Source organism: Pseudophryne corroboree, chromosome 6 (genome assembly GCF_028390025.1).
Source record: "Pseudophryne corroboree isolate aPseCor3 chromosome 6, aPseCor3.hap2, whole genome shotgun sequence".
Classification (NCBI taxonomy): Eukaryota; Metazoa; Chordata; class Amphibia; order Anura; family Myobatrachidae; genus Pseudophryne; species Pseudophryne corroboree.
The window spans coordinates 352,450,498-353,287,038 of record NC_086449.1 but is presented as its reverse complement, the minus strand read 5'-3'; the positions used below and the strand labels follow the sequence as shown (position 1 = coordinate 353,287,038).

At 45.9% G+C, this 836,541-nt stretch overlaps 1 protein-coding gene, 1 long non-coding RNA gene and 2 pseudogenes across 5 annotated transcripts; 2 read left to right on the top strand and 2 right to left on the bottom strand.

The window, feature by feature from the left end:
* Positions 1-28,824: 28,824 nt before the first annotated feature.
* Positions 28,825-754,488, bottom strand: SCAPER (S-phase cyclin A associated protein in the ER). 3 transcript variants are annotated; one of them, XM_063926586.1, is made up of 31 exons: positions 754,402-754,488; positions 686,955-687,072; positions 684,885-684,961; positions 676,637-676,834; positions 651,919-652,019; positions 645,831-645,947; positions 644,211-644,371; positions 637,364-637,626; positions 564,920-565,132; positions 555,698-555,859; positions 555,076-555,151; positions 551,164-551,281; positions 537,055-537,166; positions 530,503-530,643; positions 524,743-524,898; positions 524,424-524,566; positions 506,167-506,248; positions 503,297-503,449; positions 502,817-502,924; positions 396,711-396,847; positions 344,601-344,666; positions 334,652-334,778; positions 253,472-253,587; positions 232,185-232,308; positions 147,073-147,302; positions 145,714-145,869; positions 139,926-140,160; positions 139,155-139,304; positions 34,378-34,569; positions 30,926-30,977; positions 28,825-29,289 (listed from the first exon to the last, which is right to left on the bottom strand). In XM_063926586.1, exons 1-31 carry the CDS (start codon positions 754,402-754,404, stop codon positions 29,201-29,203), a joined length of 4,176 nt encoding a protein of 1,391 aa, XP_063782656.1. In that variant the 5' UTR covers positions 754,405-754,488; the 3' UTR covers positions 28,825-29,200. The 3 variants fall into 3 exon arrangements, with proteins under 3 accessions (XP_063782656.1, XP_063782657.1, XP_063782658.1); XM_063926587.1 differs by having other exon boundaries at positions 564,938-565,132; XM_063926588.1 differs by lacking the exons at positions 28,825-29,289; positions 30,926-30,977; positions 34,378-34,569 and adding an exon at positions 114,960-115,259.
* A 7,360-nt stretch (positions 754,489-761,848) lies between these two features.
* Positions 761,849-783,095, top strand: LOC134935275 (uncharacterized). Of its 2 annotated transcripts, XR_010180028.1 has the most exons (9): positions 761,849-762,083; positions 773,574-774,048; positions 774,402-774,490; positions 775,117-775,205; positions 775,474-775,533; positions 775,968-776,055; positions 776,148-776,207; positions 776,674-776,762; positions 783,016-783,095. It is a non-coding gene; the product is annotated as an uncharacterized LOC134935275 (long non-coding RNA). The 2 variants fall into 2 exon arrangements; XR_010180029.1 differs by lacking the exon at positions 775,474-775,533.
* A 2,774-nt stretch (positions 783,096-785,869) lies between these two features.
* LOC134937442 (5S ribosomal RNA) lies at positions 785,870-785,988 on the bottom strand (annotated as a pseudogene).
* A 34,324-nt stretch (positions 785,989-820,312) lies between these two features.
* On the top strand, positions 820,313-820,431 carry LOC134937598 (5S ribosomal RNA; annotated as a pseudogene).
* The last annotated feature ends 16,110 nt before the right edge of the window (positions 820,432-836,541 follow it).

Here is an 836,541-nt window from a genome sequence, read left to right as displayed (position 1 = left end):
CAGCTGTGCAATTCTGTGTCATTCAAATTCTAATGCAGCAGGATATGTGTCTGTAGCTAAGGAAGCAGCCTCTGATCACCACTCCGATCATCAGTTGTGAGTCGCGATGGTTTTAGGCAACAGTCAGTTTCAGCTGACGCAGGATGACCATGTGTAATCTGGACACCAGGGTCCAAGAAGGTTGCATCCAACTGGCATCAGTTTGATAGAAGCCACAAGCCCCCATTTCTAAGACGTGTGGCCCCTATTAAACTGATACAGGTAGATTGTGAGGATACATGCATTTCTATACAAAATAAAAGACCTAATTCATATTTGTACGCAAACCCAATGCTTTACATACAAATACGATGTTTGGGGGTCTGTGTAGAATGGGTCTTGTGCCTGCGCAGACAACCAAACATCATATTTGTATGTATACCATCAAGTTTGCATACAGATTTGAATTAGGCCCTATGTTTTGTATAGAAACGAATTTATCGCCACAATCTACCGACATCAGTTTGATAGGAACCACAAGTGCTGTCAAGGGACCCTGAAGCTTCAATTTTCTAACTCTAAGATAGTAATTCCCTGCTTAGCTTCATTATGCTGGGCTCAGGTCTCTGTAGGGGCCCAGAAGTTCAGGGAAGGCGTAACCACACCCTGATGTCATGACCATGCCGCCAGGAGATTCAGACTGAACAAGAGGACATATCTGGACCCCCTAGTAAGACCACATCCCCTCCCCCACATACACACACCTTCCCAGGGGATACGGTCATAAGGTAGACCACACTTAGGTCGACATTCATTAGGTCAACCACTATTGGTCAACATGCATTAGGCCGACATGGGCACTAGGTTGACATGTACTGTCGACGTGGGAAAAGGTCGACATGCATTTTTCTATTTTTTCCCTTTTTTTTTTCCAACTGTTTCATACTTTACGATCCACGTGGACTACGATTGGGAATAGTAACCTGTGCTGAGCGCAGCGGTAGTGGAGTGAGGCACCTTGCCCGAAGTTCGCTCACCATGCGAGGGGACAAGGTGCACTAACTGGGGTTCCCCGTCACTTTACGAAGAATACAACACACAAAAAAAACGTCAAAAAAACTAATGTCGCCCTTTTTCCATGTCGACCTTGTTCATTTCGACCTATTTCAGGTGCCGACTTAGTCACTGTCGACCAATAGTGGTTGACCTAATGACTGTCAATGTAAGTGTGGTCGACCTAATGACCCAAACCCTTCCCAGCACCTCAACAGTCTTGGTGGCCTTGCCCTTATCACAGATCTGTGGATTCAGCTTGTCTCCATATAATGATACTGACCCGCTCCCTGTCCTTAATAACACAAGTGACAGGTCACTCGTTCCTCCAAAATCAGGAGATGTGCACACCCACCTACCTCCCTGAGTAGTGATAACCAGATTGGTTACAACAGGTTCTATCCCTGCCAACTTCAAAGCTCGATACATAATGGATGAACAAGAGATGTCGGCTGATCACAATACGGCTCAGGCCTTGGTCAGATGCCTCTTAAAAAATTTAAATTGGCCAAACTAATCTGCACATTTGGCTAGCTTAATTCTAGAACATGTGATATCAGTGATTGACTATTAGCCCTTAATAACCTGAATAACTTAATTGTATTTCTGCCTAAATGTATTCATGATGGATATGACATATTTGTTTACTTAAGTGACTTCACTGTCCAACTAAAACACATTCCCTATAGAATTATTAGGGCTGCTTACGTATCACTTTACCAACTTTCCTGTTGCCCATTCATACCATATTTTTCCATGCACTACTGAGTTTGTAGAAATTATAATTTATTGATACAGTTATATTGTTATTATCCTCCTCCTTCAAACACTATACGGAGTACAGATCATCTTGGTGAATGGGCACAAAACCCACAGCATGCGTATCCTCTGATGTTCTAACCCTTGCACTGCGTAGATGGTTGGCGTTTTTAGCGACAATGTTTTACCATTTTTATTTGTAACTTTTAGCAGTGTTTTATTATTACTGTAGCTGCCATTTTCCTCAAGTGACGTAGCTAAATGCTGAGTACATACTATATCCTACTAAGTACCTAAGTATTTCTGTGGTTTACTTCTTTATCAAGATAATACAAATAGTTGGTTTTGCAATGCTGATTTCTTTGCAATGGTTTGATTATCCCAGTACATATTACATGAATTAGGGAAACCAAAGCAGAGGCCTAGCCAGTGGATAAAGGGTAGAATGAGCAGTATGTGCTGCTGAATGACAATACCATCACCTAGCAACAGCAGCATTGTGTAGTCTGATGCTGGAAAAGTCTAGCAGGTAGCCAGTCAAAGATTACAGGAGTAAGATTCCAATAGTTAGGAGCAGGGTGCCAGCTAATGACAGGAAATCCCAGGGTCTCTAGGATTAATATAAGCAGTAACCACGGCTGTGGCCACAAGGAGAGCCATAACAGCTGTGACCCACAAAAGATGGAAGCTGCTGTACTCAAGGCTGTTGTCCTCTGCAATGAAATTGCTCAAAGTTGGATCATTAAGAAAACACCAAGATTTATGTTAGGGGCATTGGCTCCATTAGATCCCCTCCTGGCTGTGCCACTGGACATAACACAAAAACATAATGCAACAACATACAGTATAAGCATAAAATCTGAAAAAATAAAAGTATTCTTTTGTCCATTATATATTCATCTGTTCAACGCTAATCAGAATTATCTGATGCCACTATAATCCCAAATAGAGACAGCAGTGTGGCACAGTGATTAGCAAGACTGCGCTGCAGCATTTAGGCCATGACAGGGACTGAGATAAATGATATACAGTATAATTCTCAATAAAGTGATTTACAATATGATGGTGCTATATCAAGTACAATAATAATATTAAGGGAAAAAACGTATGATTACATGTGTTACACAAATCTTTTACTGTATGTATTCAGTATACAGGACCTGGCAGAAACATTGCAGATCACACTTTGCATGCCAATCCAAGCGAGCAATCATTTATAGTTAGATCTGTGCTAACATCCTTTTTTCTTTTCTTTTCCAGCTGCCAGTGTATAAAACGGTACTTATCACACTGACTGGCTGAGACTAAATCATGTGCTAATCAAACCTGTCCTCTCTCTGATTATATATTTAATATAAAGTGACTTATATTAATATTAATCTTTAAATCATGCAATTTGACATTTGGGTGTACCATGACGTCCTTCAAACACTGTCCTTGCAGAAAGTGATCTGTATAAATGTAATTGCAACATACAAACTGTGCAGATGAAGAATGCATGTTACCTATTAATAGGGGTCTCATTATGAGACAAATGACCAGTCCAACTACATACATGACTTGACATGGGCTTTGCCTAGAGAAGACACCACCTTCATTTCTATCAGCTGTTGCCAGATACAGAAGAACTGCTATGGGAACTTAACCAGTTTAATTTTGTTAAAATAAGTACATTAGGCATGTGAATTAAGCATATATAAGGATTCCATGGTACTGGGCAATAACAGAGACTCATTCACCTTTATGGGACAAACAGTATACATAACAGCTTAAGATTCAGATGATATCCATGTGCAGAACAGACAATCTCACTGTATCTCCCCTCCAAAGGGTTAAAAACAAAGTTGCCGAAACACCAATGGTCATGGTGCAAAATAGTGTTTAAGATTTGAAACACTGACTTGGATTTTTCAATTAGATGTTTAATTGAAATACAAACCCACTCCTATTTGGGGTTAATGACGTGCTGCCTCCATTATTTATGGCCAGGTTGGCAGAGTTCCCAAAGCTGTAAATAGCCAGCGCTTGGAGAATATAGCAGTGGTAAGAGACACTAAGACACTTCTACATTTCCTCGCTGGTAGTCACAGCAGCCAATCTTATGTGGCAAAATAAGTCGTTCTTCTTTGTCAGTGAGATCATGAATCAGAAGTAAACTTACTTCACATTTTGTTGAAGAACAGTTTGATAGACTTTATATCTCATGCCAGAATCTTATTACTTGGAACTGCAATAGCATTGTGCATTGTGAAGGAGATTTCTCTTTTTTGCTAACTTTTCAAAATTCGATTTTTCATGAAAGAACCAACTTTACACAGACGGAGTATGTCTGTTTGTACTGGGGACACTGCCACTGATCATTCTGACAGAAGTTCAGAGGAAACTGTATAGCTGGCGGAAAATATCCATGCCAATTTGTATGCTTGAGAGCAGGGCCTTCCTACCTCTATGACTGTTTGTTATTACCCAGTTTTGTTATATCATTGTTATTTCCAATTGTAAAGCGCTACAGAATTTGCTGCGCTATATAAGAAACTGTTCATAAATAAATAAATAAAAGACACATATAGTAAAGGAACTTCGTAAATTAACAAGTTGTTTTATTTCGTATGATCAAAAGGACCAAAAGGCTGAACAGGTCAATCTTGTAGCAACATTTGTTGTGAGAATGAAAAACTATCCAAATGGCCTGGAAATACTAGTCTGCCATCAACTGCATCTGTGTGCTGTTATTGTTACATTATACTCATTGGGACCAAAATAATCCTGTACTAGTCTCAGCTGGTAAACAACAAATTCTGTCCGATGTGGCCCAGCAATTGTGTACGCAGGATATGACAGGAGTATAAGTGGCCACATTCTCTGAGATGTTTACTGTATCTCTTTATATAATGCTTACAGGTTACATAGGGCACACAATTCACATGGCTAAAGTACAGCAAGAAATATAAGATATAGGTATATAAATAGAAATGTACTGGAAAGTACAGGAGACATACACAAGGTATTTAGTTAGGTTTATGGATAATGCAGGATTGCTAATATCAACTAATCAGACAGTCATTTTTCTTTCACATCCTTAAAGGAAACATCCATCTGATTAAAGCTGGACAGAGGCTAAAGGGCCGTACTGACGGGGAGTTTTCCCCAGAGATGTGTGCTGAGCGGTCAGACCGCTCAGCACACATCTCTCCCGCCCCCACCCAGCACAGCGCGATCTGCTGAGCGAGGGGAGGACGGACACGGGGGGGGGGGGGGGGGGGGGGGGGCGCTCATTTCACCCAGCGGTGAAATGAGCGTCCTGTAGGCCAATCTAGCACTGGCGATAGCGACGCGCTGTTGCGGCACCCCTACACACGGAGCGATGTTCAGCTAATTTCTAAGCAATCTACTCAGATTGCTTAGAAATTAGCTGAACATCGCTCCGTGTGTACCCCCTTTAACCATGGTCATCTGCAAATAGCATTTAAGAATACAATTGATTTATCTGTTGTAGGCCACACGAGTGACAGGACAATTTGACAATATGTAAGTGTGCATTAGTGAGCTTGGACCAGTGTTTGTTTACATACAGTATGTCTGTGCCAATTTATTAGGTTTCATTGAGTTACTTCTAAAAGTGCAATGTTAACATAAAAAAATGGTGCCATTCAGATCTGTTTGCCACCATGTAATAGAACAGACATCAGATTCCATACCAGAGGATGACTGCATTTATGGAAGTTAGTGCACTATGAGTGGTGTGCAATAAGTTTCCGGATGTGCAGTGCACATGTAGAGTAGACACAATCTGTCTGGTTGTGACCTGTAATCTCTGACTAAAGTTCTTGTGAAATGTCAAGGCACAGAAAAGTATATAAGCAGCACTGCACAAGGAAGAAGTCAGCATGTTCACTTCCTTCACAAAGTCATTATGGAGCTCAATAGAGGCCACTGGAGTGCCAATATCTTCTATGGCTAAAAGAGTGGTTTGGGACAGCAGGAGAGTTTTGACCAAATGCAAACTGCTTTTGGGGAGGAAGCACCATCCTGAACCACTGTCAGTGGTTTGCAGAATTTTGGCGGGAGATGGTTCCTGGAAGACAAGGAGCTCTGTGGACGACTTGTGTCTGCTATCACCAAGGACCACGTTGCTGCTGTGTGGGTCATAGCGGAGTTGGACGCCAGGGTGACCGTGGCCTAGTTAGAGAAGGTGAAAGGCATCTCATCGGGATCCATACGCTTGATAATCCAAGAAAAACTTGGCCTGAGCAAAGGGCCTAATTCAGACCTGGTCGCCGCCTACATGGAGAGGGGGTAAGGGCTTTGCAGGGGTGCGATGGGCTGTGCAGTGAGCTGCACGTTTCTGCACAGCCCAGGACTTACTCAGATGCAGCAATGATCGGGGCCAGCGGTGACATCAGAATCCCTCCTCTGCAACGGCTGGCCACGCCTGCGTTTTTCACGACACTCCCAGAAAACTGTGAGTTGCCGCCCAGGAATGACTCCTGCCTGTCAATCTTCTTGCGATCACCCCTGCGATCGCTTTTGTTGTTGAAGCCGTCACTCTCCGGCGACCGCTGTAGCCAAGCAGATGCGCCTGCGCATTGCGGGTCAAACGTATGTGAAGTTCAGACCCGTTCGCATGGCTGCGAGAAAATGCACCTTGCGAACGGGTCTGAATGAGGCCCAATGTTTCTGCATGCTGGGTGCCCCAACAGCTGACTCGAGAGTAGAAGGAGGCTCAGGTAACTTTGTGCTGCAACATGCTGGCCAGGTTAGTTTGCAGTTGCTCAAACTCTGGGGCAGATGTATTAAACCTGGAGACAGCATAAGGAAGTGATAAACAAGTGATAAGTGCAAGGTGATAAACGCACTAGTCAATCAGCTCCTAAGTGTTAATTTACATATTGGAGCTGATTGGCTGGTGCGTTTATCACCTTGCAGTTATCACTGGTTTATCACTTCCTTATGCCTTCTCCAAGTTAATAAATCTGCCCCTCTGTCTGGGAGATCATCAATGGTGATGACTCCTGGATCTACAGTTTCAATCGCGAGAACAAACAACAGTAGGCCTAGTAGACTTCATTTGGAGGTGTGTCACCACATAAGTACCGACGTGTGCGCAGTGGGTCCAAGCAGATGGTGGCTGTTTTTGTGGCCAAGACTGGCAGCTAACATACCACTTGTGCAGCAGCGCACTGTCACTGGGGACTGGTATGCCCACCAATGCCTGCCGCAAGTGCTGGAAGCCATTTCCAGGCGCCGTCCAAGAACTTGCGCTTGTGGTGCCCTTCTCCATCACAACAACACACTTGCACAAAAGTCCAGGACAGTGGTGGATTTTCTGGCTCATGAACGCATACAGGAGCTTGGTTATCCGCCGTACAGTCCAGATTTGGCACCCTGCGAATCAAAGTGCAAGATGCGTGGGGTTCATTTTGAGCCACTGGAAGATGTAGTGGAGACCTTCAGCCAGCATGTACAAGACATACCTGCTCTGGACTAATCCAGCTGCTTCACCAAGTGGTTTGAGTGCATGCGAATACTTTGAAAAAAATGTAATGTTCATTTTGTAAGTAAAATACTTTTTGTGCATACAGAAACTTGTAACACACTCCTGACTTGCAGACCTGACCTTTTGAAAGACCTTTTCTCTTATAACTGAAAAGAAGAGTTGCCACTACCAGCCCTCTGCAGACTGCATGCTTGAGCAAGAATGAAACCATGACTGACACATGGCTATGACTGGAAGAGCAGCCCCAAACTGCTGACAGGTAATAGCCCTTTGAGTGTAGTCAACATAGCATAGGGGCATGTAAATAATTAGAAACTAAAACAAGATCTATCAATAGTAGTGATAATGGACTAATGTTTGACCATTCCCTATTAGCACTGGCTCTGTGGGGAAACATATTTTAAGAATAATTATAAAGGTTAAGCATGATTGTATATATAAGTGGTTTTCAAGATATGGCTTTCCTGTAAACTACAAATGCTTACACCTTCCAATGCAGCGCTTGATATACCTCATGCCTTTGCTGTAGAAATTAGGAACACAGGAAGTCATTACATAGTGAATGAGCTATAAAAGATTTATCCTAATTTTCACTTACGAGGAATGTGAATAATCATCAGTATGTATAAGGCGCCACAAAACTCTGCAACATAGGATAGCTGTTAGAGCAAAATATAGTAAAAGTAAAGTAAGTCAAATAAAATCATACTGTACATAGAAACAGTACAAGGTGTCATCCTAAAAATAGATGATAAAGAAAGCCTGTCTATATGTAGAGCATCTGGCCACAGAGAAGAGCCATTCTTTCACCATTTCAAATGCTGTGAGGTTGGATTGTTCTCTAGGTCCACTTGTGCTTGATAACGGAATACATTTCCGCTACTACCAGTATTGGATCCAGGTACTAAAAAGATGTTTTCACAGTTTGGAAATGAAATCATTTACCTCTTATTTTCCCTGTTGCACACTTATACCTTGTTTAAATCATGAGTTTTCTCTCAATAGATTCAATCTAAGCAGAGTAATTTTAAAACCGAACAGGGTCCTAGACAAGTCAATGGAGAGTCCCAATCTTACGGGCAGCAGTTAGCATATAGGTATATTATACTGAATCCCACCTTACTATAAGCGTTTGCAAAAACATATCTAGCATGAGTGAAATAATAAGAATTTACTTACCGATAATTCTATTTCTCGTAGTCCGTAGTGGATGCTGGGGACTCCGTCAGGACCATGGGGAATAGCGGCTCCGCAGGAGACAGGGCACAAAAGTAAAAGCTTTAGGATCAGGTGGTGTGCACTGGCTCCTCCCCCCATGACCCTCCTCCAAGCCTCAGTTAGGATACTGTGCCCGGACGAGCGTACACAATAAGGAAGGATTTTGAATCCCGGGTAAGACTCATACCAGCCACACCAATCACACTGTACAACCTGTGATCTGAACCCAGTTAACAGCATGATAACAGCGGAGCTTCTGAAAAGATGGCTCACAACAATAATAACCCGATTTTTGTAACAATAACTATGTACAAGTATTGCAGACAATCCGCACTTGGGATGGGCGCCCAGCATCCACTACAGACTACGAGAAATAGAATTATCGGTAAGTAAATTCTTATTTTCTCTGACGTCCTAAGTGGATGCTGGGGACTCCGTCAGGACCATGGGGATTATACCAAAGCTCCCAAACGGGCGGGAGAGTGCGGATGACTCTGCAGCACCGAGTGAGAGAACTCCAGGTCCTCCTCAGCCAGGGTGTGCCCCTGACCAAGTAGCAGCTCGGCAAAGTTGTAAAGCCGAGACCCCTCGGGCAGCCGCCCAAGATGAGCCCACCTTCCTTGTGGAATGGGCATTTACATATTTTGGCTGTGGCAGGCCTGCCACAGAATGTGCAAGCTGAATTGTACTACACATCCAACTAGCAATCGTCTGCTTAGAAGCAAGAGCACCCAGTTTGTTGGGTGCATACAGGATAACAGCAAGTCAGTTTTCCTGACTCCAGCCGTCCTGGAAACCTATATTTTCAGGGCCCTGACAACATCTAGCAACTTGGAGTCCTCCAAGTCCCTAGTAGCCGCAGGTACCACAATAAGCTGGTTCAGGTGAAACGCTGACACCACCTTAGGGAGAAACTGGGGACGAGTCCGCAGCTCTGCCCTGTCCGAATGGACAATCAGATATGGGCTTTTGTGAGACAAAGCCGCCAATTCTGACACTCGCCTGGCCGAGGCCAGGGCCAACATCATGGTCACTTTCCATGTGAGATATTTCAAATCCACAGATTTGAGCGGTTTAAACCAATGTGATTTGAGGAATCCCAGAACTACGTTGAGATCCCACAGTGCCACTGGAGGCACAAAAGGGGGTTGTATATGCAGTACTCCCTTGACAAACTTCTGGACTTCAGGAACTGAAGCCAATTCTTTCTGGAAGAAAATCGACAGGGCCGAAATTTGAACCTTAATGGACCCCAATTTGAGGCCCATAGACACTCCTGTTTGCAGGAAATGCAGGAATCGACCGAGTTGAAATTTCTTCATGGGGCCTTCCTGGCCTCACACCACGCAACATATTTTCGCCACATGTGGTGATAATGTTGTGCGGTCACCTCCTTCCTGGCTTTGACCAGGGTAGGAATGACCTCTTCCGGAATGCCTTTTTCCCTTAGGATCCGGCGTTCAACCGCCATGCCGTCAAACGCAGCCGCGGTAAGTCTTGGAACAAACATGGTACTTGCTGAAGCAAGTCCCTTCTTAGCGGCAGAGGCCATGAGTCCTCTGTGAGCATCTCTTGAAGTTCCGGGTACCAAGTCCTTCTTGGCCAATCCGGAGCCACGAGTATAGTTCTTACTCCTCTACGTCTTATAATTCTCAGTACCTTAGGTATGAGAAGCAGAGGAGGGAACACATACACCGACTGGTACACCCACGGTGTTACCAGAACGTCCACAGCTATTGCCTGAGGGTCTCTTGACCTGGCGCAATACCTGTCCAGTTTTTTGTTCAGGCGGGACGCCATCATGTCCACCTTTGGTCTTTCCCAACAGTTCACAATCATGTGGAAGACTTCCCGATGAAGTCCCCACTCTCCCGGGTGGAGGTCGTGCTGAGGAAGTCTGCTTCCCAGTTGTCCACTCCCGGAATGAACACTGCTGACAGTGCTATCACATGATTTTCCGCCCAGCGAAGAATCCTTGCAGTTTCTGCCATTGCCCTCCTGCTTCTTGTGCCGCCCTGTCTGTTTACGTGGGCGACTGCCGTGATGTTGTCCCACTGGATCAATACCGGCTGACCTTGAAGCAGAGGTCTTGCTAAGCTTAGAGCATTGTAAATTGCTCTTAGCTCCAGTATATTTATGTGGAGAGAAGTCTCCAGACTTGATCACACTCCCTGGAAATTTTTTCCTTGTGTGACTGCTCCCCAGCCTTTCAGGCTGGCATCCGTGGTCACCAGGACCCAGTCCTGAATGCCAAATCTGTGGCCCTTTAGTAGATGAGCACTCTGCAGCCACCACAGAAGAGACACCCTTGTCCTTGGAGACAGGGTTATCCGCTGATGCATCTGAAGATGCGATCCGGACCATTTTTCCAGCAGATCCCACTGAAAAGTTCTTGCGTGAAATCTGCCGAATGGAATCGCTTCGTAAGAAGCCACCATTTTTCCCAGGACCCTTGTGCAATGATGCACTGACACTTTTCCTGGTTTTAGGAGGTTCCTGACTAGCTCGGATAACTCCCTGGCTTTCTCCTCCGGGAGAAACACCTTTTTCTGGACTGTGTCCAGAATCATCCCTAGGAACAGCAGACGTGTCGTCGGAGACAGCTGCGATTTTGGAATATTTAGAATCCACCCATGCTGTCGTAGAACTACTTGAGATAGTGCTACTCCGACCTCCAACTGTTCTCTGGACCTTGCCCTTATCAGGAGATCGTCCAAGTAAGGGATAATTAAGACGCCTTTTCTTTGAAGAAGAATCATCATTTCGGCCATTACCTTGGTAAAGACCCGGGGTGCCGTGGACAATCCAAAAGGCAGCGTCTGAAACTGATAGTGACAGTTTTGTACCACGAACCTGAGGTACCCTTGGTGAGAAGGGCAAATTGGGACATGGAGGTAAGCATCCTTGATGTCCAGGGACACCATATAGTCCCCTTCTTCCTGGTTCGCTATCACTGCTCCGAGTGACTCCATCTTGATTTGAACCTTTGTATGTAAATGTTCAAATATTTCAGATTTAGAATAGGTCTCACCGAGCCGTCTGGCTTCAGTACCACAATATAGTGTGGAATAATACCCCTTTCCTTGTTGTAGGAGGGGTACTTTGATTATCACCTGCTGGGAATACAGCTTGTGAATTGTTTCCAATACTGCCTCCCTGTCGGAGGGAGACGTTGGTAAAGCAGACTTCAGGAACCTGCGAGGGGGAGACGTCTCGAATTTCCAATCTGTACCCCTGGGATACTACTTGTAGGATCCAGGGGTCCACTTGCGAGTGAGCCCACTGCGCGCTGAAACTCTTGAGACGACCCCCCACCGCACCTGAGTCCGCTTGTACGGCCCCAGCGTCATGCTGAGGACTTGGCAAAAGCGGTGGAGGGCTTCTGTTCCTGGGAATGGGCTGCCTGCTGCAGTCTTCTTCTCTTTCCTCTATCCCTGGGCAGATATGACTGGCCTTTTGCCTGCTTGCCCTTATGGGGACGAAAGGACTGAGGCTGAAAAGACGGTGTCTTTTTCTGCTGAGATGTGACTTGGGGTAAAAAAAAGTGGATTTTCCAGCTGTTGCCGTGGCCACCAGGTCCGATGGACCGACCCCAAATAACTCCTCCCCTTTATACGGCAATACTTCCATGTGCCGTTTGGAATCTGCATCACCTGACCACTGTCGTGTCCATAAACATCTTCTGGCAGATATGGACATCGCACTTACTCTTGATGCCAGAGTGCAAATATCCCTCTGTGCATCTCGCATATATAGAAATGCATCCTTTAAATGCTCTATAGTCAATAAAATACTGTCCCTGTCAAGGGTATCAATATTTTCAGTCAGGGAATCCGACCAAGCCACCCCAGCGCTGCACATCCAGGCTGAGGCGATCGCTGGTCGCAGTATAACACCAGTATGTGTGTATATACTTTTTAGGATATTTTCCAGCCTCCTATCAGCTGGCTCCTTGAGGGCGGCCGTATTTGGAGACGGTAACGCCACTTGTTTTGATAAGCGTGTGAGCGCCTTATCCACCCTAAGGGGTGTTTCCCAACGCGCCCTAACTTCTGGCGGGAAAGGGTATAACGCCAATAATTTTCTATCGGGGGAAACCCACGCATCATCACACACTTCATTTAATTTATCTGATTCAGGAAAAACTACAGGTAGTTTTTTCACACCCCACATAATACCCTCTTTTGTGGTACTTGTAGTATCAGAAATATGTAACACCTCCTTCATTGCCCTTAACATGTAACGTGTGGCCCAAATGGAAAATACGTTTGTTTCTTCACCGTCGACACTGGAGTCAGTGTCCGTGTCGACCGACTGAGGTAAATGGGCGTTTTAAAGCCCCTGACGGTGTTTGAGACGCCTGGACAGGTACTAATTGGTTTGCCGGCCGTCTCATGTCGTCAACCGACCTTGCAGCGTGTTGACATTATCACGTAATTCCTTAAATAAGCCATCCATTCCGGTGTCGACTCCCTAGAGAGTGACATCACCATTACAGGCAATTGCTCCGCCTCCTCACCAACATCGTCCTCATACATGTCGACACACACGTACCGACACACAGCACACACACAGGGAATGCTCTGATAGAGGACAGGACCCCACTAGCCCTTTGGGGAGACAGAGGGAGAGTTTGCCAGCACACACCAAAACGCTATATTATACAGGGACAACCTTATATAAGTGTTTTCCCTTATAGCATCTTAATATATAATAATATCGCCAAATAAGTGCCCCCCCTCTCTGTTTTAACCCTGTTTCTGTAGTGCAGTGCAGGGGAGAGCCTGGGAGCCTTCCTAGCAGCGGAGCTGTGTAGGAAAATGGCGCTGTGTGCTGAGGAGAATAGGCCCCGCCCCCTTTTCGGCGGGCTTCTTCTCCCGTTTTTCTGACAACCTGGCAGGGGTTAAATACATCCATATAGCCCCAGGGGCTATATGTGATGTATTTTTAGCCAGCATAGGTACTTTCATTGCTGCCCAGGGCGCCCCCCCAAGCGCCCTGCACCCTCAGTGACCGTTGGTGTGAAGTGTGCTGAGAGCAATGGCGCACAGCTGCAGTGCTGTGCGCTACCTCATGAAGACTGAGAAGTCTTCAGCCGCCGATTTCTGGACCTCTTCTCTCTTCAGCATCTGCAAGGGGGTCGGCGGCGCGGCTCCGGTGACCCATCCAGGCTGTACCTGTGATCGTCCCTCTGGAGCTAGTGTCCAGTAGCCTAAGAAGCCAATCCATCCTGCACGCAGGTGAGTTCACTTCTTCTCCCCTAAGTCCCTCGTTGCAGTGAGCCTGTTGCCAGCAGGACTCACTGAAAATAAAAAACCTAACAAAACTTTTACTCTAAGCAGCTCTTTAGGAGAGCCACCTAGATTGCACCCTTCTCGGCCGGGCACAAAAACCTAACTGAGGCTTGGAGGAGGGTCATGGGGGGAGGAGCCAGTGCACACCACCTGATCCTAAAGCTTTTACTTTTGTGCCCTGTCTCCTGCGGAGCCGCTATTCCCCATGGTCCTGACGGAGTCCCCAGCATCCACTTAGGACGTCAGAGAAAACAAAAATGTTATAAAGTCAATTATTATAAATGCAATTAACATTATAAATGTTCTTCAAATAGCCTTGCCCAGAAGTAATGAGACATTGTGATCTTGCATGTGTAGCAATCTCAACTGAGTATAGCACAAGTATTTGAGTAGACAAAGTCAATGATTTTTTGACTATTTTATCTGGTCTATAGGCAGACAGATAATTTGCGTGAACAATTGTTGTACAGTAGCCATACAAACAAAGGGTTTAGGTGAAGTGATCACTTTATTACAAGTTATTATTTAAGGAATTATGGAATTAGATGCCGGCCATTAGAAGTATCTCTAGAGTTTTTAAATATAGTTTGCGCTTTAGGAAGAATGAATAAACGATAAACCATTCATAGGATTATGGCTGTGCAGGCAGATGTTCCCTATCTAAACTATGTACTTTACAGAGAAGCCGAGCAGCAGTATTAGCAGCTGTGAGAAGGGAAACTACAGAGGTGACATGTGCACGTTTAGGGAGCACACAATATATGCAGAAACAGGGAAACATAACTCACCTTGAAGTGATTGTGTATACAGGGAAAATGTTGCTGTCAAAAAGTTGCCCTTAAGTAATTAAACTACAACCAGTTTACCAATATTCTTTTATTTATAGTTGGAAAAAATTAAATGACAGTATGGCCACAATCAGTCTCACATATCATAAATGTATTCAGGGGCGGATTGGGAACAAAAAGCGGCCCTGGAAAAATTTGTACTAGTGGCCCCACATGGGCAACACCAGAGGTGTAAGGTATAGTCATGGGCCATGGCAGCAGCACCCTCCCCCCAAGACTTTCCAGATAGTGGGCATGTCCAGCATCAAGGAGGAAGTTAAAGAGAAATACAATTAAATATTATGAGCAAATTATTTGATACACCTTCAGAATTTAGGAAACTATATCATTCTTTATAAAGATATATTTTCTTGCTTATTACACCAACCGTATCCCAATCACTATTCACTCAATCTTATATGTCAGCCAAGCAGGCAGACAGAGCATACACTAGATCAGAGCTGGCCAAACCAGTCCTCGAGATCTACTAACAGTTCACATTTTCCAGACTACCTAGCTGGTGCACAGGTGTAGTCATTACTAATTAAGATGTGCTGCATTCATTCCTAACTGACCATTCTACAGATCTCCAGGAGGCCTGGAAAACATGAACTGTTGGTAGATCTCGAGGACCGGTTTGGCCAGCCCTGCACTAGATCATCTGCAATCACAGGCTAAGTGGCAAAGTAATTTTCATATATGCAAATTATTTTGAATCTTATTCATTATGTCTATAAAAAGGAGCACATGTCCTCAAACAAAACAAGCCCCCACGGGTGCGTCGGCCCACCGGGAATCTTCCCTGTAAATCCTATGGCCAATCCGCCTCTGAATGTATTTCACTTCCATGTTCAGTATGGTGGTCACACAATTTCCTACAACCTCTGGTGGGTTCTTATCCATCAGACTAAGCCCCTCCCCTTCAGAATGTAAGATCTCACGAGCAAGGCCCTCTCCGCTCGAGCTTTTCCCTCTAGTAGACTATCTTCAACTTCAATGGCAGCTAACCCTTGGTTTCTGCCACCCTGATGATTATTTCAGTGTCCTGTCCCCTGATGCAGCAATGTTAATACACCAAGTATTTGTCCTACATTGCTTTGTACTGTAAGTCATTGTTTTCTTGTTTTACTCATTTGTTTATGTACTTTGCAAGGTCCTGCGGAACCTGTGGTGCCATATAAATGAACAATAATAATAATACTAGCTGTTGTGACGCTGACTAGTTTACATTATTTCTCAATCTAAATGCAAGACCATAAATATTTTCTTTCTAGTGCATGGCCATTTCCATACAGGTTCCCACTCTGAAGCCACATAGTCATCAATAATGCCAAAGCTGTGAAAAAACAGCCAACCAGAAGATGAATGAGGTCCAGCTTTCCAGCAATAAACAGATAATGATTGCTTCATACAAATCTGTGAAACAGACTTAAGGCCCCCATACATCTAAACCACGTTTTCCTGACAAGTACTGCCTATCGGTCACCAGCGATAATCGGCGATCCGTGATGGAATCTGTGAAAATATTAATTATAAAAATCCCAGATTTGCCGATCCTGAACATTTTCAAACATGTTTAATATTCCCGATTCCCTGACCCAGTTGTTGAGGGATTGGAAAATTGCAGCAATACATATATCGGTAATGTATGGGAGTCTTTACACTATGAGTCTGCTAGAATACACTATTGGCTAATCTTAGCAAAAAAAATAAGATTTTACTCACCGGTAAATCTATTTCTCGTAGTCCGTAGTGGATGCTGGGAACTCCGTAAGGACCATGGGGAACAGCGGGCTCCGAAGGAGGCCGGGCACTCCAGAAAGATTTATGACTACCTGGTGTGCACTGGCTCCTCCCACCACGACCCCCCTCCAAGCCTCAGTTAGGACACTGTGCCCGGACGAGCTGACATAATAAGGAAAGATTTTGAATCCCGGGTAAGACTCATACCAGCCACACCAATCACACCGTACAACTCGTGATACTATATCCAGTTTGACAGTATGAAAACAACTGAGCCTCTCAACAGATGGCTCAACAATAACCCTTTAGTTAGCAATAACTATTTACAAGTATTGCAGACAATCCGCACTTGGGATGGGCGCCCAGCATCCACTACGGACTACGAGAAATAGATTTACCGGTGAGTAAAATCTTATTTTCTCTGACGTCCTAGTGGATGCTGGGAACTCCGTAAGGACCATGGGGATTATACCAAAGCTCCCAAACGGGCGGGAGAGTGCGGATGACTCTGCAGCACCGAATGAGAGAACTCAAGGTCCTCCTCAGCCAGGGTATCAAATTTGTAGAATTTTGCAAACGTGTTTGCCCCTGACCAAGTAACAGCTCGGCAAAGTTGTAAAGCCGAGACCCCTCGGGCAGCCGCCCAAGATGAGCCCACCTTCCCTGTGGAATGGGCTTTCACTGATTTAGGATGCGGCAGTCCAGCCGCAGAATGCGCCTGCTGAATCGTGTCACAGATCCAGCGAGCGATAGTCTGCTTAGAAGGACTTTTATATGACAAAGCCGACAAATTCTGATACACGCCTGGCCGAAACCAAGGCCAATAACATGACCACTTTCAACGTGAGATATTTCAGATCCACGGTTTTTAGTGGTTCAAACCAATGTGATTTTAAGAAACTCAACACCACGTTGAGATCCCAAGGTGCCACTGGAGGCACAACTGGGGGCTGAATATGCAGCACTCCTTTTACAATGTCTGAACTTCAGGTACTGAAGCTAATTTTTTCTGGAAGAAAATCGACAGAGCCGAGATCTGTATCTTAATGGAGCCTAATTTTAGGCCCATAGACACTCCTGCTTGTAGGAAATGCAGAAATCGACCTAGTTGAAATTCCTCTGTTGGGGCCTTTTTTGGCCTCACACCAAGCAACATATTTCCGCCATATGCGGTGATAATGTTTTGCAGTAACATCTTTCCTGGCTTGAATCAGCGTAGGAATGACTTCCTCCGGAATGCCCTTTTCCTTTAGGATCCGGCGTTCAACCGCCATGCCATCAAAACGTAGCCGCGGTAAGTCTTGGAACAGACAGGGCCCCTGCTGCAGCAGGTCCTGTCTGAGCGGCAGAGGCCATGGGTCCTCTGATATATAGTTTCTTGAAGTTCTGGGTACCAGGCTCTTCTTGGCCAATCCGGAACCACGAGTATCGTTCTTACTCCTCGCCTTCTTATTATTCTCAGTACCTTTGGTATGAGAGGCAGAGGGGGGAACACATAAACCGACTGGTACACCCACGGTGTTACCAGAGCGTCCACAGCTATCGCCTGAAGGTCCCTTGACCTAGCGCAATATCTTTTATAGCTTTTTGTTGAGGCGGGACGCCTTCATGTCCACCTGTGGCCTTTCCCAATGGTGTACAATCCTTTGGAAGACTTCTGGATGAAGTCCCCACACTCTCGGGTGGAAGTCGTGTCTGCTGAGAAGATCTGCTTCCCAGTTGTCCACTCCGGGAATGAACACTGCTGACAGTGCTAACACATGATTTTCCGCCCATCGGAGAATCCTTGTGGCTTCTGCCATCGCCATCCTGCTTCTTGTGCCGCCCTGTTGGTTTACATGGGCGACTGCCGTGATGTTTCCTGATTGGATCAGGACCGGCTGGTTTTGAAGCAGAGGCCTTGCCTGACTCAGGGCATTGTAAATGGCCCTCTGTTCCAGAATATTTATGTAGGGAAGTCACCTGACTTGACCAAAGTCCCTGGAAGGTTCTTCCCTGTGTGACTGCCCCCCAGCCTCAAAAGGCTGGCATCCATGGTCACTAGGACCTAGTCCTGTATGTCGAACCTGCGGCCCTCTTGAAGATGGGCACTCTGCAGCCACTACAGTAGATACCCTGGTCCTTGGAGACAGGGTTATCAGCCTAATGCATCTGAAGATGCGACCCGGACCACTTGTCTAACAGGTCCCCCTGAAAAGTTCTTGCATGGAACCTGCCGAATGGGATTGCTTCGTAGGAAGCTATAATTTTTCCCAGGACTCGCGTGCAATGATGCACCGATAACTGTTTTGGCTTCAGGAGGTCTCTGACTAGAGATGACAGCTCCTTGGCTTTCTCCTCCTGGAGAAACACTTATTTCTGGTCTGTGTCCAGAACCATCCCCAGGAACAGTAGACGTGTCGTAGGAACCAGCTGTGACTCTGGACTGTTTAGAATCCAACCGTGCTGTTGTAGCACTTTCCAAAATAGTGCTACCCCGACTAGCAACTGCTCCTTGGACCTCGCCCTTATAAGGAGATTGTCCAAGTACGGGATAATTAAAAAACTCCCCTTTTCGAAGGAGTATCATCATTCCGGCCATTACCATGGTAACACCCTCGGTGCCATGTACAGTCCAAACGGCAGAGTCTGGACTTGGTAATGGTAATCCTGTACCACAATCTGAGGTACTCCTGGCGAGGATAGTAAATAGGGACATGCAGGTAAGCATCCTTGATGTCCCGGGATACCATGTAATCCCCCTCGTCCAGGCTTGCAATAACCGCCCTGAGCGATTCCATCTTGAACTTGAATTTTTTTATGTATGTGTTCAAGGATTTTAAATATAAAAAAGGGTCACACCGAACCATGCGGTTTCGGTACCCCAACCCGTGTGGAATAGTAACCCCGTCCTTGTTGGAGTAGGGGCACCTTAAGTATCACCTGCTGGGAATACAGCTTATTAATTGCCTCTAGCACAGCCTCCCTGCCTGAGGGAGTTGTCGGCAAGGCATATTTGAGGAAACGGCGGGGGGAAGACATATCGAATTCCAGCTTGTACCCCTGAAATACTACTTGAATGAAACAGGGATCCACCTGTGAGCGAGCCCACTGATCGCTGAAATTTTTGAGACGGCCCCCCACCGTACCTGGCTACACCTGTGGAGCCCCCGCGTCATGCTGTGGACTCAGAGGAAGCGAGAGAAGAATTATGATTCTGGGAACAGGCTGACTGGTGCAGCTTTTTCCCTCTTCCCTTGTCTCTGTACAGAAAGGAAGCGCCTTTGACCCGCTTGCTTTTCTGAAGCCGAAAGGACTGTACCTGATAATACAGTGCTTTCTTAGTCTGTGAGGAAAATTGAGGTAAAAATATTTCTTCCCAGCTGTTGCTGCGGATACGAGGTCCCAGAGACCATCCCCAAATAATTCCTCACCCTTATAAGGCAGAATCTCTATGCGCCTTTTTTTTTTTTTTAACATCAATCATTTTTATTGGTTTTTATGTCAGATGCAAAAAGAAAAAAGGGGGAGGGGGGGGGGGGTTACAGAAAAAAGAAAACAGGGTGGGGAGGGATGAACACGTCAATAAAATACAACATACATATGAGACAGATAACATAGCACTAAGCAGGTATTCAGGTATCCTAGTCAAATTAACAGATGGAAGTGTGCAGATCTAGTTCGATAGGGTTTATCTACTCCGCCCCTAGCAACCGGGTGGTAGCAATTGATAGCATTATAGACGTAACAGCTAGTATAAACAAAAAGGGAAAGCATGGGAGATGAAGCACTTAAGAAGTGGAAGATTCCTCGTTTAGGCTAAATTGTAATGGGGAAGTCTTCCCTGGGTGTGTTATGAGAGCGGATCCTTCCCCCTCCGTGACGTATTCGTGCCATTGGAACCATTTCATAATGGGAGAGGAAGCAGAGGAGGAATAAGGCACACATTCAGTTTCCATGTTATAATGGAAGTGAACTTTATGAAACACTTTTAGAACAGAAGGGACTGCCGCTTGTTTCCAGGCTTGGGCCAAGGTTGCCCTTGCTGCTATACAAATGTGTCCCAATAAGTACCTTTGGGAGGCTGAGACCTCTAGGGGATACATATGTAGGAGAGCTAAAGCTGGGGATGGGCTTAAAGATAGACATAAAGCTTTATTTATCAGCGTAAATACTTCTGCCCAGAAAGTACGGAGAAGGGGACATGACCAAAAAATGTGGTACAAATGTCCCGTTTCGCCGCAGTCTCTCCAACAGAGTGGTGAGCAGGAAGGCCAAAATGTGTGCAGTCTGTCCGGGGTCAGGTATAATCTATTCAACAATTTAACATGCATTTCTGAATGGTTTAAACAGCGTGACATACGGAATGTTAAACAATATAATTTCTCCCACTGTGACTCTGCTATGGGAATACCCAAGTCCCCCTCCCAGCGCTTCTGAGCATTTGACTTGTGGTATGGGACCAATGAGATGAGTGCATTGTACCAATAAGTAATATCTTTAGTTGATGTAGGCAATACCACGCGAGATAGGATAGACTGAACTAGAGAGCTGGGGGGAGTTTGTACGATGGGTAGACTCTTAAACCAATGTCTGATTTGAAAGTAGTGAAATAGTTCAGAACTCGGGAGGGAGAATTTATCGTGCAATTGGGCGAAGGAAAGAAAGGCAGTTCCATCTAGTAAGTCTCCAAGGGTATGAATATTACAAGCATTCCACACAGAGATATGTAGGTTGGGAATTAACTTACTCACTGCTTTAAGTGAAAGGGCCTTGTCGGGGGTAGTAATGCCAGGGAGCTTACTCATCAAACTATCCCATATTCGTAAAGAAGAAGCCGTAGATGGAAGGATGGTCAAGTCGTTGGGACGTAGGGCTTTGGGAGTCCACAGCAGATCTGCTAAGGGGTATCCTATGCAGCTAACATCTTCGATATGGGCCCACAAGGATATAGGGTTGGAGGGGTTCCAGGATTTCATTTGGGCAAGCACACATGCTTCCTGATACATACTCAGGTCGGGTAACGCGAGACCTCCTCTGTGTCGAGGAAGTATCATTCTAGCATGTGCCAATTTTGGGGGGTGCGATTTCCACAAATATTTCGTCAGGACAATTCTGCATTTATCAAGATATGGTTTGGGGAAAGTATAAGGTATAGTGCGAAATAAATACATAAGTTTGGGTAAAAGGGACATTTTAAAGGCAGATAAACGACCCAGCCAGGATATCTCATACAGCAACCACGAGGATGTCAGGGTCTGGAGAGTGAGTATCAGGGGAGGGAGATTTAAATCAAAAACATTAGAGGAGATAGGAGGAATATGTATCCCAAGGTATGTAAGTGAGTCGAGTTTCCAGTTATATGGGTATTGAGATCGTAAAGCAGCCGTGAGTGTGTTGGGTAAGTGGACAGGTAAAGCGTCAGTTTTAGTTGTGTTCAGTTTGTAGTATGAGGCCTCACTGAAGCTATGTAGTATCGAATGTAGATGCGGGAGAGAGGAGGAGGGTCGAGATACAAAGAGAAGAACGTCGTCGGCAAAGAGACACAACTTATGGGAGAGTCTCCCATGTGTCAGGCCGGGGAATGCAGCATCCGCTCTGATTTTAGCCGCCAGGGGTTCAATGCCAAGAGCATATATCAAAGGCGAGAGAGGGCAACCTTGGCGTGTTCCATTAGTGATTGGGAAGGCGTCCGACAAGAAGCCATTGCTAAATACCCTTGCTGACGGTAGAGTGTATAATGCTAAGATTGACGTCAGGATCTGGGCTGAAAAGCCAAATTTAACTAAAACAGTGCGCATATACAGCCAATTTAATCTGTCGAACGCCTTCTCAGCATCCAATGAGAGTAACAGAAATCCCTCGGTGCCGGGGGCCCTGTCTATCAAGTTGAAGACCCTGCGGGTGTTGTCCGTGGCCTGTCTTCCAGATACAAATCCAACCTGGTCAGGGTGAATCAACAATGGTAAATAGGCACTAAGTCGGGATGCTATCATTTTAGCATAGAGCTTAACATCACTATTAAGCAATGCGATTGGTCTGTAATTGTGGCAATGGGCAGGGTCTTTCCCAGGTTTGGGAATAGCTACAACCTGGGCCTCCAGCATTTCCTTAGGGAAGGTACCAGTTCTGGTTATATCATTAAACAGAGCAGTCAAAATGGGGGAGAGACGGTCCGTAAAGGAAGCATAAAAGTCGTTAATAAACCCATCTGGGCCAGGGGCCTTGTCCTTAGGGAGGGATTTAATCGTAGATTCGACCTCTAGTGCGGTCCAAGGTGCATTTAAGGCATCTAACTGACCAGGGGTCAAGGTAGGAAGGTTGACAGAAGAAAGAAACGCTTGTATAGAGTCAGGAGTAGGCTGGAATGTGAGGGGATCAGAGTGTAAATTGTACAATTTAGTATAGTAGTCTGCGAATTGGTTAGCAATATCTAGAGGGTTGGCAAGCTTAGAGCCTGTAGAGGAGAGAATAAGTTTAATTCTATTGCGAGCACGGTGAACACGAAGTCTGCGAGCAAGCATTTTGCCGGGTCTATTACCCACCAAATAGAATTTCTGTCGCAGTCTATTGAGGGCTGCTTGGGTTCTAAAAACCAACAGTTTTTGTAGTTGGCTGCGAATGCCAGATAGTTCCTTACGCAAGAGCCGGGTGGGGTGCTTCTTATTCTTATCTTCAGCTATTTTAAGTCTCTGTTCTAGGTCTAGTTGGAGTTGTTTGGCTTGCTTTTTAAGCGTAGCTCCAGCCTGGATAGCAGAACCGCGGACAACCGCTTTTAACGCACACCAGTGGTTTGGCAAAGAGGTGTCCGAAGGGGAATTAGTGTCTATATACAGGGACATGCAATCGGAGATAATTTTTTTGGCCAGCGGGTCGTGCAATAGATGGGGAGATAATCGCCATGGTCTGGGGGGCACGGGAGCAGAGTTAATGTGCCATTTCCAATATAGCGGTGCGTGGTCGGACCAGGTGATAGGTAGGATATCGACCGCACCAGAATCCTGTAAGGTCCATTTATCACATAACACAAGGTCAATTCGTGAATATGAATTGTGAACCGGTGAAAAGAACGTGTAGTTTCTACCTGAGGGGTTCTGAATGCGCCAGATGTCATATAGGTCGAACTCCGCTAACACGTTACGTAGCGCTAATGAGGGGCCAGGGCGGGTTTTAGATGTAGTTGAAAAGGGTTGGGACGATTTATCTAGTTTGGGATCTAATACTAAGTTAAAGTCTCCTAGGAGGATTAGGGATCCGACACGGACCTTTTGGATAAGCAAGCAGAGCTTCCGAGTAAAGGCCACCTGGTTCGAGTTAGGTGCGTATAGAGAGACTATAGTGACAGGTTTACTTTCCAAAACACCCGTGAGGATCAAGTATCGGCCTGCTTTATCTGCAATTTGGGAGTGGAGAGTAAAAGGAACATTATCTCTAAACAACAGAGCTACTCCATTTCTTTTAAAGGGGCCGTTAGCGAAATATCCTATAGGGAACCTGTGGTCTTTCAATACAGGGGGATTATGGGAGGAAAAGTGAGTTTCTTGTAAGGCGACTATATCAGCTTTATATTTATGGAAGGAGGATAAAGCTAATCTACGTTTGTTGGGGGAGTTTAAACCCTTAACATTTAATGAGAGAATACCAACCATACTTATTCAGTAAAAATACAATGCAAGTGACGACATCCCATCCGGATGGGGGGGGGGGAGGGGAGGGGTATAAAAAACACGGAGAAGGGGCGATAGATTCAAAAGCAATAAAATAAAGGGGAAGGAAAAGTAAACCGACCCAGTACATCGGGTCTGCATAGCTACTGCAGGGGAAAATGAATGCAGTAGATAAACGAGGGGCAGGCGGACTCTTCAATCCACCCAGAGTCATTGAAAAAACAAATAGCTAATGTGTAGGGGGAATAAATGCACATCTCAATCCAAACAAAAGTGGCACATGGGGAACAAACATCTATTAAAGAAACATAAATGCAGCACGAAATGGTATGGCATATCTTACTATCGGAATTACAGCCGACTATTGTAATCAGCGTGTACTGTAAGATAGGCCATTTAAACAGATAAACAGGTAAACTGGGACATGAACTGAACAGCCACTTTTAAGTAGGAGAGTATGCAGTATGAAATCCAGCAAGGAGAAAATGTAGCTCACCTAGAGGAATTCTATAACCATAAGAGCAGCAATAAACAGAATTATAGTAAAGGCAATATCTCTAACGAAATATAGAAAGGCATGTTAGAACATTCATTAATTACGTAGTACTTTCACTCAGTGGACCATTCGGAACGAGGTGGAGGACGTCTTTCGTGAGAGGATGGTAGTTTCACCGAGATGTCCCAGTCTTCGAGTAGTTTCACTCCGGCTTCCAGCTCTGATATAATAAATGAAGAACCGTCATAAAATACAATCAGCTTCACTGGAAATCCCCACCTATATCGGATATCTTGGGCCCGGAGGGCGGAGGTGATCGGAGCTAAACTGCGTCTCTTAGAGAGAGTGAATGCGGAAAAGTCCGGGAACAATTGCAATCCTCCTAGAGTATCAGAATTCTCTGCAGCTCGAGTAGCTTGAAGAATACGTTCTTTAACGCTGAAAAAATGTACCCGGAGTAACGTGTCTCTAGGTGAGGGGTTGGAGAGAAACCGAGGTTTAGGAAGGCGATGGATTCGGTCAATTAACAGTTCCGCATCAGGTACTCCAGGTAGCAGTTTACGGAACAGGGCCATGGCATATTCCGTCAGATCCGAGTTATCGACTGAATCGGGTATTCCTCGTATTTTAATATTGTTCCGTCTGGAACGATCCTCCATATCTGCCATTTTGTTTTTAAATGTGTCCAACTCGTTTTGTTGTTGGTCATGAGCTGTAATGAGATCATTATGCGACGTCACCAGTTCTTCCAATTTGCGCTCTAGAGTGTCGGTTCTATCCCCAATGGCTGTCAGCTCTACCTTGACTTCACGTATGGCAGCTGTGAGGTCATGAGTTAAGTCCGATTTGAAGGCCGTCAAGACCTGGCAAAGGGTCTTCACAGTAAGGGGAGCATCAGAATTCGGATCCACGCCCGACACTGAAAGCGAGCTGGTCACAACAGATGGAGAGGGGCTTTTCGTAGAGGGGGTCGACACTCCTCGAGATGGCGGGGACGCCTGATGTTGTTTCCGGATCGGGAGAGATACCTGAGGAGGTAGTGTGCCTTTTGCTTTTTTAGGCGCCATAATGAGATAGAAGACACAATGGAGAAAAAATGAATAAATGATCTGAGAGTATTGCAGCAGACGGATCCCTCTAGGCTGGTGCGTTATAAAGTAGACAGGATACTGGTATTCAAACGTAGATCCATGTTAAACGGTAAGACTCTGGGTGGGGAAGTCACATATTAGGGGTCACATCGCAACGGGCTGTAGGAGTGTAGAGGCGAGGGTCGTCTCAAACCTGATAGTGATGGTAGGAAAGCACTAGACAGCACCTGAGAGCAGTCTCAGATTAGTATGAGAGGGCACGGTTAGATAACAAAACGTACTGCAGCCAGCAGTGAGTGTATTATATGTCTTCAGTAGGTTTATGCCCCTTGTAGATGTACAGCAGGCAGGGTTTATGAGAGAAAATGCTGCTACAGAGCTGCTGTGCAGGGTCCCTGTGTTATGCTGCTTGTAGAGATAAAGCTGTGGGATGCTTTTCAAGATGGCCGCCGCCAGAAGTGCCAGCAAGGAGTCTCTCCTTCTACCTGCTATTCCAGGCACAGGAGAGGAGCCTCCAGCCCCCTGCAGGTACCTGGGGGTCTGGGGAGGGTCTCCGCTGGTCAGGGGATGTGTGGAGCACCCGCAGGAGGTCCGCCGGGTCCCGCCGCGGCCGCGAACGGGTCCCGGAGCTCGTCGTCGGGATGCCTCCTAACTCGAGGCCCCGGCTTCTGGAAGTGGTATAGGCCTCAAGCTCGAAGTGGCGGAAATAGGCTCACAGCTGTGCGGGACTTCTCTCCAGAGAGCCCAATGCTTTCAGCAGCACACTGGGGTAAATGCAGGGGCCAATAGAGGGTATAATAGGTATTTTGTGGCTGATTTGAGCCCCTTATTTGCAAGAGCTCCAGCCCGAGGTGACTGTGGAGTACAGCGTCCAAGCCACGCCCCCTCTCTATGCGCCTTTTAAGGTCAGCATCACCTGTCCAGTGACAGGTCTCTAATACCCTCCTGACAGAATGGACATTACATTCATTTTGGATGCCAGCCGGCAAAATATCCCTCTGTGCATCCCTCATATATAAGACGACGTCTTTAATATGTGCTCATGTTAGCAAACTAGTATGTTTGACAGGGTCACCGACCACGCTGCAGCAGCACGCTCTGCAGGTTTCAGTCTAGTACCTGAGTGTGTAAATAAATACAGACTTCAGGATAGCCTCCTGCTTTTTATCAACAGGTACCTTCAAAGTGGCCGTTCCTCAAACGGCAGTGCCAAACCTATTTTGACAACCGTGTGAGCGCCTTATCCACCCTAGGGGATATCTCCCAGCGTAACTTATCCTCTGGCGGGAAAAGGTACGCCATCAGTAACTTTTTAGAAATTACCAGTTTCTTATCAGGGGGAACCCACGCTTTTCACACACTTCATTCATTCATCTGATGGGGGAACAAAACACTGCCTGCTTTTTCTCCCCAAACATAAAAACCCATTTTTAGAGGTTAATGTCAGAAATGTGTAACACATTTTTTATTGCCGGGATCAAGTCACGGATGTTCCTAGTGGATTGTGTATATGTCTCAACCTTGTCGACACTGGAGTCAGACTCCGTGTCGACATCTGTGTCTGCCATCTGAATGAGCGGGCGTTTTTGAGCCCCTGATGGCCTTTGAGACGCCTGGGCAGGCACGGGCTGAGAAGCCGGCTGTCCCACAGCTGTTACGTCATCCACCCTTTTATGTAAGGAGTTGACACTGTCGGTTAATACCTTTTACCTAACCATCCACTCTGGTGTCGGCCCCACAGGGGGCGACATCACATTTATCGGCATCTGCTCCGTCACTATATAAGCCTCCTCCTCAAACATGTCGACACAGCTGTACCGACACACCGCACACACACAGGGAATGCTCTGACTGAGGACAGGACCCACAAAGCCCTTTGGGGAGACAGAGAGAGAGTATGCCAGCACACACCAGAGCGCTATATAATGTGGGGATTAACACTATAACTGAGTGAATTTTCCCCCATAGCTGCTTGTATATACAATATTGCGCCTAAATTTAGTGCCCCCCCTCTCTTTTTAACCCTTTGAGCCTGAAAACTACAGGGGAGAGCCTGGGGAGCTTTCTTCCAGTTGCACTGTGAAGAGAAAATGGCGCCAGTGTTTCTGAGGGAGATAGCTCCGCCCCTTTTCCGCGGCCTATTCTCCCGCTTTTTTCTGGATTCTGGCAGGGGTATTTACCACATATATAGCTTCTGGGGCTATATATTGTGGTATTTTTGCCAGCCAAGGTGTTTTTATTGCTGCTCAGGGCGCCCCCCCCAAGCGCCCTGCACCCTCAGTGACCGGAGTGTGAAGTGTGCATGAGGAGCAATGGCGCACAGCTGCAGTGCTGTGCGCTATCCTTGGTGAAGACTGATGTCTTCTGCCGCCGATTTTCCGGACCTCTTCTTGCTTCTGGCTCTGTAAGGGGGACGGCGGCGCGGCTCCGGGACCGAACACCAAGGACTGGGCCTGCGGTCGATCCCTCTGGAGCTAATGGTGTCCAGTAGCCTAAGAAGCCCAATCCGGCTGCAAGCAGGCGAGTTCGCTTCTTCTCCCCTTAGTCCCTCGCTGCAGTGAGCCTGTTGCCAGCAGGTCTCACTGAAAATAAAAAACCTAATTCTATACTTTCTTTCTAGAGGCTCAGGAGAGCCCCTAGTGTGCATCCAACCTCGGCCGGGCACAAGATCTAACTGAGGCTTGGAGGGGGGTCGTGGTGGGAGGAGCCAGTGCACACCAGGTAGTCATAAATCTTTCTGGAGTGCCCGGCCTCCTTCGGAGCCCGCTGTTCCCCATGGTCCTTACGGAGTTCCCAGCATCCACTAGGACGTCAGAGAAAAACAAAAAGCAAACAACGTAAATATATATTAATCTTAAATGGATCTACGCAATCTTACGGCTGTGAGCGCAGACGCTGAAATATATGAAGCTATATGTATATGACGTTATGCCATGCTTCTTGTATACTTGAAATCCTATTTTTGCTACCGTTCCGGAAAAAGAATCACATTTGTCTGCTGTAAAGTAGGATGACGTAGGCGTAAATTTATTAAAGATTGATTTTATATTGATTTTAAATCATCTGCTAGTAAATGTGCAATTTTGACCCTGAAGCGCAACATTGATTTTGATCAATTTAAAATCGATCAAGATTGATGTTTAGTAAGTTTGACCCTTAGAGTAACAATGAACAGGTATGCATGGCAGGAGAGAGATACATACTTACACAGCACACAAGGATGAAAATAAGTTACTTTATTGCGAGATATATAGTACAGAAGTGTTCACTTTAATACAATGAATGGTCACTGCCAGATGATCTTCAACCCACTGCTAAACAATGTGCTAGATGAGAATCCTTTGGTAGTGAGCGACAATATAAGGATTGGCCAAGTCAAGTCTAGCACGCGAGCCAAATATCACAGCACACTTTATCTACACACACAACATATAAATAGTGCACATTAAATATATAAAGGCATTTTTACACGCAGCAGGTTAGGCATAATTACATAGTATAATTACATGGAATCTCAGTTCTTTATACGTTATGCAAGGCCCAGATCCTGAGCCAATCATCCTATATAAAACACATAAAAGCAATAACTATAGAAGCTTAGTCTTTTTTCAGAAAAAACTGCCGTGAGGGCTCCCAGCACTGGCGTGGGAAACGGCAGGAGAATTCCAGGTACTGCTGGGAACGGTCTGTAGAAAAAAAAAAAGAAAAGCAACATTATTACATATAAATGCGCAAAAAAGAAGCAGTGTTCCTTCCCTGCTCAGACGCTGCAAGACCAGTGTGATCAGGATACAGAAGTATAGAGAGGGGGAGATGTGATTACTCACCAGTGTTTACACAACCTCCTGCTAAACACATTAGAAATGGTGAAAGATTTATCTCTTACGACAAACTCTACTAGAGATTGGTAGTCCATTTATTGTCTTATTTGTTTTTGCATGCCGTCTACTTAAGGGTTCTAGTGCATGGACCACAGAGACAAAGTGCCCATGCTAGAGGTTAAACAGAGGTTACGTAGGATTGAAGCCAGGCTCTTCTAGTTCATAGTCAGTGTCATTGCCCTATAAATAGAACGCCTTGTACTGCACAATATGGTGCTTTGGGCAAAGGCAGCATAGTAAACTGTGTCTGGCTACCATATAAATGTTCAGTATAATATATAGGCATAGTTTATTCTAGATCAGGGCTGCACCTTTTTTTTTTGTCCGAGGGCTGTATTATGAGATAGTACTAATTTGAATGTGGGGCAACAAAACTTAAAAACAGGAAAATAGAAAGGTATTTGCACTAAAGCCATTCATCTCAAGATCCGCAGTGAAACAGAGGTGTGTTCAAATTGTCATTTTGCCACCAGATGTGTGTGGCTATCTCATCGCAGACAGAACAATTTCACTGCATATTTGTATATATTAACATAAGTGGGTGCTGCCATGGTAAATCACTGCGTCTAGCTGAATGTCCCCCTATATATTTTACAGGTTTCTTAGCTTTTGCTGAAAAGTACCCATCTCATTTAGAACATGCCTTATATATTCCCTAAACCTAATATACAAGCTGACCCCAAACAGGCCTTTTATTATATTTACTTACAAATACAATAAAAGGAGAATTCTGTGCACTTTGAGAAGTGCGTTATCCATTTTGGTATTTAAATTCAAAAGTCGAATATAGATATTAAGAAAGTGTCTAAGCTGACCACAATTTCTCAGATATCGTTAGTGTAGTCCTTGGGTGTGTGCATATTAGGTATAGTGTAGTAATAGCTTCCTGGTGGCTTAATGAGGAGCAGGATTTCTGTAGACATTACTAGCACATAGTCTACTTAAAGCTAAGGCATCTTCTATGTATCTATATGTGGCTGTCACATTACTCCCCACAGCAAGTTCATAAGGGCAGCACTTGTAGGACTGAGGGACCACCCGCAGACGGTGCAATGAGCACTTCTAATTGTCATGTTCACAGCCCCTATGAAGTACAGTGTTTAGTACTGACGTGTCCCGCAGAGAGTGTGTAATGTGGAGGTAATTTAACCTACTCCCAAGATGCTAGTTTGTTTAGTAAGTAGCTATTTCCAATGGCAGGCAGAGCCTTTGAGTAAACTCGCTTTTGTTGCTAATAAAAGAACAAGCTGTCTCTCAATAGGCTTTTGTTGTGAAGTTGTTCAGTGTTCATTATGTACAATGAATTAGCACCATGCTCATTATGCGGCTTGGCCTGTCAATGGCATCTTCTGGAAACAAGTCATTTCCTTGGTCTGAAGGTCAGGAGGATAGACAGCTCTACGTCTGAATGACTGCAATCACCCAGCCTTGGTTACATTACCTTTGTGCTGAGACGTCCTGCTGTCGGCATGACTTGATCCTTGCAAACAGTCCTAAGACAATAGCACAATGTATTGGTTAGCAGAGCGGCAAACAGCTACAATCCTTGCACACCAGTACAATTCTCCATTTATAGTGACTTGGGCGCCACTGGCTTAATATCAGCACTGAAAGTTTTTTTTTAATAGTTTTGTATATACTCCTAGAATTTAACTAAACAAAAATAAATAGCCAAACATGCAAAATAAACAACAAACATTACTTAAAGTTTGTAGACATAAACATATCGATTAGACAGAATGGTAATACTAAATGTAACTCAAGTTAGACATGCCAACGACACAAATAAATCATCACACAGCGTTTCCAGGCCTAGGGATGAGCTCTGCTGCCTGACCCTGTATGAATGACTGACATATTCTACTGCTCAGAATGTTACAAAAACATTTCATTACAGACGCACATTTATGAAACCATATACATGCCATAAGACAAATGGAAAAGTAGACATCCTCTTTTCCAGCAGCCACTATGAGTGCTCTGCAGATAAAAGCACCCGAGCTCCTGCTTCCTCCGTACAATGAAAAATAAGCAAATGTGACACAGTGTTTATAGGTTATAAGATTAGAGGCCAGAAAGTAACTGGGCACAGCAGAGAATTACACAGCTCACAGCTTCCATCTCCCTGCACTGTCATTTAACTCATCCACTACCAACGTCTGCAGAGATGTATAGAAGGGTCATTCACTAACAACTATCTCTAAACCATACAGGTAACGTGATAAAGTATGTGTCCTTTCAATACAAATTATACAGGCCATCTACAGGACAGCATACACTAGCCAAACACGTAGCTGCATCGCATGTACCAATTCAATTACAAGAATACTTTTCAAAATGTAACATTGTTTAAACACCCACTGGCTTGTTTATTTATTTATTTATGTATTTATTTATTTCTTATTAACTTAACTATTTCATACTGGGTAAAAGCTCAAAAACAATTGTCACTCATTTGGCACCTAATTTTAGTTTTGCTTTAAATATTAGTTTGGAAAATTGATTGTGGTTATGGTTATTTGAAAATATTTCTGATAGCTAAAAGTCTGCCGTGATTCAATTTTAAACAAATGGTAGAAATAATGAAATTTTGTAGTTAAATGTCTTAACTGCTAATTACATAGCTAAAATCTAATATCAAATTAATTCTCGTATATATAAAGCAGCTGCTAGCTGATATATCATGCTCCTTACTCTAGTTCCTAGAATTCGTTGTCATTTTGTTCTCATATATCAGGGTGTTTCTAATGATAAAAAAAAAAAAACACATACGTTTAACAGGCTTAATGTTCTGTCTCAAATTTAATTATATTCGGCCTTTGGTAACCTTATGCGGTTGGATAGATATGGCACAGAGAGATGGTAAAAAAAACCCAGGTTCATTATGTTTCAAGGAGTTAATCATATGTTAAATATCAATAGACAAGTTCATTTTCAGAATTTCCACAGCGGCATGTCAACAGCAAGGAACTGAATGAGATACAACTACTGAAACCTACAGCTGCTACTAATTCCAACTAAATATACACAACTTGTCATAATAAAATAACTTTTCCAAAAGTACAAGAATCTCCTGCAAGGAACACTAAGACAATCTTAATGTTATTTTCTATATGACATTTACAGATTTTTTTCTGAAGATGACAACATGAGAATAAAGAACTAGAATCTTATCATAGCCACTATAGCAGAATAAAGGTAAAGATGTATTTTATGCAGTGAAAATGTAGTGCAAAACTATAAATGAATACTGTAAAGGTACAATAATAAACAATAGAAGGACTCATAATGAACGCAAGACACATTATAAACTGTTACAGAGCCACAGTCATGATTATAGAATGTTTTAATAACACAGAAATATATGTTTCATTCAAGTTTAAATCTGCACTGCATGTTATTAGATAAGTCTCATAATACTATTATAACTTAAATACTTTACGGTCATTGTAAAAACAACGAAATTACAAACCAAGTCATCCACAAGCACAATGCAGCCAAGTACAGCCTATAGATTGTAAGCTTGCGAGCAGGGCCTTCCTACCTCTATGACTGTTATCACCAAGTTTGTTATTGTTATTTCAAATTATAAAGCGCAACGGAATTTTCTGCGCTATATAAGAAACTGTTAATAAATAAATAAATAAATAAGTACAGCATGTTAGTTCAAAATCACCGTTCAGGCTCATTCTATCAATAACCGATGGAAAAAAGCTATTTCTATACGTGATGCTCTTGAAATAGCTTTTTTTCCATCAGTTATTGTAATTATATTTATAGAGATGTTTACAAAAAAGTGTGAAACATTTCTGTGCAAAGTTTAAATCTTCCTCCGTAAAGTCTTAATTTGTACAAAAAAATTATCCAGGGTGGAAATAACCTACAGTATCTGCAAAACAGTAATTCACATACTTACCGAACTGACCAATAGTGTGGTAAGAAGCTAAGACCTGGCTCCTGCCAAGCAGTCACCAATCCAGTCTTGCTAAAAATGCCACCATTACTCTCTCAGCCTGATGTTACTAAATAGTAAACCTGTCACTTTGCTAAATATTCAGTAGTTAATTTGAATATAACTGATCAGGAATGTTTTTGAAAACACAATGTTTAAACTATTCAAATGTTACATCTGTATTTGCATAGTTTCTACATTTTCAAGATTTCTTTTTTACCAGAGACTAAATACGTGAAAGCTGTAAAACCAGCGTTCAAAGTAATACTTATGCAAGATATTTCCTAAATAACGACAGCAATCACATCTACATAAGAACTAAAGCCACAGTGTGCAATACTTGTATTTTGGAATATGGAAATATTTGACAGATCTCTGATTGTAGTATTATTTTAGCATTTTTTTTCAAGTTTTACTACTTTATTTTTATTTACTAAATATAGTTTTCATCTATTATTTATGCTAACATTTATATAATTTGTTATTTGCATTTTTATTTACCAACATAATTCTAGACTCATTTGCATAGTTCTATTTATTATAACAACTAAAAATAATAATTAGAAGTTAAGTTAATAAAGAAGATAATCAATTCACTAGTAGCTGTGCATCAGATTTATGTTAAAATACATTATTAAATAACCATGTTTACATCTATTCACATTTGTAAAGTATTATTAGTACTATACCAGTCTCCAAGAATAAATGTGTAATATCTCCTTTTCCTAATGCTTATACTATTAGCTCATTTATACTCACTGTCACACTAGGAATCACGACTTCTGTGGCCAGTGCTGTGACACTTCCACTGCGCCCAGAATCACAACATGTCATATCCTATCATTTTACTATTCCCCTTTCTCAAATAGCTCCATATACACACACACTTGTTAAAACCTTTCAGAGGTATACAGGTCACTGCTTCCTTCTCAGCTCTGTACCTGAATGAAAGTGGCAAGCAGCTGACAGCTTAGCTCCTGCTCCAAAATCAGTCTGTTCTGGGGGTTGTTGTAGCAGGCGGAGATCAGCGTGGGAAATAGGAGCCGGACCAGCCGGGAGTCACTAAAATACTGGAAGGGGAGCTGGCAGAGTTTCTGAAGAACGGTGGGGTGACGGCCAGACTGGACAATGACCTGTAAAAATGAATAGCACACATCAACAGTGGATCTATGTGAGAGCACAGCCTGTCCCACTGATGCAATCCTTATTTCAGCATCTGAAATGAATGCGTGATAACAAAACAAATTCATAAGGTTAGTGTCTGGCCTCTTAAACAAAAACGTATTTCTGCTGAGTTCTCTTTCTCTTGTTACTCATATATCCAAACATCAACATGGCAGTGATGCGTAGGCTGGGCCACTGATTACTTTACAACATGTGTGATAAATATATTCCATCATACTTTCAAAACTCATCTAAGCCTGGCACTGACGAGGGCATTCCAGTACACATTCTCCCAATCAGCCGTCTATTTACATATTGTATACACATTTTGTTACATTAACAACACATTGCTACAATAATGTGAAAAGAATGGTAACTTATACATGCCTGCTACAGGAAATATTCCAACAGGCCTATTCCATATGTGATGGCACAGTTCTCACAGTATGCAGGCATCCCAGCCTGTATAAGTAGCAGAAGTCTGTACTGATAGAAATAATATAGGATAATCTTGCAGGGACCGTGTGCTACATTCACATATAACATACTGGCTGGGGGATTACTGATACTACCCCAGGAAACAGATAAACCACACAGTGCATCACAGGTACACCCGATTGCAGGGTTCAGATAAGACTTTCCCTAGTCTTGTCCCGGCCTACAGTCTAAGTCTGTAGTCTCCTTATATTTTCAGGATGTTTTGTTAATCATGGTTATATAAAGATATGGTCAATAAATGCATTAAAAATAAATCTATGTAAATAATGCCCACAGACAGTTTGTCCCAATATAGTCAGTAGCCATACTTCTATTATATTATATATTATGTTTTATTTACAGCCATTGGCTACCAGTGAAGCCATATATGCCAACATTAACCAACAAGAATAGAGTATAACTAGCTAGTTATGTAGTAAATACAGGTTTTGAAATATGTTACAATGTAAAATATTTTGTTTTAAAAAGAAAATGGGACAAATCCTATAAGCACAAAAGCATCTAGTGAACAGACAGATATCTAAGAAGTTAATTATCCGATATTTATATCTACTTTTATCGATATAGCCATCAGTTTCTTGTCAGACAGTCAGAATTATAATTTAGTGTCGGGACCCGATCTGCCTACATTACATTAATCTGCAGTGACTGCATAAGTATTCTATATATTTGGAAATATGTGCTTATTTTCATCTCATTACGCAGCTTCATAACATTCCAAAGGAGAGGTGTGGAGAAAAAATTCTTTATCCGTTACTCTTATGTAGGTAGGTGAGCAGCAGGTACCTCCCGTAATAGGGGAAGCAGTGGCATAACAATAAAGCATACAGGCGCCAAGCTACTAAAATGCCCTTTGCTATAATGCATTATATCATTAGAACTGTAAGGGACAGAAGTATTTACCTAAGAACAAAAAATCAGACCTACAAATACACAAATTCCCTTTGTAAAATGTTTTATTTTATTAATCATGTTTCAAATCATTTGGGCCATTCCATGAAAATGAGTAAAAATGTGCCATATGTGACACTATAAAGAAATCTGTAGCTGTGTATCTTAGATTTTTCAACATAGGCTGACAAGTTAAATTAGAACTTTCTCATAGGTTTTCATAAAAAGATAAAACAGCCTCTTAATTTTAAGTTTAGGGGAATTATCAAGACGAAGATTGTGTTAGAAAATGTTGGTGGACTTGGCTTGTTCCGTACCCGACAACTACATTTTGTGATATTGTTCTGGGTATTACGGAGATTTTTTATTTTTTTTTACCTAAAAAATAAGCCTAGTTAGGCACTTTGATATTACATTTGATTTTTTATTTTTTTTTACTTTCTCATGTTAATTTTTAACAAAACTTGTTATGTAAACACTTGTGTAAATGTCCTGTACGTAACAGTGGAATGGTCCATCTGCACCTTTGTCATTGTTTTATTTTTCAATTTACAGTTCTACAACTTTGTTTAAACCTTGTTCTATTAACAACTTGATCCTCCTACAGTATTTGCTCATCTATTACAGAGTACAGCAATGTCTTTGCTATGATCCAGCTCAATTCACTGTGTGAAATCTATCAATATAAGTAGAAATTCAGGAACCTAGAAACTGCTAATGAAGAACTAAGTCATTAATTAAAGGCAAATTAATTCCCTTGGAGACAAATGATTAGAATGTTACAGCAATGAACCTGGCCTACCACTAATAGGAAATGTTCTCTGCATATCCCAAAAAAGTGCAATATAATTTTTGATTTTAAAAATATTATAATAAAGTCCAAAACAGTGTTTTATTTTATTAAAGTTATACTTGCAAGATCAAGAATAAAGGTGCAATAAATGTATATGTGTTCATCAATATTACATATTATATTAGTTATCTTATGCAATACATACATTGTCAATATATATTAGCAAATTCAGATACACTCGGGAGTCACGGATTACAGGATACTGAACCCATAGTGATATCCTTTATGAATCTCATTACAGGTTCTGATCATATGTGTACAGTTAAAAAAAAATATATAACATTTGACGCATTTCCTTGGTCTAGCTATAAAAGCAAAAATATGACATATACATAAATGCAGTAAACATTTTAATATTTATACTGTAAACAAAAGGTCTTTACGCTCATAAAAACTAAACTCCAAAAAAAGGTTCTGTATGTGAAAAATAAAAAGCAGTGCAGAATTGAACTAATCTGTTGCATAAAGGTCTCAAAGCATAGGAGGACCAAGAAAGACAGAAGTGCGTGAAAAGGCCGCATTCTCTACGGGACAGCGACATTGGAAAGCTTATGTTCTTTGGCGACAGACCCCCCTTCAGAGTGTCTGGTGTGCAGGGGTTAAACTAGTAAATGTCAAGGGGCTTTCTATACCCAGCATTAGTGAACAGTTCATCCAAAAGCCCTAACGTTTCATAGCCACTTAGTCAGGCTTTGTGAAAAACTTTTCATCAGCCCATGATAAACATCTCCCATTAACCTTGATGGAGGGAGGGGCAGACTTTTAGGTGTAAGCACTGGGTCTGTGAGGTGGGACACCCACGTTTTATCTTTGGCGCCAGATCAGCTTCTAGGCAAAGAGGATCTTTTAACCCCGTGTCTGCCAGAAGTCCATGTCATATTCCGGTTCATAGAAGAAATCAATCCCATCAGCAGTCTATATATTTGTACAAAGTATTATGGACTGAAAATTTAGGACATGCAGTGGACAGTGACCCTCGATCAGCCATGTAGTCACAGAGTAACGCTGTCAAGTAGTGCTGCAAAGCTTATTTAGGGCTGTTTATTACTATCCAAAATAAAGTTCAATAACTGCAAAAAATAGTCTAATAGCACTGATAGCACACATGATAAAAGCTATTTTTTTAAGCATTTATAAGTCAGCTAGTGCAGTAATTATTTCCATAACGCCTTTGATTAAATTATCGTTAAGACTGTAGTGTTTAATATTTGTATCATCAGAAATGACACTGTAGTTATATTTGATGGCAGCGACTAGTTGCATGAGGAAATATCAGATCCTAAACTCATCTTATAAGTAATACAATTTCAGCATAACACTGGGAATAGAGAACCTTAAGCTATAGCAAGTACTGCTACTAGTAAGCTCACAATACAGATGAACATGAAGCGACCGCCGGGATAACATACCCAACCCAGCAAAACATATGACCATCACTGAGAACATGTTAGTGTCAGAACACTAATACTCCAATTACTTTCTAATGTTTGTGTGAATTGTTAAATACTTACTTGTAGTAACTAACATTTCTTCTTGCAGGTCAGCACCACTGTAAGTGTAGGTGACATAAAGTCACTTTTCTCAGCTCATATACAGAATATTACTTTTAGCATTATGAACATGCAGGTACACACAAAATGGTCCATAAACTGAAATACCCGTACAATATAGATGTCAGCTGCTTAGTCAGATTTCTCCTGGCCCCATAGTGATATTGGGAGAGATGTACTAAGCAGTGATAAAAGTGGAGACGTGAGCCAGTGGAGAAGTTGCCCATGGCAACCAATCAGCTGCTCTATATACTTTTATAGTATGCAAATTATAAATGCTGATTGGTTACCATGGCCAACTTCTCCACTGGCTCACTTCTCCACTTTTATCGCTGCTTAGTACATCTCGCCCATAGACAATGTTGAACCCACAGCATCCAGGCATTTAGGCAGGCACCTGTTTTACTGGAACATGTCACAAGCAGGACACAAATGCAACTTGCATCATTTTGTATTTCTACTTTGAAGTAACCATTAGTTTGTCCATGGACAATGTGATATCAGAATCCCCATTTCGATAATAATTAGGGTACCTTAGTAAGAACAGTGCAATGTATTCTGCATTCCAAAGTAATTGGTTGATTTAGAGGCGCTGCTTAGTGGGCGGCAAATGGGAATAGCACTTTACTTTGTACTAACAAAGAAAGATTGATTGATTGAATCATTGAAAGACTGAATAACAGAAAGGGTTAAATAATGTATATGGCTCCAGTATACAGTCAACTAGATCAGTACCTTTCTAAGGGATCTGGTCGGGATCCCGGCTGTCAAAATACTGATGCCAGGATCCAGACATAGCTAAGAAGGCCGGCTCCAGAATCCCAACCCCCTTTCGAGCATAGAGTAATATATGTATAGTCACTCAAAGGAAGATATTTCATCACTTTTGGTTTCTAAACAGATACTTCTATACAAGGGGAGGGGAGGGAGCTAGACTTAGTAGTATTTATAACTTACAACGAACTCTAATTTTGCAACTGGACAGATTTTTTGTTAAATACTAAAAAAACTAAACCCAAGTATCAGAACAGAGTGGTACTATTTAAGCAAGTGAAGGAGTTAACAAACAGTGCCATCTTGTAATTCCTTAGATCAGGACAACATATAGTGTAGGTATATAGAAGCAGTATATCACAGATACACGCCCAAGGCATGGCCACCTCAAATTGAAAGCAGGAGTGAAAGCAACTTCATTCTGAGCGATTTACAAGGTTTCAAAGGCTTTGAACAATACGCTAAGAACACACTCAGAGTTCATAATGCTCCTTAATCAGGGACAAGATCAACAAACGAAGAGTTGGCATTTTTCAGTTGATGGGTGGGAGGGAGTGGAGAAGGTGGAGTCAGTTTATTGCTGAAAACTCTCTAACTATTCATCTGAATGTGGGTTCAACTACAGACATTTACTAACCGACTCTGAAACAGTTTCTTCCCAATAACGAAGAAGATGGACAAAGAGAAGGATGATACATAGGAGTTGATTCTTTCACAGCTGCCACATCTGCATCGTATGCTAATATCATGGCTGATTTCTTTAACAGTGAAACGCTCACCGGCAGCGTCTTACAGCGATGTTGTTCCATATCGGTGTGTCTTTAGATTCAACATCGGGAGCACCATTGAAACTTGCACCAGCTCTATGACAAGTGCAGTGTGTCCATATGAGTATGGCCTCCTGCGTGAGCAGCTGCTTACAGCGATACACCCGCATCTGCTTAGCCACCCCGTTACCTCCCATGTATACCCACTGAAGTCCACAGAACGTACATCTGATTCTATTGTGTGTCTCTTAGCGCTAACAACTGGGACACATGCGCTGTGCGACTGGGATGTACGTGCAGAATTAGAACAACGGCCAACTACAGTACCTGTGGCCTCGACACTGCGTGCAACTCAGAATGGAGACACCAAATATCTATGAAATCATCCCCTAGTGCTTCTACAGTGTATGCATACACACAGGGACATTCCAGTACTAACAGAACTAATGGATTGGTAAATAGTTATTTTGCCATATATGACTTTGTGGTCTATTTACTAAGACTTGGAGAGTTATAAAATGGAGAGAGATAAAGTTCCTACCAACCAACCAGCTCCTGTAAATTTTCAGTCACGGCCCGTAACATGGCAGCTAGGAGCTGATTGGCTGGCACTTTATCTCTCTCCATGGCTCAGTAAATAGTCCCCTACAGTATATCTGGTTTGCAATCTTAGAAGAGACACAAGCATACAATGTTTCTGGTACGGCAATACATTTGAACATATCCACATTGGTGCTAGCATTAGGTAGACTATTACTAAGAAAAAATGTAACTTAGTGGGTCTATGATTAACATGTTTTTGGTGTTACTACTGGATGCCAGTCTTAAGAATGCCATTGCCATTGTTAAAAATTATACATACATTTACACATATGGAAACACAACTTATGAACCTATAGTAAACAATATGATCGGGTGTTTCACAGATAAAATGAGCAGACTCACACCCATCAGCAGAGTTTGCATTTGCAGGCGTTCCCTTTATACCCTTTGTAAATTCTAAACACTAATGTAAACAATTATATATAAATTCCCATAATTACAACGATTTTTTGCATAGTGTTTTCACTACACAAATAGAATAGAATTTTGAGTTGGCAGTCTCCAGGTCTTGTCTCACACCTTTACATGGATACTGCTTTTATGTAGAGATGAGCGGGTTCGGTTTCTTTGAATCCGAACCCGCACGAACTTCACTTTTTTTTCCACGGGTCCGAGCGACTCGGATCTTCCCGCCTTGCTCGGTTAACCCGAGCGCGCCCGAACGTCATCATGACGCTGTCGGATTCTCGCGAGGCTCGGATTCTATCGCGAGACTCGGATTCTATATAAGGAGCCGCGCGTCGCCGCCATTTTCACTCGTGCATTGAGATTGATAGGGAGAGGACGTGTCTGGCGTCCTCTCCATTAGAATAGAGATAGATAGATTAGATAGAGAGAGATTGTGCAGAGTCGCAGACAGAGTTAGTTTACCACAGTCAGTGACCAGTGCAGTTGCTAGTTAACTTTTATTTAATATAATATATCCGTTCACTTCTCTCTGCTATATCCGTTCTCTGCCTGAAAAAAAAAACGATACACAGCACAGTCAGTCACACAGTGTGACTCAGTCTGTGTGCACTCAGCTCAGCCCAGTGTGCTGCACAGTCATCAATGTATAAATTAAAAGCTTATAATTAATTGTGGGGGAGACTGGGGAGCACTGCAGGTTGTTAGCAGGAGCCAGGAGTACAATTATATTAATTAACAGTGCACACTTTTGCTGCAGGAGTGGTGACCAGTGCCTGACCACCAGTATAGTATTGTTGTATACTACTAATATCTCTTTAAATATCAACCAGTCTATATTAGCAGCAGACACAGTACAGTGCGGTAGTTCACGGCTGTGGCTACCTCTGTGTCGGCACACGGCAGGCAGTCCGTCCGACCAGAATTGTATTATTTATTATTATATACCTACCACCTAACCGTGGTTTTTTTTTCATTCTTTATACCGTCATAGTGTCATCCTAATTGTTACGAGTATACTACTATCTCTTTATCAACCAGTGTACAGTGCGGTAGTTCACGGCTGTGGCTACCTCTGTGTCGGCACACGGCAGGCAGTCCGTCCGACCAGAATTGTATTATTTATTATTATATACCTACCACCTAACCGTGGTTTTTTTTTCATTCTTTATACCGTCATAGTGTCATCCTAATTGTTACGAGTATACTACTATCTCTTTATCAACCAGTGTACAGTGCGGTAGTTCACGGCTGTGGCTACCTCTGTGTCGGCACACGGCAGGCAGTCCGTCCGACCAGAATTGTATTATTTATTATTATATACCTACCACCTAACCGTGGTTTTTTTTTCATTCTTTATACCGTCATAGTGTCATCCTAATTGTTACGAGTATACTACTATCTCTTTATCAACCAGTGTACAGTGCGGTAGTTCACGGCTGTGGCTACCTCTGTGTCGGCACACGGCAGGCAGTCCGTCCGACCAGAATTGTATTATTTATTATTATATACCTACCACCTAACCGTGGTTTTTTTTTCATTCTTTATACCGTCATAGTGTCATCCTAATTGTTACGAGTATACTACTATCTCTTTATCAACCAGTGTACAGTGCGGTAGTTCACGGCTGTGGCTACCTCTGTGTCGGCACACGGCAGGCAGTCCGTCCGACCAGAATTGTATTATTTATTATTATATACCTACCACCTAACCGTGGTTTTTTTTTCATTCTTTATACCGTCATAGTGTCATCCTAATTGTTACGAGTATACTACTATCTCTTTATCAACCAGTGTACAGTGCGGTAGTTCACGGCTGTGGCTACCTCTGTGTCGGCAGTCGGCAGGCAGTCCGTCCATCCATAATTGTATTATTATTATAATATATACCACCTAACCGTGGTTTTTTTTTCATTCTTTATACCGTCATAGTGTCATACTAGTTGTTACGAGTATACTACTATCTCTTTATCAACCAGTGTACAGTGCGGTAGTTCACGGCTGTGGCTACCTCTGTGTCGGCAGTCGGCAGGCAGTCCGTCCATCCATAATTGTATTATTATTATAATATATACCACCTAACTGTGGTTTTTTTTGCATTCTTTATACCGTCGTCATAGTGTCATACTAGTTGTTACGAGTATACTACTATCTCTTTATCAACCAGTGTACAGTGCGGTAGTTCACGGCTGTGGCTACCTCTGTGTCGGCAGTCGGCAGGCAGTCCGTCCATCCATAATTGTATTATTATTATAATATATACCACCTAACCGTGGTTTTTTTTTCATTCTTTATACCGTCGTCATAGTGTCATACTAGTTGTTACGAGTATACTACTATCTCTTTATCAACCAGTGTACAGTGCGGTAGTTCACGGCTGTGGCTACCTCTGTGTCGGCAGTCGGCAGGCAGTCCGTCCATCCATAATTGTATTATTATTATAATATATACCACCTAACCGTGGTTTTTTTTTCATTCTTTATACCGTCGTCATAGTGTCATACTAGTTGTTACGAGTATACTACTATCTCTTTATCAACCAGTGTACAGTGCGGTAGTTCACGGCTGTGGCTACCTCTGTGTCGGCAGTCGGCAGGCAGTCCGTCCATCCATAATTGTATTATTATTATAATATATACCACCTAACCGTGGTTTTTTTTTCATTCTTTATACCGTCGTCATAGTGTCATACTAGTTGTTACGAGTATACTACTATCTCTTTATCAACCAGTGTACAGTGCGGTAGTTCACGGCTGTGGCTACCTCTGTGTCGGCAGTCGGCAGGCAGTCCGTCCATCCATAATTGTATTATTATTATAATATATACCACCTAACCGTGGTTTTTTTTTCATTCTTTATACCGTCGTCATAGTGTCATACTAGTTGTTACGAGTATACTACTATCTCTTTATCAACCAGTGTACAGTGCGGTAGTTCACGGCTGTGGCTACCTCTGTGTCGGCAGTCGGCAGGCAGTCCGTCCATCCATAATTGTATTATTATTATAATATATACCACCTAACCGTGGTTTTTTTTTCATTCTTTATACCGTCGTCATAGTGTCATACTAGTTGTTACGAGTATACTACTATCTCTTTATCAACCAGTGTACAGTGCGGTAGTTCACGGCTGTGGCTACCTCTGTGTCGGCAGTCGGCAGGCAGTCCGTCCATCCATAATTGTATTATTATTATAATATATACCACCTAACCGTGGTTTTTTTATACCACCTAACCGTGGCAGTCCGTCCATAATTGTATACTAGTATCCAATCCATCCATCTCCATTGTTTACCTGAGGTGCCTTTTAGTTCTGCCTATAAAATATGGAGAACAAAAAAGTTGAGGTTCCAAAATTAGGGAAAGATCAAGATCCACTTCCACCTCGTGCTGAAGCTGCTGCCACTAGTCATGGCCGAGACGATGAAATGCCAGCAACGTCGTCTGCCAAGGCCGATGCCCAATGTCATAGTACAGAGCATGTCAAATCCAAAACACCAAATATCAGAAAAAAAAGGACTCCAAAACCTAAAATAAAATTGTCGGAGGAGAAGCATAAACTTGCCAATATGCCATTTACCACACGGAGTGGCAAGGAACGGCTGAGGCCCTGGCCTATGTTCATGGCTAGTGGTTCAGCTTCACATGAGGATGGAAGCACTCAGCCTCTCGCTAGAAAACTGAAAAGACTCAAGCTGGCAAAAGCACCGCAAAGAACTGTGCGTTCTTTGAAATCCCAAATCCACAAGGAGAGTCCAATTGTGTCGTTTGCGATGCCTGACCTTCCCAACACTGGACGTGAAGAGCATGCGCCTTCCACTATTTGCATGCCCCCTGCAAGTGCTGGAAGGAGCACCCGCAGTCCAGTTCCTGATAGTCAGATTGAAGATGTCAGTGTTGAAGTACACCAGGATGAGGAGGATATGGGTGTTGCTGGCGCTGGGGAGGAAATTGACCAGGAGGATCCTGATGGTGAGGTGGTTTGTTTAAGTCAGGCACCCGGGGAGACACCTGTTGTCCGTGGGAGGAATATGGCCGTTGACATGCCAGGTGAAAATACCAAAAAAATCAGCTCTTCGGTGTGGAGGTATTTCACCAGAAATGCGGACAACAGGTGTCAAGCCGTGTGTTCCCTTTGTCAAGCTGTAATAAGTAGGGGTAAGGACGTTAACCACCTCGGAACATCCTCCCTTATACGTCACCTGCAGCGCATTCATAATAAGTCAGTGACAAGTTCAAAAACTTTGGGTGACAGCGGAAGCAGTCCACTGACCAGTAAATCCCTTCCTCTTGTAACCAAGCTCACGCAAACCACCCCACCAACTCCCTCAGTGTCAATTTCCTCCTTCCCCAGGAATGCCAATAGTCCTGCAGGCCATGTCACTGGCAAGTCTGACGAGTCCTCTCCTGCCTGGGATTCCTCCGATGCATCCTTGCGTGTAACGCCTACTGCTGCTGGCGCTGCTGTTGTTGCCGCTGGGAGTCGATGGTCATCCCAGAGGGGAAGTCGTAAGCCCACTTGTACTACTTCCAGTAAGCAATTGACTGTTCAACAGTCCTTTGCGAGGAAGATGAAATATCACAGCAGTCATCCTACTGCAAAGCGGATAACTGAGTCCTTGACAACTATGTTGGTGTTAGACGTGCGTCCGGTATCCGCCGTTAGTTCACAGGGAACTAGACAATTTATTGAGGCAGTGTGCCCCCGTTACCAAATACCATCTAGGTTCCACTTCTCTAGGCAGGCGATACCGAGAATGTACACGGACGTCAGAAAAAGACTCACCAGTCTCCTAAAAAATGCAGTTGTACCCAATGTCCACTTAACCACGGACATGTGGACAAGTGGAGCAGGGCAGGGTCAGGACTATATGACTGTGACAGCCCACTGGGTAGATGTATGGACTCCCGCCGCAAGAACAGCAGCGGCGGCACCAGTAGCAGCATCTCGCAAACGCCAACTCTTTCCTAGGCAGGCTACGCTTTGTATCACCGCTTTCCAGAATACGCACACAGCTGAAAACCTCTTACGGCAACTGAGGAAGATCATCGCGGAATGGCTTACCCCAATTGGACTCTCCTGTGGATTTGTGGCATCGGACAACGCCAGCAATATTGTGTGTGCATTAAATATGGGCAAATTCCAGCACGTCCCATGTTTTGCACATACCTTGAATTTGGTGGTGCAGAATTTTTTAAAAAACGACAGGGGCGTGCAAGAGATGCTGTCGGTGGCCAGAAAAATTGCGGGACACTTTCGGCGTACAGGCACCACGTACAGAAGACTGGAGCACCACCAAAAACTACTGAACCTGCCCTGCCATCATCTGAAGCAAGAAGTGGTAACGAGGTGGAATTCAACCCTCTATATGCTTCAGAGGTTGGAGGAGCAGCAAAAGGCCATTCAAGCCTATACAATTGAGCACGATATAGGAGATGGAATGCACCTGTCTCAAGTGCAGTGGAGAATGATTTCAACGTTGTGCAAGGTTCTGATGCCCTTTGAACTTGCCACACGTGAAGTCAGTTCAGACACTGCCAGCCTGAGTCAGGTCATTCCCCTCATCAGGCTTTTGCAGAAGAAGCTGGAGGCATTGAAGAAGGAGCTAACACGGAGCGATTCCGCTAGGCATGTGGGACTTGTGGATGCAGCCCTTAATTCGCTTAACAAGGATTCACGGGTGGTCAATCTGTTGAAATCAGAGCACTACATTTTGGCCACCGTGCTCGATCCTAGATTTAAAGCCTACCTTGGATCTCTCTTTCCGGCAGACACAGGTCTGCTGGGGTTGAAAGACCTGCTGGTGACAAAATTGTCAAGTCAAGCGGAACGCGACCTGTCAACATCTCCTCCTTCACATTCTCCCGCAACTGGGGGTGCGAGGAAAAGGCTCAGAATTCCGAGCCCACCCGCTGGCGGTGATGCAGGGCAGTCTGGAGCGACTGCTGATGCTGACATCTGGTCCGGACTGAAGGACCTGCCAACGATTACGGACATGTCGTCTACTGTCACTGCATATGATTCTCTCAACATTGATAGAATGGTGGAGGATTATATGAGTGACCGCATCCAAGTAGGCACGTCACACAGTCCGTACTTATACTGGCAGGAAAAAGAGGCAATTTGGAGGCCCTTGCACAAACTGGCTTTATTCTACCTAAGTTGCCCTCCCACAAGTGTGTACTCCGAAAGAGTGTTTAGTGCCGCCGCTCACCTTGTCAGCAATCGGCGTACGAGGTTACATCCAGAAAATGTGGAGAAGATGATGTTCATTAAAATGAATTATAATCAATTCCTCCGCGGAGACATTGACCAGCAGCAATTGCCTCCACAAAGTACACAGGGAGCTGAGATGGTGGATTCCAGTGGGGACGAATTGATAATCTGTGAGGAGGGGGATGTACACGGTGATATATCGGAGGGTGAAGATGAGGTGGACATCTTGCCTCTGTAGAGCCAGTTTGTGCAAGGAGAGATTAATTGCTTCTTTTTTGGGGGGGGTCCAAACCAACCCGTCATATCAGTCACAGTCGTGTGGCAGACCCTGTCACTGAAATGATGGGTTGGTTAAAGTGTGCATGTCCTGTTTTGTTTATACAACATAAGGGTGGGTGGGAGGGCCCAAGGATAATTCCATCTTGCACCTCTTTTTTCTTTTCTTTTTCTTTGCATCATGTGCTGATTGGGGAGGGTTTTTTGGAAGGGACATCCTGCGTGACACTGCAGTGCCACTCCTAGATGGGCCCGGTGTTTGTGTCGGCCACTAGGGTCGCTAATCTTACTCACACAGCTACCTCATTGCGCCTCTTTTTTTCTTTGCGTCATGTGCTGTTTGGGGAGGGTTTTTTGGAAGGGACATCCTGCGTGACACTGCAGTGCCACTCCTAGATGGGCCCGGTGTTTGTGTCGGCCACTAGGGTCGCTAATCTTACTCACACAGTCAGCTACCTCATTGCGCCTCTTTTTTTCTTTGCGTCATGTGCTGTTTGGGGAGGGTTTTTTGGAAGGGCCATCCTGCGTGACACTGCAGTGCCACTCCTAGATGGGCCCGGTGTTTGTGTCGGCCACTAGGGTCGCTAATCTTACTCACACAGCTACCTCATTGCGCCTCTTTTTTTCTTTGCGTCATGTGCTGTTTGGGGAGGGTTTTTTGGAAGGGCCATCCTGCGTGACACTGCAGTGCCACTCCTAGATGGGCCCGGTGTTTGTGTCGGCCACTAGGGTCGCTAATCTTACTCACACAGCTACCTCATTGCGCCTCTTTTTTTCTTTGCGTCATGTGCTGTTTGGGGAGGGTTTTTTGGAAGGGACATCCTGCGTGACACTGCAGTGCCACTCCTAGATGGGCCCGGTGTTTGTGTCGGCCACTAGGGTCGCTTATCTTACTCACACAGCGACCTCGGTGCAAATTTTAGGACTAAAAATAATATTGTGAGGTGTGAGGTATTCAGAATAGACTGAAAATGAGTGTAAATTATGGTTTTTGAGGTTAATAATACTTTGGGATCAAAATGACCCCCAAATTCTATGATTTAAGCTGTTTTTTAGTGTTTTTGGAAAAAAACACCCGAATCCAAAACACACCCGAATCCGACAAAAATAATTCGGTGAGGTTTTGCCAAAACGCGTTCGAACCCAAAACACGGCCGCGGAACCGAACCCAAAACCAAAACACAAAACCCGAAAAATTTCAGGCGCTCATCTCTACTTTTATGCTGCACTTATGCCAAAAAGTACCTATTCCCAGCACTGTAATTAAAAGCTTCATGCAGCCATATGCTGTACATGTAATGAAGACGATCCTGATTTTCCCTGTCATGATTCATTTAAGCAAGAACACAAAACTGGGCTGTATTTTAAAGAAAAACTCATTTGTGTAGTGAATCTCTTTAGGTTTCCCCTGCCTGCACACCTACTTGCATGTCCAGCTTGTAGAGACATCTGACAGTGGGGGTCATTCCGAGTTGTTCGCTCGTTGCCGATTTTCGCAACGGAGCGATTAAGGCGAAAATGTGCATGGTACGCAGTGCGCATGCGCTAAGTATTTTAGCACAAAACTTAGTAGATTTACTCACGTCCGAACGAAGAATTTCCATCGTTGAAGTGATCGAAGTGAGATTGACAGGAAGTGGGTGTTTCTGGGCGGAAACTGACCGTTATCTGGGAGTGTGCCGAAAAACGCAGGCGTGCCAGGATAAAACGCGGGAGTGTCTGGAGAAACGGGGGAGTGGCTGGCTGAATGCAGGGCGTGTTTGTGACGTCAAACCAGGAACGAAACGGGCTGAGCTGATCGCAGTGTAGGAGTAAGTCTCGAGCTACTCAGAAACTGCTAAGAATTTTGTAATCGCAATTCTACTAATCTTTCGTTCGCAATTCTGCTAAGCTATGATACACTCCCAGAGGGCGGCGGCCTAGCGTGTGCAATGCTGCTAAAATCTGCTAGCGAGCGAACAACTCGGAATGATCCCCAGTGTGTTGAGCAGCCCATGTAAGTGCGCCAATACAGAGCCAAGGCATTTGTGGAACACATCCCAGGTGCCGTGTAAATAAATACATTGTTAGCACTTTAGACTTGATCTCAGCAAGCAGCACTGTAGCTCCTTCTTGTGTGCATTTCTGTACAATGGGGGTCATTCCAAGTTGTTCGCTCGCTAGCTGCTTTTAGCAGCATTGCACATGCTAGGCCGCCGCCCTCTGGGAGTGTATCTTCGCTTAGCAGAATTGCGAACGAAAGATTAGCAGAATTGCAAATAGAAAATTCTAAGCAGTTTCTGAGTAGCTCGAGACTTACGCCTACACTGCGATCAGCTCAGTCCGTTTCGTTCCTGGTTTGACGTCACAAACACGCCCTGCGTTCGGCCAGCCACTCCCCCATTTCTCCAGCCACTCCTGCGTTTTATCCTGGAACGCCTGCGTTTTTCCGCACACTCCCAGAAAACGGTCAGTTTCCGCCCAGAAACACCCACTTCCTGTCAATCACACTCCGATCACTTCAACGATGCAAATTCTTCGTTTAGACATGAGTAAATCTACTGAGTTTTGTGCTAAATTACTTAGCGCATGCGCACTGCGTAGCATGCGCATTTTCGCCTTAATCGCTGTTGCGAAAATCGGCAAAAAGCAAACAACTCGGAATGACCCCCAATAGTTGTGGGTCACCAGCCATTGTTGAGCTGAAAACCCATAATATAATGGGGTTACGGTCGTTAGGTCGACACTCATTAGGTTGACCACTGAAGGTCGACAATGCCATTAGGTCGACATGTACTAGGTCGACAGGTCAAAAGGTCGACATTAGTTTTTCACATTTTTTCTTCTTCCATTTTTTGGATTTTTTGCATACTTAACGATCCACGCGGACTAAGATTGGAACGATAATCTGTGCTGAAGCATGGCGAGCGAAGCGAGCCATGCGAGGGGACACGATGCACTAGTTGGGGTCACTTTACGGAGAAAGCGACACCAAAAACCTCATGTCGACCTTTTGAACTGTCGACTTAATGACCATGTCGACCTATTGTCCCTGTCGACCTAATGCATGTCAACCTTCCATGGTCGATCTAAGTTGTGTCTATCCAACGACCCATACCCATACAATGACTGGTCACAATATTAAGTGGCCTGCTTATCAAAAGAAATGTATGGGATAGCTCCCAAAAACACCTGTTTTCAGGTAACAGGTGCAAATTTCAAATATCCCCTGAATGTATTTAGGGGGAAAATAGCGTAATGGGTAAACTGCTTGCATTAGCATGTGTATTTAAATACATTCCAACAAATACGTCATATATTACTACCGTAATAAGAAAATTATAATCAACTGGCCTTAAATCTAATAATTACTTAATATTCCCCCTTGTAACATAGCAAATGGTAAAGCACAATTACAGGAACTCCTAATGCAACACATAAAAGTCAATGAGTAGAAATATAATAAAAGTCTATAAATAGCATTTTGGCTCCCAACAATCATATGGCATGAAGGAGAAATCATGTCACACATTCAGTACAACATGTAGCAGAAACATTAAAGTGGATTTTTCCCCATGTACATAGGCCAGTGTTTAGTGTATTTTCTCCAAAGGGGCAGTTAATAAATGCAAATATATCTATAAATGAGGTTCACTGTACACATACATATGCTAAATTACAATTATTTATTATATACAATAAAAATGTACGATGAGAGCAAATGTATGAGCATACAGCAACATTGTAGTTCTGCATATATTCAGTGTTAGTTCTGCAATATGCGTTTTCCTGATGACATCCTTGCGGGCTCTGGACACATCTGAACGCTCCATAATTATAAATAAAACATATTGAAAGCATCCGAGCTGGAAACATAATATTGGGTATGTGATACCGCCGGTTCCAGATCACTTCTCCCCTCTGGCAAGTAACAAAGGCCAGGTAATAAGGATTAAATTGTTAACACCTCTAGGAAATTTTGCACGCCATACACAACTACAGCAGCAGGTAATTGAGGGAGACAAGAGCTTGTGATATGATCCATTATGTCTTAGGCAATGGAGAGACTTAACTATTGGTAGGTCACATCAGAAGGAAGTATTCCCACTATTAATGCAATGAGAAAGACACTTACTTTAAATGTGTTTATTACACAGGAATTTAAATGTGTGATTAAGGAATATAAAGCTATAGTCAGAGATTCAATGAATCCAAGTATATACAGCACACTGGCCTGATGGCTTAGAGCGACTACAGAGTAACGGCTTGATCACCATCTACTACATATTGTTAAAATACACCATCATATGATCACCACCATAGCACTATTCTATGGGAGGCACTCGATAGCCTGGTGCTCTGCACACCGGCGCCGGGATACCAACAACTATTCTCCCTCTTGAGGTATCCATGACAACCCTGGAGGGAGAATAAATAGCGTGGCGCGCTACCATGCCCACTGCATGACGAGCACAGCGAGGCCGCAAGGGGCTCTTTTGCGCTCGCCCCGCCGCCAGCATTCCGGCGGTCAGGATCCCGGTGCTGGTATCCTGGGCGCTGGGATCCCAAGTGTGGGAAGTACGGATGGTGTAATGGCTAGCATTACTGCCAATCACAGCACTGAGGTCATGGGTTTGATTCCCACCATGGCCCTAACTGTGTGGAGTTTGTATATTCTCTCTGTACTTGCGTGGGTTCCCTCCGGGTACTCCGGTTTCCTCCCACAATCCAAAAATATTCTGGTAGGTTAATTGGCTCCCAGGAAAATTAACCGTAGCGTGAATGTGACTGCGTGTATATGAAATAGGGAATATAGATTGTAAGCTCCACTGGGGCAGGGACTGACGTGAATGGCCAAATAGTCTTTGTAAAGCGCTGCAGAATATGTGTGCGCTATATAAATAGCTGGTAATAAATAAATAAATAAATAATAATAATAATAAGTGCTGTCAATGCTAAATTCCTTGTCGTATAAACAACCCTTATGAAGCTAAGAACACTGTACGCTGTTTATTTAAGAAATACCGTAATGATACGCTATTTGCGTAACGATCGCTCAGCCGTAGGCGAGACGCTCAAGCGTCACGTTCGCTCACGGCCCAGTGATCACAGGACACGTTATTGGTTATGTCTAGGGGAAAGATTCGCTGTAACGTAACGTACGCTAGAGACCACGAGGAGGTCACCAGCGATGCAGACGCTCACAACACTATACCTTTATGTTAAACCTTATACCGACGAAACACACAGAATACCTTAATGTGAATACAGGGTGTAAATGCAACCTTGTGTAACCTGACTATCTACAAAGCTGCATGAGCGTCACCGACGCTCAAATGAACACTTATCACTATAGGAAATACACAGATACTGGTTTAGGTTTCCAAGGCCTATTAACTGTATTATGTCTAATATACTTGTAAAAGGGGATAACAGTACATATGATACACTACAATATAACAGAGACTTCCTAACCACAGAACTAAACAATAAATACAAAAAGACAATACTACACTGACCTAAATGCAATACGATACAATACTATAATACTATAAGGTATTTAAGAGAAAAAGAGGAGAGAGGGAGATAGAGAGAGAGAGAGAGAGAGATTGGCTCGCAGAAAGACAATGATTATGGAGAGAACTTACGCACAAAGGGTATGATCGCCAGCGCCTCGATATCCAGCTCCCGATTATCAGCAGATAACCGTTGATGAGAGAGTGAGAGCTGGATGTGGTCGGCCTGCCTATTTATGCTCCACACACAATGCAATCTCCTGGTCCTACAATCCCATTGTCCATTGGCCGAAGGAATTCGGCCCTGCATCATAACAAAAGGTCATAGGGTGATTCATACAGGTGGGCTGTGACGATTTCCAACAGCTCAGGTGGGTGGGAAACTGGGGTTTCCCGCCGCATACCTGAGTATGTGCAAATCATAGAAATGGACATAAACTTCTTATGTCCATAACTATTCGCACGAGCGATTAATACGCTCCAAACCAACACCGGAATATTGCTAATCAAATACTCTTCCGATGGGTACCAAACACTGCTGTATGATTCCTGTTAAACCCTTCGTACGATGCAAAGAGGGATTCCTCAGCTCTGGGACATTATACTTTAACCAAACTTACAGAAACTATCAAAGGGATCATGATCTATAAACTACATTAATTGTGAACATTTGTAACTAATGAGTCGCACGCTACGATCACATAAACTCTACCGTAAATGCGCATACTGCGCGTGCGAGTGCACGCTATTGCGGGTATGCGCTTCCACGGGAGAGCGTACGCATGCGCAGCACGGACCAGTGTGCGGTGCAAATATGGCAACGTGCATTGAGACATTTTTCTGACTTTGACAGTCCACCCTTTGGCAGTCAATAATAACTGCCACAAAATATTTAAGGAGAAAAATGTAAGTCAGGGGTTAATTGATTTCCATGGTGGGGAAAGGAAGAAGAATGGAGTAGGTGTGAAGAGGGTATGACCTAGTGAGAAAGTAGAAGCATGTGTGTATGAGTCCATGTTTGGAGGGTCATGTATCATCGTGCCGTACGTGTGGTAAATCAAGCTTCGAGGTATTGCGAAGTATACATTTGAATTCCTTCTTATCCTGTGGTACAGGTCTGTGGATGGGCTGTCAAACTCTACCGAGCTCATTTCGGCTGTGGTTGTAACACAATGGGGATGCACATTTTAGTTGATGATACATGAATTGGGGGGGGTATGTGGTTGCTGCTATCTGTGCCTGTATTCCCTATCGACTATGTGTGTTATTACCTGAGGGTTGCAGAGATGAAGATAAAGAACACTTACGAAAAATGCAATGATATTCTATGTCAGGTTAATGTACGTTCGTCGATTGGGGTCTTGATTGGTGTCGGTTGATTGGAGTCTTCTTCTTTGTGCTTTTGCTCATAAATCGTGAGTAAAGCATACAACGTCCATGGATTTACAAAAAATGTTGGGCTAGCGTGATTTTAAAGTTCCTAGGGAAACTGGGGTACCCATGGCATTGTCCATCAAAATCTTGTTTATCAGGTCGTCTGCTCTTCTTCTTTCCATCTTTCCGTTGTCGGCCCCTTGGCTCATCAAATCCTTCGTCTACGTGGGTCTTTGTACCTCGGAGGAAAACATAGAAATGGGTGAAAGACGGACCGTATACTCATTACATCATTACGTCATGGTTTCTAGCATTGGGTCATAAATCAAATCCAGGTTAATTACAGTTTCCTCACTCCTCAAGCTCATCACTTTTGTACTTTGTTTGCACCTTATTAAAGCCTGCCCGCATCTAAATATCAATCCAAACGATATAACGACACCCAAAATACATAGGAGAAACTTTCCAACATCCATTATGACTCCTTGAGCCCAGTCTCCTAAACCGGAGAACCAATTTCGCGGGTTCAACCATGACACCCAACCAGTCAGCTCATTACCTACAGCAGCAAGGGTGAGATTGTGTTTTCGACGAAATTCCCACTTTAATTGCAGAATATCGTCCATCTTTTGGTCTATGACCTCTATCGGATCCTCGGTGCTATTTGTGATATACGTGCAACACTTTATGCCGTACTGTGTTGCCAATGTAACACAATATCCGCCTGTTACTGCTGTAAGATAATTAAGAACCATCCTATGCTGAACTAGTTCTGTTTTGTAAGCTTGAAGTTCTCTTCCAGTGTATCTAAACGTGTCATCATACATTTCAGTGATATTATCTAACAAATTGGCGAGTGCGGAAATGTATCTATAATTCATCACACCTCGAGCGGTGCGAGTGAAATCTAACGCTACCAGAACCTGAATCCCGGTGGATTCATGGATAAGATCAGAGGCCGGATGCTCTAACCTTTCTGACAGTTGTCTTTTAACAAGGTGCTCGTAGTGAGTGTGAGTATAAGGAGTTTGGGCACCACGGTGTATGTCCTTCATTTTGTCATGTGTAACAGTCATTACTTCAGGCAATACTTTTCCAATATAACACAATCCTTCAGAGTTTGGGGCAAGCCACTTGTACGCCTTTCTCCCACATATGAAATATGCATCATCGGGGAGAACATAGGGGACGGAGAAGGACATGACCATGTTACAAACCTTCCAGGTGAAATCTCCTGACCCTAATTCTTCCATCTGCCTAATGCACGTATCGGTTTGTACGATATGTGCACAGTATCCTGGTGATACCTCTCCAACTTTAGTAATCCTATTTCCTAAGGTATATCGATACCGGAATGATTTTCCTCTACTGGCTATGTGGCGTACGAGCTCTGTATCTGTGGGCATTCTATCTGCTCTGTGTGAAAAGGTCATGGTAAGGTTGCTCCATGACACTTCCCAATTTCCCGGTTTTCTGGGATTGGAGATGTTAAAACATATGAGGGACCTATCCACATGGTATTGGTGGAGCTTCAAACTAGGAGGGCTGGAGATGTTAAACCTCCGGTCCACCGGTCTCCCACCACTTAGCTCAAGTACCTCCCCTAACGTTAAAGGAAATGGTACTAGCCCTGATTTACTGTGACCCTGAGGTACTTGAGAGCATACCCAACAATCTGTTTGGTTTAACACGTTACCCACTAAGGAGTGATAGTCACTCAATGGATGCCGGTCTATATGGATATTAAAACTAGATTGACATTTCTTTATGCATCCATCTTCAACCAGATTATCACAGAGCCTACAGATACAATTTTCCTCAGCTAACAATCCATCACAATTTCTTCTATCGGATCGTTTTCTGATACTCGCCTTTGCTTGTTGGCTTGGTTGATCTTGGAAAACTACACCTCCATCATCATAATCGGAACCCATTCCAGAACCTCTTTCGACCTCTATGGTACTCTCGCCGGAACAGACTGCTCTGGTCAACATCATGGTTAACATCAAAATCCGGATCACAGTCTCTTGGGGCAAGTCCATCTTTGAGGAGGAAATAGAGAAGAATGAGAAGGGGGAAAAAGAAATTTTAAAGGAGAGGGGATGGGAAGTGGAGAAAACAATAAAAGGGAGAGGGGAGTCGACAGCTGCTTTCGGTCTTCAAGGCTCAGGTGCCGCCTCAGTCCTCCTGGAACAGACACTCTAGTGATACAACCTCTACCGTCTGTTCCTTATCACGGGACTTCTCTGGATCAGCAACCTTCTTGCAGTGGGATGAATGGACCCAAGTCTCTCTCTCAGCAACCTTCAATGCTGTGGTGCTAGTCAATAAGACCTGGTATGGTCCTTCCCATCTATCAATAAGACAACCTGAGCGTAGAAAATTTCGTATCATTACATAATCCCCAGGTTCAATGTCATGACAATTACTATCTGGTAAATCAGGAATCACCAACTTCAGATTATCATTTTGATTCCTCAACTGCTTACTCATATTAATTAAGTACTTTACAGTTACTTCATTGTTACATTTCAAATCATCCTGAGGGTTAATCATGACATGCGGTTGTCGACCAAACAAGATTTCAAAAGGGGACAGATTAAGAGGGGACCTGGGAGTGGTTCTGATACTATACAAAACAATGGGTAAAGCTTCTGGCCACGTCAATCCTGTCTCTGCCATTACTTTACTCAATTTATTTTTAATAGTGCTGTTCACTCTTTCGACCTTCGCGCTCGCCTGTGGACGGTACGGAGTGTGCAGCTTACTATCAATTCCCATCAACTTACACATTCCTTGAAAGACATCACCTGTAAAATGGGTACCCCTATCACTTTCAATGATTCTAGGGATACCATATCTACATACAAATTCCTGCACAATTTTCTTAGCTGTAAACATAGCGGTATTTGTAGCTGTTGGAAAAGCTTCGACCCAATTCGAGAAAACATCTATACAAACAAGTACATATTTCAAATTTCTACATGGGGGTAATTGAATGAAGTCAATTTGTATTACTTGGAAAGGGCCGCCGGCAGGTGGGATATGGGATGGTTCTGTTGGTATTGCTTTTCCAATATTCTTTCTCAGACAGGTAAGGCATGACATTGCTCTTTTACTAGCATGAGAGGAGAATCCTGGGGCGCACCAGTATGCTCTTACCAATTTGCACATCCCCTCCTTGCCTAGATGAGTCAGCCCGTGAGCTGCTTCAGCCAGACACGGAAGGTATGCCCTGGGGGCCACTGGTTTACCATGTCCATCCGTCCAGAGCCCTGAGGACTCTTGGCCATATCCCTTTGCCTTCCAGACTGCTCTCTCCTGAGTGGAACACAAATTCTGCATTTCACACAACTTTCGTGTGTTGATGGTATTAAATACCATCAGTTGTGTGGTGTCTGTCCGTATGGGGATAGCAGCTGCAAGCTTTGCAGCTTCGTCTGCTCGGCTGTTACCAAGGGATACTGGGTCTTGGCTATATGTATGTGCTTTACATTTGATAACAGCCACTCTGTCGGGTTCCTGTATCGCTGTTAGAAGCCTTTTTATGTGAGCTGCATGCGCTATCGGTGTACCAGCTGCCGTCATGAAATTTCTGAGACGCCATAGCGCTCCGAAATCATGGACTACCCCGAACGCGTATCTAGAATCGGTGTAGATATTGGCAGACTTACCCTTAGCCAATTCACATGCTCTGGTTAGGGCGACCAGTTCAGCAACCTGGGCTGAGTGAGGTGGGCCTAGCGGTTCCGCTTCTATGGTGTCTTGGTCATCTACGACTGCGTATCCAGTACACAAGTCTCCCGAGTCTGACTGTCTGTGACAACTACCGTCCGTGTAGAACGTGAGTTCTGCATCTTCTAGTGGATTGTCACTGATGTCAGGCCTTGCGGAAAAATTTTGGGTCAAATATTCCATACAATCATGTGTATCTTCCTTTGCATTAAATCCTCCTTCCCCATCACTCTCACCTCCCACCCTTTGTGCCTGTCCAGGCACACCTGGGAGAAATGTTGCAGGGTTTAATGCGCTGCATCTCCTTATGGTGATGTTTACTGGGGCCATTAATGCCAATTCCCATCTCGTAAACCTTGCTGATGAGACATGTCTGGTTTGGGCAGAATTCAATAAGGCCGATACCGCATGTGGTGTATGGATTGTGAGGTTGTGGCCTAGCACGACATCTTCGCTTTTCGTCACTAGCAATGCTATTGCCGCAACGCTACGCAAGCATGTGGGGAGGGATCGCGCTACCGTGTCTAGCTGAGCGCTGTAGTATGCAATTGGCCTGCTGGCATCACCGTGTTTTTGTGTTAGTACACCTGCTGCGCACCCAGCACTTTCTGTTCCGTATAGCTCAAAGGGTTTCCCATAGTCTGGCATACCTAATGCTGGTGCCTGCGTTAGGCACTGTTTGAGTCTCTCAAATGCTGTTTCGGATTCGTCTGTATGCGAAATCCGATCAGGTTTGTTTGAGGAGACCATTTCCTGCAAAGGTAGCGCCAATATGGAAAACCCTGGGATCCAATTACGGCAATACCCACACATTCCTAAAAACGTCCTGATCTGTTGCTGGGTTTGTGGCAGTGTCATGTCTCTAATGGCTTGGATTCTATCAGCGGTCAGGTGTCTCAGTCCTTGTGTTAGACAGTGTCCCAAGTATTTTACCTTAGCTTGGCATAATTGCAACTTGTCTTTGGAGACCTTGTGACCTGTGTCTGAAAGATGAAACAGGAGCTGTTTCGTATCCTTCAGGGATGCCTCCAATGAATCAGAACACAGCAGTAGATCATCCACGTACTGTATCAACACTGATCCACTTTCCGGTTGGAAAGACTGTAAACAATCATGCAAAGCCTGAGAAAATATACTTGGACTATCTATGAAACCTTGGGGTAACCGAGTCCACGTATATTGGACTCCTCTGTATGTGAATGCAAACAAATATTGGCTGTCAGGGTGCAGAGGTACCGAAAAGAAAGCGGAGCAGAGGTCAATAACAGTGAAAAATTTGGCAGTGGGAGGAATTTGCATTAGGATGACAGCTGGATTAGGCACTACGGGGAACTGACTCTCAACTATTTTGTTAATCCCCCTTAGATCCTGCACTAGCCTGTAACCCCTCCCCCCACTCTTTTTAACAGGGAAGATGGGACTATTTGCTGTGCTGGACGTTCTTACTAGAATGCCCTGTTGTAGCAAGCGCTCTATTACCGGGAAAACTCCTAACTCCACCTCTGGCTTCAGAGGATACTGTGGGATTTTTGGAGCTATCCTACCATCTTTTACTTGTACTACTACTGGGGCTACATTTGCCATTAATCCAGTGTCCTGTCCATCTTTTGTCCAAAGCGACTCTGGTATCTGAGATGTCATCTCTTCTACTTGGGATGGATTCCTATTTGTCATAATGGAATGTGACATTAATTTTGATGGGGAGTCTAACATGTCTCGTACTTCCTGAGCGTGATTCTCAGGGATGTCCAAGAATACACCTTCAGGAGTACAATAAATGACGCAACCCATTTTACATAGTAAGTCTCTTCCCAGGAGATTGGTCGGTGCCGATGCAGCCAGCAAAAAGGAATGCTTGGTATGCAAAGGCCCTATTGTAATCTCGGCTGGTTTGCTAACAGGGTAGTGCTGGACTACTCCTGTTACTCCTATGGCTGGAACTGTCCTACCAGTGGTTCTCATGCCCACTGTCGAATTGATCACTGACTTGGCCGCCCCTGTGTCTACAAGAAAGTTTAAAGTTTTACCGGCTACATTGATTGCAATCTCTGGTTCGCTTCCAAGACTGGCAATCAATTTAACTGGTTGCAGATTACAGGTATGGCCACACCCCTATTGGGTATGCTGACCTCCCTGAATCCCGCTGGCAGCAACTACTTGTGAGGGAGTTAGCTGGGAACTACCAGAGGCATGCCAATCTCTGTGTGGGGGATATCTTTTTGTTTCCCCTGTATGTGGCTCAAAACTCCGCCTCTGTGGACCCTGCTCCCAATGTCGTGTGTGGTGTTGTTGTCTAGGGGGTTGAAAAGATCTTTGTACATTTCTTACTCTACAGTCTCGTGCATAGTGTCCCGGTCTGTTACAAGAAAAACATGTTATTACACTTGCCTTACCCACAGGATTCGGTGGTACATACGCAGGCTGCCTTGTGGTCAGCGCCTGTATACTTACGGACATCAACTTATCACTTTGCGACTCCCTGTGCCTAGTGATATTTCTGTCGTGATCAATAGCAGCCTCTCTCAAGGTGGACACTGACAGACCTCGCCAACATGGCTGCGTGGTCTGTACCCTAGCTTTTAATGTTTCTTTCAAACCATCCATCAGTACAGATACTGCTACTTCTCGATGGTTTGGGTTGGTCTTAATGTCTTCTATACCAGTGTACTTTGCCATTTCTAATAGTGCCCGGTGAAAATATTCTATTGCCGTTTCGGACTCCTTTTGCTTAATGGAAAATATTTTATTCCATTTAACAACGGCTGGGAAATACTCTTTTAGCTGTAAATTTATCCTTTTTACATTATCCTTATTGTACACGTCTGTAAGCGGTACATCTTTATCCAATGCACAATCAGCTAAAAACTGAGTTGCATCAACATTGGAAGGTAAACAAGCTCTTAGCAGTATCTGCCAATCCTTGTTGTTGGGTTCTACCGTGTTACCTAAATCCCTGATGTATTTTTGGCTAGCAACTAAATCCTTCCTGGGGTCAGGAAATTCGGACACTATTGTTCTTAATTCCATTCTGGAAAATGGAGTGTACATGGCAATGTTCCTTATGGGAGTGGCTCCAGACACATCTGTTTTTCCATTGGGAACTGCTATTACCCTTACAGGAGCAATTCTAACAGCCTCTTCCTGTGTAGATTCTACAGCTTGTTGTGGTACAATTGTTTCAGTGTAGTGCATGGTGCCGTACTTACCCGTTGACACGACCTCACCTATCCCTCCGCTAGGGGCTTTCACTAATCTCGTGGGTGTCGCTGTGCCTACTGTGGTCTCTGCTATGGTGGCTGCAAGAGAGAGAGCTGAAATTGTTGCTGAATCGTCTTCTTGATCACACTCCTGAGGAAGGTTCAAAACAGGGTACATCTTGCACGGGTTAATACTTGCATGAGTTATTTGGTTAACATCATTAACATTTACAGTGTTACTAAGAGTTTGTGTTTTACAACCCAGTGCGTTTCTCTCCGCAATCAACTTCTCTCCTGCAATGTATGGTGGGGGAGGAGCTGTGGCAATCAACTTCCTGACTGCCCCAGATCCCGCCGCCAGAGCCAAACCTCTCTGTATCTCACCTTCCTGGTGCCATAACTGTAAATAATCATGATGCTGAATTCGTCTCTTTGCTGATTTTACGAGACATATCCTCCTCCTTAAATTTTGTAACACCTCTGGACTGAAGCTACCTATTCTTGGGAACTTGTCCCTGTCTTGTACAGTCATTCTCTCCCATTCATCACATAAAGATTCGGTGTGAATTCCATATTTTTCACACATTACATATCGTGCCGACCCAACTGGTCGGTTCACAGAATCAACCTGAACCAGGGTTGATCGCCCCCTACCTGAGCAACTGGCCCCCATAGTCTGTAGGTGTTGCTTAGTCCTCCTTGGATTTTCTGTATCAAGGTTTTCAGCAAGCCTTTACAGACAACCAAATTACTCCACAGTAGGCCGGCGGTGGCGGTTTACCGAGTACCCCACTCACTCGCCCACCTCGACCAATACGACCTGTAAACACCGTTATGATGCCAGCGTACTCGATACAGGGCCCCTATGGAACCTTCAGTTTACTGGAACATATGAGGGTTACCCGCAGGACACTTACTCTTTCCAGTAAAGTTGGGGTTGTTAGATAGTTCCTGAGTGACCAGCGAACTTCCCTTCCAAAAATAAAAAATTACACAAATCACGTCAGAATGTACAAATAGCGTTTGTGACCACTTTACTCTAATGGTATTTAGGTCAGATTACTAACTACTGCACACAATTACGTGTGGTCCAATCGTTCGGTACACGAGCACTACTTGTCATGTACTGAAAGATCAATGGAATCGATGTTTCCGGCCGCGATTCCTTCAGCAAGAGCTTATGGCCTATATGGGTTCTGCACCAACACCCCAGGCGTTGTGCCACTGGACTTTTATAGCGGACCTTTTACCTTACGACCTCCTGGTCTTGTTCCTTATGACCTCCTGGTCTTGTTACCTTATGGTCCGCTATACTCTAATGCTCAAATATTATTTAACCAGGGATGCCTCCCTGGCCACCGTATATGTCACTTACACGTATGTTCCTTGACGAGTACCCGACTTTCCTTTTGGTTCCACCTTTAAAATTGTATAAACTTTTGTATACAAAACACACTCACTCAACACATGTACACTTTGTTTCTATATCTATTTCTGCGCAGAAATTGTCTTCAGGCCAAAAGTGTTACCAATTAGGAGCAGGATCTGTTAAACTAAATTTCAGATTTTCCAAAAAATAGATTTGCGTTATTTACCGCGTCGCGTTATCTACCGCTGTGCGTTACTTATCGCTTTTCGTGACTTGGGCTACGTGGGCGTAACCAGACGCTACGTTGCGTAGTGAACGCTGCGTGCGTCTGCCTTTTGGATTGCGTACGCTAGTCTTTGTTAGCGACACGTGTACGCAATGCAAAGGATCCACCGTAACACAATATATTTATTTATCAATGTAGGTGATCCCTGATCATCTACCGCAATCCACACTGACTGCCTTGTATCTCAGACAAACCGTGTGTTTGTTCTATACTTTAACTATTTCCTCTACTTTTAAATAACAGCAAATCTCTTTTTAGCACTTTCTATCAACTATAAAAAAAAAATTGGCAAACAGGAATAGTGATATACGAAATTTGAAAAAGAAATGCAGATAAATGTATGCGTACGCAAGACAAAAGAAAAATAAACAGTTTTAAAAGACACAAGCGTTTTGTTCTTACTTCCGGTTACCGGGTTCCTTCAGCACTCTTTGTCTAAGCGAAGCAGACGCTTATCCCGTCAGCAACTGCGAGATAACCTCCCACCCTTTTGCTGGGGGATAACGTCTGCTGATCTACCTAGTGCAGATGTGAAAAGGACCGGACGAGCCCGCAATTGTCAATGCTAAATTCCTTGTCGTATAAACAACCCTTATGAAGCTAAGAACACTGTACGCTGTTTATTTAAGAAATACCGTAATGATACGCTATTTGCGTAACGATCGCTCAGCCGTAGGCGAGACGCTCAAGCGTCACGTTCGCTCACGGCCCAGTGATCACAGGACACGTTATTGGTTATGTCTAGGGGAAAGATTCGCTGTAACGTAACGTACGCTAGAGACCACGAGGAGGTCACCAGCGATGCAGACGCTCACAACACTATACCTTTATGTTAAACCTTATACCGACGAAACACACAGAATACCTTAATGTGAATACAGGGTGTAAATGCAACCTTGTGTAACCTGACTATCTACAAAGCTGCATGAGCGTCACCGACGCTCAAATGAACACTTATCACTATAGGAAATACACAGATACTGGTTTAGGTTTCCAAGGCCTATTAACTGTATTATGTCTAATATACTTGTAAAAGGGGATAACAGTACATATGATACACTACAATATAACAGAGACTTCCTAACCACAGAACTAAACAATAAATACAAAAAGACAATACTACACTGACCTAAATGCAATACGATACAATACTATAATACTATAAGGTATTTAAGAGAAAAAGAGGAGAGAGGGAGATAGAGAGAGAGAGAGAGAGAGATTGGCTCGCAGAAAGACAATGATTATGGAGAGAACTTACGCACAAAGGGTATGATCGCCAGCGCCTCGATATCCAGCTCCCGATTATCAGCAGATAACCGTTGATGAGAGAGTGAGAGCTGGATGTGGTCGGCCTGCCTATTTATGCTCCACACACAATGCAATCTCCTGGTCCTACAATCCCATTGTCCATTGGCCGAAGGAATTCGGCCCTGCATCATAACAAAAGGTCATAGGGTGATTCATACAGGTGGGCTGTGACGATTTCCAACAGCTCAGGTGGGTGGGAAACTGGGGTTTCCCGCCGCATACCTGAGTATGTGCAAATCATAGAAATGGACATAAACTTCTTATGTCCATAACTATTCGCACGAGCGATTAATACGCTCCAAACCAACACCGGAATATTGCTAATCAAATACTCTTCCGATGGGTACCAAACACTGCTGTATGATTCCTGTTAAACCCTTCGTACGATGCAAAGAGGGATTCCTCAGCTCTGGGACATTATACTTTAACCAAACTTACAGAAACTATCAAAGGGATCATGATCTATAAACTACATTAATTGTGAACATTTGTAACTAATGAGTCGCACGCTACGATCACATAAACTCTACCGTAAATGCGCATACTGCGCGTGCGAGTGCACGCTATTGCGGGTATGCGCTTCCACGGGAGAGCGTACGCATGCGCAGCACGGACCAGTGTGCGGTGCAAATATGGAGACATTTTTCTGACTTTGACAGTGCCAGTATACCGTAGTACACCGCTATTCTACAGTGGGTATGAGAGATCTATGGTAGTATCGAGGATCTAGGTAGACTAGAGGAATGGTCAAGAGTGTGGCAATTACAGTTTAATGCCAAAAAATGCAAAATCATGCACTTGGGTCTCAAAAATCTAAAGGCTAAATATAGTTTCTCATATGTCCTAGAGGATGCTGGGGTAACCATAAGAACCATGGGGTATAGTCGGGATCCGCAGGAGACATGGGCACTTTAAGACTTTGAAAGGGTGTGAACTGGCTCCTCCCTCTATGCCCCTCCTCCAGATTCCAGTTTTAGAATTATGCCCAGGCAGACTGGATGCACACTGAGGAGCTCTACAGAGTTTCTTGGGAAAAGACTTTTGTTAGGTTTTTTATTTTCAGGGAGACTGCTGGCAACAGTCTCCCTGCTTCGTGGGACTAAGGAGAGAGAAGTTAGACCTACTTCCAGTGAGTTCAAAGGCTCTGCTTCTGGCTACAGGACACCATTAGCTCCTGAGGGTTTGATCGCTAGGTACGCCTAGATGCTCGTTCCCAGAGCCGGCCGTCACCCCCCTTACAGAGCCAGAAGTCAGAAGACAGGTGAGTAGAAGAAGATCAGAAGACTTCAGTGACGGCTTTCTGAGGTACCGCACAGCGATCGCACGCTGCGCGCCATGCTCCCACACACAGCAGCACTACAGGGTGCAGGGGGGGGGGGGGTGCCCTGGGCAGCAGATAAACCTCTAAAATGGACTGGCAAGAGGGGACATAAGTGCCTAGGCACTGTCCGAACCCCCGCCAGTATAAATATGTATTTGAAAAAAGCTGGACGGAAGCGCGCCATTAAGAGGGCGGAGCTTCGTCCTCACAGCTCACGGAACTCAGTGCCATTTTCCTCTCCACAAGGCTGCAGAGACGCTGGTCCTTCCTCACACTTCTGACTAAGTATCAGGGTGCAAAACGAGGGGGGGCACAGGAATATTGGTGCAATATATATTTGTTATAAAAGCGCTGCAGGTCTGGGGCATTCTTTAGTGTTCCAGAACCTGTGATTAGGCGCTGGGTTGTGAGCTGGCAAATCTCCCTCTGTGTCTCTCTGACAGACTTTGCTGTGGGTCTGTCCCCTATATGCCCGTGTGTCTGTGGGTGTTTGGGACACGTGTGTCGGCATGTCTGAGGCTGAGTGCTCTTCCCAGGAGGAGGCTGTATTAGGGATACAAACGGCTGTGGGAGTGACCCTGTCGGCACCGCTGACTCCTGATTGGGTAAATGTGTTGAATGCCTTGAATGCTTATGTGGCTCGTATTAATAAGAGATTAGATAAGTCTGATTCTCAGAACCAGGCATGGAAGAAATCTGTTGAGGATGTATTATTACAGGTACAGACCCCTTCGGGGTCACAAAAACGTCCGTTTGCCCAGTTGGTAGACACAGATACAGACACTGACTCCAGTGTCGACTTTAGTGATTCCAGATTGGATCCTAAATTAGCAAAGAGTATTCAGTACATGACTGTGGCGGTAAAAGACGTATTACATATTTCTGAGGACCCTGCTGTTCCTGATACAAGGGTTTGTATGTATAAAGAAAAGAAACCTGTGGTAACGTTTCCTCCCTCTCATGAGCTGAACACTCGTTTTGAAAAGGTTTGGGAAAGCCCTGACAAAAAGTTTCAGATTCCCAAGAGGATTCAGGTGGCGTATCCGTTTCCCTCTGGGGATAGGGGAAAGTGGGAGTCACCCCCCATTGTGGACAAGGCCCTAGCCCGCTTGTCTAAAAAGGTGGCTCTCCCGTCTCCTGATACGGCAGCCCTTAAGGACCCTGCGGATCGCAAGCAGGAAAATACATTAAAATCCATTTATGCCACCACGGGTACGCTGCTCAGACCAGCCATAGCGTCTGCGTGGGTGAGTAGTGCTATCGAAAAGTGGGCAGATAACTTGTCATCTGAGATAGATACGCTAGATAGGGATAGCGTCCTTTTGACACTGGGTCATATCAGGGACGCAGCGGCCTACCTAAAGGAAACGGCGAGAGATATTGGCTTTTTGGTATCAAAAGCCAATGCCATGGCAGTCTCAGCTAGGCGAGTATTGTGGATCCATCAATGGAATGCTGATGCTGACTCCAGGAAAAATATGGAATCTCTGCCATATAAGGGTGGTGTCTTGTTTGGTGAAGGTCTCGCTGATTTGGTATCTACAGCCACTGCGGGTAAGTCATAATTTTTGCCTTACGTTCCTTCACAACAAAAGAAAACACACCACTATCAGATGCAGTCCTTTCGGCCCAATAAATACAGTAAGGGCCGAGGTTCTTAATTCCTTGCTACTAGAGGAAGGGGAAGGGGTAAAAGATCACCGGCCTCGGCAGGTTCCCAGGAGCAGAAGTCCTCCCCGGCTTCTGCCAAATCCACCGCATGACGCTGGGGCTCCTCTGCGGGAGTCCGCTCCGGTGGGGGCACGTCTCAAACTCTTCAGTCGGTTCAGGGTTCGTTCGGACCTGGACCCATGGGTTTTAGAAATAGTGTCCCAAGGGTACAAACTGGAGTTTCACAACGTTTCCCCTCGCCGATTTTTCAAATCGGCTTTATCAGCTTCTCTTCCAGACAGGGAGGTAGTATGCGGCGCAATACAAAAGTTGTGTCAAAATCAGGTTATTATCAAGGTTCCCCTGTCACAACAGGGAGAAGGCTTTTATTCGAGCCTGTTCGTGGTCCCGAAGCCGGACGGCTCGGTCAGACCAATCCTGAACCTAAAATCCCTTAATTTCTACCTAAGAAGATTCAAATTCAAGATGGAGTCTCTCTGAGCAGTGATCTCCAGTCTTGAGGAAAAGGATTTTATGGTATCGGTGGACATAAAAGATGCCTACTTACATGTTCCCATTTATCTTCCGCATCAGGCTTACCTGAGGTTTGCAATTCAGGATTGTCATTACCAATTTCAGACGTTGCCGTTTGGTCTGTCCACGGCACCAAGGATTTTCACCAAAGTGATGGTGGAGATGATGGTTCTCCTTCGCAAACAAGGAGCAACGATTATCACGTACTTGGACGATCTCCTGATAAAGGCGAGATCCAGGGACCAACTGGTGCAGAACATTACACTCGCCATGGCAGTTCTGCAACAACATGGTTGGCTCCTAAACTTGCCAAAATCACAGTTGATTCCGACGACGCGACTGTCGTTTTTAAGAATGATTCTGGACACAGAATTACAGAGAGTGTTTCTTCCAGTGGAAAAGGCTCTGGAAATTCAGAACCTGGTCAGACAAATTCTGAAACCAGCAAGAGTGTCAGTCCATCAATGCACTCGTTTACTGGGGAAGATGGTGGCGGCCTACGAGGCCATTCAGTTTGGCAGGTTCCATGCCAGGGTGTTTCAGTGGGACCTGTTGGACAAGTGGTCCGGATCCCACCTGCACATACACCGGAAAATAATTCTGTCTTCCAAGACCAGAATTTCACTCCTGTGGTGGCTGCACAGTTCTCACCTCCTAGAGGGGTGCAGGTTCGGGATCCAGGACTGGATCCTAGTAACCACAGATGCGAGTCTCCAGGGCTGGGGGGAAGTCACACAAGGGAAAAACTTCCAGGACAGATGGTCAAGCCTGGAAACTTGTCTACACATAAACGTTCTGGAGTTAAGAGCCATTTACAATGGCACTTCTTCAGGCAGAACATTTGCTTCGCAATCTGCCCGTACTGATCCAGTCGGACAAATTAACAGCAGTAGCGTACATAAACCGACAAGGCGGAACAAAAAGCAGAGCGGCAATGGCAGAGGCCACAAGGGTTCTCCGCTGGGCGGAAAGACATACAAGCGCTCTGTCAGCGGTCTTCATTCCGGGAGTGGACAACTGGGAAGCAGACTTCCTCAGCAGACACGATCTCCATCCAGGAGAGTGGGGTCTTCATCAAGAGGTCTTCACAGAAGTGACAGGTCTTTGGGGAATTCCTCAAGTAGACATGATGGCGTCTCGTCTCAACAAGAAGCTTCAGAGATATTGTTCCAGGTCGAGGGATCCTCAAGCAATAGCAGTGGATGCCTTAGTGACACCATGGGTGTTTCAGTCGATGTATGTATTCCCTCCGCTTCCGCTCATTAGAAAAGTGCTAAAGATCTTAAGAAGAACAAAGGTTCGGGCGATCCTCATTGTTCCAGACTGGTCAAGGAGGGCTTGGTATCCATAGAAGATCCCTGGTCTCTTCTTCTACGAGAGGATCTGTTACAACAAGGGCCGGGCGTGTATCAAGACTTGACGTGGCTACGTTTGACGGCTTGGCGGTTGAACGCCAGATCCTAACCCGAAAGGGTATAACCAGTGAAGTCATTCCCACACTTCTGCAGGCTAGAAAGGGAGTAACGTCCAAACATTACCACCGTATTTGGAGAAAATGTGTGTCTTGGTTTGAATCCAAGGAGGCTCCTACGGAAGAATTTCAGTTGGGACGTTTTCTCCATTTTCTACAGGCAGGTATGGATGCGAACTTGAAGTTGGGCTCAATTAAAGTACAAATTTCTTCCTTATCGGTTTTCTTTCAAAAACAATTGGCCTCCCTTCCAGGGGTTCAGACTTTCGTGAAAGGCGTGTTGCACATCCAAGCTCCATTTGTGCCCCCAGTGGCACCATGGGATCTTAATGTGGTGTTGCAGTTCCTTCAATCACATTGGTTTGAGCCTTTACAAAAGGTGGAATTGAAATTCGTCACTTGGAAAGTGGTCATGCTGTTGGCCTTGGCATCTGCAAGGCGGGTATCGGAGTTAGCGGCTTTGTCTCACAAGAGCCCTTTTTTGATCTTCCATGAAGATGGAGCAGAGTTGAGGACTCGTCAGCAATTTCTGCCGAAGGTGGTGTCGTCGTTCCACATGAACCAACCTATTGTGGTGCCAGTGCCTTAGTGGAGTCAAAGTCTCTCGATTTGGTCAGAGCTTTAAAAATTTATGTCGCCAGGACTGCACGGATTAGGAAAACAGAGGCTCTGTTTGTCCTGTATGATCCCAACAAGATTGGGACTCCTGCTTCCAAGCAGACTATTGCACGCTGGATCTGTTCTACGATTCAGCAGGCTCATTCTACGGCTGGATTGCCGTTACCGAAATCGGTGAAGGCCCATTCTACCAGGAAGGTGGGCGCTTCCTGGGCGGCTGCCTGGGGGGTCTCGGCCTTACAACTATGCCGAGCAGCTACTTGGTCGGGTTCGAACACTTTTGCAAAATTTTACAAGTTCGATACCCTGGGCTTATGGTTACCCCAGAATCCTCTAGGACGTATGAGAAAATAGGATTTTAATAGCTACCGGTAAATCCTTTTCTCTTAGTCCGTAGAGGATGCTGAGCGCCCGTCCCAGTGCGTACTGTATCTGCAGTTATTAGTTCTGGTTATACACAGTTTGTGTTACATTATAGTCAGCCTGTTGCTGACATTGTTCAGGCCGTTGGCTGGAGTTCTGTTGAATGCCATGTTGTACGGCGTGTTTGAGGTGTGAGCTGGTATGTATTTCACCTTAGTTTAACAATAATTCCTTTCCTCGAAATGTCCATCTCCCTGGGCACAGTTCCTATAACTGGAGTCTGGAGGAGGGGCATAGAGGGAGGAGCCAGTTCACACCCATTCAAAGTCTTAAAGTGCCCATGTCTCCTGTGGATCCCGTCTATACCCCATGGTTCTTATGGTTACCCCAGCATCCTCTACGTACTAAGAGAAAAGGATTTACCGTTAGGTATTAAAATCCTATTATTAATGGCACTAAACTGGAAACTACTGAGGAGGAAAGGTATCTAGGAGTCACTATTTTAGGTGACTTAAAGGCAGGTAAGCAATGTAACAAAGCAATGAGGAAGACTAGTCAGATGCTTGGCTGCATTGGGAGAGGAATCAGCAGCAGAAAGAAAGAAGTAATAATGCTATTGTATAGAATATTGTGTTCAATTCTGGAGGTCATATCTTCAGAAGGATATTAATACATTAGAGACTGTACAAAGAAGGGTAACTAAAATGGTGCATGGCCTACATCACAAAACATACCCAGATAGACTAAAAAATCTAAATATGTATAGTTTGGAGCAGAGAAAGGAAAGGGGGGACATGATATATCAAGGGTTTTAGCAAAGTCCAGGAGGGAAACATTCTTCAAATGAAGAGAAGTAATAGGACATGAGGACATGCACTGAGACTGGAGAGAGGTAGGTTCAGGGGAAATAAGGATCAAATAAGGTTTGAGGTAAAAAACATGATTTTAATACCTACCGGTAAATCCTTTTCTCTTAGTCCGTAGAGGATGCTGGGGATGCTTCAAGAACCATGGGGTATAGACGGAATCCGCAGGAGACATGGGCACTTTAAGACTTTAAAAGGGGTGTGAACTGGCTCCTCCCTCTATGCCCCTCCTCCAGACTCCAGTTATAGGAACTGTGCCTAGGGAGACGGACATTTTGAGGAAAAGGATTTATTTAATTTTTAAAACTAAGGTGAGATACATACCAGCTCACACCTCAAACACGCCGTACAACATGGCATTCAACAACAACGCATGCAACGGCATGACTAACATCAGCCACAAACTGACTGAACTCAACACAACATGTGTGTAACCATAACCAATAACTGCAGATACAGCCCGCACTGGGACGGGTGCCCAGCATCCTCTACGGACTAAGAGAAAAGGATTTACCGGTAGGTATTAAAATCCTTTCTCATACGTCCTAGAGGATGCTGGGGATGCTTCAAGAACCATGGGGTTTATACCAAAGCTCTAGAACGGGCGGGAGAGTGCGGATGACTCTGCAGTACCGATTGACCAAACAAGAGCTCCTCCTCAGCCAGGGTATCAAACTTATAAAACTTCGCAAAGGTGTTTGATCCCGACCAAGTAGCAGCTCGGCAAAGCTGTAATGCCGAGACCCCTCGGCAGCCGCCCAGGATGAGCCCACCTTTCTGGTAGAATGGGCCTTCACTAATTTCGGTAACGGCAATCCCGCCGTAGAATGACCCTGCTGAATCGTATTACAGATCCAGCGTGCAATAGTCTGCTTGGAAGCAGGAGCTCCAATCTTGTTGGGAGCCCACAGGACAAACAGAGCCTCTGTTTTCCTAATTTGAGCCGTTCTGGCGACATAGATTTTCAAAGCTCTGACCACATCCAGACTTCGATTCCGCCAAGGCATCAGTAGCCACTGGCACCACAATAGGCTGATTTATGTGAAACAATGAAACCACTTTTGGCAGAAATTGCTGACGAGTTCTCAACTCCGCTCTATCAGCATGGAAGATTAAATAGGGGCTTTTGTGAGACAAAGCCGCCAATTCAGATACCCGCCTTGCGGATGCCAAGGCCAACAACATGACTACTTTCCAAGTAAGGAATTTCAATTCAACCTTACTCAAAGGTTCAAACCAATGAGATTGCAGGAACTGCAACACCACATTAAGATCCCATGGTGCCACTGGGGGCACAAAGGGAGGTTGTAGGTGTAGCACGCCTTTCACGAAGGTCTGAACTTCTGGAAGGGAGGCCAATTCTTTCTGAAAGAAAATTGATAAGGCCGAAATTTGTACTTTAATGGAGCCCAACTTTAGGCCCGCATCCACACCTGCTTGCAAAAAATGGAGCAAACACCCCAGCTGAAATTCTTCCGTCGGAGCCATCTTGGATTCACACCAAGACACATATTTTCTCCAAATACGGTGGTAATGCTTCGCCATTACCTCTTTTCTAGCCTGAAGTAGTGTGGGAATGACTTCACTGGGAATACCCTTTCGGGCTAGGATTTGGCGTTCAACCGCCATGCCGTCAAACGCAGCCGCGGTAAGTCTTGATACACGCACGGTAACTGCTGTAACAGATCCTCTCGTAGAGGAAGAGGCCAGGGATCTTCTATGAGTAATTCTTGAAGATCTGGATACCAGGCCCTCCTTGGCCAGTCTGGAACAATGAGTATCGCCTGAACCCTTGTTCTTCTTATGATCTTTATCACCTTTGGAATGAGTGGAAGTGGAGGGAACATATAGACCGACTGAAACACCCACGGTGTCACCAGGGCGTCCACCGCTATTGCTTGAGGGTCCCTCGACCTGGAACAATATCTCTGAAGTTTCTTGTTGAGGCGAGACGCCATCATGTCTATTTGAGGAATTCCCCAACGACTTGTCACTTCTGCAAAGACCTCTTGATGAAGACCCCACTCTCCTGGATGGAGATTGTGTCTGCTGAGGAAGTCTGCTTCCCAGTTGTCCACTCCTGGAATGAAGACTGCTGACAGAGCGCTTGCATGTTTCTCCGCCCAGCGAAGAACTTTTGTGGCCTCCGCCATTGCCGCTCTGCTCTTTGATCCGCCCTGGCGGTTTATGAACGCCACTGCTGTTACGTTGTCTGACTGAATCAAGATGGGCAGACCGCGAAGATGTTCCGCTTGCCGAAGACCGTTGTAAATGGCCCTTAATTCCAGAATGTTTATGTGCAGACAAGCTTCCTGGCTTGACCATTTCCCCTGGAAATTTTCCCCCTGTGTGACTGCTCCCCAGCCTCGGAGACTTGCATCTGTGGTCACCAGGATCCAATCCTGAATCCCGAACCTGTGTCCCTCTAGGAGGTGAGAACTGTGCAGCCACCACAGGAGAGAGATTCTGGCCCTGGAAAATAGGAGTATTTTCCGGTGCATGTACAGGTGAGACCTGGACCACTTGTCCAACAGGTCCCACTGAAACACTCTGGCATGGAACCTGCCAAACTGAATGGCCTCATAGGCCGCCACCATCTTCCCCAGCAACCGAGTGCATTGAAGAATCGACACTCTTGCCGGTTTCAGAATCCGTTTTACCATGTTCTGTATTTCCAGAGCCTTTTCCACTGGAAGAAAAACTCTCTGTAATTCTGTATCCAGAATCATACCCAAGAACGACAGCCGTGTTGTCGAAACTAACTGTGATTTTTGCAAGTTTAGGAGCCAACCATGTTGTTGCAGAATTGTCAGGGAGAGCGTAACGTTTTTCAGTAATTGCTCCTTGGATCTCGCCTTTATCAGGAGATCGTCCAAGTACGGGATAATTGTGATTCCCTGCTTGCGCAGGAGAACCATCATTTCCGCCATAACCTTGGTGAAAATCCTCGGAGCCGTGGACAGACCAAACAGCAACGTCTGAAATTGGTAATGACAATCCTGAACAGCAAACCTCAGATAAAGCCTGATGTGGAGGATATATGGGGATGTGTAAGTAGGCATCCTTTATGTCGACCGACACCATAAAATCACCCTCCTCCAGACTGCAGATCACTGCTCGGAGAGATTCCATCTTGAATTTGAATTTATTTTAGATAGAAATTGAGGGATTTTAGGTTCAGAATCGGTCTAACTGAGCCATCCGGCTTCGGGACCACGAACAGGCTTGAATAAAAACCTTCCCCCTGTTGTGACGGGGGTACCGTGACAACATGATTTTGACACAGCTTTAGTATCGCAGCGCATACTACCTCCCTTTCTGGAAGAGAAGCTGGCAAGGCCGATTTGAAAAACAGGTGAGAGGGCACGTCTTGAAACTCCAATTTGTACCCTTGGGCTACTATTTCTAATACCCAAGGATCCAGGGCCGAGCGAACCCAGACCTGACTGAAGAGTTGGAGACGTGCCCCCACTGGTGCGGACTCCCGCAGAGGAGCCCCAGCGTCATGCAGTGGATTTGGTAGAAGCCGGGGAGGACTTCTGCTCTTGGGAACTTGCCACAGCTTGTGACCTTTTTCCCCCTTCCTCTTCCTCTCATAGCAAGGAAGGAAGACCCTCGTCCTTTTTTGTATTTATTGGGCTGAAAGGACTGCATCTGATAGTGGGGCGTTTTCTTTTGTTGTGCAGGAACATAAGGTAGGAACGATGACTTACCCGTGGTAGCCGTAGATACCAGGTCAGTGAGGCCGTCACCAAACAAGACACTACCGTTAAACGGCAGAGACTCCATAGTCTTCTTATTCAGCATCAGCATTCAATTGATGAATTCGCAATGCCCTCCTAGCCGAGACCGCCATGGCATTGGCCCTTGATCCCAAAAGGCCAATATCCCTCGCAGCTTCCTATAGATAGGCTGCAGCGTCCCTGATATGACCCAGTGTCAAAAGAACGCTATCCCTGTCCAGCAAATCTATATCAGATGACAAGTTATCTGCCCACTTTTCAATAGCGCTACTCACCCATGCCGAAGCAACGGCAGGCCTGAGCAGCGTACCTGTAGTGACATAAATGGATTTTAGTATATTTTCCTGCTTACGATCCGCAGGATCCTTTAGGGCTGCCGTGTCAGGAGACGGAAGCGCCACCTTTTTGGACAGACGCGATAGAGCTTTGTTCACCGTGGGGGTTGACTCCCACTTTTCCCTGTCCCCAGAGGGGAACGGATATGCCACCGGAATTCTCTTGGGAATCTGTAACTTCTTGTCAGGATTTTCCCAAGCTTTTTCAAAAAGAGCGTTCAGTTCATGAGAGGGAGGAAACGTCACCTCAGGTTTCTGTCCCTTAAACATGCAGACCCTAGTATCAGGAACAGCAGGGTCTTCCGTGATATGTAATACGTCTTTTATCGCCACAATCATGTACTGAATGCTCTTAGCCAGTTTAGGACTCAATCTGGCATCACTATAGTCGACACTGGAATCAGAGTCCGTGTCGTTATCTGTATCCGCTATCTGGGTAAATGAACGCTTCTGTGACCCCAAGGGGGTCTGAACTTGCGACAATGCATCCTCCATGGATTTTCTCCATGTCTGGCTCTGAGACTCAGATTTATTTAATCTCTTATTCAACAGAGCCACATTTGCATTCAAAACACTCAACATATTTACCCAATCAGCCGTTGGCGGTGCCGACGCGGTCACTCCCACAGTCTTTTCTGTCCCCACTCCAGCCTCTTCCTGGGAAGAGCACTCAGCCTCAGACATGTCGACACACGCGCACCGACACTCACAACCACACTGGGGCTATAGGGGACAGACCCACAGCAAATCCTGTTAGAGAAACACAGAGGGAGTTTTGCCAGCTCACAACCCAGCGCCTATCCCGGTACTGAAACGATTAAAATAATGCCTCAGACATGTTAGCGCTTTTATACTAATAAAACAGCACCAAAATAATGTGACCCCCCCCCCCCCCCCCGTTTTGCACCCTGTTACTTGTACAGCAGTGTAGGAGGTCAGGACCAGCATCTCTGCAGCTCTGTGAAGAGAAAATGGCGCTGATTAGAACTGTGAGGGCTAAGCCACGCCCCCTTAAAGGGGCGCTTCAGCCCAGCTATTTTTCAAATCTTTATACTGGCGGGGGTCCGGTTTTAGTGCCCAGACACTGTAAGCCTCTTTTGCCAGACTATTTATTGAGGATTTATGCTGCCCAGGGCGCCCCCCCTGCGCCCTGCACCCTGTAGTGCCGCTGTGTGTGTGGGAGCATGGCGTGCAGCGCGGCCGCTGTGCGGTACCTCAAAGTCATCACTGAAGTCTTCTGATCTTCTTCTACTCACCCGTCTTCTGACTTCTGGCTCTGCAACGGGGGTGACGGCGCGGCTCCGGGAACGAGCATCTAGGCGTACCTAGTGATCAGACCCTCTGGAGCTAATGGTGTCCAGTAGCCTAAGAAGCAGAGCCTTGAAACTCACAGAAGTAGGTCTGCTTCTCTCCCCTCAGTCCCACGATGCAGGGAGCCTGTTGCCGGCAGGTGTCCCAGAAAATAATAAACCTAACAAAGTCTTTTTCTGAGAAACTCTGGAGAGCTCCTCAGTGTGCATCCAGTCTCACTGGGCACAGAATCTAACTGGAGTCTGGAGGAGGGGCATAGAGGGAGGAGCCAGTTCACACCCCTTTTAAAGTCTTAACGTGCCCAAGTCTCCTGCGTATCCCGTCTATACCCCATGGCTCTTGAAGCATCCCCAGCATCCTCTAGGACGTATGAGAAATATGGTAAAAAAGGGGCTGGCTAGATGGGCCGGGTGTAGTATGGTATGCCGGCGGTCGGGCTCCCGGCGACCAGCATACCGGCTCCGGGAGCCCGACCGCCGGCATACCGACAGTGTGGCGAGCGCAAATGAGCCCCTTGCGGGCTGGCTGCGCTCGCCGCGCTGCGGGCATGGTGGTTATTTTATTCTCCCTCCAGGGGGGTCGTAGACCCCCACGAGGAAGAATAAGTGTCGGTATGCCGGCTGTCGGGATTCCGGCGCCGGTATACTGTGCGCCGGGATCCCGACAGCCGGCATACTGAAGACCACCCAGATGGGCCAAGTGGTTCTTATCTGTCGTCAAATTTGGCGTTTCTAGAGACAACCATAGTATTTAATAACAATACAATTAAAAGGAGTTTATAACAAGATAAAGTACATTTTTATTCTTTCAATCTCTTCTTTGGGCACAAAGCTGTCACTCTTAATTACTATTCTAAATATCTATATAACAACTTATTTAAATAGCCATTACTGCTTTATACAACAAGCACTCTTCGAATATTTTTTCAGATCTCTCATAAAGCAAGTCCTTGTTTTATGTATAGTACAACAGATCCAGTGTCCAGTAAAAACAAATCCACTGTTCACTAGTGGCAAAAGACTTTAATCCAGTGGTTCCCAAACTGAGTGCCGTGGCACCCTGGGGTGCTGCAAGACACTTGCAGGGGTGCCATGGGCTGGTGGCCAAGTACCAAATCAAATTATTTATGGTCCCTGTGATAGGTAAAACCAGAGCTGGTGGCTGCCAATTATAAAATATTTGGCCCAATAGAATTGCAACCCCGTCCACCACCACATAACTGAACCTGGGGATGATACATAAGCACAATTTACATTTTTATAAATGTGTTATATTCATTCTGAAGCATTTGGAACAAAGTATCAAACAGTGTACAATATCATAATGTTATATAGTGACAAGACAAAGAACACACGAGCACATGCTATAGACATAGTATATGATTAACATGTGCCAAGGCAAAAAACTAAATGTGCCAAACATGTATCCAGTCCAGAAATAAAATTCACAATGTAAAATTATTGGAAAACATTAATTGAGCATAGTAACAGCGATGTCCGGACTAGGAGACCCCCAATAATGATATAGGAGGGTCGTTATCTACTAGATGTAGAGAATACCACGAGGTAGAAGAAAAGCGTTGGATAAGCAGCCATTGCATCTGCAATGGAAGTGTAGCTATGTAACTTTCCCAAATATAAAAAAATGTGGTGACTCTAGATTCTTTAGAAGAAGCCTCCAGCAATCCATGCAAACAAATAAAATCATTTTTCCTTGAAGAGAGAGGAAGGAGGCATTCCCAGCTGAATCCATACCTGAAATACGGTCTTTTTAGCAGCTGCATTCAGCAATTAGGAGCTTGTGACTCCCAGATAACACCCGCTGGCCCTGGGGCAGAATCCCCAATATAGCCCATTCAGGAGTAAAGGGTATACAAATTGACAAGATGCTCCAAAGCACAGTTTACTTCATTTAATAATTTTTGCAATATTTCTCAATAAGAAACGTTTGTCCTCTGGATGCCGTAAAAAAACTTCTGATACTCTAGGGTGCCTTGATTCAAGAAAGTTTGGCAACCACTGGTTTAAGATGTAAATGTTTTCCTACTGTACAGTTCAGGCAGGAATATATGAATTATAAACAGAAACAAAGATTATTATCCTGAAATATTACATGCAGGGTTATTAACTTCTGCAAGTTTATGTGCAGCCAGTACAAAAAATAAACAATAACAAAAAAAGGGTAAAAGTTTGTGCCATGAGAAAAAATAAGATTTTACTTACCGATAAATCTATTTCTCGTAGTCCGTAGTGGATGCTGGGGACTCCGTCAGGACCATGGGGATTAGCGGCTCCGCAGGAGACAGGGCACAAAAATAAAGCTTTAGGATCAGGTGGTGTGCACTGGCTCCTCCCCCTATGACCCTCCTCCAAGCCTCAGTTAGGATACTGTGCCCGGACGAGCGTACACAATAAGGAAGGATTTTGAATCCCGGGTAAGACTCATACCAGCCACACCAATCACACCGTACAACTTGTGATCTGAACCCAGTTAACAGTATGACAAACGTAGGAGCCTCTGAACAGACGGCTCACAACAATAACAACCCGATTTTTTTGTAACAATAACTATGTACAAGTATTGCAGACAATCCGCACTTGGGATGGGCACCCAGCATCCACTACGGACTACGAGAAATAGATTTATCGGTAAGTAAAATCTTATTTTCTCTGACGTCCTAGTGGATGCTGGGGACTCCGTCAGGACCATGGGGATTATACCAAAGCTCCCAAACGGGCGGGAGAGTGCGGATGACTCTGCAGCACCGAATGAGAGAACTCCAGGTCCTCTTTAGCCAGGGTATCAAATTTGTAGAATTTTACAAACGTGTTCTCCCCCGACCACGTAGCTGCTCGGCAGAGTTGTAATGCCGAGACCCCTCGGGCAGCCGCCCAGGATGAGCCCACCTTCCTTGTGGAATGGGCCTTGACAGATTTAGGCAGTGGCAGGCCTGCCACAGAATGTGCAAGTTGAATTGTGCTACAAATCCAACGAGCAATCGTCTGCTTAGAAGCAGGAGCACCCAGCTTGTTGGGTGCATACAGTATAAACAGCGAGTCAGATTTTCTGACTCCAGCCGTCCTTGAAATATATATTTTCAATGCCCTGACAACGTCCAGCAACTTGGAATCCTCCAAATCGCTAGTAGCCGCAGGCACCACAATAGGCTGGTTCAGGTGAAACGCTGACACCACCTTAGGCAGAAACTGAGGACGCGTCCGCAGTTCTGCCCTGTCCGAATGGAAAATCAGATATGGGCTTTTATACGATAAAGCCGCCAATTCTGACACTCTCCTGGCTGAAGCCAGGGCCAGTAGCATGGTTACTTTCCATGTAAGATATTTCAAATCCACCGATTTGAGTGGCTCAAACCAATGGGATTTGAGAAAATCCAAAACTACATTAAGGTCCCACGGAGCCACTGGGGGCACAACCGGGGGCTGTATATGTAGTACTCCTTTTACAAAAGTCTGGACTTCAGGAACTGAAGCCAATTCTTTCTGGAAGAAAATCGACAGGGCCGAAATTTGAACCTTAATGGACCCCAATTTGAGGCCCATAGACAATCCTGTTTGCAGGAAATGTAGGAATCGACCCAATTGAAATTCCTCCGTGGGGGCCTTCCTGGCCTCACACCACGCAACATATTTTCTCCAAATGCGGTGATAATGTTGTGCAGTCACCTCCTTCCTGGCTTTTACCAGTGTAGGAATGACCTCTTCCGGAATGCCTTTTTCCCTTAGAATTCGGCGTTCAACCGCCATGCCGTCAAACGCAGCCGCGGTAAGTCTTGGAATAGACACGGTCCCTGCTGAAGCAGGTCCCGTCTTAGAGGTAGAGGCCACGGATCTTCCGTGAGCATCTCCTGAAGTTCCGGGTACCAAGTTCTTCTTGGCCAATCCGGAGCCACGAGTATCGTTCTTACTCCCCTTTGCCGTATAATTCTCAGTACTTTTGGTATGAGAGGCAGAGGAGGAAACACATACACTGACTGGAACACCCACGGTGTTACCAGAGCGTCCACAGCTATTGCCTGAGGGTCTCTTGACCTGGCGCAATACCTGTCCAGTTTTTTGTTGAGGCGAGACGCCATCATATCCACCTTTGGTTTTTCCCAACGGTTCACAATCATGTGGAAGACTTCTGGATGAAGTCCCCACTCTCCCGGGTGTAGATCGTGTCTGCTGAGGAAGTCTGCTTCCCAGTTGTCCACTCCCGGAATGAACACTGCTGACAGTGCTATCACATGATCTTCCGCCCAGCGAAGAATCCTTGCAGCTTCTGCCATTGCTCTCCTGCTTCTTGTGCCGCCCTGTCTGTTTACGTGGGCGACTGCCGTGATGTTGTCCGACTGGATCAACACCGGCTGACCCTGAAGCAGGGGTTTTGCCAGGCTTAGAGCATTGTAAATCGCTCTTAGCTCCAGTATATTTATGTGAAGAGACATCTCCAGGCTTGACCATACTCCCTGGAAGTTTCTTCCCTGTGTGACCGCTCCCCAGCCTCTCAGACTGGCATCCGTGGTCACCAGGACCCAGTCCTGTATGCCGAATCTGCGGCCCTCTAACAGATGAGCACTCTGCAACCACCACAGAAGAGACACCCTTGTCCGTGGCGATAAGGTTATCCGCTGATGCATCTGCAGATGCGATCCGGACCATTTGTCCAGCAGATCCCACTGAAAAGTTCGTGCGTGGAATCTGCCGAATGGAATCGCTTCGTAAGAAGCCACCATCTTTCCCAGGACTCTTGTGCATTGATGCACAGACACTTTCCCTGGTTTTAGGAGGTTCCTGACAAGTTCGGATAACTCCCTGGCTTTCTCCTCCGGAAGAAACACCTTTTTCTGAACCGTGTCCAGAATCATTCCCAGGAACAGCAGACGTGTCGTCGGGGTCAATTGAGATTTTGGCAAATTCAGAATCCACCCGTGCTGTTGCAGCACTACTTGGGTTAGTGCTACTACGTCCCCCAGCTGTTCCCTGGACCTTGCCCTTATCAGGAGATCGTCCAAGTAAGGGATAATTAATACGCCTTTTCTTCGCAGAAGAAACATCATTTCGGCCATTACCTTGGTAAAGACCCGAGGTGCCGTGGACAATCCAAACGGCAGCGTCTGAAACTGATAATGACAGTTTTGCACCACGAACCTGAGGTACCCTTGATGTGAAGGGCAAATTGGGACATGCAGGTAAGCATCCTTGATGTCCAGGGACACCATAAAGTCCCCTTCTTCCAGATTCGCTATCACTGCTCTGAGTGACTCCATCTTGAACTTGAATTTTTGTATGTACAGGTTCAAAGATTTCAGATTTAGAATAGGTCTTACCGAGCCGTCCGGCTTCGGTACCACAAATAGTGTGGAATAATACCCCTTTCCCTGTTGTAGGAGGGGTACCTTGACTATCACCTGCTGAGAATACAGCTTGTGAATGGCTTCCAATACCGTCGCCCTGTCTGAGGGAGACGTTGGCAGAGCAGACTTTAGGAACCGGCGAGGGGGAGACTTCTCGAATTCCAACCTGTAACCCTGAGATACTATCTGCAGGATCCAGGGGTCCACCTGTGAGTGAGCCCACTGTGCGCTGAAATTCTTGAGTCGACCCCCCACCGCCCCTGAGTCCGCTTGTAAAGCCCCAACGTCATGCTGAGGGCTTTGCAGAAGCCGGGGGGGGGGCTTCTGCTCCTGGGAAGAAGCTGCTTGGTGCACTCTCTTACCCTTTCCTTTGCCTCGGGGCAAATATGACTGTCCTTTCGCCCGCTTGTTCCTATAGGAACGAAAGGACTGCGGCTGAAAAGACGGTGTCTTTTTCTGTTGGGAGGGGACCTGAGGTAAAAAGGTGGATTTCCCGGCTGTTGCCGTGGCCACCAAATCCGATAGACCGACCCCAAAAAATTCCTCCCCCTTATACGGCAATACTTCCATATGCCGTTTGGAATCCGCATCACCTGACCATTGTCGCGTCCATAAACTTCTTCTGGCAGATATGGACATCGCACTTACTCTCGATGCCAGAGTGCAAATATCCCTCTGAGCATCTCGCATATAAAGAAAAGCATCCTTTAATTGCTCTAAAGTCAATAAAATACTGTCCCTATCTAGGGTATCAATATTTTCAGTCAGGGAATCCGACCAAACCACCCCAGCACTGCACATCCATGCAGAGGCGATGGCTGGTCGCAGTATAACACCAGTATGAGTGTATATACTTTTCAGGGTAGTTTCCAGCCTCCTATCCGCTGGATCCTTGAGGGCGGCCGTTTCAGGAGACGGTAACGCCACTTGTTTTGATAAGCGTGTGAGCGCCTTATCCACCCTAGGGGGTGTTTCCCAGCGCGCCCTAACCTCTGGCGGGAAAGGATATAATGCCAATAACTTCTTTGAAATTAGCAGTTTTCTATCGGGGTTAACCCACGCTTCATCACACACTTCATTCAATTCGTTTGATTCAGGAAAAACTACAGGTAGTTTTTTCAGACCCCACATAATACCCCTTTTTGTGGTACATGCAGTATCAGAGATATGCAAAGCCTCCTTCATTGCCGTGATCATATAACGTGTGGCCCTACTGGAAAATACGTTTGTTTCTTCACCGTCGACACTAGATTCGGTGTCCGTGTCTGGGTCTGTGTCGACCGACTGAGGTAAAGGGCGTTTTACAGCCCCTGACGGTGTCTGAGACGCCTGTACAGGTACTAACTGGTTTGCCGGCCGTCTCATGTCGTCAACTGATTTTTGTAATGTGCTGACATTATCACGTAATTCCATAAACAAAGCCATCCATTCCGGTGTCGACTCCCTAGGGGGTGACATCACCATTACCGGCAATTGCTCCGCCTCCACACCAACATCGTCCTCATACATGTCGACACACACGTACCGACACACAGCAGACACACAGGGAATGCTCTTATCGAAGACAGGACCCCACTAGCCCTTTGGGGAGACAGAGGGAGAGTTTGCCAGCACACACCCAAGCGCTATAAATATATAGGAACAACCCTATAGAAGTGTTGTCTCCCTTATAGCAGCTTAATATATCAAAAAACGCCAAAAAAGTGCCCCCCCCCTCTCTGTTTTACCCTGTTTCTGTAGTGCAGTGCAGGGGAGAGTCCTGGGAGCCTTCCTCGCAGCGGAGCTGAGCAGGAAAATGGCGCTGTATGCTGAGGAGATAGGCCCCGCCCCCTATTTCGGCGGGCTCTTCTCCGGTGTTTGTGAGACCTGGCAGGGGTTAAATACATCCATATAGCCCCAGGGGCTATATGTGATGTATTTTTTTAGCCAGACAAGGTATTCTCATTGCTGCCCAGGGCGCCCCCCGCAGCGCCCTGCACCCTCCGTGACCGCTGGTGTGAAGTGTGTGACAACAATGGCGCACAGCTGCAGTGCTGTGCGCTACCTCATGAAGACTGAAAAGTCTTCTGCCGCCGGTTTCTGGACCTCTTCACTTTTCGGCATCTGCAAGGGGGTCGGCGGCGCGGCTCCGGGACCGGACTCCATGGCTGGGCCTGTGTTCAATCCCTCTGGAGCTAATGGTGTCCAGTAGCCTAAGAAGCCAATCCATCCTGCACGCAGGTGAGTTCACTTCTTCTCCCCTAAGTCCCTCGTTGCAGTGAGCCTGTTGCCAGCAGGACTCACTGTAAAATAAAAAACCTAAAAACTTTTTCTAAGCAGCTCTTTAGGAGAGCCACCTAGATTGCACCCTGCTCGGACGGGCATAAAAACCTAACTGAGGCTTGGAGGAGGGTCATAGGGGGAGGAGCCAGTGCACACCACCTGATCCTAAAGCTTTATTTTTGTGCCCTGTCTCCTGCGGAGCCGCTAATCCCCATGGTCCTGACGGAGTCCCCAGCATCCACTAGGACGTCAGAGAAATAAAAAGCAATGGCCCCCCATTTATCAAGCCTTGGAGAGTGATACATTGCACGGTGATAAAGTACCAACCAATCAGCTCCTAACTGCCATGTCACAGGCTGTGTATGAAACATGACACTTAGGAGCTGGTTGGCTGGTACTTTATCATTGTGCTATTTATCACTCTCCAAGTTTTGATAAATCTGGGCCCATGCTTGGACTTGCATTGCCGCTAAACAATTCACAAGTCTTAAAACATTGAGACTTGTTAAAACAATGGGCCTGAATCAGATGTAGACGGAGCTGCGCCAGGCACCACAAAGTACAGATTATTGGTACTATGCGCATGCACCTCCTTTAACCACTTGCCTGGCATGGTCGCAACAGATGTGACCACACCAGCAAGTGTTTTATCTGACCTGGTCGCACAGGATGCGACCAGTCAGATAAATAGTGTTAGCAGCGGGAGGGAAGGGAAAGTTACCTCCGCTGCTCCTGCACTCTCCCCTCAGTGCTGCCGATCACTGCTGAGTGGTCAGCATGGCAGGACCCCGAACCAGCGGCTGCAGACAATGGCAGCTGCTAGGAAACGATAATTATTCAAACCAGTTGTTTTGTCGGCCAGTTTCTGCAATTATGGTGCAGTCAGTGTATGGCCACTGAGGTTACAATGAGGTTAATAAAGGGGCAGACTAGATGGGCCAAGTGGTTATTATCTGCTGTCAAAATCTAAGTTTCTATGGCCAGGTTTAGCGTCTTTTTCACCAGAAGGCAGAAGAACAATCATTATTTACTATCTTATTATCATAGGGAATTTTTTTTTTCAAGGTTGAAATATCTTTAATGCTTGATAGCTTTTTTTTAAAGCTTATTTTTAAAGCTAACGCCCTACACCAGTGGTTCTTAAACTGTGTGCCTAGGCATCCTGGTGTGCCTCAGGGAACTTGCAGGGGTGCCCTGGGTTGGTGGTCCAGGACCAATTCAAATTATTTATGGTCAATGTAATAGACAAAACCAGTGCTGGTGGCTTCCAATCATAACAATACTGAACAAACAGAAGTGAATCCTGTCCCTCACCACATAACTGAACCTAAGGATGACAAATAAACACAATTTATGTAATTTCATATTTTTTTTAATGACTTTCTGAGTAAGAAACTCTTCGCCTAGGGGTGCCGTGAAAAAAATTCTGTTACTCTAGGGTGTCATGATTTAAAAAAGTTTGAGAATCACTGCTCTACACCTTCAAATTCTGTATAAATTCTAATCTTTATAGTTAAATCAATGTTTTTGACATATTACGTTTTAGAGCTGTGGTGGGCTTCAGGTGTCTTATTGTAACACAGACATCACCTGCATGGGATACTGAGGTGCCCTAAATCCTACAAGAGACAGTTGCAAGGCTAAGTACTGATGTCACTGTAATTATGCACATCATTAGCTGCCATTCAAGATGTTCAGGATTTAATGTGAGGTTCTGTATGGCACATTCCTTGCTAAATGCAGCATTCAGAATAACCTCCCTGATATGCCTCTGGTCTTACTAAATCCTACTCTTCAGTCTTAAATCCCAACACAAAGCACTTTCTGAAAAGTTTTTGACTGCTCATGAGTCAAATACAATGTTGCAGGTTTTCCCATCTCTTTATTGGAAGAGAAGCAGAGCAAGGAGGTGTGGGCAGCTGAACAACAGAATAATATGATGCAATGGTATATTTTTTTATCAACAGGAGTTAGAACTATTGCAGTAGCAATACTATATAGGAGCTAGAATTTTTCCTCTCTTCCATGTTTCAATCTCTCTCCCACTATTCCTTCCATCTTCCCCTATTCTTCGTCTTCCTCTACTCTTCTCTCTGTTTCTCCCATCTTCCCTACTCTTGCCATACCCCATTCTTATGGTCTCCCCCTACTCCTACTGTCTCACCACATTCATTCTCCTATTCCTCCTGTCTGTGATGGTATCCAGATGATATATCTACAATGTTTAAGTCATGGGTCTTCAATCTGTGGCTCTCCAGCTGCTGTGCAACTACACTTCCCAGCATGTCCTGCCGCAGTTTAAGAATGTCTTAACAGCAAAACTGTGGCAGGGCATGCTGGGATGTGTAGTTCCACAGCAGCTGGAGGGCCGCAGGTTGAAGACCCATGGTTTAGGTTGACAGTCAATAGGTTGACACTATATGGTCGACTTTTAGTAAGTCTGCAGGTACAAAAGGTCGACAGACGAAAAGTTGACAGTGCTTTTTGTGTCGAGCTTTTCACCCTGTCGATCTTTTGTACCTGTTGACCTTAACCGCTATCAACCTTTTATCTGTCGACCTTTTGTACCTGTCGTACTAATGCCTGTCAACCAAGACATGGGAGATCTATTATACCACACCAGTCTCTGACTATTCTTCATCATATACTCCCAGTCTCCCCCTATTCCTCTCTTTATTTTTCCAGTCTACCCTGTTCTTCCCCCTATTGTTCCCATCTCCTCTATTCTCCCACAATTCCTACTATCTCCACCTATTGCTCCCGTCTCCCCCTATTCTTTCCCTATTCAAAATCTCTCTCTCTTTTTCTCTCTAGTTTGTGTCACCCCAATCTCACACTGGGGTGGGATGGCCCGCTCTCTATGTAAGACTAGCAACAATAAGAGCTCTTAGGGGTACCCCCTCATCTCTAGTGTACAACTATTACACTGACATTATATAACAGATAGTTCATAATAGTCATAACATTGATTATATCTTACCAGTAACGCAACTGTCTCTGGGGTACAAACCAGTTAACAATCCATACTATTTAAAAAAAGGTGAAACTACATTTAATTCTCTTGATACTAATATTTTTGGCTTGCTCTTCTGGTATTATGTAAAATATGCATGTAGGCAATCATTTTTTAGACCTCAAAAGAGATACAGTAGATCTACATGCAGCTTTGATTTATCTCCTCTTGATTAAATGAAGCAACTTGTTTTTCCAATTATACTACAGAAAATAATTCAGTAACTTCACAGACAGAATTTTACTGATTTGAAGCCAATGAATTGGTTCCTGAATACGGAGCTTAAAAAAAACAAAACAAAAAAGCTCCACATTTCCCACCCAATTCCACCTCCCATACTGTATGACATTAGCCTAACTTAATTAGGCTAATGTCATACAGTATGGCTGCACTTTCTCCAAAAACTGCTACTCCACTACCTTCTGTATCACGGGTACCCCACACCCCTAAGGGGTAAATTTACTAAGCAGTTGATGGTGGGTTCTCATCACAAAGGCAGTTTTTAACACTATGCAAACATGCACAGTTGCAATCTTGTGGGAAAGCTGAAGCAAAATACCCACAATTCCAAACCCGCCAGTAACTTTACTAATTATTTTCATTTAGGCAAAGCCATCTTTACCGTCCATGTTATTTTATATAAATTGTTCTCACTATGATCTGTCACATATGTCTTAACCACCATTCTTCCTTTCTCACGCATTTTACTCACCATCAATTCCTCCTCTACAAGGGTAAGATTTGGTGGGGGAAGACTCCCCTAAATAGTATTTCAGAGCCAGGGATAAATCCTTACAATACACTAGACATACAGCAGCATAGAATCTCTGCCCAGACTGCCCCCTTCCTTCCTAGTTACGGGCCTGAGATGCCTGACCTTATTTGTCCTCTCCTAGTGGGGGCCATACCACTGTGTACAATTTGACATTTCTTTATTTTAATAACAGGTCCACATTGTGACACTGCTTTGAACTTCTCATAGCCTGGGGCAAAATCAATATTTCATTATATTCAAAAAGCTGAAGCGGCGAGGTAAATGAACAAGGGATATAACCGAGAAGGGCAGACGGAAAGAATGGTCAGCTTGCACATACTCTTAAGGTGTGTACACACAGTGAGATTTCTCCTTTTGATTTTGACTATATAGTCAAAATCGCAAGGAAAGTTAGTGGAAATCGCAAGGTGTTAGGCAGCTTGCAATACCGATTCAATCCCGATGCGTGGTCCTGTGAGGTCGGTATCGCAAACCTAGATAGACTGTGCAGGCAAGTCAATCTTGACTATCTAGTGTACTATCTAGTACAAAGTATAGTCAAAATTGTCACTTAGTCAAAACTGTACAAAGACAAAATCGAAAGTACAGATAGTCAAAATCGGTGCTTCTGGGATCTGGGGGAGTTCAAGGGAATCGCATAGTTAAAACCGTGCATAGCAAGGATCTCACCGTGTGTATGTACCTTAACAAAGACAATGATTGGATGCAGCAGCGGATCACAGATTCCAGGAGGATATGTCTATTTACACAAACGGTATTAGCATATTATCACCAAGCTACTGCAAAGACACCACGGATATGTGATCTGCATCCATCTCTGACCTAAAGGTCCATACACACTTAACGATATAATGAGCGACGTCGCTCATTTTCCCCCTCCTTGAGCGACGTCGCTCATTATATCGTTAAGTGTGTATGCCGCCAGCGACGATCGATGCGCGGCCCGCGGGTCGGCAACGATCGTCGCTGTCGGTAGGGCATGCATGAAGGATGTGGACTGTCGTCCACGACCTTCATGCAGGGCTGGCAGGGGCGTGACGTCACTGAGCGATCATATCGCTCAGTGCGTACAGGCGGCCGCCGACCGGCCGGCCCGGGAGGGGGAGACGTTAGACGATGTCGCTCACAGTGCAACATCGTCTAATGTGTATGGGCCTTTAGTCTGCAGTTCAGGGTAAAGCATTAGGTCCTGACAGTGGCAGCAGTAGACTAATTAAGACTACAGTAGTTATATCTACTCTTAGCACACCAGGCAAGAACTGTTACATCATGTGTGCTAGGGCATAGGTCATGGGAAATGCCTAGCTATTAGTTGTTTGGTTTTTTGAACTCTGACAAGTACTAAAATATATAACCAGTCATTGCTGTATTAGCCAAACTTCCACATAAAAACTGAAAAGTATGTTAAATTTATGCTATATAGACAAACTAGGTAAAAATATAAATCAAAGCTACATAAGGATACACCAACAATTCTCATCTGCTTCTCCTAATGCAAGATATATGTAATATATACCATTTTAGCGAATGACTGATGTAATTATAGAGTAAGGAACAAAGGTCCTTTTAGACTTTAGATTTTAGACTTCAAGCCTTAGAGTGGAGACTGTATGGGTTAGCTAAAGCTTAAACAAGACAACCCAGGTGTCAACACTATTACCCTTAGTATAATCTGGGATCAGTTTATCTGTGTGGGGTACTAAATCCTTGCGATCAGAATCCTGTCAGCGGAATCCAGACATGTAGAATGCCAATGACTTCCAGATGAGTATTTTACCCATACCCCACCCCACCCGCAGCGTAACCTCCCCCACCAACCCTAATTATCATACTCATCTCGGGGATCCGTTGGTATTCTCAGCGTTGGGATTCCGGTGTCCTGGGTGGAATATATCGGAGTGCGGTTTTACCTGCGACTCCAAACCCACTACACATTGACAGAAATTTTGCCCTCAAAACAAATGGATTTATAATCCCTGGTTTGAAATCTTAAAATGCAAATCACCAGCAATGGAATCCTTTATTAATTCAATTGTTTAATGTGCCCCCTTGCTGTTATTACCAGTCATTTATGCTACATCTGCATTGGTTGGAAGTAAAGTAATTGTATTCACCACACTGTATTAATTCTCTTCATACCACACACCTTACAATACTCATACACACAGCAACACATCAAAAGACACTACTTAAAGGTGCAGTGCTAAAACTAGCACATAAATTGTATCCTAAATCACTGAGGCCGGACACCTCACGTTCCAGCAGTTCCCACTTCACGCAAAGCCAGCTGCAGGATAGTCCTTGGGCGTGTGGATTACCCACCTTTAAAGATTGCCAAACCTACTACTTTATAGACGAGTAGTCTGTCCTAAAAAGTCGTATGCGTTTCAACTGCATCTCTACTAGCTGTGGACTGTACGGGACTGTATGTAAAGTGCGGCAGGGTCAACACAACTGTAGACTATGCACTAATGCGAGCTGAACTTAAGCAAAGATGCGCATGTTTCCAGACGTATCTTTTCCACCTAATATAGGGTTGATGTGATGCTGATGACTAGTACCAAGTCAAGCACACAAGATAGAGCTAGGCGCATCGCAAGATGCAAACAGCTCTGCATATTGGTGAACATGCACATTTCTTTCCATGCACGCAATGCAGAAGCATATATGGCTGATTTCCATCCAGCTCTGTATCAGGCCCACAGTGTTAAAATGTACACCATAGGTGGGATGTAATATCCGAGATTGCCGGAGGTGCGGGACGCCGGGCCGATCTCCGTCATATTTTTAAAGGGGCATGGTTTTGCCTTGTAAGTGTTTGATCCTAAAAAAAATGTCTGAGATCGGCCAGCATACCGCACCTCCGACGATCTCAGGCTCCATTACATACAGCCGCATGTGGGAAAAGTAACAGGGTTCAGGTTTGCAATCGCAATGTTTTCCCAGCGATATTGCTTTGAGATTTAAATTGGAATTCTTTTTTTGAAAACTTGGATTACATTCCCCCATGTGATAAATGCTAAAGTGCTATGCATTTTCACGTTTTAAAGTGGGAATCCCTGCAGGGTAGAAAGACGCCGTTACAGGCATGGGAGAACAGAATCAGGTTTCTCAGGCAAAGATCCATATACCAATTACTATTAGGTACAATTTGGGTAGGGAACTTGAAGTGCAGGGTTTATTCATGCTTTTTTCAACAGAAATAGGGATTTGAGGGAAGTCGCTATTGTTGGCTGGTTGGAAAGCTAATAGCTGATGGTGAGATCTCTAGAGAGGATAGTTAGATTTGGTTGTCAAGCAAATAAAGGGGAATATTGAAAGCCAAATGAGCTTATTAGTTAGCAGACCCATTAAATATAGGAACAGTGACTGATTGACAGTGCCAGATGTAGCAGAGGTGTCTAGGAGAATCATATTAGAATAGTGGGCTTTACATTTAGCAGTGACCACTTTAGCCAGTAAAGTTTCTGTGGAAAGTTCAAAATCAAAGCTGTACTGTAGAGGATCAACCGGGGTTGGGTACGAATTCCCGGCATTCACAATCCCGGTGGTCAGGATGCCAAGAGACATCCTGACGGTGGGCCCCATAGCAACAGTGTGGGCTCTTGTCCCAATGCTTCTAGAGAGACACCTCTCTGCAACAGTTGTTACTTTTATGCCCCATAATAGTGCTACCATAAGTGCAGGCAGTGCAGCTGCTATGGGGCCCAGAGCTGAGAGGGGCCCACCTTCCCTGTCAAAGTTACATGTGTTATATACATTTTCCGCCATTGGGTGGTACGTAGGGGTCCTTTCAAACTTTTTACTTGGGGCCTGCAATATATCTAGATATGCCCCTGGACCTGCTCATTACAGTGTGGTATAAAATGAACTGTTATATAATATATATAATATGAAACGGGGCACTGTAATGAGACACAATATGAACGGCTAGCACTATATATCATAATGTGAATTGGGGATACTGTGTGGCATAATGTGTACTTGCAGCTCTGAAATGTGACATTGGGTGAACTTAAGTACTACTGCGATTCATAAAGAAACTAGGGCACTACTATGGGGCATAACATTAAAATAAGAATTTACTCACCGGTAATTCTGTTTCTCGTAGTCCGTAGTGGATGCTGGGAACTCCGTAAGGACCATGGGGAATAGCGGGCTCCGAAGGAGGCTGGGCACTCTAGAAAGATCTTAGACTACCTGGTGTGCACTGGCTCCTCCCACTATGACCCTCCTCCAAGCCTCAGTTAGGTACTGTGCCCGGACGAGCGTACACAATAAGGAAGGATTTTGAATCCCGGGTAAGACTCATACCAGCCACACCAATCACACCGTACAACTCGTGATATGAAACACAGTTAACAGTATGAAACAATAGAGCCTCTCAACAGATGGCTCAACAATAACCCGATTTAGTTAACAATAACTATGTACAAGTATTGCAGATAGACCGCACTTGGGATGGGCGCCCAGCATCCACTACGGACTACGAGAAACAGAATTACCGGTGAGTAAATTCTTATTTTCTCTAACGTCCTAGTGGATGCTGGGAACTCCGTAAGGACCATGGGGATTATACCAAAGCTCCCAAACGGGCGGGAGAGTGCGGATGACTCTGCAGCACCGAATGAGAGAACTCCAGGTCCTCCTCAGCCAGGGTATCAAATTTATAGAATTTTGCAAACGTGTTTGCCCCTGACCAAGTAGCTGCTCGGCAAAGTTGTAAAGCCGAGACCCCTCGGGCAGCCGCCCAAGATGAGCCCACCTTCCTTGTGGAATGGGCATTGACAGATTTAGGCTGTGGCAGGCCTGCCACAGTATGGGCAAGCTGAATTGTACTACAAATCCAACGAGCAATAGTCTGCTTAGAAGCAGGAGCACCCAGCTTGTTGGGTGCATATAGGATAAACAGCGAGTCAGATTTTCTGACTCCAGCCGTCCTGGAAACATATATTTTCAGGGCCCTGACAACGTCTAGCAACTTGGAGTCCTCCAAATCCTTAGTAGCCGCAGGCACCACAATAGGCTGGTTCAGGTGAAACGCTGACACCACCTTAGGGAGAAACTGGGGACGAGTCCTCAATTCTGCCCTATCCATATGAAAAATCAGATAAGGGCTTTTACATGATAAAGCCGCCAATTCTGACACTCGCCTGGCTGATGCCAGGGCCAATAACATGACCACTTTCCACGTGAGATATTTCAGATCCACGGTTTTTAGTGGCTCAAACCAATGTGATTTCAAGAAATTCAACATCACGTTGAGATCCCACGGTGCCACAGGAGGCACAAATGGGGGCTGAATATGCAGCACTCCTTTCACAAATGTCTGAACTTCAGGTACTGAAGCTAGTTCCTTTTGAAAGAAAATCGACAGAGCCGAGATCTGTACTTTAATGGAGCCTAGTTTTAGGCCCATATTCACTCCTGCTTGCAGGAAATGCAGAAATCGACCAAGTTGAAATTCCTCTGTTGGGGCCTTTTTGGCCTCGCACCATGCAACATATTTCCGCCATATGCGGTGATAATGTTTTGCCGTAACATCTTTCCTGGCTTTAATAAGCGTAGGAATGACTTCCTCCGGAATGCCCTTTTCCTTCAGGATCCGGCGTTCAACCGCCATGCCGTCAAACGCAGCCGCGGTAAGTCTTGGAACAGACAGGGGCCCTGCTGTAGCAGGTCCTGTCTGAGCGGCAGGGACCAAGGGTCCTCTGAGATCATCTCTTGAAGTTCCGGGTACCACGCTCTTCTTGGCCAATCCGGAACCACGAGAATTGTGTTTACTCCTCGCTTTCTTATTATTCTCAGTACCTTTGGTATGAGAGGTAGAGGAGGGAACACATACACTGACCGGTACACCCACGGTGTCACTAGGGCGTCCACCGCTATCGCCTGAGGGTCTCTTGACCTGGCGCAATACTTCTCTAGTTTTTTGTTTATGCGGGACGCCATCATGTCCACCTGTGGACGACCCCATTGATTTACAATCATTTGGAAGACTTCTGGATGAAGTCCCCACTCTCCCGGGTGGAGGTCGTGCCTGCTGAGAAAGTCTGCTTCCCAGTTGTCCACTCCCGGGATGAACACTGCTGACGGTGCTAGTACATGATTCTCCGCCCATCGGAGAATTTTTGTGGCTTCTGCCATCGCCGTCCTGCTTCTTGTGCCGCCCTGTCGATTCACATGGGCGACTGCCGTGATGTTGTCTGACTGGATCAGCACCGGCTGGTGTAGGAGCAGGGATTTTGCTTGACTTAGGGCATTGTAAATGGCCCTTAGTTCCAGAATATTTATGTGAAGGGCAGTCTCCTGACTTGACCATAGTCCCTGGAAATTTCTTCCCTTTGTGACTGCCCCCCAGCCTCGTAGGCTGGCATCCGTGGTCACCAGGACCCAGTCCTGTATGCCGAATCTGCGGCCCTCCAGAAGATGAGCACTGTTCAGCCACCACAGAAGAGACACCCTGGTTCGTGGAGACAGGGTTATTAAACGATGCATCTGAAGATGCGATCCGGACCACTTGTCCAACAGGTTCCACTGAAAGATTCTGGCATGGAACCTGCCGAATGGAATTGCTTCGTAGGAAGCTACCATCTTTCCCAGGACTCGCGTGCAGTGATGCACCGATACCTGTTTTGGTTTTAGGAGGTCTCTGACTAGAGAAGACAACTCCCTGGCTTTCTCCTCCGGGAGAAACACTTTTTTCTGGGCCGTGTCCAGAATCATTCCCAGGAACATTAGACGTGTCGTGGGGACCAGCTGTGACTTTGGGATATTCAGAATCCAACCGTGCTGGCTCAGCACTTCCTGAGATAGTGCTACTCCCACTAACAACTGTTCCTTGGATCGTGCCTTTATTAGGAGATCGTCCAAGTATGGGATAATTAAAACTCCCTTTTTTCGAAGGAGTATCATCATTTCCGCCATAACCTTGGTAAATACCCTCGGTGCCGTGGAGAGTCCAAACGGCAGCGTCTGGAATTGGTAATGGCAATCCTGTACCACAAATCTGAGGTACTCCTGGTGAGAAGTGTAAATGGGGACATGTAGGTAAGCATCCTTGATGTCCAGGGATACCATGTAATCCCCCTCGTCCAGGCTTGCAATAACCGCCCTGAGCGATTCCATCTTGAACTTGAATTTTTTTATGTATGTGTTCAAGGACTTCAAATTTAGAATGGGTCTCACCGAACCGTCCGGTACCACAAATAGTGTGGAATAGTAACCCCGGCCTTGTTGGAGTAGGGGTACCTTGATTATCACCTGCTGGGAATACAGCTTGTGAATTGCCGCTAGCACTGCCTCCCTGTCTGAGGGAGCAATCGGCAAGGCGGATTTTAGGAAACGGCGGGGTGGAATCGCCTCGAATTCCAGCCTGTATCCTTGAGATACTATTTGAAGGATCCAGGGATCCACCTGTGAGCGAACCCACTGATCGCTGAAATTCCTGAGGCGGGCCCCCACCGTACCCGGCTCCGCTTGTGAAGCCCCACCGTCATGCGGCGGACTTGGAAGAGGAAGCGGGGGAGGACTTTTGTTCCTGGGAACCTGCTGTTTGCTGCAGCCTTTTTCCTCTGCCTCTGCCTCTTGACAGAAAAGACCCTCCTTTTCCCCGCTTATTTTTCTGGGATCGAAAGGACTGAACCTGATAAAATGGCGCCTTCTTAGGCTGCGAGGGGACATGGGGTAAAAATGCTGACTTCCCAGACGTTGCTGTGGAAACTAGGTCGGAGAGACCATCCCCAAATAATTCCTCCCCTTTATAAGGCAAAACTTCCATGTGCCTTTTGGAATCTGCATCTCCAGTCCACTGGCGAGTCCATAAACATCTCCTAGCAGAGATAGATAGTGCACTTACTTTAGATGCCAGCCGGCAGATTTCCCTCTGTGCATCTCTCATGTATAAGACTGAGTCTTTTATATGGTCAATTGTTAACAGGATCGTGTCTCTGTCTAGTGTGTCAATATTTTCTGACAGGTTATCTGACCATGCAGCGGCAGCACTGCACATCCAAGCTGACGCAATTGCTGGTCTGAGTATAATGCCTGAGTGTGTATATACAGACTTCAGGATCGCCTCCTGCCTTCTATCAGCAGGTTCCTTAAGGGCGGCCGTATCCTGGGACGGTAGTGCCACCTTTTTTGACAAACGTGTGAGCGCTTTATCCACCCTCGGGGGTGTTTCCCAACGTAACCTATCCTCTGGCGGGAAAGGGAACGCCATTAGTAATTTCTTAGGAATCACCAATTTCTTATCAGGGGAAGCCCACGCTTCTTCACACACTTCATTTAATTCATCTGACGGGGGAAAAACTACAGGTAGTTTTTTCTCCCCAAACATAATACCCTTTTTTGTGGTACCTGGATGTAAATCAGAAATATTTAACACCTCTTTCATTGCCTCAATCATGCAGCGAATGGCCTTAACGGGCATTAAATTTGACTCATCGTCGTCGACACTGGCATCAGTATCCGTGTCGACATCTACTTGTGCCACCTGAGATAACGGGCGTTTTAGAGCCCCTGATGACTTTTGAGACCCTTGGACCGGCACGAGCTGAAGACTCGGCTGTCCCACAGTCGGCATGTCGTCAAATTTTTTATGTAAGGAGTCTATACGTGCACTCATTTCTTGCCATAATACCATCCACTCAGGTGTCTGCCCCGCAGGGGGTGACATCTCTGCTAAAGGCATCTGCTCTCCCTCCACATCATTATCCTCCTCAAACATGTCGACACAGCCGTACCGACACACTCCACACACACAGGGAATGCTCAAATAGAGGACAGGACCCACAAAAGCCCTTTGGGGGGACAGAGTAAGAGTATGCCAGCACACACCAGAGCGCTATATATATACAGGGACTAACTGAGTTATGTCCCTAATAGCTGCTTATACTGTATACAATGCCAATTTAGTGCCCCCCCTCTCTTTTTCCCTCTTACTGTATTGTAGAAATGCAGGGAAGAGCCAGGGAGCTTCCTTCCAGCCGAGCTGTGAGGGAAAAATGGCGCCAGTGTGCTGAGGAGATAGGCTCCGCCCCTTTTTCGCTGCCTATTCTCCCGCTTATTTTGGGATTCTGGCAGGGGTATTTACCTCATATATAGCCCCAGGGGCTATATATTGAGGTATTTTAGCCAGCCAAGGTGTTTTTATTGCTGCCTCAGAGCGCCCCCCCCATCGCTCTGCACCCTCAGTGACCGGAGTGTGAAGTGTGTATGAGGAGCAATGGCGCACAGCTGCAGTGCTGTGCGCTACCTTGGTGAAGACAGGACGTCTTCATGCCGCCGATTTTCCGGACCATCTTCCTGCTTCTGGCTCTGTAAGGGGGACGGCGGCGCGGCTCCGGGACCGAACATCAAGGCTGGGCCTGCGGTCGATCCCTCTGGAGCTAATGGTGTCCAGTAGCCTAAGAAGCCCAATCCGGCTGCAAGCAGGCGAGTTCGCTTCTTCTCCCCTTAGTCCCTCGCTGCAGTGAGCCTGTTGCCAGCAGGTCTCACTGAAAAAAACAAATTCTAAGACTATAACTTTCTAAGAGCTCAGGAGAGCCCCTAGTGTGCATCCAACCTCGGCCGGGCACGAAATCTAACTGAGGCTTGGAGGAGGGTCATAGTGGGAGGAGCCAGTGCACACCAGGTAGTCTAAGATCTTTCTAGAGTGCCCAGCCTCCTTCGGAGCCCGCTATTCCCCATGGTCCTTACGGAGTTCCCAGCATCCACTAGGACGTTAGAGAAATAAGGCTCTACTATGGTTCAGAAAATGAACTAGAGCACTATTATAGGGCATAAAATTAACAACTGCTGCAGAGAAGTGTCTCTCTAAAAGCATTGGGACGGGGGCCCCTTCAAAATATTGCTATGAGGCACTCAAAGTTCTAGCTACGCCCCTGGCCTTAGGGCCTAATTCAGACTACATCGCTGCAGCGGCAGCGATCACAGTCTGAAGCCCTTGCTGGAGTGTGCACGTGCAGTGGCCGCAGCCCAGTGAGCTACTAACAGCATCTCAGGGCTGCGATCGCCTCTGCCTGATTGACAGGCAGAGGCGGCCGTGGGGCGGGAGGGGGCGTGCCAATGGCGTTAGAATGCCGCTAGCTGGATGCAGTCCAGACAACAAAGGCGTGTCCAGACCGTTGCGGGGGAGGGTTGCGGTGGCTGCGTGACGTCACTTGCATCCGCTGCGACCCGGGACGCGGCGGGTAGCCGACTGCCAGCACAACTAGGATGTGCACTAGCTGCGCAGGAAGGGAGCTACTCGCCGGGTGTAAAGGAATCGCCGCAATGCGATGCTTTCGCACCCTTGCAGGGGTGGGGGGTGTAGGGACAGACATGCAGGGCACACTAGCCCTGTGCTGGGCGTCCCCCCGCAAGTCAGAGTAACTGATCGTAGATGTGCTAAATTTAGCACATCTACAATCAGATCTGAATTAGGACCTTAGTTAAGTAATGCCCCATTAGTAGTGCCCTGGATTATTTTATGAACCACAGTAGTGCGCAAGTTCACATTATGTCACATTGTAGGTCTGCCAGTACACATTATGTAACACAATACGCCCAATTCACATTATGATATAGTGTCCCCTGCTCATGTTATGACTCATTACAGTGCCATTCACTACATATTGTGCCACATTACAGTGCCCCAGTTCATATTATGCCACACTATAGTACCTCCACTTCATATTGTGCCACATTACAGTGTTTCAGTTCACATTATATAACATTATAAGGTCCTACTGTTCATTTTATACTACATTAAAATGAGCAGTTCCAGGGGCATAACTAAAAATATTGTAGGTCCCAAGGCAAATGTGTGTACAACTCAAGGGTGAAAAATGTATATAAACACACGTAACTTATACAGGGAAGGTGGGTCCCTCTCATCTCTGGGCCCCATAGCAGCTGCACTCCTTGCACCTATGATAGCTACACCCTTGGATCCTGGTATTTTAACCCAACATCTATCCCTCCCCTTCCACAAGCCCTAACTTCCCCCACCCCTGCAGTCTAACCCTAACCTCCCCCACCCCCGCAGAGTAAACCTAACCCTCCCCCTAGAGACCAATCCTGAGCCCAGTATTTAAGGTCGGGATTCCGCTGTTTGTATTCTGTCGGGATCTGAATACCGGGATCTTGACTGTATCCCATCAAACATGCTGTGTGAGGAAAAGCTGCAAAGGGTATATCGATAAAGGTTAGGGAGAGGGGTCTGGTGATACATTGAGTGCACCTTCGTTGGGTGTGAAATTCACTCAATTATGATGTGTACAATGCTGGCTACGGGTTTGTCATACCAGACCATATTCATAAAGAGAAATAGGAGGCATGTCTATAGGCCCACAAGATAAAGTGGCCTACCATCAAAAATTTAGCCTGGCTAGGGGAGATAAAAAATAAATAAAATAAATCTGTAGTAGGAAGACTATTTCTAAGACGGGCTATCCTCTTTAAAATGATTTGTTGATCAAGGGTAAACAATACATTAAAATTCTTAATCTTTACTCTTAAAAAGATTTAACATTAACTATAAATCTTAATTCACTCCAAATTTAACCTTAGACCTATCCCAAGCCATAGTCCAAATCTACAACCCATCCATAATAAACCAATCTCTAAAATGTACCTAAAATTCTAAAAGTACAATATTCTGTCATATAATTTGTGTCAATAGAATAAAAACCAGGATTCCTCACTTTATGAATGGTGTAATACTACTTCTGGAGTATTATATACCCAAGAAAAAAGTTACTGTTTTATTGAGTGATATTTCACCTTTTCTCTTTTATAGAATGTACTATTGGTAGATTTATTATAGTTCACTCGCATTACTAATTGCAGGTCTTGTTTCTTTCCCCAGTGTACTTATGCACACTTTTGTTTGTACACAATAAATAAATATATAATTAAAAATGTCTTCTTCTACTGCATATATTAGTTAAGTGTTCCACTTCAATCCCAGCTAATATCAGACAATTTTCACATGCTGCAGGCTTAGACCCTTCTTGAATATAAACTGCAGACTGAGCTCAGGGCGGTTTATCAGATGCGTTTCTGACAGATTATTTATAAAAGGGTTGAAAAAAATGACTCTTGACGTTTGTGCACCCTCTCTAAAGTGGTGTCTGTGAATTCTCTGCCTGTATGTAAACAAACGGGTGTGTTCAATCAGCAAAGTGTCACTGCTGGGACGCTCCACATGGAGGTCATACTGTTTCAGCAATTTCGGCAGAACATGTTCCAAATATCTCTGTATACAGAGGGAGAAAGAAGGGTTTGGACAGGATATGCAATATAGTCTTCCAGCTAGGCTCACTGCAACGTTTGGTGTCATATTGTGTTATCTTTGCGCATTATAATATAAAACTGTATCTCAATGTATAACACACTATATATTTTCTTTCATTATGAAAACAAATATAAAATAAAACATAAAGAGGCCAATTTAATTCACTTGGCCCTTTGAATAATGCGGCTATATATCTCACGGTAGCTCGGCTGCCGGTTCCAGCGTTTCTATGCTGTTGGAATGGCAACTTGCTAAACTCTCATATAATTGATATTATTGTATTTATTTATTTATTAACAATAAATATAAAGTGCAGCAATTTCCATTGCGCTTTAAAATTGGAAATCACCCCAAAACCTGTTATGAGATACTCAGCATTCAATCAATTATGTTTAAATCATTTTTAGTATTCAAGCAAATATAAATGAAACTAAAGGGGACACAAAAGGTAAAATGTATATAAAATATTTTATTAATTATTAATTACATTATGTCTAGTTGTCAGCCTGACAAAAATAAGAATTTACTTACCGATAATTCTATTTCTCATAGTCCGTAGTGGATGCTGGGGACTCCGTCAGGACCATGGGAATAGCGGCTCCGCAGGAGACAGGGCACATCTAAAGAAAGCTTTTAGGATCACATGGTGTGTACTGGCTCCTCCCCCCATGACCCTCCTGCAAGCCTCAGTTAGGTACTGTGCCCGGACGAGCGTACACAATAAGGAAGGATCTTGAATCCCGGGTAAGACTCATACCAGCCACACCAATCACACTGTACAACTTGTGATCTGAACCCAGTTAACAGTATGATAACAAACGAAGTAGCCTCTGAAAAGATGGCTCACAACAATAATAATAACCCGATTTTTGTAACAATAACTATGTACAAGTATTGCAGACAATCCGCACTTGGGATGGGCGCCCAGCATCCACTACGGACTATGAGAAATAGAATTATCGGTAAGTAAATTCTTATTTTCTCTAACGTCCTAGTGGATGCTGGGGACTCCGTCAGGACCATGGGGATTATACCAAAGCTCCCAAACGGGCGGGAGAGTGCGGATGACTCTGCAGCACCGAATGAGAGAACTCCAGGTCCTCCTTAGCCAGAGTATCAAATTTGTAAAATTTTACAAACGTGTTCTCCCCTGACCACGTAGCTGCTCGGCAAAGTTGTAATGCCGAGACCCCTCGGGCAGCCGCCCAAGATGAGCCCACCTTCCTTGTGGAGTGGGCCTTTACAGATTTAGGCTGTGGCAGGCCTGCCACAGAATGCGCAAGTTGGATTGTGCTACAGATCCAACGCGCAATCGTCTGCTTAGACGCAGGAGCACCCATCTTGTTGGGTGCATACAATATAAACAACGAGTCAGATTTTCTGACTCCAGCTGTCCTTGAAATATATATTTTTAATGCTCTGACAACGTCCAGTAACTTGGAGTCCTCCAAGTCGCTAGTAGCCGCAGGCACCACAATAGGCTGGTTCAAGTGAAAAGCCGAAACCACCTTAGGGAGAAAATGAGGACGTGTCCGCAGTTCTGCCCTGTCCGAATGGAAAATCAGATATGGGCTTTTGTACGATAAAGCCGCCAACTCTGAAACTCTCCTGGCTGAAGCCAGGGCCAGTAGCATGGTTACTTTCCATGTAAGATACTTCAAATCTACAGATTTGAGAGGCTCAAACCAATGAGATTTGAGAAAATCCAAAACTACGTTTAGATCCCACGGTGCCACTGGGGGCACAATCGGGGGCTGTATATGTAGTACACCCTTGACAAAAGTTTGTACTTCAGGCACTGAAGCCAATTCCTTCTGGAAGAAGATTGATAAGGCCGAAATTTGAACTTTAATAGACCCCAATTTGAGGCCCATAGACAATCCTGCCTGCAGGAAATGTAAGAATCGACCCAATTGAAATTCTTCCGTTGGGGCCTTCTTGGCTTCACACCACGCAACATATTTTCTCCAAATGCGGTGATAATGTTGTGCGGTCACTTCCTTCCTAGCCTTAATCAAGGTAGGAATAACTTCCTCTGGAATGCCCTTTTCTTTTAGAATCCGGCGTTCAACCGCCATGCCGTCAAACGCAGTCGCGGTAAGTCTTGGAACATACAAGGTCCCTGCTGAAGCAGGTCCCTTCTTAGAGGTAGAGGCCACGGATCCTCCGTGAGCATCTCTTGAAGTTCCGGATACCAAGTTCTTCTTGGCCAATCCGGAGCCACTAGTATTGTTCTTACTCCCCTTTTCCGAATAATTCTCAGTACCTTTGGTATGAGAGGCAGAGGAGGAAACACATACACTGACTGGTACACCCATGGTGTTACCAGAGCGTCCACAGCTATTGCCTGAGGGTCTCTTGACCTGGCGCAATATCTGTCCAGTTTTTTGTTGAGGCGAGACGCCATCATATCCACCTTTGGTTTTTCCCAACGGTTCACAATCATGTGGAAAACTTCCGGATGAAGTCCCCACTCTCCCGGGTGAAGGTCGTGTCTGCTGAGGAAGTCTGCTTCCCAGTTGTCCACTCCCGGGATGAACACTGCTGACAGTGCTATGACATGATTTTCCGCCCAGCGAAGAATCCTTGCAGCTTCTGTCATTGCTCTTCTGCTTCTCGTGCCGCCTTGTCTGTTTACGTGGGCGACTGCCGTGATGTTGTCCGACTGGATCAACACCGGCTGACCCTGAAGCAGCGGTTTTGCCAAGCTTAGAGCATTGTATATCGCTCTTAGCTCCAGTATATTTATGTGAAGAGACGTCTCCAGGTCTGACCATACACCCTGGAAGTTTCTTCCCTGTGTGACTGCTCCCCAGCCCCGTAGGCTGGCATCCGTAGTCACCAGGACCCAGTCCTGTATGCCGAACCTGCGGCCCTCTAACAGATGGGCACTCTGCAACCACCACAGGAGAGACAACCTTGTTCTTGGTGACAGTGTTATCCGCTGATGCATGTGCAGATGCGATCCGGACCATTTGTCCAGCAGATCCCACTGAAATGTTCGTGCATGGAATCTGCCGAATGGAATTGCTTCGTAAGAAGCCACCATCTTTCCCAGGACTCTTGTGCATTGATGTACTGACACAGTTGCTGGTTTTAGGAGGTTCCTGACCAGTTCGGATAACTCCCTTGCTTTCTCCTCCGGGAGAAACACCTTTTTCTGAACCGTGTCCAGAATCATTCCCAGGAACAGCAGACGTGTTGTCGGGGTCAATTGAGATTTTGGAAGATTCAGAATCCACCCGTGTTGCTGAAGCACTACTTGGGTTAGTGCTACACCGACTTCCAGCTGTTCTCTGGACTTTGCCCTTATCAGGAGATCGTCCAAGTAAGGGATAATTAATACGCCTTTTCTTCATAGAAGAACCATCATTTCGGTCATTACCTTGGTAAAGACCCGAGGGGCCGTGGACAAACCAAACGGCAGCGTTTGAAACTGATAATGACAGTCTTGTATCACGAACCTGAGATACCCTTGGTGTGAGGGGTAAATTGGGACATGCAGATAAGCATCTTTTATGTCCAGGGACACCATGAAGTCCCCTTCTTCCAGATTCGCTATCACTGCTCTGAGTGACTCCATCTTGAACTTGAATTTCTGTATGTACAGGTTCAAGGATTTCAGATTTAGAATAGGTCTTACCGAACCGTCCGGCTTCGGTACCACAAATAGTGTGGAATAATACCCCTTTCCCTGTTGTAGGAGGGGTACCTTGACTATCACCTGCTGAGAATACAGCTTGTGAATGGCTTCCAATACCGTCGTCCTTTCTGAGGGAGACGTTGGTAAAGCAGACTTTAGGAACCGGCGAGGGGGAGACCTTTCGAACTCCAACATGTAACCCTGAGATACTATCTGCAGGATCCACGGGTCCACCTGTGAGCGAGCCCACTGATTGCTGAAAATCTTTAGTCGACCCCCCACCGCTCCTGAGTCCGCTTGTAAAGCCCCAGCGTCATGCTGATGGCTTTGTAGAACCCGGGGCGGGCTTCTGGTCCTGGGCAGGGGCTGCTTGCTGCCCTCTCTTACCCTTTCCTCTGCCTCGCGGCAGATAAGACTGTCCTTTTGCTCGCTTGTTTTTATAGGAGCGAAAGGACTGCGGCTGAAAAGACGGTGTCTTTTTCTGTTGGGAGGGGGTCTGAGGTAAAAAAGTGGATTTGCCGGCAGTTGCCGTGGCCACCAGATCCGATAGACCGACCCCAAATAATTCCTCTCCTTTATATGGCAACACTTCCATATGCCTTTTGGAATCCGCATCACCTGACCACTGTCGCGTCCATAAACTTCTTCTGGCAGATATGGACATCGCACTTACTCTTGATGCTAGAGTACAAATATCCCTCTGAGCATCTCGCATATAAAGAAACGCATCCTTTAATTGCTCTAGAGTCAATAAAATACTGTCCCTATCCAGGGTATCAATATTTTCAGTCAGGGAATCCAACCACACTACCCCAGCACTGCACATCCAGGCTGAGGCTATTGCCGGTCGCAGTATAACACCAGTATGAGTGTATATACTTTTCAGGTTAGTTTCCAGCCTCCTATCCGCTGGATCCTTGAGGGCGGCCGTATCAGGAGACGGCAACGCCACTTGCTTTGATAAACGTGTGAGCGCCTTATCCACCCTAGGGGGTGTTTCCCAGCGCGTCCTAACCTCTGGTGGGAAAGGGTATAATGCCAATAACTTCTTAGAAATTAGCAGTTTTCTATCTGGGTTAACCCACGCTTCATCACACACGTCATTCAATTCCTCTGATTCTGGAAAAGCTACAGGTAGTTTTTTCACCCCCCACATAATACCCCTTTTTGAGGTACCAGCAGTATCAGAGATCTGCAAAGCCTCCTTCATTGCCGTGATCATATAACGTGTGGCCCTGTTGGAAAATACGTTTGTTTCTTCACCGTCGACACTAGATTAATCTGTGTCGGTACCCGTGTCGACTGACTGAGGTAAGGGACGTTTTACAGCCCCTGACGGTGTCTGAGACGCCTGAGCCGGTACTGACTGGTTTTCCGGCCGTCTCATTTCGTCTACTGACTTTTGTAATGTACTAACATTATCACGTAATTCCATAACTAAAGCCATCCATTCCGGTGTCGACTCCCTAGGGGGTGACATCACCATTACCGGCAATTGCTCTGCCTCCACACCAACATCGTCCTCATACATGTCGACACACACGTACCGACACACAGCAGCCACACAGGGAATGCTCTAATCGAAGACAGGACCCCCTTAGCCCTTTGGGGAGACAGAGGGAGAGTTTGCCAGCACACACCAAAAGCGCTATAAATGTATATAAACAACCCTAAAAGGTGTTGTTTTTGTTATAAGCGCTTTTAATATATAAATATCGCCAATTTATGCCCCCCTTCTCTTTGTTACCCTGTTTCTGTAGTGCAGTGCAGGGGAGAGTCCTGGGAGCCTTCCTCACAGCGGAGCTGAGCAGGAAAATGGCGCTGAGTGCTGAGGAGAATAAGCTCCGCCCCTTTTCCGGCGGGCTTTTCTCCCGGGTTTTGAGAAATCTGGCCTGGGTTAAATACATACATATAGCCTTAATGGCTATATGTGATGTATTCTTTGCCACTAAAGGTATTTAATATTGCTGCCCAGGGCGCCCCCAGCAGCGCCCTGCACCCTCCGTGACTGGTCAGTGAGAAGTGTGTAGCAACAATGGCGCACAGCTGCCGTGCTGTGCGCTACCTTCATGAAGACTGAAGAGTCTTCTGCCGCCTGTTTCCGGACCTCCGATCTTCAGCATCTGTAAGGGGGGTCGGCGGCGCGGCTCCGGGACGAACCCCAGGATGACCTGTGTTCCGACTCCCTCTGAAGCTATGTCCAGTAGCCTAAGACTCCAATCCATCCTGCACGCAGGTGAGTTGAAAATCTCTCCCCTAAGTCCCTCGATGCAGTGAGCCTGTTGCCAGCAGGACTCACTGAGATTTAAAACCTAAAAAAACTTTTTCTAAGCAGCTCTTTAGGAGCCACCTAGATTGCACCCTGCTCGGACGGGCACAAAAACCTAACTGAGGCTTGGAGGAGGGTCATGGGGGGAGGAGCCAGTACACACCATGTGATCCTAAAAGCTTTCTTTAGATGTGCCCTGTCTCCTGCGGAGCCGCTATTCCCATGGTCCTGACGGAGTCCCCAGCATCCACTAGGACGTTAGAGAAATGAAGGAACAATATAACAGTAATGTCAGCGCCGGCGGGAGTGTCTGCCCAAACGGAGTAACACTTGAATTGCTCCATCGGGCACCATCTATTGGCCACCGGTGCACAAAACACTTGAATTCTCCACACAGAGGTGAGGAGCAGCGTTTGCCTTTTATTGACTATGGGCATGATTCAGAAATGTATGTAAATCTCTGATGTTTGTATATCTGCACTTATGTCGGTAGTGCCCCAAAAATCCACAGCAATACTGACATGCTGTTGGCATTTTGGGGCGGCACGTCGGCTAGGTTTTCTGGGGAAGCCGAAGTCAGCTGCTGCTTCCTTAGACACATCTTCAAAGGCTCCGGCAGCATGATTTTCCCTGTTATCCTGAGTAATCTGAGGGTTACTCAGATGTGCGAGCATAGGCGTGCGCACAGGGGTTGCCTGGTACGCACAGGCACCCCCTGATGTCCGGCACCCCCCACACGCCTGTTCCTGCTGCCGCGATTCCCGTCTCAGTCTGACACTGAACTTGAAGGGAGGAGAGTGCTGCGCGCATCTCTCCTGCCCCTCACTGTGTGTGCCCGTCTCCGGCAGTCATTTACAATGTCTCTCGGCTGTCAGCCAATCAGAGCTCGCAGACCGGCTCCTGATTGGCTCACAAGTCGGCGCCATATTTCAAATGGCCGCCGGAGACAGCCAGGGACTCAGTGAAGTGAGGCACAGGAGAGACGCGCACTGCGCTCTCCTCCACTCAGTGGCAGAGAAGGAAATCAGTGGCACTGGCAACAGAGGAGGGTGAGCACAAATGGGGGCAAGTGTGTATCTGGCACCGCTTGGGGCAAGTGTGTATCTGGCACCGCTAGGGGTATTGAGTAAGGTGAACCGCGGGGGGCATATGTTTATATTGCTTTGAGTGCCAATAGGCGGTGCTAGACACACCCAGTAGGTGGTGCCAAACACACCTCTCCGACGGTGCACTCCCTAATAAAATGTTCTGCGCACGCCTATGTGTGCGAGGGTCATACAAATGATCTGATGCTGCATCTTCAGATACAGCAGTGGATCAGAGAAGTTGGCAGGAGTTTATCTACACAAGAGGACACCTGTGGCATCTTCATACTGTCATACAAACATGCATCGGCGGTCACAATAGAGTACACGGCTGAAAAAGCCCCTGTGTGCCCAAGCAGTACTGTTCCCTTATGCATTATCTACCCTTTCATTTTGGAATATTTTAGTTACATAACGGTGGAGGACAATAAGATATAGCAGATTAAAAACTGAAAAAGTAGGAAGTAATATGAGCATGATAATTAAAGCATCAGCTTTAGTTTAGTGTGTATGTGTAACGTTTCTGCAGCATTGGTTTTATTTTCTTCCTGCATTTAGGCTGAAAAAAGAAAGCACAAGATTAGTTATCCGGGTACACACTAGACAATATCGTGGATAATGTGTCCAGTTCCGACACATTGTTCACGATCTTGTCTAGTGTGTATGCGCTATGTCTCTGATGATGCGCGCTCCGATGGGCGACATCGCCAGTGCTGTCGAATGCAGCATGCCCACAACCCCCCCACCCCACCCAGTAGCAACTTGCAGTGGCAAGTGTGTATGCAATTACCAATTCCGGCCCCGCCACTGATGCTATCATCGGGTACACACATCCTCTAGTAACACAAAAGACACAGCTAAAGCCCTTTATTTCTGATGAGTACTTTCCACTTGTGACTACTAGGGGCCTAATTCAGACTTGATCACTGCTGTGTGTTTTTGCACAGCAGCCGATCAGGTCTGAACTGCACATGCACCGGCGCATGCCAGACAGCCGACGGCCATCTCAGCCCTGCGATTACTTCTGCCTGATTGACAGGCAGAGGCGTTCACTGGGCGGGAGGGGGTGGTCCGGCGGCATTTGGCTGCCGTTTAGGGGTGCGGTATGGGCAACGCGGGGGGTTGGCCGCGGCGGCTGCATGACGTCACACACAGCCACTGCGACCCGGACAGCGATGAGTAGTACCTGACAGCAGGCAGGAGCTGGACTTTTAGGGAGCTACTCGTATAATACAAAAGCATCACCGCCGTGCGGAGCGGACCAGCCCCGTGCGGGTTTCCCCCCAAATGTCAGAGTAAATGATTGTAGCCGTGCAAAATTAATATCAGCTCTGAATTAGGCCCTATGTTAGGGAGCACTGCGGTACATACAGTTCTGTTTAAACAAAATGATGTCAAAGTACTGCTATTTGCAAAAGAATGGCTATATGAGCTTGAGCCAGGAAACATCCCTCACTTGTCACTCATCTATTAACACTCACAAGAGTATTACAACATCCCATTGACCAGTTAAAAAATACTACCAATATATAATAAAGCCACCATTGACTAGTATATAAAATACCAAAAGATGCACCAATAAATGATATGTAGTGAACACAATACTGTGTATCATAATTACCACACACAGTATATAAATAATAATGAGTTGGGTACAACATCCCGGCAGTCAGGATGCTGATAGCGGCATTCCCATGGATCCCAGTAAGTATATTTACCCTTTCCCTAAACCACTCTACCTTGCAGCCTATCCCTAACTGCCCCAGCCGAACCCTCCCCCTAGTGCCTAACCCCAGGACTTGGCATTGGGATCAGTCAGGATTCTGACATTCGGGATATCACTGTCAGTATTGTGACTGTTGGAATCCCGACCACATCCCAATGATACAATAATAAGGCAGTGGCAAAGCTGAGTTTGTATCTTTGCTCATAGACACCAGGTAACATTGGTTTAGGAGCAACACAGTTCATCACTGACACCTCTTTTCAAGTAACAGCTACACTAAATTGACATTTTACTATGATGTTTCAGCAAAAGCAGAGCTACCAAAGCTGCGGAGCGGCCCACAGCTGAAGGGGACTCGCTGCGGAGAGGCCCACAGCCGAAGGGGACCCGCTGCGGAGAGGCACACAGCTGAAGAGGACCCACTTTCCCTTTCACAGCATTACGTATTGGACATTACAATGGGCCCTTTTAAACTGCTTCCATGAAACCTGCAAATGTTTCTTTATGGCCATGGTTTCAGCACTTATTTCTAAATAGGCAGCAATACTAATATCACTATTTGTAACATTTTGCTAAATTTTAATTACTAAAGTGTCATTCTATCTTGGGGCAGTACGGATGATGTAATGGTTAGCATTACTGCCTCACAGTACCGAGGTCATGGGTTCAAATCCCATCATGGCCCTAACTGTGTGGAGTTTGTATATTCTCCCTGTGCTTGCGTGGATTTTCTCTGGGTGGTCCGGTTTCCTCCCACATTTAAAAAATATACTGGTAGGTTAACTGGCTCCAAATAAAATTAACCCTAAGCTCTACTGGGGCAGGGACTAATGTTTATGGGCAAAATATTCTCCATAAAGCGCTGTGGAATAGGTGTGTGCTATATAAATAACTGGTAATAAAAAATACATTTAATCTCTGTATCTGCAATTTATCAACACAAAAGAAGATGGCACCTTGCACTGATCCTTACATAACCTCAAACAGTTCTCTAGTAGACTTCCATTCATCATAACAGGGAGCTGAGAAATGATCACAGAGTGACTGAGAACACCAAAGTGGCCACTGCACAGAGTACAATACATCCTGCTTCTGATGGGAAGAACAGAGAGTACCATGTTGTTCCGTGCTTAATATGGGTATTGGGACTTGCCATGTATTGAAGTCACATCCAGAAACATACAAGATAGTTAAATGTTTCAGGCAGTAGTAAAAGAACTTTTAAGTGGGAGACCTAGCAGTTGGCTCCAAGGCTCTTTCCCGTTGCACAATTACCTGATTATTAGAGGTAGGTCCTAGTAAGTAATTAGGCATCAGCCTGTCCATTCACTGAAATGTCTACTGCACAACATGGGAAAACGCTCTTAAAAGGTACAATTATATCACTAAAGTGTTCAAATTAAGAACAATTCAATAAAAACTTTCACCCAGGTTTATAAACTAGAAACTTTATCTACTGGGTTATGTCTTTGCAAGTGTGTGACTGCTGCTGGCAATCTGCCACTTACTGCGCTGAATAAACATACTGTACCATTTGTATATGCCAAGGGATGAGTTTCTGTGGTCAGCCGGTATGTCTGTTCGACATTCACAGTGTCCACATAGATTGTCGACATACTGGATAAACCAAAATCTAAGTATTACTTAAATGTAACAAGCAGAGAACCGCAGCAGATATTTCTGTTATCCGCAGCAGTCCCTCTATTACCAACCACAAAAGCAGCCCACATAGGTTTCTATGGAGACTGTTATGCAGATTTCCAAGCTCCGGAATGCTTTGCATCCAAACATAGCATTGGCCTATAGTAGTCTATGGGGAGATGCGGTCAATTTACCAACAATCAAAATCCAGACGGTCAAAATACCGTCAATCATTGACCTACGGCCAAAATACCGGAAAATTAAGGTGGAAATTGTTTCAAATAATCAGATAATCATCAGCTGCATATAATTTGGGCTTAGCAAGGCCCCAAGATTAACACCAAAAGCAAATGACAATGAATGCGCTTGATGTACTAACATTAATAAAAAAGTTAAATTTGTGTTTGGTTTCACTCAATTAATACACGTGAAACTTGCTTCTAGTAATAACAATTTTTTACTTTTTTTCAGTGAAAAATACACTTAAAACCAGTGATTTCTGAATGGACTCATATTAACATATACAATACTAAATAACAGTAAAGCTGGTCAGATGATGAGCTGATGATGAGCTGTTGGACTGCAACCAAATCATTAGCACTGTAGCTTCCTCACACTGTTTAGGTAAAAGCAACAATGTGTTTCTTATAATATCGAACACACCAGTTCAACCTGCTTTAAGTAACAATAGCAACGCAACTCTGTTCCAGATGTGTAACAGGAGGTGCTCAATTATTAATGCAGCAGTGTATTCCCGTCGTGTAATTTAGTGTTACTCCGATCCACCTGTCACTGGCGTTCCAGTAAAGGGAATAAGGCTTTGTGATATAATTACCTGATCCAGCGGGAATATCCAATGGCAACAAAGGCAAGCAAACCGGAGAAGGTGTCCTTCACATTAGCGCTCAGCCTGAGCGTGTAGCCCACAGCAACCGCCAGCACTAGAGTGGTGCAGAGATCTGTCCTAGCAGGCGGGGAGGGCGGTGTTCCTATTACCGGGTGGGATACAGCCCAAGTGATCATGTCAGTGCTCAGATCCGTCTGTGCTGAAGTCCGTCAGTGTGCAGACCAGAGGGGGAATGACAACAACGCGTTTCGTCCTGTACAGACTCAGGACTTTCTCAATGCTATGCTGTGAAGATGTCACCCAGCTTCTCAGTCAGGGAGTGAGGGAGAGTGTGAGGCAGCTTCAGGGTGGGAAATCTGCGTGGAGATGGCGCCCTGGGCCGGGGCTAGAGGTCAAGCACTGCTTCCCCTATGCTAGACTTCCACCCCAGGTACTACTGAGCCTTATTAAATTGGGTGTTAGTACACCCGACCTGTGTTCCAATACCCTGCAGGTCTAGTGGGGTCCCTGCCCAGTGACAGTGTCCACGCCAGCGCCGCGGTCCGTCTCCCCAGACTGCGGTCGGAACGTGATTTAACGGCGGTTCCCGCCTGGGGGACCCTCTTACCTCCTCCCCGTAGCAGCCACGCAAACCAGGAGAGCAGTCTGCGACTCTGTGCCTAAGCCGTGACGTCTCCGTCGCAAGTACCCAGTAGCCAGGCCAGCGGGAGCATGTGACGCTGCTTGCGAGGTGATGGAGCTGCAGCACTGAATGTCACTAGGAAATCATCTTAGAAAAGCTTTTCAGGGCTGCCCAGTGCAGCCCTTCTGTTAGGTGACCTGCTGCTGCAGGCACCAACTCGGCACTGAGCTCTCAGTGCCTGGAGGCGGGGTTATAGAGGTGGCCCCTATGCATCCTGGGACAGCTAAAGCTTTAGCCTGTTAGTGCCTCTGGAACAAGAGCCACTCTACACGCCCAATGTTTCCCTGTGGAAACCTGTGTACCCTGCTGCAGAAATGACAGTTAGGAGCTGACTGTCTGGTGCTTTATCACCTTGCACTTATCACTGCTTTATCATTTCATTATCCCTTCTCCAGGCTTAATACATCTGTCCACTGAGTGCAGTGCCATTTCTAGATGCAACCAGAGGAGGATTTACCACAAGGCAACCAAAGCAGCTGCTTAGGGCCCTGTTGGTCTCAGGGGGCTCTGTTGGTGTCAGGGGGCCCTGCTGGTCCCAGGGGGCCCGCTGAAAAAGCTGTATAAAGGGTATTTCTGGCCGACCACAAGCTTTACCGTAATTGTCCGAGAGCTGAGCTGGCTGAATACTCCCAGCAGGCTGTCAGTAATTAGAGAGTTGCTGGGTGCCGGCTCCAGCGCATGCCTGCGTCTCCAGTCCTGCAGTACTGTACACATGTGTATGATGTCAGATGCTTAGAGAGAAAAGCCAGGATGTGCACAGAAAAAAACATGAATTCTTCCAGTGTACTTTATTGCATTATTTTTTACATTTTATATGACATCCACCACCTATTTCAAATTCCAATCAGGCGTGAGTGGTGGACGATGATTGGGGGTGGGGTGGGGTAGACAGTGTTATTTTAAGTACAGTGTCTAACATCTGCCTGCGACAGTCATGGCTGGGGAGGAGGCACACACTGACTGGTGATATATCAGTATTGGCATGGGGGGGGGGGGGGGGGCCACACTGCACCCATTTTTTCTATACTTACCTTTCCGGAGTCCATCACTGACCGTGTGTGGGCCCCCTCCTCTCCCGTAGCCGTTGCGCCGCTGCTAGCGCACTGACCACTAGAGACTCTGGCACAGTGCCAGAGTCTACAGCGCATGCGCAGGACTATGGAAAAATGGCTTAGTGGTCATTTTTCATAGTCCTGCGCATGCGCTGTAGACTCTGGCACTGTGCCAGAGTCTAGAGCGCTGAGAACGCTAGCTGCGGCGTGACGGCTACAGGAGAGGAGGGGGCCCACACACGGAGTCTTCACACGGGTCCCCTCCTCTCTAGAGACGCCCCTGTATATCAATATGCTATAATACTGTATTTTAAGTACTACCGTGTAGGGGAGATGCCAGCTACAATCAGTGGGGCACTGATATATAATCAATACAGTAACACTGACTGAGGGGTGTTATAATGGGTATTATAAGGGATGGGGGACCTACTAGACTGCCACAATTAGTAAGGGGGGGAGGGTGGAAGGCACTATAATGCAGTCAACATTGATGTAATTGGGTGTAATAATAAGTATTATAAGGTATGGGTGCCTGCATTATATATCCGCCCCCCCCCACACACACACTGATTGTAGCACATTACCCCTCCCCTATTAGCAGGTCCCCCATCTCTTATAATATCCATTATTGCACCTCTCACTGACTGTGACTGTATTGATTATATATCAGTGACTTTAGTATGACTTCATTATCCAAGGTCTGACAACTAAGTTAGGAAACTGGCTACCGTGCAGTGGCGGATTTACCAGTAGGCATCCAAAGCAGCCGCAAGGGCCTGTCGGGTTCCAGGAGGCTTGCCGACAGATCATGGAGCTGGGAGGGCATTTCTGATTTCCGCCGAAAATGTGCTGAGTCTGGCTGAATACTCCCGGCAGGCTGTCAGTGACTAGATAGCTGCCTGTTGTGATTTTAAGGGCAGCATTTAGCACATCTACGATCATTTACTCAGACATGCAGGGGGACGTCCAGCGCGGGGCTAGTCTGCCCCGCATGTAAGGCCCTACCCCCTCCCCGCACAAGTACAAAAGCATCGCACAGTGGCGATACTTTTGTACTTAACAAGCACTGGCAGGGAGCTACTTGTCGCATCCCAGGTCACAGCGGCTGCGTGTGACGTCACGCAGCCACCACGGCCCTCCACCCACGCGGTCCGGGCACGCCTTCATTGCCTGGATAGCGCCCCCAAAACGGCAGCTAAACACCGCCGGCCTGCCCCCTCCCAGAGAACGTCTCTGCCTGTCAATCAGGCAGAGGCGATCGCTGGGCTTAGATGCCGATAGCATCTCTGGCATGCACATGCGCACTGCGGCGCCGGTGCATGCGCAGTTCAGACCTGATCACACGTTGAAAACACACAGCACCGATCAGGTCTGAATTAGCCCCATAGTGTATTGTACAGGGCAGTTTGTGAGGAAGATGCGCCTTTTACAAAAACATAATAAAGCAATGCTGTGTTTGTGGTTATGCCCAGATCTTAGGCTGCACATTTGTAGGATAAGCAGGCTGGTCATTATTTGGTGACTTTACTACATTTCTGATCTATTTCAGCAAAGGTTGCCTAGGGTGGCACAAATGTATATTCTGTAAAGAAATAGTTCAGTTAAAAACACTTATGTACTGTACAAGGCTAAAGCCCTGCAAACTATGCCATTTGAGTAATGCGCAAAAATGAAATCTAACAAGGAATATATAGAAAGATTGTGCTGTTACCAGCGTCAATCTATAGTCTAGATGTTCTCCAGCAGAATTTATGCCAGTAACACTTTATAAATCCCAGTTTCTAACTCATTATAGTAACCTATCAGGTCCGATTTCCTGTCAAGTCTATTCACCGAAACTAAATGACTTTATTTAGATCATGCGAAATGCAAATTTAACATAGTCCAATTAAGTTAATTACCTTAATTAAAAAAGACTGTGCAGTTACAGTCAAAACATAAGCATATGTTTTAATTAATAAGATGGCAGGCTTTGTGATTGGGATCTTTTAGTACACAGTGTGTTTCTCTAAGCAGGATTGGGAACAATTCTCTGCGGACAAAGACTTATAATAGATTGCACGCTAATAAATTACTTGCCAGGCACACAGTAAACTCAGGTCTGTGCCAGATGCAAAGCAGGTGACAGTGCGGACTTAGCAGTGACTAATGAGAGGAAGGTGATTTAGGAATTATAGTGTCCGGGGCAGGATCCTCACTACTGCTCTGATGAGATTTCTGCATAAAGAAAGAAACAAACACAGAGTGTTATAGTTGCTTGTCCCATTGATGAATGCTATGTGCTGCGTGAACAGTAAAAAACACAAAACAATATAATCTAATGACTGAGGACAAGTACCAAATTAGTATCAATAACTAGCACTGAGATATGAGATTTCACAAACTGAAGAAGTGACCTAAGTATGATCTACGTGGACTAAGGTGCTGTAGCGGGACCCGTCTGTAACACATGCCTTGTGCTAGAAATACAAAACAGAAAACGTGTTCTCATCCTAGCAACTATCAGACAGCAGTGCTGAGAGGGATCAGTTGCATCCTGTGTAGAGAAAAGGTTACAGCCATTTGACAACACAGAGATGTGTGGCAATGAGGATCAGAAGGATTACTGAGACACCTACATAATGTAGGGATCTCAAACTTTCTGCATTGCCAAGATAACACAGTTTTTAAAGGGAAGCTTGAAATGAACACAGTTATCTATGTACTGGTAGCATAAAAGTCAGGTCAGGAACTATCCCGGACAATTTCCTTGTATCTGTATGTGTTACACAATAATCATACCTCCATACCCTCCTGATGTAGGTGGGAGACATCACATTTGGGTGGCTGTACTGCTGTCCCACAGATAAGGATATCTTTGCGGAACACATGGTGTTAGGTGTGCCCCACTGAAAGGTGTCTCTTCAATGCCACATATACCACTGGCAAGTGCATGCAGGTGAAAGAGGTGTAGGAAAGAGAGATGGGACGGTACAGTGCTTCTAAAGTGATGGGTGGTGTGACCTCACTTATACCTCTTTTAGACCAAATTTCGCTGGTCGCAGCCGGGAGCCTGTCACGGGTGCTACCTGACTGCGACCCGAGTCGGGCCCCTTTCACACCGCATCTGCCAACCCGGCTTATTGCCGAGTTATTGACGTCGCTGATGACACGGCGGGGACGGCGCTTGGAGATCACATGATCACACGCGGGTCGTGGACGGGTAGCACCTGTGACAGGCTCCCGGCTGCGACCCGTGAAAATTGGTCTAAAAGAGGTACAGGTTGAGTATCCCATATCCAAATATTCCGAAATACGGAATATTCCGAAATACGGACTTTTTTGAGTGAGAGTGAGAAAGTGAAACCTTTGTTTTTTGATGGCTCAATGTACACAAACTTTGTTTAATACACAAAGTTATTAAAAATATTGTATTAAATGACCTTCAGGCTGTGTGTATAAGGTGTATATGAAACATAAATGAATTGTGTGAATGTACACACATATTGTTCAATGCACAAAGTTACAAAAAATATTGGCTAAAATTACCTTCCGCTGTGTGTATAAGGTGTATATGTAACATAAATGCATTCTGTGCTTAGACTTGGGTCCCATCACCATGATATCTCATTATGGTATGCAATTATTCCAAAATACGGAAAAATCCGATATCCAAAATACCTCTGGTCCCAAGCATTTTGGATAAGGGATACTCAACCTGTATTAAAGAGCACACTAGCTGGTTTGGAGCAGCCACGGGGCAGGTATGCGATACAGTATTTCCTGTACTACAGTATCTTTATTTCTATAGAACAGAGAATATCTGAATGAAGTGTTCTATATTGACAATAAAAGCTGTCTTACCACCACTTCTTTAACCACTTGCCTATGCTTAAAGTCAGGAGTCCGTTCCCTGACTTGGTCGCATGTGACCCCCAGCCTCTGCCGTCCAATTATCACGAAACAGCTGCCCTCACTGTGCTCCCTGGTACCCAGCAGTGACGTGGCGGTCTCTAAGCACTGATATCACTTCCGGAATCGTGCCCCAGAATCAGGGGCGTTTGAAGAGAGGAGGGGGTCCATGTGCAGACTCCGGGTGGCCCCCCTCCTCTCCACAGCGCTGCAGGCTCCGGAATCGAGACGGAGTATACTGCGCATGCGCAGGTCTCCGGAAACATGGCGTCTGCCATGGTCCGGAGACAAATTTTTAACTGCGCATGCGCGACGGCTATATTTGGGTGGATTTTTTGCCGCAAATGCAGTGGCTGTAACGCTAGTCGTGGGACTCCGGAGAGGTAAATAAAAACAGCAAGGTTGCAGTGTGTGCGGTGTGGGCCCTCCCCAGGGCCCAGGGACCCGTGTGCACCGCACACATTGCACCCATGATAGAAACGCCAATGTCCAGAATGCTGTGAATTCTGGGAAGGGGGGTAACCCCCAGTGGAGAACTTTAACCAGTGTGGGTAGGGAGAGGTAAAGCTTGATATTTAAAATATGCTGGGGGAGGTGGTGGTGGGGGTTTCAAATAATAATAAAAAAATGCCCTGGTCACAGGGTATTGGGAGGGGAGGGTGTACTTTTTAATGGGAAGTGGTGGGTGGGGGAGGGTTGTGGTTTCTAAACCATGGTTTTTTTTTAACCACTAAGGGGGTGGGAAGTTTTTTTTATAATACTGGCATATGGACATGGGGGGATGGGTGTAGGGGGTTTGCAGGACACCCTCTAGACATATATATTATTAAATGAAATATCTTTATATTTTGTTAAAAACAGTTTTTATACTTTATTAAGTTATTAAAACCCCAACAATTTCTGAGTGGTTTTGTGGGGGAAAAAAAATGCCAGTTAAATGGTTAAACAAAGTAATATACGCATATCTTGGGCTTCTAAACTCCTTTTTTGCTTTCCATTATTTCCGGATGTTAATGCATATTTAAATAATCGGATATTTACCTTGGAAGGTGGGAGCATATGCATTAACTTGACACTAGATACAGGGTGAGTGGGTGAAGATGCTGAGTGGGGGACACATAAGCTGTGTATGGGACATAATGCGTATTCAAGAATTTATTTATTAACAGTAACTTATATAGCACATACATTATGTCCTTTATATAATATATTTTATTATTTTATAGGAGAAATTCATTTTGAAAAACTCACAACTACATATTTGAAAGGTTAATACAGTTTAATACATTATTATGGTTTATTGGGTTATAGAACTTTGAACATAAGGGGGGTCATTCCGAGTTGTTCGCTCTGTAAATTTTTTTGCATCGCAGCGATTTTCCGCTTAGTGCGCATGCGCAATGTCCGCAGTGCGACTGCGCAAAGTAAATTTGCTATGCAGTTAGGTTTTTTACTCACGGTTTTTTCTTCGTTCTGGTGATCGTAATGTGATTGACAGGAAGTGGGTGTTTCTGAGCGGAAACTGGCCGTTTTATGGGTGTGTGTGAAAAAACGCTACCGTTTCTGGGAAAAACGCGGGAGTGGCTGGAGAAACGGAGGAGTGTCTGGGCGAACGCTGGGTGTGTTTGTGACGTCAAACCAGGAACGACAAGCACCGAACTGATCGCAGATGCCGAGTAAGTTTCGAGTTACTCAGAAACGACAACCATAGAGGGAGAATACAACCTGAGGCGAGTGCAGCGAGCCCGCAAGGGGCTTAGTTACGCTCGCCCCTCCTGCCGGCATTCCGCCGCTTGGGATGCCGATGTCGGGATCCTGACGTTCGGCATCTCGGGTGGCTGGATCTCATACCGATCCCACTAGAACAAGCTCATTTACGAACAGTTGATTTTAAAATCGGCCACAAATCAGCATTTTCAATAGAACCATCAGAAACATTTCTATGTGGGTTTAAAACCATGTGGAATTGTCTAAAACCTCAATATGAATAAAAAAACTGGAGAGAAGCATGTGGGGGCCTGTAGCTGCATAAATCATGGCATTTAAAAGTACAGCAATGATTTAAAAAAATAGTGGATATGCACATTAGCACTGGAATGAAGGTGTTTGTGGGTGACACAGTGCATGTGACATGTTTTGGCCAACAGGTATAATCTTTTGATTCTATTGAGGGTGAATAGAACACATTTATAACTTCAAATAGAAAACCATCGAATACCATCGAAATCAGATTGGAACCAAAAACTAACTGTTAGTAAATGATCTATTGGGAATAGAAACACTGTGCTCGATTTTGTAGGGATGTTGGTCAACTTTGGTCGATTTAAAAAAAAAGATCCAATCGACTAATAGTAACTTTACCCCTGGGAGCCCATAATGCCTTGCTAGAAGGAGTGAGCATATCTGACTGCATGGAGAGTGTACAGCTGAGATCATATAAGCAGTATTTAGTCACAGGCAGTGGCGCCGAGAAGGGCACAGGTCTGATCCCCCCCCACCCACCAAAAGTATACCTGTTGCTGGCTATTGGCGGTGCCATCTTCCCAGTGATCCCCTCAGGAAGATGGCGCAGCACACATAAAGGAAAGACTCTTTGCTCTCTAGTGGCCAGTATCATCTTCCCAAATATCACTGGGAAGATGGCGCTGGAAGAGACGGAGGGACCCGATTCCCTACCAAGTAAGGTAGGAAGCGAGTGCCCCCCCACTTTCATTAAAACTGTGCCCCCTTGTGGAGCGCGCAGCCCGGCAATAATATTTTTATAGTAAAGTGCGTCGTCACACCCCTTTTTGAAGCCATGCCTCCCCTTTACCAAGGCTCGATGTGTCTCTCTACGGCCCTGGTCACAGGTGACTGTAGCAGTTCTTGGCAGGGCATTTGCTAGAAAATATTATGTCTCTGTGCAGTATACCAGCTACATTTTAGGTTTGTGATTATTTGCTCTTTGCTTGCTCAAAGTCATATATAGCTATACCCACAAGAACACTATAACCAACCCTAGCACTAGGCAATGTCCACAAGACATTGCAGCGTGAAAGAACTTTAGGAGTAGAAAATGGAACAAATAAAGGCAATCTACTAACTGGTAAATGTTGTAAGCAAAATAACAATTTCTAGAAGCCAAATGAAAGGCTACAAAAATTATACTACATATTTATTTTCTAACTAGCGTTTGCCCGCGGCTTCGCTCACATGGATGTCTGTTATTACTCAGTGGAACTATTTTCCTTCAGGGATTAACACAAAAAGATGCTTGGAGCTACTAACTCGTGAGCAAGCCATGTAAAGCTGAAAATGGGAGAAACAGCTGGTCCTGAGATCTCACGCCTTCAGCCTGGGGCATTTGCCCCTGCGATTGGTTGATTGTCATAGCAAAGCAGACACAGGAAACTGCAGGTGCTTGAATTGAAAAGGAAAATTGTTGAGGATAAGGGGTATACGTGGTATAAACACAGTCTCACCTGCACTACATTCCGTTAAAATCTCTGCTTTGATTAGGTTCCTCTATAGAGCAGACACTCTAAGACCGGTTCCGTTGCATAACTGAGGTGGAGTCAAGTTCCGCAGAAGCATGATTGGAAAACCAAATTTAGGTGTACTGAGTGTCAAGAGGGTTTTCCTTTATTGCTCCACTCTCCCTGATGTCACATCGAGATCACACATACTTCGGCTTCTTTCTAGATCACTAAGCTATACAACAGTGAAAACGTGATCCAAATTCATCCACTAGTTTTTGCGTGATGTCATTCGAACAGACAGACAAAAATTATTTTCCCCCCTATTTCCACAGTTCATAAACAGTCCCTAGAAGTATAGAGCTAAAAAAAAAATTGCTATGTACAGACACAACCCTTACAGTTTTATTATATGAAGAGATGTTAACACTAAACAAATACATATGGAAAAACACTGTTTTCTCTAATAGCTTATGACCTTCAGTCTTGGTTAGGGAAGCATATGAAAGATGGCTATGAAGATAAATGACAGCAAATGCTCTGCTATTGGCAAATATAGGAAAATGTTCAGATTATACACATCTGCTTTTATAATTGTTGTCATGTCCTGATTTGTTTTAATAGTTGATGTATTTATTTTAGTAATATTGGTGCGCATGTACCTGTACTAAACACTGAGCGGGGTTTAGTAGGAAGAAATACTTTTTATCTAAGAGACCGGAATACCTTCTCATTGTGGGAGATCTCAAAAAGATTGGGATGTAAAAATGGACAAACTCCTTTGTGAGCAAGTATCAACCTGTTTTTATTTGACGGACCGCAACCCCTTAAAAATTTCTGTGGCTCCATTATCATTGCCTTCCTAGGTCAAAAAAATAATAAGATTTTACTCACCGATAAATCTATTTCTCGTAGTCCGTAGTGGATGCTGGGACTCCGTAAGGACCATGGGGAATAGTGGCTCCGCAGGAGACAGGGCACAAGAATAAAAGCTTTAGGATCAGGTGGTGTGCACTGGCTCCTCCCCCTATGACCCTCCTCCAAGCCTCAGTTAGGATACTGTGCCCGGACGAGCGTACATAATAAGGAAGGATATTGAATCCCGGGTAAGACTCATACCAGCCACACCAATCACACCGTACAACTCGTGATCTGAACCCAGTTAACAGTATGATAAACGAAAGGAGCCTCTGAAAAGATGGCTCACAACAATAATAACCCGAATTTTTGTAACAATAACTATATACAAGTATTGCAGACAATCCGCACTTGGGATGGGCGCCCAGCAGCCACTACGGACTACGAGAAATAGATTTATCGGTGAGTAAAATCTTATTTTCTCTGACGTCCTAGTGGATGCTGGGACTCCGTAAGGACCATGGGGATTATACCAAAGCTCCCAAACGGGCGGGAGAGTGCGGATGACTCTGCAGCACCGAATGAGAGAACTCCAGGTCCTCCTCAGCCAGGGTATCAAATTTGTAGAATTTAGCAAACGTGTTTGCCCCTGACCAAGTAGCTGCTCGGCAAAGTTGTAAAGCCGAGACCCCTCGGGCAGCCGCCCAAGATGAGCCCACTTTCCTTGTGGAATGGGCTTTTACAGATTTTGGCTGTGGCAGGCCTGCCACAGAATGTGCAAGCTGAATTGTACTACAAATCCAACGAGCAATCGTCTGCTTAGAAGCAGGAGCACCCAGCTTGTTGGGTGCATACAGGATAAACAGCGAGTCAGATTTTCTGACTCCAGCCGTCCTGGAAACATATATTTTCAGGGCCCTGACAACGTCAAGCAACTTGGAGTCCTCCAAGTCCCTAGTAGCCGCAGGTACCACAATAGGTTGGTTCATGTGAAATGCAGAAACCACCTTAGGGAGAAATTGAGGACGAGTCCTCAATTCTGCACTGTCAGAATGAAAAATTAAGTAAGGGCTTTTATATGATAAAGCCGCCAATTCTGACACACGCCTGGCTGAAGCCAGGGCTAACAGCATCGACACCTTCCATGTGAGATATTTTAAGTCCACAGTGGTGAGTGGTTCAAACCAATGTGACTTTAGGAAACTCAAAACAACATTGAGATCCCAAGGTGCCACTGGAGGCACAAAAGGAGGCTGTATATGCAGTACCCCTTTTACAAATGTCTGAACTTCAGGCACGGAAGCCAGTTCTTTCTGGAAGAAAATCGACAGGGCCGAAATTTGAACCTTAATGGACCCTAATTTTAGGCCCATAGACAGTCCTGTTTGCAGGAAATGGAGGAAACGACCCAGTTGAAATTCCTCTGTAGGGGCCTTCTTGGCCTCACACCACGCAACATATTTTCGCCAAATGCCGTGATAATGTTTTGCGGTTACATCCTTCCTGGCTTTGATCAGGGTAGGGATGACTTCATCCGGAATGCCTTTTTCCTTCAGGATCCGGCGTTCAACCGCCATGCCGTCAAACGCAGCCGCGGTAAGTCTTGGAACAGACAGGGTCCCTGCTGGAGCAGGTCCTTTCTTAGAGGTAGAGGCCACGGGTCTTCCGTGAGCATCTCTTGAAGTTCCGGGTACCAAGACCTTCTTGGCCAATCCGGAACCACGAGTATAGTTCTTACTCCTCTCCTTCTTATGATTCTCAGTACTTTTGGTATGAGAGGCAGAGGAGGGAACACATACACTGACTGGTACACCCACGGTGTTACCAGAGCGTCCACCGCTATTGCCTGAGGGTCCCTTGACCTGGCGCAATACCTGTCTAGTTTTTTGTTTAGACGGGACGCCATCATGAATACTGCTGACAGTGCTATCACATGATTTTCCGCCCAGCGAAGAATCCTTGCAGCTTCTGCCATTGCCCTCCTGCTTCTCGTGCCGCCCTGTCTGTTTACGTGGGCGACTGACGTGATGTTGTCCGATTGGATCAATACCGCCTGACCCTGAAGCAGGGGTTTCGCTTGACTTAGGGCATTGTAAATGGCCCTTAGTTCCAGAATGTTTATATGAAGAGATGTTTCCATGCTTGACCACAAGCCCTGGAAATTTCTTCCCTGTGTGACTGCTCCCCAGCCTCTCAGGCTGGCATCCGTGGTCACCAGGATCCAATCCTGAATGCCAAATCTGCGGCCCTCTAGTAGATGAGCACTCTGCAGCCACCACAGAAGAGACACCCTTGTCCTTGGCGACAGGGTTATCCGCTGATGCATCTGAAGATGCGATCCGGACCATTTGTCCAGTAGATCCCACTGAAACGTTCTTGCATGGAATCTTCCGAATGGAATCGCTTCGTAAGAAGCCACCATTTTTCCCAGGACCCTCGTGCACTGATGCACTGACACCTGGCCTGGTTTTAGGAGGTTCCTGACTAGCTCGGATAACTCCCTGGCCTTCTCCTCCGGGAGAAACACCTTCTTCTGGACTGTGTCCAGAATCATTCCTAGGAACAGTAGACGTGTCGTTGGAATCAGCTGCGATTTTGGAATATTTAGAATCCACCCGTGCTGACGTAACACTCCCTTAGATAGTGCTACTCCGACTTCTAACTGTTCCCTGGACCTTGCCCTTATCAGGAGATCGTCCAAGTAAGGGATAATTAAGATGCCTTTTCTTCGAAGAAGAATCATCATTTCGGCCATTACCTTGGTAAAGACCCGAGGTGCCGTGGACAACCCAAACGGCAGCGTCTGAAACTGATAATGACAGTTTTGTACTACAAACCTGAGGTACCCTTGGTGAGAAGGGTAGATTGGGACGTGGAGATAAGCATCTTTGATGTCCAGAGACACCATATAGTCCCCTTCTTCCAGGTTCGCTATCACTGCTCTGAGTGACTCCATCTTGAATTTGAACCTTTTTATGTAAGTGTTCAAGGATTTCAGATTTAAAATTGGTCTCACCGAGCCGTCCGGCTTCGGTACCACCAACAGCGTGGAATAATACCCCTTTCCTTGTTGTAGGAGGGGTACCTTGATTATCACCTGCTGGGAATACAGCTTGTGAATGGCTTCCAAAACTGCCTCCCTGTCGGAGGGAGACTTTGGTAGAGCAGACTTCAGGAACCGGCGAGGGGGAAACGCCTCGAATTCCAGTTTGTACCCCTGCGATACTACCTGTAGAATCCAGGGGTCCACTTGCGAGTGAGCCCACTGCGCGTTGAAATTCTTGAGACGGGCCCCCACCGTCTCTGAGTCTGCTTGTAAAGCCCCAGCGTCATGCTGAAGCCTTGGCAGAAGCAGGGGAGGGCTTCTGCTCCTGGGAAGCGGCTGCATGGTGCAGTCTTTTTCCTCTTCCTCTGCCCCGGGGCAGAAATGAGTTTGAAAAGACGGTGTCTTTTTCTGCTGATGTGAGGTGACCTGGGGTAAAAAGGTGGACTTTCCAGCCGTTGCCGTGGCCACCAGGTCTGATAGACCAGCCCCAAATAACTCCTCCCCTTTATACGGCAATACTTCCATATGTCGTTTGGAATCCGCATCCCCTGACCACTGTCGCGTCCATAATGCTCTTCTGGCAGAAATGGACATAGCACTTACTCTTGATGCCAGGGTGCAAATATCCCTCTGTGCATCACGCATATATAGTAATGCATCCTTCAAATGCTCTATAGTTAACAATATATTGTCCCTGTCCAGGGTATCAATATTTTCAGTCAGGGAATCCGACCACGCGACTCCAGCACTGCACATCCAGGCTGAAGCGATAGCTGGTCGCAGTATAACACCAGTATGTGTGTATATACTTTTTAGGATATTTTCCAGCCTTCTATCAGCTGGTTCTTTGAGGGTGGCCGTATTAGGAGACGGTAACGCTACTTGTTTAGATAAACGTGTGAGCGCTTTATCTACCCTAGGGGGTGTTTCCCAACGCGCCCTAACCTCTGGCGGAAAAGGGTATAGTGCCAATAATTTATTAGAAATTAGCAGTTTTTTTGTCGGGGGAAACCTACGCTTTATCACACACCTCATTTAATTCATCTGACTCAGGAAAAACTATTGGTAGTTTTTTCACACCCCACATAATACCCTTCTTTGTGGTACTTGTAGTGTCAGAAATGTTCAATGCCTCCTTCATTGCCGTGATCATGTAACGTGTGGCCCTACTGGACATTACGTTTGTCTCCTCACCGTCGACACTAGACTCAGTATCTGTGTCTGGGTCTGTGTCGACCCACTGAGGTAACGGGCGTTTTAGGTGTCTGAGACGCCTGGACAGGCACTAATTGATTTGCCGGCTGTCTCATGTCGTCAACAGTTTTTTGCAAAGTGCTGACATTGTCACGTAATTCTTTAAATACGATCATCCAGTCAGGTGTCGACTCCCTAGGAGGTGACATCACTAACCCAGGCAATTGCTCCGCCTCCACATCATTTTCCTCCTCATACATGTCGACACACACGTACCGACACACAGCACACACACCGGGAATGCTCTGATAGAGGACAGGACCCCACCAGCCCTTTGGAGAGACAGAGGGAGAGTTTGCCAGCACACACCAAGCGCTATATATATATACAGGGATAACCTTATATAAGTGTTACTCCCTTTTATAGCTGCTGTTTTTATTATTAGCTGCCAATAGTGCCCCCCCTTCTCTTTTTTACCCTGATTCTGTAGCAGGTCTGCAGGGGAGAGTCAGGGAGCCGTCCTTCCAGCGAAGCTGTGAGGGAAAATGGCGCTTGTGTGCTGAGGAGATAGGCTCCGCCCCTTCACGACGTCCTTATCTCCCGCTTTTTTCTGGAAAAATGGCAGGGGTTAAATACATCCATATAGCCCAGGAGCTATATGTGATGTATTTCTTTTTGCCAACCTAAGGTATTTCTGTTATATTGCGTCTCAGGGCGCTCCCCCCCCAGCGCCCTGCACCCTCAGTGACCGGAGTGTGAAGTGTGCTGAGAGCAATGGCGCACAGCTGCAGTGCTGTGCGCTACCTTAGTTGAAGACGGGACCGTCTTCTGCCGCCGATTTCACCGGACCTCTTCGCTCTTCTGGCTCTGTAAGGGGGCCGGCGGCGCGGCTCCGGGACCCATCCAGGCTGAACCTGTGATCGTCCCTCTGGAGCTAATGTCCAGTAGCCTAAGAAGCCCAATCCACTCTGCACGCAGGTGAGTTCGCTTCTTCTCCCCTTAGTCCCACGATGCAGTGAGCCTGTTGCCAGCAGGACTCACTGAAAATAAAAAACCTAAAATAAACTTTTATTCTAAGCAGCTCAGGAGAGCCACCTAGCCTGCACCCTTCTCGTTCGGGCACAAAAATCTAACTGAGGCTTGGAGGAGGGTCATAGGGGGAGGAGCCAGTGCACACCACCTGATCCTAAAGCTTTTATTCTTGTGCCCTGTCTCCTGGGGAGCCGCTATTCCCCATGGTCCTTACGAAGTCCCAGCATCCACTAGGACGTCAGAGAAAGTATAATGTAATAACCTCATCCACAAAGTCTTTATGAGTTATGTACAGAAAGAACAAAAAACAATGCAGACCCACGTTGCTTCTTCATTAGTAGCATATATTGTTTACCCTACATCTCTATCACTGTTGATAATGCAACAATCCTGTCCTACAAGCTGCCTAGGTGTCATTCTTGACTATGAACTGTCCTTCGTTCCCCACATTCAATCTGTCTCAAAATCATGTTATATACATCTAATAAATCTACCCAAATACGACCAAATATAGATTTTCTCCACTAAAATCCATTTTGAAAGCAGCTGCGATGTTGATCATACTTGCCAACCACTCATCGTCCGCTGATCTGCTCTGTCAGTCCCGCCATTGGTTACCTGTTTTCTACCGTATTCAATCTAAAATACTTTTACTTACATACAAGGCTATTAACCAAACTATACCAACGTACATCACTTTGCTTATCTCAAAATATCTTCCAACAAAACCTCTCCGCTCTGTATAAGATCTGTGTCTGTAATACCCCTTTCAGACTGAGGCCGGTCGCATACGGGAGCCTAACACGGGAGCTCCCAGTGTGCAACCCGCCTCAGGCGCCCCGCTGCCTGCAACCCGGCATATTGCTGGGTTGGTGACATCAGCAGTGACGAGACGGGGAAGGCACTTGGAGATCATGTGATCTCCACGCGTCGCCCGTGCACACACAGTGAACGGAAAACAGGTCGCATTGACCCAGCTCCCGTTCACACCGCACAGTGAGCTGGATTGAACACGAGTTCAACCGTGCTCGCGACAAGGGTTGAAATACCGGGTCACTCGTCCCGGTATTTCAACCCTTGCACCTTTCAGACCGCACCTGAACACAGGTTATGCGCGCTCATGTGCCAATAACCCGTGTTCATAAGTGGCAGTCTGAAAGGAGTATTATCCACACACATTGCTCACTCCCACTCCCGATTACAGGACTTTTTTCAGGCTGCATCCACCCTGTGGAATGCCCTCCAATCCACAATAAGACTGTCCTCTAGCCTCCAAACCTCCTAGCATTCCTTGAAAATGCATCTCTTCAGGCAAGCTTATCAGATTCAGAACAGCTGACAAGCTTTCCTATCTAATTACATCCCTTCTATACAGTCCACACATAACTTCACAAATTTTCTCTTTCTTAACTTTCACATACTCCTGACACTTGGCCAACATTGCTGGGTGACCATATCATTCAGTCCATTAAGAACCTTTGCAATCTGGCCGCACCATTATGCAACAGGTAGCACCTATCCTTGTGTATCAACGCCTAGTTCCCTATAGATTGTAAGCTTGCGAGCAGGGTCTTACTACCTCTGGGTCTGGGACTCCAGGTCGACAGCACAAAGGTCGACACACCTTAGGTCGACGCCAATTGGTCGACACACCTTAGGTCGACATGGACAAAAGGTCGACCTGCACAAAAGGTCGACAGGGACAAGGTCGACATGGAAAAAGGTCGACATGAGTTTTTTATGTTTTTTGGGTGTCGTTTTCTTCGTAGAGTGACCAAGAACCCCAATTAGTGCACCGCGTCCCCTCGCATGGCTCGCTTCGCTCGCCATGCTTCGGGCATGGTGCCTTCGCTCCGCTACCGCTCGGCACACTTTACCGTTCCAATCATAGTCCACGTGGATCGTTAAGTATGAAAAGGTTCAAAAAAAGAAAAAAATAGTGAAAAACTCATGTCGACCTTTTTCCATGTCGACCTTGTCCCTGTCGACCTTTTGTCTATGTCGACCTAAGGTGTGTCGACCAATTGGCGTCGACCTAAGGTGTGTCGACCTTTGTGCTGTCGACCTGGAGTCCGGATACCCTACCTCTATGTCTGTCTGTTATAACACAGTTTAGTTCGTTTGTATTGTAAAGCACAATGGAATATGCTGCGCTATACAATAAACTGTTAATAAAGACCTATCCACTTAGTCCTATTTCATACTGTACACCCAGTTCGCAGCCTGTGGAAATAACGTTAAAATAGTCATCTGTGCCTATCTTTTGGGGCTTGTGGATAAAACTAAATATGTGCCTGGTGGAATGAATAAAATCATCACTTCAGTCATACTTAACTACCACTTCAGGAGTGACACTATAGGGTGAATCAACCAGTGAATCAACACCACCAGTGAATGAGCAGTTTCAGGTTTAAAGTATTAAATCAAAATTTAATTTTCTCAGATAATCATAACAAGCATCTAATGCTATGTTTGAAACCTTCTTATGTTAGATTCTGATTTGATCCTGATCTCACATGACTTGGTTGCAAATGGATTTTGTTTCTGGTTTGAATGAGTCAAAATAAGGTACTGTACTGCCTAATTTGTACTAAAACGTTATAAAATAACAATTTACAGTGTTTATACCTCAATACATATTGGTAAAAGCTTTAAAAGGGTTAACATTTGATACTCTGAGGTGAAAATAAGAATTTACTTACCGATAATTCTATTTCTCATAGTCCGTAGTGGATGCTGGGAACTCCGAAAGGACCATGGGGAATAGCGGCCCCGCAGGAGACTGGGCACAAAAGTAAAAGCTTTAGGACTAGCTGGTGTGCACTGGCTCCTCCCCCTATGACCCTCCTCCAAGCCTCAGTTAGGATACTGTGCCCGGACGAGCGTACACAATAAGGAAGGATTTTGAATCCCGGGTAAGACTCATACCAGCCACACCAATCACACCGTACAACCTGTGATCTGAACCCAGTTAACAGCATGATAACAGAGGAGCCTCTGAAAAGATGGCTCACAACAATAATAACCCGATTTTTGTAACTATGTACAAGTATTGCAGACAATCCGCACTTGGGATGGGCGCCCAGCATCCACTACGGACTATGAGAAATAGAATTATCGGTAAGTAAATTCTTATTTTCTCTGACGTCCTAGTGGATGCTGGGAACTCCGAAAGGACCATGGGGATTATACCAAAGCTCCCAAACGGGCGGGAGAGTGCGGATGACTCTGCAGCACCAAATGAGAGAACTCCAGGTCCTCCTCAGCCAGGGTATCAATTTTGTAGAATTTTACAAACGTATTTGCTCCTGACCAAGTAGCTGCTCGGCAAAGTTGTAAAGCCGAGACCCCTCGGGCAGCCGCCCAAGATGAGCCCATCTTCCTTGTGGAGTGGGCATTTACAGATTTTTGGCTGTGGCAGGCCTGCCACAGAATGTGCAAGCTGAATTGTACTACAGATCCAACGAGCAATAGTCTGCTTAGAAGCAGGAGCACCCAGCTTGTTGGGTGCATACAGGATAAACAGCGAGTCAGATTTTCTGACTCCAGCCGTCCTGGAAACATATATTTTCAGGGCCCTGACAACGTCTAGCAACTTGGAGTCCTCCAAGTCCCTAGTAGCCGCAGGCACCACAATAGGTTGGTTCAGGTGAAACGCTGAAACCACCTTAGGGAGAAACTGAGGACGAGTCCTCAATTCCGCCCTGTCCGAATGGAAAATCAGATAAGGGCTTTTACAGGATAAAGCCGCCAATTCTGACACGCGCCTGGCCCAGGCCAGGGCCAACAGCATGACCACTTTCCATGTGAGATATTTTAACTCCACAGATTTAAGTGGTTCAAACCAATGTGACCTTTTGGAACCCAAAAACTACATTGAGATCCCAAGGTGCCACTGGAGGCACAAAAGGAGGCTGTATATGCAGTACCCCTTTTACAACATCTGAACTTCAGGGACTGAAGCTAGTTCTTTTTGGAAGAAAATTGACAGGGCCGAAATTTGAACCTTAATGGACCCCAATTTCAGGCCCATAGACACTCCTGTTTGCAGGAAATGTAGGAATCGACCCAGTTGAATTTCCTCCGTCGGGCCTTACTGGCCTCGCACCACGCAACATATTTTCGCCAAATGCGGTGATAATGTTTTGCGGTTACATCCTTCCTGGCTTTGATCAGGATAGGGATGACTTCATCCGGAATGCCTTTTTTCCTTCAGGATCCGGCGTTCAACCGCCATGCCGTCAAACGCAGTCGCGGTAAGTCTTGGAACAGACAGGGTCCTTGCTGAAGCAGGTCCCTTCTTAGAGGTAGAGGCCACGGATCCTCCGTGAGCATCTTTTGAAGTTCCGGTTACCAAGTCCTTCTTGGCCAATCCGGAGCCACGAATATAGTGCTTACTCCTCTCCATCTTATCAATCTCAGTACCTTGGGTATGAGAGGCAGATGAGGGAACACATACACTGACTGGTACATCCACGGTGTTACCAGAGCGTCTACAGCTATTGCCTGAGGGTCCCTTGACCTGGCGCAATACCTGTCGAGTTTTTCCCAACGGTTTGTAATCATGTGGAAGACTTCTGGGTGAAGTCCCCACTCTCCCGGGTGGAGGTCGTGTCTGCTGAGGAAGTCTGCTTCCCGGTTGTCCACTCCCGGAATTGCTGACAGTGCTATCACATGATTTTCCGCCCAGCGAAGAATCCTTGCAGCTTCTGCCATTGCCCTCCTGCTTCTTGTGCCACCCTGTCTGTTTACGTGGGTGACTGCCGTGATGTTGTCCGACTGGATCAACACCGGCTGACCTTGAAGCAGAGGTCTTGCTAAGCTTAGAGCATTGTAAATGGCCCTTAGCTTCAGGATATTTATGTGAAGTGATGTCTCCAGGCTTGACCATAAGCCCTGGAAATTCCTTCCCTGTGTGACTGCTCCCCAGCCTCGCAGGCTGGCATCCGTGGTCACCAGGACCCAGTCCTGAATGCCGAATCTGCGGCCCTCTAGAAGATGAGCACTCTGCAACCACCACAGGAGGGACACCCTTGTTCTTGGTGACAGGGTTATCCGCTGATGCATCTGAAGATGCGACCCGGACTATTTGTCCAGCAGGTCCCACTGGAAAGTTCTTGCGTGGAATCTGCCGAATGGGATTGCTTCGTAGGAAGCCACCATTTTACCCAGAACCCTTGTGCCTTGATGCACTGAGACTTGGCTCGGTTTTAGGAGGGTCCTGACTAGCTCGGATAACTCCCTGGCTTTCTCCTCCGGGAGAAACACCTTTTTCTGGACTGTGTCCAGGATCATCCCTAGGAACAGAAGACGAGTCGTCGGAACCAGCTGCGATTTTGGAATATTGAGAATCCAATCGTGCTGCCGCAACACTACCTGAGATAGTGCTACACCGACCTCCAACTGTTCCCTGGATCTTACCCTTATCAGGGAATCGTCCAAGTAAGGGATAACTAAAATTCCCTTCCTTCGAAGGAATATCATCATTTCGGCCATTACCTTGGTAAAGACCCGGGGTGCCGTGGACCATCCATACGGCAGCGTCTGAACTGATAGTGACAGTTCTGTACCATAAACCTGAGGTACCCTTGGTGAGAAGGGTAAATTTGGACATGAAGGTAAGCATCCTTAATGTCCCGAGACATCATGTAGTCCCCTTCTTCCAGGTTCGCAATCACTGCTCTGAGTGACTCAATCTTGAATTTGAACCTCTGTATGTAAGTGTTCAAAGATTTTAGATTTAGAATCGGTCTCACCGAGCCGTCCGGCTTCGGTACCACAACAGTGTGGAATAATACCCCGTTCCCTGTTGCAGGAGGGGTACCTTGATTATCACCTGCTGGGAATACAGCTTGTGAATGGCTTCCAAAACTGTCTCCCTGTCAGAAGGAGACATCGGTAAAGCCGACTTTAGGAAACGGCGAGGGGGAGACGTCTCGAATTCCAATTTGTACCCCTGAGATATCACCTGAAGGATCCAGGGGTCTACTTGCGAGTGAGCCCACTGCGCGCTGAAATTCATTGAGACGGGCCCCCCACCGTGCCTGATTCTGCTTGTAAAGCCCCAGCGTCATACTGAGGGCTTGGCAGAGGCGGGAGAGGGTTTCTGTTCCTGGGAACTGGCTGATTTCTGCAGCCTTTTTCCTCTCCCTCTGTCACGGGGCAGAAATGAGGAACCTTTTGCCCGCTTGTCCACGAAAAGACTGCGCCTGATAATACGGCGTCTTCTCATGTTGAGAGGCGACCTGGGGTACAAACGTGGATTTCCCAGCTGTTGCCGTGGCCACCAGGTCTGAAAGACCGACCCCAAATAACTCCTCCCCTTAATAAGGCAATACTTCCAAATGCCGTTTGAAATCCGCATCACCTGACCACTGTCGTGTCCATAACCCTCTACTGGTAGAAATGGACAACGCACTTAGACTTGATGCCAGTCGGCAAATATTCCGCTGTGCATCACGCATATATAGAAATGCATCTTTTAAATGCTCTATAGGCAAAAATATACTGTCCCTATCTAGGGTATCAATATTTTCAGTCAGGGAATCCGACCACGCCAACCCAGCACTGCACATCCAGGCTGAGGCGATTGCTGGTCGCAGTATAACACCAGTATGTGTGTAAATACATTTTAGGATACCCTCCTGCTTTCTATCAGCAGGATCCTTAAGGGCGGCCATCTCAGGAGAGGGTAGAGCCCTTACAAGCGTGTGAGCGCTTTATCCACCCTAGGGGGTGTTTCCCAACGCACCCTAACCTCTGGCGGGAAAGGATATAATGCCAATAACATTTTAGAAATTATCAGTTGTTATCGGGGGAAACCCACGCATCATCACACACCTCATTTAATTTCTCAGATTCAGGAAAACTACAGGTAGTTTTTCCTCACCGAACATAATACCCCTTTTTGGTGGTACTCGTATTATCAGAAATGTGTAAAACATTTTTCATTGCCTCAATCATGTAACGTGTGGCCCTACTGGAAGTCACATTTGTCTCTTCACCATCGACACTGGAGTCAGTATCCGTGTCGGCGTCTATATCTGCCATCTGAGGTAACGGGCGCTTTAGAGCCCCTGACGGCCTATGAGACGTCTGGACAGGCACAAGCTGAGTAGCCGGCTGTCTCATGTCAACCACTGTCTTTTATACAGAGCTGACACTGTCACGTAATTCCTTCCAACAGTTCATCCACTCAGGTGTCGACCCCCTAGGGGGTGACATCACTATTACAGGCAATCTGCTCCGTCTCCACATCATTTTTCTCCTCATACATGTCGACACAAACGTACCGACATACAGCACACACACAGGGAATGCTCTGATAGAGGACAGGACCCCACTAGCCCTTTGGGGAGACAGAGGGAGAGTTTGCCAGCACACACCAGAGCGCTATATATATACAGGGATAACCTTATATAAGTGTTTTTCCCCTTATAGCTGCTGTATCTTTAATACTGCGCGTAATTAGTGCCCCCCCTCTCTTTTTTAACTTTTTCTGTAGTGTAGTGACTGCAGGGGAGAGCCAGGGAGCTTCCCTCCAACGGAGCTGTGAGGGAAAATGGCGCCAGTGTGCTGAGGAGATAGGCTCCGCCCCCTTATCGGCGGCCTTATCTCCCGTTTTTCTATGTATTCTGGCAGGGGTTAAATGCATCCATATAGCCCAGGAGCTATATGTGATGTATTTTTTGCCATCTAAGGTATTTTTATTGCGTCTCAGGGCGCCCCCCCCCAGCGCCCTGCACCCTCAGTGACCGGAGTGTGAAGTGTGCTGAGAGCAATGGCGCACAGCTGCGGTACTGTGCGCTACCTTATTGAAGACAGGACGTCTTCTGCCGCCGATTTTCCGGACCTCTTCTGCTCTTCTGGCTCTGTAAGGGGGATGGCGGCGCGGCTCTGGGACCCTGATCGTCCCTCTGGAGCTAATGTCCAGTAGCCTAAGAAGCCCAATCCACTCTGCACGCAGGTGAGTTCGCTTCTTCTCCCCTTAGTCCCTCGATGCAGTGAGCCTGTTGCCAGCAGGACTCACTGAAAATAAAAAACCTAATTTAAACTTTTACTCTAAGCAGCTCAGGAGAGCCACCTAGATTGCACCCTTCTCGTTCGGGCACAAAAATCTAACTGAGGCTTGGAGGAGGGTCATAGGGGGAGGAGCCAGTGCACACCAGCTAGTCCTAAAGCTTTTACTTTTGTGCCCAGTCTCCTGCGGAGCCGCTATTCCCCATGGTCCTTTCGGAGTTCCCAGCATCCACTAGGACGTCAGAGAAATACTATGTGGATTATCTTGGATAAAGTAAGAGGGGGGTGTTTATTTACTGGATGACGTCATAATTTTTTTGGGGGTTCATTTATTGGGTTTTTACAGATTATTGATGGTTGTTCCTAAAAATCAAGGTTAATTTAGGTTTATTTATACTAATTGGAATAAAAATAACTAAAAAACATAATATTGAATGTAGCCAGTAATTGAACACCATTTTCCATTGCGTTCAATGACTGGTTGATATCTGTTCATTTATTGGTTGCATTATCCCAGATGTTTTAATTTGTAATAGGCCTATTCCTTTTTTATAAACAGATGGATTTTGGGGACTAATATTTGCCCAAAGTCAACAAGTGGTTTAGGTACAGCGTAGAAGCAGTGTCTGCTGCATGGAAGCTATTAGCAGTGGCGCTCAAAAGCTGGGCACACACTATACGATGTAACAAATTATGTGACGGTCATTCCAATGTCACTAAATCCCGCAACGCATGATACAGAGCTTACGCACTATGTAATCTTCCAAACAACGGCACGAGTATTGTGTGATAGAAGTGTAGCCAATTAATCATTACTCCTGTAAGCTATGGGTCTGATTTAGATGTGGACGGAGGTGCTATCACTGCTGCTACACATGAAAGCATGACCAATAGCACTAATATGTTAATGCAACACGAGGCATCTGATATAAGTAGAAACCTCCTGCTTGCATAAGTGATCCAAGCTGAGTCCTAGGCTGCAGCATCTGATGACAAGTGACACCATCGACGGGCTGCCTATTCCATGGGGTCACACAAGAGGCCAGGAAATCTCAGTCTTCCTCAGTCTGGAGATGCTGTTTGGCATTGTATGGGCATCATTTCATTTATTGTGTGTGTTTGTGTGCTCAGAATTTGTAATTGTTTCATTCTGTTGTTGTATTTATTGCTTCCTATGATGAATTTTGTAACACTTAAAAAGCAATATGATCTCTTAATGGTGTTCTCGGTGGGTGGTGAGTTAGGATGATATTGGGCAATGAACTGTATGAACACCATGACCCACTTTTCTGAATCTCTACTACATGTCAAACATAAATTATGCATCATGCCACGCAAGGGCAGGTGTGGGCAACCACATAATGCATGCTTTACATGTACTCAAGGCTCATATAGACCTGCTGCTCTCACACCTCTAGCAATTATGGGTCACACTCTCCTAGCAATTTGTCACACAAATATAGAAATGGGAGGGAGGGAGATGTCACGTGTGACAAGAGGATAATGGAGGAGGAGCATATTTCCTCCTCATTCTCCTGTCGTTGTCCTATATGACCCCCACATTCTTCCCTTGTCACATATACCCCAAACTCAGCGGTCCAAGGTTCCATCCTGCTGTTGTGTTTGTTGGAGAGATTTGGTCTTCTTCTTCACAGCTCCTACCACTGTTTCAGAATGCAGCTCCTATGGTTCCTCTAAGTATAGTAGGAGTGCTCCTTTTAACACAAATGTCATTGAATGCACTGCAACAGCATTAACATTAAAAAGACTAGAAAAATAACAGTATAACAACCAAAAACAATAGACTACTTATTCAGTAGACTTAGTCCAGTGGTTCTCAAACTCGGTCCTCAGGACCCCACACGGTTCACGTTTTCCATGTCACCTGGCAGGTGCACTGTGTATCACCAACTGTCACATTTTAAAAAACTACAGGTGACTTGCAAAACATGAACCGTGTGGGGTCCTGAGGACCGAGTTTGAGAACCTGTGACTTAGTCAATAGATGACTGATTATATTCATCTACAAAGGCTTAGACCTCATAATGGTGAACAAGCACTGCCCATAAAAATAAACACAAAACAGTGAGCCTAATGTGAGGGTAGATAGAACCAGTCCTGTTGTAGTAAAAGATGCAGCTTGTCAGGCATATCTAATCAATCACGCTTTCTTAACCATTTGAGTTTCCAAAGCAGTGCATCAAGATGTTAAAATTAACACAAAGTAATAAAAAGAATGCAACAGATGAGCCTTTCTTGAATAAAATAACAGAAATATCCAGAAGCAAAAAAGAGTGTTATCAAGAAAAGATTATTTGGCTTTACTAGTCTTCAAAAATGATATTAAAGCATGACTAAGATAAACAATTACATCAAAATACATAGCAGAGGGACTTTTCAGAGCTCTGATTCTGAGTAATTTCCTTTATTAGTATAGAAATACTGTATCGTGCAACACTGACCTCAGCCAGAGGCGTCACTAGGGTTGGTGTCACCCGGTATGGTAATTCATGGTATCACCCCCATGGACCTCCTCCCGTATCACACCACAGAGAATCCTTAGTAATGTTTTTGTACTAGTTTTACTTGTAAATCATAGGGCCCAATTCAGACCTGATCCCTGCTGTGCATTTTGTTCGCACAGCGGGCGATTATTGAACTACTGCTCTTGCACCGCAATGTGCAGGCGTGTTGCTAAACAGCAAAAAGGATGGTGCGAAAATTTCTATCGCACAGGCGTTCACAAGGTGATTGACAGGAAGAGGACATTTGTGGGTGGTCAACTGGCCATTTTCTGGGAGTGTCTGGAAAAACGCAAAGCGTGACCAAGCGTTTTCAGGACGGGTTTGTGACGTCAGCTCCAGACCCTATCAGACAGATTTCTTTGCACTGCAGGAGTAAGTATTGAGCTACGCACAGACTGCACACACTGGGAAAAACATTCTAAAATGAGTGTGATGCCAAAGGTTTTGCAGGTGTCCGCTGACTAAGGGGAATTTTCGCACAGCGTACACATACATTCGCCTACTTGCACGGGGCAAATTTTCACTCCCCCTGGGCAGCGACTATCTGATCGCAGGACAGTGTAATTTGCAGCACAGCAATCAGGTCTGAATTAGGCCCATAATTCCTGTATGTCACTGAATGCAATGGCAATAGTAGTGACATAAACAGCTAGCAAAATTAACATTATACCTTTTCATTACAATTATCATATGCACAGCCTAAGATTTGATCTATTGTATCTATAGTAATAACATGTGAAAAAGCCATATACATTATTCCCACATATTTTAGGTAAAATTCACTCTATGGAAAGTATCTCCTAACACAGGGCCTGATTCATAGGTAGACACAATGTTAATTTCTGACACAGTGGAGTGATTTTCTGCCAAAGCACATACGCCAAATCCGCACATGCAGCAACTGAATAGCGACTGCTGACACACAGACGATTTCTTCACAAGGTGAGCGACAGCTAGTCAGTGTTTGGGGGAGGCTAGATAAATGCAGGTGTGTTGGGACCGTAATTCTAGGCATTGCCTGCTCACTTATGCGAACGCCTCTGCCTGATTGACTGGCAGAGGCGTTCACAGAACGGTGACACGGCATTGCGGGGTCGTTGACTCAGCATTGCGGAGGCGTGCCGTTGGAAACAGAGGCAGATTTGGGACCGCCGAGTGACGTCACATGTGGCTGCTGCAACTGGAAACAGGGCGGCAGGCTGACTGCCTTCGCAGCCAGGCTGCGGAAGCAGGGGCTACCCTAAATTAGCGATGTAATTGTATTGTGATCTCATTGCTGGCCACCATTAGCATGCTGGGCGGACTTGCACTGTGCTGGACGGCCCTCAGCACACGAGAGATAGCAGTTGTAGTTTTGCTATTTTAGCAAAAGTGCAACTGAAGCTTAATAAGATTCTTACGCGGGTATTCAATTACAATTGTTTAATACGATAATCTTTTAGTTCAGGAAAGAAATATGTATGAAATATGTGACAGTCACAGTGCAGTTTTATGTTAAGCTCTAAATACTAACTAAGGATCTAACTTTCTATACACCGTCCCTCACCTTAACTTGCAGCTGAAATAGCTGACAGCCAGCCAGGGAAGTAAAATGATGCAGGACAGGTTCTCCCTCTGGTGACGCAGCACAGCAGCACTGTCTCCCCCCATTTTTCCCTCCCAGAATGGCATGCGGTACCAGTGCCCGGCATCCTGAGAGGACCTGGCGGCGGTGTACACGCTGGCGGTTGTCACAAGGAATGACCGACGTCCAGCGCCCTGCATCCTGAGAGAACCCGGCGGTGGGGGTGTACAGGCAGGCTGGTTTGTGAGTCTGGCTCGTTAAGTCGGCGGGGGTGCGGTGCTTAATGCAGGGGAACGTATCTGTCAACTCAGTGGATAGGATGGGAGTGTGGGTGTGCGGCTCTTTTTGGTGTCACCATATTGAGGGGTGACACCTGGGTGCGGGCCACATCCTCTGCACCCCCCTTGTGACGCCACTGCCTCAGCCTCCAGAAACGGGGAATCTGACACATTACCTCTTTCTTATCAATTAATATGATGAATGTGATATTAGGTAGGCCAGTCTAATGTAATGTAACATATCACTCACCTGATTGTCGGGGTGATTCACTGTGAAGTATCCAACACACACAATGATTTCATGAAGAAGATCCTCACAGGTGTATTGTGTGCAGAACCAAATCAGGCAACTAATAACATGTCGGAAGGCAAGAGACATACCCTCTGCACCTGTGACAGCCTGGCCGGAAACAAAGAGGGACACATTATAAAAACAATCAGAGTCTGACACAGCTTCAGGAAATAAATGAATGTTTATGTATTTATTGTACAAGCACAGGGCTTTGGTTATCCTCTGCAAGTACCTTAAAATAGATTTTGTCCTACATTAATATTACATTTTTTATCACCCTCCTCCTAGTCCAGGTAGAGAAGCGCTGAGGGCAACCACTACCAGGTGATCACAGTCCTAATGCGGGTATCTGATGCTCGGCATGTGCTGTAACCAGGCTGTGGACATGGGATAGATAGGAAGGCTGCGAAGACAGTTTTGCTATGGCTGGCAACTAGCCAAGGGCTGTACAACTCCTACCACATGTACAGTACTGTTATACGCAGTTATAGATAATGCTAGCTTGTAGAAAGACAATGTATAGAATTATTTTTAACTCTTTATCTAATAAGTAGACTATTTTCATGAGACATGTTTGATACAAAGTCCAACAAAAAAAGTAAATGAAAAAGAGTCATATTATAATTACATTTTAGAATAATTATTTCTAGTTTATACAATGTGAATATTTTTGAAAATATCTGCGGCTTTCATGGTAGTTTTAGTTACGAGTCACTATTAAATAGTTACCTGGAACGACTGTAGATGAAGTGTAGCAAAGCTGTTCAGAAACCGCAAACTGTGAATTGCCACTTGGATAGTATTCTGCTCATAGGTTTCTTTAGAGCTAGAAACACTGGGGTCGGAGGAGGAATTGTGGAACAGTGCACAATACAACATATGCAGAACACCCACAAGATCGGCGTTCTGGAGGGCACCTGACAGACCTGTGGGATCCGGAGAGCTTTCAAATAAGTCCCGGGAACTAGATCAAAACAGAATAAAAAAAACATTATTTGACATTTATGCAAAAGTATTAATGAACTAGGGAACATTTAACAAGGAGCTAACTTAATATATATATACATTTGCATAGGTTAAGCTGGAAAATAGTCATGACAGGTAGATGACAAAAAAACTAAAGGCATCAGAGAAATAGACCATGGACTGGGAGTGCAGTACTAAAGCTGGGTACACACTAGAAGATCCCAGATCGTGGCCAATGTCATGACCAACAGAACAATGTGCCAGTCAGCCATACACACTGAATAATATCGTTCAGTGGCCACATCCAGTAGCATAGTGTCGGTAAAGATATCTTGAGATCTGCCTGCAGTGCATGCAGATTAGAAGACGTGATGAGCGACCAGCGGGAGTGCGCAATAGTCCAAACACACTGGCCGATGTGCACAATATGTCAGTCCGATCTGCAGGATCAGAACAAATACTGCCTAGTGTGTGTACCCAGCTTTAGGGCTTGGAGTGTATCATCAGTGATGAGGGCAGTGTTATGGCTGATTAGCAATGGGCGCACATTTTGTTTACCAAACATGAACATCACTGAACATCAAGCAATTACGAGTGGAGACAGACTTAAGCTCTGTACACACGGGGAGAGATGTGTGCTGAGTGATCTAGCACAGACCGCTCAGCACACATCTCTCCCCCCGCTCAGCACACAGCGCGATGTGTGTTGAGCGAGGAGGTGGGTACCGCTCATTTCACCCAGCGGTGAAATGAGCGATCCCACTAGATTTGGCACGCATGCATGCCGAATCTAGAGCCGGCGATAGTGACACGCGGGGACCGCGCATCTCTGTCACCCTACACACGGAGAGATCCGTGCTTAATTTCTAAGCAATCTAGTCAGATTTCTTAGAATTTAAGCAGGGATCTCTCCATGTGTACCCCCCTTTATTTTATGGAACCAAACAATTAACCTGCAAACAATTGTAGTCTTTCAACAATGCATTAACAGTAACACAAGAGGTTGCATAGGAGTCGTCAGGGTAAATCTTTCCATCACTGTAATTTTCTTTTTATTATAAAATAACCTTCAGTAATGCACAACTATTACATAGACATTGGTTTCTTTTTATCTGGCTGCTCTGTCTGACTAGCACAGCATCTGATATATTTCTCTGCAAACATTACCACATGGGTTGATGGTATGAAGAGAGTGCAACCACACAACCAAAATACTCCCAACAACCAAAATATTTTTAGTTGGGTTAGTGGAGCGATGTTTACATTTAGGGCTGATAGTATACTTAGGAGGTCCCGATGTCTCCTGTTGGTTTTGGATGTCAGTTTCAATCATGTAAACTTTTGAACGTTAGTATTGGAAAATGAAAGGGTCTATTCAGCAATCCCAAAAACAAGATACCGAGAGAAAGGGTATCTGTTACTAGTGAGAATCCAATCAGGACCAATTTTTGGATTTGTGGTGTAAACAATAAAGGCTAAAATCAAATAGTTCAGTTCCATACAAGTGGCACTAGTTAATATCTTGTCAGTTATACAATCACACATGCACACTGAGTAAAACAAAGGTACCACAGGTTCTGATAGATGTGTGTATGTGGCTCATCATCACCAACAGGTGGCAGTCTTCTGATTATGTCTATTCAGAATCTGAGTAGCCAACAATAACTGTATGTTATAATAACTAAATGGCGGCTTATCAGCATTTTTGCACACAGAACTTAAAACAGCAATACAAATAGGTGCAAAATATCCCCGGTTTTCCATATTACAGTATTACTGTTTTAAATTCCATGGTAATAAATGCTGATAATCAGTGGCTTTGAAAAGCCACCACTTATTTATTTATTTATTTAGTTTCTTATATAGCGCTTTACAATTAGAACAACAGTAATAAAACAAACAGGACAAAAACAGACAGACATAGACGTAGGAGGGCCCTGCTAGCAAGCTTACAGCCACTTAGTAAATAAACCCCCGGATGTCTATTATGGGGGGTCATTCCGAGTTGTTCGCTCGTTATTTTTTTCTCGCAACGGAGCGATTAGTCGCTAATGCGCATGCGCAATGTCCGCAGTGCGACTGCGCCAAGTAAATTTGCTATGCAGTTAGGTATTTTACTCACGGCATTACAAGGTTTTTTCTTCGTTCTGGTGATCGTAATGTGATTGACAGGAAGTGGGTGTTTCTGGGCGGAAACAGGCCGAGTAAGTGTGGAGCTACTCAGAAACTGCTAAGAAGTGTCTATTCGCAATTTTGCTAATCTTTCGTTCGCAATTTTGATAAGCTAAGATTCACTCCCAGTAGGCGGCGGCTTAGCGTGTGCAAAGCTGCTAAAAGCAGCTTGCGAGCGAACAACTCGGAATGACCCCCATTATCTTTCTTTTTGTATAGACCCACTAAGTGTCCATAGTAAAGTGCTAAGAGAATAACCATAGAATAAACATACAATACAAAATAAAATATTATAGGGGATCTAACAGACATTACAGAGGCAAAAATATAGACCTTCCTCTCACGAACTATGAAATTATTATACAGCAATATAATATGACAGATGTTCTGATGGGACAGGGGAGTGACTTCCAGAGATGGGGAGCAGCACAGAAGTTTTGGATGCAGAAGTGGGAAGAGGTAATCAGTGAGGCGACAAGGTGACAATCAGAGGTAGAATGAAGAGGGCAAGAGGGACTGTGGACTGGGATGAGCTCAGAGATGTGGGAGGGTACGGAGTGATTAAAGGCTCCACACTAATGTTCCATATTCTGCAGCACTCTATAGAGAATATTTCAGTCATTTACACTCCATATTCCCAACCGCATGGACATACATACTACTAGCATTATTATTCATTCATCAGAAGCAAGTGAACAGTATGTTTTTGGACTGTGGGTGGAAAACAAAGATTTCGGAAAAGATCTATGCAAACACAGGGAGAAGATACAAACTCCACACATATATCACTCTATAAAATCTACAGTAGTGACTTTGTAAAGTAGATACATAAGTTGGTCACACATGGGACAACCGTGACAATTCAATTATTTAGCTGTGAGACATCTCAAAGTGCCAGTAAATGAGGCCATATGCTGAATTTCTGCTGATTTTTGTTCACTCTCCAGTGTCTCAGACATTTTACCAGTGCATGCACCAGAGGTTCTCAAATGCAGTCATCTAGGCAGCACAACAGTCCAGGTTTTAAGTACAGTTGTGCTCATAAGTTTACATAAGCAGAATTTGTGATTTTCTGGCCATTTGTCAGAGAATATGAATGATAACTCACAAACTTTTCTTTCACTCATGGTTAGTGGTTCGGTGAAACCATTTATTGTCAAACAACTGTGTTTACTCTTTTTAAATCATAATGACAACAGAAACTACCCAAATGACCCTGATCAAAAGTTTACATACCCTGGAGATTTTGGCCTGATAACATGCACACAAGTTGACACAAACGGGTTTGAATGGCTACTAAAGGTAACCATCCTCACCTGTGATCTGTTTGCTTGTAATCAGTGTGTGTGTATAAAAGGTCAGTGAGTTTCTGGACTCCTGAAAGTCCCTTGCATCTTTTATCCAGTGCTGCACTGACGTGTCTGGATTCTGAGTTATGGGGAAAGCAAAAGAATTGTCAAAGGATCTGCAGAAAAAGGTAATTGAACTGTATAAAACAGGAAAGGGATATAAAAAGATATCCAAGCAATTGAGAATGCCAATCAGCAGTGTTCAAACTCTAATTAGGAAGACCAACAAAAATTTCAGCCACAACTGCCAGGAAAATTGTTCGGGATGCAAAGAAAAATCCACAAATAACTTCAGCTGAAATACAGGACTCTCTGAAAAAAAGTGGTGTGGTTGTTTCAAGATGCACAATAAGGAGGCATTTGAAGAAAAATGGGCTGCATGGTCGAGTCTCCAGAAGAAGGCCATTACTACGCAAATGCCACAAAGCATCCCGCTTACAAAACTCCAAACAGCACAGAGACAAGCCTCAAAACTTCTGGAACAAAGTCATTTGGAGTGATGAGACCAAAATTGAACATTTTTGGTCACAACCATAAACGTTACATTTGGAGAGGAGTCAACAAGGCCTATGATGAAAGGTACACCATTCCTACTGTGAAACACAGAGGTGGATCGCTAATGTTTTGGGGATGTGTGAGCTACAAAAGCACTGGAAACTTGGTCATAACTGATGGGAAGATGAATGCAGCATGTTATCAGAAAATACTGGAGTAAAATTTGCACTCATCAGCCCGGAAGCTGCGCATGGGACGTACTTGGACGTTCCAACATGACAATGATCCAAAACACAAGGTCAAGTCGACCTGTCATTGGCTACAGCAGAATAAAGTGAAGGTTCTGGAGTGGCCATCTCAGTTTCCTGACCTCAATATCATTGAGCCACTCTGGGGAGATCTCAAACGTGCAGTTCATGCAAGACAGCCCAAGAATTTACAGGAACTGGAGGCTTTTTGCCAAGAAGAATGGGCAGCTTTACCATCTGAGAAAATAAAGAGCCTCATCCACAACTACCACAAAAGACTTCAAGCTGTCATTGATGTTAAAGGGGGCAATACACGGTATTAAGAACTGGGGTATGTAAACTTTTGATCAGGGTCATTTGGGTAGTTTCTGTTGTCATTATGATTTAAAAAGAGTAAACACAGTTGTTTGACAATAAATGGCTTCACCCAACCACTAACCATGAGTGAAAGAAAAGTTTGTGAGTTATCATTCATATTCTCTGACAAATGGGCAGAAAATCACAAATTCAGCTAGGGTATGTAAACTTATGAGCACAACTGTATATCCATGCTTGGCCACAGGTGACTTATTGACTTACTGAATTGACTTATTCAATTTAATTTGATTTAACTATCTGTGCTGAGTCTTGGATATACCTAAGACCTGGACCATTGGTGGGCCCTGAGAACTGCATTTGAGAACCTCTAGTCTAAGCACATTATTCTAGCCTCCAGTGCCTTTGCCACTACATTATGCCAGCATCCAATGCCCACACATATTATACAAGTGCGCATCTCATATCAGTCTATAGTTCCCCTACAATACCCCAGTGCCATAAAATACAACGCTCTGGTGCCTGAGACATGCCAGGTCTGATAGTCCCATTATCCTGTGGTATAGCCACCTATAAGCATGGGTTTTCGGCAAATACAATATTGCATAAAAACAAGAAAATAAAATAGTTTCATTTTTTACTATTTCTGTCATTTTTAGGAGATGGTGGAGAAAAAGCAAAAGGTACTTATTAAAAAATTAGATTAATCAGTGATAATGAATGTTAATTAAAGACAATGTTCACAATTAATTTGACTATCTTCATATGAGTAACACATACGGCAGTGGAGATGTGATGAAAACTACATGCATATGTACATGTGATATCTAACAAAGCATGTTACCAATATAACAGGAATTCTCAGGAATCCTGTGGGCTAAGTGCCACACCCAGAACATGGAAAATCCCTTTAGAGGTTGTCATTTACTAACGAGAGTCATGTAATAGAGAAATGTTGGAGAAGATCCTTACCTTGGAGCTACAGAAATGCATAGCCTGCAGAGCTCATGTAACAGAGCAGTTGCTGCCTGCAGGAAATCTGACATTTTGGGACTGTCATCCAGAGGACCTTGTACGGATATAAAGCAGCCAGACAGCTTGTCAATTAGACCAATATTAACTGCGTAACTGCGGAAGAAAAAACGCAGAATCAGGATGATAGTTTATAGTGTGCCATCAGTAATCAACACATCACTGGGCAGAATGAAAGGACAGAAAAAAAGAAGCAGATATGCAGCTCCAATAAACATATAAATGGTACACTGGTAAATAGGTGTATAGAAATATGTGCACCCAGGCGCTCATCTACATGGTAAAAGTTGCACACAAGCCATTTTATTGATCCACTTAAGGAGAAAAATTTTCTTACCTACCGTAACATTGATTGTGAGAATGGTAATATTAGAATCTCTTTCCAAGGGGGTCATTCCGACCCGTTCGCACGCAGCGGTTCTTTGCAGCGGTGCGAACGGGTCGGGACTGCGGCTGCGTGGCGACAGTAGTCGCCAGGCAGCAACGCCGCCAGCGCAGTAAGTGATCGCAGCAGCGTTTGCATAAAGAAAGACAGGCGGGAGGCGTTCCGTGGCGGATACTCGCCGTTTTCAAGGCGTGGTGAGGCGAACGCAGGCGGATCCAGGCGTTTGGAGGGCGGATGTCTGACGTCAATCCCGGGACCTTCGTCGCTGGATCTGTCGCACAGGGTAAGTAACTCTTACCCTGGTCTTGTTTTGCAGGAAACTTTTTTAGCATAGCAGGGCCGCACAAGAGATCGCAGCCCTGCTATGCTAAAATACACTCCCCCATAGGCGGCGTCTAGTTGATCGCATGAGCAGCAAAAAGTTGCTACGTGCAATCAACTCGGAATGAGGGCCCATATGCTAAGATTAGCAAATAATAGCATTATAGGATGGATGGGTAAGTGTCGGAACAATTGGTTAGTATACCTGTAGGTCAAAGCTTTGTTCCAGCAGTCTGATCTTTGGACACCACAACATAACAACGTGCCATGAATATAATCTGCACATGCAGTGTTGCACTTAGGCCAATGACCAGTTTCCCCTGGAACCATATGTTGTGCGATTTAATTGTCTAAGCTGAAGCTGCTGTCGATCTAAATGACTATACAACGTGGTGTGTTCTGAAACCTATTTTATTACGATGTTTAACTTTTATTGATAATTGTGATATGCAGTTTTGCAATAAAATATCATTTTTTTTTTTTTTTTAAATCAATGATAATATGAATACACATAAATATGTCCAATAGTATCTCTACTCCACTTGTAAAAGGAAACAATAAAAACATTGTGATTCTCAGGCAGAAGCACATACCTGATGAGGTCTTGGATACGGCCAATAAAAGCATCAGTTGGGGACAGTTTAGCTTTGGTTACAGCTTTTATTTTGCTGGTGTCTGTCTGTTCACTTTGAGCCAGAGGATTGGCAATTAGACAAGAAAATATCTTACAGCAGAGATGGAGGAGTCCAGTAGTCAAACCATCAAACGTCTGCTTGTTATTGCTCCTTCCTACAATGGTCTTCTCTTCATCTGGTACAAACAGCTATTAAGTACAATAGAAATATAATATTTTACTGTATGTGATGCTTTGGCAAACATTAAGTTATACAAAGAAATCTGTATCAATTGTAAGAATCCAATTAATTGTTTCATTTTTATTTTGTACTGTAATAACATGAAATTGCATATACTATACCATAGTAGCAGGTATAACATACAGTTACGATAGTGCTAAATAAATCTTGTTTTACTTTTACATTTTTCAAACCTTTTAGACACCAAGTCAGATGCTATACTATGAAACATAATACGTAATACAATATAATAGATATGTAAAATTAACAAAACCAGCACAAGGAACTTTTAATATTATTCTATTAGACTTGCTGGGGTAAATTTACTAAGGTGGGAGTTTTTTTAGAACTGGTGATGTTGCCCATAGCAACCAATCAGATTCTATCTATTATCTTCTAGAAGCAGCTAAATCAATTTTAAGTAGAATCTGATTGGTTGCTCTGAGCAACATCACCAGTTCTAAAAAAAACTCCCACCTTAGCAAATTTACCCCCTTGTCTTTTACACAGGAATACTTTCAATATACTGTATATAGTAATACAATAAAAATAAGAATTTACTCACGGTAATTCTATTTCTGGTAGTCCGTAGTGGATGCTGGGCACTCCGTAAGGACCATGGGGAATAGACGGGCTCCGCAGGAGACTGGGCACTCTAAAGAAAGATTAGGTACTATCTGGTGTGCACTGGCTCCTCCCTCTATGCCCCTCCTCCAGACCTCAGTTAGGGAAACTGTACCCGGAAGAGCTGACATTACAAGGAAAGGATTTTGGAATCCAGGGTAAGACTCATACCAGCCACACCAATCACACCGTACAACTCGTGATAACCTTACCCAGTTAACAGTATGAACAACAACTGAGCATCACTCAACGGATGGCTCATAACAATAACCCTTTATTAAGCAATAACTATATACACGTATTGCAGAAAGTCCGCACTTGGGACGGGCGCCCAGCATCCACTACGGACTACGAGAAATAGAATTACCGGTGAGTAAATTCTTATTTTCTATAACGTCCTAGTGGATGCTGGGGACTCCATAAGGACCATGGGGATTATACCAAAGCTCCCAAACGGGCGGGAGAGTACGGATGACTCTGCAGCACCGAATGAGCAAACACAAGGTCCTCCTCAGCCAGGGTATCAAACTTGTAGAACTTTGCAAAAGTGTTTGAACCCGACCAAGTAGCCGCTCGGCAAAGCTGTAAAGCTGAGACCCCTCGGGCAGCCGCCCAAGAAGAGCCCACCTTCCTTGTGGAATGGGCTTTCACTGATTTTGGATGCGGCAATCCAGCCGCAGAATGAGCCAGCTGAATCGTGCTACAGATCCAGCGAGCAATAGTTTGCTTTGAAGCAGGAGCACCCAGCTTATCGGGTGCATACAGAATAAACAGCGAGTCAGTCTTCCTGACTCCAGCCGTTCTGGAAACATATATTTTCAAAGCCCGGACTACGTCCAGCAACTTGGAGTCCTCCAAGTCCCGAGTAGCCGCAGGGACCACAATAGGTTGGTTCAAATGAAACGATGATACCACCTTTGGGAGAAATTGGGGACGAGTCCGCAATTCTGCCCTGTACATATGGAAGATCAAATAAGGGCTTTTACATGACAAAACCGCCAATTCTGATACACGCCTCGCCGATGCTAAGGCCAACAGCATGACCATTTTCCACGTGAGGTACTTTAGTTCCACGGGCTTAAGTGGTTCAAACCAGTGGGATTTCAGGAAATCCAACACAACGTTAAGATCCCAAGGTGCCACTGGTGGCACAAAAGGGGGCTGAATATGCAGCACTCCCTTTACAAACGTCTGAACCTCAGGCAGTGAAGGCAGTTCTTTTTGAAAGAAAATGGATAGGGCCGAAATCTGGACCTTTATGGACCCTAATTTCAGGCCCATAGTCACACCTGACTGTAGGAAGTGCAGAAATCGACCCAGCTGGAATTCCTCTGTAGGGGCCATCCTGGCCTCACACCAAGCAACATATCTTCGCCATATACGGTGATAATGCTTAGCTGTTACATCCTTCCTAGCTTTTATCAGCGTAGGAATCACTTCATCCGGGATGCCCTTTTCCGTTAGGATCCGGCGTTCAACCGCCATGCCGTCAAACGCAGCCGCGGTTAGTCTTGGAACAGACAGGGCCCCTGTTGCAACAAGTCCTGTCTGAGAGGCAGAGGCCATGGGTCCTCTGTGATCATCTCTTGTAGTTCTGGGTACCAAGTCCTTCTTGGCCAATCCGGAACAATGAGTATTGTTCTCACTCCTCTTTTTCTTACTATTCTCATTACCTTGGGTATGAGAGGAAGAGGAGGGAACACATATACCGACTGGAACACCCAGGGTGTCACTAGCGCGTCCACAGCTATCGCCTGAGGGTCCCTTGACCTGGCGCAATATCTTTTTAGCTTTTTGTTGAGGCGGGACGCCATCATGTCCACCTGTGGCAGTTCCCATCGATTTGCAATCTGTGTGAAGACTTCTTGATGAAGTCCCCACTCTCCCGGGTGGAGGTCGTGTCTGCTGAGGAAGTCTGCTTCCCAGTTGTCCACTCCCGGAATGAACACTGCTGACAGTGCTTGTACGTGAATCTCCGCCCAACGAAGAATCTTTGTGGCTTCTGCCATCGCCACCCTGCTTCTTGTGCCGCCCCGGCGGTTTACATGGGCGACCGCCGTGATGCTGTCTGACTGAATCAGCACTGGTTGGTCTCGAAGCAGGGGCTCCGCTTGACTCAAGGCGTTGTATATGGCCCTTAGTTCCAGTATATTTATGTGCAGACAAGTCTCCTGACTTGACCACAGCCCTTGGAAGTTTCTTCCCTGAGTGACTGTCCCCCCATCCGCGGAGGCTTGCATCCGTGGTCACCAGGGCCCAGTCCTGTATGCCGAACCTGCGGCCCTCGAGAAGATGAGCACTCTGCAGCCACCACAGAAGAGACACCCTGGCCCTCGGGGACAGGGTGATCAGCCGATGCATCTGAAGATGCGATCCGGACCACTTGTCCAACAGATCCCACTGAAAGATCCTCGCATGGAACCTGCCGAAGGGAATGGCTTCGTATGAGGCCACCATCTTTCCCTGGACTCGCATGCAGTGATGCACCGACACCTGTTTTGGTTTTAGGAGGTCCCTGACCAGAGTCACTAACTCCTGGGCCTTCTCCTCCGGGAGAAACACCTTCTTCTGTTCTGTGTCCAAAATCATACCCAGGAAGGGCAGACGCATCGTAGGAATCAGCTACGACTTTGGAATATGCAGAATCCAGCCGTGCTGTTGCAACACTTCCTGGGAGTGTGCTACGCTGATCAACAACTGCTCCCTGGACCTCGCCCTTATGAGGAGATCGTCCAAGTACGGGATAACCGTAACTCCTTGCTTCCGAAGGAGTACCATCATTTCGGCCATTACCTTGGTAAATACTCTCGGTGCCGTGGACAGACCAAACGGCAACGTCTGGAATTGGTAATGACAGTCCTGTACCACAAACCTGAGGTACTCCTGGTGAGATGGATAAATGGGGACATGCAAGTAAGCATCCTTGATGTCCAGAGATACCAAAAAATCCCCCTCTTCCAGGCTTGCAATGACCGCTCTGAGCGATTCCATTTTGAACTTGAATTTTTTCATATAAATGTTCAAGGATTTTAAATTCAGAATGGGTCTTACCGAACCGTCCGGTTTCGGTACCACAAACAGTGTGGAATAGTAACCCCTTCCCTGTTGAAGGAGGGGGACCATTATTATCACTTGCTGGAGGTACAGCTTGTGAATTGCCGCCAGGACTACCTCCCTTTCCGTGGGGGAAGCTGGCAAGGCTGATTTTAGGTAACGGTGAGGGGGAGTCGCTTCGAACTCCAGCTTGAATCCCTGAGATACAATTTGTATAGCCCAAGGATCCACCTGTGAGCGAACCCACTGGTTGCTGAATTTTCAGAGACGCGCCCCCACCGCTCCTGGCTCCGCCTGTGGAGCCCCAGCGTCATGCGGTGGACTTAGTGGAAGCCGGGGAGACTTTTGTTCCTGGGAACTAGCTGCATGGTGCAGTTTCTTTCCTCTACCCCTGCCTCTGGCAAGAAAGGATGCACCTCTGACCTTCTTGCTTCTCTGAGAACGAAAGGACTGCATTTGATAATACGGTGCTTTCTTAGGCTGTGAGGAAACCTGAGGCAAGAAAGTCTACTTTCCAGCTGTCGCTGTGGACACAAGGTCCGAGAGGCCGTCCCCAAACAATTCCTCACCCTTATAAGGCAAAACCTCCATGTGTTTTTTAGAATCGGCATCCCCTGTCCATTGCCGAGTCCATAAGACCCTCCTGGCAGAAATGGACATTGCATTAATTCTAGAGCCCAGCAGGCAAATGTCCCTCGGGGCATCCCGCATATATAAGACGGCGTCTTTTATATGGCCCAGGGTTAGCAAGACAGTATCCCTGTCCAGGGCATCTACCTGAGACGGCAGGGCCACCTTCTTAGATAAGCGTGTCAGCGCCTTGTCTACCCTAGGGGAGGATTCCCAACGTAACCTGTCCGTTGGCGGGAAAGGGTACGCCAGCAGTAATTTTTTGGAAATCACCACTTTCTTATCAGGGGAACTCCACGCTTCTTCATATAACTCATTTAATTCATGTGACGGGGGAAAAGTCACTGCCTGCTTTTTCTCCCCAAACATATACACCCTCTTGTCAGGGACAGGGTTAACCTCTGAAATGTGCAATACATCTTTCATTGCAATAATCATGTAGCGGATGGCCTTGGTCATCTTAGGCTGTAATTGTGCCTCATCATCGTCGACACTGGAGTCGGACTCCGTGTCGGCATCTTCAACCATCTGAGATAGTGGGCGTTTATGAGACCCTGACGGCCTCTGAGTCGCCTGGGCAGGCCCGGGTTGAGACCCCGGCTGTCCCAAGGCTTCAGCGTCATCAAACCTTTTATGCAAGGAGCTTACATTATCATTTAAGACCTTCCACATATCCATCCAATCAGGTGTCGGCCCCGACGGCGGCGACACCACATTTAGCCGCACTTGCTCCTCCTCCACGTAACCCTCCTCATCAAAAATGTCGACACAGCCGTACCAACACACAGCACACACACAGGGAATGCTCTGACTGAGGACAGGACCCCACAAAGGCCTTTGGGGAGACAGAGAGAGAGTATGCCAGCACACACCACAGCGCTATATAACCCAGGGATATTCACTATAATAAGCGATTACCCAATAGCTGCCGATTTTATGTCTTTTGCGCCTAAATTTATGTGCCCCCCCTCTCTTTTTTACCCTTCTTGTACCTGGATACTGCAGGGGAGAGCCTGGGGAGCGTCCTTCCAGCGGAGCTGTGAAGATAAAATGGCGCTGGTGTGCTGAGGAAGAAGGCCCTGCCCCCTCAGCGGCGGGCTTCTGTCCCGCTTCTGTGTGAAAAAAATGGCGTTTTTTTTTACATATATACAGTGCCTGACTGTATATATGTATGTTATGCCAAAAAGGTACTTCTATTGCTGCCCAGGGTGCCCCCCCCCCCAGCGCCCTGCACCCTACAGTGACCGGAGTGTGAAAGTGTGCTGGGAGCAATGGCGCACAGCTGCGGTGCTGTGCGCTACCTTAAATGAAGACAGGAGTCGTCAGCCGCCGTTTTCAAGCTTCTGTTCTTCTGGCTCTGCGAGGGGGACGGTGGCGCGGCTCCGGGAACGGACGATCGAGGACAGATGCCTGTGTTCGAACCCTCTGGAGCTAATGGTGTCCAGTAGCCTAAGAAGCGCAACCTAGCTGTAAACAGGTAGGTTTGCTTCTCTCCCCTCAGTCCATCGTAGCAGTGAGTCTGTTGCCAGCAGAAGCTCACTGAAAATAAAAAACCTAACAAATACTTTCTTTTACTAGCAGGCTCAGGAGAGCCCACTAGGAGCACCCAGCTCTGGCCGGGCACAGATTCTAACTGAGGTCTGGAGGAGGGGCATAGAGGGAGGAGCCAGTGCACACCAGATAGTACCTAATCTTTCTTTAGAGTGCCCAGTCTCCTGCGGAGCCCGTCTATTCCCCATGGTCCTTACGGAGTCCCCAGCATCCACTAGGACGTTAGAGAAAACCCTATGTATGTGCTAGTTATAAAATACATATTTGTTTGTAATACACACAATTTCAACAATTTTAAACAATCCTGCTCCTTCCTTTGTGATGGTTGTCTGTTGGCCAAAGACCCAAATCCACGGTCTTATAACAAAATACCTAGGAGCGCTTCAATGTAGAAACAGTCCAATGGTGCAAACCCCCTTATTTCAAAATGTCCAATGGTATTAAACAGTTCTTATCCTTTAGGTATGTGATTATTTGAAGTGATAAAGGCTAATTATCCCCTATCTTCCCTCAAAAAAGAAACCCTCTTGCAAAAAGACACCCAATACAAGCAATCAGCTTCTCACTCAAACTGTAGGTACATGTGCGGGATGTGGGCGGCACTCAAAGGATGTATTCCATCAGTGACAAACACACTGTCAAAGAAGTGTATTGTTCAACGTTTTGGTTTATTCTAATCCGAAACAGTGAACGATACACTGCTGTGACATTGTGTGTGTCACTATTGGACTAAGTGCTTTGAGTGCAGCCCACATCCCGCACGTTTGTGTGTAATATATATACCACTCAAAGGACACAATGTAATTGCATAATAACAGCGTATTTGAATGGCCTACGTTTCAGGGCCTAAGCCCCTTCTTCAGGACACACCAACAGTTATGCTGTTGGTGTGTCCTGAAGAAGGAGCTTAGGCCCTGAAACGTAGACCATTCGAATATAAACGTTATGGTAAGAACTTACCGTTGATAACGTGATTTCTCTTATGTCCACAGGTATCCACAGGATAACATTGGGATATTGTCGAGCGACAGCGAAAATGGCACCAACACGGTCACGAGCTTTCTGGCCTCCCAGGATGCATTGGGGCCTCCACTATATAGTCCCGCCCACTGACTCAGTCAGATCAGTTCTTTCCACAGCGATTATAGGCAGGAACATTAGGTAGAGACCTGTACAGGCGATAAGAACACACATGCACACCCTTCCATACAAGAAGGAAGAGGTTTTTAGTGTTTGTCTAGATCCTCAAATCAGATGCGTCCGGGTGGGATCCCTGTGGATACCTGTGGACATAAGAGAAATCACGTTATCAACGGTAAGTTCTTACCATAACGTTTATTTCTCTGGCTGGGTCCACAGGATTATCCACAGGATAACATTGGGATTCCCAAAGCCATTTTAGTGGTGGGGACGCTCCTGATTGCACAGGAGGACCTTTTGCCCGAAGTCTGCGTCATGAGAGGCAAAAGTATCCAAGGCATAATGTCTGATGAATGTGTTTATGGAAGACCATGTGGCTGCCTTACATATCTGTTCTGCTGATGCACCCTGTTGTGCTGCCCAAGAAGGACCTACCTTACGTGTAGAGTGTGCAGAGACATTAGCCGGAATAGGGAGATCTGCATGAGAATAAGCTTCAGATATTACCACTCGGAGCCATCTCGCCAGCGTCTGTTTACTAGCAGGCCAACCTCTCCTATGGAATCCGTAGAGGATGAAGAGGGAATCTGTTTTCCTGATGGCACTAGTACGATCTATATAGGTTTTTAAAGACCGGACCACGTCCAGTGACGCTTCTCCCGCAGATAGTCCCGATACCTGAAAAGCTGGGACTACAATCTCTTCATTCAGGTGAAACTTTGACACCACCTTTGGAAGATAACTAGATCTCGTTCTGAGAACTGCTCTGTCTGGAAAAAAACTTAGGAAAGGAGACTAAACATGATAATGCTCCTAAATCTGACACTCTTCTGGCTGACGCCATTGCCAGTAAAAAAAAGAACTTTAATCGTTAACCACTTAAGATCCGCTCTCTCAAGTGGTTCAAACAAAGGACCCTGGAGAAATTTAAGAACTAAATTCAAATCCCAGGGAGCTGCAGGAGGAACAAATGGAGGTTGAATATGTACTACTCCTTGGAAAAACGTACGTACATCCTGTAGGTCAGCAATCTTCTGCTGAAACCATACAGTCAACGCTGAGACTTGCACCCTCAAGGAAGCAACCTTCAACCCCTTATCCAATCCTGCCTGCAGAAAATCCAAAATTCTAGCTACTTTAAAGGCTCTTGGATTGTAATTTTTTTCCAGAACACCAATGAATATAGGCTTGCCATATTCTATGATATACACGGGCCGAAGAAGGCTTTCTTGCTCTAAGCATGGTTTGGATTACTTGCTTTGAAAATCCTTTAGCCTCTAAGATAGAGGTTTCAACAGCCACGCCGTCAAAGACAGGCGATCCAGATGACAACAAGGACCCTGCATTAACAGATCTGGACGTTGAGGGAGCAGTATCGGTGCTTCCACGGACATTCTCCACAGATCTGTGTACCAACGCCTTCTTGGCCAAGCTGGAGCTATTAGAATGATTGCTCCTTTTGCCTGTTTTATCTTTCTCACTACTCTGGGTAACAGAGATATTGGAGGGAACAGATATGCCAGCTGAAACCTCCATTCTACTGACAGTGCCTCTACCAGGACTGCTCCTGGGTCCCTTGTTCTTGAACCGTACCTCGGAACTTTGTTGTTTAGACGAGACGCCATAAGGTCTATCTCCGGTAGACCCCATCTGTTCACCAGTGTCTGAAACACTTCTGGGTGTAGTGCCCATTCGGTTTCCTGAATGGTGTGCCGACTGAGAAAATCCGCTTCCCAATTTAGTACACCCGGGACAAATACTGCTGACAATGCTGAGAGATGGAGTTCTGCCCACTTTAGAATGGGAGTTACTTCCTCCATCAGACTCTTGCTGTGAGTCCCTCCTTGATGATTTAGGTATGCTACTGCCGTCGCATTGTCTGAGCGGATCTGGACTGGTCTTCCTTGTAGATTGTCCTTTGCCTGAACTAGGGCCAAGTAAATGGCTCTTATTTCTAACAGATTTATCAGCAGGCGACTTTCCCTTGCGGTCCATTTTCCCTGGAACCATAGGCTTCCGAGTACCGCCCCCCAACCTTGCAGGCTGGCATCTGTCGTCAGGACTTGCCACTCTTTTATCCAAAAGGGTCTCCCCTTGTTTAAATGGTCTGTCTGTAGCCACCATGCTAGAGACCTTTTTACATTTACTGGAATCTTTATCATCTGCTTCTTTATTGTTTGATGATTTCCGTTCCATTTTGTCAAAATGAGATGCTGCAATGGTCTGGAGTGGAATTGCGCATATTCCACCATGTCGAACGTTGATACCATCAGACCCAACAGTCGCATTGCTGCATGGACTGACATTGTCTGGGCTTGCAACGCTTCCTGAGCCATGACCTGCACCTTGACTATTTTCTTCTCTGGTAAGAGAACTCTCTGTAGGTCTGAATCCAATATGGCTCCCAAATGAACCATCCGCTGTGATGGATTCAGGGACGACTTCTCCCAATTTATGAGCCACCCGTGTCTCTGTAAACAAACTATCGTCTGTTGGAGATGGCTCAACAGTAAATCTTGCGACTGTGCTAAGATTAATAGGTCGTCTAGGTATGGGAATATCCTTATCCCTTGTTTGCGCAGACAAGCTGCCATAACCACCATGATCTTGGTAAACACCCTGGGTGCTGTAGCTAGCCCGAAGGGCAGAGCTTGGAACTGGAAGTGTTCCTTGAGGATGGCAAACCTGAGGTAACACTGATGTGATAGTGCTATAGGCACATGTAGGTAAGCATCCCGCACATCCAGAGATACCATATAGTCTCCCGGTTCCATAGCCAACATTATGGAGCGTAACGTCTCCATGTGGAACTTCGGGATCCATATGTAATTGTTCAACATCTTCAGATTTAGAATTGGTCGATATGACCCATTTGGTTTCTGGATTAGAAACAGATTGGAGTAATACCCCTGTCCCTTTTGTGATGGAGGTACAGGGACAATCACACCTGACTGCAGTAATTTTTGGACTGCTTCTTGCAGGGCATTGGCCTTCGACTCTATACGAGACGGGCTGGTGCAAAAAAATCTTTGAGGAGGCTGCCTCCTGAATGGGAACCCATACCCCTGAGATACTACCTTCTGCACCCAGGCATCTGTTGTTGACTGTTGCCATGTGTGTGCAAATTGCAGGAGTCGGCCCCCAACCCTGGAATCCTCCAGGCGGAGGCCCGTCTCTTCAGGCTGAGGGCTTTTGTTCAGGTTTGGAAGCTGGCTTTTTGCTAGCCCACTGCTTCTTACCCCTGGATTTAAACTGGGGTTGTTTAGGCTCCTCTTTACCTTTCGCTTTGCTTTGCCAGCGAAATGAGCGAAATTTTAAACCCTTGGACTTAGGGTTGTAGGTAGCCGGAAATCTGACCTTCTTCGATTCAGCCTCTGACTCTAGGATATCCGATAAAGGTTTTCCAAATAATATATTACCCACGAAAGGCAATGCTTCCAATTCCTTCTTGGACTCCGCATCTGCCTTCCAGGTCCGTAGCCAGACTGCTCTGCGAGTGACTACTGCCAGGGCTGAAGCTTTAGAAGCAACAGTGCCTACATCAATGGCTGCTTCTTCTAAATACTGGGCAGATTGTCTTAAACGGCAAAGACGATCCTCTTGCTCCCTAGTAGGAGAGGGGATGTCATTCTCTAGTTCCTCTATCCATTCGCCCATTGCCTTTGCTACCCAGGCCGAAGCCATAACAGGTCTTACCACTGCACCCACAAGAGAAAAAATATTTTTCAATAGGCTCTCTACCCTCCTGTCTGTGACATCATTCAAAGAGGTAGATGACAGTGGCAAAGCAGATTTGTGCACGAGTCGCAGAACATGTGCATCTACTTTTGGAGGAACTTCTCTCTTCGAACAATCTCCAGCAGGAAATGGATAATAAGAATCCCATCTCCTAGGAATCTTATACTTTTTACCGGGCGCTGCCCAAGACTCATCCATCATTTCCGTCAACTCCTCTGACGCTGGAAATTCAGCTTTCACTGACTTTGTTCGTTTGAATACAGGTGCTTTTGCTTTTAACGCTGTCTTGGCTGGTTCTTCCAGAGAAAGCACAGCCTTTACTGCATTAATGAGTTCAGCTACATCATCTGAACTAAAGCTCTGCGACTGATCATCATACGGAGTTGAATCTATTGTTTCCGCATCATCATCCGATGTATCCTCTTGTGTAGTCTGCCATACAGACGTATCTGTCTTAGTCTTACCTACCCCTTGGTTGCTTGTAGAGGCTACTGGAACCAAACCATAGGAAGGGAGCTGCATGTATGGGTTCATAGTGTAACCTAACCCTTGAGGTGGTGCTACTGGAGCTAACCTGTCCGCTATTGAAGACAGAGTCTTTGCGAACATATTCCATGGTGGCTCTACTGGAGGTTGAACTAACTCCTGTTTTTTACTTCGCTGAAAAGCGAAACAGTTTGCACACAAACCCTCATAAGTGACCAATTGAATCATATCAATTACCCCTGACTTACAAGATAAGCGTGTTAGGGCTGTAGGAGTGCTTGACAAATTCTCCTCATCACTTTTGACGCTCACAGACATTTTTTCTGATATTGACTACACAATTTTGTGACTGAACCACACCCTATAATCAGTATATAGAGGTGAAATCAATCTGACCACAGTGCACCTGATTTGAGGGTCAGAACAGGACTGACATTACACAGAAAAGTCAGCACACATACTAGCAGTCAGTCACATGTTAAAGCTTTAGACATTGTCATATGAGAATACAACCTCCATAATAACTTATACATAAGTAGGAAAATTGTACTTCTGTTTAACTGGTTCTTTTTCAACATAACATGCAGAAAACACAGTAATATACAGGTCTCATATGCAATAGGTACTAAAAATTAACAGTGCACACTAAGAAGTAGAAGGAATTTTTAGTACTGTATACCCTGCCTCCAGGGAGCGGGATACAGGGAGACTCACCACACTTCCATATCCAAGCAAAGACGCTCGAAAGACGCTGAGTGGATTCAGACGCTACTGGTGTACACTGCCGCTCTTGGTAACTGATAACGGACACGGACGCTCACCAACGGACACGGACGCTGAGCGACTCCACGTGCATGCAGACAACTAAAGGCCTGCGACTCGGTCTGGGCGGGTTTATATCCAGTGTACACAACCGCAGCGTCTAAGCTGCGACCGAGTACCCTCGTGGTAGCGTCTGAGCCGGAAGTGAGGTCATTCAGTTCATGAAACGAGAGACCCGCGGGAACTGGCCATGAACTCGGAGGAGGGACGGCCAGGAGAGCGTCTGAAACCCCCTGTTGACTTAAACTCCCAGGATCGCGGCCTCACCTAGTCCTGGCGCCTATGATCCCCGGAGCGTAGCGCTGTCACACTCGAGATGTTCGGCGCATCAACACGCTGTTTGTAGTCTCCACCAAATCAGCGTAGCTGTGTCCTGACCCCTCTAGTAAGAGGAAGTCCATATACTCACTGTCTCCCCATGCTCCGGCCACAGCCTGGTAACGTCTGCTGGACCTGCTAGAACATCCGACACAGACGCCCGTCGAGACAGCACTGTACCGCGAAGGTAAGCGTTGTTGCGACCCGGTGGGGAGTTGTTGGAGCGACTCTTTCTAATACACGTTTAAGACGCTGTTAAGAGAATTCGCTCAAACCAAAACAGTAAGTCTATAAAAATAAAGTAATGAAAACTTGAGGCTGCTTTCACAGCAGCCCTGTGACCATGCGGCTTCCTGCCGCACCAAGCAAAAAACTGATCTGACTGAGTCAGTGGGCGGGACTATATAGTGGAGGCCCCAATGAATCCTGGGAGGCCAGAAAGCTCGTGACCGTGTTGGTGCCATTTTCGCTGTCGCTCGACAATATCCCAATGTTATCCTGTGGATAATCCTGTGGACCCAGTCAGAGAAAAACCATTATTATACAATTGCATTGTGTCCTTTGAGTGCCGTTTGTTCCTTGGAGTGCTATGCAATAGTTTGAGTCAGGCACCAGGACCAGTTGATTCTAAAAGATGAATACAGTGTGTGTGTGTGTGTATATATATATATATATATATATATATATATATATACACACACACACACACACACACACACACACACACACACACACACACATATTTGTGTTTTCAAATTGTAACAGGTAAGTAAACCTAGTTAAGGGGCCGGATGTAATGATGGCCGAGTTCGGCGGCCGTGTAGGATGCCGACTTTTTTTAAAGGGGCAATCACTTCAAAGGCATGGTTTTGCCTTGTAAACGATTGCCCCTTTAAAAAAAGTCTGCGTTTTGCCAGCATTCTGCTCGGCCGCCCCGCCCGTCATTACATCCCGCTAATAATCAGAAACAAAATTAAACAAGTTTAACAGATCAACTTACTTCTTATGCAGATGCATTTAACACTGCAGTCTTGATGCATCAGGAGTCTAGCATTACTACTCTTGGGAGGGAGATCCTGCTCTATAAACTACAGCCCTGATACTAAGTAGTCCGCATCTTTTTACCACAGCCATGTCTTATGCTAATGCCACAATTGATTTCTTCTAACCTGAGATGCCCATCTGCTGTGCCTTGAGACGGTGCTTTTCCATCATGAATCGTCTTTAGATGAACCCTCAGTTGCACCATTGAAACTTGCTCCAGCCCCATGGCAGGTGCAGTTTCTCTGTTGGAGTATGGCATCCTGTGTGAGCGACTGTGCTTATTTTCACATAGCCACTATCAGCTTTGTGCCCATGCCAGCTTAGCTGACCCCTTGTTCCCTTCCAGGAACGCCCACTACAATCTACTGACTCTGCGTCCATTTCTGTACAGCATCTCTTAGCGCTAACAAATGGGACACATGCACAACTTACACATGTGGGGCACCGACACAGTGTCCAGCTCTGAATCAGACCATATATAACTCTCAGTCTCTGGATTACCACTTGCTGTCTTTCCCCCCCTCCTACATCCTTCTGTCCTATCCTTCCACCTCTCATACAAGGGGGTCTATTCATGAAACAGTGAAAAGAGTGGAGAAATGAGCCACTAGAGAAGTTGCCCATGGCAAACAATCAGTGTTGAGATAACATTTCTTAAGTGCAGTCCATAAAATTATTTGTAGCATCTGATTGGTTGCCATGTGCAACATCTCCACTGGCTCACTTTTCCACACTTTATACTGATTCATGCATAGCACCCAAGATCAGCACACCATGAACCTAACAAAAATCTGAACCTGGGCACAGGATGTACTATCCCCACTTATGTTACAATGGAAGACGGCATCCCAGATATTCAAATAATGGAAAGTGAATACAATAAGTTGCTCAGATGCAATTCAAGCATACCTTAAAAATCAGCCCTCTATAACACTTCATATTAACTGCTGTAGTAAAAATTGATTTCTCCTCAAGCACTGTGAACGAAATGATAAACGGGTCGGCTGAAACTGTAGGGGATAAATGGTCTCTCTGGTGTCTGTCTGATTAACAAAGAACTACAGCAGACGCTGTTCCCTGAGATGACGAGAGTTAAGTGAGTCTTTTGGAGTTTAGTTTAATGTGACATTTTTAAATATAGTTTATTTAAAGGTTCAAATGTAGAGTAACATACATGTCCACAATTCCAAAAAGGCAACATGGAACATTATTCATTGGCCAACATTAACCCTCAGTGCAGCCTCACCCTAAAATCGGCTGCTGACATTCACAATATTGACATTCTGGCAATGTCCATGTTGTGAATGGAGACATGCTGAATGTCAACATTCTGCCCATGTCTATATTCTGAATATCGCCATTGAGACCATGATGAAATGCTGCACATATACAGAATAAGAGCATAGGAGATGATCTCCAAGGCAACAGATCTAAATCAAATAATAATCCCAATGGTTAAACACTGTTGCTAATACTTCTACACTGTACCAGAAGGCTGCATGGATCAGAGGACCACTGTTATATGGTGTCTTACCCTGAAACACAGGTATTACGGTAATGTATAGCCCTAATCTTCCCTATTTCCAGATTTTTGGCTTGGAGGTAGAGCACTTTTCGGTCACATGTTTTTCAATGGAAGATAAAAACACAAAAAAGAAACATAGTTACATTTATCTTCTGTTCTAAAATTATCGAACATCACTATACAATCAATATTTTTTTTAGAGGGTAACAGCTATATTCAGCCATATGTGACCCAAATCTAAATATAAGCAAATTGAATTTTGTTACTATCAGCAGACAGTTTAGAGGCATCAGTTATGGAGGCTATACTGTAATATATAAGCATGTACCAAGCTACTGATCTGATATTAAATAACCACTGAAATATGCAGCATACACACAGATGACAGGGATGACTCACTTCACCTATTCTTGTTGCTGTATGAGAAAGAGGAGTGAGTGTCTCTCATGAAGTGATTAAAATGTTAGCAACGTTAAGTAGGAACCTGTACAATTAACCTATTGTCTATGATACCCCACATTACAGAAACACATGTTTGTACGAGTGAACATGCTATAACATGATGTGTAGGGCACATACAGGCATGCCTTGGCCTTTCAGCATTTTCTGAAGGGTTTTCATGGCTAGAAGCATTATTTTTGGTAAAACACAGGGATGTCATCACAAAACCATCTTGCAAATGTTCTGATATATCTGCACTAATGATACTGTAATGTGGAGTCTTTACTGAACTAATGTAAGAAGTTCTATTTAACTACTAATCACAGATTAATTAAATATTAAAAAAAATGAAAGCTAGTAAACATGCCACACATCATCTATTGCTTAAACCAGTGGTTCCCAAACTGTGTGCCGTGGCTCCTTGGGGTGCCTTGGGACACTTGCAGGGGTGCCTCGGGTTGGTGGTCCAGAACCAATTCAAATTCTGCATGGTCAATGTAAAAAGCAAAACCAGTGTTAATGGCTGCCAATCATAAAATATATTGACAGTCAGAAGCAAATCTTGTCTCTCACCACGCAAGTTACCCTAAGGATGACCTATAAAGACAATTTACATAATTGAATATTTCTTTCTACATTTTTCAATAAGAAACTATTGGCTTAGGGGTGCCGTGCTAAAAATTCTGATACTCTAGGGTGCCGTGATTCACAAAAGTATGGAAACCACTGGCTTGAACTATCATGACCAGGAAATGGGAATTTCGGCCCTCATTCCGAGTTGATCGGTCGCAAGGCGATTTTAGCAGAGTTACACACGCTAAGCCGCCGCCTACTGGGAGTGAATCTTAGCTTCTTAAAATTGCGACCGATGTATTCGCAATATTGCGATTACTAACTACTTAGCAGTTTCAGAGTAGCTTCAGACTTACTCTGCCTGTGCGATCATTTCAGTGCTTGTCGTTCCTGGTTGACGTCACAAACACACCCAGCGTTCGCCCAGGCACTCCCACCGTTTCCCCGGCCACTCCTGCGTTTTTTCCGGAAACGGTAGCGTTTTCAGCCACACGCCCCTGAAACGCCGTGTTTCCGCCCAGTAACACCCATTTCCTGTCAATCACATTACGATCGCCGGAGCGAAGAAAACGCCGTGAGTAAAAATACTTTCATCATAGTAAAGTTACTTGGCGCAGTCGCAGTGCGAACATTGCGCATGCGTACTAAGCGGATTTTCACTGCGATGCGATGAAAAATACCGAGCGAACAACTCGGAATGAGGGCCTTCAATTTCCTCAAGAAATTCTTTGGTAATTTATTTTCAATTACATGAAGAGAATTACTCTTGATTGAATCGGCTTGCTACACTTCAGGTGTTGAAAATACTGAGGGCCAGTGGCATTTCAATCAAAAATATAATTGCACCTACCTATAACCCACATATGTACAATTTATACAAAAACAAACAAACAAACAAACAAAAAAAACAAACAAACAAACAAACCATAACTTCAAAGTAAGTGGAAGTTTGGTGTAATGGTTAGCATTACTGTCTCACAGCTTTATTTGCCACAAATGCCAGCTGCTAGCATCACCAGGGTAAGCTATCACATGATATAACTCTTCTGGAGATCAAAGGTTCCCAATATCTGCCATTACAGTCCAGGTTTTAAGGATATCAATAGTAGAACACAAGAGATTTAATTAGTGCCTCAGTCAATTTGACAGCATAGGCCAGGGGTGGGCAATTATTTCAGCTGGGGGGCCGCTTAACACTTCCAGCGAATATTCGAGGGCCGCACACAAAATATCGGCAATGGGGGCGTGGCTTCGTACAGGGGGCATGGTCATTTACGCCCCCTGTACAGACTACTGTAGCGCTCTGAAATGTGCCCCCCGCTGCCGCTGGTCGCTGTGAAGGGAAACTAGAGTTTCCCTTCGTGGAGAGGTCCTTTACTGTGCGGTGCGCGATGACGTCATCGCCCACCGCACATTAAAGGACCTCTCCACGAAGGGCTTCACAGCGGCCAGCGGCAGGCACATTTCAGAGCGCTACAGTAGTCTGTACAGGGGGCGTAAATGACCATGCCCCCTGTACGAAGCAACGCCCCCCATTGCCGCCTGGGGCGCGCAAAGCCCCAGAACCGGCCATGCACCCTGTGTAATGCTGCACCCTGTGTAATGCTGCAACCTCTACCCCCCCCCCCCCCCCCTGGACCCATATAGCAGTTTATCCTCCCCTCTCTCCTGAACCTATATGGCAGTCCCTACCCCCTTTTCCCCACCCTCCCCTAAACCTATATAGCAGTCCCTACCTACCCCCCCCCCCTCCTCCCTAAACCCATATAACCGTTTTTAACTCCCCTCCCCTGAACCTATATGGCAGCTTTAGCTTTATCCAGGGGCTGGCTGAACAGGGGGTTTACCTGTTTGTCAGTGGCAGACGATCCCCGCTGTCTGATGATCCGCGCTGCTGCTGCCGCCGCTTCTCCTCACTGGCCGCTGCTTCTTCTTCCCACTGGCCGACGTTTCTTCTCCCCACTGGCCTCCGCTTGTGCTCCCCACTGGCCGCCGCTTGTGCTCCCCACTGGCCGCCGCTTGTGCTCCCCACTGCAGTGCCCGCCCAGCGCCGCCCCCCGTGCCGCCCAGCGCATGATAGAGGAAATCCCGGTCAGCTGACCCTGTGACGTGACCGGGATTTCCTCAGCGGCGCCGCATCTGAGAGCAGTGCAATGACAAGCGGCTCAGCCTGTCGGGCCACTTGTCATTCCACTCTGGTGGGGCACAGCGGGCCAGGCAGGATCGGTCCGCGGGCCGCATGTTGCCCACCCCTAATCTAGTGTGTACGCACTATATATCGTGTACGATGTGCACTTCTGCGGGAAATACATGGCATTGCCCGTTGGACCAACATGCAGGTCTGACAGGTGACATAGTTAACGACAGCCATGCTGCCAAAGTTGCTCCCGACATTGGCAAGTGTATATGCACTTGCCAATGCCAGGTCCCGTCGCTAGTGAGGGGCTTATGGGGGCAGTATTTGTGTATGCCGCTATGGGGGGCGGTGTGTGTGTGTGTGTATATGAAATTGTATGCAGTTGACGGAGTGGGGCCCCATACTGTTATCTTGCTTAGGGCCCCATGATGTCTAAATACGACTTCGCTACGCATTGCCTTACAGATGGAAGATACTGAAGGCACACAGCGCACAGATGCCAGATGCAGGGAGCGTATTACAGTCTATTTAGGTTGATGGGAAACAAATGCGAAATTAGCGAATATCTCAAGCCAAATCACATCACAGAATAACCCAGGTGCCATGTTTAGCAGAACGTGAACTTTATTCTGAAAACAATATAAACACAGTTCTCTAGAAGCTACAAAATAAGCAGCTATAGGAGAACAGTTACCCAGCACACAGCACAGGAGGCGTGCTACACTGACTGGCAGCTAGGCCAACTGGGGACACTAGCCCCCCCCTTCCATGTGTGCGCAGTGACATGCAGCCTATGTGCTAGAAAGGATGAAACGCAACGTATTTGGGACGTTTTACCATCACACGCACAGGGCAGCCGCAGCAGCCAATCAGCTGCCAGACCGCCGCATCACGTGACATCGCCGGCGCGTTCCCCACGCTGTGTCTGCCTGCGGCTTCCGTACGTACAGGAGGGGAACGGGCGTGCGCCGCTTGTGCTCCCCACTGCAGTGCCCGCCCAGCGCCGCCCCCCATACCGCCCAGCGCATGATAGAGGAAATCCCAGTCAGCAGACCCTGTGACGTGACCGGGATTTCCTCAGCGGCGCCGCGTATGAGAGCAGTGCAATGACAAGCGGCTCAGCCTGTCGGGCCGCTTGTCATTCCACTCTGGTGGGGCACAGCGGGCCAGGCAGGATCGGTCCGCGGGCCGCATCCGGCCCGCGGGCCGCATGTTGCCCACCCCTAGCATAGGCGGTGTAATGGTTAGCATCACTGACTCACAGCACTGAGGCACTGAGTTGATGGGTTTGATTCCCACCGAACAGTGTGGAGTTTGTATATTTTCCCCATGCTTGCATGGGTTTCCTCTGGATACTCCGATTTTCTCCCACAATCCAAAAATACACTGGTAGGTATATTGGCTCCCCCCAAAAATAAAAAATATTAACCCTAGTGTATATGTGTGTGCATGTACATATGGTAGATTGTAAGCTCCACTGGGCTAGGCATGATGTGAATGGACAAATATTCTCAGTAAAGTGCTGCGGAATATGTGTACGCTATATAAAAACTGATAATAAATAAATAATTTTACCATCTTCGCTGGATATCCTTAAAATCCTGACTGCAATGGTGGAGTTTGGGAACCTCGCCCATAGATGTTATTTGTGGATGAAGTTAATAAAAAAATCTCCTCAATTTTTCTAATGGATATCTTGGGTATTTACCATTGTTGTTTTAGTTTACACCCCCCCCCCCCCCCCCAAAAAAAAAAAGTTTAAAAAATAAATAAATAAATGTAAGCATGAATCACACTTGTAAATGTAGTTTGCAGTTACACCACATGTGAACTGTGTAATCTGACACGTTACAGTGTGTCTGTAGAAATCCCACTACACCAAAGTTGTAAAGAAGAATAAATAAATACATTTAAAAAAAAAGATTTTCAAATAAAGTTTAAACTGACCAAAACCCTTGTTCACTCCTTTACTGTCTAATTGAAATGTATTTCTTTTAATGGGAAATTGTTCTAGGGTGAAGTGATGATCGTGTGTTTAGGGTCTGTTTGATAGCATTTTTTCTTTATTATATTGTAAAACAACACTGCATGTTCTACCTGCCAGTGTCTGCTTGTTGGGGGTGTAAGTACATTATGCTGACATTCACTATGCCGAGATAAGGCTGTTGACAGGGTTGTACTGTTGACAATATATTTTTATATATATATATTGTAACACTGTAGGGGTGCAAGGCGCCTTTTCCTGGGGAATATGGTAGCACGCAGCAGCTGAGGAACAACACAAGTCCAGTTTCTGGTACAACTGACCCCGGCCAGTTTTATTGAAACAGAAAATAAAACAAACCCCAAAATAAAAATACCTTGCCTGTCCGGCACTAACTAAACATAAGATATTCCTAACTGTCACTAAACAAAACACAGAGTTCTTCAGTACATACTGTATAGCTTACTTGCATCAGAAAGCGTGTCTCTCACACACAGATCCCTCAGCCTTCCCAGGCAGTCTGCCCATACTAATCAGGTTAGCAGCACTATAACACACTTACACAGCTGAAACCCTGATTAGCCCTCTGTGAGGCCAAAGACCCGAACTGGGCCCAATGTCTAGAACTCGCCTTATCTCTCTCTCAGAGCCTTTACCCAGCTTTTACAGCAAACTGAAAAGGTTCAGACAAAACAAAAAGCATTTTTCCTAGAAGTTAACTTTTTCTAAAACATGTAAGACAAGAACCTGGGACAAATATACCTGCCCTCAAACACTATCCCAGTGTTCTTGTCACATATCCCCCTCCCCTGTTTCGACCTAGGGGCCGGAACACTTGTAGCCCCCAAACAGAAGATGCGAGACAATGCATCTGCGTTGGCCAATTGTGTTCCCGGTCTATGTTCGACAGTAAACTTAAAGTCCTGCAACGCTAGAAACCATCTAGTTACACGAGCATTCTTGCCTCTATTTACATACATCCATTTTAAAGGGGCATGGTCTGTCACTAGTCTGAATTGTCTACCCAAGAGGTAATATCTCAAGGTATCTAGTGCCCACTTAATGGCCAAAGCCTCCTTTTCCACAATGGCATACCTTTTTTCATGCTCATTGAGTTTCCTACTCAAATAAATGATAGGGTGTTCGTCCCCATCTCTGGTTTGGGACAGCACAGCACCTATCCCTACCTCTGAGGCATCTGTCTGTACCACAAATTCTTTTGAAAAATCTGGTGTTATCAACACCGGTTGTGAACACAAAGCCACTTTTAACGCTTGGAACGCCTTTTCTGCATCAGGGTTCCATTTCACCACATTTGACTGCTTCCCTTTGGTAAGGTCTGACAACGGCACCGCTGTGGTCGCAAAATTAGGAATAAACCGTCTATAGTACCCAGTAATTCCCAAAAAAGCCCTTACCTGTTTTTTATTCACTGGACGAGGCCAGTTTTGAATAGCATCAACTTTATTCAATTGGGGCCTAATCAGACCTCTGCCTATGGTGAAGCCCAAGTATTTGACCTCCTCCATTGCGAGGCAGCACTTCTTTGGGTTAGCAGTTAACCCTGCCTCTCTGATTGAGTCCAGTACTGCTTGTACTTTAACCAAATGGGACCCCCAGTCTGTACTGTGAATTACCACATCATCCAAATAGGCAGCTGCATATTTTCTATGGGGCCTCAAAATTTTATCCATCGCCCGTTGAAAGGTTGCTGGAGCCCCATGCAACCCAAAGGGTAACATCTTATACTGGTACAGCCCCTCCGGAACCGAAAAGGCTGTTTTTTCTTTGGCGCTATCAGATAAAGGTATTTGCCAGTAACCTTTGGTCAGGTCCAATGTGGTGAGAAACCTGGCTGTTCCCAGCCTTTCTACAAGCTCATCCACACGGGGCATGGGGTATGCGTCAAACTTGGACACCTCATTTAACTTACGAAAGTCATTACAGAAGCGTATGCTACCGTCGGGCTTCGGGATGAGCACTATGGGACTGGACCACTCACTGTTAGACTCCTCTATGACTCCAAGTTCTAACATGGTTTTAACTTCCTTAGAAATAGCTTCTCGCTGAGCTTCAGGAATCCTATATGGCTTTAAATGAACCCTGACCCCTGGTTCTGTGACAATGTCATGTTTTATTATGGTCGTTCGGCCAGGCAGCTCTGAAAATACCTCCCTATTTTGGATGAGAAATTCTTTAACCTGATTGTTCTGATCAGCTGATAATGTCTCTGACACCTTCACTGCGGGAAGCAACCGGGGTGAAAACACCGAAGGGCAAGGCTCCGCTGACAGAGACAACCTATCTTTCCAGGGTTTGATTAAGTTAACATGGTAAATCTGTTCGGGTTTTCTCTTTCCCGGCTGGTATACTTTGTAATTAACCTCATTCACTTTTTCCCTAATCTCAAATGGACCCTGCCATTTAGCTAGGAATTTGCTTTCCACAGTGGGTACCAAAACAAGAACTCTATCTCCAGGAGCAAATTCCCGTATCTTGGCACTCCGGTTATAGACCCTCTGTTGAGCACTTTGGGCCTGTTCCATGTGCTCTCTGACAACAGGTACCACGGCTGCAATCCTATCCTGCATTTGTGTTACATGCTCAATAACGCTTCTATAAGGAGTGGGCTGTCCTTCCCACGTCTCTTTGGCAATATCCAACAACCCTCTGGGGTGTCTACCATACAACAAATCAAACGGAGAAAACCCCGTAGAGGACTGAGGAACTTCTCTGATGGCCATTAACAAGTAGGGCAACAAACAATCCCAGTTTTTCCCATCTCTCTCAACAACCTTTTTTAACATACTTTTTAATGTTTTATTAAACCTTTCCACCAACCCGTCAGTTTGGGGATGGTAGATGGACGTCCTGAGGTGAGTGACCTTAAATAACTTGCACAATTCTTTCATGATCCTTGACATAAATGGAGTACCTTGGTCAGTCAAAATTTCTTTTGGTATTCCCACTCTACTAAATACCTGCACCAGCTCCTTAGCTATCGCCTTGGTTGTGATAGTGCGTAAAGGGACAGCCTCAGGATATCGAGTGGCATAGTCCATAATTACCAGGATATACTGATGGCCCCGAGCAGACTTTAACAAGGGCCCCACGAGATCCATGGCTATTCTGTCAAACGGGACCTCTATAATAGGCATGGGAACTAGTGGGCTCCTGAAATGGGGTCTAGGGGCATGATACTGGCATTCAGGACAGGAAGAACAATATTCAGACACTTCTTTATAAACCCCTGGCCAAAAGAACCTTTGTAAAACTCTTTCAGTGGTTTTTTCTGCCCCTAAATGTCCTGCGGTAACGTGACTATGAGCTAAATCTAGTACCGTTCTCCGATAAGGCTGGGGAACTACCAGCTGTTCTACCACATCCTCACCCCTTTTGACAATGTGGTACAAGAGCTCATTACAGATGGCCATGTGGGGATACGTAACCCTGTCACCTGGTACCACAGGTTCCCCATTAACAATCTTAACATTCTCTCTAGCCTTTATTAAGGTAGGATCCTTTAACTGTTCAGACGCAAACAGATCCTTCTTTACCTCCAGGTCAGGCACGCTTTCAGTTCTAACTACTATGTCTCTGTTCCCGGCAAGAGGGTCCTCACTGGACTCCCCATCTGTCACTTCCCCAGCCAAACTAGCAAAAGGCAAAGGGCCAGAAAGTTCCGAAGACCCACGTACATCCATAAAATCACCGGTATTATCAACTGGCTTTTTACTTCTCACATCTGTTGATAACCGTGATTCCCACAGTTTCCAAAAATGAGGAAAATCCCTCCCTATTATGGCCTCATGCACCAAGGTAGGGACCAGTCCCACTTTAACCATTGCTGACCCACAACAAGTTTCTATATTCACCTCAGCAGTGGCATAATGTTGGGTATCCCCATGTATGCAAGTTACCCCAATAGGTATTTGCTGGACCTTTAAGGGGTTCACTAACCCAGCTTTCACGAGGGTAACTAAACTTCCTGAATCTAGCAAGGCCTCTACCCGGTTACCCTCTAAGAACACATCACACATTTGTTTTTCCAGCTCAGGTGAAGGTACCACAGTACAGGCTAACCTAGCAAAGAAAGACATTCTGCGACATTCAAAGGCAGCATCACATTGCATGGGTTCTTGCATGACTGGGCAATTGGCAACAACATGACCTGGCATACCACATCTAAAACATTTAACCACACGATTATCAACCCGTTTGGGCAACATAGACCGTTCTAGCCCCATTGGCCTGTCTCCAGGGCCAGTGTTTACAGTCTCTCCAGCCTTGCGTTCTCTTAACCGCCCAGCAACGTTTTCCCACGGAACAGTCTTACCAGTCTTTACTGAAGGGCGCTGTCGAGGATCTATGGGTTGCTGGGTGGTCATCAGTAGTTCCTCTGCTGCCAAATACCGCTCTACCATGTCTACTAATTGGTCAGCAGTACCCGGGTTTCCATGGCTCACCCACTTGCGCAGGACCATGGGCAAAGATCTCAAGTAGCGGTCCATGACGACTCTTTCAACCATCTGGGGACCAGTTAATGTCTCTGGCTGTAGCCATTTTTTTGTTAGCTGAATAAGGTCGTGCATCTGAGAGCGCGGAGGCTTCTCCATGGCGTACACCCAACGGTGCACCCGTTGTGCTCGTACTGACAGCGTGACTCCCAGGCGGGTCAGGATCTCAGTCTTTAGTTTATCATAGTCCCGAGCCTCAGCAGGGCTTAAATCAAAGTACGCTTTTTGGGGCTCACCTGACAGAAAAGGTGCCAGCAGACTGGCCCACTGTGCTTTTGGCCAGTTCTCACGCTCTGCAGTCCTTTCAAACGTGGTCAAGTAGGCCTCCACATCGTCAGCCTCTGTCATTTTCTGCAAGAAGTGACTGGCCCGTATAGAACTAGAGCTGGTCGGAGCACTGACGGCCACATCTCCAATCCGGGCTGCAAGGCTCTGCACCACTTCTGTTAAGGCCTCTCTATCCTGACGCTGTTGCCGGTAAAGTTCGTCAATAGCCACCTGCTGCTGTCTCCTATTTTCCTCCATTGCCACCTGCTACTGTCGGTTGGCCTCCTGCTGAGCCGCTGTAGCTTGCAGCAAGGCTTTAAGCAGATCCTCCATGTCGACAGATTTTTCAGGCGGCTTTGTAGCTGCTTTCACCCAAGACATATATCAAACCCTCAGGGGTGAGTCTCAGTAACTTCACACTGGGCTGTATCTGCATAAACCACCGTTTTCTGCAGGCCTCACAAAGCTGCTGCTTTCACTTATGCGCAGAACGGGGTTGCTCGCATTCTCCACCAAGTTGTAACACTGTAGGGGTGCAAGGCGCCTTTTCCTGGGGAATATGGTAGCACGCAGCAGCTGAGGAACAACACAAGTCCAGTTTCTGGTACAACTGACCCCGGCCAGTTTTATTGAAACAGAAAATAAAACAAACCCCAAAATAAAAATACCTTGCCTGTCCGGCACTAACTAAACATAAGATATTCCTAACTGTCACTAAACAAAACACAGAGTTCTTCAGTACATACTGTATAGCTTACTTGCATCAGAAAGCGTGTCTCTCACACACAGATCCCTCAGCCTTCCCAGGCAGTCTGCCCATACTAATCAGGTTAGCAGCACTATAACACACTTACACAGCTGAAACCCTGATTAGCCCTCTGTGAGGCCAAAGACCCGAACTGGGCCCAATGTCTAGAACTCGCCTTATCTCTCTCTCAGAGCCTTTACCCAGCTTTTACAGCAAACTGAAAAGGTTCAGACAAAACAAAAAGCATTTTTCCTAGAAGTTAACATTTTCTAAAACATGTAAGACAAGAACCTGGGACAAATATACCTGCCCTCAAACACTATCCCAGTGTTCTTGTCACAATATATATATATATATATATATATATATCAATTTAGACATTTTGCCCCCCCCCATATACTCAACATTTATGATGACAATATTCTAATCATCATCAATGTCGGCCTGCTGCTGCTGACATTGTGATCAGCGACATTCTACCTGCATATCCTTGTTTGTACATGTAGTTTCACAATAGCTGGCAGCTCTTCCTCAATAGTTGAAGCAAAAACAGCTGGGAAATTAATTCTGCCCAATGTTCCTGCTCACCAAGTCTTGTGCACAAAGTTCGATGAGCAGTCAATTATACTAAATAGGGGGAAATATCAGACATGGAAAGTGAAAGTGGAATTTTGAGTGTAAAAACGCATGTTATTTTTGGCACAAATGAAATTTCCCCTTATCACATGGAAATAAATCAGCACTTTAGAGGTCTATTTATAAAAGTGTAATATTTCGGATCTGCGTTCTTATAAATCTAATTAAAAAACAGTTTCTCTCATTTATTTATTACCAGTTATTTATATAGCACACATATATTCTGCATCACTTTACAGAGAATATTTGGCTATTCACATCAGTCCCTGCCCCAGTGGAGCTTACAATCATATGCAGACACATACTGTACACACTAGGGTTCATTTTTTGTTGGGAGTCAATTAACCTACCCATATATAATATATAATTTTGGAGTTTGGGAGGAAACCAGAGTACCCAGAGAAAACCCACGCAAGCACTGAGAAAATTTACAAACTCCACATAGTTAGGGCCATGGTGGGAATTGAACCCATGACCTCAGTGATGTGAGGCGGTAATGCTAACCATTACACCATTTTTGAACACCACATAAGATTGATTTTGAAGGAAGCAGATGTCAAAGACAGCTAGGAAGGAGAAGGGGGGGGGGGGGGGAGTGTGAAGGTATTTATAATAATTAAAATATGTTGTCTACTCATCTAAAGCATTATACATTACTTTCCATGCGAAAAAGTGTTATCAGTGAAGTCAGTAAGTATTGAATGAAGTCAATTGGACAAAAATCCATTGCCAAAACCACCTTGTTTACTTTTTTTTAAATGTTATAGTATTTGTCGCTTGGCAGTAATGTCATTTTTAAAAAAAAATTATTAACCAATTTTACCCAGCCCACGTTTGATTTTTGTACTTTGTGTACACTACTGCAAATGTACTTTACATGAATAGTGAAGTCAAAATGTGTGTTCATACAGAACTTAAGAATATCCTCCCACTCACAATGGTTATGGTCATTGGGTGGACAGGGTCAAAAGGCAAACACGGAAATGGTTGATACACGAAAAGGTCAACATAAATTTTTGATTTTTGTTGTTGTCAAATTATACCTTTCAGCACGTGGAACCCTGATTAGTGTACCGCGTTCGCTCGTCATGCTTCGGGTAAGGTACCTCGCTGCACTCAGCACAGGTTACTATTCCCAATCTTAGGCCGCATGGATGGTAAAGTAAGATAAAGTTGAAAAAAAGAGACAAATTAAGAAATTAAGAAAAACTCATGTCGACCTTTTCATGTGTTGACCATTGTCATGTCGACAATTTGAACCTGACGATGTTTTGACCATGTTGACCAAACGCACGTCGACCTATCAACGGGATTCCTGCACAATAAGGCTCACCTCTAGTCTCCAAACCTTAAGCGTTCCCTGAGAACTCACCTCCGGACCCTCCCACATAACCTTAAATACCTTCCTATCTAATTACAATCTTTCTCTACAGTCCACACATAACCTCACATATGTTATCTTTCTTCACTTTGACATCCTCCTGGACCTTGGCCAACATGCTAGGTGACCATATCATACAACCCATTAAGAACCTTTGCAATCAGGCTGCACCATTATGCAATAGGTAGCACCTATACTTGTGTATCAATGCCTATTTCCCTATAGATTGTAAGCAGGGTCCACCTGCCTTTATATCTGTCTGTTATTACCCAGTCTGTTCCATTATTGTTGTTCCAATTGTAAAGCGCAACAGAATATGCTGCGCTATATGAGAAACTGTTAATAAATAACTCTTGGATATATTGATTTACCCGATTATGCACAAGATGTTCAATGCTTCTTATGTCCATTTTGTATTGCATCTGCATATCAAAATGTAAGTAAAAACTACATGTGAAAATGGGGTTCCAGTGTTTGTGCTTCAAGTACTGCATACGCCACTAAGAAATGGATGGACAAAGCTTCATATATGAAATAAATACAATTGGGCTGCTCACCCACCCCAGTTCCTCAAACAACCTTAGCCAGCCTAGGCTGGTTACCACTAAAACATTGTGAAGTAACGATGGTGGGGTCCCATGCTCCAGTGAAAACAGCCTGTTATGGTTCTAACTAATAACAGGTCCACTTTTCATTGACATAACAAATTGGTAACAATGGGAAAAGCACTGCTCACACTTGGTGCAAAGTGCAGGAGCTTTGGAGGTCATTCCGAGTTGTTCGCTCGCAAGGCGATTTTAGCAGAGTTGCTCACGCTAAGCCGCCGCCTACTGGGAGTGAATCTTAGCATCTTAAAATTGCGAACGAAGTATTCGCAATATTGCGATTACACACCTCGTAGCAGTTTCTGAGTAGCTTCAGACTTACTCTGCATCTGCGATCAGTTCAGTGCTTGTCGTTCCTGGTTTGACGTCACAAACACTCCCAGTGTTCGCCCAGACACTCCTCCGTTTCTCCGGCCACTCCTGCGTTTTTTCCGGAAACGGTAGCGTTTTTTGCCACACGCCCATTAAACGGCCTGTTTCCGCCCAGTAACACCCATTTCCTGTCAATCACATTACGATCGCCAGAACGATGAAAAAGCCGTAAGTAAAATTACTAAGTACATAGCAAATTTACTTGGCGCAGTCGCAGTGCGAACATTGCGCATGCGCATTAAGCGGAAAATCGCTGCGATGCGAAGATTTTTACCGAGCGAACAACTCGGAATGAGGGCCTTTATTCAGTATTCATCACTGTCAGATCTGCTTCATTCATTAGGCAACCTAAGCTCAGTGAGCAGTGAGTTGTCTGGATTATGTTCTCTCATTCTCACAAATGGAGGGTAGCAACAGAGTCCAAACCAGACCCATGCCTAGGGCCCAAGGGGGTCTAGAGCCATGCATCACTTCCACAACAAAATTTCTCTTACGTCCTAGAGGATGCTGGGGTCCACATTAGTACCATGGGGTATAGACGGGTCCACTATGAGCCACTGGCACTTTAAGAGTTTGAGAGTGTGGGCTGGCTCTTCCCTCTATGCCCCTCCTACCAGACTCAGTTTAGAAAATGTGCCTGGAGGAGCCGGTCACAGCTAGGGGAGCTCCATAGGAGTTCTTTTAGGTTTATTATTTTTAATAGAGTTTAGGCACAGGGAGGCTGCTGGCAACAGCCTCCCTGCTTCTAGGGACTAAGGGGGGGTCCATCCTGCGGGGTCTGAGCCACTATCTCCGCTGACAGGACACTGAGCTCCTGAGGGGATCGAACGTTCCCCGCCACAGGGGATCGCTCACCCCAGCAGCATGCCACCACCCCCTTACAGAGCCAGAAGATTTGTGGCGAGTTAGTCACCGGCCCCCCTGGCAAGCAGGGAGCCGGTGTGAAGATGGCGGCAACAGGGTATGGAGCGCAGTACTAACTGCGCTCCAGGGCTCAGCGGTACATGGTGCGGCGCCCTGAGCAACCGCCTACACCCTACACCAGTGATGGCTAACCTTGACACTCCAGCTGCTGTCGAACTACACATTCCAGCATGCCCTGCTACAGTTTTGCTATTTGGCCTTACTAAACATGATGCAGGGCATGCCGGGATGTGTAGTTCAACAACAGCTGGAGTGTCAAGGTTAGCCATCACTGCCCTACACTGACCTCCAAGCCTGTCAGGGTCCCAGGATCGCTGCCAGCACAATTCCTCAGGCCAGTATAACCTTCAGAAGAGCGGGAAGACAGTGCCATTAAAGTGGGCGGAGCTTCTCCTCAGAGCGGACCCAGCAGCGTTCAGCGCCATTTCCTGCCTGCAAAAGGGCTGTCAGTGAGAGCTGTCCCTCCAAATCAACTCCAGCTATCTTATACGGTACCAGGGGGTTGTAGAAGGGGAAGGGGGGGGGGGGGCTGTAAATCTGTACTGTGTAACCTATTAAGGTGCACAGTAAACGCTGGATAAGGGTTTCCCTATATCCTGAAGCGCTGTGTGGGGGTTGGCTCCAATCTCTGTGTCTCTCTTGCCATTCTTAGGGGGGAAACTCTGTCTGCCCTTTCCCTGTGTGTGTGTGGAGTGTTTGTGGTCTGCATTCAGCTATGTCCAGGGACTCTGTGTCATATGCTGCAAAGGATAATTCCTCTCAGGATGAGCCCATTCCATGTAAGCAGGATTGCACTGTGTTAGCGCAGGTCCCAGCAAGGGAGCCTGAGTGGTTAGCCTCTATTAAAAGTATGATTTCTCAGATTTCTACTGGAGTTGCACAAAATGAATCTGCAACTCGGGTTTTACAGAACTCTATGGCTGTTTGGTCCAGTTCTGTTGCCTCCGGGCCCCCTGACGTACACTCCCAAAAACGTGCTCTTGCCCAGATTATGCAAGATGACACAGATACCGATTCTGATGCGGCAGACGGTGATGGGGATGTGCTGCGGGGGGCGGCATCTCTTGCAAAAGGGGTGCAGTTGATGATAAAGGCCATTAGAGATGTGTTGAATATTGCTGATACAACACCTGAGCAGGTTGAGGAGGCTTACTTCACTGACAATATGAAAGCCTCGCTAACCTTCCCTGGGTATAAGGAATTAAACGCTATATTTGAGAAATCCTGGGAAAACCCAGAGAAAAAATTTAAGATCCCTAAAAAGGTTGTGGTTGCTTTCCCTTTCCCTGAGGAGGATGGAAAAAAAATGGGAAAACCCACCCATAGTTGACGCGTCTGTATCAAGACTCTCAAAAAAGGTGGTTTTATCTGTCCACGGATCTACCGCGTTAAAAGAACCGGCTGATCCCAAAATTGACACTACGCTCAAATCCATATCCACGGCTTCAGGGGCGATACTACATCCTACAATTGCCTGTGCACAGATTTCCAAAGCTATAGTAAAGTGGTCAGGCACATTACTTGAGGATTTGGATACAATGGATAAAAGTGTCGTTGAATTGTTTTTACGTAACATTCAGGATTCTGCAGGATTTATGGTGGGATCCATGAAAGACCTGGGTTCGATGGCTGCAGGAATATCTTCCATGTCTGTCTCAGCTCGTCGAGGACTGTGGCTGCGCCAGTGGTCTGCTGACACAGAATCCAGGAGAGGAGTGGAGACCCTACCCTACACAGCTCAGGCTCTCTTTGGGGAAGCGTTGGATGCGTGGATTTCCACGGCTACAGCGGGTAAGTCACCTTTTCTTCCCTCAGCTGCACCTGCTATGAAGAAACCTTTTTCTTCAGCTGCCTCACAGTCCTTTCGGGCTGCTAAACCAAGAAAGGTCAAGCCGTCCAACACCTTCTTTAGAGGAGGTCGGGCAAAATCCAAGAAGCCAGCTGCAGCGGGTTCCCAGGAACAGAAGCCTGCTTCAGGTACGCCAAAGTCCTCAGCATGACGGTGGACAGCGCGGCCTGGAGGTGAGGCCGGTGGGGGCGAGACTCAGGCATTTCAGCCACGTCTGGGTGTTGTTCGGCCTGGATCCCTGGGTGCAAGATATTGTGTCCCAGGGATACAGGCTGGAGTCTCAAGATCTCCCTCCTCACGATTCTTCAAATCAGGCTTGCCAGCTTTGCTGGCGGACAGGGCTATCCTACAGGAAGCCAGACAGAAGTTGGTGGAGTCAAAGGTCATTGTACCAGTTCCAACCCATGGGGGTCATTTCGAGTTGTTCGCTCCCTAGATGCTTTTAGCAGCATTGCACACGCTAGGCCGACGCCCTCTGGGAGTGTATCTTAGCTTAGCAGAATTGCGAACGAAAGATTAGCAGAACTGCTACTAAATAATTCTTTGCAGTTTCTGAGTAGCTCCAGACCTACTCACAGATTGCGATCAGCTCAGTCCGTTTAGTTCCTGGTTTGACGTCACAAACACGCCCTGCGTTCGGCCAGCCACTCCCCCAATTCTCCAGACACTCCCGCGTTTTTCCCTGACACGCCTGCGTTTTTTAGCACACTCCCGGAAAACGCTCAGTTACCACCCAGAAACGCCCCTTTCCTGTCAATCAGTCACCGATCAGCAGAGCGACTGAAAAGCGCCGCACGAACACCAGCAAATCTACTAAGTTTTGTGTAAAATAACGTAGCGCATGCGCTCTGCGTACCATGTGCATGTGCAGTTAGCAACAAATCGCAGCATAGCGAAAATCGGCAACGAGCGAACAACCCCCCATTTGCAAAACAAAGGTTACTATTCGAACCTTTTCGTGGTACAGAAACCAGATGGTTTGGTCAGACCCATTTTGAACTTAAAATCGCTAAACCCCTTTCTGAGGGAGTTCAAATTCAAAATGGAGTCTCTGAGGGCGTGATATCAGGTCTGGAGGAGGGGGAATTCCTGGTATCCCTGGATATCAAGGATGCGTACCTCTACATTCCAATTTGGCTGCCGCATCAAGCTTTTCTCCGATTTGCACTGTTAGACAGTCATTTTCAGTTCCAGGCCCTGCCATTTGGCCTGTCCACAGCACCGTGGGTATTAACCAAGGTGATGGCGGAGATGATGGTCTCCTCCGCAGACAGGGAGTGAACATAATTCCGTATCTGGACGATCTGCTGATAAAAGCATCATCCAAGGAGAAGCTGTTACAGTCCATTGTTCTCACGACCCACCTACTCATGGAACACACTTGGATACTGAATCTTCCAAAATCACATTTGGAGTCAAACAGGAGGTTGTCCTTTCTGGGAATGATCCTTGACATGGAACTGCAGAGGAGGAAAAAGCGTTGGTGATACAAACAATGGTCCGGGATGTCCCGAAGCCAACCCGGGTGTCGGTTCATCAGTGCATTTGACTTCTGGGGAAGATGGTGGCCTCTTACGAGGCTCTGCAGTACGGGAGGTTTCATGCTTGACCCTTCCAACTGGATCTCCTGGACAAATGGTCGGGATCTCATCTACACATGCACCAGAGAATTCATCTGTCGCCAAAAGGCCGGGATTTCACTCCTCTGGTGGCTACAATTACCTCACCTTCTGGAGAGCCGCAGGTTCGGGATTCAGGACTGGATTCTTCTAACCACGGATGCAAGTCTCCGGGGTTGGGGCGCAGTCACTTAAGGGGAGACCTTCCAAGGACGGTGGTCAAGTCTGGAAGCCGGCATACCTGTAAACATTCTGGAACTAAGAGCCGTTTACAATGGTCTTATCCAAGCGGCTCATCTTTAACGAGATCGAGCCATTCAAGTGCAGTCGGACAATGTAACAACAGTGGCTTACATAAACCAACAGGACGGAACGAAGAGCAGAGCTGCAATGTCAGAGGTAACAAGAATCATCCTCTGGGCAGAAAAACACGTGTTGGCGCTGTCCGCAATCTTTATTCTGGAAGTAGACAACTGGCAAACGGACTTCCTCAGCAGACAAGATCTCCATCCAGGAGAGTGGGGACTCCATCCGGAGGTGTTCACAGAGGTAACAGATCTTTGGGGTGTACCTCAAATACACATGATGGCCTCTCGTCTCAACAAGAAGCTTCGGCGGTATTGTTCCAGGTCGAGGGACCCACAAGCCGTGGCAGTGGACGCCCTAGTGACTCCGTGGGTGTTCCAGTCGGTGTACGTGTTTGCTCCACTTCCAATCATTCCAAGAGTTCTAAAACTCATAAGGAGAACAAAAGTTCAGGCACTCCTCATTGCTCCGGACTGGCCAAGAAGGGCTTGGTACGCAGATCTTCTGGATCTACTGCTAGAAGAGCCGAGGCCTCTTCCTCTTCGGGAGGACCTGCTGCAGCAGGGGTCGTTCACATATCAAGACTTACCGCGGCTACGTTTGACGGCATGGAGGTTGAACGCCATATATTAGCTTGGAAGGGCATTCCAAATAAGGTTATTCCTACCCTGATACAGGCTAGGAAAGGAGTAACGTCTAAACATTACCATCGTATTTGGAAAAAATATGTATCTTGGTGTGAGTCCAAGAAATTTCCTACGGTGGAGTTTCAACTGGGACGGTTTCTCCTCTTCCTGCAAGCAGGTGTGGATATGGGCCTCAGATCGGGATCCGTAAAGGTCCAGATTTCGGCCCTATCCATTATCTTCCAGAAACAATTGGATTCCCTCCCTGAAGTTCAGACTTTTCTGAAAGGGGTTCTGCACATACAGCCTCCCTTTGTGCCGCCTACGGCGCCCTAGGACCTTAACGTGGTGTTACAGCTTCTCCAATCGGATTGGTTCGAGCCTCTACCGGAGGTTGAGGTCAAGTTTCTCACGTGGAAGGCTGTCACTTTGTTGGCCTTAGCTTCTGCTAGACGTGTGTCGGAGCTGGGGGCTTTGTCTTGTAAGAGCCCCTACTTGATCTCCCATGAAGATAGAGCTGAGCTCCGGACACGTTCGCAGTTCCTTCTGAAGGTTGTGTCGGCATTTCATATCAACCAACCTATTGTGGTGCCAGTTGCTACTGACTCCTCATTTTCATCAAAGTCCTTGGATGTTGTAAGGGCTCTGAAAATCTATGTGAAGAGGACTGCTCGTCACAGGAAATCATACTCTCTGTTTGTCCTGTATGATCCCAACAAACTTGGGTGTACTGCTTCTAAACAGACAATCTCTCGCTGGATCACGTTCACTATCCAGCATGCATATTCTATGGAAGGATTGCCGTGTCCTACGTCTGTAAAGGCCCACTCTACTCGTAAGGTGGATTCTTCCTGGGCGGCTGTCCGGGGTATCTCGGCTTTACAGCTTTGCCGAGCGGCTACTTGGTCTGGGTCGAACACGTTTGCAAAATTCTACAAGTTCGATACTTTGGCCTCTGAGGACCTGAAGTTTGGTCAATCAGTTCTGCAGGAGCCTGCGCGCTCTCCCTCCCGTTCTGGGAGCTTTGGTACATCCCCATGGTACTAATGTGGACCTCAGCATCCTCTAGGACGTAAGAGAAAATAGGATTTTAATTACCTACCAGTAAATCCTTTTCTCGTAGTCCGGAGAGGATGCTGGGCGCCCGCCCAGTGCTTCGTGATCCTGCAGTGGTTACTTAGTTCAGTACTGCTTAGTTCTTGGTTAAGTACTGTTTTGTTACTTGGTAAGTAATATTGTTCAGCCGTTGCTGATGTTGCAAGCTAGTTAGCTTGGTTTGCCTTGTATGTGTGAGCTGGTGTGAATCTCGCCACTATCTGTGTAAAATCCTTCTTTCGAAGACGTCCGTCTCCTCAGGCACAGTTTCTAGACTGAGTCTGGTAGGAGGGGCATAGAGGGAGGAGCCAGCCCACACTCTCAAGCTCTTAAAGTGCCAGTGGCTCCTAGTGGACCCGTCTATACCCCATGGTACTAATGTGGACCCCAGCATCCTCTATGGACTACGAGAAAAGGATTTACCGGTAGGTAATTAAAATCCTATTATACCTTTCTTTCCCTAATTTATACAGCATTACCATAACAATGACATAAATAAAATGCAGAGCAATTCCTAAATAACACAACCATTTGCAACATGGAACATCCAAGAAATAGTGAATGACTAAAGCGAGGCAATGGGTTAAACATGGGTGGATACTGTTGCAGCATAGTCTCCTTCTTGCAAAAGAATATGCATTTCCTATTATAAGGTTGTCTGTGGCTATAGCCTGGGGGAGAGTTTATATAAAAACAAAAGCTTTAAGACATCCGCAAAGCAGGAGGAAATCTTTCTTCAGCTCGTCAAAAAGAAAAAATCACTTTCTAAAGAGTAAGCGTCCAGGAATAAAACTTACACATTGTCATTTTAGTTTAATACAGGTATTTTACTCACTACCCGGGTGACTCACAGGTCAAAAGCTCGGTTCTTAGTGTACACCTTATCTCTCTTTACATACATCATTTTGTTCAATAGGCAAACACAAAATATGGTTTTTAGGAAAAAAGCACAAACAAACAGCTATTTTATTTGACTGTAGATAAAAAATAAATGTATGGTCTGCTTATTTGTAATGTTAATTAAATAGTTCCAACATGTGAGATTATCACCTACATATAAGCAAACAATGATGAATACTTTTTACAATTAAGCATAGTCGGGAGGGGAATATATAAACCGGGAAGAAATGTGGAAGTACAAAGCATTTTCCTGAAACTTATATGCATGACACATAGGGGGTCATTCCGACCTGATCTAAATTTAGCACAGCTATGATCACTTACACTGACATGCGGGGAGACGCCCAGCGCAGGACTAGTCCGCCCTGCGTGTCAGTCCGCCCCCCCCCCCTTCCCTCACAAGTGCAAAAGCATCGCACAGTGGCCTGATTGACAGGCAGAGGCAATCGCTAGGCAACAACAGCCTTTGGCTGTCAGCCATGCGCCGGCGCCGCATGCGCAGTTCTAACCTGATTGCTGCGCTGCGATGAACGGCAGCGTACGATCAGGTCAGAATAACCCTCATATATTGGTGGATATTTCCATTCAGATTTTGGTGTAACATTTTGTGTATCCTCATTGACATTCAAAAGCGCTCAAGTTCATTTTATAATTTTCTAGGATGAAACAGAGAAATGATAGCTAGAGTCTGATTGGCTGTTATGGGCAACACCACCACTTTTCATTTTTAGTTAATCTACCCCTTAAAATATGCACCATCTGCATCTCTCTAGGTTCATTTAGGCATTTCTGCATTAAAACAGAGACCATATGGTGTGTACACACGGTGAGATATTTTCTTTCGATTTTGACTATGTAGTCAAAATCGCAAGAAAAGTTAATGCAGATCGCAAGGTGAAAGTCACCTTGCGATCCTGATTCGATTCCGATGTGCGGTCCCGCCAGGTCAGCATCGCAAGAAAAGATAGACTGTGCAGGCAAGTCAATCCTTGCTAGATCGGTGTACTATCTAGTTCATCTCACATGTCAATGACATCTCACACAAGCCAAAATCTCACATAAGCCAAAATCGTAAGCACACATAGTCCATATCTCAAGAAAAGTTAGTCAAAATCTGTGCTATCTGGGCTCCAGGGAGTTCAAGGGAAATCACAAGTGAAAATCGGGCATAGCAAGGATCTCACCGTGTGTACACACCCTAAGATCTGTTTAATCACACAATCATTGCCAGTGTTATTCATGAAAGATTGGGCAACAGTCGACATGCATCGACTAATTGTCGACATGCATCAGGTCGACATGGTCAATAGATCGACATGTAAAAGATTGACAGTGGTTATGGTCGACAGATACATAAAGGGGTATATTCAATTGAAGTCGAAAGCTGCCATCTGTCGAAAAGACGGCAGTTTTCAAGTTGAGGAATTCGAATTGTCGAAAAGTATGTGGATTGGCGGAATAGCTGCCGATCCGCGTGCTTGTGTCGAAAACGGGGCGCCCCCTTTTCGACCATCTCAATTCGACTTTAAAAAACAGTCGAAGTGAGATGCAGGAGCAGAGACGGGGAGAGCCGCGGGCAGACGGGGAGACCTCGCTTGCTGGAGCCGGGTGGACGCTGCCGTGAGCAGCGGCTGTGATGCGGGGACCGGGAGAAGCAGAGACGGAGTGGGGGGAGGGGAGCCGTGGGCAGACGGGGGAGAGCAGCAGCTATATAGCAGCTGCTGTAGCGCTACTCTCCCCGTCTGCCCGTGGCTCTCCCCTGTCTCAGCTCCCGTATCTCATTTCGACTTTTTTTAAAGCCCAGGAATAGCCCAGGACGGATCCATTCCGACAAATTAATGTCGGAATGGATCCGACTTCAATTGAATATACCCCAAAGTCACAGGTTCAAATGGACGACAGTTTGTTTGCCATTTTGTTCAACTTTTTCATACTTTACCATCCACGTGGACTATGATTGGGAACAACAACCTGCATGTTGAGCTGAGAGAGCCATGCTAGCGAACGCGGTACACTAATTGGGGTTCCATGTGCTGTGACGGTGAAAATGACACAAAAAAATCTTTAACATGTTGTCGACATTTTTTTGTGCCGACATTTTGACCGTCAACCTTTTCTAATGTCTACCTTTTTCATGTTGACCTAATGACGCTGTTGACCTTTTGACCCCGTGATCCACATTGCTTTACATCTAAAGTAGGAAATAACAATATCACAGCAGACTCATATTTTTCATATTCATAAAAGTCTCCATTACTTGCTACAGCTTTGCAGCATAAGCAGTATTAGAGCAGACATCCCGTCTGCTCTAATACTAACACAAGCACCAATAAACTAGCAGCACAGGTATATATCACGTTAAACCAGTGGACATTTACATTTGTGACCAGGGGCGTCACAAACTCTATATGGTCTTATATAGCGCAGCATATTCTGTTGCGCTTTACAAATAGAACAACAATACAGAACAAACTGGGCAAAAACAAATAGACATAGAGGTAGGAAGGCCCTGCTCGAAAGCTTACAATCTATAGGATATAGCATTTCATTGGCAGATAATAGTGCATTAGAAAAAATTACAACAGTAAGGTCCCATTTACTGTTTATTGAGGTTTAGACTTGATAAACAGAAATTCTTATTGCCGCTATTTTGACAAAACCAAGAAATACATTTCTGCCCAGATGTAATAAAAATCATATCCAGAGAAAAGAGATCTGACAGGAGCCCATCCCAGCAATGTGTAAGGGATCACTTTACTTTATGCTGCGGATCTACTGCGCATGCGTGGTCATTAGATAACGCATGCACCAACAGAGGGATCATCCTTCTCCTGGTAAATTGTGCGATATGTAGCCCATAGACTACAATTGCTAACGCCACTGCTATTATGATGAGTAACAGGGAAAGCACAGCAGATATAATTTGATATCTGCCGCGGAACTGCTGTAATACCTTCAGGGAATACTTACATTTTAGGGGTATGCTGATTTTTCGGGTGATTTTCCATAAAATGTATATAATAAATACAGTCAGGTCCATAAATATTGGGACATTGACACAATTCTCATATTTTGGGCTCTATACACCACCACAATAGATTTGAAATGAAACAAAGAAGATGTGCTTTAACTGCAGACTTTCCGCTTTAATTTGAGGGTATTTACATCCAAATCAGGTGAACGGTGTAGGAATTACAACGGTTTCTATATGTGCCTCCCACTTTTTAAGGGACCAAAAGTAATGGGACAAACTAAACAACCCTAAATCAAACTTTCACTTTTTAATACTTTGTTGCAAATCCTTTGCAGTCAATTACAGCTTGAAGTCTGGAACGCATAGACATCACCAGACGCTGGCTTTCATCCCTGGTGATGCTCTGCCAGGCCTCTACTGCAAATGTCTTCAGTTCCTGCTTGTTCTTGGGGCATTTTGCCTTCAGTTTTGTCTTTATCAAGTGAAATGCATGTTCAATCAGATTCAGGTCAGATGATTGACTTGGCCATTGCATACCATTCTACTTATTTGCCTTAAAAAACTCTTTGCTTGCTTTCGCAGTATGCTTCGGGTCACTGTCCATCTGCACAGTGAATCGCAGTCCAATGAGTTCTGATGCATTTGACTGAATATGAGCAGATAATATTGCCAGCAACATTTCAGAATTCATCCTGCTGCTTTTGTTAGCAGTCACATTATCAATAAATACAAGGGAACCAGTTCCATTGGCAGCCATACATGCCCACGCCATGACACTACCACCACCATGCTTTACTGATGAGGTGGTATGTTTTGGATAATGAGAAGTTCCTTTCCTTCTCCATACTCTTCTCTTCCCATCACTCTGGTACAAGTTGATCTTTGTCTCATCTGTCCATAGGATGCTGTTCCAGAACTGTAAAGGCTTTTTTAGATGTTGTTTGGCAAACTCTAATCTGGACTTCCTGTTTTTGTGGCTCGCCAATGATTTACATCTTGTGGTGAACCCTCTATATTCACTCTTGTGAAGTCTTCTCTTGATTGTTAACTTTGACACATATACACCTACCTCCTGGAGAGTGTTCTTGATCTGGGCAACTGTTGAGAAGGGGTTTTTCTTCACCAGGGAAATAATTCTTCTGTCATCCACCACAGTTGTTTTCTGTGGTCTTCCGGGTCTTTTGGTGTTGCTGAGCTCTCCAATGCGTTCTTTCTTTTTAAGAATGTTCCAAACAGTTGATTTGGCCACACCTAATGTTTTTGCTATCTCTCTGATGGGTTTGTTTTGATTTTTCAGCCTAATGATGGCTTGCTTCACTGATAGTGGCAGCTCCTTGGATCTCATATTGAGAGTCGACAGCAACAGATTCCAAATGCAAATATCACACCTGGAATCTACTCCAGACCTTTTACCTGCTTAATTGATGATGAAATAAAGAGGGAATAGCCCACTCCTGTCCATGAAATAGCTTTTGAGTCGATTGTCCCATTACTTTTGGTCCCTTAAAAAGTGGGAGGCACATATAGAAACCGTTGTAATTCCTACACCGTTCACCTGATTTGGATTTAAATACCCTCAAATTAAAGCGGAAAGTCTGCAGTTATAGCACATTTTGTTTGTTTCATTTCAAATCCATTGTGGTGGTGTATAGAGCCCAAAATATGAGATTTGTGTCAATGTCCCAATATTTATGGACCTGACTGTAAAGACTGTATGTCCCAAAAACATAACTGTACTATGAAGTGTCGGACTGGGGCATGTAGGGACCACCGGGGATATACAGTGGTAGGGGTGTTTAGGGGTGTGGCCAGTCTCTAGAAGGAGTGTGCCCAGCTGCCACATTGGTTTGCCTAACAATTTTGCATGGGTTGGGCCCTTGAAAAATATATACAGTAAATACTGTAGTGCATGCACAATAATGTACTAGATTAATAGCAGCACAGTCTGGAACCTGATCCCTAGAGGATGGAGTGGGTCACCAGCAGACCTTAGGGCCCACCAGTGGTTTCCACTGTAACCCTGGTACTATTTAGAAGACAAAGAGGCAGAATCCACTCATACAGTAGCTCACACGTTGGCTGAGGCTGTGCATGGAAGGTAATGAGACTTTATAAGGTACTTTTTCAGCTGAACTCAGTTGGAAATGTGGGGAGGTCAGAGGTGCCACAAGGGAAGGCGGTGGTAGGATAAAGAGGAGCTCAGGGAGAAGAGTAAGGAATATATAAAATGGGAGGTGAGACGGGCACAGGGCTTGTCCCAGAGGAGGAACCAGCCCACAGTAACTAACCACACACTGTAGGGGTGGGAGCTGGGTTCAGGGGGAAAGTAGGGCCCTGGGTGCAAGGGTGAGAAGGGCACTGGAGGCAGTTGGAGAAAGTCTGTGGAGAGGGATGAGACGGAGCAGCCAGAAAAGGTATTATCTCCATCTTGACACTGCCCATATTAACTGTACATGGCAGCCGCACTGCGCACCACGACCCAGTACTTTGACTCAAATATGTGGGGTGAGCTGCCCCTTTGCGCCCCCTGTTCCAGCTCCTATGTTTGTGACGCAGATTGTGCAGACTGGAAGTTTAGCATAATTGGTACTAATTATCCTGTTAGGAATGTTGTGAAACATACTGACGTTTTTTATGACTGTCAGGTAAGCAAGAAAAAAAAGGAGTGGGAAAAAGGAAAGAAGTCCCGAAGATGAAAGAGTCTGCAAGGTCAATAAAAAGATGAGCGAGAAAAAGGAAAGTAACAGAAAGGAAAATGTGAGGGGTGTCTTGCATCTACAACTGTCTATACAATAATCCTTCTATATCCATGAGGCCAGATGAATTACCGAATTTCTGAGACGGGAAAGATATAATTCCAAGGGGTAAATTTACTAAAGTTAGATTTTGAGTTTTTGGTAATTTTACCATTGGTTTTTCAAACCGACCATTTACTAAAATGGATGTAAAAGGCATTACTGAAATTGCCTGAATGTTGCGTCGCACTACCTGTGATATGGACCCTACCTCACACAAGCTTCTAATAGGATGTATGGCTATAATTAGCCTTGTATTTGCAAAAATAAATGAATGCTCTTAGCAGACAGGCATTTTTTTTGAACCACTAAAGGAAGCAAGTCTTAGACCTTCCTAAAAAACCTAATTTAGATATCGACCGCATGACCAAATACACACCTGTATCAAAACTTCCATTTCTAGGAAAGGTTATTGAGAAAGTGGTTGCAACTTAACATAAAATCCGCCTGACAACCTATGATATCTACACAGTGCCGTTTCTTGCGGCGGGCGAGCCGTGCAACCGCACGGGGCGCCCGCCGCGGCACTTCTTCATACTTTGAAACCCCCTTCTCCCTCCTCCCGAGTGCCCAGCTCGGGGGGCGGGGTTTCGCAGAATGACGCGTTGCGTCGTGACGTCACGACGCAAACGCGTCATTCCGCGAAACCCCGCCCCCCGAGCTGGGCACTCGGGAGGAGGGAGAAGGGGGAGCCGCGCAGACGAGGAGGGAGAGGCGGCTGAAGAGCGGCGAGAACCGCTACAAATGTAAGTCAGCCCCTCTCCCTCTCTCTCCCTTTCTCCCTCCCCACCACCTGCAGTAATGTGTAAAATGGGGACCTGTCTGCCTTAATGTGTAAAATGGGGACCTGTCTGCCTTAATGTGTAAAATGGGGACCTGTCTGCCTTAATGTGTAAAATGGGGACCTGTCTGCCTTAATGTGTAAAATGGGGACCTGTCTGCCTTAATGTGTAAAATGGGGACACCTGTCTGCCGCAGTGTGTAAAATGGGGACACTTGCCTGCGTACTGTGTAAAATGGGGGCACGTGTCTGCCGCAGTGTGTAAAATGGGGACACTTGTCTGCGTACTGTGTAAAATGGGGGCACGTGTCTGCCGCAGTGTGTAAATTGGGGACACTTGCCTGCGTACTGTGTAAAATGGGGGCACGTGTCTGCCGCAGTGTGTAAAATGGGGACACTTGCCTGCGTACTGTGTAAAATGGGGGCACGTGTCTGCCGCAGTGTGTAAAATGGGGACACTTGCCTGCGTACTGTGGGGGTAATTCCAAGTTGATCGCAGCAGGATTTTTTTGTAGCAGTTGGGCAAAACCATGTGCACTGCAGGGGAGGCAGATATAACATGTGCAGAGAGAAAGAGATTTGGGTGGGTTATTTTATTTCTGTGCAGGGTAAATACTGGCTGCTTTATTTTTACACTGCAAATTAGATTGCAGATTGAACTCACCACACCCAAATCTATCTCTCTCTGCACATGTTATATCCGCCTCCCCTGCAGTGCACATGGTTTTGCCCAACTGCTAAAAAAAATCCTGCTGCGATCAACTTGGAATTACCCCCTGTGTAAAATGGGGGCACGTGTCTGCCGCAGTGTGTAAAATGGGGACACTTGCCTGCGTACTGTGTAAAATGGGGGCACGTGTCTGCCGCAATGTGTAAAATGGGGACACCTGTCTGCCGCAATGTGTAAAATGGGGACACCTGTCTGCCGCAATGTGTAAAATGGGGACACTTGCCTGTCGTACTGTGTAAAATGAGGACACTTTTTCCTGCCGCAATGTGTAAAATGGGGGCACGTGCCTGCCGCAATGTGTAAAATGGGGACACTTGCCTGCCGTGCTGTGTAAAATGAGGACACTTTTTCCTGCCGCAATGTGTAAAATGGGGACACTTGCCTGTCGTACTGTGTAAAATGGGGACACTTTTTCCTGCCGCAATGTGTAAAATGGGGGCACGTGCCTGTCGTGCTGTGTAAAATGGGGTAGCGTGCCTGCTGTAATGTGTAAAATGAGGACTTTTTTTTTTAATATCCTGTGGTGGCCGTGTTGATGAGATCAGATGAGGCCACGCCCATCTTAACAAAGCCACGCCCATTTTAATGAGGTCACGCCCCCTTACCGGGAGCGCGCGCGTCTTCTGTGCGCGCATGCTTTTCCTCTTTATATCTATGGGGGGGTGTGCATTTTTAAATCTCGCACTGGGAGCCAAATTGGCTCGAAACGGCCCAGTATCTACAATCCATTCCAGTCAGGATTCAGGAAAGGACATAGCACTCATAGAGTCCTCGCATGTGTGTTTAATGATCTTCTGATGGCCAGAGACAGAGATGACTGTTCAATCTTAATCCTTCTGGAGCTCTCTGCAGCATTTGATACTGTAGACCAGGGGTCAGGAAACCTTTTTACCTTTTACCCCAAAATATATTTAGATAAGCCGATGTTACCCCCTTGATTTGAAAGGAAGGAAATCATATATTATTGTGCATATAAACTGGTTATCACTGTTTATATGGCATTTCTGAGATACTATTATATATATATGTATATATAAATATTTATTTTATTATTTTTGCCAATTATTTTTTGGCAATGAATGGGTTCATTAACACTTACTCCCCAAAACACCAGAATGAATGTAAGAAAGATGGATGAGGGGGAAAGGGAGGGGGACACACGACTTTTAGGAGACAGATGGTCACATCCTCACCTCAGTAATGTCAGTGGGAATTTCCCATTGTTATGTGGGCCACTGTCTGATCCTGCGGAACTCCGTCAGTGATCAGCCACACAACACTTCAAGTTCTGTGTGTGGGTTGGCGGGCCACGGGCGATAGGACAGGACAGCGCAGGATGGGGGCGGCCGCGAGGGAGTGCGGTGTGATATCAGCACGTCACACCGTGGCCAGGAACACAGCACAGGGCGGCCAGGAGCACAGCGCAGGGCGGGCAGGAGGGAGCGTGGTGTGACGTCATCACGTCACATCGCGAGCCGGATGGTGCTGGACGGGGCAGTGTCTTGGCAGCGCGACTATCCATTACCCCCAGCAATTTCATTTTTACCTCATTTGGGGTAATTTACCCCTGTTCGCCGACCACTGCCGTAGACCATGGGTTTCTGACTGAGCGTCTGAAAAATTTCTGTGGACTTGATGGCACAGCCTTCAGCTGGCTCAAATAATTTCTCACTGGCAGGTCACAGAGATTTTCGTCTGGAGTATACTAATCATCACCAGTGCACTGGCCTGTGGTTTTCCACAAAGTTCTATACTATCCCTCATTCTTTTTGAAGTATACATGTTACCACTGGGTGAAATAAACAGACGTCATGGCCTGTTCTACAACTGCTATGCAAATGATACAAAACTGTACCGGTCCTCTGCCCCAGGTACTGAGAATCCAACAACAACAACAACAACCATAAATGGCTGTCTAGCTGAGCTCCAGAAGTGGATGAGTGCCAACTGGCTGCGACTGAACCCTGATAAAATAGAGGTCCTTATGATAGTTCCTCAAACTGAAAGGACAAGACTGCATCATCGCCAATCAACTGGACTAAATTTGGGGTTCAGAATTACAAACGACTTATTATGTACAGAATCTTGGGTTGTTGTGGATGGTGGCTTGACACTTAAACATCAGATATCAGCCACAATCAAATTCTCATTCTTTCATCTGAGGAACATAGCCTGAATCAAGCAATTAATTCCCTTTGTAGATCTGCCAACAGTCATACATGCATTTGTAATATCTTGATTAGATTACTGCAATGCCCTCTACCTTGGTCTCTCAACAAAAGAATTTGGCATAAAATGCAGCTGCCAGGCTGTTAACCAACTAGCCCTGTTCCAGCAACGTAACAACCAGTCCACTGGCTGCCTATAAGATAGCGAATAATAATTTTTAAGATTGGCTTACTGATTTTCAAAGCCCTACATGATCAGGTCTCAAGATACCTGGAGCAGCTTCTGATTCCATAGTGTCTCGCTCGATTACTGCGATCTGTAGATGAAGGACTTTTAGCAGTATCTAGAATCTCCAGGAATTCATCTGGGGGCGGTTGAGGTTTTAGCCATGCTGCTCCGACTCTATGGAACCTGCTTTCCTGCACAGTTTGAGAGGCGCCCACTCTAGAATCCTTCAAAAATAGACTCAAGACTTTCCTGCTTACTCATTTCACTGATGTCCCTTTAGTTTCTCAAAGCACTGTGTATTTTATGAAAAGCTTTTCTGTACTTCATTGGGGGTATCCAATTCGCTGTGAAGAAACATTGGGAGCGGAAAACAAATGCGTGCTATTGCTGGCCACAGGCTGCTCTCTGAGATTTGGTTTCGCCTGCCTGAGACAGTCGAAACATAATTCCTGATAAACCGGAAAGCCCCCGGCGAGGCAATAACCCGCGGTAATTTACAGTGGGTAATTGGATACCCCCTATTGTTTCTGTACTGTATTAAGTTCATTCTATCTGTTATGTGCCTAGAAACATAGAATTTTATGGCAGATAAGAACCACTTGGCCCATCTAGTCTGCCCCTTTTTTACCATATTTTTACCTCACATTTTATTTGATCCTTATTTCTTTGTATGGATTTCCTTATGTCTATCCCATGCATGTTTAAATTGCTCTACTGTCTTAGCTTCTACCACCTCTGATGTGAGGCTATTACACTTGTCCACTAACTTTTCTGTGAAGTAATTTTTTCCTCAAATGTCCTTTGAATCTACCTCCCTCTAGTCTCAGTGCATGTCCTCATGTTCTAATACTTCCTTTATTTGAAGAATGTTTCCCTCCTGGACTTTGCTAAAACCCTTGATATATTTGAAAGTTTCTATCATGTTCCCCCTTTCCCTTCTCTGCTCCAAACTATACATATTTAGCTTTTTTAGTCTTTCTGTATATGTTTTGTGATGTAGGCCATGCACCATTTTAGTTGCCCTTCTTTGTACAGTAACTAATGTATTTTATCCTTCTGAAGATATATGGTCTCCAGAATTGGACACAGTATTCTAGATGAGGCCATACCAATGACCTGTACAGTTGCATTATTACTTCTTTCTTTCTGCTGCTAATTCCTCTCCCTATGCAACTAAGCATCTAACTAGCCTTCCTCGTTGCTTTGTTACATTGCTTACCTGCCTTTAAGTCACCTGAAACAATGACTCCTAGATCCCTTTCCTTCTAAGTAGTTTCCAGTATAGTGCCATTAATACTATATTTAGCCTTTGGATTCTCAAGACCCAAGTGCATGATTTTGCATTTTTTGGCATTAAACTGTTACTGCCACACTCTTGACCTTTCCTCTAGTCTACCTAGATCCTCGATCATTTGTTTTACTCCTCCTGGTGTGTCTACCCTGTTGCATACCTTTCTGTCATCTGCAAAAAGGCATACTTTCTTTCTCTTTAATGCCATTTGCAATGTCACCAATAAAGATATTAAAAAGCACTGGGACAAGTACATTTACACCTCTTACATTAACACGCCCTATACTTTGCTTTGTTAATGTTGCAATAAATTGTATGCACAGCAAAATGAATGTGGCTCTGCAAAGCAGCTGAGCATTGTAAGCATAGAAAGTAGTATAAAGGGCCTGAGATAGACGTGGACATACTTGCATCTGTTGCCACAGTTGTGTCTGTGACGTTGTGCTAATACTACTACAAAAACAGTTCCCTGAAGGGCATCTATGTGCCTGAGATGCCCACTGTCAGCATCTGTAGATGCTGAAATACCCGTTGGTGTGTCTTTGCAGGCATTTTGGTCAGGATGTAGTTCTCTTTAATATCTTTGCTGGTGACATTACAAATGGTATTGAAGAGAAAGTATGCCTTTGCAGATGATGCAAAGATTTGCAACAGGGTAGACACACCAGGAGGGGTAAAAATAGGTTTTAAATACCTACCGGTAAATCCTTTTCTTGTAGTCCATAAGGGATATTGGGGACACATTAGTACAATGGGTATAGACGGGGTCCAAAGGAGCCAGTGCACTTTAAATTTCTTCCACTGGGTGTGCTGGCTCCTCCCTCTATGCCCCCTCCCACAGGCAGTTATAGGTAAAACAGTGCCCGAAGGAGAAATCACATACTTGAGAGAAGGAACATAACAACGAGAAGTGTGGTGAGATTTATACACCAACACACCATAACATAACTGGGACAGCAACATCTGGCAACATAAACAGCAACAGCTGAACAGGTAACACCTAACAGAGAACCTGCAGAAAGTCACTGCCCAATATTCCTTATGGACTACGAGAAAAGGATTTACCGGTAGGTATTATAATCCTATTTTCTTTAGCATACATAAGGGATATTGGGGACACATTAGTACGATGGGGATGTCCCAAAGCTTCCAGAACGGTCGGGAACGTGCAGAGACATCTGCAGCACCACCTGCCCAAACTGGGTATCAAACTTGTAGAACTTCACAAAGGTGTTCTTCCACGACCAGGTAGCGGCTCGGCACAGTTGCAAGGCCGAGACTCCACGGGCAGCCGCCCAGGAAGAGCTCACCGATCTTGTAGCGTGAGCCTTTAGAGACTTAGGAACAGGTAAGATTGCTGACACATAGGCCTGTTGGATAGTAAGTCGAATCCAACGAGCAATGGACTGCTTTGAAGCAGGGCAACCCTTCTTCTGCGCATCATAGAGCATGAACAAGGAATCCATCTTTCTTATCCGAGCTGTACGCTTGACATAGATCTTCAAGACACGCATAGCATCCAATGCCTCCGGAGAAGCAGAAGCGTCAGAACAGGACGGAACCACAATAGGTTGATTCAGATGAAACACGGAAACAACCTTCAGCAGGAACTGCTGTCTAGTCCGGAGCTCCGCTCTGTCCTTGTAAAAGACCAAATATGGACTTTTATACGATAAGGCCCCCAATTCTGAGACACGTCTAGCAGAAGCAAGGACCAGTAACATCACCATCTTCCACATGAGGTACTTGTCTTCTACTGTCATCAGAGGTTCAAACCAGGAGGACTGTAGGAATCGTAATACCACATCCAAATCCCAAGGAGCCGTAGGCGGCACAAACGGAGGTTGGATGTGAAGCACTCCTTGCAAGAAGGTCTGAACTTCAGGCTGTATACTTTTGGAAGAAGATGGAAAGAGCCAAAATATGAACATTAATGAATCCCAGACGTAAGCCTTGATCCACTCCAGCCTGCAGGAAACGAAGAAATCTTCCCAAGTGAAAATCGGCAGATGGATATGTGCGTTCCTCGCACCAGGAGACGTATCTCCGCCAGATATTATGATAGTGTTTTGACGTCAAAGGTTTTCTGGCTTGCACTATAGTGGCAATTAACTTTTTTGGAAAGTCCCTTGTGAGCTAGAATGTTCCGCTCAACTTCCATGCCGTCAAACGAAGCCACCGTAATTCCGGGTAGACGAACGATCCTTGTTGAAGAAGATCTCTTCTGAGTGGTAGAGGCCAAGGGTCTTCGACGGACATGTCCAGAAGATCCGCGTACCACGCTTTCCGGGGCCAATCCGGGGCAAGCAGAATTGCTTGTACACCGTGATGCCGTATCCTCTTGAGCACCTTTGGGATAAAGGGAATCGGAGGAAATATGTAGACCAGCTGGTAAGGCCAAGGCGACATCAGTGCATACACTGCGCACGCCTTAGGGATCTCGGGTTCGCGAGCAATAGGAGTGAAGTTACTTGTTGAGGCGGGACGCCATCATGTCGATCTGGGGGCAACCCCACTGGTCGATGATCTGTTGAAACACTTGAGGATGTAGGCCCCACTTACCTGGGTGGAGACCGTGGCGACTTAGGAAGTCCGCTTCCCAGTTGTCCACTCCCGGAATGAAGATTGTGGACAGAGCTACTGCATTTCTTTCCGCCCAGAGGAGTATTCTTGATACTTCTCAGAAGCCTGCCCTGCTTTTTGTCCCTCCTTGCCGATTGATGTACGCCACAGCCGTGGCGTTGTCCGACTGTACCTGGATTGCTTGATCCTGGAGCAGAAGGGATGCCTGAATCAGGGCATTGTAGATAGCCCGAAGTTCCAGGATGTTGATCGGAAGTATGGCCTCTTGGACAGACCACCTGCCCTGGAACTGCACCCCTTGGGTGACAGCTCCCCATCCTTTCAGACTCGCATCCGTCGTGAGGAGAATCCAATCCTAAATTACTTGTGCAGGATGTGCAGTTGAAAAGGTCTGGCATGGAACCGTCCATACTGGATGGCCTCGTACGAGGCTACCATCTTTCCCAACAATCTTATGCAATGATGAATGGAAACTCGAGTGGGACGGAGAACCATGCACATCATTTCCTGGAGAGCTCTCACTTTATTCTCTGGGAGGAACACTGTCTGCGCTACAGTATCCAGTAGCATTCCCAGAAACAGGAGCCGCTGAGATGGAAAAAATCTACAAAGAAATATGAGTAGGCGCTGGTGTACTGGCTATGAGACACTGATGATATCAATACTGACTGCAGCTTCACTTATTTGAGGTGCTGAGCCTCAAAAAACAAAAATTAATAAAAACCACAGAGAGAAGCGCTGTCACTAAAGTATTAATATATTTTATTAAAAATGACCTTATTCATATATAAAAATTATGAGAAAGCCTAAACATCCTGTGACTTTAAAAAATCTTTTAGCAGCAACACATCAAAACATGTAACAATTTGTATTCCTCATTAAGGTCTCCTTTGGAACAATGTATCAATCTACCCTTTATATAATGTATGGTAACACTTGTGATTAACAGGAATTCCTTAGAATAAGCTCCACGCGTGGGCTGATTGAAACACTTGAAACCATATATTGGTAGAGGGTTTAAAAGTTCATCCGTGATGTATATAGGGATTATTCACATTGATGTCATCCGCTCCATTATTTGTGAAATCCCTATTTAGCTCTTATTTCTCAATAATGCCGTCCAAAATTGACCAGCTTTTCTTATGAAGCTTATAATTGCACAATAACAGATTAAGCATGTGACGTATTTTGAAGTCTGTTATTATACTTAACCCAACTTATGCAATGGGCAACAATTGTGTTATGTCCGTAGGGCGCCGGCTGCCCGCTCTGGGACACTGCAATAGAATGTGCAGGGCTTGTGAGAAATAATAGATAAAACGCTCACAGTCTCATTCAAATCGGCATAAAAATTCAAAGGCTATAATGCTCTCTCACCACTTTCCATCAAGCTTCACCTGGAGCACACTGCTAGCTGTCATAAGCTGAATCTCCGTTTGGTGCGGTGAGCCAAATGCCGAACAGATGCTGGTTGAGGCGCTGAGCGGCGGATGCTATCGGGGACGTGCTGCAGAAATCAGTCTCTGTTCGTGATGGTTAGCTGGATGCCAAGCAGAATGTCGGGCAATGTAGTCAGACGGATTGCTTGACACGTTTCTCAGCCTCAATCCTGGGGCTGTTTCCTCAGAAGCCGCTGAGATGGCTCCAGGTGGGACTTCTGCAGATTGAGGATCCACCCGTGGTGTGACAGAAGGTGTATAGTGCGATCTATATGGAGCAGTAGAAGCTTCCTGGAACTCGCTTTTATCAGGAGATCGTCCAGGTAAGGGACCACATTGACCCCCTGGACCCTGAGCTGGTAAGCTTGATTTAAAAAATTGTTGGGGAGGAGCACTGTTGAACTCCAGCTTGTAACCTTGAGAAATAAGGTCCCTTACCCAGGCGTCCTGGCAGGAACTTTCCCAGATGTGGCTGAAGTGACATAACCGGGCTCCCACCTCGAGATCCTCCCGGGTTGGGCAGGCACCGTCATGCTGAGGTTTTCACGGAAGCTGAACTGGTGGTCTGTTCTTGTGAAATGGCAATGGCTGGTTTCTTAGGTTTACCCCTGGTGCCTCTAGCTGCATTAGATGCACCTCTGGCCCTAGATCGAAATCTGGTGGACCGAAAGGACTCAGTAGACGGTCCTGGGTAGGTATGTCTAGCAGGCGGAGCCGCCGAGGGAAGAAACGCGGATTTCCCAGCAGTAGCTTTGGAGATCCATGCCTCCAATTTGCCTCCGAAGAGCCATTCACCTGTAAAGGGAAGAGATTCCACATTGCGTTTGGAGTCAGCGTCTGCAATCCACTGACGCAACCATATGGCTCTGCGTGCTGACACAGCCATAGCAGTGGTCCTAGCATTAATATTGGGAATCTCTTTTAGGGAGTCTCAGAGGACTCTTGCCATGTCCTGAATGTGTTTTAGGAAAGTCACCGTAGTAACTAGGGTCATGTTACCCGAAAGACCCTCCTGAATTTGAGTAGCCCAGAAGTGAATTGCATGTGTCATCCAGCAATCAGCAATGACCGGTCTTTGAGATACATTTGCAGCAATGCACATAGATTTCAGTGTGGCCTCAATTTTCCTATCCCCCGGGTCCTTTACCGTAAAGGAGCCTGGAGCCGGAGTACCGCCTTTTTAGAGAGGCGAGAGACCGAGACGTCTACAGCTGGAGATTCTTCCCAGAACTTTCTACCCTCAGGGGCAAAGGGAAATGTATGCAAAAACCATTTTGACACCTGATATTTGTTATCTGGATTCTTCCAGGCTAGCTTAAATAAATCATCTAATTCTTTAGAAGCAGGAAATGTGACAGTCAGTTTGTCTTGAGGGAGGAAAAACGACTGCTGATTTGCAGCGTCCTCTAGGGGGAGCTTTAGCACATCCCTTATAGCTAAAAGAAGGGGTTCAATACCCTGTGTAGGAGTGGAATCCCCACTTATGGGATCCACATCGTACCCATCATCCTGTATATCATCATCAGTATCTGATAGAAGTGCAGGTAAAGTACGTTTATGTGGACCTGCAGTAGAGAGGAGGAGATGGGGAACATCAGCCCTGGCAGCTAGATCTGCTACTGCTTTTTGCAGTTTCTGTGTTTTGTTGGCATTTGCAGTGAGCTGAGATGACATATCAGACATCATAGTTTTTTAAATCACAAAAGTTTATTGACAAGAGAAAAGCAATGACAAATGGAAGTTATTGACATACTCAGAGCACAAGAAAACTAGAATACGTAGGCTAGAAAATTAAGTGCGGGAGTTTGTCTCTATGTTATTTGTTATTTGTTTTTTTTTTTTAACAAACCCATAAACAATCAAGAGTTAGGAACAAAAATATATATATTCCGACGGGCCAACCAGTGGAACCCATGGAAGGGCTTGTAGGATATTACCAAGAGCGTCAGAGGGAAAAAGAAACAAGAGTGGTAATAAAAATTGAGGAGAGAAGAGAGTGGAGAGAAATAAAGAGTGTAAAAAAAAAAAAAAACAATCACAGACGAGGGGAGAACGAGTCGGGAGATAAGTAGGGTGGGGAAAAAGGGTAAGGTGAACTAGGAGAGACCTGGGAGAGCTACTTGAAATTTAGTGTACCAAGGTGTCCAGACGACGTGGAATTTATCCACTGTGTTGTTCATCAAGGAGGAAAGGTATTCCATCTTTGCAACAAACCACACACGGTTCATAAGTTCAGGACGGGTTGGAGGGGTGGGGAGTTTCCATGATTTAGCAATTTGAAGTTTAGCTGCACAGGCTATATGCACAGCCAGTTTGTTCTCCGGCTTAGATAGCTGACAGGCTGGGGCACACAGAAGCAACGTCTCAGGGGGAAGGGGGGGGCAGTCCGGGATAAGCGACTGAATAAGGATACGGACCATTGACCGGAAAGAGGCTATCTTCTGGCAGCTCCACCAGATGTGAAAATACGTGCCTACTTGACCACATTGACGCCAACAGAGGTTTGAAGTATTCGGATATATTTGGTTTAAGCGTTCGGGAACCAGATACCAGCGCGTATAGACTTTGTAGGAGTTCTCCTTAATGGAGACGCTAATAGAACATTTAGAAATATTCAATCGGACAGATTCCCATACGTCATCATCTAGGGTAGTCCCCAAATCAGTTTCCCATGCAAGTTCATGTGCTGTGCGGGGAGGCACAGCTGGAGACAAAATGGAGTGATACAGATTGGAAATAGTGCCTCGATCCGTGGGACGATACATGCAAAGGCGCTCCATCGGAGTCGGGATATTTGGAAGAGGCGTTGTCCTGGTTGAGGACATCACGAAATTTCGGATTTGAAGGTATTGATAAAAATATGAGGTCGGGAGAGAGTGCTTTGTTTGAAGGTCTGCGAAAGAGTACGGTACATTGTTATGAAGTAGATGGTGAAAGCAGGAGACGCCCGCACTGGCCCAGTTGGAAGCAAAATGATGGGATCGACCCGGGGAGAAGGAGGGGTTGTTCCAGATGGGGGTTAGGGGAGAGGGAAGTGTGTGGAGAGAAAGTTTAGATTTTAGTGAGTCCCACACCGATAAAGTTAGGGATATTGTTGGCACTGGCTGAATGGTTTTAGGTCTGTGCGGACGGGGGAGCCATGGAAGATGAGAAACTGAATCGACCTGAGCCAAGTCACTCTCCAAGTCCACCCATCTCCTTGTGTGCCGTGGAGAATGCCAGGCAACAAGTTGACTGAGTGCCGTGGCGTAGTAGTATCTTGATAGCGAGGGAAGGCCCAAACCACCACTCGTAGAGCTCTGCTGGAGAGTCTCCCTACGCAATCGCGGTTTCTTATCATTCCATATGAATTTACCATATTGGGTCTGGAGGGAGGATAGAGTCCGGGGAGGGATTGGGACAGGGAGAGTCTGGAAGAGGTATAAAATCTTGGGGATGACGTTCATCTTAATGGCATTAATCCTGCCAATCCAAGAAATGAAGTGTTTTTTCCATCCTAAGATGTTTTGAGATATTTCCTTAAATAAGGGAGGAAAGTTTGCGTCATAGAGAGAGTGGTAAGATTTGGTAATGTGCACCCCCAAATATTTAATGGAGGTGTGACGCCATGCAAAAGGGAAGTTGGATTTCAGAAGATTGAGCTTGTTGAGAGGGATGTGTAATGGGAGAGCCTCTGACTTGTCATTGTTCACCTTATATCCAGAGAGGTCCCCATAGAGAGTTAGTTCTTTGAAAAGATTGGGTAGGGAAATTAACGGGCTAGTGAGGGTGAGGAGGACGTCATCCGCAAAAAGGGAAAGTTTGTAGTGTGAGTCTTTGATAGAAAAGCCCGTAATGTCCGGATTAAGACGGATGCGGCAGGCGAGAGGTTCAATTATCAGAGCGAAGATGAGAGGCGACAGGGGGCAACCCTGTCGTGTACCATTGGTGATGGCGAAGGAGTCTGAAAGAATTCCGTTCGCTAGAACAGAAGTGGAGGGATTGTGATATAGTGCTGAAATGGCTTGGAGAAATTCCCCGCGAACACCAAAGCTGCGGAGTGTTTGATCGAGAAAGGCCCACGAAACCCTATCGAAGGCTTTCTCCGCGTCTAGTGCCAATAGAAGAGAGGGGAGTTTGAGAGAGTTAGCATGATGGATCAGGTTAACGGTGCGTCTGGTATTATCTAGAGCTTGGCGTGTAGGGACAAATCCGACTTGGTCGGGATGTATAAGAGACGGAAGAAGGGGGTTCAAGCGTAGGGCGAGAATTTTTGCAAAAAGTTTCAAGTCGGTGTTGAGAAGAGAAATGGGGCGATAATTAGAGACCTGTTGGTGATCTTTACCAGGTTTGGGAATAACAGTAATTAGTGCTTTAGTAGTTTCGCTGTGAAAGAGTTCCCCGTTAAGGATTTTATTAAAAGTAGCCGTCAAGTGAGGGACAAGAGAACACTCAAATGTTTTATAGTACGCAAAGGGTAGGCCGTCCGGTCCCGGAGCCTTAGAGGGTTTCTGTAGTTTAAGAGCAGCCGATACTTCCTCATCAGATATAGGCTTACATAATGCAGTGGCTGAGGGTGTATCCAACTGCGGTAGGGAGCATGAGGTCAGGAAGTCGGAGATGCGCGTGTTTGAGTCAGGTAGGGATGACGTACTGCCTGGGGAGTTATACAAACGGGTGTAGTATTCCTTAAAGATAGAGTTGATGTCTGAGGGATTATAGTGTGTGTTACCGTTAGAGTCCTTAAACGAGACTATAGAAGAGAGGGCTTTGCGTGCTTTTAATCTATTTGCCAAGAGGGCATCAGCCTTATTGCTTTTCTCATAAAATCGCTGATTCAGCCAACGTAGGGATTTATCTATCTTTTCTGTGATTAGTGCATTGAGAGTAGCCCTAGCTGCCGTAAGCTGTTTATAGTTCGAGTCCGTGGGACTACGCTTGTGAAGAGAGTCTAGGATTTGGACCTGTTCAGTGAGGTTTCTTAGTATTGCTTTGTGTTCCCTATTGCGGTGAGATGCATAGCTAATTACATGGCCTCTGAAGACAGCTTTGTGAGCTTCCCAGACTAATGGGGAGCATCCGGATTCAGGATTGTTAAAAGAAAAGTATTCCATGAGCAGTCCAGCTATCTTGGATTTGAAGGAGGGAATTTTAAGAAGTGTCTCATTCAGGCGCCAAGATGGGCGGGAAGTTGGGGCATCCAACAGATCAAATGCGGACATGACGGAGGAGTGGTCCGACCATACATTGGGGATAATCGATGAGGACAAAATGTGGTTAGAGGCCGGGTGGCTGCAGAAAAGGTAGTCAAGTCTGGAATAAGACTGATGGGGATTGGAAAAAAAAGTGTAGTCCTTGGAGGATGGGTTAAGAGCACGCCAAGTATCGAAGAGAGATGCTTCTTTAATTAGTTTAGAGAAAGTATCGGATATATGACAGGTGCGAGGGTGTTTCTGGGAAGCGGATTTATCTAATAGAGGGTCTAGAACGGCATTGAAATCCCTTCCCAGGAATACATAACCTGCTCTGTGTTTCTGGAGAGCCTTAAAAAAGGATCTCAAAAATCATTGTTGGCCCGTGTTGGGAGCATAGAGGTTAGCTATAGTCACCTCCAGGTGCCCCAGCCTGCCAACCAGAATGATATACCTCCCCTCTGTGTCAACATGAACCGAGCTTTGAGTGAAGGGGAGTTTGTTGCTTATCAGGATAGCGACTCCGTTATGCTTAGATTCACTTGAGGAGTACAACACAGTGGAGAATCGTCTGGAAGACAAATTGGGGTGACCATATCGCTTAAAATGTGTTTCTTGTAGTAGGACTATGTCTGCGCGTAGAGTGCGGATTGTACGGAACAAGTGAGAGCGTTTATGGGGCGTGTTAAGGCCCCGGACATTCATAGAGGCAATAGTGAAAGGCATGATGTTGAGATCGGGGGGAATGTGGATGAGGTATTGAAAAGGGGGAGCAGAGGAAAGGAGCCGACTCGCTCAAGAGAGAGAGTTTAGAAAAGGAGAGAAAGAAAAGAGGAAGAGAGAGAGAGAAAGAAAAAAAAAAAAAAGAAGAGGGGGAGGTGTTAAAGGAGCAGAGTACCCAATTCGGATTGAGCAAAACAGAGACAGGTGAGAAAAAGGGGAAGAGCAGTTTACTCAATACAAAGGAGATTGGTACTCCTGTAATTAGGACTTAGTGGTCCAGAAAGGCGAGGGAACCAAAGTTCCGAGTCGCCAAAAGGGAATAAAAATAAATAAATAAAATAAAATTAAATTGGGGGGTGGTGATCTAAATGAGTAGAGAAATATCACATGCAGGGAGGAGAACAGGGAGTATATGCACAACCCAAGAAGAGAAGGGATAATGCGTTAAACAAAACGGGCACTAGTGTGTAGGAGACAAGAGGAGGATCGGTGTCCCCTTGGTGAGGGGGATAAAGGGATAGAGACAAGGGGGGGGGGGGGGGGAAGAGAAAGGAAAAAAAAAACAAAAACAAAAAAAAAAGTGTGGGGGGGAAAACAATCATCACCAGAAAATACATTGAGTAATAATTATCATCTGTAGATACCAGTAACTTTTACGGAATACAAAGATACACACTTGTTAAAACCGGTAGGGGCAACAGGCACAGGGGGCCCACAGTGCGGCATGTGGAGTCTATGAGAAAGCCAACGGATAAGCTGGCTAAATATGTGAGGCCCCTGTGCCCACGGACCCCGCCACAACCCAAAACAAATAGAACTTGTAAACGTTAGGACAGCGGGAGAAAAAAGACCTAATAATGCATGAAGCTATAAATGTTACTGTGGGCAACTAAGAGAAATATTGATTCCCTGAACTAGGAACAAACTAACAACGGGAGGTAAAATGCAGCATCAGGGGACGTTAAGGTCAAACCATGGCTAGAAGTGGCATGCGAGGCTAGGGGCTATTGCTAGAAACCGAAATTTGGCCACCTTGACTACTGTAAACATGTTGGGTTTAGTGAGTTTGAACTGCTACAAAGAGTGACCTTGAGACAATTCCAGAAAAATAACATAAGGCAGCATGGGGTAGGGAGGGAAAAAAAAAAAAAAAAGTGTGGGGGGAGGGGTGGACATATGCAGTACGTGAACATAACATTGAAGTCCTTACAGACGTATAGCAAGGGGTGTTCCCCCGGCAACAAACAGTCAAAGGAAAGTTATACAAACGTCTGAGGGGGGAAGGGAGCGTAGTGGCGCAGATTTTTCAAGGGCTGTTGTATTAACGGAAGGGAAGAGGGGCTCATAGGAAAACATCCATCCCAACGCATAATCTAATTTTAAGTTGAGTGGTCTGCCCCAACGGGGGGTCCAGCTTCTTCTATATGCGAAAGCAAGTCCTTGCCCTCACGGGGATCTCTGATGATGACTGTCTTTCCCTGAAGGTCAACGATTAGCTTAAAGGGGAAACCCCATCGGTATCGGATGTTCCTGTCTCGTAGTGCCTTTGTTAGATCACGGAGTTCCCTCCGTTTAGCTATGGTTAGAGGGGCCAGATCTTGGAAGAACTGAAGTTTAGATGAATTGAAGAGTACATGAGGCTTTCCACGAGTAGAGTTGAGGACCCTTTCTTTATCTTTAAACTTGAGAAAGCGGAGGACCACATCGCGAGGAGGCTCACCATCCCTAGGCTTAGGACGGAGGGCACGATGGGCCCTTTCTAGAGGAAATTGTACATCCCCCAGGTCCGGTATCAGAAAGGAGAAGAGGGTGTGAAGGTAGGGTTCGAGGTTATCCTTACTAACGGATTCAGGGATGTTGCGAATGCGCAGGTTGGATCTGCGTTCGCGGTTCTCCAGATCCTCATTTTTAGTACGAAGTTCAGACAATTCTGAGACAATGTGGTCCAGGTCACGACCCGTATCGTTTAGAGCTTTTTGGAAATGGTCCTGGCGAGATTCCATTTTGGAGGCTCTGGAAGCGAGGGATGAAATGTCCGTCTTAATGGAGGTCACCGCTTTGTCCAGTTTGGACTCCAGAGAGTCCTTAAAGTCCGTAATAAGGGAGCGGAGAGCTAAGATATCATCCTTGGTGGACGGAGCAGAAGGCGGTGTGACGGAGTTATCCATAGAATCGTGAGGAGGGGAGGGGAGACCCCGATGTTGGGTGTTCTTGGTGCCCCTGGTAAAATGTTGAGAGATATCAGCACCCCCTTGTTTAGGAGTCTTGGACGAAGATTTCTGCATGTGGACCGGACCAGTGTAGAGTATTATACTATGAGATATGATCTGCCAGGGGGGACAGGAAGTCCAAAAAAATATGGGACAGGATAGGGGAGGGAAAAAATAAAAAATAAAATAAAATAAAAAGAGGTACACCCAGGGGAGACCACGCACCCCGCGTTCAGGTGGTCATAGCGCTGGGGGCTGGTATGGCGGTAATACCGGCAGTGAGCACCCCACCACAGAGGTAGGAGAGAGTCCCCCAGACAAGGGCACAGCCGCCGTCGCGGATAGGGGAGTAAGAGTCCCGGATTTTAAAGCAGGCCAGGCAGCTGTCCGCAGAGAGGAGAAGGGGGGGGGGGGGGGGGAAGCCCTCTATCCCTGTCGCAACCCCCGGTCCCAGCAGGCAGCGTCCAGCGCGGTACCTGTTAGCGCGGCGGGTCTCTGGGGAGAGAGCGGGAGGCATCAAAGGTATTCGCCTCGGTGCACCGTATGCAGCGTGGGTTCCCTCCAGCGGATCACTGGTGCAGAATCTGGATGGAGCGTGTCAGGGGTACAGGGAGTCTGTATGTCTGTAGGCAGCCACTGCAGCGTACAGACAGCGCCCGGTGCAATAGCTGAGGTGAGTTCCAGGCACGGCTGGTAGTGCGGGTGTCAGCCGCCACGTGCGGCACTCAGTGTGAAACCCTGTCGGACGGTTACTGGAGTCGGGTCTGCGGGAGGCACGGGAGGAAGTCACCGGAGAGCCAGCGGCCACAGCAGTAGGTAGTTATAACCGGAGGGCGCAGCACCAGAGCTCCGGGAGGCCACAGGGGAGCTGGGTCGCAGGTCTGAAGCACAACTGCGCCGGGCCTCAAGGGGATGGGTACGCTGGCACACTGGAGGGGTAAGGCAGGTGTAGTTAAAGAGGTTGGAGGGCTCGTGCTGCGGAACAGGGTCTGGTACACAAGAGTACACCTTTACTCACAGTTCAGGGTGTACCAAGATGGCCGCCGCCGAGAGCACAGGCAGGGGATTCTTATCAGTTTCTGCCACCACAGGAGACAAAGAGGGTGCCTCTCCACTTCAAGGGGTGCCCGAGGGTCTGGTACAGGCAGGGGGCTCTGTGTTGATGAGTACAGGCAGGAGGGGGAGCCGCCGCGGGTCCCGTTTCGGACGCGTTCCGGCCCTGGAGCTCGTTTTCGGGGAGATGTTAAACTCGAGGCCCCGGCTTCACAGTAAGGAGCAGGCCTCAGGCGGGGAACAGCTGCTAGAACCTCCCGGCGGCGACCCCGAGCCCAGGGCAGCACCCACAGGTGAGGGTAGAGCTGGGGTGAATAAAATAATCACAGGGGCAGGCAGTAATGAGTGGTATTAACTCTGTAGTGGACAGAGCTCAGCGCCAGCACCTCCACTCAGAGCAGTGTTCAGGCCACGCCCCCCAGACATCATAGTTTTAATAGCCCCAAGCCAGGTGTGCTCGTGACTCTCCCCCTATTGACCTCAGCATTTTGTGTGAACTGACTACACTGCTCACATGATATGGAACCAGATGAAAGAGGGGAGAATCTGGTATTATATACACTGCATAACTTTTGTTTTACCAGAATGAAAACGCAATACACATACAACACAGACTGATTACAATGTAAGCATGCCCTATTGCATGTGAGAGGAGACGTAGAGGAAGAGAGTACCCAGCACACCCAACGCTGCAGAGCCCCAGTGGGGATGTCAGCATTTTTGCATAACAGTGAAAACTGCTTATACAATGTAATTCCCTCAGAGGAATAATATCTGCGCACAATTAGTGGCTCTCCCCCTAATCAACACTCTGTACCAGTGATCCAGCGTGTGACAGTCTGGAGGAGCTGATTGAGGCTGCTGCTTATGCAGCGGAAGGTGCCAAAATGCCGCTGAGCCCGCTCTTATGTAGCTCCGCCCCCTGTAATGGCGCCAGAGCTACACATATATTTATACTGGCCCTGTCTACTAACCATGCTGTAGCTTCACATGAATGTTTAGTACAGTCATCGCTAGCCAGTCTCACGCAGGGTCTATAGCGGGTCCCCCCCAGGAGGGACCCGAATGCCTCACCCGCACTTTTGCCGCACCAAGAACTGGGGGACCCCCCTAGCGGGGACCCCGGTTTGTACTCTCCACCGACGATCACTTTCAGGCAGTGTTAGGGGTGTGCGGCGTGCTGCGGTTGCGACAGCCAAGGCGCAATGCCCCGCTGAACAAACAACCCCTCAGGACGGTGGTCCTGCAGCGGGGAAGCGGTTCTGCACTTCGCAAGGCTGGTGACCGTCCCCAACCCTAACTCCCACGGCGCAGGTATGCTGTTGCCCAAACAGCATACCGAAATAAACAAAAGTTTAAAATAAAATGAAGAAAAACTCTGGAGTTAGCAAAGTGTGCATCCTCTCCTGAGGGCACTTTTTTCTAAACTGCCTGTGGGAGGGGGCATAGCGGGGAGGAGCCAGCACACCCAGTGGAAGAAATTTAAAGTGCACTGGCTCCTTTGGACCCCATCTATACCCATCGTACTAATGTGTCCCTTATGGATGCTAGAGAAACAAATGATTGATAACCTAGGTAGGCTTGAGAAATGGTCAAGAACGTGGCAACTACAGTTTAATGCTAAAAAATGCAAAATCATGCACTTGGGTCTCAAAAACCCAAAAGCTAGGGGGCGTGGCCTGGACGTTGCACTGAGAGGTAGTGCTACATCAGAGCTCCTGCTAACAGAGGGTTAAAACGGCCGTTCCTGGTGGTGCCCTTCACCTGAACCCACCCTAACTGACTCAACCCACGGCCGTGGGTGGCACCCTAGGCGCGGGGACCCTGCCGGGAGACCGCAGCACCTTTTTAGCGACTGAGGCCTATAACGAGATCCGAAGCCGGGGCCTTGAGTTTGAGGTCTGCCCGACTTCGAGCTCCGGGACCGGAACGCGTCCAGAACGGGACCCGTAGAGACGTGCCTCCTCACCTGCGCCTGATTACACCACTCTCCAGCCTGCTCTAGACCTACGGCCACACTCGAAACGAGGTGAATCTGCTGCCACCCCACGAGAGCTGCGGCTGCTGTGCAGATCCCCCTGCTCATCCACCCGCCGGCGGCCATCTTGAAGCCCACAGAGGAGAGTGCGGACACTGCCCGGACTTGCCGCTGCCACACAGCACTTCACCCCTGTAACCTCTATCTGCCTCCCCCCTCACCTCCCTACGTGGTTGAGTGCCTCACCCCCTTGGACCCGCACAGCTAGAGGTACGTGCCGCGGTCGGCGGCCCGCCGCGCGGCCCCCGATCCTCAGCTTCATATACCCCCCCTGAGTACCGGTGAACCTGCCCTCCGGGAGTGCGCCCTGTGGCTTGTCTGCCCTGTGGCTCCCCTGAGACCCGGGGGTCGAGCCCTTCAGGCGAGGTGTCCGTCCGCCAGTGACGCCCGTGGGGTGTGGGGTGCCGGCAATTATCCCCCCCCCCACCAGTCGACGCTTAAATCCAGGGTGGTGCACGGCTGCTGGCTCACTCATTCACTCCAGTGCGGAGGGGACACCGTGTTTGGTTCTTACCTACTGCGACCCCCCCTTACGTGGAAAGAGGGGGTCTGCGCATTGTGTGGCGCTCACAGGTGGAGACAGCGCCTACCTCTACAGCTTCAGCCACCTCAGCGTCCCCAGGGGCCTAGAAGACAGAGAATACCGGCCGTTCTTACCTTGTTGTCCCCGAAGAGGTTATCTTCACCCCAGCAGAACTGTTGCTCTGCGTGCCGATTCATCCCGCTCCAACCTCAACCTATAATTTCAAGCTGCATACTCTACGGCCTTGTCGCACTACACCTGTGAAGCCTCCATAATGTAAGTGCTCCTAGCTTCTCCCACCGCCACTCATGTTTGCCTAATCCACACGTACATGTTATCAATGTGACTGAGTACTCCTGTTTCACTTCAACTCTCCGATTGGACCCGGCCCCCGAGGTGCGCCTTTTATTGCTTTCTGGATACGAAATACGTTCCTTCTGACGAGAAATGCCTCCTAAAAAAAACAAAGATCCAATGCCTCCTAAAATCTCCTTCCCCCCCCAGAAACCCCTCCAAATTTCCCCCTTGCAAAGTATCTCCTCTCCTCCCATCATGCCGGATCCCATGGGATCAAGTGTCCTGTCCTCCGCTCTTTCAGTTTCAGGAGTGGACTGTGAATCTGATGCTCCCCTGACCGTGAGATCCCTTTGCCAGATCCTGTCTGCCTTCAAGTCAGAACTCTCTAAAGATCTGACCTCTGCCGTCCGCGAGGTCAAGGCTGAGTTGGTAGCGCTGGGGGACAGGACAGATCATTTAGAACGCAAGATGGAAGAACTGGTCGCCTCCCATAACGACCTGCTCTCATCCCACGATCACCAACAACAAGATCTGGACCAGTTTAAGTCTAAGCTAAAAGATATGGAGTACAGATCACGACGAAACAACATCAAGATCAGGGGCATCCCTGACTCAGTTACCAACTCTGAATTGGAGTCCTATGCCACTGCTCTATTTAAGAAGCTCCTCCCCGCTGCAGATTCTACGGAGCTTTTAATAGACCGTATCCATCTACTCCCTAGACCACGCACCGTTTGATCTGACCTTCCTAAAGACACCCTCCTTCGAGTGCATTTCTTTCCTGTTAAGGAGCGTATCATGAGGGCTGCTAGAGAATCCAAAAACTCAGATACTCTAGGAGGCCTTCAAATATTCCAGGATTTCTCAGCTGCCACCTGTCACAACTGAGGGCCTGAGCTGACGGGAGGCAGCCTCAGTTGTAGGGGCTGAGATGTACCGGAACCTGGGAGGTTGTATCAGACCCCTGGACATGTAAGTAACATGAATAATAACTGCCCGAAGGCGTGACCACGACAACTTGGATAAAAGTCAATGATGTTTATTATGACAACTCCGCAACACAGCAGCAGTAAAAGAAAACATAAAAGTCAGCAAAGAATAAATACAGTTCCTGGGTACTACAGGGTGGCAGGAGCCACAGGGCACTGGTAGTGTGAGATAGTTCTAATAATCTTCTAGATGGAAAGTCCTTACCAGGCCCGACTGTAGCAATGGAGATAACCCAGGATTGTACCAGCTGGTGTTCCAGGAAAAGCTGGGCTGCTGTAGATAAAATGGCTGCTGTGGATACTGGCTGGAACCAGACTGTTGTTAGCACGGAGTGGATACTGGCTGGAACCAGTTAAATAATAAATGAACTTGGGAGCGATGAAATATGAGCTGAAATGTAGAGCTTGAGAGCGGAGAAATAATAATACCGGTGGAGAGTGGTAAACTGTAGAAAGGACACTGGCCCTTTAAGAGAAGCTGTACTCTGCTGGAAGCTGGGCTGGAAGCAGGTAATGTTGTAGCTGGAAACAGATGAATCCAAAATGGATCGGAGAGTCAGGCTACACCGCAACACCCAATTATTGAAAATTGATCCTCTACTGGAATCAGAAATAGGTAAACGGATTAAGGTAGTATATAGAAGATCAGATACACTCCAATCCAAACTAGCACCCAGTATGTTTAAGACTAAGAAGAATCCAAACAGGGGCGAGAAGATCATTAATACCAAAAGCACACCTACCAAGGAGTCAAGCGTAAATATTAATTTAACAGAAGTTCCCCACTCTAAATGGTTAGGGACTGAACCTAATGGATTCTTTAAATGTGCTGCTTCCAGATGTCTAACTTGTGAAAATATAGATCACCGAAAAAAGTCTTATAGGTCTAGAACTACAGGTGAAGAATTCACCATAACACAATTTTTGAATTGTAATTCCACCTATGTAGTTTATCTGGTTGAATGTGGGTGTGGCATCCAGTATATCGGACGCACCATAAGGAAGCTTAAAGTGCGGTTTCTGGAACACAGAAGAAACATTCTTAAAAAGTGTCCCCTCCACAGTCTCTCCAGACACACCAGAATGTGTGAACATGGAGACATAGCCAACATTCGTATTACGGCTTTAGAACAAGTCAGAATTACCGATAGAGGCGGAGATCGCTTCACATTGTTAAGCAGGAGAGAAGCCTTCTGGATATTCCGTCTAAGGACGTTAGAACCATTAGGCCTCAACGAAAACATCGAGTTGAATAACATCTAGTATACCATCCATATGAAAGCATCCCTTCTTTAAAACATGTCCACCAAATTTTTCTGGGAAGTTCCTTTATGTGCTCACTTCCTACATACCTCCTCTTTCTGCTCATTCAAACCTATATAATAACTGTCCCCTTCCCCCTTCCATTATTCTGGTGGCTTTGGGTGAGGTTTAGGGGTTGTAATTATTATTACTACATCTTTAATATGAATCTTCGATTTCACCACAAATAATACAGCACCCGAGGTACTGTTTATTTTGGTCCGCTATCAATATTGAAATGGTTAACGGTCAGAATTACCTAACTAGGTTGAGACATACAGTTAATATTTCTGATGCATATAATATAAAGACAGAACCACCATGTGTGGTTTCCTTTTTTTCCCCCACTGTACTCCACTCCTCTCTCCCTTTTATGTCCAAGAAATTTATGATCTATTGGCTCATGATTTAATAATTTTTTATATAATTTATTAATTCTATATAATACCTGACTTTTTGGATTATAATTCATTTTTCATTTATATATTTTTTAGTATTTAATACTTCATTATTTCCATTAGTCTTCTCATTTTTCTTCTTTTTTTAAATCAAATAGTGATTTTGTATAAATTTATAAAAACTTAATTATGGAAATTTAGATCTTTATATTCAATATGGATTATTGTCTCTGTCCTCATTTTGTAATTATATTTTTTATATGAATTTGTATATATATTCCATAGCATCTCAGTGTGGTCTAATAAATATTCACTGAATATGTTTACATAATGTTGTGTCCTAAAACGTTTTTTATTGCATATCTAAACAAAATTGTTAAAACAAACAAGGTCCAGTTTTCGTTGACACACTGCTGGTTTCTGTTCTACAATTCTAAGCACATAGAAAGGGTTAAAAATAATCCTTCAGTTCTGGTAACCAATAAGGACTGACAAGTGGGTATAAAAAGAGACTGTAATCACTTCCAAGCTATACCTCTGAAGAAACCGCCCATTGTGGAGGCGGAGAAACGCGTCAGGTGACTTGCACAACTGTGGAACGCAGGTGGACCGCAAACCGGAAGCCGGAAGCACCGTAACCGGAAGTCGCGAACCGCGGCAACGCAGCGTCCCCTGCTACCCAGGATCTCCACACTTGGCTCTCTGTCTCCGCTCCTGACGTAGCCGAGCATAAGCCTGTAGGACACTGTGCCATACACACCAGGCACGGCCCCAAGAGAAACCGCCTCAGTGCGGCCAGCTATACGGAGGGAGACAGCTGCGGGACTGGCATACCACCAATTCAGCTACATCAATTGGTGAAGTATAAACAGGCGTTAAACATTCTCAGCCTTCTTCTTCTTTTATCCCGCAAAGTGCATTTGAGCCAGTAACAGCACTTAACTCTTATTAATCATTAAACAGCAACATGCATGCATGCAAGAGAACTAACAATATTAATCTGGGATAGTGCTATAACATCCTTTAAAGTCCCGGGACCCAGGACACAGTGATTACTATTAACTTTTTAAACTATTATGGTATTGTTGCAACTTGTTTTATTAATTTGTCATTAGTTGCCGGTTATGGCAACCAAATAATTTATGTTGATTTGCTCTTTTTAGATAATATATATCTTTACCAATAAATGTTATTGATTTTTTACAAAACCAGCAGCCGTTGTATTCTAATTCCCCTGAGCGCCCACAATATTATTATACACCGCAGGTGGAATGCTGGTGCGGGTCTCTATGGTGGAAGTCTTGAGACAGGAGCTGGAACCTGGAAGACAAACAGGAACTAGGTTTGACAACCAAAGCACTGACGCCTTCCTTGCTCAGGCACAGTGTATTTATACCTGCAGCAAGGAAGGGATTGGCTAGGCAATTATGCAGATTAACAATACTGACAACAGATTGGAGAAAATGATCAGCTGACAGAATCCAAGATGGCTGCGCCCATGCAGACACTTGGAGGGAAGTTTGGTTTGTAATCCATGTGGTAATGAAAACAGTAATGGCGGCGCCGGCCACTGGAGACAGGAGGCGCCAGGCTGACAGATGCACATCCAACCACGCGGACACAGCGGAGGCCGCGGCTGACGTAATCGCCACTCAGACACTCTGCATGCAGAAGTTCAGGGACGGCGGCGGAGGCCGCGGGAGACGCCATGCCAGGTGTAATATGGCGTTTACTGTGACAGCGTCCCAGAGTGACAGGAGAGGATACAGGAATGTACACATCAGGATAACAGATGGGATCCGGTCCTGGAGCGCTGAGCCAGCCTTAGGAGGCATCTGATGGGTAAGAAATGGCGTCCAGATACCCGGATCGTGACAGCACCCCCCCCTTTAGGAGTGGCCCCAGGACACTTCTTTGGCTTTTGAGGAAACTTGGAATGGAATCTCCGGACCAAGGCAGGAGCATGGACATCAGAAGCATTGGTCCATGAACGTTCCTCAGGACCATAACCCTTCCAGTCAATAAGATATTGTAGTTGACCGTAACGGTGACGTGAGTCCAGGATCTTGGCCACTTCATACTCAACGCCTCGTTGAGTTTGGACTTTCGGAGTTGGAGGAAGTGAGGAATGAAACCGATTCAAGATCAGCGGTTTCAACAGGGAAACATGGAATGTCCTGGGTATTTTTAAGAAGGGAGGCAACTGGAGTCTGTAAGCAACAGGATTGATGACTTGTTCAATCTTGAAAGGACCGATATAGCGAGGTGCAAACTTCATACTGGGAACTCTTAACCTCAAATTCTTCGTGGATAACCATACCCGATCCCCCACCTTGAGAGCAGGAACTGCTCGACGCTTCTTATCCGCAAACTTCTTGTACCTGAACGATGCCTTGAGCAGAGCTGATCGTACGCTCTTCCAGATATTGGCAAACTGATGTAAGGTGATATCCACTGCGGGAACAGAAGTTGCTGGAAGCGGTTGGAACTCAGGGACTTTAGGGTGGAATCCAAAGTTAGTGAAGAATGGTGTTGAAGCAGATAATAATAATAATAATAATAATTTTATTTATATAGCGCTCTTTCTCCCATAGGACTCAAGGCGCTTAACAGATACATAGCATAATATAGTACAGAAAATAATGAAGTACATTTTCATAAAATACAGAAGCATGAAGATACTAAAAGGGACAATTATGGGAATGCTTGAGTAAACAGAAAAGTCTTGAGTCTACTTTTGAAGGATTCTATAGTTGGGGCCTCTCGCACTGTGCGGGGAAGTGAGTTCCATAGAGTCGGAGCCGCATGACTAAAAGCTCGACCCCCAGATGAATTACGGTAGATTCTAGGTACTGCTAAAAGTCCTTCATCTACAGATCGCAGTAATCGAGTGGGGCAGTATGGGGTCAGAAGCTGTTTCAGGTACCTTGGGCCTTGGTCATGTAATGCTTTGAAACTCAGTAAGCCAATCTTGAAGATGATTCGCCATCGTACAGGCAGCCAGTGAAGGGAGTAGAGGATGGGTGTTATGTGGCTAGAACGGGGCTGGTTGGTTAATAGCCTGGCAGCTGTGTTTTGCACCAGCTGTAAGCGCTGCAATTCTTTTGCTGGGAGACCAAGGTAGAGGGCATTACAGTAGTCTAAACGAGATGATACAAATGCATGTATGACTTTTGGCATATCATCTGAGGGAATTAAGTGCTTGATTCTGGCTATGTTCCTCAGGTGAAAGAATGAGGATTTGATTGTGGCTGATATCTGATGTTTAAGTGTCAAGCCACCATCCAGGACAACGCCAAGATTCCGCACACGATCACTGGTCTGTAATTCTGAATCCCCGAGTGTAAGTCCAGTTGGTTGGCTATGCTGCAGTCTTGTCCTTTGATGTTGCGGTCGTATCATAAGGACCTCTGTTTTATCCGGGTTCAGTCGCAGCCAGCTGGCGCTCATCCACTCCTGTAGTTCAGCTAGACAGCCATTAAGGGTTGCTTGCTATTGGGTTATCAGTGCCCGGAGCAAAGGACAAGTACAGTTGTGTATCATCTGCATAGCAGTGGTAGACCAGGCCATGGCGCCTGATTATTTCGCCCAATGGGAGCATGTATACTGCAAAAAGCATGGGGGATAGTATAGAACCTTGTGGGACACCACATGGCAATGACACTGGTGGTGATGAGTATAATCCAGATGATACTCTCTGTGATCTGCCTGTGAGAAATGATTTGAACCATTTTAGGACTGTGCCATCCAGACCACAGAAATGTATCAGTCGCTCAATCAGAAGCCCATGGTCCACGGTATCAAATGCTGCCGAGAGATCCAGAAGGATTAATATTGAACAGTCACCTCTGTCTTTTGCCATCAGAAGATCATTTAACACACACACCAGGGCTGTTTCAGTGCTATGTCTTCTCCTGAATCCTGATTGAAATGGATCATAAATATCATGGGTTGTCAGGCGGGTTTCCAGTTGATTTGCAACGACTTTCTCAATAACCTTTCCTAGGAAAGGAAGGTTTGATACCGGTCTGTAGTTGGTCATGCAGTTGGGATCTAAATTAGGTTTTTTAAGAAGCGGTCTAACAATTGCTTCCTTTAGGGGTCCAGGAAAAATGCCTGTCTGCAAAGAGCATTGAACAATTTTTGTAAAGACAGGACCAATTATATCCATACAACCTATTAGAAGCTTGGTTGAGGCTGGGTCCAGATCACAGGTGGTGGGACGCAAAATCCGAGCAATTTCAGCAGTGTCCTTTACATCCACTGGATCAAAGCTGGTCCATGAAGGCAGGTAGCTTATATTGGCGGGCTTTGTAGTTTGGCACTCCTTTGATGGCACTGTGGAGATTCCAGCCCGGATGGTGGATATTTTATCTGCAAAGAAGTTTGCAAACTCGTTGCATCTTGCCTGGGAGAGGGTCTCATCAGTCTGCAGGCATGCTGGCTTGCAAAGCATCTCCACTGTGCGGAAAAGTTGAGCTGGCCTATTGTTTGCTGCTGTGATCTCATTTGACAGGAACTGTGCTTTCTTACGAGTGATTGTCGATTGATATTCTTCGTTATGCTTTATTAGTTTTATTTTGTCATCCACTAGGTTAGTCTTCCTCCATCGTCTTTCCAGTCTACGCCCCCTTTTCTTGAGCTCGCTAACACTGTTGTCGAACCATGGAGCTTGACGTTGTGGTTTACGAGGTCTTAAACGCACAGGGGCGATAATATCAATTGCAGCCATAACATCCCTATTATAATAACGGACTAGGGAACAGGGATCTTCACAGGCACCCTGTATAGCAGAGAGATCCAGATTTGCTGCAAGAGCCTGGGGAGTCATACCCCTCCTTGGACGATACCTGGTCAACTCCACGGGCAGAGATCTTATTTGAGGGGTTGCAACTGAGAACCAGAGAGAGTAGTGGTCTGACCAGATGACTGGGTTTATTTTTAGGTCAGTGACCTCTAATCCAATCTGAAAGACGAGGTCGAGAGTGTGACCACTTTTATGTGTGGCAGAGGGAATGACCTGTGTGAAGCCCAGACCATTCATTGTGCACAGGAGGTCTTGGCCAAGGCGTGAGAGCTCATCATCCACCCATGCATTGAAATCCCCGAGGATGAGCCATCTTTGATGTTCCAGAACCAGGCCAGCAACAGTGTCTGCAATTTCTTGTAGAAATATCTGTCCATCTCCAGGTGGCCGGTAAATAAGAAGTAGTCTGAAACCTAATCCTGTCGAACTCCGGGCAGCAATGCACTCAAATGAGCGAGTAGTTTCAATAGGGTGGACCCTAAGTTTAAGTTCTTTTTTGAAGCAGATAGCCACCCCGCCACCCCTGCGGTCCAGTCTTGGGTTGTGGATGACAGAGTAGTTTGTTGGGACTGCAGCCTCCAATATAGGTGCTGCATTTTCATCTAGCCAGGTCTCTGTAATACAGGCTAGATCTGCAGATTCAATAAGGTCAGCAATTGTTGCAGTCTTGTTTCTTATAGATCTGGCATTACAAAGGACTGACCTGATTGGGCATACCAGAGGGCCTTCAGTTTTCTTTATGTTAAGTGCAGGAGCTCTGGGTATGGGGGTCACAAAGTGAGAGTAGACAGTTCTGTCCTTCCAAACACAGGGCCGTCTTTTGGGTATCACTTCTATTTGATTGTTCTTTGAGTATGGGGGTGAGCAGGTGGTCAAAGGACTTAGATGGTTACCGGGGGAAATACATTTCCGGCCTGCTCGCTTCCCACGAATGCGCCTGTGTTTTCTTTTTAAAATGCCATGGGATTGGAGAATAGAAGCCTGTGATGGTGTGATAGGAACTGCAGAGCGTGGTGGGCGGAGTGAAAGAATGAAGCTGGAGCAATACGTATACATTTGGTCATCAATGACAGATTACTATAAATTTGAACTGCATATGATGATGAGAGAGGGAGAGAAAGCAGTGTTTGTTTTTTGTTTTTTTTGTTTTTCCTTTTTGTGTTTTGTTTTCCCCCAATTCGGTATGTGATCCAAAATTATAATGGGATTATGAACAAAGTTATTGCTATAACCTATTGTGTATATTTGAAGCAAGTAATAAATAAAATAACTGCTGATTTAGTCAATTATCCTAGGATAGGCAGCCTTTTGAAAAGGTGTTAGAAGCCAATTCCTACTGTGTAGGTGTGAAAAGTCTCAGTGTGAGAGGCCTTTGAAGTAGATTTTTTTTTTTTTGTGGGGGTAGAAGTGATAACATGTCCTGGAAATGGATCCTGATTTTAAACAGTGAGCCTTCAGCAATTCAGAGCCTGAATATACTGATATTAGTAGATTAATGCAATAAGTCAGTTATTTGTAGCTCAGAGAACAGAGGTGGATGATGTCTAAGTGAGGGGCTGGATGTAGCCAAAGTTAGGTTGTAATCCACAGTACCTTATCTGGGTAATGTCCAATGCAGAGTACAGCAGCTGCTAAACTGAAGGATTTCTCAGTGGAGATATGCAGAGGATTCAGTCCAGGATTTAATCCAGTGTGTATCTCAGCGCAGGAATGCAATCCGTTGGTTTTGATGAAATGTCCGCGTAGAGTAGTACAAGTTCAAGATAAGTCCTTGGATATTTATGATGATTCATAGGTCAGTTGTGGTGAATTTAAGCTGTTTTATGGAGATGATCAGGAGCATACAAAAGGTGAGGCAGCCATCTTGGGCGCCAGCAGTTGCAATGATACTGATACTGATGATGAAGAATGATACTGGTTGTTATGACAGAACTCGGCCCAGGGAAGTAATTGAACCCAGTCATCTTGAGAGGAGGACACATAGATGCGGAGGAAGGCCTCCAAGTCCTGATTCACCCTCTCGGTTTGACCATTGGTCTGAGGATGGTAAGCCGTGGAAAACTTTAGCTTGACTTGGAGGACTTGACATAAACTTCGCCAGAATTTGGCTGTGAATTGAACTCCTCGATCTGAGATAATTTCTTCAGGAAGACCGTGGAGTCGGAAGATCTCTTGTATGAATACTTGAGCCAACTTGGAAGCTGACGGAAGACCGGTGAGAGGAATGAAGTGTGCCATCTTGGTGAACCGGTCAACTACCACCCAGATGGTATTGAACTTGTTGCACATGGGTAAATCTGTAATAAAATCCATCGACAAATGGGTCCAAGGTCGACGGGGAACAGATAGTGGAACCAGTTGCCCCGCAGGCGACTGGCGGGATACCTTATGTTGAGCACACTTTGGGCAAGATGCAATAAACTCCAAGACGTCCTTTTTCAGAGTTGGCCACCAATAGGACCTAGAGATAAACTCCAGGGTTTTTTGGATACCTGTATGTCCGGCAAAACGGGAAGCATGGGCCCAATGCATGAGCTTCTTCCTTAGCATCGGTTTCACAAAACTTTTCCCTGATGGGGGCGTAGAGTCCATCCCTACCGTGGAGAATGCCAACGGATTTATAATAGGATGCTTGTCTGAAGACTCTGACTCATTTTCTTGCTCCCATGAGCGGGAAAGGGCATCGGCCTTGCGATTCTGAGAGCCCGGACAGAACTGGAGTTTAAAGTCGAACCTGGAAAAGAAAAGTGCCCATCTGGCCTGACGAGGGTTGAGACATTGTGCGCCTTTCAGATATAAAAGGTTCTTGTGGTCTGTAAGTATGGTGATTGAATGAGAAGCTCCCTCCAACAGATACCTCCACTCTTCTAGAGCGAGCTTGATGGCTAGCAACTCCTGGACGCCAATGGCATAGTTGCGCTCAGCTGGAGAGAACTTCCGGGAGAAGAAACTGCAAGGGTGTAAATGGCCATCTTTAGCCCTCTGAGATAACACCGCTCCTACTCCAACGGAGGAGGCATCCACCTCTAAGATGAAAGGAGAGTCGATGTCAGGCTGTTTCAGAACAGGCGCAGAGATGAACCTTTGTTTTAAAAGATGAAATGCTTGCATGGCTTCTTCAGACCACTTGGATGGGTTAGCACCCTTCTTAGTGAAAGCAGTAATAGGCGCCACAATGGTGGAAAAGTCTCGTATAAACTTTCGGTAATAGTTGGCGAACCCTTAGAACCTCTGGACCCCTTTGAGGGTTAAGGGTACCGGCCAATTTTGGATTGCTTGTAGTTTCTCAGGATCCATCTCTAGTCCGGAACCGGACACAATGTACCCTAGAAACGGAATGGACTTGACTTCAAAGACGCATTTCTCTAATTTGCAATAGAGATGATTGACACGGAGACGGGACAGAACCTCTTTAACCCAAAAACGATGTTCCTCTAAATCGTTGGCAAAAATGAGGATATCGTCTAGATAGACCACGACATGACGGTATAGAATGTCTCTGAAGATCTCATTGACAAAATGCTGGAAGACAGCTGGAGCATTGCTCAATCCGAAGGGCATGACGAGGTACTCATAATGTCCGTCACGGGTGTTAAAGGCGGTCTTCCACTCGTCACCCTCACGGATCCGGATGAGATTGTATGCACCTCTCAAGTCCAGCTTTGTAAAGATGGTAGCTCCGCTAACTCTGTCAAAGAGCTCAGTAATCAGGGGTAAAGGATAACGGTTCTTGATGGTAATGTCGTTCAAACCTCTGTAGTCGATGCAGACCACCATCTTTCTTTTTTACAAAAAAGAAGCCTGCGCCGGCTGGAGAAGAAGAAGGTCGAATGAACCCCTTTGCTAGGTTCTCTTTAATGTATTCCTCCATAGAATGCGTCTCAGGCAGAGACAACGGATAAGTTCGGCCTCGAGGTGGAACCTTCCCTGGAACGAGATCAATCGGGCAGTCCCATTCTCTATGAGGAGGAAGGATATCAGCAGAAGCTTTACTGAACACATCCGTGAAATCTTGATATGGAGGAGGTGGAACATCAGACGACCTGGGGGAGGAAGAACAGACAGGCAATACTTTAAACAAACATGTCTCAGCACAGGAGGAACCCCATGCCAGGATTTGCGTAGTCGTCCAATCAATTGTAGGATTGTGAAGACGGAGCCATGGAAGGCCCAGGACCACAGGATGTGTGGCTCTTGGAATCACTAAAAAAGAAATAAGTTCGGAATGAAGAACTCCCACTCTCAGACGAACTGGTAGAGTCCTTAAAGAAATAACTGCATCAAAAATTTTGCTGCCATCCACGGCAGTTAAAGAAATGGACGAAGGAAGTCTCTCGGTGGGTAGAGACCACCGTTTAACATAGGCTTCGGTAATAAAGTTCCCAGCTGCTCCGGAATCAAGGAGGGCAATGACGTTCCGATAACGTTGAGCAACTTGAAGCGAGACTGGGAGATTACAATCTTGAGGAGATGGAGAGGAGATCATTACTCCTAGCCGGCCCTCTCCTTGGCGAGCTAGGATTTGGAGTTTCCCGGACGTTTGGGACAGGCATTAATGGTGTGAGACGGAGCTGCACAATAAAGACAGAGAGACTCGGAGAGACGTCTTCGGCGCTCAGCAGGCGTTAAACGGGAACGGCCAATTTGCATGGGCTCATCTTTAGTTGGTGACAGTTGGCGAGGAGGAGGAGCAGAAGATTTTGGAGCAGATGATCTTCCACGCTCAGTTGCTCTCTCTCTGAAACGTAAATCAACTTTCGTGCAGAGTGAGATTAGCTCATCTAACTTAGAGGGTAAGTCTCTGGTAGCTAACTCATCTTTAATACGCTCAGATAAGCCATGCCAGAATGCAGCATACAGGGCCTCGTCGTTCCATGCCAGTTCGGATGCCAGGATCTGGAACTGTATCAGATATTGTCCTACAGTACATGACCCCTGGCGTAAACGGAGAATCTCGGATGAAGCTGAGGTTACCCGGCCTGGCTCGTCGAAGATGCGCCTGAATGTTGAGACGAATGCAGTGTAAGAAGATAGCAGGGTGTCGGACCTCTCCCATAACGGTGATGCCCAATCAAGGGCTGAGCCACTGAGAAGAGAAATAATGCAGGCAATTTTTGTACGGTCACTAGGAAAATTGCCAGGTTGTAGCTCAAACTGAATCTCACACTGGTTGAGAAATCCCCTGCAGAATCTTGGAGATCCGTCAAATTTTGCTGGCGTTGGAAGATGAAGACGTGGAGCAGAAATGGGTAAGGTGGGTGGGGTTATAACTGGAGTCACTGTGGTTGACGCACCAGAAGCGCCTGATCCACGGAGAGTTGTCTGAATCCCATCCAGCCGAGTAGAGAGATCCTGGAGACAGCGGATGATGTGGCCCTGTGCAGCCTCCTGATGTTCTAGTCGGGCTGCCAGTTCTTGCATCGGCCAGGCCGCTTGATCCTGGTCTCCGGCTGGATTCATTTGGTCAGTGCTTACTGTCACAACTGAGGGCCTGAGCTGACGGGAGGCAGCCTCAGTTGTAGGGGCTGAGATGTACCGGAACCTGGGAGGTTGTATCAGACCCCTGGACATGTAAGTAACATGAATAATAACTGCCCGAAGGCGTGACCACGACAACTTGGATAAAAGTCAATGATGTTTATTATGACAACTCCGCAACACAGCAGCAGTAAAAGAAAACATAAAAGTCAGCAAAGAATAAATACAGTTCCTGGGTACTACAGGGTGGCAGGAGCCACAGGGCACTGGTAGTGTGAGATAGTTCTAATAATCTTCTAGATGGAAAGTCCTTACCAGGCCCGACTGTAGCAATGGAGATAACCCAGGATTGTACCAGCTGGTGTTCCAGGAAAAGCTGGGCTGCTGTAGATAAAACGGCTGCTGTGGATACTGGCTGGAACCAGACTGCTGTTAGCACGGAGTGGATACTGGCTGGAACCAGTTAAATAATAAATGAACTTGGGAGCGATGAAATATGAGCTGAAATGTAGAGCTTGAGAGCGGAGAAATAATAATACCGGTGGAGAATGGTAAACTGTAGAAAGGACACCGGCCCTTTAAGAGAAGCTGTACTCTGCTGGAAGCTGGGCTGGAAGCAGGTAATGTTGTAGCTGGAAACAGATGAATCCAAAATGGATCGGAGAGTCAGGCTACACCGCAGGTGGAATGCTGGTGCGGGTCTCTATGGTGGAAGTCTTGAGACAGGAGCTGGAACCTGGAAGACAATCACAGGAGAGAGACAAACAGGAACTAGGTTTGACATCCAAAGCACTGACGCCTTCCTTGCTCAGGCACAGTGTATTTATACGTGCAGCAAGGAAGGGATTGGCTAGGCAATTATGCAGATTAACAATACTGACAACAGATTGGAGAAAATGATCAGCTGACAGAATCCAAGATGGCTGCGCCCATGCAGACACTTGGAGGGAAGTTTGGTTTGTAATCCATGTGGTAATGAAAACAGTAATGGCGGCGCCGGCCACTGGAGACAGGAGGCGCCAGGCTGACAGATGCACATCCAACCACGCGGACACAGCGGAGGCCGCGGCTGACGTAATCGCCACTCAGACACTCTGCATGCAGAAGTTCAGGGACGGCGGCGGAGGCCGCGGGAGACGCCATGCCAGGTGTAATATGGCGTTTACTGTGACAGCGTCCCAGAGTGACAGGAGAGGATACAGGAATGTACACATCAGGATAACAGATGGGATCCGGTCCTGGAGCGCTGAGCCAGCCTTAGGAGGCATCTGATGGGTAAGAAATGGCGTCCAGATACCCGGATCGTGACACCACCATCGCAAAGAGGCGTGCCTTTACACCTATCACTCTCGCCCTTCGGTCCCATGACATCCAATACCGCTGGGGATTTCCGGTCAAATTGATAGTTACATACGAAGATTCGACATATGTCATCTCCTCCCTAGATGCGGGAGTTAAATTGCTGCTAGATTGGGACATAACTATCCAGAAGTCGTCTACAACGTCCCGTGCAGCTGCCGTCCACCAGGAATGGTCGACCATTTGAGCCACTAGATTACTGTATAAGGTCCTTTCAAATTCTGTTATCTTTTCTCAGGTCCACTGAGGTTATAGACCTCTTCCCCTCTACTGAGAGGGGCAGGTTTTACAAATATCGTTGTCTACCTAACTAATTGACTCTTATCCAGGTCTATATGTTACGGGTTTACTCTTTCACATGTTGTTCAACAAATGTTTTCTATTAAGGGGCTCTAGTTTGTTTTGCTGATATTTCCTGTCGATTATATGTTGTTGCCCCAATTACACTCACCTGCTAATTAGAGAGGATTTTCATTACATGTACGTGTTTCTGTTCTATTTTTTTTATTATGTTGTATTAGAGTGGCGGTGCAAGCTCCTCCAGCCCGCCTCCATCTTTTTCTGTACTACTGCAAGTCCCTGAACCTTTTCCCCCTTCCCTGCAGTAGTCATGCAGGTCCAATATACCAGACCTTTTTTTTTTGTTGTTTCCCTCCTATATCCACGATTTGAACCCCCCTCACCCACTCAACACATGCCCCCCTTCCCTTCGAGCTCCAGACATGGCTCACTCCTCCATTTACAGTTGCACCCTGGTTTTCGGTACATCTGCACTAAAGTTGTTCAATATAGATTTCTTTTTCTCATTCCTGATATGTGTTTCCAATGCTGAACCTTTTATCCCTCAATGTCAAGGGACTGAACTCACCTAACAAACGTAGACTGGCCCTCACATACTTCCACCAACAAAAAGTAGACGTTGTCGCATTGCAAGAAACTAAATTTTCTTCTGTTAACCCTCCTCTTTTTAAGAACAGCAACTTCCCTGTGGGATACTACGCCAACGGTCCGTTTAAACGGAACGGGGTGGCTGTTCTTTTTAGCAAGAATGTCTCCTTTGCCCTCCACTCTCAACTCTCAGACAAAAGTGGCCGCTACCTTATTCTTACCGGCCTGCTAGACGACAAGCTTGTCACATTAGTATGCCTATATGCCCCTAACTCTAATCAAGTCCCATTTCTGCGTAAATTGTTTCTCACCATACGTAAAACACTTAAGGGCTCCCTAGTTGTTTTAGGTGACCATAATTTGGTTTTAGACCTGAAATTGGACAAATCTTGTCAATCCTCCCAACCAATTTCGTCTGCTAAATCTGGCCCCTCCTTAGCCTTCCGCAATCTACTCACTGAATTCGACCTTTACGATGTATGGAGGACCCATAATCCCACGGGACGGGAATATACATTCCACTCCCTAGTTCACAATTCCTACTCTAGAATAGATTTAATTTTATGTGACAAATGGTCTCTCCAGAGAACTAAGGACGTTGATATCTTACCAATTACCTGGTCTGACCACGCTCCAGTTCTCTGGAAATGGAACCTCCATGACATCCGCAACCCTCCTCGTCAGTGGCGCCTATACATATATCTCCTAAACAACCCTTTGTCTAAAAAAATTATTCTTGAATCCATTAACTCTTACTTAGCCACTAACTCCCCCCGGGACACCTCTACTATTAACCATTGGTGTGCCTTTAAGGCTGTCACCCGCGGAGCTGCCATCCAAGCTGGTGCCACTCTCAAAAAACAGGCCCTTCAATTACAGGCGAAACTAGTAGCTGAATTGCTAGACCTCGAAACCCAAAACATAGCCCATCCCTCTAGAACTCTTAAAAATGAAATCTCCAATGTTCGTGGTCAACTTCAAAAACAGTTTCTCGCCCGTACCCAAGCGGCTTTGAATAGGATGCATCACAAATTCTATCTCCTCGGTAATAAATCTGGTAGAATGTTAGCACGTAAACTGCGGGTTCAGCAAACCAGGAATAAGATTAAATATATCTACTCTCCCACCAAACAGAAGATATTAAACCCTAGAGACATAACGAGCCAGTTTGCGCAATATTACGCCGAACTCTATAACCTATCAACTGACCCTTCAACCCCCCAAACCACCTCTTCTTCTATCTCCTCTTTTCTGAACAACCTCTCTTTTCCTACTCTCACTCAGGAGCAAGTATCTACACTTAATGCCCCATGGTCGGCGGCTGAAGTCTCTGCGGCTATTAAATCCACTCCTAGAAACAAGGCCCCAGGCCCGGACGGGTTTGTCACCGACTTCTATGCCACTTTCCATGACGTTCTTTCCCCCCACCTGACTGCCCTCTTCAACACATTCTCTGACCACGGCTCCCTTCCCCCAGAACTGCTAGAAGCGCGTATTATCACTATTCCTAAACCCGGAAAGGATCCTGCCTATGTACACAACTACCGCCCTATCGCACTGCTTAACTGTGATATCAAACTTTATGCCAAAATGATTGCAACACATATCAACCGATTTCTCCCATTGCTGGTGCACCCGGACCAAACTGGCTTCGTGCCTGGAAGACAAGCGTCAGATAACACGCGTAGGGTCTTCAACCTGATTGACTCACTCTCTAAAGATCAGGGCCTTCTCTTGCTGTCCTTGGATGCTGAGAAGGCCTTCGATAGACTGAATTGGACGTATATGCGTGAAGCCCTCCTCCGATTTGGTTTTAGAGATCGTATTCTAGCCTCTATTTTAGCATTGTATAGCTCTCTTACGGCCCGAGTGTTCAGCAATGGCTTCCTGTCCGACTCTTTTCCAATTACAAATGGTACCAGACAAGGTTGCCCTCTATCCCCTCTAATATTCGTCCTGTCAATCGAACCCCTTGCTATTACAATACGTGACAACCCCCATATTCCAGCTCTACAATTTGGCTCCTCCCGACATAAGCTAAGCCTTTTTGCAGACGATGTTCTCCTCTTTATCCCTGAACCCGCCACAACTCTCCCTCTCTTGCACTCTATTCTAGATGCCTATAGCTTAGCTTCTTACTATAAACTCAACACCACCAAGACAGACGCCCTTCCTTTCAACCTCTCCCATTCCCTACCAACCCTCCAATCTTCCTTTCAATATAATTGGCGGAAACACACGATAAAGTACCTAGGTATCAACATCCCTATCTCCACTCCTGACGTCTTTACTGTCAATCTCTCCCCTCTGATAGAGACGTTAGAAGCCCTAACTAAATCCTGGTCATCTTATGAGGTTTCCTGGCTTGGACGTATGGCCGCGTTCAAAATGTCCCTACTACCCAAACTAATGTACTTGTTCCGCACAATCCCATACATCTTTCCAAAAAAGGCCCTTCAGACCTGTTCTTCTGTCATGTCTAAATATGTCTAGTCTTCAAAACCACCCTCGATGGCTCACTTCAAAATGGTTCTGCCACGAGCGTTAGGAGGACTCTGTCTGCCCAATATTTTCCTATATCAAGAAGCTTCTCTTCTGGCTTCCCTTAAAAATTATTTTGATGTCCATACGCATCCGGGCTGGGTGGAGCTTGAACAATTTCGAGCACACCCACTCACCCTAGCGGATCTTTTCCGCATCCCAAAGTCGTTCCGGCCCGCCCTTGTAAATCTCCTTCCTTCCACGCAAGCTACACTACAAACCTGGGACAAATTATCCGCCACCTTACCACCCCCTATATCTCACATTACTCAGATCTCCATCACTACACTAGCACTGATGATACCCCATCTTAATCTATCTAAATGGAGACATGCAGGTATATTATATCTAGGCGACCTACTCAACGGACTCTCTCTGCTACCCTTATCAGCTTTTCAATTAAAGTTCTCTCTATCCACCACAGAACTCTTCCACTATATGCAAGTTGCACACTGGTGGAGATCAATCCCTTCTACCTCGCCGACACCACACACAACCTCATATACCCTCTTCTCTCGCCTTTCCCTAAATAAATCTAAAGGTGACATTACGTTTTGGTATAAACTATTGATTACCCCTATCTCCCCCTCCAAATCCAACGCACAAGTAAAATGGAAACTAGACCTGGGAAGGACCCTGTCGCCAAATGACTGGCGTCTCATTTTCTTAGCTTCCCACTCCATGTCCAAATGTTTAAATCATACTGAAATGCATATAAAACTGATACATAGGCTATACTTGACACCCGACCGACTGCATAGATTTTGGCCCTCCTGTAGTAATAAGTGCTGGAGACTTTGTGGTTCAGTAGGTCATATTTACCATATATTCTGGACATGCCCGGTGATTACCAAATACTGGTCAGAAGTGTTTGACTTGATCAACAAAGTTCTATCCACTCATCTCACACCAGACCCGACCTTAGCATTATTTCATATTGTCCCCCCTTCTGTCTCCCCCTCCAGCAGATATGTTTTAGGCCACATTTTAATAGCCGCTCGCGCCAACTTCTCCACTCCTTTCACTGCTTCATGCATAGACCCCACAGTCTCTAAATTGTGTCTATTACAGCTGGAAGAAATGTACCTTTTCCTGCTTCTGAAAAGCAGCCAAATAACAAAGGAGAAAAGGAGAAAATACAAACCCCATTTAGATGGTGCCCTGGTTGAAATCAAATCACAGCCCCTGAACTGGAGGCGAAACACCATGCAGCAATGTTACTAAGCCACCTATTTTCATTTTGGGCATTGCTGTTCTCATTCATATTTTTTAAACATAACAACTCTAGAACAGCATAAAAAGTTTTATGTTCTTTTCATCTAAAATTTCTATTGTCCAAGTTATAAAGCACAGACACATTTTGCAGAGCTGTACACCAGGGGATCCTTTTACAGACAGATCACACATAAGGATGAATTGAAGCAAAGAACAGTAGAGGTGACTGTGAGCACATAAGCCTACATTATTTTCAATTAAGAACAGATGAATTGATTTCCTAATTAATTTCCTTTCAAGATTTGTTGAACAAACAGGGAAGATGAACTTGAGGATATGGAAGGAGTTCAGCATGTACTGTACATTACATGGAGGAAAGAAATTGGTAAAACACTCCTAGAATTCCAGTAAGGTAGCTTCCATAGCTTCTTCACAAGTTATAATAGATAACACACAGTTTATTATAATCCTCCCATCCAATACTGATGCCTGCCTGTTAAGTGAACCATCCCATGAAATGTTTGGCATGTAACACACACATGGATGGATGAACTGATGGGTTGGGGAATGTAATGACAGATATTGCACTGCAACATAAAAGGAATTGTGTGTTATGAATGTTTCACAGACAAGGTAACAAGCACAGCCATTAAATGTCCCTAAACAGTCCAATTTATGTCTGATTCAAATGGAGTTATGTAAATTATTTAAGGCACATACATAGATTTTCAATTACCATACGACTTGGCTTGGGGACAAATTTGGACACCAAGCCTTAGGACGAATGTTGTGTCTGAATATCTTACAATTAGGAGGTTCTGATGAATTAAGAATGAAACAGTTAATTAAATATTCAGTGTGCTTTCATATACAGAATTGCTGGCTCCACAAAGTATTTACCATTCCTAGAATTTGAGCATTTTGTGGTATTTACTGAAATATGATGTTATGTGAGGCTGATGATCATTTTGGTTTTGTTACAAGACCTTAGTGATTGTGTTCTGAGGCTTTTGGTAAACCTTTTTATTGATAAAGTAAAACATCTCCCAAACATTTATAAGGTCATGGCAGGAGCAGAAGTAGCAAATAAAATTTGTATAAACTGGAACATTTGCTTGAGTATATAACACAAATATAGAGTACAACATGCTGTCCCTTGCTACAAAACTACACAGCACAAAACATGTATATTGGAAGTATTATGGAACTGTAAACTGTCACACATATTATCATTTTCTTGTACAATCCACAAAAAAAAAAAAAAACTATATGTGTTGCAAGCTACTATTCAACAAATACATTGAAAAGACCACATAACTAAATTAAGAGACACTACCGCAATACCCAGAGGCATAGCCAGAGCTCTGTGGGCCCCATAGCAACATTCTGAAGGGGCCCTTGTACCAATGCTTCTAAAGCAACATCTCCCCACAGCAATAGTTAATTGTATGGCCCATAATAGTGCCCTAGTTTATTTTCTGAATTACAGGAGAGCCTTGGTTAATGTAATGCTCCATACTTGTGCCCTACTTTATTTTATGAACCATAGCAGTGTCTTAGTAAACATTATGTCACATTGAGGGCAATTAAGATGAGGTTGGAGTTGCTTTACATGCCATTGCGGGGGAGGGAAGAGGTCCAGGATCTCCATGGGTCACGCAGTAGACCGATGGTGCTGGGGAAGATCCGATACTCCGTCCGTGGACACAGTTCAGATCAGTAATGCAAGCAGGAGGTGTGATACCATATTAGTGCTATCGCTGCTGATTCTATGTAAGCAGCAACCATAGCAATTCCAACCACATCTGAATTAGCCCCATTACAGGACTGCCAGTAACATATTATGCAACACAGTACCCACAATTCACATTAAGACATACGGTGTCCCCAGTTCATATAATGCCAAATTACAGGGCCTCTACTTCATATTATCCCACACTATGGTGCCTCCACTTCATACTGTGCCACATTACAGTGTCCCAGTTCATATTATGTATCATAATAATACCATTTAGTTCATTTTATACCACATTATAACGCAGGCCCAAAGGCAAAGGTTTTAAGGGCCCTCAATGTACCACTCAATGGTGTAAAATGGTACACAAAATGGTAAATTTGACAGGGAGGGTGGGCTCCTCTCAGCTCTTGGCCCCGCAGTAGTTGTGACAGGGAGGGTGGGCTCCTCTCAGTTCTGGGACTCACAGTAGCTGTGACAGGGAAGGTGGGCCTCTCTCAGCTCTAGGCCCCATAGTAACTGTGACTGGGAAGGTGGGCTCCTCTCAGCTCTGGGACTCACAGTAGCTGTGACAGGGAAGGTGGGCCTCTCTCAGATCTAGGCCCCATAGTAGCTGTGACTGGGAAGGTGGGGTCCTCTCAGCTCTGGTCCCCACAGTAGCTGTGACAGTCAGGATGGGCCCCTCTCAGCTCTGGGCCCCACAACAGCTGTGACATGGAAGGTGTGTCCCTCTGAGTACTGGCCCCACAGCAGCTGTGACATAGAAGGTGGGCCCCTCTCAGCTCTGGGCCCCATAGCAGCTGTAAAGGGGAAGGTGGGTCCCTCTCAGCTCTGGGCACATAGTAGCTCTGACAGGGAAGGTGGGCCCCACTCAGCTCTGGGCCCCAGAGTAGCTGTGACAGGGAAGCTGGGCCCCTCTTAGCTCTGGGCCCCATAGTAGCTCTTACAGGGAAGGCGGGCCCCTCTCAGTTATGGGCCCCATAGCAGCTGTGACAGAGAATGGTAGCTATGCCCTTGGCAACACCAAAATAACAATTTAAAATGAGTTTGGACATTTGCCATAATTAATAAGATATCTGAATTACTCATACACAACAATAACAATACCATTTACGTCACAACACAAAACACCAGCAAACATCTAGCATTAGAAGCTTACTGTACTGTAAAATAACTTTGTCATCAAACTCCTGATCCTGACCCCCATGATATGTGAACATACCGATAGCTGCTGTATGAGTAGCTCCAGAAGGAATGTGATTCTACTGCTCAGCAGGACGTAGGTGCAATTCTCTGGACAGTTACTGCAAGTTAATGTGTAGATATTCACAGCACTGCAAAGAGACCTACACAAAATAAAGAGGAAATAGTTACCATATAGCATTATGTTCCTATTACACGAGAAAGTAAGATCCCTCATATGAAACAGGGTAAACGCTGGAAAATCTGACAAAAGTGTTATCTGGAGAGATGTTCGTGACTATTTGGAAATAGAAAACAAATGCCAGATACTGGGTGGCAGGAAGAAAATCATAACTGTCTTAACTAAAGGTGGCCACACAAGAAATACAGTAATCCAGCCTGATTTCCAAATGTCTGGATCTATGGGGGTCATTCCGAGTTGTTCGCTCGGTAAATTTTTTCGCATCGCAGCGATTTTCCGCTTAGTGCGCATGCGTAATGTTCGCACTGCGACTGCGCCAAGTAAATTTGCTATGCAGTTAGGTATTTTACTCACGGTTTTTTCTTCGTTCTGGTGATCGTAATGTGATTGACAGGAAGTGGGTGTTTCTGGGCGGAAACTGGCCGTTTTATGGGTGTGTGTGAAAAAACGCTACCGTTTCTGGGAAAAACGCGGGAGTGGCTGGAGAAACGAAGGAGTGTCTGGGCGAACGCTGGGTGTGTTTGTGACGTCAAACCAGGAACGACAAGCACTGAACTGATCGCAGATGCCGAGTAAGTTTGAAGCTACTCAGAAACTGCTAAGAGGTGTGTAATCGCAATTTTGAGAATCTTTCGTTCGCAATTTTAAGATGCTAAGCTTCACTCCCAGTAGGCGGCGGCTTAGCGTGTGTAAAGCTGCTAAAAACAGCTTGCGAGCGAACAACTCGGAATGACCCCCTATATCCGTTTGGATCCACTGATGGGTAGCCGACTGTCAGATGAAACTGTTCAGCAGGCAGGGTGACTGATTATACCCCATGGGATTGCACCTGTATGGTGGGCGGATACCTGCATACACATGCCACAGCGTCACTGTCCAACTGCATTTATGGCCACAATTTATAGGAATTAAGAACTATTTCTATACAGCTATCTACAGTGGCCTGTGGAGTCCCAAGCATACAATAATTGCTCTATATTAACCAACAGAGAATCATCATGTGTGGTCACCTTAAAATGGGGAATAAGCATACAACTAGATGCTTACCTTAAGAAGAGCCTGTTAAACACATAGACATTTGGATTGATGAAGTACAATGCTAGAGATAAACCAACATTATTACTAGCAACATAAGACATGGATACATTTAACATAAACAATATATAAATTCGGATCTGTAGGATTATAGATAATCTAACTTTCTGTGCTACTCAATGTCCTACTCCAACTCTTCTTACGTATTAATAATTGACCATTATGTTTTGGATGTGTGACAAGCTTTAGTAACAGAAAAGTATTTTTTGGATATCCATGGTACCCATGCTTTACATGCTATGGCCCAGAATTAATGGTTTGTCGAAAAGATATTGAAATAGTGAATTTTAAACTTTGCATATTAGTTTTCATGGATGCAAAATACAATAATGTGAAATCTACCATTACCAGGCCTCTTCGGGCCATGCCACATGTTTTCTGGTGAATGTACACTTGTTTGTAAAGCGTATCTTGCGTGTTTTCAGCTCCGGAAACACCCTACACAAGATGTACACGTTTTACACAAGATTTACACATCTATACTTGAGACTGAAGGGGAGTAGCCGGGCTATAATGGTGCAATCACACCTAGGCAAAACGCAGTAAAGTCGTGTTGAGACACATCTGCAAGCTATGCAGAGTGGAAGCGGAAATATGCCTATTTTCAGGTGTATTATCATTTACACAAAATACAGGCACCTGAAGTATAATCCGCGATAAGTGGCCGCCGGAACCACAATAACAAATGGGATTGGGAATTTATCACGGACCCTCCATGGGTCAGTTTTTGGCCAATAAAAACAGCCTCTTATTGGATACCGTGATAATGACTATTGGTCGAAAAATGCGATATTGGGCCGTTTTGTCAGTCGAAAACGGGTCAAAAGTAATTGGAATACCCCCCCCCAAAGTGCTTTACATTTGTATTTACAGCACAACTACAAAATAAGCTTAAAGGCCCAAACACACTTGACGATGCACACGTCGTTAACGACCGTCGTTAACAACTTCCCTTGAACTTCCCTTGAACAGCTGAGCAAACGACATGAGCATACACACTACCAACAACCAAAGACCAACGACCAAAGACCATTCATCGTTGAAGCATCCAAGCTGAACAGTTTATTAAAATAATGAGCTGGGAACAGGGCTGGTGAACAGTGGCTTGGTCGTTGGTCGTTCACACCATACACATTCAACGACGTCTCTGGTCGGTAACGACCATAGTGGAAATTGAGCATACATGCTCCACAGATAAGCGAGGGTCGTTAACGTCCCGCTGGGCCGCGCATCGGTGGTCGTCGGATGCATACACACTTGACGATATAATGAGCGACGTCGTTGGTGAGGGCTGAAATGAACGACGTCGCTCATTTTATCGTCAAGTGTGTATGGGCCTTAACAGAAAAGAGAAATAAGCATTTGGGTTGTATTTGTTTTCTTTAGGGACTAAAGATACATTAGTGAAATGCGTGAGTTAATAGGAAAGTTTTTAGTCTGTTTATGAAGGATTCTACAGTGGAGGCCTCCGGAACTGCGAAGGACAGAGCGTTCCATAGAATCAGAGGCACAAAGCTGAAATCTCAATCACCAGATGAATTCAGGGAGAATTTAGGTATTGCTAATAGCCCTTCATCTACAGAGAAAACAAATATGGTATGTGTGAATTCCAGTAAACTCACAAGACTTACGTAATTATATAGATAGCGTCTCAGCTGGTTTATGCTGTGGTTCAGCCGTCTGCAGCATGCAGAATCAGCATTCACCTGCACGTCCCATCTCACAGTCCAGCAGCAGCGGCGGGAACAGCACAGGCTGAGCGGTACCAGGCAGGGGCCATTTTGTCCCCTATTGCACATGTTTGCAGGGCTCCTGAGACAGTGTATATTAACTCTGCAGCAGCGGGTGCGCCTCAGAGCTTCATTGGAAGAGCAGTGGTCACACTTGGATCCCGCTGTGAACCACACAGGTACTGCTATGTATGCAGATGCCCCTTCAGGGCTTGGAGCCTGAAACAGGTGTCTCCATTGCCTCTGGGAGTTGTGCCCCTGCTTGGTTGTATTTAATTCATGTACTTGTAATTCAAATGGATTGTGGCCCACTTGTGCTTGTTAGTAGCTATTGGAGGCACTTTCTAATGAGCACCACAGCACTAGAGTCAGCAACATATTATATTGTATTAAAAAAAGACATACACTCATGAGACAAACATATAATTATGAAGAACTTGTAAGGATTCACTTCACAGCTCAGCATACTTGTAGGTTTATTTACAATATATATGATACGTCGCTATGTCGACAGAATAAATCCGGTGCTGAGATCCTACCACTTAAAGCACTTTAACCATGCGGGCATTACAACTGTAAACATACTGCTTTAGGAGCATGTTATAATGCCTTCACAGATAAGGAAAGTATGGTAGCATTTTAACCATGTCAATATCTCCTGTCTACATAGTGACTGTAGGCGTTGTAACATCCTGTTTATTGGCTGCAGACAAAAATGTACTCTAGTTGTGTGTGTGTACTCTAGTTATGTGTGTGTGTGTATTTATGTTTGTTTGTGTATGTATGTATGTATGTATGCATGACTAAGTATGTAAGTATGTATGTAAGTATGTATGTATGTATGTATGTATGTATGCATGACTAAGTGTAAGTATGTATGTATGTATGTATGTATGTATGCATGACTAAGAATCTAGACTGTAAGCTCAAATGGGGCAGAAATTGATAGGGAAGATTAAATATTCTCTTTACAGCTGTGTAACATGGTAGCACTATATAATTATATAATAATAAATACAATAATTAAAAAAATTTCAACATTTATCAGACACATTTATCAGACTTCATCTTCGGAATATCATAAGGATGATTAAATAACACAATGGAATGGTTCCATAATATTTGTGATCTATGGGACTACATTGAGGTAGATTTCAGATAAAATTACCAATAGCGGGTCTTTGTATATCATCTGTAATAACACAAAATACAACCCTCTGAATAAGTGAGAACAATTTTATTTGTATTGTACATGATGTGTCCATACAAAATTCTGAGACTTACATTAAACTCATAATATACTGTATGTTATAAAAATTATAGTATGCTATCTTGCTTTGTCCTTATCTTTCTATTCTAAACCTAAAAAACCTAATAAAATTGTTTAAATAAGGGCAGAAGAAAATAATTAGAATAGTGTGAGTAATTGACTGGCACACTGTCTTCTTTTATGCAGTAATTTTAGGCCAGCAAGCTCCTTACCCTCTGTACCAATGATGCGTCTCTTATTACTATGCAACTCTAATACACAGATGAAGCCTGACCTGCTTTTAGGGACTGTATAATGGGATTAGTTGTGTACCTCAACCACAGACTGATCAGGAAGATTTGTGTTGCTGGATGGCAGATTGGAATCAGTACCACAAATATATTAATCCTATTACAAAAAGCACTGAGAACCAACCACCTGTTCTTGGTCCTTGTCATAAGAAATATTAGAGCTTTATCTGACAGAAGCAATTGATGCATGGTGTAAAGTCTCTCTTATATAACCAACACTTGCAGATTTATATAAAGATCCTACTAAAAAGTACAAGCCAAGTAAATAGACTTGTAGAAGGCTAGATACATTTAGCAGATCATAAACTGCACCAGATATGAAGGTATAGGTAAGAAATAGGCAACAAAGCTGACCATTGGGACCAGTTTCAGTTGTTTTACAATGTGCAATGTACAAACCATTAGTTTAGGTTGTAGCCAATGTAAACCGTGTGATGAAACCTCTTCAGTTGTTTACATTCTAGTAATAATATACTGTACTGTATACCCATCTAGCAGTCAGCAGAAGCAGATACACTGCCTCTGACCAGGGGTATAGGCAGAAGGAGCACAACAACATACAGGGGCTGTTACCATTATTCTGCCAGCAGTGGAGTTGCACAGCCGACTGTGAATGGTATATTCTGCCAGATGATGGTGGTGGGGCAATAAATGCATGTAAGTCATGGACTACCCTAAGTTAATGCAGTGTGTAATGTACTGAGTAATGGTAAGTTAATGTGTTTTTACAAATACATACAAAACATATTCTTTATCCAAATGGAAATCAGACAATCAGCGGATCTAGATTGGTCTGGTTTAACTACTGATACATGACTTATTTTGCAATTTGTTTATGATATGTAATTTTTGGTTTTAAGACATGCCTGATCATATTGTGCAAATCAGAATCTTATTTGTGCTCACATTTTATCCTAAACCATGGCAACCAATCAGCAGAAAAAGGATAGTTGTTTTGCAGTAAGGAAAATCCCTCTAACCCCAGTACCCAGAGTTTCTACCCAATTGATAAGTACTTTATGAGTCGTTCCCATTTTTATAGCCAAAAAGTAAAAATAAAAAGGTTGAGCTTGATAGACTTAGATTTATCATGATAATGGGCCTGCATATTTTCCAGCAACACCATCTTTATGCAAATACCACAACTGATTCTCAGCCTACTGAGATGCCTGGTGGCAGCGTCGCTATTCTATCATGGCATGTCCTAAGACACACCACTGGTCTCAGCATCGAAGACTGCACCAGCCCTAAGGCAGATGCCATTTTGCCGTTTGAACATGGCCGTCTGTGTCAGTGCTCCCCCGCGCCTGGCTATGGTCTGTTATGAGACAAATCCTAGAAGTGGTGGCAGGAAGAGCTATTCTGACAGAGCCAGTACATTGGTAATGCAGTATGTAACTATTGGTGCTGGAGAAGATGTTGAAATCTTTGTGACAGAGTGGAAATTCACTAATATTAACATGGGGCTTGATTCATAGCTGTATGCTAACCCGACGTATGGCGTCCAACTACTATGGTGGGATGCCTGCGCACATGCAGCGGTCATTTAACAAGTTGAACCGAGATGGGCATTTTGCCTCTTTTCAACCTCACTAACTATGTAACTATGTAATTTGGGGTGGGGTGGGGGCAGCACTGGAAAGTATTCCTGAAAACAGGAGCGTGTCTGTCGTCCCATTTTCTGGAAGCGCTGAGGCCAGTGTTGGCATCTTCTCATAGACCTGGAAGCCTGAAGGTTACTCAGATGGCTGATGTTTACACAAGTGAGTAGAGAGAGCACCACTTTCCGTCAAACTCAAGTGACAGGTCGTCACGCCCACAATTAGGCAAACCACGCCCTAACCACGCCTCTAATTATGCAAATCACGCCCCTAATCACTCCTCCGACACTCCCACTTTACCTCCCCTTCTGATGTCGTTTTATATGAAATAAGCTGACAAAAGGAGTTATAAGCGTCGAATGTTATATCCGGTTGATTTATAAAATAAGCGTACGAGCTACGAATGTTGTTTATTGGTTTCAGAGTGCTATCTATAGAAGTGTACGCAGTTATGTCTGCGGACAAAAGAAGCGTCGTGTTACGAGGGTCGGCAAACCGAAAAAAGCGTATGAAGAATGCGCATTACACAGTATTAAACCCGGGGAGTTATAGCGGCTTTGATAAGTTTTAGACGTCGAATAAATATGTGTTTAAACGTGGCGATATTAAAGAATGGCTGCAAAAACAAGACGCGTATACATTACATAAGCCGGTCAGGAAAAACTATAAAAGGAACATGATCTGCGTATCGGATATAAATCGACAATGGCAATGCGACTTGGTTTCGCTCATAGATCTTGCGAAGTACAATGATGGATTTAAGTACATACTAACCATCATCGATATTTTCAGTAAGAGATCGTGGGCTGAAAGCCTAATGACTAAGAACGCTACATCAGTCGCTAATGCTTTTGAAAAAATATTTCAGCAGGGTTCCGTACCAAAGAAGCTGCAAACAGACTGCGGCAAAGAGTTTCTAAACAAAACCTTAAAAAAGTGTTAGAAAAATACGATATACACCATTTTACGACTAATAACGACGTAAAGGCGGCGGTCATAGAGCGCTTTAATAGAACTTTAAAAACACGGATGTGGCGCTATTTCACAGCGCAGAATACTTACAGATATATAGATGTTTTACAGGACTTTATATACAGCTATAATAAGCCGCTTTATAAGTTGACAGATCTGTACGGTGAAGTTATAACGGGTAGTTTTTACCCAGAAGAACTTCAAAGCATCCCCAAAAACTATAAAAGAATTTACAAAGTGGAAAAGATTTTAAAAAATAAGACGGTCAGAGGTCGAAAATACGCGTTAGTCAAATGGCGTGGGTACCCCGCAAAATTTAACGATGCATCGGAGATAAAAGACATATAAAGCTCATTACTATCTAAACAAGACGAGCGATGGATGACAAGTCATTCTACATAACCTTACCCAGCAATGCCTCATCGGTTACTTTCCCGCAAAATAAGATTTCTAACTATACAACAATGAGGTGATCACAATACGATATGAGAAGCCCGATTACGTACCTTTGTGCAAAGCGCATTTTGACACAGTGGCCATAGAGATAAAGAACGACCAGAACAAGAACATCTCATTGTTATGGCCCTTAATTTCAACAGTGCGGAGTAGCGGTACATAACTATCACCGACCCTCTGGTGTTCGATAATGTCTGTGTACACGTACAGCGTATACTGACCACCTTTGATGTCGGCGCATGGTTTAGAAATCTTAGTTTTAGGCTGTAAACCCAGTATCCATGTCAGTTTAGAACCGGCGTGGATTTGATACATCCGCTTACTGTCGCACGTTAGTCTTAATCCAACGTCCAGTTTCTGTTGTACAATTTCTGCGTTGATTACGTTCAGTAGCGCATCGATTGTTTCATAAAAACCCGGTTTAATGCACACACTCACGACTCTCGCCACCGGCTGATCCGCCGTTCCACCCCATAATATTTGCAATCTACAATCTTGTAAATCCAATGTATTCCACGTGTGCGGATATTGTATCTCTGTAAGAGCGACTTCCCACTCACCGCTTAAGTGTATCGACTTTGCAAGTTTTGTTGTATAGTTAGAAATCTTATTTTGCGGGAAAGTAACCGATGAGGCATTGCTGGGTAAGGTTATGTAGAACGACTTGTCATCCATCGCTCGTCTTGTTTAGATAGTAATGAGCTTTATATGTCTTTTATCTCCGATGCATCGACCCAACTGTTAAATTTTGCGGGGTACCCGCGCCATTTGACTAACGCGTATTTTCGACCTCTGACCGTCTTATTTTTTAAAATCTTTTCCACTTTGTAAATTCTTTTATAGTTTTTGGGAATGCTTTGAAGTTCTTCGGGGTAAAAACTACCCGTTATAACTTCACCGTACAGATCTGTCAACTTATAAAGCGGCTTAAGACCTTTAGTGTTCACACTCTGTATGACAAATATTTCCTCAGAATAATTATCTTCGTAACCTTTCTGAAATATATCCTTATATTTGGATATGCGCACGTGTTCACCGATGGATAAACAAGGCGCTTGTTTACAGTCTTTAAAGTAATCGCCATACACCGTCTTGAAAATCCTCAATGCGTTAGAGGGCTTCACCTCACACGGTGCACACTTAATCGTTCTGTGGTACGTATTATTATAGCTGTATATAAAGTCCTGTAAAACATCTATATATCTGTAAGTATTCTGCGCTGTGAAATAGCGCCACATCCGTGTTTTTAAAGTTCTATTAAAGCGCTCTATGACCGCCGCCTTTACGTCGTTATTAGTCGTAAAATGGTGTATATCGTATTTTTCTAACACTTTTTTTAAGGTTTTGTTTAGAAACTCTTTACCGCAGCCTGTTTGCAGCTTCTTTGGTACGGAACCCTGCTGAAATATTTTTTCAAAAGCATAAGCGACTGATGTAGCGTTCTTAGTCATTAGGCTTTCAGCCCACGGTCTCTTACTGAAAATATCGATGATGGTTAGTATGTACTTAAATCCATCGTTGTACTTCGCAAGATCTATGAGCGAAACCAAGTCGCATTGCCATTGTCGATTTATATCCGATACGCAGATCATGTTCCTTTTATAGTTTTTCCTGACCGGCTTATGTAATGTATACGCGTCTTGTTTTTGCAGCCATTCTTTAATATCGCCACGTTTAAACACATATTTATTCGACGTATAAAACTTATCAAAGCCGCTATAACTCCCCGGGTTTAATACTGTGTAATACGCATTCTTCATACGCTTTATTCGGTTTGCCGACCCTCGTAACACGACGCTTCTTTTGTCCGCAGACATAACAGCGTACACTTTTATAGATAGCACTCTGAAACCAATAAACAACATTCGTAGCTCGTACGCTTATTTTATAAATCAACCGGATATAACATTTACTAATTCAACTAAGAGTTAATACGCAGGAGGGTTTTCAATGGTTAAACGACGCTTATAACTCCTTTTGTCGGCTTATTTCATATAAAACAACATCAGAAGGGGAGGGAAAGTGGGAGTGTCGGAGGAGTGATTAGGGACGTGGTTAGGGCATGATTTGCATAATTAGAGGCGTGGTTTGGGCGTGATTTGCCTAATTGTGGGCGTGTCGACCTGTCACTTGAGTTTGACGGAAAGTGGTGCTCTCTCTACTCAAGTGATATGATCTTGAGTCGGATGCAGCAGCATATCACACAAACATGCAGGGGCATCTATTTACACAAGACACCTGCTGCTGCATTAGCATATTTTAGCACAGCAGCTGCGTCTAAAGACACATCTCTGTATCAGGCCCTCCAGATGTGCTTGATGTGTAGAGTTTAATCTGCAGACTGATATGTGATTGATAACAGCAACAGGTTGAACAAAACAACTATTTTAAAGATGTTCCATTTGTTAGAAAAAAGTGATTTTAGGTATTGGCAACATACAAAGTCTGTAACAGTTATAAGAACGGACTCTGATCACAGGACAACATGAAGTTCCTGTAGGTAAAATACAGCATCTAAGCCATTCCACAGTCCACACTACAGCATACTCAATAGCTTTTAAAGGCTGTGTCACAAAAGGTCATTGATGTCACCTGCCTACATTAATCTATTGTCTGAGCAAACTTGTTATAACCATAAGAACTGACACGGGTAAAATTGCCTAGTGGATAAACCATATTTTGTTGATTATTATTGTCTTGATGAGAGTAAGTCTTTTTCTCAACTTTCTGAGTCTGATACAGTCTGAACCACCAATCCAAGATGAAACCCTAGATGGCACTCGTGGGTCTCATCAGACCTCCCAACAACTACAAGGACACGTGATTTAAAACAACAAAATTACCAACACACAATGAAGAAAATGAAACAAAACATGTGCTATTTATTTCAAATAGAAACCACGTAGCTATGTATATCCACCATAATTGTGTTATGACTAAGAAAACAATGCTGATATCTTACCACCACAATTTTTGGGACTCATTTATAGCAAAATTTACTTAGGGGCTAATTCAGGTTGGATCGCAAATCGTGATCCAACCGGAATTTTTGCGGTCGGCCAGCGGTTGCATGCGCAACACCCGTATTGCGCATGCGCCCGCTCTTTCTGCAGGGGGCAGCAGAAAATGCGATCGCCTCTGCCTGTCAATCAGGCAGAGGTGGTCGCGGGGCGGGCAATGCTCCGTTTCCAGGGAGGAGACGGAGCGCTGCGGGGGCAGAGAGACGTGTGCGCGGTGCGGCGAGAACGGGGACGTGATTGCAGTGGCTGCGTGACGTCACACACAGCCGCCGCGATGGGTAAGATGGCGCCGGGTCTCCTGCGGCCACAGCTAAGCTGCGCCGGCAGGAGGCATCAATACTTTTTACGATGAAGCAGAAATTGCGAGGCGATCGCAATTTCTGCTTCATCAAGGGGAGGCGCCAGTCAGCATGCTGGGCGGCCTTGCCCAGCGATGGGCGTCCCACGGCATATGATCCAAAGGATAGCAAATTCTGCTGAATCCTTACTGAATTACTGAATTAGCCCCTTAATAAGGAATAGAGCATTCTGCATAGACAAGAAAAGATTGTGCTGCACTGAATTTTTATTACAGAAGTTATTTGTACACCTCTAATTCAGAAGGACCCTACTTCTGTTTGTTTCAGATACAGGGATTGATTCAGAGATGGATGCAAAGTCGATTTTTACACAGCTGATATGCATCTAAGTCGCGCTGTGCATGTGCCGCAATACTCTTTAAAGCAGTATTAGCGTACAGATGTGTCCTCATACATCTAGCCTCAATACGCTATGCAGTGGGAGATGCCTGGCAAGAGTCAGCTACTCCGTTAGCATTGGGTATCTGTTTTTGACAAAAATGCATCTTGGTCACAAAGCGATGTGAGTAGGACGCATAAGGAAACGATGTTGATTAATTTGATATACGACACTTGTATGTTGTGTGTGAATGAGACTGTATACGGAGCACAATGGAACTTGGCATGGGAAAATGATTCAGACTCAGTCACACAGAAATATACATAGTATGTACTGTATAATGAATTAGAGCAGTCTCCTGATGCGTCATAATCACATTGTGTTGCAACTAAGAAGCATTTTCACACAAAAAAAATGCTGTCTGGTGGTCAGCGGCCATTTCTTTTAAAAGGATAGGCTGCGTGTGACATTACGCAGCTGCCCCGAAAACGGTCCCGGGATGCTCCTGTTCAGCCCGCCCTGACACCCCAACGCTGCGTCACCCCCGCGAACACACCCACTGCTGTCAATCACATTGCAGTCGCATCCATCGGGGATGCAACTGCAATGTGTGTGTCCACGCAGCCGCTGTGCATGTGCAGTTTCCTGCCACCGGCAAACTGCACTGCACTCCGCAGAAGCGGCGGGGTCTGAATGACCCCCTATATATGCTATTCTGCTATAAAGATGACACACATGATAATTTCCCTATTTTATAGGAAATTCTGATAACACGTTGCTTTCTGTAGCTAGAAGGTTAATATTATATTTAAGTGCAAAAGTGACCTGCTGTGCTGTTCACTGATTGGAAGTTATATACCCCTTGTGTATAAAGCAGAAAGGATGGCATACTGTCATCTGTTATATTGCTTTATCCTTACGTGGGAGCTAATTGTAATGGAGCAAGAGAACACAAATATATATTGTAAAATTAGTTAGGTTAGGATGCCCTATTCTATTGTTATTAACAGGTAATTGGAAGCACTCATGTGCCAGAAAAATGGAGGCACCTGTCTAATAATGCATAGGGATAACAGCAGCAGCTAGACAGAGTATGGACTCCACAAGCTTTATGAAGTACTATGTAGATAGTGTGCACCATGCCCTGCAATAATGGTCCTCAATTCCCTAATATTCCTCGGTGATGGAAGTATGCCATTAATGGCAGATTTATGTGCATGTATTCTACTGGTTTCAAATCCAGCAGACAAGTGGGCCAACTTATGATGCCAGAAGAAAACAGCTCCCACCATAACAGAGCATCCGCCACCCAGGACTTCCCCTTGTTGGCATGCAGGGTCTATTGCCTCCTGAGGTTTTCCACACACGCGCAACCTCAACCCGTTGAATCAGGCTTCACATTTCCAGTTGTCTTGCATCCAGCAGCAGTGTTTACAAGCAATGGGAATTCATAGAGCTTTGTGCCATCGATCAGCAATGGGAACATGCTGGCTCCTGACTTTGAAAGAAAAAAAGTGCAATGGCATATGCTAGCCTCACAACAGACCCTGTCCCATTTAGGGCTACTTCCATAAATTTTCCGGGTTGGTTTTCCATCCCAATCTGCCCCTGGCTTCTGTACCCCACAGAATAAAGGGAGCGTTGCAATTTTTAAATGCTGATGTGGCCCAGCATTAAATTTTGCTGCTATTTTCAGCAATGTTGCATGCCAGTCAAGTGTTACAATACATGTCAGATGATGCTGTCTATGACTGTCCATTGTTTTTCGCCAGCTACAGCGGCGCTTCATGTTGGATGTCTTCTCTGATGTCATGTAGTCGTGGAACACCCTTGAAATTGTTGCATCTGAAAATTAAAATTTTGTGCTGATTTCTGAGATGGTGACTCATCTCTCTGGTATCTACTATCAAGCTTTGTTCAAAGTTGCTTACATTGTGGTACCCTGCCATTTCCACTGTGAATCTGACAGCAGATAGCAGTGATATCTGCCTGTATATATCACTTCAATTGTGGAAGATATTATTTAATGTGGGGCTATGGGGGCATGTACTAGGAATGGAAGCAGCTTTCTCAGTTCTTCTGGCGCATGAGTGTAGTCTCTAGTGTTACACGTGTAAATAATAACTAATAAATAGCTTCTGAAAGGAAAGTAACAAGTAAAAACAGATACTGTAATTGATGTTGCAGATGAAGATACAGTGTGTACTTCTTTACTCAAACAGATAGAGGCTAATTCAATTAGGAGTGTGGGGTGCGAGTTACCTTTATAATGGTATGGAAATGCCGCCCACGGAACCACATCTCGCCCCCCTTCCCCCCCTTGCAGCTTGATGTTGTCCCGGACTTGTGGATTTTTGTCCGTGAGTCCAAGAAGTACCGTAAGTGCGCCATGTAACCACACAGACTCGCAGCTGCAGCTATGTTGCGCATTATTCTATTGACCACACATTGGTACGATTTACACTAACTGGCAATCTCCAACAACAAAACTGCCAAGGAATCAATCAACCACCAATATATGGTGTAGTAACCATAGCAAATCACTAAGTTAATAATACTACAGAGATACTGCATATTTAATTCAGGAATATAGATAGATGTTATTGACAAAGCTGTCATTAATCTAATTATTAAATTAATTACTTACTTATTTCATTATTCAATTAAGGATGTTTTTCTTTTACACCTTTATAATAATAAAGAATAAAAGTAAAGGATTAATGTCAGTAACCTGAAGATTACCCAGTACCACTCCATACCCGATAAAGTGCACCCACCCTAGTAATGGAGCATGTAAGAAATTCTATATCACAACGACAAATCTGTATTATAAAAAAATAAAGGAACACAAAACATCCAGTAGTGCCTGATGCTACAGTGAGGCCATTGCTAACCAACACTGTACAACTGAAGATTTGACAAAATTGCCTGAACTGACAAATCTTGATTTCTGTCAAAACAAGCAGGCCGTGGGGTCAGAATTTGGCGTCAACAACATGAATCCGCTGATCCATCCTGCCTCGTGTCATTGGTTCAGGCTGATGGTGTTGTAATGGTGTGGGGAATGTTTTCTTGACAAGCATGAGGTCCCTTAACACCAGTTAAAAATTAATTAAATGGCACAGGCAACCTGAGTATTGTTGCAGAACCTATGCATTACAGGGCCACAGTCTTTCCATCTTCTAATTACTATTTTCAGCAGGTTAACATGCCATGCAGATCCCTTGTGGCACCATATAAATAACAGGATTTTAATACCTACCGATAAATCCTTTTCTCCTAGTCCTTAGAGGATGCTGGGGTCCACTTCAGTACCATGGGGGTATAGACGGTTCTGCAGGAGCCTTGGGCACTTTAAGACTTTTTCAGAGTGTGAACTGGCTCCTCCTTCTATGCCCCTCCTTCAGACCTCCGTATAGGAACTGTGCCCAGGGAGACGGACAATTTGAGAAAAGGATTTACTTTTAAGTTAATGGTGAGATTCATACCAGCTCACACTTCAACTATGCCGCACAACATGGCATTCAACAAAACACATGCCAACGAGCATGAACATTACAGCAAAGGTGCTGAAACAATTTTAACAAATTAACAACTGCAGGTAAAGTACGCACTGGGCCGGGTGCCCAGCATCCTCTATGGACTAGGAGAAAAGGATTTACCGGTAGGTATTAAAATCCTGTTTTCTCATACGTCCTAGAGGATGCTGGGGTCCACTTCAGTACCATGGGGTTATACCAAAGCTCCAGTACGGGCGGGAGAGTGCGGATGTTCCTGCAGCACCGATTGACCAAATTTCAGGTCATCAACGGCCAAGGTGTCAAACTTGTAAAACTTAGCAAACGTGTTTGTACCTGACCAAGTAGCTGCTCGGCAAAGTTGTAATGCCGAGACCCCCCACGGGCAGCCGCCCAGGATGAGCCCAACTTCCTTGTAGAACGGGCATTCACCGAATTCGGCATCGGCGATCCTGCCGTGGAATGAGCTTGCTGAATCGTACCTCTGATCCAACGCGCAATCGTCTGCTTAGAAGCAGGACACCCAATCTTGTTGGGGGCATACAGCACAAACAGTGCCTCTGTTTTCCGTATCCTAGGTGTTCTTGCGACATAAATTTATCAAAGCTCTGACCACATCCAGAGACTTCGAACCAGCGACAGTGTCAGTAGCCACTGGCACCACAATAGGTTGGTTTATATGGAAAGAAGAGACCACCTTTGGAAAAAATTGCTGACGAGTACTTAACTCAGCCCTATCTTCATGGAAGATCAAGTAAGGGCTCTTGTGAGACAAGGCCCCTAACTCAGACACCCTCCTTGCGGATGCCAAGGCCAACAGCATGACCACTTTCCAAGTGAGAAACTTCAACTCTACCTCCTGGGGAGGTTCAAACCAATCTGACTGAAGGAACTGCAACACCACGTTAAGATCCCACGGTGCCGCAGGAGGCACAAATGGAGGTTGGATGTGCAGAACCCCTTTCACAAACGTCTGAACTTCTGGAAGGGCGGCCAATTGTTTCCGAAAGAAAACGGACAAGGCCGAAATCTGAACCTTGATTTAACCCAATCGTAGGCCAGCATCCACACCCGCCTGAAAAAAATGGAGAAAACGTCCTAACCGAAACTCTTCCGTTGGAGCCTTCTTGGTTTCACACCAAGACACATATTTTCTCTATGTCTAGACGTTACTCCCTTCCTGGCCTGAATAAGAGTGGGAATTACTTCTTTGGGAATACCCTTTCGGGCTAGAATCCGGCGCTCAACAGCCCTGCCATCAAACGTAGCCGCGGTAAGTCTTGATACACGCACGGCCCCTGCTGCAGCAGGTCCTCGCGAAGAGGAAGAGGCCGAGGATCTTCTATGAGCAACTCCTGAAGATCTGGATACCAAGCCCTCCTTGGCCAGTCCGGTACAATGAGGATCGCTCGAACCCCTGTTCTTCTTATGATTTTGAGAACTATTGGTATCAGAGGAAGTGGAGGGAAGACATACACCGACCGAAATACCCAGTGGGTCACTAGTGCATCCACTGCTATTGCTTGAGGGTCTCTCGACCTGGAACATTATCTCTGAAGCTTCTTGTTGAGAAGAGATGCCATCATGTCTACTTGAGGAACTCCCCAAAGACCTGTCACCTCTGCAAAGACTTCTTGGTGGAGGCCCCATTCTCCTGGATGGAGATCGTGTCTGCTGTGGAAGTCTGCTTCCCAGTTGTCCACTCCCGGTATGAAAATTGCCAACAGAGCTCTTGCATGTCTTTCTGCCCAGAGGAGGATCTTTGACACCTCTGCCATAGCCGCTCTGCTTTTCGTTCCGTCCTGACATTGTCCGACTGGATCTGTATGGGTTGATCTTGAAGAAGATGCACCGCTTGTAGAAGCGCGTTGTAAATGGTTCTCAACTCCAGAACGTTTATGTGAAGCCAAGTCTCTTGGCTTGACCATCTTCCTTGGAAGCTTTCCCCCTGTGTGACCGCTCCCCAGCCTCGGAGATTTGAATCCGTGGTCACTAGGACCCAGTTCTGGATCCCGAACCAGCGTCCCTCTAGGAGGTGAGAACTGTGTAGCCACCACAGGAGCGAAATTCTTGCTTTGGATGACAGGATTATCCTCTGATGCATGTGTAGATGGGATCCGGACCACTTGTCCAATAGGTCCCACTGGAATACTCTGGCATGGAATCGGCCAAACTGTATGGCCTTGTAGGCCGCTACCATCTTCCCCTAAAACCGAATGCATTGATGAATAGACACCCTTGTTGGTTTCAGAATTTGTTTGACCATTCTCTGGATTTCCAGAGCCTTTTCTACCGGAAGAAATACCCTCTGTACTTCTGTGTCCAGTATCATCCCCAGAAAGGACAACCATGTCGTCGGTTCCAACTGTGACTTTAGAAAATGTATAATCCAACCGTGTTGTTGAAGCACTGTCAATGAGAGTGCAATGTTCTGCACCAACCTTTCCCTGGACCTCGCTTTTATCAGGAGATCGTTCAGGTAAAGAATTATATTGACTCCTTGCTGTGAAAGGAGGACCATCATCTCCGCCATCACCTTGGTGAATACCCTCGGTGCCGTGGAGAGTCCGAATGGCAACGTCTGAAATTGGTAATGACAATCCTGCACCGCAAATCTCAGATAAGCTTGATGTGGAGGATAGATAGTGACATGTAATTAGGCATCCTTTATGTCTACCGACACCATGAAGTCCTTTTCCTCCAGACTGGAAATCACTGCCCTCAGTGATTCCATCTTGAACTTGAACCTTTGCAGGTAGAGATTCAGTGTTTTCAGATTTAGAATCGGTCTGACCGAGCCGTCCGGCTTCGGAACTACGAAAAGGCTTGAATAAAACCCTTCTCCTTGTTGCGACAAGGGAACCAGGACAATTACTTGATCCTGACACAATTTTTGTATTGCTGTTAATACCACTACCCTGTCTGGGATAGAAGCTGGTAAGGCCGATTTGAAAAATCGGCATGGGGGAATGTCTTGAAACTCCAGCTTGTATCCGTGGGACACAATTTGTAAAACCCACGGATCCAGGCCAGATTGAACCCAAATCTGACTGAAGAGCTTCAAGGGAGCCCCGGCATCATGTTGAAGATTTTGCAGAAGCAGAGGGTGATTTCTGCTCCTGTGATCCTGCAGACGCTGTGGACTTTTTACCCTTTCCCTTCCTTTACCTGCAAAGAAAGGGGAACCTTTGCCCTTTTTGTACTTATTGGGCCGAAAGAACTGCATCTGTGAGTGATATGTCTTTTTAGCCGTCGCAGGAGCATTAGGCAAAAATGTCGATTTACCTGCGGTAGCCGCAGAAACTAAGGCATCCAGCCCATCTCCAAACAAGGCCTCTCCTTTATACGGGAGAGCCTCCATATTCCTTTTGGAATCTGCGTTAGCATTCCATTGGCGAATCCACTACGTGCTGAGATCGCCATGGTAGCGGCTCATGATCCCAAGAGACCAATATCTTTCATGGCTTCAAGCATGTACGCAGCAGCGTCTTTGATATGACCTAGCGTTAGGAGTATCTCGTCTTTATCTATCGTGTCAATGTCTGATGACAAGTTTTCTGACCACTTTCCAACAGCACTACTCACCCACGCACAGGCAATGGTAGGTCTGAGTAGTGTCCCATTGGCCACATAGGTAGATTTCAACGTAGTCTCTAACTTGCAGTCTGCCGGCTCCTTTAGTGCAGCCGTTCCAGGTGCAGGGAGAATCACCTTTTTTGTTAACCGTGACAGGGCACTGTCTAGAATGGGGGGTGACTCCCACCTTTTCCTGTCCTCTGCAGGGAAAGGGTAAGCTGCCTGAATTCGTTTTGGAATCTGAAATTTCTTTTCAGGGTTAGTCATGACTCCCTCAAAGAGACTGTTCAGCTCATGAGATGGAGGGAAAGTTACATTAATTTTCTTTTTTTTTATTAAAGTAAGCCTTCTCCTGTGGTAAAGGAGGGGGCTCCGTAACTTCTAACACCTCCTTTATAGCAATAATCATGTATTGAATGTTATTTTGCTAATTTTGGATCTATTCCCCTGGAATCACTAGTGTTGTCACAAGAATCAGAGTCCGTGTCGGTATCAGTTTGTGCTACTTGTGCAAATGACCTTTTTTGTGAACCAGGGGAGTCCCCTGTGGATGAAAAAGCAGAACTATTAAAAATCACATCTTCCACGGATTTTCTCCAGTTTTCTGCATGAGACTCAGACTTATCCAATCTCTTACTGATATGATTCACACTATCACGTAATTCTTTCACCCATACAGGCTCGTGGTGCGATGGCAGCGCCACTACATTACAACTCTGTGTTCATAAATGGCTCCCTCAGGGGAAGAGCTCCCTGCCTCAGACATGTCACACACGCGCACAATCACACCACAGACACTCTGGGGCTTATAGGGGACAGAACCACAGTAAAATCTGTCAGAGGGACACAGAAAGGAATCGCCAGTCCACAAATCAGCGCCCAGAGACAAAATCCCTGTGTCGTGTACTTTGTACACAGAGACTTTCAAGCGCTTTATATTACGAATAATATACAATCCCCCCCCCCCTTTTGCACTCTGATACTTGATTCAGAAGTGGAGAGGAGGATCAGCGTTTCTTGCCCTGCAGCTGCTGGGAGAAAATGGCGCTGAGCAGTGTGCTGGCTGCCTGAGAAAGAAGCCCCGTCCCCTGTAATGGTGCATTTTTCCTCAGCTCTTAGAATAGATATTTATACTGGCGGGGGTGTAGGACTGTGCCACAACATCATATGCTACCTTTTTCCAGTGAGAGTAGGTTTCATGCTGCCCAGGGCGCCTCCCCCCACGCCTTGTACCCTGCTGGGTCCTGTGTTATGGATAGCATGCTCGCGCAGCGTTCCCGCTTGCTGCGCGGTACCTTAAGCCGTCACAATGACCGGAGGACCCTCTCTGTAGATCTCCGGTAACACTACTCACCAGTCTTCTGACTTCTGGCTCTGTTAGGGGGGTGACGGCATGCTGTGGGAGTGAGCGCATAGCCGCAGCTAGTGTTCAGTACCCTTCAGGAGCTAATGGTGTCCTGTCAGCAGAAGTAGAGCCATTAAACTATTTAGGAAGTTGGTTCCTACTTCTTCCCCCTAAGTCCCACGAAGCAGGGAGACTGTTGCCAGCAGTCTCCCTGAAAATAAAAAAACCTAAATAAAGTCTTTTTTGTGAAACTCAGTAGAGCTCCACTAGAGTGCGACCAGTATGCCTGGGCACATTTTCTAAACTGAGGTCTGGAGGAGGGGTATAGAGGGAGGAGCCAGTTCACACTCTGAAAATGTCTTAAAGTGCCCAAGGCTCCTGCTGAACCGTCGATACCCCATGTTACTGAAGTGGACCCCAGCATCCTCTAGGACGTATGAGAAAAAGGATAATAATAATAATATTAATAATGTCACACAGCACATTTAATCAAGAGTTTCTGGTAACGCTAACGGCCTTCACAGTCACCAAATATAAATTCAATAGAGAACCTGGGACATGTGGTGCAGTGGGAGAGTTGCAGCATTAACCACTTAACTGACGATTTTTCCCCCTAAAAAACGCTCAGAAATTGTGTTTTTTTTAATGAGTGAATTAGGTGAAGAACATGAATTTAACCCTATCCAAAATGATTTTAATGAAGAAAAAAAACCAAAATACTTTTTTTTGTATTTTTATTTAAAAATAATAATAAATGTTTTCAAACATTGGAACATTGATGGGAACATCGCAACCATCGGAACATTGGTAACATTGCGACTTTAGTTTTTAGAGCCAGGACAGCTGCCAGGTACACAGGGAGGGCTTGGGGGGCGATGATTTACACTTACCAGCGGGTGCTATTGTCTGCAGCCACTGGGTGGGGGATCCTGCCGTGCTGTCCAATCAGCAATGATTGGCAGCATGGCAACACGGGGTGCTGGGTGCTGGAAGGCATAGGAACCTTCCGGTCCCTCTGACAGCAGCAGCGGAGGGAAGTTTACCTTCCCTTCTGCTGCTAACACTGTTTATCTGACTGGTCGCATCCTGTGCCACCAGGTCAGATAAAGCACTTGCAGGCATGGTCACATCTGATGCGACCATGACAGGCAAGTGGTTAATGGGCAGCCACCAAATCTGCAGCAACTGTCTGATGCTATCATGTCAACATAAACATGAATGTTTCTGGCACCTTGTTGAAGAAATCAAGCTGTTCTGGAGTTAAAGTGGGGTCTTAACTAGTACCAAAAAGGTGTATCTAGTAAAGTGGCCACATAGTGTGAAATTGATCTTTAGACACATCTAAACTGCATACACCAGCTCACACAATTAAATAAATGATTCAAATGTATGTCATTGTCTTAGTAAATTCTGTTTGTATAATGCAACATAAACATATTTATCTCTATCTATCCATCCATCTTTACAGAAAATCACATTTACAGCATTGAGTGACAGCTCTAGCACTTGAGCTATGAAAATGTGTACATGTGTACAACAAGACCTTCCCATGCATGGACACTATAGAGTCTTACTTGAAAGGAATGCGGTAGGATGGGCTGGTACTACACGTAGGTGTTGCTGCTTGCAGGATCTGTTCTAAAACCGTCAGCCCACCAGCAGCTTGGAAGGATATCTGATCGGAAGCATTCTATGAAAAGAGAACAGGCACAGTTAGTCAAGTCTTCATTGAGGGCAGGGGACATGGAAAAAAAAACTAGCATTCATTTACCAACCAGCTAAGCATTCCCATATTTGCGTATGCATTATAATTTATATTAAAAAAACCAAACAGATGGCTGCCAGTTACTCAATACATGTAATGAGTAGCGCTGCAGCTTCACAGCGCTAGGGTCATGGGTTTGACTAGTGCCCTACCTATGTAAAGTTTGTACAGTATGTTCTCCCAGTGTGTGTGTGGGTTTCCGTCAGGTGTTTTGGTTTCCTCCCATAGTCCATAAATATATTGTTAGGTGAAATGCTTCCTGACAAAATGGAACCCTGTGTGTGGCAGGGACTAATGTCAATAGTTGTATATTCTCTGTAAACGCTACAGAATATTATTGGAACTAAAGAAATAACCTATAATTATAATAAATAAATGTCAATTATAGTGGGCAATGTTGGGATGCGATGCATTAATACTTATAGTAGCCCAAAATCCTTATTTTACTGCGTACCCCTTTGGATACAAGACAAATACATAAATATTCTATGTTATTTTTGCAAGCTTAACTTAAAAAAAAAACATTTTGCCATATTGCTTCAGCCTTAAATTTACCATAATCATTTTGAGTATGACTAAAGAGCCAGGGGCATTTTAACAGAATGGGGGAGGGGGGGATGGTGAGGCGTGTGCAGATTCCGGGTGGAATCCCTTCTCCCCAAGGAGCAGTAGGCACTGGCATTGTGCCAGAGTCCACTGCTCATGTGCAGGCCTCTGGGAACATGGCACTCGGCGTGTTCCGGAGACTAATTTCACTATTGCGCATTAGTGGCGACCATTTTGGCTGTGATTTTTGCTGCGGCTGCAGCGCCCAACGTGGGACTCCGGACAGGTAAGTAATAAAACATGGGTGCAGTGCGTGTGGTGTGGGACCCCTGGTCCCAGGGTCCTGCGTGCGCTGCTCACACTGCACCCATTATAGAAACGCCAATGTAAAGAGCCACTCTTATTCACAATCTATCATTCTTTTTCCTCTTCTAAATATAGATCTGTTTGTATTATTTACCTTATGTGTACAAAACAGAAAGACTTTTGGTATCGGCACGAACAATAATATACTGAAAAATCTGTACTAGCACATAAAAGCACAAGGGTTTTGGTCATATTTTGATGAAAACAGCACATTGTCAAAGGACCCCAATTCTCTGCAAGTCCGTACACTAGCATAAATACCCAGAACACCATTACAGTACCGCTAAATGCACTCACCTCCCAGACACACAGGGCAGCAAACATGCAAGGGCTGGCTTGTGACCCACACCCATCTAGGCCTTTTATAGCCTTGACTGAAAGCAGCCACGTTAGCACTAGGCAACATTTTGAAACAAAACAGAAAATAAATATACCCGCATCCGATTGCAAAGGTCTTTCTGTTTTGTATACATTGCCATTAAATCTACCTCGCAGGTGGTACCATGTACAGTATGGGCAAAATCGAGCATGGGTATATTTATTTTCAGTTTTGTTTCAAAATTGTGCCTAGTGCTATCATGGCTACTTTCAATCAAGGCTATAAAAGCCAAGTTGGGTGAGCCTCACAAGCCAGTCCTAGTATAGAAGTTGCCCTTTGGATCAGGGAGGTGAGTGCATTTATGTTAGTATACTTCCAGGGAATTGAGGTCCCTTGACGATGGGCTGCAAGCTATTTTGATCAAAATATGAACGTAATTCCCTGCTTTTATTTAGCAATGTCCCTTCACACTTGGCTTTAATGAAGATGACCAGACTCATAACATTCTGTACCTGAGCCATGAAGCTGACTAAAGATGAAAAGCAATTCCTTAGAAACAAAGACCTGAAGTGAATGTTTATACTTATGTACAGACAATATACAAATGCACGAGATTCATGGAATTGGTATACATAGATGCAATCTTATTATTGCCAAAGGGCTGGTCTCCCGGCAGTCTAACACAAACAATAGATACAGAAAGCTTTTTCAGTCTCTAGTTTGAAAATGAGTCTACCAGACAGCAGTAACAAGAATATAACAAGTTAAAAAAAAAATGGTATCCAGATATAATCCCTTTCAACAGTGCTTTTCCCACAGCAATTGACATGTTAAAAATACAACTCAGACTAGTACTTGAAATACAATGTTTGTTATTTATCTGCTGTGTGAAACACAGATTTTTATTTCCATTTAGAGCTCTTAACTTTACACCTCCTGGTTTTAAAATATCCAAATGGCAGCCATCTTTAGTAGCCCCAAGAGAATGCAGTTTTATAACTGAACTTCTTCAAAGCCCATTGCTATGAGTACTGGCTGATCTGACAATGTGTGAGGAGATGAAAGGGAAAGGATTTGAGATGTAAACCATTATACAATATTAATAAAGCATATGTGCTCCATGAGTCTAAATAAGGAAAGAACGTTTAGGATTGTGCACAGTTCTATGGTGCTTTGTGGCATAGTAACAAAGGGTCTCTTTTACGAATAGTAAATAAGCAGTTCTATGTAAAGATGACTGAGATAGATCTGGTTCTGACAAATGCTGTAAGGAAAATGCTCTCAGTTTCCAGCCAAAAGTTTCTTGAAAAAGAACACATCAAACAGAAAACAATATGTGTTTTGGTGACACCATACCGAAAATCTATAACACATTTCAAAGTGAACCATCTTTCCCTAATGTACCCCAACAACTCCCCTTCTCATTAATGTATGTAGCGGTATTACTAACAGTTACAGAAACAGGAGAAATGTGAGGATAATGTATGACTTTATGTATCCCTGAATTTCTGAGCATTCCATAAAAAGGTGCGTTAAAAATTATCCACATCTCTATAGTCACTTTTCAAGCAACAGTGGCCGAAATGCAGAATTCAAGAGCCAGCAAAGTCAAACTGCAGATTTCAAGCAACAGAAATATCTGTCCCTGCAGAACTCATTCAAAAGACAGCAGGCAGAAGTAAGCTTCGTATGACCAAGTCTACTAGCGTTTGTATAGTTGATGCAATATAGATACAAACTTATAAACCACCATAATAAATGTGTGTCATTATGTTAAAGAGACTACCGCAAGAAAAGTGAAGTAACAGTTTTCATAAATATAATGTGGCTCATTTATAGACAAATGTGCATACCCACAATGCAAAAGCTTTTTACTGACATCTAATTACTTTTGCATTAAAGTACTGCTCCCAGGTTTACAGGGATATACTAAAACGTACAATCTAGGTGTGTGGCTTTCTAGTCGAAGATGGTAGACATAATCTGAGTGCTCCGCTCAAGTCCTACCAAACTGACCGCAAGTACCTGCTACAAGCTGTCCACTACAGGCCTCCTCGGACTCCTGAGAATTCTGGGTTGTCTGTTGGTCTGTTTATATTGGCTCGGAACTGTGTCATCTTGGGGTATCCATTTGGCGTTGGGGCTCCTGTAAGTCTCTGGGACTTTAGAGGCATCCACAGTTCTTGTGCCTCCACTGTGTGGCTACACGGACACCCCACTGGACTACTTACTGCATTCCTCCTTGTCTGCTTCAGCCTGCTATGGGATAGTGACACTCCGTCCCCAGTCTGCTGGTGCCATCTTGGATCCCGGATGTACCCTGCTCCTCTGTGTTGGTGAGATCCTCGTCCAGCATCTTGGGACATTCAGTTTTTGGCGGCTCTACTCCTACTCCGATTGAGCGCATCATCCATGGCTAATCCCAGGCTCCCTGCAATGTCTACTCTTGGCTGCTGTACTGGATGCTTGGGGACGCCGGTGGCTCCTCCATCTTGCGGTTTGGCTCTTCCAGTGGCCTGCTAGCTCTCTGCTTCTGGGGCTCTGTGGTGTTGGCTCTGGAATCCACTGTTTTATGTAAGTGGGGCATGTGATGGGCCCGTATCTTCCCTACTCTACTCTCTTGCCCTACTTCAAGATGGCAAAGGATCTCAACCTACTACCACCCATGTTCCCTATGCATAGCCCCTGGCTCTTATGCGGAATTAACACCTGCATGATAATAACCTCCTTTTCTCCAGTCTCCTCATTAATTACAAGGCAAGGGTTCTGTGTGACTTTTTTTTGTCTGTGTTTCTGTCCCTTTTTTTCTCTTCACTATGCCACCCAGGAAACCTATGGTATTCTTACCTCCACGGTTAAGTTTACTGGCTCAAAACCAGCCTGGTACTCTGGCTCTCAAACCTCTGTTAACATCTTACCACATGTGGCCACTTCTAACCCCCTACCTGGGGGGGGGCTTCTAAACGACTATTGGACACTGCAGTGGACCCCAAGTCTAAAACCCCACATACTGTTAAAACCATATGTCAATTGCTTGTAGCCGTACTAATGATCACATAGCTGCCATTCAAGAGATTACATCAGATCTTATTGGTATTGGGGGCTTCACCGATAACCTGAAACATAAAATAAGTAAATAGGTCACTTCTCATAAACATTTGATTTTGGCTCACGCAGGCTGAAATTGAGATGTTTTGGGAGAAATTGGCAGATATAGAAGATTGATCAAAGAAGATCAATCTCAAAGAAATAACAGTAAAATCCTTGGTAGATTTGTTCTCCGATTCAGAGTTATTGGACTATGCTATGTCTCTTTTCCATAAGCTGCTCCCTAATGTTGAAGATAAAGACCTCCTTATTGATCATATAAATCTGCATTGTCTCTGTGGCCTCGGTTGGCTCCTAGCGCACTCCCCAAAAATACTTTCCTTCGGATCCACTTCTTCCCTATTAAAGAACGGATTTTATAACCAGCATGGATGGCTGAAGAGTTCGATATCCTTGGTTGCCTTCAATTCTTCCCAGATTTCCCTGCTCTCACTATCTTCAAACTTAGAGCCCTTGGTCCTATCACCTCAGCTCTTCATTCTCAAGAGATTTCTTATCTATGGGAGTTCCTAGTAAAGATGTAAGTTCAGTATGAAGGATGGAAATATGTTATCTCTTCATTGGATGACAGGGTTGAGCTTCCTTCTGATTATAACATTACAGTCAAGATGAAGTACTGTCAAGTGGGGCACTTCAATACAACCTGACTAGTGCTAAAAGTGACTCAATGCATCAGTGTAGTTTGCCTATATTTTGCACTTCCTCTATATTACAGATGTAATAAAGACAATCCTGATATCACTACAAACTTCTAATTCATTCAAGACAAAAATTAAGCAGATAAGATGAAAAGGGAAGAATTTTAACGATTAAAGGAAGGAGGGGGGATACATTTCACTCTTTTCGCCAAGCATACTGCAACGCACACAAATACACACAGCTAATTTCAGGCACAGTGACATATTTTCCCTTCTGGTTATTATAGCAGTTTGTGCCCAGTATAGTACAGCTAGTGCAGATAATATGACAGCGAATTGGAGATTTGATTGGTGATATAGTGCCTATTGATGGATGATACTCTCCTCTGGGAAAACCTGAGTACCAATGGATGCATTGTACAAGTAGCTACAGTAAGTGTAGATCAGGACTTTTTCTTAATGGGCAATTACACAAATTAGTTAATTTCTAAATATATCATTACGGGTATTGACATTGTGTGAGCAAAGTATATATATTTTGTTTGTATGTCTAAATTGATACTAATAATAGGAATTTAATACATACCGGTAATTGCTTTTCTCGTAGTCCGTAGTGGATACTGGGGATCTGTACTTTAGTACCATGGGGTATAGATCGGGTCCACTGGAGCCTGGCACTTTGAAACCTTTAGTGTGTGTATGTGTGTGCTTGCTGCTCCCCTCTATGCCCCTCCTACCAGACTCAGTCTAGGAAACTGTGCCCGAGGAGACGGACAGACCACGAGAGAAGAAAACAGGTACAACAGCGGTGAGGCCCTAAGCCAACACACAACCATAACCGAAAGGAGGGCGCTCACCAAAACAGAAGATAGCAACACCAACCTAACCAAGATAGCAAAGCTATCCCAACAACAAAATGGGACCGCAGCAGCGGGCCAACCAAACACTTACTCAGGTAAGCAGGAATCGAAGCACTGAGGCGGGTGCCCAGTATCCACTATGGACTACGAGAAAAGGAATTACCGGTAGCGGTAGGTATTAAATTCCTATTTTCTCTTACGTCCTAGTGGATAATGGGGATCTGTACTTTAGTACCACGGGGAAGTCACAAAGTTCCCAAACGGGTTGGAGAGTGCTGAGACCCCTGTAACACCGCCTAACCAAACTGAAGGTCATCCTTGGCCAAGGAGTCGAACCAATAGAACTTAACAAAAGTGTTCGAACCAGACCAAGTAGCAGCTTGGCCCAACTGTAAGGCCGAGACACCCCAGGTAGCCGCCCAGGAAGAGCCCACAGATCTCGTCGAATGGGAATGAAAGGCAGAGCCGCTGAAGTATAAACTAGTTGAATGGTCAACCTGAGCCAACAAGCAATAGATTGCTTAGAAGCCGGACAACCAATCTTGGTGGCACCATAAAGGACAAACAGCGAGTCAGATTTCCAATGACGAGCAGTCTGTTTGACATAAATCTTCAGAGCCCTCACCGCACTCTGGACCAACGGAGGTGTCAGACAACACCGCAACCACAATGGGTTGATTCACATAAAAAGCTGGCACCACTTTTGGCAAAACTGATGTCAGGTCTTGAGTTCCGCCCTGTCTTCATGAAAAATAAAATAAGGGCTCTTACAGGATAAGGCCTCCAATTTAGAGACACGTCTGGCAGACGCCAATGCTAATAATATCACTGGTAATATGACGTAATAAATGACACATCCCCTGACGTTTTATCCCCTTTAACGGGAATTTTCATTAACATATCCATACGATTATAACCTCCAGTAACCTCCATAACGGACTGAACAATCTCCTGATCATGTCGTTATATTGACGATATACTCTTTATATGGAGTGGGGATCATCACTCATTGGATATCTTTTGTGAACATCTGAATACTAACCAACATAACATACATTTAACATTCAATGTTAGTGAGGTGGAGGTGAATTTTCTTGACCTACGGATCTATGTGGAAGATGATATGGTTAATACCAGCAACTACATTAAATCCACTGACTGTAACTCATACATAGATTATACCAGTAACCACCATCAGAACTGGTTGAGGGGTATCCCGGTCAGCCAGTTTCAAAGGATTAGGAGAAATTGCACGGACATAGAATTTTATTGGAAACAGGCACAGACTTTGCAGGAACAGTTTAAAGTAAAAGGATATGATCATGAGATTGCTCAGTCCGTTATGGAGGTTACTGGAGGTTATAATCGTATGGATATGTTAATGAAAATTCCCGTTAAAGGGGATAAAACGTCAGGGGATGTGTCATTTATTACGTCATACAACAGCCAACGTAAGCAAGTGGAACAAATAATAATAAGACACTGGTCCATTCTAGGAAAGGACCCGTGCCTTAAAGAATTTGTCACTAAGATCCCCAGATTTATCTATAGAAGGGCTATGAACCTTAAAGAGAGTATAGTAAGCAGTGTGGTAACGGCTCCCAGAATGCCCACTAGAAATAGATCGAAAGGTTTCTTCAGGTGCGGTCTTTGTATTATGTGTAGAGCATGTAAAAATAAGGAAAGTAAAGTGACACAATATAGGTCCACACAGACTAAGAAAGTCTATAATATTAAAGACTTTATAACATGTAATACTAAGAATTGTGTGTATCTCCTGGAATGCTCATGTGGGTCACAATATGTGGGTAGGACTACCAGAATGCTTAAGATAAGAATGGCGGAACATGCCCGCAACAGTAAAAAAGGGCTGGAGTCCCACAATGTGTCACTCCCTTTTAGTAAGACTCATGAGTGTAACATTAATCATTTGGTTAGTTTTTGTGGAATTAGTGGTTGCTCCTAATTGGAGGACGAATGATGGGGAGGCACAGCTGGCAAAAACAGAAATGAGAACCATTTATGAGCTGGGAACTTTGGTTCCCAAAGGACTCAATGTAGAATTTGAAATTAAGTGGTTCCTGTGAGAAAAATTAAGTATACTGGCCTAGAAAGCCAAGTGATAAGATCAGTAATGAGCATGCAGAATTTTTCCTCCATCCGCACTTATAGGTAGACCAACAGTAGTTGTATTGGTTCTTGGGTAACGATATGTATAATACTGACCATGTACAGGAACGGCGGTCTTATTTCTGTTTAAGAGAAGTAATGTATTGTTATAAAGTTATGTGAAGGTTGATATATATATATATATATATATATAGTGAAGAAAGACTGCGCTCACTGGGATAGAGGGTTAGTGCTGCTAGGCCTAGAGGTGTCCTACCTCTGTATTAGTGTTAAACAATGGTAAGGTCAGCGCACTCTTAGGAGGGAGGGGGATGTATGAGAAAGGGTAAGGATGGGAAAAGGTGGAAGAGAAGAATGAAATGGAATTGGAAAGAAAGTGAAATAGCAATCTAAATGTCTAACTGTGATCAAAAAAGACCATGTGTGGCAATGTTAACTAGTCTTTATTCTGGTGGTATGTTAACACTGTCAGGGTACACTGAAAAGGGTGGTCTGCATGATACACCTGACAGTGTTAACATACCACCAGAATTTCATTTAATTCTTCTCTTCCACCTTTTCCCATCCTTACCCTTTCTCATACATCCCCCTCCCTCCTAAGAGTGCGCTGACCTTACCACTGTTTGAGATATATATATATATATATATATATATATATGCTGTTGTCTAATGAACTCCTCTTTGTGCTTATTTACTTCCTTATATTGGAGTTTACGTACACTGCTAGCGCTGAGAAGAGCCGATGCGTTCCAGCTCTCCTTCCTGTTTGCGTTCCACGAAACAGGAAGTGCGTCACTGCTGGGTCCGACAAAGGCTACGGCGGTACGAGCGCGCACTAGGAACCTTGTGAATCCATGGGGGAATATGATCAATGAAGAACAGTGGTGCATCATGGGTTATAGTGACCGGAAGTTACCAGCCACAGGAACATCGGAGGCAACGGATAATTTATGGACTATTAATCCGGATCAGATGTGGTATTTCCTAAGGAAGGCTGTAGGGGACTGTGCAATCCTATACTCCGGAACAGAGAATGGATTTTACCAATTAAGATTTGGACTGTTTTTATTTATTGAATTTAGGATTATTTTTAAATATTGATTGTATTGTAATGTATGATATTTCAAGAGGAGTGCCTCACATGTAAGCTGTGGAATGTAGTGATGTTTTTTATGATATAAAGTTGCTGCTGTTCTCTGATTGGCTTGGGGGTGAAGGGAAGTGCTCAGTTGGGTATAAAAGGCTGACTGGGTTTGTTCTGAAATATGCCCTGAGGAAGGATTTTTATCCGAAACGCATTGGTACCAGTTTCTTTTAGTCCCTGGTGGTAAGGTTATTCCATGTTTGTAACCCTTAATTAGGGACCGCTGTCTGAAGAGACTCTAAATTTTCTCTTTTACATTGGGAGTAATTTTTCCCATTGGTTTCTTAGGGGGGTATAAGAGGACAAACCCAGGCCACCTATTTAGGTTTTTTTTTTTTGTATGTTTTTAATGCTATAATGTTTTATGCATGGCTTGGAATACATTTTTTGACATCTTTTGATGGACTTTTTGATATCCGCCTCATATTTTATGAGAAACAAATCACTGTTGTGAAAGACGCGATGACTGCATAGAAAGGATCTAAGGAAGGATACGGTGAAAAAAACCTTTCAAGGAATATAGGGCCCCGTTTTAAGGTGAGCGTCTTGATTAAGGGAGAGGGCGATCTCCAATGGTGGGAATATAAAGTGATATATAAAGAATAAAGAAACCTTTCAAGGCACATAGAGCTTTTCTCTGAGGTGAGTGTCTCTACTGAGGGAGAGAGTGATCTCAGGGAACAGGCACACTAAGGGGGTAATTCCAAGTTGATCGCAGCAGGAAATTTTTTAGCAGTTGGGCAAAACCATGTGCACTGCAGGGAGGGCAGATATAACATTTGCAGAGAGAGTTAGATTTGGGTGGGTTATTTTGTTTCTGTGCAGGGTAAATACTGGCTGCTTTATTTTTACACTGCAATTTAGATTGCAGATTGAACTCACCACACCCAAATCTAACTCTCTCTGCACGTTATATCTGACTCCCCTGCAGTGCACATGGTTTTGCCCAACTGCTAACAGAATTCCTGCTGCGATCAACTTGGAATTACCCCCTAAGGGCGGTGTGAAAGAAACCTTTATGTGTACATTCCCCACTAAGAGGAGGTCAGTTTAGAGGTGCGAACCCTATGAAGGAAATCATTGATTGATTACGGAAGAAGTTCTTTTGGAGCTTCGGTTTATTATTGTATAGTAGCGCTTGTGGACTACTCTATGGGGGTAATTCCGAGTTGATCGCAGAAGGAATTTTGTTAGCAGTTGGGCAAAACCATGTGCACTGCAGGGGAGGCAGATTTAACATGTGCCGAGAGTTAGATTTGGGTGGGGTGTGTTCAATCTGCAATCTAAATTGCAGTGTAAAAATAAAGCAGCCAGTATTTACCCTGCACAGAAACAAAATAACCCACCCAAATCTAACTTTTTCTGGACATGTTATATCTGTCTCCCCTGCAGTGCACATGGTTTAGCCCAACTGCTAACAAAATTCCTGCTTCGGTCAACTCAGAATTACCCCCTATGTGTATTGTGGTTTATGTTGAAGGCGAGCACCCACCTAAAAGTCGCTTTGCTGCTGGGGCCAAACGTCACGCAGAAGGCTTAGCAGCAGGGGATCCAGTGGTCTGGTCCAGGGAGGCAGCAGCTGCAAGTTTACGGGACTTATCACGAGATACTCTGGGAGTAGTGGAGACAACTCAGCCCCTGCCTCTGAACCTTGCCATACGAAAGGATTGCAAGGAGGGTCCTGTGTAAGAACGTCTAGCAGGTGGCGCAGCCGATGGCAGATAGGTAGACTAAGCAACCATTGCCTGGAAGATCCATTTATTTAATTCGTTGCCAAACAAGGCATCACCTGTAAAGGGAAGATTTTCTACACCCTTTTTGGAATCAGCGTACGCTGACCACTGACGCAACCACAGAGCTCTGCGTGCTGAAACAGCCATAGCAGTAGTGCCGCCATTTATCTTACACAATTCTTTTGTAGCCTTGCTCATAAAATTTGCAGCATCCTGTATATGTTGCAGCAGAATAAAGACCTCATCCCGGGGCAGAGAGTCTAAACCATCAATAACAGTATCAGACCACTTAACTACCGCCCTGGAAATCCACCCACAAACAATTGTGGGGCGCTGTGCTACACCTACTGCCGTATATATTGCCTTGAGAGTAGTCTCAATTTTACGGTCAGCCAGCTCTTTTATGGATATAGTCCCTGGCACCGGCAGTACCAATTTCTTAGACAGTCTGGATACAGACGGATCTAATGACGGGGGTTTTTCCCATACCTTCCTGTCCTCAGCAGGGAGGAGAAAAGTAGCTAAAAACCTCTGAGGAATTTTAAATTTCTTATCAGGGTTTAACCATGCCTCCCTGGCCAGAGAATTGAATTCTTTAGACACAGGAAAGGTGACTGAGGTCTTTGGTCTAACATTAAAGAACAAATCCTCATCTGATTCTGTGTCCTGATCCGGTATGTGAAGAACCTCTCACAGCATAAATGAGGGCCTCCATCCTAGGGGACAGAGAGCTGTCCTCATCCATATCATCATCATCATCATCCACAACAGACTGGTCAGAATCAGAATTAGACTGGAGCACCTGTGGCAGTGAGCGTTTATGTGAAACCAACAGAGGGGGCTGAGAAGCCTTTCTGGTATCTGCTGCTTTAGCCATACAATCAATAGACTGTTTCAACAGCTGTCTCTCCTTTTCAGCTGCAGCTAATTCTGAATTTACATTGTGAATCATGCTTTTAAAATTATCTAACCAGTCAGGTGCCTGTGAACTGTGTCTCTGTGGAGATAAGGGGGACTGTTCACACATGAGGGACCCTGCTGATGAAGAGGTAGAGTTACAAGCAGCACACATAACCATGTCCACAGACATATTTACACACTGTAACACAGTGCAGCTCACTGAAACACCTCCACACAGACCCTAGAGAGCCCCCGAAGTGACACTGAGGAACGGAGACCAGCACACAAAACACAGCAGCACAGAGTGTGACATTATGTGTACAACCTGATAGAAGTGCAGCAGCGTTACTGCTGGTGTGCACCCCCCTGCTATGACCCCCTGGCACCAGTACAGAGTCTGTAACAGTGTGGGTCCCTGGAGGAGCAGCGTGCATGCAGCCTTGATGATCCGCAGCAGGAAATGGCGCCTTCCCACCTCTGGTCCCACTCTGGGAAGCCCCGCCCCTTGCAATGGCGCGCAGTCCCTTCAGTTTTATACTGCCCATGTTAACAAATATAAACATATATATCAGTACACACAAGCACTAATGGGCAGTGAGCACTGCGGGGCATGAGCCCTGAGCCAGTCTAGTTCGTGGCGGGCACTGCAGCTCATGGACCGTGACTGCCGCGTGACATGCCGCCAAAACCGCACTGGGGACCCGGGGTACAGGTGTCTAAATTGTACAGTGCATGTGGTCCGCTCAGAGGCGCAGTACAGTGTCGGACGCAGGGTCTCTGGATTTTAGTAGGCATACTTGGGAGGTACAAAGGGATGGCTAACCTAACACAGGCATCCTAAGACGCATAGCCACTTACATGCGCTAATACATGGAAATACACTGTCTCAAGACACTGCAAGTGGGTGTCTCAGTTTTAAGAAAATCATTAGCATAAGACACAGACTGTTAGGCGCCGAGGGTCCGCCCGTCAGTGCGGCCCGGCGCCTAGCAACTAGGGACGCCGCAGGCAGACAGCCGCCGGCTCCCTAGCAACGCTAGACGCCGGGCGCACGGAGCCGATCAGACCCTAGCAACGGGGACGCCACGGTCGGACCGCGTTCCCCGTTGCTGGGTCTTAATTAATCAGTGCAAGTGTGTTCTGGCCGTGCAGCATGCAGCTGCATGGCATCATTGTGTGATTGCCCTGTATGGATCATGATTGGAGGGCTCCCAGATTTAAGCACTCTCAGGACTTCTCACAGACGCCGGTGATAGCTTCCTGTTTGCTGTGTCAGTTACAGAGAGTTTCCAGTCCTGCTCAATCCGGTTGTTCCTGTCCTCAGTGATCCAGTACTCGGAATTTGTCATCTATTCCTGGAGTCCGACCGAGCACCTTTAACATCCTGTGGTGTTCGTGAGTCGCGGCGTAGCCGTGTGTTGCGGCTTGACCGCTTACTATTTATTATTTAGTTTCTTTGTGTTCCGGAGCTTTTGCGGAGGATTCCGCTCCCACAAATCCACTCTGGTATCCAGCGGTGCTGGATAGGAGTAACGGATCAGTGGATCTTTTGGTTGTCCTTTTCCCTGGCGGTTTGTCCGCACATACTTTTGGTTTAAGTTAGATAGCTTGTAACCCCTGGCCTGGTTGCTTAGTCAGAGGGCCCCTTGTTATCACCCTGTCTCGGATTTCCCTTTGTCTCCCATTAAGACCTGAGGGGGCATCGGGGTTGGGCAGACATAATCCGCCCTTCGAACGCGGCTGCCATGGGCTCAAGCAACCATAGTCTCGCAGGGGATTTCTGATAACACGGGCGAGACAACGGAGTTAGGGCGCCAGGGGTTACTAGGCTTTCCTGCTCCCGTAACCAGCATATCTTTCCAGTACCCAGACCTCTGCCATAAGATCTCCTCTGGTCTGGAGTACGGGAATCATAACATTATCACCGGCCAACAAATTAAAATTAAACAGGAGTTAATTTTTTCCCTTATTCAGTTGGGAGATTTGTCAGCCTCATGAATCCCACCGGTGTTGGGCCAAATCCTGGCCAGCTTTTAGTTAGCCAGATTCAAGAGCTCACCCAGATGGTTCAGGATCTGTCCCTTCGGGTGAGGTCACAGGAAGATCTGTTACGGACTTCCCCGAGGGTCATTCCTGAACCAAAAATGCATCTGCCTGACCGTTTTTCTGGGGATAGAAAGCAGTTTTTTAATTTTAAAGAGTCTTGTAAACTGTATTTTCGTTTAAGACCAGTCTCCTCAGGTACGGAATCTCAGCGGGTAGGAATTATTATTTCTTTGCTACAGGGGGATCCTCAGACCTGGGCTTTTGGTTTAAAGACAGACGATATGGCTTTATTGTCTGTAGACGCCTTTCTGGGGTCTTTAGGGCTATTGTATGACGACCCTGATAGAGAGGCATCCGCCGAGAGTCAGTTGCGTGCTCTCAGACAGGGTAGGAATCCCGCAGAGATTTATTGTACGGAGTTTCGCCGTTGGTCGAACGACTGTGGATGGAATGACCCAGCCCTGCGCAGTCAGTTTCGCCTCGGCTTATCCGAGTCTATAAAAGACAGTCTCCTTCAGTATCCCGCTCCTGAGACTCTCGATAAACTCATGGAGCTCTCTATTAAGATTGATCGTCGTCTCAGAGAGCGGAGGGCTGAAAAAGGAGCATCTGTCGGGTCTACTCCTTGTGTTTTTTCCATTCCTGTGGACATAGAGGAGCCCATGCAGATAGGCCTCTCCAAACTGTCTCCTGAAGAAAGAACCAGAAGGCAAAATTCTGGTCTTTGTTTATACTGTGGGGGTAAGGGACATTTTGCCCGTAGTTGTCCGAACAAATCGGGAAACGCCTCGACCAAGTGAGTTGTGAGGGGGTTCACTTTGGTCTGCAGCTTATCTCCTCAAATAATTCACTGTTGGTTCCAGCTAAAGTTTCCTTTGGCAGCCTCTGTTCCTCGGTCTCGGCTTTTGTGGACAGTGGAGCTGCAGGGAACTTTATGGATTTAACATGGGCCAAGGCCTTAGGTATTCCTCAGTTAGCCTTGGGTAGGTGTATCACCATGCATGGTTTAGATGGGAGTCCCTTGTCCAATGGGGTTATTTCTCTCTGTACACCTCCTGTTCTACTTTCGGTAGGAGCTCTGCATTCTGAAAAGATTGAGTTTTTCCTTACCCATTGCCCAGCAGTTCCTGTGGTTCTGGGTCACCCTTGCCTGGCCTTTCATAATCCCATCATTGATTGGCAGTCGGGGGAGATCTTACAATGGGGTACCATCTGTAATAAGGAATGTATTACGCTTCCCATCAGAATAGCTGCTGTCATTCCCGCACCCATTCCTGTGGAATACCAGGATTTTGTTGATGTGTTTTCCAAGGGCAATGCGGATATTCTGCCTCCCCATAGGCCTTATGATTGTGCTATTGAGTTAATTCCTGGTGCCACTTTGCCTAAGGGAAGGTTATATGCATTGTCCGGACCTGAAACTGTGGCCATGAATGAGTATGTTAAAGAAAGCCTAGGGAAAGGATTTATCAGGCCATCTAAATCCCCTTTAAGTGCAGGCTTCTTCTTCGTGGAGAAGAAGGATGGATCACTCAGACCTTGCATTGATTTTAGAGCCTTGAATAAAATCTCAGTAAAGAATACTTACCCTTTGCCGCTGATTTCTGTCCTCTTTGATCAGCTACGTTCGGCTGTGATTTTTTCTAAGATTGACCTGAGAGGAGCATATAACCTTATCAGAATCAAGTCAGGGGATGAGTGGAAAACGGCATTCAGTACTCAGTCAGGCCACTATGAGTATCTGGTTATGCCATTCGGCCTGTCCAACGCTCCGGCAGTTTTCCAGGATCTCATTAACGATGTGCTCCGTGAATTTCTTGGAAGATTCGTTGTAGTCTACTTAGACGATATTTTGATATATTCTGACTCTATAGAACAACATGTTACCCAGGTGCGTCAGGTTCTAAAAAAATTACGTGAAAATCACCTATATGCCAAGCTGGAGAAGTGTGAATTTCATGTCACGGAGGTATCCTTTTTAGGGTACATTATTTCCCCTCGGGGATTCTGTATGGAACCAAAGAAGCTCCAAGCCATCCTTAGTTGGGCGCAACCCACCAATTTAAAAGCAATTCAGCGCTTTTTAGGGTTTGCGAATTACTATAGAAGATTTATTCACTCTTTCTCTGACCTAGTGGCTCCCATTGTGGCATTGACTAAAAAGGGAGCAGATCCTACCAACTGGTCACGTGAAGCAGAGTTATCTTTTCAGGCCTTGAAACAAGCCTTTGTCTCAGCCCCTGTCCTCAGACATCCCAACCCAGAATTGCCTTTCATTGTTGAGGTTGATGCCTCGGAGGTTGGAGTAGGGGCTATCCTATCTCAGAAGGATCCGGATTCCCTAGAATTACATCCCTGTGCCTTTATGTCCAGGAAATTCTCGTCTGCTGAATCCAACTACGATGTTGGTAACCGGGAATTACTGGCTATTAAATGGGCTTTCGAGGAGTGGAGGCATTGGCTTGAAGGAGCCACTCATACCATTTCAGTTTTGACTGATCACAAAAATCTTCAATACATTGAATCAGCTAAATGGCTGAATGCCCGGCAAGCTCGTTGGGCTTTATTTTTTACTCGTTTCAAGTTCATTATCACCTTCAGGCCAGGTTCCAAGAATACCAAGGCAGATGCCCTGTCACGCAGTTTTCTTCCAGTTCAAGACAACAGTCCTGTTACTCCCATACTTCCGTCTTCAGTCATTCGGGCAGGCCTCACACAAGATTTATTTACCCAGTTAAAGCAGCTTCAACATCAAGCTCCTGGAAATACTCCTGCTGGTCGTCTTTATGTCCCCGAGTTTTTGAGAGCAACGGTTTTGACGGAGTTTCACGATAGCAAAGTTGCAGGGCATCCGGGGATCGCTAAAACCTTTGAATTAGTTTCCCGCTCGGTATGGTGGCCTGGTCTTTCCAAAGACATTAAGGAGTTTGTTTTTTCTTGTCAGGTCTGTGCGCAGCATAAGGTTCCCCGTTCCTTGCCTATCGGTCAACTTATGCCCTTGAATGTTCCTCTTAGGCCATGGTCTCATATTTCCATGGATTTTGTGGTGGACCTCCCTCTGTCAGCCGGATGCCGAGTCATATGGGTGGTAGTGGACCGTTTTAGCAAAATGGCCCATTTCATTGCTCTTCCCCGATTGCCATCTGCCCAGGGATTGGCAGTCTTGTTCCTCCGCCATGTTTTCAGACTCCATGGGTTACCCACTGATATTGTTTCTGATCGGGGTCCACAATTCATTGCACAATTTTGGAAGTCTTTTTGTGCCTCATTAAAGATGAAATTATCTTTAACGTCTGGCTACCATCCCCAATCCAACGGGCAGACTGAGCGAGTTAATCAATCATTAAAACAATATTTGCGTTTGTACTCGGCCAAACTCCAAAATGACTGGTCTGAGTTTCTTCCGTTAGCAGAGTTTGCTTACAACAATGCCTGTCATTCCTCCACCAATGTATCTCCATTTTTTACAGTTTTTGGTTTTCACCCCAGAGCTAATTCCTTTTTTCAACATTCCTCTGTCTCCTCACTGACCTTGACCTCTCATCTCAAACTCATTTGGAGAAAAGTGCACCTGGCTCTCAGAAAAGCGGCATTTCGGGAGAAAAAAATTTCTGACAGGCTCCGGCGGCCGTGCACTTTTAAAGTTGGAGATAGGGTATGGTTGTCGACTCGCAACATTAAACTTCGACAAACCTCAGCCAGATTGGGTCCTAAATTTATTGGACCATTTCATATTATCAAAAAAGTCAATCCAGTGGCTTTCCGGTTACGTTTACCAAAAACTTTACGGATCGGAAATACCTTCCATTGCTCCTTGTTAAAACCATATGTTTCGTCCAGTAGATTTCCTCGCAAGATCTCTCAGGGGAAATCACCAATAGATGTACAGGGTCAACAGGAGTTCTTAGTGGAGAAGGTTCTCGATTCCAAGTTGTCCCGGGGTCGGCTTTATTTTTTGGTACATTGGAGAGGTTATGGTCCAGAAGAAAGGTCTTGGGTCCTGGATGAGGATCTCCATGCCCCGAGGCTCAAAAGGGCATTTTTTCGAGAATTTCCTCAGAAACCTGGCCTTAGGGGTTCCTTGACCCCTCCTCAAGGGGGGGGTACTGTTAGGCGCCGAGGGTCCGCCCGTCAGTGCGGCCCGGCGCCTAGCAACTAGGGACGCCGCAGGCAGACAGCCGCCGGCTCCCTAGCAACGCTAGACGCCGGGCGCACGGAGCCGATCAGACCCTAGCAACGGGGACGCCACGGTCGGACCGCGTTCCCCGTTGCTGGGTCTTAATTAATCAGTGCAAGTGTGTTCTGGCCGTGCAGCATGCAGCTGCACGGCATCATTGTGTGATTGCCCTGTATGGATCATGATTGGAGGGCTCCCAGATTTAAGCACTCTCAGGACTTCTCACAGACGCCGGTGATAGCTTCCTGTTTGCTGTGTCAGTTACAGAGAGTTTCCAGTCCTGCTCAATCCGGTTGTTCCTGTCCTCAGTGATCCAGTACTCGGAATTTGTCATCTATTCCTGGAGTCCGACCGAGCACCTTTAACATCCTGTGGTGTTCGTGAGTCGCGGCGTAGCCGTGTGTTGCGGCTTGACCGCTTACTATTTATTATTTAGTTTCTTTGTGTTCCGGAGCTTTTGCGGAGGATTCCGCTCCCACAAATCCACTCTGGTATCCAGCGGTGCTGGATAGGAGTAACGGATCAGTGGATCTTTTGGTTGTCCTTTTCCCTGGCGGTTTGTCCGCACATACTTTTGGTTTAAGTTAGATAGCTTGTAACCCCTGGCCTGGTTGCTTAGTCAGAGGGCCCCTTGTTATCACCCTGTCTCGGATTTCCCTTTGTCTCCCATTAAGACCTGAGGGGGCATCGGGGTTGGGCAGACATAATCCGCCCTTCGAACGCGGCTGCCATGGGCTCAAGCAACCATAGTCTCGCAGGGGATTTCTGATAACACGGGCGAGACAACGGAGTTAGGGCGCCAGGGGTTACTAGGCTTTCCTGCTCCCGTAACCAGCATATCTTTCCAGTACCCAGACCTCTGCCATAAGATCTCCTCTGGTCTGGAGTACGGGAATCATAACACAGACGCGGCTGAGTCCAACTCAGAATCAGCCCCAATATGTTGTGTTCATTTGTAGTGCACATCCCTCTATGTAGCCTCAGACAAATGTGAGTGATTTTGACACTTTAAAAGCCATACTTGGAAACACATATCAGAACGCAAACCACATACTCAAAGTACAGAGGGGGTTATTCAGATCACATCATAATCGCGCTGCGACCGCAATTTACCTTTGCCGGCGCCAATGCACATGTGCAGGTCCCGTCCTTCGTGTGTGCGCCCGACCAATACAATTGGATTGCACTGGCTGTGAACACCTCTGCTTGATTGATAGGAAAGGGGCGTTCGCGGGGCGGCAACATGGTGTTACAGGGACAAGGCGTTACAAACGAGGCGGTGCTGTTTTCGGGCCGCCTGCATGACATCACACACAGCCACTCTGAAGGAAAAATGGCGGCGGTGCAGCTGCCTTCGCAGCCAGACTGCAAAGGCAGGCGTCATCCACAGTTGCTGTGACCGCAATTAAATTTGCTGCATTTAATTTTTATGTTTTTTCATAAAAACCTCTGTACAGTGACCATACAAAGCCTACCTACAACAGCGCTGTTTTTTTGTTAGGGTTATCCAAAATATTGCTGGGTCTATAGTACTGACTCTAGTAACAACCTGCTATAAATTAACACCTACAAATAATAAAGACCTGCATCAAACTAAACTAAAGTACCAGAGCTGTGATTTACTAAAATGAGCTAACTACAGAGACATGCATGCATCCGAATTAACTTCCATCCTTATTAATCAGATATGGGACAAAAAAGAAATAAAAATAAAACCAGGTTGGCCCTGCAAGTCTGAAACCCTTTCATACTGAGCCTAGGATCCGAGAGGTTGCGAGGGCAACTTGGTTCCCGGCTTGGTGTGAAACGGTCAACCCAAGTTGTCTGTCTATGGAAATCGACCCTGATCGCAGCAGGACCCTTGTTATTTGACCCAGACTGTGGGGGTCATTACGACCCGATCGCTCACTGCAGCTTTTTGCAGAAGTTGGGGTCAGAGCTGCGCATGCGCCAGCGCCGCAGTGTGCCAGCGCATGTCAGATGGCCGACGGCCGTCGTTGCCTAGCGATCGCCTCTGCCTGACTGACAGGCAGAGGCGGTCGCTGGGCAGGAGGGGGGGGGGGGGCGGCACGGCGGCGATTGGCTGCCGTTTTCAGGGCGCGGTCTGTGCAGGTGGGGGGGGGATTGGCGGCCTCAGTGGCTGCGTGATGTCGCACGAAGCCGCTGCGACCATGGCAGCGACAAGTAACTCCCGGCCAGCCGCAGGAGCTGCGCTGGTGGGAGTTACTCTACAAGTACAAAAGTATTGCTGCTGGGCGATGATTTTGTACTTGTGCGGTGGGGCCGGGCCAGACATGTGGGGTGGACTAGCCCTGTGCTGGGCGTCCCACCGCATGTCTGTGTCAGTGATCGTAGCTGTGCTAAATTTAGCACAGCTATGATCAGGTCGGAATGACCCCCAGTGTCTTAAAGCTGCTGATTGGCTATCAGTGGCTTAAGCAGGTAGCTGGTAACTCGCCTATCAGCAGAAGAGGCAGCGGCTGCTGCACAGAAGGCAGTGACATGGGTTCAGTGTGAAAGGGGTCAACCTGGGAATAACTCGGGTCCAAGCTGCGGTACGAAAGGGGTGTTACATGGCTTGAAACCGTGTTAAAAAACCTGGACTGCACCCGGGATTTCAGTGTGAAAGGGCTATTATTGGAGAAAATAGCTAAAGTTATGCATTTTGTAAGAAAACTCCCCAAAAAAGCTGTAACGTGAACACAATGCAGCTTACCCTATTGTATATTAGGGAGTCTTCCAATTGCAAGGTGGATGAATGCACAGCTTAAGTCACCTACGGCCAAGCATGAATAAACTTAAAACCAGGACTGTTGGGGTGCCTTGAGGACCGTGTTTGAGAATCTCTGATCTATGGTTTGATGTTGAGTTTCAAAGTAGGGATCCCCTTTGATGTCTACAACTATATCAAGCCACCTTTAGAATGTAAGCTCTCACGAGAAGGGCCCTGAATCCTCATGTGCTTATCCTTTTGTTACTTAAACCATCTTCGACGGCACCAAATCCCAGTTTTCTGCCACCCTGATACACATGTCATGAGTAAAAGATATTACATGATTATTTTTTGTTATAATTACAAATCCTGTACATTTCACTGTATCTGTGAAAACTGTTTTCCTGAGGCTGTATGCCCCAACCTAACTTTAGTTTTACCACTAGTCTGATGGACGTTACAGTCCAATCAACAAAATGTCTTATTTATGAAGCTAAACCTCCCTTTTTCTTACAGAAAAACTGAGTCCTATTCTTTTAAATTCAGAACCTTTGCAAGATCTCCACTTTGTTTACATTATAAAAGGCAAATAATGCTTATAAATGACTATCATGTTAGTACTACTTCCTAATAAACATGCCATGCACCGCAGTGTCAATCTAAAGTTAATGACCTGGGGTGTACACAACTGTGGCATCTTTAACTCACACATTACTTAAAATTTAAGCATTACAATTTTTTTCTACTTTATTGTGCTAAAATGAAAAACAGATTGGCCTGACTTGAGGTCGTAGAACCACTTACATAAATAGGTTTTCACTTTTGTACAAAATACCAAACAATGTAGAGAATAGAAGACAATTAAAGAGACTTGAATGTAAAAAATGTAAGTTTATATGTCTGTTAAATACACATATGATGCTACATCTAGCCCTTAACAGAGAAGTAACACAATTACTAACAACAGACTAGGGCTGGCTGACATTATGGCAGGGAACACTGTTTGTTCCCTGTTACTGTGTCACCAATCCTGGCTGGTTCAGCCTACTGCTGGTTAGAGCAAAATTTTTTTTTTTATATTTTTTTTATATAATATAAGCTTGCACAAATCCCCAGTAATAGGCAAGTGATTTGTTTGGACGCTCGGTAAATTTAACCTTCAGTCTGAAAAAGTGAAGTTGTCACACATAAAAAATTCTATCCAAACAGGGCACTTGTCAAATTTACTAAAGCTTCTAAAACAGAGAACTGGTGATGTTGCCTGCAGCAACCAATCAGATGCTGTCTATCATTTTCTAAAAATCAATAGAGAAATGATAGATAGCATCTGATTGGTTACTATGGGCAACATCACAAATTCTCTGTTTTAGAAGCTTTAGTAAATTTACCCCTATGGGGGATACCAAATTAGCCCCGTTTTTTTACCGGGGCTAATTGTCCCGCCGGGGGCTATCTAATTAGCCCCGATAAGCCGGCGCGTGCAGCGACTTATCAGGGATTTTGTTTCACCTGCCTTTCACCTGTGTGTTTTCGGGTAAAGGGTTTTTTTTTTTTTTACACGCGATTTAACAGGATAGCCTGTAAAAAAAAAAATTGGTGAAACATTGGAAAAAATTTCGGACCAGGGGGTATATTTACTAAGGTTCGTAATTGTCAGGATTTGAAGGGAGATTAAATACGAATGACATTGAATGTGTGAATTTGCAACTTTTTGAATTTTTTACGCCTTATTTACTATGCTGTCGTATTCTGCATTTTCGTGTTTTCCGATGTCGATGCCATTTGTAATTTCGGCCAGTGCTTTACGGGAGTGATTAGTAAAACACTGCCGAACTTAACACAATGAATCCCGGATGGATCTGTGAGATCCGTGCAGGGCTTCATTGTGTACCTCAAAAAAAGTGTTTAAAGTGTTAAAAATCCTGAAAAAATTGCGTGGGGTCCCCCCTCTTGAGCATAACCAGCCTCGGGCTCTTTGAGCCGGTCCTGGTTGTAAAAATACGGGGGAAAAATTGACAGGGGTTCCCCCATATTTTAACAACCAGCACAGGGCTCTGCGCCTGGTCCTGGTGCAAAAAATACGGGGGACAAAAGAAGTAGGGGTCCAGCGTATTTTTAACACCAGCACCGGGCTCCACTACTCAGAGAGATAATGCCACAGCCGGGGGACACTTTTATATTGGTCCCTGCGGCCCTGGCATTAAATCACCAACTAGTCACCCCTGGCCGGGGTACCCTGGAGGAGTGGGGACCCCTTAAATCAAGGGGTCCCCCCCTCCAGCCACCCAAGGACCAGGGGTGAAGCCCGAGGCTGTCCACCCCATCCAAGGGCAGCGGATGGGAGGCTGATAGCCTTTTGTGTAAAAAAAATATTGTTTTTTGCAGCAGAACTACAAGTCCCAGCAAGCCTCCCCCGCAAGTTAGTACTTGGAGAACCACAGGAGGGGGGACCCCACACAATTTTTTTTCCAGATTTTTAACTCTTTCACACCCCTTCCCACTGATAAACATGCACGAATCTCACGGATCCGTGCATGCCTATCAGGACACGGTAAAAAAAAGCAGGTCTATTTGAAAACTGATTTTTTTTTACGATTTGTATTTTTTCACGGCAGTGCTTGGCTATTGCCAGCAGTGATTGTGAATTAGAATTTTTAGTAAATTACCGAGTTGTATAAAATAACAGGCATATTTGACTGATGGTGTATTCATTCATATTTTTTTTTCTTTGACTTCCAAAAAAATAAGAATGCCCTCATCACTGCCGAGATTTGAGTTTAGTAAATTCCCGAGATGACACTTTGATGAAAAAACACCAAATCGGTCAAAATCGGGAGCTTAGTAAATATACCCCTAGATGTTTTAACGGGGATAATTGGATATCCCCCTATGACTGAAATGGGCGTGGATAAATGTTATGGTCAACAGCCATTAGGTTGATAACAAATGGTCGACAGCAAAAAACCTTTGCGTCCACACCTGAATGACTCCCATGTCATGTGTACTTAACATGAATAATACAATATTCATAAGCTTCAAAATGACATAGAGCTACTGAAAATCACACAGACAGAACATGAACTGAGTCACACTGGAAGGTAAGTGTCTGTCTTCTATCTGAGGCCTGACCCAGCATGAGTACTTAGGATGTACAGCACAATGATCAGCAATGTCCTGGAATCTCCTCTGTGTGTGGCATCCCCGCAGACCTGTTTAAACTGCTAAATGGTGCTTGGCCTCCAAGGCTCACGGTGTGAGTGACAGCAGACTAATAAGATTAGCGGCTGCCTTCCAGTAACACTGCCAGAAGGAGGATAACAGGGAGACGACCTGAATTACACTTCATAGGGATACAACCAATTTTGAATACAAGTTACAATTACCTTGGCTAATGAAAGGAACAACAGCTGTTAATGTGAAGGAGGTTTCCCCTGGGTGAGGGGTCAGAACAGCTTTGTACTTGACTTGCTAAGAAAAGACAGGGACTGGAGAATTTAACCCTTCCTGAGTAAAATAGCAGGAGCGGGATAAACAGCTTCTGGAAATCCAGCAATCAAGACTGAACAAATCTTCCCCAAATCTCTACAATACTAGATGCATTATATGGTGTGCATGGGCCGTAAGGTAAAGGAAATACTGATGTGGGATACAGACTTTAATTATAAATTATCTAATGGGAAAAAACATTAAAATAAAATCAAAACTGAAATTCTCCTTATATGCCACGTCAGACTTTACATTTCCTGTCTTATTGTCTATTTTCCTATACAACAAGTATTAATCTCCCCACATCAAGAATTGGGTAATCCCTAATATTTGGTTATCCTGGTCATTGAGTTACTGAACATCTTATGGATATTACTAACCAGAAGGCAGCATAATAAGCAGTACTGGGGGCAAGTTACCTAACTGATCACTTATCATTCCTGAGCACTAAGTTGCCCTTGGTGAAGTGTATCTTTACATGGTGTCTGGGTGATAAGAAGGTGTAGACACGACTCTTATTAAAAATCTTTCATTTTTTTCACTATTGTTTAATCTGGTTACCTCACCTGTAAGTCTGCACCTTTCCCGCCATTTCTACCCAAAAGCAAAATCAATTGGCTGTCCAGGTAACCCTGTCTTTCATCATCTCTCTGGCTCACTTACCCACCCACCCACTCAACCCTTGCTCCTTGCTAATAGATCACACAACAGTAATACCTCATGTACCATGCAGTTACTGGTTATGGACTGACTCGCTCATCACACTCTTCCTGCTTCATCACTGTATGAGGAGCGTGCCGGTGAGAGAAGACATGCGGGCACTGAGACTAAAGTCCTATTTCTCTCCTTATATGTGTGCTGCTCATACACTGAGAGGAGGTTCAAGATAGTCATGCTATTTACTGACCTATCTATCTACCAGTTACATGCAACATGCCCAAAACAAATAACAATGCTTTATGCATATAATCAGCATTATTTTTCTGGAAAATAGGTTCAGGAACTACGGGTCTGGGGGTGTAGGTATTAAAAAAAAGTGATAGATAATAATATTTTAAACCTACCGGTAAATCTTTTTCTCCTAGTCCATAGAGGATGCTGGGGACTCCGTAAGGACCATGGGGTATAGACGGGCTCCGCAGGAGACATGGGCACCTAAAAGAACTTTCTAGTATGGTGTGCACTGGCTCCTCCCTCTATGCCCCTCCTCCAGACCTCAGTTAGAGAACTGTGTCCAGAGGAGATGGACAACACGAGGAAAGGATTTTGTTAATCTAAGGGCAAGATTCATACCAGCCCACACCAATCATACCATATAACCTGGAATACACTTAACCAGTTAACAGTATGAACAAACGACAGTATCGGTCCAAGACCGATTCTGACTGTAACATAACCCTTATGTAAGCAATAACTATATACAAGTCTTGCAGATTTTCCGCAGTGGGCCGGGCGCCCAGCATCCTCTACGGACTAGGAGAAAAAGATTTACCGGTAGGTTTAAAATCTTATTTTCTCTTACGTCCTAGAGGATGCTGGGGACTCCGTAAGGACCATGGGGTTTATACCAAAGCTCCCAATCGGGCGGGAGAGTGCGGATGACTCTGAAGCACCGACTGAGCAAATGCTAGGTCCTCATCAGCCAGGGTATCAAACATGTAGAATTTAGCAAAAGTGTTTGAACCCGACCAAGTCGCTGCTCGGCAAAGCAGTAATGCTGAGACGTCCCGGGCAGCCGCCCAAGAAGAGCCCACCTTCCTAGTGGAATGGGCCTTTACTGAATCCGGTAACGGCAATCCAGCCGTAACATAAGCCTGCTGAATCGTGTTACAGATCCAGCGCGCAATAGTCTGCTTCGAAGAGGGCATGCCAATCTTGTTGGCAGCATACAGGACAAACAATGCTTCTGTTTTCCGAATTCTAGCCGTCCTGGCTACATAATCTTTAAGGCCCTGACATCCAGGGACCTGGAATCCTCCAAGTCACTCGTAGCCACAGGCACCACTATAGGTTGTTTCATATGAAATGAAGACACCACCTTAGGTAAAAATTGAGGATGAGTCCTCACTTCTGCTCTTTCCACATGAAAAATCAAGTAAGGGCTCTTGTGAGACAAGGCCGCCAATTCTGACACACGCCTTGCAGATGCCAAGGCTAACAACATGACCACCTTCCAGGTGAGAACTTCAACTCCACTGTTTGAAGGGGTTCAAACCAGTGTGATTTAAGGAACTGCAACACCACGTTCAGGTCCCATGGTGCCCGGGGGCACAAAAGGAGGCAGGATGTGTAGCACTCCCTTTACAAAAATCTGTACTTCTGGAAGAGAAGCCAATTCCTTCTGAAAGAATATCGACAGGGCCGAAATCTGTACTTTAACAGATCCTAACTTTAGGCCCATATCCACTCCTGTCTGTAGGAAGTGGAGAAAAACGACCCAGATGGAAATCTTCCGTAGGAGCATTCTTGTTTTCACACCAAGAGGCATATTTCCGCCAGATACGGTGATAATGTTTTGCCGTCACCTCCTTCCTAGCCTTTATTAGAGTAGGTATGACCTCCTCCGGAATACCCTTCTCAGCTAGGATCCGGCATTCAACCGCCCTGCCATCAAACGTAACCGCGGTAAGTCTTAGAACAGACAGGGCCCCTGCTGTAACAGGTCCTCTCTCAGAGGAAGAGGCCCAGGATCATCTGTGAGCATCTCCTGAAGATCTGAGTACCAGGCCCTTCGAGGCCAGACTGGAACAATGAGAATTGTCTGTACTCTTTTTCGTCTTATGATCCTCAACACTTTTGTGATGAGAGGAAGAGGAGGAAACACATAGGCCAACTGGAATACCCATGGTGTTACTAGAGCGTCTACTGCTATAGCCTGAGGGTCCCGGGACCTGGCAGAATACCTCCGCAGCTTTTTGGTGAGGCGTGACACCATCATGTCTATTTGAGGAACTCCCCCGAGACTCGTTATCTCTGCAAAAAGACTTCTTGATGAAGTCTTCACTCTCCTGGATGGAGATCGTGTCTGCTGAGGAAGTCTGCTCCGGAATGAAGACTGCTGACAGAGCGCTTACGTGATTTTCCGCCCAGCGAAGAATCCTGGTGGCTTCTGCCATTGCGACTGTGCTTTTTGTCCCGCCTTGGCGGTTCACATGAGCCACTGCTGTGACATTGTCCGATTTAATCAGAACCGGTAGGTTGCGAAGAAGACCCTCCGCTTGTCGAAGGCCGTTGTATATGGCCCTTAGTTCCAACACGTTGATGTGTAGACAGGACTCCTGGTCTGACCACAGTCCCTGAAAATTTCTTCCTAGGGTTACTGCTCCCCATCCTCGGAGGCTCGCGTCCGTGGTTACCAGGATCCAGTCCTGAATGCCAAACCTGCGACCCTCTAGAAGGTGAGCACTTTGCAGCCACCATAGAAGAGACACCCTGGCCCTGGGGGACAGTGTTATTTTTTGATAATTGTAGATGGGACCCAGACTATTTGTCCAGAAGATCCCATTGAAACGTCCTTGCATGGAACCTGCTGAAGGGAATGGCCTCGTAAGTTGCCACCATTTTCCCCAGAACCCGAGTGCATTGATGAACTGACACTCTTTTCGGCTTTAGCAGGTCTCGGACCATGTTCTGGAGGTTCTGGACTTTTCCCCACGTGAGGAAAACTTTCTTTTGTTCCATGTCCAGTATCATGCCTAGGAACGTCAGTCGAGTTGTCGGAACCAACTGTGACTTTGGCAGATTGAGAATCCAACTCTGTTGCTGAAGCACTCTCTAAGAGAGTGACACGTTCTCCAGTAGTTGTCTTGACCTCGCTTTTATCAGGAGATCGACCAAGCATGGGATAATCGTGATTCCTTGCTTGCGCAGGATCACCATCATTTTCTGAAACTGATAATGACCATGCTGTACCGCGAATCTCAGGTACTCCTGATGAGAGGGATATATGGGGACATGAAGGTAAGCATCCTTTATGTCCAGTGACACCATAAAATCCCCCCCTTCCAGGCAGGCTATCACCGCTCGGGGAGATTCCATCTTGAATTTGAATCTTTTCAAGTACAGGTCTAGGGATTTTAGATTTAAAATGGGCCTGACCGAACCATCCGGCTTCGGGACCACAAATAGAGTTGAATAATACCCTTTTCCCTGTTGGCTCAGGGGAACCCTGATAATCACAAGCTGTTGACACAGCGTTTGAATTGCAGCCAGCACTACTTCCCGTTCTGGGGTAGAAGCTGGTAAGGCCGACTTGAAAAATCGTCGTGGGGCACCTCTTCGAATTCCAGCTTGTAACCCTGGGAGACTATTTCTATCACCCAAGGGTCCACGTCTGACTGAACCCAGACTTGGCTGAATAGTCGAAGGCGTGCTCTCACCTGTGCGGACTCCCGCAGGGGAGCCCCAGCGTCATGCGGTGGACTTAGCGGAAGCCGGGGAGGACTTCTGCTCTTGGGAACTAGCCGCAGCAGGTGCCCTCTTGCCTCTACCCTTACCTCTGGCGAGGAAAGAGGAGCCCCGACCTCCTCTGGATCTATGCGACCGAAAGGACTGCATCTGATATTCTGGAGGTTTAATTTGCTGTTGGGGAACAAAAGGTAAAAAGGTAGACTTACCCGCGGTAGCTGTGGAGACCAGGTCCGCGAGGCCGTCCCCAAACAATACATCACCTTTGTAAGGTAAAACCTCCATATGCCTTTTTGATTCTGCATCCCCCGTCCATTGGCGGATCCATAAGGTTCTTCTTGCCGAAATAGCCATAGCATTGGCTCTCGAACCCAGTAATCCAATGTCTCTTTGGGCGTCCCTCATATATAAGACTGCGTCCTTAATATGAGCTAATGTTAACATAATTGTATCCCTATCAAGGGTATCAAGGTCAGCTGACAGGGTATCTGTCCACGCTGCTACTGCACTACATACCCATGCCGACGCAATTGCCGGTCTAAGCAAAGTAGCAGTATGTGTGTAAATAGACTTTAATGTAGTCTCCTGCCTGCGGTCCGCAGGGTTTTGAGGGCTGCTGTATCAGGGGACGGTAGCGCCTCTTGGAAAGGCGTGTTAATGCTTTGTCCACTGTGAGAAAGGATTCCCAACGTACCCTGTCCTGTGTAGGGAAAGGGTATGCCATAAGAACCCTTTTGGGAATCTGCAGCTTCTTATCTGGAGTTTCCCAAGCTTTTTCACATAACTCATTTAGTTCATGGGAAGGAGGAAAATTCATAACCTGTTTCCTTCCCTTAAACATGTGTATCCTCGTGTCGGGCACCGAGGGCTTATCAGTGATATGTAAAACATCTTTTATTGCAAAAATTATGCACTGAATACTTTTTGTCACCCTGGGGTGCAATCTTGCTTCATCATAGTCGACACTGGAATCAGAGTCCGTGTCGGTATCTGTGTCCCCTATTCGTGAGAAGGGACGTTTCTGAGACCCCGACGGGTCCTGTGAGTCGGTGCCATCCGTAGATTGAACACCTGTCGACACCCTGGACTCTGCTTTGTACAGCCTTTTATGTAGTGAAGCTAAACTTGCATTCAACATATGCCACATATCCATCCAATCCTGAGTCGGCACCGCCGACTGTGACACACCACTCATCTGTTCCACCTCCTCTTTGGATAACCATTCCGCTTCAGACATGCCGACACACACGTACCGACACCCCACACACACTGGGATATAACTATAAGGGGACAATTCCCTAAAGAAGGCCCTTTGGAGAGACAGAGAGAGAGTATGCCAGCACACACCAGCGCCAAACTGACCCAGGAAAACCCAGACAGCGCTTTTATATATATATATATAAATTGATTTCCCCCACTCACTGCGCCAATTATGTGCCCCCCTCTCTTTTTTCAGCCCCCTGAGCTCTTCAGCAGGGGAGAGTCCGGGGAGCCAGCGTTCTCTGCAACTTCTGTGGAGAAAATGGCGCTGATTAGTGCTGAGGGATCAAGCTCCGCCCCCTCCAGCGGCGGGCTTCGGTCCCGTTCTGTATCTGAAAATAATAGCGGGGAATCGTTTATTTACTGCCTCAGCAGCCTAATAACATCCTTTTTTGACAAAACAAGGTTTATTGCTGCCCAGGCCCCCCCCCCCCCCGCACCCTGCACCTATCAGTGCCATGTGTGTGTGTGTTATGTGGGAGCAATGGCGCGCAGCTTACTGCTGCGCGCTTACCTCAGGAAGATCTGAAGTCTTCTGCCGCCTGACGTCTTCTTTCTTTTCTAATACTCACCCGGCTTCTTTTTTCCGGCATCTGTGAGGAGGATGGCGGCGCGGCTCCGGGACGAACCCCAGGGTGAGACCTGTGTTCCGACTCCCTCTGGAGCTAATGGTGTCCAGTAGCCTAAGAAGCAGAGCCCTTAAACTCTTAAGAAGATGGGGGCCGCTTCTCTCCCCTCAGTCCCACGATGCAGGGAGTCTGTTGCCAGCAGAGCTCCCTGAAAATAAAAAACCTAACAAAATTCTTTTCACAGAAAACTCAGGAGAGCTCCCTGTAATGCACCCTATCTCCTCTGGGCACAAGATGTAACTGAGGTCTGGAGGAGGGTATAGAGGGAGGAGCCAGTGCACACCATACTAGAAAGTTCTTTTAGGTGCCCATGTCTCCTGCGGAGCCCGTCTATACCCCATGGTCCTTACGGAGTCCCCAGCATCCTCTAGGACGTAAGAGAAAGATAGATAGATAAATAGATAGATAGATAGATAGATAGATAGATAGATAGATAGTTTTTATAAAATAAGGCACTCAAACTAGACTTTAAAATAAAACTTATGGAAAATACATTTTCGCCCAGGACAGGTTCAGGAACTGAGTTCCTGTTGGTTCCTGCTGAAAATTGTAAAGCGCAACAGAATTTGCTGCGCAATATAAGAAACTGTTAATAAATAAATAAAATTATTATTATACAGCACTGCATATAATAAACATGCATCCCTGTCCTCTACCTTAATGTCCTACTTACAGATGAGTATATTGGTCAATAACATATTTAATTCATGTTATTTTTTTTATAAAGCAATTGCTACAAATCTATCTCATGTTTATGACATATTAACTATGTGAAACATGTTTGTGACAGGCATTGTGTTTTACAAAAAAAGACAAATATGAGCAAAACTATCTAATCTGTAATATACAGTTTACATATTACTGCTCATCATGGCATTTTAATGGATCTTGACACATTCATAAAAGTCTGTCCTTATATATATATATATATATATATATATATATACCTCCTCTGCTTTGGCATCTGTATAATCAATACATATGACGGCAAAACCTGCAAGTGCACTATTCAGTCATTTAACAAAATAGAACTGGTAGAACTCCCCCGTCCTTTTTGCGTGTGATATGATATCATGCATTATATACATACAAATATATATATATATATATATATAGACAGAGATAGATAGATAGATAGATAGATAGATAGATAGATAGATAGATAGATCTTTCTGATGTAAGACAATACAAGACAAGGTGATGATTCTGGGAATAACCCTGCTCCAGCTAATCACAGCTCATGTTTGCATCTGTGATATTTCTTAGAGAGGTCATTTTGATTACAGGAAATTTCACCCCAATATGTTTTATCAGCAATGTGTTAATGTTTAAATCAAATTGTCTCGTTTTTCGTTAATAGGATCACGGTGAAGTAACAAGACGGTCACCTCATGACTCTGTAATAAGACAGCCTAGGAACCTTTACTTCATTACAGTCCATGCGGCAGTTTCCATTTAATTAGATGCTCACCGGAGACCACTGCCAACTTTTTGATACGTTGTGACTTTTTACAACATATTTACCCTTTTATGAGCAGAAAACCAGTAATAGCAAGCCTTCCAGCTTACTGATGTGTTATATATAACAATCCAATCTGAACTTTATCAAACCCTATATAAATTTAAAAAACCGACCCTCTGTTATAATAAAGGGTGACTTATAAAAGTATAGATTGGCCAGAAATGCAAGAGAGCAAACGGTTCCATGTAAATGCAGGGGTCCCTTTCCTGCAAAAGCACAGTCGCTAGGTATTCTGAATGATTTCTATACAGCTCTAATCCATTCCCTGCATATGTGCGGACACACATAAATATTTGAGCACAAACTAGATTACTATAACTCACACTTACAAAGTCAAATGCCCAAAGCACTTATCATCATTTATTAATATTTACTAGAAACACACAGACATGCACCAGCCTACCAGAAATTCATAGAAACAAGGGCAACACAAAGAGGGGAATTAATTTTAAATAAAAAATATTAATTAAACATACATATAAATAGGTTAAATTTGCATTTTCAACTATTTCTGTTATAGAAACTTGACCCACATATTATTATAAAGGTTGGAGTAGAAAATTAGAAAACAATTGTTTAGTACGACAGGAAAATGGATTATTAGAAATAGATACAAGAACAGACAGGACAAGCACTGTTATGAAAGAGGTGTACAGTAGTTACTTCACTTTTCACAAGCTTACAGTATCTTGTAAATGTAAAGGAATATTTAAATGCAATAAGTTGACTACACATAAATAAACCTATATGAATACATCTATAAGAACAAGGGCACTGTGGTTAGCATTGTTATCTCACACCACTGGGCACATGAGTCAATTCCCAACCAGTACCTTATCTGTGGAGAGTTTGTATGTGCTCCATTGTTTGTGTGTGTTTCCTCCTGGTACGTGCCTTCCCACACAAACATCTCCCAGCAGCTGTTTAGGTATCATCTAACAGTATCAGATACTTAGTTGTTCATCAGATGGTGATTTATGAGGGGTATAGAGTGGATGGCAGGTAAGATTGGGATCCAGGATGACTTTTATTAAGTTTTCACTACTTTATCATAGTAAGGTACATGGCAGAACTTACCTCAACTGTCAACTACATGTGTGTACATTAGTATTCATGCCAAGCAATTCCTGGAATACTCCATCATATTTTTTTTAACTATAATTAGGTAGGTACATACATATTACACATATCTGATTTCTACCCTTTCACAGCAATTAGATGTGGCTCACTCCATAAAAACACCCACCACTGCATTATATTCCCAGCTGTTCCCAGCATGGAATTCTTGTAAGTCTTCAGATTCAGGCATATTGAGAGGTGGACGCATTGTCAATGGTGGACGTAAACGGACGTTGTTATAAGTCTGTGCATGCGTCTGAGTTGGACTGCGCATACTCCCCGATAGTCGGTGGATGTAGAACAAATTTAGTCTCAGAGAGAAGAAAATTAGGTGAGCGTTCCTGGGAGGAACAGGGGAGGTGGCTAGTAAGATGAAGGGGTTTCTAGCCTATGTTCTGAAGGACAATCTATGCCCACATAGGCTGGTGCAGTGTCTGATGGTGCATGTTATTAGGCAGCTCATATGCTGTGGCACTACATTAGCAAAAAAGATGCAGTCGCACCTGCAACTGCACCGACCTCTGAATCAGGCGCTCAATGTTGTAGTTGAAAGAATGGAGCAGCCAGTGACATTTTAAAAACTGGGAACGGGAAATGCCTGAAGACAGCACCTGTCTGGGTGGGTAAGAGGTTTGATGTGGTACATCGTTCATTCATAAGCCTGCCATACTTACATACAGTATGAAACCTCTTGAAGGATCCAGTACTTTAACACAATGTTATTCATCATTGACTGGTTCATATTTTTACAGCTCAGCAAAAATTAGGTCACATAGGAGTTAAACTATAATCATTAACTCAGAGCCTTAATGCCTGGCTAACATTTAGAATCATAATAAAGAACAAAAAGACACAGGCTACTCACTTCATGATTACACTGTGAGGCTAAAGGGCCCCATACACTAGTATGATTTTACACAATTTCATACAATTCCGATATATCAGTCTGATATATTGTATGAAATTGTGTACAATTGTATGTGTTTTAGATCGTATCCAATCTGATGCGCGTCCCCGTGGCTGTCGGATAGGATCCCCTAGGTCGTTGGTGCTGCACTAATCATATATCGGAATTAGATGGAATCGGATGAAAAAAGTGTGTTTTTGTGCATGTGATATATCGCATGCGATGTATCACAGGGAAGTTTGACTGGCATTCTCAGGACACTCCCAGGCCCCGTAGCCCTCTATCCAGCCCATCAGATATATCTCATGGTACAATTGTATACCGTACGATATATCGCATGCGATCTATAGCGGCTTCATCAATCGCATGCGATATATCTTATGAAAAAATAGCACAAAAGTAGAAAATCGTATGGAATCACTCCTGGGAAGCTCCCAGGGGAGTTCAAGGGAAACTGCAGCCGACTTCAGCCTCCGACATATCGTTGTAGTGTATGAGGCCTTTAGATTGCTAGATTGTTATTTCTGTAAATGTCTTGATAGAAGTTCTAGAACCAATCTAGCATTTGTTAAGTATTTTATAGAATTATATGATGTGTATTTTAGCAATGATACATTAGTTCTGGAACACAACTAGGTATATAGTTAATGAGCCTGTTACAGGAATGTGTCTCTAAGCTGTGATCGCAATAGTGTATTCTGCTGTAGTGGCATCTGCGACTTTAGCTAATGGTAGTATCAGCCCTTCCACTGGTGTGCTGGGTGCAGATTCTCCATCAGAGGACACATGCACAGTTGAAAAACATCAACTATTTGTGCGACTATCAGCATTGTTTGTGAATCAGAATCAGGACTCTGAGGCTAACATAAGTTAAATACTGGAGGGCTGGTGTAAAGATACATGATAATGATGATGATGACGATCATCAACAGCACTATATGGGCACTCCTGAGAGTCTGTTTGCATATTGCCACCCAGAGGCCTTACTAGATCATTGCGGGTCCCATTTTGAAGGTGCTCCGCTCCAATGCTGCTAAAGAGACAACTCTCTGCAGCAGTTGTTAATTTTATGCCTCATAGTAATGCCTTATTTCATTTCATATGTGTGCAGCAAGTCAGCCTGGTGTGTCTGTGTATGTATGTACAGGGCGTGTGTATAAACATAGTACACATCCTCAAACAGCCAGTGTGCTTTGGCCTGTTCAAACGCTGATGTTACTTGTGGCCACAGTATTAACTCTTGTGGCAATGTCGCATACCGATCAGATGTTACAATGCATGCCAGGCAAAGATGTCCATGATCACCCAGAGTTTTTAGTTGGCAACATTGCTTTCTCATGCTGGAGGTGTTCTCCGATGTTGTGTAATCGCGGTACACCATTGAAATTGTGCATGAAAATTAAAATTTCTTGGCGATTTCAGGGATGGAGTGACCTATCTCTTTGGCACCTACTGTCAAGTCTTGCTCAAAGTCACTTAATTTGTGATACGCTGCATTCTTCACTTTGAAGTAAACAATACATAGCAGAGATATCTGCCTATATATAGTACTTCACTTGCGGAGGATACCATTTTTGTGGGGGGTGTAACGGCATGTACTGGGAATGGAAATGGCTGTCTCTGACAGAGTTTACAGACACCCTAGACTGGATCCTTCGCCTCCCCTGCTTCGTGAGCAATGAGAACCAGCACGGCGAGGCAAAGTTGGTTGATGTTTGGAAGCTACACCATCCCCAGGTATGAGATTATACTTTCTACTCTTCACCACATTCTAGGTTCTCTAGGAAAGATTATTTTCTAGTTAAGTACAGACATGTGATTTATACACAGGTAGTTCTGTTGAACAAATCACATGGTTTGACCATGCCCAAATCTTGACACCGTTACAGATGTACTCAGCTCTTCGACGATGGTCCTGGCAGCCCAACAAAACTATTCTGATTGACCCAACCATTAAGATAGTGCTGGGTTCAATAATAGATGACTATATAACTCTAAATGATATTCCGGGCATCTCTGGTGTCATGGTCTAGGATGCGCATAAGTAATTAAGGAAAAATGACACAAAGAGGCTCTGAAAGCTCAACTTCAGTACAAATTTAGAATGCTAGAAACAGCCCACAAAACATCTCTGTCTGCAAGCACCTATGGGGAGTTATCCAATACTCAATACTCAGATGGCCCTCAACAAACTCTTTCATGATAAGACCATCTTAGATTTATATAGTAAAATGGTAAAGTGATATAGTAAAGTGATAGAATGGGTAAGATGCTCACCAGATCTCTACATGCCAGAGATTTCAAAATTGTGTTAATTTTTTTTCTTGTTGACGGTGGGAAAAGTGTCTTCAGCTTCAATAAAATTGCCGAGGCTTTTAAACGAACCTTTATAATTAAAAAGAAGATCCTACCCTTGGATATGTGCTATTTCCAAACCAAGATTAGAGATTACCTTCAGTCAATGCAGTAACCTCAGATTATTGAGGCCTATCATTTCCTAGGAAAACCATTTACAATCAAAGAATTACAGATGGCTCTCTCATCTGTCCCTGGTGGGAAGCGTCTGGTACCTTAAGACTTCTGCAGCTTCCTTATACCTCTTTTCCTAAAAATGTGCAATGTAGGGATAACTAAAGACATTTTCTTTGTCCCTCAATAACTTGAGGACCACATTTTTTATCATTTCTAAGGAAGACAAGAACCCGACCCAGTGCTCGAGCAATAAGAAGATCCCGCTTCTAAACACAGATCTCAAACTACTTGACAAATTCTGGTTCTGATTCATTGGGACCTAGTGGGATTTGTTTTTGGGAGAGAAGCAAAAGATAGCACAAACAGAATAACAGATTTATTCACCATGTGAAGGCTGGGAACTCATAGGTGGTCCTGCTGTCCATGGACGCACAGGCATTTGACAGAGTTGATTGGCATGCCTTGCTTAAATAAAATGGGTCTGAGACCTATGTTCAAAATATTCTCACTCTTAACAGCTTGCCCTCAACCATGATCAACAGTGCCCTCTCAGAACCTTTTCTTATTTGGAATGGTGTCCTCTCTCCCCTTTACTTTCTGCCCTCTATAGAGCAGCTTTGGCATCTATCGGAGCAAATGTCGACATTAAGGGAGTACAGACTGGAGAGGCAGATCATAAAATATCACTTATGGTAGATTATCTTCTCGTCACAATCTTTTTATCTCACTTCCAGCTCTCATGGAATACCAGAGATTTAGGGGTATATTCAATAAGTGTCGGAAGCTGCTGTCTTGTCGGAAAGACGGCAGGTTCCGACAGATTTCGGTCGAAAGGGGTTCCGACCTATCCATTAGAGAGACGTTTTTTCCCGACTTGTCGGAAAGCTGCCGGAATGCAGGCGTAATGGCGGCTTCAGCCGCCGATCCGCGTGTTTTGTAGGAAGTGGGGCCAAACCCAACAGGTTTAAGCCCTGTTTCCGACAATGTCAATCCGACGTTTGGCCCGGCATTGAATAGACAGGTTTGGCCCGGCATTGAATAGAACTGTCGGGTCCTTTCCGTCGTAAAGGACCCCGACAGCTTTTGAATACGGCCCTTAGTGATCTTTCAAATGTAAAAATTTATTTCACTAAATCTGTAGCTTTTTATATTTCTACGCCTGTACATCTAATTGGGAGTCTTTGGAAATTGTTTACCTTTAAATGTCATTGGAGGTCATTCCGAGTTGTTCGCTCGCAAGGCGATTTTAGCAGAGTTGCTCACGCTAAGCCGCCGCCTACTGGGAGTGAATCTTAGCACCTTAAAATTGCGAACGACGTATTCGCAATTTTGCGATTACAAACTTCTTAGCAGTTTCAGAGTAGCTTCAGACTTACTCGGCATCTGCGATCAGTTCAGTGCTTGTCGTTCCTGGTTTGACGTCACAAACACACCCAGCGTTCGCCCAGACACTCCTCCGTTTCTCCAGCCACTCCCGCGTTTTTTCCGGAAACGGTAGCGTTTTTTCCCACACGCCCATAAAACGGCCTGTTTCCGCCCAGTAACACCCATTTCCTGTCAATCACACTACGATCACCTGAGCGAAGAAAAAGCCGTGAGTAAAAATCCAAACTTCATAGCAAATTTACTTGGCGCAGTCGCAGTGCGGACATTGCGCATGCGCACTAAGCGGAAAAACGCTGCGATGCGAAGAAATTTTCCGAGCGAACGACTCGGAATGACCTCCATTGTTCCCAATTCTGTTACTTTGGCGTCACGATAATGAAAAATAATGTTAACTTGTTTCCTCTTAATTTTATACTTTTGTTGGACAAAGTCAAAACAGATTTCCACAGATAGTGAAAAGGTAGATTGTGAGGGAGCTGGCGCTACTATTGGGGAAGGTGAGGTAAAGAAACCAAGTGGATGATATTTAGCTAATGAACAAGTTGAAGGTTTTCGATACTACAATGATTCAACTCCGAAATATACATAGAAATATGAAAAATAAAATACACCGCAATGTGTAGTATTGTCTTATTTACAAGAATGTACAATCTATAAATGGGTATATGTGATTTCCCATAACATGGGTATCAACAAAATAATGTCAAGGCATGCCTATCAGGCAGTTTAGGTAAATTAGGTAAATTAATTCCTCAGATTAGGGTTTCTTTGATAAATGGATAATGGTGATCTATGGACAGCTGGAAACTCCATTAACACACCTAACTCATAAGATAAAAAGGCGTGTTCAGCACATCAAGGTATCTTTCAACTTAGTGGGTTCGTACCAAAGACTCACAATATGGGGTGCTGGTATCCACACAAAAAGGTATCTTTGCTTGTGATTTAAACAAATCTGAAATATTCTTATCCTCTCAGCTTTTCACGGGCCGCTCAAGGATATATACAAAACATAGCTGTATTGAGAGTATCTGCCTCTCTAGATGCTGTCCTAACTTAGGTTTCGAGTTCTCAAATAACAGAGAGATGGTGCAAAGATTTCCAACAATTTACACACTTAACTTACACGAGTCTAGGTGTATGAACTCATATCAAAATTGTTGGAAATCTTTGCACCATCTCTCTGTTATTTGAGAAATATATTCTATGTGGATATAGATACTTTTATATGGGCAACATACCTGCTTTGATTGTAAGTAGGGTATGCTGATCTTCACCATCAATCTAAACCTAAGTTAGAACAGCATCGAGAGAGGCAGTTACTCTCAGTACAGCTGCAAATTGGTCTATTGTTCTCATGTTTTGCATATATCCTTAAGCGGCCCGTGAAAAGCTGTGAGGATAAGAATATTTCGGATTCGTTGAAACCACAAGCAAAGATACCTTTATATGTCGATACCAGCACCCCATATTGTGAGTCTTTGGTACGAACCCACAAAGTTGAAAGGTACCTTGATGTGCATGAACACGCCTTTTTATCTTGTGAGTTAGATGTGTTTAATGGAGTTTCCAGCTGTCCATAGATCACCATTATCCATTTATAAAAGAAACCCTCATCTGAGGAATTAATTTACCTAATTTACCTACACTGCCTGATAGGCACGCTTTGACATTATTTTGTTGATACCGATGTTATGGGAAATAATATATACCCATTTATAGATTGTACATTCTTGTAAATAAGACAATACTACACATTGTGGTGTATTTTATTTTATTTTTCATATGGCTATGAATATTTCGGAGTTGAATAATAATAATAATAATTTTATTTATATATATAGCACTCTTTCTCCAATAGGACTCAAGGCGCATAACAGATACATAGCATAATATAGTACAGAAAATAATGAAGTACATTTTCATAAAATACAGAAGCATGAAGATACTAAAAGGGACATTATGGAAATGCTTGAGTAAACAGGAAAGTCTTGAGTCTACTTTTGAAGGATTCTATAGTTGGGGCCGCTCGCACTGTGCGGGGAAGTGAGTTCCATAGAGTCGGAGCCGCATGACTAAAAGCTCGACCCCCAGATGAATTACGGGAGATTCTAGGTACTGCTAAAAGTCCTTCATCTACAGATCGCAGTAATCGAGTGGGGCAGTATGGGGTCAGAAGCTGTTTCAGGTACCTTGGGCCCATGTAATGCTTTGAAACTCAGTAAGCCAATCTTGAAGGTGATTTGCTATCTTAGAGGCAGCCAGTGAAGGGAGTAGAGGATGGGTGTTATGTGGCTAGAACGGGGCTGGTTGGTTAACAGCCTGGCAGCTGTGTTTTGCACCAGCTGTAAGCGTTGCAATTCTTTTGCTGGGAGACCAAGGTAGAGGGCATTACAGTAGTCTAATCGAGATGATACAAATGCATGTATGACTTTTGGCATATCATCTGAAGGAATTAAGTGCTTGATTCTGGCTATGTTCCTCGAGTGAAAGAATGAGGATTTGATTGTGGCTGATATCTGATGTTTAAGTGTCAAGCCATCATCCAGGACATTGCCAAGATTCCGCACACGATCACTGGTCTGTAATTCTGAATCCCCGAGTGTAAGTCCAGTTGGTTGGCTATGCTGCAGTCTTGTCCTTTGATGTTGCGGTCGTATCATAAGGACCTCTGTTTTATCCGGGTTCAGTCGCAGCCAACTGGCGCTCATCCACTCCTGTAGCTCCGCTAGACAGCCATTTAGGGTTGCTATTGGGTTATCAGTGCCCCGAGCAAAGGACAAGTACAGTTGTGTATCATCTGCATAGCAGTGGTAGACCAGGCCATGGCGCCTGATTATTTCGCCCAATGGGAGCATGTATACTGCAAAAAGCATGGGGGTTAGTATAGAACCTTGTGGGACACCACATGGCACTGGCACTGGTGGTGATGAGTATACTCCAGACGATACTCTCTGTGACCTGCCTGTGAGAAATTATTTGAACCAGCTTAGGACTGTGCCATCCAGACCACAGAAATGTATCAGTCGCTCAATCAGAAGCCCATGGTCCACGGTATCAAATGCTGCAGAGAGATCCAGAAGGATTAATATTGAACAGTCACCTCTATCTCTTGCCATCAGTAGATCATTTAACACACACACCAGGGCTGTTCAGTGCTATGTCTTCTCCTGAATCCTGATTGAAATGGATCATAAATATCATGGGTTGTCAGGCGGGTTTCCAGTTGATTTGCAACCACTTTCTCAATAACCTTTCCTAGGAAAGGAAGGTTTGATACCGGTCTGTAGTTGGTCATGCAGTCGGGATCTAAATTAGGTTTTTTAAGAAGTGGTCTAACAATTGCTTCCTTTAGGAATCCAGGAAAAATACCTGTCTGCAAAGAGCATTTAACAATTTTTGCAAAGACAGGACCAATTATATCCATACAACCTATTAGAAGCTTGGTTGAAGCCGGGTCCAGATCACAGGTGGTGGACGCAAAATCCGAGCAATTTCAGCAGTGTCCTTTACATCCACTGGGTCAAAGCTGGTCCATGAAGGCAGGTAGCTTATATTGGCAGGCTTTGTAGTTTGGCACTCCTTTGATGGCTCTGTGGAGATTCCAGCCCGGATGGTGGATATTTTATCTGCAAAGAAGTTTGCAAACTCATTGCATCTTGCCTGGGAGAGGGTTTCATCAGTCTGAAGGCATGCTGGCTTGCAAAGCATCTCCACTGTGCGGAAAAGTTGAGCTGGCCTATTGTTTGCTGCTGTGATCTCATTTGACAGGAACTGTGATTTCTTACGAGTGATTGTCGATTGATATTCTTCATTATGCTTTATTAGTTTTATTTTGTCATCCACTAGGTTAGTCTTCCTCCTTCGTCTTTCCAGTCTACGCACCCTTTTCTTGAGCTCACTAACACGGTTGTCGAACCATGGAGCTTGACGTTGTGGTTTGCGAGGTCTTATACGCACATGGGCAATAATATCAATTGCAGCCATAACATCCCTATTATAATAACGGACTAGGGAACAGGGATCTTCACAGGCACCCAGTATAGCAGAGAGATCCAGATTTGCTGCAAGAGCCTGGGGAGTCATACCCCTCCTTGGACGATAACTGGTCAATTCCATGGGCAGAGATCTTATTTGAGGGGTTGCAACTGAGAACCAAAGGGAGTAGTGGTCTGACCAGATGACTGGGTTTATTTTTAGGTCAGTGACTTCTGATCCAATATGAAAGACAAGATCGAGAGTGTGACCACTTTTATGTGTGGCCGAAGGAATAACCTGTGTGAAGCCCAGACCATTCATTGTGCACAGGAGGTCTTGGCCAAGGCGTGAGAGCTCATCATCCACCCATGCATTGAAATCCCTGAGGATGAGCCATCTTTGATGTTACAGACCTAGGCCAGCAACAGTGTCTGCAATTTCTTGTAGAAATATCTTTCCATGTCCAGGGGGCCGGTAAATGAGAGGTACTCTGAAACCTAATCCTGTCGAACTCCGGGCAGCAATGCACTCGAATGAGCGAGTAATTTCAATAGGGTGGACCCTAAGTTTAAGTTCTTTTTTGAAGCAGATAGCCACCCCGCCACCCCTGCGGTCCAGTCTTGGGTTGTGGATGACAGAGTAGTTTGTTGGTACTGCAGCCTCCAATGGGATCCGGTCTCTTAAGTTGACAGTAACTAGGTCGCCAATGTCTAGGTCGACATGTTCTAGGTCGACAGGTCAAAAGGTCGACATGAGTTTTTCACAATTTTTATCTTTTTTTGAACCTTTTCATACTTAACGATCCATGTGGACTACGATTGGAACGGTAATCTGTGCCGAGCGAAGCGGCAGCGGAGCGAAGGCACCATGCCCGAAGCATGGCGAGTGAAGCGAGCCATGCGAGGGGACGCGGTGCACTAATTGGGGTTCCCGATCACTCTACGAAGAAAACGACAACAAAATAACATAAAAAACTCATGTCGACCTTTTGACCTGTCGACCTAGAACATGTCGACCTAAAGACCCTGTCGACCTAGTTACTGTCGACCAATAGTGGTCGACCTAGACATTGTCGACCTAGTTACTGTCGACCTTCAATACCACACCCGCCTCCAATATAGGTGCTGCATTTTCATCTAGCCAGGTCTCTGTAATACAGGCTAGATCTGCAGATTCAATAAGGTCAGCAATTGTTGCAGTCTTGTTTCTTATAGATCTGGCATTACAAAGGACTGACCTGATTGGGCATACCAGAGGGCCTTCAGTTTTCTTTATGTTAAGTGCAGGAGCTCTGGGTATGGGGGTCACAAAGCGAGAGTTGACAGTTATGTTCTTCCAAGCACAGGGCCGTCTTTTGGGTATCACTTCTATTTGATTGTTCTTTGAATATGGGGGTGAGCAGGTGGGCAAAAGACTTAGGAGGTTACCGGGGGAAATACATTTCCGGCCTGCTCGCTTCCCACGAATGCGCCTGTGTTTTCTTTTTAAAATGCCATGGGATTGGAGAATAGAAGCCTGTGATGGTGTGATAGGAACTGCGGAACGTGGTGGGCGGAGTGAAAGAATGAAGCTGGAGGAATACGTATACATCAATGACAGATTACTATAAGTATGAGCTGCATATGATGAGAGAGGGAGAGAAAGCAGTGGTTTTTTTTGTTTGTTTGTTTGTTTTGTTTTTTCCTTTTTGTGCTTTGTTTTCCCCCAATTCAGTATGTGATCCAAAATTATAATGGGTTTATGAACAAAGTTATTGCTATAACCTATTGGGTATATTTGAAGCGAGTGATAAAATAACTGCTGATTTAGTCAATTATCCTAGGAAAGGCAGTCATTGTGGAAAGGTGTTAGAAGCCAATTCCTACTGTGTAGGTGTGAAAAGTCTCAGTGTGAGAGGCCTTTGAAGTAGATTTCTTGTGGGGGTAGTGATAACTTGTCCTGGGAAATGGATCCTGATTTGAAACAGTGAGCCTATAGCAATTCAGAGCCTGAATATACTGATATTAGTTGATTAATGCAATAAGTCAGTTATTTGTTGCTCAGAGAACAGAGGTGGATGATGTCTAAGTGAGGGGCTGGATGTAGCCAAAGATAGGTTGTAGTCCACAGTACCTTATCTGGGATGTCCAATGCAGAGTACAGCAGCTGCTAAACTGAAGGACTTCTCAGTGGAGGTATGCAGAGGATTCAATCCAGTGTGTATCTCAGCGCAGGAATGAAAACCGTTGGTTTTGATGAGATGTCCGCGTAGAGTAGTACAAGTTAAAGGTAAGTCCTTGGATATTTATGATGATTCATAGGTTAGTTGTGGTGAATTTAAGCTGTTTTATGGAGATGATCAGGAGCATGGAAAAGGTGAGGCAACCATCTTGGGCGCCAGTTGCCAGATCATTGGAGTATCGAGAACCTTCAACTTGTTCATTAGCTAAGTATCATCCACTTGGTTTCTTTACCTCACCTTCCCCAATAGTAGCACCAGCTCCCTCACGATCTACCTTTTCACTATTCTACCATTCGAACCTTTCGGGATAGGTTCAACAGTGAGGTTAGAAGGCAGCCACTATTTACAGAAGCGCCCATAAGGTTTTCAAAACATACCATACACATTCTAGATTTCCACAAATGGCCATTGTTGGAGCTATCCTGGCTAGGGACGGTCAATTCTAACTAATAAATATCTAATAAACATCCTACACAAGGTATTGTATCTTTTTCTAGCTCTTGTCGAGTTTCTGGGAAATGGTAAGGAGACTCTTGGTAATTATTTTCTATTAACCCTGAGTTTTGGCTCCTAAATCTAATGGATATTAAAAACTGTATGGTTAGACACTTTATGAATTCAGCCAGAGCTGTCTTCTCCTGTCTCCGCCCTACATCTTTCGGTAATTCAAGAGAATTGACCTTTACATTAAGATAGAGGACTTAATCGTGTCAATTCTGTTTACAAACTTGGACTTCAATGCAATATGGTATGACTGGCTGAGATTAAAGGAATCTGATGACTATAAACCCCAATGCCTACCTCCCTTTAAGGACAGTTCTATTCCTACACTGACGACTTCAGTATCTCAGCAAGCCCACTTACTCTCTTCCAGTTATACTCCCCTGAGTGATTCTCTAGATTTTCCAATTCAATAGACATGCCCACCACCACCACCACCACCACCACACAGGCCACCTGTAGAAATACACTCCTCCCCCTCCTCCATTTTCCCATGTATTATTTTCATCTCCCCATGTTCCTGTCATTGTCCTCAAATTGATTTGTCTTGTTGTGACTGATTGTTTCTTAAGTCACTGTAAGAAATTGTTTTCAATATTATATATACGTTTTGGAGATTATTTAAATTCTGTATGCTAAACCTTATGCTTTATTATTTTTGTGTCATATTCCTACTGTGGCAATAGAGGCAGTGTGTACAAAGGAACCAGGGATATTTATCTGTTAAGCTCAGGAAAACCCATGTATTTGGAGGATAGCAAATGTGTGTTTTACCTGCTAAATTAATTTCAGTACAGTTCTCCTCTCCAGCCTGGTGCAGCTGAAAGCATGTGATTAATCACACAGAGCAGCTGTGAAGAGCTCCCTTTTAATCTTAACTGACACATTTTTTCCCCCCAAAACCCACTAAGAAATTGTCATTTTTTTTTAAATGAGTGAATTAGGTTAAGAACATGTATTTAAAGTTATCCAAAATGATTTTAGTTAAAAATAAAAAATAATTCAGGGTTTTCAAACATTGTTACATTGGTCGGCACCATCGGAACATTGGGAACATCAGTGTGACTTGGTCACATAAAGACACTTGCAAGTATGGTCGCATCTGATGCAACCATACCAGGCAAGTGCTTAAAGGCACTGTGGGACTTTTGTTTGCCTGTCAGTCTGGGAAGGTGAAGAGGAGTCTAAGGTATAAAAAGACTGTTTGGGTGGGTTTATGATGCTGACCGACGCCGGGAAAGCTGGACGGTAACTAGGGAGTTAGTCAGTGACAGGGCTGTGAACGTTTACTCTGTAATGGTTACTGGTCTGCGGTCATCCTGGTGAAATAAAGCCAAAGTGGACAAGTCCAGAGTTGGTGGGGTAAATTTACTTAGATGGTAGTTCTATTTAAGATGGAATGTTGCCCATAGCAACCAATCAGATTCTACTTCTCATTTATCTAGATTCTAGCACCTTCTAGAAGATAATACCTGGAATCTGATAGGTTGCTATGGGCAACATCCCATCTTAAATAGAACTCCCATCTTAGTAAATTTACCCCAGTGTGCGCTACTATTACACAGCTTCTTTATCACACTACACTACCAGTGCTATTGATGGCATGTTACTGTGTTTTCTGGAGGTATCTGTTCAAATATAAATACAGGCAGAATATCAAAGAGACTGAAAAGAAGTGAAACGCTGAAGAATAATGAAATGCATTCATTTATGCTGTCTGTGCTATTACTTGTGCTGCCCACTCCCAATGTATATCTGGTAAATTGCAAGCAAGTCGTACAAATGATGGCACTAATCTTTTAACATTTTTACTGTCAGATAACATATGACAATTTATGTTACATATTAGTTCTTTGTGATATATGTTAGTTTAACTTTCAATGCACAACCTTTATTACACATATGTACTTTCGCTCGGAAAGACTGACTATCCAGCTAGTGCCCGACTGACTTTACATTGACATCAACAACTCAGATCAGATCCGATTATCAAAAACTCAGTTAATCTTCTTTCACAACATAAACTCTGTTATCCAATCTGTGCTAATCTATGTTCTCTCCCAAAGCAGGCTAATCTGCCAGCACTGCGTCCGGCCATTTTACAGAAACCAAGCATGACATGTTATCGCCTCATTCACAAATACACATCTTCATAAACCTCAATTATCAAACTGAATACCTTACTGTGTCCTGCAAAATTCCCAATTTGTTTTTATCTTTGCAGAAAGTAAACAAATTATGCATGAAGCAAAATATGTGAACACTGCAATATCATTTGTAATATTTATGCATTTAATACTCTGTTGGAGAGCCTAGTAAAGGAGCCAAAAATAATGTCACTACATCTGTACAGATACCCTTTTCTGCTTTATGGCAATTTCAACCGTGTTTGCAGCATTCACACGCTTTCATTCTGGGTAAACTAGAATGGAGTTCTATGATAACACTTATTAAGTACATTGTGCCTCATTCGGAGATGTACGCAAACATGGTTTACAAAAAATCTCAGATGGTGGGGCATCTGCGAATTTGCAGATTGAGTCCTTCGTGGTGGCACGCAGTGTCCCCAAGCTGCAGCCTGATTGACAGGCTGCCGGCATTTGGGGACGGGGGTGGGTGAAGCTGGGCAGCATTCCTGAAAATGGGGGAGGTGTCACACCCACTTTCTGGTAGTTTCAAACGGGTGTGGTATTGAAAGTCGACAGTAACTAGGTCGACAATGTCTAGGTCGACCACTATTGGTCGACAGTAACTAGGTCGACAGGGTCTTTAGGTCGACATGTTGTAGGTCGACAGGTCAAAAGGTCGACATGAGTTTTTAATGTTATTTTGGTGTCGTTTTCTGGGTAGAGTGACCGGGAACCCCAATTAGTGCACCGCGTCACACCCACTTTCTGGTAGTTTCAAACGGGTGTGGTATTGAAAGTCGACAGTAACCAGGTCGACAATGTCTAGTTCGACCACTATTGGTCGACAGTAACTAGGTCGACAGGGTCTTTAAGTCGACATGTTGTAGGTCGACAGGTCAAAAGGTCGACATGAGTTTTTAATGTTATTTTGGTGTCGTTTTCTTCGTAGAGTGACCGGGAACCCCAATTAGTGCACCGCGTCCCCTCGCATGGCTCGCCATGCTTCGGGCATGGTGCCTTCGCTCCGCTACCACTTCGCTCGGCACAGATTACCGTTCCAATCGTAGTCCACGTGGATCGTTAAGTATGAAAAGGTTCAAAAAAGAAAAAAAATTGTGAAAAACTCATGTCGACCTTTTGACCTGTCGACCTAAAGACCCTGTCGACCTAGTTACTGTCGACCAATAGTGGTCGACCTAGACATTGTCGACCTAGTTACTATCGACTTTCAGTCCGGATCCCGTTTCAAACCAAGGTCCACATCATACTTGCCTACTCTCCTGGAATGGCTGGGAGGCTCCCGAAAATCGGGCGGCAATCCCGCCCCCCGGAAGAGTGGGAAAGTCTCCCGGCCGAGCGCCCACCACTCGCAACCCCCCCGCGTGCATCCCCTAGCAAACCCCCAGCGGCGCAGTTCAAAGTGGGCGTTCTGGGGGTCAGATGTCGCGATTCGTGTCATCCCGGCCCCTGCCTTACTAGATGAAGTGATCATGCAGCCACGCCTCAACCCCGCCCCTAATCGTCATCCTCCATCATTGCCACGCCCCTGCTGCCTCCTCCCGGGGCAGCCAGATTGTCGGTAAGTATGGTCCACATTATCAAACGCAACTTTCTTGGCCTATGCAGTGTGAACAGCCCTGCCTTCCTGCCGATATTCACAAAAGTGATCCGATGCTGCATCTTCAGATACAGCAGCAGATCACACAGACATGAAGGAGGCTTCTATTCACTCAGGACGCCTCCTGCTGCTTTTGCATATTTCTGTACAGTGTCTACGTCCACACATGCAGCTGCTGTACAAACTGTGTCCATCTCTGAATCAGCCCCATAGTACATTAGAGTCAGAGTTGCACACTAATACATTTGCAGCTGTGATCCTGTATTCAGATTCTGTGCAAAAATATGCAAATTGCAGCTGCCTGGATTTTTATTGAGACGCCCACAGATGACTTTGTAGATCCAAGCAACTGAGTACAAAGATGCAGCATCAGTCGCAGAACATTTGATTGTTGCAGTTCTGAATAACCCAAGGTCAGGGGTGGCCAAACAGTTGATCGCAATTGACTGGTCGACCATGGACATGCAACCAGCCGATCGCAATCCGCCGCCCATCCACAGAGGTGAGGAGAGCGCAACGCGTGCCTCTCCTGCCTGCCACCCTGCCCCTCAGTCTGGTTTCCGGCAGTGACGGCGGAGACCAGGCAGGAGCCTCTGGTCTCCGGCGGTGACGGCGGAGTGTATATCTCAAATCAGGCGCCGGTTCGTTAGCCAATCAGAGCTCGCGGACCAGCGCCTGATTTGAGATATACACGCTGCCGTCACCACCGGAGACCAGACTGAGGGCCCGGGGCAGGGCGACAGGCAGAAGGTGCGCGCTGCGCTCTCCTCACCACAGCAGCAAATCAGTGAGTAGCACTATGGGGGCATATCTGGCACTGTGGGGGCATATGTGGCACTGTGGGGGCATAACTAGCACTGTGGGGGCATATCTGGCACTGTGGGCACATGGCACTGTGGGGGGCAAATCTAGCACTGTGGGGGCATATCTGGCACTGTGGGCACATGGCACTGCGGGGGCATATGTGGCACTGTGGAGCATATCTAGCACTGTGGGGGCATATCTGGCACTGTGGGCACATGGCACTGTGGGGGCATATCTAGCACTGTGGGGGCATATCTGGCACTGAGGGCATATGGCACTGTGGGGGCATATGTGGCACTGTTGGGGCATATGTGTATCTGGCACTGTGGGAGCATATGTGGCACTGTGGGGGTATATGTGGCACTGTGGGGGCATATCTGGCACTGTAGGGGCATATGTGTATCTGGCACTGTGGGGTATATGTGTTTGAGGTTTCTACCTGTGGGGGCCAATGCGTGATTTCGTGCAGGAAAGTCATTACACCCTGTGCAGCAAGACCACGCCCATTTTTTTGGGTGCCGTGCGCTATTATCCCACCTAGGTAGATCACAAAAGTTTTTCGGCTTTCAATGTAGATCACCGACTCAAAAAGTCTGGCCACCCCTGCCCTAGGTTGTGCAGTACGTCAGCGGGAACTGATGGGCGACATGTTTTCTGCGTATGGGACAGCAGGCGCAGACGTAATACACCTGCATTTTTGGCACCACTGCTCATATCTCCCTCAAACAGTCCTTGCCTGCCAATCACTGTTAATGTGATGAAGTGTTTAATTTGATATTTTATTGGCAATTCATTGTTATTTTGTTAATGTCATGTGTATTGTATTGTACTTTGCAAATAAATCCTCTATGCGACTGTCCTTACTGAAGCATATGGAGTACATGGAAGTTTTAACACTCTGATTGGAAAGGGTTGGGGAGTCTCCTGTGTACCTTCATTATGATGCAGCTCATAAAGTAGTCCATTTAGTAAGTGAAAGCTATTGTCCTGCACTCTCACCCTCCCACGAGAGCATTCTGTATCTGATCCCTGCGATTAGCAATGGTATACAATGTATTCAGCTCAAGCACAGAGCAGCAAACGCCAACCACTTCCTAAACAATAACTCCCTGGGGAAATTCAATTAACAGTGTCAACTGTACTCCCTCCAGTCAGTGGCTCACACTATCAGGGCGCTTCCTCCCGCCCACCATACAAGAGAATTACTGCCCACATTTAAGAATAATCTTATATAGGCATGACCATACACTGTTAAACCCATCTGCTGGAAGGCTATTGATCCAGCAATAATGAATGAATGACCCTCCTGGGAGCATGTAGGAATACTTCACAACACATATACAGAACAACTCTGTCTTTGAAGAACTCACGCAGTTATGTATTGGCTGTGGTAAATTTATACAATTTCGAGGCAATACCTGTGAGCAGTATAGAATAAATAACTGCAGGTTCTATGTGCATGTGTTATACAATACTGTTGTGCAGGGCCGGATTACGGCTTGTGGGGGCCCAGGGGCAATGAAGTTGTGGGTGCCCCCACTAAAAAAATTGCTGCCAAACACCCCTCCCGAGCACCCTCTCAACCCCCCCCCCCCAACCCCCAATGCGCACAATCGGTACTGCTATGCACCTGTGCTAACACACAGAAACACACGCACATCTATATAAATTCTGAGGGTTAGTAGAAGGGCACAGCATATGGGGCATGCAACAGACACCCTCCCCTTCAACCAGTATACGGAATGCTAGTACATAGCACACCAATACCTCCAATCCTACCCTCCATCTAGTACATCCAGCACACCCTATATCCTGCCGCTGCTGCCCCCCCCTCCCTCCTCCCCACTGCACACTCACCAGAAACCGCCATAAACCCTCATCCACCAGAGCAGCAGCCAGCACCCCTGCACCCTCACCAGTCAGCGTGAAAAGCCCACTGGAACGTCCTCTTCCCTGCCTCCACAGAACAGCGGAAGCGGCAATGGGCGGCACAACACCTGCCATTCCCTCCCCCTTTCAGCAGCACACATAGGACAGCAGCCGTTTGTGCTGATGCTCAACAGGTAAATGTGTGCTCGGAGAGTGAAGAATTGGAACCTATGGTAGTTATGCCAGTGTGTGGTGGCCCCTAATGTGTAGGGGCCCCGGGACGATCACCACTGTCGCCCCTCTCATAATCCGGCCCTGCTGTTGTGTTAGCTATCAACTGTAGACGTCAATAAAATATGCGGCCATGAAGTAAAATACAGAGAGAACCTTACTGCTCTGCACTAGACAGTGGATGTTGATGAAGTGAAAACTGAAACATGCATCCCAACTGACACATTATTATAAAACATGCCAGCACAGTGGTTAGCACTTGCGACCTACAGTCCTGAGATCATGGGTGTTTTGTCCTATCTGTGTAGAGGTCATATGTTTTCCATGGACTTCATTCAGGTGCGGTAGTTGTTGCGCTATCATAGGCAAAGTACCGATGCTTTGCATATGTGCAGGACCCGTTCTGGTAGCAGCATGGCAGCAGATTGTCAGTGACAGTCAGCTGTCGTTCGGGGTGCAGGGAGGGGGTGGTGACTGCCTCAATTTGTGAAACAGAGGTGTGTTCCCGCAGTTTAGGAGAAGGGAAGAGGTCAGGGATCTCCGTTATAGGATGGAGATTTATTGGCCTCTGCAATGGGCAGCTTGCGTGGCACCAAGGTTGCCACAAGCCGCCAGATGGTGAGTGAGTGATCCGATGCTACGTTCTTGGACTCAGGTCGGATCACTACTGTAGCAGGAGGCATCCGCTTGTAATAGATGCCTCCTGCTGCATTGCCATACCGCACTATCACTGCTGCTTCCAAGGAGGCAGTAGTGATAGCAACTTCAACCACATCTGAATTAGGCCCAATGTGTGTACATGAGTTTCCTATGGGTACTCCTGTTTCTTCCCACCATACAAAAATATACTTAAGGTATAATTGGCTTCCGACAAAAAAACAAAATCAAAAATACTCTGTTTGTATGAGCATGCTGCTTTAGAAAGGAGCAACAAGAGCACATAGAGCCTGATTCTGAGTCAGATGCAAAGTGTTTCTAGCAGATTTCTCGCATGCGCAGGATCAGATTTATGCTAGTTTATGGAGATCGCTTCTGTGAATATATATTGATCTGTCTGTTGATGGAACACACTTTCTGTGAAATGGGCATTTCTGAGAGGTAACTGGGCATCGACCATGCAATCACAAAGAACAGGCCCCATCTTGTAGGAGTATTGTGGGAGCATAATTCAACATGCCTGACTGTAGCACAGGATGGAGATGGTACTGTATGTCTGCTTCTGACAGATCTTTTGCTCCTAGCATGGGGCTGTAAGCAAATTATGGGATTCGGTCAGATCGTAGAGAGTCAGAAGGTTGATACCAAAATGTTGACATGTTCTGACATAGTAGTTTAGTGCTAGGGTTAGAAAAAAAATGAAAACTGCTATCATGACTTATTGGCAGTCAACATGCACAATGTTGACATAATAAACACCGATGATGATGGTTGCGTTTGCAGACGGAAACCCAGTGGACAGGATGGGCTGCCATGGATTCTGCCATTTGCTTTTGGAAGTATAGTAGAATGCAGAGGCGGCCCTAACCAATATGATGCCCTAGGCAAGATTTTGGCTGGTGCCCCCTAGCACCGCCGCTAGTTCTGCAGGAGATGCCTGGCATGAGTCAGCTGGCAGCTCTGCTAACGTCGGGCACCTTTTGTTTATGAAAATGCATCTTATTTGCATTACTATATGGCTAGAACGCACAAGCAGCTTCTGCTGATTAAAATGATATGCAACATGCCTATATTCTGTGTGCGACTGCGGCTGTATCTGCATATGAAATTGATTTCCAAGAATAAACTGCAACATAGCATTTCGTATGCAGATACAGCCGCAGTCACACAAAGAATATAGGCATGCCGCATATCATTTTAATCAGCAGAAGCTGCTGGTGCCCCATAGCATATCAAATGCCCTAGGCCTAGTTTGCCTATGCCTAAGGCCGGCTCTGGTAGAATGCCATGACCATACAGAAAAGTGGCAGCCAAATGCGTGCGACTCAGAATCAGGAGAAAGGTATTCTACTGTTTACGCCCTCTATGAGGCAATGCTGCAATTGGGCAATTCCATGAAAATATGGACATAGAGTAAAAAACATAAAAGTCAACACAGGTACAAGATGTTGACATTGTTAATCAGTTGAAGTTTCTATTTTGTTAATAGAGGAAATAATTTTGGTTTATGATCTAGTACTTTATAGACTCTTTATACTATCAGTGTTCACTGAATGAAAACAGTATTATGGGCAGGCTCAGAGGCTGAAATAGTGGCGGTGCAGCCGTTGTATTGCTACGGGGCCAGCCACAATGAAGGGCTTCACAGCCGCCAGAATTACAATGAATCACACTGACTCATTATATGCCGCTGTGTTGCCCTCTGCCAGTACTTTAGACTCAACGCAGCCGCTGCCTGCCCTGAACACGGTGACTGACATCGGTTTGGGCACGGCCGGAAATGGAGGAGGGTCCGCTCTCTCTTCTCAACTCCTCCCACAAGAGTGATACAGTAACGCTGCCTGCACTGTAGTCCCTGAGCCTGGCTACGCTTTTATTCATGACAGCCTCCGTGTCAGGCTGGAAGGGGAGGAGGGGCAGCTCTTTCCCTTCTTTTCACCTCTCCACTCAGCTCCTCCCCCCAGGCACAGTACCGCTGCCTGTAGTGCAGCCTGGCTTACTTGAGTGACAGTGCCCGTGCCCGGCTAGAGGGGGAAGAGGGCCCGCAGTCTCCCCTTTCCTCTCCCTTATGTTACAGCTCCGGCTTTCTGTTTCTAAGGCTGTGCTTGCGTGTTGGGGATCTAACGTCACTATCTCGTGACTGTCCCCGGCGCCAAATGTCTAAGAGAGTGAAGGATGAGAAGAGCCACTGGCAGCCATTTTACTGTGCAGCAGCAGCTCCTGATTATCTATGTATGTTACTGATGTCAGGCCAGGTTACAGGTAGGAAAAAACAACAGCATGCACAGAATCATGGAAATGTCTCCGAGTAACTTGCTGCAGCCCCTGAACGGCCATTATGTGTAAGGGGTACTACTAATGTGTGGCCATAATTTCTAGGGGGCACTACTACTGTGTGGGTGTAACATGTAAGGGACACTACTACTGTGGGGGCTTAATGTGTAAGGGGCAGGGGTTAAAGTGAGCCGACACGAGGGGGGAACTGCGTTCCGTCAGTTCCACTTGAAGACGGAACGCAGTTCCGCCTCCTCCGCCTCACCGTCATGACGTCTCTCTCATAGTGCTGGGGAGCCGGACGCCAGGAGGATCACAGCGGTCGGATGCGGGAGTGGGGCTTGGTAAGTATGGTGCTTTTTTTTTTTTTTTAAGGCACGTCTGCTGGGGGCAAGCTACAGGGGGCAAACTACAAGGGGTAAACTACTGGGGGCAAACTACAGGGGCGCATTACTACTGGGGCATTACTACTTGGGGCACACTACTGGGGGCATTACTATTTGGGGACTAAACTACAGGGGGGCATTACTACAGGGGGGCTAAACTACAAGGGGCATTACTACAGGGGGGCTAAACTACAAGGGGGCAAACTACAGAGGGCATTACTACTGGGGGCATTACTACTTGGGGCAAGCTACATGGGGCTAACTACTGGGGTGCATTACTACTGGGGGCCTAACTACAGCTGCATTACTACTGGGGGCAAACTACAGGGGCATTACTACAGCGGGGCTAAACTACAAGGGGGCATTACTACTTGGGGCAAGCTACAGGGAGCTAACTACTGGGGGCAAGCTACATGGGGCTAACTATTGAGGGCAAACTACAAGGAGGCAAATTACAGGGGCTCATTACTACTGGGGGCATAACTACAGGGGCACATTACTACTGGGGGCATAACTACAGGGGGGCTAAACTACAGGGAAGCATAACTACAGGGGCTAAACTACTGGGGGCATTCCTACTTGGGGCAAACTACATGGGGCTAAACTACTGGGGCCATTACTACTGGGAGGCTAAACGACAGGGGGCATAACTGCAGGAGCTAAACTACTGGGGGCATCCTACTTGGGGCAAACTACTGGGGGCATTACTACTGGGGGGCTAAACTACTGGGGGCATAACTGCAGGGGCTAAACTACAGGGGGCATTACCGCTGGGGGCTAAACTACATGAGGACTAAACTACAGGGGCTAAACTACTGGGGGCATTACTACTGGGTGGCTAAACTAAAGTGGGGGTAAACTACTGGGGTCATAACTGCAGGGGCATTACTACTGGGGGCATAACTACTGGGGCTAAACTACTGGGGGCTAAATGACTGGGGGCATTACTACAGGAAACATTACTACTGGGGACAATACTACACAGGGCCATTATCATTAAGGGCATTACTAATGGGGGCACTATTAATGAGGGCATTGTAAAGGGGGCACTTCATAAGGGGCATCACTACTGGGGACATAAGGGGCACTACTACTGGGGGCATTGCATAAGGGGCACCACTACTATGGGCTCTATATAAGGGGAACTACCAGTACAGTGGACATTGCATAAGGAGCACTACTACTGTGGTCATTGTAAAAGGGGCACTACTGCTGTAAGCATTGTGTATTACGGGGTGCTACTACTGTGGGCATTATGTGTATTAGGAGTGCTACTACTGTGGGCATTATTACTATTGTGTGACCACGCCCCTTTTGGTTTGAGACCACACCCCTTTTTTTGGGCGACGCGCAATACATTTATTGCATGGGCGCAGGGGGGGGGGGGGGGGGGGAGTTCCACCACCTCTCTAGGACCACTTTAATCACTGGTAAGGGGCACTACTACTGTATAGGGAATAACGTGACTAATGAGTTCTACTGTGAGGCATAATTTGATAATATCAAACACTAATGTATGGGAGACCTTAGGAAATAGCGATCATAATATGATCACATTCTATATCAGCTTTCAAAAACAACAATATAAGGGTCTAACTAAGACTTTTAACTTTAGAAAAGCTAATTTCATATTGCTGAAACAAGCAATGAAGGACATCAATTGGGAAAATGTATTTCATGGTAAGAATACGGGTGAAATGTGGGATGTTTTTACAACTGCGCTCAATAAGTACACTAATTTGTATATTCCCAAGGTCAACAAAGAGAGAAGCAAATTCAAACCGATATGGCTTAATAAGAAGGTCAAGGAACAAATGGATAAAAAAAGGCGTGCTTTCAAAGCATTTAAGTCTGACGGGACGGTGGAATTATTCCAGTTCTACAAGAAATGTAACAAAAAATGCAAAAAAGAAATCAGAGCAGCTAAAATAGAAAATGAAAAACAAATTGCAAAGGAGAGTAAAACAAAACCCAAAAAGTTCTTTAAGTATATAATAAGAATTTACTTACCGGTAATTCTATTTCTCGTAGTCCGTAGTGGATGCTGGGACTCCGTAAGGACCATGGGGAATAGCGGCTCCGCAGGAGACTGGGCACAACTATAAAGAAAGCTTTAGACTACTGGTGTGCACTGGCTCCTCCCACTATGACCCTCCTCCAGACTTCAGTTAGGATACTGTGCCAGGAAGAGCTGACACAATAAGGAAGGATTTTGAATCCCGGGTAAGACTCATACCAGCCACACCAATCACACCGTATAACTCGTGATACAATACCCAGTTAACAGTATGATAACAACTGAGCCTCTCAACAGATGGCTCAACAATAACCCTTTAGTTAAACAATAACTATATACAAGTATTGCAGACAATCCGCACTTGGGATGGGCGCCCAGCATCCACTACGGACTACGAGAAATAGAATTACCGGTGAGTAAATTCTTATTTTCTCTGACGTCCTAAGTGGATGCTGGGACTCCGTAAGGACCATGGGGATTATACCAAAGCTCCCAAACGGGCGGGAGAGTGCGGATGACTCTGCAGCACCGAATGGGCAAACTCTAGGTCCTCCTCAGCCAGGGTGTCAAACTTGTAGAATTTTGCAAATGTGTTTGACCCCGACCAAGTAGCTGCTCGGCAAAGTTGTAGAGCCGAGACCCCTCGGGCAGCCGCCCAAGAAGAGCCCACCTTCCTCGTGGAATGGGCTTTCACTGATTTAGGATGCGGCAGTCCAGCCGCCGAATGTGCAAGCTGAATCGTACTACAGATCCAGCGAGCAATAGTCTGCTTTGAAGCAGGTGCACCCAACTTGTTGGGCGCATACAGGATAAATAGCGAGTCAGTCTTTCTGACTCCAGCTGTCCTGGAAACATAGACTTTCAGGGCCCTGACTACGTCCAACAACTTGGAAGCCTCCAAGTCTTTAGTAGCCGCAGGCACCACGATAGGTTGGTTCAGATGAAAAGCTGATACCACTTTAGGGAGAAACTGGGGACGAGTCCTCAATTCTGCCCTATCCATATGGAAAATCAGATAAGGGCTTTTACATGACAAAGCCGCCAATTCTGATACACGTCTGGCCGAAGCCAAGGCCAACAACATGACCACTTTCCACGTGAGATATTTCAAATCCACGGTTTTTAGTGGCTCAAACCAATGTGACTTTAGGAAATCCAACACCACGTTGAGATCCCAAGGTGCCACTGGAGGCACAAAAGGGGGCTGAATATGCAGCACTCCCTTAACAAAAGTCTGAACTTCAGGTAGTGAAGCCAGTTCTCTCTGGAAGAAAATCGATAGGGCTGAAATCTGGACCTTAATGGAACCCAATTTTAGGCCCATAGTCACCCCTGACTGCAGGAAGTGCAGAAATCGACCCAGCTGAAATTCCTCCGTTGGGCCTTCCTGGCCTCACACCACGCAACATATTTTCGCCAAATGCGGTGATAATGGTTTGCGGTAACTTCTTTCCTAGCTTTAATCAGCGTAGGAATGACTTCCTCCGGAATGCCCTTTTCCTTCAGGATCCGGAGTTCAACCGCCATGCCGTCAAACGCAGCCGCGGTAAGTCTTGGAACAGACAGGGCCCCTGCTGTAGCAGGTCCTGTCTGAGCAGCAGAGGCCATGGGTCCTCTGAGATCATTTCTTGTAGTTCCGAGTACCAAGCTCTTCTTGGCCAATCCGGAACAATGAGTATAGTTCTTACTCCTCTTCTCCTTATTATCCTCAGTACCTTTGGTATGAGAGGAAGAGGAGGGAACACATAAACCGACCGGTGCACCCACGGTGTCACTAGAGCGTCCACAGCTATCGCCTGAGGGTCTCTCGACCTGGCGCAATATCTTTCTAGCTTTTTGTTTAGGCAGGACGCCATCATGTCCACCTGTGGCCTTTCCCAACGGTTTACAATCATTTGGAAGACTTCTGGATGAAGTCCCCACTCTCCCGGGTGGAGGTCGTGCCAGCTGAGGAAGTCTGCTTCCCAGTGTCCACTCCCGGAATGAACACTGCTGACAGTGCTAACACGTGATTTTCCGCCCATCGGAGAATCCTTGTGGCTTCTGCCATCGCCGTCCTGCTTCTCGTGCCGCCCTGTCGGTTTACATGGGCGACCGCCGTGATGTTGTCTGACTGGATCAGTACCGGCTGGTTTTGAAGCAGGGGTTTTGCCTGACTTAGGGCATTGTAAATGGCCCTCAGTTCCAGAATATTTATGTGCAGGGAAGTCTCCTGACTTGACCATAGTCCTTGGAAGTTTCTTCCCTGTGTGACTGCCCCCCAGCCTCGAAGGCTGGCATCCGTGGTCACCAGGACCCAGTCCTGTATGCCGAATCTGCGGCCCTCTTGAAGATGAGCATTCTGCAGCCACCACAGCAGAGACACCCTGGTCCTTGGAGACAGGGTTATCAGCCGATGCATCTGAAGATGCGATCCGGACCACTTGTCCAATAGGTCCCACTGAAAAGTTCTTGCATGGAACCTGCCGAATGGAATTGCTTCGTAGGAAGCTACCATCTTTCCCAGGATCCGCGTGCAGTGATGCACCGACACCTGTTTTGGTTTTAGGAGGCCTCTGACTAGAGATGACAGCTCCTTGGCCTTCTCCTCCGGGAGAAACACTTTTTTCTGTTCTGTGTCCAGAACCATCCCCAGGAACAGTAGACGTGTCGTAGGGATCAGCTGTGACTTTGGGATATTTAGAACCCAGCCGTGCTGTTGTAGCGCCTCCCGAGATAGTGCTACCCCGACCAACAACTGCTCCCTGCACCTCGCCTTTATCAGGAGATCGTCCAAGTACGGGATAATTAAAACTCCCTTCTTTCGGCCATTACCTTGGTAAAGACCCTCGGAGCCGTGGATAGACCGAACGGCAACGTCTGGAATTGGTAATGACAATCCTGTACCACAAATCTGAGGTACTCCTGGTGAGGATGGTTAATTGGGACATGCAGGTAAGCATCCTTGATGTCCAGTGATACCATGTAATCCCCCTCGTCCAGGCTTGCAATAATCGCCCTGAGCGATTCCATCTTGAACTTGAATTTTTTATATATGTGTTCAAGCATTTCAAATTTAAAATGGGTCTCACCGAACCGTCCGGTTTCGGTACCACAAACATTGTGGAATAGTAACCCCGTCCTTGTTGAAGTAGGGGCACCTTTACTATCACCTGTTGTGAATACAGCTTGTGAATTGCCCGTAACACTGCCTCCCTGCCTGAGGGAGTGGTTGGTAAGGCAGATTTGAGGAAACGGGGGGGGGGGGGGGGGAGACGTCTCGAATTCCAGCTTGTACCCCTGAGATACTATTTGAAAGATCCAGGGATCCACCCGTGAGCGAGCCCACTGATTGCTGAAATATTTGAGACGGGCCCCCACCATACCTGGCTCCGCCTGTGGAGCCCCAGTGTCATGCTGTGGACTTAGAGGAAGCGGGGGAGGACTTTTGCTCCTGGGAACTGGCTGTATGCTGCAGCTTTTTCCCCCTACCTCTGCCTCTGGGCAGAAAGGACGCGCCCTTAACCCGCTTGCCCCTATTGGGCCGAAAGGACTGTACCTGATAATACAGTGCTTTCTTTGGCTGTGAGGGAACAAGGGGTAAAAATGTAGACTTCCCAGCCGTTGCTGTGGAAACGAGGTCCGAGAGACCATCCCCGAACAACTCCTCACCCTTATAAGGCAGAACTTCCATGTGCCTTTTGGAATCTGCATCTCCTGTCCACTGCCGAGTCCATAATCCTCTCCTGGCAGAAATGGACATTGCACTAATTTTGGATGCCAGCCGGCAAATATCCCTCTGTGCATCCCTCATGTATAAAAGTGCGTCTTTAATATGCTCTACGGTTAGCAATATAGTGTCCCTGTCTAGGGTATCAATATTTTCCGACAGGGAATCTGACCACGCAGCTGCAGCACTGCATATCCATGCTGACGCAATAGCTGGTCTCAGTATAACACCTGTGTGTGTATATATAGACTTCAGGATAGCCTCCTGCTTTCTATCAGCAGATTCCTTCAGGGCGGCCGTATCCGGAGACGGTAGTGCCACCTTCTTTGACAAGCGTGTGAGCGCTTTATCCACCCTAGGGGATGTTCCCAGCGTGACCTATCCTCTGGCGGGAAAGGGTACGCCATTAGTAACCTCTTAGAAATTACCAGTTTCTTATCAGGAGAAGCCCACGCTTCTTCACACACGTCATTTAACTCCTCAGATGGAGGAAAAGCTACTGGTAGTTTTTTCTCTCCAAACATAATACCCTTTTTTGTGGTACCGGGGGTAACATCAGAAATGTGTAACACATTTTTCATTGCCTCAATCATGTAACGTGTGGCCCTATTGGAAGTTACATTAGTCTCATCGCCGTCGACACTGGAGTCAGTATCCGTGTTGACATCTGTGTCAACCATCTGAGGTAGCGGGCGTTTTAGAGCCCCTGATGGCTTTTGAGACGCCTGGGCAGGCACAGGCTGAGAAGCCGGCTGTCCCATAGTAGGTATGTCGTCAAACCTTTTATGCAAGGAGTCGACACTGTCGCGTAATTCCTTCCACAGAACCATCCACTCAGGTGTCGACCCCGCAGGGGGTGACATCACATTTACAGGCATTTGCTCCGCCTCCACATAAGCCTCCTCATCAAACATGTCAACACAGCCGTACCGACACACCGCATACATACAGGGAATGCTCTGACAGAGGACAGGACCCCACAAAGCCCTTTGGGGAGACAGAGAGAGAGTATGCCAGCACACACCAGAGCGCTATATAATACAGGGACTAACTGAATTATATCCCCTTATAGCTGCTATATATATATATATATATAGCAGTAGTTCCAGTTTCCTGGGGGGCACTCTCCTTTAAACATCATCACACAAATTTTCTTAATCCATAATAGGCTTTATTCGGTCCCACAATTGGCTTTATTAAGTCGACGTTTCGGCTCTATCAATAGAGCCTTTATCAAGACAAGCCTTGCAAACAATTTTATAGTCAAGTGGTCATAACTAAAATGAGTATAACTCAACAGAACAACACTGAGGGTGGATTCTCGGTCACTCCAGCATCTTAACTTCATATAAATAGGGAAAATATCCTGGATAACTATCCATATAGAGACACCTTGGTCAATAAACCTCCCTGGAGGTCACAAATCCACGTCCATTCAGTGTGGCTGCCACACTGAATGGACGTGGATTTGTGACCTCCAGGGAGGTTTATTGACCAAGGTGTCTCTATATGGATAGTTATCCAGGATATTTTCCCTATTTATATGAAGTTAAGATGCTGGAGTGACCGAGAATCCACCCTCAGTGTTGTTCTGTTGAGTTATACTCATTTTAGTTATGACCACTTGACTATAAAATTGTTTGCAAGGCTTGTCTTGATAAAGGCTCTATTGATAGAGCCGAAACGTCGATTTAATAAAGCCAATTGTGAGACCGAATAAAGCCTATTATGGATTAAGAAAATTCGTGTGATGATGTTTAAAGGAGAGTGCCCCCCAGGAAACTGGAACTACTGCTACATATGTTGATCTACAGGGATTCTGTGGATTCTACTGGGCGCACCCCATAGTTGATGATTTACGGACGTGAGTGCAGGACTTCCATGGATATATATATATATATATATATATATATATATACTGCGCCTAAATTTAGTGCCCCCCCTCTCTTTTTTACCCTTCTGTAGTTGTAGACTGCAGGGGAGAGCCAGGGAGCTTCCTTCCAGCGGAGCTGTGAGGGAAAAATGGCGCCAGTGTGCTGAGGGAGTTAGCCCCGCCCCTTTTTCGGCGGACTTCTCCCGCGTTTTTGAAACTCTGGCAGGGGTATTAATTTACACCTATATAGCCTCTGGGACTATATATGGTGTATATTTGCCAGCCAAGATATGTAATATTGCCCTCAGGGCGCCCCCCCCCCCCAGCGCCCTGCACCCATCAGTGACCGGAGTGTGAGGTGTACATGAGGAGCAATGGCGCACAGCTGCAGTGCTGTGCGCTACCTTGGTGAAGACCGAAGTCTTCTGCCGCCGATTTTCCGGACCTCTTCATGCTTCTGGCTCTGTAAGGGGGACGGCGGCGCGGCTCCGGGAACGAACATCAAGGTCGGGTCCTGCGGTCGATCCCTCTGGAGCTAATGGTGTCCAGTAGCCTGAGAAGCCCAAACTACCACCTGTTAGGTAGGTTCGCTTCTTCTCCCCTTAGTCCCTCGCTGCAGTGAGTCTGTTGCCAGCAGAACTCACTGTAAAATAAAAAACCTAAATATACTTTCTTTCTAGGAGCTCAGGAGAGCCCCTAGTGTGCATCCAGCTCAGCCGGGCACAAGATTCTAACTGAAGTCTGGAGGAGGGTCATAGTGGGAGGAGCCAGTGCACACCAGTAGTCTAAAGCTTTCTTTATAGTTGTGCCCAGTCTCCTGCGGAGCCGCTATTCCCCATGGTCCTTACGGAGTCTCAGCATCCACTTAGGACGTCAGAGAAAAATGGTAAAAGGTTAAAAAAAGGAATATTGGGCCTTTAATGGGAGAGTTGGATGTCTTGATTAATGATGATAGGGAAAAAGCAGATTTATTGAATAAATTCTTTGCATCAGTATTCACAAGAAAGGACAGGTTGACAAGAGTAGAGCACAGCATAAGCTATAATAACGACCCGTTGCAAGGTGCTTGGTTAAACGAGGAAGTAGTCCGGGAGAGACTAAGCAAAAATAGGATTTTAATACCTACCGGTAAATCCTTTTCTCTTAGTCCGTAGAGGATGCTGGGGTCACATCAAGAACCATGGGGTTTATACCAGAGCTCTAGAACGGGCGGGAGATTGCTGATGACTCTGCAGCAAGGATTGACCAAACATGAGGTCCTCATTAGCCATGGTATCAAACTTGTAGAACTTTGCAAAGGTGTTCGAACCCGATCAAGTTGCTGCTCGGCAAAGTTGTAATGCCGAGACCCCCCCGGGCAGCCGCCCAGGACGAGCCCACCTTCCTGGTAGAATGGACCTTCACAGATTTCGGTAACGGCAATCCAGCGTAGAATAAGCCTGCTGAATCATATGACAGATCCAGCGCGCAATAGTCTGCTTGGAAGCAGGAGCTCCAATTTTATTGTGAGCATACAAGACAAACAGAGCCTCTGTTTTCCTAAGGTGAGCCGTTCTGGCAACATAAATTTTCAAAGCTCTTACTACATCGAGAAGTTTCGATTCCAGCAATTCGTCAGTAGCCACTGGCACCACAATAGGTTGGTTCAAATGGAACGATGACACCACTTTCGGCAGAAACTGCTGACGAGTCCTTAATTCTGCTCTATCTTCATGGAAGATCAAATAAGGGCTCTTGTGAGACAAGGCCGCCAATTCAGACACCCACCTTGCGGATGGCAAGGCCAACAGCATGACCACTTTCCAAGTAAGGAATTTCAACTCTACCTCCTGTAAAGGTTCAAACCAATGAGATTGAAGGAATTGCAACACCACGTTAAGATCCCATGGGGCACAAAAGGAGGTTGGATGTGCAATACGCCTTTCACAAAGGTCTGAACTTCTGGAAGTGAGGCCAATTGTTTTTGGAAGAAAACTGATAAAGCCAAAATTTGAACTTTAATTGAGCCCAACTTTAGCCCGCATCCACACCTGGCTTGTAGAAAATGGAGAAAACGTCCTAACTGAAATTCTTCCGTAGGAGCTTTCTTGGCTTCACAACAAGACATGTTTTTTCTCCAAATACGGTGGTAATGTTTATACGTTACTCCTTTCCTGGCCTGAATAAGAGTAGGGATGACTTCCTTGGGAATACCCTTTGGGGCTAGGATCCGGCGTTCAACCTCCAAGCCGTCAAACAAAGTCGCGGTAAGTCTTGGAACACGCACGGCCCCTGCTGTAACAGATCCTCCCTCAGAGGAAGAGGCCAGGGATCTCCTATGAGTAATTCCTGAAGATCTGGATACCAAGCCATCCTTGGCCAATCTGGAACAATGAGGATTACTTGAACCTTTGTTCTTCTTATGATCTTTATCACTTTTGGAATGAGTGGAAGCGGAGGAAACACGTACACCGACCGAAACACCCACGGGCGTCCACTGCTATTGCTTGAGGGTCTCTCGACCTGGAACAATATCTCTGAAGTTTCTTGTTGAGGCGAGACGCCATCATGTCTATTTGAGGAATTACCCCAAAGACTTGTCACTTCTGCAAAGACCTCTGGATGAAGACCCCACTTTCCTGGATGGAGATCGTGTCTGCTGAGGAAGTCTGCCTCCCAGTTGTCTACTCCTGGAATGAAGATCGCTGACAGAGCGCTTGCATGCCTTTCCGCCCAACGAAGCACCTTTGTGGCCTCTGCCATTGCCGCTCTGCTCTTCGTTCCGCCCTGGTGGTTTACGTATGCTACTGCTGTTATGTTGTCCGACTGAAGTAAGACGGGCCGATTGCAAAGAAAATGTTCCGCTTGCAGAAGGCCGTTGTGAATGGCCCGTAACTCCAGCACGTTTATGTGTAGACACATTTCCTGGCTTGTCCATTTTCCCTGGAAGCTTTCTCCCTGCATGACTGCTCCCCAGCCTCGGAGATTCGCATCCGTGGTCACTACGATCCAGTCCTGGACCCCGAACCTGCATCCCTCTAGGAGGTGAGAGCTGTGTAGCCACCACAGGAGTGAGATTCTGGTCTTGGAGGACAGGGTTATCCTTCGGTGCATGTGCAGATGGGACCCGGACCACTTGTCCAATAGGTCCCATTGAAACACTCCGGCATGGAATCTGCCAAACTGAATGGCCTCGCAGGCCGTTATCATCTTCCCCAGCAACCGAGTGCATTGATGGATCGATACTCTTGCTGGTTTCAGAATTTGTTTGACCAGGTTCTGATTTTCCAGAGCCTTTTCCACTGGAAGAAAAACTCTCTGTAATTCTGTGTCCAGAATCATTCCCAAAAACGACAGCCGTCTCGTCGGAACCAACTGCGATTTTGACAAGTTTAGGAGCCAACCCTGTTGCTGCAGAATTGTCAGGGAGAGTGTAATGTTCTGTAGTAATTGGTCCCTGGATCTCGCCTTTATCAGGAGATCGTCCAAGTACGGGATAATTGTGACTCCTTGTTTGCGCAGGAGAACCATCATTTCGGCCATTACTTTGGTGAAAACCCTCGGAGCCGTGGACAGACCAAACGGCAACGTCTGAAATTGGTAATGACAATCCTGAACTGCGAACCTCAGGTAAGCCTGATGTGGGGGATAAATGGGAACATGTAAGTAGGCATCCTTTATGTCTACCAACACCATAAAATCCCCCTCCTCCAGACTGGATATCACAGCCCGGAGAGATTCCATAATGAATTTGAATTTTTTTAGGTAGAAATTGAGGGATTTGAGGTTCAGGATTGGTCTGACTGAGCCATCTGGCTTCGGAACCACAAACAGGCTTGAATAAAAGCCTTCTCCCTGTTGTGACGGGGGAACCCTACAATGACTTGATTGTGACACAATTTTTGTATTGCGGCGCATGGAAGAGAAGCTGGTAAGGCTGATTTGAAAAATCGGTGAGGGGGGAACGTCTTGAAACTCCAGTTTGTACCCTTGGGACACTATTTCTAAAACCCATGGGTCTAGGCCCGAACGAGCCCAGAACTGACTGAAGAGCCAGAGACGTGCCCCCACCGGTGCGGACTCCCGCAGAGGAGCCCCAGCGTCATGCGGTGGACTTGGCAGAAGCCGGGGAGGACTTCTGCTCCTGGGAACCGGCCACGGACGGTGATCGCTTAACCTTTCCCTTTCCTCTAGTAGCAAGGAAGGAAGACCCTCTGCCTTTTCTGTATTTATAGGGGCGAAAGGACTGCATCTGATACTGGTGTGCTTTCTTTTGTGGTGCAGACACAAAAGGTAAAAATGATGACTTAGGCATATAAGGTAAAAATGATGACTTACCCGCGGTAGCCGTAGATACCAACTCAGCGAGGCCGTCACCAAACAATACACCACCTTTATACGGTAGAGACTCCATAGCTTTTTTGGAATCAGCATCAGCATTCCATTGATGAATCCACAATGCTCTCCTAGCTGAGACTGCCATGGCATTGGCCCGTGAACCCAAGAGGCCAATATCTCTCGCAGCTTCCTTTAGGTAGACTGCAGCGTCCCTGATATGACCTAGCGTCAGAAGAATGTTATCCCTATCGAGGGTATCCAATTCAGATGACAGGTTATCTGCCCATTTTTCGATAGCACTACTCACCCACGCAGATGCAATGGCTGATCTGAGTAGTGTACCCGTGGAGATATAAATGGATTTCAATGTATTTTCCTGCCTACGATCCGCAGGATCCTTTAGGGCTGCCGTGTCAGGGGAAAGGAAGAGCCACCTTTTTGGATAGCCGTGATAAAGCTTTGTCCACAATGGGGGGTGACCCATTTATCCCTATCCCCAGACGGAAACGATACGCCGCTACAATCCTTTTGGGAATCTGAAACTTTTTGTCAGGATTTTCCCAAACCTTTTCACAAAGCGTATTCAGTTCATGAGAGGGAGGAAAAGTTACCTCAGGTTTCTTCCCCTTAAACATACAGACCCTAGTATCAGGAACAGCAGGGTCCTCAGTGATATGTAATACATCTTTTATAGCCACAATCATGTACTGAATGCTCTTTGCCAGTTTTGGATCTAATCTGGCATCACTATAGTTGACACTTGAGTCAGTGTCCGTGTCGGTATCCGTGTTTGCCAGCCGGGCAAATGAACGTTTTTGTGACCCCGATGGGGTCTGGACTTGAAACAACACATCCTCTACGGATTTCTTCCAAGCCTGGTTCTGAGACTCAGATTTATCCAATCTTTTATTAATCAGAGCCACATTTGCATTCAAAGCACTCAAAACATTCACCCAATCCGGTGTCGGCGGTGCCGACAGGGTCACTCCCACAGCCTTTTGTGTCCCCAACATAGTCTCCTCCTGGGAGGAGCACTCCGCTTCAGACATGCCGACACACGTGTACCTACCACACGCAGACACACTGGGCCTATAGGGGACAGACCTACAGCAAAGCCTGTCAGAGAGACTCAGAGGGAGATATAGCCAGCCCACACCCCAGCGCCCAAAACTCGGTCTGAACACTACAGACAATGTCCCAGACCTGCATCTCTTTTATAAACTAGTATAATGCACCAAAATCGCTGTGCCCCCCCCCCCCCCCGTTTTCCACCCTGTTACTTGTTACAGCAGTGTGAGGAAGGACCAGCGTCCTGCAGCCATGTGAAGAGAAATGGCGCCGGGCTGTGTGCTGTGAGGGCTAAGCCCCGCCCCCTTACTGGCGCACTTCAGACCCGCTCATTTTTAAACTTTTTGACACTGGCGGGGGTCCAGACAGTGCCCAGGCACCTTGTCCGCTGTTGCCAGATAAATGAGGTTTATATGCTGCCCAGGGCGCCCCCGCGCCCTGCAGTGCTGTTGTGTGTGGGAGCATGGCGCACTGTGCGGTACCTCAAAGCCGTCACTGAAGTCTTCTGATCTTCTTCTACTCACCTGTCTTCTGACTTCTGGCTCTGCAAGGGGGTGACGGCGGGCTCTAGGAATGAACCCCTAGGCGTACCTAGTGTTCCAAACCCTCAGGAGCTAATGGTGTCCTGTAGCCAAAGAAGCAGATCCTTTAAACTCACAGAAGTAGGTCTGACTTCTCTCCCCTAAGTCCCACGAAGCAGGGAGACTGTTGCCAGCAGTGCTCCCTGAAAATAAAAAACCTAACTAAAAGTCTTTTCAGAGAAACTCAGTAGAGCTCCTCAGTGTGCATCCAGTCTGCCTGGGCACAGATTCTAAACTGGAGTCTGGAGGAGGGGCATAGAGGGAGGAGCCAGTTCACACCCCTTTGAAAGTCTTAAAGTGCCCATGTCTCCTGTGGATCCCGTCTATACCCCATGGTTCTTGATGTGACCCCAGCATCCTCTAGGACGTATGAGAAATTAAGATGAATAAATCTCCTGGCCCGGATGGACTTCACCGCAGGGTTCTTATGGAACTTAACGCAGAGATATCGAGACCCCTGTATCTGATTTTCAAAGAGTCAATTACATCAGGAATTATATTGAAGGACTGGCGTATAGCAGAGGTAGTCCCAATATTTAAAAAGGGTATTAAAACTCATCCTGGAAACTATAGACCGGTAAGTTTGACATCTATAGTGGGGAAAATACTGGAAGATATATTAAGGGATACCATACTAGAGTACTTGGATACCTCCAAGGTTATTACAAGGAATCAGCATGGTTTTGTGAAGGACAGGTCATGTCAAACTAACTTAATAAGCTTCTACGAGAAAGTGAGCGATAATATTGATCAGGGTAAAGCAGAGGATGTGGTCTTTCTGGACTTCGTTAAGGTCTTTGACAAAGTCCTACATAAGAGACTAATTTTCAAATTAAGAGAGCTTGGGGTAGGAAACACTGTTTGTACTTGGGTGAGTAATTGTCTGTACAATAGGGAACAGTGAGTGGGGATTAATGGGATGTTCTCTGAATGGGCCTCAGTACTCAGTGGAATACCGCAGGGATCAGTACTTGGGCCATTGCTGTTTAACATATTCATTAATGACCTAGGAGAGGGACTAGAAAGCACGGTGTAAATTTTCGCAAACAATACTAAACTATGTAGAGTAATTAATTCAGACAAGGATGTTGAATCGCTACAGAAATACTTATCTAGACTTGAGGTCTGGGCAGATAAATGGAGAATGAGGTTCAATATAGACAAATGTAAAGTTATGCACTTTGGGACTAAAAACAGGCAGCATACAAACGAAATGGGGAAAATGTAGGGATAACGGGTAGTTGAAAAAGATTTGGGGGTGCTCATCAATAATAAACTTAGTAGCAGTACGCAATGTCAAAATGCAGCAACAAAAGCAAATAAGGTGTTAGCATGCATAAAACGGGGAATGGAGACAAGGGATGAGAGTGTAATCCTGCCACTGTATAAATCATTGGTGTGGCCACACCTGGAATATTGTGGAGAGTTCTGGCTACCTCACTATGAAAACGATATCTTGTAACTCGAAAGGGTTCAAAGGCGAGCCACCAAAATGGGGTAAGGGGTTAGAGGCACTGAATTATGAGGAAAGACTAAAAAAGGTTAGATCACTGGAAAAGATGCAATTGAGAGGGGACATTATTAATATTTATAAATACATAAAGGGACAATACAAGAATTTATCAAATGATTTGTTTATCAAATAATCGTTACATAGGACACGAGGACACACCCTGAGGTTAAAAGTAAAAATAATTCATACACAACGGAGAAAAGGGTTCTTCACAGTAAGAGCAGTAAGGATTTGGAATTATCTGCCAGAGAAGGTAGTATTGGTGGATTCAATAAATAAGATTAAAAATGGATTAGATGGATTCCTAGCTGAAAAAAATATCCAAGGATACAGCATTTAATTATTATAAAATTATAATACAGGTTGAACTCGATAGATGTTTGTCTTTTTTCAACCTCAACAATTATGTAAATATGTAATTGGGGGTACTGTTGTGTGGCCACGGCTCTTTTTTGAGTACACGCTTGTCCTAATTTGAATATAGTGCAGGGCTCCAAAATGTCTAGTTACAGCTCTAAAGCATACTGTATATCTATCTATCTGCCACCTTGGCCCACCACTTGCTAGTTCTGCCACTGGGCAAGCTTTCACTCATTTGTATATAAAGCAATGACAAGTATGTGATTGATTAAATGATCACATAATATTTCAATTTCAGAGTTAATATAATGTAAATAAGGCAATTTAACAGCCATGAATAATTCTCACTCCATCATATGGTTGAATTAAAATGTACAACACTAAAGGTGATTCCTATACCTGAAAAAGATAAAGAATAATATATAGATTTATAATAAAGTTTCTAAATACCTGTACAAACTCACTTTTAAAACAAGATGCTTCTAACATTTTTCCAGGCTATGATTTGAGGAAACAGAATCACCATATTTTTTGTAAGGGAATCACATTATACATGTGTCCTCATACAAACAGCCTCAATACACCATATGATGCGAGATATCTGGCGTGAGTGAGCCGTCAAGTCCCAAGGAACCCCCTCTAGCATTTGGCTTCTTTTTTGCATTTTTTTTACCTGAAAATGTGTCTTAGTGGTAATGCGATACATCAGAGGGGTATATGCAATTGCGGTCGAATTTCTGCAAATGTTGAAAAATGGGGCATTTTCGACACAAAAAAAAATTCGACAATGCAATACAGTACTTTTCGACAAAAAAACGTCCGTTTCAGATTCGACTCTTTGAAATTCCACAGTTGTCAAATTCGACATGTCTGCAATGGTAAAAATGCGGCTTTTCGACAAAAGACGGTGAATAAACAGGACATTTAAAATGAAAACTATGTAACTATGGGGGTGGGGCTACACAGGGTATTGCTGAGGGCAATATTTAGTATGGGGCAGTGAGTGGTGTGTTATATCAGGACCGCAGTGCCTCTGCCTCCTACCTCCCCATGTGCACCCATCATCTCCTCTCCCCTTAAGTACCTCTGCCTCACCAAGCATGCCTCCGTCCCCTTCCCCATGAGTGCCTCTGCCTCTCCTCATGTGCATCCATCATCTCTCCTCCCCATATGTACCTCTGCCTACTGCCTCATCAAGCATGCCTATATCCCCTCTCCCCATGAGTGCCTCTGCCTCCCCATGAGTGCCTCTGCCTCCTACTTCCCCATGTGCAACTATCACCTCCCCATCCCATATGTACCTATGCCTCCCCTCACCATGAGTGCTCCAACCACTACCTCCCCAATTGTGCCTCTGCCGCCCCCCCATGAATGTCTTTGCCTCCTACCTCCCCATGTGTGCCTATGATCTCCCCTTCCCATATGCACCTTTGGCCTCCCCATGTGTACCTCTGGCCTCTTCCTCCCCATGTGTTCTTCTCCATATGCTTCTCTAACCCCCTCTCCCCATGTGTACCTCTGGCCTCTTCCTCCCCATGTGTTCTTCTTCATATGCTTCCCTAACCCCCTCTCCCCATGTGTACCTCTGGCCTCTTCCTCCCCATGTGTTCTTCTCCATATGCTTCTCTAACCCCCTCTCCTATGTGTACCTCTGGCCTCTTCCTCCCCATGTGTTATTCTACATATGCTTCTCTAACCCCCTCTCCCCATGTGTACCTCTGGCCTCTTCCTCCCCATGTGTTCTTCTCCATATGCTTCTCTAACCCCCTCTCCCCATGTGTACATCTGGCCTCTTCCTCCCCATGTGTTCTTCTCCATATGCTTCTCTAACCCCCTCTCCCATGTGTACCTCTGGCCTCTTCCTCCCCATGTGTTATTCTCCATATGCTTCTCTAACCCCCTCTCCCATGTGTACCTCTGGCCTCTTCCTCCCCATGTGTTATTCTCCATATGCTTCTCTAACCCCCTCTCCCATGTGTACCTCTGGCCTCTTCCTCCCCATGTGTTATTCTCCATATGCTTCTCTAACCCCCTCTCCCATGTGTACCTCTGGCCTCTTCCTCCCCATGTGTTATTCTCCATATGCTTCTCTAACCCCCTCTCCCATGTGTACCTCTGGCCTCTTCCTCCCCATGTGTTATTCTCCATACGCTTCTCTAACCCTCTCTCCTCATGTATTCCTCTGAGCTCCTTTCCCTATATGTAACTCTGCCTCAGTCTCCATACCTACTGTGCCTTTACCCCCTCCCCAAGGCTGGTGGTTGCTGATCAAAAGCAGCATGGACTAAAGGAGACAAGTCTGTGTTCAAAGCTACATAATTGAACCTAAAGATGGCAGGTAAGAAACATTTTCCTTTTAATATTGATTAAAGGGATTACGTAGTAGGTACTGAGTTTAAGAAGCTGAGTGTTTTCAGCAAATTCAATGCTAAATGTAAAGCCTTGGGGCCCCTTAAAATTCTATCTATGCCCCTGCCCGTATCACTACTTGGTATAAAATAAAGTCCCCAGTAGGCATACGTTTGTTTGGGATCTTGAGATCCACTGGACAGAATTTGATGCGGTATTCCCAATTCTGTAGAGCATTTGTCGAGGAAGGTTTAGGTGTATGAAACATTAATCTACGTCAAAAGGGATCCGAGCTTTGACGAGTCTTGTGAAACAAATCGGCTTCCGTGCGAAGTCGGGGCAGATCGCTAGTAATGAACAAAATAAAATATTTGGCTGCTGTCATTAAACAAAAAATCATTGATCCAAGGTTGATATTATGATGTTGATTGTGGTCTTAGTGCCTGAACTGCATTAGTCTATGACAACCTGTAAGCAATGCAGTCACATCTGACCATCTGAACAGAACCCTTCTTGGAGGAATGTCAGACTTTTTAGGAACTGCATGTAAAAGGTGAAGTTTTCACCTGTTATTTATATATCTATTGAAATGGGGGTATGCCTGATAAGATATTAATGCAGGAAATTATATTATCCCACTAGGGCCCCACTAATGGCCTCAATTTTGAGAACATGATTTAAAGTTAATGGGGAAGTCTGTAGAATGGAAAGCTGTTCTGCTATCTGATTGGCAGCAAATTACATGTGGGGGAAGGCAAGGACTCCTATCCAAGTAATCCCTCAATTGTGGCTTTTAATGGGAATAACTCTCCATGGCAGTGCTAGTATATCCGATATCTGATAACAAACAGTTACGGTCAGGATCTGACTGGGAAAGGCTGAAAATACAGCCTTTCGTGGAATGTTATCATTCAAATTCTGCACACTTTGAAAGCCGATCCCGAGCTTGCAGTGAAGCCTTCCTACAACATATGAAGACAAGCTTGAAAATGGCTGCATTTAACAAACAATACTGCAGGGGACATAAAAACTGCTATTACCATTTTGAGGTAATGTCCCGTCACTGTGAACATTCATATGCCGTTAGATGCTGGGAGCCCCCATTGTATAAAATAACAGCAGTGCTGCATAGCTTGCATTTGCTCTTAAGGAGGTGCAGAGTATATATAATAAGCACACACTTATTCATGGTCTGTGGCTATTAAATCACTTCGCAGCGCTGATTTGTCATCCACTTAAAAAATCATGACACAGGTCAGTAGAGGGACAGAAAAAAAACACAAAACCAACAAACACATACACTCAAGATATTCCCCTTCAATCATTTTATTCTCCTTAGTACAGTATGCTGTAATCACAGTTACAAAGATCACACAATATGCAGTTTACTCCACAAAGAACATGGTATAAGCTGGATGTATGGGAGATGCGGGGGTTGGAGGGAGGGTTTCCTTGTAATAATAAAATGCAGCTGTGCAGTGTTACCCAGGGAACTGGAGGAACCATGCAACCATGAACCACTCAAAACTAAACATAATGTTTATCTGTTGCTCAATGTGAACATTCAGCTGAGGAAAGGTGGTCCTCACTTGCCAAGTCACAAGACAGAGGAATAATAAATGGTTATAATTGCACACATAATATTAAGCATTGTTAGGTCCTCTACTGTACGTATAACACTGTGAGTGACCTTTTGTGAAATTACTAGTTGCCAGCACACCAAAATTACGGAACATAACAGTAATGTCAGTACTGGCGGCTGTCCGAGACCAAACGGAGCAACAATTGAATTGCTCCATCAGGTGCCATCTAGTGGCTGGCAAAACACTTAAATTCCCCCCACTGAGGTGAGGAGCAGCGTTAGCCTTTTATTATATAGGATGTTTTTTCACGTTCTGTAACATAATAAATACCAAAATAATTGGAAAAAATGTATATGTGAAAGTGAAACTGTTTGGCAGGTATCTTAACATTTTTTGAATTTCTTCCATTTGTTTCTTTATAACAAATACCAAAATGTATACATTTGTATGCAACTCTCCTATTCAGATCAGGTGTGCAGTAGAAATTATACTTATCATACAATTAGTAAGAAAAGACAAAGCATATAGCTCGCCGTATCTTGTTCTTGCCTTACTTACAAAGCATGCCTCCCAACATGACCCATTCCAGGAAGGACAAAATGCTCGGTTCCTGATTGTTGTTACCTGCGGTGAAACACCTTTCTTATCCATTAACTAGTTCAACACAGGCAACGGCAATCCTACATTAACAGGGAAGTCCAGGAACAGAGCATTTTGTCCCTCCTGGAATGGGTCATGTGGGGAGGTATGCTTACAGGTCTGTCCTTTACTGCAGGAAGGCTATCCCATCTCTGTCGCCAGCAGTGGAAGCCACAGGAGGGGAGCCGAGGGGGGAGAGGCTTGTTACTGGTGTTATCCATAAGGAGTAACTGTTTCTCAGATACATACAGGCCATGTAGGTAAAGGTATCTATATAATAATCCTCAATTCTTAAACAGATACCCTTACACATATACGGCATGCATGCATCTGAGCAACAGTTATTTCTTGGTAGTGATAATATCAAACATATATAAATACTATATTCAGCATATTTTAACGGGCACAAGTCTTAGAAGACACAGAAACACTTGAATGAAACATGGACCTGTGTTTCTCTCCCATTTTTGGGAATCCCTGCTCACCCCGTCTACGACCTCATTAGTATGCTGTCATCTCAGAGTCACCTGTGAGGCAGGTCTGTTATAGTTAGGCTTGCCATAATATCCCTTTAATCCAGGACGCCTATGATCTATACAGGTTCTATGGCTGATTAGAACCAGGTAAAAATAAGAATTTACTTACCGATAATTCTATTTCTCGTAGTCCGTAGTGGATGCTGGGGACTCCGTAAGGACCATGGGGAATAGCGGCTCCGCAGGAGACTGGGCACAAAAGTAAAGCTTTAGAACTACCTGGTGTGCACTGGCTCCTCCCCCTATGACCCTCCTCCAAGCCTCAGTTAGGATACTGTGCCCGGACGAGCGTACACAATAAGGAAGGATTTTGAATCCCGGGTAAGACTCATACCAGCCACACCAATCACACCGTACAACTCGTGATCTAAACCCAGTTAACAGCATGATAACAGAGGAGCCTCTAGAAAAGATGGGTCACTACAGCAATAACCCGATTTTTTTTTTTTTTTTTTGGTAACAATAACTATGTACCAGTATTGCAGACAATCCGCACTTGGGATGGGCGCCCAGCATCCACTACGGACTACGAGAAATAGAATTATCGGTAAGTAAATTCTTATTTTCTCTAACATCCTAAGTGGATGCTGGGGACTCCGTAAGGACCATGGGGATTATACCAAAGCTCCCAAACGGGCGGGAGAGTGCGGATGACTCTGCAGCACCAAATGAGAGAACTCCAGGTCCTCCTCAGCCAGGGTATCAATTTTGTAGAATTTTACAAACGTATTTGCTCCTGACCAAGTAGCTGCTCGGCAAAGTTGTAAAGCCGAGACCCCTCGGGCAGCCGCCCAAGATGAGCCCATCTTCCTTGTGGAGTGGGCATTTACAGATTTTTGGCTGTGGCAGGCCTGCCACAGAATGTGCAAGCTGAATTGTACTACAAATCCAACGAGCAATAGTCTGCTTAGAAGCAGGAGCACCCAGCTTGTTGGGTGCATACAGGATAAACAGCGAGTCAGATTTTCTGACTCCAGCCGTCCTGGAAACATATATTTTCAGGGCCCTGACAACGTCTAGCAACTTGGAGTCCTCCAAGTCCCTAGTAGCCGCAGGCACCACAATAGGTTGGTTCAGGTGAAACGCTGAAACCACCTTAGGGAGAAACTGAGGACGAGTCCTCAATTCCGCCCTGTCCGAATGGAAAATCAGATAAGGGCTTTTACAGGATAAAGCCGCCAATTCTGACACGCGCCTGGCCCAGGCCAGGGCCAACAGCATGACCACTTTCCATGTGAGATATTTTAACTCCACAGATTTAAGTGGTTCAAACCAATGTGACTTTTGGAACCCAAAAACTACATTGAGATCTCAAGGTGCCACTGGAGGCACAAAAGGAGGCTGTATATGCAGTACCCCTTTTACAACGTCTGAACTTCAGGGACTGAAGCTAGTTCTTTTTGGAAGAAAATTGACAGGGCCGAAATTTGAACCTTAATGGACCCCAATTTCAGGCCCATAGACACTCCTGTTTGCAGGAAATGTAGGAATCGACCCAGTTGAATTTCCTCCGTCGGGCCTTACTGGCCTCGCACCACGCAACATATTTTCGCCAAATGCGGTGATAATGTTTTGTGGTTACATCCTTCCTGGCTTTGATCAGGATAGGGATGACTTCATCCGGAATGCCTTTTTTTTTTTCCTTCAGGATCCGGCGTTCAACCGCCATGCCGTCAAACGCAGCCGCGGTAAGTCTTGGAACAGACAGGGTCCTTGCTGGAGCAGGTCCCTTCTTAGAGGTAGAGGCCACGGATCCTCCGTGAGCATCTCTTGAAGTTCCGGTTACCAAGTCCTTCTTGGCCAATCCGGAGCCACGAATATAGTGCTTACTCCTCTCCATCTTATCAATCTCAGTACCTTGAGTATGAGAGGCAGATGAGGGAACACATACACTGACTGGTACACCCACGGTGTTACCAGAGCGTCTACAGCTATTGCCTGAGGGTCCCTTGACCTGGCGCAATACCTGTCGAGTTTTTCCCAACGGTTTATAATCATGTGGAAGACTTCTGGGTGAAGTCCCCACTCTCCCGGGTGGAGGTCGTGTCTGCTGAGGAAGTCTGCTTCCCAGTTGTCCACTCCCGGAATTGCTGACAGTGCTATCACATGATTTTCCACCCAGCGAAGAATCCTTGCAGCTTCTGCCATTGCCCTCCTGCTTCTTGTGCCACCCTGTCTGTTTACGTGGGTGACTGCCGTGATGTTGTCCGACTGGATCAACACCGGCTGACCTTGAAGCAGAGGTCTTGCTAAGCTTAGAGCATTGTAAATGGCCCTTAGCTTCAGGATATTTATGTGAAGTGATGTCTCCAGGCTTGACCATAAACCCTGGAAATTCCTTCCCTGTGTGACTGCTCCCCAGCCTCGCAGGCTGGCATCCGTGGTCACCAGGACCCAGTCCTGAATGCCGAATCTGCGGCCCTCTAGAAGATGAGCACTCTGCAACCAACACAGGAGGGACACCCTTGTTCTTGGTGACAGGGTTATCCGCTGATGCATCTGAAGATGCGACCCGGACCATTTGTCCAGCAGGTCCCACTGGAAAGTTCTTGCGTGGAATCTGCCGAATGGGATTGCTTCGTAGGAAGCCACCATTTTACCCAGAACCCTTGTGCATTGATGCACTGAGACTTGGCTCGGTTTTAGGAGGTTCCTGACTAGCTCGGATAACTCCCTGGCTTTCTCCTCCGGGAGAAACACCTTTTTCTGGACTGTGTCCAGGATCCTCCCTAGGAACAGAAGACGAGTCGTCGGAACCAGCTGCGATTTTGGAATATTGAGAATCCAATCGTGCTGCCGCAACACTACCTGAGATAGTGCTACACCGACCTCCAACTGTTCCCTGGATCTTACCCTTATCAGGGAATCGTCCAAGTAAGGGATAACTAAAATTCCCTTCCTTCGAAGGAATATCATCATTTCGGCCATTACCTTGGTAAAGACCCGGGGTGCCGTGGACCATCCATACGGCAGCGTCTGAACTGATAGTGACAGTTCTGTACCATAAACCTGAGGTACCCTTGGTGAGAAGGGTAAATTTGGACATGAAGGTAAGCATCCTTGATGTCCCGAGATATCATGTAGTCCCCTTCTTCCAGGTTCGCAATCACTGCTCTGAGTGACTCAATCTTGAATTTGAACCTCTGTATGTAAGTGTTCAAAGATTTTAGATTTAGAATCGGTCTCACCGAGCCGTCCGGCTTCGGTACCACAACAGTGTGGAATAATACCCCGTTCCCTGTTGCAGGAGGGGTACCTTGATTATCACCTGCTGGGAATACAGCTTGTGAATGGCTTCCAAAACTGTCTCCCTGTCAGAAGGAGACATCGGTAAAGCCGACTTTAGGAAACGGCGAGGGGGAGACGTCTCGAATTCCAATTTGTACCCCTGAGATATCACCTGAAGGATCCAGGGGTCTACTTGCGAGTGAGCCCACTGCGCGCTGAAATTCATTGAGACGGGCCCCCCACCGTGCCTGATTCTGCTTGTAAAGCCCCAGCGTCATACTGAGGGCTTGGCAGAGGCGGGAGAGGGTTTCTGTTCCTGGGAACTGGCTGATTTCTGCAGCCTTTTTCCTCTCCCTCTGTCACGGGGCAGAAATGAAGAACCTTTTTCCCGCTTGTCCACGAAAAGACTGCGCCTGATAATACGGCGTCTTCTCATGTTGCTTCCAAATGCCGTTTGAAATCCGCATCACCTGACCACTGTCGTGTCCATAACCCTCTACTGGTAGAAATGGACAACGCACTTAGACTTGATGCCAGCCTGCAAATATTCCGCTGTGCATCACGCATATATAGAAATGCATCTTTTGAATGCTCTATAGGCAAAAATATACTGTCCCTATCTAGGGTATCAATATTTTCAGTCAGGGAATCCGACCACGCCAACCCAGCACTGCACATCCAGGCTGAGGCGATTGCTGGTCGCAGTATAACACCAGTATGTGTGTAAATACATTTTAGGATACCCTCCTGCTTTCTATCAGCAGGATCCTTAAGGGCGGCCATCTCAGGAGAGGGTAGAGACCTTACAAGCATGTGAGCGCTTTATTCACCCTAGGGGGTGTTTCCCAACGCACCCTAACCTCTGGCGGGAAAGGATATAATGCCAATAACATTTTAGAAATTATCAGTTGTTATCGGGGGAAACCCACGCATCATCACACACGTCATTTAATTTCTCAGATTCAGGAAAACTACAGGTAGTTTTTCCTCACCGAACATAATACCCCTTTTTTGGTGGTACTCGTATTAAACATTTTTCATTGCCTCCATCATGTAACGTGTGGCCCTACTGGAAGTCACATTTGTCTCTTCACCGTCGACACTGGAGTCAGTATCCGTGTCGGCGTCTATATCTGCCATCTGAGGTAACGGGCGCTTTAGAGCCCCTGACGGCCTATGAGACGTCTGGACAGGCACAAGCTGAGTAGCCGGCTGTCTCATGTCAACCACTGTCTTTTATACAGAGCTGACACTGTCACGTAATTCCTTCCAACAGTTCATCCACTCAGGTGTCGACCCCCTAGGGGGTGACATCACTATTACAGGCAATCTGCTCCGTCTCCACATCATTTTTCTCCTCATACATGTCGACACAAACGTACCGACATACAGCACACACACAGGGAATGCTCTGATAGAGGACAGGACCCCACTAGCCCTTTGGGGAGACAGAGGGAGAGTTTGCCAGCACACACCAGAGCGCTATATATATACAGGGATAACCTTATATAAGTGTTTTTCCCCTTATAGCTGCTGTATCTTTAATACTGCGCGTAATTAGTGCCCCCCCTCTCTTTTTTAACCCTTTCTGTAGTGTAGTGACTGCAGGGGAGAGCCAGGGAGCTTCCCTCCAACGGAGCTGTGAGGGAAAATGGCGCCAGTGTGCTGAGGAGATAGGCTCCGCCCCCTTATCTCCCGTTTTTCTATGTATTCTGGCAGGGGTTAAATGCATCCATATAGCCCAGGAGCTATATGTGATGCATTTTTTGCCATCCAAGGTGTTTTTATTGCGTCTCAGGGCGCCCCCCCCCAGCGCCCTGCACCCTCAGTGACCGGAGTGTGAAGTGTGCTGAGAGCAATGGCGCACAGCTGCAGTGCTGTGCGCTACCTTGTTGAAGACAGGACGTCTTCTGCCGCCGATTTTCCGGACCTCTTCTTCTTCTGGCTCTGTAAGGGGGCCGGCGGCGCGGCTCTGGGACCCATCCATGGCTGGGCCTGTGATCGTCCCTCTGGAGCTAATGTCCAGTAGCCTAAGAAGCCCAATCCACTCTGCACGCAGGTGAGTTCGCTTCTTCTCCCCTTAGTCCCTCGATGCAGTGAGCCTGTTGCCAGCAGGTCTCACTGATAATAAAAAACCTAAAACTAAACTTTTCACTAAGCAGCTCAGGAGAGCCACCTAGTGTGCACCCTTCTCGTTCGGGCACAAAATCTTAACTGAGGCTTGGAGGAGGGTCATAGGGGGAGGAGCCAGTGCACACCAGGTAGTTCTAAAGCTTTACTTTTGTGCCCAGTCTCCTGCGGAGCCGCTATTCCCCATGGTCCTTACGGAGTCCCCAGCATCCACTTAGGACGTTAGAGAAATGCAGGCTTGATTTTAGCCAACCACAGAACCTGTGTAAATCATAGGTGTCCCTTATTGAAGGGATGCTATGGCAAGCCTAGTTATAGATACCAGTCATGATCCAGTCAAAAGCAGTACCTTCCTTACATCAGAGGCCTTGATCAATAACAAGCATGCATTTTCCTTCAAGTCCATTACATACAACTAGAGTGCTTACTGGTGATTGGTGCATGTATAGTGTTGTGCAGAGCAGACAGGTGTACTTTGTGGGCAACATGTCTAATACACTACCCTGAAGCAATGATTTTATATTATATGAAATTAGCAGATTGGCTTTACCTGCTTTTCTAGGATTCTGGTGACTTCTCCTAGAGCTCTGTCCAGAGCAGACACTTTATTGGAGGCAGAGAGCCCACTGTCTTGTGATTGCAACTGTTTCTGGAGATCTTTGGTAAGTCGCTGCAGCCTGAAAACACAACAAATATAATACAATATTCAAAAACAGCATACTCTCACTGTACATATGTTTGTTAAAGTTCAGCTAAGCTCCCTATTTTATTTACTACTCTGGGCTGGTACATGGTTTAGTGGTCTCATAGCTGGCGTACTTCTCTGTTGACAAGGCTGGCAGCAGTGGACTGATTAATGAGCTACCAAGCAGCAGGTAAGGCATGGGTGTGGTATAAAATTGTTGATATTCAGAATGTTGATGTGGACATGAGGTCAATCAGTCAAATGCTACCATTTGCAATTTCAACACTGACATTTTTTTTAAAATGTAAATTAAGTGTCTGAGCCTAACCCTAACCAGCACTGTTGACATTCTGTCCTGTTAAGTGTCGAAATTGTGAATTATAATAAATGGTGACATTCAAAACGTTGGCATGAACAAATACTGAAGGAATAAATCTTTCTTCTACTAAACTACTTTCAGGCCCAGCTCTGCATGAATACCAAGTGAGCGTGGGAGGAGGGATAAATGGCTATGGGGGGTATTCAATTAGTCCCAATGACATTTCGGCCGGTCAAAACGGATGGATAACCAACGGTCATTATTGTGGTATCCAATTAGAGGCAGTTTTGATTGGTCGAAATTGGGCTCCGGTAGGCCACCTATCACGGATAAGTGCCAGCATCGGGGGGAGGAGTGCGCTGCTTCGAAGCTAACTGGATAGCCCCCGGCGATACAATAACCCAAAGTCATTGACCGCGGGTTATTGGATAACCCCCTATGTCAGTGGTTCTCAAACTGTGTGCCTATTCACCCTGGGGTGCTCAGGGCACTTGCAGGGATGCCTTGGGTTGGTGGTCCAGGACCACTTATGGTCAAGGTAATAGGCGCAACCAGTGATGGTGGATGCCAATCATAAAATATGTGGACAAACAGAAGCAAATCTTATCCCTCACCACACAATTAATCCTAAGGATGAAATATAAACACAATTTACTTAATTTAATATTTCTTTATAAATTTCTCAATAAGAAACTTTTGGCCTAGGGGTGCCGTGAAAAAAAATGATAGGATGCCGTACTTCAAAAAGGTTTGGGCTATGTGTTTATAATAATGGTCTAGACCAGAGTTTCCCAAACTCCACCATCACAGTCCAGGTTTTAAGGAAAACCATGAGAAAAGGTGACTTAATTAGAACATCAATTAATTTGATATAACCATCTGGACTCAAGCATGCATATCCTTAAAACATGGACTATACTCTTAACTAGACATTAATTAGTACTTACTGTATCAAATACATGGATAAAAAGATATTACTTGGGAGGGAATGGCATGGGCTATTAAATGAGTGACGGAAGCAGATTTAACCTAGAAACGTCCACAAGTTTTTTTTTTGCTATGAAACATTCAGTTTCATTTAATTAGCTGCTCCAAACATGCATAGACAAATATACGTTTATTTCTAATACATATTTATGTCATCACATCTAGATAAAATGCATTCTGACCCATACTTTACATTTTCTGCAGAATCTGGAACAAATCTAAATGGGATGTAGTCAACATCCCAGTGGTCAGAATATCAACGCCGGGATCCCGGCCGCCAGAATGCCGGCAGTGGCGCCAGGGCTATTCCCACTCGTGGGTGTCCACGACACCCACAGAGTGGGAATAAAACCTGTGGCGAGCGCAACGAGCCACCTTGCCTGCAGTGTGGCGAGCGCAGCAAGCCTGCAATGGGACTCTTTGCGCTTGGCCTGTTGCCAGCATTCTGGCGACCGGGATCCATGCGTCGGTATTCTGACCGCTGGCATTCCAATCCATCTATACAGTATGCTTTCAGGACTTGTACAAAAGAACGAGTTATGGTAAAACTTATCTTCGTTAACTCTTTTTCTTTGGGGTCCATGGTCTCCACAGGGTTAATCCTTAACCTTGGATATGATCTGGTGGAGACCAGGACTGGCACTGAACAATAAAGCTTTGTGAGCCTCCCAGGATGCACTGGGGTCCTCTCCCTTCATACCCTGCTCCCTTGCTCAGGCGCTTCAGTTTTAGTTACCAGGCCCAAAGCAGGAGCTGGAGAAAGGAGAGAAGGAAGTATGGTAGACACAGAAAATCACACTCGCATAGAGAAGAGAAGGGAACTGGTGACCGTAAAGACAAACCATTGAAGTGTGGTGCATCAGGGTGGGCACCCTGTGGATCCCATGGACCTTGAAGAAAAAGAGTTAACGTAGGTAAATTTTACCACAACTCTTTATTTTCTTCTTTGGGTCCATGGTCTCTTCAGGGTTAATCCTTAACCTTGGGATGTCCCAAAGCAGTTGTTATAGGGAGGGAACGCTACAAAGCTGAAAGGAGGACTTGGTGGTCAAAGGTTGCATCCTGAGAGGCAAACGTACCAAAGGCATAGAACCTAAGAAACGTGTGGGCAAAAGACCATGTAGCAGCCTTACATAATAGTTCAGCAGACGCTCCATGGCGTGCTGCCCACAAAGGAGCCACAGAGCAAGTAGAATAGGTCGTTACTGTAATTGGAACAGGAATATCAGCCTGCGAGTAAGCCTGTGAGATGGTTAAGCGAAGCCAACGTGCCAATGTCTGTTTATTGGCAGGCCAGCTCCGTTTGTGGAAACCACAGAGGATGAATAATGAATCTGTTTTTCTAACAGAACTAGTTTGGTCAACGTAGATTTAAGAGCACAGACCACATCCAACAAAGCTTTCTCTGGTAAGAGACCAGATTCCTGAAAGGCTGGTATCACAATTGGTTCGCTGATATGAAAATTAGACACTACCTTAGGTAGGAATCCACTCTTAGTCCGAAGGACCGCTCGGTCCTGGTTGAATATCATAAATGGGGAGCGACAAGAGAGAGCTCCGAAGTTGGAGACTCTACTGGCTGAGGCAATAGCCAGCAGAAAAAGAGTCTTGGCAGTGAGCCATTTGAGGTCAACCTGTTCCAGAGGTTCAAAAGTACTGTGTTGTAAGGCTCGAAGTACCAAGGAGAGGTCCCAAAGCGCCATCAAAGGAAGGTATGCACATCCGGTAAAAGAGCCAGTCTCTTCTGGAACCAGACGGACAAAGCTGAGACCTGAACCTTGAGAGAAGCCAGGCGAAGACCCATGGCCTGGCCTGCCTGCAAGAAGGCTAACAACCTAGGTATCCGAAGAACCGTAGGGTCGTAGTTACGATGAGTACATCACTGGAAATAGGAGTACCAAATCTGGTGATAAATGCAAGCTGAGGCTGGTTTCCGAGCCTGAACCACTGGAGAAACCTTTATCTCTAAGGAGGGATGTCTTAAGAGCCACGCCATCAAAGACAGATGAGGGAGGCCCGAATGGAGGGAGCAGGGCCAGATTAACAATGGGGCAGATGGAGCTCCAGCTCCAGGCCTCCACATAAAAATATGCCCATCGTGCTGGCAGCAGGATGATGACCAGGCTCACAGCTGGCCAAACAATCATAATTCATAAGAATTTTAATTGTTTTTGTAATTTTCTCACAAAATTATCAAATTTTTCTATGTTTATGTATTTAGGGAGACAGCGGGGCACATAGTGTAACGGGTGTACACACCCACATGGCTCTGGCCACACCCACACAACACTGGTCACAGCTCCTTCCCTTCTCAGTATAGGCCCTTGAAATTTTCTGCTCCAGGCCCATGTGGCCCTTAATCCAGCTCTGGGAGACAAGGCCCTTGAGAGAGTAGGTACGGATGAAGAGGTATAGGGAAGGGCTGCTCTATGGAGAGATCTATTAGATCCGTGAATCAATGGCGTCAGGGTCATGCTGGAGCCACCAGTATGATCGTGCCCCCATCCTCTTTGAATTGTAGCAGTACCCAGGGGACTGTGCAAGTGACCACGAAGCTCACTCTTGGATCTCGTGTCCTGGCCCTGTACACTGGAACCTTGTGATTGTGTCTGGAGACCATGAGACTGATGTCTGGAAGTCCCCATTTACGCACCAGTATCTGAAAGACCTCTGGGTGTAGAGAACATTCCTCTGCGTGAATGTTCTGTCAACTGAGGAAGTCTGCTTCCCAGTTGAGGACTCCTGGAATGAAGATTACAGATATGGCTGGGAGGTGGAGTTCTGCCCAGGCGAGAATCCATGTCACCTCTTGCATCGCTGCCACACTGCGAGTGCTTCCCTGTCGATTTATATATGTCACTGTCGTGGCGTTGTCCGATTTGATTTGTACTGGAGGACCCTAGGGCAGGGCCTGGGCCATGAGAAGGGCCCGGTAGACAGCTCGAAGTTCCAGGATGTTGATTGGGAGATCCTTTTACATCAGAGACCAGTGACCATGAAAGGATGACTGCCTGTGACAACCCCCCATCCCCTGAGATTGGCGTCCATGGTGAGGATTGACCAGTGTGGAATCCAGAATGGTCGGCCCCTGTTTAAATTGGCCCTGTGTAACCACCATATGCCCGAAGAGATTGGGGTAGAATCAAGGTCTGGGATTCGATTTGAGAAAGTGACCCAGTCTATTCAGTGAGTATGAGGCACTAAAGAGGCCTGGAGTAAAATTGGACATATTCCAACATGTCGAGACCATGGAGCCTAGGGTCTGCATTGCTGAATGAACCAAGACCCTTGGACTGCAGAGCAGGTTGCGGATGCACAACTGCAACATTTCAATTTTGTGCTGAGGGAGGAATTTGCGTTGTACTCTGGCATCCAGTAGTGCTCCCAGGTGCTGCATCTTTTGGGATGGGATGAGCGAGGATTTGGGCCAGTTGATTAGCCATCCATGGTACTGAAGGAAGGTGACCGTCTGCAGTAGGTTACTTTCCAGCACTGCGCCAAAAGAAAGTAGGTCATCCAGGTAAGGCAATATCTGAATTTCCCATTTCCGGAGAGTGGCCGCCATCACCACCATGAGTTTGGTGAACACTCTGGGGCCTGTAGACAGTCCTAAGGGAAGGGCCTGGAATTGGAAATGATGTTGCGGTACAAAGTGGAGATATAATTGATGACAGGGTGCAATAGGTACATGGAAGTACGCATCCTGAATACTAAGGGAGACCATATAGTCTCCAGGTCGCATAGCCAGGGCAATGGACCATACAGTTTCCATACGGAACCTGGGGACCTTAAGGTAGTTGTTCAGCAATTTCAGATTCAGAATTGGACGGTATGATCCATTTGGTTTCTGTACCAAAAAGAAGGTAGAATAGAACCCCTGACCCTGCTGAGACTGTAGAACAGGGATGATGACCCCCGACTGTAGGAGGGATCGTATGACTCAAGACAGCATTTGTGTTTTGCCAGGGTCCAATGACATAGTAGGGAAATATTGTCTGGGGGGACGCTTCAGGAAGGAAAGAGCGTGAGAGACCATTTCTAGGACCCAGGCGTCGGTGGTGACTTGACACCATATGTTGGCGAATTGAAGAAGTCTGCCTCCCAACCTGGGAGGCCCACCCCATCCGGTAGAGGGTTTGTCCTCTAGCTTGGTAGTTGGACATCTGGCAGCCCAAGCCTGTTTGGTCTTGGGTTTGAAAGTACTGACTGTGCCAGACCCTCTCGCAAATGTCAGACCTTTGGCCTTGCCATGCTGCAAAAGGACCTAAAGGACGAAGACCATGAGACTGATGGTAGACAGGCTGTCTTAGAGGTATCCAATTTCTCAACAATTTTGTCCAGGTCCGACCCAAACAGGAGGTCGCCTGTATATGGCAAGGCTTCCAGGGCCTTCTTTGCGTCTGACTCTTCTTTCCAAGATTGGAGCCACACAATTCAGCAAGCTGTAATGGAAACAGCGGAAGCCTTAGAGGACAAGAGGACCGTGTCCAGAGCTGAGGGAGTATTGAACTTTGAATTAAATGTGTCACATGAGCATCCACTGTAGGTGGAGTCTCCCATTTCGTACAATCAGCTGATGGTAGCGGATAAAAGGAGCTGAGCTTCTTAGAGACCAGAAATTTCTTAGTAGGAGTTTTCCATGCCTTGCTCATGGCTTCTGTGAAGTGGTCCGAGTGAGGAAACTCTGCTAAAACTACCTTCTGCCATTTACGCAGATAATCTTTAGTTGTGGGGGCTGGTTCAGCATCCTATAGCTGAGGTGACAACTTCACAGCCTTAATTAATGCAGCCACATGAAACGTAGGTGGGGCCTCATCGCGTCTGAAACCTCAGCTTGCCCGGCATTATCTAATAATTTGTCTGAATCAGAGAGGGAGGTAGACTGCGAGAAAGGCACAGGCTGCTTAGAAGTAGCGGGTGCAGGCAATGTACCTTGACCCTGCATCATGAAAAACAGCCGAGGAAGCAGCCAAGCTCTGCATAGAGCTAGAGAATGAGTCCAACAATGAGGTAGGGATGGGTGGGGCTGCAATTGCCTGATAAACAGGCTGTAATGAATGTGGAAATTCTATAGAGGGAGCCATTGAGGGCTGCAGTGGTTGTGGTATATCCATAGGGGGAGCCACAGGCTGCAGTGGTTGTGGTATACCCATAGGGGAAGCCACAGGTGGGGTAGCAATATGGTCAGCAATCTTAGTCAGCAATGTGGTAAAAGATGCCCATGGGGGTTCTTGTACAAGTGCTGAAGGCGCTGGGAGGCTCCAAACAGGTTGTGTACTGACCATCCTGTGACAATTCCTGAGGTAAAACCTCTGTGTTACAGGTTTTACATGCTACCATTGTAAAAGCCTGCTTGGTCTTAGGTTTGTTAGACATAGCAGAATTACTGTGTACACCCACAATTATGGCAATGTGCAGCATGTAACAGGAGTAGTATGTGACAAGGTGCGTACACAAATTACAATTTACAGTACAGTGTGGCAAATACAGTATAACCCCAAGCACACCAGTTTTCACAGGTTTTTAAGTGAAAGAGGGAAAGCAATATCAGACAGAGAGAGATTGAAAACATGCAGCAGTACTAGCATAAGTCACATACAATGCAGAATAAACAGTTTAACTGCAATGGGCACTGATATCAACGGGATGTAGTCACCTACATCCCGCCCCCTCACAATCCCTGCAGTCAGCATGGTGACTAGCAGGGACTATTCCCACTCGTGGGTGTCCACAACACCCATACAGTGGGAATAGAACCTGTGGCGACCGCGATGGTAACACATACCCAACCCATATCAACTACCCTGCTCTGTAGAAGAGGCTTGGTAGGATACAGCGCTTTGTATAACCTGCTATGTGGTAAAAGTATACCGAGAGATTCTGCCCTCCGCTCCTGGAGATCTGCAGAGCTCAGAAAATAGCTGCCAGGCTTCTCTCTGTGAAGGAGGAGGGTGAGGAAGGAGCAGCCCATGGCAGGAAGACAACTGTGGAATGGCACCCTGAGATGGGGGAGGGGCCGCTGGAGAAGCGCTGACCTCCCCTATGCTGAATGTCACCACCGGTTCTTCTGGCCTGTCTGTGTCCCCAGCACTAGTATACATTAAAGCCCTGGTCATCTAGTGCGGCCACAAGAACACTTAATGGTCCAGGAGCACCTCAGCGGTAAATGGACTGTGAAATACATGGGTCCCGCAAGTGGGAGCCCGCCTTACCTGTCCCCCAGTGATCTGGTTGCAGTCCTGGGTACCCCTGTGCCTCTGCTAGTAATGGTGTATTGCCAGGGGTCCCGCTGAAATCACTCCCCAATTGTGGTTTTGCGGCCTGGTGGGGGTGTTGGCGCATCCATTTGGACTGCCAGATGTATATTGCTCAAAAGAAACAAGAAAAAAAGAAACATTTTACATTTACCAAACCCAGCCAAATCTCACCCTAACCCTCTGTTCCACGCTATGTACCCCATCTGTGTCACCCCTGTCTGTCTACCCCTCCCCTTAGAATGTAAGCTCTCATGAGTAGGGCCCTCTTCCCTCATGTGCTTATCCTTTTCTTACTTTAATAATCCTCAACTGCCCAAATCACGCAGTTTTTTGGCCACCAGGAACTTATCTCTATGTTTACTGGTGTAGTTATGCTTAGTTACCCTGTACTTGTCCTAAATTGTCTTCAACTGTAAGTCACTGTTTTCCTGTTTTAACTATGTGCATATGTACTCTGTAATTGGGCGCTGCGGAACCCTTGTGGCGCCATATAAATAAAGGATAATAATAATAATAATAAATTTAAAAAGTAAAAGCTTGGCCTGCAGTGTGCAGCCACTGTTCAGTGTGACCAGCTCCATGCTGACACCAAAAACCTGAAGTGCCTGAGCATGGGGTTGGAGTATGAAGGGAGAGAACCCCAGTGCATCCCGGGAGGCTCACAAAGCTTTATTGTTCGATGCCAGTCCTGGTCTCCACCAGATAATACCCAAGGTTAAGGATTAACCCTGTGGAGACCATGGACCCCAAAGAAGAAAGTGAGCATTCTAATACAGCAAGATTAGTAACTTTGTCAGTGACAATCTTGGATAAAATGCCTTGGATAAATTGGGGATTCTGTTTAAAGTTGTTTTATCAAAGATGAAGTATAGTACCAGGCTGAACGTTCCAAGATCTACCACCAGTGATACCAAGCCAAATCATACATTTGTGTACTTAAACAGAGGGTCAAACAAATTTGACAAAGTGTGCACTCTGAGGTCATATTGCCTGGTCTGTCGCTACAGGACAGTCCTGGGTATGATCTGCTTTGTAATGTATCATTCATAAAAGCTTGTTAAAGTTTCGCTGCTACCAAGGGTTCGTAGAAGGGATGGTTGAAAATAACTGCTAACACTGCTGCCTGTATCAAAAGCATCTGTGTACTTTTTTAAACAGGTAGCACAGAGCAGGGCACAGTGAAAGTACCACAGTCCCTTACATGCTCAGTGCATCTAAAACTTGAAACTGAAACAATAAAAAAAGGGGGCATCGCTCTTCATCAGTCTCAGGCCTTAGAGATCAGCCTTCTATGCTCTTGCTAATGTCTGCAGTGGGGATACATACTGTATGAAATCCCGGCAGACAAGATGCCGGCTGTCACTATACCGACAGCGGCATCCCGTCTGCTGGAATCCCAGCGGCGATATAGTCAGTGCGCTCGTCACGCATCAGGCCCAGTGGCTCGCTTCGCTGGCCACAGGGTCCATACCCAGTCGGTTGGTGGCATGGACCAACTAGCTGAGTGTGAATATCCAGTTGTGGTCGGGATTCCGGCTGTAGGTATATCTACGTGTGTGCACTGCGGTGTGACCACAATTCAATCGCTGCGTGTGCACATTACGACTCAAACACATGCACAGTAATAAAACATTGATCAACATGCAAACAATAGCTGTTTTGCGACCACATCTGAATGAGCCACAGAGTGTGTGCACTATTTGCGGGTGCCTGCGGTCGCTAGCGACATTGCAAGGTTTGATGCGGTAACGCTAACGACCACGGCATGCGTAATGAAGGAGGGATTTGTCACTCCGACCTTCATTAGATCGCCTAATGTGTACCCAGGATCCAATATGTCTACCTGCCAGGCCGACATATCGGCAGGGTACACAACGTCCCTGTGTTTACCCAGCTTTAGACAATGGATTGTGAATAAAAGGACTTGTGTCAAATGAAAAATAGTCGTACATAAAAGTGGACAAAAGTCGGACTTTTTATCTTGCAGACAAAAATTATATACATTTTTCATATATGTCTCTACTAGTACATTTTTGTAAAATAATTCTTCCTTGAATGTAATCAGAGTGTAGTCTGATATTAAATAATGTTATTAGAACAAATACAGAAAGTGAAATGTGTATGTAGAAATGTATTGAATATTCATAGCATAATAATTACAGGATCATAGTGCATTAACATACATTATAGCTGAACTGCACAGACATACACTGACTTTCTACACCACCATCACAACAGACCTCGTACTCACTTAGCTTTGTATGGAGAATCAGACACAGGCGGTTTAGCTTCCACAGCTTTCTCATATTCTTTTGCTCTGAAAGACAAATATAAAACAATATGACGACCTGAAATCAAAAGTATATATATATAGTCTCTGTTACTCGCTTCCACAATCCTTATATACAGTATGTATCTTTGTGTTTCTAGACTTTTACTTTATATCTACTACAAGGATGCCTTCAGCAGTTTATATGAATGGTTTTAATGGTTAAAAATTTAGCAAGTGTTGTTACGCTACAGAAGGTGTGGTTCACCAATGATAACAGTTGTGAAGTCAATCTTCCATCTTCCTATAATACCACTGAAGCACCAACGCTCAAAGGTGAATTAATCAACCAAAAATGGAAAGATTTTTTTTCCTTAAAAATGCATTAATCTATTCAGCCCTTTAAACATGATTAACTGATATATACAATATGTTCTCAGCTGTCTAAATCCTGGAGGTCAGTCATGCTTTTCAAAGGGCATGTTACTGTTACTGTTCTTTAACACTACACCTGTAGATACAGTGCATCTTTTAATTGGAAAAATAAGATTTTAAACCTACCGGTAAATCTATTTCTCCTAGTCCGTAGAGGATGCTGGGGACTCCGTAAGGACCATGGGGTATAGACAGGCTCTGCAGGAGATAGGGCACCTAAAAAGAACTTTGACTATGGGTGTGCACTGGCTCCTCCCTCTATGCCCCTCCTCCAGACCTCAGTTAGAGAACTGTGCCCAGAGGAGATGGACAATACAAGGCAGGATTTAGCAATCCAAGGGCAAGATTCATACCAGCCCACACCAATCATACCATGTAACCTGGAACATACACAACCAGTTAACAGTATGAACAAAAAACAACAGTAACGGTCCAAGACCGATGTCAACTGTAACATAACCCTTATGTAAGCAACAACTATATACAAGTCTTGCAGAGTTTCCGCACTGGGACGGGCGCCCAGCATCCTCTACGGACTAGGAGAAATAGATTTACCGGTAGGTTTAAAATCTTATTTTCTCTTACGTCCTAGAGGATGCTGGGGACTCCGTAAGGACCATGGGGTTTATACCAAAGCATCCAATCGGGCGGGAGAGTGCGGACAACTCTGCAGCACCGACTGAGCATACGCTAGGTCCTCATCAGCCAGGGTATCAAACTTGTAGAATTTAGCAAAAGTGTTTGACCCCGACCACGTCGTTGCTCGGCAAAGTTGTAAAGCCGAGACGCCTCGGGCCGCCGCCCAAGAAGAGCCCACCTTCCTAGTGGAATGGGCCTTAACCGAATTTGGTACCGGCAATCCAGCCGTAGAGTGAGCCTGCTGAAACGTATTACAGATCCAGCGAGCAATAGTCTGCTTTGAAGAAGGAGCGCCAATCTTATTGGCCGCATACAGGACAAACAGAGCCTCTGTTTTCCTAATTCTAGCCGTCCTGGCTACATAAATTTTGAAGGCCCTGACTACGTCCAGGGATCTGGAATCCTCCAGGTCACCGGTAGCCACAGGCACCACTATAGGTTGATTCATATGGAACGACGAAACCACTTTAGGCAAAAATTGCGGACGTGTCCTCAATTCAGCTCGATCCACATGAAAAATCAAGTAGGGGCTCTTGTGTGATAGAGCCGCCAATTCTGACACTCGCCTTGCTGATGCTAAGGCCAACAACATTACCACCTTCCAGGTAAGAAATTTCAACTCAACCTTGTTAAGCGGTTCAAACCAGTGTGATTTTAGGAACTGCAATACCACGTTCAGGTCCCATGGTGCCACTGGAGGCACAAAAGGGGGCTGGATGTGCAGCACTCCCTTTACGAATGTCTGGACTTCTGGAAGAGAAGCCAATTCCTTCTAAAAGAAAATCGAGAGGGCCGAAATCTGTACCTTAACCGAGCCTAATTTCAGGCCCATATCCACTCCTGTCTGTAGGAAATGGAGAAGACGACCCAAATGAAAATCTTCCGTAGGTGCATTCTTGGTCTCACACCAAGACACATACTTTCGCCAGATACGGTGATAATGTTTTATCGTCACCTCCTTCCTAGCCTTTATTAAAGTAGAGATGACCTCTTCCGGAATCCCCTTTTTTGCTAGGATTCGGCGTTCAACCGCCATGCCGTCAAACGTAACCGCGGTAAGTCTTGAAATACACAGGGCCCCTGCTGCAACAGGTCTTCCCTCAGAGGAAGAGGCCAGGGGTCTCCTGTGAGCATCTCTTGTAGTTCCGAGTACCAAGCCTTTCGAGGCCAGTCTGGGACAACGAGTATCGTCTGTACTCTTCTTCGTCTTATGATCCTCAACACTTTCGTGATGAGAGGAAGAGGAGGGAACACGTAGACCGATTCGAACACCCACAGTGTTACCAGTGCGTCTACTGCTACTGCATGAGGGTCCGGAGACCTGGCGCAATACCTCCGAAGTTTTCTGTTGAGGCGTGACGCCATCATGTCTATTTGAGGAGTTCCCCAAAGACGCGTTACGTCTGCAAAGACTTCTTGATGAAGTCCCCACTCTCCTGGATGGAGATCGTGTCTGCTGAGGAAGTCTGCTTCCCAGTTGTCCACTCCCGGAATGAAGACAGCCGACAGAGCGCTTACATGATTTTCCGCCCAGCGAAGGAACCTTGTTGCTTCCGCCATCACGACTCTGCTTCTTGTCCCGCCTTGGCGGTTCACATGAGCCACTGCTGTGACATTGTCTGATTGAATCAGAACCGGAAGGTTTCGAAGAAAACTCTCCGCTTGTCGAAGGCCGTTGTAAATGGCCCTGAGTTCCAACACTTTGATGTGTAGACAGGACTCCTGGTCTGACCAAAGACCCTGAAAAGTCTTTCCCTGTGTGACCGCTCCCCATCCTTGGAGGCTCGCGTCCGTGGTAACCAGGATCCAGTCCTGAATCCCGAACCGGCGACCCTCCAGCAGGTGAGCACTTTGCAACCACCACAGGAGGGACACTCTGGTTCCTGGGGACAGAGTTATTTTCCGATGTAAATGCAGATGGGACCCGGACCACTTGTCCAGAAGGTCCCATTGAAAAGTCCTTGCATGGAACCTTCCGAAGGGAATGGCCTCGTAGGCCGCCACCATTTTCCCCAGAATTCGAGTGTATTGGTGAACTGACACCCTTTTCGGTTTTAGCAGGTCTCTGACCATGTTCTGGATGTCTTGGGCTTTCTCTATTGGGAGGAAGACCTTCATTTGTTCCGTATCCAGTATCATACCTAGGAACGGTAGTCGAGTTGTCGGGATCAACTGTGACTTCGGTAAATTTAGAATCCAACCGTGTTGCTGGAGCACTCTCAGAGAGAGTGCCACACTACTCAGCAATTTCTCTCTTAACCTCGCTTTTATCAGGAGATCGTCCAAGTATGGGATAATTGTGACTCCATGCTTGCGCAGGACCACCATCATTTCCGCCATTATCTTGGTGAAAATCCTCGGGGCCGTGGAAAGTCCAAACGGCAACGTCTGAAATTGGTAATGACAATCCTGTACAGCGAATCTCAGGTATTCCTGATGGGGGGCATATATGGGGACATGAAGGTACGCATCCTTTATGTCCAGAGACACCATAAACTCCCCCCCCTCCAAGTTGGCTATTATTGCTCTGAGAGATTCCATTTTGAATTTGAATCTTTTTATGTACAGGTTTAGGGATTTCAGATTCAAAATCGGTCTGACCGTACCATCCGGTTTCGGGACCACAAATAGGGTTGAATAGTAACCTCTTCCCTGCTGGTGCAGGGGAACCTTGATTATCACTTGCTGTATACACAGTGTTTGAATTGCAGCTAACACTACATCCCTTTCCGATGTGGAAGCTGGTAGGGCCGATTTGAAAAATCGGCGCGGGGGCACCTCCTCGAATTCCAATTTGTAACCCTGGGAAACTATTTCCAACACCCAGGGATTCAGGTCCGAACTGACCCAGGCCTGACTGAAAAGTCGAAGACGTGCCCCCGCCGGTGCGGACTCCCTCATGGGAGTCATGCTGTGGGTTTTGGAGCAGCCGGGGAGGACTTTTGTTCCTGGGAACCTGACGAAGCAGGTGCTCTCTTGCCTCTGCCCTTACCTCTGGCGAGGATAGAGGATCCCCGACCTCTTTTGGGCTTGTGCGACCGAAAGGACTGCATCTGATAGGGTGTTGCTTTCTTTTGCTGTTGGGGAATATATGGTAAAAAATTTGATTTACCTGCTGTAGCTGTGGAAACCAGCTCCGTCAGCCCATCCCCAAACAATACATCACCCTTATAGGGTAGTACTTCCATATGTTTTTTGGAATCCGCATCACCCGTCCATTGGCGAGACCATAAGGATCTTCTCGCTGAGATAGACATGGCATTGGCCCTAGATGCTAGCAAACCAATGTCCCTTTGAGCATCCCTCATAAATAAGACTGCGTCTTTTATGTGGGCTAGAGTTAGGAATATAGTATCCTTATCCATAGTATCAAATTGATCTGTCAGCTCATCTGTCCAAGCTGCAATTGCGCTACACACCCATGCCGACGCAATCGTCGGTCTTAACACAGCACCCGTATGAGAATAAATACCCTTTAAGGTAGTTTCTTGCCTGCGATCTGCAGGGTCCTTAAGGGCCGCTGTGTCAGGATACGGTAGCGCCACTTTCTTGGACAAGCGCGTCAGGGCCTTGTCCACAGTGGGGGGTGATTCCCAAATCTCCCTGTCCTGCTTAGGGAAAGGGTATGCCATAAAAATTCTTTTGGGGATCTGCAGTCTCTTATCCGGAGTCTCCCAAGCTTTTTCAAAGAACTAATTTAATTCATGAGATGTGGGAAAATTAATAGTCTGTTTCTTTTCCTTAAACATGTGTACCCTTGTGTCGGGGACCGAGGGTTCACCCTTATTGCCACAATCATACACTGAATGGTTTTAGTCATCCTAGGGTGCAATTTTACTTCGTCATAGTCGACACTGGAATCAGAATCCGTGTCGGTAGTAGTGTCTTGTGTTAAGGGACGCTTTTGAGACCCCGACGGGCCCTGTGAGTCGGTCCAATCTGAGGATTGATCGCCGGATGTCCCCCCTAAACCAGCCTTATCAAGCCTTTTATGTAAAGATGCCACACTTGCATGCAACGTATGCCACATGTCCATCCAATCTGGAGTCGGCACAACCGACGGGGACACACCACTCGTTTGCTCCACCTCCTCCTTGGAGAAGCCTTCCGCCTCAGACATGTCGACACACACGTACCGACACCCCACACACACAGGGAGTTACCTATAAGGGGACAAAACCCCAACCAGGCCCTTAGGAGAGACAGAGAGAGAGAGTATGCCAGCACACACCCAGCGCTTAAAAACACTGGAATATATGACCAGATAGCGCTGTTATATGTATATAATTGTAATCTCCACTCACTGCGTCGCCAAAGTGCCCCCTCCTCTTTTTTCCAGCCTGTGAAGCTCAGCAGGGGAGAAAACAGGGAGCCAGCGTTTCCTCGTGCAGTCTCTGTGGAGAAAATGGCGCTGGTTAGTGCTGAGGATCAAGCCCCGCCCACCCGACGGCGGGCTTCGGTCCCATCAACTTTCTATAGAAAAATGGCGGGGGTTACCGGATTTACTGTGCCACAGCCTAATCCATGCTTATCAATGCTAAATATGAGGAATCTTGCTGCCCAGGCCCCCCCCCTGCGCCCTGCACCCTTCAGTGCCTGCTTGTGTGTGTGTGACTGGGAGCAATGGCTCGCAGCTTACCGCTGCGCGCTTACCTCATGAAGATCTGATGTCTTCTGCCGCCTGATGTCTTCTTTGCCTTCTCATACTCACCCGGCTTCTATCTTCGGCATCTGTGAGGAGGATGGCGGCGCGGCTCCGGGACGAACCCCAGGTGAGACCTGTGTTCCGACTCCCTCTGGAGTTAATGGTGTCCAGTAGCCTTAGAAGCAGTGCCCAACTTGACAAGCCAGCTCTGCTTCTCTCTCCTCGTTCCCACGATGCAGGGAGCCTGTTGCCAACAGGACTCCCTGAAAATAAAAAACCTAACAAAATTATTTTTCCACAGAAAACTCTGGAGAGCTCTCTGCAGTGCACCCATTCTCCTCTGGGCACAAGATCTAACTGAGGTCTGGAGGAGGGACATAGAGGGAGGAGCCAGTGCACACCCATAGTCAAAGTTCTTTTTAGGTGCCCTATCTCCTGCGGAGCCCGTCTATACCCCATGGTCCTTACGGAGTCCCCAGCATCCTCTAGGACGTAAGAGAAATAAAACATGATAAATTAAAATGAATCGATGATCAGTACATAATATTCCAAGTAAGAAGAGGAAAACACATAAAATTATTTTCTGAATGGTTAAATAAAAGAATACAAGATTATACTGATGATGAACAAACTTTAAGGGGTATCTTATTAGCCACGATAATGCGATCTGCGATTGCGGCTTATTTTATTGCACCTATCTCCCAAAAAAACGGGTTATTGCAGCCTGCGTGTTCCTGTTTATCATACCTAACCTATTACACATCAACGATAATGGCAATCGTGTGATGATTTATTCTAGACGGGGTTCTGAACCAAATCCCAACATTTTTAGTTCAAAATAGTGAGTTTGCAATACTTATCCCCAGCTCTGAGATGGTGAAGAGAAATTTGTAATAAACCCTATGGAGACTTGTTGGCGATAACTTATCACCGCTAATTTGATACCGATTTATCGCATTTGCGATAATTATCGCGAAACCGTGATATCGCTACTAATAGGATACCCCCTAAATACTGTCATTCACAGTGACTTCAACTAATTTTCATTAATTTGTTGCCTTTTATGAAGAACATAAAAAAGGAGACTCTGTACTTGCAATACCCAAACCATGTAGTTGCTTATATATAAACATTAGTTTTGTGGAGACTCATTAAGATGGCTGTACACTTGCTTCATTTTTATTACAATGTTTACTTACACTTTAATAACAATGGGGTCCATTATTCAGGATAATAGTTAAAAAGCATGGTAAGTCTAACTACATGTCATACTTACCTACTTTTGGAAAAGCATTTCAGGGAGATCGTTAAAAGTAACATCAGCACAGCCGTGTGCTGCTACATTTGAGAGGCGTGTCATAAAAATGACTTGCATCCAAATGTAAATGAGCCCCAAAGTTAGTAAGATCTAATTGTTGAAGAAAAGACACTGATATTTTTCAGGATTTGTTAGTGTATTGTGCTTTACATGAGGTTCCATATCCTGTTAGTGGCCACAAGAAAACATTATTTAAAACGCATGTAGTCATAGGGATCATTGTGCCTTATAACCAGTGCAGGGAAATGGCACTGATGGTCCCATTTGAATATATGTATATCTGATTTCTTATTTTTACCTCCAAGAATGAAACAGCTGCATAATGGGGGTAACGGGCCCTACACACTGGCAGATAAGACTGCACAATATGAATGTTCTCGTTCATTAATGAACGAGAACTCGTTCATATTGTGCAGTGTGTAAGCACCAATGATGAACGATGTGTGGCCCCATGCTCGTTCATCGTTGGTGCCCAGTCGCTTATGCATGCAGGCCAATATGGACGAGACTGTCCATATTAGCATGCATTGCTACAGCGCCGGGTGTAGTTAAGAAACTTCACTCCCCCGTCACCTCACCCCTGTCGCCGGGTCGACCGGCTGCCGTATCGGCGGTCGGGCCCTTTAGGTGCAATCAGGGAGATCGCTAGTTTATTCAGGGAGTCAGGGAGATTGCTACTATTTCACGGAGTCTCCTGCAGAATGAGGGACGGTAGGCAACTACGCTACATATATAGTCAATTATAGGAAAATTGGTTTGAACAATTTCCAATGTCCAAATTTAGAAACAAATAGCATATTTTATTCCCACCTAAAAAAGTTAGTAATGTTCAAAGCCAATTGGAACATGGATAACAGGTTCCTGGAGATATTTCAAGCACAACTTTTATGTTTTATGGAGAAGTTACATTCTCCTCTATGGGAAATGGGCGCATTTTCAATATATAAAAAAGGAACACACTTGGAAATAAACACTCATATAGAAAGATTCACAGTTAGCTAACAGTAAGTTATGCAGTAAGAAAGGAGAACAGCTATAAAAGAAAAACAAAATCTCTTATTTCTGGAAGGGAAAGTCCCATCTCTCACAAAGGACTTAACATAAAATACAAGAATCTCTTATACTGTACCTCTTGTCAGGAGGAGATAAGGGATGGAAAGGTCTTCCTAAAGCTGCTCTTTATGGTCAGGATTGCAGGAACGGAAACAATACACAACTGAACAAGGGAATCTTAACATCTACACGCAAATCTATATAGTACAGTTAAGTCGGGTACACACTGGGCAACTTCCCCTAGCTAGCAATCAGCGCTATATCTCTGATTGCTAATTAGGGGAATTCGCCAGTGACATTATCCCCTGCAATCCCCGAACATGAAGCTCAACAATATAGTTAACACTGAGCAGCATGTTCGATAGAGCGTAGATGAACATGAAAGACACGCGGGTGTGCGCATTGTTCAGGCATATACACTGGACGATATGAATGATAGATTTTGCAAAAAGACTGTTTTCTTTGATAGCGCCCTGTGTTGATGCCCAGTGTGTACAGGGCTTTAGATTGACACAGGCTTGCAATTTCATTGATCATCACACAGCATAAACAAAGGTAACTGGTCGGAAGGTCAACATGTTTCAAACTGTCAGCAGGCACCGCGTCAACATCCTCAAACTGTTGACAGGTGCACAATATTGATATCTGAATGTTGCCAACTCTGGAACATTTATATTCTACAGTATATACTGTACATAACACTGGAAGGTGCACATAACATTTAGGCAGTGGAATCTCTCTACTTAGAGTCATGACAAACTGAAGACAAATAGTTTTCTTCTCCAATATGAATAGTGAAGATGGAATTTATAAAAACTGCACCAAGCTGATACACTGCATGGAAGCAATAAAAAGACATCTTGGAACAAACTCCACCACATGTCCTAGAAGTGACTGTAATTGCTACTGTTATTATGCCCACATATGAAAAGCTCAGTTTGGGGACAGTGTGGAAAGTGACAATGCATTGGTCCTGCTCAAAAAAATTGACAGATGCAGTGTTGGAAGGAAAATGGGAGTAAGTTACTAACTAAGTAAGTGTATTTCCGCAAATAGAATACAGCTGAGATGCATACGCCCCTGCAAAGGCAGCACATGCGGCTATATTCCAAAACGTCATCAGCAGCACACACTTGCACCTCCCTATAGCAGGTGCATACAGGCACATTTGCTGGTCTGCATGCATTTGTGTGAGCATGTCTGCTCTGGCATTGCTTAGGTGTAACAGACTCCTCCTACTACACTTCCAGCTCATAGGTTGCAAGGATCAATGACCCAAAATTGCATACAACTCTGCATGACTGCATCTGCATGCACTTATTTTCTGAGTATGCGCAGTTCGAATTCATGCTGCATCAGCCCAAGATTTTACTTTTCCCCATAATGTTTCCTATATAACTATTTAATAGAAACACCTTTTTGTTAAAACTACAGTACCTCCAAATATGATTCAGACAAGTCTTGCAATTCCAAGGAAAGGCAGTACAATACAACTCTCAACTTCAAGGGCAATATTATATCGGTCACAAGGGGGCATTGCAACATTACCGGGAAAAGGAAAAAGATTACAGTGTCTTCCTTATTAATGGACATGCACTAATGTTGTCTTTTGATCCGGAAGCCATTTTGTTTCAGTAGGGATTAGAAAAAAGGTGCCTACTGCCCTGACAGACACAATGCTCAGGGGAGAGGAGACATATAATAAGTGTATTTATGGGTTGGAATATGCATCGTTGTGGTTCTGCCTCTGTGAGCTTGTGATCCAGAAGCAGCCCAAAGGAGCTGTAAGAAACTGTACTGTTATACTAAAAAATAAGTATTGTTTTCTTTTAATTTAGTTGAATAAAATATGGTCTATCTGCATTTAAGTATTTATATAACCTATGTATTTATAGTTGAATTCCTGTGAATCTGATCTTCTGTGAGAAATCCCCCGGCCATAGCAAGAAAGTGAGATAGGCAGGTGAGTGAAATTACTTGTGTCAACTAAGCAAAGACCCATTCGCTCCCTGCGCCCATGGTCACATCTGCACAAGTTGCAGGTTATAGTATATACATAATTTATGTATTAATACATATGAATAAAACTGTAACTTTGTAATTGTAAGTTTTTAGGCAATTTTAACTTTTTAACTTAGAATGGGAGAGGATATATAACCTTGCGCCCCTACTCAGGGGGGGGAGTAAGCAAAAAACCTAACTGCGCACATGACCTTGTGACGAGCTATGGGGGAAGGCACGGTTGTTAACAATCTGTCTAAGGTTACTAGTAGCCCAGGTCCCTTTGCCGGGCACCTATTTGACTTGCTGTGAAATACACCTTAAAAACCTCATATAAAAAAAATGTTGCCAGAAGCAACATGGGCAAAACTATGAGCAACAGCTAGAGGTAAATTCACTGAAAGTCAATTGTAAATTGGTATAAATCGATGTTGCGTTTCAGGAGCTCAAACAGACATTAAGAAACTTCTATTATTATTATTATTCCTTATATACATTTTTACATGTTAGTAAAAGAGCAATTTAGGCCCTGAAAAACAGCATTGATTTAAATCAATTAAAATAGACCTTTAGTAAATTTACCCCCTAGTATGGGTATGTGTATATACTGTACATACACATACATAGTGAGAGGGTGTGCATCTAAGGCAGGCACTACTGTATATTTTTTTTCTCAAAAGGTAGACATGTAAAAGGTAGACAGTTCAACAGGGTAAAAAGGTCAACATGACAATAGTCGACACACATGGTAGATGCAAGTTTTTATTTTTAGTTTTTTTTTCAATTTTTTAAAACTTTTTTTATCCATGTGTACTATGATTGGGAATAGCAATCTGTGTCGAGCGCAGTGGTAGCAGAGCGAGGCACCTTGCCCGAAGCTGCGAGGGGACGTGGTACACTAATAGGGCTTGTTTGTGGCAGAAAAGTGACAAAACACCCCCCAAAAAAAAAAATTGTGTCTACCTTTTTTTTGTGTCAACCATTTCCATGTTGACATTTTCACCGTCAATCTTTCCTACTGTCTACCTATTCTATGTCGACATTTTGACCCTGTCGACCTAATGCATGTCTACCATTAGTGGTAGACTCAGGGCCGGATTAACAATGGGGCTGATGGAGCTGCAACTCCAGGCCCACCAGCAAATTAGGCCCACTGCATCTGCATACTGCTGTGCTGCTGTAGACAGAAAAAAAACATTTTCTGCTACAACAGCATGTCAGCAGTTATGCTGAGGTCTGGTGGGCACAGCTGCAGAGCCACCCGGCAGCATCTCATTTTTACTGCCAGCAGCAGGGCACTGGAGGATCATGCGGCACTAGAATCCAGCAGCACTCTTCTACTGTTTCCGGCGCCGCCGCAGTGCACACTGTGTATAGAATAGATGAGGGGATGAGTGGGAGGGTACCAGGGCCGGCCCTACGATTGCACGGTTTGCAGCTTTAAGTCGCCACAGTAAGAGAAGGGCGCCGGCGCCACTTGGCAGCCTGGACCATGCCCCCAGCTTACCCGGAAGTCTATGTGTATTCCCGGCTCTGGCAGCTCCTGCATTCTCAGCCGCGGCTCCCATTAGATGCCAGGTGGGCCAGCAGCAGCTGTTCTGTGATTGCATTATGTTGCAGCAGCACACCTGAAAGTGCCTCCTGCAGTTCCCACTCCTCTACCCCTAACCAGACTAATCCACTCTCCTCCCCGTCATCAGGCAACCCCCCCCCCCCCCCTAGGTCACCAGGGTCTAACCACCGCTCTCCCTCACTAGACTGATTCCCCCCCAGGTCACCAGGCTAACCACCCCTATCCCTCACCAGACTGATCCCCCCCTCTCCTCCCCAGGTCACCAGGCTAACCACCCCTCTCCCTCACCAGACTGATCCCCCCCCCCCCCCCTCCCCAGGCTAACCACCCCTCTCCCTCACCAGTCTGATCACCCCCTTCCTCCCCAGGTCACCAGGCTAACCACCCCTCTCCCTCACCAGACTGATTCCCCCCCTACTCCCCAGGTCACCAGGCTAACCACCCCTCTCCCTCACCAGACTGATCCCCCCCCCCTCCTCCCCATGTCATCAGGCTAACGACCCCTCTCCCTCACCAGACTGATCACCCCCCTTCCTCCCCAAGTCACCAGGCTAACCACCCCTCTCCCGCACCAGACTGATCCCCCTCCTCCTCCCCAGGTCACCAGGCTAACCACCCCTCACCAGACTGATCCCCCTGATCACCAGTTCCCACTCTTCTACCCCTAACCAGACTAATCCACTCTCCTCCCAGTCACCAGGCTAACCCCCCCCCCCCCCTCAGGTCACCAGGCTCTAACCACCGCTCTCCCTCACCAGACTGATTCCCCACCCCCACCCCAGGTCACCAGGCTAACCACCCCTCTCCCTCACCAGACTGACCCCCCCCCCCCTCCTCCCCAGGTCACCAGGCTAACCACCCCTCTCCCTCACCAGACTGATCACCCCCCTTCCTCCCCAGGTCACCAGGCTAACCACCCCTTACCCTTACTAGACTGATCCCGCTCCTCCTCCCCAGGTCACCAGGCTAACCATCCCTCACCAGACTGATCCCCCCCTCCCCAGGTCACCAGGCTAACTACCCGCCTCTCTCACCAGACTGATCCCCCCCCCCCTCCTCCCCAGGTCACCAGGCTAATCACCCCTCTCCTTCACCAGACTGATCCCCCCCCCTCCTCCCCAGGTCACCAGGCTAACCACCCCTCACCAGACTAATCCCCCCATCCCAGGTCACCAGGCTAACTACCCCCCTCCCTCACCACACTGATCCCTCCCCTCCTCCCAAGGTCACCAGGCAAACTACCCCCTCCCTCACCAGGCTGATTCCTCCCCCTCCTCTCCAGGTTGATCCCCTCTCCTCCATAGGTCACCAGCCTATCTACCCCTCCTCCCTCACCAAACTTATCCCCCTCCTCCCCCGTCACCAGGCTAACTTCCCCCCTCCTCCCCAGGTCACCAGGTTGATCCTCCCTCCACCATAGGTCACCAGCCTAACTACCCCCCCCCTCACCAAACTAATCCCCCCTCCTTCCCCTGTCCCCAGGCTAATCTCCTCTCCTCCCGTCACCAGGCTAACCACCACCCTCCCCCTCACCAAACTAATCCCCCCTCCTCCCCTCTGTCACCAGGCTAACTACCCCTCCTCCTTCTGTCTCCAGGCTAACTCCTCTTCTTCCCCCTGTCACCAGGCTAATTCCCCCCACCTCAACAGACTAATCCTCCACCCTGCCCGTACCAGGCTCTCTCTAGATGCCGGACAGGCTGGCCACACAAGTAACACATGCTATTCGACCCGTCCTACACACAGGGATGCCTCAGTGCTGCATATTCAGTCAGTAAAATGATTATAGAACAGTGACATAACCGTATTCCTGTCACTCCTGCCTCCTCATTCAGCCACGAGCTCCATGTCACCCCTGCCTCCCCGTCGCCCACTATCTCCCTGTCACCATTGCCCCCCATTTGCACACTATCTTACTGTCACCCCTGCCTTCCAAGTCATCCACTACTTCCCTGCCACCCACTATCTCCCTGTCACCCCTGCTTCCCCAGTCATAGACTATGTCCCTGTCACCCACTATCTCCCTGTACTCTTGGGGGTACTACTGTGTGGCCATGCTCCTTCCTTGTGATACCACAGCCCTTTTTGTGGTGCGCACTATGGGGTAAATTTACTAAGATTCGTATTTTCCCGTTTGAGGTCAAAGTTTAATCACGAATGACATCGAAAGTGTAAATATGCAACTTTTTGAATTGAAAACGACTAATTTACTAAGCTGCCGTATTCTGCATTTTCGGGTTTTCCGATGTCGATGTCATTCGTTTTTTTTGGCAGTGTTTTACGTGAGTGACTTGTAAAACACTGCCGACTTTAATACAATGAATCTCGGCCGGATCTGAGAGATCCGTGCTGGGCTTCATTGTGCACTTTGTTAATAAAAAAAATAAAGTTTAAATGTAAAAAAAAATTTGCGTGGGGTCCCCCCTCCTAAGGCAAACCAGCCTCGGGCTCTTTGAGCCGATCCTGGTTGCAAAAATATGGGAAAAAAATGGACAGGGGTTCCCCCATATTTAAGCAACCAGCATCGGGCTCTGCGCCTGGTCCTGGTTCCAAAAATACGGGGGACAAAAAGAGTAGGGGTCCCCCGTATTTTTGAAACCAGCACCGGGCTCCACTAGCTGGACAGATAATGCCACAGCCGGGGGTCACTTTTATACAGTGCCTTGCGGCCGTGGCATCAAATATCCAACTAGTCACCCCTGGCCGGGGTACCCTGGGGGAGTGGGGACCCCTTCAATCAAGGGTTCCCCCCCCCAGCCACCCAAGGGCCAGGGGTGAAGCCCGAGGTTGTCCCTCCCATCCAATGGGCTGCGGATGGGGGGCTGATAGCCTTTGTGAAAAGTGATTGATATTGTTTTTAGTAGCAGTACTACAAGGCCCAGCAAGCCTCCCCGCAAGCTGGTACTTGGAGAACCACAAGTACCAGCATGCGGCGGAAAAATGGGCCCGCTGGTACCTGTAGTACTACTACTAAAAAAATACCCCGATAAAGACATTACACACACACCTTGAAAGTATAACTTTAATACATCCATCCACACCTCCATATACACATACTTACCTTATGTTCCCACGCAGGTCGGTCCTCTTCTCCAGTAGAATCCATGGTGTACCTGTAGAAAAAATTATACTCACATAATCCATGGTTGAAGGCTCCTCGGTAAATCCTTTTGTAATCCACGTACTTGTAAAAATAAAAAAACGGATACGGTCACTTTCGGTCAACCGCTGACCTGAAAGTTCCCACCATTGGTTACAATGGAGCGCATAGGCGCTACATTGTAACACTGCCGTGTGCCGCCTGTCAGACAGCACAGGAGCACACAGCCGATCAGGAGGGTGCCACAACGTGGCGCTCCCTGATTGGCTGAAGAAACCCACTTAGACATCAGTCAGAGTGGGTTTCTGGCATTCGGGGAAAGGGGGCCCATGTGAAAACATGGGTCCCCTTTCAGTTCGTGGTCGGGTATCCGTTTTTTTATTTTTACAAGTACGTGGATTACAAAAGGATTTACCGAGGAGCCTTCAACCATGGATTATGTGAGTATAATTTTTTCTACAGGTACACCATGGATTCTACTGGAGAAGAGGACCGACCTGCGTGGGAACATAAGGTAAGTATGTGTATATGGAGGTGTGGATGGATGTATTAAAGTTATACTTTCAAGGTGTGTGTGTAATGTCTTTATTGGGGTATTTTTTTAGTAGTAGTACTACAGGTACCAGCGGGCCCATTTTTCCGCCGCATGCTGGTACTTGTGGTTCTCCAAGTACCAGCTTGCGGGGGAGGCTTGCTGGGCCTTGTAGTACTACTACTAAAAACAATATCAATCACTTTTCACAAAGGCTATCAGCCCCCCATCCGCAGCCCATTGGATGGGGGGGACAGCCTCGGGCTTCACCCCTGGCCCTTGGGTGGCTGGGGGGGGACCCCTTGATTGAAGGGGTCCCCACTCCCCCAGGGTACCCCGGCCAGGGGTGACTAGTTGGATATTTGATGCCACAGCCGCAAGGCACTGTATAAAAGTGACCCCCGGCTGTGGCATTACCTGTCCAGCTAGTGGAGCCCGGTGCTGGTTTCAAAAATACGGGGGACCCCTACTCTTTTTGTCCCCCGTATTTTTGGAACCAGGACCAGGCGCAGAGCCCGATGCTGGTTGCTTAAATATGGGGGAACCCCTGTCCATTTTTTCCCCATATTTCTGCAACCAGGATCGGCTCAAAGAGCCCGAGGCTGGTTTGCCTTAGGAGGGGGGACCCCACGCAATTTTTTTTCTGAAAATTTATAACATTCCCCCCCCCTTCCCACTGAAAAACATGCACGGATCTCATGGATCCGTGCATGCCTATACAAACACGGGATAAAAAAGCAGGTCTGTTTTTTTTTTAGCACTTTTTCACGATTTGTATTTTATCACGGCAGTGTTTGGCTATTGTCGGCAGTGTTTGTATTTTGCACTTTTTAGTAAATGACCGATTTCTAGCAAATTGCAGGCGTATTTGACCGATGGTGTATTGATTCGTGATTTTTTCCTAGGACTTCCAAAATATTACGAATGCCCTCATCACTGCCGTGATTTTTGCTTAGTAAATTACCGAGATGACACTTTGACGAAAAAACGGCATCTCAGTCAAAATCGGGACCTTAGTAAATATACCCCTATTTCTTTAAAGAGTTTACCTCATCAAGGGGTGCAAAAATCTATATATGCTTACCCAAAAAAATAAAGCTCGGGCTGTCCGTGGAGGGGACAGAGGGAGGACCGAGTGTAGAGAGGGAGGGATGGTCTCTCAAAGGAACGCAGCTCAGTTGTGTCTGGTCCCGAGGGAGGGGCCAGCCATTGGAAAGCAGAGCAATGACTGATATATATTCTATAATAGCCAATAAAAGGGCCCCTTGCAGCAACATAACCAGGGCATCAATCAAATAATAGTGCACATGATTGGCCCATTGGTGCAAGTTTAATAACATATTTATCTATCTATCACACACATAACTGGTGTTCTCTGACACTCACTGTTATTCTAGGTATGTATGTGGTGTGTATTTTGGACTTTTTTCATTCCCTTTTCTTCCGTCTCGCCATTATTTTCCCCATGTTCCCCTATCTCTCTGGTTGGGTCTATTGTTCCTTCAGTTATTGTACCCGGACGTGACGTCTAGTGAGGGTGGAAATGGGGTTTCATGCTGTTAAAGCACTGTTCTATTGTCCCAAATTTACATTTTTTTTCTGTTATCTGGACACAAACAGTAGAAAATTGTACCCTTGCGGGCTCGCTTCACTCGCCACAGTTCGGGCACGGTGGCTTGCTCCACTCCGCTTTGCTCGCCACAGGTTACTATTACCAGTAGATGAAGTCAGAGGGTACATTAACTGAATGGGATTTAGCCACTCTCCCTGTGTATTCTGGAAGCTGCTGGGCTGCCCCCAGCACACACTTTCTCAGCCAGCGCTGCTGTCTGCATAGTAGGACAAACAGAGGCGCTGACAGCATGTGCTGTCCCCCCCCAACCTCCCGACCACCCGCAGGACACTGCGGTGAGGAAGGAATGGGCTCTTAACATGCTGTAAACGTGTCCGGGATAACCCGTTTACACTACACCCTTACCTGGGTCATTCCCAGGTCCAACCCAGGTAGCTACCCGGCTACGATTCACGGGTCACTTGTTTTTTTCTGAGTGAGCCGTTTCCACTACCAAAAAACCCGGGTCGACGGTGGAAAAGGGGTATAATAGAGTTTCCTGATTTGCCTCTTTACCAAGGCGAAACAGGAAGCTACACCAATGAGATCTATTAACATCTTGTTTGCCAGAGTGGGGGAGTGAAAACTCACACACCCAGCAATCCCTGTCAGAGCATGCAGTACATCCGCCTACAGCTGATACACTGTGTCTCACCCCTGGCTGGCTCCACTGATCATGTGCGAGATCTCCTATGCAGCCAGGTGCTCAGCAGCCATAGATAGTGTCTGTGAATGGGGCAACGACATCTGCAGCTGTCAAAATCAATAGCTGTAGGTGATGGAACGGCCAGTGCCACTGACCATTCATACATTGCCCAGCACACCGGCGTGCTAGGCTTACAGACAGCGGTGCTAATAATGACGTAGTAATACATGAGGTAGAAGCAGTATCAGCGCACATAACGTGCTCTGATACCTCTTCACTCCCATACCGACTGCTCATACATCTACCTGTGTGACAGACGCACACTGAATGCCGTTGCAGCAGCAATTTAGTACTCCACAGTTGTGTAAATATATGCAAATATCGCAGCCACCAAGATTTACAGTGAGACACGCATTGGAGGCGTCTCAGATCCGCTGCTTGTGTACAAAGACGCAGAGATTGGACGCACATCATTGGTTTACCTTCTCAGTAGCCCTATGCTAGTGTAGCAAAACCACTGGAGGTAAGACGCCATAGCCATTGTAACTGCGTACGGGATAGAAGTTGCAAGTTGTGATATGCCCCTGATACGGTTGTGACACGGCTGCATTTGAGTCGCCACTCCACTGTTACCTGCTACAAACGCCCCACACCTGTCACTCACTTTGCAAAGAAATACTTGCTGCGACTGCCACTGCAAGACCATAACAGCACATGTGTAGTGCGATTTACACACATACGCAGTGACACTACACTGAGTACAACATCAGTATTAAGTCCATCTCTGAATCAGGAACCTAAGTGGACTCCTGATGAAAGAAGTAAGAAACTGAAGACATTATTTAAAGAATATTGTTGCTAATCAATTAATGATGCTGCAACTCTTGTGGATTGACGATAAAAAAATAAAAATGATATATATATATATATATCAATGGTTTTATAATGGCACTCACTGTCAAATGACATCTACCGGGGTGCCCTCCTCCACTGCTAATATACCAAAGGCGGCTCTCTGGGGGGGATTGCGACTCCTCTCCCCTCAGCTTTAAGAACCAGGCGGCACTCCTCGGATTTGTTCAGCCATGAAAGGCGTGTATTAAATCACATCAAAGCAGATCAACAGTAACAGGCATAGTGAAACACCAACGTTTCAACGCCTCACAGGCGTTTTTTTCCTTGAATATATATATCAAGGAAATATATATATATTTCCTTGAATATAATATCAAGGAAATATATATATATTTCCTTGAATATAATATCATGCTGATATTCTAAGCAATCTAGTCAGATTGCTTAGAATATCGCTCCGTGAGGAGCCCCCTTAAGATCAAGGGTGCAGACAAGGGCCCTATCTGTGTGGAGTTTATATGGCATCCCTGTGTTTTCACTGTTTTCCTCCCATACTCCAAAGACATACATTTTAGGTTAATTGGCTTCTGACAAATTGAAACCTAGTGTGTGTGGTAGGTAATATAGATTGTAAGCTCCACTGGGGCAGGGACTGATGTAAATGATTATTCTCTGTAAAGCGCATAATACTTTATGTGGTTTCTATACAGCGGTGCAAGTGGGCGGGTACGCCTTAAGAATTTAGCTGTGGGTACGCCGTACCCACCACCACCGGGCCGCCGCTCCCTCCCTCCGCTGCTGCTCACCGCGCCGCTGCTGCTTGAGGGGAAGAGAGCGCAGTGTGCGCCTCTCCTGCCCCTCAGTGTCTACTTTCAATTCGGCGCCGGCTCGTGAGCCAATCAGAGCTCGCGGACCGGCAGCAAGCTTTGATAGGCTCACGGATCGGTGCCTAATTGAAGGTAGACACCCGCAACGCCGCCGGAGGCTGAGGGGCAGGAGAGGCGCACGCTGCACTGGGGGCATATCTGGCACTGGGGGGACATGTGTATCTGGCACTGGGGGCATTTCTGTATCTGGCACTGGGGGCATATCTGGCACTGTGGGGACATGTGTATCTGGCACTGGGGGCATTTCTGTATCTGGCACTGGGGGGCAATGTGTATCCGACACAGTTGGGGCATTTGCGTATCTGGCACTGTGAGGCAATGTATATCTGGCACTCTGGGGGCAATGTGTATCTTGCACTGTGAGGCAATGTATATCTGGCACTCTAGGGGCATTTGTGTATCTGACACTGTGGGGCAATGTGTATCTGGCACTGTGGGGCAGCATGTATCTGGCACTATTGGGGTCATATGTGTAGCTGACCCCCCCCCCCCATATGTGTATCACGCCCCCATTTTCATTGGCCACGCCCGATGTGGCATTTGGCCAAACCCATTTTTTAATGCGCGCGCGCACACAGTACCTATAAGACATTTTTTTCTACTTGCACCACTGGTTCTGTATAAATAACTTTTAATTTTAAAAATATGTGCAAATAAAGTATTCATTACTGCATATGTTTTGTGCAGCACTGAACATAAAATTAAACAGGTACATTCTCCCTGCACAAAATGTTTTGGTCCCTGGAACTCAGGGACACAAGCTGATTGGCACATGGTCACACTACGTGGCAAGAGGATTTGAACTGAGGCCTCCACATCTTATCATGTAGAGTCCATACCTGCTGAACTAGACCTTATGATAGAGCTATACACATTCAAAAAAGAGCCCTAGAACCCAATCATTAGCCACATGTGGCCCTCCAAGTCTTTACTTGCAGCCCGCAGCTCCTTCCTGCTTTATTGCTCTATTTCTTTATTATAGCTTTTAATGCTTGCTTAGAAAGCTTGCTGATGTTATTACAGATATGTACATTTTTATTGATTAAATCTATTAAATATATTCATTTAACTTTCTACTGAGATTAAGAGTAATTTTCTCCTCTTCTGAGGGTTAGAGAGCAGACACAGACTTCGAATTCCACATAGTAGGGGCTGATTAACTAGTATTGCAAAGTACTATAGTTAAAATGGACAGAACTCAGTTGGAGGTGTCAAAAAATAAGATTTTACTTACCGATAAATCTATTTCTCGTAGTCCGTAGTGGATGCTGGGACTCCGTAAGGACCATGGGGAATAGCGGCTCCGCAGGAGACAGGGCACAAGAATAAAAGCTTTAGGATCAGGTGGTGTGCACTGGCTCCTCCCCCTATGACCCTCCTCCAAGCCTCAGTTAGGATACTGTGCCCGGACGAGCGTACATAATAAGGAAGGATATTGAATCCCGGGTAAGACTCATACCAGCCACACCAATCACACTGTACAACTTGTGATCTGAACCCAGTTAACAGTATGATAACAACGAAGGAGCCTCTGAAAAGATGGCTCACAACAACAATAACCCGATTTAGTTAACAATAACTATGTACAAGTATTGCAGACAATCCGCACTTGGGATGGGCGCCCAGCATCCACTACGGACTACGAGAAATAGATTTATCGGTAAGTAAAATCTTATTTTCTCTGACGTCCTAGTGGATGCTGGGACTCCGTAAGGACCATGGGGATTATACCAAAGCTCCCAAACGGGCGGGAGAGTGCGGATGACTCTGCAGCACCGAATGAGAGAACTCCAGGTCCTCCTCAGCCAGGGTATCAAATTTGTAGAATTTAGCAAACGTGTTTGCCCCTGACCAAGTAGCTGCTCGGCAAAGTTGTAAAGCCGAGACCCCTCGGGCAGCCGCCCAAGATGAGCCCACTTTCCTTGTGGAATGGGCTTTTACAGATTTTGGCTGTGGCAGGCCTGCCACAGAATGTGCAAGCTGAATTGTACTACAAATCCAACGAGCAATAGTCTGCTTAGAAGCAGGAGCACCCAGCTTGTTGGGTGCATACGGAATAAACAGCGAGTCAGACTTTCTGACTCCAGCCGTCCTGGAAACATATATTTTCAGGGCCCTGACAACGTCAAGTAACTTGGAGTCCTCTAAGTCCCTAGTAGCCGCAGGCACCACAATAGGTTGGTTCATGTGAAAAGCAGAAACCACCTTAGGGAGAAATTGAGGACGAGTCCTCAATTCTGCCCTGTCAGAATGAAAAATTAAGTAAGGGCTTTTATATGATAAAGCCGCCAATTCTGACACACGCCTGGCTGAAGCCAGGGCTAACAGCATCGTCACCTTCCATGTGAGATATTTTAAGTCCACCGTGGTGAGTGGTTCAAACCAATGTGACTTAAGGAACCTCAAAACAACATTGAGATCCCAAGGTGCCACTGGAGGCACAAAAGGAGGTTGTATATGCAGTACCCCTTTTACAAATGTCTGAACTTCAGGTACTGAAGCCAGTTCTTTCTGGAAGAAAATCGACAGGGCCGAAATTTGAACCTTAATGGACCCTAATTTTAGGCCCATAGACAGTCCTGTTTGCAGGAAATGGAGGAAACGACCCAGTTGAAATTCCTCTGTAGGGGCCTTCCTGGCCTCACACCACGCAACATATTTTCGCCAAATGCGGTGATAATGTTTTGCGGTTACATCCTTTCTGGCTTTGACCAGGGTAGGGATGACTTCATCTGGAATGCCTTTTTCCTTCAGGATCCGGCGTTCAACCGCCATGCCGTCAAACGCAGCCGCGGTAAGTCTTGGAACAGACAAGGCCCCTGCTGGAGCAGGTCCTGTTTTAGAGGTAGAGGCCACGGGTCTTCCGTGAGCATCTCTTGAAGTTCCGGGTACCAAGTCCTTCTTGGCCAATCCGGAACCACGAGTATCGTTCTTACTCCTCTCCTTCTTATGATTCTCAGTACTTTTGGTATGAGAGGCAGAGGAGGGAACACATACACTGACTGGTACACCCACGGTGTCACCAGAGCGTCCACCGCTATTGCCTGAGGGTCCCTTGACCTGGCGCAATATCTGTCTAGTTTTTTGTTTAGACGTGACGCCATCATGTCCACCTTTGGTTTTTCCCAACGGTTTACAATCAGGTGGAAGACTTCTGGGTGAAGTCCCCACTCTCCCGGGTGTAGATCGTGTCTGCTGAGGAAGTCTGCTTCCCAGTTGTCCACTCCCGGAATGAACACTGCTGACAGAGCTATCACATGATTTTCCGCCCAGCGAAGAATCCTTGCAGCTTCTGCCATTGCCCTCCTGCTTCTCGTGCCGCCCTGTCTGTTTACGTGGGCGACTGACGTGATGTTGTCCGATTGGATCAATACCGCCTGACCCTGAAGCAGGGGTTTCGCTTGACTTAGGGCATTGTAAATGGCCCGTAGTTCCAGAATGTTTATATGAAGAGATGTTTCCATGCTTGACCACAAGCCCTGGAAGTTTTTTCCCTGTGTGACTGCTCCCCAGCCTCTCAGGCTTGCATCCGTGGTCACCAGGATCCAATCCTGAATGCCGAATCTGCGGCCCTCTAGAAGATGAGCACTCTGCAACCACCACAGGAGGGACACCCTTGTCTTTGGTGACAGGGTTATCCGCTGCTGCATCTGAAGATGCGAACCGGACCATTTGTCCAGTAGATCCCACTGAAACGTTCTTGCATGGAATCTTCCGAATGGAATTGCTTCGTAAGAAGCCACCATTTTTCCCAGAACCCTCGTGCACTGATGCACTGAGACCTGGCCTGGTTTTAGGAGGTTCCTGACTAGCTCGGATAACTCCTTGGCCTTCTCCTCCGGGAGAAAAACCTTCTTCTGGACTGTGTCCAGAATCATTCCTAGGAACAGAAGACGTGTCGTTGGAATCAGCTGCGATTTTGGAATATTTAGGATCCACCCGTGCTGACGTAACACTATCTGAGATAGTGCTACTCCGACTTCTAACTGTTCCCTGGACCTTGCCCTTATCAGGAGATCGTCCAAGTAAGGGATAATTAATACGCCTTTTCTTCGAAGAAGAATCATCATTTCGGCCATTACCTTGGTAAAGACCCGAGGTGCCGTGGACAACCCAAACGGCAGCGTCTGAAACTGATAATGACAGTCTTGTACTACAAACCTGAGATACCCTTGGTGAGAAGGGTAGATTGGGACGTGGAGATAAGCATCTTTGATGTCCAGAGACACCATATAGTCCCCTTCTTCCAGGTTCGCTATCACCGCTCTGAGTGATTCCATCTTGAATTTGAACCTTTTTATGTAAGTGTTCAAGGATTTCAGATTTAAAATTGGTCTCACCGAGCCGTCCGGCTTCGGTACCACAAACAGCGTGGAATAATACCCCTTTCCTTGTTGTAGGAGGGGTACCTTGATTATCACCTGCTGGGAATACAGCTTGTGAATGGCTTCCAGAACTGCCTCCCTGTCGGAGGGAGACTTTGGCAGAGCAGACTTCAGGAACCGGCGAGGGGGAAACGCCTCGAATTCCAGTTTGTACCCCTGCGATACTACCTGTAGAATCCAGGGATCCACTTGCGAGTGAGCCCACTGCGCGTTGAAATTCTTGAGACGGGCCCCCACCAAGTCTGAGTCTGCTTGTAAAGCCCCAGCGTCATGCTGAAGACTTGGCAGAAGCAGGGGAAGGCTTCTGATCCTGGGAAGCGGCTGCATGGTGCAGTCTTTTTCCCCTTCCTCTGCCCCGGGGCAGAAAGGAATGGCCTTTTGCTCGCTTGTATTTATGGGAACGAAAGGACTGAGTTTGAAAAGACGGTGTCTTTTTCTGTTGATGTGAAGTGACCTGGGGTAAGAAGGTGGACTTTCCAGCCGTTGCCGTGGCCACCAGGTCCGAAAGACCAGCCCCAAATAACTCCTCCCCTTTATACGGCAATACTTCCATATGTCGTTTGGAATCCGCATCCCCTGACCACTGACGCGTCCATAACGTTCTTCTGGCAGAGATGGACATAGCACTTACTCTTGATGCCAAGGTGCAAATATCCCTCTGTGCATCACGCATATATAGTAATGCATCCTTCAAATGCTCTATAGTTAACAATATATTGTCCCTATCCAGGGTATCAATATTTTCAGTCAGGGAATCCGACCACGCGACTCCAGCACTGCACATCCAGGCTGAAGCGATTGCTGGTCGCAGTATAACACCAGTATGTGTGTATATACTTTTTAGGATATTTTCCAGCCTTCTATCAGCTGGTTCTTTGAGGGTGGCCGTATCAGGAGACGGTAACGCTACTTGTTTAGATAAACGTGTGAGCGCCTTATCTACCCTATGGGGTGTTTCCCAACGTGTCCTAACCTCTGATGGGAAAGGATATAGTGCCAATAATTTATTAGAAATTAGCAGTTTTTTGTCGGGAGAAACTCACGCTTTATCACATACCTCATTCAATTCATCTGACTCAGGAAAAACTATTGGTAGTTTTTTCACCCCCCACATAATACCCTTCTTAGTGGTATTTGTAGTGTCAGAAATGTGCAATGCTTCCTTCATTGCCGTGATCATGTAACGTGTGGCCCTACTGGACATTACGTTCGACTCATCACCGTCGACACTAGACTCAGTATCTGTGTCTGGGTCTGTGTCGACCCACTGAGGTAACGGGCGTTTTAGGGCCCCTGACGGTGTCTGAGACGCCTGGACAGGCACTAATTGATTTGCCGGCTGTCTCATGTCGTCAACAGTTTTTTGCAAAGTGTTGACATTATCACTTAATTGTTTGAACACGATCATCCAGTCAGGTGTCGACTCCCTAGGGGGTGACATCACTAACGCAGGCAATTGCTCCGCCTCCACATCATTTTCCTCCTCATACATGTCGACACACACGTACCGACACACAGCACACACACCGGGAATGCTCTGATAGAGGACAGGACCCCACGAGCCCTTTGGAGAGACAGAGGGAGAGTCTGCCAGCACACACCCAGCGCTATATATATATACAGGGATAACCTTATATAAGTGTTATTCCCTTATAGCTGCTGTTTATATTGTCATTTGCTGCCAATAGTGCCCCCCCTTCTCTTTTTTACCCTGATTCTGAAGCAGGACTGCAGGGGAGAGTCAGGGAGCCGTCCTTCCAGCGGAACTGTGAGGGAAAATGGCGCTTGTGTGCTGAGGAGATAGGCTCCGCCCCTTCACGACGTCCTTATCTCCCGCTCTTTTCTGTAAAAATGGCAGGGGTTAAAATACATCCATATAGCCCAGGAGCTATATGTGATGTATTCTTTTGCCACCTAAGGTATTATCATTTATATTGCGTCTCAGGGCGCTCCCCCCCAAGCGCCCTGCACCCTCAGTGACCGGAGTGTGAAGTGTGCTGAGAGCAATGGCGCACAGCTGCGGTGCTGTGCGCTACCTTAGTCTGAAGACAGGATTGTCTTCTGCCGCCGATTTCACCGGACCTCTTCGTCTCTTCTGGCTCTGTAAGGGGGACGGCGGCGCGGCTCCGGTGACCCATCCAGGCTGTACCTGTGATCGTCCCTCTGGAGCTAATGTCCAGTAGCCTAAGAAGCCCAATCCACTCTGCACGCAGGTGAGTTCGCTTCTTCTCCCCTTAGTCCCACGATGCAGTGAGCCTGTTGCCAGCAGGACTCACTGAAAATAAAAAACCTAAATTAAACTTTTATTCTAAGCAGCTCAGGAGAGCCACCTAGCCTGCACCCTTCTCGTTCGGGCACAAAAATCTAACTGAGGCTTGGAGGAGGGTCATAGGGGGAGGAGCCAGTGCACACCACCTGATCCTAAAGCTTTTATTCTTGTGCCCTGTCTCCTGCGGAGCCGCTATTCCCCATGGTCCTTACGGAGTCCCAGCATCCACTAGGACGTCAGAGAAAGTATGGTAGCTCCATAGATATGATGCATATGATTAGGCACAAAACATAAGGATGGAAAGAAATCAGCAGAATTTGCAATCCTTCTGATCGCATGGTGGGGGCTGCCCATCGCAGGGCAAGGCCACCCAGCATACTAACCACCACCTCTCCCCTTCAATAAACAGAAATTGCGATCGTATCCCAATTTCTGCTTGTTAGCAGAAACTAAGGTTGCCTCCGTAGCTGCACCCGCAGGAGGCCCGCCATGTTTCTGTTCGGGACGGCTGCGCCGCCGCAATCACGCCCCCTTCACGCTCTCAGTTTCTCTATCGCCGCCCCTGTTTCTCCGTTGCCGCCCCCGCAACGCTGTCTCTGCCCTGGAAACGGAGAGTTGCTGCCCTTCCCCCATCCCCTCCCCACGACTGCCTCTGCCTGATTGACAGGCAGAGGCGATCATATTTTCTGCACCCCCCCCCCTGCCGAAAATGCGGCGCATGCGCAGAACAGGTGCGGCGCATGCGCCCGCATCTTTTTCGCAGTTTTTGCGGTTGTATTTCGATCTGCGATCCAACCTGGATTAGGCCCAAAGTCCAGATGGCAGGATGAAGTCAGAGTATGGCAGCAGACACAGAATAACATAATAAACTATCACCAGCAAAGGTATACAAGAGAGGAACCTAATAAAGCGTAGTTACCAGGGGCATGAGTCATGGAGAACCAGCCTCCCGCTCACAATCCCTACCTAAGAATGAGCCTCCTAACTAAGAGAAGCAACAGAGTAATTTCCAAGAAAACATGGAAGAAGCGACACTGATCACTGTCACCTAGCAATCAGCACTGAAGGCCAGAAGAGTGGCAGTACTAAGCGATCACGCACAGAACGCATATCATTTTAATCAGCATTAGCGGTGTGTGTGCCCTATTTGCTTTATTTTGCGAATAAGACGCATTTTAATGGAAAAGATACACAAAAAGACACTTGCGCTACCAAGTTACATCATGGCATGGCGTGACTAGAAGGGTTGTTTAACGTGCAGGGAGGCTAAATGTTAGTTGACTCATCTGTGCTACCCCACTGGAAAGGTTGGACCCTAAACAGGAACACTGTTAATTGTTTCTTTCCCATATAAAAAAAAAAAATGCTATTTATATAGCACTTTTCTCTCAATACAGTATGACTCAAAGTGCTTTATATTTGCCTTTACAACACAAAATACAAAGTAAGTTTAACAAGGGACATTAGTCAAATGCTTGGGTAAACAAGTAAGTCTTGAGTCTGTTTTTAAAGAATTCTAGCTTTACAACTGTGCGGAGAAGCGAGTTCCTTAGAGTCTGAGCCGCAAAACTAAACGCTCGACCTCAAGATGAATTCCGAGAGATTCTAGCAACAGCTAATGGTCCTTCATCTACAGATTGCAGTAATCGAGCAGGGCAGTAAGAAATCAGAAGTTGCTTCAGGTTATGTAAGGCTTTGAAGATAGTAAACCAATCTTGAACAGGATTCATCATCTTACAGTCAGCCAGTGAAGGGAGTAGATGAAAGAATGAGGATTGGATTGTGGCTGATACCGGATGTTTAACCACTTAACTGACGATTTTCCCCCCAAAAAAAACTGATCCGAAATTATCTTTCATTTTATTATTACTGAATTAGGTGAAGAACATAAATTTAACCTTATCCAAAATGATTTTAGTTAAAAAAAAAAAAAAACTTTCATTTTTCTCAAACATCGGAACATCATTTGGCAACATCGATAACATCGTGACCATCGCAACGTTACTTTTTACCCCCAAGACAGCTACCTGGTACACGGGGGGGCTGGGGGGGGTTGTTTTACACTTTCCCAGGTGCTGCCATTGTCTGCAGCCGCTGGGTGAAGGGTCCTGCCATGCTGACCGATCAGCAATGATCGGCAGCACAGCAACACTGAGGGGAGGGTGCAGGGAGGCAGAGAGACCTTCCGGTCCAACTGAGAGCAGCAGCGGAGGGAAGTTTCTCTTCCCTGCTGCTGCTAACAATGTTTATCTGACTGGTCGCATCCTGTGCCACCAGGTCAGAGAAAGCACTGCCTGGTGTGGTTGCATCTAATGCGACCATGCCAGGCAAGTGGTTAGGTGTCAAGCCACTATCAAGGACACCAATATTCTGCACATGTTCAGTGTTTTGCAGTTCTGAACCCCCAGGTGTAAGTCCTGTTGCTTTGCTATGCTGCAGATTGTCCTCTGACCTACCAAAAGGACCTCTGTATTATCAGGATAAAGGTGCAGATGTATTAACCTGGAGAAGGCATAAGGAAGTGATAAACCAGTGATATGTGCAAGGTGATAAAGGCACAGCCAATCAGATCCTAACTGTTAATTTACATATGGGAGCTGATTGGCTGGTGCCTTTATCACCTTGCACATATCACTGGTTTATCACTTCCTTATGCCTTCTCCAGGTTAATACATCTGCCCCTCAGTCACAGACAAATGTCACTCATCTACTCCTGAAGCTCAGCAATGTAGGGCTGTTATTGGGTTTTCAGTACCTGGAGCAAAGGACAGGTACAGTTGTGTATTATCTGCATAGCAGTGGTAAATCAGGCCACCGATGTCACCCATCGATAACATATACACTGCAAAAAGCATGGGAGACAATATAGAACTCCGTGGAACACTGCATGGCATTATGACTACATGGGAGACAATATAGAACTCCGTGGAACACTGCATGGCATTATGACTACATGGGAGACAATATAGAACTCCGTGGAACACTGCATGGCATTATGACTATACAGTAGAAGAAACTTCCTGTGACATGCCAGAAAGAAACTATTTGAAACAGCGAAGGACTGTGCCATTAAGTACGCAGACATTTTTTCAGTCGCTCAATTACAATCCCATGGTCCATGGTATCAAATGCTGCAGAGAGATCCAGAAGGATTAAGACTGAATAGTCACCTGTCTCTTGCCATCAGATCATCAAGCACACACATACAGTACTTGGGCTGTTTCAGTGGTATGTCATGTTCTGAATGCTGACTGCAATGGATCATAAATATAATGGGTTGTCAGGTGGGTTTCCAGTTGAGTTGGAACCGCTTTCTCAATAACCTTTCCTAGACATGGAAGGCTTGACACCAATCTGTAGTTGGTAATGCAGTTGGTATTAAATTGGGGGGTTTTTAAGAAGAAGTCTAACAATTGCTTCCTTTAGCAGTCCAGAAAAAATGCCTGTCTGCAAAGAGCACTGAACTATTTTTGTAAATTGATGTAAATGAAACAGTAGTGGATAACTGTCTGAAAGGTACGTACTCACTGGTAACTGTAGAGTCACCAGGGGTGCCTAGATAAGATCTAGAGTGTACTGCACCTACAGTATTAATAACAGACATACCAGGTATTATGCTTGTGCACAGATGTGCTGAAGAGCACTATAAATGAACAATAGTTTCAATACAAGCTTAAAAGAAATAGAGCAGGCATCAAGGTATCTGATCAAGAAGCAATCCCAATGTACTGTACATTACTATGTGAACAAAATATGCCGGTAGACAAAGGGGATGAACAAGTGACTTCACGCAGAAAATTGCCTCTACCACACATAGGAATTTACAGTGAGAGAAAGGACTTTACATATAACATGAACTCCTTTACAACTTCCCCATGAAAAAGGACCATTACCAATGAACTATAAGTCGGGAGACAAAATCCATATTTTAAAGGTTTGTGGTTCAGACCTGAAGGAGTACATCTCCTACTTCATTCCACACTGTGCTAGAGTGCATAAGCCCTAGATAGGACTTACAGTTTCTAAGAACTTACTGGGTGATGTGAGATTATATTTATAGCAAACCCATATATGTTTTTATTGATTAGGTAAGTAAAAAAAAAAAAAGCAAGAAAGGAAGGAACTCCAGTAACCAGGGTGAGGAATATGGTATGGATAAAGAGAATAAGGATTGTCCCAAGTTATGAAATTAAAACCATGACACCAAGATCCTGTGATATTTAGAGAGTTATTTCACAGGGAAGTGATATATTCCATCAAGGATATATATCATATTCATTTATTGCACATTATAAGCGGGGTTACACATTTTTATTGTCATAGAAAAGTGACTATTTTCAGGCTTACAATTTGCTATTTTAATACAGATTCACATTGTTCTATCCGAAAAGTAATCTGTATTATTATCCTGCCCATAGCACACTGTTGATTTGCTTCTTCATAGACAGCCAATAACACATGTGTGGCCTTCATCAGATAATATGGTACTGCTCACTGGATGTTTCCCTGCTGTGCCACACTGTCATATACACATCCCTCTGCTCTGACAGATTAAAGTGTTTCTCTGACAGACCCTCCTCACACGTTACACAGTTCACATGCTTGCCCATAAATTATCACATTTTCTCCTACCTAATTTAATAACCCAGGGTTATAAATAATATTAATAAGACCAACAAAACTTCTAGAGAGAAATAATAAGCCATTTATCAGCATCTGTCCAATGCTCCCCTCTGCCCTCAGTAATGTGAGGCTTTAGATGAGAAAGCAGTTTGTAAAACCTTCATACACACTAACCAGCATAACATTAAAAATCATTATCTAAAAAGATATCTCTGAACTGCAGTGTTTTCTACTTCTTTTGTTTTAGCACATATCTGACAAGAACAAAAATAGAATAAAGACTGTCTAGCTGTCTGTTATATATTATACTTCTTACACGATAAATGCATGGAAGGTAAATTAAAAACAGAACCACGGTGGTAATTCCAAGTTGATCGCAGCAGGATTTTTGATAGCAATTGGGCAAAACCATGTGCACTGCAGGGGAGGCAGATATAACATGTGCAGAGAGAGTTAGATTTGGGTGGGGTGTGTTCAATCTGCAATCTAATTTGCAGTGTAAAAATAAAGCAGCCAGTATTTACCCTGCACAGAAATAAAATAACCCACCCAAATCTAACTCTTTCTGCACATGTTATATCTGCTTCCCCTGCAGTGCACATGGTTTTGCCCAATTGCTATCAAAAATCCTTCTGCGATCAACTTGGAATTACCCCCAATGTTTTACTCACCACAGTGTTCTAAAATAGAAACATTTTAAACTGAGTTGTTAAAAAACACACTGCATGGGAGACATGTTAAACATGCATTGCTGAAATACAGCATCAGTTTTTGTATGTTTTATTCATTTTAAAAGTGCCTATGTGTGAACAAGCCCTAATGGCCAAAATCTGGTAACTCCTAAAAAAATGTGTATATTCAGGACAGGGGTGCAAAGGCTGTTAGCTACCATCAACTTGCTGACCTCCAATGCTGTGGCCTCCTTACGGAGAGTGGGCTACAGCACAGTGGGACTCTAGGGTTCCTGACACAATGATGCCATACTTTGTCCATTTTGATCTTGCATTTTTACACAGCAGTGACAAACTGCAGACCTGACCACTCTCCTTCCGCGGGATGATATTTTAACTTGTCCCATGTTGTGACAGAACTCTAAATTGATTAAACCAGCCCCGAGATTTGACACCGGTGGCGGACGCCTTCTATTTGTTGATTATTATTGATTTTCTTTGATACTTCATTTAAAAATCAATAGCTGCGGAGAAGAATCGGCCTGGTTTACCCAGTCTGAAGCAGGCTATTGTGAACTGGAGATGAGCCACAGACTCACACACGACAGTGCCTTCCAATTATGAAAAAGCTCTTAACAGGTAAAACTTCATCTTGAAAATCAATACTCCGTTTTCTCGCTCAATCAGAGAAAGTGGCCATAAATTAGGCTCATCTCTGGGAATCTCCAGACAAATACATAGCAAATAATCTTTACATTATTTTCATTCACTTTTATACACTCAAAACATATGGCCCGAACCATGTTTCCAAAGGAGACAAGTGGTTGGCCGAATACTCATATTTCTAATCTGACCCCAGTCTATCTCAATGCCTATATTGGCCCAAGCAAGCAACATATGATTATCATGTACACATCGTGATAACTAAGCAAACTTCACAGAAGTATTTTATATGTTGGACCAAGAAGGTTCAGTTATACATGGAAAGATGTATGTCTGAATATATATTAAGGACATCAAAAGACATCGAGATTAATGCTTTTATAGAAGTCAAAGAATTTAGAAGTGACTTAAAAAATAAGATTTTACTTACCGATAAATCTATTTCTCGTAGTCCGTAGTGGATGCTGGGACTCCGTAAGGACCATGGGGAATAGCGGCTCCGCAGGAGACAGGGCACAAAATAAAAGCTTAAGGATCAGGTGGTGTGCACTGGCTCCTCCCCCTATGACCCTCCTCCAAGCCTCAGTTAGGATACTGTGCCCGGACGAGCGTACATAATAAGGAAGGATATTGAATCCCGGGTAAGACTCATACCAGCCACACCAATCACACCGTACAACTTGTGATCTGAACCCAGTTAACAGTATGATAAACGCAAAGGAGCCTCTGAAAAGATGGCTCACAACAATAATAACCCGAATTTTTGTAACAATAACTATATACAAGTATTGCAGACAATCCGCACTAGGGATGGGCGCCCAGCATCCACTACGGACTACGAGAAATAGATTTATCGGTAAGTAAAATCTTATTTTCTCTGACGTCCTAGTGGATGCTGGGACTCCGTAAGGACCATGGGGATTATACCAAAGCTCCCAAACGGGCGGGAGAGTGCGGATGACTCTGCAGCACCGAATGAGAGAACTCCAGGTCCTCCTCAGCCAGGGTATCAAATTTGTAGAATTTAGCAAACGTGTTTGCCCCTGATCAAGTAGCTGCTCGGCAAAGTTGTAAAGCCGAGACCCCTCGGGCAGCCGCCCAAGATGAGCCCACTTTCCTTGTGGAATGGGCTTTTACTGATTTTGGCTGTGGCAATCCTGCCACAGAATGTGCAAGCTGAATTGTACTACAAATCCAACGAGCAATCGTCTGCTTAGAAGCAGGAGCACCCAGCTTGTTGGGTGCATACAGGATAAACAGCGAGTCAGATTTTCTGACTCCAGCCGTCCTGGAAACATATATTTTCAAGGCCCTGACAACGTCAAGCAACTTAGAGTCCTCTAAGTCCCTGGTAGCCGCAGGTACCACAATAGGTTGGTTCATGTGAAATGCAGAAACCACCTTAGGTAGAAATTGAGGACGAGTCCTCAATTCCGCCCTGTCAGAATGAAAAATTAAGTAAGGGCTTTTATATGATAAAGCCGCCAATTCTGACACACGCCTGGCTGAAGCCAAGGCTAACAGCATCGACACCTTCCATGTGAGATATTTTAAGTCCACAGTGGAAAGTGGTTCAAACCAATGTGACTTTAGAAAACTCAACACCACATTGAGATCCCAAGGTGCCACTGGAGGCACAAAAGGAGGCTGTATGTGCAGCACCCCTTTTACAAATGTCTGAACTTTAGGTACTGAAGCCAGTTCTTTCTGGAAGAAAATCGACAGGGCCGAAATTTGAACCTTAATGGACCCTAATTTTAGGCCCATAGACAGTCCTGTTTGCAGGAAATGAAGGAAACGACCCAGTTGAAATTCCTCTGTAGGGGCTCTCTTGGCCTCACACCACGCAACATATTTACGCCAAATGCGGTGATAATGTTTTGCGGTTACGTCCTTCCTGGCTTTGACCAGAGTAGGAATGACTTCTTCTGGAATGCCTTTTTCCCTCAGGATCCGGCGTTCAACCGCCATGCCGTCAAACGCAGCCGCGGTAAGTCTTGGAACAGACAAGGCCCCTGCAGTAGCAGGTCCTTTCTTAGAGGTAGAGGCCACGGTTCGTCCGTGAGCATCCCTTGAAGTTCCGGGTACCAAGTCCTTCTTGGCCAATCCGGAACCACGAGTATAGTTCTTACTCCTCTCCTTCTTATGATTCTCAGTACTTTTGGTATGAGAGGCAGAGGAGGGAACACATACACTGACTGGTACACCCACGGCGTTACCAGAGCGTCCACTGCTATTGCCTGAGGGTCCCTTGACCTGGCGCAATATCTGTCCAGTTTTTTGTTTAGACGTGACGCCATCATGTCCACCTTTGGTTTTTTCCCAACGGTTTACAATCAGGTGGAAGACTTCTGGGTGAAGTCCCCACTCTCCCGGGTGAAGGTCGTGTCTGCTGAGGAAGTCTGCTTCCCAGTTGTCCACTCCCGGAATGAACACTGCTGACAGTGCTATCACATGATTTTTCGCCCAGCGAAGAATCCTTGCAGCTTCTGCCATTGCCCTCCTGCTTCTCGTGCCGCCCTGTCTGTTTACGTGGGCGACTGACGTGATGTTGTCCGATTGGATCAACACCGCCTGACCCTGAAGCAGAGGTTTTGCTTGACTTAGGGCATTGTAAATGGCCCTTAGTTCCAGAATGTTTATATGAAGAGATGTTTCCATGCTTGACCACAAGCCCTGGAAATTCCTTCCCTATGTGACTGCTCCCCAGCCTCTCAGGCTGGCATCCGTGGTTACCAGGATCCAATCCTGAATGGCAAATCTGCGGCCCTCTAGTAGATGAGCACTCTGCAGCCACCACAGGAGAGACACCCTTGTCCTTGGCGACAGGGTTATCCGCTGATGCATCTGCAGATGCGATCCGGACCATTTGTCCAGTAGATCCCACTGAAACGTTCTTGCATGGAATCTTCCGAATGGAATCGCTTCGTAAGAAGCCACCATTTTTCCCAGGACCCTCGTGCACTGATGCACTGAGACCTGGCCTGGTTTTAGGAGGTTCCTGACTAGCTCGGATAACTCCCTGGCCTTCTCCTCCGGGAGAAACACCTTCTTCTGGACTGTGTCCAGAATCATTCCTAGGAACAGAAGACGTGTCGTTGGAATCAGCTGCGATTTTGGAATATTTAGAATCCACCCGTGCTGACGTAACACTACCTGAGATAGTGCTACTCCGACTTCTAACTGTTCCCTGGATGTTGCCCTTATCAGGAGATCGTCCAAGTAAGGGATAATTAAAATGCCTTTTCTTCGTAGAAGAATCATCATTTCGGCCATTACCTTGGTAAAGACCCGAGGTGCCGTGGACAATCCAAACGGCAGCGTCTGAAACTGATAATGACAGTTTTGTACTACAAACCTGAGGTACCCTTGGTGAGAAGGGTATATTGGGACGTGGAGATAAGCATCTTTGATGTCCAGAGACACCATATAGTCCCCTTCTTCCAGGTTCGCTATCACTGCTCTGAGTGACTCCATCTTGAATTTGAACCTTTTTATGTAAGTGTTCAAGGATTTCAGATTTAAAATTGGTCTCACCGAGCCGTCCGGCTTCGGTACCACAAACAGCGTGGAATAATACCCCTTTCCTTGTTGCAGGAGGGGTACCTTGATTATCACCTGCTGGGAATACAGCTTGTGAATGGCTTCCAAAACTGCCTCCCTGTCGGAGGGAGACTTTGGTAAAGCAGACTTCAGGAACCGACGAGGGGGAAACGCCTCGAATTCCAGTTTGTACCCCTGCGATACTACCTGTAGAATCCAGGGATCCACTTGCGAGTGAGCCCACTGCGCGTTGAAATTCTTGAGACGGGCCCCCACCATATCTGAGTCTGCTTGTAAAGCCCCAGCGTCATGCTGAAGACTTGGCAGAAGCAGGGGAGGGCTTCTGCTCCTGGGAAGCGGCTGCATGGTGCAGTCTTTTTCCTCTTCCTCTGCCCCGGGGCAGAAAAGAGTGGCCTTTTGCTCGCTTGTACTTATGGGAACGAAAGGACTGAGTTTGAAAAGACGGTGTCTTTTTCTGCTGATGTGAAGTGACCTGGGGTAAAAAGGTGGATTTTCCAGCCGTTGCCGTGGCCACCAGGTCCGATAGACCAGCCCCAAATAACTCCTCCCCTTTATACGGCAATACTTCCATGTGCCGTTTGGAATCCGCATCCCCTGACCACTGTCGCGTCCATAACGCTCTTCTGGCAGAGATGGACATAGCACTTACTCTTGATGCCAGGGTGCAAATATCCCTCTGTGCATCACGCATATATAGTAATGCATCCTTTAAATGTTCTATAGTTAACAAAATATTGTCCCTATCCAGGGTATCAATATTCTCAGTCAGGGAATCCGACCATGCGACTCCAGCACTGCACATCCAGGCTGAGGTGATTGCTGGTCGCAGTATAACACCAGTATGTGTGTATATACTTTTTAGGATATTTTCCAGCCTTCTATCAGCTGGTTCTTTGAGGGTGGCCGTATCAGGAGACGGTAACGCTACTTGTTTAGATAAACGTGTGAGCGCCTTATCTACCCTAGGGGGTGTTTCCCAACGCGCCCTAACCTCTGGCGGGAAGGGATATAATGCTAATAATTTTTTAGAAATTAGCTGTTTTTTATCGGGGGAAACCCACGCTTTATCACACACCTCATTTATTTCCTCTGACTCAGGAAAAACTATTGGTAGTTTTTTCACACCCCACATAATACCCTTCTTTGTGGTACTTGTAGTGTCAGAAAGGTTCAATGCCTCTTTCATTGCCGTGATCATGTAACGTGTGGCCCTACTGGACATTACGTTTGTCTCGTCACCGTCGACACTAGACTCAGTATCTGTGTCAGGGTCTGTGTCGACCCACTGAGGTAACGGGCGTTTTAGCGCCCCTGACGGTGTCTGAGACGCCTGGACAGGCACTAATTGATTTGCCGGCTGTCTCATGTCGTCAACAGTTTTTTGCAAATTGCTGACATTATCACTTAATTGTTTAAATACAATCATCCAGTCAGGTGTCGACTCCCTAGGGGGTGACATCACCAACACAGGCAACTGCTCCGCCTCCACATCATTTTCCTCCTCATACATGTCGACACACGCGTACCGACACACAGCACACACACCGGGAATGCTCTGATAGAGGACAGGACCCCACTTAGCCCTTTGGAGAGACAGAGGGAGAGTCTGCCAGCACACACCCAGCGCTATATATATATACAGGGATAACCTTATATAAGTGTTATTCCCTTATAGCTGCTGTTATTATCGTTATTTGCTGCCAAAAATGCCCCCCCTTCTCTTTTTTACCCTGATTCTGAAGCAGGACTGCAGGGGAGAGTCAGGGAGCCGTCCTTCCAGCGGGGCTGTGAGGGAAAATGGCGCTTGTGTGCTGAGGAGATAGGCTCCGCCCCTTCACGACGTCCTTATCTCCCGCTTTTTTGTGTAAAAATGGCAGGGGTTAAAATACATCCATATAGCCCAGGAGCTATATGTGATGTATTCTTTTTGCCACCTAAGGTATATACTGTTATATTGCGTCTCAGGGCGCTCCCCCCCAGCGCCCTGCACCCTCAGTGACCGGAGTGTGAAGTGTGCTGAGAGCAATGGCGCACAGCTGCGGTGCTGTGCGCTACCTTAGACTGAAGACAGGATGTCTTCTGCCGCCGATTTCACCGGACCTCTTCGTCTCTTCTGGCTCTGTAAGGGGGACGGCGGCGCGGCTCCGGTGACCCATCCAGGCTGAACCTGTGATCGTCCCTCTGGAGCTAATGTCCAGTAGCCTAAGAAACCCGATCCACTCTGCACTCAGGTGAGTCCGTTTCTTCTCCCCTTAGTCCCACGATGCAGTGAGCCTGTTGCCAGCAGGACTCACTGAAAATAAAAAAAACCTAAACTAAACTTTTATTCTAAGCAGCTCAGGAGAGCCACCTAGATTGCACCCTTCTCGGCCGGGCACAAAAATCTAACTGGGGCTTGGAGGAGGGTCATAGGGGGAGGAGCCAGTGCACACCACCTGATCCTTAAGCTTTTATTTTGTGCCCTGTCTCCTGCGGAGCCGCTATTCCCCATGGTCCTTACGGAGTCCCAGCATCCACTAGGACGTCAGAGAAAACATATTAGCATCACTTGTATATAATAGGAACATACAAAACAGCCAATGTCATGCAGAAGCTCTCCACAGCTCTCCATATACTCCAAATACATCTATTACATGTACATTTCTGCTCAGTGTAGCTTTAAAGAATGATAACTTTGTATAAGTTGGTAAACTGTATTCATTTGGAATATAAAGGTCTAGGACATTCAGTAAGCACTGTAAGACAAGCAGCATCCTTTTATTTTATTTTTTAAGGATACTTAGGACGAGATTCAAATGTTGCCGCCTCCTCCCGTCCGCAATCACACCGCTGGCAGCTATTCAAATGTTGCTGCCGACGGGTGTGAAATCAGCATTTCAGCTCACTACCCCCGATGGTGATGAGCTGAAATGTGCAAAAAGTGACCTGTTTGGGCGCCCACATGGGACCTTTTCACGACATGCCCAATAGTTTAGTCGTGTTTAGCTGCTTTACGTGACTAACCCGACTGGTATGGGTGCGATCAGCGTGTAAACGGGGGGCATTTGTATATCGCCCCCTGCGATCTCCCATTACTTTAGACAGGAGATCGTGGGCGATAACATTTGAATCTCGCACTTAGGTCCTTATTTAGAGTTACGAGCAAATAACAAGTAATTTGCACCTTGGTAAAACAATGCTGCACTGCAGCTGGGCAGATATAAAATGTGCATAGAGCTCTATATGTGAGAGGGGTGTGTCCAAACTTAAATATAAATTGTAGTGTAAAAATAAAGCTGTCCAGCAATTGTGGGCTATATGCAGAAGCAGTCAGTATGTTCCCAGCATGCAAAAACATAAGTTCATTTAAACCCCTTGCACTGCAACATTGTTCTAAGGGGGTGATTCAGACCTGATCACTGTTGTGCGTATTGGCACAGCGGGCGATCAGGTAATAACTGCGTGAGCAACGCAATACGCACACGCATCGGCCAACAACGGGCATCGCCAGTCAGCGACAGGATGGTGCAAAAAATTCATTCGCACGGGCGTTCGCAAGATGATTGACAGGAGGAAGCCGTTTGTGGGTGGTAACTGAGCGTTTACTGGGAGTGTCCGAAAAAACGAAGGTGTGCCCAAACGGTTTCAGGGAGGGTGTCTGACGTCAGCTCCGGCCCCAATCAGCCTCTTCTCATTGCACTGTAGAAGTAAGTCCTGGGCTGCGCGGAGACTGCACATACTGAGTGAGCTGCGAATTAATTTGCAGCTGCCCGTATGTGATCGCACACTTGCACGGGTGAATTTCCACTGTTCCTTGGGTGGCGACTATCCGATCACAGGTCAGCAACATTAGCAGCACAGCGATCAGGTCTGAATCACCCCCTAAGAGAATATTACACCTTTTATTATTTGCTTCTTACTCTGAATCAGGCCCTTAAAGTGAAAATTTAGGTTGGTAAGCAGTACATACATCATTCACTCAATTAATCAACCTTTAATCTTATTTACATTTAAAAACTGGTAAATGGTTTACCCAGAATATGTGCCATCAGAGGAATCAGGGGTGTGTCTAGGGGGTCCAAGCACCCCTGGCAAAGTAAGGAATTGGTGCCCCCCCATTCACCCTAACCTATGTTTTATTGCCCTACCACACATTAAAAGCAAGAAACTTAAAACAGAAATTAATTTAATATTTAAAAAAAATAAGAATTTACTTACCGATAATTCTATTTCTCATAGTCCGTAGTGGATGCTGGGGACTCCGAAAGGACCATGGGGAATAGCGGCTCCGCAGGAGACTGGGCACAAAGTAAAAGCTTTAGGACTAGCTGGTGTGCACTGGCTCCTCCCCCTATGACCCTCCTCCAAGCCTCAGTTAGGATACTGTGCCCGGACGAGCGTACACAATAAGGAAGGATTTTGAATCCCGGGTAAGACTCATTACCAGCCACACCAATCACACCGTACAACTTGTGATCTGAACCCAGTTAACAGCATGATAACAGAAGGAGCCTCTGAAAAGATGGCTCACAACAACAATAACCCGATTTTTGTAACAATAACTATGTACAAGTAATGCAGACAATCCGCACTTGGGATGGGCGCCCAGCATCCACTACGGACTATGAGAAATAGAATTATCGGTAAGTAAATTCTTATTTTCTCTAACGTCCTAGTGGATGCTGGGGACTCCGAAAGGACCATGGGGATTATACCAAAGCTCCCAAACGGGCGGGAGAGTGCGGATGACTCTGCAGCACCGAATGAGAGAACTCCAGGTCCTCCTCAGCCAGGGTATCAAATTTGTAGAATTTAGCAAACGTGTTTGCCCCTGACCAAGTAGCTGCTCGGCAAAGTTGTAAAGCCGAGACCCCTCGGGCAGCCGCCCAAGATGAGCCCACTTTCCGTGTGGAATGGGCTTTTACAGATTTTGGCTGTGGCAGGCCTGCCACAGAATGTGCAAGCTGAATTGTACTGCAAATCCAACGAGCAATCGTCTGCTTAGAAGCAGGAGCACCCAGCTTGTTGGGTGCATACAGGATAAACAGCGAGTCAGATTTTCTGACTCCAGCCGTCCTGGAAACATATATTTTCAGGGCCCTGACTACGTCCAGCAACTTGGAATCCTCCAAGTCCTTAGTAGCCGCAGGCACCACAATAGGTTGGTTTAAGTGAAATGCTGAAAACACCTTAGGGAGAAATTGAGGACAAGTCCTCAATTCCGCCCTGTCCGAATGGAAAATCAGATAAGGGCTTTTACAGGATAAAGCCGCCAATTCTGACACGCGCCTGGCCCAGGCCAGGGCCAACAGCATGACCACTTTCCATGTGAGATATTTTAACTCCACAGATTTAAGTGGTTCAAACCAATGTGACTTTTGGAATCCAAAAAAAAAAAACTACATTGAGATCCCAAGTGCCACTGGAGGCACAAAAGGAGGCTGTATATGCAGTACCCCTTTTACAAACGTCTGAACTTCAGGGACTGAAGCTAGTTCTTTTTGGAAGAAAATTGACAGGGCCGAAATTTGAACCTTAATGGACCCCAATTTCAGGCCCATAGACACTCCTGTTTGCAGGAAATGTAGGAATCGACCCAGTCGAATTTCCACCGTCGGGCCTTACTGGCCTCGCACCACGCAACATATTTTCGCCAATTGCGGTGATAATGTTTTTGCGGTTACATCCTTCCTGGCTTTGATCAGGATAGGGATGACTTCATCCGGAATGCCCTTTTTCCTTCAGGATCCGGCGTTCAACCGCCATGCCGTCAAACGCAGCCGCGGTAAGTCTTGGAACAGACAGGGTCCTTGCTGGAGCAGGTCCCTTCTTAGAGGTAGAGGCCACGGATCCTCCGTGAGCATCTCTTGAAGTTCCGGTTACCAAGTCCTTCTTGGCCAATCCGGAGCCACGAATATAGTGCTTACTCCTCACCATCTTATCAATATCAGTACCTTGGGTATGAGAGGCAGAGGAGGAAACACATACCCTGACTGGTACACCCACGGTGTTACCAGAGCGTCTACAGCTATTGCCTGAGGGTCCCTGGACCTGGCGCAATACCTGTCGAGTTTTTCCCAACGGTTTATAATCCTGTGGAAGACTTCTGGGTGAAGTCCCCACTCTCCCCGGGTGGAGGTCGTGCTGAGGAAGTCTGCTTCCCAGTTGTCCACTCCCGGAATGAATACTGCTGACAGTGCTATCCCATGATTTTCCGCCCAGCGAAGAATCCTTGCAGCTTCTGTCATTGCCCTTCTGCTTCTTGTGCCACCCTGTCTGTTTACGTGGGTGACTGCCGTGATGTTGTCCGACTGGATCAACACCGGCTGTCCTTGAAGCAAAGGTCTTGCTAAGCTTAGAGCATTGTAAATGTCCCTTAGCTTCAGGATATTTATGTGAAGTGATGTCTCCAGGCTTGACCATAAATCCTGGATATTCCTTCCCTGTGTGACTGCTCCCCAGCCTCGCAGGCTGGCATCCGTGGTTACCAGGACCCAGTCCTGAATGCCGAATCTGCGGCCCTCTAGAAGATGAGCACTCTGCAACCACCACAGGAGGGACACCCTTGTCCTTGGTGACAGGGTTATCCGCTGATGCATCTGAAGATGCGACCCGGACCATTTGTCCAGCAGGTCCCACTGGAAAGTTCTTGCGTGGAATCTGCCAAATGGGATTGCTTCGTAGGAAGCCCCCATTTTACCCAGAACCCTTGTGCATTGATGCACTGAGACTTGGCTCGGTTTGAGGAGGTTCCTGACTAGCTCGGATAACTCCCTGGCTTTCTCCTCCGGGAGAAACACCTTTTTCTGGACTGTGTCCAGGATCATCCCTAGGAACAGAAAACACGTCGACGGAACCAGCTGCGATTTTGGAATATTGAGAATCCAATCGTGCTGCCGCAACACTATTTGAGATAGTGCTACACCGACCTCCAACTGTTCCCTGGATCTTACCCTTATCAGGGAATCGTCCAAGTAAGGGATAACTAAAATTCCCTTCCTTCGAAGGAACATCATCATTTCGGCCATTACCTTGGTAAAGACCCGGGGTGCCGTGGACCATCCCTACGGCAGCGTCTGAACTGATAGTGACAGTTCTGTACCATAAACCTGAGGTACCCTTGGTGAGAAGGGTAAATTTTGACATGAAGGTAAGCATCCTTGATGTCCCGAGACATCATGTAGTCCCCTTCTTCCAGGTTCGCAATCACTGCTCTGAGTGACTCAATCTTGAATTTGAACCTCTGCATGTAAGTGTTCAAAGATTTTAGATTTTAGAATCGGTCTCACCGAGCCGTCTGGCTTCGGTACCACAATAGTGTGGAATAATACCCCGTTCCCTGTTGCAGGAGGGGTACCTTGATTATCACCTGCTGGGAATACAGCTTGTGAATGGCTTCCAAAATTGCCTCCCTGTCCGAGGGAGACGTCGGTAAAGTCGACTTTTGGAAACGGCGAGGGGGAGACGTCTCGAATTCCAATATGTACCCCTGAGATATTACCTGAAGGATCCAGGGGTCTACTTGCGAGTGAGCCCACTGCGCACTGAAATTCATTGAGAACGGGCCCCCACCGTGCCTGAGCTTATAAAGCCCTAGCGTCATACTGAGGGCTTGGCAGAGGCTGGAAAGGGTTTCTGTTCCTGGGAACTGGCTGATCTCTGCAGCCTTTTTCCTCTCCCTCTGTCACGAGCAGAAAAGAGGAACCTTTTGTCCGCTTGCCAACAAAGGACTGCGCCTGATAATACGGCGTCTTATTTTGAGAGGCGACCTGGGGTACAAACGTGGATTTCCCAGCTGTTGCCGTGGCCACCAGGTCTAAAAGACCGACCCCAAATGTCCCCTTTCAAAGGCAATACTTCCAAATGACGTTTGGAATCCGCATCACCTGACCATTTTACTGGTAGAATTGGACAACGCACTTATACTTGATGCCAGTCGGCAATTATTCCGCTGTGCATCATGCATATATAGAAATGCATCTTTTAAATGCTCTATAGGCAATAATATACTATCCTTATCTAGGATATCAATATTTCCAGTCAGGGAATCCGACCATGCCAACCCAGCACTGCACCTCCAGGCTGAGGCGATAGCTGGTCGCAGTATAACACCAGTATGTGTGTAAATACCTTTTTTTGGATACCCTCCTGCTTTCTATCAGCAGGATCCTTAAGGGCAGCCATCTCATGAGAGGGTAGAGACCTTGTTCTTACAAGCGTGTGAGCGCCTTATCCCCCCTAGGGGGTGTTTCCCAATGCATCCTAACCTCTGGCGGGAAAGGGTATGCAGCCAATACTTTTTAAGAAATTATTAATTGTTATCGGGGGGAAACCCACGCATCATCACACATTTTATTTCTCAGATTCAGGAAAACTACAGGTAGTTTTTCCCTCACCGAACATAATACCCCTTTTTTGGTGGTACTCGTATTATCAGAAATGTATAAAACATTTTCCATTGTCTCAATCATGTAACGTGTGGCCCTACTGGAAATCACGGTTGTCTCTTCACCGTCGACACAGGAGTCAGTATCCGTGTCGGCGTCTGTATCTGCCATCTGCCTGACGGCCTATGAGACGTCTGGACAGGCACAAGCTGAGTAGCCGGCTGTCTCATGTCAACCACTGTTTTTTTATATAGAGCTGACACTGTCACGTAATTTTCAACAGTACATCCACTCAGGTGTCGACCCCCTAGGGGGTGACATCACTGTTACAGACACTCTGCTCCGCCTCCACATAATTTTCCTCCTCATACATGTCGACACACACGTACCGACACCCAGCACACACACAGGGAATGCTCTGATAGAGGACAGGACCCACTTAACCCTTTGGGGAGACAGAGGGAGAGTTTGCCAGCACACACCAGAGCGCTATATATGTATAGGGACAACCTTACAATAAGTGTCTATCCCTTATAGCTGCTTATATCTGTTATTTTGCCAATATAAGTGCCCCCCTCTCTTTTTTACCCTGTTTCTGTAGTTGCAGGATGCAGGGGAGATTCTGGGAGCCTTCCTACCAGCGGAGCTGTGTGGGAAAAATGGCGCTGTGTGCTGAGGAGATAGGCCCCGCCCCCTTCACGGCGGGCTCTTCTCCCGCTTTTTACTGGAAAACTGGCAGGGGTTAAATACATCCATATAGCCCAGGAGCTATATGTGATGTATTTTTCGCCAACTAACGTAAATTCATTGCTTCCCAGGACGCCCCCCCCCCAGCGTCCTGCACCCTCAGTGACCGGAGTGTGAAGTGTGCTGAGAGCAATGGCGCACAGCTGCAGTGCTGTGCGCTACCTTATGAAGACAGGAAAGTCTTCTGCCGCCGATTTATGGACCTCTTCTTGCTTCAGCATCTGTAAGGGGGCCGGCGGCGCGGCTCCGGGACCCATCCATGGCTGGGCCTGTGATCGTCCCTCTGGAGCTAATGTCCAGTAGCCTAAGAAACCCAATCCACTCTGCACGCAGGTGAGTTCGTTTCTCTCCCCTAAGTCCCTCGATGCAGTGAGCCTGTTGCCAGCAGGTCTCACTGAAAATAAAAAACCTATTTAAACTTTTACTCTAAGCAGCTCAGGAGAGCCACCTAGATTGCACCCTTCTCGTTCGGGCACAAAATCTAACTGAGGCTTGGAGGAGGGTCATAGGGGGAGGAGCCAGTGCACACCAGCTAGTCCTAAAGCTTTTACTTTGTGCCCAGTCTCCTGCGGAGCCGCTATTCCCCATGGTCCTTTCGGAGTCCCCAGCATCCACTAGGACGTTAGAGAAAAGTATTTTAAGATGTATATAGATGTATATAATAATTTGAAAATAATCATTTATATAATAATAAAACCACATATCAGTGTGTGCTGGGAGCAGTGTTATTCCTCATCCTGTATCACTGTACAGTCCTCTGCCCCCTATATAATAATGCTACTTATCAGTATGTGCTGGGAGTGGAGTTATTGCTCATCCTGTATCACTGTACAGTTCCCTCCCCCCTTATATAATAATAATAATAATATCACATATCAGTGCGTGCTGGGAGCGGTGTTATTCCCTCTCATCATAAATAACTGTACAGTCCCCGCCCCACCTACATAATAATAATAATAATAATAACAACAATACTACCACATATCAGTGTGTGTTGGAAGTGGTGTTATTCCTCATCAGATATCACTTTATAGTCCCTCTCATGAAAATAATAATACCACATATCAGTGTGTACTAGCAGGGAGGTGATAATTAAAACAGACTCCCTTAACTACACCAATCCCTGCCAGAGGGTCACTTGCCTTTCTGCTTTGCTTTCCATTCATTTTTGTACTCGCTGGTCAGCAAACTGCTTATTGCAGTGAATGGGGTGTAGTATGCTATGCTGGTGCTTGGGAACCCGGCGCCCAGCATACCGGCACGGGATCCCATCCGTCGGCATGCAGGCAGCGGGGTGAGCGCAAAAGAGCCTTTTGCAGGCGCGCTGCGCTCGCCATGCTGCAGGCATGGTGGTGTTATTTATTCTCCCTCCAGGGGTGTCGTGGACACCCCAAGAGGGAGAATAGTTGTCGGTATGCTGGCTGTCGGGATTCCGGCGTCGGTATGGTGAGCGCCGGGATCCCGACAGCCGGCATATCAAATGCCTCCCAAGTGAATGTGGTCACCATGAAGGAGGAAGCGGATTAAGACTGCCGCTGCACTGTGGGGAGGCAGAGCCAACAGAGAGCGCTAGTAAAGGACATGCACCAGTGCTGCAAGTATGGCGGTACGGGGCAGTACTGCGTACCAGTAAGAAATTCCCAGCCGGTACTGCCACCTTGCAGACACCATGTGGAGAGAGGAGAGTGCAGCATGAGCCTCTCCTCTCCAGCCCCCTTCAGTCCATAGACCGTCAGTTTCTCCCCCCTTTGAGTCCGGCGTCTGCGGTGGCGTGTACGAAAAAACGTCTGTTCGTGAGCCAATCAGAGCTCGCGGACCGGCAGACAATCAGGAGCCGCTGCTGCCGGACCGCAAGCTCTGATTGGCTCGTGTACCGTTGCCAGAATCTAAGCTACAGGACGCCGACTCCGCAGGAGGAGACCGGACTGAGGGCAGGAGAGGCACATGCTGCGCTGTCCTCTCCCCAACAACAGCAGCAGACAGTGCCAGCCCCAGGCAGCAGCACCAACGATGAGCTGGCACTGCAGGGACATATCTGGCACTATGAGGGCATATCTGGCACCGTGGGGGCATGTGTATCTGGCAACGTGGTGGAATATGTGTATCTGGCACTGTGGGGGCATATCTGGCACTGTGGGGGCATATGTGTATCTGGCACTATGGGGGCATACCTAGCACCATAGGGGCATATCTGGCACTGTGGGGGTATATGTGTATCTAGCACTGTGGGGGCATATCTGGCACTGTGGGGTATATGTGTATCTGGCATTGCAAATGTGTGTCTGGCACTACTGGCAGCATATGTGTATCTGGCACTGCACTATTGGGGTTATATGTGTATCACGCCGCCATTTTCATTGACCACACCCAATTTTTGGCGTGCTCGTGCCTTTGGCGCGCGCACACAGTAACACTAAGAATTTTTTTCTACTTGCACCACTGACATACACTATGCCCATAGGCTACAGTTGCACTGCCAGGTCTTAACTACATGAGAAATATAGTCCCGCGGACTGCTTGTTTATTCGACATCCTCACCCCCTTCTCGGCCCTCGCCCCTGGCAAGTGTCATCCTGGCCAAGGGGCAGATATGGCTCTGGTCAGAATGTTCAGCTTTATTGCTTTATTTTAATGAAATCAGTGTGAATGTTTAATGTCTTTTTAACTTCTAAAAGATGATGAAGAAAAACACCAGCTCTAAAGTGCTTTGATTGTGGAAGTGGGATGGAGTTCAGTGGTGATGAAGTCTGTTGCAGAAATCAATATGCACTGTGATTTTTGTCTTCATTCATAGGATCACTTCATAATTACTTCAATGCTAAAGAATTACCGCGGAGTAAATTTACTAAGATGGGAGTTCTATTTATGATGGGATGTTGCCCATAGCAACCAATCAGATTTCAAGTATTATCTTCTAGAAGGTGCCAGATAAATAAGAAGTAGAATCTGATTGGTTGCTAAGGGCAACATCCCATCTTAAATAGAACTCGCATCTTAGTAAATGTACCCCGTAGACTCTGATTGGTTGTTATGGGCAACATCCCATCTTAAATAGAACTCCAATTTTAGTAAATTTACCCCCATGTCTCAACACTTTTGTTTGTGATATAAATATATAATAATTTCCATCATGAGGATACTGGTAGTTCTATGTACACATAACATTAGTGAGTATAGATGTCCACAAATACACTTTTAAAGTTATTAGCAAATGCACATTTGCAGGTCACAACAAATTTGTAAACTGCAAAAGTAACAGCTGCTGTTAGACACTTTTCTGCTGCGGGGTACACTGGGCTCCACAGGGAATGACATTGGGGGTGTAGAGTAGGATCTTTATCCGAGGCACCAACTGGTTCAAAGCTTTGACTGTTCCCAGAATGCATAGCGCCGCCTCCTCTTTAACCCCGCCTCCGTGCACAGGAGCTCAGTTTTGTAGTTGGTGCCATGCAGTAAGCAGGCATACAACTGGGGGGCTGCTCCAGAAGCCCTGAGAAGAAGCTTTTAATGAAAAATGAAGACTTCAAGGGCTGCAGCAGAGACAATGACTGTGTTAGATATCAATCAGACATCTCCTGCTGTAGCTCCATCACCTCCCCCAGTGGCGCTGTATACTCCCGCGCCCTATTTGCCAGCTACTTACAGCGGAGGCTCCGGTTTCTTCCAGTTAGTCACACACACACTACCGCTGTTCTCCTGGATCGCATGTCCGCACTCAGGGAGGAGGTAAGTGGGTCCCCTTGGCGGGACCCGCTGTAAATCGCGATCATGCGCGGCCGGTGGGAGGTGGGCCACGTGCGCTGGGACCCAACTACACCACCAGGGCAAGGGCACAGGTCGGTTTCCTCTCATAAACCGTTTTTATATGCCCACAGTACCCGGTGGTGAAGTCCAGCAGGGGGATAAGGCTTTGACCTGTAGACCCTCCCCCAGCCCCAGGGCGCCATTTAGAGTAAATGTTCTCGCCCTGGAGCTGCATATCTCTCTCCCCTTCACTCCCTGTCAGCGTTTGGGCGCCATTAGGACAAGCTGAGCTGATCCTGGGACTGTTTGGGCAAATCCTCCTCTGTAAAGCCGTCTGCATGTCAGCCCTGTGCATTTTACAGGACACTAAAGTATTCTACATGTCTGCTGACATTGTTAGTTAAGAAAGAGTGCATTTAGTCAGGGTTATATAGTTCAAATACCCTATGATATACATCCAGTATTTACTGTGCATTGTTATATCTATTGAGTGTATAGCTATACTTAGTACTACTTTGTATTGCTAGTCCAGTGCAGTTTTATTGCATGTCATAATTTCTGCATTGTGTAATGTGACTATGTGTGTGTGCATATAGCTGCTGTGTGAACTCCATTTTGTGTATCTCACTCAGATTGCTATCCCTATATTCTATAACCTGAGGGGGCTAAGTGCGTCAGGTTTATCATTTAATATAGGTGTTCCTCAAGATATACTCAGTGTGTATTTTTCTCTGTGATTTATAGTCACCATATACCTCTTGAATTCCCTGTTTGTGCTGTTACACTACACAGGGGGTTCTTGTCAGGTATTGTGCTGCTGATATTGTACTGGATTGCCCTGCATTGAGCTTTCGGATATGTCAGCTACAAGGGGCAACGGGGCTGATCCCACATTGTGTGGTGGTGACGCTGCAGACGTATTTGAGGAAAATATAGCAACTGAGTGTTCAGGTTCTGGGGGCTCCTTATCACCCAGTGGGATCCTAGCAACGGGGGTTCAAAATGACCCGCCGTGGGCTACTTTCTCCATGCTTTTGAATATGCTGGTAACTAGATAAACATCCCCTATGGGACCTCCTGTACCGGTACAACCGCTAACGGTCTCCACGGTTAACCCGCCTTGGGCAGATTAACTGTCTGCTCAGTTACAGCAATTGAACCAATCACTGACTACTCAGAAGTCTAACCCTCGCCCGCCTAAGACCAAGGGGTCCTCTAAGCAGGCCATTACGTCCTCACAATCCACAAACGTCCCAGACACCTCATCTGATAAGGATGGCGCCACAGACACTGATACTGATAATTCTGATGGGGAATCTGTTTCACAGGTGGATGTTCCTGACTTGTTGGAGGCTATCAGGCTCATTCTTCAGATTACTGATGACCCGGAAGCCTGATGCTTCCCTTAAGAAACCGGATAGATTTAAACGTCAGAAAGTGGTTAACCTCATTCTGATCATACGTCAGGAGTCCTGGGTAAATCCAGGAAAGAAATTCACGCCTCACATGAAGATGCTGGCTCGCTATCCCCTCACTGCGGAGCTAAGTAAAAATTGGGAAACACCCCCGCCAGTGGATTCGCAGGTGGCGCGGCTAGTGGTATCCTCAGCTCTGCCAATAACTACCGTAACGTCTTTGAAAGAACCGACGGATAAGCTTGTGTAGGGTTGTTTAAAGGCGATTTACACCTTAGCAGGTGCAGCGCATCGGCCCACCACTGCAGTGACTATTGAAGCGTGGGCTCAGGAGTTGGAAGCTGAGATGTCTTCCAACGCTTCTGATCATGCTAAACAATGCTTATCGCATATTGTCACAGCTTCTCATTACATTAAAGAGGCGGCTTCTGATGCCGGTATCCTGGCGGCCAAGGCTTCTACTACATCCATACTGGCTCGCCGGATTCTATGGTTGCGGTCCTGGTCCGTGGATCTGGACTCTAAGAAAACCCTGGAGGCACTCCCTTTTAAGGGAGACGTCCTTTTCGGAGAAGACCTCAATAAGATTGTGGCTGACTTAGCTTCTGCTAAAACAGCTTGTCTACCTAGTACTGCTCCTTCGGTACCGAAGGTTAAGAGTACTTCCTTTCGCTCCTTTCCTTCAGAGGAAAATTGCAACGTTACCTGATGTACATACGTTCACTCAGGGTGTGTTGCGGATTCAACCTCCCTATGTCCCGCCTGTGGCCCCTTGGGACCTGTCGGTGGTTCTGGAGGCCTTGCAAGGGTCTCCGTTTGAGCCTCTTGAATCTGCAGACCTTAAGTGGCTTTCTCTTAAGGTGTTGTTTCTGAGGGCTATTGCCTCTGCTAGACGGGTGTCGGATTTGGGTGCCATATCTTGTAGGTCACCATATCTGATTTTTCACCGTGATCGGGCGGTTCTTAGAACACGCCCCGGGTATTTACCTAAGGTGGTGTCTTGTTTCCACCTTAATCAGGAGATTGTGGTCCCGGCCTTTGCCTCTCCTGAATTGTCTTCCAAAGAGCTGTTTTTGGATGTGATACGGGCTCTCCGTATCTACGTGAAGAGAAGTGCCTCCATCAGGAAGTCGGATTCTCTCTTTGTTGTTTGGTTTTCACAAACGTGGCTGGCCTGCTCACAAGCAGACCCTAGCCAGATGGATTAGAATGGTGATTGCACATACTTATGTTCCAGCTCCTGCTACCATAAAGGCCCATTCTACTCAGTCGGTTGGACCTTCTTGGGCGACCCGCTGTGGTGCGACCCTTGAACAATTGTGCAAGGCGGCTACGTGATCCTCAGTAAACACGTTCATAAGGTTTTATGCCTTTGATACTTCCGCCTCCCAGGATGCTTCCTTTGGACGCCGGGTTCTTGTGCCCGCTACAGTGCGTCCCCTCCCATAAGGAACTGCTTTAGGACATCCCCAATGTCATTCCCTGTGGAGCCCAGTGTACCACACAGCAGAAAACGAGATTTATGGTAAGAACTTACCGTTGTTAAATCTCTTTCTGTGAGGTACACTGGGCTCCAAGGGGCGCCCACCCTGACGCACTTAGCTTCTTTGGGTTGGTATGGCATTAGCCACTGACACATTCTCCTGTCGTGAGAGTGTGGTGTATGTGGCTACTAACAGTTGTCGTCTCTTTTGTCTGCTACTGCATTGGACTGGTTAACAAAAACTGAGCTCCTGTGCACGGAGGCAGGGTTATAGAGGAGGCGGCGCTATGCATTCTGGGAACAGTCAAAGCTTTGAGCCTGTTGGTGCCTCGGATCAAGATCCTACTCTACACCCCCAATGTAATTTCCTGTGGCGCCCAGTGTTCCTAGCAGAAAGAGATTTAACAGCGGTAAGTTCTTACCATAAATCTCGTTTTACATATTTGTAAACTGTAAAAGTAACTAATGACGGCACATTCTAATAACTGCAGTATAGCGGCTGTTCTGTCAGTCGATTCAGAATGGAAGAAACCAGATCCCTTATTTACTTATAATTTGGATGTTCCTGTGTTTCTAAGAAGGAGCTTCATTTAAGTGTCTGTATTATGATATAACTGTTGCACCAAATGAGAGACATTTTCCTTTATCCTCAGACTCATCGTATTGTTTTCTGAACCAATAGCAATTCTCCATTTTCCAATCATTATTTGTTTAGCAGTATAGGGTAAACTATGCTTACCTAAGTGCTTTATTGGCAGAGCCAAGTTTGATAGACTATTTTGTCTTTATACTTTCAAATATTTATTTGGGAACAATAGAAAGAATTATTTCATATAGGCGGAACACACATTCTGTAAGGGACATACCTGGAGTTCATACGGGTCTTCAGCTTTTTAGCTTTTTTTTTATTTTTTAGCTTCTCTTCCCCATCCTTTACAGCTTCAACAGGAAGAACGGTTTCAACCAGAATATCCACAATATATTTTTTCAGAGAAAGATGTTCCTAGAGGAAAGATGCAACAGATTTAGGTCTCCGGGGCTTGTACTCCACTCTAGTTAGACAGATCATTTTCAAATTTCACCGTGGGACCAATTCTAGAACCAGTTCTATGGCCTAATTACAAAGATATGGAACAGGGCTTTATCAAAACACATTCTGAGCATAACAAACTTCAGCTAAACCAGTGGTTCTCACACTGTGTGCGACGGCACCCTGGGGTGCCTCAGGACACTTACACGGGTGCCCTGGGTTGTTGTCCCAGCACCAATTCAAATTATTTATGGTCAATGTAATAGGCAAAACCAGTGCTGGTGGGTGTCAATCATAACATATACAGACAAACAGAATCAAATCTAGTCCCTCACCACACAACTGAACCTAAGGATGACATATAAACATAATTTTATATTTCTTTCTACATTTCTCAATAAGAAACTTTTGGCCTATGGGGTAACATGAACAAATTCTGACACTCTAGGGCACCGTGATTCAAAAAAGTTTGGGAACCACTGAGCTAAACAATATGGGAAGAGATGGGGTAAAGACAGTGGGTGCAGAACAACTTGGTGCCATCAGGCAGATATGCAGTGTAGCCGATTCCTGGACACTGTGGCCTCTACACTATTCTAAGGCAGGACTCGTACAGTCTCAAAAATGTGTAAATATGTCTGGCACCTCTATGTGTTCAGAATATATATACTGGATACTATGCATACTCAAAATGTAACATGCAATTTTTATGAGATGAAAGACTGGTATGGAAAACCCAATTATTGAAAGCACATATGGGAAAATCTGGGTCTATATTAAAACTTCTGCCATGCACTATAATCTCAACATGCTACTACAGCAGGGGTGAGGAACCTGCGGCCCTCCAGCTGTTGTTGAACTGCACATCCCAGCATGCCCTGCAACAGTTTTAGCATGGCCAAATAGCAAAACTGTAGCAGGGCATGCTGGTATGTGTAGTTCAACAACAGGTGAAGGGCCAAAGGTTCCCCATCCCTGTACTACAGGAACAGAAACCTGTTTTGTTAGATATACTTAGCATCTAATTTGTAAACAGAACATAGGTGATTATGGACGGAGTTCAATTAGACACAAAAACGCTAATTTACCGCGAATGCTAAAAAAGGCCTATTCAATTGTCCACAAAAACGGATTTGCTGCAATTTTACTGAAAATTTCAGTTCTCCACATCTGAGCAGGTGATAAACTTAAAAAATGTAGGTATTTTGCTTAGAACCCCTGGGACACCCCCTGAATGACTAATTAGGCCCTTAGAAGTTTTTAATTATTTTTAATTGGCCAATGATAATGTCATTGTTGGAGTGAAAAAGTGAAAAAATAGGATTTTAATTACCTACCGGTAAATCCTTTTCTCGTAGTCCATAGAGGATGCTCGGTTCCACATTAGTACCATGGGGTATAGATGGGTCCACTAGGAGCCATTGGCACTTTAAGAGTTTAATAGTGTGGACTGGCTCCTCCCTCTATGCCCCTCCTACCAGACCCAGTCTAGAAACTGTGCCCGAGGAGACGGACAACTTCGAGAGAAGGATTTTACGCAGATAGTGGCGAGATTCACATCAGCTCACACTAACAAGGCAAACCAAGCTAACTAGCTTGAAAACTCAGCAAAAGCTGAATAACATTACTGAACCAAGTAACAAAGCAGTACATAACTAAGAACAAAGCAGTACTGACCTAAGTAACCACTGCAGGATAACGAAGCGCTGGGCGGGCGCCAAGCATCCTCTACGGACTACGAGAAAAGGATTTACCGGTAGGTAATTAAAATCCTATTTTCTCTTACGTCCTAGAGGATGCTGGGGTCCACATTAGTGCCATGGGGCTGTACCAAAGCACCCAGAACGGGAGGGAGAGCGCGGAGGCTCCTGCAGAACTGATTGCCCAAACTTTAGGTCATCAGAGCTCAAAGTATTGAACTTGTAGAACTTAGCAAACATGTTCGACCCTGACCAAGTAGCCGCTCGGCAAAGTTGTAAAGCCGAGACCCCCCTGGGCAGCCGCCTAGGAAGAACCCACCTTACCAGTGGAGTGGGCCTTAACAAATTTTGGACACGGGAATCCTGCCGTAGAATATGCATGCTGAATAGTGAACCTGATCCAGCGAGAAATTGTCTGCCTAGAAGCAGGACACTCAATTTTCTTGGAATCATAAAGGACAAACAGAGAGTCTGATTTCCTGTGACGAGCAGTCCTCTTCACATAGATCTTCAAAGCCCTCACAACATCCAAGGACTTTGAGTCTGTAGCTACTGGTACCACAAGAAATTGGTTGATATGAAAAGCCGACACAACCTTTGGAAGGAACTGCTGACGCGTCCTGAGCTCAGCTCTATCTTCATGGAAGATTAAGTAGGGGCTTTTACAGGACAAAGCCACCAATTCCGACACACATCGAGCAGAAGCTAAGGCCAACAATGTGACAGCCTTCCACGTGACACTGAGGAAGCCGCCGATGTAGTGGAAGGCGGAGAAACGCGTCTGTCGTCACAAGAGATAGCAGCGGAGACACTAACGGGCCGGCCGGCCGCAGGCATATGAAACTCCACCGTGGTTGAGAATATAACTACGCCGCAGTGAGAACCCGGAGACTCCAGATAAGGCTACACTAGCCGGGAGCGATCGTCCAAAGAACACCTTACAGGCACAGTATTATACCCTGAAAAAGTGGAACATTATACCTGCTTTTAAGAGGCGTTATCATGTATGATCTGCTTAGCTAAACGGCAGAAGCCCGAAATAGGGTTAAGGTGATTCCAAGTGTTTAATCGAATGTGGATGGTTCTCACTTGAGGAGAGAGACTTTTCTGGCTTGGATCGAGACATTTATCTTATGCTGGGACAGAATATAAATATTAAAAAGGAAAGAAATACCCAGCATTGCTGGATGCTAAAAACCATAAAAAAGCGCTGGACATTTGTTGGTTTTAAATTTACTTGAAGTGATACTATCCATAGTCCAGAAGAAAAAGTCACTAATGGTTCATTGGTTTTTTAGTGTGTAAAATTTAAGATAAGAGGTATATTAGGTATACAATAGAACCAAGTGATATGTTATTAAATTACTAGACCTATTGGTAATATACTGGTTAAACTTATATATCACTATTTTTATGTGATGCTGGCCGGCATCTAGTTATATATGTGTTTGTATGTATTTTTAAAAGATTAATTTTATGTGATAATAAATATCCATATCAGAGTGAATTGCGCATTCCCAGTTTTGTGTTTTTTCTTGTGGTTCCACGTGAAAAACTTGACCTCAGCCTCCTGTAAAGGCTCAAACCAATCTGGTTGAAGGAAATGCAACACCACGTTAAGATCCCAGGGTGCCGTCGGCGCCACAAAGGGAGGCTGGATGTGCAGAACCCCTTTGAAAAAGGTCTGAAAGGTCAGGGAGGGAAGCCAATTGTTTCTGGAAGAAAATGGATAAAGCCGAAATCTGGACCTTTATGGATCCTAAACGCAGGCCCATAGCCACACCTGCTTGTAGGAAGAGGAGAAACCATCCAAGTTGAAATTCCACCGTAGGAAACTTCTTGGACTCACACCAAGACACATACTTTTTCCAAATGCGATGATAATGTTTAGACGTTACTCCTTCCCTAGCCTGTATCAGGGTAGGAATAACCTTGCTCAGAATACCCTTCCGTGCTAAGATCTGGCGTTCAACCTCCATGCCATCAAACGTAGCCACGGTAAGTCTTGATAAGTGAACGGCCCCTGTTGCAGAAGATCCTCGCGAAGAGGAAGAGGCCTCGGAACTTCCATCAGTAAGTCCAGAAGATCCGCGTACCAAGCTCTCCTTGGCCAGTCCAGAGCAATGAGAATTGCCTGAACCCTTGTTCTCTTTATGAGTTTTAGAATTCTTGGAATGAGAGGAAGTGGAGGGAACACATACACTGACTTGAACACCCACGGTGTTACCAGGGCATCCACTGCCACTGCTTGTGGGTCTCTCGACCTGAAACAGTACCTCCGAAGTTTCTTGTTGGGACGTGAAGCCATCATGTCTATTTGAGGCATGCGCCAAAGACTGGTCACCTCTGTGAACACCTCCGGATGGAGGCCCCATTCTCCTGGATGGAGATCGTGCCTGCTGAGGAAGTCTGCTTCCCAGTTGTCCACTCCTGGAAGGAAGATTGCTGACAGCGCCACTGCGTGCTTTTCTGCCCAGAGCAGGATTCTTGTTACCTCTGACATAGCAGCTCTGCTCTTCGTTCCTCCCTGTCGGTTTATGTAGGTCACCGTCGTCACATTGTCCGACTGTACTTGACTGGCCTGATTTTGCAGAAGATGTGCCGCTTGGAGAAGACCGTTGTATACGGCTCTCAGTTTCAGAATGTTTATTGGAAGAATGGATTCCAGACTTGACCACCTTGCTTGGAAGGTTTCCCCTTGAGTGCATCTCCTCTGCAACATGAGACACAGAGTCCCTGGACATGGTTATGTGAGAATTTACACACACACACACACACACACACACACACACACACACACACACACACACACACACACACAGAAGAATGTCATAGAGAGAGGAGCCAGCCCACAGTATTAAACTCTTAAAGTGCCAGTGGCTCCTAGTAGACCCATCTATACCCCATGGTACTAATATGGACCCCAGCATCCTCTAGGACGTAAGAGAAATGATGGAAATTGGGGTAGAAGGTAAGGGACAGGTATATTGGGGTCGTTTATGAGTGGGACAAGTGTTTTCAAACTTGCAGGTGGGAGTAATGGGTCTGTTTAAACTTTTTGACCCAAGTTCCCTAAAATGACCCAAATATATACTTATACCCAAATTCTAACACTTATTTTGCTGATAAAATATTGCTTTTTATCATTTAAAAAAAAAAAAAATGCATATAACAGTCGTTTGAACCAATTTAAGTACCCCACATACTTTTATTATGACCAATAATAAACTTCTATACATCCTATGTTAGTTTAGTTTTATTGGGGTACAGGCAGATTTCCCATTTTCCCTTTCACTTTTCACTGCTGGTTTGAATTTTCGCGGTAATCCAGTTTTCGGAAGTGAATAGGCGAATCGTGGGAGAGCACATACTCACGAAAAGCCTGTTTTCCCAGCAAAAAAGCTGTGAAAATGGCAACTGCGGTAACTTACCGCGATTTTACCGCTAATTGAATTCTGACCTATATCTCTGTACATAGGTGACCCAGCATTATCAATATTATATTAAACAATATTTACCTTTGTTACTGTTTTTTAGGGTTAAATATTAATAGAGACTCAAAGGATTTATAAATCTGTATTTAAAATGTGGCAAGAAACACTGTATAATAAAGCAGCATATAGATCAGTTGTAAAGCGCAATTGAAGAAACTGTTAATAAATAATAAATGAAGCTTGAACAGCTCTCTGTCTACATCCAGCCCCCTTCCTGTGTATCACAACAGGGTAGAGTGAATAGCTTTTGCACTATTTGTTTTTTAACGGCTGATGTTGGTTAGATGACATAGAGGTAGGGGCTGTGTATAGACACATGAGTACATATAACAGGTTCCATAAAAATGGTGAATCTGGTAAAAGAGGTACTCGTAAGATACACTGTACAGATATTGTTGTATATTTACCATAAAAAAGTCCACATAGATGGACTTAAGCTATAACTGAACAATACAGATCATAGCCAGAGCTGGATCCTCTATATACTTCCCTGCCTGTATATGGGCGTCTCTCACCCATTTCTCAGACTTCTCAACTTTCAGAACTCAAAACTCATCAAAAGAAGGCAAAGGCAATATCAGAAATACACAGATTGGAGTGTCATTTAAACTCGACGCTGATCAAAAAGAAGGATTAGCGTTGTCTCCAAAGTAACTGTGAAGTAAAAGCTGCATATTAAGTGACATCGCTGTTGTGTGGATATCACATTATAATTCTTTGACAGATCCGTGTAATCAAACTATATAAAATATTCCCGTTATTAATAGAACATGTAATCAAAAGATGAAAAACATGTTTCTGAAAAAGAGTTTTGTGTTCTGGAAAAAAGAAAACCTAAGAGGCAGAATATAGAAAGCTGAGATTCTGAGAGCTGGTTATGTTACGGTGACCTCTGTCCTCGTGGTTCTCACAATAGTAGGAACAAATGGTGCCACTAAGGCACACTACCAAGAAATGCAAGCCTATATTATCCGCCCCTCTACTGCTGCTAACAAGATTAAATTTATACATGTTCCCGATAACCTAGAGGACTGACTTGTTTTATATTATAATAATCAGAAGGAGGAAAAGGAGTAGAAGAACTTTACTTCATGATCCATCTACAAAGGCCTTGTTGGCCAATACTGTAATGACAAATAAAACACTGCAGTGCATCCCACTGATACCAAACACCCATATGAGCAGTATTATTGACAATGCAGTATCTGACTACAGTAAATGTGTATCTACTGTATAACATTGTACTAATAACACAGGAAGCCTTCTTTTGTCAAATAGCTACAACATCAGCAGAAAGTTTGAACTAAGTCATATTCAGAGCAGCTGACATTTCGGCCACTGCTGCAAGTACAACTAAAGATTTAACTCTAACCCACATATCCATCTCTGATACCCTGTGGCCACATCCCCATAATGGCCATTCCAGTAGAAGATCTGGGATGATTTAGCTACAATTGTTCATTCTAACAACAGCTAAATAATACCGTACACAATTAGCAACTGATCAGACTCAAAGGGGGATATCCTATTAGCCCCGGTAAAATATCGGGTCCGAAAAACGTATGTTTTTCGCGATTGTTCCTGATGTTTCACGATTTTTTTTCTTACAGGCTATCCAGATTGATTGCCTGTAAAAGAAAAATACCCTTTCTCCCGAAAACACACAGGTTCAGTGAAATGTGTGTTTTCAGTAGAAACAGACCCGTTTTTGTACGAAAAACGGGACTGTTTCCGCGGATTTGGTTTCGCCTGACTGAGGCAGGTGAAACAAAATCCCTGATAAGCCGCGTCTCGTGCTGGCTTATCGGAGCTAATTAGATAGCCCCCAGCGGAACAATTACCCCCGGTAAATTACCGTGGTTAATAGGATATCCCCCAAAGAGTCTTTAAGGTGCCATAAAATGACCTGGTAGTTATATTATACATATTTCTCTAACGTCCTAAGTGGATGCTGGGGACTCCGTAAGGACCATGGGAATAGCGGCTCCGCAGGAGACTGGGCACATCTAAAGAAAGCTTTAGGACTAACTGGTGTGCACTGGCTCCTCCCCCTATGACCCTCCTCCAAGCCTCAGTTAGATTTCTGTGCCCGACGAGAAGGGTGCACACTAGGGGCTCTCCTGAGCTTCTTAGTGAAAGTTTTAGTTTAGGTTTGTTATTTTCAGTGAGACCTGCTGGCAACAGGCTCACTGCATCGAGGGACTAAGGGGAGAAGAAGCGAACTCACCTGCGTGCAGAGTGGATTGGGCTTCTTGGCTACTGGACATTAGCTCCAGAGGGACGATCACAGGCCCAGCCTGGATGGGTCCCGGAGCCGCGCCGCCGGCCCCCTTACAGAGCCAGAAGAGCGAAGAGGTCCGGAAAAATCGGCGGCAGAAGACGTTCCTGTCTTCAATAAGGTAGCGCACAGCACTGCAGCTGTGCGCCATTGCTCTCAGCACACTTCATACTCCGGTCACTGAGGGTGCAGGGCGCTGGGGGGGGCGCCCTGAGACGCAATAAAACATGATAAAAATACCTTACATGGCAAAAAATACATCACATATAGCTCCTGGGCTATATGGATGCATTTAACCCCTGCCAGAATATACAGAAAAACGGGAGATAAGGCCACCGAAAAGGGGGCGGAGCCTATCTCCTCAGCACACTGGCGCCATTTTCCCTCACAGCTCAGTTGGAGGGAAGCTCCCTGGCTCTTCCCTGCAGTCACTACACTACAGAAAGGGTTAAAAAAAGAGAGGGGGGCACTAATTAGGCGCAGTATTAAAACATACAGCAGCTATAAGGGGAAAAACACTTATATAAGGTTATCCCTGTATATATATATAGCGCTCTGGTGTGTGCTGGCATACTCTCCCTCTGTCTCCCCAAAGGGCTAGTGGGGTCCTGTCCTCTATCAGAGCATTCCCTGTGTGTGTGCTGTGTGTCGGTACGTTTGTGTCGACATGTATGAGGAGAAAAATGATGTGGAGACGGAGCAGAGTGTCTGTAACAGTGATGTCACCACCTAGGGGGTCGACACCTGAGTGGATGTACTGTTAAAAAATTACGTGACAGTGTCAGCTCTGTATAAAAAAAACAGTGGTTGACATGAGACAGCCGGCTACTCAGCTTGTGCCTGTCCAGACGTCTCATAGGCCGTCAGGGGCTCTAAAGCGCCCGTTACCTCAGATGGCAGATACAGACGCCGACACGGATACTGACTCCTGTGTCGACGGTGAAGAGACAACCGTGATTTCCAGTAGGGCCACACGTTACATGATTGAGACAATGGAAAATGTTTTATACATTTCTGATAATACGAGTACCACCAAAAAGGGGTATTATGTTCAGTGAGGGAAAAACTACCTGTAGTTTTCCTGAATCTGAGAAATAAAATGAGGTGTGTGATGATGCGTGGGTTTCCCCCCGATAACAATTGATAATTTCTTAAAAAGTATTGGCTGTATACCCTTTCCCGCCAGAGGTTAGGGTGCGTTGGGAAACACCCCCTAGGGGGGATAAGGCGCTCACACGCTTGTAAGAACAAGGGCTCTACCCTCTCATGAGATGGCCGCCCTTAAGGATCCTGCTGATAGAAAGCAGGAGGGTATCCAAAAATGTATTCACACACATACTGGTGTTATACTGCGACCAGCAATCGCCTCAGCCTGGAGGTGCAGTGCCGGGTTGGCATGGTCGGATTCCCTGACTGGAAATATTGATATCCTAGATAAGGATAGTATATTATTGCCTATAGAGCATTTAAAAGATGCATTTCTATATATGCATGATGCACAGCGGAATATTTGGCGACTGGCATCAAGTATAAGTGCGTTGTCCAATTCTACCAGTAAAATGGTCAGGTGATGCGGATTCCAAACGGCATTTGGAAGCATTGCCTTTGAAAGGGGACATTTGGGGTCGGTCTTTTAGACCTGGTGGCCACGGCAACAACTGGGAAATCCACGTTTGTACCCCAGGTCGCCTCTCAAAATAAGACACCGTATTATCAGGCGCAGTCCTTTGTTGGCAAGCGGACAAAAGGTTCCTCTTTTCTGCTCGTGACAGAGGGAGAGGAAAAAGGCTGAAGAGATTACTCAGTTCCCAGGAACAGAAATCCTTTCCCGCCTCTGCAAAGCCCTCAGTATGACGCTAGGGCCTTACAAGCTCAGGCACGGTGGGGGCCCGTTCTCAATGAATTTCAGTGCGCAGTGGGCTCACTCGCAAGTAGACCCCTGGATCCTTCAGGTAATATCTCAAGGGTACATATTGAAATTCGAGACGTCTCCCCCTCGCCGTTTCCAAAAGTCGGCTTTACCGACGTCTCCCTCTGACAGGGAGGCAGTTTTGGAAGCCATTCACAAGCTGTATTCCCAGCAGGTGATAATCAAGGTACCCCTCCTGCAACAGGGAACGGGGTATTATTCCACACTATTGTGGTACCGAAGCCAGACGGCTCGGTGAGACCGATTCTAAATCTAAAATCTAAAATCTTTGAACACTTACATACAGAGGTTCAAATTCAAGATTGAGTCACTCAGAGCAGTGATTGCGAACCTGGAAGAAGGGGACTACATGATGTCTCGGGACATCAAGGATGCTTACCTTCATGTCAAAATTTACCCTTCTCACCAAGGGTACCTCAGGTTATGGTATAGAACTGTCACTATCAGTTCAGACGCTGCCGTAGGGATGGTCCACGGCCCCCCCGGGTCTTTACCAAGGTAATGGCCGAAATGATATCCCTTCGAAGGAAGGGAATTTTAGTTATCCCTTACTTGGACGATTCCCTGATAAGGGTAAGATCCAGGGAACAGTTGGAAGTCGGTGTAGCACTATCTCAGGTAGTGTTGCGGCAGCACGATTGGATTCTCAATATTCCAAAATCGCAGCTGGTTCCGACGACTTGTCTTCTGTTTCCTAGGGATGTTCCTGGACACAGTCCAGAAAAAAGGTGTTTCTCCCGGAAGAGAAAGCCAGGGAGTTATCCGAGCTAGTCAGGAACCTCCTAAAACCGAACCAAGTCTCAGTGCATCAATGCACAAGGGTTCTGGGTAAAAATGGTGGCTTCCTACGAAGCAATCCCATTCGTTAGATTCCACGCAAGAACTTTCCAGTGGAACCTACTGGACAAATGGTCCGGGTCGCATTTTCAGATGCATCAGCGGATAACCCTGTCACCAAGGACAAGGGTATCCATCATGTGATGGTTGCAGAGTGCTCATCTTCTAGAGGGCCGCAGATTCGGCATTCAGGACTGGGTCCTGGTGACCACGGATGCCAGCCTGCGAGGCTGGGGAGCAAGGAATATCCAGGGCTTAGGGTCAAGCCTGGATACATCACTTCACATAAATATCCTGAAGCTAAGGGCCATTTACAATGCTCTAAGCTTAGCAAGACCTCTGCTTCAAGGTCAGCCGGTGTTGATCCAGTCGGACAACATCATGGCAGTCACCCACGTAAACAGACAGGGTGGCACAAGAAGCAGGAGGGCAATGGCAGAAGCTGCAGGGATTCTTCGCTGGGCGGAAAATCATGTGATAGCACTGTCAACAGTATTCATTCCGGGAGTGGACAACTGGGAAGCAGACTTCCTCAGCACGACCTCCACCCGGGAGAGTGGGGACTTCACCCAGAAGTCGTCCACATGATTAAAAAACTCGAAAGGTATTGCGCCAGGTCAAGAGACCCTCAGGCAATAGTTGTAGACGCTCTGGTAACACCGTGGGTGTACCAGTCAGTGTATGTGTTCCCTCCTCTGCCTCTCATACCCAAGGTACTGAGATTGATAAGATGGAGAGGAGAAAGCACTATATTCGTGGATCCGGATTGGCCAAGAAGGACTTGGTAACCGGAACTTCAAGAGATGCTCACGGAGGATCCGTGGCCTCTACCTCTAAGAAGGGACCTGCTCCAGCAAGGACCCTGTCTGTTCCAAGACTTACCGCGGCTGCGTTTGACGGCATGGCGGTTGAACGCCGGATCCTGAAGGAAAAAAGGCATTCCGGATGAAGTCATCCCTATCCTGATCAAAGCCAGGAAGGATGTAACCGCAAAAACATTATCACCGCAATTGGCGAAAATATGTTGCGTGGTGCGAGGCCAGTAAGGCCCGACGGAGGAAATTCAACTGGGTCGATTCCTACATTTCCTGCAAACAGGAGTGTCTATGGGCCTGAAATTGGGGTCCATTAAGGTTCAAATTTCGGCCCTGTCAATTTTCTTCCAAAATGAACTAGCTTCAGTCCCTGAAGTTCAGACGTTTGTAAAAGGGGTACTGCATATACAGCCTCCTTTTGTGCCTCCAGTGGCACTTTGGGATCTCAATGTAGTTTTGGGTTCCAAAAGTCACATTGGTTTGAACCACTTAAATCTGTGGAGTTAAAATATCTCACATGGAAAGTGGTCATGCTGTTGGCCCTGGCCTGGGCCAGGCGCATGTCGGAATTGGCGGCTTTATCCTGAAAAAGCCCTTATCTGATTTTCCATTCGGACAGGGCGGAATTGAGGACTCGTCCTCAGTTTCTCCCCAAGGTGGTTTCAGCGTCTCACCTGAACCAACCTATTGGTGGTGCCTGCGGCTACTAGGGACTTGGAGGCCTCCAAGTTGCTAGACGTTGTCAGTGCCCTGAAAATATATGTTTCCAGGACGGCTGGAGTCAGGAAATCTGACTCGCTGTTTATCCTGTGTGCACCCAACAAGCTGGGTGCTCCTGCTTCTAAGCAGACTATTGCTCGTTGGATTTGTAGTACAATTCAGCTTGCACATTCTGTGGCAGGCCTGCCACAGCCAAAAATCTGTAAATGCCCACTCCACAAGGAAGGTGGGCTCATCTTGGGCGGCTGCCCGAGGGGTCTCGGCTTTACAACTTTGCCGAGCAGCTACTTGGTCAGGAGCAAATACGTTTGTAAAATTCTACAAAATTGATATCCTGGCTGAGGAGGACCTGGAGTTCTCTCATTTGGTGCTGCAGAGTCATCCGCACTCTCCCGCCCGTTTGGGAGCTTTGGTATAATCCCCATGGTCCTTACGGAGTCCCCAGCATCCACTTAGGACGTTAGAGAAAATAAGAATTTACTTACCGATAATTCTATTTCTCATAGTCCGTAGTGGATGCTGGGCGCCCATCCCAAGTGCGGATTGTCTGCAATACTTGTACATAGTTATTGTTACAAAAATCGGGTTATTGCTGTAGTGAGCCATCTTTCAGAGGCTCCTCTGTTATCATGCTGTTAACTGGGTTCAGATCACAGGTTATACGGTGTGATTGGTGTGGCTGGTATGAGTCTTACCAGGGATTCAAAATCCTTCCTTATTGTGTACGCTCGTCCGGGCACAGTATCCTAACTGAGGCTTGGAGGAGGGTCATAGGGGGAGGAGCCAGTGCACACCAGTTAGTCCTAAAGCTTTCTTTAGATGTGCCCAGTCTCCTGCGGAGCCGCTATTCCCATGGTCCTTACGGAGTCCCCAGCATCCACTACGGACTATGAGAAATAGAATTATCGGTAAGTAAATTCTTATTTTTTTTAATATAATATAATTTCATTAATTTTTTTTAAAAACAAAACAAAAAAACAATGAGATAACATTATCTATGGTCTGTAACCCACTTTTTATGTTGAATTACTGTATCTATATTTTATTGGACAGAATTGTCACATAACAGAGAATAAAAAAATCATAAACAGATCAGAAGGAATTAACAACCGTGCATTACATCAAGTATGAATTTCAATGATATTACAAAGATGATTTCAGTATATATTAGCTAGAGGTCAGGCATTGCATAGAAGTCGGTCAGAAAAATCTAGCAGCCAGGTGATCTTGTAAAGTAGCCAGTGTAGAGTAAGATATAACATGTTAGACGTACTGTATATTCATAGTCATCATGGCTACATGGCTTCTGGAACTTGTTCAGCCCTGAGATTACATTGATTGTAGGCACCTCTATATGATTTCATTACATTAAAACAGAGGACCCAGAGCCAGAAGCAACAGATAATAAGAATTTACTTACCGATAATTCTATTTCTCGGAGTCCGTAGTGGATGCTGGGGTTCCTGAAAGGACCATGGGGAATAGCGGCTCCGCAGGAGACAGGGCACAAAAAGTAAAGCTTTAGGATCAGGTGGTGTGCACTGGCTCCTCCCCCTATGACCCTCCTCCAAGCCAGTTAGATACTGTGCCCGGACGAGCGTACATAATAAGGAAGGATTTTGAATCCCGGGTAAGACTCATACCAGCCACACCAATCACACTGTACAACCTGTGATCTGAACCCAGTTAACAGTATGATAACAGCGGAGCCTCTGAAAAGATGGCTCACAACAATAATAACCCGATTTTTGTAACTATGTACAAGTATTGCAGATAATCCGCACTTGGGATGGGCGCCCAGCATCCACTACGGACTCCGAGAAATAGAATTATCGGTAAGTAAATTCTTATTTTCTCTATCGTCCTAGTGGATGCTGGGGTTCCTGAAAGGACCATGGGGATAATACCAAAGCTCCCAAACGGGCGGGAGAGTGCGGATGACTCTGCAGCACCGAATGAGAGAACTCCAGGTCCTCCTTAGCCAGGGTATCAAATTTGTAGGATTTTACAAACGTGTTTGCCCCTGACTAAATAACCGCTCGGCAAAGTTGTAAAAGCCGAGACCCCTCGGGCAGCCGCCCAAGATGAGCCCACCTTCCTTGTGGAATGGGCATTTACATATTTTGGCTGTGGCAGGCCTGCCACAGAATGTGCAAGCTGAATTGTATTACACATCCAACTAGCAATAGTCTGCTTAGAAGCAAAAGCACCCAGTTTGTTGGGTGCATACAGGATAACAGCAAGTCAGTTTTCCTGACTCCAGCCGTCCTGGAACATATTTTCAGGGCCCTGACAACATCTAGCAACTTGGAGTCCTCCAAGTCCCTAGTAGGTGCAAGGCACCACAATAAGCTGGTTCAGGTGAAACACTGACACCACCTTAGGGAGAGAACTGGGGACGAGTCCGCAGCTCTGCCCTGTCCGAATGGACAAACAGATATGGGCTTTTTTGAGAAAAAACCACCAATTTGACACTCGCCTGGTCCAGGCCAGGGCCAAGATCATGGTCACTTTTCATGTGAGATGCTTCAAATCCACAGATTTGACTGGTTTTAAACCAATGTGATTTGAGGAATCCCAGAACTACGTTGAGATCCCACAGTGCCACTGGAGGCACAAAAGGGGGTTGTATATGCAATACTCCCTTGACAAAATTCTGGACTTCAGGAACTGAAGCCAATTCTTTCTGGAAGAAAATCGACAGGGCCGAAATTTGAACCTTAATGGACCCCAATTTGAGGCCCATAGACACTCCTGTTTTCAGGAAATGCAGGAAACGACCGAGTTGAAATTTCTTTGTGGGGCCTTCCTGGCCTCACACCACGCAACATATTTTCGCCACATGTGGTGATAATGTTGTGCGGTCACCTCCTTTCTGGCTTTGACCAGGGTAGGAATGACCTCTTCCGGAATGCCTTTTTCCCTTAGGATCCGGCGTTCCACCGCCATGCCGACAAACGCAGCTGCGGTAAGTCTTGGAACAGACATGGTACTTGCTGAAGCAAGTCCCTTCTTAGCGGCAGAGGCCATAAAACCTCTGTAAGCATCTCTTGAAGTTCCGGGTACCAAGTCCTTCTTGGCCAATCCGGAGCCATGAGTATAGTTCTTACTCCTCTACGTCTTATAATTCTCAGCACCTTAGGTATGAGAAGCAGAGGAGGGAACACATACACCGACTGGTACACCCACGGTGTTACCAGAACGTCCACAGCTATTGCCTGAGGGTCTCTTGACCTGGCGCAATACCTGTCCCGTTTTTTGTTCAGACGGGACGCCATCATGTCCACCTTTGGTATTTCCCAACGGTTTACAATCATGTGGAAAAAACTTCCCGATGAAGTTTCCACTCTCCCGGGTGGAGGTCGTGCCTGCTGAGGAAGTCTGCTTCCCAGTTTCCATTCCCGGGATGAAACACTGCTATCAGTGCTATCACATGATTTTCCGCCCAGCGAAAAGTCCTTGCAGTTTTTGCCATTGCCCTCCTGCTTCTTGTGTCGCCCTGTCTGTTTACGTGGGCGACTGCCGTGATGTTTTTCCCACTGGATCAATACCGGCTGACCTTGAAGCAGAGGTCTTGCTAAGCTTAGAGTATTATAAATTTACCCTTAGCTCCAGTATATTTATGTGGAGAAAAGTCTCCAGACTTGATCACACTCCCTGGAAATTTTTTCCTTGTGTGACTGCTCCCCAGCCTCTCGGGCTGGGCTCCGTGGTCACCAGCATCCAATCCTGAATGCCAAATCTGCGGCCCTCTAGAAGATGGGCACTCTATAACCACCACAGGAGAGACACCCTTGTCCTTGGATATAGGGTTATCCGCTGATGCATCTGAAGATGCGATCCGGACCATTTGTCCAGCAGATCCCACTGAAAAGTTCTTGCGTGAAATCTGCCGAATGGAATTGCTTCGTAGGAAGCCACCATTTTTACCAGGACCCTTGTGCAATGATGCACTGTTTTTAGGAGGTTCCTGACTAGCTCGGATAACTCCCTGGCTTTCTCTTCCGGGAGAAACACCTTTTTCTGGACTGTGTCCAGAATCATCCCTAGGCACAGCAGACGTGTCGTCGGGATCAGCTGCGATTTTGGAATATTTAGAATCCACCCGTGCTGTTGTAGCAGTATCCGAGATAGTGCTACTCCGACCTCCAACTGTTCCCTGGACTATGCCCTTATCAGGAGATCGTCCAAGTAAGGGATAATTAAGACGCCTTTTCTTCGAAGAAGAATCATCATTTCGGCCATTACCTTGGTAAAGACCCGGGGTGCCGTGGACAATCCAAACGGCAGCGTCTAAAACTGATAGTGACAGTTCTGCACCACGAACCTGAGGTACCCTTAGTGAGAAGGGCAAATTTGGGACATAGAGGTAAGCATCCCTGATGTCCCCGGACACTATATAGTCCCCTTCTTCCTGGTTCGTTATCACTGCTCTGAGTGACTCCATCTTGATTTGAACCTTTGTAAGTGTTCAAAAATTTTTTTAGAATAAGTCTCACCTAGCCTTCTGGCTTCAGTACCACAATATAGTGTGGAATAATACCCCTTTTCCTTGTAGTAGGAGGGGTAATTTAATTATCACCTGCTGGGAATACAGCTTGTGAATTTTTTCCCATACTGCCTCCTTGTCGGAGGGAGACCTTGGTAAAGCAGACTTCAGGAGCCTGCGAAGAGGAAACGTCTCTACATTCCAATCTGTACCCCTGGGATACTACTTGTAGGATCCAGGGGTCCTGTACGGTCTCAGCGCCATGCTGAGAACTTGTCAGAAGCGGTGGAGCGCTTCTGTTCCTGGGAATGGGCTGCCTGCTGCAGTCTTCTTCCCTTTCCTCTATCCCTGGGCAGATATGATCTTATAGGGACGAAAAGACTGAGGTTGAAAAGACGGTGTCTTTTTCTGCAGAGATGTGACTTAGGGTAAAAACGGTGGATTTTCCAGCAGTTGCCGTGGCCACCAGGTCCGATGGACCGACCCCAAAAAACTCCTCTTCCTTTATACGGCAATACACCTTTTTGCCGTTTGGAATCTGCATCACCTGACCACTGTCGTGTCCATAACATCTTCTGGCAGATATGGACATCGCATTTACTCTTGATGCCAGAGTGCAAATATCCCTCTGTGCATCTCGCATATATAGAAATGCATCCTTTAAATGCTCTATAGTCAATAAAATACTGTCCCTGTCAAGGGTATCAATATTTTTAGTCAGGGAATCCGACCAAGCCACCCCAGCTCTGCACATCCAGGCTGCGGCGATCGCTGGTCGCAGTATAACACCAGTATGTGTGTATATACTTTTTATGATATTTTCCAGCCTCCTGTCAGCTGGTCCTTGAGGACGGCACTATCTATAGACGGTACCGCCACTTGTTTTGATAAGCGTGTGAGCGCCTTATCCACCCTAAGGGGTGTTTCCCAACGCGCCCTAACTTCTGGCGGGAAAGGGTATACCGCCCATAATTTTCTATCGGGGGGAACCCACGCATCATCACACACTTTATTTAATTTATCTGATTCAGGAAAAACTACGGTAGTTTTTTCACATCCCACATAATACCCTCTTTTGTGGTACTTGTAGTATCAGAAATATGTAACACCTCCTTCATTGCCTTTAACGTGTGGCCCTAATAAGGAATACGTTTGTTTATTCACCGTCGACACTGGATTCAGTGTCCCTGTCTGTGTCTGTGTCGACCGACTAAAGTAAACGGGCGTTTTAAAACCCCTGACGGTGTTTTTGAGACGTCTGGACCGGTACTAATTGTTTGTCGGCCGTCTCATGTCGTCAACCGACCTTGCAGCGTGTTGACATTATCACGTAATTCCCTAAATAAGCCATCCATTCCGGTGTCGACTCCCTAGAGAGTGACATCACCATTACAGGCAATTGCTCCGCCTCCTCACCAACATCGTCCTCATACATGTCGACACACACGTACCGACACACAGCACACACACAGGGAATGCTCTGATAGAGGACAGGACCCACTAGCCCTTTGGAGAGACAGAGGGAGAGTTTGCCAGCACACACCAAAAACGCTATAATTATATAGGGACAACCTTATATAAGTGTTTTCCCTTATAGCATCTGTTTTATATATTTCTAACGCCAAATTAGTGCCCCCCCTCTCTGTTTTAACCCTGTTTCTGTAGTGCAGTGCAGGGGAGAGCCTGGGAGCCTTCCCTCCAGCCTTTCTGTGAGGGAAAATGGCGCTGTGTGCTGAGGAGATAGGCCCCGCCCCTTTTTCGGCGGCCTCGTCTCCCGCTTTTAACGGATTCTGGCAGGGGTTAAATATCTCCATATAGCCTCCGGAGGCTATATGTGAGGTATTTTTAGCCAAAATAGGTTTTCATTTGCCTCCCAGGGCGCCCCCCTCCCAGCGCCCTGCACCCTCAGTGACTGCCGTGTGAAGTGTGCTGAGAGGAAAATGGCGCACAGCTGCAGTGCTGTGCGCTACCTTTAGAAGACTGAGGAGTCTTCTGCCGCCGATTCTGGACCTCTTCTTACTTCAGCATCTGCAAGGGGGCCGGCGGCAAGGCTCCGGTGACCATCCAGGCTGTACCTGTGATCGTCCCTCTGGAGCTGATGTCCAGTAGCCAAGAAGCCAATCCATCCTGCACGCAGGTGAGTTCACTTCTTCTCCCCTAAGTCCCTCGTTGCAGTGATCCTGTTGCCAGCAGGACTCACTGTAAAATAAAAAACCTAAGCTAAACTTTTCTAAGCAGCTCTTTAGGAGAGCCACCTAGATTGCACCCTTCTCGGCCGGGCACAAAAATCTAACTGGCTTGGAGGAGGGTCATAGGGGGAGGAGCCAGTGCACACCACCTGATCCTAAAGCTTTACTTTTTGTGCCCTGTCTCCTGCGGAGCCGCTATTCCCCATGGTCCTTTCAGGAACCCCAGCATCCACTAGGACGATAGAGAAAATTAATTTGTAAGGAACTTATTAATGCAGATAGTGTCATTGTAAACAGCTTATGTAAACATATTTGAGTTGAGCCTTTCAACCATAAAACCTGACCCCTTGTAACAACATTCACAATTTACTCTGAGGTAATGAAATCCAAAATATCTTCTTGGAGGATCATAAATAAGACACATTCATTGCTCTACACAACTAGCAACAGGGAACTATTATTATATTCTGTCCACAATAATCACATACTTGATATTCCAAGAGCATAAACTGAAAACCAAAGCTTAAAATAAGAACCAAAAAACGAATCTGTTGGCCACTTTCTTAAAATCGGGCAGTTTGTTCATCTGCCTGTCCTCTTAAGATTTGTCACCATCTGTATTGGTCCACGTTACTGAATGTCTTTCTGACATTTCATCTTGGATGTCATCTCACCAACTCAAACAGGATCTTTACAAAACAGAATTAATAATATTTCCACTGGCTACTAGTAGTTGCCAACCTAATATGACTATCAATGTTGATGGCTTGACAATCAACCCTACCCCACAAGCTCGCTGTCTAGGTGTCATCCCTGCCTCTGAACTGTCTTTTGTTCCCCACATTCAGTATGTTTCCAAATCCTGTTATATACATATAAAAAACATATCGGAGACTTTAAAGCGTACGCTTATTTTATCAGCTTTTACATCAACAGACGCTTTGAATATTTCCTTATGCCCATCTTAGAGAACTGTTTCCACAATGTCACATTTCACTGTTTGTTTACTTCCAAGTCCGTAGTTAAATCATCAAACTACTATCTAAACAGATTGACATAGATAAGACTCACAAGCTTGATGGTGTGTTGCGCCGGTACCCCAGAGTTATTCCACGTCTCTGTTATACACACACATTAGGTGATCTATTAATTTGGATGGAGCAAAAACATGGTTGTCTAAGTGGACTCTAGACCTCCCCACTCTCACGGTCAAAACTATCCTTACTGCCTTTATGCGCCTTAATAAATGCCTCATTTCGGCATCTTATGCTAAAATGAATTATAAACTATTACACTGCTCTTACATCACTCCAAAACTAAGATGTCATATGAAAATATCGTCAAACTCTGATTGCTTCAAATGTCATATGCCGGAAGCAGACCTCTATCACTATATGTGGAGTTGTGCAGAGGTTTAGACGTTTTGGGCTCTTAACCAGTCTTATATCTTACTGGCTGTTGTACCTGATCTTCACACAGGAGTTTCTGATTTTCACGGTTGTAAATATAAATGAGTGTTAAAAATTTGGTAATTCTATCGAGATGTACATTTGAGACATCTTAATGTAAGTGAATATTAATCATGGTTCTTGGTGTTACACAAGGAGCACCCGTAGCATATACGGTAAAAAGTGACAGGACCATTTTTGTAGTTTATTCAATTCTATACACTAAAGGTGAAATCCAAATTTTGGTCTGAATGTCCGTTTGGGCGTTAACGTTCACGCAACGCAAGCTACGCATCGGTAATGACGTAATTATGTCAACCTCTTTTCATCCCCTTAGGGGAGGTTTATTAATATTCTAATTACGTCGTTTTCCTATTTCCCACCTGAAGAATACCTATGTTAAATTTCAGCATCCTAACATATCGGGATGTAAGAGAATTAGTGATGAATCAGTGAGTGAGGGCTTTTGCACTTATATACTGTATATAGATAAGTTGTGTATACCTTTCACCATGTCCCCTGAATGGGCCCTTTGGGACATTTACTCATCACCACGACAATTCAAACCCTCTTTAGGACAGCGTCTATTATCAGTAAAAATAGCCGCCGCAGGCAAAAAAAACGTTTTGTCTCAATGGATATCTACAGACACTTTCTTTAGCTTTGTTAATGCTTCAACTTTCCTATCTATTTCACATGGACTGGTAGGAGATGGTGATTAACAAGGAGAAGAAAGTGGAGAAACATTTTGATTATATGGCTGCCATATGTGCATACCCTGTGAAAGAGCTCCTCAGGACAGTGGCAGCACTCACCACATGGTATAATCTTGAGTTAATCTCCTTCGGTCATCCCCCAATTTAAGGATGTAGGCATTTCCTTAATGAGGTGTGTAGTCTTCTCTTTATTGTAACGGAACGTATTTACTTCTTATTTTCGTCAATGTAATACTGATATATGTTCACACTTATTTTCCTTATGTATGTACTTCAAATTCGTATGTTGTGCAGTTGTCCAATAAAATATTTGAAAAAAAAAAACATATCCAGAATACGCCCATATCTTACACAAGACACTGCAAAAACTGTACAACCCACTGTAATGCAGCACATCTCACATAAGGACATCAGAGAATAAACTAACATGGCAGAAAAGAAGAACTGGAATAATACAGCGGCATCCCAATGATCAGTATCCCGACACCTTTAGTTACATATGCTAACCCTCCCCTCCTACCCCATAACTCTCCCTACCTGCAGCCTAAGCCTAACCCTAAACCTCCCCTCTAGTGCCTAACCCTCCCCCCCCACAGCCTAACCCTAACCCCCCTTTCTTAGTGCCTAGCCATAACCCTTCCCCTGCAGCCTAACCCTAACCCTCCCTCTAGTGTCTAACCCTCTCCCCACAACCTAACCCTAACCCCCTTCTTAGTGCCTAGCCCTAACCCTTCCCCCGCAGCCTAACCCTAACCCTCCCTCTAGTGCTTAACTCCCCCCCCCCCACAGCCTAACCCTAACCCCCTCTTCTTAGTGCCTAGCCCTAACCCTTCCCCCGCAGCCTAACCCTCCCTCTAGTGCCTAACCCCCCCCCTTCTTAGTGCCTAGCCCTATCCCTTCCCCCGCAGCCTAACTCTCCCTCTAGTGCTTAACTCCCCCCCACAGCCTAACCCTACCCCCCCTTCTTAGTGCCTAGCCCTAACCCTTCCACCGCAGCCTAACCCTAACCCTCCCTCTAGTGTTTAACTCTCCCCCTCCACAGCCTAACCCTGACCACCCCTTCTTAGTGCCTAGCCCTAACCCTTCCCCCGCAGCCTAACCCTAACCCTCCCTCTAGTGCTTAACTCTCCCCCTCCACAGCCTAACCCTAACCCCCCCTTCTTAGTGCCTAGCCCTAACCCTTCCCCCGCAGCCTAACCCTAACCCTCCCTCTAGTGATTAACTCTCCCCCCCATAGCCTAACCCTAACCCCCCCTTCTTAGTGCTTATCCCTAACCCTCCCTCTAGCGGGGATTCTGGCGTTGGCATTGTGAGCAATGTCGGGATTCCAGCATTGGTCTTCTGACCAGTGTCGGGATTCAGGTGTCAGGATTCCAACTGCTGGCATCCCGACCACCGGTTTGCTAACCGGATCCCAGTTGATACAGTAACAGATTTATTGTAGAGAAACACCAGATAAACTCTGTACTATAGACCTGCAAGACACTTATGACAACAGATAAAAGTGAGGGGCGTGTCTAGGTTGCTCCCTGTGTTGTTATGTTAGTAATTAGGAGATAAAAGATTACTATGCATATTATTATATTGTATTTTTAAGGCGTCAGAAGCTTCTGCAGTGCTGTACAGGGCACATACTGTACATAGTAACACTGTGACCACTACATATCACATGCATGGTAGTCAGATCTGCGCATGCTTAAGCACCCCCAATATTTGTGCTGCCACAGCCACTACCCATAACACACAGCAATAACATAATGGCCTTGGTATGACAAGGACACAGGGCAAGGGTCGGGCACCTCACCATCTTGTAAGGCAAGCAGAGGAAAGCTGCAGGTGGGGGAGGCAGTCCCTCACTCAATCATCCTGTAAACAATCAGTGACTTAATGGACTTGGAGACAAAAGATAGGGAGCACTGGTGCCAAGAATAGTGCCAAAGACTGAACAAAAAGGAAAGAGGGCATTGGTCGTGAGAGCTTATGTACTAATATTTTTTTTTCTTACTTTTCATTACGTTTATCCTTGTCAGGATGTTCTGGATAACAGAGTTCAGTACAAATGACCCTATATGTTACATAAACATTCATATCAAGTGACATGAATTAATGTATACATTTTTGTATATTATATTTGGGAAGTAGTGTTGTTCTATCAGATAACTGTAGCGAATAAAGTACAAACAGTTTTCTTATAAATACAATACACCATGAGCAACAATGCTGAGAAATAATCATCAGTACTAATAATAATAATTGTATGGCCCTCTTTTGGAAGCTAAGTGGTTAAGCACTGAAGACGTATGCCCCTGCTTCACCCATGTGGCCAGTCTTGCCTCTTAGGCATCAATACAAAATATGTCAGCAGGGCAGCTGGATAAAAAGTCAAGTGTGTGAGGTCAGAGTGGCAGCTGTGTGAGTTCACAGGAGAGGTGTTTATTATCCAGGCAACTAATGTGTGAGGTCACCAGAGAGATATATTATATAAGGGCACATGCTGCTTGGCATTTAATAACCATGAGTAGTTACATTCACTGATTGCGTTTGGACTAAAAAACACTCACTACCGCTTAAAGGAAAACTGTACTGTAAAGCTAAAATTCACCAGTAAATTCAGTGTATTTAGTGTGGTTTAGTGTGTTTTTATTTTTAGCTGCCGGTGTTACCTGTCAGGTCTGAAATCTTCAAATCTATTACCTCTCCTCATTGACAACCCAGATGCCAAGTTCATACTGGCTAGAGCAGGGTGTCAGCGCTCCTCCCATCTTAAAAACATTAGCCCATTATGGCATGTTTATTTTACTTTAACAACTATTATTAGATGTGGTCCTAGGGCTGAATTTAAACTTTAATATGCAAGACACAGATAAATATTAAAAACAAAGAATTACTTTTTGCGCATGTCACACCCATATAATATGTGTAAAGCGGCTAAACCTGTGCAAACTACTGGGCACGCTGCGTTTGGGTGCCCAAAAGAACAACTTTGAGCGGATTTCGGCTCGCCACTTCAGGAAGGTGCGAGCAGAAATAATGGGAGCCTGCGCACTCACGCCCAGTGACACAAACAATTGAATAGTACAATGGAAGCTGAGGTCACAATAAAATAATTGATCCCCCTACACACACACACACACACACACACACACACACACACACACACACACACACACACACACAGACAAACATGCATATTACATGGTAGAATGAGGTTTTAAAAGGAACAGTTCTCCAGTCTCTAATTTCTGATATTGCAGCTTCTGTGGTGCATACAACCTCCATAACATATAACAATCTGACTGGGTTCGGTATATTTTGTCGACAATCACAATGTGAACAGTCATTATTTGGACATCATGTCAGCACTTACATTATGTCGACATGTTAAGAATGCTGACTTGCAAAATGGCATCACTGACAAAATGATGACTGACACACAATGTCAACTCTCAATTTTAAGGCCTAACCCTAAAATTTCTATAGCGAACATTTTAACTCTGTCGACATTATGACATTCAATAGTATGGTGTTGACCTTTTCGACAACATCCCATCCAAATAATGTTTATAATAATCCCGATACATGTTTCTTAATGCAGTTAGATAATGAGCGCTATTTGCCTACATGCAGGGTCAACTTCTGGTAACATATAAAAAAAGCCAAGCACAAAGATTAAAACCCTTAGTGCTTGGACTGAGCGGCAGGATTGTACTGGGGTGGGGGGGGGCATCGCCAGTCAGCGACGGGATGTTGCGAAAATCAGATCGCACGGGTGTTCGTAAGGTGATTGACAGGAGGAGGCCGTTTGTGGGTGGCAACTGAGCGTTTATGGGGAGTGTCTGGAAAAACGCAGGTGTGTCCAAGCGTTTTCAGGGAGGGTGTCTGACGTTAGCTCCGGCCCTGATCAGTCTCTTCTCATCGTATTGGAAGAGTAAGTCCTGGGCTGCGCACAGACTGCACAAAGTGGATTTTTGTAGCTCAGCGTACACATAGAATCGCACACTTGCACTGCAAATTTACACTCCCCCTGGAGGCGGCCACTATCTGAATGCAGGACAGCAAAATTAGCAGCCCAGCGATCAGATCTTGATTACCCCGTGTCTGGTCATACATATCTATAAAGAATAAAAATGTCAAAGATCTGTAATAAAAATAGGGGTTTATTGTAGACACCACAACCATTAAATCAAAGCTGGGGTGTGATAAGCATGTGATAGAATATATAGCTAAAATATATAGCTACAATAAGAGTCTGGCCGCAAACTCTATATTTAACAGAAATAGGGATATACTGTGCTCACACACACAACTGCATCCCAAGTTTTACTTGAACTTTGAATATAGCCCTATTTTTGTACCAAACTCCTTTTGTAGCTACTACAGTAGCCCTTCACCAGGTAGTGTCTGATGATCTGCTTAGTGTTTAATGAAGCTGCTATTGCGTGAGGAGTGTTTCGCTGCATAACGTGCGCCATATAAAAAGCATGGCAAAAAATAAGAATTTACTTACCGATAATTCTATTTCTCGTAGTCCGTAGTGGATGCTGGGGACTCCGTCAGGACCATGGGGATTAGCGGCTCCGCAGGAGACAGGGCACAAAAGTAAAAGCTTTAGGATCAGGTGGTGTGCACTGGCTCCTCCCCCTATGACCCTCCTCCAAGCCTCAGTTAGGATACTGTGCCCGGACGAGCGTACACAATAAGGAAGGATTTTGAATCCCGGGTAAGACTCATACCAGCCACACCAATCACACTGTACAACCTGTGATCTGAACCCAGTTAACAGCATGATAACAGCGGAGCCTCTGAAAAGATGGCTCACAACAATAATAACCCGATTTTTGTAACAATAACTATGTACAAGTATTGCAGACAATCCGCACTTGGGATGGGCGCCCAGCATCCACTACGGACTACGAGAAATAGAATTATCGGTAAGTAAATTCTTATTTTCTCTGACGTCCTAAGTGGATGCTGGGGACTCCGTCAGGACCATGGGGATTATACCAAAGCTCCCAAACGGGCGGGAGAGTGCGGATGACTCTGCAGCACCGAATGAGAGAACTCCAGGTCCTCCTCAGCCAGGGTGTGCCCCTGACCAAGTAGCAGCTCGGCAAAGTTGTAAAGCCGAGACCCCTCGGGCAGCCGCCCAAGATGAGCCCACCTTCCTTGTGGAATGGGCATTTACATATTTTGGCTGTGGCAGGCCTGCCACAGAATGTGCAAGCTGAATTGTACTACACATCCAACTAGCAATCGTCTGCTTAGAAGCAAGAGCACCCAGTTTTTTGGGTGCCTACAGGATAACAGCAAGTCAGTTTTCCTGACTCCAGCCGTCCTGGAACCTATATTTTCAGGGCCCTGACAACATCCAGCAACTTGGAGTCCTCCAAGTCCCTAGTAGCCGCAGGTACCACAATAAGCTGGTGCAGGTGAAACGCTGACACCACCTTAGGGAGAAACTGGGGACGAGTCCGCAGCTCTGCCCTGTCCGAATGGACAATCAGATATGGGCTTTGTGAGACAAAGCCGCCAATTCTGACACTCGCCTGGCCGAGGCCAGGGCCAACAGCATGGTCACTTTCCATGTGAGATATTTCAAATCCACAGATTTGAGCGGTTTAAACCAATGTGATTTGAGGAATCCCAGAACTACGTTGAGATCCCACAGTGCCACTGGAGGCACAAAAGGGGGTTGTATATGCATTACTCCCTTGACAAACTTCTGGACTTCAGGAACAGAAGCCAATCTTTTCTGGAAGAAAATTGACAGGGCCGAAATTTGAACCCTAATAGACCCCAATTTGAGGCCCATAGACACTCCTGTTTGCAGGAAATGCAGGAATCGACCGAGTTGAAATTTCTTCGTGGGGCCTTCCTGGCCTCACACCACGCAACATATTTTCGCCACATGTGGTGATAATGTTGTGCGGTCACCTCCTTCCTGGCTTTGACCAGGGTAGGAATGACCTCTTCCGGAATGCCTTTTTCCCTTAGGATCCGGCGTTCCACCGCCATGCCGTCAAACGCAGCCGCGGTAAGTCTTGGAACAGACATGGTACTTGCTGAAGCAAGTCCCTTCTTAGCGGCAGAGGCCATGAGTCCTCTGTGAGCATTTCTTGAAGTTCCGGGTACCAAGTCCTTCTTGGCCAATCCGGAGCCACGAGTATAGTTCTTACTCCTCTACGTCTTATAATTCTCAGTACCTTGGGTATGAGAAGCAGAGGAGGGAACACATACACCGACTGGTACACCCACGGTGTTACCAGAACGTCCACAGCTATTGCCTGAGGGTCTCTTGACCTGGCGCAATACCTGTCCAGTTTTTTGTTCAGGCGGGACGCCATCATGTCCACCTTTGGTCTTTCCCAACGGTTCACAATCATGTGGAAGACTTCCCGATGAAGTCCCCACTCTCCCGGGTGGAGGTCGTGCCTGCTGAGGAAGTCTGCTTCCCAGTTGTCCACTCCCGGAATGAACACTGCTGACAGTGTTATCACATGATTTTCCGCCCAGCGAAGAATCCTTGCAGTTTCTGCCATTGCCCTCCTGCTTCTTGTGCCGCCCTGTCTGTTAACGTGGGCGACTGCCGTGATGTTGTCCCACTGGATCAATACCGGCTGACCTTGAAGCAGAGGTCTTGCTAAGCTTAGAGCATTGTAAATTGCCCTTAGCTCCAGTATATTTATGTGGAGAGATAGATGAGCACTCTGTAGCCACCGCAGAAGAAACACCCTTGTCCTTGGAGACAGGGTTATCCGCTGATGCATCTGAAGATGCGATCCGGACCATTTTTCCAGCAGATCCCACTGAAAAGTTCTTGCGTGAAATCTGCCGAATGGAATCGCTTCGTAAGAAGCCACCATTTTTCCCAGGACCCTTGTGCAATGATGCACTGACACTTTTCCTGGTTTTAGGAGGTTTCTGACTAGCTCGGATAACTCCCTGGCTTTCTTCTCCGGGAGAAACACCCTTTTCTGGACTGTGTCCAGAATCATCCCTAGGAACAGCAGACGTGTCGTCGGAAACAGCTGCGATTTTGGAATATTTAGAATCCACCCGTGCTGTCGTAGAACTACTTGAGATAGTGCTACTCCGACCTCCAACTGTTCTCTGGACCTTGCCCTTATCAGGAGATCGTCCATTTTCTTTGAAGAAGAATCATCATTTCGGTCATTACCTTGGTAAAGACCCGGGGTGCCGTGGACAATCCAAACGGCAGCGTCTGAAACTGATAGTGACAGTTCTGTACCACGAACCTGAGGTACCCTTGGTGAGAAGGGCAAATTTGGGACATGGAGGTAAGCATCCCTGATGTCCAGGGACACCATATAGTCCCCTTCTTCCTGGTTCGCTATCACTGCTCTGAGTGACTCCATCTTGATTTGAACCTTTGTATGTAAGTGTTCAAATATTTCAGATTTAGAATAGGTCTCACCGAGCCGTCTGGCTTCAGTACCACAATATAGTGTGGAATAATACCCCTTTCCTTGTTGTAGGAGGGGTACTTTGATTATCACCTGCTGGGAATACAGCTTGTGAATTGTTTCCAATACTGCCTCCCTGTCGGAGGGAGACGTTGGTAAAGCAGACTTCAGGAACCTGCGAGGGGGAGACGTCTCGAATTTCCAATCTGTACCCCTGGGATACTACTTGTAAGCTCCAGGGGTCCACTTGCGAGTGAGCCCACTGCGTGCTGAAACTCTTGAGACGACCCCCCACCGCACCTGAGTCCGCTTGTACGGCCCCAGCGTCATGCTGAGGACTTGGTAGAAGCGGTGGAGGGCTTCTGTTCCTGGGAACGGGCTGCCTGCTGCAGTCTATTCCCTTTCCTCTATCCCTGGGCAGATATGACTGGCCTTTTGCCCGCTTGCCCTTATGGGGACGAAAGGACTGAGGCTGAAAAGACGGTGTCTTTTTCTGCTGAGATGTGACTTGGGGTAAAAAAGGTGGATTTTCCAGCTGATGCCGTGGCCACCAGGTCCGATGGACCGACCCCAAATAACTCCTCCCCTTTATACGGCAATACTTCCATGTGCCGTTTGGAATCTGCATCACCTGACCACTGTCATGTCCATAAACATCTTCTGGCAGATATGGACATCGCACTTACTCTTGATGCCAGAGTGCAAATATCCCTCTGTGCATCTCGCATATATAGAAATGCATCCTTTAAATGCTCTATAGTCAATAAAATACTGTCCCTGTCAAGGGTATCAATATTTTCAGTCAGGGAATCCGACCAAGCCACCCCAGCGCTGCACATCCAGGCAGAGGCGATCGCTGGTCGCAGTATAACACCAGTATGTGTGTATATACTTTTTAGGATATTTTCCAGCCTCCTATCAGCTGGCTCCTTGAGGGCGGCCGTATCTGGAGACGGTAACGCCACTTGTGATAAGCGTGTGAGCGCCTTCATTTAATTTATCTGATTCAGGAAAAACTACAGGTAGTTTTTTCACACCCCACATAATACCCTTTTTTGTGGTACTTGTAGTATCAGAAATATGTAACACCTCCTTCATTGCCCTTAACAAGTAACGTGTGGCCCTAAAGGAAAATACGTTTGTTTCTTCACCGTCGACACTGGAGTCAGTGTCCGTGTCTGTGTCGACCGACTGAGGTAAATGGGCGTTTTAAAGCCCCTGACGGTGTTTGAGACGCCTGGACCGGTACTAATTTGTTTGCCGGCCGTCTCATGTCGTCAACCGACCTTGCAGCGTGTTGACATTATCACGTAATTCCCTAAATAAGCCATCCATTCCGGTGTCGACTCCCTAGAGAGTGACATCACCATTACAGGCAATTTGCTCCGCCTCCTCACCAACATCGTCCTCATACATGTCGACACACACGTACCGACACACAGCACACACACAGGGAATGCTCTGATAGAGGACAGGACCCCACTAGCCCTTTGGGGAGACAGAGGGAGAGTTTGCCAGCACACACCAAAACGCTATAATTATACAGGGACAACCTTTATATAAGTGTTTTCCCTTATAGCATCTTAATATATAATCATATCGCCAAATAAGTGCCCCCCCTCTCTGTTTTAACCCTGTTTCTGTAGTGCAGTGCAGGGGAGAGCCTGGGAGCCTTCCCTCCAGCAGTTCTGTGAGGGAAAATGGCGCTGTGTGCTGAGGAGAATAGGCCCCGCCCCCTTTTCGGCTGGCTTCTTCTCCCGTTTTTCTGACAACCTGGCAGGGGTTAAATACATCCATATAGCCCCAGAGGCTATATGTGATGTATTTTTAGCCAGTATAGGTACTTTCATTGCTGCCCAGGGTGCCCCCCCCAGCGCCCTGCACCCTCAGTGACCGTTGGTGTGAAGTGTGCTGAGAGCAATGGTGCACAGCTGCAGTGCTGTGCGCTACCTCATGAAGACTGAGAAGTCTTCAGCCGCCGATTTCTGGACCTCTTCTCTCTTCAGCATCTGCAAGGGGGTCGGCGGCGCGGCTCCGGTGACCCATCCAGGCTGTACCTGTGATCGTCCCTCTGGAGCTAGTGTCCAGTAGCCTAAGAAGCCAATCCATCCTGCACGCAGGTGAGTTCACTTCTTCTCCCCTAAGTCCCTCGTTGCAGTGAGCCTGTTGCCAGCAGGACTCACTGAAAATAAAACTTTACTCTAAGCAGCTCTTTAGGAGAGCCACCTAGATTGCACCCTTCTCGGCCGGGCACAAAAACCTAACTGAGGCTTGGAGGAGGGTCATAGGGGGAGGAGCCAGTGCACACCACCTGATCCTAAAGCTTTTACTTTTGTGCCCTGTCTCCTGCGGAGCCGCTAATCCCCATGGTCCTGACGGAGTCCCCAGCATCCACTTAGGACGTCAGAGAAATTGTGTTGAATTCTGACTGTATTTTTGTTTAACTGAGTGAAGGCAGACTGGAAAGACATTGGCGCGAGGTTGCCAGCTTAATGTGTATTGCATGATATGGAACAAGTACTGTATTCCCTATTATTATATATAAAGTAGGTAATATCAAACATGTCACTTTAGCGTACAGGTAAAAGGGAGCAAAAGATGAAAGACCTGTTATTGGTACGCAGCATTCTCACTGTTCACTAAGAAACTTCTCTACATCAATGGTTTTGGCTGCTTTGCTGAACAGGTGGCAAAGATATAAAACTATGAAAAATATCTATAATAACTTTCATTTTGAATAATTTCTCCCTATAAACCTACATGGTAAGGACAACATAGGCTACACACACAATTAAGAGGCATTACTATTTGCAGAATTAATGATGAAGATTACAGATTTATGGAAAGCAAAATTACAGTTTAGACAGTACAGTAAGGGTTAAAATAATAAGATCCTCAGTTGAACCTAGTTAGTACATGATCTTACCCAAAAAAGGGCTGTCAGAAGGCATGGTAATTGCATGTTTCAGGTGTCCATATAAATGATCCCATACTTATGCATTTGCGGTGAAGGTTTGCAGTAGAAATCTAATACTACACCAAATGTCACCTAGAGATATGCCCTGCATAGTGCTTCTTTATGCATAGGATATCACTTACAATGCATTAACACAGCTCTCATTAAACATAAAAAAAAAAAAAATATAGGCCTCTATATTTTTTGCTACCGTCTGAAATTTGTTTACAATTCAAAGATGCTTTAAAACAAAACAATAATGCTTGTAAAGCCCAGGCTGTGCTCTACTCAGCACATTTTCTTACACTTTAAAAAGTATACTACATTCAAAGTGGCGATTCTCCCCTTACTTGTAGACAGTAGTAGTAGTAGCAGCAGCAGCAGCGGCGGTGTCATGGGGTGGTGTCTTTCCTTAAGCATGGCAGGTACTGCTTTCGGAGCCCACTAACCATTGACAACTCTTGTTAGATAGAGGAATGTGTGCAAAGGGAGGCAGAAAGGCCTTAATAATGGGGCAAAACTCTTCTGTAAGCAGCCACAGAGCTTCACATTCATTGTTACATATCACTTATTTTTTAAAATGTATTTTCTTAAGATCATTTATTAAGTCATCATACAGATAAGGAGATTTATGGTAAAGGGGGGTACTGACGGGGGGAGATGTGTGCTGAGCGATCTTAACACAGACTGCTCAGCGCACATCTCTCCCCCCGCTCAGCACAGCGCGATTTGCTGAGCGAGGGGACGGACGGACGGTGGGCAGGTCACTTCACACAGCGCTGAAGTGAGCGACCCGCTAGATTGAGCCTGCATGCAGGCTCAATCTAGCACCGGCGATGCATCGCTATCGCTGGGGGCATACACACGGCAGATCCGTGCTTAAAATCTAAGCAATCTAGTCAGATTGCTTAGATTTTAAACATGGATCTCTACGTGTGTACCCCCCTTAAGACTTACCATTGTTAAATCTCTTTCTTTCTTTTGTTAACCAGTCCAATGCAGTAGCAGGTAAGAGAGACGGTAGATGTTAGTCACATAAACCCACATTCTCACGACAGGAGAAGGTATCAGCGGCTAATGCCATACAAACCCAAAGAAGCTAAGTGCATCAGGGTCGGCGCCCTGTGGAATCCAGTGTACCTCGCAGAAAGAGATTTAACAATGGTAAGTCTTACCATAAATCTCCTGTTCTGCAGCGGGGTACACTGGTATTCCACAGGGACCAACATCGGGGATATCCTAAAGCAGTTTCTCATGGGAGGGGATGCACTGTAGCGGGCACAAGACCCCGGCTTCCAAAGGAAGCATTCTGGGAGGTGGAAGTATCAAAGGCATAGAAACTGATGAACATGTTCACTAAGGAGCACGTAGCCGCCTTGAACAATTGTTCCGCGGACGCGCCATGGCGGGCCGCCCAAGAAAGTACAACAGACCGAGTAGAATGGGCCTTGATAGCAGAAGGAGCTGGGATTCCAGCCTGTGCATAAACTTGTGCAATAACCATTCTAATCCATCTGGCCAAGGTTTGATTATTCGCAGGACAGCCACGTTTGTGAAAAAAAAAAGTATAAAAAAAAGAATCTGATTTCCTGATAGAGGCAGTCCTTTCTACATATATACAGAGAGACCATACCACATCCAAAGACCGCTCTTTGGAGGACAAACCAGGAGAGATAAAGGCCGGAATCACAATCTCTTGGTTAAGGTGGAAAGATGACACCACCTTAGGTAGATAGCTAGGGCGAGTTCTAAGAACTGCCCGGTCACAGTAAAAAATCAGAAAGGGTGGACGACAGGACAAAGCGCCTGAGTCTGACACCCTCCTAGCAGAGGCAATAGCCAACAGAAAAATTACCTTAAGTGTAAGGCATTTAAGGTCCACAGACTCAAGAGGTTCAAACGCAGACTCTTGAAGGGCATTAAGAACAACAGACAGATCCCATGGAGCCACAGGAGGGACATAGGGAGGCTGAATCCGTAGTACGCCCTGAGTGAATGTATGAATGTCAGGAATAGATACAATATTTCGCTGAAACCACACCGACAAGGTAGAAATGTGAACCTTGAGGGAGGCCAGGCGAAGTCCTAAATCCAGGCCTTGTTGCAAAAAAGCCAGAAGTCTGGAAGTACAAAACTTGTATGCATCGTAATTCTTAGCAGCACACCAGGTGAGGTAAGAATTCCAGACCCTATAATAAATCCGTGCAGAAGCCAGTTTGCGTGTCTTCAACATAGTTTGAATAACCACCTCAGAAAATCCTTTGGCCCTCAGGAGTGAAGCTTCAAGAGCCACGGTGTCAAAGCCAGTCTTGCCAGGTCCTGGTAAACACAAGCGCCCTGAACGGGGAGGTTTGGGCGTTGAGGAAGTAGAAGAGGACGCTCGATCGAGAGACCCTGCAGGTCTGAGAACCAATGCCGTCTGGGCCACGCTGGAGCGACTAAAAGCAGTATTCCTCCTTCTTGCTTGAACTTCCGTAGTAACCTGAGCAGGAGTGACACTGGAGGGAACACGTATGGCAACCGAAAGTTCCATGGAATTGCCAGTGCATCTACGAACGCTGCTTGAGTATCCCTTGTCCTTGCTACGAAGACCGGTAGCTTGCGATTGTGTCGAGACGCCATCAGGTCTACATCTGGTAGACCCCACTTGTCCACAAGGAGTTTAAAGACCTCCGGATGAAGACTCCACTCCCTGGCATGTACGTCCTGACGACTGAGGAAGTACGCTTCCCAGTTGAGGACCCCCAGAATGAACACTGCCGATATTGCTGGCAGATGGCGTTCCGTCGATCGAAAAATTTTTGACAATTCCATCATTGCCATGTGTGCACGCCTTGATGATTTATTTATGCCACCGTGGTGGTGTTGTCTGATTGTACTTGAACAGGCCTGTTCTGTACGAAAGGCAGGGCCAGTATCAACGCACTGAATACTGCCCGCAATTCCAGAATGTTTATCGGGAGGAGAGATTCCTCCCTGGTCCACCGACCCTGGAGAGAGTGTTGCTCCAACACCACGTCCCAACCACGCAGACTGGCATCCGTCGTTAGGAGGACCCAGCTGGAGATCCAGAGGGATGACCCCTGCTCAATTGTTGGTCCTGTAGCCACCAACTCAGTGACAGACGAACCTCCGGAGTCAAGGAGAGCATTTGAGACCTGACCCGGTGAGGCAGGCCATCCCACTTGGAAAGGATTAACCACTGTAGAGGGCGGGAATGAAATTGAGCGTACTCTACCATGTCAAAAGCCGACACCATAAGCCCTAGTACTTGTATCGACACTCTTTGGTGAGAGTGGAAGCATCTGATTCTGTCCTGAAGTTTCAGGACCTTCTCTGAAGACAAGAACAAACGTTGGTTGTGTGTGTCCAGCAATGCCCCCAGGTACATTACTGGAGCGCAGAAATTCCATACGGAATTTGGACACAAATTTGCTCAAAGATTTTGACCGGGAGTATAGACCGGGAGGATCGATTCGGCTTCGGAACTAGAAACAGCGTCGAATAGTATCCCCTGCCTCTCTGAGACAGAGGCACCGGCACTATCACTCCTGTATCCAGGAGGGATTGGACAACCAAATGTAGAGTTTGTGCTTTTAATGGATCAGAAGGGATAACCGTTGGGCAAAACTGGCGAGGGGGACGTCTCTTGAAAGAGATCGAGTACCCGTGATGGACCACTTCCTACACCCAGGCAGGATGGGCAAACTGCAGAAGTCGGCCTTCCACCCGGGGGTCCCCCAAGGTGGGGCCCGCCCCGTCATGCAGCAGGCTTATGAGGATTGGAAGCAGGCTGACAGGCGGCCCAAGAACGTTTAGGTTTGGGTTTAGAGGATTTGGAAGTGAGAGCCTGTCTCGGGTACGCCTGACCCTTTGCTTTACCTGGAGGTTGAAAGGAACGAAAAGTAGTACTCTTAGCCTTCGGAGCCGAAGGATTAGTACTTGGGAGAAATGCAGTCTTGGCCGACTCCAAGTCGGTCACAATCTTGTTCAGATCATCTCCTAATAGTATATCTCCCTTAAAAGGGAGCACCTCCAATGTCTTCTTAGAGTCCAGGTCAACCGACCAGGACCATAACCACAGAATCCGGCGAGCCAGAATAGACGTAGTAGATGCCTTGGCCGCCATAACACCTGCATCAGAGGCTGACTCCTGAATATAGTAGGAGGCTGTGGTAATATATGACAGATATTGTCTGGCAGTGTCAGAAAAATTCAGAGGTAGCTCTTCCTCAATTGCTTGAACCCATGCTTCAATGCCTTTTGCAGCCCAAGAGGCTGCCATAGTGGGTCTATGTACAACACCTGTAAGAGATTAAACAGACTTCAAGCAATCTTCCACACGCTTTTCCGTTGGTTCCTTCAAAGAGGTGATGGTGGTGACAGGCAGAGTAGATGACACCACAAGACAGGTTACATGTGAGCCCACTGGTGGCGGGGTTTCCCACTTGTTACTCAACTCCGCAGAGATAGGATAACGAGCTAGCATCTTTTTAGACAGGGAAAATTTCTTTCCTGGAGTAGACTAGGATTCCTGAAGTATGTCAATTAAATGGTCAAAATGTGGTAAGACTTATTTAGTAACCTTCTGACGCTTGAACTTATCAGGTTTCTTAGACGTATCAAGAGGGTCAATCTCATCATCAATCTGAAGAATCAGCTTGATAGCCTCCACTAGGTCAGGAACATCAACCTGTGTTGTAGAATCTTCATCAGAAGTAGCAGTATCAGCATCTGATGGATCAGTATATTCCCCATCCGAATCGGAAGAATCATCCGAAATATTAGTGGATTGTGAGGAAGAAATGGCCCGCTTAGATTACCTTTTGGTCCCAGTAGGGCGAGGGTTAGGTTTTTGTTTAACCAATGACTGATTTAATTGCTATAACTGGGTTGACAGAGTATCCGCCCATGGTGGATTAACTACAGGGACAATATGTGGCTGTAATGGCACAGGAGGTCCCACAGGGGGCCTAAGTCATGTTACAAGCGTAGTCAGCATATTTGAAAATGCAGTCCAAGGTGGATCCTGATTTGACACAGGTGCTGTGGGCTGACTAGGGGGTGCAGAACACCCAGTACCTGAACCCTCAGCAGAAATCTTTTCCTCAGGTAAATCTATGGCGCCAGCACTGCATGATGCAGGAGCGTCTGCGGATTTCCCGCTCTGTGTAGCAGACATTATTGGGAATGTAGCCTTAGGGCTTATCAGTACAATATAGCCAGACAAACACAATACCTGACAAAAAACCCCCTATGATATGTGAATGCAATTGCAGAGCACAAACAGAGAATTTAACTGGTATAAAGTGACTGAAACACACAGTGAAAAATATACGTTATGGTAAGAACTTACCGTTGATAACGGTATGTCCACAGGATAACAATGGGATATGATGAAGCGACAGCGGATTGGCACCAATCGATCAAAGCTTTCCGGCCTCCCAGCATGCAACGGGCCCATCCATATATCCCCGCCTCCTGGCTCAGGCAAATCAGTTGTATTCCAAAGCACAAGGCAGGAGCATCATGTAGAGCCCTAATCAGGCGAGAAGAACACACATACACACCCTTCCATACAAGAAGGAAGAGGTTAGTGAGTAAAAGGATCCTCAAATCAGGTGCGTCAGGGTGGGATCCCTGTGGATCCTGTGGATTTAGGAGAAATACCGTTATCATCGGTAAGTTCTTACCATTACGTATATTTATCCGGCAGGGTCCACAGGTTATCCACAGGATAACAATAGGATTTCCCAAAGCAATTTAGTGGTGGGGACGCTCCTGATTGGACAGGAGAACCCTTCGCCTGAATTCAGCGTCATGAGAGGCAAAGGTATCCAAGGCATAATGTCTAATGAATGTGTTAATGGAAGACCACGTGGCTGCCTTACATATCTGTTCTGCTGAAGCACCACGCTGTGCTGCTCATGAGGGACCTACCTTACGAGTAAAGTGAGCAAATTCATTGGGGTAGATGTATTAACCTGCAGAAGGCATAAGGAAGTGGTAAAGCAGTGATAAAGCAATGTTAAGTGCAAGGTGATAATGCACCAGACAATCAACTCCTAACTGTTAATTTACATATGGGAGCTGATTGGCTGGTGTGTTTATCACCTTGCATTTATCACTGTTTTATCACTTCCTTATGCCTTCTCCAGGTTAATACATCTGCCCCATTATCCGGAACAAGGAGATAAGCCTGAGACAATGCTTCTGAAATTGTCATCCGAAGCCAGCTTGCCAGCGTTTGTTTACTAGCAGGCCATCCTCTCTTGTGAAATCCGTAGAGAATGAAGAGAGAATATGTCTTTCTGATGGCACTGGTACGATCCACGTAGATCAGGGGTGGGGAACCTCCGTTTGGTCCGGCCCACCAGCTTGTGTCAGTGAGACACGCTGCCGCTCAGTCCGGCGGCAGCGTGTCTCAGCTGTCAGAACAGGGATGAGAGCGCGGCTGTCGAGTGGGAGCGGCAGCGTGTAGTACTTCAAACCAGCCGCCGGTCCGTGAGCCAATCAGAGCTCGCGGACCGGCAGCCAATCAGGAGCCGCGGCTGCCGGTCCGCGAGCTCTGATTGGCTCTCGAACCGGCGGCTGGTTTGAAGTACTACACGCCGCCGCTCCCACCCGACAGCCGTGCTCTCCTCCGTGTCCCACGGTAAGCAGCACGGAGGGGAGAGCATCTGTATACCTGGCACTGTGGGGGCATTTGTATACCTGGCACTGTCGGGGCATCTGTATACCTGGCACTGTGGGGGGCATTTGTATACCTGGCACTGTGGGGGGCATTTATATACCTGGCACTGTGGGGGCATCTGTATAACTGGCACTGTGAGGGGCATTTGTATACCTGGCACTGTGGGGACATCTGTATACCTGGCACTGTGAGGGGCATTTGTATACCTGGCACTGTGGGGCATCTGTATACCTGGCACTGTGGGGACATCTGTATACCTGGCACTGTGGGGGGCATTTGTATACCTGGCACTGTGGGGGGCATCTGTATAACTGGCACTGTGAGGGGCATTTGTATACCTGGCACTGTGGGGGCATCTGTATACCTGGCACTGTGGGGACATCTGTATACCTGGCACTGTGGGGACATCTGTATACCTGGCACTGTGGGGGCATCTGTATACCTGGCACTGTGGGGGCATCTGTATACCTGGCACTGTGAGGGGCATTTGTATACCTGGCACTGTGGGGGCATCTGTATACCTGGCACTGTGAGGGGCATTTGTATACCTGGCACTGTGAGGGGCATTTGTATAGCTGGCACTGTGGGGGCATTTGTATATCTGGCACTGTGGGGGCAATTGTGGATCTGGCACCGCACTATTGGGGGCATATGTGTATCACGTCCCATTTTAACTGGCCACACCCATTTTTTTGGCGCGTGCACGCCTCCGGCATGCACACACAGTACCTCTAAGGGGCAGACCTACTGGGGGGCAGGGTAATTTTTTAAGTTGAGAATTTTTGTATGGCCCCCGAAGGATTTTATAAATATCCAAATGGCCCTCGGTAGAAAAAAGGTTCCCCACCCCTGACGTAGATCCTTAAAGCACGGACCACGTCCAGCGATATATCTCCCGCAGAAAGTCCCAGTACCTGAAAAGCCGGGACTACAATTTCTTCATTAAGGTGGAATTTAGACACCACCTTAGGAAGATACCCAGATCTAGTTTTGAGAATTACTCTATCTGGATAAAAAAATCAGAAATGGGGAACGACATGACAATGCCCCTAAATCTGATACTCTTCTAGCTGATGCCATAGTCAGTAGAAAGAGCGCTTTAACTGTCAACCATTTAAGATCCACTTTATTAAATGGTTCAAATGGGGAAACTTGAAGGGCTTTATAAGTCCCACGGCACTGTAGGCGGAACAAACGGAGGTTGAAAGCGCAGCATTCCCTGGAAAAAAGTACACACATCCTGTAAATTGGAAATTTTATTTTGGAACCAGTCAATGACGACACTTGCACTCTCAAGGAAGCCACCTTCAAACCTTTATCCATTCCTGCCTGAAGGAATGCTAAGACCCTGGAAACTCTGAAAGATTTAGGGTCCACCTTTCCTTCACTGCACCAATGAATATAGGTTTGCCATATTCGGTGATAAATACGAGCTGAGGAAGGTTTCCTTGCTCTGAGCATTGTTTGAATTACCTGTTGTGAGAATCCTCTTGACTTCAGGATAGAGGTTTCAAGAGCCACGCCGTCAAAGACAGTTGATCCAGATGTTTGTGATAACAAGGACCCTGCATCAGTAGGTCTGGACGTTGAGGTAGCAGAAATGGAGCATCCATCGACATTCTCTGCAGATCCATTTACCAATGCATTCTGGGCCAAGTCGGAGCTATTAGTATCACGGCACTGTTTCCTTGCTTTATCGTTCTCACCACCCTGGGTAATAGAGTGGTTGGAGGGAACACATAAGCCAGATGAAAGTCTCATTTCACCAACAAGGCGTCCACAAAGATCGCTCTGAGATCCTTTGTTCTTGACCCGTATGCGAGCACTTTGTTGTTCAGACGGGACGCCATGAGATCTATCTCTGGCAACCCCCATTTGTCTACTAGAGTCTGGAAGACCTCCGGGTGTAGAGCCCATTCGCTTGCTTGAATGATGTGTCGACTGAGAAAGTCCGCTTCCCAGTTTAGGACTCTCGGAAACGAACACTGCGGACAAGGCTGGATGATGAAGTTCTGCACGCTTTAGTATGTGACTTGCCTACTTCATTGCTTTTTGGCTGCGAGTTCCTCCCTGATGGTTGAGGTACGCTACTGCCGTTGCATTGTCCGAGCGGATCTGGACTGGTTTTCCTCTAAGAATGTCCTTTGCCTGATTCAGTGCCATGTATATAGCCCAAAGTTCCAACACATTTATTTGCAGGCAACTTTCTTCTTTGGTCCACCGCTCCTGGAAACACAACCTTTCGGACACTGCTCTCCAGCCCTGGAGACTGGCATCTGTTGTCAGAATTTCCCAATCTGATATCCAAAAGGGTCTCCCCTTGTCCAGATGGGACGTCTGTAGCCACCAGGCTAATGACCTTCTTACTTTTATCGAAAGTACCATAGTCTGTGTTTTTATCATCTGATGTAATCCATTCCATTTGGCAAGAATCAGACGCTGCAGAAGCCTTGAGTGGAATTGTGCATACTCCACTATGTCGAATGTTGACACCATCAAACCCATCACTCGCTTTGCTGCATGAATGGATACTGTTTGACTGTGTAGCAAGTCTTGAATCCTTGACTGAACCTTGGATATCTTGTACCGAGGTAAAAATACTCTCTGCAGACCTGAATCCAGTACAGCCCCCAAGTGAGTCATCCATTGTGACGGAACTAGAGACGATATTGCCCAATTTATGAGCCACCCGTGCCTCTGCAGACATGTTATTGTCTGTTGGAGATGACATAAGAGCAATTTCTGTGACTGTGCCAGGATTAAAAGATCGTCGAGGTATGGAAAAATTCTTATCCCCTGCTGGCGGAGATAAGCTGCTATAACCACCATAATCTTGGTAAATACTCTGGGGGCTGTGGCTAACCCAAAGGGTAGAGCCTGGAACTGAAAATGCTGTTGGAGGATAGCGAAACTGAGATAACACTGATGAGACAGTGCTATAGGAACATGTAGGTAAGCATCCTGTATATCCAGGGATACCATATAATCCCCTGGCTCCATGGCCAAGACTATGGAACGTAACGTCTCCATGTGAAACCGAGGTACCCAAATGTATCTGTTTAACATTTTGAGATTGAGAATGGGCCGAAATGACCCATTTGGCTTCTGAACCAAAAACAGGTTGGAGTAAAACCCTGTCCTTGTTGTGCAGGGGGATTTGGAATGACTACTTCTGACTGAAGCAATTTCTGAACTGCTTCTTGCAAAGCCCTGGCCTTCGTCTCTAACTGAGACGGGCTGGTAAAAAAAACCCTTTAACGATGCTTCTTGAAGGGGAAAGTATAATCTAGAGATACCGCTTTCTGCACCCAGGCATCTGTTGTAGACTGCTGCCAGATCTGTACAAACTGAAGAAGTCGGCCCCCTACCCTGGGGTCCCCCAGGAGGAGGCCCACACCATCAGGCTGATGGTTTGTCTTCTGATTTGGAAGCCGGCCCTCTGGTAGTCCAATAGCTTTTCCTTGAGACCGAAAGGGCCGAAAAGCCGGAACTTTAGGTTTGAAGTTGTATGTGGAAGGAAACTGTCACGATCCGGGTATCTGGACGCCATTTCTTACCCATCAGATGCCTCCTAAGGCTGGCTCAGCGCTCCAGGACCGGATCCCATCTGTTATCCTGATGTGTACATTCCTGTATCCTCTCCTGTCACTCTGGGACGCTGTCACAGTAAACGCCATATTACACCTGGCATGGCGTCTCCCGCGGCCTCCGCCGCCGTCCCTGAACTTCTGCATGCAGAGTGTCTGAGTGGCGATTACGTCAGCCGCGGCCTCCGCTGTGTCCGCGTGGTTGGATGTGCATCTGTCAGCCTGGCGCCTCCTGTCTCCGGTGGCCGGCGCCGCCATTACTGTTTTCATTACCACATGGATTACAAACCAAACTTCCCTCCAAGTGTCTGCATGGGCGCAGCCATCTTGGATTCTGTCAGCTGATCATTTCCACCAATCTGTTCTCAGTATTGATAATCTGCATAATTGCCTAGCCAATCCCTTCCTTGCTGCAGGTATAAATACACTGTGCCTGAGCAAGGAAGGCGTCAGTGCTTTGGTTGTCAAACCTAGTTCCTGTTTGTCTCTCTCCTGTGATTGTCTTCCAGGTTCCAGCTCCTGTCTCAAGACTTCCACCATAGAGACCCGCACCAGCATTCCACCTGCGGTGTAGCCTGACTCTCCAATCCATTGTGGATTCATCTGTTTCCAGCTACAACATTACCTGCTTCCAGCTCAGCTTCCAGCAGAGTACAGCTTCCCTTAAAGGGCCGGTGTCCTTTCTACACTTTACCACTCTCCACCGGTATTATTATTTCTCCGCTCTCAAGTTCTACATTTCAGTTCATATTTCATCGCTCCCAAGTTCATTTATTATTTAACTGGTTCCAGCCAGTATCCACTCCGTGCTAACAACAGTCTGGTTCCAGCCAGTATCCACAGCAGCTGTTTTATCTTCAGCAACCCAGCTTTTCCTGGAACACCAGCTGGCACAATCCTGGGTTATCTCCATTGCTACAGTCGAGCCTGGTAAGGACTTTCCATCTAGAAGATCATAAGAACTATCTCACACTACCAGTGCCCTGTGGCTCCTGCCATCCTGTAGTACCCAGGAACTGTATTTATTCTTTGCTGACTTTTACGTTTTCTTTTACTGCTGCTGTGTTGCAGAGTTGTCATAATAAACATCATTGACTTTTATCCAAGTTGTCGTGGTCACGCCTTCGGGCAGTTATTATTCATGTTACTTACATGTCCAGGGGTCTGATACAACCTCCCAGGTTCCGGTACATCTCAGCCCCTACAACTGAGGCTGCCTCCCGTCAGCTCAGGCCCTCAGTTGTGACAGTAAGCACTGACCTAATGAATCCAGCCGGAGACCAGGATCAAGCGGCCAGGCCGATGCAAGAACTGGCAGCCCGACTAGAACATCAGGAGGCTGCACAGGGCCACATCATCCGCTGTCTCCAGGATCTCTCTACTCGGCTGGATGGGATTCAGACAACTCTCCGTGGATCAGGCGCGTCTGGTGCGTCAACCACAGTGACTCCAGCTATAACCCCACCCACCTTACCCATTTCTGCTCCACGTCTTCATCTTCCAACGCCAGCAAAATTTGACGGATCTCCAAGATTCTGCAGGGGATTTCTCAACCAGTGTGAGATTCAGTTTGAGCTACAACCTGGCAATTTTCCCAGTGACCGTACAAAAATTGCCTACATTATTTCTCTTCTCAGTGGCTCAGCCCTTGATTGGGCATCACCGTTATGGGAGAGGTCCGACACCCTGCTATCTTCCTACACTGCCTTCGTGTCAACATTCAGGCGCATCTTCGACGAGCCAGGCCGGGTAACCTCAGCTTCATCCGAGATTCTCCGTTTACGCCAGGGGTCACGTACTGTAGGACAATATCTGATACAGTTCCAGATCCTGGCATCCGAACTGGCATGGAACGACGAGGCCCTGTATGCTGCATTCTGGCATGGCTTATCTGAGCGTATTAAAGATGAGTTAGCTACCAGAGACTTACCTTCTAAGTTAGATGAGCTAATCTCACTCTGCACGAAAGTTGATTTACGTTTCAGAGAGAGAGCAACTGAGCGTGGAAGATCATCTGCTCCAAAATCTTCTGCTCCTCCTCCTCGTCAACTGTCACCATCTAAAGATGAGCCCATGCAACTTGGCCGTTCCCGTTTAACTCCTGCTGAGCGCCGAAGACGTCTCTCCGAGTTTCTCTGTCTCTATTGTGCAGCTCCGTCTCACACCATTAATGCCTGTCCCAAACGTCCGGGAAACTCCAAATCCTAGCTCGCCAAGGAGAGGGCCGGCTAGGAGTAATGATCTCCTCTCCATCTCCTCAAGATTGTAATCTCCCAGTCTCGCTTCAAGTTGCTCAACGTTATCGGAACGTCATTGCCCTCCTTGATTCCGGAGCAGCTGGGAACTTTATTACCGAAGCCTATGTTAAACGGTGGTCCCTACCCACCGAGAGACTTCCTTCGTCCATTTCTTTAACTGCCGTGGATGGCAGCAAAATTTTTGATGCAGTTATTTCTTTAAGGACTCTACCAGTTCGTCTGAGAGTGGGAGTTCTTCATTCCGAACTTATTTCTTTTTTAGTGATTCCAAGAGCCACACATCCTGTGGTCCTGGGCCTTCCATGGCTCCGTCTTCACAATCCTACAATTGATTGGACGACTACGCAAATCCTGGCATGGGGTTCCTCCTGTGCTGAGACATGTTTGTTTAAAGTATTGCCTGTCTGTTCTTCCTCCCCCAGGTCGTCTGATGTTCCACCTCCTCCATATCAAGATTTCACGGATGTGTTCAGTAAAGCTTCTGCTGATATCCTTCCTCCTCATAGAGAATGGGACTGTCCGATTGATCTCGTTCCAGGGAAGGTTCCACCTCGAGGCCGAACTTATCCGTTGTCTCTGCCTGAGACGCATTCTATGGAGGAATATATTAAAGAGAACCTAGCAAAGGGGTTCATTCGACCTTCTTCTTCTCCAGCCGGCGCAGGCTTCTTTTTTGTAAAAAAGAAAGATGGTGGTCTGCGGCCGTGCATCGACTACAGAGGTTTGAACGACATTACCATCAAGAACCGTTATCCTTTACCCCTGATTACTGAGCTCTTTGACAGAGTTAGCGGAGCTACCATCTTTACAAAGCTGGACTTGCGAGGTGCATACAATCTCATCCGGATCCGTGAGGGTGACGAGTGGAAGACCGCCTTTAACACCCGTGACGGACATTATGAGTACCTCGTCATGCCCTTCGGATTGAGCAATGCTCCAGCTGTCTTCCAGCATTTTGTCAATGAGATCTTCAGAGACATTCTATACCGTCATGTCGTGGTCTATCTAGACGATATCCTCATTTTTGCCAACGATTTAGAGGAACATCGTTTTTGGGTTAAAGAGGTTCTGTCCCGTCTCCGTGTCAATCATCTCTATTGCAAATTAGAAAAATGCGTCTTTGAAGTCAAGTCCATTCCGTTTCTAGGGTACATTGTGTCCGGTTCCGGACTAGAGATGGATCCTGAGAAACTACAAGCAATCCAAAATTGGCCGGTACCCTTAACCCTCAAAGGGGTCCAGAGGTTCTTAGGGTTCGCCAACTATTACCGAAAGTTTATACGAGACTTTTCCACCATTGTGGCGCCTATTACTGCTTTCACTAAGAAGGGTGCTAACCCGTCCAAGTGGTCTGAAGAAGCCATGCAAGCATTTCATCTTTTAAAACAAAGGTTCATCTCTGCGCCTGTTCTGAAACAGCCTGACATCGACTCTCCTTTCATCTTAGAGGTGGATGCCTCCTCCGTTGGAGTAGGAGCGGTGTTATCTCAGAGGGCTAAAGATGGCCATTTACACCCTTGCAGTTTCTTCTCCCGGAAGTTCTCCCCAGCTGAGCGCAACTATGCCATTGGCGACCAGGAGTTGCTAGCCATCAAGCTCGCTCTAGAAGAGTGGAGGTATCTGTTGGAGGGAGCTTCTCATTCAATCACCATACTTACAGACCACAAGAACCTTTTATACCTGAAGGGCGCACAATGTCTCAACCCTCGTCAGGCCAGATGGGCACTTTTCTTTTCCAGGTTCGACTTTAAACTCCAGTTCTGTCCGGGCTCTCAGAATCGCAAGGCCGATGCCCTTTCCTGCTCATGGGAGCAAGAAAATGAGTCAGAGTCTTCAGACAAGCATCCTATTATAAATCCGTTGGCATTCTCCACGGTAGGGATGGACTCTACGCCCCCATCAGGGAAAAGTTTTGTGAAGCCGATGCTAAGGAAGAAGCTCATGCATTGGGCCCATGCTTCCCGTTTTGCCGGACATACAGGTATCCAAAAAACCCTGGAGTTTTTCTCTAGGTCCTATTGGTGGCCAACTCTGAAAAAGGACGTCTTGGAGTTTATTGCATCTTGCCCAAAGTGTGCCCAACATAAAGTATCCCGCCAGTCGCCTGCGGGGCAACTGGTTCCACTATCCGTTCCCCGTCGACCATGGACCCACTTGTCGATGGATTTCATTACAGACTTACCCATGTGCAACAAGTTCAATACCATCTGGGTGGTAGTTGACCGGTTCACCAAGATGGCACACTTCATTCCTCTCACCGGTCTTCCGTCAGCTTCCAAGTTGGCTCAAGTATTCATACAAGAGATCTTCCGACTCCACGGTCTTCCTGAAGAAATTATCTCAGATCGAGGAGTTCAATTCACAGCCAAATTCTGGCGAAGTTTATGTCAAGTCCTCCAAGTCAAGCTAAAGTTTTCCACGGCTTACCATCCTCAGACCAATGGTCAAACCGAGAGGGTGAATCAGGACTTGGAGGCCTTCCTCCGCATCTATGTGTCCTCCTCTCAAGATGACTGGGTTCAATTACTTCCCTGGGCCGAGTTCTGTCATAACAACCAGTATCATTCTTCATCTGCTTCAACACCATTCTTCACTAACTTTGGATTCCACCCTAAAGTCCCTGAGTTCCAACCGCTTCCAGCAACTTCTGTTCCCGCAGTGGATATCACCTTGCATCAGTTTGCCAATATCTGGAAGAGCGTACGATCAGCTCTGCTCAAGGCATCGTTCAGGTACAAGAAGTTTGCGGATAAGAAGCGTCGAGCAGTTCCTGCTCTCAAGGTGGGTGATCGGGTATGGTTATCCACGAAGAATTTGAGGTTAAGAGTTCCCAGTATGAAGTTTGCACCTCGCTATATCGGTCCTTTCAAGATTGAACAAGTCATCAATCCTGTTGCTTACAGACTCCAGTTGCCTCCCTTCTTAAAAATACCCAGGACATTCCATGTTTCCCTGTTGAAACCGCTGATCTTGAATCGGTTTCATTCCTCACTTCCTCTAACCCCGAAAGTCCAAACTCAACGAGGCGTTGAGTATGAAGTGGCCAAGATCCTGGACTCACGTCACCGTTACGGTCAACTACAATATCTTATTGACTGGAAGGGTTATGGTCCTGAGGAACGTTCATGGACCAATGCTTCTGATGTCCATGCTCCTGCCTTGGTCCGGAGATTCCATTCCAAGTTTCCTCAAAAGCCAAAGAAGTGTCCTGGGGCCACTCCTAAAGGGGGGGGTGCTGTCACGATCCGGGTATCTGGACGCCATTTCTTACCCATCAGATGCCTCCTAAGGCTGGCTCAGCGCTCCAGGACCGGATCCCATCTGTTATCCTGATGTGTACATTCCTGTATCCTCTCCTGTCACTCTGGGACGCTGTCACAGTAAACGCCATATTACACCTGGCATGGCGTCTCCCGCGGCCTCCGCCGCCGTCCCTGAACTTCTGCATGCAGAGTGTCTGAGTGGCGATTACGTCAGCCGCGGCCTCCGCTGTGTCCGCGTGGTTGGATGTGCATCTGTCAGCCTGGCGCCTCCTGTCTCCGGTGGCCGGCGCCGCCATTACTGTTTTCATTACCACATGGATTACAAACCAAACTTCCCTCCAAGTGTCTGCATGGGCGCAGCCATCTTGGATTCTGTCAGCTGATCATTTCCACCAATCTGTTCTCAGTATTGATAATCTGCATAATTGCCTAGCCAATCCCTTCCTTGCTGCAGGTATAAATACACTGTGCCTGAGCAAGGAAGGCGTCAGTGCTTTGGTTGTCAAACCTAGTTCCTGTTTGTCTCTCTCCTGTGATTGTCTTCCAGGTTCCAGCTCCTGTCTCAAGACTTCCACCATAGAGACCCGCACCAGCATTCCACCTGCGGTGTAGCCTGACTCTCCAATCCATTGTGGATTCATCTGTTTCCAGCTACAACATTACCTGCTTCCAGCTCAGCTTCCAGCAGAGTACAGCTTCCCTTAAAGGGCCGGTGTCCTTTCTACACTTTACCACTCTCCACCGGTATTATTATTTCTCCGCTCTCAAGTTCTACATTTCAGTTCATATTTCATCGCTCCCAAGTTCATTTATTATTTAACTGGTTCCAGCCAGTATCCACTCCGTGCTAACAACAGTCTGGTTCCAGCCAGTATCCACAGCAGCTGTTTTATCTTCAGCAACCCAGCTTTTCCTGGAACACCAGCTGGCACAATCCTGGGTTATCTCCATTGCTACAGTCGAGCCTGGTAAGGACTTTCCATCTAGAAGATCATAAGAACTATCTCACACTACCAGTGCCCTGTGGCTCCTGCCATCCTGTAGTACCCAGGAACTGTATTTATTCTTTGCTGACTTTTACGTTTTCTTTTACTGCTGCTGTGTTGCGGAGTTGTCATAATAAACATCATTGACTTTTATCCAAGTTGTCGTGGTCACGCCTTCGGGCAGTTATTATTCATGTTACTTACATGTCCAGGGGTCTGATACAACCTCCCAGGTTCCGGTACATCTCAGCCCCTACAACTGAGGCTGCCTCCCGTCAGCTCAGGCCCTCAGTTGTGACAGAAACTTGACCTTTTTGGAGTCTGCTACTGACTCCAGAATATCTGTCAATTCTTTACCAAATAGAATATTTCCAGAAAAAGGCAAAGATTCCAAAACCTTCTTAGATTCTGAATCAGCTTTCCACGTACGTAACCAAACTGCTCTGCGAGCAGCTATTGTTGAAGCTGATGCCCTGGAGGCAATAGTATCCATATCTAATGCTGCTTCTTCCAAAAATATTGCAGCCTGTTTTATATGAGCTGTCGAAGTCGGAAAATATTACAAACCCGCACTACACATACAGACACCATTCAGAGTGGCTTCTGTGCGGTTGCGTATTAGCCGTGCGTGCGCACACCCGGACGCTGCATACATTGGCTTGTGAAGCCCTGCGTATTAGCGTGGGGTGTGGGTAAATACGGTGACATACGCAGTCGCATAGAAAGGCCCCCAAAGCCATGTTCCATATTCAATCCTTATAGTACAGAATTTGTACAGACTATAATCTTCAAAGGCAAGTTACTGTTCACACACAAGCTAATCAAACCACACATACACATTCTTCTAAAACAATGTCTTGAATATATCAAGACATGTCTTGTTTACGCAAAGGTTTGTGATCATGAAACAGGCACCCTGATCTGTGAGGAAAGTAAATATCTCTAGTTATCCTTATTGTTTCAGAGTGTATACTGAAGACAACACAAACCGAACAAGTCATGGTTTGGTGGGAGCCGGAACAATGGGAGACAAATATCCCAATGGATACACATAAGCCTGCGTTTTCAAATTATTGACTACAGGCAGCCTGCAGTCTAGAAAACCTTTGATATAATAGCAGGGAAACACTTATGGATATATATATATATATATATATATATATAGATAGATAGTGTCAAAGTCAGAAAAATATCTCTATGCACACTACCATATTTGCACCTCACACAGGTCCGTGCTGCGCATGCGTACGCTCTCCCGTACGTGCGCATACTCACAGTCGCGGGCACCCGCAGGCGCATGGTATGCGTATTTACGGTAGAGTTTATGCGATCGTAGCGTGCGACTCAATCATTACATATTTTCACTATATAATGTATTTTGTAGATCATGGTCCCTTTGATAGATTCTGCAAGTTTGGTTAATATAGAATGTTCATGAACAGAGAAATCCCTCTTTGTTTGATACGAAGGGTCAGACAGGAGTAATACAGTGGTGTTTAGTATCCATCGGAAGAATATTTAATTAGAAATATTCCGGTGTTGGTTTGAAGCAGATCAATCGCTCGTGCGAATAGTTATGGACATAAGAAGTTTATGAACATTTACTTTATTTGCACTTTATTACCCATGCGGCGGGAAACCCAGTTTCCCTCCCACCTGAGCAGTTGGAAATAGTCACAGCCCACCTGTATGAATCAACCTATGACCTTTTGTTATAATGCTAAGCCGAATTCCTGTGTCCAATGAACAATAAGATTGTAGGGACCATTGAATTGCATTGTGTGTGGGGCATAAATAGGCAGGCCGACCATATCCAGTTCACTCTCTTCAACGGTTCTCATCGCTGATAATCGGGAGCTGGATATCGAGGCGCATGCGATCATTTCCCCTTGTGCGTAAGTGTTTCTCCGCAACTATATTGATCTTCTTGTTATTGTGGGCCAATCTCTCTCAATTTCTCTCTCTCTCTCTCCTTCTCTTTCTCACTCATTTTCCCTTAAATTGTATTGTATTGTATTTCCTGTGTAGTTATCTGGTTAGGTAGTCTATGTTATATTGTAGTGTATGACTTGTATTGTGTTTAACTCTTTTGCAAGTATAGCATTCAAAATATATATTTTAGGCGTTGGACCCTGAGCACGGTATCTGTGTGTTTCTATAGTATTAAGTATTCTCAGAGCGTCGGTGACGCTCGAACAGCTTTTAAGGTAATAAGGTTATACTGTGTTGCATTTACTCTCTAACATTACACTAAGGTTTTACTGCACAATACACTGTTTATGGTTTAGATACAAGGGTTTAATATAGTGAGCGTCAGCTCCGCTGGTGATCTCCTCGTGGTCCCGAGCGTTCGCTACGCTATAGCGAATCATTACTTTAGTTAACAGCCAATAACGTGCCTGCCTGTGATCTTTTGGCCGTGAGTGAACGTGACGCTTGAGCGTCTCGATCACGGCAAAGCGATTGTTACGCAACTAGCGTACCCTTACGGTACTTCATACACAAATAGCGTACAGTGTTCTTAGACCTCATAAAGGGTATTATATACGATAAATATTTAGCTTTATGTTAGGGTCTCCTGCCCTGTGCTGCCACGTCGTCATGGCAACCGGGAGACAAGTGCTAGTGGAGTAACCTGAGCGCAGCTGATACTCCGGTTCGGGTCTTTTGCTGTGCAGTGGTTATAGGCTCTGTGCACGGCAGGGGATCCGGTGCTGGTTTTTGTGCTCACAGTCTGTGAGGTCTGAGTGGGGCGTGGACAGCACCTGCTTTATAAGGCCTCTTTTCAGGGTAAGCAGATGCTGCTGAATCTTTGTTGGTTAGTCAGTTCATGAAAGTTAGCCAGTACTGTGTAGCTTTGTATTTGTTTGTTGCTTACTGCAAATAGGCCTGGGGATTTGGTATTACACTCTGCCAATCCAGACCTAGCAGTAAGACTGGAGTCAGTCGTTTAGCTTGCTGGGGTTCTGTTACCACTCTGTGAACTTAGCAAGTTTGCGGCTGTATTCTAAGACTTGCCTGTCTAATCCTGTCTCACTGTGCTAGGTGTCAGGGGTCAGTTTAGTGGCAGTAAGCTAAAACCTGTGCACTGCAAGTGAGAAATAGGATTGTGGAGACTCTCCTTGTGTCTATCATTCCATCTCTGACCAAGGAGTTTACTGCCACACCCGTTGGTAACCCTTTAGGGTTTTGCTGTTGCCCTTAGCAACAGCATTTCGGGTTCTCTATGTATTAAAACACAACATCTTGCTTTTTCCATCTGTGCAGTTCTAATACAAAGGAGATACCCAGTTCCTTAGCCTCTGGACTTCTCTGTTCACTTTGTGTGTATTTTGTTACCCTATTACCTTCTGTGTACGTTATGTCATATTCCCCAGTTTGTCTGTGAGTCCATTTGTTTTGCATAACAGTTCAAACACCAGTACATTCCTGCAGACACTGGAGTGCATAACAGTTCTGACACCAGTACTTTCCTGCAGGCACTGGTGTGCATAACATATTCAGCAGCCTAATACTCCTGTTGAAATTTTGTGGGAATATGGAGCATACCCCTCAAAATACGTTGCAACAGGTGGTCGATCAGGCGCAGGTCCTGACTCGACAATTTAATGATTTGTCCATTAAAATGCACACCTCCCAGGCTGCTGGTGGAGCTCCCGCAGCAGCAGCACCTGCAGGGGTTAAGGAGCCGAAAGTAAATCTCCCGGATCGTTTTTCTGGAGATCGCTCGCAGTTCTTTTGTTTCAAGGAGAGCTGCAAGCTATACTTCCGGCTTAGGCCTCAGTCTTCTGGGTCGGAGATTCAGCGGGTGGGCATAGTGATTTCCTTGCTACAAGGAGACCCACAGGTCTGGGCATATGGGTTGCAGCCTGACTGTCCGTCGCTTAAAAGTGTTGATGCTTTTTTTACGGCACTGGGCATGTTGTATGATGACCCTGACAAGACGGCCTCAGCCGAGGCTCAGATTTCGATCCTTAAGCAAGGGCGAAGGCCAGTTGAGGTTTACTGTACGGAGTTTCGGAGGTTGGCCCATGATACCCAGTGGAATGACCCAGCCCTGAGACACCAGTACCGAAGAGGTCTTTCTAACCAGATAAAGGACCAACTGGTACAATATCCCTTGCCTGATAGCTTGGATCAGCTCATGCAGTTATCCATCCGGGTGGATAGACGGCTGAGAGAGCGTAGGCTTGAAAGGGAGACTGAGATTTCCTTCCTTCCCAAGGGAACCTCAGACTCTGAGGAATTTTCTGAGGAGCCTATGCAGATTGGGGCTACCCGCCTCTCCTCGCGTGAGAAGACGCGGAGGAGACAGCAGGGGTTGTGTTTGTACTGTGGGAATAAAGGTCATGTGGTAGTATCATGCCCAGAAAAGCCGGAAAACTTCAGGGCCTGAGGGTGATGGGAAATATCCTGTCAGGCCAGAAGTCAGAATTTCCCAAGAAGACTTTTATCATTCCAGTGACCTTGAAGATCCTCGGTCAAACTGTCAAGACTGAGGCCTTTGTGGACAGTGGGGCCGACGGGGTTTTTATGGACCACCAATTCGCCCTGAAACACTCTGTTCCCTTAGTACCCTTGGCATCGGAAATTGAGTGTCAGGAATCGACTCACCAAGCTGACATCCGTCCGCCGTTGCGGACTCCGACCTGGCTCCCTGCGGTCACCTGTCGTCCGTGTCCCTGCCTCTGGACGCCATCACGGGCCTGGGAGCGCTCCTGAGACAGCGGGCGTGTAGCACGCCGCGTTCCCGCTAGGCCGCGGCATGGGCGCCGCCATGACAGTTCACAACAACCAGCATACAGCGGCCAATCCGGTGCTTGGCCGCACCCACTTTCCCTCACTCATCCAATGCCTGTGCACCAAGGGGTACATAAGAGACTGCAGGATCAGTCTGCAGGCATCCTGGACTTTGTGTCACTCCTGCGACCCATGTGAAAGGATCTGTTCCTGTTCCTTCCGTGTTCCTGGCTCTCTGCTTAAAGACTTGTACTCCTGGTTACTCTGCACAGCTCCGTGGAACTTCAAGGCCCAGCAATACCTGCAATCTTCAAACAGGCTTCACACTCATCACCACCTTGTGTGCTTCAGCCTTGCAGTTGAGACTGACTCCAGGTGTGTTCCATTCCTCCACCTGTGATACAGCTTGCTGCTGTCAGTGCTTCACCACCTGCACTGTGGATAGTCAGACTCCTGCCTCTGCTACCAGGTTTGCCATTCAACATCTCACTGCCAAGTTTCATGTTTAAAACCTGCACTGGTTTCCAAACCAGAATCATCTCTACAAGCACCTGTTCTTCTGTTTAACATATTACCGGTTATTATTTCTCCAGTCATCTGTCATCCTGTTGCCATAGACTTTCAGCTATTACGCTGTGTGATTGACATTTCCATTTGTTATTATTATTTCTGCTGCCATTCTGTTTATATCATCTGCTAATAAATATCATTGCGCTCATGCGCAGGAACGTTATCCAGCCTCCTCGTTTTCTCCCAGCTACCTCCACTGACCCACTAGCGCCCCCTCCGGGGACACAGCCAAAACACAATCTGACAGTAAGTCCAGGATCGATGGACTCGGATGGTGGACGGAGTGTGGGGTCAGAGGCCTTGCAAAATCTGGTCTCCCGTCTGGATGGTCAAGAGGCTGCGCAGCAGCAGATGTTTCAATTCCTGCAAGGGATGTCCTCCCGGATAGATACACTACAGCAATCCCTGCCTAGTGTACTCACTCCTACTGTTCCTGTTACTCCAGCACCTGCCAGTGCTGTGAGTTCCTCTATGCCGGCTGCATCAGCTCCAGTGTCACGTCTGCACCTGCCCGTGCCAAGCAAGTATGATGGCAGTCCAAAGTTATGTCGCGGGTTTCTCAACCAATGTGAAATCCAGTTTGAGTTGTTGCCACATAATTTCCCCACGCCAAGGTCCAAGGTTGCCTACATCATCTCCTTACTTTCTGGATCTGCTCTGAGCTGGGTGTCTCCTCTGTGGGAACGTGCTGACCCTCTGATTAACAACTACACAGACTTCGTGTCAACCTTCAGACGGATCTTTGACGAGCCTGGTCGTGCAACATCAGCTTCCGCTGACCTGATTCAACTTCGTCAAGGTACCCGTAACATGGGACAATATGTCATTCAGTTCCAGACGTTGGCCGCAGAGATTCAGTGGAATAATCAGGCCCTGGTAGCAGCTTTCTGGCATGGACTTTCTGACCGGATCAAAGATGAACTGGCGACCCGCGACCTTCCTGTACAATTGTCTGAATTGATTTCCTTGTGCATTAAGTTGGACTCTCGCATCCGCGAACGCAATAATGAACGCGCTCGGAGTGAGCCACGCAGATCAAGGATGATACCTTCAGTACAGTTCCAGTCTCCTTCTTCTGACGAGCCTATGCAGGTAAATAGGTCCCGCCTAACTCCTGAAGAGCGGGCAAGAAGAATGCGTGAGAGACTCTGTCTGTACTGTGCGGCTGCGGGCCATCAGATTAACTCCTGCACAGTGCGTTCGGGAAACGCCAGATCCTGACTTGTAAAGGAGGAGTCAAGTTGGGATCTTTTAGTCAAGCTCCTTCTAATCAAGACCTTATCCTTCCTGTGACGTTAGAGACTTCAGTTGGGCTCCAGTCCGCATCAGCATTAGTGGACTGTGGAGCTGCAGGTAACTTCATCACCCAAGCTGCGGTAAATAAATTTTGCTTACCTATATGTGAACTTTCCTGTCCAGTTTATATTACCGCTGTGGATGGTAGTCGAATCTCCAAGGGGAATATTTCTCATCAAACTGCCCCAGTGGTTCTGGGAGTTGGATTCCTACACTCTGAACTGATTAAGTTCTTAGTCATCCCTCAAGCCACCCAGGAGATCGTCTTGGGCATGCCCTGGCTCCAGCTACATAATCCACAGTTTGACTGGTCAACGTTGCAGCTTACCTCATGGGGTTCACATTGCCATCAGTCCTGTTTAGCCCAAGTGTGTCCCATAAAGTCTACCGAAGTTAAGTCACAGTCAAGTCTCCCAGCAGTTTATCAAGATTTCTCAGATGTCTTCAGTGAGAAGGCCGCTGATGTCCTACCGCCCCATAGGGAATGGGATTGTCCCATCGATCTCCTTCCTGGCAAGAAGCCACCTAGGGGGCGCACCTACCCGTTGTCTGTTCCTGAAACCGAGGCGATGAGTGAATATATCAGGGAGAATCTACAAAAGGGATTCATCCGCCCTTCATCATCACCCGCTGGTGCAGGTTTCTTCTTTGTTAAAAAGAAGGATGGAGGACTGCGTCCATGCATTGACTACCGGGGTCTCAATGACATTACCATTAAAAATAGTTATCCATTACCACTCATTACCGAATTATTTGACAGAGTTAAAGGAGCCCGCATCTTCACCAAGTTAGATCTCCGCGGTGCCTACAATCTCATCAGAATCCGGAGTGGTGACGAGTGGAAGACAGCTTTTAACACTCGAGATGGCCATTACGAATACCTGGTAATGCCGTTTGGGTTGAGTAATGCTCCAGCAGTATTCCAACACTTTGTGAACGAAATCTTTCGTGATGTCCTGTATAAGTACCTCGTTGTTTACTTGGATGATATCCTCATCTTCTCCCAAGACCTTCCATCTCATCGTCTACAAGTCCGTGAAGTCCTCCGACGTCTTCGTGAGAACCGGCTCTACGGTAAACTTTCTAAATGCACCTTTGAAGTTCCCTCTATACCCTTCCTGGGTTATATAATTTCCGGATCGGATCTTCAGATGGACCCGACAAAATTGGAAGCTATTGCCAATTGGTCCATTCCAAATTCTCTCAAGTCTATCCAGCGGTTCCTGGGTTTTGCCAACTACTATAGGAAATTTATTCGGGGATTCTCCACTCTCATCGCTCCTATTACCAACCTGACTCGGAAAGGGGCAAACCATTCCAACTGGTCAGAAGAAGCCTTAGCAGCCTTCCAGAAGATCAAACTGGCCTTTATGTCTGCCCCAGTTCTGTCTCAGCCAGATGTAAACAGACCGTTCGAGTTGGAGGTGGACGCCTCTACAGTTGGGGTTGGAGCTGTTCTCTCCCAGAAGGGAACCGATGGGAAAGTCCACCCTTGTGGATTTTATTCTCGCAAATTCCTTCCTGCAGAAGCTAACTACTCCGTTGGAGATCAAGAACTATTGGCGATTAAGCTGGCTCTCGAGGAATGGAGATACCTCCTAGAAGGGGCCAAACATCCGTTCAACATCTACACGGATCATAAAAACCTGCTATACTTAAAGGCAGCTCAGTGCCTTAATCCTCGCCAGTCCAGGTGGGCTATGTTTTTCTCACGTTTTAATTTTAAGCTTCATTTCCGCCCAGGTTCGCAGAATGTTAAAGCTGACGCTTTATCCCGATCTATGGAATCCGAAGAGGAAACGCCTGACTCAGTGCCTCATTCCATCCTGAGTCCAGTGGTGTTCGCTGCATCTCAAGTCTCCCCAGCTCCTCCTCCTGGTAAGACTTTTGTTTCCCCAGAACTCCGTCCCAAGTTGCTATCTTGGGCTCATCAATCCAAGTTCACCGGTCATCCTGGTGTCCTGAAGACCTTCAAGTTTCTCTCTGAGACGTACTGGTGGCCTAAGATGAAGGCTGACATCAAGGATTTCGTGGCATCCTGTCCTAAGTGTGTGCAGCATAAGACTCCTCGTCAGTCTCCAGCAGGTCAGTTACAACCATTGTCTGTTCCTAGTCGTCCCTGGTCACACCTGTCCATGGATTTTATCACCGACCTTCCTCCTTCTCAGGGATACAATACCATCTGGGTTGTAGTGGACAGATTCACCAAGATGGCTCATTTTGTTCCTCTCCAGGGTCTCCCTTCTGCCCCGAAACTTGCCCAAATCTTCCTACGGGAGATTTTCCGCTTACATGGTCTACCCTCGGAAATAATATCCGACCGGGGGGTACAGTTTGTAGCGAGGTTTTGGAGGGCCCTCTGTTCTGCCATGCAAGTCAAGCTGAAGTTTTCATCATCGTACCATCCTCAGACGAATGGGCAGACAGAGAGGGTTAATCAAGAACTTGAGACGTTTTTAAGATTGTATGTTTCATCTTCCCAGGATGACTGGTTCGATCTGCTCCCATGGGCCGAGTTTGCCCACAACTTCCGCTATCATACTGCTACTGAAACAACACTATTCTTCGCAGTATATGGGCAACATCCCCGTGTTCCAGACTTCCAAGAACTCCCTCATATGGATGTTCCTGCTGCCACTACTCTGACTCAGTTCTCATTAATTTGGAGAAAGATTCACGTGTCTCTCAAAAAGGCCTCCAGCCGGTACAAGTACTTTGCCGACCGCAAGAGACGTGCGGTTCCTAACCTGAAACCTGGGGACAAGGTTTGGCTGTCAACCCGTAACCTCCGTCTTAGGGTTCCGTCCATGAAGTTTGCACCCCGTTTCATTGGTCCTTTCCCTGTTGAAAGAGTCATCAACCCTGTGGCCTATAAACTGAAGTTACCACCTTCTCTTCGAATACCTAACGCTTTTCATGTTTCTCTCCTCAGACCTCTAGTCCTGAACCGTTTTCAGAGTGCTCTTCCAGTTGGCCCCAAAATTCGAACTCAGCGGGGCGTGGAATTCGAGATTGGCAAAATTCTGGACTCTCGTTGCCGGTATGGACGTCTCCAGTACCTGGTCGATTGGTCCGGTTATGGCCCAGAGGAAAGAAGTTGGGTAAATTCATCGGATGTCCATGCTCCAAGGTTGGTCCGTGTCTTCCACAGCACTCATCCATCCAAGCCACGTGGGTGTTCGGTGTCCACCCTTAAAGGGGGGGGTACTGTCAGGAATCGACTCACCAAGCTGACATCCGTCCGCCGTTGCGGACTCCGACCTGGCTCCCTGCGGTCACCTGTCGTCCGTGTCCCTGCCTCTGGACGCCATCACGGGCCTGGGAGCGCTCCTGAGACAGCGGGCGTGTAGCACGCCGCGTTCCCGCTAGGCCGCGGCATGGGCGCCGCCATGACAGTTCACAACAACCAGCATACAGCGGCCAATCCGGTGCTTGGCCGCACCCACTTTCCCTCACTCATCCAATGCCTGTGCACCAAGGGGTACATAAGAGACTGCAGGATCAGTCTGCAGGCATCCTGGACTTTGTGTCACTCCTGCGACCCATGTGAAAGGATCTGTTCCTGTTCCTTCCGTGTTCCTGGCTCTCTGCTTAAAGACTTGTACTCCTGGTTACTCTGCACAGCTCCGTGGAACTTCAAGGCCCAGCAATACCTGCAATCTTCAAACAGGCTTCACACTCATCACCACCTTGTGTGCTTCAGCCTTGCAGTTGAGACTGACTCCAGGTGTGTTCCATTCCTCCACCTGTGATACAGCTTGCTGCTGTCAGTGCTTCACCACCTGCACTGTGGATAGTCAGACTCCTGCCTCTGCTACCAGGTTTGCCATTCAACATCTCACTGCCAAGTTTCATGTTTAAAACCTGCACTGGTTTCCAAACCAGAATCATCTCTACAAGCACCTGTTCTTCTGTTTAACATATTACCGGTTATTATTTCTCCAGTCATCTGTCATCCTGTTGCCATAGACTTTCAGCTATTACGCTGTGTGATTGACATTTCCATTTGTTATTATTATTTCTGCTGCCATTCTGTTTATATCATCTGCTAATAAATATCATTGCGCTCATGCGCAGGAACGTTATCCAGCCTCCTCGTTTTCTCCCAGCTACCTCCACTGACCCACTAGCGCCCCCTCCGGGGACACAGCCAAAACACAATCTGACATTGAGATTTGTGGGTTAAACGGGGAACCATTATCCCAAGGTAAAATTACCTCTTGCACTAGCCAGATTTCTTTGTTTATTGGAGCCACACACTCTGAAAAATTGTCCTTTTATGTGACTGTCTGTACTTTTGCCCCATTGGTGTTGGGGTTACCCTGGTTAAGGGCCCACAATCCTCAATTTGACTGGGTCTCTAGGGAGATTCTTAGTTGGGGTACTGATTGTTTCAGGAGTTGCTTGAGCCTTCCAGTCAGGCTCTCGCAGCTAAGTTTGCCAGGATTGCCAGGGTGTTATGCAGATTTTGCGGACGTGTTCTCCAAAAAAGTTGCAGAGGTACTACCTCCCCATCGCCCCTATGACTGTGCCATTGATTTGTTGCCAAATGCTAAGCTTCCCAAGAGCAGGTTGTACTCCCTGTCACGTCCTGAGACTCAGGCTATGGCAGAGTACATTCAGGAGAACTTGGCTAAGGGATTTATCAGACCTTCACAGTCTCCAGTTGGGTCGGGGTTCTTCTTCGTGGGTAAAAAGGACGGTTCGTTGCGACCCTGCATCGACTTCAGGGAATTGAACCGTATCACGATTAAAAACTCATACCCACTGCCTCTCATTTCGGTCTTGTTTGACCAGCTTCGTACTGCCACCATTTTTTCTAAGATTGACCTACGCGGTGCGTACAATCTAATCCGAATAAGAGAGGGGGATGAATGGAAGACTGCCTTTAATACCCACTCAGGGCATTATGAATATTTGGTGATGCCTTTTGGGCTCTGTAATGCCCCGGCAGTCTTCCAGGATTTCATGAATGATGTGCTCAGGGAATATTTGGATAGATTCTTAGTTGTATACTTAGATGACATCCTAATCTTCTCCCATTCCCTGGAGGAACATCGGAAGCATGTACGCTTAGTCCTCCAGAAACTCAGAGACCACCGGCTTGGGGCGAAGCTGGAGAAGTGCGAATTTGAAGTTCAGCAAATCGCATTTCTAGGATATATTATCTCCCCAGAAGGTTTCCAAATGGAGGGTTCCAAGGTACAGGCAGTCCTGGATTGGGTGCAGCCCACTAGTTTGAAGGCGCTTCAGCGTTTCCTGGGCTTTGTGAATTTTTATAGACGATTTATCGCTGGATTTTCGTCTATAGTGGCGCCCTTGGTGGCACTCACTAAGAAAGGGGCGGATGTTGCTCACTAGTCTTGTGAGGCTAAAGCGGCTTTTGCCCGTCTCAAAAGGGCATTTGTTTCGGCCAAGGTGCTGCGACACCCAGATCCAGAGCGTCCTTTTGTGGTGGAGGTGGATGCCTCTGAGATGGGTATTGGGGCAGTGCTTTCTCAGATGGGAGTGTCTGATAATCGCCTTCATCCCTGTGCTTACTTTTCCCGTAAATTTTCGCCTGCCGAGATGAATTATGACGTGGGTAACCGGGAATTGTTGGCTATTAAGGATGCACTCGAGGAGTGGAGACACTGGCTTGAGGGGGCTAAGTTTGTGGTCTCAATTCACACTGACCATAAGAATCTGGCATATTTAGAGTCAGCGAAGCGTCTCAATGCCAGGCAGGCACGATGGGCTTTGTTTTTTGCTCGCTTTAATTTTTTGATAACATATCGCCCTGGGTCAAAAAACATCAAGGCTGATGCGCTCTCGCGGAGTTTTGCTCCAATCCAGGAGACCACCGAGGAGCCGTTGCCCATTGTTTCCCCATCATGTATTAAAGTGGGCATTACCCAGGACCTCTTATCATTAGTCCTTAGAGCACAGGAGCAGGCTCCTCCAGACCTTCCGGTAGGTCTTTTGTTTGTGCCTCCTAGGTTAAGACAGCGAGTGTTCCTGGAATTCCATGCCAAGAAGTCGGCAGGTCACCCGGGTATTGCCAGAACTCGGGAGTTGCTATCTAGGGCGGTGTGGTGGCCCTCGGTGGCTAAGGATGTGGATCAGTGGGTTCGGGCATGTGACATCTGTGCCCGAAATAAGACTCCTAGAGGGGTTCCTGTTGGCCCATTACATCCACTCTCTATCCCATCTAAGCCATGGACCCACATTTCAATGGATTTTGTGGTGGACTTGCCCAAATCCTCGGGGATGACAGCCATCTGGGTTGTCGTTGACAGGTTTTCGAAGATGGCGCACTTCGTTCCACTGGTTGGGCTGCCATCAGCCAGACGCCTGTCTGAATTATTTATGCTGCATGTTGTGCGTCTCCACGGGTTGCCACTTGATGTGGTCTCTGACCGCGGATCCCAGTTTGTGGCCAAATTCTGGAGGGCATTTTGTTCCGATCTCCAGATTTCTGTCAGCTTGTCGTCAGGCTACCATCCGCAGTCTAATGGGCAGACTGAAAGGGTGAACCAGTCCTTGGAGCAGTTCCTCAGGTGTTATGTCTCCAAGTGTCAGACTGACTGGGTTGCTCATCTGTCCATGGCGGAGTTTGCCTATAACAACGCGGCTCACTCTGCTACAGGGATCTCTCCCTTCCTTTGTGTGTATGGGCATCATCCTAAGGCCAATTCTTTTGACCCCCTGGACTCCACGCCTGGTGGTTCCTCTGTGGTTTCGGTCCTTAGAGGTATTTGGCGGAAAGTGAAGAAAGCCCTTGTGTCTGTGTCATTAGTGACCAAAAGGGTTTTTGATAAGCGGAAAAGACCCTGCAGCTTCAAATTAGGAGACTTCGTCTGGTTGTCTACCAAGAATTTGAAGTTGAGACAGCCATCTCATAAGTTAGGGCCCCGGTTCATCGGCCCTTATAAGATCACCAGGGTTATCAATCCGGTGGCATTTCAGTTAGATCTGCCCCGTTCTTTGGGTATCAATAAAACATTTCATTGTTCCCTTTTAAAACGGGCGATTAGTAATCCTTCTTCCAGTGGAAGACCTTCCCCTCTTCTGATACGTGGCCAGAGGGAGTTTGTTGTTGAAAGGATTCTTGACTCCAAGGTGGTTCGGGGTCGGCTGTCATTTTTGGTGCACTGGAAGGGGTATGGCCCGGAGGAGCGGTCGTGGGTGCGCAGTTGTGATCTTCATGCCCCCAGACTGATACGCTCTTTCTTCTCGCAGTTCCCCGATAAACCCGGTGGTAGGGGTTCTTTGACCCCTCGTCAGAGGGGGGGTACTGTTAGGGTCTCCTGCCCTGTGCTGCCACGTCGTCATGGCAACCGGGAGACAAGTGCTAGTGGAGTAACCTGAGCGCAGCTGATACTCCGGTTCGGGTCTTTTGCTGTGCAGTGGTTATAGGCTCTGTGCACGGCAGGGGATCCGGTGCTGGTTTTTGTGCTCACAGTCTGTGAGGTATGAGTGGGGCGTGGACAGCACCTGCTTTATAAGGCCTCTTTTCAGGGTAAGCAGATGCTGCTGAATCTTTGTTGGTTAGTCAGTTCATGAAAGTTAGCCAGTACTGTGTAGCTTTGTATTTGTTTGTTGCTTACTGCAAATAGGCCTGGGGATTTGGTATTACACTCTGCCAATCCAGACCTAGCAGTAAGACTGGAGTCAGTCGTTTAGCTTGCTGGGGTTCTGTTACCACTCTGTGAACTTAGCAAGTTTGCGGCTGTATTCTAAGACTTGCCTGTCTAATCCTGTCTCACTGTGCTAGGTGTCAGGGGTCAGTTTAGTGGCAGTAAGCTAAAACCTGTGCACTGCAAGTGAGAAATAGGATTGTGGAGACTCTCCTTGTGTCTATCATTCCATCTCTGACCAAGGAGTTTACTGCCACACCCGTTGGTAACCCTTTAGGGTTTTGCTGTTGCCCTTAGCAACAGCATTTCGGGTTCTCTATGTATTAAAACACAACATCTTGCTTTTTCCATCTGTGCAGTTCTAATACAAAGGAGATACCCAGTTCCTTAGCCTCTGGACTTCTCTGTTCACTTTGTGTGTATTTTGTTACCCTATTACCTTCTGTGTACGTTATGTCATATTCCCCAGTTTGTCTGTGAGTCCATTTGTTTTGCATAACAGTTCAAACACCAGTACATTCCTGCAGACACTGGAGTGCATAACAGTTCTGACACCAGTACTTTCCTGCAGGCACTGGTGTGCATAACACTTTATCAATTGGCGGCTCGCCCTGTCCTTCACATATCTGCACTAGGTAATTTCAGCAGACATTATCCAGCAGCAAAGGGCGGGAGATCATATTCCTCGTAGTGCTGTTTGGATAAGCGTCTGCTTCTCTTAGTAAAGGGTGCTGAAGGAATCCGGGAACCGGAGGTAAGAACAAAACAATAGTGTCTTTTTAAAACTGTTTATTTTTCTGTCTTGCGTACACACGCACGCACACATATATATCTGCATTTCCTTTTCATTGGTGTATTTTCGTATGTCACTCTCCTGTTTGCCAGTTCTATAGTTGATAAACGTATAAATTGTGTTACGGTGGATCTTTGCTTTGCGTACACGTGTCTCTAACAAAAGACTGAGACTTGCGTACGCAATCCAAGGGCCGACGCACGCAGCGTATATTACGCAACGGAGCGTACGGGTACGCCCACGTAACTCAAATCACAAGTTTTTTTTTCTCTCCTCTCAACGCGATAAGTAGCGCCACGCGGTAAAAAACGCCAGGCAATAAATCGCACAAAATTTTTTTTTAATTCCAAATTTAAATTAATAGATCCTTCTCCTAATTTGTAACACATCTAGTCTAAAGAGACATTTCTGCGCAGAAATAGAAATAGAAACAAAAGTGTATATGCGGTGAGTGAGTGTTTGTTTTTACAATTTTTAAGGTTGAACCACAAGAAAAGTCGAGTACTCGTGAGGTACATGCGTGTAAGTGACGTACATGGTGGCTAGGGAGGCATCCCTGGTTAAATATACAATTTGAGCATTAGAGTGTAGCAGACCAGGAGGTCATACTGTAACAGACCAGGAGGTCATAGCAGACCAACAGGTTCAGGTACAGCAGACAAGGAAGTCCGCTATACAGTCCACAGGCACAACACCAAGAAAGGGTTGGTGCAACACCCATATAGGCCATATAAGCTCTGGCTGAAGGAATTCGCAGCCGAAATTTTCGATTCCACTGGTCGCTCAGTACATAAGATTAGTTGCTTGTGTACTAAACGATTGTACCGCACGTAATTGTGTGCATTAGTAAACCTGACCGGTACTATTTGTGTACGAAGGTCATAAACGCTATTTGTACATTCTAACGTGATTTGTGTAACTTTTTTTTATTTTAAGGGAAGTTCGCTGCTCACTCAGGAACTATCCAGCAACCAATAGTTACTGGAAAGAGTAAGTGTTCTTCGGAGCACCCTCACAGGTTCCAGTAAATAGAGGTTCAGGTCGCAGGGGCCCTAGGTCGAGTACGCCAGCACCATATCGGTGTGATCAGGTCGTATTGGTCGGCGTGGGCGAGTGAGTGGGGTACTCGGTAAACCGCCACCGTCAGCCTATTTTGGACATTTGGTTTGCGTAAGGGTTGGTTAAATAAAGCAACACCTTCGAACTATGGGGGCCACTTGTTCAGGTAGGGGGCGATCAACCTCGGTTCGGGTTGATTCAGTGAACCGACCAATTGGGTCGGCAAGGTATGTAATGTGTGAGAAATACGGAAGTCACACAGAAGCTTTATGTGATGAATGGGAGAGAATGACAGTACATGACGGGGAGAAATTCCCAAGAGTAGGTAGCTTCAGCTCAGAAGTGTTAACGAATTTAAGGAGAAGGATATGTCTCATTAAATCAACAGACGAATCAAACATTACGATTATTTGCAGTTGTGGCAACAGGAAGGTGACATACAGAGAGGATTGGCTCAGGCGGCGGGATCTGGCTCAATCAGAAAACCGATAGCCACGGCCCCACCGCCACCATACATATCAGGAGAGAAATTGGTTGCGGAGAATGACGCACTAAGGTGTAACACACAAACACTTAGCAACTGTATAAATGTTAAAGATAATGTTAACCAATTAACCAACGCAAGTATTAACCCGTGCAAGTTGTACCCTGTTTTGAACTTTCCTCAGGAGTGTGATCAAGAAGACGAATCGGCAACAATTTCAGCGCTCTCTCTAGCAGCCACCATAGCAGAAACCACAGTAGGCACAGCTCCACCCACGAGATTAGTAACAAAGGCCCCTAGCGGAGGGATAGGTGAGGTCGTGTCTACAGGTAAGTACGGCACCATACACTATGCTGAAGCCATTTCACCACAGGCTGTAGAACCCACACAGAGTGATGTTGTTAGAGTTAATCCTGTTAGGGTAATAGCTGTTCCAAATGGGAAAACTGACACAACAGGGGTCACCCCTGTGAGGAACATTGCCATGTATAGCCCATTTTCCAGAATGGAGTTAAGGACCATCGTGTCTGAATTCCCTGACCCTAGAAAAGATTTAGTTGCCAGTCAAAAATACATCAGAGACTTAGGTAACACTGTAGAGCCCAACAATAAAGACTGGCAGATATTGCTGAGAGCATGTTTACCCTCCAATGTTGACGCAACTCAATTTTTAGCTGATTGCGGATTAGATCAGGATGTACCTCTTACAGATGTGTACAACAAAGATAATGTAAAAAGAATAAACTTACAGTTAAAAGAGTATTTCCCAGCGGTAGTCAGATGGAACAAGATATTCTCCATTAAACAGAAGGAGTCAGAGACAGCTGCAGAGTATTTTCACAGAGCATTATCAGAAATGGCAAAATACACAGGCATAGAGGACATTAAAACAAACATAAACCATCGAGAAGTAGCAGTATCGGTACTGATGGATGGTTTAAAAGAGTCATTGAAGACTAGGGTACAGACCACACAACCATGTTGGCGAGGTCTGTCTGTGGCTACTTTGAGAGAGGCTGCTATTGATCACGATAGGAACATCACCAGACACAGGGAACAACAAAGTGATAAGTTAATGGCCGTAAGTATACAGGCCCTGACCACAAGGCAGCCTTTGTTTGTATCACCAAACCCTGTGGGTAAGTCAAGTGTGGTTACTTGTTATTCTTGTCATAAACAGGGACACATGGCACGAGATTGTAGAGTAAAGAATGTACGAAACTCATACCAACCCCCTAGACAACGACACGACACACGACATTGGGAGCAAGGTCCGCAGAAACGGAGTTATGAGCCACATGCAGGGGAAACAAAAAGATACCCCCCAAACAGAGATTGGCAAACCTCTGGTAGTTCCCAGCTAACTCCCTCACAAGTAGTTGCTGCCAGCGGGATTCAGGGAGGTCACCATACCCAATAGGGGTGTGGCCATACCTGTAATCTGCAGCCAGTAAAATTGATTGCAAGTCTTGGAAGTGAACCAGAAATTGCAATCAATGTAGCTGGTAAATCATTAAACTTTCTTGTAGACACAGGGGCGGCCAAATCAGTGATAAATTCGACAGTGGGCATGAGGACCACTGGTAGGACAATTCCAGCCGTGGGAGTAACAGGAGTAGTCCAGCATTACCCTGTTAGCAAACCAGCAGAGATTACAATAGGGCCTTTACATACCAAGCATTCCTTTTTGCTGGCTGCATCGGCACCGACCAATCTCCTGGGAAGAGACTTACTGTGTAAAATGGGGTGCGTCATTTATTGTACTCCTGAAGGTGTATTCTTGGACATACCTGAGAATCACGCTCAGGAAGTACGAGACATGTTAGACTCCCCGTCAAAATTAATGTCACATACCACTATGACAAATAGGACTCCCTCCCAAGTAGAAGAAATGACATCTCAGATACCAGAGTCACTTTGGACTAAAGATGGACAGGACACTGGATTAATGGCAAACGTAGCTCCGGTAGTTGTACAAGTAAAAGATGGTAGGATAGCTCCAAAAATCCCACAGTACCCTCTGAAGCCAGAGGTGGAGTTAGGAGTTTACCCAGTAATAGAGCGATTGCTACAACAGGGCATTCTGGTAAGAACGTCCAGCACTGCTAATAGTCCCATCTTCCCTGTGAAAAAGAGTGGGGGGAGGGGTTACTGGCTAGTGCAGGATCTAAGGGGGATTAACAAAATAGTTGAGAGTCAGTTCCCCGTAGTGCCAAATCCAGCTGTCATCCTAATGCAAATCCCTCCCACTGCGAAATTTTTCACTGTTATTGACCTCTGCTCCGCTTTCTTTTCGGTACCTCTGCACCCTGACAGTCAATATTTGTTCGCATTTACATACAGAGGAGTCCAATACACATGGACTCGATTACCACAAGGATTCATAGATAGCCCAAGTATATTTTCTCAGGCTTTGCATGATTGTTTACAGTCTTTCCAACCAGTGAGTGGATCAGTATTAATACAGTACGTGGATGATCTACTACTGTGTTCTGATTCATTGGAGGCATCCCTGAAGGATACGAAACAGCTCCTGTTTCATCTTTCAGACACAGGACACAAGGTTTCCAAAGACAAGTTGCAATTATGCCAAACTAAGGTAAAATATTTGGGACACTGTTTAACACAAGGACTGAGACACCTGACCGCTGATAGAATTCAAGCAATTAGAGACATGACTCTGCCACAAACCCAGCAACAGATCAGAACATTTTTAGGAATGTGTGGGTATTGCCGTAATTGGATCCCAGGGTTTTCCATTTTAGCGTTACCTTTGCAGGAAATGGTCTCCTCAAACAAACCTGATCGGATTTCGCATACAGACGAGTCTGAGGCAGCATTTGAGAGACTTAAACAGTGCCTAACGCAGGCACCAGCATTAGGTATGCCGGACTATGGGAAACCCTTTGAACTATACGGAACAGAAAGTGCTGGTTGCGCGGCAGGCGTACTAACCCAAAAGCACGGTGATGCCAGCAGGCCAGTAGCATATTACAGCGCTCAGCTAGACACGGTAGCGCGATCCCTCCCCACATGCTTGCGAAGCGTTGCTGCGATAGCATTGCTAGTGACGAAAAGCGAAGACGTCGTGCTAGGTCACAACCTCACAATTCATACACCGCATGCAGTGTCAGCCTTGTTAAATTCTGCCCAAACCAGGCACGTCTCATCAGCGCGGTTTACAAGATGGGAATTGGCACTAATGGCCCCCGTAAACATCACCATAAGGAGATGCAGTGCATTAAATCCTGCAACATATCTCCCAAGTGTGTCTGGACAGACCCAAAGGGTGGAGGATGAGAGTACTGGGGAAGGAGGATTTAATACAAAGGAAGACACTCATGATTGTATAGAATATTTGACCCAAAATTTTACCGCAAGGCCTGACATCAGTGACAACCCACTGGAAGATGCAGAACTTACGTTCTACACGGACGGTAGTTGTCATAGACAGTCAGACTCGGGAGACTTGTGTACTGGATACGCAGTCGTAGATGACCAAGGCACCATAGAAGCGGAACCGCTAGGCCCACCTCACTCAGCCCAGGTTGCTGAACTGGTCGCCCTAACCAGAGCATGTGAATTGGCTAAGGGCAAATCAGCCAATATCTACACCGATTCTAGATACGCATTCGGGGTAGTCCATGATTTCGGAGCCCTATGGCGCCTCAGAAATTTCATGACGGCAGCTGGTACACCGGTAGCGCATGCAGCTCACATAAAAAGGCTTCTAACAGCGATACAGGAACCCGACAGAGTGGCTGTTATCAAATGTAAAGCACATACATATAGCCAAGACCCAGTATCGCTTGGTAACAGCCGAGCAGACGAAGCAGCTAAGTTAGCAGCTGCTACCCCCAGACAGACAGACACCACACAACTGATGGTATTTAATACCATCAACACACAGAAGTTGTGTGAGATGCAAAATTTGTGTTCCACACAGGAAAAGGCAGTCTGGAAGGCAAAGGGATATGGCCAGGAGTCCTCAGGACTCTGGACGGATGGACATGGTAAACCAGTGGCCCCCAGAGCATATCTTCCATGTTTGGCTGAAGCAGCTCACGGGCTGACTCATCTAGGCAAGGAAGGGATGTGCAAGTTGGTAAGAGCATATTGGTGCGCCCCAGGATTCTCCTCTCATGCGAGTAAAAGAGCCATGTCATGCCTTACCTGTTTGAGAAAGAATATTGGAAAGGCAATACCTACAGAACCATCCCATATCCCACCTGCCGGCGGCCCTTTCCAGGTAATACAGATTGACTTCATTCAATTACCCCCTTGTCGAAATTTGAAATATGTACTTGTTTGTATAGATGTTTTCTCAAATTGGGTCGAAGCATTTCCAGCGGCCACAAATACCGCTATGTTTACTGCGAAGAAAATTGTGCAGGAATTTGTATGTAGATATGGTATCCCTAGAATTATCGAAAGTGATAGGGGTACCAATTTTACAGGTGATGTCTTCCAAGGAATGTGTAAATTGATGGGAATTGATAGCAAGCTGCACACTCCATACCGTACACAGGCGAGTGCGAAAGTGGAAAGAGTGAACAGCACTATTAAAAATAAACTGAGTAAAGTGATGGCAGAGACAGGATTGACATGGCCAGAAGCTTTACCCATTGTACTGTACAGCATCAGAACCACTCCCAGGTCCCCTCTTAATCTGTCTCCCTTTGAAATCTTGTTTGGTCGACAACCGCATGTTATGATTAACCCTCAGGATGATTTGAAGTGTAACAATGAAGTAACTGTAAAATACTTGATTAACATGAGTAAACAGTTGAGGAATCAAAATGATAATCTGAAGTTAGTGATTCCTGATTTACCAGATAGTAATTGTCATGACATTGAACCTGGGGATTATGTAATGATACGGAATTTTCTACGCTCAGGTTGCCTTATTGACAGATGGGAAGGACCATACCAGGTCTTATTGACTAGCACTACAGCATTGAAGGTTGCTGAGAGAGAGACTTGGGTTCATTCGTCCCACTGTAAGAAGGTCGTTGATCCAGAGAAGTCCTGTGATAAGGAACAGACGGTAGAGGTTGTATCACTAGAGTGTCTGTTCCAGGAGGACTGAGGCGGCACCTGAGCATTGAAAATCACAAGACCAAAAGCAGTTGTCGATCCCCTGTTCCCTTTTATTGTTTTTCTCCAATTTCCCATCCCATCTCCCTCAATTATTTTTTTCCCCCTCTCATTTTTCTTCGTCTCCTCCTATAAGATGGACTTGCCCCAAGAGACTGTGATCCGGATTTTCCTGTTGACCATGATGTTGACCAGAGCAGTCTGTTCCGGCGAGAGTACCATGGAGGTCGAGAGAGGTTCTGGAATGGGTTCTGATGATAAAGATGGAGGCGTAGTTTTCCGAGAACAACATAATCAACAAGCAAAGGCGAGTATCAGAAAACGATCCGATAGCATTGACCATAGAAGGAATTGTGAAGGATTGTTAGCTGAAGAAAACTGTATCTGTAGGCTCTGTAACAATGTCATTGAGGATGGGTGCATTAAGAAATGCCAATCCAGTTTTAATATCCATATGGACCGGCATCCATTGAGTGACTATCACTCCTTAGTGGGTAATGTGTTAAACAAAACGGATTGTTGGGTATGCTCTCAAGTACCTCAGGGTCATAGCAAATCAGGGCTAGTACCATTTCCTTTAACGATAGAGGAGGTACTTGAGTTAAATGGTGGGAGACCGGTGGACAGGAGGTTTAATATCTCCAGTCCTCCTAGTTTGAAGCTCCACCAATACCATGTGGATAGGTCCCTATTATGTTTCAACATCTCCAATCCCCGAAAGCCGGGAAATTGGGAAGTGTCATGGAGTAACCACACCATGACCTTTTCGCATAGAGCAGATAGAATGCCTACAGATACAGAGCTTGTACGCCACATAGCCAGTAGAGGAAAATCTTTCCGGTATAGGTATACCTTAGGAAATAAGATTACTAGAGTTGGAGAGGTATCACCAGGATACTGTGCACATATCGTACAACCTGATACGTGTACTAAGCAGATGGAAGAATTAGGGTTAGGAGATTTCACATGGAAGGTGTGTAATATGGTTATGTCCTACTCCGTCCCATATGTTCTCCCCGATGATGCATATTTCATATGCGGGAGAAAGGCGTACAAGTGGCTTGCCCCAAACTCTGAAGGATTGTGTTATATTGGAAAAGTACTGCCTGAAGTAATGACTGTATCACATGACAAAATGAAAGACATACACCGTGGTGCCCAAGCTCCTTATACTCACACCCATTACGAGCACGTTGTTAAAAGGCACCTGATAGAGAAGACAGAGCATCCGGCCTCTGATCTGATAAGTGAATCCACCGGGATTCAATTCTTAATCGCGTTAGATTTCACCCGCACCGCTAGAGGAGTGCTGAATTATAAATACATTTCTGCGCTCGCCAATTTGTTAGATAATATCACTGAAATGTATGATGACACGTTTAGGTATACTGGAAGAGAACTTCAGGCTTACAAAACAGAACTGGTACAGCATAGAGTGGTTCTCAATTACCTCACAGCAGTGACAGGCGGATATTGTGTCACACTGGCAACACAATACGGCGTGAAATGTTGCACATATATTACGAATAGCACCGAGGATCCGGTCGAGGTCATAGACCAAAAGATGGACGATATTCTCCAATTGAAGTGGGAATTTCGCAGGAGACACAATCTCACTCTTGCTGCTGTAGGTAATGAGCTGACTGGTTGGGTGTCATGGTTGAACCCGCGAAATTGGTTTTCTGGTTTAGGAGACTGGGCTCAAGGAGTCATAATGGATGTTGGGAAGTTTCTCCTATGTATCTTAGGTGTTGTCATATCGATTGGATTGATATTTAGATGCGGTCAGGCTTTAATGAAGTGCAATCATCGTACTAGGGTAATGAGTTTAAGGAGTGAGGAAACTGTAATTAACCTGGACTTGATTTATGACCCAAATGTAGAAACAATGATGTGATGAAAATGCGATTTCTACGGTCCGTTTCTTTCACCTGTTTTTCCGTTTTCTCCAAGGTAACAAGACCCACTTGGACGAGGAATTTGATGAGCCGATATACAGACAACAGAGGGATTAAAGAAGAAGTTTGACAACCTGATACACAGATTTTTGATGAACTATGCCATGGATCCCCAGTTTCCCTAGAAATTTTAAAATTACGCTAGCCCAACACTTTTGTAAATCTATGGACATTGACAGCTTTTGCTCGCACCTTATGGGCAAAAGCACAAAGAAGACTGCATTCAACAGACACCAAACAAGACCTCAATCGACGACTGTACATTTACCTGACATAGAATACCACCGCATTTACCGTAATTATGTCTTTTCTTCATTTCTACAACCCTCAGGTAATGACACACATAGTCGATAGGGAATACAGGCACAGATATCAGCAATCACATATCTCCCCCATTCATGTATCATCAACTAAAATGTGCTCCCCCATTTTGTTACAACCAAAGCCAAAAAGAGCTCGGTAAAGTTTGACAGCCCATCCACAGACCCGTACCACGGGATAAGAAGGAATTCACATGTATACTTCGCAATACCTCGAAGCTTGATTTAAAACACGTACGGCACGATGATACATGACCCCCAAGCATGGATTCATACACACATGCTTCTGCTATCTCACTAGGTCATACCCTTTTCCTACCATCTCCTCTCCTCCCTTACCCAACCATGTAAATGTATTAACCCCTAACATATATTTTTCTCCTTTTGAAATGTTTTCAGGAAGTGGCAGTTATTGTTGACTGCCAAAGGGTGGACTGTCAAAGTCAGAAAAATATCTCTATGCACACTACCATATTTGCACCTCACACAGGTCCGTGCTGCGCATGCGTACGCTCTCCCGTACGTGCGCATACTCACAGTCGCGGGCACCCGCAGGCGCATGGTATGCGTATTTACGGTAGAGTTTATGCGATCGTAGCGTGCGACTCAATCATTACATATTTTCACTATATAATGTATTTTGTAGATCATGGTCCCTTTGATAGATTCTGCAAGTTTGGTTAATATAGAATGTTCATGAACAGAGAAATCCCTCTTTGTTTGATACGAAGGGTCAGACAGGAGTAATACAGTGGTGTTTAGTATCCATCGGAAGAATATTTAATTAGAAATATTCCGGTGTTGGTTTGAAGCAGATCAATCGCTCGTGCGAATAGTTATGGACATAAGAAGTTTATGAACATTTACTTTATTTGCACTTTATTACCCATGCGGCGGGAAACCCAGTTTCCCTCCCACCTGAGCAGTTGGAAATAGTCACAGCCCACCTGTATGAATCAACCTATGACCTTTTGTTATAATGCGAAGTCGAATTCCTGTGTCCAATGAACAATAAGATTGTAGGGACCATTGAATTGCATTGTGTGTGGGGCATAAATAGGCAGGCCGACCATATCCAGTTCACTCTCTTCAACGGTTCTCATCGCTGATAATCGGGAGCTGGATATCGAGGCGCATGCGATCATTTCCCCTTGTGCGTAAGTGTTTCTCCGCAACTATATTGATCTTCTTGTTATTGTGGGCCAATCTCTCTCAATTTCTCTCTCTCTCTCTCCTTCTCTTTCTCACTCATTTTCCCTTAAATTGTATTGTATTGTATTTCCTGTGTAGTTATCTGGTTAGGTAGTCTATGTTATATTGTAGTGTATGACTTGTATTGTGTTTAACTCTTTTGCAAGTATAGCATTCAAAATATATATTTTAGGCGTTGGACCCTGAGCACGGTATCTGTGTGTTTCTATAGTATTAAGTATTCTCAGAGCGTCGGTCTCGCTCGAACAGCTTTTAAGGTAATAAGGTTATACTGTGTTGCATTTACTCTCTAACATTACACTAAGGTTTTACTGCACAATACACTGTTTATGGTTTAGATACAAAGGTTTAATATAGTGAGCGTCAGCTCCGCTGGTGATCTCCTCGTGGTCCCGAGCGTTCGCTACGCTATAGCGAATCATTACTTTAGTTAACAGCCAATAACGTGCCTGCCTGTGATCTTTTGGCCGTGAGTGAACGTGACGCTTGAGCGTCTCGATCACGGCAAAGCGATTGTTACGCAACTAGCGTACCCTTACGGTACTTCATACACAAATAGCGTACAGTGTTCTTAGACCTCATAAAGGGTATTATATACGATAAATATTTAGCTTTATCAATAGATAGATATAGATAGATAGATAGATGCTGCGGTCCGGCACTCCCTGTAAGCCTTTTCAGATATCTATCGCTGGTGCCATCACGGTGTGGATTCCATAGTATTGCAAAGGTGCGGCACTCATGCTTGTTTCATGAAAAAATGGACATCTGTCCGTAATTCTTCTTCAAGAAGAATTACGGACAGATGTCCATTTCTTTATGAGACAAGCATGAGTGCCGCACCTTTGCAATACTATATATATATATATATATATATATATTTGTGTGTATCTTGAGAATGGTTGGTCATTTCATGTGTAGGATCATGTTGCTTGGAGATAGCATGACAGGGTAACATAATGAACATGGAAATATCTGTCACACATTGCATGTTTCCAAAACTTGGTGCACACATTGCACATAGTCTCCCCTTTCCCCTCATGCAACTTTTACTTATTTGCAAGGCACAACAAGGGAATTATACACCTTTACAGTATGCGAGGGGACACTAACTGATCAGAGCATCATGCATGGTATCTACGTGTTCGGATAATTATGAGTAATAATCCGGTGTTGGTTTGGAGAAGATCGCATGTCGTTGCGAATAGTTATTCGCAAAGGCAGATTAAAGGTATATTTGTGTTTATTATGTACTTGGTATGCGGTGGGAATCCAGAGCTGGCCAGCAGTACACACCCCTGGATCAAGGCATCGCCCATATCTTCAAACCGTCCAATGACCTCTCCTGTACTGTAAACGACCATCCCTCCAACCAATCGGTGGAGAGCATACAACCCCATTGTATTGTATTTTGGGCAAGGGTATATAAACCTTGCACCTGGGCCGGTCGCTTTCTCTCTCTCTTGCTCTAAGGTCATCTTTCCAGATCGACTAGAGGACCGGATCCGGGTTGCGCAGGCGAACAAACGTACGTATCATTGGCTGTGATTGAATTGTATTGTGTTGTACCATATATATTTTAACTTATTGTAATCCCCTTTTACAAATATATTATTACTTGTTGATGCTTTGTACCACAACATACAATCAAATACTGGTGTCGCATTCAGTTTCTGTTGAGCGTTTGTATAGTGTAATTGCCACACCTAGAGCTGCCTCGTGCTCTCAGCGTGTCGTTCTGTGTGTATGCACTGAGTGTAAGCTGCATGGCTATTCCGGCGTGTGTACGCAAAGTGCGTGCACAGTACGGGACTGTGTACGCTAACTGGGGACAGTGTACGTAGGTAAAGGATTTATTACAGCGGCCGCAGCGGCTTCAGTTACAGTGTGCAATAGGGGTTAGTGGCTACTTTCCAAGAAGTCTATCGAACTTCTCAGTTGAGGGCATCGTCCGGCTCGTCTCATACCCGGCTTTTGCACAACATTACAGGCGCTTGCCAGTAGCAAGGGTGGATTAGCATTATTATATTGTGTTGAGCTATCTTGTGCTGCTGAACCGTGCCTCTACTGCATTGGTTAGGGATGCTGGCGTGAACCGCAAGGACAAAGGAAAAAAAAAAAGCCATTTAAAAGTTTGTTGTTTTTTTCTTTTGCACATGTAAACTTGCGTAAAGGCGCACACAGCGTACCCATACTTTGCATCCATCCCACATATTGTTGCCATAGGTTATAACGGTCATTTATAGGTTTGTGTGAAACCGGATACATCTGTGTTGCTATATACATTTGAAGTAACTGTGTTAATGATATAGTTGTAAGAACACAAAACGCAGCTCTGGCCTAGTCTTTTAGGTTAAACAGAGCAATTGTGGCGTGTTTTCGTGAGCGACAACAGTTTATATCGCTCACATTTATACTGTGTGATTTGTTTTAGTGCGGGCGCACTTTTGTACACGTGGCCCGGACAAAGTACGTGAGCGCGCACAAGCGTAAAAAGGCACGTGCGGTTGCGTAATTACGCAAGTTGCGTAAGATCGCTAATGCCAAGGACATACCACACAATAGTTCAATTTAAAGCGGAGTAGTAGAAGTTTATCTACAAATAGCACATAACTATCCGGTTTCAAACGCAGATTAGAATAACATTGATAAAGTGTGTTACCTCTGGGGAAAGCTATCAGTTAACAGGAAAGGATATTTTTCTGATCAGAAAACTATAGAGTGTTAGTGTGGGCTGAAAAAGGTGTGAATGTATTGAACCCCGCTTGGTGAACTCGGTGAAACTCGGTGAACTTGGTGAGCACGGTCTAGGTGAACACGTGCAACGGAGTGTGATAAAGCTTTGTGAAGTTGTTTTAAAGGTTTTTTTTCTTGGTATTACACTCCGGCTGTTTTGGAGCACAGTGTGAAGACTCCAGTGATCCTACTACTTATAGATAGCAAGTGTCTATAAGCGGTACGATTGGACCGCACGGTTGTGTGAGCGATACTCGGCGCAATGTGATACGAAGTTTTGCATATTTGTGCGTAAATCTTGTCATCATACGCATTGTGTAAAGCACATGCAAGCGTGATTTGTGTAAAAATTGTCTTTTAGGCAGATATTCACTGGGTACGGTAAGTTACTCCTAAAGGCCCAGGGGATATAGGCCGAAGTAGGGCCTGCACTGGCTACGCGTGTCTGCTAAATAGGGCGGATCCGTGGTACTCGGAGCAGAAGAAGTTAGTTGAAGAACTTTGAGGACTTCCACCGTTAGACTACTGTGTTTGGAGCATTTTAGGAAGTTTTCCCGTGTTAAAACGGTCCACAATGGGAGCCAAGTGCACAACACAGGGACGTTCCTCAGTCAGGGTTCAGACAGCAGAATTGAGACCCAGGGGGTCAGCTCGGTTGGTAATGTGGGGGAAGTATGGTCCCCACACTGAGACCTTTTGTGATGAATGGACACGAATGACTGTGGGGGATAAAGCATCATTTCCTGGGATAGGTAGTTTTGATCCAGAGGTACTACACAATGTAAGGATTAGAATATGTCTGCTCAAATCCAGAAAGCAAAGGGTAAGGCATACAGATTGTTTAAACTTGTGGCAACAAGAGGGGGATGTGCAAAGGGAGCTTGCTCGCACAGCAAGTTCCAAACCAGGCAGAAGCGTGAATGCGACAGCACCACCACCACCATATGTTGATGGAGAGAAGAGAGTCACCACCAATGATACAAAAGTAGAGGTCAGGGAAATGCGCAGTGAATGTACTAAAACTAACGCTTGTACCTTGTACCCTGTTTTACCTTCTCCCCAAGATTACAGCAACGTAGAGGATGAGCCTAGCATGATCTCAGCCCTTGCCCTGGCTGCCACCATACACGACACAAGGGTGGGCATTGCCCAACCACCAAGGGCAGTGGCCACATCAGCCAGTGAGGGGGCAGATGAGATCGTGGCGACTGGTAAGTACGGTACCGTCCATTATGCAGAAACAGTGACTCCCCGTATTGTAGAGACAAACAAGAAAGATGTGGTTGAGTTGCATCCAGTTAGGGTGATTGCAGTCCCTAACGGGAGAACTGACACTCAGGGGGTGACCCCAATCAGGAACATTGCAATGTACAGTCCCTAGTCCCGTATGGAGCTGAGGTCAATTATGGCAGAATTCCCTGACCCCAGAAAGGATTTAGTCGGATGCCAGAAATATATAAAAGATTTAGGACTTTCCCAAGAACCCACAAACAAAGATTGGCGGACGGTGTTGCGAGCGAGTCTCTCCTCTAACATTGACATCCCAAAATTTATTACAGACTGCAACCTAGATGCAGAAGTGCCACTCACTGATGCTTACAATCAGGAGAATGTCAGGCAAATCAATATACAACTAGGTTTGTATTTCCCAGCCGTAGTTAGATGGAATAAGATTTTTTCCATAAGACAGAAAGAGAATGAACTGGCATCCGAATATTTCCACAGAGCTTTGATGGAAATGGCTAAATTCACTGGGGTTGAGGATATTAGAGACAATGTCAACCACAGGGAAGTAGCTGTCTCTGTATTAATGGAGGGATTGAAGGAGGCACTGAAAACCAGGGTGCAAACTTATATGCCAAACTGGAGGGGTATTACAGTGACTGCACTTAGGGAATCAGCACTTGAGCACGACCGTAATATCCAGAAAACCAGGGAGGCACAAGGGGAGCGGTTGATGGTGATGAGCATCCAAGCACTGGAAGGAGCACCAACTTGACCAAAATCCCAGGCCCCTGACACATGGAAAAAGCCAAGAGTTTGTTATCTGTGTAAAAGGGAAGGGCATTATGCCAGCAATTGTAACAGCACACAAAAATTCAGACCCCCTAGACAAGAACACGAGCAAAGTAATTATACACATAGAGGAGATCAGGGATCATACAGGAGAGAGTACGAGCCGCATAGAGGGGAAACAAGGAGGTACCCACCACGGGAGGACTGGCGAGCCCCGAAAGACTTACCGTTATCCCCCTCACATATCATAGCTGCCAACGCCCAAAGGGTGGGTCCACGGCCCCAATAGAGGTTAGGCCACACCTGTAGTCTGCAGCCTGTGAAGCTGATTGCTGGCCCTGGGAATGAACCTGAGGTCTTGGTCAAAGTAGCAGGAACACTACAACCATTTCTTGTAGATACAGGGGCGGCCAGATCTGTACTCAAAGCTCCAACCAATTTACTGACCACGGGCAAAACAATTTCGGCAATGGGAGTAACAGGAACAGTGCAACAATACCCTTTGAGTAGACCTGCAGAGATTACGATAGGGCCCTTGCAGACCAAACACTCTTTTCTGCTGGCTGCATCGGCTCCGACTAATCTGCTCGGCAGAGATTTATTGTGTAAAATGCGGTGTGTCATATATTGTACTCCTGAGGGTGTTTTCTTGGATATAACCGAGAATCATGTTCAAGAAGTGCAAGATATATTAGACACCCCTCAAAGGCTAATGTCGCTCTCTGCTGTTATAGACAAGTGTCCATCAAAGGTAGAGAAAATGATCTCACAAATACCGGGTTCCCTTTGGACCAAAGATGGACAAGACACTGGATTGATGGCGAATGTAGCTCCAGTAGTAGTGCAAATAAAAGATGGTAGGATAGCTCCAAAAATCCCTCAGTATCCTCTGAAGCCAGAGGTAGAATTAGGAGTGTACCCCGTCATAGAGCGCTTGCTACAACAGGGCATCCTAGTCAGGACGTCCAGCACTGCCAATAGTCCCATCTTCCCTGTGAAAAAGAGTGGGGGGAGGGGTTACCGGCTAGTGCAGGATTCAAGAGGGGTGAACAAAATAGTTGAGAGTCAATTCCCCGTAGTGCCCAATCCAGCTGTCATCTCGATGCAAATCCCCGCAACCTCTTCATACTTCACTGTCATTGATCTCTGTTCTGCCTTCTTTTCTGTCCCTCTCCACCCCGACAGTCAGTACCTTTTCGCCTTCTCTTACAGGGGAGTACAGTACACCTGGACTCGTCTCCCCCAAGGCTTCATTGACAGCCCAAGTATCTTCTCCCAAGCACTGCATGACTGTTTGTAATCCTTTCAACCTGAAAATGGCTCAGTGCTAATACAGTATGTTGATGACATTGTTGTGCTCTGAATCATTTGAAACGTCCTTGGCAGATACGAAGCAGCTGCTGCTTCACCTCTCCCAGACAGGACACAAGGTTTCAAAGGATAAATTACAGTTGTGCAGTAAAAGGGTGAGGTTTTTGGGGCATTGCTTGACACAAGGACAACGACACCTCACTGCTGATAGGATAGAAGCGATTCGCAACATGACTCTGCCACAAACCCAGCAACAGATCCGCACTTTCCTAGGAATGTGTGGGTACTGCCGAAACTGGATCCCAGGGTTCTCCATACTGGCTTTACCTTTGCAAGAGATAGTCTCTTCAAACAAACCAGATCGGATTTCGCACACAGATGAGTCTAAACTGGCATTTGAGAGACTAAAACAGTGCCTATCACAGGCACCTGCATTAGGTATGCCAGATTATAGGAAACCCTTTGAATTGTACGGTACAGAGAGTGCTGGGTGTGCGGCAGGTGTTTTAACACAGAAACATGGTGATGCCAGCAGACCAGTAGCATACTACAGTGCACAGTTGGACACTGTAGCACGGTCTCTCCCCACATGCTTGCGAAGTGTTGCAGCGATAGCTTTGCTAGTGAGTAAGAGCGAAGACGTAGTGTTAGAACACAACCTGACCGTCCATACACCTCATGCAGTATCAGCCTTACTGAACTCTGCCCAAACCAGACATGTCTCATCTGCGCAGTTTACAAGGTGGGAATTATCACTAATTGCCCATGTAAACATCACCATAAAGAGATGCAGCTCACTAAATCCTGCAACTTATCTGCCAAGTGTGCCTGGACAGGAACAAAGGGTGGAGGATGAGAATGATGGTGAAGGAGGATTTAGTGCAGACACTGATACGCATGATTGTATGGAATATCTGAACCAGACTTTCACTGCGATACCTGACATTAGTGACAAACATTGGAAAACGTAGATTTTACTTTTTACACTGACGGTAGTTGCCACAGACAGACGGACTCGGGAGACCTGTGTACTGGATACGCAGTCGTAGATGACAGAGGTATCATAGAAGCTGAGCCCCTGGGCCCACCGCACTCAGCACAAGTTGCTGAGCTGGTCGCCCTAACCAGAGCGTGTGAATTGGCCAAGGGTAAGTCAGCTAATATATACACCCGATTCTAGGTATGCCTTTGGAGTGGTACATGATTTCGGGGCCCTATGGCGCCTCAGAAATTTCATGACAGCAGCTGGCACACCCGTGGCGCATGCGACCGACATCAAAAGATTGCTATCAGCAATACAAGACCACGACAGAGTGGCTGTTATCAAGTGCAAAGCCCACACTTACAGTCAAGACTCAGTGCCACTTGGTAACAGCCGGGCAGACGAAGCTGCCAAGACAGCAGCAAGTTCAGCCACACTGACCAACATCACACCACTGATGACATTTAACACAATAAGCACACAACAACTCATTGAAATGCAAGATTTGTGTTCCCTGCAGGAGAAGTCCGTCTGGAAGGCGAAGGGATATGGAAAAGAGTCTTCGGGCCTCTGGACAGATGGGCACGGTAAGCCAGTGGCCCCCAAGGCATATCTTCCAGCCCTAGCGGAAGCAGCTCACGGCCTGACCCACTTGGGCAAGGAAGGTATGTGCAAACTGGTCAGGGCATACTGGAGTGCACCAGGGTTCTCATCTCATGCAGGTAGGAGGGCAATGGCTTGTATCACCTGCATGAGAAAGAATGTTGGGTAGACAATACCGACGGAACCATCCCATATCCCTCCTACGGACGGACCCTTCCAGGTAATACAAATAGACTTCATACAGTTACCACCCTGTAGGAATCTGAAATATGTCCTAGGGTGTACAGATGTCTTTTCAAATTGGGTAGAAGCATTCCCCGCTGCCACAAATACTGCTACGTTCACTGCAAAGAAAATTGTGCAAGAATTTGTGTGTAGATATGGTATCCCTAGAATAATTGAAAGTGATAGGGGTACCCATTTTACAGGTGAAGTCTTTCAGGTCATGTGCAAACTGATGGGTATTAATAGCAAGCTACATACTCCGTACCGGCCACAGGCGAGCGCAAAGGTGGAGAGAATGAATAGCACTATTAAGAACAAGCTTAGCAAAGTGATGGTTGAAACTGGATTGTTGTGGCCAGAGGCATTGCCACTAGTGTTGTACAGCATCAGAACCACTCCCAGGTCACCACTTAACCTATCACCCTTTGAAGTTCTTTTTGGGCGACAACCTCACGTAATGATTGACCCCCAGGATGATTTGAAATGTAATAATGAAGTGACTGTGCAATATTTGGTTAGGATGAGCCAGCAGCTCAGAAATCAACAAAGAAATCTAAAGCTGGTTATTCCTGACCTACCAAACAGTAATTGTCATGACATTGAACCTGGGTATTATGTGATGATTCGAAATTTCTTACGCTCAGGTTGCCTCATAGACAGGTGGGAAGGACCATACCAAGTTTTGTTAACCAGCACAACAGCATTGAAGGTTGCCGAGAGAGAGACTTGGGTCCACTCGTCCCATTGCAAGAAAGTCGCTGACCCGGAGAAGACTTGTGACAAAGAGCAGGTGGAAGAGAACCTCGTATCACTAGAGTGCTTGTTCCGGGAAAGTTGAGAGGCAGGACTGTTGAAAGACATCTGAGCACGGAGAGTAACGAGAGTTAGAACGGTTGTCGTACCATTTTCTTTTTTCACCTCCCCCTGCATTTTTCCTTTCTTTTCTCCTTCTTATTTTCCTCATTTCCCCTAACGAAATGGATCGGTTACAAGAGACTGCGTTTCGGGTTCTGTTAATGACTTTGGTTTTAATAAGGACAAATTGTTTTTGTGAGGGTCCCAGAGAGGTGGAGCAAGGATCTGGAGTGAGTTCTGATGGAGAGTACGGGTTGGTAGGACCCCAGGATCAGCGTATCACTTTCACCAAGGCTAGCATCAGAAAAAGGAAATCCACAAACCGGAACCCAACTCATCAATCACCAAAAATGTCATTTTATTGTTGTATGTACCGTTACATGTCTTCTGTTCATCTCTCTAGGGCTAGGTTAGTGAAACACACATAGTCATTAGATAATAGGGACACTTAATTGCTCACACATATGAATCCCCACGATGTATCATCAGATAAATGTGCTCCCCATTTATCATATAGCTCGGTGGAGTTTGTTGGACCATGTACAGACCCTTAATACGGGATGAGAAGGAATATAATGAATACTTCGCAAAACCTAGAAGCTTACACTGCACGATGATACATTCCCCTCAAGCATTTACTCATACATACACGCTTTTTCCTATCACAATAGGCCACACATTTTCTCACCTATGACTTTTTCTCTCACTTCAAGGTGCATACTCTAACACTGTATCTATGTATTATTATGTAAATATTTTCTGCATATTACTTATGGCAGTTATTGTTGACTGCCAAAGGGTGGACTGTCGAAGTCGGAAAATATTACAAACCCGCACTACACATACAGACACCATTCAGAGTGGCTTCTGTGCGGTTGCGTATTAGCCATGCGTGCGCACACCCGGACGCTGCATACATTGGCTCGTGAAGCCCTGCGTATTAGCGTGGGGTGTGAGTAAATACGGTGACATACACAGTCGCATAGAAAGGCCCCCAAAGCCATGTTCCATATTCAATCCTTATAGTACAGAATTTTTACAGACTGTAATCTTCAAAGGCAAGTTACTGTTCACACACAAGCTAATCAAACCACACATACACATTCTGCTAAAACAATGTCTTGAATATATCAAGACATGTCTTGTTTACGCAAAGGTTTGTGATCATGAAACAGGCACCCTGATCTGTGAGGAAAGTAAATATCTCTAGTTATCCTTATTGTTTCAGGGTGTATACTGAAGACAACACAAACCAAACAAGTCATCGTTTGGTGGGAGCCAGAACAATGGGAGACAAATATCCCAATAGATACACATAAGCCTGCGTTTTCAAATTATTGACTACAGGCAGCCTGCAGTCTAGAAAACCTTTGATATAATAGCAGGGAAACACTTATGGATAATAAGATTTTACTTACCGATAAATCTATTTCTCGTAGTCCGTAGTGGATGCTGGGGACTCCGTCAGGACCATGGGATTAGCGGCTCCGCAGGAGACAGGGCACAAAAATAAAGCTTTAGGATCAGGTGGTGTGCACTGGCTCCTCCCCCCATGACCCTCCTCCAAGCCTCAGTTAGCATACTGTGCCCGGACGAGCGTACACAATAAGGAAGGATTTTGAATCCCGGGTAAGACTCATACCAGCCACACCAATCACACCGTACAACCTGTGATCTGAACCCAGTTAACAGTATGACAAACGTAGGAGCCTCTGAACAGACGGCTCACAACAATAACAACCCGATTTTTTTGAACAATAACTATGTACAAGTATTGCAGACAATCCGCACTTGGGATGGGCGCCCAGCATCCACTACGGACTACGAGAAATAGATTTATCGGTAAGTAAAATCTTATTTTCTCTGACGTCCTAGTGGATGCTGGGGACTCCGTCAGGACCATGGGGATTATACCAAAGCTCCCAAACGGGCGGGAGAGTGCGGATGACTCTGCAGCCCTGAATGAGAGAACTCCAGGTCCTCTTTAGCCAGGGTATCAAATTTGTAGAATTTTACAAACGTGTTCTCCCCCGACCACGTAGCTGCTCGGCAGAGTTGTAATGCCGAGACCCCTCGGGCAGCCGCCCAGGATGAGCCCACCTTCCTTGTGGAATGGGCCTTGACAGATTTAGGCTGTGGCAGGCCTGCCACAGAATGTGCAAGTTGAATTGTGCTACAAATCCAACGAGCAATCGTCTGCTTAGAAGCAGGAGCACCCAACTTGTTGGGTGCATACAGTATAAACAGCGAGTCAGATTTTCTGACTCCAGCCGTCCTTGAAATATATATTTTCAATGCCCTGACAACGTCCAGCAACTTGGAATCCTCCAAATCGCTAGTAGCCGCAGGCACCACAATAGGCTGGTTCAGGTGAAACGCTGACACCACCTTAGGCAGAAACTGAGGACGCGTCCGCAGTTCTGCCCTGTCCGAATGGAAAATCAGATATGGGCTTTTATACGATAAAGCCGCCAATTCTGACACTCTCCTGGCTGAAGCCAGGGCCAGTAGCATGGTTACTTTCCATGTAAGATATTTCAAATCCACCGATTTGAGTGGCTCAAACCAATGGGATTTGAGAAAATCCAAAACTACATTAAGGTCCCACGGAGCCACTGGGGGCACAACCGGGGGCTGTATATGTAGTACACCTTTTACAAAAGTCTGGACTTCAGGAACTGAAGCCAATTCTTTCTGGAAGAAAATCGACATGGCCGAAATTTGAACCTTAATGGACCCCAATTTGAGGCCCATAGACAATCCTGTTTGCAGGAAATGTAGGAATCGACCCAATTGAAATTCCTCCGTGGGGGCCTTCCTGGCCTCACACCACGCAACATATTTTCTCCAAATGCGGTGATAATGTTGTGCAGTCACCTCCTTCCTGGCTTTTACCAGTGTAGGAATGACCTCTTCCGGAATGCCTTTTTCCCTTAGAATTCGGCGTTCAACCGCCATGCCGTCAAACACAGCCGCGGTAAGTCTTGGAATAGACACGGTCCCTGCTGAAGCAGGTCCCGTCTTAGAGGTAGAGGCCACGGATCTTCCGTGAGCATCTCCTGAAGTTCCGGGTACCAAGTTCTTCTTGGCCAATCCGGAGCCACGAGTATCGTTCTTACTCCCCTTTGCCGTATAATTCTCAGTACTTTTGGTATGAGAGGCAGAGGAGGAAACACATACACTGACTGGAACACCCACGGTGTTACCAGAGCGTCCACAGCTATTGCCTGAGGGTCTCTTGACCTGGCGCAATACCTGTCCAGTTTTTTTGTTGAGGCGAGACGCCATCATATCCACCTTTGGTTTTTCCCAACGGTTCACAATCATGTGGAAGACTTCTGGATGAAGTCCCCACTCTCCCGGGTGTAGATCGTGTCTGCTGAGGAAGTCTGCTTCCCAGTTGTCCACTCCCGGAATGAACACTGCTGACAGTGCTATCACATGATCTTCCGCCCAGCGAAGAATCCTTGCAGCTTCTGCCATTGCTCTCCTGCTTCTTGTGCCGCCCTGTCTGTTTACGTGGGCGACTGCCGTGATGTTGTCCGACTGGATCAACACCGGCTGACCCTGAAGCAGGGGTTTTGCCAGGCTTAGAGCATTGTAAATCGCTCTTAGCTCCAGTATATTTATGTGAAGAGACATCTCCAGGCTTGACCATACTCCCTGGAAGTTTCTTCCCTGTGTGACCGCTCCCCAGCCTCTCAGACTGGCATCCGTGGTCACCAGGACCCAGTCCTGTATGCCGAATCTGCGGCCCTCTAACAGATGAGCACTCTGCAACCACCACAGAAGAGGCACCCTTGTCCCTGGCGATAAGGTTATCCGCTGATGCATCTGCAGATGCGATCCGGACCATTTGTCCAGCAGATCCCACTGAAAAGTTCGTGCGTGGAATCTGCCGAATGGAATCGCTTCGTAAGAAGCCACCATCTTTCCCAGGACTCTTGTGCATTGATGCACAGACACTTTCCCTGGTTTTAGGAGGTTCCTGACAAGTTCGGATAACTCCCTGGCTTTCTCCTCCGGAAGAAACACCTTTTTCTGAACCGTGTCCAGAATCATTCCCAGGAACAGCAGACGTGTCGTCGGGGTCAATTGAGATTTTGGAAAATTCAGAATCCACCCGTGCTGTTGCAGCACTACTTGGGTTAGTGCTACTACGTCCCCCAGCTGTTCCCTGGACCTTGCCCTTATCAGGAGATCGTCCAAGTAAGGGATAATTAATACGCCTTTTCTTCGCAGAAGAAACATCATTTCGGCCATTACCTTGGTAAAGACCCGAGGTGCCGTGGACAATCCAAACGGCAGCGTCTGAAACTGATAATGACAGTTTTGCACCACGAACCTGAGGTACCCTTGATGTGAAGGGCAAATTGGGACATGCAGGTAAGCATCCTTGATGTCCAGGGACACCATAAAGTCCCCTTCTTCCAGATTCGCTATCACTGCTCTGAGTGACTCCATCTTGAACTTGAATTTTTGTATGTACAGGTTCAAAGATTTCAGATTTAGAATAGGTCTTACCGAGCCGTCCGGCTTCGGTACCACAAATAGTGTGGAATAATACCCCTTTCCCTGTTGTAGGAGGGGTACCTTGACTATCACCTGCTGAGAATACAGCTTGTGAATGGCTTCCAATACCGTCGCCCTGTCTGAGGGAGACGTTGGCAGAGCAGACTTTAGGAACCGGCGAGGGGGAGACTTCTCGAATTCCAACCTGTAACCCTGAGATACTATCTGCAGGATCCAGGGGTCCACCTGTGAGTGAGCCCACTGTGCGCTGAAATTCTTGAGTCGACCCCCCACCGCCCCTGAGTCCGCTTGTAAAGCCCCAACGTCATGCTGAGGGCTTTGCAGAAGCCGGGGGGGGCTTCTGCTCCTGAGAAGAAGCTGCTTGGTGCACTCTCTTACCCTTTCCTTTGCCTCGGGGCAAATATGACTGTCCTTTCGCCCGCTTGTTCCTATAGGAATGAAAGGACTGTGGCTGAAAAGACGGTGTCTTTTTCTGTTGGGAGGGGACCTGAGGTAAAAAGGTGGATTTCCCGGCTGTTGCCGTGGCCACCAAATCCGATAGACCGACCCCAAATAATTCCTCCCCCTTATACGGCAATACTTCCATATGCCGTTTGGAATCCGCATCACCTGACCATTGTCGCGTCCATAAACTTCTTCTGGCAGATATGGACATCGCACTTACTCTCGATGCCAGAGTGCAAATATCCCTCTGAGCATCTCGCATATAAAGAAAAGCATCCTTTAATTGCTCTAAAGTCAATAAAATACTGTCCCTATCTAGGGTATCAATATTTTCAGTCAGGGAATCCGACCAAACCACCCCAGCACTGCACATCCATGCAGAGGCGATGGCTGGTCGCAGTATAACACCAGTATGAGTGTATATACTTTTCAGGGTAGTTTCCAGCCTCCTATCCGCTGGATCCTTGAGGGCGGCCGTTTCAGGAGACGGTAACGCCACTTGTTTTGATAAGCGTGTGAGCGCCTTATCCACCCTAGGGGGTGTTTCCCAGCGCGCCCTAACCTCTGGCAGGAAAGGATATAATGCCAATAACTTCTTTGAAATTAGCAGTTTTCTATCGGGGTTAACCCACGCTTCATCACACACTTCATTCAATTCGTCTGATTCAGGAAAAACTACAGGTAGTTTTTTCAGACCCCACATAATACCCCTTTTTGTGGTACATGCAGTATCAGAGATATGCAAAGCCTCCTTCATTGCCGTGATCATATAACGTGTGGCCCTACTGGAAAATACGTTTGTTTCTTCACCGTCGACACTAGATTCGGTGTCCGTGTCTAGGTCTGTGTCGACCGACTGAGGTAAAGGGCGTTTTACAGCCCCTGACGGTGTCTGAGACGCCTGGACAGGTACTAACTGGTTTGCCGGCCATCTCATGTCGTCAACTGATTTTTGTAATGTGCTGACATTATCACGTAATTCCATAAACAAAGCCATCCATTCCGGTGTCGACTCCCTAGGGGGTGACATCACCATTACCGGCAATTGCTCCGCCTCCACACCAACCTCGTCCTCATACATGTCGACACACACGTACAGACACACAGCAGACACACAGGGAATGCTCTTATCGAAGACAGGACCCCACTAGCCCTTTGGGGAGACAGAGGGAGAGTTTGCCAGCACACACCCAAGCGCTATAAATATATAGGAACAACCCTATAGAAGTGTTGTCTCCCTTATAGCAGCTTAATATATAAAAAAACGCCAAAAAAGTGCCCCCCCCCCCCCCCTCTCTGTTTTACCCTGTTTCTGTAGTGCAGTGCAGGGGAGAGTCCTGGGAGCCTTCCTCGCAGCGGAGCTGAGCAGGAAAATGGCGCTGTGTGCTGAGGAGATAGGCCCCGCCCCCTATTTCGGCGGGCTCTTCTCCGGTGTTTGTGAGACCTGGCAGGGGTTAAATACATCCATATAGCCCCAGGGGCTATATGTGGTGTATTTTTTAGCCAGAACAAGGTATTCTCATTGCTGCCCAGGGCGCCCCCCGCAGCGCCCTGCACCCTCCGTGACCGCTGGTGTGAAGTGTGTGACAACAATGGCGCACAGCTGCAGTGCTGTGCGCTACCTCATGAAGACTGAAAAGTCTTCTGCCGCCGGTTCTGGACCTCTTCACTTTTCGGCATCTGCAAGGGGGTCGGCGGCGCGGCTCCGGGACCGGACTCCATGGCTGGGCCTGTGTTCGATCCCTCTGGAGCTAATGGTGTCCAGTAGCCTAAGAAGCCAATCCATCCTGCACGCAGGTGAGTTCACTTCTTCTCCCCTAAGTCCCTCGTTGCAGTGAGCCTGTTGCCAGCAGGACTCACTGTAAAATAAAAAACCTAAAAACTTTTTCTAAGCAGCTCTTTAGGAGAGCCACCTAGATTGCACCCTGCTCGGACGGGCACAAAAACCTAACTGAGGCTTGGAGGAGGGTCATGGGGGGAGGAGCCAGTGCACACCACCTGATCCTAAAGCTTTATTTTTGTGCCCTGTCTCCTGCGGAGCCGCTAATCCCATGGTCCTGACGGAGTCCCCAGCATCCACTAGGACGTCAGAGAAATATATATATATATATATATATATATATATATATTTGTGTGTATCTTGAGAATGGTTGGTCATTTCATGTGTAGGATCATGTTGCTTGGAGATAGCATGACAGGGTAACATAATGAACATGGAAATATCTGTCACATATTGCATGTTTCCCAAACTTGGTGCACACATTGCACATAGTCTCCCCTTTCCCCTCATGCAACTTTTACTTATTTGCAAGGCACAACAAGGGAATTATACACCTTTACAGTATGCGAGGGGACACTAACTGATCAGGGCATCATGCATGGTATCTACGTGTTCGGATAATTATGAGTAATAATCCGGTGTTGGTTTGGAGAAGATCGCATGTCGTTGCGAATAGTTATTCGCAAAGGCAGATTAAAGGTATATTTGTGTTTATTATGTACTTGGTATGCGGTGGGAATCCAGAGCTGACCAGCAGTACACACCCCTGGATCAAGGCATCGCCCATATCTTCAAACCGACCAATGACCTCTCCTGTACTGTAAACGACCATCCCTCCAACCAATCGGTGGAGAGCATACAACCCCATTGTATTGTATTTTGGGCAAGGGTGTATAAACCTTGCACCTGGGCCGGTCGCTCTCTCTCTCTCTCTTGCTCTAAGGTCATCTTTCCAGATCGACTAGAGGACCGGATCCGGGTTGCGCAGGCGAACAAACGTACGTATCATTGGGTGTGATTCTCTCTCTGTGATTGAATTGTATTGTGTTGTACCATATATATTTTAACTTATTGTAATCCCCTTTTACAAATATATTATTACTTGTTGCTGCTTTGGACCACAACATACAATCAAATACTGGTGTCGCATTCAGTTTCTGTTGAGCGTTTGTATAGTGTAATTGCCACACCTAGAGCTGCCTCGTGCTCTCAGCGTGTCGGTCTGTGTGTATGCACTGAGTGTAAGCTGCACGGCTATTCCGGCGTGTGTACGCAAAGTGCGTGCACAGTACGGGAGTGTGTACGCTAACTGGGGACAGAGTACGTAGGTAAAGGATTTATTACAGCGGCCGCAGCGGCTTCAGTTACAGTGTGCAATAGGGGTTAGTGGCTACTTTCCAAGAAGTCTATCGAACTTCTCAGAGCTATATGGGATTTTTGCTCTCTAGAAGCTACTGAAAAATCCGCCTCCAATGTATCAGCCCAGGCAGCAACTGCCTTTGTCCTCCAAGCTAAAGCCATGGCTGGCCTTATGACTGCCCCAGATAGGAAAAATAAGAATTTACTTACCGATAATTCTATTTCTCGTAGTCCGTAGTGGATGCTGGGCACTCCGTAAGGACCATGGGGAATAGCGGCTCCGCAGGAGACTGGGCACAAAAGTAAAAGCTTTAGGACTTCCTGGTGTGCACTGGCTCCTCCCCCTATGACCCTCCTACAAGCCTCAGTTAGGATACTGTGCCCGGACGAGCGTACACAATAAGGAAGGATTTTGAATCCCGGGTAAGACTCATACCAGCCACACCAATCACACCGTACAACCTGTGATCTGAACCCAGTTAACAGCATGATAACAGAGGAGCCTCTGAAAAGATGGCTCACAACAATAATAACCCGATTTTTGTAACAATAACTATGTACAAGTATTGCAGACAATCCGCACTTGGGATGGGCGCCCAGCATCCACTACGGACTACGAGAAATAGAATTATCGGTAAGTAAATTCTTATTTTCTCTGACGTCCTAGTGGATGCTGGGAACTCCGTAAGGACCATGGGGATTATACCAAAGCTCCCAAACGGGCGGGAGAGTGCGGATGACTCTGCAGCACCGAATGAGAGAACTCCAGGTCCTCCTCAGCCAGGGTATCAAATTTGTAGAATTTAGCAAACGTGTTTGCCCCTGACCAAGTAGCTGCTCGGCAAAGTTGTAAAGCCGAGACCCCTCGGGCAGCCGCCCAAGATGAGCCCACTTTCCTTGTGGAATGGGCTTTTACAGATTTTGGCTGTGGCAGGCCTGCCACAGAATGTGCAAGCTGAATTGTACTACAAATCCAACGAGCAATAGTCTGCTTAGAAGCAGGAGCACCCAGCTTGTTGGGTGCATACAGGATAAACAGCGAGTCAGATTTTCTGACTCCAGCCGTCCTGGAAACATATATTTTCAGGGCCCTGACTACGTCCAGCAACTTGGAGTCCTCCAAGTCCCTAGTAGCCGCAGGTACCACAATAGGCTGGTTCAAGTGAAACGCTGAAACCACCTTAGGGAGAAATTGAGGACGAGTCCTCAATTCTGCCCTGTCCGTATGAAAAATTAGGTAAGGGCTTTTATAGGATAAAGCCGCCAATTCTGAGACACGCCTGGCTGAAGCCAGGGCTAACAGCATTACCACTTTCCATGTGAGATATTTTAAGTCCACAGTGGTGAGTGGTTCAAACCAATGTGATTTTAGGAACCCCAAAACTACATTGAGATCCCAAGGTGCCACTGGAGGCACAAAAGGAGGCTGTATATGCAGTACCCCCTTGACAAACGTCTGAACTTCAGGAACTGAAGCCAGTTCTTTCTGGAAGAAAATCGACAGGGCCGAAATTTGAACCTTAATGGACCCTAATTTTAGGCCCATAGACAGTCCTGTTTGCAGGAAATGCAGGAAACGACCCAGTTGAAATTCCTCTGTAGGGGCCTTCCTGGCCTCACACCACGCAACATATTTACGCCAAATACGGTGATAATGTTGCACGGTTACATCCTTCCTGGCTTTGATCAGGGTAGGGATGACTTCATCCGGAATGCCTTTTTCCTTCAGGATCCGGCGTTCAACCGCCATGCCGTTAAACGCAGCCGCGGTAAGTCTTGGAACAGACAGGGTCCCTGCTGGAGCAGGTCCTTTCTTAGAGGTAGAGGCCACGGGTCCTCCGTGAGCATCTCTTGAAGTTCCGGGTACCAAGTCCTTCTTGGCCAATCCGGAGCCACGAGTATAGTCCTTACTCCTCTCCTTCTTATGATTCTCAGTACCTTGGGTATGAGAGGCAGAGGAGGGAACACATACACTGACTGGTACACCCACGGTGTTACCAGAGCGTCCACAGCTATTGCCTGAGGGTCCCTTGACCTAGCGCAATATCTGTCTAGTTTTTTGTTGAGGCGGGACGCCATCATGTCCACCTTTGGTTTTTCCCAACGGTTCACAATCATGTGGAAGACTTCTGGGTGAAGTCCCCACTCCCCCGGGTGGAGGTCGTGTCTGCTGAGGAAGTCTGCTTCCAGTTGTCCACTCCCGGAATGAACACTGCTGACAGTGCTATCACATGATTTTCCGCCCAGCGAAGAATCCTTGCAACTTCTGCCATTGCCCTCCTGCTTCTTGTGCCGCCCTGTCTGTTTACGTGGGCGACTGCCGTGATGTTGTCCGACTGGATCAACACCGGCTGACCCTGAAGCAGAGGCCTTGCTTGACTCAGGGCATTGTAAATGGCCCTTAGTTCCAGGATATTTATGTGAAATTACGTTTCCATGCTTGACCACAAGCCCTGGAAATTTTTTCCCTGTGTGACTGCTCCCCAGCCTCTCAGGCTGGCATCCGTGGTCACCAGGACCCAGTCCTGAATGCCGAATCTGCGGCCCTCTAGAAGATGAGCACTCTGCAACCACCACAGGAGAGACACCCTTGTCCTTGGAGACAGGGTTATCCGCTGATGCATCTGAAGATGCGATCCGGACCATTTGTCCAGCAGATCCCACTGAAAAGTTCTTGCGTGGAATCTGCCGAATGGAATCGCTTCGTAAGAAGCCACCATTTTTCCCAGGACCCTTGTGCATTGATGCACTGACACTTGGCCTGGTTTTAGGAGGTTCCTGACTAGCTCGGATAACTCCCTGGCTTTCTCCTCCGGGAGAAACACCTTTTTCTGGACTGTGTCCAGAATCATCCCTAGGAACAGCAGACGTGTCGTCGGAATCAGCTGCGATTTTGGAATACTTAGAATCCACCCGTGCTGTCGTAGTACTACTTGAGATAGTGCTACTCCGACCTCTAACTGTTCCCTGGACCTTGCCCTTATCAGGAGATCGTCCAAGTAAGGGATAATTAAGACGCCTTTTCTTCGAAGAAGAATCATCATTTCGGCCATTACCTTGGTAAAGACCCGGGGTGCCGTGGACAATCCAAACGGCAGCGTCTGAAACTGATAGTGACAGTTCTGTACCACAAACCTGAGGTACCCTTGGTGAGAAGGGCAAATTGGGACATGGAGGTAAGCATCCTTGATGTCCAGAGACACCATATAGTCCCCTTCTTCCAGGTTCGCTATCACTGCTCTGAGTGACTCCATCTTGAATTTGAACCTTTGTATGTAAGTGTTCAATGATTTCAGATTTAAAATAGGTCTCACCGAGCCGTCCGGCTTCGGTACCACAAACAGCGTGGAATAATACCCCTTTCCCTGTTGTAGGAGGGGTACCTTGATTATCACCTGCTGGGAATACAGCTTGTGAATGGCTTCCAATACCGCCTCCCTGTCGGAGGGAGACGTTGGTAAAGCAGACTTCAGGAACCGGCGAGGGGGAGACGTCTCGAATTCCAATTTGTACCCCTGAGATACTACCTGCAGGATCCAGGGGTCCACTTGCGAGTGAGCCCACTGCGCGCTGAAATTCTTGAGACGACCCCCCACCGTACCTGAGTCCGCTTGTAAGGCCCCAGCGTCATGCTGAGGACTTGGCAGAAGCGGGGGAGGGCTTCTGTTCCTGGGAAGAGGCTGCCTGCTGCAGTCTTTTTCCCCTTCCTCTGCCCCGGGGCAGATATGAGTGGCCTTTTGCCCGCTTGCCCTTATGGGGACGAAAGGACTGAGCCTGAAAAGACGGTGTCTTTTTCTGCTGAGAGGTGACCTGGGGTAAAAAGGTGGATTTCCCAGCCGTTGCCATGGCCACCAGGTCCGATAGACCGACCCCAAATAACTCCTCCCCTTTATACGGCAATACTTCCATATGCCGTTTGGAATCCGCATCACCTGACCACTGTCGCGTCCATAACCCTCTTCTGGCAGAAATGGACAGCGCACTTACTCTTGATGCCAGAGTGCAAATATCCCTCTGTGCATCTCACATATATAGAAATGCATCCTTTAAATGCTCTATAGTCAATAATATACTGTCCCTGTCCAGGGTATCAATATTTTCAGTCAGGGAATCCGACCAAGCCAGCCCAGCACTGCACATCCAGGCTGAGGCGATTGCTGGTCTCAGTATAACACCAGTATGTGTGTATATACTTTTTAGGATATTTTCCAGCTTCCTATCAGCTGGCTCCTTGAGGGCGGCCATATCCGGAGACGGTAACGCCACTTGTTTTGATAAGCGTGTGAGCGCCTTATCTACCCTAGGGGGTGTTTCCCAATGCGCCCTAACCTCTGGCGGGAAAGGGTATAATGCCAATAATTTTTTAGAAATTAGCAGTTTTTTATCGGGGGAAACCAACGCTTCATCACACACCTCATTTAATTCATCTGATTCAGGAAAAACTACGGGTAGTTTTTTCACACCCCACATAATACCCTTTTTTGTGGTACTTGTAGTATCAGAAATGTTCAAAACCTCCTTCATTGCCGTGATCATGTAACGTGTGGCCCTACTGGAAAACACGGTTGTTTCCTCACCGTCGACACTGGAGTCAGTGTCCGTGTCTGGGTCTGTGTCGACCATCTGAGGTAACGGGCGCTTTAGAGCCCCTGACGGTGTTTGAGACGCCTGGACAGGTATTAACTGTTTTTCCGGCTGTCTCATGTCGTCAACAGTCTTTTGTAAAGTGCTGACGCTATCACGTAATTCCTTCCATAAGACCATCCAGTCAGGTGTCGACTCCTTAGGGGGTGACATCACTATTACAGGCAATTGCTCCGCCTCCATACCATTTTCCTCCTCATACATGTCGACACAACGTACCGACACACAGCACACACACAGGGAATGCTCTGATAGAGGACAGGACCCCACTAGCCCTTTGGGGAGACAGAGGGAGAGTTTGCCAGCACACACCAGAGCGCTATATATATACAGGGATAACCTTATATAAGTGTTTTTCCCTTATATAGCTGCTGTATTTATTAATCTGCCAAATTAGTGCCCCCCCTCTCTTGTTTTACCCTGTTTCTGTAGTGCAGGACTGCAGGGGAGAGTCAGGGAGACGTCCTTCCAGCGGAGCTGTGAGGGAAAATGGCGCTTGTGTGCTGAGGAGATAGACTCCGCCCCCTTCTCGGCGGCCTTTCTCCCGCTTTTTTAAGGAAAAACTGGCAGGGGTTAAATGCATCCATATAGCCCAGGAGCTATATGTGATGTATTTTTAGCCATCTAAGGTGTTTTTATTGCGTCTCAGGGCGCCCCCCCCCCCAGCACCCTGCACCCTCAGTGACCGGAGTGTGAAGTGTGCTGAGAGCAATGGCGCACAGCTGCGGTGCTGTGCGCTACCTTATTGAAGACAGGACGTCTTCTGCCGCCGATTTCCCGGACCTCTTCTGTCTTCTGGCTCTGTAAGGGGGCCGGCGGCGCGGCTCTGGGACCCATCCATGGCTGGGCCTGTGATCGTCCCTCTGGAGCTAATGTCCAGTAGCCTAAGAAGCCCAATCCACTCTGCACGCAGGTGAGTTCGCTTCTTCTCCCCTTAGTCCCTCGGTGCAGTGAGCCTGTTGCCAGCAGGACTCACTGAAAATAAAAAACCTAATTTAAACTTTTACTCTAAGCAGCTCAGGAGAGCCACCTAGTATGCACCCTTCTCGTTCGGGCACAAAAATCCAACTGAGGCTTGGAGGAGGGTCATAGGGGGAGGAGCCAGTGCACACCAGGAAGTCCTAAAGCTTTTACTTTTGTGCCCAGTCTCCTGCGGAGCCGCTATTCCCCATGGTCCTTACGGAGTTCCCAGCATCCACTAGGACGTCAGAGAAAATATGTTTTTTAGAAACCCATCCACTCTCCTATCCGTGACATAATTTAATGATGTTGAAGGCAAAGGTAATAAAGATTTTTGCACTAATCGAATTACATGCGTATCTACTTTAGGAGCCACCTCCCTTTTTAAACAATCCCCAGCTGGAAGAGGATAATTGGAATCCCATTTTTTAGGAATTCTAAACTTCTTATTGGGTGTAGCCCAAGCCTCTTCCATGATTTCTGTCAGCTGATCTGACCCTGGAAACTCGGGTTTAACTGTTTTGGGACATTTAAACACAGGTGCCTTGGTTTTTAACACAGGCTCTGCTGAATCCTCTAAGGATAGAATGGCTTTCATTTCTTTAATTAACTCAGCTATATCCACTGAGCTGAGACATTCTTCCTCCTATTCGTATGCTGAAGTAGAATTAATTGCGCTTTCATCTTCCGATGAATCCTCCTCTGCCTCATGTGTAGCTGGTTTATCAGCTTGTTTCTTTTGAGAAGTTGCTGGTGGAAGTGATATACCGTAGGTAGGGAGCTGCATGTAAGGGCTAATAGTGTAACCTATTCCTGATACAGAAGCTGTAGGAATTATCCGTCAGCTAACATGGATAAAGTCTGTGCAAACATAGCCCAAGGTGGATCTATCTGTACCTGATGTTGTACAGGGATCTGCCTTGTACTTTGCTGAAAACGAAAACAATTTGCACATAAACCATCCTGAACCAGATCCTGAGAGGATAATACAGTATTGCAAAACAAACATGATATGAGTGTTGGTGTTGCTGTGAGTGTACCTTCCCACTTTTGCCGCTCTTAGACATGATAAATAATCAGCACTTTCACAGTATACTACACAATTTGTGACTGTAATCACTTTAAAGTTTCTAAAGTGACACACAAACTGACCTTACCCATGCACCAGCATTGAGGATCAGAAAAACAAACTGACAGACATATAGTAAAGCCAGCAATCACACTAGCAGTCAGTCACATGTAATACATTAGTATAATTAGCAATATGAGCACATCATCAACTACAAACACATTCTTAAGTCTGTAGGAGAACATATTACTGATCATGTTTGAATGGATCTAACGTATTCAGACGCAAAGTGAAATAAACAACAGTAAATGTATACATACTCATATGCAATAGGCACTTATCTAACTATTCGTACTCAAAAGGTAGATAGAGATTAGTGCTGTATAACCCGTACTCAGTAGAGTGGGATACAGGGGGACTCACCTCGCTTCCAGGATCGATCAATACGTTAGCGAACGCTGAGTGGATCCAGATGCTACTAGTGTACACTGCTGCTCCATGAATCTATAGTGAACACAGATGCTCAGTGAACACAGACGCACCCGTCACAAAGCCGCCTATGCTGCGACCGGGTCCCCTCGTGGTAGCGCTCAGTGAACACAGACACACCAGTCACACAGTCGCCTATGCTGCGATCGGGTCCCCTCATGCACAGCGTGTGGGACGGAAGCAAGGAAACCGTTCATGGCAGGAGACTCGGAGGAAACTGGTCATGAACGGGGGGGGGGGGGAGGGGGGGGCGGGCCAGCAGACCATCTGACTCCCCTTGCTGACATCAACCCTAAGGATCGCGGCCTCATGCTATTCCTGGAGCCTATAATCCCTAAGGCCTAGCGCTGCTGCACCCGAGGTGGCAGACGCGTTAGTTACTGTTTGGTAGTCTCCTCCCAAAGCAGTGCGGCTGTGTCCGTATTCCATCTAGCTAAGTGGAAGCCATGCCTTACCTTCTCCCCGTGCTCTGGCCACAGCCTGGTAACGTCTGCTGGACCAGCTAGTATATCCGACAAAGACGCCCGCCGAAACAGCACTGTATTTGTGGGTAAGCGTTGCCGCGACCCGGCGGAGAGTTGTTGGAGCGACTCTAATATACGAATAGGATGCTGTTTAGAAAGATCACTCAAAAACTAGTAAGAGTATAAAAATAAAGGTGGTCATTCCGAGTTGTTCGCTCGCTAGCTGCTTTTAGCATCATTGCAAACGCTAGGCCGCCGCTCTCTGGGAGTGTATCTTAGCTTAGCAGAATAGCGAACGAAAGATTAGCAGAACTGCTACTAAATAATTCCCTGCAGTTTCTGAGTAGCTCCAGACCTACTCCTAGACTGCGATCACCTCAGTCCGTTTAGTTCCTGGTTTGACGTCACAAACACGCCCTGCATTCGGCCAGCCACTCCTGCGTTTTTACCTGGCACACCTGCGTTTTTTAGCACACTCCCTGAAAACGGACAGTTTCCGCCCAGAAACACCCACTTCCTGTCAATCACTCGAGCGATGAAAAAACGTCGCTCGAGCTTGTGTAAATCTACAAAGTTTTGTGTGAAAGTACTTAGCGCATGCGCGCTGTGTACCATGCGCATTTTTGCTGGTTTTTTTCACTTAATCGCTGCACTGCGAAAATCGTCAGCGAGCGAACAACTCGGAATGACCACCAAAATAAGAAAGCTTAGGGCTGCTAAAAAGCAGCAGCCCTCTGACTATGGTCCGGCTCCTGCCACACGAAACAAAAAACTGATTTGCCTGAGCCAGGAGGCGGAGATATATGGACGGGCCCGTTGCATGCTGGGAGGGAGACTGGAAAGTTTTGATCGATTGGTGCCAATCCGCTGTCGCTTCATCATATCCCATTGTTATCATGTGAATAACCTGTGGACCCTGCCGGAGAAATACAAAACAGTATATCCTGTGGAACACTATATGGTATATGAGACCCTGACGCACTTAGACCCCCAGGGCACAGAATATAGGCCCTCATTCCGAGTTGTTCGCTCGCAAGGCGATTTTAGCAGAGTTACACACGCTAAGCCGCCGCCTACTGGGAGTGAATCTTAGCTTCTTAAAATTGCGAACGATGTATTCGCAATATTGCGATTACAAACTACTTAGCAGTTTCTGAGTAGCTTCAACCTTACTCGGCATCTGCGATCAGTTCAGTGCTTGTCGTTCCTGGTTTGACGTCACAAACACACCCAGCTTTCGCCCAGACACTCCTCCATTTCTCCAGCCACTCCCGCGTTTTTTCCGGAAACGGTAGCGTTTTTATCCACACGCCCATAAAACGCAGTGTTTCCGCCCAGTAACACCCATTTCCTGTCAATCACACTACGATCGCCGGAGCGAAGAAAAAGCCGTGAGTAAAAATACTATCTTCATAGCAAAATTACTTGGCGCAGTCGCAGTGCGAACATTGCGCATGCGTACTAAGCAGAAAAACGCTGCGATGCGAAGAAAAATACCGAGCGAACGACTCGGAATGAGGGCCATAGTGATAGCAATATGTGTGATACACAGAATAGAATCCACACAGCAGCTATAGGCACACGCAGTCACAGGTACAATGCAGAAATTATTACATATAAAAATAAAACTGCACTGGACTAGCAATACTACATAAAGATATGTATGAATACAGATATAACAATGAACAGTAAACACTGGATGTATATCACAGAAAACGTGTACTAAATATTCATATAGAAGTGCACTTGTTCTTAACTAACGCTGTCTAAACGACATGTAGAATACTTAACTGTCCTGTAAGCGCACAGCGCTGATGAGACAGGTGGCTTTACAGAGGAGACAGTGCCCAGCAGTCACAGGATCAGCGCAACTCTGTGAAATGGCGCCCAAACGCTGACAGGGAGTGAGGGAGAGAGAGAGATGCTGCTCCAGGGTGGGAACAACTGCAGTAGATGGCGCCTGGAGCTGGGGGAGGGGCTACAGGTCAGCGCCTTATCCCCACTGCTGGACTTCACGGGGTATTATGGAGCCTATAATAAACGGATTTCAGTAAATCCGACCTGTCCTCCCTGGTGGATATAGTGGGGTCCCTGCACGGCCACAGTGTCCACGGCAGCGGCACAGTCCGTCTCCTGGGACCACGACCGGATCGCGATTTTGGAGGGTCCCACCTGGGAGACCTCTTACCTCCTCCCTGAAGTGCGGCCATGCGATCCAGGAAAGCAGCAGCGGTGATGTGTGCCTCATAACCGGAGCGCCTCCGCTGTAAGTACCTGGCAACCAGGGCGCGGGAGTATACAGCGCCGCTGGGGGAGGTGAGGGAGCCGCAGCACAGAATGTCAGCATGACATACACAGCATCTAGTGCCTGTGCTGTGGCCCTTGAAGTCTTCTATCTTCCGAAAAAGCTCTTAGAAGGGCTGACTAGTACAGCCCCCCTGTTAGTGACCTGCACTGCAGGCACCAACTTACAAACTGAGCTACAGTGTCTGGAGGCGTGGCTATAGAGGAGGCGGTGCAGTGCATCCTGGGAACAGTCAAAGCTTTAGCCTGTTGGTGCCTCGGATCAAGATCCAACTCTACACCCCAATGTTATTCCCTGTGAAATACCAGTGTACCCCGCGGCAGAAAAATACAGTGCAGGAGTCAGAAAATATCCCAATCTGGGGAGTGAAGAGTCAGAGTAGTAAGAATATCATAACAACGCACAAAAAACTCTCTCCCAGCTCAGCACAGCGCGATGTGTGCTGAGCGTGCGGGGGGGGGGGGGGGGCGCTCATTTCACCCAGCGGGTGAAGTGAGCAACCTGCTAGATTGGCCAATCTAGCACCAGCGATAGCGATGCGCGGGGCTGCGCATAGCTATCTCTGTGAGGGGTACACACGGAGTGATCGCTGCTTAAAATCTAAGCAATCTAGTCAGATTGCTTAGATTTTAAGCAGCGATCGCTCCGTGAGTACCCCCCTTTACTACGGCAGGCACCAACTTTAAAACTGAGCTCACTGTGCCTGGGGGCGGGGTAATAGAGGAGGGACCCGATGCATCCTTGGACAGCTAAAGTTTTACCTGTTGGTGCCTGGATCCAGTTCCATCTCTACACCCCAAAGTTTCCCTGTGGAAACCTATGTACCCTGCTGCAGAAAGTCTGTTTTTTCGAGCGAAAACAGGTTATTGTGGATCATAAAATAAGCCCCTAAGATGGCTACATACAAGCAGATCCTTTCATGAACAGTGCCCAATTCAGCAGCACTTGCAGCCAATTTTGACAACATAAGCTCCCTTGCTAAAGGCTGACACCTGTTAGTGAGGTTAGTATTATGGTTGCAACTGCACTTCATTTGCCAGCAGCCACATAATTATAAAAGTGATTTGCACCAGGAGTATTAGCTGCTTCCTGTTGATGCTGTGATACAGTATGCTATAAATTGTCTGATAATGCAGCAATACAAATGTTTATGTTGATTTTTATCCCCATTTCATCTGCCACTTCAGGCGGCAGAACAACACCCATAATCACACAATGAAACAGGAGAGTGATGTCACTGCAGCCATATCTACCAGGCACACAGCAGCTGTGACATCCAGTAATTGCTGTACGCGGGGATAGAGAGGCAGCCAATTCTAAAATTCAATCATTTTTTCAGATTTCCCTGCAGTGTGATAAAATTAGTGGCAATATTATTTAATGTTATGCAGTTTATCACATTTCAGGTAATACAATATCAAGAGGGTATTAGAGATCAGATTGTACGATGGAATAACCTGTAAAAGTTATTATTAAGGGAAGAAGAGGTTCTGAATGGAGAAGTAAGACTATGAATACAATAAGCACCTTCATGGGAATAACTGCTGAAGATGTCAATCTGCACAGAAGAAAAAGAGATATATCAGCGGAGTACTTCATTTTAGTGTTGTGTATGAATAGGTCTAATACAGTAGTTGGCTCGGTAGTGGAAGCGGCCTTTTCTCCAGGAATTAATAGTTCTCCCAGTGCTTGTCCTTTTCTGGTAAGCCTTCCCTCACACCAGTGACACTATAAGCAAACCGGCAGACACATTCCACAGGCTTATTAAAGGGTCAGTGTAAAATTTGGTTTAAGGAATAAAAAGATAATTAGAAGCAGTTGAGTACTGTTTCAGTGTACAGTACATAGACCTACAGTTACAGATGTGTCCTTTTTGCGCCATATGGCGTGAGAGGAATGGCATGGCTTATATGCTCTGTCATCCCTGACTTTCATAATTTAGCATTTAGCATCTTTTCGCATCATATAGCTGCATCAAAAGTCACTTGTCCTAGGCACTTCGGATCAGCATTTTGTTCCAATGGAATTAGTATAATGTCGCAAATTATGCACAGTGATGCTGCATTGCTCGCCACTTGCAGTCCTCAGGCTTTTGCCTTTTTACGCGTAACTAACTGGGCCATTTGGCACAATTTGAGGATAGATGTATGAGGACACATTTGTATTTTATTGTTTCTGCTAAAATGTACAGAAATTGTAAGCCATTATAAGCATGGTTCTTATTCTTCTTGTTCTTCGAACTAGTGTAGTTTTTATAATATCCTGTATTTTGGCTTACTCAATACAGTGATAAATAAGGCACTGGATAGTCTCATCTCAGCTATGTGCTATAGCGCGTCTTTATGTGGAGGTTGCGGCAACTGACTCCTTTTTGCAAACTGAGTGAGTTTCACAGAATTCAATTGCTCCAGCCAATAGACATTTATACAAAACCATAAATTCTGATGGGAACCGAAAACAGTCGAGTAGAACCCCAGGTCATGGGATCAACATAATTATGAGCTCAGTGCAATCTCTGCTGGAGCTTTATCAACAATAATAATACATTATAATACTATATGACATACTATTACACTCTAACCCCACTCCCATTACTTCTACAACCTCACCCTTAGCTCCCATTATCTGAGAAAGAGAAAAAAAACAAAAACAAGATTTTGGTTATAACCTGACAAATGTGTTTCTCTAATGCCATGAGGGACACTGGAAAACCATGAGGTACAGTATAGCCTGAGCTGAAGAAGCCTGTGCACTAAACAGTAAATTTTTAAGGTAGCTCAGGCACCTCCTCCCCTATACCACGCCCTCTGCCCGAGCATTCTGCTTTCGTTAACAAAGGCCCAAAGGAGAGTGAAGAAGAGGAGAAGATAAGGACCAAGCACACAAAACATCTGTACAAGTGACCTGGCACGGCACAATCCAATACAAAAGGAAGCAAGGAGTGGGCAAGAGGGCATTAGAGGAACAGATTCATCAGCTAAGAACCAAAATCTTGTTTTCTCTTTCAGCCATAGGGACAAAGGAGAACCATGGGGATGTCCCACAGCTCCTGTATGCTCCTTAGGCGCACATAGAACCCTTCGCCCGAAACCAGCAACTCTGGTAGCAAAGGCATCAAAATGGTAGAAAAGAATAAAGGTGTGTGCCAAGACCAAGTGGTGGCCTTGCAAAGGTCCCGACAAACCAGGCGGCAACCGAAGGAGGCACCGGAAAAGCTAGCCTGACAGATGGCTTCCTGAATCTATTGCCCACATCCAAGGACCCAACAGATTTAGGTACAAGCGTCTCTGGAAATAAACCTACAGAGCAGATACCAGGACTTTCCGGGGCGACAAGCGGAGACCTAAATAAAATCCCACCGGTAAAAAGGACAGACTCTTAGAAACATGGACAATCTCATGTTTTAATCCTGCCAACCACATCAGGTTACGTAGGCTCTCCAGATCCTGCATACCGCTTATTCAAAATACCGCTTATTCAAAATCGGTTTCCTAGCACAGAGCATAGTATAGATCACAGCATCCCAAAAACCTCTGGCGCTCAGGAGGGTTGTCTTATCAGCCACCCTGTCAGAGCCAGGTGTTAAGGATCCAGATGGAGGCAAGGCCCTTAACAGAAATGATCCGGTCTATGAGGAAGCTGCCAAGGGGCTGCTATCAACAGGCACCTGAAATCAGCGTACCACACCCTGATTGACCGGTCTGGAGCAACTAGAATAACGATCCCTTCTTCTTATTTCCATTTGTGGCTCACCTGAGGCATAAGGGACATCTGGGGAAAGATGAACAGAAGAGGAAAGGTCCAAGGAACTAACAGGAAGGCTGGCTGATATTAGCGACCTCTTAATTTTCTTTTACCAGAATGTAAACTGCCAACAAACTTGGAAGGAACCGTTCTGCCCACCATAGGATTCTGCTTACTTCCCACATGACCTGAATGCTTCTTATGCCTACTTGATGATTTATGTTCAGGACAGCAGTTGAATTGTCCAAGCAGACATTGACCGGATGGCCCTGGAGAAACTGCTTTGCTTGACACAAGGCACTGTCGATTGCCCGAAGTTCTAAGATATTTAAAGGAAGATGGGACTACAATGACAAGTAGTTGTCATTGTGACCACCAACATTCCCCGAGGCTGACATCTGTAGTGAGTATAATCCATTCCAGAACCAGAAATGGATGACATTTGTCTAGGTGAGATGTCTGAAGCCTCGGAGATAAAATCAGCTGAGACCTGTACTGGACATAACAGCCTTCCACTTGGACAGACTCTGACTACACCAAATGTGGATACCAGGTTGCCTAGGACCCGCATGCATAAGTGCACTAACATTCGCAGTACCAGAAGAAGAGACCATATCATCACCTGGAGGGAGACAATTTTGTCCTGTGGAAAAAAAAATTCTGGCCCAGAGTGTCCAGTAGGGCCCCCAGGTGCACTTGTTGCTGAAAAGGCTTCAGACTGGATTTGTGCCAATTGATGAGCCATCCATGTGACTGAAGAATCCAAACCATCAGGTTAAGGTGTTACTGAAGAGTCCCTTCTGACTGTGCAAGTAAAAGATCATTCAGGTAAAGAATTATCTGGATACTCTGGAATTGCAGGGAAGCTGCCATCAGCGACATGACCTTGGTGAACACCCGAGGGGCTGTGGACAACTTGAAAGACAAGGCTTGAAACTGGTAGTGGTCAAAGGGGCTGCAACTTACAGGAACTGTTGGTGTCCTTCCAAAATCGGAATGTGCAAGTAGGCATGCTTGACATCTAAGGACACCAGGAGATCCCCCAGTTTCAGGGAGTGCATAATTGACCTGAGGGACTCCATTTTGAACTTTGGAACCCTGAGGTAATCATTTAGGAATTTCAGATTGATGATGGGACAGAAGGTCCCATCTGGCATTCCTACGAGGAAACTTTTGGAATAAAAACCAGTTCTACTTTGATGAGAAAGTACCAGAGCAATAACTCTTCTTTGATGAGAAAGAGCACCAAAAAAAAATGAATGTTTTTCACAGAGGGCGGGTTATAGGGTAGGATGAGTCTGAACTGCCTTAAAAGTTAACTGTTTAGTGCTCAGATTTCTTCAGCACCAGCTATACCCCATTTGAACAATAAGATGACAAATGTACAACTAAATGAAGAAGTGAATTGTTTATTTAATGTTGTGGTGGTTTTATTTGATTGGTGTGGCACTTGATTTATAACTGCCAACATTAGCTATTTTACCTGGAGGATAGTCTTCAGCACTCTGCGTGTTTCAGCATATTTTTAAATTCTTTTGGACAAGACTTCCATTTTTCTATTTTTCAATTATCTTTTATAGCATACACCGCTGTTTAATCTTAAAATCATAAATGACGTTAAATTCTCACTGACATCTTAAATGTTTGTATGAAAATTGGCTTAAAGTTATTTGCATGCAAGTGGGGAAACTTCAGTACAATGACAGCAACCCAGATACGGACAAATATAATATATACAGATGTGTCCTCTTACATATTTGCTGCGGTCACACTAAACAGCCCTTGAAGTCGTGCCATGCCATGGTGGGACTCTGTAGCGCCGAGTGTTTTTTTCCCCCCATTTTTTCCCCACCAAAAAGCATCTTAAGACGCAATATAATGTAATAGGACACACAAGCAGCTTCTGATTAAAATGATATGCAGCATGCCTACATTCTGTGTGTAATTGCGGCTCTATCTGCATCATAAATGCCACGTTACAGTGTTTTCCATGAAAGCACTGTAGTATAGCACTGTAGTATAGCATTTTGTATGCAAATACAGTCGCAGTCACATACAGAATATAGGCATGCTGCATATCATATAAATCAGCAGAAGCTGCTTGTGCATCCTAAGATGCATTTTCGTGGGATAAAATCCAAAAAAGAGTCCTACGCCACTCCATGTTATGTGTAACGTGACTTGTAGGGCATGGAGCAAAGATGTAAGAGGACACATCTGTAGGTGACTCAAAACACTGCAACACTTCAGGTTTCAGACATAGGGGCTTACGTAACAGTCTGCAAGCTTCACGCTCTGTGGAAAATCTGGCGAGTCTGCCTGTATTTTTAAAGCAGCTATCATTTAAAAGGCAAAACTTTAAATTAATGCTGCTTTAAAAATTCAGGCAAACTCTCCGGAATTCCTGCAGAGGGTGCAGCTCGCACACTGTTACATAAGCCCCATAATTACTATCACAATGGTGATTTTTTTTTTTATTCATAGTACTCACCACTTCTTCATCAGATAATTCCCGGCCCTGGATACTACTGTTCTCTCGAACGGCCAATTGGTGTTTCTTTCCTTTAATGTGACTGAAGAGATACACCTCAGAGGAAATCTGTCAGGAAGGGTTATGTTCATTATTATTATATAACTAATATATCGACTGCATAATAAGCTTCATTATAACCATCTTTATCCAAACACAAACACGTAAATGAGCACAAAGAGAAGGATGACTGGACAATAGAAGAAAGATTTCAGTTAAGTCTTGGGAGATTTAAGGTTCAGATAGTATACAAGATTCTGAAAATGAGGACAAGACAGGATTATATTCAGAACATAGAGAGTAAGACTTCTAAATATTGGCAGGAGGAAAAACCAAACAGAAGAAATAGAATGCTAATAGTATTCAGGGGAGGAAACAATAGTGACACAGCAAGCTAGAATCTGTGCACTAGACAACCCAAATGACGGGAGTAGTCCTTACCATTACACTACAGAGAGTGCACTGCTTCTTCCGCTCAAATGGGGTGAGTTTAGGAGCATAGTCTGTGCTTGCATGTCTTCCACTGCTCAACTCTGCAGCTTTCTCTTTCCGTTGTTCAATCTGTTCCAGGTGTCTCCGTACACCCTCATCATGCTGAAATAAAAGATGTGAGGCTATTCTATGGGCACTATTGGTTGAACACATATTGACACATGAACAGATGTCTACAACTGCAAATCTATATGATATCAGAAGCCATGTATTACCACAATGGCTAACATACACATATTACGATATTACCAAGTGCCAGCTCCCTGCGTGTTGTAGTGCTCAAGCATCCCTATATTTGTGCTGCCCGCAGTTATGTCCTTATTTATTTATAACCAGTTATTTATATAGCGTACACATATTCCGTAGTGCTTTACAGAGAATATTTGTCCATTCACATCAGTCCCTGCCCAAGTGGGGCTTACAATCTATTTCCCTACTACATGTACACACACACACACACACACACACACATTCACGCTAGGGTTAATTTTGTTGGGATTCAAGTAACCTACCAGTATATTTTTGGATTGTGGGAGGAAACCAGAAAACCCGGAGGAAACCCACACAAGTACGGGGAGAATATACAAACTCCACACAGTTAGGGCCATGGTGGAAATCGAACCCATGACCTCAGTGCTTTGAGGCAGTAATGCTATCCATTACACCATCCGTACTGCCCCTGTCCTTATGTGTCATATGGTGGATGTAACATGAGCAACACCAATATTCTTTGAGAGAAGTTGTCTCTCGTGCATACTACTGTCACTGGCTTCATTTTTATGATCTATTTCCATCACATGGCAGGTAGATGCACATGAGCACCTGTCCTTACCCAGCTGGCTGCTGTACCATGTGTGGTTTGTGTGTGTGGTGTGGCACTGCAGCCATCAGGCGCACCTTGCACATGGATAGCACTGTTCAATATTTGCAACCAACAACTCTCAATTTCCTTATTTTTTTCGCATATGAGCCCCTTTCCCCCAATGAAATTGTCGATGCAAATTAACTGTTTCTGATACTGATCAGGGGCTCCCCATTGCATTAGGTAATCCTCTAGATCACCACATTGCCACCTCAAAGCAGCAAAGAGCCCCAAAACAGTCTTGCAAGGAATTTCACAGCCTCATTTCACACTAACGTTGGGGAGGTATCCCAGGTCAGCAACCCCACACTGCACCCTACGATGCGGCATTCTGCCAGCACCATGGTTACTCACATGTGACAAAATACTCTATATACTCTAGTTCCAAATTTGTCTTGTGTGGATCTAGACATATATGACACCTTTGTACTCACAACAATCCAGATTTATAGTATTTATAGTTTGTGGATTTTCTGTTTGATACATGAGACTTTACAGGATATTCAGCAACAATTAATGTGTTATTATTCTTTTCAAGTATAGTAGGTAACTTTTCAGTATTTCAACAATGTAGTCAAAACTATAAAGCTACGTGTGCTGAAACGTGGGTTCGTGTTGCAGTGTAAGTTTTTATTTTCATGGTGAATTTTATGAACATTATAAAATCACAAGCACTACTACATTATAGCACTGTGGTACGCATGTACAGTATATGTGGCAGCTTCACGTACTTAGTCAAAGTAGTACATATTAAAGGTAAGTAAACATGGTAAGGTGATGTTATCCTGAAAGAATACCATATACCCTTAAAGAAATGGTCCATAGCAATGAGGTCCATACTGATACGCCAAACTCTTACAATCTGGCCTGGTCTTGCTAGAGAAATGGTGCTTCCAGAGCCCTGTTACTGACAAGGGTTATGGGCACTACACACTTTCCGATGTGTATGCGTGATATGAACCATCTCGTTCAGTAATGAATGATAAATCGTTCATATCACTAAGTGTGTATGCACCAACGATGAACGATGTGCATCCCCGCGGTCGTTCATCGTTGCTTTTCCCTCGATTAGCATAGCAACCAAAGTTGGATGATGGTCGCTAATGGTTGAAAAGGAACATCACCCAAATCGGAAACATTGGCAAGTGCGTAGGGCCCATAAGAATACATTCTAAAGCTAAGAAATATTAGAACATGTCATAAATATTTGTATTGCCCATAAAGGAACAAAGTTAAAGTAACGCAGCTAGCAAATGGAGTTTACTAGGGGAGCACGGAGTACACTCTTCCTTCCACACTGTCACTGCAGAAACGTGTCTGGGTAGCAATAAGGCAGCCTCCAGAGGACTCCGTAGTATCCCAGTTCCTCTAATCATAAACAGAACGCTTTTCTCATGGTATAAAGGAGGTTTGTAACTCTGAAAAGTGAGTAGTAGTTTAGAGGTTATGCTGTAATCTGTAGTCTAACAAAGCTAATTGACTCTAAAGCCAGGATGCGGTGTAGCAGTAACACAGGAGTCTGCTGGAGAGCGCTCTGCTCACAGACACATACAGATAACATCTAGAGTCAGAGACTGGCCTGAGGCACAGCCATTATTAGGGGCGGGGCTCCGACTGAAAGCTTCAAGTCTCTGTGGTGGTTTACTCCAATCTGCTAACTGACATGTTATGTCCTTGCTTGACAAACTAGGTGGGCTCAATGCTGCTTATCTGTCCCAAATATCTTGCTTTCTAGACTATGAAATTAGGTAAGGGAATGCTTTGAATGGTTCCTCCTTCCGCATAATATAAACAAAAAAGACTTCAGGCCTGAATTTCTGGCTAAATAGAAAACATAGGTATCTTAATTTAATTCCATTGAAGCCAGATCAATGCCATGGGTATGCACTGAATATAATTACTTCTCTAGCAGGCATCTCTGCCCACTCACTGTGAGCCTTGCTAATTTAATACCAACCTTAAGCTGGATCTTCTTTTGCAGCTCCTCCATTGCCTCTTGTTGTGCTGCTGTCAGTGCGGCCAATCTTTCTTCTCTGTCCCTTTAAGTGAAGAGGTGACACTGATCAGTGAGTAACGCATGTAAAAATAGAATTGGATAAAGGTGACATATTGGAAGATGTTACAGAACATTATGCAGTTCATGAATTTAATGCTTAAATTATGATATTTTAAAACCAGGTCATGTCATCAATGAAAGCCGATTGGTATAACAGATTGTGTATGAAGCTGAACTATGGATCATAACAGAACTCTACTGAAATACAGACAATGGGTTATAAGAGAATAGTAGAGATAAAGAGGTGATATATAAGGGTAAATGTACAGTAACAGCCTGCGTGATGCAGGCATCGGCGATATTCCGGCAAATCTGCCCGATGTTTTAAAGGGACAAAACATCAGGTAGAGTAGCCTGGAATTCGCCAATGCCTGCTTTTACCCCAAAGAGGGGTCAATCTATATCATAGGCCCACCTATTTAAAAAAAAAACCTAACAGGCAAGGAATAATTCCAGCAAAACAACGGATCAGCTTAATTACAAATACTATTATCAGAAGCGAAACAAAACAAAAAAAACCTTTTGTTTTTTTGGGGGGCGGGGGGTGGGGGGTGGGGGAAGGGTGTTGAGGTGTTAAATAGATTGAAAAAAAATATGTAAGCAGTGTTGTTTAGTGAGCCGACCACACATCCACCTAGTGGTAGCTGATCCACTGATGCAGAGAAGGGCATTATAAACAATGGTAGCATCAACCATAATTATAAGCAAATTAATCAATTTATGTATATAACTGCAACAGATACGATAGACATTGAATGCTTGGTGCATTGCACTGGACGCTAAATCTACCTTGAACCACTTTTATTTTTGAAGGCTAGAAGAAAAACTAGCTACTGTACTGGGAACATTCCAATATTACCACAAATGTTACCTAGCAAGTAAATCAATGCTGTCATCAACAGAAACAGTTAAAAAAATATTTCCCCAATTCATGAATTATCTACACTCTGCCTGTGAAAAGATTTATAGGTTTGAAAATCAGTGATGTAATTTCATATTTATAGCTACTAGACATCACATTTTCCATAAGAAGATTTGAGCTTCATGCTGTCCAAAGCTCTCTCTAATGGCTTCTAAAGTCCTATTAGGATCCAGATAATAGACCAAACGCTGCTCAGTACTTCACTACACTGTCCCTTTCATAAGGAAGTTTAATTGTCAGCAGATGTATAGGAGCAGGCTGACTTTTAAGCGTATGAACCAACTATGTCTTTAGTCAAAGTGGTAGCAGATTCTGTTAATTGAGCCAAGTGTTGATAGTTTTTAGGCTCTGGTTTAAACTACTGATTTTAAACCAATTTATTTACAGTGAGGTACAGAGATAGTAATATGATTATCAATAGCTTTGAAATAGTTAAGTGCCACCTAAAAATAATTTACATTACATCAGATAATAAAACTTCTACAGTCCAAAAGAGATTATTCAAAGCAAAATAAATAAACATACAAAATAACAGTGGGATGTGACTGAAACTCTGTGCAATTGTTGTTTGACAGCACAGGCAAATGCAGGAAGGAGGGGGATTTCTGGTTGCACGGAAATCCCGATTACCCACAGACTCTAATGGTACCCATACACTTATGAGATTATCGGTGCTATCCTTTGATTTCGACCTCATCTATGAGAGAAATTGAAGGATTGTATGCACATTTTAGGTACCTTGAGACGCGATGCGCGGGCACGCAGCTCGAATATCGTGTCTCAAGATATTATGTGCTGCACTTTATATCTCTCGCATCGCAGTGCGATCGCATGTGGTTTTAAAACCACATGAGATATATTGCACTGCGATGTGCGATGGGCACCTGCCGGGAGCGGCCAGAGGCCGCTCCCACTCGGCGGTGACGTGCCCATCACGTGATTATCATGCGATCTATCGCATGATCGTATGGTAATCACTTTGGCAGTTCAGGTGCGATTTCATCGCACCTGAACTGCCGGTGCGATGCCCCGCGATGTCGCGTCGCGGGGCATCGCACAAGTGTATGGGCAGCATAAGGCGCATGCGCGTGTGTGTATCTGATTTCTAAGTCATGGCACAAGAAACAGAATCTGGTAATTAGCTTACCGTGATCATTGGGCCTGTATGTGTCTGAAGTACTGTATTGCATAAACTGCACTGGGACAGACTATAGCTTGTTATATGCTAATTATACATCCTTCATTGGCAGATGACAATTGCTCTACATCAAATATCTAGAAACCACCCTCCAGAAATCCTGCGTTTACCCCTGGAGAGCAGTCGATATAACCACTGACAACACTGCTTTGTAACCGCAGTGCCTGGAAGTGAAAGCTCACTGTATGGGTTTTCTACTACATCCCTCGACCTTAATGATATATTTTGTTTGCCATCAGCTGCACAGTCTATTTTTGCAGCGGCCCACATTTATGGATTCTTAACCATTACACAGTCAAAAATTAAGGTTACAAATAGCAGAGTTGCAATTGTTGTGACTAAGAGAACTCATTGCAAGTGTCATGTGATTGAGACCACACAGTGAAGGGGTCATGTGACTGAGACTATTCATTGACTCAGAGTCTAATTCAGATGTGGACACAAGTGGTGTCAATGCTGTGTCTTTGGTAGCAGTGGATCTAAGAAGTTATGTAAAGGCAGAAGGTGCTTTGTCCTTGCTATCGAGCCTTTGGCATGTGCAATCAGGGCATCCCTGGTGATCTCTGGCCTGACCATTCTGGGTAAAGAGGAAAAAATAAGAATTTACTCACCGGTAATTCTATTTCTCGTAGTCCGTAGTGGATGCTGGGAACTCCGTAAGGACCATGGGGAATAGACGGGCTCTGCAGGAGACTGGGCACTCTTAAAAGAAAGATTAGGTACTTTATCTGGTGTGCACTGGCTCCTCCCTCTATGCCCCTCCTCCAGACCTCAGTTAGGGAAACTGTGCCCGGAAGAGCTGACATTACCAGGAAAGGATTTGGAATTCAGGGTAAGACTCATACCAGCCACACCAATCACACTGTACAACTCGTGATAACCATACCCAGTTAACAGTATGAACAACAACTGAGCCTCAGTAACAGATGGCTCATAACAATAACCCTTTAGTTAAGCAATAACTATATACATGTATTGCAGAGAGTCCGCACTTGGGACGGGCGACCAGATCCACTACGGACTACGAGAAATAGAATTACCGGTGAGTAAATTCTTATTTTCTCTGACGTCCTAGTGGATGCTGGGACTCCGTAAGGACCATGGGGATTATACCAAAGCTCACAAACGGGCGGGAGAGTGCGGATGACTCTGCAGCACCGAATGAGCAAAGGCAAGGTCCTCCTCAGCCAGGGTATCAAACTTGTAGAACTTAGCAAATGTGTTTGAACCCGACCAAGTAGCAGCTCGGCAAAGCTGTAAAGCCGAGACCCCTCGGGCAGCCGCCCAAGAAGAGCCCACCTTCCTTGTGGAATGGGCTTTTACTTATTTAGGATGCGGCAGTCCAGCCGCAGAATGAGCCTGCTGAATCGTGCTACAGATCCAGCGCGCAATAGTTTGCTTTGAAGCAGGAGCACCCAGCTTGTTGGGCGCATGCAGGATAAACAGCGAGTCAGTTTTCCTGACTCCAGCCGTCCTGGCTATATATATTTTCAAAGCCCTGACTACATCTAGTAACTTGGAGTCCTCCAAGTCCCTAGTAGCCGCAGGCACCACAATAGGTTGGTTCAAATGAAACGCTGATACCACCTTAGGGAGAAATTGGGGACGAGTCCTCAATTCTGCCCTGTCCATATGGAAGATCAGATAAGGGCTTTTACACGACAAAGCCGCCAATTCTGACACACGCCTAGCCGAAGCTAAGGCCAATAGCATGACCACTTTCCACGTGAGATATTTTAGCTCCACGGTCTGAAGTGGCTCAAACCAGTGTGATTTCATGAAATCCAACACAACGTTAAGATCCCAAGGTGCCACTGGAGGCACAAAAGGGGGCTGAATATGCAGCACTCCCTTAACAAACGTCTGAACTTCAGGCAGTGAAGCCAGTTCTTTTTGAAAGAAAATAGATAGGGCTGAAATCTGGACGTTTATGGATCCTAATTTTAGGCCCATAGTCACTCCTGACTGTAGGAAGTGCAGGAATCGACCCAGCTGGAATTCTTCCGTAGGGGCCTTCCTGGCCTCACACCAAGCAACATATTTTCGCCATATGCGGTGATAATGTTGTGCTGTCACGTCTTTCCTAGCCTTTATCAGCGTAGGAATCACTTCATCTGGAATGCCCTTTTCCGTTAGGATCCGGCGTTCAACCGCCATGCCGTCAAACGCAGCCGCGGTAAGTCTTGGAACAGACAAGGCCCCTGTTGTAAACAGGTCCTGTCTGAGAGGCAGAGGCCATGGGTCCTCTGAGATTATTTCTTGAAGTTCTGGGTACCAAGTTCTTCTTGGCCAATCCGGAACGATGAGTATAGTTCTTACTCCTCACTTTCTTACAATCCTGAGTACCTTGGGTATGAGAGGAAGAGGAGGGAACACATAAACCGACTGGTACACCCACGGTGTCACTAGTGCGTCCACAGCTATCGCCTGAGGGTCCCTTGACCTGGCGCAATATTTTTTTAGCTTTTTGTTGAGACGGGACGCCATCATGTCTACCTGTGGCCGTTCCCAACGATTTACAATCAGCGTGAAGACTTCTGGATGAAGTCCCCACTCTCCCGGGTGGAGGTCGTGCCTGCTGAGGAAGTCTGCTTCCCAGTTGTCCACTCCCGGAATGAACACTGCTGACAGTGCTAGCACGTGATTCTCCGCCCATCGGAGAATCCTTGTGGCTTCTGCCATCGCCATCCTGCTTCTTGTGCCGCCCTGTCGGTTTACATGGGCGACCGCCGTGATGTTGTCTGACTGAATCAGCACCGGTTGGTTTTGAAGCAGGGGTTCTGCTTGACTCAGGGCGTTGTAAATGGCCCTTAGTTCCAGAATATTTATGTGAAGGGAAGTCTCCTGACTTGACCACAGTCCTTGGAAGTTCCTTCCCTGAGTGATTGCCCCCCAATCTCGGAGGCTTGCATCCGTGGTCACCAGGACCCAGTCCTGTATGCCGAATCTGCGGCCCTCGAGAAGATGAGCCTTCTGCAGCCACCACAGCAGAGACACCCTGGCCCTCGGGGACAGGGTGATCAGCCGAAGCATCTGAAGATGCGATCCGGGCCACTTGTCTAACAGATCCCACTGAAAGATCCTTGCATGGAACCTGCCGAAGGGAATTGCTTCGTAAGAAGCTACCATCTTTCCCAGGACTCGCGTGCAGTGATGCACCAACACCTGTTTTGGTTTCAGGAGGTCCCTGACCAGAGATGACAATTCCTGGGCCTTCTCCACCGGGAGAAACACCTTCTTCTGTTCTGTGTCCAGAATCATGCCCAAGAACAGCAGACGCGTCGCAGGAATCAGCTGCGACTTTGGGATATTCAGAATCCAGCCGTGCTGTTGCAGCACTTCCCGAGAAAGTGCTACGTTGACTAACAACTGCTCCTTGGACCTCGCCTTTATAAGGAGATCGTCCAAGTACGGGATAATTATAACTCCCTTCTTCCGAAGGAGTATCATCATTTCGGCCATTACCTTGGTAAATACCCTCGGTGCCGTGGACAGACCAAACGGCAACGTCTGGAATTGGTAATGACAGTCCTGTACCACAAACCTGAGGTACTCCTGGTGAGGTGGGTAAATGGGGACATGCAGATAAGCGTCCTTGATGTCCAGCGACACCATAAAATCCCCCTCTTCCAGGCTTGTAATAACCGCCCTGAGCGATTCCATTTTGAACTTGAACTTCCTTACATAAGTGTTCAAGGATTTAAAATTAGAATGGGTCTCACCGAACCGCCTGGTTTCGGTACCACAAACATTGTGGAATAGTAACCCCGTCCCTGTTGAAGGAGGGGAACCTTGATTATCACCTGCTGAAGGTACAGCTTGTGAATAGCCGCCAGCACTACCTCCCTTTCCCTGGGAGCCGCTGGCAAGGCTGATTTGAGGTAACGGCGAGGGGGAGTCGCCTCGAACTCCAGCATGTATCCCTGAGATACCACTTGTAGAACCCAGAGATCCACCTGTGAGCGAACCCACTGGTCGCTGAAGTTCCGGAGACGCGCCCCCACCGCACCTGGCTCCACCTGTGGAGCCCCAGTGTCATGCGGTGGACTTAGTGGAAGCAGGGGAGGATTTTTGTTCCTGAGAACTGGCTGTCTGGTGCAGCTTTTTCCCTCTACCCCTGCCTCTGGGCAGAAAGGATGCGCCTCTGACCCGCTTGCCTTTCTGAGGCCGAAAGGACTGTACTTGATAATACGGTGCTTTCTTAGGCTGTGAGGTAAAGCCTGAGGTAAAAAAGTCGACTTCCCAGCTGTTGCTGTGGATACGAGGTCCGAGAGACCGTCCCCAAACAATTCCTCACCCTTATAAGGCAAAACCTCCATGTGCCTTTTAGAATCAGCATCACCTGTCCACTGCCGAGTCCATAATACTCTCCTGGCAGAAATGGACATTGCATTAATTCTAGATGCCAGCCGGCAAATGTCCCTCTGTGCATCCCTCATATACAAGACAATGTCCTTTATATGCTCTATGGTTAGCAAAATAGCATCCCTGTCGAGGGTATCAATGTTGTCTGACAGGGTATCAGACCATGCTACTGCAGCACTACACATCCATGCTGAAGCAATAGCAGGTCTCAGTATAGTACCTGAGTGTGTATATACAGACTTCAGGATAGCCTCCTGCTTTCTATCTGCAGGCTCCTTTAGGGCGGCCGTATCCTGAGACGGCAGTGCCACCCTTTTAGATAATCGTGTGAGCGCCTTGTCCACCCTAGGGGATGTCTCCCAGCGTAACCTATCCGTTGGCGGGAAAGGGTACGCCATCAGTAACCTCTTAGAAATCACTAGTTTCTTATCAGGGGAACACCACGCTTCTTCACACAATTCATTTAATTCATCAGATGGGGGAAAAGTCACTGGCTGCTTTTTCTCCCCAAACATAATACCCTTTTTAGTGGTAACCGGGTTAATGTCAGAAATGTGCAACACATTTTTCATTGCCGTAATCATGCATCGGATGGCCCTTGTGGACTGTACATTTGTCTCATCCTCGTCTACACTGGAGTCAGACTCCGTGTCGACATCTGTGTCTGCCATCTGAGCTAGCGGGCGTTTTTGAGCCCCTGATGGCCTCTGAGACGCCTGGGCAGGCGCGGGCTGAGATGCCGGCTGTCCCAAGGCTGTTACGTCATCAAACCTTTTATGTAAAGAGTTGACACTGTCAGTTAATACCTTCCACATATCCATCCACTCCGGTGTCGGCCCCGTAGGGGGCGACATCACACTTATCGGCTCCTGCTCCGCCTCCACGTAGCCCTCCACATCAAACATGTCGACACAGCCGTACCGACACACCGCACACACACAGGGAATGCTCTGACTGAGGACAGGACCCCACAAAGTCCTTTGGGGAGACAGAGAGAGAGTATGCCAGCACACACCACAGCGCTATATAACACAGGGATTATCACTATACTGAGTGATTTTTCCCAATAGCTGCTTATTAAGACCAATTTGCGCCTAAATTTATGTGCCCCCCCTCTCTTTTTTACCCTTGTTGTACTGGATACTGCAGGGGAGAGCCTGGGGAGCGTCCTTCCAGCGGAGCTGTGAAGAGAAAATGGCGCTGGCTGTGCTGAGGAAGATAGCCCCGCCCCTTCAGCAGCGGGCTTCTCCCGCTTTTTATAATGTTATACACTGTATTATGTGCTATTTGTGCCAAAAGGTAAACTAATTGCTGCCCAGGGCGCCCCAACCCCCAGCGCCCTGCACCCAACAGTGACCGGAGTGTGTGGTGTGCTATGGGAGCAATGGCGCACAGCTGCAGTGCTGTGCGTTACCTTAATGAAGACAGGAGTCTTCTGCCGCCGATTTCATCTTTATCTTCTGTCTTCTGGCTCTGCAAAGGGGGACGGCGGCGCGGCTCCGGGAACGGACGATCGAGGTCGGGCCCTGTGTTCGATCCCTCTGGAGCTAATGGTGTCCAGTAGCCTTAGAAGCACAAGCTAGCTGCAAGCAGGTAGGTTTGCTTCTCTCCCCTCAGTCCCTCATAGCAGTGAGTCTGTTGCCAGCAGATCTCACTGAAAATAAAAAACCTACCAATTACAGGTTGAGTATCCCATATCCATATATTCCGAAATACGGAATATTCCGAAATACGGACTTTTTTTGAGTGAGAGTGAGATAGTGAAACCTTTGTTTTTTGATGGCTCAATGTACACAAACTTTGTTTAATACACAAAGTTATTAAAAATATTGTATTAAATGACATTCAGGCTGTGTATATAAGGTGTATATGAAACATAAATGAATTGTGTGAATGTAGACATACTTTGTTTAATGCACAAAGTTATAAAAAATATTGGCTAAAATGACCTTCAGGCTGTGTGTATAAGGTGTATATGTAACATAAATGCATTCTGTGCTTAGATTTAGGTCCCATCACCATGATATCTCATTATGGTATGCAATTATTCCAAAATACGGAAAAATCCTATATCCAAAATACCTCTGGTCCCAAGCATTTTGCATAAGGGATACTCAACCTGTACTTTCTTTTCTAGTGAGCTCAGGAGAGCCCACTAAGTGCATCCAGCTCTGGCCGGGCACAGATTCTAACTGGAGGAGGGGCATAGAGGGAGGAGCCAGTGCACACCAGATATAGTACCTAATCTTTCTTTTAAGAGTGCCCAGTCTCCTGCGGAGCCCGTCTATTCCCCATGGTCCTTACGGAGTTCCCAGCATCCACTAGGACGTCAGAGAAACAGTCTATATGCTGATGACACGATCTTGTTCATGACACGTATGAGTACCTCTTTGCCTGCCCTTGTCAATTTGGTAGAGGAATATGGAACATATTCTGGGAGTTGTATGAATTGGGACAAGTCTGTAGTTTTCCCTCTTCTATCCACCATCCCCAACCTCCCTCTCAGATGGTGTACACAACTTAAATATTAAGGAATTAATATCTTTCATTCCATAGCTGACTTTATACCCTGAAATCTTGTTCCCCAAATTGAATATCTTAAGACTAAGGGCCTAATTCAGACCTGATCGCTGTGCTGCTAATTTTGTTGTCCTGCGATCAGATAGTCGCCGCCCAAGGGGGAGTGCAAGTGTGCATGTGTAGGCCGTGCGAAAATGTCCCTCAGTCAACGGAAAGCTGCAAATCCATTCACAACTCACTCACCGTCGAATGGTTTTTCCAGTGTGTGCAGTCTGTCCATAGCCCAGGACTTACTCCTACAATGCGAAAAGAACGGTCTGATCGGGGCCGTAGCTGACATTCCAGAAAACGGGCAGTTACCTCCCACAAACGGCCTCTTGCTGTCAATCAGCTTGCGAATGGCTGTGTGATTGAAATTTTTGCACCAGCTTGACACTGTTTGGCGATGCGCATGCGCACTGCAGTGCATACGCAGTCAATTGATAATCGCTCGCTGTGCAAAAACACGCAGCAGCGCTCAGGTCTGAATCTGGACCTAAATCTCAGGTATTGCAGAAACTTCCTCTTTCAGTTAATGGTTGTGGCGAGCTCTTGATATGCCTTTGCTGATCCATCTAATGGCTATCCGCTCGGGCCCTAGATTTCTGTTTCACCTGTGTCCCTCCGGCAGCTCATGCCTTATTACCTATACTCATGTTAATACTGCTTCATGCTGTGACATTTATTCTTATTCGATTTCACTATATATTTTGGTACTGTTCATATGCCATTTCATGATATTAAAGTATGCATATGCTCTTCTACTTGCTATTTAATTCTATTATTTTCTGTTAATTAATTGAAAATTAATAAAAAAATATTTGATTAAAAAAAAAATGCAGCAGGTGCTGTCTTTTGAAAGGATGGGCTCGCCCACCGCCCACTGCTGGCTTCTCAGATCTGCTGCATGTGTCCACAGATGCAGCAAAGGATCACCATCAGTAACACTGCATCAGCCATCGGGCAACTGAGCAACCCCCCACCTAATCAAATCTGTCCCTGAGACCAATCAGTACAGAGGTCATGTGACTGAGATTGGTAAAATTAATGTTCCACGTTACTGAGAAAATCAGTAACAAAATACTCAGTATCGTACTTCCGATCCAGGAGATGTGGAGGGGAAAAGGAAAAGAGGTGAGTGTGACTTGGGGTTGGTTTACTTGTAAAGCTGGATGGAAAAAATATGTTTTTCTAATCAATTAAAAAAATGTATGCATACCAGAGTTGTAATAAAAATATATTAGCACCTAGGCAAATAAGGAAAATGGACAGCATATTGCCCTCCAGTTTACCCCCCTTTAGCTTTGTGCTCTGGGCTGTTGACCCTCTCACACAGCTCTAATTAAAGCAATGAAGTGTACAGTACATATTATATTTACTGTGTTTGTTTTAAGCTTTTAAATTGTACGTAACGTTATAATGTTAATTAAAAAAAGAACTTAACCACAATAATATATAGCTGGTCATATCATACAATAATGCTTTGTCAATTTTTAAATCAAGAGTTATATGCAGGTTCTCCTCAATGATTACTACACCCCAACCTACAGAGGCGCATATCCCTGTAACTACAGAATGAATTGCCATGAAGAGAAGCACCATAGCAACAACTGTAATCAAACATGCAGACAATGTAAGAGCATGTGGTCAGCTGCTCCTTGTAATGAACTTGACTAAAAACATTGCCACAAATGAAACAATGTAAATGTCTCAGAATAGGGTTGTGGTTCTGGCTTATTTTTTGCAGCACCAGGGAAACCTACCAGGCCATTATTTTGCAACTTCCAAGGTACGGTGTCATCACATGGTGACAAAAGGCTGTTACACATTGGGGATATTATAGGGAGATTTACAAAACTAGAAGCAATGAGTATCATTTCTTCAACTCAGTAGGAATGATATAAACCACATAAAGTTATAATTTCATGAAGAACTAAGCAATACAATAGGAGTCACTGTCCTTGATGGGCCTGTCCCGAATCTTGGAATGTAAGCTCTCTCAAGTAGGATACCTTTCACGCCCGTGTGTTTTGTTTATTTTTCTATATAACATCTGTCCACAGTACATGTTAAGAGTTTGGCAGTACAATGTAAAATGATAGAGCTTTATAAAGGGTGTGGTATAATAGATCGACAATGTTATGATCGACATATGAAAGGTCAACAGTGGGTAAGATCGACAGGTGCAAAAGGTCGGCCTAGTCAATGGGTTGACACATGTTTTTGTTTGTTTTTTTTGTCCAAAACTAGAATTTCATGTTATATGACCACCATCAGTACAAACATCTACCTCCACAGGCTTGCTTCGCTTGCCACGCTTCGGGCATAGTTACTATTCCCAACAGATGTCCATGTGGATCGTAAAATGATGAATACTGGCCCTCATTCCGAGTTGTTCGCTCGGTATTTTTCATCGCATCGCAATGAAAATCCGCTTAGTACGCATGCGCAATGTTCGCACTGCGACTGCGCCAAGTAACTTTGCTATGTAGAAAGTAATTTTACTCACGGCTTTTTCATCGCTCCGGCGATCGTAATGTGATTGACAGGAAATGGGTGTTACTGGGCGGAAACACGGCGTTTCAGGGGCGTGTGGCTGAAAACGCTACCGTTTCCGGAAAAAACGCAGGAGTGGCCGGAGAAACGGTGGGAGTGCCTGGGCGAACGCTGGGTGTGTTTGTGACGTCAACCAGGAACGACAAGCACTGAACTGATCGCACAGGCAGAGTAAGTCTGAAGCTACTCCAAAACTGCTACGAGGTTTGTGATCGCAATATTGCGATTACTTCGGTCGCACTTTTAAGAAGCTAAGATACACTCCCAGTAGGCGGCGGCTTAGCGTGTGTAACTCTGCTACATTCGCATTGCGACCGATCAACTCGGAATGAGGGCCACTGTATGTGAAGAAAACATGTGAAAAATAAACAATAAACGTGTCAACCATTGTCACGTCGACCTTTTGAACCTGTCAACCATATGGTGTCACCTATTGACTGTTGACCAATACACCGTCGATCCATCATCCGGATACCCTTTATAAAGACTATACATAAAATACATAAATGATACATAAATATATATATAAGTATGCCCCTGGACCTGCTCATTGTAGTGTCGTATAAAATGAACTGTAGGGCATTTTAATGTTATTTAATATGAACCGGGATACTGTAATGAGGCACAATATGAACGGGAAGCACTATATATCATAATGTGAATTGGGGGTACTGTGCGGTATAATGTGTACTGGCAGCTCTGAAAATAAGAATTTACTTACCGATAATTCTATTTCTCGTAGTCCGTAGTGGATGCTGGGGACTCCGTCAGGACCATGGGGATTAGCGGCTCCGCAGGAGACAGGGCACAAAAGTAAAAGCTTTAGGATCAGGTGGTGTGCACTGGCTCCTCCCCCTATGACCCTCCTCCAAGCCTCAGTTAGGATACTGTGCCCGGACGAGCGTACACAATAAGGAAGGATTTTGAATCCCGGGTAAGACTCATACCAGCCACACCAATCACACTGTACAACCTGTGATCTGAACCCAGTTAACAGCATGATAACAGCGGAGCCTCTGAAAAGATGGCTCACAACAATAATAACCCGATTTTTGTAACAATAACTATGTACAAGTATTGCAGACAATCCGCACTTGGGATGGGCGCCCAGCATCCACTACGGACTACGAGAAATAGAATTATCGGTAAGTAAATTCTTATTTTCTCTGACGTCCTAAGTGGATGCTGGGGACTCCGTCAGGACCATGGGGATTATACCAAAGCTCCCAAACGGGCGGGAGAGTGCGGATGACTCTGCAGCACCGAATGAGAGAACTCCAGGTCCTCCTCAGTCAGGGTGTGCCCCTGACCAAGTATCAGCTCGGCAAAGTTGTAAAGCCGAGACCCCTCGGCAGCCACCCAAGATGAGCCCACCTTCCTTGTGGAATGGGCATTTACATATTTTGGCTGTGGCAGGCCTGCCACAGAATGTGCAAGCTGAATTGTACTACACATCCAACTAGCAATCGTCTGCTTAGAAGCAAGAGCACCCAGTTTGTTGGGTGCATACAGGATAACAGCAAGTCAGTTTTCCTGACTCCAGCCGTCCTGGAAACTATATTTTCAGGGCCCTGACAACATCTAGCAACTTGGAGTCCTCCAAGTCCCTAGTAGCCGCAGGTACCACAATAAGCTGGTTCGGGTGAAACACTGACACCACCTTAGGGAGAAACTGGGGATGAATCCGCAGCTCTGCCCTGTCCGAATGGACAATCAGATATGGGCTTTTTTGAGACAAACGCCGCCAATTCTGACACTCGCCTGGCCGAGGCCAGGGCCAACAGCATGGTCACTTTCCCTGTGAGATATTTCAAATCCACAGATTTGAGCTGTTTAAACCAATGTGATTTTAGGAATCCCAGAACTACGTTGAGATCCCACAGTGCCACTGGAGGCACAAAAGGGGGTTGTATATGCAGTACTCCCTTGACAAACTTCTGGACTTCAGGAACTGAAGCCAATTCTTTCTGGAAGAAAATCGACAGGGCCGAAATTTGAACCTTAATGGACCCCAATTTGAGGCCCATAGACACTCCTGTTTGCAGGAAATGCAGGAAACGACCGAGTTGAAATTTCTTCATGGGGCCTTCCTGGCCTCACACCACGCAACATATTTTCGCCACATGTGGTGATAATCTTGTGCGGTCACCTCCTTCCTGGCTTTGACCAGGGTAGGAATGACCTCTTCCGGAATGCCTTTTTCCCTTAGGATCCGGCGTTCAACCGCCATGCCGTCAAACGCAGCCGCGGTAAGTCTTGGAACAGACATGGTACTTGCTGAAGCAAGTCCCTTCTTAGCGGCAGAGGCCATGAGTCCTCTGTGAGCATCTCTTGAAGTTCCGGGTACCAAGTCCTTCTTGGCCAATCCGGAGCCACGAGTATAGTTCTTACTCCTCTACGTCTTATAATTCTCAATACCTTGGGTATGAGAAGCAGAGGAGGAAAGACATACCCCGACTGGTACACCCACGGTGTTACCAGAACGTCCACAGCTATTGCCTGAGGGTCTTTTGACCTGGCGCAATACTTGTCCAGTTTTTTGTTCAGGCGGGACGCCATCATGTCCACCTTTGGTCTTTTCCAACAGTTCACAATCATGTGGAAGACTTCCCGATGAAGTCCCCACTCTCCCGGGTGGAGGTTGTGCTGAGGAAGTCTGCTTCCCAGTTGTCCACTCCCGGAATGAACACTGCTGACAGTGCTATCACATGATTTTCCGCCCAGCGAAAAATCCTTGCAGTTTCTGCCATTGCCCTCCTGCTTCTTGTGCCGCCCTGTCTGTTTACGTGGGCGACTGCCGTGATGTTGTCCCACTGGATCAATACCGGCTGACCTTGAAGCAGAGGTCTTGCTAAGCTTAGAGCATTGTAAATTGCCCTTAGCTCCAGTATATTTATGTGGAGAAAAATCTCCAGACTTGATCACACTCCCTGGAAAAAAAATTTTCCCTGTGTGACTGCTCCCCAGCCTCTCAGGCTGGCCTCCGTGGTCACCAGCATCCAATCCTGAATGCCGAATCTGCGGCCCTCTAGAAGATGAGCACTCTGTAACCACCACAGGAGAGACACCCTTGTCCTTGGAGATAGGGTTATCCGCTGATGCATCTGAAAATGCGATCCGGACCATTTGTCCAGCAGATCCCACTGAAAAGTTCTTGCGTGGAATCTGCCGAATGGAATCGCTTCGTAATAAGCCACCATTTTTCCCAGGACTCTTGTGCAATGATGCACTGACACTTTCCTGGTTTTAGGAGGTTCCTGACTAGCTCGGATAACTCCCTGGCTTTCTCCTCCGGGAGAAACACCTTTTTCTGGACTGTGTCCAGAACCATCCCTAGGAACAGCAGACGTGTCGTCGGAAACGGCTGCGATTTTGGATATTTAGAATCCACCCGTGCTGTCGTAGAACTACTTGAGATAGTGCTACTCCGACTTCCAACTGTTCTCTGGACCTTGCCCTTATCAGGAGATCGTCCAAGTAAGGGATAATTAAGACGCCTTTTCTTTGAAGAAGAATCATCATTTCGGCCATTACTTTGGTAAAGACCCGGGGTGCCGTGGACAATCCAAACGGCAGCGTCTGAAACTGATAGTGACAGTTCCGTACCACGAACCTGAGGTACCCTTGGAGAAAAGGGCAATTTGGGACATGGAAGTAAGCATCCTTGATGTCCAGGGACACCATATAGTCCCCTTCTTCCTGGTTCGCTATCACTGCTCTGAGTGACTCCATCTTGATTTGAACCTTTGTATGTAAGTGTTCAAAGATTTCCCATTTAGAATAGGTCTCACCGAGCCGTCTGGCTTCAGTACCACAATATAGTGTGGAATAATACCCCTTTCCTTGTTGTAGGAGGGGTACTTTGATTATCACCTGCTGGGAATACAGCTTGTGAATTGTTTCCAATACTGCCTCCCTGTCGGGGGAAGACGTTGGTAAAGCAGACATCAGGAGCCTGCGAGGGGGAGACGTCTCGAATTTCCAGTCTGTACCCCTGGGATACTACTTGTAGGATCCAGGGGTCCACTTGCGAGTGAGCCCACTACGCGCTGAAACTCTTGAGACGACCCCCCACCGCACTTGAGTCCGCTTGTACGGCCCCAGCGTCATGCTGAGGACTTGGCAGAAGCTGTGGAGGGCTTCTGTTCCTGGGAATGGGCTGCCTGCTGCAGTCTTCTTCCCTTTCCTCTATCCCTGGGCAGATATGACTGGCCTTTTGCCCGCTTGCCCTTATGGGGACGAAAGGACTGAGGCTGAAAAGACGGTGTCTTTTTCTGCTGAGATGTGATTTGGGGTAAAAAAGGTGGATTTCCCGGCAGTTGCCGTGGCCACCAAATCCGATAGACCGACGCCAAATAATTCCTCCCCTTTATACGGCAATACTTCCATATGCCGCTTGGAATCCGCATCACCTGACCACTGTCGTGTCCATAAACTTCTTCTGGCAGATATGGACATCGCACTTACTCTCGATGCCAGAGTGCAAATATCCCTCTGAGCATCTCGCATATAAAGAAAAGCATCCTTTAATTGCTCTAAAGTCTGTAAAATACTGTCCCTATCCAGGGTATCAATATTTTCAGTCAGGGAATCCGACAAGACCACCCCAGGACTGCACATCCAGGCTGAGGCGATGGCTGGTCGCAGTATAACACCAGTATGTGTGTATATACTTTTTAGGGTAGTTTCCAGCCTCCTATCAGCTGGATCCTTGAGGGCGGCCGTATCAGGAGACGGTAACGCCACTTGTTTTGATAAGCGTGTGAGCGCCTTATCCACCTTAGAGGGTGTTTCCCAGCGCGCCCTAACCTCTGGCGGGAAAGGGTATAATGCCAATAACTTTTTTGAAATTAGCACTTTTCTATCTGGGTTAACCCACGCTTCATCACATACATCATTCAATTCCTCTGATTCAGGAAAAACTACAGGTAGTTTTTTCACCCCCCACATAATACCCCTTTTTGTGGTACTTGTAGTATCAGAGATAAGCAAAGCCTCCTTCATTGCCGTGATCATATAACGTGTGGCCCTACTGGAAAATACGTTTGTTTCTTCACCGTCGACACTAGATTCAGTGTCCGTGTCTGGGTCTGTGTCGACCGACTGAGGTAAAGGGCGTTTTACAGCCCCTGACGGTGTCTGAGACGCCTGGGCAGGTACTAACTGGTTTTCCGGCCGTCTCATGTCGTCAACTGATTTTTGTAATGTGCTGACATTATCACGTAATTCCATAAACAAAGCCATCCATTCCGGTGTCGACTCCCTGGGGGGTGACATCACCATTACCGGCAATTGCTCTGCCTCCACACCAACATCGTCCTCATACATGTCGACACACACGTACCGACACACAGCAGACACACAGGGAATGCTCTATTGAAGACAGGACCCCACTAGCCCTTTGGGGAGACAGAGGGAGAGTTTGCCAGCACACACCCAAGCGCTATAATATATATGGGAACAACCCTATATAAGTGTTGTATCCTTATAGCAGCTTAAATATAGTAATATCGCCAAAAAAAGTGCCCCCCTCTCTGTTTTACCCTGTTTCTGTAGTGCAGTGCAGGGGAGAGTCCTGGGAGCCTTCCTCACAGTGGAGCTGAGCAGGAAAATGGCGCTGTGTGCTGAGGAGAATAAGCCCCGCCCCCTATTTCGGCGGGCTCTTCTCCGGAGTTTGTGAGATCTGGCAGGGGTTAAATACATCCATATAGCCTCAAGGGCTATATGTGATGTATTTTTTAGCCATAAAAAGGTATTATACATTGCTGCCCAGGGCGCCCCCCCAGCGCCCTGCACCCTCCGTGACCGCTGTGTGAAGTGTGCTGACAACAATGGCGCACAGCTGCAGTGCTGTGCGCTACCTCAGGAAGACTGAAAAGTCTTCTGCCGCCTGCTTCAGGACCTCTTCCATCTTCGGCATCTGCAAGGGGGGTCGGCGGCGCGGCTCCGGGACCGGACTCCATGGCTGGGCCTGTGTTCGATCCCTCTGGAGCTAATGGTGTCCAGTAGCCTAAGAAGCCAATACATCCTGCACGCAGGTGAGTTGACTTCTCTCCCCTAAGTCCCTCGATGCAGTGAGCCTGTTGCCAGCAGGACTCACTGAAAATAAAAAACCTAAAAACTTTTTCTAAGCAGCTCTTTAGGAGAGCCACCTAGATTGCACCCTGCTCGGACGGGCACAAAAACCTAACTGAGGCTTAGAGGAGGGTCATAGGGGGAGGAGCCAGTGCACACCACCTGATCCTAAAGCTTTATTTTTGTGCCCTGTCTCCTGCGGAGCCGCTAATCCCCATGGTCCTGACGGAGTCCCCAGCATCCACTAGGACGTTAGAGAAAACTTGTACACAAGCTATTAATGACTTGTTTAGAAATTGTAAGTGTCACACAATTAAAATTCTGTCTAATTTAGCTTACCAGCATTTATAATGACATTGAAACTGATGTAAGCAGCCATTATGTTGTTTGGTTCTGAGAGTTGCAATAAACATGTCACACTTCCACATCAGACACCTGCTGACATTACGTACATGACCCAGCAGCCATGTGATAGTCACTTACCTAGCTCTTTCCCTAGCTGCATCCTCTCGAGCACGCTCCTTTTCTTGCCGCTGCATCTCTATACGAGCTTCTTGTTCCTTCCTCTTCATCAACAGCTCCTCAACCCGGGCCTGACGTTCTGCTTCAAGAACTCGTTTGCGTTCCTAAAACACACCATATAGGAGTTATTCCCCTGTAATTACGGTGATGAATACTTCTGAACTAAATAAAAGCAAAGCACTTTCTGTGTTGAAAGCCTCATACATGTGTTGCTGAATTGATTTAAGCAATGGAAATATGTGTGTTCACAAAGAGTAGATGGCTGCTTTACAGTATGTACCTGTACAGCTTCATCACGCGCTTGCTTCTCCTCCTGCCGCCGTTGCCGCTCCTCCTGCAGCTCATTGAGTCTTTGCTCATATTCCTTCAGTTTAGCTAAGACATCGTGACGCTTGTTTTGAGCTTCCAAAGTGTTGATGAAAGCAATCTCATTTACCTGTAACATCAAGATCAAAGTTCTTCTAAGCCAACATTTTATGATGCACAATCGATATCTATGTTCTCTTTATGTGAAAGGCAGAAATTCAATGTGCACATTGCAACTATTTCTGAGAAAGTTTCTTTATTTGTAATTATCACTAGTTATACTGTTCTGGTCCTGACATTGCATGCCAAACACATGGTGCCTTCTACACATACACACATGTGCTCCAGAATTATTACTTCAGGACAACTGTGACGTATGGACAGCTCCTCAGGCAGTGTGATAACTGCACTCAGCATTCAATCAAACCATTACACACTCCATACAACAGCAGCTTTGTATGCCCTGCAATACCACAACCATACGCTCCCTGATAATGGAAGCTGGTGTACAGTTAGGATATGATGAATTCCCTGCTAACACTCTAATGGCTTACACTGTCAGACACACCAGTGCTGTTACATGCTTCACAGGCAGATATTATTTTCTATCAGCTCTGCAGGCATTCGGATCCTCTCTTCTACAGTATTGCAACGTTCATAGGGGAAGATTTACTAAAGCTTCTAAAAGAAACAAGCTAAGAAGTAGCCCATAACAACCAATCAGATTCTGTGAATCATTTACTAGAATGCATTAGAAAAATGAATGCTAGAATCTAATTGGTTGCTATCGGCAACACCACTGTTTGTCGCGTTTAGTAAGTCTAACACTCAATCTGCATTCAAAAGCAATGATATCAGAGAGAAGACAGTACTACAGATGTGCCCACATACACCTATCCTCAAATCGGGCCAAATAGACTTTGCTACTTACTGTAGGTGGGCTAAAACACTAATCCTAAATCATTATGCTGACGGATCCACTGACCGCTGGATCCATTGACAGAGCAGGTTACGGTCGTTAGGTTGACACAACTTAGGTCGACACTCATTAGGTCGACCACTGAAGGTCGACAATGCCATTAGGTCGACATGGCAATTAGGTTGACATGTACTAGGTCGACAGGTCGAAAGGTCGACATGAGTTTTTCAATTTTTTTTCTCTCCATTTTTTGGATTTTTTCATACTTAATGATCCACGTGGACTACGATTGGAACGGTAATCTGCGAGCGAAGCGAGCCATGCGAGGGGACACGGTGCACTAATTTCGGTTCCCTGTGACTTTACGGAGAAAACGACACCAAAAACCTCAAGTCGACCTTTTGACCTGTCGACCTAACACCCATGTCGACCTAATGCATGTCGACCTTATGAGTGTCGAATTAAGTTGGGTCGACCCAACGACCCATACCCGACAGAGCGGCTGATTTGGTAACACAAGTGGGTGTCATTGTTGCCGGTTCCTGCTGCTGGCATATGGGACGATCGCCAGGTCACCCGTACGCACAACCTAACATGCAGATATATATCTGCAAGATATGTCGGCAATGACTGTGCTGCAGGGCTGACCTGACATGTCGGTGTATGACGTCGCTCTACGACACATCGGGTGTACATACCCACTGATGAACAACCGATATATATATATGGCGGTATCCTATTACAGAAGATAAAACATTGGGTGCAAATAGTGTCAGTTTTTCGCACATTTTTCCGATGTTTCACAAATGTGTTTTTACAGGCTATCCAATTAGGATGGCCTGTAAAAAAAACAGCTTTTCTCCCGAGAACACACAGTGAAACAGCTCTGTTTTCGCTTAAACACGGGGCTGTTTCTGGGTATTTAGTTTTGCCTGCACGAGGCAGGTGAAACACAATCCCTTATAAGCGCGGTGACCTGCAGTGTCCCATGCCCGCAGCAGAAGCGGGAGGGCGCCGTGGCCTGGGAGACAGAACTCAGCGCTGTGACCCCTGGCGGAGAAACCAAGGCAGTGCTGGGACCTGCATCCCCCCTCTTCCCTCGCCCCCTGCAGCAATCATGTGACCGGGGGGAGCCGGAGCACTGCACCAGGAGCTGTCAGGAGCTGGCACCCGATGCAGTACAGAAAACCTCTGATAAGCCGCAGCTCATGCCGGCTTATCTGGGCTAATAGGATAGCCCTAGGTGATATCATTACTCGTGGTAATGTATCAATAAGCCGCAGCTTATCGTGCCCTTGTGCCGGCTTATCGTGGCTAATAGGATAGCCCTGGGCGATATCGTAATGTACAGATAAACCGCATCTCGTACCGGCTTATCGTGGCTAATAGGATAGCCCTGGGCGATATCGTAATGTACAGATTAGCCGCATCTCGTACCGGCTTATCGGGGCAAATAGGATAGCCCTGGTAGATATCATTACCCGCGGTAATGTACCGCGGGTAATTGGATATTCCCCATAGTCTGTTGCTTGAATGAATTATATATCGTTCATGTGTGATGCAGAATTGAGGAAAAAATAGCATTATGACGGAAATAACAGCAAAGTCAAGGGAAACAAAAAAAAGTACACAAGAAAGGTCTGATAAGAGTGGCCCTAGCCATGCATCATTATGCTTAATCTGCAACTTTAGTACAATTCTTTGTAACAAAAAAAGTACCCAGTACACTATTTGTGAACTATGACCCAAGACTGAGGAAAAACTAACAAGAAAAATGAACCAGAGTTGAGGAAAAAGTACGCAGCACAGGAATCAGGAATATACTAAATTTGTCCGCTTGCTTCTAATTAATAAAGCTGCCAAGTAATGGAGTACAGGTTGAGTATCCCATATCCAAAATGCTTGGGACCAGAAATATTTTGGATATGGGATTTTTCCGTATTTTGGAATAATTGCATAACATAATGAGATATCATGGTGATGGGACCTAAGTCTAAGCACAGAAAACATTTATGTTACATATACACCTTATACAGACAGCCTGAAGGTCATTTTTGCCAATATTGTTAATAACGTTGTGCAGTAAACAAAGTCTGTGTACAGTCACACAATTCATTTATGTTTCATATACACTTTATACACACAGCCTGAAAGGTCATTTAATACAATAGTTACAATAACTTTGTGTATTAAACAAAGTTTGTGTACATTGAGCCATCAGAAAACAAAGGTTTCACTATCTCACTCAAAAAATTCTGTATTTCGGAATATTTAGATATGGAATACTCAACCTGTATTACAACTTCAGTTCAACAAAAAAAAAAAAAAAAATGACATGAAGAAAGGGGTTCTACAATTACTAGCATTACGTATATCTACATCCAGGCAAAATGTACACGCTAACAGACACAGACTCTGTTTATAAATCAGTTTTCAGTTTATTATACATATTGAATAGATCACATAAATATATATATCACTTAAAACAAAAACTTATACCAGCATTTCCCAACCTGGGTGACCTGGCATCCTGGAGTGCCACTGGTTACTGGTCAAGGACCAAATCAAATGATTATTTTTGGTCAATGTGATAGGCAAAACTGTGCTGGTGGCTGCCAATCATAAACTGTAATGACAAACAGAAGAGCAGCCACGTCCACCACCACATAACTGAGCCTAAGGGTAAGACACAAGCACAGTTTACTCAATGTAATATTTTTTCTGAATTTTTTAGTAAGAAACTTTAGGACGGGAATTTTTTAAAAGATGTATTTAGCCCAGAAGAATATTTTCAATGAAAACAGATACAGTATACATTTTTTGAAAGAATGTGCAAAAAATGTTTCAATTCCAAAACAACAGTCAACCCAGTTTTTTTTTAAAAACATTAATACATGGGTTTTTATGGGAATCACGCCAGGCATCCCTTGCCATATGGCACAAAAGGGATAGGTGTATGAAGACACAACTATGCATCTCAACGATCCCACCCAATAGACAATGACAAGTGGCGTTCCGCTTTTACACAAAGCATTTCACAATACAATATAAAGGTGGCTGCACACATAAAGATCTGAGTGTTCGGGCTCCTCTCTGAGTAAACTATCTGTATCCAGGGCCTAATTCAGATCTGACTGCAGCAGCAAATTTGCAAGAAATAACACGTGCAGAGAGAGTTAGATTTGGGTGGGTTATTTTGTTTCTGTGCTGGGTAAATACTGGCTGCTTTATTTTTACACTGCAATTTAGATTTCAGTTTGAATACACCCCACCCAAATCTAACTCTCTCTGCACATGTTATATCTGCCCCCCCCTGCAGTGCACATGGGGGGTAATTCCAAGTTGATCGCAGCAGGACATTTTTTAGCAGTTGGGCAAAACCATGTACACTGCAGGGAGGGGGGGGGGGGGGAGATATAACGTGCAGAGAGAGTTAGATTTGGGTGGGTTATTTTGTTTCTGTGCAGGGTAAATACTGGCTGCTTTATTTTTACACTGCAAATTAGATTGCAGATTGAACACACCACACCCAAATCAAACTCTCTCTGCACATGTTAAATCTGCCTCCCCTGCAGTGCACATGGTTTTGCCCAACTGCTAAAAAATTTCCTGCTGCGATCAACTTGGAATTACCCCCATGGTTTTTCCAATTAGCTAACAAATTTGCTGCTGCGATCAGATATGAATTAGGCCCCTAAATGGGTAAAGCATGTGTGTGGTGTCCGATCTGGGATGGTGTGCAATATCGGAAGATACAAAGTGAAAAAGGTGTACACTAGCTCTATTGGTGACTCACATACATGACGACAGCAGTCGCTGGCTGTTTCCTCAACTTTAATGGGAAAGATGAAATCAGGATGTCTTACTCGTGTGGCTACAAGTGTAACTGCACCCCACGTTTTAATCAAAAACTACAAAGTCCTATTTTCTTCACAATCTTCAAAACAGTCATAACTTTTAAAAGTTCAATGTTTAGTGTTATAATAGAAAAGAAAGATGACTAAAGACAAGGGGGTCTATTCATGTAGAAAATGAAATCAGAATTGCTACTTATCACTATACATCGCATCGCTTCGATGCGATGTATAGCTGTAATAAGTAGCAATTCATGTATACTCACCCTTCCGACGATGCGCTGCGGTGTCTGGGGCTCCTGCGGTGAGGTCATCTCCAGCGGTCCCTCCCTGCGATGCGCGGAGTCCAGCGGCGGGTCCCTTTGCGCACGCGCAGGGTGTTGACCTCCCGGCAGGCCGCAGTGGTTGCTGGGAGGTCGGGGGCGGAGCCAGCTCCAGGTGCCGAGCAGAGAGCAGGGAAGCATTGAGCTTCCCTGCTGTCTCCACACTACAGTTCAGGTTACGCTGTCCTGAGATGGCGAACCTGAACTCCATGGAGAAGCGGAAAGCAGAGCTTTCTGCAACTTCATGAATCGCACTCACCATACAAAGGTATGGTGATGCGATTCAGGCACAGAGCGGGGGTACCGCTGGAGAAGTCAGAGACTTCTCCACGGTAAACCGCTCTGTGAATTGCACTAGGCAGAGAAAAGCCCTGTTTAACGCAAAACAGGGCTTTTGTCTGCTACATGAATAGACCCCTAGGTCATTTATCCATACCTATCATGCTTTCATCTGGTTTATCCTACTGCCAGCAAAGTGCCAGTTCAAACACTGCTTGCTAAGATCTGCAACCAGCCGTATAGCTGTCTAACATTTCCTGTATCATCTCCACCCTATTATTTGACACTGTTGGCAATATCATTTTTGTACAGTATGTCCCCCCCAAAATATGCAGTGATTGCTCTGCTGATTCCCATACCTTGGCTTCCTCCTCCTGAGCCTTCTTCACAATGGCTTGTAGCTGAACGTCCCGCTTAAACTCTGCATGGAGCAGCTTCTCGTCCATCATTTTGCGCCTCTGCTCTAGCAATTCTTCCTTCCACTTTCGCACATCTTTCTCCTATAACAAAATTATATCTATAAAGAAAATATCTCCAAACACTAACCTGTGAGATATTCCTACAATTTGATATATTTAACACAATATATATAGCTGCTAAAGAATTGTAAGCAAAATAATGTGAAAAAAATGGCTCAAAGCCTGTCCTGTAGCCTCAGGACTGTCAGAGTATCCGTGAATTGTAGCATCATTTTTAATTTAAACCAATCAAAAAAAAATAAGAATTTACTTACCGATAATTCTATTTCTCGTAGTCCGTAGTGGATGCTGGGACTTCCGTAAGGACCATGGGGGAATAGCGGCTCCGCAGGAGACTGGGCACAAAAGTAAAAGCTTTAGACTAGCTGGTGTGCACTGGCTCCTCCCCCTATGACCCTCCTCCAAGCCTCAGTTAGGATACTGTGCCCGGACGAGCGTACATAATAAGGAAGGATTTTGAATCCCGGGTAAGACTCATACCAGCCACACCAATCACACCGTACAACCTGTGATCTGAACCCAGTTAACAGTATGATAAACGTAGGAGCCTCTGAAAAGATGGCTCACAACAATAAACAAACCCGATTTTTTTGTAACAATAACTATATACAAGTATTGCAGACAATCCGCACTTGGGATGGGCGCCCAGCATCCACTACGGACTACGAGAAATAGAATTATCGGTAAGTAAATTCTTATTTTCTCTGACGTCCTAGTGGATGCTGGGACTTCCGTAAGGACCATGGGGATTATACCAAAGCTCCCAAACGGGCGGGAGAGTGCGGATGACTCTGCAGCACCGAATGAGAGAACTCCAGGTCCTCCTCAGCCAGGGTATTGAATTTGTAAAATTTTGCAAACGTGTTTGCCCCTGACCAAGTAGCTGCTCGGCAAAGTTGTAAAGCCGAGACCCCTCGGGCAGCCGCCCAAGATGAGCCCACTTTCCTTGTGGAATGGGCTTTAACAGATTTTGGCTGTGGCAGTCCTGCCACAGAATGTGCAAGCTGAATTGTACTACAAATCCAACGAGCAATCGTCTGCTTAGAAGCAGGAGCACCCAGCTTGTTGGGTGCATACAGGATAAACAGCGAGTCAGATTTTCTGACTCCAGCCGTCCTGGAAACATATATTTTCAGGGCCCTGACTACGTCCAACAACTTGGAGTCCTCCAAGTCCCTAGTAGCCGCAGGCACCACAATAGGTTGGTTCATGTGAAACGCTGAAACCACCTTAGGGAGAAATTGAGGACGAGTCCTCAATTCTGCCCTGTCTGAATGAAAAATTAGGTAAGGGCTTTTATATGACAAAGCCGCCAATTCTGAGACACGCCTGGCTGACGCCAGAGCTAACAGCATGACCACCTTCCATGTGAGATATCTTAATTCCACAGTGGTGAGTGGTTCAAACCAATGTGATTTTAGGAACCCTAAAACTACATTGAGATCCCAAGGTGCCACTGGTGGCACAAAAGGAGGCTGTATATGCAGTACCCCCTTGACAAACGTCTGAACTTCAGGCACTGAAGCCAGTTCTTTCTGGAAGAAGATCGACAGGGCCGAAATCTGAAACTTAATGGATCCTAATTTTAGGCCCATAGACAGTCCTGCTTGCAGGAAATGCAGGAAACGACCCAGTTGAAATTCCTCTGTGGGGGCCTTCTTGGCCTCACACCACGCAACATATTTCCGCCAAATGCGGTGATAATGTTTCGCGGTTACATCCTTCCTGGCTTTGATCAGGGTAGGGATGACTTCATCCGGAATGCCTTTTTCCATCAGGATCCGGCGTTCAACCGCCATGCCATCAAACGCAGTCGCGGTAAGTCTTGGAACAGACAAGGTCCCTGCTGGAGCAGGTCCTTTCTTAGAGGTAGAGGCCATGGGTCCTCCGTGAGCATCTCTTGCAGTTCCGGGTACCAAGTTCTTCTTGGCCAATCCGGAGCCACGAGTATAGTTCTCACTCCTCTCCTTCTTATGATTCTCAGTACTTTGGGTATGAGAGGCAGAGGAGGGAACACATACACCGACTGGTACACCCACGGTGTTACCAGAGCGTCCACCGCTATTGCCTGAGGGTCCCTTGACCTGGCGCAATATCTGTCCAGTTTTTTGTTGAGACGGGACGCCATCATGTCCACCTTTGGTTTTTCCCAACGGTTTACAATCACTTGGAAGACTTCTGGGTGAAGTCCCCACTCCCACGGGTGGAGGTCGTGTCTGCTGAGGAAGTCTGCTTCCCAGTTGTCCACTCCCGGAATGAACACTGCTGACAGTGCCACCACATGATTTTCCGCCCAGCGGAGAATCCTTGCAGCTTCTGCCATTGCCCTCCTGCTTCTTGTGCCGCCCTGTCTGTTGACGTGGGCGACTGCCGTGATGTTGTCCGATTGGATCAATACCGACTGACCCTGAAGCAGAGGCCTTGCTTGACTTAGGGCATTGTAAATGGCCCTTAGTTCCAGAATTGCATGGAATCTTCCGAATGGAATTGCTTCGTAAGAAGCCACCATTTTTCCCAGGACTCTCGTGCATTGATGCACTGACACTTGGCCTGGTTTTAGGAGGTTCCTGACTAGCTCGGATAACTCCCTGGCCTTCTCCTCCGGGAGAAACACCTTTTTCTGGACTGTGTCCAGAATCATCCCCAGGAACAGTAGACGTGTTGGAATCAGCTGTGATTTTGGGATATTTAGAATCCACCCGTGCTGACGTAGCACTACCTGAGACAGTGCTACTCCGAACTCTAACTGTTTCCTGGATCTTGCCCTTATCAGGAGATCGTCCAAGTAAGGGATAATTAAGACGCCTTTTCTTCGAAGAAGAATCATCATTTCGGCCATTACCTTGGTAAAGACCCGGGGTGCCGTGGACAATCCAAACGGCAGCGTCTGAAACTGATAATGACAGTTTTGAACCACAAACCTGAGGTACCCCTGGTGAGAAGGGAAGATTGGGACATGGAGATAAGCATCTTTGATGTCCAGAGATACCATGTAGTCCCCTTCTTCCAGGTTCGCTATCACTGCTCTGAGTGATTCCATCTTGAATTTGAACCTTTTTATGTAAGTGTTCAAGGATTTTAGATTTAAAATTGGTCTCACCGAGCCGTCCGGCTTCGGTACCACAAACAGCGTGGAATAATACCCCTTTCCCTGTTGTAGGAGGGGTACCTTGATTATCACCTGCTGGGAATACAGCTTGTGAATAGCTTCCAATACTGCCTCCCTGTCGGAGGGAGACGTTGGAAGAGCAGACTTCAGGAATCGGCGAGGGGGAGACGTCTCAAATTCCAATTTGTACCCCTGTGATACTACCTGCAGGATCCAGGGGTCCACTTGCGAGTGAGCCCACTGCGCGTTGAAATTTTTGAGACGGGCCCCCACCGTGCCTGAGTCCGCTTGTAAAGCCCCAGCGTCATGCTGAAGACTTGGCAGAAGCGGGGGAGGGCTTCTGCTCCTGGGAAGAGGCTGCCTGGTGCAGTCTTTTTCCCCTTCCTCTGCCCCGGGGCAGAAATGAGTGGCCTTTTGCCCGCTTGTTCTTATAGGAACGAAAGGACTGAGTTTGAAAAGACGGTGTCTTTTTCTGCTGAGAGGTGACCTGGGGTAAAAAGGTGGACTTTCCAGCCGTTGCCGTGGCCACCAGGTCTGATAGACCGACCCCAAATAACTCCTCCCCTTTATACGGCAATACTTCCATATGTCGTTTGGAATCTGCATCACCTGACCACTGTCGCGTCCATAACGCCCTTCTGGCAGAAATGGACATCGCACTCACTCTTGATGCCAGGGTGCAAATATCCCTCTGTGCATCTCGCATATATAGTAATGCATCCTTTAAATGCTCTATAGTTAATAAAATACTGTCCCTATCCAGGGTATCAATATTTTCAGTCAGGGAATCCGACCAAGCCACTCCAGCACTGCACATCCAGGCTGAGGCGATTGCTGGTCGCAGTATAACACCAGTATGTGTGTATATACCTTTTAGGATATTTTCCAGCCTTCTATCAGCTGGTTCCTTGAGGGCGGCCGTATCAGGAGACGGTAACGCCACTTGTTTTGATAAGCGTGTGAGCGCCTTATCTACCCTAGGGGGTGTTTCCCAACGTGCCCTAACCTCTGGCGGGAAAGGGTATAGTGCCAATAATTTGTTAGAAATCAGCAGTTTTTTATCGGGGGAAGCCCACGCTTTATCACACACCTCATTTAATTCCTCTGATTCAGGAAAAACTACTGGTAGTTTTTTCACACCCCACATAATACCCTTTTTTGTGGTACTTGTAGTGTCAGAAATGTTCAATGCCTCCTTCATTGCCGTGATCATGTAACGTGTGGCCCTACTGGACATTACGTTTGTCTCCTCACCGTCGACACTGGATTCAGTATCCGTGTCTGGGTCTGTGTCGACCATCTGAGGTAACGGGCGTTTTAGCGCCCCTGACGGTGTCTGAGACGCCTGAACAGGCACTAACTGATTTGCCGGCTGTCTCATGTCGTCAACAGTTTTTTGCAAAGTGCTGACATTGTCACGTAATTCTTTAAATACGACCATCCAGTCAGGTGTCGACTCCCTAGGGGGTGACATCACTAACACAGGCAATTGCTCTGCTTCCACATCATTTTCCTCCTCATACATGTCGACACAATCGTACCGACACCCAGCACACACACAGGGAATGCTCTGATAGAGGACAGGACCCCACTAGCCCTTTGGGGAGACAGAGGGAGAGTTTGCCAGCACACACCAGAGCGCTATATATATACAGGGATAACCTTATATAAGTGTTACTCCCTGTTATAGCTGCTGTATTTATATATTAGCTGCCAATAGTGCCCCCCCTCTCTGTTTTACCCTGTTTCTGTAGTGCAGGACTGCAGGGGAGAGTCAGGGAGCCATCCTTCCAGCGGAGCTGTGAAAGAAAATGGCGCTTGTGTGCTGAGGAGAAAGGCTCCGCCCCCTTCACGGCGGCCTTTTCTCCCGCTTTTTTCAGGAAAACTGGCAGGGGTTAAATGCATCCATATAGCCCAGGAGCTATATGTGATGCATTTCTTTAGCCATATAAGGTTTTTACAGTGTTTTATTGCGTCTCAGGGCACTCCCCCCCAGCGCCCTGCACCCTCAGTGACCGGAGTGTGAAGTGTGCTGAGAGCAATGGCGCACAGCTGCAGTGCTGTGCGCTACCTTATTTGAAGACAGGAACGTCTTCTGCCGCCGATTTCTCCGGACCTCTTCGCTGTTCTGGCTCTGTAAGGGGGCCGGCGGCGCGGCTCCGGGACCCATCCAGGCTGAACCTGTGATCGTCCCTCTGGAGCTAATGTCCAGTAGCCAAGAAGCCCAATCCACTCTGCACGCAGGTGAGTTCGCTTCTTCTCCCCTTAGTCCCACGATGCAGTGAGCCTGTTGCCAGCAGGACTCACTGAAAATAAAAAACCTATTTAAACTTTTACTTCTAAGCAGCTCAGGAGAGCCACCTAGCATGCACCCTTCTCCTTCGGGCACAAAAATCTAACTGAGGCTTGGAGGAGGGTCATAGGGGGAGGAGCCAGTGCACACCAGCTAGTCTAAAGCTTTTACTTTTGTGCCCAGTCTCCTGCGGAGCCGCTATTCCCCCATGGTCCTTACGGAAGTCCCAGCATCCACTAGGACGTCAGAGAAATAAAATAAATAACATACCTATCCTTAAAGCAAGCCAAAATGCTGAACAGCTGTATACAGATGCTTCCTCATACATCGACACTCAATCCGCCATGCAGTTTGAAATGCCTGGCGTGAGTGAGCCGCCAGGTTCCGTGCAACCCTGCTAACATCATCCTATTAGCAATGCAATGTGACTAGGACACACAAGGAGACTGTGCTGATTAATGTGATATATGACACTTGTGTATTGTGCGTAACTGAGTCTGTATATGGAGCAGATCAGGACTTGTATAGAAAAATGCTGCAGCGGCTACATTGTAGCACTCTATGTACAGATTCAGAGACTCAGTCACACACAGATATACTGTACAAGTGTTAAATATCAACTTAATCAGCACAGTCTCCTTGTGCGTCCTAGTCACATTGCGTTGCAAATAAGACGCATTCTCTGATAAAAAAAAAAAAAAGACAGCAGACGCTAGAAGATTCTCACGCAACCTAGCGTGGTAAGATGGGCTATTTGGCGTGACTGCAGCAAAGATATATGAGGACATATCTGTATGTAATTACAACTGCACATGTAATTGGCCACACACACTACAGCCAGATTGCTCAACTACTGCTGGTAATTCTTTAGGAATTTCAAACACAAGGCGACATTTTAGCAGACAATGGCTGTAACAACAATAATAGCAATAATGGTCTATTTAGGATGTCTTGGTACAGCTGTCCCATGATAATATAATACTTCTATTATTTGCACTATACTGATTTTGACTCTAAATTCTCAACTCACCCTTTCAAGCAGCTTTTGAAGCTTAAGCGCTTTCTCTTCTCGCAGCTTTTCCCTCAGCTGCTGTGCCTTCAGCTGCTTCTCTTCATGCTTCTTTTTGGATTCAGCAATCGTTCTGGAGAAAGGAAACAATGGGAATCATCATCTGTAATAGGGCCCTCACTTACCAACTCAGGAATTGAAATCAGGATTTTGGTACTTACCGATAAATCCCTTTCTCCGATTCCACAGGGGCCACTGGAGCGTAGTTACAATGGGGAAATAGTAGGCAGTAATTGGGAGCTGGCACTTTAAAATTCTCACACTGTGGCTAGCTCCTCCCCTACTATCTCCCCTCCAAGCCAGTCTACGTAAAACTGTGCCCGAGGAGAGCTGTAATAAACAAACCGTAAGGTAGAGGAGGTTAATGACGCCCTGTAAACCAGGATAACACAAACCCAACCTGGAACAGAACCTAACAAACAACCGGCTAGCCCGAACTCAACAAGCAGTCATATGGTGATCTGCAAACCGTTAAGCAAAAAACAAGGAGGAACAGCGCTGGGCGGGCGTCCAGTGGCCCCTGTGGAATCGGAGAAAGGGATTTATCGGTAAGTACCAAAATCCTGATTTCTACTTCATCCACTATGGGCCACTGGAGCGTAGTTACAATGGGGACGTCCCAGAGCTCCCAGAACGGGTGGGAGAGCGCTGAGAGTTCTGTAAAACCACTCGGCCAAACTGAGATGCAGAGGCCGCAAAAGTGTCAAACTTGTAGAATTTGACAAACGTATGACGGCCGGACCAAGTAGCCGCCCGACCTAAAGTATTCATGGAGACCCCACGGGCAGCTGCCCACGAAGGTCCCACCACGCACGTAAAGTGCGCTGAAATGGAAAACGGAGGCTCCCGAGCAACCGCCAAGAAGACTGTCTGATGGTCAGATGTATCCAGCAGCCCAGCATATGCTAGGACCCTGGCTATTTAGTACGGGAGCATCGTACAGAATAAAGAAGAAAAAACCCTTCGTCGAATAGCCTAAGACCTCTGTAGAGAAAGTCAGCGAGCCCTGACAACAGTCAAAGAGGACTGAAAAACACTAGTGTCAGAATTATATGAAAAACGGACATGCCCTTTGGAAGAAACGACCGCTGAGGCCGAAGCTCAGCCGGGGGAGTTGCTAATAGAGTACTCCCTGAAAGAGAGCCCGAACTTACGGGTGCCAGGCTAATTTCTTTTGGAAGAAAACCGAAAAAGGCAGGGACCGAAAATTCAGGTCAATGTGGTTTGAAGCGCAGCAGAGCAAAACCTCCCAGAGAAACCAAAGATTACGGCTGAATGGTAACTGAAAGAAGGGGAAAACCCCCTTTTATCCTTATTATGTCCCATACAGTTTTCCAAAAGTGGCAAAAGCGAGAAGAGGTAACAGACTTCTGAAATCGGGGCCTAGTAGGCCTAACCGAACTAGGGAACTCCTCCCTTCTGAGGTCTCGTGAACAGTCACACGGTTAAATGAAACCAGTGTAAGATTGAACAAAGAAAAGGACCCTGTTGAAGTAGACAGTCCAGTCGAGGTAGGAGCCAAGGCTCCTCTACCGACAACAGTTGTAGCCGTATCTTCAAGTCATGGGTGGCCCAACCAGAGCCACCGAGAGGACTAGCACGCATATTCTCCTCCTGTGTTACCGAAAGTGAGGTAGAAATAGAAAAGGAGGCAGGATAGAATAACCAGAAACTCCCAGGAGCCCTGAGGGCATCCTCGGCTACTGCCACCAGAGCTCACGTCCGTGAGTAGTAAAGGGTTAAAGAGTCAGTCAGAACGCCCTGAGGTCGATTCGAAATCTCCGCCCACAGCAGACCAGCTGACAAAACTCCGGGGAATGTTCCCTCACCCAGGAGTCTGACCTGGTGGCCTGACCTGGAAAGAAGATTGTTGTCCCCCGCTCAGAGGGGAATGTAGGCGACCACTCATTGCGTCGCAACTTGACTGAAGAAATAGAGTACCTGATGCCGAGGAAGGAAAAATCCTCTGACGGACCGTGTTGAAAAAACGTCTACGAGGAGCATAAATTGGATCTGTGTCGAACCAGAAGCTCCTGGATCCTCCGGATCTTCAGAAGCCACGTAATGTACAGAGTGGGATAGTAGCAGTAGATTGTCCCATTAGGGAACCAACGTCAACCCCTTGAAAAAGAGTTATTCCGTGATCTTCCTGAACCCTGTGGGAGCGGAAGAGAGACCGAAAGGAAAGGACTTACAGTGAAAATGAGAATCCTGTAATGCGACTCTGAGTAAAGCCCGATGAGGAAACCCAACGGAAATCAGTAAACAGGCATCCCTGAAGACAAGGGACGCATAAAACTCCCTTTCTTGTTCAACTAGCAATCACAGACTGAAAGGATTCTAAAGCCAGAATAGGCCTGGCCGAGCCAACTGGCTTCGGAACGTGAAAAGAAAACAAAGGCCTGAGAACTGTCCCGATTCAAATGATATGTAAAAAAACAGGGATCAACACCCTTTGCGGTTAGAAGCATATGGAGCGCCGCCTGCAGTATGACTCTCTTGTCATCGTAAATCGGCCGACCCCTGCCGAGGGACTCCCGAGATGGTTGTACTCCCAAATCTAGTCTGTAACCACCCAAGCCTTCTCCCACCGACCTGCGTCTACCCTGGGACCCTCCAGGTGGTAGGAAAGTCTGACCTTTAGTGTGTGTATAGGATGATGTAAAATCAGACTGGACCGAGGATGTTGAACCTCTGCTTCAGCTTTTTTTTTTTTTTTTCCTTCTGAGATCCCCTGGCGACAGAGATATCGCCCGTGTGGAGTCGAAAGCCTGAAAGGGCACGGTAAAAATCTAAAGGAAAGACCGGTAAAGGTCTGTCTTGGAGCTGGGGCAGAAGTAGGAGAAAGCAAAGTGGACTTACCTCCAATGGTTCAAGAAATCCTGCAGAAAGTTCCTTCCCCTGAACCATCTGCCCCGTAGGATCTCATGTTCACCTGTCACTGTCGCAGCCCCAGAGGTCGTCGGGTTAAGACAGCCCAAAGCGAAAATGCAGGTTCCGAGACTGCAGACGCGGAGACCTCCAAAGAACATAAAGCAGAATCGTGATTCTGACCCGTACCAAAGTATCAATTGATCCGGATGCGAAACATCCTGTAACCTAGAGGACAATTGTTCCACAACCTACCTGCTCCGGACAAGGTAGAACCCTGCTGCCGTATATGTCTTCGATGGATCCCTGAGCAAGGTTGCCTCAGGAAAACGGCAGCTTGTTGGACCGGCGATACATCGAGGGGTATACCCTGGAGAGGTTCTGATACCCTTTCCTGCCGTCTGCGGGGAAAGGATAGGAAAACAAACATTGTTTGATACCTGAAATTGTGTATTCGGGCGTCTGCCGGCCGTCTACCGGAGCCTGGCCAGCTCATCCGAAACTGGACCAGTCGCTGTCATTTCGTCATCGGCGTCGAACCCTGATGGACTTGACGTGTCCGCCTCCTTTACCTGCAGTCTCAGACGAACTGCTGTATAATGCACCTGGATATTCTGAGGCACAGGTTCAGACTCCACAGAAAACAGACATCATCAGTATTGTAACATGGAAGGTTAGTTAGCAAGGTTCATTTAGAAACCTGGAGAGGGGAAATGACAAACAAGGTCTCTGGTTACCAGTGACATTACCTGTATAATCTGAGCTGTTCAAACAGGAGTGTCCTGCAGGTGCGTGGAGGGCTAAGCAGATGGCTCCACCGCATACTTCACACCTAAGAGGGAATTCTTTGACTATCCCAGGTGAGACAAACGAAAGGAGAAAAGGTGGGTTAAATAAACACAGCCCTATGTAAGGTCTGCACTATAATGTGTAGTGACCGACACGATTCAAATAAACTTTCTGGAGCAGCGGAAACCTGAACCAGTAACGCTGCGCTGTGGGACAGGAATCTTAGCCCTAGGCTATAGGAGCTCTCCTTAAAGGTTTTGTTTGGATTCAAACCCCTGTTCAGATACCCACTACTAGCGTACTGAGCCACAGCGCTATTTGTCTGATGCCTTACACACATTCCCCAATTACAAATAGCATTAGTAACTAGTGACACCAAGGAATAATAAAGGGAAGGAAACACCCAGCCCTGTATGTAGTGTACCGCTAATTAAGGTGCAGCAGATGTTTCTCGGAGGTTCCGCTGGCTTTTCAAAATGGTGACCAGCCTGTGAGAAAAGATGGGTGAAAATGTTATGTGGCAAGGTGGGGTATTCTGTTTCTAGAAAACATTGCGGAAGTGTTTGTTTTATCCCCTATATATGGTATTGTATGGATATATCTATATACATACCCACACACACTTAAATATATATATATATATATATACAAACATATCTATACACATACCCACACACACTTAAATATATATATATATACAAACATATCTATATATATCTATATACACACCACAGTGAATCCATGCACCTAATAGGGTAGATAAATACTGTGCACCTAATAGGGTAGATAAATACTGTGCACCTAATAGGGTAGATAAATACTGTGCACCTAATAGGGTAGATAAATACTGTGTATATGTAGGGTAAAGAAATACTGCACAGTAGATTTTTAATTATCAATGAGCCGAGTCCCAGCTCCTGTAATAGAGCAGATTCCCTGATCTAAATGTCTGAAATGGGGCAGAGGACTCCCCTGCAGGAGGAATGTAGCCAAAGCAAGATGTAACAAATATTTCTGCAGCACACTGCACAGAAAAGCTACAAACTCCAGAGACAGGTGTGTTGCCTAGTGACCATGAGAGCTGGGAGCCTCCACCGGGGGGGGGGGGGGGGGGGGGAATAAGCTTCACCCCCCCCTCATACCTTATACATGTAAAGAATCCTCCCTGCACAGCCAGGAGAGGAAAGGAGCTTTCAGTGGCCCGGGGTGCGGGGGACTGTGCTGCAGCGGCTGGGGAGCGGAGAAAGCCCGCCGTACAGAGCGGGAGTTAGCTCCGCCCCCTCCGCTTCGGCGCCAAATTAAAATCCGCTGTATAGTAAGCGGAAAGCGCCCATGCATCCCCCGGCCGCCTGTATGCTGCGGCCGGGGAGCGATGTGCGGCCGGGGAGCGGAAAGCCTGAGCCCGCCGAACGGAGCGGGAGTTAGCTCCGCCCCCCTGCTCCGGTCACTTTAAAATTAAAACCGCACTATCACCCGGCTGCCTGTAAGTGTGTATGCTGCAGCCGGGGAGAGTGTGTCCTATGCTGGAATCGAACCCTAGCTCGTGGGCATCGTAACCATAGGTGTTACCACTCTGCCATGAGAGCTATGTAGACAGAAAAAAAAAACTGTGGATGCTAATTATTACACAGATATATGATATATGTAAATATATCACCCGGCTGCCTGTATGCTGCAGCCGGGGAGTGAAGAGCGCTGAGCCCGCTTACAGAGCGGGCTGAAGCTCCGCCCCCCACATAATGGCGCCAATTTCAAATTAGTAAGCCTTTTATGCACTCCAGCCTGTCTGACTGGAGAGTATAGGGGAGCCTGTCCATCCATGTATTAAAACACTGAAACTGAAAAATGTAAAAACATACATCAGTCTGGAGGGGGAGGGGGGGAGATTGTACTCACCGCTTCCTTCCGTCAGGCGTTTCGACCCAGCGGCCCCGACACGCGCCGCACGCAGCGGTGTCCGGCCATTTTTGATACTCACCGCTGCCATGCTGCCGGAATCTTCTGCTGGATGGAGTGGCCCCGCACGCGCCGCACGCAGCGGTGTCCGGCCAACTCAGGAGAGCTCAGTGTCTCCCTCAACCGGGGCCCATCCCGAGCCGCACGCAGCTGCGATGGGACCCCGCCGGCAGCTCCCGCGGTGCAGACTGGCAGTGGCAGAGCTGGCAGTCTGTGTGTGTGTGAAAGAAAAAGAAAAATAATAAAGAAAATAAGATTTTACTTACCGATAAATCTATTTCTCGTAGTCCGTAGTGGATGCTGGGACTCCGTCAGGACCATGGGGAATAGCGGCTCCGCAGGAGACAGGGCACAAAATTTAAAAGTTTGACCACTAGGTGGTGTGTACTGGCTCCTCCCCCTATGACCCTCCTCCAAGCCTCAGTTAGGATACTGTGCCCGGACGAGCGTACACAATAAGGAAGGATTTTGAATCCCGGGTAAGACTCATACCAGCCACACCAATCACACCGTACAACTTGTGATCTGTACCCAGTTAACAGTATGACAAACGTAGGAGCCTCTGAACAGACGGCTCACAACAATAACAACCCGATTTTTTTGTAACAATAACTATGTACAAGTATTGCAGACAATCCGCACTTGGGATGGGCGCCCAGCATCCACTACGGACTACGAGAAATAGATTTATCGGTAAGTAAAATCTTATTTTCTCTGACGTCCTAGTGGATGCTGGGACTCCGTCAGGACCATGGGGATTATACCAAAGCTCCCAAACGGGCGGGAGAGTGCGGATGACTCTGCAGCACCGAATGAGAGAACTCCAGGTCCTCCTTAGCCAGGGTATCAAATTTGTAGAATTTTACAAACGTGTTCTCCCCTGACCACGTAGCTGCTCGGCAGAGTTGTAATGCCGAGACCCCTCGGGCAGCCGCCCAAGATGAGCCCACCTTCCTTGTGAAATGGGCCTTGACAGATTTAGGCTGTGGCAGGCCTGCCACAGAATGTGCAAGTTGAATTGTGCTACAAATCCAACGAGCAATCGTCTGCTTAGAAGCAGGAGCACCCAGCTTGTTGGGTGCATACAGTATAAACAGCGAGTCAGATTTTCTGACTCCAGCCGTCCTTGAAATATATATTTTCAATGCTCTGACAACGTCCAGCAACTTGGAATCCTCCAAATCGCTAGTAGCCGCAGGCACCACAATAGGCTGGTTCAGGTGAAACGCTGAAACCACCTTAGGCAGAAAGTGAGGACGCGTCCGCAGTTCTGCCCTGTCCGAATGGAAAATCAGATATGGGCTTTTATACGATAAAGCCGCCAATTCTGACACTCTCCTGGCTGAAGCCAGGGCCAGTAGCATGGTTACTTTCCATGTAAGATATTTCAAATCCACCGATTTGAGTGGCTCAAACCAATGGGATTTGAGAAAATCCAAAACTACATTAAGATCCCACGGTGCCACTGGGGGCACAACCGGGGGCTGTATATGTAGTACTCCTTTTACAAAAGTCTGGACTTCAGGAACTGAAGCCAATTCTTTCTGGAAGAAAATCGACAGGGCCGAAATTTGAACCTTAATGGACCCTAATTTGAGGCCCATAGACAATCCTGTTTGCAGGAAATGTAGGAATCGACCCAGTTGAAATTCCTCCGTCGGGGCCTTCCTGGCCTCACACCACGCAACATATTTTCTCCAAATGCGGTGATAATGTTGTGCAGTCACCTCCTTCCTGGCTTTTACCAGGGTAGGGATGACCTCTTCCGGAACGCCTTTTTCCCTTAGGATTCGGCGTTCAACCGCCATGCCGTCAAACGCAGCCGCGGTAAGTCTTGGAATAGACACGGTCCCTGCTGAAGCAGGTCCCGTCTTAGAGGTAGAGGCCACGGATCTTCCGTGAGCATCTCCTGAAGTTCTGGGTACCAAGTTCTTCTTGGCCAATCCGGAGCCACGAGTATCGTTCTTACTCCCCTTTGCCGTATAATTCTCAGTACTTTTGGTATGAGAGGCAGAGGAGGAAACACATACACTGACTGGTATACCCATGGTGTTACCAGAGCGTCTACAGCTATTGCCTGAGGGTCTCTTGACCTGGCGCAATACCTGTCCAGTTTTTTGTTGAGGCGGGACGCCATCATGTCCACCATTGGTCTTTCCCAATGGACCACAATCATGTGGAAGACTTCTGGATGAAGTCCCCACTCTCCCGGGTGCAGATCGTGTCTGCTGAGGAAGTCTGCTTCCCAGTTGTCCACTCCCGGGATGAACACAGCTGACAGTGCTAACACATGATTTTCTGCCCAGCGGAGAATCCTTGCAGCTTCTGCCATTGCCCTCCTGCTTCTTGTGCCGCCCTGTCTGTTTACGTGGGCGACTGCCGTGATGTTGTCCGACTGAATCAACACCGGCTGACCCTGAAGCAGAGGTTTTGCCAGGCTTAGAGCATTGTAGATTGCTCTTAGCTCCAGTATATTTATGTGAAGAGACGTCTCCAGGCTTGACCACACGCCCTGGAAGTTTCTTCCCTGTGTGACCGCTCCCCAGCCTCTCAGGCTGGCATCCGTGGTCACTAGGACCCAGTTCTGTATGCCGAATCTGCGGCCCTCTAACAGAGGAGCACTCTGCAACCACCATAGCAGAGACACTCTTGTCCTTGTGGACAATTTTATCCGCTGATGCATCTGCAGATGCGATCCGGACCATTTGTCCAGCAGATCCCACTGAAAAGTTTGTGCATGGAATCTGCCGAATGGAATCGCTTCGTAAGAAGCTACCATTTTTCCCAGGACTCTTGTGCATTGATGCACAGATACTTTTCCTGGTTTTAGGAGGTTCCTGACTAGATCGGATAACTCCCTGGCTTTCTCCTCCGGAAGAAATACCTTTTTCTGAACAGTGTCCAGAATCATCCCTAGGAACAACAGACGTGTCGTCGGGATCAGTTGGGATTTTGGAAAATTCAGAATCCACCCGTGTTGTTGGAGCACTACTTGGGTTAGTGCTACTCCGACCTCCAGCTGTTCTCTGGATCTTGCCCTTATCAGGAGATCGTCCAAGTAAGGGATAATTAAGACGCCTTCTCTTCGAAGAAGGATCATCATTTCGGCCATTACCTTGGTAAAGACCCGGGGTGCCGTGGACAATCCAAACGGCAGCATCTGAAACTGATAATGACAGTTTTGGACCACGAACCTGAGGTACCCTTGGTGTGAAGGACAAATTGGAACATGAAGGTAAGCATCCTTGATGTCCAAGGACACCATAAAATCCCCTTCTTCCAGATTCGCTATCACTGCTCTGAGTGACTCCATCTTGAACTTGAATTTTTGTATGTACAGGTTCAGAGATTTTAGATTTAGAATCGGTCTTACCGAGCCGTCCGGCTTCGGTACCACAAATAGCGTGGAGTAATACCCCTGTCCCTGTTGTAGGAGGGGTACCTTGACTATCACCTGCTGAGAATACAGCTTGTGAATGGCCTCCAATACCGTCGCCCTGTCGGAGGGAGACGTTGGCAAAGCAGACTTTAGGAAACGGCGAGGAGGGGACTTCTCGAATTCCAACCTGTAACCCTGAGATACTACCTGCAGGATCCAGGGGTCCACCGGCGAGTGAGCCCACTGTGCGCTGAAATGTTTGAGGCGACCCCCCACCGCCCCTGAGTCTGCTTGTAAGGTCCCAGCGTCATGCTGACGCCTTTGTAGAAGCCGGGGAGGGCTTCTGCTCCTGGGAAGGAGCTGCTTGTTGCAGTCTCTTACCCTTTCCTTTGCCTCGGGGAAAATAGGAATGTCCTTTTGCTCGTTTGTTCTTATAGGAACGAAAGGACTGCGGCTTTTTCTGCTGGGAGGTGACCTGGGGTAAAAAGGTGGATTTTCCGTCCGTTGCCGTGGCCACCAGATCCGATAGACCGACCCCAAATAATTCCTCCCCCTTATACGGCAATACTTCCATATGTCGTTTGGAATCCGCATCACCTGACCACTGGCGCGTCCATAAACTTCTTCTGGCAGATATGGACATCGCACTTACTCTTGATGCCAGAGTGCAAATATCTCTCTGTGCATCTCGCATATAAAGAAATGCATCCTTTAACTGCTCTATAGTCAGTAAAATACTGTCCCTATCCAGGGTATCAATATTTTCAGACAGCGACTCCGACCAAGCCACGCCAGCACTGCACATCCAGGCTGAGGCGATTGCTGGTCTCAGTATAACACCCGTATGTGTGTATATACTTTTTAATGTATTCTCCAGCCTCCTATCAGCTGGATCCTTGAGGGCGGCCGTATCAGGAGACGGTAACGCCACTTGCTTTGATAAGCGTGTGAGCGCCTTATCCACCCTAGGAGGTGTTTCCCAGCGCGTCCTAACCTCTGGCGGGAAAGGGTATAATGCCAATAACTTCTTTGAAATTAGCAGTTTTCTATCTGGGGTAACCCACGCTTCATCACACACTTCATTCAGTTCCTCTGATTCAGGAAAAACTATCGGTAGTTTTTTCACACCCCACATAATACCCCTTTTTGTGGTACTTGCAGTATCAGAGATATGCAAAGCCTCCTTCATTGCCGTGATCATATAACGTGTGGCCCTACTGGAAAATACGTTTGTTTCTTCACCGTCGACACTGGATTCAGTGTCAGTGTCTGGGTCTGTGTCGACCGACTGAGGTAAAGGGCGTTTTACAGCCCCTGACGGTGTCTGAGACGCCTGGACAGGTACTAACTGGTTTGCCGGCTGTCTCATGTCGTCAACCGACTTTTGTAGCGTGCTGACACTATCCCGTAATTCCATAAACAAAGCCATCCATTCTGGTGTCGACTCCCTAGGGGGTGACATCACCATTACAGGCAATTGCTCCGCCTCCACGCCAACATCGTCCTCATACATGTCGACACACACGTACCGACACACAGCAGACACACAGGGAATGCTCTGATAGAAGACAGGACCCCACTAGCCCTTTGGGGAGACAGAGGGAGAGTTTGCCAGCACACACCCAAGCGCTATAAATATATATAGGGACAACCTTAATAAGTGTGTTCCCTTTATAGCAGCTCAAATATTATAAATATCGCCAATAAGTGCCCCCCCTCTCTGTTTTTACCCTGTTTCTGTAGTGCAGTGCAGGGGAGAGTCCTGGGAGCCTTCCTCGCAGCGGAGCTGGGCAGGAAAATGGCGCTGTGTGCTGAGGAGAATAGGCCCCGCCCCCTTTTCGGCGGGCTTCTTCTCCCGGTTTTTTTGGAACCTGGCAGGGGTTAAATACATCCATATAGCCCCAGGGGCTATATGTGATATATTTTAGCCAGAATAGGTATATTACATTGCTGCCCAGGGCGCCCCCCCCAGCGCCCTGCACCCTCAGTGACCGCTGGTGTGAAGTGTGCGGAGAGCAATGGCGCACAGCTGCAGTGCTGTGCGCTACCTCATGAAGACTGAGACATCTTCTGCCGCCGGTTTCTGGACCTCTTCTCTATTCGGCATCTGCAAGGGGGTCGGCGGCGCGGCTCCGGTGACCCATCCAGGCTGTACCTGTGATCGTCCCTCTGGAGCTAGTGTCCAGTAGCCTAAGAAGCAAATCCATCCTGCACGCAGGTGAGTTCACTTCTTCTCCCCTAAGTCCCTCGTTGCAGTGAGCCTGTTGCCAGCAGGACTCACTGAAAATAAAAAACCTAACAAACTTTTTCTAAGCAGCTCTTTAGGAGAGCCACCTAGATTGCACCCTGCTCGGACGGGCACAAAAACCTAACTGAGGCTTGGAGGAGGGTCATAGGGGGAGGAGCCAGTACACACCACCTAGTGGTCAAACTTTTAAATTTTGTGCCCTGTCTCCTGCGGAGCCGCTATTCCCCATGGTCCTGACGGAGTCCCAGCATCCACTAGGACGTCAGAGAAAAAAGAAAAAATTCTTCAGCTAAACCCAAGTGAACCAGCTCTCTCGGGCACTAAACTAAGACTGGCTTGGAGGGGAGATAGTAGGGGAGGAGCTAGCCACAGTGTGAGAATTTTAAAGTGCCAGCTCCCAATTACTGCCTACTATTTCCCCATTGTAACTACGCTCCAGTGGCCCCTAGTGGATGAAGGAGAAATACAGCCATGACTACAATTTTCAATATGTGTACCTTCTGCTGTAGGCCAAGTATACCTATTCAACCAGGTTGTATGCTGGAACTCTCAAAATCAGGGTTTCTGGTTCTACACAAATTTTCCACTGAAAAGGAAATGCCTGAACTGTCTGTAGTGTGAGTAGCATCTCCAAGAGTAACTGGAGGAGGGCTAAATATTATTTTTACCAAAGTACAGTATATAGGAAGCTTTATTCATTTACTGGGATCAGCCTACAGAGGCAAATTTTTAATCTACGAGTGGTGTGCAATAAGTATTTTATTTACAAACAACGTGAACATTACATTTTATCAAAGTATTCGCCAGAGTAGTCTATGCCAAATTGCATGCACTCAAACCATTTGGTGAAACAGCTGTACCAGTCCGAAGAAGGTATGTCTTCTACATGCTGGATGAAGGTCTCCACTGCAGCTTCTGGTGACTCAGAACGAATCCCATGCATCTTGTGTCTGATTTGCAGGAAACACAAAGAAGTCGCAGGGTGCCAGGGTTTGAATGTACGGCGGATGACAAAGCTCCTGGATGCGTTCATGGGCCAGAAAAATCCACCACTTTCCTGGACTTGTGGGCAGCTGCATTGTCATAAAGGAGCAGGGCACCACAAGCGCGAGAAATTGCACGGCACCTGGAAATGGCTTCCAGTACCTGCAGTAGGCATTTCTGGCATACCAGTCACCAATGACGGTGTGCTGCTGCACAAGTGGTATGTTAGGTACATGATTAGTTTTGGCCATAAAAACAGCCACCATCTGCTTGGACACGACCTGCTCATGTCGGAACCTCTGTGGCGGCGCACAACCAACTGAGGTCCACTGGGTCAACTGTTGTTTGGTCTCGGGGACGAAACTGTATATCCAGAATTCAATGGCACTGATGTTCTCTCAGACAGAGTTTGAACGACCACCATCAAACCTGGCTAGCATGTTGCGAAACCAAGTCACACAAGCCTCCTTCTGCTCTCAAGTCAGCTGATGGGGCACCCAGCATGCAGAAACTTTGCTCAGGCCAAGCCTTCGTGAAGTATCAAGCGCATGGCTCCCAATGAGATGTCTATCTCCTTCTCCTACTAGGCCACAGTCACCCTGGCATTCACCTTACCTATGGCCCGCATCATATAGCCACATATACTTAACAGGCTGAGGGAATCATTCAGGCAGATGCGTTGGGTGTGGGATGCCAACGGCTGGGATCCCGGCAGTCAGCAAACCTAAGCTGGGATCCTGGCCGCTAGAATGGCGGCAGGGGGGCGAGCGCTACGAAGCCCCTGTCGTGGACAACAAAGAGTGGGAATAGCTCCTGTTAGCCGGGATTCTGGCTGGCGGCATTGTCAGTGGTCGGAATTCCGGTGTCGGTATCCTGACCGCCGGGATCCCGACTGCCAGCAATGTAACTACACCCCAGGCATATTACATAGGTGTTTACATGCTTTCCAATTCTGGAAAGGTACATTATCCAGTGTTCTCAGAGATAGGTCTCATGGAATAGTTATTAAGAGTGTAACCACAAAATAGCCAATGTATAGTCTAATTAATGTCCTTTGACTAAAATGTACACTATTTATTATAGTTTCACTCTTCCTAACTTTAAAACAGCTACTTTAATGTAGCACCATCTCATGTGTTGCTCTTTGTATCCCAAAATTATATATATATATATATATATATATATATATATTTACAGTACTGTACAAACTTTTTAGACAGGTGTGGGAAAAATGTTGCAAAGTAAGAATGCTTTCAAAAATAGAAGTATTAACAGTTTATTTTTATCAATTGACAAAATGCAAAGTGAATGAACACGAGATATCTAAAGCAAATCCATATTTGGTGGGACCACCCTTTGCCGTCAAAACAGCATCAGGTACACTTGCACGCAGTTTTTGAAGGAACTCGGCAGGGAGGTTGGTACATCCATCCAATGTCATTAAGAACTATCTTCAGCGTAAAGAAAAACAAGGAGTCCTGGAAGTGATAAAATGGCCCCAAAAAGCTCTGATCTCAACATCATCGAGTCTGTCTGGGATTACATGAAGAGACAGAAAGGATTTGATCAAGGTTACATCCACAGAAGATCTGTGATTAGTTCTCCAAGATGTTTGAAACAACCTCCCTGACGAGTTCCTTCAAAAACTGTGCAAGTGTACCTAGAGGAATTGATGCTGTTTTTAAAGGAAGGGGTGTTCACACCAAATACTGATTTGCTTTAGGATTTCTCTTTTGTTTGCTAACTTATATGTTTTGTTAATTGATAAAAATAACTATTTCTATTTTTGAAAGCATTCTTACTTTGCAGCATTTTTTGAACACCTGACTACATCAAAGCTGACCTTTTCCTGGAGGGTGAGGACAGCTTTTCATGCATGTGGATACCATGACCTGGTGGCCTAGAAGGTTCCTCTTCCACTATATCTCCCCAGGAAGTGTTCTGTCTCCACGACTCACGAGCTACAAGAACAAGCATGCATTGTGTAAACAAGACCTTCCTTCACATCATTACAGAGCTTCCTTATTGTTCGCGTGCAATACTTATGTTTTCGTTTATGAAGAAATCCACTATTAGAGATACGTTGCTGTTTTAAATGTGAAATAAACATTTATGGGGCTAGAGTAAGTAAAAAAAACAAAACCCTTTTGCAGTGCAATCACACCCCAAAATGTCAAAAGTGGCTAAACAAATATTCAGACCTTTCAAACTTTACCTCTACTGCAGTTGAAAGGAGAAGCAACATAAAAATAAAAGTACTTCAAAACAAAGACACAAGTAAAGTCCTATTGCCATTAGTATCTGGAGGTAGTCCCTCCCTCGCGTTCCCCACCATATGTTTTACTTAGTAGGGCCGATGCATTACACTGCTCAGCCCTTTCCATAGCAGGAGAGATTCCATGCAGAAGTCTGAACAAAAGTCTGGAGAGATGCTGTTTCGGGTATCCGATGCTACAGAGAGACTCATTCAGCAGTGAGGATCCCAGCTATATGCAAGTGTCGGGGCTGTAATAAATAGAGTAAATAGTTGTGGTTCCAGACCATGGACCACTACCACAGTACTACTATTTGGAAAGGGACATTGTTCAGAGGTTATTTAAAGTGGAGCCAAATTTAAATCCAAACACAGTATACCGTAGGAGCACTGTAGATATATTTGTTGAAATGGCACCTGCTATGTTTTTCTGTAAGTCATAAAACCTGATGCCAAACATTAACACAATGGGGGTAATTCCAAGTTGATCGCAGCAGGAAATTTTTTAGCAGTTGGGCAAAACCATGTGCACTGCAGGGGAGGCAGATATAACATGTGCAGAGAGAGATAGATTTGGGTGTGGTGAGTTCAATCTGCAATCTAAATTGCAGTGTAAAAATAAAGCAGCCAGTATTTACCCTGCACAGAAATAAAATAACCCACCCAAATCTAACTCTTTCTGCACATGTTATATCTGCCTCCCCTGCAGTGCACATGGTTTTGCCCAACTGCTAAAATTTTTCCTGCTGCGATCAACTTGGAATTATCCCCAATGTTATTTTTGTTTTTACCATCTTTTAAATAATATAAACCTGAAAAAAACAACAACAGAAAAACATAAAAACCTTACACTATATGAGTTCACTGGGGGCGTAATTCATGTTTGTATGCAATGCAGATGTTTACGCAATTGTGCAATTAGCCGAAATCGCACTGCGCACTCACCAAGGTAACTTTGCAATGCTACTTGAAGTGAGATTATTAATGCAGAGTCACTGACAGGAAGGGACCATTTGGGGAAGGTAACGGGGAATGGCAAGAAAAATGCAGGCGTGTCATGGCTGTGTTTGGGGTGTGTATACAGTGCATCCAGAAACTATTCAAAGCACTTCACTTTTTCCACATTGTGTTATGTTACAGCCTTATTCCAAAATAGAGCACATTCATTTTCTCCCACAAAATTCTACACACAATACCCCATATGACAATGATAAAAATGTTTTTTTGTGATTTTTGCAAGTTTATTAAAAATATAAAACTAAGAAATCACATGTACATAAGTATTCACAGCCTTTGCCATGAAGCTCAAAATTGAGCTCGGGTGCATCCTGTTTCCACTAATCATCCTTGAGATGTTCCTACAGCTTAACTGGAGTCCACCTGTGGTAAATTTAGTTGACTGGACATGATTTGGAAAGGCACACACCTGTCTATATAAAGTCCCACACTTGATAATACATGTCTAAGCACAAACCAAGCATGAAGTCAAAGGAATTGTTTGTAGACCTCCGAGACAGGATTGTCTCGAGGCACAAATCTGGGGAAGGGTACAGAAAAATATAATAATAATAATAATATTTTTTTTATTTATATAGCGCTCTTTCTCCAATAGGACTCAAGGCGCTTAACAGATACATAGCATAATATAGTACAGAAAATAATGAAGTACATGTTCATAAAATACAGAAGCATGAAGATACTAAAAGGGACACTATGGAAATGCTTTAGTAAACAGAAAAGTCTTGAGTCTACTTTTGAAGGATTCTATAGTTGGGGCCTCTCGCACTGTGCGGGGAAGTGAGTTCCATAGAGTCGGAGCCGCATGACTAAAAGCTCGACCCCCAGCTGCTTTGAAGGTCCCAATGAGCACAGTGGCCTCATCATCCATAAATGGAAGAAGTTCGGAACTACCAGGACTAGAGCTGGCCGGCCGTCTAAACTGAGCAATCGGGGGGAGAAGGGCCCTAGTCAGGGAGGTGACCAAGAACCCGATGGTCACTCTGTCAGAGCTACAGAATTCCTCTGTGGAGAGAGGAGAACCTTCCAGAAGGACAACCATCTCTGCAGCAATCCACCAATCAGGCCTACATGGTAGAGTGACCAGACGGAAGCCTCTCCTTAGTAAAAAGCACATGGCAGCCCGCCTGGAGTTTGCCAAAATGCACCTGAAGGACTCTCAGACCATGAGAAACAAAATTCTCTGGTCTGATGAGACAAAGATTGAACTCTTTGGCGTGAATGCCAGGCGTCATGTTTGGAGGAAACCAGGCACCACTCATCACCAGGCCAATACTATCCCTACAGTGAAGCATGGTGGTGGCAGCATCATGCTGTGGGAATGTTTTTCAGCTGTAGGAACTGGGAGACTAGTCAGGATAGAGGGAAAGATGAATGCAGCAATGTACAGAGACATCCTGGATGAAAACCTGCTCCAGAGCGCTCTTGACCTCAGACTGGAGCGATGGTTCATCTTTCAGCAGGACAACAACCCTAAGCACACAGCCAAGATATCAAAGGAGTGGCTTCAGGATAACTGTGAATGTCCTTGAGTGGCCCAGCCAGAGCCCAAACTTGAATCCGATTGAACATCTCTGGAGAGACCTGAAAATGGCTGTGCACCGACACTTCCCATCCAACCTGATGGAGCTTGAGAGGTGCTGCAAAGAGGAATGGGCAAAACTGCCCAAAGATAGGTGTGCCTAGTTTGTGGCATCATATTCAAAAAGACTTGAGGCTGTAACTGCTGCCAAAGGTGCATCAACAAAGTATTGAGCAAAGGCTGTGAATACTTATGTACATGTGATTTCTTAGTAAATTTGCAAAAATCACAAAAAAAACTTTTTTCACATTGTCATTATGGGGTATTGTGTGTAGAATTGTGAGGGGAAAAAATAATTTATTCCAGTTTGGAATAAGGTTGTAACATAACAAAATGTGGAAAAAGTGAAGCGCTGTGAATACTTTCCGGATGCACTGTATGCCTTCATGCATGATCGTGTACATAGAGAAACATGGCACCATAATCGCTACTGCCACAGACAGTCTGCATGACCCATAGATTCACTTGAGTCGATGTTCCTCATTACTGCGTCGATGCTGCGTATGCGTACACAGCAGCTGTGGACTTAGCAACGGCTCTGTTGGGTGTCAATATACTTTTCTGGGCGGCTGCTTCACTTGCGATGATTAGCAAGTCCGCAGCCTGAAAAATCACAGCTGTGTAGGCACGTGTTACAAACATGAATTAGGCCCTGAGGTAACAACCCACTTTTATTTCACAGTTTTACTCTTTAAAGTTTATCTCATTTATATACAGCATCCCAATGGCTAAATGCACACTTCTCTTGGGAAGAGGTTTAGGATGTGAAATTCATCCTAGCTATTCATTATGTAAAGAGAACACGTGTCTCAGAACTAAAATAAATGGATACCAGCTACAAATAAAATAGAGCCCACACCCCACGTCAGGTTTTCTAGCACCGAGTGTACATTTCTACATACCTTCATAATCTGCCAGAACCTCATTCCAGTCCATGGACATACCACTGAATGACATACATCCACTGCCCATACTAGCCTGAAATAGGGCACAGTCACAAATATCATTAGCATTACAGCAGCTTATATAGTTATCAGTAGTGTTCAGCACCTGAGAACCACAGATTTATGGAGAATCTCTCGTTCAGTGCCTAAAAGTTATTACTATAATTACATTCTGTTTAAAACTACCGTATGTAATAAAGTGGACAGCTAGAGTGGCAGCAACATTATACTGGTTAGCTATAAAGAACAGAAACGGCATTCATGTTCCAGTAGAGTATGGGGTCTTCAGGTAAACATGTTGGGATATGTAATGTAACATTACAAAAGCTGAAAACAAGTCCAACTGCTTCCAGGGAGCCTGATGTCACAAGTAATACTGAAGTTCTGTCTCTATATTTATAACAGTGTGCAAATAGAGACAAATCCAATATGGAATGCTATGTCTTCTGAATCAAACTAAAAGACTAATCTTATTAAAATGGTCCACTATTATACAGTAGTTCCATGTGCAGACTACAAATAGAATTTTAGCCATCAAAAGATCTTCAACAAAAATGACTTGGCAAACAAGAGGACTCACCGAGAACTCGCTTTCATTGTCTATTTCAATGTCATTTTCTTCTGCCTCAATCTCTCTGGTTAACTGTTCTTCCTCTGCAATGGCGCTTGCTATGGCTTCTTCATTGGCTTTTTCCAGACGGTCTGCAAGTTCTTCTTTTTTTGCAAGAACCTCTGCCATGGACTGTGAGAAAAAGAAGGAGCACAACAGTGACAGAAATCAGGGATATTACAAAGCACGGACTTGGCACAGATCACAGAGCAATTCAAAGTCAAATTTTATTCATTGGTGATCAAAGGAAGCCTCAATGCAAATAAGTGATCTGTACAGAAAAACTTGCTTAGTTATTATTTACAACTTTCACAGTCTATAGAGAATTAATATGTATATGATTATTTAGTCTTCTTGGTCTCCCTTCTCTCCTAGTAGTAGGACCACACTGGTGCTTTGCCTGCTTGTGAGTCTGGAGAACTATAAACAGTTCTCTGCTAGGCTAGCTGCAGGAAGAAGCTGCTCATCCAGTCAGCTTCCAGCCACAACTCTGTACAAAGTAGGGATGGCCATCAGTGTGTTTGCCATCGATGGTTGCCATCGACGGCGAAACTGTGAGTGGGCATTTATGGTCACCAACCATGCTATGGGAGACCCTCAATGGTTTCACCCATTGATAGTCATCCCTTTTATTTCAGTGAATGACCCGCGGGCCAATCACAGCCTGGGGGTGAGGTTTCACAGGTGTCAGGGGCAGAGTTATGCTCCGAGCCACAGCACCTTGCAGAAAGATTTTATATATATATATATATATATATATATATATTCATTTATGCTGTGCCATCAATGGAGGGAAACCATCTGGTTCTCTCCCATCAATGGCAAAAGCACTCGACATTGGCCATAAACCATCAATGATTAGGAATCATCGTGGTCGATGGCCATCCCTAGTACAAAGTGGGTCCTATTTAAACTTCTCCAGACACAGATACCTTAGGATCATGGGAAGAGAAGCACCAGTGAAGTCCAATGTCCATAAATCTAAAGATCTCAAACTCACGTGCTACTACATGGGGAGTGGGAGGCCCAGTTAGAATACAATGCATGGATTTCAGTGTTAAATACTAAAATCCAAATGCAAAATTGCCACAATACAGGAGCCACCCCGCTGCATTGCTCACTCTCCTAATTAATCTACAAACACAGCTCTGTCATTGGTTATGTAAGTTAGGCTTAATATAAATACCCAACACAGATTCACACGAGCTGCATGCACAAGTCCTACAACACATGCAGGGGGTAGAAATGGAATAACTGCCATGCATGCTAGGCACAAATTCTGCACTTGCTGAATAGTTTAGAGGGTTATTTGTCTAGAAGAATAAATCGCTTATTAATTCAGCACCTAAATAAACAAATTTGGGCATACCACTGAACTAAAAATAGCTGATTTATGTGTAATTAAGAGATAGTTTTACTAGAGCTCTGTTTGACTAACAGCAAATTGGATGCCTTAATATGATGTAGTAAAAAGTACTATCAGTGAGTGTATCCAAGTATCAGGCTGTGTAAACTATACAACAAGTGCCGTATCAGTTACATCGTCTTCTCTGGAAATCTCACCAATTATATATATATATATATATATATATATATATATTCCTCATTTACTTTGCATTCAAGTGAATTTTGGTTGTCACAGCAATAACTTTCCAGTTGCTGCATTTAAAATGCAAGCTAATGGCATATTAATTGCAGGCTGAGTGAGAATTTTAATGACATCCCAGGTACAAGGTGTAGCAGCTACTATAGTATGATCCTGCATGTTTAAACATACGTATTTAGACTTTTGGGAATTGCCACTCATTTTCCTAACTGTATTAAAATGATTTGCTTTGGACTGAAACAGAATAATCCCTTTAATTTCCACAAAGACATAGAAATATAATTGTTTTATTAAGCAAGATATATTCAAAGCATATTTAATGTTACACAAATATTAAATATAATCCAGTACAGTATTACTGAGGTTAAAAAAACATAAAGAGATAACAAGCTTGCATCTAAAATGCAGCAGATCAAATTTCATTTTAGTTAATCCAAAACATTTTATTTGTGTCAAACCAAAATTAGGACTGTGCTCCCAATAATACTGTATTTCCCATTATCACAGTTATTGCTGTGAAATGACCAGCTCACAAATGTGAGTCCGACCTTAACATAATGATTTTTGGAGCAAGCCCTGAGCTTCCAAATGCATTGCTTAGAGAACACACTAACATGCTTTTGCTTATTATAATAACAAGAAAAGAATAAAATGTACACATGATGACACAATGTAACAAAAACATGGACGGTCACTGGTATCATCTTGAAGCTTTCTTCTTACACCTCTGTAACTAGAATCATCAGAAGAGTTTACCTGTTCTGAACAAGTATACCATGATGACAGATAAGAAAAAGACAGTGTTAGGTCACATTAGTTAGAAACCATCTTCCACATCCCAATACCACCTATCCAACATACTGTACACTCACTCACTGAAGATCACATCCATGTTTACCATTCTGCAAATCTATCCACTTTTCTTTGTATCTTCTATTGCCATTTTCTTTCATTAACAAATGCTTAAATTCATCAGTAGTAAGAATTCACACCTGCTCCATTCACTTAATTGTGGGCTGCTAGACATAAGCTTACAACATGCAAATGAATTTGTATATTTATTCTGTAAACTAAGTATAAATATAGAAACAAAACAAAAAAAATACGTCAAGTAGATCCCTGTATACTATGTATCCGTAATATAATAATATAAATGAATTCAGAGAATGAACCAGTGTTATGCAGCCACTAGTGATCAGTTAAACATATTACATACAGTGCATCCGGAAAGTATTTATGTACACGTGATTTCTTAGTTTTTTATTTTTAAAATTTGCAAAAATCTAAAAAAAATTTTTTTCACATTGTCATTATGGGTGTGTAGAATTTTGAGGGGAAAAAAAATGAATTTATTCCAGTTTGGAATAAGGTTGTAACATAACAAATGTGGAAAAAGTGAAGCGCTGTGAATACTTTCTGGATGCACTGTATGCGGTCAATAAAAATTAAGCCCGGTTATATTACAGGAACTGTTCTGCTAAATTTAGCAAATTTCATATTGTAAGACCACATAAGATTCACAGCTTAGAACCTACTGCAGTCTCAGTGGTTGAAGTTACTGGTCAAAACTAATGTGTTTTCAAATTGGACAACCAAGACTGCCATGCCCTCGCTCTCCTCATCACTCCACTAAGCAACCAACTTCCATTTAATATCGCACCGTACAAGTGTATATGTGGCACTGGAGCTTTCTTACAACTGGAGAAGTAGTATAGGTAAGTGACGTGCAAATGCAGAATTAGTACAGTAAGGGCTTGCTGACATTAATGTGGTTCATTAAGATCTGCAGAAACTGCTGATAGGAGGTGAATCCTGTGCATCTGTTACGGAGAATGTGGCAATACACGCTGATGATGGCTTGCTATAAACCAAAAGCACATGCTTCTAGAGATGTGCATGGCTCTGGGCTTAAATAATAAGATTTTACTCACCGGTAAATCTATTTTTCGTAGTCCGTAGTGGATGCTGGGGACTCCGTAAGGACCATGGGGAATAGACGGCCCCGCAGGAGACTGGGCACATCTAAAGAAAGCTTTAGGACTATCTGGTGTGCACTGGCTCCTCCCCCTATGACCCTCCTCCAAGCCTCAGTTAGGACACTGTGCCCGGAAGAGCTGACACAATAAGGAAGGATTTTGAATCCCGGGTAAGACTCATACCAGCCACACCAATCACACCGTATAACTCGTGATAGGAACCCCGGTTAACAGTATGATAACAATGGAACCTCTGAATAGATGGTTCGCAATAACAACCCGATTTGTGTAACAATAACTATTTACAAGTATTGCAGACAATCCGCACTTGGGATGGGCGCCCAGCATCCACTACGGACTACGAGAAATAGATTTACCGGTGAGTAAAATCTTATTTTCTCTGACGTCCTAGTGGATGCTGGGGACTCCGTAAGGACCATGGGGATTATACCAAAGCTCCCAAACGGGCGGGAGAGTGCGGATGACTCTGCAGCACCGAATGAGAGAACTCCAGGTCCTCCTCAGCCAGGGTATCAAATTTATAAAATTTTGCAAACGTGTTTGCCCCTGACCAAGTAGCAGCTCGGCCAAGTCGTAAAGCCGAGACCCCTCGGGCAGCCGCCCAAGATGAGCCTACCTTCCTTGTGGAATGGGCTTTTAGAGATTTAGGCTGCGGTAGTCCCACCGCAGAATGCGCAAGCTGAATAGTGCTACAAATCCAGCGCGCTATAGTCTGCTTAGAAGCAGGAGCACCCAGCTTGTTGGGTGCATCTAGGATAAACAGCGAGTCAGTTTTCCTGACTCCAGCTGTCCTGGAAATATAATTTTTCAGGGCCCTGACTACGTCCAGTAACTTGGAATCCTCCAGGTCCCTAGTAGCCGCAGGCACCAATAATAGGTTGGTACAAGTGAAAAACCTGATACCACCTTCAGGAGAAAGTGAGGACGAGTCCTCAACTCTGCCCTATCCATATGGAAAGTCAGGTAAGGGCTTTTTTAGGACAAAGCCGGCAATTCTGACACATGCCTGGCCGAAGCCAGAGCCAACACATGACCACTTTTCATGTGAGATATTTCAATCCACGGTTTTAAGTGGCTCAAACCAATGTGATTCCAGGAACTCCAAAACCACATTGAGATCCCAAGGTGCCACTGGGGCACAAAGAAGGGGCTGAATATGCAGCACTCCCTTACAACGTCTGAACTTCAGGCTGACATCCTTCCTGGCTTTGATCAGGATAAGAATGACTACCTCCGGAATGCCTTTTTCACTCAGGAACGGTGTTCAACCGCCATGTCGTCAACGCAGCCGCGGTAAGTCTTTGAACAGACAGGGCCCCTGCTGCAGCAGATCCTGTCTGAGTGGCAGAGGCCATGGGTCCTCTGAGATCATCTCTTGAAGTTCCGGGTACCAAGCCCTTCTTGGCCAATCCGAAACAATGAGTATAGTTCTTACTCCTCTTTTTCTTATTATCCTCAGTACCTTGGATATGAGAGGGAGAGGAGGGAACACATAAACCGACTGGTACACCCGCAGTGTCACTAGAGCGTCCACAGCGATCGCCTGAGGTTCCCTTGACCTGGCGCAATATCTTTTTTATTGAGGCAGGACGCCATCATGTCCACCTGTGGTCTTTCCCAACGGTTTACTAGCATTTGGAAGACTTCTGGATGAAGTCCCTATTCTCACGGGTGGAGTCTGCTGCGGAAGTCTGCTTCCCAGTTGTCCACTCCCCGAATGAACACTGCTGTCAGTGCTACCACATGATTTTCCGCCCAACGGGGAATCCTTGTGGCTTCTGCCATTGCCCTCCTGCTTCTTGTGCCGCCCTGCCTGTTTACATGGGCGAGCGCCGTGATGTTGTCTGATTGGAACAGTACGGCTGGTGAAGCAGGGGCCTTGTTTTGCTTAGGGCCTTGTAAATGGCTCTTATCTCCAGAAAATTTATGTTAAGTGAAAACTCCTGTTTGGACCATAGTCCTTGGAATTTTATTCCCTGTGTGGCTGCACCCCAGCCCCGAAGGCTGGCATCCGTGGTCACCAGGACCCAGTCCTGTATTCCGAATCTGCGGCCCTCTAGTAGATGAGCCCTCTGCAGCCACCACCGCAGCGACACCCTGGTTCTTGCCGACCGGGTTATCCGCTGCTGTATCTGGAGATGGGACCCGGACCATTTGTCCAACAGGTCCCACTGGAAAATCCTTGCGTGGAACTTTCCGAATGGAATTGCTTCGTACGAAGCTACCATTTTTTCCCAGGACTCGTGTGCATTGATGTACCGACACCTGTCCCGGTCTTAGGAGGTTTCTGACTAGAGATGACAACTCCTCGGCTTTTTCCATTGGAAGAAACACTTTTTTCTGGTCTGTTTCCAGAATCATTCCCAGGAACAGAAGACGTGTCGTCGGGACCAGCTGTGACTTTGGAATTGAGAATCCAGTCCTGCTGTTGCAGCACTTCCCGAGAAAGTGCTACCCCCTTACCAACTGTTCCTTGGACCTCGCCTTTATCAGGAGAAGGTCCAAGTACGGGATAATTAAAACTCCCTTCTTGCGAAGGAGTATCATCATTTCGGTCATTACCCTGGTAAAGACCCTCGGTGCCGTGGATAATCCAAACGGCAGCGTCTGGAACTGATAGAGACAGTCCTGTACCACAACCTTGAGGTACTCCTGGTGAGGAGGGTAAATGGGGACATGCAGGTAAGTATCCTTGATGTCCAGAGAGACCCTGTAATCCCCCTCGTCCAGGTTCGCAATAATCGCCCTGAGCGATTCCATCTTGCACTTGAATCTTTTGTTATATGTGTTCAAGGATTTTTTATATTTAAGATGGGTCTCACCTAACCGTCCGGTTTCGGTACCACAAACATTGTGGAAAAGTAACCCTTTTCCTGTTGAAGGAGGGGTACCTTGATAATCACTTGCTGTGAATACAGTTTTTTGGATTGCCACCAACACTGCCTCCCTGGCAGAGGGAGTTGCCGGTAAGGCAGATTTTAGGAAACGGCGGGGGGGAGACGTCTCGAATTCCAGCCTGTACCTCTGAGATACTGTTTGAAGAACCCAGGGATCCACCTGTGAGAGAGCCCACTGTGCGCTGAAATTTCTGAGACGGGCCCCCACCGTACCCGGGTCCGCCTGAGCAGCCCCAGCGTCATGCTGTGGGCTTACCGGACGCAGGGGAGGACTTCTGCTCCCGGGAACTAGCTGTGTGCTGCAGCTTTTTCCCTCTACCTTTTCCTCTTGGCAGAAAAGATGAGCCTCTAGCTCTCTACTTTTCTGGGGCCGAAGGAACTGTACCTGATAATACAGTGCTTACTTTTGCTGTGGGGTAGCTTATGGCAAAAGTTTTGATTTCCCAGCCGTAGCTGTGGAAACGAGGTCTGAAAGACCATCCCTAAACAGTTCCACCCCCTTCTAGGGCAAACTTCCATGTGCCGTTTTAAATCGGCATCGCCCGACCATTGCCGAGTCCATAACCCCCGTCTGGCGGCAATGGTTTTACATAGTGCTTATTAGTGATGCCAGTCGGCAAATATCCCTCTGTGCATCACGCATGTATAAGACAGCGTCTTTTATATGCTCTATTTTCAGCAAAATATTGTCCCTATCTATAGTATAAATATTATCCGACAGGGAATCTGACCACGCAGCTGCCGCACTGCACATCCATGCCGAGGCAATAGCAGGTCTCAATATAATGCCCGTGTGTGTGTGTATATAGCTTTTAAGGGTAGTTTTCTGCTTTCTATCAGCAGGTCCTTCAGGGTGGCCGTATCCGTGATGGTAGTGCCACCTTTTTTAATAAGCGTGTAACCGCTTTATCTACCCTAGGGTTATTTCCCAACTTGACCTATCCTCTGGCGGAAAAGGGTACGCTGCTTTAGAAATTATCAATTTCTTATCGGGGGAAGTCCACGCTTCCTCACACACCTCATATCAATTTCTCAGATGCAGGAAAACTACTGGTAGTTTTCTGTCACCAACATAATACCCTTTTTTGTGGTATCTGGGGTATTATCAGAAATGTGTAATACATTTTTCATTGCCTCAATCATGTAACGGGTGGCCCTATTGGAAGGTACACTAGTCTCATCGTCGTCGACACTGGAGTCGGTATCCGTGTCAACATCTGTGTCTGCCATCTGAGGTAGCGGGCGTTTTAGAGCCCCTGATGACATGTGAGACGCTTGGACAGGCACAAGCTGAGCAGCCGGCTGTCCTATGTCGTCAAACCTTTTATGTAAGGAGTTGACACTGTCACGTAATTCCTTCCATAAGTCCATCCACACCGGTGTCGACCCCGCAGGAGGGTGACATCCCATTCACAGGCATTTGCTCCGCCTCCACATCATTATCCTCATCATACATGTCGACACAGCAGTACCGACACACAGCACACACACAGGGAATTCTCTGACAGAGGACAGGACCCCACAAAGCCCTTTGGGGAGACAGAGGGAGATTATGCCAGCACACACCAGAGCGCTATATATCACAGGGATATCACCTATAGAGAGTGTTTTCCCTTATAGCTGCATAATATATGTATACTGCGCCTAATTTGTGCCCCCCCTCTCTTTTTAACCCTTTTCTGTAGTGCAGGACTGCAGGGGAGAGCCAGGGAGCGATCCCTCCAGCAGAGCTGTGAGGGAAAATGGCGCCAGTGTGCTGAGGGAGATGGCTCCGCCCCTTTTTCGGCGGGCTTTCTCCCGCTATTTTATCGTTTCTGGCAGGGGTTAATATACACCTATATAGCCTCTGGGGCTATATATGGTGTTAGTTTTGCCAGCCAAGGTGTTATTATTGCTGCTCAGGGCGCCCCCCCCCAGCGCCCTGCACCCATCAGTGACCGCAGTGTGTGGTGTGCATGAGGAGCAATGGCGCACAGCTGCAGTGCTGTGCGCTACCTTGGAGAAGACAGAAGTCTTCAGCCGACGATTTTCCGGACCACCTTCTTGTTTCTGGCTCTGTAAGGGGGACGGCGGCGCGGCTCCGGGAACGGACGACGAGGTCGGGTCCTGTGTTCGATCCCTCTGGAGCTAATGGTGTCCAGTAGCCTAAGAAGCCCAAGCTACCACCACTTAGGTAGGTTCGCTTCTTCTCCCCTTAGTCCCTCGTTGCAGTGAGCCTGTTGCCAGCAGGTCTCACTGAAAATAAAAAACCTAAACTATACTTTCTTCTAGGAGCTCAGGAGAGCCCCTAGTGTGCATCCAGCTCAGCCGGGCACAGAAATCTAACTGAGGCTTGGAGGAGGGTCATAGGGGGAGGAGCCAGTGCACACCAGATAGTCCTAAAGCTTTCTTTAGATGTGCCCAGTCTCCTGCGGAGCCGTGTATTCCCCATGGTCCTTACGGAGTCCCCAGCATCCACTAGGACGTCAGAGAAAAGCTATTCGCCTGTGCATCTTTTCCTAATTTAGTGACCAATTCTGCATCAGCCCCTTAGGGCATGCATTTTGTTCTACACAATCAGCTCTCTGGAGTAAAGACCCCTCCATCTCCTCCCATACATCACCCATGCAGCATTCATTTCACAAATGAACTATCAAAGACAATACTTAAATCTAGATATATAAAAAAATAATATAAGGCAAAAAGTTCTTACCAATCTTCCAGCACTCACGTTTGAAAGGTCCAGATCACTGGCACTTCTCTCTCCCCCTTCTGGGTCTGCAGTGCGGGTGACCTCGGCCTTTCGTATTCTTGACAAGGGATCCAGGAACACAACAGGGATGTCCAGGCAGGGTAGGGATGGTGCCGACTGTGGGGTTAATGTCCCGGTGGACTTTAGTTCCTCTAAAGCCTTGTGGACTGTAAACTAAAAACAAATGATAGCACAGAGTCAAAATGTTACTGAATTACTTTACAGATTCTTAGAAAAATAAAAATATTTGAATGGTATTAACATGTCATTCAAACTTGTAGCAAATGTGTTAGCAGTTGGGGAAAACCATGGCCCTCATTCCGAGTTGGTCGCTCGCTAGCCGCTTTTCGCAGCAGTGCACACGCTAAGCCGCCGCCCTCTGGGAGTGAATCTTAGCTTAGCAGAATTGCGAACGAAAGATTCGCAAAATTGCGAATAGACATTTCTTAGCAGTTTCTGAGTAGCTCGAGACTTATTCTGCCACTGCGATCAGTTCAGTCAGTTTCGTTCCTGGTTTGACGTCACAAACACACCCAGCGTTCGCCCAGGCACTCCCCCGTTTCTCCAGCCACTCCCGCGTTTTTCCCAGAAACGGCAGCGTTTTTTCACACACACCCATAAAACGGCCAGTTTCCGCCCAGAAACACCCACTTCCTATCAATCACACTCCGATCACCAGAACGAAGAAAAAACCTCGTAATGCCGTGAGTAAAATACCAAACTTCTTAGCAAATTTACTTGACGCAGCCGCAGTGCAAACATTGCGCATGCGCAGTTAGCGGAAAATCGCACCGATGCGAAGGAAAATAACTAGCGAACAACTCGGAATGAGGGCCCATGTGCACTGCAGGTGGGGCAGATATAACAAGTTAGATTTGGGTGGGGTGTTTTGTTTCTGTGCAGGGTAAATACTGGCTGCTTTATTTTTACACTGCAATTTAGATTTGTTTGAACACACCCCACCCAAATCTAACTCTCTCTGCACATGTTATATCTTTTCCCCCTGCAGTGCACATGGTTTTGCCCAACTGCTAACAAATTTGCTGCTGCGATCAACTCTGAATTAGGCCCAATGTTTACTCAAACTATTTGGTCTACAGCCTATTACCCAGACCCGATGTGTATCTCTATAGCAGAGGAAGCAAAGAGAACTGTCTTAGCAAATACTGTACTACATTGGCTTTAAACATATTATATTTTTATAACATCGGGAAATACCATTCTATCCTGAGTTAGATCAATGAAGATCACTAGAGGCTCAGTCTATCGCCAGCACCCAAAGAGTGAGCAATTCTCTCTGAGGCTTAGCAATGCCGGCCAGAACACTGTGGGAGGAGGAAAGCAGTGTCTTACATTGATGGATGTTCACTTCATTTATAGATCATAAAAATAGACTTGGCTAGTAATATAGCGATCATTAAGCGTAATATCTTCCTCCTCATCAATAAATCACATTGCTATCATCCACATAAGTAAACAGCAAGGTGCCCACGCGGCCTCCATTGTTTGCCTTCTCTTGAGGTGCACAATCCTAACAAATGTAAATGTTATTTCATTGCTTGAAATGTTTGTGGTGGCAACTGAAATGATCACTAAACACCATCATTCTATTTTTTACATATAAACCATGAATGCTAAATAAATTGGGGGACATTTATGAAATGTGTTCTACAGGTAACTACAGTACGTGTAAAAGTGGTGATGGCCATAGCAAGTTATATCTGGGGTACTTTTCAGTAATGTTTCCTTTTATTCAGAGCTAATAATAAGATTTTACTCACCGGTAAATCTATTTCTCGTAGTCCGTAGTGGATGCTGGGACTCCGTAAGGACCATGGGGAATAGCGGCTCCGCAGGAGACTGGGCACAACTAAAGAAAGCTTTAGGACTACCTGGTGTGCACTGGCTCCTCCCACTATGACCCTCCTCCAGACCTCAGTTAGGATACTGTGCCCGGAAGAGCTGACACAATAAGGAAGGATTTTGAATCCCGGGTAAGACTCATACCAGCCACACCAATCACACCGTATAACTCGTGATACTATACCCAGTTAACAGTATGAAATATAACTGAGCCTCTCAACAGATGGCTCAACAATAACCCTTTAGTTAGGCAATAACTATAAACAAGTATTGCAGACAATCCGCACTTGGGATGGGCGCCCAGCATCCACTACGGACTACGAGAAATAGATTTACCGGTGAGTAAAATCTTATTTTCTCTGACGTCCTAAGTGGATGCTGGGACTCCGTAAGGACCATGGGGATTATACCAAAGCTCCCAAACGGGCGGGAGAGTGCGGATGACTCTGCAGCACCGAATGAGCAAACTCTAGGTCCTCCTCAGCCAGGGTATCAAACTTGTAAACTCTTACAAAAATGTTTTAACCCGACCAAGTAACAGCTCGGCAAAGTTGTAAAGCCGAGACCCCTCGGGCAGCCGCCCAAGAAGAGCCCACTTTCCTCGTGGAATGGGCTTTTACAGATTTAGGGTGCGGCAGTCCAGTCGCAGAATGTGCAAGTTGAATCGTGCTACAGATCCAGCGAGCAATAGTCTGCTTAGAAGCAGGAGCACCCAGCTTGTTGGGTGCATACAGGAGAAATAGCGAGTCAGTTTTCCTGACTCCAGCTGTCCTGGAAACATATACTTTTCAGGGCCCTGACTACGTCCAGTAACTTGGAATCCTCCAAGTCCCAAGTAGCCGCAGGCACCACAATAGGTTGGTTCACATGAAAAACTGATACCACCTTAGGAAGGAATTGGGAACGAGTCCTCAATTCCGCCTTATCCATATAAAATACAGATAAGGGCTATTGTATGACAAAGCCGCCAATTCTGATACACGCCTGGCCGACGCCAAGTCCCACAGCATGACCACTTTCCACGTGAGGTATTATAGCTCCACGGATTTAAGTGGCTCAACCCAATGCGACTTCAGGAAATCCAACACCACGTTGAGATCCCACGGTGCCACTGGAGGCACAAACGGGGGCTGACTATGCAGCACTCCCTTAACAAAAGTCCGAACTTCAGGCAGTGAAGCCAGTTCTATTTTGGAAGAAAATCGATAGAGCCGAAATCTGGACCTTTATGGAACCCAATTTTAGGCCCATAGTCACCTCTGACTGTAGGAAGTGCAGAAATCGACCTAGCTGAAATTTCTCCTTTGGGGCCTTCCTGGCCTCACAGCACGCAACGTATTTCCGCCATATGCGGTGATAATGGTTTGCGTTCACTTCTTTCCTAGCTTTAAATAGTGTAGGGATAACTTCCTCCGGAATGCCCTTTTCCTTCAGGATCCGGCGTTCAACCGCCATGCCGTCAAACGCAGCCGCGGTACGTCTTGGAACAGACAGGCCCCCTGCTGCAGCAGGTCCTGTCTGAGCGGCAGAGGCCATGGGTCCTCTGAGATCATTTCTTGGAGTTCTGGTTACCAAGCTCTTCTTGGCCAACCCGGAACAATGAGTATAGTTCTTACTCCTCTCCTTCTTATTATTCTCATTACCCTGGGTAAGAGAGGCAGAGAAGGGAACACATACAACGACTGGTACACCCACGGTGTTACCAGAGCGTCCACAGCTATCGCCTGAGGATCCCTTGACCTGGCGAAATATCTTTGTAGCTTTTTGTTGAGGCGGGACGCCATCATGTCCACCTGTGGCCTTTCCCAACGGTGTACAATCATTTGGAAGACTTCTGGATGAAGTCCCCACTCTCCCGGGTGGAGGTCGTGTCTTCTGAGAAAGTCTGCTTCTCAGTTGTCCACTCCGGGAATGAACACTGCTGACAGTGCTAACACATAATTTTTCGCCCATCGGAGAATCCTTGTGGCTTCTGCCATCGCCATCCTGCTTCTTGTGCCGCCCTGTCGGTTTACATGAGCGACCGCCGTGATGTTGTCTGACTGGATCAGCACCGGCCGGTGTTGAAGCAGGGGTCTAGCCTGACTTAGGGCATTGTAAATGGCCCTTAGTTCCAGAATATTTATGTGTAGGGAAGTCTCCTGACTTTTCCATAGCCTTGGAAGTTTCTTCCCTGTGTGACTGCCCCCCAGCCTCGAAGGCTGGCATCCGTGGTCACCAGGACCCAGTCCTGTATGCCGAATCTGCGGCCCCCTAGAAGATGAGCACTCTGCAGCCACCACAACAGCGACACCCTGGCCCTTGGAGACAGGGTTATCCGCCGATGCATCTGAAGATGCGACCCGGACCACTTGTCCAACAGATCCCACTGGAAAATCCTTGCATGGGACCTGGCGAATGGAATTTCTTCGTAAGAAGCTACCATCTTTCCCAGGGCTCGCGTGCATTGATGCACCGACGCCTGTATTTGTATTAGGAGGTCTCTGTCTAGAGACGACAACTCCTTGGACTTCTCCTCCGGGAGAAACCCTTTTTATCCTGTTCTGTGTCCAGAACCATACCCAGGAACAGTAGACGCGTCGTAGGAACCAGTTGCGACTTTGGAATATTCAGAATCCAGCCGTGCTGTTGTAGCACTTCCCGAGATAGTGCTACTCCGACGAACAGCTGCTCCCTGGACCTCGCCTTTATAAGGAGAACGTCCAAGTACGGGATAATTATTTCGGCCATTACCTTGGTAAATACCTCGGTGCCGGGGACAGACCAACGGCAACGTCTGGAATTGGTAATGACAATCCTGTACCACAATTTTGAGGTACTCCTGGTGAAGAGGGTAAATAGGGACATGCAGGTAAGCATCCTTGATGTCCAGTGATACCATGAAATTCTCCAGGCTTGCAATAATCGCCCTGAGCGATTCCATTTTGAACTTGAACCTTCGTATATAAGTGTTCAAGGCTTTCAATTTTAGAATGGGTCTCACCGAACCGTCTGGTTTCGGTACCACAACATTTTGGAATAGTAACCCCGGCCTTGTTGAAGGAGGGGTACCTTGATTTCACCTGCTGGAAGTACAGCTTGTGAATTGCCGCCAGTACTACCTTTCTCCGAGGGCAGCAGGCAAGGCTGATGTGAGGTAACGGCGAGGGGGAGTCGCCTCGAACTCCAGCCTGTATCCCTGTGATACTATTTGCAGAACCTAGGGATCCACCTGTGGGCAAGCCCACTGGTCCCTGAAGTTCCCGAGACGCGCCCCTACCGCACCTGTCTCCACCTGTGGAGCCCCAGCGTCATGCGGTGGACTCAGAGGAAGCGGGGGAAGATTTTTTATCCTGGGAACTGGCTGCTGGTGCAGCTTTTTCCTTCTTCCCTTGTCTCTGTGCAGAAAGGAAGCGCCTTTGACCCGCTTGCTTTTCTGAAGCCGAAAGGACTGTACCTGAAAATACGGTGCTTTCTTAGGCTGTGAGGAAACCCGAGGTAAAAATTTTCTTCCCAGATGTTGCTGTGGATACGAAGTCCCAGAGACCATCCCCAAACAATTCCTCACCCTTATAAGGCAGAATCTCCATGTGCCTTATACAGGCAGCATCACCTGTCCACTGCCGGGTTTCTAATACCCTCCTGGCAGAATGGACATTGCATTAATTCTGGATGCCAGCCGGCAAATATCCCTCTGTGCATCCTTCATATATAAGACGACGTCTTTAATATGCTCTATGTTAGCAAAATATTATCCCTGTCTAGGGTATTAATATTATCTGACAGGGTATCAGACCACGTTGCAGCAGCACTATTTATGCTGAGGCAATTGCAGGTCTCAGTATAGAACCTGAGTGTGTATATACAGACTTCAGGATAGCCTCCTGCTTTTTATCAGCAGGCTCCTTCAAGGTGGCCGTATCCTAAGACGGCAGTGCCACCTTTTTTGACAAACGTGTGAGCGCCTTATCCACCCTAGGGGATATCTCCCAACGTGACCTATCCTCTGGCGGGAAAGGGTACGCCGTCAGTAACTTTTTAGAAATTACCAGTTTCTTATCGTGGGAACCCATGCTTCTTTACACACTTCATTCACTCATCTGATGGGGGAACAAAACACTGGCTGCTTTTTCTCCCCAAAAATAAAACACCTTTTATGTGGTACTTGGGTTCATGTCAGAAATGTGTAACACATTTTTCATTGCCGAGATCATGTAACGGATGTTCCTAGTGGATTGTGTATATATCTCAACCTCGTCGACACTGGAGTCAGACTCCGTGTCGACATCTGTGTCTGCCATCTGAGGTAACGGGCGTTTTTTTGAGCCCCTGGTGGCCTTTGAGACGCCTGGGCAGGCGCGGGCTGAGAAGCCGGCTGTCCCACAGCTGTTACGTCATTCAGCCTTTTATGTAAGGAGTTGACATTGTCGGTTAATACCTTCCACCTATCCATCCACTCTGGTGTCGGTCCCACAGGGGGCGACATCCCATTTATCGGCCTCTGCTCCGCCTCCACGTAACCTTCCTCATCCAACATGTCGACACAGCCGTACCGACACACCGCACACACTCAGGGAATGCTCTGACTGAGGACAGGACCCCACAAAGTCCTTTGGGGAGACAGAGAGAGAGTATGCCAGCACACACCAGAGCGCTATATAATGCAGGGATTAACACTATAACTGAGTGATTTTTCCCCCAATAGCTGCTTGTATACATATATTGCGCCTAAATTTAGTGCCCCCCATTCTCTTTTTAACCCTTTGAGCCTGAAAACTACAGGGGAGAGCCTGGGGAGCTGTCTTCCAGCTGCACTGTGAAGAAAAAATGGCGCCAGTGTGCTGAGGGAGATAGCCCCGCCCCTTTTTCGGCGGACCTTTCTCCCGCTTTTTTATGGATTCTGGCAGGGGTAATTTATCACATATATAGCCCTGGGACTATATATTGTGATGATTTGCCAGCCAAGGTGTCTTATATTGCCCTCAGGGCGCCCCCCCCCCCCCAGCGCCCTGCACCCATCAGTGACCGGAGTGTGAGGTGTGCATGAGGAGCAATGGCGCACAGCTGCAGTGCTGTGCGCTACCTTGTTGAAGACAGAAGTCTTCTGCCGCCGATTTTCCGGAACACTTCTTGCTTCTGGCTCTGTAAGGGGGCCGGCGGCGCGGCTCCGGGAACGAACACCAAGGTCGGGTCCTGCGGTCGATCCCTCTGGAGCTAATGGTGTCCAGTAGCCTAAGAAGCCCAAACTACCACCTGTTAGGTAGGTTCGCTTCTTCTCCCCTTAGTCCCTCGCTGCAGTGAGTCTGTTGCCAGCAGATCTCACTGTAAAATAAAAAAACCTAAATATACTTTCTTTCTAGGAGCTCAGGAGAGCCTCTAGTGTGCATCCAGCTCAGCCGGGCACAAGAATCTAACTGAGGTCTGGAGGAGGGTCATAGTGGGAGGAGCCAGTGCACACCAGGTAGTCCTAAAGCTTTCTTTAGTTGTGCCCAGTCTCCTGCGGAGCCGCTATTCCCCATGGTCCTTACGGAGTCCCAGCATCCACTTAGGACGTCAGAGAAATAACATTAGTTTGTAGCTCTATTACAAAGTGAAGTATTACCCTCCCACTCCTCTACAGCGAACACCCCATTAAGACAATGGAAGCTGGAAGCTGATACAAATATCTGAGAATGCAGTCATTTCAGCTGCTGTGATATCACTGGCCTTGTGTAGGAAGTCACAGATTCACAAACATATGCCAAACAGCAGTCATTCAGGTGTTATCTGTAGTAGAGTACTTCCTTCCTAAATGGGGATACGTCCATTGGGTCAACCACACTTAGGGCGACAGTCATTAGGTTGATCACTATTGGTCAACATGTACTAGGTCGACATGCGTTTTTCAAATTTTTTTTATTTTTGGAACTTTTTCATACTTTACAATCCACGTGGACTACAATTGGTAATAGTAACCTGTGCCGAGCGGAGCGAGGCACTTTGCCTGAAGTTCGCTCGCCATGCGAAAGGGACACGGTGCACTAACTGGGGTTCCCTGTCACTTGACAAAGAAAATGACACCGAAAAAAGTAAAAAAAACTCATGTTGACCTTTTCCCATGTCGACCTTGTTCACGTCGACATAATTACCATGTCACCCTAATGCATGTCAACCAATAGTGGTCGACCTAATGACCCATACTCCCTAAATGGCAATCTGCTGCAGAGGAGTGAAAGGGACTATGGTGCAGTTATTTTCTATACTGTACTGTACATATTATTCAGCTCAGTAATACAGAGTTCATGACTTATAAAATATAAGTTGACTTTACTTGATTTTTAGTTTTCAGCACACAAACATTTTTATTAATGACATTTTCTACATCATGAGATAATGGCGACAGTATGAACACTGTTCTACGGGTAACTGTGTCGAAAAAGGTTCTGTTGCAACAGAATTCCACTATATATTAAGTGAAAGCATGAAGGAGAATCACTACCAAAACAGCCTGGATATACATATGTATCCTCATAAATCATTGCTGCAGTTGCGCTAAACGACACGCCAGCTCCTGTGAGATTCTGCTAGTGTCAGGCGTCTTTTTTGCCAGAAAATGCGTCTGGTTGCGATGCAACTGGGGCGTACCAGGAAGCTGTGCTGATTAATTTGATATGCGACACATATCTGTGTGCGACCGAGTCCCTGAATTTGTATACAAAGTGCTACAGTGCCGCAGCTTTTTTCCATCACAAGTTCCATTGTGCTCCATGGGGGTAATTCCAAGTTGATCGCAGCAGGAATTTTGTTACCAGTTGGGCAAAACCATGTGCACTGCAGGGGAGGCAGATATAACATGTGCAGAAAGAGTTAGATTTGGGTGGGTTATTTTATTTCTGTGCAGGGTAAATACTGGCTGCTTTATTTTTACACTGCAAATTAGATTGCAGATTGAACTCACCACACCCAAATCTAACTCTCTCTGCACATGTTAAATTTGCCTCCCCTGCAGTGCACATGGTTTTGCCCAACTGCTAACAAAATTTCCTGCTACGATCAACTTGGAATTACCCCCCATATACAATCGCAGTCACACACAATAAACAAGTGTCATATATCAAATTAAACAGTACAGTCTCCTGGTGTGTCCTATTTGCATCGCGTTGTACTTAAGACACATTTTCTGCAAAATAAGACGCCTGACGCTAGCAGAATTGCACGGGACCGGTCGGCTCACGCTACGTAGCATATTAAGACTACAGGTATGAGGACACATCTGTATGACCTTCCTTTCACACAAATGTTCTTTTCACAATTACTCTTCCCATATCTCTTCCATTTTAACTGTGTCACAATATTACTATGTGATGAGGGGAATTCTGCTTCTATCAATATCTAATTCTCAATCTGTAGCTTTCTGATTGTCTCCATTCCCCTCATCACATCATGACACAAACAAAATCACACAATTGGACAGGTCTTTGGGTGTGGTATGGAAGGTAGATAGTAACTAGGTCGACAGTGTCTAGGTCGACCACTATTGGTCGACAGTAACTATGTCGACGGTCTTTAGGTCAACATGGTCTAGGTCAACAGGTCAAAAGGTCGACATGAGTTTTTAATGTTTTTTTGGTGTCGTTTTCTTAGTACAGTGACTGGGAACCCCAATTAGTGCACCGTGTCCCCTCGTTCGCGAGCCATGCTTCGGGCACGGTGCCTCGTTCCGCTACCGCTTCGCTCGGCTCAGATTACCGTTCCAATCACAGTCCACGTGGATCGTTAAGTATGAAAAGGTTCAAAAAAAGAAAAAAAACGTGAAAAACTCATGTCGACCTTTTGACCTGTCAACCTAGAACATGTCGACCTAGAGACCCTGTCGACCTAGTTACTGTCGACCAATAGTGGTCAACCTAGATAGTGTCGACCTAGTTACTGTCGACCTAGAGACCGGATCCTCTTTGTTTTCTGCAAGATCAGCACATTTATTTACTGCTGCTGTATACAGACCCACTGACTACATGTCGTTGTCCTATTACTGTCCCCCCAAAATGAGGAAATCAATGTGGTAGCACTCCCAGCAGTACAATACTGTAAGCTGCAGAATTCACAGCAGGGGGCAGGACCATGATGATGCCAATTGGTGGCATCAGTAGCTTTCCCCTAATCCCGTCCGCACTGCACCTCTACACACAGGAGGGGAAGAAAAACGGCAAGCATGCGTCATAGGTGAGCAGGAGTTGGAGATGGCATACGCTTAGGCCTCATACCCATGGAGTGCTACCACAATGCTAGCAAAAACACTACACAGGAAATAATCATTCCCACTGTCTTAGCTATTTATAATAAGAATTTACTTACCGATAATTCTATTTCTCGTAGTCCGTAGTGGATGCTGGGGACTCCGTCAGGACCATGGGGAATAGCGGCTCCGCAGGAGACAGGGCACAAAATTAAAAGTTTGACCACTAGGTGGTGTGCACTGGCTCCTCCCCCTATGACCCTCCTCCAAGCCTCAGTTAGGATACTGTGCCCGGACGAGCGTACACAATAAGGAAGGATTTTGAATCCCGGGTAAGACTCATACCAGCCACACCAATCACACTGTACAACTTGAGATCTGAACCCAGTTAACAGCATGATAACAGAGGAGCCTCTGAAAAGATGGCTTCCAACAATAATAACCCGATATTTGTAACAATAACTATGTACAAGTATTGCAGACAATCCGCACTTGGGATGGGCGCCCAGCATCCACTACGGACTACGAGAAATAGAATTATCGGTAAGTAAATTCTTATTTTCTCTGACGTCCTAAGTGGATGCTGGGGACTCCGTCAGGACCATGGGGATTATACCAAAGCTCCCAAACGGGCGGGAGAGTGCGGATGACTCTGCAGCACCGAATGAGAGAACTCCAGGTCCTCCTTAGCCAGGGTATCAAATTTGTAGAATTTTACAAACGTGTTCTCCCCTGACCACTTAGCTGCTCGGCAGCGTTGTAATGCCGAGACCCCTCGGGCAGCCGCCCAAGGTGAGCCCACCTTCCTTGTGGAGTGGGCATTTACAGATTTTGGCTGTGGCAGGCCTGCCACAGAATGCGCAAGTTGAATTGTGCTACAAATCCAACGAGCAATCGTCTGCTTAGATGCAGGAACACCCAGCTTGTTGGGTGCATACAGTATAAACAGCGAGTCAGCCTTTCTGACTCCAGCCGTCCTTTAAATATATATATATATTTTTATAGCTCTGACAACGTCGAACAACTTGGAGTCCTCCAAGTCGCTAGAAGCCGCAGGCTCCACAATAGGTTGGTTCAGGTGAAACGCTGATACCACCTTAGGGAGAAACTGAGGACGCGTCCGCAGTTCTGCCCTGTCCCAATGGAAAATCAGATATGGGCTTTTGTACGATAAAGCCGCCAATTCTTACACTCTCCTGGCCGAAGCCAGGGCCAGTAGCATGGTCACTTTCCATGTAAGATATTTCAAATCCACCGATTTGAGTGGCTCAAACCAATGGGATTTGAGAAATCCCAAAACTACATTGAGATCCCACGGTGCCACTGGAGGCACAACCGGGCTGTATATGTAGTACTCCTTTGACAAAAGCTTGGACTTCAGGAACTGAAGCCAATTCTTTCTGGAAGAAAATCGACAGGGCCGAAATTTGAACCTTAATGGACCCCAATTTGAGGCCCATAGACAATCCTGTTTGCAGGAAATGTAGGAATCGACCCAGTTGAAATTCCTCCGTCGGAGCCCTCTCCTTCAGGATCCGGCGTTCAACCGCCATGCCGTCAAACGCAGCCGCGGTAAGTCTAGAGGTAGAGTGCACGGATCCTCCGTGCGCATCTCTTGAAGTTCCGGGTACCAAGTCCTTCTTGGCCAATCCGGAGCCACGAGTATCGTTCTTACTCCCCTTCGCCTTATAATTCTCAGTACATTGGGTATGAGAGGCAGAGGGGGGAACACATACATTGACTGGTACACCCATGGTGTTACCAATGCGTCCCCAGCTATTGCCTGAGGGTCTCTTGACCCGGCGCAATACCTGTCCAGTTTTTTGTTGAGGCGGGACGCCATCATGTCCACCTTTGGTTTTTCCCAACGGTTCACAATCATGTGGAAGACTTCTGGGTGAAGTCCCCACTCTCCCGGGTGGTGATCGTGTCTGCTGAGGAAGTCTGCTTCCCAGTTGTCCACTCCCGGAATGAACACTGCTGACAGTGCTATCACATGATTTTCTGCCCAGTGAAAAATCCTTGCAGCTTCTGCCATTGCCCTCCTGCTTCTTGTGTCGCCCTGTCTGTTTACGTGGGCGACTGCCGTGGTGTTGTCCTACTGGATCAACACCGGCTGACCCCGAAGCAGAGGTCTTGCCAGGCTTAGAGCATTGTAAATTGCCCTTAGCTCCAGTATATTTATGTGAAGTGAAGTCTCCAGGCTTGACCACACTCCCTGGAAATTTCTTCCCTGTGTGACTGCTCCCCAGCCTCTCAGGCTGGCATTCGTGGTCACCAGGACCCAGTCCTGAATGCCGAATCTGCGGCCCTCCAAAAAGGTGAGCACTCTGCAACCACCACAGAAGAGACCCCCTTGTCCTTGGAGACGGGGCTATCCGCTGATGCATCTGAAGATGCGATCCGGACCATTTGTCCAGCAGATCCCACTGAAAGGTTCTTGCGTGGAATCTGCCGAATGGAATCGCTTCGTAAGAAGCCATCATTTACCCAGGACTCTTGTGCATTGATGCACTGACACTTTTCTTGGTTTTAGGAGGTTCCTGACTAGCTCGGATAACTCCCTGGCTTTCTCCTCCGGGAGAAAAACCTTTTTCTGAACTGTGTCCAGAATCATCCCTAGGAACAGCAGACGTGTTGTCGGGATCAGCTGGGATTTTGGAATATTTAGAATCCACCCGTGCTGTTGTAGCACTACTTGGTATAGTGCTACTGCGACCTCTAACTGTTCTCTGGATCTTGCCCTTATCAGGAGAACGTTCAAGTAAGGGATAATTAATACGCCTTTTCTTTGAAGTAGAATCATCATTTCAGCCTTTACCTTGGTAAAGAGAAAGTGAAAACTGGCGCTTATGTGTTTCTCCAATAATAATTAATGACTGTGGATCAATTTCAATAAAAATAACATAAAATTTATTACCTATACATCACAAACTAAAAACATCCTAAACATGAAAATCAGATAAAAAATTGAGGCATATATGGAGCTGAGAAATGTTTAAAGGTGGCTGCTCTCAGTGTCCACAAAAGGATCCCGGACTAAAGTGCCTTGTGCAAAGTTCTCTGGTGAGAGGGAATATGTACAGCTGGTATTACCCGTGTTGATGGAGACTTCCAGAGGCCTGGAGATTTTTCAGCAAGCAAGCTGCGGCAATGGAACAAACTGGGTCTCTCCCATCAATGCTGCACAGATAAAATTCCTCAAAGTTCCAAAAGGCAGGTTTAAAAGTCCATATCTGGATCCGTCTTGAAAGTGGAACACTTGTGATGGTCGTCGCAGCTTCAACACTTAACGCGTTTCCCTAGGTTAGGTCACCTAGCTTCATCAGAAGTATGGCTCCATCTGATTTTTGGGATCTATTTATACCCCATTTAATGACCTGATGCCCCACAGATGTGATGTAAAAATAATCAATCATCCACAGTCATGATAAAAATACAGAAATTCTATATATAGTGTACTCATGATATACATAGAAAAGATTGGGAGGCAAACCCACATGAAAAAGGAATTTAAAAAACAGCAAATCAATAAAATAAATCTCTATGATCAAGAGGGTCAAAGGTCAGTGTGGTCACATGACTCACCCCCTGTTTATTATGGAAAACCACTTTTAATCAGATGCATTGATTCCAGAAACTTCCCTCCCCCGATTACTGGGATGATAGTGTCCCCATAATAAATATAAGACTTACATGAATGTACCCAAACTGATATGTGAAGATAGGGAGGTTTATCTCCGGGACTCCGTATAGCGCTGTGCGCTCCTTCCGGGTCACGTGACAGACGGTATCACGTGCAAAAAGATTTAATGGGGCGCCCTGGTTGCTAAGCAACTCATGCGTATACCCGCGTGGTGTGCAATGACGTGATCCCGCTGTCACGTGATCGGAACTCCGGAGAAAGGGTATGATATAATGAAAGCACATTTGTGAAGGCTGGTTGCTAAGCAACCTGAACGTGCACCAGCGTGGTGTACGTAACCATCATCCCGCTGTCATGTGACCAAAGGCTTCCAATTATGTGGCTACAGACATATATTCCCACTAATGGGCTAATCAGAAACAAATTATAAATGGACATATATATTCAATATGATAAAGTCATTATACCAACATTGGCTAATAACCATTTTCTAATTACTATGTCCCTCAGCAGTATACTATTATACAGCCCACATGACCAGATGAAATCATATATTAGCATCTCACTGTACACACCAAGCATTACATAATAAGTAATAACAAATATTAAATATTAAATATTATAGCACTCATATCCCTTAGATGGGAAACAACTGAATTATATTGTATTATTTTTTGTTGTTTGTTTTTTATATATATTTTTTTATTATTTTTTATATATTTTAACCCTCAAGAACACTGAAAGAGGTAACATAATTATAATTAATAGAGTAATGGCATTCATTATGGTTATAGGGAAGCTTGTCCCGATCATAAATATCTAATTATGTATGGTAAATAGAAAAAACTGACTCATATTGAGTCTAGGAGGTAATTGTAAATACATTTAGTGCTGAAAGTATTCATTGGACATATTAGACCCAAGTCATCACAACCCTGTCGAAAACATAGGGTGGCTGTACAGCCGTGGAGTGACTCCGGTTGACAGGAGTCCCTAAACACTCGACATTAACTTCGAATGACCGCTAATCCTGAACGTGCTGACAGGTGTGAACACTGTCCCGTCAAGGGTTACGTGGAATTCTCCAAGGCCATACAGACCACACACAGGTGACACAGGTTTGTCACCTGTACCTATTGGTTTCGAGAGTGGTTGGTGGCATGGGATCAACATGAAGAAGTTGTCAAAGATAATGAATAAATTCTAAACCACTACATTTAGTTCCATTGTCTCATTCAGACCTGAAGGGTGTACTGAATTAAACTGAAGCATCCAGTAGATTTCTCTCTTGCATAATAACGAAAATCTATCACCCCCTCTCCCCGTAGGGGCTATATGTTCCAATGCTAAAATAGAGAGACAACTGGGATCTTTCTGATGTGTGGAATAAAAATGTCGAGACACACTGTGTTTGAAAAAACCCTTGGTAATATTTCTTTTATGCTCCATGAACCTGGTACGCAGTTTCCTAGTGGTGCGGCCCACATAGTATAAGTGGCAACTGCACCAAAGGAGGTAAACTACATAGGAGGAATCACAGTTTATAAATGATTTGATAAAGTGAGTATCTATTTTATTTGGTAATTCGATTGACACTGTTTTCCTTAATGTATGGAGACAGACTTGGCATTTACTTTTGCCACAATGAAAAAAACCCGAAGGTTTTTTTGTCAACCATTCAGAACCTGATTCTTGTTTTCCAGTACAGTCTTTGTTCTCTACTTTTTTCAAAAAGCTTGGAGCTAAAAGAGTTTTTAGAGACCTATTTTTTCGATAGATAATTTGTGGAGCTTGAGGAAGTGTCTCCACCAAGATACGATCCTGTTTCAAAATTTTATAGTTTCTGTTTATTATACTACGGATCTGTCCTGCACAACTGTTGAATTTACATATAAATGCAGAACTCCTATCTTTTTTAGTTGGGTCTTCTTCTCTTTTAGGATGATGTTGCAGAAGGCTATTTCTATCCAAATCAGAAACCTCCATGAGGGCTTTTTTTAGAATATTATCTGGATACCCACACTCTCTAAAAGAAGTGAGTAGGGTATCAGCTTGTTCAGTGAAAGTGGTAAAATTGGAGCAATTTCTTCTAAGGCGGATAAGTTGTCCCTTAGGAATATTTTGCTTCCAGGGTTTGTGATGTGCACTACTGAAGTGCAAAAAGGAGTTGGTATTGGTCTTTTTGTTAAATGTGGACGTGACTATTTTATTATTGATAATCTCTATATCAATATCTAAAAAATTAATTTTAGTGGTGTGAAACATGGAGGTGAAGGTGAGGTTGTATTTATTAAGTGATAGTGACTGAATAAACTGTGAAGCAGAGTGAGAATCCCCATCCCAAATAATAAAAAGATCATCTATGTAGCGGCCATAGAGGACCAGGTTCGCCTCCCAGCCGCCCCCCCACACATGGGTTTGTTCAAACTCCCCCATGTAGAGGTTGGCATAGCTGGGTGCGAACCTGGTCCCCATGGCCGTGCCCATTACCTGAAGATAGAAATCACCAAGAAATAGAAAATAATTATGTGATAAAATGAAAGATATGGAAGAAATGAGAAAAGATTTCTGTTCCTCACTGAGGTCATCATCCATATCTAGTCTCCTTTTGATTACTTCACAACCCAATTGATGAGGGATATTTGTGTAAAGTGCAGATACATCCAAGGTGAGAAAAGAATAAGATTCTTTCCACGAGATGGTGTTTAATAAATTTAGAAAATGTGTAGTATCTTTAATGTGAGACCTCAGTGAGGACACTCTGGATTGAAGAAAAGAATCTACATAAAAAGAAAGATTTGAGGTTAAAGAATCAATACCTGAAATAATAGGTCTCCCGGGAGGTGTAGTGAGGGATTTGTGAATTTTGGGTAAATAATAAAAAACTGGAATGTGAGGGTGGGTAGAAAAAAGAAAATGATATATATCTCTAGTGATGATACCTGAGTCTAAAGCTCCTTCTAATAAAGTTTTTAGGTCTGACTGGAATTTTAATGTAGGGTCTCCCTTTAGAGTGTGATAATGTTCTGAATTGTTCAGTTGTCTGAGTGATTCTGCTATATAGTCGACACGATTCAGAATTACTAAACCCCCCCCCTTATCTGCTTCTTTTATTATGATGGTCGAGTCATCCACCAATGATTTGAGAGCTTCCTTTTCTTTCCTATTTAGATTGGATGATTGTTTTTTGTCATAATATTTTTGGCACATGTCCTTGAAATCATCCAAGGTGATGCGATAAAAAGTTTCGATAGAACTGCTTTTTGCACTGATTGGGAAGAACTCCGATCTCTTCTTAAATCTATTTGTATTTTTAATATCATAGATTTTGATTCCAGTATTATGGGAATCTTCTAAATCTACATTACCCTCCTGCCACAAGCTCTCCAAGGTATTTAGTAGAAAGGTATCTGTACTATCCAATACTATAGGAATGGAGGTATCCTGTAAGTTTTTCAATCGTTTGTTCGCAAAATAGCGTTTACGACAAAGTGTGCGAACAAATTTGTTCAGATCAACATATAAATCAAACAAATTAGGACCGCTTGTGGGGGCAAACTTGAGTCCCTTCCCAAGCAGTGTTAATTCTGATTGGGTGAGTTGCTTTGAAGATAAATTAATTACTTTCTTGGAGTCCCTCTCTAGATCTGATGTGTAAGCTTGTTTATTCTTAAGTAGATGTTTATGTCTCAAACGTCCTCCTCTAGTGCCTCTGCACTTAAATTTCTGACTCTTTTGTTTCTGAAGTCTGCTCTCTGTCTCTTTGGTGGAGATTCCCACCTGTTGTGTCTGTACTCCCTGTCTAAAAAATGATCCTCTCTATTTCGAATTCTACCTCTATAGGAGTCTGTATTTGTTGGTTCCGATTTGTCTTGATAATAGCCTGGATTATTTTTATTATTAAAATCCTTTTTCCTGGCTCCTAGTTGTTTTGGTGACCTCTTTGGATCAACTGAATGGCTAAGGGCTTCAAATCTATTAGTATGTTCAAAATTTTCACGTCTATCCTGTTGGTGGCGTGAATATTCCCTCTCCCTCCCCGAGTTATTTCTAGGGGTGCCTGGCCTTCGAATTTGTTTAGAATTATTCCTGTAACTTCTGATTTGGTCATTCTTATAATCAAATGAGTCTCTCTTAAACTTTCTATATTTATTATCCATCAAGTTCTTTTCAAAGTTTATAACTCTCTCATTAATACGTCTGTCTTTCTCCTTAAATTCTGTTAATGACATATATTTATCCATTGATTTTTTCAAAACATCTATTTCTTTTTCTATTTGTTGAACCTTATACGATCTAAATTTTATAATGGTTTTCATGAGGGCTAACGAGCAATTATCTAACAAATTGTCCCATTCTTTTTGGAACTCAGGATAATCAGAAAAGATTGAGTTCTTAAATAACCTGAGTCCCCTTGGTACCATCCCCTTGTCCAGATAATTCTGTAAGTTAGTACTGTCTAACCAATTCCTTGATTCACTTTTAAGAAGATCTTCTAAAGCATAAAAATCCTTATTCATATCGTGCAATTCAGAACCTGGTTTATCTAACAGTGAATCCCCCCAATCTGTCATGTAGGTTTGCCTCCTGTCACTCCTCTCTTTAAAATTGGAGAAACAACTCATGGCTGCTGCGTCTGGGTAAAGACTAGGAAAAAAACAGAACAAAAAGAATGGCCCAGACGCGCTGTCACAGCTGCCAGAAGGGATTGTCAGTCCCTGAAAATATTTTAGAATGAGAAAGTGAAAACTGGCACTTATGTGTTTCTCCAATAATAATTAATGACTGTGGATCAATTTCAATAAAAATAACATAAAATTTATTACCTATACATCACAAACTAAAAACATCCTAAACATGAAAATCAGATAAAAAATTGAGGCATATATGGAGCTGAGAAATGTTTAAAGGTGGCTGCTCTCAGTGTCCACAAAAGGATCCCGGACTAAAGTGCCTTGTGCAAAGTTCTCTGGTGAGAGGGAATATGTACAGCTGGTATTACCCGTGTTGATGGAGACTTCCAGAGGCCTGGAGATTTTTCAGCAAGCAAGCTGCGGCAATGGAACAAACTGGGTCTCTCCCATCAATGCTGCACAGATAAAATTCCTCAAAGTTCCAAAAGGCAGGTTTAAAAGTCCATATCTGGATCCATCTTGAAAGTGGAACACTTGTGATGGTCGTCGCAGCTTCAACACTTAACGCGTTTCCCTAGGTTAGGTCACCTAGCTTCATCAGAAGTATGGCTCCATCTGATTTTTGGGATCTATTTATACCCCATTTAATGACCTGATGCCCCACAGATGTGATGTAAAAATAATCAATCATCCACAGTCATGATAAAAATACAGAAATTCTATATATAGTGTACTCATGATATACATAGAAAAGATTGGGAGGCAAACCCACATGAAAAAGGAATTTAAAAAACAGCAAATCAATAAAATAAATCTCTATGATCAAGAGGGTCAAAGGTCAGTGTGGTCACATGACTCACCCCCTGTTTATTATGGAAAACCACTTTTAATCAGATGCATTGATTCCAGAAACTTCCCTCCCCCGATTACTGGGATGATAGTGTCCCCATAATAAATATAAGACTTACATGAATGTACCCAAACTGATATGTGAAGATAGGGAGGTTTATCTCCGGGACTCCGTATAGCGCTGTGCGCTCCTTCCGGGTCACGTGACAGACGGTATCACGTGCAAAAAGATTTAATGGGGCGCCCTGGTTGCTAAGCAACTCATGCGTATACCCGCGTGGTGTGCAATGACGTGATCCCGCTGTCACGTGATCGGAACTCCGGAGAAAGGGTATGATATAATGAAAGCACATTTGTGAAGGCTGGTTGCTAAGCAACCTGAACGTGCACCAGCGTGGTGTACGTAACCATCATCCCGCTGTCATGTGACCAAAGGCTTCCAATTATGTGGCTACAGACATATATTCCCACTAATGGGCTAATCAGAAACAAATTATAAATGGACATATATATTCAATATGATAAAGTCATTATACCAACATTGGCTAATAACCATTTTCTAATTACTATGTCCCTCAGCAGTATACTATTATACAGCCCACATGACCAGATGAAATCATATATTAGCATCTCACTGTACACACCAAGCATTACATAATAAGTAATAACAAATATTAAATATTAAATATTATAGCACTCATATCCCTTAGATGGGAAACAACTGAATTATATTGTATTATTTTTTGTTGTTTGTTTTTTATATATATTTTTTTATTATTTTTTATATATTTTAACCCTCAAGAACACTGAAAGAGGTAACATAATTATAATTAATAGAGTAATGGCATTCATTATGGTTATAGGGAAGCTTGTCCCGATCATAAATATCTAATTATGTATGGTAAATAGAAAAAACTGACTCATATTGAGTCTAGGAGGTAATTGTAAATACATTTAGTGCTGAAAGTATTCATTGGACATATTAGACCCAAGTCATCACAACCCTGTCGAAAACATAGGGTGGCTGTACAGCCGTGGAGTGACTCCGGTTGACAGGAGTCCCTAAACACTCGACATTAACTTCGAATGACCGCTAATCCTGAACGTGCTGACAGGTGTGAACACTGTCCCGTCAAGGGTTACGTGGAATTCTCCAAGGCCATACAGACCACACACAGGTGACACAGGTTTGTCACCTGTACCTATTGGTTTCGAGAGTGGTTGGTGGCATGGGATCAACATGAAGAAGTTGTCAAAGATAATTAATAAATTCTAAACCACTACATTTAGTTCCATTGTCTCATTCAGACCTGAAGGGTGTACTGAATTAAACTGAAGCATCCAGTAGATTTCTCTCTTGCATAATAACGAAAATCTATCACCCCCTCTCCCCGTAGGGGCTATATGTTCCAATGCTAAAATAGAGAGACAACTGGGATCTTTCTGATGTGTGGAATAAAAATGTCGAGACACACTGTGTTTGAAAAAACCCTTGGTAATATTTCTTTTATGCTCCATGAACCTGGTACGCAGTTTCCTAGTGGTGCGGCCCACATAGTATAAGTGGCAACTGCACCAAAGGAGGTAAACTACATAGGAGGAATCACAGTTTATAAATGATTTGATAAAGTGAGTATCTATTTTATTTGGTAATTCGATTGACACTGTTTTCCTTAATGTATGGAGACAGACTTGGCATTTACTTTTGCCACAATGAAAAAAACCCAAAGGTTTTTTTGTCAACCATTCAGAACCTGATTCTTGTTTTCCAGTACAGTCTTTGTTCTCTACTTTTTTCAAAAAGCTTGGAGCTAAAAGAGTTTTTAGAGACCTATTTTTTCGATAGATAATTTGTGGAGCTTGAGGAAGTGTCTCCACCAAGATACGATCCTGTTTCAAAATTTTATAGTTTCTGTTTATTATACTACGGATCTGTCCTGCACAACTGTTGAATTTACATATAAATGCAGAACTCCTATCTTTTTTAGTTGGGTCTTCTTCTCTTTTAGGATGATGTTGTAGAAGGCTATTTCTATCCAAATCAGAAACCTCCATGAGGGCTTTTTTTAGAATATTATCTGGATACCCACACTCTCTAAAAGAAGTGAGTAGGGTATCAGCTTGTTCAGTGAAAGTGGTAAAATTGGAGCAATTTCTTCTAAGGCGGATAAGTTGTCCCTTCGGAATATTTTGCTTCCAGGGTTTGTGATGTGCACTACTGAAGTGCAAAAAGGAGTTGGTATTGGTCTTTTTGTTAAATGTGGACGTGACTATTTTATTATTGATAATCTCTATATCAATATCTAAAAAATTAATTTTAGTGGTGTGAAACATGGAGGTGAAGGTGAGGTTGTATTTATTAAGTGATAGTGACTGAATAAACTGTGAAGCAGAGTGAGAATCCCCATCCCAAATAATAAAAAGATCATCTATGTAGCGGCCATAGAGGACCAGGTTCGCCTCCCAGCCGCCCCCCCACACATGGGTTTGTTCAAACTCCCCCATGTAGAGGTTAGCATAGCTGGGTGCGAACCTGGTCCCCATGGCCGTGCCCATTACCTGAAGATAGAAATCACCAAGAAATAGAAAATAATTATGTGATAAAATGAAAGATATGGAAGAAATGAGAAAAGATTTCTGTTCCTCACTGAGGTCATCATCCATATCTAGTCTCCTTTTGATTACTTCACAACCCAATTGATGAGGGATATTTGTGTAAAGTGCAGATACATCCAAGGTGAGAAAAGAATAAGATTCTTTCCACGAGATGGTGTTTAATAAATTTAGAAAATGTGTAGTATCTTTAATGTGAGACCTCAGTGAGGACACTCTGGATTGAAGAAAAGAATCTACATAAAAAGAAAGATTTGAGGTTAAAGAATCAATACCTGAAATAATAGGTCTCCCGGGAGGTGTAGTGAGGGATTTGTGAATTTTGGGTAAATAATAAAAAACTGGAATGTGAGGGTGGGTAGAAAAAAGAAAATGATATATATCTCTAGTGATGATACCTGAGTCTAAAGCTCCTTCTAATAAAGTTTTTAGGTCTGACTGGAATTTTAATGTAGGGTCTCCCTTTAGAGTGTGATAATGTTCTGAATTGTTCAGTTGTCTGAGTGATTCTGCTATATAGTCGACACGATTCAGAATTACTAAACCCCCCCCCCCTTATCTGCTTCTTTTATTATGATGGTCGAGTCATCCACCAATGATTTGAGAGCTTCCTTTTCTTTCCTATTTAGATTGGATGATTGTTTTTTGTCATAATATTTTTGGCACATGTCCTTGAAATCATCCAAGGTGATGCGATAAAAAGTTTCGATAGAACTGCTTTTTGCACTGATTGGGAAGAACTCCGATCTCTTCTTAAATCTATTTGTATTTTTAATATCATAGATTTTGATTCCAGTATTATGGGAATCTTCTAAATCTACATTACCCTCCTGCCACAAGCTCTCCAAGGTATTTAGTAGAAAGGTATCTGTACTATCCAATACTATAGGAATGGAGGTATCCTGTAAGTTTTTCAATCGTTTGTTCGCAAAATAGCGTTTACGACAAAGTGTGCGAACAAATTTGTTCAGATCAACATATAAATCAAACAAATTAGGACCGCTTGTGGGGGCAAACTTGAGTCCCTTCCCAAGCAGTGTTAATTCTGATTGGGTGAGTTGCTTTGAAGATAAATTAATTACTTTCTTGGAGTCCCTCTCTAGATCTGATGTGTAAGCTTGTTTATTCTTAAGTAGATGTTTATGTCTCAAACGTCCTCCTCTAGTGCCTCTGCACTTAAATTTCTGACTCTTTTGTTTCTGAAGTCTGCTCTCTGTCTCTTTGGTGGAGATTCCCACCTGTTGTGTCTGTACTCCCTGTCTAAAAAATGATCCTCTCTATTTCGAATTCTACCTCTATAGGAGTCTGTATTTGTTGGTTCCGATTTGTCTTGATAATAGCCTGGATTATTTTTATTATTAAAATCCTTTTTCCTGGCTCCTAGTTGTTTTGGTGACCTCTTTGGATCAACTGAATGGCTAAGGGCTTCAAATCTATTAGTATGTTCAAAATTTTCACGTCTATCCTGTTGGTGGCGTGAATATTCCCTCTCCCTCCCCGAGTTATTTCTAGGGGTGCCTGGCCTTCGAATTTGTTTAGAATTATTCCTGTAACTTCTGATTTGGTCATTCTTATAATCAAATGAGTCTCTCTTAAACTTTCTATATTTATTATCCATCAAGTTCTTTTCAAAGTTTATAACTCTCTCATTAATACGTCTGTCTTTCTCCTTAAATTCTGTTAATGACATATATTTATCCATTGATTTTTTCAAAACATCTATTTCTTTTTCTATTTGTTGAACCTTATACGATCTAAATTTTATAATGGTTTTCATGAGGGCTAACGAGCAATTATCTAACAAATTGTCCCATTCTTTTTGGAACTCAGGATAATCAGAAAAGATTGAGTTCTTAAATAACCTGAGTCCCCTTGGTACCATCCCCTTGTCCAGATAATTCTGTAAGTTAGTACTGTCTAACCAATTCCTTGATTCACTTTTAAGAAGATCTTCTAAAGCATAAAAATCCTTATTCATATCGTGCAATTCAGAACCTGGTTTATCTAACAGTGAATCCCCCCAATCTGTCATGTAGGTTTGCCTCCTGTCACTCCTCTCTTTAAAATTGGAGAAACAACTCATGGCTGCTGCGTCTGGGTAAAGACTAGGAAAAAACCAGAACAAAAAGAATGGCCCAGACGCGCTGTCACAGCTGCCAGAAGGGATTGTCAGTCCCTGAAAATATTTTAGAATGAGAAAGTGAAAACTGGCACTTATGTGTTTCTCCAATAATAATTAATGACTGTGGATCAATTTCAATAAAAATAACATAAAATTTATTACCTATACATCACAAACTAAAAACATCCTAAACATGAAAATCAGATAAAAAATTGAGGCATATATGGAGCTGAGAAATGTTTAAAGGTGGCTGCTCTCAGTGTCCACAAAAGGATCCCGGACTAAAGTGCCTTGTGCAAAGTTCTCTGGTGAGAGGGAATATGTACAGCTGGTATTACCCGTGTTGATGGAGACTTCCAGAGGCCTGGAGATTTTTCAGCAAGCAAGCTGCGGCAATGGAACAAACTGGGTCTCTCCCATCAATGCTGCACAGATAAAATTCCTCAAAGTTCCAAAAGGCAGGTTTAAAAGTCCATATCTGGATCCGTCTTGAAAGTGGAACACTTGTGATGGTCGTCGCAGCTTCAACACTTAACGCGTTTCCCTAGGTTAGGTCACCTAGCTTCATCAGAAGTATGGCTCCATCTGATTTTTGGGATCTATTTATACCCCATTTAATGACCTGATGCCCCACAGATGTGATGTAAAAATAATCAATCATCCACAGTCATGATAAAAATACAGAAATTCTATATATAGTGTACTCATGATATACATAGAAAAGATTGGGAGGCAAACCCACATGAAAAAGGAATTTAAAAAACAGCAAATCAATAAAATAAATCTCTATGATCAAGAGGGTCAAAGGTCAGTGTGGTCACATGACTCACCCCCTGTTTATTATGGAAAACCACTTTTAATCAGATGCATTGATTCCAGAAACTTCCCTCCCCCGATTACTGGGATGATAGTGTCCCCATAATAAATATAAGACTTACATGAATGTACCCAAACTGATATGTGAAGATAGGGAGGTTTATCTCCGGGACTCCGTATAGCGCTGTGCGCTCCTTCCGGGTCACGTGACAGACGGTATCACGTGCAAAAAGATTTAATGGGGCGCCCTGGTTGCTAAGCAACTCATGCGTATACCCGCGTGGTGTGCAATGACGTGATCCCGCTGTCACGTGATCGGAACTCCGGAGAAAGGGTATGATATAATGAAAGCACATTTGTGAAGGCTGGTTGCTAAGCAACCTGAACGTGCACCAGCGTGGTGTACGTAACCATCATCCCGCTGTCATGTGACCAAAGGCTTCCAATTATGTGGCTACAGACATATATTCCCACTAATGGGCTAATCAGAAACAAATTATAAATGGACATATATATTCAATATGATAAAGTCATTATACCAACATTGGCTAATAACCATTTTCTAATTACTATGTCCCTCAGCAGTATACTATTATACAGCCCACATGACCAGATGAAATCATATATTAGCATCTCACTGTACACACCAAGCATTACATAATAAGTAATAACAAATATTAAATATTAAATATTATAGCACTCATATCCCTTAGATGGGAAACAACTGAATTATATTGTATTATTTTTTGTTGTTTGTTTTTTATATATATTTTTTTATTATTTTTTATATATTTTAACCCTCAAGAACACTGAAAGAGGTAACATAATTATAATTAATAGAGTAATGGCATTCATTATGGTTATAGGGAAGCTTGTCCCGATCATAAATATCTAATTATGTATGGTAAATAGAAAAAACTGACTCATATTGAGTCTAGGAGGTAATTGTAAATACATTTAGTGCTGAAAGTATTCATTGGACATATTAGACCCAAGTCATCACAACCCTGTCGAAAACATAGGGTGGCTGTACAGCCGTGGAGTGACTCCGGTTGACAGGAGTCCCTAAACACTCGACATTAACTTCGAATGACCGCTAATCCTGAACGTGCTGACAGGTGTGAACACTGTCCCGTCAAGGGTTACGTGGAATTCTCCAAGGCCATACAGACCACACACAGGTGACACAGGTTTGTCACCTGTACCTATTGGTTTCGAGAGTGGTTGGTGGCATGGGATCAACATGAAGAAGTTGTCAAAGATAATTAATAAATTCTAAACCACTACATTTAGTTCCATTGTCTCATTCAGACCTGAAGGGTGTACTGAATTAAACTGAAGCATCCAGTAGATTTCTCTCTTGCATAATAACGAAAATCTATCACCCCCTCTCCCCGTAGGGGCTATATGTTCCAATGCTAAAATAGAGAGACAACTGGGATCTTTCTGATGTGTGGAATAAAAATGTCGAGACACACTGTGTTTGAAAAAACCCTTGGTAATATTTCTTTTATGCTCCATGAACCTGGTACGCAGTTTCCTAGTGGTGCGGCCCACATAGTATAAGTGGCAACTGCACCAAAGGAGGTAAACTACATAGGAGGAATCACAGTTTATAAATGATTTGATAAAGTGAGTATCTATTTTATTTGGTAATTCGATTGACACTGTTTTCCTTAATGTATGGAGACAGACTTGGCATTTACTTTTGCCACAATGAAAAAAACCCAAAGGTTTTTTTGTCAACCATTCAGAACCTGATTCTTGTTTTCCAGTACAGTCTTTGTTCTCTACTTTTTTCAAAAAGCTTGGAGCTAAAAGAGTTTTTAGAGACCTATTTTTTCGATAGATAATTTGTGGAGCTTGAGGAAGTGTCTCCACCAAGATACGATCCTGTTTCAAAATTTTATAGTTTCTGTTTATTATACTACGGATCTGTCCTGCACAACTGTTGAATTTACATATAAATGCAGAACTCCTATCTTTTTTAGTTGGGTCTTCTTCTCTTTTAGGATGATGTTGTAGAAGGCTATTTCTATCCAAATCAGAAACCTCCATGAGGGCTTTTTTTAGAATATTATCTGGATACCCACACTCTCTAAAAGAAGTGAGTAGGGTATCAGCTTGTTCAGTGAAAGTGGTAAAATTGGAGCAATTTCTTCTAAGGCGGATAAGTTGTCCCTTCGGAATATTTTGCTTCCAGGGTTTGTGATGTGCACTACTGAAGTGCAAAAAGGAGTTGGTATTGGTCTTTTTGTTAAATGTGGACGTGACTATTTTATTATTGATAATCTCTATATCAATATCTAAAAAATTAATTTTAGTGGTGTGAAACATGGAGGTGAAGGTGAGGTTGTATTTATTAAGTGATAGTGACTGAATAAACTGTGAAGCAGAGTGAGAATCCCCATCCCAAATAATAAAAAGATCATCTATGTAGCGGCCATAGAGGACCAGGTTCGCCTCCCAGCCGCCCCCCCACACATGGGTTTGTTCAAACTCCCCCATGTAGAGGTTGGCATAGCTGGGTGCGAACCTGGTCCCCATGGCCGTGCCCATTACCTGAAGATAGAAATCACCAAGAAATAGAAAATAATTATGTGATAAAATGAAAGATATGGAAGAAATGAGAAAAGATTTCTGTTCCTCACTGAGGTCATCATCCATATCTAGTCTCCTTTTGATTACTTCACAACCCAATTGATGAGGGATATTTGTGTAAAGTGCAGATACATCCAAGGTGAGAAAAGAATAAGATTCTTTCCACGAGATGGTGTTTAATAAATTTAGAAAATGTGTAGTATCTTTAATGTGAGACCTCAGTGAGGACACTCTGGATTGAAGAAAAGAATCTACATAAAAAGAAAGATTTGAGGTTAAAGAATCAATACCTGAAATAATAGGTCTCCCGGGAGGTGTAGTGAGGGATTTGTGAATTTTGGGTAAATAATAAAAAACTGGAATGTGAGGGTGGGTAGAAAAAAGAAAATGATATATATCTCTAGTGATGATACCTGAGTCTAAAGCTCCTTCTAATAAAGTTTTTAGGTCTGACTGGAATTTTAATGTAGGGTCTCCCTTTAGAGTGTGATAATGTTCTGAATTGTTCAGTTGTCTGAGTGATTCTGCTATATAGTCGACACGATTCAGAATTACTAAACCCCCCCCCCCCTTATCTGCTTCTTTTATTATGATGGTCGAGTCATCCACCAATGATTTGAGAGCTTCCTTTTCTTTCCTATTTAGATTGGATGATTGTTTTTTGTCATAATATTTTTGGCACATGTCCTTGAAATCATCCAAGGTGATGCGATAAAAAGTTTCGATAGAACTGCTTTTTGCACTGATTGGGAAGAACTCCGATCTCTTCTTAAATCTATTTGTATTTTTAATATCATAGATTTTGATTCCAGTATTATGGGAATCTTCTAAATCTACATTACCCTCCTGCCACAAGCTCTCCAAGGTATTTAGTAGAAAGGTATCTGTACTATCCAATACTATAGGAATGGAGGTATCCTGTAAGTTTTTCAATCGTTTGTTCGCAAAATAGCGTTTACGACAAAGTGTGCGAACAAATTTGTTCAGATCAACATATAAATCAAACAAATTAGGACCGCTTGTGGGGGCAAACTTGAGTCCCTTCCCAAGCAGTGTTAATTCTGATTGGGTGAGTTGCTTTGAAGATAAATTAATTACTTTCTTGGAGTCCCTCTCTAGATCTGATGTGTAAGCTTGTTTATTCTTAAGTAGATGTTTATGTCTCAAACGTCCTCCTCTAGTGCCTCTGCACTTAAATTTCTGACTCTTTTGTTTCTGAAGTCTGCTCTCTGTCTCTTTGGTGGAGATTCCCACCTGTTGTGTCTGTACTCCCTGTCTAAAAAATGATCCTCTCTATTTCGAATTCTACCTCTATAGGAGTCTGTATTTGTTGGTTCCGATTTGTCTTGATAATAGCCTGGATTATTTTTATTATTAAAATCCTTTTTCCTGGCTCCTAGTTGTTTTGGTGACCTCTTTGGATCAACTGAATGGCTAAGGGCTTCAAATCTATTAGTATGTTCAAAATTTTCACGTCTATCCTGTTGGTGGCGTGAATATTCCCTCTCCCTCCCCGAGTTATTTCTAGGGGTGCCTGGCCTTCGAATTTGTTTAGAATTATTCCTGTAACTTCTGATTTGGTCATTCTTATAATCAAATGAGTCTCTCTTAAACTTTCTATATTTATTATCCATCAAGTTCTTTTCAAAGTTTATAACTCTCTCATTAATACGTCTGTCTTTCTCCTTAAATTCTGTTAATGACATATATTTATCCATTGATTTTTTCAAAACATCTATTTCTTTTTCTATTTGTTGAACCTTATACGATCTAAATTTTATAATGGTTTTCATGAGGGCTAACGAGCAATTATCTAACAAATTGTCCCATTCTTTTTGGAACTCAGGATAATCAGAAAAGATTGAGTTCTTAAATAACCTGAGTCCCCTTGGTACCATCCCCTTGTCCAGATAATTCTGTTAGTTAGTACTGTATAACCAATTCCTTGATTCACTTTTAAGAAGATCTTCTAAAGCATGATACCGTCTGTCACGTGACCCGGAAGGAGCGCACAGCGCTATACGGAGTCCCGGAGATAAACCTCCCTATCTTCACATATCAGTTTGGGTACATTCATGTAAGTCTTATATTTATTATGGGGACACTATCATCCCAGTAATCGGGGGAGGGAAGTTTCTGGAATCAATGCATCTGATTAAAAGTGGTTTTCCATAATAAACAGGGGGTGAGTCATGTGACCACACTGACCTTTGACCCTCTTGATCATAGAGATTTATTTTATTGATTTGCTGTTTTTTAAATTCCTTTTTCATGTGGGTTTGCCTCCCAATCTTTTCTATGTATATCATGAGTACACTATATATAGAATTTCTGTATTTTTATCATGACTGTGGATGATTGATTATTTTTACATCACATCTGTGGGGCATCAGGTCATTAAATGGGGTATAAATAGATCCCAAAAATCAGATGGAGCCATACTTCTGATGAAGCTAGGTGACCCAACCTAGGGAAACGCGTTAAGTGTTGAAGCTGCGACGACCATCACAAGTGTTCCACTTTCAAGACGGATCCAGATATGGACTTTTAAACCTGCCTTTTGGAACTTTGAGGAATTTTATCTGTGCAGCATTGATGGGAGAGACCCAGTTTGTTCCATTGCCGCAGCTTGCTTGCTGAAAAATCTCCAGGCCTCTGGAAGTCTCCATCAACACGGGTAATACCAGCTGTACATATTCCCTCTCACCAGAGAACTTTGCACAAGGCACTTTAGTCCGGGATCCTTTTGTGGACACTGAGAGCAGCCACCTTTAAACATTTCTCAGCTCCATATATGCCTCAATTTTTTATCTGATTTTCATGTTTAGGATGTTTTTAGTTTGTGATGTATAGGTAATAAATTTTATGTTATTTTTATTGAAATTGATCCACAGTCATTAATTATTATTGGAGAAACACATAAGCGCCAGTTTTCACTTTCTCATTCTAAAATATTTTCAGGGACTGACAATCCCTTCTGGCAGCTGTGACAGCGCGTCTGGGCCATTCTTTTTGTTCTGGTTTTTTCCTAGTCTTTACCCAGACGCAGCAGCCATGAGTTGTTTCTCCAATTTTAAAGAGAGGAGTGACAGGAGGCAAACCTACATGACAGATTGGGGGGATTCACTGTTAGATAAACCAGGTTCTGAATTGCACGATATGAATAAGGATTTTTATGCTTTAGAAGATCTTCTTAAAAGTGAATCAAGGAATTGGTTAGACAGTACTAACTTACAGAATTATCTGGACAAGGGGATGGTACCAAGGGGACTCAGGTTATTTAAGAACTCAATCTTTTCTGATTATCCTGAGTTCCAAAAAGAATGGGACAATTTGTTAGATAATTGCTCGTTAGCCCTCATGAAAACCATTATAAAATTTAGATCGTATAAGGTTCAACAAATAGAAAAAGAAATAGATATTTTGAAAAAATCAATGGATAAATATATGTCATTAACAGAATTTAAGGAGAAAGACAGACGTATTAATGAGAGAGTTATAAACTTTGAAAAGAACTTGATGGATAATAAATATAGAAAGTTTAAGAGAGACTCACTTGATTATAAGAATGACCAAATCAGAAGTTACAGGAATAATTCTAAACAAATTCGAAGGCCAGGCACCCCTAGAAATAACTCGGGGAGGGAGAGGGAATATTCACGCCACCAACAGGATAGACGTGAAAATTTTGAACATACTAATAGATTTGAAGCCCTTAGCCATTCAGTTGATCCAAAGAGGTCACCAAAACAACTAGGAGCCAGGAAAAAGGATTTTAATAATAAAAATAATCCAGGCTATTATCAAGACAAATCGGAACCAACAAATACAGACTCCTATAGAGGTAGAATTCGAAATAGAGAGGATCATTTTTTAGACAGGGAGTACAGACACAACAGGTGGGAATCTCCACCAAAGAGACAGAGAGCAGACTTCAGAAACAAAAGAGTCAGAAATTTAAGTGCAGAGGCACTAGAGGAGGACGTTTGAGACATAAACATCTACTTAAGAATAAACAAGCTTACACATCAGATCTAGAGAGGGACTCCAAGAAAGTAATTAATTTATCTTCAAAGCAACTCACCCAATCAGAATTAACACTGCTTGGGAAGGGACTCAAGTTTGCCCCCACAAGCGGTCCTAATTTGTTTGATTTATATGTTGATCTGAACAAATTTGTTCGCACACTTTGTCGTAAACGCTATTTTGCGAACAAACGATTGAAAAACTTACAGGATACCTCCATTCCTATAGTATTGGATAGTACAGATACCTTTCTACTAAATACCTTGGAGAGCTTGTGGCAGGAGGGTAATGTAGATTTAGAAGATTCCCATAATACTGGAATCAAAATCTATGATATTAAAAATACAAATAGATTTAAGAAGAGATCGGAGTTCTTCCCAATCAGTGCAAAAAGCAGTTCTATCGAAACTTTTTATCGCATCACCTTGGATGATTTCAAGGACATGTGCCAAAAATATTATGACAAAAAACAATCATCCAATCTAAATAGGAAAGAAAAGGAAGCTCTCAAATCATTGGTGGATGACTCGACCATCATAATAAAAGAAGCAGATAAGGGGGGGGGGTTTAGTAATTCTGAATCGTGTCGACTATATAGCAGAATCACTCAGACAACTGAACAATTCAGAACATTATCACACTCTAAAGGGAGACCCTACATTAAAATTCCAGTCAGACCTAAAAACTTTATTAGAAGGAGCTTTAGACTCAGGTATCATCACTAGAGATATATATCATTTTCTTTTTTCTACCCACCCTCACATTCCAGTTTTTTATTATTTACCCAAAATTCACAAATCCCTCACTACACCTCCCGGGAGACCTATTATTTCAGGTATTGATTCTTTAACCTCAAATCTTTCTTTTTATGTAGATTCTTTTCTTCAATCCAGAGTGTCCTCACTGAGGTCTCACATTAAAGATACTACACATTTTCTAAATTTATTAAACACCATCTCGTGGAAAGAATCTTATTCTTTTCTCACCTTGGATGTATCTGCACTTTACACAAATATCCCTCATCAATTGGGTTGTGAAGTAATCAAAAGGAGACTAGATATGGATGATGACCTCAGTGAGGAACAGAAATCTTTTCTCATTTCTTCCATATCTTTCATTTTATAACATAATTATTTTCTATTTCTTGGTGATTTCTATCTTCAGGTAATGGGCACGGCCATGGGGACCAGGTTCGCACCCAGCTATGCCAACCTCTACATGGGGGAGTTTGAACAAACCCATGTGTGGGGGGGCGGCTGGGAGGCGAACCTGGTCCTCTATGGCCGCTACATAGATGATCTTTTTATTATTTGGGATGGGGATTCTCACTCTGCTTCACAGTTTATTCAGTCACTATCACTTAATAAATACAACCTCACCTTCACCTCCATGTTTCACACCACTAAAATTAATTTTTTAGATATTGATATAGAGATTATCAATAATAAAATAGTCACGTACACATTTAACAAAAAGACCAATACCAACTCCTTTTTGCACTTCAGTAGTGCACATTACAAACCCTGGAAGCAAAATATTCCTAAGGGACAACTTATCCGCCTTAGAAGAAATTGCTCCAATTTTACCACTGTTAGGGTCTCCTGCCCTGTGCTGCCACGTCGTCATGGCAACCGGGAGACAAGTGCTAGTGGAGTAACCTGAGCACAGCTGATACTCCGGTTCGGGTCTTTTGCTGTGCAGTGGTTATAGGCTCTGTGCACGGCAGGGGATCCGGTGCTGGTTTTTGTGCTCACAGTCTGTGAGGTCTGAGTGGGGCGTGGACAGCACCTGCTTTATAAGGCCTCTTTTCAGGGTAAGCAGATGCTGCTGAATCTTTGTTGGTTAGTCAGTTCATGAAAGTTAGCCAGTACTGTGTAGCTTTGTATTTGTTTGTTGCTTACTGCAAATAGGCCTGGGGATTTGGTATTACACTCTGCCAATCCAGACCTAGCAGTAAGACTGGAGTCAGTCGTTTAGCTTGCTGGGGTTCTGTTACTACTCTGTGAACTTAGCAAGTTTGCGGCTGTATTCTAAGACTTGCCTGTCTAATCCTGTCTCACTGTGCTAGGTGTCAGGGGTCAGTTTAGTGGCAGTAAGCTAAAACCTGTGCACTGCAAGTGAGAAATAGGATTGTGGAGACTCTCCTTGTGTCTATCATTCCATCTCTGACCAAGGAGTTTACTGACACACCCGTTGGTAACCCTTTAGGGTTTTGCTGTTGCCCTTAGCAACAGCATTTCGGGTTCTCTATGTATTAAAACACATCTTGCTTTTTCCATCTGTGCAGTTCTAATACAAGGGAGATACCCAGTTCCTTAGCCTCTGGGCTTCTCTGTTCACTTTGTGTGTATTTTGTTACCCTATTACCTTCTGTGTACGTTATGTCATATTCCCCAGTTTGTCTGTCAGTCCATTTGTTTTGCATAACAGTTCAAACACCAGTACATTCCTGCAGACACTGGAGTGCATAACAGTTCTGACACCAGTACTTTCCTGCAGGCACTGGTGTGCATAACATATTCAGCAGCCTAATACTCCTGTTGAAATTTTGTGGGAATATGGAGCATACCCCTCAAAATACGTTGCAACAGGTGGTCGATCAGGTGCAGGTCCTGACTCGACAATTTAATGATTTGTCCATTAAAATGCACACCTCCCAGGCTGCTGGTGGAGCTCCCGCAGCAGCAGCACCTGCAGGGGTTAAGGAGCCGAAAGTAAATCTCCCGGATCGTTTTTCTGGAGATCGCTCGCAGTTCTTTTGTTTCAAGGAGAGCTGCAAGCTATACTTCCGGCTTAGGCCTCAGTCTTCTGGGTCGGAGATTCAGCGGGTGGGCATAGTGATTTCCTTGCTACAAGGAGACCCACAGGTCTGGGCATATGGGTTGCAGCCTGACTGTCCGTCGCTTAAAAGTGTTGATGCTTTTTTTACGGCACTGGGCATGTTGTATGATGACCCTGACAAGACGGCCTCAGCCGAGGCTCAGATTTCGATCCTTAAGCAAGGGCGAAGGCCAGTTGAGGTTTACTGTACGGAGTTTCGGAGGTTGGCCCATGATACCCAGTGGAATGACCCAGCCCTGAGACACCAGTACCGAAGAGGTCTTTCTAACCAGATAAAGGACCAACTGGTACAATATCCCTTGCCTGATAGCTTGGATCAGCTCATGCAGTTATCCATCCGGGTGGATAGACGGCTGAGAGAGCGTAGGCTTGAAAGGGAGACTGAGATTTCCTTCCTTCCCAAGGGAACCTCAGACTCTGAGAAATTTTCTGAGGAGCCTATGCAGATTGGGGCTACCCGCCTCTCCTCGCGTGAGAAGACGCGGAGGAGACAGCAGGGGTTGTGTTTGTACTGTGGGAATAAAGGTCATGTGGTAGTATCATGCCCAGAAAAGCCGGAAAACTTCAGGGCCTGAGGGTGATGGGAAATATCCTGTCAGGCCAGAAGTCAGAATTTCCCAAGAAGACTTTTATCATTCCGGTGACCTTGAAGATCCTCGGTCAAACTGTCAAGACTGAGGCCTTTGTGGACAGTGGGGCCGACGGGGTTTTTATGGACCGCCAATTCGCCCTGAAACACTCTGTTCCCTTAGTACCCTTGGCATCGGAAATTGAGATTTGTGGGTTAAACGGGGAACCATTATCCCAAGGTAAAATTACCTCTTGCACTAGCCAGATTTCTTTGTTTATTGGAGCCACACACTCTGAAAAATTGTCCTTTTATGTGACTGTCTGTACTTTTGCCCCATTGGTGTTGGGGTTACCCTGGTTAAGGGCCCACAATCCTCAATTTGACTGGGTCTCTGGGGAGATTCTTAGTTGGGGTACTGATTGTTTCAGGAGTTGCTTGAGCCTTCCAGTCAGGCTCTCGCAGCTAAGTTTGCCAGGATTGCCAGGGTGTTATGCAGATTTTGCGGACGTGTTCTCCAAAAAAGTTGCAGAGGTACTACCTCCCCATCGCCCCTATGACTGTGCCATTGATTTGTTGCCAAATGCTAAGCTTCCCAAGAGCAGGTTGTACTCCCTGTCACGTCCTGAGACTCAGGCTATGGCAGAGTACATTCAGGAGAACTTGGCTAAGGGATTTATCAGACCTTCACAGTCTCCAGTTGGGTCGGGGTTCTTCTTCGTGGGTAAAAAGGACGGTTCGTTGCGACCCTGCATCGACTTCAGGGAATTGAACCGTATCACGATTAAAAACTCATACCCACTGCCTCTCATTTCGGTCTTGTTTGACCAGCTTCGTACTGCCACCATTTTTTCTAAGATTGACCTACGCGGTGCGTACAATCTAATCCGAATAAGAGAGGGGGATGAATGGAAGACTGCCTTTAATACCCACTCAGGGCATTATGAATATTTGGTGATGCCTTTTGGGCTCTGTAATGCCCCGGCAGTCTTCCAGGATTTCATGAATGATGTGCTCAGGGAATATTTGGATAGATTCTTAGTTGTATACTTAGATGACATCCTAATCTTCTCCCATTCCCTGGAGGAACATCGGAAGCATGTACGCTTAGTCCTCCAGAAACTCAGAGACCACTGAGGAGCCGTTGCCCATTGTTTCCCCATCATGTATTAAAGTGGGCATTACCCAGGACCTCTTATCATTAGTCCTTAGAGCACAGGAGCAGGCTCCTCCAGACCTTCCGGTAGGTCTTTTGTTTGTGCCTCCTAGGTTAAGACAGCGAGTGTTCCTGGAATTCCATGCCAAGAAGTCGGCAGGTCACCCGGGTATTGCCAGAACTCGGGAGTTGCTATCTAGGGCGGTGTGGTGGCCCTCGGTGGCTAAGGATGTGGATCAGTGGGTTCGGGCATGTGACATCTGTGCCCGAAATAAGACTCCTAGAGGGGTTCCTGTTGGCCCATTACATCCACTCTCTATCCCATCTAAGCCATGGACCCACATTTCAATGGATTTTGTGGTGGACTTGCCCAAATCCTCGGGGATGACAGCCATCTGGGTTGTCGTTGACAGGTTTTCGAAGATGGCGCACTTCGTTCCACTGGTTGGGCTGCCATCAGCCAGACGCCTGTCTGAATTATTTATGCTGCATGTTGTGCGTCTCCACGGGTTGCCACTTGATGTGGTCTCCGACCGCGGATCCCAGTTTGTGGCCAAATTCTGGAGGGCATTTTGTTCCGATCTCCAGATTTCTGTCAGCTTGTCGTCAGGCTACCATCCGCAGTCTAATGGGCAGACTGAAAGGGTGAACCAGTCCTTGGAGCAGTTCCTCAGGTGTTATGTCTCCAAGTGTCAGACTGACTGGGTTGCTCATCTGTCCATGGCGGAGTTTGCCTATAACAACGCGGCTCACTCTGCTACAGGGATCTCTCCCTTCCTTTGTGTGTATGGGCATCATCCTAAGGCCAATTCTTTTGACCCCCTGGACTCCACGCCTGGTGGTTCCTCTGTGGTTTCGGTCCTTAGAGGTATTTGGCGGAAAGTGAAGAAAGCCCTTGTGTCTGTGTCATTAGTGACCAAAAGGGTTTTTGATAAGCGGAAAAGACCCTGCAGCTTCAAATTAGGAGACTTCGTCTGGTTGTCTACCAAGAATTTGAAGTTGAGACAGCCATCTCATAAGTTAGGGCCCCGGTTCATCGGCCCTTATAAGATCACCAGGGTTATCAATCCGGTGGCATTTCAGTTAGATCTGCCCCGTTCTTTGTGTATCAATAAAACATTTCATTGTTCCCTTTTAAAACGGGCGATTAGTAATCCTTCTTCCAGTGGAAGACCTTCCCCTCTTCTGATACGTGGCCAGAGGGAGTTTGTTGTTGAAAGGATTCTTGACTCCAAGGTGGTTCGGGGTCGGCTGTCATTTTTGGTGCACTGGAAGGGGTATGGCCCGGAGGAGCGGTCGTGGGTGCGCAGTTGTGATCTTCATGCCCCCAGACTGATACGCTCTTTCTTCTCGCAGTTCCCCGATAAACCCGGTGGTAGGGGTTCTTTGACCCCTCGTCAGAGGGGGGGTACTGTTAGGGTCTCCTGCCCTGTGCTGCCACGTCGTCATGGCAACCGGGAGACAAGTGCTAGTGGAGTAACCTGAGCGCAGCTGATACTCCGGTTCGGGTCTTTTGCTGTGCAGTGGTTATAGGCTCTGTGCACGGCAGGGGATCCGGTGCTGGTTTTTGTGCTCACAGTCTGTGAGGTCTGAGTGGGGCGTGGACAGCACCTGCTTTATAAGGCCTCTTTTCAGGGTAAGCAGATGCTGCTGAATCTTTGTTGGTTAGTCAGTTCATGAAAGTTAGCCAGTACTGTGTAGCTTTGTATTTGTTTGTTGCTTACTGCAAATAGGCCTGGGGATTTGGTATTACACTCTGCCAATCCAGACCTAGCAGTAAGACTGGAGTCAGTCGTTTAGCTTGCTGGGGTTCTGTTACTACTCTGTGAACTTAGCAAGTTTGCGGCTGTATTCTAAGACTTGCCTGTCTAATCCTGTCTCACTGTGCTAGGTGTCAGGGGTCAGTTTAGTGGCAGTAAGCTAAAACCTGTGCACTGCAAGTGAGAAATAGGATTGTGGAGACTCTCCTTGTGTCTATCATTCCATCTCTGACCAAGGAGTTTACTGCCACACCCGTTGGTAACCCTTTAGGGTTTTGCTGTTGCCCTTAGCAACAGCATTTCGGGTTCTCTATGTATTAAAACACAACATCTTGCTTTTTCCATCTGTGCAGTTCTAATACAAGGGAGATACCCAGTTCCTTAGCCTCTGGGCTTCTCTGTTCACTTTGTGTGTATTTTGTTACCCTATTACCTTCTGTGTACGTTATGTCATATTCCCCAGTTTGTCTGTGAGTCCATTTGTTTTGCATAAAACAGTTCAAACACCAGTACATTCCTGCAGACACTGGAGTGCATAACAGTTCTGACACCAGTACTTTCCTGCAGGCACTGGTGTGCATAACAACCACTTTCACTGAACAAGCTGATACCCTACTCACTTCTTTTAGAGAGTGTGGGTATCCAGATAATATTCTAAAAAAAGCCCTCATGGAGGTTTCTGATTTGGATAGAAATAGCCTTCTACAACATCATCCTAAAAGAGAAGACCCAACTAAAAAAGATAGGAGTTCTGCATTTATATGTAAATTCAACAGTTGTGCAGGACAGATCCGTAGTATAATAAACAGAAACTATAAAATTTTGAAACAGGATCGTATCTTGGTGGAGACACTTCCTCAAGCTCCACAAATTATCTATCGAAAAAATAGGTCTCTAAAAACTCTTTTAGCTCCAAGCTTTTTGAAAAAAGTAGAGAACAAAGACTGTACTGGAAAACAAGAATCAGGTTCTGAATGGTTGACAAAAAAACCTTCGGGTTTTTTTCATTGTGGCAAAAGTAAATGCCAAGTCTGTCTCCATACATTAAGGAAAACAGTGTCAATCGAATTACCAAATAAAATAGATACTCACTTTATCAAATCATTTATAAACTGTGATTCCTCCTATGTAGTTTACCTCCTTTGGTGCAGTTGCCACTTATACTATGTGGGCCGCACCACTAGGAAACTGCGTACCAGGTTCATGGAGCATAAAAGAAATATTACCAAGGGTTTTTTCAAGCACAGTGTGTCTCGACATTTTTATTCCACACATCAGAAAGATCCCAGTTGTCTCTCTATTTTAGCATTGGAACATATAGCCCCTACGGGGAGAGGGGGTGATAGATTTTCGTTATTATGCAAGAGAGAAATCTACTGGATGCTTCAGTTTAATTCAGTACACCCTTCAGGTCTGAATGAGACAATGGAACTAAATGTAGTGGTTTAGAATTTATTAATTATCTTTGACAACTTCTTCATGTTGATCCCATGCCACTAACCACTCTCGAAACCAATAGGTACAGGTGACAAACCTGTGTCACCTGTGTGTGGTCTGTATGGCCTTGGAGAATTCCACGTAACCCTTGACGGGACAGTGTTCACACCTGTCAGCACGTTCAGGATTAGCGGTCATTCGAAGTTAATGTCGAGTGTTTAGGGACTCCTGTCAACCGGAGTCACTCCACGGCTGTACAGCCACCCTATGTTTTCGACAGGGTTGTGATGACTTGGGTCTAATATGTCCAATGAATACTTTCAGCACTAAATGTATTTACAATTACCTCCTAGACTCAATATGAGTCAGTTTTTTCTATTTACCATACATAATTAGATATTTATGATCGGGACAAGCTTCCCTATAACCATAATGAATGCCATTACTCTATTAATTATAATTATGTTACCTCTTTCAGTGTTCTTGAGGGTTAAAATATATAAAAAATAATAAAAAAATATATATAAAAAACAAACAACAAAAAATAATACAATATAATTCAGTTGTTTCCCATCTAAGGGATATGAGTGCTATAATATTTAATATTTAATATTTGTTATTACTTATTATGTAATGCTTGGTGTGTACAGTGAGATGCTAATATATGATTTCATCTGGTCATGTGGGCTGTATAATAGTATACTGCTGAGGGACATAGTAATTAGAAAATGGTTATTAGCCAATGTTGGTATAATGACTTTATCATATTGAATATATATGTCCATTTATAATTTGTTTCTGATTAGCCCATTAGTGGGAATATATGTCTGTAGCCACATAATTGGAAGCCTTTGGTCACATGACAGCGGGATGATGGTTACGTACACCACGCTGGTGCACGTTCAGGTTGCTTAGCAACCAGCCTTCACAAATGTGCTTTCATTATATCATACCCTTTCTCCGGAGTTCCGATCACGTGACAGCGGGATCACGTCATTGCACACCACGCGGGTATACGCATGAGTTGCTTAGCAACCAGGGCGCCCCATTAAATCTTTTTGCACGTGATACCGTCTGTCACGTGACCCGGAAGGAGCGCACAGCGCTATACGGAGTCCCGGAGATAAACCTCCCTATCTTCACATATCAGTTTGGGTACATTCATGTAAGTCTTATATTTATTATGGGGACACTATCATCCCAGTAATCGGGGGAGGGAAGTTTCTGGAATCAATGCATCTGATTAAAAGTGGTTTTCCATAATAAACAGGGGGTGAGTCATGTGACCACACTGACCTTTGACCCTCTTGATCATAGAGATTTATTTTATTGATTTGCTGTTTTTTAAATTCCTTTTTCATGTGGGTTTGCCTCCCAATCTTTTCTATGTATATCATGAGGACACTATATATAGAATTTCTGTATTTTTATCATGACTGTGGATGATTGATTATTTTTACATCACATCTGTGGGGCATCAGGTCATTAAATGGGGTATAAATAGATCCCAAAAATCAGATGGAGCCATACTTCTGATGAAGCTAGGTGACCTAACCTAGGGAAACGCGTTAAGTGTTGAAGCTGCGACGACCATCACAAGTGTTCCACTTTCAAGACGGATCCAGATATGGACTTTTAAACCTGCCTTTTGGAACTTTGAGGAATTTTATCTGTGCAGCATTGATGGGAGAGACCCAGTTTGTTCCATTGCCGCAGCTTGCTTGCTGAAAAATCTCCAGGCCTCTGGAAGTCTCCATCAACACGGGTAATACCAGCTGTACATATTCCCTCTCACCAGAGAACTTTGCACAAGGCACTTTAGTCCGGGATCCTTTTGTGGACACTGAGAGCAGCCACCTTTAAACATTTCTCAGCTCCATATATGCCTCAATTTTTTATCTGATTTTCATGTTTAGGATGTTTTTAGTTTGTGATGTATAGGTAATAAATTTTATGTTATTTTTATTGAAATTGATCCACAGTCATTAATTATTATTGGAGAAACACATAAGCGCCAGTTTTCACTTTCTCATTCTAAAATATTTTCAGGGACTGACAATCCCTTCTGGCAGCTGTGACAGCGCGTCTGGGCCATTCTTTTTGTTCTGGTTTTTTCCTAGTCTTTACCCAGACGCAGCAGCCATGAGTTGTTTCTCCAATTTTAAAGAGAGGAGTGACAGGAGGCAAACCTACATGACAGATTGGGGGGATTCACTGTTAGATAAACCAGGTTCTGAATTGCACGATATGAATAAGGATTTTTATGCTTTAGAAGATCTTCTTAAAAGTGAATCAAGGAATTGGTTAGACAGTACTAACTTACAGAATTATCTGGACAAGGGGATGGTACCAAGGGGACTCAGGTTATTTAAGAACTCAATCTTTTCTGATTATCCTGAGTTCCAAAAAGAATGGGACAATTTGTTAGATAATTGCTCGTTAGCCCTCATGAAAACCATTATAAAATTTAGATCGTATAAGGTTCAACAAATAGAAAAAGAAATAGATGTTTTGAAAAAATCAATGGATAAATATATGTCATTAACAGAATTTAAGGAGAAAGACAGACGTATTAATGAGAGAGTTATAAACTTTGAAAAGAACTTGATGGATAATAAATATAGAAAGTTTAAGAGAGACTCATTTGATTATAAGAATGACCAAATCAGAAGTTACAGGAATAATTCTAAACAAATTCGAAGGCCAGGCACCCCTAGAAATAACTCGGGGAGGGAGAGGGAATATTCACGCCACCAACAGGATAGACGTGAAAATTTTGAACATACTAATAGATTTGAAGCCCTTAGCCATTCAGTTGATCCAAAGAGGTCACCAAAACAACTAGGAGCCAGGAAAAAGGATTTTAATAATAAAAATAATCCAGGCTATTATCAAGACAAATCGGAACCAACAAATACAGACTCCTATAGAGGTAGAATTCGAAATAGAGAGGATCATTTTTTAGACAGGGAGTACAGACACAACAGGTGGGAATCTCCACCAAAGAGACAGAGAGCAGACTTCAGAAACAAAAGAGTCAGAAATTTAAGTGCAGAGGCACTAGAGGAGGACGTTTGAGACATAAACATCTACTTAAGAATAAACAAGCTTACACATCAGATCTAGAGAGGGACTCCAAGAAAGTAATTAATTTATCTTCAAAGCAACTCACCCAATCAGAATTAACACTGCTTGGGAAGGGACTCAAGTTTGCCCCCACAAGCGGTCCTAATTTGTTTGATTTATATGTTGATCTGAACAAATTTGTTCGCACACTTTGTCGTAAACGCTATTTTGCGAACAAACGATTGAAAAACTTACAGGATACCTCCATTCCTATAGTATTGGATAGTACAGATACCTTTCTACTAAATACCTTGGAGAGCTTGTCGCAGGAGGGTAATGTAGATTTAGAAGATTCCCATAATACTGGAATCAAAATCTATGATATTAAAAATACAAATAGATTTAAGAAGAGATCGGAGTTCTTCCCAATCAGTGCAAAAAGCAGTTCTATCGAAACTTTTTATCGCATCACCTTGGATGATTTCAAGGACATGTGCCAAAAATATTATGACAAAAAACAATCATCCAATCTAAATAGGAAAGAAAAGGAAGCTCTCAAATCATTGGTGGATGACTCGACCATCATAATAAAAGAAGCAGATAAGGGGGGGGGTTTAGTAATTCTGAATCGTGTCGACTATATAGCAGAATCACTCAGACAACTGAACAATTCAGAACATTATCACACTCTAAAGGGAGACCCTACATTAAAATTCCAGTCAGACCTAAAAACTTTATTAGAAGGAGCTTTAGACTCAGGTATCATCACTAGAGATATATATCATTTTCTTTTTTCTACCCACCCTCACATTCCAGTTTTTTATTATTTACCCAAAATTCACAAATCCCTCACTACACCTCCCGGGAGACCTATTATTTCAGGTATTGATTCTTTAACCTCAAATCTTTCTTTTTATGTAGATTCTTTTCTTCAATCCAGAGTGTCCTCACTGAGGTCTCACATTAAAGATACTACACATTTTCTAAATTTATTAAACACCATCTCGTGGAAAGAATCTTATTCTTTTCTCACCTTGGATGTATCTGCACTTTACACAAATATCCCTCATCAATTGGGTTGTGAAGTAATCAAAAGGAGACTAGATATGGATGATGACCTCAGTGAGGAACAGAAATCTTTTCTCATTTCTTCCATATCTTTCATTTTATCACATAATTATTTTCTATTTCTTGGTGATTTCTATCTTCAGGTAATGGGCACGGCCATGGGGACCAGGTTCGCACCCAGCTATGCCAACCTCTACATGGGGGAGTTTGAACAAACCCATGTGTGGGGGGGGCGGCTGGGAGGCGAACCTGGTCCTCTATGGCCGCTACATAGATGATCTTTTTATTATTTGGGATGGGGATTCTCACTCTGCTTCACAGTTTATTCAGTCACTATCACTTAATAAATACAACCTCACCTTCACCTCCATGTTTCACACCACTAAAATTTATTTTTTAGATATTGATATAGAGATTATCAATAATAAAATAGTCACGTCCACATTTAACAAAAAGACCAATACCAACTCCTTTTTGCACTTCAGTAGTGCACATCACAAACCCTGGAAGCAAAATATTCCTAAGGGACAACTTATCCGCCTTAGAAGAAATTGCTCCAATTTTACCACTTTCACTGAACAAGCTGATACCCTACTCACTTCTTTTAGAGAGTGTGGGTATCCAGATAATATTCTAAAAAAAGCCCTCATGGAGGTTTCTGATTTGGATAGAAATAGCCTTCTACAACATCATCCTAAAAGAGAAGAAGACCCAACTAAAAAAGATAGGAGTTCTGCATTTATATGTAAATTCAACAGTTGTGCAGGACAGATCCGTAGTATAATAAACAGAAACTATAAAATTTTGAAACAGGATCGTATCTTGGTGGAGACACTTCCTCAAGCTCCACAAATTATCTATCGAAAAAATAGGTCTCTAAAAACTCTTTTAGCTCCAAGCTTTTTGAAAAAAGTAGAGAACAAAGACTGTACTGGAAAACAAGAATCAGGTTCTGAATGGTTGACAAAAAAACCTTCGGGTTTTTTTCATTGTGGCAAAAGTAAATGCCAAGTCTGTCTCCATACATTAAGGAAAACAGTGTCAATCGAATTACCAAATAAAATAGATACTCACTTTATCAAATCATTTATAAACTGTGATTCCTCCTATGTAGTTTACCTCCTTTGGTGCAGTTGCCACTTATACTATGTGGGCCGCACCACTAGGAAACTGCGTACCAGGTTCATGGAGCATAAAAGAAATATTACCAAGGGTTTTTTCAAACACAGTGTGTCTCGACATTTTTATTCCACACATCAGAAAGATCCCAGTTGTCTCTCTATTTTAGCATTGGAACATATAGCCCCTACGGGGAGAGGGGGTGATAGATTTTCGTTATTATGCAAGAGAGAAATCTACTGGATGCTTCAGTTTAATTCAGTACACCCTTCAGGTCTGAATGAGACAATGGAACTAAATGTAGTGGTTTAGAATTTATTAATTATCTTTGACAACTTCTTCATGTTGATCCCATGCCACCAACCACTCTCGAAACCAATAGGTACAGGTGACAAACCTGTGTCACCTGTGTGTGGTCTGTATGGCCTTGGAGAATTCCACGTAACCCTTGACGGGACAGTGTTCACACCTGTCAGCACGTTCAGGATTAGCGGTCATTCGAAGTTAATGTCGAGTGTTTAGGGACTCCTGTCAACCGGAGTCACTCCACGGCTGTACAGCCACCCTATGTTTTCGACAGGGTTGTGATGACTTGGGTCTAATATGTCCAATGAATACTTTCAGCACTAAATGTATTTACAATTACCTCCTAGACTCAATATGAGTCAGTTTTTTCTATTTACCATACATAATTAGATATTTATGATCGGGACAAGCTTCCCTATAACCATAATGAATGCCATTACTCTATTAATTATAATTATGTTACCTCTTTCAGTGTTCTTGAGGGTTAAAATATATAAAAAATAATAAAAAAATATATATAAAAAACAAACAACAAAAAATAATACAATATAATTCAGTTGTTTCCCATCTAAGGGATATGAGTGCTATAATATTTAATATTTAATATTTGTTATTACTTATTATGTAATGCTTGGTGTGTACAGTGAGATGCTAATATATGATTTCATCTGGTCATGTGGGCTGTATAATAGTATACTGCTGAGGGACATAGTAATTAGAAAATGGTTATTAGCCAATGTTGGTATAATGACTTTATCATATTGAATATATATGTCCATTTATAATTTGTTTCTGATTAGCCCATTAGTGGGAATATATGTCTGTAGCCACATAATTGGAAGCCTTTGGTCACATGACAGCGGGATGATGGTTACGTACACCACGCTGGTGCACGTTCAGGTTGCTTAGCAACCAGCCTTCACAAATGTGCTTTCATTATATCATACCCTTTCTCCGGAGTTCCGATCACGTGACAGCGGGATCACGTCATTGCACACCACGCGGGTATACGCATGAGTTGCTTAGCAACCAGGGCGCCCCATTAAATCTTTTTGCACGTGATACCGTCTGTCACGTGACCCGGAAGGAGCGCACAGCGCTATACGGAGTCCCGGAGATAAACCTCCCTATCTTCACATATCAGTTTGGGTACATTCATGTAAGTCTTATATTTATTATGGGGACACTATCATCCCAGTAATCGGGGGAGGGAAGTTTCTGGAATCAATGCATCTGATTAAAAGTGGTTTTCCATAATAAACAGGGGGTGAGTCATGTGACCACACTGACCTTTGACCCTCTTGATCATAGAGATTTATTTTATTGATTTGCTGTTTTTTAAATTCCTTTTTCATGTGGGTTTGCCTCCCAATCTTTTCTATGTATATCATGAGTACACTATATATAGAATTTCTGTATTTTTATCATGACTGTGGATGATTGATTATTTTTACATCACATCTGTGGGGCATCAGGTCATTAAATGGGGTATAAATAGATCCCAAAAATCAGATGGAGCCATACTTCTGATGAAGCTAGGTGACCTAACCTAGGGAAACGCGTTAAGTGTTGAAGCTGCGACGACCATCACAAGTGTTCCACTTTCAAGACGGATCCAGATATGGACTTTTAAACCTGCCTTTTGGAACTTTGAGGAATTTTATCTGTGCAGCATTGATGGGAGAGACCCAGTTTGTTCCATTGCCGCAGCTTGCTTGCTGAAAAATCTCCAGGCCTCTGGAAGTCTCCATCAACACGGGTAATACCAGCTGTACATATTCCCTCTCACCAGAGAACTTTGCACAAGGCACTTTAGTCCGGGATCCTTTTGTGGACACTGAGAGCAGCCACCTTTAAACATTTCTCAGCTCCATATATGCCTCAATTTTTTATCTGATTTTCATGTTTAGGATGTTTTTAGTTTGTGATGTATAGGTAATAAATTTTATGTTATTTTTATTGAAATTGATCCACAGTCATTAATTATTATTGGAGAAACACATAAGCGCCAGTTTTCACTTTCTCATTCTAAAATATTTTCAGGGACTGACAATCCCTTCTGGCAGCTGTGACAGCGCGTCTGGGCCATTCTTTTTGTTCTGGTTTTTACCTTGGTAAAGACCCGGGGTGCCGTGGACAATCCAAACGGCAACGTCTGAAACTGATAGTGACAGTTTTGTACCACGAACCTGAGGTACCCTTGGTGTGAAGGGCAAATTGGGACATGGAGGTAAGCATCCTTGATGTCCCAGGACACCATAAAGTCCCCTTCTTCCAGATTCGCTATCACTGCTCTGAGTGATTTCATCTTGAACTTGAACCTTTGTATGTAAGTGTTCAAAAGATTTCAGACTTAGAATAGGTCTCACCGAGCCGTCCGGCTTCGGTACCACAAACAGCGTGGAATAATACCCCTTTCCTTGTTGTAGTAGGGGTACCTTGACTATTACTTGCTGGGAATACAGCTTGTGAATAGCTTCCAACACCGTCTCCCTGTCGGAGGGAGATGTTGGTAAAGCAGACTTCAGGAATCTGCGAGGAAGAGACGTCTCGAATTCCAATCTGTACTCCTGTGATACTACCTGCAGGATCCAGGGGTCGACTTGCGAGTGAGCCCACTGCGCGCTGAAATTCTTGAGACGACCCCCCCACCGGACCTGAGTCCGCTTGTAGGGCCCCAGCGACATGCTGAGGACTTTTCAGAAGCGGGGGAAGGCTTCTGCTCCTGGGAAGGAGCTGCTTGCTGCAGTCTCTTACCCTTTCCTTTGCCTCGGGCAGATATGAATGGCCTTTTGCCCGCTTGTTCTTATGAGAACGAAAGGACTGAGGCTGAAAAGACGGTGACCTGAGGTAGGAGGTGGGAGGTGACCTGAGGTAAAAAAGGTGGATTTTCCGGCTGTTGCCGTGGCCACCAAGTCCGATAGACCGACCCCAAATAATTCCTCCCCTTTATACGGCAAACTTCCATATGCCGCTTGGAATCCGCATCACCTGACCACTGTCGCGTCCATAAACTTCTTCTGGCAGAAATGGACAGCGCACTTACCCTTGATGCCAGAGTGTCAATATCCCTCTGTGCATCTCGCATATAAAGAAAATGCATCCTTTAAATGCTCTATAGTCAATAAAATATTGTCGCTATTCAGGGTATCAATATTTCCAGTCAGAGATTCCGACCAAACCCCCCCAGCACTGCACATCCATGCTGGGGCGATTGCTGGTCGCAGTATAACATCAGTATGTGTGTATATACTTTTTAGAGTATTTTCCAGCCTCCTATCAGCTGGATCTTTGAGGGCGGCCGTATCAGGAGACGGTAACGCCACTTGTTTTGATAAGCGTGTGAGCGCCTTATCTACCCTAGGGGGTGTTTCCCAGCGCGCCCTAACCTCTGGCGGGAAAGGGTATAATGCCAATAACTTCTTTGAAATTAGCAACTTCCTATCGGGGGTAACCCACGCTTCATCACACACTTCAATCAATTTATCTGATTCAGGAAAAACTACAGGTAGTTTTTTTTTTTTTTTTTCACACCCCACATAATACCCATTTTTGTGGTACTTGTAGTATCAGAAATATGTAACGCCTCCTTCATTGCCGTGATTATGTAACGTGTGGCCCTACTGGAAAATACGTTTGTTTCTTCACCGTCGACACTGGAGTCAGTGTCCGTGTCTGTGTCTATGTCGACCGACTGAGGTAATGGGCGTTTTAAAGCCCCTGACGGTGTTTGAGACGCCTGGACAGGTACTAATTGGTTTGCCGGCCGTCTCATATCGTCAACCGACCTTGTAGCGTGTTGACACTATCACGTAATTCCATAAATAAAGCCATCCATTCCGGTGTCGACTCCCTAGGGGGTGACATCCCATTACAGGCAATTGCTCCGCCTCCACTAACATCGTCCTCATACCTGTCGACACACACGTACCGACACACAGCACACACACAGGGAATGCTCTGATAGAGGACAGGACCCCACTAGCCCTTTGGGGAGACAGAGGGAGAGTTTGCCAGCACACACCAAGGCGCTATAATTATACAGGGACAACCTTATAGTAAGTGTTTTCCCTTATAGCAGCTTAATATATATTAATATCGCCAAAATATGCCCCCCCTCTCTGTTTTAACCCTGTTTCTGTAGTGCAGTGCAGGGGAGAGCCTGGGAGCCTTCCCACCAGCGGATCTGTGTGGGAAAAATGGCGCTGTGTGCTGAGGAGATAGGCCCCGCCCCCTTCACGGCGGGCTCTTCTCCCGTTTTTTTCTGTAATCCTGGCAGGGGTTAAATACATCCATATAGCCCAGGGGCTATATGTGATGTATTTTTAGCCAGTAAAGGTAATTACATTGCTGCCCAGGGCGCCCCCCCCCCAGCCCCCTGCACCCTCAGTGACCGCGGTGTGAAGTGTGCTGAGAGCAATGGCGCACAGCTGCAGTGCTGTGCGCTACCTTAAGAAGACTGGGACGTCTTCAGCCGCCGATTTCTGGACCTCTTCTCTCTTCAGCATCTGTAAGGGGGCCGGCGGCGCGGCTCCGGTGACCCATCCAGGCTGTACCTGTGATCGTCCCTCTGGAGCTAGTGTCCAGTAGCCTAAGAAGCCAATCCATCCTGCACGCAGGTGAGTTCGCTTCTTCTCCCCTTAGTCCCGCGTTGCAGTGAGCCTGTTGCCAGCAGGACTCACTGAAAATAAAAAACCTAACAAACTTTTATTCTAAGCAGCTCTTTAGGAGAGCCACCTAGATTGCACCCTTCTCGGCCGGGCACAAAAACCTAACTGAGGCTTGGAGGAGGGTCATAGGGGGAGGAGCCAGTGCACACCACCTAGTGGTCAAACTTTTAATTTTGTGCCCTGTCTCCTGCGGAGCCGCTATTCCCCATGGTCCTGACGGAGTCCCCAGCATCCACTTAGGACGTCAGAGAAATGCATTTGACTGCTGTCAAGAATAGATTTTGGCTTTTATGGGTAGAGTACTGAAGCACCTGGTCATTTTTAGTTTGTCTCCACTTGCCATGAGAGTGCTCATTACCCTGTTACATTTATCATTACTTCTAACTGGGTAGCTGTATGGCTCTCTGTAGAGAAAGGCCTTATTTAGCCACATTTACTGAAAGAATCTGTATATAAAACAAAGTGAGACAGTAGTAAAACTTCCTGCAGCAATATATACCAGATATGACATCAATACTCCGCACTCGGTTCTCCATTATTTGGTCACCTAATCACCGGCCATCCCAATATTACCTACTACAGGTTGAGTATCCCATATCCAAATATTCCGAAATACGGAATATTCCAAAATACGGACTTTTTTGAGTGAGAGTGAGATAGTGAAACCTTTGTTTTTTGATGGCTCAATGTACACAAACTTTGTTTAATACACAAAGTTATTAAAAATATTGTATTAAATGACCTTCAGGCTGTGTGTATAAGGTGTATATGAAACATAAATTAATTTTGGGAATGTACGCACACTTTGTTTAATGCACAAAGTTATAAAAAATATTGGCTAAAATGACCTTCAGGCTGTGTGTATAAGGTGTATATGTAACATAAATGCATTCTGTGCTTAGATTTAGGTCCCATCACCATGATATCCCATTATGGTATGCAATTATTCCAAAATACGGAAAAATCCCATATCCAAAATACCTCTGGTCCCAAGCATTTTGGATAAGGGAGACTCAACCTGTATCTTCTGTCAGGCCAGTGTTCACCTTTATAGGAGTACTAAATAAGAAAACCACAAAGATTTTGGATTTCCTTTTTTATACTTCTGTAAACAATGAACAGTGCATAGAGCTCCCTAGAACACAGCCCTGATGCCAAATCCCATATCTTCATTGAAGGTTTAACCTGCTTACAGCAAATATCTTCCGTGGTTTGGGAAGTTTTCTGAAGTAAACCTTGGAATGACATGAAGGCTTCTGAATCCTATTACTCATTGAGACGCTGCCAAAGATTGTGCCCTGTAATCCCTAGGATGTTCTTTGCGTCTGTGCCTCTGCTGTTGAAAACTTCCTTGAAAAACATTTCTATACAATGATATAATTCACCAGAAATCTTTTATTTACCATCACACTGGGTCAAAGACTCTTGCCGATACATGTCTCCTTCTGGGCCTGTGCATTACCTATAGCAGACTTAAAGGTTTGCTTTTTGCAAAAATGCATGTTTATATTTTATTTCATTATAAAGAGTACGATTTTTACCAATACATGCTGTTTTGCATTACATGCAGTAATGTAAATTAGATACAAATTACCGTACTATTATTTATTTTAGGCTTGCCAATCGTAAATTCTGTGTATAATTAGGATAACAAACATCAGTGGCACTATCAGCACTACCACAACACACATCAGGCGCTAAAGGAACTGCAGGTTTGATGTTTGATTCCCTGCAACATCACTGATGTTCTAAATACAGTGCATCTTGAAAGTATTCACAGCGCTTCACTTTTTCTACATTTTGTTATGTGTCAACCTTATTCCAAACTGAAATACATTTATTTTTTCCCCTCAAAATTCTACACACGATACCCCGTACTGACAACATGAAAAAAGTTTTTTTGAGATTGTTGCAAATTTATAAAAAATAAAAAACTAAGAAATCACATGTACATAAGTTCTTTCTAAATACTTTGTACCTTTCGCAGCAATTACAGCCTCAAGTCCTTTTGAATATGATGCCACAAGCTTGGCACACCTATCTTTGGGCAGTTCCGCCCATTCCTCTTTGCAGCACCTCTCAAGCTCTATCAGGTTAGATGGGAAGCGTCGGTGCACAGCCATTTTCAGATCTCTCCAGAGATGTTCAATTGGATTCAAGTCTGGGCTCTGACTGGGCCACTAAATTACATTCACAGAGTTGTCCTGAAGTTATTCCTTTGATATCTTGGCTGTGTGCTTAGGGTCGTTGTCCTGCTGAAAGATGAACCGTTGCCTCAGTCTGAGGTCAAGAGCGCTCTGGAGTAGGTTTACATCCAAGATATCTCTGTACATTGCTGCATTCATCTTTCCCTCTATCCTGACTAGTCTTCCAGTTCCTGCCGCTGAAAAACATCCCCACAGCACAATGCTGCCACCACCATGCTTCACTGTAGGGAAAGTATTGGCCTGGTGATGAGCGGTGCCTGGTTTCCTCCAAACATGATGCCTGGCATTCACGCCAAAGAGTTCAATCTTTGTGTCATCATACCAGAGTATTTCGTTTCTCATGGTCTGAGAGTCCTTCAGGTGCATTTTGGCAAACTCCAGGCAGGCTGCCATGGGCTTTTTACTAAGGAGTGGCATCCGTCTGGCCACTCTACCATACAGGCCTGATTGGTGGATTGCTGCAGAGATGGTTGTCCTTCTGGAAGGATGCTGTAGTTCTGACAGAGTGACCATTGGGTTCTTGGTCACCTCCCTTACTAGGGCCCTTCTCCCCCGATCGCTCAGTTTAGACGGCCGGCCAGGTCTAGGAAGAGTCCTGGTGGTTCTGAACTTCTTTCATTCACGGATGATGGAGGCCACTGTGCTCATTGGGACCTTCAAGGCAGCAGATATTTTTCTGTACCCTTCCCCAGATTTGTGCCTCGAGACAACACTGTCTCGGAGGTCTACAGACAATTCCTTTGACTTCATGCTTGGTTTGTGCTCAGACATGCACTGTCAAGACAGCTGTGTGCCTTTCCAAATCATGTCCTATCAACTGAATTTACCACAGGTGGACTCCAATTAAGCTGTAGGAACATCTCAAGGATGATCAGTGGAAACAGGATGCATCTGAGCTCAATTTTGAGCTTCATGGCAAAGGCTCTGAATACTTATGCACAAGTGATTTCTTAGGTTTTTTTTTAAAATAAATTAGCAAAAACCTCCCAAAAACTTTTTTCACATTGTCATTATGGGGTATTGTGTGTAGAATTTTGAGGGGAAAAAATAATTTATTCCATTTTGGAATAAGGCTGTAACATAACAAAATGTGGAAAAAGTGAAGTGCTGTGAATACTTTCCAGAGGCACTGTATATTGTTTATAATGCCATTTAGTTTACATGTAATATATGTATCATTATAAAGACGGATGGGGGAATAGTGCTGATGCAAACCGTAACATCTGCTGCAAGCTAATGGTCATAAATGGCAATATGAAATTTTGTCACTGCCATTAAAGATGGTGATCCAGTTCTGTAGTGAAAACCATCAGGGTCCTGGGAAAGTAGATGTATGTTGCAGCCCTCAGGGCACTGGCTAGTAAAAGAGGGCACCATAAGAAATGAAGATGGTAGAAGACTGTCAGCCAAATCGAGGTGTCAGTAACACTATTAAGGGAACCATGGTAGTTGTGCAATATTAGGATCTATCAAAATGACCAAAACAGTCATGGGCTCTTTTTGAATTTCTCCGGATCTGGCATACTATCAGATTCTCCATACTATCAGCATAAATAGTAATAAGACTGGCTGAATCAGGAGGTTATTTTTTGTTGTTCAATAAACTGATTATAATTGTACACAAAAAAATAATATTAGTAGCAAAAGCAATAGTAGTAAGATGGAGAGCTGGCACACAGTGACCTAGGTCGCTGTGATGTGGCAGGCGGTAGGAGGGCAATCACAGGTTATCAGAGATTGGCAGGTGAAAGGTCTGGAAGATGTATCTTGAAGGAGCACATGCTTTGTTTCCAAACTGACAAGTGTTCTAAAACGTCTTAATGGCATTCTGTCCGCCTGTCTTCTTGATACATATTATTTACAAAGCATTTTTTGCCATTATTGTTATTAATGTGGCAGTCATAACCTCATCCATGCTTATTGGTTGTATTTCTGAAAGCTGTACTAATGATGAGGGCGGAGGGAGAATCACTGCCAGCTCGCTGATAAATCAATACCTATTATATGGAGCTGTTTGGATGTTGATACAAACAAGTCACCATCCTCTTACTGCTGAGTAATGAGACCCCTCTCAGTTGCTCTGCCGTCACTCACGGAACTTGGCAGAAACAAGCAGCGCTGCCATTCCTCCTCAGCTGGCAGGACACTCCAGAGTCATCACTATTTACCTTCTAAACCGCTGTTAAATGCATCATAATTCACCAGCGGCACAGGAACATAATGTCAGGCAGAGAACACTGAGAAACCATCAGAGGAGGAAGACTACAACAACACAATTGTTGTGTCGTAGGATAAATTCCTTATACTAATATCTAAATCCATCTTTTCTATGTTCCTCTACTTGGTAAGCCCTGTATTATAAATATACAAGAGAATAAACATGTAAACAGAAAACAGCAGATAAAATAGATCTCGGACCAGTGATGAGAACCAGAGCAGCGCGCACTACAAGTGTTTAGTCTCCAATAATATAAATTATCTACCAGTCTGCATGCAGGAAAATGCATCATGTGGAACGCCTCTCCTCAGACATTCTCCTTACAGTACACAGACAAATGAATTTATGCTAGTGGCTTTAATCATTATGTACACAGTATATAAGCACAGGATATGCAGTAAACACATAAGCATTTTATATACACATGTGAACATTTGATCAAAATAAGATAATAAGAAATAAATTAATTTACTCTGCAATGATGATTCCAGTAAAATATACGTAACTGATGGGAAAAATTACTTGCCTTCTTGAATATAAATATATACGCCCATCTCAGAGATTACAAGATTGCAAAAAGTAATTTTAGTAAGAAAATGGGAGCTCCTTTACGTTTACATGTTAAGATTATGGCCCACACTATGGGGGTAATTCCAAGTTGATCGCAGCAGAATTTTTGTTAGCAGTTGGGCAAACCATGTGTACTGCAGGGGAGGCAGATATAACATGTGCAGAGAGAGTTAGATTTGGGTGGGTTATTTTATTTCTGTGCAGGGTAAATACTGGCTGCTTTAATTTTACACTGCAAATTAAATTGCAGATTGAACACACCAGACCCAAATCTAACTCTCTCTGCACATGTTAAATCTGCCTCCCCTGCAGTGCACATGGTTTTGCCCAACTGCTAAAAAAAAATTCTGCTGCGATCAACTTGGAATTACCCCCTATGAGCACACATCAACAGAGAACAAAAATGTAATTGTTTTGCTTCACAATAATAAAAAGTACATACAGTAAAAGCACCAAAAAGTCTTATTTACATAGAAACATGCAGAAATAATAGTAAGAAAATGGGTCATTTTAAGCTTATTGGTCAACCCTGGATGCACACCTATACACCAAAAACACCCAACAAAAAAGGCCAAAGTCACTCATTGCATAGTGTGTTGATTATACAAGAGAAAAATGAAGAGATTAAAAAGCCGTACAATGGTCCAATATTTCTTGCTAGACCATTGAGCGAACATCAGCTTCTTTCAAGAATTTGCACCTATCTTGCATGAGGTCGGATTGTTGGGTAATTCTATTTAGGTTCAGCTATATGCTACTGACAATTATTTTTACGGAAGGATTTTTAAACTCCAGATAGGCATTTAGAGCAAATAATTACTGTAATAGGCTCCAGACCTCACACAGTTAGGTTTAAGGGGTTGTAGAAGGTAAAATGAAATAGCTGATGGTGTATATCACAATAAAGGGCATACTACAAGTTGAACTGTAACTGTGCTATATATTTTACGTGTCATCATTTGTGAGTCCAGTGGCCTTGGGACTGTTATCACCAACATCAGTACCATGGACAGAGCATGGGACAAGAAAGATATTTGGAGCTTGGCTATACTGACAGCTTTGTAACACAGCAATCACATGCCGTAGTACTGAGAAACAAAGAGCAATTTACACTGTCCATGAATGAAACACATGTAATGCATTGTCCAGTGGATTGTATAACGGTGCCACAGATGGGACAATGGATGCTGAAAGAGAGCAGGGTTGCCCATGCAATGCATGTCTTTCAGGAAGCAGACAGCACAGTGGCTACTATGTATGCATTCAAGTTCATAATAAGAAATAAAAAAATCATTAAAAATGAAGATCATTTCCTGTGCCTTCCCCCAATTAGTTACAATAACAAGTAACAGTGAAAGATGCCTTATTATAGTCGTAAAATGACCCCCTAATTTTGAATGAACTATGTATATCTTTGTATAAATAACTATGTATAAGAAAGTGTTTATCATACATGCATGAGAGAGCAGCAGGTGAGGAAAGGCCTTTGATCCTCACCTATATTGATGGGTTACAGCTGCACATGCATAATCTCTCAGAGATTAGCTGTAAGGGGCAGATGTATTAAGCCTGGAGAAGTGATAAAGCAGTGGTAAGTGGTAGGTGATAACGCACCAGCCAATCAGCTTCCGTCATTTTTCAAACCTGTAATGATTGGCTGGTGCCTTATCACTGCTTTATCACTTCTCCATGCTTAATACATCTGCCCCTATGTACTATATAAATATGGGTGACAAACAAATGCTATTTACCCTCAGCCATCACTAAAGTGTCCATTTGATTTGTTCTGCAACAATTAGCTATAGCAGCTTTTTAGCTTGCATGTGTTTAGTGAGAGGTCAGAACATTGCACAGCCTGGTAATACTGTCCTGAGTGACCCCACTTCTGTCTTTAGTCACACTGCTGTATGACCAGGCTTCTTCTTTAGTGACTACCCCACTGCCTACTGTATGCCTTTAATCCTAGTCCTCAGACAACTGCAGGAATATTTATTGCTTGTTCCCTATCAGTTTATTCTTTAGCAATCTACTGCCAAATTAAAACCTAACAAATTTTTGGCTGTGCATTGCGCATCCATCATTCATAGAAGAAATTTCCACTGCTGTTGTTATCCAGCTGGGAGCTCTTCTGTGCAAATATCTTGTGGTTGCCAGGCCCAGACATTCCACCCACTGACTAGTGCTTGCTTCACTGTACGACGCAAATGAAAGGATTGGCTCCAGAATGGACTGAACTGACCAACTTTCTAAAGTACAAAACCCCAGACCACCACAGCAGCAAGCTGGTGTCTTAGAGAAACAAATCCACCCTCAGATAACTTTCTCATTTTACTTTTTACTACTTTAGACAAACAAAACAAAACCCTTTTCCGACCTCAGAGCAGCTTTCTCCACCCACACACTCTTATTTAGAGGTGGATGAAAAAAAAAATTCTTTTTTTGCATAAAAATAAGAATTTACTTACCGATAATTCTATTTCTCATAGTCCGTAGTGGATGCTGGGACTCCGTCAGGACCATGGGGAATAGCGGGCTCCGCAGGAGACAGGGCACATCTAAATAAAGCTTTTAGGATCACATGGTGCGTACTGGCTCCTCCCCCTATGACCCTCCTCCAAGCCTCAGTTAGGTACTGTGCCCGGACGAGCGTACACAATAAGGAAGGATCTTGAATCCCGGGTAAGACTCATACCAGCCACACCAATCACACCGTACAACTTGTGATCTGAACCCAGTTAACAGTATGATAACAAAAAACGAAGTAGCCTCTGAAAAGATGGCTCACAACAATAGTAATAACCCGATCTTTGTAACAATAACTATGTACAAGTATTGCAGACAATCCGCACTTGGGATGGGCGCCCAGCATCCACTACGGACTATGAGAAATAGAATTATCGGTAAGTAAATTCTTATTTTCTCTAACGTCCTAGTGGATGCTGGGACTCCGTCAGGACCATGGGGATTATACCAAAGCTCCCAAACGGGCGGGAGAGTGCGGATGACTCTGCAGCACCGAATGAGAGAACTCCAGGTCCTCCTTAGCCAGAGTATCAAATTTGTAAAATTTTACAAACGTGTTCTCCCCTGACCACGTAGCTGCTCGGCAAAGTTGTAATGCCGAGACCCCTCGGGCAGCCGCCCAAGATGAGCCCACTTTCCTTGTGGAGTGGGCCTTTACAGATTTAGGCTGTGGCAGGCCTGCCACAGAATGTGCAAGTTGGATTGTGCTACAGATCCAACGTGCAATCGTCTGTTTAGACGCAGGAGCACCCATCTTGTTGGGTGCATACAATATAAACAACGAGTCAGATTTTCTGACTCCAGCTGTCCTTGAAATATATATTTTTAATGCTCTGACAACGTCCAGTAACTTGGAGTCCTCCAAGTCGCTAGTAGCCGCAGGCACCACAATAGGCTGGTTCAAGTGAAAAGCCGAAACCACCTTAGGGAGAAAATGAGGACGTGTCCGCAGTTCTGCCCTGTCCGAATGGAAAATCAGATATGGGCTTTTGTATGATAAAGCCGCCAACTCTGAAACTCTCCTGGCTGAAGCCAGGGCCAATAGCATGGTTACCTTCCATGTAAGGTATTTTAAATCTACCGATTTTAGAGGCTCAAACCAATGAGATTTGAGAAAATTCAAAACTACGTTCAAATCCCACGGTGCCACTGGAGGCACTATTGGGGGTTGTATATGTAGTACACCTTTGACAAAAGTTTGTACTTCAGGCACTGATGCCAATTCCTTCTGGAAGAAGATTGATAAGGCCGAAATTTGAACTTTAATGGACCCCAATTTTAGGCCCATAGACAATCCTGCTTGCAGGAAATGTAAGAATCGACCCAATTGAAATTCTTCCGTTGGAGCCTTCTTGGCCTCACACCACGCAACATATTTTCGCCAAATGCGGTGATAATGTTGTACAGTCACTTCCTTTCTAGCCTTAATCAAGGTAGGAATAACTTCCTCTGGAATGCCCTTTTCTTTTAGAATCCGGCGTTCAACCGCCATGCCGTCAAACGCAGACGCGGTAAGTCTTGGAACATACAAGGTCCCTGCTGAAGCAGATCCCTTCTTAGAGGTAGAGGCCATGGATCCTCCGTGAGCATCTCTTGAAGTTCCGGATACCAAGTTCTTCTTGGCCAGTCCGGAGCCACCAGTATTGTTCTTACTCCTCTTTTCCGTATAATTCTCAGTACCTTTGGTATGAGAGGCAGAGGAGGGAACACATACACTGACTGGTACACCCACGGTGTTACCCGAGCGTCCACAGCTATTGCCTGAGGGTCTCTTGACCTGGCGCAATATCTGTCCAATTTTTTGTTGAGGCGAGACGCCATCATGTCCACCTTTGGTCTTTCCCAACGGTTCACAATCATGTGGAAGACTTCTGGATGAAGTCCCCACTCTCCCGGGTGAAGGTCGTGTCTGCTGAGGAAGTCTGCTTCCCAGTTGTCCACTCCCGGGATGAACACTGCTGACAGTGCTATGACATGATTCTCCGCCCAGCGCAGAATCCTTGCAGCTTCTGTCATTGCTCTTCTGCTTCTCGTGCCGCCTTGTCGGTTTACGTGGGCGACTGCCGTGATGTTGTCCGACTGGATCAACACCGGCTGACCCTGAAGCAGCGATTTTGCCAGGCTTAGAGCATTGTAGATCGCTCTTAGCTCCAGTATATTTATGTGAAGGGACGTCTCCAGGTTTGACCACACGCCCTGGAAGTTTCTTCCCTGTGTGACTGCTCCCCAGCCTCGTAGGCTGGCATCCGTAGTCACCAGGACCCAGTCCTGTATGCCGAATCTGCGGCCCTCTAACAGATGGGCACTCTGCAACCACCACAGGAGAGACAACCTTGTTCTTGGTGACAGTGTTATCCGCTGATGCATGTGCAGATGCGATCCGGACCATTTGTCCAGCAGATCCCACTGAAATGTCCGTGCATGGAATCTGCCGAATGGAATCGCTTCGTAAGAAGCCACCATCTTTCCCAGGACTCTTGTGCATTGATGTACTGACACAGTTCCTGGTTTTAGGAGGTTCCTGACAAGTTCGGATAACTCCCTTGCTTTCTCCTCCGGGAGAAACACCTTTTTCTGAACCGTGTCCAGAATCATTCCCAGGAACAGCAGACGAGTTGTCGGGGTCAATTGAGATTTTGGAAGATTCAGAATCCACCCGTGTTGCTGAAGCACTACCTGGGTTAGTGCTACACCGACTTCCAGCTGTTCTCTGGACTTTGCCCTTATCAGGAGATCGTCCAAGTAAGGGATAATTAATACGCCTTTTCTTCGTAGAAGAACCATCATTTCGGTCATTACCTTGGTAAAGACCCGAGGGGCCGTGGACAAACCAAACGGCAGCGTTTGAAACTGATAATGACAGTCTTGTATCACGAACCTGAGATACCCTTGGTGTGAGGGGTAAATTGGGACATGCAGATAAGCATCCTTTATGTCCAGGGACACCATGAAGTCCCCTTCTTCCAGATTCGCTATCACTGCTCTGAGTGACTCCATCTTGAACTTGAATTTCTGTATGTACAGGTTCAAGGATTTCATGTTTAGAATAGGTCTTACCGAACCGTCCGGCTTCGGTACCACAAATAGTGTGGAATAATACCCCTTTCCCTGTTGTAGGAGGGGTACCTTGACTATCACCTGCTGAGAATACAGCTTGTGAATGGCTTCCAAAACCGACGTCCTTTCTGAGGGAGACGTTGGTAAAGCAGACTTTAGGAACCGGCGAGGGGGAGACCTTTCGAACTCCAACATGTAACCCTGAGATATTATCTGCAGGATCCACGGGTCCACTTGTGAGCGAGCCCACTGATTGCTGAAAATCTTGAGTCGACCCCCCACCGCTCCTGAGTCCGCTTGTAAAGCCCCAGCGTCATGCTGATGGCTTTGTAGAACCCGGGGCGGGCTTCTGGTCCTGGGCAGGGGCTGCTTGCTGCCCTCTCTTACCCTTTCCTCTGCCTCGCGGCAGATAAGACTGTCCTTTTGGTCGCTTGTTTTTATAGGAGCGAAAGGACTGCGGCTGAAAAGACGGTGTCTTTTTCTGTTGGGAGGGGGTCTGAGGTAAAAAAGTGGATTTGCCGGCAGTTGCCGTGGCCACCAGGTCCGAAAGACCGACCCCAAATAATTCCTCTCCTTTATATGGCAATACTTCCATATGCCTTTTGGAATCCGCATCACCTGACCACTGTCGCGTCCATAAACTTCTTCTGGCAGATATGGACATCGCGCTTACTCTTGATGCTAGAGTACAAATATCCCTCTGAGCATCTCGCATATAAAGAAAAGCATCCTTTAATTGCTCTAGAGTCAATAAAATACTGTCCCTATCCAGGGTATCAATATTTTCAGTCAGAGAATCCAACCACACTACCCCAGCACTGCACATCCAGGCTGAGGCTACTGCCGGTCGCAGTATAACACCAGTATGTGTGTATATACTCTTCAGTGTAGTTTCCAGCCTCCTATCTGCTGGATCCTTGAGGGCGGCCGTATCAGGAGACGGCAACGCCACTTGCTTTGATAAACGTGTGAGCGCCTTATCCACCCTAGGGGGTGTTTCCCAGCGCGCCCTAACCTCTGGTGGGAAAGGGTATAATGCCAATAACTTCTTGGAAATTAGCAGTTTTCTATCTGGGTTAACCCACGCTTCGTCACACACGTCATTCAATTCCTCTGATTCTGGAAAAGCTACAGGTAGTTTTTTCACCCCCCACATAATACCCCTTTTTGAGGTACCAGCAGTATCAGAGATCTGCAAAGCCTCCTTCATTGCCGTGATCATATAACGTGTGGCCCTATTGGAAAATACGTTTGTTTCTTCACCGTCGACACTAGATTCATCTGTGTCGGTACCCGTGTCGACTGACTGAGGTAAGGGACGTTTTACAGCCCCTGACGGTGTCTGAGACGCCTGAGCCGGTACTAACTGGTTTTCCGGCCGTCTCATTTCGTCAACTGACTTTTGTAATGTGCTAACATTATCACGTAATTCCATAACTAAAGCCATCCATTCCGGTGTCGACTCCCTAGGGGGTGACATCACCATTACCGGCAATTGCTCTGCCTCCACACCAACATCGTCCTCATACATGTCGACACACACGTACCGACACACAGCAGCCACACAGGGAATGCTCTAATCGAAGACAGGACCCTCTTAGCCCTTTGGGGAGACAGAGGGAGAGTTTGCCAGCACACACCAAAAGCGCTATAAATGTATATAAACAACCCTAGAAGGTGTTGTTTTTGATATAAGCGCTTTTAATATATCAATATCGCCAAATTATGCCCCCCTTCTCTTTGTTACCCTGTTTCTGTAGTGCAGTGCAGGGGAGAGTCCTGGGAGCCTTCCTCACCAGCGGAGCTGAGCAGGAAAATGGCGCTGAGTGCTGAGGAGAATAAGCTCCGCCCCTTTTTCGGCGGGCTTTTCTCCCGGGTTTTAAGAAAACTGGCCTGGGTTAAATACATACATATAGCCTTAATGGCTATATGTGATGTATTTATTTTGCCACTAAAGGTATTTAATATTGCTGCCCAGGGCGCCCCCAGCAGCGCCCTGCACCCTCCGTGACTGAATCAGTGAGACGTGTAGCAACAATGGCGCACAGCTGCAGTGCTGTGCGCTACCTTCATGAAGACTGAGGAGTCTTCTGCCGCCTGCTTTCCGGACCTCCGTCTTCAGCGTCTGTAAGGGGGATCGGCGGCGCGGCTCCGGGACGAACCCCAGGAGGACCTGTGTTCCGACTCCCTCTGGAGCTAAGTGTCCAGTAGCCTAAGACTCCAATCCATCCTGCACGCAGGTGAGTTGGAAATCTCTCCCCTAAGTCCCTCGATGCAGTGATCCTGTTGCCAGCAGGATTCACTGAGATTTAAACCTAAAAAAACTTTTTCTAAGCAGCTCTTTAGGAGAGCCACCTAGATTGCACCCTTCTCGGACGGGCACAAAAACCTAACTGAGGCTTGGAGGAGGGTCATAGGGGGAGGAGCCAGTACGCACCATGTGATCCTAAAAGCTTTATTTAGATGTGCCCTGTCTCCTGCGGAGCCCGCTATTCCCCATGGTCCTGACGGAGTCCCAGCATCCACTAGGACGTTAGAGAAACAGAGATTCTATACTGCCCATGGCCACCGAAAAATGTTTGCAGAAAACCGTAAGCAAAGTAACATTGATGCCTGGAGAGGTAGAATGGGGTTGGGCATGCAAGGGTGTGACACAACCAGGCGTGGCCACATCTGAAGATTCACCTTGTACGAGGCGTACGTCTTGTGGCTGATGGAGCGATGGTGCATTGATACAATGGTGATGATGATTATCAGCCGCATTAGCTAGCCACTTATGACTGCGCACTGGCCTAGTCAGCTAAGAGTACTTTGTTCTGTATATTAATTGAATTTGCTGCTATTTGCATTATTTATTTGGATTACAGAATCCAATTTGATTTAGTAAAACTACAGCTATGGAAGTCGATATATATAATTACATTTTATATAGATAACGCAATTTTCACATTTACTATTAAGCCAAGAATTGATTCTGTATTGTGTACATGACACATCCTTCAATTATTAGATTGTGTACAAATAGGCTTAGTTGAGTTTAATAGTTAATACTAACACTGTCAAGCCACCTATCTATGCTAATGTAACTACACACTTCTTTCTGATGCTCATGGTTCATTAGGAATACCAGTCAGCAACCTTGTCTGAGCTGGCTGGAAGAGGATGAGCCTCCTATATGTAAAGGTGCACATCATCAGGCCATAGCAGGGAAACCGTTCATTATATTGTGGAGAAATATGTATTTATATTTCAAAAGAACACATTCTTTAATATTGTGTGAAAAAGAAAACAAAACTTTACAATGTATTTTATTTTTATTAAAGGTTTGTCAAGGTAACAGAGCAGGGAGGGGATAAAGGGGATGCACCAGCATCCCGACCAGCGGAATTTCATACCAAACCTAATACAATTGGCAGATGGAGCCAACTGAGTGTGAGAATTCACATAAGAAAATGAAATAAGTCATGATATGTCAACTGTGGATGGTAAAAAAAACACAGTGGTAGCTACTCAGTCACTCTGGAGATACTTTGGAAGGCATGCTGGTCCTTGTAGTGCTACGGGAGATGCTAGGGGTGGCTCTCAGGTAAGCTATCCCTCAATCTGGATGTATTTTTGTATGTGTCTTTATCATGAGGCCTTACTATAAACAAATCACATGGCCCTCTGTGGGCACTGCTATTATGTAGTGTAGGGCTGCTGATATTAGAGAAGCCGTGAAGGTGCTTGGCAGTTCCCATGTATTTGCAAATATATGTAACAAATATCTCTGAAATTCTATTACAAAATAGTTTCAAGTATTATTACAGGTATTAGTCAGTGTGTTAGGAGGATACCAGGGGGAAAAAAGTGCCCCCCTTTCTGTTTGCTGTTAACTGTTGATGGTGGTAAGGTTAGAATGGTAGGGAGTGGGTCGGGGAGATATGTCAACGCCTCAGAGATTAAGGTCTTGTCTCTATGGGCGAAAGCAAAACTAGCAATCGTGAGAACTGAATACATCAGATCAGACGCCTCACAACCAATGGGTGCTAAATGGTAGACAATCTGATCAGATGCTCATAAAAAATACTTAAAACATATTCAAAACAGTGAACCTGCCAAACATTATTGACTACAGCAACCCAAGTAGGAGCTTCTGCTTGTTTCCATTTGCAGAATATTCAAAATTCAACAACATTCATAATATGTTGAATAATAAAGGCTGCGGATCTAAGTGTGTTTAGAGGGGTAGGTAGTAAGCGTGAGTAAGATACAGAATAAATTATTGCTACTAACATCTGCTGCTTTCTAAAGATCACTGAGACTACAGCCCGCCTCATGTACTGTGCATAAGTAACATCAGCGACTACAGACTGCCTCATGTACTGTGCATAAGTAACATCAGCGACTACAGACTGCCTCATGTACTGTGCATAAGTAACATCACTGAGACTACAGCTCGCCTCATGTACTGTGCATAAGTAACATCACTGAGACTACAGCCCACCTCATGTAGTGTGCATAAGTGACATCAATGAGACTACAGCCCGCCTCATGTACTGTGCATAAGTAACATCACTAAGACTACAGCCCGCCGCATATACTGTGCATAAGTAACATCACTGAGACTACAGCCCACCTCATGTACTGTGCATAAGTAACATCAGAGACTACAGCCCGCCTCATATACTGTGCATAAGTAACATCACTAACACTACAGCCCGCCTCAAGTACTGTGCATAAGTAACATCACTGAGACTACAGCCCGCCTCATATACTGTGCACAAGTAAGATCACTGAGACTACAGCCCGCCTCATGTACTGTGCATAAGTAACATCACTGAGACTACAGCCCGCCTCATATACTGTGCATAAGTAACATCACTAACACTACAGCCCGCCTCAAGTACTGTGCATAAGTAACATCACTGAGACTACAGCCCGCCTCATATACTGTGCACAAGTAAGATCACTGAGACTACAGCCCGCCTCATGTACTGTGCATAAGTAACATCACTGAGATTACAGCCCACCTCATGTACTGTGCATAAGTAACATCACTGAGACTACAGCCCACCTCATGTACTGTGCATAAGTAACATCACTGAGACTACAGCCCACCTCATGTACTGTGCATAAGTAACATCACTGAGATTACAGCCCACCTCATGTACTGTGCATAAGTAACATCACTGAGACTACAGCCCACCTCATATACTGTGCATAAGTAACATCACTGAGACTACAGCCCGCCTCATGTACTGTGCATAAGTAACATCACTGAGACTACAGACCGCCTCATGTACTGTGCATAAGTAACATCACTGAGACTACAGCCCACCTCATGTACTGTGCATAAGTAACATCACTGAGACTACAGCCCGCCTCATGTACTGTGCATAAGTAACATCAGAGAATACAGACTGCCTCATGTACTGTGCATAAGTAACATCACTGAGATTACAGCCCACCTCATATACTGTGCATAAGTAACATCACTGAGATTACAGCCCGCCTCATGTACTGTGCATAAGTAACATCACTGAGACTACAGCCTGCCTCATGTACTGTGCATAAGTAACATCACTGAGACTACAGCCCACCTCATATACTGTGCATAAGTAACATCACTGAGATTACAGCCCACCTCATGTACTGTGCATCAGTGACATCAATGAGACTACAGCCTGCCTCATGTACTGTGCATAAGTAACATCACTGAGACTACAGACCGCCTCATGTACTGTGCATAAGTAACATCACTGAGACTACAGCCCACCTCATGTACTGTGCATAAGTAACATCACTGAGACTACAGCCCACCTCATGTACTGTGCATAAGTAACATCACTGAGACTACAGCCTGCCTCATGTACTGTGCATAAGTAACATCACTGAGACTACAGCCCACCTCATATACTGTGAATAAGTAACATCACTGAGATTACAGCCCACCTCATGTACTGTGCATCAGTGACATCAATGAGACTACAGCCTGCCTCATGTACTGTGCATAAGTAACATCACTGAGACTACAGACCGCCTCATGTACTGTGCATAAGTAACATCACTGAGACTACAGCCCGCCTCATGTACTGTGCATAAGTAACATCACTGAGACTACAGACCGCCTCATGTACTGTGCATAAGTAACATCACTGAGACTACAGCCCACCTCATGTACTGTGCATAAGTAACATCACTGAGACTACAGCCCACCTCATGTACTGTGCATAAGTAACATCACTGAGACTACAGCCCGCCTCATATACTGTGCATAAGTAACATCACTGAGACTACAGCCCACCTCATGTACTGTGCATAAGTAACATCACTGAGACTACAGCCCGCCTCATATACTGTGCATAAGTAACATCACTAACACTACAGCCCGCCTCAAGTACTGTGCATAAGTAACATCACTGAGACTACAGCCCGCCTCATATACTGTGCACAAGTAAGATCACTGAGACTACAGCCCGCCTCATGTACTGTGCATAAGTAACATCACTGAGACTACAGCCCGCCTCATGTACTGTGCATAAGTAACATCACTGAGACTACAGCCCGCCTCATATACTGTGCATAAGTAACATCACGCCTCATGTACTGTGCATAAGTAACATCACTGAGACTACAGCCCGCCTCATGTACTGTGCATAAGTAACATCACTGAGACTACAGCCCACCTCATGTACTGTGCATAAGTAACATCACTGAGACTACAGCCCGCCTCATGTACTGTGCATAAGTAACATCAGAGAATACAGACTGCCTCATGTACTGTGCATAAGTAACATCACTGAGATTACAGCCCACCTCATATACTGTGCATAAGTAACATCACTGAGATTACAGCCCGCCTCATGTACTGTGCATAAGTAACATCAGAGAATACAGACTGCCTCATGTACTGTGCATAAGTAACATCACTGAGATTACAGCCCACCTCATATACTGTGCATAAGTAACATCACTGAGATTACAGCCCGCCTCATGTACTGTGCATAAGTAACATCACTGAGACTACAGCCTGCCTCATGTACTGTGCATAAGTAACATCACTGAGACTACAGCCTGCCTCATGTACTGTGCATAAGTAACATCACTGAGACTACAGCCCACCTCATATACTGTGCATAAGTAACATCACTGAGATTACAGCCCACCTCATGTACTGTGCATCAGTGACATCAATGAGACTACAGCCTGCCTCATGTACTGTGCATAAGTAACATCACTGAGACTACAGACCGCCTCATGTACTGTGCATAAGTAACATCACTGAGACTACAGCCCACCTCATGTACTGTGCATAAGTAACATCACTGAGACTACAGCCCACCTCATATACTGTGCATAAGTAACATCACTGAGACTACAGCCTGCATCATGTACTGTGCATAAGTAACATCACTGAGACTACAGCTTGCATCATGTACTGTGCATAAGTAACATCACTGAGACTACAGCCTGCCTCATGTACTGTGCATAAGTAACATCACTGAGACGACAGCCCGCCTCATATACTGTGCATAAGTAACATCACTGAGACTACAGCCCACCTCATATACTGTGCATAAGTAACATCACTGAGACGACAGCCCGCCTCATGTACTGTGCATAAGTAACATCACTGAGACTACAGCCCGCCTCATGTACTGTGCATAAGTAACATCACTGAGACTACAGCCCACCTCATGTACTGTGCATAAGTAACATCAGAGACTACAGCCCGCCTCATGTACTGTGCATAAGTAACATCACTGAGACTGCAGCCCGCCTCATATACTGTGCATAAGTAACATCAGAGAATACAGACTGCCTCATGCACTGTGCAAAAGTAACATCACTGAGATTACAGCCCGCCGCATATACTGTGCATAAGTAACATCACTGAGACTACAGACCGCCTCATGTACTGTGCATAAGTAACATCACTGAGATTACAGCCCACCTCATGTACTGTGCATAAGTAACATCACTGAGACTACAGCCCACCTCATGTACTGTGCATAAGTAACATCACTGAGACTACAGCCCACCTCTTGTGCTGTGCATAAGTAACATCACTGAGACTACAGCCCACCTCATGTACTGTGCATAAGTAACATCACTGAGACTACAGCCCGCCTCATGTACTGTGCATAAGTAACATCACTGAGACTACAGCCCGCCTCATGTACTGTGCATAAGTAACATCACTGAGACTACAGCCCGCCTCATATACTGTGCATAAGTAACATCACTGAGACTACAGCCCACCTCATGTACTGTGCATCAGTGACATCAATGAGACTACAGCCTGCCTCATGTACTGTGCATAAGTAACATCAGAGACTACAGCCCGCCTCATGTACTGTGCATAAGTAACATCACTGAGACTGCAGCCCGCCTCATATACTGTGCATAAGTAACATCAGAGAATACAGACTGCCTCATGCACTGTGCAAAAGTAACATCACTGAGATTACAGCCCGCCGCATATACTGTGCATAAGTAACATCACTGAGATTACAGCCCACCTCATGTACTGTGCATAAGTAACATCACTGAGACTACAGCCCACCTCATGTACTGTGCATAAGTAACATCACTGAGACTACAGCCCACCTCTTGTGCTGTGCATAAGTAACATCACTGAGACTACAGCCTGCCTCATGTACTGTGCATAAGTAACATCACTGAGACTACAGCCCGCCTCATGTACTGTGCATAAGTAACATCACTGAGACTACAGCCCGCCTCATGTACTGTGCATAAGTAACATCACTGAGACTACAGCCCGCCTCATATACTGTGCATAAGTAACATCACTGAGACTACAGCCCACCTCATGTACTGTGCATCAGTGACATCAATGAGACTACAGCCCACCTCATGTACTGTGCATAAGTAACATCAGAGACTACAGCCCGTCTCATGTACTGTGCATAAGTAACATCACTGAGACTACAGCCCACCTCATGTACTGTGCATAAGTAACATCACTGAGACTACAGCCCACCTCATGTACTGTGCATAAGTAACATCACTGAGACTACAGCCCGCCTCATGTACTGTGCATAAGTAACATTACTGAGACTACAGCCTGCCTCATGTACTGTGCATAAGTAACATCACTGAGACTACAGCCCGCCTCATGTACTGTGCATAAGTAACATCACTAAGACTACAGCCCACCTCATGTACTGTGCATAAGTAACATCACTGAGACTACAGCCCACCTCATGTACTGTGCATAAGTAACATCACTGAGACTACAGCCCGCCTCATGTACTGTGCATAAGTAACATCACTGAGACTACAGCCCACCTCATGTACTGTGCATAAGTAACATCACTGAGACTACAGCCCGCCTCATGTACTGTGCATAAGTAACATTACTGAGACTACAGCCTGCCTCATGTACTGTGCATAAGTAACATCACTAAGACTACAGCCTGCCTCATGTACTGTGCATAAGTAACATCACTGAGACTACAGCCCGCCTCATATACTGTGCATAAGTAACATCACTGAGACTACAGCCCACCTCATGTACTGTGCATCAGTGACATCAATGAGACTACAGCCTGCCTCATGTACTGTGCATAAGTAACATCACTGAGACTACAGCCTGCCTCATGTACTGTGCATAAGTAACATCACTGAGACTACAGCCCGCCTCATGTACTGTGCATAAGTAACATCACTGAGACTACAGCCTGCCTCATGTACTGTGCATAAGTAACATCACTGAGACTACAGCCCGCCTCATATACTGTGCATAAGTAACATCACGCCTCATATACTGTGCATAAGTAACATCACTGAGACTACAGCCCACCTCATGTACTGTGCATAAGTGACATCAATGAGACTACAGCCCGCCTCATGTACTGTGCATAAGTAACATTAGAGACTACAGCCCGCCTCATGTACTGTGCATAAGTAACATCACTGAGACTACAGCCCGCCTCATGTACTGTGCATAAGTAACATCACTGAAACTACAGCCCACCTCATGTGCTGTGCATAAGTAACATCACTGAGACTACAGCCCGCCTCATGTACTGTGCATAAGTAACATCACTGAGACTACAGCCTGCCTCATGTACTGTGCATAAGTAACATCACTGAGACTACAGCCCGCCTCATGTACTGTGCATAAGTAACATCACTGAGACTACAGCCCGCCTCATGTACTGTGCATAAGTAACATCACTGAGACTACAGCCCGCCTCATATACTGTGCATAAGTAACATCACGCCTCATGTACTGTGCATAAGTAACATCACTGAGACTACAGCCCACCTCATGTACTGTGCATAAGTGACATCAATGAGACTACAGCCCACCTCATGTACTGTGCATAAGTGACATCAATGAGACTACAGCCCGCCTCATGTACTGTGCATAAGTAACATCAGAGACTACAGCCCGCCTCATGTGCTGTGCATAAGTAACATCACTGAGACTACAGCCCGCCTCATGTGCTGTGCATAAGTAACATCACTGAAACTACAGCCCGCCTCATGTACTGTGCATAAGTAACATCACTGAAACTACAGCCCACCTCATGTACTGTGCATAAGTAACATCACTGAGACTACAGCCCACCTCATGTACTGTGCATAAGTAACATCACGCCTCATGTACTGTGCATAAGTAACATCACTGAGACTACAGCCTGCTGCATATACTGTGCATAATGCTAGGCATACATGGTCAGACCGACAGGCATTTTATCTGACCCTGCCGATATCCAGGACTGTTGCATGTTGCATCAAGGCATGCTGCTCGGCGTGCCAGGCTGCAACAATTCGCAGCCAGCGATCACTTCATTAATTACTTTAGTACCTGTCAATCATAAAATATGTGGACAAACAGTAGCTTGTCCCTCACCACACAACTGAACCTAAGGATGACAGACAGTACAAACACAATTTACTTAATATTTCTTTGTCAATTTCTCAATAAGAAACTTTTGGCCTAGGGATGCCGTGATAAAAATTATTTTACCCTAGGGCACCATGATAGGACATCTCAGGATTTACTCAGCCGCTGCAACGATCCGGACCGATGCTGACATCAGAGACCCTCCTACCAAACGGCTGGGCACGCCTGTGTTTTCCCGGACACTCCTTAAAAACTGCAAGAAAAGCTAGCGTGCGATCGGGTCTGAATGACCCCGAGTTTGTCTGACCTGAAGGTAATGCTGACCCCTAGCCGTAATCCTATCCCTAACATACAGCCTAACCCTAACCTCCCCTTCCACGGCCTACTCCTAGCCTCCCCTCCCACAGTCTAACCGTAACCTCTACTCCAGCCTCACCCTGATAGCATGCTGAGAATGTTTGCATTGCACATATTGACATTGTGAATGTGACGATATTCTGCAGATGTTGACATATTCCTTGTCGACACAGCTGTCTACAATGTGGTGTAAACATTATAAACGACGACGTGATGACTGCACCCTCAGCAATAAAAGCTCTCTACACCCCAACTTTATGTTTTGTTAAATTACTGAATCTCTTCTTATATGTTACCCACTCAAGCTAAACTAAAGCAGTTTACTTAGGGATATATTTACAAAAAGGTTGATTTAGATCACGCATGTCATACTCAAAATCAAAACTGGGCCAAATAATCAAGGTCTATGTCTGGTGTGGGCCACAAGAAAAAGTGCCTAACATGGGTGTGTGATACACATATTGAGGCCAGATACAAATATGCCCTCAATAGTGCAGTGCCAGATACACATATGCCACCAATAGTGCCAGATACACATATGCCACCAATAGTGCAGTGCCAGATACACATATGCCCCCCAAAGTGCCGGATATACATATGCTCCAACAGTGCCAAATATACATATGCCCCCACAGTGCCAGATATACATATACTCCCCCACAGTGCCAGATACACATATGCCAACACTATGCCAGATATACATATGCCCCCACAGTGCTAGATACACATATGCCCACATAGTGCCAGATAATATCTGCCCCCACAGTGCCAGATAACATCAGCCTGATGGGCTGCCGGTCCGCGAGCTCTGATTGGCTCACGAATCGGCGCCTGATTTAAGGTACCCGCGCCGCCGGAGACCGGACCGAGGAGCAGGAGAGGCACGTGCTGTGCTCTCCTGCCCTCGCTGCAAGCAAGGCGGTCGGGACGCAAAAGGACCCCTGCCTGACCCTGCACGCTGCCCGTGGGCCACGAGTTTGACACCCCTGATTTAGATCTATTTACAGTAAATGTTAGTAAATGTGTGTTTTAGCCCATGATACACAACATCGATTTAAAATCAAAAAAAAATTACCGTGAGGCTCAGGATGGATAGCTTGTGCAAGAGTCTGAATTTTAGTAGAATAATTTTTGTTATACTCTATTAACTAAATGTAAACACTACACACATAATGAGCTACATGACTTTACTACAAGTAAGACATATGGCTACACGTTTACTTTTATATATTGCATTGGATAAATACAATGTCCTACCTGAGTGATTTCCGTCAGTGGAATTTCACATGGACATAGCAATTCCTTAGGAGGAGGGTCGACAAGTACCGGAGGGAGCTCTGATTTTGCAGTCTGTTCATGGCTCTCTTCTGGAGACTTGGAACACATGTTTTCTTTGTCACTATCATCTTTCGCCCTATGTTCTGTGGCTGAAGGAGCAGGCTTGTTTGTCACACCAGAAGATCTCGATCGTACAGGCCTTCCACGTTGTACAGTCTTCCAGCCTTCTGTATCTGTCCGATCTGCAAGGACAAAATCTGCATTATCAAAAAAGCCATGTTATTCTGCCCAACACCTAATTTACATGTCTGCTATTTAACATCACAAAATGGTGAGAAAACATGTCCTACTTTTTCCTACCTACAGGATGTCTACACAAGTGGCTTCCTTAAAAAAAAATGGAGAAGAGATCAATTGATCTATATGTGTGTCTGCTGCTCTCCAGGATCCCCACTGCCGGCATAACATACTACACCCCAGCAGTGATATTGGCCCTCATTCCGAGTTGTTCGCTCGCTAGCTGCTTTTAGCAGCAGTGCAAACGCTAGGCCGCCGCCCTATGGGAGTGTATCTTAGCTTAGCAGAAGTGCGACCGAAAGGATTGCAGCGCTGCTACAAAAAAAGATTGTGCAGTTTCAGAGTAGCTCGAGACTTACTCCTAGCTAGCAATGACTTCAGACTGTTTCGTTCCTGGTTTGACGTCACAAACACGCCCTGCGTTCGCCCAGCCTCGCCTACGTTTCCCCATCCACTCCTGCGTTTGTATCTGACACGCCTGCGTTTTTACCCACACTCCCCGAAAACGGTCAGTTACCACCCAAAAACACCCACTTCCTGTCAATCACTCTGCGGCCAGCAGTGCGACTGAAAAGCGTCGCTAGACCTTGTGTAAAACTGCATCGGCTTTTGTGAAAGTACGTCACGCGTGCACATTGAGCCGCATGCGCAGAAATGCTGATTTTTAGCCTGATCGCTGCGCTGCGAACAACGGCAGCTAGCGATCAACTCGGAATGACCACCATAGGCAGCTCGGCAGGATATAGGCAGCTCCAAAAGAAAATGATGCCTGCATCATATAAAAACATTTCAAAACTATCTTCCCCTAGTCGTACTGTTAAGGTCAATGATTACATCATGCCAGGGCTGCAAATGTCCCAACTGGTGGGGAGACTGCAGAACAAACCCTAAAGGCATCCATGCTTCCTGTTTTCAGCATAGCATCAATTCAGAGACCAACATACAGTATTGGTAGCAGCTCAACAGCTATTGGCATTCGGATTATAATGTCAATGACTTGTAGCAATTTGCTGTCAAAAACAGAAGGCAGACAGACATGGAGCTCAGTTTACATCCTAATCACAAATCAGGCTCCCCTTTGTTCTGCTTCAATATACTTATGGCCTCTACACGTGCAAAGGAGGGGTTCCAGCAGTGACCCCATCATTCAGATCATTCACGATTTGGTGGGTTTATTTATTTTTTAAAATGTTCAATATAAAGATAGATCATTTATCTTTGACAAGGCACTGAGTAAGAACATTTAGGTTATGCAGTTATTGAGGGTTAAAGAACAAACATTTCCAGTGTTGAGTTCTAAAAAAGGTGATGTTAAAATATTCCTCCTCTGCTTGTTCCCCCTTATGAACTGGTTTGGATGTAGTGAATATGGAGGAAAGCAGAGTGGCTCCTCCCTATGTAGTAAAGCAACTAGTGTCTTCCCAGATCTGACCATACGGCGGTATATCAGCCTTATTATCTCCCTGCTTTACCCCCCTCTTGGGGCCCATCGGTTTCGGTTTCATTTACTGCTAGCTCATGCATCATTCTCATATTGTATATGCTGTGTTATGTATCTTGTGACAAAAGATCTTGTTGTATGCCCCTTCCCCTGGGCCTTGACCCACCCAATATTTTGACCCTTATGTTTCCCTCTTCCTTTCTGTACCCCCCCCCCCTTCCCCTTTGCTTTATGTTTAGAAACTTTAAAAAAATCTAATGTTTAAAAAAAAATTATGTTAAAACATGTAGCTTTGATTTATACCATTAATCTTCATTTTATTTGCTGTTACTGAGAGTTTTAGATTCTTTTTATGTGAATATGACAGAATGCATCTACACAGAAATGAAACGAGAAAATACATTATTTTCATGGGATTCTTTAAGATAAGTTACGAAACCACAATTAAACTACATTATCCTCATCATTCATAGGCCTGACGCATTCACAGTCATATCTGTCCTTGCTAACACCACTACAAAGTCCTTCCCTGGTATACATCTGTGCGCCTGAATGTGCAAGGACTGGGATACTAACTCGCAGCGCCTAGAGACACTACATTACCATCGGTAGTACCATTGTAACTTGCTCCAGCCATATGGCAGGTGCAGTCTCTCATTGTGTACGTCTCTGAAAGCAACCGCTTCAAGCGACATGCCTGGGACGCCCCCATAAGACTCAACATCTATGTGCGTCTTTTAAACCACCCCTGTTACTTTTCCTTGCAGTTCTGCTACCTTACTTTTAAGTATGATAAGCAGCCCTGTAGGGATAAATTGGGAAGCATGCACAATGCATGCAAAATATTTCGTCACCACATCAGACATTGCCGCTGCGCCCGACTCAGGCCCTAAGTATATGTCTGAAAACAAAACAAAATGTCTTCCTATCGGTGTACAGATATGTCCTCATACGTCTTTGCTGCAATCACTCCAAACAGCCCCTCTTGGCACACCAGAGAATCTTCTAGTGTCTGGCAGATGTTTTGCTGAAAATGCGTCATAATCGCAACGCAATGTGACTAGGAGGCGCAGTGAAACTGTGCTTCATAACACTTGTATATTACGTGTGACTGAGTCTGTGGGCTTAATTCAGCATGGAACGCAGCTCCAACAGCGTTCACATGCTAAAGCCCTCTGCAGTGTGCGCACACGCATCTCACATGTGCACATCTCACACGCGCATCTCACATGTGCTAACGCCTCGGCCTGACTGACGGGCAGAGGCGTTAGCGGGGCAGGAGGGGGCACTGGGCGGCATTTTAGGGGAGCGTTCCGGACAACCATTTCTGGGGTGGGCCATGGCGGTTGCATGACGTCACACGTCATGACGGGTAGCCGTCTAACTTCACAGCTAGGCTGTGTAGGAAGAGGGCATTGGGGGGGGGGGGGGGTCTGAGTACCCAAAATCCCCTGATGGAGCAAATTCTTTTTTTCCAGGGATGGTGACGGCTGTGTCTCCACGTGCATGCAATGCGTATGTGGTGTGCTACAGTATGTATGTGTATGCAATGCGAATATGTATGTGTGGTGGGCTATGCATAAGTGTGCAATACGGAAATCCATCTCAGTGAATCCTGCGTTTTTCTGTTTGTTTGGGGTTTGGTTTTTTTTTGGTTTTTTTTTGGGGGGGGGGGGGGTTGGGGGTTTGGGGGCAGGACCTGGCATGCTGGCCATTGCCCTGTGCTGGGCGTCCGTCCGCATGTCAGAGTAGACAGTTGTAGGTGTTTGTTGTTGTTGTTTTTTGGGGGGGGGGTTTGGGGGGAGGGGGGCAGGACCTGGCATGCTGGCCATTGCCCTGTGCTGGGCGTCCGTCCGCATGTCAGAGTAGACAGTTGTAGGTGTTTGTTGTTGTTTTTTTTTTTGGGGGGGGGGTTTGGGGGGAGGGGGGCAGGACCTGGCATGCTGGCCATTGCCCTGTGCTGGGCGTCCGTCCGCATGTCAGAGTAGACAGTTGTAGGTGTTTGTTTTTTCGCACATCTACAACTCATACTGAATTAGGCCCTGTATATTGAACAGAATATATCTTGTATTGGAAAAAGCTGCAGCGGCTACATTGTAGCACTTTGTGTTTAGATTCAGAGACTCAGGGCCTAATTCAGAGTTGATCGCAGCAGCAAATTTGTTAGCAGATGGGCAAAACCATGTGCACTGCAGGTGGGGCAGATATAACATGTGCAGAGAGAGTTAGATTTGGGTGGGTTATTTTGTTTCTGTGCAGGGTAAATACTGGCTGCTTTATTTTTACACTGCAATTTAGATTTCAGTTTGAACGCACCCCACCCAAATCTAACTCTCTTTGCACATGTTATATCTGCCCCCCCCTCCCTGCAGTGCACATGGTTTTGCCCAACAGCTAACAAATTTGCTGCTGCGATCAACTCTGAATTAGGCCCTCAGTTACAAACAATATAAAAGTGTCACATATCAAATTAATTAGCACAGTCTCCCCGTGCCGCTTAGACACATAGTATTGCTAATAAGACGCAGTTTCTGCAAAAAAAGACGCCTGATATTAGCAGAATTGCACAGGACCTGGCAGCTCACTCACGCCAGGTATCTCGCTCTGAATAGCATATTGAGGCTAGATGTATGAGGACAGATCTGTACATGACATGCAAATCATTAAACAATCATCAATCACCTTATATGGAGTCATCAACTACTGGCAAAGGGACAAATTAATATAATTGGTTGCATAGACAGTTCCTTACTGGGGGTTCTCTGTATGCTTCATATACAGGAGACTACAGCAGTCGGCCAGTAATATTACAGACTTTGTAATCTCAAACTTTATCCCCAGAGAAATTTCAATTACATTTTCAGTTTTATTTCCATTCATACAAAAATAAACTAGTGTTCCCATCTGGAGTCCTTCCACTCCACTTCCTTTTATCACTGATAGATTTATGACTGGGAGAAAGTAGAAAGGTTTAGCGTAAGAAAGGGAGGTATGTCAGAACAACTGCTCAACACCAGCGAGAAAAGAGTATCACAGAACATGGCTTATTCACAAAGCCTCCATTTACACAGACAGTAAGGGCTCAATAGGAACTCTGGGCCTAATTCTGCATGGATCTCTATTGCTACTAAAAAGGCAATTTTTTTGCAAACTCAATTGCAAAGAATCTTGCAGGTAGTTACCACCCAGAAACGAAAAAAGACGCCCACTGCAGTGTTCGCGATACATGCGCATCTGTGTATGCATCACAATTCATACGCAAATTTGGGAACATCAAGAGGGATCAATTCAATCAGCTCCAAACCAGAGCATCCACAAATCTGCACATGAAGTTGCATGCAAGTGATCACAGATGACCTACCTGCCAAACGGCCATGACACGTCTGCACTTTTGCCACCACTCCCACAAAACGCCATGTTACCACCCCTAAACACTTACTTCGTGTCAATCACTGTGCGATCACTTCACTTTAATATTGCGAACACACTGCGATCGCAATGCAGCCCTGGCGCATGCGCATTGTGTACGCAGCACATGCGCAGTCTTTCGCTAATCTGACAAATTGCAATCCATGCTGAATTAGGCCCTCTGAGTGCTGTCACAGTCGCTACAGTTGAAAGAAGTTTTTTAAATAGTGTTAACAAGATGAAATCCCTAGGTTTCGATCATATATAATGATTTGCTGGCTCAAGTCAGACTGTATATAATAGTGGGAACTGATCAAAGATAAAAGTCAGTAAAAGAGAGATTGTTTTTTAAGGAACAAGTGCCTGATTCACAGCCCTATGCAATGCCGATGTACACATAGCTAAACGATTATTAGCAACTACATATGCGCAAAAATGTCTGACCAACCCCACGCAAAAATGGTGTGTTCAGTAGGCGTATTATGGGAGTGTTGTGGGCATGTCAGTGCCATCGGGTGCATTCCCAGAAGTGCAGGCATAGAAGCCCCTGGTCAGATGGAGACACTGCAGCTGCCATGGGCCTGGTGCCATTTTTGATCATATGTGTAGACACTGGATTAATACTTCCTTACTCATTTTCTTTTTATAAAGGTATTTCCACACTCATGAACCACCCTGTACATTTACATGCAATAATCTCACTTGGAAAGATCTACAGAATTAAACACAACTGAAATACTGACAATCTTTACAAAACTAAAATTCACTTTAGAACCCTGATAAATCAGGGATGTGCAAAGATATTATCATAAACTTTGGTTCTAAATAGAAGATACATTTCTGTTGCAATATTTAATACAATATTGGGGCCATTCTCCACAATGTTATGGACAATGGACTGCTGTTCTCTTGGCCTGACTGAGAGATGGGCGCAATGTCAATATTGTACGCTGTGGAGAGATTTTTTGCAGCTGAAAATACGCAAAATCGCACTGTGCATGTGCCACGATCAGTGACGTGTGGGCAGGGTGGGCAGGGGAGGCAGAGCTTTTCCTGCCATGCTCCAGTGCACTCCAGAGTTTTGACTATACCAATTATTAGAATACAAAGACGATATTTATAGCTGATGATATCATCTTTGTATTATTCCTATCATGTTTATAGTCAAAGCTCACCACTAAACCATATATGTGTGTGTAATCTGGCTCTGATACTAGCTAGTGCCTCTCCAGCCATTCACCTCACGCACTTCACTGACCATGATGCTTTTGTGGTGACGGTGAGTGACAGCAGGGACCGTTTGCGGAGGTAACGGAGAGGGGTTGCGTAAACACAGGAGTATCTCCAAGCCAGCGATCCCGTACGCAAGTACAATGTCTACGGTGTCTTGCCTCCTCCGGCCATGCTTGCAACCACTGGGTTACTCAGAAGGTCTATTATTTACCTATGTGTGTCCGATGTCTGCATCTTCACACACAACTAGCAGATCTTAGCCCCCTAATACAAATCCCGGCAGCTGTGACATTAGCATATTTCCGTACAGCTGCTACATACTAAATAGCAGCTGTGACCGCATTTGCATACATCTCTGATTCAGGGCCTCTGTCTGACCATTTTAGAGTATACCCTGTGTAAAGATTCTGCAGGGTAAACGTTGCTCTTATCCGTGCTATGTCTCACCATTGTCATGCAGCGCTCGCTGTATTGGGGCAGAGGCACATTGGTGCATAATCTCTGTAACCTGATTACTTGTAGCAGTTCCATGATTTGCTTTCACTTTATCAGCCCAACTGACACCTGATGGAGTCAAACGCCCAGGAGTCATAGCGAGCGACGGTCCCCTGGAAATGCAGATTATCACACAGTAAAATGTGATGTAATACATATACAGATATCATTTTTGCAGATCTTTAAAATTAAGCACATCATTATTATGGGTATTCTCTTTACTTAGTTATGATAAAGATTTAATTAAACAAAAAGCATATATACCAAAGAGAAGAGTAGACTAGAATTTATGGAGATTTATGGAGATTTCTTGGTTTCAGCAGAAAAACATATCAAAAATTGTAATCTGTCATTAAAGGCCTTCAAGATGGCCTTGTACAGCTCAAGTTGATCAAAAATAAAACCCAAATCTCTGCTTCATCATTGAAGAATATTGATAAAAAACAGATGCTACTTTGTCAAAGAGTGGTGAAACACTGTGGGGTAAATTTAATAAAGCTTCTAAAAATAAAAAGTGGTGATGTTGCCCATAGCAACCAATCAGATTCTATCATTTTCTAGGATGCAGTAGAGAAATGATAGACAGAATCTGATTAGTTACTATGGACAACATCACCACTTTTCATTTTTAGAAGCTTTAGTAAATTTACCCCACAGTGTTTCGCCAGTATTTCACAAAGTAACAACAATAGCTCATGCTGCTTCACTGTGTGTGTCCTGATGACGCGGTTCCGTAGCCTGAAACGTAGATTTCATTAAAAGCACAGATTTTTCCACCATAAGACAGCCTTGGAGTGCCGCCTAACTCTGCAGTTCTACATTGGGGCCAAGTATCCTTCTAGGAGGGCACCCAAGCAAGCTAACTGCGTTTTTTTCTGACTGAGTGCCGGATTATTTGTTTCTATATATATATATATATATATATACATACATACATACAAGCCAGAGGCGTAACTCTGGGAGGCAACGGAGGCATCTGCCGCCGGGCTCCTGCTCTGAAGGAAGGCACTTCTCCTCCTATTCCGTGACACCATTCAATAAAGTTAATTAATAGCTGCCGCTATCTCTTCAGTGGCCGACTTCCTCACTGGTCCCTGCACTTTACAAGTCACACCCTCTTTATTATAGATACACATTTTACAAGTCATACCCAGGATTAGAACCCACGACCTAGTACACTGGAAGCAGAAACCTTACTGATGAAGCTATTTGCTCCTGCATAGGAAATATGAGAATTCTAACTATATGAAGTTACTTCTCTGACAATTACACATAACTTCATATAGTTAGAATTCTCATGTTTCCTATGCAGCAGCAAATAGCTCTATCAGTAAAATGTATGCCGTCAGTGTAATAGGTCATAGCTTCTAAACCTGGTTATTACTGCTAAGAATTGTGTGCTTTAAATATATATATATATATATATATATATATAGGGGGTGGGGGTGGAGTACCAATAGCTATCTTGCCACCGGGCAACTGGGACAAATTTACGCCACTGATATACGGAATCACACATCAGTTATAGTGTTTTATAATTCTATACAATAATGCACCACTTCTAATACCTACCCAAAATTGAGGGCCCTCCTCGCAGTAGAAGTGGAGCTCACTCGATCAGATGATGGACTGGGCAAGACATGGCGTCCAGGAGACATTTTCTTGACTTCCCATGCCAAAGAGGTAGGTCTACAAAATAACATGCATTCATAAATGATTACAGAATCAATGTAACAAGCGCTGTGTATCTAAGGTACAGTATCAACCAAAGTTTGTTATATTACCTCTCACACTGTACAAATTAAGAAGAATTTCTGTGTACAAACACTTATTAAAAAAAGCCAAGAAGGTTTTAAAATGACAATAATGATTTAATTACTTTGACTCCCTATATTGTTGTTTTAGGTTGTGGTTTGAAAAGTTATAGTCAAAAGCTTTCATTAGGCAGGGAAAATCTAAACTATATAATAAAGTGTTCGGACACTGCACGGGAAAGTACTGGACAACAAATAACAAAAGTTAAAACCTGAATATGCAAGTCTCAAAAAAAATCAGAAATTTATCAATGTTAATTGGTTTAATTATAGGATGCTTCATTAATAGAATGACTATATGTCAATACACCTGGAGCAGATAAAGGGGATTATTCAATTAGTGTCAGAATTTCTGACAGGGCAGAAAAGACAGCACTTTCCGCCGATAATGGGGGTAATTCCGAGTTGATCGCAGCAGCAAATTTGTTAGCAGTTGGGCAAAACCTTGGGGGTCATTCCGAGTTGTTCGCTCGCAAGCGGATTTTAGCAGATTTGCTCATGCTAAGCCGCCGCCTACTGGGAGTGAATCTTAGCATCTTAAAATTGCGAACGATGTATTCGCAATATTGCGATTACACACCTCGTAGCAGTTTCTGAGTGGCTCCAGACTTACTCGGCATCTGCGATCATTTCACTGCTTGTCGTTCCTGGTTTGACGTCACAAACACACCCAGCGTTCGCCCAGACACTCCCCCGTTTCTCCGGCCACTCCTGCGTTTTTTCCGGAAACGGTAGCGTTTTTTCCCACACGCCCATAAAACGGCCTGTTTCCGCCCAGTAACACCCATTTCCTGTCAATCACATTACGATCGTCAGAACGATGAAAATGCCGTGAGTAAAATTCCTAAGTGCATAGCAAATTTACTTGGCGCAGTCGCAGTGCGGACATTGCGCATGCGCATTAAGCGGAAAATCGCTGCGATGCGAAGATTTTTACCGAGCGAACAACTCGGAATGACCCCCCATGTGCACTGCAGGGGGGCAGATATAACATTTGCAGAGAGAGTTAGATTTGGGTAGGTTATTTTGTTTCTGTGCAGGGTAAATACTGACTGCTTTATTTTTACATTGCAATTTAGATCTCAGTTTGAACACACCCCACCCAAATCTAACTCTCTCTGCAAATGTTATATCTGCCACACCTGCAGTGCAAATGGTTTTGCCCAACTGCTAACAAATTTGATGCTGCGATCAACTCGGAATTACCCCCAATATGCACTTTTTGACACTTCAATATTCACGGCCCACAATGAATACTGAAATGTCGGCTCCTCACTGTCGGAGAGGATCCAATACTAATTGAATACTCCCCAAAATGTGCTTCCTTTAATATAGTAGTACTGTACTAAAGGAAGCACAAGTATTATAAGTAGGCATGAGCTCAAGTGAAGTTACTGCACCCTAGAGCCAGGTAAAAGTGATAAGAGTGCTCACACTGTATATACCTAAAGGAATTCTATTTCTATTCATGATGAGCACCCAGACTTTTCCAGAGACACAGACCAACCCACCTTATTGCAATGTCAGACTATGGGGTATATGTAATTGCGGTCGAATTCCCGAAATTGTCGAATTTCGGGTCATTTTCGACCAAAAAAAAAATTCGCCTATGCAATTCAGTGCTTTCCGACCAAAAAACGGACTTTCAAAATTCGACTTTTTGAAATTCGAATTTTTGCAAATTCGACTTTTCTGCAATGATACAAGTGCTGCAATTCGACCAAACCAAAGCATATTCAATTCAAGTTTGGAAATTCGACAGCAGTGCTTTTAGACAGCAAATTCGTCATTTTCAATCCGCCACACTTTGGAGGGTGAAAACAAATAAAAAAAATTTAAACATGTTTTTTTTTGTGGTTTTTTTTTTGGGAATAGCAGATCTATTTATATTAGAAGGGATTAGGTACTTTTTTTTTTTTTTTGGAGGCACAAATATTATTTATATATTTTTTAAAATATTATTATTATTATTATTTTTTTTTTTTATTGCTGGAACGGTAAAATCCTAAAAAAAAATGGCGTGGGGTCCCCCCTCCAAAGCATAACCAGCCTCGGGCTCTTCGAGCTGGTCCTGGTTCTAAAAATGCGGGGGGAAAATTGACAGGGGATCCCCCGTATTTTTAAAACCAGCACCGGGCTCTGCGCCTGGTGCATAAAATACGGGGGACAAAAAGCGTAGGGGTCCCCCGTATTTTTAACACCAGCATCGGGCTCCACTAGCTGGACAGATAATGCCACAGCCGGGGGTCACTTTTATGCCGTGCCCTGCGGCCGTGGCATTAAATATCCAACTAGTCACCCCTGGCCGGGGTACCCTGGGGGAGTGGGGACCCCTTCAATCAAGGGGTCCCCCCCCCCCCAGCCACCCAAGGGCCAGGGGTGAAGCCCGAGGCTGTCCCCCCCCATCCAATGGGCTGCGGATGGGGGGGCTGATAGCCTTTTGTGATCATGAAAAGAATATTGTTTTTTCCAGCAGTACTACAAGTCCCAGCAAGCCTCCCCCGCAAGCTGGTACTTGGAGAACCACAAGTACCAGCATGCGGGAGAAAAACGGGCCCGCTGGTACCTGTAGTACTACTGGAAAAAAAATACCCAAATAAAAACAGGACACACACACCGTGAAAGTAAAACTTTATTTCATACGTCGACACACACATACTTACCTATGTTCACACGCCGACATCGGTCCTCTTCTCCATGTAGAATCCAGGGGTACCTGAAAATAAAAGATCAATATACTCACCTCAGCCATGGTCCAGAGATAAATCCACGTACTTGTAGAAAAAAACAAAACGCAAATACCCGACCAAACGGACTGAAAGGGGTCCCATGCTGACACATGAGACCCCTTACCCCGAATGCAGAGAGACCTGTCAGTGACAGCTGTCACAGAAAGGTCTCTAAAGCCAATCAGGAAGCGCAACTTCGTTGCGCTCATCTGATTGGCTCTGCGCGTCTGAGCAGACAGCGCATCGCACAGCCCAGTCCATTATATTCAATGGTGGGAACTTAGCGGCTAGCGGTGAGGTCACCCGCCGGTCAGCGTCTGACCGCGGGTTAACCCCACCGCTACCCGCAAAGTTCCCACCATTGAAAGTAATGGAGCAGCTTTGCGATGCGCTGTCTGACAGCTCAGACAGTGCACAGCCAATCAGGTGAGCGCCACGGAAGTAGCGCTTCCTGATTGGCTGAAGGGACTTCAGTGACAGGAGTCACGTGATGTCCCGGGATTCGGGAGAAAGGGGTCTAATGTGAAAGCATGGGACCCCTTTCTTAGTCCGGTATGGATCGGTGTTCGTTTTTTTGTTTTGCCAAGTACGTGGATTATCTCTGGACCTGGATGTACCTCTGGACGCTGGAAGGTGAGTATAATTTTTTCACAGGTACCTCGGATCGTCGGAGACCGTGGCAGTCGGCGTGTCAACATAGGTAAGTATGTGTGTGTCGGTAGTGTGTAATAAAGTTTTACTATCAAGGTGTGTGTGTACTGTTTTTATTTGGGTATTTTTTTTCCAGTAGTACTACAGGTACCAGCGGGCCCGTTTTTCTCCCGCATGCTGGTACTTGTGGTTCTCCAAGTACCAGCTTGCGGGGGAGGCTTGCTGGGACTTGTAGTACTACTGGAAAAAACAATATCTTTTTATTATCACAAAAGGCTATCAGCCCCCCATCCGCAGCCCATTGGATGGGGGGGGGGACAGCCTCGGGCTTCACCCCTGGCCCTTGGGTGGCTGGGGGGGGGACCCCTTGATTGTAGGGGTCCCCACTCCCCCAGGGTACCCCGGCCAGGGGTGACTAGTTGGATATTTAATGCCACGGCCGCAGGGCACGGCATAAAAGTGACCCCCGGCTGTGGCATTATCTGTCCAGCTAGTGGAGCCCGATGCTGGTGTTAAAAATACGGGGGACCCCTACTCTTTTTGTCCCCCGTAATTTTGGCACCAGCACCAGGCGCAGAGCCCGGTGCTGGTTTTAAAAATACGGGGGATCCCTGCCCAATTTTTCCCCTGCATTTTTAGAACCAGGACCAGCTCGAAGAGCCCGAGGCTGGTTATGCTTTGGAGGGGGGACCCCACGCCATTTTTTTTTCCGGGTTTTTCCCATTTTTTCCCGTTTTTTTAAATCGCGGCAAAATCCGCCAAATCGCCCGATTTTCGCCCGCGATTCTGGCGAATCCGTTTTTCATTGAATATGGTGAATTCCGGAAGCCACCTTCCGGAATTCACCTGTCGAATTAAGTCGAATTAAAAAACGGCGAAAAATTGCCGCGATTCGCCGTGAATTGCATATACCCCTATGAGGCAGCACACAAGGATGAAATCATATAATATACAAGAGATTAATAAGTATACAGTACAGTAGTGCTATAAATTAATGAATCTATATGATCATACAGTTTAACTGTATCTGCATATTAATGTAACTATAATTTAAAGTGGAAAGCATGCACACATATAATGCAAGAATGGTTCTTGCCTTTGTGGAAGAGGGGACCCGACTATGGGGAAAGGCTAATTCTGAGTTGGGAGCCCAGCAAAAAAGAGCAAGTAACTGTGTACATTGGTAAAACCATACTAAACATCGGAGGCATTTGCTATGCCACCTGACAGGATCTCGGCGCTCACCATACCGATGCCAGAATCCCGACAGCTGGCATACCGACAACTATTCTCCCTCTCGGGGTGTCCACGACACCCATGGAGGGAGAATAAATAGCGTAGCGCACCACTGTGCCCGCAGTGTGGCGAGCGCAACGAGCCCGCAAGGGGCCCTTTTGCACTCATCCCGCTGCCTGCATGCCGGCGGTCGGCATCCCATATAACATACTACACCCCTAAACATAACCACCTCTGGGCTCTATGGAGCTGGTGCTGGTTGTGAAAATACAGGGGACAAATGACGTAGGGGTTCCCCATATTTAACACGACCAGCACCGGGAAATTAAGCTGATGCTGGTTCACAAAACACTGGGGATTAAACGAGTAGGGGTCCCCCATATTTAATGAATCAGCACCGGGCTCCACTAGCCGGGGACTAATGCCACAGCCAGGGGACCCTTTCACCAGGTGCCCCCGGCCGAAGCATTCTCTAGTCAGGGTAGCCCGGGGATTAATGAGAGTCCTCCTGTTAAAGATAATAGTTTTTCAATTTTTTGACAAAAAAAGCTATGAACTTACCAACCACCACCCAGGGGTGGTAAGCATAGCATCAGGCTTCAGCATAGCCCTTGGGTGCCCAGTGAAAGGGTCCCCTGGCTGTGGCATTACATCCCCGCTAGTGGAGTCCGGACCATTACTTGGTTTGTCCCCTGTATTTTGTGAACCAATATTAACTCCAAGAGCCTGGTGTTGGTTGTGTTTAAGAGGGAGGACCCTACGCAATTTTCTTTATTTTTTAACTTTTGTTTTTTTTTACACTCTCACTGATCTGTATAAGCTATGTGTTTTTTAACAGTGGGAGAAAGGGAATGGGAGGGGCTAGGGACTAAACAAATGTGACTACGTTGCGAATTAAATAGTCAAAATTGATTTGCATGTACAGACAACAGTATGCATCGTTCACTACATAGTGTGCACACACACTGGACGATATTATAAACGATATCACTCAAAAGGGTGGAAATGAGCGATTATCGTTTAAATTCCAATTTTTAACCCTTGGCTGCCTTAGTATACGTTTTATTTTACGTTAGCAACTGAACAATGTGAGAAATGTGCAGTCAGTCATGTTGACATAAATAAGGTGGAATAGAGGACAATGTAGTCTCTTACACGTGTGCACCAAGGTGAACGTGTAATGGAAGAGTCAGGCTTGTACATGCCAGCGGAAGACCTGTATACATTTACCTGCTCTGAGCATCTGTCTTCTCTAACTTTTCCTGTAGCTGAATCCAGTCAATAAGAGCTTTAAAATCTCTCACGTAGTTATCCAACATCATTAACACTTCCTGCACAAAGATGCAGAAGACACCTGGTTAATGCAGAAAACACGACTTGCCGGGCAACCTACGTATCTCTATTTATTCTTTAGTGTTGGACATTTTTTATTACCAATGTCTCAATTAATTAGACTTTGTAAACAACAAATCTATTTTTTAATGTTTAAAAACATAAGGATATATTTACTAAGGTATGGATTTATAGAAATGTAGATGTTGCCCATAGCAACCAATCATATCCTTATCATTTGTCTAGAACCTTCTAGAAGATAATAGCTAGAATATGATTGGTTGCTATGGGAAACATCTCCACTTCTATAAGCCCGCACCTTAGTATATATACCCTATAGTGTTTGATATGAACATTCCACATGGACAGTAAAGATTGGGCTCTCCTATTGTTATTGATTAGATAAAAAGACGCATATATTTTGGTAGTTTTTTTTTTTATTAACAAGTGCAAATAGCATCTAGTTAGAAATTGCCCTTATTACTGAATGTGTTTATGTAAACAGTAGATGAATGCATTAATATGTCATTACACGAGATCATGCATAAAAGAGATTTTAAGAAATGCTTTATAAACAATTACCTGGCAAAGTGTTATTACTTATTAGGACCTAAAAGATCAAGGTTTGATTATCTTCCAAATAACAGATAGAAGTTGTATCACCCATTAGAGGCTGCCTGTGTAGAGTCCCGCTCCATTATGCTAGAACTAAGGCTACATTCATGTTATAGCCAGATAAAAGAGCAAAATGGCATGAAATAGAGGCCAGGACTGGTTTCAGGAAAGCTAAGTAGCTTAGAGGGCAGGTGGACAGTATTGCCTTGGGCTAACACACTTAGCTGTGGATCCTTCTGCGTACCTATTATATTTCACCCATTTAGTCCCATGTGCTCTAGAGATAAGTGACCACTTCCACGTATTTTGGAAATGTACTTGTGTAGATACATTTTGCTCCAACGTTATATATTTATGACTTGCCAGTTGGTGAAGGCAACTTGATCATTCTCATAATGACACCAACCTCACAGGAATTGTTAGTTCTAAAATCATTTGTTCTGTGGATGCCCGTTACACCTCCAATCTTACAAGAGGTGGTTACATTATGTCAGAACCAAGCTACTCACAGGAGATAGTTTTCAGTCAAATGCAAATTAATGTGGCAGATGTAACTAAATGCCATTACTACCATCACATATTAAATATGTTTATTTTCTGTATGGCACTTTTACGAAACCTCTCGCAGTTTGTATTACAGATGAATTTCATACCAAATAATATAGATAGCAGGATTCAAGACTGAATTATATGCTGATGATGTGATTTAATATCTGGGGGACGCCTCTTCAAAACCAGAAATCATAAGATATAATTGAGGCTGGACAATACCCTGAATTAAATGTTAAGAGGGACAAACCTGAATTTTCATCCACTGATGTGCATCTGCTACTTTTTTTTTTTTAATTAAAGGCTTCTCATTCTCTTTTATTCTTCTATAAACAGGATATTGTGTAAATTGTTCAGAAATGACAGAAATGTAGTATGTTACACTGTACAATAACAATGTTTTGATGATAGATTTCCTTTACATTGCCAGGCTCCACTAAGCTCAGGACGACACTGAATGGACAGTTTATGTAGATGTTCTTTTCCTGACAGCTATCATCATCTTATGAAGCACTGCAATGTTTTAAAGTTCTGCTATAAAAAATAATACAGAATGTAAGCAGAGATCCTCTAAATTGAAATCCCCCAAATATCATATAAAGAACACGAAATAGCTGATTAGACATTTCTTATTCATGGATACGTTTATTTTGAAATGATTTATATTTGGAAAGCCTGATCTTGTGCTTTTGTGTTTTATTGACCATTTGTTTATGTTATTCAACTTTTGACCCAACTTCCTTTTTTTCATAAATGACAATAATAGCCAATATGTAATCATATTATACTACAGGACAGTATAGTGTGACACAGAAAGGGAGACAGCAGGACAGGGTCCTATGTGGCTGCTAGACTTGTAGTGTGAGCATTCATGCTCTGCTGTCTATTCCTTATGCCCTGGCTTCATATCCAGTATACAGTAATAGTGACTTTCCTGTCCAAAACTATGCTACGTTGTATCTACTTGAACATAATCCGGAATAATTATATCAAAATGCTTTTCCCCCAAATTGTGGCTGTCACAGTCCTGCGATTAGTCCTAATTTGCAGTGGTATAGCCTCCTCTGCTTGTAAATGAGTGATCATCTCTCTTGCAGGTACCCACTTGAAGGACTGCTCTGTTCACCTTATCAGCATGATCATACTGCATGCCATGTGAGCTGTAACACAAGCCATGTTTTCCGAACAAGGGAATACAAACAGGACAAGCAGCAGCGGGGGCTCCGTCTCCACTCATGCACATCTCTCTCCGGACATCTCACCCACAGCTGGACAAAAGTGTCTCTCAGGATATTCCCTCCCCCATCCCGAATCACCAGAGCTAGATACCCAGATTAAGTTACCAATTAGTTTACCAATTGGCTGCAACGGATTCGATTGGTTTGTAATTAATTCTAGTCACTGGCGCGCAAGGCAGGACTGTTGGCGCCATCTCTTTGTCCTGATGACACTCTATACCAAGACGCCAGGACCCCAGGGCCCAGCACATCAATACAGCTCTCTTGTTCACCTACAATGCTTCTAGCTGCAGATAAACTCTGGTGCTGAAGCAGTGGAAATTGCATGAACTATAGGATACACAAGAGCGGAGACCTTTAGGGAAGAAGCAAAGTAAGCTCTAAACGGCATTGTTTCCGAAGGTCAAATTGTGTTTGTCAAATTGATGAGAAGCAAAAAGATATTAAATACCAAAATAAACTGAATAGACTGAAAAGTGTGTGCCACAAAGTACTTTTCAGAAATCCAAATTGCACATGGAAAATTATTACTTTACAGCGACATTTAATACATGAAAACTTATCATGAAATATTATTATATTATGGTTTAGTACATTTAATATATATGTAAAAAACTGTTGTGCGAAGGAGCTAAACAAGAGTTAATAACTGGAGGAACAGGACAGCGAGGGGACTAGAATGAGAACACAGAGATTACTTTGGATCCATAAGAGGGAAGATTGATAAAGAGGAATTCTTCACATACTGTATAGTATGTATCAAACCAAAATCATGTCACTTCAGTTATAATAGAACTCTCATTTCTTCAATGATAAATACAATGCTTCCTTTATTCATGGACTATAAATAATAAAACAAGCAGAAAGACAATATAAAGGAATAACAAGAGTGCCATCTACAGCTGGTTAGAAGTATCACAAAAAAGGGACAAGATAGTGAAGCCTCTAAATCAATGGCTCTCATCTGTTTTCATGACATAAGAACATGTTAAAATAATAATAATAATAATAATAATAATTTTATTTATATAGCGCTCTTTCTCCAATAGGACTCAAGGCGCTTAACAGATACATAGCATAATATAGTACAGAAAATAATGAAGTACATTTTCATAAAATACAGAAGCATGGAGATACTAAAAATAAGAATTAACTCACCGGTAATTCTATTTCTCGTAGTCCGTAGTGGATGCTGGGGACTCCGTAAGGACCATGGGGAATAGACGGGCTCCGCAGGAGACTGGGCACACTATAAGAAAGACTTGGTACTACCTGGTGTGCACTGGCTCCTCCCTCTATGCCCCTCCTCCAGACCTCAGTTAGGATACTGTGCCCGGAAGAGCTGACACAATAAGGAAGGATTTTGAATCCCGGGTAAGACTCATACCAGCCACACCAATCACACCGTATAACTCGTGATATTAAACCCAGTTAACAGTATGAAATATAACTGAGCCTCTCAACAGATGGCTCAACAATTACCCTTTAGTTAGGCAATAACTATATACAAGTATTGCAGACAATCCGCACTTGGGATGGGCGCCCAGCATCCACTACGGACTACGAGAAATAGAATTACCGGTGAGTAAATTCTTATTTTCTCTGACGTCCTAGTGGATGCTGGGGACTCCGTAAGGACCATGGGGATTATACCAAAGCTCCCAAACGGGCGGGAGAGTGCGGATGACTCTGCAGCACCGAATGAGAGAACTCAAGGTCCTCCTCAGCCAGGGTATCAAATTTGTAGAATTTTGCAAACGTGTTTGCCCCTGACCAAGTTGCAGCTCGGCAAAGTTGTAAAGCCGAGCCCCCTCGGGCAGCCGCCCAAGATGAGCCCACCTTCCTCGTGGAATGGGCTTTCACTGATTGAGGATGCGGCAATCCAGCCGCAGAATGCGCCAGCTGAATTGTGCTACAAATCCAGCGAGCAATAGTCTGCTTAGAAGCAGGAGCACCTATTTTGTTGGGTGCATACAGGATAAAAAGCGAGTCAGTTTTCCTGACTCCAGCCGTCCTGGAAACATAAATTTTCAAGGCCCTGACTACGTCCAGTAACTTGGAATCCTCCAAGTCCCTAGTAGCCGCAGGCACCACAATAGGTTGGTTCAAGTGAAAAGCCGATACCACCTTAGGGAGAAACTGGGGACGAGTCCTCAATTCTGCCCTATCCATATGGAAAATCAGATAAGGGCTTTTACATGACAAAGCCGCCAATTCTGACACACGCCTGGCCGAAGCCAAGGCCAATAACATGACCACTTTCCACGTGAGATATTTCAGATACACGGTTTTAAGTGGTTCAAACCAATGTGATTTTAGGAAACTCAACACCACATTGAGATCCCAAGGTGCCACAGGAGGCACAAAAGGGGGCTGAATATGAAGCACTCCCTTTACAAAAGTCTGAACTTCAGGCAGTGAAGCCAGTTCTTTCTGGAAGAAAATCGACAGAGCCGAAATCTGGACCTTAATGGAACCCAATTTTAGGCCCATAGTCACTCCTGACTGCAGGAAGTGCAGAAAACGACCCAGCTGAAATTCCTCTGTAGGGGCCTTCCTGGCCTCACACCACGCAACATATTTTCGCCAAATGCGGTGATAATGATTTGCGGTTACTTCTTTCCTGGCTTTTATCAGCGTAGGAATGACTTCCTCCGGAATGCCCTTTTCCTTTAGGATCCGGAATTCAACCGCCATGCCGTCAAACGCAGCCGCGGTAAGTCTTGGAACAGACAGGGCCCCTGCTGTAGCAGATCCTGTCTGAGCGGTAGAGGCCATGGGTCCTCTGATAACATTTCTTGAAGTTCCGGGTACCAAGCTCTTCTTGGCCAATCTGGAACCACGAGTATCGTTCTTACTCCTCGACTTCTTATTATTCTCAGTACCTTTGGTATGAGAGGCAGAGGAGGGAACACATAAACCGACTGGTACACCCACGGTGTCACTAGAGCGTCCACAGCTATCGCCTGAGGGTCCCTTGACCTGGCGCAATATCTCTTTAGCTTTTTGTTGAGGCGGGACGCCATCATGTCCACCTGTGGCCTTTCAAAACGGTTTACCAACAGTAGGAAGACTTCTGGATGAAGTCCCCACTCTCCCGGGTGTAGGTCGTGTCTGCTGAGGAAGTCTGCTTCCCAGTTGTCCACTCCCGGAATGAACACTGCTGACAGTGCTATTACGTGATTTTCCGCCCATCGGAGAATCCTTGTGGCTTCTGCCATCGCCACCCTGCTTCTTGTGCCGCCCTGTCGGTTTACATGGGCGACTGCCGTGATGTTGTCTGATTGGATCAGAACCGGCTGGTTTTGAAGCAGGGGCCTTGCCTGACTTAGGGCATTGTAAATGGCCCTCAGTTCCAGAATGTTTATGTGTAGGGACGACTCCTGACTTGACCAAAGTCCCTAGAAATTTCTTCCCTGTGTGACTGCGCCCCAGCCCCGAAGGCTGGCATCCGTGGTCACCAGGACCCAGTCCTGTATGCCGAATCTGCGGCCCTCTAGAAGATGAGCACTCTGCAGCCACCACAGTAGAGACACCCTGGTCCTTGGAGACAGGGTTATCAGTTGATGCATCTGAAGATGCGATCCCGACCACTTGTCCAAGAGGTCCCACTGGAAGGTCCTTGCATGGAACCTGCCAAATGGAACTGCTTCGTACGAAGCCACCATTTTTCCCAGGACTCGTGTGCAGTGATGCACCGATACCCGTTTTGGTTTTAGGAGGTCTCTGACTAGAGATGACAGCTCCTTGGCTTTCTCCTGCGGGAGAAACACTTTTTTCTGTTCTGTGTCCAGAATCATCCCCAGGAACAGTAAGCGTGTGGAAGGAACCAGTTGTGACTTTGGAATGTTTAGAATCCAGCCATGCTGTTGTAGCACTTCCCGAGATAGTGCTACTCCGACCAGTAACTGCTCCCTGGACCTCGCCTTTATTAGGAGATCGTCCAAGTACGGGATAATTAAAACTCCCTTTTTTCGAAGGAGTATTATCATTTCTGCCATTACCTTGGTAAACACCCTCGGTGCCGTGGACAGTCCAAACGGTAGTGTCTGGAATTGGTAATGCCAATCCTGTACCACAAATCTGAGGTACTCCTGGTGAGGAAGGTAAATTGGGACATGCAGGTAAGCATCCTTGATGTCCAGGGATACCATGTAATCCCCCTCGTCCAGGCTTGCAATAACCGCCCTGAGCGATTCCATCTTGAACTTGAATCTTTTTATGTATGTGTTCAAGGATTTCAAATTTAAAATGGGTCTCACCGAACCGTCCGGTTTCGGTACCACAAACAGTGTGGAATAGTAACCCCGTCCTTGTTGAAGTAGGGGTACTTTGACTATCACCTGCTGGGAATACAGCTTGTGAATTGCCTCTAGTACAGCCTCCCTGCCCGTGGGAGTTGTCGGTAAGGCCGATTTGAGGAAACGGCGGGGGGGAGTCGCCTCGAATTCCAGTTTGTACCCCTGAGATACTACTTGAAGGATCCAGGGATCCACCCGTGAGCGAACCCACTGATCGCTGAAATTTTTGAGGCGGCCCCCCACCGTACCTGGCTCCGCCTGTGGAGCCCCACCGTTATGCGGCGGATTTGGAATAAGCGGGGGAGGACTTTTGTTCCTGGGAACCTGCTGCGTGGTGCAGCTTTTTTCCCCTTCCTCTGCCTCTAGACAGAAAGGACCCGCCTTTTCCCCGCCTGTTTTTCTGGGGTCGAAAGGACTGTACCTGATAATACGGCGCTTTCTTAGGCTGTGAGGGGACATGGGGCAAAAATGCTCACTTCCCAGCTGTTGCTGTGGAAACAAGGTCTGAGAGACCATCCCCGAATAACTCCTCACCCTTATAAGGCAAAACTTCCATGTGCCTTTTAGAATCTGCATCCCCTGTCCACTGCCGAGTCCATAAGCCTCTCCTAGCAGAAATGGACAATGCACTTATTCTAGATGCCAGCCGGCAGATCTCCCTCTGTGCATCTCTCATGTACAAGACTGAGTCTTTTATATGCTCTACGGTTAGCAATATAGTATCCCTGTCCAGGGTGTCAATATTTTCTGACAGGGAATCTGACCAAGCAGCAGCAGCACTGCACATCCACGCTGAAGCAATAGCTGGTCTCAGTATAACACCAGTGTGTGTATATATAGATTTTAGGATAGCCTCCTGCTTTCTATCAGCAGGTTCCTTTAGGGCGGCCGTATCCGGAGACGGTAGTGCCACCTTTTTAGACAAACGTGTGAGCGCTTTATCCACCCTAGGGGGAGTTTCCCAACGTGACCTATCCTCTGGCGAGAAAGGGAACGCCATTAGTAATTTTTTTGAAATCACCAATTTTTTATCAGGGAAAGCCCACGCTTCTTCACACACTTCATTTAATTCTTCAGATGGGGGAAAAACTATTGGTAGTTTTTTCTCCCCAAACATAATACCCTTTTTTGAGGTACCTGGGTTTATATCAGAAATGTGTATGTCACAACTGAGGGCCTGAGCTGACGGGAGGCAGCCTCAGTTGTAGGGGCTGAGATGTACCGGAACCTGGGAGGTTGTATCAGACCCCTGGACATGTAAGTAACATGAATAATAACTGCCCGAAGGCGTGACCACGACAACTTGGATAAAAGTCAATGATGTTTATTATGACAACTCCGCAACACAGCAGCAGTAAAAGAAAACATAAAAGTCAGCAAAGAATAAATACAGTTCCTGGGTACTACAGGGTGGCAGGAGCCACAGGGCACTGGTAGTGTGAGATAGTTCTTATAATCTTCTAGATGGAAAGTCCTTACCAGGCCCGAATGTAGCAATGGAGATAACCCAGGATTGTACCAGCTGGTGTTCCAGGAAAAGCTGGGTTGCTGAAGATAAAACGGCTGCTGTGGATACTGGCTGGAACCAGACTGTTGTTAGCACGGAGTGGATACTGGCTGGAACCAGTTAAATAATAAATGAAGCTTGAGAGCGATGCAATATGAATGAAATGTAGAACTTGAGAGCGGAGAAATAATAATACCGGTGGAGAGTGGTAAAGTGTAGAAAGGACACCGGCCCTTTAAGAGAAGCTGTACTCTGCTGGAAGCTGGGCTGGAAGCAGGTAATGTTGTAGCTGGAAACAGATGAATCCACAATGGATCGGAGAGTCAGGCTACACCGCAGATGGAATGCTGGTGCGGGTCTCTATGGTGGAAGTCTTGAGACAGGAGCTGGAACCTGGAAGACAATCACAGGAGAGAGACAAACAGGAACTAGGTTTGACAACCAAAGCACTGACGCCTTCCTTGCTCAGGCACAGTGTATTTATACCTGCAGCAAGGAAGGGATTGGCTAGGCAATTATGCAGATTAACAATACTGACAACAGATTGGAGTAAATGATCAGCTGACAGAATCCAAGATGGCTGCGCCCATGCAGACACTTGGAGGGAAGTTTGGTTTGTAATCCACGTGGTAATGAAAACAGCAATGGCGGCGCCGGCCACTGGAGACAGGAGGCGCCAGGCTGACAGATGCACATCCAACCACGCGGACACAGCGGAGGCCGCGGCTGACGTAATCGCCACTCAGACACTCTGCATGCAGAAGTTCAGGGACGGCGGCGGAGGCCGCGGGAGACGCCATGCCAGGTGTAATATGGCGTTTACTGTGACAGTGTCCCAGAGTGACAGGAGAGGATACAGGAATGTACACATCAGGATAACAGATGGGATCCGGTCCTGGAGCGCTGAGCCAGCCTTAGGAGGCATCTGATGGGTAAGAAATGGTGTCCAGATACCCGGATCGTGACAGTGTAAAACCTCTTTCATTGCCTCAATCATGCAACGAATGGCCCTAGTGGACATTAAATTTGACTCATCGTCGTCGACACTGGTATCAGTATCCGTGTCGATATCTGTGTCTGCCATCTGAGGTAGTGGGCGTTTTAGAGCCCCTGATGGCCTTTGAATTGCCTGGGCAGACACGAGCTGAGAAGCCGGCTGTCCCGCATTTGGCATGTCGTCAAATTTTTTATGTAAGGAGTCGACACTTGCACGTAATTCCTTCCATAAGTCCATCCACTCAGGTGTCTGCCCCGCAGGGGGTGACATCACATTTATAGGCATCTGCTCCGCCTCCACATAAGTCTCCTCATCAAACATGTCGACACAGCCGTACCGACACACCGCACACACATACAGGGAATGCTCTTAAAGGAGACAGGACCCCACAAAAGCCCTTTGGGGAGACAGAGAGAGAGTATGCCAGCACACACCAGAGCGCTATATAATGCAGGGACTAACTGAATTATGTCCCCTATAGCTGCTATAATATTTACTGCGCCTCAAATTTGTGCCCCCCCTCTCTTTTTTACCCTTTTCTGTAGTGTAGACTGCAGGGGAGAGTCAGGGAGCTACCTTCCAGCGGAACTGTGAGGGAGAAATGGCGCCAGTGTGCTGAGGGAGATGGCTCCGCCCCTTTTTCGGCTGACTTTTCTCCCGCTTTTTTCTGTATTCTGGCAGGGGTAATTACCACATATATAGCCTCTGGGGCTATATATTGTGGTTATTTTGCCAGCCAAGGTGATTTTATTGCTGCTCAGGGCGCCTCCCCCCAGCGCCCTGCACCCTCAGTGACCGGAGTGTGAAGTGTGTATGAGGATCAATGGCGCACAGCTGCAGTGCTGTGCGCTACCTTGGTGAAGACTGAAGTCTTCTGCCGCCGATTTTCCGGACCATCTCCTTGCTTCTGGCTCTGTAAGGGGGACGGCGGCGCGGCTCCGGGAACGAACACCAAGGACGGGTCCTGCGGTCGATCCCTCTGGAGCTAATGGTGTCCAGTAGCCTAAGAAGCCCAAGCTAGCTGCAAGCAGGTAGGTTCGCTTCTTCTCCCCTTAGTCCCTCGTTGCAGTGAGCCTGTTGCCAGCAGGTCTCACTGTAAAATAAAAAACCTAACATATACTTTCTTTCTAGGAGCTCAGGAGAGCCCCTAGTGTGCATCCAGCTCGGCCGGGCACAGAAATCTAACTGAGGTCTGGAGGAGGGGCATAGAGGGAGGAGCCAGTGCACACCAGGTAGTACCAAATCTTTCTTATAGTGTGCCCAGTCTCCTGCGGAGCCCGTCTATTCCCCATGGTCCTTACGGAGTCCCCAGCATCCACTAGGACGTCAGAGAAAGGGACATTATGGAAATGCTTGAGTAAAAAGGAAAGTCTTCAGTGTACTTTTGAAGGATTCTATAGTTGGGGCCTCTCGCACTGTGCGGGGAAGTGAGTTCCATAGAGTCGGAGCCGCATGACTAAAAGCTCGACCCCCGGATGAATTACGGGAGATACGGGGTCAGAGGGAGTTAGTGGTTGAAAGGGTTCTTGACTCCAAGATGGTTCGGGGTCGGCTGTCATTTTTGGTGCACTGGAAGGGGTATGGCCCGGAGGAGCGGTCGTGGGTGCGCAGTTGTGATCTTCATGCCCCCAGACTGATACGCTCTTTCTTCTCGCAGTTCCCCGATAAACCCGGTGGTAGGGGTTCTTTGACCCCTCGTCAGAGGGGGGGTACTGTTAGGATCTCCTGCTCTGTGCTGCCACGTCGCCATGGCAACCGGGAGGCAAGTGTTAGCGAAGTAACCTGAGCGCAGCTGATACTCCGGTCCGGGTTTTTACTGTGTAGTGGTTACAGGCTCTGTGCACGGCAGGGAATCCGGCGCTGGTTTTGTGCTCACAGTCTGTGAGGTCTGAGTGGGGCGTGGACAGCACCTGCTATATAAACCATCCTCTCAGGCTAGGCAAATGCTGCTGAATCTTTGTTTGTTAGTCAGTTCCAGAGAGTTAGCTAGTACTGTGTGACTTTGTATTTACTTGTTGCTTACTGCGAATAGGCCTTGGGATTCGGTACTTCATTCTGCCAATCCGGACCTAGCAGTAAGACTGGAGTCAGTTGTTTGACCTGCTGGGGTTCTTTTGCTATTCTGTGAACCCAGCAGGTTTGCGGCTGTACTCTCAGACCTGCTTGCTTAATCCTCCCTTACTGTGCAGGGCGTCCGGGTGTCAGTTTAGTGGCAGTAAGCTGAACCTGTGCCCTGCAAGTGGGGGTTAGGATTGTGGATACTCTCCTTGTGTCTATATTTCTATCTCTGACCAAGGAGTTTATTCCCACACCCGTTGGTAACCCTTTGGGGTTTTTTTCTGTTGCTCTTAGCAACATCATTTCAGGTGCTCCACATGTTAAATCACTACACCTCGCTTCATTGTCCGCTCTATTCCATCTGAGCATTCCTGACACTAGGGAGACACCCAATTCCTGAGCCTTTGGGCTTCTCCGTTCACTTTGTGTTTATTAGTTATTCCATCACCTCCTGTGTATGTTATGTTATACTGTCTGTGAGTTCGTTTGCTTCGCTTCCCTCTCTGTTCATACACCGGTATACTCCTGTTAGCACTGGTGTGCGTAACATTAACACACACGCCAGGGCTGTTTCAGTGCTATGTCTTCTCCTGAATCCTGATTGAAATGGATCATAAATATCATGGGTTGTCAGGCAACCACTTTCTCAATAACCTTTCCTAGGAAAGGAAGGTTTGATACCGGTCTGTAATTGGTCATGCAGTCGGGATCTAAATTAGGTTTTTTAAGAAGCGGTCTAACAATTGCTTCCTTTAGGGGTCCAGGAAAAATGCCTGTCTGCAAAGAGCATTGAACAATTTTTGCAAAGACAGGACCAATTATATCCATACAACCTATTAGAAGCTTGGTTGAGGCTGGGTCCAGATCACAGGTGGTGGGACGCAAAATCCGAGCAATTTCAGCAGTGTCCTTTACATCCACTGGGTCAAAGCTGGTCCATGAAGGCAGGTAGCTTATATTGGCAGGCTTTGTCGTTTGCACTCCTTTGATGGCACTGTGGAGATTCCAGCCCGGATGGTGGATATTTTATCTGCAAAGAAGTTTGCAAACTCGTTGCATCTTGCCTGGAAGAGGGTCTCATCAGTCTGCAGGCATGCTGGCTTGCAAAGCATCTCCACTGTGCGGAAAAGTTGAGCTGGCCTATTGTTTGCTGCTGTGATCTCACTTGACAGGAACTGTGATTTCTTACGAGTGATTGTCGATTGATATTCTTCGTTATGCTTTATTAGTTTTATTTTGTCATCCACTAGGTTAGTCTTCCTCCATCGTCTTTCCAGCCTACGCCCCCTTTTCTTGAGCTCACTAACACTGTTGTCGAACCATGGAGCTTGATGTTGTGGTTTACGAGGTCTTATACGCACAGGGGCGATAATATCAATTGCAGCCATAACATCCCTATTATAATAACGGACTAGGGAACAGGGATCTTCACAGGCACCCAGTATAGCAGAGAGATCCAGATTTGCTGCAAGAGCCTGGGGAGTCATACCCCTCCTTGGACGATACCTGGTCAACTCCACGGGCAGAGATCTTATTTGAGGGGTTGCAACTGAGAACCAGAGGGAGTAGTGGTCTGACCAGATGACTGGGTTTATTTTTAGGTCAGTGACTTCTAATCCAATCTGAAAGACAAGATCGAGAGTGTGACCACTTTTATGTGTGGCAGAGGGAATGACCTGTGTGAAGCCCAGACCACTCATTGTGTACAGGAGGTCTTGGCCAAGGCGTGTGAGTTCATTATCCACCCATGCATTGAAATCCCCGAGGATGAGCCATCTTTGATGTTCCAGAACCAGGCCAGCAACAGTGTCTGCAATTTCTTGTAGAAATATCATTTCATCTCCAGGTGGCCGGTAAATGAGAAGTACTCTGAAACCTAAGCCTGTCGAACTCCGGGCAGCAATGCACTCGAATGAGCGAGTAATTTCAATAGGGTGGACCCTAAGTTTAAGTTCTTTTTTGAAGCAGAGAGCCACCCTGCCACCCCTGCGGTCCAGTCTTGGGTTGTGGATGACAGAGTAGTTTGTTGGTACTGCAGCCTCCAATATAGGTGCTACATTTTCATCTAGTCAGGTCTCTGTAATACAGGCTAGATCTGCAGATTCAATAAGATCAGCAATTGTTGCAGTCTTGTTTCTTATAGATCTGACATTACAAAGTACTGACCTGATTGGGCATACCAGAGGGCCTTCAGTTTTCTTTATGTTAAGTGCAGGAGCTCTGGGTATGGGGGTCACAAAGCGAGAGTTGATAGTTCTGTCCTTCCAAACACAGGGCCGTCTTTTGGGTATCACTTCTATTTGATTGTTCCTTGAATATGGGGGTGAGCAGGTGGGCAAAGGACTTAGATGGTTACCGGGGGAAATACATTTCCGGCCTGCTCGCTTCCCACGAATGCGCCTGTGTTTTCTTTTTAAAATGCCAAGAGATTGGAGAATAGAAGCCTGTGATGGTGTGATAGGAACTGCAGAACGTGGTGGGCGGAGTGAAAGAATGAAGCTGGAGCAATACGTATACATTTGGTCATCAATGACAGATTACTAAGTTTGAGCTGCATATGATGATGAGAGAGGGAGAGAAAGCAGTGTTTGTTTGTTTTTTTCGTTTTTTCCTTTTTGTGTTTTGTTGTCCCCCAATTCAGTATGTGATCCAAAATTATAATGGGATTATGAACAAAGTTATTGCTATAACCTATTGGGTATATTTGAAGCAAGTGATAAATAAAATAACTGCTGATTTAGTCAATTATCCTAGGATAGGCAGTCTTTTGGAAAGGTGTTAGAAGCCAATTCCTACTGTGTAGGTGTGAAAAGTCTCAGTGTGAGAGGCCTTTGAAGTAGATTTCTTGTGGGGGTAGTGATCACATGTCCTGGAAATGGATCCTGATTAATGTTGAAAAATTCTAATGGACTGATGAAACAAAGACAAATGTTAGCCATCGCTAGCATGCTTCATTATTGGTTTCCCTCAATACTTTTACACTTATAATATTTAAATTCATGTGAGACAAACATCCCAGCACTCTATTATAAAAGTAGCTATATAGGTATATTCAAATGAAATCAGATCCTGTCCGACGGAGAGGATCCAACACGTCACTATTCAATGCCGGCCGTTTCCGGCCAGCATTCCGACAATGCAGATTCAACTTGATAACAAGTTCAATCTGCATCATCGGTAAACTGTCGAAAACAGACGCGTTTTCAACAAAAACACGTGGATCGGCGAGTAACGTGTTTTCTGACAGTGCTGTTTTTTTCAGCAGTAGAAAACAAGGCACTTTCACTGCATACTGTAGGTCGAATGCATATTCGACCTAAAAACTGTCAAAAAGTGCAGTTTTTCCGCCTGTTGAAAAAAAAAGGCACAAATTGAATACCCCCCATAATCTGTGAGTGATGTATTGAAAAGCAGTGCCCCCTCCCACACTATGGGGTATATTCAATTGAAGTCGAAAGCTGCCGTCTGTCGAAAAGACGGCAGTTTTCGACTTTTTTATGTCGGAAGGGGTTCCGAACTATTCAATATAACCCCAAATTTTTCAACAAGTCGATAAATTTGAGTTGTCGAAAAGCACATGGATCGGCGGAATAGCTGCCGATCCACGTGCTTGTGTCAAAAAGGGGCCAAAACCGACCATTTTCGACCATCTCAGTTCGACTTTAGAAAAAGTCGAAGTGAGATGGGGAGAGCAGTGCCGGAGACGGGGACGGGGTGACCAGCGCTTGAGGATGTCACAGCTGCCGCTCACAGCATCGTCCACCCGGCTCCAGCAAGCGAACCCTCGCTTGCTGGAGCCGGGTGGACGCGGCCATGAGCAGCGGCTGTGATGTAGGGAGGGACGGGGGAGAGGAAGAGAGACTGGGGGGGGATACGGGGGAGAGCCGCGGGCAGACGGGGGAGAGCAGCACTACAGCAGCGGCTATATAGCCGCTGCTGTAGCACTGCTCTCCCCCATCTGCCCGCGGCTTTCCCCCGTCTCCCCTCCCGCATCTCAATTCGACTTTTTTAAAAGTCGAATTGAGATGTCATTGAATAGCCCAGGTCGGATCCATTCCGACAAATGAATGTCGGAATGGATCCGACTTCAATTGAATATACCCCCTATGTGTGTACTATAGAAATAATTAGAAGGAAATATATTACATATAAAAATTCCCATACATACACTAAGTAAATAAAACAGTTGTTGCAGGTGAGCAAACAGGCCACAAATATGTACAAATGTGTACTGAAGTGTAAAATATCTCCATTAATTAAAGGATTATACTGCATGGTGAAATTTCCCAACCTATCTGATGAACAATATGTCAGCTCTCAGGAATATGAGCAGTAGAGCAACATTATAATGGCTCACAGCACTGCAAGCAGTGGGAGCTCTTGGCATCTCTCTCGGCTCCCGTCAGCTATTACGAAGCGGCTGCAGCTCCCATAGGGACGCGCGCCACTCTATTTAACATTTGAAAGGACATGCATGCCTTCCATGATGTCACGTTTAGCGCCAAATTCAAATCTCCAAATTTATGGAAGTCTAAACAAACCCAAAAAGGAGATTTATGGTAAGACTTACCATTGTTAAATTTCTTTCTGCGAGGTACACTGGTTTCCACAGGGAATAACATTGGGGGTGTAGAGTTGGATCTTGATCCGAGGCACCAACAGGCTAAAGCTTTGACTGTTCCCAGGATGCACTGCACCGCCTCCTCTATAGACCCGCCTCCAGGCACTGGAGCTCAGTTTTGTTAACCAGTCCAATGCAGTAGCAGGTAAGAGAGACGGTAGATGTTAGTCACATAGACCCACATTCTCACAACAGGAGAAGGGACTAGCGGCTAATGCCATGCAAACCCAAAGAAGCTAAGTGCGTCAGGGTGGGCGCCCTGTGGAAACCAGTGTACCTCTCAGAAAGAGATTTAAGAATGAGAAGTCTTACCATAAATCTCCTTTTCTGCAGCGGGGTACACTGGTATTCCACAGGGAATAACACTGGGGGGTGCCCTAAAAGCAGTTCCTCATGGGAGAGGACACACTGTAGCGGGCACAAGAACACGGCATCCAAAGGAAGCATCCTGGGAAGCGGAAGTATCGAAGGCACAGAACATGATGAACGTGTTTACTGAGGACCACGTAGCAGCCTTGCATAATTGTTCAGCAGACGCGCCACGGCGGGCCACCCAAGAAGGTCCAACAGACCGAGTAGAATGGGCCTTGATAGCAGAAGGAGCTGGGAGTCCAGCCTGCCGCATAAACTTGTGCAATCACCATTCTAATCCATCTGGCCAAGGTCTGCTTATTCGCAGGCCAGCCACGTTTGTGAAAACCAAAAAGTACAAAGAGAGAATCTGATCTCCTGATAGAGGCAGTCCTTTCTACATATATACGGAAAGCCCGTACCACATCCAAAGACTGCTCTTTGGAGGACAAACCAGAAGAGATAAAGGCCCTCATTACAACTTGATCGCTCGCTAGCTGCTTTTAGCAGCAGTGCAAACGCTAAGCCGCCGCCCTCTGGGAGTGTATCTTAGCTTAGCAGAAGTGCGAACGAAAGGATCGCAGATCTACTACATAAAAAGATTGTGCAGTTTCAGAGTAGCTCGAGACTTGCTCCTAGCTAGCGATCACTTCAGAATGTTTAGTTCCTGTTTTGATGTCACAAACACGCCTTGCGTTCAGCCAGCCACGCCTAAGATTCCCCAGCCACTCCTGCGTTTTTATCCGACACACTCCCCGAAAACGGTCAGTTACCACCCAGAAACACCCACTTCCTGTCAATCACTCTGCGGCCAGCAGTGGATTGAAAAGCGGCGCTAGACCTTGTGTAAAACTACATCGGCTTTTGTGAAAGTACGACGCGTGCGCGCAGTGCGCACAATACGCATGCGCAGAAGTGCCACTTTTATACCTAATCGCTGCGCTGCGAACGAAAAGCAGCTAGCGATCAACTCGGAATGACCACCAAAAGTCGGAACCACAATCTCTTGGTTAAGGTGGAAAGCTGACACCACCTTAGGTAGATAACCAGTTCTAAGAACTGCCCGGTCACGGTGAAAAATCAAAAAGGGTGGACGACAGGACAAAGCGCCTAAGTCAGACACCCTCCTAGTAGAGGCAATAGCCAACACAAAAATGACCTTAAGCGTAAGGCATTTAAGGTCCACAGACTCAAGTGGTTCAATGTATGAACGTCAAGAATAGATACAATTTTTTGCTGAAACCACACCGACAAGGCAGAAATGTGAACCTTGAGGGAGGCCAGGAGAAGTCCTAAATCCAGGCCTTGTTGCAAAAAAAGCCAGAAGTCTGAAAGTACTAAACTTGTATGCATCGTAATTCTTAGCAGCACACCAGGTGAAGAATTCCAGACCCTATAATAAATCCGTGCAGAAGCCGGTTTGCGGGCCTTCAACATAGTTTGAATAACCGCCTCAGAAAAACCTTTGGCCCTCAGGAGTGAAGCTTCAAGAGCCACGCCGTCAAAGCCAGTCTTGCCAGGTCCTGGTAAACACAAGGGCCCTGAACGAGGAGGTCTGGGCGTTGACGAAGTAGAAAAGGATGCTCTAGCGTGAGACCTTGTAGGTCTGAGAACAAATGCCGTCTGGGCCACGCTGGAGCGATTAGAAGAAGGATTCCTCCTTCTTGCTTGAACTTCCTCACTACTCTGGGCAGGAGTGACACCGGAGGGAACACGAACGGCAGCCAGAAATTCCATGGAATTGCCAGTGCGTCCACGAACGCTGCTTGAGGATCCCTTGTCCTTGCTCCGAAGACCGGTACCTTGTGATTGTGTGGAGACGCCATCAGGTCTACATCTGGTAGACCCCACTTGTCCACAAGGAGTTGGAAGACCTCCGGATGTAGACTCCACTCCCCGGTGTGTATGTCCTGACAACCGAGGAAGTCCGCTTCCCAGTTGAGGACCCCCGGAATGAACACTGCTGATATTGCTGGTAGATGGCGTTCCGCCCATCAAAGAATTTTTAACACTTCCATCATTACCATGCGGCTTCGAGTGCCACCTTGATGATTTATGTACGCCACCGTAGTGGCGTTGTCTGATTGTACTTTAACAGACCTGTTCTGTACGAAAGGCAGGGCCAATGTCAACGCATTGAACACTGCCCGCAATTACAGAATGTTTATTGGGAGGAGAGATTCCTCCCTGGTCCACCGACTCTGGAGAAAGTGTTGCTCCAACACCGTGCCCCAACCTCGCAGACTGGCATCCGTCGTTAGGAGGACCCAGTTGGAGATCCAGAAGGGACGACCCCTGCTCAATTGTTGGTCCTGTAGCCACCAACTCAGTGACAGATGAACCTCCGGAGTCAAGGAGATCATTTGAGACCTGATCCGGTGAGGCAGACTGTCCCACTTGGAAAGGATTAACCTCTGCAGAGGGCGGGAATGAAATTGAGCGTACCCTACCATGTCGAAAGCCGACACCATGAGGCCTAGTACTTGCATCACTGAGTGTATCGACACTCTTTGGCGAGAGAGGAAGCATCTGATTCTGTCCTGAAGTTTCAGGACCTTCTCTGGAGACAAGAACAAACGTTGGCTGTGTGTGTCCAGTAATGCCCCCAGGTGCCCCATGCTCTTAGCAGGGACCAGTGAGGATTTCTTCCAGTTGATGAGCCACCCATGGGCTTGTAGGAATTGGACCGTCAGTTCCAGATGACGGAGGAGAACCTCTGGGGAGTTCACCAGGATCAACAAGTTGTCCAGATACGGCAGGATCCTGATACCCTGACGGCGGAGAAGGGCCATCATGTCTACCATGACCTTGGTGAAGATCCGTGGAGCCGTGGTCAGTACGAAAGGCAAGGCTTGGAACTGATAATGAAGGTTGCCAATAGCAAACCGTAGATATTGTTGATGCGACATGGCATAGGTATGTGTAGGTAAGCATCATGTATGTCCAGGGATACCATATAGTCCTTGGGTTCCAAAGCCAGTACAATAGAGCGCAGAGTTTCCATACGGAATTTGGACACCCTCACAAATTTGTGCAAAGATTTGAGGTTGAGTATAGGCCGGGAGGATCCATTCGGCTTCGGAACTAGACAGAGGCACCGGCACTATCACTCCTGTATCCAGGAGGGATTGTACAACCAAATGTAGAATTTGCTTTTAACGGATCAGAAGGGATAAACGTTGAGCAAAACTGTCGAGGGGGACGTCTCTTGAAAAAGATTGCGTACCCGTGAGAGACCACTTCCTGCACCCAGGCGTCCAAAGTGCTCTTTGACCATACCTGGGTGAACTGCAGAAGTCGGCCTCCCACCCTGGGGTCCCCCAGGGGGAGGCCCGCCCCGTCATGCAGCAGGCATGTACGGTTTGGAAGCAGGCTGACGGGCGGCCCAAGAACGTTTAGGTTTGGGCTTAGAGGATTTGGAAGTGCGAGCCTGTTTCGGGTACGCCTGAGCATTTGCTTTACCTGGAGGTCGAAAAGAACGAAAAGTAGTACTCTTAGCCTTCGGAGCCAAAGGATTAGTACTTGGGAGAAATGCAGTCTTGGCCGACGCCAAGTCAGTCACAATCTTATTCAGATCATCTCCAAATAGTATATCTCCCTTAAAAGGGAGTACCTCCAAGGTCTTCTTAGAGTCCAGGTCCACTGATCAGGACTGTAACCACAGAATCCGGCGAGCCAGGTTAGACGTAGTACATACCTTGGTCGCCATAACGCCTGCATCAGAGGCCGCCTCCTGAATATAGTGAGAGGCTGTGGTAATATATGACAGATATTGTCTGGCAGTGTCAAAAAAATTCAAAGGTAGCTCTTCCTCAATTGCTTGAACCCATGCTTCAATGCCTTTTGCACCTGTAAGAGTGTAAATAGACTTCAAACAACCCTCCACACGCTTATCCGTCGGTTCCTTCAAAGAGGTGACGGTGGTGACAGAAAGAGTAGATGACACCACAAGACAGGCTACATGTGAGTCCACTGGTGGCGGGGTTTCCCACTTGTTACTCAACTACACAGAGATAGGATAACGAGCTAGCATCTTTTTAGACAGGGAAAATTTCTTTCCTGGAGAAGATCAGGATTCCTGACGTATGTCAAGTAAATGGTCAGAATGTGGTAAGATTCATTTAGTAACCTTCTGCCGCTTGAATTTATCAGGCTTCTTAGATGTATCAGGAGGGTCAATCTCATCATCAATCTGAAGAATCAGCTTGATAGCCTCCACTAGGTCAGGAACATCAACCTGTGTTGTAGAATCTTCATCAGAAGCAGCAGTATCAGCATCTGATGGATCAGTATAATCCCCATCCGAATCGGAAGAATCATCCAAAATATTAGTGGATTGTGAGGAAGAAATGGCCCTCTTAGATGACCCTTTGGTCCCAGTAGGGCGAGGGTTAGGTTTTTGTTTAACCAAGGACTGATTTAATTGCTGTAACTGGGTTGACAGAGTATCCACCCATGGTGGATGAACTACAGGGACAATATGTGGCTGTAATGGCACAGGAGGTCCCACAGGGGGTGTAAGTCGTGTTACAAGCGTAGTCAGCATATTTGAAAATGCAGCCCAAGGTGGATCCTGATTTTTCACAGGTGCTGCGGGCTGACTAGGGGGTGCAGAACACCCAGTACCTGAACCCTCAGCAGAAATCTTTTCCTCAGGTAAATCCGTGGCGCCAACACTGCATAATACAGGAGCGTCTGCGGATTTCCCGCCCTGTGTAGCAGACATTATTGGGAATGTAGGCTTAGGGCGTATCAGTACAATGTAGCCAGACAAACACAATACCTGACAAAAAAAACCTAAGATATGTAACCGCAATTGCAGAGCACAAACAGAGGATTTAAGTGGTATGAGGTGACTGAAACACACAGTGAAAAATACAAAACAGTATATCCTGTGGAACACTATATGGTATATGAGACTCACTTAGACCCCCAGGGCACAGAATACAGTGATAGCAATATGTGTGATACACAGACTAGAATCCACACATCAGCTATAGGAACACACAGTCACAGGTACAATGCAGAAATTGTTACATATAAAACAAGAAAACTGCACTGGACTAGCAATACTACATAAAGATATGTATGTATACAGATATAACAATGCACAGTAACCACTGGATGTATATCACAGAATACTTGTACTAAATATTCATGTAGAAGTGCACTTGTTCTTAACTAATGCTGTCTAAACGGCATGTAGAATACTTAAGTGTCCTGTAAATGCACAGCGCTGATGAGATAGGCGGCTTTACAGAGGAGACAGTGCCCAGCAGTCCCAGGATCAGCGTAGCTCTGTGAAATGGCGCCCAAATGCTGACAGGGAGTGAGGGAGAGAGAGAGAGAGAGAAATGCAGCTCCAGGGCGGGAACACCTGCTGTAGATGGCGCCTGGAGCTGGGGGAGGGGCTACAGGTCAGCGCCTTATCCCCTCTGCTGGACTTCACCACCGGGTACTATGGAGCCTATAATAAACGGATTTTAGTAAATCCGACCTGTGCTCCCTGCCCTGGTGGATATAGTGTGGTCCCTGCACAGCCACAGTGTCCACGGCAGCGGTGCGGTCCGTCTCCTGGGACCGCGACCGGATCGCGATTTCGGCGGGTCCCACCTGGGGGACCCTCTTACCTCCTCCCTGAAGTGCGGCCACGCGATCCAGGAGAGCAGCAGCGGTGATGTGTGCCTGATGACCGGAGTGCATCCGATGCAAGTGCCCAGCAACCAGGGCAAGGGAGTATGCAGCGCCGCTGGGGGAGGTGATGGAGCCGCAGCACAGAATTTCAGCATGACATACACAGCATCTAGTGCCTGTGCTGCGGCCCTCGAAGTCTTCTTTCTTCTTAAAAAGCTCTTATTAGGGCTGCCTGGCGCAGTCCCCCATGTTAGTGACCTGCACTGCAGGCACCAACTTACAAGCTGAGCTCTAGTGCCTGGAGGCGGGGCTATAGAGGAGGCGGTGCAGTGCACCCCGCTGCAGAAATATTAGGTTCCAAACCCGTACTCCAGCGTCTGTTCCTGCTTCAGTTTCTAATGCAATTTCTAGTGTTATGAACTGGTCCGTCTGAAGATTCTTCTTGCCCGCTCCCTTGGTACTGTTCCTAGTGATCTCCTGGTTCTGACTTGTCTATTCTTCTGACCTGATTCTGCATGTCCCTTGCTACCGCAATGCCTGCTTGGTTTTGACCCCTTCTGTCAACTACGCACGGCGACCTGTCTCACTACATCCTCTCCAGTGTCCACCGGCTCCATACACAGAGACACAGTCAGAGGGCCTCGACCTGCGCATCGGGCGCAGCAAAGTCCAAACCCGCTTGCGGGGTTCCCTAGTGAAGGCCGCCAGTGCGTTAGACTCTGCATCTTTGTTCTGGCTCAACGCCAATCCTATTGTACAGTCAGCATCCACACCATCCCTGTGAAAGATGTGGCAGTGACAAGATGTGTTGTTGTTGCTACACAACAATCTGTGAATTCAGTACAAACAATACAATCCCGGGCTCTTCAGGCCACATGACATTTCTCACATGGTTTCAGACGAATGAATGTACTATTTTTGCAAAAGTTACAAGAGTAGATGTTATTTTTTGTGCACACTTATCAAACCAGTGTTTGGCAGGTTTGTGACTTGCATCTTGTTGGCTGTGAAGGCCACAATGTAGGTATAAAAAGGTGTGACACATGAATTTGTTTTGAGGCTTTACATCAAAATAAACGGAACCATCAATAAGGCTGTACAGACTTTTACATCCACCATACTGTTTATAAACTTGAATTATGAAGAAAATGTTCTGTGGTGCTGTATTTGTCAGATACAGCACTTAGACCATAAATGACAAAGAAGGCTTTCCACGGATAAGTTAGCAATGATTAAATTAAATTTTCACTATGAAAAATGTCTTTACCTTCCCTAAGCAGCAGCCAAATAACTGGGTCTTACATTCTGCTTAATATATACAGTATGTTCACGGTTTTTAGTGGTGATTATATTTAAGTTATGAAACAATGGGGGTTAGATTGACAGTAACCATGTTGACATTCATCGGGGGGAATTCAAATGTTTGAAAAGTCAGTTGGGAGTCTATTTTTTCCTGTCTATTAGATAGGAAAAAACAGACACCCAACTGACTTTTCAAAAAATTGAATATCCCCCATCATGTCTACATAGCTGATATGTGAAATGAATAACTGACTACAAACAGTCCTTGGTGGTTCAGAAGAGCTTTGCCTTGTACCGGAGGTTGCGTGGCTCCAGCGGCTTTTTCCAGATCTTGGAGGTCATGTTCAGCAGCGGCGTTCCTAGGAGTATTTTCCCTATGATTACTAAACCTAATCCCTTCCACTGGTATGCAGTCAGCATACCGATAGTTGGGATCCCAGTTGTCACAATACCGCAGCCGGAATCCCGACAGGGCCACCATACCGCCGCCGGTATACCGGCAAGGTAGGTGATTCCCCCTCTATGGGTGTCCACGACACCCATAGAGGGAGAATAGAACCTGTAGCTCGCCACTGAGACTGCAGTATGGCGAGCGCAGCAAGCCCGCAAGGGGCTACGTTGCACTCGCCCCCTGGGGGCATTCAGCCGCTCGGGACGCTGATGTCGGGATCCTGATGTTTGGCATCCCAGGTCGCGGGATCTCATACCAATCCCCCTCCACTAACCCTCCCGTTAGTGCCTAACTGTAACCTCCTTCCCCCCTGCAGCCGAACTCTAGCACTCCCAGTGGCAACTAAACCTAACCATCGCCATCCACAGACTGGCAAAATTTTACATGGCAACAGAACATGTGGTTACTGTCAACCTTCTGATCAAATACCTGCTGGATGAGCCCACATGTAAAGAATATATAGTCTTAGATACTAATTTAGGGCAAAGAAGCTTAGCGGACACCAGAAAGTGTGCCAAAAAACTCTAATTATACAGTTCACTAGCAAAAACAAATATTGCTGTACTGTATGTGTCTTATAATGTGCTATGTGTCAGTGTCTCTCATGCTTGTCTATGTTTCCTTCTATTAAACTGCAGCATTCACCTACACAGTATACACAGTAAAGGCAGCAATTTTGGAGATTTAAATAATAATCATAAAACTGCTCTCCTATTCATTTAATTTAACCAATAGAGCTGGGACTGTCAATCAGCCAATAATGCTGCAGAAGTGGGTAAACTGTGCTCAAACAGCCCAGATCGCCATCTACAGCTGTCCCAGAAACCTGAGTATGCAATTTCAACAAGTGCATGGAAATCAGTTACAACAGCTACAGCAAGGTAATGATCCACCATAAAAAAATAATTCTTACATAACCTAGGCATTTACTATTTAAATGATAGTAATTGTGAATACATCCTTTACATAATAATCAATGTGATGCACCTTACCTTACATTCCACAACACTCTGATCGGATTCACAAGTTACATAGATCTCATCCACAGCTCTTCTTAGATTGTCAAACAGAAATGCCCAGTACCGGGCACGCAGGTCCACTTTTCGGGGAAGCCTCGTCTTGGAGGGGCTTTTATCTTGGAGCTTATCACTCAGGGAGCCAACATTTAGTTTAAGGTGTAAGGAGTTACTCTGGAAAAATAAAATAAATATTATAACACTGAGCGAGTACTGTTTGAGAATATTGAGAGATTCTAGCCTTTGTCCCAGGTAGGTATAGAAAGCACGGGGCGTATTTAATAACAAGTGATATTCTTATAAACACTCGTTGCTAATCTTAAATGGAGCTCCAACCAATCAGCTCCTGATGCGTTTGAAAAATGACAGGAGCTGATTGATTGGAGCAGCATTTAAGAATAGTAATGACTGAAAACAAGAACATCACTAGTTATTAAATATGCCCCAATATTTCCAAATACACAGAAAAGTTGCTGAGGAAATTCTATAGATTTTTTTTCTAAATAAATGTTACATTTTAATATAATTTTTTATTTTATTCACATTACTCTTGTTACTAATTTGGGTCTTATATTTTCCATGTAAAAGAAAACACAGAACGCAAAATATCAAATAACCTGCAGTTTCACAGATCAGCAGGAAAACCCACCGGAATATAAAATCACCAATTGTTTGATGTATCTTACCTGTCAGTCTGTGATAAAAATAAAAAATCTAGAATATTAAACAAAAAATTATAAGAAATAATAACCCTCGGTCCTCTCACTAATAGATTGTGCTACTGGACATCTATCCAAGATGCCTAGGGGAGAGAAAGCCTGAACAAACTCTCTCTCTGACAGGTTAAAGTCTGCTCTGATTGGCTAGACATCTATTAAGCACGTAACTGTATACTGAACATGTAGTGATTTTGCATTGGATGCTAATACGATGAAGTATGGGAGAACGATTAATAGTAATAATATAAGGGGTACTAGTAAGACAAAAAAATAATATAGTGATACTAATAATTGTAATGGGGGTATTATTACAGGTTGAGTATCCCTTATCCAGAATGCTTGGGACCAGAAGTATTTTGGATATTGGATTTTTCCGTATTTTGGAATAATTGCATACCATAATGAGATATTATGGTGATGGGACCCAAGTCTAAGCACAGAATGCATTAATGTTTCATATACACCTTATACACACAGCCTGAAGGTCATTTTAGCTAATATTTTTAATAACTTTGTGCATTAAACAAAGTGTGTGTACATTCACACAATTCATTTATGTTTCATATACACCTTACACACGCAGCCTGAAGGTCATTTAATACAATATTTTTAATAACTTTGTGTATTAAACAAAGTTTTTGTACATTGAGCCATTAGAAAACAAAGGTTTCACTATCTCACTCAAAAAATTCCGTATTTCGGAATATTTGGATATGGGATACTCAACCTGTAATATTAAAGAAAAGAAAAAAAGGGTCACTATAGATAGTAAATTAACAAAATGTAGGTGCCATTATTTTATTATTATCCAATATTTATATGGTGTCACAAGGGTTTTTCAGTGGTTTACTATGTACGTAAGTAGGAACAAAGCAAACACAAAAAGAAGCAAAACAAATTGCAAAAGACTTACAGTATAAAACATTGCAGAACATGGCATACAAGCCATATAAGCAAACACATATGCAGTCATACTCACAAAAGTAGCACCTGCTGTTGAACCCAGAGGTTTGGTGCCATTGAGGGCAGTGGGGAAGGGGAGATTGATGATGGTATAAGTGGGGGAGGGGAAAGCACATGAGGGTATAGAGTCCTGCTTGTAAAAGCTTAAAGTCTAACTGGGAAGGGCAGACAGGCAGGGGTGACACAGAGGGGAGACTATTAATAATAAAGAAAAAATATGGGTATACTATTAATTATGTACTATAGGGGGTACTACTAAGAAAAATAAGTGGTACTATTAATATTATAAAAACTATATTGGGGCACTATTATTTTTAAATGAAAAAAAGGGGACATTCATTCAGCATTACATGGTCTCCGTCTTTTCTCTGCAGTAGAACTGTGAATTTTGCCATTAAAAATTAATAAATAAATTATTTTAGGCATGGATTCAATACACATTGAATGGGTCACTGCTAAGCTGGGTACACACTGGAGCGATGTCGAGCCGATTTGCCGTTTCATAACGACAAATCACCTAAATCGCTCAGTGTGTACGCTCAATATGCATGCTCCAACGGTCCGGTTTTGATGTGCTGTACATCTAACCTAGCAATATCGCTAGCGCAATCTGTAAAAAAAAAACGGACAACAAATGATATGTTGGACTGATTTGACGTCAGCTTAACGTCAGGTCCTAGAAAGGAGTGGCATGAAGGTTGTTCTAGTGTGTACAGGAGCAACGTAGTGTTAATTTTGACAAGCATTTTCAATTTAGTTTTAGTCTTAGTAGCATTGTAGCTGGTTTAAAGTCACATTTTAATCTTTTTCTTTTGCTTCATTTTACTCAAGATCTAGCCAGTGGATCTCAGTTTTCATTTTAGTCTAATTTTAGTCAATGTTTTAGTCACAACTTTTGCAAACAGTTTAATGATACTGTAATGGATTTTGCTGAAGAACATTTCTCTGAAATTCCCTTGAGAATTTTACATACCTTTAACCACTTAACTGACAATTTTTACCTTCAAAACCGTTCATAACATTGTTTAAAAAAAATAAATAAAAGTAATATAGTTTAAAAAGTATCTTTTGAAATATTATATTATGCACATCTGACAGATTTCATTGTCAAAAACTGGGGGACACAGTGGGGCGGCGCTGTCGCATGTGATCTGACCATGCCATTTAAGTGGTTAACTATGTGTAATCTAGGCTCAGTAGGCTGACAATGTGTTACATATTGAGTCTGATTTACTGTCGTACTCCCATATATCATATACTGTACAAATGAATGCCTTAAGTTTGTTTGAACAAACAAGTGCAATCAAAATACAATTATATTTCCCTCACAGCAGGTAATAATAATTTACTGCAAATACCTAGAACAAAAAATTGTTTTTGAAAAATTTAAAACCCTACTTCCAATGCTCATTTTGACAAGAATTTTAAATTTAGTTTTTTGTCTTAGTTGCTTTTTTTTGCTTTGTTTTAGGTAAGATTTAGTCAGTGCATCTCAGTTTTCATTTTAGACGGTAGTCGACGAATACTATTAGTAAAAATGTTCGTTGTCAAAAATAACACTGGAGCAACAATAAATCACATGCAACCAACCAATGACAGGGATATAGTGAGTGTGCTTCTAGAAAGATGGCGCCTGCAGTGTGCGACCCTGTCCCAGTGGTTTACTTCCCCGGCTCCCCACTCGCCTCACTATACGGTCCAGGCTCTCTCTTCTGGCAGTGCGGCACATCTCAGGAGGCGTCAGCGGTCAGCAGTGAGGATGGAGATGGCAGTGGCCGCACCCTCCACATGTGGCGCTCTACACAGCTGCATAGCCAGTGTAACAGTTGGGCTCGCCCTGGTGGTACCTGAGCACCGAGTCTACAAAGTGTATTTGGAATGAGCTGCCGCATTCTAAGGTGACCAAACCTTTGCAACTTTCAAATAAATGGAAACGTGCTTCGCTCAGTTTCTTGTGTAGTTTGTGGTAGAATAAATGTAGTAATGTATAATACTAGTAGCTGCCTACATTTCAAATGGTAATATGATCAGGGCAAATAATTCAGGTGTACCTTCAAATGCCCCCTGTACATAACAGTGACATGAGTGGTAAAATATATGCTGGAAGAATCCTTTACTTGTAAAAATAAAAGCAATATTAACAATGATACATATTAGCACTTACAATTACACATAATGGTAGATAAGCATATACAATAATGAAATGGTGTGATGCTCAAACACTGGTGGTCTAGTGTTAATGGCCTTTAGGGAGTGAATTCAAATCTTATCGCACCCTCTATGTCCCTTCCTAAATGACGGGAGACAGAGGGGCGATAGTCAAATGGCCCCCGTTATCGCATTGATCGCGCCCATTACAGTCGGGTTTAAGCGCACAAAGCACCTAAACCCAACTAAAGTAATAGGCGTGATTGTGAAAAGACCCGGGGGTAGCGAGCAGAAATTAACTTGATGTACCCGTCTGCAGTAATATCAGAATACTGCCAGTGGGCGCGAACGCGGCCGGGAGAGGGGGGGGCATTTATAAGGGATAGCAGATTGTGGTGTCCTGCTGGTCTGCAACGTAATATCCGTTCACTGGGTTAGTTGACAACCTTCACGGTGCTCACCCAGGGGTCTGAGGCATGAACTGGGCTGGTGGTTGAAAGCAGGGGCTCAAACATCTAAAGTCCATTAACACTGCAGATACCTCCTCACTTGTCGCTAGTATGCCTCTTCAGCTCCTGTCACTGTCCAATAGCAAGCATAGAAGAGTTCCACCTCTGCTTTGTGTTTCGATAGGTCCAGGTCTCAAATTCAATCACTTAGATTGCCCAGAGTAATGCTGGGTACACACTTATAGATATATCTGCCGATCCACCTGATGCTGTCGGAAACGGGGCCAAATCCGACAGGTTTTGGCCCCCTTTCTGACAAACTAAATCCGACTTGAAAACAAGTCGGATTGAGGTGAGGAGACGGGGAGCGGTGTGGCGGGCTACGGGGATGATAGTACCTGCAGTGCCTCCTCCGCCGCCGCACAGATCACTCCCGCTGCCAGCTCCGGACGCCGCACACTGCTCCCCCCGCCGGCCACCGCACACTGCTCCCCCGCCGGCCGCCGCACACTGCTCCCCCCGCCGCTGCTGTCAGTGCATCCGGCATCCGCTAACAGCAGCGGCAGGACAGGACACAGGGAACGGCCAAATCCGACAGTCGGATTTGGCCGCTCTTTGAATAGGGGTTGTCGGGTCCATTCTGACAACTGCATGACGGAATGGACCCGACTGTTATTGAATATACCCCATAACGTAGATATGTTCATAACAAATTCTCTTTTATTTCATGTTAAATAAAGTGTTTAAAAACAATCAGATTTTCATATTAAGTAGCACACATTCCCTGAAGGGAGACTTGCTTAGCACGCACTCACTGCAGAGGGAGTTTTTGAACTCCCTGTATTTAATAAAATGCCTCTACATCATCATAAATGGGCAATATCTTGCTTTGCCTCACAGTAATCTAATCAGTCTTATTCAACCGAAATTCTATGGTGCTTTGAGATGGATTTTCTGATCACCTTGTGAGGTGTAGAGAAAAATTTGAAAATCTGAAAAACAACCCTGCCCAAGGCATCAGGTAAATAGGGGTGGGGAGGGCTTACCATATTAGCCACACACAATGGATAGACTGGAAAAGTCAAGAGAGTAATTTAAACTGCTTTATGATCATTTAGACTTTACAAGATTAGGCATTGTGGCAGTGCTGTTCTTGTGGAAATAGAAGTTCCAGCAAGCCCTGAAACCAGAATGTATGTTTACTTTGGCCTCTCTACAAAGAAAATCCCTACAAAGAAATACCATTCATCCCACTTCAGGAAAAGTTATTGCGGAAAGAATAACCAGTATACTGTACAAATGTGGAATGACACAAGACAGTAGAACATTTACTAAGAAGGAGCAATGTCCACTACGGGGCTTAGAAATGGAAAATGCGCAATGTAGGGGTGTAAGAAAATGCACAAACACCACTTAGGGGCAAGATTCCTACTGATGATGATGATTGCACTGTCAGAAAAAGACAATCAATAATAACAGTTTTGTTTTCCTTGGTAGCTATTGTTTAATCTGAGTGCCACACACACACACACTACTTTTTTTATTTCTGATGTCATTGACACCAGTGATAATTTCAACAGTGTTCTAAAATGGAAAATAGTCAGTAAACTGAAAAAGCACCTGGGGACAAACATAACAGCCTAAAAACAACTTGCTTTCTTTCAAAATGTATTATATATCTTATAAGAAATACAATTCTAAAAAGGTTCAGGATTTTAAGGCACACAACATGTTAACCACACGTACAAAACATGAAGGGGGATAAAAGCATGACCAAGTTACATGTCTTGTTGCATCATTATTATTATTATTATTATTATTATTATCCTTTATTTATATGGCGCCACAAGGGTTCTGCAGCGCCCAATTACAGAGTACAAATGCACATAAAAAATAGGAAAACAGTGACAGTTGAATACAATATAGGACAAGTACAGGGCAACTAAGCATAACTACACCAGTAAACATAGAGATAAGTTCCAGGTGGTCAAAAAACTGTGGGATCTGGGCAGTTGAGGATTATTAAAGTAAGAAAAGTATAAGCACATGAGGGAAGAGGGCCCTACTCGTGAGAGCTTACAGTCTAATCATTAACAGCTCAGTATCCACTGCAATGTTGTCTTCAGTGAAACAGTTACCATGAAACCTTTTCTGTCCCCAAAGTCATCATTTCCTAAACAGATTGAGGCATAAACTTCTGTTGTGATGATTTATCCATTTTGGATTAATGCATGTAAAATAAACACCCTTATCTCAGACACCCATGAAATATCATAAACAGTCCTCTCATTTCAATTAATCTTCCCTTCCTGAGATTACGGGTCTATCAACAACCCCAAGAACTCCCAGCGCTGGCTTCCTGCTGCATGAATGAGTGATGAGCTCATTAATGTACAACTAAGTAAGGCCGGGGCCTTGTTGTCCCAGCACAGCAAATAACTTCTACCGTGCATTCCCTATTTTGTGTTTACTGCACCTTACAATTTAACCATTTCATGGACACGGAAAAATAAATGAAATATCGCTGGAGAGGTATGGAGCATTTAAATCAGATTGCATAAACTATAAGAAATAACAAGGAGCAGTAAAGTATACAAAGGACAATTATATGGAGCAATTATTATGAATGAACTTTAAAAGCGCTGATTCTCACAATCGTTCTTGTTACTATTTTACTTTCCTGAGAATATTTGAAGATATTAAGTTATTATATGGTATTGTTCCAAAAAATACTTCTACTACAGGTTGAGTATCCCTTATCCAAAATGCTTGGGACCAGAGGTATTTTGGATATCGGATTTTTCCGTATTTTGGAATAATTACATACCATAATGAGATATCATGGTGTTGGGACCTAAGTCTAAGCACAGAATGCATTTATGTTACATATACACCTTATACACACAGCCTGAAGGTCATTTTAGCCAATATTTTTTTATAACTTTGTGCATTAAACAAAGTGTGTATACATTTACACAATTCATTTATGTTTCATATATACCTTATATACACAGCCTGAAGGTCATTTAATACAATATTATTAATAACTTTGTGTATTAAACAAAGTTTGTGTACATTGAGCCATCAAAAAACAAAAGTTTCACTATCTCCCTCTCACTCAAAAAAGTCCATATTTCGGAATATTCCGTATTTCGGAATATTTGGATATGGGATACTAAACCTGTATACAAAAATAGGCTTAGGGCCTGATTCGGATATGGACACAGTGGGGCGATGGTCTTGTGACAGTGATCGCAGTGAGGATTTATATGCAAAGTGATTGTCAGAGAGCGTTTGTGGGCAGTAATGGGGTAAGAGTGGCAACTCAAAGCCCATTTCAGGGGAGCGTCTAAGTTTGCAACTGTAATCCCGTTGGCTCTGGTGTCTTACTTCCGCTGTCCATGCTGGCAGACGATTATAGACTGATAAGCGTCCGATGGTTGAGCCTTCGTACATAAACGGTGGATCTGAGACTCCTCCAGTGGGCATCTCAATACAAATCCCGGTGAACTATTTACAAATATTTAGAAAGAGCTTTATAATGTTACTGGTGTTTTAGTACTAACAAATTCTATAGGATCACTGTCACTTTTGGACACACATACTCAGATATTAAGCAAATGGCAAATATGAGCACTGGCATCTTTAGTGAGAAATAGGAGGACTGATAGGAAGAAGCAGTGGTACACAGAGCAGAGGGGAATACAGAAGAGGAAGGGCAGTGTGGGGGGGTCTTGTGAAGAAACGTAAGGTGGTACATGACAGTGCACAGTAGGTGCTGCTGGTCTGGTGATGTACTTGGTGGTCAGACACTTCTGTTAAGTGGTTGGCATAACTGAAATACAGTATTGCTGCCAATACAGTAAGTACATGCTTACACAAGTGATGTTTTATAATGATGTATTGTCCCACAAGATTCACCTAGCAGCTTACAGTATAAATTACCTGTTTGGGGGGTTTATGTGCTCCATGCGTTCCATGAGTTCCTCTCTTAGGTTTTCCGCATGGCCATTTGGCTTTCCCTGCATGAAACAATATATATATTTATATATAGGATAAGAGACAGATTACACTAAACAGCATGAAAGGAAAGAAAATAATATCTCCATATAATAAACTAATTTACACATATACATCAGTAAAAGTTTTCACACCACAACAGAATGTGATATGAATCTCAGACAGTATTACATTATACCTAAAGTACACATGCCATACAGCCAGCATGTGTTTCTCTTCATTGAAGGGTAAAACACATTAAAAGGATCACACACCCTAATATTCCCATACAGTGACATGTGTAATATCACCAGCTGCTTTACATGGGTGATATACGCAAATGATTTACTTCCTGGGTAAGAGTGTAAGGCATGGAACAAAAGGTTACAGTGCTCAGCTTCCCCTTGTCTCACATGAGCGGAGAACGCTGTACTCCTAGCAGGCAGGCCATGTGATGGTTTATTCATGGCTGTACAGTACAAGGGATATCGATTGTCAAGAGATGTATCTCATTTTGTGCATTGATTTTGTATTCTCTTCCCGTGTAACCTGACCACTGACAGCCCCTTGGAAGGAGCTGTATTTCCCATAATCAATATGTGACCCAGGTCCAGGGCACAGTCTTCCAGTGCTGGCTGAGGTAATAGCATAAAATGGGAGAGGAATCCTTATTACCATTTACAGGCATATGCTTGTAAATCACCTTGCTCCCCTCTTCTGCTGCCTTTATATTATACAGCATACAGAGAAGCTACGCTCTGCTATAGTCTCCAGCAAAAAGCAGCTGTAGGAAATATGTATAAATCAAGTGAATTCTGGGATTTCCTGAGCAGGCTGTGTGGCCATTGCTAAGGGTAAGTGGCATGTTCAGCATTGTAGTCTGCTATAGCATGTACTCATAGGAAAGGATTTAGATTTGGGTGGGGTGTGTACAAACTGGAACCTAAATTGCATAGTAAAAATAATGCACCAGTATGTACCATGTACAAAAACAATATAACCCACACAAATCTAATTCTTTCTGCACATGTTACTTCTGCCCCACCTGCAGTGCACATGATTTTGCCCATTAGTGTGCTTTTTTGGTTTGCTAACAAACCTGAATAACCCCCATGGTGCGATGATGCTCACGATGAAGCTATATTTATGGGGCCTAGTGTGGCATGGTATAATATAAATGAGGCCCCAGAGACATTGAAGAGGCATGTGTGGTCTAATGGCAGGTGGCCTAGGGGCATTGAAGAGGTTTGTATGGTGGTCAATACACATTATTTTTCATCGTTTGGTTGGTGCTGATGGTCTGGCTCCTAAAATTTTAAGATAGCTCTGAAATTTTAGAAAAAATATTAAGCCCTGCCTTAGAGATTATCAGAAACCTAAGCTTTTATTGAGTGAGGTACTGTACACGGCTACATAGAATAGCACATTTACAAACACAACCGAAAACAATTCACTCAGATGCACAAAATAACTGAGAAATATAATTGTCCAAGAATGATTTTAATTACCACTATATGAAAATAAATGAACTGTGTTTATCCGGACAGAATGATTCGTAATTATGCTTAAAGTTTTAATGACTAAGGGGTCTATTCATGAAGCAGTGAAAAGAGTGGAGAAGTGAGCCAGTGGAGAAGTTGCCCATGGCAACCAATCAGCTGCTCTGTACAATTGTATAGTATGCAAATTATAAATGTTACGTCAATGCTGATTGGTTGCCATGGGCAACTTCTCCACTGGCTCACTTCTCCACACTTTTCACTGCTTCATGAATAGACCCCTTAATATTCAGGGAGAGGTTTAATTAAGGGTGAAGTGCAGCAGCTCACACTACAAATACACTACAAACCTTGCTAGTTTTGCTCACACTTATATGGAGTGCCCGCACAAAGGAACCAGGTTATATTGCTGGATAACCTATACTAGTGTACGAGGGACAGATGACCCCACTGCCCCAAATGATAATTCTGCTTGTCAAGACACTGCTCAAACTTTTCATGAAAGTTTTGTATGTACCTTCACTTTCTTTGTTCTCCAGAGGGACGCTCCAGGCTATCAAGTTTCTGGCTGTACGTCCTTCCTCTGCCACAATTTTTCGAACCTTGTCATGACTGTTGGATCTTTGAAATGAAGCCTATAAAATAAAAGTGAACCAGAATAAAAATACTTATAGGGGGATATTCTACTATCTGGGGGCTATCGATTTAGCCACGATGCCAGCACTTATCGGAGATTATGCTACACATGCCTCAGGCATGCAAAACATCTTCCCCGATAAGCAGCCCTCCAGAGCCGTGATAGCACATGGGTCCGGGAACTTATCTACAGTATGTATTATCGTCCGCAAACAGGTTTTTTCTTCAGCCAGAAAAAAAAAAGGCTTTTCTAAGATATCCCGATACTCACCATAGGGCTAAAATCTAAAAAAAAAAAAATTCCATCCAAAACATTAATGGGGTTAATGGGATACCCCCTTTAATGTCTATAGCTGCTTTTTATTATGTACAGTAAGTACGTTTGTAAACCCTTAACAGATTTCAGACATTTATAGGTATATGCAATTCACGGCGAATCGCGGCAAATTATCGCCGTTTTTAAATTCGACACAATTCGACAGGTGAATTCCGGCAGGTGGCTGCTGGAATTCACCATATTCAATGAAAAACGGATTCGACAGTCCCGCGGGCGAAAAACTGCCGATTTGCCGGATTTTGCCGCGATTTAAAAAAACGGGAAAAAACGGGAAAAACACGAAAAAAAAATGGCGTGGGGTCCCCCCTCCAAAGCATAACCAGCCTCGGGCTCTTCGAGCTGGTCCTGGTTCCAAAAATGCGGGGGGAAAATTGGGCAGGGATCCCCCGTATTTTTAAAACCAGCACCGGGCTCTGCGCCTGGTGCTGGTGCAAAAAATACGGGGGACAAAAAGAGTAGGGGTCCCCCGTATTTTTTACACCAGCATCGGGCTCCACTAGCTGGACAGATAATGCCACAGCCGGGGGTCACTTTTATGCAGTGCCCTGCGGCCGTGGCATTAAATATCCAACTAGTCACCCCTGGCCGGGGTACCCTGGGGGAGTGGGGACCCCTTCAATCAAGGGGTCCCCCCCCCCCCCCCCCCAGCCACCCAAGGGCCAGGGGTGAAGCCCGAGGCTGTCCCCCCCATCCAATGGCTGCGGATGGGAGGCTGATAGCCTAGAGTAAAATGACAAGAATATTGTTTTTTCCAGAAGAACTACAAGTCCCAGCAAGCCTCCCCCGCAAGCTGGTACTTGGAGAACCACAAGTACCAGCATGCGGGAGAAAAACGGGCCCGCTGGTACCTGTAGTTCTACTGGGAAAAAAATACCCAAATAAAAACAGGACACAGACACCGTGACAGTAAAACTTTATTACACACTGCCGACACACACATACTTACCTATGTTCACACGCCGACATCGGTCCTCTTCTCCATGTAGAATCCACGGATACCTGAAAAGAAAAGGTCAATATACTCACCTCAGCCAGGGTCCAGAGATAAATCCACGTACTTGGCAAAAAAAGAAAACGGACACACGGACCACCGGACTGAAAGGGGTCCCATGCTGACACATGAGACCCCTTACCCCGAATGCCGGGACACCACGTGACTCCTGTCACTGAAGTCCCTTCAGCCAATCAGGAAGCGCTACTTCCGTGGCGCTCACGTGATTGGCTGTGCGCTGTCTGTGCTGTGACAGCGCATCGCACAGCTCCGTCCATTATATTCAATGGTGGGAACTTAGCGGCTAGCGGTGAGGTCACCCGCCGGTCAGCGGCTGACCGCGGGTAACCCCACCGCTGACGGCAAAGTTCCTACCATTGAAACTAATGGACCGAGCTGTGCGATGCGCTGTCACAGCACAGACAGCGCACAGCCAATCAGGTGAGCGCCACGGAAGTAGCGCTTCCTGATTGGCTGAAGGGACTTCAGTGACAGGAGTCACGTGGTGTCCCGGCATTCGGGGTAAGGGGTCTCATGTGTCAGCATGGGACCCCTTTCAGTCCGGTGGTCCGTGTGTCCGTTTTCTTTTTTTGCCAAGTACGTGGATTTATCTCTGGACCCTGGCTGAGGTGAGTATATTGAACTTTTCTTTTCAGGTATCCGTGGATTCTACATGGAGAAGAGGACCGATGTCGGCGTGTGAACATAGGTAAGTATGTGTTTGTCGACATGTGTGAAATAAAGTTTTACTGTCCCGGTGTCTGTGTCCTGTTTTTATTTGGGTATTTTTTTCCCAGTAGTACTACAGGTACCAGCGGGCCCGTTTTTCTCCCGCATGCTGGTACTTGTGGTTCTCCAAGTACCAGCTTGTGGGGGAGGCTTGCTGGGACTTGTAGTACTACTGGAAAAAACAATATTCTTGTCATTTTACTCTAGGCTATCAGCCTCCCATCCGCAGCCCTTGGATGGGGGGGACAGCCTCGGGCTTCACCCCTGGCCCTTGGGTGGCTGGGGGGGGGGACCCCTTGATTGAAGGGGTCCCCACTCCCCCAGGGTACCCCGGCCAGGGGTGACTAGTTGGATATTTAATGCCACGGCCGCAGGGCACTGCATAAAAGTGACCCCCGGCTGTGGCATTATCTGTCCAGCTAGTGGAGCCCGATGCTGGTGTGAAAAATACGGGGGACCCCTGCTCGTTTTGTCCCCCGTATTTTTTGCACCAGCACCAGGCGCAGAGCCCGGTGCTGGTTTTAAAAATACGGGGGATCCCTGCCCAATTTTTCCCCGCATTTTTAGAACCAGGACCAGCTCGAAGAGCCCGAGGCTGGTTATGCTTTGGAGGGGGGACCCCACGCCATTTTTTTTTTAATTTTGCCGTTCCAGCACTAAAAAAAAATAATAAATAATAATAATATTTTAAAAAATATATAAATAATACTTGTGCCACCAAAAAAAAAAAAAAAAAAGTACCTAATACCTTCTAATATAAATAGATATGCTATTCCCCCCAAAAAAAAACACCAAAAAAAACATGTTTAAATTTTTTTTTATTGTTTTCACCCTCCAAAGTGTGGCGGATTGAAAATGACGAATTTACTGTCTAAAAGCACTGCTGTCGAATTTCCAAACTTGAATTGAATATGCTTTTGTCGAATTGCAGCACTTGTATCATTGCAGAAAAGTCGAATTTGCAAAAAGTCGAATTTCAAAAAGTCGAATTTTGAAAGTCCGTTTTTTTGACGGAAAGCACTGAATTGCATTGACGATTTTTTTTTTTTGTCGAAAATGACCCGAAATTCGACAATTTCGGGAATTCGACCGCAATTGCATATACCCCTTAGGCTCATTTATCAATGAGTGATACATTTCACTGTGAGTGATAAATTGCACCAGCCAATCCGCTCCTAAATGTCATTTTTCAAACACAGCTTGTGCCATGGAAGTCAGGAGCTGATTTGCTGGTGAAATGTATCACTCATTGATAAATGAGCCCAATTATTTAGTACTAAATGTAAAAATATATAATGGAAGTCTGAATACATAAATAACTGACACACTGGGATAAATGTAACAACCTGTGAGCTGCCAGAGGCTCCCTGGTTTTACCTTGTTAATGATTGCCGCTTTAAAAATACAGGCAGATTCACACAAAGTCCTGCACCTCTGGCAGATTGAAGGCTATTACATTTAGCCCCGCATGTAGAGTATAAGACTAATGGGGCCGAAGTACGGGCAAGTTCCCCTTTCTGACATCGCTCAAACAAAAACCATTGTGGATATCTGTCAGGTGATCTGTAAAATACTACATGTTAAAAATCCCTACCTCGCCGATTCCTACTATTTGTGGGTCAGAATTGGCAAATCAAGGTTTTCCAACATGCTGGATTTTCACAATCCCCCGAGCCTGGCATCGGCAGATAGGAGGAATTGCAATGGCTGACGGATGTATGGGCCCCATTAGTTTTTGGATTTTTTTTCCCACTTTAACAAGGCAAAAGGTTAATTTTTAAATTTGCAATAATATTTCTTCAGAGGGAGAAGGAACACAGGACGTCTTCTGCATACACCTGGCCCCTATCTATGCCATTTATTTAGAAACTGAGACTGGATAAATGGCACTACTGTAACATATTCTGGTTTCCGTAACATCCATTAAGCTAGAGAGTGTATAAAAATGAGAGGCAAGAACTGCTATTGAATTTTTTTTCTTTCGCTACATTACTGTATGTTCATTAAGTTAGGGGGGAAATCCACACAAATAGGATTTACCATATAAAAAAATAAATTATGTATTTTTTATTTTATTAAATACATTTTTTTTTATTTAGTGTGTAGAGGCTGTGGTATAAAAAGTTTAAATTCAGAATGTGAACAACAGAATGTCGAAATGGACAGCTTGCCAATATGTCAAATGTCGACACTGACAGAATGTGGACAGTCGGCATGCCGACAGTACGATTTTACATTCACTTTGAATGTAGGCCTAATCCTAACCCTAAAATTGTCTGTCGACATTCTGTCACTGAATACTATGGTTCTTTTTGGTGCCAGGTGCAACAAAACTGGAAGACAGAAAAACATTTTTGGGGGGCACTACTACTGCTCGTATTTTGTTATACAGTATCACATATTATATGTTTCAAGTCCTATACCATAAAAAAATGACTAGCAGTGATATTTATCACATCCTGGAATAATAACCATATGTTGATGGTCTATTGATAACAAAGTGACAGACTTCAAGTAAACCCCTGCATTAAGGTTAACATATACAGCACAAATCACTATACTTCCAACACATATAGTTGATGTGCATATACAAGACTGTTTCTGTCAGTCAGCACACAAGTAATGGGCCCTACACACTTATGGGCCCTACACACCTGCTGATTGCCGGGCGAGGTGCCCGACGGCCGATACCTTGGCAGTGGGGGGTAGAGAAGTTTATTTACTTCCCCCGTCACCCGGCCCCATAGCCCTGCATGCTAATATGGAAGAGACTGTCCATATTGGCATGCATGTATAAACGAGCCGGCACCAACGGTGAACGAGTGCGAGGCCGCGCAACGTTCATCGTTGGTGCATACACACTGAAAGATATGAACGATATCTCGTTCATTAATGAACGAGATCGTTCATATCTTTCAGTGTAATCGCTAAGTGTGTAGGGCACATTAGCGATTACACTGAAAGATATGAACTATCTCGTTCATTAATGAATATCGTTCATATCTTTCAGTGTGTATGCACCAACGATGAACGGTGCGTGGCCCCACACTCGTTCATCGCTAGTGCCGGCTCGTTTATACATGCATGCCAATATGGACAATCTCGTCCATATTAGCAGGGCTATGGGGCCGGGTGATGGGGGAGTGAAGAAACTTCACTCCCCCCGTCACTCTCTCCCCTCCGCCGATTCACCCGTCGGCCGTATAGGCCGGCGGGCACCTCGGCGAAAATGCCCAGTGTGTAGGGCCCTTAACACATTTACATTTATTAATATCAGCCCGTATCATTTACCCTCTTTGCAAATCTATTTTCACACTAACAGGGAGTTCAACTACTTACACTCCATATGCGATAGATAGATAGATAGATAGATAGATAGATAGATAGATAGATAGATAGATAGATAGATAGATAGATAGATAGATAGATAGATAGCTCTATGTTTAAACAATTTGCTCATTATATTTCAAACATATTAGTAAAAGTAACATTTACTGATACATATCATATCACAAATAAGTATTGCCCCCCAAACGGGCTTTCTGTCTTCCAGTTTTGTTGCACATGGCATCAAAATGAACCATAGTATCCATTGTACTTACATGAACCCAGGGGAGCACTGCCAACCATTAACACTTTGTATACCAAGAGGGTATTATTAGAGACACTGTTGCTATATATTTTGCATCGCATTCTATTTTTGTTTCTGTGCAGGAAACCCCAAACTCTGTGGGGACATTTTGTCAGTGTCAATCGTTTGTATCGACATTGTGAACGGTGGGTAACATATTAAATGTTCACATTCTGCACCTGTCGACATTCTGAAAGTCAACTTTTTGACTGCAAACCATACCGAACAATACATACTAATTAAATAAATATGCATGTAATCAAACAATATAACAATAATTATTTACAGGGAGTAGTAAGTAAAATATGATACAAACCAACAGATTAGAATAAAACATATGGAAAAAACCTAGTAAAGGTACATTTAGACAACAGTAGCTATTTAGAAACACTTTAACAGTATCCCCATCACCTGCTCCTCCCCATCATATGCTCCTCCCCATCATATTGTTAGGGTCTCCTGCCCTGTGCTGCCACGTCGTCATGGCAACCGGGAGACAAGTGCTAGCGGAGTAACCTGAGCGCAGCTGATACTCCGGTTCGGGTCTTTTGCTGTGCAGTGGTTACAGGCTTTGTGCACGGCAGGGGATCCGGTGCTGGTTTTTGTGCTCACAGTCTGTGAGGTCTGAGTGGGGCGTGGACAGCACCTGCTATATAAACCCTCTTCTCAGGTTAAGCAGATGCTGCTGAATCTTTGTTGGTTAGTCAGTTCCTGAAAGTTAGCCAGTACTGTGTAGCTTTGTATTTGTTTGTTGCTTACTGCAAATAGGCCTTGGGATTTGGTACTACACTCTGCCAATCCAGACCTAGCAGTAAGACTGGAGTCAGTCGTTTAACTTGCTGGGGTTCTTTTGCTACTCTGTGAACTTAGCAAGTTTGCGGCTGTATTCTCAGACTTGCCTGCCAAAATCCTTTCTCACTGTGCAAGGTGTTCAGGTGTCAGTTTAGTGGCAGTAAGCTGAACCAGTGCACTGCAAGTGAGGACTAGGATTGTGGAGACTCTCCTTGTGTCTATTATTCCATCTCTGACCAAGGAGTTTACTGCCACACCCGTTGGTAACCCTTTAGGGTTTTGCTGTTGCCCTTAGCAACGGCATTTCGGGTTCTCTACGTATTAAAACACAACATCTCGCTTCTTTCCATCTGAGCATTCCTAATACTAGGGAGACACCCAGTTTCTTAGCCTCTGGGCTTCTCTGTTCACTTTGTGTTGATTTTGTTACCCTATCACCTTCTGTGTACGTAATGTCATATTCCCCAGTCTGTCTGTGAGTTCATTTGTTTTGCATCCCTCTCCGTTCAGACACCAGTACATTCCTGCAGGCACTGGTGTGCATAACATATTCAGCAGCCCAATACTCCTGTTGAAATTTTGTGGGAATATGGAGCATACCCCTCAAAATACTTTGCAACAGGTGGTCGATCTGGTGCAGGTCTTGACTCGACAATTTAATGATTTGTCAATTAAAATGCACACCTCCCAGGCCGCTGGCGGAGCTCCCGCAGCAGCAGCACCTTCAGGGGTTAAGGAGCCGAAAGTAAATCTCCCGGATCGTTTTTCTGGAGATCGCTCGCAGTTCTTTTGTTTCAAGGAGAGCTGCAAGCTATATTTCCAGCTTAGGCCTCAGTCTTCTGGGTCGGAGATTCAGCGGGTGGGCATAGTGATTTCCTTGCTACAAGGAGACCCACAGGTCTGGGCATATGGGTTGCAGCCTGACTGTCCGTCGCTTAAAAGTGTTGATGCTTTTTTTACGGCACTGGGCATGTTGTATGATGACCCTGACAAGACGGCCTCAGCCGAGGCTCAGATTTCAATCCTTAAGCAAGGGCGAAGGCCAGTTGAGGTTTACTGTACGGAGTTTCGGAGGTTGGCCCATGATACCCAGTGGAATGACCCAGCCCTGAGACACCAGTACCGAAGAGGTCTTTCTAACCAGATAAAAGACCAACTGGTACAATATCCCTTGCCTGATAGCTTGGATCAGCTCATGCAGTTATCCATCCGGATGGATAGACGGCTGAGAGAGCGTAGGCTTGAAAGGGAGACCGAGGTTTCCTTCTTTCCCAAGGGAACCTCAGACTCTGAGGAATTTTCCGAGGAGCCTATGCAGATTGGGGCTACCCGCCTCTCCTCGCGTGAGAAGACGCGGAGGAGACAGCAGGGGTTGTGTTTGTACTGTGGGAATAAAGGTCATGTGGTAGTATCATGCCCAGAAAAGCCGGAAAACTTCAGGGCCTGAGGGTGATGGGAAATATCCTGTCAGGCCAGAAGTTAGAATTTCCCAAGAAGACTTTTATTATTCCGGTGACCTTGAAGATCCTCGGTCAAACTGTCAAGACTGAGGCCTTTGTGGACAGTGGGGCCGACGGGGTTTTTATGGACCGCCAATTCGCCCTGAAACACTCTGTTCCCTTAGTACCCTTGGCATCGGAAATTGAGATCTGTGGGTTAAACGGGGAACCATTATCCCAGGGTAAAATTACCTCTTGCACTAGCCAGATTTCTTTGTTTATTGGAGCCACACACTCTGAAAAATTGTCCTTTTATGTGACTGTCTGTACTTTTGCCCCATTGGTGTTGGGGTTACCCTGGTTAAGGGCCCACAATCCTCAATTTGACTGGGTCTCTGGGGAGATTCTTAGTTGGGGTACTGATTGTTTCAGGAGTTGCTTGAGCCTTCCAGTCAGGCTTTCGCAGCTAAGTTTGCCAGGATTGCCAGGATGTTATGCAGATTTTGCGGACGTGTTCTCCAAAAAAGTTGCAGAGGTACTACCTCCCCATCGCCCCTATGACTGTGCCATTGATTTGTTGCCGAATGCTAAGCTTCCCAAGAGCAGGTTGTACTCCCTGTCACGTCCTGAGACTCAGGCTATGGCAGAGTACATTCAGGAGAACTTGGCTAAGGGATTTATCAGACCTTCACAGTCTCCAGTTGGGTCGGGGTTCTTCTTCGTGGGTAAAAAGGACGGTTCGTTGCGACCCTGCATCGACTTCAGGGAATTGAACCGTATCACGATTAAAAACTCATACCCACTGCCTCTCATTCTGGTCTTGTTTGACCAGCTTCGTACTGCCACCATTTTTTCTAAGATTGACCTACGCGGTGCGTACAATCTAATCCGAATAAGAGAGGGGGATGAATGGAAGACTGCCTTTAATACCCACTCAGGGCATTATGAATATTTGGTGATGCCTTTTGGGCTCTGTAATGCCCCGGCAGTCTTCCAGGATTTCATGAACGATGTGCTCAGGGAATATTTGGATAGATTCTTAGTTGTATACTTAGATGACATCCTAATCTTCTCCCATTCCCTGGAGGAACATCGGAAGCATGTACGCTTAGTCCTCCAGAAACTCAGAGACCACCGGCTTGGGGCGAAGCTGGAGAAGTGCGAATTTGAAGTTCAGCAAATCGCATTTCTAGGATATATTATCTCCCCAGAAGGTTTCCAAATGGAGGGTTCCAAGGTACAGGCAGTCCTGGATTGGGTGCAGCCCACTAGTTTGAAGGCGCTTCAGCGTTTCCTGGGCTTTGCGAATTTTTATAGACGATTTATCGCTGGATTTTCGTCTATAGTGGCGCCCTTGGTGGCACTCACTAAGAAAGGGGCGGATGTTGCTCACTGGTCTTGTGAGGCCAAAGCGGCTTTTGCCCGTCTCAAAAGGGCATTTGTCTGGGCCAAGGTGCTGCGACACCCAGATCCAGAGCGTCCTTTTGTGGTGGAGGTGGATGCCTCTGAGATGGGTATTGGGGCAGTGCTCTCTCAGATGGGAGTGTCTGATAATCGCCTTCATCCCTGTGCTTACTTTTCCCGTAAATTTTCACCTGCCGAGATGAATTATGACGTGGGTAACCGGGAATTGTTGGCTATTAAGGATGCACTCGAGGAGTGGAGACACTGGCTTGAGGGGGCTAAGTTTGTGGTCTCAATTCTCACCGACCATAAGAATTTGGCATATTTAGAGTCAGCGAAGCGTCTCAATGCCAGGCAGGCACGATGGGCTTTGTTTTTTGCTCGCTTTAATTTTTTGATAACATATCGCCCTAAGTCAAAAAACATCAAGGCTGATGCGCTCTCGCTGAGTTTTGCTCCAATCCAGGAGACCACCGAGGAGCCATTGCCCATTGTGTCCCCATCATGTATTAAAGTGGGCATTACCCAGGACCTCTTGTCATTAGTCCTTAGAGCACAGGAGCAGGCTCCTCCAGACCTTCCGGTAGGTCTTTTGTTTGTGCCTCCTAGGTTAAGACAGCGAGTGTTCCTGGAATTCCATGCCAAGAAGTCGGCAGGTCACCCGGGTATTGCCAGAACTCGGGAGTTGCTATCTAGGGCGGTGTGGTGGCCCTCGGTGGCTAAGGATGTGGATCAGTGGGTTCGGGGATGTGACATCTGTGCCCGAAATAAGACTCCTAGAGGGGTTCCTGTTGGCCCATTACATCCACTCTCTATTCCATCTAAGCCATGGACCCACATTTCAATGGATTTTGTGGTGGACTTGCCCAAATCCTCGGGGATGACAGCCATCTGGATTGTCGTTGACAGGTTTTCGAAGATGGCGCACTTCGTTCCACTGGTTGGGCTACCATCGGCCAGACGCCTGTCTGAATTATTTATGCTGCATGTTGTGCGCCTCCACGGGTTGCCACTTGATGTGGTCTCTGACCGCGGATCCCAGTTTGTGGCCAAATTCTGGAGGGCATTTTGTTCCGATCTCCAGATTTCTGTCAGCTTGTCGTCAGGCTACCATCCACAGTCTAATGGGCAGACTGAAAGGGTGAACCAGTCCTTGGAGCAGTTCCTCAGGTGTTATGTCTCCAAGTGTCAGACTGACTGGGTTGCTCATCTGTCCATGGCGGAGTTTGCCTATAACAACGCGGCTCACTCTGCTACAGGGATCTCTCCCTTCCTTTGTGTATATGGGCATCATCCTAAGGCCAATTCTTTTGACCCCCTGGACTCCACGCCTGGTGGTTCCTCTGTGGTTTCGGTCCTTAGGGGTATTTGGAGGAAAGTGAAGAAAGCCCTTGTGTCTGTGTCATTAGTGACCAAAAGGGTTTTTGATAAGCGGAAAAGACCCTGCAGCTTCAAATTAGGAGACTTCGTCTGGTTGTCTACCAAGAATTTGAAGTTGAGACAGCCATCTCATAAGTTAGGCCCCCGGTTCATCGGCCCTTATAAGATCACTAGGGTTATCAATCCGGTGGCATTTCAGTTAGATCTGCCCCGTTCTTTGGGTATCAATAAAACATTTCATTGTTCCCTTTTAAGACGGGCGATTAGTAATCCTTCTTCCAGTGGAAGACCTTCTCCTCTTCTGATACGTGGCCAGAGGGAGTTTGTTGTTGAAAGGATTCTTGACTCCAAGATGGTTCGGGGTCGGCTGTCATTTTTGGTGCACTGGAAGGGGTATGGCCCGGAGGAGCGGTCGTGGGTGCGCAGTTGTGATCTTCATGCCGCCAGACTGATACGCTCTTTCTTCTCGCAGTTCCCCGATAAACCTGGTGGTAGGGGTTCTTTGACCCCTCGTCAGAGGGGGGGTACTGTTAGGGTCTCCTGCCCTGTGCTGCCACGTCGTCATGGCAACCGGGAGACAAGTGCTAGCGGAGTAACCTGAGCGCAGCTGATACTCCGGTTCGAGTCTTTTGCTGTGCAGTGGTTACAGGCTTTGTGCACGGCAGGGGATCCGGTGCTGGTTTTTGTGCTCACAGTCTGTGAGGTCTGAGTGGGGCGTGGACAGCACCTGCTATATAAACCCTCTTCTCAGATTAAGCAGATGCTGCTGAATCTTTGTTGGTTAGTCAGTTCCTGAAAGTTAGCCAGTACTGTGTAGCTTTGTATTTGTTTGTTGCTTACTGCAAATAGGCCTTGGGATTTGGTACTACACTCTGCCAATCCAGACCTAGCAGTAAGACTGGAGTCAGTCGTTTAACTTGCTGGGGTTCTTTTGCTACTCTGTGAACTTAGCAAGTTTGCGGCTGTATTCTCAGACTTGCCTGCCAAAATCCTTTCTCACTGTGCAAGGTGTTCAGGTGTCAGTTTAGTGGCAGTAAGCTGAACCAGTGCACTGCAAGTGAGGACTAGGATTGTGGAGACTCTCCTTGTGTCTATTATTCCATCTCTGACCAAGGAGTTTACTGCCACACCCGTTGGTAACCCTTTAGGGTTTTGCTGTTGCCCTTAGCAACGGCATTTCGGGTTCTCTACGTATTAAAACACAACATCTCGCTTCTTTCCATCTGAGCATTCCTAATACTAGGGAGACACCCAGTTTCTTAGCCTCTGGGCTTCTCTGTTCACTTTGTGTTGATTTTGTTACCCTATCACCTTCTGTGTACGTAATGTCATATTCCCCAGTCTGTCTGTGAGTTCATTTGTTTTGCATCCCTCTCCGTTCAGACACCAGTACATTCCTGCAGGCACTAGTGTGCATAACACATATGCTCCATTGGTGGAGTTTCACCCCATGTACCTCTTCAGTATAGCTCCCTCACATAAACGCCCAGTATAAGTGACACTGACAGCAGGGAGTCTGGTCAACCCTGATAAACTCAAACCAAAAGTATAGTGAGCAATGGCCCTCATTCCGAGTTGTTCGCTCGCAAGCTGCTTTTAGCAGCTTTGCACACGCTAAGCCGCCGCCTACTGGGAGTGAATCTTAGCTTATCAAAATTGCGAACGAAAGATTCGCAATATTGCGAAAAGACTTCTCTGTGCAGTTTCTGAGTAGCTCGAGACTTACTCTTCTAGTGCGATCAGTTCAGTGCTTGTCGTTCCTGGTTTGACGTCACAAACACACCCAGCGTTCGATCAGACACTCCTCCGTTTCTCCAGCCTCTCCCGCGTTTTTCCCAGAAACGGTAGCGTTTTTTCAAACACTCCCATAAAACGGCCTGTTTCCGCCCAGAAACACCCACTTCCTGTCAATCACATTACGATCACCAGAACGAAGAAAAAACCTCGTAATGCCGTGAGTAAAATACCTAACTGCATAGCAAATTTACTTGGCGCAGTCGCAGTGCGAACATTACGCATGCGCAGTTATCGGAAAATCGCTGCGATGCGAAAAAAAATACCGAACGAACAACTCGGAATGACCACCCATGCGCCTTATTAAATTAGCCGGGGATCCAGTCTAATCACTAACTGCCTTCATAATAAACAGACAGAGGGGAAGGGTTTTTTTTTACCTGCCAGATCTTCCCAGTCAGTAAACTGAACAAATTTCATAAAGAACACTCACTGTAAAGCAGCATATATTTAGCTCAATAGAATATATGATGTAATGATTTAGATTTTAAATAAAACATTTAAGCTTCCAACCTAACTCTGTAATACGCCCTACACATTAGGCGATTTCACTGAACGATCTGAACGTTCATATCGTTCAGTGTGATGAATGATGTGCGGCCCGCGCTCGTTCAACGTTGGTGCCGGGTTGCTCATACATGCAAGCCAATATGGACAATCTCGTCCATATTAGCATGCACTGCCATGGAGCCAGGTGACGGGGGGAGTGAAGTTTCTGCACTCCCCCCCCCCCCATCCCGGGTCACCAGTCGGGCACCTCGGCAGCATATCGCCTAATGTGTAGAGCCCTTTAGTAATCCAAATGCCTGTATATTTATAAAACTTGTCAATCGTTCACTGATCTTGTTAGAAAATGTGTGTGAATCTCCGCAGCTCCAGTACACCAGAATTCAAACAGCCACATACTCATGAATGCACAGACGTCAAGGATCAACAGAGACATACCTGTTCCTGTATGGAGCAGTGTATAGGTTATATAGGAAAACAACCACAGATAAGTAGCACCGCAGGACTTGTATAATCACAAGGTTTGCTGAAACATCTTAGAGAGGTATAATAGGACAATACAACCAATGAAATGACAGGTGTGAATTTTAGAAGTGGTCATCCAACAAACATCAGTTTGAAAGTACAGTATACAATAACATAAAGGAGATAAGTGACCACTGCTCTCCATTAGAGCACAACCTCACTCAACAAAAAACTGAAATCATACCTCTGTCCTGGTCTGACCATGCGGCTACACTTGTCAAACTCATCTTCAGACCAATTATAATTGGTGTCTAGACAACACTATTTTGCTAAATTTCTCCTATTTACCAAGAGATAGAGACAGCTATTTATTTATTTTTCTAGCTCTAACAAATCCTCAGATGAATTTGCAACTTCCATTGTATGCGAAACTAACATGCAGGAAGATAAGCACCAATAAAGTAACCATGAACATCAAATTCACTTGCTTTCCGGTGAGCATAAGCAACTATATTTACATAATAAGATATTGTCATCAAGAAAAGCATAACCTCAATTTTCTATGACCATGAAGCCAAGACACTCATATGGCTTCAGCAAAAGTTTTATGACAAGGGAAACAAGGCAGAAACCTTACTAGCTAAGCTCATGGACAAAAATAGCAGTGACAGGTATAAATGCCAGTTAAATCTACTCAAGATACACAATTTATTGTCCTAACCAAATTGCAGAGAAGTTTGACAAGTACTGTGCTATGCAACCCTCTGAAGTCCCAATTCCAGTCCAGTAAAGCTCAAACACGGGATTTTCTCTTCAGCAAAAACCTGGGTTTTTGGGGGTAATTCAGACCTGATCGCTAGGCTGCGTTTTCTCGCAGCCTGCAATCAGGTCTGAACTGCGCATGCGTATGCACTGCAATGCATAGGTGCGTTGCACGGGTACAAAGCGGATCGCCGCTCAGCGACGGGTTTGTGCAAAGGATCCATTCACACGGGCGATCACAAGGAGATTGACAGGAAGAAAGCGTTTCTGGGTGGCAACTGATCGTGTTCAGGGAGGGGTTGAAGAACGCAGGCGTGTATATGCGTTTGCAGGGAGGGATCCTGACGTCAATTCCGGTCCCCGACAGGCTGAAGTGATCGCAGCAGCTGAGTAAGTCCCGGGCTGTGCAGAGACTGCACAGAATCAGTTTGTGCAGCTTTGCTACAAATGCGTTCGCACACTTGCAGAGCTAAAATACACTCCCCCGGTAGGCGGTGACTATCTGATCGCAGCAGTGCAAAAATCACTTGCTAGCGATCAGGTCTGAATTAACTCCTTTGTTCGAGACCCCTTTTACAATACTCCACAGACCTGGGAAATTCCTGGGTTGACCCCTTTCAGACATAAGCTTTGAAAGCAGTGTCATCATTTTAAGGGGATGGTTTGCAGGCACACAATAATGAGATCATGCAAAGTGTGTGTGTGTGTGGGGGGGGGGGAGGGGGGGGCTATAAATGGACTGGGTGTGGTTTCCATAATGCAATGCTGGATTCATGGCTGACAAGCACACTTCTCTGCACAGGTCTATTTTCCTCTCATGGTGGCGTATGTTCACTGGCATCCTCTGGCACATTTCTCTGCACAGGTCGGTTTTCCTCTCGTGTGGGGTCTGTCCCTCACCGGCTGCCGCTGAGGATGTCATCAGCAGGCATCAGGTGGCCCTTCCTAGCCAATTAAAACTGTTTAAATGCGGCCACAGAGCAAATTCCCAGGTTGCATCATTCAGACTTAACCCGGGTCGCCAACCCGGGAAAAAAAGGAGATTTATGGTAAGAACTTACCTTTGTAAAATCTCTTATGAACGTGTTCACTGAGGACCAAGTAGCTGCCTTGCACAATTGTTCAAGGGTCGCACCACAGCGGGCCGCCCAAGAAGGTCCAACAGACCGAGTAGAATGGGCTTTGATGGTAGCAGGAGCTGGAAGACCAGCATGTACATAAGCATGTGCAATCACCATTCTAATCCATCTTGCCAAGTCTGCTTGTTAGCAGGCCAGCCACGTTTGTGAAAACCAAAAAGGACAAAGAGGGAATCAGATCTCCTAAGAGAAGCTGTCCTCTTCACATAAATACGGAGAGCCCGTACCACATCCAAAGACCGCTCTTTGGAGGATAAACCTGGAGAGGTAAAGGCCGGAACCACAATCTCCTGGTTAAGGTGGAAAGATGACACCACCTTAGAGAAATAACCAGGGCGAGTTCTAAGAACCGCCTGGTCACGGTGAAAAATCAGAAAGGGTGACCGACAAGACAATGTACCCAAGTCTGAAACCCTCTAGCAGAGGCAATAGCCAGCAGAAACAAGACCTTAAGAGTAAACCATTTAAGGTCCACCGCCTCAAGAGGTTCAAACGGAGACTCTTGTAAGGCATCCAGAACAACCGACAAATCCCAAGGATCCACAAGCGGGACATATGGAGGTTGAATCCGTAAAACACCCTGAGTGAATGTATGAACATCAGGCAGAGTCGCAAATTTTTCTCTGAAACCAAACCGACAAGGCACAAATATGAACCTTGAGGGAGGTCAGACAAAGGCCTAAGTCCAGGCCCTGTTGCAGAAAAGCCAAGAGTTTGGCAGTACTGAACTTGTATGCATCATAATTGTTAGTTGCACACCAAGCAAAATAAGAATTCCAGACCCTATGATAATTTTGAGCAGAAGCTGGTTTACGGGCCTTCAACATAGTTTAAATGACCGCCTCAGAAAAACCTTTGGCCCTCAGTACTTAAGCTTCAAGAGCCATGCCGTCAAAGCCAGCCGGGCCAAATCCTGGTAGACACAAGGGCCCTGAATGAGGAGGTCTGGGCGCTGCGGAAGCAGTAGAAGACACTCTATCGAGAGACCCTGCTGGTCTGAGAACCAATGCCGTCTGGGCCACGCTGGAGCGATTAGAAGTAGTATTCCTCCTTCTTGCTTGAACTTCCTTATCACACTGGGCAGAAGTGACGCCAAAGGGAACACGTACGGCAGCCGAAAGTTCCATGGAATTGCCTGTGCGTCTAAGAACGCTGCTTGAGGATTCCTTGCTCCGAAGACCGGAACCTTGTGATTGTGTCGAGACGCCATCAGGTCTACATCTGGTAGACCCCACTGTTCCACGAGGAGCTGAAAGACCTCCGGATGAAGGCTCCATTCTCCGGCGTGTACGTCCTGACGACTGAGGAAGTCCACTTTCCAGTTTAGGACCCCCGGAATGAACACCTGGCAACCAGGGCGCGGGAGTATACAGCGCCGCTGGGAGGTGAGGAAGTCCTCATAGAAAAGCTCTTTTCAGGGCTGCTCAGCGCAGCCCTCCCTGTTAGCTGCATGCACTGCAGGCACCAACTTACAAACTGAGCTCATGGGCATGGAGGCAGGGTTATAGAGGAGGCGGCGCTAAGCATCCTGGGAACAGTCAAAGTTTTTAGCCTATTGGTGCCTCGGATCAAGATCCAACTCTACACCCCGATGTTATTCCCTGTGGAACCCCAGTGTACCCTGCTGCAGAAAGACCCGGTAAGAACCCAGGTCAATTGCACGGTTGGCGACCCGGGAACACATTCAGACATGCCAAAATCCCGGGTTGATGCGCATTCATGTGCAAAGTCCCGGGATTCTGGAGGATGTCTGAAAGGGGTCTGTTGCTGCAAGGACTATTCCAGTTTTGCTTATAACGTTTTCACGAAATCCTTTCTATGCTGTTGTTCACCTATAAGCCAGGTACTCACAAAGTTTAGTGTAAATTTAGATTGCGGTCTTGTTCCCAGGACATTGAACAGTGCACTCGATGGGGATGATTTCCAGTAACTTTCGACAGGGCGTCATTCAATTGATTGTGCCGGCGGGAGCAAGTAACTGGGAGCCCATTACTTTTCGCACCAAAATGGACCGGGTTTAAATGTGTAAAGTGACAAAATTAATCTAAACTATTAACCGCGCTCCCGAAAATGTGCAAAAAGACAGACTTTTCACACATTTCTACTCACCAGCTCAGAAAGGTGCAAGCAGAAATAATGGGCGCCTGCGGCACTGATGCCCAATCAGGGCAACAATTGAATAGCTCCATCAGTTGTAAAAAAAAAAAAAAAATGAATTCTCCCATATGTGTCTTGTAGACTTCCCAGAAGTTTAGCTATCACTTTATATCCTCGGATGCCCACAGCACTCATGCCCGATTAGGGAAACAATTGAATAGCTCCATCAGGCGCCAAGAAAACAATTGAATTCTCCCCTATGTGTCATGTAGACTGCACAGAAGTGTAGCTACCACTTTATACACTCACTCATTGACCAAGGCTATGCTACTGTCTCTAGCATTACATTTTACTTTTATTGCGTGTTTTTGAATTAAATGTTTTTATAATTACTTCAGCAGTAACAGCTGTTTAAATTGGATCTCTCATGAAGCTTTTGTAATGCATCCAAATGCCTTTTATAGCAGTCCTATGGCATAGGAAATGAAAATATATTAACAGCAGCAGGTATTGCTAGGAGTTTTGCAGGATTTTAATTATATTATGAATGTATATCATCAATCATATGTTGGGTTCAAGTTAAAATTAACAAAGTCCATAAGGGTCAATTTTGAGAAAACTAGGTACAGGAATGTTTTTGAAGTAGGTGTGGTGGATTGGAGGCATGTATGACAGGAGTGATTTCATGTTGGTTATCTTTTTTTAATTCACAGAAAAATATGATGTTTCCACAGTAGCATAGCAGTGTACCAAATTGGCAAAAAATAGGCTTGGTTCACTTTAACTCTGAACATTCCATATAATGCAGTATATATAGCAGCATTACCCCAAGTACATTTCTATAATGTATCTACTGTGGATCATATTCACAGAGGACATTAATATGGGCAATATGCTTCTTGTTTTTGGCAGAGAGGATACTGTATGTCATTTTTGGCATGGGTCATGTATGTAGCCTACATTTACAGAGAATTTGCATATGGTGTGAATATGTTTGTACATAAGTCTATGTAAATACTTATATAAACACTGCTTACAAAAACTACATTACACTAATTGGGGGAAGGGGGGGAGGGAATGAAATCAACATCAAAGTGCTTCTCTAGATCTCCTGCATACTGTGTTAATGAGACAATTTGGGTACAGAAGTGGGAATGGTGGTACACCGTAACATGAAGAGGAATGCCTGCCACTATCTGTCACTGCAAGATCTCTCTGTTACCATCCTTAACCCAGTGGGAGCAGCACTGCTGGTCCTGCAGTGACACGGAGGAATGCATTGTTGAAATAAAGCAGAGTGTAGTGTAGTGTGACCTATGGAGAGCTAGACTATGTCAGCCCCAGAGCAGGAGAACTCTGCGATGGAGTCCATATAGGTAAGGATCGAAAATGGTAATTACAGCAGCCACCTAAAAGCCAGTAATGTCACATTCAGATACAATGCATTTTGCATTGTTGCAAGCTGGCCCTAAATTGCAGGGACAGATCAAGGTTTCGGAAATTGAAAAGATGTCCCTTTTTCTTTACTTTTGAACTGCACATTACAATTTCCTATTTTGTGTATCAGATGCAGATCTCACTGTCTATTTTTATTCTTGGGTTTATAAAATAATACTGATTGAAAGTAAATATTCAAAACATGAAACGGGTGTAGTTCAGTAGATCTACAGTAAAAAGAGGGACAGTCAATAGGTCAACATGTAAAAGGTCGACAGGTGTAGACAGTAAAAAAAAAGGTCGACGGGTACAAAAGGCCGGCATGAAAATGGTCGACACAAAAATGGTCAACACAAGTAATTTGTGTGTAATTTTTTTATGTTTCACCAGATCTAAGCTAAACTAGTAAAAAAACGAGTTTTATGGTAAGAACTTACCTTTGTTAAAACTCTTTCTGCGAGGTACACTGGGCTCCACAAGGATAGACATTGGGGTGTAGAGTAGGATCTTGATTCGAGGCACCAACAGGCTCAAAAGCTTTGACTGTTCCCAAGATGCATAGCGCCGCCTCCTCTATAACTCCGCCTCCCTGCACAGGAGCCCAGTTTTGAGTTAACCAGCCCAATGCAGTAGCAGGAAAAGAGACGACAACAGTTAGTAGCCACATACACCACACTCTCACGACAGAAGTGTCAGCGGCTAATGCCATACCAACCCAAAGAAGCTAAGTGTGTCAGGGTGGGCGCCTTGTGGAGCCCAGTGTACCTCGCAGAAAGAGTTTTAACAAAGGTAAGTTCTTACCATAAAACTTGTTTTCTGCTGCGGGGTACACTGGGCTCCACAAGGATAGACATAGGGGATGTCCTAAAGCAGTCCCTTATGGGAGGGGACGCACTGTAGCAGGCACAAGAACCCGGCGTCCAAAGCATCCTGGGAAGCGGCAGTATCGAAGGCATAGAACCTTATGAACATGTTCACTGAGGACCACGTAGCCGCCTTGCACAATTGTTCAAGGGTCGCACCACGGCGGGCCGCCCAAGAAGGTCCATCGGACCGAGTAGAATGGGCCTTGATGGTAGCAGGAGCTGGAAGGTCAGCCTGTACATAAGCATGTGCAATCACCATTCTAATCCAACTGTCCAGGGTCTGCTTGTGAGCAGGCCAGCCACATTTGTGAAAACCAAACAGAACAAAGAATCCAACTTCCTGATGGAGGCAGTTCTCTTCACATAGATAAGGAGAGCCCGTACCACATCCAAAGACCGCTCTTTGGGAGACAGATCAGGAGAGACAAGGCCCGGGACCACAATCTCCTGATTAAGGTGGAACGAAGAAACCACCTTAGGAAAATAACCGGGACAAGTCCTAAGAACCGCCCGGTCACGGTGAAATATCAGATGGGGAACTACAAGACAAGGCAACCAAATCCGACACTCTTCTAGCTGAAGCAATAGCCAACAGAAACACCACCTTAAGGGAAAGCCACTTAAGATCAGCTGTACCAGGAGGTTCAAACGGAGACTCCTATAATGCCTCCAAAACCACCGACAAGTCCCAAGGAGCCACAGGCGGGACATAGGAAGGTTGAATACGCAACACACCCTGAGTAAAGGTATGCACATCAGCTAAGGTCGCAATCTTTCTCTGAAACCACACCGACAAGGCAGATATTTGAACCTTGAGGGAGGCCAGACGCACGCCTAAGTCCAGGCCCTGCTGAAGAAAAGCCAACAACTTGGCTGTACTAAACTTGGAAGCGTCATAATTGTTACACGCGCACCAAACAAAGTAAGAATGCCAGACACTATGATAAATCCGAGCAGAAGTTTCCGGGCCCACAACATAGTTTGAATGACCGCCTCAGAAAACCCTTTAGCCCTCAAGACGGAAGCTTCAAGAGCCACGCCGTCAAAAACAGCCGGGCTAGGTCCTGGTAGACACAGGGACCCTGAACGAGGAGGTCTGGGTGTTGTGGAAGAAGGATTGGACGCTCTGACGATAGGCCCTGCAGGTCTGAGAACCAGTGCCGTCTGGGCCATGCTGGAGCTATGATAAGCAGGATTCCTCTTTCTTGCTTGAACTTCCGTATTTTCCTGGGCAGGAGTGGCACCAGAGGGAACACGTACGGCAGCCGAAACCTCCACAGCACCGCCAGTGCATCCATGAATGCTGCTTGAGGATCCCTTGTCCTTGCTCCCAAGACCGGAACCTTGTGATTGTGTCGAGACGCCATCATATCTACGTCTGGAAGGCCCCACTTTTCCACTAGCAGTTGAAACACTTCTGGATGGAGGCCCCACTCTCCAGCGTGTACGTCCTGACGACTGAGAAAGTCCGCTTCCCAATTCAGGACTCCCGGAATGAATATTGCCGATATGGCCGGTAGATGGCGTTCCGCCTATTGTAGAATCAGTGAGACTTCCTTCATTGCCAAACGGCTTCGAGTGCCACCTTGATGATTTATGTAAGCCACTGTGGTGGCGTTGTCCGACTGTACTTGAACAGGACGGTTCTGAATTAAATGCTGGGCCAGGTTTAACGAAATGAAGACCGCCCGCAATTCCAGAATGTTGATCGGGAGGAGAGACTCCTCCTTGGTCCACCGACCCTGAAGGGAGTGTTGCTCCAGCACCGCGCCCCAACCCCGTAGACTGGCATCTGTCGTCAACAGGACCGAGTCGGATATCCAGAAGGGACGGCCCCTGCCCAATCGTTGGTCCTGGAGCCACCAGTGCAGCGACAGACGGACCTCCGGAGTCAATGAGATCATGTGAGACCTGATCCGGTGAGGCAGGCCGTCCCACTTGGCGAGAATCAGCCTCTGGAGGGGGCGAGAATGGAATTGAGCATAGTCCACCATGTCGAATGCTGACACCATGAGGCCCAGCACCGAATGTATCGACACTTGCGGACGAGAAAGGAAGCAACGAATCCTGTCCTGAAGCTTCAGGACTTTCTCCTGAGACAAGAACAACCGCTGGTTGTGACTGTCCAACAGCGCTCCCAGGTGCACAATGCTCTGAGCAGAGACCAGGGAGGATTTCTTCCAGTTGATGAGCAACCCGTGGGCTTGCAGAAACCGGACAGTCATATCCAGATGACGCAGGAGAAGTTCTGGGGAATTTGCCAGGATCAACAAGTCGTCCAGATATGGCAGGATCCTGACCCCTTGACGGCGGTGTACCACCTTCATCACCGCCATAACTTTGGTGAAGACTCGCGGAGCCGTAGTTAAACCAAAAGGTAATGCCCGAAACTGGTAATGGATGTTGCCAATCGCAAACCTCAGGTATTGCTGATGTGACACTGCTATAGGAATATGCAGGTAAGCATCTTGTATGTCCAGGGAGACCATATAATCCCCAGGTTCCAAGGCCAGAACTATAGAGCGAAGGGTTTCCATATGGAACTTGGAAACTTTCACAAACCTGTTCAATGCTTTGAGATTGAGAATGGGCCGAGAGGACCCATTCGGTTTCGGGACTAGAAACAGCGGAGAATAGTACCCCCGGCCCCTCTGAGCAAGAGGCACCTGTACTACCACGCCTGTATCCAGGAGGGTCTGTACCACCGAGGGTAGAGTGTTTGCCTTTGTCTGGTCCAAAGGGACGTCTGTCAGGCAAAATCGAGGAGGGGGACAGTTTTTGAAGGCTATGGCGTAACCTTGAGTGACGACTTCCCGTATCCAGGCATCTGAAGTGGTCTTCAACCATTCCTGGGTATACCCTAGAAGCCGGCCCCCCACCCTGGGATCCCCCAGGGGGAGGCCCGCCCCGTCATGCGGCAGGCTTATCTGTCTTGGAAGCTGGCTGACGGGCAGCCCAGGATCTTTTGGGCTTTGGCTTACCAGGTTTAGAAGTGCCCGGCCTGCTTGTGGTATGCCTGACCTTTTGCTTTACCTGAAGGACGAAAGGGGCGAAAGGAAGTACCTTTAGCCTTCAACACAGAAGGAGCGGTACTTGGCAGACATGCAGTTTTGGCGGTAGCCAAGTCAGCCACTATCTTATTTAAATCCTCCCCAAACAGAATATCTCCCTTGAAAGGGAGTACCTCCAGGGTTTTTCTAGAGTCCAGATCCACAGACCAGGATCTCAGCCACAATATCCGGCGAGCCAGGACTGACGTAGTAGAGGCCTTGGCTGCTAGAATACCGGCATAAGAAGCCGCCTCTTTAATATAGTGAGAAGCTGTGACAATATATGACAAGCATTGTCTAGCATGGTCAGAGGAGATTTCAGCTTCCAACTCTAGGGCCAATGCTTCAATAGCCTCTGCAGCCCATGTAGCGGCAATAGTAGGCCTTTGTGCAGCACCCGTGAGGGTGTAAATCGCTTTAAGACAACCCTCCACACGTTTATCCGTAGGCTCTTTTAGAGACGTGACTGTAGTGACAAGTAGAGCTGAGGAAACCACCATCCTAGCCACATGCGAGTCCACTAGAGGAGGCGTTTCCCAATTTTTAGACAGTTCAGGTGCGAGGGGATAGCGAGCCAGCATCTTCTTTTGAGGCACAAACTTCTTAACTGGGTTTCCCCAGGATTCCTGACGTATATCCACTAGGTGGTCAGAATGAGGTAAAACTTGTTTAACCACCTTCTGACGCTTGAAATCTGGTTTCTTAGGAGGGACGGATGGCTCGGGATCATCCGTAATCTGTAGAATCAACTTAATAGCCTCCAAAAGATCAGGAACATCCACATGTGAACTACCCTCCCCATCAGCAGTATCTGTGTCAGAATCTGTGGGGTCAGTGTAAGCGCCATCTTCATCAGACGAGGTGTCAGTGACAGCAGTGGATTGTGAGGAGGAAAGAGCCCGCTTAGAGGACCCCATGGTCTTAGGCGAGCGAGGGTCAGACTTTTTAGTAGTCAAGGACTGGTTCAATTTCTTCAATTGAGCAGACGAGTTATCTGCCCACGGCGGGTTAGCCGCGGGGACCACATACGGTTGAACCGGCATAGGAGGTCCCATAGGGGGTGTTAGTTTAGTACCTAGCGTATTCAGAAGTGTGGAGAAAGTAGCCCACGGCGGGTCATTATGGACCCCCGTTGCCACAGTTCCACTGGGGGGCAAGGAGCCCCCAGAACCAGAGCCCACAGCTGCTATAGTCTCCTCATAGGGATCTGTGGCGTCAGCAACACCGGTAGTGTGTTCAGCCCCAGAACCGTTACCTTCAGAAGCAGACATGATATAACTTGCAATATCAGGTAACACAGTACAATTGTCAGCAGCACAATACCTCTTGCCCAAACCCCTGCGCAGTGTACTCAGCACAAGCAGGGATACAGGAGAGATATGGTGACTAAAATCACATAGAAAAAATAAGATTTTACTCACCGGTAAATCTATTTCTCGTAGTCCGTAGTGGATGCTGGGGACTCCGTAAGGACCATGGGGAATAGACGGGCTCCGCAGGAGACTGGGCACTCTAAAGAAAGATTTAGTACTACCTGGTGTGCACTGGCTCCTCCCTCTATGCCCCTCCTCCAGACCTCAGTTAAGGAAACTGTGCCCGGAAGAGCTGACATTACAAGGAAAGGATTTTGGAATCCAGGGTAAGACTCATACCAGCCACACCAATCACACCGTAGAACTCGTGATAAACTTACCCAGTTAACAGTATGAACAACAACAGAGCATCAAACAACAGATGCCAACATAACATAACCCTTTTATTAAGCAATAACTATATACACGTATTGCAGAAAGTCCGCACTTGGGATGGGCGCCCAGCATCCACTACGGACTACGAGAAATAGATTTACCGGTGAGTAAAATCTTATTTTCTCTAACGTCCTAGTGGATGCTGGGGACTCCGTAAGGACCATGGGGATTATACCAAAGCTCCCAAACGGGCGGGAGAGTGCGGATGACTCTGCAGCACCGAATGGGCAAACACAAGATCCTCCTCAGCCAGGGTATCAAACTTATAGAACTTTGCAAAGGTGTTTGAACCCGACCAAGTAGCTGCTCGGCAAAGTTGTAATGCCGAGACCCCTCGGGCAGCCGCCCAAGAAGAGCCCACTTTCCTTGTGGAATGGGCTTTCACTGATTTTGGATGCGGCAAACCAGCCGCAGAATGAGCCTGCTGAATCGTGTTACAGATCCAGCGAGCAATAGTCTGCTTTGAAGCAGGAGCACCCAGCTTGTTGGATGCATACAAGGTAAACAGCGAGTCAGTTTTCCTGACTCCAGCCGTCCTGGCTACATAAATCTTCAAAGCCCTGACTACATCAAGCAACTTGGAGTCCTCCAAGTCACGAGTAGCCGCAGGCACCACAATAGGTTGGTTCAAATGAAAAGATGACACCACCTTCGGCAGAAATTGCGGACAAATCCGTAATTCTGCCCTGTCCATATGGAAAACCAGATAGGGGCTTTTACATGACAAAGCCGCCAATTCTGACACACGCCTAGCCGAAGCTAAGGCCAATAGCATGACCACTTTCCACGTGAGATACTTTAGCTCCACGGTCTTAAGTGGCTCAAACCAGTGAGATTTCAGGAAACTCAACTCCACGTTAAGATCCCAAGGTGCCACTGGTGGCACAAAAGGGGGCTGAATATGCAGCACTCCCTTTACAAACGTCTGAACTTCAGGAAGCGAAGCCAGTTCCTTTTGAAAGAAAATGAATAGGGCCGAAATCTGGACCTTTATGGATCCTAATTTTAAGCCCATAGTCACTCCTGACTGTAGGAAGTGCAGGAACCGGCCCAGCTGGAATTCCTCTGTAGGAGCCTTCCTGGCCTCACACCAAGCAACATATTTTCGCCATATACGGTGATAATGCTTTGCTGTCACGTCCTTCCTAGCCTTTATCAGCGTAGGAATAACTTCATCCGGAATGCCTTTTTCCGCTAGGATCCGGCGTTCAACCGCCATGCCGTCAAACGCAGCCGCGGTAAGTCTTGGAACAGACAGGGCCCTTGTTGCAACAGGTCCTGTCTGAGAGGCAGAGGCCATGGGTCCTCTGTGAGCATTTCTTGCAATTCCGGGTATCAATTCCTTCTTGGCCAATCCGGAACAATGAGTATTGTTCTCACTCCTCTTTTTCTCGCAATTCTCAGCACCTTTGGTATGAGAGGAAGAGGAGGAAACACATAGACCGACTGGAACACCCACGGTGTTACAAGTGCGTCCACAGCTATCGCCTGAGGGTCTCTTGACCTGGCGCAATACCTTTTTAGCTTTTTGTTGAGACGGGACGCCATCATGTCCACCTGTGGCAGTTCCCATTGATTTGCAATCTGCGTGAAGACTTCTTGATGAAGTCCCCACTCTCCCGGGTGGAGGTCGTGCCTGCTGAGGAAGTCTGCTTCCCAGTTGTCCACTCCCGGAATGAATACAGCTGACAGTGCTAGTACGTGATTCTCCGCCCAACGAAGAATCCTGGTGGCTTCTGCCATTGCCACTCTGCTTCTTGTGGTTTACATGGGCCACTGCAGTGATGTTGTCTGACTGAATCAGCACTGGTTGGATTCGAAGCAGAGGCTCCGCTTGACTCAGGGCGTTGTATACGGCCCTTAGTTCCAGGATATTGATGTGCAGACAAGTCTCCTGACTTGACCACAGCCCCTGGAAGTTTCTTCCCTGAGTGACTGCCCCCCATCCTCGGAGGCTTGCATCCGTGGTCACCAGGACCCAGTCCTGTATGCCGAACCTGCGGCCCTCGAGGAGGTGAGCACTTTGCAGCCACCACAGAAGAGACACCCTGGCCTGGGGGACAGGGTGATCAGCCGATGCATCTGAAGATGCGATCCGGACCACTTGTCCAACAGATCCCACTGAAAGATCCTCGCATGGAACCTGCCGAAGGAAATGGCTTCGTATGACGCCACCATCTTTCCCAGGACTCGCGTGCAGTGATGCACCGATACCTGTTTTGGTTTTAGGAGGTCTCTGACCAGAGTCACGAGCTCCTGAGCCTTTTCCTCCGGGAGAAACACCTTTTTCTGGCTTGTGTCCAGAATCATGCCCAGGAAGGGCAGACGCGTCGTAGGAATCAGCTGCGACTTTGGAATATTCAGAATCCAGCCGTGCTGTCGCAACACTTCCTGAGAGTGTGCTACGCTGATCAGCAACCGCTCCCTGGACCTCGCCTTTATGAGGAGATCGTCCAAGTATGGGATAATTGTAACCCCTTGCTTCCGAAGGAGCACCATCATTTCCGCCATCACCTTGGTAAATATTCAGGTAAGCATCCTTTATGTCCAGAGACACCATAAAATCCCCCTCTTCCAGGCTTGCAATGACCGCTCTGAGCGATTCCATCTTGAACTTGAATTTCTTCAGATAAATGTTCAGGGATTTTAAATTCAAAATGGGTCTGACCGAACCGTCCTGTTTCGGTACCACAAACATAGTGGAATAGTAACCCCTTCCCTGTTGAAGGAGGGGAACCTTCACTACCACCTGCTGGAGATATAGCTTGTGAATTGCTGCCAACACTACCTCCCTTTCCATGGGGGAAGCTGGCAAGGCCGATTTTAGGTAACGGTGAGGGGGCGTCACCTCGAATTCCAGCTTGTATCCCTGAGACACAATTTGTATAGCCCAAGGATCCACCCGTGAGCGAACCCACTGGTGGCTGAAATTTCGGAGACGCGCCCCCACCGCTCCTGGCTCCGGCTGTGGAGCCCCAGCGTCATGCGGTGGATTTAGTGGAAGCCGGGGAGGACTTTTGTTCCTGGGAACTAGCTGCATGGTGCAGCTTTTTTCCTCTACCCCTGCCTCTGGCAAGAAAGGATGCACCTCTGACTTTCTTGCTTTTTTGTGAACGAAAGGACTGCATTTGGTAATATGGTGCTTTCTTTGGCTGTGAGAGAATATATGGCAAGAAATTTGACTTCCCAGCCGTAGCTGTGGAAACTAGGTCCGAGAGACCGTCCCCAAACAATTCCTCACCCTTATAAGGTAACACCTCCATGTGTTTTTTAGAGTCGGCATCACCTGTCCATTGCCGAGTCCATAGGACCCTTCTGGCAGAAATCGACATTGCGTTTATTCTAGAGCCCAGCAGGCAAATGTCCCTCTGGGCATCCCGCATATATAGGACAGCGTCTTTGATATGCCCTAGGGTCAGTAACATAGTCTCCCTGTCCAGGGTATCTATCTCCTCAGACAGAGTATCTGTCCATGCTGCTACAGCACTACACATCCAGGCCGAAGCAATTGCTGGCCTCAGTAGAGTACCAGAATGTGTATAAACAGACTTCAGGATACCTTCCTGCTTCCTATCCGCAGGATCCTTTAGGGCGGCCGTATCCTGTGACGGCAGGGCCACCTTCTTAGATAAGCGTGTCAACGCTTTGTCTACCCTAGGGGAGGATTCCCAGCGTAACCTATCCGTTGGCGGGAAAGGATACGCCATAAGTAATCTTTTGGAAACCAGTACTTTCCTATCCCACGCTTTTTCACATAACTCATTTAATTCATGTGAAGGGGGAAAAGTCACTTCTTGCTTTTTCTCCCCAAACATATAAACCCTCTTGTCAGGGACAGGGTTTTCCTCCGATATGTGCAATACATCCTTCATTGCTATAATCATGTATCGGATGGCTTTAGTCATTTTAGGCTGCAATTTTGCATCATCGTCATCGACACTGGAGTCAGAATCCGTGTCGACATCTGTGTCAACCAACTGGGATAGTGGGCGCTTTTGAGACCCTGACGGCCCCTGAGCTGTAGAATCAGACATGGGTTGAGACCCTGATTATCCAACCTTTTATGCAAGGAGCTTACGTTATCATTTAACACCTTCCACATATCCATCCAATCAGGTGTCGGCGCCGTCGGCGGCGACACCACATTCACTTGCACTTGTTCTGCCTCCACGTAACCGTCCTCATCAAACATGTCGACACAAACGTACCGACACACCACACACACACAGGGAATGCTCTAATTGAGGACAGGACCCCACAAGGCCTTTTGGGGAGACAGAGAGAGAGTATGCCAGCACACACCCCAGCGCTATATAACCCAGGAATTACACAGTAACTTAGTGTTTACCCAGTAGCTGCTGTTTATGATAATTTGCGCCTAAATTTATGTGCCCCCCCTCTCTTTTTACCCTTTTTCTACCTTGATACTGCAGGGGAGAGCCTGGGGAGCTTCCTCTCAGCGGAGCTGTGGAGAGAAAATGGCGCCGGTTAGTGCTGAGGAAGAAGGCCCCGCCCCCTCAGCGGCGGGCTTCTGTCCCGGGTCTGTGTAAATAAAATGGCGGGGCCTCGTACATATATACAGTGCCCAGCTGTATATATGTGTCTTTTGCCAAGAGGTATCCTAATTGCTGCCCAGGGCGCCCCCCCCCCCCCCCTGCGCCCTGCACCCTACAGTGACCGGAGTGTGTGGGTAGTGTGGGCGCAATGGCGCACAGCTGCAGTGCTGTGCGCTACCTCATGTGAAGACAGGAGTCTTCTGCCGCCGATTTCGATGTCTTCTCGCTTCCGCCGGCTTCTGTCTTCTGGCTCTGCGAGGGGGACGGCGGCGCGGCTCCGGGAACGGACGACCAAGGTTAAGATCCTGTGTTCGAACCCTCTGGAGCTAATGGTGTCCAGTAGCCTAAGAAGCGCAACCTAGCCGCAGTTAGTAGGTTTGCTTCTCTCCCCTCAGTCCCTCGTAGCAGAGAATCTGTTGCCAGCAGAAGCTCTCTGAAAATAAAAAACTTAACTAAAATACTTTCTTATTAGCAAGCTCAGGAGAGCTCACTAAAAGCACCCAGCTCTGGCCGGGCACAGATTCTAACTGAGGTCTGGAGGAGGGGCATAGAGGGAGGAGCCAGTGCACACCAGGTAGTACTAAATCTTTCTTTAGAGTGCCCAGTCTCCTGCGGAGCCCGTCTATTCCCCATGGTCCTTACGGAGTCCCCAGCATCCACTAGGACGTTAGAGAAATACAAATTAGAGTATATCTTGTGAATATCCTATATCATTATCAAACCAGACGCACCAAGCCCCCTCAGGTTATAGAATATAGCAAGTTGAATGAGAGACACAAAATGGAAATCACCCAGCAAGCTAATGCACGCACATATAGTCACAGTTATACAATACAGAGGTTATTACCAACAATAATACTGCACTGGACTAGCTTATATATATAGCTATATAGTCAATAGATATAACACTGCACAGTAAGAACAGGATGTATATCACAGGGTACTTGTACCAGAGAACCCTGACTAAATGCACTCTTTCTTAACTATCACTGTCTAAATGACATGTAGAATACTTAAGTGTGTTGTAAAGTCACAGCGCTGACTACCAGGCGGCTTTACAAAGGAGAAATTGCCCAAGCAGTCCCAGGAACAGTGTAGCTGAGAGAAATGGCGCCCAAACACTGACAGGGAGTGAGGGAGAGACAGATATGCAGCTCCAGGGCAGGAACATTTACTGGAAATGGCGCCCTGGGGCTGGGGCTCCAGGTCTAAGCCTTATCCCCTCTGCTGGCAAAACCACCTGGTACTGCAAGCTACACAAAAAGGTTTAAAGAGAAAACCTGACCTGCACCCATGCCCTGGTAATCTAGTGGGATCGCCTGTACTGCCACAGTGTCCACCATCAGCGCGCGCGGCCCGCCTCACACCGGCAGCGCCGGATCGCGATACAGCACAGGTCCCGCGAGCGGGACCCACTCACCACCTCCCGAAGCGCGTCCACGCGATCCCGGAGAGCCCCAGTCATGTCTGCCTGACCAGAAGAAAACCGGAGCCTCCCGCTGTAGTTACCCGGCAACCAGGGCGCTGGAGTGTACAGCGCCGCTGGGGAGAGCTGGAGCTGCAGCAGTGAATGTCTCCAGACATCTACACACTGCTGCAGCCCCTGAAGTCTTCACTTTTCTTCTAAAAAAAGCTCTTCTTAGGGCTGCCTGGAGCAACCCCTCTGTTATGTGCCTGCTATCTGCGGCACCAACTACAAAACTGAGCTCCTGTGCAGGGAGGCGGGGTTATAGAGGAAGCAGGGCTATGCATCTTGGGAACAGTCAAAGCTTTTGAGCCTGTTGGTGCCTCGGATCAAGATCCTACTATACACCTCTATGTCTATCCTTGTGGAGCCCAGTGTACCCCGCAGCAGAAAGGTGTACGCTTGCCACACTTCGGGCAAGGTGCCTAGCTGTGCTCAGCACAGGTTACTATTCCCAATCGTAGTCCATGTGGATGGCAAATAAAGAGAAAGTTGAAAAAAACTTAGAAAAAACAAAACCTTGTCGACCATATGCGTGTTGACCATTGGCATGTGAACCTTTTGAACTGGTCCATCTGCATCTATCATCTCCCGTCCCCATATGTACCTCTGCCCTTTGCCTCACCAAGCATGCCTCTGACCTCCCTGCCCATGTGCACTCATCTCCCCTCCCCATATGTACCTCTGCCTCCTGCCTCACCAAGCATGCCTCTCTCCCCATGAGTTCCTCTGCCTACCTCCCCATGTGCACCAATCATTTCCTTTCACCATAAGTACCTCTGTCCCTTGCCTCATCAAGCATGCCTCTGCCCTCCTCCACAAGTGTGCCTCTGACCCCCTACCCCATGCGCACCTATCATCTCTCCTCCCCATATGAACCTCTGCCCCTTGCCTTATCAAGCGTACATCTGCACCCCTACTCATGAGTGCCTCTGCCTACTACCTCACCATGTGCACTTACCATATCCTCTCCCATTATTTACCTCTGCCCCATGCCTCACCAAGTGTACCTTTGACCCCCCCCCCTCCTCATAGGTGCCTCTGCCTTCTTCCTCCCCATGTGCACCTATCATCTACCCTTATGATATGTACCTCTGTCCCCCCTCACCATGAGTGCCCCTGACCACTGCCTTCCCAATTGTGCCTCTGAGCCCCCTCACAATGAGTGATTCTGCCTCCTATCTCCCTAAGTGTACCTATGATCTCCCCTCCCCATATGTGCCTCTGACCACCCTCAAGCGTGCCTCTTACCCTCCCCCCTCCCCATGTGTACATCTGGCATCTTCCTCCCACCCCCCTTCCCATATGCTCCTCTAACCCTCTCTCTCCTCATCTGTAAATTTGCCTCTGCCACCATCTCTACTGTGCCTCTGCCCCTCCCCAAGGCTAGTGGCTACAGATCAAAAGTAGCATAGACTAAAGGAGTCAAGTCCATGTTCAGAGCCATATAAGTAAACATAAAGATGGCAGATAAAAACAATTTTTATTTTAATAAATATCAAAAGGATCATGTAGTAGGTACCATGTTTAAGGAGCTGTATGTTTTTTAGCCAATTTGCTGCTAAATTTAAAGCAATTGTAGACCCTTCAAATTTTGCTGTGGGGCCCATAAAAGTCTAGCTATGTCGCTGCCTGCATCGCTACATAGTTTAAATAAATCCTGGGAAGGCATCGTCTGTTTGTGCGGGCTAATCTCAAGAACCACTAGATGGATTTTGATGTGGTTTTCACAATTTCCTAGAGTATTTGTAGAGGAAGGTTTACGAAACATTAATCCATGACAAAATGCAGTGTCGATTTTATGGAAGCAAGTCTTCTCCTATGTGAAGCTAGGGCTGGTTGCTAGTTTACAAATAAACATTGAAATGAACATATCCCTATTCCCATGGGGAGTTCTCAATCTATTACTTTAAGGATAGTGTCACGAGGAAAAAGGTGGAAAGGAAGCCCAAAACATGAACATTTAACCTGGAAAAAGACAGACACTGATAGTCTAGTCACTGATAAAGAAGGAATAATTAAGACTTGAATGATTTGCAGATTATCAGTTTGTCCTCCATTCATCTGTCTGATGATCGCCTTTCATTGCTCAACAAGGTATTGAACATGTGTATAGCCAATGATTTTTAATTAACCAACATGAATGTGCACATATTCCTATCTACTATTCAGAAGACCACAAATGATATAGATGCAATTAATGTTTGCACCAATATTGAAGTGTCTCCTTTTCCTTGAATTTTCAAGCAGGCACCTAAAGACTATGGGCTAGATTCCCCTAGTCGCTGGTAAAATTCCCAGAGCTATTCAGTTAAAGACCCTCTATTAACCCATGAGTAGCTCCAAGCCAGCAATTAAGCTTAAACACACATTTATATTCAGAGTTTCGGCCGAAACCATCTCGGTATTTACTTCTTAAGATCAGTAAGTAGCCATTACTCCACCTACTACAGACTGCCCTATCATCTTAGGGATGAGTTCTGTGACAGAGCACATGTCTAACTTTTTATATTGACCCTTTAACTGTTTGTCCCTACCTAGGATGTTGAATCATTTTGAACAAATGGATGGGTTTAAACAAATCAAAATTCTTGGTTTATTATTGCAAACGTGTGCGAAGAATGTTTGTATGTGGCTAGTATCTTAATTACACTACAACCTATGTGTTCTAAGCTTTGCAAAACCACCTTCATCTGCAAGTGCCTCTGAGTTCCAGCTCAGTAGTCCAGAAAATAGGATTTTAATTACCTACTGGTAAATCCTTTTCTCCTAGTCCGTAGAGGTTACTGGGGTCCATTTAGTACCAGGGGTATAGAAGGGTCCACTAGAAGCCTTGGGCACTTTAAGAAATCAATAGTGTGCACTGGCTCCTCCCTCTATGCCCCTCCTGCCAGACTCAGTCTAGAAACTGTGCCCGAGGAGACAGACATACCTTGAGAGAAGGATTTAAAGGACAGTGGTGAGATTTGAACCGGCACACACAAACAAGAGGAAAGCCATGCTAACCAAACTTGACGAGGGACAGCAACCACTGAACCAACAACAATACTTAACCAAGTAACATTGCAGGAACACACGAAGCACTGGGTGGGCGCCCAGTATCCTCTACGGACTACGAGAAAAGGATTTACCGGTAGGTAATTAAAATCCTATTTTCTCTTACGTCCTAGAGGATACTGGGGTCCATTTAGTACCATGGGGACGTACCAAAGCTCCCAAACCGGGTGGGAGAGTGCTGAGTTTCCTGCAGAACTGATTGACCAAACTGAAGGTCCTCAGAGGCCAAAGTATAAAACTTGTAAAACTTAGCAAACGTGTTCGAACCTGACCAAGTAGCCGCTCAGCAGAGCTGTAACGCCGAGATGCCCCGGGCAGCCGCCGAGGAAGAACCCATCGACCTAGTAGAGTGGGCCTGTACAAATTTAGGAACCAACAAACCTGCCGTAGAGTAAGCATGCTGGATAGTAAGCCTGATCCAGCAAGCAATAGACTGCTTTGAAGCAGGACACTCAATTTTATTGGGAACATAGAGCACAAACAGAGAGTCCGATTTTCTGTGACGTGCTGTCCGCTTCACATAGATTTTCAAAGCCCTTTTATTGGGATCATAGAGCACAAACAGCAAGTCCGATTTTCTGTGACGCGCTGTCCGCTTCACATAGATTTTCAAAGCCCTCACAACATCCAGGGATTTTGAAGTAGTAGAGGTGTCGGTAAGCACCGGGACCACAATACGTTAATTGATATGAAACACAGACACCACCTTCGGAAGAAATTGCTGACGAGTTCTGAGCTCGGGTTCACTACGGTATGCCGGCGGTCGGGCTCCCGGCGACCAGCATACCGGCGCCGGGAGCCCGACTGGCGGCTTACCGACAGTGTGGCGAGCGCAAATGAGCCCCTTGCGGGCTCGCTGCGCTCGCCACGCTACGGGCACGGTGGCGCGATACGCGCGCCACGCTAATTTATTCTCCCTCCAGGGGGGTCGTGGACCCCCATGAGGGAGAATAAGTGTCGGTATGCCGGCAGTTGGGATCCCGGCGCCGGTATACTGTGCGCCGGGATCCTGTCAGTCGGCATACTGAAGACCACCCCTGAGTTCAGCTCTATCTTCATGAAAAATCAAATAGGGGCTCTTATGAGACAACGGCCCCAATTCCGACACACGTCTTGCAGAAGCCAAGGCCAACAGTGTGATGGTCTTCCATGTAAGAAACTTTACGTTAACCTCCTGTAAAGGTTCAAACCATTCAAGATTGAAGAAACTGCAACACCACGTTGAGATCCCAAGGTGCCGTGGGAGGCACAAAGGGCGGTTGGATGTGCAGAACACCTTTCAAGAATGTCTGAACCTCAGGGAGGGAAGCCAACTGTTTCGGGAAGAAAATGGATAAGGCCGAAATCTGGACTTTATGGAGCCCAGGCGTAGGCCCACATCCACACCTGACTGCAGAAAAAGCAGAAAACGTCCCAGCTGAAACTCCACCGCAGGAAATTTCCTGTTTTCACACCGAGAGACGTATTTTCTCCAAATACGGTGGTAATGTTTAGACATTACCTCTTTTCTGGCTTGGATCAAGGTAGTAATTACCCTGTCCGGAATGCCTTTCCAGGATAGAATTTGATGCTCAACCTCCATGCCGTCAAACATAGCTGCGGTAAGTCTTAATAGACGAACAGCCCCTGTTGTAGAAGATCCTCTCGAAGAGGTAAAGACCACGGATCCTCCAGGAGCATTTCCAGTAGATCCGCGTACCAAGCCCTTCTCGGCCAATCGGAGCAATGAGAATTGCTTGAACCTTTTCCCTTTTTATTCTTTTGAGAATTCTTGGGATCAATGGAAGTGGTGGAAACACATACACCATCTGATAGACCCATGGAGTCACCAGAGCGTCCACCGCCACTGCCTGTGCATCTCTCAACCTGGAACAATACCACCTGAGCTTCTTGTTGAGATGAGACCATCATGTCAATCTGTGGAATTCCCCACCGACGTGTCATGCACCCGAACACTTCCTGGTGAAGTCCCCACTCTCCTGGGTGGAGGTTGTGTCTGCTGAGGAAGTCTGCTTCCCAGTTGTCTACTCCCGGACTGAAGATTGCGGACAACGCCACATCGTGTCTTTCTGTCCAGAGGTGAATCCTTGTTACCTCTGATATCGCAGCTCTGCTCTTCGTTCTGCCCTGTCAGTTTATGTACATTACTGCCGTTACATTTTCCGACTAAACCAGGATGGCCTGATCTTGAAGAAGATGTGATGCCTGTAGAAGGGCGTTGCATATGGCCCTTAGTTCCAGAATGTTGATTGGAAAAATGGTTTCCTGACTTGACCATTTTCCTTGAAACTGTTCCCCCTGGGTGACTGCTCCCCAACCACTGAGGCTTGCGTCTGTGGTTAGCAGAATCCAATTTTGAATCCCGAACCTTCGACTCTCTATCAGGTGAGAAATCTGAAGCCACCACAGAAGAGAAATCCTGGCTCTTGGCGACAGACGTATCCTCTGGTGCATGTGGAGATGCAATCCAGACCATTTGTCCAACAGATCCAGCTGGAAGGACCTTGCGTGAAATCTTCCGTACAGCAGTGCCTCGTAAGCAGCTACCATCTTTCCCAGAAGGCGAATGCATCGATGCACCAATATCCGGGTTGGTTTTAGAACATACCGCACCATCGTCTGGATTACCAATGCCTTTTCCAATGGAAGGAATACCTTCTGTGCCTCCGTATCCAGTATCATCCCCAGAAACGGAAGCCTCCGTGTTGCTTCCAGGTGAGATTTTGGTAGGTTCAGAATCCACCCATGATCCCGGAGTAGTCGAGTTGAGAGGGCAATGTTGTCCAACAACCGCTCTCTAGATGGTGCTTTATCAGCAGATCGTCCAGGTACGGGATTATGTTCACTCCCTGTTTGCGGAGGAGAAACATCTTCTCTGCCATTACCTTGGTGAACACCCTCGGTGCCGTTGAAAGGCCAAATGGCAGGGCCTGGAACCGGTGGTGACAGTCCTGTAATGCAAACCTTAGATAAGCCTGATGAGGCGGCCAAATTGGGATATGAAGGTACGCATTCTTAATATCCAGAGACACCAAGAATTCACCTTCCTCCAGACCTGAGATCACCGCTTTCAGAGACTACATCTTGAATTTAAACACCCGTAAATACGGGTTCAGTGACTTGAGGTTTAAAATGGGTCTTACCGAACTGTCCGGTTTCGGTACCACAAACAGGTTGAAATAATAACCTTTGTTATGTAGCTGAGGTGGAACTGGAACAATGACCCGAGTCCGTACCAGTTTTTGAATTGCATCCTGTAAAATTATATGTGCCTCCTGAGAAGCTGGTAAACCTGATTTGAAGAATCTGTGAGGTGGGAGTTCCTGAAACTCCAGTCTGTACCCCCTGGACGATGAGCTCTCTGACCCAGGGATCCTGGCATGAGGTCTCTTAATCGGGCTTCCAGGCAGTGCGGTCCACCGTCATGCTGAAGGCTTTGAGGAAACAGAACCGGAGTCCTGTTCCTGTGAACCAGCAGTTGCTTGTTTTATGGGTTTAGCTCTATTGCCTTTGAAGGCTGTAGAAGAACCTTTGGTTTTATTTTTACATTTTGCTGTCCGAAAGGACTGCAGAGTTGGAGCAGAGTAGGTATTCCTAGCTGGGGGAGGCTGCGGAAGGAAGGTATGTAGACTTACCCGCCATAGCCTTGGATATCCACGCATCCAGTTCATCTCCAAGCAGGGCCTCACCTGTGAATGGTAGGCTTTCCACACCTTTTCTGGAATCCGCATCCGCAGTCCACTGACGTAGCCATAGGCCCCTGCGTGCTGACACTGCTATAGCCGTGGTGTGTGCATGGAGCAAGCCTATCTCTTTTATGGCCTCCACCTGTATATGCTGTAGGAGTAAAACTATCTCCCCTGAGGGTAAGGAATCTAACCCCTCAATTAGGTTACCTGACCATTCTGCAATGGCTCTAGTGATCCATGCACAAGCTATAGTGGGTCTTTGGGCCACCCCCGCAGCTGTGTACAGAGATTTGAGAGTGGTCTCAATCTTGCGGTCAGCCGTGTCCTTTAAAGAGGCTGCCCCCGGGACAGGTAAGATTATTTTATGTGACAACCGAGATACCGATGCATCAACAATCGGTGGGTTTTCCCATATTTTTCTATCATCCTGAGAAAAAGGGAAGGATGCCAGTAACCTTTTAGGGATCTAAAACTTCTTGTCAGGATTAATCCAAATTTCATCAAATAGGGAATTTAATTCCTTAGATGCAGGGAAAGTAGCAGAGGATTTCTTTATTACATAAAATAAGATTCCTCATCTTAATCTGGTGGTCATTGCGACTTGATCGCTATCTGCATTCGTTCGCTGTGCGATGAGGCAAAAAACCGGTACTTCTGCGCATGCGTATGCGGTGCAATGCGCACGCGCGACATACTATTACAACGAACTATGTAGTTTCACACAGAGTCTAGCGAAGCTTTTCAGTCGCACTGCTGGGCATAGAGTGATTGACATGAAGTGGGCGTTTCTGGGTGTCAACTGACCGTTTTCAGGGAGTGTTCGGAAAAACGCAGGCGTGGCAGAAAAAATAGGATTTTAATACCTACGGGTAAATCCTTTTCTCTTAGTCCGTAGAGGATGCTGGGGATGCTTCAAGAACCATAGGGTATAGACGGGATCCGCGGGAGACATGGGCACTTTAAGACTTTAAATGGGTGTGATTGGCTCCTCCCTCTATGCCCCTCCTCCAGACTCCAGTTATAGGAACTGTGTCCAGGGAGACGGACATTTCGAGGAAAAGGATTTATTGTTAAACTAAGGGTGAGATACACACTAGCTCACACCACAAACACGCCGTACAACATGGCATTAGCAAAGAGTCCAGTCAACGGCATGAACAAAATCAGCAACATGCTGACCATAACCGAAACACAACCTTTGTGTAACTCAAGCAATAACTATTAAACAAGTACTGCAGATAGTGTCCGCACAGGGACGGGCGCCCAGCATCCTCTACGGACTAAGAGAAAAGGATTTACCGGTAGGTATTAAAATCCTATTTTCTCATACGTCCTAGAGGATGCTGGGGATGCTTCAAGAACCATGGGGTTTATACCAAAGCTCTAGAACGGGCGGGAGAGTGCGGATGACTCTGCAACACCGATTGACCAAACAAGAGGTCTTCCTCAGCCAGGGTATCAAACTTGTAAAACTTCGCAAAGGTGTTTGAACCCGACCAAGTAGTAGCTCGGCAAAGCTGTAATGCCGAGACCCCTCGGGCAGCCGCCCAGTATGAGCCCACCTTTCTGGTAGAATGGGCTTTTACCGATTTTGATGAAACCACTTTTGGTAGAAATTGCTGACGAGTTCTCAACTCCGCTCTATCAGCATGGAAGATTAAATAGGGGCTTTTGTGCGACAAAGCCGCCAACTCAGAAACCCGCCTTGTGGATGCCAAGGCCAACAACATGACTACTTTCCAAGTATGGAATTATAGCTCAACCTTACGTAAATGTTCAAATCAATGAGATTGCAGGAACTGCAATACCACATTAAGATCCCACGGTGCCACAGGGGGCACAAATGGAGGTTGGATGTGTAGCACGCCTTTCACGAAGGTCTGAACTTCTGGAAGGGAGGCCAATTCTTTCTAAAAGAAGATTGACAAGGCCGAAATTTGTACTTTAATAGAGCCCAACTTTAGGCCCGCATCCACACCTGCTTGCAAAAAATGGAGCAAACACCCCAGCTGAAATTCTTCCGTAGGAGCCTTCTTGGATTCACACCAAGACACATATTTTCTCCAAATATGGTGATAATGTTTCGCCGTTACTTCTTTTCTAGCCTGAAGAAGTGTGGGAATGACTTCACTGGGAATACCCTTTCGGGCTAGGATTTGGCTTCAACAGCCATGCCGTCAAACGCAGCCGCGTTAAGTCTTGATACAAGCACAGTCCTTGCTGTAACAGGTCCTCCCGTAGAGGAAGAGGCCAGGGATCTTCTATGAGTAATTCTTGAAGATCTGGATACCAGGCCCTCCTTGGCCAATCTGGAACAATGAGTATCGCCTGAACCCTTGTTCTTCTTATCATCTTTATCACTTTTAGAATGAGAGGAAGTGGAGGGAACACATATACCGACGGAAACACCCACGGTGTCACTAGGGCGTCCACCGCTACCGCTTGAGGGTCCCTTGACCTGGAACAATATCTCTGAAGTTTCTTGTTGAGACAGGACGCCATCAAGTCTATTTGAGGAATTCCCCAACGGCTTGTCACTTCTGCAAAGACCTCTTGATGAAGACCCCACTCTCCTGAATGGAGATCATGTCTGCTGAGGAAGTCTGATTCCCAGTTGTCGACTCCTGGTATGAAGACTGCTGACAGAGCGCTTGCATGTCTTTCCGCCCAGCGAAGAACCTGCGTGGCCTCTGCCTTTGCCGCTCTGCTCTTTGTTCCGCCCTGGCGGATTATGTACGCCACTGCTGTTATGTTGTCTGACTGAATCAAGACGGGCAGACCGCGAAGATGTTCCGCTTGCAGAATGCCGTTGTAAATGGCCCTTAATTCCAGAATGTTTATGTGCAGACAAGCTTCCTGGCTTGACCATTTTCCCTGAAAATTTCTCCCCTGTGTGACTGCTCCCCAGCCTCGGAGACTTGCATCTGTGGTCACCAGGATCCAATCCTGCCTCCCGAACCTGCGTCCCTCCAGAAGGTGAGAACTGTGCAGCCACCACAGAAGGGAGATCCTGGTCCTGGAAGATAGGATTATTTTCCGGTGCATGTCCAGGTGAGACCCGGACCACTTGTCCAACAGGTCCCACTGAAACACCCTGGCATGGAACCTGCCATACTGAATGGCCTCGTAGGCCGCCACCATCTTCCCCAGCAACCGAGTGCATTGAAGAATCGACACTCTTGCCAGTTTCAGAATCTGTTTTACCATGTTCTGTATTTCCAGAGCCTTTTCCACTGGAAGAAAGACTCTCTGTAATTCTGTATCCAGAATCATACCCAGGAACAGCAGCCGTGTTGTCGGAACCAATTGTGATTTTGGCAAGTTTAGGAGCCAACCATGTTGTTGCAGAATCGTCAGAGAGAGCGCAACGTTTTTCAGCAATTGTTCCTTGGATCTCGTCTTTATGAGGAGATCGTCCAAGTACGGGATCATTGTGATTCCCTGTTTGCGCAGGAGAATCATCGTTTCTGCCATAACCTTGGTGAAAATCCTCGGAGCCATGGACAGACCAAACGGCAACGTCTGAAATTGGCAATGACAATCCTGAACAGCAAACCTCAGGTAAGCCTGATGTGGAGGATATATGGGAACGTGTAAGTAGGCATCCTTTATGTCGACCGACACCATAAAATCCCCTTCCTCCAGACTGGAGATCACTGCTCGGAGAGATTCTATCTTGAATTTTTATTTTTTTTGAAAGAAATCGAGGGATTTTAGGTTCAGAATCGGTCTGACTGAGCCATCTTTGGTACCAGGAACAGACTCGAATAAAAACTCTCCCCCTGTTGTGACAGGGGTACCGTGACAATGACTTGATTTTGACACAGCTTTAGTATCGCAGCGCATACCACCTCCCTTTCTGGAAGAGAAGCTGGCAAGGCCGATTTGAAAAATCGGTGAGGGGGCACGTCTTGAAACTCTAATTTGTACCTTTGGGTCACTATTTCTAATATCCAAGGATCCACGGCCGAGCGGGCCCAGACCTGACTGAAGAGCTTGAGACGTGCCCCCACTGGTGCGGACTCCCGCAGAGGAGCCCCAGCGTCATGCGGTGGATTTGGTAGAAGCCGGAGAGGACTTCTGTTCTTAGGAACTTGCCACAGCCTGTGAACTTTTTCCCTTTCCTCTTCCTCTCGCAGCAAGGAAGGAGGATCCTGGTCCCTTTTTGTATTTATTGGGCCGAAGGGACTGCATCTGATAGTGGGGCGTTTTCTTTTGTTGCGCAGGAACATAAGGTAAAAATGACGACTTACCCGCGGTAGCCGTAGATACCAGGTCAGTGAGGCCGTCACCAAACAAGACACTACCGTTAAACGGTAGAGACTCCATAGCCTTCTTCGAGTCAGCATCAGCATTCCATTGATGAATCCACAATGCCCTTCTAGCCGAGACAGCCATGGCATTGGCCCTTGATCCCAAAAGGCCAATATTCCTTGCAGCTTCTTTTAAATATGCTGCAGCGTCCCTGATATGACCAAGAGTCAAAAGCACGTTATCCCTGTCTAGGGTATCTATCTCAGATGACAAGTTATCTGCCCATTTTTCAATAGCGCTACTCACCCATGCCGAAGCAACGGCAGGCCTGAGTAGCGAACCTGTAGTGACATAAATGGATTTTAGTGTATTTTCCTGCTTACGATCTGCAGGATCCTTTAAAGCTGCCGTGGCCGGAGACGGAAGCGCCACCTTCTTGGACAGACGCGATAGAGCTTTGTCCACTGTGGGGGTTGACTCCCACTTTTTCCTGTCCCCCGATGGGAACGGATATGCCACTGGAAATCTTTTGGGAACCTGTACCTTCTTGTCAGGATTTTCCCAAGCTTTTTCAAAAAGAGCGTTCAGTTCATGAGAGGGAGGAAACGTTACCTCAGGTTTCTTTCCTTTAAACATACAGACCCTAGTATCAGGAAAAATAAGATTTTACTCACCGGTAAATCTATTTCTCGTAGTCCGTAGTGGATGCTGGGACTCCGTAAGGACCATGGGGAATAGCGGCTCCGCAGGAGACTGGGCACAACTAAAGAAAGCTTTAGGACTACCTGGTGTGCACTGGCTCCTCCCACTATGATCCTCCTCCAGACCTCAGTTAGGATACTGTGCCCGGAAGAGCTGACACAATAAGGAAGGATTTTGAATCCCGGGTAAGACTCATACCAGCCACACCAATCACACCGTATAACTCGTGATACTATACCAAGTTAACAGTATGAAATATAACTGAGCCTCTCAACAGATGGCTCAACAATAACCCTTTAGTTAGGCAATAACTATAAACAAGTATTGCAGACAATCCGCACTTGGGATGGGCGCCCAGCATCCACTACGGACTACGAGAAATAGATTTACCGGTGAGTAAAATCTTATTTTCTCTGACGTCCTAAGTGGATGCTGGGACTCCGTAAGGACCATGGGGATTATACCAAAGCTCCCAAACGGGCGGGAGAGTGCGGATGACTCTGCAGCACCGAATGAGCAAACTCTAGGTCCTCCTCAGCCAGGGTATCAAACTTGTAGACTCTTGCAAAAATGTTTGAACCCGACCAAGTAACAGCTCGGCAAATTTGTAAAGCCGAGACCACTCGGGCAGCCGCCCAAGAAGAGCCCACTTTCCTCGTGGAATGGGCTTTTACAGATTTAGGGTGCGGCAGTCCAGCCGCAGAATGTGCAAGTTGAATCGTGCTACAGATCCAGCGAGCAATAGTCTGCTTAGAAGCAGGAGCACCCAGCTTGTTGGGTGCATACAGGATAAATAGCGAGTCAGTTTTCCTGACTCCAGCCGTCCTGGAAACATATAATTTTCAGGGCCCTGACTACGTCCAGTAACTTGGAATCCTCCAAGTCCCAAGTAGCCGCAGGCACCACAATAGGTTGGTTCACATGAAAAACTGATACCACCTTAGGAAGGAATTGGGAACGAGTCCTCAATTCCGCCTTATCCATATAAAATACAGATAAGGGCTTTTGCATGACAAAGCCGCCAATTCTGATACACGCCTGGCCGACGCCAAGGCCCACAGCATGACCACTTTCCACGTGAGGTATTGTAGCTCCACGGATTTAAGTGGCTCAACCCAATGCGACTTCAGGAAATCCAACACCACGTTGAGATCCCACGGTGCCACTGGAGGCACAAACGGGGGCTGACTATGCAGCACTCCCTTAACAAAAGTCTGAACTTCAGGCAGTGAAGCCAGTTCTATTTTGGAAGAAAATCGATAGAGCCGAAATCTGGACCTTAATGGAACCCAATTTTAGGCCCATAGTCACCTCTGACTGTAGGAAGTGCAGAAATCGACCTAGCTGAAATTCCTCCTTTGGGGCCTTCCTGGCCTCACAGCACGCAACATATTTCCGCCATATGCGGTGATAATGGTTTGCGTTCACTTCTTTCCTAGCTTTAATTAGCGTAGGGAGAACTTCCTCCGGAATGCCCTTTTCCTTCAGGATCCGGCGTTCAACCACCATGCCGTCAAACGCAGCCGCGGTACGTCTTGGAACAGACAGGCCCCCTGCTGCAGCAGGTCCTGTCTGAGCGGCAGAGGCCATGGGTCCTCTGAGATCATTTCTTGGAGTTCTGGGTACCAAGCTCTTCTTGGCCAATCCGGAACAATGAGTATAGTTCTTACTCCTCTCGTTCTTATTATTCTCATTACCCTGGGTAAGAGAGGCAGATAAGGGAACAAATACACCGATTGGTACACCCACAGTGTTACCAGAGCGTCCACAGCTATCGCCTGAGGGTCCCTTGACCTGGCTCAATATCTTTGTAGCTTTTTGTTGAGGAGGGACGCCATCATGTCCACCTGTGGCCTTTCCCAACGGTGTACAATCATTTGGAAGACTTCTGGATGAAGTCCCCACTCTCCCGGGTGGAGGTCGTGTCTGCTGAGAAAGTCTGCTTCTCAGTTGTCCACTCCGGGAATGAACACTGCTGACAGTGCTAACACATGATTTTCCGCCCATCGGAGAATCCTTGTGGTTCCTGCCATCGCCATCCTGCTTCTTGTGCCGCCCTGTCGGTTTACATGAGCGAACGCCGTGATGTTGTCTGACTGGATCAGCACCGGCCGGTGTTGAAGCAGGGTCTAGCCTGACTTAGGGCATTGTAAATGGCCCTTAGTTCCAGAATATTTATGTGTAGGGAAGTCTCCCGACTTCTCCATAGGCCTTGGAAGTTTCTTCCCTGTGTGACTGCCCCCCAGCCTCGAAGGCTGGCATCCGTGGTCACCAGGACCCAGTCCTGTATGCCGAATCTGCGGCCCCCTAGAAGATGAGCACTCTGCAGCCACCACAACAGCGACACCCTGGCCCTTGGAGACAGGGTTATCCGCCGATGCATCTGAAGATGCGACCCGGACCACTTGTCCAACAGATCCCACTGGAAGATCCTTGCATGGGACCTGGCGAATGGAATTTCTTCGTAAGAAGCTACTATCTTTCCCAGGGCTCGCGTGCATTGATGCACCGACACCTGTATTTGTATTAGGAGGTCTCTGTCTAGAGACGACAACTCCTTGGACTTCTCCTCCGGGAGAAACCCTTTTTATCCTGTTCTGTGTCCAGAACCATACCCAGGAACAGTAGACGCGTCGTAGGAACCAGCTGCGACTTTGGAATATTCAGAATCCAGCCGTGCTGTTGTAGCACTTCCCGAGATAGTGCTACTCCGACGAACAACTGCTCCCTGGACCTCGCCTTTATAAGGAGATCGTCCAAGTACGGGATAATTATTTCGGCCATTACCTTGGTAAATACCCTCGGTGCCGGGGACAGACCAACGGCAACGTCTGGAATTGGTAATGACAATCCTGTACCACAATTTTGAGGTACTCCTGGTGAAGAGGGTAAATAGGGACATGCAGGTAAGCATCCTTGATGTCCAGTGATACCATGAAATTCTCCAGGCTTGCAATAATCGCCCTGAGCGATTCCATTTTGAACTTGAACCTTCGTATATAAGTGTTCAAGGATTTCAATTTTAGAATGGGTCTCACCGAACCGTCTGGTTTCGGTACCACAACATTTTGGAATAGTAACCCCGGCCTTGTTGAAGGAGGGGTACCTTGATTTCACCTGCTGGAAGTACAGCTTGTGAATTGCCGCCAGTACTACCTTTCTCCGAGGGCAGCAGGCAAGGCTGATGTGAGGTAACGGCGAGGGGGAGTCGCCTCGAACTCCAGCCTGTATCCCTGTGATACTACTTGCAGAACCTAGGGATCCACCTGTGGGCAAGCCCACTGGTCCCTGAAGTTCCCGAGACGCGCCCCCACCGCACCTGTCTCCACCTGTGGAGCCCCAGCGTCATGCGGTGGACTCAGAGGAAGCGGGGGAAGATTTTTGATCCTGGGAACTGGCTGTCTGGTGCAGCTTTTTCCTTCTTCCCTTGTCTCTGTGCAGAAAGGAAGCGCCTTTGACCCGCTTGCTTTTCTGAAGCCGAAAGGACTGTACCTGAAAATACGGTGCTTTCTTAGGCTGTGAGGAAACCTGAGGTAAAAAAAATTCTTCCCAGCTGTTGCTGTGGATACGAGGTCCCAGAGACCATCCCCAAACAATTCCTCACCCTTATAAGGCAGAATCTCCATGTGCCTTTTAAAGGCAGCATCACCTGTCCACTGCCGGGTCTCTAATACCCTCCTGGCAGAATGGACATTGCATTAATTCTGGATGCCAGCCGGCAAATATCCCTCTGTGCATCCTTCATATATAAGACGACGTCTTTAATATGCTCTATGTTAGCAAAATATTATCCCTGTCTAGGGTATTAATATTATCTGACAGGGTATCAGACCACGCTGCAGCAGCACTATTTATGCTGAGGCTATTGCAGGTCTCAGTATAGAACCTGAGTGTGTATATACAGACTTCAGGATAGCCTCCTGCTTTTTATCAGCAGGCTCCTTCAAGGTGGCCGTATCCTAAGACGGCAGTGCCACCTTTTTTGACAAACGTGTGAGCGCCTTATCCACCCTAGGGGATATCTCCCAACGTGACCTATCCTCTGGCGGGAAAGGGTAAGCCATCAGTAACTTTTTAGAAATTACCAGTTTCTTATCGGGGGAACCCACGCTTCTTTACACACTTCATTCACTCATCTGATGGGGGAACAAAACACTGGCTGCTTTTTCTCCTCAAAAATAAAACCCCTTTTATGTGGTACTTGGGTTCATGTCAGAAATGTGTAACACATTTTTCATTGCCGAGATCATGTAACGGATGTTCCTAGTGGATTGTGTATATATCTCAACCGCGTCGACACTGGAGTCAGACTCCGTGTCGACATCTGTGTCTGCCATCTGAGGTAACGGGCGTTTTTTGAGCCCCTGATGGCCTTTGAGACGCCTGGGCAGGCGCGGGCTGAGAAGCCGGCTGTCCCACAGCTGTTACGTCATCCAGCCTTTTATGTAAGGAGTTGACATTGTCGGTTAATACCTTCCACCTATCCATCCACTCTGGTGTTGGCCCCACAGGGGGCGACATCCCATTTATCGGCCTCTGCTCCGTCTCCACGTAACCTTCCTCATCCAACATGTCGACACAGCCATACCGACACACCGCACACACACAGGGAATGCTCTGACTGAGGACAGGACCCCACAAAGTCCTTTGGGGAGACAGAGAGAGAGTATGCCAGCACACACCAGAGCGCTATATAATGCAGGGATTAACACTTTAACTGAGTGATTTTTCCCCCAATAGCTGCTTGTATACATATATTGCGCCTAAATTTAGTGCCCCCCCTCTCTTTTTAACCCTTTGAGCCTGAAAACTACAGGGGAGAGCCTGGGGAGCTGTCTTCCAGCTGCACTGTGAAGAAAAAATGGCGCCAGTGTGCTGAGGGAGATAGCCCCGCCCCTTTTTCTGCAGACTTTTCTCCCGCTTTTTTCATGGATTCTGGCAGGGGTAATTTATCACATATATAGCCCTGGGACTATATATTGTGATGATTTGCCAGCCAAGGTGTCTTATATTGCCCTCAGGGCGCCCCCCCCCCCCCCCTGCACCCATCAGTGACCGGAGTGTGAGGTGTGCATGAGGAGCAATGGCGCACAGCTGCAGTGCTGTGCGCTACCTTGTTGAAGACAGAAGTCTTCTGCCGCCGATTTTCCGGAACACTTCTTGCTTCTGGCTCTGTAAGGGGGCCGGCGGCGCGGCTCCGGGACCGAACACCAAGGTCGGGTCCTGCGGTCGATCCCTCTGGAGCTAATGGTGTCCAGTAGCCTAAGAAGCCCAAGCTACCACCAGTTAGGTAGGTTCGCTTCTTCTCCCCTTAGTCCCTCGCTGCAGTGAGTCTGTTGCCAGCAGATCTCACTGTAAAATAAAAAACCTAAAATATACTTTCTTTCTAGGAGCTCAGGAGAGCCCCTAGTGTGCATCCAGCTCAGCCGGGCACAAGATTCTAACTGAGGTCTGGAGGAGGGTCATAGTGGGAGGAGCCAGTGCACACCAGGTAGTCCTAAAGCTTTCTTTAGTTGTGCCCAGTCTCCTGCGGAGCCGCTATTCCCCATGGTCCTTACGGAGTCCCAGCATCCACTTAGGACGTCAGAGAAAGTAGGGTCCTCCGTGATATGTAATACGTCTTTTATCGCCACAATCATGTACTGAATGCTCTTGGCCAGTTTAGGATTTAATCTGGCATCACTATAGTCGACACTGGAATCAGAGTCCGTGTCGGTATCTGTTTCTGCTATCTGGGTAAATGCACCTTTCTGTGACCCCGAAGGGGTCTGAGCTTGTGACAATGCATCTTCCATGGATTTCCTCCATGTCTGGTTCTTAGACTCTGATTCATCTAATCTCTTAGTCAACCAAGCCACATTTGCATTCAAAACACTCAACATATTTACCCACTCAGCAGTCGGCGGTGCCGACAGGGTCATTCCCACCTCCTTTTCTGTCCCCACTCCGGCTTCCTCCTGGGAAGAGCACTCAGTCTCAGACATGTCGACACACACGTACCGACACCTACAATCACACTGGGCTATAGGGGACAGACCCACAGCAAAGCCTGTTAGAAAGACACAGGGGGAGTTTGCCAGCTCACAACCCAGCGCCCAACCCGGTACTGAGACTTTACATACAATGCCTCAGACCTGCTAGCGCTTTTATAGTAAAGATAACAGCACCATATCTACTGTGCCCCCCCCCCCCCCCCCCCCCGTTTTGCACCCTTTTACTTGTACAGCAGTGTGGAGGTCAGGGCTAGTGTCTCTGCAGCTTCTGTGAAGAGAAAATGGCGCTGGTCAGAGCTGTGAGGGCTAAGCCACGCCCCCTCACCGGCACGCTTCAGTCCCGCTCAAATCTATATAATTATACTGGCGGGGGTCTATATTTAGTGCCTAGGCACTTTTAATATACTTATTTGCCAGTCAAAAACTTCAGTATTCATGCTGCCCAGGGCGCCCCCTCCTCCCTGCGCCCTGCAAGTGCCGCTGTGTGTGTGGGAGCATGGCGCGCAGCGCGACTGCTGCGCAGTACGTTAACACTGAAGTCTTCTGCCGTCACTGAAGTCTTCTTTTCTTCTTTTACTCACCCGGCTTCTTTCTTCTGGCTCTGCAAGGGGGGTGACGGCGCGCCTCCGGGAACGGGCAGCTAGGCGCACCAAGTGATCGGACCCTCTGGAGCTAATGGTGTCCAGTAGCCTAAGAAGCAGAGCCTTTGAACTCACAGAAGTAGGTCTGCTTCTCTCCCCTCAGTCCCACGATGCAGGGAGCCTGTTGCCAGCAGTGCTCCCTGAACATAAAAAACCTAACATAAGTCTTTTTTCAGAGAAACTCAGTAGAGCTCCCCTGTGTGTGACCAGTCTCCCTGGACACAGAATCTAACTGGAGTCTGGAGGAGGGGCATAGAGGGAGGTGCCAGTTCACACCCATTCAAAGTCTTAAAGTGCCCATGTCTCCTGCGGATCCCGACTATACCCCATGGTTCTTGAAGCATCCCCAGCATCCTCTAGGACGTATGAGAAAACACAGGCGTGGCCGGGCGAACGCAGGGCGTGTTTGTGACGTCAAAACAGGAACTGAACAGTCTGAAGTGATCGCAAGCGCTGAGTATGTTTTGAGCTACTCAGAAACTGCCCAAAAAAAATCTGTAGCCGCTCTGCGATCCTTTCGTTTGCACTTCTGCTAAGATAAAATACACTCCCAGTGGGCAGCAGCATAGCATTTGCACGGCTGCTAAAAACTGCTAGCGAGCGAACAACTCGGAATGACCACCTCTATCACTTTGTCAGGAATGTGCAGGACGTCTCCAGTGGCGGTTCTTGCCACGGGCAAGCGGTACTTTTGCCCGAGGCGCCGCCTTCCGAAGGGTGCCGGCGCCATCCGGAGGGCGCCGCACCAGGGCAAGATCCGCCACTGTGCCCCCCGCAGTGCCCTGCTGTGCCCCCCCGCTTTGAAGGGAACCAGACGCGTAGCGTCTAATTTCCCTTCATTGAGAAGACCTTAGTTGTGCGGTGCGCGATGACGTCATCGCGCACCACACAGCAAAGGTCCTCTCCATGAAGGGAAACTAGACGCTACGGTCTAGTTTCCCTTCATGTAGAGGACCTATGCTGTGCGATGCGCGATGACGTCATCGCGCACCGCACAGCATAGTGGCACAGACACTAGGGGTCATAATTGACCTCTAGTGTCTATGCTGTTCTATGGGAGAGACGTAATAACGTCTCTCCCATAGATCGAAGAGAGGAGAGGAGAAGAGTGGCGCTGCCGGCGGAGGGGTCTGCAGCGGTCTGGATCAGGAACGGGGATGGTAAGTATACTTTTTTTTTATTTAATTTTTTCTTTCAGCGTCGTGACCACGCCCCCATTTGAAGCCACGCCCCTATATTTTGCCCGGGGCGCCACAAAACTAAGAACCGGCCCTGGACGTCTCTAATAGCTTCTATCAGGGCCTGTATTCCTTGTGACAGAGCTGCATCCCCCCTCCCGAGTCCACCTCACCCTCCTCTGCGTCTGATACATCATCATCATCAGTGTCAGACTGCAGGATTTAGGCCAGTGTACGCTTTTGTGGACAAATGGCAGTGGTCTGAGATGCTGGTATGGACACTGAATCTCTATTCATCAGGTCATCCACAGACTGTCTAAAGTATTGCGTCTCTCATTTTGGGACAATTTATGTGAAATATTTGAGATCATCCCTTTTAATTAATCCAACTGTACTGGTTCGGACCCACTAGCCTGAGAATGTGTACTATCCTGAGTACACTGTAGTGATCTCCCTGGGGAAGAAAAACACTCTGCCGTGCATGAGACACACTCCTTTGACATTGTAAAATGTGAAAGAACACACACACACAGGAGAAAGGTTAAAAGCACAGTTAACCCGCTCTTCTTGCTCTTTCTCTTTAATAAAGCTCTTCTTGCTCTTTCTCTTTAATCTTTTTCCTTTTATTGCTATAATTATGAGTTTAAGTTTCAGTTCCCGTCCAATTGAATGACCTCTGTATACCCATCACTGTTTCTCGTACCAACAACATTTTTAATTTATCTTTCTGTATTACACTATGGGAAACGCATATCCTTGGTCTTAAGGTTATATCACTGCTCTGAGTAGTATATTGTTAAAACGTAACGGATCACCCCACATGTGGGGGGAAGTTATTGTAATGTTTATAACCTGAAAATTTAAATAAACAATTTAAAAAAAAAAAAAGCACAGTTAACCCACACAGAGTCCTCTAGGGAGACACAGAGTATGATGGAGCCACCCACACCGCGCCCTTATAGCTAATGTCAAGCTTAGCTGAGTCGCAAACTAAGTACCCTTAATAGGGCTTAGTATTCTAATATTGCTTCACCCCCCTTACTATGGCCCCCTGGTACCGCTGAGGTAATCTGGAGTCCGTGTGGAGGAGCTGCGCTTCCCTGACAGTCTGTGTAAGCTGCAGAAGGAAAATGGCGCTGGTGAGCTGCTGGATCCACTCATAGTGAAGCCCCGCCCCCTCAATGGCGCGCGGTCTTCCGTTTTTTTTATACTGGCTGAGGTGATTTTGGTGCTTAACAGTGGGTCAGAGCCCTGTAAGTGCTGTGCCAGTGTGGGTAGTTGTTTAAAAACGTCTCAGCTCGCCCCTCATAGCGGTGCAGCAATGCTGATCTGAGCCTGGAGACGCAGCCTGCACTCAGAGCTGCGCTCCTACCCTTGTGCCGTCACAATAGCCGGCGACCCGCTAACCGGGACGCCGGCATAGTACTCACCACTCTTCTAACTTCTGGCACTGTTAGGTGTGGCGGCGTGCTGCGGGAATGTCCGCTCGCCGTGGTGGGGCTTGCAAATGGTCCCCTCAGGAGCTCAGTGTCCTGTCAGCAGGGAAAGGGACCATTAACCCTATAGCAGGTTGGGCCGTCCCCCCCCCACCCCCTCACCCCCAATTCCTACAAAGCAGACAGCCCTGTCTGAAAATAACAAACAGAAAATAAATGCAGAAAACTCTTCAGGAGCTTCCCTAAGCGTGACCGACTCCTCCAAGCACATTTTCTAAACTGAGTCTGGTAGGAGGGGCATAGAGGGAAGAGTCAGCGCACAATATTGATTTCTTAAAGTGCCCAAGGCTCCTAGTGGACCCGTCTATACCCCTGGTACTAAATGGACCCCAGTATCCTCTAGGACGTAAGAGAAAAAACGTTTATATTGTCCATGAAAAAATGAGGAGCTTGTTCTGGATCTTCAATATAGTAAAATCATTTATGAGGTGGTACATTGATTATGAGAACATTTTGTTGAGGATCTCCGTCAACATTTCTAAAGAATGCATTATAATTAGAGTCAAAGATGATATCATGTTAGAGTGACGAAGAAAATACTGTGGAATCAGGATCCAGTCAGTGAAATCTCGGTTCCCATCCACTAGGCCGACTCGTCTGAGCTGCATATCGCATCAGATTTCTCTTGAACTCTCCTGGTAGCTTCCTGGGAATCGGATAGGATTATGGGCTTAAATTTTCACTAGATTCACTTCAGATATATCTGATGCGCTCTATCATGTGCCGACAGATCGCATCAGATATATATCTGATGCACACATGCTACATCTGACTGATCTGATGCAATATTAAAATATAATAAGCTGGGCTACCAGATGCCAGTCAAGTGACATTTCAGATTAATCTGCTGCGATACATCTGAAGTTAAAAAAAAATACTCTGATGTGCACCTGATTTCTTCAGTTTCAGATAAATCCTTGATGCAGTACCAAAGATCTATAGCTCAGACATATCTGACATAGGACCGCACATCGGATCAGAGGAACCATCCGATGTGACACTTTTCATCAGATTTTTCGGTCACATGCGTCGAAATCTGATGAAAAGTGCCCAAATCGGCCTATTGGATGGGGGCCTTAAGAACCAGCAGAAAAATGTGCTTTAATCGATAATAATTAACAGACATTAGGGGACAGCATGTGATTTTCTAGCTAGATTGACTATCTGCCTACTGGTACTTGTCCGGCCTTGTGTTGGGGTGTAATAATACTTTTTCACAGTGCTAAATATACTTTAATGGACCTACCCAATGAAGCTTCCAAGCACCAGTATTTAAATGTTTGCAGTTATACATGTGAGGCTTGGAAAGAAGCTGTATATAGCTCAAACTACACCTTTATATTATATTCACCTACAATGTGTTTATTATTTTGTTCCCGATTTTATGCTGACAGTAAAGCACTATTTCATTTACTTACTTGAAAAGATATGAATGGACTCTGATGTAGCGCCTAAACACTTCACCAAAACACCCCTCTACCTAGCTAATTATTACACCATATTGTTACAACGTGGTGGAGAATGCGAGCAAAGATTCTATGCAGAGAAGTGGATTACAACTTGATGGAAAAATGGATGATTACTGTAACAACATAATGGAGAAAAACAAGATAGGATTCACCTGCATTATGGAGCACTCATCAAATGTGGCGAGTGAAGAAAAACCAAAAAGTCTGTCTTGAAGCATTTAATGGAAGTTGTATGCCTTTCTGAAAAAACGTGATACAAAGGGATGGCGGTCATTAGGTCGACATACATTGGGTCGACCACGTTTGGTCGACATGATCACTAGATCGACATGGACATTATGTCAACATGGAAAAGGTCGACATGAGTTTTTCACAATTTGTTTCATTTTTTGACCTTTTTCATACTTAACGATCTGCGTGGACTACAATTGGGAAAGGTAACCAAAGCATGGCGAGTGAAGCGAGGGGTTACAGTGCACTAATTGGGGTTCCCCGTCGCTTTTCAAAGAAAACGACACCAAACAAAGTTTAAAACAACTCATGTCGACCCTTTTCCATGTCGACCCAGTGATCATGTCAACCTAATGCATGTCGACCACATGTGGTCAACCCAGCGGGGTCGATTCAATTCAGCAACAGTTGAATAGCGCCGGGAATTAGCTCCTGGCACTATTCAATACAGCGACTAGTTACCCTCAATTGTCGGGAATTCTTCTCTCACCCCAGGGGGGTGAGAGAAGAAAACAGACAAAAGGGCTGCCGCGCGGCCTGCGCGAGGCTGATTCTGTCGGGAATCAGCATCGCCGCGGGTAGTTAAGTCGGAGAATGCCCGTTCTCCCGACAAAACAACCTGTTAAGTCCGCGAGTACGGGCATGAACTTTAGCTGAATTGGATAGCGTCAGGAGCTAATTCCCGGCGCTATTCAACTGTTGCTGAATTGAATCGACCCCAATGTATGTCGACCTAACTCATGTTGACCTAATGAACCACACCCGATACAACGTTTGCTACAAGTTATGCAACCTGCAAATGGGATGCGGTCAACATCCCGCTGGACAGGATCCCGGCGGTCGAAATACCGACGCCGGAATCCCGACCGCCACAATCCCGACATATTCTCCCTCCGTGGGTGTCCACGACACCCATAGAGGGAGAATATAATAGTGTGCCGAGCGTAGCGAGGCACCGTGCCCGCAGCGTGGCGAGCGAAGCGAGCCCGCAAGGGGCTGCGTTCCGCTCGCCACCCCTGTCGGGATTGTGTGGTCGGGATTCCGGCGTCGGTATTTCGACCGCCGGGATCCCGTCCAGCGGGATTACGTACTGATCCCCTGCAAATGTATGGAAAATTGCAAAATGAAAAGATAAATATTGTGTCCTTGAAGAGAGATGTAGACAAGTATTGAAAATATCTGCTAGCAAAAGTGTTAATTTTGTTGCAGCACAGAAAGAGTTAAACGGAAGGAAAGTTTGGGTATTATTCTGCTGAAATGTTCAGCGCCTATGGTCTGCTCGCTAAAGACAAGGTGTCTCTAATTAGGTGGTCTGGACATTTCTTTTACTAATAGGAAAATTAAAGAGCAAGTGCTATGTTGAATGCAGGACACTGCAGTACCACGTGGGGAATGTTTTGAGGTATAGAAAACATTTTTGGAAGAAAGATAATGCTGAGAATTTATTGGAAAGGCAACGGGTGGCACAAGTAACAGCCAAAGCAGTTGCTGGATTGTGTTGTCTTGTGAATAAGATTGAAAGCCAAGTGCTCCTTGAAATAAAAAGAATTGTGTTACCTAAGCCTAAGAAGCAGAGCCCTTAACTAAGAAGAAGTAGGTCTGACTTCTCTCCCCTCAGTCCCACGATGCAGGGAGCCTGTAGCCAGCAGGTCTCCCTGAAAATAAAAAACCTAACAAAAGTCTTTCTAGAGAAACTCAGTAGAGCTCCCCTAGTGTGTGTCCAGTCACTCCTGGGCACAAAGTCTAACTGAGGTCTGGAGGAGGGGCATAGAAGGAGGAGCCAGTTCACACCCAGTTAAGTCTTTATAGTGTGCCCAAGCTCTTGCGGATCCCGTCTATAACCCATGGTCCTTTTGGAGTCCCCAGCATCCTCTAGGACGTAAGAGAAAACTGCATTTAAAATGTAAAGGGACAATTCATAAATGGGAGAAAAGACTGTGGTCCTAGGTTCTTCATGGTGATGACATCATCTGATGATTAGGCAAGCAAAATTCTGCTTTACTCCTACAACATCAGATAACATGCAGGACATGGTGAAGGCCTTGCTGCAGGCTATGGAGGCTCAGCAAGAAGCCAACAAGCAACAGTGGGCAAAGCTCAAGGCCCAAAGTGGTCTATAGATATTTGGCTCTTTATGTGATACTACTTTGTAAAGTTTTGGGGTAAAAAGTGTCATTCCAGACAAAAAGACATTTAAAAAGAAGAATGGAATGGTCAGTGGGGGTGCTCAGTGTCATTTGGTGCGTGGTCTGCCTGGTAAAGGTAATGTCAGCAGAGAAGAATATGATCATTTAAAAGGAAGATTGTCCTATCATTTTGAGCAGATCAGTGGTTTGAAGAGAAAGACAGCTGACGAAAAAATAAGAATTTACTCACCGGTAATTCGATTTCTCGTAGTCCGTAGTGGATGCTGGGAACTCCGTAAGGACCATGGGGAATAGACGGGCTCCGCAGGAGACTGGGCACTCTTAAAAGAAAGATTAGGTACTAGATCTGGTGTGCACTGGCTCCTCCCTCTATGCCCCTCCTCCAGACCTCAGTTAGGGAAACTGTGCCCGGAAGAGCTGACATTACTAGGAAAGGATTTGGAATCCAGGGTAAGACTCATACCAGCCACACCAATCACACTGTACAACTCGTGATAACCATACCCAGTTAACAGTATGAACAACAACTGAGCCTCAGTAACAGATGGCTCATAACAATAACCCTTTAGTTAAGCAATAACTATATACATGTATTGCAGAGAGTCCGCACTTGGGACGGGCGCCCAGCATCCACTACGGACAACGAGAAATAGAATTACCGGTGAGTAAATTCTTATTTTCTCTGACGTCCTAGTGGATGCTGGGAACTCCGTAAGGACCATGGGGATTATACCAAAGCTCCCAAACGGGCGGGAGAGTGCGGATGACTCTGCAGCACCGGATGAGCAAAGGCAAGGTCCTCCTCAGCCAGGGTATCAAACTTGTAGAACTTAGCAAATGTGTTTGAACCCGACCAAGTAGCAGCTCGCCACAGCTGTAAAGCCGAGACCCCTCGGGCAGCCGCCCAAGAAGAGCCCACCTTCCTTGTGGAATGGGCTTTTACTGATTTAGGATGCGGTAATCCTGCCGCAGAATGAGCTTGCTGAATCGTGTTACAGATCCAGCGCGCAATAGTTTGCTTTGAAGCAGGAGCACCCAGCTTGTTGGGCGCATGCACGATAAACAGCGAGTCAGTTTTCCTGACTCCAGCCGTCCTGGCTACATAGATTCTCAAAGCCCTGACTACATCTAGTAACTTGGAGTCCTCCAAGTCCCTAGTAGCCGCAGGCACCACAATAGGTTGGTTCAAATGAAACGCTGATACCACCTTAGGGAGAAATTGGGGACGAGTCCTCAATTCTGCCCTGTCCATATGGAAGATCAGATAAGGGCTTTTACACGACAAAGCCGGCAATTCTGACACACGCCTAGCCGAAGCTAAGGCCAATAGCATGACCACTTTCCACGTGAGATATTTTAGCTCCACGGTCTTAAGTGGCTCAAACCAGTGGGATTTCAGGAAATCCAACACAACGTTAAGATCCCAAGGTGCCACTGGAGGCACAAAAGGGGGCTGAATATGCAGCACTCCCTTAACAAACGTCTGAACTTCAGGCAGTGAAGCCAGTTCTTTTTGAAAGAAAATAGATAGGGCCGAAATCTGGACCTTTATGGATCCTAATTTTAGGCCCATAGTCACTCCTGACTGTAGGAACTGCAGGAATCGACCCAGCTGTAATTCCTCTGTAGGGGCCTTCCTGGCCTCACACCAAGCAACATATTTTCGCCATATACGGTGATAATGTTGTGCTGTCACGTCTTTCCCAGCCTTTATCAGCGTAGGAATCACTTCATCCGGAATGCCCTTTTCCGTTAGGATCCGGCGTTCAACCGCCATGCCGTCAAACGCAGCCGCGGTAAGTCTTGGAACAGACAGGGCCCCTGCTGTAACAGATCCTGTCTGAGAGGCAGAGGCCATGAGATCATTTCTTGTAGTTCTGGGTACCAAGTTCTTCTTGGCCAATCCGGAACGATGAGTATGGTTCTTACTCCTCTTTTTCTTACAATCCTCAGTACCTTGGGTATGAGAGGAAGAGGAGGGAACACATAAACCGACTGGTACACCCACGGTGTCACTAGTGCGTCCACAGCTATCGCCTGAGGGTCTCTTGACCTGGCGCAATATTTTTTTAGCTTTTTGTTGAGACGGGACGCCATCATGTCTACCTGTGGCCGTTCCCAACGATTTACAATCAGCGTGAAGACTTCTGGATGAAGTCCCCACTCTCCCGGGTGGAGGTCGTGCCTGCTGAGGAAGTCTGCTTCCCAGTTGTCCACTCCCGGAATGAACACTGCTGACAGTGCTAGCACGTGATTCTCCGCCCATCGAAGAATCCTTGTGGCTTCTGCCATCACCATCCTGCTTCTTGTGCCGCCCTGTCGGTTTACATGGGCGACCGCCGTGATGTTGTCTGACTGAATCAGCACCGGTTGGTTTTGAAGCAGGGGTTCTGCTTGACTCAGGGCGTTGTAAATGGCCCTTAGTTCCAGAATATTTATGTGAAGGGAAGTCTCCTGACTTGACCACTGTCCTTGGAAGTTCCTTCCCTGAGTGACTGCCCCCCATCCTCGGAGGCTTGCGTCCGTGGTCACCAGGACCCAGTCCTGTATGCCGAATCTGCGGCCCTCGAGAAGATGAGCACTCTGCAGCCACCACAGCAGAGACACCCTGGCCCTTGGGGACAGGGTGATCAACCGATGTATCTGAAGATGCGATCCGGATCATTTGTCTAACAGATCCCACTGAAAGATCCTTGCATGGAACCTGCCGAAGGGAATTGCTTCGTAAGAAGCCACCATCTTTCCCAGGACTCGCGTGCAGTGATGCACCGACACCTGTTTTGGTTTCAGGAGGTCCCTGACCAGAGATGCCAATTCCTGGGCCTTCTCCACCGGGAGAAACACCTTCTTCTGTTCTGTGTCCAGAATCATGCCCAGGAAGAGCAGACGCGTCGCAGGAATCAGCTGCGACTTTGGGATATTCAGAATTCAGCCGTGCTGTAGCATTACTTCCCGAGAAAGTGCTACGCTGACCAACAACTGCTCTCTGGACCTCGCCTTTATGAGGAGATCGTCCAAGTACGGGATAATTATAACTCCCTTCTTCCGAAGGAGTATCATCATTTCGGCCATTACCTTGGTAAATACCCTCGGTGCCGTGGACAGACCAAACGGCAACGTCTGGAATTGGTAATGACAGTCCTGTACCACAAACCTGAGGTACTCCTGGTGAGGTGGGTAAATGGGGACATGCAGATAAGCGTCCTTGATGTCCAGCGACACCATAAAATCCCCCTCTTCCAGGCTTGCAATAACCGCCCTGAGCGATTCCATTTTGAACTTGAACTTCCTTACATAAGTGTTCAAGGATTTTAAATTCAGAATGGGTCTCACCGAACCGTCTGGTTTCGGTACCACAAACATTGTGGAATAGTAACCCTGTCCCTGTTGAAGGAGGGGAACCTTGATTATCACCTGCTGAAGGTACAGCTTGTGAATAGCCGTCAGCACTACCTCCCTTTCCCTGGGAGCCGCTGGCAAGGCTGATTTGAGGTAAGGGCGAGGGGGAGTCGCCTCGAACTCCAGCATGTATCCCTGAGATACCACTTGTAGAACCCAGAGATCCACCTGTGAGCGAACCCACTGGTCGCTGAAGTTCCGGAGACGCGCCCCCACCGCACCTGGCTCCACCTGTGGAGCCCCAGCGTCATGCGGTGGACTTAGTGGAAGCAGGGGAGGATTTTTATTCCTGGGAACTGGCTGTCTGGTGCAGCTTTTTTCCTCTACCCCTGCCTCTGGGCAGAAAGGATGCGCCTCTGACCCGCTTGCCTTTCTGAGGCCGAAATACGGTACTTTCTTAGGCTGTGAGGGAACCTGAGGTAAAAAAGTCGACTTCCCAGCTGTTGCTGTGGATACGAGGTCCGAGAGACCGTCCCCAAACAATTCCTCACCCTTATAAGGCAAAACCTCCATGTGCCTTTTAGAATCAGCATTACCTGTCCACTGCCGAGTCCATAATACTCTCCTGGCAGAAATGGACATTGCATTAATTCTAGATGCCAGCCGGCAAATGTCCCTCTGTGCATCCCTCATATACAAGACGACGTCCTTTATATGCTCTATGGTTAGCAAAATAGCATCCCTGTCGAGGGTATCAATGTTGTCTGACAGGGTATCAGACCATGCTGCTGCAGCACTACACATCCATGCTGAAGCAATAGCAGGTCTCAGTATAGTACCTGAGTGTGTATATACAGACTTCAGGATAGCCTCCTGCTTTCTATCAGCAGGCTCCTTTAGGGCGGCCGTATCCTGAGACGGCAGTGCAACCCTTTTAGATAATCGTGTGAGCGCCTTGTCCACCCTAGGGGATGTCTCCCAGCGTAACCTATCCGTTGGCGGGAAAGGGTACGCCATCAGTAACCTCTTAGAAATCACTAATTTCTTATCAGGGGAACTCCACGCTTCTTCACACAATTCGTTTAATTCATCAGATGGGGGAAAAGTCACTGGCTGCTTTTTCTCCCCAAACATAATACCCTTTTTAGTGGTAACCGGGTTAATGTCAGAAATGTGCAACCCATTTTTCATTGCCGTAATCATGCATCGGATGGCCCTTGTGGACTGTGCATTTGTCTCATCCTCGTCTACACTGGGGTCAGACTCCGTGTCGACATCTGTGTCTGCCATCTGAGCTAGCGGGCGTTTTTGAGCCCCTGATGGCCTCTGAGACGCCTGGGCAGGCGCGGGCTGAGATGCCGGCTGTCCCAAGGCTGTTACGTCATCAAACCTTTTATGTAAAGAGTTGACACTGTCGGTTAATACCTTCCACATATCCATCCACTCTGGTGTCGGCCCCGTAGGGGGCGACATCACACTTATCGGCTCCTGCTCCGCCTCCATGTAGCCCTCCTCATCAAACATGTTGACACAGCCGTACCGACACCGCACACACACAGGGAATGCTCTGACTGAGGACAGGACCCCACAAAGTCCTTTGGGGAGACAGAGAGAGAGTATGCCAGCACACACCACAGCGCTATATAACACAGGGATTATCACTATACTGAGTGATTTTTCCCAATAGCTGCTTATTACACCAATTGCGCCTAAATTTATGTGCCCCCGTCTCTTTTTTACCCTTGTTGTACTGTATACTGCAGGGGAGAGCCTGGGGAGCGTCCCTCCAGCGGAGCTGTGAAGAGAAAATGGCGCTGGCTGTGCTGAGGAAGATAGCCCCGCCCCCTCAGCGGCGGGCTTCTCCCGCTTTTTATAATGTTAATGGCGGGGTTTTTTGCACATATACAGTGTTATACACTGTATTATGTGCTATTTGTGCCAAAAGGTAAACTAATTGATGCCCAGGGCGCCCCCCCAGCGCCCTGCACCCAACAGTGACCGGAGTGTGTGGTGTGCTATGGGAGCAATGGCGCACAGCTGCAGTGCTGTGCGCTACCTTAATGAAGACAGGAGTCTTCAGCCGCCGTTTTTCATCTTTATCTTCCGTCTTCTGGCTCTGCAAGGGGGACGGCGGCGCGGCTCCGGGAACGGACGATCGAGGTCGGGCCCTGTGTTCGATCCCTCAGGAGCTAATGGTGTCCAGTAGCCTTAGAAGCAGAAACTAGCTGCAAGCAGGTAGGTTTGCTTATCTCCCCTCAGTCCCTCGTAGCAGTGAGTCTGTTGCCAGCAGATCTCACTGAAAATAAAAAACCTAACAAATACTTTCTTTTCTAGTGAACTCAGGAGAGCCCACTAGGTGCATCCAGCTCTGGCCGGGCACAGATTCTAACTGGGGTCTGGAGGAGGGGCATAGAGGGAGGAGCCAGTGCACACCAGATATAGTACCTAATCTTTCTTTTAAGAGTGCCCAGTCTCCTGCGGAGCCCGTCTATTCCCCATGGTCCTTACGGAGTTCCCAGCATCCACTAGGACGTCAGAGAAAGATTTGTACATCAGCAAGAGAAGAAAAAGTTGCACAGTGAATTGGCTTCTATAAAAACGACCACACAAAAGTGGGAGGCTTGTAGTAATGTGGAGAAACAGAGGCTGGAGCTAACCAAGAAAGTGAGCACAGGTGTCCAGCAGGGGTGTAGTATGTTATGCCGGCAGTCGGGCTCCCGGCGGCCAGCACACTGGCGCCGGAATCCCGACCGCCGGCATACCGACAGCTGGGCGAGCGCAAATGAGCCCCTTGAGGGCACGTTGGCGCGCTACGCGCGCCACGCTGTCTATTCTCCCTCCAGGGTGGTCGTGGACCCCCAAGAGGGAGAAAAGCTGTCGGTATGCCGGCGGTCGGGATTCTGGTGCCGCTATGATGGTCGTCAGGAGCCCAGCCGCCGGCATACCTTGCAAAAAGAAAATAATGCCACTTTGGCAGCACTGGAAGAGCTGAAAAGGGAGAAGAATGAGCTGGTGCTGAAATGGCAGGAGCTGTATGCCACCATTCCAAACCTGACTACCAAATGCAATAACCTGGACATGGATAATGTCACACAGAATAAGACTCATACTGCAGCTTCAGTCCAGGAGCTCAACACGCAGCTGACTGCTAAAGAGGAGGAGTGCACTAAGTTGAAGTCTGAAATATTGTTTCATAATGACATGATAGAGGGTTCTATAAAAGATAAAGACGAGCAAAAAAGGACAAAAAGAATGAGTCAAAGCTGACCATGCAATTCACAGCATTAAATGAAAATCTGACTACCCTAAAGAAGTAATGGAAGAGCAGTCAGCACAGGGTCGGCAGGCTGGATAAAACAGACCAAAGACCTGCATGGAGAGATTGCAGTGTTGGAAGCAGGGGTTTAAGTGGGCCGGAACGGCGCATAACTGAGTTCCGCCAGATCTAATTGGACCGACTCCACCCGCCCACCTTAACTACACACGGGCAGGAATCGAAGTAGAGAGAACAAACACTACAGTCAGCCTGTCCCGCCTCCACCGCCCGCAGCATCTATTATGAGGGCTGCACGCTGTCACTCACACTGTCCGTGTTAACCCGTTCGGCTCCCCCTCTCGCCGGCTTCAAGTTCCATACATTCAAGTTCTCTATGCGCCGCCCACCCATGCCGTGGACACCTGTGTGTATTACTGATGTGACGATTGATTTAACCCGCCCCTCCTCCTCCAGAACCTGTGCCGCCGGAGAGAGAGAATGACGTTATTGAGTGTCTGCAGAGAGCGGAGAAGACTGAGAGGAGCCGCCCTGACTGAGAACCCAGCCATGCGGACGCTGAGGGCTTGCATGGAGACTGAGACACCCTTAATCACACATGTAACGTAATAAAAAAAAAAAAAAACACCATGCAATTCCGTCCCCATCTGTCACTCCTGCCTCAGTCACCTACTCTCTCCGTCACCCCTGCCTCAGTCACCCACTTTCTCCGTCACCCATTCTCTGTCTCCCCTGCCTCAGTCATCCACTCTCTCCGTCACCCCTGCCTCAGTCACCCATTTTCTCCATCACCCATTCTTTCCCTGTCACCCCTGCCTCAGTCACCCACTCTCTCCCTGTCATCCCTGCCTCAGTCACCCACTTTCTCCGCCATCCATCCTCAATCTGTCACCCCTGCCTCAGTCACTCACTCTCTCCCTGTCACCCCTGTCTCAGTCACCCACTCTCTCCCTGTTACCCATTCTCTGTCACCCCTGCCTCAGTCATCCACTCTCTCCCTGTCACCCCAGCCTCAGTCACCCACTTTCTCCATCACCCACTCTCTCCCTGTCACCCCTGCCTCAGTCACCCACTTTCTCCGTCACCCATTCTCTGTCACCCCTGCCTCAGTCACCCACTTTCTCCGTCACCCATTCTCTCCCTGTCACCTCTGCCTCAGTCACCAACTTTCTCCGTCACCCATTCTCTATCTGTCACCCCTGCCTCAGTCACCCATTTTCTCCATCACCCATTCTTTCCCTGTCACCCCTGCCTCAGTCATCCACTCTCTCCCTGTCACCCCAGCCTCAGTCACCCACTTTCTCCATCACCCATTCTCTCCGTCACCCCTGCCTCAGTCACCCACTTTCTCCGTCACCAATTCTCTATCTGTCACGCCTGCCTCAGTCACCAACTTTCTCCATCACCCATTCTCTATCTGTCACCCCTGCCTCAGTCACCCACTTTCTCTATCACCCACTCTATCCCTGTCACCCCTGCCTCAGTCACTCACTTTCACCATCACCCAATCTCTATCTGTCACCGTTGCCTCAGTCATCCACTCTCTCCCTGTCACCCCTGCCTCAGTCACCCACTTTCTCTGTCACCCATTCTCTCCCTGAAACCCCTGCCTCTGTCATGTACATACGCTGTACATACGCTCATTGGCCCTCATTCCGAGTTGTTCGCTCGCAAGCTGCTTTTAGCAGCATTGCACACGCTAAGCCGCCGCCTACTGGGAGTGAATCTTAGCTTAGCAGAATTGCGAACGAAAGATTCTCAAAATTGCGAATAGAAATTTCTTAGCAGTTTCTGAGTAGCTCGACACTTACTCTGCCACTGCGATCAGTTCAGTCAGTTTCGTTCCTGGTTTGACGTCACACACACGCCCAGCGTTCGCCCAGACACTCCCCCGTTTCTCCAGCCACTCCCGCGTTTTTCCAAGAAACGGCAGCGTTTTTTCAAACACTCCCAGAAAACGGCCAGTTTCCACCCAGAAACACCCACTTCCTGTCAATCACACTACGATCACCAGAACGAAGAAAAAACCTCGTAATGCCATGAGTAAAAAACCAAACTTCTTAGCAAATTTACTTGGCGCAGCCGCAGTGCGAACATTGCGCATGCGCAGTTAGCGGAAAATCGCACCGATGCGAAGGAAAATAACGAGCGAACAACTCAGAATGAGGGCCATTATCTACAAAAGTCACTCTAGCTTTATACAAGTTCAATAAATTATAATCCATAAATTATTTGCACCTGTAATACCCACATTCTAAGTAATACTACCAAATACCAATGCCAAAGAACAGCCAGGGCAAGTGTTGTTACATTTAGACACACCAAAGCAAATAGACAATTTAGGGGGACATTTACTAAGCAGTGATAAAAGTGGAGAAGTGAGCCAGTGAAGAAGTTGCCCATGGTAACCAATCAGCATTGACGTAATATTTATAATTGGCATACTATAACAGTACACAGAGCAGCTGATTGGTTGACATGGGAAATTTTTCCACTGGCTCACTTCTTCACTTTTATCACTGCTTAGTACATGTCCCCCTTAGTGGAGTAAAATGCTGCATGCAGTATTTCCACCTTCTCTACAAACAGCCCACACACAGAAAGAAATTGTCACAGGCTACAACCTAAACAAAATTATACCGTTATTATGGTAACTATAAATGTATAAATATTATCAATCTGGGCATTGGTTAAACAAGGGTGAATGTATTTACAAAATACACAATGGGGTCGATTCAATTCACCCACAGTTGAATAACGCTGGGAATTATCTCCCGGCGCTATTCAATTTAGCTCAAGTTAAGTCAGCGAATGCCCGTTCTCCCGGACTTAACAGGTTGATTTGTCAGGAGAACGAGCATTCTCCGACTTAACTCCCCGCCGCGATGCTGATTCCCGACAGAATCAGTCTCGCGCCGGCCGCGTGGCAGCACTTTTGTAGGATTTCCTCTCTCATCCCTGGGGGAATTCTCGACAACTGAGTGTCACTTGGCGCTGTATTGAATAGCACCAGGAGCTAATTCCCGGCGCTATTCAACTGTCAGTGAATTGAATTGACCCCAATATGTACATGTTGCAAATGAGACAAAGTTACATTTTAAAGCATTTATCATACAATCAATGACGGCACTTTTTATCATCTATAATTTTTATTGAAGCAATAAAGGTATTTTTATTAGGGCTCCAGTAGGTATAAAATAGGGCATCCATATGCGCTGAACTTTGCACAATACATAACACCCACTGCCTGCTAACTGAAGACACAGCAACTGATCCTGTTAATTTGGGTGTATCAGGCAGATCTATTACTGGTCATCACTACTTAGAACAAAACAATTCAGGTGGAAAAAGGAATATGTAGAAGGAAAATGGAAGCATGAGAGCCCTGAATACTATAGGTTTGGCTTAATATCCACATATTGGGGGCATATTGACGGACATGTTATGTTTTCTCTCCCCACAGCATGTGAAATTGCAGCCGGCCACAAAGTTTTCTCTATTCAGCTAGCGGTGAGAATTTTACCAGCAGTAGTTTCAATATGATTTACCAGGGCTTTTTTTCTCGCAACTTCGGAGCAGGTGCAAAATTGGGGAAATTGCTATTTTAAGGTAAAAATGTTGGGAATTGGTTCACCTGCCAAGTACAGAATAATGGGTACAAAGATGTGGGTCAGGTATATGGGCAGCATGGATGTTATAATGGTTAGCCATACAGCACTAACGTCATGAGTTTGATTCCCTACATGGCCCTGTGTGGAGTTCCCATGCTTGCGTATGTTTCCTCCGGGTACTCAGGTTTCCTCCCACAATCCAAAAATATTCTGGTAGGTTAATTGGCTCCCAACTAAAATTAACCATAGTGTGAATGTGTCTGTGTGTACATGTGCTAGGGGATATACACACATTTCAGTTCGCAGCCTCCTGAATGTCTCCTCATGTACGAAACGTCGGCTGTTTGGGCGCCCAAACATTACTTTTCGTATCGCATCCATTAGTGAAGCGGCTAATCACGGTCAGTTTAGACACGACCTAAGCAACAACAAAAAAATGGAATATTGCTCTGCGATCTCCCATCACTTTAGATGGGAGACAGGTGTGTAAAAATAAAAAATAAAAAAGAATTGAATTGCCCCCAAATGCACCAAATATTTCTCTTTTGGACAAAAAAAATGGCGATATTAGCGTGATAGCCAAATTATTTTTTGCTGCAAATGTCTTGCTGCCAATTTATTATGCCCATGAATGTTCCCTCATCAGTTTGCTATGTAAAAGCCCATCCCCCCTCACCCCTCCCAATGCAGCACACAATGGGTCGATTCAATTCTCTGATAGTTGAATAGCACTGGGAATTAGCTCCCGCTGCTATTCAATACAGCGCCAAGTGACACTCAATTGTCGGGAATTCTTCTCTCACCCCCGGGGGATGCGAGAGGAAATCCAAGAAAAGTGCTGCCGCGAGGCTGATTCTGTCGGGAATCAGCATCGCGGCGGGGTGTTAAGTCGGAGAATGCCCGTTCTCCTGACAAATCAACCTGTTAAGTCCGGGAGAACGGGCATTCGCTGACTTAACTTGAGCTGAATTGAATAGCGCCGGGAGCTAATTTCGGCGCTATTCAACTGTCGGAGAATTGAATCGACCCCATTCAGTGATATAGGAATTGGCAACGCCACTGCCACACAGGACGGGTCCATGCCAAGTACACACTAGACGATATCTTTACCCATCGATATCGGCGGAGACGGGTCCCGGCGGGGTAACGGCATCGGTAAGCGCATACACACTTGCTAATAATGGCAGCGCCGAGCAACAGCGGGGGTTAGCAGTGCCATGCTACATTCGGCAGCATGGCATCGCTAGCAACAGCCGTAGATCTTGCATGTACAAAAGATCTGAGGCTGTTGCTAGCGACCTGTGGGAGCGCACATTGGCATAGTGACAGTGCGTACACACTGGATGATTTGAACGGATTTGTCGTTTCGATCAATCGGAAACACCGAAATCGTTCATAATATCGTCTCGTGTGTACGCACCTTAACCCTGGTTATCACACTACATCTTCCCCATACGCAAACCACACACACAGGGTTCCATGACAGCTGTCACATCAAGAACAGACAGGGATGCGACAACTCTGCACCAGGGAACCAGCCAAGACCTGGTAGTTCATCACAAGGACAACCCACTCCCCAGTAAGAACTAATCTGCATCACCAGCCTCTGCGTCCGCTGGGCCATTATACCGAGACATGCGCTCAGCACAGCTCCTTACCATCCGCCCGCCACTGCGCTCCCTCCTCCCTCCGGTGTCACCGGCAACTGACCGGAAAGGCGGGAAGCGCAGGCGCCGGACTCAGGGGGCGTGGTACGGCATGATCAATCGCAAAGGGTTGTAGGGCGGAAATGGTGTGTAATTGGTTGAGGCCGTGGAGAACTGTCAAGCGCGAGAAAGATTTGGCCAATCACGTTCCAGAGCCTTTCACTATGTTTCACTATAGCCTCGCGGTCTAGTTGTTTGTAAGCGGAGGTTGCTGTGGTAACTGCATGTGCTTCCCGGAAGCATCAAACGGGCGACCTCGTCACATGATAACCCTTGACAAAAATGTTACGCTTGTGAGGAGGGGATGTGTCTGATTGGTTACAACTTGTGTGACGTTACAAGCAGGCTTGTAGCTCCCCCGCTGCGCAGGTTGCTATGCTAATGCCTATAATATTATGACATCACTGCGCCGCCTGCAGTGCAGTATACATAGGCTTATCATACTATTCCTTTTAACCGACACATGCATGAATTACATAGGTTCTGTGACTGATTGAAAACCAGGTGAAATACAGGCTTGAAGTCAGCCAGCCACAGAACCTGTGTAATTCATGAGTGTCCCAGTTTAAAGGGATAGCATGGTTACTGGTAAGCCGAAGTATACACAGAGCAGCGTGAGGGTCAGGTCGCTGCGTGCAATGCTGCCGCTGTGTAGTTACACCTGTACAGATCCCACGTCTTTCCGATTGGAGGGGAAATGTTTTCTAAATTCTGTGCAGTCAGAGTCGCCCACAAGGGGGCACACGGCCTGTTACTGTTGTTGAAAGACTTGTCTTACGTTATGAATAAAATAAGAATTTACTTACCGATAATTCTATTTCTCGTAGTCCGTAGTGGATGCTGGGGACTCCGTCAGGACCATGGGGAATAGCGGGCTCCGCAGGAGACAGGGCACATCCAAAAAAGCTTTTAGGTCACATGGTGTGTACTGGCTCCTCCCCCTATGACCCTCCTCCAAGCCTCAGTTAGGTACTGTGCCCGGACGAGCGTACACAATAAGGAAGGATCTTGAATCCCGGGTAAGACTCATACCAGCCACACCAATCACACCGTACCACTTGTGATCTGAACCCAGTTAACAGTATGATAACAAAACGAAGTAGCCTCTGAAAAGATGGCTCACAACAAGAATAACCCGATTTTTGTAACAATAACTATGTACAAGCATTGCAGACAATCCGCACTTGGGATGGGCGCCCAGCATCCACTACGGACTACGAGAAATAGAATTATCGGTAAGTAAATTCTTATTTTCTCTAACGTCCTAGTGGATGCTGGGGACTCAGTCAGGACCATGGGGATTATACCAAAGCTCCCAAACGGGCGGGAGAGTGCGGATGACTCTGCAGCACCGAATGAGAGAACTCCAGGTCCTCCTTAGCCAGAGTATCAAATTTGTAAAATTTTACAAACGTGTTCTCCCCTGACCACGTAGCTGCTCGGCAAAGTTGTAATGCCGAGACCCCTCGGGCAGCCGCCCAAGATGCGCCCACTTTCCTAGTGGAGTGGGCCTTTACAGATTTAGGCTGTGGCACGCCTGCCACAGAATGTGCAAGTTGGATTGTGCTACAGATCCAACGTGCAATCGTCTGTTTAGACGCAGGAGCACCCATCTTGTTGGGTGCATACAATATAAACAGCAAGTCAGACTTTCTGACTCCAGCCGTCCTAAACTATATATATATATATATATATATATATATATATATATATTTTTAGGGTCCTGACAACGTCTATTAACCTGGAGTCCTCCAAGTCCCTAGAAGCCGCAGGCACCATAATAGGTTGTTTCAGGTGAAAAACCTGACACCCCCTTAGGAAGAAAACTGGAGACGAGTCCCAGTTCTGCCCTGTCCGAATGAAAATTTAAATATGGGCTTTTGTAAGACAAAGCCGCCCATTCTGACAATCGCCTGGCCGAGGCCAGGACCAACAGCATGGTCACTGTCCATGTGAGATATTGGTCAACAGCATGTTCACTTTCCATGTGATATATTTCAAATCCACAGATTTGAGCGGTTCAAACCAATATGATTTTAAGGAATCCCAACACTATGTTGAGATCCCACGGTGCCACTAGAGGCACAAAAAGGGGTGTATATGCAATACTCCCTTGACAATCTGGACTTCAGGAACTGAAGTCAATTCTTTTCGGAAGAAATTCTACAGGGCCGAAACTTAAAACCTTAAAGAACCCCAATTTTAGGCTCAAAACACTCCTGTTTTCAGGAAGTGTAGAATTCGACCTAGTTGAATTTTCTTCGTGGGGCCTTCCTGGCCTCACCCACGCAACATATTTTCACCACATGTGGTGATGACGTTGTGCGGTCACCTCCTTCCTGGCTTTGACCAGGGTAGGTATGACCTCTTATGGAATGCCTTTTTCCTTCAGGATCCGGCATTCAACCGCCATGCCGTCAAACGCAGCCGCGGTAAGTCTTGGAATAGACATGGTACCTGCTGAAGCAAGTCCCTTCTTAGCTCCCCAGGCCCTTAGTCCTCTGTGAGCATCTCTTGAAGTTCCGGGTACCAAGTCCCTCTTGGCCAATCCGGAGTCACGAGTATAGTTCATACTCCTCTATGTCTTATAATTCTCAATACCTTGGTTATGAGAAGCAGAGGAGGGAACACATACACCGACTGTTACACCCACGGTGTTACCAGGACATCCACAGCTATCGCCTGAAGGTCTCATGACCTGGCGCAATACCTGTCCCGTTTTTTGTTCGGGCGGGACGCCATCATTTCCACCTTTGGTCTTTGCCAATGGCTCACAATCATGCGGAAAAACTTCCCTATGAAGTTCCCACTCTCCCAGGTGGAGGTCATGCCTGCTGAGGAAGTCTGCTTCCCAGTCGTCCACTCCCGGAGAGAACACTGCTGACAGTGCTATCACATGATTTTCCGCCTAGCGAAAAATCCTTGCAGTTTTTTCACTGCCCTCCAGCTTCTTGTGTCGCCCTTTCTGTTTACGTGGGCGACTGCCGTGATGTTATCCCACTGGATCAATACCGGCTGACCTTGAAGCAGAGGTCTTGCTAAGTTTAGAGCCTTATAATTTTGCTCTTAGCTCCATCTATGTGGAGAGAATTCTCCAGACTTGATCACACTTTCCTGGAAATTTTTTCCCTGTGTGACTGCTCCCCAGCCTCTCAGGCTGGCCTCCGTGGTCACCAGCATCCAATCCTGAATGCTGAATCTGTGGCCCTCTAGAAGATGAGCACTCTGTAATCACCACAGGAGAGACACCCTTGTCCTTGGATATAGGGTTATCCGCTGATGCATCTGAAGATGCGATCCGGACCATTTGTCCAGCAGATCCCACTGAAGAGTTCTTGCGTGAAATCTGCCGAATGGAATTGCTTCGTAATAAGCCACCATTTTTACCAGGACTCTTGTGCAATGATGCACTGACACTTTTCCTGGTTTTAGGAGGATCCCGATTAGCTCGGATAACTCCCTGGCTTTCTCCTCTGGGAGAAACACCTTTTTCTGGACTGTGTCCAGAATCATCCCTAGGAACAGTAGACGTGTCCTCGGAAAAGCTACGATTTTGGAATATTTAGAATCCACTCGTGCTGTCGTAGAACTATTAAAGATAGTGCTACTCCGACCTCCAACTGTTCTCTGGACCTTGCCCTTATCAGGAAAGCGTCCAAGTTTCTTTTAAGAAGAATCATCATTTCGGCCATTACCTTGGTAAAGACCCGGGGCGCCGTGGACAATCCAAACGGCAGCGTCTGAACTGATAGTGACAGTTCTGTACCACGAACCTGAAGTACCCTTGGTGAGAAGGGCAAATTTGGACATGTAGGTAAATGTCCCTGATATCCAGTGACACCATCTCGTCCCCTTCTTCCTGGTTCGCTATCACTGCTCTGAGTGACTCCATCTTGATTTGAACGCTTGTATGTAAGTGTTCAAATATTTCAGATCTCACCGAGCCGTTTGGCTTCAGTACCACAATATAGTGTGGAATAATACCCCCTCCCTTGTTGTAGGAGGGGTACTTTGATTATCACCTGCTGGGAATACAGCCTGTGAATTGTTTCCAATACTGCCTCCCTGTCGGAGGTAGACGTTGGTAAAACAGACTTCCGGAACTTGTGAGGAGGAGACGTCTCGAATTTCCAATGTACACCTGGGATACTACATGTAGGATCCAGGAGTCCCCTTGCGAGTGAGCCCACTGCGTGCTGAAACTCTTGAGATGACCCCCTACCGCACCTGAGTCCGCTTGTACTGCCCCAGCGTCATGCTGCGGACTTGGCAGAAGCTGTGAAGGGCTTCTGTTCCTGGGAATGGGCTGCTTGCTGCAGTCTTCTTCCCGTTCCTCTACCCCTGGGCAGATATGACTGGCCTTTGCCCGCCTGCCCGTATGGGGACGAAAGGACTGAGACTGAAAAGACTGTGTCCTTTTCTGCTGAGATGTGACTCGGGGAACAAAAGGTGGAGTTTTCAGCTGTTGCCATGGCCACCAGGTCCGATGGACCGCCCCTTTATACGGCAATACTTCCATGTGCCGTCTGGAATCTGCCTCACCTGACCACTGTCGTGTCTTCGTCTGGCAGATATGGACATCACATTTACTCTTGATGCCAGAATGCAAATATCCCTCTGCGCATCACGCATATATAGAAATGCATCCTTAAAATGCTCTATAGACAATAAAATCTTGTCCCTGTCAAGGGTATCAAAATTTTCAGTCAGGAAATCCGACCAAGCCCCCTCAGCGCTGCACATCCAGTCTGAGGCGATTGCTGGTCGTAGTATAACACCAGTATGTGTGTATATACTTCTTAGGCTATTTTTCAGCTTCCTATCAGCTGGCTCCTTGAGGGCGGCCGTATCTGGAGACGGTAACGCCACTTGTTTTTATAAGCGTGTGAGCGCCTTATCCACCCTAAGGTGTGTTTCCCAACTCGCCCTTACTTCTGGCGGGAAAGGGTATACCGCCCATAACTTTCTATCGGAGGAACCCCACGTATCATCACACACTTCATTTAATTTATCTGATTCAGGCAAAACTACAAGTAGTTTATTCACACCCTACAAAATACCCTAATTTGTGGTACTTGTAGTATCAGAAATATGTAACACCTCCTTCATGCCCTTAACATGTAACGTGTGGCCCTAAAGGAAAATACGTTTGTTTCTTCACCGTCGACACTGGAGTCAGTGTCCGTGAGGTAAATGGGCGTTTTTACAAGCCCCTGACGGTGTCTGAGACGCCTGGACAGGTACTAATTTGTTTGCCGGTCGTCTCATGTCGTCAACCGGCTCGCAGCGTGTTGACATGATCACGTACTTCCACAAGTAAGCCATCCATTTCGGTGTCGACTCCCTAGAGAGTGACATCACCATTACAGGCAATTTGCTCCGCCTCCTCACCAACATTTTCCTCATACATGTCGACACACACGTACCGACATACAGCACACACACAGGGAATGCTCTGATAGAGGACAGGACCCACTAGCCCTTTGGGGAGACAGAGGGAGAGTTTGCCAGCACACACCAAAATGCTATAATTATACAGGGACAACCTTTATAAAAGTGTTCCTCCCTTATAGCATTTAATATATATTTATATCGCCAAATCAGTGCCCCCCCTCTCTGTTTTAACCCTGTTTCTGTAGTGCAGTGCAGGGGAGAGCATGGGAGCCTTCCCCTCAGCCTTTCTGTGAGGGAAAATGGCGCTGTGTGCTGAGGAGAATAAGCTCCGCCCCCTTTTCGGCGGGCTTTTTCTCCCGGTTTTTAAGAACTGGCCTGGGTTAAAATACATACATATAGCCTTAATGGCTATATGTGATGTATTTATTTTGCCAATAAGGTACTTATATTGCTGCCCAGGGCGCCCCCAGCAGCGCCCTGCACCCTCCGTGACTAGGTCAGTGAGCCGTGTGACAACAATGGCGCACAGCTGCAGTGCTGTGCGCTACCTTCATGAAGACTGTGAAGTCTTCTGCCGCCTGTTTCCGGACCTCCGTTCTGCCGTCTTCTTCAGCGTCTGTAAGGGGGATCGGCGGCGCGGCTCCGGGACGAACCCCAGGCTGACCTGTGTTCCGACTCCCTCTGGAGCTCAGTGTCCAGTAGCCTAAGATCCCAATCCATCCTGCACGCAGGTGAGTTGGAGATCTCTCCCCTAAGTCCCTCGTTGCAGTGATCCTGTTGCCAGCAGGAATCACTGAATGAAACCTAAAAAAAAAAACTTTTCTAAACAGCTCTTTAAGAGAGCCACCTAGATTGCACCCTTCTCGGACGGGCACAAAAACCTAACTGAGGCTTGGAGGAGGGTCATAGGGGGAGGAGCCAGTACACACCATGTGACCTAAAAGCTTTTTTGGATGTGCCCTGTCTCCTGCGGAGCCCGCTATTCCCCATGGTCCTGACGGAGTCCCCAGCATCCACTAGGACGTTAGAGAAAACTACTTATAGCCCTGGGGTTAATAGGGAAGTCATTCCTGGCTCAATCCCCATTAGCACTTTTTGATCAGGTTCACAAAGTGAGGCATCTATTTTTCCAGAAATCTGCATTGTTTCTATAATTAAGCAAACTCAAATACATTGAAATTTAAAAAAATCCTCAGTCCACTAGCATACCTCACAACATGACCCTCTCCAGGAGGCCCAAAATGCTCTGTTCCTGGACTTTCATCTTAATTTATGATTACCATCACCTGTGTAGAACTAATTAATTGTTGAGAAAGTTGTGACGTCAGGCCCAACACATTGGGCAGACGAAGGGTAAGTGTGTATGTACTTACCAATCGTTACATATATCGACGCATTGGCCAAGTGTGTACCCAGTTTATGGCTGGATATATATCTGATCAATACATCAGCGGACCCGCTGTTGTGCCAGCCAATTAAGGTAAGTGTACACACTTAACTGATCGGATGCTTAACATGCCGGTAAGGATACCCAGCTGGGCGGGAATTTGCCCACCCAAACTATAACGTCAGCCTCCCGCGGCAAGTGTACGGTCAGTCGGCGGACCGCCCATACACACAGCCCCATATACATGGCTAGATGGCCCGATATAGCTGCATATATACCGAGCATTGTGTCTGTGAACAACGTTTGCTTGAATGGCCAATATATCGGTCCGTGTGCAGTGGCATCAAGAGGGGTGTGTGGCCCGCACCTGGGTGTCCCCCTTCAATGGGGTGACGCCAAAAACAGCCGCACCCCCGCACCCCCAGTGGCAGAACTTGCACTGGTGCATTACACCAGGGCCCAGTGTTATTAAGGGACCCTCAGCCACCAGCTATTATAATGAGTCAATCAGACTCATTACGCTGAGGTGTCAGCCTCCCGTGAGAGGCGTGGACCCTGGATCAGGAGGACGGAGTCACAGAGGTCAGGAGGAGAGGCAGTGGGAACCTCACCTGTTATCACTCCCCAGCTCCTCCTCTCTGTTCTGCCTCCTGAGTGCCGGCCGGGGACTGGATGTGCGCTGAGGGGTAGACACGAGCATGGCTAGGCTGAAGTGAGGAACAGCCCTGCCTGCCTGCACAGTGCACAAATTAATCCAGCACACAGACACTCAGTCGCCGTTTTACAAATATCGTTGCTCACCAGCACTGTGACAGCATAGCCACACAGACGTGAAGAGGACCCGGCCGCAGAAGTAAGCATCAGTACTTTGTAAATCATCTCCTCTCCTGCATCTGTTCTACCAGTGCAGCCCCTGGAGGGAGTCCCGCTCTGTCCCCAGCCACCGCAGCAGGCTGTGTTCCTGCTCACACACAAGCAGCAGACATGCTGCTGCCCCCGGAGACCCCAACGATATTTGTGAAGGCAACCATGGTCCCAGGGACCCCTGAGACCTGATGCCACCACAGACATCAGGTCCACCCCTCCCCACCCTGCTCCCCATCCCATCTACTGGATTCAAACATATTCAGCTGAGAACACTGTCATTGTCACCCACAGTCTCTCCCCAGTCACCCATTACCTTTCCCCAGTCGGCCGCTGCCTCTCCCTATCATCGTTTGCCTCTCACTGTCACCCTTCTGCCTTCCGCTGTCACTGTCTGCCTTCCCCTTTCACCCTATGTCTCTCACTGTCTTCCACTGTCACCCTATGCCACTCCCTGTCACACCCACTGCCTCTTCCTTTCATCTCTACCTGTCACTACCTGCCTCTTCATCACACAGACTCACTTGCGGTTACCCTATGCCTCCCATCTTCCTCTCACCCACTGACTACTCAGTCACCCTCTGCCTGTCTGCAACTCCCATCATCCACTGACTCTGTCACCTTCTCCCTGTCACCCTCTACCTCTCTGTCACCTTTTGACTCCACAGTCACCACCTGCTATCTACTGCCTCCCCCTGCCACCTTTGGCCTCTCCCATCACCCATTGTCTCCTCACCCATCACCCATTGTCTCCTCACCCATCTACCACTCCCTGAAAATCACTGCCTCTTCCTGCCACCCTCTGTCTCTCCCAGACACCTCTTCCTGACACCCACTGACTCCCCAGTCACCACTAGCTTCTCCAGCTGTCACCCACTGCTTCTTCCCAGTCACCCACTTCCTCTGTCCTTATGGTGGGGGAGGGGGGGCCAGAGAATATATTTGCATCTGGGCCCACCACTCGCAAGTTCCACCACTGCGCATCCCCATCCCATCCACTGACTTGACAGAGACACGTCAGCAGCAGCGTCCACACCCACTCCTCCCCGGCACCAAGCGCCGCAGTCACGACCGCACCCCCGACCGCACCCCCGCCTGTCTATACACTGCCACCGGGTCCGTACTGCCGTATTCTCTCAGGATGCGGGTGCAGCGCTATACGGAGATGTCATCACGCACGCCGGCACTGCATGCCAATCTGGGAGGGGGGAGTGCTGTGTTGCTAACCAGAGGAGGACCTGTTCTTCAGTCAGGCCCGGCGGAACCCGCTCAGCAAGGATATGTAAAACAGGGTGGCGCCGGGCTGGATAGGTGCTCTCCCTGCTCTGCATCCCTGCTGCTGTGCATCTGCCGCCTGTCACACTGTAGAGGCGGCAGCACGAGAAGCGCAGCTCTTCCCGGCGTCAGCTACCTCACTCCCTCTTCTTGTTGCGGCGCTGGCAACGAGAAGCGGCTCTTCTTCACCTTATTGGAGTTGGAGGGTATGCATGATGGAGCAGTCTGGAGCAGTTCATCTGCTGAGAACAGCAGGGCCCAGGGACCTCCCTGCAGGACTCACTGCTCGGACAGCAATCCCATAGTAATCAGAAAAGGGTCAGAGGAGCATGTGCCAAGCTCTGATTGGATGAGCACAGCACATGATAATTAAGGAGTCTCTGATTGCAGGAGCTCAGCACATGCTGCTCTAATCCCTGGATCAGTGTTAGTGGACCACTATGGATTCTATTCTGCACGTATGATCCCTGTCTTTGTAAGTATGCACAGTGTCTCCCCTATTTTCACAGACCCTTTCTCTTGTTTGTTTGTTTGTTTCTCCCTCTCCTATCTCTCAGCAGTCTCTCTACACACCCCCTACCTACCCCCTGCTCTTTCTACTTTTCTTATCTATACCTTCCAGCTTCACTGCACAGCTCCAACCTGTATCCCACTATCACTGCATCCCCTGTCTATACCTTCCAGCTTCACTGCACAACTCCAACCTGCATTCCACTATCACTGCATCCCCTGTCTATACCTTCCAGCTTCACTGCACAACTACAACCTGCCACCCGCTAAAGCCCCATACACACTAGACGAGAAAATAAAAGATATCGCTCATAAGGGCCAATCTGAGCTAGATCTTTTACAATCTCGTCCAGTGTGTACACTCAATGTCGTTAATGATGGACGCTCCTGCGCATCGTTAACGATGGACGCTCCTGCGCATCGTTAACGACCCCCTCCCTCGTCTGAACATGTACAGATGGAGGAGGTCCTTGTTAGTGACGCCGTTCCCTCCTGCCACTATCGCTCCCTTCCCCGCTGGCATCGGCAAGTGTGTATGCACTTGCCGATGCTGGCACCCCGCCGGGTCCCCGCTGCTGCCAATATCGGTGTCGGCGGGGACTCGTCTAGTGTGTATGGGCCTTATAACTGCATCTCCTGTCTGTGCCTTTCAGCCTTACTGCACAGCTCGTACCTGCCCCCCAGTCTCACTGCATCTTTGCTGTTGTCTGCATTCCAACACCATCTACAAGTATGTTCGATCTATTGCTCCCCTTTCTTTCAGTCCTTTCTATCCCTGTCTCCAATTATGCCTGTGTACTTCTGCACCCCCCCCCCCCCCCCCTTATCTGTCAGGACATCTGTCTTCTCTCCTCATCTGTCTCTGTCCCCTAGAGTTCCACCAATCTCTACATTGTGTGTCTGTCCTATATTTCTCCCCTGTATGTGTCTGTCTTATCCCCCAACCTTCATTGTGCAATTTGCCCCAACAGCCACTTTTCCCTTGCACCCCAGACAAACCACTTTGCCTCTTGTCCTGCACCTTTTTTCCCATCCTTATTCCTCTTCTACTCTCTTCATCCCTTGCTTTCCTCCTTTTATTTTTTTCTACCGCGCTACATCTTCCTCTCCTCTCTATCTGGCATATACAGATGTGCCCCTGAGTAGTCCTGCAAGTGTTGGAGCCCCATGAGACCCCAATATCCATCACTGCTTACTATATATATATATATATATATATATATATATATATATATATATATATATATATATATATATATATATATATATATATATATATATATCTCTATCGTCCTAAGTGGATGCTGGGGTTCCTGAAAGGACCATGGGGAATAGCGGCTCCGCAGGAGACAGGGCACAAAAGTAAAGCTTTTACAGGTCAGGTGGTGTGTACTGGCTCCTCCCCCTATGACCCTCCTCCAGACTCCAGTTAGATTTTTGTGCCCGGCCGAGAAGGGTGCAATTCTAGGTGGCTCTCATAAAGAGCTGCTTAGAGAGTTTAGCTTAGGTTTTTTATTTTACAGTGATTCCTGCTGGCAACAGGATCACTGCAACGAGGGACAGAGGGGAGAAGAAGTGAACTCACCTGCGTGCAGGATGGATTGGCTTCTTGGCTACTGGACATGAAGCTCCAGAGGGACGATCACAGGTACAGCCTGGATGGTCACCGGAGCCACGCCGCCGGCCCCCTCACAGATGCTGAAGCAAGAAGAGGTCCAGAATCGGCGGCTGAAGACTCCTGCAGTCTTCTTAAGGTAGCGCACAGCACTGCAGCTGTGCGCCATTTTCCTCTCAGCACACTTCACACGGCAGTCACTGAGGGTGCGGGGCGCCCTGGGAGGCAAATGAAAACCTTTAAAAAGGCTAAAAATACCTCACATATAGCCCCAGAGGCTATATGGAGATATTTACCCCTGCCTAAATGTACTAAATAGCGGGAGACGAGCCCGCCGAAAAAGGGGCGGGGCCTATCTCCTCAGCACACGGCGCCATTTTCTGTCACAGCTCCGCTGGTCAGGAAGGCTCCCAGGTCTCTCCCCTGCACTGCACTACAGAAACAGGGTATAACAGAGAGGGGGGGCAAAATAAATGGCAATATATTAATATAAAAGCAGCTATAAGGGAGCACTTAATCATAAGGCTATCCCTGTCATATATAGCGCTTTTTTGGTGTGTGCTGGCAGACTCTCCCTCTGTCTCCCCAAAGGGCTAGTGGGTCCTGTCTTCGTATAGAGCATTCCCTGTGTGTCTGCTGTGTGTCGGTACGTGTGTGTCGACATGTATGAGGACGTTATTGGTGTGGAGGCGGAGCAATTGCCAAATATGAGGATGTCACCTCCTAGGGGGTCGACACCAGAATGGATGCCTTTATTTGTGGAATTACGGGATAGCGTCAACTCGCTTAAGCAGTCGTTTGCCGACATGAGGCGGCCGGACACTCAATTAGTGCCTGTCCAGGCGCCTCAAACACCGTCAGGGGCTGTAAAACGCCCCTTGCCTCAGTCGGTCGACACAGACCCAGACACAGGCACTGATTCCGGTGGTGAAGGTGACGAATCAACCGTATTTTCCAGTAGGGCCACACGTTATATGATTTTGGCAATAAAGGAGATGTTACATTTAGCTGATACTACAGGTACCACTAAACAGGGTATTATGTGGGGTATGAAAAAACTACCAGTAGTTTTTACCGAATCAGAAGAATTAAATGACGTGTGTGATGAAGCGTGGGGTGCCCCGATAAAAAACTGCTAATTTCAAAGAAGTTATTGGCTTTATACCCTTTCCCGCCAGAGGTTAGGGAGCGCTGGGAAACACCTCCTAGGGTGGACAAAGCGCTAACACGCTTATCAAAACAAGTGGCGTTACCCTCTCCTGAGACGGCCGCACTTAAAGATCCATCAGATAGGAGGATGGAAAATATCCAAAAAGGTATATACACACATGCAGGTGTTATACTACGACCAGCTATTGCGACTGCCTGGATGTGCAGTGCTGGGGTAGTTTGGTCAGAGTCCCTGATCGAAAATATTGATACCCTGGACAGGGACAATATTTTACTGTCGTTAGAACAAATAAAGGATGCATTTCTTTATATGCGTGATGCACAGAGAGATATCTGCACACTGGCATCACGGGTAAGTGCTATGTCCATTTCGGCCAGAAGAGCTTTATGGACACGACAGTGGACAGGCGATGCGTAGAGGAGTTATTTGGGGTCGGTCTATCGGATTTGGTGGCCACGGCTACGGCCGGGAAATCCACCTTTCTACCTCAAGTCACTCCCCAACAGAAAAAGGCACCGACCTTTCAACCGCAGCCCTTTCGTTCCTTTAAAAATAAGAGAGCAAAGGGCTATTCATATCTGCCACGAGGCAGAGGACGAGGGAAGAGACAGCAACAGGCAGCTCCTTCCCAGGAACAGAAGCCCTCCCCGGCTTCTACAAAAGCCTCAGCATGACGCTGGGGCTTCGCAAGCGGACTCGGGGGCGGTAGGCGGTCGTCTCAAGAATTACAGCGCGCAGTGGGCTCACTCGCAGGTAAATCCCTGGATCCTGCAGATAATATCTCAGGGGTACAGGTTGAAATTAGAGACAGAGCCACCTCGCCGTTTCCTGAAGTCTGCTTTACCAACGTCCCCCTCAGAAAGGGAGACGGTTTTGGAAGCCATTCACAAGCTGTATTCTCAGCAGGTGATAGTCAAGGTACCTCTTCTACAACAAGGGAAGGGGTATTATTCCACTCTATTTGTGGTACCGAAGCCGGATGGCTCGGTAAGGCCTATTCTAAATCTGAAATCCTTGAACCTGTACATAAAGAAGTTCAAGTTCAAGATGGAGTCACTCAGAGCAGTGATAGCGAACCTGGAAGAAGGGGACTTTATGGTATCCTTGGACATCAAGGATGCGTATCTCCACGTTCCAATTACCCCTCACACCAGGGGTACCTCAGGTTCGTTGTACAAAACTGTCACTATCAGTTTCAGACGCTGCCGTTTGGTTTGTCCACGGCACCTCGGGTCTTTACAAAGGTAATGGCCGAGATAATATTTCTTCTTCGAAGAAAAGGCGTATTAATTATCCCATACTTGGACGATCTCCTAATAAGGGCAAGGTCCAGAGAACAGCTAGAGATGGGTTTAGCACTATCTCAAGAGGTGCTAAAGCAGCACGGATGGATTCTGAATATTCCAAAATCCCAATTAATGCCGACAACTCGTCTGCTGTTCCTGGGGATGATTCTGGACACAGTTCAGAAAAAGGTTTTTCTTCCCGAAGAAAAAGCCAAGGAGTTATCTGACCTGGTCAGGAACCTCCTAAAACCAGGAAAGGTGTCTGTACATCAATGCACAAGAGTCCTGGGAAAAAATGGTAGCTTCTTACGAAGCAATCCCTTTCGGCAGATTCCATGCAAAGGGATCTGTTGGACAAATGGTCAGGGTCGCATCTTCAGATGCACCTGCGGATAACCCTGTCGCCGAGGACAAGGGTATCCCTTCTGTGGTGGTTGCAGGAGGCTCATCTATTGGAGGGCCGCAGATTCGGCATGCAGGATTGGATCCTGGTGACCACGGATGCCAGCCTGAGAGGCTGGGGAGCAGTCACACAGGGAAGAAATTTCCAGGGAGTGTGGTCGAGCCTGAAAAAGTCTCTTCACATAAGCATTCTGGAACTAAGAGCAATCTACAATGCTCTAAGCCAGGCGGAACCTCTGCTTCAAGGAAGACCGGTGTTGATCCAGTCGGACAACGTCACGGCAGTCGCCCGTGTAAACAGACAGGGCGGCACAAGAAGCAGGAGGGCAATGGCAGAAGCTGCCAGGATCCTTCGCTGGGCGGAGAATCACGTGATAGCACTGTCAGCAGTATTCATCCCGGGCGTGGACAACTGGGAAGCAGACTTCCTCAGCAGACACGACCTTCACCCGGGAGAGTGGGGACTTCATCCAGAAGTTTTCCACATGCTATTAAACCGTTGGGTAAAACCAATGGTGGACATGATGGCGTCTCGCCTCAACAAAACACTGGACAGGTATTGCGCCAGGTCAAGAGATCCGCAGGCAATAGCTGTGGACGCGCTGGTAACACCTTGGGTGTACCAGTCGGTATATGTGTTTCCTCCTCTGCCTCTCATACCAAAGGTATTGAGGATTATACGGCAAAGAGGAGTAAGACTAGTGGCTCCGGATTGGCCAAGAAGGACTTGGTACCCGGAACTTCAAGAGATGGTCACGGACGATCCGTGGCCTCTATTTCTGAGAAGGGACCTGCTTCAGCAGGGTCCTTGTCTTTTTCAAGACTTACCGCGGCTGCGTTTGACGGCATGGCGTTTGAATGCCAGATCCTAAAAGGAAAAGGCATTCCAGAAGAAGTCATTCCTACCTTGATAAAGGCAAGGAAGGAAGTCACCGCGAAGCATTATCGCCGTATTTGGCGAAAATATGTTGCGTGGTGCGAGCAGCGGAGTGCTCCGATGGAGGAATTTCAACTGGGTCGTTTTCCTACATTTCCTGCAATCAGGATTGTCTATGGGTCTCAAATTGGGATCTATTAAGGTTCAAATTTCGGCCCTATCAATATTCTTCCAAAAAGAATTGGCCTCAGTCCCTGAGGTCCAGATTTTTATCAAAGGAGTACTGCATATACAGCCTCCTGTGGTGCCTAAGGTGGCACCGTGGGATCTAAATGTAGTTTTAGATTTCCTCAAATCCAATTGGTTTGAACCACTAAAGAAGGTGGATTTGAAATATCTCACATGGAAAGTGACTATGTTACTGGCCCTGGCTTCGGCCGGGAGAGTATCTGAACTGGCGGCTTTGTCTTATAAAAGCCCTTATTTAATTTTCCATTCGACATAGGGCAGAGCTGCGGACGCGTCCGCATTTTCTCCCTAAGGTGGTATCAGCGTTTCACCTGAACCAGCCTATTGTAGTGCCTGCGGCTACAGACGACTTGAAGGACTCCAAGTTGTTGGACGTTGTCAGAGCCTTAAAAATATACATTTAAAGGACGGCTGGAGTCAGAAAATCTGACTCGCTGTTTATACTGTATGCACCCAACAAGTTGGGTGCACCTGCTTCTAAGCAGTCGATTGCTCGTTGGATTTGTAACAAAATTCAACTTGTACATTCTGTGGCAGGCCTGCCACAGCCTAAATCTGTTAAGGCCCATTCCGCAAGGAAGGTGGGCTCATCTTGGGCGGCTGCCCGAGGGGTCTCGGCATTACAACTCTGCCGAGCAGCTACGTGGTCAGGGGAGAACACGTTTGTAAATTTTTACAAATTTGATACCCTGGCAAAGGAGGACCTGGAGTTCTCTCATTCGGTGCTGCAGAGTCATCCGCACTCTCCCGCCCGTTTGGGAGCTTTGGTATAATCCCCATGGTCCTTTCAGGAACCCCAGCATCCACTTAGGACGATAGAGAAAATAAGAATTTACTTACCGATAATTCTATTTCTCGGAGTCCGTAGTGGATGCTGGGCGCCCATCCCAAGTGCGGATTATCTGCAATACTTGTACATAGTTATTGTTAACTAATTCGGGTTATTGTTTAGGAAGCCATCTTTCAGAGGCTCCTCTGTTATCATACTGTTAACTGGGTTTAGATCACAAGTTGTACGGTGTGATTGGTGTGGCTGGTATGAGTCTTACCCGGGATTCAAAATCCTCCCTTATTGTGTACGCTCGTCCGGGCACAGTACCTAACTGGAGTCTGGAGGAGGGTCATAGGGGGAGGAGCCAGTACACACCACCTGACCTGTAAAAGCTTTACTTTTGTGCCCTGTCTCCTGCGGAGCCGCTATTCCCCATGGTCCTTTCAGGAACCCCAGCATCCACTACGGACTCCGAGAAATAGAATTATCGGTAAGTAAATTCTTATTATATATAACCTACTGCATGTATCAGATCACAGTGTACTAGACTGGTGCACTACAATGCCCATCAGGTCATCACTGTCATAAGTGCCCTGGGCCCCCCAAAGGCTTAATCTGGCCCTGCCCAGTTGCAAAGAGAAGTCCGTTCACATACCTCCACCACTGCTTGACTCCTTATGCTAGAGGACACACATACGCAATAGCACCGCCAAGGTCAGACTCAGCAGTGCTGATTTTTGGATCATCTATCTCTGCACCATAGCAATGATCAATTACTCCGGCAACCCTGCAGCAATTAAATATTTAGCCAGAGGAACGAGGAAGGGCTTCCCTCTCTCCCCCCTACTGTTTAACCTTGCTATAGACCCCCTATTCAGACACTTCATTAAGGAACCTCTCTGGCGAAGGATAATGGTTGGGGGAATGGAGGTGAAGTTTTCAGATTTTGCGGGTGACGTTCTCCTCTACTTCTCCAACCCTAAAACGGCTATCCCACAAGTCCTTACTTTGTTGGCAGACTTTGAAACGGTCTCAGGATTTAAGATCAACTACCTTAAGACGGAGGCGTTAGCATTTTTTCCAGAGGGACAACAAGGATGGCGGGACTCCTTCCCATTCCGTTGGGCCCAGAACAACCACCTTACATATTTAGGCATACAGATACCACGCCACCCGTCCCTATTACATGATTGTAATTACAACCCGCTCCTTCAAAGAACCCTCCTAGACTTTTCCAAATGGGCCCACCTTCCTTTAACGTATATTGGTCACTGCCATCTCTTTAAAATGATCAGTTTCCCTCGATTCATCTGTCCTCCAAACTCTACCCATTTATCCTTCTAAACACCTATTATCAAACTTTAATAAAGCACTTTCTAAATTCATATGGGCAAACAAACACCCCCGAATCTCTCTATTTAAACTCCAGCAAAAACGTGAACTGGGAGGACTTAACCTACCATGTTTACAATCCTATGCCCTAGCGTCCAATTACAGAATAGCCTCCGATTGGATCAGCGGCACCCAAACTTATTGCAATAGCCACTTAGATCAGGCTTTCACACCTGGTTGGAACCTAATTTCTCTGATGCACACTCCACCTCAGGCTCTCCTGCCATCAATTAAATCCAACTGCTTAATCTACTCTGCTTGTGTTGCCTGGCGTACTTTGCACCCTAGACTACGTTTGTTATGCTACCAATCTATATTTTTAACACTGTGGGGAAACCCACGACTTCCACCCCCACCTCACGTCCCCAATTTTTAAGTTATGGCATAGACATGGTCTCTGTTATATATTCCAATTTTTACAATCAGAATCGTTTACTCTCTTAACACGTACACAACTTCAAGGAAACTTCCCAACATTATCAATACCTTTGTTCCCCTTCCTACAGGCCTGTACTTACGTCACCTCAATTCTCACTGCTTTGGGAGATAGGGGTATGTCCACTGACCCTGACAGTGTTATACGACTCAACCCAGGTTCTCTACTCACTACCTTGACAAAGCCTGCTTGGTACTGACCCTTGAGGGAGGTTCGAGGGGACTGATGAAATGGGAGGATGATTTCCCTAGTCTCGCCATGAAGTCTCTGCTTTCTGCCTACCACACTTTTAACAAACAACTGGTTTGTATATCATATATGGATATGAACTACAATTATTTCACGCCCAAGCTTACATTTTTGATAGGCAAGGCAGACACGTCGGCTTGCTTTTAAGTGTGGAGACCTGGAGGCCGATATTAAACACTGTCTTTGGTCTTGTATCCAGGTTCGATCATTGTGGTCAGCCCTTCAAACTTACATTACTCATGATCTACATCTATCCTTTACTATTGATGATATGTGGGCCTTTTGGGGTATAGTCCCTGCTGAATCGAAATCTAGTTTAACTAACGGTAACCTGAAATTATTTAATAAACTGTCCGCCTCAGCTAAAAAGATGATATTATATCAGTGGATATCTCCAGACCCTATTACTCTTTTGTATCCCAGGTTATACAGGTTGAGTATCCCTTATCCAAAATGCTTGGGACCAGAGGTATTTTGGATATCGGATTTTTCCGTATTTTGGAATAATTGCATACCATAACGAGATATTATGGTGATGGGACCTAAATCTAAGCACAGAATGCATTTATGTTTCATATACACCTTATACACACAGCCTGAAGGTCATTTTAGCCAATATTTTTTATAACTTTGTGCATTAAACAAAGTGTGTGTACATTCACAGAATTCATTTATGTTTCATATACACCTTATACACACAGTCTGAAGTTCATTTAATACAATATTTTTAATAACTTTGAGTATTAAACAAAGTTTGTGTACACTGAGCCATCAAAAAACAAAGGTTTCACTATCTCAGTCTCACTCAAAAAAGTCCGTATTTCGGAATATTCCGTATTTCGGAATATTTGGATATGGGATACTCAACCTGTACTATCTATTCACAATGGATTGGTCCGAGGTTTCTTTACAAACAGAAAAAAGGACCGCAACTTTCTTTGCCACCTGGTTGCCCTATATCTTAACACTACCCTCAGGCACCAAATCACTTCTACGTCATAGTTTTAGCCTCACCACTTGGTACAATATGACCATATTGGATACCGGCCACCTCTTTTAAAGTCGACTGTTCTCCAATTGTTCCCTGTACATATTCTTTTGTACATACTGTATTTTATGATTTCTGTCTCCTTGATGTGTTTATAATTTCCTGTCAATAAAATTGTTTGTGAAAAAAAAGAAATTATAATTCAATTACCTTAGTTGAGTGCCCATATAACCTCTCCGCATTTCTTTCTTCCGCAGGCCACTAAGATTTAGTGAACAGTCCCGATATGCTGTTTGGAGGACTCTAGGGACCAAAAAGATGTGAGAAACAGGCAGTAGCACAAAGGGGAGGCAAATGTGCTCCACTGGAGCCTTACCAGATCAGCACATACATGGCGGGAACGGGAGGGGACAACCAGGGCCGGCCCCGTCTGCATGTCCCCATTGCTGGGTCTTGTCAGCTTGCCTCTTGCAGTTCTCTTGCCTCTACACCACACTTTGCCTGGACATCAAGGGGAACGGTATAAGCTGTTTCACAAAAAATAGCTGCCTCACCGTCTGGACTTTGGCATCTCGCTTCTTCTCCACGAGGAAACTCCTGCCTCTTTTCCAGCGATGCCTTCTGCCCCGCAGCACCTTTTTTCCGCCGTGATGCTCATCCTTGGGAGGTCGCCTCGATCTCCTGTCCATCAGCCGACGACGCATGCAACGCTTTCGACGCCATTCCAAACAGGTAATATACAAACGTTGCATGCGCCATTCTTCCTTCACAGTTGTAAGAATGTCCCCCTGCCCCCAAGAATAGGTTTCGCCACCCAATGCCCTCTTAAACTCTTCTTGGCGGTAAGGGGGCTTATCAATATATATCTCTATATATTAACAAATATATACATATACTGTAGATATATATTCATAATTGATGTGCCATGCGCAATGTTGAGAAAATGATAGATAACTGACATCAAAGTAGATTGCTGAATGCTTGTCCTGTGTGCTAGCTATAGGTATACGATCTGAATAGAAATGATAAGTCAATTACCTTAGTTGAGTGCCGATATAACCTCTCCGCATTTCTTTCTTCCACAGGCTGCTAAGATTTGGTGAACGGTCCCGATACGCTGTTTGGATGACTCTAGGGAACAGAAAGATGTGAGAAACAGGCAGGCGCACAAAAGGTAAGACAATTGTGCTCCACTGGAGCCTTACCAGATCAGCACATACTTGGCGGGCACAGGAGGATATGTTACAGGGCCGGTTCCATCTGTGTGTCTCCGCTGCTGGTCCTCGTCAGCTTGCCTTCCACGTGGAAACTCCTGCCTCTTTTCCAGCATCGCCTCCTGTCCATCAGCCGACGATGCATGCAATGCTTTCGACGCCGTTTCAAACAGGTAATATACAAAAGTTGCATGCAGCATTCTTCCTTCACGGTTGTAAGAATGTCCCCTTGCCCCCAAGAAAAGGTTCCACCCACCCAGTGCCCTCTTCACCTCTTCTTGGCGGTAGGGGGGCTTACCAATGTATATGTATATATACATATAGAAATGTATATTTATATCTTTATAAATATGTAGATAGATATATTGACTGATATATATAGCGCATCGCACCGCACGCCGCAACAATAAACAGAATTGTTGTGCCATGCGCAATGTTGAGCAAGTAATAAAAACTAACATTAAAGTAGATTGCGTAATACTTGTCCTGTGTGGCTAGCTATAGGTGTACGATATGAACAGAAATAATAATTAAATGACCTTAGCTGAGTGACCATATAACCTCTTCGCATTTCTTTCTTCCGCAGGCTGCTAACATTTGGTGAACGGTCCCGATACGCTGTTTGGAGGACTCTAGGGAACAGAAAGATGTGAGAAACAGGCAGTCGCACAAAAGGTAAGACAATTGTGCTCCACTGGAGCCTTACCAGATCAGCACATACTTGGCGGGCATAAGAGGATATGTTACAGGGCCGGTCCCATCTGCGTGTCTCCGCTGCTGGGCCTCGTCAGCTTGCCTCTCGCAGTACCCTTGCCTCTACACTGCACTTTGCTGGGCATCAAGTAAGACAGTAAAAGTTTTTTTACGAAAAATGTGCTCCCTCGCCGTCTGGACTTTGGCGTTTCACTTCTTCTCCACATGGAAACACCTGCCTCTTTTTCAGCATCGCCTCTTGTCCATCAGCCGACGACGCATGCAACGCTTTTCACGCCGTTCCAATCAGGTAATATACAAACGTTGCATGTGCCATTCTTCCTTCACGGTTGTAAGAATGTCCCCTTGCCCCCAAGAAGAGGTTCCGCCCACCCAGTGCCCTCTTCACCTCTTCTTGGCGGTAGGGGTGCTTACCAATGTATATGTATGTATATATACATATAGAAATGTATATTTATATCTATATAAATATGTAGATAGATATATTGACTGATATATATAGCGCATCGCACCGCATGCCACGACAATAAACAGATGCTTTTTCTGTTTGAATTGTTGTGCCATGCGCAATGTTGAGCAAGTAATAAAAACTAACATTAAAGTAGATTGCGTAATACTTGTCCTGTGTGGCTAGCTATAGGTGTACGATATGAACAGAAATAATAATTAAATGACCTTAGCTGAGTGCCCATATAACCTCTCCATATTTCTTTCTTCCGCAAGCTGCTAAGATTTGGTGAACAGTCCCGATACGCTGTTTGGAGGACTCTAGGGAACAGAAAGATGTGAGAAACAGGCAGTCGCACAAAAGGTACGACAATTGTGCTCCACTGGAGCCTTACCAGATCAGCACATACTTGGCGGGCACAGGAGGATATGTCACAACTCCTGCCTCTTTTCCAGCATCGCCTCCTGTCCATCAGCCGACGACGCATGCAACGCTTTCGACGCTGTTCCAAACAGGTAATATACAAACGTTGCATGTGCCATTCTTCCTTCATGGTGGTTGTAAGAATGTCCCACTGCCCCCAAAAGAGGTTCCACCCACCCAATGCCCTCTTCACCTCTTCTTGGCGGTAGGGGGGCTTGCCGATATATATATATATATATATATATATATATTTAAATAAAGATATGTATATTTGTATATATATGTTTATGAATATATATATATATATATATATATATATATATGATTGATTCATTGATATATAGCGCATTGCACCACACGCTGCAACAATAAACAGATCATTTTTCTGTTTGAATTGTTGTGCCATGCGGAATGGTGAGCAAGTAATAGATAACTGACATTAAAGTAGATAGTGTAATACTTGTCCTGTGTGCTAGCTGTAGGTATACGATCCGAATAGAAATGATAATTCAATTACCTTAGTTGAGTGCGCATATGCCGTTTTTCTTTCTTTCGCAGGCTGCTAAGATTTGGTGAACGGTCCCAATACGCTGTTTGGATGACTCTAGGGAACAGAAAGATGTGAGAAACAGGCAGTCGCACAAAAGGTAAGACAATTATGCTCCACTGGAGCCTTACCAGATCAGCACATACTTGGCGGGCACAGGAGGATATGTTACAGGGCCGGTTCCATCTGCGTGTCTCCGCTGCTGGTCCTCGTCAGCTTGCCTTCCAGGTAGAAAAAATTGCCTCTTTTCCAGCATCGCCTCCTGTCCATAAGCCGACGATGCATGCAATGCTTTCGACGCCGTTTCAAACAGGTAATATACAAAAGTTGCATGCAGCATTCTTCCTTCACGGTTGTAAGAATGTCCCCTTGCCCCCAAGAAAAGGTTCCGCCCACCCAGTGCCCTCTTCACCTCTTCTTGGCGGTAGGGGTGCTTACCAATGTATATGTGTATATACATATAGAAATGTATATTTATATCTATATAAATTTGTAGATAGATATATTGACTGATATATATAGCGCATCGCACCGCACGCCACAACAATAAACAGATGCTTTTTCTGTTTGAATTGTTGTGCCATGCGCAATGTTGAGCAAGTAATAAAAACTAACATTAAAGTAGATTGCGTAATACTTGTCCTGTGTGGCTAGCTATAGGTGTACGATATGAACAGAAATAATAATTATTTCTCTAACGTCCTAAGTGGATGCTGGGGACTCCGTAAGGACCATGGGGAATAGCGGCTCCGCAGGAGACTGGGCACATCTAAAGAAAGCTTTAGGACTATCTGGTGTGCACTGGCTCCTCCCCCTATGACCCTCCTCCAAGCCTCAGTTAGATCTCTGTGCCCGAACGAGAAGGGTGCACACTAGGGGCTCTCCTGAGCTTCTTAGTGAAAGTTTTAGTTTAGGTTTTTTATTTTCAGTGAGACCTGCTGGCAACAGGCTCACTGCATCGAGGGACTAAGGGGAGAAGAAGCGAACTCACCTGCGTGCAGAGTGGATTGGGCTTCTTAGGCTACTGGACATTAGCTCCAGAGGGACGATCACAGGCCCAGCTTGGATGGGTCCCAGAGCCGCGCCGCCGGCCCCCTTACAGAGCCAGAAGGCAGAAGAGGTCCGGAAAATCGGCGGCAGAAGACGTCCTGTCTTCAACAAGGTAGCGCACAGCACTGCAGCTGTGCGCCATTGCTCTCAGCACACTTCACACTCCGGTCACTGAGGGTGCAGGGCGCTGGGGGGGGGCGCCCTGAGACGCAATAAAAACACCTTGGATGGCAAAAAAAAAAATGCATCACATATAGCTCCTGGGCTATATGGATGCATTTAACCCCTGCCAGAATACATAGAAAAACGGGAGATAGGCTCCGCCCCCTTATCGGCGGCCTTATCTCCTCAGCACACTGGCGCCATTTTCCCTCACAGCTCCGTTGGAGGGAAGCTCCCTGGCTCTCCCCTGCAGTCACTACACTACAGAAAGGGTTAAAAAAGAGAGGGGGGCACAAATTAGGCGCAGTATTAACTATACAGCAGCTATAAGGGGAAAAACACTTATATAAGGTTATCCCTGTATATATATAGCGCTCTGGTGTGTGCTGGCAAACTCTCCCTCTGTCTCCCCAAAGGGCTAGTGGGGTCCTGTCCTCTATCAGAGCATTCCCTGTGTGTGTGCTGTATGTCGGTACTTTTGTGTCGACATGTATGAGGAGAAAAATGATGTGGAGACGGAGCAGATTGCCTGTAATAGTGATGTCACCCCCTAGGGGGTCGACACCTGAGTGGATGAACTGTTGGAAGAAATTACGTGACAGTGTCAGCTCTGTATAAAAGACAGTGGTTGACATGATACAGCCGGCTACTCAGCTTGTGCCTGTCCAGACGTCTCATAGGCCGTCAGGGGCTCTAAAGCGCCCGTTACCTCAGATGGCAGATATAGACGCCGACACGGATACTGACTCCAGTGTCGACGGTGAAGAGACAAATGTGACTTCCAGTAGGGCCACACGTTACATGATTGAGGCAATGAAAAATGTTTTACACATTTCTGATAATACGAGTACCACCAAAAAGGGGTATTATGTTCGGTGAGGAAAAACTACCTGTAGTTTTCCTGAATCTGAGAAATTAAATGAGGTGTGTGATGATGCGTGGGTTTCCCCCGATAACAACTGATAATTTCTAAAATGTTATTGGCATTATATCCTTTCCCGCCAGAGGTTAGGGTGCGTTGGGAAACACCCCCTAGGGTGGATAAAGCGCTCACACGCTTGTAAGGGCTCTATCCTCTCCTGAGATGGCCGCCCTTAAGGATCCTGCTGATAGAAAGCAGGAGGGTATCCTAAAATGTATTTACACACATACTGGTGTTATACTGCGACCAGCAATCGCCTCAGCCTGGATGTGCAGTGCTGGGTTGGCGTGGTCGGATTCCCTGACTGAAAATATTGATACCCTAGATAGGGACAGTATATTTTTGCCTGTAGAGCATTTAAAAGATGCATTTCTATATATGCGTGATGCACAGCGGAATATTTGCCGACTGGCATCAAGTCTAAGTGCGTTGTCCATTTCTACCAGTAGAGGGTTATGGACACGTCAGTGGTCAGGTGATGCGTATTCCAAACGGCATTTGGAAGTATTGCCTTATTAAGGGGAGGAATTATTTGGGGTCGGTCTTTCAGACCTGGTGGCCACGGCAACAGCTGGGAAATCCACGTTTGTACCCCAGGTCGCCTCTCAACATGAGAAGACGCCGTATTATCAGGCGCAGTCTTTTCGTGGATAAGCGGGCAAAAGGTTCCTCATTTCTGCCCCGTGACAGAGGGAGAGGAAAAAGGCTGCAGAAATCAGCCAGTTCCCAGGAACAGAAACCCTCTCCCGCCTCTGCCAAGCCCTCAGTATACGCTGGGGCTTTACAAGCAGAATCAGGCACGGTGGGGGACCCGTCTCAATGAATTTCAGCGCGCAGTGGGCTCACTCGCAAGTAGACCCCTGGATCCTTCAGGTGATATCTCAGGGGTACAAATTAGAATTCGAGACGTCTCCCCCTCGCCGTTTCCTAAAGTCGGCTTTACCGATGTCTCCTTCTGACAGGGAGACAGTTTTGGAAGCCATTCACAAGCTGTATTCCCAGCAGGTGATAATCAAGATACCCCTCCTGCAACAGGGAACGGGGTATTATTCCACACTGTTGTGGTACCGAAGCCGGACGGCTCGGTGAGACCGATTCAAAATCTAAAATCTTTGAACACTTACATACAGAGGTTCAAATTCAAGATTGAGTCACTCAGAGCAGTGATTGCGAACCTGGAAGAAGGGGACTACATGATGTCTCGGGACATCAAGGATGCTTACCTTCATGTCAAAATTTACCCTTCTCACCAAGGGTACCTCAGGTTTATGGTACAGAACTGTCACTATCAGTTCAGACGCTGCCGTATGGATGATCCACGGCACCCCGGGTCTTTACCAAGGTAATGGCCGAAATGATGATATTCCTTCAAAGGAAGGGAATTTTAGTTATCCCTTACTTGGACAATTCCCTGATAAGGGTAAGATCCAGGGAACAGTTGGAGGTCGGTGTAGCACTATCTCAGGTAGTGTTGCTGCAGCACGGTTGGATTCTCAATATTCCAAAATCGCAGCTGGTTCCGACGACTTGTCTTCTGTTCCTAGGGATGATCCTGGACACAGTCCAGAAAAAGGTGTTTCTCCCGGAGGAGAAAGCGAGGGAGTTATCCGAGCTAGTCAGGAACCTCCTAAAACCGAGCCAAGTCTCAGTGCATCAATGCACAAGGGTTCTGGGTAAAATGGTGGCTTCCTACGAAGCAATCCCATTCGGCAGATTCCACGCAAGAACTTTCCAGTGGGACCTGCTGGACAAATGGTCCGGGTCGCATCTTCAGATGCATCAGCGGATAACCCTGTCACCAAGGACAAGGGTGTCCCTCCTGTGGTGGTTGCAGAGTGCTCATCTTCTAGAGGGCCGCAGATTCGGCATTCAGGACTGGGTCCTGGTAACCACGGATGCCAGCCTGCGAGGCTGGGGAGCAGTCACACAGGGAAGGAAAATCCAGGACTTATGGTCAAGCCTGGAGACATCACTTCACATAAATATCCTGAAGCTAAGGGACATTTACAATGCTCTAAGCTTAGCAAGACCTCTGCTTCAAGGTCAGCCGGTGTTGATCCAGTCGGACAACATCACGGCAGTCACCCACGTAAACAGACAGGGTGGCACAAGAAGCAGGAGGGCAATGGCAGAAGCTGCAAGGATTCTTCGCTGGGCGGAAAATCATGTGATAGCACTGTCAGCAGTATTCATTCCGGGAGTGGACAACTGGGAAGCAGACTTCCTCAGCACGACCTCCACCCGGGAGAGTGGGGACTTCACCCAGAAGTCTTCCACATGATTATAAACCGTTGGGAAAAACTCGACAGGTATTGCGCCAGGTCCAGGGACCCTCAGGCAATAGCTGTAGACGCTCTGGTAACACCGTGGGTGTACCAGTCAGGATATGTGTTCCCTCCTCTGCCTCTCATACCCAAGGTACTGAGATTGATAAGATGGAGAGGAGTAAGCACTATATTCGTGGCTCCGGATTGGCCAAGAAGGACTTGGTAACCGGAACTTCAAGAGATGCTCACGGAGGATCCGTGGCCTCTACCTCTAAGAAGGGACCTGCTCCAGCAAGGACCCTGTCTGTTCCAAGACTTACCGCGGATGCGTTTGACGGCATGGCGGTTGAACGTCGGATCCTGAAGGAAAAAAGGCATTCCGGATGAAGTCATCTCTATCCTGATCAAAGCCAGGAAGGATGTAACCGCAAAAACATTATCACCGCAATTGGCGAAAATATGTTGCGTGGTGCGAGGCCAGTAAGGCCCGACGGTGGAAATTCAACTGGGTCGATTCCTACATTTCCTGCAAACAGGAATGTCTATGGGCCTGAAATTGGGGTCCATTAAGGTTCAAATTTCGGCCCTGTCAATTTTCTTCCAGAAAGAACTAGCTTCAGTTCCTGAAGTTCAGACGTTTGTAAAAGGGGTACTGCATATACAGCCTCCTTTTGTGCCTCCAGTGGCACTTTGGGATCTCAATGTAGTTTTGGGTTCCAAAAGTCACATTGGTTTGAACCACTTAAATCTGTGGAGTTAAAATATCTCGCATGGAAAGTGGTCATGCTGTTGGCCCTGGCCTGGGCCAGGCGCGTGTCAGAATTGGCGGCTTTATCCTGAAAAAGCCCTTATCTGATGTTCCATTCGGACAGGGCGGAATTGAGGACTCTTCCTCAGTTTCTCCCTAAGGTGGTTTCAGCGTTTCACCTGAACCAACCTATTTGTGGTGCCTGCGGCTATTAGGGATTTGGAGGACTCCAAGTTGCTAGACGTTGTCAGGGCCCTGAAAATATATGTTTCCAGGAGGGCTGGAGTCAGGAAATCTGACTCGCTGTTTATCCTGTATGCACCCAACAAGCTGGATGCTCCTGCTTCTAAGCAGACTATTGCTCGTTGGATTTCTAGTACAATTCAGCTTGCACATTCTGTGGCAGGCCTGCCACAGCCAAAAATCTGTAAATGCCCACTCCACAAGGAAGGTGGGCTCAACTTGGGCGGCTGCCCGAGATGTCTCGGCTTTACAACTTTGCCGAGCAGCTACTTGGTCAGGAGCAAATACGTTTGTAAAATTCTACAAAATTGATATCCTGGCTGAGAAGGACCTGGAGTTCTCTCATTTGGTGCTGCAGAGTCATCCGCACTCTCCCGCCCGTTTGGGAGCTTTGGTATAATCCCCATGGTCCTTACGGAGTCCCCAGCATCCACTTAGGACGTTAGAGAAAATAAGAATTTACTTACCGATAATTCTATTTCTCATAGTCCGTAGTGGATGCTGGGCGCCCATCCCAAGTGCGGATTGTCTGCAATACTTGTACATAGTTATTGTTACAAAAATCGGGTTATTATTGTTGTGAGCCATCTTTCAGAGGCTCCTCTGTTATCATGCTGTTAACTGGGTTCAGATCACAGGTTATACGGTGTGATTGGTGTGGCTGGTATGAGTCTTACCCGGGATTCAAAATCCTTCCTTATTGTGTACGCTCGTCCGGGCACAGTATCCTAACTGAGGCTTGGAGGAGGGTCATAGGGGGAGGAGCCAGTGCACACCAGATAGTCCTAAAGCTTTCTTTAGATGTGCCCAGTCTCCTGCGGAGCCGCTATTCCCCATGGTCCTTACGGAGTCCCCAGCATCCACTACGGACTATGAGGAATAGAATTATCGGTAAGTAAATTCTTATTATTACCTTAGCTGAGTGCCCATATAACCTCTCCATATTTCTTTCTTCCGCAAGCTGCTAAGATTTGGTGAACAGTCCCGATACGCTGTTTGGAGGACTCTAGGGAACAGAAAGATGTGAGAAACAGGCAGTCTCACAAAAGGTAAGACAATTGTGCTCCACTGGGGCCTTACCAGATCAGCACATACATGGCAGGAACGGGAGGGGACAAACAGAGCCGGACCCTTCTACGTGTCTCCATTGCTGTTCCTTGTCAGCTTGCTCGCAGTTCGCTTCCCTCTGCACCACACTTTGCCTGGGTATCAAGGTGGACGGTATAAGCTCTTTCACAAAAAATAGCTCCCGTACCATCTGGAGTTTGGCGTCATGCTTCTTCTCCATGCGGAAACTCCTGCCTCTTTTCCAGCGATGCATTCTGCCTTTCAGCACATTTTTTCTGCTGCGATGCTCATCCTTGGAAGGTCGCCTCGATCTCCTGTCCATCAGCCGACGACACATGCAACGCTTTCGACACCATTTCAAACAGGTAATATACAAACGTTGCATGCGCCATTCTTCCTTCACAGTTGTAAGAATGTCCCCCTGCCCATCTACGTGTCTCCGTTGCTGTGCCTTGTCAACTTGCCTCTCGCAGTTCGATTCTTTCTACACCACACTTTGCCTGGGTATCAAGGGGGACGGTATAAGCTCTTTCACAAAAAATAGCTCCCTTACCTTCTGGAGTTTGGATTCACACTTCTTCTCCATGCGGAAACTCCTGCCTCTTTTCCAGCGATGCATTCTGCCCTTCAGCACATTTTTTCTGCTGCGATGCTCATCCTTGGAAGGTCACCTCGATCTCCTGTCCATCAGCCGACGACACATGCAACGCTTTCGATGCCATTTCAAACAGGTAATATACAAACGTACACAGTTGTAAGAATGTCCCCCTGCCCCCAAGAAGAGGTTCCGCCCACCCAATGCCCTCTTCACCTCTTCTTAGTGGTAGGGGGGCTTACCAATGTATATGTATATATACATATAGAAATGCATATATATATATATATATATATATATATATATGTGTGGACAGAAGGTGAGGTAATAAACAGCGACCAATGGTGTCAAACAATACCAAAGCTGGGTGATTATATAAAAAGGTATACACAATTTATTGCACATAGAAAGCACTAAAACACTAAAACAATGCTGGATGTAAAAGCATTAAAACTAATATAGACATCTAAGATTCATTCTAAAAGGCAGGAGAGCATAAAAAGGGGAGCAATTTTCGACATAAAAGGTATACAAGAAAAAAAGAAAAAATAGCGTTCAAAAAATAAAAAGAGAGGAGTATAGCTTAACTTTCAATAAGTGAGGTAGAATCAAGGCAGCATCCAACGCGTTTCGTCCTATCTGGACTTCATCAAGGGGTGATTTGAGACTAGAGACAGGCAGGTATATATACTCAGCCTAAGGAGGAAGTGATGAGCACATCACTTCCTGTGATTAATTGGCAAGGGTGATCTAAAGTGTTCAAGTTACATATTTGCTAAGGGTCTGGGACTGAGGGTCGACAGCACAAAGGTCGACACACCTTAGGTCGACGCCAATTGGTCGACACGCCTTAGGTCGACATGGACAAAAGGTCGACAGGAACAAGGTCGACATGGAAAAAGGTCGACATGAGTTTCAAATGTTTTTTTGGTGTCGTTTTCTTCGTAGAGTGACCGGGAACCCCAATTAGTGCACCGCGTCCCCTCGCATGGCTCGCTTCGCTCGCAATGCTTCGGGCATGGTGCCTTCACTCCGCTACCGCTTCGCTCGGCACACTTTACCGTTCCAATCGTAGTCCACGTGGATCGTTAAGTATGAAAAGGTTCAAAAAAAGAAAAAAATCGTGAAAAACTCATGTCGACCTTTTTCCATGTTGACCTTGTTCCTGTCAACCTTTTGTCCATGTCGACCTTTTGTCCATGTCGACATAAGGTGTGTCGACCAATTGGCGTCGACCTAAGGTGTGTCGACTTTTGTGCTGTCGACCTGGAGTCCGGATACCATTTGCTAACCCCTTATTGTAATTACATTAATAAGGGCCTTAAATAGTGTAAATCTAGGTGAAAATACACAGTGAAACATGCATAAACCGTCAGAAAAGTGGCGAGCCGCGGACTTCCTGTCCGGGCTGTGTGTGACGTCACATCCGCCCCACGTCCGATGTCCGGCTCCTCCAATTGCGCATGCGTTGTTTTCGTATAGCGGAAGCCCGTGTTGTCCTACGTGGCTGCTAAATTCATATCCTGTCTGGGCTGGTAATGACTGGACGGGATCCGTCGGCGGCCATTTTCCTAGTAGTTCAAAGTACATATTCCATGCCGCAGCCATATTTTTGGAGTCCGGAATGATAAGTTAGGAAATTTGCATAAGGGTTAATGTTCGTTCAGGTCCAGTTCATTGCTTATTCGTAAACTTGCTCCATGGCAGATATCCAATATGAAATAGGAGGATGGAAATAAGAATTAGAAGCATACTTCAAAAAAAGCACTAAGGTGTCTATATTTCAGTATTGACAGATAAGAAATACATGACAGAAAAAAAAAATATTTTTTAGTTTTAAATGGAAAAACGAAGGTGGTATAGATGAGAGAGGAGAACATAATAGAATGGAAAAAATTCATACATATCCATATAAATATATACATATATGCTAGACCAATTGATTTTTAGGGGATCACTAATAGAAGGTGGTGGAACGGTAAAATAAAGGTTAAGCTCAAGGAACGGCTGGGACCATACTTGGGATAAATATCCCCTACAGATGCATTTATGCAGTACAATCAGTCAGATAAATAGTAGGAAGACCTGTAGAGACCAGAAAGAAATATCTATATACACATATTCATTTAAGAGCATTCCTCCAAAATCCTTATGTTTACAATACCCAATCTTCCAAGGAGGTCTCCCATCCTTGTACTGGCCGGGCCCAACCCTGCTTAGCTTCCAAGATCAGACGGTGTTGGGCGGTCCCAGGATGGTATGATTGTAATGTGGAATCACGGAGATAGCCCATAGGTGTCTGTGTATATGAAGGATCCATAGCCTAAAAAATTCTTTTGGTCATTGGAAATTGGTAGATTCTATATCATATATGAAGAGCCCAGATGGATAGTACTACAGAGAGCAAAATGACAGTATGCCGTGTTTAAGGGTCAAGAAGGAAATAAATGAACCCGAGGTGTTCCAAAGTGGAACTCTCCTGTTACTCCATTTTAGAGTTACAGCACCTGGTCTCCCCTGGGGGTCCCCCCACCAGGTACTGGCCAGGCCCAAAACACTGCTTCGCTTCCAAGATCGGCCGGAGTTGGGCATGTCCAGTGTGGTATGGCTGTAAAACTCAGGAGATAGGAGTCCAGGTTACAACAAGGAAGGAAAAGAAAAAGTGAAAGGGAGGGCTTGCATTATAAGAAAGGTGCTATTTCGTACCCCTCATTGAAGCCATCTGGATGGAGAGTGTTCAATTCATAGATCCAGAACATCTCCCTCCTGGAAAGGAGGTTGGAGAGATCTCCTCCTCTTTCTCCCAAGGATACTAGTTCGATGCCTTTGTATGTTAATGTCTCAGGATCCGAGTTGTGGTATTGGTGGAAATGTCTTGATACCGCATGTGTTAGGACTTTGTTCTTTACATTTCTGATGTGTTCCTGAATGCGCAGTTTTAGGGCTCTTTTGGTTTTGCCAATGTACTTCATTTCACACGGGCATTCCAGAAGATATATCACTGATGGTGTATTACAGTTTATGAACTGTTTGATCCGATATTCTTTGTTGGTATTGGTGTTGTGGAAAGATTTCCTGTTTCGATGAAGATACTTGCAGATATTACATTTGCCACATTTGAAGCTACCTACACATTTTGGCATGGTGTTCCTTGCTTCAGGATTCCTAAGCATGCTGGGTGCCACAAGATCTTTTAGGCTCTGAAAACCAGTTTGGGTTCCTTGGTGAGATATTCCTTCAAGATGGGGTCCATTAACAAAATATGCCAGTGTTTCTTGAGTGTTTGCTTGATAAGGTTCTCATGCCTGTGTCCTCTTTCTTGTCCTTAGTTTTGTATTTCAAAAGATCTCCTCTTTCTATACTTTTTGTTCTAGCAGTGGCTCCTTCAAGGAGTTGTACAGGGTACCCCTTTTCCCTGAATCTTTCTCTGTAGACCTCAAGTTGTAGGTCTCTGTCTTCACTGTTCTTGCAGTTACATGTTATTCTATTAAACTGGGAGAATCGAATGTTGTCTTTCCACTGTTGTCGGTGATTGCTCCTGTAGTGCACATAGCTGTTCATGTCAACCTTCTTGATGAAGTTGCTCGTGATGACTTCATTACCTGAGTGTGTTAGGACCAGATCCAAGAATTCAATTCTTTCAGTATCATCTGTGGCAGTGAAGCTGAGATTCATGCTGTTATCTGAAATGTGTGTTAAAAATTCTTTAAAACTTGACTGGTCTCCTTCCCACACAATTAAAATGTCATCAATATAACGTTTATAAAAGATGATATTGGGCTGATACGGATTATTTGAGGTCAGGGAATTTTATTTTCTCCCTAAGATACATAAATCCCTGGACAATCCTCCGGGTAGACCCATAGTGGCGGGGATTGATTCCCTGACCTCACACCTCTCAGAGTATGTGGACGTGTTTTTAAGAAAATATGTGATGGAACTGCCGGCGTACCTGAAGGACACTACATCAGTCTTAAACCTGATGGAGAATTTTCAGTGGAAAGACACGTATAGATGGGTCACAATAGACGTGCAATCCTTATATACTTGCTTAGAGCACGACAAGGGGATTGAAGCCTGTAATGACTTCCTCAATAAGGACCACCTAATCACGGAGGACCACAGACTTTTTATATGTGAACTCATGGATTTTATACTAAAACACAATTATTTCAAGTTTTTAGATGGGTTTTATCTCCAGATCTGTGGAACAGCGATGGGGACTATCTTTGCACCAAGCTTCGCCAACCTTTTTATGGGACAATGGGAGAATAAATATGTTTTTACAAATAATCCGTATCAGCCCAATATCATCTTTTATAAACGTTATATTGATGACATTTTAATTGTGTGGGAAGGAGACCAGTCAAGTTTTAAAGAATTTTTTTTTTTTTAAATATGTTTATTAAGAAAGGGAAAAATACAAGTGTAACACACACGTTATACACAATATCGAAATAGTGACAGCAGTATCCATAACATATTCAATCTAAGAATGCGTAGGAATGTACAACATTATCTCCATATACAAGCAATCACGTACCTTATTAAGAGGACGATGTTTAAATGAGATCCCTATATTGTCAATCATATAGCTGGTGTTGATCAACCCAAAGTGACATCAACAATGTATTTATGCCAATTTAAGTGGGTGTTCTTAAAAGCAACAAAGTTGTGATTAGAAGGGTGGTGATCCTCTTATGAGTGTCTCTGTGTTGTACCATGTAGTAAGTTTGACTATTTTCCGCATGCTATCACATATTGGTTGTGGTAGAGTTACTACATAGGGTAGCCATATTTCAAAGAACTTGGAAGAGTTGGATTCCACTCTGAGAGAGCATTCAATCCAGTCCATTTGATATAGATGTGTCAGTCTAGGAAATAAAAGGGTTATGGGTATAGGAGTTTTGTGTATCCATTGAGATAGTATGGTCTTTTTTGAAGCTGCTGCAATTCTAGCTAATAGCAATTTATTGCCTGTGGATAATGCATTATGATCAGATTCATATTGATTCCAGAAGACCCAAAGTAAAGTTGGTGTGAGAGGTATATTTAAAATTGTTGTAATGTAATTACATACATCTTTCCAAAATAGTTGTATTATAGGACATGACCAAAGGCAATGAATGATGTCTGCTTCAGGTGAAGAGCATTTGAAGCAGTTGGAGTTATCAGAGATGCCCGTGAGGTATCTGAGACGAGGAGTATAATATGCCCTGTGTAGAATTTTTAAATGCATTTCAGCATAGGATGAGGATACTAAATATTTATTGAGTAATAAGTGCCACCGTATTATGGTCTGTAAAGGGATGCCTGGCAGAGTGGTCGACCATTTAGCCAGGCCTGTGGTTTGATCATCTAAGTCAATCTGGCGTCTGGTGTGTGCATAAATAATGGAAGTAGGATAGTCAGACTGAGGGCTTAAGCGTATTTGAGTGTCCAAGGGAAAGTTGTAATCTACTGGTCGTAGGCGTGTTATCAGTTGTGTTGCAAAGCTGCGGGTTTGAAAGTATGCGAACAGTGGAATGTGTAAGTTCGGGAATTTATGTTTCAATTGTGATAGGGTGAGTACTTCAGTACAAGTAACATTTAGGAATTGGTACACTAATCGTAGACCTTGAGAGTACCAAGTCTTGATAATTACATCTGTGTCTCCGCCTTGAAAGTTTGGGTTATGTAGAAGTGGTTGGAGTAGGGAGCAGGTAGTTGTTAGTCCTTTGCGCTTTCTAAGTTGTTGCCATGCTTTATACGGAGCGAGCAGCAAGGGGTTCGAGTGGATGTATGTCAGCGTAGTGGGGTCTGGGAAGTGTAACATAGTAGACAAAGTGCCATAGGGTAGCATAAGTTGTTCTAGGGATGTGTTAGTGTAGCTAGAGGAATCTCTTACCCAATCCAGGGCATATCTGTAATTAGCGGCTAAAGAATAGTCTTCTGGGCACGGTAAATTCATACCACCCAGCGTAGTCTGTTGTTTCAATTTGAAAAGGGCTATACGTGGTCGCTTATTTGTCCAAATGAAGGCGTTAAGGGCCTTATTAATTGTTTTGACATCTCGTTTGGTCATAAGGAGTGGGAGCATTTGGATCGGGTATAGTAAACGTGGGAAGGAGATCATTTTATATAAGTGGCATCTACCTATGTAAGAGATTGGTAAGTTTTGCCAGCGTGTAAAGTCTTCAATCATTTTGTTAATGGCGCGTGAAAAGTTCAGTGGATATAATTCGGCTAGGTTGGGTGAAAAGCGCAAGCCCAGGTATGTTATAAAACCATTCGCCCATTTAAAGGGGAATCTGGAGCCCCAATTTTGTGTGGCCTTGGGTCCAAGAGCTAGAGCTTCTGTTTTATCAAAATTGATTAAAAAGCCCGAGATCAAGTGGAAATCATGAAGTGTGGTCAGTAAAGAAGGAAACGCCTTTATGGGGTCACTAAAATACAATAATAGGTCATCCGCAAAGACCGATACCTTCACTGGTTGAGTACCAATTTTTATTCCTTCGCATGCCACAGTGTGCATACAGGTGCGTATCAGTGGGTCTAGAGCTAGGTTGAAAAGTAAGGGAGAGAGGGGGCATCCTTGGCGTGTGCCTCTATGTAAAGAGAAGGCTGGTGTGTTCAATCCATTAATGGTTAGATGGGCTTGCGGATCAGAGTAAAGCATACTGAAGACTTTAGTGAATTCCTCACCGAATTGTTGAATGTGTAAAATTCTAAGTAGGTGTGCCCAAGACACACGGTCAAACGCTTTATCGGCGTCACAGCTGACCACAAGTGCTTTGGATGTTTTGGAGTCCTTTACACTATGTATTGCTGCTATTAAGGTTCGTACATTGTGTACTGATGTTCTAGTTTTAACAAACCCCGTTTGAGCTGGATGTAGTATACGCATTAATATCGGTTGGAGACGGGCGGCCAGTAATTTGGTAAATAGTATTAGGTCTTGGTTGAGTAGGGATATGGGTCTATAGGACTGGACATATGTAGGGTCTTTACCCGGCTTAGGGAATACTACTATTCTAGCTTCAGTGAATCTCAGGGGTGGAGGGGATCCGTTCAACAGTGCATTAAACAATGTCAATAAGTATGGTGTTATGTGGGGAGCTAGCATTTTATAATATACTGCTCCAAACCCATCCGGGCCTGGTGATTTCCCATTATAAAGTGATTTAATCAAGAACAGTAGCTCTGTGTCTGTCACAGGGCATGTCAGTGATTCTCGTTCTTCCTCCGTTAGTGTGGGTAAGTCAGCTGTTTCCAGAAACTTCATGCCCTCCGTGGGGCTGTCCATAGGTGCCGCGTATAAATTTGTATAGTATTGTAGGAAGGTTTTTGACATTGTTCGTGTGTCCATAGTTGAGGAAGTTGAGTCGGTGTGTAAACTAGTTATACGGGAGGGGGCAGTAGATGATCTCACTAAATTGGCTAATAGTTTACCCGATTTATTACCCCCCCGGAAGAATTTGTTTCTCCGTATATCATAAGAGAAACTGGCTCTCTTGGTGCAAAGTGCGTCATACAGATGTTTCGCATCAGTGTAACTTTGTCTGTTTTCTGGAGAATCATTTAATGTCATTGTATTATATGCTGTAGTTAAAGCCTTGCTCAGGTCACACAGCTGAGTATTCAATTGTTTGCGCTTTCTGGAAATGTATTCTAATATTTGTCCACGAACTACTGGTTTGGAAGCCGACCAAAATAAATTAATGTCATTCTCATGAATCTTATTATCCTCCGTGTAATTAATGAAGGCTCTGGTAAGAAATTGGCTAAAATCCTCTGAGGTTTCCAGATAATCAGGGAAACGCCAATTATAAGATCTAGGTAGGGGGGTATCTAGTGTGATTGATAACCAAATTGGGGCATGATCCGAGAGTGAGATCGGTTCAATTTCAGTATCCACTACATGATGTAAAAGAGAGTCAGTGATTAGCCAATAGTCTATTCTAGAAGAGGAATGGTGTGGGTGGGAGTAGAATGTGTATTCCCTAGCTTCAGGGTTGCGAATTCTCCAGGGGTCGGATAGTCGTAAGGAAGAGGTTAGTAATGAGAGTGAGGGTGGTGTGGTTATTGTAGGTGTTCCGGATATAGATGTTTTATCTAGGCCAGCTGACTGTACACAGTTGAAATCTCCTCCCATAATAATTTCTCCTTCTGCCCAACCTTGCAAATTTTCGTAAATATCAGAAAAAAAAGATGTATTAGGGCCATTAGGGGCATATATATTGGCTACCGTGTAGAGCGTATTCAGTATTTTTATTTTCAAGAATAAGAATCTGCCTTTTTGGTCGGCCAGACTATCTAGGATAGTGGCAGGGAGTGATCTATTGAGAATAGTTAGTACTCCTCTACGTTTAGATGTATAAGAAGCTGTTCTATACTCACCCACCCAAACATCCCGCAGTACATTAGGATCTGTTTTTCGCCAGTGAGTTTCCTGCAATAATACTATATCAGGCTTCAATCGTTTCAAATAGGTAAGGACCTTTTTCCGTTTGATGGGGGTATTAAGTCCATCTACATTCCAAGATACTAGCCTAAATCGTGATTGCACTATTGTGGGAGGGTCCTGGGTCGACAGCATTTAGCCGATACCAACCCTAGGCCAACCACGGGGAATATTATACCACAGCTGTCGATCCCAGTCTGTCCCAGCGAGCAGACCGATATGGATCATTAGTGAGAGATGATAAGTGGAAATCAACGCATACATTCCCATCGCTATACATATACCATGTGTGTGTACAGTATCAACATTATGAACCAAGTTGCCAAACCATTTTAACTTTTTGGGAACCCATGTGTCCTATTTAGCAATAGCAATCTCCAAGTGGAGAGCAGTAAAACATTTGAGGAGGGTGTCCTCCAACCTATTCGCCAAGGGCACCATATTTCAGAATAATATGGCAAAAGATAAGAATAGTGGGTGGGGGGAAGGTAAGAAAACAAACTAAGGATTGTCGGAGACAATTCTAGGGGGGAAAAGATGCACGAAAAGAAAAATATAAGATACATTCTATTCATCTTATCAAACAAGAAGGTGTTACTGGACTTAAACATGAATGGGTCAAGCATTGAGGACGATCAACCCACTCAGGAAGGATATGTAAAGTCAGTCGGCATCATCTGTACCCGATAGAGGAGCTGCATCTAAAGAGTTCACGAAATTTCTGGCCTCTTGTGCAGTTTCAAAAAAATGGATTTTTCCACCATAGGTGATTCTCAGCTTGGCCGGATACAGCAACGCAAATCTGTGGCCCATCTCGAAGAGACGTTTGCAAATAGGTGAGAATTCTCGTCTTCTTGCTGCAACTAAATATGAAAAGTCTTGGAACAATAGAAGTCTGGAGTCTTGGTACCTGAGATCCGTATACTTCCTATACGCCTCCAGCAATCGGACTTTATCGGCATAGTTGAGAATTCTCATGATGACCGGCCTGGGTCTATCTCTGCCGGACTGGCGATCAGGACCGATCCGATGAACACGTTCCACTAGAATGGAACCCGTGGCAGAGACGCATCCCAGCTCTCTAGGCAGCCATTGGGAGACCAGAGTCATGAGTTCTGAGAATTTCACCGCTTCTGGCAAACCCACTAGACGTACATTGTTTCTTCTATTCCGATTTTCCAAATCTTCTAATTTGTCTTGTAATGACACCATTAGCTTGTCATGTTCTATCTGGGTTGTTTTAGCTGTTGACAAATCGTCCTCTAGATCCGAAATTCGCTGCTCTGCCTCGGAGATACGTTGATCATGGGCTGTGAGTTGTGCAAGTGCTGAATCTAAAGAGGTTTTCAGGGGTGCTAGTTTTTGATCTAGCAAGGATGAGAGTATATTTGTAATTTCAGTCGTGTTGAAGGATTTGGAGGGATCCATAATTGGTGCGGATTGCCCCCGAGGACTAGACCCTTGGCTATATGTTGGGGAGACAGGGGCACTGTTAGCGGGATTCTCACGATTTTTGCATTTACCCGACTGGGTACCCCTTGGGTTACGTAATGACTTAGACATGAATTTGTCCATAGCAATAACAGACTCACTCAAATACGCACTTCTAGCCCTCAAGCTGTAGGGGGTGCTTCCTCTCAGTGTTCCTCTCCTTCTTCTCTCCTTTCCTCTTCTCACCCCTCTTTTCCCCTTCCTTTTTGGTATATGTGGGGATAGAGATGTGTGATATCAGAGGGGGGGGGGGGGGTCGGATGAGGGAGGGTGTGTGCGGTTGCTGGTGTACTAGTTTCAAGCTGATCAGCACATAAGGTCTCAATATAAAAGGCCCTTCAGTGGGTGATGTTTTGGCCTACGCTGAGGCTATAGGTGTTGCTGTCCTGTGTACCCCTTGCCTATTATAAGGTAGGCACTGTATTCGGCTCACCCCGCTGGGACCCCCCAGTTTGCAGAACTGCTTTTGTACTTACGGGGCCCAGCAGGAGAGACTTATCTGAGATGAGGTAGAGGGGAGCTGCAGATGGGTGCCCAGTGTAGCCGTCGGTCGTCCTGCGGTCCGTCCCACTCTAGGAGGTCCTGCGTCTCTAGGTAGTGTAAGCAGTCAGCGGGTGTCGAGGGGGGCTCCCAGCCGCGGCCAGCGGCAGCGCGGGTGAAGACGGAGCAGGAGGGAGCTGTGCCGGTGTGTTCCCGTGCAGCCGCCGGGCGTCTCGCGCTCCCGCCTCGCGTCAGGAGGCCCAGCGTCTCTGGTCAGTGCAGGGCAGCAGCGGGTGTCTAGGCAGGTCTTCCAGCCGCGGTCAGCGGCAACGTAGGTGCCCGATGTCCCTGTGTTTCCTTCAGCCCGGCCCGGGAGTCCCTGAAGCCACCACCGGTGTAGGTTACAAATCAAGGCCCCGGCTTTTGTTCCTCTCGTAGGCCGCAATCCGCGGGAGCAGTTAAAACTGCTCCCCGATTCCGCGGCTCGAGTAGGGGTGTTACAGTAGTAGCAAGAGAGACAGAGGGGCTAATTAGGGTCGCTGTAAGGCCCTGAGGTGGGTTATTTAATCTTAGAAATGCCCCGTTTTGTAGGAGTTCAGTTGATGTGCATCTGTCTCCCTCTGGAAAATATTTTTTAACCTCGTTTTAAAGAATTTTTAACACGCATTTCGGATAACAGCATGAATCTCAGCTTCACTGCCACAGATGATACTGAAAATAAGATTTTATACCTACCGGTAAATCTTTTTCTCGTAGTCCGTAGAGGATGCTGGGGACTCCGTAAGGACCATGGGGATAGATGGGCTCCGCAGGAGACATGGGCACTTTAAGAAAGACTTTAGGTATGGGTGTGCACTGGCTCCTCCCTCTATGCCCCTCCTCCAGACCTCAGTTAGAGAAACTGTGCCCAGAGGAGACAGACAGTACGAGGAAAGGATTTTTGTTAATCCAAGGGCAAGATTCATACCAGCCACACCAATCACACCGTATAACTTGTGATATACTAACCAGTTAACAGTATGAAAACAATATAGCATCAGTCCAAGACCGATTAAAACTATAACATAACCCTTATGTAAGCAAAACTATATACAAGTCTTGCAGAAGTAGACCGCACTTGGGACGGGCGCCCAGCATCCTCTACGGACTACGAGAAAAAAAATTTACTGGTAGGTTTAAAATCTTATTTTCTCTTACGTCCTAGAGGATGCTGGGGACTCCGTAAGGACCATGGGGATTATACCAAAGCTCCCAAACGGGCGGGAGAGTGCGGATGACTCTGCAGCACCGATTGAGCAAACAGGAGGTCCTCCTCAGCCAGGGTATCAAACTTATAGAACTTTGCAAAGTTTGAACCCGACCAAGTAGCAGCTCGGCATAGTTGTAGTGCCGAGACCACTCGGGCAGCCGCCCAAGACGAGCCCATCTTCCTAGTGGAATGTTCCTTGACCGATTTTGGTAACAGCAATCCAGCCGTAGAATGCGCCTGCTGAATCGTGTTAGAGATCCAGCGAGCAATAGTCTGCTTTGAAGCAGGGGCGCCAACCTTGTTGGCTGCATATAAGACAAACAGTGCTTCTGTTTTTCTGACTCTAGCCGTTCTAGCCACGTAAATTTTCAAAGCCCTGACTACCTCAAGGGACTCGGAATCCTCCAAGTCTCGCGTAGCCACAGGCACCACAATAGGTTGGTTCATATAAAAAGATGACACCACCTTAGGCAAGAATTGAGGACGGGTCCGCAATTCCGCTCTATCCATATGGAAAACCAGATAGGGGCTTTTATGAGACAAAGCCGCCAATTCCGACACTCGCCTAGCCGAAACCAAGGCTAATAACATGACCACCTTCCAAGTGAGATATTTTAACTCCACCATTTGAAGTGGTCCAAACCAGTGCGACTTAAGGAAACTCAACACCATGTTAAGGTCCGAAGGCGCCACCGGAGGTATAAAAGGAGGCTGAATATGCAGCACTCCCTTCACAAAAGTCTGTACTTCTGGGAAAGAAGCCAATTCTTTTTGAAAGAAAATGGATAAGGCCGAAATCTGAACCTTAATGGAGCCTAATTTTAGGCCTAAATTCACTCCAGTCTGTAGGAAGTGAAGGAAACGGCCCAGATGGAATTCTTCCGTAGGAGCATTCCTGGCCTCATACCAAGAAACATATTTTCGCCATATACGGTGATAATGTTTAGCTGTCACATCCTTCCTAGCCTTTATCAGCGTAGGAATGACCTCATCTGGAATGCCTTTTTCCGCTAGGATCCTGCGTTCAACCGCCATGCCATCAAACGCAGCCGCGGTAAGTCTTGGAACAGACAGGGCCACTGTTGCAACAGGTCCTGTCGTAGAGGAAGAGGCCACGGATCTTCTGTGAGCATTTCCAGCAGATCCGGATACCAGGTCCTTCGTGGCCAATCTGGAACAATGAGAATTGTTCTCACTCCTCTTTTTCTTATTATTCTCAACACCTTGGGTATGAGAGGAAGAGGTGGAAACACATAGACCGACTGGAACACCCACGGTGTCACTAGGGCATCTACAGCTACCGCCTGAGGGTCTTTTGATCTGGCGCAATACCTCTGTAGCTTTTTGTTGAGGCGGGACGCCATCATGTCTATCTGGGGCAGTCCCCACTGACTTGCAATCTGTGCGAAGACTTCCTGATGAAGTCCCCACTCTCCTGGATGCAGGTCGTGTCTGCTGAGGAAGTCTACTTCCCAGTTGTCCACTCCCGGAATGAACACTGCTGACAGTGCGCTTACATGATTTTCCACCCAGCGAAGAATCCTGGTGGCTTCCGCCATTGCCACTCTGCTCCTTGTGCCGCCTTGGCGGTTTACATGAGCCACTGCGGTGATGTCTGACTGGATCAGAACTGGTTGGTCGCGAAGTAAGGTCTCCGCTTGACGTAGGGCATTGCATATGGCCCTCAGTTCCAGGATGTTGATGTGAAGACAAGTCTCTTGACTTGACCAAAGACCTTTGAAAGTTTCTTCCCTGTGTGACTGCTCCCCAACCTCGGAGGCTCGCGTCCGTGGTCACCAGGATCCAGTCCTGAATGCCGAACCTGCGGCCTTCTAGAAGGTGAGCACTCTGCAGCCACCACAGGAGAGATACCCTGGCTCTGGGGGACAAGGTGATCAACTGATGAATTTGTAGATGTGACCCGGACCACTTGTCCAGTAGGTCCCATTGGAAAGTCCTCGCATGGAACCTGCCGAAGGGAATGGCTTCGTATGATGCCACCATCTTTCCCAGGACTCGAGTGCAGTGATGCACTGACACCTGTTTTGGCTTCAATAGGTTCCTGACCAGAGTCATGAGCTCCTGAGCTTTTTCTATCGGAAGATAAACCCTTTTCTGGTCTGTATCCAGAATCATGCCCAAGAAGGTCAGACGAGTTGTAGGAACCAACTGCGACTTCGGGATAATGAGAATCCAGCCGTGTTGCTGTAACACCTTCAGTGTGTCAGGGCCTGGTGTTTTTGTGAATCCGTTAATCCTGGACCAACCAAAGGTGTAGGTGCTGGGGTATGATGAAAGCAGGGAGGACGAAGAAAGTTCTGTTTCATATATTTATTGTAAGCAACAATTCCAGTAAAGAGTTAAATGACAAACTATTAATCACCATATATAAACTGACGTATTGCATAAAGTGATAGAAATGATAAGCAGGAACAATCTTAAAGATACATTGAGGAAATGTTCATAGAACTGAGTTTTAAGCAGGCTTGTGAATGAATGATGAATTGTCCAAAAGAAACAAGATTTGATGCTGAACTGTAAAGTGTGTTAACTGGATAATGCAGACATAAATAAGTAACTGTAGAGATTTGTAATAAAGTTTAGAGATTTAACTGAAAGGCTGTGAAGAATTGTCCTTGATTGTAGCAACACAGAAAATACAGTACTGAAATGGGTTACTTGCGAGTTTTGAAGATCACTGTGAAACTGCAGCAGACGACAATGGTGATGAATGGGTTAAGTTTAGAGCAGAGCAAACGAATAGCTGATGTTAGTAGAATCCTCCAAAGTCTGTGTGGTTGAAGCAGGCAGACAGGGTAACCTCTTGCAAGACTCTGGGAATCCACTTTTTTGCCACTGGGAGAGTGATTGACTGACAGCACAGCAGGGAGCTGGAGGATCTTTAGCAGTGAAGGCTGCAGACGGACCTCTGGGAGCGGAGGCGATATCTGGACCACGAGAATCACACAGGAATGCACGGAGAGAGCACAGAGCTAGGGCATAGAGTAGATACAACAAAGCACTGGCCCAGAGTAGCATAATCCCAGCCTACTTAAAGGCAGCACAAGCACGGGATTGGCTTACACTTACCCACAGGTGTTTTCACAAGTGCTCTGTATTGCTTATTTAGTCTCCAACATGGCCGCCTCCTATACTGCAGACACACAGCGGTGCCTTTGGCCATTTGGTCCCCGCACTCCCAGATCCTGCATCACCTGTGCCACTGATCACGCCGCGTCCCCACACGGCCGCACAGCACCGCGAGCAACCGCACCGGCAACGGATGAACTCCAGAACCCGCAGAGGTGAGAGATCGGTTCGTGACAGTACCCCCCGCCTTTAAGGGTGGTCTCCGGACACCTTTGAGCTTTATCAGGATTCTTGGAATAGAATTTCTAGACCAGTCTTGGAGCATGAACATCTTCGGCAAAAACCCAGGACCTCTCCTCTGGACCATAACCCTTCCAGTCGACCAAAAACTGCAGACGTCCATATCGGCGACGTAAGTCCACAATCTCCTTAACCTCAAATTCCTCATCCTGCAAAGAGTGAACTTTAGGAGGTTTGGACAGGGTAGTACGAAACTTATTGAGAATCAAAGGTTTCAATAACGATGTATGAAAGGCGTTAGGAATTTTCAAAGACTGTGGCAACTTGACTTTGTATGACACAGGATTGAGTACCTTTACAATGGGAAATGGGCCAATAAACTTGGGAGCAAATTTCTTAGAAGGAACTTTGAACTTAAAATTGCGAGTAGAAATCCAAACTTGGTCTCCTACCTTGTAGTTTGGTACAGCCTTACGTTTTCTATCTACGAAAGATTTATAACGAGCAGAAGATTTGACCAACGACTTGCGCACACAACTCCAGATTCTAGATAAACGTTGAAGCTCTTGATCTGCTGCTGGAACCTCTAGGGCTGGCAACGGATGGAACTCTGGCACGCGAGGATGAAAACCAAAGTTAGTATAAAATGGCGTAGATTCTGAAGACGAATGAAAGAGATTATTATGAGCGAATTCTGCCAATGGAAGGTAGTCAACCCAATCATCCTGTGAGGACAATATGTATAGCCGGAGAAAGGGTTCAAGATCTTGATTTACTCTCTCAGTTTGTCCATCTGTCTGAGGATGATATGCCGAAGAAAAATTGAACTTAATGTTTAAAGATGAACAAAGCGACCTCCAAAACTTGGCTACAAACTGTGTTCCCCGATCAGAGATGATCTCTCGAAGGCCATGCAACTTGAAGATCTCAGAAATGAACAATCTGGCTAGTAAAGGGGCTGATGGTAATCCAGTTAATGGAATGAAATGCGCCATTTTCGAAAATCGATCCACTATCACCCAAATGGTATTCCGCCCTTTTGATGGAGGTAAATCGGTCACGAAATCCATTGAGATATGAGTCCACGGTTGTTTGGGTATAGATAATGGATGTAACAAACCTGGCGGAGAACCCCTTGGACTTTTATGTCGGGCACATTTAGGACATGCTGCTATAAACTCTTGAACATCGGCTTTAAGACGTGGCCACCAGTAAGACTGTTGAATAAATTTGAGAGTCTTTAGAACCCCAGGATGACCCATGAAGGATGAAGAGTGAGCCCAAGTAAGCAGTTGTTTTAGAAGATTTGTGGCGACAAAGGTTTTGCCAGGCGGAGGAACCGGAGAAGTTCGAGTCACTAAAAAGGACGTAGGACTCACAATGGCTTGATTCGTGGTAGCATCATTTAATTCAGAAGAATTGAAGGACCGAGAAAGGGCATCTGCCTTTTTGTTCTGAGACCCTGGACGATAGGTGAGCTTGAAATTAAATTGTGTGAAGAAAAGCGCCCATCGAGCTTGTCGTGGATTCAAACACTGAGCTGACTGCAGATATAGAAGATTCTTATGATCGGTATATACTGTAATGGGATGTTGTGCTCCCTCTAGAAGGTTTCTCCACTCCTCAAATGCCAACTTGATGGCAAGTAATTCCTGCTCCCCAATTGCATAATTACGTTCAGCCGGTAGGAACTTACGGGAGAAATATCCGCAGGGATGGACTTTTTTATCTTCAAAGACTTGTGACAACACAGTTCCTACTGCTTCCGTAGATGCGTCCACCTCCAGTAGAAAGGGACGGTTCAAATCTGGCTGTCGAAGAATGGGGGCTGACACAAAGGCTTGTTTAAAATCAGAGAAGGCTTTGATTGCTTCAGAAGACCAGTTCATAGGATTTGCTCCCTTACGAGTCAAGGCTGTGATGGGAGCTGCCAACGTAGAGTAATTCTTAATGAATCTCCTATAGAAATTAGCAAAGCCAAGGAATCGCTGAATCCCCTTGAGAGTCGTAGGAGTGGACCAGTCTCGGATAGCTTGTACCTTTACAGGATCCATACATAGCTCTGATCCGGAAATGATGTAACCAAGGAACGGTATGGAGGATACTTCAAAAGTACACTTCTCCAACTTACAGTATAGTCGATTTTTCCTCAGACGTGTCAGTACCTCTTTAACTTGGTGACGGTGAGACTTCAGATCCTTGGAGAATATTAAGATATCATCCAAGTACACTACTAGACACTTGTAGAGAAGATCACGAAAAAGTTCATTCACATAGCTTTGGAAAACTGCAGGCGCATTACAAAGACCAAAAGGCATTACAAGGTATTCGTAATGCCCATCCGGGTATTAAAGGCAGTCTTCCATTCGTCCCCTGCACGGATGCGGATTAAATTGTAGGCCCCTCGAAGATCTAATTTTGTAAACACAGTAGCTCCCTTTACCCGGTCAAATAATTCTGGAATTATTGGTAATGTAACTTGTTTTTCACAGTGATCTCATTAAGTCCACGGTAATCTATGCATGGTCGTAACCCACCATCTTTCTTCTTAACGAAGAAGAATCCGGCTCCTGCAGGTGAAGATGGTCTGATAAATCCTTTGGTTAAATTCTCTTGTATATAATCAGACATAGCTTGAGTCTCTGGGATGGATAGCGGATAAATTTGCCCCCTAGGAGGTGTTTTGCCCGGTACCAAAACGATTGGGCAGTCCCATTCGCGATGAGGGGGTAAGGAGTCTGCCGCTTGTTTACTGAAAACATCCGCAAAGGATTGATAGACTGAGGGTAAGTCGGGAAGACTAACTGACCGGAGAGGTATAATTGAAGCTAAACAGTCCTTGGTACAGGATTTACCCCACGAAAGAACTTCCATGGTTTGCCAATTAAATTGTGGATTATGCTTCTGTAGCCAAGGTAATCCAAGTATCACATCATGAGAGGCTTTGGGAATCACGAAGAAGGAAATATATTCGGAATGGAGCACACCTACTTTCATCTTGAGACATTCGGTTCGATGAGTAATTATACCATCTGGAATTCGACTTCCATCCACTGCTGTAACAGCAACTGCCGCTCCCAGAGGCATAGTTTGAACTTTAGATCGTATGACAAAGGCTGAGGTGATGAAGTTCTCGGCTGCACCGGAATCTAGGAGAGCTGAAACTTTAACTGTAGAACTTGGAACTTCTAAATGAATAGGCAAAGTCGGCTCTTTCCCAGAACGTAATTCCAAAGTAACTCCTAGCTTAACCTCTCTTGAATAAGCTAGGAGCGAGAGTTTCCCGGCCGGAGTTTGCAAGATTTAACTAAATGTTCGGAGGACCCGCAGTACATGCAGAGGTTACCCTGTCGACGACGAATTCGTTCCTCCTCGGTGAGGCGAGAGCGCCCGATCTGCATAGGTTCTTCTGTCGTTACAGGAGACTGAGATGAAGAATCTTGTCGAGGTCTAGGATGATAGAGCGGACTAGATCGCTCTGCCTTGGATTTCTCTAAACATCGCTCTCTGTAGCGTAGGTCAAGTTTATTACAGATAGAAATCAATTCATCCAGCTTAGTTGGCACATCCCGAATGGTTAAATCATCCTTGATTTTCTCTGAAAGTCCATTCCAAAATGCCGCGATCAAGGCCTCCTCATTCCAGTTTAACTCTGAAGACAACGTGCGAAACTGAATAATATATTGACTGACAGGACGTAAACCTTGACGTAGACAGAGAATCCCCAAAGATGCTGAGGTGGTTCTGCCTGGTTCATCGAAGATTTTCCGGAAGGATGATACGAACTCTTTGTAATTAGAGAGAATAGGATCTCCCCTCTCCCATAGTGGCGACGCCCACTCCAAAGCCTGACCGGACAGGAGGGCAATAATATATGCGACCTTAGAACGGGCTGATGGGAAACTAGCGGACAACAGTTCGAACTGGATCTCGCATTGGTTCAGAAATCCTCTGCAAAGCTTTGGAGTCCCGTCAAACTTACTCGGAGAGGGTAACTGCAAACGGGACATAGGCAGCGTCACAGGAGAAACCGTTGTGGTAGCCGAAACAACCGGAGTTGGGACTTGAACTTGAGACGTCTTTATAGCCGTATGAAGAACCTCCAAACGATCTGCCATAGTTTGCATAAACTGAACTATTTGTGTCTGTATAGACTCCTGATTTTCCAGACGGGAAAGGATGTCTGTCGTAGCAACGCCTCCTGCGAATTGGTCACCTGACGGATCCATGTGGCCAGTGCTTACTGTCAGGGCCGGGTGTTTTTGTGAATCCGTTAACCCTGGACCAACCAAAGGTGTAGGTGCTGGGGTATGATGAAAGCAGGGAGGACGAAGAAAGTTCTGTTTCATATATTTATTGTAAGCAACAATTCCAGTAAAGAGTTAAATGACAAACTATTAATCACCATATATAAACTGACGTATTGCATAAAGTGATAGAAATGATAAGCAGGAACAATCTTAAAGATACATTGAGGAAATGTTCATAGAACTGAGTTTTAAGCAGGCTTGTGAATGAATGATGAATTGTCCAAAAGAAACAAGATTTGATGCTGAACTGTAAAGTGTGTTAACTGGATAATGCAGACATAAATAAGTAACTGTAGAGATTTGTAATGAAGTTTAGAGATTTAACTGAAAGGCTGTGAAGAATTGTCCTTGATTGTAGCAACACAGAAAATACAGTACTGAAATGGGTTACTTGCGAGTTTTGAAGATCACTGTGAAACTGCAGCAGACGACAATGGTGATGAATGGGTTAAGTTTAGAGCAGAGCAAACGAACAGCTGATGTTAGTAGAATCCTCCAAAGTCTGTGTGGTTGAAGCAGGCAGACAGGGTAACCTCTTGCAAGACTCTGGGAATCCACTTGTTTGCCACTGGGAGAGTGATTGACTGACAGCACAGCAGGGAGCTGGAGGATCTTTAGCAGTGAAGGCTGCAGACGGACCTCTGGGAGTGGAGGCGATATCTGGACCACGGGAATCACACAGGAATGCACGGAGAGAGCACAGAGCTAGGGCATAGAGTAGATACAACAAAGCACTGGCCCAGAGTAGCATAATCCCAGCCTACTTAAAGGCAGTACAAGCACGGGATTGGCTTACACTTACCCACAGGTGTTTTCACAAGTGCTCTGTATTGCTTATTTGGTCTCCAACATGGCCGCCTCCTATACTGCAGACACACAGCGGTGCCTTTGGCCATTTGGTCCCCGCACTCCCAGCTCCCAGATACTGCATCACCTGTGCCACTGATCACGCCGCGTCCCCACACGGCCGCACAACACCGCGAGCAACCGCACCGGCAACGGATGAACTCCAGAACCCGCAGAGGTGAGAGATCGGTTCGTGACACAGTGAAAGTGAGACGCTGTTCAGCAACTGCTCTCTTGATCTCGCTTTTATGAGGAGATCGTCCAAGTACGGGATAATTGTGACACCTTGCTTGCGCAGGAGCACCATCATTTCCGCCATTACCTTGGTGAAAATCCTCGGGCCGTGGAAAGCCCAAACGGCAACGTCTGAAATTAGTAATGACTGTTAGGCGCTGCGGTCCGGGACGTCCTCCCGGCCCGGCGCCTAGCAACTAGGGACGCCGAGCGCACTTAGCCGCCGGGTCCCTAGCAACGCTGGGACGCCGTGCGCGCTGAGCCGCCGGCTCCCTAGCAACGCTAGGACGCCGGGCGCGCCGAGCCGCCAGGACCCTAGCAACGGGGACGCCACGGGCGGACCGCGTTCCCCGTTGCAGGGTGGGTTAATCACTATGCACACATGTTTCTGGTCGTGCAGCAGGGCAGCTGCATGACATTGGTGGTAATCAGGCCGGCTTTACTTTTTGGTTCACTGGAAAGGCTATGGTCCGGAGGAAAGGTCTTGGGTCCTGGATAAGGATCTGCATGCCCCTAGACTCAAGAAGTTGTTCTTTCAGGAATTTCCTCAGAAGCCTGGCTTTAGGGGTTCGTTGACCCCTCCTCAAGGGTGGGGTACTGTTAGGCGCCGCGGTCCGTGACGTCCTCCCGGCCCGGCGCCTAGCAACTAGGGACGCTGAGCGCACTTAGTCGCCGGGTCCCTAGCAACGCTGGGACGCCGTGCGCGCTGAGCCGCCGGCTCCCTAGCAACGCTAGGACGCCGGGCGCGCCGAGCCGCCGGGACCCTAGCAACGGGGACGCCACGGGCGGACCGCGTTCCCCGTTGCAGGGTGGGTTAATCACTATGCACACATGTTTCTGGTCGTGCAGCAGGGCAGCTGCACGACATTGGTGGTAATCAGGCTCTGGACTCTGATTGGGGAATTCCCTGTTAAATGCCTTCTCAGTGTCTCACACAGACGCCGGTGATAGCTTCCTGCATGCTGCTCATGTTTGGTTTAGATCTGTTCCTGGTCTGCTGTGTCCGGTCGTTCCAGTCTTCAGAGTTCCTGAGTCTTGGTGTTTGTCATCTCATCCCAAGGAATTCTCCCGGTCCTCATTTACCTGTGACACTCTGTTGAGGATCTCGCTTGGTTTCGTGAGTGACGGCTCTGCCGTGTGGTGCGGCCTAGGCCGCTTAATATTGTTTGCTGGTTTTGGAGCATTTGCGGAGGTATCCGCTTCCACAGTCCTCTCCGGTACTCGGCGGTGCCGTGTAGGAGAGTGGACAAGTGGAGTATTTTGGTTGTCCTTTTCCCTGGCGGAAATCCGCACATACTTTAGTTTTAGGTTTGTTAGTAGCCCCTGGCCTTGTTGTTTAGTTAGAGGGCCCCTTGTTATCTCCCTGTCTCGGTTCACTCTTTGTCTCCCATTAAGACCTGAGGGGGCATCGAAGTTGGGCAGACGTAATCCGCCCTTCAAACGCGGCTGCCATGGGCTCAAGAAACCATAGTCTCGCAAGAGTGTACTGACAGCACGGGCGAGACAACGGAGATAGGGTGCCAGGGGCTAATCCCATTCCTTTCCCCTTTCCCAGCATTACGTTCCGGTATTCAGGTCTCTTCACATAAGATCAACCCAGACCGGAGTACTAGAATCATAACATTATCACCGGCCCAAAAAACTTTAAAAAAAAAAGGGGTTTTGAAGTTTTTCCCATTCTGTTTTGGTGAGAATAAAATCCGGCTTCATGAATCCGGCAGGGTTAGGACCAAATCCCGGTCAGCTTTTTGCTGATCAAATTCAAGAACAGATGGTTCAGGACCTTTCTCTTCGGGTGAGATCGCAGGAAGATCTTTTGCGAGCCTCCCCGAGTGTGGTCCCGGAACCAAAGATGCATTTACCCGACTGTTTTTCGGGTAACCGAAAAGATTTTTTTAATTTTAAAGAAGCTTGTAAGCTATATTTTCGTTTAAGGCCTCGTTCCTCTGGTACTGAATCTCAGCGGGTTGGGATTATTATGTCATTGCTCCAGGGGGATCCACAGACCTGGGCGTTTGGGTTAAAAACTGAAGATCCTGCTTTGTTATCGGTAGACGCATTTTTTAAATCATTAGGTCTGTTGTATGATGACCCAGATAGAGAGGCGTCAGCTGAGAGTCACCTACGTGCTCTTAAACAAGGGAAAAATCCAGCAGAGGTGTATTGTACCGAATTTCGCCGTTGGTCGAACGACTGTGGCTGGAATGACCCGGCCCTGCGCAGTCAGTTTCGCCTCGGTTTATCTGAACTTATTAAAGACAGTCTCCTTCAGTACCCCGCTCCTGAGACTCTCGATAAACTCATGGAGCTCGCTATTAAAATAGATCGTCGTCTCCGAGAGCGGAGGGCTGAAAGAGGAACAACTTTTAGGCCTAGTCCTTGTGTTTATACCTGTCCAGAGGACGTCGAGGAGTCCATGCAAATGGGTCTCTCCCGGCTGTCCCCAGAGGAAAGAACCAGAAGATTAAGTTCTGGTCTCTGTTTGTACTGTGGTGGTAAGGGACATATTGCTCGCAACTGCCCGAACAAGTCGGGAAACGCTCTGACCAAGTGAATTGTGAGGGGGTTCACTTAAGTCTGCAGCTTATCTCCTCAAACGACTCTCTCCTAGTTCCTGTTAAGATTTCCTTTGGCAGCCTCAGTTCATTGGTGTCGGCCTTTGTCGACAGTGGAGCTGCAGGAAATTTTATGGATTTAACTTGGGCTAAGGCCTTAGGCATTCCTCAGATACCATTGAATAAACGAATCACCATGCACGGGTTAGATGGGGGTCGGCTTTCCAATGGGATAATTACTCACCGCACACCTCCAGTATTACTTACAGTAGGAGCTTTACATTCTGAAGAGATAGAATTCTACCTTACACATTGTCCGGCAGTTCCTGTAGTTTTGGGTCACCCTTGGCTTGCCTTTCATAATCCCACCATTGATTGGCGGTCCGGGGAGATTTCCCAATGGGGTCCTTTTTGTGTTAAGGAATGTATTTCCCATCCAGTCCGGGTTGCGGCAGTAGTCCCAGAACTTATTCCTGTGGAATATCAGGATTTTGCCGATGTGTTCTCCAAAGGCAATGCGGACATTCTGCCTCCCCATCGGTCCTACGACTGTGCAATAGAGTTAGTTCCAGGTGCCACTTTGCCTAAGGGGAGATTATATGCCCTGTCCGGGCCAGAAACCACGGCCATGAATAATTATATTCAGGAAAGCCTTAAGAAAGGTTTTATTAGACCTTCTAAATCTCCATTGAGTGCAGGATTTTTGTTTGTTGAGAAAAAAGATGGGTCGCTTAGACCATGTATTGATTTTAGGGCCTTGAATAAGATCTCTGTGAAAAACACCTATCCTTTGTCCTTAATTTCAGTGCTTTTTGATCAGTTACGCTCCACCGTGATCTTTTCGAAAATTGTTCTTAGGGGAGCTTACAACCTCATCCGAATAAAATCTGGGGATGAGTGGAAGACGGCTTTCAGCACTCAGTCGAGTCACTATGAATACCTGGTGATGCCGTTCGGCCTGTCAAATGCTCCGGCGGTTTTTCAAGACCTCATTAACGATGTTCTCCGTGACTTCCTTGGGAAGTTCGTGGTCGTTTATCTAGACGACATTTTGATATACTCTGAGTCTATGGAACAACATGTTACCCAGGTGCGTCTGGTTCTTCAAAAGTTACGAGAGAATCATTTATATGCTAAGCTTAAGAAGTGTGATTTTCACATCACAAAGGTGTCTTTCTTGGGGTATATTATTTCTCCCCAGGGATTTTTCATGGAACCGAAAAAGCTCCAGGCCATCCTTAATTGGGCGCAACCCACAAATTTAAAAGCAATTCAGCGCTTTTTAGGGTTTGCTAATTATTATAGGCGGTTCAGTCATACTTTTTCTGACCTAGTCGCTCCCATAGTAGCTTTGACTAAGAAAGGAGCGGATCCCTCCAATTGGTCGCATGAAGCTGAGTTAGCCTTCCGGGCCTTGAAACAGGCCTTTGTCTCGGCTCCTGTCCTTAGACATCCTAATCCGGAGCTTCCCTTTATTGTGGAGGTTGATGCCTCAGAGGTTGGAGTGGGAGCAATCCTTTCTCAGGAAGATCCGGAGTCTCAGGAGTTACATCCTTGTGCTTTCATGTCCAGGAAATTCTCCTCCGCTGAATCCAACTATGACGTTGGTAATCGGGAATTACTGGCAGTAAAATGGGCTTTCGAGGAATAGAGGCATTGGTTGGAGGGAGCTAGGCATACTATTACTGTTTTTACTGACCATAAGAACCTGCAATATATTGAATCAGCCAAACGACTTAATGCTCGGCAGGCACGTTGGGCATTGTTTTTTACTCGTTTCAGGTTTATAATTACCTTCAGGCCTGGTTCCAAGAATACGAAAGCTGATGCCCTGTCACGTTGCTTTCTTCCAGTTCACAATAGCAATCCTGTCACTACCCCCATAGTTCCATCTTCAGTCATCCGGGCAGGCCTCACACAGGATTTATTTACTCAGTTAAACCAGCTTCAACACCAAGCTCCTAGACTTACTCCTGCTGGTCGTCTTTTTATCCCCGAATTTTTAAGAGGCACTGTTTTAACTGAGTTTCATGACAACAAAGTCTCGGGGCATCCGGGTATCACTAAGACCTTGGAGTTAGTCTCTCGCTCTGTGTGGTGGCCGAGTCTTTCTAAAGACGTTAAGGAATTCGTCCATTCCTGTCAGGTTTGTGCACAGCATAAGGTTCCTCGTTCATTGCCTATCGGGCAACTCATGCCTTTAGCCGTTCCTCTCAGGCCATGGTCTCATATTTCCATGGATTTCGTGGTGGAACTTCCCCTTTCAGCCGGATTGCGAGTCATTTGGGTGGTAGTGGACCGTTTTAGTAAAATGGCTCATTTCATTGCTCTTCCCCGATTACCCTCTGCTCAAGGGTTGGCAGTTTTGTTCCTCCGTCATGTGTTCAGGCTCCATGGTTTGCCCACTGATGTTGTCTCTGATCGGGGTCCGCAATTCATCGCACGATTCTGGAAACGTTTTTGTGCCTCATTGAAGATGAAACTTTCTTTAACATCTGGTTACCATCCACAGTCTAACGGGCAAACCGAACGAGTCAACCAGTCATTAAAACAGTAGTTACGCTTGTATTCGGCCAAACTCCAGAATGATTGGTCCTAGTTTCTTCCTTTGGCCGAATTTGCTTATAAGAACTCTTGTTATTCCTCCACCAAGGAGTCCCCATTCTTTTCAGTCTTTGGTTTTCATCCTAGAGCCAATTATTTTTTCCATCATTCTCCAGTTTCCCCGTTGACCTTAACCTCCCATCTCAGAGCAATTTGGAGAAAAGTGCACCTTGCCCTCAGAAAAGCGGCCTTCCAAGAAAATAAATTTTCTGATAGACTCCGACGTCCTTGCACTTTTAAGGTGGGAGATAAGGTATGGTTGTCAACTCGTAACATCAAGCTCCGACAACCCTCGGCTAGACTGGGACCTAAATTTATTGGACCATTTCTTATTATTAAGAAGGTCAACCCAGTTGCTTTTCGGTTACGCTTGCCAAGATCTCTCAGAATTGGAAATACTTTCCACTGTTCCCTGTTGAAACAATGTGTTTCTTCCAGGAGATTTCCTCGGAGGACCCTCCAGGGTAGATCTCCAGTGGATGTGCAGGGACAACAGGATTTCTTGGTAGAGAAGGTTTTAGATTCTAAAGTGTCCCGAGGCCGGCTTTACTTTTTGGTTCACTGGAAAGGCTATGGTCCGGAGGAAAGGTCTTGGGTCCTGGATAAGGATCTGCATGCCCCTAGACTCAAGAAGTTGTTCTTTCAGGAATTTCCTCAGAAGCCTGGCTTTAGGGGTTCGTTGACCCCTCCTCAAGGGGGGGGTACTGTTAGGCGCCGCGGTCCGTGACGTCCTCCCGGCCCGGCGCCTAGCAACTAGGGACGCTGAGCGCACTTAGCCGCCGGGTCCCTAGCAATGCTGGGACGCCGAGCGCGCTGAGCCGCCGGCTCCCTAGCAACGCTAGGACGCCGGGCGCGCCGAGCTGCCGGGACCCTAGCAACGGGGACGCCACTGGCGGACCGCGTTCCCCGTTGCAGGGTGGGTTAATCACTATGCACACATGTTTCTGGTCGTGCAGCAGGGCAGCTGCACGACATTGGTGGTAATCAGGCTCTGGACTCTGATTGGGGAATTCCCTGTTAAATGCCTTCTCAGTGTCTCACACAGACGCCGGTGATAGCTTCCTGCATGCTGCTCATGTTTGGTTTAGATCTGTTCCTGGTCTGCTGTGTCCGGTCGTTCCAGTCTTCAGAGTTCCTGAGTCTTGGTGTTTGTCATCTCATCCCAAGGAATTCTCCCGGTCCTCATTTACCTGTGACACTCTGTTGAGGATCTCGCTTGGTTTCGTGAGTGACGGCTCTGCCGTGTGGTGCGGCCTAGGCCGCTTAATATTGTTTGCTGGTTTTGGAGCATTTGCGGAGGTATCCGCTTCCACAGTCCTCTCCAGTACTCGGCGGTGCCGTGTAGGAGAGTGGACAAGTGGAGTATTTTGGTTGTCCTTTTCCCTGGCGGAAATCCGCACATACTTTAGTTTTAGGTTTGTTAGTAGCCCCTGGCCTTGTTGTTTAGTTAGAGGGCCCCTTGTTATCTCCCTGTCTCGGTTCACTCTTTGTCTCCCATTAAGACCTGAGGGGGCATCGAAGTTGGGCAGACGTAATCCGCCCTTCAAACGCGGCTGCCATGGGCTCAAGAAACCATAGTCTCGCAAGAGTGTACTGACAGCACGGGCGAGACAACGGAGATAGGGTGCCAGGGGCTAATCCCATTCCTTTCCCCTTTCCCAGCATTACGTTCCGGTATTCAGGTCTCTTCACATAAGATCACCCCAGACCTGAGTACTAGAATCATAACAATGACAATCCTGTACCGCAAATCTCAGGTACGCCTGATGAGGTGGATAAATGGGAACATGAAGGTATGCATCCTTTATGTCCAGAGATACCATAAAATCCCCCCCTTCCAGGCTGGCGATGACCGCTCTTAGCAATTCCACTCTTGAACTAGAACCTTTTCAAGTATAGGTTCAGGGATTTTAAATTTAAAATGGGTCTGACCGAACAGGGTTGAGTAATATCCCCTCCCTTGTTGAAGCAATGGAACCTTGACCACCACCTGTTGAAGATACAATTTGTGAATTGCATTTAACACTATCTCCCTTTCTGGGGGAGAAGCTGGTAGGGCCGATTTGAAAAACCAGCGAGGAGGCACCTCTTCGAATTCCAGCTTGTAACCCTGAGAAACAATTTCTATTGCCCAGGGATCCACCTGTGAGTGAACCCAGATGTGGCTGAAAACTCGAAGACGTGCCCCCACTGGGGCGGACTCCTTTAGCGGAGCCCCAGCGTCATGCGGTGGATTTTGTAGAGGCCGGGGATGACTTCTGTTCTGTGTTGTGCAGCTTTTTTCCTCTGCCCTTACCTCTGGCAAGAAAGGACGCACCTCGTACTTTCTTGTTTTTGTGTGATCGAAAGGACTGCATTTGATAATGTGGCGCTTTCTTAGGCTGTGAGGGAATATAAGGCAAAAAATTTGATTTACCAGCTATAGCTGTGGAGACCAGATCCGAGAGCCCTTCCCCAAACAATTCCTCACCCTTGTAAGGTAAAACCTCCATATGCCTCTTTGAGTCGGCATCACCTGTCCATTGCCTATGGACCATAGGACTCGTCTAGCAGAAATCGACATAGCGTTGATTCTAGAACCCAGTAGACTAATGTCTCTTTGAGCATCTCTCATATATAAGACAGCATCTTTTATATGCCCTAGGGTCAATAAAATGGTATCCTTATCTAGGGTCTCAATTTCCACCGATAAGGTATCTGTCCATGCTGCTACAGCGCTACAAACCCAGGCCGACGCAATCTCCGGTCTGAGTAAGGTACCAGAATGTGTGTAAATGGACTTCAAGGTAACCTCCTGCTTGCGGTCAGCAGGATCCCTAAGGGTAGCCGTATCTTGGGATGGCAGCGCTACCTTTTTGGATAAGCGTGTCAATGCTTTGTCCACCCTAGGGGAGGATTCCCACTGTATCCTGTCCGTTGGCGGGAAAGGATACGCCATAAGAATCCTTTTGGGAATCTGCAGTTTTTTGTCTGGAGATTCCCAAGCTTTTTCACATTGGGGGTCATTCCGAGTTGTTCGCTCTGTATTTTTTTCTCGCAACGGAGCGATTAGTCGCTAATGCGCATGCGCAATGCCCGCAGTGCGACTGCGCCAAGTAAATTTGCTGTGCAGTTAGGTATTTTACTCACGGCATTACAAGGTTTTTTCTTCGTTCTGGTGATCGGAATGGGATTGACAGGAAGTGGGTGTTTCTGGGCGGAAACAGGACGTTTTATGGGTGTGTGCGAAAAAACGCTACCGTTTCTGGGAAAAACGCGGGAGTGGCTGGAGAAACGGAGGAGTGTCTGGGCGAACGCTGGGTGTGTTTGTGACGTCAAACCTGGAACGAAACTGACTGAACTGATCGCAGATGCCGAGTAAGTCTGGAGCTACTCAGAAACTGCTAAGAAGTGTCTATTCGCAATTCTGCTAATCTTTCGTTCGCAATTTTGATAAGCTAAGATTCACTCCCAGTAGGCGGCGGCTTAGCGTGTGCAAAGCTGCTAAAAGCAGCTTGCGAGCGAACAACTCGGAATGACCCCCATAATTCGTTCAACTCATGTGAGGGGGGAAAGGTTACCTCAGGTTTCTTTCCCTTATACATGTGTACCCTCGTGTCAGGGACAGGGAATTCCTCTGTGATATGCAAAACATCTTTTATTGCAATAATCATATATCGAATACATTTAGCCAATTTTGGCTGTAACTTTGCATAATCGTAGTCGACACTGGAGTCAGAATCCGTGTCGGTATCTGTGTCTACTATTTGGGATAGTGGGCGTTTTTGAGACCCCGAAGGTCCCTGCGACATAGGGACAGACATGGGTTGACTCCCTGGCTGTTCCGTAGCTTCAGCTTTGTCTTATCTTTTGTGCAATAAATTTACATTAGCACTTAAAACATTCCACATATCCATCCAGTCAGGTGTCGGCGTTGTCGACGGCGACACCACATTCATTTGCTCCCCCTCCTCCCTAGGAGAGCCCAGTGCTATATGACCCAGGAAAAAACACAATAAATATATGTTTACCCAGTAGCGCTGTTTATATATATATATATATATATGCGCCAAATTATGTGCCCCCCCCCCCCCTTCTTTAAAACCCTCTTTCACCGTGGAATAAGCAGGGGAGAGTCCGGGGAGCTTCCTCTCAGCGCTGTGCTGTGGAGAAAATGGCGCTGGTGAGTGCTGAGGGAGAAGCCCTGCCCCCTCGGCGGCGGGCTTCTGTCCCGCTCAAATATACTAAAAACTGGTAGGGGCTCTTTATATATACAGTGCCCAGCTGTATATATATATATATATATATATATTTTTTTTTTTTTTTTTTTTTTGCCAAAGAGAGGTTCATATGCTGCCCAGGGCGCCCCCCCCCCCGCGCCCTGCACCCTTACAGTGACTTCCGTGTGTGAGGTGTATGGGAGCAATGGCGCACAGCTTTACTGCTGTGCGTTACCTCAGTGAAGATCATGAAGTCTTCTGCCGCCTCTGAAGTCTTCTTTTCTTCTCATACTCACCCGGCTTCTATCTTCCGGCTCTGCGAGGAGGACGGCGGCGCGGCTCTGGGACGGACGGCGAGGGTGAGACCTGCGTACCGATCCCTCTAGAGCTAATGGTGTCCAGTAGCCTAAGAAACAGAGCCTAGCATTAAAGTAGGTCTGTTTCTCTCCCCTCAGTCCCTCGATGCAGGGAGTCTGTTGCCAGCAGGCTCCCTGAAAATAAAAAAACCTAACAAATATACTTTCTGACAGGAAACTCAGGAGAGCTCCCTGTAATGCACCCAGTCTCCTCTGGGCACAGTAGTAAACTGAGGTCTGGAGGAGGGGCATAGAGGGAAGAGCCAGTGCACACCCATACCTAAAGTCTTTCTTAAAGTGCCCATGTCTCCTGCGGAGCTCGTCTATCCCCATGGTCCTTACGGAGTCCCCAGCATCCTCTAGGACGTAAGAGAAATAATTGAATTCTTTGATCTGGTCCTAACACACTCAGGTAATGAAGTCATCACGAGCAACTTCATCAAGAAGGTTGACATGAACAGCTATGTGCACTACAGGAGCAATCACCGACAACAGTGGAAAGACAACATTCCATTCTCCCAGTTTAATAGAATAACACGTAACTGCAAGAACAGTGAAGACAGACCTACAACTTGAGGTCTACAGAGAAAGATTCAGGGAAAAGGGGTACCCTGTACAACTCCTTGAAGGAGCCACTGCTAGAACAAAAAGTATAGAAAGAGGAGATCTTTTGAAATACAAAACTAAGGACAAGAAAGAGGACACTGTCAAATTTATCACTACATACAGCAGGCATGAGAACCTTATCAAGCAAACACTCAAGAAACACTGGCATATTTTGTTAATGGACCCCATCTTGAAGGAATATCTCACCAAGGAACCCAAACTGGTTTTCAGAAAATCACAGAGCCTAAAAGATCTTGTGGCACCCAGCATGCTTAGGAATCCTGAAGCAAGGAACACCATGCCAAAATGTGTAGGTAGCTTCAAATGTGGCAAATGTAATATCTGCAAGTATCTTCATCGAAAGAGGAAATTTTTCCACAACACCAATACTGTTAGGTTCCTGGTGCTCAGAACAAGGGAGATGTTATGAAGCGAGTCCAGAGCACCAGGACGTAATGCTGGGAAAGGGGAATGGAAAGGGAATAGCCCCTGGCGCCCTATCTCCGTTGTCTCGCCCGTGCTGTCAGTACACTCTTGCGAGACTATGGTTGCTTGAGCCCATGGCAGCCGCGTTTGAAGGGCGGATTACGTCTGCCCAACTTCGATGCCCCCCTTAATGAGAGACAAAGAGTGAACCGAGACAGGGTGATAACAAGGGGCCCTCTGACTAAACAACAAGGCCAGGGGCTACTAACAAACCTAAAACCAAAGTATGTGCGGCTTGCCGCCAAAGGAAAAGAACAACAAAGGAAATGCTGACCACACGCCGACACAATACTTTTGTGTACCGGCGGTGACAGCATAAGCAGAACCCTCTGCAAAACACCAGTGACAGAAATAATAAGGGAATACAGCGGCCTAGGCCGACGGACGCGGCAGTGCCGCTACTCACGGAACCGGCACGAATACTGGCAAACGGACAGGAACTCCCAATGCTGCCGACACAGACTCTCAGAACTGGAGGACAGGCAGAATCCCAAACGACAGACCGGTGGACACCAAGAAGCCAGAAACTTGACCAGGCACAGGCAAAGGTACTGGACCTCAGGACAGGAACGCCTCACGGCAGGACACGGGATCAGACATAGGAATCGACACAGGAAGCTCAGGAACTAGCATGAACCAAGCTCAGAACTCAAGCAGACTGGAAACCCAGAAATATCACCAGCGTCTGTGAATTGCACTGAGCCAGCATATAACAGAGAGGCCTAATTAATAATATAATGCAGCTGCCCTGTTGCATGACTCCAAACTGACAAGATGCAATTAGCAGCCAGGTGAGGCTGAACACATGGGAACAAGCTGCAATTACACAGACTCACCAGCGGCAGCAACCAAGAGTACTCTTAAACAGAGCAACGGGAAATCCTGGCCTGCGAAACAACTAATAAACATAAAATACCTAACTGACATGCAAAACAGGAATGAGCCACAGCCGTGGCTCATAACAGTACCCCCCCTTGAGGAGGGGTCAAAGGACCCCAAAATACAGACTATCCAAAACAAGGAATACAAAAAAAAACCTGACACACTGGTCTAACAGACACGAAAACAGAAACAAGCTGCAACCACAGCTTGTATCAGTGCCCTCCCCCTGACGGTGGCCACTGAACACAAGATAAGGGGGGAAAAAATCTTTTTTTTTTTTTTTTATATATCAAGGCAAGAGTCAAAAATTATTTATTTTTCTTCTTCTTTTTACAAAGCTCTTTAGGTCTGACCAAGGTAATTCCCCAAACATTGTCTGAACTGATGGTACCACCCAGCAAGGCTGCATTCAAATCAGAGACAGGTTTCTTATCCTTGGGAGCTGAACTTTCTGGCAAAGTACTATTATTAGAAGAAGAAGAAGTCAGAAAAGCACATCCTGCAGTCAAAACAACGGGCTGGGACTCTTGTGCCGAGTTTACAGTATTTGGTGGACTCTCAGCAGACAAGACGGGTGACTTAGAGGAACCTGAACCAATTTCTTTGGAACCATATCTTTTAATAATTGCATCACTGAATGCTGGGGGATCCTGAAGAATGGGATCTTCAGCTTTCATTAGGCTGGTCGCCCACTCAAAAGGCTCTCCTCTAAAAGAATAAATCAGATAAAGCACAATGTTCTCTGAAGTGATGCCCAGAAATGGTCTAGACAACATAATAATGTAATAGTGTTTGTAAAGCGCCAGAAATTGGGCTAAGTCCCCATCAAAGATTATGGATGTTGAGACATCAGAGTCAGGATCTGTTTCCTTCCCATCTGACTGACTGGAGTGCTTTGCTAGGACCTGGTCACTATTGACCTTACTCAAGGCTGAGACTCTCTGAACCCCACCCGGGGCAGTGACTTTCTGAACCCCACACGGGGCAGTGACTTTCTGAACCCCACCCGGGGCAGTGACTTTCTGAACCCCACCCGGGGCAGTGACTTTCTGAACCCCACCCGAGGCAGTGACTTTCTGAACCCCACCCGGGGCAGTGGCCTCCGGGAACCCCGCTGGGTCAGCACCTCGGATTATTTTACTGGGACCGAGCCGTCGGCCTCCCCCACTGGGACCGAGCCATCGGCCTCCCTCACTGGGTCGATAATTATCGAAACTTCTCCCGGGACTATGACTTCCGGGACTTTTGCTGAAGCTATAACCTTCAGCACCTCCACTAATGCTACACCTCTTAAGTTCTTTACTGGGGAAGCGACCTCTAGACCCTTCTTAGAGGCTGCGTCTCTCGAGACCCCACTTGGGGATATTACTTCAAAGATCCCTTCTGGGGTTTTGCTTCTCGAGTTCCCTTCTAGAACTATGGTTTCAGATACCCTTTCTGGGGTTGCGCTCTTCAAATCCCTACCTGGGGTAACAGCTTCTAAGACCCCTTCTGGTATGGAAACCTGAGCTGTAATATTTGAGGTCCCTCTATAAGCTAGAGCATCGGGTACCGCTCCAGCACTCTGGGCATCGGGTACCGCTCCAGCACTCTGGGCATCGGGTACCGCTCCAGCACTCTGGGCATCGGGTACCGCTCCAGCACTCTGGGCATCGGGTACCGCTCCAGCACTCTGGGCATCGGGTACCGCTCCAGCACTCTGGGCATCGGGTACCGCACCAAGATCCTGGGCAACGGGCACCACTCCAGGACCCTGGGCAACGGGCACCACTCCAGGACCCTGGGCAACGGGCACCACTCCAGGAACCTGCAACTCTGCTTCAACAGGAACCTCAAGAGAGGAGAGAAACATTCTCTTTTGATTCCTGAATCTATAATGGGGCTCCCTTGCCCAAGGACCCCAATTATAGGACAGAGAGCTTTTTAGTGTGGGTTGTGTGACAAGTACCTCTTCCACAGTAGAGACAGGAGTAGGTCTTGTATCCTGACTCAACTTGGCCAGAGGGCAAGACTCGTCACCACACTTTGGCTTGCGCAACTCACAGGTCTGCAGATAGTGGCCTAAACCCCCACAATAAAGGCATAAGTTTAAGTTTCTGCGACGCAGACGCTCCTCTTCTGAGAGCCTGGGTGGCAGAAAACTTTTAAACCTTTTCTCTTCAATTAAACCAGAGGATTCTCTTGTCACCATACTGTGAACAAGAGTCTCTTTAGAGATAGATGTACTTTCAACGACTTCTGGCAAGATGAGCAAGATTTTAGTCAGAAGGTTTTGCAGTTGCTTAAATGATTGCTGCAAAACTTCTAGTCGCTCTGGTCTCAAAGCACTGAAAGCAGAGTTCAGGGCTGAGAGAGATGCCTGCAGGGCTTGCATAGTAGACATAGGAGGATTTAAAACTAGACAAGACAAGGCAAGACTAGACAAGGCAAGACTAAATTTTTGCTAAACAAAACAAGACTGTTTTTTTTTTGTTTGTTTTTTTAAACACCGGACGGGATTCTAAACACCGGACTGGATTCTAAACACCGAATTCTAGACAGGACTAGATTCTAAACACCGGATTGGATTCTGCACACTGAATTCTAGACAGGACTGGATTCTAGACTAGACACTGGACTGGGCCAAAAAAGAAAAAAAGTTTTATTTCTTTTTTGTGGTTGGGCTGCTGATAATGTTAGGTTCCTAGTGCTCAGAACAAGGGAGATGTTATGAAGCGAGTCCAGAGCACCAGGACGTAATGCTGGGAAAGGGGAATGGAAAGGGAATAGCCCCTGGCGCCCTATCTCCGTTGTCTCGCCCGTGCTGTCAGTACACTCTTGCGAGACTATGGTTGCTTGAGCCCATGGCAGCCGCGTTTGAAGGGCGGATTACGTCTGCCCAACTTCGATGCCCCCTCGGGTCTTAATGAGAGACAAAGAGTGAACCGAGACAGGGTGATAACAAGGGGCCCTCTGACTAAACAACAAGGCCAGGGGCTACTAACAAACCTAAAACCAAAGTATGTGCGGCTTGCCGCCAAAGGAAAAGAACAACAAAGGAAATGCTGACCACACGCCGACACAATACTTTTGTGTACCGGCGGTGACAGCATAAGCAGAACCCTCTGCAAAACACCAGTGACAGAAATAATAAGGGAATACAGCGGCCTAGGCCGACGGACGCGGCAGTGCCGCTACTCACGGAACCGGCACGAATACTGGCAAACGGACAGGAACTCCCAATGCTGCCGACACAGACTCTCAGAACTGGAGGACAGGCAGAATCCCAAACAACAGACCGGTGGACACCAAGAAGCCAGAAACTTGACCAGGCACAGGCAAAGGTACTGGACCTCAGGACAGGAACGCCTCACGGCAGGACACAGGATCAGACATAGGAATCGACACAGGAAGCTCAGGAACTAGCATGAACCAAGCTCAGAACTCAAGCAGACTGGAAACCCAGAAATATCACCAGCGTCTGTGAATTGCACTGAGCCAGCATATAACAGAGAGGCCTAATTAATAATATAATGCAGCTGCCCTGTTGCATGACTCCAAACTGACAAGATGCAATTAGCAGCCAGGTGAGGCTGAACACATGGGAACAAGCTGCAATTACACAGACTCACCAGCGGCAGCAACCAAGAGTACTCTTAAACAGAGCAACGGGAAATCCTGGCCTGCGAAACAACTAATAAACATAAAATACCTAACTGACATGCAAAACAGGAATGAGCCACAGCCGTGGCTCATAACAAATACCAACAAAGAATATCGGATCAAACAGTTCATAAACTGTAATACACCATCAGTGATATATCTTCTGGAATGCCCGTGTGAAATGAAGTACATTGGCAAAACTAAAAGAGCCCTAAAACTGCGCATTCAGGAACACATCAGAAATGTTAAGAACAAAGTCCTAACACATGCGGTATCAAGACATTTCCACCAATACCACAACTCGGATCCTGAGACATTAACATACAAAGGCATCGAACTATTATCCTTGGGAGAAAGAGGAGGAGATCTCTCTAACCTCCTTTCCAGGAGGGAGATGTTCTGGATCTATGAATTGAACACTCTCCATCCAGATGGCTTCAATGAGGGGTACGAAATAGCACCTTTCTTATAATGCAAGCCCTCCCTTTCACTTTTTCTTTTCCTTCCTTGTTGTAACCTGGACTTCTGTCTCCTGAGTTTTACAGCCATACCACACTGGACATGCCCAACTCCGGCCGATCTTGGAAGCGAAGCAGTGTTTTGGGCCTGGCCAGTACCTGGTGGGGAGACCCCCAGGGGAGACCAGGTGCTGTAACTCTAAAATGGAGTAACAGGAGAGTTCCACTTTGGAACACCTCGGGTTCATTTATTTCCTTCTCGACCCTTAAACACGGCATACTGTCATTTTGCTCTCTGTAGTACTATCCATCTGGGCTCTTCACATATGATATAGAATCTACCAATTTCCAATGACCAAAATAATTTTTTAGGCTATGGATCCTTCATATACACAGACACCTATGGGCTATCTCCGTGATTCCACATTACAATCATATCATCCTGGGACCGCCCAACACCGTCTGATCTTGGAAGCTAAGCAGGGTTGGGCCAGGCCAGTACAAGGATGGGAGACCTCCTTGGAAGATTGGGTATTGTAAACATAAGGATTTTGGAGGAATGCTCTTAAATGAATATGTGTATATAGATATTTCTTTCTGGTCTCTACAGGTCTTCCTACTATTTATCTGACTGATTGTACTGCATAAATGCATCTGTAGGGGATTTTTATCCCAACTTGAGCTTAACCTTTATTTTACCGTTCCACCACCTATTAGTGATCCCCTAAAAATCAATTGGTCTAGCATATATGTATATATTTATATGGATATGTATGAATTTTTTCCATTCTATTATGTTCTCCTCTCTCATCTATACCACCTTCGTTTTTCCATTTAAAACTAAAAAATATTTTTTTTTTCTGTCATGTATTTCTTATCTGTCAATACTGAAATATAGACACCTTAGTGCTTTTTTTGAAGTATGCTTCTAGTTCTTATTTCCATCCTCATATTTCATATTGGATATCTGCCATGGAGCAACTTTACGAATAAGCAATGAACTGGACCTGAACGAACATTAACCCTTATGCAAATTTCCTAACTTATCATTCCGGACTCCAAAAATATGGCTGCCGCATGGAATATGTACTTTGAACTACTAGGAAAATGGCCGCCGACAGATCCCGTCCTGTCATTACCAGCCCAGACAGGATATGTATTTAGCAGCCACGTAGGACAACACGAGCTTCTGCTATACGAAAACAACGCATGCGCAATTGGAGGAGCCGGACACCGGACGTGGGGCGGATGTGACGTCACACACAGCCCGGACAGGAAGTCCGCGGCTCGCCACTTTTCTGACGGTTTATGCATGTTTCACTGTGTATTTTCACCTAGATTTACACTATTTAAGGCCCTTATTAATGTAATTACAATAAGGGGTTAGCAAATATGTAACTTGAACACTTTAGATCACCCTTGCCAATTAATCACAGGAAGTGATGTGCTCATCACTTCCTCCTTAGGCTGAGTATATATACCTGCCTGTCTCTAGTCTCAAATCACCCCTTGATGAAGTCCAGATAGGACGAAACGCGTTGGGTGCTGCCTTGATTCTACCTCACTTATTGAAAGTTAAGCTATACTCCTCTCTTTTTATTTTTTGAACGCTATTTTTTCTTTTTTTCTTGTATACCTTTTATGTCGAAAATTGCTCCCCTTTTTATGCTCTCCTGCCTTTTAGAATGAATCTTAGATGTCTATATTAGTTTTTATGCTTTTACATCCAGCATTGTTTTAGTGTTTTGGTGCTTTCTATGTGCAATAAATTGTGTATACCTTTTATATAATCATCCAGCTTTGGTATTGTTTGACACCATTGGTCGCTGTTTATTACCTCACCTTCTGTCCACAAATTAATCTCCCTTAGGTACTTATACCGGTACCTATATCTATCTGAGGTAAAGAGCGGATGCCCTATTAGACTAAAGGGAGTGTCTGTAGACAGGTGTTTTCTGAATGGTTGTTGCACTGTTCCCATACTAGTGTTCACAATAGAGATACTGCATCTATAGCGCTGGTAGATTTCCTGGTACACACACACATATATATAAATATGTAGATAGATATATTGACTGATATATATAGCGCATCGCACCATACGCTGCAAAAATAAACAGATTATTTTTCTGTTTGAATTGTTGTGCCATGCACAATGTTGATCAAGTAATAGCTAACTGACATTAAAGTAGATTGCGTAATACTTGTCCTGTGTGCTAGCTATAGGTATACGATCTGAACAGAAATAATAATTATATTACCTTAGTTGAGTGCCCATATAACCTCTCCGCATTTCTATCTTGCGCAGGCTGCTAAGATTTGGTGAACAGTCCCGATACGCTGTTTGGTGGACTCTAGGGAACAGAAAGATGTGAGAAACAGGCAGGCGCACAAAAGGTTAAACAATTGTGCTCCACTGGAGCCTTACCAGATCAGCACATACTTGGCGGGCACAGGAGGATATGTTACAGGGCCGGTCCCATCTGCGTGTCTCCGCTGCTGGGCCTCGTCAGCTTGCCTCTCGCACTTCGCTTGCCTCTACACTGTGTTTTGCTGCGCATCAAGGAGGACAGTAAAAGCTCTTTTACGAAAAATGAGCTCCCTCGCCATCTGGACTTTGATGTCTCACTTCTTCTCCACGTGGAAACTCCTGCCTCTTTTCCAGCATCAACACCTGTCCATCAGCCGACTACGCATGCGACACTTTCAACGCCATTCCAAACATGTAATATACCAAATTTGCATTCCATTCTTCCTTCACGGTTGTAAGAATGTCCCCTTGCCCCCAAGAAGAGGTTCCGCCCACCCAGTGCCCTCTTCACCTCTTCTTGGCGGTAGGGGTGCTTACCAATGTATATGTATATATACATATAGAAATGTATATTTATATCTATATAAATATGTAGATAGATATATTGACTGATATATATAGCGCATCGCACCGCATGCCACGACAATAAACAGATGCTTTTTCTGTTTGAATTGTTGTGCCATGCGCAATGTTGAGCAAGTAATAAAAACTAACATTAAAGTAGATTGCGTAATACTTGTCCTGTGTGGCTAGCTATAGGTGTACGATATGAACAGAAATAATAATTAAATGACCTTAGCGGAGTGCCCATAAAACCTCTCGGCATTTCTTTCTTCCGCAAGCTGCTAAGATTCGGTGAACGGTCCCGATACGCTATTTGGAGGACTCTAGGGAACAGAAAGATGTGAGAAACAGGCAGTCGCACAAAAGGTAAGACAATTGTGCTCCACTGGGGCCTTACCAGATCAGCATATACTTGGCGGGCACAGGAGGATATGTTACAGGGCCGGTTCCATCTGTGTGTCTCCGCTGCTGGTCCTCGTCAGCTTACCTTCCAGGTGGAAACTCCTGCCTCTTTTCCAGCATCGCCTCCTGTCCATCAGCCGACGATACATGCAATGCTTTCGACGCCGTTTCAAACAGGTAATATACAAAATTTGCATGCAGCATTCTTCCTTCACGGTTGTAAGAATGTCCCCTTGCCCCCAAGAAAAGGTTCCGCCCACCCAGTGCCCTCTTCACCTCTTCTTGGCGGCAGGGGTGCTACCAATGTATATGTATATATACATACATATAGAAATGTATATTTATATCTATATAAATATGTAGATAGATATATTGACTGATATATATAGCGCATCGCACCGCACGCCACAACAATAAACAGATGCTTTTTCTCTATCGTCCTAGTGGATGCTGGGGTTCCTGAAAGGACCATGGGGAATAGCGGCTCCGCAGGAGACAGGGCACAAAAAGTAAAGCTTTTTCCGATCAGGTGGTGTGCACTGGCTCCTCCCCCTATGACCCTCCTCCAGACTCCAGTTAGATTTTTGTGCCCGGCCGAGAAGGGTGCAATCTAGGTGGCTCTCCTAAAGAGCTGCTTAGAAAAAGTTTAGCTAGGTTTTTTATTTTACAGTGATTCCTGCTGGCAACAGGATCACTGCAGCGAGGGACTGAGGGGAGAAGGAGTCAACTCACCTGCGTGCAGGATGGATTGGCTTCTTGGCTACTGGACATCAAGCTCCAGAGGGACGATCACAGGTACAGCCTGGATGGTCACCGGAGCCACGCCGCCGGCCCCCTTGCAGATGCTGAAGTCAGAAGAGGTCCAGAATCGGCGGCTGAAGACTCCTGCAGTCTTCAAAAGGTAGCGCACAGCACTGCAGCTGTGCGCCATTTTCCTCTCAGCACACTTCACACGGCAGTCACTGAGGGTGCAGGGCGCTGGGAGGGGGGCGCCCTGGGAGGCAAATGATTACCTATAAAGGCTAAAAATACCTCACATATAGCCCTAGAGGCTATATGGAGATATTTAACCCCTGCCTAATTTTTCTAAATAGCGGGAGACGAGCCCGCCAGAAAAGGGGCGGGGCCTATCTCCTCAGCACACGGCGCCATTTCCTCTCACAGCTCCGCTGGTCAGGACGGCTCCCAAGTCTCTCCCCTGCACTGCACTACAGAAACAGGGTAAAACAGAGAGGGGGGGGGCACATTTATGGCGATATTTTGATATAACAAAGCAGCTATAAGGGAGCACTTATTATAAGGCTATCCCTGATATATATATAGCGCTTTTGGTGTGTGCTGGCAAACTCTCCCTCTGTCTCCCCAAAGGGCTAGTGGGTCCTGTCTTCGTTAGGAGCATTCCCTGTGTGTCTGCTGTGTGTCGGTACGTGTGTGTCGACATGTATGAGGACGATATTGGTGTGGAGGCGGAGCAATTGCCAAATATGAGGATGTCACCCCCTAGGGAGTCGACACCAGAATGGATGCCTTTATTTATGGAACTACGGGATAGTGTCAACACGCTAAAGCAGTCGTTTGACGACATGAGGCGGCCGGACAATCCATTAGTGCCTGTCCAGGCGACTCAAACACCGTCAGGGGCTGTGAAACGCCCTTTGCCTCAGTCGGTCGACACAGACCCAGACACAGGCGATGACTCCAGTGGTGACGGTGACGAATCAACCGTATTTTCCAGTAGGGCCACACGTTATATGATTTTGGCAATGAAGGAGGCGTTACATTTAGCTGATACTACAGGTACCACTAAACAGGGTATTATGTGGGGTATGAAAAAACTACCTATAGTTTTTCCTGAATCAGAAGAATTAAATGACGTGTGTAATGAAGCGTGGGTTGCCCCTGATAAAAAGCTGATAATTTCAAAGAAATTATTGGCATTATACCCTTTCCCGCCAGAGGTTAGGGAGCGCTGGGAAACACCTCCTAGGGTGGACAAGGCGCTAACACGCTTATCTAAACAAGTGGCGTTACCCTCTCCTGAGACGGCCGCACTTAAAGATCCATCAGATAGGAGGATGGAAAGTATCCAAAAAAGTATATACACACATGCAGGTGTTATACTACGACCAGCTGTAGCGACTGCCTGGATGGGCAGTGCTGGGGTAGTTTGGTCAGAGTCCCTGATTGAAAATATTGATACCCTGGACAGGGACAATATTTTACTGTCGTTAGAACAAATAAAGAATGCATTTCTTTATATGCGTGATGCACAGAGGGATATCTGCACACTGGCATCACGGGTAAGTGCTATGTCCATTTCGGCCAGAAGAGCTTTATGGACGCGACAGTGGACAGGCGATGCGGATTCAAAACGGCATATGGAAGTTTTGCCGTATAAAGGGGAGGAGTTATTTGGAGTCGGTCTATCAGATTTGGTGGCCACGGCTACAGCCGGGAAATCCACCTTTCTACCTCAAGTCACTCCCCAACAGAAAAAGGCACCGACTTTTCAACCGCAGCCCTTTCGTTCCTTTAAAAATAAGAGAGCAAAGGGCTATTCATATCTGCCACGAGGCAAAGGTCGAGGGAAGAGACAGCAACACGCAGCTCCTTCCCAGGAACAGAAGCCCTCCCCGGCTTCTACAAAAGCCTCAGCATGACGCTGGGGCTTCTCAAGCGGACTCGGGGACGGTGGGCGGTCGTCTCAAAAATTACAGCGCGCAGTGGGCTCACTCGCAGGTAGATCCCTGGATCCTGCAGATAATATCTCAAGGGTACAGGTTGGAATTAGAGACAGATCCACCTCGCCGTTTCCTGAAGTCTGCTTTACCAACGTCCCCCTCCGAAAGGGAGACGGTTTTGGAAGCCATTCACAAGCTGTACTCTCAGCAGGTGATAGTCAAGGTACCTCTTCTACAACAAGGGAAGGGGTATTATTCCACTCTTTTTGTGGTACCGAAGCCGGATGGCTCGGTAAGGCCTATTCTAAATCTGAAGTCCTTGAACCTGTACATAAAGAAGTTCAAGTTCAAAATGGAGTCACTCAGAGCAGTGATAGCGAACCTGGAAGAGGGGGACTTTATGGTATCCTTGGACATCAAGGATGCGTATCTCCACGTTCCAATTTACCCCTCACACCAGGGGTACCTCAGGTTCGTTGTACAAAACTGTCACTATCAGTTTCAGACGCTGCCGTTCGGATTGTCCACGGCACCTCGGATCTTTACAAAGGTAATGGCCGAGATGATGATTCTTCTTCGAAGAAAAGGCGTATTAATTATCCCATACTTGGACGATCTCCTAATAAGGGCGAGGTCCAGAGAACAGCTGGAGATGGGATTAGCACTGTCTCAAGAAGTGCTAAAACAGCACGGGTGGATTCTGAATATTCCAAAATCCCAGTTAATGCCGACAACTCGTCTGCTGTTCCTAGGGATGATTCTGGACACGGTTCAGAAAAAGGTTTTTCTCCCGGAGGAAAAAGCCAAGGAGTTATCCGAGCTTGTCAGGAACCTCCTAAAACCAGGAAAGGTGTCTGTACATCAATGCACAAGAGTCCTGGGAAAAATGGTGGCTTCTTACGAAGCAATTCCATTCGGCAGATTCCACGCAAGAATTTTCCAAAGGGATCTGTTGGACAAATGGTCAGGGTCGCATCTTCAGATGCACCTACGGATAACCCTGTCTCCAAGGACAAGGGTGTCTCTTCTGTGGTGGTTGCAGAGTCCTCATCTATTGGAGGGCCGCAGATTCGGCATACAGGATTGGATCCTGGTGACCACGGACGCCAGCCTGAGAGGCTGGGGAGCAGTCACACAAGGAAGAAACTTCCAGGGAGTATGGACAAGCCTGGAAACGTCTCTTCACATAAACATTCTGGAACTAAGAGCAATATACAATGCTCTAAGCCAGGCAGAACCTCTGCTTCAGGGAAAACCGGTGTTGATCCAGTCGGACAACATCACGGCAGTCGCCCATGTGAACAGACAGGGCGGCACAAGAAGCAGGAGTGCAATGGCAGAAGCTGCAAGGATTCTTCGCTGGGCAGAGAATCATGTGATAGCACTGTCAGCAGTGTTCATCCCGGGAGTGGACAACTGGGAAGCAGACTTCCTCAGCAGACACGATCTTCACCCGGGAGAGTGGGGACTTCATCCAGAAGTCTTCCACATGCTGGTAACCCGTTGGGAAAGACCAATGGTGGACATGATGGCGTCTCGCCTCAACAAAAAACTGGACAGGTATTGCGCCAGGTCAAGAGATCCGCAGGCAATAGCTGTGGACGCGCTGGTAACGCCTTGGGTGTACCAGTCGGTGTATGTGTTTCCTCCTCTGCCTCTCATACCAAAAGTATTGAGAATTATACGGCAAAGAGGCGTAAGAACGATACTAGTGGTTCCGGATTGGCCAAGAAGGACTTGGTACCCGGAACTTCAAGAGATGATCACGGAAGATCCGTGGCCTCTACCTCTAAAGAGGGACTTGCTTCAGCAGGGTCCCTGTCTGTTTCAAGACTTACCGCGGCTGCGTTTGACGGCATGGCGGTTGAACGCCGGATCCTAATGGAAAAAGGCATGCCGGAAGAAGTCATTCCTACTTTGATTAAAGCAAGGAAAGAAGTAACCGTGCAACATTATCACCTAATTTGGCGAAAATATGTTGCGTGGTGCGAAGATCGGAGTGCTCCGACGGAGGAATTTCAACTGGGTCGATTCCTACATTTCCTGCAATCAGGATTGTCTATGGGTCTCAAATTGGGATCTATTAAGGTTCAAATTTCGGCCCTGTCGATTTTCTTTCAAAAAGAATTGGCTTCAGTCCCTGAAGTCCAGACCTTTGTTAAGGGAGTGCTGCATATACAGCCCCCTGTGGTGCCTCCAGTGGCACCGTGGGATCTCAATGTGGTTTTGGATTTTCTAAAATCTCATTGGTTTGAACCACTAAATAAGGTGGATTTGAAATATCTCACTTGGAAAGTGACCATGCTTCTAGCCCTGGCTTCTGCCAGGAGAGTGTCAGAATTGGCAGCTTTATCTTACAAAAGCCCATATCTGATTTTCCATTCGGACAGGGCAGAACTGCGGACTCGTCCGCATTTTCTCCCTAAGGTGGTGTCAGCATTTCATCTGAACCAGCCTATTGTAGTGCCTGCGGCTACAAGTGACTTGGAGGACTCCAAGTTACTGGACGTTGTCAGAGCATTAAAAATATATATTGCAAGAACAGCTGGAGTCAGAAAATCTGACTCGTTGTTTATATTGTATGCACCCAACAAGATGGGTGCTCCTGCGTCTAAGCAGACGATTGCTCATTGGATCTGTAGCACAATCCAACTTGCACATTCTGTGGCAGGCCTGCCACAGCCTAAATCTGTAAAGGCCCACTCCACAAGGAAGGTGGGCTCATCTTGGGCGGCTGCCCGAGGGGTCTCGGCATTACAACTTTGCCGAGCAGCTACGTGGTCAGGGGAGAACACGTTTGTAAAATTTTACAAATTTGATACTCTGGCTAAGGAGGACCTGGAGTTCTCTCATTCGGTGCTGCAGAGTCATCCGCACTCTCCCGCCCGTTTGGGAGCTTTGGTATAATCCCCATGGTCCTTTCAGGAACCCCAGCATCCACTAGGACGATAGAGAAAATAAGATTTTACTTACCGATAAATCTATTTCTCGGAGTCCGTAGTGGATGCTGGGCGCCCATCCCAAGTGCGGATTATCTGCATAAATTGTACATAGTTATTGTTAACTAATTCGGGTTATTGTTGAAGGAAGCCATCTTTCAGAGGCTCCGCTGTTATCATTAGAGATGAGCGGGTTCGGTTTCTCTGAAACCGAACCCGCACGAACTTCATGTTTTTTTCACGGGTCCGAGCAGACTCGGATCCTCCCGCCTTGCTCGGTTAACCCGAGCGCGCCCGAACGTCATCATGACGCTGTCGGATTCTCGCGAGACTCGGATTCTATATAAGGAGCCGCGCGTCGCCGCCATTTTCACACGTGCATTGAGATTGATAGGGAGAGGACGTGGCTGGCGTCCTCTCCATTAGAAATTAGATTAGAAGAGAGAGAGAGATTGTGCAGAGTCAGACAGAGTTTACCACAGTGACCAGTGCAGTTGTTGTTAGTTAACTTTTATTTATTTTAATATATATCCGTTCTCTGCTATATCCGTTCTCTGCCTGAAAAAAAAGATACACAGCAGCAGCCAGTCACACAGTGTGACTCAGTCTGTGTGCACTCAGCTCAGCCCAGTGTGCTGCACATCAATGTATAAAAGGCAAAGCTTATAATAATTGTGGGGGAGACTGGGGAGCACTGCAGGTTGTTATAGCAGGAGCCCCCAGGAGTACATAATATTATATTAATTTAAAATTAAACAGTGCACACTTTTGCTGCAGGAGTGCCACTGCCAGTGTGACTAGTGGTGACCAGTGCCTGACCACCAGTATAGTAGTATATTGTTGTATGTATTGTATACTATCTCTTTATCAACCAGTCTATATTAGCAGCAGACACAGTACAGTGCGGTAGTTCACGGCTGTGGCTACCTCTGTGTCGGCAGTCGGAACTCGGCAGGCAGTCCGTCCATCCATAATTGTATTACAATATATACCACCTAACCGTGGTATTTTTTTTTCTTTCTTTATACCGTCATAGTGTCATACTAGTTGTTACGAGTATACTACTATCTCTTTATCAACCAGTGTACAGTGCGGTAGTTCACGGCTGTGGCTACCTCTGTGTCGGCAGTCGGCAGGCAGTCCGTCCATCCATAATTGTATTATTATTATAATATATACCACCTAACCGTGGTTTTTTTTCCATTCTTTATACCGTCGTCATAGTGTCATACTAGTTGTTACGAGTATACTACTATCTCTTTATCAACCAGTGTACAGTGCGGTAGTTCACGGCTGTGGCTACCTCTGTGTCGGCAGTCGGCAGGCAGTCCGTCCATCCATAATTGTATTATTATTATAATATATACCACCTAACCGTGGTTTTTTTTTCATTCTTTATACCGTCATAGTGTCATACTAGTTGTTACGAGTATACTACTATCTCTTTATCAACCAGTGTACAGTGCGGTAGTTCACGGCTGTGGCTACCTCTGTGTCGGCAGTCGGCAGGCAGTCCGTCCATCCATAATTGTATTATTATTATAATATATACCACCTAACCGTGGTTTTTTTTCCATTCTTTATACCGTCGTCATAGTGTCATACTAGTTGTTACGAGTATACTACTATCTCTTTATCAACCAGTGTACAGTGCGGTAGTTCACGGCTGTGGCTACCTCTGTGTCGGCAGTCGGCAGGCAGTCCGTCCATCCATAATTGTATTATTATTATAATATATACCACCTAACCGTGGTTTTTTTTCCATTCTTTATACCGTCGTCATAGTGTCATACTAGTTGTTACGAGTATACTACTATCTCTTTATCAACCAGTGTACAGTGCGGTAGTTCACGGCTGTGGCTACCTCTGTGTCGGCAGTCGGCAGGCAGTCCGTCCATCCATAATTGTATTATTATTATAATATATACCACCTAACCGTGGTTTTTTTTCCATTCTTTATACCGTCGTCATAGTGTCATACTAGTTGTTACGAGTATACTACTATCTCTTTATCAACCAGTGTACAGTGCGGTAGTTCACGGCTGTGGCTACCTCTGTGTCGGCAGTCGGCAGGCAGTCCGTCCATCCATAATTGTATTATTATTATAATATATACCACCTAACCGTGGTTTTTTTTCCATTCTTTATACCGTCGTCATAGTGTCATACTAGTTGTTACGAGTATACTACTATCTCTTTATCAACCAGTGTACAGTGCGGTAGTTCACGGCTGTGGCTACCTCTGTGTCGGCAGTCGGCAGGCAGTCCGTCCATCCATAATTGTATTATTATTATAATATATACCACCTAACCGTGGTTTTTTTTTCATTCTTTATACCGTCGTCATAGTGTCATACTAGTTGTTACGAGTATACTACTATCTCTTTATCAACCAGTGTACAGTGCGGTAGTTCACGGCTGTGGCTACCTCTGTGTCGGCAGTCGGCAGGCAGTCCGTCCATCCATAATTGTATTATTATTATAATATATACCACCTAACCGTGGGTTTTTTTCCATTCTTTATACCGTCGTCATAGTGTCATACTAGTTGTTACGAGTATACTACTATCTCTTTATCAACCAGTGTACAGTGCGGTAGTTCACGGCTGTGGCTACCTCTGTGTCGGCAGTCGGCAGGCAGTCCGTCCATCCATAATTGTATTATTATTATAATATATACCACCTAACCGTGGTTTTTTTTCCATTCTTTATACCGTCGTCATAGTGTCATACTAGTTGTTACGAGTATACTACTATCTCTTTATCAACCAGTGTACAGTGCGGTAGTTCACGGCTGTGGCTACCTCTGTGTCGGCAGTCGGCAGGCAGTCCGTCCATCCATAATTGTATTATTATTATAATATATACCACCTAACCGTGGTTTTTTTTTCATTCTTTATACCGTCGTCATAGTGTCATACTAGTTGTTACGAGTATACTACTATCTCTTTATCAACCAGTGTACAGTGCGGTAGTTCACGGCTGTGGCTACCTCTGTGTCGGCAGTCGGCAGGCAGTCCGTCCATCCATAATTGTATTATTATTATAATATATACCACCTAACCGTGGTTTTTTTTTCATTCTTTATACCGTCGTCATAGTGTCATACTAGTTGTTACGAGTATACTACTATCTCTTTATCAACCAGTGTACAGTGCGGTAGTTCACGGCTGTGGCTACCTCTGTGTCGGCAGTCGGCAGGCAGTCCGTCCATCCATAATTGTATTATTATTATAATATATACCACCTAACCGTGGTTTTTTTTTCATTCTTTATACCGTCGTCATAGTGTCATACTAGTTGTTACGAGTATACTACTATCTCTTTATCAACCAGTGTACAGTGCGGTAGTTCACGGCTGTGGCTACCTCTGTGTCGGCAGTCGGCAGGCAGTCCGTCCATCCATAATTGTATTATTATTATAATATATACCACCTAACCGTGGTTTTTTTATACCACCTAACCGTGGCAGTCCGTCCATAATTGTATACTAGTAAACTATCCAATCCATCCATCTCCATTGTTTACCTGAGGTGCCTTTTAGTTCTGCCTATAAAATATGGAGAACAAAAAAGTTGAGGTTCCAAAATTAGGGAAAGATCAAGATCCACTTCCACCTCGTGCTGAAGCTGCTGCCACTAGTCATGGCCGAGACGATGAAATGCCAGCAACGTCGTCTGCCAAGGCCGATGCCCAATGTCATAGTACAGAGCATGTCAAATCCAAAACACCAAATATCAGAAAAAAAAGGACTCCAAAACCTAAAATAAAATTGTCGGAGGAGAAGCGTAAACTTGCCAATATGCCATTTACCACACGGAGTGGCAAGGAACGGCTGAGGCCCTGGCCTATGTTCATGGCTAGTGGTTCAGCTTCACATGAGGATGGAAGCACTCAGCCTCTCGCTAGAAAACTGAAAAGACTCAAGCTGGCAAAAGCACCGCAAAGAACTGTGCGTTCTTTGAAATCCCAAATCCACAAGGAGAGTCCAATTGTGTCGTTTGCGATGCCTGACCTTCCCAACACTGGACGTGAAGAGCATGCGCCTTCCACTATTTGCATGCCCCCTGCAAGTGCTGGAAGGAGCACCCGCAGTCCAGTTCCTGATAGTCAGATTGAAGATGTCAGTGTTGAAGTACACCAGGATGAGGAGGATATGGGTGTTGCTGGCGCTGGGGAGGAAATTGACCAGGAGGATTCTGATGGTGAGGTGGTTTGTTTAAGTCAGGCACCCGGGGAGACACCTGTTGTCCGTGGGAGGAATATGGCCGTTGACATGCCAGGTGAAAATACCAAAAAAATCAGCTCTTCGGTGTGGAGGTATTTCACCAGAAATGCGGACAACAGGTGTCAAGCCGTGTGTTCCCTTTGTCAAGCTGTAATAAGTAGGGGTAAGGACGTTAACCACCTCGGAACATCCTCCCTTATACGTCACCTGCAGCGCATTCATAATAAGTCAGTGACAAGTTCAAAAACTTTGGGTGACAGCGGAAGCAGTCCACTGACCAGTAAATCCCTTCCTCTTGTAACCAAGCTCACGCAAACCACCCCACCAACTCCCTCAGTGTCAATTTCCTCCTTCCCCAGGAATGCCAATAGTCCTGCAGGCCATGTCACTGGCAAGTCTGACGAGTCCTCTCCTGCCTGGGATTCCTCCGATGCATCCTTGCGTGTAACGCCTACTGCTGCTGGCGCTGCTGTTGTTGCCGCTGGGAGTCGATGGTCATCCCAGAGGGGAAGTCTTAAGCCCACTTGTACTACTTCCAGTAAGCAATTGACTGTTCAACAGTCCTTTGCGAGGAAGATGAAATATCACAGCAGTCATCCTACTGCAAAGCGGATAACTGAGTCCTTGACAACTATGTTGGTGTTAGACGTGCGTCCGGTATCCGCCGTTAGTTCACAGGGAACTAGACAATTTATTGAAGCAGTGTGCCCCCGTTACCAAATACCATCTAGGTTCCACTTCTCTAGGCAGGCGATACCGAGAATGTACACGGACGTCAGAAAAAGACTCACCAGTGTCCTAAAAAATGCAGTTGTACCCAATGTCCACTTAACCACGGACATGTGGACAAGTGGAGCAGGGCAGGGTCAGGACTATATGACTGTGACAGCCCACTGGGTAGATGTATGGACTCCCGCCGCAAGAACAGCAGCGGCGGCACCAGTAGCAGCATCTCGCAAACGCCAACTCTTTCCTAGGCAGGCTACGCTTTGTATCACCGCTTTCCAGAATACGCACACAGCTGAAAACCTCTTACGGCAACTGAGGAAGATCATCGCGGAATGGCTTACCCCAATTGGACTCTCCTGTGGATTTGTGGCATCGGACAACGCCAGCAATATTGTGTGTGCATTAAATATGGGCAAATTCCAGCACGTCCCATGTTTTGCACATACCTTGAATTTGGTGGTGCAGAATTTTTTTAAAAACGACAGGGGCGTGCAAGAGATGCTGTCGGTGGCCAGAAAAATTGCGGGACACTTTCGGCGTACAGGCACCACGTACAGAAGACTGGAGCACCACCAAAAACTACTGAACCTGCCCTGCCATCATCTGAAGCAAGAAGTGGTAACGAGGTGGAATTCAACCCTCTATATGCTTCAGAGGTTGGAGGAGCAGCAAAAGGCCATTCAAGCCTATACAATTGAGCACGATATAGGAGATGGAATGCACCTGTCTCAAGTGCAGTGGAGAATGATTTCAACGTTGTGCAAGGTTCTGATGCCCTTTGAACTTGCCACACGTGAAGTCAGTTCAGACACTGCCAGCCTGAGTCAGGTCATTCCCCTCATCAGGCTTTTGCAGAAGAAGCTGGAGGCATTGAAGAAGGAGCTAACACGGAGCGATTCCGCTAGGCATGTGGGACTTGTGGATGCAGCCCTTAATTCGCTTAACAAGGATTCACGGGTGGTCAATCTGTTGAAATCAGAGCACTACATTTTGGCCACCGTGCTCGATCCTAGATTTAAAGCCTACCTTGGATCTCTCTTTCCGGCAGACACAGGTCTGCTGGGGTTGAAAGACCTGCTGGTGACAAAATTGTCAAGTCAAGCGGAACGCGACCTGTCAACATCTCCTCCTTCACATTCTCCCGCAACTGGGGGTGCGAGGAAAAGGCTCAGAATTCCGAGCCCACCCGCTGGCGGTGATGCAGGGCAGTCTGGAGCGACTGCTGATGCTGACATCTGGTCCGGACTGAAGGACCTGACAACGATTACGGACATGTCGTCTACTGTCACTGCATATGATTCTCTCAACATTGATAGAATGGTGGAGGATTATATGAGTGACCGCATCCAAGTAGGCACGTCACACAGTCCGTACTTATACTGGCAGGAAAAAGAGGCAATTTGGAGGCCCTTGCACAAACTGGCTTTATTCTACCTAAGTTGCCCTCCCACAAGTGTGTACTCCGAAAGAGTGTTTAGTGCCGCCGCTCACCTTGTCAGCAATCGGCGTACGAGGTTACATCCAGAAAATGTGGAGAAGATGATGTTCATTAAAATGAATTATAATCAATTCCTCCGCGGAGACATTGACCAGCAGCAATTGCCTCCACAAAGTACACAGGGAGCTGAGATGGTGGATTCCAGTGGGGACGAATTGATAATCTGTGAGGAGGGGGATGTACACGGTGATATATCGGAGGGTGAAGATGAGGTGGACATCTTGCCTCTGTAGAGCCAGTTTGTGCAAGGAGAGATTAATTGCTTCTTTTTTGGGGGGGGTCCAAACCAACCCGTCATATCAGTCACAGTCGTGTGGCAGACCCTGTCACTGAAATGATGGGTTGGTTAAAGTGTGCATGTCCTGTTTTGTTTATACAACATAAGGGTGGGTGGGAGGGCCCAAGGATAATTCCATCTTGCACCTCTTTTTTTCTTTTCTTTTTCTTTGCATCATGTGCTGATTGGGGAGGGTTTTTTGGAAGGGACATCCTGCGTGACACTGCAGTGCCACTCCTAGATGGGCCCGGTGTTTGTGTCGGCCACTAGGGTCGCTAATCTTACTCACACAGTTACCTCATTGCGCCTCTTTTTTTCTTTGCGTCATGTGCTGTTTGGGGAGGGTTTTTTGGAAGGGACATCCTGCGTGACACTGCAGTGCCACTCCTAGATGTGCCCGGTGTTTGTGTCGGCCACTAGGGTCGCTAATCTTACTCACACAGTCAGCTACCTCATTGCGCCTCTTTTTTTCTTTGCGTCATGTGCTGTTTGGGGAGGGTTTTTTGGAAGGGCCATCCTGCGTGACACTGCAGTGCCACTCCTAGATGGGCCCGGTGTTTGTGTCGGCCACTAGGGTCGCTAATCTTACTCACACAGCTACCTCATTGCGCCTCTTTTTTTCTTTGCGTCATGTGCTGTTTGGGGAGGGTTTTTTGGAAGGGACATCCTGCGTGACACTGCAGTGCCACTCCTAGATGGGCCCGGTGTTTGTGTCGGCCACTAGGGTCGCTTATCTTTCTCACACAGCTACCTCATTGCGCCTCTTTTTTTCTTTGCGTCATGTGCTGTTTGGGGAGGGTTTTTTGGAAGGGACATCCTGCGTGACACTGCAGTGCCACTCCTAGATGGGCCCGGTGTTTGTGTCGGCCACTAGGGTCGCTTATCTTTCTCACACAGTCAGCTACCTCATTGCGCCTCTTTTTTTCTTTGCGTCATGTGCTGTTTGGGGAGGGTTTTTTGGAAGGGACATCCTGCGTGACACTGCAGTGCCACTCCTAGATGGGCCCGGTGTTTGTGTCGGCCA

Bases quoted from the DNA above. Each gene is read 5' to 3' on its own strand.
- SCAPER (XM_063926586.1), bottom strand. The intron at 232,309-253,471 runs GTAAGACTCTAT...TATTTTGTGTAG, and splicing joins TCCTACCGCATTCCTTTCAA to GTCTCTTTGCAGTGCTGTGA. The intron at 147,303-232,184 runs GTATGTTCACAT...TGTACTTAATAG, and splicing joins TACTCATACAGCAGCTATCG to CTGTTTGTACCAGATGAAGA.